At 44.5% G+C, this 1,153,433-nt stretch overlaps 1 protein-coding gene and 3 pseudogenes across 1 annotated transcript; 3 read left to right on the plus strand and 1 right to left on the minus strand.

Annotated features, from left to right (window-relative positions):
- The first annotated feature begins 21,959 nt into the window (after positions 1–21,959).
- PCDH11X (protocadherin 11 X-linked) lies at positions 21,960–755,731 on the plus strand. The gene is made up of 6 exons (XM_066640189.1): positions 21,960–22,499; positions 97,707–100,193; positions 355,943–356,014; positions 388,587–388,622; positions 556,721–556,919; positions 755,337–755,731. The coding sequence occupies exons 1-6, from the start codon at positions 21,960–21,962 to the stop codon at positions 755,729–755,731; spliced, it is 3,729 nt and encodes a 1,242-aa protein (XP_066496286.1).
- Positions 376,856–376,972, minus strand: LOC136663480 (5S ribosomal RNA; annotated as a pseudogene).
- On the plus strand, positions 650,189–650,308 carry LOC136663510 (5S ribosomal RNA; annotated as a pseudogene).
- Positions 755,732–846,255: 90,524 nt separating the features above from the next.
- Positions 846,256–846,375, plus strand: LOC136663335 (5S ribosomal RNA; annotated as a pseudogene).
- Positions 846,376–1,153,433: the final 307,058 nt, after the last annotated feature.

A 1,153,433-nucleotide genomic window follows, 5' to 3' on the forward strand; every position in this document is an offset into this window, starting at 1 on the left:
TTAACAAAATGGAGCATCATCTCAGTAAGTTCTTCTTAGTTAGGGCAAGCTGAGGACCAAATTGGCATGATTTTTTTTTTTTTTTTAATGGTGATACCATCACAGTTTTGACTTTTGAGGGGAGGCACTTTGTGAATGCGGTAGCATGTATCTGAGTTGTGATGTGCTACCTCCTGGAGAGTTTGGGGCTTTAGGAATGCAAGAATTGGCCATGACAAAAGAATTGTGAACAAAAACCTGCTTTGCCAATGTAACCAGTGCTCATTATATTGAACAACACGGTATTGGTATTTATTAATTTTTATTTTTCACATTTTTATACCGCCCTTCCACCAAAGAGCTCAGGGCGGTGTACAGAGCTTCTCCGCTCCTTCTTGTCCTCCCAACAACCCTGTGAGGTAGGTGAGGCTGAGAGAAAGCTACTGACCCAAGGTCACCCAGGAAACTTTATGACTGAGGGGGGATTTGAACCTGGATCTTCCAGGTCTTCTAAGTCCACCTCCCAAACCACTACACCACCCTGGCTCTCAGAAGGTATTCAAATTCCTTCTGTCATGGTTTGGTGCCAAGTTGCGCTGCTCTGTTGCTTTAATTGCAGTTAGTGCTGGGTTTTAACACTGATCTTTGCTGCATTATGGACTTTTTAATGGGCTGTAGTTTTTCCATCTAAGTAAATTGAAGTAGACATCTTATCAGCAGGGAGTGCTTCACCTTTTCTTCCGTGCTTTTTCCTTGCGAACGTGTGCTGCCCTCTATTTTCGGAGTGTTACCGGTTTATCGGAGAAGTTAATGCAGCATGTGATTATGAAGTGACAGTCATAGTATATCTGAAATATCTCAATACCCTTTTATGGAGATATGCAGCTATATATATATTTTTTGTAGATAGGGATGGAGAATGAAACATAGCCTTATTGTGACTACATGTATTTTGAAATAAGAGCCACCCACACAATAGAATAGACATATACTTATGCACAGTAGCAAAACTCTTAAGTGCATGTGTGCATGCATGACTATTTTAGATTAGAGTCAATGGTAGAATGCTGGTTCACTCTACCACTGAAGCTGTGAAACACTCCTATTCCCTGGGTTACAACTACAAGGGATTCAGTTTAGGCTAGCCCAGTGTTTCTCAAACTGTTGGGACCTGGATCTTGGTTGGGACCCACTAGGTGGGTCATGAGCCAATTTCAGGTGGGTCCCTATTCATTTCAATATTTTATTTTTAATATATTAGACTTGATGCTCCCAAGGTATGTCTGCATTTGGGGAAATGTTGCAGACCTGTACTTTTAACAAGCTACTATGTATATTCTTTTAACAATGACAGTCAATGGGACTTACTACTGGGTAAGTGTGGGTAGGATTGTTAAAAATATTCCTGCTTGATGATGTTACTTCTGGTTATGACATCACTTCTGGTGGGTCCTGACAGATTCTCATTCTAAAAAGTGGGTCCCAGTGCTAAAGTGTGAGAACCACTGGGCTAGACGTTCAGAAGAATTTTGGAATTGTAAGAGCTCTCTGGCATTAGAACAGTCTGCTTCATATGGTTGTGGGTTCTCCCTCAATGGAAGTTTTCATGCAGAGGCTGAATGATCATCTATCTGTAGTTGCCTGCACTGAGCAGAGGGTTGAACTCTATGACCTCCAAGACCCTTTCAGAACTAGTATTCTGTGAAATGCTGAGGAGCCAGTGCTAGGCATTGTTAAGGACCAGTAACCTGACTTGTACATACGGTTCTATTTGTTCATAGGGAGCATTGTTGGCTCAGTAGCAGAATACCTGTTTCCCACTCAGGAGATCCCAGGTTTGATTTCTGACATCTCCACGTAGAGCTAGGAAAGATGCCCAGCTAAGGCCCCTGGAGTGCTTCTGCCAGTCAGTATAGACCAGCAGCACCTAAAGTTGTGACCGAAGTCCTCCAAAATGTGGTCCTCATCTGGACTGCAACTTTTTGTTCTGCTCCCACGTGGCTTGTCCTCCTGGTAGAACTGGGCACCAGGACACGCTGGGACATTGCGCCTGTCTTCTGGTGTCCCAGAAGGCTGTGTGACAAGATGTCTGGGCAGACGTGACTGCCCAGAACATCCTGATGCCTAAGTCTACCAGGAGGATGAGCTATGCAGGAGTGGAATGAGAAGGTCTACTCACCGGGTAGATGAATCTGCGCTAATGCCAGATTTGGCCCCTGGGTCTGAGTTCACACAACCCTGGTCTAGACAATACTAGGAAAAATGGATCTGACTTCATAGAAGGGAGCTTCATATTTTCCTTATATTTATTATGACTCCGTTTAAACTAGCTTCCAAAAAACACCATTAGGACTGTGGTGTTTCATTTTGGATAGAGGTATACTATGTGCATCCTATGCATCTGTGAAAATAGGAAACAAGTGCGAAACTGGTGCAAAATTTGTTCTTTGAGTGTCTTGGTTTTGAGGCTCTAGTACCAACAGCTGCAAGGAATATATATGTGAAAATATGGTGAAGGACTAGTGATTCTTGAAGACTTCTTCTTTTGTTTATCCGGCATGCCTCCTTGCTTTGCCATTTGGGCCAACATAAAACAAACAAACAAAACTTGGTCCTGTAGGAGGACCCTGCACTGTAGCGCTTCCCCATTCAAGCATTTTACCTGAATCAAAGCCTGTGGGGGGGGGGGGAGCTATTGAGCAGGAGTTCTAGTAGACAAGGTTGACTTGAGAGCTTCATCCCAGCTAGTCAGTCTTGAAATTTTCTTTTCTTAAAAACAACAGCATCAAAACCTCTACTTGTTAACAAGGAGCCAGGATTTGTCTGTTCCAGGCTTTACAAGTGTAAGAATATGATGGCTGCAGAATTTGCATCCAGAATAACTTTGCATGGGAGTAAGGCCCCAATCCTATCCAACTTTCCGGCTCTGGTGTAGCCACAGTGCAGCCCAGTGGTAAGGAAACACATGTCCCCATACCTTGAGAAGGCCTCAGTGACTGCCCCTCCACCACAGAATGCAGCATACACCCCACTGGCACAACTGCACCAGCACTGGAAAATTGGATAGGATTGAGCCCTCAGTCCAGCATCTGTGCTGAATTACCATCCTCATACAGACATAATTTAAGGCACTCAAAGTTATATACAATTCAGGTTCTAGGGAACCTAGATATTGCCTTCGTGTTGATGTCCTATTTCTCAGGACCAATTTAACATTGGATAACTCGTTGATTAGATTTAAGATTCCCTTTTTAGAGGGTCAGAGTCAACAAGGGCACAAACTGAGAGTATTTTGAGGATGTCCCACTCTTGTGGGTCTTGCTATCTCTGGAGAGGAGACGTATCCTGAGTTTCAGCATTTTCCAGGAGCTGGAAACTACAGTAAATGTTTAGATTCATTAAAACTTTCCTGTATCAGTATCTTGTTTAAATCACATCTGTGGTGTTGTTGTTTTTTAATTCACCACACATAGAGTTGCATCTGTTGAACTTCTTGCTAAGTTTGAGTTGTCTGTTGTTGTTAAATGAAGCCTTTCCTCTTCTTTGCTGAAACCACAGTTTGCAAAACTTCCATGTCAACAACTAAAAATCCCAAGTGCCTCACTGTCTTTCTTTCACATTGGCGTTTGAAATCAGTGGTGCAGCACTAGCATAAAGTAAATGGATTTCCCTTGCCTTCTCTTAGCCCTCACAAAAAGTTACAGGGAACATGGCAACTGCCACCAACTTGAAACTCCCAGGTAATAGCTTGTAGAAATAATGGTGTGACATTCTGTGGTTTTCCCACTCCACTTCATTGACTCTGACTTGCTGAAGGCAGAGCAATGTTGAATTCAATGTTGCCCTATCATCACTTTTTATGTTTTAAACAAGATGGTACTGGGGAGAGAGAAGCTGGTGTCAGCTGCCTGTTCTTCATAACTTCTAGTTAAACCCTTTTTACAAGGCCATGGCATGTATAGAATGCAATGAATTCCTTTGTCTTGGAGGCCAGCAGTGAGGCTTTTCTTTCTAAGCATGCAGGCTCTCTCTCTCTCTCTCTCTCTCTCTCTCTCTCTCTCTCTCTCTCTCTCTCTCACCCCCTTGGTTATTGATGGACACCAAAAGTGGCAGAATGGAAGTGATTCCAGGGGAAAATAGCCTTTAATTAAGAGAAGCTAGTAAATATTTGAGACCACGTGTGATTTGGAAATCTTATGCCATCCTAGCTCAAGGACAACTTTCTCCCCCTTTTTTTGACTGATACCTGAAATGATCAGAAATGCAGGTTCTGACTTTCCCTCTTAAAAGTATCTTCACTCATCTAAACCAGCAAGCTGCTTGAATAAAACATGATCTTTTGGGATGATGAACAAAAAGTTCATTGTTTGCAGGCAGAAAGAAAAAGAAACGTTTATTGATTTATCTATTTTTTTCAGCAAACAAACCAATCTTCACCACACACCTAATAATCTTGCTGTTCTGTTCTCTGTGGTGTGCATTTGATATCCAGCTCTTGCTGACTGTCAGCTTTGGACAAGATAATTCCCAGCACATGCTTTCTTTCTTTTCTTTTCTTTTTGGACTTGGTATGGTGTATATCAAGAACTTGGATAACAAGGGGCAAAAACAAAGTTGGTGTTAGTTTCTTATGTTCATCTGAAACTGGAACACATTGTTTTTGACTGATTGCATGCCCAAAGATAGCCCTGTGTGTGTTCTTATACAAACAGTAGCAAGGCTTTGACACCTGGATGTAAAACTATCCTGTTCCAGAGACTAGTGTATATCATCAGCAACAGAGGTACTGGGAATAATTGCTCCGTAAATGAGAGTTATTCCATATTGGGTCTGGCAGGATCTGGTTGCTAGTCCTTTAGGAAGCTCCCTTATACACAGCCAGACCATGGATCCATCTAGCTCAGTATTGTCTACACCAGGGGTGTCCAAAGTTTTTGGCAGGAGGGCCACATCAGCTCTCTGACACTGTGTCGGGGGCCGGGGAAAAAAAAAAGAATCAATTTACATTTAAAATTTGAATAAATTTACATAAGTTTACATAAATGAATATTAAAGATGAACTTATATGAATGAATGAGGGTCTTGCAATAGCTCAAGGCCTATAAAAGGCCTGGCACAAAGCAAGGCTGGCCTTTCCTTTGCTGCTGCTGCTGCATCACAGATGTGAAACAGCAAGCAGTGGAGGAAGCCCTCGTCCCACAGCTCACGCGAGAGGTCAAACAGTCGCCCTCACACTGAGAGAAGTTGCGTTGGGCCAGTGCGGGCTTCAACAAATCTCCAGAGGCTCATTGGAGACTGGGGGCTCCTTGAGGGCCGCATTGAGAGGCCTCAAGGGCCGCAAGTGGCCCCCGGGCCGGGGTTTGGGCACCCCTGGTCTACACTGGCTGGCACTGGCTCCAGGGTTTCAAGACAAGGATTTTTCCCAGTCCTGTCTGGAGATTGCAGGAACTGAACCTGGGATATTCTGTGTGCAAAGTAGGAGCTCTGACTAAGCTGTAGCCAACATACTGGACCACTTTTTAGCCAAAGCTCTTAGAGGTGCATACAACAAAATAAAATATATAAATGCATTATATTTTAATGCATGATATCAAGCAGACTAAGCATTTTTTCAGGTGTGTTCCAGCGCTTTTAAAAACAGTAGTTGGGTCATAATGTTCACTGGGTGACATTGGACCATCCTAACAAAACTAAAGAATTCTTGTGTGGATAAAATGGGGGGGGGATCGCATCCATGAATACCTCCATGCGTTATGAATGTGAATTGAATATTGAATGAATAGAGAACAGGACCATCACTGTGGTAGCACTCAGGCTGTATAAGAGATCCTAACTGATTGTGTACAGTGTGTTATGGGTTTTATCAGAATGATTTTCTCTTGTCATTAAGCTTTCTTGTTATTTAGCTATGTATTTTTCTACATTTGAAAATTGTGACTAGGCTTCTTTAAAAAGTTGGTGATTCATAAATATCAGCATGAGAAGGAGCAGTGTAAGTTGGTTTAATCAAGGGGAAATTAAAGGACAAAAGAACCCCATGTGTAGCCTTCAAGTGCCAAACTTTTATTTAATTTCACCTTCTACTTTAGCCAGAGAAGGCTAAATAAAACCTTGAAGAGGTTCCAGTAGATTCTGCATTTCACTCTGCCTGTAGTGAAATGATGCCCCCCCCCCACTTATCAACATTGCCTTTACACTTATATCTCATGTGAATCCTGTTGGCATCCTTCAGTCTCGGAAGACTCTGGTATCGCGCTCTGAATAGTGGTTCTGGAACAGTGTCCTCTCCAGTGCGTGAAGCCTGGGTAAAATAGATAAGGAGGATAGACTCTTTCCCATGCAGCAAATCCCCCCTCTCCACGTCGCTGAAATGGTCCAGTGGAAAGGCAGAAGCCAATACGGTTGGTTCCAGCAGCGTTGCAGGAGTTGCCAGAATGTGACTGTGTTCAGCCATGAACTGCCTCAGGGACTCCGGCTCCGGATTTTGCCTCAGGGTTGACTCCTGAAGCCTTTTCCATAACTGGATGTAGCCACAAGGCAGTGGAGGTTTGGGATCAGAGTTTTCCTTCTCTCAGATGAGCTGCCTTCCCAGTTGCCAGAACGTGACTGTGTTCAGCCATGAACTGCCTCAGGGACTCCGGCTCCGGATTTTGCCGCGAGGTTGACTCCTGAAGCCTTTTCCATAACTGGATGTAGCCACAAGGCAGTGGAGGTTTGGGATCAGAGTTTTCCTTCTCTCAGATGAGCTGCCTTCCCAGGTAGTTCCATCTACCCAGTGACTGTTTAGTCGCCTCTTAGGACAAGTACAGCCAGACTGAGGGCCTATTCTTATCTCCAGCCCCCAGGGGATAAGTGAATAAATCCTTTTAAACTCTCTCTCTCTCCCCCCCCCCCAATTTCTTGGTCTTTCTTCTACCAATGCCATGGATCTTTATCTGTTCCTCTTCTGCTTGATCATCAGTTTTCCTCAACTTGGTCTGTTGCATTGATATCTCCATGCCCCTTAAAGCTAGGATTATCAAAACAAATTCAAAGTGAGCTTAAGAGATTCCTGTTCAAGAAGAACACTGGGCTGGGGCACCTCCCTTATGAGGAAAGGCTACAGTATTTGGGGCTTTTCAGTCTAGAAAAGAGGTGCCTGAGAGGCGACATGATTGAGACCTACAAAATTATGCAGGGGATGGATAGAGTGGATAGAGAGATGCTCTTTTCCCTTTCACATAACACCAAACTAGGGGACATCCACTAATGTTGAGTGTTGGGAGAGTTAGGACAGACAGAATAAAATATTTCTTTACCCAGCAGTTTGTGGAACTCTTTGCCATAGGAAGTAGTGATGGCATCTTGCCTAGATGCCTTTAAGAGGGGATTGGACAAATTTCTGGAGGAAAAGCTCATTACGGATTACAAGTTATAGTAGGTATGTGCAAGCTCTTGGTTTTAGAGGCAGGTTGCCTCTGATTGCCAGGTGCAGGGGAGAGCACTGGGACATAGGTTGTGTCTGTTGTCTTGTGTGCTCCCTGGGGCATTTGGTGGGCCACTGTGAGATACAGGAAGCTGGACTAGATCGGCCTGATCCAGTGGGGCTCTTCTTAGTAGACAAGAAAAGACAAGTCAAATTTCTTCACAGGCAGTGGCTTGGGGGAGGGCAAGGGAGAGGAGGGTGCCGCACCTGTAGCATTGCTGCTCTGTCATAGCTAAAACCTCTGTACCATTAGCAGTTTCTGAAGAGAAAGAAAATAACAGTTTTCCCTAGCAGTTATGACCCATTTTGGGTTATGCTGTTATCCAATCTAACTGGGATTGTCTACACTGAATGACTACATCTCTTTAGGGCTTTGGATATGGGTCTTTCCCAGCCCTACCTGGAGATGTCAGGGATTGATCTTGGAAACTTCTTATAGATCTTATGCTCTACCATTGAGCCATGGATAAGAATGCCACAATCACATCTAGTTTGCTCCTGTTTTTTTATGAGAGATGCCAATGTTAAGTCTGAGAGTTGAGCACTAGGCTTATGAGGTGTAGTCCTAACCTAGGTTCTCTGACAGTTGTCTCTGGATTTCATCTAAAAGCATAACTTCAAGGCTTACACAAAAGCACTTGCAGGAATTTAGAAAGTATTTTAATATGGCCAGTGAAACTTCTCATGTGTGTGTTTGCTTGTTTTCTGCATATTGCATATTTCTAGCTGCTATATAAGTAGTGTAATAAATAAATGCCATCTTTCTCATAGATTCAAGGTGGTTTACATAGGCAGGCTGACAACAAGCCCCATATTTTAAACCGGGTTTTTACAAGTATTGTTTCATGAGAGAAATCCAAGGCAGTCTGAGAGAGACTCATAGAACCTCCCCGCCTTTTCTCCAGATGTTTCCCTTCATAGTGCAGTCACCCTCCTATGTGTATGTTGGTGTTATGCTTTATTGTAAACTACTTGCTTGCTAATACATTCAAGGCAGTGGGTAAGACTGCCTCTTCTTTGTATTATTTTATAACTGGCCCTCCTCACCCCAGCAGTGTCTCTTTTAGTGACTATCTGCTGGTGTTCTTTTGCATCTTTTTAGATTGTGAGCCCTTTTGGGACAGGGAGCCATTAGTTATTTGATTTTTCTCTGTAAACCGCTTTGTGAACTTTTAGTTGAAAAGCGGTATATAAATACTGTTAATGTTAATTAATAATTATTTTAATTATTTATAATCTTGGAGACAGGATACAGAAGTCCTAGAGGGATTTTTGCTGCAGCAAAAACAACATGCCTCTTATATAGGTGTGCATCCTTTAATGATAGCGATACATTCTCCTGTTACTGTTGTTATGCGATTAGGTTGTTAAGCAAACATTCAGCCCAATCTAGTGCCTTTGGTTGTGGAAACACACACTCCCTGCCAGACACTAACTGGCTGCACAGGCTACTGGAGCTAGATGGGCTCTTCTTTGCATTAAGAGCCTCTTTGTTGTGTAAACAGACACTGCTGCAGGCTGTGGGATACCCGACTGCCTCATTAAGAGCCTCTTTGCTGTGCTTTGACCACCGTGGTATATATGTGGTCCATCATTAACCGGAAGGTTGTTAAGTGACACACACCTGTACTTTTAACTTGCTTTGCGAATCTTTTTGTTGGAAAGCAGCATATAAATGCAACTAATAATAATAATAATAATAATAATACAGGTATTTATATACCGCCTTTCTTGGTCTTTATTCAAGGCGGTTTACATAGGCAGGCTATTTAAATCCCCATAGGGATTTTTACAATTGAAAGAAGGTTCTATCTTTCAAGAACCACAACATTCAGATGGCGACCTGCAGATGTTATCTTCTGGTCTAGAGGGAGGCTCTACCCTCTAGACCAGATCTCCTGCCCAGTTGTAAAGACTTGCCAATTGGTTAGTCTATTAGCTATGAGGGGATGGGAAGGGAAGGTGCCCATAAGCACCAGCTCTTTCGTAGTGTTGCATGCATAATAGCCAGGTGGAATGACTGCTGATGGAGGCAGTCCTAGGAGGCAAAGAGCCAAATGACAGTTGGTCCTGGCTGAGCAGATGGTGGTCATCTTGATGTCTGGAATCTCCTTTTGCTGCAGGAAATCGCAGTTAGATCAGAATCGAGTCAGAAGCCAGAGCTTCGTTGAATTCCTTATGTTCCAAATAATTTATTTTCATTTTAGTAATGTCTTGCAATTACTATTCTTGTTGCTAGATGACACTTTCCCCTTTTCTCCTCCTCCTTGCATGTCGGTTGCTATAGCACCTCCCTCCATCAAGAACAAATGACAGGCGGGTCCACAGCTGTGGTTGTATAACTTATTACCCCCCCCCCCAAAAGCACTGTACTTCTCCTGTGTCTGTTCCATCATGTTAACAGCTTGAATCACATTCCCACTGACGTTAAACTGCACTGGATAGAGAATAGTAGTTCTCTATAGTGGTTGGGACCCACTAGTGCAGGCGTGTCAAACTCGTTTCATACAGAGGGCTGAAGTAAGCATTCATGGTGCCTGTTGAGGGCCAGAAGTGACATCATTGAGCAGAAGATGGCCAGACATAAGCACCTTGTTCTCACATAGAAACACATTAGTTTCAGCTCCCCGACGCAAGTCTCGGCAAAACTGCTGACTGCAGGGTGGGGCTGTAAGGTTTTGCCACTGCCACACCTGGAATAATTATTCTGGAGCACCTCAGACTGCAGTTTGGAGTCCTATGGTCTAGCTCCCCATTGTGTACCTTGACTGGCACTGTCTCCAAAGTTTCAGCCAGGGCTTCTTTCCAGCCCTTCATGGACATGGAAGGAATTGAACCCGGGTCCTTCTCCATGCAAGGCAGGAATTCTACCCTGGGCTAAGGCACTTCCCTTAATAATAGCAAGTAAAGTAACCTTCCTGGCTATCTATACAAGTTACTTAACTCATGCCATGGAACAGGAACAGAAGTTTCCTGTTAAAGCCAAAATAGGTGAACCCAGACTTGTGAATAATTTTTATTATTTTTACCTTTTCCCCCACATTTTTATACTGTCTTTCCTCCAAGGAGCTCAGGGTGGTGTACACAGTTCCTCCACTCCTATTGTCCTCACAACATTCCTCTAAGGTAGATGAGGCTATGATGACTGGCTCAAGCCCACCCAGGAAACTTCATAGCTGAGTGGGGATTTGAACCTGTATCAACTAGGTCTAAATTCAATTTCTGAACCACTACACCATCCTGGTTCTCAGTTTCCTGAATAATGGGGGTCAAATGGAATATGAGAATAGGTAACTTAAATTCTACTTGCATTCTTCCCCACAAAATCCGCCACTGCTAGTTTCAGGCCAAAATCTTATATGCACCTTCTTGGGAGGAAACCTCACTGATGAACACAGTGGGATTTGCTTCTGCGTAGGCACGCAGTGCTTTATCATAGTATGTTGGATGTCCAGTATGCTATGATAAAGAGTATGGTCCAACAAGAAGCTGACGGAACATACCAAGATCCAAGTCTACAGAGCTTGCGTCCTGAGTACACTTCTGTACTGCAGCGAGTCATGGACTCTTCGCTCACAACAGGAGAGGAAATTGAGCGCTTTCCACATGCACTGCCTCCGACGCATCCTTGGCATCACCTGGCAGGACAAAGTTCCAAACAACACAGTCCTGGAACGTGCTGGAATCCCTAGCATGTATTCACTGCTGAAACAGAGACGCCTGCGTTGGCTTGGTCATGTCGTGAGAATGGATGATGGCCGGATCCCAAAGGATCTCCTCTATGGAGAACTCGTGCAAGGAAAGCGCCCTACAGGTAGACCACAGCTGCGATACAAGGACATCTGCAAGAGGGATCTGAAGGCCTTAGGGATGGACCTCAACAAGTGGGAAACCCTGGCCTCTGAGCGGCCCGCTTGGAGGCAGGCTGTGCAGCATGGCCTTTCCCAGTTTGAAGAGACACTTTGCCAACAGTCTGAGGCTAAGAGGCAAAGAAGGAAGGCCCATAGCCAGGGAGACAGACCAGGGACAGACTGCACTTGCTCCCGGTGTGGAAGGGATTGTCACTCCCGGATTGGCCTTTTCAGCCACACTAGACGCTGTGCCAGAACCACCTTTCAGAGCGCGATACCATAGTCTTTCGAGACTGAAGGTTGCCAATACAAGGCACGCATAATATTATGCTGTTAGCCCACTTTGATGTTGTGGTATAACCATTTCTTTTTTAAATAGTGTTTTCTTTCTTTTCTTGTTTTTAAAAGACCTCTTCAGTACTCCAAATTTGCTGGAGATGTCTGGTACTTGAGCTAATATATTTGCAAGAAATCTCTTAAATTTTGTTTCCTAATAAAAAATAATAATATACAGTATTTATATACCGCCTTTCTTGGTCTTTATTCAAGACTTTATTCAAGGCGGTTTACATAGGCAGGCTTATTAAATCCACGCAGGGATTTTTACAAATTGAAAGAAGGTTCTTTCTTTCAAGAACCACCACATTCAAGATGTTACACTCCGATCTGGTTTAACATTCTGGCCTCCATCCTCCCACGCTCCGAGCAGATGGAACAGCTCAGCTGCAGCTTGCCAGCTGCTTCAAGGTCGCACGGTGCCGGTGGCCTCGAACTGGCGACCTTGTGGATGTTAATCTTCAGGCAAATGGAGGCTCTACCCTCTAGACCAGACCTCCTATGCAAATATGTGCCAATATGATACAGAAGAATGCTCGTGTTCTCTCTCCTGCTGACAAACTACCAGCACCATGCACTTGTGCTTTATCATAGCAACTCTCCCTGGGATTATAGGTTTTATATTATATTGTTGCTCCCCTGTTGTTGTTCATTTTAAATTGGGTAGCAGGAGTCTGATTACAATGTGCTTTTGTTTCCTAGTGACTTCCAGGAGAGTTTGCACTTTCATATATATTTTTTAAAAAATTAAATGTCGTATATTTAATGCCATATATTTTTTGGGGAAAAAATAATTATATATATAAAGGCTTCCAGAAGTGGTCTTAATTATAACTTTAAACACTTGGAATGCTCATATTGCTGAATCCGATCATCAGTTTCCACACAACTCGTTTCGTGAGTTATGTGGAAATTGATGGTCAGACTCAGCAATTTTTGAGCATGCCAAGTGTGCCAAGTTTTGTTGATTATTGTGAGGACAACTCCTTAAGATAGGTCAACAGTGATACCACCATATCCTGGGGGAAGACTGAGGCAGACACACAGTGGCTTCCATAATGATCCGAGTGAGTCTGTGGTCAAGGCAAAGTTTGAGCCAGAAATCCTGGTTCATGGCTCAGTCCCTTAGCTGCTTAAGGTTGCGGGGGGGGGGGGGCTTTTCTAAAGACCGCACACATGCAAGTGACCACATCCTGCAAAATGCTAGAAACCATTAATTGTTGAGGATTTCATAAGCACCAGTAAAGAAATGATGACATCAGAAAGGAGGAGAAACAAGCAGAGCCTCCAACTCATGCTCAGGAAAACATCAGCGTCTTGTTCGATTTGTCAAATGCATCCTGATGAGCTGGGGTTAGACTAGCTCATTTAATGGGTGATATGACATTGCTGTGCTAAGAGTAACCTGGCCACATTGTAGTTTGTTGGCTTTTGCTCACAGAGGCAGGGAAACATGTTGCAGAGTGACATTGTATTGAGCATTTTCTATTACTGTGTTACTGGGGGGAGAAGATGAAATGCAGGGTTGCTGCCTTTGATTGTTGCTGAATGCCTCCCTTGTCGGCTTAAACTCAGAACTTTTAAAATGTGAGTATTTAAGAACAGACTGAAAGTCGGCATAACCTTGAGCAAGAACAGTGACATTTCACCCCATATGTGGATCTTTAGGTGGCTGGCGCTGGCTCTGTGCATTGCAGTATAGTTTATGATAATGTGTGTTGCTTGAGGATTATTTTTTTATCCTTCTGGGTTCACAAGCAGGCTTAGCACAGAGACTATAAAACGCAAGAGGGAAAGGCTTGCGTTAGAGTTGTAATCCCAGTGCTCACATGTCAACCAGCCAGGTTTAAAAAAAAAGAAGAAGCAAAAAACACATTGTCCTGTCAACACTTGTTCTATGACTGTTTACTGCTGCTTTTCTTTTTAGTGGCTATTTCCAGGAGAGTCCAGTGAAAACAGTATGTGAAAGAGGTGCTGTAGGAACACAGAATGATGTTCTTGCAGTGTGGGTAGAGAGATACTCTGTGGCCTTTTACTGTGTTTTTAATTCCATACGACTACATTGCAGGAAGGAGCCGTGCATTTCATGCGCACATGTGCAAGCGTAAATCTGCGACAGTGATTTAATTTGCAAAGTGCTTCTGTGGTCTTTGGCATGTGTGATCTCCCAACATCCCTCTGCAGTAGAGCTTACGGAGAATCACAGTGGCATCTTTCTGACTTCTTAGTGTACATAAGAGCATTTATTTTAGTTTTGAATTGCATCACCATTGCATTGTGTCCCTTTCCGGGGAGTTCAGGATGATTCACAGTGTAATGAAACAATTCTTTATGTTGAATTCTTAATGTTTCTAATATATTCGGAGACACTGATTCCAACAGCAATCTTAGTTTTTTTGTATCATTAAAATTTATTAGTTATCTTAAACTTAGTTATCTTTTACTTACCTTTAGTTTTTATCTTTCCCAGTGTTTTTTAGTGTTTGTTCTCCACTGTACCACTTCACATGCCCACGGAAATAACTGGTGATGACATCATCAGTTGGGAGGCCAGATGCAACATGACAAACACCAGTAAGAACCTCAGGGTAGATGGAAGGGGCTTATTTAAGCATGGAAAAGCATGCTTTGGAACTCTGCCTGCTGAGCCTAGCCACCTACCGCTGTTTGTTGTGTCTCATTACTGGTCTCACTGCCGGGTGGCATGTGTCCAGGGGTCCCTTGAGTACCACCAGACACCATCTCAAGTATCACTGGTGATACCTGTACTACTGGTTGAGAAACATTTATCTATCCTGTTCCCTAATGAATTATAGTAATACATATTGTCTAATATAGCTACATAGTGTAAATTGTGGCTAAACTATTGGTGCTATGGTAGAAATAGCATTTTTTAAATCCTTGCACCAAAATTAATAAAGTACTTCACTTTACCCTCAAAACAACATTGTGAAGTGGTTGAAGCCAAGGACTAGACTATGCCAGTCTATGTAACTACGACCAGGCCAATGTGACTGACAGGCTCAATACAGAAAGTGGACTGGTAGCATCTTCCTCTAGTTTACGGTTCTCTGAACTTTTAGGCCAGAGGGCCACATAAAATGTCTGGCATGGTGTCGAGGGCTAGAAAAGTAAATACATTTTAAATATAAAATTTAAATAAATACTTTAGAAAGCCTCAGAAATTCGAAGGCCTTCAGACACCCTCCAAACACAGAACACCCTCCAGATGCAGCTGGAGCACAGCTCTGGTCATATTTGGTTAAGCAGGCCAGAGGCTTGCAGGGGTCCAGAGGCTTGCTGCCAGTCAGACAGAGGCTTGTTGATGGCTACATCTGGCCCCCGGGCTGCGGTTTGGAGACTCCTGCTGTAGTTCAAAACAGACAATCAGCAGCAGGTAGGCCCAGTTTGGCTCAGGCCACAGGGAAGAGGTTGTATACCTTCCCATGTACCCCACTGAAAATCCCCCCCCCCCCCCAATGAAGCAGCACAGTGGACCAAGAGCTCTTGTTCAAGCCATTTCTGCCCAACATTGCATATATGCAACAGGGAAAAATATGTACACCTGTGGGCTGGGCAGAAATGGGTTAACTGTGGTTCACAATAACAATCAACTCTGGTTCCCATCCTGGTTTAACTGCAGTTTGTAAACACAGTCAAACATCTCTGGGTTCATATTGGCTCAAGAGCTTTGGTTTAACAAATCAGAATGTTTATGTTGGAGTTCCACAGCATCACATGGAAGAACAACAGAACCTGTGAGCTCCAGAGGGGCTAGGCTCCACGTTCATCACCCAGCAAGCCAAGGTTTGGTTGGGTTGGCTGGTTCTCCAAGTGCAATCTAGCACAGCATGGGTGATTAAATTTAAAGAACTCATTTATCCCAAACAGGGAGCTGCCATGGACTGAGCTGAAGAGAGCCACTCTGAACAGAGTGGTTGTGCATTTTGGTCCCGAATCTTTATTGTAAGAGAGTCTGTGATATTTTTTCCCATAGGCCAAGCTATTACTGCTAAAGTAGGTCATTTAATTTCAGAGACCGTGAATGCTTTTGGTGGGTGTATGTTATCACAAACACAATATATAGCTAGAGAGAAAGAATAATATAATACAAACATTAATATAAATGCTCTCAACGTGGCCCTGCCGTTTAGACACCTATTAGTGCAATGCTTCATATCAATAAAATGGTTGCTAACTTTAGTTCAATAATTCATACTCATTCACATTTTATACCGGGGGTGCTCAAAGTTTTTGGCAGGAGGGCAACATCATCTCTCTGACGCTGTGTCGGGCGCCAGAAAAAAAAAGAATTAATTTACATTTCAAATTTTGAATAAATTTACATAAATGAATATATTAAAGACAGAAAATGAATGAGTGAATTCAAGCCAGTTTATGATTCCATTCACCCTAATTGGGGGGGGGGGGGAGATCTTCATGCCAGTTCTTGATTCCATTCACCCTAATAAGAGGTGGGGGAGATCTTCATGCCAGTTTATGATTCCATTCACCCTAATTGGGGGGGGGGGATCTTCCACACTTTCACACACATACACCGGCCTGCTCGCCTGCCCCCTCGCCCTCCCTCATTTGCTTGGGCGGTATGTGCTCCTGCCTGGCCGCCCACTCGGCTGCCTGCCTGCCCCCAGCTGCATGCCTGCCTGCCTGCCCACCTAACTGCCCTTCCTCGCTAGCTAGGGTGGCATGTGCTGCTGCTGCCTGCCTGCCTGGCTGGCTGGCTAGCTGACCAACCGGCCCTCCCTCCCTTGGAGGCATGTGTTGTGGGCTGGGCTGGGCTCCGCTCCGCTCCCTCACACGGGATCTCTCTCTCCCCCCCTCCCTCAGGGAGTGGAGCCCAGTCCAGCCCATGGGCAAGGCAGGGAGAGACCTACCCTCCTCCCCGGTGCAGAGGATCTCTCTCTCCTGCACTCCCCTGGCTCAGGTTGCAGGAGGGGAGGGGAGCCGAGTCCAGCCGAGCGGAGCCCAGCTGAGCAAAGCCCAGCCCAACCCAGCCCATGGGCAAGGCAGGGAGAGACCAGCCGGCAAGCGCTCATGGTCTTTTATAGTGGGAAGTAATGCGAGACCTGCAAGTCTCACGTTACCTTCCCACTATAAAAGGCCCTGCACATGCGCTGGGCTTGTCTTTCCTTCGCTGCCACTGAGCTCAGCGGCAGCGAGGGAAAATTAGGCGCGGAGCTCGCGTGGCAGGCCAGTGTGGGCTGGGGTGAGGGTCGAGTGCCCATAGGAGATGGGGGGACTCCCCGGGGGCTAGATGGGGACCCGCAGTGGGCTGCAATTTGCCCGCAGGCCGAGGTTTGGGCACCCCTGTTTTATACTGTGACTGATTTGAGAAAAAATCTGTATGGTCTATTCACCATTGAATGTATGATATTGCACAAAGATATATCTTGAGGAATTAGAAAATGTGTGTTTGGATGAAATGCCAGTGGTTCTTTGTCTCTATACAATATCTTTTTCTTGTAAAGTATTTTTTTAAATGAAATTTAGCGTGACTTCTCTGATCAAATTTATAGAAAGAGGAGGAAAAAATTAAGAGGCCTTGTCAAGTGAGGAGATGTTGCTGGTTTTTATATGGAAATTGGAAAGAGTACCTCGCCATAAATGCACTGAGCAACTCCATTCACCACCAATGACAACTAGCAGAACCTCACTCCCCTTCACTTTATCCCTCTTCTCTTCCAAGTAGCATGATCAACAGTTTCTTCATAAAGGAAAGGCTGCAGCGTTTGGGGCTCCTCAGTCTAGAAAAGAGGTGCCTGAAGGGGGACTTGATTGAGACATACAAAATTATGCATGGGAAGCATGGAGTGGGTCAAAATGTTCTTTTCCCTTTCACACAACACCAGAACCAGGGGACATCCACTAAAATTGTTGAGAGAGTTAGGTTAGACAAAAGAAAATATTTCTTTACCCAGCGTGTAATTAGTCTGTGGAACTTCTTGCCACAGGAAGTGGTGATGGCATCTCACCTAGATTCCTTTAAATTTCTGAAGGAAAAGTCCATCACGGGTTACAAGTCAGGATAGGTATGTGCAATCTTCTGATTTTAGAAGTGGGTTACCTCAGAATGGCAGATACAGGGAAGGGCATCAGGACACAGGTTGTGTCTGATGTCTTGTGTGCTCCCTGGGGCATTTGGTGGGCCACTGTGAGATACAGGAAGCTGGACTAGATGAACCTTTGGCCTGATCCAGAGGGCCTCTTCTTATGTTCTTAAGTTTATTGCAGTTGCTAAAATAGTTTTACTATTTGTGGCAGTCCAGAAATGCCCATAAACCTTAGAAAGTAGATTTGTCAGGGCAAGATGACTCAGTGGGAACAGGACAATTCCTCCCCCTTCATCAAGTCTGCTACTACCTCCTACCCATGCTGTTCTCTGTTACAGTTGCCATAGCGGCTGCTGGCACTTATTGTCTTGAATATGTGTGTTCTAATAATAGGGCTGCGACATTTAATCAGTGAGCATAATCGATTTAAAAAAAAACAACCCCTTTTGATGAACTAAGGTGCTCCCAATTAAGCAGACAGCAGGGTTTTTTAAATAAATAATTTTTAATACAATAACTTCAACAATAGCAGATGGCAAGCATCATCTTAACTTCTTATTGTATTAAGAGGCATTACCTCTCTTTTCTCACACATAGAAAGAATGCCTCTTCTAAGACAATGTCTGTTTCAATACATTAGTGTTTCTCAAACTGTGGGTCGGGACCTACTGGGTGGGTTGCGAACCAATTTCAAGTGTCCCCATTCATTTCAAAATTTTATTTTTAATATCTTAGACTATGCTTCCATAGTATGTGACTACATTTGTGGAAATGTTACAGGCCTGTACTTTTAACAAGCTACTATGTATATTCTTTGAACAATGATAGTAAATGGGACTTACTCCTGGGTAAGTGTGGGTAGGATCGCAGCCTAGGATTGTTCAAAATTTTCCTGCTTGATGATGTCACTTCCAGTCATGACGTCACTTCTAGTGGGTCCTGACAGTTTCTCATTCTAAAAAGTGGGTCCTGGTGCTAAATGTGTGAGAACCACAGCAATACATCTTTGCACAGCTTAGTAGAGTAGTATGTACACGGACTTTCCAAGTTATGGATTGCTATGTCGGCATTTTTGTGCAGCAGGTTCTTTGGTGGAACTTTCACACAAGTGTGATATTGCTGGGCTGGCAAAAACTGAATGTTTTGAGTTACATTTTGACTCCTGTACAGATTCCTAGAATCTAACTGGCACATAGGCAGGGGAATTTCTACTTTGTGTGTAGGAGATCCCAGCTGCAGTCCCTGGCATCTCCGCAGAGGGATGGTGAAGGCTCTCGAGCTTGCTGCTCTCACTATATGCAGTACTGAGCTACGTGGACCAATGGTGTGACTCTATACAAGACAACTTCCTATGGGCTTAGATTTGAAGAATGAAATTATGCTTTTTGCTTCAAAGTTTTTGCTTTCCTCGTACTCATGTAGTGAGTGGAGGAAGTCAAAAAGCATCATTAAGATTTATTTAATTAGGTGACATTCCTATATAGACAAAAACAAACAAGAAAACCCTTGCACTGCATTAGTAATCTAAAATGCAAATAATGAAAATGGAAATAATTGTTACATTGTAATTATCTTGAAATCTTAAGTGTACATAGCATACACACGCATGCACACACACGCACACACACGCACGCACACGCACACAGAGAGAGAGAGAGAGAGAGAGAGAGAGAGAGAGTACCTTTGTGGGAAAACCTTGCACTCTGTACTTGAGAACTTGGGCATGGTTCCAGGTGTCCTGCTGTAGCTTTTAGCTCATGATATTGGATCATGATGGCAAAGGGCTTTTTAGATTAAGGAAGGGTTAATAAGGGGATACCGAGCTATGCCAATTTATGGCGATAGTGCACTTGTTGAAGGCTTACCATATACATAAACTGATCAAGGTATTTCCTTGAAGTTGTGGACTAGGTCAATTCCTTGTTCAACATAAAACCACCTGCTGTTTGTTGCACCCTTTGGAGCTCCATCTTACTGATAAGTAAATATTAATGTATTAAGTCGACTCATTTAATCTGTTCTTGGCTGAGTTCTACCAAATGGGAGAACTTCCCTGCCAGACTGATTTTTTTTCATATGAGAAAATAGCTAGGAGCTTTGTTTCCCCTGAAATTGGATGCCTTTAAAAGAGAGTATGCTTGTTTGTGTTTTTCCTGAACAGTTCCCAAAAGCATACCTGTGTGGTGTTTGAAGAGCAAGGGATGACATGGAGTTGAGAGCTGTCCATGGAGCTGTTTTTTATAGCTGTGCTCTCTGGGTCAGCTTCTATTTGAAAGAAAAATAAGGATCCTAGAGTCGAAATGGACCAAGCAGCTATTTTGTAGCACCACCGCCCTATTTAAGCTACGCAGACCAAGATGTGTCATGAGCTGAGAACAGATGACTTCAGAAATGCAGATTAAATAGCTTCAGATGACTCAGACAGTCTACCTAGAGGTTGAAAAGCAAGGCAAAGGGGGGGCATATATAGCACTGGTCTTAAATTCCTTTTTTCCTCATTCTTGTTGGTTTTCTTCCTGAGACAAAATATTTTCAAAGAGAATAAAATGCTTTTCTGAGGGGGAAGCTTGTCTATGGGGGAGGATAAAATGTTTTTGAATATCTCTATTTCCTTCACGTGAATGCGAAGAGAAGGAAACAAAGAAATACATCTGTGTATTACATATGCCAGTATTTCTCAACCAGTTGTATGGGTACCCCCAGTGGTACCTGAGGCGGGACCTCTGGACACCTGCCGCCCTGCAGTGAGACTAGGAATGTGACGCAACAAACGGGTAGGAGGTTCGACTTGGCTGGCAGAACTCTAAAGTATGCTTTTCCATGCTCAAAAAGTCTTCCATTCCTCTCTGAATCTCTTACTTGTGTTTGTCATGTTGCATCTGGCCTCCCAACCCAGAAGTAACTGGCAATGCTGTCATTGCCAGTTCCTTCTAGTGGTACTTCCAGTAGGTGAACCATGCAAAGTGGTACAGTGGAGGACAAACACTGAGAAAAACTGACCTAGGCAATATGAAACATGCTCCAGGGACGTGCAGTGGGTGGGGAGGCATAGCCTCCCCGCCTGAGTCCTTCAAAAAGCATGGCTGCCATGTAAGGTTCCCAGGCACCCACAACCCATGTGTTCTGCACATGAGTTGTGGATGCTTGGGCACCTCACAAGGTGGTGGTGCTTTTTAAAGGACTCTGGTGGGGACGCTCTGTCTCACCTGCCTCCCCACCCACCACACATCCCTGACATGCTCCCAGTTCTACCTTTTATACATTTTTTCTTTCCCAGTTTGAAGAGACACTTGGCCAACAGTCTGAGGCAAAGAGGCAAAGAAGGAAGGCCCATAGCCAGGGAGACAGACCAGGGACAGACTGCACTTGCTCCCAGTGTGGAAGGGATTGTCACTCCCAAATTGGCCTTTTCAGCCACACTAGACGCTGTTCCAGAACCACCATTCAGAGCGCGATACCAGAGTCTTTCGAGAGTGAAGGTTGCCAACAAAATCTTTCCCCATTAATAGCAGTCTCTAGTGGTGGCTGCAATTTTGATCCCCCTTGGAGCAAAGTATCTTGGAACAACCAAAATGGCTTCCACGCTTCCGAGAGTACCAAAGTCATATCTCCCCCCCCCCCCCCCAAAAAAAAATAACAGAAAAAACAACCTGGTTTTCGAAGGCACAGCTAATACAGTACAGTAGTTGTGAAATCTGGACCAGGGAATGTAAGCGGCAGGAATATATGAATGGGATGGGAAAATGGGGGAACATATGAATGGGGTGGAAAAACATGAAAACTTCCTGACTTTGTTCCCTACTATCGTGCCCACAACAGGGTCATGACAATCATTTTGCGAATAAGCTTTAACCCAGACCCCTGGAAGAGGTCATTGATGGAATTGCTACACTTTCCAATTACAAGGGGATGCTACATTTTGAAGCCTGTTGTTCTTCTCTGAAGAAAGTTTTAATACCATGGAATTGGCTGTTGGCCTGAACTGGCTGGAAGTCTTAACTGCCACTCCATGAAGCTTTACTGGCAGTAAAAGTAGTCATAAAGGGTTACCTGTTTTTACCTGTTACCTATGTTTGCTGTGGTTGTTCTTAGGGCCTGTGTTCATTGGAAAACGCTGCATTCTTGTTGGTCTGCAGTTAACCTCTGTTTTCCTGATGTACAAGTTGTCAGCATTAGCTTTCTGACATGGCTCTTCCCCTTTCTGTTTTCTAGCTCTCCTCGGCATTTACTCGGACAACGCCTTAGCCTGTTCTGGAGATGGACTTGCTTTCCGGGACCTATCTCTTGGCAGTCTTATTAGCCTGCATTGTGTTCCAGTCTGGTGCTCAAGAGAAGAATTACACAGTGCGGGAGGAGCTGCCAGAAAATGTCCTAATTGGCAATTTGCTTAAGGACCTGAATCTGACCCTGGACCCTGATGTGCCCCTTTCATCGCCTCTGCAGTTCAAACTCGTGTACAAGACTGGGGATGTCCCGCTGGTCCGTGTGGAGGAGAATACCGGAGAAATATTCACCACTGCCAACCGCATTGATCGGGAGAAGCTCTGCTCTGGCATTTTTAGTGAGAACCGTTGTTTTTATGAGGTGGAAGTGGCAGTCCTCCCCGATGAAGTTTTCAGGCTGGTCAAGATCAGGTTCTTGATTGAGGATATAAATGACAATGCCCCTCTTTTTCCATCAACCGTAATCAATATCTCCATTCCCGAGAACACAGCCATCAATTCCCGTTATTCAGTCCCATCTGCGGTTGATCCTGACATTGGAGTGAACGGTATTCAACACTATGAACTTCTTAAGGTGAATGGTCTTCCTTTTTCCTAAAATATTATGTCTGAATGCTGTTTTTTTCCCTTGCTCTTATATTTAACTTTTTTTAACTGCATAATTTCTAACAGCATGAATTTAGTGGAAACAGAACATGATGGAGGACAAAATAAGAAGAAAGGACAGGGTGAAGAAATTAGACAGGGCGAGGAATGTGGTAGGATTAGGTGTGCCAGTTAGCCCCAAATTGATCCTGCTTCTCCAGCATTTTCTCAAGTAAGAAAAGTCTATTGCAAATCATGATTGGATCAACAATGGCCCTCTATATTGCTGAGCCTCACCTTTTTGCCAGTAGACCACCTTGAACCGGATTCACACCCCTCTTTTTTTGCAAAGTAGCTGTCTTGTGGCATCAGCAGGCCTCACCTCTCAAAAAAGCTGGCAACATTAAGGCTGCGTTCTTTATTTCAGCTTCTAGCATTAGAAGCACTAGAGAGCTGTTTCCACCCACCAACACCACCTTCCAGCATGCTCAGGTCACATTCATTTTGCACATGCTAATGTGCTCACCATGCTAGCAATTTGAAATGCGAGCTCAGAGTTATTAAAGGCGGCCACTTCCATGCGTTTATTTCTAATGGCAGCAACATGGTAGACTACATACATGATGGTTACAACATGGTGGCCTCCATGCAATTGATTTCAATGGCTTCTGAATGACTGGATGCCATTTTTTTAACAAGCCACACTAGAAGCAAGCTAGAAATGTCCCTTCTATTTTCTATCTGAAAAAGAACGCAGCCTAGCTGAAGCAAGGTGGTAAAAACAGTCTCCATTTTTAAACATTTGGCACTTCCTCCAATCCATAGGCTCTGTCTTCCCTTCCATTGTGTCTTTTGTAACTAGAGATGTTATAGTTGGCAGACATGATCAAAAGTGTGTGAAGGATCACTTCTATTTTGGGGGCTGCACCAAAAGAGGCGTGAGAGTGTGTGTGAGTGAGGACTCTCTCATCCGAGGTTTTCATGTGCTATCTCGGCCAGTGCTTGTTTATTTTAAAATGTTTTTACCACTGACTTGCTTGCCTGGGGCATTCTAGGACAGCATGCAATTGGAACAAAATAGAATGACGATAAGAAACAAATCAAGAAAAGAAATTTATATATATAAAACAGTGAAATGGGAGAAACTTCCCCACCATGCCAAAAGCCACAACTAAAAAACACAATAGTATCATCCCTTTCCCACTGCCAAACATCCAGGAGCAACTGGAGACATTAGACTTCTACACATTCTCTGAAGCAGCGGCAGCCAAACTCATGACTGCTGTGTGCCAGGAATATGTTCCCCATTGGGACTGACCATTCTTCCTGGGTACTGTGCGAAGTCCCCCTCCGTTGGGGTCAAGGACACTCTGGGAAGCTGCATCTGCTTCCCGGCACCCCAGAAGGCTGTGCGACAGGACGTCCAGGTAGACACCTCGGGCAGATACCGCTGCCTGAACGGCCCCTCCTGACCAAGGAATTAAGTCAGATAGAGGTTAAAAGAGAAGATGTTTCAGACCTCATTGATAAATTAAACATCAATAAGTCACCGGGCCCTGATGGCATCCACCCAAGAGTTATTAAAGAATTGAAGAATGAAGTTGCTGATCTCTTGACTAAAATATGCAACTTGTCCCTCAAAACGGCCATAGTGCCAGAGGATTGGAGGATAGCAAATGTCACGCCCGAAGGATAGCAAATGTCACGCTTTAAAAAGGGAAAGAGGGGGGATCCGGGAAACTATAGGCCAGTCAGCCTATAATCTATACCGGGTAAGATGGTGGAATGCCTCATCAAAGATAGAATCTCAGAACACATAGGCAAACAAGCCTTGCTGAGGGAGAATCAGCATGGCTTCTGTAAGGGTAAGTCTTTCCTCACAAACCTTTTAGAATTCTTTAAACCTTTAGAAAAGGTCAACAGGCATGTGGATGCGGGAGAACCCATGGGCATTATAAATCTGGACTTTCAGAAGTTGTTTGACACGGTCCCTCACCAAAGGCTACTGAAAAAGCTCCACAGTCAGGGAATTAGAGGACAGGTCCTCTCATGGACTGAGACCTGGTTGAAGACCAGGAAACAGAGAGTGGGTGTCAATGGGCAATTTTCACAATGGACAGAGGTGAAAAGTGGTGTGCCCCAAGGATCTGTCCTGGGACCGGTGCTTTTCAACCTCTTCATAAATGACCTGGAGACAGGGTTGAGCAGTGAGGTGGCCAAGTTTGCAGACGACACCAAACTTTTCTGAGTGGTGAAGACCAGAAGTGATTGTGAGAAGCTCCAGAAGGATCTCTCCAAACTGGGAGAATGGGCAGCAAAATGGCAGATGCGTTACAATGTAAGTAAGTGTAAAGTCATGCACATTGGGGCCAAAAATCAAAACTTTAGATATAGGCTGATGGGTTCTGAGCTGTCTGTGACAGATCAGGAGAGAGATCTTGGGTTGGTGGTGGACAGGTCGATGAAAGTGTCGACTCAATGTGCGGTGGCACTATGCTTGGGCTCATTAGAAAAGGTATTGAGAACAAAACGGCTAGTATTATAATGCCGTTGTACAAATCGATGGTAAGGCCACACCTGGAGTATTGTGTCCAGTTCTGGCCGCCGCATCTCAAAAAAGACATAGTGGAAATGGAAAAGATGCAAAAGAGAGCAACTAAGATGATTACTGGACTGGGGCACCTTCCTTATGAGGAAAGGCTATGGCGTTTGGGCCTCTTCAGCCTAGGAAAGAGGTGCCTGAGGGGGGACATGATTGAGACATACAAAATTATGCAGAGGAAGGATAAAGTGGATAGGGAGATGCTCTTTACACTCTCACATAACACCAGAACCAGGGGACATCCACTCAAATTGAGTGTTGGGAGAGTTAGGACAGACAAAAGAAAATATTTCTTTACTCAGCATGTGGTTGGTCTGTGGAACTACTTGCCACAGAATGTGGTGATGGTGTCTGGCCTGGACGCCTTTAAAAGGGGATCGGACAAGTTTCTGGAGGAAAAATCCATTACGGGGTACAAGCCATGATGTGTATGTGCAACCTCCTGATTTTAGAAATGGGCTATGTCAGATGCAAGGGAAGGCACCAGGATGCAGGTCTCTTGTTATCAAGTGTGCTCCCTGGGGCATTTGGTAGTCCGCTGTGAGATACAGGAAGCTGGACTAGATGGGCCTATGTCCTGATCCAGTGGGGCTGTTCTTATGTTCTTAACTACAATTCCCAGGAAGCCTTGCAGGTCTCTTGTGATCTGGTGTGCTCCTTGGGGCATTTGGTGGGCCGCTGTGAGATACAGGAAGCTGGACTAGATGGGCCTATGGCCTGATCCAGTGGGGCTGTTCTTATTTTCTTATGTTCTTATGACACAGTTGCCCAGAGTGCCCCTCTTCCCCAATTGAGGGGGACTTCGTGTGGTGCCCAGGCGGAACGGAAAGGTCCGCTCACCAGGCAGACGGATCCGCCCAAACGAATCTGGCCTATAGGCTGAGTTTCAAGAGGCCCTGCTCTGAAGGAATGCATCTTAGGAATGCAGCTGGGCCTCTGTAGGGAGGGCATTCCATTGGACTACTGTCACCCCTGCAAAGACGCTGCCCCAAACCTCAGAAGGCAAGGACCCAGATGATTGTGTACAAGCAAACATGTAGGAGAGGAGATGGTCCTTAAATTACTCAGGTCCCAAACCACTTGGGGTTTTAAAGGTCTTTGGCACCTTGAATTGAGCCTGAAAGCAGTCAGTGTAATTGGGATGATATGATTCCACTGAATAGCCCCTGGTTGCCACATTTTGTATCCACTGAAGTTTCTGAGCATTTCTCATGGCATAGAGCATATTACAACAGCAGTCCAACCTTGAGGTGACCAAAGCATGGATATTTTAAAATGTTTTTTAAAATGCTGTATTTTAAAATGTTTTTACCACTGACTTGCTTGCCTGGGGACAAGGCAAGCAATTGGACAGCATGCAATTGGAACAAAATAGAATGACAATAAGAAACTTTCCATTGGGATGTAGTTAGTTGAAACTTCTCCAGAACAGGCCACAGCTGCACAACAGTCAAACCTGATAAGAGGCACTCTTTTCCACCAACATTGCTTCATCCAACTCCCTTCTGCATTTAATTGTTCATGTAGATGATTTACTCACATGAAGAACATAATACGGAAGGAGGAAATGTGAAGAGTAGGGAGTGTCTAGGGGAAAGCGGAAAACACATGGAGACTATAAAAGGCCTTGCTCTAACTCAGCCCGCAGCTTGCATCTGGCGGTTGCGAGCAGCAGTTGCAGGCCAGCGTGGGCTCCAGCGGTCTCCAATGGGCCAGAGTCTCATTGGAGACTCGGGGCTCCCTGCAGGCTGGATTGGGAGTCCCCAAGGGCCACAAATGGCCCCCAGGCTGGGGTTTGCCCACCCTTGCCATGGACCACTGAATCTTGGTTTGAGTCAGCTGTCGAGATGTAGCAATTTCCCCACGTCGCTGCATCCCATCATTTAAAGACATGAGGAAATTCAGCCAATTTTTTGTGATGTTGCTTTTCAGTACTAGCTGGATTTGACTTGCTGAGCCGTCACTCCCATAAGACATGTACACTTACGACGCTTCCAAAACCCGTAGCAATCTTCTTTTTTTTTATTTGTCTGTCAAGGAGAAGCTGGATGTAGGAATGTATTTAGTGAATGTGACCAGCAGCTCTGGCAGTAAAGCGTATGAAAGTGAACAAGGGAGCCCCATGGAATAGAGATATGCACTGAAGCAAATTAACATTCTCGGAGAAGCAAAGAGGAATCCCTCTGTCTGACTCGCTTCATCAGCCTGCTCTGGTAATGCCTGAGTAGGTGAACAGTAAGGGGAAATGAAAAGCTTCTTCACAAAAAAAAAGCGCAACCATAGTGATGCCCATTCTCTAGAAACAAGCAGAGCATTTGACATTAGGAATAAGAGAGTCTGGGGGGGGGGCAGACAAGAAGAATCTGAAATGCAAACAAATGGTGATGTGTGAGAAGGAGAGAAGCTGCTGAGAGTGGAGAAGAAAATTTGGGGTTGCTATAGGAAACAGTTGCGAGACGCTTGGATGCTTCGGCTTTTTCTGTACATGATCCTCCTCCAGGCACCGAAAGGGGTGGAATATCCTCTACTTGTATTGCTGTAGCTTATATACGTATTTCATCTGGATCCAGCAATTCCACACATATGGGAGCTCCAATGCACACATGAAGCTTTCTCACCCATACACTTCAATTAAGGGAGCAGGTACAAAGCTGCCTTATTTCAAGTCAGAAAACTGACTCTTTTTGCCCAGATCTGTCTGCGTTGACTGGCAGCAGGCTCTCTAGGGTCTTGGGCATCACCAGCTACCTGACAAAAAATGGACATGCTATTCAGTTGTAATGTATCTAGGACAGGGTCTTCTTGGTGGTGATTTCCAGGCTGTGCTTTCCACTTCCCAGCCTTAAAGCCTCCTCTTTTTCTTTTAGCCTTTGATGATAAGTGGGAACTGCTGTTGGGTATTTTGGTGATTTGATGCTTGATACTTATATGAGGCATGGGAAGTACAACAACTTATGCTTCCTGCGGCTGATATATTTAGTCTCAGTTCAGTAATTTCTGCAGATTCTAACGTACTCATGAAGGTTCTCTGCCTATAACATTTTTTCCTTTAATTTCAATGTAGGGGGTACAGGTGTCTCGTCCCCCCCCATATCCATGATGGTTCTATTCCAGCTCCCCCAGATACTGGGGGAACATAGAAGGCCTCCCCCCCTTGTGCTCATTATCTTCATTTTTCTTTAGTACCGGTTGAAGCACAGGTGTTGCTTGCTTAACATAGGAATATTCTTTCTTAACTGAAGAATGCAACATGCAGGCAGGCAGCCTGTATGCTTCAGGGGAGACGAACCAAATGTTAACTTGAAGCTTCCTTCAAACATTCTGGCTATGTCCCGTTCAGGGTGTCTGCCTTTATGTTGCATTCTTCAGTTAAGCAAGAAACACCTGTACCTGAAAAAATAAAGGTAGTGGACTTGGGAGGGTGCAGAGAGCAAAGGAGAACCAGATGCAGGGGGATGCCTCCAAGTTCTTTTTTTTTTTTTCTTCTCTTCTTCATGCATAGATCTGTTCAGTTCTGAACACAGGCCTACATGTCTTTGTACGATTTTGCTATCAGTTGACTTTTTTCATTATCCTCAGGGCAATCCTTCATAAGTTTTCTAATTTGTCAACATCCTCCTTGAATGGAATGCTAAGATAAATTATTTCCTGACTTTATCTCTTAGGAAGTGTTTGCTTCCTCTGATCTGTAGTTGGGTACTAGCTAGCGGGAATGGACTGAAATGATTAGATGTCTTTTATAGATCGCTTTGGAGAGGAGGTGGAACCAGTGCTTTAAGCTACTGATTTTCCTTTAGCTTTAGGGGCTCCCTTGCAGGCACAATATATGAAAAGGCATATATATTGCCCTGTGGACAAGTAGAGGATAACTCTTGTCATTTGAAAATAATGGCGAAAACATCACAAAGAATGGCCTTTCCTTGCTTGTGTATATACACTCATAGAAGTGGCACTGAACTGTAGTTGTCATGGTTCAGAGACACTTAGAGAGAAAGAAATTAGAAAATGAAGTTTGTGAATTAATTGTATGGAGAGTTTTTTTTTAAGATTTATAGTAAAAGGTCATTGGAAAAAATGGTTTATTTAAAATGATGCATGCTTTGACATTGTGGGTTACAAATCCAGTTCATCTCAACTGTCTGTTGGCGTGAGTAGCAGCAGAAAAATAACTAAAATAAAATAATTGATACCAGCTAAAAGGGGAATAAAGAGTGCTTTTTTGCAACCCTATTGTAGGGGAAATGTTGTGAGGGGGAGAAGGAGAAGCTGTTTAATTAATAAAAGAAGAGGTGACATTAATAAGCATCCTGAAATAGCTGAACTACTGGATTGCTCTTTTAAAAATCCAAAAAATAAAATCTGACCTTTTATCAGGGAAAATAAAACATACAGCTGGGTATTTAGGAGTAATGAAAGCTTTGCCAAAAATGTAGATAGGAGAGAAAGGAATGTATAGAAATAAGTCATTAAAAGTTGTTTTGGACCCAGATTGTCAGCTTTGCTGAGTCTGGCTAGCTTACTGCTAATTTGAAAAATGGCACGGAGATGCAATCCAAGTGCCTAATTTTTTTCTATATACCAAACTATGCATTGCTTTCCTGTCTAGCTCTGTGGTTCCTGGGTGAGGTAGTATTGAAAGTTAAAGGATGATATGCCTGAACATAAACATTATGATTATGATTTATGAATAATAATAATAAATAATAATATGCTGGTTTTCAACAGGAGTAGTTCCCAAAGTGGTTGACATAGTAAAATAAATCAATAAATGACTCACAATCTTAAAAAAAGGGCAGAAGAGACACCATCAGCAACTGAAAAGACATCATGCTAGGGTGAAGACGGACAGTTGTTCACACACTGATAAATATAAGAGGTGCCTCTTTGCCCATTTGAGACATACAAAATTATGCAGGGGATGGACAGAGTTGATAGAGAGATGCTCTTTACCCTCTCACACAACACCAGAACCAGGGGACATCCACTAAAATTGAGTGTTGGGAGAGTTAGGACAGACAAAAGAAAATATTTTTTTACTCAGCGTGTGGTTGGTCTGTGGAACTCATTGCCACAGGATGTGGTGATGGCATCTAGCCTAGATGCCTTTAAAAGTGGATTGAACAAGTTTCTGGAGGAAAAATCCATTACGGGTTACAAGCCACAATGGGTATGTGCAACCTCCTGATTTTAGAAATGGGCTACGTCAGAATGCCAGATGCAAGGGAGGGCACCAGGACGTAGGTCTTTTGTTGTCTTGTGTGTTCCCTCGGGCATTTGGTGGGCCACTGTGAGATACAGGAAGCTGGACTAGATGGGCCTTTGGCCTGATCCAGCGGGGCTGTTCTTATGTTATGTTCACTTAGCAGGGGTTGAAGCAGGTGCTTCTGATTCATTCCAGTGGTGGCTTCCGCTCATCTGGTGTGCCCAGCACACCACTGATTATTTGTTCATTGTTGGAGAATCTATGCAGCAATGTTGCATAGATTGCCCTACAGATTGGGCAACCCCCTATTTGAATTTTGTCTTGGCTGTGCACTTGCTTGGTGGCCTCTCAGCCTTGGCTCATCCATCTATAATGTGAGGATTCAACACCATGGGAAGCCTACCAAGAGGCTAGTTAACATTGACCTGCAGCATCACTGGAGTTGCTTCAGGTGTGGGCTTTAACCCACATCAACTTACAAACACTTGCAAGAAAGGAGTCTGCAAGTTGGTAAGGCCAATGTCATGGCTTTTTTTCCTGTGATCTTTCCAGGCAGGAGGGCTATGCCATGTTGTAGAACGCATTTCACTTACCCTGCCTATGTAGTTCCTTCATGTCCAGGTGCCTAGAGAAGATGTCACAGGACAATGTCACAGGAGACAAGAAAACATCACAGGACAAGAAGACTTCCCGTGTCTCATAGGAAGATGTCACAGGACAATGATTTCCATACCGTTGCCAATGAGGTTATAACACCATGTGATCATCTCAGGGTTTGTGCATCTACCCCCAGCACATGGCTTTGCTTTTGACGAAGGTTGGATTGGTTAGCATTTAATTGGCTTTGCATTTTTTTAACACTTTCCAGTGGTCAAACAAGTTTACAAACCAGTAACAATTCAATGAACGAGCCACAAAAAATACTTTATTTGGATATGAGTTGCTAGTGACTCTAGCATGTAGTGTCTTCTACTGCAACATAGGGCTTTGTTTCCCTGCTTGAGCTGTTTGCAGATGCCTTTTATGCTGTCTCCTGGAATTTAATGTTTCTCCTGAGCATGTGAATTCTATGAATTCAGTGAATTCTGATTACATAGACCTCCAAAATTGAGGGTCAGAAAAGTTTTTTTCCAGACTTTATGGTGGTTTGATATGAATTTGGGGTGTCGATTCCAAAAATGGCATCCTTTTTGCCCTATCACGTCTAATTTTGGAGACATAGTATAGCCTCATTGGTGAATGGTTCAAGCAGCTTCCTCATGAGGAAGCCATGGTGTAGGCTTCCTCATGAGGAAGCTTCTTGAACTATTCACTAAAGAGGCTATGCCTTGTCTCAAAAACTAGACGTGATAGGGCAAAACGGATGCCATTTTTGGAATCAGAACCCCAGATATACCCAGGAATTGGTGTAACGTTTAAGGAAGCAAAATGTATGTTGGCCTGTGTTATATGATGGGTACATAGGTAGAAATAAATTCTAAAACTTTGGTTCTATCCAGCTCCTCTGCGCTGTGAACCAAGGTTGGGTTAAGGAGCAGACCATGCCACTGATGAGAAAGAACTGCTTCCCATCCAAGAAAGCCAATTATGGTGCAAGATTAACTGCAGTCTTGTGGCTGTTTGTTCTGTCACTAGTATCACTGCCTGCCCCAGCCCTAAGCAATGCATTTCAGGCATGTTGCCAGCATATTCAGAACGCTTGTATGCCTGCCGCAGCAAACTTTTGCCTACATTTTAACAATGAACTTTTCAACTCATTAGCATCATTGGAGCACTGTACAGCCAATTTTGATTCCAGGCCTGTCCAAACACTCTAGCAATATAAGGCTGGCCAGCTGAAAACCATGCATTTTATCCACTTCATACACAGGCATTTTGCCAGCCCCTTTTAACCGTCTTTGAAAGTGGCACAAGCAAAAGTTACAAAGGGATACAACTGCGATAGGATGAAGACGTGTTGGGACTTGTAACAACCATTTTAACTGAACACTTTTCAATTCCAAGTTGAGCTTTTTTTGTTATGGACATGTGCGAAATATAAAAGATACAAGAGAATTATCCGCTAATAGTAGAGGGTATTTAAGGGACAACATATAATTGCATGTATTCTAAATTCCTGTGGGAAACATGACATATTAAAACATTGAAATACACTAGACTGGGGTTTCTCAAATTGCAGATCACCACCTGATTGTTGGTGGGTTGCGAAGCTGAAACTGATAAGCAGATAGCTGAGAAGGAAAATGGCTACAGCTGCGTCCTTGGGAGGCAGTTGTGGAGGTCTCCCCCAGGTAAGTAACAATTGTTCCCTTATCCGGGGTAAGCCTCCATGGCATTGGGAGGGGTCTACTCAAACCTGCACTAGTAAAATAGCTGGTGCAGGTCTGCGTGGTTCTGCACCTCAGGATCAGATCCAGGAAGGGAGGTTAGGATTCAGTGGCTGCCATTGCCACTGAACACATCTTTTTCCTGGACGTGGTACCCCATCATCCTCCTGCACTCCCATTCCATGCTTTTACCAGCCACTCTCGCACCTCCATTTGCATGGAAAGCATGTGCACTACCTCTCCCAAATATATATCTGTAGATAGATAAAGAGATATATCTAAAAATTAATAGTCTGCCATCCAAACACAGGCTGGATCCAGAGGTGCTTAGATTTAGCAAGGGGATCAATTGCTTCAGTTCAGAACTTGTATTCTGTCTATTGTACATAAGAAGAGCCCCGCTGGATCAGGCCAAAGGCCCATCTAGTCCAGCTTCCTGTATCTCACAGTGGCCCACCAGATGCTTCAGGAAGCAACAAGACAACAAATGGTAGTCTTGGGGTGGATGGGTGGGAGTACCGATGCTCCTTCTGTGTTGCAGTAGTCACAGAAATGATGTGAGAAAAATGTTGAGGATTAGCTCATACATGTGGTTGTGTGGCTTTAATCAGGACTGTGTGTGTGGTGAAATTGTTGTGTGCAAACACTGAAAGCCTGCAGAATGCAGACCCTGGGAATCTCAAGCAGTGGAGTCTACATGTGCTTAGGCAGGCAAGTTACTACTCATTGTGCTTGCGAAGCTTCGCTTGAAATGTAGTATGAGTGTTGAACACTGTTCGCAGACAGAATGTGATTTTCAGGAGCTAGGAGGGGAAGCTTAAGCAGCCTAACTAGCTCTATGCCCCTTTCAATCAGTAGCATACCTGAATAAGTTATAGAGGTGAGGTGTGAAAATCTTTATATTGTATCGCGTGTGGGTAGCAGAATTCAGCATTTTGTCTTGGAACAGAATGTGGATGGCTTTATTGCAGTATTTTGACTCCATTTCAATTAGGCGCAGAGCGAATAGTGCTTTGCCTGTGACCTCTCCCTCTAAGCAGACTATTTCAGGACCAAATGCTAAACATAACCAGTTGTTGTTGTTGTGCTGCTTTAATTCAATCAGCAGTGTGATTCCCCACAGGACCCTGCTGCAGTCTCAATATATTCATGGACAGGCATGTCATGCTGTGATATCAATTCCCCACAATGATTATAACAGCATTTTCTCTTAATTTGAAGAATCTGTGCATCAGATTTATAGCTCCACTTGCAACTTTGTGCAGTTTTCCATCTCTAAGGTAATTTTTTTCAGTGATGCTTTGAGCTATTTTCTAAATACAATGCTGGCCCAAAAAGCTGGAAATGAAAGTGGCATTTTGCTTCTAAATGGATTAATTTGATTGCCTATTAGATATGATATCTATCATTGGTGATGAAATGTTCCTTGGCAGCAACGTCCCTCCCAGTATCTACTTCACAGGAAAAAAGAATCCCTTAAGCAGCAAAGCTAACCAGGGATTCCTTTCCCTTTTCCCTGTTTCTACAAAAGTGTCTTTTTTGTTTTTATGGTTTGGGCATGTCATTCCTGTGGCAGAGCCCAATTCTGAGCTCTTACCACTGGTCCTATGCCGGTGCTGAGTGACATAAACGTGCCATAACGCACGTCTGCAGCCCTCACTGCCAGCCCAGTGTAGGAGCTTGCCCAGCACCAGCTGGTGTTCCACTGCTCAGTGGTTGCATGTACTGCTGGGTGACTGAGAAATAGGTGGGGGGAGGCGGGGAAGAGGTGTTACAAGAGGGGGAAGGGGGGAGGTTTGGAGAGGGCAGAGAGGAGGTGTGTCGGGGGAGGGAGCAGGGAGGGAGGTAGGCAGGACTGGTGGAGCTCTGCTCCACCACATCCATAGCCTCCATGTCAGGCTGTAGGCCCCACATGGAGGCTCTTGATTCTACGGCAGCTCAAGGGTTGCCGCAGAATTGAGTAACCTCATTGTGGTGCAACTTGCCTTATGCGGGGAAAAGGGGATGGAAGTTCCCTTCCCCTGAGAAGCTGCCGGTGGTTGCCCTGTTACACGTAGGATGCCACTGCAGCCATTTTGGAGCTACGGCAGTTCCAGTGCAACGGGCAGCTCAGGATTGGGCAGTCAGTCTTGCTTGTTAGAATCCTTAGACTTCTGTGCCAGTAGAGGTAGGAATTCTGTGGCAATGGGGGAATGCCACTCCTCCGTGTTTGTTTAAACAGCTGAGCATCACCTACAATTCAGTTCTGAAATGCAAACAACCCCGTAAAGGGAAAATTTTGTTTTCCTTCTTTGGAAAGAGTATTTGACTTATGACTGCTGAAGTTCCATCAACAGTATGACAACAGAGTATGACACCCTGGCACCCTGGGAGCTGACAGGCTCAAGAGACAGAGAGAGAAAAGGCTCTGTGGGCAATTGTTGGTACATGGTGAAGGATAACCTGCATCTCATAATGACAGTCAACACTCCTTAAGGGAGGAAAAGACACATGCACAATGTCTTGATTCAGATGGTTGAAGTGAATTCCCAATTGCATCATTTATATGCTCCGAGCCAATTTGCAGCACCGATCCCTGTCTTTTATATTTGTAACTTCCATCCTCTCTCAAAGACACTGGCACCCTATTCAAATGCCACCTGACCAGCGTGGATGTTGGCTGCTCATAGGTGCAGCCCACACATTTGAAATACAACAGAGTGAGGAATGCTTGTGCATGTGGGTAGGTTAATGACTAGTACTATTAATACAAATACTTGGTAATATGCAGCAGAAGTACTTGGTGTGCTGCAGAGTAACCACAAAAGGCAGATGGGGTGAGAGGAAAGAAAAAGGCAAAGGTATTGGCTCCTGTGAAAAACACCAACATCAGTATTCTACAGCCTTAACTGGGTTATGGTGAAGAATTGTGGCCTCATCTGTCCACATCCTTGCTTTGCACGTGGCTCCCTTTCTTAGATGTTCACACAACACGGGTAATGTATGGTCCAGGCTGGAGTCCCTGAGCTTCTCTTCCCCTTTCCCTGTTACAAAAATTCTGTAGCATTGGCTCTCACGGCAACACCTCCTGAGTGACAACCTGTGTTCCTTGTGAGCCGCACTGCCGTGTAGCTTAAAGCCAAGCTCTACGCAGCATGGGTTTCAGCAACCCAGATGTTTGGTAATGACACATGGAGTCATTGCTGAGAATCTGGTGATGGTGTCATGACACATGACATCACAACACTGTGCAGCTGAAGAAAGCATACACACACCTGCACTGATCCGTTAGAGGGAATGTAGGCAACCACCCCATAACTTTGCTTCTGCCTCTAATTTTACACTTTGGAAGAAATTCTTCCTTGATTGTCATCGTTGCATAAACACTGGAAGGAGACCCTTGCTTGCTTGCTTGGCTTTTGTGTTTCTCACCTCTGTGAAATTTCAGAGTGTTGGTGTAAACAGCAGGGCCATAGAGGTTTCCAACTGGTTAGATTTTGCAGTTGTTATTATTTTAGCAAAATAAAAAGCAATGCATATTTTTTGTTCTCAGTTAAGATTCAGTACAAAACTGTAGTTTCTTAAAAAAAATTCTAATATCGGAACAATTATGATATCTAGTACAGTATTGCAGAGATACTGGATAGCACAGCTTCTACTTCTGCTGGACTGAAGACTAATTGTCTTTCAGCCAGCAAAACTACCCAGCATGGGATAGAGATGACAGAGGATCTGTTTTGATGCAGAATGTCCCAGGTAAACAACGCGCTGGACAATGGATCAGGATATGCTCCAGTGTGTCCGGTTCGAGGTGACAGAAGGAGCATAATCTACAATTCCGAGGAATGTAGGAGAATCTGCCAAGATGGTACGAAGAAGGGAAAATATTGCATCTCCAGATGGGACCTAGAGAGACTCCAGTATGATGATCGGGAGAGCCATCACAAATCAATTCAGACAATAAGGAGCTAGATGGATCAAGGCAGCTTTCTGTGTCCAGCACTTGGTGTTGATGAATGACTAACCAGTTTTGCCCCTCAGGATGAACAGAACTTAGCAAAAGAATGTCCTGGACTTACTTTATGGGATCATAGCACAGGGGTAGAGTAAATGCAGAAGGTCCCAGGTCTGAGAAACCTGCGTGGTCACAGCACCCTTATTTTGCAGATGTCTTTTCCAGCTCTTCTGGGTGCTGCCATCTTGGATAGCACAAGTGTGGCAGCACGTGGAAGAGTTGGGAAGAAGAGGTTGCCAGGGACATCTCATAGCACCCTGTAAGTTTGCTGCAGTGCCCTCAGGTGCCACAGCACAGAGTTTTGGAACCATTGCTATAAATGGGGAAAGTTCCATTGAAGTCAATGGTGCTTACTTCTGAATAAACATATATAGTATTGAACAGTAACATACTTTATTTTGAGTCAGTTTAGTATCATGGAAAGTGTTTCACGTGTGTTGCTTTGATGTAGCCCATACAACACCATTAGGGCAAATAATTATACTTGTCCCAATATTGGTATAATGGTTCTGGAGTTGGACTTAACACATGGAAGATCCAGGTTCAAATCCCCACTCAGCCATGAAGCTTCCTGGGTGACCTTGGATCAGTCACTATCTCTCAGCCTATCCTATCTGACAGGATTGTTGTGAGGACAAAAGAACTATGTATACCACCCTGATCTCCTTGGAGGAAGGGCAGCCTAAAAATTCTGGGAGAAAAATTGCAAATAGGGAAGACTGAGAGTGCATGGCTTGCCTAGATTCAAACCAGGAAAGTCCTAATTCAGAGTTCTGTGTCTTACTGTAGAATCATATGCATGACTACTCAGAAATAAGCCCCACTGAGTTAGTGGAACTTATACCTACATGGGAGTATCAAATGCCATCCTTAGGAACTGCATACCAGAAAAAGAGTGTAGTGGCTCTTTCCCTTCTGGTTGCAAACTGCACACATGGGTTTTAAGCAACAACTGTATGTAGATAGGAGGCTCGGCTTATAGACTGCAGCTGGCTTTGTGGTTAAATCTAACTTTATAACACCTCGGTTATGAAAGAAATCACTGTTTATGAGCCGAGCTAGCAACTCTGATTCAAATTGATTGGGCAATGGAAAATAACAACAGTGAAGAGAAGAGAGAAGGACATACAAAATTAATTTTTATGGCCTAGAGGATGTGATTTTTCTTCACCTTACGCCATCACTGCTCAGAGCTATGTGTTGTTGTTAATATCTGAAGGGGGTAAGAAAAAACACAAACAGACAACGAATGTTAGTGATTGTAGCTGGAAACACCACCCCTGTGGCAGCCATAACAATGTAATGGAATAACTCTACTCTGACTTGGAAATAAATTGAATTCCCTTTACAATGCCTGACGTTAGTTTTCGAAGACACCAGTTGCCTCATCTGTTACTAGATGAGGTTGTAGGACATGTGTAGCTTGTGCCCAAGGGGTAAATTGTTGACATGTGTGGGGTCCCAGTGCAGTGTCCAGTGGCACAACTCACTGGCAAAAAGAAGGAAGGGTCAAGGTTAAAGATGCAACAATAGGTAACTTTTATTGTGTTGATGATGGTGTGGGGAATCAATAATAAAATGCCAGGCAATATCACTTGCTTAGCTAAGCCCTAAAGGTAAGTGGTTTTGAGTTAGGAAGAGGGAGAAAGTAGGCATCTTTACAAGGGAAAGAGTGCATAATGGCTTCAGCATAGAAGTCTCATTTCTCTATAGCCTAAACCAGGGCTACAATAGAAGCAAGGTTGTGAACTTGCTTCACTCACGTACAGTGGGAGGGCTGGTCTCCTAACCAGCACTGCAAATCAGGACCCACTGCTGAGTCGTGGCCTTATTCTTGGTGGGTTGCCAAAGGGTGATGGAAAGATCAGATAACTAATTGCCTCAAGCCCTGAAGCTATTCAAAAGTCATATACTGTAGCTGCTAATGACCTTGCAAAAAAGCACAGCTCCTGCAGTTTGCAAGCATGTATAAATACAGGGAGATAAATGTTTGAGGGTCCTTTTTCTGGTTATTATTACTTTCTAAATCTTTTTTTTTTAAGTTTGGTAAACCTAGGTGAATCTTTATAGAGTGCCGTTTGAAAAAAGTGGGTCACAGTCCTAAAAAATTTGGGAACTACTGTTCTGAGGGACTTTGTTTCAAGTAACTGCTATGATGATTCAGTTCCTAACTGGAGAGTTGAATTCAATCTGCGAGCCTTCCCCTAAAGGAGATGTGACCAAGAATCCTAGACTCAGCAATGTGTGTAATAGAAAAGAAGGGGGTGGTGGTTGTTCTGTGGATCAGTGGATAGAATTGTCAATGACCATGGTTTGCCTAGAAGTATCTGCTGAGGTGGACTGAAGTGTTGCAGAGGTCATAGAACAAAGGTGCCATGACACCTTTTGATCTCCTGTTGTAAAGATGAGGGAAAAGGCAGGAATGAGCTTAAAAGAAAACCCATGTGGGCTAGACAATGACCTTAACTAGTTCCAAGAATGGAGACAAAGCCAGGGAGGGAAGATTGCTGTCCTGGGGAAATTGAGTTCTCTTAGACTCGGTGGATGCTAGAGTGACAGCTTACAAAAAGAAAGGTGGCTTAGTAGGTGATTGTGTTGGGATAGCACTAGAGTTCATGAGGTTGGAAAGGAAGAGAGAGGTCTGATACCTGTTCTGGTGCCAGTTGGTGTAGCAGTTCTTGGGTAGCAGTGGAGTGGGAGAGTTTGACACAGCACGGGAGGGTAGCTTAACAATTTGCATATGTGCATGAGAGAAAGACACACACACACACGCACACACACACACACAGAGAGAGAGAGAGAGAGAGAGAGAGAGAGAGAGAGGGAATCATTTAACAAATCAATTGTTTGGGCTTTACATAAGAACATAAGAACATAAGAACATAAGAACAGCCCCACTGGATCAGGCCATAGGCCCATCTAGTCCAGCTTCCTGTATCTCACAGCGGCCTACCAAATGCCCCAGGGAGCACACCAGATAACAAGAGACCTCATCCTGGTGCTCTCCCCTACATCTGGCATTCTGACTTAACCCATTCCTAAAATCAGGAGGTTGCGCATACACATCATGGCTTGTACCCCATAATGGATTTTTCCTCCAGAAACTCGTCCAATCCCCTTTTAAAGGCGTCTAGGCTAGACGCCAGCACCACATCCTGTGGCAAGGAGTTCCACAGACCGACCACGCGCTGAGTAAAGAAATATTTTCTTTTGTCTGTCCTAACCCGCCCAACACTCAATTTTAGTGGATGTCCCCTGGTTCTGGTATTATGTGAGAGTGTAAAGAGCATCTCCCTATCCACTCTGTCCATCCCCTGCATAATTTTGTATGTCTCAATCATGTCCCCCCTCAAGCGTCTCTTTTCTAGGCTGAAGAGGCCCAAACGCCGTAGCCTTTCCTCATAAGGAAGGTGCCCCAGCCCCGTAATCATCTTAGTCGCTCTCTTTTGCACCTTTTCCATTTCCACTATGTCTTTTTTGAGATGCGGCGACCAGAACTGGACACAATACTCCAGGTGTGGCCTTACCATCGATTTGTACAACGGCATTATAATACTAACCGTTTTGTTCTCAATACCCTTCCTAATGATCCCAAGCATAGAATTGGCCTTCTTCACTGCCGCCGCACATTGGGTCGACACTTTCATCGACCTGTCCACCACCACCCCAAGATCTCTCTCCTGATCTGTCACAGACAGCTCAGAACCCATCAGCCTATATCTAAAGTTTTGATTTTTTGCCCCAATGTGCATGACTTTACACTTACTGACATTGAAGCGCATCTGCCATTTTGCTGCCCATTCTGCCAGTCTGGAGAGATCCTTCTGGAGCTCCTCACAATCACTTCTGGTCTTTACCACTCGGAAAAGTTTGGTGTCGTCTGCAAACTTAGCCACTTCACTGCTCAACCCTGTCTCCAGGTCATTTATGAAGAGGTTGAAAAGCACCGGTCCCAGGACAGATCCTTGGGGCACACCGCTTTTCACCTCTCTCCATTGTGAAAATTGCCCATTGACACCCACTCTCTGCTTCCTGGCCTCCAACCAGTTCTCAATCCACGAGAGGACCTGTCCTCTAATTCCCTGACTGTGGAGTTTTTTCAGTAGCCTTTGGTGAGGGACCGTGTCAAACGCCTTCTGAAAGTCCAGATATATAATGTCCACGGGTTCTCCAGCATCCACATGCCTGTTGACCTTTTCAAAGAATTCTATAAGGTTCGTGAGGCAAGACTTACCCTTACAGAAGCCATGCTGACTCTCTCTCAGCAAGGCCTGTTCGTCTATGTGTTTTGAGATCCTATCTTTGATGAGGCATTCCACCATCTTACCCGGTATGGATGTTAGGCTGACCGGCCTATAGTTTCCCGGGTCCCCCCTCTTTCCCTTTTTAAAAATAGGCGTGACATTTGCTATCCTCCAATCTTCTGGTACCGTGGCCGTTTTGAGGGACAAGTTGCATACCTTAGTCAAGAGATCTGCAACTTCATTCTTCAATTCCTTAATAACCCTTGGGTGTATGCCATCAGGGCCCGGTGACTTATTGATCTTTAATTTATCAATCAGGTCTGAAACATCTTCTCTTTTAACCTCTATCTGACTTAACTCCTCGGTTAGGAGGGGCCGTTCGGGCAGCGGTATCTGCCCGAGGTCTTCTGCCGTGAAGACAGATGCAAAGAACTCATTTAATTTCTCTGCCATCTCTAAGTCTCCTTTTATCTGCCCTTTCCCTCCCTCACCATCCAGAGGGCCAACCGCTTCTCTGGCGGGTTTCCTGCTTCTAACATATTTGAAGAAGCTTTTATTATTCCCCTTAATGTTGCTGGCCATGCGTTCCTCATAGTCTCGCTTGGCCTCCCCTATCACCTTCTTACATTTCTTTTGCCACAGTTTATGTTCCTTTTTATTCTCTTCATTAGGGCAAGACTTCCATTTATGGAAGGAAGCTTCCTTGCCCTTCACAGCCTCTCTAACTTGGCTGGTTAGCCATGCGGGCACTCTCCTGGATTTAGTGGAACCCTTCTTTCTTTGCGGTATACACCTCTGCTGGGCCTCTATTACTGTTGTTTTAAGCAGCCTCCATGCACTCTGGAGAGACTGGACTCTTTTTACCCTCCCTTTCAACCTCCTTCTAACCAGCCTCCTCATTTGAGGGAAGTCCGCCCGTCGGAAGTCAAGGGTTTTTGTTAGAGATTTGCCTGGTATTCTTCCCCCAACGTGCACGTCAAAACGGATCGCAGCATGATCACTGTTCCCCAATGGCTCAGTAACGTTTACATCTCTAACCAGGTCCTGCGTACCGCACAAAATTAAATCCAGAGTCACCAGTCCTCTGGTGGGCTCCGTGACTAGCTGATCTAAGCCACAGTCATTTAGCACGTCAAGAAATCCGGTTTCCTTATCGTGACCAGAACACAAATTGACCCAGTCAATATGAGGATAATTGAAGTCCCCCATGATTACAACCCTGTCCTTCCTTGTCACCTCCCTGATCTGTTTCCTCATTTCAAGGTCCCCATCAGATTTCTGGTCTGGAGGACGATAGCACACCCCCAGTATTACATCACTGCACAAGCCTGGTAATTTAACCCACAGAGATTCTACGGTGGAGTCGGACCCACCTTCAATCTCTACTTTGCTGGATTCTATCCCTTCCTTAACATAAAGGGCCACCCCACCTCCAACACGCCCCTGCCTGTCCCTCCTGTAGAGTTTATAGCCCGGGATTGCGGTATCCCACTGATTCTCCGCATTCCACCAGGTTTCCGTTATGCCCACTATGTCAATATTTTCCCTTGTCACCAGACATTCCAGTTCTCCCACCTTTGCTCGTAGACTTCGGGCATTCGCATAAAAGCATTTATACACGGAATGCCCCAGGATGGGCTACTTATTCGCTCCTTTGTCCCCGCATCCTCTCATTGTGCCAAACCGTCTATCACATCCCATCTCCCTACCTTTCCCAATTTCTTCTCCTACCCTGCCTTTGTCTTGTTCTCTAACCTCCCCATCCTCATCCCATAGGGATGAGGAGTCCCGAACCGGATGCCCCTCGGCTCCTGTCGGCCTTCCCCCAGGGATCAGTTTAAAAGCTGCTCTGCCACCTTTTTAATGTTATGCGCCAGCAGTCTGGTTCCATTCTGGTTCAAATGGAGCCCGTCCCTCTTGTACAGGCCCCGCTTGTCCCAAAACGTTCCCCAGTGCCTAACGAATCTAAACCCCTCCTCCCTACACCACCGTCTCATCCACGCATTGAGACCCCTGATCTCCGCCTGCCTAGCTGGCCCTGCGCGTGGAACAGGTAGCACTCCAGAGAACGCTACCTTTGAGGTCCTGGCTTTCAGCTTCCTGCCTAAAAGCCTAAATTTGGCCTCCAGGACCTCCCAGCTACACTTGCCCACGTCGTTGGTGCCGACATGCACCACAGCCGCTACCTCTCCCCCAGCACTGTCTACTAGCCTGTCTAGACGAGAAGTGATGTCCGCAACCTTCGCACCAGGCAGGCAAGTCACCATGCGGTCCTCACATCCGTCGCAAACCCCCCTCTCTATGTTTCTAATAATCGAATCCCCCACTACAAGAAGCCCCCCACCCCCCTCCCGCCGAGGAGTATCCCGAGTGCGCTCGGATACGGGCCCATCCCCTGGAGAAGGGATCCCCCCTAGGGGATTGTTTCCCTCCTCTCCAGGATGACGTCCTCCAGTCCCGAGACTTCCCACCTGGGCAGCCGAGGAGCTGCACGCCTGAGGTTGGGACGAAGCCTGATCGTCCCCAGAAGTCTCCCCACGGTCCTCCTCTGGCTGCCTGCGCTTCTCCAGGTCAGCCACCAAGGCTTCAAGGGAGCGGACGCATTCCCTGAGACCCTGGAGCTCCTTGCACCGAGGACACACCCATGACATGCCCCAGAGGCATATAATCATACATTTTCTTTCTTTCTTATAGAACCTGTAACCTTTCTGTCAGCCTAGTTCAAGTGTCACAAGACTTGACATCATGATCTGCATCATGCTTTCCTGTCATGCACCCAGTACAATGTACATATGCAAACAGTGTGTTGCACATCCATGTAATGAACAAGTAAGGCAACACATCAATAGATTATGATGCAAATTCTTACATTTTTTCCAGGCAGTGGAGTGATATCTTCACTGACTCATATTCTAAACTTCTAGGATAATGGTCTGCAGCTCAAAATTGATATCAATCAATCAATCAATAATATCTTTATTGGCATATATAAAATAACAGCAGTTACTAAGGGGATAAACAACCTCTAAAAGGATAAACATGATGGGTAGGGAAGATAGAAAAAGATTTAAGAAGTGGAAGGTATTTTAATAATTTGGGATAAATACTGGCAACTGCTATGGTAATGTCTGTCTGGTTGTCACTTAGCAAAACAAAACAGGGATCAATAAATGGACCGGTAGGATGTCGTAAAAAGGGATCCAGAAACAGCTTTCGAAGTAAACAATGCGCTGGACAATGGATCAGGATATGCTCCAGTGTGTCCGGTTCGAGTTGACAGAAGGAGCATAATCTACAATTCCGAGGAATGTAGGAGAATCTGCCAAGATGGTACGAAGAAGGGAAAATATTAAAACGTGCGAGCATAAAAGCCCTTCTAAGGGAAGGGTTTGTGAAGGTATTAAAATATTTAGAGGGCTGACCTGGTAGAGGGCAGAGACCAAAAGAAAGAGGGGAACATACTGGGTTAAGATCTGTGGAAAGAAAAGTGAATTCAGTTTCCCAGAGCCTGGTTTGAATTAGCTTATGGGCACTGTTTACATCAAGGCCCACTAAAGATTCCAAAGAAAGATCTAGGAAGTTCAATTTGGACTCAATTTTTGGGAACCAGCTAAACAAAAAGGGGTCTCTTAACAGGTCATTAAGAAGGGAGTCAGATGGGAGGGACAGATGGAGTCGGAGCCAGAATTTAAACGTTATAGCCCATGCTATGGTTGAGGGGAGATGGACTCCCAACTTGAAAGTCAGCATTGCTAACCGGATGGAGTTTGGGACTCCAAGAATCCTCCTAAAAAATACAATTCGCAATTCGGTCCAGGGTGCTGTTGGCTACCTTAACCTATAGGGGCACCGTATAATAATTGGGTCACGATTTTAGCCCTAAAGATCTGGAGGGCGGCAGGCACAAACTGGTTACCGGTGCTATAATGAAACCGAGTGACCGCCTTAAGATGATGATGCGAGGTGGCAATAGCTACCTTCCTATGGGCTGTCCAAGTAAGTCGATAATGGAAAAGTAGGCCAAGATATTTGAAAGTGGGAACTTGCTCGTGGATGGAATTACCTACCCTCCAACTTGACGGGGACCAAGATTTTGAAAATACTAGGATTTTGGTTTTATTAGCATTGGTGGTCAAATCATTGGATGTGCAGTAGTCCTGGAAAATAGTGAGAGATTGAAGAAGTCCAGATTTGGTTAGTGAAAGAAGAACTGCATCATCCGCATACAATAAAAGGGGTATAGGAACACCATTGAGGGAAGGGGAGAGACCCTTTGGTTGGAAAAATAGGAGGGGAGGTCAGATAGGAAAAGATTGAAAAGTGAAGGGGCTAGCTCAAAATTGATATGTTGGAAATGTGTATGGCTGAGATCTCTCTCTCTCTCCCTCCCCCCTATCCCCACCCCCGTGTGCTGCAGAGGGAAGAGATAGAGAGGACAATGAATTGGTGCACTGGCCCTTCAAGTAGGTCACTGTCAGCCTAGGGTGCTTGTTATCAACGTCCACCTTATGTGGAAGACAAAAACTGTCAACACGCAGCTTCCTCTATTTGTAAACAGGCCCTTATGAATACTGGCAGGGCCTACTGAAAATTATGGAATTCGACACAAATAGGATTAGGTAACTTCTGACTTTGTTGCTTCAGTGCCATCAAAGGCCTCCGGTAAAATTTACAGTAAGCTATTAATAACACAAATGTTATGTTGTGCACTGTGGGAATCTGCTATGATGAATTTCTGTGGGAGTTCTGAATGAGGAGAGAACCACATTCCTATAAAGTCATAGAATCCTGGTGGAAAATCCACCACATGCTTGTTGCACAGAGCTGCAAATGAAGATGGAGTGTTGTTTTGGTTTGCAAGCTGATTGTCATGTTCTTTTGAGGCCATTTAAAACCTTGAGTGAATCATATAAATCTAGGTTGGCTTTGCTGGATAGCCAGCAAATCCCAAATTATCCTAACCCTTAAATTGCTTGTGGAATATTACCATAGTAGATCTTACACTGTGGCTTCCTCATCTACTTCTGTCCATCAGACTGAAAAACAGAGGGAGGGGAGAATGAATGAATGTGATGTTCCTTTTTTAGAGAACACAGGAGTAAGCTGGGATATTCACACGTAACAGAAAATAGTAATGCCTGGAATGAGACAGTATGCTGAAATGAAAACAGGATTGCAAGAGGCTCTCTCTCTGTCAGTTGGCAGAACACCTTTTCATGAAGGTTCAGGTTCAAACTCTGGTATCTCTAGGCAGGACTGGGAAAGACCCCTGACTGTCTGAAACTGGCAGTGACTGTCCAGGGTTTTGGTACAGATTGTACTAAACTAGTTGGAACATTGGAATAATGCAGTAGAGGCAGCTTCGTATGTTCAAGAGAAAGAAGGGTATGCCTGCCTGGATAGCCAGTGCAGCAAGTACCCACGATGTGGCATCTTCCAAGCTGTGTCTTCTCAGGAAGTGTGGCCTGTCAGTGCCTGATCCCACTCCCACTGCTCCTCAAGCTTTGCAGCTCCAGTTGGTCAGCAAAATTGGGAGGTTCATCCATAAGTGAAGCCTTGTGCTGGATCAGAATGAAGGCCCATGTAGTCCAGCTTCCTGCAGTAGTCTATAGTGGCCAACCTGCTTTTGATTTCTGTAGCACCAGCCTTTGTACAGCCTGGAACATGTAGAGAAATAGTTATAGATCAATAGAAATTGATGCTACCCAGTACCAGAGCCACAAAGTCATGTTGACTAGCAGCCTCAGATCATCTTGGGGCCTAATGATATCCAACTTTCCAGTGCTGATGCAACTGTAGTGCATCCTCAAGGTAAGGGAACAAATATTGATCCCTTGAGAATGCCTCTGTGACTGCTTCCCTACTGCAAGATGCAGAGTACTCCCTGTTGGCATGACTGCATTAGTGCTGGAAAGTTGGATAGGATTGGGCCCTTGGTCTCCATGAATTTGCCCAATCCCCCTTTCAAAGCCATCTAAGCTAGTGATCATTGTCACACCCACAGCAACAGATTCCATAAATCCACCCTAAGTGGGCTGCAATACAGGACAGGAGGAGTCATTTGGGCCAGTCTGCCCTACAGGTCTTTGCAACAGTGTTCACCAATATTCACGTGAATGCAGTTGGCGTTTCAGAGATGGATAGCTCAATCTTATCTTGTACTGGAACAGATGGGATGGAGGGCCTGCGCTGTATGCAGCACGGGTTTCAGGCTGCCTGAGGAAAGGGAAAACTTTTCACCCTGGGGAGAGCTGCAGCAGCCCCTATGGTTCTACTCAGATTTGCATAACCTAAATCGGTGGCGCAAATCTGAGCAACCCAGGAACGGGGCTAGGATCTGGCATAAGTACTGGATCCTGGCCCTTCCTCCCACTCTCCACCCGCCCCAGGAACGTCCGCTGTCCGCTCCCCACCCCAACATGCCTCCCTCCTGCATCCTCCCTGCCCTCCCTTAGCCCTTCTGACCCCCATGCCAGCTTCAGTTGCCTGGCACAAACCCACCCTGTCCAGGGCCTGCATCGGCCCAGGGCATGCGCAGGCCTATCTCCCCTTGTGTTGATGTGAAAGTGCTTTACGGCACTTTCTCAGCAACAATGGGCCGGCGTAAGGGACTTGTACCGGCCCATCTGTCAGTCTAGGTTGTACCCTCGCACACATGCCTCATTATAATCTCGATTTTCCGTTTAATCTCCTCGCTTTCTTGGACACGTGAGTTCAAATTTTAACAGATCTCTTGTATTGTTTAGACATGAATTTTTAAAAGGCCATTATTGGCTATTCCCCAATTTCCTAGCTGAGTGTGCTGCGAGCAATTGAACAAGCTCCAGCAAAGGAGCTGGGAGAGTTTCTTACTAGGTCTGAAAAATGACACCTGCAAGACAAATGGGAGCTGTCATAGCTAAGCCTCTGAGGAGTGCCTTGTGAGTGTACTGGCTTTACATAGCTAAATCTCAGTATGCCACATCAAAAGGTTCTTGCCCTGAAGGTGCTTACATGGGCTCTGCCTCTGTCAGGAGTCATTGCTACTGTCGATCATAAATTCATTTTAAACATCTTTCTCTTCTCAAGGCTCTGGAATGTGTGGAGTGACTTATAGGTTTTATCACAATGTGTCCTGTAAAGTGGGACACCAGGGATGGCTAACTCTTAAGCCTTGCTTAGAAGAAAACTATGGTTGGCTACCTATGAACCTTTCCATTAAAAAAAAAAAGTTACAAGTGCTTTGTGGATTGTAGGGTGAACCATTACATGTAGGGGGATAGAGAGCTGGTAGTGACTTAACCCCCAAGCTTACCATAGGAGCTTAAGGAGTTCACAGTATGATGATTCCCTTTCTATTTTGGCTGCCTCTTTTAATCACCAGTTGGGGAAAAAAAAAAATTCTTTTTCCAGTGACTTGGCAAGATGAAAATAAACATTTGAGATGGTTCAGGCTAAACAATGCCACAAACAAGAAGCAAATTAAAGAAGAACTTTCACACATGATGTCATTTGTAATTTAAATTGGTTATTGTCTAGTTGCAAGCAGCCAATTTAAACTTGCTGTGTGCTATTAGCAACATGTTTCTCAAAGTCTTTATGGAATTTTTTATAATACTATTATTAAGAACTATCCCAGTACAATGAAATGAAATGTTTGTCCGTTTCTTACCTGTTCCTCATTACTGGGTTGTCTTGATCAACATGAACCAGCTGAACATGTTTGCTTCTAATGCTTTAGTCTGAGAAATAGTAACTGGAACTCATACTTCTACCTCCTGGTATCTCCTTAGGAACTGCTGTATTTAAAAGGAGAAGGAAAATACTATAGCAATTGTAATTCACAATATTAAGACAGACTTGTACTAGTTTCATATTATTTTAATTGCCCTCAGAGCTATAGTTGGGTAAGGTGTTTATGTTTTTGTTTCAAAACTTATGCAGACAGGGAAAGAATGTGTAGGGAACGCCTGTCTGCCAATAATCTAAGAAAAGCCCTGCTACCACACTTCCTGTTTTCTGTATTTTTCTGCAAAAGTAAATGCTGACTGCAGGGAAGGACTCTCTGCATGATTGGAAGCCTGAGAGAGGCATATCCCCCCCCCCCAATTCAGAATTTGCCTCTGCAGATGAGCAGTGAATGTGGGAAGAGTGGGGGGTGTGTGCCTAATCATTGCATCATTAGCAGAGGGTGGTTCTAATCAGTCAGCAGTCAACAAAACCTTTATTAGGCATAAACATTTGATAGGTGGTGGTTCTAATCGAAGTGGTTCGCCATGCTTTACTAGTGCACATGAATATAGGAGGGTGGGTCTCTTTATTGACCAAAGGAATATTTATTGACATAAAGGAATTATGAGACCTTCAGTAGTTAATCCAACCAAGTGTCTGTAGCTTGTAGGCTGGATCGTACCAGGGGTGCCATAAGACAGTCTGACCACCAGCCTGGGTCACATTCATGCTTTCAAGTTCACACTACCTGCAAGATAAAGTGACTAAGGCTGCAATCCGAACCACACTTTCCTGAGAGTAGGCCCCATTGAACAAAATAGAACTTACTTCTGAGTAGACCTGGTTAGGCTTGTGCCCTAAGAAGGTGAAACAATAAAAAATAGAGAAGATTTGACCTCACCCACTGTCTAAGATAGGTGACAGCCAATCAGGTGGTCAGAAAGAATTCCTGCTTGGCCCCAATTGGTGACCAGTTAAACCCAGACTGTTTTCAAGGGTGGGTGGGCTGCTGTCAAGATTACATGCGGCATGCAAGAGAACACTGAGCTAGGTGGGAGCTGCTTAAATGCACCTAAGTTCTGCCCGCACTCCAGGTAGTTCCCAATTCATCCTCAAGGGAGGGTCTTTCCTTTTGGAAGGAACTGGGCAACCCATGATCCCAGATTAATTGCATGGGATTGGCATTTCCTGCACATTGCAGACCCCAGGTTTCCATGACAAGAGGAAATGAGTACTCAAACTGCTTTTTATTGTAGTTGAGGCCAGCTTATTGTGAAACAGGGTGTTTCTTGTTATTATGGTTAAGTTCCCTGAGGCATCTGGTGGACTGGACTTCAATGGGCCTTTTGGCCTCATCCAGCAGGATGGTTCTTATGTTCTAGATGACATGACAAATCTCTCTGCATGGCCTCATGTTTGGCTTGATGAGGAAGGCATGGAAACACACTACTTTTCCTCTTTCCATTCCAACTACAAAAGAACAAAGCAGGATAAATTTGAATGAAGAAAAAAAATGCCTATAATAGGAGAAAAAATGGCTATGGGGGGGAGAATATAGCTATAAAAGGAGGAGAGAGAGCGAATGAGAGCTGGTATTTGCTGTTCTGTATCAGTTGCCAACATGCCATGAGTTGCTACTGACTGTAGTGAAGCCATATCTTTCAAGGAAGCCTTGGAAACTGAGAGCCCTGAAACCAATATAGTCTGTAACCATACTTATTAAGTTTGATTTTAACAAAACAGTGTGCATGCACACACATTTATGCATGCATCATTTTAGGACTAGCATCTTCCGGATAGCTTCATAGGCTAGACAGCCACCATTAATAACTATGGATGTGATGCATGTCATTAACAGATCTATATGTGCATAGTCTGCAGAAATGCAGCAAGTATCAAGCTTCAAGAGATGACTGTGTTGAACTTAGAAACCATGAAATTTAAGAAGCATAATGGGCCTGGGCATTCCTTTCATTTTCCTCCTTGTTTCAGAGTTAATTTAATGTCAGGGCTCTCCATCATTTTCTAGTTCTCCAGTCTCCAGGGTTCCAGCACTGCTGTTTCTAGGCCTGAAACAGCTTCCATTGCAATGTTTCCTTGTCGCCTTTCCCAACAAAGCCCTATTATTCCACATGCTCAGGGATACATGTACGAACATGCATACATAGACAGAAAAGACTGGTGCGCGAGACGGGGACTACTAGGCATGTGGTGCCACGCCAGATCTGATATCCAAAGAGTGCTGCTCAGGCAGCAGTATGGTGCCAAAGGAATGCATGTTATTGAAGGGATTAATTTACAATGTTTGGGAGGAGGAAAGAAGTCATGGAAAAACAACACCAATGCAGTATATGCCATTCCATGAGTTAGCAAGAGAGGGAGATAATGAAGAAGTGGGGGGGGGGGGTTATGTGTAGCATCTTCAAGGGAATTAGTGACTGGATCTTTGACCCTACACTTATGCAAAGTCAAGTTCTTCACAGCAATCTAGAGCGGAACCAAAACAGACTCTAAAGCAATGATTTTCACCTTTTTCATCTCGTGGCACACTGACAAAGTGCTTAAATTGTCAAGGCACACCATCAGTTTTTTAGTCATTGACAAGGCATACCCATTGACAGCACAGGCTCACAGCCCGCAATGACCCTACTAACAAATGACCATTCCCCCAAATTCTCATGGCACACCGGAAGGCTACCCATGGCACACCAGTATGCCACGGGACAACGGTTGAAAATGGCTCCTCCAGAGTGAGCGGAAGAGAAACAGAGAAATCAAAAAATTGAACTGATTGTGTCAGTCAAGGTCTGGGTATGTGTCTGCAACATTCCTGTCATTTACAAAGAAGTGCCTCCAAAAATGTGATGAAGGCTTCCGAAGGAAGTTAGCAATGGGGTGGGCTGAATTTGCTCCCTAGTGTACAGTCCTCTTAACCAGGGGTCTCCAAACTTTTCTGCACGAGGGCCACATTGTATGAATGGATTAAAAAAAAACAAACAAAAAAAACATTGGTATATACCACATTCAGCCACCTCTAGTGGTTCTCCACCTCATGCTGGGAGATCAGGAAGTACGTCCTTTGAGCTATTTTTAGCCCTGAGAGGCTGGGGAACTGTGTGGGCTGGATAAATTCTCTGGAGGGCTGGATGTGGCCCATGGGATAGAGTTTGGGACTGCTCTTAACCAAAGTATCACCAAAATTGACAGACTCAAGACTAAAGTCAAATGGGCTTATGATTCTTGGGAGGCTTGACAGATTGTATAAATGGAACTGTACCAAAGGGATTCTACAAGAAAGAGCTCCACACTCTTGTCTTAACTGGTTTAAAAAAAGAAAAATGTTTGTACTAACCAAAGGAGAGAGGATACAAAAGGGCAGGTTGAAAGGAAAGCTCTGCACATTGCCTGCACATGTGGAAAGAGGCAGATTTTGAGAAGGTGATAAGCCAAGTATATCTTTCGGATTCTTATGAGCTGAGTTGGAGGATGAGCTTCCAAGCAGGGTGGCTGGTGACTCAAAGCAAAAACATCTGAGTTACTGGGAGTGCTAGGCCACAAATGCAGAGAGAAAGTCAAGAGTGAAAGGACACTTGGGCAAAGATTCAAGCGCTAAAGCTGGAGGAAAGACCTAGTGCAAAGGCTGGGGGTTTCAGTTGACGTCCACAACAAACAAAAACCAAACAAAAGATTGTGGGACTGCATGGTCCAGCATAACCAAGATTAAAGGTGTTGTTTGTGCCCAAGATCACTGGCTTGATTGGGAGAATGAGTGATTTCCTATCTAAAGTGCTCAGGTTTGACTCTCAATGCAGGTTTCCTTAGGCTGGTCTAGCATTGGTACCAAAGCATTGGTGACTGAATTTAGGAAACAGGCACTCTGAGGATCCCCCAAGCTGAACTGGATTATGGGCAGAGATGTGCTTATTTAGGAAAAACAGGTGAGGATTCAATTCTCTTATCAAAATTCTTTGATGTAGGCACTCCAGGCTTGGAGAAGTACTGGCCAGCTGAAGAAGTTCCATAACCAGGGATCAATTTGTGCTATCCCTTTCCCTTTTCTGTTTGTTTGTGTGTTGTTTTTTTTTTGTTGTTTTTTAAAGCTGAACTATTGACAATATTCTGAATTCTCATTGCTGGGGGTAGGGAGGGTTGACTGTCAGCCCAATCCTGAGCTGCCGGGGCTGCCCGGGCTCGGCGGCACCAAGAAGGGCTTCCGCCGAATCCTGCACCTCCTACACTACCGCAGGAGGCACCTCGGGAGAAGGGGACATTCATCCCCTTCCCCCGAGTAAGGTAAGCAGCCGTGCAATGGGGCTACTCACTTCACCATAAGGGAAAGGCACTCGTGTAGGGCACACAGCTGTGCACGAGTGCCTTAGATCCTGTGGAGCAGAGTTCTGCGGACACTCCTACTTCCTGCCCCCGACACACCTCCTGCCTGCCCCCTGGCATGCCACCCTCTGCCCTCTCTACGCCCCCTGCTGACCTCCCCCTCCCCGGAACGCCTCCTCCCCACCCCCATTCATGCTCCGCTTCCCGTTCTGCAGCTCAGCGGTCTGGGAGACCACCAAGCCGCGGAAGCTGGGAGACCGCCCCGCGCTAGCCTAGCACCGGCTGGTGCCAGGCTAGCACCGGCGGGAGCCCAATGATGAGCCCTGCAAACGTGCCTTATGGCACATTTGTGACTGTGCTTGGCGGCACGGAGCCGTGCCGCCAACCACAGGATTGGGCTCTGAGGTGGGGAAGAGAATAAAATTAGATGAGAGTAGGTTAACTGAAAGGTTGAGATGTAAAATAGGATGCTGTGAAGGGAGCTGGATTCTCCAAGTATTTTTAGAGTACCTACAGTTTTGGTCAGACACTTAATTTTAAGAGGCACAATATTTTCAAGTGAGAAAAGGCTGTGGGGAATGATTACCCTGAGTTGGTGGGAAAGCCAAATAAAAGGGTACAAGGTTCCTTAATACCCATGTCTCCTAGTCTGAGCATCAGCAGACCCCTATGTCATATTTAGCTGCCTTCTACTGAGCTAGATCATTGAGGTCCAGGTTTCCTGACAAGAGTCTGGTAATTGTGGAGTCCATATCAGGTGCTTTGTTTGTTTGTTTGTTTATTTATTTATTTGTTTGTTTGTTTGTTTAGCACATGGCATATAACACATGGGCTTATATAACATTTAAACTAGATCAAATATCAATGTCCAGCCACTCAAAGACAGAGTTATACACCCTCAATTTGCAGCCAAACACAATGTGGTATATGGTTTGGTGGGGGAACATGGTCAAACACCATGTAAGGTACGAATCCTGTTCGAATCCTGCTTTGTCACTGATCCGTGGCTGTTGAACATACTAGATGAAAAGATTTAGGGGATTTTCTATCAACAGTTGTAGTTAGAAACATGGGTATCTGATTTTTGAGGGCAAACTCTACCTCAGCTTTTTTTTTGCTGCCAGGAGTTGATATTTGCAAGGCTCTGAACCAAAGGAACCACTTTTGCCAGCAGAAAGGAATTAATTGCATGTTTATCTTTCCATTCCATTTTGGTTCTTACCGCTCTCGAAGCTGAAGCAGACTGCTGTGTTCTCTCTAAAGAATATGACCCAGTCACTTGTGGGAGTTTCATTAACAAAAGTTTCAAAGTGGCCTCCAGATATACATGCAGTTCTCATTTATGGATGGCTACTTCCCTTAGATAATGACGTAAGTTAATGATAAGGAAACATGACAGCAGTCTGCCGCTTGTGGGCTCTATCACCTACAGCAGCGGTCACCAAAATCATGACCGCTGTCCTTCAAAAAAAAAACAGTCCCTGTTTGGACTGGAGCTTACCATTCTACTTCTGTGCCACATTTTTTCCCAGTAGATCTGGGCACCAATGCACTCTCGGCAGTCACGTCTATTGCCCGGTATCCTAGAAGGCTGTGCAACAGGACGTCTGGGCAGATGTGATGTGATGACATCACATTCATGAAGCAATCCCTGAGTGGCTGGGAGAAATAAACAGGGGTAAACATAATTTTTTTTAAAGAAAACATTTTCTTAACATTACGGTGTGTTGGAGAAAATATTTTGGACCTTCTGAAAATATTACCTATGTAGAGGAGGAAGTAATTTTGCCCTCCAAACTGAAACGGGTGACATTTGGGTGCAGCATTCTAAACATTTCCGGCTTCCATTTTCTTGGTTTGTTCTTGACCCCCTGGTTTGTCTAAAAGTTTGTTTAAAAGTTTTTCTTCCCATTGGCTCACTTAGCAGCCACCCAGTGAAGGTGGAGGCATAGCCTGTTTCTGGATTAGTTTCCTGGCTTCCTCATTAGTTGGGCTTACCCCAGGGCAGTTGCAGATCAAGAACCATGGCAGAGAAAAAGCCATGTACTCCCTGTGCTCTGGATGGGATCCAAATTGCATCAACATGGACAACGACAATGGGGGTTTCAGGCATCAAAGGGACCAGATGTTGGTGCTTGCAACAGTGTCCCAATAGGCAGGAGTATTTCTGTTTCTAAGCATCCTTGTCCACTCTTGGCACAATTTGTGGCTTGGGTCCAATTCATGGTAATTGAAAATCCTTGTTGGTTGACATGGTAGTCCTCTGGGGGTGGTTTCAGGCATCATAGCTCGGTGAAAAGAACCCTGTCAGGTTTTATTATCCTAACATCCCTTCTGGGTCTTGTCTAAAGACTGCAGGAGAAAACTTTGCTTCCAGGCAGGGGGGAGTTCAGGGACTCTGAGTGAGGGACAAATCAGTGTATCTTTCGACTTCCAAAGCATTGCTTTTCACACCAGCTGTCAAAGAGCAGTAGTGTACAGCTTTGCTTGTCTTTGTGTAGGAGGGATGATAGACCAAAGCTGGAAGGGACACAACTGTCATTTGGGAAGGCTCACGTCATCTATCTTGTATGAACGCAGTGTTTTGCTGATGTCCAGATAGATCAAGTATGCTGGGCATTGCAGATACGGCAATCCTTCCTGAGCATGGTTAGCAGAAAGCATTTGCTCACTGAACCCTTATGGAACCAGCAGTTTAAACATCTGAACTTTTCTGCATGGAGCCCATTTTTCTGTTTAACCTCCTAAAATTGGATTAAAACGTATGTTTCCTCTGCGGGAAAGGCAAAACAATCAGTAACAAGAACCGTTAGGCCCACACCTATAAATCACAGCAGCATAATACTTTCTGTGTGTGTGTGTGTGCACGTGCGCACATGAGCGCGCGATGCAAGCAAACACAGCTGCAGGCTTTTGGGTTATGGTAAAACACTGATGCAAATGAAACATAATTCCAAGCAGCTAATTTAACATCCAAGGCATAATAATGGATAATTTTATTTCTTTGAATCTCTAACTCACCCACCTTTCCCCCCCCCCCCCACATGTCCAGTGCTTTGTTGGACCTGGACTGAGTCATAGTCCCACCCACTCTCTCTCCTCCCTACTCTTCATTCATTTTAATTCAGTACTTCACTAGTTTAAACCACAGTTTCCTGTGATGTTCAGACTCAGAAACTATGGTTTGAATATTCTCCCAAACCAGGATATTAAGCTACTGCAGTTTCCCAATTTAGATACCATGGGGAACTGTGGATTAACAAATCAGCCAGGTAGTGCATTAAGACATAAGAGATAAGGGAAGAGGAAGAAGAGACTGCACCCGATTCATTTCCAATTCAACCTACTACGTGTGTAAACCCAGAGCAGTGTGCCAGACCCAGCTCCTGCTGAGTCAAGGGGCAAAGTCTTTGGGCAGTGGTGGTCTGCAGGTGGCACACAGGCTGAATCTGTGCCTGATAGGCTCATAGTGGGTTCTGAATCTAGACCAGCCATTTTCAACCACTGTGCTGTGGCACACTAGTGTGCCACGAGTGGTCCCCACATGTGATGTGGGAATTTGGGAGAGGGTCATTTATTAATAGGGCCATTGGGGGATGTGACTCGCCCATTGACAACACAGTGTGCCCTGTCAATTATCAAAAAACCGATGGTGTGCCTTGACCATTTTAGTGCCTTGCCAGTGTGCCATGAGATGAATAAAGGTTGAAAATCACTAATCTAGACCAGGGGTGCCCAAACCCTGGCCCTGGGGCCACTTGTGGCCCTCAAGGCCTCTCAATGCAGCCCTCAGGTAGCCCCCAGTCTCCAATGAGCTTCTGGTCCTCCGGAGATTTGTTGGAACCCACACTGGCCCGATGCAACTGCTCTCAGTATGAGGGTGTCTGTTTGACCTCTCGCGTGAGCTGTGGGTTGAGGGCTCCCTCCACTGCTTCCTGTTTCACTTCTGTGATGTAGTAGTAGCAGCGGCAAAGGAAAGGCTAGCCTTGCTTTGTGCAAGGCCTTTTATAGGCCTTGAGGTATTGCAAGAACGTCATTCATTCATATAAGTTCATCTTTAATATATTCATTTATGTGAACTTATGTAAATTTATTCAAATTTTAAATGTAAATTAATTCTTTTTCTCCCTGGCCCCCGACACAGTGTCAGAGAGATGATGTGGCCCTCCTGCCAAAAACTTTGGAAACCCCTGATCTAGACTGTGGGTCCCACAGTGTACTCATTGGTGGAGTTCCATCCATGCCTCTGTCAAGAGCCAGCTTAAATCTATAAAAATCAGCTTTCATAATTAACTGTTATGGTAAGACATGTTTGTCTTGCAAATGCAAACTTAATGTCCACTATAATGAGCCCAGGAGATCTTGTGGCTTCTGACAGATGGCTCAAGATTGAACTTTGGCACATCTCTGGGCAACAAGAGTTTATGGATTTTGCTCATCTCCTAACTGTGTGGATGTTGGCTAGGTGAATTGTTTTATCCTGCTTGTTTTAACCAGAGTCAAACATAGACGGATACCACAGTAGCCACATTCTATCATCTGATGAAATGGGCTTGTGTACAACTCCGACTCCTGTACTGCAAGAATTGCATAGGCTGCAAGAGCAACCCCTGTTAGATTCTCCTTGGAATGGACAAAAAGCATTTGGCTCAGAAGTCCACAGATATACACAACTGGAAATAAAAATAAATAAAAATCCGTTGCTGTTTCCAGTTCTCTAAACTTTGCATTGCTTCAATGAGTTATAGGTGGTTCCTTCGTCTATAATTGTGGTGCTTTACCAGAATGAGTTATTGACAGTTTTTTCAACTGGTAACAGCTTTAGTGTGTTGTGCTGTAGTGAGTTATTGAGAGATTTTCCCTGATAACTGCTTAACTCCCGGCTTTCTCACCCAATTTATCAATGGCTGTTTCCTGAATAACTGTCGGATGCTGCTTTTGCCATGGTGGTTATCAGCTGCTCCTTAAAGGGCTAACTGCCACGAGTGTCTCTGCCCCCAGGAGTATTTATGGCCCTTCTGTAGATAAGTGCCTGGTTTGGCTTTTCTCAGAAGGATCGAGGACACAATTGACAAAGGAGAGCTTCCATCAATCAATGAGTGATGGAAGCTGCTCTTCCAGTGCTGTTCTTCTGCCTAGCTGGCAAGCAAAATTTCCAATCTCATTCTTTCTTTTAGTTTTGTATTTGGGCTACTTTTGCTTTCATGCGTATCCTATTTTCTTCCTCGTCCCCTCTTGTCTCTTTTGCTGCCAAAACTCCTTAAGCCTAGAACTTATTTTTTATTTTGCTTATGAAACTAACCATGTATATACACTCCAAGTACACTCTGCAAGGTGTATATACACTTTGCAAACACTTCCCTGCAAGTAAGTCCTAATGCGGTGATTCCCAGCCTGAGGGTCGTGACCCTGCAGGACAACTGGAGACACTCAATTTCCTCTTGGAATGGCGTCAGTGGTGACACCAGAATGGCAGTGATGGCACTTCTTGGTTTGCACCACCGCCATCTTCGATAAAGTAAAAAATGAGGGATTTTGAACTTACCAGGCAGTGGAGATGCCGCAAAGCCTGGGTTCTCACTGCTGGTACTAAGTAGGTCTGAAACCCCCCCCCCCTTTATTAACTTTGGGAGTGGCGGCACAAATCTGGATGTGTCATTGCCGCCACCATTGCCAGGTTGCCACCCCTGTCACAACCCAATGGTTCCCCAACTGTTGTGTAAAGGTTGGGAACTACTGTTCTAATGAATGCAAGGCAATTCTGCAATATGTAGGATATCAGTGTCCTTGGGGCAGTTTCTCTCTCTTCCTAACCTAACAGACAAGGTAGTTGTGTCGATAAAACTGCCCCTGCTCAGCCTCTCATGGTACATTAAGCACTATCATAGCCACCAGTGCTGAGATTTCAGGGGTCAGTGAGATGGGCTCTCTGATGGCTGGACTCTTGATCACCCCCACCACATACAGCTGGTTGGATCGCATTGTGCACAAACTTGGAATGTTGTTGGAAATGAGGTGAGAGCCAGGGTGGTTTGGTATAATGGTTTGGGAAGTAGACTTAGACCTGGAAGATCCATGTTCAAATCCCTCCTTAGCTATGAAGCTTCCTGGGTGACCTTGGGCCAGTCACTTTCTCTCAGCCTCACCTACCTTACAGGGTTGTTGTGAGGACAAAAGGAGGGGAGCAGCTCTGTACACCGCCTTGAGCTCTTTGGAGGAAGGGTGGTATAAAAATTGAAAAATAAATAAAATGAAATAAATTTTGTTATATAGCTTCACTGTATCTAGACCGTTTCAGTCCCTCCACCCCAGGGGTATCATCAGGTGTCATTTTGTCTGAATGCTCCCCATATGTGAGGGATTCCAAAATTGGAGTGGATATACCCAGCATCTCCTCATTTTTTAAAAGCATTGCAAGCATCAGGTTGACTTTAGATAACCTAGTTCCATGCTAGTTCTATGGCATAATTATGTGCATAATGGAATTTTTTTCCCCTAAAGCACACAGGGTAAAACTTTCTTTTAATCCTTCTTTCCAGCACCCTGAATCTGCTGATTTGCTTCCTTTGCAGTTCTACAAATAATGATGTATGATATTTCAGCAGACACAGTCTCGGTGTCCAATATTTCAGGGAACTGACTCTCTCTTACATTCAGTTGTGCTCCATGCATCTGTATGCCACTAGTCGTTGATACCCTTTCACCCAATCCCATATGCCTTGCCTCAGTACAAAGATTCACAAGATTGGGCTATCGAATTTCTAGATACTCTTGAATCAATTGCATCCTGTTCACTGGGTGAGGATTACAACTTTGCACAGTAAATCAAGTATCCCATTGAGCTTATATGATTCTACAGGTACTGTCCCAGGAATATAAGGTTTCATTCCCATTCTTTTGCATGAAGAGACAGAATTCTTACTCTCTTGACAAACAAGTGTTTTAACTATAGAATTGAAAGTACGCCTTAGATAATATATTTCCTTGGGTGTGTGTTTTTTCACTCGGTGGAACAGATATCTTGTATGCATTTTACAGTATTTTGGTTTCAGCATACTAGTTTCAGCTTGAAACGTTGTAGTTGGAAGGGATCTTTGAGGTAATCTAGTCCAACCTTTCACTTGGGGCAGGCAAACCCCTGCTCAGTGCATGCAGGGGCAGTGAGACATTCTGGTGGTGGTAGGGAAATCTGATAAAGCTTTATTATGCAACTGTCAGTGTGTTAATTAAAATAAATATATTTATTTTACATTTAGTGAGCCAAGTTTGATCCAATTAAAACAATATCTTTATAGAGATATTTGGGGTATCTTGCTTAGGGACTGGAACATGATGTCTCTGCAAGTGTGTGGAGAGGTTAGATGGGGTGATGTTGTTGGATTGATTGTTTTTTATCTTGGTGGAAAATTAAGTGAGTTAAAACTGAAAATTAACAAACAGCAGCTTACCTTTTCAAGGACAGTAGAACGCAAGGCATGTGTCACACTTTGGTCTGTTCAGATGCAATGCTAAGCAACAGTTCAGTATTATCAGAGTTGACCCCTGGGCTTGCATGCACCTCCTTCCTTTGCATGTGATGTTTTAATAGGTTCACATCTTCATTTGGGGTAAACCATAGTTTGCTGTTTTGTCTGAATAGGTAAACACATACCTGCGAACCAGAATTGGAATTTTTTACTACTACCACCACACTACCTATTCCACCTGTCTTATTTTACAAAAGTCAAAGGCAGGGCTGACCCAGCTATGAGGCTAGCTGAACTGGCTGCTTTGAAAAGCAGGGTGATGGTGCCCTGCACTCAGTGCCTGTCCCTCCACCCATTCAGCACTCCTATCCTCTTGTCTTTCACTGAGTGTGAAGAGGATTGGAGCAGCAGTAACCTGTCTTTAGAACTGACAAAAGAAATACCTCTTTACCCAGTGTGTATTTAATCTGTAGTACTCTTTGCTACAGAATGTGGTGATTATGTCTGGCATAGATGCCTTTAAAGGGGGTTGGACAGATTAATGGTTGAGAAGTCCATCACAGGTTACAAGCCATGAGGGTGCTGGCTCTTGTGAGGGAGATCAAACTTGGAAGGCTTGGAAGGCTGGGGAGGTCGATGGAGGAATTTGGAGATACAGGGTAGAATTTGGTTCTGCCCTGGGTGCCAGTTTAGCTTGGAACATGCATTCCCAGGTGATTGCTTATGTGGACAGTGACCAGGCCTTAGACTTGCATAGCTTCAGCAAGATGCTCTCAGATAATACTCTGGGAACCTGTGTATGCTAACAGCTGCATGTGCATGCCTGAGATGTGTGCTTGCTCATTATTGTAACATAGGTTTGTTGCTGTATCTTGAGAACTCCATTCATTTCATGTCCTGTAGAATTAAGGACTGGAGTTCATATACAGTTAACAATTTGGGCCACCTTGGGTTGTATCCAAAGAAAGTCATGACTGGGCACCTTTGAAATGAGACAAGGTAAATCCTGAAAAAAACTTAAGTCTCATTAAAATGAATGGAGACTTTGTCATGACTGACTTCCTTTTGATGCATCTTCACAAGTCAATTGGGGGAGGGGAGAAAGGGAAGGTTTGAACTGCTGCTTTTAGAAGTCACAGCCTTACACTTGCATTTTCTGGAAGTACCTGGATAGCAACAGAAACTCTCCAGGGAGTTTGCACAGTCATTAGGTACCTGCATTTGCCTAACATCCCTTAAAGAATTACTCAGCAAAAGCAGTGGACAAGAAGATTAATCATTATAATGTGCCCCATTCCACTGAATCCAGGAGGAAATCCAGACCAAAATTTCCTGAACTTTGTCCAGTGTAGGAGAGCAATTCATTAAGAGATTAATTTCTGGACCAGGCCTGTTCTTCTGTTTCATAATTGCTATTGATTCAAGGTCTGATCTGAAGCCCATTGAAGTTGAACACAGCCTCTTGGCTTCTTACCAGGGTATTTTTGAGATGTAATTATATTTAGGTGTGATATATTGTTTTCCCCCAGTATTGTTTACTTTTGTTCTGGCTGTCCTCAGATTCCACAATAGGGATAGCGAAAAAATCCTAAACAGGTGGCCTGGCTTATTTTTAACAAGAATTCTAGGATCTTCTGTTTTTCAAGTATAAATATTAACGTCCCCTTTCTCATGAGCTTTGCTGGGTCTGTCTGCGGAATCCTTTGGAGGGAAAATGCTGCAATCATGATGGAGGGATTGAGGGCTCTGGGCAATTCATCTTGCCTGCATTGTTGCAGAACCAGGCAATGCCTCATTCACACTTGTAATGGCTTATGGAGGTTGTTTAGAGAACACCAGAAATAATGGTTCCTTAACTCCAAAGCAACCATCGTCAGTGCTGGTCTTTTGTGTTTCAATATGAATTGCAATCCTGAAACTGTTTTCCTCATGACTAATGGGACTTGTGCCAGCTGACTCTAGGATTTCGGCCATGGTGATCACTACACGTGTTTTAACTTTGGAGTTAGCTGTTTTCCCAAAGAGAACAGAGAAAAGTCAGGCTAGCAGGAAAGTATTCCTGCAGTAGACTGGTCTGGAACCTTGCTGCAGTGGCATCACCAAATCAGTTTGGGACTTTGGCCACCTTGGGCAGTTAACCTAGGGCCTATAATCAGAATGTCCTCTGGAATGGGTGAAACCTGAATGCTCAGGTCCCAGTGTAAGATAACACCCAGGGCATCACAGAACTAGATCAAATGCGTACAAACTGCAAGAGAAGAGATTCTTGGTCATCAGGAAGACATTCTTGACAGTCAGGAATGTTCAGCCGTGGAACAGATTGCCAAGCAAGGTGGTGGTTTCTCCCTCATTGGAGATCTTCAAGCAGAGCCTCAAAAGGCATCTCCTGGAGGTTTTTGGATAATTTCCTGATACAGACAGGGGGTTGGACTAGATGGCCTTTTGGAACCCTTCCTATATGTTTAGGGGATAGGTGGGTTGCCATGGGAGGGCAAATGCAGGGCCTTTCCCCCATTGCCCCCAACACCCTAATGCCAGCATTGACTATAAACCACCTAGTTGCCTTTGGACATGGTAGGGCAGCGTGGGGCATTTTGTACAGTAAATATTTGTTGCCAGTGTTTCCAGGTCTAGGGCTAAAACCAAATCATATAGAAAAAACAGTAATTCCCTGAATGGTAACCTCAGGTTCTGCTGCCCCAGAGTAGGCTAGCTTTAAGTTTTCTCCATTCTCAGAAACAGCATAACTCTTGCTGCAGAGCCCTCTGACAGAGTACATTCATCGACCAGTCATTTGAATTGCTATGGGGGGTCTGCCAGGAATTTCTGCAATGGCTCTGGCAGCTCTCAGTCCAGCTCTCTGTGTATGGCATAGACTAGAAGTATTTGTGGACGAGGCTTTGCTGTGTGATCGGAATTTTAATGATGCTAACCCATTTCAGAAATAGGCCATTTGTTTCGGTTAAACAGTACCGTCTACTTCCAATTAGACTGCGTTACTGTGATCAAAGATTGTATCTGTCCTGTGTGCTTTAAGCAACCCCCTTCAGTGTTTAAAAGTTAGAAATTCTTCATCTTGCATTAATAATGGGAAATCTTCCATTATTGCTAATCCATTAAAAAACATTTTCCTTTTTATTTTATTTTTGCAAGCTTGGAATCATTGAGGGAAATAAATGCCTGAATGGAATATTATACAAATATCCAAATATGCAATGACTAGCATTTAACGGGCAAAGAGAGGGTTGGTTGTTATCCTAAAATAAATGAGAGTTGGGTGGCTGTCGTGTTGCACAGAATGATGAGATGGTAAGTGATAGAATTCTGGACTGTACCAGTTCAGAGTATCAATGGATCACGGGTGCGTGTGCATCAGAAAGGCATTTTGTGTAGCTTGCCCTTGATGGACTAGTTGACTACTGTTAAGAGCTTTTTATGAACACCTCCCCCATCTGAATTGGTTTAATTTCCAAATTCTGCTACTTCATTTGCATTCTATCAAAATCAACTCTTGTGTGAATAGTGCCGGTTACTTGCATTCTTTTATATCTGACAACAGAAGAAAAAATAGGAAAGATGCCACTGGGGCAAGGTGACCAGATGTCCTCTTTTTCCAGGACATGTCCACTTTTTTACCCTCCTGACCTGGGGAAACCTTAAATGCCCTCCTTTTCCCTGTGAGCAGGTAGTGCAGAGCCTTCTTATAATTAATAAATTGTATGTAATATAGTTTTAAATTTGATAATAAGTAATACAGTGTTTTAATTAACCACATGAAATCAATCTACGAGTGTTTTTAGCTTTTATTTTGTCGTATCTTACATTTTTCTTGAATGTCCTACATTTTGGGGGGCCTGGTCCTCTTTTGCGGTTATGACATCTGGTCACCCTGCTCTGGGGGCCTACAAGTCCATCCAGTCTTGGTTCTTAGGTCATAACTGAGAATGCACTTGTTTCTTTTTAACTGTCATTAATGTCATTAATGTAATACATACATACATACATACGTTCCCCCCCCCCCCCAATGGACTGCAGGAGAAAATGGCAGTTCTGCCACATACTAGTAAAGCTATTTTACAGTAGTTCTATTCCCAACTTGCTGGAAGGAAAGGTTTTTTTTTCCCCCCTCTGGTTTGTATGCAGTGATGTGACAGGCAGCATGTGGGATACAACAAAGCCATTCAGAGATAACCTGAAATGTGCTACACAATTCAGGCCATGAAAGGAAGCCTGGCAAGAATTTGACCCAGTTGGGGTTCCAGAAAATGACAATAGGTGTGTCAATAAGATAATATCTCATTCTGTCTCTCTGCATGTGTTAGAGCTTTGAAATGATACAGGAACTTTTTAAATAGCAGGGAAATGTATATGCCTTTTCCCCTCCACAGTAGATGTTAGTGTTTCTTGATGTAGAAACTTGGTGCGTTCAGAGGTAGCCTTCACCCTATGAAGTCGAATATAATCATAACACTGTGAGAGCCAAGGCCCATCTGTGCTTCTGTGTTGCCCTGAGATAGGAGTGGCAGAGACTTCATTCCCTCTGCAGCTCATCCTGTGCAGTGCAAATGACTTTGTGCCACAAACAGGGAGTAAGTTGTCTCGGGGAAAGCACCAGGAAAGCAAAGAGCAAGAGAACTTTAAAACAATTATAACAGCAGTTGCAACAAACTTGAGTCTCATAGGGAGAGGTGGTCAGGACTCCTTCCTGAATGTAGCTGTGCTGTTTAGCAAGACCCTGAGCAAAGCCAGGGCTTGGAATCTTTCCAATGGGGACTTGCCATGGAAAGCAGTCTGGTGTATTCAAATATTTGGAAGTGTTTGTTCATGCATGCAGAAATGTCTTTTAAGGACTGTATCGTCCAGTGGGGACTTTAATTGTAAATGGGCTATTGCAGGTTAAACACCACCAAAAGCTTTCATATAATAAACATGGGGGGCGCAGATCTGTGGTTTTACTTATCTGTGGTTCTGCGAGTGTGGCCCCCTGCATTCTCTTTGCACCTTTCAGAGGAGAGGGGAGCTGTGCTCCCCTTGCCTCCAGAGACTCTCCTGAGGCCCATAGAGGCTGTGCGCGTCCGCCCACAGCCTCTGTTGGGCTCAGAATGACTGTTAGAAGCAAGAAAAGCTTCTGGTTTTTCAGCAAAACCGAAAGTGACATTTTTATGCTTTTAAAAGGCATTGTGCTTTCCAGCACTGACATAAGGGCAATGCAGCTCTGAGGTAAGGTAACAAACATTCCCTTACTTTGAGGAGGCCTCCGTGAGTGCCACCCAACTGCAGGATGCAGCACATGTCCCATTGGCACCACTATGCCAGTGCTGGAAAGCACTGACATAAAGGGTTAGGATTGCACCCTTAAAGGCATAAAAAACATCACTTTCGGTTTTTGGCAAAACAATAAGTTTTTTTTTTTTTTGCTTCTGACAGTCATTCTGAGTCCCACAGAGGCCACAGGCGGACATGTGTGGCCTCTGTGTTCCTCCGGAGGGTTCAGGTCGGCTGGCCCCACAGGTTTGGGAACCCTGCACCTCCCTACGCTGTGCCTTGTGATGCCCAGAGGCATGGGGGGGGAAGGTGTCCTATGTATCTACGGTTTCCAGTATCTGTGGATACCCGGGGGGTTTCCAGAACTGAACCCCTTGGAGGTACCGCAGCACCACCGTTTTCATTATTTCCTTATTCTACACATGTTTTATACTGCCTTTCCTTCAAGGTGCTCAGGGTGGTGTACATAGTTCTCCATTTTTCCTCACATCAACCCTGTGCAGTAGTTGAGGCTGAGAGATAGTGGTCACCTAGGGAGCTTAATGACTGAGCAGAGATTTGAACCTGGCTCTTCCAGGTCTAAGTCTAACTTCCAAACCACTACACCATTACTCTCACTGGAGTCACTCCATCTATTCAGGTGCTTCTCATTTAAGTTATCAAGCATTGAACCTATATGTGTGATGTGGCTCTGATTTGCAAGAAGGAAGTCCTTAAGATACTCTGGACAAAAAGCATACGGGACTTTACAGGCTTAAGGCATTATGAACAATATGTTTGTGTTTGCTTGAAGCATTGGCTGCTAATGACACAGGGGCTTTCTCAATTTGAGTATTTGCAGGTGATATATGGTACTTAATTTGGAGTGCATTAGGATACACTTTGTTTATTATTCCACCCTTCCCACATTTCTCCATTTTCATGTTAAATTTTCATGTGTATTTCTCTGCATTGTGCCATTAATTCTGCTGCTCATTCATACCTTACCATCCCTCCCACATCTAATCAGAATCTGTTGTCCTCCCCAGTTCCTTCTGCTGATGATAAAGAGAACCTTCTAACATTGCACTTGCATGCCTCTCTTTACACCAGTGGTGTACAGACCACGCAAATAGCATGTGTTGGATTGCATCCCTACTCAATAGCAGGTTGTAAAAACTGATGATAAAAGGATGAGCAAAATCTGTTATCTCCTGTATCATCAAAAGCAGGCAATAATGGAAACATTAAAAGCGGACATCAGAGTATCATTAATCAATGTAGGAAGAACAAGTTTCCTGCTTTTAATTTCATCTTGGGAAAGACCTTTTAAAACCACGATTTGGGGATGAAGCCAATAAATTTTCTGTGTGGTTTTTTTTTAAATTTTGGAGCACAAAGGAAACTGTATTTCAGGCATGCAGAAGAAAGCTGAATGCAGGTCTTGAAATTGAACATGGAAGCACCAATATATTTGAATCAAACGTGTATGTGTGTCTGTCAGATTGATATTGGAGGTCTTTATCTAGGGTTTCATGGATGGGCATGAGAGGATGGGCATACAAGACTACAAACACAGGTAAGAGAGTCAGAGCAGATAGGAGGGCTTTTTTGTGCATGCAAAAAGCACACACTAGAACTCTGCCCGTCAAACTGAGCGTTCTACTAAACCTTCTACTAAACTCTACTGAGTTTGTCATGCTACTTTGCTGAGTTCGGCCAGGCCTGTGTCTAGGGTTCTTGCGAGTACCACCAGACACTGCCTCAGTTACCACTGGTGGTACCTATACCACTGGTTGAGAAACACTGTTCTATCTAAAGTTTGGTTGGGGGGTCTGAGAGGCATGCCATTTAGTTATTTGATTTTTTCTCTGTAAACCGCTTTGTGAACTCTTAGTTGAAAAGCGGTATATAAATACTGTTAATAATAATAATAATGACCTTGGCATCCTTGTTAAGGATCACCCACCCTAGGAAAGATCACTTGACTCAATCGTTGCACAGTGTCCACTGTATCATTAATACCAAACTCTTTAGGAAAGCCCCTGTGAATGTCATTGTGGTGTAGCAATTAGAGTTGCACTAGAGACAGGAAAATTTGAGACAAATCCTCACTGAGCCATGAGCTCTTGGTGATTTCAAGTAGGGACCATCTCCCATCCTCACAAGGTTGTTGTGAAGATAAAAAGGGAGGAGCACTATGTCTGACAGCCTGAGGTTTTTGGAGAAAGGATGGGACAAGCACATCCTTAGGAAGTACATTGAACTTGCTGCTGATGTTCTTGTTGTTTCTCTGCGTTGACTTTTGTTGACTTCAGATTTGATGCTTTTACAGTCCAATCCTATCTAGCCCCCTATCCCATGCAACAGCACCAAAACGGCTACCGCTGCATCCTGTAGTGGTGGTGGGCAGTTGCAGATGTCTTCTTTGAGTGCAGATGTCTCATCATTTTTCTTACCCGGGCGTAAGTTTTTGGTGTGAGGGGGTCTACTTGGATCTTCACCAGCAAAATAGCTGGCAGAGGTCTGTATCGATCCACACCATGAGATCTGGTTCAGGAAGGGGGACAGAATACAACACATACTGATGCTGCAAATGCTTTTCCCTCTCGGGTTCAATCTGCACATCCCCTGCTCTTTCCAAACCCTATTTCACCCCCTCTTGCCCCTCATTCTGTTTTCCCTAATCCCCATTTCCCCCACGGAGTTATCTGCTCCAGCAAGCAATGGGGGACACAATGGCATGAGCAGAAAGTGACAATTGCAGATCTTCCCACCTCTGTTCCCAACAGCCTGCTAAGTGGCACAGTGTTGGAACACCCTTTGCAACTGGTGCTGATTGCTTAATGGTAGTCAGCATCAGTGAATGGCAAGCAGAAGATTGGAGCCTTAGTCACAGTATATCTTTCTTATGAGAGAAAGAGTAGTGTTTTTTTTCTCTTTTAAATAAATATGTGCGTATTATATATACAGAGGGAGACCAAGAGAGCTGATTTTAACAGGTCTTAGTATAATTAAATATCGTTATTGCCTGAAAGAGTGGTCTAGTGCCCCATAACTTCCAGTTTTTGAAGGACTCTGGTTTTGACTCACCAAATACCTTTTGATATTGGGCACAATAGCAATGAGCACTGCTGTTGATTTTGAAAGAAACCATATACTGTTCTGGGAGAAGGGAAGGCTGCTTTCTGAACCATTCCCTATCAGAATTTGGTGAAATTCATTTCACACAATTGCCTTATAATTGCAAGTTTCTTTACGTGACATGTCTCAGTGCTATGCTAGTTGTTGAAGTCCCTGCATCAGTCACCGCCCCCCCCCCCGCATTGCCCAAGTATATTGTCAATTTATTCTGACTCTTTCAATCTTTGTGTCACTGTGACCTGGTGTTCTTCTAGGTGTCAACTATGGAATAGACTCCCATTCAAGCCTGGCCTGACCTTTTCTCTCCATTTTTACAGGTCAGCATTGCAGAAGTGGTCCAATTTTTTTTTTTTTGTTCCCATCTCTAATAGGTTCAGCTTGAAACCTCTCTTTATTCTCAATCCGGGGTTAATAGTAGGCTTAGAGAAAGAGGTAGAGAGTGACATGAACTCTTGAAATCCAGCACCAGACTCTTACAATCCACTTTATGTCCATGTTAGACCTTCAAAGCGCTACTTAAAGCCATACAAGATCCACAGAGAACTTTTTATTGTTTGTTCGTTTTACAAAAGCATTGTAATTATTGCAAGACTCGAGCTTATTGCATGGGGATCCTGTTATGGAATTCGGGGCTCAGGCTTGTCCAGCTTTCCAGCAGTGATGCAGCCTATGCTAATGGGACGTGTGTCACATCCTAAGGTGATAGTCTGTCATGGAAGCCTCTTCAAGGTAAGGGAAAGCTTGTTCCCTTGTCTCGGGGCTGCTTGGCAGCTGCATTGTCACTGGAAAGGTAGACAGAAGCCCTGGGAATATTCTCTCCCTCATTCTTACTTTGATGGCATTTTTCCTGATTCCATTTCTTAAATGTGGGAGTTTCTAGGCATCAGCCTATTAACGCACTAACCCAGACCTATACCTACATAGCTTCAGCAAGTTGGCTATGCAATGTACCCTTCAAGCTGTCTGAACTCACAGTTTCTGCACACCTGTGGAGAGAAATCACATAGTCCAGACATGGTCCCTGTATCCCAGACCTATCCCAGCATAGTTGCCATTGCCATCAGAGTTCCTCCCAAACTCTTCTGAGAAAAAATGTAAAGATTTGCATAATTCCTGACAGTGACACCTCTCAAAGCAGTAGTGACCAGAAATTTTACATATGTTTTGCTGGCTGCAGGAGTAAATCCCTTAAATGCCAGATGTAAGGGAGTGGCAACAGGATACAGGCGTTTTGTTGCTTTCAGTGCATCTCAAGGCCTCTGCTAGACCAGATGCACCCTTGGCTTGATCCAGTAGGGCAGTGGTTCTCACACATTTAGCACCGGGACCCACTTTTTAGAATGAGAATCTGTCAGGACCCACAGGAAGTGATGTCATGACCGGAAGTGATACCATCAAGTAGGAACATTTTTAACAATCCTAGGCTGCAATCCTACCCACACTTACCCAGCAGTAAGACCCATTGACTATCATTGTTCAAAGAATATACATAGTAGCTTGTTAAATGTACAGGTCTGTAACATCTCCCCAAATGCAGTCATATACCATGGCAGCATCAAGTCTAATATATTATAAATAAAATATTGAAATGAATGGGGACCCACCTGAAATTGGCTCCTAGTAGGTCCCGACCCACAGTTTGAGAAACACTGCAGTAGGGCATTTCTTATGTTTTTACCATATGTAGGTCAGGTAGGAATTTGTCTTCTACTGAGTCAGACCATTAATCCATTTAGCTCAGTATTGTCAGTACAAACTTGCAGCACCCCTGCGGGGTTTTTGACAGGGGTGTTTCTTAGCCCTACCTGAAGATGTCAGGACTGAATTTGGGAACCTTCTGCAGTCAATGAGCTAAGCTACAGCTCCTTTCCTAGCTGGAAGCTAGAGATGCATGTATGGTGGGTGCATGGCATCCAAGAGGAATGTTATCATAAGGTACAAAGTTTCTTTTGGGCCCCTTCCCTAAGGTGAAGGTGAGATCAGAAAATGTAAGATCCCAGAAATTTCCAGCCCCCTCCTTTAGCTCCTGGGACCTATTTTGACCCTGGGTGTAGGTACAATTTACCCCCTTTACCCCCCCTCTCATGAACCCTGGGGGGGTTGGCTATGTTGTTTCGTCAACCACTAGAGCTAAGATAATGGTTCCATCATTGGAAGGCACTAAATTAAACTCCCCTTTTTGTCTGTTCCTTTATGTTACAAGAGCAAGATTTGACCAGATCAAAGTGACAGCATCTGCTGATGGAAGGAATTTCATTTCCTCTTGATCCTATTGGAAAGGTTGAGCACAGACCATTTTCTTTTTTAAACATCAAGGCTAGCTCCAAGACTTCAAGGCTAGCAGCTGTATCTCAGTGTGTAATCACAATATTGGGAAATCTTGGAAAGCCACACAGAGCGACCATGTCTTGAGGGCAAGCCTGAGAAATGGGTGTCTCTTTCCTTTTGATGGTGCTGTTCAGCCAGAACTTCAAAATAAGACATGGCGCTGTTTAGGAACAAGAGGCTGGGAATCTATGTTTTGCATAAATTCTGGTGGTAGTCCGGAGAGATTGTTTGCAATGAGCATTTTAAGTGGTTTCTTGTGGGTACAGTTGCAATGAGTGTTGAGATTTTCTTTGTTGAACTGTGTTGTTTTTTTTTAATTGTGTGTGTCTGTGATGGTTTCTGTGTGCAGTGATGCAGAGACAGTGTATGTGTGTGTCCCACTAATCTATAAAAAAATAAATGTGAGGCTGGACAATTTTCATCACTTTATCTGGAAGAAAAGACTTGTGATAGAGAGAATCTATCCATCAAAAGCATGTTTCAGACAAAACCTTACTTTATCATTGTCAAGCAGTTCTTGACACACTTCTGTCTGAAAGATTCCGTCATCGCCTGTCAAACAAGTCTGAGGGGCTGCTAGTGCATCCTGTCAGGCTCTGTTCTTTACTCTGAAATCCAAAAGAAAGTGGACATATAAACCAGTTTCGTATATAGGGTAGTGGGAAACAGAAAGGTTGGTTTTTCCTTCTCGCTGAGTGTTCAGGGTGTGTCTGGTTTTTGTATGGAAGTTCCTTCCTCCTCACAAAAATGTCCAAATAAGGAAGGAATTAAATCAGTGTAGTTCCTTTCTACTGTAGTTACTGGAGGGGCATTGGATCCAACCACAAGGAAATTTCCATGCAGTTCCTGAGTTTTGTCTTGGTTTCTCTTGATTCCACCAGAGCAGGAACTCATCAACTGGGAATGACATACTCTTGTTTGCCGAACGTCTTGGGTTCATTCTTGGCATCTCCAAGCAGGGCTGAGAGAGACTCCTGGACCAGTTATCTAACCTGGGCAAAGGCACTTCCATACGTTCACCCCTGTGGTGCCGATACTGTTATTATACCTAAAGATCATCTTCCCTCTCCCTTCACATATGGGACTACATTTGGTACATCTCGGTTGGCTCAGAATTCCTACAGCTAAAATTTGTTGTTCAGTGGTTCATGTGAATGGGTGACTTCTGAGAGGGAGGCAAGTGGCAAAATATTTACGGTATCAGCTCTTCAGATACGAAGACACCTTATCACTTGGGGGAATGTAATCAACATAAACAAAGGTAATGGAGTGTGCTGTGGTTGCGCCCTCCCACAGATAGGATTCCCTCTTATTTGCGGTTTCTAGTATCAGCAGGGGGGAGGAATGTATTCCCTGCAGTCCTTGTATAGGGGATGCCTATATACAAGTTTAAGATTCTGCTGTAACTAGAGAGAGAGACAGTAACTGGAAACCAGCATTTCCAGCTGCGCATTAGACTTGGAAGTTGAAGAACAAAATGTCAAATCACTCAGACTTGCATATGTTCTAGCAATGCTCCCTCTTCCTACCTCCAGACTTCCTTCTTCACCCAAGGGAGTTTCCCCCTTACACACAATTATACTATTGCAAGATAGATAAAATCCCCATTGAAAATCTCTCCCACTCAATTCAGCTCCCTTGCTATTCACCCAAGGGAATTCCCTTTAACGTCGTAATGCTGCAGTCTCTCCTCTCCCCAATTACCAAGCTTCTATTCTGTCACTTCTCCTGGATTTCTTGAAAAGGTGTTTTGTGTAGACTCTCAGCACTGTCTGTGCACACGGACACTGAATTAATTTCATACTCAAAAGCAAAATGGACGCTGAATGGAAATAGTGGCTTGAATCCACACAAGTGGAAGGGGCAAATGGATCCTTGCCAGCTACCAGCTACCTCAAAGGCCAGAAGTGCTTTTACATTTTGGCTGGTGACCTTTTCTTGAGAAGGCAAATTGAGTCAGTCACCCGTGTTTTGGTCACATCTGGGTTGGATTGTTGCAATGGGCTCTGTGTGGGCTGTTGTTAAAATAATTCAGAAACTGTGAGTATGAATACTGGAGCCAAATTGCTGATGGGGACCACGCTGGAGAGAGGAACATATTTGCTTCCATTGTGCAGCAGCTACCAGCTCAAGGTTCTAGTTGTTAACCTTAAAACACTGTAGTTAACCTTGTTGTTAGGTGGTTGTTGTTGTAACCAAAGTTGTTAACCTTAAAACACTGTATGGTTTTGATCCTGAGTACCTTTAAGACAGCCTTCTGAAATACAAAACTGACATCCATTAAGACCTTCAGGGAAAGCTCTGCTCCATGTGCCATCATTGTGCAAGCTTCGAGGGAGACAGAGCCTTCTCTGTGACAGCCCCCCAGACTTCCTGCCTCTATCTTTGCCTTAAAATAAAAAAAAAAAATACTTAAGACACAAGAGTCCTTCCAACCATTGCCTCATGAGTGAGTCCTTCTAGAATGCTGCTGTCTTTGGTCTGGTTTTAATTACTGTTTTAAATTGTTCACTTGTAAATTGTGTTGTGATACTTGTGCTAGCTGCCTTGGGACCATTTTGTGAAAGGCAGAATAGAAATGGAAAAATAAACATGAATGCTCAACTCCACCACAAGAATTTAAGGACCAATCCTATTCATCTTTCCACAACTGCTGCAACTGTACGCAACAGGGCATGTATTGCATACTGCAGTTGGGGAGGCAGTCATGGAGACTTCTACAAGGTAAGGGAATGTTTGCACCCTTACCAGGGGATTGCATTGTGTCTGCATTGATGCTGGATAGGATTGGGCCCTCTTAGCGTATCAAGTCCAGCTGGAAGGTGGAATTTTCTTGATAGCCTGCAACATGTTCAAGATTCTGATGTGTGTGTTTCCCCATGTTTTTTTTATCTTAATTGCTTGATCTACAGCATTTTTGTAACACACGTTAAACTAATTGCATGCCAGTTAATGATTGTGCAACTCACTTCCATGTTCAAAACTATCAGGTTAAAACCATGCTTGGCTCGTTCATGGCTTCACAGAATTGAAGCCTGCAGGTACAGGATTCTTTACTGCAGTGTTGATGCATGTGGTAACCCCATTAGGGAAAGTGGCCCAGTTAATTGCTGAGCTTCTTAGGGATAGGAGAGCTTGTTTGAGACTCTTATCTTCCTTAATTAATAGCATTTGGTGGATTTGATTGGTTGTGCATGTCTTGTCTTTTAAATTACAGAAGACACACATTTTGTTCAGCAGATAACTTTTTGAAAACTCTAGTCCACATAACTACAACATTATTTTCTTTCTTTGGTATGCATTTGTTTAAATAAATACTTATATGCCACCTTATTTCCTCCACTGGGATGAATTAAAGGTGGGTTTTAGTCATAATAAAAGCACTACAGAACATTTTTTTAAATCAAGGTTTAAATCTATCAATTTAAATTTTTTGAATCAAGGAGAACAGCTAGCCTAACAAACAACCTGATGGAAAACAGCTAGCCTAACAAACAACCAGGGAAACTTTTGCAAGACACAGCTAAGCCAAGACAAATACCTGAAACTGGACAGATATATTCTTGTCTCTTCAGATACACTCCTTTACATTTCCCTGTGACTCTGAGGTTGTGATTCTACACACTTACATGAGAGCAGGGATGGCTCAGACCCGAGTCACGAAAACGTGTTTTCCATGATTCGTACAGACTCACTCACGTGTGACAAAAACTTGGGCACTGACTTTGGGCTCAGGGGTTTTACTCTAAAAAAGAAAAGACTTGAATAGATCTGAGTCAAGGCTCACTTTTGTGTATGCTTGTGATTCTGTTTTGTGTGTGCTTATCTGCTTTTTTCTTCTGCCACTTGTGCAGCTCCACTCATTTTTCGAAAAGACTCGGACTGGAGTCAAAATGACTCAAAAAAACTGCCCTGGACAAGTTGCAATGACTGTTGCTATGACTCATGGGTGACTTGAGTCAAGGGGATGGAGACTCAGGACTCTACTCGAGTCTCAGTGCTGTGGCTACAGCACCTCGCTGTAAAAGTCCTGTTGAACTCATTTGGATTTATGTCTGAGTAGACAGACATAGGATTGCGCTGTGAAACTTTGAGTAACTTTCTGAAGCCAGAATATTGTGCAATGAAAGCCAGGCAAGGCTTCTTCCAAACTAGCCATTTTGGGGGTAGGATGGTGATGATTTCGCTGACAATTTATAGTGTGCCTTCCTATTGACTGTGGATCTGACATGGCCTGGAAGGCACCCAGCACCATGTACATGTGAGTCATGCTTCATGCATTTAGCTGACAGAAATTTAAAAAAGGACCACAGCATCCTGCAGGCATACAATTGCCATTTATGGGAAATAGGGTGCTGGGCTAGTTGAGCCGTGGGTCTGATCCAGCAGGGCTGCTCTTCCATTCTTGATAAATTCCTCAAGCACTTTTTGGACAGGATAGACCAGGGGTCAGCAACCTGCGGCTCTAAAGCCGCATGTGGCTCTTTCAGCTGTCTGCTGCGGCTCCTCCCGGTGAAAGTGGCAAAGGGGTTAACAGGAGGCACCTGTGTTGGGAGGGCAGGCTGCTTCCCTCTGCCCCCTGAGCTCACTGCCCTCCTCTCCCTTCACCCCCATCTGCCCCGCATTGGTTCAATTTTGCCCGCTCTGCAGGCTTAAGCTCCCTGTTTTTCCCTTCCCCAACTCTCCAGCACGCTCAGCCAATCAGCATCCAGCAGGCTCCTGGCTTTTTCTGTTGGAATGGCTCAGGGCCCTTCACTGGCTGACCACCAGCCAATCCTGAGCCGCCTTCCTCCTCAGCCCTTGCAGCCCGCCTTTCCTTGAGCAGGTCCCCACTCAGTGCAAGGAGAGGCTTTTCCTCCACAGCAGAGGAGACATCCTATGTGTCTACTCAGTAGTAAGCCCCATTACAGCAGATGAAGCTTACTCCCAGGAAAGGGTGCCTGGGATGGCAGCCTTGGAGCCTGCTCAAGGCCAAGCGCAAGGACGGATGAGTGGGAGCCTGTGCAGGTCTGTTCAAGAGTAAGTCCCAATGTAGTCCCTGGGCTACTCCCAGGAAGGTGTGGAGGGCTGTAGCCTCAGCCTCCTCCTGTGCAGGTCTACTCACAAGTAAGCCCTGCTGTAGTCAGTGGGGCTTCCTCCCAGGAAGGTGTGGAGGGCTGCAGCCTCAGCCCCCTCCTATGCAGGTCTACTCACAAGTAGTCAGTGAGGCTTCCTCCCAGGAAAGTGTGGAGAGGACTGCAACCTGAGAGCTCCAACCAACTTGTCTGCTCAGAAGTCCCATTGTAGCCAATGGGGCTTACTCCCAGGATAGTGTGGAGAGGGTTGCAACCTGAGTGAGGGAGGGCAGGCAGGCAGGGCAGAAGCTGGCCTGTGGCTGCCCCCCCTTCTTCTCTTCCCCATCTCTGGAGTCTGTGTCCTTTTTTCCTTCCAGCAGGGTGCCTCTGGAAGGTGGGGTGAGTTCTTTAGTATCCATGTAAGAGAAGCAGATGTCATAACCGCCATACGTATTGGAATCCTGGAAGATCTGGTGAGGAGGTAGCATATGGTGTCAGCAGTGGCCCCTTTAAGGGTAAGGCCTGGGCATCCAGCAGAGTGTGCTGCACAGCTGCAGCCACTTGAAGGCAATAGGGCCCTCAGGGATATAACAGGCATCTGAGGAAGGGGGTGTGGGTTGTAGAAGGAGTGCAGGTTGGAGGTAGGAGAGGAGACTGACTTGGCTTATTGACTTTGACTTGGATACTCTGACTGATTTACTTTGGAATCTGATCTTGGACTGTGACTTGGCTTATTGACTTTGGACTCTGCCCTGGATACTCTGACTGACTTTGTGACTAATGGACTGGAACACTGGAGTTTGGTGTGTGGCTGCTGTGCCCAAGACCTGCTGAGGACCCGGGGTCTGCTGTAGTGGCGGGAGGCTGCTGGCAGGAGAGAGGACCTCTGCAGGTTGAACAGGTGAACTACCCTGGAGGTGGGGTCCAGCAGGACTGCAGGGCAGAACCAGGGTCATTTGTTGGGGGAAGGAAGGGGAGCTAATTTGCTTAAAGTGGGCCTAATTCTCCAGGCAGAGAATGGCCTTGGAATCAGGCAAAACACCATAGAGGACCAGTCGTCTGAAAACACAGGACAAGAATGTATGACAAAACTAACTAAAAGCTACAAGAGGGGGCTACATTATAAAAATGGGACCTATAAGAGCATAAAGGTTAAAAAAAAAACCTATATATGCAGTGTTATCTTCATTTTAGATGTCAAAAGGGTTTTGTGGCTCCTGAGGTTTTTTTCCCTCCAGAAAACGGGTCCAAATGGCTCTTTGAGTGTTTAAGGTTGCCGACCCCTGGGATAGACAAACGAAAACTAGAGAGTCTGAAGGAGAGGCAACTTCCTAGGGGTGTGCATCTATCGGGACAGCTGCATTTGAGAGTATGTTCCAATATTTGGGAATCTCCACATGGTGTGATTTGAATGTCTATCTGGGAAAGAGGGAAGGGATGAACTGCTAAAAAGTATCTTGGTTTTTCCTCATTATTTTTATACCTACGTAAACTACCTTACACTTTTTACAAATAAAGACACATCTCTTGTCCCACTAGTGGAATTTAAATCAACATGACACACAGTGAAGGTTATAAGCAGATGAAAGAGGAAGTGGGTGAACAAGGGTGACAATAATTCCATGTATTGTCATTGTAAATTACCCATGTGCTCCTGTTGGAGAAGAAAGCGAACTAGTTCTTGTTTTTTGATCAGGCACAATGGTCTTATCAGACCATTATAAGATCATAATTTTGGAAATGTTAGTATTTATTTTCTGCTAGTAGGCAGCAGGGAGGCGTCTTCTGGGGAATATGTCCAAAGTTTACCTGGGCAACTCTGATGATTTCATCCTAAACCCAATACTAAATGAGTATGTGTGTGCACACATGTTTGCAAATTGTTACATATATTTATATACCGATGTTTACAGAGCCAAAACAAATGGTCCCCTGTCCTGCAAGGGCTCACAATTAAACACATGCACACACCAGCAAACAGCAACTATGAAGGGGCCCAGTCCTATCCAACTTTCCAGCACTGTGCCAATGGGGTGTGTGCTGCATCCTACAGTGGGAGGAATGTTTATTCCCTAATCTCAGGCTGTATTGCGGCTACATTGGTGCTGGGAAGTTGGATAAGATTGGGCTCTAAGAAAGACTGTACTGGGATAAAGAGGGATCTTTGGTGTATTTACCAAAGCTGAAATGATTCTTGGAGCAGGAGAATTTTCAATCCAAATTTCTCCCACTTTAATTTAAAAAAAAAAAATCATTGCAGTAAACAAAGACTTATGATGACCTTTGATTTCCATCGTTCTGAAATTCCAAGTGCACAATTGTCAGTGTAGCATCCCCAGGAATGGGAACGTCCATGTGCTGTTGAAGAGGAAGAGAGACTTTGTAAATTCCATTGTGCAGATCATCTCTTTGCAGGCTGGAGGTGTCCTGCATCCTGTCATTTGAGATTGTTTTCACTGTGGAACACAACATAAAATGAATAGAAAGATGTTGAGCTAGCTACATACATGAAACAATTCCACTGCAGGATAAAGCATGTGCTGTTTATTTCCTACTTACATGGCTGCTTGAGTTCCATTTCTTTTGGTTAAAGCATGGTTGTTGTTTTTTTATTTCATACAAATTAAGACACAATTGGCAGCACTTTTTTCCCCCTAGGAAGAAATATTACTAAAAAAAAAGAAAGAAAAGAAAAAAAAAGTGTTTATACTCTCTCTCCCTCCCTCTCTTGTCTTCTAGACCACATGAAAAGAGAAAATTCAATTAAAATGTTTTCAAGAATGCAGTTCTTGAAGTTTGAAGATTTTTAGATTGATGTCAAGAAGTGATAAATACTAAATCGTGATGCAGGAATTTCTGCAATCATGTGTCCTCTTCAGCAGCTGCTGAAGAAAAAAATAAAAATAAATAGTACCTGTCAATGTACTGTTTTAGACTGTGATGTAGTGCCAAATTTTAAAGTACATGAGCTCATCCTGACACACCCCTTCGCCATGCCCCCAGACATGTCCCCCATTAACATCCCAATCCTGAGCTGCCTGGGGTGCCCAGCTTAGGTGGCACCGAAAATGGCTGCTGCTGCCTCCTGCGTGCCTCAGGCTGTGCGATTTCATCCCCTTCTCCTGGGTAAGGGAAGTAGCCCCACAATGGAGCTACTCACTTTACCAACGACCTAAAGGTCTACACGAATGCTCCACCAGACCCGCCTCTATGCCTCCCCGTTCCCTTCCCCCGGCATGCCTCCTGCCCGTCCTTTCCCTGCCTCTCCGTCACGCCTCCACCTGCCCTCTCTCTGCCCTCCCTCTGCCTCCCCCCTCCCGGGAATGCCCCCTCCCCACCCCCTCCCCCGCTTACCACACTTAGTGGTTCATGAGACAGTGGAGGATGGGCGTCCCCCTCCCCCGGCACTAGCCCAGTACCAGCCAGTGCTGGGCTAGCACAGGTGCTGGCCCGGCGGTAAGCCTCGCAGATGTGCCTTGTGGCACGTTTGCGACAGTGCGCTCCAGCGGAAAGCCGGAGTGCCGAGCTCAGAATAGGGCTCTAAGACAATACAACAAAACACCAATTCAAATTTCATTAGGGTGTTTTCTTGCCACTTATTTCTACTTAGAAATTATTGCAGTTCATTTATACAGTAGTTCTAGCTCTTTTAATCCAAAACTTGTGGGTGAGTAATAATGGCTCTAAAAGAAATGTATAACAACTGAAAAATGGGATTGGAAAATATCTTAAAATCTGAAATGTATGTCACAGCATAATCCTGTGCATGTTTACTCAGAATTATGTCTTGCTGTGTTCAGTAGAACCTACTCCCACCTCAACTTGCATAGGACTGTGGTCTTAATGGAATATGAGCTACATACTCAGATAGCCCTTGGGAAAGATGTTGGCCTAGGCCAGCCATTTTCAACCACTGTGCCATGGCACACTGGTGTGCCGCAAGTGGTCCACAGGTATGCCACAGGAATTTGGGGGAAGGTCAGTTATTAATAGGGCCAATGGGAGATGTGAGCTCCCACTGGCAGCATGGTGTGCCTTGTCAATTGTCAAAAACCTGGTGGTGTGCCTTGACCATTTTAGTGCCTTGTCAGTTTGCCGTGAGATGAAAAAGGTTGAAAATCACTGGCCTAGGCATTAACATATGTCCATAGGCAAATGTCTCAGTTTGCCTCCTGCTGAGCTTGGTGCTGCTTCTCTGGTTCTGAGCACTCCTGATTATAATGGCACCCCTCCTGCTATATGAAAAGTCCAAGAGTTCATCACCCCTCAACTGTACCCATAGTCTTCGGGCACAATCCTGTCCCGGGATTGGGCCGGCCCAAGTCCCTTGTGCTGGCCCAGAAGGGTCGCAAATGTGCCATAAGGAGGAAGCCACGGCAGCGCACAGAGATGCGCCGATACACAGAGGCTGACAGAAGCCTCCGTGGCAGCTTCCTCGCTGAGTCTTGCGTTGGCTGGGCTGACGCAAGCAGCAAAGGAAGGCAGGGGGGAGGGGGGAGGGAGGCGTTCCTGGGTGGGGGGAGGGCAGGCGGTGAGCAGCCACGGGGCAGACATGCGGGGAGCAGTATCCCAGCCCCTGTTCCCAGGGAGAACAGAGTGGCTCCAAGCTGCTCCGCTCTCCTCGGACTAGTGCAAGTTCAAGGAGACCCAGAGGGGCCAACAGCCTTTACCCGAAGGCTGAGCTGCTTATGGCCACTATCCTGTGCTGGATACAGTGCAGCAAGCCTCCTGGCTGGAGCCACACCCCTGAGTCTCAAATCAAGGCCCAAGTTTCCTCCTCCCTTGACTCGAGTCGCAAATGGGCCATAACAGGCAGCTGTCGTGACTCATTCAGAGCCATGTTTTGAGTCATTTTGACTCGAGTCCCAAGTCTTATTGAGAAACAAATCAAGTTGCAGAAGTGACAAAAAAGAAGCTAGCAAGCACACACAGAAAGCTAGTCTTGACTCAAGTCTATTAGAGTCTTTTCATTTTAGGGTACAACCCTCAAGTCAGTGCTGAAGTTCTTGACACGTGTGACTCAAGTCTGTACGAGTTACAAAGAACAAGTGTTTTCACAACTTGAGTCCGAGTCATCCGCATTGCAGCCCATTCACGAGATTATCAATGCTCTTGGCATGAGAAATTCAGATATTCACTCCTGTCCATATTTCTTCCTCTTAGCTCTGTTCCCTTCTTCCAAGCCAGGGAGTGGGAGTAGGAGCAGTGGAAGCAAGTAGGAAATGGGCCTTCTCACCAATCTACTGCTTTCATTAACCACTTTCGTTGACCTCATGGGTCAGATAACACAAACCTATTTCCCCAGTTTCCCTCTTTCAGTCATGATGGTTTAACCTTGTTGTCTAGGTTGCATTCTGCTTCCCTCTGGTTTTTCTTTTCTATATCTAATGTATTAAACTGCTGTTTAATAAGCATTACAGTGCTACCCACTGGAGAAGCAGCAACAAGTTTTCCTGCTCACGTAGGTTTATTTTTGTGGATTTAATTAGCCTTCAGAGTCTTTTGAGAGGATGAAGGGAGCAGACCCTGTATGGGCAGTATTAGCAATAATGAGGTGGACTGAAATTGGTCAAGAGTTCTTGAGCCCTATGGCGATGGAACTTGTATACCTCAAATCTCACAAGCACACAACACTGTTAGCATAATAACACTGTAAAACTGAGGAAAAAGGTATATATATATATTTTTTTCTGGGACAGTTGATGTTTCTGGAGTTTTCCTTCAGGGTGTAGAGAAACTTGCGTATTTAGAGCAAAGCACAGTCATAACTAATATCCTTATCTGTCCTTCATATATGGAATCAGTCTCCTGCTCTCAATGGTTTGTGTAAATGTCTTTCAGCATAGCTAATAGTGTGTGATGGAGAGAAGAATTTGCTTCCTTAATTCCTCTGTCTGCATTTTCTTTTTTATTCCCTCTGCTCCTGTAGCCAATGGAGCAAAAAAGAGACCACAAAATGGGGGGGGGGAATCGACTTCCAAACACACAGCTACCGAGATTTGTTTCCCAATTCAGCTAAGTTTACAGACCATGAAAATGATCCACTGATGAATTTTTGTGGCTCTCATTAGCTTAGCAGTGCAATGAAATGGCTAATTTGTCTACATGATGGCCCAATCAGCACATTAAGCAAAGTGAGGTGGATAAGCTCAGGCTGCTAGAATTCTGGACCTCTCTTGGTTCCTCTTCAAACTGCAGGTGAGGAGTCATATTTTTTATGCTTTCCTGTGGAGGGGAATACCAGCAAAAGTCCTGTATGTAGTCAACAGCCAACTGGGGGAAAGTAACAAGGAAAGTGTTAAATCTTACCTACGTGCAGTGGTAGAACATCTGCCATCTTGGGTTTCATCTCCAGGATTTGGGAAGACATCATTGTGGACCTTTGATGAGCCACTTACCAGCCAGCATTGCCAATCCTGAGCTAAATGGACTGATAATCTGAATCAGTATAAGTGTACAGTACTTGCTATGTATTTATGCCACTGTTTAGTGTTGAAAGTCCTCCCTCAAGATCAGAAGTGGACACATGCAGCTCTTTGACATATAATGTGCAACCCTCGAAAATACATTGGTGGAGCTCCTTTTTGCATCACAATTAAATATAAAGGGTAAATCAGAAATTTTCAAGTTTTATAATTATTTACTGGGTATAACTTGAGAGTCCACTGTATTAAAATATAAGTTTACTGTTCATGGTGAGTAAAAATATTCAATCATTTCAATGCTTCTGAAATATCACGGCTCCTAAATGTCTGAAGTTTATAATATGTGGCTCTTACATTAAGCTGGTTTGACCACCCCTGACCCAGACGCTCAGGATCCGGTGAAGCGAAGGTCCAGTGGTCCCGCCTCCCTCCCACCCCACTCCCTCCCCCTGGCATGCCTTCAGTTGTTGTTGGGAATGCCAATAAGGAGGGACCAATCTCCTCTCTCATGGAAAGGAATTCTGCAGAGCTGGTTTTCGTTTCTGACATAGTGCTTGAAAACGGATGTGGTAACATCTGCATTTTTTATTTTTATTTTTGCATTATAAAACCTTTTAACAGAAATTAAACAATAATTCACTGACTGCCATGAGAAGCATTTGGCATACTCTCTATAAATATAAAACACTGTTATTTAAAGTGTATACTACCAACACATTCAACCATATACATAGTTATTAAAATGCAGGTTGCTTGCTTTGTTCCAGTGCAGGGAGCAGCAGTCTCTGGTGCTTTAAGTGAGAAAGCAGTGTCATGTCATCTCATCTTTCAGAATGCATGGAAATCTGAATTACACACTGGGTAAATGACAGCAGATGGAGGACCTGCATCCTTTATTACCGCTGCAACATTCATGCTGCTATAGTTCTGAATGTGCTCACATTTATCTCTGCTAGGCAGTTGCTTACTAGCGCTATACAAATCATATGTGTTCCACTCCTTGTTTTAGCTCTGAAAAAGGAAAATAAAACAGAGATGTTTTATTCTTTCTTCCCCTCACTTGCTAACAAAATATGACTGGGGAAGATCCTCATTGTAAATTGTCTATATTATATCAGTTGTATTGATTGCTTACCTGGAAGTATGCCCCAATGAACACAGTAGGATTTATTTCTGAGTAAACATACTTTGGAGTACAGTGAAACGGTTCAGTCAAAAGTATGTTTACTCAAAAGTAAGCCCCATAGATGCAAGCTCAATAATGTTTACTTCTGTATAAGTGTACATAGGATCAAATCTTTAACAATTTTCACCGGCCTACGCCACAGAAATCCAGCATTCCGAGTATGAAGTGTACACCAGCAGAAATAACTTTACCCCCCCACCCGTGTGTGTGTGTGTGTGTGTGTGTGTGTGTGTGTGTGTGTGTTTTGGTGCAGTACACTGGATAATTTTAAATTGACAATGTTGTCCTCTACCTAAAAAAATGATTCCCTTCCCCTGGAATCAGCCTTGCATCTTTGAGTGTTAAAATACTTTCACAGACCATTATGTGAGGCTCAGACAATTCTCTGTCTGTGAGATTCATTACGAGATATAGCCCCTGGCATTTAATACTGTATCTTTAAAAAATCATTTAAAGTACTTTATAAACAAAGCATCCTGTGGTCAGTATTACATGTGACTTCTCCTGCTAAATCATATGTATCATATTTGGGTTATGTCAATAATCCCAGTGGTCTGTTAGATCCAGTACACCTTTCGCAATCTATCGATGAATTGGTTGGGTAGCTAAACAGCAGAAACTTGTGCATATTTACTCAGAATTAAATTCCACATAGTTAAATGGGATTTACTCCTAAGTACATATCTTTAGGATTACAGCTTAAATCCCAAAGTGGTCCTCAATGTAACCAACCACTGTCATTACATTTATCTTGAGTCAATGCTTTTCTTCTTGTCTTTTTGTGCTGCATATCACTCAGTTTCATCACTAGGGGGGTGCGAGCCACACTGGGTGACACGCACAGTGGCCAAAGTTTTTTAAATCATGGTACTTTTGGATAATACCATCATGTTATATATTGTTTGATGCATACTTTCATGCAGAATGCAATGAAACAAGGCATACTGAAATATCTGTATTCTGTCAAAAGTTAGAGCCAAAAACAGTGGGGCAGGGCAATGGTGCATCACCATGCTGACTGTCCGGGGCATTGCCCCACCCACTGCATGGGAGGGGGTCCATCATGGGGGTGTCTCACTGGCCTCTTGCACCAGTGTATGCAAACCTTAGTGATATCACTGATATCACTGCCACTGTCTTGCATTCAGATAAATAGCAGCTTAACTGTTGCACTTTTTAAGTACCACAATAACCTCTGGACTAGGAATTTGCTCATAAAGTTAAACTTGGTTAGAGAGAAGTGGTGGGGATTTGTATGAGAGAAGAGAGGATCAGGATGAGCGTAGGCATAATCCTACAGCATAACCCCTAAAGGATGGGTCATCTGAATGGACATGTAAATTCAGTCCTGCACATTTTTCTAACCCATATTTATGTTATGCTTCAGTTTGTTGAAGGACTCTACCAGTTCCAATGAGAATGCTCATTAATTTGAAGTGCTATATAGGCTACAGTAGGGAGTTACCAGATATTGCAAGTCTAGTCTAGTCTTATGTCCCAGCATGGCTGTTTAGGAGAACAGAATAATGAGTTGGGTATTTCTGGTTAAGTGTTTGAGTGAGGAAAAAAAAAATAACTGGAAAAAAATAATAATCGATCATCTGGATTGTTCAAAGCGTTTTAAACCAACTTTCCTATTTTATATTTACATGGCAGCCCAAAGCAGCTTCGAAAAGGACCTTTGGATCGATTACGAATGAACAGGTAAATATGCAAAAACCTGCAAGAGATTTCTTTATATACTCCCCCATCCCCTTGTCTGCTGGTGGTGATGTTGTTAATCTAACACTGTTTGCTTTGCACTGCAGTCCCTGGTTTTGATTTCAAAGTTCCAGTAAGTGAATTTTGAGGTGTTTTTGAAACATACATGTTTATTTTGAATGCAATAATAACAATATCCAAAAGGTATTGATGTGTGAATCTGTAGTATCCTGTCTCCAGAGTAGTCCAACATTAAATGGTGGTAGTTTTTCAGTTCGGTGTTCCGCTCAGAGCTGATTGACACATGCATGCTCAAAAATAGATATTACTTGTCACATGATGGTTTGCAGCCTGAATGTGGAGCTATTGTGGTGTTGTTAAATTAGAATATTGGACCAACCACTTGTTCCACCTCCCCCCCCCCCCCCCACACACACACACAGAGGGCTGACTATCAAGAAAAAACAGATAGCATTGTTCAGGGTTGTTTCTTAGTGGGAAACTTTCCTAGGAGAATGACAGCCCTATCCTATCCTGTGCTAGCACAGACAGGCCAACTTGCCTGTACCAAATCCAGTACAGGGTAGAAGGTAGCTGCCACACAGAGTAAGGGGATTTATTTCCTCTTAGCCCATGTAACATGACAGCTACTCCTATAGAGCTACTCGGATCTGCGCCAGTGAAATGGCTGATCCAATCAGCCTGGTATAATGCTGGACTGCCTGGAAGGGAGGTTAGGCTATGTCCTAGGCCACCCAGGCCAGTCCCACCCCCTCTCGGGCCTGCCCCACCCGCCGGTCCATCCTCACCCATAAAAGTCTCCGTTCAGCCCTCCCACCACCCTCTCCAACCCCCAGCTCCGGTTGACCTCGGCCAGTGAAAATTTACCTTTTTCCCGGCAATGGGGAGGCTGAGTTTAACCTCTCTGAGCCAGTGCATATGAGTTTGCTAGCTCAGCTGACTCCTAAGCAGGTGCCGTAAACCATGTTTGCGCCACTCCTGGGCTGACTCAAGAGACTTGCACCAGTCCATCTCCATTGCAGATTGTGCTCTGCAAGGTTCCTTGGACCTCAGTTAGCTTTTCCTGAGTGAGGGTGGGGTAGAATTGAGGGCATAAGATGACCTATTCTCCCCCCCCCCACACACACACGCACACACCCCTTTTGGGACTTTAGTGAGGGAAGAAAGGAAACATTTTGGTTAGGGAGTGAGTGGGCCAGAAGCAGAGAAAACCTAAATTGGAAGCTAGGACAGCCTAAGCTCAGAACTGGAATATCTTGGGGTTCAAGGTAGCTTCCAGAAATGCACAAAATCTGTTGTTGCTTATTAATTCCATCCAAATTTTCATCCTGTTTTATTCATAAATACAAGAGGTATTACACGGACACTGCATCTCCAGTGTTCTCTCCTCAAAAGGATGCCAGAACCTGAGTAATGCTGTGTCCCTGTAACTTCTCACCTCCTTGGGGAAGTGGGACACACAAGCGTATCACCATACAGTATAGGTATGGGGTGGGCAGAAGCAGGTCCTAGGAGAGGGGGGTAAAGGGGGTACTTTGTACCTGGGCCTAGGGTCAGAAAGGGGGCCAGGAGCCAAAGGAGGGGGCCCAGAAATTTCCTGGGATCTTACATTTTCCAATCTCACCCAGACTCACTGCTCACGCCGGATGCTGGGGGCATTACCATGGGTAAATGGCGATAACTACTGCCATAAGCCATACACACCAGGTCCAGGATTGCATGCATTCTTTAACACTGTCTCATCTGGGAGGAAACCAACTAACCATGAAGGAGCTCAGTGACACAGCTGTGGGACTGCAGCTACTGCAGAAGTCCATTTTGGTGTACTTTCCATTCTAGTGTGAACCTAAATTTTTTGTATTGGCAACCTTCAGTCTCGAAAGACTATGGAATCGCGCTCTGAAAGGTGGTTCTGGCACAGCGTCTAGTGTGGCTGAAAAGGCCAATCCGGGAGTGACAATCCCTTCCACACCGGGAGCAAGTGCAGTCTGTCCCTGGTCTGTCTCCCTGGCTATGGGCCTTCCTTCTTTGCCTCTTAGCCTCAGACTGTTGGCAAAGTGTTTCTTCAAACTGGGAAAGGCCATGCTGCACAGCCTGCCTCCAAGCGGGCCGCTCAGAGGCCAGGGTTTCCCACTTGTTGAGGTCCATCCCTAAGGCCTTCAGATCCCTCTTGCAGATGTCCTTGTATCGCAGCTGTGGTCTACCTGTAGGGCGCTTTGCTTGCATGAGTTCTCCATAGAGGAAATCCTTTGGGATCCGGCCATCATCCATTCTCACGACATGACCAAGCCAACGCAGGCGTCTCTGTTTCAGCAGTGAATACATGCTAGGGATTCCAGCACGTTCCAGGACTGTGTTGTTTGGAACTTTGTCCTGCCAGGTGATGCCGAGGATGCGTCGGAGGCAGCGCATGTGGAAAGCGCTCAGTTTCCTCTCCTGTTGTGAGCGAAGAGTCCATGACTCGCTGCAGTACAGAAGTGTACTCAGGACGCAAGCTCTGTAGACCTGGATCTTGGTATGTTCCGTCAGCTTCTTGTTGGACCAGACTCTCTTTGTGAGTCTGGAAAACGTGGTAGCTGCTTTACCGATGCGCTTGTTTAGCTCAGTATCGAGAGAATGAGTGTCGGAGATCGTTGAGCCAAGGTACACAAAGTCATGGACAACCTCCAGTTCATGCTCAGAGATTGTAATGCAGGGAGGTGAGTCCACATCCTGAACCATGACCTGTGTTTTCTTCAGGCTGATTGTCAGTCCAAAATCTTGGCAGGCCTTGCTAAAACGATCCATGAGCTGCTGGAGATCTTTGGCAGAGTGGGTAGTGACAGCTGCATCGTCGGCAAAGAGGAAGTCACGCAGACATTTCAGCTGGACTTTGGATTTTGCTCTCAGTCTGGAGAGGTTGAAGAGCTTTCCGTCTGATCTGGTCCGGAGATAGATGCCTTCTGTTGCAGTTCCAAAGGCCTGCTTCAGCAGGACAGCGAAGAAAATCCCAAACAAGGTTGGTGCAAGAACACAGCCCTGCTTCACTCCGCTTCGGATGTCAAAAGGGTCTGATGTGGAGCCATCGAAGACAACAGTGCCCTTCATGTCCTTGATGATGCTGAGGAGCCTGGGTGGACATCCAATCTTGGGGAGAATCTTGAAGAGGCCGTCTCTGCTGACCAGGTCGAAAGCCTTTGTGAGATCTATGAAGGCTATAAAGAGTGGCTGTCGTTGTTCCCTGCATTTCTCCTGCAGTTGTCTAAGGGAGAATACCATATCAGTGGTGGACCTGTTGGCTCGGAATCCACACTGCGATTCTGGATAGACGCTCTCTGCAAGTACCTGGAGCCTCTTTAGTACAACTCGGGCAAACAGCTTTCCTACAACGCTAAGGAGAGAGATGCCGCGGTAGTTGTTGCAGTCACCCCTGTCACCTTTGTTCTTGTACAGCGTGATGATGTTTGCATCCCTCATGTCTTGAGGTACTCCACCTTCTCTCCAGCAGAGACAGAGGATTTCATGCAGCTCAGTGACGATGATCTCTTTGCAGCATTTTAGGACTTCAGCAGGGATGCTGTCTTTTCCAGGTGCCTTGCCAAAGGCAAGGGAGTCCAGGGCCACGTGAAGTTCTTCTAGGGTTGGTTCACTGTCAAGCTCTTCCAGCACAGGCAGGCACTCAATGTTGTTCAGTGCTTCTTCGGTGACTACATTTTCTCTGGAATATAGCTCAGAGTAGTGCTGCACCCAGCGTTCCATCTGCTGCGCCCGATCCTGGATGACCTCGCCTGTGGCAGACTTCAGAGGGGCAATTTTCTTCTGTGTTGGACCTAGGGCCTGCTTGATACCATCATACATCCCCTTGATGTTGCCCGTGTCAGCTGCTATCTGTATCTCGGAACAGAGCTGGAGCCAGTAGTCGTTAGCACATCTCCTGGCAGTCTGTTGGACTTTGCTGCGAGCAGTTCGGAGGACCTGCAGGTTGCGCTCACTGGGACAGGCCTTGTATGCTGCTTGAGCTCTCCTCTTTTCCTCAATGACTGGTGTCAACTCCTCAGAGTGGGCTTCAAACCAGTCTGCCGCCTTGTTGGTCTTCTTGCCGAATATGGACAAGGCGGTGTTGTAAACGGTATTCTTGAAATGTTCCCATCTGTTGGATGCGTTTGCATCGGCCGGGCCTGGAAGAGATTCCTCAAGCGCTTGTGCAAATTCCTCCACTTTTCTCTGATCCCGGGTCTTGCTGGTATCAATGCGAGGTCTTCCTTCCTTTTTCGTGTGATACAGTCGCTTTGTTTGCAGTTTCACTCTGCTGCACACCAGGGAGTGGTCAGTGTCGCAGGCAGCACCATGATAACTGCGTGTGATCTTGATGCTGGGAAGGCTGGAGCGTCTGGTGAGGATCAGGTTGAGCTGGTGCCAGTGCTTTGATCTTGGATGTCTCCAAGAGACTCTATGTTGGGGCTTTGTGTTGAAGAACGTGTTGCTGACACAGAGACCGTGATGACAGCAAAACTCTAGCAGGCGTTGGCCATTTTCGTTCATCCTCCCAGTGCCAAACTGACCTAAGCAAGTGGGCCATGAACTGTTATCAGCACCAACTCTAGCATTGAAATCGCCGAGGATGAACAATGGCTCTTTTACAGGGATTTTCTTGACAGTGGTGGCCAGGTCATCATATAATTTGTCTTTGGGTTCTGCTGGAGACGACAGAGTCGGTGCATAAGCACTGATGAGAGTGATAGGTCCTGCTGATGACTGGAGCTGCAGGGACAAAATTCTTTCACTTCCCACAGTAGGTGGGATGATGGATTTCAGCAGGGTATTTCTGACCGCAAAGCCAACGCCATGTTCCCTGGTTTCATTTGGTGGTTTTCCCTGCCAGAAGAATGAGAAATTTCTAAATCTAAATACAATGATACTAATCTCCTACAATGATTTTGCATATTTGAAAGATTTTGGAAGTGTGTTTGGTTTTCTGTACTACTGTATCTAGCTGCCAATGCCTGGCAAGCAGGTGGACCTGAGCTCCACATTAGAAAGAGGGTAGACCTGGACTCCAAAGACTATTCTGGCTGTTGCCACTTTCCCTCTGCCTGTTCTGCCCCCATTGCCACCCCCCCACTCTGTTTCATCCCCACCCTCTTTGGAAAGGGGCCCAAAAGAAACTTTGTACCCCCTGATAAAATTCCTCTCAGAGGCCCTGAGCAGAAGCTAGATCAGAATCTCCTGGTAGAGCCTTGGGTGATTTGCAGTGGGTCTGCTAATACTTCTCACTCTGAAATGTTTAATGGTAGCACCAACTAAAAGGCTCCCTGTCCATAAGGTTGGCTTCAGTAACGTAGGCCCAAATACTAACTAACTTTCCAGCACTGGCATAGCTGTGCCAGTGGGACGTGTGCTACATCCTGCAGTTTCACAGAGATTTCCTCAAAGTAAGGGAATGTTTGTTTGCATTGCCCTTATGTGGGTGCTGGAAAGTAGGTTAGGATTGTGCCCATAGGCTGTAATCTTGTACATGCTTACCATGGATTAAGTCCCACTGAACTCATTGGGACTTACTAATAAGTAGATATGCCTAGGATTACACTGAAAGAATGCTTGGTGTGGTGGAGATTTTTGTGCATACGCAGTTCTCATGTTGGGAACAAATTCCTGGGCTGATTATTTATTCAGAGAGTCCTGTAAAACTAAGCACCTGTCTGCTTCCCCAAGCCACTACTTTGTACCTGGCTTTGGCTGGTGAACCTAACGGCTCAAGTAAAAAGCAAAAATGCCCTGGCAAACCTAGAGTTTCTCACCCGTGTTAACAGATAAGGAATTTGTGTGTGTGGGTGCATAACCTCTACTGGCTCATTCACACATCCATGGATGTTGTGGTCAGCCTTAGGCAGGATACTTCAGTTGTGTGTTGACCCTGGTATAACTTTGCTCCCAGTCACACACCTGCATCAGGTGAGCTGCCTGTGTGCTGAACTTGTTGCAACTTCCCATACTTTCTACTTATTTTTCCCCCCTGATTTTAGTTTGATGTTATGAAGACAAGTGATTAAAATTTGAATTTTTCATCAGCTGTGTATGTATTTCCCCTCCCACTTTCCCACAGACTTCCGATGCAAGATGGAGTGAATGGTGGTTATTCTTTCTCTGAAATCAAATGTTATGTATTATAATGAAAAATGTGTCTCTTGTCATGTGTGGTTGTTGAAGAAAAGCTAAATGGAGTATGTCTTTGCATGAATTAAAAATCTGCATGTTGTAGTTGCAGAAGCTAATGACAGAATAATCAGTTCACATCTGTCAACTTGTGTGCAAATAAGGAACTGAAGGGGAGCTCTTTTTCCCCTCCCCCACTTCTGCTAGGTCCTTCTGTCAATCTTTGTGGAGGGAAAAGGGGGGGTGAGAAACAGCATATATAATTGTTGTTTTGCAACCAGAGAATGAAAAGAAGGGAATCAAATGAATTTACAGCTGCAGCTCATTTGCTCAATGTGGCTCTTTTGAAATGACTGGGATTACATCTGAGTAAGGGAGCAGGAAAGATGCATCTTTACATACAATGGAAGGATGGCTAGCAAAAGGACAGGCAAATAGATTAAAGAATTGGCAAAGAGTAGCATCAATATGACTTAGATTGTGCTGTCTTGATCTGCACAGTGCTTATAGAGTGGTATAAGCAGACAGAACAGACCCTCTCTCCCCCCCCCCCCAAGAGCTTTAGATTCTAAACTTCCACAGTGGGGGCAGATGGGAAGAAGTAAGGGTCCAGTCCTATCCAACTTTCCAGCACTGATACAGCCACATACAGCTCTGAGTTATAGGAACAAACATTCCATTACTATGAGGAGGCCTCTGTACCTGTCTCTCCACTGCAGGATTTAGCACACACCCCATTGGCATGGCTGCATCAGCACTGGAAGGTTGGATAGGATTGCACTCTTAAGTCCTGCTGAGTTACTGCCTGCTGAGTAACTCCTGCTGAGTTAATGGGAGTTACTCCCACTGAAGTGCATTTGAGATGGCAGTTTTAGAACCCAATCCTATGCCTGTCCACTCAGAAGTAAGTCCCAATATAGTCAATAGAGCTTACTCTCAGGAAAATGTGGATAGGATTGCAGCCTTAGTTTCACTTTGAGACAAGGACTAAAGCCCAGCTTCCCAGCGTCGACACAGCTGTAATGCAGCCCCGAGGTAAGGGAGCAAATGTTCCCTTACCTTGAGGAGGCCTCTGTTACTCCCCCCGCCACTCCCCATTCAGGATGCAAGACAAGCCCCAAAGGCACAGCTGCATCAGTGCTGGAAATTTGGCTACAATTGGGCCCTTATAAGGTTAATTTGTATGATCACATATAGCTCTGTGATCAAGGACAAGGATGGGAATACTGCTCTATGCTACTATTTGCCTTAAAGAATATACTTTTTATGTGGTGAAGGTCAGAGGTTCCACATCAAGTGTTGATATGCACACTTGATTTCCTGCCCAGAGCTATTTCCACATCATCTGATCATACCATCATCACATGGTATGGATATGGAGCCACCTCCAAAAGGCCTACTGCCCTGACAAGTTTGTCATTCTTACACAGTGTAGAATGCGCTTGTAGGCTAAAGCCAGTGTAAGATAATTTTTGTTTGCATATCTTGTCTCTGCTGGTTATGAGAGCCTTTTTGTGGTGCCTGCAGAGTCCCAAAATCCTGGCATCGCCACTGTATATGACAATAAGTAGCAACGTTCTGCTGAGTTAGGCAGACGGCGTTTGGGCCTCTTCAGCCTAGAAAAGAGACGCCTGAGGGGGGACATGATTGAGACATACAAAATTATGCAGGGGATGGACAGAGTGGATAGGGAGATGCTCTTTACACTCTCACATAATACCAGAACCAGGGGACATCCACTAAAATTGAGTGTTGGGCGGGTTAGGACAGACAAAAGAAAATATTTCTTTACTCAGCGTGTGGTCGGTCTGTGGAACTCCTTGCCACAGCATGTGGTGCTAGCGTCTAGCCTAGATGCCTTTAAAAGGGGATTGGACAAATTTCTGGAGGAAAAATCCATTATGGGGTACAAGCCATGATGTGTATGCACAACCTCCTGATTTTAGAAATGGGTTATGTCAGAATGCCAGATGCAAGGGAGGGCACCAGGATGCAGGTCTCTTGTTATCTGGTGTGCTCCCTGGGGCATTTGGTGGGCTGCTGGGAGATACAGGAAGCTGGACTAGATGGGCCTATGGCCTGATCCAGTGGGGCTGTAATGTTATGTTCTTATCTCACTCAGTATTGTATATACTGACCATCAGTGGGTCTCTGGAATCTTTCACAGCTCTGCCTGGCGATACTAGGAATTGAACCTGGGACCTTCTGCATGCAAAGCAGGTGTTCAACTACCTGTACTGAGCTACAGCCTCTTTTATGAGGCTCCACACTACTCCAGTGATGCAGTCAACATGAAAGGTTGTGCTAAACAGCTGACAGGAACTACTGTGGGATTAACACAGCCTTTGTCCATCTGCATGGATGAAATTTAAGAATTAAGTCCCATAAGGCGCAAACCTAACCAACTTTCCAGCACTGACATAGCTGTACCAATGTGGCGTGCACGGCATCCTGTAGTGGGGAGGCAGTCAAGGAGGCCTCCTCATGGTAAGGGCATGTTTGTTACCTTATCTTGGGTCTGCATTGCTTATCTTGGGTCAGTGCTGGAAAACTGGGTAGGACTGTGCCCATAGTCTGGTTTCAAATGCAATTTGCATTCCTTGCTTTGGCCAAGCAAAGAAGGCAGGTTTTTTAAGTATATGCTGGGGAATATTCCCTTACCTATGAAATATGCCTCCTTCTGTGCAAACATTGGGATTAGAGCAGTGATTTCCAACCTTTTTCATCTCATGGCACGCTGACAAGACATTAAAATGGTCAAGGCCCACCATCAGTTTTTGGACAATTGACTAGGCACATCACGCTGTTGGTGGGTGGTGGTGGTTGGTTCACATTCCCCCAATGGACCTACTAATAAATGACTCTCTCCCAAACTCTCATGGCACAACTGCAGACCATTCGTGGCACACCAGTGTGCCATGGCACAGTGGTTAAAATGACTGGATTAGAGATAAGAGCTTCCCAGGCCAAGGAAGTGGTCATTTTCAGCCATGGAGCTTAAATCATCTTTTGCACTGCTAGTGTCAATGCATAATCAGATGTAAAGAGAGATATTGTAACTGGGGTGTGCATTCTGTTTGTCAGCTCTTATCTTTGCATTGCCAACTGCTTTAGATCTCTCATGTGAAAAAGAATGGGGGAGGGGACCCAGCATGTTTGCAGGTAGAGTCGAGCGAGCCCCCATGTAATATCCCAACAGCTCGTATTCCAGAAAGTTAAGCCCTGGACCTGCCTGCCCTGAACTGCAGGCATGCATCACCTCTGGCACTGATGATCTTGAGAAGCAAATGGAAAATTGACATGCCTCGATTCATGTTGCTCAGCTCCTATTTTCACCTCCATCCTCGATGCTTACGCATTATCGCTCCCTTCCCCTCTTCTGGTGAAGCAGAGCTGGCTCCGTTCCCTTCGGAGCCTGTCAGCACCATTTCCCATCACTCAAAGAGATTGCTATTGATGAATGCTAATCACTTCTTCCTCCTTAGGGATGTGTTTTCTGTTTCTTTCTCTCCCCCCCCCACCCTTATTTTTTTAAAAACTACATTCCCAGGCTTGGGAGCCCAGAGAGACACCATCTAGTAGGAATCAAACTGTTCTCCCACCAGCAGTATCAAAACATCGCATGCCCTGTGCAGAGTGAGATGTGTTTGTAGAGTCTATCTCCATGCCCACGCATCTGTTTTGCTATAACAGGGGCATGCCGTGTTCACAAAAACCTATTTCAGGATCCTTATTATTCAGTGTGCAAATGTGATGGTTGCATTATTTTAACACTTGGAATCTAATTTTCACTGCAGCCACGAAATACATTATGATGAAAAGAGAAACACTGAATTACCTTGATCTTGATTATTTGTAATAATCCAGTGTGATTCATTTGTAAGGTAGCCAGTTTCTGATTCATGCAATAAATTAAAGGCATAGGACAACATTGAGCAAAGGATAAACCTCAGCTCTTACGTCTTAATCATACGCCTTACCTCAGCTATTACATGATTTTGATTTTTTTGCTTGACATTGTGTAGTAAGGATCAATTTTTGCTCCTTAATCATACACCTTACCTCAGCTATTACATGATTTTGATTTTTTTGCTTGACATTGTGTAGTAAGGATCAATTTTTGCTCTGGACTAGCAGATAATAATAATAAATAATAATAATAAACTTTATTTATACCCCGCCCTTCTCCCCAAAGGGACCCAGGGCAGATGACGACATCATCATCATCATCATCATTATTATTATTAACAGTATTTATATACCTTTTTTCCACAAAAAGTTCACAAAGCAGTTTACAGAGAAAATCAAATATCTAATGGCTCCCCATCCCAAAAGGGCTCACAATCTAAAAAAACTCAAAAGAACACCAGCAGACAGCCACTAGAAAAGACACTACTGGGGTGTGAAATACGTTCTGAAGAACTGAATATGTTCTGAAGAACTGAATAATTCATGATAAGGGAATTGTGATGAGCTTGATGCACAAAAACTAGCAATCATGTGATAAATGGAATTCATAATATGACTGACCACCATGAGTTCAGTTGACCACCAGAGTAAGTCACACAGCAGTCAGGTTGTCAACTGAACTCCCAAGGTTTGCCCACCTGCAAGATGCACTGACTTACAAAAGAATTGTAAGGGTAGGCTGCGAGTTTAGACGAGGATTGGTGTTAGATAAAGGTTTAACAAAGGGGATCAATTTTGTTGCAAAAGCTATCTTAGACCAGGAGGAATCTTCATGCTTCTATGCTTAACCCATTTTTGCCCAGCCCACAGGTATACACATTTGGTCCCTATCGCGTATATGTAATGTTGGGCAGAAATGGCTTAAGCAAGCTAGCTAACTGAGAAGTTTGTCATTACTGGGTTCCTACCCTGAGTTCTTTGCTGCTCTTGGACAAACATTCCTGTTGCTCACTCTCCTAGCATATTAACTGAACTTGCAAATCAACCTTAAGTCAGGTGCTAACCTTAAGTCAGGTGCTGACCTGTTCTCCCACATGACAGAGTTTCTTCTCCTATGCCAGTGTCTTGTGCTTAAATAATTTTATTCTTACTGACCTTCGCTTATTACATTTCTAGAATTATTTCACACCTTTTGGTGCATTGAAAATCATTGGCTTTTGCTGTGATAAATCTGCCAAACATTATGGAGATATGCCTGTGCCTTAACAAGCAGGGATCCATGATGGACATGCCACGTCTAAACGCATATAAGACTCTCTCCTGTGTGAGTGAAGGAAATAAAGGTGTTAGGCTGATCATTTTGAGTCTTTGTCTATTTGTCTGTCTGTCTGTCTGTCTATATGGGACAGGCATCGTCTGATGAGATCTTGATGAGATTGGGGCGATGCTCATTCTTCCACCAAGTCCTTAGGGTACCTCATTTCAAAATAGTCTAGATCCTATTTCTATCTCATAAATGTGTGTTTAAAGCATTCAATTCACTGTTTAGCATTAGCATTTCTTTTGTGGACATGCTCCCCACTCTACCTCCACCTAGCTCTGCCAGTATTTGCAGACATTCATTGCCAGAAATCTTGATGAAGGTCAGGCCTGTTAAGAATGATGAGACAGTTTCCTTTGACCTTTCTTTTCTGTTGAATCACCTGAACTGTTTGGTGCAAAGAGGACCATAGAACACTGGATCCACGTGTAACTCATTACTGAATCCAGGTTCTGTGTGTAAACAATGAATGTGGTGCAATAGCCATGGTAATGTAAAACTCCAGTAGTCATTGGTTTGTCTTAGGGTACAATCCTAACCAGGTCTACTCAGAAGTAAGTCCTATTTTGTTCAATGGGGCTTACTCAGGTGGTTAGGATTGCAGCCTCAGAGACATATAATAAAAATGTCATCACACTTTACAATGGATTGTAAACAAGTGAACTCAGTAATTTATTTTGGTGTGAATTATTTCCAAGTTAGTAAGTTTTGATTGTTCCCTTAAGAGTTGTTTGAATCCCAAAGTGCAGCAATAAAAATAATTGTTTAATCTCTAGATGGACAATAAATGGTTATGTCTGATTCATAACAGTTTTCTGTTATAATATATTTCCCTTTCTGTTTCTGGTTCTAGGGCCAAAATGTATTCGGACTTGATATAATAGAGACCCCTGAGGGAGATAAGTGGCCCCAGTTGATAGTCCAGCAGATCCTTGACAGGGAGCAGAAAGACACGTATGTGATGAAAATTAAAGTGGAAGATGGTGGAAACCCGCCAAGATCCAGCACTGCCATTCTCCAAGTTACAGTTACGGATGTGAATGACAACCGCCCAGTATTCAAGGAGAATGATATTGAAGTCAGCGTTCCTGAAAATGCCCCAGTTGGCACCTCTGTTTCTCAGCTTCACGCCACTGATGCTGATTTGGGTTCCAATGCCCAAATCCACTTCTATTTCAGCAGCCAGATCTCTACCTTGGCCAAAAGGCTGTTTGCCATTGATAACACCACCGGTCTCATCACCATCAAGGAACCGCTGGACCGGGAGGAATCCCCAGTACACAAGCTAACAGTCCTTGCAAGCGACGGCAGCTCGACACCCTCAAGAGCAACGGTGACCGTGAATGTCACAGACATTAATGACAACATTCCTTCAATAGACACAAGGTACATCATCAATCCCGTGAATGGTACTGTGCTTTTGTCAGAGAAAGCTCCACTCAATACGAAAATTGCCCTGATTACAGTAATGGATAAGGACGCTGACCTTAACGGTAAGGTTACCTGCTTTACAGACCATGATGTGCCATTCAGGTTAAAACCTGTGTTTGATAATCAGTTTCTATTGGAGACGGCCACATTTCTGGACTTTGAGGCCACCCGGGAATACGCCATTAAAATAGTGGCTTCTGATTCAGGGAAACCACCTTTGAACCAGTCTGCGATGCTTCTTATCAAAATCAAGGACGAGAATGACAATGCCCCAGTGTTTACCCAGCCCATTATTGGACTTTCGATCCCTGAGAACAATGCTCCTGGCACTCAGTTGACCAAGATAAGTGCCATGGATGCAGACAGTGGACGTAACGCTGAGATCAGCTACATGTTGGGCTTGGATGCACCCCCCATTTTCAACCTGGACCGCCGTACGGGCATCCTGACTGCTGTGAGAAAGCTGGACAGGGAAAAGCAAGACAAATATTCATTCACAGTGTTGGCTAAAGATAATGGAATGCCTCCCTTACAGACCAATGCTACTGTAACCGTTTCAGTCTTGGACCAGAATGACAACAGCCCCTCTTTCACCCACAATGAGTACAATTTCTATGTGCCAGAAAACCTACCCATGTATGGCACGGTTGGGCTTATCACAGTGACAGATGCGGACTCCGGAGAGAACGCGGCTGTGACCTTGTCTATATTAAATGGCAAAGATAATTTCATTATTGATCCCCTCACCGGAGTCATAAGGCCTAATATTACTTTTGACAGGGAGCAGCAAGGATCTTACACTTTTCAGGTGAAGGCTGTGGATGGAGGAAGGCTACAAAGGTCCTCAACAGCCAAGGTGACCATCAATGTGGTTGATGTGAACGACAACAGGCCTGTGTTTGTCATCCCTTCGACTAATTACTCTTATGACTTGGTTCCAATGTCTACCAGTCCAGGATCTGTGGTGACGAAGGTGTTTGCTGTTGACAATGATACAGGGATGAATGCGGAGCTTCGCTACAGCATTATAGGTGGGAATTCAAGGGGCTTGTTTATGATTGACCAGTTAACAGGCAATGTTACTCTGAAGGAGAAAGTCATATCGGCAGACCATGGATTACACCGGCTGGTTATCAAAGTCAATGATTTAGGACAGCCTGAGTCCCTGTACACAATAGCACTGGTGCATTTATTTGTGAATGAAAGTGTCACCAATGGATCTTATGTCCAAGAGTTGGTGCGCAGAAACATGGAAACACCGGTTGGACAAAACGTTGGGGATGGTGAGATAACCCCACAGACGAACGACTATGTGAAGATCATCATCGCTATCATTGCAGGCACCATGACGGTTATCCTGGTCATTTTTGTGACTGCTCTGGTTCGATGCCGCCAAACTCCCAGGCACAAGGTTGTGCAGAAAAGCAAGCAGAGCGGTGAGTGGGTCTCTCCAAACCAAGAAAACCGCCAGATCAAGAAAAAGAAGAAGAAGAAGAAGCGTTCCCCCAAAAGTCTTCTTCTCAACTTTGTGACCATTGAAGAGTCTAAGCCCGATGATCCTGGCCATGAGCACATCAATGGCACTTTGGACATTCCGGTAGAGCTAGAAGAACAGACTATGGGAAAATACAATTGGGCAACCACGCCAACCACCTTTAAGCCCGACAGCCCAGATTTAGCAAAGCATTACAAGTCTGCCTCTCCGCAGCCCACCTTTCAGATTAAACCTGAGACTCCAGTGCCACCGAAGAAGCACCACGTCATTCAGGAACTGCCTCTGGATAACACCTTCGTGGTGGGCTGTGATTCTCTCTCCAAGTGCTCCTCCAGTAGCTCGGACCCTTACAGTGTCTCTGAATGCAGCTGTCAAGGAGGATTCAAGACTCCAGGCTCTATCCACACCAGACAGGTAATACCAAGTTTCTCCTTGCATCTCTCTCTCTCTCCGCTTTCTTCCCTACGTTTTGCTTTATCCTCTTTTATTTCACTCTGCTTTTAGATTTTTTTTTTAAATAACTCTGAATGTTCATGCTTGGCTGGAGCACTGAGAAGTAAACAGTTTGTGATTCATCAATACTAAAAGGAAAGAAAATGAGAATGAAGTGACTCTTGGCTATGAAGGCATTTTGATTGCTGAAAGAGCATATTAGGGGGTAACTTTTGTCTGCAGGTGGCAGTGTGGCTCTTCTCGCTTTGCACAGCAGAGAGCAGTACAGCAGAGCCACAGAACAAAGAGAGATTACCGGCTTGTCCTCGCTAGCATCGCCTGCTCGGGAATCTAAGTCATCTAGGCCAGGTGGAAAGCAATAAAGCTTTGCAGGATCTGATAAGTGGTTCTTAATGCTAATGGAGTCTGAAATTGCAGACTTCATTTGGTTGAAGCTGTACCTCAAGGTCTCTTGAAGCAGGTCAGTGTCTTTCCCTCCCCGTAAAAACAATTGAGTGCCGTTTTCCAGACTAGAAATATACCTTCCTTATAGAGGTTCCTAAAGGCTGGGCGCCTGATACAATCGACAGCATAAAGGAGGGAAGTTAATGGGTGTGTGTGTGTACGTATGCAATATCAGAAGCATTGCAAACACTGTCCAGCTTCTACAGATAAATACTTTCCCCAGCTCACATATGAAACGGCTAAAGTACAGCTCTGATTTGTCAGAGGACAAGGCAGGGGAACCGCATTAAAGGCAGGGGAAACGCAATAATTAGGCTAAACTTGGTTTTTAACTTGCTACAGATGCTGTGGAGGTGGAGAACATCTCTATGTTAAACTGCAGTTCTGAAGTACTATATTATTGCTAGTGTAAAGATGTGGTATTAGCAGTGATATGTCACCAGTTGCACTAATAATTTTTTGTGCGGTTAAAATGAGCTAGCCACTCAGAATCTCTGTTGTAAACGTAAAAAGGCTATCACTTGTTGCAGCTGCAAAGGTGAAGACAATTTATTTTCATGGAGGTATGTGTCTGTTGTCTTCAGCTGAACTAAGGTATTGGGTCCCAGCTGAGAAATAATCTCTTGAATCTGATTTACCTCTTCCTAGACATTTACTCATGGATAATGTGGAGCCTTCAATTCCTTGCTACACTATTATCCTTATACCTGATGACACAGAGAGATACTAAACAAAACGTATTATTTTAAAATGATGTTCTTTTTACGTCAGCCATAGAGTACAGAAGGAAACGGTTAATATTTTTCAGATGCCTGTTAATATTTTATTATCCTCCTCTTTAAGAGACTGACTCAGATTTTGAGCCTACTTACAAAGTGCAAGCATATATGTTGTGCTTCTCTTTGAAGGAAACTTTGGGGGGTTGAAGGCTTGAAAAATAAATGGAGGTTCTTCAGTCTAATCTTGAAGAATATATGAAGGAGCTATGAAGGTTGGACAGTTTCCACTGCTATTGCCCTTTACTGCAAGCCGTTGTACGCATTACACAGTGAGACCTCAACCACTTCAGAATGCAATTGGAGATCATATATGTTTTTAATTGTCCTCTATATAATGAACTTGTGCCCTAGTATCCGGACATAGTGGGGAGTAAAGTTTAGTATAGTCCTTGCCTTGATGTGCCATTTCCATGCATACAGAGAATTCCTTTACATTTCTTTTGAAAATATGGCAGTCCTCAATATATAGTCTGAATTTGTAGCATCCAGAATTCTACCTCTCATTTTTCAAATTCTGGCCTGACCCAGATTTCTTGGTGCAGCAGAGTGAGTTGTTAGGGTAATCATTTCAGACTAGGGATGCCATTTTTGAGTACTGTTGCAGCAGCAGGGAAAATAAAATAAAATAGTTCCAATGATGAAACAAAACAATATAGCCCTTCAACACAAAAGTTGTAGCTAGAAACAATCTGTGTAGTTCATTGTACTTTATCCACATACTCTATAACACATGAGACAAGGTGGTCTGGATTAAAACCAGACCACCATGTTATTAAATTTAGCAAATGCTGCAGTGGATCCTAACTCCCCACTTGCTGTGTTGCATTCTGCCTTGAAGGAGATAACTCAGCTGTGCTGTCGTGCCCTGTTCCTTGCTCCAAGTAGATCAGCCTCTTACAATTCCGGTTTCTCACTATTGACTCCTTGAAGAGTTGAGGTAGCTCACGATTGCTTTGTCCTCCTAAAGCTGTTCAACCTTGAGGTTGACTCAACACCAACCCCATTCCAAAATGGGCAACTTCTGGTAATTGTTCTGGGACACACACACACAAACCCCCCCCCCCCAAACCAATCAGCTCATCTCAGGGTATGTTCTTAACCCCTCTTGCACTGAACTTACTACACAGAGGACTAGTTTAGGTTAGCTTCATCTCTATCTGTCTGCGATAGTTGTACAGACCTGCCTTTTCCCCAAAGGACAAATTAATACCTATAAATGAGAAATTCATTCTATTATCCCTCAACAGATGTGGCAACGATGCCTGAATGGGCAACGAAAGCTCTACCCACCCTTTGGCAACTGTCGTCCTGATCCAGGTTAGGGACCATCTTCAGCTGTTGTTTGCCAGTGAGAAGCAAGCTCCCACAGGCACCAGGCTGGCTGTAGAGGAAGTAGAAAAGAATAACACATTAAACAATGCACACTGTGGGTGCCTGTGTTTGTTCCTGTATGCTTACCAGAGATTGAGATAACAGCCATCAGCTCTTTTTCAGTAGATTTAAACTAGTTAATTGTATCTAAGAACACACTAAAATGTACAAAAGTAGAATATTGTCTTCATGTTGTATTATAGAGTAAAATGTTTCTCAAGCTTACAGATTGCAGAGAAACAAGCAATTGATGTTCATTCCTAGCCCTAGAAATCTCTCTCCTTAATCCCATATATTGGGCAGGAGACAGGCTTCTGGAGATTACTCAGATCCAGTTCAGCCATTAGTTGAAGAGAATGTAATATATAAAGGCAGCTCACAGTCCTTTGAACATGTTGTCAGATCTTTTTCACATCTGTCTGTAGCATACCAGCATATTATACACCGAAGTATTGTTCTGGTCCCTCCTGCTGTGACCAATTCCAGCTGCACAGGCCTCTCTGTGCTTGAACCAGCTGTTGAAAAGCTGCTACAGGCGCTCAGAGCTATAGAGTCTCCTGTCTCATTGTTGTTGCATGGACAGAACTGTCACCTCTCAGTCATCCTGAGAAAACATTCCTTCCCTGGCAGTTTACTGATTAGTAAGCTTCTTTATCCTGGAGACTGATGGCACAATCCAGTGTTCATCCTACGCCTGTGTAGCACATGGTTGGCCAGCTCAGGATGTTGCAAAGGCACCATAAAGCACTTTGCCACAGTGTAGAAGTTCGTGGCGTCAGTGGGAAGGCCTGTGCTGACCTGCTACGCCGGTGTAAGAACATGGTGCACCAGAGCATGTAAGGCCTGTGTCAGGGAGGGGTATAATGGGGTAGAGACAGAGTAGCAGCAGGGTGGATTGAGCCTGGGAGGGGTTGGTAGTGCTGGCACATATATGGGTCCACTTGAAATTGAACTGGTGAATTAGCCAGCTCAGATCCAAGTAAACCCATTGCTGTGACTGGAGATTTCCCCAGGGCAAGGAGACCTATGTCCTCTTACCTCTAGGAGACCTCCAGGCTGCTCAATGCCCCTGCACGATGCAGCACCAGCCATGCTGGTGCTGCTGCATTGGTGCAGGGGAATGTCCATAGGATTGAGCTGTGAGGTTCAGCACCTAATACTCTCCACCCTCCCACTGGCATTGCTTCATGCCTACTCCGGTGGTTGAACCTGGATCTCCTTTAGCAGTACCTCTGATTGTCTTCAGTGAAATTCCAAGCAAATAAGGAGAATTCTGGGCAGACAAAGCAACTGTAGGTAGGTTTGATGGAATTTTAAAGGTTTTGAAGTGATTCACTAGGCCTGCAGACCTAAACATGTTTACTAAGTAGTAAGCCTAATTGAACACACTGGAACTTACATCCGGGTAAATGTGCATAGGATACACTGTTAAGTTATGGTTCTTGTTGACGTGTCAGATTGACGGATTCATGTCAAATTTAGATTTTGGGGAAGGGCATTTAATTCCCATTGTCTTCAGCTCTCTTAAGGGCCAATGTACACAGCTTGCTACTTGAGTATCCCAGTTTGTGGTGGCCATCCATACAAGCTCATGCTCAGGAATGATATGGCAATGGCTTTGCAATGTGCCTGCCACACATTGTGAATGAGAAGAATGCTGTGGTGGTGATTGGATTGGAGGCAGAGATCTGATCAGAAACATGTGGCAGTAGTGATGGCTTTTCATTGTGCCTTCTGCCACCTTCCTTCCTCTGGAGGAAGCCACTGTGTGTGTCTTCCCAGCCAGGAAGAAGCCACTTGGCTCGCCTCTGAGCAAACACTTCTTTGTGTACTCCTTTCTGCCAGATAGGGGTGCAGGAAGAAGCAACTGTTCAGAGCTGGGTCAAGTGTTTATCTCAGAAAACAGAAAAAAAAAATCCATCGTCATCTTGGCTGGCCTGACCCAGACACGCCCCATGTGACATTCCAGGGTGGAACCCAGGGCAGCCAGCCCTCCACTAGCTATTGACTGTGCCTGAGGGTCCTAATTTGGGTTTGCTGAATCCGTTTTCGGATATGTGACAGTGGGATATATAGACATATATCTGAGGGTTGCTCCTCAGATTTTTGTGCTTTGCTCCCATAGGCCTTCACTTCTGTTCTTCACCTATTTTTATTTTGGCCAGGGCTGTTTTCATACATACTGTACATATCTGCTTTTCACTACTGTTCACTTTTCACCATTATTCACTATTGTTATTGCATAGCCAGCATAATTAAGTCTCAGTAATTGGAGAAAGTTGAGTTTTTTTTGTTTTTCGTTGATTCCTCTATTTTATTTCAATCTCCTTTCTTCCCACACCCAACCTTTCCCCAGATTGATTGTATCCTGAACATTTGCTAACATCTATCAGTCATTCTCAAACATTTTAAAAAGTGATGATAATTCAGTCTGGTGTCTTTGTGGGTGGGGAGGGAGGTTCTTGTCAAATGTAGAAATGTTCATCTCCTTGACTTGAGAGAATTCCCAGGAAATTAGCTGAGGGAATGTTGGAGAGCAGACCCCTGGGTGCATGCTGCTTTATAATTATGTGAACATATATTTACAACTGAAATTTACCCATGTACAATATAAGGGCTTGGAGTTTGCCATACCTCATCTAGGGAGAAAACAGTGGCATTGAGTAAAGCTGCAATCCTAAACATACTTCCTTAAGAGTAAGCCCCACTGAATTCAGTGAGGCTGACTCCTGAATAGACATGCCTAGGATTGTGCTGTTAGGGAATGCATTTCTTCCCAGGGCATATGTGCACTACAAACTTTGATCAGTTTTTAAATGAGTCGTAACTTTACCCAAACGATCCTGGGAATTGTAGTTGGATGATCGTGTTGAAAATTCCATTTGAAATCCTTTGCAGAGACAGAACTGCTATCCCAGCATTCTCTGGGGGGAAAAGGATGACTATTAAACTGTGTAGTGTAGATATATCTTGAGATGTCTTTTTAGTAGGGCAGCTTGGAGGGGGATAAGAATTGTTGAGGACAAACGTAAGAAAATCCTATAAATTAACTTTCACTGTATGACTACTTTGTCTCTTAAATCTTAATTGTCTTTCCACCTAAAGCTGCAATCCTGTACACAGATACCTGGGAGTAAGTTCCATTAGACTCAGTGGGGCTTACTTCTGAGTAGATGTGCATATGATTGCACTGTAAATTGCTGCTCTCTGAATCCATAAAGTCTTACCCAACCCATAATATTAACTTGATATTGGCAGGCCACCTTTTAAGGTAGTGTGGGAGATGTGGTGATGATGAAGGTAAGGGCTTTTCTCATGCTGTTTCTCTGTTTGCCAGCTCTGAACGTCTTCGCATCAGCTGTTAAGTACTGCAGTCGTACACAATGATGTTAAGCCAGCAAACATTGGAAATTTGGGAATAGCACGAGAAAGCCCTTTGTCCTCTCTCCCTGATTGCTGAAGAATTTTATCGTCTGATCTCCAGAGGCGCTGAACTGTTCAAGCTGCCCTACTGAAAGGTATTCAGGGCGAGAACATTAAAATTAAAAGGAAAAGAAAGAAAAGAAAAAAAGATGAAGAGAGACTTAGTACATTGTGCTATAGCTGTTCTATAATGTGGTTTTGCTAAGACAAAAAAGTGATATTAACCACTTGTGAAGGGTGGTAACTATAACATACAACCTTTTTATTAATTTTAAGTTTCTTATCGCCGCTTTGTTCTTCATGGACTCATGCTATTATTTATTTATGTTCCAAATATATGTTGCCCTACCTCCCATCCCTTTTAAATACTGAAATAGAAGCAATAACTTTTATGCACATTCATCTTTTTCGTTTTTTAATGACAAATGTAAAGTTCTTTATGCTTCCTGCATTTCTCAGTTAAATGCATCACAAGGTGTGCTCCATAGTGAGACACAGTGAGAAATCCTGATTTGTTATTTTCAGTGCTTTCTGTAAGGCAGACATTGCTGCAATGAAGGATAGCAAGATGAGGGCAGTCTACCATGACTGGTTGATCTGCTACTGTCAGTGTGGTCCAGTTCACACATGTATTATAACAATCTTCTTTAAAATGGCAAGTGAATGGGCGCACATTCGACATGTGCTCTATGTAACATGTGAAGCAATGACGCCTGGCCTAAATCTGATTCACACTGTTCTTCCCCCATCACAAACAAAAGGGAGGGGGGATAGTAAAACTTTAGCTTATTTGCATATAGACTTCTGTGTGTAGCTCCCTCCTCACATGTTGTGTGCAAGATGATGGGAAAGGGTGCATTGACTATTCACCTCATGTGCTATGTACGCCAAGGACTGGAGAGATGGGCCAATGTGGAAAAATCTGTAGCCCATTGGTAGTGCTGTCTTAGCCATGTTTACCCGGAAATAAGCCTTACTGAGTTTAATGGAACTTGCAGCATGTAACTATGTGTAGAATTGTTCCTAAGAGCACAATCTTATACATGTTTAATTTGAAGTAAGTCCACTATGATCAGTAAGACTTACTCTTAGGTAAATGTGCATAAGATTGCAGCATGCCCACTTAGAAGTAAGCCGTGTTGACTTCAGTGGGACTTACTCCCATGTAAGCATGTACAGAATTGCAGCCTAAGGGTCTGAACTGAATGAACTAGGACAAACTTGACCCCTGCTATCTTATCTGTGCTTGTGTGTTTGTAGTAGATGTCTGTCTTTAATTTTCTTGCAAGCAGTTACTTACACTTCCCAAGGAAATGTTATTTTATAGAATGCTGGCTAATGTTTCTCTGAATACCCATGTAGGCACAATTTGCAGAATACATTATTTTTTCTTCTGAATACTTATACAAAATGCCTTGTATTTAGTATATGATAAATGGGCAAATTGCTATCAAAATCTTGACTACAACCAGTACAAATTAAAATACTTGCTGTTGAGCATTGAGATGGCTGCCTCTTTAGACAACTTGGCAAGATCACAAATGTACTTTCTGTTAACACAAGATGTAACGTCTTCATTCTCCTTTCTTTCTTATCATGTATTTAAAACATGTATTATGTCTATCGCAGTTGCATTAATGTGTTTCATTGTATCACCCTTTGGGCAATAATGGGTTAAAAATGTACACTTCATGTTAACAGTATTAGCACTGGGTGGCAAAATTAATGGATGCTGTCGGTGTGGAACTGTGATTGTGCACACCCCATTGAAAAGGATGATGGTTCCACAAAAACACTAAAGTGTTTCTTTTCTTTTCAATGAGATGTATTAGGCAATATTCCCACTAAACTGGACTCAAAGTCTTTTAAGAAGAAGAAGAAAAAGAGGAGTATAAAGAAACTTGTATTTGTTTTTGTCACTGTATGGATGCTAATATATGGATAGGTTTCTAGGGGGAGAAAGACCTTTGCTCCAGTTCAGAGTTTAACATAAGCCTGGATGCACAAGGAATGCTGCACACCCAGCTCTTTTGCACATTATGCACCACAAAAAAACAAAAATAAAGATGTGCAAGTGGCACTCGTACTTCCACATATATCTGTCATGTCTCAGCCCAAAAGAGAGATACAAACTGTTCTCGATCTCTATCACTTGGAGTCTAAATTGGCTTTTCAGACTAGGTAAAGTTCTGTGAAAAGTAAGCACCAGGTCCAGTATCAGTGCAAGGCCAGCTGCCAAGGGCCCAGCTCCAGGACCCCTTACTAGTGACACCTGTCATTGTGTACTGGGAAGCATTATTAGCCCTTTTTGGGAGGCTGCAAGCCAGGTTGGCTCTCATTTCCTTAGTGTGGCTGCTGACATTTTTTTGGGGGGGTGGGGTGGGGATGACAGCAACAAGAGTCTTCTAGTCAGTGTCTTTTATCTATCATATTTTCTCTCTCCATGGTTCCCCATGTGATGTTGACACATAGTCAGGGGTCATATAGATGGGCCACCAGAGGTCACCATGTTGAGGGTGACCTCAAACCTGGAACTTGCCCTGCTAAATGCATGACATGGGCATGTTCCTTTTCTTCCACATCTGAGTGCAGCCTAGCCAAAATTAAACATCTAACATAAGAAGATCCCTGCTGGATCATATCAATTGTACTTCAGCATTGTGTTTCTCACTTTCTTGTCCCACTGATCACAAATGGAGAGTTAAGCACATCTTTTTAACTTCCTTCTACCCAAACAAACGAGACTTCAAAGTGCTTGGCTGGATCATACCCACTGTAAAACATGGAAAAATCTTCCTCTAGTCTAGTGAAAAGAGCAGGAAAGCCAGGGTGATCATGGAAACTCCAGGCTTCATGTTGGGACTCACACATGGGAACAACTGCTTCTGAACAGAGCACTGGAGGTGGGTGACTGTGTCCTTTTAAAAACCACTTCTACATGGTATGCTTAAAAATTTAATCAAAAGTTTAAAAGCTATTGAGGATGCATCAACTAGGCTACAGAACTGGAAATCTCACATGCTGTTGTATATCTGATGTAACCATATTCCAAGGAGGCTTGCTGTGATCTCATTTTCTAACCTGTCAAACTGCAGATTGTCAACAAGGACTTTTACCTCAACTTCCCTTCACATGTTTGCTCTCTGGCTCTTTTGAAAGGAAATGCTTATTTGGCTCTCTGATCTGTAAAGTATAATAAATCCTATTTATAATGGTGTATTGTAATTTACCATGGTGTACTACATATTTACAGATGTGGCTGTTGTAGGAGGAAAAATATTTAATTTCTTACAATGGTAGCTTTCCCCCTCCTGGAGATAATTCCCTTTGTTCTTACAAAATATTTTCTCCGTTCATAATTTCCCCTCCTCCATTTTAAGGTATTGATTGTACAGTTCAGACTGCAAGGATTCTTGATCTTAGTCAGAACACATAATACACTTTTCTATACAAACAACAAAAGAGAGCAAAACCAGGTTTCTTAATCCCCTGATTCTGTTTGATTTATGACTTACCATTTCACAAAGTGTCAGGTACTCAGTTTGGAATGCTGAAACAGGCTGGTCTTAGGGGCTTTCAGGTGATCAGAGATAGAGGAGATGGACAGGGTTAGAGTTCCAGATGGGGAGCTAGAGCAAGAGTTGCAGTACCTGTGGTTTTAGGGTATGACAGCATATAATGGCAGTTGGAGAGGCCAAATAGTCAGCTAGGAGGCAGGTGTGGAAGACAGCTACCACAGGCAAACTGACAGTAGGTAGTCTGGATTCATGATAAACCATCTAGTGGTCCCTCTTAACCCATACAGAGAGGTCAAGTTCTTTTCCTGTAACAAAACATATTTCCCCTTCCCAACGATTTTTCAGTACTCCTTCCAAAAAACGTCTGTGTTGCCCTCTCCTGATCTCACTTCCAGTTGACTTCACTTGCCATTTGTGATATCAATCAGACAACGATGTTGTCTGAGTTTGAACTACTTGTATTTTCTTCCACTGATCAGTGCTCCTGCTGGCTCAGGGAAGACCAGATTGGTGCCTGATCTTCATGGATCACAGTCCCACCGTACCTTAAACCAAGCTCTCTATTTCCATGGATGAAAATGGGTCAGCTCTGTGTGGACAGGGGGATGCCACAGAATGTTGGCTGCAATTGTTATCTTCATGGGTGAACAATCCCACTTGTGGGCCAAGCCTAATCCAGTTCAGTAGTGCTTACTCAAAAAGAGCACTCCATGAAGGTGACCCAATTAGACAGAAAAAAGCTAGAATGCCTTTTCTGCTGAGGCAGGGAGATTTTAGCCTGGATTCTTTCCAATTTAAATGGATTCTGATTAATTCTGTAGATAGCCAAACCCGGTAAGGCTAAATATACTGCCTTAAATACAAGCACTGTACTGTGTGTGTGTGTTTGCTTGGTGTTCTGAACTTGCCTTTCAGTCCTATAAGGGACACCCAAGTGGCTAGCAGCAGCAAAATTAAAACCACAAAACAAAAATCAATAACATATGCAAAAAGACAGAGTAATGAACATCCAACATGGAAACAGATGATGAGTCAATACAAAAGGATGCAGTTCATTGAAGAAAGAATGGAAGCTGCCTATCTAGAATCAGTAATGAGGGACCAGTCAAGCCTCATGATGGAGAGAGTGTCCCCACGACATGGGTGCCACTACTGAAATGCCCCACCCTGCATCCAAGCCAGTTGGACTTCCAATAGTACAGGACAAAGTGGTCTACTACATAGCCTGGTCCTGTGTCATTTAGGGCTTCCCAGTCAATAACTAGAGAAGTGAATGGGTCCAAAAGTGAATTGATAACCAAAGTACATTAAATTGAACTGGAGATACACACTCTTCATATTGTGTTCTGTGCGCTCATTGGTTTCAAAGACAACAAGCTGGTCTTTTATTTTTTAAGTCGGCAATATAAAAAATCCCTAGCAATGCAGAAACAATGACCTATTCATTGCTATAGAATTTTATAAATGTATACAATTATAAAAGTTTAGTTTACATATGCATTGAATCCTCAATTTTTCTACCCTTGTTTCCCCAGCATTAGCTGAAATGTGTGAACTGGCTCAGTTGATTTTCAGATAAATGTGGGAATGGTTGAATGGTGTTTTATGCTTGAAAGTTCTGCCAGTGATGTTTGATCAATGGTGGCTCATACACACATAAAAGTTCACTTTAAATAGATTGTCAACTGGGTAATGTAAATACCTGTGTGAGCCAGCCCTAAAGACTGGAATAGCCAGATCCCAAGTTTTCAGATCTGAACCACGTACAGTGCCAGCATGCTCACATGTGCACTTTTTGATTGTGTGCACAAAGCTCCGCAGCTCACACAGAGGGTACATCAGTGCTTTGGCTCATGGAACAGACCAGCCTGATGAGAGGGGTAGCAACAGATAAACAGGGAATATTTTTGGTTACAGCACTTGGGGAATTGATCTCTGCTGGTCACTGTATTTGTTGTGAATTACCACACGCATGACTTATGAAAATCATACTCCCTCATGTCTCAAATGTTGGTTCAATTCCAGGCTACCTTTGTGAATAAAAATTAAACAATATTTTATTTAAAAAGTATTAGCTTTAATGACCTACACTGCTCTGAACGGCCATTGAAACAAATCACAGCCATCCCCTTTTTGGACATTTGGAAAAGCAGGCTTTGCAAATATTGACCTATTCACCGATAATTACTTTCTTCTTTTGCTCTGCTTCCTTCCTCACTTCTTTCCCTGATCAATCTGTCTATCCATCCATCCATCCTAAAAAAGGTTGTGTAGTCTAAGGGAGCAAGTCCTGTTATGAAGAGTGCACGAACACCTATGCCCAACTAACTATGACAGAAGAAGCCTGGCGGTGCATGACTTCCCCACCCCAGTTCTTGTTCACTGTGTGTGAAGGTTGTGTGAAGATTGCTCTTCCTTTGTTTACACCCATTGCTTTCTATCACCACCCTAACTTTCTCACAGCACATACCAAAGATGTCTCACTCTAATATTGTTTTGCTTGTCATGGAGGGCCTGGCTTCTTTGTGAATGTGTGTTTCCCAAAGCTCGGTTCTGCCAAACAGAATCCCAACAAACCAAATTTATTGCTCTCCTGAATTTGAAATGAGCTAAGAGGGGAAATCAAACATGGCATCTAATCTACAGATGGTGTGAAAGCCAGCTGTAGATCTTCTGTCAGGACTTTGAACATTATTGGACACCAGAGAGATTGTAATATGTTAAGGTTTCATTAATCAGGGCACTGCTAACATATTACATGGAGTTGTATGTAACCCTTAGGTTGGTTTGTTGTGTACATATGTATAAACATAATAATCAAGCACTGTTACTTTTTAAATTTTATTTTTCTGTGATTAAGGCCCAATCCTATCCAATTTTCCAGTGCTAGTGCAACTGGGCCAATGGCGCTGCATCCTGTGGTGGGGAGGCAGTCATAAAAGCCTCATCAAGGTATGGGAGCATTTGGTCCCTTGCCTCCGGACTGCATTGCAACTGCACAGGTGCTGGAAAGTTGGATAGGATTATTAGGCCCTAAAAGATTTTAAAAAAATATGTTTGACGATCAGACATTGTAAACGTTGTGATAGACTGCCTTTAAAAAAACAAAAACCAATATCTGAAATCAGATTAACTCTTTACTTGAAAAATTGCACACACACACATACTTACAAAGCCACAATACGCTATAGAACTGTTTTAATTATTAATTAATTTATTGGACTGTATTTTTTTAAGGAGCACAATTTTCTACATGTTTACTCAGAAGTAAGTCACATCATGGCTTGAACTTTTCTTCCAGAAATTTGTCCAATTCTCTTTTAAAGCATCTAGGCTAGATGCCATCACCTCATCCTGTGACAAGGAATTCCACAGACTAATTACGCACTGGGTAATGGAGTATTTTCTTTTGTCTGTCCTAACCCAATGCTCAGTTTTAGTGGATGTACCTTGGTTTTGGTGTTGTGTGAAAAAGAAAAGAGCATCTCTATCCACTCTATCCACCCCCTGCATAATTTTATATGTCTCATAATTATGGTGAGTCTTGCTGACCCCTTTCCCTTCTGCATGTGGGCCTCCCAGTGTCATCTTGTGGACCACTTTGGGAAACAGGACATTGGACTAGACTGGTCCTTTGACCTGATCCACCCAGTTTTTCTTCATTCTTACTCTCAATCCCTGTCGGCTTCACTTGCTCTCAGTTGACATCATCACAGCCAAGTAACTTTTGGCTATGTAACATATCCCTTTGCTGCATGGGCCTTGATAGGTTGGGATTACCCATGTGACTAGTCCGCGACAGCATTTTAAAAAAGGGGAGGGAATACGATGCCAAAGCAGCTAATGCTTGCAGAAATGGTGACATCAAATTTAAATTAGAGAAGGTGCATGGCAGTCCTAGAGAATTTGGAAATATTTTTAGGACATGTTTCTCCCACACATGCTGTTTTGAACCTTATTTGGTGGTTAAACAGATGCTGCACACACAGAGGTCCCTGGCACAATCTCAGATATCTCTTGGTTGGGCTGGGGAAGCCTTGGAGATCTGCTTACCGTCCAGCTAGACAATGCTCTGCCAAATGGCCCAGTCAATAAGACTGTACCATTGATAAGGCTGTACCATATGTTCATAAGTAGAACCTGTTTGGTGTCACTCTATTGCAACCCCTTGCCTTTGAGCTGCAATGAAGAAAATCACAGGAAACCTAAATCAGGGGCCATCAGTGTTCTTGTGCGTGTTCCATGCATTTCCGTTGGACTTCATGCTACAGCTTCTCAGTGAATTGTGCCCAATAGTTCTGTGTTTCTTGCATTTCCCTAAATGTCCAGGATTTCTCCAAGCATCAACACAGCCCAAGAAATAAAGCACACACTTAAATTGACTCCCATCCCCCCCCACTCCACAAGTACAACTCTGGTTGTGTTTGGTCAACTGGGCCAGAGACTCTCAGGGGATCAGAGGCTGGCTGCGGGCTAGATAGAGGCTCACCGCGGGCCGCATCTTGCCCCTGGGCTGGGGTTTGGAGACCCCTAGTGTAGATCATGAAAGTGTGAGCAGGAACATGTAACACCATACAGTTTGCAATGCAGCTCAGCTCCATGCTTAAAAAAAATTTCTGTAAAAAAGTAGGAAATAGATAGAAGCCAACTTTTTTTTTCTTATCGAAATCTCTGATACAACAAAGCTGTGTGTGCAAAATTTCTGACTCTAGGCATGAAAAAATAAGACACTCTATGCATTGGGTCATGTATGCTGAAAGGTAAACATTGATTAATTGCCTTGCTAGCTTGGAGAGGTGAACTTGGAAGCCAAGACCTGAATCTTTTTCCCAGCTGTGGCAAATCTTCTGCTGATATTAGTTCTTCACCATTAGATATTAAATCTCCATGGAGAGGCTACCACCAGCCTGGATATGTGCAATATTTCTCCTTGTTCACCCACCAGAGACTGAGCAACAACACAGGCCTTTGATGGCTTCAGAGGTCTAGGTCTTCATATGGGAAACCGTGACTAGCTCAGCATGTCTAGCTTCTGTCAACAGGTATAAGTCATTCATCCAGTCCTGTTCTTGATGGGGACTGGCAATTACGCTTATTCCCAGGAGCGATGAAATCAAACAACCTCAAGCAGCCAGCCTCCGATGTTTGAAGGCCAAGTGGGAATGCACAGTATTCCTTTTTCTCAGGGGTGGGGTGTACAGTGGAAATGAGCAAAAGAACATTTAGCATTTGGGGTGATGATACAACATTTGCTCATAGCACTGGGAAGCTTTGAAGACTTAAACCTACTGGCTTGAATACCAGTATGGTATCTGGTCCATGCTTTTATTGTCGGAAAAAGAATGCTTGTGCATGATTCAGAACCCAATCCTATCCATCTTTCCAGTGCTGATGCAGCTGTGTCAGTGGGGCATGTGCTGCATCTTGAGGTGGGGGAGAACTTACAGAGGCCTCCTCAAGGTAAGGGAACATTTGTTCCCATTCCTTGGGTCTGCATTGTGGTTGCATCTGTGCTGGAAAGTTGGATAGGATTGGACCCACAGTCTCTTCCCTCCCCCCACAACTATGACTCCATACCTTAAGAGGCATGTCAAGAAGCTCTGCTGTGAATGTCTTACTTGTCTTACCAGGTGAATAATGCCAATTAACAGCAAGTCAGCTTTCAACAGATGAAAGCAAAACCTTGAGCTGGTCATTCAAGACTGATGTCTGTTGGCAGCTGAACAACAAGCAGGGTGTCTTGTGTACGCCTGACATCAGTGACAAACGCATGCTGGTGTGTCAAGGAAATGCCATGATTTTTGATGGGTGTCAGGTTATAAATGCTTAAAATGTGTAAGTCAGAAGGGGTGGAAATGCAGCTCATGGTGGGGGAGGAGGAGGAACTGCAGGCATGTCTCCTATTCCCCATCACTTTTATTGCCTGTAGTGAAGAACCTCAGGCTGTTAATATTTTGCTTGATAAATATAGGAACTGAAGTTCTTTGATCCTCAAAATGCTTTTCTGATGACAACCCTGTTCGTTTAGTGGGGTCTTACTCCACTGAGGTCTGGAGGATTGTGTTGCCTTTTAATTTTTTTTTAATGTATTTTTAGGAGCAAACTCTGGACAAATTGGGGAATTATTCAAAGGAATGCTACAGTTTGCTGAACCAGTATAAAGATTGTGCCTGAGGAACTTTAAATTCCTCCACATGTGACAAAGCCCTAAAGACCAGGGTTTTTTGGGTTTTTTTTGTAAACAAAGGCAGCTTCAGCAAGGGACACTTCTGCTGGGAACAGCAGCTGTGTTGGGGGGGGGAGAAGGGGGATGTGCGCTTAACTCTTCCTCTGCCAGGCTTTTATTTTGCTGCAGTGACCCCCATCCCCAGCTGCTTTTCCTTCAGTGATGTTTTAGTTCCATATTTACCCTAGCAAACCACACACTTCCAAAGTTTTGTGGAAATAGCTGCCTGTGACATCCATGAACTTGGCGTTTTACAGAGAGTGAAAAGGCTAATCCCAAAAGAGACGCTAGGGAGATGCTAAAGTTGGCACCCATGCAGCTGTGGTGTTGGAGCACAGACTGCATCCAATGGTGGGGGACTGCAATCAGGAGGCCTGCCAGAGTCAAGCAAATATTTTTGTTTAATTCTGCGTAGGCCTCCTTTTGGTGTATGGGGTTCTTCAGACCTGTGCCAACTATGTAGCTGGTGTAAGTCTGAGGAGAAAGGGAAGCAGGGTGCACTGGAAAAAAAAATGGGGGATAGGATCTGGTGTGCATAATTGCCTCTGAGATCCCACTCCAGCCCACTCTCTGCCCTCTCACCTCTCCATCCTGGAATATCCCCAATCCTACCCTCCCTGCTGTTGCCACCAACTACTCAATGCCTACAGAGTCCCCCCAGAGCTTCTGCCTTATGTGCCACATCTCTCACCATTTAAGGAAGTGTTCCAGCAGCACACAACAGCAGCCCAGCTTTCATGCCACTGTAAAGAACTTTGCACTGTCTGAATGCTAGTTCCAGCAGTGCCAGGCCACAAAAGGACCGGGGCTGCAATCAATTAATGTGCACAGTTACTTAGGCCGCATGCTAACCAATTTTCCAGCACTGACATGAGGGCAATGCAATTCCAAGGTAAAGGATCACAACGTTGTCTTACCTTGAGGAGGACTCCATGACTACCCCCCAACTGCAGGATGCAGCACATGCCCCACTGGCACAGCTATGCCAGTGCTGGAAAGTTGGTTAGGATTAGGCCCTTAGGCTTACTTATAGTATAGTATGGAACATTGAACCAAAGACTTCACAGAAAAGGAGGTTTTGAGGAAGGTTTTAAAGAGGTGATTTCAGAGAGGTGTTTTGAAGGCAGTTCCAGGCATCTGGGGTAGCAAGGATGTTTATGCTTGAAGGAATGGTCACCTTTGGACAATGTGAGTGGTAGAGCTGGGTGAGTGATTGTCACAGGGGATATAAGTGATGGTCACAGGATTATGTTGGAATGTAAAAGTGTGAAGGGATAAGAGATTAGCCATGGGAGGTATGCCTTCAGATAATGCACTTGGGTTTGCCTCAACGTTGATATCAAACAAATCCCCCATTCACCAAAGCAGTAGCAACCATTGGTTGAAAGACTGTGCCTGTGCACAGTTGCCAAGTTGGGTGGGGTGGGAACCTAGAGTTGACAGAGGGGGACTGGGACTGCCAGAATGATGGAGAGCTGCCATGTTTAGCTTTCATAGATAATTGCAGACCTGATCTTAGCTTGTAGGAACCTAGAGGGCATTAATCATTGTAGTTAGAGATGTGCTGTAACCTACCTGTTCCTTTATTTCTGTGGATATTTCCTCCTTCCCATTTCCTTGCACTGCCTGAATACACAAGACTTACAGTTCATCAATGAATCACCATTGTACACATGATCTGCTTGGCTTAATTACTCATTCAGTTCCCGTTCAAGAACACAGCTCTCTCTCTCTCTCTCTCTGCAGTATTATACCAATCTGAAGAACTGCTGCATACAGAGTTGGTTCCATGGGGCAACCACTTGTATCCAGGCACCATGTTCATTTTTACAGATCTGATTATGATAAAATGTGTTGCTTGGAAAGGGCACTTATCTGCAAGATTCAATATGTGGCTTTGGAACTTGGAGAGAGAAAAAAAAGGTCAATTATTATTTGGGGTACTTATCCACAACAGTGAAGACATGGTTTTAGAACTGAGAGCATTACAGGCAAAAATCAGATTCCTTTGCAATTTCTGGAAAGAATTGGGCCTTGCTATTGTAAAATAGACATGCATCTAATTCCTCATAGACCTTTTGCAATGGATGGGGGATGCAAGCCTCTTTTCAGATTCAGACACCTTTATTAGGCATTATTAAGCATACAAAAAAAAAAAAAACATACAGAAGTGCACAAACATAACATAGCAAGCTACAAATAACACCTATAACCAAACACTTCAGAGAGTAGAGGCACGCTTCAGATTAGTCGCCAGGATTTGTGAGATAAATTTAGCTATCTGAGAGACAATGTCAAAATCAGTGGAGGTTAATAAAAATTGCAATCTAGCAAAATCCTCAGAAAGGGTGTTAAGGTGAAATTGAAGGGCCAGACATTTCCTTCTGGCCTCATTGTGGAGCGGACAATGAAGAAGAAGGTGGTCTAACGTTTCTACAGCCCGTCGAGGACAGGGACAAATTCTTTCCTGGAAAGGAATGCCATTAAATCTACCCCAAAGAACAGAAGATGGAACAGAATTACAACGGGCCATAGAAAAGGCCCTTCTAATCTTTGGGCATTCCAAAATATAGAGATAATTGGGAATTTCGCCTACTTTAACTGGTAAGTGATAAAATAAAGGTGAACAAGTTTTATTGGCTGCAGATAAAATATTGGAGGAGTGAATATCCAGGAGTCTCCCTTTAATGAGCCTGAAAGCCTCGGCTTGGGACAAATGACCAAGTAAGTCAGGCTCAACTCCCAATTGTTTTATTTTTGCACTCCAAAGTTTATCAGAGAAGTAAGGGTCAACAAGGAGGTGATATAAAAGAGTGTTAGGGTCAGAATTATAGAATATTTTGAGCCAAAATTTAATCGCTTTAATCCACGCAAGTGTTTAAAATGCAAGCCTCTTGCATTTAGTTTAGTCTTCCAAGTAAAAATTATACTGAAAATGATGTCCTGAGAGCCTAATTTACAATGTAATCCCAGGTGTTTCTACTCAGAAGTAAGCTCCATTGTGTTAAGTAGGGCATATGTATATACATACATACATGTGTATGTATGTATGCGTATGTAGGATTGGAGCCTTACAGCACAATCCTATACATGTCTACTCAGAAGTACATCCCATTATGGGAACAAATGTTCTCATACCTTGAGGAGACCTCTATGACTGCCTCTCCACCATAGGATGCAGTGTATGCCCCATTGGCATGGCTGTACTGGATCTGGAAAATTGGATAGGATTGGGCCCTAAGGCCACTGTCCTAAACACACTTTCCTGGGAGGAAGCCTCATTGAATTCCACTCAGGGCTGCATTATGGCTACACCGGTGCTGGACAGTTTGATAGGATTGGGCCCTTAGTGAATTTAAGATCCCTTCCTGCCGATGCAGCTATGTTAAGGAGGCTTGTGCTGTATCCAGTGGGGGAGGGGTGATAATGCGACAGGAGATGGAAGTAAGGTAAAATTTTACTTTCTGTGCCATGTCATGACATGTCAGGCACAGGATATTGGTGGTGCCATTGCTGCCAATGTCCTTCCTTGACATGCTCCTTGGAGCCCTTGGAACCATTGCCACTGGCAGCAGCAGCTCTAAAATGACTGCATGCTTCCAGAAGCCAGTTTACAAGAGTGGAAGGCTCTTCTGCTGTTGTAAATCTCTTCATCTAGCAGCATAGGACTGGGCTGTTAATTTTAGTGGAAAAGTACAGTATTTCCCACCAAAGATTAGAGAAGAGGAAAAAAATGGCAGGAATAGGGAAAAATGGCTAAGACAGCTGCTGACAATATATAGAAGAGCTTACTTGAATGTGTGTATGGGGGAAAACGTACACAGTCCTTTGAAATATTATGTGTACAATATACAAGACAGCACAATTATCATCTTGCTTTTAGCAACCAAAAGTGATTGATTAGTTACAGTTCTTTGGCTTTGAAACATTACACATGGCTAAGGGGAGCATGTGCTCAGTTGTTTAAGGATTCCAGCATCTGTACCGACAATCCTCTTACAAAAAAAAGGAAAGAAAGAAAGAAAAAGTCATTTCTGGAATTAGCAAATGGCAACATGGATTTTGAAATGGATATGAAATCAAGCAGATTATGCATCAGGGGAAGATTTGCCTGCTCCGCTAACCCCTTTTAACACTTCAGTAAGTCAAATTCTTTGTTCTGAGCGTCTCAGATGGTACTGAGGACTTCGGCAGTGAAAATGAAATACAATAAGCGGTCTTGAAGAATAGCCAAGGTTGCATTTACTGAATTTGCAAGATGACATACAATAACTGCGTGCAATCTCCTACCATATACTAAAGCAATTTTGCTGGTGTGACTCTTCTGCTGTTCAGTGCTCAGGGAGTGGACGGACACACACACACACAATAAAAAAAGTCTACGGCTCAAATCCTGATCAACTTTCCCGCACTGACACAGCTGTACCAAATGGGGCATGTGATGCATCCTGTGGTAGGGGGGTAGTCATGGAGGCCTCCTCAATATAAGGGAATTTTGTTCCAGTAATTTGGGGCTGCATTGCCCTTTCCCCAGTGCTGGAAAGTTGGTTAAGATTGTTAGGATTGTTCCCTGTATAATTAAATGTGAGGTCTATTAAAAAATTCAAGCTGCAATGCTATCCACATTTACCTGGGAATTAGGCCCATTGATTATAATGGGACTTACTTCTGAGTACACAGAAGATTGAGGTACACTCAGTACACAGAAGATTGAGGGCCCAAGCCTATCCAGTTTTCCATTGCTGGTGCAGCCATGCCAATGGGGCGTGCACTGCATCCTGTTGTGGGGAGGCAATCACAGAGGCCTCCTTTAAGTATGGGAACATTTGTTGCTTTATTGTGGGGCTGCATTGCGACTGCATCAGTGCTGGAAAATTGGATAGGATTGGGCCCTGAGTCCTTCCCACATTATCACTGCAATCCTAGACATGTCTACTCAGAAGTCAGCCTCTCTGTGTTCACTGGAACTTACTCCCAGGAAAGTGTGTATAATAATAATAATAATAATAATAATAATAATAATAGGTATTTCTTGGTCTTTATTCAAGACTTTATTCAAGGCGGTTTACATAGGCAGGCTTTATTAAATCCCTTATTAAATAGGGATTTTTACAATTTCAAAGAAGGTTCTTTCTTTCAAGAACGACTACATTCAAGGTGTTTCATTCCGATCTGGCTTCACATTCTGGCCTCCATCCTCCCACGCTCAGAGCAGATGGAATTGCTCGGCTTCAGCTTGTCAGCTGCTCCAAGGTTGCACGGTGCCAGTGGCCTCGAACTGGCGACCTTGTGGATGTTATCTTCAGGCAGACAGAGGCTCTACCCTCTAGACCAGACCTGCTCCTGTGTATAGGATTGCAGCCTTTGTTTAATAATCAGAACTGCATACTTAAATTAGTTCAGCAGCAAATTGTAGGAAACTGCTTTTGACTGAGCCAAATCTTTGATCCCTCTGGACTGGTAACAGCTCTCCAGGGTTTCAAAGAGTAAGCTTTCCAAGATTTTCCAGGAAGCTTTCATTCCTAGAGAGCTGGAGTAGTCAGGGGGTTGAACCCAGGACCTTCTGCATACAATGCAGTACCATTGTGCCATAGGTTCTTCTCATGAAGTACAATCTTATTCTTACCTATTCAGAAGTAAGTCCCATTCTCTTCAGTGGGGCTTTTACTCAGGAAAGTGTCCAGGGTCTCAAAGAGAAGTCCTTCCCACAACTGTTTCCTGAGAGCCTTGGAACTGGAAATATCAGGGACTGAACCTGGAACTTCCTGCATGTGCTAGTCACTGAACTATGGGACAGGGTGTGGTGTGTAAAGGATGTGGTGTGTGACTGGTCCTGCCATTGTACAGGAGGCTAGGTTTGCTGACCGTTCTCCAGTCCATTAATCAATGTGTCAATAAAAGCTGGCTGTTTTGGAGATTGATCTAGTAAACCTGCACCTAACAAACAGGTGTCCATGGTGGGTCTGTGCATCCAAATATTAGTAAAACCATTTCATCCATATAGACAGAATCCGAGCATTATTTCAATGCATCCATAAAGGAAAAATGGTTTTGACTTGAGTGCCTTTATAGTTTCTGAATTGCAGTTCACAACTCTCTAGCAGCGCAAGCAATTTTTCCATTTCTTCTAATGCCTCAAAAATTATAGTCTTTTTCTCAACAATAAATCTAAATTACCATCTTCCTCCTTCCTCTGTCTTGCGCCTCCATCCCGCACATGCCTCATAAAAATCACTTCTGGAAATTTCCAGAGTCATTCAACAATAACCAGAGTAAGAGCTACAACAAATGTTGTGTCCCAGTAGAAGAGAGGTGGCATGTTAATACTTTGTACCGCACAGAGATACTGTGTATGTGCTAATTTTGTATATATATACACAGAGAGAGAGAGAGAGAGAGATGTATGCTCCATAAGTTTGTCTTTGAAATCCATTGGACAGAATTGGGAGGGGTGTGTGTCATATTTGCTGGAAATCCCAGGTGGGCCACCCAGGAAATGTCCTTTCTTTTTCAACACTTTTTCTTGTTAAACTCCAAGGGGCTTGTTAAACATCCATGATTCAAAAAGGAATATTGGGAGTTGGCAGTACAGCTGAAATAATTTTTTGGAGGAAGTGGGAAGTGTCAGTCACATTCCTCTGCAAAACATTATTGCTGTGGGGATTTTGCCTATACAGGCATTCCCCACTTATTTGACAGGTTACAGACTGTTGAAAACTGGAAATAGTTGAAATGCAAAACCCAGTTTTGTTTTTAAGCTTGCAGGTGCATTTTTGCTGCTGAAAAAAATGTAAATAACCCACTATGCATCACTTGCAAATGCATGCAAAAGCAAAATAAAACACTGTTTACACAGCAGTATTGTAAAATGAACAAGCAGCGTGTGGTCACAGAATCACATGGAAACATGATGAAATGGGTCAAAAGAGCAGACCACACGTCAAATGTATGAGTTCTGATTTGAAAAGGGTTGAAAGAGTGAATCATTGAAAAGCAGACTGTCAAAGAGCGAGGAATGCCTGGACCAAGATGCCTGGAGTGAATGGGGTATGTCCCTCTGACCATTGGGACGTCTGAAGAATTCCAAGGAAAGCCAGCATAATTATAAGTCCAGAAGGGCTTTTATTGTCAAAGCAAGGCGATGGTGTGTAGCTCAGTGGCTGAATTAGTGCTTCCCCCTGCCCCAAAACCCAGGTTTGGTTTCTGCCTTCTCTGGGTAGGGTTTGCTTGAGAAAGACCCTGTTCTGTAACCCTGGGCAACTGAAGCCAGGCACTGTGGACATACTGAGCTAGGCAGATGAATGGCCTGGTGAGGCTTTGGAGAGATAGTGCACATGGATTGCATGCAGAAGGTAGGACTGTCTGAAAGCCTGGAGAGCCGCTTCTAGGCTGTGTAGACAATATGAGCTCGATGAATCAGTGGTCTGATCAAGGAAAGCAGGTTCAGATGTTCATCAGAAGCAGGGTGACCAGATATATGGAGGACAGAGTGCCTATACCTTTAACCATTGTATAGTAGAGGGAATTTTGGCAGGTGCAGTTCAATATGGAAGGATTTTTAAAGCTGCACCTGCCAAAATTCCCTCTTCTATACAATGGTTATAAAGGTATAGGCACTCTGTTCTCCACTGTATATAAAACCAAGTGGTTTGTTTTTTGCCTGAGGGGGCAGAGCTGGCCTCTTGTAGCTCCTGGAGGCTTGCAACCCCCTCCAATGTCCTCTGACTGTAAATAGCTCTTATCTCCAATCAGCAGTTTCTTTTCCAGTGAAAGAAAAGTAGCTGCTGATCAGAGATAAGGATTGTTTACACAGCCACAGAGGACATCTGAGGGGGCTGCGAGCTTCCAGGAGGCTGCAAGAGACCAGCTCTACCCCTTAGGTAAAAAGCAAGCCCCTTGGTAGTGGCTGAGCTGCTATGATTGCTGCAGCTCCATCTTAGCTCCTACTATCTTAGCAGGGCCAGTCCCCTTAAGGGGAGATGTCCTGCTTCCAGTTTCTGTGGTGGGTCGTGACCCACCACTTTGGGAACTGCTGACCAAAAGTAAGTATCCAAGGTGAATATATCCAAAGGGTTTTCAACTTTGACAAAACATCCAAATACTTCTGATGGGAGCAAGTCAAAGAAGGAATATTATCAGGAATGGAGTGTGGTGTTGGGTTCCACATGCCCCAACTCACTGCTTTTAAAGTTTATCTTATTTTTCCTTCCGCCTTTAGATAAGAACGTTTTTAAAGATGCTTCCTTAAATAATTCCTTTGGAGGAAAAGTCCATCACAGGTTACAAGGCATGATGATTATATGCAAATTCCAGGTTTCAGGGAGTGGCACAAGATATGGGCATCTTGGGGTCTTGAGTGTAACCTGAGGCACCTGGTGGTCTACTGTGACACAAAGAGCGCAATCCTAACCCCTTATGTCATTGCTTTCCAGTACCGGCATAGTGCCAATGGGACATGTGCTGCATCCTGCAGTTGGGTGTCACTCACAGAGGCCTCCTCAAAGTAAGGGTATGTTTGTTCCCTTACCTCAGAGCTGCATTGTCCTTATGTCAGTGCTGGAAAACATTGACATAAGGGGTTAGGATTGCTCCCAAAGTGAACTGGACTAGATGGACCCTTGACCTGATCTAGCAGGGCTCTTCTTTTGTAACATACTATGGATGGTGTCATTTTTCATGTATGTTTCATAAATTTCTTGATCTTACTGGAATGTGTTGATATTATTCTTTAATAGATATTTTTTGGTAATATTTTGATTTTTTAAAACAGTCCCTGTCCAATATTAGATTTCTGTGGCATCATCCATACATACCATTAAGTCACTTAGCTTAACTTTCAAGAGGTACTTTTGCAGCCCTTGGCTTAGCTTGAAAAAGAGGAATCCTGGCATAACAGGAACACACTTTGTAGTGGATACAGCTCATTAAAATTTGTCATTTTCTCTAACAGGACAAATGTTCTGTCAGTGACACAGGGCAAACTTTAATAGAAACTGATGGATTGTTTCCTCTGAAAGGTTAGCTATAATTAGAATAGACATCCCTAGGAGCTAAAGGTGAAACACTGAAAATAAGGAAATATTATTAGGTATTGTGGCAGGGCTGATTTTTTCCCCCTTTGGTGCCTTCCTCCTGTGGCTTGATTGGCTGTAATGTCAAATATATGGTAATTTTGTTTACAAAATTTACTGAACTGGTTCCCTATCGAGTCCCATCATGAGGCAAAATTATTTTGGAAAGCTACATTTTGATGATCTGAAAATATCAATCAGTGTCACATTAAATATGGGAAGCAATGCATTATACCAGTGGCGCTCAAATATACCTTGTGACCACTGTGCACTAGGAATGCGGTCCCCATCCAGACCCCATCAAACCATTCTGTCCAGGTGCCACTCAAAAGTCCTCCTCATTCAGGGGACAGGGATGCTCTGAGCAGTCACATCTGCTGCCCGGCATGCCAGAAGGATGTACAACAGAATGTCCAGACAAATGCAACTGCCCAGAGCATCGCTGTCCTCTGAACAAGGAAGACTTCACCCAGGCAGAATGGAAAGGTCCACTCACCAGGTGGACGGATCCACCTGAACCCCGGGTTTGAGTGGCCCTGCATTTTACCAAAAGCAACATGCTTCTTAAACTTGCATAGTGGCTAAGAGACTGACAGCCCAATCCTGAGCTTCCCGGAGCTACTGGACCCGGCGGCTCCACAGAGGGCTGCCGCTGGATCCTGCGCCTCCCGCGGGAGGCTCCTCGGGAGAAGGGGACGTTCATTCCCTTCCCCCGACTAAGAGAAGCAGCCCCGCAATGGGGTTACTCACTTTAGCTGCAACCAAAAGTTCGCTGCCTTCCACGAGTGCCTTGGATCCCGCGGAGCTGAGCTCTGCAGATCTGCCTCTCCCGCACCCCCCAACATGCCTCTCCCATGCCCCTGGCCATGCCTCCCCCCTCGCTGGAACATCTTCCCCACGCCCCAGCCACGCCCCCGCCTCCTTTTCTGCAGCCCGGCGGTCTGGGGGAACGTGGAGCTGCGAAACCTGGGCGACCGCCGGGCGCCAGCTGGCACTGGGCTAGCTCCAGTGGGAGCCCGGCAGTGAGCCCCGCAAACATGTTATAAGGCACGTTTGCAACATGTCCGCGGCGTGGAGCCATGCCGCAGACCTCAGGATTGGGCTCTGAGTTTATGGTTCAGGACTTCCTTGGTTCAAATCCCACTGCTGATACAAGCGCACTTGGAGGCCTTAGGAAAGCCATTCCCTTTCAGCCTTAGTTTTCTTCATCTACAATATGGGTATAATAATGCTTATAAGGTAAGGATAATGCATATGAAATGCTCTGCACATTCAGAAAGCATGGTGCAAATCTTACAGCATAATCTATGCATAATCTCAGAAGTACGTCCCATTTATATTCCCAGGAAAGAGCGTATAGGATTGCAGTCTTAATTGTTGTTGTTGGCAACCTTTAGTCTCGAAAGACTCTGGTATCGCGCTCTGAATGGTGGTTCTGGCACAGCGTCTAGTGTGGCTGAAAAAGCCGATTCGGGAGTGACAATCCCTTCCACACTGGGAGCAAGTATAGTGTGTCCCTGGTCTGTCTCCCTGGCTATGGGCCTTCCTTCTTTGGCTCTTTGCCTCAGTCTGTTGGCCAAGTGTCTCTTCAAACTGGGAAAGGCCCTGCTGCACAGCCTGCCTCCAAGCAGAACACTCAGAGGCCAAGGTTTCCCATCTGTTGAGGTTTATTCCTAAGGCTTTCAGATCCCTCTTGCGGATATCCTTGTAGCGCAGCTGTGGTCTACCCATAGGGCGCTTTCCCTGCACAAGTTCTCCATAGAGAAGATCCTTTGGGATCCGACCATCGCCCATTCTCACGACATGACCAAGCCAACATAGGCGTCTCTGTTTCAGCAGTGTATACACGCTGGGGATTCCAGCTCGTTCCAGGACTGTGTTGTTTGGAACTTTGTCCTGCCAGGTGATACCGAGGATGTGTCGGAGGCAGCGCATGTGGAAAGCATTCAGCTTCTTCTCCTGTTGTGAGCGAAGAGTCCATGACTTGTTGCAGTACAGAAGTGTACTCAAGAGACGCAAGCTCTGTAGACCTGGATGTTGGTATGTTCCGTCAGCTTCTTGTTGGACCAGACACTCTTTGTGAGTCTGGAAAATGTGGTAGCTGCTTTACCGATGCGTTTGTTTAGCTCGGTATCGAGAGAAAGAGTGTCAGAGGTCGTTGAGCCAAGGTACTCAAAGTCATGGACAACCTCCAGCTCATGCGCAGAGATTGCAATGCAGGGAGGTGAGTCCACATCCTGAACCATGACCTGTGTTTTCTTCAGGCTGATTGTCAGTCCAAAGTCTTGGCAGGCCTTGCTAAAACAGTTCATGAGCTGCTTAAGATCTTTGGCAGAGTGGGCGGTGACAACTGCATCGTTGGCAAAGAGGAAGTCACGCAGACATTTCAGCCTGACTTTGGACTTTGGTCTCAGTCTGGAGAGGTAGAAGAGCTTTCTGTCTGATCTGGTCTAGAGATAGATGCCTTCTGTTGCAGTTCCAAAGTCCTGCTTCAGCAGGACAGCTAAGAAAATCCCAAACAAGGTTGGTGCAAGAACACAGCCCTGCTTCACTCCGCTCTGGATGTCAAAGGGGTCTGATGTGGAGCCATCAAAGACTACAGTGCCCTTCATGTCCTTGTGGAAAGATCTGATGATGCTGAGGAGCCTCGGTGGACATCCGATCTTTGGGAGAATCTTGAAGAGGCCGTCCCTGCTGACCAGGTCGAAAGCCTTCGTGAGATCTATGAAGGCTATAAAGAGTGGCTGTCGTTGTTCCCTGCATTTCTCCTGCAGCTGTCTAAGGGAGAATACCATATCAGCGGTGGACCTGTTGGCTCGGAATCCACACTGCGATTCTGGATACCATCGGCCTGGTTGGAGGGGAAATATAATAATACCCCTTTTTATCAAAGAGTTTGTCTATGTGGACTAGGGGTTATTGATGATATCTTTCACTATTTATTTAATTGTCCCTTGTATGAACATCCTAGGAATCAATTTCTTGCTGGTATACTTAGATTATTGCATGATAGACCCTTGCCTGCTCAGCTATGTAGTTTGCTTGCGGGTACAGATGTTACTATCACTTATCAAGTAGCAAAGTTTGCCAAAGCCGCAAAAAAGATCCGTGCGAAACTCCATAAATCTTAAGGATGAGTGTTTTATTGGTCATTGTTATATATTTTGTTGTTGTTCTTCTTTTAATGTATTGCGACGACCTATGGTTTTAAGCAAATAAATTGAAACTGAAACTGAAGCGATTCTGGATAGACGCTCTCTGCAAGTACCTGGAGCCTCTTCAGTGCAACTTGGGCAAACAGCTTTCCTACAACGCTAAGGAGAGAGATGCCACGGTAGTTGTTGCAGTCACCCCTGTAGCCTTTGTTCTTGTACAGCGTGATGATGTTTGCATCCCTCATGTCTTGAGGTACTCCACCTTCTCTCCAGCAGAGGCAGAGGATTTCATGCAGCTCAGTGGCGATGATCTCTTTGCAGCACTTTAGGACTTCAGCAGGGATGCTGTCTTTCCTAGGTGCCTTGCCAGAGGCGAAGGAGTCCAGGGCCACGTGAAGTTCTGCTAGTGTTGGTTCACTGTCAAGCTCCTCCAACATAGGCAGGCACTTGATGTTGTTCAGTGCTTCCTCGGTTACTGCATTTTCTTAGGCATTTAGCTCAGAGTAGTGCTGCACCCAGCGTCCCATCTACTGCGCCCGGTTCTGGATGAAATCGCCTGTGGCAAACTTCAGAGGGGCGGTTTTCTTCTGTGTTGGACCTAGGGCCAGCTTGATACCATCATACATCCCCTTGATGTTGCCCATGTCAGCTGCTATCTGTATCTGGGAACGGAGCCAGTAGTCATTAGCACATCTCCTGGCAGTCTGCTGGACTTTGCTGCGAGCAGCTTGGAGGACCTGCAGGTTGTGCTCACTGGGACAGGCTTTGTATGCTGCTAGAGCTCTCCTCTTTTCCTCAATGACTGGTGTCAGCTCCTCAGAGTGGGCTTCAAACCAGTCTGCCGTCATGTTGGTCTTCTTGCCGAATATGGACAAGGCGGTGTTGTAAACGGCATTTTTGAAATGTTCCCATCTGTTGGATGCATCTGCATCAGCCGGGCCTGGAAGAGATTCTTCAAGCGCTCGTGCAAATTCCTCCAGTTTTCCCTGGTCCCGGGTTTTGCTGGTGTCAGTTCGAGGTCTTTCTTCCTTTTTCGTGTGATACAGTCGCTTACTTAGCAGTTTCACTCTGCTGCACACCAGGGCGTGGTCAGTGTTGCAGCAGCACCCTGATAACTGTGTGTGATTTTGATGCTGGGAAGGCTGGAGCGTCTGGTGAGAATCAGGTCGAGCTGGTGCCAGTGCTTTGATCTTGGGTGTCTCCAAGAGACTCTATGTTGGGGCTTTGTGTTGAAGAGGTGTTGCTGACGCAGAGACCGTGATGACAGCAAAGCTCTAGCAGGCGTTGGCCATTTTTGTTCATCCTCCCAGTGCCGAACTGGCCTAAGCAAGTGGGCCATGAACTGTGGTCAGCACCAATTGAAATCGTTGAGGATGAACAATGGCTCTTTTTCGGGGATTTTCTTGATAGTGGTGGCCAGGTCTTCATAGAATTTGTCTTTAGCTTCTGCTGAAGATGACAGAGTTGGTGCATACGCACTGATGAGAGTGACAAGTCCTGCTGATGAGTGGAGCTGCAGGGACAAAATTCTTTCACTTCCTGCAGAAGGTGGGATGATGGATTTCAGCAGGGTATTTTTGATCGCAAAGCCAACACCATGTTCCCTGGTCTCGTTTAGTGGTTTTCCCTGCCAGAAAAATGAGAAATTTCTCTCCTTGACAGATCCTGAGTCTGGCAGTCTTGTCTCTTGAAGGGCGATGATGTCCATCTGCAGTCTGCTCAGCTCCATGTTGATGACCGCTGTTTTGCGGGCGTCGTCTATTTCTTGCAGGTCGTCAGAGAAGCCAGGTATTGTCCTAACGTTCCAGGTGCCCAGTTTTAGGGCAGGAGTTTTCTGTTGCATGGTGCAGAGTTGTTGATCCACTTGTCGGTTTTCACCCTAAACCCCACGCACCCTGTGAGGTTAACAGACTGTGGTGAGGCAGCACCTTACTGGCTGGGGACTGCCCAGCTTAAGGCGAGCAGTAGCTGCCCAATGAGATGCAATGATCTCTCCGACTGTCGGAAGCAGCCCTTGGCTTCACACTCTACGCTGATCGAACAAAGACTTATAACCGGTAAACTGCTGCTTCCTGTTTTGTGCCGACGCCGTATGGTGAAGTTGGAGTGTCCTCTCTAGTGCGCGAGGCCTGGGTAAAGTGGGTATGGAGGACAGACTGTTACTGATGCAGCAAATCGCCCCTCTCCACGTCACTGAAATGGTCCAATGGAAAGGCAGAAGCCAATACGGTTGGTTCCAGCGGCGTCGCAGGAGTTGCCAGAGCGTGACTGTGTTCAGCCGCAAACTGCCTCAGGGACTCCGGCTCCTGATTTTGCCTCAAGGTTGATTCCTGAAGCCTTTTCCACAACTGGATGTAGCCACAAGGCAGTGGAGGTTTGAGGTCAGGGTTTCCTTCTCTTAGATTAGCTGCCTTCCCAGGCTGACAAACCTCATCTACCCGGTGGCTGTTTAGTCGACTCTTACGACAAGTACAGCCAAACTGGGGTTGTAGGGGGAGAGGATGGCAAAATTATGGTGGATAGAGAAGAGATTGTGGGACATGGAGGAGGGAGGAGAGGGTTGTGGGACATGGAGGGGTGAAGGGGTGGGCTGGATTGTGCTGGATAGAGAAAGCAGAGGGAGGAGAGGATTGTGGGACATGGAGAAGGGAAGGGTCAGGCTGGATTGTGCTGGATAGAGAAAGCAGAGGGAGCACAATCCAGCCTGCAGTCTTAATACTAATAATAAATAATGTCACTTAATGGATCCGAAATGGACATCGTCAGATGATTACTAACTGGCAGGAATAAGGCAGTATCAATTAATATGGCTAAATTTCTTTACCATGTTTATATAAGACTTGTTTCTGGAAACTGAGCTTAATCAATGTATGATGTGGATAATTTTCTTGGACTGTTATTTGGGTTCTTTGTACATATGCCAATAAAGGTTTTGAAATTGAAATTAAAAAATAATAATAAAAAATAATTTATTTTATTTTTTAACCAAATGTAGGGAACTTCTTCTCTTGCACCTTGACTAAAAATTTAGTCTAAAAATTCTGTGCCATCTCCTGTTCCTCCTTCCCCAAGTTATATATAAAACCTTGAGGAAAAACAAAACCAAAATAAACTTTGCCAGATAAGATCAAGACCTTCTTCTCTTTCCACCAATGAGTGCCAATCAAGTTTCTCTTATTGCTAATCTGAACAAGGTAAGGATGCAGAGACACACGCACGTCTCTGTTTTTGTCTCATTAAGATGAAGAGATTCTGCCAGAGTTTGATAAGGTTCAATATGCAGAGACTGTTACAAGAACAAAATGCATATCAAATGCATCTAAAATATAGAGAAGGAGGGAGAGAGAGAAATTCGCTTTATCAAGATGAAATCCTGATGAAAAATGCTATTTAGCTTTGATTTGCTTGCAGGCGAGGCCTGAGAGCACCCCCATCAAGAACGTAAATTATATTTAATGGAGTTCATTTGTGTAGAGTGAACTCTAAAGGCAGTCACCTTGCTTTTTAAGGCAACAAAAGTAGATTTGCTGTCTGACCTTGGTGACTCAAAGTATGAAATGTCACCAGCCTATAGGCAGTGCTTGTATAAGTTCCAATCTAGAGGTTCAGGGGCAGCTCTCTCTCTCTCTCTCTCTCTCTCTCTCTCCCCCCCCCCCCCCGTGTGTATGTGTGTGTGTGCTTTAGATGCTAGATACTTTACTTACAATGTGAGACATTTAAGCAGACTTCCAGGGCTCAAGACCCTGCCTAGACATTCCCATGGTGGAGCTGTGTTCAACTGCTGTAAGAGAAACAAAAAATGGTCCTGTGGCACGATAACTGCTAAAAAATGTATTGTGACATGAACTTCCAATGTGTGTGTGTGTGTGTGTGTGTGTGTGTGAGAGAGAGAGAATCACATTTAATTATAAATCCAATTTGATTTATTTAATTAGCCAGCCAGTCCAATATTCAGCAGGAATTTTGCTGCCTTATGTAAACATAAAAAAATTTAAAATAGCACACCACTCACAATTTTTTAAACAGTGCAATGAAACAGTGCATCAATAATAGCAATAACACACTCTACACAACCACCTGCATGTATGTACACACACACACACACACACACACACACACACACACAGATGCAGTCAGGAGAACAAAGAAACTCAGAAGCAAAGCAAAATTAAGAAGGGAAGGCCTTCAGACCTCTCTGGACTACAGGATATGGAATACTTCTTAATTCCACCAGGAAGAAGTGGCATAATAATGGTGCCACCACAGAGAAGGCCCTCCCCTTGACCAGAGCCAACACAACCTAACTGTAGTTGGAGATGAATTGGCCAGGCAAGAGGGACAATTGCTTTCTGCAGTGAGGTAGACACTCCCAAGCTCTGTTCAGCACAAGCCTGCTGGTGTTGGATTTACAAATGCATAAGCATAAATGCGTGCTTCAGCAGCTTCACCCACAGACCAGTCCTATTGGCTACCGCCCTGTGGTACAATAGCACCTAAACAGACACCCACTGTATCCTGCAGGACTAAGGAGGCAGCTAGAGGTCTTCTCAGAACATCAGTACCCTTACCTTGTGTCAGGCCAGGCAGCCCCTATGGGTCTATTCAGATCTATGCAAGCTCAATAGCTGGCACAGATCTGAGTAGCCTGTGTAGGGCTTTCAGGCATGGGGGTAGGATGCAGCAGCAGCCTTTGCTATTATCCCGCACACCTTCCCAGCCCTGAACTGCCCCCCCGGGCTGCCCGCCCCCAACCTGTTCTACCCTTCCCACCTCCCAGTGGTTCACTTACCCTGGTCAGCAGACAACACTCCAGCACGAGTGGAGACCTGGCTGCCAGCAGCACTGACTTTTTTTCTTTGCCCTGCATGGAGATTGAAACCTATGATTTTCTCCTTGTAAAGCAGGGATTCTTACACTTGGCTATTGTCTTGGCATGGGAGCGAATGGTGTGGTCTGTTCCGGTAAAGAAGGGCATTGTGGTGCATGATATATATCACTCTCAAAGGCTTGCAAGTGCCAAGTGTGACTGATGTTATTGGCTGTTATTGTGTTGCTTGAGTGATATAGGAATGGAGTTTGGCCCCTTGGTGCACTGCAGAGCTTCGGTCCTGGGTTGTCTCTGTTGGGTGGTCCATTGCTGGTGGTGAGTCTTTTCAAGTTGAGGTGAGGTCTTTACAAGATGAGATAAAGAAGAGCATCTTCCATACTGGCCTATAGGTACTTGGTGATGCACTGCAGAAGTGTTGACTGGGAGCTGTGGGTAATCATCAGTGACACTCTTTAATCGGTTTTTTTTTCGGATGAGCTTATTTATATTAACTGTTAATTTTGGGTGGTGGTCACATGCCCAAGGCCTGTAACTTTGAGTAGACTGTAGTTCAATGTTGTCAGGGCAGCAGGGGAGGCTGACCCTTGCCTTCCTGGTAGCAGAGTGGCACAGGAGCGTAGGGAGATAGCACAGGAAGCGGACGATCCCAAACAGAGCCAAAGAAGCAGACACAGACTTGTTTGTTGCAGAAACATGTATTGGCAAAGGAGCAGGCAGATGAAGAGTCAGTCAAACAGTCCAGGAGTCAGGGATACAGCAGGGCACAGTCATGAGAAGGCAGTCCAAGTCAGTACACAAACCAGCAGCACAACATGCAGAAATTCCACCACAACAACCCACACTTGGAGTCTGTTCTTGCCCCCATATATACCAGAGCCAGCCAATCAGAATAGGGCGACCTCATCATCACAAGACAGTCTTGTGGCCCTTTCTGATTGGCTGTCCAGTGGTGCGGTGCAGTGCACCACTCCTCCATGGCCTACGTGACTTAGCTCACATCTCCCCAAGTCACATGGCCCTCACCTAACACAGGTGCATCTGATTGCTAAGCACATACATACACAGTGCTGCAGTTCCATTTGTTTACATTCCTCACCGGGCCTGGTCATCAAGGCCCCTTTTGCCACATCCTAGCTTACGACAATTACAAGGCCTGGGATGCCAAAGGCCTGACAAATGTACACTCTTTTAATGCTGAAGGATCTGAGAAAAGTTGGGAAAACTCTGCCCAAGACTTTGAAATCGGGCAGAGATGAATGGACTGGGAACAGTTTTATATATTCATAGGATAAGAGGTCCAACTGAATGTGTTATCCATAGCTCAGAATAGAGGGGTCTACCTGCTTTCTTCTCGACCTGTCACAAAGCCTCCTCTCTGATAGGGTACTTCATATGAACTTAGTTGCCTTCTACTGAAATTGGGTCATTGCACTGAGAATTAACAGGAACCTGCTCCCTAGGGCTTCAGACAGGACATTACAAAACTATAGTACAACCAATGTGCATGGCGCTTTATTGTAGAGGGGTAAACAGGTCCCTGCCCCAAAGGAGTTTACAATTTAAAATACTGTAGACACAAAATGGATTACAGAAGAGAGGAGAGTGGTGCATGAGTAAATGGGGAAAGAATATACAGTTGTTTTATGTAAACTTTCTTGGACTTAATTGCTGTAGAGCAGAAGAATTATGGAGTTGAGTTTTAAGGTAGTGGTGGAATTTGAGGAGGGAAGGAAAAAGAGAGAGGGCATTTCTCCAATGATCAGGCATAAAGAGCAGATGTATTCCAGGGAGCCAGGAGACCTTTGGCTGATGGTGAGGGAGCAGGAGCTCTGACGGTCATGTGTGGACGTGTAGTGGGATTTAAGAACAGAGAAGTAAGAAGGGGCAAAGCATGGGTTCTGTTTCTGATCTGTAGGCTCTCCCCATATCCCTCTGCTTAACTCCTGGCATAAAGTCACATATTCCACAAATGTCCTCAGATTCTACCAGGCCAGTGTCCCATTTGAAATGTTGTGAGGATAGGCCCTGCTGTTATTCCTGTGGCTACAGAAATGGCTTCATCATCTGGTCTGGACTGTGTCACCGAAGCTGTACATTGTCTCTTACCCACCCTTCCCGCAGCAGGTATAGCTCCCTTGCCCTTGGAAGCTACCCCTTATATCCCACTGCGGTAAGTATGCATCCTGAATCTGCTTTACACAATTTGATGATGCGCAGGAGGAGCTTATAAATATTATGACAGCACCTAAAGGTGGGAATTTGTGGGGTGTGGGTGGGTTGCTGTTTTCAGGAGCATATAAAAACACAAGAGGGGGTGCACTTCCAACGGAGCCAGAAACAGCAAAAAAGAGGAATGCCTTCAGGAAACAGAGGTTACTGGGAATTATACAAGAAGCAATGGACTTATAGAGTCAAATAAGGACTTGTAACAGAAAATGCAAATTATATCAAAACAGACAAAACCAGGATCAAAGTCAAATATGTGGATGCAAAATTATATAGAGGCGTCAGTGTCACCTACGCAGTACTGAAATCCAACAAAGAGATGTCCTGGCATTCAGATGCATTCACTCGCACCAGTTCCTTTTTCAGACTACACTGGTTGGGCAAATATAATATTTGCAGCACCTTACAAACTTGGATTGAAAGCAACTTTAACTATGGATGTGTGGGGAGAAGGAGGAGAGCATCACTATTCTCTTTCCCCATCCCCATGACTGTGCTTGTCAGTCTCATTAGGGTTCTGCGTTTTAGCCTGGCCCTTTGACGATGAGAGCTGAGAAAGACCTCTCTTTCTCAGCTGTCGGGCTAGAAAGAGCCATCAGTCACCCTCAAAAGCTTTCTTACATTCCCCACCATATAGTATCTGTCACCTTTTCATAATTAAGATGAAGCTGAAGAGCTCCGATTTAATGGAGAGGTATTCTCGCCATTCAGGTTTCATCTCTTGGCTTTTAAAATTTGGATGATGGATAGATCCAATGCATGCATCTGTAATGGCTGCACTGTGACAGCTAAATAGATGTGCCTCCGTCTTTGTTTTCCTTTGTGAAGCAAAGCCTCCCCTTGCATATATAATGTCACTGAGTAGAATCCAGTCTGTGGATTCTAATCTAAAGGAACCGCAGACATGCACAGAATTGGCAACTGGCATTTGGAAGCATGACCTACAAAAGGCCTTTGTACATCACCAAACAGAGTAGCAGGAGTTGCAAGCTAGAGCCAAGGAGAGGAAAGATGAAACACAACTGAGTGACTGGCTGAGTAATAACATTGAAATTAGTGGCTCTGAGAGTATGCAAGGTGTCTTCTCCCTCACCACAAACTTGAGACCACAATCCTTGACAGTCTTGTCTCACAATCTGTTGTGTTGCTCCCCTCTTTTCAATTCTTTCTTCTTCTTCTTCTTTTTCTTCTTCATCATCATCATCAGCCAATTTTAAAAAAAATTTTTTATATCTGTATTAAGTGTGTTTTCTCCCTCCATTCCAGCCCTTCTGCACTCCTCTCTTATTTTTCTAGTTCAAGTTATGATCATTACAATTGCTTTTTAAAGTTTCATTCTGCTGTTTAAGTCAGCCGTTTTCCATGACCCTGTTTTATTGGAGTATCCCCCCTCCCCGTTTTGCTCTTGCAGAAGCCTGGATTTCTCCAGTTGATGCTGCTGCCCTCACAGCCCTTTCCTAGGGTTCACGAACCTTTTCCTGATAAGGAAATGGGAAGGGGTGGTTCTTCCCTTCCCATCGGTTTCCAGACTCAGTTCTTTTCCTTGACCAGTTTCTACACAATTCATTTCTTTGTCCCTCTTAGTTTACAAGTGACTGTGATCCATCATTTGGATTTTGTTCACCCTCTCTGACTCTGAGGCGGCAATCCTAAACACCACGGAAAGCTCCATTGAACAAGATGACACTTACTTCTGAGTAAACATGTATAGGCTTGTACTGTAACTCTTAGCTTGCCTTTTTTTTTTGGTCCTGCTTCTCTTCCTACTCTTTTTCCTGGTGATTTTAATATTGACTCACAGTCTGAATCTTCTCTTCAGCATTTTCTGTATTCTGATGACTTACAGCCCAATCCTGAGCTACCCGGAGTGCGCGGTGGCGGTGGCTTCGAAAATGGCTGCCACCGCATCCTGTGCACCCAAAGCAGCCGCTGCCGGCACCTCAGGAAAAGGGGACTTTCATCCCCTCCTCCGGGTAAGCGCAGTAGCCTCACAATGGAGCTACTCGATTCACTGCCAATCCAAAGGTGGGCGGTGAATCAAGAGCCTCCGTGTAAGGTGGTGAGCCCTACACAGAGGCGTTGGATCTGGTGGAGCGTCTTTCCACCAGTCTAGCCTCCCTCCCTCCCCGCAGTACTCCTCCCCTGCCCTCTCCCTGCCTCCCACCTCCCTGACACACCTCTTCCCCGCCCTCTACCCACCCTCTGCTTGTTTCCCCCTCTCTAGAAACCTTCTCACCTCCCCCTACAACCCCGCCAGTGGTATTCCTGGGGATCCCAGCACCCAGGGCAACCACAGAATTCCCCCCATACCCTGTTTTGCCCCCCTTCTCCACCCCCCCCCACGCACGTGACCTGGAAGTAATTGTGGTGATGACATTGTCACCGCAATTACGTCCATGCAGCTGCCTCCTCCGTTCCCCCTTTGAAAACAAGGGGGGACGGAGGAGGCAGCCGAGGCCCCCACGGAGCCTTCCGCGCCGCGGGGGCCTCCATGGCAGCGGTCTGGGGCTGCTCCCAGTGGCCCCAGACCGCTGCAGTGGAGACCTCTGCACAGCTTCTAAGCTGTGCAGAAAGCTCTAGGGGGGCCGGGAAGCGGCACGCGTCCCCTCCAACGTCGGAGGGGGTGCGCGCCACTTCCGCTTCATCCTGAGGGATGCCCTCAGCGGCAGAGCAGGGGTGCCCAGGAGCACTCCTGGGAGGGAGCCAGACGCTGCCTCCCAGGCAGTGTCTTGGTGCTGACTGGACCGCCCTCCTCTCCTCCTTTATAGGTGGAGACAAGATGGGCGCCCTAGAGCATAAGTGCCTCTCTAGGGCGCTTGTCTCCTATCCTCTTATAAAGGAGGAGGGGAGGGGCAGCTCAGTCGGTGCCCAGGCTCTGATGGAGAGGCAGCAAGCTGCCTCTCCATAGCTCTCCTGGGCGCTCCTCCTGGCGGTGGCGGGGCGAGGCTCCGAGGCGCCCCTGGAGGGTCAGCGCCCGGGGCATTTACCCCGCTTGCCCCCCTAGGTACGCCAGTGGTCCCCGCTTACCACTCTGCTGCTCGACAGCCCGTGTGACCACCAAGCGGCGGAAGTCGGGTGCCTGCCTGGCAGTAGCTCGGTGCCAGCCAGCGCTGAGCTACCACCAGCACTCATTCGGCGGTATGAGCCCAGGATCTGGCTCTTAACCCTGTCATCTCACGCTCCTACCCCACTGGCCATATTTTAGAACTGATTATTTCTTTACAATGCTTCATTCATCTCTAATCTTGATTTCTTTCCTCTTTCAGATCATTATTTTGTTCACATTAACCTCCTGCATTCTACTTACCCCCTTCCTTTTCCTTTCCAAGCCTTTTCAAAATCTTCATCCTTGAGACATTCATTAGCTGTCTGCTTCCCTCCTCCCTAAACATTATTCATCTACTCTCATCATCCCTGCTTTTCGTTCCACACTTTCTCACATTTCAGCCTCCTTTGCCTTTCGTTTTCTTTGTCCCACTGTTGCTACCCTTATATTGTTTGTTCCTGTTTAAGAGCTTCTCAGTCTTTTTGAATGAGAGCCACTGACACACATTTCAGTCTTTAACAACCCAGTCCTATCTCCTACTACTCTGTAGCATGCAGAACAGCTGATGGAGTTGGGGAGGGAACTGTCAGGTAGCCATTAGAGGTAGGCATCCTGATCACCAGTAAGTGTCCTTGGTCGTATGCCAGCTATTTTGCTGGTGTAAGTCTGAGGAGAGAAAGGGGATTGGTCCAAACTGGGAAAGGGGGATAGGATCCAGTGTGCCTGACTACCTCCAAAATTCACCCCTTCCTGCTCTCAAACTACCCCCTCCCCGATTTGGCCCACTCCTCAATCCTGAACTGCTCATGAACCACTCTCTCTACCACCTTATCTGAACCAGCAGAGTACCTGGGTGGTTCTGGTATACGCAGGGAGCCTCCAGCCATTTGCATTGACATAACAAGCAATGGCACTGCAGCATTTAACTATTGCAAGGGGATTTTATCGCAGTGGCTCATTAGGGCAGAATTATTAAATTTGGATTTTCTTGCTACTCATCCGTTTCCTCCTTTTATGAATTCACTCCATTCCTTTTGATACTAAACTTGTCTTGACAACATTTGTTTCCCATTTACTTAATCTTTTTATTTTTTTAAATCAAAATACGGGTGGAGACTCATTATTCACAAGGGGTCCATTCCAAGATGGCAAAAAACCCACTATAGCAAATCAATTTAAAAAACAAAGTTTCTTTGCTCTGATGGTTTAAAACAGCCTTGCTGACCTTTGTAATGCACACAGAGGCAATCAGTCTGCCTCCAGGCACTTAGGCTTAGGCTTCACTCTTCCATTCCATCCATCCATTCCATTCCTTCACCAGGAGCCCCAGCTAGGGGGAAAGAATGGAGCAGGTGATCATCTGCTGCCATTTAGCCTTCTTTCATGTGCTCAGGGAGAAGGGAGGAGTGAAACCTGCAGAAAGAATGACTGATGGATTGTCAGCCAGTTGCCCTCTCTGGCATTATTAAAGGTCTGTTTTCCTTTAATTTAAAGGGCCCTTCTCATCAACTTTGAGATAGAAAAATCTATGGATACTTAGGTTATACCTGTAATCACTTGTGTGACTGCAACAGTAAAAAGCAGTTTTTTTAAACTGTGATTTTAAAGGGGTGTATTTTTTCCCCTTCTCCAGGGATCAGCACATTCCTTCTCATTTGTAGAGGCCATTCGTGTTGAGTCAAATCCGTGTATAAAAAATCTGTGTATAACAAGGATGGACTTGTAGTTCTCTTTCTGCTCCTACCTTGCAAAATTTTCTTGCTTACTTGCTTGCTTTTTCCCCTTTAGTTTTTTTGTGTTTCATCTTCTTTCTACAGTTAAACTAATCATTTGTCTTTTTCATCCAATTCTGTCTCATTTTTTTTTTAATCTATTCTTTTCCTCTCTTACCCATGTGCTGCTTGTCCCTCTTTGGGTGACACCCTTTCAAATATTTTATTTCCCCAGCTCTTGTAGTTATTATTTCCCAATTCCTTTATTATTCCACTTTATTCAGATCCTTACCTCTTCTCCACATCTGTTGAACTAAGGACATTGGCAGATCACTAGCAAAATAAAAATATTTTTAAAAATGCTCTGGTTTTAGGTACAAGCCCTTTGCACTTGGGAAGAAGAAAGAGGGGGGGAAGATGGAAGATTTACGTTCTGAACTTTAAAATAATCTCATGTAAAATTAATAGTGTCTTCTAATCCTATTAAAGAGAGAAAACAAGTGCTGATTTGACCCCGGTGGCTGTCACTTGGTTCATTTCACAGAGACGTGAGTCTAATGTCCCATCAGGCAGAAACCTGGCCACAGGAGATCTGACTGAAGAAAGCTTGTCTTCCTTTCAAGAGCATCTTCCATGATATACTTCTCTTTTTCTTTTCACATCCTGTTACTTTGGCTGCAAATCCTGTACACACATTCCTTGGAGTAAGCCCAGTGAGCAAAATGGAACTTACTTTAGAGTAGACATGCACAGGGTTACATTGTTTCTGTAATCCTTGTTTTCCGTAGGGTGTATTATTTCTCTTGCAGAGAGAAAATGGTGGGAACTGCAGAGAATTTCCAACTCTGTATCAATTTGAACTAGAAGGAGAGGGAAATAATGAGCAGAGTAAAGGAGGATCCTGTTTGTCACCATAGATCAATATGCTCCCCCCCAAATGCTGAAACTGTGTGCAAATGTGTATCTTTTCTGTCTGATTTTCTGTCCTGAGGCTATTTCCACTGCATAGCCCCCAAATGCTGCTCAGTTATCATAACGAAGAGCATTCTGGCAGCACCTGCCTCTGAGAACCGGGGTACAGGCTTGTTCCTGTATGTGGTTTGTAACTGAGGCTGTTGTGTTGGCAGTGTGCTTGTCAAACTCATTTGTACTGAGCACACGTTAGTCCTGATGGAGGCACTGTATGTTACAGGCATCCAGCAGCCCTAAATAAGCAGATGGGGACCATATCTAAAGCACAGGCACAGAGTAGATAGAGCTCCTCCTTTGCTTATGGAAGGTCCCAGGTTCCCTGGTATCTCCTGGAGAAGGCAGTTGTCAGTCAGTGTAGGCAATATTGAGTTAAATGGTCTGATAAGGTTGACACAAGAGACAATGAATTCCCCTTACCCCAAGTAATCCGGCAGCAGCATCAATGGGTCTACTTGGATCTGCACCACCTAAAGAGCAGCTATGTCAGGTCACCCAGGAGTGGGGTTAGGATCTAGCTTAAGTGCTGGATCCTGGCACCATCCCTTCAAAGCCCACCCCGCCCAAGGGCCTGCCTGCTGTCCACCCTCCCCCAACCCCAAAACACCCCAGTTCCTCCCTCTCCGTGCCCTCCTGGACCCCCACACCAACCTGAGTCAGCCGGCAGAAACTCATCAGGGCCAGGGTTTGCTCTGGCTTGGGGAGACCAGCGTGCCTCCCCAGCACACGAGGAGATGCAAATGTGCATTATGGCACGTTTGCAACACTCCCAGACTGGCACAAGGGACTTGCAGTGACTCAAAGAGCATTTAGGATTGTGTTCTAAGTAAAGAAGAGGAAGAACCCACAACACTTGCTTCTTCTTCTTTGCACTTGAATCTTTCTCCCTGGACTAGGACAATTGGGTTGTTCTAATTTATACTGGAAATATCTCTAAGCATACAACTAAATCCTTCCCTTGCTTATGAAATAGTTCCTCCAAAGTTTGACCATATTGGTATTGTGAGTTAAGGCCAGTCCCATTGTGATTAGATTGGAGGTTTGGAAACCTTTAGAAATGATAAATTGCTCTGTTGAAATGTTACCATTTTATCATGTATTTAAAGAATTCCAATGAGTTTCGCAGGTTTCTTGTAAGATGAGATTTCATAATACTGAAAAAATCTTCTTAGAACTCTTCCTGAAAGCATTTTCTTCTCTAATTCCAGCTGTCATGCTCAGAAAATGAAAAATAAATCCTTAAAAACGAAATGAAAAGTTTTCTGAGTCACTTTTCTGACAGTGTGGTATGGTTGAAAGGAAGGCTTCTGGGAATTCACAGGAAATGTGGTGGTTAAAAGATTAAAGAGCTTGCAGTCTTAAAGGGTCATGGGGGGGCAAGAATGCACAGAGACATTGAATAATTTACTGCACCCCATTTCCTTGTTCAATGGGCACTGCTGTTTGTATTAACGGTTGAGTCTAAACAGTTAAAAAAAAAAGGTAGGGTGGTTGCCTTCTGATTCATAGGAGTAGGATACAGTATGGGTCCACTGTGCTTGGATTGTGGGGAAATGGTGGGGCTCTTTAAATACGCAAGCCCCACCAAGAGTATGAAAATCACTACTCAGTGTTAAGTCTGGAGACAAATGGGGACTGAATGATTGGAACTGGTTTGCAGGAGATGGCTGTTAACAATTTCTCCTGAGTCCTTTTCCTGCCTAAATGTCCCACTTAAGCAACTATTCTCAGCAAATCAGGGGTAATTTAGGGCACAATCCTGACTTGTGTTGGAATCAGGCAGACCAGCGGTCTGTGTTGCATCCAGCACAGGTTTGGAACCAAAAGCAGCATAACCCAAGGCAAGGGGAAGCCTTTACCCTTACCGCCACCTGATGAGGTGGTGCAGACCTGAGCAGCCCAGAGCTGTGCCGTGCTGCCTGTGAACAGGGTCAGGATCTAGCATAACCACTGGATCCTGGCCCCTCCTCCTGCTCTCCACATGGCTGTCTGTCCATGGGAACACCCGCCGCCCACCCTCCCCCTGCCCTGAAATGCCTGCCTCCTCCCCACCCTGTCTATGCCCCCCAGACCCCTGCATCAGCCGAGCTCAGCTGACACAATTCACCCTTCCTCAGGGAGGCTGGTGCCCGTATGTGTGCCAGCCTATTTCCCTAGAAAGAGGTGCAAAGTGCCTTACAGCATTTTTGCGACACTTTTGGGCTCTCAAAAGGGACCTGTGTCGGCCCACGGGAGGGGCAGGATTGTGCCCAGAGGGTGTTAAAAAAGTGCAGGGGAATGAGATAACCCCCTTCCCAGTGTGCTACAGTCTTTAGACAAATCCCCTCCATCACTTTTTTTCTGATTCACTTTCTGTCTTAAGCCCATCCTCTTGGTGGCAGAAGACTGAATGTGTTGTGTGGTTTAGTCCTTAAAGGCAACCTAAGGAGTTCATAGCAGAGGTGGGCTTTGGACTGGGGATTCCAAAGATCACAACTCAGACTCTTGCAATGATGGCACTGGGCTCCCCAAAGCCCAGGGGGATGCACTCACAACTAAGCAGTCTCTGAAAAAGGTCTCACCATGACAGTGACTCACTTTAGGGATTCATGTAGTGGTTATCACCTGCTGATTGGGGCACAAAGAGTCTCTGCAAAGAAGCTGATCCGAGATGAGAAGCATACAATTAGGGAATCTCTAGGCAGGAGACAAGACTTTGAAATGCAGCAGGGGTCCAGAGCTGTCCGCTGTTGGGAGGCTGATGAAAACCACCTAGGTTACAATCAAGTCTCCCAACTCCCACATGGCACTATAAGTAATGAGGCTGTTCCCTGTGAATCTATCAGCTCAGAACTGACTGTTTAAATGTCAGAACTGTCAAGGACACTCAGCACTCAGTTGATGACAATGCTGGCTTTCTATCACTTAGACATAATCTTCAAATTAAGTCTGAAGTCTCCCAAAAAGGATTATCCTTCTCCCCCCCCATACTCTGTTAAAAAAAAAATGGACCCTACTACTTTTGATACAATTTAGGATCTCTTAGGAAAAGAACAATGATGCAAGTTCATTCGAGTTTACAAGCTGTAGACAGTTGTCCATTAAAGCAATTACATTAACACATTAACACATCAGGCTACTTAGAAATCAATAGCAGTGCATAGTCAAGAACTGTGCATTTTCCTCTCCTCTCCTCCCTAGTCCCTTAACACACTCACACCCGCCCCCCCCCCCCAAATGCTTTTAAGGTAACAGTTTGAATGTTCTAAAAAGATTTTGTGCACAGGTTTGGTTTCACAAAAAGAACTATCAGGCAAGAAAAAAAAACATAGGCCTCATAAAGAAACAATTGCTCTGGGGGGTGGGGGATAGCCAGAGAAAAAACTTGTATATCTGTGCCAGGAACATGATTGCGTCCAAAGGTAGCTTGTGGCAGAGGTGGATTTCTTAGCAAGGTTGGCTTGATGGCCCATTTGCATGGTCTCACATTTCCAGAGCCAGGATAGACCATTGGGGGTCCTTTTTTGCAATTTGCAAAGTTAGTGTAAAAGTAACACTAATTAAAAGTGTTTTCCACTGAATAATCTATGTGCATCGCCATCCAATGTTTTGCTTAAGGGGCTTGCATTGACAAAAAAGCACATTATATTCCTTTCGCTTAATTTCATTAGTGGGACTTCTCTTTGACTTTGTGGAAATGTTCTGATTTTCCTCCAGAGCATGTTAGAGCACAGAACGATTAACAGAGCATTAGAAGTACCCACAGCTTGGGAATAATGCAAGGGTGCCTTAGGGCGGTGCACAAGTTCCAGGGCAATTTGGAGATGTTCTGAGCAATTGTGTATAAAATAGGGATGCTCTGCACTATACTGGAGGCTCTTTCTCGGGAGCGCCAGCCGAGTCCCTGATATGCTAAATAATTCACGTTTATATTTCCCTTTTGCGACAGTAACAATGAATAGCTGTTGAATAGTACATGCAAAAAGGGCTATTATCAATCTTTCTTTCTTTCTTTCTTTCTTTCTTTCTTTCTTTCTTTCTTTCTTTCTTTCTTTCTTTCTTTCTTTACCATGGTAGAAGTGTTCATTTTCCTATAATGTTCTTCCTGGTGCAGTGAGCATTTCCATGCAAAGTTCATCGTCTCACTCCTTTGAGTCCGTGATGCAATGTCTAGAGAGGCAGGTGATGGGAGGGCAGAATGGAGCTATTTGAACAAGGAACTTAGCTGCAGCAGCAAAACAACAAAAAGACTACAAGACAAATATGTGGTGTGGGGGGGGGGGAAGCTGACAGACATTTATTAAAACAGCTCTTGTGTATATCCGGAGAAAGATCTTTGCACCTCAAGTGAGGGAAGAAAATGCTTTAGTGTGTCATGAGCTAAGGTAGCAGGCAGGTAGATTTCACACTCTTTGGAACAGCTATGCAACCAAACGTAAAAAAAAACCCAAACACAGTATCTTCTCTGTATTGGGACCTGTGCCAAATGTTAGCTCCTTCTATCTTTTATTGTTATTGCGCATTGTTGTTTTTCTCAGCTGATAGCCCAGTCCTGAACACAGCATCACAGAAGGGTGCAGCAGCGCCAAAGCAGCTACTGCTGCATCCTGTGGCCAGACAACTGCCACCCCTTCCACCAGTTCTGCCCCCTCTTGTCCCACTTCCTCTCCCCGCCCTGCCCTGGAACACCTCCCCCTGCCCCACCAAACCTTTCCACCGCCTGGAGCTCTTCCCTTGCTCTGGGCACCATGTGGCTGGCGTGCGGCTTGCTGGGCCAGTGCTGACCCTGCACAAAGTGTAATGGGCAGAGTGTAATGTGTTTGGGACATTTGTGACCCCCAGCACCAGCGTTACGCCAGCACATCAAGCTCAGGTTTGGGCTCTGAATTCCTCAGCCTACTTTACCACCCGCCCATTAATTTGTTTACTTTGTATTTATACACCACCTTCTCTCTATCATGGAAGTCAAGGCAGAGTACGTGGAACTCCCAGAGTACAGTACAGGGTATAGCACCTTTGGCCATACAAGTACTGACCAAATTTTGACCAGCTTAGCTTCAGCAATGTGACTGTGAGCTCAATCCTATCACGTATACTCAGAAGCAAGTCCCATTATAGTTGATGGGGCTTACTCTCAGGTAAGTGTGGATAGCCTATGCCTGTGTCCTCAGACCATTCCCGAGCATCAAGGCATGCTTTGCAAACTGGTACTCATGCTGTGCCATGCAAGAAGCCCCCAAGTCTGTGCAATGGACAGTATGGCTGCAATCCTAACCATACTTTCCTGAGAGTAAGCTCCACTGAACAAACTAGGACTTACTTCTGAGTAGACCTGGTTAGGATTGTTCCCTAAGTCACTCAACATAGAGACAGATTGGAAAAAAAAACTGTACATGTGTGTCCCCCCATTACTTTAATCTTTTTTTCTTCTGTTTTTAAAGTTGTACTTTTGTAAATCTCTTCTTAATTTAATATTTCTCCTCTGTGTACTTGTTCTCTGTAGCTGAAGCATTTAAAGCAGGAAAACAACAGGTCCTAAAACATTAATGTTTCCAGACAGCCTTGGTTTTTGTCGGAAGAAATAACTGCAGTTTTTATTACTCTGTGGTATCTCTGGTACTGATTATATGGTAGGCAAAAGAACACTTTCATCCTCCATTTCTTCGTACTGTCTCTAAAGAAGATTTTCCTGGTCAAACCTGCTGACCTTCTCTTTGTTCCTAAAATCTATACCTGTTTAGAAATGTGTAAGCTCTTTAGCTGACATCTTAAATCGCTATAATCCATCTGAAATTCTTAATTTACTTGCCAAACAAGAGATTGCAAAAGATAAGAGATTGCTGGCTACCCTTGCACCTTGTGGGATCTAGAAAGTGCAAGAGCACCCACGAAATTGCTTCCCATTTCATGCAAAGTCATTTCTGTTTGCCTGTTAAAAAAATGCCAAAGGGAAGAAAGAACAAAGCAAATGAAGCGAAAAGCAGATGGCAAAAGACGGTGGCATTAAAGTTTTTCTGCTTATCTCATGAGAATAAAAAAAGAACAGTTGATTATAATCAACATTGTTTATTTTGCTGCTTGACTTCCTAAATATCAGCGGCTGGATTATGAGCTTGTCTGGGGATAATCAGGAAGGGACAGGGATTGTGCCTCTTCTGAAAATCCTCCCTAACCAGTTGAGGCAGGAATCTATGCCTCACAAAGCTGATTCTAGCTTTTAATTCCTGATTAGTGCTATTTGAAAAGCTGAAGAAATTAACTGGGCAGACAGTAATCAGAAAGCACAAAGAGAAACAGAGTGAGAGAGGATGGCTGGGAGAGATTCTGTGCCAGTATTAGCCTGATAAGGAGATGCTGGCTGTATCCCTCTGTGATGACAAGGTGACATAGATTCTCACTGGGCAGAAAAAACAGCCATCTTCAGGAAGTATCTGGGATTGAAAGTGCATCTTATTTAATAGTAAGTCTCATGGGAAAATATGAGAGCATTCACACTTAAACTCCCCCCCCCACCCCGGTAATTGCTTTCAGGAGGTGTGCTGAAAATAAGGGCCCAGTCCTATCCAACTTTCCAGCACCAGTGCAGCTGCAGTGCAGCCTACATCCAAGGTAAGGGAACAAACATCTTGAGGAGGCCTCTATGAATGCCTCCTCACCACATGATGCAGCACAAACTGCATTGGCACAGCTGCATCAGTGCCAGAAAATTGGATAGGATTGGACCCTTAGGCCCAAATCCTAACCAACTTTCCAGCACCGGCATAGCTGTGCCAATGGGGCATGTGCTGTATAGTGCAGTTGGGGGGCAGTCACGGAGGCCTTCTCAAGGTAAGGGAATGTTTGTTCCCTTACCTCAGAGCTGCATTGCCCTTACCTTGCTGTAAGAAAGTTGGTTAGGATTGTGCTCTTAGGCACAAATCTGAACCCACTTTCCAGCACTGGCATAGCAGTGCCAATGGGACGTGTGCTGAATCCTGCAATTGTGTAGCAATCACAGAGGCCTCTTCAAAGTAAGGGAATGTTTGTTCCCTTACTTCGGAGTTGCATTGCCCTTATGTCAGTGCTGGAAAGTAGGTTAGGATTGCGCCCTTACAGCACAATTCTTTGCATTCAGAAGTAAGCCCCATTGATTTCAAAGGGGCTTACTCCCATGTAAGCGTGTATAGGATTGTAGCCTTAGTTACTGAAATCAGCCACACAGTTTCTTGAGCCTTCCATTGTTGTAGCAAGAACTCATTACGCATGCTGAATTCACCACCAGGATACCTGTGCATTCTTTCTCAATGTCTTGAGCTAGCCCTGCTCTAAACAGATGTGTACTGACTTGTCTTCCCTCTCAGGTGCATGGTGGTGGACCCATGCACCTCTCAGCCAAGCTCCACACAACTCAGGAACCCAGAAGTTTGGCAATGACATGTTGGCATCATTGACAAAGATTTGGTGGCAGAATTCAGAGGATATTGCACTGGCTCAGACCCTTTAGAGGGAATACTGATACTGGCACTGTTTTGTGTGGGCAGCATGTATTATCATCCCATTGTATTCTCACAACAACTCTGTGAGGTAGGCTAGGTTTGACAATGATAGTTGACCTGAGGGGCTGTAGCCCAGTGGTAGAGTACGTGCCTTGCGTGCAGAAGAGTCCAGGTTCATTTCTCAGCAACTGCTGTGAGAAACGCTGAAGTTATGCTTCCAGTCAGTGGACAATTTTGAGCTGGATAAAGAAATGATCTGACTCTATATAAGGAAGCTTGGTATATGCCTAAGCACCCAGTGAGCATAATGGTTGAGCAGGGTTCCCCCAATTCTAGTTCAGCATTTAGGAACACCTATTGGTGCCCACACCCTAGCAGGGAACCCAGGACCTATCAAAACTCCCTGAAATTGCTGCTGAATGGCAATGGTGGACTTGGCTGATCTTCTCTTTCCTCCAATATTTCATCTGCTGGGAACCCTTCCTGAGCTCTACTCTGAAATTCAAGCTCACCTGAGGTCATGAACATCCTATTTTCCTGTTTGATTCCAGCCTCCACTACATCCTGTAAAAGGAAGCAGACAAAAACCTACTGCTGACAGGCTGAACAACAGTTTCTGTTTCGAGCTCCTTCGCTCTACCTCTTTTTTTGTGTGCCACACCCACATAAGTAAATAAATGATGAGACTGCGGACTCACCACTGTCCCAGGACCCAGTCTGTCCATCCCCATTGCCACACACCTTGTTTCCCCCATCCTCTCGTTTCACAAGAACCCTGTCAGGGCCAATCTTAAGAGCTGCTGAGTGAGACATTGAGAAGAGGCTGTGCAGGATTATGTCAAGAACTCAGTTTTGATAAGGCAGTACCATTATTTGACTAGATCCAAGCTCTCTCTCACAAGGCTTTGAAAGATTACTGCAACCCCATGAGGGGGCAATGCAACCCCATTAGGTTTTGCAACCCCATTGGGGTTGTGACCCATAGGTTGAAGACCACTGCTCTAAATGACACCTAGGGCACAATCCTAACCAACTTTCTGGCACTGAGGTAAGGGCAATGCAGCTCTGATATAAGGGAACAAACATTCCCTTATCTCGAGGAGGCCTCCATGACTGCAGGATGCAGCACATGCCCCATTGGTACAGCTTTGTCACTTCTGAAAAGCTAGAAAGGATTTGGGCCCTAGTCTATTTAGTTGTTTCTATGACTTGAGCTCATATTTCAGTAATAGCGCAGTGATTTTACATGCAGAAAGTTCCAGCCTAAGTACCTGGCAACTTCAGTCAGGACTACAAAAACAAAACAAAAAACCTTGTCTGAATCCCTGGTGAGCCACTTCCAGTCAGTGTGGATAATACTGGGCTAGATGAACCAGTCTCATTAGGAGCATATTAAGAGTTCTAGATGTGGGCATCCAAGATGTTTGTAAGTGATCAAACCCATCAGATTTATACAGAGCCTACAGGAGAAGTCAGATGAGGAAAGGCTGGATTCAGTGACATTCCCAGAGGGAGGAACAAAATGGTAAGTTTTGCAGGTGCCTCATCGCGCTGTGTCAGTAGCCCCTCCTACTTGCCTTTGGATCCAGTCTGGGCAGTGAGAGCAATGCACAGTCTCCTCTGTGTTGCTCTCACTCCCCAGAATGGCTTCGGAGGGGGAAGGGCACTGACATGGCGCACTGAGGCACCTGCAAAACTTACCATTTTGCCCCCTCTCTAGGAATGCCACTGGCTGGATGCACTTAACCCAGAGAAAAAAGGATGTGTTATTGGGGGGGGGGGGGGAGGAGCTTTCTCATTAATTGACAAAATGAGTAGGTGTTTATGAATGTGAATGACCTGGGAGAGTATGAATCTGTGACTGTGAATCTAGTGTTTGATGTAGCTTCAATTTTGGTTAATTCAAGCTCATACTGGGGGTGAGGGACATCCATATGACCTAATAACTGCAGGAACTGGAGATCTGGGGAAAAGAAAGAGAAAAGGAAGCAGAAAGCGAGACATAGAAGGAGACACAGAATCCATATTTCCAGGTAAAGACATTGTAAAGTTCTTTTGTGAAGAAGGCTTTAGAAGGGGAGAAAAAAAAGCCAGCTCATTAACATGGAGGTCATATCTCTCTGTCAAAAAGAAGACTTTCCTGCTGTGTTAATTAAGACAACAATAGAATTCATTTAGCCAGGCACCCCATTCTTTCCTAAAGGACAGTTAAATGTTACCCATCTGAATGAGGCATTCGAAGCTTTCTCTTAAAAAAAAAAAATTCCCATTCTGATGGGGAATTCTCTCTTGCACTGTGTAGTATTTTGCTTTACAGCACCCTCCCCATTACAATTCCTTTTGTGTGTGTTGGAGTGGAGGAGAGGAGGGAAGGGGGGAGAGAGAAATTATTTTCCATCAGAATGAGTTACAGGCATTTCTAATAGCAATATCCAGAAAATGAGTTTTCTTCTAAGTAAATTTCTTAGGTTCTCCCCCTTCCCTCCATTCAATTATTATTTTTTCAAAGACAAGAGTCAAATGCAATATTAGGGCTAAATCTAATTGTCACAAGAGTTTGCAAATAATGACTCTTAGCATTTGTATAGTGCTTTCTGAGTGTGCAAGGTGTTCCACCTGTATTGTTGTGGTATTGTCTATAAACCAGACAATATTGTTGTGGTATTGTCTATAAAGAGAGTCTGGTCCAACAAGAAGCTGACGGAACATACCAAGATCCAGGTCTACAGAGCTTGCGTCCTGAGTACACTTCTGTACTGCAGCGAGTCATGGACTCTTCACTCACAACAGGAGAGGAAACTGAACGCTTTCCACGTGCACTGCCTCCAACGCATCCTCGGCATCACCTGGCAGGACAAAGTTCCAAACAACACAGTCCTGGAACGAGCTGGAATCCCTAGCATGTATGCACTGCTGAAACAGAGACGCCTGCGTTGGCTTGGTCATGTCGTGAGAATGGATGATGGCCGGATCCCAAAGGATCTCCTCTATGGAGAACTCGTGCAAGGAAAGCTCCCTACAGGTAGACCACAGCTGCGATACAAGGACATCTGCAAGAGGGATCTGAAGGCCTTAGGAGTGGACCTCAACAGGTGGGAAACCCTGGCCTCTGAGCAGCCCGCTTGGAAGCAGGCTGTGCAGCATGGCCTTTCCCAGTTTGAAGAGACACTTGGCCAACAGTCTGAGGCAAAGAGGCAAAGAAGGAAGGCCCATAGCCAGGACGACAGACGAGGGACAGACTGCACTTGCTCCCAGTGTGGAAGGGATTGTCACTCCCGAATCGGCCTTTTCAGCCACACTAGACGCTGTGCCAGAACCACCATCCAGAGCGCGATACCATAGTCTTCCGAGACTGAAGGTTGCCAACAAGTCTATAAACCAAAATTGTAAGCTGATTGAGAATTATTATCCCCATATCACAGATGAAGAAGGTTGAGAAAGTGATTTTCCTAATGTCATCTAGTAAGAATTCATGGGAAGGTAATATCCAAACTGGGGAAGTAGTGAAGCTCAGGTTCCAATCCTATCCATACATTCCTGGAGAGTGAGCCTCATTGAACACAATGAATCTTACTTCTGAGTAGACATGTCTAGGCTTGAGCTGTTAGTCTCTGAAAAGTGTGTATAGGGTTGCAGCTTTATTGTGTGATCCTGTGCATGCCTACTCAGAACTGAGGGCCCAATCCTACCCAACTTTTCAGCGCTGGTGTAGCTGCAGCAACGGGGCATGTATGGCATCCTGCGGTCGAGAGACAGTCACAGAGGCCTCCTCAAGGTAAGGGAACACTTGTTCCCTTATGCCAGGGCTGCGTTGCGGCTGCATCTGTGCTGGAAAGATGGAAAGGATTGGGAACTCACAGTGCAATCCTAACCTGACCTGGAGTAGGCAGGCCGACTGGCCTGCCCCACATCCAGAGCAGGGTTGGGGCTGAAAGCAGCTCAACCTGGGGCAAGGGTAATCACTTACCCTTACCCGGTGTTGTGCTGCAGCAGCCCCAATAGGGCTACTCAGACCTGCACCACCTAAAAGGTGGCATAGATCCAAGCAGCAAAGAGCTGCCCTGGGCTGCCTGGGACCGAGGTTAGGATCCCGGCACCACCCACCACTCACCCACTGCTCATCCACAGGCCTGCCCACTGCCTGCCCTCCCCCATCCCAAAAAGTCTCCTTCCCACCCTCCCCATGTCCCCTCAGACCTCTGTGCCAGCCTGCTTTGGTTGGTGTGGGTATACCTCATTCACTGGTCTAATGGGGCCTGGGCCGGCGTCCGGACACCAGTGCACATCCATGTGCCAGCCTCCTTCCTCAGATGGTGGCGTGAAAATGCTGTACAACACTTTCACAACACTCTGCGGCCAGTGCAAGGAACTAGCACCAGCTGAGGGCACCCTCTGGATTGTGCCCCAAGTCACATTAGTTCATTGGGACTACTCCCAAATAGGTGCATATAGGATCACAGACTGAAGCACTAAGCTATAACTGCTCTCTGTACTGTACTTACAAAACTGGTAAACTCAAGCTACTCCAGAACTAATTTCTCTTGTTTAAAACCAGGGTGCAAAATACCATTTTCCAAGGCTTTGAAATCTGAGATTTGTAGCATAAAACTGACAGATACTGGCCTTTCACTGTGCATGGCATGACATTTATTCTGCCCTACAGTTCTTATTCCTGGCTACTCAGTGGTATTTGTTTGTTTTACAGGGATGTCGAAACTTTTTGGCAAGAGGGCCACATCATCTCTCTGACACTGTGTCGGGGGGGGGGGATTAATTTACATTTCAAATTTGAATAAATTTACATAAATGAATATATTAGAGATGGAACTTATAGGAATAAATGAAGGTCTTGTAATAGCTCAAGGCCTATAAAAGCCTTGCACAAAGGAAGGCCAGCCTTTCCTTCACTGCCGCTGCTGCATCACAGACATGAAACAACAAGCAGCAGAGGGAGCCCTTGTCCCACAGCTCACGTAAAAGGTTGAACAGTCGTCCTCACACTGAGAGCAGTTGCATCGGGCCAGCATGGGCTCCAGCAAGTCTCTGGAGGGCCAGTGTCTCATTGGAGACTGAGGGCTCCCTGAGGGCCTGATTGGGAGTTACCAAGGGCTGCAAGTGACCCCCGGGCTGGGGTTTGGGCACCCCTGTTTTAAAACACTGTTTCTGGAAGATTCATAACTGTAGTCTTTGTTGCGTCTCTAGGGAAAGATAAATCCAAACCTGAGGGGTAAATAAGAAGGGTGCTTTGTGCACTCATTCAGACCTGGTTTGCACATTTAGATCATTTCCAATCCATATTAAGGATATGAGTGGAAATACAGAGCAGAGACCATATCTCAGGTACAGTGGACCCAAATCAGGAAGGTAACAAAATAATGTAGGAAGCAGGATTAAAATGAGTCAGACCAGTGGTTCCAAAACTGTGGGTTGGGTCCTTACCTAATTTTTGGTGGGTCACCAGTAGGTGATGGAGAGATCAGATAACTAATTGCCTCAAACCCTGAGGCTATTAAACAGTCAGATACTGTAGCTGCTAATTACCCTGCAAAGAGCTCAGCTCCTACAGTTGGCAAGCATGTGTACATATAGGGAGATAAATATTTGAGGACCTTTTTCAGGTTATTCTTATGAATGAATGAATGAATGAATGAATGAATGAATGAATATCGCTTCTTTCTAAATCTCCTTTTTTAAGTCTAGTAGACCTAGGTGGGTCCTGACTGAGTGTCATTTTAAAAAGTGGATCCCAGTGCCAAAAAGTCTGGGAACCATTGAATCTATGTAGTTCAGTAGTTGCTTGCATTGGCCACCACCAATGCAAGCATCCTAAATGGAGCAATTGTTCAGGGACTCTAGCCCATGGTGGGCACCTCTTTTTTTCTTGGTTCAAGTAAAGACAAAATCTGACAGGTTCTGATTGTGCAATTAAGCCATTTCTGCCCAATGTTGCATATATGCAAACTTCCCTTTGCCTCCTCCTTGCTCAGCCTCTGCAATCCCTGCCTCTCCCCCTCCCCCTCTGCAAACTTCCCTTTGCCTCCTTCCTGCTCATATATTTTTTTTGCATATATGTATATAATTTTGCATATATGCAACAGGGATAAAATGTGTACACCTGCAGGCTGGGTAGAAATGGGTTAAGCTTAAAATCAGATCCCAAGAATTAGACTTGAATCTAATCAAGAATTTGAATTAGAATCAGATTCAAAGAATTAGAGCTTTCCAATAAAGCTTGTCAATATTTTGAAGCATGCTGTTAGCAAGATCAGAATAAGTGAGAACTGTCCCCCCCCCTTTTTTTAGCAACCTCCTCTTCCTGGCTCTTCTGGGTGCTGCCATCATGGATCACATGAGATCTTGTGCGATCCAAGATGGCAGAGCCTGGGAGAGCCAGGAAAGCCGCAGGGGACATTGCATGGCTCTCTTGTGAGCTTGGGAACCACTGCCCTAAAGGGAGAATTCTCTTATGCCACTTCATCAAAGTATAATGATGGGCAGCCCAATCCTGAGCTGCCCAGTGCTCAAGGCTACAGTGGTGCCGAAAATGGCTGCCGCTGCATCCAACGCACTCCAGGTAGCTGCCCCTTTCTCCTTTTTGTCCCCTTCCCCTGGGTAATGTGAGTAGCCCTGCAGTGGGGCTACTCAATTCTATGACGACTGAGAGGTTGGCGTAGAACGAAGAGCCTCCATGTTGGGTGGCCAGCCTGACACTGAGGCTCAGGATTCAGTGGAGCGAAGCACCACCAGTCCCGCCTCCCTCCGGCCCCACTTCCTCCCCCCCACATGCCTCCTCTTCGCCCTCTCTCCCCCCCTGCCCCGCCTCCTCCCACCCTGGAACGCCTTCTCCCCGCCTCTCCCCATGTCCCACCTACCTCTCTACTGCCTGGTGGTCCGCTCCACTGCCGAGCAGTGGAGGTCTGGTGCTCCACCGGCACTAGCCCGGCACTGGCCAGTGCTCCACTGGCGCTCCACTGGCGCTCCTAGCTCCACTCCACTCCACTGGCGCTAGGGCGTACAAACATGCCTTATGGCATGTTTGCAACAGTGCACACCAGTGGTGAGCTGGCATGCACTCTTTAGGATTGGACCCCGAGTGAGTTACTCAACATTCAGGAAGGCAGCATTTCACTATGAGCCTTGCCCCTGAAAAGTTCAGTCACCCTATGATGTCAAGGAACAACAGCTGTGGTCATGTCTGAGTGCAAAGAACTACCAGAGTGACTGCTGCTCCTTATTTTACTGGAAGTAGTACTAATTTTTAACATTCTCTGCATTAGGGCAGAATGGTGGCAGCCTCTTGTTGCCAGTTTAGGGCCCAATCCTATCCAATTGTTCAGTGCCGGTGCAGCCACAATGCAGCCTTGAGGAAAGGGAACAAATGCTCCCTCACCTGGAGAAAGGCTCCTTGATTGCACCCTCACTGCAGGTGCTGGAAAACTGGATAGGATTTGGCTCTAAGTTCTGTAGCTAGAACATAAGAATCACCATCTGCACCGCTCCAACAGCCTAACTGGAATGCTGAAAAGGAGATGGCAACAGGAGGATGATGGTAATCAGCTATACCACTGTGGTATCACAACAAATGTTAAATATTAATATATTTCTATTTAAAATAGTCTAATCTGCATCTTTGTGCATTATTCCTCTCCACCATAGTAGCTGATTACTGTTTCTCCTGCAACAGAATTGCTCACAGGAAGGAGGATAGTCTTCCATCATCAAAGAGTTTGGAAGAAGCATTCCCACTGGTTTTCTAGATGTTTCCACCTTAAGGGCAGCAGATGGTATCAATCAAAATGGTCTCCCTCCAGAGTACACCATGTGACAACCATGTGACAACATATCTTGTTTCCTCCAAAATAAGCAGAAATGTTTAAAAGGGGGCATTGGGGATTTGGCAAACACAGTTGTTAGGTTGTTCCAATGAATACATTTTAACACAGCTAGAATAATTTGACTTATTGCTATATTTGGAAGTAGATTTAAGAAAGAGAATCACATTTTTTTGAAGCCAATGTGAGAGACAGTGTAATGAACATCAGAAATTTGGAAAAGGGGATATTTTGAAATTTCTGCTGTTCTGGGGGAAAAAAGAAAAGAGAGAGAAGGAGAGGGAGATACTTAGCAAACCCAGATAATACAAATAAAAAAAGATATAGCTAAAATGATTGCTTTTGAAAATGATGAAATAAACTTCAGAGATGGGCATGGAGGAATTTGTGGAAGAAAACCAATGGTCACATGGAATCATGGTTTAAAAATTGGTGGCCAACATGTGATAATTCAGTGTAAGGGACAAAGGATCATTTCGAAGAACTGGGGAAAAAAATGGGGGAAGTGAATGATAAGGGTGACCCAAATGTCAAATGTCTTATGTCAGAATGTCGGTCCAGATGGGCCTTTGAGCTTGGTGTACACATACAGGCATCCCTATCCACTTCAATGAAGGAGAAACATAGGAAGAGCCCCCTTGGAGGAATCCAAAGATTCATCAGTTTCAGCCACTGGATATATTACAGACAACCTTCGTGGACACCAGAAGCCAGGATGTCTAAATCTGCAAATTAAGCTCCTCCCAAAACCCTCCAAATGCTACCGGAGTTGCCCTGCGTGGCTTCTCCAGGCCTCAGAATTCCTTATAAGGGCATAAAAACATCACTTTTGGTTTCCTCCCAAGAAACTCAAAGTTCCACTTATTGACCCAAAATGGGAATTCTGAAGGTTGGGGAGGTCATGTTTGTTCAGAGGATTCAGGTGCCCTCCCAGCAGGTTTGAAACTCACAGATGATGAAATCCTCAGGTACTAAACCTGTGGATAACATGGGCCCACCTGTATATATAATGTCACACACATACACACAACAACAAAGGGGCTTGTATAATGCCTGATAACATGATTCTGGAGATGATTTGTGCTAATAGTTTCAAGGTTTCACACCCATTACTAATTACCCTGTGGGGAAGGGTTGTTTGGGTTCAGAGGAGTGGATCCCAGAGTGGCGCTGGGGCAAGGCCTCAGGTAGTATCAGAGGGAGGGGGTTTACATCACCCTGGTTCTCCTCCCTGTTGTGGCTGTAGTTCTGGTCTTGGGCAAGAGCGGAGACAACCACCACCACCACCTCCTCCTCCTGCCTCTCTCCAACCAGCCAGCTCATCACTGGCCTTCTCCCTCTTTATAGGGCCAGCTCTGATTTCCCTGTCCCTGCCTCTTCCTTCCTGGTGAGGCTTAAAGGGAAATCCCCTGGCCCTACCCGGCTCTATGGCCAGCATCCTTCTTTCCTCCTTCCCCATACCTCTCAGGTGAGGGGTTGCTTGGTGCCTCTTGCACCTTTGGACCAGCTGGCTGGCTTGTCCTTCTGGAGACCCCCCTGGAGTAAGTCAGAACTCCGATTGGGTTGGGGGTCCCTGACACACCCTAATGATAATTTAAAAAAAATATACCTAGGAGAAGAGAAACTGGGCCAGTTTCTAAGCAGGAATTGTCCATGTCACCATGATCAGTGCATTTATTTCCTACTATCTCTTAAGTCTTCTGTTGCTAATAAGTTAACTTTTTTTCCTGTGGCTTTACTAAAGAAAGATTTTTGTTGTTTTCATTAAATGGCCCATATGTAGGATGAGAGATAAGAGGATCACAGAAATAATTCTAATATCTATCAGACTCTATAGGTATTACCTTTTCCCCGTCCTCCGCCTTTAGAACTATAAGAGCAATCTTTCTGGTTTAGGATTTTTCTCATTAGCATGGCTGGATTTCCCCATTGTTATCTGCCAGATTAAAGAACTGGCAGTCCAATTGGCAACAGCCTAATTTTCTCTTGCAATTTGGAAAGCTCCTGGTCTAGGATCGTGAATTGTTTGTCATGAGTATCACAGTGGAACCAGCGTAATATGCCCATAAAATGTTTAATCAGTGGGGGGAAAAAATTCTTTTGAAACTAAAGAATGGGAACATTAAAAAAATAATAATAAATTATACTACTCAGTTTGGATGTCATTTCATAAGAGGATATCCAACTGCTATAATTTCTTGCCCTAATATTTATATTACATGTAAAGGAGCATGATGCAGAGAGAAATTCTAGGCACTTGCATGAAGTTTAATCGTGATACCCTGTCCCTTTCTCTGTTGGTTTCTAAACTGTTCACATTCATATTATGCAGCCCTTGGAAAAATAGAGCTGTTTATGTTTTGTGTTGCTTCTGTAGAGTGTAACTACTTGTGAAACCACCAAATTAGTAAATCGGGTACATTTTCAGGTGGTCTTGTGACCAAATCCTGTTGGCAACCTTCAGTCTCGAAAGACTATGGTAAGGTGAAAGGTGGTTCTGAAAGGGGTTCTGGAACAGCGTCTAGTGTTGCTGAAAAGGCCAATTCGGGAGTGACAATCCCTTCCACACTGGGAGTAAGTGCAGTCTGTCCCTGGTCTGTCTCCCTGGCAAAGGGCCTTCCTTCTTTGCCTCCTAGCCTCAGACTGTTGGCCAAGTGTCTCTTCAAACTGGGAAAGGCCATGCTGCACAGCCTGCCTCCAAGCGGGCCGCTCAGAGGCCAGGGTTTCCCACTTGTTGAGGTCCACTCCTAAGGCCTTCAGATCCCTCTTGCAGATGTCCTTGTATCGCAGCTGTGGTCTACCTGTAGGGCGCTTTCCTTGCACGAGTTCTCCATAGAGGAGATCCTTGGGGATCCGGCCATCATCCATTCTCACAACATGACCGAGCCAACGCAGGCGCCTCTGTTTCAGCAGTGCATACATGCTAGGGATTCCAGCACGTTCCAGGACTGTGTTGTTTGGAACTTTGTCCTGCCAGGTGATACCGAGAATGCGTTGGAGGCAGCACACGTGGAAAGCGTTCAGTTTCCTCTCCTGTTGTGAGTGAAGAGTCCATGACTCGCTGCAGTACAGAACGCAATACAGTACAGTATTTACAGTATGTACAGTATGTACAGTATGTACAGTACAGTACAGTACAGAACGCAATACTGCAGTACATTATTCAGGACGCAAGCTCTGTAGACCTGGATGTTGGTATGTTCTGTCAGCTTCTTGTTGGACCAGACTCTCTTTGTGAGTCTGGAAAACGTGGTAGCTGCTCTACCGATGCGCTTGTTTAGCTTGCTATCAAGAGAAAGAGTGTCGGAGATCGTTGAGCCAAGGTACACAAAGTCATGGACAACCTCCAGTTCATGTGCAGAGATTGTAATGCAGGGAGGTGAGTCCACATCCTGAACCATGACCTGTGTTTTCTTCAGGCTGATTGTCAGTCCAAAATCTTGGCAGGCCTTGCTAAAACGATCCATGAGCTGCTGGAGATCTTTGGCAGAGTGGGTAGTGACAGCTGCATCGTCGGCAAAGAGGAAGTCACACAGACATTTCAGCTGGACTTTGGACTTTGCTCTTTGGACTTTGGTCTTTGCAACATGTGACCAAAACATTTTGTTAATAATTAAGAAGTAGACATGCAAAAGAACCATAGGTTTATTTGCATTGTCCCTTTACATGCTGAAGAGGCAATCCACTTCAAACATTAAAAGCAACAGTAGTGTCAACAGCAGCAGGAAATGCATGAAATAAGGATGCAACATCTTGTTGTTGATGAAGTAGCAGCCTCTGCAGAAGAGCAGATGCTTTGCTTGGGGATGCTCTTGGATCCAGCACTGGCTCCTAAAGGGGCAGGAGGCTCCCATGCCCAGGAGGGCTTTTTTGCATCTCTGTCCGGAGCACTGCCTGTATTCCTTCTGGAGAATGCAGATCTGACCGAAGTTATCCATGCTTTAGTTTCCCAGTTGAATATTGCAGTGCACTTTATGGGGGGCTGCCCTTGAGGACTATTTATCAACAAACTGAGAAACCTGTTGTAACTCTTTTGGTTTTCTTCAAATTTCTTCACTCTCCAAACACTTCGCATTTTGCTTTAAGTTATAGATTTTAGTGGCAATTCTACACAAACTAATTCTACTCTTAAAATAAATTTTAAGAACAGTTGCAATAAATGCCCATTGCTTAATCCAGGGGTGTCCAAAGTTTTTGGCAGGAGGGCCACATCATCTCTCTGACACTGTGTCGGGGGCCGGGGGGGGAGAAGAATTAATTTACATTTAAAATCTGAATAAATTTACATAAGTTTACATAAATGAATATATTAAAGATGAACTTATATGAATGAATGAAGGTCTTGCAATAGCTCAAAGCTTATAAAAGGCCTTGCACAAAGCAAGGCTGGCCTTTCCTTTGCTGCTGCTATGGCATCATAGACATGAAACAACAAGCAGTGGAGGAAGCCCTCATCCCACAGCTCATGCGACAGGTCAAACAGTCGCCCTCATGCTGAGAGCAGTTGCGTCGGGCCAGTGTGGACTCCAACAAAACTCCGGAGGGCCAGAGGCTCATTGGAGACTGGGGTCTCCCTGAGGGCCGCATTGAGAGGCCTCGAGGGCCGCAAGTGGCCCCAGGGCCAGGGTTTGGGCACCCCTGGCTTAATCCATAAACATTCCAGTTTCAAATTAAAATGCTGGCAAATTCAACCTTTCATCACAAAGGTGATGGAAAGGACAACATGATTTAAGTGGCCTTGTAATTCAGTTATCTAGTGTGCCCATCACCTGGGGGGTGGGAGGGAATACTACAAAGGCCTCCCTCCATTTCCTATCATTCCCAATGCTATAGGGCAGTGGTTCTCATACATTTAGCACTGGGACCCACTTTTTAGAATGAGAATCTGTCAGGACCCACCAGAAGTGATGTCATGACCAGAAGTGACATCATCAAGCAGGAACATTTTTAGCAATCCTGGGCTGCAATCCTACCCACACTTACCCAGGAGTTAGTTCCATTTACTATCATTGTTAAAAGAATATACATAGTAGCTTTTTAAATGGACAGGTCTGTAACATCTCCCCAAATGCAGTCACATACCATGGTAGCATCAAGTCTATTAAAAATAAAATATTGAAATTAATGGGGACCCACCTGAAATGGGCTTGTGACCTACCTAATGGGTTCCAACCCACAGTTTGAGAAATACTGCTAGGGAGTCAAAGTTATCAATTATTTGTACAGGTCAATTCATTTTTCCTCACCTAGCTTTGTTTTCTCATGCAAATATGACCTTTGTCTCTAAGTGTATTGAATTACATTTTATTAAAGTCACTTATCTGACTTGGGGAATTTGTTTTTTGGGGGTAAAAAAATGATCTCTGTACAATGACTGACTAATTGAACTGCTCTAGAAAATGCTCCAGCCTTGTGGTGTGGCTGGAGGAGAACATCTTCATTTTTCAGAGTATAACCTTTTGCAACTTTACTGCCCTGGACCATTTTTACAATAAAAAGACAAATGCCACAGTAGAGGGCTATAAGAGGTCAATGGAGGGCAGTAATCCTAGTGTCTCCCAAAGATGAAGATTGGGACCAGTGCTCTTCATCTAGAGTTAGAACCCATGTGAAAGAAAGAAAGAAAGAAAGAAAGAAAGAAAAAGGCATGTAGCAAACCAGAAAATTATAGAAAGGTCTGTGTTAAACTTTTCTTCAGTGTGCTCATTTACTACATGCAATGGGGATTTGTGGCATGGGAAAACATTCTGAAATATGACCCCACACCTGCAGTCTGGAGTGGAACAGTCCAAAACTCAACCAGTTCAGTTTATCTCCTTTCTGAAGTATGTGGATTGTGTCTTAATGAGGAATAATGAACTTGTCATGTGTATTTTCATAGTTCAGAACTTGTCATGTGTATTTTCCTCTGATTCAATTGTTGCAAAGCATTTAAGCTACATCACACTGTATCAAAGTGTCACACTGAAATTTTCCAAACACCATATTTCATTTTGGCCGGGGAGGAGGTTATCCTCTCAATGAATGTTATCCCAATGAATGGTCTTATGTTCCATTGTGAATTGCATAGAAAATTGGTTCCTTTTGTTTGTTTCGGACATCCTGGAACTTGCAAATATTTAATTGTCACAATATTTGTTTTGTATAAATATCAGCTGAAAGTCCATCTGTTCACATAACTGTGATTATGTGGGTTGGAGACCTTTCATAATAATCTTTTTCTTTGCTTGATTTATTTCCTTAAAACGGCAACAAACAAGCATCTCCATATGTGCCACATTTGATCGATGGTGCATTTGTGTCTTGTCCCCTGCAGGCACCATAATTGTCTCTCCATGTGCTGTTGTAGATGGTTGTATTTAGTGCTGATCACTCCAATGAATCTGTAGACATCTTCCAGCATGACACCAGTTACTCCATTGTAATAGTAAATCTCAAGATAAAAGCATCTCTCTTATGTTGGTCAGACTCTCAGGAAATCTTTTTTTCCTGCATGGGAAGACAAAAATCCCCATCTCTCCACTAGAACTGGGGAACACACACACACAATATGGGTTTTTGGATTTTTACCCTCTAAAGGTAAGAATAGGCCCTCGGTTTGGCTGTACTTGTTGTGAGAGGCGACTAAACAGGCCACCAGGTAGATGGGACTCGTTAGCCTGGGAAGGCAGCTCATCTGAGAGAAGGAAAACTCTTATCCCAAACCTCCACTGCGTTGTGGATACATCCAGTTATGGAAAAGGCTTTAGGAGTCAACTTCGAGGCAAAATCCGGAGCTGGAGTCCCTGAGGCAGTTCATGGCTGAACACAGTCACGTTCTGGCAACTCTTGCGACGCCGCTGGAACCAACAGTACTGGCTTCTGCCTTTCCATTGGACCATTTCAGCGATGTGGAGAGGGGGGGATTTGCTGCATGGGTAACAGTCTATCCTCCATATCTAACTTACCCAGATTTCGTGCACTGGAGAGGACACTGTTCCGGAACCACTATTCAGAGTGCAATACTACAGTCTTCCGAGACTGAAGGATGCCAACTGACCCTCTAAAGCTAAGGGCTGCAGACAGAGCATCAGGCTCCTTATGGTGTATCAGAAGTGGAGACTGACATACAAGCAGAGACTCTGGCTCAATCCTAACCAACTTTCCAGCACTGGCATAGCTATGCTAATGGGTCAGGTGCTGCATCCTGCAGTTGGGTGGCACTCACGGAGGCCTCCTCAAGGTAAGGAAATGTTTGTTCCCTTACCTGGGAGCTGCATGGCCCTTACCTCTGTGCTGAAAAGTTGGTTAGGATTGCACCATACGCTAATATAAATACTGGTAGAATATTTAATTTGGAACCATTCTTCAAAACCACCTCCAAAAACTGGAAGATGAAGTAAAACTCTGCCATTTTTTACAGAGAAATATTAAATTAAATCCAGATAAGTCAGAAGTTCTCCTGGCCTGAAGCCTCACTGATTTAGGCAGGAGGTCTGGTCTAGAGGGTTGAGCCTCCATTTGCCTGAAGATAACATCCGAAGGTCGCCAGTTCGAGGCCACCGGCACTGTGCAACCTTGAAGCAGCTGACAAGCTGAGCCGAGTTATTCCATCTGCTCTGAGCGTGGGAGGATGGAGGCCAGAATGTGAAACCAGATCAAGAAAGAAACATCTGAATGTTGTGGTTTCTTGAAAGATAGAACCTTCTTTCAAATTGTAAAAATCCCTACGGGGATTTAATTCGCCTGCCTATGTAAACCACCTTGAATAAAGTCTAAGGAGAAATCTGAGGACCAAGAAAGGCGGTATATACCTGTATTATTATTATTATTATTATTATTATTATTATTATTATTATTATTATTATTATTATTATTATTTAGCAGCAGCCTGCTATGAATGGTGTTGCACTCTCTTTCAGGAACAGGATCACAGTTTGGGAGAATTTCTCAACCCAGCTGTCCTCCTGGATGTCATCCAGGTAGTGATTGTGGCCTGGACTTTTTGTTCAGCTTTGGTCAGTGTACCAACTGTGCCTGTTTCTGCTTTAAGTGGACCTGGTTAGTGATCAGTGAACCTGTAATCCTGGTTAGTCCCCTCACAGTTGGATCCCTGCAGTGCAAGGCACTCTACATGGAGCGCGATGGACTTTCACTCCATAAATTTGTCCAGTCCCCTTTTAAAGGCATCTAGGCCAGATGCCATGACCACATCCTGTGGCAAGGGCTTCCGCAGACTAATTACACATTTGGTAAAGAAATATTTCTTTTTGTCTGTGCTAACTCTCCCAATACTCAATTTTAGTGGGTGTCCCCTGGTTCTGGTGTCCCTTACAACTGCAACATTCTACGATTTTACTCTGTGAGAAAGTTCTCTCTCTCTCTCTCTCTCTCTCTCTCTCTCCATGGTGTCACAAAATCATCCAAGTCAGCTTTCCAAGGTACACAGTGGCTTTATGGGTTGTAATATACTTTTTAATCCAGATGTCATAGCAGTTGTAACACCTGTTTACCTAGGACAACCCTGAAACAGTTGCTAGGTTGAAACAGCGGATTCAATGTATCCAACTTCAAATCCCTAAATTCCGGATTCTTAGCTTCCTGTTGAACTGTGGGCTTTCTCTGAGCTGCAGCTTATGTCAACCTAAGGTCATGTCAGCGACAGGTCAACTTTATTATCTGCCTGGGATTTTACAGTATAAACACAGATCTATATAAGATAGACAACAATAAGGCCAACCTGCGTTTCTTGGTTTTTTCACTGGTTTGCAAGAACATGAAAAGCCTTATCACTTTTGCCATGGATTCTAACCCATGAGAAGGCAAGGAAGCCCCAGTTTATATGATCTAGCAGCCACAGGTTGGCCCTGTAAGGGCCTGTGCAAGGCCCATCAGCTATCTTAACATGGTCTGCTTTTTCACTGGAGGTTGCTATTAGAAGCTGGGTTCAAAACAATGACCTCAGTCACATTTGGCCATTCTAAAGCACATTACATATTGTTTTCTCCAGAAACTTAAGGTTCCTAGTTATCTCTTGCGTGTAGAATCAGCCCAGCCAATTCTCTGCTGCAGCTCTGTGATAGGATGCTTCCAAGCTATATTTTTAGTAATATTGTATCACCCTGTTGCAAATTGGCTTCTTGTGAATTCTGATGAACCAAACAAGCAGCTTATATTATTAACAGTATTTATTATTAACAGTATTTATATACCGCTTTTCAACCAGAAGTTCACAAAGCGGTTTACAGAGAACATCAAATACCTAATGGCTCCCTGTCCCAGTAGGGCTCACAGTCTAGAAAGATGCAGAAGAACACCAGCAGACAGCCACTAGAAAGACACTGCTCGGCTGAGCAGGGCCAGTTATTCTCCCCCTGCTAAATAATAATAATAATAATAATAATAATACAGGTATTTATATACCGCCTTTCTTGGTCTTTAATCAAGACTTTATTCAAAGTGGTTTACATAGGCAGGCTAATTTTAAATCCCTATAGGGATTTTTACAATTGAAAGAAGGCTCTATCTTTCAAGAGCCACAACAATTCAGATGATTCCTTCTGATCTGACCTCCATCCTGGCCTCCATCCTCCCACGCTCAGAGCAGATGGTAATAGCTCCGCTCAGCTTGTCAGCTGCCGGTGGCCTCGAACTGGTGACCTTGTGGATCTTCAGGCAAATGGAGGCTCTACCCTCTAGACCAGACCTCCTGCCCAAATAGAGAGAGCACCCAGTTGAAAAAAAAGTGCCTCTTACCCAATTAGCAGGGGTAAATAATCTTGTGGTTGATTTACCTCATAGCTCTCAGCCCCTGTTGGATGTTGGCAGACTGTGTTACCCATCGGGTCGCCTGAAAATGCCTCTGTAAGCTTTGTGCTTTTAGATTTTTAGAAAAATAAACCTCTTTTATGACAACCTTGGACCAGACATGCTTCTTCCTCAGATCCCAAAGGGCCTCCAGGCCACAGCCAGAGCTAGAGCCCACAACAGGCCTCTTCATGAACAAAGCACATGGGCTGGACAGAGATGGCACCGTTCACACAGTGGTTTTGTTACAGTGAACTTAGAAGGCCTGATGCCTCTCCAGTAGTACAGTCACTATTGCAACAACTGCTCAACTCCTAGCCTTTGAATAATGTCAGATGTGTACAGGTGGCCATTTTGCCACACAGGTGCACTTCATTTGTGGCAAAATCCCCCTTATAGGAACTCAGGCAATTTGGCTTACCAAATTGTGCATCAGCCAATGTTGTACATCTGTGCCAACCTGTACACCCATCCAAGTTTGTCCTCCCATATTTGTGGTTCACAAATCCCCTCCCATCATGCAAATGACTTTTCTGGTCTCTGATTGCAGCCCTCCTGTTGCAGCCTCCTGTGTCTGGCTGTCTCTGTGACGTCTGCAAATGCTAACAGGAAGCAGGAAGCATTACCAGGAAGTGGGTTGGAGGGCTGAAAGCAGTGCAGCACTCATGCAGACAGCACAAAAACAACCAGACACAGGAGGCAGCAACAGGAGGGCTGCAATTAGGAACCAGATAAGTAATTTGTGTAATAGAGGTGGGTGGGAATTTGCAGTGGCGTCACTAGGATTTGCGTCACCCAATGCGGGAGGCCTGTGTGTCACCCCATGCAGTGGGCGGGGCAACACCCCAGGTGGTGGGCATGGTGATGTACCATTGCCCTGCCCCCACTGCTTTTTTGGCAGTAACTTTTGATAGAACACAGATCTTTCAATGTGGTTTGTTTCATTGCGTTCTGCGTGAAATTACACATTGATTGATATATAACATGATGGGATTATTCCTCCAAACACTGATTTTAGCGATTTTGAAAACTTGTGGAGTCACACACACACACACACACACACAAACTGTGTCAACTTACTAACACCTTATTGCAGCAGTTCTCAGACGTTTAGCACTGGGATCCACTTTTTAGAATGACAATCTGTCCAGTACCTACTAGAAGTGATGTCATGGCCAGAAGTGACATCATCAAGCAGTTAAAATAATTATAAATAATTAAATTAAAAGAAAAGAAATAATTAAATAAGGGGGGGGCCAGTCCTGTTCCACCAAGTGAACCTACTCTGAAGTAAGTCTTACTGTGGTCAATGGGGCTTACTCTCAGGAAAGTTTGGGTAGAATTGGAATGTGAGGGAAACTTTGCAAGTGCAAAGTAGAAAACATTCCCCTTACCAGTTCAAGCCTCTTTGTTGGTCCTTTCTAGTGGAGGGGGGGAGGCTGCCTTCTGGGGCTTTTGTTGTGCTCCGTTCCCATTGGATTGGGACTATTCTGGTGTCCTCACATTCCCCTTTGCCTGGCCTGACCACCAGCCAAGGCACGGCTGCCTATTCGCAAGTAAATGCAACTGAGAGGCTGCTTTGCTTCCCATAGGGCTCCATACACTCGCAGCTGAGGGGGAGGGACCTCCTCCAGGGTGTTTTTGGGGGCTACATTCATTGGATCAGGACCATTCTGAGTTCTCTCAGCCTGCCCTTTTCGACGGAGCAAGGCAAGTGCGCCTACTCATGAGTAAACAAAGCCACGTGGTTTTGCTTGCTTTCATAGGGCTGAATAGGGACCTTCTTCTTGGGTGTTTTGGGGGGGCTGCATTTACTGTATTGGGACCATTGTGGTGTTGTTGGATTCCTCTCAGCTTGCCCATTCCGACGGACTATGGCAAGTGCGCCTACTTGTGAGTAAACGCGCAATGTGGCTCACTTTCACTTTCCATAGGGCTCCATGCATTTTTTCCTTCTGGTTTTTTTGGCCATAACTTTTGAAGGAAAGAAATGATTTCAATTCTGCATTTTGCACTGCACTCCGCTGGCCATTCCGCATCCAACGGTGTATGGCACCACACCGTAGCTCCTAACGTTGCGATTTTATCGCGTCATCCCCCAGGGAGTGTCACCCCCTGGCGCATCACCCGGTGCAGCCCACACACCCCGCACGCCCCCTAGCGATGCCACTGGGAATTTGTGAACCATTTCTTGAAGGGTTCGCTGCTATCTGTGGTTTACTGTATCAGTTAGAGCCTATTGCCTACAGATGCAGGGGACCCCTGTATAGGAATGCAACTTTTGTTATTCAACACACACTTGCACTGTTCTTGCGACAGATTGGAATGGACCAGCACAGAGTCTCGGAATCACTGATGCAAATGTTGGCAACTAACATGGAGTGACAGTTTCAGTCAGTCAGTTCAGTCATTAAGTTGTGTCTGACTCTTTGTGACCCCATGGACCACATCACGCCAGGACCCCCTGTCTTCCACTAACTTCTGGAGTTTGTTCAAATTCATGCTCAATGCTTTGGTAACACTATCTAACCATCTCATCCTCTGCTGTCCCCTTCTCCTTTTGACTTCAATTTTTCCCAGCATCAGGGTCTTTTCTAAAGAGTCCTCCCTTCTTATGAGATGACCAAAGTATTTAAGCTTCATCTTTAATATCTGTCCTTCCAATCAACAGTCAGGGTTGATTTCCTATAGACTGATTTGATCTCCTTGCAGTCCAGGGGACTCTCAAGAGTCTTCAACAATGCCGTGGTGGGCCACCCAAGACAGATAAGTCATAACAGAGAGCTCTGACTAAACATGATCCACTGGAGAAGGAAATGGCAATCAACTCCAGTATCCTTGCCAAGAAAACCCTATGGACTTGAGTATCAAAAGACCAAAAGTGTGACAGTTTAGGCCCACATTATCTAATGAGTCTGTGCTGTGAGCTTTATTTCTGCAAGAGCCTTCTGAGACACTTGCTAGTCTAGAAATGATTAAAATCAAATTTGTCACAGAAATGGCTTGCTTGTGCAGCAGCTACATTGTATATCACTCCCGTGACACTTGGCTGTAACGTCTAGTCGGAGATAGTCTCGTACAATATATGGCTTTTCCATAGCAGTTCTAATCACTGTCCCAAGATCTGTAGATCCTGGGAGAATTAATCTCTCGCAGGTTGGCTGTAGGGGGAAAGAATGTTAGACAGATGGCAAAGAGAAATAATGTATGAAGTTTTATTTTATAAACTGTGATTAATTCCATTTTCATTTTAGAGCCCTGGAGGCCAAAAGCTTTTTTTAAATCCCTAAACCTTATGTAAGTAAATATGGTGGCACTTAAATTTCTAAACTATAGCACAGTGTCAGCTGGTTGTGTTTACCCATGGCATGTGTATGTGTTCAAGACCAGTTGGGAAGACCGAGACTGGCATATTGAATCCAAACCCATCTTATGAATGCTTAGCTAGATTTGAAAAGAGATTAAACAAACTCACAAGAGATAATTCTATCAACAGCCTGTGAGTCAGGGTGGTGAAATGCCACCTCTGTTTTGGTGGCAGTGTGCCAACAAATTGTAGCTGTGGAGGACAAGCAGCAATGGGCACCTGTTGCCTTCATGTCTTGCTTGCCAGCATCCTGGAGGCACCATTTGGAAACAGAAAACCAATCTAAAGTGGAACGTTGGTCTAATCCTGATGCTGAACTAGCCTTTGAATTCACCCTTTTGTCACTGTACAACAGCTCCTTCCTTTTCTTATCATTTTTCCTCCTTCTAGTTCCCCCTCTCCAGGAATTGAAGATATGAAGCGGCCTTTGATCAGCATAATCCATTTAGCTTTGTTTTCTCCACTGACTGGTAGTGGTTTTGCAGGGTTTCAGACAAGGGTTCTTCCAGGTCTGTCTGGAGATACAGTAGATGGAACCTAATAGTGCACAAGAAGTTACAACCCTTTTCCAAATTGCTGTGGTTTCACATGTGAAGGGACAAAAGTCAACATGTTTCACTTGAATACCCTTGTTACACAGTGAGAACTGGCACCATCAGAGCAGCAGTTTGTTTTTTACTGCTGCCTACACACTCAGTATGGAACCTTCTCTCAGTTTCTCTGAACCAGTTCAGCAGGTGATGGACCAGAGAGCTATGGATGCTCCTGAAGAACCTGCAGATCTGCCTTCTATTGAGTCCCTTGAGTTCTTATGAGAGTTTTAGGAACATAACGAAACTGCCTTCAACTAGGCTTGTCCATCTAGCTTACAGCCCAATCCTATTGCTCGCTGCACTGCTGGGTGCAGTGGCACCAAAATGGCTACTGCTGTATCCAGCGGCACCACCAGGGCCACTGGAGGTCTCCTTGGGGAAAGGAGACTTTCTTCCCCCTCCCCTGAGGAAAGCCTTAGGCCCCGCAATGGGGCTTCTCAAGTCTGTGCCAGCTATTTTGCTTTTCACCCCCTTCCTGCCCTGGGTCCTCCCCTGTCCCACCCTCCCCTCCCTGGAATGCCTCCCACCCAGAGCTCTTCCCTTGCTCCAGCCAGCAACCATCTGACATGGGCCAGCCCTGGAATGCCTCTATCCCACCCCAAAAGTTCTTACTGCCACCCAGAGCTCTTCCCTCGGTCTGGGCAGCATCTGTCTGGCACTGGACCAGCGCCGGTGCTCCTTCCTCTCCGGGTGCTGCGGACGTACCTTATGGCATGTTTGCGACATCCAGCACTAGAGCTCAGCACTGGTGCTAAAGGCCCATAGGATTGGGCCCAAACAGTCCAATCCTACCCACACTTTCCTGTGAGTAAGCCCCATTGACTTTAATGGGACTTACTTCTGAGTAGACATACGTAGGATTGGGCTGTAAGTCTCCTTCTTTGTCTGGCAGCAGTTTACCAGGGTTTCAGACTAGGGCTTCCTCACTCTAAATGGAGATGCCAGGGATTGAATCAGAAACCTTCATGCATGCAACACACTTGCATTCTGCCACCGAGATTAGACCTGGATGCAAACTTAAAACCAGTGAATTAGTGCAAATGATACTAATGCCTACACTTCCTTTATCTCAGCCTTTGTAATACTCCATCCCTAAGCATATTCTGGGCTCCCTTATGAATGTGAACTTGGTTCTGGTTATAAAGTATAATAGATTTTTCGTCAGAAGAATGCCTTGGTGTGGGTATTCACCAATGCTCCTGGTTTAGTTAAGCTTAATTAAATTTTAGCAGTAAGACATAATCATAAAACTATTGTTTAAAATTTACTTGCATATATTTTCTCTACAGCTTAGCAATTTTCTTCCTTTAAAAAAATGAACCTCAGTGATTTAATTCAGATCTTTTCAATATTGTTAATTTTTCAAAGCCACTTGGATAATACTGCACAGGTGCTAGTAATATGATTTGAGAAGCCAAAGCCTACAAACTTTGCAGAAAGCTTTCTTTGCTGGCTGATCAGAAGCAGGGCATTAGGAATAAATGTGAGTATAGAGAGCTTTTATCAGAATGAAATGAAAAGGAATGGAACTCTGCAGGTTTACAAGATTGCACCATCTCCTTATCCTATGAATTTGATGGGCAAGTAGGCCTAATGACATACCTACAGTGGAACTCTATTTTTTTTTTCTTCAGTGTATACATATGTGTAATTGAATCCCATTTAGCTGGCGCCTTGTATTTGCTGCAGTTGTTTTATCAAGTGCATTGCCCAACATTGTATTAGTTCATCCTGCACTGCATGCCAGGGAATCAGTAGGGCAGTAAGAGGTTGGCACCAGCTGCCAAAAGGGCCGCTTTGGGTCTTTTTGCCTAGTGGGGTAGTGGGTTTGGGGAAGATTCTCCATGAGGGCTGGCCCAGCTTCATAGCTCAGATCAGGGAAAGGGTTTCTGCACCTGGCATTTTCTCTGCCCAGCAGGTAAATGTTGTGGTCCTGGGAGGTCAGGCATGTTCTCTCGTCTTCCTCCCTCAGCTCTAGTCACTGTTCTCATTATGGCTCCCTTTTATGGCAACCTCCTGTGTGGTCACAGAAGCCTCCAATTCTGTTCCCAGCCTGGCCCACATGCAAAGCACTAGTTGCAGGTGAATATTGACATGTGTGAGGCATGAAGTATGAGGCCCATGTGAGATAAATTTGCTGGCATGGACCCTGGAGAATGAGAGGCTGAGCCAGGCAGGTGAATCTGCTGCCATTCAGTATTTTGCCTTTTGATTATTTTCAGTATTTTGATTTTGGCCCCTTAACCTGAAGAGGAAAAATGAAATTCAAAGCGACCTGTCCACTGTGCAACAGTAGAAGACTGTCAGTGGCAACCCTTATAGCATGCTGCTTTAGAAGGTCTCTGAAAAGCTTTTCAGGCAACGCGGCTGGGAGCCAGTGGTAAGAAGGAGGTGAAAAGCCTGTGGGTGAGCCTTTATGGCTGTTTTGGATTGTGGCCCCAAGCTTGAGGGGTCTTCTCCCAAAACAGCGGTGTCCCTGCATCCACTGGCACCCAAGGCAGGGATGATGTGGTGACACTGCACGTCACCCCCGCCACCATAATCATGTCACCCCCAGACATTGTGCTGTCACCCCCCAACTTCCAGAATGGCTCCACTTCATAGCCAGATGACGGCAAGGGCAGGTGGGAGGGCCTCAGCTCTCTACTCGCTCCTCCAAATACTTGGAGTGGTGAATGCAGCACACTCCCCACAAAAAGCCTGGGAAATCTCCTGAGCACCATGGTAGATCTGCCCATCCCAGCTGCCCTGCCCTCACCACGATACTGTCCCAGACAATCATTTATTAGCATTTGTTTGTCATTTTGTGTACCACTCTTTCTGCACTTTGACAGGAGAAGAGGGAGGAAGGGAGCAAGTGTCTCCAAGCAAGTAGCATGCTCTCCACCTTCCCTCGCTCAAGTGGAAGGGCTCTAGCTCTGTGATATAGCATGAGCCTTTGTGTGTAGAAAGTGTCAGATTAAATCTTTGGCAGCATCTTCCCTGTCTTGGTTCCTGGAGAGCTGCTATAAGCAATATTGAATTCAGCAGACCGATGGTCTGCATATTTATTTATTTATACAGGTATTTATATACCGCCTTTCTGTTGGTCGTCAGATTTCTCCTCAGACTTTAACTCGAAACGGTTTATATAGGCAGGCTGTTCTAAACCCCCATAGGGATTTTTACAATTGAATAGTTCTAGTCTTTCATAGAACTTCTTGTTCCAGCTGGATTCCTTCCCGGTCTGGCCTCTCTCTGGCCTTTCGCCTCCCACACTCCACTTGACAGCAACTCCTCTCTGCCACCGAGGGTCAGCTCATCAGTATATCAGTGTGTTGTCAGTTCTGGGGTACTTCCGGTTGTTTCAAACTGGCAGCCTCAGATCTTCAGGCACACAAGGCGGCAGCTCTACCAACTGAGCCAGACCTCCTGCCAGATATCTCAGTATATCTTCAAACTGAAATCGCTTGTGCACCCTGCAACTGCTGAATTGTGGGAATTTAAAAATAAAATAAAATAAGGCTGCAATCCTAAACATGCTTTGAAGTTAATTATAACAGTATGACCTTGGGAGGAAGAATGCATGAAGGATGAGAGCACTATCATGTAACATACCTTTCTTGTTCAGCTGGGACAAAGGTTGCCCTTCCCAAAAGATACTTTGCATCTTCTGTGCTCTCCTAAATATCTTTCTCTGGTGCTATCGCTGGCTTGTCCAGGGTTACCCAGTAAGCTCCACATCTGTACAAGAATTGAAAACCGAATCTTGTCTGACTTCTATTCAGGGCCTAGGAGAGGGGGGTAAAGGGGGTAATTTATACCCAGGCCCAGGGTCAAAAGGGGGGCCCTGGAGCCAAAGGAGGGGGCCCAGAAATTTCCTGGGATCTTGCATTTTCGTATCTACTCAGACTTGTTGCCTGTACAGGATGCTGGGGACACTACCATGACTGGGGTTGCTGGGGTCATTACTGATGCCACATGGTTAGTAGACCTGGGCTCCAAAGACTTTTCCAGCTGTCTCTACCTGCCACCTACCCTGCTTTGCCCCACCCTATCCCTATTCTGTTCGCCCGTCACCACCCTCCCCTTTCTGTCTTACTCCTCCCTCTTTGCAAAGGGGCCCAAAAGAAACTTTGTGCCCCCTGATAAAATTTCTCGCAGGCTCTATTATACCACACCAGCCTCTACTATACCACACCCAAGATTCCAGTTAGAAGATATATCAAGTTTAAACGTCAGTGGGGTGTATTTACTATACACCTTGCAATGTTCCTCACCTTTTACACGTCCTTTGAGGCCTCACCTTGATCTGCATTGTGGCAATTCTCCATTCTTGTATATGACAATAATATTTGTGCCAATATTGCATATCAATCAATCAACAACCTTTAATGGCATCACACAGAATAAATAAATACAATCACAGATATGACCCACACAATATTGCATATTAAATGTCCTGATAATCAAATTTGTAGCATAGGAAAATCTAGGAATGCCATGAGGGGCCTGGATTTTTGTTTTATTTTGTGTGTGTGTTTTATTAAGCTTCGAAGTTAACTTTACATTGTTAATCACGTAAATCTCTTAAATAATTAGCGTTTGTTATTCACTGGGGCTAAGCATTTAGCAGGCTTTAGCGGCAATTAATTAGGTGCTTTCCCTCAAAGTTCACCCAGCTTTTAAAAGAAAACTTGCTGTGGATGAATCTCGCAGAACACTCCACTGACACACATGGATATATTTGCTTTGTTTATATGTCCTATCTTGTTGGTGTTCCACAGTGGCCATGGGTGCAACTGCTATTGCATCCACTGAATTTAGTACTAGATTCCCCAGTGCAGGGCACTGATAACTCAATTGTGTCAAGGTCTACTAGGACACAATTCCCTATGAGGCCTCCTCTGAGGAAAAGGAAGCAGATCGATTCCAAGCTAGTCTACCTAGAAAGGGCAGGAGTGCCCTAGGAATCAGGGTCATTGGGGAAACTGGAGCCTCTCTGTGGATGACTCCTCCGAGCAACCATGAATTTGGCTGATCTACGGCCCCCAGCTGGATCCCTGTTACAACTTAAGCCCTGCATTGCCCCTTGGGGTAGTAGCTCCGTTGAATCCAAGCAGGACTTTTAGGGCCCAATCCTATCCAATTTTCCAGCTCCGGTGTACCGCACTGCAGCCCCAAGGTAATGGAACAAATGTTCCTACAATTTAAAGAGGCCTCTATGACTACCTCCCTGTCACAGGATGCAGTGCATGCCCCATTGGCACGGCTACACCGGAACTGGAAAATTGGATAGGACTGGGCCCTTAAACAGGTAAGGATTGTTCTGGCCACCCAGAGTTAGGTGGCCACTTAACAGAAGGACAGCCCAATCCTAACCTGTGCCAATGCAGCAGAGCCAGTGCAGTCACACTGCACCTTATTTTAGAATTGAGCAGGTCGGACGTCTCCTCAAGGTAAGGGGACATTTGTCCCATTGCCCCTGAGAAAGCCCAACTGTTTGCGACAGTGTGTGAAGGCACAACAGTTGCGGAAACATCCAACGATAGAACAGGATTGTGTATAAAGTCATCTTAAATCATTATCATTGCAAAATTATATATTCAGATTAAATATTTGAATTATTAGAAGTAGTAGTTGCACTTTATCCCATGTTATTCTGATTACGTAGCAGAGATGGAAAATTTTCCAGGATTTTGAATTTGTGGGGAAGGGGACAAAAAAAAAGGGAGGGCAGACTGGGTTTTTTAAGGAAAAAATGGGAATTTGGGGGAAAATTGAAATGTCTGCAGTCTTTAGTTCCTTATCAGTTCTGAACTTACTTTACTTCTGTAAGAATGCCAAATGCTTTATGTACCAGTTAGCACTTTATGGGTGCAATCCTAACCCCCTGTGGGCCCAATCCTGTCCAACTTTCTGGCACCGGTGCAGCTGCAATGCAGCCCTGACATAACGGAACAAATGTTCCTATACTTTGAGGAGACCTCTGCAAGTGCCTCTCCACCTCAGGATGCAGTGTACACCCCATTGGCACGGCTGCACTGGCACTTGAAAATTAGAATTGGATTGGGCCCTATGTCAGTGCTTTCTGTGTGTTTGTGAGTGTGTGTGAATAAAGCTTCCAGAAGTCACTCATTTTACATCTTTCTTGAGACAACAAGATGAGAGGACTTAAGTGCCTGTTGCCCTAAAACAGCATGTTTGCCATCATTACAGTGTCAGAATGACATTTTTAATGTCAAGGCGTGTGATGCTGCATTATTCATGCTTAATGCATTTTCCGGTGTACCAGTTTAGGTAGTGTGGCATGGGTCCCATGAATATTATATCTTTTACTGAAGGTGCTTCCTTACCTTTATAATTCAGGATTACTTTTCCTTGATCTTTCCAAAAGCTGAGCTGTTCGTCTCATAGTGCTGCCATATTTACCCTGTTACCTAATTCTGCAGTTGACAGGGCTTTCTTTGAGACTGAGTGTAGCAATGTATTAGGTACCCCCCCCCAATTCTATCTGAGATCCTGCAAGCCAATCAGAATGTAGCCAAAATGGGATTGCCCACAAAAAAGATGGACATCCATGAGTGCTTATTGAACTCTCAGGTAGAAATTTTATACCCCTGTCAATGGTGTCACTGGGGGGGGGGGGAATGCGGGACTGCAGGTCACACCAGGTGACAAGTGCTGGGGCGTGACACCACTACTGGCCACAATTTTTAAAATCTTAGTATTTTTGAATAATATCATCATGTTACATGTCATTTGATGTGTAAATTATTGCAGAATGCAAAGAAAGAAACAGTGTAGAAATACCTCTATTCTATCAAAAGTTATAGCAAAAAATAAAAAACAAACATGGGGGTGGGACAATGGTGCATCACTATGCCCACTGCCCAGGGCATTGGCCTACCCACTGCATGGGAGAGGTCCATCATGGGGGTGACACACTGGCCTCCCAGACCCTAGTGACGCCACTGACTCCTGCCCCCTAAAAAATAACCCAAACAAAACCCATTGGACAGAAATGCCCCCCCTCTACACTTTAACTTCCAGGGAACTCTAATGGTTAACGGGGGAGGGAGGGAGAGAGAGGGGGAGAGAGGAATTTGAGCCTTCTGGTGAAGGAAGGAAAGTACTGTATCTTCAGTTTCAATTTCAGTTTTTGTTTTTTCTACTGGGAAGATTTAGCATAACACTTTATGATGACTGTATGAAAGGGCACGAAGGGAGAGCCAGAATAAAACTGGGGGAAGATTTTAAACTGGGGAGGGGGGAAACAGAGAGTAAAGATTTGCTGTTCCATGCTGAAGATTGCAGTCCAGACCTGCATCCTAACAGGATGATCCCAGGTATGCGTATGCTTAAGTAGACTCCATTGAGACCAGTAGAACTTACTCAGAGGAAGAGGTTCATGCAGCAACACTTTGCTGCAGACCCCCTCACTCTTTATCTATTTTTTGGTCTTTTATAATCCTTGACTCGGTGTCAGTATAGTGCTGGAGGTTCCTGCTTGTCTGCACTATGAGTTCTGCAGAAACAAGATTTAAACAATCCCATGACTGCTGTATGATTGCGCTGTCTGTGCCCGTACAAGAACATGCCCTTTTATTTATTGCTTCAAATCAGGTAGGCAGCCTTGCATCACGATTAAAATTGAGGCCGTCAGTTGTACCAGAGCATTTAGGATTGTATGACAATATGAATAATTTACCACTTGCTGAGTTTCACCCCCCCTCCCTCCCTCACTTCCTTTATATATTCTTTTTACAAAAAAATGTAATTGGATTTTCTGCTGTGGAGAATGTGGCGAGATGGTAATTGTAGGTACGTGAGGCAAAAGAAAATAAAAAAGAGAGAGGACTCTTCATACACGACCTGCCTGCCAGTTGCATCGTGAAATGGGGAGGAATTCAGACGAACACATGCCCATAGGATGAGCAACTAATTAACAGAATTGTTAGAAAACAAAGGAAGAGCCTTCCCATTTCAGTGAAACCAGAATATTTGAACAGATTTGCCTTTTTCTTCACGTCCCAGTGGTGCTGGGGGAATATAGATGGCTGTCCACCACGTGGATAAGTTCCTGTTGTGCATAGCTTAGAGAAGTATGCAGAAAGCTGCCTCTGCCCATTGGTCCATCAAACATTATTTTCTAACTTACTGGCTGTGTCTGTCAAAGGTTTCAGGCAGGAATTTCCCTCCCTGTCCTACATGAAAGTACCAGAGAGAGAGAGTGAACCTGGGACTTTCCGCATGTAAAACATCTCCTCTGCCACTGAACTAAGGTCCTTCCCAAAGCACATTTCAATGGCATACCACTTTTGTTCTATTTTTCAGGCAAGCCACAGCTCAAAGTGGCTACCACTGTATCCACCAGGCACTCAGAAGCAGGTATCTTCGGAGGAAAGGGGCTTTCTTCCTGTTCCCCTGGGGAAAGCCCCAACCCCCGCAATAGGGCTTCTCAGGTGTACCAGCTATTTTGCCTCTTCTGGCCTGACACAGAGTTCCAGATATGGCAGAGCAGAGCTCTCCCACCCATCCCAGTTCCTCCCCCTTTCCATCCTCCCATGACCTCATTCTGCTCTCCCCGACCTCCCAGAAGCCACACCGCTGCCTGTCGGTCACACTTACCCATGACAGCAGTGCGTTGTCCATCTGCTGGCGATCCCTACTCTGAAGGTGCCATAAAAATGCTTTATGGCACGTTTATGGCACCCAGCACCAGGGCTCAGTGCTGGCACTGGACCAATTTAGGAGTGGGCCCCCAGAGGACCAACTACACTGTGCTATCTCATTCACTCGTGCTTAATTTCCTTTCCTCTTCTGTTACTTTGGTCCAAACTAGATGTTATGTTAAGCCTAGGATTAATGCAGATGGACTTGACTTTCCTTTTTTAAAAAAAAAGAAAAAAAAAAAGGAGGCTATTTGATTATAGCTTCACTAGTGAGACATGAAAGTTTAACCATTTGCTCCAGTCATGGTTCAAATCCACATCTATTACATCTAGCTGCTAAAAAAAAAAAAAATTCCCATTAGGACCTATTGTCAAGGAGCAGCTGTGAGGGGGGAGATTGTGGACCATGGTTAAAATGGTGGCCATTCTGTGATACATAGCAGGGGTGATATCCTTCAGAGCTGAGCCAAAGCTCAAGTGGGAGCCAAGGCGAATAGTCAGAAAAGGTCATAGATGCCAATGAAAGCCCCAGCCTGAAGAGAAAGCTTTATAGCTCATCTTGCTGTGGATAGCCAATAGCCAGACTTGTGGGGGCAGAGTCATTCCTTATTGTCTAGGACAGCTGTTCTCAACAGGAGCCATATGGAGCCCCTTGAAGGGTGCCCTGGCTCATCTGAAGGGGACTACAGACTGAAATTAATCTTATGTTTTATCTGTCCATGATTGATTTTATGTTTTATCTGTCCATGTTGTGCCCTTGTTTAACAGGGGGACCTGGAAATTGAGAAGAGCTTCTAAGGGGAGTTGAAAATGGCTAGTTTAGGAAAGACACACCAACCTGTAGCCTTGAAGACTCAAGAGGGGCAGCAGTACACACACCTTTTCATGCCAGGAGCTCCTCTGGTTTAAGCCATACTTGGTTGTTCCAGTCAGTAGAGTCAAGATTGATTCTTGATTGTGGGTGGGACGGGACTTCATGAGTCCTACAGTGTTATTTTTAGTGTCAAGATTGGCACTGACACCTATAGACACCTAGAATTAATGTTGACTTTGTTATTTGCGTGAATGACAGCAATAAATTAGCTCCCCAGTGTAGTGAACATTAACTTCCCTATTCATCTTGATAGGAATGTTGATTCTATTAATGCAGATGACTAGAATAAATGCTTTGTTCATAATGACATTGTTTTCAAGTGAGATGTTTAATACATACTTATTTATTCCATTATTGATGGCTGCCACTGCTCTGTGGTAATGGGTTTAATATGGTGCTGTTTCCCTTTTTTTTTTAGGAGGTTCCACAAAGATTATTTGGAATAAATTAAATATCATATGCAATGTCAGTATTTGCCAGGCATTTTGAGGTTGTAATGTTTATGAAGCCATCAGATCTCCTCTGAACAATGCGCTTCTCGATGGAAGTGCCAAGGCTTCCACGCAAGCTTTAATCAGGAAAAATTAGTGTCACAAGCAACATTAATTTGATTGTCAAGTTGACTTAAATTCTTTTTCCATTATTTCTTTTATTTTGGGGTGATTTCACTGGTGGTGTACACACTGATGAAAACACAGGTGTAGAATGGCTTCTTCTTCTTCTTTTTTCCCCCTCTGATTTTCCTGTTCAACAACTTCCAGGCTGTACAAGTAGGTAAAACCAGATCTCATAAAAGCTTATTTAAATTTAATTTAAATGGTGCTGAATATTGCTAGATTTTATGGGTCACCAAATGCATTCTTATAGCGAGCTTCTGTTTTTCCTCCAGCTGTCTTTGAGTATAATGTCAGATACTAAGCCTGAAACTGTTGGATTCTCCTAAGCATTCCTAACCCCTTTTGGTAGACAGTGTAATTTAGTTTTTTTTTGCTGTGGCTTAGAGCTTGAGAGTGTGTGTTATACATCCTACTCTTTTTGCTGTTGTTGTTTTTATACATGCAAACACACACAAGAAAAAGAGAGAGAGTGGATGCTGAGCACCAGACAATTTTGCAATCCGGTAAACCCCTTGTGGTAAGTATAATACATTAGCAACTGTTCTCAAATGGATCCAATCCATACGGAAAGTTTTATGCGCCACTGAAATTTCACAGCTTCCCACATTTTTATATTGCCCTTCCTGCAAGGAGCTCAGGGCAGTGTACATGATTCTGTCCCACATTTTGTCCTCACAACAACCCTGTAAAGTAGGTGAGGCTGATAATGACTGGCCCAAGGTCACCTAGGAAGCTTTGTGGCTGAGCGGGGATTTGAATCTAGATGTTCCATGTCTAAGTCCAACTCTCAAACCACTGCACCAGTGGTCTCAAACACTTTAGCACCAGGACCCACTTTTTAGAATGACAGTCTGTCCAAGACTCACCGGAAGTGATGTAATGGCTGGAATGACATCATCAGGCAAATGAAAATAATTAATTAATTTAATTAAAACAAATAATTAAATAAGGGGGGAGGAGATGCAGAAGCCAGCCCTGTTCCACCAAGTGAATTCTCTCCATAGCCTTCCTGCATCAGCCTCAACCCCCCCACAACAAAGTAAGATTTTCAGCCCTACCCAATGCGTACTTCAATTTAAATTCTTATATTTAAACCTTAGCACTGTCAGGACACACCTGGCTTTACAATCTAAAAAAGAAAAAAAAATCACCTTACCAGCTCAAGCCTCTGTTTTTATCCTTTTTAGTGGCGGGAGGCTGCCTTCTGGAGCACTTGATGAGCTCCATGTTCATTGGATCGGGACCACTCTGGTAGCCTTGCATGACCCTTCACTTGATCATCAACATGAGCCAAGGAATATTTGTTTACTCATGAGTAAATGTGAATGTGTAGCTTAGTTTCACTTTCCATAGGGCTCAATACATTTTTTAGCTTGGAGGGAGGAACTTCCTTCTCACATGTTTTTGGGGGGCTGCATTCATTGAATTGAGACTATTCTGGTGGTGTTAGGTTTCTCTCGGCCTGTCCTTTGCAATGGACTAGGACACAGTCGCCTACTCATGAGTAAACATGTGATGTGGTTGTTTCACTTTCCATAGGACGCCATGCATTTTCCTTCTCAGCTCTCTGCTTGTCAGTTCAGCTTCACAGCCCACCAATTAGGTTGTGACCTACCAATTGGGTCTCGGCCCACAGTTTGAGAAACCCTGAACTACACCATCCCGGCTGTCTCTGTTATGCATCTCTCTGCTGAGATTTTGATTGAAAGTTCTTGGGAGTACTGTTTGTCGATTTATTAACTAATTTATTTTGCTTGCATTATTATTATGTGAAGAATGACAACTATTGATACCTTAGAGCAGGGGTGTCCAAACTTTTTGGCAGGAGGGCCACATCATCTCTCTGACACTGTGTCGGGGCCAGGGGGGGTAAGAATTAATTTACATTTAAAATTCGAATAAATTTACATAAATGAATATATTAGAGATTGGACTTGTATGAATGAATGCAGGTCTTGCAATCGCTCAAGGCCTATAAAAGGTCTTGCACAAAGCAAAGCCGGCCTTTCCTTCACTGCCGCTGCTGCATCACAGATGTGAAACAGCAAGCAGTGGAGGGAGTCCTTGTCCCACAGCTCACATGAGAGATTGAACAGTTGCCATCACACTGAGAGCAATTGCGTCTGGCCAGCACGGGCTCCAGCAAGTCTCTGGAGGACCAGAGGCTCATTGGAGACTGGGGGCCCCCTGTGGGCTGGATTGGGAGTCCCTGAGGGCTGCAAGTGGCCCCCAGGCTGGGGTTTGGGCACCCTTGCCTTAGAGCAAAATAAACCCCATCAGCCCTTATTTGCATCAACAGACCCCCTCCCCTGAGATTAGGACCATGACATGGTGGGAGAGGGGGCTTAGCTTCCTATTATTATTCATATCCTACTCTTGCCATTGGCTCAAACTGCCAATAAGAGCTTTTATTTCCAGGTCAAGGAGGAGGCAGGAGGTGTGGGAGATGAGTCATCTGGGTTAGGACTATGGTAGGAACAAAGGGTTAAACTCCCCCCCACCACCACAACAGCCTCGATCTGTGGGATTGTCCCGATTTAGTTTTGTACTGAATTTTTTTTAATACACAGAACAACAATAACACTATCCTCAATCACATGCTAGTTCAACCCTGACATGCCTTTTACAGTCATTAGTTTCAGTCACAAACCATGTTGAGTGCTCAGGCAGAAACACAATATAGAAATGTAGCATAAATAAATAAATAAGGGCCCAATCCTACCCAACTTTCCAGTGCTGTTGCAGCCACTATGCCGCCGCAAGGTAAGGGGACAATATTTTACTTGCATTGAGGAGACCTCTGTGATTGTCCGCCCCCCCCCCCCACTTCAGGATGCAGCACATGCCCCTTTGGTACAGCTGCATCAGTTGATTAGGATAGGGCCCTAACATAAGCCGGGCTCCTCCTTGCTCAGTTCCCTGAATCCACCTTTCCTGGACCCTCCCCTTCTCTTGTCACAGTTCCTTCCTTTCTTGCTCCCCCAAATCCTTAGCTTCTCTCCCTCCAAGCCTGGCTCTTTCCCTCTGGCCTTTCTGAAAATTTGCTATGCAAGTTTAAACACTGCCCTTAAAGGGGGGGAGGGGGGAGAGACAGAGCTCCAGACACAAATACGCTACTTGGCTGGCATCCTTTCCCCTTATTTAAACAGCAAAACTCAATTCTCCCAGGCAGAGAAATTTAGAGTTTGCAGCAACAGGCTGTTTAATTAGAAAGCAGCAAATCTTGATTGCATAATATCTGCTTTCCCTTCCTATCCCAAGGGAATATACATTGTTTTGTTTTATTCACTCCCCCCCCTGCAAATGTTGATTAAACAAGTGACCACTATTAAAAAGGGCAGTTTAATTATTCAAGGGTTTAGTTGAATCTAGAGAGCAGTTCTCTGCATGCCCAGGGGCTACATGCTTATAAATGCTTCTGCATGTCAATGCAGCTTCAGAAGCCAAACACTTTTTGTGTTATGCTATGAAATGAGTGCCAGAGCCCTTTCTTTTTCTTGCTTTCTTTTTAAGTGGTTACAACTTGGATAATGATGGATTGTTCTTTTTAAGTCCCCCTCCTGTTTCTTGCCTGTAACTGACAGCCCACAGGGATTCATTTGTTTCTGTTCTTCTTTTAATAGAAAGAAATTGGGGTGGGGGGGTATTCCAAAGCTTTCCAAGCTCTGGTCCAATCATTTGGTCATGCTATTTATGGCAATCCCTGTCATTCACAGAAGGCCACTTTAAGATTTTCAAATCCAGAGTTTGACATAGGCATTGCATGAACAGTTCATTCTTGTTGATGCCTGTTAGCTGAAAGAGCTAGCACAAGCCAGGTTCAGCTGTGATGCTAAACCATGCTTAGAAACACAGGAAGCTACCATACACAGAATCAAAAGATTGATCTTTCTTCTTCCTATAAAATAAGGCACTGGTTCCCAAACTGTGTACCATAGCATCTTAGGGTACCATGGTGCACTCTCAGGGGCTCTGCAGGATGTCCCCTGTAACCCATCCTATGTCGTCTCCCAAGCTGTGCCATCTTGGATCTCACAAGATTTTGCAAAATTTGAGTGCTATCACTTGGATCTTGCAAGGTTTCCAAGGTGAGGTACCACGGTGAAGAGATACCAAGGTTTCCAAGGTTCCAAGGTAAAGAGATTTCTCACTTGGATCTTGCATGAAAATCTAAGATGGTGCCACCCAGCTGAGCTGGTAAGAATGGTGCTGTGGGGGCACCATGACCCAGGGAAGTTTGGGAACCACTAGTCTAAGTTAACTGGCAGAAACCTTCCAGATTTGCAAAAAGGAATGTTTCCCAGCCCTACCTGGAGGCAACACAGACTGAACCTGAGACTTTCTTCATGCTAAGCATGTGTTCAACCATTGATTAAACCAGCGGTTCTCAAACTCTCAGGAAGAGTTTGAGCCTCTCTAAGTGCTTCCGGGGCCAGGGGGAAGGCAGTGACACGATCCCCAGGATCATGCCACTGGGGGTGCAGAGGTAGCTTTCTCTAGCAAGGCCTACCTGCTGCCAGGGTCTGGGGGTCCAGGGAGCCCTGCGGGGGGCTCTGCAGCGCTCCCTGAAGCGTGGAAACATTGAAAAACGCAATCCCGGCCCACTTCTGGTTTCGCGTTCACAACCCAGAAGTGGGTCCCAATCATGTTTTTCATTCATTCCATGCTGCGGGAAGCCCTACAGAGCCCCCCCCCATAGGGCTCCCCAGACCCCCCTGGACCCTGGCAGCAGGTAAGGCCTACTAGGGGAGAGAGTGGGGAGAAGGCATACTGGGGGAGTGAGCAGGGTGGGAGGAGGGCAGGACCAAACAGAACCCAAGGACTGTCACAGCCTCATGGCCCAACACAGCCCAAGGACTGTCACAGAATCAAGTAGCCCCATTGCAGGGCTACTTTCCTTAGCTGGGGAAGTCTCTCAAGGAGCCACGGGTGGCTGCCTGGTACACTTAGGATACCGTGGCAACCCTGCACACTGGGCAGCTTAGAATTGGACTGCCCAGCCTTTCCCCAACTCCAGCTGTCAGGATGTGTCTTAAATCTCCAACCTATGCAAATGTGCAGATGGGTGTGTCTCTAGAAGGAATCCACAGCCACCTAATGCCATTAGGCAAGCATCTTCAGCAGTTAAGGCCTGATGTGGCAAACCATGTACTATAGTCAAAGAAGGGGGGGGGGTCATAGAAAGCTGGAGAAGTACATCTATCACCACCAAGCACAGTGTTTAAGCAAGCAAATTTAACTTTATTCACATCAGTTGTTGGCAGCTGGAGGAGGTGGTGGGTGGGGAGACTGAAGCTCCCTTCACTGATCTTTTTTTATTAAAGAAACAGCAGGACAAAACAGATATTTCAAGAAAAAGTCAGAGAAAAGTATTCTCTCTCTGATTTTGTACCTGGGGATTTTTTTTCTTCATCTCTGCTTTTCAAAGGTTGCCAAGACTTTACAACAGCCTGAGGTTATGGTAGCAAAACAAAGACTTCAATTTAGCATACTCAGGAAGACTTTTTATTTTTACACACACACACAGAGAGAGAGAGAGAGAGAGATGTGAGCATGCAAAAGTTATATGAGTGAGTTGGGGCGGGAGCAGAAAATGGGAGGGAAGGAGGAGAGAAAAAAGCATGGAAGCTAAAGATGAGAAGGCAGCCCTTGGCAGAGGAAAAAGTCTCCCAGCTTTCAGCTTTAAAAGCAAGGGACTGTGAGATCCCAGCCGCAGAAGCCTTGTCAGTTAGGAGGATAATGAATCCAGCCTTGAAGATAAATTGTTCATCGAAAGGAAGGTGGCTAAAATGTTGATACAAGTGGCTCTATGATCATGAGAGCTTTGTCTGGAATGATAACACAGCTGTTCCTTCTTAAAAACCCAGGTACCTCACCTTTAGTGAGCTATTTGTCTTCTTGACTCAACGCATTATCCTTTTAAGTGATATATTTTTGTCCCTGAACTGCTGGCCGCCTTGCAGAAGACTGACTCACGGTAGCAGAAAGAGATGTTAAAAGCCCTCCTGAGCCTGGGTGCTGGTCTGGATTTGTGGGTATTTTTTTTAGTATGTGTGTGGGATTTTGTGGTTGCGAACTTCAGTGACAGAATGTGTTGCATGTATGCCCTGAGATTTTGAAGTGCAATTAATAGTTTGTCCACCTTGCTGTTGTGATCTGAGGCCCAAATCCTAACCAACTTTCCAGAACTGCCACAACTTTGCCAATGGGGCATGTGCTGAATCCTGTGGTTGGGGGGGGGGGCATTCAAGGAGGCCTCCTCAAGGTAAAGGAATATTTGTCCCCTACCCTGGAGCTGCATTGCCCTTACCTCAGTGCTAGAAAATTGGTTAGGATTGCACCCTGAGTGTCATTGTCTTATGACAGTTGTCATGGGGTTGGGCAAGTGGCCTTTTTCTTTAAGAGAAGTTTTAAGCTTGTTGCTAGGCAGAAGAAAACCAGAGTCTGTACATGTGTGGTTAATTTGTGATCTGGAGTATAAAATCTGGGTGTGGGGTTATAGCAGGAAGGAATCTTGGGTTAGTAGTCCTTAGTGCTGGAGCATGTTAGAAGGAGTGTTATATGGCTGACTGTCCTGCAGTGTTGGTAACTCTTACTATCCTGTTAGGTTAGCTAGCTTTTTTTTTTGTTTTATCTGCTATTGAAGATGCATGATACTGATGTATATGGAGCAACCACAGCTCCCTTAAGTACTAATCTTTTCTTATAATAAAATTTTGAAGATTAAGGCTACTCATTTTATTGACCAAGGGAATGTATTTCAAAAGAACCTGGGCTCTTATGGTGTTATAAGTGGACCACATTATCATCAAGGGTTAGGTAGATTAGGCTGGTGAAAGAGGGTGTGGCTTGCATCCTGCCAGGGATTGGGAATTCCTCCTGCTCTCTCCCTGACCCCTTGGGTGATAATTGTGACAACAGTAGCAAGAGCTCCTGCTCCCTACAAAAAAAAGTAAATTGCTTATGAGCTGGATGAAAACACTTGGTAAGGTTTATTATGAACATTTTCCTGCTAATTAGAGATGTTCTCAACAACACTTACTATATATTAGCATGCTTAATCAGTGGTGTTTTTTTTTTCTTTTGAAACTCTGAATATGAACTTTGCCATAGTTTGTCATCAGCTTGCATGCTGCTCTCCACTGATTACAGAATTCACTGATTAAATTGTTAATTGATGTTTTGAGAAGAGAGCCTGCTAGTACTGGTCTAGAGAAAGCACCAGGATTTGACCCTAACCTGGTATTTAGTACAAGCAAAACAACCCAGGTGCATTAACAGGGCAATTAGACCAGACATCCTTAGAGATCAAGTCTGGGTCAGTAGCCAGGAGATCCATCACCCCCTATTGGCTCAGTCACAAGTAAACAACTCTTTCATTCCTGACACACTTTCAGAGTGAGAGCACTATGATGCAAGAAAACTTGCCCTCCCTTTGAACTGGCTTTGCAACATCATTTGTTATAGCTAATCTGAAGGTGATTGTCATCTCAGTTGCTGAATGAACCTTGATGGGTCTGGTCACTTTCCAGGAAGAAGACTCTGTAAGTAATAATAAAAAATGATTAATAGCAAATCAGCAGCCAAGCAGGACATTGAACAGATGGGAAATGATTTTTATGACTTGGGCCTTGTTCTGGGAACTGGGCTTTCAAATCAGATTGGATGGGTGGACAAAAAGAAGTGCTTCTTCACACACTTAATCTATGGAATTTGCTTCTACAAGATAGTTTTCAGAAGATATTGCAGAAATTCATGGAAGGCAAGGCTATCCATGGATACATGGATATGATGGCTACATGCTACTTCCAGATCCAGACACCATCTACCTCTGAGTAGATAAGAAGAATCCTGCTCTATCTTATGCCATCACTGCATCCTATAGCAAGCAGTTCCACATATTAATTTCTGTTTCAGAAGCACAATGATGGGACAGGGGTCTGTCTTCATCTCCTGATTATGGGTCTCCCAGAAGCATCTTGATCAGTCAATGTGGGAAACAAAATATTGGATAGGTCTTTGGCCTGAACAAGCAGGGCTCTTTTTATGTTATGTTGTTAAATCAGAAAAAAGCAAACCCAATAAAAGTATTGTGTTTTTCATCTCTTTATCAACTTCTCCTCCCTGGCATGGCTAAATGCAGCTTTTAAATGCCCTATTTTTTAAAAGGAGATTGAAATGTTGGACAAATAAAATTGAAGATTATTTTGTGTAGGCTGAATTCTTTCCATTTCCCATCCATTCAATTTCCACCCCTCCCCCCCAAAAAAACCCTCAGTACAAATCTACCTCTTATAAATATGTCATCAAAATAAAAGGGCAGTTTTGTTTCCATTTTAAATACATTTTTCGAAAGAGGATTTACAGTTAGAGTGGAAAAGAACTGAAATGAGGAATGGAGAAGAGTTGAAACAACTCCAGAAACTCAAAAGATAATTTAAAATTTCATTTCTCTCATTCTGAAAGAGTTTGAACTGTCAGGAGGAGGACAAATTTACAGTCTGGTCTTGGGCTCACTTCCCTTCACCATGTTGAACAAAAGGAATGAGTTACCTACGTATGTGATGTCAGTTTAAGTGTATAAACAGTTATAGTTAAGATGCTAAACTGTGCACCTGGATTTTCTAGGTTTAAATTTCACCTTTGCCATGGATTCTCACTATGTATCTTTAAGCAAGCCACTCCTTCTCAGCCTCAGGTGCAATAGGGGGACAATACTTACCTTACAGGATTATTATAAAGACAATATCAAGAGTGTACAAGAGTGTACATATGGACTACTTTGCATGTTCAGAAAGTGTTGTACAAATTTTGACTATTATTTAACTATTATTATTGGTCTATCATGTCTGAAAAACCAAATTTTTCACAGGATGATTGATCTAGTGGCCAGGAAAATACTCTGTTCAGGTTAAAGTGGTATAGCCAATTTCACTTATTATTCCTCTTTTGTGAACAGGAGTTCTGTGTAAGAACCCAAAATGCATACAGCATTCAGTATATAAGAATTCTCCCAGAATAAGGTGCATGGACTAGGCCAATAAATGCCACCTACAGTTTTCCTTTTTCTGGAAGAAGGGAACCTTTGGATGCTATTTGTCTAGGATCCCGTCCCCCCCACTTCTATGCAATGTTGAGGACCTACAAGTCCTGGCATCCACACCTTTCTCAGGCTCTGTGTGAATGATAGGAGCTTCTCCTGGTCATCCTGAGCTGCTCTGCAACCAGGAAAATAGCATCCCCATTGCCACAGCAACAGGGTTACCCAACAACACCAACAGGGAGCAGAGGCGGGAGAGGGAGCCTGAAAGGAATGTAGCAGGGCTTTAAAAACCTGGCTGCAGCCAGTGATAAGGCAGCTGAGCAAGAGTCTTCAGCTGGCCTCCAGCTCTCTGCTTGAGCAAAATCAGGACCTGGACAGCTCCAGGAGGCAGCCAATCATGTGGGAGAGGAAGACCAAGGTGGAAGCCACCCCCCTCTCTCTTCTGTTGGAAAGCTTTGAGGAGCATTCTCTGAGGCATCTTCATGTATCCCTTGGTGCCTCCTCTGTGAACTCAGCATCAGTCTTCATGGAGCCCCAGGATTTCCCTCACCTTGGCCATCACAGTAACTGCCACCAAAGTCAGGTCAGTTTGCAAGTTTTACATTGCCCAATGTAATGGGGAGAATCAGCCTTTAATACATTTGTTCAACCTTTAACAAATCTTGATGGAGAATCTGTGAGGTACCTCTTGTCTGAGGTGCTCTGTGATAATGTGCAGAGTTTATGTACCTTCTACAGAGAAGACTCAGAACAGAGTCTAAGTCTGATCTTGGGCAATTACTTGGCCCTGAGTCGTGTTGTGTTTGATTGATTCCCACCCACTCCTGGGCTGAGAAATGTAGACAGATACCGATGCTGAGAAGGAAAAAGGGTATCTTTGAAGGATAGCTAACCGCAGACTTGTCTTTCAGTTTGTGAGTCTTGCAGATTCATTAAAATAATGAGCTTTCCGAAATGGGCATTGCTATCAATCGTGGCATTAACAAATCGAGGAAAATGAGCTTCACATATCTTGGGTTGCATTATTATGAGAACAGTTTTAATGACTTTCTAGGTGATGTTCGTGATGAAAAAACGCAGTTCAATTAATTAGACTTGTGACAAAACAGGCTTTGGATTTGTGATATTTCATTTAAGCTGGGATGCCCTCAACACTGAGCATGCTATGTACATCCCTGCAATATAGATTCCCCTTCCCCAGTTCCATGGGCAGCCGATCCCTAGGCCTTGCAACACCTGGGCTTCTAAGGGAGCTCGGCAGTCAGAAGAACTCACTGAAGTTACAGCACAGACGGGCACTTTCCTGCTGCTGAGTCTCACCTCAGATCATCTTGTCCTGGTGCACCCTGTCCCACCTCTAGCCTGCTTTGGACTGATTCCCTTGGAACTTGCCCTCAGCATGACTTCTGCTGCTGGATCTCAGGCTGACTGATTTTCTTGATACTCTTATCCCAGTCTTCCCCGACTACGCCTTCGGACTCTTTCCCTGTGCTCCATGATTCTTCTTCTTCAGCCTGTCTCAGGCATAGCCATGGCACAACTACTGGAGCTGCCTCATTCAGAAATTTGTCTTGCAGAAATACTGCAGAGGATCCCAAGGATGGAAACATCACAAAGCCAGAACTATGCAGTGTTTCAGAGTACATATTAGTCGTGCAGTCAGGAGAGAAATTCATATTAAAATGTACAGTGTGATTTATTGAATGAACTGCATACAGAATAACTGCAGACCCTGCAGTTCTTCCTGTATCTCCATCTGACACACACTAGAGCCCCTTCCCCATCTCAACACTTCCTGCTACTGCCGCATTTCTGCTTAATTATATACATAGTGTTATGTAGATTGTAATTAGACATTAAAAAAAGGCAGATGTATAGGGGCAGGAATTTACCAGAGACACATCCCAGAGAATTGTAAGTAGGGACAAGTACTGCATAATTTTATGCACATCTACTCAGAAGCAAGTCCCATTGTCTTAAGTGGAGCTTGCTCTCAGGAAAGTGTGTGTAGCATTGCAGCCATGTTGTATATAGGCTACATAGGAACTGCAGAAGATATTTGGAGCTGAAAGCAGTCGCAGACTGCCAAATTCGCCTTAAATCCCGTAGTAGCACAACCCTAAAACGTATGCAATGGAGACATAATTCACATATCATGGGTCTCCATGCAACACTGTTGTTTCCTTGCTCTCTGCAGGGATTCCTATCACTTACCGTAAGGATAGCAGCTGCTTCCTTGCCTGTCAGCTGGCTTCCATTCTAAAGACTGCATTTCCATCAAAGCATTTGATGCTTTGCTCAAATTAGCTTATTTCAGAAATGTTAGCCTCAGCATCTCTGCTAAAACCTTTTAGCAGAAGATTTTGTTTGAATAAGGCAGGAAAGGATCAAGTCTGAAGGAGCCAGAGGACCTCTGGGGAGACCGACGAAAGGAAATGCAGTCAGTCTAAAGGTGGATACTATCGTGGTAAAAGGAAGGGAGGAAGTCTGGAGAGAACAGCTTAGACTGAAGCAAGGAGATCAAGTAAGGGGGAGATGAAAGAAAGAGAAAATGAGCCACTGGAAAAATCCGGGAAAGGGGGGCAGAGATGAGGACAAAGAAGATGAAGCAAACAATGGGGGGGGAAGGAAGACAAAACTAGCCTTCTCGGGATCGGGAAGATTATTTAAGGGTTGGGGTGAAGGCATGACTGGAAAGGCGAAGGGTAAATGTGGCACACAAAAAGAGCATGTGCAGAAACCTCTGCATGGTCACAGATGATTCAGAGGTGGCACTCCATTTAGTGCCAGGCCTGGCACTAAATGAGTTATAATAAATGGCACTATATTGAGAGTTATAATAATAGCACAGAATTCTGCTTGATGGTTTTCTTAATAGGCCTGGCACTTGGCACCTGTTTGACCTGGTTTAAAACAGGAGAAGGGGTGCCAGTAAAAGTGGACATTTGAGATAGAAGGAACTGTTGACCAACTGAAGGAGCCATTGCCATGAGGAGGGGAGGGGCAATTGCTTGATGCCAGAAGGACCCAAGTTCAGTTCCCAGCTGCTCCAAGAGGGCTGGGAAAGACCCCTGCCTGAAACCCTGGAGAGCCACCACTGGTCTGTCTAGATATTACAGCAGGCGTGTCCAAACTTTTTGGCAGGAGGGCCACATCATCTCTCTGACACTGTGTTGGGGGCCGGAAAAAAATTAATTTACATTTCAAATTTGAATAAATTTACATAAATGAATATATTAGAGATTGAATTTATATGAATGAATGAAGGTCTTGCAATAGCTCAAGGCCTATAAAAGGCCTTGCACAAAGCAAGACCGGCCTTTCCTTCACTGCCGCTGCTGCAACACAGACGTGAAACAGCAAGCAGTGGAGGGAGCCCTTGTCCCACAGCTCATGTCAAAGGTTGGACAGTTGCCCTCATGCTGAGAGCAGTTGTATTGGGCCAGCGTGGGCTCCAACAAGTCACTGGAGGGCCAGAGGCTTATTGGAGACTGGGGGCTCCCTGTGGGCCAGATTGGGAGTCCCCGAGGGATGGAAGTGGCCCCCGGGCCGAGGTTTGGGCACCCCTGACAGTGATAGGTCGACCAACGGTCAGTCAAAAGACAATTTCCCATGTCACAAAGAAAGGAAACCACTCAGAAAGTCAGGCATTGATAGATACCACATTCCATGGAAACCACATCTGGCTAGCGTGCCATTCTGCATTTAGAACTAGGGCAACAAAATAAATACACACAGTGGGATGCAGAAGAAAGCTACAGGTGATAAACAAATTCCACCAGTTCTTGGTGTCATGAGTGACAGATCCTTTTGCGAGACGAACACCATTGCTTTTTTACCAAGTCAAGCAGCTCATGATTGAGGACTGGTTGCTGCACGGAGGCTGACGGAACACAGAGCCATGTGAGGAATGAGAGTTACACAGTGTAATAAAATCTTCATTACTGCAGGTATCAGTCAGGGGAGCCTGTGCTTAGCACTCCTCCTTCAGTGAATTGGATAAGATGGGGAAAAAATGCAGCACTTTCTCAGATTCACTGCTGGCTTCTTGGAATGCTGTTTACTTTGATCATCCCAGACCAGCCTGCCTTCCTCCAGTTTCCTGATAGGAACAGTGTCCTGATAAAGAAAGGCATTAGCTCCTCATCTGCAGGGCTATGCCTCACCCCTTTTTCCCTTCATAAGACAACACCAAAGCATTCATTTTGAATATGTCTTTAGGTGATTGGGTTTCAGAACCAGAGATGCACTAGATTGCAAGTCTGAATGGGCCAGAAGCAAGCAGGGTCAAGGTCCAGAGCTGCGGTCAAGGATCAGCAAGAGTTTTGCCAGGCAGTGCCCTTGTGTAGGGAAGGACTATGGTATATCAGTGGTACAGTTCATGCTTTCCAGGATTTGAATCCTTTAGTAGTAAACAAGCTAAACATGAGCCATCAGTGAGATGTGGTGGCAAATAAGACCAATGTGATTCTAGGCTGCAACAGCTGAAGTATAGTGTTGCGATGACACCATACAGCCACAGGTGCCCGGTTGAGAGAGCTCCAGAGAGCGCTTCCCGGGGAGGCTGGGAGTGATCTTGTGAGCTCGGCTGCTACAGGGTAGAGCCCATTACAGAGGGGCATCGCCTGAGGCTATAAAGTGCCAAGGGGAGGGCAGAAAGAGGAAGGTGGGAGAGCAGTGCATGTGGTTTCCCAGGTTGGTCCAGGCCTGCGTGTGCCGTTACCCCATGCCACGGCTATCTGGCCTTGCCATGGGGGTTGGGTGACTGACTCCAGCCACCTTTTAAGCATCGGGAATACCCCAAGCAGCCCGAGCTACACCCCCTTGCTGGCAGCACCAACATTGCCAGCTCTACCTTGGAAGGCAGAGTCGGGAGGAACTACCCCACCTGGCGAACTCTGGACTACATTCTCTTTTAAGGGGATAATAAGACCTAGCCGCACCCCTCCAGATTATTTTCAGGCATTATTATCTGAGCGAAGTTAGATGTGTGGGACTGGGGGGGTGACTGATTGTTTGGGGCAAGGCCTACTGCCTGTTGTGATTGTCAGAAGTCATATCAGAAGTCAGAGGGCAGGAGGTCTGGTCTAGAGGGTAGAGCCTCCTTTAACCTGAAAATAACATCGGAAGGTCGCCAGTTCGAGGCCACCGGCAGCTCTGGAAATGGCGAGACCTTGAGAAGCAGCTGACAAGCTGAGCTGAGTTATTCCACCTGCTCTTTGATGCGAGCGAAGAAGCGTCTTGACTGCCCTTCATGTGAGAGATGAAGGAGCTGCTTGTCAGCCTGTGTGGGAGGCAACTGGAGGCCAGAAGTGATACCAGACCAGAAAGATCCATCTGAAATGTTGTGTGGTTCTTGCAAGACAGAACCCTTCTATGATTGTAAAAATTCCCTTGGGGATTTAGAAACAGCCTGCCTATGTAAACCGCCTTGAATAAAGTCAGAGGAGTAATCAGATGAACAGAAAGGCGGTATATAAATACCCAGTTATTATTATATCATCTACCTGTTGGATTGATGCACTTAAAAGGAAAAGAAATGAAACCTGCCATTGTTCACTGTCCAGTCTGCACCTTTGTCTGGGTAAGCCTCCCTGATGTCCAGAGGTAACACCTTTGATGCGCCCTCCCCGTTAAAGGACGGGGTGGCCACTCCTCAGGACCTGACATATAGTATTGGTTTTATGAGAAGTAATGGTACAGCCATATTTTGCTTTAGCCAGTTCTCACCTGGTGTATTATGTCCAGTTCTGTGCACTACCATTTAAGTGAAGTGTTGACAAACTGGAGTGGGTCCAGAGGAGGGTGATTAGGATGACTGAGAAGGTTGGGGACTATATCCAAAGAGGACAGGTTGAAGGAGTTGGGCATGTTCAGTTTGGGAAAGAGATGGTTAAAAAATTACATGATAACTATAAATATCTGAGGGGCTGTCATTTGGAAGATAGAACAGATCAGTTCTCAGTTACTCAGGAGAGTAGGACAGGATGAGCAGGACAGGTTTAAATTACAGCAAGGAAAATGTCAATTAAATGTTAGGAAGACCTTCCTGATGATAAGAACTGTTTAGCAGTGGAACAGTCTGTCTTGAAAGGTTGTAGGCACTCCATTGCTGGAGGTCTTTAAGCAGAGGCTAAACAGCCATCTACCAAGAGTGTTAGAATTGCGGGCAGCCTGAATTAGTAGGAGCTCAGCTCAATCATCTTGCAGGGCCCTTCCTATTCTATGATTCTATCTGTTCAGAAGGTTGCAGATTCCATCCCTGGCATCTCCAAGATGAATGAGAAGGAGAAAACCCTCCCTGAAATCCTGAAGTATTGCTAGTTTGTGTGTGTAGTCCTGAGCTCCACAAACCAAGAATCACCTAGTAGAAAGCAGCTCCCACTATAGTGTAGGGCACAAGTTGCTTCAGATGGGGAGCATCTTCAGCTTCATAGAACTTGTTGGACAGGGATTGGTACTTGAATTTGATTGACCAGTGCTCAGTGCTTCATCCTTGAGGGTGCTCTTGGTGTGCTCAGAGCTCAGTCTGCCAGGTTTGCAGTGGAAGCAGTGGTAGAAAAGGAGGTGACATAGTGTACTAATTAGTTTAAGGCACACATATTGCCTTGTGTGAGCAAAATCACAGGCAGGATCTTCCATACTGTAGATGCTAATGTGGCTTAGTAGTTGTCTACATAGTTTGCATATGAAAGGTCACAGATTCAATCCCCAGCACCTCCAGTCAAAAAGGATCCAGGAACAGGTGATGGGAATTGCCCTGGTTTGTCTGAGACCTGAAGAGCCACAACTGGTCAGTAGACAACACTGAGCCATGTGGACCAGTGGTGTGAGTCAGTGCAAGACAGTTGCATGCATTTGCTCTGTCTCCAAGAAATGAGTCAGCAAATTCGTTTGTTGCTTCCTATAAATTCCTCAGACTATTTTGGTGTGAAGAGGAATTTGCTTCAGGTACTGTTGGGCTTGCAATTCTAGCAGGAGTGGTGGCTAAACATCACATGGAGATTTCAAACCAACCTTATTTTCTCATTTTTTCAGGATGATAGGATTCCCCATATAGACTTCTGAAGGTGGCCCAATCTAATTGCACTCCTGTTGGTGCAATTAATTCTTTGCAAAACACTTTCCTGGGGCCGTTTAGGGTGGCTTGTGTGTGTTTTGGCCATCCTAAAATCTACCAGGCCCTTTGCTTCCCCCCCCCCTTGCATCATGCACACAACCCTCTCCTAATTATAGTAATCAGTTTACATGCAGTAATCAAATTAGTGGAGATGATTATAACATGCCTCACCTGAACCTGTATTTGTTTTAATAGGAGGAATCAATAAATCTCAAGTGGCCACAAGTGTGAGACTAATTATGTTTTGAAGTGATCAGAGATTAGGTTGCTTTTGATTAAATTAACTGTTGAGGGGATTGATTTTTGCAGCAAAAAAAGAAAAGTTATAGAATTGATATGGTGCTTAAAAATTTTTTTCAGTCCATCACAAACATTATCTCACTATTCCTTATCATTAAGGGCTTGGTGGTTATAGATTTCACATTTTTATACCGCCCTTCCTCCAAGGAAGGTCAGGGTGGTGTATATTTGGTGGGCCACTGTGAGATACAGGAAGCTGGACTAGATGGGCCTATGGCCTGATCCAGCAGGGCTGTTCTTATGTTCTTAATTCCTTCCCTCAGTTTGTCCTTGCATCAACCCTGTGAAGTAGGTGAAGCTGAGGGATAGTGGCTGGCCCAGGGTCACCCAGTGAGCTTCATGGCTGATTGGGGATTTGAAGCCAATGCCAGAACCACCGCACCATCTTGGCTCTTATCCTTATATTGCTGACGGGCAGCTGAGCATCAGATAAAGTGACTCATTTAAGGGGACCTGGTAAATCCATGTCAAAGAAGAGATCCAAAATGGGAACCTCCTGATTCATGACATAACTTTCTTGTGTAATAGTTAGAGATGAGCAAAAGGCTGAGAGCTTGTTCCAGATTTCTTTCAAAATTTTCTTAGGAGTTCAATCTTATCCACCACCACACCATAGAAAGTAGCACTACCAACAGAGGTTGCACTACCTACTATGCAGGATGGTCAGAAAGAACACCAGAGGTAAATACAGCAATATCTTGCACTTTGGTTAAGGATCAGAGCATAACTGAAATTTTAAAAAACAATGAATGAATGCCAAAGCATAGCTTTATTTAGTTTGCAAATTTATTTTAGCCAGTGAAAAACAGAAACAACTATATATCACTATGCAAATGCATGTGAAACCTAAATAAATATCCTGGAACCTCCGAACTCATTAAACTTGGAATAATTTTCAGATCTCTAGAAACTGCGCCCTCTTGGGGTGGGGGCACATCCAAGCTCCAGACATATTTCCCTTAGCGCAAACTTGGGAAAATTCACAAACAGTTCTACTTTGGTGGAGAGACCTGAGTTCAGGTCACCTATTATTATTATTTTATTATTAACTGTATTTATATACCGCTTTTCAACTAAAAGTTCACAAAGCGGTTTACAGAGAAAAATCAAATAACCAAATGGCTCCCTGTCCCAAAAGGGCTCACAATCTAAAAATATGCAAAGGAATACCAGCAGACAGCCACTAGAACAGACAGTGCTGGGGTGAGGTGGGCCAGTTACTCTCCCCCTGCTAAAAAAAAGGAGCACCCACTTGAAAAAGTGCCTCTTACCCAATTAGCAGGGGTAAACACTACACTACACTACACTACAGGTAAACCTACACACACCTCCTGCTAGGAAGTTACTGGGTGACCATTGGGCAGTCTCCATCTCTCAGCCTCAACTGCTTTCCACAATGGCTGGGGAAGATGTCTTCCTTTATCTCTGCTTATGAACTTTCCAGAAGGATCTGCTTGGCCACAATGGGGAGCTGGATTGTGGGCTAGATGGGCATTGGGCAGCTGGGCTGTAATTTTCAGATACCGTGACAACTGGATGAAGGAGAAAACTATTGCCCTTTTGCACCATATGATTCCTTATGTGTACTGAATGAGTGTAACTGGGGCTGGACATGCAAAAATCTATTGTCCATCTTGACCATTGGCCAGATGTAGAACTGGCTTGAGGATATCTCTGTGTGTAGCGGAATTCAGTTGAAGTTTCCCCACTCTAGTGATCCTGAACATGCAGAAAATAAAATACTCAAGAGTTCCTCAATTACACGATCAGTAATGGAAAACAAGCATTCCTGAAGGAAATCTTAATGCATTGTTAATATATTGTCTGTACAATCTCCCTGCAATTCAGAAAACAATGTTCTGTTTTGCTATTTGAAGGAGTGACTAGGCCTCCCTGTTTTTTGCCTGGCACCATTATGTCAAGCTTTTCTGCTTCTAAGTAAAAAGGGGTGTGTGTGTGTGTGTGTGTGTGTGTGTGTGTGTGTGTGTGTGTGAGAGGGAGGGAGGGAGGGAGAGAGATTTATGTCTCATACTCTCTAGCCACTTAGATATGCTGGTTTTCCCCAAGTTTAAAGCAGATTTAGTGTGTCCTGTAATTGTGGCTCATAAAATTCTGTACACAAAGGTCTAATTGACTAAGGATTCATTTGATGTTCTAAGCAAATTGAATTGCACCCCTTGAAGACTATATGTCAGATGGGGAATTTATAAATAGAGCCTTTCTTCTTGTTAGCATGTGTAATTTATTTTCTTTTTCTAAAGAACTTTTAAAAAATTACACACTCATCTGACTGGAAAGCACAATATAACTCAACACAGAATCATTCTTGTTCCATGTCTTGGTCCCTGTGAAGTCTGTTCTATGTAAGAAGCCAGATAATAATCTTTACCTAAGCAATTTATGTATAGATAGGTTGTGCTGGGTCATTTTGTGCCAGAAGGCAGAATGCAAGGGAGTAGAGACCATTGCTTTTGAGCAAATTGACATCTTGAGAATGTAAACTGGAAGGATACGTTCAAAGTTCAAGATGTGAGAATTTGGTTATATGCAGTGAATTTGTCACTTTTAGTATGACCCCCACAAGCTCCTGGGTCCCAGGGACTGGGTTGAAAGCACTTGAAAGAGCAGCTTACCAGAGCTAAGCAAATCTGGATGGTACCAGCACAAGGATGGGAGTGAGTTTTGTAGGTAAACCAGAGCACATGCGGAGAGTGGGATTTAAAGAGAGAAAAAAGGATCAAGGATTTAAAGAGAGAGAAAAGAGCCAAAGGCAGAAGCCTCCGCACAAAGAGAAGAAGTTGGCACTGTCCAGACACACGGTTTGATGCATCCACTCAGGCACAGTCATTCCTTCTTGGGTGAGAGTGAAAAGGGCTTGCTTCTTCTAAGGTGGAGCTCTTTCTCCATCATCTCCTGTCTCCATCATTTCCTTTGACCCAGTTCAGCCATGAGAATGGCTGAGGACACAATCCTAACCAACTTTCAACCACCGCGATAAGGGCAATGCGGCTCCTAGGTAAGGGAACAAATATTTCTTTACCTTGAGGAGGCCTCTGTGAGTGCCACCCAATTGCAGGATGTAGCACACACCCCATTGGCACAGCCATGTCAGTATTGGAAAGTTGGTTAGGATTTGCTTCTGCATGATTCACCAGGTTCCAATACTGTTTCAGTTTCCAAAGAACCAAACTCAAATCTTGTTTTGTTCCTTTGAGATGGGCATCAGTCTATATGCAAAGCTAGAAAGCTGTCTTATGCCAAATCAGACCGTGGGTCTGTCTAGTTCAGTACCAGTTTAGACCAACTGGTAACAGGTCTCCAGAGTTTCAGATGGGGGTCTTTCCCAGTCCTACCTGGAGCTTTTAGGGATTGAACCTTCTGAATGCATCGCAAATCACAAACTAAATAAATGGTTTTAGGAAGAGTAGGCAAAGACCAGCTCTTTCTTTGCCTTATTGAGATTTTGGAAAAGTGGCAGGCTCTGTAGATTAGCACCATCTTTGTTATTTTTCCTTGCTCAGTGACAGCACCAAAAGGATCTTGGTCCCCTGCAACATTCACCTGTCAACCTTGTGAAGGCAGAGTCCCTGATTCAGTGAGTATGAAGAATAGAATGCATAGAAGAATGAAACTAGAAAATGCACATCTGCCCTGGGGAATTAACAAACAAGTCTGAATGTGGTATAAAGTATTATCTGATGGGTCTGTCTGTCTGTCTGTCTGTCTGTCTGTCTGTCTCAATTACCATTAAATGGGCCTGAGTGCCAGGAGTGAATGCTGAAGGCAGCAGTTCCCCTGCTTGATGGGGCGGGGGGGTGTGAAACCATAAACTCCCAAGTTGCTTGATATTTACTTGAAGGACTGCTTAATAACATAATGTAAGAAGATCCTCGCTGGATCAGACCCAGGGCCCATCTAGTTCAGCTTCCTGTATCTCACAGTGGACCACCAGATGCCTCAGGAAGCACACAAGACAGCGAGAGACCTGCATCCTGGTGCACTCCCTTGCATCTGGTATTCAACTTCTAAAATCAGGAGGCTGCACATACCCATCACGGCCTGAAACCTGTGATGGACTTTTCCCCCAGAAATTTGTTGAATCCCCTTTTAAAGGCATCTAGGCCAGATACCATCACCATATCCTGTGGCAAGGAGTGTTACCAAAAAGGCTGCTTTGTTGAGGGGAATTAGTATATTAGCCTTTTGGAAACTTTTAGGATCGCAGGCTGGATAACAAGACAGCGTAGAGCAAAGAAATCCCTTGTTTAGCTTAAAGAGGAGACTGGGAGAAAGGTAACTTTCAATCAAAGTATTTTATTGCAAAAACACACAAAGGTAAACATAATACACATGGAGAATTGATAAGTATAGATTTCTAATACTTGTGTCTAGTGTACCTAGCTTATGGTGGCTGCATGTGCTATGTATTTGGGTGCATCCGAAAAGGAATCAGAAACGGATAGGTTGTAGGGAAGTATTTTAGGGGTTCCTTAATCTGCTAAACCCAGTTTGCTACTAAAGATGGGGGAAGAAGGGAGGAATAGATAGGATGGAAGGGAAAGAGTTTTAGACACAAGATATATTTACCTGTCCTGGGAGCAGTTGGATGGGAAAGAGTCCTAGGAAGGACCACTCCCATGAGAGAACAGCCAGAGAGAGCATGTGCTCGGAGCCTTCTCTTAAGGGGTTGTGTCTGACCTAGAATGACCCGGATGTGTCGTAGTGCTGGTCTAGATGCGCATGCTCAGTATACACACAGGTACACGTGGAGTATGTAAAACAAAGGGTAGAAGGGTCCAGAAATCAGCTATCAGCAAAGCCTGACTCTGGGGGAGGGGGGAGTAGCTTGCTTCCTGTTGCTACTGGATTTTGGAGTCTGGACGTAGCTTAATGGCTGTGATTTAGTTAACAATAGGTGATAGACTTTGCTGCCAAAGTCCTCCTCCTTTAAGGTGTTTGCATATTCAGTGATTGACTTAAACAATAAAGACATTTCCAGTGTCTCTAGAGAAAATGAGTCTTCCCAGACTGAAGGTGGCCAACAACATGAGAAATGAGTGAGCTTATGATTTGACTTTTTTTGTGGCCTGTAAGAGAAGTTTTAGGCCTGCATTTTAGTTCAAAATACATAACCAGATATAAAAACACAACTTGGAAGGGAAAAGGGGATTTTCACGTAACAGGAGTTCCACAGACCAACCACACGCTGAGTAAAGAAATATTTTCTTCTGTCTGTCCTAACTCTCCCAACACTAAATTTTCGTGGATGTCCCCTGGTGAGAGGGAAAAGTCCCTGGTCCCTGGTGAGAGGGAAAAGAGCATCTCTCTATCCACTCTGTCCATCCCCTGCATAATTTTGTATGTCTCAATCATGTCCCTCAGGCGTCTCTTTTCTAGACTGAAGAGGCCCAAACGCTGTAGCCTTTCCTGATAAGGAAGGTGCCCCAGCCCCGTAATCATTTTGGTCACTCTCTTTTGCACCTTTTCCATTTCCACGATATCATTTTTGAGATGTGGCAACCAGAACTGGACACAGTATTCCAGGTGTGGCCTTTCCATCGCTTGTACAATAGCTTCCCCTCAAATGAAATTACCCACCCCCTGAGATAGGCTAAGAGAGTCATCCCTACCTATGGCGGAAATGTGCTTGGCAGTGACAGATGACATATGCCAGGTCCTCTCTCTGCAGTGGCACCTAGTGTATGAAATTCCTTGCCCCTGGATGTTAGGCTAGCTCTAGCATTACCACTATTGAATGGAAGTTGAAAACATTTTTGTTCCATTTAGCCTTCAGGGGGCCTAAGTTTATCCTTATCTGCTCTACTTGTTTTCTTGGGTTTACTGTTCTGCTATTTTGGTTCATTTGATTAGTTTTTGCTTTAATGTTTGTGTTTGGTTATTGAATTTTGGCTGCCATTTTATTTGTACTATTTTATTATGCTGATAGACTCCTTGGGTGCCTCCCAGGCTGCAGGAGAAAGAAAGGATGTAAATATTTTAAATGAAGCAATTTCTGCTCTGTGAAACTGACCCTGTGCAAAAAAAACAAACAAAACTGCTACGAAACATCCCAGACTCTGAGAAGCAGGGACCATGCAACAAACATGATCAAAGCATTTCAATATATCAAGACAGTGAAGATGGCTGTTATTATATGGGTCCCTGTGCAAGAGTGTATGGAGAGCTTTATATTTCAATGTTCTTTTGTTTTTGTTTTCCCTCTCCGTTTCATCTATTCTTCTCTGCTATATCAGTGAATTCTTTGGACAATCATAGAGGCAATAATACCTTTAAAAACTTGCTTGTAGGAAGACACCATAGCTTCACAATATATATCAGCCATTTTCAACCACTGTGCCGTGGCAAACTGGGGTGCCGTGAGTGATCCACAGGTGCGCCACAGGAATTTGGGAGAAGGTCATTTATTAGTAGGGCCAATGGGGGATGTGAGCCCCTCACTGGCAGTATGGTGTGCCTTGTCAATTGTCAAAAACCTGATAGTGTGCCTTGACCATTTTAGTAGCTTGTCAGTGTGCCGTGAGATGAAAAAGGTTGAAAATCTCTGATATATATATTCAACACATATGTATTTATGTTTAGTTTGCAGGAAATTAATCACCATCACCATTTTATAGTTGTTATTAGGTATAAAAAAGGAAACACAACAAACCACACACACTTTTTTTTTGCAAAGTACAGTACAACCTTATGCTTATTTACTCAGAAGTAAATCCTACTGTGTTTAATGAGGCTTACTTCCAGGTAAAACCAAAGTTCCCTGAAAATAGTTTTGGGGGATGATATAATAAACATGCCCTTAATGGACCAAGAAGATGGAGTCAGCAGATACCAAATCATCCTTCATTCCAATGGGCTAATGTGCCTACCCACCCTGATGTTGTTTATCAGCAAATCTAACCAGCAAACATCCCCCCTTAGGCATGCATGGATGGGAAAGCTCACAAAATTAGTCATTAGCCAGTTAGTCATTTTCGTGTGTGTGTGTGTGTTTAACTCCCCTTGCATTTCAGTTGTGTATGTCCATGCGTGTGTTTGTGGATCACAGGATCTTCTAGTGATGGAGTTATCCAGCCTTTTACAATTTTAGAGCAAAAATTGCCTATATAATTGGTCATGGGATTTGCTGATATTGAGGAGAAGAACCCAGAGAAAAGAGATGGAGGCAGCACAAAGCACCACATGCACATTCAGGTGCTAAGTCAAAACTCTTCAATATTGCTTTGTTTTGTACTCCTCATTTCCAGCAGGTGAGCCATGGAGGTCAGTGGTGGCTCAGCTGAGGCCATGGAGATAAACTGCTGCTGATGGCCAGCTCCTGTGACACTTGGCGATATAATTGCCAGGTGTCATTGATCAGAATTGGCTATACAACTGACAGCAATCATTGATCAAGGGCTGGGCAGCTGATAAAGGGGGGGGGGTTAGGGGAAAGAAAGGGGAATGGGAGAGAGAACAAAACAGACAGATGCAGGGAGAGAAGACAGAGGAGGAGTGAGGCCAGAGAAGGGTTTGAGAGTGGGTGGATGGCAGGCAGGAAGGAAGTGGAGAGCAAAGGTTTGGGACTGAGGAGGGTCAAGCCAGCAGGAGACAGGGAAAAGAAGGACAAGAAAGAAGGAGGCAAATGGGAAGGCAGGAGCCAGTTGAGAAGAGCAGAGAGAGCAAGGGGGACAAAACTATAGTCACTTCAAAGAAGAGGAAGGAGTCCAGTCCAGAGGAGGCAGGACAGTGGTCCAGGAGAGCCTCAGTGAGTTAACCCACTGAAGAGAGAGATTAGTGTAACATCTGGTCAGCTGGTAGCCACAAGGATATGACCGTGCTTCCTTGTGTCAGCTGTTTATTGGCTAGACCAGGGGTGCCCAAGCCCCGGCCCTGGGGCCACTTGCGGCCCTGGAGGACTCCCAATGCGGCCCTCAGAGAGGGCCAATGAGCCTCTGGCCCTCTGTAAACTTGCTGGAGCCCACACTGGCCCAACGCAACTGCTCTCAGTGTGAGGGTGACAGGTTGCCCTCTCACGTGAGCTGTGGGATGAGGGCTCCCTCCAGGAAAGGCCAGCCTTGCTTTGTGCAAGGCCTTTTATAGACCTTGAGCTATTGCAAGACTTTCATTCATTCATACAAGTTGATCTTTAATATATTCATTTATGTAAATGTATGTAAATTTATTCAAATTTTAAATGTAAATTATTTCTTTTTTTCCCCTGGCCCCCTACACAGTGTCAGAGAGATGATGTGGCCCTCCTGCCAAAAACTTTGGACACCCCTGGGCTAAACCAACGCTGCTGACACAGATAGAAGAGTAAGAGTAACTTGACAAATCAGGTGGACCTTCAGGTCCCCCCCTTTACTCAGCAGGAATGAGCACACTGATCCTCAACTTAAGCCGGTTGGGAAGCTAGAACTGGAGTGAAGAAACTACCAAACCCTAGGCTGAATTCTCAAGCAGATTCGCCTTGTTTAAGTTATTCAAGGGTTGCATCTCTTTTTGCCCCTCCTTGATAAACCTGAAGAGCATTACAGCTGATATCCCAGCCTTTATTTATCTCATTTTCCTGCTACTCTGGAAGCAGGGCTCCTTCCCTGGGAAGAGATGGGGAAGCAGAGGGCATTAGACCACCACACTGGAAAACTCATAGGCAAACTCTGATAGAATCAACTGTGTTTCACTGGGCTGGATCAGCTGCTGCCTCTTTCTATCAATGTGGCCCATCACAAGAAGGGAGCAAGATGCTGTTTCTCCTTCCTGACCTGACCCTTGCCTTGCATGCAGGCAATTGCAGCGCCAAGATATTTATTTTCTGGTCTCTATGGTTGGGGTGGGGGTGGGGGTTTCATAATATGTTAATAGTGTGTTTCTTTTTTCTTTTTTTTAAACCAAAGGTCTTGGAAATCAGAGAGACTCAAAAGCTAAATCAGTTTGGCTTGGGAGGGGGGCAAGGGAAGGGACATTGACAACAAGAAGCATTTGTCATTCATCTCAAAGCCTTTTTAAAACTTTTTTTGGGTTGAGCATTGGGACACTTATGTATCCCTACCATTGGCTTCCAAATAATGTATAGTAGATCCTCCACATCCGCAGATACAGGTAACCATCTGCAGATACAGAGGACTCACATGGGTGCAGTCTGATGCTCCCACAGTTTTTTACCTACTACAGAGGCCTATTCTGCAGTCATGCTGGGCTTCCAAAAACCTGCAGCTTTTTCAGGATGCTACTGTGGGTCATTCTGAGGCCTATGGAGGTCAATTGATTGGGTTGCAGGTCTGGCATGACCCAGAAGAGGCCTCCAGAGGCTCCAAATAAGATTGCTGGACTTCCTTATCTTTGGGGAGGGGGGTCTGGAACTCCCTGAGGAACTCCCTGAGGAGCTCCCTCTGGAAATCCCTGAGGATAAGAAGGACCCACTGTACTGTGTCCATCTCGTCACAAATTCCAAGCATATTGCCATAACATCAAAGAAAACCTAAATGTGAGGAGATGGGCTGCATTCAAATTACACACATACACAGAATAGAACATATTCCTACTATGGTATTTGGGTTTTATCTTTGAATTTGAGGGAGCCTGTTTAGATCCTGATTCAAGGTCTTCCTGACCAACGCTTCTCTTCGAAAAAGGGCACAATGAGATATAATTATGCACAGATGTGAGCAATTTGTTTTGCTGAAGGAAATGTATTAAGCTGGTCATGAGTCTGTAACCTCAAAGCAGATGGAGCATATGTTCTATTTAGCTGCCTGCTCATGCACCTTTTGCCCCCAGTGCTGACTGGTTGTGTCTGTTAAAATGAAGGGCCAGGCCACCAGAAATGAATTGTGTGTAGTTGCCAGGCTTGTTGGAAGAGCAACGGTTTTGGGATAGTATGACGGACGGCTTCTGAAGTACTTTTGTTCACTGAGAGCCTGAACAGACCATTCTACTTTGGGAATATTAGCTATGCCAGTGTTTCTCAACCAGTGGTACTTTGTACCACTGGTGGTTCTTGAAGTGGTGCCCAGTGGTACTCATGCGAACCCACTGCCTGGCAGCAAGACCAGCAGTGCAACCTGACAAGCAGCAGTAGAAGGCTCAGATTGGTGGCCAGAGCTCCAGCATGCACTTTTCACATGCCCCAAAAATCCCTTTTGTCCATCCTGAGCCTCTTACCAGTGCTCACTGCACTGTGTCTGACCTGCCAATCCGGAGTAACTGGCAATGACATCATTGCTAGTTACTTCCGAAGGTAGTTCCAATATATGGACCATGCAAAGTGGTACAATGGGGGACAAACGTTGAGAAACACTGAGCTATGCTGTTAATTAGTATTTCCTGTTCCTCCAGTAGAACCTGATGGACCACCTCCTCTCAAACGAGCCTGCTTGCATGCTGAGCTTGTCACCGGTCACCCTGCTCTGAATCCCGGTTGGCGGGGATACATATAGGGCTTTGTCAGTGATGTCACTTAGGTTGCAGAGTGCCTTTCCATGGGAGGCTCAGTTGGCCCTAGCAGGAATGACCTTTAAATAGTCTGTGAAAACATTGCTTAGGATTGGGCCAAAAATAAGCCCTTTTAGCACCTATGATTTTTCTTCTGCTCTGACTCTTGAATCAGACCAAGAGATGGGAAGCATGCAGAATCATTCCCAGAGTGATTCCCAGAGCACTGTTGTCAGCAGAAAAGGGAGAAACTCTTATCAACATCTCTTGCTTTGGGGGCACTATTGGGGGCATCTCAGCTAATGGGGGCACTATTGACTATTGGATTTTTCCTGTGTGTGCCATGCATTTATGGATATGGAGCCATCTTCTGATCTTATATAGATTTTGTATTTTATTCGCATATTGTTTTGATGCATATGTATATGCCAATAAAGGTTACAACAACATTCCCAGAGTGCTCTATGTTTCCTCGTTCAAAGACTGCATCCCCCATTGGCTCTTTTAAAGCACCCAATGGAGGAACGTCCTTCCTCCATGGACGTTCCCTATGTTTCCTGCTTTGATTAAAGAGCCAAGTGTAGGATGGGAGTAAGGAAGCTGACTCTGTCCACAGTGGCAAAGTCGGGGGTGGGTGGGTGGTATAAATCTGTTTGCTGCCCCTTTTTGAATGGCCCTGTTTTGAATGGGTTCTTTAGCATCATGGATAGGTTGGCTGCAGTTAAAGTCCTGTGGGGGGGAAGGAGTGAGTGAGAGAGAGAGATAAATCTCTCTGCCCTTATTCCACACCATGTCGAATTTTATAGATCTCTTTCATGCTTCTCTCCATCCCCATACACCAGTGGTTCCCAAACTGCACTGTGACACTCTAGGGCATTGCGAGACACTCCCCAGGGATCTGCAGGCTGCTGGCAGCAAGACTACACAGGATGCTGCAAAGACCAGTGAGAGGCTCAATTCATCCGGCCGAGCTCCTGCCCATGGTTTTGTGGACTGCGAAAGGCCCTCCTACCCACACTGAGCTGCTTACCAGCTGCTTACCCTACGTGTCCTGTATAGTCTCTGAACCCAGCAGTGACTGACCACTGAATCCCAAATGACAGAATAGTGGAAACTGCTGCCGTACACTCATCTTTTTTTTTAATCCCAAAGTTGAAACTGGTGGGCCCAGAGGTGGGACATGCATACGTAATAGATGGGAGTGGGTAGCTGAGATCCTGGTCCCCTCCCTCATGTGTATTAAGCACATGTTGTGCTTCATCTGCACCAGCCCTATGACCCTCCCTTTTCCCAGGCTATTCCCTATCGTGCTGGGAGTCCTTCAACTGGCCGCTCTGAATAAACTTTGTCTAGGACTAGGTATTTTCAACATATGGTGGAACCGTCCCTTATTGTGTCTGTAAAACTCAATGGGTTCCTGAAAGTGGACATAAACTGTAGAGCAGGGGTGGCCAACTTTTCAACTTTGAGGTTCCTTGTCCTTTAACAATTGTGTAGAGGAGGGAATTTCAGCAGGTGCAGTTGGTCATCTATGAGATGACACACTGTACCTGCTGAAATTCCTTATTCTACACAGTTGTTAAAGTTCCAGGAGCCCTAAAGTTGTAAGGTTGACCAGCCCTGCTGTACAGTATAAATATTTTTGACAAGCTGAAAGGTGTCTGCAGGGAGGCCCCATATCCGTGGATCCCATATCTACAGATTCATTTATCCATGGATCGGGTCTGCCCCCCAACTGACACCCGCCCTCCACGCACACTTCCTCCAGAGGTGAGGGGAGCTCTGCGAGCGCCTCCAGAGGGGCTTCTGAGCCCAGCAGAGGTTGAGTATGTCTGTCCCTGGCCTCTGCCAGGCTCAGACTGAGTTGTAGAGCTCAAAACACATGACTTCCGATTTCATGGAGAAACTGGAAGTAACTTTTTAATGCCTTAGCAGGGGTCTTTAAACTTTTTGGCTGAAGGGCCGCATTAAATATCTGGCACAGTGTTGAGGGCCAGAAAAAAAATAAAATATAAAATTTAAATAAATACATTAGAGATTGAACTTAGATGAATGAATAAATGAATGGGCTCAAATGTTCACGACTTCTCCAAGCACAACCACAGCCCAAGAAATAAAGCACACACTTAAATGGGCCCCCATTCCCCCACCCCACAAGCACAACCCTGGTTGTGTTTGCTCAACTGGGACAAAGGCTCTCAGGGGATCAGAGGCTGGCAGCGGCCTGGATAGAGGCTCACTGCGGGCAGCATCTGACCCCCGGGCTGGGGTTTGGAGACCCCTGCCTTATAGGATGTCCTCAGACTCTGCTGGGCTCAGAGGCCCCTCCAGAGGTGCTCACCTTGACGCCTGGACAAAGGGGACAGGTGTTTGCCCATATCCAGTTTCAGCAATCTGTGGGAAGTTCCAAAATGGAACCCCCATTGATAAGGGGGCACACCTGTACATAGTATACTCTCTCCCCCCCCCCCCCCATGAAAAGGATCATTTGTAATTGGAACTGCTTGGAAGATAAACCAAGATGTGTAGTGCTCAATGGCAAGAAGTAAAGCAAACTCACCCCAAAAGCTTAGAGAAGAGGTGGTTGCACCTATGTTTCCCACAAGGCCTTGCAAGGACAGTAATGCCTTTCAAACAGACATCCAGTTCATTACCATCAGATTTACTCTCCCCATATTAAAGTTGGTTTAGTTTAGGAGTCAAAAATGTAACATTGCAGCTGCCCTCTAGACAAATGACAATCGCATTAATTTGACCTTATGCTTGAGTCACTGTTGGAACAAGTAGCTAATTATTGGTGTATATTAATGTTGCTTAACCTTTCCACTGCCTTGGATACTGTAACAGGAGATGGGTCCTGGGCCTTATTGATTTCTGTACTGTAACTCTTTAATTAGTGCCTGAATAGCCCAACAACAAGCTCCCTTTCAGCTGTTGAGACACAAAATAATGAAGACCGTGGAGCATTTGTGCAGGTTTATCATTTGCATTGCCTATAAGCATAGTCTGGGAGACACTAAACATTCTGTAGAAAGACGTACTGCAATGAGACATATAAATTATGGTTATGCATCTATATCTATTCATACACTCATGGATATATATATGATAGTAAAAGAGGAAATAAAGTGATGTTAGCCTCGTCTTTGTCTCATTCACCCATGAATATCTAATGCATCAATTATGCCTAGAGGGGCCTTCCGTGCATAAGAAGTAGCTGTTATGGAGCTGAAATCATCTTATATTTAAAGCATGCTAATGTACTTAAGAATCCGTTAGCTTTTCACATTATCCCCATTTTTAGGGGGTTTATGACCATGCTCTAAAAATTCATTGCATACTGAAATCTTTCTCTTAAAAAATGCAGATATAGAAATCACACACTATGCAAAACACACACACACACACACACACACACACACACACACACCTTCTTCCATACACTCTTCAAAGGAATCATTAACACAAAACTTGCATGTCAAAAGTATTATGATTTCAGCTGTCTCCTGATTATGGTTAGGTGAGAGTACGTCCTTCAAAGTTCAATGGGACTCACAGCCCAATCCTAAGCTGCCCGTTGCGCCTGGAGTACAGCGGCATGCTGTGTGCATTGGGGCAGTCACAGGCAGCTCCTCGGGGAAGGGAAGTAACCCCACAATGGGGCTACTCAATTCTGCAGCAGCCCCTGGGCTACCGTAGAATCAAGAGCTTCTGTGTTGGGCTGTGCTGCCCAACACGGAACTCAGGATCCAATGGAGCAGAGCTCCACCTGTCCCGCCTCCCTCCTGCCCTGCTCCAACCCCTGGCACATCTCCTCCTCACTCTCCTCTGCCCCAGAATGCCTCCTCCCCACCTCCCCCCACACCTTCAGCTACTTCTTTGCTGCCTGGTGGTTCAGGTGATAGCAGAGCACCGAGAATAGCAGAGCTGGCAGTAAGCCCGCACTGTTTAGGATTGAGGCCTTACTCCCTTGTAAACACTGAATGATTTTCTTCTGGCCTAATTCAGTGCACATCTACTCAGAAGAATGTTCTGCTGAAGTCAATGTGTGTGTCAGTCTTCCTTTTATTTGTTTGTTTTTGTATTGATACTTGATACCCACAGTTGTCTATAGACTGGTGAGATTCTTTTTAACCAGGGTTGAGTGTAATCGCAAGAACTTGGCAGGAGTGCAGGAGAAGCACTAAATATGGTAGAGTAAGTAACACTGGGCTTCCTGAAATTCTCAGCCCTCACTTTTATTTTTTTAAACATGTTTCTAGACCTCATGGTTGCAGAATCAAACATTGAAAATGTGTTGGTAATGCCAGCCTCCCAAGCAGAGGCTGAATAAGATTTTCAGTGGCTGCTTTATTGTTTGACTCCCGGTTGTGTGTGTGTATTGTGTGTGACTGATAAATTCAGATGATCGTAGTTACTGGAATGGAGGCTTTCTTTGGTTCTGTAGCCTGCCCAAAGGAGAGGGGGTTGGCGACTGATGTCTCTTGATTTCCATTTGATCTTTCCTTTTCGTCTGCAGCCCATTAAAGAATGTTACCCCTTTTAGATGTTGACATTTCAGCTAGGCAAGATGGCTTTTCAAGCGTTCTGCAAAATGATGAAAGCTTAATGAAAGATATTTTTCTCATAATAGTCCCAGACTGGCTCTCTTCTCTGAGCAGAGCTGGCCTGTGGATTGGGCATGAACTTTTGCCCTGTCTTGGTAATCTAAAAGTAGCAGCAAATGCAAGGAGCATCCTCAGTGTGGAGCTTTGAGCAAATCCAGAGTGTATAGAGCAGCTTTGCTTTGAATGTATTTCACGTTCTTTCTTTGGGGAGTGAGGCAGAGGGTATTAGCATAAAGAGAGGAAGGACTGGAATTTCAAGCTGTAATCCACTGAAAGTAAGAAACCAAATGCTCTCATTCAGGAGGATCACCAGTGCAAAGCAATGAGGAGGAAATATCTGAAATCTACACTCTGAGTGAAGGCTTTCTCCATTACCCAAATGGGGACCTCAAATAAATCCGTGCATTAAACTCATCATAATGCACCACGGTCCTGTTCTTCACGGCTGTAAAGTAGCTATGTGGGGGCAGAGGAGGAGAACACCTATAAACAGCTTACCTGGCAGAAAAGTTAAGGGTAATTAATAGACCACTTTACAGTTCAGAGTTCAGGGTTTTATGGCTCCATCCTGTTCTTCATTATAAATGGCATCGTAAAAAGACAATAGAATCTATTCACATCTTGGTGCACACACCTGAATTTCATTAGCACACATTGAAGTTATGCATATACATTAAGGGCCCAGGGGAAAAAAAAAAGTTCCCACTAGGTCTGCAGCACAGACATCTGCTCTGTTGGAATTATGCAGAAATACAGATTGAGCATAGAGAGAGAGAAATAAAATAAAGTGGTCATGAAATGGAGATTTGCGATTCTCCGTGCATAAGATCATGTGTGTGTATTATTTATGTGGCACATAAGTAGATCTCACCAGTAAACTGTCAGAGAAATAGAGTCTCTTTGCTGAATAGAATTTCTCCACCAATCCACCCCCCAAACTCAGCTCTGCTATCAAACACAAGTCATTTCTTTTTGTTGTAAACACTGTATATTGTCAGGCTTGAGGAGGGGGGAGGGGGCAAAATCCCCAGACCCCAGGCTTCCAGGGGGCTTGGGCCATGTCAAAAACTATACATTACAATACAAATTTAGGAAGGGGGTCCCAATCTTACCCTGGGTCGAATACCAGCTCTCAGCAGTCCTGCATATTGTCCTAATGTTCAGATGAGCCTATGAGTCACGTTTATTATAAAAGCAAAGAAACACAACCACAAAAATGAAGGGGAACAGAAATGGGAGATATTAGAGCACATCCACAATGGGGGGAAATCCACTTGTTGGATCCACATTACACAGTGGATGCATGAAGCATCTTTCTACTGAGATACTATTAGGCTGCAATCCTACCCATACTTATTCTATGTAGAAATGCGTAGAATTTCCCTATTCATCCATCTATCTCAGTTTCTGGGCTGATTGACATCTCCCCAGGGTTTTGGACCAAAATCTTTCCCAGCCCTATCTGGAGATGCCAGGATGCATGAGATTTCTGCATGCAAAGCATGCTCTTGATAACTAGGGGCCCAATTCTATCCAAATTTCTAGCACGAGTGCTGCTGCAGTGCAGCCCCAAGGTGGTATTATTATTATTATTATTATTATTATTAATAACAGTATTTATATACCACTTTTCAACAGAAGTTCACAAAGTGGTTTACAGAGGCAATCAAATAACTAACGGCTCCCTGTCCCAAAAGGACTCACAATCTAAAAAGATGCAAAAGAGCACCAGCAGACAACCACTAGAAAAGACACTGCTGGGCTGGGGAGGGCCAGTTATTCTCCCCCTGCTAAATAAAAGAGGAGCACCCACTTGAAAAAGTGCTTATTACCCAATTAGCAAGGGCCAAATGTTCCCATACCTTGAGGCAGCCTTTGTGACTGCCTCCCCACTACAGGATGCAGTGCATGCCCCATTGGCAGAGCTGTACCAGCACTGGAAAATTGGATAGGATTGGGCCCTAGGGCACTTCCCTTTGGGTGGTGCATACCTCATGCTCATCTTTCTGTATCCTCTGTCTTCTGCCAGCCTCTGTAAGGAATTGGGATACTTCTACAGAAGTCTTTCTGGAAGTTCTCCAAGACACTTTTTGCATACCAAGGAGTTACTGTTGTGGCAAAATCAGTAGAAAATAAGAACCCTGCTGGATAAGGCCAAAGGCCCATCTAGTTCAGCTTCCTGTATCTCACATTGGTTCTCCAGATGCCTCTGGAAGCACACAAGAAGTTCCCTTTTGCTTCCTTGTCCAAGATAAATGGCTCCTCATGCCAAGCTGCTCACACCTCTTATTTAGAATTAACAGGGTGTGCACCCTCTTACAGGAAATAACAGATACAACCTCATTGTTGGTGAAGCAACAGCTGAGCATCAACAGCAAAACCAGCTAACAATGCTTTACTTACTTAGAAGCAAGTTCCATTTAGTCTGGCTTACTTTTGAGTAAACATGGGTCATCAGGCTTGAGCTGAATGGGATTCTTTAAGAGAGGTTTAATCAAACTGCCTTTCTAAAATGTTTCAGCCGTTGAGTTCAAATGAAATAATCCCTACCAAGACTGTTTATTCCTCTCAGTGTATCATCATCTGAGGCCATCAGCATCTTGTTTACCTTATTAGACTCTGATTGCCCTCATTTTACTCCCAGCCTCTTAGTTCATTCCCATTAGTAGATGTCAATCTATTTTTACTCATTACTTCATCAATGTGACTGCATAGCAGCTTTGGCAAATTCCAGCCAATTAGACTGCAAATCATTTTGTGCATTCATGGTTAGAAAATTTTTGTATTTCATTTAAAAGATGGGTAGGAGCTTTACACATTCTATGAATTTCAACATGCTGTGTCTTTGAGACTTGTACATTTTGATTCTTCTGTACAGTACTGCCTGTTCTTTATGCATTTATCACATTTGTATCCCACGCCTGCTGAAGGAAGCTCCATTCAGTATACATGAGAATTAAGGCACATGGTCTTTTCCACTGCACCTGTGTCAAGACCAGGGTCCAGGTTTCAAGGATCCCACTGCAAACTGCCATTCATGGCCCTCCTTCAACTTGGGCAGGTCCCAAGAGATGCACCCTTTCACCACCACACAGCGTCTATAGGCACAGAAATAAGCACCAGTCACTTCTGAGAACTTCTGGGGGAAGGCCGACAGGAGCTGGGGGAAGGCCGACAGGAGCCGAGGGGCATCCGGTTCGGGACTCCTCATCCCTATGGGATGAGGATGGGGAGGTTAGAGAACAACAAGACAAAGGCAGGGTAGGAGAAGAAATTGGGAAAGGTAGGGTGATGGAATGTGATAGACGGTTTGGCACAATGAGAGGATGCGGGGACAAAGGAGCGAATAAGCAGCCCATCCTGGGGCATTCCGTGTATAAATGCTTTTATGTGAATGCCCGAAGTCTACGAGCAAAGGTGGGAGAACTGGAATGTCTGGTGACAAGGGAAAATATTGACATAGTGGGCATAACGGAAACCTGGTGGAATGCGGAGAATCAGTGGGATACCGCAATCCCGGGCTATAAACTCTACAGGAGGGACAGGCAGGGGCGTGTTGGAGGTGGGGTGGCCCTTTATGTTAAGGAAGGGATAGAATCCAGCAAAGTAGAGATTGAAGGTGGGTCCGACTCCACCGTAGAATCTCTGTGGGTTAAATTACCAGGCTTGTGCAGCGATGTAATACTGGGGGCGTGCTATCGTCCTCCAGACCAGAAATCTGATGGGGACCTTGAAATGAGGAAACAGATCAGGGAGGTGACAAGGAAGGACAGGGTTGTAATCATGGGGGACTTCAATTATCCTCATATTGACTGGGTCAATTTGTGTTCTGGTCACGATAAGGAAACCGGATTTCTTGACGTGTTAAATGACTGTGGCTTAGATCAGCTAGTCACGGAGCCCACCAGAGGACAGGTGACTCTGGATTTAATTTTGTGTGGTACGCAGGACCTGGTTAGAGATGTAAACGTTACTGAGCCATTGGGGAACAGTGATCATGCTGCGATCCGTTTTGACGTGCACGTTGGGGGAAGAATACCAGGCAAATCTCTAACAAAAACCCTTGACTTCCGACGGGCGGACTTCCCTCAAATGAGGAGGCTGGTTAGAAGGAGGTTGAAAGGGAGGGTAAAAAGAGTCCAATCTCTCCAGAGTGCATGGAGGCTGCTTAAAACAACAGTAATAGAGGCCCAGCAGAGGTGTATACCGCAAAGGAAGAAGGGTTCCACTAAATCCAGGAGGGTGCCCGTGTGGCTAACCAGCCAAGTTAGAGAGGCTGTGAAGGGCAAGGAAGCTTCCTTCCTTAAATGGAAGTCTTGCCCTAATGAAGAGAATAAAAAGGAACATAAACTGTGGCAAAAGAAATGTAAGAAGGTGATAGGGGAGGCCAAGCGAGACTATGAGGAACGCATGGCCAGCAACATTAAGGGGAATAATAAGAGCTTCTTCAAATATGTTAGAAGCAGGAAACCCGCCAGAGAAGCGGTTGGCCCTCTGGATGGTGAGGGAGGGAAAGGGGAGATAAAAGGAGACTTAGAGATGGCAGAGAAATTAAATGAGTTCTTTGCATCTGTCTTCATGGCAGAAGACCTCGGGCAGATACCGCTGCCCGAACGGCCCCTCCTGACCGAGGAGTTAAGTCAGATAGAGGTTAAAAGAGAAGATGTTTCAGACCTCATTGATAAATTAAAGATCAATAAGTCACCGGGCCCTGATGGCATACACCCAAGGGTTATTAAGGAATTGAAGAATGAAGTTGCAGATCTCTTGACTAAGGTATGCAACTTGTCCCTCAAAACGGCCACGGTACCAGAAGATTGGAGGATAGCAAATGTCACGCCTATTTTTAAAAAGGGAAAGAGGGGGGACCCAGGAAACTATAGGCCGGTCAGCCTAACATCCATACCGGGTAAGATGGTGGAATGCCTCATCAAAGATAGGATCTCAAAACACATAGACGAACAGGCCTTGCTGAGGGAGAGTCAGCATGGCTTCTGTAAGGGTAAGTCTTGCCTCACCAACCTTATAGAATTCTTTGAAAAGGTCAACAGGCATGTGGATGCGGGAGAACCCGTGGACATTATATATCTGGACTTTCAGAAGGCGTTTGACACGGTCCCTCACCAAAGGCTACTGAAAAAACTCCACAGTCAGGGAATTAGAGGACAGGTCCTCTCGTGGATTGAGAACTGGTTGGAGGCCAGGAGGCAGAGAGTGGGTGTCAATGGGCAATTTTCACAATGGAGAGAGGTGAAAAGCGGTGTGCCCCAAGGATCTGTCCTGGGACCGGTGCTTTTCAACCTCTTCATAAATGACCTGGAGACAGGGTTGAGCAGTGAAGTGGCTAAGTTTGCAGACGACACCAAACTTTTCCGAGTGGTAAAGACCAGAAGTGATTGTGAGGAGCTCCAGAAGGATCTCTCCAGACTGGCAGAATGGGCAGCAAAATGGCAGATGCGCTTCAATGTCAGTAAGTGTAAAGTCATGCACATTGGGGCAAAAAATCAAAACTCTCGATATAGGCTGATGGGTTCTGAGCTGTCTGTGACAGATCAGGAGAGAGATCTTGGGGTGGTGGTGGACAGGTCGATGAAAGTGTCGACCCAATGTGCGGCGGCAGTGAAGAAGGCCAATTCTATGCTTGGGATCATTAGGAAGGGTATTGAGAACAAAACAGCTAATATTATAATGCCGTTGTACAAATCTATGGTAAGGCCACACCTGGAGTATTGTGTCCAGTTCTGGTCGCCGCATCTCAAAAAAGACATAGTGGAAATGGAAAAGGTGCAAAAGAGAGCGACTAAGATGATTACGGGGCTGGGGCACCTTCCTTATGAGGAAAGGCTACGGCGTTTGGGCCTCTTCAGCCTAGAAAAGAGACGCTTGAGGGGGGACATGATTGAGACATACAAAATTATGCAGGGGATGGACAGAGTGGATAGGGAGATGCTCTTTACACTCTCACATAATACCAGAACCAGGGGACATCCACTAAAATTGAGTGTTGGGCGGGTTAGGACAGACAAAAGAAAATATTTCTTTACTCAGCGCGTGGTCGGTCTGTGGAACTCCTTGCCACAGGATGTGGTGCTGGCGTCTAGCCTAGACGCCTTTAAAAGGGGATTGGACGAGTTTCTGGAGGAAAAATCCATTATGGGGTACAAGCCATGATGTGTATGCGCAACCTCCTGATTTTAGGAATGGGTTAAGTCAGAATGCCAGATGTAGGGGAGAGCACCAGGATGAGGTCTCTTGTTATCTGGTGTGCTCCCTGGGGCATTTGGTGGGCCGCTGTGAGATACAGGAAGCTGGACTAGATGGGCCTATGGCCTGATCCAGTGGGGCTGTTCTTATGTTCTTATGAGAACGCTGCACCCTAGAGAGTTGTCCAGTTTTGCCAACTTCTAATGTTAAGAAGGCTATTCAACCATTTCATTGTTGTCCAACTGTCCTCTGGGGCAATCCTGCAGCAGACACATCTTTTTTTTTTTCCATGTCCTGTAGAGCTTCCATTTCTGTTTGGCGCTCTCTCTCGCTATTTCTCTTTCTCTCTCACACATGCACACACACATTGAAGATCACAGTACAAAAGGGAGAGAAATGGTTTAAAAATCTAGATAACCTTCATTATACATCATTATACATAATTGTTATTATAAATCATTATAAATCATTGTTATTATAACAAAAGGGAAAGCTGACTACATCATACAGTTATGGAAGGGGAAGAGGCAAATGGAACTTGGTCCCAGCTGAGCAACTAGGCTACTTCTTTTCTACTAGATTACTTATGGCCCAGTCCTATCCAATTTTCCAGCACTGGTACAGCTGCAATGCAGCCCCAAGGTAAGGGAACAAATGTTCCCATACCTTAAGGAGGCCTCTGTGACTGCTGCCCCACCACAAGATGCAGTGCATGCCCCACTGGCACAGCCGCACTGGCCCTGGAAAATTGGATAGGATTGGGCCCTTAATTGAGAACCCTCAGTGCCAGTCCAGCACTGAAGCTAGCCCAGCACCAGCTGGCGCTGGTCTAGCACCGGTGGAAAGACAGAGCAAGCGGAGGTAGGTGGGGGCATAGGTGGGAGGTGGGGAGGAGGCATTCCGGGGCAGTAGGAGGTGGGGCAGGGCAGAGAGGGGGCGTGCTGGGGAAGGGAACAGTGTGGGAGGAGGGAAGGGCCAGTGGAGCTCAGCTCCACCAGATCCTGAACTCTGTGTAGGGCCCTGAACCCAACATGGAGCTCTCCAATTCTGCTGCAGCTTCAGAGCTGCCATAGAATCAAGTAACCCCATTGCTGCGCTACTTTCTTTACTCAGGGGAAGGGGATGGATGTCCCCTTCTCCCAAGGGGGCGGTGGTGGCTGCCCAAGGCGTGCTGGATGCCGCTGCAGCCGTTTTCGCTGCTGTGGCATCCCCTTGCTCTGGACAGCTCCGGATTGGGCTGTGAGCCACTACTCATTGCTACTTCATTTCATCCCATGATGTAGTCAGGTAAAACAGCCACTGATGAAGACAGATCCAGTAGGGGAGGGGAGAATTGACTGTTGTTCCCAGTCAAGCCAGTGGAAGGAGCCTCACTCTCTGATATTCTGCTTTGGCCTGGTCAGGTGAATTGTTATCTCAGGGGAGATGCCTTTGGAGAAAGTAGCTAAAATATGAGAATTATCCCCTAGCACAGGTAATATTTCCTTTGGGCTTAGCATACCAACAGCTACTTAGGAAGCATAAGCCTGCATTTAACAGTGATTGACAGAATTAACAAACACCTAGTTACTTATTGAGACCAGAATTGTTAGCAAACTGTTCAACACTGCATCATTAATAGAGGAATGTTGCTGAACTTCCTAAGGATATATTTTAGTTGCCTGGTGATACGCAGTAGAGAAATTCATTTAACGTTCAGTAAACATAGGAACGGAGTAATTTATTCAAATCCAGCACTTATTGAATCAGGATTTTTTTTTTTAAACAAAATATGTATTTATTTATTTATTCTAACTAATGAAATGGACTTGAAAAGAATTAAGAGAAACCTCAGAGGAATTGTGACAAGGTAATTCTGACAACAGCATTGTCTATTAAATTTCACCAATGCCAGGGGCTGTAAATCAAAACAGCAATAAATAACATTTCTCGTCGTCAGGAAGAGATTGATTTTTATTTTATTTTTTAAGCGTTTAGTATTTTAACAGCATCCACCTTTTAGAATCCTACACATTCAGATTATGCATGTTTAGCATGTATGTTTAACATGTGCATGTTAGCATGCAAGCATGCCTGAAGGTGATACCTTACAAAGCCACTGGTTACTCCCTTCCAAATGGTATTATACAAAGCTTGCACCCAACATTTCACCCCATTCTCCCAGCATTCAGGTTTACCATGAGATCAATCCCCTGCATGTGGTGTACAGCCCTGACACCAGCAATCACTGGATGTTCACCTATGGGTGCAAGTTTTTGAACTACACAAATATACCTCAACATGCAGAGGCCCACACTGTGTGATACATTGCCAATTTGTGTCTGAATTATTAACTGCATGATTTTGGTTATGTGGGCATTTAATTTCACACCTGTAGCACTTATCCGAATATCATGCATATGCACAGGTTGGGTGGGTGAGAGGGGGAGTAGGAACTATTCTTCCTCTACATCAGTGATTTTCAACCTTTTTCATCTTGCGGCACACTGGCAAGGCACTAAAATGGTCAAGGCACACTATCAGCTTTTTGACAATTGACAAGGCACACTGTGCTGTCAATGGGGACTCACATCCCCCAATGGTCCTACTGATAAATGACCCTCTCCCAAATTCCCGTGGCACACCTGGGGACCGTTCGCGGCACACCAGTGTGCCACGGCACAGTGGTTGAAAATGGCTGCTCTACATGTTCATAGTCAGAATAATTGGCTCCATTACTGGATCAGGCTGTAGCTCAGTGGCAAAGTACATGTTTAGCATGCAAAAGGTCCCAGCCATTTCCATAGCTCTAGGCCAGGGGTGTCCAAACTTTTTGGCAGGAGGGCCACAACATCTCTCTGACACTGTGTCGGGGGCCAGGAAAAAAAAATAATTTACATTTCAAATTTGAATAAATTTACATAAATGAATATATTAGAGATGGAACTTATATGAATGAATGAAGGCCTTGCAATAGCTCAAGGCCTATAAAAGGCATTGCACAAAGCAAGGCTGGCCTTTCCTTTGCTCTGCTGCTGCATCACAGATGTGAAACAGCAAGCAGTGGAGGGAGCACTCATCCCACAGCTCATTCGAGAGGTCGAACAGTTGGCCGTCATGCTGAGAGCAGTTGCATCAGGCCAGCGTGGGCTCCAGCAAGTCTCCAGAGGGCCAGAGTCTCATTGGAGACTGGAGCCTCCTTGAGGGCCGGATTGGGAGTCCTTGAGGGCCGCAAGTGGCCCCAGGGCCGGGGTTTGGGCACCCCTGCTCTAAGCCACTGTGGTATTAACAACAGCAAAAGAGAATTTTGCACCATGTGAGTTGCCTTGCATGACTTCCCCCTTGCAGAAGTACCTACTGGTGGTCTCTGGAGATTAATAAGCATCCCATACTTGGAGATATATATCCTCTGAAATGGAGGTTTCCTTTTTAGTGATTCTGACTCTAATAACCATTGATTAATCCATCCTACCCTTGCACCTGTTTAATCCAAGTGGTTTTTTTTTTCTTAAAACAAAAAGTAGAATGTACTTTGCCCACATCTGAGCACAAGGCATATTTTCATTTTTCTTTCTTTCTGACAGTTGGTTCCCATTTAAATTCTGTACTGCTTAGGGGGAAAAAATGAAAGGTAAGCATCCTCTAAAACATTAGTTCCATATTCATAGAGGGAGGAAAAAAAGGAGCTGGGCATCCAGATTACTGACATTTCTTTTTATAAATATGAGTGGCTTCTTAATTATGAACTATTATTGCAATAAATGTTCCAATCAGCTCAACATTTGATTTCCGCCCATAAATGAAACCCTTTATATAGGAGCCAAATAGATTCAGGACTTTAGACCATTCTATTCATTTCTTTTGTGAAAAGAAAAGAAATCTTTTTTTTTTTCTTACCATAACTGGAAAGTATAATAAAGAGCAATGATTAAGTTGACCACAGAAGTCAATCTTCAGTAAAGTTTATCTGCATTTTCAGCAAATACTATGTTTTTGTGAGCACTTTTTTTTCAGAAATAATATTACAATCAAAAATTTAACCTCGAAAAACTACTTATTGTAATGATAATTCAATTTAAGGATGCAGTGCAAAGACTTTGGGGGTGATGCAAAAATGTTGGAAAAGTTAAAGAGTGGGGCTAGATGGAGAACAGGACTTTGCAATGGCTTGTTTGATTGCTTGGAATAATTCTGAAATGCAATGTATTCATAAAACCATAAAAAGCCCTAATCCAGGAAGCCCATAAGTGGTCATGAAGGCAACAGTCCCTCCTGCTGTTTAATTCATGACTAACATCATGTCACCTTTCCCCTTAAGAGTTTGGACTAACAATGTGTAGCACTTCTTCAGATGAAATGTGCGCACAGAGAAGCATCAAAGGTAAGGGGGGGAACACTTGCTCTTCCATTTTTGTATTAAGAGCAGCAGCTCAGTCCAATGCACAGTTACTGAGAAGGAAGAGCCCTGTCCTGACTGGTTTGCGCCAGCCTACTGCCAGTGTGTACTGCCAGAAGGCACGCCTGCAACAGCACTGGCCCAGCACTGGAGGTAGCCCAGTATTAGCCCACGCTAGAACAGTGCCAGTTGGAGACCAGCCAGACACCTCTCCAAGTGAATGCTGGGCAGCAAAGAGTTGAGTTGGGATGTGGGGGGAGGCATTCCGTGGCAGGGGGAGGGTGGGGTTAAGACATGGTGGGGGGAACTGTGCAAGAGGGGGCGGTACTGTCTGAGCTCTGCTCCACCGGATCCATAGCCCCACGTTGGGCCTCCTGGCCTGACACAGGGCTGCTTTGTACTGGCTAAATAGCCTGTGCAGAGTCAAGTTGCCCCATTGTGGGGCTTCTTACCTTACCTGGAGGAAGGGAAAAAATGTCAGGATCTGCCAGCAGCTGCCCAGCATTCATAGGATGCAGCAGCAGCAGCCATTTTGGTGCCGCTACAGCCCTGGGCACTGAGCAGCTCAGGATTGGGCTGCCTGACCACTGTACCCATAATTACTCCCAGGTTAGTGTGCATAGGATCACAGTCACATTGTATGATCAGCACACGTGTGATGGATGTGTTGTTGCACTTCACTATGTCAGATAGTGAATACCAATGGAACACATTCTTATTTGGTTCTAATGATTCCAAAATGAAATCACCACTGAACAATGGAATGAATAGTCATGCTTCCAGAACCCCCATTGGTTGCCATTACTTGTTGGTTTTTAATAAAAGAGAGAGCATTTCTTGCATTTCTCACAAATCAGGGTTGTAACTTATAACCTGTTCCAGCTTCTGTTGCCCCCTTGCCGCTGTCATTTTAGTAACCCCCATATACCCCATGGCAGGGGTGCTCAATAGGTGGATCGCGATCTACCGGTAGATCGCGAGGCAAAATGAGTAGATCGCATGCCTCTGGGAGGGAACGCACTCTTCAGGTGCCTCTGGGAGGGAACGCCGGGAGTAAGGCCCATTGTACTCAATGGGGCTTACTCCCAGGTAAGTGTGGCTAGGATTGCAGCCTCACAGCCTAATCCTAGGCATGTCTACTCAGGAGTAAGTCCTGTTATACTCAGTGGGGCTCAAGGTACACCAACATACATTGTACACATAAATGTTATATGTTATGATGGCGTGAACATTGTAAAAAAAAAAACTCTGGTAGATCTCCGGGCCTTGCTGGGTTTCAAAGTAGCTCTCGAGCCAAAAAAGTGTGAGCACCCCTGCCCCATGGTATAGCATTGTTGCAGGGCAGTGTGCGTAAAAAAATGGCTGCCAGCATTAAAACTGTCACAGGCACCATTTTTATTTTCATTCCACATAGCTATAGACACATATACAACAAGCTAAAAATAATGAAAATGAAAGAATAAAATGACAACAAAGTCACAACATAGTAAATCAAGCAGTGGAGTCAATGAAAATGAGAGCAGACTTCTTGAGCCCAAATCAAAAGATTGCACGCTTGTGGGAACCACCTGTGTTTCTCATTCTCTCTTCCACACACACATATTTCCAAGAGATGGTAACAAAACCCCTTGAAGGGCATTGAATAAAGCCGAATCAGAAAATGAGAGAATATCAGAATGAAACAATGATAAGAAAAGGAAACTATTGAATCAATCTGATACCTACTGATCCAAACAGCATCCAGATTGTGCTTGTGGCGCCAGCAGGAACAAAAGGTAGTGATCAAACTCTAATCTCACATAATATATACCTAGGCTGGATATAGCGGAATGCTGCTATTAACTGAAGCTAGATATGTGGCATCATTCTTAGGCTGTTCAGATAATTGGGGAAGACGGTTTCTCGGTGGTCTACGGGCATCTCATCCTAATAGCGAAGTGTGGGGAGGCACAGCAATAAAACACCACAGCACTTTTTGTAAAGAAACCTGTGCAAACTCATTTTCCCCCCAACTAGAAGCAGAAGGAAATGTCAGCATTTTTTTTAAAGTTTCAGAATAGTGCAGTAAGCTAACCCTGGGGGCCTGGGCAGTGTCCAAAGTGGCTGCTTTTGATAGTGAGTATGCGCAAAGTTGTGGTTGGCTATTTTACAACAGCTCTTGTACCTCTTTGAACTGTCCATTCTGTATATCACTTTCATTTATTTCTTTTTTATGTATCCAGATACATGTTTTTCCCCTACTTTATATCCTAGCAAGGGCCCCCAAGGTTTCCTACGACTATTCACAATACAACCAACCAAAAATGAATGCACACAAGCCCCTAAGCAATAACTAGATGAAATGAACAAACTGCAATACAATTAAAGTACAACTGCTAAAGAATCAGATACAGTGTTGAATACAAACACTTTTGTGTGTGTGTGTGTGGGGGGGGGGGGTTATCTCCCTAGATTCAGTGCCTTGCAGAACAGAAAAGTTCTCATCAAGTGATGGAAGATCACCAGTAAGGTGGCTGGGGAAGGGGGGGTCAGGCAGCTTTAAAAAAGCCACAAACTGCTCTTCTGATGGCAGAAACATCATCATAATCATGACCATCTCTCTCACAGGCGCGGGCGCGCACACACACACACACACACACACACACACACACACACACAGATCCTAATCTGGGGGGCCACAGAATGTAGAGGAAGTTCTAATCTATAACTGACAGCAGAGTATTATGGTAGCTCAATGGCCTTTGCATGGGGAAGGTCCCATGTCTGGTCCCTGGCATGTCAAGGTAGGGCTGGGGGAAAGAAATCCCCCTTCAAAATCTTGGAAGGGATACTGTCAGTCTGTGAAGGCAAAAATTGATTAGATTGGTGGTTCCTAAACTTTTTAGCACCGGGATTCACTTTTTTTAGATAATACTCTATTGGGACCCACCTAGGTTTACCAAACTTTTAAAAAAGGAGATCTAGAAACTAATTAATTAAATAAATATTTGAGGATAGTTTCTCTGGTTATTATTACAACTACATAATTATTTCTCTCCCTATATTTACACATGCTTGCAAACTGAAAGAGCTGAGCTCTTTGCAGGGTAATTAACAGATGCAGTATCTGATTTTTGAATAGCCTCAGGGCTTGAGGCAATTAGTTATCTGATCTTTCCATCACCCTTTGGTGACCCACCAAAAATCAGGTCACGATCCACCACTGGGCCCCGACCCACAGTTTGGGAACCACTGTACTAGATGGATCAATAGTCTGACTCAGCAGGAAACAGTTTCATATCTTCTCTGTGTAACATGGATTCAACAATGTCATCGCAGACAATTCTGATGCTTTGGTCTGGCTGAGGGTAAGAGCCCAATCCTAAGCATGTCTACTCAGAAGTAAGTCCCATTGCAGTCAGTGGGGCTTACTCCCAGGAAAGTGTGGATAGGATTGGGCTGTAAGGCAGCTACGTATGTAATTTCATAGGTTCATCAGAATCAACTGTTCCTCACTGGTAAAGCACACATTTGCACACTGGAGTTTCAAACCCTGGCTTCTCAAGGTAAACCCAGGAGAATCCCCAGTTTGAAACAAAGATTAGTGGTAGCAGTAGAAGAATCATTGACTGGGTGTGTGCCTATGTTTATTATTACCAGTATGTTTTGAAGGCAGAGTGCAGGGAGAGAAACAGACAATCTGATTCCCACTCACATTTAGCAAGAGGGGAATAGACCAATGTGGCTTGCCTCCACAGTGCGCTGGAGGGAGGCAGCCATGGAGATGTGGGTGAAAGTCACCCAAATCTGCTTCCCCCCTCACCCCCCCCCCCGCCATCTGTCGCTGGCAAAAGCCTCATCAGGTTGCCCACATCAGACTGGGCTATGAGAAGACCCCCTACCTGAAACCATCCTTTTAGTCCATACTGAGCTAGATGGACCAATGGTCTGACTCTGTCAAAGATGGTTATGTGTGTTCATACAACAGTAAAGAGCAGCAATTTTCTTTTTCTTTTTTCATCTCACGGCACACTGACAAGGCAGAAAAGGCGCAATCCTAATGCTCCCTTGTACCAGCCCAAGAGCGTAGCAAATGTACCATAAGGCATGTTTGTGCCTCCTTGAGAGTCGGCTGGACTGGTGCAGGGATGTGCGCTAGCACATGGAGGCTGAAACCAGGCTCCGCGCCAACTTGGGGAGGCAGCCTTGCATTGGCCGAGTGTGGCCAAGGCAAGTCTCTGGGGTGGACAGGGAGGAGGCAGGTGTTCTGGGAGGGTGGGCGGAGGGCAGGAGGGTGGGGCTAGGACCCAGCAATTATACCAGATCCCAACCCCCATTCCCGAGCAGTACGGTGCAGCTGCAAGCCAATCCACTCTCCTCGGCTTTATGCCACCTCTGGAGGCTGTGCACGTACAAGGAGACACATCTGGGTTACAGTGGCCTATCTGGGGATAAGGGAAAGAGTTTCTTCTTACCTCCAGCTGAGCAACTTTGGGGCCCTATCTTGTGCTGGATACAGCGTAGGCCTCCTGGCCTGCCTGTTCCAGTGCAAATAGGATTGCCCTGTAATTTTGTCATGGTATGCCATCAGTTTTCTGATAAATGGCATGTACACCACACTGCTGGGGGGGGGGGGGTCCTCACCTTCCCTAAAGGCACTACAAACAAACAAATTACCCTCCCCCAAACACACACACACACACACACACACACACACACACACACCTGTGGACCATTCACAGCACATTGACAGCACACCAATGTGCTGTGGATCAATGATTGAAAATTGCTGGCGTAGAGGATCAACATTCATTTCTTGGGGCAGTCTCTCCTAGAGCTGGCTCATCCTTCCCCATTTCCACTATTGAGATCATACCTTTGCAGCACTAACTGGGTATGAATTTCCTGTCAGGCAAGACCTTTCAATTCTGCATCTCTCTGTCCAGGCCCGTAACTCCTTCTTTTCGTTCCAAACATGGGTGGGTTGTAACAACCATGCAGGTATGTTTAATGGGGGTAATATCAACTTGGACTGGAATATTACTTTTTTTCCCTTTCCCCTTTTTGTAATAAATCAATGCTGATTGATTTACTCTGTTTGATGTATTATAAATCACACAGGGATTAAAAAAAAATCACAGTGAAAATTCCATTAAACTTCTGAGCCAAAAAAGGATCCATAAATAAAACAGAACGAAATACTAGACAGCTGTGATATGCTGTTTCTTTATCTTTTAAAACTTAGATTTAAGACTGTTGCCAGGACTAGCTTAACAAGTTAAAAAGAGAGAAATAAAGAAATGTGCACAGATGCATGTTCATTCAGACTCAAAATAGTGAGGAATAAACATACTTTTCCACAGTTTAGTTACTATCCCCCCCAAGTTATATATTGAAATTGAATACCCAGGTGTATGGAGTGATGCCATTTTCCTCCAAGATGTGATTTAAAACAAAAATGAAGTGAGCCTGGATTTTTCATAAAAACATCAGGCAGTCCACTGAATCAGACCAATTGTGCACCTCCTCCTGAAATGTACTCCATGAAGTGGCCAGCCTCCAAAATGCCACAGACAGGTCATAAAGGTTTATGGAATCGGGCATTCAGAGAGATATTGGATCTGAACATAGCTGTTCCATGCAGCCAGCATGACCCATAGCCATTTTAAATCTGTTTAAAAATCCTGCCTTTCTTTTATAATCCAAGGCAGCTAATGACCATGATAAGATTAAAAATCATAAATCAAGTTTTCAGAAAACACTAGCAACCAAGAAAAATCAAAGAAGGCCAGCTGAGAAAAAAGGGTGGCAAGAATCATTCCCTCTGAGGTGCACAGCCATGTGGCTGCACATCCCTCATGATGCACGAACCAAGCTTTGTGCATCTTGTCACACAGTTGACTGGAAGCTGGCAGTCATTGCCAACACCGCCTCTGTGCAACATGGGAGGGCTGCATACAGCAATGCAAATTCTTTCAGGGAACACTGGTGACAAGTGTGACCTTCTCATGGAAATAATTCCATAGGAAAGAAGCCCTCAGAGAAGACCCTCTCATGCGTCCCCACAAGCCACACCTCAGGTGGCAGTAGGACTAACAGGAGAGCAACACCCTCCCCCAAGATCTCAGCATAGGTAAACTCTTTTCCACAACTTTGTCTAATCCTTTTGAAAGCCATCAAAGCTAGTGGCTGACACCAAGTCTTATTTATGGCAACAAGAAGGTCTCAGAACCAGTTTTTCTGCTGAATAAATGAATTTCTGAATTATCCACCATTACTGAATTTCTAAGAATTCCATAACTCATGCTGCTGGATCATTTTGTGAGTGTTTGAACAGACATAATTTTTGGTGAATTCTTATTTCTCTGTAGTAAAAGATAAAATACAGCTGATGCACTGAACAAAACCGATATTCATTATGATAAACTATGAATACTATACCATTTTGAAGTTGGCACTAACTTTTTCCCCCTTCTTGTTCCCTTTTTTTAAATAAAAAAGGGAACAAATTTATGGGAACAATGCCCATAAATTTACAGTATACCCAGACCGCTTCATTACACCTTAACCTCTTAAAACAAGGCATAAGATCCTCATATTGGGTTCATTGGTAGCATTAAGATATGACAGGGCATATTTTATTGCTTAATTAATCCCCGCCTTGGGTGCACTGTCAGGCAAAGGACTGCAAACTGGCTATCCAGCTAGCTGGTCTGTGTATATTAATGGAGCCCTAAAACATACTCTGGTGTGCTTAAATGATCTTAATGCTATTGTAATAGGGCCGTTAAACTGAACATTTTATTTTATACTAGTGACCAAATATCTTAAAATAATTTGATTTTTAACCAGCCTTTCCAACAGGAAGCAATTCAGTGATGCACTAGAGGATAGCTCTTTGGAGGAGGCCAACCCATTTAGACATTCAGGCATCTCTTGAGCTCATACTCATTTCCAGGACATTATGCCCTCCTTCATTCCTCCTCGGGGACCCTTTCAGGTTTCTTAGGAACTAAGGATAATTCCTCTGATTTACATTCCCACCCCCATATGCCAAAAGGAAGAGAAGGTATCTCACTTTTGACTACCTTCCCAGAGGTTGCCAGGATGCAAAAAAGGGTGGGCGGAGATAGGCAAAGGAGCTGTAAAGGAAGCAATTTAGCTGCATTTCCCAGGTTCAGTTTTTAGCATGTCCAGCTAGGGCCAGAGCTGGTGGGAAGGAAATAATAACTTTATTTTTGCAACCTTATGAAATGGCTTGCAACCTTAGAGAAACACTTATCTGTTTGTCTACTCAGAAGCAAGTCCAATATGTCTTTATCCCAGGTAAATGTGCATTTTATTATAATCTGTTTTCAGATTATTTTGTCTTAATATTTTATTGTAATTTTTAAATTGTAATTTTTATTAATTTTGTACTTTCCTGATTTGTTGTAAGCTGCCTTGGGTCCTCTTAAGGGGAGAGAGGTGGGGTAGAAATATAAAAAAATAAAACTAAACAAATAGGATTGCACCTCTAAGTTAGATGAACCAACAGGCTGGCTTGGTAGTTTCATATCTAGTTAAATAAAGTGAGTGAATTTTCAGCATTTAGGTATCTTTCAGAACAAAGACACTCTTTGCTAAGCAAATGGTCATTTTATTCCAACTTTGGTTTTTATATGTGTGTGGAAACTTTTATTTGTAAACACACAGAGGAATTCATTTTGCTACTATTCAACCTCCATACTCCATAGAGAGCTCAAGTTGTGACATAATTTAAAGAAAAAAAAACAAAACTTAAAAACAAGGGTTTTTAGGATTTTTTGAAACCATCACATTTGTGAATAAAAGTTGTCATAGACAACGAGATATGCCAATGCTGGATGAATGGAACACCCAATGTATATTAGGCATTTTGGAAGACCAGTGCAGAAAAGCTTGGGGCATTTGCTAGATAAATGTAATTAAATAAGAACAGCCAACATCAATAATGTGTTCCTCTCTCCTACTAGAAACTGGTAATCACTGATATACCACAAAGCCTCAGGGAGGTTCATTTGTCTTGATGACAGTTGGTATTCTTTGTGGCCATCATCAGGGGACCTCATGGCTTCAGCAGAAAAAAGGGTGTGCCTCACTAGCTCATTATAGTATAGAACAGTTTTCATCTCATGGCATACTGAGAAGGAACAAAAATTGTCAAGACACACCACCTAGGTTTTTTTTTTACATTTGACAAGGGCACCACACTGGTCCTGCTAATATATATTAATTAATATATTATTACCCATATATGTACCATTGGGCACAAACCACAAGAGAGGAGATTTCGATTAGATATCAGGAAAAAGTTCCTGACGGTCAGGGCAGTTTGGCAGTGGAACAGTTTGCTGGGAGAGATGGTGGACTCTCACTCACTGGAGATCTTCAAGCAGAGGCTCAACAAGCACCTGTTGGAGATGCTCTAAGAGGATTTCCTGCCTAAGGCAGGGGGTTGGACTAGATGACCTGTTAGTCCCCTTCCAACTCTATGATTCTAAGAGACCCTCCCCCAAACTTCTGTGACACACCTGCAGACCATTCATGGCACATCACTATGTCATGGCACAGTGGTTGAAAATAGCATGTATCGAGTTTATCCTCTCCCTTGACCATGTGTGAGAATTTTCTTCCATCACAATCAGGCTTCCTTATCAGATCTTCAACATACAACCAATCTAAATACAGATTTAATCTCACTATTCAAAAGGGTTCCATTCCCAGAACTGACAGTTTGGATGGCAAAAAAAAATGCACTAAAGCAAATCAATGCGAAAAACAAAGTCCCTTTGCTCAGGTGATTAAAAAACAGCCTTCCTGACCTCAGTAATGCACACTGAGGCAATCAGTCTCTCTCCTTCACCAGGAGCCACAGTGAGGGGGAAAGAATGGAGGTGATAATCACTGCAATTTAGCCTTCCTTCACTGCTCAGGGGGAAGGGAGAGGTTTGCCTTGTGCCTGGAGAGAATGATTGATGGTTAGCTGGCTGCCCTCTCTCGCATTAATGAAGTTATTGTTATATTGTTAACAGTGTTAAAGGACTGTTTTCCTTTAATTTAAAGGCTACTTCTCATTACATTGAGATAGAAAAAACTGTGGATAATTAGGTTATACCTGTAATCACTTGCATGACTGTCTCTCTACAACAGTAAAAAGAAGTTTTTTAAACTGTGATTTTAAAGGGGTGCATTTTTCTCCTTCTGCAGGGATCAGCACATTCCTTCTCATTTGCAGCGGCCATTCCTGTTGAGTCAAATCAGTGCATAACAAGGTTGGACCTGTATTCCACTTTATGTGGCTGATAGTAATAGTAGGAGTGTGGTTTCAAGGTTTCTCCATGGTTGGGTATTGCCCCCAGGAGCATTTGGATGTTCTGATTACTTGTTCTGATCTCTGGTCATCTGGTTTATCTCATTGTTTCCCATGCCAGCACGGCACTCCTCACTGACAGTGGGGCAGAAGTAACCATGTAGTTAATTGACCCCTGTGCTTTGAAGTTCCAACTTTTAGGGTGAACCAAGTCAGTAGGAAGTGGCTATTTCCAAGTGGCACTTGGAGCAGATGTTCAGCATCTATATTTATATTTCCAACCTCTACCGGAACCTGAGGGTTATGCATCAGGTTCTAGATGATCATCTGTCATTCACCCCATGAATACATAGATATAACACCCCATAGATAGGATAAGGAAGTGTTCCCAAGCTGAGAAACACCATGGGCCTGAGGAATGCCTGAGGGCGCCGTGGTGAACTCACAGCGGTGCCGTGGGATATCCCTGGCAGCCTTCCCAGCTCTCATGGGTGCTGTCATCTTAGATTGTATGAGATCTACTGCAATTTCTCACAAGTTCTCATATGATCCAAGATGGTGGTGCCCATCCTTCCAGCTCTCTCACCATTGAAGATGTTGACAGCTGGGAGTGTTGCAAGGTGTTGCAAGGTTCAAAAGCAAGACTCAGTAGTCAAGGGTGATCATCTGCAAGCTTTTATTTCATTGCCATCTCAAGGGACTCCTGTCCAAAGCATTGAGAGCATGTGTCAATCTTAACCAGATCCTTTATAACATTTTGGGTCCCTTGTTTGAAGATTTGAACTTCCCATTGGCTGAAGTTTAACATCATAGATGGGGCTAACTCTTAGTAGGCTGTAGATAGCCTTAGAGACACTTGATTGGTGAGCTTCAAGTTACAGGTTCCAAATAAGGCAAAATTATACCATTAAAACATATGGAATACAGAGTTTTCAAGAACCAGTAGAGTGCACTGTAACCTTATTTTATTCAGAACTGACCTTTTTGGCAAGTCTTTAGACCTATTTCTTGGTATACATCTCCTTTCCTGATTAGGATGGCCTTGTGTGAGCCACCTGTCTTATCTTTTCCTTCACTCCTTCTCCTGTTCTCAGCAAAACACTGTGGGGCTCTCTGCCAACCTCTGTTAAGCAAGGTCCTTTGATCTATCCTTTAACAGTTTTACTCTATGTGCTTTGAGTACATTTAAGGGGTCTATGGTGATATACTTTTCATATATTTTAACATAAAACAAGCCAAACTCTCACTGTATATAGCATTTCTCTCAAGAAATCCTTTTCTTATTTACCTTTAAACACATTACATGTTCTATATTTCAGTTGCAGCTCAAACAGAGGCTTTCTCAAGAATGTTTTTACTTATCTCATTAAATGTATTCTTCTCTAAACTCGTCTCTGCGGGTGTCTGTCTTGCTAGCTAAAAACCCTATTTCAGCCTGCCAGCTGATAAACTTTCCCTGTAACACTAAGGCTTCATCTTACAATGTTGCATATATGTGTGTTTTCCTCGCTTGTAACATCTTGGCTGGCTGCATATTGCTGCGAAGAAGGAGTTTTATCTTTGAGATGCAACTCCCTTCTCCAAATTCCAAAGTTTGTGAACCTAGCAAAATAGCTTTCTAAGCAGTTTCTCTGTGAGACTGACAATGGTTTTTTAACTGGAAATGGCTTTCACCATTCTATGCGTTTCTATACTTTAATCAAACCTTTAATAAAATCAAGCAGTTAAAACTTACTTCTATAGCTACTATATGTTGGTTACACTTTAAAGGACAAAGACTATTTTAAAGCTTTGGAAGAATAACTGACAGACAGACATGGTGATATCTTTGGCACTTCTGTGAGACTTCTGTGGAAATAGCAAACAGCTTCTATTATAATTCTTCCAGTGTTTTAATGTAAGGCTTCTAGCTCCACTGTCCTTTGCTCTAAAAGGCATGAAAGAATAATAATTTTAAAACTGTAAATGCTAAGATGGGCATTCTTCTGGCAAATAATGCCCATCTGCTCGTTGTTATCTGTTTTGCCATTCAAACAGAGAGCCTTCAAAGGCAGAAGCCTCCCTAGCATTCTCTTCCTCCTCCTCCTCCTCCTCCTCCCTACTTTCAAAGGGAATAAGCCTTGTCTAAAATAGGTGTTGTTCTAAAATTTTATCTCTTGCTAGTAGCAACCTTGACATTTGCGGAGCTGCCAATTCAGCAGAACAGCCAGTTTTCAATTTTTAAGCCTTTTCCCTAAATGAAAATGGGGTGGCTTTTTAAGCATTTGCCCTAATGGCATATTACCCTGGTCATTCTGTATTACCCTCTATCAGGAGGGCCGAGAAGAGGCCAATGCAAAAGAAGAGCGCTGTGATCCTGGTAAGTTTGGGAAACACTGGAATAAGGGGTTGCAATAGTTGTCCCTCCTCCATGCTCTACTTGTGCATATTTCTTGGTAGGGTTGCTGCTTGAGCCATCTCTCTGCTTAGTCTCCACCTCCTTGCACCATCCTTCCTCTTCCATCTGGTATCTTTAGCAAGACAGAATTGTACCCTGAAACACCACACAGATCAACTTCCTGGTGGCAAAGAAAGAGATTGCTCTCAATCTTGTTATCAAGAGTGCCTCAAGAGATCTGATATAGCACAGTGACTAAGTGTGACTAAATCTTAACCAATGTTCCCACACTGTGACACAGCTGTGCCAGTGGGGCATGTGCTCCATCCTGCAGTTGGGTGGCAGACATGGAAGTCTCCTCAAGGTAAGGGAATGTTTTTTCCCTTACCTAAAAGCTGCATTGCCCTTACCTCAGTGCTGGAAAATTGGTTAGGATTGCACCCTAAGAGCTTGAGCTAAGAATTAGGTCTTGCTTAGTTCTGTTCTCAGGTCAAACCACTCTCTCTCAACAGCAATAAAGGTATAATAATTTTAATTAGTGTACAGGATGGTGGTTGTCTAGATTCAGTGAAGATAATAAATGTGAGGTGCCGGGGTGGTGCAAAACAGCTCAACACATGAGTCAGTGTGCCAAATGGTCCCCCCTTACCTGGAGGCAGTAACTCCCCCCATTTCCTGGATTAGGCTAGGAAGAGGGGGGGTGACAAAATGTGGACATAGATGCCAGTGTGTGCCTGATATGATCATCTCTGCCAGCCTCATAGATGAACCAAATCTGTGAGATCCTTTTCCCACTCAGAAAGCACTATATAAATAATCAGTATTCCACATTAATCAGTATAACACATTCTTCAGATTGTGGTAATAACATTTGAAACCAAGAGGACATCCCAAACGCAGGCTATCAGCTTCCCTTCCTCCAGAGTCCACCAGATCCCATCCCTCTATGGCTGTGATCCTGTAACACTTTCCTGTAACACTTTCCTGTGATCCTGTAACACTTTCCATTTTGACTCAATGGAGCTTACTTCTGAGTAGATGTGCAGAGGATTATGCTGTAAAAGAAAAGTTGGTGTCTCTGCCAAGCGTCATCATCTCTTTAATTCAGAAGTATGACCTTCGCGAGCCTCACTTTGTTTGACAACCGAAAATGTGGATCTTCATAACGATTTCCTTCCCCCCCCCCCATCCTAACATTCTTTCATATTAAAATTGCATGTTGTATGTTGGGAAATGTGAAACTACTTTAAATAGAAGTTCTCATTATGTCTTCTCCGTTGGAGAAAGATAAATACTGAAGGGAGAACATTATTTCTGAGAGTTTTTTAAATTTTTATTTTATTTTTGTAAAATTAAATTTCAAACCAAGCCATGATTTTATGACTAAGTTAATATAAACCCTCGAAGTGAGGACTTTCAAATTGAATAGCTGACAGACTTTTAATTATAGTGGTGTGACTTGCATCCTAATTAGAGAATCCAAAATGCCCACATTCAATCAATCTACTATATGATATTTGGTTCAGTCTGAGCTGGAGGTGACTCTTACCTGAACTCAGGAGAGGTAGGATGGGGACATTGTCTCACACATCATTTCCCTTTTAAAAACCCTGCACTGGTTTCCTGTCTGTTACCAGAACCAGCACAAATCTGGACCTTCAAATCTTCAAAGTCCTTCATATCCTTGACCTTCCTTACCTCTCAGCTCAGTGGCATTGCTAGGGGGGTGCGGGATGCACCAGGTGACATGCATTGGGGGGTGACCCGCCCTGGGGGGGTGACATGCTAAAATCGCAGTGGTTAGGAGTAATACCATCATGTTATATACCGTTGGATTTGGAATTTCCAGCAGATTGCAGTGCAAAAAACCAGAGTGAAATATATCCTTTCTATCAAAAGTTATGGCCCCCAAACCAGAGAACAAAAAAATGCACGAGCCTTATGAAAAGTGAAACTGAGCTTTATCACATGTTTACTCATGTTTATGTGAACTTGCCTTAGTCTGTCGGAAAGGGCAGGCTGAGAGGAATCCAAAGACACCAGAATGGTCCTGATCCAATGAATGCAACCCCCCAAAACACCTGAGAAACAAGTCCCCCTCTCCAAGCAGATGAATGTATTTAGCCCTATGAAAAGTGAAACTAAGCCTCATGGTTACATTTACTCCAGAGTAAGCAAACATGCCTTGGCTGGTGGTCAGGCCAGGCAAAGGGGAATGTGAAGCCACCAGAATGGTCCAGATCTGATGTAACTGGACTTCAGCAAATGCTCCAGAAGGCAGCCCCCCCCCCCAACTATAAAGGATCAAAACAGAGGCTTCAGCTGATAAGGTGAACTTTTTTGAGACTTGCAAAGCCAGTTGGATTTAAACAGAAGTTCTTAAATTGAACTGGGCACTGGGTGGGACTGAAAACCCTCCTGGTTTTGGAGGGGGATGTTATTGCAGGCAGGCTACAGAGGAAATTCACTTGGTGTAACAGAGCTGTCTTCTGTGTATTTAATTGTTTTACTTAATTATTTATACTTATTTATTTTAATTTGCCTGATGATGTCACTTCCACCATGACATCACTTCTGGTGGGTCTTGGACAGATTGTCATTCTAAAAAGTGTGTCCCAATGCTAAAAGTTTGAGAACTGCTGCAATAAGGTGTTAGTAAGTTGACACCAGTTGTGTCACTGTGATCAAAATCACTAAAATCACAATTTGGAGGAATAATACCATCATGTTATATATCAGTCAATGTGTCATTTCATGCAGAATGTGTTCTATCTTTGTTATATCAAAAGGTACAGCCAAAAAACCAGTGGGGGTGGAGTGATGGTATATCACCACGCCCACCACTTGGGGTGTTGCCCTGCCCACTGCATGGGGGTGGCACTCTGCACTGGGTGACATGAACCCTAGTGACGCCACTGTCTCAGCTGTCATATCCTGCTACACTTGGTCCTATGCTTTTCATTTTCAGTTCCATCAGCCTCAATCATATGAAGGGTCTCCTGTTTTTAATGGAGCTTATTCCCAGGATTTGCACCCTTTGTGACTAATCCCTGCACCCTGTTGTAACCAGAGATGGGTAAATCCAATGCAACTTTACTCGAGTTGAGTCACAAGTCTCTCTTCCCTTTAACTTGACTTGAAAATTAGTCCTAACAGGCAATTTTCTGAGTCACCCAGAGTGTTTTGGGGACTAAAAAACTTGAATCCCTAATCTTTTCCTTAAGAAACTCAGCCATGACTCTGTGGAAGAAAATGGAGCTGCTGCTGGGGTGTGTGTGTGTCAGAGTTCTCTTTAACCACTCCTAATCCCATCTGATGTCCCCATCCCATTTGTAAACAAGGCAGGAGGGGATGGAACAAACAGTGAGAGCAGAGACAGAAGGGGTAAGAGAGAGGGGGGTCATGTGCAGCAGCTGGGAGGCTTATCCGTATGACCCATTCCTTTGCAGCCCTGAGCTATTTCCAGGTGGCGATCTGCCTTCTAAAGTAAAGCACAGAGGTACCATAATAACACTTTTTGTGGGGGGAGGGTATGGTGAATTTATTTTGAGTCTAGAAGTACCATATCTGTTATGTTAAAATTCTATTTAAACTGCAGGAGAAAAGAAAGAACTCTAAATACGAATGTTAAATGTTTTCTTTAGTTTCCTGGCAGGAATATTAAGGGTTTAAGTCTGGGGTTTTTTTCCCTTCCTTCCTGTTCCAAGACAGTTCTATTCAATCTGCAAAATGAAATATGAGTGTTAAACTCTTTGCCAGAGCTGGAAATCTGTATGGCATAAGCACATCCAACTAAATGCTCCATAAGCCGACAAGTGCCACTTTTAGGTACTCAAAGCTCCAACTTATTTTCATAACTCCTCAGGCTGTTGTTGCACTTCAAAATTGAAACTGCAAAATTAAACACATGCAAGGTATTTCCAAGAATTTGGGCAGCTGCTTTTTCCAAAAAGACTGCATTCTGGATTCACTGTGAGCAGAGGTGCTCCTTGACAGCCAAACACGAGGAAGAGACTGTGGGCCCAGTCCTGTTCAACTTTCTGCTCCAGGGCAGCCACAATGCAGCTCCAGGGTAAAGGAACAAATGTTCCCATACTTTGTGGAGGCCTCTGTGACTGCCTCCCCACCACAGGATGCAGTGCACGCCCCTTTGGCATGGCTGCACTGGCACTAGAAAATTGGATAGGATTGGGTCCTGTATCTCTCTCGCTATTGGTTGGTTGGCAACCTTCAGTCTTGAAAGACTATGGTATAAGCCTACAGCACCCGGTATTCCCATGCGGTCTCCCATTCAAGTACTAACCAGGCCTGACCCTGCTTAGCTTCTGAGATCAGACAAAGATTGGGCATGTGCAGGGTAACAGTTGCTGCCTTTTCACCCAGCCAGCCATTCCTGCCTGGGAAAAAAGAAAGTCCAAATACCAGTCAATCACTTACAAAATGTGCTAGTGCACCCCAGTGGGGTTTAAGTGTCTAAATTAGATGCCATGGGAATGTTGCACTCCTGTGTTCAGTTTGAACACCTTTTTGATGTAAAATGGCATCCTGACCCTTTGTGTGTGTGTGGCTTTTTTATCCTGTCCCAGAAAAGTGTAATGCTCCTATGGGAACACTTGGATATATGCATACATAGCATATGCAATGGCCTTTTTGATGTAAAATGGCATCCTGACCCTTTGTGTGTGTGTGTGTGGCTTTTTTATCCTGTCCCAGAAAAGTGTGATGCTCCTATGGGAACACTTGGATATATGCTTGAAGGCCTCTGGTTCTCTAGATAAATGGCTTGCTACTAATCTGAGCATACAAAACTAGATGAACCAATTTCCTATTCTGAGGCAGCTCCTTAAGTCCTCATAGCCCCTGACCTGTAAGGTCTTGAGCATTCATTTCAGTGGAGTCAATGACTATACCTGAGCACCTGCAATCTCAATCTGAAAAGGATGGAGCAGCATGCAGATTCAGAGTGACCAGATACAAGGGAGAACTGAGGCTACAATCCTATTCAGGCTTACCTGGGTGTAAGGCCCATTGACTATTATTTGTGAGTAGATATGCATAGGGTTGGGCTGTGAGTCCCTATACGTTTAACCATTTTATAGAAGAAGAAATTTTGACAGACCTTTTAAACCCTTCCACTTGAACTATACCAATCAAAATTCTCTCTTTCCATACAATGGTTAAAGGTATAGGGACTCTGGTCACCCTGTGCCAATCCAAGACCTGTATACATCAGTATGGCATTGTGGATTGGTGCTTCTCTTTTGTAGCACAGCAAGGGTAACAAGGGATTTTAGTGAACTTTGCAGTTTACAGGCATGCCCCAGTGTCCATGGGGGTTCCATTCTGGATCCCCTCACGGATAGCCATATTTGCAGGTATGAGGGAATGTCCCTCCACCCTCCAGAGGCAAGGGGAGCTGTACCCCCTTGTGCTATAAATGAGGAGAGTGAGAGACGGATGCACACGGAAGGGAGTATGTATGTGGTGGTGTTGAAGGGTGGGTGGGAGGTTTATTGGGTTTTGACTGAAGGATAGTATCCCATGGCAGCCATGCTCAAGAAGCATGATAGAATCTGATTTAGCTCAATTGGCTCACTTCGAGACAATATATTTCTGACTTTTGGGGAAAATCAAAGAGAATCAAAGTTCACGCATCATTATAAACTGTAATCCTGAACATGGTTACATGGAACATGGTTACATTGATGCAGATGTAGAGGCCCTGATGCAAAGATGGACAGGGGAGTCCATATCTTTAATAGTTGCATGGAAGAAGACATTTTGGCAGGTGGAGCTTATCATGCAATAAAAGAAAAAGCTCTACTTACTGAATCCCCTCTTGCTGTGTAAAGAATCATTGAACAATCCCACTCTTGATACTCAACACATTTAGAGCTGCTGTTGAGTTTGCCTAGGCAAAAAGGTGTCAGCGAGGTTCAGGTGAAGCAACTGAGGGGTAGAAGGGGAAGAAAATGAGATGTTTCCATATTGTTTCTGACATTTCTCATGGGGAATTATCCATCATCCTTTTTTCTAGCTGGTGATGTAGAAACAGACAGCCTGAAGGAAACCAGTAACTGGTTGCAACTCCAGTGGAACCTCCATGTTCAGAAGTAGTGCCTCTCTGAATACCAGTGGATAGGGGATGGGCAGCAAGCGGAGGAGACCTATTGCCTTCAGGCCTGCTGGAGGTTGTCTGGAGGGAAGAGGGTGCTGGTGCTGAACTAGATGTTCTGTTTATAGTGGTGTAACTAGGGTTTGCGTCACTTGGTGTGGGAGGCCAGCATGTCACCCCCGTGATGAACCTCCTCCCATGGAGTGGACAGGGCAATGCCCTGGGCAGTGGGTGTAGTGATGCACCATTGCCCTGCCCCACTTTTTTGGCTATCTTTTGATAGAATAGAGATATTTCAATGCAGCTTATTTCATTACATTCTGCATGAAATTCCGCATTGAATGATATATAACATGATGGTATTCGAAAATACCAAGATTTTACGAATTTACCTCCCCTAGTGCGGCCCCTGCCCCCCCACAACACCACTGCCTCTACCAACATTTTCATTCCCAATATCCATCTTCTACAGGCCACCTAGAGCCCAATACTATCCAACTTTCCAGCTCCAGTGTAGCCACAGTGCAGCTCCGTGGTAAGGGAACACATGTTCCCATACCTTAAGAAGGCCCAGTGACTGCCCTCCACCACAGGATGCAGCACAAGCCCCACTGGCACAACTGCACCAGCACTGGAAATTTGGATAGGATTGGACTCTGACTCTTTTAAGGCACCCTGATCCTGTTACATGGATGTTGCTACATAAAGATGCTCCTGGCTGCGATAGGTGCAGACCTTGTCAATGGCTGGAGTCAGGGCTGCTCCTGATTCGCATTCATTTAGATGCTCTGCCACATGTAATTTGGAAGCAGGTGGTTAAAAAGAAGTGTTTAAAAACATGAGGCTCAGGGGCCTCTGCTTACAATTAAAACTCTGCAGCAAATATACAGCTGTTAATTGTGCAAGGGGTCATGGGGAGTATTCAACAGAAGGCAAGAGACTGTTCCTTTTGTTTCAGATGCGACTGCATAGCTATTCAGATAATGTATTCGCACAAGGCTAATGATAAGGACATCCTGGCTAGCTCTGCTGGATCAGGCTGAGGGGCCGTCTAGCTCAGTATCGCTTTTCTAGTAGCAGCCAACCAAATGCTTTAGGAAAGACTGCAGGCAAGGCATTCATAACAATCTCCCCTCTGTTGTTCGCCCACAACGCAGCTCATTTTAAGCAGCACACAGTGAATAAATGTGGAGGTTCTATTCAGGGTCAGTCTACAGATGGGGGGAGTACAGTGGAGCTTCAGGACCAGTGGCAGACCTGCCATTAAATCAAAGGGGCAAATGCCCCAGGCTTGGAGGCCTCTAGGACCACATGGAAGCTTATCCAAGGCTCCTGACATGGTCAGAAACTGTGCCCCCAGTTTGCCAGAAGCACAGTTTAAAGTGTCAGGGAAGCTGACCATCCTGGAGTTGTGGATGGTCCCCCCTATGCAAGTAGGGGGACGGATTTGCGCATGGGGGAGGACAGCATTCCGTGGAGGGGACGCCTTAGTGGACCTTTGCCCCAAGGCGCAGGGCAGGGAAGATCTGCCACTGTTCAGGCCTGTGGTAGAGTAGTGACATCATCAACAGAGCTTTTGAAACAGGACCTTAGCAGAGAAGAAGCATCAGGCTCAGTAGAAGACAAATTGAGACATTTGCCTAGGGCAGTGGTTCTCAACCACTGGTATGCGTACCACCAGTAGTATGCACAGTGGTGTTGAGTGTATGCATAGCACCCACTGCCTGGCAGTGAGATCATAATGGGAGCTTCCAACTGTGATAGGAAGCTTGAGATGGTGGGCAGAACTCTAGCACACAGTTTTTGAGTGTATAAAAAAGCTCTCCTGCCCTCCCTGAGTTTTCCACTCTTATGGGAAAAAACAGAAAAATAAAACATTTATTTATTATATTTATGACTTTTTGTTGGTAGGACTTCTTATTGGTTTTGGTAGGGTATCATGACAAGTTCAAAAAATTACGATTACATCATTGCTGATAAGGCTGGGTGAAGTATCCATTATAAAAGTGCAGACCTACCTACTTAGTGGAAGCTTGTGGAGTAGAACAATGACCTAGAATGTTTGTTACAAGATGTTCTGCTGCCCTGCATGCAGCAATTCCCAAATTGTGGGTCCAGAACCCACCAGTGGGATCTGATCCAGTTTTTGGTGGTTTGTGAAACTGACAGGGCGGATTAGGCTATGAGCATCAAGGGTTAAACGAGCTGCTCCTTGGGTGGGGAGCACTGCTCCCATTATAACCTCATCCAATTATAAATCAGGCCAGCAGCCTCAAGGGTCTCTAAAAATTTGGGAACCACTGGGATGGGGAGATCAGGATTCTCTCAATGAAAAGTGAACTTGGTTTTGGGTTAAATGCTGTTGCATAAAATGTTTTTATCATCTTGACACCAGAAGTTGTAAAAGAGAAAGTAAAGAAGAAGAAGCTGTTGCATAAAATCTTCTACATTCCAAACTTATTTCTCAAAACAAGTCTACTTGTATCTAGGCTACCTTCCTTCTTGACAAGGAAGCAGCCAGTGTGTCGTCCTCCACCTTGATGAACTTGTTCCTATTTGTGCTGGAGACCCGTGAAGCTAATCTTCTAAAGGGGTCCTCCAATTGCTTCAGTAAGCTGCAAGCCTTTTCACGAGACTTTGGGCACAATCCTAACCAGGTCTACTCAGAAGTAAGTCATATTTTGTTCAATGGTGCTTACTCTCAGGAAAGTGTGGTTAGGATTGCAGCCTAACTTAATCAGCCTGCAAGGACTTTCTCCATTGCCTCCTTGAGACTGACACAAATAGCAAGCAGAGCTTGACAGCACCCATCACCTCCCATGTCTAACTTTCCACTGCTGTCTTTTTAAGGTCACATTCAGCCTATGGAAGAATTTGGTGCAAATGGCATTTGGTCCTGATAAAGGATACTTTAGTGCAAGGGTGTCAAACATAAGGCCAGGGGGCTGGATGCAGCCCACATAAACTTTTTATGTGGCCCTCAGGCTTTCAGCTGCTGAGTAGTTACTGCTGAAAGGGCAGCTCACATGAAAACTGGGCTCTCCCCCTATCTTGAAATATGATCAAGATTTGTATATCTTCTCTTCTGTCATTTGCAGCTAATTAGTTCCTAAGTGAGAAAAAGTGTTTGTTTTTGGTTATGACCTGTTTAATGACATCACTTCCAGCCCTCACCAGGCATCATGAATACTATGTGGCCCTCTGTATGAAATGAGTTTGACACCCCTGCTTTAGTATCTCTGAGAATGTTGTCCTTGTCACAACTCTGAGGGCAAGGGCTTTCAGAGCAAGGTCTAAGTTGTTAACATAGCATATGGAAAGGTGTGTATTCGTCATTTTTTTTACATTCTTCACAGTTTTCAGAGGTATGTACCTCTTTAAGCGCTTACCTCTTACGTACCTCTGTGAGCTTCTGAAGGTCCCTAGGGAAGAAAGGAGTTTGTTAATATTATAATTGTGTAGTTGCCATATAGGAGAGGTAATATAAGTAGGTGGTTTGCCTGCAATTTTGCTTTTACTGTCTTCAAATAAATCTGTTAGCCATTTTAATATCATCTTGCCCCGTGTCCCTCTGTTCCATTTCTTATGTCACCTTCCCACGGCTTTTGTGGTGGAAACTTCAGCAACACTAAGGGCCCAATCCTATCCAACTTTCCAGCACTGGTGCAGCCGCAATGCAACCCCAAGGTAAGAGGACAAATGTTCCCATACCTTGAGGAGGCCTCTGTGATTGCTTTCCCAACAGAGGAAGCAGTATATGACCCATTGGCACAGCAGCACCAGCACTGGAAGATTGGATAGGATTGGGCCCTAAGTTGAAAGAAGTGTGGAGGAAAGGAGAGTGGTAGGATGCTCTAGCCTACCCCCTACTCCACATTTCCTCTCCACCTCTTCTTCATTTTCCAGTCCAGGGAGGGGCAGGGGTGGTTAATGGATGGGTGGAAATGGATGCCTCTCACAAACTACTACCTGAGGCTTTTGGGTGGGCTTGTTATGAGCCAAGTTTCCAACTTGGAAGTTTCTAGGTTTTAAACTCTGGAATGCCTTCACATTTCTAGAAAGTGGTTACGTTTGTGGCACATAATCTTTTCTATCTATCATACAAAGATATCCTGTATGTCTGTGGGGGAGGGTGTAGCTTCATTGCATAACTGACTGAGAATGAAGCTCTCCCTACAACAATCTGATTTATGAAATCTTTCTAAAATGGTGTTTTTTAGCAGAGGTAAACATCTCCTGCTTGGAAGGGATGCATTTAGATTAAATTCAAAGCGGAAGGCTCTGTCTCCCACAGGACTACAAAATTAACATACTATGGTGTCTTTTCCACAGCGGTGGCCATTAAAGAAGATACCTTTTTCTATTTGGGGGGGAACCACTAGAAGGGAATATTGTGCTTGGAAAAACCTTAAAAAATTTCTACACCTACACAAATTGTGCCAATTTGTACATCTAGAGTAAATTTTCTTGCAAAGAAAACCATTTATTCTGTAGTAATAGTCTTTCCTGTTACTAAGCTAGCTTGGTGCCAGTATTAGCCCCATCTCCTTTAAGAAAACTGTGTTGATTAAAGGTGGAATCCTATGGAGCTGAGCCAGTGTTTTTCAAGTAACAGGTGGATTAATGGGGTTAAACTGTTTTTATAAGAAAACTTACACACACACAGAGTCTAATTAGCTTCTTTTTGACTGTTGTTCACAAGTTGGTGCAGTTTTATAGGGTGATCAAACAACACAAAAACTGCTTTAAAACAGAGTCTAATGATAGTCCATCTAGCATTGAGATCCTTCCTAGCCTAATTTCCTGGGATACCTTTAAGCCATTTCTGCCCAATGTTGCATATATGCAACAGGGCCCAATTGTGTACACCTGTGGGCTGGGCAAAAATAGCTAAATTTAAAATGCCAGGCTCTGTGTGCATGCGTGCAAAAAAAAAAAAAAAAAAAAAAAAAAATTGGTATGTCCTCTCCTGGGAATGCAGAAGTTCCAGGCCTTCTTAACATCATAGTATAAAAGAGGATATTTATGGCAGATGCAGCTTGTCCTGCAAAGATTGAAAACAAGCATTCTTGAATGATATTTCCTTTTATCCTCTTCCCAAATTTTTTTTACTGTTTAGGGAATGTTGTTTTGCATGGAAGAACATTATGAGAGTGTACAAAGGAGTAATCAGTTCTGTGATTGTCAACTGGCAGTGGGACAGAAAGGAACTGACTGCAAATAGAAGTTGGGCTAAGGACCTGGATCCTGGTTTGTTGCATATCATGAGTAGAAATTACAATTATTCTTCCTGTTGCATGGAAAGAGGGTAAAGGACTTCACATGAATCCTGGCTTTTGTGACTGAACTGACCTAGTGCTAAACCCAGGTTGTTATGAAGAGCTAGCTCCCTATCATTCACTAATAAGAGATTAAAAGGGCCTGTAACAAGCATGTGTTTGGCTTTTAATAGAAACTAGAACTGGATTGGACTTCAGCAAGGGGAGCTTCATCCCCATGACAAATTAGGGAGAAGTGATCTGTATTGGGACCATGCATAGGTTACTGTTAAGATATTTCTGCCCAGCTGCAGATATTTCTGCCCAACTGCCCAATTCTGCCAAAATGCATATTTTGTGCATATGCGCAACAGGGATAAAATGTGTATCCCTGTGAACTGGGCAGAAATGGGTTGACTTAATGCACAATCCAGCTGTTATTTAACCTGACTAAACAAGGTTGCACTGGCAAAAGAAGGGCTGGAACTAATGCCTTGTGTGACTCTTAATGTGGATGCTGAAGACACAAATATCTTTGCTTTATCAGTCTTTCTCTTTGGCATGCACTGATTATATCACTGTAATGATTATGAGGCTAAGGCTGCAATCCTAACCATACTTTCCTGAGAGTAAGCCCCATTGAACAAAATAGGACTTACTTCTGAGTAGACCTGGTTAAGATTGTGCCCTAAGAAAAGTCACCACATGGTGTGCTCTTAAAAAGAATTATTATTTTCATTTGGTTATTCAAGAGGATGTCTCTAGAACTTGCCAAATCTCTTGCACCCTCCCTTTCTCAAATCTGAACCAGCCCCTGCTGACCTGTCAGGTTACCTGCACAAATGGAGGACTTGGTGAGTGAACAAAACAAGCAACCCCAAGGTAACATGAGACCAGCTTCCTAGTTCCTTTTTGCTTTTATAGTGACAGATTGCCTTGCCAGGGTGTTTGGATTATTAAGTCCAGATAAAACACAGCCCCTGTCTACAGATAAAGTTAAGGACATGGCCAGATTCCTTTTTTCCTTCCTTCAAAGTTCACCTTCCACATGTGCAGCCTTTAAGTGTGTCTGATGTGATCCAGCATTGTCAAAAGGGCAGGGAGGTGAGCAGGGAGCTGTCAAGCTGCTGGCATCTCAAACACCTGATCCCGGCTCCTGCTTGAAGTTCAAGCTCTCGTAAAAAGAGACCAAAAAGTGTGAGAAAACCTCCTGTAGTCAGAGCAGTGCAGTCTCATGTTCTGTCAAGAGCACTGCTGGACCTTCTCCCCTGGGGCTTTACACAGGCTCGTGTTTATGCTTCTCTTCAGAGATGTGTCTGAAGCTTATGCTCTAACTCAGGGGTGTTAAATGTAAGGCCCGCGGGCCAGATGTGGCCCCTGGAAGCAATTTATCTGGCCCCCCCAATTATAAGTAGACTCTCCCAGCAAGATAATTGCGGTCTCTCATAACTTGAAATTATGGACAAGATTTGCACATTTTTTCTTCTGTTATTTGCAGCTAATGAATTTTTATGTAAGAACAAAGTGGTTATTTTTGACCAACATCTGCCAAATGATGTCATCTTCTGCTTAATGATCTGACTCTCAGCAGACGCCATGAACGCTATTTGGCCCACTGTATGAAACAAGTTTGACACCCCTGCGCTAACTCTTCCCATTTTACCTGGAAGAACCTCATCTGATTGACCCTCTTCCCTCATCAATGCCTGCCCCTTTTCCTTTTTAGCTGTGTTTTTAATTCTTCTAATGGGAGTCCACAGAGTTGTCATTCTTTATGGTTCAGCCCACATGTCCATTGTCAAGAGAACCTCTTTTCTAGATTGGCTGTTTTGTTAGCAAATAGATGTCAAGAATCATTGCTCAAGTCACCTGTGCTTTGGCACTATCTAATTCTCAGGCTGATTTGATGGAATTCCATATTGTGAACTCTTGCTGTGACTGTTGTAATGACAACTAATTTGGATGAACCTACACTTGGTCAGTGTCATAGGGCACTGCACTGCACTGCAATCCTAACCAGGTCTACTCAGAAGTAAGTCCTATTTTGTTCAATGGGGCTCACTCTCAGGAAAGTGTGGTTAGGATTGCAACCATATTATGTCAATTTACAGTTACGTTATTAACTATTTTATGTAACCATTTTGCACTGCTGTGATGGCCCATATATGAAAATAAAACTGAACTAAAGACTCCTTAGAATGGGTCAATCTCATATAAGAATTCTGTATCATGTAGGCTGCAATCCTATCCACACTTACCTGGGAGTAAGCCCCATTGACTATGATGGGACTTATTTCCGAGTAGACAAGCATAGAATTGGGCTCTTAGCTGACAGAGACAGACAGAACTGTAAATATCTGTCATTATAACAACTCTGCTTGATCTTTGAAGGATGACTTTAGTTGATGCATTATTGGGGCAATTTAGTCTCTATTGCCAAGTTGAAATATTAAAAATGTTAACTGTTTCCAGAGATCAAAGCAATCTATTTTAATAATTTATTTACCTATGTAGCACTGGGGGGAAAAAAGAAGCATTTTTGTTATTGTAAGTCTTTGGTTTAGATATCCTGAGATAATTGCTTCTCTGGAGAATTAAGAGTAGCACTCTGTCTTGTCTGACCTATTTTTTTGCCCACATGGAGTGGAAAACCCATTGACCTCTTAGCTTACATCCGCATCACAATGCCTTGGGCTCTGATCAGTCATAGATGCATTTTTATCCCTGCATGTTCCTCAAGTTCTGAATGCATATGTTTGTCAGTTGGCTGGTGACATCTATAGCTTTTTTTTAATTAAGTGTTTCTGGCCATGCAGCAATTAAAATTGTAAGAATTTTTATCATTTTCCTTTTTTTTTTTTTAGGAAGTATTATTATTATTATTATTAAGTAGGAAGTAAATACAGGAAGTAAATGTGTTCATTTGGTTCTAGTTATTCCCAAATTCTCTTTTCATTGACTTGTGTAATGGAACTGTAAATGCTGGACATCCTCAAGCCCACTGCAGAAATTAAGACTGTTTACTATCACTGATAATTCTGCATGTGTTTAAACTTAGTTCAGTCATATTTTTAACTATTCATCTGGTCACCAGTGTTGGCCTGGACTGCGCACTTGGGCAAACGAGGTTAGTGAGGTTGCACTTTTTTATATTTTTCTTTTTATATGTGTTGTCACTGCACATATACTACTGCAACTTATACTGAAGCAGAGGTTCCCAAACTGGGAGAAACAGCTCCACGGGACAGCACAGAAAATGTGTAGGAGTGGTGCCAGATTTTGCCAAGCCACTTGGCAGTGAGCACCTGATGCAACACTAGACCAGGGGTGCTCAAACTTTCAACTTTAGGGATGTTGGACCTTTAACAAGTGTATAGAAGAGAGAATTTCAGCAGATGCAACTTGTCATCCCACAGATGACAAGCTGCACCTGCTGAAATTCTCTCTTCTATACACTTGTTAAAGGTCCAACATCCCTAAAGTTGAAAGTTTGAGCACCCCTGCACTAGACCACAGAGGAGAGGCTTAGCTTGGTGGGCAGAGCACCAGAGCACAAGGTTTTCACTGCAAGAAAAAGCTATTTTTCTTACCTCCATTTTTAGCATCATGTTAGGTGCTCGGAACCTAGGAGTAATTGACAGTGATGTCATTGCCACTTCTGGGTGCTGAGCTCTGTGCCTGCAGCACAGAAGGCGGGACGATAGCACAATGGTTTGGGGACCACTGGTTTGGGGTTTGGCGGCACGATAGTTTGGGGACCACTGCTCTAAAGCATGTCCATATAAAAACTCTAGAGCAGTAGTTCTCAAAGTTTTTAGCACTAAACCCCACTTTTTAGAATGACTGTTGAGACCCACCAGAAGCGATGCCATTGACCTGGAAGTGAAGTAATGGCTGGAAGTGACATCATCAAACAGGGAATTTTTTAACTGCCCCATATGACAAAATGAAACCAAATGAATTAAGTGAATTTAAAGTTTACAATAAGTTTAAAAATTTATTTAAAATAAAGAACACTTCCAACCATCCCAAGCAGTTGCTGACCTGTTTAAAAAAATTCCCCAAATAACCCAGAGGCTGCAGTCTTATCCACACTTATCCATGAGTAAACCCCATTGACTATCATTGTTGAAAGCATATATGCAGTAGCCTGTTCAAAGTACAGATGTATAACATTTTTCCAAATGCAGTCACATACCATCAAGTCTAATATATTAAAAATAAAAAACGCACATTGAAATTAATGGGGACCCACCTGAAATTGGCTTGCGACCCAGCTTAGTGGGTCACGACCCACAGTTTGAGAAACTCTGCTCTAGGGGTTCCCATTTGGAGGTTTAAATGCTAAGAAAGGAAAATAGCTCATTTCTTGTTCCCAAATCTTTGGTCTGAGATGAACTACTATGTCACACTTGCTCAGTATTAGACCAAACATTGGTAAACTCTTACTGCCTTCTTTGTGTTAGATATGCACTGTCTTCTCTCTCTCTCTCTCTCTCTCTCTCTCTCTCTCTCTCTCTCTCTCTGAGTGTGTTCGATTTCCATGTGCCTGTAATATGCAGTTGCTGTAGGCCTGTAACAAGATGAAACTGCAAGGCAGGTTCGTAACATAATCTCTCTAAATTATTTAAATTTCCTATAAATTTTAATTTAGTGCTGAACTGCTTGCTAATCTAAGGAGATGTTAAGTATCCTTTGCAAGGGACGTTGATGTATAAAGGCTGGCATTAATGTCATTGAACATCTTTATCAGTGTTCCATGGTATCCTGTCTCCATGGACGAGAAGGGCAGACGAGTTTTCCTTGCAATAGAAGCATCTTCTGATCTTCCGGAGTCCTAGTTCCTCAGAGGAGTACAACAGCTCTTAAGTTACTTGCCATGGTGTTATCATAAGAAATGCTAGAGAAGGTTTAAGTTTGCAGTCATTATAAAAACATTATAAATAACCCCCCCTTTTTTACAAGAAGTCCCCCAATGTAAGAATGCTAACATTTTCTTTTTCTCCCCCCGCCCCCAGAATGATTTAAAAGTTTTTTTAAACAATTATTATTGTTGCAGTCAATTACATTGTTGCAAATGTCCTACTGCCATTCCATTCTACTACCATCTTCTCCCTTTCCAAGCCAATGGGAGAGGATAATGTGGTATACTGGCAGTGTATACTACATTTTATATGGCGGGGAGGGGTGAAGCAATGGAGCTGCCCTCCCCCCCAAAAAAAATGTAGACATGGGCTGCCATCCTGAGATAGGGTTGTCTTGGTGGAGACCCCAGGATGACACTCAAAAACCTGAGCTATGCAGAACTTTGGATAGTCCTGTGTTCAGAAGCTTTTCAAGTGGTCAGTGTGGGTCTTTGGGACTTGCAAACTTATATGCACTTACATGGTAGTAAGCCCCATTGAACTTATAAGATTGCCGTGTTAAAGGATAATTCTCATCTCCTCTATGAACTTGCTCTTTCTATTGATGTCCTTTGGCCTGGTCTATGCGTGTCACAAAATGAAATGGCCAATTTTGATGTCAGGGGACTGTCTCACTTTTTTGAGCGCACTTCTACAACTGAATCTTCCTGTAAGTGGGGTAAAAAGAAATTGACATCTGGTAGAAACTGACATCTGATTCTACACTGTCTTTCTCCCAGCTGTGCTAGTTTGTACTCACAAAGGAGGCTTCTCTGGCCCTCAGAAGGCCTTCTAAGGATATAAAACATCACTTCTGGTTTCCCTGAAGTGGAAAGCCTTTGGACAGGAGGCAGTGGGCGTGACCAGTGTGGGGTGGCATGGCTGGGAAGTGCTGCCTCCCAGATGTTCCACCCAGCATCACCTGATCCCATGGACCGCCCCAGATATGTCACTGGGTAGGGATTACCTCTTCCAACCTCCAGCTCTACCTCTGCCTTTGTAAAATGACTGGCAGAGTATGGCTCCACTGAGCCACTTTGTAAAAAGTTGGGGTGAACTTATACACTGAAGGAGGGAAGTCCTTTTCCATCTTCCTTTCACACATTCTCCTGACAGAATTGGAAGGTGCGGGCCTGAATGTAGTTCAGGGGAGATTGGCAATGACTAAGGAAGGCTCCCCTGTGGAACGGTAAGTGCTGTTCATATGGGGGAAGGAAAAGGCAAAGTGCCAGATCTGACCCACAGGCCGGAGTCTGGAGTGCCCCATTTTAGGATAACAAATATGACACTAAGGATTTCCTTATGCTCCTCTTTTTATACACATGTAAGGATACTTGGCGAGTTGACTTACAAGGGAGTTCCATGTCCATCACTGGCAGCTATTCTCTATGCCCGGTGTCGTCCTGATTTCTCCTGTGTATAGCAAGACAAAATGTTTGATGCATTTGCTGGTGGGTTGTGTGTGTTGAATTCATATTGCACTGGAGTATTAAGAAAGGTGCAATTTTGGATTCCAGCCAAAGTAATTGTGAGTGTTGGCTACATCACACATTACCCCAAAGGTGGAACTTCATGGCTCCATTTACAAAATACGACATTTTTATCTTCTGTTATAGGCTGTATATGCTGCCCCACAGCTATCTCTCCATGCAGCACTGAAAAGAGGGTTAGCCTTCTCTCCCCCCAAGTCCCACACTGCATTCAAAATACAGTGCACTGCTCTGAACTCCACAGCCTTCTTGAATGATTGTACCAAAAGTATAATTACAGACAAGAGCTACTGGGATTCAGTATAAATCTCTCTCTCTCTTTCTCTTTCTCCCCCCCCCCCCCCCAATAGTATAGGCTCCATTTCTAACAAATGGAAGTAGATTTAAGGGAGTCGTAGTTCACCTGACAGGAAATAAAACCATAACAAGTGGTTTTAATTGCTAATGCACTTGTATTAACAGAGCAATCGGAGGCAATTGTGCTATCAATAATTACTGAGATATGGTTAAGGAACAGAGCACAAGGTTGGCTATTTCCAGCCAAATGGAGATCCAGTAATTGTCTGCTGTATCCAATTGTAAAGTCTAATGTCTTCTGAAGGTTGAGGTTTATGAGAGTGCTTCATTATGCGCACCAAACAATGCTTTAGTTCACTATTGTTTCTCTTCCAAGCGGGTAGCAAGTGCTGCAGCTGAAATTGGGCTCCAGGGAGCCAATGTCTACCAGTTGGTTAACCTTGTGACACTCCACTAAAAAGCTCTGGCATCAATTTTTTTTTTTTTTTTCAAATAATACATAATACATGAACTCCTCTGATTGTTCAGCATTGATCAGCACTTGAATAAATTGAGTTGCTGTCATATTAACATAAGCAGCAATGCTTTGGTGAAGATGGGTGTGTGTGTGTTTTGTTCTGTTTTTTCATTCTTATTTCCCTTGTAGTAGATCTAGAGGTTTAGTGCTTTCTTCTGAAACAGAAAGTCAATTTAGATGGCAGCAGGGTTACAAATCCCCTTGCAAAAGATGAGAAAATGCTGCAGTGCTCCATCCTTTTGACGGCCCGCAACGTTCCATTTTACTTCCTAGATGAGGCTGCCGGTATGGATTTGTTTTCAGACTTCATGTCTTCTCTGTTGTCAAATCTGTCTGTCTTTGCATTTTTCTCTCAGCACTGAAACCCAGGTAGGCTTCTCTAGTAAGGTAATTGGATGGTGTGTCAACAGGCAAACCAATATAATTTGCCTCCTTTAGTACTCGACGGGGGACAGCATTAAAGATTCCAGTCCTAACTCTAAACAGATGAAAATGCAAGCATTTTTATAACTTTCTTGTTTATTTCTCTTCTCTCACACACAGACAGTGAAAAGGGAGAGGTCAAATTCTGTGCATCTAGAATTACAAAATAGCTAGGTTCTGGGCATAATTGGAAGGAGAACTCACCATGGGGTTAAACTTTGGAACTTATTTATATCAACTGAAGTCGGGGCCCAATCCTATCTAACTTTCCCCTGCTGATGCAGCTATATCAATAGGGCCTGTGCTGCACCCTGCAGTATATGGGAAGTCATGGAAGCCTCCTCAAGGGAACAAATGTTGGCTCTGCATTGTGGCTTCATCAGCATTGGAAAGGTGGATAGGATTTGGCTCTCAGTATTATAATCTCAGCAGTAATAAAATAGTCTCTGAACAAGTGCTGAATTTACTATCTCCCTTAATGAAGCTCCAAGTTGGAAGGCTTGATTCTCAAAAGAGCTGGTTACCCCAGGTTTTTTTTTTTGGAAAACGAACAATGCAATCCTGAGCATTTCTTCTCAGAAGTAATACCCAGTGAGTCCAATGGGTTTTACTTCCAGGTTAGTGTATATAGCAGTGGTTCTCTCACATTAAGCACCGGGACCCACTTTTTAGAATGAGGATCTGCCAGGACCCACCAGAAATGTTATGGTCAGAAGTGACATCATCAAGCAGGAGAATTTTTAACAATCCTACCCACACTTACCCAGGAGAAAGTCCCATTTACTTTCATTGATAAAATAATATAAATAGTAACTTGTTAAAAGTACAGGTCTGTAACATTTCTCCAAATGCAGTCACACACCATTGTAGCATCAAGTCTAATATATTAAAAATAAAAAAAATTGAAATGAATGGGGGCCCACCTGAAATTGGCTTGCAACCCACCTAGTGGGTCCCGACCCACAGTTTGAGAAACACTGGATAGAATTGCATCATACTGTCATAGTTGCACGGAAGTAAATTCCTTTGAGCACAACAGGACTTATTTTGCAATAAATGACTTCATCATTATATTCAGTCTATATAAAAACTATCATTATTCACATAAAGTTAACATGGGGCTGGACTGCTTAAAAATGCAGATTGGAGGTACTGCTGTGAATTCAGTGATGTACCGAGGGGGGCATTGGGGCAAATGCCCTGTGTGCCAGGCTTGGAGGGCCAGTGCTGCAACCCAATCTCCCTGACACCAGTTTCGTGGCATGATCTGCAACCACACCAATCTGACGGCAGTCCTTGTCACCTCTCCTTTCTTTAAAGGAGAGGAGGATAGCCCTCAGATCAATGGGAAACTGCAGCTAGAGTAATTGGGTAAGAGGCACCTGCTAATTGGGTAAGAGGCACTTTTTCAAGTGGGTGCTCCTTTTTTTAGCAGGGGGAGAGTAACTGGTCCACCTCACCCCAGCACTGTCTGTTCTGGTGGCTGTCTGCTGGTATTCATTTGCATCTTTTTAGATTGTGAGCCCTTTTGGGACAGGGAGCCATTTAGTTATTTGATTTTTTCCTCTGTAAACCGCTTTGTGAACTTTTAGTTGAAAAGCGGTATATAAATACTGTTTATTATTATTATTATTATTATTATTATTATTATTATTATTATTATTATTATTATTAACCACCCTAGGCAAGGTTCCCAACCATGTCTGAGGGCTGCCCTCTTCTCCCCTTTGAAGAAAGGGAAGGAGAAGGCGACCCTCAGAATGGCCGGGTAGCCAGCCTGGCTGGAAGCAGTGCACACCTCCTCCAATTTTTGAAGAGTCACATGCTCTTTGAGCTCCGATGGAGCCTTTAGGCCACTGCTAGGTGGTGCAAAAGGCTCCATTGGTGCTTTTTTTGTGCTGCTGAAAGTGGCACCAAGGAGGCGAGCATCACCTTCAGTGATGTGAAAAAGGCCTTTTCCTCCCCCCCTTTTTTTAAAGGGAAAAAGGAGGAGGCACAGAAGTAATTGCGGTGATGATGATGATGTCATCGCAATTACTTCTGGGGGGGGCGGCAAATGGGGGGGTGGTCTCTAACAGGAAAACCACCAGAACCACCACCAGGACTGCTGCTGTGTGCATTCATTGTGTATAGTGTGTGAATAACTCTACATGTATACAGATCAGTGATCATGTGCATCATAAAGCAGTTGAAAGTAGCCTGGGAATAGGGCTATCCTCTGTCTTCATAGATTTAAAACATGCACGTCTTTCTCAGTGGCATAGACAAATTCTCCCTTGCTTGATGCTGAAACTGGAAAGTGGCTGCACAATTGATGGATGCTCTGCTACTTCTTTCTTGTGACATGAAAGCTGGTGTAACATAGTGGCTAGGACAGGGGTAGGCAACCTGCGGCTCTTTCAGCTGTCTGCTGTGGCTCCTCCTGGTGAAAGTGGCAAAGGGGGTAACAGGAGGCACCTGTGTTGGGAGGGCAGGCTGCTTCCCTCCACCCCTGAGCTCACTGCCCTCCTTTCCCTTCACCCCCACCTGCTCCACATTTGTTTCCCTTTTCAATTTTGCCCACTTTGCAGGCTTAATCTCCCTGTTTTTACCTTCCCGAACTTTCCAGCAGGACACCCTCCTCCTCAGCCATTGCAAGCCCGCCTTTCCCTGAGCAGGTCCCCACTCAGTGCAAGGAGAGGCTTTTCCTCCACAGCTGAGGAGACATCCTGTGTGTCTACTCAGTAGTAAGCCCCATTACAGCGGATGAAGCTTACTCCCAGGAAAGGGTGCCTGGGATGGCAGCCTTGGAGCCTGCTCCTATGCATGTCTACTCAGTTGTAAGCCCAATTACAGTGGATGAAGCTTACTCCCAGGAAAGGGTGCCTGGGATGGCAGCCTTGGAGCCTGCTCAAGGCCAAGCTCAAGGATGGGTGAGTGAGGCCTGTGCAGGTCTGTTCGAGAGCAAGCCCCAATGTAGTCCCTGGGCTACTCCCAGGAAGGTGTGGAGGGCTGTAGCCTCAGCCCCCTCCTGTGTAGGTCTACTCACAAGTAAGCTGTAGTCAGTGGGGCTTCCTCCCAGGAAGGTGTGGAGGACTGTACCCTCAGCCTCCTCCTGTGCAGGTCTACTCACAAGTAAGCCCCACTGTAGTCAGTGGGGCTTCCTCCCAGGAAGGTGTGGAGGACTGCAGCCTCAGCCCCCTCCTTTGCAGGTCTACTCACAAGTAGTCAGTGAGGTTTCCTCCCAGGAAAGTGTGGAGAGGACTGCAACCTGAGAGCTCCAACCAACTTGTCTGCTCAGAAGTCCCATTGTAGTCAATGGGGCTTACTCCCAGGATAGTGTGGAGAGGGTTGCAGCCTGAGTGAGGGAGGGCAGGCAAGCAGGCAGGGCAGAAGCTGGCCTGTGGCTGCCCCCCCCCACCTTTCCCTCCCAGCTCTGGCTTCTTCTCTTCCCCACCTCTGGAGTCTGTGTCCTTTTTTCCTTCCAGCAGGGTGCCTCTGGAAGGTGGGGCGAGTTCTTTAGTATCCATGTAAGATAAGCAGATGTTATAACCGCCATATGTATTGGAATCCTGGAAGATCTGGTGAGGAGGTGGATGTGGTGTCAGCAGTGGCCCCTTTAAGGGTAAGGCCTGGGCATCCAGCAGAGTGTGCTGCACAGCTGCAGCCACTTGAAGGCAATAGGGCCCTCAGGGATATAACAGGCACCTGAGGCAGGAAGGGGGGTGTGGGTTGGAGAAGAGACTGACTTACCTTATTGACTTTGACTTGGATACTCTGACTGACTTACTTTGGAATCCCTCACCTTGGACTGAGGCTTGGCTTATAGACTTTGGACTCTGCCCTGGATACTCTGACTGATTTTGTGACTAATGGACTGGAACACTGGAGTTTGGTGTGTGGCTGCTGTGCCCAAGACCTGCTGAGGACCAAGGGTCTGCTGTAGTGGTGGGAGGCTGCTGGCAGGAGAAAGGACCTCTGCAGGTTGAACAGGCAAGCTACCCTGGAGGTGGGGTCCAGCAGGACTGCAGGGCAGAACCAGAACCAGGTCATTTGTTGGGGGAAAGAAGGGGAGCTAATTTGCTTAAAGTGGGCCTAATTCTCCAGGCAGAGAATGGCTTTGGAATCAGGCAAAACACCATAGAGGACCAGGTGTCTGAAAACACAGGACAAGAATGTATGACAAAACTAACTAAAAGCTACAAGAGGGGGCTACATTATAAAAATGGGACCTATAAGAGCATAAAGGTGAAAAAAAAACTATATATGCAGTATTATCTTCATTTTAGACGTCAAAAGGGTTTTGTGGCTCCTGAGGTGTTTTTTTTCCTCCGGAAAATGGGTCCAATTGGCTCTTTGAGTGTTTAAGGTTGCCGACCCCTGGGCTAGGAGAATGCACTGCGAAGGACAGGCTTCCTTGGTTCATCTGCCACCACTGTCATTAACTCCGTAAGTGGCTTGGGTGTGCAGCTCCCTTTCAGCCTCAGTTCCTCCACCCGGAGTATGGGGATAATAATACTTGGCTATCTTACCAGGTTGTTACCATTAGTATTGGTAACCCTGTAAGACAAGGCAAACAGAGGTGCCAGCTATCAGTGCTGGTGTTGAGTTCATGGAGATCCTGGCCAAAGCTCTGCATTGGAACCCATTGCACACTTTGCATGGCTACTGTCACCAGCACAGGCCTGGTGGGTGCCTAACCTCTGAAGGGACCCTTCCCATCTTAAATTGCCAAAGGGTTTAATTCTTCCCACTGTCAGTTGCAGCCAAATAGAAGGGGAAGGGCTTGTGACTCATTTGAGACCTAGTCAATTCCTTAAGTTGGCTCGTTATCAGATAAGATTGAGGCCTGGTTCTGCTAAACCTACAGAAGGACAAAAACTAATATGTCTGACCTATCAAATCTGAGCTTCCCCAGCTACAGCATAGTAGATTACAGTCCATAGAAGTACAACTCTCTCTTCCCTTGTGCTGCATCCTCAAACTCCCTGATCTAGCTGCTCCATCTTTTCACTTGCTTGGCCATCTGGGTAATCCAACTTTCCTCACTTATGCTGTTATGTTGTTTTCATTTTTTTCATTTCATTTCATAAATGAAAAAAAATGTTATTTTATTGTTAATCTAGAAAAAAACAACAAAAAAACAAGAAACTGGGCTGCAAAAATAATTCAGTAAGAACCCAAGTGTTGCTATTTCTGGCTTTCTAGGAGCAATGTGCTTTCATCATCCTGTATGTGACTCTTGACTTTCACAAAACTTTGTTTTATTATTATTATTGCTATCCCAAATGTGCTTCAAGTACATTGTGACACATCATAATGGCAGCAATTTCTGCAGTTCAGTCATTTTGACTTGTGATGAAAGGTTAAATTTGCTTTCAACTTGGCAGCTTCAAGAGTTTGTTTTCCAGCCTGCTAAAAGACTTCAATTCAGTAAATATGTATTTTTCTCCCCATCTATCATGTGCTGTTTCCCCCCCCCTTTCTTCTTCTCTCTGGGAAAGACAGCTCTGATTCCAAATAACTCCATCCTGTTGTATTTCTAAGGTCCTGGAGCCCCCTAACTCTGCTCCTACAAAGATAAAGAGCATCTTGGTTGCAACCAAAAGCCATTACTGTCGCAGATAAAGAGTGAACCAAGGTGATGATTTTATTCTAATTTGTCTTGGGGGTGTGTGTGTGTGTGTGTGTGTGTGTGTGTGTGTGTGTGTGTGTGTGTTAAATTTAGTCCTTGACAGAATTCAACCCAAGCTCTGATCACTCTGTCACTACAGCAGGGCCTGCATTGGAATGGCTGAAGATTTGGTGAGGAGGTAGGATGTGGTGTCAGCAGTGGCCCCTTTAAGGGTAAGGCCTGGGCATTTAGCAGAGTTTGCTGCACAGCTGCAGCCACTTGAAGGCAATAGGGCCCTCAGGGATATAAGGAGCACCTGAGGCAGGAAGGGTTTGTGGGTAGCAGAAGGAGGAAAGCTTGAGGACAGGAAGACTGGACTTTGGAGGCACTAAGATTGGTGTTTGGCTGCCATGCCTAAGGCCTGTGGAGGACTAAAGGGCTGCTGCAGTGGTGGGAGGCTGCTGGCAGGAGAGAGGACCTATGCAGATTGAACAGGTGAGCCACCCCTGTGGTGGGGTCCAGTAGGATGTAAGGCAGAACTAGAGTCATTGTTGGGTAAAAAAGGGGAGCTAATTAGCTAAAAGTGGGCATTAATTCTCCAGGCAGAACTTGAACTGGGAATCTGGCAAAGAGGCCCAGACAGATTATTATTATTATTACCACCACCCTGCCTTTCTCCCTGAAGGGACTCAAGGCGGCTTGCAAACAAGGTTAAAACAAGATCTGGCATTTTCCTATCTCACCTGAACTTGCTGCCTGCACATGGGGGCACAACTTCGGGTATGCAGTGGTAACTGCCGCTGCAAGCCATGCACACCAGGCTGAGGAATGCATCCATGACCCTCCTTAACACTGTATCACGTCTGGGAGGAACTGGCCTGCTACAGTAGCTTGGCTACTATCTTGGCTTGTGGATCCAGTAACCATGAAGGACTATATAGGAGCTCAGGGACACAGCTGTGGGGCTATAGCTTCTGCAAAAGTTTGTTTTGCTGTACACAGGAGACTGTCCATTCTAGTGTGACTCTAACTACAATGATGCTAATTTTCTGCAATGATTTGCTATACTTCAAAGATTTTAGAGAGACTAAGGGTGCAATCCAAACCTGCGCTGGAGCAGGCAAGCCAGGAGGCTTGCGCTGCATCCAAAGCAGGTTCATTGGCTGCAGCGGCTCAGCCAGAGGTAAAGGGAAGGTAAGGGCTGCTCGCCGCAATGGGTCTTCTTGAACCTGTGCTACCTCTGGAGGTGGCGCAAGTCAGAGGAGAGTGGAACGGCTTGAAGCCGCTCCGTTCTCCCCGGGGACGGGGGTTGGGATCCGGCATAACTGCCGGGTCCCTGCTCGCCCACCCCTGGGCAGCCCCTCGCCCACCCTCCCCTGCCCAGAAACGCCTTCCTCCTGCCTCTTCCATGCCCCCCATGCCTACATTCACCGCTTGTGTCGGTGCGGGTGTGCTGACAGAAGCAGCGACGAGGAAGCTGCTGCAGAGGCTTCTGCTGGCCTCCATGTGTCGGCACATCTAGACGCTCCATGTGTCGGTGCTTTACGGTACGTTTGCAACCCTCTCGGGGCACCTATGCCGGCATAAATGTGCCCTAAGGAGCGTGTTTGGTTTTCCATTTTACTTTATCTAGCTGCCAGTCCTGCATGGCTGGCTAGACCTGGGCTCCGCATCAAGAAGCCTAGTAGACCTGGCTTCAGAGACTATTGTGGCTGTTAGCACCCTCCTCCTGCCTTATTTTGTCTCCAATTCTACCTGCTCCCTTCGCCCCCTCCCCCTCTGGGAAGGGGCCCAAAAGAAAAGGGGTACAAAGTTTCTGATAAAATTCCTCTCGGAGGTCCTGTACTAGAGCAGGGGTCACCAAAGCCCAATGTGCGGGCCACATCAGCCCCCTGGAGGATTTTATCCAACCCTTAGAGCTAAAAATAGCTCAAAAGATGCACTTCCAGGTCTCCCAGCATGGGTATATACCTCATTTAACCACTAGAGGTGCTGGATGCAAAGTAATGGAAATAAATTATGGTTGAGTGAAGTATATACAGATACTGGGAGACCTGGAATATAAATATAATATTAATGTCTACCTTAAACTTATACAGAGCAGAAACTAAAAAAGTTGATTTGCATCATAGGTTGCTTGATACTTTTTCAAAATCCATTCCCCCCTCTTCCTGTACAAGGTTGCTATGAGTCTGAGCCCCTTGAAGGAAGGCTGATATAAAAAATAAACAAATCAAGCAAATACATTTTTCATGCTCACATATGTGCTGCCTTCCATCTCTTTCATTGATAGGAAGCAAATTCCTGCATATACAGTGCTCAAATCATGAGTGGTAAGATAAGGGACTCCAGAATAAAGCTGTAAGCCCCACTTTCTGACTCCTCCAATTTTAGCCAAGACATGTTTCCATAACCTCCTAAAATAGATATTAAGGAAGCCTTGCCATTGACAAGGGAACCAAACTCCTTTATGCTCAGCGCCATCCAGTCAACTACTGTCTCCGTGTCTTCAGTTACAGTTCTGTCTCCATGTAGAGTTTGTGTACATGGCTAATCATATGTACTCCTCTCCTAAATTTGCCTAACCCTTTTTTAAGAGCATCTTTTTAAAAAAAAAAAAAAAATAGAGTTGTACTAAAGAGGCTCCAGGTACTTGCAGAGAGCGTCTATCCAGAATCGCAGTGTGGATTCCGAGCCAACAGGTCCACCACTGATATGGTATTCTCCCTTAGACAACTGCAGGAGGAATGCAGGGAACAACGACAGCCACTCTTTATAGCCTTCATAGATCTCACAAAGGCTTTCGACCTGGTCAGCAGAGACGGCCTCTTCAAGATTCTCCCCAAGATTGGATGTCTACCCAGGCTCCTCAGCATCATCAGATCTTTCCACAAGGACATGAAGGGCACTGTTGTCTTCGATGGCTCCACATCAGACCCTTTTGACATCCGAAGCGGAGTGAAGCAGGGCTGTGTTCTTGCACCAACCTTGTTTGGGATTTTCTTCACTGTCCTGCTGAAGCAGGCCTTTGGAACTGCAACAGAAGGCATCTATCTCCGGACCAGATCAGACGGAAAGCTCTTCAACCTCTCCAGACTGAGAGCAAAATCCAAAGTCCAGCTGAAATGTCTGCGTGACTTCCTCTTTGCCGACGATGCAGCTGTCACTACCCACTCTGCCAAAGATCTCCAGCAGCTCATGGATCGTTTTAGCAAGGCCTGCCAAGATTTTGGACTGACATCAGCCTGAAGAAAACACAGGTCATGGTTCAGGATGTGGACTCACCTCCCTGCATTACAATCTCTGAGCATGAACTGGAGGTTGTCCATGACTTTGTGTACCTTGGCTCAACGATCTCCGACACTCATTCTCTCGATACTGAGCTAAACAAGCGCATCGGTAAAGCAGCTACCACGTTTTCCAGACTCACAAAGAGAGTCTGGTCCAACAAGAAGCTGACGGAACATACCAAGATCCAGGTCTACAGAGCTTGCGTCCTGAGTACACTTCTGTACTGCAGCGAGTCTTGGACTCTTCGCTCACAACAGGAGAGGAAACTGAGCGCTTTCCACATGCGCTGCCTCCGACGCATCCTTGGCATCAGCTGGCAGAACAAAGTTCCAAACAACACAGTCCTGGAACGTGCTGGAATCCCTAGCATGTATTCACTGCTGAAACAGAGATGCCTGCGTTGGCTTGGTCATGTTGTGAGAATGGATGATGGCCGGATCCCAAAGGATCTCCTCTATGGAGAACTTGTGCAAGGAAAGCGCCCTACAGGTAGACCACAGCTGCGATACAAGGACATCTGCAAGAGGGATCTGAAGGCCTTAGGGATGGACCTCAACAAGTGGGAAACCCTGGCCTCTGAGCGGCCCGCTTGGAGGCAGGCTGTGCAGCATGGCCTTTCCCAGTTTGAAGAGACACTTTGCCAACAGTCTGAGGCTAAGAGGCAAAGAAGGAAGGCCCATAGCCAGGGAGACAGACCAGGGACAGACTGCACTTGCTCCCAGTGTGGAAGGGATTGTCACTCCCGAATCGGCCTTTTCAGCCACACTAGACGCTGTGCCAGAACCACCTTTCAGAGCGCGATACCATAGTCTTTCGAGACTGAAGGTTGCCAATACTTTTTAAAAAATTGATTTTATCTGGGGGTGGGGGTGGTTATAACCCAAGTTGTTGTATAGTGTTTAGCACTGAGACTCCAGTTTCCAGGATCAGGTATATCTTGGAGTAGACTTTAGTTGCTTTGCCTTACATCATTTCACCTCTTTAACCCCTGCCCTTGAATAAAGCAGGCTACAAATGCCTGGTTCACAAACATAATTTTTCTTTTCTTTTGATCTTTCTGGTTCCTTGCCTCTTGGATTTGAGATTCTTCTTGTGATGGAAGCTTAAGAGCAGTTGGTTTTCTTCCTTCTCCTCCTCCACATCTCCAATTGTTCTGTCTTCAAACCACCCACATTATTTTGCCACATGCCCTTCCTTCCACCTGCCAGCTCCTGCTGGTTCATTCCTTGTGTGTTCTCCTTGTTCTGCCTCCTGCCTGGATTCCCTGCTGCTTTCTCTCCCTGCCTCCTCCTTTGCTTAGCAGCTCCTGCTGAGGTTTTCTTCATTCCCCATTTTTTTTAGCTCCAACATCTCCTCATTTTCCAAAATCTATAAATGTTACTAATTTGTAACAATTATTTTCCTATGTCTTTGCTTGCCCTCCTTCTCATTTCAGTTCCCCCCCCCCAATACATTGGTACAGTACATATGTTTAATTTATTTCTGCACTTAAACTAATCAAGCCTAGTTAACTATTTCCATGTTCCATCATGTAACATTTTGTAATAGTTTGAGGCTGGTGGATCATTACTTGAAAGTCCTAGTATAATTCATGAAGTCGGAAGGCATCCATATGGTCTTCTAGTCTAGCCCCCTGGCTGTAGCAGGAAACCTTCCTAAAGCATCTCCAGCAGGCCCCTGTTGAACCCCTGCTTGAAGATATCTAGTGAAGGAGAATCTTCCACCTCCCTCTGCAATCTGTTCTGTTGCCAAACCAGCACCCTTACTGTCATTTACATCAAGTACTTTCTAGTATATAAACCAGGAGATTCTTCTGAAACTGTCTCCCAAAGAAATGGCAGAACATCATGTTTATCTGTTTGGGGAATGATATTGATGCAAGGTGAGCCTGGTAGTTATGGTATAGGATGCTTACCTGAAACATAAACAGCATGGTCCATCTTTGAATGTTCAACTTGAGTAAAAAAAAAATGGTTACGGTTTTCCTACAAGTCAAGCGGTGGCTGGATTTGGCAGCGTGCCGCAGTGTTCTCATTACAGCAGAACAATGATACATTTGAATGAAGTCTTTGTCTTCAGAGCACAGAAAAACAAATATTTCAGCAGTTTGAAATTCGGCTTGAAGTTTTAATATTGCTTTAAGTTCAGAAACGTCCAGTTTGAAGACTTTCACAGCACCACTTGCACACAAATGCTAGAAAGCAAATCTTCACACCAGCTTTCATAGAAGGATACTAGTCAGCTTAGTTTCCTTATATTTCTTGTTCTTCATTTTAAAACCAGTTTGGTGCATTAACACATGTAACTAACGTTAGCCGAAATAAGTTGTGGTAGTCTAACAGCAATGAAAGGTTCAAGGCTATCTTCCGGTTCACAGCAAAGCATTTCCGGATTAACACATTGCAAAGGTCAGAATCCAACAGAAAATCATTTTGCAGCAGTTTTTAGATGAACACACACACCGTGACGTCAATGGCAAGTATGTTGCACACGAAGGCCACAGTACATCATCCGATGGTTATGAGGTGAGGTAACTTGTGTGTGCAGTGCCATTTGCTGTCTGTTGGGGGTATATTGTATATGATGGATGTATAAGATGGCCTATTATAGAACAACGGATCTATCTGGTGTGCTCCCTGGGGCATTTGGTGGGCCGCTGTGAGATACAGGAAGCTGGACTAGATGGGCCTATGGCCTGATCCAGTGGGGCTGTTCTTATGTTCTTATGTAACGGATGTTTTGAACCCACCAGTGAATTGTCTCCAAAGAGAAATCTGTGTCTCAAGGAGGGAACCCCAGATTGTTATAAAAGTGCGCTGCAGAAGGCACTCTGGGCTTCGCTTCGCTTCTCTACTTCTAAGAAGTCGAATCTTAACTTCTGACTTGTACACACACTCTCTCAAAACTTTGCGTAACGTTAGTGTGATTTCTCTCACTTTGGATTTACAATAAAGGCCTGGATTTGATCACCTTTGCCTTCTGAGTTTGCTTTGGTACCTGGGATTACAGTGCAACATCTGAGATCTCTTGTAACATCTAGGATCCCTTGTAACATTTTGGTTTTTGCACCTTGCAACAATATCAGTGAGGGAAGCAAAGAACCAGCCAACTTCAATCACCAAAAGCAAGCTGGCATATGGCAGGAGGGGCAGATTTGACCAGGTCTCCCCCAGCACATTTTTGGAGGTGTGCTTAGTGAAGGTGTGCTTGAGTGGTGCCTTCTAGCAGCTTGTAGATTGCCCACATTCTGGAACAAGGTGGAGAGATAAGCCATCTAATGTGTTGGTCAATAGCAACAGCCTATTGGGCCTCAACTGGTCTCTTCCATGTCATTAGATGCATTCAAGTAAGGTAAAGCCTGGAGAAAGAAGATCTTGGTTTTCAGAGTCAGAGCCAAGATGGATTCTGAATTTCATAGAAGGCAGCCTGATGTTTAGAGATCCAGAATGTGGAGTTATTTCAACCCAGGTTTTAGTTAGGACACTGCTTATTCCACAAGTGAGATCTGATCTGACATCTGTGAAAGAGTCTGGTTGGCTTCATTCCAAATACTAATTTATCAAGGGTTTTTTGTTTGTTTTTTTTAAAGAGTACTGTACTCTTTACAAGTACTGTATGCTTTACTTACTCCTCTGACATTCACAGGTCACTAGAGAATGTCACAGACAGCAAAACGAGGCCTCCAGAATTTGGTTGCTGATACCCTCTGGGACTTGCCGGGGTGGGCAAAATAAAGTATAGAAATGGCATGTAGGGTTATAATGCATGCTTCTAGTTACTGCTGTCATAACTCTGATTCCAGCTCTTTTATATGCTGCATTAAATCATTTTTTTTTGAACATGTGTTGTTCACTCTCCACTCTTTTTCTCTGTGTGTGCTTAATTTTTCTAATTTGTTTAGCATTCAGTTTTTCATTGGAAGAGTTCTGGGAAGGAAGATTAGACAAAGAATGTGTTCATGGTTATGTTTTTTTTTTTCTAGTTCTCTCTTTAAATGACAGTTCTTAATATTTGCTCAGTCATGGCCTAATATTGCTTAATATTTGCTCAGTCACCTGATTTGCAATCTGGACTGGAGAATCTTAACTATTGAATCTGGTCTCTAGGTCTTCCCTTGTCAGCCTCTGGCTCACACTAATTAGCAAGTTCTGGATTCAGGGTTTTATAGGCCTAAATAAACGGTGTTGGAATCAGGGGCCAGCTATGTAACCTAGGGGTGTAATAGCCAGTGACATTGGTGCCAGATCTTGTTTGCCATAGGTCCCAGTTTGAGGATGGCCTTAGCTACTTGTGTTCCCTTGGGGGACATGAGTTGAGCGATTAAATACATCCCATTCTATTAGAGATTATTATTGATATTCCATAAAGTTCTGACTCTTGTTTAACCAATATCTTTTTTTCCCTTGCACCTCATTATTTTTGAGTGTGTACACAAAGCAACTATTTCTGAAGTTGGGAAGGCTGAAGAAGGCTAAATAGAATACCTGAGCAGGGAAGAATATAAAATGTAATTCCCTGATATAAAATGTGATGGGCTGTTCTGACTTAACTGAAGCTGTCATCAAGATGAAAATCAACAATTGTAGGATATATCTAGTTTGCATCCCCCCATACTGGATTGCCTCAGGGCAGCAGGTTTCTCCAGCAGAGAGAATCAGCACAACTGCAAATCTTCCAGAAAGAAATAAGAGTATAAGGAAAATAAATAAATGAATGAATAAACGCAACCCATCAAATCCAGTTATAATCACTTAATATTAGCACCTTTCTGTGGGAGGCTTCTTTCACCTTGTGTTCAGTGAGTAACTGTAAAATATTTAGAGAACAATACTTGGAAGAGATGATGGAAAACATTGAAACATTTCCTTAGCTAAGTCTCTTCCCAGATTATTGTAAATGCAACAACTAAAACATTTTTTGTTTTGCTTTTGGGGTGTCTGCCTCCTGTATTGCTATAGCAGTTCCTTGAGATATTTTTACCCTCTTCCACTTGGTGTCTCCCCCCCATTGTATTTCCTTTTTCTTTTGTTGTATTGTATTTTCTGCTTTTTCTCAACTGTATATTGTATTTTTTTTGTAATCTATAAATTGTAAGCTACCTCGGGAATCTGCTTTCAGCAGAGGAAAGGGGGGTAGAAATCTTTTAAATAAAGTAAATAAATTTTGGTTTAAGTTGTGGATCCTTCTGGCCCATCTCTGATGTGAAATAAATTGGTAAGCTTTTTCATTTCTGAAAAGCCTCCAATTTTTGTGGCCATTCTGTTGTCTAAGTTAATTCTCAGTGCTTCCAATATGTTCCCTAGCACAAACTCAACAGCGTACTGGATTTCCCCCCCCCCCCCCGTCCTGAGGTCTGGTCAAATATTCCAAGATGATCAGCACAATAACAGTTGGATCCACAATCAATTCATTATCCCACATTGCTACAAATGATCTATACAATTTTATGTCAGTGTTCTTGAATTGGTCCACAGCTCTACTACACTTATAGAACATTGGAGCATATATTGTTTCTGGCTGTTAAGATCTGAATTGTTCAAGCAAATTATTGGACAGACTGTTGCCACTCCCTAAAGGTTGCACAGCAAGTGTAATCGTCTTGGGATATTCCAGAAAACTGGATGCTTGCAAATCAAGGTGGAACTGCAAATGGATAGTGGAGAAGGGGGGAGTTAGAGGGGGAAAATGAGTTGCATGAGGGGATTGCAGAGAAAGACAATCACCCACAATGACTTACATGTGTGAAGGGGCTAATAGTGTTTTCATAGGTTTCTCCAGCAGCTCATGGATCGTTTTAGCAAGGCCTGCCAAGATTTTGGACTGACAATCAGCCTGAAGAAAACACAGGTCATGGTTCAGGATGTGGACTCACCTCCCTGCATTACAATCTCTGAGCATGAACTGGAGGTTGTCCATGACTTTGTGTACCTTGGCTCAATGATCTCCGACACTCATTCTCTCGATGCCGAGCTAAACAAGCGCATCGGTAAAGCAGCTACCACGTTTTCCAGACTCACAAAGAGAGTCTGGTCCAACAAGAAGCTGACGGAACATACCAAGATCCAGGTCTACAGAGCTTGCGTCCTGAGTACACTTCTGTACTGCAGCGAGTCATGGACTCTTCACTCACAACAGGAGAGGAAACTGAGCGCTTTCCACATGCGCTGCCTCCGACGCATCCTCGGCATCAGCTGGCAGGACAAAGTTCCAAACAACACAGTCCTGGAACGTGCTGGAATCCCTAGCATGTATTCACTGCTGAAACAGAGACGCCTGCGTTGGCTTGGTCATGTTGTGAGAATGGATGATGGCCGGATCCCAAAGGATCTCCTCTATGGAGAACTCGTGCAAGGAAAGCGCCCTACAGGTAGACCACAGCTGCGATACAAGGACATCTGCAAGAGGGATCTGAAGGCCTTAGGGATGGACCTCAACAAGTGGGAAACCCTGGCCTCTGAGCGGCCCGCTTGGAGGGAGGCTGTGCAGCATGGCCTTTCCCAGTTTGAAGAGACACTTTGCCAACAGTCTGAGGCTAAGAGGCAAAGAAGGAAGGCCCATAGCCAGGGAGACAGACCAGGGACAGACTGCACTTGCTCCCGGTGTGGAAGGGATTGTCACTCCCGGATTGGCCTTTTCAGCCACACTAGACGCTGTGCCAGAACCACCTTTCAGAGCGCGATACCATAGTCTTTCGAGACTGAAGGTTGCCAATACAAGGTTTTTACATCACTTCAGCATAAGAACATAAGATGGTTCTTTTTCATGGAGTCTTCATCTTTCAACAGTTTGGGCATGTTGGACACTTAGGAAGATTCTTTCTGTGGTGTTTACATTGATGATCAATTCACACATGTACACGATCACTTTATGATTAAGTGACATTCATCTATCACCTCTGACAATACATTTTTCTGCTGAGTCAGCTGTAGTGGTGTCACTAGGGTTTCCATCACCTGGTACAGAAAATATTGCGAGGAGATAGGATGTGGCATCATCAATGACTGTTTGCTGTGGTGAGTCTGGAGAACACAGGGTTAACGCCTATGCTTTCAGCAGAGGGTTTGCTGCACAGCTGCAGCCACTAGAGGTAACCAGGTCATTACAGGGATTAAAGCAGCACCTGGAGCAGTGAGAGTTTATGGGTTGTAACTGGAGAGAGAGTGGAGGAGGGAGAGGTGACTTGCTGGCTTATTGAACTGACTTTCTGGCACACTAACAAATTAGTGGACAAACAAACTGGCCCCCGACTGACAGACTGGAGGATGGACAAGGAGCTGGTGGACTAAACTAACGGATTAAGCAAACAGAGACTGCTGAGTGGTGGAGAGCTGAGGTGGTGCAGCTGTACCTGAAAGAACTGCTGCTTGGAGAATGGGGAGGAGGGACCCTGCAGACTCATAGGCAAGCCACCTACTAGTCACCTTCCTGCTGGTGCTGGAGTTCAGCAGTAGGTGTATAGAGATATTTCAGCTTGGTTTGTTTCATTGCATTCTGCATGAAATTATGCATCAAATGCTATATTAACATGCTGGTATTTTTTAAAAAAATACCAAGATTTTAAATAATTAGACCAGTAGTAGTGTAACCATCCAATGCTTGTCATCCAGTGTGGCCCTCACTCCCTAGTGACACTACTGGTCAGCCGTCCGTTTTCCGGGCCTGGTTTATGCATGTACAAATGTCATTTGATTCCTCTACACTTGATGAATAGCATCTGGATTTATGAACTAATCTACTTAGGGAAGCATTGGTGAGGGGGTGTGCAAAGTTACCTTGGAATGTTGCCTGTGATGGCATATTCACACATTCAGGTCATCACTGATTGATTCAATCATTTTGGGCCCAATCCAATTCAACTTACCAGAGTCAATGCAGCCCATGTAATGGAACAAACATTACCTTGAATAGGCCTCCATGACTGCTCCTCCCCCACTTCAGGATACAATGCACTCCTCTTTGGCATGACTGGAATGTGGTATAGGATTGGCCCTTTTGAGAAATGAACATGCATGTATGAAGCAGTCTTTAAGGAAGAATTTTTTAGTTGGCACCTTCAGTCTCAAAAGACTCTGGTATGGTGGTTCTGGAACAGCGTCTAGTGTGGCTGAAAAGGCCGATTCGGGAGTGACAATCCCTTCCACAGCGGGAGCAAGCGGGAGCAAGTGCAGACCCTGGTCTGTCTCCCTGGCTACGGGCCTTCCTTCTTTGCCTCAGTCTGTTGGCCAAGTGTCTCTTCAAACTGGGAAAGGCCATGCTGCACAGCCTGCCTCCAATATTGATTGATTGATTGAAAAGACTTCTACCTTGCCTTTCCTCTGCTGAAAGCAGATAACCAAGGTGGCTTAGTACTTGGATGGGAGACCGCCTAGGAATACCAGGTGCTGTAGGCTTCTACCATAGTCTTTCGAGACTGAAGGTTGTCAACCATACCATACAATTTATAGATTTTAAAACATATATAAAAATTAAAATACAATACACAATAGAGTAAAAAAATAGAAAATACAACAATAGAAAATTGAAATACAATGGGGGAAACACCAACTGGAGGAGGACAAAAATATTCAAGGAACTGCTGCAGAGGCACAGGAGGCAAACATCCCAAAAGCAAAACAAACATGTTTTAAGTCCTTGCCAAAATGCCATGAGGCAGGGGGTAGATGGAATTAAGATCCATCTACATCCTTCCTCCGGTAGGGAGTTCCATAACTTGGCACCACTACTAAGAAGGCTTGCTCCCGTGCTGCCATCCTGCTAATGGGAGAAAGGTGGCACTTGCAGGAAAACCCCTTCAGATGACCCAAGACAGGGGTGTCCAAACTTTTTAGCAGGAGGGGCAGATCATCTCTCTGACACTGTGTCAGGGGCCAGGGGAAAGAAAAAAAAAAGAATTGATTTGCATTTCAAATTTGAATAAATTTACATGAATGAATGAATGTATGAATGAAGGTCTTGCTCAAGGCTATAAAAGGCTTTGCACTTTGCTGCTGCATCACAGATGTGAAACAGCAAGCAGTGCAGGGAACCATCATCCCACAGCTCATGTGAGAGGTTGAACAGTCACCGTCATGCTGAGAGCACTTGCATTGGGCCAGCACAGGCTCCAGCAAGCCAGAGGCTCATTAAAGACTGAGGGCTCCCCAAGGCTGAATTAGGAGTCCTGAAGGGCTGCAAGTGTTTGCAGGGCTGGGTTTTGGGCACCCTAATGTAAGGGCTGGTGATTAGTGCCTGGTAACCACTCCCTGCTCTCCACTTCATCCCTGTAACTGGGTAAATCAGGAGTAATCTGGGAAAAAGTTGTTTGCTGCCACCATCCAAAGCTAGAAACTGAGACAAAGAAAGGTTGCTTTGGGGAAACTTCACTCGCAGTAAAACAGAGACCCCTGAAAATTGGGATCTCTTAAAACCAGACAGTAGCAGAACACAAGACATGGAAATCCATTTCCTCCAGTGTGAACTGAGACTAGGTGTGCAAAATCAGTAAAAGTGCAGGACACTTATTAAATGGCTGCAAAATATCAAAGCAATAAGATGTTAGAATGAAAAATTGGGTTCTCTAATCCAAAGAACAGAGATAAAGAGTTGTACAGCAAAGATGGGCAATGATGCGAAAATGCAAGCAGGAAATAAAATCTGATGGGACTTCTTGTGGTACTTGCCCTACCCTATTTACGCTCATCAAGGGTCTTGGTTTCTGTTTAGCAAGATGTGCTGGCAAGCCCCTGTGGAGCATCAAATGTTCCTGATGCTGGACCTGGAAAAGGTGTGCTTGTGCCCCTCCTTTACATAGCTTGTGGGTGTTAATCCTGCTTTATCTATGGTATCGGTTTTCAAATTCTAAGGGCGCAATCCTAACCCCTTATGTCAGTACTTTCCAGCACAGGCATAGCGGTGCCAATGGGGCACGTGCTGCATCCTGCAGTTGGGTGTCACTCACAGAGGCTTCTTCAAAGTAAGGGAATGTTTGTTCCCTTTCCTCTACTGCATAGCCCTTATGTCAGTGCTGGAAAGCACTGGCATAAGGGGTTAGGATTGCGCCCTAAGGGAGTTTGAAAACCACTCTAAGTTCTTGCCGGGGTGGGGGGAGGCAGCAGGGTCAGGAGAAGGCAGTGGTGCGATCTCCAGGATTGCGCCGCTCAGGGGACTGCAGAGGCTTGGGTGCACTTATCAGAGCCTCCTGCAGCCTGCTGGGGGTGCAAAGCGCCCTGAGTAAACATCTGCAGGGCTCCATGATGCTTCAAAAGTGAAAGTAGAGTGAGCGTGCTCCACTTCTGGTTTAGCAGAGGCAGGGCATGATTGCTCCACCTTTGCTTCTAACACTTCGGGGAGCCCTGCAGACAGTCACAAAGGGCTCCCCACAGCCCTGGGAGGCTGCAGGAGGCTCTGGTAACCCAGAGTGCACCCAAATCCCTGCAGCCCTGAGCGACAGGATCCTGGGGATTGTGTTGCTACCTCCTCCCTACCTCCTTGCTACCCTGCCCCTTAAGGGGGCAGGGCCAGGGCCCACAGGCTGGGGTGTTGAGATGCCCCAGTTTGAAAAACCCTGATCTATGGGTTTGGATACTTGGGGTTATCTGAGCTACTTGAAATTTCCCTTCCAGCCAATCAGATGGGCTTCATGGTCCAATAAGCTGCCTCAAAGGCAGGCTCTTTGTTTACCACGTCGTGGGGTGGGGGAAATTTCTGAAATCAAAGTAAGGAATGCTAGCCACTGCATCTAGGTGACTCAGCTGCCCCTTGGAATGCTGAGGCATCACATGTGCCTCTGAAGTGGGTCAAAGATAGGCAAAACATGGAGGGGGGCATTACAATTTTTCAGCACATCAGACCTTGGATTAAGGACAGAACAGATGAAAGGAAGACCTTTGAGAACCACAGCTGGATAAATAGCTTTGGGGGATAGATTGTTCCACTTATCACATTAAACCCCCAAGTTCACCTTGCCTTTTCCTTAAGAAGGCATCTTTTCATTCTATCAAAAATTCTAAGCAACATCACATTGAATAATAAGCATTTTTTCCCCCTTTCTACATTTCAAAAAGGCTCTGTGGTTTTTGGTCAATGTCAAGTAAGCAATTCTATCATTTTAATTTGTGTCTTATTTCACGAGTCCATGCTTGTGCTGTATATTGAGAGCACCACTTGCCGTAGGTCTCGGGCAGCTCTATGGAGCATCAATACATTTTGCTGGACTCAAGCCCTTTAGGCTGTTTGACTAAAGAGGGATCATTTAAAGCTCTGATTTCATTTAGTTTTCCATCTGCTGTATTTTATTAGATACTAAGAGAGGAGTCTCTGCGGACATTGAGAATATGAGACTAAGCCCTATGCTAACCTTAAACTTCCTGAGCTGGCTTTAAATCATTTTAATACTTTTAATTTTCTCTTAATTATCTCAGCACTCCACCTACTTAGCAAGTCAGCATGTTTTGGTCCCCAAGACACCTGAGGATATTATTCAAAGTGATGCTGATACAACCCATCTTTCCCTCCATCCTCTTTGAAGCCCCCATAAGGGCAATTCTGTAAACCAGAAAGAAATACATGCTAGATCTCAGCTCCTTCATTGTGAGCTCTCTGGTCTGTCACTTCAGCTGTCGTCCCTTATAATTAAAAACCTGAAACGCTTTTCAAAAAGTCTCAGCTTAGGTTTGCTGTTCTCTTCCCCCCTGTTTTCATTGCAGCTCCCTAATGTGTTGTTTTCTAGCCTGTTGAATACCCTTAAAGCCTGAGATTTGTACTTTGCATTAAACAAGCCAACTTACTCCAAAAGGCTGGTTGCTTTTATCTGTTTTAACTTGTTTTGTTGGCAAAGCCAAAAGCACTTTCAGTTCCTATAAATCAATCATGTGAGTGGAGTATATGAATGGGAATCTTCCTAATAGTTAGTGATTGATTCAGTACCTAGGGAATGCAGGAAGGCAGTTTAAGTAGAAGTTTACTGTATGGCACCATTGATGGATTGGTTGAGGTTTCACCCTGGGAAATAAATTTTGTAGCTGATTATGCGGAGTTGGTGTTGAAAACTTGAAGTTTCCTAGGGCCCTTCTTAGTGCTCTGACCATGCCAGTAGTGATGGGTCAACTCCCCTTGGAATATGCTCAGTATTTAGGTTCCTTCTCTAATAATTCTCAGGAAAGGCTCATGTTTTCTAAGGGTTCAACAACATCTCAGCGTTCTAGAGCCTCTTCTCCTACTACTACTTTATGCAGCCCCCCAAAAGAAAACATCTACTAAACAATGTTCTGTTAGTATAAGAGGGAAAGAAAGACAGTTTTGGTTTAAGTGTCAAAGAATTTAGCGTCTTGACACACACCGTCATGAGGTCTTGTTTGTTGTTCAGCATTCAACTCAATTTGCAGACATGGTCTTAGTTCTTTACAACAACCTTGCAGGGGTAGGCAATAACTCAACTTTTCATCTACAAGTTACATTTGCTGGTATGTAAACTTCAAAATGCCTCCACATCAAAATGATGGGAAAAGGAGAAACCTTGGCCCAGGACACTGGAAAGTTTATAGCAATCCCAGTATATAGAATATATTCATATCTATTTTAATGTAGCTCAGCTGAAGTATCCCCCTACTGCTGATGGGGGAAATGGGACTGAGTGATGGGTTGCCTGAGTGATGGGTTAAAGCCGGTACATTCATGGTTGGTATGAATAGGAACTGGGACCTTGTTCATGAGTTCTATCCATACCTTCAGAATTTAAAGCCCTGTTTTCTGTGCATGGACATGCTTAAAGAGAGCTGTGGATTTCTGCTTGCTGTATTGAGAGAATGTCCACTATATATATTTTTCTTAAAGACCAATCATGCTATTTGAGCTTCCTTCTACAGGGAAAGCCTGAGCTGCCCCATTCCATTCATATCCCTTTAAATGCAATCATCTAATTTAAACATGGCTCCATGGTAGAACCTGGTAAAAACTAGCAAACAGTGCCACTTTCCTCTGCGCTTCTAGTTGAAGGCGGTTTAAGCAGTCCATGAAAGGCTCATCAACCAGCAGGGACAATGTGTAAAGAATGTACAGGTTCACTTTTGCATATTAATGAGTAGCGTGCAATAACATTTATAGCTCTCGCTATGCTGCGCACGGCAAACTGTCGAGATTAGACAGTTCAATATAGGGCTGTATAAGTGCCAGAAAAAATTTATGGTGGTGCAGACTTCTTGGATTCTGCTTTTTTTCCCCTCTACACTCCCACAAATCTCATTTGCGTGGAAGGACTTTGCACCTGTCTAATGGCAGAACATCTATAAGAGAATATCTGCACCATTTAAAAAGAAAATGAGATGGTGGCTTTGAAAGAGCATGAGTAAAGATCAAATGCACATCTAACCACCCCCACCCTTGGTCTAGGTGTTGGCACCCATAGTGAATTCCATTCTCTGTCTGTCTCCAGCTGAGCATAACTGTGTATGCATGCTGGCTATTTTAGGGCTAGAACTCATCTCCAGAGCAAAAAAATGAAAGATTTATGGGAAAAGACAGCAGGAAAGTTATATGATTGTTCATGGCAGACCGCACTTAAGCGATGACGTTGCCTTTGAAGACTGCTTGGAAACGTCATTTGGTGCAGAATGGTGCCAGGCTATTAACTGGTGTGGGGCAGTGTCTCTGTCATACACCTGTTTTATACCATCTTCATTGCCTGCCTGTATCCTTCTAGGGACCATTCAAAGGGCTGAGAATTGCCAATGAAGTACTAAAAAAGCTTCAGACCTGGAAACTTGAAGGACTGCCAGTTCTGTTGCTGTTTGGATTTCACCACCCCCTGAAATAACCTCTGAGATAATGGAGGTGTGTTTGGTAGCAACTCATGATACAGCTTTCCAAGGCCTGTGGAACTTCCTACCTCATGAGATCAAACCTAGTTTCACTGTATCAGTGCCCCCCCCACACACAACCCCATTTCTGTTTTAGTAAGCCTGTAGTAATTGTGATCCTCTGCTGCAAGATTGAACTACTACTGTCTAGTTGGTCCTTTAATGCTCCATTCTGGTTTTGTGGCACTGCTGTTTGATTTTGTCTGAGTACGTATTGTTATTTTTTTTTTAAAAAACATATATATTATACAGTATTTGTTATTGCTTAAGAGTAATTCAGGCTTCAAGGGCACCTGAGGAAAATGAGTTAGTTTTCAGTAGTGAACTTTGCTGAATTAGCAAGAAGTCCATTGTACTGGCCTACTTTAAACCTTTTAATGTGCAATTTACCTGTAACTGACAAATTCCACTGATGCTCTTGACACTTGGAAATTCAGTTTCCTTTGGGATTTTCTATATTATGTTCATTGTTCAGAATGGCTTCCTGAGGGCAAATAGCCTTTTTCTGAATAATTGAGGCTTATTGAAATGACATGACTCTCTTCTCCTGGTATAACTTCTGCTTGCAAACTGACAATTCACACAAGACCAAAATAGGTAATATATTAATTCCATCTTGGGGTCTCTGTCTGTGTTTTAATTGTAAATAGCAGCCAAATGGGGCCCTGAACCAAGTTGGCACCAGGAGAGGGTGGAAGGCTTAAGTCTCTGTCACGGTCCAATCTGGATCTACCCTATAATTGCTGTTTGTCTGGAATCTCCAATCCCATGAATGGGACTTTCCTTCCTGGAGTCCCTGATCTGGATCAAGACCATAGTGAGGTCTTGAAGGGTTAATGTTCTCCACTCAGCTATTGTATTTCCAGTCCATATCAGGGCCTAGCACAGCTGCCATTTATCATTTATTATTATTTTATTATTTTTCACATTTTTATACCGCCCTTCCTCCAAAGAGCTCAGGGCTGTTTACACAGCTGCTCCTCCCCTCTTTCTTGTCCTCACAACAACCCTGTGAGGTAGGTGAGGCTGAGAGAAAGTGACTGGCCCAAGGTCACCCAGGAAGCTTTGTGGCTGAGGGGGGATTTGAACCTGGATCATCCAGGTCTAAGTCCACTTACATTTTCAGAAATTCATATACACCTCAGTAATGCAATCAGGTTGTTGGCATCCTTCAGTCTTGGAAGACTCTGGTGTCACACTCTGAATGGTGGTTCTGGAACAGAGTGTCCTCTCCAGTGCGTGAAGCTTGGGTAAAGCAGGTATGGAGGATAGGCTGTTACCCATGCAGCAAATCCCCCCCTCCATGTCGCTGAAATGGTCCAATGGAAAGGCAGAGGCCAATACGGTTGGTTCCAGCGGCGTCACAGGAGTTGCCAGACCGTGACTGTCTTCAGCCATGAACTGCCTCAGGGACTCTGGCTCCAGATTTTGCCTCGAGGTTGACTCCTGAAGCCTTTTCCATAACTGGATGTAGCCACAAGGCAGTGGAGGTTTGGGATCGGAGTTTTCCTTCTCTCAAATGAGCTGCCTTCCCAGGCTAACAAGTCACATCTACCTGGTTTAGTCGCCTCTTAGGACAAGTACAGCCAAACTGAGGGCCTATTCTTATCTCCAGCCCCCAGGGGAATGCAATCAAGTACTGTTGAATGTGGTCCTTGGTGAATGCAGCAGGAAACCACACTGGTGAGCTAAAAAGATGACTGTACTAAAGTGCATGTTCTCAATCACTGTTTTTCAACTAATATCACTAGTCATACTTCACTGTCTGTCAGGTGCAACTTAGGCCCACCTGCCTCGGTGACCATGTGGCACTGCCTGGTCTGACCTGACAGTGGAGATGGCTGGAGAAATGGTGCATCCTCTCCTGTGACCTGCAGACAGAGGGAGAGAGAGAGTATGTGGAAGTGCACTTGCATAGCTTTTCAGGAGACACACCATTTGGGGGAAGGTGTGTGAAGAGCACAGGAGGCAGCAGCAACTGAAAAAGACCCTTCCTTTGTTGTAGAGAAGCACAGCTGCCCTCTTTGGTGGCAGTGGTTGAACATGCAAAGGGCAGTATGTGCAAAAGAGGTTTAGTGGGAAGGTTAAAAAACCCTATTATAAAGTCCCCAGTGTCCTGGCTTGGTTCTGACCCCCACACTTCAGCTGTATCACAGAATCATTTGGTGCAGACTGCTGAGAGACTGTGCTATGTGATTCTCTGCTGAAGGTTTGGTTAGGTTAGAGTCTGCCCTCCTAACAATGTACACTCTGTAACTCAACTTGCCTGTTCTGTAGTTCATGGATAACACTGAAAATGATGATGGTAATAAAAAATGGGAAGGCCTGTAAAGTTTCCATGGGGGAAATTATTTGGCCATCTGAGGAAATGTTTGACTTCATTGTCCAAATAACCTTTTCAGAGTTGCTGTTTCACTTCCTGCAATTCTTAAATGATTTTCACAGGATAACAGCGTATTTAGATCTGTCACTGGCTCACCGGACCATGCTAAGAAACTGTACTTGCCTCAGTTGACCTTTCCAGGAAAAGAAGATAATTGAGAATGTATACTTGTATACATTTACCCAGAATGTATACAAAGAATGCCTTGAAGCATAAATTTCCTCTGACACCTGGCTTGTTTTAGTTGTCTAGGGTGCATGGGACACCCTCCCTGTAGTTTTGTCATCTACTTGTTGGTGGGTATGCATCTCAGATGACAGGATTGATGTCTGGCTGGGGGACATTTGTTAATGGTTCAATGAAGATGATATCACTTCTAGAAGTTTGGTGGTGGAGTTGGCTTGCATTTCTCTCCTGTGGTGCTTGGGTTAAAGGCAGAGAGTACAAGGGGCTGATCACCATACACTATATTCACATATTCAGTTTCTTAGGGTACACCTAGCAAATGAGTTAGGGTTAATATGCAGACCATCAGATCCTGTGGGGTTTCTGCCTCTGAGTAGCTAGATCTGTTGAAGCAGTAGCTAGTACAGCTAGGCTTTTGAAGCCTATATGCTTCTTGTCATCCTCCTGCTCACCACATCTTTCTTGCAATGGGCACAATGAGTTATCTAAGACGGCTTCTTTATTTAAGCTCTTCAGACTTGCAGAAGATGTATTAGATGTTTGTGCTATGATTTTTTTTTGTGTGTGTGTGCCATTAAGATCCCCCACCCCACCTGTCAGCAATCTCAAAAATGCAGTCAAATAGATAAATTCTAAATTTTTGGCTTCCAGACTGCAGACACTGAAATGCCAAGCTCGTTGTATCTGTCATTAGTTGTAAATGGAGTAATTTGATTGTAACAGTTAATTTAATACTTGTTAGCAATTTATTCAGTGCAGTTAAGGATGCGCAGAATTAATTCTACAAAGCATCATATTTGATCGGATTTGTTGTAATGCACATTGAATTTAAAATTCAATACACGTGATAAGAATTCTTATAATACATTTGTTGTGTGTGGTATAAATTCTAAGAATTTGGTAGAGTAGGTGCAAGCAGTGTGGATGCAAACCTGATTTTGAGGTCTGAGAAACGGAGTAAAAAGGAACTGGAGTGATAGGGTGGATATTTGTACTATGGTTGCAAATAGAAGGAGAACATGGTTACCATATCCATCCTGAAGAATGGCAAGCTACAAAGCAGAATAGTTCAGGTGAATAAAGCAGGGAAGTGAGCTTTCTCATTACTGGCCTAAGGTTGCAATCCTATACATACTTCCCTAAACACAATGGGATTCACTTCTGAGTAGACCACACTGGTGAGGATTGCATGGTTAATGGTCCTACAAGGAGATCAGTCAATTTATGGAGGACATTTATCAGTGGTTACTAGCCATGACAGCTATGCATTACCTCCAGGTATATTGCAATTATGCATCTGAATACCATTTGCTGGAATGCAGCAGTGGAGTGGGGCTACTGGTGTACATGCTCCACTTCCCAGATTGGCCACTGGGGGAAACAAGATGCTGAGCTAAATGATCTGGTCCAGTAGGGTTGCTTTTCTGTTATCTTGAAATAGCAAGGTAAGAACCCATCAAACATAACAACATAAAAAGAGCCTGGCCAGATCAAGCCAGTTCAGGGTCCTCTATCTCAGAGTGGCACACCAGATGCCTCAGGGAGCACTCAAGACAACATGTTAGCCATATTCAGTTGCCCTTCACTTGCACCCAGCATTCAGAGGTAGCTTACATCTAAAAATTGGTGGTTGCATATACCTGTCATGGCTTGTAACCTGTGATGAACCTTTCTTCCATCAATCTGTCCAATTCTCTTTTAAAGGCATCTAGGTCTGATGCCATCTTCACATCCTGTGGTACGAAGTTCCTCAGATTAATTGGGTAACATATAAAGTGCATTTGGGACCTCGGTATTCATTGATTTGGCATCCACTGATTTGACTCACCACTAATACCAGGGCCCTGGGGGCTGGGGCTAAGAATAGGCCCTCAGTTTGGCTGTACTTGTCGTAAGAGGCGACTAAACAGCCACCGGGTAGATGGGACTCGTCAGCCTAGGAAGGCAGCTCATCTAAGAGAAGGAAACTCTGACCTCAAACCTCCACTGCCTTGTGGCTACATCCAGTTCTGGAAAAGGCTTCAGGAGTCAACCTCGAGGCAAAATCAGGAGCCGGAGTCCCTTAGGCAGTTCATGGCTGAACACAGTCACGTTCTGGCAACTCCTGCGACGCCGCTGGAACCAACCGTATTGGCTTCTGCCTTTCCATTGGACCATTCCAGCGACGTGGAGAGGGGGGATTTGCTGCATGGGTAACAGCCTATCCTCCATACCTTCTTTACCCAGGCTTCGCGCACTGGAGAGGACACTCCAACTTCGCCATACGGCGTCGGCACAACACGGGAAGCAGCAGTTTACCGGTTATAAGTCTTTGCTCGATTGGCGTAGAGCATGACGCCAGGGGCTGCTTCCGACGGTGGGAGAGATCATTGCATCTCATTGGGCAGCTACCGCCCGCCTTAAGCTGGGCAGTCCCCAGCCAGTAAGGTGTTGCCTCGCCACGGTCCGTTAACCTCATGGGGTGCGTGGGGTTTAGGGTGAAAACCGACAAGCGGATCGACAACTCTGCACCATGCAACAGAAAACAGAAAACTACTGCCCTAAAGCTGGGCACCTGGAACGTTAGGACAATGACACCTGGCTTCTCTGATGACCTGCAAGAAATAGACGACGCACGCAAAACAGCTGTCATCAACATGGAGCTGAGCAGACTGCAGATGGACATCGTCGCCCTTCAAGAGACTAGGCTGCCAGATTCCGGATCTGTCAAGGAGAGAAATTTCTCATTTTTCTGGCAGGGAAAACCACCAAACGAAACCAGGGAACATGGCGTTGGCTTTGCGGTCAGAAATACCCTGCTGAAATCCATCATCCCACCTACTGTGGGAAGTGAAAGAATTTTGTCCCTGCAGCTCCAGTCATCAGCAGGACCTGTCACTCTCGTCAGTGCTTATGCACCGACTCTGTCGTCTCCAGCAGAAGCCAAAGACAAATTCTATGATGACCTGGCCACCACTGTCAAGAAAATCCCTGTAAAAGAGCCATTGTTCATCCTCGGCGATTTCAATGCTAGAGTTGGTGCTGATAACAGTTCATGGCCCACTTGCTTAGGTCAGTTTGGCACTGGGAGGATGAATGAAAATGGCCAACGCCTGCTAGAGTTTTGCTGCCATCACGGTCTCTGTGTCAGCAACACGTTCTTCAACACAAAGCCCCAACATAGAGTCTCTTGGAGACATCCAAGATCAAAGCACTGGCACCAGCTCGACCTGATCCTCACCAGACGCTCCAGCCTTCCCAGCATCAAGATCACACGCAGTTATCATGGTGCTGCCTGCGACACTGACCACTCCCTGGTGTGCAGCAGAGTGAAACTGCAAACAAAGCGACTGTATCACACGAAAATGGAAGGAAGACCTCGCATTGATACCAGCAAGACCCGGGATCAGAGAAAAGTGGAGGAATTTGCACAAGCGCTTGAGGAATCTCTTCCAGGCCCGGCCGACGCAAACGCATCCAACAGATGGGAACATTTCAAGAATACCGTTTACAACACCGCCTTGTCCATATTCGGCAAGAAGACCAACAAGGCGGCAGACTGGTTTGAAGCCCACTCTGAGGAGTTGACACCAGTCATTGAGGAAAAGAGGAGAGCTCAAGCAGCATACAAGGTCTGTCCCAGTGAGCGCAACCTGCAGGTCCTCCAAACTGCTCGCAGCAAAGTCCAACAGACTGCCAGGAGATGTGCTAACGACTACTGGCTCCAGCTCTGTTCCGAGATACAGATAGCAGCTGACACGGGCAACATCAAGGGGATGTACGATGGTATCAAGCAGGCCCTAGGTCCAACACAGAAGAAAATTGCCCCTCTGAAGTCTGCCACAGGCGAGGTCATCCAGGATCGGGCGCAGCAGATGGAACGCTGGGTGCAGCACTACTCTGAGCTATATTCCAGAGAAAATGTAGTCACCGAAGAAGCACTGAACAACATTGAGTGCCTGCCTGTGCTGGAAGAGCTTGACAGTGAACCAACCCTAGAAGAACTTCACGTGGCCCTGGACTCCCTTGCCTTTGGCAAGGCACCTGGAAAAGACAGCATCCCTGCTGAAGTCCTAAAATGCTGCAAAGAGATCATCGTCACTGAGCTGCATGAAATCCTCTGTCTCTGCTGGAGAGAAGGTGGAGTACCTCAAGACATGAGGGATGCAAACATCATCACGCTGTACAAGAACAAAGGTGACAGGGGTGACTGCAACAACTACCGCGGCATCTCTCTCCTTAGCGTTGTAGGAAAGCTGTTTGCCCGAGTTGTACTAAAGAGGCTCCAGGTACTTGCAGAGAGCGTCTATCCAGAATCGCAGTGTGGATTCCGAGCCAACAGGTCCACCACTGATATGGTATTCTCCCTTAGACAACTGCAGGAGAAATGCAGGGAACAACGTCAGCCACTCTTTATAGCCTTCATAGATCTCACAAAGGCTTTCGACCTGGTCAGCAGAGACGGCCTCTTCAAGATTCTCCCCAAGATTGGATGTCCACCCAGGCTCCTCAGCATCATCAGATCCTTCCACAAGGACATGAAGGGCACTGTTGTCTTCGATGGCTCCACATCAGACCCTTTTGACATCCGAAGCGGAGTGAAGCAGGGCTGTGTTCTTGCACCAACCTTGTTTGGGATTTTCTTCGCTGTCCTGCTGAAGCAGGCCTTTGGAACTGCAACAGAAGGCATCTATCTCCGGACCAGATCAGACGGAAAGCTCTTCAACCTCTCCAGACTGAGAGCAAAATCCAAAGTCCAGCTGAAATGTCTGCGTGACTTCCTCTTTGCCGACGATGCAGCTGTCACTACCCACTCTGCCAAAGATCTCCAGCAGCTCATGGATCGTTTTAGCAAGGCCTGCCAAGATTTTGGACTGACAATCAGCCTGAAGAAAACACAGGTCATGGTTCAGGATGTGGACTCACCTCCCTGCATTACAATCTCTGAGCATGAACTGGAGGTTGTCCATGACTTTGTGTACCTTGGCTCAACGATCTCCGACACTCATTCTCTCGATGCCGAGCTAAACAGGCGCATCGGTAAAGCAGCTACCACGTTTTCCAGACTCACAAAGAGAGTCTGGTCCAACAAGAAGCTGACGGAACATACCAAGAGCCAGGTCTACAGAGCTTGCGTCCTGAGTACACTTCTGTACTGCAGCGAGTCATGGACTCTTCGCCCACAACAGGAGAGGAAACTGAGCGCTTTCCACATGCGCTGCCTCCGACGCATCCTCGGCATCACCTGGCAGGACAAAGTTCCAAACAACACAGTCCTGGAACGTGCTGGAATCCCTAGCATGTATTCACTGCTGAAACAGAGACGCCTGCGTTGGCTTGGTCATGTCGTGAGAATGGATGATGGCCGGATCCCAAAGGATCTCCTCTATGGAGAACTCGTGCAAGGAAAGCGCCCTACAGGTAGACCACAGCTGCGATACAAGGACATCTGCAAGAGGGATCTGAAGGCCTTAGGGATGGACCTCAACAAGTGGGAAACCCTGGCCTCTGAGCGGCCCGCTTGGAGGCAGGCTGTGCAGCATGGCCTTTCCCAGTTTGAAGAGACACTTTGCCAACAGTCTGAGGCTAAGAGGCAAAGAAGGAAGGCCCATAGCCAGGGAGACAGACCAGGGACAGACTGCACTTGCTCCCGGTGTGGAAGGGATTGTCACTCCCGGATTGGCCTTTTCAGCCACACTAGACGCTGTGCCAGAACCACCTTTCAGAGCGCGATACCATAGTCTTTCGAGACTGAAGGTTGCCAATACCAATACCAGGGCCCACTTTTCAATGCCTTATAACAAGGAAAAAAAGCACCACAAGATCAATTTCCTACCTTTAAGCTGTTAAATAATTATATTCCACTAGATTCCATTTTTCACCCCATCTAATGGCTGAATGAAGTATAGTGGCTACACCAGGGGTGTCCAAACTTTTTGGCAGGAGCTCCACATCATCTCTCTGACCCTGTGTCAGGGGCCAGGGGGGAAAAAGAATTAATTTAATTTAAAATTTGAATAAATTTACATAAATTAATATATTAGAGATGGAATTTGTATGAATGAATTAAGGTCTCGCAATAGCTCAAGGTCTATAAAAGGCCTTGCAAAAAGCAAGACTGGCCTCTCCTTCTCTGTTGCTGTTGCTTCACAGACGTGAAACAGCAAGTGGTGGAGGGAGCCCTCGGCACACAGCTCACGCAAGAGGTTGAACAGTTGCCCTCATACTGAGAGCAGTCACTTTGGGCCAGCATGGGCTCCAGCAAGTCTTTGGAGGGCCAGAGGTTCATTGAAGACTGGGGGCTCCCCATGGGCCAGATTGGAGGTCTCTGAGGCCCACCAATGGCCCCCGAGCCAGGGTTTGGGCACACCTGGTCTGTAGCAATGCATTCTGGGGCAACAATGGAAGAGCATGTAACCTGGGAATGGGGTCTTTAAAGCTTTTTTCCCACCGATTTAGTGTGCACTGATTTTTTTTAAATCCACGAGGGCAGTGGTTCTCACACATTTAGCACCGGGACCCACATTTTAGAATGAGAATCTGTCAGGGCCCACCAGAAGTGATGTCATGATTGGAAGTGATCTCATCAAGCAGAGAAATTTTTAGGAATCCTAGGCTGCAATCCTACCCATACTTACCCAGGAGTCAGTCCCATTTACTAACATTGTTAAAAGAGTATATATATAGTAGCTTGGGTCTGTAACATTTCCCCAAATGCAGTCACATACCATGGTAGCATCAAGTCTAATACATTGAAAAATATTGAAATGAATGAGAACCCACCTGAAATTGGCTCGCGACCCACCTAGTGGGTCCCGACCCACAGTTTGAGAAACACTGCACTAGGGCAGTGGTTCTTAAACTTTGAGGGAGCTTTACTCCCTCAAAGTGTAAAGTCTTTGTGGGGGAGGGGCTAGGGCAGCGATCCCCAGGATCACATCCATATGGGGGGGCAAGAGGAGGTGCTTTTCACTCGCGTTATGTAGGCAGGGCTGCAGCAGGCTGCAGGAGGTGCAGAAAGCCCTGTGCAGGCCTCCGTAGCACTCCCCAAGGTTTGGAATGTTCAGAAACAGCAGGAGCAAAGCACCTCCTGCAAAACGGAAGTGCTTTGCGCCTGCTTTCTCCAAATGTTTCAAGCCTTGGGGAGTGCTGCGAAGAGCTGCACAGGGCTCCCCACACCTCCTGCAGATTCCAGCAGTCCTACCTACATAAAGTGAGTGAAAAGCACCCCCACACTGTCTCTGCCATATGGACGCTATCCTGGGGATCTTGTCGCTGTCTCTCCCCTTCCCCTGCTCCTTAAAAGGAAGGGGAATCTTTGCAAGAACTGGTGGGTCACGACCCACCAGTTTGAGAACCACTGCGCTAGGGGTTCGGGAACGAGTCACGACCTGTATTTCCTTTTGTCTGTTATTGATATAATATATAACATTAGCTGGTTGAGTATAAGTTCATAGTAATCACTTCTAGTGCCCCTTTTTTCCAGAAAACAAATCAATTCGTATATTGCATGAACACAACTCCATCTTTCCTTGCTCTTTCACTCGCTCTACCCCACCCCACAACATGAATTTCTGTCTAAAACAGGCATACCACATTAAGCAAGATTAAAGCCAAAAGGTTTCCTTACATTATAGCAGAATTAATTGATGTGTTGAATCAAAGAGATGCTACTTGGCAGTCACATAAAGCATCTTATTCTCTTGAGATCCTCTGAACAATATTGGCAGGCGGACTGCCTTTAAACAAACGAACACACATCACCGAGAAGGAAAACACACTTGGATCTGAGCTTTCTTTGGAAGATTTAATTTATATACATTATATATGTTTAATTTATTATATAATATATATAAATGCAGGGCTTCTCATCTGACTTTTTTTTACATGCACCATTAACCCTCCCCCCAAGCATTCAACTGGCAACTAACAAGGATAATAGTGAAATCTGTCACAAATAGAGAAATTAAGATCTAAAGAAGTGGAGAACAGTTGTTGGTGAAATCAACAATTGATAGCTTGGCCTCCAAACTTTACTGCAAAGCAAAATAAAATCTGTTGAGTATTGAACAACCTGCAAAGTATTTTGCTTGCAAATGACATCGCATCTTGGATCTGGCAAGTCCTCTGTATTACAATCTCTATGTTCCTTTAGCCTTGGGTTTCAGTCCTATGCACGCTTACCTAGGAGCAAAGTCCATGAACTCAATATAACTTACTTCTGAAAAGACCATTTGTAGGGGTTTGTTTTTTTTGGGGGGGGGTGGAGAAGGGAAGTGCTTCTAGGGAAAAAATGCTCTTTGTCACATTGTGGGGTTAGTCGGAACTCCCCACTGACTTCAGCAAATGAAGAGGGGAAACTCTATTTTGGTCTCTCTGTGAGAATGGGAAAAAATGGCCAGCAGTATCCCCTGAGGGTAGCATGGACAGCCTGCATGAGGCTACCTGGTGTTTGTGAAATAGAGAACAAAGTTAGGTTAATTGCACAATCCTGTGCATGTGTACTCAGAAGTAAATCCCATTGGGCTTACTCGCAGGAAACTGTGAATAGGATTACAGCCGAAATTGCCTTGAAAACCTAAAGGGTGAAAGGATTAGCTATAGGTCCCTTCGTATAGGAACTAGGCCTGTGTTTCCCTCCGACATCCAGAACATCCATCAAAGACAGCTGGTGTTCAGATACCTTGCCAAGGCTGCTTGGCAAGTCTTTCAACTTGTCTCATATTGATTCCTGAGCAAGTGACTGCTTTCCATTCTGGCTGTCCCACTCCACCTGCATCACTACAGCCCAGTCTACAAGCACAATAGGTCCTTACCCTTTCATCCTGCTGTAAATGTGGACCCAGCCTCACCACATGTTCCCAGAACTGCCAACAAGATCAACACATCCATACATTACACCAGCTGTTACGATGCAACACCAGACCATTTGTGGGCATGTTTTGGGCATATTGTACAAAGATTATGTTTCGTTGTACATTGCTTGCAGGGCAACACTCCTTTAAGATGAGGTAGCAGGAGGGAAGAAAGTTTTACTGGAGGTTGTCCGAAAACCACTCTGGATGGCTTTCTGAGCCTTGGAAAAGCCGTGTGAGGCCTCTCTGAGGCTCAGAATTGCTCCAGGCTTGACTGAAGCAAGATTTGGTCATGTTCAGAGCAAAGATGGGCTCTGAAAAGCATGGATTTTGCTATCAGCAGTTTTCAGTATCCACAGGATAAGGTGGTTCCACCTGCAGTAATACTTGTTCTACAGGGTTGTTTTAAGAACGTCAAGATAATACTTGTGATCATTGGTGTATTGACCTGCCTTGCTTACCTGTGTGGCAATTGCACCATGTCAGAATTCCTCTTAGCTGGTCCTGTGCCAAGATAATATCCCCTCCCCTGGAATGTGCTGCCCTACAACTCATCTGTTTGTTGTTGTACTATCAACTGCATTTTGCTGACTGTGGCCCTCTGAACAAAGGCTCTTTTGTGATGAAATTGAGATGAACTTTGACAAAAATTAGAATCCCAGCCTCAATCCAAATATGCCTGCACGGGGGGGGGGGGGGGAGGCTTGAAAGTTTCCTTCTTTGTACTGGGTGTGCAGTTGAAGCAAAATGGGCATGCCCACATCTGGACTGGGGGGGAAAAAGTGTTGGCCTTTTGAATGCTAAAGAGAATGGAAATCTGGCTTTACGAAAAAGCTCTTTTCTTTTCTTGATGGATCTCAAAGGGATTGACAAAGTAATGAGTTAAATACTGGTAGCGACAGGGACTTGGCAGGCAATTGGTACAGGCATTGTGCACGGAACAATAGTTCACTCATTGCCTTGGACATTAATTACATAAACTATTCTGTAAAAAGAAGGAGGGGGAATGTTGGCTGCTAGAGATGCTGCTTTGTATGTGAACCCAAATAGTGCGCAAATCTCATTTCTGCCAACTCAGAGGGGGGAAAGGATCGGTCTGATACGGAAGTATGTATGTTAAACAAGAAACAAATGGAAAAGGTTTTTCTTTTTTGGTCATGAGCATATTTTTTAACTCACTCCCTGTTCTCCCCTTTGTTACTGCATAACAACCGTAACCAACATGCATGCAATGCTTTTTTTCTGTGGCCCATCATGTTGTGCTGCTGATTACTACCAATTTCCAAAGTCCAAACTCAATTTTAATGATACTTTCATTAGGTATACAAGTATATTGTGCTTTCCTTATTTAATCCTGTCTGGCATGTATAATGAATGGACGGTCTCATCTTTTCCTTCACCAAACCATGCTAGGAGCCATTCAGAGCAGTGATTTTCAACCAGTGGTATTCTGGGTGGTGTTCGGTGGTACGCACAGCACCCACCACCTGGCAGTGAGATCGCAATGGGAGCTTCCAATGGGATAGGAAGTGAGATCTGCTGTGCAGAGTTCGTGCACAGTTTTCTAGTTCAAGGTCTCCCACCCGCTCGAGCCTCTTACTGACCTTGGAAGCTCCCATTGCAGTCTCTGAACCCAGAAGTAACTAGCGATGATGTCATTCCCAGTTCTAGTGCACGGTTTTCAAGTGCAAGTAAAAGGTTTCCCACCCACCTGAGCCTCTTACTGACCTTGGAAGCTCCCATTGTGGTCTCTGAACCCGGAAATAACTAGCAATGATGTCATTGCCAGTTCTTGTGTACAGTTTTCAAGTGCAAGTAAAAGGTCTCCCACCTGCTTGAGCCTCTTATTGACCTTGAAAGCTTCCATCACAGCCTCCAAAACCAGAACTAGTGATGATGTCATTGCCAGTTACTGGTGGTACCTCCGAAAACAGAGCAATGGCAAGTGGTGCATTGGGGGAGCAGCAGTGAGACACTTTGATTTAGATAATAAATACAGGGTGACTCCACAACAAAACGTTGCATTATGTATGTCTTCCTGGGAGCAGATTCCACTGAAGTGAGAATCAAAGTTTTGGTCTCGGGGAGCCCCAGAGCACTGACATATGCATGGAGCAGCACAGCACTGAGCCCAGTGCTGAAGAGCTAAAACACAAGTGGAACAAGGAAAGAGAGCCATGGGTAGTGGGGAAGGGAGGGACAGAGAAGCAAACCGGGCAAGAGGCAGGTGGCGACCACTTATGGTGTGCTTGCTGAGCCACTGAAGGTGGCTCTGAGAAGCATGCTTTGGGGGGAGGGGAGAAACCTGCTCTGGATCATGGCCAAGCTACTCCCCCTTTTTCAGAAATGAAGCAGAAGTGAAAATAGAGCTCCTAATGATTCAAGGGCTCTTTTCTCTGACTGAAAATCTCTCTGTGGCCTTGAATTGCAAAGCAAATCACAGATGGAAGAGGATGTTCTTTCTTTGCATTATTATACACAGTGGTGGACATGAAACAAAGCATTTTTTTTCTGCAAGCACCACCATTTCTTTGTTGTAAGGGAAACTCTTAACTGATATTTGACCTCCTGTTTGCCAAAAACAGTGGCCCCATAGTCATAAATACCTTTAAACCAGACTTGAGATCTCAAGGCAGACCACGTGCTCTCTCTTTTCCCCCTTGAGGCATTGATGCCTTCTTTTTGGTTCACTTGGGATAAGAAAAAAAAAATAGAATGATTAAAAGAGAACAGAGCCATGCTCGGTTCAATGCTTACCCCCAAGCACCAGCCCCTTGAATATATGGGGCTGAATTCATCCAACCGTTATAGCAAATAGTAAGGAAGTGGGAGAGGGAAGCTTAGATTCACTGCCTTCATAACATACAAGGGCCTGGAGCTCTCCCCTGGGGTCTGACATAGCAAAGCAAGGGCTATACAGTGGGAGGGAAGGGAACGACTTGCATGCCTAAGTCAGGGAAAAGTAGTTCAATTGTTTGCATCTCTCCTGAAAAAGAATAATGCATTTAATTAGATGCTCATGGTGACAAATTGGTTGTGATGAGGCATTGGAATATCCCAGGAGAGTGATGCTAATCCCACTTGTAGTTTTAAAGGCACTGATGTGTGGGCATAAGGCAAGTCACCAAGTATATGGGGAGAAATGGGGAATGGAAGGTCTGGATTCCTCTAGTACAAGATGACCATTGTTACTTGATTTGACTTGAAAGGATGTGTGTTTTTATCATACTAAATAAAACAGGACAAACTGCCTTGGGGGTGGGGAGACATGAATTATCCAGGCTCAGATCAGGTTGATTAACCCGGCAAACTCATGAAAACTCTGAAGTGAATGGCAATAATCACTAATTATAATTTTACGTAGTTCCCCCTTCCACCTGTGTTTAGTGTGTTTAATTATCTGTGTTGATATTGCCATATCATCTGTCAGTAACTTTTGGTATAGGTGTTCCACTCCACCCCCCACCCCCCTCCACTTCGAAAAATACAGGTTGATTGAGCATATTTTCTTACAGGCAAAATTCTGTGAGCACATCTTTAAGCACATGACTGGTCCCTGTCATTGTTCTTCAGTGTCCACTGCATCATGGGAACCACAATGCTCAAGAACTTCCAGTTCCCTCCTAAGGCTCTACAGGGGTATCTAAACTTTTTGGCAGAAGGGCCACATGATCTCTCTGACACTGTGTTAATTCACATTTCAAATTTGAATAAATTTACATAAATGAATATATTAGAGATGGAACTTGTATGAATGAATGAAGGTCTTGCAATAGCTCAAGGCCTGTAAAAAGCCTTGCACAAAGCAAGGCCATGTTTACTTTGCTGCCACTGCTGCATCACAGATGTGAAACAGCAAGCAGAGGAGGGAGTCCTTGTTCCACAGCTCATGTGAGAGGTTGAACATTTGGCCATCACACTGAGAGCAGTTGTGTTGGGCCAGCACAGGCTCCAGCAAGTCCCTGGAGGGTCAGTGGCTCATTGGAGACTGGGGGCTCCCTGCAGGCCGAATTGAAAGTCCTCAAGGGCCCCAGGGTCGGGGTTTGGGCACCCCTGCTCTACACCAACGTTTCTCAACCAGTGGTACACTGTCCATTGGTACACACGGGGCTCGCAGGCTCCCGCCACCTGGCAGTAATACCAGCAATAGAATGCAACAAGCAGCAGTTGCATGGCAGGCTTGGTGGCAGAGCTCCAGCTTGCACTTTTCACGCTCTCAAAAAAGTTGTCACGGTCACTCTGAGCTTCTTCCCAGTGTTTGCCACATTGCATCTGACCTCCTAGTCCTAAAAAGTAACTGGTGATGGCATCACTCCTAAAGTTAACTCCTAAAGTAACTGGTGATGGCATCACTGCCAGTTACTTCGGGTGGTACTTCCAATAGGTGAACCATGCAAGGTAATATGGTGGGGGGAAATGTTGAGAAACACTGCTCTACACTGTATTCTATATTCATTTACTCCTCAGTAGTCCTAAGAGCCAAGGTATGTGTTTCTTTACTTTTAAATATACTAGAAGCAGTTTTCTTACATTCTGTTATCAGTAGTTCGAAGTGAGCATTACCAGCGTGGGAAATGACAAATTGTACATGGGGGGTGTGTGCGCGCATAGTCCAAGATGCATCTGCCCCTTCCATTGCTTAATTAACTTCTGGGGACTCTGGGAACCTTCAGGTATGAGACGCCTAGCAAGTCACTATACGAACAATACAAAAAAATTAAGCAATGGCAAAAATAGGTACAGGATAGGGGCAGTGATTTTACCAGGAACACAGCCCGGGGGGAGGAGAGGGAGTGGTTTTTGATGGACTGTTTGGATTTGATCCTTCTGACAATATACATGCCCTTTGCACACATCGGTTTTCCCTACACTTACATCTCTCTCTGTCTCTCTCTCTCTCACCCGTTGTAGGTTTGCACATCAGTCACTGGGACAGCATAAAGCAGATCAGATCATGCATTTTTTTCCCTTATCTTTCACTACATTTACATCCTCCACTCTCCTTCCTTCATGGAACCTGAGATGATGTATATGGTTCTGTCCACCCTACTTTAACCTTACAACAACTCTGTAAGTTATGTTGGACTGAGAGAGAGAAACTAGCTAGCTATCCCCAAGTGAGCTTCTTGTCCTGATTTGGAACTTGCATCTCCTTAGTCCAGGCCCAACACACTAACCACTACTCACAACTGCCTTTGTGGTTTCTTATGAGAATTTGAGAGGAAAGACTCTTCTTATCTTTTTGATTTCTCTTGCCAAGACCTAATAGACTCCTTTAAAATAAATTCAATTACCGTGTTTGAAAAGAATTATTTTGTGGTAGGAGGGAGCAAATCCCTGCACGAACATTTGTCACCAGTCCCTGCAATTATGGCTTGACTTCTGCAATGTAACCCCTACACCACTTGTATTAATATCTGTTGTTAAGATGTAGTTTGATAATCGCTATAGAAATACTGTTTACCCCAGCCACCTTCTGGGATATATGTTTCTGTGCCAGTGAGTTTTACTGTTTTATTCAAGCCATCTTGATGGATATTCCAGAAGATGCAAACTATGTGTTTAATGAGGTTTGATTACTACTTTGCTACTTAAATGACTGAGCTTAGGCAGGATTTTTCATGCTCTAATGTGTATCTTAATATCAGTCTATTCACGGATGCATGCACTTTCAGTACATTCTTGCAGGCTTCTGTTCTTTTGTGTTTTTAAAAATGGAATTGCAATTAAAATATGTCCCTTTCTTTGCCGCCTTTCCTTTTTAATGTCTTAAATTTTAAATAAAAGAAAAGGTGTTATGGAATGAGTACCAGGTTTGTGTTTTAAAATAAAGCCTTTGCTGTGTGACATAAATGCACTTGGATTATTTTAGTCAGGATAGACTCAGATTGTGTTTTGATTTCTGTATATGTGTTTTACAAGGAACATTTCTGTATATGTGTTTTAAGGAACATTTGATAAGGTATTTGTCTTTAGAGCTATATTAGAGTGTTTTTCATTTTTTTAAGACTTCCAAATCTAGGAAACCTTTCCCCTCCCACTGATTACATGGGGAAAAAGTTGGGTTGAATCTATTTTATGTACAAGTGTGTTCTGATATTGTTCTGTGGAGCTCAGCGCCCTAAACGAATGCCTTTACCCTACCACCGATCTTTTGGTCAGCAGTAACTGGAGTAGCCCCATTGTGGGGCTACTTCCCTTACCCGGGAGAAGAGGGTGAAAGTCCCCTTCTCCCGAGGTGCTGCCCACAGTAGCCCGTGGCGCAGGATTAGGTGGCAGCCATTTTCGGTGCTGCTGAATCTGCGTGCCATGGGAGCTCAGGATTGGGCTGTCAGTCTGTAAATTACTTTGCCTTGACTGAAAAAAATTCTTCATGTGCTTATATTGTGCAATAAATTTTTTTTTGGGGGGGGGGGTGGACTCAGAGATGTTGCAAGGGAGAGGCATGAAAGACAGTTATGCAGTGCAATGCTGTAGAGTTGGATCAAAATACATGCAGAAGGAATCTTCCACTATGCTGGCAATAAACTGTTGTGTGAGAAAAGTGAAACTAAAGCCAAAGATGATGTTCTGCTTGTGTAAACCCTTGCACAAGCAGAAGCATCAAAGTATGAATATCTGAAGTTGCTTCATGACATGTCAAACCAGTGGTCCAGTTAGTCAAGAACAGCAGTCTCAAAGCGGAGACCACTGCGTGCCGGCAATGCCTTCCCCTGTGCAATTAGTGCTTACTGGTCTGGTGCACCATGGCTCCTCATGTCCCCATACTGGAACAACACGACATTCTGGGCAGTTGTGTCTATGGTCCAATGCTCCAGCGGGCATTGCGCCCGGATTTCTGGGCAGACAAGACTCCCAGAACATTATGATGTTCCAATCTGGGAACATGAAGAGCTGTGGCTACTGGAACAATAAGCATCAGTCAAGGGGGGGAAGGGTTCACCCAAACCCTGGATCCGGCCTGCTGGCTGGGGTTTGGAGGGAGCTGGTCTAGAAGTATCTACTCTGCCGGAGGTTCTTTAGAGTCTGTGGGTGTTTCTCATCATCTGCTACGTGATCTTTCATAGCTGGACATGCCAAGGACTGAATCTGGGACCTCTGTGTCCAAAGCATGTGACTTGGCTGCAGGCCTCTGCAGGGTTGCTATAAAACCAGCCTATTATAGAACACTTACGCATTTGCAGAGCAGAGCTGCTAATTTCTCACTACTCAAAATTCTTTGGATCCAGCTCTTTCGTTTGCAATGGAAGCATATTGTCTACCTACATTAATTATCTATTTGAACTCTCCTGCTATGCTCTCTCCCACCCCCACCCCCCAACACACATCTTGGTGCATGGGGTAGATGGCAGTTGTGGCTCCTGTACAATCTCACTCCTGAGCTTTGTAAGTAGGTGGAATGAGGAGAAAGAGCAATATAATAATGGGGATCGGACCTTGTTCATCTAGACCTCATTGTCTCACGCTCTGTGTGTATGCGGGTGATATTGTGTCTGCTGTTCTAGAGTTTAACAGAACAGCTTTATGCCTTTTGAGTTCCAACTTCTTTGTGTCGTGTTGTGTTGGGCTGGCCCTTGTCTGCATTTCTCACAAATTCAAAGACCCATGGAATGAAATTTAAACATGTGGAGGGGTGTGTGTGTTGTATTTAGGTACAACTAAGCATCTCTCAGTGGAGTAAGAGTTTATCCCACCTGCAGAAGCAAAACACTTATGTATGCAAGTGTACAAACTGGTGCGCAAGAGATAATTATCTCATCAGGATGGTGTCAAGACAACTGTGCCGCTGTGCGGGATGAAAGCCAAGAGGCACGTAAGGACTGGGAATGGCACACATGGCACCAGCACTGGAAGGAAATACAGAGAACATTTTTGTGAAGTTAGGCGCAAAAGAGGAAGGGCAGAAGGGTTGATTCTGATCTGTGAGTGCTCAGTACTGTCTGAGGTCATTTATGCCATCAACTGTGCTTCATTACCATGCAGTAAAGCATCACCCTGAGGTGTGGTTTGTGTTTTCACTTTCTCGATCAGACATAAATAGCTGTTTTGTCTTTGATGCAACATCTACCTTCTAACTTCTGCAGAAAAGCCTTCAGAGATCAAACCTGCTGTGTTCAGAGCTGGGTTTGGGATATATAATGTGCAAAATGTTTTGCCCATTTCTTTATTTAGCACTTATTGCTTAGATGTGTACAGCTCTGTTCTCCTGTATTTTGAAGAAATTGCAAGCCATCCTGGTGGGTGGTGGGGGGTGGCTTTTAGGACACACAGATAAATCACTTAATCCATATTATATTGCCAGTTTGTTATAAGAATATACAAATAATAAAATAGAAGTCAATGACAGGCAGTTTACTTATTCATTCCATTTGTAGTCCAAGGAGCTCAGGGTGGCATACAATAGAACCCCTTTAAGTTGACCACCCAAGGGACTGGAGGAAATTGGTCAAGATAGGGAGGTGATCAGCATATGGAAAAAAAGCCATTTAAATATTATCATGTTTAGCTCCCAGGACAACAAATGCAAGGCCAAGTTATTATTTAGATTGGATTTTTAAAAAGTTTTATTGCAAATATCAATGAGAATTGATCCTCTTGTGATGCTTACTATTTATATCATCTATATCTATAGCAAGAGACAGAGAATAAACAGCCCACAATCAGTGTTTAAAAAAACCCCTGAAAATTCATGAGCTTAAAAATATTGTAAGTTAAAAAAAAATACTTGGTTTCATAGCAGACAGGCAGACCAATGCTATCCCTTTCCAGCCCATAGCATGTAGCATGTTATATAGCCCCAACAGCTAAAAAAACAAAAACACTTTTTTACTTAGGCTGCCTGGCCTCCACTGGGTCTCCTCAGATTCACTAAATGCCAGAAGGTGTTTGATAGGGTCCTTCACTAAAAGCTGTTGAGAAAACTCCACAGTCAAGGAAGAAGAGGACAGGTCCTGTCATGGACTGGGAACTGGTTGAGGACCAGGAAACAGAGAGTGGGTATCAATGGGCAATTGACCAAAAAAGTGGAGACAGGTGGAAAGTGGAGTGCCTCAAGGATCTGTCCTGGGACTGGTGCTTTTCAACATCTTCATAAATGACCTGGAAACAGGGATAAGCAGGGAGGTGGACAAGTTTGTGGATGACACAAAACTTTTCTGAGTGGTGAAGACCAGAAGGGATTGTGAAGTGCTCCAGAAGGATCTCTCCAAACTGGGAGAATAGGCAGCAAAATAGCAGTTGTGTTTCAGTATAAGTGTAAAGTAATGCACTGGTGATGGGAACCAAAGTGAAAGGTCAGTGGCTTCACTATGCACAAGCAACCTCATGTCCCTCACAACTTGGTACACGTCCAGGTACAATCGGCAGCCGGCACAGATCTGCCGGCTATGCGCAGTGTGCTAACCTATAAAAACCCTTTCGCACACACGCTAGCAGGCGTAGGGGAGGGATTGTCGTGTGGCTTCTTGCTTTTCCAAGATGGGACAAACCAGACAAAACACAGGCCCACAGTATCGCATTCAGTGGGCAAGTTATAGAGGGTAAGCAATGGTCGAAGTGGTCAAGATACAAATTACGGAGGTGGTCAATATAGAGAGGTTGGTCTCCCATAGTGTATATGCAGCGTCTGTCCATTCTGTTAAAATTAGGTTAAGGAGGTGGTCAACATAGAGAGGTGGTCAACTTTGGAGGTTTTACTGTATATGGTGTTCTTTCATCCTCCACTTCATCTTCAGAAAAAAACTCTGAAGAAAGTGAACTGGTTGAAGTGGTCAAATGAAGTTTTTATACAAGTAAGAATTTGATCCCACATCTCCCCAGTTCCAATCCAACACTCTGGTGTTGCCCCTGCCCTGGGAGGGGTGCTACCTTGCCCATGCCATCATCAGTGTAGAGGAAAGTATGGTGTAAAGTAGCAGCTAAAACAACAGGATCTGCTAGGGGCAGTTCAATTAGGATGGGGTAGGTCTTACTCAACCTCCCTCCCCCCCCCCAAGAAAAGATGTGGTTCACTGACAAAATTAGGCCTTGTGCATGCTAATACCATACTTCACTTGGCTATTAATAAAAATGCACTGCTATTGTATGCTACATAGAGTCAACCTAAGAAGAGCCCCGCTGGATCAGGCCAAAGCCCCATCTAGTTCAGCATCCTGTATCTTACAGTGGTCCACCAAATGCCTCAGGGAGCACACAAGACAACAAGAGACCTGCATCCTGGTGCCCTCCCTTGTATCTGGTGTTAACACTTCTGTGAGCACTCAGGTCTCTGGCCAAGAGGATTTGCAATCCAGATATTGATGCAAAAGGAAAGGGGAGATGGTGGATGGAGGCAGAGCTCCATCCAAGCCAGTTCTCAGACAGGGGAAACATCTCCTTAGTGGTGTCTAGTGTTAACTGGCTGGTACCTAAGCCTGAAGCAAATACAGGGGTATTCAGACTCTTCTATCAGCTTATTCCATGCTGCTGATGAGGTGTTGTATGGCTTATATAGTAGCATTTTTACTAAAATGATGTGTTGGGAAAGTTGACAGTCAAAGACAAAAGGTTTTGCCTGCCAGGTGGTATAACTAACATTTCCCATGTGAAGGAGAGAGAGAAAATAATAATAATAAACCACAATTTTGAGGCTGTTTACCTAGCTATACACTGTCTCATTACTAGACTTTTGTAACATGAGAAAGTGAGTGATTTTTGTGTGTATGCACATTTTTTCTCCCCCCACATACATTATTGGAATGTACACTGAAGCAGTGTTTGGCAACCAAATAGAAATTCTCAAAGAATTTGTCTTTGTCCTTATCCCTTAAAGTTGTTTTGACATAAATGTGCACTTTTGATGTCTGAAGTGCATTTGTGAAATGACTTGCTTCAACAGGTGTGGACAGGTCTAGCCACTTCCAGCTCCATCCCATCCAGCCCCTCGTATAGAGAGCTGTGATGTATGCAACAAAGGGCACAATCCTAACCAACTTTCCAAATCCAAGGTAAGGGAACAAATATTCTGGAGGCCTCCCTGACCGCTCTCCAGTTGCAGGATGTAGCACAGTTGTGTCAGTGCTGGAAAGTTAGTTAGGATTTGGGCCTAAAGTAAATTTGATGACCATTATATAATGTGCAGCAATTATATAATAATAATAATAATAATAATAATAATAATAATAATAATAATAATAATAATAATAATAATTCAGGTATTTCTAAACCGCCTTTCTTGGTCCTCAGATTTCTCCTTAGACTTTATTCAAGGCGGTTTACATAGGCAGGCAAATTAAATCCCCGTAGGGATTTTTACAATTTGAAAGGTTTCTATCTTTCAAGAAACCACAACATTCAGATGTTTCTTTCTTTATCTGGTCACACATTCTGGCCTCCATCCTCCCACGCTCAGAGCAGATGGAATAGCTCAGCTCAGCTTGTCAGCTGCTTCAAGGTCGCACGGTGCCGGTGGCCTCAAACTGGCGACCTTCATATAATAGGCATATAGTCATATAGTGGCAGTCACCGTTCCCACAGTAAGGACTGGAACTGCAGTGAGGGTTAGGGGGCTGACCGTTTGTTACTGTTCTGTGGTCCCACTCATAATGTCCACAACTGCTGTTTGCCTTGAGAAGGAAGCTGTCTCCTATGATAAAGAGCTGCATGGGTTCTCAGGACAGCCCCAAGGGGATAAAGCATTTTTAAGTTCATAAAAGTCATTCTCCTGTCATGCACGCACACCCTCACCCATCCACCTCTGCTTTTTCCACTTGGGAGGGGACGTACAAGGATGATAGGGTCAATGTTAGGACTAGCATTACATCCACACTGGCTCAGGAACTATTAAGGAAAAGAGAGGAGGTAGGGATGACAGTCTTAGGGCACAATCCTACTCTGTGCTGGAACAGGCAAGCCAAGAGGCTTGCACTGTGTCCAGTGCAGGATAGGGGCCCAAGGCGGCTTAGCCAGAGGCAAAGGAAACATTTCCCCTTACCTCCGGGTAAAGTGCCTTCTTCCCATGGGTCTCCTTGAATTTGCACCACCTCCTGAGGTGGTGCAAGTACGAGGAGACCAGAGTGACTTGAAGTCGCTGTGAGCTTCCCAGGAATGGGGGTTGGGATCCAACAAAAGTGCTGGATCCTAGCCCTGCCTCCTGCTCTCCACCCGCCCGCCCCTGGGGCCACCCACCACCCACCCCCAGGGCCGCCCACCCTCCCCCCGCCCAGGAATGCCTCCCTCCTGCCTCTTCCCTGCCAACCCAAGAGGCTCCCCACCAACCCCTAGGGAGGGCACCAGGATGCAGGTCTCTTGTTATCTGTTGTGCTCCCTGAGGCATTTGGTGGGCCACTATGGGATACAGGAAGCTGGACTAGATGGGCCTATGGCCAGTGGGGCTGTTCTTATGTTCTTGCTTCAGTCCAACCGGATTGATGCAAGCCTCGGCAAGGAATCTGCCAAGGAGGCTGGATTCAGCCTCCGTGTGTCGGTGCACCTTTGTGTGCCGACTCGGTTTACTCCAGTGGAGGGGCAAATGTCCCTTACGGCACGTTTGCAACCCTCCTGGGCCGGTGCAAGGAACTTGCACTGGCCCAAGTGAAGGGCAGGATTGCGCCCTTAAACTTGCAAACAACATCGGAACTAGCCATGGTGCTGAAATTAAGAACATCAGGAAAATGGCATCTCCACATATGTGCTTTAAGCAAAACATAAAATTGTGGCCGGCTACTTTGGTGAGTAGCTCTGAGACTGGTACATGGTTCTGGTCTGCATTACCGACCCCACAGCCATTGCTCATTACCAGCTCCATTTTTCAGGAGATCCGTCAGCTGTAAAGCTGGCAACATTTACAAATCGGAGCTTGTCATATTTGTATGAGTCTGACCTGACGGATTGCTAGATCAGCAAGTGTGTGCAGGAATGAGATGAGCTACTTAGTTTATTAAAGAAAAGAAAGGCACAGTGTTAAGGGATTATCAAATCCTCATTTTTGTTGGGCAAAGGCAGTGTTTTTAATTTAGAAAAGTAAATCCATGGACCACATTTGCAGATCAATCTTGACTTCCCCACTGGGTGATTGAGTTGTTTATGCAGCATTTGTTTGGGCAATTTTTGGGTGGGGTGGTAAAAGTAAAGGCTCACTATCGACCAGGATGTCAGATGTTCCAGGGCAGCTTTATACATCAGCAGGAAATGTATGGTGTGTGTGTCTGCCTGTCTTTCCTTCCCCTACTACTTGGGCAATGAACAATTTGCAGCACACTCAGTGTGTGAATATTCTATATATGCAGAAAAAAGCATACACTGGATGCTGTGCAAACTGTTCAAGTTACAGTTCAAAAATCACAAATTCCCCAGGTCAAACCAAGATATGGGTGGAAAGGCATGTGGGACAAAATAAAAGAATTAAGGGAGGGCATTGGTAGTTCTGCTGCAGATTCTGGCCAACAGGTGTCATTGAATGGTTGAGCCGATGTTGCTTTATAAGTACCTCTGCTTGCTGGTGTAGCCACCTTTTATATGCCACCTGCTCTACCTGTATATTTATAGAACCATGAAATCGATATTAGTGGAAAGCGGAGCACCATATATCCCTTGCCCTATGTATAAAGCTGCCCTGGAATGTCTTACTGTTTGGAGGCAGGCAGAGATGAAAAGTAAGACAGTTTTCCTTTAGTGGCTCATATGTAATCCAACTTTGTGGTTAGAAATCCTCAGTTCAACTTAGAAAATGCACTGGGAAGAAGTTAGAGCATGGAGCTCCCATGTGGCTGCACATGTGCGAGTTATCTAAAAACCCTTGCAGGAACTGTTTATTTTTGGTTCACACTGAGAGCACTTGAGGATCTGCCCTACATACCTCAGTGATAGAGCTGAAGCATAACAACTGGTGATGTGGAGAAGATTTAAGTTTGGTTGCTGGTATTTCCTGAATGAAGGCTGCAAGTTTGAGCTGAGGAAGCTCATGTAGTGTAAACTAACGCTGAGAACACAGGAGTGGAGTGATGGGAGGATTGTTGTTTGTGGTAGCAATTAGTTTTCTCCCAGATCAGCAAAGCTTCTGGCTTATAAAAAAAACTATGTAACCCACCAACAATGTACTGCGGTCTGATGCCAGGGTCTTCACAACACAGATTATGGTTTATCTGTGTAAAAATGTGCTGGGGGGTGGGGGGGGACAACAGCAACAACAATAATTGCACTGGATGGCAAGGTGTATTTGGCTCGGTGGGCCACATTGTTCTAGGTCGGGGGGGGGGTGTGGTAAACTTGCAACTTTAGGGATCCTGAACCTTTAACAATTGTGCAGCATTTAGTCCAACCTCCTGTTTCTGTAGTAGCCCACAGATGGCCTCTGAGAAGCCCATAAGCAGGAGAGAAAAAACTACTTCTCTCCTACTGTTGCTCTCCTACTGTTGCTACTACTACTGCTCTCCTACTGTTGCTCTCCTACTCTCCTACTGTAGCTCCCCTATAATGCTCCCCACTGAGTATGATTTTAGATTTTTGTGTACACAGCCTCACAGCCTTTGTATTAGAAGAAGGTGTAGAGATGTGGTAAGTACATAAATAATATGTTGAAGTTAGTTAAAAATAAACCTCCTGCATTCAAAATGCCGTTCTGCTGAAAGAGTCTTCCACCAGAGTGCTCTCTCTGTATGTTTGTGTAGCAGGGAATGCATGGAAGTTCATTTGGAACTTGCTTGTCACTGTATATGCAAGCCTCACACTGCTCGAGCCAAATGAAAAATGTGCTCCCTTAGCTGATATATCAATCTCTAGCTGTGTAACTTTTCTGTGTGATTGTGTGTGGTTTTTTATTTTCATGTTATTTATTTGGCATTCCACAGTGCTTGAGTGAGGAATTGTGAGGCAGAATTGCTGCCTTCAAGGAGACCGTCTGACACTGCAGAAGTAGCATTGTAGAAATGCAGCAAAACTCACTTGGTGTTGAAGTTGTGGAAGAGGAGAGGGAAAAGAAATGCACCTGTGTGTGAAATGGGCAAACAGAAGGAAGTTAAATGGCCCAGCTTAACAATGATGCTTGAAATACTCATAACTTCATTCAGCAATCTGTTATAACCCCCTCCCTAAAATAGAGGGGGAGCAAAGGTATAAAGCAAGAGTCTATTTTAGGTTCTGCACTATTCTACAGCTGAAAGCAACATCAAAATATGAAAGATTTGTCTGCTCTGTTTCTCATCTACATACTGGAGTCGTTTTTGTCCCCATGTCAGCATTATCCTTCTATCCAGAAGGTGCAGTTAGGGAGGATGAATGCATTATTTTTTATTAAGAGTATTTATATAGTGTTTTCTCAACCAGTAAAAGTTCACAGAGTGATTAACAGTGCAAAAGGAATAAATTCTGCTACATTGTGGACTGCTTCCAACTTTAACCTGAGCTGTGCTTGCAGCTGAATGAAATGATAATTTCCAAGGTGGCAGATGGACTGTACAATTTCTGTCTATTGGTGTGGGGCACTTTGATTATGCCCTATCTTTTAAAAAGTAGAGTTCTTTGCAAGTAGAAATGAGTGACCATGACATCAAAGAGAGAAATTCAAGCCCAACTCACTCTATGAAATGCTAGTTTTCTATTTGTGAAGAGTTTAATTTTATTTCTTGCATAGGAAAGAATACCAAAAAGGAGCTTGCCTTCTGGGGTTAATAGCAGCTGTGGATCTAGCATCTTCATTGGAACTGTGATGCAAGGGGAAAAGGGTTAAATTCTCCCTTCTTGCATGAAGCCATCCCATAAACCCCTCCCCCTGGCCCTGAAAAGCCAAACTATAAATTCAATATACTACATAGTTTGGCACTCAATAATTTCTTAAAAAAGGAAGCTTGGAACAATTAAGGGCCCAATCTTATCCAACTTTCCAGCACTGATGCAGCCTCAATTTAGCTCTAAGATAAGGGAACAAATCATGAGGAGGTCTCTGTGACATCCTTCCCACCATAGGATGCAGCATACGCCCCATTGGCACGGCTGCACCGGAACTGGAAAATTGGATAGGATTAGGCCCTAAAACTCTTGATTTGAAATTATTGGAGGTCCTTGAGACAGACACTATCCACAGTGACTTTGCTCCCCTCCCAGTTACCTGCAGAATTCCAGATGCATGTGATGGACAGAAATGATTAGAACATCAGATGAGGTACCTTTTAAGATCAGCAGCAATCACTGAGACAAAAACAAGAGGTGTGTTGTCATTTTGCATAGGACTACCTGTCCTCCTATGAGAAGATAATAGATGGTACAAGACAAGTAATCCTACCTTAAGAGCAATCCAGTTGATAATGTGCTTTGACAGTTCAGCCCAGGAACCAGGTAGTGAAACACCTCAAGATATCCTGGTTTCCCTCTGAGCTGTGCAGAACACGCTTTAAGCGATTAAGAAAGAGCTCAATGGGCTGCCTTTCTGTTGCTTGCTGAAAGGTACAAATCATGGATGAAAAGAACAAGTGCCTAGCTGGAAGGAATTCACTTGGGGTGAATCCAGACAACTCAAGCTGCCACCGAAACTTTGCCTAAAGAGATACAAAAGGGTGTGTTTGGAGAATCCTGCTGAGGCAAGGGGTCAGGGGAAATTGTGAGGCAAGCCGGATGAGTTCCAATAAGTATTTCATTGACAAGGATCTGGACACACTTGAATAATCACCAGGTTTCACAGGAATGAAACTTTGAAGGTGAATTTGGAGGTTGGGTGAAGCATGTAAACCATTTTATTTATTTATTTATTTATTTATTTATTTATTTATTTAAAACCTGAGAACAGCTAGATCAGAACATAGGCCCATCTAGTCCCGCTTCCTGTATCTCACAGCAGCCCACCAAATGCCCAGAATGCCAGATGCAAGGGAGGGCACCAGGATGTAGGTCTGTTGTTATCTGGTGTGCTCCCTGGGATATTTGGTGGGCCACTATGAGATGCAGGAAGCTGGACTAGATGGGCCCATGGCCTGATCCAGTGGGGCTGTTCTTATGTTCTTATGTTTTCTCAGGCCTCGTGTCATCCTCTAAACCTGAGAAGAGCCTTTCTAGATATGCAGCAGATATGCATATGATATGATATGATATGATAGATATGAGATGCAGGAAGCTGAATTTATTTATTTATTTATTTATTTGAGAAAACCATATCAGCCACCAAAGGAGGGCTGATACTCTTTTTGCACTGGAGAGAGGGAATTAAGAAAAAAAAAACAAAAAAAACCTGCCCCTCTAACTCACTACAGCAGTGTTTCTCAAACTGTGAGTCGGGATCCACTAGGTAGGTAACGAGCCAATTTCAGGTGGGTCCCCATTCATTTCAATATTTTATTTTTAATCTATTAGATTTATTTGATGCTACCATGGTATGTGACTGCATTTGGAGGAAATGTTAAAGATCTGTACTTTTAATATACCGTATATTAAAATATGACTACTCTGCATATTTATTTTATTTATTTTTCACATTTTTATACCACCCTTCCTCCAAAGAGCTCAGGTATAGACAGCTGCTCTCCTCCTTTTATCCTCACAACAACCTTGTGAGGTAGCTGAAGGTGAGAGAAAGTGACTGGCCCAAGGTCACCCAGGAAGCTTCGTGGCTGAGAGGGGATTTGACAATATGTTTTTAACGATGATAGTAAATGGGACTTGCTCCTGGTAAGTGTGGGTAGGACTGCAGCCTAGGATTGCTAAAAATTTTCCTACTTGATGATGTCACTTCCAGTCATGACATCACTTCCGGTGGGTCCTGACAGATTCTCATTCTAAAAAGTGGGTTTCAATGCTATGAGTTTGAGAACTGCACTACATTGTAAGCCCCTGCCCTAACATATAAAAGGAGGGGATATGAGACAACAAGCTGAACAGGTCCTCCCAGAAATGTATTACCAACATGACTGAGGCTTTCAGGGCTGAAAACAAATTGAGACACAAAAAATGTTTAAAAGGGATGTGAATTTGAGTGTTCTTCTACATCCCACATTATACCCATGTCGTAAGCGAATGCATACAGCTGGATGGAGCAAGGAACACCAGCCTGATTGCCTCCTTGTGGGATATAGCCCCTGTTCCCCACAACACCAGCTTCTTATGATTGCATGCCACATCTTTTTCATAGGTGAAAAAGGGGAATTTTCTCAAAGGGGAAAATGCATTTCATGCCTTTCATGCACCTTGCTAGGAGGAGTGAAAAGAGCGTGAAATACATACTTCGTCTTAGCTCACCCCTAATTATGAACCTGAGAAGTGTAGATTGTGTATTGCAGAGGGGGAAATGCTTGTAATGTGGGGAAGGCCATTTTCATCGGCCTTGTCATGGGGCTTGGAATGTTAGCTCCACCTCAAATAAGCTGTGTGCAGCTAAATAGAAGAGAAAATGGTTTTTTGGTGGAAAAAATATTCCATAAAAAATAAGCATGGCTTATATCTACAAAACTAATTATTGATATCCTTCACTATTAAACATTTATTATGCTAGTTTTAAATTTAGCTCTCTAACATCTGGAACATTTTACGCAAAGCGTCTTCATTTGGCATAATAAAATTAAGCATTCCCTTGGATTTCAGATTTGGATGTGTTTTTATCTGTTTACTGGTTGATTTTAGATGAGGAAGCCTGTCTTCTTAATCAACATCTTTTGATGTTGGTTTTCCAGAGATGACACAGAGCTCTGTTTTTAAAAATTTAAAGACACAAACAACAAAATGCAATTAAAAATAATTTTTAAAACCCATTAACCGTTCAGTTCTGCAGTGGTGCCAATGTCAAGAAAGAGACTCTTGATGTTTCTGCATGTATTTGGGACTGTACTTTGGGAAGCAGAAGGAACATGATGGTTCTTCTGTATATCAGACCACTTTTGTCCATGTTGGGGATAGTATATTGAGGATCTTGTCAACTGGCATATATCTAGAGCCCAAGAACAAGACACACCACAGGAGAGAACTAAATTTCCCACCTGGCAGAAACAGATGACTTTTTAGGTCGTTTTGTTTCTAAGACATTTCTACCCTGACATTCTTCTAGGCGTGGTCAGTACTGTTTTCTATGTTCAAATATGCCACTCTGCAATTCTAACTGAGTGCTGCAGTTCATTATTAGGGTTATATTATTAGGCCAGGCCTAAACTTAGGGCTCAATCCTAATGCATCCCTTGGGCTGGCCTAGGACGTTTGCAAGCATGCTGTAAGGCACGTTTGTGCCTCCTCGGGAGAAGCACCGGCCTGCGGAGGCTGACGGAAGCCTCCACGCCGGCTTCCTCCCAGCGCCTTGCATTGTCTCAGATAAGCAGATGCAAGGACAAAAGGTAGGTGTGGGGGAGGTGGTGAGGAGGAGGGAGGGAGCCGTCCCTGGGTGGGGGGAGGGTGAGCGGAGAAAGGGAGGCAGTTATGCGGGATCCCAACCCCCGTTCCAGGGAAGAACGGAGCGACTTCAAGCCTCTCCACTCTCCTCAGACTTGTGCCACCTCCAGAAGTGGTAAGGGGTCCAAAGGGACCCATAGGGGCCAGCGGTCCTTACCTATAGGTAAGGGGAAATGTTTCCTCTTACCTCTGGCTAAGCAGCTTATGACCCCTATCCTGTGCTGGATACAGCGCAAGCCTCCTGGCTTGCCTTTTCCAGTGCAGGATAGGATTGCGCCCTTAGTCATCTTGCATACAATATATTTGACTTTACAGTTTAACTCAGTTAAGGGTATGTTGTAATACTAATAATTCCAATCCAGAGGGAGGCGGGGAGCTGAGGAATGGAAATAAGTGAAGGAGAATGTGAGTCTAGAAATTGAACAAGTCTGGCAGTCCTGAAACAAGCCTGTCTCTTTGACAATAAATGTCTGAGCAGCAAAGAAGAACCAATAGAGCTGAAGCAAGGGAACCCAAGAATGTGGGTGTTGGTACTGATTTCAACCAGCTTCCCTCTGGACCTTCTCAGCATGTGATGGGATGTAAATAAAAATCAAAATAGCAACTTGATTTCCCAGTCTTCAGATCTTTGAAAAGGTCAACAGGCAGGTTGATGTGGGCAAACCCGTGGATATTGTTTATCTGGATTTTCAGAAGGCGTTTGACACAGTTCTTCATATCTTCAGGAGATATAGAACTGACAAAAGAAAATATTTCTTTACCCAGTGTGCAATTAATCTGTGGAACTCCTTGCCACAGACTGTGGTGATGGTGTGTGGCCTAGGAGGTCCAGGCAGAAGGTCTGGTCTAGAGGGCAGAGCCTCCATGAGCCCGAAGATAACATCAGAAGGTCGCCAGAGAACAGCAGCAGCTCCCTGACCGGCTGAGAATGGCAAGACCTTGAAGCAGCTGACAAGCCCAGCTGAGTGATTCCACCTGCTCTTGGTGTGAGCAAGAAGCATCTTGGCTGCCCTCCATGTGAGAGATGGACCTGCTCGTCAGCCTGCGTGGGAGAACTGGAGGCCAGAAGTGAGACCAAACCAGGAAGATTCATTCTGAAATGTTGTTGGTTCTTGAAAAAGAGAACATCTATGATTGTAAAAATCCCCTTGAGGGATTTAGAAATGCCTGCCTATGTAAACTGCCTTGAATAAAGTCAGAGGAGTAATCTGATGACCAGAAAGGCAGTATATAAATACCAAGGAGTTGTTGTTGTTGTTGTTGTTTAAAGGGATTGGACAGATTTCTGGAAGAAAAGTTGATCACAGTTTTCAAGCCATGATGGGGAAGTGCAACTTCCTGGTATTAGAAACTGCTTCAGAATGCCAGGTGCAAGGAGGTAGCAACTGATTTATCTTGTTGTCTTGTGTGCTCCCTGAGGCATCTGGTGGGTCACTGTGAGATACATGAAGCTGGACTAGATGAGCCTTGGGTTTGATCCTGCAGGGCTCTTGTGTTAAGTCTCCAGTAGGTAACCCAGTGGTTGAGCAATTAATCTAAAGCAAATCTTTTAGGGGGGAAAATGCAGATCAGGGAGCATGTTGAGAAAACTACACAGAGAATGAGCCCATCTTAATTGGAACTGATAGCAAAAAATGCCTCCCCCATGTCCCAGTTTTTAATTGCCTTGATCACATGATGTGTGGAACAAATGTTTTTTTATGAGTTTGAGAGGAGTTCTCTTTTGGGAACGAGGTTGCAGAAGCAGATTAAGCAACATGCGGCAAAAGAGGCTTTTGTGAGAGGATGATGTAGAAAGTAAAAGCAAACATGATCCTTTGTAACGAAACAGGTGTTCTAAAGTTGGCAGGCCTGATTGCCAAGTGTTTGTTTTTCTTTTATTTTCTTCGAAAAGGTGTCATTTTCTGTAGTCGGCTTTCTCTCAGTCTAAGCTGGCACTTGGTTGGCACCTAAGCCTATGCTGACCTGGCAGCCTGTCTTGCGAATGGGAACAATGCCTTCCCAGCAGATGTGTTTGGAAGGATGTGGGCCAGGAAAGCAGAATGCATGCAGCCCACTTCCTGGGTGAGGCTTCTGTCCCCGTCAGTTAGAGAAGGTGCTGAGGCCTGGCTTGCCAGTCAGTGAAGGGCTTGCTCAGGTTGTTCCGCTTCTGATTTCTGGGCTTGGGTTGGTTGTCTTGGAGGGAGACTCATCGGCAAGATGAGTTTGCCATGCTGTTGAGCAGATTCTTGGTATGGAAACAAAACACAGGGCCTTGAGCTTCTAATGATTCTCGATGGTAGTTTCCGTAGCATCTAGATGAGTTGCCCTGATGAATCAGACCCAGGGTACATCTTGCCCAGTGTTCCATCTACCATAATACCTTAGCGAAGTGACTAAGGGGAAACCTCATGGAAAAAGCACCCCCTCCCCCCATACCTATTCATTGAGCACTAGTGATTCTAAGGTTTTTGAAAATTCTGCCAGAACTCCAAGACAAGGATGCTGTTTCATCGTTCATGTCTTAATTTCTTTGTAAAACAGAGACAGGTGTTTCAGGCAGGTGCTGCACTAGTTATAAAGCAAGCTTAGAAGGTGACTGGGGAGAAAACAGTGCCATGATTCAGTTTAAATAGGTGGGAATCAAGGGTTCCATAAATTTTCCCTTTAATTGGTACTCTGAGCTGCCACCACCCCAGATCTAGGTTGGTATGCAAAAGAACTAGATGCAGTTTGTCCCACATGATTTAAGATTGCCCATTCTCTCACTTCCATTCTGTTATCCAGTTGTTTCCAGTTTTATTATTATTATTATTATTATTATTATTATTATTATTATTATTATTTATTAACAGTATTTATATACCGCTTTTCAACAGAAGTTCACAAAGCGGTTTACAGAGAAAAATCAAATAACTAATGGCTCCTGTAGGAAATCTAATTCCAGTAGGAAATCTAGATTTGGGGATACTGGTGTTAGAACCAAGTTTTCCCCTAACTCTTGTCTCTTCACAACAACCCTGTGAGGTAGCAGTCTGTGCAGGCCTTAGGATCTGTGGGCCAAAACAGTGAGAAGAGACTATGCAGATTTATATTAAGACCTCAGTTTTGATGTCAGAACCATTACTGGATTGGACCCAAGCCTTCCCTTGCACAGGCTTTGAAAGGTTACTGAGACCCCTCCCATGAGGCTTTGCAAGCCCTTTGGGGTCCCAACCCACATGTTGAAGAACAGGGAGGAGAATCCTCATTTTACTGTACATTATTTAAAATGCCACTCTTATCTGCCTGTTGCAAAATATGATATTCTGGTTATATCTATTCAGATAAATTGGTTGTATAGTGTGTACGCACAAGCTCTGCAATGTTAGCAAGTGATACTTGATAACATAAACAATTATATATTTGGTATTATGGTTTGTGAAAATTGCCAGCAGGCTAATACAGAGTGGCAGTGCCAGCTTGGTCATGACTGCCTGGCCATGACAGCATTCTCAGGTGATGATGGGATGATTCTCAGTATGATGGGACATAGCCAGGGAGTGAAGCTTGTCTTGCCTCACTGAGTTCATACAAAGGAATCTGAACACAAAAGGGGTACCCAGAATTGAGATTAATGCACTGTTTAGAGATGTCAACTTGTAGGGAGCAGCAAAGATGGAGGTTATAAGGCCCAAGAGGGTGTGGCTATCCATCATTTTCCCCTCCATATGTTTGCTCTCCATGCACATAATGCCTTCATGGGGCTAAATAGGGACATTTGGCAGTTTTCAGGTGTTCTCCTTTGGAAGAGCTCCAGCATTTGCTTTGTGTTTCAAATTGTTTCAGAGTGGTGTTGTCAACCCTTGCTGTGCAGAAATCCCCCGAGAAATGCCATTTGTGTTCAAGAAACTCACTTGACTTCCTTTAAGTTCACAGATGTTTCACCTTGGGACAAACTTATCATTTTCTTGTTAGTGCCAACTCTAGGGCTAAGGACTTGATACGAACAGCAAAGGGAAACTGAATCTTGATGTAAACATTCAACGTTGGAGGTTGTGGCTGCAAAACTTTCCCTCTAGACATGGACAGCATTTACATTTTGGTTGAAAGCAGCACAAGTGCAGGCCAGGAGATCATAAATGTGTTGTTAAACTCTCAGATATTATTTAGTTTGTTTTCTTAGTTTGATCACAACCAAACTTTTATTTGGTAGCTCAGTCAAGCACGAGGGTCTTATTCTCATCTTGGAATCCTTCAGAAGCCCATTTTGTCTTTTTTCTGGCAGTGGCAAGTTCATTTTTAATGAAATAAACTTGTATGAACCTTTTTTGAACAGTATTAACAGTGCTTCATTTTAGTGAATGTAATGGATGAAAGAGGAGCATAAAGTTCTGGTCATCAGAGGCCTTTGTAGCTTGTGTTGTGGAAGTATTTTCCCTCCTTTGGCAGGGGAACACTTCTGCAACACTTCACCTGCAGCAACACTTCAAAGCTCACCTGCTACAGGAACAAAAATGGTTCAAGTTTCACTTCCACTTATTTTAATCCACATCCATGACTGGGTGGGTGGGTTGGGTTCCAGGAGGGGGGTGGGATCAGTGGTGGATCCCCAGTCTTATACTTTATTTACTTGTTGAATTTGTGGCACAAAAGATTGAAGATCACTGCTTTAGGTGAAACTCCAATGTAGCATTTTCCTGTTCCTTCCACTGTTCCTTCCTGTCTCCTTCCACTTCTTTCTAAGTTACGTATGTCTGCCTTGTTCCCTCCTTCTGGAATACTTCCAACTGTCTAGCCCATCTCAGTACTTGTGTGGCTTGCCATCTATGTTTCCAGAGGACTGACTTGCAGCATAATCCTAAGTAGGGGTGGTGCATGCCACCTGAATCCAATGCCAAGTTCTGCTCTGCTCATGCCTGCCTGTGTGCTCCCCTGCTGTGGAAGGTGGGAGGGTGAACAAGCAAGTGTCCTTTCATTCCCCCCTTCACTTGCAAAGCATGCACCATGCAGTCTCCTCAGTCTGCACTTCTTCTGTTTGAAATTACAGGTGCAGGGGATGCTGGTAACTCAGCAACTGCAAACAGAAGAGGGGGCAGAGCAGGGAGACTGCAAGGAATGATCTCTGTAAGTGCAGAGAAGGGATGGGTGAGCTCCAAATCACATTTTCCTGCCTACTTGGTGCTCTGTAAGCACCAAGTAGGCAGAGAGATACAGCCCAACCCTAACCAACTTTCCAGCACTGACGCATCAGTGCCACTGGGGTGTGCACTGAGTTTTGTGGTGGCGGGGCACCTCCTCAAGGTAAGGGAACATTGTGACTGCATCGGCACTGGAAAATTGGTTAGGATTGGACTATTAGAGTTGCAGAACATTTCCCTCCCCCACTTCTTTCAGCAATTCTGAAGGGAGAAGGGCACAGCTGCAATCCTCAGAAGCGGATTGGAGCACCCATTGGAATGGCAGACTGGAGAGGATGGCAGGCACATGAATGGTGGGCTCATCCATTTGTCCCCCTCCAAGGGTGCCACTTCAGGCAAACACTTCAGGTGGTTTTCATGGCTGGGTCAACCCTGATCATACCTGATCAACACTGTGTGCTGTTCAATTCAGTGGGACTTACTCCCAGTAAGTTTGCATAAGATTGTGGTGTGGTGACTATGAAGATCGGAAGCTGATTTGTAGTGTTGGGTTCCTGTTGCCTGCACAGACTGGCAGCAACACTCCAAGAGGTTATTCTCAGTCATACCTGGAGAGGCCAGGGAGGGAAAGTTTCCCTGGGAAACAGATCTTTTGCATTCAAAGTAGAATCATAGATTCATAGAGTTGGAAGGGACCTAACGGGTCATCTTGTCCAACCCCCTGCATTAGGCAGGAAATCCTTTTAGAGCAGGGATGCCCAAACTCCGGCCCTAGGGCCACATGTGGCCCTCGAGGCTTCTCAATGCGGCCCTCAGGGAGCCCCCAGTCTCCAATGAACCTCTGGCCCTCCAGAGATTTGTTGGAGCCCGCACTGGCCCGACACAACTGCTCTCAGCGTGAGGGCGACTGTTTGACCTCTTGCATGAGCTGTGGAATGAGGGCTCCCTCCACTGCTTGCTGTTTCACCTCCGTGATGCAGCAGAGGCAGCAAAGGAAAGGCCAGCCTTGCTTTGTGCAAGGCCTTTTATAGGCCTTGAGCTATTGCAAGACCTTCATTCATTCATATAAGTTCATCTTTAATATATTCATTTATGTAAACTTATGCAAATTTATTCCAGTTTTAAATGTAAATTAATTCTTTTTCTCCCCGGCCACTGACACAGTGTCAGAGAGATGATGTGGCCCTCCAACCAAAAACTTTGGATACCCCTGTCTTAGAGCAACTCCAACAGGTGCTTGTCAAGCATCTGCTTGAAGAAGTGATGGAGAGTCCACCACCTCTCTTGGCAATCTGTTCCACTGCCGAACCGCCCTGACCATCGGGAATTTTCTCCTAATGTCTAATCAAAATCTCCTCTCCTGTTTGTACCCACTGGTTCTAGTTCTACTTTCAGAGACAGTTGAGAATAAATTGTTCCCTTCTTCCATATGACAGCCCTTCAAGGATTTGAAGAGAGCTCTCATATCCCCTCTCAGCCTTCTCTTCTCCAGGCTGAACATGCCAAGTTCCCTCAACCTTTCCACATAGGGCTTGTCCTCCAATCATCCTCTTCGCTCTCCTCTGAACCTGCTCCAGTTTGGATGTTCTACCTCTGAGCTACAACCTTTATCTGAAGAATACAAATTTCCTTAGAAAATATTGTGTCCAGATTCTCTACCAGATTTGGACTGAGAATCTGGCAATTCTTGGTTCACCTTTCCTTGCCCTGGGGCAACACTCATTTCCTTGCCCTGGGACAACCTGGGGATGCACTCATTGGGTTGCAGTAGGACATCTGCTGCCTGGTAGCAAGACTGAAATGCAAGCCTGCGAACAGCAATAAGAGACGTGGTACAGTGGCCAGAGCTGATGAGCGTAGTTTTCACACACTTGGAAAGTCCCTCCTGCCCACCCTGACCCTCTTACCACTATTTGCAGGTTTGCTTCTGGTTGCCAAACCCGAAAGTGGGTGGCGGTCATTACACAACCAGTTTTGTGTCACGGCCACTCACTTCCTGGTTGCATGCACTGTGTCTGCGGCATGAAAGGCGTAGAGAGCCAGGTAGGTTTGGGAAGCACTGCCTTAGGCCATCCAGCAACTGATAATATGAAAAGTGTGATGGTTTTGTGTAGATATATTGGTAACACATTCCCAATTATCTAGCAAATTGGAGTTCACAATCCAAATAGACTTGGTGCCTCTTAATTAGGTTCCACTGCCTATCAGGTTAAAGACATGCATTCTAGCATTTATTAAAAACTGGATTTTGGTAAAGAAAGGCAGCAAGACCCCCAGGGGGAGCATATACAGCCTATCATGTAAATCCTCCTTAGTTTGCGGATTATAGGACTGATATAGCACAGCAGCTAGCTCAAAGCCATTGCAAGTCTATTGTGTCACTGTGCATTAGTGACAGCTGGATTAAGTCTGTGTGCTAAGAATCCACAGGAATTATTTTCTTGACACTAAATAGCATATGTATTTCTTCAGTGACATAACTTATGATTTCCCCTGTACGTTCCTTTTCAGAATACTTGAAGGCGTGAATCAACATTAGAGGCCAAGAAACCTGAGTTTTTTTGCTTAACATTTTAATGTGACTTGGGGTTAAAGAAAGTCAAAAATTTAAGATATATTGATTGGCTTAATGTGTTAAATTCTTTAGATTTGGAGGGTTCAACTACTAAAACTTTCCCATAGTATAAAATAATAATAATAATAATACTACAGGTATTTCTACACCGCCTTTCTTGGTCCTCAGATTTCTCCTTAGACTTTATTCAAGGTGGTTTACATAGGCAGGCAATTTAAATCCCAGTAGGGATTTTTACAGTTTGAAAGAAGGTTTCTATCTTTCAAAAAACCACAACATTCAGATGTTTCTTTCTTGATCTGGTCGCACATTCTGGCCTCCATCCTCCCACGCTCAGAGCAGATGGAATAGCTCGGCTCAGCTTGTCAGCTGCTTTAAGGTCGCACGGTGCTGATGGCCTCGAACTGGCGACCTTTGGATGTTATCTTCAGGCAAATGGAGGCTCAACCCTCTAGACCAGACCTCCTGCCCAGAGATTTCTCTCTGTGTCTCTCTCTGTCTCTCTGTGTGCGTTTAAATCTAAGGAGTCTAAAATCTCTTGTTTGGATAAGAAGGACCATAACACAGTCTTGCATGCAGAAGGTTCATTCAGTTCCTGTCAACTCCAGGAGTAAAATGATATCCCTAGTATAATGAGTGTTAAGCTCTAAGGGAGGGGCCACATGTGGCAATGGAGCACATGTCTTGCATACCCAATGGTTACATAGATATGTAACCCAATGGTTACATAGAAGAGGCTTGTGCTGTATCCAGTGCAGAATTATGGCCATAAGCAGCTCAGCCAAAGGCAAGGGGAAACTTTTCCTCTTACCCCTGGGTAAAGGCCAATGGCCCTCTGGGTCTCCTTGAACTTGCGCCATCTCTTGAGGTGGCACAAGTCTGAGGAGAGTGGACCAGCTTGGAGCTGCTCCATTCTCCTTGGGGACAGGGGTTGGGATCCGGCATAACTGCCGGATCCCAGCCCCATCTCCCGCTTCCCACTCCCCACCCGCCCCTGGGGCCGCCCACCGCCCACCCTCCCCTGCCCAGGAACACCTTCCTCCCACCTCCTCCCTGCCTCCCCCGCCCACTTTTTGTCCTTGCATCAGCCCAGCTGGGCTGATGTAAGAGTTGAAGAAGAAGCCGGTGTGGAGGCTTGCATCAGCCTCAACAGGCCGGTGCTTCTAGGGCGCTGGCCCAGCTTCCTCTCGAGGAGGCACAAATGTGCCTTACGGCATGTTTGCAACCATCCTGGGTTGGCACAGGGGACTTGCATCGGCCCAAGGGTGCCTCTGGATTACGCCCTTAATATGTTAAATTCTTTAGATTTTGAGGGTTCAACTACTGAATGAATGAATGAATGAATGAATGAATGAATGAATGAACCTTTATTAGGCATAGATAGAGAAATCATAAAAGCAAACATAATTAGTCCTAGTCCCGTTTATCAAAAACGGAGTTAAGATCCTAAATTACTAATAAAACATTTACAGTTCAACATAGAATATCAACATTTTTGACAAATTGCATTAAGAAGGCTTGGAAATCACCAAAAGTAAAAATTTAGAAATTCCCTCTAGCACATCTGGTGAGCAGTCATTTAGGAGACACTTCAGTTTTGCCTCATCCGATTCAACTACTGTTATAAAACTTTCCCGTGGTATAAAATACAGATCTCTCGCTCTCTCTCCAGGTAAAGTTTCCCAGGTTGCCTGCCTGGGAATTATCTCTATTTGGAATCCTGTGAAGCTGCCAACAGTTAGCATAGACAAGTTTGGGCTTGATTAATTGATACTTCTACTCAATAGAAGGCAATGATATGTGTATTAAAGACCAGTAGGCGTAAATGGTCTTGATAGTTGCTACTTTCATTTGTTTGACCAGTTTGTTGTTGTTGTTGTTGTTGTTGTTGTTTTTTGGGGGGAACCTCTGTGGCTTTGATATTGATGTAGGGCCATTTGGACATAGGGGTTGGACATATGCCTGGATGACATACTGGGGCAGGAAAGATCCCCAAAACTGCATATACTGAAGACTGGATGTTCCTACCTGCGCAAAGTTTGCTGTAGTGTCTTAGTCCCAAATCCTAACCAATTTTTCAGCAGTGGCATTGCGGTGCCAGTAGGGTAGCACTCATGGAGGCTTCCTTAAAGTAAGGGAATGTTTATTCCTTTACCTCAGAGCTGCATTGTTCTTATGTCGGTGCTGGAAAGTGGGTTAGGATTGCGCTCTTAGACAATGGTGTTCATAGACTACTTATGGCTCCACTCTTCAGACTTCTGACATTAAAATGAATGCAGGATGATAAAAGAACAAAAAAAGTAGCAAGACACCATGAAGATATGGTAACTCCAGCTAACGTATTCATATTCTTTGGAACATCAGCTCCACTTCATAATAGTTTAATTAACCTTTGCTTCCTGTCATGTAATTTACCTTCACTTGTGTAATTCTCTTTAATTGTGATAATTCATCTTCCTAATGCATGAAACTGAAACTCTCAGAAAGCTCCTCTTAAGTAAAACCCAGGATTGTCCAATTGACCCATTTTGCTCACGCAATTTCTCATCACTCTAAATGGTGCTTTTCCATCTTAATCTAATTATATCAATTCTCCACAACCAGATTTATTGATGGGGGGATGTTGTTTTGATTCATATTTAAATTGCTGGGCTCCCAGTCCCATCATAGAATGCTATCAAACTAAGCCTGTGTAGCTGTCAGAAATTCAGAGGTGCGCAGCTCCTACAGGGTGACCCCAAAAAACCAGAACCCGTAAAAATTTTATTAAATCCTACAAAGATCCAGTAAATTTCAAGAAACTTACTGGACTCAAACTTCAATCTGTGTACAGTTATTCCCCAAAGTTTCAGTTATCTTGGTCGCTTTGCATAAAAGTCATGTTCTTTCCAAAGAAAAATTAAAATTAACAGTTTTATTCAAAGATTTGTGGGTTCTGTTTTTTGGGGGGAGTCACCCTGTACATGGGAACTATCCAACCATCTACTGAGATCCTTCTGTGAGTGCTCCTGCCTGTTTTGATGAGCAGAGTGAACACCAAGGAGAGGGCAGAAAATAAAGGTTATTGCCTTGGTTCCTGAACTGGACAGATAAAAGCACACAGTAGTAGTGGAGCTAGAGGGGGCAGAGCTGTAAGTGCCTTGGGGCCTCAGAACTCACCATGTAAGCTGCTCCTTGCTCTGGGAGCCTGTCTGGGGGTGAAAGCAATGCAGAGGAGACACCTCCACATTGCTTTCACTCTTTAGAATGATGCTGACATTCCAGGGGCAGGGAGGGGCAGCTTACATGACAGTAAAGGGGGGGGCAGCTTACATGGCAAGTTTTGGAGGCACTCTACCCGTGTGGCACTCCACCCTTCCAGCTCTGCTTAGTGGCACAGAGGCAGAAAGGTCAGAGTCAGGCTGGTGGTCAGCTATTGAATAAAGTGGTCAGCTGGCGCCATCTAATATAAGAGCCAGCTGAGAGTGCCACACCTTGAGGGTGGCACTGCTTCATGGAAACTCAGTGCACCTGGATTGTTGAAGGGCCAAAAGCATGGACTGTGCAAGGGTTATATGTTTGAGACCAGCTGCTGGTCATCCTGGTTCAAGATCTTACTCTCACCAGTGCTTACCACTAACCACTGAGTATGGAAAATATATTGTTGGTTTTATTGATTGATATTTTTCTATTTCCCCTGGGGGCTGGGGATAAGAATAGGCCCTCAGTTTGGCTGTACTTGTAGTAAGAGGCGACTAAACAGCCACTGGGTAGATGGGACTCGTCAGCCTGGGAAGGCAGCTCATCTGAGAGAAGGAAAACTCTGATCCCAAACCTCCACTGCCTTGTGGCTACATCCAGTTATGGAAAGGCTTCAGGAGTCAACCTTGAGGCAAAATCCGGAGCCGGAGTCCCTGAGGCAGTTCACTGCTGAACACAGTCACGTTCTGGCAACTCCTGCGATGCCGCTGGAACCAACCGTATTGGCCTCTGCCTTTCCATTGGACCATTTCAGCGACGTGGAGAGGGGGGATTTGCTGCATGGGTAACAGCCTATCCTCCATACCTACTTTACCCAGGCTTCACGCACTGGAGAGGACACTCTGTTCCAGAGCCACCATTCAGAGCGCAATACCATAGTCTTCCAAGACTGAAGGATGCCAACACACATTTTTCTATTCATCTGAGGAGCTCAGATGAGCACTTATGGTTCTCTTGCCCGCCCGCCCCTTCCTCATTTGATCCTCCAACAAACCAGTGAGGTAGGAGAGATAGCTACTGGTGAAGGGTTATATATGAAGCTGAACGGCAAGGCTAAGTGGAGATTTGAGCCTAGGACTCTAGCTATATTTCAACCACTGCACCATGCAGGCTCCCTGAGGTCTCTGTCCCAATCAAGAAAACCAAGAGGGAAATGCCTAGACATTTGTATTAATGAGAATCTGAAATGACCCCTTTTTCTTCTCATTGTTGAAAATGCAAAGTTCTTTCGTTTACATATTTGATTCAGCCAAGTGCAATCTCCATCAATCTCCATCACAATCAACAAAGTAAACAGAACAATGGCAAAAATAATAACTCTACATTAGGTTTTGTCTTTGTGGATAATGGGAAAATGAGAGTATTCTTTTGCAAACAATATGAATTGAAGTCTAATGGTAATTTCACCGTATGTTAACAATTAGAATAAATTTTGACTCTCTTTCCCAGACAGTGTTGGTTTGGCAATGATGTTAAGTTGCTCCAAACTCCATTTTAGGATTCCGGGGTGGGGAAAATTCTGATTAAAGTAATGTGTTTCCTGGTCACCCCCTGCTTTAAAATGGCATAACAATTTTTGAATAGAATTATAGACTTTGCTTCAATAATATGTGTCTGGCTGTAAAGACATTCCATGAGTAACAATAGCCATTAATGAGGAACTATGAGTGAATGGCATCCCATGAAGGGGCAGTTCATTTCCAGTCTCAAGTGGTTTATCTTATTTAATTCTATCACACCGTGATGGGCAGTTGCTTAACAGTAGATCTTCACCTGCCTTCAGCTTGCCACTGTTTTTGCAAACTGCTTTGAGGTTTCTTGCTGGATCCAAAGGCAGGGTCAATAAATAACCAAACAAAATAAAAAAAGAGGACATTATAGTAATGAGATAACACACGGGGACCTTTTTGGGCATGGGCCAGTTGTGTCCGGAGCTGACCTTACCAGCCACAGGGAGCAGCCTGCTCAGTGAACCCAGAGCTAGGAGGGGCCAGGGAGGCCTCAGCTGGGCAGGCTGTGGGCCATCAGTCAGTTGAGCAGAGCACACCAGCCCATGCTGCAGGTATCTGCAGGAGTCTGTCCATCCCCTGAAAGAGGAGCATTGGACCTTGAGGGCAACAAGGCAGGGAGAGTGGAACCAGCAAAAGAAGGAGACAAGCCAGGTGGACATGGCCTGGGAAGCCCTATATGGACTGCTGATCCTGTACTACGGGGGCTCCACTGGCAGGCAGGAGCCCAAGATTCTTCCTCCTTGGTGCCCTTGACACATGGCTGGACCTGCTCAGGAATGGATCCAGCAGAGGACTGCCATGAGAGTTGTGGCAGCATAGAGAACTAGTAGGAAGAAAAATACACATTTGCTCAATGACTCCATGTTTTCCTCTCTCTATATGTGATCCAGATTTGTACAACTTCAATTTGAACACTGGTGGGCCAATGTGAGATACAGGAAGCTGGACTAGATTGACCTTTGGCCTGATCCAGTAGGGTTCTTCATATGTTCTTATGAACAACAGCCAATGGATTTTCTCACAGGGTTACTTGCATTATTGCCTGGAATCAAACCCAGGGTCCTTTCTTCCACTTTTCAAGGCTGTGAGGGAGAGGAGCTGCCCCCACTAACTGCCAGGTGGGATGGGACAAGAGGTCTGCATAGGGGCCCAAATTCCTGCTTGCCCCAGGACCCAGCATAATCCCTGTGTGTTGTGCATAAACCTTTGTGTAATGTCTCTTGCTCTGTGTCCCTGGAGGGATCAGTCTGAAGCTGAGGGGAGTTCCCAGTCATTGATTGTGTCAGAATTAGAGCTTTGAAAACAGGATCATCTTCATCTCAGCAGTGCTAGTAGAATGGGCTTAAACCCACTCTTCTCTTGCCTCTGGGAAGCTACAAAAAGGGAGAATGGACTGGTAATGACTTTGATCCTTCTGCCTGAGTGATATTGCTGGTAATGGGACTCCCCCCCAAGGCCTCCCCCCCCCCGTTTCAAGAGACCCTTGATATGCACAGCCTTTCTGCCTACCAGCTACCATGCCTATTTTAGGCAACATAAAATAAATGGTTCCATTCCTAGGGGCAGGATCCATTATGTGTGTGATGTCACATGTACGCTGGACTGAGATAATGCAACCTGCAAGGATGTTTCAGGGCGAGAGGCGGCTGTTGCAACGCCATGTGGAGGTTCTGCAATTATGTAAGGCTGTACATCTCTGCTAACACTGGTGTAATTATGTCCATTGATATATTATTGATTTTAAAGCAGTTTCAGAAAGCAAGCAGTGGACATCCCTTGAGTAGTAATGCAGATTGTAATTGCTTTGTTTATGTAGCAGTATGTTACACAAAGTATGAGTATGTTACGCTCAACTCTTGGGGGGGGGGGAGCATGGAGGGTTGAAGGAGAAGAGCTGAGTGATTTGTGACCAAGAAACTTTAGCAGTCATGAACAACAACTCTCTTTTTTTTGAAATGCAAAAACTGTAACGAGTAATAACCCCTTGTGATGATTTTCAAACAGTCTTTAAAGTCCGTTTTTTAATATGCTTATTGAACCTCTCATATGTTGTATGGTCCAACAAGAAGCTTGTCTGGTCCAACAAGAAGCTGACGGAACATACCAAGATCCAGGTCTACAGAGCTTTGGTCCTGAGTACACTTCTGTACTGCAGCGAGTCATGGACTCTTCGCTCACAACAGGAGAGGAAACTGAGCGCTTTCCACATGCGCTGCCTCCGACGCATCCTTGGCATCACCTGGCAGGACAAAGTTCCAAACAACACAGTCCTGGAACGTGCTGGAATCCCTAGCATGTATTCACTGCTGAAACAGAGACACCTGCATTGGCTTGGTCATGTCGTGAGAATGGATGATGGCCGGATCCCAAAGGATCTCCTCTATGGAGAACTCGTGCAAGGAAAGCGCCCTACAGGTAGACCACAGCTGCGATACAAGGACATCTGCAAGAGGGATCTGAAGGCCTTAGGGATGGACCTCAACAAGTGGGAAACCCTGGCCTCTGAGCGGCCCGCTTGGAGGCAGGCTGTGCAGCATGGCGTTTCCCAGTTTGAAGAGACACTTTGCCAACAGTCTGAGGCTAAGAGGCAAAGAAGGAAGGCCCATAGCCAGGGAGACAGACCAGGGACAGACTGCACTTGCTCCCGGTGTGGAAGGGATTGTCACTCCCGGATTGGCCTTTTCAGCCACGCTAGACGCTGTGCCAGAACCACCTTTCAGAGCGCGATACCATAGTCTTTCGAGACTGAAGGTTGCCAATACAAATACATATGTTGTAATTCAAGGGAAGAAAGAATACACAATTCACCTTGCTGGACCAGACTTGGGTTCCAGCCAGTCCTATATATTATCTTTCTGCCCTCATAGCCAGCTGTTTTTTTCCAGGAAAGCTTATGAGTCAGATAAGAGGGTTTGAAACAATTCACCATTTAGTAACTGGAGGTACTCTGTGCCTGTAGATGGAGTTTCCATTCTTGCTACATGCTATCAATTGAAGCATGTACTATATTTAAATTACACAACAGAATTAAGGGTCATGGCCAAACCTTGTGGTGATCAATTCCATAATGAAATGGAATTTAACTGGTAAAATAAATGGTGGAGACCTGACGTGCTGAGAGAAGTTGAACTATAACCAAAACCATGGTCCTAAATCTCTCATCTGAAGGATGTTTACTCTGAGTACCATCACATGACTCTAGCCCAGGGGTGTCCAAACTTTTTGGCAGGAAGGCCACATCTTTCTGACACTGTGTCGGGGGCTGGACAAAAAGAATTAATTTACATTTAAAATTTGAATAACTCTGCATAAATGAATATATTAAAGATGGAACTTATATGAATGAATGAATGAAGGTCTTGCAATAGCTTAAGGCCTATAAAAGGCCTTGCACAAAGCAAGGCCAGCTTTTCCTTTGCTGCCGCTGTTGCATCATAGACATGAAACAGCAATCAGTGGAGGGTGCCCTCATCCCACAGCTCACGCTATAGGTCAAACAGTTGGCCGTCACTCCTGGTCAAGTGTTCTTACAAATCTCCTGCTGTGACTTCTGTAAGAATCACCCTCCACCTTGCCTACTCCCCATCCTCTCCCAACATTTGACAGGAACCAATTCTAATTTGCTGTGACCGTTTCTGTGTACAAGAAACCCACTCTGTGAACTGATCTTTGAATGACTTTGAATGACAGGTAGTGGCTAAGATATAAATAAATGCAGTTTTCCTTGAGTCAGGGCTGCATTCATACCTAGCTGTAATGCACTCACTTTGTATTTTCTTCTCTGTCTTTCTAGGATTCTTTAAAAAAAAAAGTGTTCCTTGTGCAAGAAACTGGAGGGCATTTTATCCTTTTTGGGGTGCCTGATTGCACTGGGATCAATGCACTTGGGATGCTCAATGCACTGTGAGCTTTATTCGCCTTGGGAGAAAGGCAGAATACAAATCAATCAATCAATCAATCAAATAAATATTCAGTGTATCCCTTCACATCCTTCTTCATAGGAAGAAGCTGACCATAATGCCCTGTGAAATGTACAACCAACCAGGATGATTAAATGGGCCCCGTCCTCCAAAGAAGTAAATATATCCTGTAGGTTATGATACAGAGGCTGGGAAATTGCTTCATATGAGGCCTGTCTTTTTTCTTCCCCTTTTTTTCTTCTCTGAATGGAGAAAAGGAGGGTTCCAATAGCTCCCCAGACTTCAGCATAAATGGTGAAGAAAGCTGAAGAAAAATCATATTTTCCCCCCTCCCCCTTGTTTTAACTAAACAGACTCTAAACCACCAACCGTCATAGGTGTGTCGTCTTGGCCAGACTCAATTTCCTTTAACATCTGGGTTATGAGGAATTCACACCTGACAAAAGAGGCAATTAGTTTGCTGAACGACAACAGGAAATGTCACCACGAGCTGTAAACTATGACTCTGTTCATTATTATGTTGGCAAGTCTCATCATTAGAAGTATTACAATAATCAGTTTCCTGTCATTGGAATTCTGCACCTGTGTTTTTCTTCTCCCAAACACCTTAATTTTCAGTTGGTAGTGGGATCGTATCATCTGCTAGTTTTACCTCTCCCCCCCCCCACACTGTCTCCCAGCCTGGAATAATAATCTCCAACGCAAAGCATCTCCTATAATGGGTATTAAAAATGGAATGTGTGAATGCTGACATATCCAATCTTGGCTAAGGTGCTATTAATAGATCCCTAATGAAACAGGAGAACCAAATCTGTTTGAAAGAGAGGAGGATAAACACTGCAAGATGATGTCAAAGCCATTGACATATCATTAGCAGACATCTTTTATGCCAGAGCTGAAAATAAAGCAATTAATTGTTTTAGGATTGACAATGCTCCTTTTTATAGATGCTTGGGTGCAAATTCGGAAGGAGCAGGCCAGCTGAAGCTTAAGGAACCTGTGTGCAAGGGCTTGGTCTGAGACCCTGTGAGCCTGAAACTTGCTTGTCGAAACAAAGCAGGTCTAGTGCTGGGCAGAGCCTGGATAGTATAACCCCATGTACATTGCCTTGAGTTCCATGATGGAATAAAGGCATCAGTATAATGGATAAACCAGGCACCTCTATTGTCATTTGTCCAGAACACTGCTTTCTGTACCGGGGCCGCAAGGGTTCCTTGGAAACTTATCCATGTGAGAAGCTCTGACATGGAAGTGGAACAAACCTGACAGAGAGCTTGCTCACCATTTTTGATTTTCCTATGCAGTGGAGTTTACAGGAGATGCTGGACTAGGTTATATTCAAGGTTCATGCAGACAACAATCTTTCAGGCCTGGCCATTGCCCTGCATGGATTGAGTGTGTTATGTGAGAATCCTGTGCAACATGCTAGAGTTCCCTAAAGATGTTTGAGAAACACCAAACTCAGTTCAGACTTGGGAGAAATTATTCCATTCCCTTTTGTAGTCTTGTGTTGCTACTTTGTTGTAACTGGTAGTATCCTGTTCCCAGATGCCATACATCCTTTTGTCTGTGAACGTATACAGGTCATGCCTCATTATCCACAGGAGTTCCATTCCAGAACCCCAGTGGATTAAAAAAAAAATCAGTGGAAAAGTCAATGGAAAAATAGCTTTAAAAGACCCATTTCCAGGTTTCTTGCTCCTCTATTGTTGCCCCAAAATGCATTGGTACAAACCAGCCATTTTCAACCACTATGCTGTGGCACACTGGTGCCACAAATAGTCTGTAAGTGTGCCGTAGGGGGAGGTAATTTATTACTACGGCCATTGGGGGGGGGGGTGAGCCTCCCACCAATAGCATGGTATGCCTTGTCAATTGGCAAAAAACTGATGGTGTGCCTTGACAATTTTAGAACCTTGTCAGTGTGCTATGAGACAAAAAAGTTTGAAAATCACTTCCACGTTCAGCCACTAGATGGGTTGAATTGGCTGCAGTATAGCATCTATACCTATGCATTCTGGGGTGATAGCAGAGGAGCAAGAAATGTGGAAATGTGTCTTTAAAGTTATCTTTAACACCAAGAAGCTTGAAACCACTGCAGTTTAACAGCACAGAGGTAGGAAATGAGATTTTGGTACTTCCCCCCCCCCTTTGTTACAAGGCATTTAAAGGTGGACCCGGGTATTAGTGATGAATCAGTGGGTGCCAAATCAGTGGATACCAAGTTCCCAACTGTAATCAGGGATCCTGGTTCCCTGGACTGGAATGTTGACAGCCATTGCAAATGGTAGAGGAGGGTATGGAGAAAAGGACAGTGGGGAGGAGGTAATGCACACTGTGAACAACAAGGCATATGGATGGTAGCTTTCTTCGGTCTTGTTACAGTCAACAAAAATGCTAAGTTCCTGAAATGTTTAGTAGTAGTAGGCATAAAATCTGCATGTAAGGAATGAGTTGACCTCCTTTCAGCTTTCTTCTTGTGGATGTGGTTTCTCGGAATTCACTGCCTCGTCAGTGCTGGAGTTTGAGGGACACATTCCAGTTTTGACATCTCTCATTGGAACGGCATGCTAATGACTTGTCAAAACAGAACTTATCCAGGGAGCATACAAGCGCCGTGGTTTGCTCTTGACACCGTAGATGGCTGCCAGCCATGAGACTTGGGGGAGACAAACATGGTCTGAAGAGTGATTAGCTAAATACTTTGGCAATAACTCCCAAAACTTGTTTGCAAGATAAATGGCGGTAACTGGACTTGGCACTTGGTGATTTTCAGAAACGCTAGCTTCTGCAATCGGTTGACAGCCTTGCAGCTATATTTCATCTTGAGCACACACATTTTGGAAATGGCACTATGGAATGACAAAGTGTCATCCAAAAGTCCTCTAGTGCACACAGTGGCTTGGACTGCTGGAGCAGTATCAGGAGCTCATCCCCTTACACTGCCTGTCCAGTTGAAATCCTGTTGGAATAACCCCCAATAAGCCAGTTTTATGGCTGTGCTTATAATGCTGGTTCCCTTTAGTGCTGCTTGCATTTCTCTCTATTAATTGCTAATTGTGTTTCTGTGCGGTAGCATTCAGTTTCTGTTTACAGATCTTTCTTTCTTTCTTTCTTTCTTTCTTTCTTTCTTTCTTTCTTTCTTTCTTTCTTTCTTTCTTTCTTTCTTTCTTTCTTTCTTTCTTTCTTTCTTTCCAACAGATGTACTGCTTTTCTGACAGCTGCCGCTGTGACAGCACCTCTTCTTGGTGCTCAGGTTCCACTAACTGCCATTATTCCTCCCCCCCCCCATTTCCAAAATTCATCTCAGATTTTAAAGGCCTCTACATCATGGCACAATGTAATTCTGAGTAGGTTTTGTAGAAGAAATGAGGATAGTCAAAAGGCTGAGAAATTTTTCGTCCTCCAACCAAAATTGCTGAAATTGCTCTGCCATTTGTGCTGCTGTAAACTGGGGTGGACAAAATTGGAGACAGAGGTGTTTTAAGGTCAAATTTTGTTGTGGTGTAGTCGTGCATGCCAAAGCTCTACAGGAACCCACCATAGGGAAGCAGGTTCTATCCTGTATGTGAAAATGCATTCTCTGCCTCTGGCTTTTCATCTCCCTTCTCTCTCCCACTGTACCTCTGCTGCTCTGGGTTTCCCAACTCCTTAGCCTTAGGTAGCTTACTTCTGCTTTATGGTGCCATAAAGTAATAAGCAATTGATTGCTAGTTCTCTGTTGATCACCAAGTCTGCGGGAAGCCAGTGAAGCATGGGCAAGCCAGTGTCCATGCCCATCAAAGGTCCACTTGTCTAGGCAGATGTCTGCATCATTGCAGGCCCTCTAGAGCAAGGGTGTCAAACTTGTTTCATACAGTGGGCCAAACAGCATTTATAGCACCTGCTGAAGGGCAGAAGTGATGTCGTTAAGCAGGAAGTGGCATGTAGGCGATGACCAAAAATAAGCACTTTTTTCAGCTAGGAATTCTGCAAATGATAGAAGTAAAAATATACAAATCTTGATCATATTTTCAAGATATGGAAGAGTCCAATTATCATGTGGGCCACTGTTTCAGCAGAGATACTCAGCAGAAGTTGCACTACTGAAAGTGTGGCCTACCTGATAACTGGACTTTCCCCCCACCACCCTTCCAACAGTGCTGCTTCTGCCCATTTCATAGCCTATTTCATAGCTTAACTGCTGACGATAGCTCTGAGAGAGCCCCGTTATCACAGGGGGGCAGATAAAGAGCTTCCATGGGCTGTATCTGGTCCCTAGCCTTATGTTTGTCACCCCTGCCCTAAAGGAAACTTCTGTTGACTGGTAGGAAGGGCAGGAAGAGTTATCACTATTGTCAGTCATTAATCACCACTAGGGTTATGGGAGGTGGTTACCTGGGCTCAGTGCCTAGGGTCTTCATGGAACCCAGTGCAGGGGTCTTCCCCAGGTTCTCTAACAATCCAATGTGAGTGCTGGGTATTGGGCGGGTGAAAGTTTTTAAGCATGGAATCTCACGCCATGGTCCAATACTGGCACAATTCTTCAGAATTCTCTGGTTTCAGCACTTGGCACTGTGAATAATTCTTACGATTTTTTAAATAGGATAGTTGCATATGAACCTCACCTCAGGTATCTTTGTACTTCTCCTCCAGTGGGTCTGATAACGCAATATTTATAATACATTCCTTCCTTTTGTTTCATAAATCCAGTGACGCAGCAGGCAATTTCTGCCTAGACTATGTTACCTTTAAACTTAAAATAATAATAAACACACATGGGTTGTCCTTACATGAGCTGGCTGTACTTCTTTCCAGTCAAAGAGAATTCTTGTTCTTGTGTTTAAAAGGAATGCATCCATTATTCATCTATAAAAGCCTAGTCTTAGGCTCCAATGCGTAAAGAGACAAGCAAAGATTATAAAAAGGATATTCCACATAAAAGCAGAGCTGTGAGGAAACAAAGCTGAAGACCGTGACTGTAGCAGCTCTCTGCTTTCAAGTCCATAAAGTCTTTGTATTTGGGGGAAGAAGCCAAAAACAAAGTTGTTCTTTTTTTTTTTCCATAGTATACAAAACCCCCAGCTGAAAAGCAGATCTTTTATCTCCCATATCCTGAAACATATTTATCAGAGCAAGGCAATTGCTGGAAATGGGGGTGCTGGGGGATTCTAGCAATCAGCAGAAGACCCCTTTTCCTATGGTAAATTCCACCACCCAGCCCGGTTTGCTGCTGTCAGTGAACATGCAGGAGCAGAGGCAGTTAAGGTTTAAAGAAGAAACTCAGCTTCTCAAACCTGCACGGCTTCTGAAGTATCAGAGGCTTCTCTTCTGTGACTGAGAAAAGCTGTTCTTCTTGTGTGGGAGTGAGGGGTTGCTCTTCAGCAATCACTGCCTGCCATCAGTAGTCTAGTGCCTTCAATTTTTGGTGGTCAGGTTGAGAGGGGCAAATACAGGTAGAACAAATTTGCACAGGGACACACCTCCTACAGGTATCACAAAGGACAGGGAAGAAGTCTCAGGTGTCTGGACAATATGTTGGTCCCTTGAGGCCTGCAGATGGTATTGTAACCATATTTCAACAATAACTGTATGCAGTTATATCCCTCTGTATGCACGGGATGCTCCTTTCCTAGATCCCCTCGTGGATATCAAAACCTGTGGATAGTCAAATCCGTGGGCTGGCCTTCCCTGTACCTCCTGGATGCAACCAAAAGAGTCTTCTGGTCGCATCTGGGAGACCTTCTAAGGTCCAGGTAGTCTGTGCAGCCTCTCTGGGAAGGAAGGAGGAGAAGACTCTTCCAGTTGCATCCAGGAGGTACAGGGAAGCCAAATCAGTTGGCTTGATTTGCTCAACTCAGGTACAGTTGAGAAATCCATGGGTCCCGAACCCATGGGGACAAGGGCATTTCTATTTGTCCTCATTCTCAAGTGTTGTGCAAGTAGGTGGGGAGTGAGATTACTGGTCACTACTGGTAAATTTGTCCCTCCCCCTGAATTTTAGAAATGCCTGAATCCTCCTCTGCATTCCAGTGGCCTGATGGAGGAGGGAGGACATATTTTGTCTTGATCAGATCTCTATCCTTCCCAATGTGATTGTTAAAAAAATAATAATAAAATGTGTTAATAAGACAAACAGGTTTATAAGAAAAATGTGCATCCTTCTGTGCTGTGACACTGCCCCCCTCACCTGTGCTAACAGCTAAAGCCTTAAGCAAAATGAACTTTAATTTTTGTATTCTTAGTGTGCTTAATCCTAAATGGTGACTGTTCAGTAGAGGGCTCTGTTATAATGTAGTTATGAGAGTTGTCGGGCTTGTTGAGGATGGGGGGAGGCAGAAGAAAGGAAAAACTGTCAACCCTAAAATCCAGAGGTTATGACAAACTGGGGAAAAATACCCTCTGGCAGTTCAGAGTTAAAAGCTTTAGTGATTTACACATCCTTTACAACAGAGATACTCAAGCAGACAGGCGGGAAGGCACACCAGCATTAATGGAAGCTTTCCTTGCAGGTTTTGCCCCCTTGTCATTGCATATGTGGCTGAAATCAGTTTAGTAAAATGGGAGAAAGATGTCACAGAGATATAATACAGATTTGGCTAGATGTTTGAATTGATGTGAAATTCCTCCTTCAATCTCATGGTCCTGCTGTCCTTTGAGTTCCTGTTGATCAGTCGTAATCTCTCCTTGGTCTCCTGGCACATTGTCAGGGCTGGGCCATGCCTACAACAGCAGGAAAGTCTGAAGTGTGAATGGGGTGGGTTGGGGGGGGGTGTGAGGGACAGCCAGAACTAGGATTGAGGAGTTAGAGTCAAGCCAGGGATTGATTTTTAGGCATCACAATGATGAAATCACATGACTCATGAAAAATGAGTCATGAGTAAGTGCCAAGGAGTGAAGTCAGGACTCACAGAAGAGTCACAAAGTCCTAGCTGCTCAGACAAAGCAGAAAGCCCTTTATAGCCAGAGAAATCTAATTACCCACCTGGTCGGTCGGGCCAGTCCAGAGACTGAGAGTGTTTAACTCCTGATGCTCCCAGGCTGAGATTCTGGCAGTTCGCCACAGGGGCCAGTCGCTCTCAGAGCACTCTCTGTTAACAACCCTGATGGCTCCTGAAAAGTGCAACGCTCTTTGGAGATCCTGTCATACCTCCTTATTGCTTTGAGTCTCTGGATTTTTTTTCTGCTGCCCTTCTTCCCACCATGGATTCACTGTCCATTATTTCACAACTGCACAACCCTGTCCAACACATGAGCTGGCACGGTGGGCCACTCCCAAGTGTCACAAATGTGCTTTAAAGCACATTTGCACTGACTCATGGGCTGGTGTGGAGGCCCGTGCCGACCCGGAAGGACCAGATCCGAACTCTGCACTGGCTTTATGAGGTTAAATTTGAGCCATGTGGTGCAGGGGTGGGAGAAGATGGTGGGAGGGCATTCTGGGGGTGGGAAGGGGCATTTCTGGGCAGGGCGAGGTGGATTGGACCCGGGAGGGCGGAATCGGCGGTGGCAGTGCATGCCAAATCCTGACCCTTGGCCTCAGTCCAAGCATGCAAACTGAATAAATAGCTGGCACAGATCCGAGTAGCCCCATAGGGGTGGCCGAGGGTGGTGACAGAGGAAAGGAGAAAAATATCCCTTTACCCCAAGATGACCTCCAGCCTGCACCTAGCCTGTACTGGATACAGTGCAGGCCACTGCAGCCTGTCTGTTCCAGTGCAGGTTAGGATTGGGCTGTAAATCTTGGAAAAAGGGGTATCTTGGCAACCATTATCCTTGCTCTCTTTCCTCATGCTCTAGGCCTGCTCTCCTTCAGCAGTCCACATTGTTTCATAGGCTCAAGCTTTGTTCCAGGCACTACACTACTATTGTTTACTTTCCAATATCTGCAGTGCTTTGTTTGACATCCCATGACCAATCCTTCCCACCTCAGAACTTAGAACTTTTATGAACATCCCATGACCCCGCAGCAAGCATCAAGCTGTATCCATCATCTCAGAAATGTTCTCAGGGGAACTGGAAGAAGAAAAGTTAGTTCTCAGGAAATACACCCAACCTTAAGCATCCAATACCTTGTTAAGTTTTCTATTTGTGTAGGAGATCATGCAAATCTTATTCATTGTTACCTTGCAGAAATTTGTTGGATTTTGCACATGTAGGGTGTTTAATAAAACGTGCGTTCTGGAGCTCCATAAATAAACATGGAGATGCATTTTACTGATGCTTAATGATCTCTGGCAAACCTGTACATAAATGTGTACCTGGAAGGAAATAAGAGTTGGTGTATTTTGCTAAGTTTTAATTCACCAGCAGTTGCTCAATGCACATTTAGATTAATCTTGCTGTGAATAGCTTGCATTTCCTAAAGCACAGCTAGGGTGATGTGTTGGTATATTTGTATATGTGCCATATGGCATCCAACTTGCTTCTCTAGCAAATGCAGCAAGAGTGTGTGTGTCTCATCCAAGTGCTAATGTGATGTCTTTAAATTCAAGCAACAAAGAGGATATTTCTTAAGGGATGATTCATATGTGTGATGAGGTTGTGTACTTTACTCTTCCATAGTCTCTGGAAGATGCATCTTGACTTGAAATATACCACGTCCTTGGAGTGCCTACCCAGGCAGAGAGACCCTCAAATATCAGTCCAAGGCAAACAAAAATGCAGATAGGGTAGACAGCATCAGGAGAAAAGAACAGCTGCTAGCGCGCCTCTGTGGCGCTAGCAATAATTGCCAGGCTGGTCCCCCTATCAGCTGGCAGCAGGGCTTTGCTGCCAGCCAATTGGCTGGCTTGCCTAAGGGGGCAGGACGGCTGAGCTTGTTCTAGCGCACAGGCACTGGGCTCAGCTCAGTCCGTTCCTGGGAAGCGACTCCCGCCCTGTAGCTAGTTTGGGATTAGCTGGTCACTCTCCGGAGGGCCAGGTAGGAATTTTAATCACCATCTGATTGGCCCTATGATGGTGTTTGTTTTTGCCTACCTCACTGGCTGTGGAGCGTGTTTGGGTTGCAATATATCTTTTTAACGTCCTGGTCACTGGCGGTAGAAGTGCGGGGTGGGTAGGCAGAAGACCTTTTCGGTTTCCAATCTAAGTCAGCAAGGACAGGTGGTGAACCAGAACTGCTCCCATGATGCCTGACCGGCTCGAGAAGGCAGGCTGGCTAGCCCCTTGTCTGAACTTGGGGGCCTTGCAGGGGTGACCTGAAGGCATAGCAGTTCGGCTGACTTACCCTCTTTGGGCGACAGTGAAAGGCGGGCTTAATAACAATTGAGCTACGCCTGGAGTTGGGTGGACGCCCTATGAGATTGGGGGACGTAGACGGCTAGGGCCATTTCCCCCACTTAGAACCCCACACTTGGGATGGGTATTGTTTACCCTGTTGTTGCCTTGTTGCTATCTTGTTGTATTCAGTAAAGTGGCCCATTTTAATTCCATATTTGTTGTCGGCTGTATTTATTTGGGGAGTGCATGGTAATGTTGCAATGTGTGACTCTCTCTGTGTGCTGGAGAGAGAGAAAGAGAGAGAGAGAGAGAGAGAGAGAGAGAGAGAGAGATCAACATTTTGGTGTAAAATAGGGACATTTAAGTAAACTCAAATGTTCCTGTTTTCCTTTGAGAAATGTTGGAAGTTATAAATGTTTATATCACAGTTGTTCTCAACCTTCCTTAAAGATTGATGGTTTCATTTTTTTTCTTTTTGGGAGGAGTACGGCATAGGTACTTAATTCCATTTACATCCTACTATTTCTTCAGGGAATTCTGGCTTCCATGTTTCTCAACCAGTGTCATCTCCACAACAATCGTGTGAGGTGTGCCAGGTTGAGAGAAAATGTAAGAGTAGCCTGAGGTCACACAAAGCAAGTTGCATTGCTGTATGGAGATTTGAATTCTGCTCTGCTTTAATCTTAGTCCACAACAATAACCAACCATATCCATGGGGTGGACCCATAGCTCAGTGTATGCTTTACATACTTAAGATCCAGGTTTGAACCCTCTCATCTCTACATAGAGCTGGAGAAACCAGGTCTGAAACCCTGGAGAGCAGCAACTAGTTGGTGTAAACTTGACTTAAGACAGCTTCCTATGTTGCTTGTCTCAATGTTGTACGTAAATGCTTGCATTTTAACCTTCTTGGAGTCTTCAGGGCAAGACATTCAGGCAATGGCTTCGGGGCTAGATGCCAAATGAGCAAATTATTTCCTTCAGGGTACATATCCAGCCTTGGCCTCCATTCAACAGTTTCAGTAGCAACCTTTACCCAGCGTATTCTGAATCTGATCTAAATTGGTAGGACAACTTCCTATGCTTATACTGTATTCAACATACTCTCTTTTTCAGTTTGTGTGCTTGCAAGCTGGCCAGACATTTTTTTTCTTTTCAAAAAGAAGGAAAAGTTGAATTTGAAGACAACAACAAAACCCCAACTTTGCCCCATTTATGAAACACACTATTTTACTTTAATATCAAGCAAAGATACAGGAACATGCAATTTGTATCCTAGTATAAAAAAAAACCTCCACTGGGAAATTTCACAGCTGAAAATCAAAAACAGATCCATCAGCCCAAAAGCTAGACAAGAATATAGTGCTCTTGAGGGGGTGGGGAGGCGAATGAGAGATGGGGGGGAGAGAATCCTTTGTTATCTTAGGAGAAAAAAAAAAGATGGAAGGCTGTTCATGAAAGAGGGTGAGAATGAAATCATTTCCCTTAAGAGTGTTCTTTTAAACCATGTGCAACTTAAAAACAACTGATCAAGTCTTCACTGTTAAACTGTTAAATCTCTATGAATGCATATTGAGTCGAATACTTACTATTAAAAAAAAAATATATTTATATTCCACATTTCAGGAAGACAGTTTCACAAAGCAGTTTGCATAGGAAAATATGAAAAAGAACTTATAACGTTCGCAAAACAAACAGGAGAGGCCACTGGAAAAGATGTTAGGATAAATAGGGACAGGGCAATCCTATACGTACCTTCTCAAAACAAGCCCCACTGAGTTCAATGAGTAGAGAAGTTTGAAAACCATGTTATTTTACTCAGAATTAAGTCCACTGTGTTCCGTAAAACTTGTGGAACCCAACCCTAAACTGCCCTGGCAACCGCCATCATGTGAGAGTCACATGCCAGATGTCAGAATGCCAGATGCAAGGGAGGGCACCAGGATGAGGTCTCTTGTTATCTGGTGTGCTCCCTGGGGCATTTGGTGGGCCGCTGTGAGATACAGGAAGCTGGACTAGATGGGCCTATGGCCTGATCCAGTGGGGCTGTTCTTATGTTCTTATGAGAGCTGTAAGGATGGCCCTCAGTGCCAGGAAGATGTGCTGTGGGAGCTCCAGCCAGTAAGTGTTTCTGTCGGCCGGCAGTGAGGCTTTTCAAAGCGAGGGAAGGTGGAGCAGGGAGGAACTGGGCATAGGGAGGGTGGGCTCAGGAGGGGGTTAGGTCCAGCACCAGAGTCTGCCACTGAATCCTGTGCCCCCTCCTGAGCTTGAAAACTCGACACAGGCATACTCTGTTACAGTGGCGCAGCTCCAAGTAGACCCATTTCCAACCCTGGGTCTCAACATGGGGTAAGAAAGGAGACTCCAACCATTGCCCCACAGCATACAGTGGTGGCCATTTCAGCGCGGCGCACTGGGCACTGCCAGGGCATAGGGGCATAGGGGCATAGGGCTGCCTGGCTGTAATCTTATCTTGCTCACCAGGAACAAACACCTCTATCGATGAGACTTACTCTCAAGTAAGTGTGCATAGGACTGCATCTTTAAAAGTGCTTCTTAGCCTAGATTACCAGGATAACTTTGCATATTCATGACAAAAGCATGATTGAAATTGGGAGTGGGGGTTGTTCTTGATTTACAGCCTATTCTCTCTTAAGTTGCTAACTGATATGGGCAAATGTGTAGATTTAGATTGGAGCCTCCCGAGGTTCTGAACTTAGTATGAAGGATGAAATGAAAGCTGTGGTTTCTTGTTTCCTGTTGATATAATATATATTTGCTTATTTCATTTTAATAATGCTGCCTCTGGGTGTATGTAAAAAACAGACAATATAAAATTGCTATTAAATGTTAACTAGAAAAAATATATTAGAGTATAAATATCTACCCTGGGTGGGTGTGGGGGGAGGCACATGCAAGAGGAAATGGATGTGTTTTGTACCATACCCTGCAGGTTAACTCACCTGATTTATTAAGAGTTATCAATATTGTATAAAATATAGAAAAGCAGGAAGAAAGGGAAATGCAGCACTTGTAAAACAGAGTTCTCAGGAGAGGCTGAACTTGCAAGGGTAAGGAGTTATGGAACTTGCACTCATGCAATAGCTCAGCTTCTCCCTTTCCATAATTTTAACATGTTCATGGTAGAGAGAGATGAATTGGCTTACATTGGACTATCCAGCTCCTATTGGATTTCTTTTCCGAAAGGTGCTGAGCTGTTTTCCTCCCAAAAATGGAACAGAACATTTTATTTCCTGGCCAAATTGAATTTTCCCACTTTCCTTTCAGAATTTGCATGTCTAGGTAAGTGAGCAGCAGCATCATTCTTGCTGCTAGAAGAGGAAAGAACAGCACTCTGGTCTCTTCTGCCCTTCCTTCCTACTATGCTGTGTCCCTGTGTCAGAAGGAGATGTAGTTTTCCCAAGGGCTAGCTGTGTTGTGAAAATCCCCATTCCTCCCCCCCCTTTTATTTTTGCAAATTTGGTGAGGGCCTGGTTGGGTAATTCCTTTTGTGTGCTGGGAAAGAAATGGGTTAAGACAGGGGTGTCCAAAGTTTTTGGCAGGAGGGCCACATTGTCTCTCAGACACAGTGTTGGGGGCAGGGGGGGAAAGAATTAATTTAAATTTAAAATTTGAACAAATTTACATATATTTACATACATGAATATATTAAAGATGAACTTATATGAATGAATGAAGGTCTTGCAATAGCTCAAGACCTATAAAAGGCCTTGCACAAAGCAAGGCTGGCCTGTCCTTTGCTGCCGCTACTGCATCACAGACGTGAAACAACAAGCAGTGGAGGGAGCCTACATCCCACAGCTCACGCGAGAGGTCAAACAGTCGCCCTCATGCTGAGAGCAGTTGCATCAGGCCAATGTGGGCTCCAACAAATCTCCGGAGGGCCAGAGGCTCATTGGAGTCTAGGGGCTCCCTGAGGGCTGCACTGAGAGGCCTTGAGTGTCGCAAATGGCCCCAGGGCAGGGGTTTGGGCACTCCTGGGTTAGGAGATAGAGGAAATGTGTTCTATCAGTGTTTTTCAACCTTTTTCATGCCATGATTCAAAGAGAGAGAGAGAGAGAGAGAGAGAGAGAGTGAGTGACTGGGGACGCAGCATCAATCCTGCCCCCTTCCTGGAAAGGGAGAATTCTTGCTCCCCGCCCTGCTACACCCTCTCAGCACTGTTCACTGTAGCCAAATATTCTTGTTAGATAGAGCAGAAACAAGTTACCATGAAACCTGGCATTAGCAAAAGCCATTTAAGCACAATTGCCAAGAATCTGAGCAGCACTGGGACACAATATCTAGATACCTGAAGGAGTACACCAGATGTCTCTCCCTTTACCTGATGGTGCTCTAGTCCAGTGGCCTTCAACCTTTTTCATTCCTGTAAGTTACTGCAACCCTAGAACTGAGGCTTCGTGAGCCCATTGGTGTCCCAAGCACTGAGTTATATCTCCCCCCCAAGGTAACAGAGATTCTGTTTTTCCAGAATCGCGCCAGTATAGTAGCAATAGATTGAACCTGCCTGAGAATGGGAAGAATCTTCTGGCCAGAGTCAGGAACCCAAATAGGCTTTTCCCTAATGGCACAATACTCCTAAATCGTGCCAGTGAACCACAAGGATAGGTAAAATTGCTGTGAGCAAGGTACAGAGGCTTGGGGAAATTGTCCATGTTGACAAAGTGATGGTGGGAACAGAATAGAAGACAAAACATTGCCTCTTTGAGGCATTTTGAGGTTTGAGAATCTCAAACGTTGGTTCTGGTCTGAGAGCTGTGCCAGCTTGGCTCAGGTCAGAGACATTTCTTGGAGCACCCCCAGAAAAATGGGATACCTGTCTGTCCTCATAACAACATGGTTACCTTTGATAATGTAAAAGAAGGGAAAAAACACCTGCAAAGCATGTGCGTGGGGGAGACTGCACTCATGTAGTCCTTTTGCCATAGTTATTTTTGTGTGCATTTGGATGCTTTTGTGTCGCACAGACTTACAGAACTTTTGTGAAGTTCTGAACTTGAAAATGCCCCCGTGTTAAGTTCTGTTTATCCTTTTCCTCCACATTAGCCCTGTAAACACGGTTCCATATTAAGAGTGGAACATGCCACTTTCCAGACAGTTATTAGATCTGGTTAGCCACACTGCCGCTCTCCTTGCAAATATTAGTTACAGCATGAAAGTTCGTAATATGTGCCCAGGCTTACAGTTCTCAGATGTTTAAAGGGAGAAGCAGAAGTGCTGACATTAAATCAGCTATCAGGGCTTTGCACGGCCACCCCCTGTAAGTTAATTTTCTTTAGCCACAGCGAGGTGGGAATTGCAGCAATGTTAATGGTGCTGTAGTGTGCACTTCTTCATGAGTAGCAAATATTGTATCTCTTTCTTGAATACGTACCGAATATCAGCCAACCTGCTTCTTTGAGGTGGTGCCTTTATTGGCACAGAATGCACAGAGGAATCGGGACATTAAACTTGTTTGATTTGCCATTTGTAAAGGTAACATCTGTAGGGCTTGCTGTGCCTGCCAGTTGCTTGATTCCGGGAGGTAAAAGAATTTCAGATTCTCCTAGGGGCTTGCATGTTCTGTAAAACCCCAGAGGTCTTGAATGAAGGAAGTTCAGAGTGGTGTTTCCAATGCTTTTGATTTTAATCTTCATCCAAGGATTAGTCAATTTCTTTAGCAACTAGGGCAGTATGACTGCAAACAAACTGAACAGACACCACTGCTATGCACCTGTATTGAACTGGTTTATAAAAGAATTGCTCTAGTAGGGGATGTAATTCAAGCTGCAATCTTATGCACACTGAATTGGGAATAAACCTCATTGACTATATTGGGACTTACTTCTGAGCAGACGTGCATAGGCTTGGGCTGTCAGTGGGAAAAGTACTGCTTCTGCATGCAGACAGTCAAAATTTCAGACTTTGGCATCTCCAGATAGGGCTTGGGAAGTCTCCCATCTGAAATAGGGGAAAGCTGTTGTTAGTGACTGCATATGATACTTAACTAGCTGTTCCAATTTCTGTCTTGGTATAAAGCAGCTTCATATCTCTCCCTAGCTGCTTTTTCTCTGAGCATCTATGAGAGGCAAAAATGGAATCAGAGTTAAGGGGCACTGATTTTTCCCAACACAATGACAAATATCTAACAGGGACGCCTGGGCTGCAATCCTATACAGACATACCTCTAATAAGGTCCTGTTGAATTCACTGGAGCTTACTTCTGAGTAGACATGTGTAGGATTGTTCTGTGGATGAACAAACATAGAATATGAAGTAGATAGAGGGAAGTTCTTTTCCCTCTTGCACAATACCAATACAAGGGATCATACACTGAAATTGACTGGCTGAAGAGTAAGAACACACAAAAGGAAACATTCCTTTACCCAACATGTGTTTGTGGAACTCCTTGCCACCAGATATTATGATGGCACCTGGCCTGGATGCCTTTAAATAGGGATTGGGCAGAGGATTTTTGGAGGAAAAGTTCATAACAGGTGAGAAGTCATGATGACTGTGTGTGACCTCAGCGTTTTCCAGCTGACCTATCTCTGAATGCCAGATGGGAGTGGCAAAGGGATACAGGTATCAGTTGTCTTCTGTGCTCTGATGGGCCACTGGTGAGAGGTAGGATACTAGACTAGATGGGCCCTTGGGCTGACCCAGCAAGTCCCCTCTTATATTCTTATACTTTAGAGCAGGGGTGCCCAAACCCCCGCCGTGGGGCCACTTGAGTCTCTTGAGGCCTCTCGATGTGGCCCTCAGGGAGTCCCCAGTCTCCAATGAGCCTCTGGCCCTCTGGAGATTTGTTGGAGCCCACACTGGCCCGATGCAACTGCTCTCAGTGTGAGGGCGACTGTCTGACCTCTTGCATGAGCTGTGGGATGAGGGCTCCCTCCACTGCTTCTTGTTTCATGTTTGTGATGCAGTAGCGGCAGCAAAGGAAAGGCCAGCCTCGCTTTGTGCAAGGCCTTTTATAGGCCTTGAGCTATTGCAAGACCTTCATTCATTCATATAAGTTCATCTTTAATATATTCATTTATGTAAACTTATGTAAATTTATTCAAATTTTAAATGTAAATTAATTATTTTCTTCCCTGGCCCCCGACGCAGTGTCAGAGAGACGATATGGCCCTCCTGCCAAAAACTTTGGACACCCCTGCTTTAGAGCATATGAAGCTACAATTCTAGTGAGGACAGTAGTTTCCCAGCTGGCAAACTGGTAAATTTGCTCCTGACTGATAGGGGATGACAACAAGGCAGAAGATGCAGAAGTCACTGTTGATATGGCTAGCCCCATGCAACACCTTGGGAGTTAGACTGAGAACTGGACAGAGGCACAAACATTCTAACGAATCTGTAAGCAGTCTGGTTTCAACACCAAAGAACCGAGTGGGTTTTAGCCCCTTGAGTTTGACTAATAAAGAATGAACTGTTCAATGTGACCTTCCCACAGCCCTCTGCCCCGTGTGCATAGGGCACAACACAAATCAAGTGTGATTCCACTTCAACACTAACAGCAACGGACCTGCTGCCACCTCTTCCAAAGGCAGTGTGGAAAATTGTCTGTTTTGAGTTGTGAACCTTCCTTCATTTACGAACTCAAGACAACGTGCTGCTGTAAATCAAACAACAGTTTGCTAATGAACTGATGCTTTGCAAACACCAAGGGTCTCGTTAGAGCCAAACTGCCAAAATCTAAAGTCCTGAAAATGTTCTCATTTTTTTATGAGAAAATGACATCATAGCAAGTCTCGGAGGAGTGGAAGGCTTGCAGGTTAGTAAATACTTAAACATGCCTCTGGGATCTGGCCTTGATGACCTCAGACATTTAATTAAGCACCTTTCTTTAAAAAACCGAACAAAAACCAAGTGTTTACATTCTCTGTGCCTTAAACTGATCTCTCAACACCTGACGGTCTCTTGCCAATTATAAGCATATTTTGCACATGTGTTATGGAGGATGGGGGGGGCATACAATAGTTCAGGCATTAACAATCAAGATAATATCACATAACAATGTGTGCAGCTGCTGGAAGGTTTTAACAGTTAAAGCATAAGGAAATCTGTTTTCACTGTAGCCCTAAGGTCATATTATGGGAAGTAAAAAAAAAATTAAAAAACCAAAAACTCATTTTTATAAGCACACAGTTAAAAATAAAGCAAGATTACCTCTAAAATATTTGCATACAGTTTATGATGATGATGTAGTACACTCCAGGGCCTTCCATGTAAGGGTGATGTCAGAAGTTGGCCATGTCGAATCCTGGCCAAGGTTCCAGGGGGTTGGCCAGCCCTCTGAACCAGTTAGCTGTTGCAGCTTCTCTTTGTTTTCCAATGGGGGAGGTGGGAGGAGCTCATAAGCTTGGGATGGGAGTTCAGTTCTTGGCTTTGGTCCAAGGGTCGAGCAACTTGACATGGGTCCTGCTACTTCTGCAGCTTCAGTCCAGCTACCTCCCTGCAGACCCACAATTTCTTATTTTTAGGTCTCTGTAATGGGTTTCCCCGATTGAGCTCAAGCAACTTTGCATTGCAGTCTGTTTCACTCAATGTCTTGAACCTGTCAGTCATTCAGCACATGTCAACAGGCTCATAATTTGAATCATCTGTTTCCCTTGCTCACAAACTACCTGTTTATGTGCACACTGAAGACATGAAGGCCAATCCTATACATGTCTATTCAGAAATAAGTCCCATAATAGTAAAATGGGGCTTACTTCCATGAAAGTGAGGATAGGATTGCAGCCATAATGTGTGAATCAGGGGCCCAATCCTATTTAACTTTCCAGTATCCATGTAGCCACAATGAAGCTCTGAGGTAAGGGAACAAATATTTCTCTACCTTGAGGAGGCCTCTGTGACTGCCCTCCGATCACGGGATGCAGCTCATACCCTATTGGCGTGGCTGCATCAGTGCTGCCATGTTGGATAGGATTGGGCCCTCAGTCTCAGAGTAGGTGCAAACATAGAATCATATTATCTGTCATTCTTTCTAAACTAAATTCATCAAGTTTATTTCAGGCACATACAAAAACAAAAGCAGAAGACATGATTAACCTGTATTTCAAACGTAATTAACAAAGAGAATCAGATGGATTACCGTTGAAACATCATTATTTTTTCCCCCTCTCAGTTATTTAATTTCATACTTTGATTTAGAGGAAAAGAAAACACAATGATATATGGACATATGATAGTGTAAGGAAAATAACCAAGTGTTTTCATAACTTTGCCATATGCGTTTTGCTTTTGCAGAGGGGAAACAAGGGATGCAATTATGCTTTGGATGTACTCAAATGAGTGATGTGTTTAAAAATGAACATACAACAAACCCAAATCAGTGGTTCCCCTATCATGTGTCAAGCTGCTTATTGTACAATGGGAAGCAATTGTGCCCTATGCAAGACTGTACATGGGTGAGGTGTGATGCCAGCCTCCTGGGCCCTGGTACTAGAGGTTTGCATCACCCTTCCCCTTCTTCTTAGCACATTATGTGGCTGAAATCTCTCTGGACTACCAGACATTAACTGCCATATCCTACTAATTTGCCCAAGTACCCCCTTAAAGAGTATGCGCCATGTTGAGCATGAAGGGCTCCTGGCCTATCTCAAGCATTACTGTCCTGTGTTGACCATACTGGTACTGGTGGAGGGGCAGAACAGTGTTCTGGCTGCCAGGTGACCTGGCCATTGCTTCTTTTGCCCTCCGCTTGATCCACTGGGAGAGAAACAGAAACTGCTTTTTCTGTCCCTATTCCTATGGGGTGTACCACGTTCAGTAGTGGTGGAAATCCCCATGGCAGGTGTGTGCTTTACCATCCGATTGACGTAAGTGGTGGCATACTAGAACTGGTCCAAAACTTTCCTCCCAGTTTCTCAACAAAATTTTTCAAACAAACAAAAAAAAATGGGGGGGGGGTATTTTGGCAGTTTGGGGAGAGGACTAAGAAATGTTGCATCCAATTAGCTGTTGTTGTGTTTGTCCAGATGGCCCCTCACTATATTGTGACTACTGCTAATCTCAGCAGCTGATTCTCAGGAAGTGAAAATAGAAGAAAGTGTGTGTGGAGGGGGCTCATGGTGCAAAATTCTTAAACACTGGTTCTCAGACTTTTTTTAGTATCTGGAGCCACCAAAAAAGTTTCATTTTATCAGCTGCTCAGGACTCTGTGGTTATAATGGTGATGAAGGAGCAAGTGCCCCCCCACAGTTGCTGGTTGTTTAACCCTTGATGCACATGGCCTAACTTGCCTTGTCAGAAACTGCCTTGTCACTTTCTCAAACCACTAAAAATTGGATTGTAACCCACTTGTGGGCCAAAGACCCACAGTTTTGAGAACCTCTGTAAAAGATTTGGTAGTGCTGCTGGTCAGTAGCAATAGCAGTTTTCTGTCTGTCTGTCTGTCTGTCTGTCTGTCTGTCTGTCCGAGGGATGTGCATTTGCAAAGGACCCATACACTGATGGCAGCATGAATAATACTAATAAATATAATTGATACCCAACTTCCCAGCAAGATCTGAAAGTCTCTCAGGGGGACAAAAGCTGCACAGCTTCCCATATTGGCTTCAAAGGTTGGAGAGAGAAAAAAAACTCATGAGGAGGCTTTTTCCCCCTTTCCTCTGTTCTGAGTCAGGAAGGCAGGAAGAGGAAGGAGGACAGGATGACTCTGCCCACTGGTCATCATACCCAATGCACCAGCAACAGTGTCTCGCCCTCCCCTCCAGTTGTCAGGAATGCTGAAAGGATCACACTTGCTTCCTCAGCAGTGGTCAATTAAATGAGACCCTCATATAGGGCAGTGAAACACTGATCACTGCATTGGGCTAGCTCCCTATGCACCCTCTTTGCAAAATGGGAATATTGTATGCATTTGTGTTCAGTATCTTAGCCATGGCTTTTGAGTGATATATGTTGCGTCAAAATAATATATTATTAGAATAAACCTTGAATCTTCCTGCACTTTTTTTCTTTTAAGCCTGTGGACATTTCTGCTTGATCAGTTGGTCTTTTGAGAATCCTTACACCTATATTTCCCACGTGTAATGTAAGAACAAGCCATCATTTCTGTTGTTTCTGAATTTCATCTTTTCCCTGGAACAGAACAGGGCGAGAATTAGCAATCATGTGTGGTGGTAGAAAAAAAAAGAGTTGTCATGGGAATTTGGTATTGCACAGGCTAAGTGATAGACTGAGGTTATACTTTAAGTTCTGATGAAAACCCAGGAAAGTTTTGAAGGGGAGAACAGTGTACATCATCTAAGGTTGGAGTTATTTTTCCGCTGGTGGAAACCAATCACAAACTGCAGTATCATTCAAAAGCCAGTGTGGCTTCGTCATCATGTTAGGACAGCTGTGCGCAGGTGACAGTGTGGTCTGGGAGGCCTGTAATGGGCAGTAAAATATGCAAGTGCATCTCTGTTATCTTTCCAAATTTCCCATCACTCAGATGCAAATTGAAGTGATATTAATATGATCTCTCTGGATAGGGATTGTGGGAATTCAACATAATTTTTGCTTGCCATGCAGTGTGCAGATTAAGTGACATGATCGTGGCACTCTTTGACATGAAGAGAACTGAGCAAGAGGGATTGTATTTTAAGGGATTGTGAAAAAAGAATAGCCACAACCAAGTCATGGCTTCACAGTGTGGCCACACTCAAAGGTTTGTTTCTGTAGCATGTAGAACACAATTCTCAACAAATATATGTTTGCAACATATATCATTTTCAATATAAAATGATACTGGTAAAGATACTGGTAAAATGATACTGGTAAAGCAATATACAGAAATTAGATAACAGTAATTTAGTTACTGTTCAAGTAGGTGCCTTTCTGTAGAGCAAGGCCGTCTTTTATCACCTGGTGAAGAATTCTGTGTCACCTGAGAACTAATGCCAAATTTCTGAGCTGGTGATAGGAGTCCAGGCTTTTGTTGCTCGTGGCCTCCACCTCCACTCAAGGTTAGCAAAACTAACACAGCCCACTCAAGCATATGTAAACTGTCAATCTCTCCCACAGTCCACCAGTTACAGACATGCATATGTGAAGGAGCTGGCACACTTCATATCCTCTTGTCCTTTACATAACATTATCATTGTAATTTGCTTTTTGGATAAAACTTCCCTTATGTACCGGATATTTAAAGCACCTGTGGTTTGAGACATTTGCTTTATCACATCATTGCTACACATTGGTGACCAATCTTAATAATTTTGGTGCGCTCTCTCTCTCTCTCTCTCTCTCTCTCTCTCTCTCTCTCTCTCTCTCTCTCTCTCTCTCTGTGTGTGTGTGTGTTTTAATGCAGGGCTTCCATTCTTTTGAGTATAATCACCTCTACAAAAAGTGGCAAACTATTTTAAGTGCCACTTGCAAAGGGTAAACATTTTGCATTACACTGTGAGCTCACCATCCCGAACATGGCTCCACGGTGGTTGAAGAACTGTAGGCATGAACGGTGGATATTATTCTCCAGTGCTCAGCTCTTTCAATCTCTGCCAGACTGTCTTTTTCCTGTTCTGTGCTTGTATCGGAAGCACATCATTTTACTAGCTACTTGTCTTCATACAGTGCCAACCTGCTAAGCTACGCCATGCCTTAAGTAGATGCAAATATTTTTCTTGCCTCTTCTAGCCACTCATTTTGGAAAAAGGGGAGCTGATACAATATTACTTGGGAAAGAAAGTGGCCTAGACCAAGAGCTCCTAAATTTAACACTGCTGTGATATCTTCCGAACCCGGAAGTGAGTGGCAGTGACATGAAGTGCATCATGCAGTGGTGTTACCAATCACTCGCTTCTGGGTTTGTAAGTCATTGCAAGCCTTTAAATAGCAGTAAGGGGGTCAGGGCAAGTGGTAGGGCTTTCCCTGGTGCACAGTTTTTGTACACTGCAGCTCTGCCTGCCATGCTGAGCCTCCTGCCATTGTTTGGAGGCTTGTGCCATGGTCTCTCTGCCAGGGCAGCCGACAACCCACAATGCCCAGGATGTTGCAACACACACTTTGAGAACCTAGGCATTAGCATTTGCCCCTGGGCACACTTCTCAGTTTGGCAGGTGCTGAGCCTGTTGCTTCTCAACTCAGTCCCTTTCACAAAGGTTTCAGGGGCAGCACTTGAGCACTCCGGTTGCAGAAGTCCCAGAGCTCCTCTCCCCCTTCTCTTCACCCCTGCTTGCCATCCTTGTTGCTTTCACTGCTGTGAAACTTCTACCCAGCTTGCAATTTCCTAACTAACATCAGGCTTGCTGAATGCTTACAAACTATAGTCATTGATGGTTCTCATGGGATCTTTTTGCAGTAGGCAGAAACGATATATCAAACCCACTTAGAAGCAGCAGGAGCCTCACTCTCCGTTACCAGACAGAGCCCCTGTCCTCCTGTTTATCTGCAAACACACAAAGCTTGATCTTGCTTCCACTGTGGTACATGAGCTTTGATATCAAGCTTGGAAATACTGTCAAAACAGGGGACCTCTGCTAGGGGAAACCAAGGCTTTGAAAGACAAATGTTTCCTGCACGGAATGGAATTATTCATTTGGGGGCCTGCCCATCTGGCCTCGATGTGGATGCCGATACCACCTAAGGAGCAAGTGGCTCTTGTTTGTTTCAACAGCTTGGCTAATGATTGCCGAAGGCATTGAAAGAATCAGCAAGGTGACTCTCATTAAGAAGACAAATCACTTTCCCTCCTCCATAATTTCCATTTGATTGCTTATTGGTGGGCCTATAATGGAACAATAATTTCCAAACATATTAGGAGCAGATTGTGCCTTGAGGCAGAGCCCAGAAACAGGTGATGCTGGATATACATAATCCAAAGATGGTAAAATGGGAGAGCCTTTGTGCCACTCTTGAAACAAGAGTCTTGGGACTCCCTTGCCTACCGCACTGCCACGGATGCTTCTTTGAGCAGTGTGCTGGGCTCCAAATAGAATGCAGAGCTGTAGTATTGTTATGGAATTGGGAATTGGGTTTTGGATCTAGTGTTGTCACTACTAGGGGTTGCAACCCACTACTACTAGGGGTTGCATCACCTGGTGTGGGAGGGCAGTGTGTCACCCCTATGATGGACCTCCTCTCATACAGTGGGCAGGGCAATCCCCTGGGTAGTGGGCATGATGGTGTGCCATTGCTCCACCCCTGCTAGTTTTTGGTTATAATTTTTGATAAAATAGAGATATTTCAACGCAGTTTGTTTCATTGCATTCTGCATGAAATTGTGCATTGACTGATATATAACACGGTGGTATTATTCGAAAATACCAAGATCTTAAAAATTTCGGCCACTAGGGGCATCAACCCCCTCTTCATATTACCCGGTGCAGCCTGCATCCCCCTAGAGATGCCACTGATACTAGGCCAGCTGGTTTCTGAAATGCAGAATATTGGATTTCTCATGTACAGGATTACACTTATTGACTGGTAGTCAGAAATGAGTTTGTCTCCAGCTTTGTCTCCAAATGATGCCTGGCCTGGGATCAGAAAGTGGGTTGATAAATGCTAATGATCCAAGAACCTCCCTGGGAGGCCTGAAGTCAAGTGGACACCTGAGCCAGAGCATAAGAGAGTCAGGTGACTCTTGGCCTTTGAGAGAGACAGAAGCTTAAATTCCTATTCCCCCCCCCCCCCCCGCAGTTGACAACTAGATAAACCCAACCTGTTAAGGAAAGGAGGGTTGAGTCATTGGTCAGTTTGGAACCAAGATGCTAGATGGAAATTCTGGTTAGTGGTTGTCTGGTCTTGGCCTCAGCATCTCTTAGATCAAAATGCTACCTTGTAGCTTCATGCTTCTTCATAAGGCCAACCCCCTCAGCAAGCTAGAAAGAAGGGTATTTCCTTGCTTTGTGCCAGCCATTGATAGTTGTGTCCTCCATGAATTTGGCTAACCCTCTTTTAAAAACATCTAAGTTTGTGGTGTTGGGTGAATACCATAAATTCATAATGTGTCGTGTGAAGTCCTTCCATTCGCCCCTCCTAAAACTCGGGCCAATCAGTTTCATTGGATGACTCCCTAGTTCCAGTGTTTTGTGAGTATCCTTCATGTCTGGACCCTTTCATGATCATTCATTCTTTACTCCCTTTTAAAAAAAGAAGAGGTCCATAATACTGAGAGTGATGAAAAATGTCTGTGTGCATCTTTGAAGAGTTCTGTTCATCTGAATCTCTCCCTTATGTATCAAGGGTTAAACAATGCAATTTCATCTGCCAATTTCATCTGAAATTACAAGATGGAACAATATATGGTTACAACACTTTATTCTCTCCACATTCCTGTGGAATTGCACACAAAATATTATGCTTTGTTTTCCGTCTTATACTTTGTTTCGCCTATGGTAAATAATACCTTAGCAGGCAGCAGAACATTAAAGCATTTCCATGGGAGACCCTGTGCTGAAGAGTGGGAGGATGCTGTCTGCTCTTATCAGTAAGACATTGCATACAATTGCTTATGTGTTATGATCATTGTTCTGCCTTTAAGAAGAAATAGATTGTTTCCCATTGTTGGCATTGGGAAAGAATGTGAGCTCCTTGGGAAAGAATTAGGTCCTCCTTCTGAAATGAGAAACTAGAAACAATATTTCCTGCCTTGAAAACATTGCCTTTGTGTACTGCTTTTGCTTTGCTTATACATCATTGATTTTTAGCTGGAGACTTGCAACCTTATCTAAGGTGTATCATGAAGCCACTTATGAAATGCCCCATCCTATGACATCAACTGGGGAGGTCCTTCCTTGTGTTAAATTGTCAACAGAGGTCTGATTGACAATGATGTTAGAGAGGGCCTTCTCCAAGGTGGCACTATCTTTATGGAACCTCCTGCATCTGGAGTTCAAATTGTGACCCTCTCTGATGAACCTGGAGACCATGTGTTATCTTTAGCCTTGGGGTCCTGCTGCTCTTGTCTGATGCTAATTGGGCAAAGAGGCACATTCTAAAATGGTATCCACTTACGGTATACTTAGCAGGGGGAGAGCAACTGTCCAGCTTCACCCCAGGATGGTGTCTTCTCCAGTGGCTTTTCCTGGTGTGTGTGTGTGTGTGTGTGTGTGTGTGTGTGTGTGTGTGTGTGTGTGTTTAAAGAGTATGAGCCCTTTGTGGATAGGAAATCATTTACTTTTTTAAAATGCAATCTGCTTTGTGAACTGTTGAAAAGCAGTATATAAATATTCTTGATAATGATGATGATAAATTTCAGTATTATCTGATATTCTGGTGCTGCAGTTCATTGTGTTTCAGTTTTGTTTTAATGTTTGGTGCTATCGGGTTGTAAAGCACCCTGAGTATACCCCTTTTTGGAAAGTGGAAAGTAAGATTTAAAAAATTTCATCCAGAATATTTTTTAAAAGGCCTCCTTTCAGAAGGAGGGTTTCTCCTTCCCAAATTAAAAGACCTGGGCTGGATGCAATTAAGCTGAATGCTACCCATGAAACAGAAGGTTTTTGGTTTTCCCCCAATTACTTTCCCTTCTACCAGTGAGCTTTCTTTGACCCTCCGATTCCAAAACATGGATCGAGTTCCTTCTTAGGAGCTGCTGGATTTTATGGAGCCCTTGAGGATAAGTATTTGCTGCATGAATATTCAATAACGGAGGGATTTGTCGGAGCGCTCTAAGTTGACAAGGCATTGTTCTTGTCTGGATGACCTCCTTGTTCAGAGTGATCATTTTATCCTCCTCGACATTATTATGTTTTGCTGTGGGAAGGGGAAAGTGGAAGAAGGATGGCAAAAAGCCCTGCTGGGCCCCATCATAATAGCATGTAATCTTCTTGCTCAGTTTAGCTGCGATTTAAGAAGCCTCTGTTCACGGAAGCAGTTTTCAGAAAGTCTGATCTATAATTTACTTGAATCAACCCGGCAAAAGAGCAAGAGGCTTTAGAGGAGGGATACAACCCTTAAAACTCTTAAATGAAGATTAGTTTAAAGTTTGACAATCCACCACACCACCATCTGCCATCCATCTTGTGGCAGGTTTCGTTAAACCTTTTGAGCTTTTTCTTATCTCATTGGAGGCATTTGTGTTGTCTCTCCCCCCCCCCCCCCACTGCTAGCCCTTCTTCTCTCAAACTGCAGATGCATACTGTATTGTCGGGAACAGGATTTAGTGCAAAAAAGGCATGATTTTTTTTTTCCCATTTCAGAATTGCTAAAAGGGAAAGGGTTTTGAATTATTGGGATCTCAGCACCTCCTGAGAGTCCTTCAATAAGCTTTCTGGCTGCCAAGCCATTTATTGACACATCAGGACAATAACTTCTGATTACAAAACTCTCTCCCTGGGTTGCAACTGTTAGGATAATCTTGAGCAGAGTCTGAACCTCTAAACCAAGGGTCTCCAAACTTTTTGGCTAGAGGGCCACATCAAATATCTGGTGTGGTGTTGAGGGCTGGAAAAAAAATTAAATATAAAATTTAAATAAATAAATTTGAGATGAAACTTAGATGAGTGAATAAATGAATGAATGAATGGGCTCATTCATTCAACCTCTCCGGCCCTCAGAACATCCTGCAGATGCAACCAGAGCACAGCTCTGGTCATGTTCAGTTGAGTGGAACAGAGGCTTTCAGGGGACAAAAGGCTGGCCACAGGCCAGATAAAGGCTTGCTGCATCTGGCCCCTGGGCCAGGGTTTGAAGACCCCATTCAGTAGACAGGTTAGCATGAAAGACGAAGTTCATACAAGTTGTTGTTTATCTGTTGACCAAGTTTGACTTTAGACCAGTGTTTCTCAAACTGTGGGTCGGGACCCACTAGGTGGGTTGTGAGCCGATTTCAGATGGGTCCCCATTTCTATATTTTATTTTTCATAAACACTTGATGCTATGATGGCATGTGATTGCATTTGGGGAAATGTTGCGCATATTATGTATATGCTTTTAACAGTCAGTGGGACTTACTCCTGGTTAACCATGGGTAGGATTGCGGTCTAGGATTATTAAAAATTTTTGATTATTATCAAAATGTTTTAATTATGTCATTTCTGGTCATGACATAACTTCCGTGTGTGTGTGTGTGCGTGCGTGCGTGCGTGCGTGCGTGTGTTTTAAAGAGTGTGACCCCTGGGTGGATAGGGAACCATTTACTGATTTTTATTTTTTTTTTATTTTTTATGCAGTCTGCAGACAAGATTATTTTTAATGCAATCCTGACAGATTCTCATTCTGAAAAGTGGGTCCCGGTGCTAAAAGTTTGAGAACCACTGCTTTAGACAAACTGCGGAGTCGATTGTAATGCTTCTTCTCTGCAACCCAGGAACTGGATCAGTTGACTTGGCCTCTACTACTAGGAAGAATTGACTCCCAGAATCTCCTTGCCAGCAAAAGGTCCCTGCTGGTCTAGTGGTCATGGGTGCTGAATTAAAGAACTCAATCTCTGTATATATTGGCATATATACAGGGCCATACTGATGCACTCATTGGTCTTTTTCTTCCCTCTTGTAAATGCCAAAGAACAGTGGTGACATCAGAGGGTTGCTCAGGTTGGACAGTGGACAAAAGTCCATGCTCATCTGAAGGTCCACCTAGCCACCAGGCCAACTCCTGAACTCTCTGGACCAACAGTAGTGGTTGGGACATTAGATCAGGGGTGTCAAACTGATTTCATATTTCAGCTGAATATTTCATATTTCAGCTGAATAGCATTCATGGAAGCTGTTAATGGCTGAAAATGACATCTGCAAAGTGATGCTTCAGCAGAAGCAGTGCTGCTGAAAGGGTGGCCCACATGATAATTGGGCTCTCCTAGTGCTGCCCTTTCAGTGATGCTACCTACGTTGATTCATAACTTTTCAGCTGATGGTGGTGCTGGGAGAGTCCAACTATCTTAGACAAAGAGCTTCCATGAACTGAATAAGGCCCACATGCTTTATGTGTGACACACCTGCATTAGATGGTAGGCAGGTGCCACTGTGGGGTGGGGGGGGGGCAGTGCAAGTATTTGAATCCTGAATCCAGGATTCCTGAGGATGACTAAGGGTACAATAGGCTTTTGAAGGGTATGTAAGTAGTTGAAGAGAGAAATGGAAGGAATGCCTTTGTGTAAATGTGTGACACTGCTAAGCAAATTCTTCTTGTTAGAAGCATCCCCAAGGCATGTAGATTAAGTCTGTGAAGTTCCCCCCCATGTAAATACATTTATTACAATTTCTTCTAAGCATTTGTTCTTAGCAAAGCATACAAACATATACATGAAGTAGCCGATGCAAGAAGGCACCATTCTTAATTTATGTGCTTTATGAGATCATTTAATTGGCTGATCAAGAGGGAACTATAAGCACAAACAAACAGGGGGGGAAAGATAGATGATGCTTGGCAGAGCAGTTCTGGATGCTGAATGGAGCTAGTGACTCTTGGCTGAACAGTCATGAGTCATCTTCTGCCTGTGGGAATAAGTTTCTTGCATCAGTTACAGGCTAAACAAATGATACTGGGTTGTTATGAAAATTGTGAGTTTCAGTGTAGATTCAAGGCTATTGGGGAGCTATTATAGAGCTATCAGGGTGGAAGGGTAGACACAAAATGGCTTCTTTCAGCTATACACACACGTAGAAGTGGTCTTGCGGGAAGCTACCTAGTTGATGAAATCTCAAGGTGCCTTTTCCAAATAGTTTCTCAATGTTGAGCCCAGCTCTGAGACTGGCTGTTACTGGGTGGATTGGAACAGAGATCTGGGGGCCAGAGGCAGCCAGCATGGTAGTAAAAGGCTGGAATGGAGTGCCAGGTCAGACTAAAAAAAGTCAGCGATAGTAAGTACTGGTCTTGAGCAGGTGATGAAGGACCAGTTTGTCAAAGCAAGATAAGCCTTTGCAATTGTTGAGTCCAGTGACCCAGCTGAGACCAATGAACTAAGTTTGGAGCAATTGTTATATGGGGCCAGTATGGTTCCTGTCCTAGGCTGAAGCCATGGATATGAAAGACCACTATTCCCAAGTGTGTTCCCTAGTCATTGAGAGGCCAACAGGACTAGAAGCTGCCCTGTAGTTTCTATGCGGCTGGGTCCATCTCCTGTGTCACTTGAGTTAATTCCTAGAGATGAAAGTCTACAGATTGCACGGAGACCTCGAATCTTCCCATACTTCTTCATAACATTACATGCAAGCCTATGTCTCAAAGGTTTTTGCATCATTTAGTCACCCTTTCCAAGCCTGAGGCTCTTCAAGCATCATTTGGGCACCCTTTTCAAGTGTGTGGCCCTTTGAGCCGTCTCCAAAATGCATAGATTCCTCTGAATCTATTGCAGTGGTTCCCAACCTGGGGGTCGGGGCTCCTCTCACAGCAGCAGATACCACACTTTTCCCTCTTAAGGAAAGTGGCGAGTCAGGAGTGATGGCAGCAACAGCACTTCTAGGTTTGAGCCTCCACCACACCAACTAAGGAAAAACTTTCAGGACTTGCCTGTTGGTGGCTGGAGATGCCATAAACCTGGGCTCCCCTTGCTGCTGCCACTGACAGATAAGCCCCCTGGCACTCCATCCCTTTTTTTTTAGTTGGAGCAGCAGCGCAAACCCACGAGGACTGTTGCCACCATAACTTGCCATTCTCCTTACTTCCCCCCCCCCCACTCAGTGGTTCCCTTACCTTTGGGTAAAGGTTGGTAACAACAGATCTGTTGGGTAGATTCCAGTCCAGTCCAGATCTGTTCCATCACGAATTTATAAACTGAGTGTAATGAAGAATATGGAGTTCCCTATGACTGTATGGAGCAACCAATTCAAATGATTGCCTGAATGTGCGTCTGGAATTTTGAATGGGTGGAGAGAGCCCTGGCTTCCATGTTCTGTCTCCTACCTGCAGCCATCCATTGCTGAATCTATTCCCCAGTTACACTTGTAGGTTATTTCAAAGGACTGTAGTTTTAAAAGTTACTTGAGGTTTAGTTAAGCATGCTATTATGCGAGCCTGATTTCCGCTAACAACCATGCCTGGCTGCCAAGGAAATTTTTATCGGTGCTGGGATTGGGGCTTTGGGAGCTGTAACTGTGCCGCTAAAGCCATAATGTAACATTCAGACTGAAATCAATCATCGCATCTTCGTCTCATTATGGATTTAATTTTCTTCTGTGTATTAAGTCTAAATGTCAGATGGATGGGAGTAATAGGAACATAAACAAAGGATTCGGGAAGGGTGTTTCCAGTGTTTCATGGAATTGGGAGCAGGAGAATTAACTCTGTGTGTGTGTGTGTGTGTGTGTGTGTGTGTGTGTGTGTGTGTGTGTGTGTGTGTGTGTGTGTGTGTGTGTGTAGATCTCCGAAAACCGGATCACTTTGCAACAAAGAAAGGAAGAAAATGGTAGAAAAGAGATTCTGCTTCACTGTCATTGACTTTCATAACAAAGACACCTAAGGGCCATTTCCACTGCTGGAAAGCTTACTTCAGTTATGTTTTAACACAGATATTTTCCTTATTCTTAAAAGAAAAAGATTTTATGTGTTCCTGCAAGTCAAATCTGTCCCTTTTCCATCCCTCTTTAGCGCCTCGGGTTTGCTGGAGGTAGGCGCAGGGTTGCACCCATATCCTTCTCCCCATCTTCATACTATAGTGATGCATTTGCACTAGTCTGCTGACCAGTGGAAGCCCCAGTTGCACGTTGACTCCTGACCTTAACAACACTGAGGTTGTCTAAGACTTATAAACCCAGTGATTGAGGCTGCACAGACCCTGTAATTTTCTTCCCTTTCTCCAGATTCCTTGATCTGAGGTTGACCTTGACAGCCTTTCCCTTTGCCATCAGAGGTGTTGTGGATGGGAACTTAGAAGAAGTTACTTAGGGCGTAATCCTAACCCACTTTCCAGCACTGGCATAGCTGTGCCAGTGGGGCACGTGCTGCATTCTGCAGTTGGGAGAGGCAGTCACAGAGGCCTCCTCAAGATAAGGTCACGTTTGTTCCCTTACCTCAGAGTTGCATTGCCAGTACCTCAATGCTGGAACGTTGGTTAGGATTGCGTCTCTAGTGTGGTGTGGTGAATGGATACTTAGAAGAAGGCTTTCTCAGTTTTGGGGGCTAGAATCTAGACATCTTCCCAAGAGAGGTGTACTTAGTACTGTAGATGGACAGTGATGGGTGTCCTTGTTCCAACAAACTCTTTTTTATTGTTTACCTTTTAACCAGAACTGAAATGGGTGCTGCTCCATCTGTTTGTTTCCTGCCCCATGTCTTTTTATGCCACTTTTATGCCCCAGTTATTGCCCACTGCTTTCTCTTACACCTTATGAAAATGCTGCATTTGATTGCTGTTGTAGGGTGTCTTGAATGCATGGACCTTGAATTATTAAAATGCAGCTGCTCCATATCTTCCCTCACTTTCCATTCCAGTGCTGGGCAAAAGTGTGCAGGGTTCCTCCCCCCCCCCTCCAAAATAAAGCACAGATCCATGTTCCTAACCCAGAAACCTGAACAGGGGAATACATAAAGCCCAACTACCCAGTCCTCGACAGCACTGTCCTTAATGAAGTGTGGATTACTTTCAATATTGTAAGAATGTCCCTCTGGGATCCTTTTATCAATTATTATTGGTGTATCAGTCACTACATGAGGGTGGATATATTTATTTATCCATTTATCTCTGAGCTTTAGCTAATGCTTCCAGCTAACATGCAGTTGGCTCTTTTAGCTTTATTGAAAAACCCCAGTCAATGCCCTTCAGGAAGTCAGAGGATGCGTTTGCTGTTTACCAAATCTATTATCCCACTGTACGAGCATTAAAAAAAGAAGAAGAAGAAGAAGACAGAGGCTGCCTCTGACTTAGGAAAAACACAGTGCTTGTCATATATCTCAAGCCCATTTCTACTTGGGTAGGTGGAGCAGACTCACATAAGAATTCTTGTAAAGAGACTCCGGGGGCCACAGTGGCACCTCCAGTCCCTAAGCTAATAAAACCCAAAGCATTTATGGGCAGAGTTGAGCAATCATTATGCACATTAGCACATTTGTGCAAAGTGGTTGGAAAATGAGCTGTAATTTCACTGGAAGGATGGGGGACAGGGTTGGGCTGCCTCAGCAAAAGAGATGCTTTCGAGACTACTGTTAATTTATGCAAGCATAGACATATTTTTTTCTTTAGTTATTTGGGGATCAGCCAGGGCACAAGAATTATTTAACTTAAAAGGTCCATAAGACTATACATCTTTAGCAAAATGCAACTTTTTTTTTTTTTCACAAGGAGATTTAAAGAGAGTTGGCACCAACTCACACCTTTCAGAGGCTGCAGAAAACCATCTCAACCCTTCCAGCAGATCACTGGGCAGATCACTGGAACATGTTCCTCCCCCTTCCCAATTGTTTGTTTGCTTACCATCTATCTACCTGCTGGAGAGTTCTGTACAATGTGAAAGTTTGCTTTTCTATGCATTCTTTTTGGTTGGCCCCAAATGAAGCATGACATTGGATTTGAGGAAAAATGTCTCTTCTTTGACCTGCATTACCTGCATTACCTGCATTTACCTGTATTTACCTGCATTAAAAGTTTCAGAAAGTTTTTCATCCTCTAGCCGTGTCCAGTGGTCTGTCATACCAGAGACTGTGTGGGCCTTCCACCTTCTAGGTTCCACCCCCCCCCCATTTTTTTTTCCCTGTAGAGGAGTGAGCATCAAATTACTATTTGAATAAGCTCTCATTAATGACATGATGTTTCTGGTACCTACATTTCTTTTTGTGGGGAGGGGGGGGTAGTAACAATTGTTTAAGTGCTGTTTTAAGGAAAAGAGAATGCCCTTTCCTTCTACATAACACTGGCAGCACTGGCAATGTACTCAAGCCAGGGTAACAGAAGGCTTGCACCAGGGAACAATCTATATCTCCCAGATTATCTCAGACATCTCCAAATACTTTTCTAGCCCTGGATTCTTTCCATACCGAAACAAATAATAGATGTGTCAGTCCCTGATTGTTTTACTGAACGAATATTAACACTGCATAATCCAGTTTTTGTTTTCACAATTTCATGCCAAAATTGTCTGAGAACTAACTAACCAGTTGCATTTCTCTTCCTTTTTTTTAAAGCATTCAAAAGAAGTGGGAAGACCACAGACACCATTAAAAGAGACAAGTTTAGAATCATGGACTCAGCCACAGGTAAGAGACAGCATTAGTGATTAGTTTCTTTCCTTTATATATGAGTAACATTGGGTAACTCTGTTGCACATTGTACTTCATGGACATTTGCTTTAGGCCCTTTTCTTGGGACATGCATAAAAATTACATGATTTTCAGAGGCATCTTAAATTGTTCTGAGAGATCCGTCTACTTCCTAGAAGACTGTCCTAGAAAAGTGGCAGTCTGTTCTGCAATTCAGATGAGTTTACACTTGGACTTTGGCCGGTGGTCTATGCAAGCAGAAGACTGGGGTAAAATTGCTTCAGGCTGTTATCACTTCAAGGCTGGAGTAAGATGTTCGGAAGCCTGAAGGGTCACACCAAATGCCAGATTTCCTTACCTGGTAGTACAGACACAGACACAGACACAGACACACAGACACAGACACACACACACACACACACACACACGTGTCCACAGGGGATACATTCCTGCTGCTACAGTGGATGGCAGGAAACCCTATACAGTACCTACTTAGCATGATGCTAACAGGAAGCAGATAGCAGTTTGCAAATGCTTTGCAAAAGGAAGCTTTGCCTAAAAGGGCGCAGACAGTGACAACACTAGACTCTTAGCTGCTCGAGCAGAGATTTTCAATCTTTTTCATCTCACAGCACACTGGTGATAAGGTACTAAAATGGTTAAGACACATTGTTGGTTTTTTGACAGTTGACAAGACATACCATGGTCTTGTTGGTGGGGGCTGTTGGTGGGGGCTGTTGGTGGGGGCTCACATTCCTCAATGGCCCTACTAATAAATAACTCTCCCCCAAACTCCCATGGCACACTTGCAGACCATTCGCGGCACACCAGTGTGCCACTGCACAGTGATTGAAAATGGCTGTGCTAGAGGAACGCTAGAAGAGGCAACAGCAATAATGCTAAAAGGAAGCTGAGTTGAACATTCTTACTGTCTACGTGCTTTGTCTGTTCACTCCTTCTTAGTCTCCTCTAGCATTCCTCTAGCAGCTACAAGTCTAGAGTTCTTGCTGTCTGCTTTCTCTTCCAAAGTGTTTGCAAACCATGGAAATGGGACCTGAGGATATTGGGGGGGGGGGGTTCCTATTGTCAGACCTCTGCTGCTCTTCCACCCATGTCCTGAATTCAGAAAATGAATGTAGAAGAAGAGTGGTGGGGATGAGAGTAGTGATCTAGAGCAGGGGTCTCCAAACTCTTTGGCCAGAGGGCCCCATCAAATGTCTGGCACCGTTTTGAGGGCCGAAATTTTTTTAATATAAAATTTATATAAATAAATTAGAGATGAAACTTATATGTGTGAATAAATGAGTGAATGGGCTCATTCATTCAACCTCTCTGGCCCTTAGAACACCCTCCAGATGCAACCAGAGCACAGCTCCAGTCATGTTCGGCAAAGTGGGCCAGTGGCTTTCAGGGGACAAGAGGCTGGCCGCGGGCTGGATAGAGGCTCACCATAGGCAGCATCTGACCCCCAGGCCGGGGTTTGCAGACCCCTGATCTAAAGTGCTGATCTAGAGTGCTGAGTTACCCCTGCTAACTGGGTAAGAGGCACCCTTTCAAGTGGGTGCTCCTCTTTTTAGCAGGGGGAGAGTAACTAGCCCACCTCACCCCAGCAGTGTCTTTTATAGTGGCTGTTTGCTAGTGTTCTTTTGCATCTTTTTAGATTGTGAGCCCTTTTGGGACAGGGAGCCATTAGTTATTTGATTTTTCTTTGTAAACTGCTTTGTGGACTTTTAGTTGAAAAGCGGTATATAAATACTGTTAATAATAATAATAATTAATAATAAAAAAGCACTCTAGTCCAGCACTCTCTTCTCCTCCACATTTAATCTTTCACTCCATTGTCCTCTTCCTTTTCCAATCTAGGGTTCAGGTGGAGGGGGGTAGATAAATTGGGATGACAGGCTGACAGTGCAATCCTATTCATTCATTCATTCATTCATTCACTCTCTCTCTCTCTCTCTCTCTCTCTCTCACACACACACACACACACACACACACACACACACACACTTCTGAGTAGATATATAGATACGTGTGAGTGTGTGTAAGTGCCACTGAGTTCAAGGGGGCTTTACTCCCAAGTAAGTGTGAATAGGATTGCAGTGTGAGAGTATTATTAGCCTGTTATAGCAAATATGAATATAATATATTCAGGTCCACTCTTTGGCCATAGCAGGGGGTAACAATTTGTTTTTGTTTTTCAATACCTCTGTTGATAGTAGCCAGAGAAATGTTTATTTGCCAGAGCCTGGATGTCACAGTAGTAATGATGAATGGGTTTGCTCTGTTCAGTCATTCATTGGGTCATGTGTGTGTTTTGTCCTTCTTTCCATCATTTTGTCACGGCTGTGTTTTCATGTCTGTGTGCATGGAATGGGGAGGTCAGCTTCAGACCCATGGTGGGTGGTCATGTGAAGTGGCCCATACTCTGTACTCAAGGCAGTGGTGCAAAGCCTATAACAAGTGACAAAACGAAAAAGGACAAATTAAGTGACTGCCTCTGGAAATTACGAGCAGCTCATTAACTCTGGGGATGGAATTCTATTTAAGTCCGCAGGATGACGGCTTAAAGAGTGAAGGCTTATGAGTTGAGCATTTAAAGGTCCACCAGTTTTTGATCCACCAGTGAGGTAATTACACTTGTTCAACCCAAGAGATGGGGAAACTGATGGAGGACATCGATGCACAACATTTAACTTGAAGATAATATAATGTGTTATAAAAATGAGGCTCCAAGTACTTGGCACTGCTTTGTGTTTTACACCAAAATCTGTATTTTATAGCTGATGACTGTTTTCACATTGTCTTGTATGTGGGAGGAAAATTGACAACATCTTTTGCATTTTAATTATAATACCTTTGCTATTTTGGCAGGCCCTGTGGATTTTTATTATTATTTTCATTATTTTCAAATCTAGATTTAGCCTAGAGTTCTCGTTGACAACTTATACAGCTGGGGTTTTTTGCTGCCCTGCTGACTTTCTTCTACTAAGTGAAGATACTTCCGAAGACTAGAGCTTGCACCAAGAATGTTCCTGTCCACACAAAGGCTATGAGTTAACACTTTTAATGATGACTAGTGTTGGTAGACCTGTTTGCTAATGGCTAATCACAATTCATGGCACTCTCACCCTTCTTTGATGGTGCCTCTGAAAGTGCTTTCAGAACCTGTTGCCATAGCCCACAATGGCTTTTGCTTTTGTTTTGTGCTAGCCTTTTGACCAAATGTAATATTGTGGCACCTGGCATCACCAATTAAGAACTCTTTCTTTCTTTCTTTCTTTCTTTCTTTCTTTCTTTCTTTCTTTCTTTCTTTCTTTCTTTCTTTCTTTCTTTCTTTCTTTCTTTCTTTCTTTCTTTCTTTCTTTCTTTCTTTCTTTCTTTCTTTCTTTCTTTCTTTCTTTCTTTCACCTCTTCTTGGTGCCCAGGTTCCACTAACTGCCATGGTTCCTCCCCCCCAAGTTCAAAATTCATCTCAGATTTTAAAGGCCTCTACGTCATGACACAATGTAACTCTGAGTAGGTTTGAGTAGGTCTGAGAAGAAATGAGAACTGTCTAAAGGTTGAGAAATTTCTCATCTTCCTAACAAAATTGCTGAAATTGCTCTGCCATTTGTGCTGCCGTGAACTGGGGTGGACAAAATTGGAGACAGAGGTGTTTTAAGGTCAAATTTTGTTGTGGTGTAGTCGTGCATGCCAAAGCTCTACAGGAACCCACCATAGGGAAGCAGGTTCTATCCCACTCAATGTATGTGAAATTGCATTCTCTGCCTTTGGCTTTTCATGTCCCTTCTCTCTCCCACTGGGGATTGGCCTCTTGAAAACTTAGATCATGTGCACTGCTGTGCAGGTATGGAAAATACATTTGAACAGTACATGTGCACAGACCAACACATGTGTGTTATAGCCCTGTTTGGTGTGCACCAATTTAGTTGTAGAGGAGCCTTTGACAAGCTGTTTTCTCCGCTTGAACCTAAACAAAGCATTGGTAGGGGAAATATGACACCTATCAAAGCTAGAAAGAAGCTCAATACCTGTTCTTCCCTCCCTTATGGCCCATCACATTCACCACCTCATCTCTCATTATAGGAGAGTTTTCAAGCAGATGTACTAATAATCAACAACCACAGGTCCAAGCACATTTAGGTAGGACAGTCGGTGGATTCAGACTATTGGCAGTGGTGCACAGAGAACCAGCTTGGTTCCACTCATTCTGTAGTAAGTGCCACATCATGTGATGCCATCATCTTGGCAAACACATAATTGCTTGTTTGGGGACATTATGGTGGTTGTTCAACATTTACTGGCCTTTCCCTTCAACATACAATTGTGCACTGCTAGTTAATGCATTATGGGCTCGGTTCCCAATTGACCAGCTATGTATCCTCCATAATGTAAACTTAAACCATTATGATGGGAAGTTGCCCTCAAAATGAGCATGGTACCCATCTTTGATGAAAGCTGAAATGGCTAATACATGGTTTAAAAATGACCACTTGGTTTTTGTAGGTGATCCTGACTACATAGACTACATAGACTCTGAGATGTGGTGATGCCATGGTTTAAGGCAGTGGCGTTCAAACCTGTCCCTGCTGCGCACCTGGAATGTGGTCCCCATTTGGACCACATCCAAGCAACCTGCTGCACGAAGTTCTCCTCTTTCAGAGGACAGGAACACACTGGTGTTGTTCCACACAGGAACACAGTTGTGTTGTCTGCCTGGTGTCCCAGAAGGCCGTGCAATAGGACATCAGGCAGACGAGACGGCCCAGAGCGTCTCTGTCACCTGGAAGAGGAGGACTTCTCTCAGTGCCACATGGAACCAAAAGTCTGCTCACTGCGCAGATGCATCCATGTGAATCCCAGATCCGCTGTTTGTGCAGCTTTGGTTTAAGGGAATTCAAAGTGTGGATTCATCAAGACAATTGGGTTTAACTTGACACAAGTTGGTGATTTAAAAAAACAAAACAATGAATGTAGGTATATTGAGCTGTTTTTTGTCAAATGTTTCATGTTCCACTTGCACTTTGCCAAAAACTTGTCAGTGCATGTTGGGGTCTTGAGCTGTGGGTCACAAATGTGGGCTACTGAACTGTCAATTACATTCCATAAATGTATCTAGCAGATCAGTACAGGCAAATGTCCCTGTCTACTTGTACATATTTTGCAATTTGAACTGAGCAATGAGAGTGGCTTGTAAACTATATTGGTACATGGGAAAGTGCCTGGGCTGAAGTTGAAGTTGACATTTGGGGAAAATATTGTTGTTATGGTTAACCTTGTGCATCAGGTGTGGGTTTGCCAAGAATTATTGCTCTTGGTGGTGTGTTTTGTTGTTTCCTGCTCAATCATGGCTTGTGTTTTCCCTGGCCCGTCCTTTTTACAAATGCCAGTGCTATAAGGAGACCAATGAGCCGGTAAGTTTGAAATTGAATCGTCTTTCAGGAACGCTAGCATACGCACATGTTTACTATTTTTTAAATCCCCCCTTCTGTAATTTGCTACCTCCTTTAATGATGCAATATTACAGCCATGGCTAGGAAATTAGAATGAATCTAAAAATCCTTTGCATCTACCAGGCTTGGGGATGCATTCAGATACTTTGGAACTATCACATTTATTTAATTCTTTTTTTAAAAAAGGAACATCTGGGAGAAATAAACTGTACAAGAATTTGTGTCAGATTATTGGAACTAGTTCGGGCATAACTGTAAAGACCTTTGTATCTTGAAATCACTGAAGTAGTAAAGTGTTGTCCCCTCTGTCACCAGGACACAGAACTCTGAATTTCTCTGGCCTTACAAGGGCTGGGCATCTTTGCTATGGTTTAACCCAGGGCAGTCCAACTTTAAACAATTGGGTATTGTCCTGATATCTCACACATCCTCAAGAGCTGTCTGTAATAATAAAGGTCTAGTTCAGGTGTGTCAAAACATAAGGCCCATGGGCTGGATACAGCCCGTGTAAGCTTTTTATTTGGCCGACGTGATAATTGGACTCACACAGCAACAGGGCTGCTTCTATCAAGGCTCTGGGTAAGGAGGCCCATGAAGGCAATGAATGCTATTTGGTAGGGCTTCTCAAACTAGGGTGTCACAACGCCCCAGCCTGAGGGCCTGACCTGTGCTCCCCAAATAGCTATTTGGCCAATAGATATTAGTGCTAGTAGTGTCAATGTATTAGGATGAATTTGAGACATACAGGCTGTATTTAGATATTTTAAAAATGCTGATTGTTTCAGTTATTTGTCCCACTGCTCTGAATTAAGCCGGTGGCTGGTACCTGTGACAGGAATTGTGTGGAGACATTACATCATATATTTTTTTACTGCCCACTCCATGATACCCTTCGTAAGATCTATCTGGCTCCACTGCTGAACAAAATGCAGGGCTGGGAGGATTCATTTAAATTACAAACTCTTCTTTCCATAGAGGAAACTGACCCTCTTGACAAGGTTGCCAACTTTGTTTCTGGGATTCTGGCAGGACGGAATTCTGGGTCTTCCGCTATATTATGGTGAATGGGGGGAGGGGGTATTGGATGATTACGAGTGTTTTATTTTATTGTGTGTGTGTTTTGAATGTTTAATGTTCGGTTGTTGTTTTGTATTTCCATTATCTATGCCAATAAAGGTCTTATGTATGTATGTGTATGATATTTAAAAAATGCTCATTGTTTCAGTTATTTGTCCCACTGCTCTGAATTAAGCCGGTGGCTGGTAGATTATGTCAGGGTTTGGCAAAGCTGCTTCCACTTTCTAGTTAAGAAGACCCATAAACGGTTTCAATGTTAACAGAGATCAGTTAGCTTGACTTCTTTCTGAGCCTGTCTATGGTTATTTCAGCTTGGGGAGTGATCTCTTTTCAATTCAATTTTCCACAGTTGTGTCTTGGCTTCAGTGATCAAAAGCTGTCAGATCAGACCTCTGATTCAACAAGAGCAAGGGAGAGGACAAAGAGAGAGTCCCCCTTCCAATAAGCACCATGTTGGAAGTGTAAAATGAAAGATGTGTGTTTTTGTGGCATGCAGTGAAAACCTCTTTGCCATCTAATGATGGCTTGCGATCTACAATAATAATTATGACTGTTTCAAAAGTCTAATTTATTTTGAGGGTTCTTTTCTTGTTCATATTGGGCCCAGTCCATCTATTAGGTTCTGATTCAACCGCCCCTCCCGTTTTTGTTTGTTTGTTGTTGGTTGTGTCACTTTGTTGCTTACTTGCCCAAGCAATTTTCAGCACTGCCTGTGTTGGCAAAGACAGGAGGTCCACATATTGTTTCATCCTGAAATTGGACAATTTGTTAACTCACATTGTTACCAAAAAGGACTGTTATGTTTTAAGGGGAATTATTATATTACCCTTTTGGAAACTTCAGGATCGCAGGCTAGATAACAAGACAGCGTAATGCAAATAAATTACTTTTTAGCTTGAAAAGAGACTGGGAGAAAGATAACTTTCAACCAAAGATTATATTTTTATTACAAAAACACACAGGTAAACATAATGCACATGGAAAATTGATAAGTATATGTTTCTAGTACTTGTCTAGTGTATCTTTCTAGTCTAGTGTACCTAGCTTATGGCGGTTGCATTTGAGCAGTATTTGGTGCATCCGAGGAGATCAGGAAAAGGGAAAGATTTTAGGGAAGGATTTTAGGGGTCCCTGATCTGCCAACCCAGTTGCTGACTAAAGATGGGTAGAGAAGGGGAGAAAAAGGGGGGGGAGAAGGGAAAAGGTTCCAGACGCAAGATATAGTTACCTGTCCTGAGGAGCAGATGGATGGGGGGGGGGGGGAAGTCCAGGAAGGAGGACCTCTGCCTTGGAGGGACAGTCAGAGAGAGCTAGCATGTGCCAGCCTTCTCTTAAAAGGGTTTTTGCTGACCCGAATGACCCGGATGTGGCCTAGAGCTGTCCTGGATGCGCATGCTCACTATACACAATGGGACACGTGGAGCATGCAAGAAAAACAGGATGACCGGGTATCAGCCATGACTGGCCTCCTGGGGGAGGGGGTAGCTGGCTCTTCAAATCTACATACAGTGATTTAGTTAAAACAATACATTGCCTAGAAAGGTGGAAATTGTGTTGTAGCTTTACCAGGGTCTCTTGGAAACATGTGCTGGGGGAAATGTGGCCTGCATGATGTTTTTGAAACATAACCAGATATAAAACCACAACTTAAAAGGAAAAAGGGGATTTTCACATAACAACATATCCCAACAGCATTGTCCTGGGGCAGTGTGAGTAGAAAAATAATGTGTCCATCATGCAGCATTCATGGCAGCAGCTACTTGTGTTGCCCACATCACCCTGGAGCACTGCTGCATCTTGGAATCATGTGGATGAAAAAAATGGTCAATGGCAGGAGGTGGCTGTGCAGTGGAGTTTAAGCCATAAGTGACAGAGGCAACTACAAAAACTGCTTGTAAAGGTATTTAAATGAAACAATGAACAGAAATATGTATAAATTGAAAAAGCAACCCCATTTTATGTACCTATTCATGCCATTCAGCCCCCAGCCCATTAATTTCAGTGCTCCATTTGACCATGGTTCTCAGTTGTTCCAAAAAGGATTGCATCCCCCTGACTTGAATATAAGCTTACTGGGATTTGAAACCACCTGTTTGTTTATGTTACTTGATACAATATCATGTAGGTTGGTGATAAACTACCAATTTGGTGACCTACCATATCCAACACCTGGTATTTGCAGGTGTTACCAGTAGTCATGTGGGATCAACTATGGAATGGTGCCTACCATTATATTCTGGGTAACATTTGAGGTGGACTCTAGACTGCAAGTGACAAGCAGCTCAGGGAAGACCAAAGGACCCGCTGGGAAAATAATCCCCTGATTTGGGGGGGGGGGATGTTTCAAAGTGTCCACTTGAAGTCTAATTTCACTGCATCCCTATAAAATATCAGGTTATTTGGAACTTCTGCAGTTGCAGTAGTTGCCATACCATCAGCTTATTGCCCCCCACCCACATGCATCCATATATCATGGCATCAGTTGTGGCATGCTCCTTTCTACTGAATATTCTGGATGTCCTTCCATATATTTGTATTAAAAAAGCAGCTCAGTTTCAAAGATGGCTGGATGTATTACAGAAGTACTGGGGAGGGTAAAGACCAGGGGCTGCAGTGGTAATTTATGGTGACCACGTCCTTGCCTTTCAAGCTACTTGAACACACTTCCTATCGACAGGGCACTGGAATAAATATACATCAAACAAAATTGGCTTTTCCATTTGGGAGAACTCAGTTCAATAGATGCAATAATATATGGCCTCTCTTGTCAGCTACCATATATCCACCAACCCTCCCCTTGCTCTCAAGCCAAGACACAGATGACCCCGAAGGTCAGGATAGGCTATTCATAAAACACTTTCAATAAGATCCTTTCTTAGCATTCTTCATTGTCCAGTGATTAAAAGCTCATTTAACCAGCTGGTGTACATCCGAGAATGCTTTATAGGTTGGGCTTAAATGTCGAATACAGTGGCATCTGCCACACCTTAAGTGATAGACTAGTTAGCACAGTAAGATGCAAGAGGGCACACTTAGAGTAGTGGTTCACAAGCCTGGGGGTATCAGCCTTTGCGGAGGGTGCCAGACTGAGTGATATGTGCAGTTATTGGGTGGGAAAAGTCATATAGCAGACAAAGCTGGGTGCATTTTGTTCCCAATTGAATAGGTATATAACAGGGATGGGAAAACCCAGCATGACTTGACTCAAGTCGAGTCACCGAGTCACTGTCCCCCGCAATTATACTGGAAAATGAATCATAAGGGGGGCACTTTCCAAGTCGTCAACTCGCCCTTTAGTCCTTGTCGAGTTGCTGTTCCCATTTAAAAAGCCTGCTTTGGCTTCATAGAAAAAATGGGGCTGCTGCTGGGCTTTGTGTGTGTGTGTGTGTGTGTGGCAGTTGACTTTAAACACTCCCCTGATGTCCCCACCTATCTGTAAAGAGGGCTGGAGGGGTGGGAGCAACAGCGAGAGAGCTGAGACAGAAGCAGCAAGAAGAAGGAGGGTCACGTGCAGCAGCTGTAAGGCTTACCAGGACGACCTGATCCTTGGCAGCTCGACTCAGAAATAGTCCCACTACAGCCACTCATTCAGTGAGGCTTCCCCCTTCCAAGTAACAATGGAGCTCAGTTTACAGCAGCCAGCCATGCAGTGGAAAGCGTGATTGGTGCTACAAACCTCCTCCCCTTTCTCCTCCTCCTTTCTTCTCCCTCCTGAGCTTATGCAGCCAATTGTAAGAATGCCCTTAGCTCCTCTTCCTGCCCTCCCTCTGCCAAAGACAATATGAGAATGCCCATCCTTTGTCCAGTGATAATCGGTATCATCCTTCCTATCAGAGATGGCAAAAAAAGCCAACTCCTGCCTCACACTGAACTGGAAAAGGAAGCATTTAACCCTTCCCTGCCTCATGGCTGGAACTCCCTGCTGTTCACCCAGTTGGAATGCTGGCCCCATGAGATTTTTCACGCCGTGAAAACAGCAAGCAAGCACCCTCAGACATAAGCAGACTTGAGTCAGCATGCATGGGGACAAGTGCTGAGTCAGGGGAGCCCTGACTCTAGTCTTTTTCAGAGTCTTCCATGCGCTGACTCACAAGTCACAGAGTCAGCAAAAATCACACATTTTTGCATCTCAAGTGTGAGTCACTCTCGAGTTCCCAGATTCTTGGTGGAATCTGGCACAAGGTGTCAGTCTCTAAGGGTCTGGGCCTGGAGGGTTTCTTGTTGCGTTCAAACCTTTGTCCCCCCCCCCCCCCCCGCTAGTTTCTTCCTCTCTGTGCTCATTTCGCTGATGGAAAGCAGGTTCATGGCATCAGAAGGGATAATGATCCCCCCTTTTGTCGCCTTTAAGGAAAGTCTCAAATGAGGTTCAATCAGAAGGACCAAGCAAGCAGGCTTTTGGGGGGTATCGTGCATCATCTTCAACTGTGTTTCCCTAGCCTAGAACAACAGATTTAGTGTCCAATCCTATCCAATTTTCCAGCAGTGGTGCAGCCCCAATGCAGTCCCAAGATAAGGGAACAAATATTCCCTTACTTTGAGGAGACCTCCATGACTGCCCCCCCCCCAATGACAGGATGCAGCACACACCCTCTTGGTACGGCTGCATCAGCACTGGAAGTTGGATAGGATTGGGCCCTTAGTCCTGAAACCAGGTTTCTGTGCAGGAGTCAGCCATTGGACACTTGAAAAATAATACAGTGCTTCTGAAAATGTAAGCAGATTTTAGGCCAGTGGTCTTCTACCTTTATCATGCCGTGACCCCAATATATAAATAACTAAAGTACTGTATGAGACTGGGGACCCACAACTTAAATTTAGGGCGCAATCCAGCACTGGCATAGCGGTGTCAATGGGACATGTGCTGCATCCTGCACTTGGGTGTCACTTACAGAGGCCTCCTCAAAGTGAGGGAATGTTTGTTCCCTTAGCTCAGAGCTGCGTTGCCCTTATGTCAGTGCTGGAAAGAGCAGGAAAAAGTTAATGAAACCTAGCACCAGTGCAAGATGTTTTAGCACAATTGCTAAGAACCTGAGCAGGACAGGGAAACAACTCCTGGCACCTGAAGAGGTACAGCAGATGCCCTTCCTGGTGGTGCTCTATTCCAGTGGTCCTCAACCTTTTTCATTCCCTTAAGTTACTTACTAGACTTTTATTGGCATAGAATAAACACATACATATTCATAGCACATACATACATATTCATAGCACATACACAAAAATAAAACAAACAAAAACCCTCACCGTATGGGAGGCTAAAGCAAATTGCGCATTCTGTCTTTTCATTCCCATAAGTTGCTGCGACCCCACAAATGAGGCTTCATGACCCCATTGGGATCTTGACACCAAGGTTGAAGAGCACTTAGGCAAAGAAAACCTATGTTTGTGGTTAGAGTTAAAGCTTTCAGGGTGGTAGGCATGATTCAAGACAGCATTTTGGAGATGTGAGGCAAAGTGAAACATTCCTGCCTGGTCAAAAAGGCACCTGTAAGCAATTCAAAGGGCTTGAAAACATGTCGATAAGATTCCAGGAATGTTCCACGAATGGAGTCATTCAAACTTCCATTGAGTTATTTTCCCAAATACGAGTTTGCTGGGAGAGTGTGCCTCAGCCAAAACAACTGTGGGCACAAGACTAACCAGGTCTACTCAGAAGTAAGTTCTATTTTGTTCAATGGGGTTTACTCTCAGGAAAGTGTGGTTAGGATTGCAGCCTGTAGGACTTTTTTTTTTTTTTTTTTTAGAAAAGCTAACATTTTTAATAGGATTACTGAAATTTCTCAGGAGGATTTTGTACATCTCAGTGTAGCCCTTGTCTTGGACAAGAAAGTTAGAAGGAGATTTTGTAAAGGGCACAAGTGAATCTTTAGGAAGTTGACATTCTCTTTCTCTTTTTTAATGAGATGACAAAATAGCAGAAAAGTCCCAGCCTAATTACCAGTGATTGAGGGTAACTTTATTTTCCTCCTTTCCTCATCTGTACAAAATCACGCTGTAATCTCAGAGCAGTGGATAACAACATCCTTAATCCAATATTTTAACAGTAAATAATTTGATGATGGGAATTGCTTCGCTAATCTCTTAGACTGCCAACGGTACAGTTAAAGAATCCGCAGGGGGTTCACTAATCAGTTTTTTGTAGAGGAAATCAGCTCTGGCAATTTGTCTACATTCAAAACAGCCTGCAGCTGGATAGAGCCAGGCTTACAGCTTTGGGTTCTTTCAATAGTGGTGAAATTTGTGTTCTCTATTTTGTTTTTCTGTTCAACTGGGGCAAGGGGGGAAAGTTTTACCAAGGAACCAGCATTTTTTTTCCTCTTCTCTCTAAATCCATCTAAAGCCTCTGTTACTGTTGTTTATGGTGCAATGAGAGCTTGCAACCCAGAGCAATTACCTGCACCTCCTTAAGGAAGCCTGGATTATACATCCACTAGAGTGCCGCCTAGCCTTGCTTCCCTCTTCCTTGAGAAGTACTGTAGCTCAATGACAGAGCACTTTCAGAAGCTCCCAGTTTCAATCCTTAGCATTTTGTTGTAGGGCTGGAGAGAGAGGGAGAAAAATAAATAAAACAAAAACCGAGCCACTGCCATTGTTATTAAGCTACATGGACCAATAGTTTGAGTGTGGAGAAGACAACTTCTATGTTCATCAGACACATCCATGATCCAGTGCTAGAGCACCCACTTCTTCATGAAGTCATAGTTCGGTCCCTGGCATCTCTAGATGCCAGTGGTCTGATTCAGAAGAAGGCAGCTTCATACCTTGTTTAGTTGCTTCATCCTCTTGGCCTTCACCCACTTAGGCCTGAGAGTTGAACACTCTTGCCCACTGGAGAAACCAAAAGTGAGTGAGAGGATACCATTGGAGAGAATGCCGATGAAGCCTGATCAATGGCGTGGGCAAGGAAATTAAATATCCTGCAGACATTTATTTTCCTTCCTTTTCAGTTTCTCCTCCTCCATTCAGCTGAAGTTAGAAATGTTGCCTTTCAGTCAACGACATTCTCAAATTTTTTTGCTGTGAGCTTCCATAACAAAGTGACTAATTAATACTCAAAGTCCATTAATGACCCTGGCAGCAAAAACCTATTACAATTTAAACTTTGTCAGCACCTGCAAGAAATCCTGAAGTCACCTCTAGGGCCTTGGTACCTCCAATGTTTCCAGGGGGTCATTTTCAGGAGACTAAAGAGCTCAGGGTAATGTAATCCAGTTTTCCTCTTTAGAATAATTAAGACAGAGCCAATTTCAAATGAGATTTGTTATATCGTTACTTGAACACGTTGGGTTTCTAACCTGTGATCAAGGTGGATTCATTTTTAGAAAGTTCCTCAGCTCTTTAATGCCTTAGGAGTTCAGACAGGTTTTAGAGATTCCCTCCCCCCTTCCCCATCTCAAGTCAATGAGGGAAGGGGAACTGGTTAATTGCATTCCCTGTTTTCTTTTCATATTGCTAGTTTGAATGCTGCTTGTGGGCTATTGTTGGTTCAGAAGGGGCTTATTATCCCAATGAAAAGATTTACTGGCTCACTCAGAAGGCTTCACAATTGCAAAATAACAAACCAGCACATAAATGTTGCTTGCAATTGGGAAAGAGTGTGTGTGTGTGTGTGTGTGTGTGTGTGTGTGTGTGTGTGTGTGACTGACTATTTATCTAGGAGAACAGGCCTTTAAGACTTGAACCTGTGGTAAGGATATCTTTTAGAATGGGGATAGCATAGCACAGTGATTATGGGAAGAGCTGAGAAGATCTACCTTAGGAACACAGAGAAATTTGTTCATTAAGCTCATTATTTTTGACACTGATTGGTAGAGGCTCTTCAGCATTTGAGACAAAAGTTTTCCTCTCCCTATTTTGAGATGCAAGGGATTGAACCTGGGACCTTTTGCAAGCAAAGCAGCTGCTCGACTCTTGAGCCACTGTGCTTTCCCTCAAGGTTAAGTGAAAAATACACAGATCACTTATAACATTGAAATAAGAATGGTAACTTGCTGTCCTGTCCCATCAGCTAGAGCCTGCAGGACAGGAGGATGCATCGGAGGACAGTTTCATGAATATGTGCTCAGTCCATCTAGATCAGTGGTTCTCAAACACCAGGACCCACTTTTTAGAATGAGAATCTGTCTGGACCAACCAGAAGTGATGTCCTGACTAGAAGTGACATCATCAAGCAGAAGAAATTTAACAATCCTAGGCTGCAATCCTACCCACACGTACTGAGGAGTAAGCCCCATTGACTGTCATAGTTGAAAGCATATACAGAGTAGCCTGTTAAAAATACAAATCTGTAACACTTCCCCAAATGCGGTTACATACCAGGGTAGCATCAAGTCTATTAAAAAATAAAAATATTTAAATGAATGGGGACCCACCTGAAATTGGCTCATGACCCACCTGGTGGGTCCTAAGTCTCATGTCCATGGAGAGTTCCATGTTGGCAGTTTACTTGAACAGGTTGATCTCCTTCTTGCTTCCCCAAGCATCATGAAGAGTAGTAGGGTCATTTTGACCTGAAATAAGAAGGTGGAGGGGAGGGAGCAGCATAAAAAAATAAGTGGAGGGGGGGAAGCTTTAAATTGGTATTGGGAAGAAAACATTATTCGGTAGAGCACATTGGCCTTTCTCAAAGCACAAAAATAAGATTCTTTGTGCTTACAATGACCTCTACCAACATGGAGTGCTAAAAGGGCTAAAAGGGCAGGAGGTCTGGTCTACAGGGTAGAGCCTCCATTTGCCTGAAGATAATATCCACAAGGTCGCCAGTTCGAGGCCACCGACACCGTGCGACCTTGAAGCAGCTGACAAGCTGAGCCGAGTTATTCCATCTGCTCTGAGCGTGGGAGGATGGAGGCCAGAACGTGAAACCAGATCAAGAAAGAAACATCTTGAATGTTGTGGTTCTTGAAAGACAGAACCTTCTTTCAATTGTAAAAATCCCTATGGGGATTTAAATCGCCTGCCTATGTAAACCGCCTTGAATAAAGTCTTGAACAAAGACCAAGAAAGGCGGTATATAAATACCTGTATTATTATTATTATTATTATTATTATTATTATTATTATTATTATTATTATTATTAAATGGTTACCTTTTGGTTTTGATTACCTATTGAAGGTTTTGTCTCTATTTTCCCTGCAGTGGCCTGGAGCATAACACTCTGTTGCCTTTCCATCATGCCCACCTGGGTAACCACTCGTGATAGGAAGCATAAGCCCACTGATAAAGAGGGAGCTGGTATGAAGGAGATAACTGACTCAGGATATGCTGCCCCTGAAGATCCCAGTTCTAGTGATTTTTGTCTGATCCTTACCAAGGCCTGCATCTGGGCCCATATTCATTTCCTATAGAACTTGTGCTGCTGACTCTCTTGATCTCGGCTGGAGTGAGAGACAGAGGGAAAACGAGAACTGCATGCCCATGCTAGCCCAATGCAGGTGTTAGGTCTGAATGTGCGAAGGCAGGCAATCAGGCCTGCACTGGCCAGCCATGCTCGGAGGCAGCTATTTTCAACCTTTTTCAGCTCATGGCACACTGACAAGGCACTAAAATTGTCAAGGCACACCTTCAGGTTTTTGACAATTGACAAGGCACACCATGCTGCCAGTGTGGGGCTCATATTTCCATTGGCCCTACTAATAAATGACCTCCCCCCCAATTCCCATGGCACACCTGTGGACCACTCATAGCACACCAGTTGCCATGGCACACTGGTTGAAAATGGCTGCTCTGAGGCATTGGTGTGCTTGGCGCTTGTCTTTGCAGAAAAGCACTGAATGTGTTGGCACCTGGTATGTGTGACTAGCTGGGGGTTCTCATCCTCCCCATCCTGGGCTTGATGAAAGCCATGGTGGGTGATGACTGAAGAGAGTAGCAAGTAGACTTTGTAAGGGGCCATTCACACAAGCTCAAAATTGAGGCTGGCCATAGCCTGAAGTGAGCAAAATGTGTTCCAGTTCTCCATCTCCTACCTCTGTGCCAGGGACCAAATGTGTATACCTGTGGGTCTGGCAAAAATGGGTTAACTAAACAGCTCTGTTTTATTTCAGGGAACAGGCACACAATCTGCACAGTACTTCAAGCAGTGGTGGGGCTCAATCTGACCCTTCAGTGTGCAGAGAATTTGAAAAGAATTGCAGATACCTTCTGTAAGGTGGTGGTGGGTTGTGTGTGTGTGTGTGTGTGTGTGTGTGTGTGTGTGTGTGTGTGTGTGTGTGTGTTTTGAACTGGGTCTCCCTGCAGCTTGCCCTTTATCTCCAGGGTCCGTCATGCTCTGGCCCATCACCAGTCTCCTGGAGATAGGATGGAGAAAGGGAGCACTGCCAAGCTGGATGTAGGCAGCTAACTAAACCTGGATGTGGTCAGTTGACTGCCTCCCCTTATGCCTTATAAAACCTTTGCTTCTAAGACAGCCTGAGGTGTGTGCAACTTGCTGAAGTAGCCATGCAGACTCCTTTGCCTGATCATGTCCTGACTGCTGCATTTCCTGTGACCATCCTGAGTCTTTGACTCTAGCTAGACCAGGGGTGTCAAGCATAAGGCCCGGGGGCCAGATGCGGCCCATGGAAGCTTTTTATCTGGCCCTCAGGCACTCAGCTGCTGAGCAGTGCTGAGGTATTACTGTTATAAGTGCAGCCCACATGAAAATTTGGTTCTCTCATATCTTGAAATATGATCAAGATTTGTGTATTTTCTTTTCTGTCATTTGCAGCTAATGAGTTCCTAAGTGAGAAAAGGTGCTTATTTTTGGTTATGACCTGTTTAATGACATCATTTCCTGCCTAATGACATCACTTCCAGCCCTCAGCAGGCACCGTGAATGCTGTTCGGCCCTTCATATGAAATGAGTTTGACACCCTGAGCTAGACCCTTGCTACGCTTCTGTGTTGAGTGTTGCACTGTGGCCAGTCCTGGCCTCAACAACGGCATGACAGCTTCACAGCCTAGCATTAACCTGGTTGTCGCATCTCATGGCTAGATAGATGTTCAGACCTTAATGACATTTGCAACCATTTTTATTCAGTGTTTCACATCCTACAGACTTGCCATACATCTCATCAAATGGATCTGACCACAAGATGGAGCAGTCCGATGACAGTTCTGGCCAGCCGCAGAGTAATCTACATTTGCTTCCAGCTCAGACTTGTGATGGGTGTTCCTGTCAGCTCTTCAAAATCTCGGCATGTGTGGTAAACACACAATTCACTGCTCAAGATTGTACAGTGAAATTTCTGATTTCATTATTCTTTCCCCCACCGCAGCCACGCCCCTCACCTTGTTAGGAGTATGGGCTAAAACCAAACTGGTACAAAGTTTAAGCAAATGCCAGAAGAATTGATGGGATGCTATTCAGATTGAGGGGCAAAAAATAAAACTGAAACTGATAGATTCATTACATGGAAACATACAAAGCAAAAGAGCAAATAAATGGAGGTATGGAAAATAAAGCCTCTGAGAATGGCTATTTAAGAGTGATAGATGTGTTGTCAACCTGTTTTTGGCTAAGAGCAAAATATGTATGTTAAATAGAATTGGGGGTGGAAGAGGGAAGGGCGGAGAGCAAAGAGAACAATATCAATCATGGCAGTAACGGTTTAAACACCGAAACAATATCTCAGTTATTACTAGTATGTTAAAGGTGAACCTATACTGGTGGTGGTGTTTAGCTCCTGAAGCCATGTGAACATTCCCCCCCCCCAGTTTGCTGAAGCCTAGTATTTACTATTCCTACCAAGACACTGCTGAAAATTTGGCCATTATGATTTTGTTCTCTGCTACAGGGAAAGATGCCAAAATACTTCCAGTAAAAGAAAACTTCCTAACCCATTTCTGCCCAGTTCACAGGTGTACACATTTGACCCCAGTTGTGCATTAGCAATGTTGGACAGAAATGGCTTTTAAAGTACATGAATGTTCTCCTAAGTTCATTCTGTTTGTTGCCATGCTCACAGTGCTTCTAGGGCCACTGCTTTATTTTTGTTTTGTTTTTAAACTGGTTAGTGTGTGTTTAGTATGTTATCTTTCTGAGATAATCCTTCTAAGTGATCAACATTCAATCAGAGATCCTGTCTGTCATTGGATATCAAGAGTCACCACATGAACAGGATGGTGTTGTGATGCAACATTGCCAACACTGGTGGCTATGGATATTGTTGATGGCAAGCTAGTTTGTTGGCAACCTTCAGTCTCGAAAGACTCTGGTATCGCTCTCTGAATGGTGGTTCTGGAACAGCGTCTAGTGTGGCTGAAAAGGCCTATTCGGGAGTGACAATCCCTTCCACACTGGGAGTAAGTGCAGTCTGTCCCTGGCCTGTCTCCCTGGCTATGGGCCTTCCTTCTTTGCCTCTTTGCCTCAGCCTGTTGGCCAAGTGTCTCTTCAAACTGGGAAAGGCCATGCTGCACAGCCTGCCTCCAAGCGGGCCGCTCAGAGGCCAGGGTTTCCCACTTGTTGAGGTCCACTCCTAAGGCCTTCAGATCCCTCTTGCAGATGTCCTTGTATCGCAGCTGTGGTCTACCTATAGGGCGCTTGCCTTGCACGAGTTCTCCATAGAGGAGATCCTTTGGGATCCGGCCATCATCCATTCTCACAACATGACCGAGCCAATGCAGGCGCCTCTGTTTCAGCAGTGCATATATGCTAGGGATTCCAGCACGTTCCAGAACTGTGTTGTTAGGAACTTTGTCCTTCCAGGTGATGCCGAGAATGCGTCAGAGACAGCGCATGTGGAAAGCGTTCAGTCTCCTCTCCTGTTGTGAGCGAAGAGTCCATGACACGCTGCAGTACAGAAGTGTACTCAGGATGCAAGCTCTGTAGACCTGGATCTTGGTATGTTCCGTCAGCTTCTTGTTGGACCAGACTCTCTTTGTGAGTCTGGAAAACGTGGTAGCTGCTTTACCAATGCGTTTGTTTAGCTCGGTATCGAGAGAAAGAGTGTTGGAGATCATTGAGCCAAGGTACACAAAGTCATGGACAACCTCCAGTTCATGTGCAGAGATTGTAATGCAGGGATGGCAAGCAAAGCCAATTTGATGGCAAGCAAAACCAATTCAAAGTGAATTATAAGCGAGGGCAGTGTTTCCCCTCCATTGGAAGGGGGGGGGTATGTCCTGTTTCAGAGCAACCCCCTCAGAAGCTATTATTCACCATTTTTTATTCAACAGCTAGTTCTCAATAAGGCTTATTGAGCATTCTCAATAAGGCTTATTGTTCACACAAAGAACATGTTAGAGTGAACTAGTTCTCCCCCTCCCCATTGTTCACATGTTCATATCCCCAGATTTGCATTAAGAATGATTTTTGTTTATGGAAATGAAGTCACAAAGTGTAATACTGCTGTGGGAGGGGGGGGGAGGTCAAGCTGATTTAGAAGTCGACATCCAAACAAATTTTCTCAATTGAAAGGTGCTGGGGCTATGGTTATTGTGAAGACATTCTGTACATGTTCAAAACCATTGTCCTGATGAAAGCCAACAATGCAATCTTATTTAATCAGCTCAGAAGCCCCATTAAATTTGGTGGAGTATACTCTTAGGAGTATAAGATTGCAGGCTAAATTCCCTCAAAAAATCCCAATCTTCAAAAATGGGCCAAATTATGACTTTGATGAGTAGATAGGGAGTTTCACTTTTACGTGTTTTTTTATTTTATTTTTTCTTTTTGTGTTGAAAATGAACTATTTAATAAGTGTAGACTGTTTAAGATTTGATAATTAATTTTTTATATGATTTTGTAGTAGAACAAAGAAATGTAGTTTGAAATTGCTGCACTTGCCACACAACTTGCAATGTCTTTACTTCTTAATTTTTTTGTATTTGCTTTTAATGAAACAAAAAAGTATATTGGGGAAAAAAATCCCAATCTCCATTTTTTCATTCTTCTATTTGGGAACTGCTAAATGCATAAATCCAATGGAAATGGTTATGAAGAGCAAGGGCACCACATCCTTTAGGCAGGCTGATCCATCAGCAGCAGACTGCAGGGTGTGAGAGGGCAGTGAATTCAAGGTGCCTTTCACCCCGAATCTGCTACTACCACCTCCCTCTAGCCTGCTGTAGATGCAATCTACACTTACTCACTTTCTGTTTGCTCAAAGCAGCGGAAAGGGGATTGGTCACCTCCTTACCGTGGCTCCCCAGGCAGTTTCTTCAAACATGAAAGTGGAGGACATCCAGTTTGATTTACAGGGACCTGCAAATGAATATGACCGTTTATTTGCTTGGTTGCATTAAATCAAACTACAAGTTCTGCACTTCTGCAAGTGAAGAAAGAGAAATGGTTGGCAACCTTCAGTCTCGAAAGACTATGGTATAAGCCTACAGCACCCGGTATTACCAAGCGGTCTCCCATCCAAGTACTAACCAGGCCTGACCCTGCTTAGCTTCCGAGATCAGAGGAGATCGGGCATGTGCAGGGTAACAGTTGCAAAGAGAAGAAACCATGCAGGAAGGCTGGTAAGCTGCTGCTTTTTTGGTAAGTGCAGAAGCGGTGCCTGCCTATACCTGAGGCAACATCAGTAGGCGTTCTGGGTCATGCCACCAATTATGAAGAGAAGCATTTATAAGGCCAAGGAGGATTTTGAGCTTAACATAGAGTTCTTTACATCCCTACCTGGGACTCCCCCATATACAAATGCAGGCTGTTAGTCAACCCAAATACTCACCTTGCCAAACCGGTGGCTTTACAGAAGTATTGCCCAGTGCTTCTCTCAAGGGTTGGAGTATCTATAGCAGCCATTTTCAACCACTGTGCAGTGGCACACTGGTGTTCTGCGGATGGTCTGTAGGTGTGCTGTGGGCGTTTGGGGGAGGATCATTTGTTAGTAGGGCCACTGGGAGATGCGAGCTCCTGGTGTCAGTATGGTGTGCCTTGTCAACTGTCAAAAAACTGATGGTGTGCCTTGACAATTTTAGCGCCTTGTCAGTGTGCCATGAGATGAAAAAGGTTGAAAATCATTGATCTATAGAATCCTCCAGATAGGAAGATTGGCTTCCAAAAAGAGTACCATAATGAAAACTGTGCTGTTCCATTACTCTTTGCTTTGTTTTCCTGGAAGAAGGATGTGGGTGGGCTCAAAAGCTTTAGTAGGGTGACACCTTGGGGCTGGAGCAGTGGAAGTAAATCAAAGTATTTGAAGGGAGAGAGGAATTGTTTCTAATGAGGAAGTGCTTGCTCGAAATCGTGGACAATCAGCCCTGCTCTAGGCTGTCCTACCATTCCATATCTTTAAGGTGGGATGAATTGCTTTCAGTCAGTGTGAGGACTACATAATAGTTCTCCCCCCATGCTGAGATAGCACGTAGTGCCTTTTTATTTAATAGGCTGTTTTTCTCCATTTAACTTGTGATTATATGGGAGTGGTTCCTATTCAAGATCTGAATCCAACTTCAACTTCCTAGTCTGTCTATTAAACAACAGTGATGATAAAAAAGCACATAAGTAGCAGGGTCTTTGTGTCTTGTCTTCAATGTAATGGAATTCTCTCTCAAGGGAAATGGCCCAGCAATGGGCAAGGCTTTTAGCAAACCATACAGTATAGGCTTTCGTGGACTTTCCCACTTTAGATATAGGCTGATGGGTTCTGAGCTGTCTGTGACAGATCAGGAGAGAGATCTTGGGGTGGTGGTGGACAGGTCGATGAAAGTGTCGACCCAATGTGCGGCAGCAGTGAAGAAGGCCAATTCTATGCTTGGGATCATTAGGAAGGGTATTGAGAACAAAACGGTTAGTATTATAATGCCGTTGTACAAATCTATGGTAAGGCCACACCTGGAGTATTGTGTCCAGTTCTGGTCGCCGCATCTCAAAAAAGACATAGTGGAAATGGAAAAGGTGCAAAAGAGAGCAACTAAGATGATTACGGGGCTGGGGCACCTTCCTTATGAGGAAAGGCTACGGCGTTTGGGCCTCTTCAGCCTAGAAAAGAGACGCTTGAGGGGGGACATGATTGAGACATACAAAATTATGCAGGGGATGGACAGAGTGGATAGGGAGATGCTCTTTACACTCTCACATAATACCAGAACCAGGGGACATCCACTAAAATTGAGTGTTGGGCGGGTTAGGACAGACAAAAGAAAATATTTCTTTACTCAGCGCGTGGTCGGTCTGTGGAACTCCTTGCCACAGGATGTGGTGCTGGCGTCTAGCCTAGACGCCTTTAAAAGGGGATTGGACGAGTTTCTGGAGGAAAAATCCATTATGGGGTACAAGCCATGATGTGTATGCGCAACCTCCTGATTTTAGGAATGGGTTAAGTCAGAATGCCAGATGCAGGGGAGGGCACCAGGATGAGGTCTCTTGTTATCTGGTGTGCTCCCTGGGGCATTTGGTGGGCCGCTGTGAGATACAGGAAGCTGGACTAGATGGGCCTATGGCCTGATCCAGTGGGGCTGTTCTTATGTTCTTATGTTCTTATGACTGCCTTCAGGAATCACTGGTCTCTAAACTGAGTTTTTAGTGATGTTCCTTTGAAATATATGCATATTTTGTATTCCAGAGGAGTGGTGTGGTATTTTTGAGTGCTTTGGTGAACAAAATATGGGTGTAATTTTAGTAAAAGAATATTAAAGCTCATATCTAAAATTTAGGCCCTGTGAGCTTGAGCCAAATGCTGAAATTCCATTTCTTTTTTTCTTGTTAGCACTAGTAGACTGAGGCAGTTCCCATCCTCAGTACATTTCCTACCTCTCTGTATTATTAATTTGTTCTGCTTTTCATTTGGGTTTGATCATTACAAGAGCAGGACAGTGGAACTCTGATTTCTAACCCCCACGTCCCCCCCAAAAAAACCAGCACCTACTGAACAGTTCCTTGGGCCATTAGATGTTGCCTTCAGAATTCCTCCTTTCTTGAGGGAAAGCTAAGGGGCCAAGAGGTTGACTGTTCTGAGAAGGAATTCTGCACTGTGTGCAAAATGAATCTGATCTCACACTGAGTGCCTTCAAAACACAAGCATTAAATAGCTGCCAACTACAGAACAAGTGTTGCTGATCAAACAGTTCAGACTTTACACTCACCTTGCCACATATTTCGTCAAGTTCCAGGGTTCCTTTGTTGGCATTCATGGGCAGTGCAAAGGGGGTTGGTGCTCATTTGATTTTTTTTCCGCAACATAATGTATGCCTCACCCCCCCATCCCCACCCCCCTGTGCTTAAATTTCATTGCAAAGTGGCTTGAAGAAATCTCTGCCCAGGTTACAGCAGCCTAGACTGATTCCTCTCACTGCACCGTCCCAAAACAGAAGCACATGCTTTTTTTTCAGGTGCTTCTGACAAAACAGAAGCAACAGGTGTTTTTCATGTGTTGTCTTGGTGGCGCCCACTGGAGTAGACTTGCAAATAACCTGTGTTTGTGGTAACATGCATCCATGTGAGTGCAGACTTCAGATCAGCGATGATTCCAAGAATTAAGTTTGCAATTAATTTTGAGTTTGCAGCTTGGAATTTAATTGATTCTAAGTTTGCAACTCAGGTATCCCCAAACTTAGCCCAACACTCTAACCACTACACCACACTGCCTTGCAAGTTTCAAACATGGGATTACAGACTGACTAGAAAGTTGGCCAGCCAGCATATAGTATTGAACTTCCCTCAGTTTGGCTGAGTGGAAAATTGGTTCTGCTGCACCCAGCTGAACCTTTTTGAGTTAATAGGGGTGTTAAAGCACACAGAACTGTCCATGTTTCCATTTGCAAAGTGAGGGAAGGTATGAATTTGAGTAAGTCAAGTGTGAATTCCACAGCAGTAGAAAGATCACATCCACCACCACCACTGCCACTAGTAGTACTACAGTAGTAGTAGTAGTAGTAGTAGTAGTAGTAGTAGTAGTAAGTTGTTATTGTTGTACTACTAGTAGTAGCAATCAGTTGTTTTTGTTCCACTACTACTGCTGAATACAGTCCAATTTACACCACAGTAAGCCTCACTATCTTAAATGGGACTTGCTCCTAGACAGCGTGCATAGGTTTGCAGCCTGTAAGTGTGCTCTTCTGGATCTCCTGTCTGCTTTTAGCGATCACCCATGCAGCCTGTCATGCAATTAACTCTCTAACTGTGAGCATTAGTAGGCTTTCTAAAGTAATTCTTTTTTGCAAGAAGAAAGGCGACTGGGGGGGGGGGTTGTTCTTTCACAGTGAGCCTACTTTCCTGTGGCAGTTTCCCTTCTCATTCCTGGAGAGAATAAGTTCCCAGACAGGAAAATAAAATTGCAGAGCCTTACATCCCAAATCATTCTTATTTGCAACATCCTATGATGTCTAAATGAATTCTTAATTTTGACAGTCTGGCTTTCAGTGAGATTAGCATGAAAGGGATCTCTGTGTTTGTTTTTTACAACACCCCCCCCCCCCATTTTCCAGCAAAGACAAAACAGAACAGGTAAATCTGGCTAATGGTTACAAGGTCTGCACAAAATATGCAGAGTCTGCCCCCCATTTCCCCTGTTCAATTCCTGAAAGACCATTCATAATAACTACAAATGACTAGCACAGAACACCTACAGCATCTGCACTGAGAAGGAGCCCTGCTTAGCATTCTGTCCTCTGTCCTGGCACGTGCTGCTCAGAATCAGAGGGGACCTGTTCTCTTGCCACGTCGCGTCTGACCAGGGACAAAACCGTTCATTTTCCATTCATAGAAATAATGTGATGGCATAAGGAGAGCTGGCCATGTGGAGATTGAATTAAATTTTTCTGATTAGGAGCAGATGCTGGCAGTCTCTTCTATGGCAACACAAGGCATCACGCAGGGCAGCTTATAGTGCTCTCAGTATGTGAGCACCTGAATCCTTAGGGGAAATGAGTTTCATCTAGTTTATTGTCTGTTCTGGGTTCCTGCTGCTGTATATTTGTGATGAGATGGGAAGAAGGAAATATGAGAAAGCAAGAGTTGACATTTCCTTTGCAGCCAGCTGTTAATAGGGATATGACAACTCAAGTTAAGAGGTGAGAAGGGAGTCATGTTGTCAAAGATTTGACCATTCTAAATCCCACTCCATACCTACCCAAAACTCTTATAAAATGCACACTGGGAGACTGGGCCACCAGCTGTGATTCCTGTTAATCAGCCTCTATGGGATAAGGCAGGATGTGATCAGTTCCTATAGAATAAACTGTGCATTCCATTGTGTTAAGGCCACCTGTGGTTCCTGTTTAATGTGAACCTATGAAGCTGCCTTATAGTGAGCCAGTCCTTTGGACTATCTAGCTCAGTTCTGTGTGCTCAGGCTGGTAAAAGTTCTCCAGGGTTCCTGATAGGATTTCCCCCCCCCTCCCTTAACTTTACTATCTGCTATGCCTTTGTGCTATAGCTCCATCCCCAACTAGGTGAAAAGGTGTTGGAATCAGATAGGGAGTCAGCGATTCATTCTCTCGCTCTCTATCTCTCACTCACTCTTACACACACACAAAACAGTATCAGTACCACATAATGCCTTCATTGACCTTGTGCCATAAAACTCTTAAACCATGCCACACAAGGACAGCACCTTCTTCAGGCAATGAAAAGTCCATAGTTCAAGGCGCTACCGAGGATGTTCTTCTACCCAAGCATCTTCAGTTGCATCAAGAAGTTTGCCAGAAGGTAGCACACTTGTCAATTTGAGGGCTTCTCTTTGAGGAACGAAGTAGGTCATTTATGCAATTGTGTTATGTAGGGCAGTTGATAAACGCCAGCCTCTTCTGTCTCCCCCTCCGGAGTCATAGAAATGCATGACAGTTTAATAACATGCAGTTCTAATATTCAGGAAATCAATGTTTCCCTTGAGCTCTTCTGTAGGAAGGCACTAGTATGTGTTGAGATTCTTTTCAACTTCCTAAAACTGCATCTGCAAATGTGTACCATATTTTCATTTTTTTAGCATTTGAATGGAAGTATTGAAAAACTACTGGTAATCTTTGGGGTACGAAAAATGGTCTCGTTATCGTTTCATACAGCTAGCAGACCATATGTTTTCTCAGGCCTTGTGTCATCCTCTGAACCTGAGAAGAGCCTTGCTAGATAATCCCAACAGCTCATCCAGCATTGCATTCCCCAAAGTGGCCAACCTTATGTTGCCAAGTTCACCAAAGAAAACGAGGGCAACAACCCTCTCTAGTCCTTCCTAGTTACTGGCATTCAGAGATGTACTGGGTCTGAACCTGGAGACAGTGTGTATTCATCATGATTAGTAGCTACGGATAGACTTTTCCTCCATGAATGTGTCTAGTCTTCTTTAAATCACTCCAAGCTACTAGGCACTACCACATTATATGATAGCAAATTCCATAAATTAATAATTGCACATTGAATGAAGAAGTCATTCCTTTTGTCTGTCCTAAATCTCCTGACAATTGATTTGCTGCTCCTTCCACACTATGCATAAGTTTATAAACTTTAATCTGGTCACATCTAGATTTGCAACATGGCAAATTGGAATTGTGTGGAGGTGCTGCTATTTACATCCTCTTTAGAACACCCAAATCTCCCCATCTGTCTGTCTGTCTGTGTCTAACAGGCAGATGAAGGTCAAAGGGGCTACAGACAGCAGGCATGGTCAAAAGCCAAGGTGATGTTGTGGTCTGAATAATGGACTTGACTTGGAAGATCCAGGTTCAAATCCTTGCTCAGCCATGAAGCTTGTTATTGGTTACCTTGGACCAGTCACTCTCTCTCAGCATCACCTAACTCACAGCGTTGTTGTGAGCACAAAAGGAGGGAAAGAACTATGTATACCACCCTGAGCTCCTTGGAAGAAGGGTGGTATAAAAATGTAAAAATATTATATGAAAATAGACTGAGATAAAGTACCAAAGTAGGTAAGGATCAGATTGGCCAGAGGCAGAAGACCAGGCTAGGGTTGAGTACTGAATAAGGCAGTGATTTTCAATCTTTTTTTGTCTCAAGGCACACTGACAAGGCACTAAAATTGTCAAGGCACACCATCAGTTTTTTGACAATTGACAAGGCACACCGTGCTGTTGGTGGGGAGCTCACACCCCCCCTTGGTCCTATTAACAAATGACCCTCCCCCAAACTCTTGCGTCACACCTGCAGACCATTTGCGGCACACCAGTGTGCCACGGCACAGTGGTTGAAAATGACTGGAATAAGGCAAGGAACTCTATGCTGTTGCTACAATGACTGACATTGTTCAGACTCGGGAACAAAGCCTAGAATAACTAAGTTCCTGTTAAGTTCTCCCATCCCATCTCCCAGATCTGAAGAGCTACAGTGACGGTTTTGTTACTATATGGGTGGTGCTGCACTGTAGCAAAGAGGGGCTGATATGATATCCCACTCTGATGAGGGGATGGAGCATGGAGTCATTGACCTGAGCTGTGCTGCCAGAGATTCAGGTGCCTTCCATCCAAGTTCGTCACCTCCCCAGTTGAGTAAACCGGAAACAGACACTGCGTAAGGCTCAATTTTAACAAAGAAAACCATTTTGTATATTTCCTGCAGCCTATTTTTAAACATTGTAACTCAATTGTATTTCACTTTGTTGCTTGGGGTATTACTGGATGTCCAGACAGCCAGACAGATAATACTGGCCTTTATCTCATATGCTAAATGACCGAATGTCTGTCTGAACAGTGTAATGGAATCCTATGGTACTTCATTACATCTCCTTCATCATTCATTGTAGTTATTTATTTACTCTGTTAACACAATTTAGCCCTTTCCATCTCATGCTGGATGGTGAGTTACATCACCATTCAACGGGTAACATCTTCCGTTTTCCCTGTGAGACCTCAGCATTGAATTAGTGAGCATTAGGCCTTTTTCTCATGGTTTTAACACAGATACTTCCATAATTACAATATCAAATCTATTTTGTTTCCTCTACAACAGAGTGTTTTCTTTTTCAACCTTCAGGAAACTTGTTCCTGGGTTCCTCTGATGGTCCGGCAAGGAAAGACTGGATCTAGGAGAACACCTTAGAATGCCTCTGCATCTACTCTCCACTACCACCATTCCCCCCCCCCTTCCGAAACTTAGGGCACAATCCTAACCAGGTCTACTCAGAAATAAGTCCTATTTTGTTCAATGGGGCTTACTCTCAGGAAAGTGTGGTTAGGATTGCAGCCTTAATTTGTGTGGGTGGGTGGAGGAACCATGAGAACAACTGACAATGGCAAACTGCTAGCTTGAAATTTCCATCCTCTTAGCAGCTTAACAGAGATGTCTGCTTTGGCTTGGTCTTGTCATGAGAATGGACGATGGCTGGATCCCAGAAGATCTCCTCTATGGAGAGCTAGTGCAGGGAAAGCACCCTACAGGTAGACCACAGCTGTGATACAAAGATATCTGCAAGATGAATTTGAAAGCCTTAGGAATGGACCTCAACAGATGGGAAACCTTGGCCTCTGAGCGTTCCGCTTGGAGGCAGGCTGTGCAGCATGGCCTCTTCCAGTTTGAAGAGACACTTGGCCAACAGACTGAGGCAAAGAAGGAAGGCCCATAGCCAGGGAGACAGACCAGGGACAGACTACACTTGCTCTCAGTGTGGAAGGGATTGTCACTCCCGAATCGGTGTTTTCAGCCACACTAGACACTGTTCCAGAACCACCATTCAGAGTCTTTCAAGACTGAAGGATGCCAGCTTAGCAGCTAGGTGTACTTTGAGCCCACCCAAGTTCTTCTATTGCTCTTGGGGATTTTGGGACCAGCAATGTTAACCCTTAAAGCTAAAGACTGCCCGATGCCATAACAAGTGTGAACTGTTGATACTATAAATTGCTAGCTTGGGGTGTTTGGGGATTTGGGCTTGAATGTTCATTATCTGAAGGACAAGTATGTGTGTTTTACCATTCTGAACCTTTCAGTTTTGAATTTTAATCTCTAATTCTGGACCATTCTCAGCTGCAGCCATATGGCCCCCTGGGGAGTCCTGGCACTTTTGAAGGGGGGCACAGACTGGTGTTCAATACTAAATCATTTCATGTTTGTGTGTTTGTGTTGTGTCCTTGTTTGATGAGGGGAGGGGGGCTGGACTCTGAGCAAAGCTCCTATGGGCCTTGCCCCCTCCCCAAAAGGTTGGGAATGACTGCTCTGTAGTGTACTCTGAACAGAACTTTGGAAACTGCTGGACTTCCGGACTATGGTAAGAATTGGTGGGGGGGGGGGGCACCAGTTTCACAACGATCACAGTTTTTTGTTGTTGTTTTTTAACCTACCTGGGGGGTCTCACTAGCCTCTAGGAGGATCCAGGAGGCTTGCAGGCCCCTCAGTAGGCCTGCTCACTGTCCACATACCTCACATCACCTATCAGAGGCCACTTCTGGTTTTCATGTGAAAACTGGAAGAGGGCTTTGATCACCAATTGGAGCCATTTGGAGCAGTGGGAAGGACTGGAGAGAGGGCTGCAAACCTCCCAGACCCTCTCAGAGGTCAGCGTGATTCCCCATATAAGTTTTTTTTAAAAAAGCTCTCAGCACTGCCACAATTGCAGTGCTGCCATCAGGGCACCCATTTCTGGGCCATTCCCCTTAAAGGGGGAATGGCCTTATTCTGGTACCCCTGGTGGGTTGCAACCTACCAATTTGGGAACCACTGCTGTATTAAGTTTAATTGAGGTGCTAGTCAGCTGTTGGACCCAATTAATGTCTCACTTAACCTTAAAATATGCTCTGGAATCCACCTAACTCTCAAATGTACGTACATCTACAGTGACTTGGTTAACACAGTCATGGGCTATCACATTCATTGGATGGGGCTTGTGTCAACCCCATGTGGGTCCACCCACCCACATTCCTGTGTGATCCAGTGATAGCACAATTGAGAAGAGGGGTGCAGGCTGGGGAAAAATGTACTCACGCTACCCCTAATAGAACACTGGGATGGAAAATGGGGTTGAAAGCTGACAATCCATACTTCGTTAACTTGTTTATTTTCCTTTTTATAATTCTAGTTTTTACTGACAATCTGTAAGCATTGGGGGGGGGGGCTTACACAAAATCATCATTATGTAATATCTCTGTAATTCACATGGGGAAACTCAATCCTTTCTTGGGATATCTCAAGTCTGTTCTTGGACAGATAACTTTTCCCCCCTCTACCTCAAGAAGAAAACTTTCACAAGATGTTTCCTAGCAGCAAAAGACATAATATCTTGTAATCACAACCTCAGGGGGAACAAGGGAACAGGAAAAGGCAGAATGTACTAAAAGGTAAGAGCAACTCAAAAATAACCGTAATTGGAGAACAAAAACAACAACCTTGAAACACTTTATGGTTGGTAAACTGCCAGCGTCCTTTAAAAAAGGCTGATTATTTCACAGCACACTGCAGTGGGTAGCTGCATTTATTCAAGGTGAGCAAAACAAAAATCCCCCAAATGGTTGTATTTGTAGAGTTTTGTCATTTCTGCAAATGTAGAGTGTGGAAAGTTAGAAGGCGTCTTACCTCCTGGCTTTTTTACTCAAGCCAGAGTGAAAAGCCAGCTTTGGATGGTATGTAATGATCCTGAGCCAGTGGATTGCCCCTGGAGCCAAGGTGGTCCCATTTAACTTCCCATTTTGAAATTTCAGTCAATTTTCAGCAATCAATGACAGTTTCATTCAAAAATAAGGGGTCTGCACGATCAACTTCTGGGCATGCACTAACAGTGACTACTGTTTGAGACACCAAGTTTCATACATGTCAACCATATTCCACAAAATACTTGCATAAACTATGAACATAACTTGATTTCAAGAGAGATTCTCTTGGGAATTTAATCCAGCCAAGTGATGCAAAGCAGTAGGGATGACTCAGGATCTCCTAGTGCTGCTGATTCTTATCTCCAACCCCCCAGTCCGGTGGTTGATCAGCTATTGTCACCATTGTTCCTTCTCCTCGTCCTTAATTTGAAAAGGAACATGAGAATGGAGCAGAAATGGATGTGTGGTGGGGGATTCTGCTATATTTTTGTCCTGGACAATTGTGTCCTGGTCAAATGCATCCCAGTCATTGACATCCCTAAACATGTGTTTCTTTTGTGTGCCTTGATTATTTGCATTCCACTATAACTGGGCAACAAACAAACCCCATCTAATATAAATACTCATATTGGGACACAAATGTCCCAGGTACAAAAAGGGAGGGGCTCAAATGTCCAGGAACATTAATGACTGGGACACATTTGGCCAGGATTCAGTTGTTTGGGATACATTGACCCTGTCACTGTGGTAGGGATAAGGGTGGTGGGCTATAGTTTTGGTGATGCAACCAAAGTTGCAGGATTTGTAAGAGCACTTATTATTATGTGTATAATAATTTATGCAAACTTATTATTTATGTAAACTAAGAAGATGGTTCCTGGTTTCAAGGGGACTCAAGGGCTTTCAAGGGGACTTCTCTAAAAACAAGAGATAGATAGGAGGAGGAGGATGCACTACAGAGGTGGAGCCAGGCAAATGTGATGATTGATGCATACAGAATCAGGCTTAAGTGCAATCCTATGCATGTCAACTCAGTGTGTAGAATTTCAGATTAGTTACATCATTGGTGATGCAGTCCTTGAAGAGAAGGGGTCAAGTGGCAGTTGGTCCTGCCAGGACAATGAAGAGGGCCTTGGCACTCCTCCTCACTCACTGATGTTGCTCAAAACAGCTGCAGCTGTCAGAGTCTTCCTGCAGCCATTCCAGACACTGGCATTGCTAGGGGGTGCGGGCCGCACCAGGTGATGCGTGGGGGGTGACGTGCCCTGGGGAGGACTTGCTAACTTCGCGGCTTTTGGAGCTACCCTATCATGCCATACACCATTGGATGCAGAATTTCCAATGGAATGCAATGCAAAAAACAGAATTGAAATAGCTCCTTTCGTTCAAAAGTTATGGCCAACAAACCGGAAAGAAAAAATGCATGGAGCCCTATGGAAAGTGAAAGTGAGCCGTATTGCGTGTTTACTCGCGAGTAGGCATACTTGCTATAGTCCTACCTATAGTGGTTGAAAATGGCTGTGCTCCAAAAGGGCAGGCTGAGTGAAATCCAACGACACCACAATGGTCTCGATCCAATTTATGCAGCCCCTAAAAACATAAGAAGGAGGTCCCTGCCTCCCTCCCAGCTACATCTATTGAGCCTGAAACAAAGCCACGTGGCCAAGTTTACTCACGAGTAGGCAGACTTGCCTTAGTCCAGGCAAGGACTTGAGAGGAATCAGGGTAGGCTGAGAGGACTCCAAAGATGTCAGAATGGTCCTGATCCAATGAATGCAGCCCCCCCCCAAAAAAAAAACACAAAAGGGAGAAGGAGGTCTCTCCCTCCCAGCCCTATGGAAAGCTAAGCAGCCTCAGGGTCGCGTTTACTCACAAGTAGGCAGACGAGCCTTGCCTGGTTTTCAGGCCAGGCAAAGGGGAAAGTGAGGACACCAGAAGGGTCCCGATCCGATGGAACTGAAGCTCAACATATGTTCCAGAAGGCAGCCTCTCCCCCCCCCCAACTAAAAAGGACCAAAAAGAGGCTTGAATGGTAAGGGGAATGTTTTTCTGCACTTGTAAAGCCAGGTGGGTCTTTATATGGATATGCCTGAAATAGAAGAATTTTAAACTGGGCACTGGGGAGGGCTGGAAATCTCACCAATTCTTTTTGGGGGATTGTTATTGCAGGCAGACTACAGAGTAAGCTCCATTGACCACTATGGGACTTACTTCAGAAGAAAGTCTACTTACTTCAGAGTAGACATGCATAGGCTTGTATATTGTATTGGCAACCTTCAGTCTCGAAAGACTATGGTATCGCGCTCTGAAAGGTGGTTCTGGCACAGCGTCTAGTGTGGCTGAAAAGGCCAATCCGGGAGTGACAATCCCTTCCACACCGGGAGCAAGTGCAGTCTGTCCCTGGTCTGTCTCCCTGGCTATGGGCCTTCCTTCTTTGCCTCTTAGCCTCAGACTGTTGGCAAAGTGTCTCTTCAAACTGGGAAAGGCCATGCTGCACAGCCTGCCTCCAAGCGGGCCGCTCAGAGGCCAGGGTTTCCCACTTGTTGAGATCCATCCCTAAGGCCTTCAGATCCCTCTAAATGAGAAATTTCTCTCCTTGACAGATCCGGAATCTGGCAGCCTTGTCTCTTGAAGGGCAACGATGTCCATCTGCAGTCTGCTCAGCTCCATGTCGATGACAGCTGTTTTGCGTGCGTCGTCTATTTCTTGCAGGTCATCAGAGAAGCCAGGTGTCATTGTCCTAACGTTCCAGGTGCCCAGCTTTAGGGCAGTAGTTTTCTGTTTTCTGTTGCATGGTGCAGAGTTGTCGATCCGCTTGTCGGTTTTCACCCTAAACCCCACGCACCCCATGAGGTTAACGGACCGTGGCGAGGCAACACCTTACTGGCTGGGGACTGCCCAGCTTAAGGCGGGTGGTAGCTGCCCAATGAGATGCAATGATCTCTCCCACCGTCGGAAGCAGCCCCTGGCGTCATGCTCTACGCCAATCGAGCAAAGACTTATAACCGGTAAACTGCTGCTTCCCGTGTTGTGCCGACGCCGTATGGCGAAGTTGGAGTGTCCTCTCCAGTGCGTGAAGCCTGGGTAAAGAAGGTATGGAGGATAGGCTGTTACCCATGCAGCAAATCCCCCCTCTCCACGTCGCTGGAATGGTCCAATGGAAAGGCAGACGCCAATACGGTTGGTTCCAGCGGCGTCGCAGGAGTTGCCAGAACGTGACTGTGTTCAGCCATGAACTGCCTCAGGGACTCCGGCTCCTGATTTTCCCTCAGGTTGACTCCTGAAGCCTTTTCCACAACTGGTTGTAGCCACAAGGCAGTGGAGGTTTGAGGTCAGAGTTTCCTTCTCTTAGATGAGCTGCCTTCCTAGGCTGATGAGTCCCATCTACCCGGTATTGCAAGGGAGAGCAATACTTCCGTTTGCCTCCTCCCTGCTCGCCCTCTGCAAACCCTCTCTCTCCCCCTCCCCCTCTGCAAAGGCTTGAGCTCACTGCAATTCTACCCACACTTTCCTGAGAGTAAGCCCCATTGACCACAATAGGACCTACTTCAGAGTAGATTCACTTGGTGGAACAGGACTGGCTCCCCCTTATGGGATTGCCCACCACCACGCCCACCACCTGGGGCGTTACCCCGCCCACTGCATTGGGTGATGCGCAGGCCTCCTGCACCGGGTGACGCGAATCCTAGTGACGCCACCGATTCCAGACACTGATCAATCATAGAGTTGGAAGGGGCCTAATAGGTCACCTAGTCCAAGCGCCTTTCTTAGGCAAGAAATCCTCTTACAGCATCTCCAACAGGTACTTGTTGAGCCTCTGCTTGAAGATCACCAGTGAGGGAGAGTCCACCACCTCTCTCGGCAATCTGAACCGCCCTTCCCGTCAGGAATTTGTTCCTGATGTCTAATCGAAATCTCCTCTCTTGCAGTTTGGACCTGCTGGTTCAAGTTCTGCTTTCAGTGACAGCTGAGAATAAATTGTTCCCTTCTTCCATATGACAGCCCTTTAGGGATTTGAAAAAAGCTCTCATATCCCCTCTCAGCCTTCTCTTCTCCAGGCTGAACATGCCCAGTTCCCTCAACCTTTTCTCATAGGGCTTGTAACATCAATTTAACATCCATAACTCTGTGTGTGTGTCCTTTTTAACATTCAATACGAGTAGCCACCACCAGATGATGCTTTTTTTTGAAGGGGGGGCACTGCTGTTGTGTGCTGCTGTAAGACAGAGCCCTTGGTTTTTCCCAGAATGTCAAGCCTGTTGGGTGTTCTCTCCTTCACCTGAACTGTTTAACTTGGTTTCTATTGACTTGCCTGTATTCTGGCCTGTTGTGTATTTCTTCCCCCCTTCCTCCCCCCCTCAGATTTTCTCCATCCATCTACAACCCTTCAGCGCAAAAATATTTTCCTTTTCAGGGCGCCTGTGATGATTAGTACTGAGCCAGGTGATGAATGTGAACAAAAGGGTAGCAATTACAATTTCATTAATCACTTAATAATTGGGGTCTGTGGCTCTGTTGTGACTCCAGGCTTTCCCATCCAGAGGAATTAAGGAGAAATTCTTATTCATCACTAGGTCACCGGCCCTGACAAAGGCCTGTTGCTAACAATAGATCTAATCATTTTGAGATGCACTACAATTAAGAGGCTGTGTGATAAAGGAGGCAGGCCACTGGTCCCACAAGACCCAAAGCAGGAACCTTTCTCTTTACACCACTGATTTAACATTAAATGCCATCCATTAAATCCTCATATCTCTGGAGGTTTATAAGTGTTTAAAAGCTTTAATAAACTGAAACTCAGCTTGCTGTCTGAATTCCGTAACAGTGGGTCAGTCTCACTCTACACAAGGACGTTTGTTCCCCCTGTACCACAAAGGCATCCAATTTCTGCTAAATCCTATCCACATAGCAAATGAAATAAAGATTGAGCAAGTTATAAAGGAGAACCTGGAAAGCACTCCTCTGTTCTTTTTAGACTGGAGATGGGGCTATGCTAAGCAAGTAGACAACTATCAATCTCACAGTAACAATCTCACAGTAGGGAGATAGTCTGGCAATAATTCTCCCTGATATGCTAGTTTTCTCCTTGTGGGACATTTTTTGCGTGGAGAAGCATTAAAAGACAAAACAAACATTGCCAACCCCCCTGTCATTCTCACAGCCATCACTTGCAGTTTGAAATGCAACCATTTGTTCTGATGTTTCATTTGCCTGTATGTGTACAAAATGCTCAGCCATGAAATTAAGTGCGGGGCTGAAAAATAGGTTCAGAGCAATGGGCGTGTGCTTCATCCTGCAGTGTAGGGGCAGCATGGAGGCCTCTTCAAAGTAACAGAATGTGTGTTCCCTTTGGTTGGGGTTCCATTGAGGCTGCTGGGAGGTTGGATAGGATTGTACATTGACTTAAGTAAAATAAAGTTCCTGTTCTAAATCAGAGCATCAAGTTCTGTGCTCTGGGAAACTTACAACCATGCCGCAAGGTCATCCATGCCTCCCCCCCCATTGCTCCCAGCATCTGCTATTCAAAGGTGTACCGATCGGAATATATGTGGGTTCCTGTGCATTATTGCGATCATAGCTAATAGCTGCAAGTAGACCAATCCTTCATGATGATATGTCATCATTTTGCAAAGAACCCAAGAAGCTTCTGGTTCAGACAAATGATTATTGCAAACTGCAAGCTGGCTGCAATTCTTTTCATGTAAAATCAGTTCAGGTTCATAGTAGCTGTGAACTGTACTACAGTATATCTTTGTGGCTCTTGGGGGAAGCTTTTTGGGAAATTTGTTGTATGCACATGCTTAGGAGCAAGGCTGAAAACTCAGTGGTAGATCACATATTTTATGCTGAAGGTCCTCCGTTCAATCCCTGCCATTGCCAGTTAGGACTGGGAAACACTGTTCTCTGTCTGAAACTTTAGAGAGTGCCTCTGTTACAGTGTGTAAAGGATTGCAGCCTTAGGCCCAAATCCTAACCCACTTTCTAGCACAGGCATAGCTGTGTCAGTGGGGCATGTGCTGCATCCTGCAGTTGGGGAGCGCACACGGAGGCCTCCTCAAAGTAAGGGAATGTTTGTTTCCTTACCTAGTAGCTGCACTGCCCTTATGTTGGTACTGGAAAGTGGGTTAGGATTGCGCCCTTTGTCACTGTTGAAATCCTATGCTTAATGGATGGATGGCCTGATTCAGTGATAGGCAGTTTCCTATGTTGTAATTGCCTGGCAAGGAATAAGAATGAGTATAGTTGAGCAATTATGTCAGTTTGATATCCATCCTCCAAATTTGCTGTAGTCCTGCGAGTGTGTCTTTAAAGAATGTATAACCAACCTTTCCCATGCCAAAGCAAATGCATAGTTATACAAAGTTCCATAACTGTATACAAACAGTAAGTAAAATCATCATCATCAATAATAGTAAGTGTTAGACAGGAAGACCAGGAAGATAATGACAATGAATCATGCCCTACACCCATGCAACAAAGTCGATAGGCTCTATTTACCCAGAAGCCTAGGTGGGCATGGGATGTTACAAGTTCACCAAATTATACAAAAGGGAATTACAAGAGTATGTATAGTGAAGAAGATGCATTAGATGGTCTATTAGATGCATAGATGGTCTATGTGTAAAAAAAAAAAAAAAGCTAAATACTGGAAATGGTGATGCAATAACAACAACAATGCTGGCTTATAAAAAAAAATCAAATAAGATCAGGGAAGAAAAATGGCAAAGCAAAATGCTCCATGGCCAGTACACAAAAGTTTTCAAGTTTCAAAAGACGTTGCAGGAAATTCTGACAACAAACAACCAAACCTGGCACTGGCTAAGAACATATAGATTGAAGAAGGAGGCAGAGGGATTAATTTTGGCTACCCAAGACCAGGCACTAAGAATGAATGTATATAGAGCCAAAATTGAGAAAACGTCTACAGACAGCAAATGTTGCCTGTGTAAAGATGCTGATGAAACGGTGGGCCACCTGGTCAGCTGCTGTAAGAAGATCATCCAGACTGTCTGCAAAGAAAGGCACAACAAAGTTGCAACAATAACTCACTGGAACTTGTGTAAAAAGTATAAACTGCCACCGGTTTATGGTGGAACTACAAAACTGGTGGAACCACAAAATTGAAAAAGTGGTAGAGAATGAAGAAGTCAGAGTGCTCTGGGTTTTTAGAATACAACTGGCAAACATCTACCACACAACGCACCAAACACAACCATCATTGACAAGAAGGATAAGAAAGTCTGGGTAGTAGACATCACAATACCTGGTGACAGGAGAATAGAAGATAAAGAACTGGAGAAAGTCAGCAAGTATAAAGAGCTGCAAATAGAAAATGAAAGACTTGTTACCAATTGTCATAGGGGTCCTGGATGTTGTCCCAAAACACCTGGATAAGAACTTGAACACCATCAGGATGAGCACAGGCACCATCAGTCAATTACAAAAGGTACGTACAACAACATTTGTACATTTATAATGTAAACATATAAAACAAAAAAATTAGTTACCTATCCTAGGACCTTAGAAAGGACTCAATAGGTGGATATGTACAAAATACAGTCAAAAACATGTGCGAAAATTGATGATGATGATGATGATGATAGCAGCAGAGTAGAAGAAAAAGAATTGGAAAAACCAACAAAATACAAAGATTTACAAATAGAAATTGAAAGATTGTGGCAGAAGAAGACCAAAGTGATCCCAGTGGTGACTGGCGCCCTTGGTTCTATTCCCAAAGCATAGGACCATTTCACCGACGTGGAGAGGGGGGATTTGCTGCATGGGTAACAGCCTATCCTCCATACCTACTTTACCCAGGCTTCGCACACTGGAGGACACTCTGTTCCAGAACCACCATTCAGAGCGTGACACTATAGTCTTCCGAGATTGAAGGATGCCAACAACAAGGCCCCACAGAAATAACCATCAATCAGCTGCAAAAAGTAGCTTTCCTGGGACTGTTTTGTGACAGTATTTATAATATCAAAATAGCCTCTTAGGATGGACTCGATGTCTGGATGAAACAAACCAGTCGATAACACCTACCTGATTGTGCAGAAATATAATAGTAGCAACAACACCAGGGGGAGGCCACTATTTGGTTCTGAGAGAGGCTGCAGAACCAAAACACTATTACAAAGAAGGCAGACATCAACCCATCACCTAAACACCAGGTGGAACAGAATTGTTTTGAGTCCACCCCTAAAAGCCACAGAGGGGTACACTGATGAATGTAACTGCATTTTGGACAAAAAATATGAAAGATGTTTGGAAATCTATATACATTTTTAACCATCCTGAGGGTTTGATATGCTAATTGATACTAACAACCTTTTAATGATTTAAAATGTGGATTGCTTTTTTTTTTCCTGGTGTGACTTAAAAGGCCTCTGGTTAGATCAAAGCCTGTTGCAAGTTAAGTCAGAGTTTGATGCAGGGGGTGTAATTCTGTTGCCACTTTTCATATTTACTCTCATTTGCATTGGGAATGTGCTTAAAAAAAGACATTGGCCTCGTACATAAATCAAAGTGGTCATATTTCCTAGATGTTGCTACTGAAATAGTTAACTAACAGCAATGCGTTTCAGCAGTGGTGTCTACCATTGTTATTATGTTAGGAAGTATTTGGGTTATGTTAGTATTTGGGAAGATGTGCCTTCATATGGTATTGAACACAAGCCTTATTTTGCACAGATACTTCCCCACTTAGCATGGTCTTGCCTGCTCCTATCCAGGAAGATCATAACACATCAAAGAAAGGAATGATATTCCAATACTTGCACACTTTTAATGGTAATACTTTTAATTTAACAAATTAAGAATCAGCCCACAAAACAACCAAGTATCACATGCCTTTAGAACACACCAACTTTTATGTGCCTTTGGCTGGCTGTTCAAAAGAAAAACAAGAGGAAGATAATTTAAAACAGCACAGAAATTAAGCCATGAAAAAATTAGTATGGCATCACCTATTGCCCAGAGATTTTACTGGTGCTATTATGATGATGTGATAAATGACATTGGATGTGTCTAATTGTTATAATATCCCAATGTTTTTCTACCAGAGAGCTCTGCCATTCTCCTTCTCCAAAGAAGTGTTGTTTATTTCTATAATGGGTCAGGATACTCACCAAGAAAGGGTGGGTTTGTCTTTGGTGCAGTAACTTTCCCATGAACAAAGGTATCTGCTTCTTCAAATGGAAACCCAGAAAGGGATGAAAGGAGACAGTATGTTCTCAGGTTCCTTTGCTCAGAAACAGGCTAAGAATAAGTAGGAAATTGATATCCATTGATCTTTAGTGAACACCAGTGAATAGATCAGTCATATATGCCATTTTGCAAACAAGGTGAGGCTGAAACATTAACAAAAGGAATGGGGGTATGTTCAGGAAATAGCTGTGAAAACAAACAAGGAACACCTGTTCTGCTCTACTTATATTGGTAGCTGATTGTGGAACATATGTTTCCTATTATTCAGATTAACCTTGTGCTCCAGCATTTAGCACAGTTCAGTATCACTGAAGCAGCATCATAGCAGCTACTTAATTATGGCTGCTGGAGTTTGTTTGAGATTGAACTGAGTGAACATACAAGAACATTCAAGCCATGACAAGTTTCTGGAGGAAAAAGCCATCCAACCTCCTGATTTTAGAAATGGGCTATGTCAGATGCAAGGGAGGGCACCAGGATGAGGTCTCTTGTTATCTGGTGTGCTCCCTGGGGCATTTGGTGGGCCACTGTGATATACAGGAAGCTGGACTAGATGGGCCTATGGCCTGATCCAGTGGGGCTATTCTTATTCATAACTGTCCATCTCTCCTACATTCTAAGATTATGGCCAAAATAAACAAACAAAGCTTCTTGTACTTGGGTAAGGCTACAAGGGAAGACTCTTATTCTCAGACCTTTGAGTAGAAAGTTTTAACTATCCTTTCAACCCCCCCCCCCATTTTGATTCTGATAGTGTGTCTTTTTCTACCCATTCCTTGGTGTATCTGAGCTCTGCCACTCCTTCCTAGCTTGCTCCTTGCTTCTCACACCTTTTATGGTGATTGAAACTGATGTGAATCCTGGTTTCTCATCAGAATTATCCTTTGGCTGGTCAACCTGCTTAGGTTCTCATTGGCTACGCTTCTTGTAGACTTGTTTGAAACACTCCGCCCCATTTCATCCTGATTGTCTGACTGCTTTCTCTTGAAAAGATTGAAAAATGACATATTTTAGGCTGGCTACATTTCTGATTGGTTTGGCTTTGTCATTGTTTTCTAAAGTTTCAGTCCCCTTCCCCCCTCCCCCCAGTAAAATATTTGAGAATGTGACCAGGTTCAGGCGTGCAACACCCATGTTGTTTGTGTAATTGAGAAGTGGGCATTCCTATGGGTTACATGATACCAGTGTCTGATTTGCAAAATTCATCCCCCTTAAAATGGGGGTGGTTTGGTTGAGCAGACTGGGCACTCAAATAGAGCCTTCATGTTAGTATGACATGTCACACTCTGTACTTGGTGGATCAAACACTCCATCTTCATGTGCCATGCCTAGAAACGATGCCTAGTGCCTAGTCAATGGAAACCATGAATGAGTAGGCAATTTTAGATGCACAAGGTGTATCAGAGTTATAGCACTGTAGCTAGTTCCAAGGAGTTTAGTTGACCCAACAAGAGTGAAAGCTGTATTAAGGCCTCAGATACCCCCAAGCCCATACTACCTCTCCTGGACTGCATCTCCCTGCCTAGAGATTGGAAGCTTTAAAGAGGAACAAGAATAAGAGACCTTTTTTCTTCATGGAGAAGAAAAGGGCAGTACTTCTGGCCAGGTTCCTGGCATGGGATGGAGGTTTATTTTTGGAAGGCTTTGAGGGATCCTGTTCTAGGCTTTTCTTCAAATCTGGCAAAGAACCTGGGACCAGGTTTTGACATGGAATCATAGCCCCTGCTCATATTTGAGGGTCTTGATATCAAGTAGATGAACATCATCTTGATAGTGTATCCAAATGGGATCTGAGTTCTGAGTTTATTGTGTTGTACACATATTGTTTTTAATCCCCCATAAGTTACTCTCAGCAACAACAGGTAATCCATCTTTCATTATTCCTTTCAGGATCCTTTATAGCCATGTTGAGGTTGTGCCTTCCTCTCCCTGAAGTTAATGTTTTGTTAAACCTGGACGCTGTCATTAGAATGAGTTGACTTCAGACTAGCTGAGAAAGAACACCAAGATTTTGATAAAAGTAATGCTTGTGTCAAGACTCGGGCACGTCAGTGGTTGTGAATTTGATTTGATTTTGTAACCCTGTGCCAGACAAGGACCTGCTGGGCTGTGCAATTTCTCAGCTGTTGTTTGGAACAATTAGGTGCATAATTTCTAGGGGGGGGGGGGGAGAGCAAACTTGGCAGTCTTTTTCTCTTTTCTTTTAACTGTGTGTGTGCCTAGCTGAAAATCTTGCAAATGCACTTACAAAATAAATGCTTTCCATTTGCCATTCTCCCTGCCACGCCCCCCATTCCAGAATCACATGCTAGCTGCAAGGCAAAAATCAAAATACATAAATTCGCACTGAAATGGAATTATACTCAAGACAGGATATGTGAACGACTTGCCACATTAAAACCCATTCATTTTGAACCAAAATGCACATATACCAGTTGACATAATTAACTTCTGAGAATTGGCTACTGGAAGAAGAAAGTTGTAGGTACCTGCAAATGAGGGTCAGGGGGACTGCTTTGGCTTGACCTGGAAACAAGTTGAGCTCTCTCCCAATAGCCAACTTCTGGGATGGAAGGATAGGATCTAAATAAAGTGGCAAGAGGGTGTTACTTGGTGTATTTTGGATCCAATTCAGCATGAGCCACGGAAGGCACCCATCTCTCTAACGCTGCGACACTTCCATTATGTCAGGAACCATTTGCCTGAGTATTCCTGGTGCTGTCCATATCAGCATTGCACTTTTCTCTATAAAGTCAAATTTTGAAATATATATATAACTTTCTGAGGAATTAAATATTAACTAAAAGCATTCATAAAACATGATTTAATGAGAGCTTTAAAACATATCTAATGAAATATAGATTTTCTGCCCACACAAATTTTTATATATATCTAACACACACACTTTCTCCCTCCCTCGCCTTCATGGATGTGTGATGAACACAGCTTATACTGAGCTTCTAAGAACTCACTTCTGAATGCAGCTGGGGCTGTGTTGTGATTTTTGGAGCAAGTGTTCTTAAAGAAATGATGATGCTGAGAATGTTGAGGAGTTCAAAATATTTACAGACCACGTTTCAACCCCAAAGTTCACAGAACAGTCTACGCAGTAAAATGAATGAGAAGGTGAATGCCTTGACCTTATGTAGGTTTTGCAGTCTTAAAATAAACAGACAAAAGAGACACCAGCAAACAGCCACTGAAAGACATGCTATCCTGGAGTAAAGAGGGGAAGTAAATATAAGAGTGCCCCTTTGAGTCAGCGCAGGTATATTAGGGGAGTCTCCTTTCTCAGTGAATGCCCTCAAACATTGCCCCTGTGAGAATACAATCATGCTTGTCCATCCCTATTTTCCATAACAAAGATCACTGCCTGAATGGCCCATGTACCTCCTGTGATGTGTTGCTGATGACTGGACTTTGCCTCCTGTACGCTGGGTTCCTTTATTTTGTAATAACCAGTCTTCCATTGGTTTTTAAGGCCCTGAAGCAGGATTATTCTCACGGAAAGGGTACTAGAAAACACAATTGCTTCTCTTCCACAAAAATGTGGATGTGGCCACTGTTATCCATGCCTTGTTTATGTTGCATTTGGACTACTTTAATGTGGCCTGCATGGGGCTGCCTTTGAAAAACACCTGGAAGCTGCAGCAGTTGAAGAATGCTGGGTGCTGCCAGCTTGTTACTGAGAGCTACTCATGGTGAACATATCTCTAATTTCAAAAGAGCTCCATCAGCTCTCAGTGTGTTTCCTGGTGCAATTCAAGGAGCTGGTTATTACCTTTTAAGCTCTAAATGGCTGGAATTCAAGGTGTCCAACAGACCATGTACTTCTGTGTGGGGTCTACCCATGACAAAAAATATTTTCTGAGTGTTGTCTTATGCTTTATATTGCTCCTTGGGGTCTTCAAGATAAAAGGTGGACTGGAAGTGTTCTTGATAAGAACAGAGATATTGGTCAATTGGGGATATTGAAATTGGTGGTGTAAGGGATACCAACTGCTTGAAACTCAGAGAGGGGAGAGAGAGAGTGAGAACAAATATAGACAGTATCGACCACCGACAACTCCATAACAGGAGTTCCATTTGGACTGGGACCACAACATACACAATTCTTATTAATCATAAGAACATAAAGAAGAACACTGCTGGATCAAGCCAAAGGTTCATCTAGTCCCGCTTCCTGTGTCTCACTGTGGCCCACCGGATGCCTCAGGGAGCACACAAAACAACATCCTGAGGCCACTTCCTTGAATCTGGCATTCACAGATAGGCTACCTCTAAAACCCAGAGCGTGCTCTTCATGGCTTGTAACCTGTGATGAATTTTTCTTCCATAAATCTGTTTGATACCCTTGTAAAGGCATCTATGCCAGGTTCCTTCACCACATCCTGTGGCAAGGAGTTCCACAGATTAATTGCACATTGGGTAAATAAATATTTTTTTTTGTCTGCTCTAACTCTCCCAGCATTCAGTTTTAGTGGATGTTCCCTGATTTTGGTATTGTGTGAGAGGAAGAAGAACACCCTTCTATCCACGCAATACATAATTTTATAAGTCATGGCCTCCAACATACCTATTTTTCTAGACTAAAACCACAATCCTATGCGCTTCTTGTCAGAAGTGTCTTCAGTTGAGCTAACTCTCAGGAAAGTGTGCATAGGATTGCAGCCACAATCTCCCCCCTACCTGGTCAATCCATCCTTTTGCAAGTGTAAACATGTCACATATGGCTCTCACTGGTGTGTGAGGACATTGACATTCCCTGTTTTCTCTTTCCTAGTCTATGGAATGGCTCAGGCTTGGTATTTAAGCCCAGCTCTCTCTTCCTTTGTGCAGATTCCTTCCCTGTAATCTGTGCTAGCTCCATCCTGTTTTCCTCTGGGAGTCCCGGCTCCACTCTGTATGCTGTCTTTTAATAGAAATATTGGATACTACATCCCTAGAGAAGCTTGGAAAGCTTGCAGTTAAATGGAAAGTATAATACACTTGAACCTGTGTCTTGCTAGGCCCGAAAAGTATATCATGTGAGTGTTATAAATAAAATATAAATGGTAAGGGTAATGGAAAAGGGCTCCCTTAACTTTGCTTTTCTTTCCTTGTAAAATCAGGCATCTTTACAAGAAGAGAAAGCTAGCAAGGAGTTATTTTTGTGTGCTTACATTCCAATGCCAACTATTAAGTACATTTAAGTGAAGGGGGGGGGAACCTAAGCAATAATTTAGTTAAACCAAAGTGCTTGGATTTTCAACCACATTTTGTCTTGCTGATATGAGTGGGCTTAAATTGGAGCACTTTGACTTCTCACTGGAATGTGGTTTGGGTTCTGTAAAATGCTGATGGATTAAATAGGCCTAATATAGAGTATCAGGGAAGGGTAATCACAGTGATGGCTGTGGAGTGAAAGACCTGCGGGCGACATCCCAATGGCACTCTTCCCTGCCATGGCACCCAGGCACCTCAGTCCACCCAGAGCTACAATGGGTGGGGAAGTAGTACCTTTGCCTGTCCGTTGCAAGTTAGTCAGTTTACTTCCTGATTGGGCACCGATGGTGGTGCCTGACAAGGAACAGTAACTGAGAGGTAGAAAAATACTGAACCTCTTTCACCACCCTTGCTGTAGTTGTAGGGGCAGTGCAAAGTAGGATTAATTGTGGCTGCAGTCTACTCCCCGCCTCCTCCCCTACCCAGCTGACTGACCAATGGTACAAAGCAGTGACTGTGGTAGATTTTCTTTCTTACCCCAGTGCCAGTTTACAATTCCCAGTTTGTAAAACCCTGGCCCCTGCTCCTGCACCACGATGTGGGACATCCAGGTATTATAAAATGACACGGCAGGGAGAAGAACATGGATATTTACTGTTTCCAGTAAATGTTGATTGGTCAGCTCCTCCCCAGTTGCCAAGCAAACATCCCCATAGGCCCTGGCTTACTGAGTTGTGCTAAGGATCCGCAGACCCTTGCTGCCTCAAGGCTTGTCAGGTATGTTTGTAGGTCCTTGCATCGAAATGGGTCCCTGGCATATGCCCCACCTGGCCCCACCTTTGGAACCTCCCTTTGATATTCAGTTCAATCCACTGAATCTCCCCATGACCATTTTTGGTGGAACTTAATGAATGTATGATTCCAGTTCATGTAACTAATGTTTCAGTTCGTGTTTGTACAGAAAACAGTAGATCTATGCAGTGGAGTGCAACTATTGTGTGCAACTTATTATGTAAGTCCATCACAAGTTACAATCCATGATGGGTATGTGCAGAGGATTTTAGAAGTAGGCTACCTCAGAATGTCAGATACCGCATAAGGGAGTCAGATTTTAGAAGTAGGCTACCTCAGAATGTCAGATACCGCATCCCTTCCGTAAGGGAGCACACCAGGATCCAAATATGAGGAATCACTGAGGAATCAGGTGGGCCACTGTGATACAGGAAACTGGACTAGATAGGCCTGATCCAGCAGGGCTCTTCTTATGGGCAGTATGTATTCAGCAATTAATTGAACACAACCTGATTTCACGAGAGCTGTCATTTGGCTTACGCCAAACTAACTGGTTATAACCCCCCTCTCCCTGTGTGTATGTACTTTCTCTAATGTAAGCAGCAGACACATGATAACTCCACATCATATCATATGTTGAACGTGTTTATGATGATGAGTCTTTTCAACAAAATAGTTCACAAAGCAGCTTACAGAGAAACTCATATAACTAAATAAATAATTCCCAAAACAGCTCACAATCTAAAAAAGATGCAGAAGAAATTCCAGAAAACAGCCACTAGAAACACCTCTGTGCTAGGGTGAAAGGGGACAGTCACCATCCCCGTGCTAAAGATAAGAGAAGCACCACTTGTAAAAGTGCCTCTTTGCCCAGTTAGGAATCAAGTAATCCTATATGCGTGCCTAAACCAAATAACTGGTGGAACTTCAGAGTAGATAGCATAGATTTGTGCTGTAAGAGAAGCAAACCAGGAAGGCGGGGTTGGGGAGGGAGGACATGTGTACAACATGACTGCCCCTAATTGCATGGAGCTGGTCAGGCAAGACAGTGTCATCTGAACCATCCCTATGGCTTTTGGGGCTGTTTGCAGAAACTTGGATACAATATCCACATTCTTTGTTTTATTTTTTTTTATTTTTATTTTTTTTAAACCAAGTGTCTAATGTGCAAAAAACCAACATAGTGCTGACAGTGTCATTTTGGAATCTTCTCCTGTAATAGTTATGTTATGATAAATTTCAGCAATAAAAGGGGCCGTTTTGGTGTCAATTTACCGTTTAGCCATGACAGCAAAAGTTTAGTACATGGTAGCAGGAAAGAGATGAGGCAGGACATGGAAAGTCTTAAAAGACTGACTTTACAGCAAAATGTCTTGTGTGTGGTTCTCTGAAATCCATCTTCCCTCAAAAGATTCTCCACTGGCAAATGATGTCCATCAACCTTATGCTCTTTTTCTTTCATTATTTTTATTTTTTGTTTGATTGTTCTAGAGTTTCCTGACTTAAAATGTTGTTTATGCCTGTGTGCTTTCCTGGGATCTGTGAAGAGTATTTTCAGGGCCAAGCCAATACCTCCTGGCGCATGAGGTAGCATGTCAAATGCTACCCTTCCTTACCTGTGTTAGACCAGAAAAAGGAAGGTGATGGGCATGAATGAGGAGAAGAGGAAAATGGTAGACTGGAGCATCTTTTCCTCCACACTTTCTCCTTAGGTCAATTTAATTTTTTTACCTGTTCTTGTTCTAATTCAGGAAGTGGGAGGAGGAGGACCAGTGGAGATGAGTAGACAGATGTGGGTGCCACTTGCCAATCTGCTCTTTAGGCAACTGTCTCAGGGCCCAATCCTATACTGACCTAGCACCAGCGCCAAGACTGAGCTCTGGCACTAGGTGCTGTAAACGTCCCATAAAACATGTTTATGGCACCTGGAGAGTAGGGAGGGCTGGCAACTGGACCTGTGCCAGTCAGGAGGAGGGCACACCACCAGTGGGGGTAAGTAAGAATACTGGTTGGTGGTGCAGCCTCTGGGGTGTAACAAGGACAGAACAAGGGCAAGGTGGAAGAGGAATTGAGGCGGAGGAGGGTAGGACTGGCAGATCCTGAACTCCATGTCGGGCTGGAATGACAGAAAAAGAAAAATAGGAAGGAAGGAAAATAGCCAGCATAGATGCAAGGAGTCCTATTGCGGGGCTGGGGGTTTCCTCGGGGAAGGGGACTTCCCGGCAACTGCTGCATACAAAGGTAGCTGCTGCTCCAGAGGGTGCCAGGAAGCATAGGATTGGGCTGTCCATTGGCCTCATGGACAGGTATTTAAAATTTCCTTTTAACCAACCAATCCAAGAAGAAAACCTGTTGTGATGGAGAAGGCAGTAATAGAGCCTGGAAAGCACTTGTGTCCCAAGAATGGCAATTGCCTGAGATCGCAAGATGGCAGCAGTTTGGCAGCACAGAAAGAACATAAGGAGAGCCCTGGTGGTTCAGATGTGACATAGTCAATATTTCATTTCTGCTTATTTCCATTAATTCAAGGTGTGCAGGAAACATTTATACACATTGCCTAGCTGCCCGGAGAGCTGTCCAGTTCTTCAGACATAAAGCTAAATTGTGGCTTAGTGAATGAGTTCAGGTCAGCTGTGATGCTGTGTTTTTTTTTTGTTTTTTTTTTTTGCTTCTCCACACTTCTATCCACAAAAATAAGGAATTGACAACTTGAATTGAAAACATCTTTTGAACAATCCACAGTTTCCAGTTATGTCCTGATTTGTTTTCACTGATCCCAGTAAAAATAAAGCACAGTTCCCCGGTTTCAAATGCCACAGCGCTTGTTTGAAAGCAAATGCAGAATTGTTTTCAATCACATTGTGAAGTGAGGGAAAGGGGAGGGGCGAAGATAAGCACATATGTGGCTTACCAAAGCTTACTCTTCCAGCACGAAGCCATAGTTTGTCATTGCATCTCAACCAGATCAGTATCTATTTCAGGCACATGTCCTCCTCTCTTGCAGATTAACTAGAAGATGGTGCTATGTAAATGTACTCAGAGTAGTGGTTTCCAAACTGTGTGTCGGAACCCACCAGTGGATTGTGAGCCAATTTTTGGTGGGTTAAGAAACTATGAAGCTGATAGATGACAAGGAAAACAAATTAAGCTCTACGGATAGTGAAACCACAACTGCGTGTTTACTTGCAAGTATGTGAATGTGCCCTCATCCACTGGAAAGGGGAATGCCAGGCCACCAGAATGGTCCTAATCTAATCAACATAGAGCTCAACAAATGCTTCCGAAGGCAGTTCCTGCCCCTCCAACCATGGTTTAAAAAGAAAAAGAAAAAAGAGACTTGAGTGACTTGGTGGGTCCCAGTAGACTGCCATTTTAAAAAGTGGGTCTCGGTGCTAAAAAGTTTGGGAACCACTGATAGTGTCAAGGGACTGGTGCCATAACATAAGACAATTACCTATGCAAATTCAAGGTCAATATTTTAAACATTAAGGCTACTACGTGTGTGTGTGTGTGTGTGTGTGTGTGTGTGTGTGTGTGTGTGTGTGTGTGTGTGTTTCCTTGCTGCATTTATTGGATGATGAAGGTTTTATTATGGTCTCTCTCCAGAGAGGCTATCAAATGAATAAACAGCTATGGTATGTTCACTTCCTGACCTTTTTCACTACATTTCTGTCGTGTCCGCACCTTCTATCTTTCCTGAAAATCGGTCTTGCTATAATCCTCCTTTATGCACATGTTTCACTTTTTTTGGTCTTCACAAGTCGTTCTGACCTTCGTCTTTCAGAAGATCCATCTGCATTTAAAAAACAAGTCTATTTTTGTCCAAAATAGCTAACCTCCACGTTTAGATGACTAGAAATCTGCAAGCTTGCACAGCTGTCTGTGGAAGCCGCACCAAGCAAAATGCTGCTTTGACATGAGCCCCAGTAATGGTGGTTGTGGCCCAGACTATTTTGACTGAGCCTCTTCTCAAGGCCTACCAGGTTGCCAGTGGCCAGGGCAGTGGATGACCTTGAGCAAGGCTGCATCATTGTCTTGTGTCGTTTTTTATAACCACCACAGCCTACAACAAAGTTGAGACTCCACCTTAACTTTAATGTCAGATTACAATGTAATTTGTACAAGTGAACACACCTATATATGTGGAAGTCCCTCTGGAGTGCTCCGAAAGTATTGAATGGATTACTCTTCTTTCTAAAGTGAACTGGATGTATTTTAAATCTGATAACCCCTGCTAATTGGGTAAGTGGCACTTTTTCAAGTGGGTGCACCTTTTTTTTAGCAGGGGGGGAGTAACTGGCTCACCTCATCCCAGCACTGTCTGTTCTAGTGGCTGTCTGCTGGTATTCATTTGCATCTTTTTAGATTGTGAACCCTTTTGGGACAGGGAGCCTTTTAGTTATTTGATTTTTCTCTGTGAACCGCTTTGTGAACTTTTGGTTGAAAAGCGGTATATAAATACTGTTAATAATAATAATAATAATAATAATAATAATAATAATAATAATAATAATAATAATAATAATAATATTGTCCCACTGCATTTTATAAATGTCCGTGTTTTGTAGCAAACTCTACGTGGACCAATTGCAATGGCTTTCATTTCCTCCCTGTCTTTCCTTCCCCCAACAATACCGCTGTAAACTAGCAATTGTTATGATAGACAGTACAGGGCCTCTGAGTGGAATTTTATTAGGGGGTACAAAGTTTCTTTGGGGCCCCTTCCCTATTGGATCATTATTTCATACAATACAAAAATTACAATATGTAAAATTATGTAGGATAACAAAAAATGTGAATGCTAGTCTTCACATAATATATGCAAACATTTTCTGAGATATCAGGAAATTTCCAGCTCCCCTCCTTTGGTGTCTTGGCCCCCTTTTTGACTGTAGACCCAGGTACGATGTACTCCCTACACTCCCCTCTGATGGGCCCTGATGTGATTGGAAAATATAAGAATCCCAGGAAATTTTTAGGCTGCCTCTATAGGCTCCTGGGACCCTTTTTTGACCCTGGGCCCAGTACAATGTAATCCCTGCAATACCCTTTCATAGGCCCTGAGATTGTAGAAAGCTGCTTTATAAAAATCTGTATAAATGATCCTTCTCACCTCACTGACGTCTACATTGACCAGGTGCAGCTTCTCTAAGGTTTCTTGCCAGGGATCTTTCCTAGCCAAGATTCCTGGGACCTTCTGATAATGGCCTCCACCTCAGAGCTACAGTCCCTGGCTATAAAAGGGACTAGAAAAAGGAATAATGATATCATTCACTCGTATAATATCACTCACATTTTTTTGCATAGACAGATTATTTGGAGAGAATCCAAATCCTGAGGGCAAAGCAGGGTGGGGTAGGTACCCTCACAGTAAAGTGTCATCATAAGAACATAAGAACAGCCCCACTGGATCAGGCCATAGGCCCATCTAGTCCAGCTTCCTGTATCTCACAGCGGCCCACCAAATGCCCCAGGGAGCACACCAGATAACAAGAGACCTCATCCTGGTGCTCTCCCCTACATCTGGCATTCTGACTTAACCCATTCCTAAAATCAGGAGGTTGCGCATACACATCATGGCTTGTACCCCATAATGGATTTTTCCTCCAGAAACTCGTCCAATCCCCTTTTAAAGGCGTCTAGGCTAGACGCCAGCACCACATCCTGTGGCAAGGAGTTCCACAGACCGACCACGCGCTGAGTAAAGAAATATTTTCTTTTGTCTGTCCTAACCCGCCCAACACTCAATTTTAGTGGATGTCCCCTGGTTCTGGTATTATGTGAGAGTGTAAAGAGCATCTCCCTATCCACTCTGTCCATCCCCTGCATAATTTTGTATGTCTCAATCATGTCCCCCCTCAAGCGTCTCTTTTCTAGGCTGAAGAGGCCCAAACGCCGTAGCCTTTCCTCATAAGGAAGGTGCCCCAGCCCCATAATCATCTTAGTCGCTCTCTTTTGCACCTTTTCCATTTCCACTATGTCTTTTTTGAGATGCGGCGACCAGAACTGGACACAATACTCCAGGTGTGGCCTTACCATCGATTTGTACAACGGCATTATAATACTAACCGTTTTGTTCTCAATACCCTTCCTAATGATCCCAAGCATAGAATTGGCCTTCTTCACTGCCGCCGCACATTGGGTCGACACTTTCATCGACCTGTCCACCACCACCCCAAGATCTCTCTCCTGATCTGTCACAGACAGCTCAGAACCCATCAGCCTATATCTAAAGTTTTGATTTTTTGCCCCAATGTGCATGACTTTACACTTACTGACATTGAAGCGCATCTGCCATTTTGCTGCCCATTCTGCCAGTCTGGAGAGATCCTTCTGGAGCTCCTCACAATCACTTCTGGTCTTTACCACTCGGAAAAGTTTGGTGTCGTCTGCAAACTTAGCCACTTCACTGCTCAACCCTGTCTCCAGGTCATTTATGAAGAGGTTGAAAAGCACCGGTCCCAGGACAGATCCTTGGGGCACACCGCTTTTCACCTCTCTCCATTGTGAAAATTGCCCATTGACACCCACTCTCTGCTTCCTGGCCTCCAACCAGTTCTCAATCCACGAGAGGACCTGTCCTCTAATTCCCTGACTGTGGAGTTTTTTCAGTAGCCTTTGGTGAGGGACCGTGTCAAACGCCTTCTCAAAGTCCAGATATATAATGTCCACGGGTTCTCCCGCATCCACATGCCTGCTGACCTTTTCAAAGAATTCTATAAGGTTTGTGAGGCAAGACTTACCCTTACAGAAGCCATGCTGACTCTCCCAAAGCAAGGCCTGTTCGTCTATGTGTTTTGAGATCCTATCTTTGATGAGGCATTCCACCATCTTACCCGGTATGGATGTTAGGCTGACCGGCCTATAGTTTCCCGGGTCCCCCCTCTTTCCCTTTTTAAAAATAGGCGTGACATTTGCTATCCTCCAATCTTCTGGCACCGTGGCCGTTTTGAGGGACAAGTTGCATACCTTAGTCAAGAGATCTGCAACTTCATTCTTCAATTCCTTAATAACTCTTGGGTGGATGCCATCAGGGCCCGGTGACTTATTGATCTTTAATTTATCAATGAGGTCTGAAACATCTTCTCTTTTAACCTCTATCTGACTTAACTCCTCGGTCAGGAGGTGCCGTTCGGGCAGCGGTATCTGCCCGAGGTCTTCTGCCGTGAAGACAGATGCAAAGAACTCATTCAATTTCTCTGCCATCTCTAAGTCTCCTTTTATCTCCCCTTTCCCTCCCTCACCATCCAGAGGGCCAACCGCTTCTCTGGTGGGTTTCCTGCTTCTAACATATTTGAAGAAGCTTTTATTATTCCCCTTAATGTTGCTGGCCATGCGTTCCTCATAGTCTCGCTTGGCCTCCCCTATCACCTTCTTACATTTCTTTTGCCACAGTTTATGTTCCTTTTTATTCTCTTCATTAGGGCAAGACTTCCATTTACGGAAGGAAGCTTCCTTGCCCTTCACAGCCTCTCTAACTTGGCTGGTTAGCCATGCGGGCACTCTCCTGGATTTAGTGGAACCCTTCTTTCTTTGCGGTATACACCTCTGCTGGGCCTCTATTACTGTTGTTTTAAGCAGCCTCCATGCATTCTGGAGAGACTGGACTCTTTTTACCCTCCCTTTCAACCTCCTTCTAACCAGCCTCCTCATTTGAGGGAAGTCCGCCCGTCGGAAGTCAAGGGTTTTTGTTAGAGATTTGCCTAGTATTCTTCCCCCAATGTGCACGTCAAAATGGATCGCAGCATGATCACTGTTCCCCAATGGCTCAGTAACGTTTACATCTCTAACCAGGTCCTGCGTACCGCACAAAATTAAATCCAGAGTCACCTGTCCTCTGGTGGGCTCCGTGACTAGCTGCTCTAAGCCACAGTCATTTAGCACGTCAAGAAATCCGGTTTCCTTATCGTGACCAGAACACAAATTGACCCAGTCAATATGAGGATAATTGAAGTCCTCCATGATTACAACCCTGTCCTTCCTTGTCACCTCCCTGATCTGTTTCCTCATTTCAAGGTCCCCATCAGATTTCTGGTCTGGAGGACGATAGCACGCCCCCAGTATTACATCGCTGCACAAGCCTGGTAATTTAACCCACAGAGATTCTACGGTGGAGTCGGACCCACCTTCAATCTCTACTTTGCTGGATTCTATCCCTTCCTTAACATAAAGGGCCACCCCACCTCCAACACGCCCCTGCCTGTCCCTCCTGTAGAGTTTATAGCCCGGGATTGCGGTATCCCACTGATTCTCCGCATTCCACCAGGTTTCCGTTATGCCCACTATGTCAATATTTTCCCTTGTCACCAGACATTCCAGTTCTCCCACCTTTGCTCGTAGACTTCGGGCATTCGCATAAAAGCATTTATACATGGAATGCCCCAGGATGGGCTGCTTATTCGCTCCTTTGTCCCCGCATCCTCTCATTGTGCCAAACCGTCTATCACATCCCATCTCCCTACCTTTCCCAATTTCTTCTCCTACCCTGCCTTTGTCTTGTTGTTCTCTAACCTCCCCATCCTCATCCCATAGGGATGAGGAGTCCCGAACCGGATGCCCCTCGGCTCCTGTCGGCCTTCCCCCAGGGATCAGTTTAAAAGCTGCTCTGCCACCTTTTTAATGTTATGCGCCAGCAGTCTGGTTCCATTCTGGTTCAAATGGAGCCCGTCCCTCTTGTACAGGCCCCGCTTGTCCCAAAACGTTCCCCAGTGCCTAACGAATCTAAACCCCTCCTCCCTACACCACCGTCTCATCCACGCATTGAGACCCCTGATCTCCGCCTGCCTAGCTGGCCCTGCGCGTGGAACAGGTAGCACTTCAGAGAACGCTACCTTTGAGGTCCTGGCTTTCAGCTTCCTGCCTAAAAGCCTAAATTTGGCCTCCAGGACCTCCCAGCTACACTTGCCCACGTCGTTGGTGTCGACATGCACCACAGCCGCTACCTCTCCCCCAGCACTGTCTACCAGCCTGTCTAGACGAGAAGTGATGTCCGCAACCTTCGCACCAGGCAGGCAAGTCACCATGCGGTCCTCACATCCGTCGCAAACCCCCCTCTCTATGTTTCTAATAATCGAATCCCCCACTACAAGAAGGCCCCGACCCCCCTCCCGCCGAGGAGTATCCCGAGTGCGCTCGGATACGGGCCCATCCCCTGGAGAAGGGATCCCCCCTAGGGGATTGTTTCCCTCCTCTCCAGGATGACGTCCTCCAGTCCCGAGACTTCCCACCCGGGCAGCCGAGGAGCTGCACGCCTGAGGTTGGGACGAAGCCTGATCGTCCCCAGAAGTCTCCCCACGGTCCTCCTCTGGCTGCCTGCGCTTCTCCAGGTCGGCCACCAAGGCTTCAAGGGAGCGGACGCGTTCCCTGAGAGCCTGGAGCTCCTTGCATCGAGGACACACCCATGACTTATGCCCCAGAGGCATATAATCATACATGTGGCACTCGATGCAGAACACTGGATAGCCCCCACCCTGCTGCTGGCTGTCTGACTGCATAGCTTTTTTGTTGTTGTTGTTTTATTTAGGGGTCCTTTTAAAAACCGTACACTGGATAGCAGCCCTCTTCTCAAGGGAAGAGGAAGGGCAGTGTCTGGGGCCCTGGCCTCCTCGCCCTGCTGCTGAACTCGCCCAGATGCTAAACTCTTGTGCCTTACCTGGCACTTAGTTCTCAGAGGCACTGGGTTCCCAGAGGCCACACGCGTCTGCAGAGAGCCTCACGCGATGGCCCGCCTAGCTTTATACTCCTGGCTGGCTCCTCCTCCCTCCTTCCTTCCTGATTGAAAGGGGGCTGGCCTTCCCAGGTGAGTTTACAAAAGCTCAGGAAGGCAAATGGCTGCTGATGGGCGTGACCTACTCTGCAGGCTCCTGAATGGACTGCTTGGATTAGCCTAATGGGGCTCTTAATGGGTTGGGAATTGGCCCTTCCCCTCCTAGTTCTGTTCTCTTAGGCTGGACTGTTTTTGTAACCTCAAGCTAGTTTTTATTTGGGTTTGTTTAATTATTTATTGCTCTCTAGATCCTGTGTCCCAATTTACTGACCTGTTTAGGTTATGTTCTAACTTAGATTAGGTTTAACCTGGGTTAAGTATAGGCTTAATTTAAACAAGTAGAAAACCTGCTTTTCACTTTATCCTCCTCCCTTCCTTCGATTAAGTGCTACCTTAGGTGCAGCTAACTTTCAATTTTGATTTAAATGCCTGACCCTTGGGCACTTACTCACGAGTAGGACTCTGCTCTTACTCACGAGTAGGACTCTGCTCCTGCTCAGAGTAGCCCTATGTACCTCCCTTAGGTGCTAACTTTCAATTTTGATTTAAGGTTGCTTTAAAGGTAAGGTTAAGGTTAGAAGACAGGGAGTTAGAAAGACAAAGCGTTAGAATGAGTACACTTACCTCCTCCTCCTGCTCATCCTCCTCTCCTTCTCCAAAACTCAGAGGTCTCCTTGCCTTCTCCTCGCCCAGATGCTAAACTCTTGTGCCTTACCTGGCACTTAGTTCCCAGAGGCACTTGGTTCCCAGAGGCCACACGCGTCTGCATCAGCTCCACAACTGCTAGTGCTCCTTTCTCTGAAGTTGCACAGCTGCTGAAGTGTTGCTTGTATTAAAATCAGATTCAGAACAACTGAAAAAGTATCCAAAGTTTTGAAGCATGCCTCTTGTATGAGAGAAAAGGGGGGATGCCTCTTTTAAGATTATGCTTGCTTCCAGATACTACTAATAGTAGTGATTTATGCAATTTACATCCTGCTTTTTCACAAGAGCTCAAAAAGACTAGTAATTCCATGGTAATTTTGCATCTTGGTTTGTATCTTTTAAAAATATGGATAAATGCTACAGATAGTAAAAATCACAATCCATCAATAAAACAGACATTTAAAAACATAGTTTAGGAAGAATACAGAAAGTTGTTTGTTTATTTTTTAATGACAATACTATTGTTTTACAAATATGCAAATGTATGCAGATTGAACATTTGCTTGATTAAAGCTCATACAGTCGAGCTTGCATAGTTGGATGTCCTATTAATTTTCATGTGATTTGCTCTCGAGTAAATGTGCATAGGATAGCAGCTTCCAATTTCTGTAATTGGATGCCAGTTGCGCAAATTATACATTATAAACCCGTTCCAAACACGAACAAATTGCATAATTTAAAACTCCCTAGGCATCAATCAGCACAGCAATCGGAGTGTTTTGAAGAATTATCCTTAATCATAATTGAATCTGAGGGTAGCCCAAAAATTAGAGGTACCTTGTTAACATGTTAATGGAGTGACTGTGATTGGGTGAGTGAATTTTTAGTTTTAACATTTTCCAGGGATAGTTTTTTTCTATTCAAATGTGTGATCTACTCTAGAAATGGTTCTTTTCATCTCTGTGACATATCACTTGATGGGTATTTCCCAGACTTTTAATATCTGGGCACACCCTTTTTTCTCAATTAAAAATGAAGTAAAACACTATGAGTGCAATCCTGAAAGCTTGGGAGTGTCACATACGTGCCATAAGGTGGGACAGTGTAGCAGGAGTGCATTCGGGGGTGGGGAGGGGCATTTTTGGGTGGGGAAGGGTGGAACAGAAGGGGGATCGGGCCTGGGAGGGGGTGGGATCAGCTGTGGTGGCACAGGTCAAATTCTAATTCCTGTTCCTGGCCCAAGCAGCCTTACAGTTAAAGCAGCTACAGCTAAATAGCTGGCACAGATCTGAGTAGCCCCAATGGGGTGGATGGGGCCAGCACTGGGCAAGGGGAAAAATTCCCTTTACCCTGTGGTGACCTCCAGCCAGCATCTATCCTGCACAGGATGGGGGGACCCAACATGGAGTAAGGGGAAAAAAAATATCCCCTTAGCCCAGTGGTTCTCAAACTCTCTGGGAGAGTTAAGGGGGCACAGGCCAGGACCCTCAGTCCTGGGGGGGGGGGCATCGCAACGCCCCAGTCTGAATACCACTGCCTTAGCCCAAGGTGACCTCCAGCCTGTTCCTAACCTGCCAGTGAGCCTGTCTGTTCCAGCCCTGGTTAGGATTGGACTTTAAGGAAGAGACATAATCTACTTTGTCTTATCAGTTCACTGGATCTTTGCCTGATATATTTGCAAATATGGAATATAGAGTTGTCAGCTCTTGAATGTGATGCTATTCCTATATTCCTAGCCCCTCCCCCAACTTGATGCAAAGTATGAAATTTCTTTTGAGGCCCTGTTCAGGTCTCCAGGATAGCTTTCAGGAGTCACCGTAGATTGATGCTGATTCCTGAACGCCAGGCCAGTCTTGGAGGGTTGGTGAACCTCTGGCAGTCTACCATCCCTTTTGCCCAATCAGTCAGGGATGGGGCCATGTTCTCCCCCTCCCCCGGGCAATGGTCTTGCTTCTGGGATACCCAGCCCCTGTTAGATTCTGCATGGACTGCAAAAGCAGTATCTTGGTGCATCTTAACTTCCTCCAAAGTACTTCTATACCAGTATATTGATGGAGGAGTATCTTTGTGCATGTGTATCCACTCTGACAGACATAGAATGATGAATGGAGAGGCAACATCATGACATACTGTTTTAAAGGCACACCTCACCTTCTGGTAGTGTTCTCCCCCACCCCAAATGCTACTTTAAGTAGTGGTAGAAGCAACACAACTTCTCTTTCTGCCTATTAGGTGTCCTTTCCCTCCATGATGCAGTTGACTCAGTAGTATTTGGAGGTGGTAATGACTTCCTGAGCCAGCAACTTCTTTCTGTTAGGCCTTGCCATTTTTCCTCACCATACCTTGAGATGACTCTGGGTCATGGTGGGAGAAAATGGCTACCTGCCTGCCTATAGTGGCAGTCAGTGGTGGGCTCTACAGGGGTGCAGCATGTTTATTTTTGGAATTGCCTTACCAGACTTGTCGTTTGTTCCTTTTTCAGTATGTTGAGAATGCATGTTTCTTCAAGAGGCAGTAGCATGCAATTAGATATCCCTCTCTAGATAAAACATATTGGTCATTGGGGTGAACTGAAGCAAAACAATGGGGTGATTTAATAGTTAATAACATTCAAAGAAAATAGCAAATCAATGCCAAAATAAATTAAATAAAATATCCTATATTGTTCACTCCCTTTTAGCCCTTGATAATGGTGACTCTTTTTTTTTGTTAGTACTCCTGCAGTCTTGTCATCTGTTTCCTTCCAGGAGTTCAAGTCAGCCAGAAAAGTTTGTGTTTCAAATAGTGTTGTTCCATATGACAAGCTATGAAATGTGAAATTTCAGCTGCTACTTGCCTTTCTTTTCAGAGAAAACAAAAGACCAGAATTTTTTGACTGGGCGACTGGGCTCTTTGGGGAGAGAAGGATGAGGCAGGTGCCTCCCTTCCGTGTTTCAGCCCCATATCATTAATCACTTAGGGTCCAACCCAATCTAATTTTCCAGTGCCGGTGCAGCACTGCACTGGGGCATGCACTGCATCCTGTGGTGGGGAGGCCACCTCAAGGTGTGGGAACATTTGTTCCCATACCTTGAGACTACATTGCAGCTGCACCAGTGCTGGAAAGTTGGATAGGATTGGGCCCTTAGAGCCCTATATCAATGCTCAGCTCACTAATTCTACACATGTGATGGTGATGATGAGAAACATTTCTACAGTGCCTTCTGAGTGTGCAAAGCGCTCCAGATGTATTCTCTGGTTGTAGTCCTTGCAACAACCCTGAAAGGAAAGTACACTGGTTTAGGGACAGCTGAGTTTATGGGCATCTGAGAAGGACAACTATGGTGGTGCTTTCACACAGGTGCAGTTCATCCCTTGTGATGGTTTTGTGCAGGCATAATACCACTGGGCCAGTAACAACTGGCTTTTTCAACCTATTTATATTCTGACTTCCTGACAGATGTTCAGAACAGCACCAGTACATGCTTTGTGGACTTAGTGTAAGGATTATTATTCCCATTTTGTAGCTGGAAAGACTGAGAATCACTTCCTTAAGGCCACCTAGTGAGTTCATTGAAAAAGTGAGATTCACATTGAAGAAGTCCTGATTCAAAGTTCAGTACAGCACTAGCTTATGAGTGTCTACTCAGAAGTAAGCTTGGTTGAGTACTATGGGAATTACTCAATATAGGATTGTGGCCTCAGCCATTGCTAAGTAACCTAGAGTGGCTATTCCTAGATTAATATAATTGGTTCAATTCTTGTGAATTCAGAGCATCTTACAGCAATTTTCTGAAAGAAAGGACTTCTGGTCAAAGAAACTGCAGGGGTTTGATACAATAATACAAGTCAGACTAATTAAAACAGCATTTTATAAACATAATGTTATCAAACTGGGGAAAAATTGTTCTGTACAGTGGCCTGGGTATGGCTTGATTAATTTCAAATTTAGTTGTAGTGGTGAATGATGGCATTTCTGGAGGTTGGTAGGTATATCCTCAAGGTATATGCTCAGCTAGTACAAAGCTAACATATACAATGGGTTTCATCATTCTGGTCATAGTATGGAAGTTTTAAGCAGTTGGGGTTTGGGACAAGACAAAGCATTTAGTCCAGCATTTCAGCTGTTGAACATGCAGCATTGTCATGGATCTAAATCAGAGCAAAGGCAGGAACAGAAAGTAATGCTTCCTACCATCATACTTCTGTATTCTGGGAAAGAAGCAGTGATGAAACCGTGCTGTGGACCAGCAGTGAAAATAACCACCATGCTACCACAAGAACAGATGGCGATGACTAGAGAAAATTGAGAGGACTTGTTGTTGTGGAAACTTTAACTTCAAAGCTCTGGGTTTGGAAAGTTACCAAGATATAGTTTGGTTCAGCTCTGGTCTCAGATCCTGGGAGAATATTCTTAAGCAATGGCAGCACCAACTGCCAAGAGCCTCGGGCCCAGTCCTATCCAATTTTCCAGCACCGGTGCAGCCGCAATGCAGCCCCGAGGTAAGGGAACAAATGTCCCCATACTTTGAGGAGGCCTCCAAGACTGTCTCCCCACCACAGGATGCAGTGCATACCCCATTGGTATAGCAGCACCGGCACCGGAAAATTGGATAGGATTGGGCCCTCAGTTGGGGAGAAAAAAGATTTAAAAAAAAAGTTCTTCTTGTTGTGTTATTCTTGCAGATACTATAAGACAGTGTTTCTCAAACTGTGGGTCGGGACCCACTAGGTGGGTCGTGAGCAAATTTCAGGTGGTTCCCCATTCATTTCATTTTTAATATATTAGATTTAATGCTCCCATGGTATGTGACTGCAATTATAGACCTGTACTTTTAACAAGCTACTATGTATATTCTTTTAACAGTGATAGTCAATGGGACTTACTCTTGGGTGAGTGTGGGTTAGGATTGCAGCCTAAGACTGTTAAAAATTTTCCTGCTTAATGATATCACTTCTGGTCATGACATCATTTCTGGTGGGTCCTGACAGAGTCTCATTCTAAAAAGTGGGTCCCGGTGCTAAATGTGTGAGAACTTAGTTAAGGAAATCATTTCATGAAAGGTAGGGAAGGGGTAGTTGTGCCTTGATACCTTGCTGTGATGACTTTAAGAGGCATAAGAAGTAATAAAAATGAATGCTTTTAAAACACACAGCCCTTTTGCAATTTGCGCCAAGAATGGGCTTCAGAACCTCACTGTGATTATTTTTCTCATCAAATCACTCCCAACAATGCTCAGACTTAAATCCAAAATGGCACCCTACTCAGTTCAAACACTTTGCCCAGCTACAAGCCTTCTAGTTAAATTTGACTTACAGAACCCCATGTTGATGTGTTTCTGCTCTCTACAGTCTCTCTCTCTCTTTCTTTCTCTCTCGCTAATGTCTGAAAGTTGAATTGCCCTCAGGCCTGAAACAAATGGCCAGCCTTGTAAGAGAGAGTGTTCACCAAAGTGCTAAACTAAAAATGGCAGGAGCTGAGCCGAGTGGGATTTCTCCACTGCGGGCCTTTCCTTATTTCACCAGATTTGCCTGAGGTGAATTTACAGAGTGGCTTCTATCGTGCTTAGGCGAGAAGGTAACCGAAATAGTATCTTTTGTCGCTGTTAATGTAAAAGTCACCGCCTGCCTCTGGCCATTTCCTTTTCAGAACAGCTGTCACTAGTGCGGTTGGTGTGTTTGTGTGGAACATGAAGGTGTGCAGGCTGCGGGAGTGTTTAAGAGAACATATGTTAGGCCACGCGCCTTCAGGTTTGCCTCTGAGGAGCACGCTGTGACTTCTTTTGAACATATATTAGGCTGAAATAACCACATCATCTTCTCCATGTACTGGAAAGAGTCCCATGTTCCTCTTGGGTTATCTTGACCAGGTTGCCATCACCCTGCCTCTAAAGAGTGATGCTGTATGCACAAGAATAAGCAAATCAAAAGGGGTTCATGTGCTGTAAGACAATGCATTTGACATATTTATGTTCCCAACAGTTCAAAGTAGCTAACAGTCGTCTTCTGTATAACAACAGAGAGCAACTGAAATTTAGGACTTTAAGTGCAGTAACTAGCACCTTGACTTGTGCACAGAAAAATGAACTGGTAAGCCATGTGGCTGGTTCAAACAGGAGTAACATGATCGCAGAATGTGATGTTGGTCAAACCTCTAGCATTAGCTGAAATTGCATTTGTTAGCATTACCATAAGGAAAACTGACAGGTCATCTTCTGCCTTTGCCAAAGTGAAGTCTAATGTTTGCTCATAGCCTTCATGGAGAAGGGGGTGCAAGGGTGAATGTCAGATGTAAGGGCGTAGCAGCAAGATGCAAATATGTTGTGGTCTTGTGTGCTCCCTTAGGCATCTGGTGGGCCACTATGAGATACAGGAAGCTGGACAAGATGAGCCTTATGTTCTTACAGCCTTTAATACTCATTTGGGACTTTTGTGGGGAAGGCAAGATCCAACTATATTCCTAGTTGCTGTTATGAGTACATAGTACCAGGATTAACAGATTTTACTTAGATGGTCCAATCCTGAGAGCAGTGTTTCTCAAACTGTGGGTCGGGACCCACTAGGTGGGTTGCAAGCCAATTTCAGATGGGTTCCCATTCATTTCAATATTTTATTTTTAATATATTAGACTTGATGCTCTCTGGCAATGATCAGACAATTTTGGATTGTCCAGCTCAGGGTACTCAGTGTTCTCCAAAAACTGCAAACTTGTATCCTGTTGTGGAGTTGGGTTCAAGCCCAGTTGGGATTCAAAGAGTTTCCAATGGGGTTCCCCGTAGAAATGTGGGGGCTGTGACCCTGTGTGAATCCCTGTGTGGCAGCCGATATTAGTTTTACCATCTCCTCTGTTGCAAATAGTCAGGCTCCTTCAGTGGGTATTTGACCCGAGTGCAGCTAATGTACTTCACCTTGTTTCATGGAATGTGGCGGGGTGGGCCAGGAAATTTGGGCAGTCTGATTTTTTTGATTTCGTCAAGAAATGGGATGTTTTATGTTTTCAGGAAGTCTGGCTTTCCTCCTCCCCCCCCCCCCAAGTAGATGCTTTAGAGCTTTCTTAACCCCGGCGGTCCCTGGTTTGGGAAGGGGCAGACTTAAGGGGGGATTACTTTCACTGGTTTCTACGAATTTGTCTATTGTAGTGGAATCCTTGCCCGCTTTTGACCATTATACTCTGGTGGTAAAACTTAATTTACAGCCAATTCCCTTAATTTTGGTAAATGTGTACGTCCTGCCACTTGTGGATTTAACCACCTTAAGGCAAATATGGATCAATTTTGAGAAGCATCTTGGGGAGATCCAAGAGGCATATCCTTCTGCTCAGGTGGTCATTTTGGACGATTTTAATGCAAAAATGGGCAGAAACGATTTGGAACTTTTTACAAAATTTGGAGCTTTCCCCCCGTCTTTTTCTGACCCTCCTCCATTGCGCAAACAGGTTTCTAACGACTGTAGGTGTAATCGTCAGGGCTTATTTTTGGCCCAATGCTGCAAGATCTAATAATCCTTAACGGCTCATGGCCGGAGGATCACCTGGCAGTGTGTTCCTTTTGGAAGGGGACTAAACCCTCACTTCTAGACTATGTGGCTATTTCTAGGTCGTTGCTACCAGATTTGTTGGATTTTAGGGTACTCAATAGATCAGAGAGCGACCATCTCCCTTTATCGCTCAAATTGTCAACAGTTGAGCAGTTTAAGTCAAGAGAGATCCATCACCCTACTGACCATTTAGGTCCTGTGACGAGTTGTGTGAAATGGACCAGTCATGTTAGTGCTAAAATTCAAGGGCTTTTGAGTTGTGAGCGGGTAATGGGCTTTAGGGATGCAATTATAGCTAAGGAAGGTGATCCTTTGTCTATGATGCATGCATATGATGCATGCCTATGCCTATGTCTATGATGCATGCCTATGATGCATGCATGCATAGATGCTCTCATGGTGTGTGACTGCATTTGGGGAAGTGTTACAGACTTGTACTTTTAACAAGCTACTATGTATATTCATTTAACAATGATAGTCAATGGGACTTACTCTTGGGTAAGTGTGGATAGGATTCCAACCTTGGGTTAAAAAATTGTCTGCCTGATGATGTCACTTCCAGTCATTACATCACTTCTGGTGGGTCCTGACAGATTCTCATTCTAAAAAGTTGGTCCCAGTGCTAAATGTGTGAGAACCACTGTCTTAGAGGGTGGGAATGGTGTGCCTCTCCAGCAGTCTCACACCAACCAAAGTCCCGATCCTATCCAACTTTCAGTGTTGATGCAGCCATGCCAACAGGGTGTGCGCTACAACCTGCAGTGGTGGGAGGAGGCATGGAGGCTTCTTCAAAGTCCCCAAGGTAAGGGAACATTTGTCCGGCTGCGGCTGTATCAGCACTGGAAAGTTGAATTGGGCCCCAAGACTTTACAGTGGTCTCACTGTAACACAGTGGACTTGGTCTAACAGGAGAATCTCTTGAAGAAGATGCATGTTCTTGGTTGAATACTCAAATCACAGTCTATATTATCTGTCCACCTAGCAGCAACTCCTGCATAATTTTAATTGACATGAGTTGGAATTAGGTGACCGGTTATCCTGGGTTAACAACCTCTCAGCTCTCTTCAACCATTCAAGGACTGAGTTACAAATTGAGAGGAATGGAAGGGATATTTGTTGACTTCAGGCGATCTTGACTGCTCTTAACTCCACTTTGATCCTGGGATTAAGGGGTTATGGAAACAGGAGTAGGATTATTATCTCTAAGGTGAATTTTGTAAGGTGAGTTTCATGAACGTGAAACTGCCTGTGAATGTCCCAAGAAAACAAGCAAGAAGCTTGTGGCTGAATCACCTTTGGGAATTCCTGTCAATGTAGCCAGGGGGTACTCCAGAAAGAGTGGAAACATTTACAAACCTTCTTGATTTTTCTGGATTTTTATTATTGTACGTTTTGATGGCTAAAGCCCAGCTGCAAAAAATGACTTTATAAAAAAAATCTGTGTGTGTGAAGTGATGTTAAAATTTTCTGTGTAATCATTTTGTAATGAATAAGAAATAAAACCAATTTGGGCCCATTCATCTCAAGATGAGTTGCCTACAGAGTCTGAATGGGCCAAGCTACACACGGTCCCCTTTGGTTTTGTTGTAAGAAGGATTGGGGCTCATCAGCTGTGTTGGTCTCAGTAGACATTCAGGTTGGGTACAGACCAATGGCCCGTACCCATCCAAGGACCCACCCAGCCAAGCAGATCCTGAATCCTTTAGCACTGGTAGCATCAACATTGCAAGTCAGGTGAGAGACTTGCACTGCTTGTCCACTATCCCCACCCACAAATGTATCACCCAGAAGCACTTGCGTCATCCTGGGGCATTTAGGGGATGCTCCCATTGGCTGGAGGAGAAGTAGAAATAATTGCCACTGCCCAGGGGCATGGCTAGAGGGTTGAGGGTGGTACGGACCACACCAGATGACATGCAAGAGGGGTGACGCGCACGGGGGGGGGGGTGACATGCTAAAATTGCGATGGTTGTGAATCATATAGTCATATTATATACCTTTGGATGAGGAATTTACAGCAGAATGCAATTAGAAAAACCAGAGTGAAATATCTCCTTTCCTTCAAAAGCTATTGCCAAAAAACCTGAAAACAAAAAAATGCATGGAACCCTATGGAAAGTGAAATGGAGCCATACCGTGCATTTACTCATGAGTAGGCAAACTTGCCTTAGTCCGTCGGAAAGGGAAGGCTGAGAGGAATCCAATAACACCAGAATGGTCCCGATCTAATTAATGTAGTCCCCCAAAAACACCCAAGAAGAAGGTCACTCCAAGCTGGCAAATGTATTGAGCCCTATGGAAAGCGAAACTAAGCCAAACGGTCATGTTTACTTGCGTGTAAGCAAACGTACCTTGGCTTGTGGTCAGGCCAGGCAAAGCAGAAAGGGAGGCCACCAGAATGGTCCTGATCTGATGGAACTGGAGCTCATCAAATGCTCCAGAAGGCAGCCTTCCCCCCACATAAAAAAAATAAAAACAGGCTTCAGCTGGTAAGGTGAACTTTTTCTTTTTCAGACTTGCAAAGCCAGGAGAAACTTGACAGTGATGTGGTTTAAACAGAAGATCTTAAATTGAACTGGGCAATGGGTAGGGCTGAAAATCTTACTGATTTTGTGTGTGTGTGTGTGTGTGTGTGTGTGTGTGTGTGTGTGTGTGAGAGAGAGAGAGAGAGAGAGAGACCACTAGTGACCAAAATCACAGTTTGTAAGAATAATACCATCATGTTATATATCGATCAGTGCGTAATTTCATGCTGAATGCAATGAAATAAACCATGTTGAAATATCTTTGTTCTGTCAAAAGGTACATCCAAAAAACCAGGGGGGGTGGGGCAATGGTACCTGAGGTGTTGCCCCACTCACTGCATGGAGAGATGCGCTGGCCTCCCGCACTGGGTGATGAGAAACGTAGTGACGGCACTGCCGCTGCCAGTCACTCTTTACCACAGAGAAGAGATTAAAAACAGGCTGAAATTGCAGCCGGAAGAATCTAAGCACAACCTGATCTTAGGGAAGAAATGTATGAGCTGGCTATTGAGCCTTATTTCCCGCTGAGTCAAAACAGTTGGATTGAAGAACACAACGCAAGGTCACTGAAACCTTGAGGTCAGGGGTCCTTTCCCTTCAAGTGTTGGCAGGCAGCTTAGGAGGAGGGCCAGGTTCAAAAGGAGAAGGGGCCGAACATTCACCTTGCACCGCTGTCTTCCATGAAACTGCCACCATTGCCTCTTTTGTCATCTTTTTCCATTCCCATCATGTAACTTGGTCAGGAGGAGTCAGCGTGGAGGGGACGGCAAGGAGACTCTCTGTCTTCCACTCTCCACTCTTTCTGCATGCTACTGAACAAAGCAGACAGGGGAGAGTGAGTGGAAAAGGGTGACGGAGATGGTGGTGGGGTCAAGAGAACCCAGCAGCACTGCACTGGGATGTAGTGCTTATAGGGACACTGGTAGCTGCCACTCTCTTTTGGTCTTATTTGTACACAGTAACTTAATGTAATTTGAGACCAGGGTGGTTTGGGAGGTGGACTTAGACGTGGTAGATCCAGGTTTAAATCCCCCCTTTGCCATGAAGCCAGGGCCTCTGAGAGGAATTTTATCAGGGGGTACAAAGTTTCTTTTTGGGCCCCTTCCCAAAGGGGGAGGGGGCAATGGGGGCAAGCAGAACGGAGGGCAAAATATGGCAGGGGGAGGGTGCTGACAGCCAGAATTGTCTTTGGAGCCCAGGTCTACCAGGCTTCTTGATGTGGAGCCCAGATCTACCCTGCCATGTGGCATTGGCAGCTAGACAGAGCAATATGGTAAACCAAAAACACTCCTAAGTCTCTTTAAAATCTGTGAAATATAGAAAATCATTGCATAAAATTTGAATCTTTGTATGTGGGCTTGCACTAGAATGCACTAAAATGAACTTCTGCAGCAGCTGTAGCCCCACAGCTGTGTCCCTGAGCTCCAATACACTCCTTCATGGTTACTGGATCCACAGGCCAAAGAGCAACTGTAGCAGGCAAGTTCCTCCCCGATTTGACATTGTGTTAAAGAGAGTCATAGATGCTTTCCTGGGCCCGGTGTATATGGCTTGCAGCAGCAATTGACACTACATGCCCATGGTTGTGCATCATGTGCAGGTAGCGAGTTCATGTGGGATAGGAAAATGTCAGGTCCCAGGAACTTTCTGGGCCCCCTCCTTTGGCTCCTGGGCCCCTTTTCTGACCCTGAGCCCAGGTACAAATTACCCCCTTTACCCCCCCCCCCTCTCCTAGGCCCTGCATGAAGCTTCCTGGGTGAACTTGGGCCAGTCACTTTCTCTCAGCCTCACCTACCTCACAGGGTTGTGAGGACAAAAGGAGGGGAGCAACTGTGTACAGCCCTGAGCTCTTTGGAGGAAGGGGGGTATAAAAATGTGGGGAAAAAATAATAATTTCTTATGGTTTGCCTTGTAAAAAGACTACAGTGGACTCAATATCTGTCCAATCCACCATGTTTCCATCAATTGGTGTTATGATGCTGCTGTCATAACCTTTGTTGTTTGCTCCAGCACTTGTTATTCAGAAGTGCAAGGTCAGTGACAGGACTATTGCATCCTGGACAACTAGGTGCCAGTCAAATGTGTCCCAGCATTGGACATTTGTGTCAGTTCTTTTTGCGTCCCAGACATTTGTGTCACAATATATGTATATTTATATTAGATATACTTTAAAAACAAAAATTTAAAACACAAAGGTAGGGCTAGACTAGGGTTGGCATAAGAGGCTTAGGACAGTGTTCCTCAACCAGTGGTACTCGTACTACCAGTGTCACTTGAGATAGTGTCTGGTGGTACAAGCAGGACCCGGTTGGTACATGCGGGACCCTCAGACCTTCACCGCCTGGCAGCGAGACTTGCAATGCAATGCAGTACAAGCAGCAGTAAGAGGTTCTGCTTGGTGGGCACAGCTCCAGTGTGCACTTTTCACATGCTCGCAAAGCCCTCCCACCTTAAGCCTCTTACCAGTGTTTGCTACATTGGCCTCCCAGTCAGGAAGTATCTAGCAATGCTTTCGCTGTGCATTACTTCCAGTGGTACTTCCAATAGGAAGACTATGCAAAGTGGTACAGTGGGGACACACTGAGAAATGCTGGCTTAGGATATAACATGGGATTTGTTGGCCAATTATAGTTTGCTTGTTGCCTGGTTATTGTGGGATGCAAAACGAACAAACAGAGGCAAGTGTCCAGGGATGCAAATGACTGAGGCTCACTTGACCAGGACACAAATACCCTAGTACCGTGTGAGGTCACTCTACATGGAGGGTTGACAAGGATCTGTCTATGATTCTTTCAGGACAGAGTTGCCTCACCTGGGTCAGGTGAACAGGCTGCATGTGGTTTACAGGGTCTTTTTCAAGTTTGGTCCAAGTGTGGAAGAAAGAAAGAGGGAAAAGGCCAGCTGGGTTTCAAAACAGTTCTGTTGAGCCCTTTTGATAGATGTCCTTGTTCAATGCATCTGCTGTGTGTATAAGAAATCCAGCATACAGTGCCTGAAACTTTTCCGACATGGGGCCCAGCAGAGCAGTTCAAGGCATATATTTATTGTGTGCTGAACTATACTGCAACCCTCTATTATTGTTGCTTGTTGTTTTGCTGGCAGAGAGTGATATTATTCTCACTGGAGACTCCCTAGTGGGGTCTTTAATGCTAGAAGTGCATCCGCATCAAAGAACTTCAGGTAGTTATACGGGCAGCGCTGTGGACTTGTGTGCTTTGCTTTTTTAGCCGTTCTTACAGGATAGCCAGCCCTGTAATTTGTATGTCCCATGCTTGTTAATGCTCACTTATGCATGTGCATGCAAGCAGAAACACACATGCATGTATGTGCTAACATGGGGGAGCTGTTCATACACTTCTCCTAAGTAATATCGGTGGAAGGTATCAGCTGTAGATCTTCTTGCAGAGTAAAATCCAGGTTTTGAGTATCTTTATGAAGGCCATAGGGAGGGGGAAAAAAGAGTTATCAGATGAAAGAAGGGATGAACAGAAGGTGATTAGGAGCTCCTGATAGAACATTGAGTGGGTTGCAAGTAGTTCAGCCTGGGTTTATAATCCCTCCTCCCAACCTCCCAGCAGCCTCTGGTAGGGGGGAGGAGAGAGAGAGAGAGAGAGAGAGAGAGAGAGAGAGAGAGAATGGATTTTTGTGTGAAATGAATTTAAGCTTAGTTCTGGTACTGGAAACAAACTCCTGGACTGAATCTGCACCTTAATTCTAAGCGCCTGTCCACCTGCTAGGACAGGGGTGGCCAACTTTCTGATTTTAGGGATTCTGGACCTTTAACAATTGTGTGAGGATGAAATTTCAGCAGGTGCTGCTTGTCATATGTAAGGTGATAAACTGCGCCTACCAGTGGCGTCACTAGTGTTTATCACCTGGTGCAGGGGGGCAGTGCGTCACCCCCATGACGGACCTCCTCTCATGCAGTGGGTGGGGCAGTGACCTGGGTGGTGGGCATGGAGACGTACCATCGCCCCGCCCCTCTGGTTTTTTGGCTATACCTTTTGATAAAACGCAGATATTTCAACGTGGTTTTTTTTTTCCATTGCATTATGCTGTAAATTACACATCAAATGGCATATATGCCTACAAACCGCAATATTAGCAATTTTGGTTACTAGTGCATGTCACACACACACACACACCGCCGCGCGCATCACCTGGTGCGACCCACATCCCTTGCACCCCCTAGTGATGCCGCTAGGACCTGCTGACATTCCCTCTTCTACACAATTGTTAAAATTCCAGGAACCCTAAAGTTAAAGGGCTAGTCACTCCTGGTCTAGGGGGAGATATGTAGATGTATTAGGTGTAGTACACAGGAACCCGTCACCTACATGCCATTTCAGTTTGAATATACCAATGCTGCCTTAGAATCAGCCTAAGATTGGCTTTCTCCGTTCTGTGCTGTGTCTCAGATAACATAAATATGAGCAGAAGAGAATACCTGCCTTCCTCCCCCCCCCAAATGATCCACCTTTCCAGGGTTACAACCAGAATGTGGGGCTCCTGGGGGTACGGCTCTGCACTGGGATACCTATGTTACATTTGGCTCCTACCCACCACTACTCAGTGAGCTTGCCAGATGGTGGTGTAAAGCTGCATATACTCTTTCTAAGAAGTGGAACTTGAGCCCGGTGGTCCTCTGATAGTGGTGAACCCTCGACCCCCAACTCAACTGACCCATAACACTGTCCCAAGTACATCTTGCAAGATAATATATGAAATCTCTTGCCATGAAAGAACTCTTAGGGCCCAATTCTATCCAACTTTCCAGTGATAATACAGCCACAATGAAGACCTGACGTAAGGCAACAAATGCTCCCTTACCTTGAGGAGGCCTCCATGACCATCCCCCCCCCACTGCAGAGTGCAGTGCATACCCCATTGGGACGGCTACATCAGTGCTGGAGAGTTGGTTAGGATTGGGCCCTTAACTGACATATTTGAAATGAAACCTGGAGTGCAGTTTTCAGTGTGAGAAAGAGAGAACAAAGCATCAGACTGCTGTATATTGTGGCCCTTGTTGTGAGCTTTTGCTGGAGAAGTAAAAGCAAAAAAACAACATTAAAAATGCAATCTTGTAACAAACAATCTTGAACCTGAATACCCCAAATTATAGTTTAGGAAGCAAATGGAAACAAACCAATGAGTTATGAGAGAGATGGGTGGGAGATGGGCAAACCTGGAGATGAAGGTGACCGTGAGGATGTATGGAACAAGCCTTAGCTGACAGAAAGCCCTTTTTTTTTTGTTGTTGTTGGGAGCAAGTTAAATCCAATTTGTCCTCAGAAAGTTGCTTGTCAAGAGACAAACAAGCTAGTGAAGCAGAGATTCTGAACTGAGGCTTCATTGCTGACGCTTGAGATTTAAAAAAGAAAACACCCAAACCTTGAGTGCTTTTCAGCTCAAGCCAATTGTCTATGTCCCATTGTCTGTTAAGAAAAGATTAAGGATAATGGCACTTTAATGCAGCTTCCTTTCAAAACTGAGGCAACATTCGATGCTGCTTGATGAAATATGAAAGCAAGAAAGAGGATCGAAGGGTTCCACAGGGTGATAGAGCAGAAGCAAATGGAAGCTTATTGCTCCGTTTTCATTCGGCACAGGGAGGGGAAAAAAAAAGTGAGCCGTAAAGAGCAGCATACCTGGAGTATTTTCTGTCTTTATGCTGTGTGGAATCTTGATAAGCTACCTTCAAGTTAGCAGCACAAATTTGACAAAGAAAACTGGGAACAAAGGAGGAGTGGAAAGCACCTTCGTTCGCGGGAGTAGCGTGTAGAGATGAAAAACAGTCCCAACAATTGGAGCACTTAAGATGCTTCACTCTGAGTAGTACGGTTGTGGCTTGCTGATCCTCAAGATTAGCAGCTTCCCCCCCCCCACACACACACACACCTGAACATTTTAAAAAAGTATAACCCAACTGTATGTGGGATCTGGTTTGGGAAAATGAGCCAAGGGACTGCTGGATGGTAGAGGAGAATGGGGGTTACGGATGAACTCCTCGACTACTGTGTACATTGACGAAATCTGTGGACACAGGCCTGGTCTCAGGGATAGGCACTGCACCCTTTTGAGGACCCTGGGTCCTTGGCAGCAGGGCACAGGGATGAATCAGGGAACGCTTCCTGGTCACTACGTACAGTTTAAGGAACAGTCAACTTTGGAGCTCTGCTTTTCCCTATATTGAATGTCTCCATAGGTGTTTCCCCCCCCCCCCCCACTTAAATCTAGAGTGCAGTTTTCAATGTGAGAGAGGTCAAAGCATCAGGCTGCTGTGTATTGGGTCTCTTTTTTGTTGTTGTTGTGGGATTTTGTTGGAGAAGCAACAGAAAGAAAAAAAAGAACAATCCTGAACCTGAATGCCCCAAATTATAGTTTAGGAAGAAATGGAAAACAAGCAGAGAAACAAACCCATGAGTCAGGAGAGAGATGGGTGGGGGAAATGGCCAGCTTGGAGATGAAGGTGACCCTGCCATAGAGAGAAAATTGCTCTCATTGTCAATATTACCTCCGTGTTTACTGGCAGTTCATCTACCACTGCTGTGGAAGGCGTCCTAATTTGGACTCAGCCAAGACCTGGCCTTTGGCCTAACCTTGCATGCAATCGGGAATACAATATCTGAATGCTGATTCTTTTGGAACTGGAGGAAGACACAAAAGAATCCCTTTGCACTTTAAAAAATGGAAACATGTTGTTTTTCAAAGAACATGCTCAGAATCTCAGGCTTGGTGAATAAGTTCAGCTTCTGGAAGTGCCCAGGTTTTTCTGGGAATTATTCCTGAGCAAGTTTAATCTAGAGAACAAAAGTGTTCAATGGTGTAGATCAGTGTTTCTCAACCAGTAGTACAGGTACCATCAGTGGTACTTGATGTGGTGTCTGGTGGTACACACAGGACCCTTGGAATTTTGGTCAGTGTGACCAGAAATGCAATGCAACGAACAGCAGTAGGAAGCTTGGCTCAGTGGGCAGAGCTCCAAAGCATGCTTTTCTACACTCAAACAAGCCCTTCGGTTGCTGGTATTTGTCATGTCACATCTGGCCTCCCAACCCAGAAATAACCGGTGATTATGTCACTGGCAGTTTCTTCCGGTGCTACTTCCAATAGCTGGACCATGTGAAGTGGTATGGCAGAGGATGAACCTTGAGAAACACTGACATAGTTTATGAATGGGGTGAAGCAAGTAGAGAGAATACACAACAGTAGAATTCAGAGATATCCAAATAAGTGGGCAGATAGGAAGTAGATTTAGGAGAAGGGAAACAAAATACAATTTTTGTGCAATATGTGGTAATTACTGCAATATGTGCAGTAATTTAACATATATAATTACTTGACTTGAGATGTGATGATGGCTGCCAGCTGGAATTAAAGGAGGAACAGGAAGATTCTGAGTGGGGGGAGGCTAGTCATCCAATAGCTGCTAATCATGTAGCCAAAGTAGAACCTCCACCTTCAAAGGGAGTCTATCTGAAATAACTATATGCAGTGGAAATGAAGAACACTGATGACATTATCCATTTTCCATCATGCTATACTTGTGAGATGTCAAAGCAGAGACTGCCTGCTGAGCCAGATGGACCTTCTGTTCCATTCTTCCACCCCATCTGTTAACGAGAATGTCTTCTGCTAACCACTGATCAGTAACGCGCAGAAGGCAAGATTAGCTTTCTCACGCTCTGTACTGCTGCAGTAATAAGCTGCTTCACCAGGTTGTTTTGGAGGATGAATAAAACCAGGATTAAAAAGCAATTGGCACCATCAAAAGTGCTCTCCAAAGAAACATTAATAGTGTTGATAATAATGGCTGAGCAGCTCCTATTTAGCCTTCAAGTGGCAGTTGAGTTCAGATGGTGACAATCCACCCAAAGAACACTGTGTCATTGCACAAAAGCACACTCGGTTTAATGACTCGGAATTTGAATGCATGAGCTTTATCCAGTTGTAGCCAACTGGATCTCAGGCTTGGTTTTCTGTCTGTCTTTCCCAGGCCAGCTGTACTTGTTATGACTTTGCAAAAGCATACATGTTGTCCACCAGCTGTGCGTGCGTGTGCGTGTGCGTGTGTGTGTGTGTGTGTGTGTGCTTTTCAGGAAAAGAAATAAAGCAGGGGTGAACAAATGTTTTGGCAGGAAGGCCACATCATCTCTTTGACACTGTGTTGGGGGCCAGGAAAAGAAAATTAATTTGCATTTCAAATCTGAATAAATGTACATAAATTTACATAAACGAATGCATTAGAGATGGGACTTGTATGAATGAATGAATTTTACTGAGCAAATGCACATGAGAACTATAATACAGGCATCTAGAACTACATGAGAACTGTGAACCGTTTGCCACACACCTCTTGCACAAACATATAGACCAAGCCAGAAACACATGTACACATAAGTTGTTTGGAGGCAATAGGATGAGGGTTAAAATAATGCCCAGCGAAAAGCAGAAAACACATGGACACTGTAAAGGGTCTTGCTGTAACTCGGCCTGCAGCTCATGTCTGGTGGTTGCAACCAGCAGTTGCAGACCAGCATGGGCTCTCTCAGTTTGAAGAGGCTCATTGGAGATTGGGGGCTCCCTGCAGGCCAGATGGGGGGACCCTGAGGGCTGCAAATGGCCCCCAGGCCAGGGTTTGCCCACCCCTGAAATAAAGCTATATTGGCCATGGGGGCTAAGAAAGCAATTTTGACTTGTAATTTTGTGTGGAGATAAAGGCCGACAGAGTAAGTCTTCAGCAGAGGTAGCACAGCTGAGCACCTGTTATTCATGCTAGATCTTGGGTTCGATCCCTGACAGTGGGGAGGGGGATGCTGCTGAAGAGCTACTGCCATCTAGAGTGCCCAATGCTATGTTACCTGGTGGGTGGGGACTGTAGATGGCAGCTGCTTACAGGACAAGCTGTACTTCAGAATGTGAGTTGAACATAAAACAAATGGACTTTCTGGGTGGTTGGGTGTGTGTGTGTGTTGCTACTGGCTTTTACTTACAGTCAAGACTGGATAGAATCAGAGAAGTGGAAAGGGGTTCAGCACTGGGTTCCTGGACTGCAGAATTAGAGTGGGGAGGAGCCGTGGGGTCAGAAGCAGAGCATATGCTTTGCAACCAAAAGATCTTGTCTCTCTTCCATCTCTGGCATTTCCACAACAAGATAGGAGGAGCAGAGAAAACTGTCTCCTCCCCTGGTCTGTCTCGCACAGTACAGCAATACCACACACTTCCATCTGGTTGGGGACCAGAGCACAGATGAAAGTCAAAAAATGGATGAATGTGAATGCATAGCCTAGGTCTGGGGTCGGCAACCTACCATTCTGGAGCCGCAAGCGGCTCTTTCAGCCTTCTGCTACGGCTCTGTGCGGGGCCAACCCGTGGGAGGGAGGGGCTCACCCCTCCCGCAACGCACCTGCCCCTCACCAGCCTGAGCGCACTAGCGCAGCTCCCACGCATCCTGCGGCTGCGCCCCATAGGAGAGGGCGCAAACAGGCTGGCGGAGCAGCTCCTGCCCAAAGAGCCCACACCGCCCGTTCCCTCCTGCCCGAGCCGCAGCGCAAAAGCAAGCAATTGAGTGCAGCTGCTCAGTCCTCCTGTGCGGGTCTCCTCAAAAGTAAGTCCCATTGTGCTTGCTCCCAGGAACGGGTGCCCAGGATTACAGCCTTCAAGCTGCCCACTCAGCATTCCCCCGTCACTCACTCACACGCTCACTGCTCCATTTCCTTCACTTGGAAACTTGAAAGGGTTTCGGAGACCCCTGCACCAGATGGTATTCTGTATATGTTTGTATACTATATGTGTAACATACTGTATATGTAGCATCAAAGCATATTTCATTGTTGGGAAGTAATCACTGTTAGTATGCCTTTTATTTTATGCAGTTTTGAACTCTTAGCTTGTTTGTTCAAGAGCACCTTTGTGAACAGTGTTAAGTAGTACTAAGTGGTCTTGTGCAGAGGTAGTATTGTGTGGAAAGGCATTTACAGAAGTACAGAAGTAAATGACAGTAAAGAATGACAGTATCCTTCACAAGCAGTTCACCTGTGCACAATCTAAAACAGTTGTTCTCCAACTGTGGGTCTGGACCTGATTTTTAGTGGGACCTAGAAGAGGGAAGTGTATTATATAACTGTGACCTATAAGAGGGGAGCGCAAACTATATATGCAGTGTATATATACTCCCCTGGGAGTGAGTCCCGTTGACTCTACTGGGGCTGACTTCTGAGTAGACAGGGAGAGGAGCCACTCGCAGGCTGCACTCCTGTTCATGCATCCCTGAGATGAAGCCCCGTTGACTCTACTGGGGCTGACTTACCTTTCCCCCTGTTTTTGCACTGGTATGTATGGAGATCTGCACCCCCTCCCCAATTTCCATCTGTTGGTTCTGTGTGCAAGGGGTTTTGCAATGGTCTTGCTGTGATATCTATATAGAGATCTTCCCTCCCCAGCACCTTCTCCCTGTTTTTGCACTGGTCTGTATAGAGATCTGCTCCCCCCCCCCCACTTGTATTGGAATCGAGGAAGATCTGGTGAGGAGGTAGATGTGGTGTCAGCAGTGGCCCCTTTAAGGGTAAGCCTGGGCATCCAGCAGAGTGTGCTGCACAGCTGCAGCCACTTGAAGGCAATAGGGCCCTCAGGCACCTGAGGCAGGAAGGGTTTGTGGGTTGTAGAAGGAGTGCAGGTTGACTTTGGAATCTGACCTGGCTTATTGACTTTGTACTTTGACTTGGATACTCTGACTGATTTGACTGACGTTGGAATCTGACCTTGGACTGTGACTTGGCTTATTGACTTTGGACTCTGCCCTGGATGCTCTGACTGAGTTTGTGACTAAGGGACTGCTAGAGACACTGGAGTTTGTAGTGTGGCTGCTGTGCCCAAGACCTGCTGACGATCCAGGGTCTGCTGTAGTGGTGGGAGGCTGCTGGCAGGAGAGAGGACATCTGCAGGTTGAACAGGGGAGCTACCCTGGAGGTGGGGTCCAGCAGGACTGCAGGGCAGAACCAGGGTCATTTGTTGGGGGAAAGGGGAGCTAATTTGCTTAAAGTGGGCCTAATTCTCCAGGCAGAGAATGGCCTTGGAATCAGGCAAAACACCATAGAGGACCAGGTGTCTGAAAACACAGGACAAGAATGTATGATAAAACTAACTAAAAGCTACAAGAGGGGGCTACTCTATAAAAATGGGACCTATAAGAGCATAAAGGTAAAAAAAAAAAAAAAAAAACTATATATGCAGTGTTATCTTCATTTTAGGTGTCAAAAGGGTTTTGTGGCTCCCGAAGTTTTTTTTCCTCTGGAAAATGGGTCCAAATGGCTCTTTGAGTGTTTAAGGTTGCCGACCCCTGGCCTAGGTTAGCTTGCCAAATGTATTTTGGCCTGTCAAAAACGCAAGTCACTAACTCCCCGGTTCTCCCCACTTACTCCTCAGGAGTTTATTCACGGTAAACTCCTTGTGTGCAGGGAGGGGCTAATGCAGCATTGTGATCCCCAGGATCATGCTGCTGCCAAGGATGGGAGAGGGGGTTTTTCTTACCTGGAGCCAGCGCCTGGGTCCTCTACAGGGTTCCCTGCACCTCCAAACAGCTAAAAATAACAATAAAAACTCCACAGAAATTCCAGTTTCATGACAAAAATAGGAAGTTCTCAGGTTGTTGTTTTTTTTGTTGTTGTTGTTATTTTTAGCTGTTTCCCCAGGAATCCGGCACTGGCTTCAGGTAAATTAAAAAAAATCCTTCCTGTCCACGGCAGCAGCCCAATCCTGGGAATCATGTCGCTGCCTTCCCCATTTCTCCGCCCCTGAAGGGGCCAGAGGCAGGACTTGTTCAGATCTCATGCCCCAGTTTGAGAACCTCTGCACTAACTCTATAACCCATGCAAATGTGTGCAAAACCTCAATATACAGAAACAAAAGGAAATTTAAATATAATAAGGTTGACAGATATTGTGGAAGCTTGGATGAAATTGGCCGACATAGGAAAGCACATGGACAAAATTTGAAATGTGGATATGATCAAAAACGGCTGAAAGAGCAAAGCAATGAAAGTCAGCTAGATGAAAGTCAGGATATTGCTGTTTTGTTGACACTGCCTGGCAGAGTTAGCCGGGTTTCAGGGGCATTTTTCCCCTCTGTTGTGCCTGGAGATGGGAAAGATCCCCACTTGAAGCCTAGTGGAGCTGCTGCCAGCCAAAGTAGACAAGATTTGATTAGAGGGACCAACGATGTAACTCAGTAGGAAGCCACGTTTGGTGTTTGTCTTCATATGTGATGCCTGAGAAAAGAGGTGGCGTTTCAGGTGCTACTGAAATATAGGAACGAGGAGTCATGCATCTGTTGGGAGACAAATGTGGAAGAAGGAGGTAGAAATGAGAAGTATTACTGCATGCTGAGTCGGGGGTGGCAGCAGAGTGGTGGAAACACCAGGAGAGGCAGAGGTCCTATTCAGACATTAAGTTTTCACTCTGGCCAGCAGTAGTTTGAATTGTGGCCAAATGACAAGCTTGAGTGCTGGATCTTTGCTGCTGTTCTGTTGTTGTGATTTTAATAGTTGGTGAGATGTTTTGTTTTTGTTTTTGTTTTTTCTCTTGTTGTTTTTAATTGTTTAATGGTTTTCTTTGTATTGCTTTTAACAACTTTGAGAGCCATTGTAGCTACTGAATGAAAAAGCGGGAAAATCATTATACAAAGTAAATGGAATAAAATCCCAAGGGAAGGTCTCAGAAGCTTTAGCTTCTTTTCCTTGTCCCCCCCCCCCAATATAGTCAACTGCAAACTGTCTTCATCTTTTAGGTGCAGCTAAAGGAATATCTCACTTGTTCCATGTGATAATGACAGTGCTTGTCACCTAATGCAAATCAAATTACCCTGTGAACTAAGAGCTTTTTTCCCCCCAGTCTCCCACTTGCTTGCTTTTTTTCCCATTACCCACCAAACCAATTGAAATAAAGGACACTGATTGTCGACATCAGGAATAACTGTTCTTCATAGATCCTTAAAATTATATATAAATGGTGAAGCTACGTAGGTGTTCCAGGTATGTTAATTCACCTTTAGAAATGAATTTCATTAAAATCAGAGCATTAGGTTGTGACAGCTTTTCTGAGAATGCATGCAGTGAGCAAGCCTACCAGGGCCACAAAAGTGACAGCCTTGAAGTTTCCCTTGTTGAAAGAGCAACATATCTTGTGCCACTAATTCATGAAGCAAAGCTCCTACGTTTTGGAGGTCCAGGATGGTGCCAAGGAAGCACCACTAATACCTTCACTATTGCTGAGTGGAGACGGAGTGGCACAAAACCTCACTGCTCCCCCCCCCCGTGTATCCTGGGACAAAGAAGAAAATGAAGGTGGCAGTGGGAGCTGGGGTAGTGGTCACTAAGAGACTGCATTGTGAATTGGGATTCAGGTGTTCCTGGTTTGAATCTTGCCTTTGCCTAGTAAAACTCACTAGCCATTCCCTCTCAGCAGTTGCTGGTGCCAGATTTCTGGGGCCCTGTGCCAGTATTCTTCACTCCACTCACAGTGTCCCCTGTCCAGATGGTACATCATGTGCTACCACTGAAAATGGTACTTAAAGTACAGGGGTAAACATGCCCAAGTGAGCATGGCATAGCTAATGCAGCCCGGTGCGGAGTTCAAAATGTTACCCTGGAAGAGACATCACGCCCTGGCTTTTAAAAAAGTGAAAATGGGGGAAAATCTGCCTTCTCCCCCCAGCAGCTTGCCACACACTTGCTCTGCCACCTCCCCAGCCAGTAACTCCTCATTTGCCTTCCCAGCTAAGGCAACTGCTACCAGGAGTCAAAGAAGATTTTGGAGCCCCCCTCCATGATGAAATCAAATTTAGGGCACAATCCTAACCCCTTATGTCAGTGCTGACATAAGAGCAGTGCAGCTCTGAGGTCAGGGAACAAACATTCCCTTAATTTGAGGAGACCTCCGTGAGTGACACCCAACTGCAGGATGCAGCACACATCCCATTGGCACCGCTATGCCAGTGCTGGAAAGCACTGACATAAGGGGTTAGGATTGCGCCCTTAATTACGTAAATAAATAAAAAGTATGTCCCATATTGGTTATAGACTCTGTGCTGGGGTGAAGAAGGACAGTTATTCTCCCCCTGCTAAATATAAGAGGAGCAGCATTTGAAAAAGCACCTCTTTACCCAGTTAGCAGAGTAACTGTTTTATGATACACAGAAATGAGAGCTGACTCATATTAATACCTTATTGGTTCCCTGCTGTATCATAACAACACCTTATTGGCTCTTGGAACAATCAGTCTCATTGATCAGTTCTGAGTCAAGAAATTCCAGTTTTTGTTACATAAGGCAGTTGTGTTATTTTCTAATTATTTGGCTACAACCTTTGATAGAATAGAGATATTTTGACATGGTTTGTTCCATTGCATTCTGTATTAAATTCCATTTCGAGTGGTGTATCATGATGGTATTATTCCTAAATACCAAGGCTTTCACAGTTTTGACCACTACTGTCAAACTCAGGTTGTTGTCCCTAAAGTTTGTTGGCTGGTGCCATTGCTACCCCCTGCATCTCATACCACTGGGTGATTCCCTCTGGTGGGTATGGACCCTCAGCTGGTTTCCAGCCTGACAAATCAGCCTTTATCTTCCAGTCTGCAGTATAGGAATGATCTTGCTTACCCATCCTTCAAATCTGTGGTAAGACCTACACCAAGATAATGCATGAAGCTCTCTGAAAGCACTGTTAGGTAATGAGAAAACTGCCAAGATGAATTGACAGAATATCTGTATAGGCTTGATTGTCAGCCGAAAATGGATTTCCCTTCTTGAATGTTGCTTCTGTTTAGGAAACTGTGTGTACCTAGTTTTTCCATTGCCATGTGTTACAAATGTGCGTGTCAGCTTCACTGCATGCATGCATAGCAAGAAATCCCATTAGACTTTGGAGTTGTCCCAGTGCATGCATTGCTGAACTAGGTGTGCATGCTGATCACACATAATGCTTTACATGTGGAACATGTTCCATTTTCTCCCATCAGCCGCCATGTCTAAAATGGTTCTAAGTTACATGGGCATTTGGCCAGTCCTCTTATCCTGCTTGAAGGCCTTTGCATGTCTATATTATGCATTTGTCTTCCATTCATACTTCCTTAACTGCCATGGCTTCCCTTAAAGAATCCCAGAAGTTATACTTCAGAAAGATGGTGCCAATTCCTGGCAGATTTAGAGGAAAAGATTGTATCTTTAGAGGAAAGATTGTATCTTTAGAGGAAAAGATTGTATCTTATTCCTGGGCACCCCCTCCCCAAGACTAACCCAAGATGAGAACAAGGTCCAAAGTGTATGTGATGATAGAGTATGGTTGTAGAACATTTGCCTGGCACAGTGAAGGTTCCCAGATCTAATGCAAGCATTTGCAGTTAGGACAGCAGTTTAACAGGACCTGGTGGGAGGAGGGCTGTGGTGTCAGAGTTGGCACTAGAATTGTAGACAGAAGGATTACTCAGTCCAGTTTTAAGTGTCTCCACACATCCTTACACAGAGTCTTGGACCATCCAAATGTAATGAATTAGTACATGCCAAATTGTTTGATCATTAGGGATAACATTAAGGATGATCCAAAAATATTGCCGTTTTTTCTCACCTTCCTTTTGGAATTCAAGGAATTGGGGGAAGAGAATCAGCACTTAAGAAGCTTTAAAAGGCTACAAAACTGTGTGTTGTTTGGCTTGGCTATATAGTGTCTGGATTTTAGAACACTGCTGTTGGTGTTGACTTGTGAAAAGATACACACAGGAACCTGGCTGAGAGTCAGGACAAACTTTTCATAACTTATTTTTTACCATCTTGTATCATCTTAGAAGGTGTGGGGCTGCACAGAAGGCAAACACCAAATGTTTGCTTGTACAGCTCATCTTGTTTTGACAACTCATCAAAAGTCCTTAATGGCTCCCAACCAGAGTACTTGGATTGTCTGTCTGCAAATGAAATAGCCCATCAGTTGCAGTCAAAAATCCCTTGTGGTAGAGACTTCTTGCATGTTCTGTCACCATAGAGGTTCACCTGTCAATGACACATGGCAAGACCTCCTCCTTATCTGCGGAACTCACTGCCACTGGAGATCAACTTGGACCACTTATTCCTATCATTTTGATAGGACTGAAGACTTGCTTATTACATTTAGCTTTGGGGGGTTGTGTTGGAGAAAGGTGTGATTGTTGTGTGCTTCTTGCTGGGTTACCAACTCTTATCTGTGAAGTTATTCCCCCTCCTTGCAGCATGGTGTTGTGCTGGAAATTTGTGAAGACCCTGTTAAAATTTCCAGGATTGCTTTCAGGAGTCACCTGAAAATAGATGCAGATTCCTGGACACTAGGCCAATTCTGGGGTCTTGAGGAATCAAATCACAAGCCATTTCTGGCTGTCTTGTAATTTGTTGTCTAGTTGCTTGTTACTGATTCAGTTGCCACCTTGGATGCCTCCCTAACTGTAGGAGAGAAGTGAGATACACACGTGCTAATCGATAACTAAGGACAAGTAGTCAGGTGGACCTCTCTGTGGAGAATGTTCCATAACCTTGGTGCCATTACTGATGAGGCTCTGTTCTGTGTTCCCATCTACAAAATTTCTGATGATGGAGTCCTCTGCTGTTGCATGGAACACACTAAGGAACATTTCATGATATTCCCACAGATTTCCAGGGTGGGGAAAAGTCTCTGTTCCCAGTGTAGGGCAGCTTCCTTAATTCCTTTCCCTCCTGCCATGAAAGGGCCACCATTTTGGAAGTTACTGGAGAGCTAGAACAGCATCCTGCATCCAGTTGCTTGCTGTAAACAAATATAGCTCAACTTAAAAGAGTGACAAGCTGCTGTATGGAGGGCAGGGAGTAGGGTCAACACAGCAGGGCCTAGGAGAGGGGTGTAAAGGGGGTAATTTGTACCCAGGGTCAAAAGGGGGGCCCTGGAACCAAAGGAGGGGGCCCAGAAATTTCCTGGGATCTTACGTTTTCCTATCTACTCAGACTTGTTGCCTGTACAGGATGCTGGGGACACTACCATGACTGGGGTTGCTGGGGACACTACTGATGTCACATTAGTTGGTAGATCAGGGCTCCAAAGACTTTTCCAGCTGTCTCTACCCTCCCCCTACCCTTTCACCCCTCCCTACCCCCATTCTGCTTGCCTGTCACCACCCTGCCCAGCTCTGTTTCACCCCTCCCTCTTTGCAAAGGGGCCCAAAAGAAACTTTTTACCCCCTGATAAAATTCCTCTCAGAGGCCCTGCAACACAGGCTTTGTTGCACCCTATCTCAGAGGTGGGCATGTCTGGTTGGCCGTGCCCAGAGTGAAGCAGGGAGAATGGAAGTGTCTGCCTGGTTAGCAAAGACTGTCACTGACTGATGACTCCAGAGGCCAGTACTCCTTGGCCAAGCAAGGCCCTTGTCTCATCTGAAATGGGAGGATCTGCAACTGGGTTGCACCTGGACTGGACTTGGTGCTGCAAGCCCATAAAAGGCTGAGCCAAAAAAAAGGGGGGAGGCAAAGACATCAGGGAAGAAGAGTGAGGGATGGAGCGGAGAGCAGAAAGCAAACAGGTGTAGAAGGCAGGCAAAGAGAAGAGAATAATGGGGAACAGAAATGATCAACTGAAGCCTGATCAGAAAGAACAAACAGGGGAGAGCCGCAAAGGCAGAACTCCCCAGTCTCTCAAGATCCTGGGACATAACTGCAGCAGTTGATTGACAACCTTCTGTGATCCTTCCCTGGGCCAAGGAACCACAGGAGGACCCCCTGCAAGGGGAGAGAAGGCTGGGATCTTGGACCAAAGACAAAGGGAGAGCACAGGTGAAGTAATCTGTTTGGGGGAACCTTTTCTTGACCTCCCTTCTTTGTTTTTCAATAAGCCAACCATATAGAATAGAAATAGAGGTCACCAAGCCTTCTGCCAAGCCTCATGCTTCAGAGTGTGGCCTACCTTAACCTGTATGCTGTTGAGCAATCCCCTTGGGGGGGGGGAGTAGGAGGAGGCAGCAAGTTGCTAGTATAGGAGGCAGTACATGGTGTGAATGGGTTTCCATTGTCTGGTAAATGATTATCATTCTGCTTTCTGAGAATCATGGGGGCATTATACTGACAGAGGAGCTTTGTATCTTCACACAAATACTGAAAACCAGGGTGCTGCCAACACAATGTTTAGCACCTGCCCAGTCTACTTAATCATGTTTACAAATATATTTTGTTTTCAATTAAGGGAAGGTGCACCACTTTGCTAACTGTGGTAAGAACATTGCCATCATAATTACTTCCTTACACGACTTTATTACACTTAATTTTGCTGTTATCTCACATAATTATGCATTTCCAATTATGCTTCCTTTCCCCCTCCCTCCTTGCCACACAGTCATGATGATTATATAATTTAGTGTAATTTTCAGGAGGATCTCACATGTTGAATGCTCTACAAGAGGAATGGAACATAGGCGACAGTTCTGTCTTTTCAAATCCCAAATAGGATAGTCTGACGTTGTTGGACTAAAACAAATTCTCCCCTAGGGAAGTTAGCAGTCAAATGTTCAACTAATCCTGGATTTGCTGATTAACCAGGTCTCATTTATGCCTAGTCATGTTTTCCTGTATGAAAGTACCTTGCTCATTTTAGAATGGAGAAGGCTTTGAATGGGCCCTGTAGAAAATAACCTGCCCACTCTGCTCCAAGCTGTAATTTCTTGTCCATAGAAAAGAGGGTGAATCCTGAGACTGGACACCAGTGTTAATAATCTCATGGAGAGACTGGGTAAAATTCCGCAGGAGCTTCTTGAACTTCAGGGGAAATCTACAGCTGGTAAGAACATAAGAACAGCCCCACTGGATCAGGCCATAGACCCATCTAGTCCAGCTTCCTGTTTCTCACAGCAGCCCCGCCAAATGGCCCAGGGAGCACACCTGATAACAAGAGACCTGCATCCTGGTGCCCTCCCTTGCATCTGACATAGCCCTTTTCTAAAATCAGGAGGTTGCACATACACATCATGGCTTGTAATCCATATTGGAATTTTCCTCCAGAAACTTGTCCAATCCCCTTTTAAAGGCATCCAGGCCAGATGCCGTCACCACATCCTGTGGCAAGGAGTTCCACAGACACATGCTGAGTAAAGAAATATTTTCTTCTGTCTGTCCTAACTCTCCCAACACTCAATTTTAGTGGATGCTATGGTTCTGGTTCTGGTGCTATGTGAGAGTGTAAAGAGCATCTCTCTATCCACTTTATCCTTCCCCTGCATAATTTTGTATGTCTCATCATGTCCCCCCTCAGGCGTCTCTTTTCTAGGATGAAGAGTCCCCAACACCATAGCCTTTCCTCAGAAGGAAGGTGCCCTTCCTCAGAAGGAAGGAAGAAGCAAGGCTTGTTCGTCTATGTGTTTTGAGATGCTATGTTTGATGAGGCATTCCACCAATTTACCGGGTATAGATTAGGTTAGGCTGACAGGCCTATAGTTTCCTGGGTCCCCCCTCTTTTCCTTTTTAAAGATCGGCATGACATTTGCTATCCTCCAGTCCTCTGGCACGGTGGCCATTTTGAGGGACAAGTTGCATATTTCAGTCAAGAGATCAGCAACTTCATTCTTTAATTCCTTAATAACTCTAGGGTGGATGCCATCAGGGCCCGGTGACTTATTGATCTTTAATTTATCAATGAGGTCTGCAACATCTTCTCTTTATCTGACTTAATTCCTTGGTCAGGAGGGGCCGTTCGAGCAGCGGTATCTGCCCGAGGTCTTCTGCCAAGACTCATTCAATTTCTCTGCCATCACTTTTATTTCTCCTTTCCCTCCCTCACCATCCAGAGGGCCAACCGCTTCTCTAGCGGGTTTCCTGCTTCTAACATATGTATTTGAAGAAGCTTTTATTATTCCCCTTAATGCTGCTGGCCATGCGTTCCTCATAGTCTCTCTTGGCCTCCCGTATCACCTTCTTACATTTCTTTTGCCACAGTTTATGTTCCTTTTTATTCTCCTCACTAGGGCAAGACTTCCATTTATGGAAGGAAGCTTCCCTGCCCTTTATGGTCTCTCTAACTTGGCTGGTTAGCCATGCGGGCACTCTCCTGGACTTAGTCAAGCCCTTCTTCCTTTGCAGTATACACTTCCGCTGGGCCTCTATTACTGTTGTTAACCTCCATGCTCTCTGTAGAGACTGCACTCTTTTTACCTTCCCTTTCAACCTCCTTCTAACCAGCCTCCTCGTTTGAGGGAAGTCCGCTCGTCGGAAGTCAAGGGTTTTTGTGAGAGATTTGCCCGGTATTCTTCCCCCGATGTGCATGTCAAAACGGATCGCAGCAGTTTGGCTACTAGTAGTTGGTAGTTTGGCATTAAGAGCTGTGTTATATAAACATAGAGACCTAACATCTAGATTGCAATTGTCTACACTGGCTGGTAATGGAATCCTTCCCAGTCCTCTCTGGAGATTCCGGGGAATACACCCTGACCCTCCATTATGCAGAGTGTGGCCTCAGTTACTGAGCTATAACCCCTCCTTTGTTGGGCCTGCTATTCCAAAACTGGGAAAGGTAGGAAGGGCAAGCAGAAAAGGGAGATCACTGGGAAATTGGGCTTTTGGAGTGTTTGTTCTACAGAGCAGTGTTTCTCAAACTGTGGGTCGGAACCCACTAGGTGGGTCGCGATCCAATTTCAGGTGGGTCCCCATTCATTTCAATGTTTTATTTTTAATATATTGGACTTGATGCTACCAAGGTATGTGACTGCATTTGGGGAAATGTTACAGACCTGTACTTTTAACAGGCTACTATGTCTAGTCTTTTAACAATGCTAGTAAATGGGACTTATTCCTGGGGTAAATGCTAGTAGGATGCAGTCTAGAATTGTTAAAAAAATTTCCTGTTTGATGATATCACTTCCGATCATGACATCACTTCTGGTGGGTCCTGACAGATTTTCATTCTGAAAAGTGGGTCCCATTACGAAATGTGTGAGAACAACTGCTATAGAGGCTCGAGGTTTTATGAATGCTCAAGTTAGTCCAGTTGATGTTCCAGATTAGGGAGAATTGGCTTACACATCCCCAGAAGAAATTTCTTTGTATCTGAGCCAGCTTAGCAACTCCTGCGGTATCCCATTTTGATCCAAGAAAACTAGCTTTCAAATTCAACAGAATTTTTTCCATCTTCAAAATTCAGAGTTTGACTTGACAGCAGAGCTTGAAGTTTTAGGGAACATTCTGAAAGTAAGAATGGCACCGCATTTTATGAAAAAAGTAAAATGTAAAGACAATGTCAGGGTTTTTCCAAAGAGAAAACTTGAAAATTTTCAAGGGAATCCAAATGCATTTCTATAAGGCAAGTAAAATATCTCTGTGGGTTGTTGCACATCCCTAGTGAAAGATAAAGCCAGAAACAGGACAATATTTCCATTGGCATTGCTCCATAGTGCTGTACAATACCACGTGGTACCAGGTGGTGTTTCAGGTCTCCTCTGGGGGTAGCTGGTCCTCCTGCCTAACACCCCCAAAGCAATCCTCAGCATGGTCACTCCAACTGAGCACACTGAATGACTGCTGAGGAGGTGGCGGGAAGGTCCTTCTGCCCTCCTTCTCTACAACAGTCATTCCCGACACAGCTGCTGGGAGTGAGGTCGACCGTGCCTTGGAATGCTGGAGACTGACAGGCAGGAGGACTTCCTGCTGCCTCCGCAGCAGTCATTCCTGTGGTTTGGATGCTGGGGTGAGGCTGGCTTCCTCATTCCTAGCTGCTTTGCCGAGGGAGTGACTGCTCCTCCGTTGCAGTCCGGAAATAATTGTGGTGATGTCATTGCCGGGTTGGAGGGAGGGCAATGAGGGGGCAGCCTAGCAGCTGGTGTGTTCTGGGGTGGCACATCAACCAGCTATGCCACTGAATAGTTCACATGGTACTATAACTGGGTATGTGTATTTGGCCCCAAATTGTGTCCAGCGATATATATTACAAACTAGAGCAGTGTTTCTCAAACTGTGGGTCAGGACCCACTAGGTGGGTTGTGAGCAAATTTCAGTTGGATCCCCATTCATTTCAATATTTTATTTTTAATATATTAGACTTGATGCTCCCATGGTATGTGACTGATTCCTTTAGGGGAAATGTTATAGACCGGTACTTTTAACAAGCTACTATGTATATTCTTTTAACAATGATAGTAAATGGGACTTACTCCTGGGTAAGTGTGGGTAGGATTTCAGGCTAGGAAGGATTAAAAATTTTCTCGCTTGATGATGTCACTTCCGGTTATGACATCACTTCTGGTGGGTCCTGACAGATTCTCATTCTAAAAAGGTGGGTCCTGGTGCTAAATGTGTGAGAACTACTGAACCAGAGTATTTTAAAAACCACACAGACCCCACAGAGATATAATTAGCTCCCAATAATGATTTTTTTTTTTGGGGGGGGGGAATAATTTGTTTTAAACACAATTCAATTGTAAGTAGATCACAATAGTGGACTACAATTATGCTTCTGTTGAAAGCCGTTTTACTCCTAATCACACCTACATATGTATTAGTTATGATAGACGATAGAAATAAATGTATATTTTTCCCCTCTTGTTTCCTTCTCTCGCTGCTGTGTATTTAATCATAAAGTGGATGAAATCTGGACCCATTATCAAAAGAAGGAGATTTTTCAAACAGAAGGCGGAGGGAAAAGCCCGAATTGTGTACATATTCACGCACAATAATGAGGACGGGAGCATGTCGCTTAAATGATTGAAGCTCTTGTGTCGTGGTTCGTTCTTTTCATGAGTCGTTCCTTTCTCGTGCTTGAAAATGCATCAGCTGGGGTCACAAGGGCACTTCTTTCCCCCTGTGAGCTTGTTGTTTGGTGGAAGTAAAACAAGGCATGCTGGGTACAAAGTGTGTCTTTCCTGAAAGGGGGTTTGTAAGAGAATGAGTGTGTTGTGTGACAGTGATTTATTTTTCCTTCATTGCTGTAAAGGACGTAGAATTGTGGCAGTGGAAGCCATTGGGAATACAGGAAACTGCTTTAAACTGGGCTTTGTTGATGTCAACATTGTCTCCACTTACTAGCAGGGTTTCAAGGAGGGAGCTTTCCCAGTTCTACCTGGAGATGGCACGGACGGAGCCTGGGATCTCCATGTGCTAGCTTGGCATGTATTGGCTTGGGGATTTCCAAAATGGTAGAATTCATATCCTCAAACATGCATCATTTTCTGAAATTTGCTGGCATCATTACTGTGAAACCAAAGATGGTATTTTAAGTTTGTGTATGGGTAAGATTCATTTGAGAAGGTTCAATAATCTGATTTTATCTACATTCTAAAATACAGTTCACTGCAGTTATTTCATAATAATCAAGCACACTAGTGCTCCTGAAGGGCAATACACTGGGGGGGGGGGTTTAGCGGGATAGTTGCCTTCCCTGTTCTCCCTACATGGTACCTCTTGTCCAATTCCTCATTGGTGGTGTTTTACAATAATCTTGCCAATGCTCTGCCAAGACTGCCTCCCCTCTGCTTTTAGATCAGGAACTCAGTAGGAAAAGCACTGAATTCCTCTTTACCAACATTTAAAAGAATGTTTCCAAACCTCTTCCGTTCCCAAGTCAACTGCATCTTATTTAAAAAATGTCTGCAGATTCTGTGCATTCCATACCATTGCACAAAAATGTACAGGGAATGCATGAAATACCTTGCCAAAATAAATATCAGAACACATGGCTCAGAATCCCTCTTGCTTTCCAGTGTAGCCGATTTGATAGGATGTGGACATCTCTATGGATTCAATGTATTCTGTATCCATGTTGAAAAATACGTATTTAAATCATGCAACTTATTATTGCACCAGCTGTTTTGGAAATATATCGAAATATTTGAGAACATGGATTTGAATATAGATTTTTGTTTTGTTTCCAGTAAGGGGGGGCTATGCAGAAAATTTTAGAGGAAGACATTAGATAAAAACCACAGAAAATGTTAAAATTTGTAGAGTGCGAAAACAGATCCACAAATTGTATTCTGCTGTTTCTTTTTTTAAGAGAAAGGAAGAGAGAAAGAGCTTTGAACTAGAGCTCTGTAACACTCCCCTTCCTCCTCCTCTAGAAAGTTTGTGGGTCTTTAAATCCCAAAAGGATCATTGAGAATTTGATAGCTCTAGTTTGAGACTCCCAAGAAAAGGTTTTAATTAAAATTCAAAGGTAGGGATGCTTCTGGAGACCAGTCAGTGAAACAATATGGCATTGTCTTCAGGAGATGACAGATGCAATCAACAGGAGCCAAAGAGAAAGCTAGAGGAGACCCTATGTTTTTCTTGGGCAATAGCAGGCTCTTGGCATAGGAGAGCAGGATCTGGAGATAGGAGACCCTGCACATATAAAAGCTGTGTCTTCAACCTGAGTGTTGCTAATATTTTTATTATTATTTTAAATTATAATCTCCTATTCCCACTTACAGCCCCCTACACAAAAGTGGACAGTTTTCAGGTTGGATTTGCCTTTGAAGATTCAAGACAAATAACTTCACCTTTTTTTCTTTTTTTTTAAAGATAAGTGTTTTTTATTTGTTTTTAAAAAATAGGAACCTACTGTTTAAATGACCATTCTTGATTACTACATTTTTTTCTGGGGCTCCATGATCTCACATTGGTGATGGGAGATAGTTTGGCCTGGTCTTTGCTAGATGCATTCCGCAGCTAAGGAACGGTTCTTGAGAATGGTGCTCTGGATGCTCTCACACAAGACAGACAGGGCACAGCCAATGCCAGAGGTGTCTCACTGGCAAAGTTAAGGGTGGACTTTTTTTTTTGAGATGGGGCTAGGATTAGAGACCTTGGAGATTAGAACTCTCAGCCCCTCAAATGGAAGTTGCTCATTCTCAGTCCTGGGAGATCTTCTGAATTCAGACAAATTCTCCACCCTCCCTGCCAATATCCTCATCAGTCTCCCAATCTAATTGTTAGTAGCAGGGCAAGAAGAGGGGCAACAGCAGTACTTTGCAGGGAGAAATCCATCAGGAGAAAGGTGATAACAATGACACTTCATCCTGGGGGATATCAAATCTCTTTCTTGCTCTCACTGTGTGTGTGTGTGTGTGTGTGTGTGTGTGTGTGTGTGTGTGTGTGTGTGTGTTCTCTTCTGTTGTTGCTCTGGTGCACCATTCCAAAAAGCACTAAGTTAAGACAGACAAAAGAAAATATTTCTTCACTCAGTGTGTAGTTAGTCTGTGGAACTCCTTGCCACAGGATGTGGTGTTGGCATCTGGCCTAGATACCTTTAAAAGGGGATTGGACAAATTTCTGGAGGAAAAGTCCACCACAGGTTACAAGCCATGATGTGTATGTGCAACCTCCTGATTTTAGAAGTGGGTTACCTCAGAATGCCAGATGCAATGGAGGGCACCAGGATGCAGGTCTCTTGTTGTCTTGTGTGCTCCCTGAGGCATCTGGTGGGCCATTATGAGATACAGGAAGCTGGACTGGTTGGGCCTTTGGCCTGACCTTGCTCTCATGTTCTTATGATCACCACTACTGACCAACAAGGAAGTGGCATGTGGCCTTGGCATGTCCCCTTCATCCTCAGGAGCTAGGATTGACTAGATTGTAAAGCTCTTTGCAAATTACACCTTAGCAACAATGAACTAAATAATAGTGTTGAATCTGTACAAAACAGTATTGTTCCTTCTGAACAAAAGTGTGGATGTCTTTTTCCTGCTGCAGAGTAGAACTAGGTGTGTAAGTAAATGGGCCAGGAATTATGGTCGAGTGTGTCATGTTCAGAAAAGGCACTAGGCACGTGTAGCTTATTTATAACTTCTATATCTGCCTTTCTTCCATCATGGAGCCCAAGGCAGCATGCTAGCTGGACCTAGACCTATGTTAACTTCAGGGATGTTGCTGTGTCACCTGCCTTTTAGACCAGGTTCCTCGTGTTGCTTCAGCTTGTTTCTGCCTTACTGTTTGGAGGGGCTCCCAGTTTTCTTGTTTTCAAACTTGTTCTTTGAAGGGTTAATAACAAATATCTAGCAAGAGAAGCTGTTGACTACAGCAAAATAAGTTTCCCAATTCCTGGGTAGCTTTTTGTTTTATCCGACCAGACTCAGCACAACAGAAGAGGACGTTGACTGTGAACAAGACAACAGGCTCTGGGGACCAAAACCGGCTACCAGGAGAGTGTTCTTGCATTTTCTTTCCTCTGAATAGAACACCCCCTCCCTTCCTAAATCGGACTTGTCTTTGTTTGCTGCTCAGTCTGTGTTGAACATCAGCCTATCTCCCCCCTCTCCCTATGTGGCATAAGCATTTTGAGACAATTTGTCTATTTTGCACACTTTTACCAAAAGCAAATTGTTTCTCTATCCCCCTAGGGAGGTGACAGCCAAGATGGTTGGCCCAGGGAGGTGCCAGTGGCACTTTGGACCTACACGTGCAAATAGAAGCAAATTAAACAGTGTTTTCATACCAATTTCATATGTGGAATACAATCTTCTCTTTTCTCATAAGCAATGTCAACCCTTCTGTTGTGCTTGATTTCTCAAAAAATATGGGCTTTTTGTTGTTTTTAAAACTTCAGTACTATGCCAAATTATTATAAAAAGGGAAAGAGTTGTGGGGAGGAGTCTTTGGAGCCCAGATCTACCGGGCTTCCCACTGCAGAGCCTAGTTCTCCCTGTACATGCAATAAAGGCAGTTAATGCAGAAAACCAAACAACTCTCTAAAATCTTTTAAATATAGAAAATTATTGCATAAAATTAGCACCATCATGTTTAGGCTCCCACTAGAATGGAAAGTGTCCTGTGTGTACCAAAACTTACATCTGCAGCAGCTGTAGCCCCACAACTGTGTCCCTGAGCACTCCTTCATTGTAAGCGAATCCATAAGCCAAGGAGCTACTGTAGCAGGCCAGTCTGACACAGTATTAAGGAGTATGTATTCCTTGGCCTGCCGCATATGGCTTGTGGCGGCAGCCACCAACACCATGCGCCCACAGTAGCACTCCCAGCATTCCACCTGGACATCAAGTCTTGATGATATCAGAATATGTAAGATACCAGGAAATCTCTCAGCCCCTCCTTTGGTTCCTGGGTCCGTATTTGACCCCCTTTACCTCCTCTTATGGGCCCTGCAACAGCTGCAACAGAAGGGAAGCATTCCAACTTTACGGGTTACAAGTCATAGTGGGTATGTGCAAGCTCTTGGTTTTAGAGGCAGGCTGCCTCTGATTGCCAGATGCAGAGGAGGGCACAGGGACACAGGTTGTGTCTGTTGTCTTGTGTGCTCCCTGGGGCATTTGGTGGGCCGCTGTGAGATACAGGAAGCTGGACTAGATGGGCCTTTGGCCTGATCCAGCAGGGCTTTTCTTATGTTTTTATGAGACTGAGACTGTGGCAGGGTAAGAGGGTTAAATTCCCTCTCCACAGGCTGAAGTTCCAATTCCTAGAGAGGGGGTTAATATGGCTGCTGTTTATTGAAAAAAGGATAAGTATGGTAACCATTATGATCACATGCTTAACATAATGTCTAGACCAGGGGTGTCAAACATAAGACCTGTGGGCCAGATGCGGCCCATAGAAGCTTTTTATATGGCCCTCAGGCTTTCAGCTGCTGAATAGTGCTGAGGTGTTACTGCTGAAAGGGCAGCCCACATGAAAATTGGGCTCTCCCATATCTTGAAATATGATCAAGATTTGTATATTTTCTCTTTTGCTGTTTGCAGCTAATGAGTTCCTAAGTGAGAAAAAATGTTTATTTTTGGTTATGACCTGTTTAATGACATCGCTTCTTGCCTAATTACATCACTTCCGGCCCTCAGCAGGCATCATGAATGCTATGTGGCCCTCCGTATCAAATGAGTTTGACACCCCTGGTCTAGACCTTAATTGAGGTGGTAAATGGATGACTGAGTTGCACTACTTCAGACTGCGGACAGGGGCTCATGTGATTGAATAGGTCTGCAATAAAAAACTTAGCAGGTCAAGAAAAGGACTTGGTCAGGATGCTTTTTCCTCTTATTGAGTTTTCTCTGTGCAAAAATTTGTGTGGAGGAACATTCTGTGACATGAGACCTCAGCTCCAGTCTGAATCATTATCTTTTAGAGCTCAACAAGAACTAACCTAAAACATGCCATAGATGCCTTCCTCGGGTGGAAGGACTATATCTTAGCGGTAGTTCTGCTTTCCACTCAGAAGGTTCCAATTTTCCCTCTGGCATTTCCATGTGGGACTGGGGGAGACCATGTCTGGAACCTTGGAGAACCACCATCTTCTTCCCCCACTCCCAACAGTTAAATTAGTTATGGATTCCATGTGTGTAATCAGGGTTGGGACCTCGGGGAGGGTGTATTCAATCCCTTAGCACAGTGGTTCCCATAAGAACAGCCCCACTGGATCAGGCCATAGGCCCATCTAGTCCAGCTTCCTATATCTCACAGCCAAATGCCCCAGGGAGCACACCAGATAACAAGAGACCTCATCCTGGTGCCCTCCCTTGCATCTGGCATTCTGACATAACCCATTTCTAAAATCAGGAGGTTGCGCATACACATCATGGCTTGTACCCCATAATGGATTTTTCCTCCAGAAACTTGTCCAATCCCCTTTTAAAGGCATCTAGGCTAGACGCCAGCACCACATCCTGTGGCAAGGAGTTCCACAGACCGACCACACGCTGAGTAAAGAAATATTTTCTTTTGTCTGTCCTAACCCGCCCAACACTCAATTTTAGTGGATGTCCCCTGGTTCTGGTATTATGTGAGAGTGTAAAGAGCATCTCCCTATCCACTCTGTCCATCCCCTGCATAATTTTGTATGTCTCAATCATGTCCCCCCTCTGGCGTCTCTTTTCTAGGCTGAAGAGGCCCAAACGCTGTAGCCTTTCCTCATAAGGAAGGTGCCCCAGCCCCGTAATCATCTTAGTCGCTCTCTTTTGCACCTTTTCCATTTCCACTATGTCTTTTTTGAGATGCGGCGACCAGAACTGGACACAATACTCCAGGTGTGGCCTTACCATAGATTTGTACAACGGCATTATAATACTAGCCATTTTGTTATCAATACCCTTCCTAATGATCGCAAGCATAGAATTGGCCTTCTTCACTGCCGCCGCACATTGAGTCAACACTTTCATCGACCTGTCCACCACCACCCCAAGATCTCTCTCCTGATCTGTCACTGACAGCTCAGAACCCATCAGCCTATATCTAAAGTTCTGATTTTTTGCCCCAATGTGCATGACTTTACACTTACTGACATTGAAGCGCATCTGCCATTTTGCTGCCCATTCTGCCAGTCTGGAGAGATCCTTCTGGAGCTCCTCACAATCACTTCTGGTCTTCACCACTCGGAAAAGTTTGGTGTCGTCTGCAAACTTAGCCACTTCACTGCTCAACCCTGTCTCCAGGTCATTTATGAAGAGGTTGAAAAGCACCGGTCCCAGGACAGATCCTTGGGGCACACCGCTTTTCACCTCTCTCCTTGTGAAAATTGCCCATTGACACCTACTCTCTGCTTCCTGGCCTCCAACCAGTTCTCAATCCGGGAGAGGACCTGTCCTCTAATTCCCTGACTGTGGAGTTTTTTCAGTAGCCTTTGGTGAGGGACCGTGTCAAACGCCTTCTCAAAGTCCAGATATATAATGTCCACGGGTTCTCCCAAATCCACGTGCCTGTTGACCTTTTCAAAGAATTCTATAAGGTTCGTGAGGCAAGACTTACCCTTACAGAAGCCATGCTGACTCTCCCTCAGCAAGGGTTGTTCATCTATGTGTTTTGAGATCCTATCTTTGATGAGGCATTCCACCATCTTACCCGGTATGGATGTTAGGCTGACTGGCCTATAGTTTCCCGGGTCCCCCCTCTTTCCCTTTTTAAAAATAGGCGTGACATTTGCTATCCTCCAATCTTCTGGCACCATGGCCATTTTGAGGGACAAGTTGCATACCTTAGTCAAGTGATCTGTCTTAGATCTGCATACCTTAGTCAAGGTATGCAGATATACCTTGACAGATCTGCATACCTTAGTCAAGAGATCCACATCCACTCTTGGGTGGATGCCATCAGGGCCCAGTGACTTATTGATCTTTAATTTATCAATGAGGTCTGAAACATCTTTTCTTTTAACCTCTATCTGACTTAACTCCTCGGTCAGGAGGGGCCGTTCGGACAGCGGTATCTGCCTGAGGTCTTCTGCCGTGAAGACAGATGCAAAGAACTCATTTAATTTATCTGCGATCTCTAAGTCTCCTTTTATCTCCCCTTTCCCTCCCTCACCATCCAGAGGGCCAACTGCTTTTCTGGCGGGTTTCCTGCTTCTAACATATTTGAAGAAGCTTTTATTATTCCCCTTAATGTTGCTGGCCATGCGTTCCTCATAGTCTTGCTTGGCCTCCCGTATCACCTTCTTACATTTCTTTTGCCACAGTTTATGTTCCTTTTTATTCTCCTCATTAGGGCAAGACTTCCATTTACGGAAGGAAACTTCCTTGCCCTTCACAGCCTCTCTAACTTGGCTGGTTAGCCATGTGGGCATTCTCCTGGATTTAGTGGAACCCTTCTTTCTTTGCGGTATACACCTCCGCTGTGCCTCTATTACTGTTGTTTTAAGCAGCCTCCATGCACTCTGGAGAGATTGGACTCTTTTTACCCTCCCTTTCAACCTCCTTCTAACCAGCCTCCTCATTTAGGGGAAGTCTGCCCGTTGGAAGTCAAGGGTTTTTGTTAGAGATTTGCCTGGTATTCTTCCCCCAACGTGCATGTCAAAACGGTTCGCAGCATGATCACTGTTCCCCAATGGCTCAGTAACGTTTACATCTCTAACCAGGTCCTGCATACCGCACAATATTAAATCCAGAGTCACCTATCCTCTGGTGGGCTCCGTGACTAGCTGCTCTAAGCCACAGTCATTTAGCACGTCAAGAAATCCGGTTTCCTTATCGTGACCAGAACACAAATTGACCCAGTCAATATGAGGATAATTGAAGTCCTCCATGATTACAACCCTGTCCCTCCTTCTCACCTCCCTGATCTGTTTCCTCATTTCAAGGTCCCCATCCGATTTCTGGTCTGGAGGATGATAGCACGCCCCCAGTATTACATCGCTGCACAAGCCTGGTAATTTAACCCACAGAGATTCTACGGTGGAGTCGGACCCACCTTCAATCTCTACTTTGCTGGATTCTATCCCTTCCTTAACATAAACGGCCACCCCACCTCCAACACGCCCCTGCCTGTCCCTCCTGTAGAGTTTATAGCCCGGGATTGCGGTATCCCACTGATTCTCCGCATTCCACCAGGTTTCCGTTATGCCCACTATGTCAATGTTTTCCCAGATGTTTTAGCACCAGATTCCGCTTTTTAAAATGACACTCAATCAGGACAACCTAGGTTACAAGACTTAAAAAAAAATCTAGAAATAAATATTTTTACTTATTTACATGTAATAGTAATCAGAAAAAAATTCTCCCCCTATATTTACACATGCTTGCAAATTGCAGGAGCTCTTTGCCAGGCAGTTCTGATTTTTGAAAAGCCTCAGGGCTTGAGGCAATTAATTATCTGATCCTTTTATCACCTGTGTTTTCATTGCAGCAGTTCTGCTTAGCTACTATGGAACCCACCAAAAATCAGATGACGACACACCAGTGGGTCACCACCCACAGTTTGGGAACCATTGCCTTAGCATGGTGGGAGGGGGGAACAGCCCTCCTAAGTTGCTATTTATCTTGAAAAGAAATCTCCTCCAAGCCTATGGAGATACATGCACTGTGTGTTGAGCATTGCATCTGGTTTATGATGCAGTTCCAGGCATGTTTGCCTAGAAGTAAGACCCACTGTGTTCAGTGTGGGATCCTCCCAGGAAAGGGCGTGCAGGATTGCAGCCTTCAATACTGAGGATTTCAGAGTTGTGTATTTTATGCACAAAGAACTGTGGCATGTATTTTGGCACAGGGTACTGAAAGAAATGTGTTTCTGAGCATCCGTGCAAGAACCTGTATGTTGAATTTTTGTCAGGCTGCGGAGCTTTTGAAAGTGAACCTTCTGAAATTCCTGGAACTGAAAAAAAGCAACCTCTCAAGATGCTTTTCTGAGTGCCCTTGACCCTATATGCAAATGTCACGCCCTTCTTCCTTTCCAGGGCCAAGCGCAGGCAAATTTGGTGTCTGAAAACCACTAGAAGCCTCCTGTGCAAGTGTGATCTCTAATACACAGTCATGTAGCTGTGTGTGAAAACACATTAGGAGAAATGAGAAACGATCCTTCTGGCTCACAAAAGTACTGCACAGAGCTCACAGCTGGAATGGAGTACAGATTGTTAGTGTCCACAATGTCTGCAGTCATTTCCCAGCAAAAGGGAATAGTGAGGGCAGTGAGGGAGAGTAATTTATCAGGCGCAGTCAAGGAACTTCTGCTGCATCTCACTGTTCCCTGCCTCATCTATTTCTCTGCCTTCCTCGTGTATGAAAGAGAAAAGCTCCTTCAGTATGGCTATTATCGTTGATGGCAGAGGGAGCAGCATTGGGGGAGTGAGGGAAGGGTCTGGGCTGGGAGGAGAACCAGAGGAGAAAAAACAAAGAAATCTCAAACCACTCATGTTCACATTCCTAGTCACAGAAGTGCCAGAAAGAAGGAAATAGCTCTGATCCCTCAACAAAGAACAAAACCTATAGCAGTGTTTCTCAAACTGTGTGTCAGGACCCACTAGGTAGGTTGTAAGCTGATTTCAGGTGGGTTCCCATTCATTTCAACATTTTATTTTTAATGTATTAGTCTTGATGCTACCATGGCATGTGACTGCATTGGGGCAATGTTACAGATCTGTATTTTTAACAGGCTACTCTGTATATGTTTTAACAATGATGGTAAATGGGACTTACTCCTGGGTAAATGTGGATAGGATTGCAACCTAGAATTGCTTTAAAAAACCACATCCTGCTTGATGACATCACTTCTGGTTGTGACTTCACTTCCAGTGGGTCCTGACAGATTCTCATTCTAAAATGTGGGTCCCGTTGCTAAAAGTGTGATAACCACTGACCTATAATGTTCCAGAGAGCCACACTAGTTGTGTATGTATCATTTTTTCCAAAGCACAGCATTGTGGTTGGGTGTGCTGGTCCTTTGGGAAAAAATTAATCCACACCCTAAAGTAGGGCAAGGCTTTCATAAATGTTACCCAAAGAATTGCAATGTGTCAAGCAGAGAGCGTTCAGTTCTGACCAATAAAAAAACCCTTTGACTGGTTGAAGAGTGCAAGAGAGGAATGGGAGTCCTGGAAGCTTTGTATTCAATATGTTGTTAGTTCCAGGAGATTTGAGTCAGCACCATTTCAAAGTGTCAGATGGTTGCAATGCTCACAAAGGCTGCTTGGAGAACATAAGCAAAATATGGATCTACCCCATACTTTCAAAATAAAAGCCACAGAAAATGGACTGAGTAAAATATTTCTTTACCCAGCATGTAATTAGTCTGTGGAATTCCTTGCCACAGGAAGTGGTGATGGCATCTTGCCTAGATCCATTTAAGAGGGAATTGGACAAATTTCTGGAGAAGTCTATCATGGTTTACAAGCCATGATAGATATGTGTAAGCTTCTGATTTTAGAAGTAGGCTACCTCAGAATGCCAGGACACAGTTTGTGTTGTTGTCTTTTGTGTTCTCTGAAACATTTGGAGGGCCACTGTGAGATACAGGAAGCTGGAATAGATGGGCCTTTGGCCTGATCAGCAGGGCTCTTCTTATGTTCTTATGTTGTGGACTTCTGAGTTAACATGCATAGGTTTGAGCTGTGAGACTCTACTTTCATATGGGAGAGGAAGAATATTAAACACTCGCTTATGTAGCAACTTATCTTCTTTCTGCCAATGAAAAAAACCATAAAACCAGGCTAGAGAAGAAGTGATGGGAACTTCAAGATTCAGCAAGCTGATTGAGGACCAAACTTTGCTGTAGGTAGCAACTTAACAGTACTCTTTCCTTCTGTCCAAATCAGTATTTTTTGCTGAGATCTATTTTCCCTAACTCTTCCCCAGCCTTGTTATTGCTTCTGACTTTCCAGACCTCTGTGCAGCAAGGGAGCTATTGAAGCAGGAAGTCCATTTTTGGTGATCTTCTGCTGCTCTGGCTTTCCGTAAGGCTCAGAAATCATTCCATGTTGTGGTACCATGACAGAATTGTTCCAGCTAGCACAGCTGCCCCCTGGGGCCAGGCAGCCTACAAACCCCCACTTGTGATTAGGGTGGAACCAAATAAACAGATGTCCAAATGAGATTTGCCGACCCTCTGGACCGTAAATTGGATTTCCTCCTAGCTAGGGGGGCCTTCTGCACCCAAATGAGAGCAATGGTGGTATTTGTTTTGAGCTTGTTTGAACCTGAGTAGAAAGGATTGGCCCCAGATCAAGGCATGAGTGAATTTTTTCGGAGCTGTTCTTAACTTGTGCCAAGTGGTTTACCTACTTCTGCGTACATTGCCCTGGGCTGAAGTTGTTGCTTTACATTTGCAGCAAATACTTGCACAGCCAGGCACCTCTGTTGATGTGGTGTGTTTTAAATGTATGCAATTCACATTTATGCATTGAAAAAAAAATTGCCTTAATAGGTAACATTGAGAAATATCTGGCTGCGGAGGTGATCTCAGTCTAATGTATGAAACAGTTTATCAGAGCTGACCCATTTAGTTGCCTGTCACTTTAATGTTGCAGGACAGGGTGAAGGGAGCAGTTCCTGGGCAGATGTCCTCCATTTGGATGAAAAGCTGAGCTCCAGGCATGGTTGGCCATTAACTTTATCATATCCTAGAACAGCCATTTTCAACCACTGTGCCATGGCACACTGGTGTGCCACAGACAGTTTGCAGGTATGCCACAGGAGTTTGGGGAGGGTCATTTATTAGTATGGCCATTGGGGGATTGAGCCCCCTACCATGTGTGTGCCTTGCTTGGCATGGTGTGCCTTGCCTATTGTCAAAAAACCAGTGGTATACCTTGGGAATTTTAGAGTCTTGTCAGTGTGCCATGAGATGAGAAAGGCTGAAAATGGCTGTCCTAGAAGAACCCAAGTTTCCATCCACGTGAGCTGTTTTCCTTACTGAATTTCATTTAATGTCAATTACAGTTTTTGCTCCTATATGAATTGACAGTTTTAGTTGCTATGGCAAATCATCTTTCATGGCACGTTAGGAATCCTTGAAAAAGATCGAGATGAGTGTGGACTTTCAGATGGAGAAATCCTTTCAAAAAGGATGTGTGATTGTGGAATTGAGTATTTTAAAACTGAACAAGCAGCTGTGCCCAGGTGTATATTTTTTCCTCTCCCCCCCCCCTTTCAATGTTGTTGATAGAACGAGGAAATGGAGAGAACTTCTGGAAAAACTGCACAGGCCCAAGCCATTCTTGCATGTTCCTGAAGGTGATTGCAGTAGCGGGATTTTGAAAACTCTAGACTCTAGAAAGCCTTTGGCCAGCAGTTGTCAGAATGTCTGCTTACAAGCAGCGCGCATGTTTCATGTTGGCTTCTCTTATGTGGGTTGCTTCCTTGTACAAAGTGACCTTGTTCCTGTTAAGTGGATGGGCAGCAAAGGATAACCATTTTGGGTCTAATCCTATCCAACTTTCCATATATCACCCTTGTATTGATTAAGAGCAGGGGTGCCCAAACCCTGGCCTGGGGGCCGCTTGCAGCCCTTGGGAGCTCCCAGTCCGTCCCGCAGGGAGCCCCCAGTTTCCAATGAGCCTCTGGCCTTCTGGAGACTTGCTGGAGCCCAAAATGGCCCAACACAACTGCTCTCATCGTGGGGACAACGGCTCGACCTCTCACCTGAACTGTGGCACAAGGGCTCCCTCCACTACTTGCTGTTTCACATCTGTGATGCAGCAGTGGCAGCAAAGGAAAGGCTGGCCTTGCTTTGTGCAAGACCTTTTATAGACCTTGAGCTATTGAAAGACCTTCATTCATTCATATAAGTTCCATCTCTAATAAATTCATTTATGTAAATTTATTCAAATTTGAAATGTAAATTAATTTTTCCCAGCCCCCGACACAGCCCCCGACACATCAGAGAGATGATGTGGCCCTGTTGCCAAACACCCCTGTGACACCCCTGGTTAAGAGGAATGCTCTCAATTAACCCATTTTTGCCTGGCCCACAGGTGTACACATTTGGTCCCTTTTGCATTTATGCAACATTGAGCAGAAAGAACTTAACTAGGCAACAGATTTAAACAAAAATTATTATTATTATTATTATTAGTAGTAGTAGTAGTAGTAGTAGTAGTAGAAATATTTATAGAACTTGCAGGTGGTAATCTTAAAACACATTTCTCCTTCTTTTACACTAGATGAGGAGGTCTCACTTTCACACATGATTCTAATATGCTGTCTGAGACCCCTGTCTCTAATATGAGAGAGAGAGAGAGAGATTTCTTCTCTTCAAAACAGTTGTTGTCGTTCATGCCAATAAAGGTTTTGGAATGGGATTGGAACAGTTGTTAACAACAGTGTTTATACACTGCTTTTAACAAAAAAAATGCACAAAGCAGTTTAAAAGCAAAGTCAAATACAGGGGGAGCCCTTTATCCACAGTTTTATGCATCTGAGGATATGGGTGAGCCCCCTCTGTGTCCCCCACCCTGCTTGGCTTCCCCAGCCCTTCTAATGCCTTTTGTGGGCATAAAAACATCACTTCCGTTTTTTACTGAAAACCAGAAATGACCATTCTGAGGCCCACCTGAGGCATGGTGACCTTTGAGCCACTGGATAGCCCAGTACTACTATAGCATACACACAATGGTAAAGAGCTGCTTGATTTTAAAAGCAATAAGGTTGGTCTGACTGACTTTGGGGCCTCAAAGGCTGGGTTATATGACAGAAGGTGACAGAATAACCAGGGTGACAGCGACCTGGATAACGTACCATTTGTGCAAAAGCTTAAAAGCCACACTGCAAAAATTTAGATGAAGCTGTTTGACTTCATTTAAAGGCAAAATTGTATTCTCACTGAGCTGCTTAGGCATAAACACCTTGGAATGCAAATAGATAAAATTGCTAGATGATGAGCAGATAGGCCCCAACTTGGCAGTCTTAGCAAGGACAGTCTGCCTGTGTTCATTTATAGTTTTAAACTGTATTCTTCCATGCTTTCAAAGGAAAAGACACATATAGGTAAAATAGTCTTTGCCCTAAAGTGTAACCAACATATATGGGGACATATATGGGGACATAGTAGTCATTAGAAGTAAGTCTTAAGCAACCTTTGCTGCTTGATTTTAGAAAAGTCTTAAGAACAGACAAAAGCTTTAACATTGCAGGAAGGCTTCACAGGTGTTTCTATATTGACATTAGCATAGGAGAAAGGCATGCAGCGAGAGATAACGGTACCAGTCGAAGTACATTGTGTCATCTCTCCAATGAGGATGGTACGGAGACCTGTTAAGGAAGTCCCTAATTGGATTGATGGATGCGAGTAAGGGTCAGTACTGGGTCAGTACTGGATAAAATGATATTATGGCATCCCCTGCTGGTTCTTGAAAACTTTGTAATTCAATATGTTTACTTGTTTAATTTCACTTTTTTTGGAAACCTGTAACTTGAAACTCACCTATGAGCTGTCTCTAAGGTTATCTCTAGCCTATTAAGAGTTAGCCCCATCTATGATGTCAAATCTTCAGCGAATTAGAAGTCTAGAATTGAGGACAAAGGGCTGTGAGAGGTATAAAGGTTAAGGACCAGCATGCCACCACATGTATTACACATGGTAGCAACAGATGTTGTTGTGTGTTGTGTTGAAAACAGAGTGTAAGAATGAGTACAGTCCTGGTATCATATTTCAACTGTTTCCTAATGTGGCCAGTTAACTTTTAGCACTTTTTGTATGGATCTGACCAAAGTCCAAATGAGGTTGGTATCTTGAGGCAGCAAATTCAAAATGGCAACCTTCTCACAATCTTCCAGAAAGTTCTCCTGTGCAAGGTTCAAGGAAGACATGATAGTCTGGGGAAGCTCCCATCATACAAGTGAAGGCTGCCCAATGGATTGTGATGGTTGTTCATCAGTCTGTAATGCCTGTATCCCATGAAGCCTCTATCCTTACTAGCATTCAAAATTTGCCACTGGAAGAGGCTGAGGGCCCAATCCTATCCAACTTTCCGGCACCAGTGCAGCTGCAATGCAGCCTTGAGTAAGGGAACAAATGTTCCGTTACCTTGTGGAGGCCTCTGTGATTGCCTCCCCACCACAGGGAGCATACACACATAGCATACACCCCACCACAGGGTGCAGCACACATCCCATTGGCACAGCTGCACTGGCACTGGAAAATTGGATAGGTTTGGGACTTGCTTTGTCTAGCTTTGAGGCCTGCATGACTACCAGTGCTATGTTGTGGCTCTCCTCCCTCACCCCTCTCTTCCTCTCTGATTTGACGACAGGTTGCCAAATCAAAGCATTGAGCACCTGTAGGAATTAGCAATTTTTTATTCATGTTCTATCTTTAGTTATGTGAAATAATGAGGAGCCTCTAGTGAACAGAAAATGTCAGGTTGCATAGACTCCTGATTGCACCTGTGCATTGAACCAAGGATCTTATCATCAGCCATGCTGAAGAAGAAGCATGCTATGGGCGAACAGTTAAGCACTGAACTTCTGTGTTCAGCTCCCCTCATTAACTGCAGAAATATAGCGATGTATCTTTCAATTTTCATTTGAAGCTAGTTGGGAGAGAAAACGTTGCAATGTAATTGACTCAGTTGTATCCCCCCTCGTTCTTCTTCTCCTCCCCCCCCACATGTAATTTCAAGCAGAACAAAGACATGTTTGATTTCTAGCTGAGAGATGCAGTGGGAGAGTTTATTGCAGAGATTTTCAACCTTTTCATCTCACAACACACTGACGAGGCACTGTGATTGTCAAGGCACACCACCAGTCCTGTAAGGCAGTGGTTGCTTAAAGATGTTTGCCCAGTGTGGGGAGGGCCAGTGCAGGGTTAGCAAACTGGTGCCAGCGGTGCAATTGATATTAAGTCCCCCTACCAGGTAAGTCAGACTCTTGATTTGTGAAGAGTTCCTGATCACATGGAAGACCCTTTGTGAAAGCATAGAGCAGTGTTCTCCAGTCTGTGAGGTGCAGCTCCTGGGAGCAGCACAGTGAACACACAGAGGTGTCACGGGATGCTCACCTCCCAGCGGTTAGCACCCAATGTGATGCTGAAAATGGCGGTAAGAAGCTCAACTTGGCAGGCATTGCTCCTGCATGCAGTTTTTGGTGCCTGAATAGCCCACCTGCCCACTCTGAGCCTTTTACTGCTGTTTTTAGGGTTCTGTCGTCATCCAACCTGGAAGTCAATGGCCCAGTGATGTTATCATGTGATGTGTCATTGTCAACTACCTCTAAATGCCCAGCGTCACTGGCAACAGGATGGGGTGTTGTGGCAGCAGTAAGTTTGGGGACCACTTGTGTACAGGTTGTAGTTAGGCCAACAGGTGTGATCCCAATTCCTGTTTAGCCCTCTGTAAGTGTAACTGGAATGAACTGAGAACAGAATCTATGAGTATAGTATCTTAAAACCAATGCCACTGCTTTCCAGCAGTCATTGTGAGAGGGCATACACTGACCTTTTGGACAGCTCTTTACAATCCAAGTTCCATGACACATTGCTATCAAACAAGATATAAATATATGCCAACTATATAAATACAGTCACACAGTTGGGGATTAGCTAGTTTCCTGGTAGTTAAAGGCCTTCATTTGTTAAATGTTTCATGATCATCTTTCAAGATTATGTTTCATGAATTTATCAAATAATTCTTCCCAACACTTTGAATTCTTCTCTGTTGCATGGCTGCCATACTCTAAGCTAAGCCATTCCATTGTCATTTGCTATTAATAAAGAGAATAATGTTATTTTAACTTTAATTTGTTGTTGTTCTCAGACAATTGGCATCTTAAGTACTTGATGCAAATCTTTTTTTTTTTATTCAGTTAAAGGGGCTCCCCTAGACAAATATTGCTTTTGTTATTAAAGGAATTCCAATTCATTTTTCTTGTTGTTCTTGACTTTATTTATTTGCAAATACAGTTAGCCTCAGCGTTGGGGGATTCCCTTTGGATTCTGTTCCAAAATGCTGTGCAAATGTAGGCTGTGCTCAAAGACCCTTGGTATTTGAAGACACTGTAAAATATAAAGGGTGGATTGCTGCTGTGAAAGCAACAGGAGCAGCGCCATGTAATTAAAGGCAGCCTGCAGAACTTTGGGAATTGGTTCCTGTCTCTGCTACATGTAAGGTTTTTGAACTTAACTCCCTGGAATGTCTGTTAAACTAAGGGCGCAATCCTACGCTGCACTGGAACAAGCAAGCCAAGGATAGGAGCCAGATTTGGCTCAGCCAGAGGCAAGGGGAAACATTTCCCCTTATCCCTAGGCAAGGTTTCCTGGCTCCAACGGGTCTCCTCGGACCTGCACCACCTCCTGAGGTGGCACGAATCCAAGGAGAGCAGAGCAGCTTCAAGCCGCTCCAAACTCCCCAGGAACGGGGGTTGGGAACCAGCAGAACTGCCAGATCCCAGCACCACCTCCCGCTCCCTGCGCACCTGCCCCCAGGGCCACCCACTGCCCGCCCTCCCCCCGCCCAGGAACGCCTCCTCTCTGCCCACCCCAGAGACTTGCGTCAACCCAGCTAGGAGGATGGAAGCCTTGCTGCACAAGCTGCCACGGAGGCTGAATTTAGCCTCTGTGTGCCAGTGCACCTCCGTGGCTTGCTCGTGAGGCACGAGTGGCTTGCTCATGAAGCTTTACAGCACATTTACAACCCTCCTGGGCCTGCGCAAGGGACTTGCACTGGCCCAAGTGCAGCTTAGGATTGCGCTGCACACTACATATTGACTGGAACAGGGACAGAGGGAGAAGGTGAGAAGCTCCAGGCCTAAAAACAACTTATACTAAGCAAATGTATTTTGTCCACATGCAAATGAATGAAGAGATTCCTTGAATCTCTTGAAGGAGTGTGTGCCACTGTTGTTTGCTGTCTTCCAAAAACTAACTAACAGCCCAATCCTGAGCTGCCCGGAGTGTCCAGGCTCGGCGGCTCTGAGGAGGGCTGCCGCTGAATCCTGTGCCTCCCGTGCTGCTGCGGGAGGCACCTCGGGAGAAGGGGACATTCGTCCCCTTCGCCTGAGTAAGGGAAGCAGCCCGGCTATGGGGCTACTCTCTTTAGCGCTGACCAAAAGGTTGGCACTAAAGTAAAGGTGCTCATGTAGGGGTTCACAGCCCTGCACGAGCGCCCTGGATCCTGCGGAGTACAGTTCCACGGATCCGCCTCTCTCCCTCCCCCCGTCACGCCTACCGCCCACCCTCTGGCATGCCTCCTGCCCACCCCCCTTCCCAGAATGCCTCCCCAATACCGTCCATGCCTCCACCGTTCCGCAGCCCAGCGGTCCAGGAGTCTGCCGAGCCGTGGAACTTGGGCCACCGGCTGGGACGTGTGCTGCATCCTGCAGTTGGGTGTCACTCACGGAGGCCTGCTCAAAGTAAGGGAATGTTTGTTCCCTTACCTCAGAGCTGCATTGCCCTTATGTCAGTGCTGGAAAGCATTCTTTCTTTCTTTCTTTCTTTCTTTCTTTCTTTCTTTCTTTCTTTCTTTCTTTCTTTCTTTCTTTCTTTCTTTCTTTCAATGGGGTTTTCTGGGGAATGAAATATACAGTAGGTTCTGGTTTATGCTCCTCAGTGGGCAATTTATGAATACTGTATGCAATGTCAAATATCAACCAGAACTTGTCAAATAATAATTCTAAAATTTAGCAATTTTAGCAAATGGTCCCAAAAAATCTGGTGTGTGTGTGCGTTCACTTTTATTTAGTCATTACATTTTAAACAGCCCGCCTTCCAAGTTGTTCAAGGTGGTATACAGATTTTCTCATTACCCTGAGAACAACTCTTTAAGGTAGATTGAACTGAGACAGAATGACTCAATAGATAACAGGGGATTTGAACCTGGTCTCCCTGCCCTTATTCCTACAATTTAACCACTACTGCACACTGCTTTTCTTATATATCAAAGGAGACATAGGGCTGAATCCTTTCCAGCCCAATGCAGCCATGCCAACAGAGTGTGTGCTGCATCCTGTGGTGGTGGGGCAGTCACTGAGGCCCCCTCAAGCTTAGGGAATGCTTGTTCCCTTACCTCAGGGCTGCATTGCAGCTGTATTGATACTGAAAAATTGGATAGAATTGAGCCCATAGATAGCAGTCCATTTGCACTGCTAAAAGAACCTTATTTGAGATGCACAGAATTATACAAAGCACCAACCAATCATTTATTCCACAAGCGTGGCATTTAAAGGCGCAATCTTGTGTATGCCGATTTGGGAGTAAGCCTTACTGAACCCAGTGGTACCTACTGTATTTCCATGTCACTATCATTGAATTGTGCTGTTTAATCTGTTTCTCAAACGTTCTGCCTTAATTAGAGCATGATTTTATGCTTAAGGAGTGACACAAGTAAGGGATACAGAGGGCGTCCATAATTTCATTCTTCTGCAGGATAAAGAAAATCACAGATTCATTATTCCACATAAATACCTTGAGTATAACAGGTTTTTAAGCTGCTTTGAATCAGACAGAAAACCGTGGTTTCATATAATGTCTGAACGCAGCCAAAGGGTCAAAGAAAAGTAGGAGCTTTGATGGAGGTTGCTTGCCCATGACTGAGCTTCCCTTTCAACAAATTCACTATTAGGGCTGTGTTGAGCTCAGTGGCGTCGCTAGGGGAGGTGGGGGTGCGGGCAGCACCGGGTGACATGCCCTGGGGAGGATGCGCTAACTTTGCGGCTTGCGGAGCTACCCTGTCATGCCATACACCGTTGGATGTGGAATGTTCAATGGAACACAATGTAGAAAACAGAGTTGAAATAGCTCCTTTCGTTCAAAGGTTATGGCCAAAAAACCGGCAAGAAAAAATGAATCGATCTCTATGGAAAGTGAAAGTGAGTCATATCGTGTGATTACTCATGAGTAGGCACACTTGCCATAGTCCGTTGGAAAGGGCAGGCTGAGAGGAATACAATGACACCTGAATAGTCCTGATCCAGTGAATGCGGCCCGAAAAAACACACAAGATGGAGATCCATGCCTCCCTCCCAGCTGCGAGTCTATTGAGCTCGAAAAAAAGCCATGTGGCCGTGTTTACTCCTGGGTAGGTGAACTTGTCTTAATCTGTTGGAAAGGGCAGGCCGAAAGGACTCCAAGGACATCAGAATGGTCCTGATCCAATGAATGCAGCCCCCAAAAACACCCAAGAAGGAGGTCCCTGCCTCCCAGCTGCCCTATTGAGCTCTATGGAAAGCAAAGCAGCCTCACGGTCATGTTTACTCATGAGTAGGCAGAAAAACCTTGGCTGATGGTCAGGCCAGGCAAAGGGGAATGTGAGGGCACCAAAATGGTCCCAATCCGATGGAGCTGCTCCAGCTTCCCCCCCCCTCTAAAAAGGACCAAAAAGAGGCTTCAATTGGTAAGGGGAAGTTTTCTATTTTGCACTTGTAAAGCCAGGTGGGTCTATTTATTGATATGCCTTAAATAGAAGAACTTTAAGCTGGGCACTGCGGAGGGCTGGAAATCTCACTGATTCTTTTTTTTTTGGGGGGGGTTATTGCAGGCAGACTACAGAGTAAGCTCCATTGACCACTATGGGACTTACTTCTGAGTACACATGCAGAGGATTGGGCTCACAGGCTGCAATCCTACCCACACTTTCCTGAGAGTAAGCCCCATTGACCACTATGGGACTTACTTCAGAGTAGATTCACTTGGTGGAACAGGACTGGCTCCCCATTATTTAATTATTTCTTTATTTTAATTTAATTATTTATAATTATTTATTTTAATTTGCTTGATAGCAAATGTCATCACTTCCAGTGGATCCTGGACAGATTGTCATTCTAAAAGTGGGTCCCAGTGCTAAAAGTTTGAGAACTGCTGCAATAAGGTGTTAGTAAGTTGACACGGGTATGTGACTCTACAAGTTTTCAAAATCACTAAAATCAGAGTTTGGAGGAATGATATCATCATGTTATATATCAGTCAATGCGTAATTTCATGCAGAATGCAATGAAACAAACCACATTGAAATATCTGTGTTCTACCAAAAGGTACAGCCAAAAAACCTGTGGGGCGGGGCGATGGTACATCACCATGCCCGCCACCTGGGGTGTTGCGCCACCCACTGCATGGGGTGACACACAGACCTTCCGCACCGGGTGACGCGAATCCTAGTGATGCCACTGGTTGAGCTGCCTCTTCTGTGTTGAGCTGCCTCTTCTGAGTCAGACCATTGGTCTGTTTAAAACTTGCCCACTCTGTCTACAGTGGTTCAACAAAGCCTCAAGCAAAGGGCTGTTTCCACTTCTTCCACCAGATATATTTTTAATTAGAGGTTTCAGGAATTGGACCTGGGACTTCCTGTATGCAAAATATATACAGTAGGCCTCTGGCTCTGCATCCACAGACTTAACCATCCACAGATTGAAAATGTATTAAAAAAAAAAAAAAAAGAGACCTTCACATACCTTGTTGCAGCCTCCTGCTATTTCACAGCTCTCTGTAGGACTCCTTGTTTGCCTCATACATGCCATTAATACAAGTTTAGGCCATTCACAAAGGTTAAGGCAATTAATGCAAGTTCAGGCAATTGATGTGGGTTCAGACAATTTAAACGAGTTCAGATAATTTATGCAAATTTGCACGAATGTACATAATTTTCACAAATTTGCACCATTGTCTCACTGTGATATCTGCAGGCTTGAGTATCCGCAGTATCCGCAGTATCCGCAGTATCCGCTTGAGTATCCGCAGATTTTGGCATCTGCATGCGGTCCAAGAACCAAACCCCCATAGATATGAAAGACCCACTTTACTGAGCTATGACATCCTTTGCTGTAGGCCAGGGGTGTCCAAACATTTTGGCAGGAGGGCCACATCAGCTCTCTGACACTGTGTCAGGGACCAGGAAAAAAAAAAAATGAAAAGAATGAATTTACATTTAAAATTTGAATAAATTTACTTAAATGAATTTATTAGAGATGGAACTTATATGAATGAATGACGGTCTTGCAGTAGCTCAAGGCCTATAAAAGGCCTTGCACAAAGCAAGGCCAGCCTTTCCTTTGCTGCCACTGCTGCATCACAGATGTGAAACAGCAAGTAGTGGAGGGAGCCCTTGTGCCACAGTTCAGGTGAGAGGTCGAGCCGTCGTCCCCACGCTGAGAGCAGTTGTGTCAGACCAGTTTGGGCTCCAGCAAGTCTCCAGAGAGCCAGAGGCTCATTGGAAACTGGGGGCTCCCCGCGGGCCGGATTGGGAGCTCCCAAGGGCTACAAGTGGCTCCCGGGCCGGAGTTTGGGCACCCCTGCTATAGGCCATACCTGGTGTTGCAGCAAGAAGAAAAACCATGCTTCTGGATTTAGCAGGGCAGCACCCCAGCCTGGAGGACTCAAAGCAAAACTCATCATATAATGCTAACAGCGTGCTCCCTAACTTCATTACTTAACTGGATTGATTTCAGTGGAACATGCCTATTTATATAACTGGCTAGGGAACTGTGGGTCAAATTGGGGAGAGGATTACTGAAAATACCAACCCCCCCTCCCAAAGGCACAACTGGAATCTTTCTTTTTGTCTCTCTCCTTTCCCTCCCTCCCTCCCTCCTCAATCCATCTTGTCTTGATCAGATGGGCCATGCTCCTGGATCAATGGTTGGCAATTTGAGGGCTGTACTGCAGATAAGGTTGTCACATTTTGGCAGTCTCATCACTGCCAGTCAGCATTATAATAGCTGATCAGTCCATTTCAGGCAAAGTAGAGAACAAACTGAAGGAGAAAAATGGGTGAAGGAATGGCTTGGGGGAAGGCTGGCTGACTGGCTGGCTTGTGTGTGTGTGTGTCTGTGTGTGTGTGTGTGTGTGTGTGTGTGAGAGAGAGAGAGAGAGAGAGAATGTGAACTAGCAAATTGCAAATTCCACTGCTTTATAAATTTATTTCTATGCCTTCCAAACAGCAATTGGAATTTATTTAGATACGTTAGGAGAAACCTGTACCCCTTATTAGAAAGAAAAGCTATGAGATAACATCATTCCTTCAACAACCTGGCTTTTCTTCAACCAACAGATAGGAACTGGCTTGAAATGCCACTGCTGTAGATTGATAGAGTCAGTAGTAACAAGGATAGGGGTAGCCAATCTAAAATCAAGCAGTCAATTTGCACCGAACAGAGCCATGAAAACAAGAAGGCCCAGCTTTACTTTTCCCCCTTTCCCCCCCTTGCAAAAGCCAAAATCTTAATTGCCGGCGTTGACTGCAGAGGATCCGAGTCCTGTGTTCTGTAATGAATCACTAATTGACATATCTCAGCAAGAAGATTTCATTTATGAGGAGACAAAGATGTTTTGATGGGAGAGAGGAAATGATAAAACATGGCATTAGTTTATCAAGAGCGACTGTCTGATCATGCAAATATTCATTCCCCCCTCACCTCTCATAATCTTATAAGTCTGTCATCCTTCCCCATTAATCCCCTTTGCAATTATGTTTTTTTTTTTTTCCTTAGCAAACAAAAACCAAAATAAAAGTGACAGTCTGTTTCTCCCCACAGGTTTAGGGCTGTAGGTCACCACACCAGGAACTAAGACCGTGTAGAGCATGTCTGCAGGTTCAAGAGCTGGGGTTCATCCACAACAGACTCCTATAAAACCCCAGCCTGGAGTTCAGAGAATACCTTCCGCTCTGTTAGCAGAGTTTACTGTTCTGGTCCTACGTGGTTCGTCCGTTAAGTAAATCTGGGTCCCAGACTCTCTGAGCAGTCTTGCATGCCAGGATGTCTTATTGCACAGCCTCCTGAGATGCTGGGCCAGAGACACGACTGCCCAGAGGGCCCCGGGGCCCAGATCTACTCAATGAATGAGCTGTGCAGGGCCAGAACGGTAAGCTGCGATCTGAACTGGAATGGCATTTTTGGTGCACAGCGGTCATGAGTTTGGCGACTGCTGATCTAGAACAGCCATTTTCAACCACAGAGGTGTACCGCAAATGGTCTGCAAGTGTGCCACCTATATATATTAGTAGGGTCATTGGTGGATGTGAGCCTCTAGCTGGCAGGGCAGTGTATCTTTACAAATGTCAACAAATCTGATGGGGTGCCCTGAAAATTTTAGTGCCTTCCCAATGAGCCTTGAGCTGAAAAGGGTTGGAGGAAATGGCTGACCTAGAATTAAAGTGGAGAGAGGAGCTCTGCTTGGAGCTCTAAGCTGAAGCCTGGACTGTAGCATGCAGTTAAACCTCTAGGCAAAATGCTAGCAGCCAAGTGGGCAAACTGTTTTCAGGGAAATCCATCTCCAAGCTGCTGCTTCCTAAAGTCAAAACACCTCCCTTTCCCCCAGTAGATTTTTTCCAGTCTTGGTGTGTTGCTGCCTGTGAACGAGAGCAATTGTGACGCAGACACCCATAAAGCATCACATAAATTTGTTTTGAAAACACACAGGGCAAGCACAGTAATCCTCAGTATGCGGATACAACTGGGAATGTATTTGCACGGTGGATCCACAAAAGCCTGAAAGTCCATTGGGTGCACCTGTTAGGGATGCTGGGACTTAACTTGGCCATCTCACTGTTGGAGGCTGAGATTTGCTTCCAAGAGCTACTGGGGCCTATGCATTCAAGCCTCTAAGCTCTCTCCAGGTGGTGAAGCAAATAGGGCTGTGCAAGGTTGGCCCCTGTAATTGGCAAGCAGAATAAAGCCTGTGGATTGGTTGGGCCTTACTAGGAGTGTGCCTTTCTATCCTTGCCTTGTCAAAAGAGCAGCACCTGCTTCACTGGAGGCTCCTTCAATTCCCTTCCATTTTCCTTTTTCTCATTTTGCTTCCACCTTCTCCACAGCCCCCCAGCGACAGCATTGCAGTTGTAGATATTGGGAAAGTTCCCTCCATATACTTTGTCACGCTACTGGCTCACAAAGCCAGTGTGTACATGTGCATCATGAGCACTGCACAGAATGCCCTATATTTTTTCTTGCTTGCTTCATACAAGGGCATTCTTCACTTTTAAAACTGACAATTGCGAACACAAAGAATAAGGTAGGGAAGTTAGAGAATATCTTTCTCTATCTCTCTCTCTCCCCCCCCCCCCAGTTTATTAATGGTTATAGAAAAGGAGGAAGGCTCAGTCTGTTTGGCTAAATGCACAGTAAGAACATATAATTAAAATATAATAGGGTGTGTGTCATAGCGGTGGTATGATTTTGTATAAGCCAGGTCTGAAATTCAATTCAATTCAAAAACCTTTATTAGGCATTAACAAAAACGCCCCTGTGTTCCTTGAATAACTGGCTAGGTTTAAAGGTAAGTGTGTTTCTGTGTGTGTACGCACATTCAGTGTTACTGTTTGTTGGTGGGAGCCTGATTCTGATCCCCAGCAAATCAGACTTTATGAGATACAGTCTAGATTCTGTGCATTCTGAGTATTAGAGAAACAGCTCATGTTGAATGCATATTTTGCAATATGTTATTGTACCAGCTGCTTGTTAGGAAATATGCAAAAATACTTTAAAAATATATATGTATTTAAATATGGATTTTGTGATAGAGTGTATCTCCTTCCAGGGATGATTTTTTTTTTTATTTTCTTGGTGGCAAGCCGTGGATGAAAATGAAGCCATGCAAACTTTGATGGAACAGAAACAGGGAGAGCCACCTGTCTTTAGATAGAAGTGGCTCAAGCTTGGAAAAGTTAGAACAGGAGAAAGGAAGCAAGCCCTTTTCTTTGCGGGGGGGGGGTAGTTGGTATTCTGAGGACAGAAGACTAGGATCACATGTGGTGGAAACCAGCATGGATTGTTTGTTTTAATTCCTCCAATTTGTTCATCTTAATGATACAGTGAAAGGTTTTGAGTGTGCAGTAATTAACAAGAGGCGCAGCCTGCCTCATGGAATTGGTGCATGATGGCACTGGTTCCAAGGATCAATAAAAAACCTTGAGTGTTGAGAGCATCTGGCATCACTGAGAATTTTTTCTGAAAGAAATGGAAGTTGCCTTTGTGCCAGTCAATTGCCATCCTGCCTCTTCACACTCCTCAGGGGTACATTTTAAATATTGAAAGGTGGGATCAGGGTGACTTGATGTGATCCCTGACTGAATTTAAGCCTGTCAGGTTCAATAATTGCAACAGCAGCATCTCTCTCTTGTTCCTCCAATACAATGAAAATATAAAGTGTGGACAGAGCTGATCTAAAAAGGTAATTTTTGGCAAACGTTATATAGCACCACTGTGAGGTATTTTACTAGATAATATAGTTCCATTCCATACTGTTTATTGGGGGTAAAATCGTATAACTCTTCCCTGATTCATGCAATAGGGTGGCTTTAAGCATAGTCTTGTTGAATGTGGAGATTGTGAACAAGTTGCATCAAATGCTTCATGGGCAAGGAAAGGAAGGGATGCATGCATTTATTTAGGTATCTTTTATATATATTGTGGCAGCAGTCAAAACCACAAGGCGGAATTAGCTGGTCACCAACAAGAGCCAAGTAGGAATTATTTGGTCCTCTTCCAAATTGGCCTTGAGAAGGGAGCCTTATTTGCATGTCCCCCATCTCATCCTTTACCTTGGTTATGATAGGGATGTTTTCTTATTATGTGTAAATAGAAATAGATATCCTTTCCAAGGACCTAAGATATTTAAAAAACATCAGCCACCACCAGGTGGGCTGAGATTAATATGATGATGATGATGATGATGATAAAGTAAGTGCATTGCAGGGGGAAGCCAGAGAATGAGAATACAGCTGATGAATCTCTTAAGGTATCAGAAAGGAGAAGAACCAAACTTTTCAGCTGAAGACTTCAAGAGAGGAAGAGTCCAGCTGACTCTAGGACCTGCTAGGGATGACTTATCTTGAGTGGAAGTCTGCTTAGCATTGCAGAATGTCCCAGCTTCTGTTACATACACCCTCTTTCCTAAATACATGTGCAGTTTAAACTGACTTTATCTTGGTTTCAGAGTTGGGCAGGCCTCCCTAATAGGTGAAAAGGAATGAGATTTTCCTGGCTCCCAAGGAAAGGCCCCTCTGTGGTCGATTAAATCTGGGTGCTTGAAATCTGACAAAAGGATAGCTAACAAGAACAAGTGCTGCCTGAATGTTAAATTAAATTACAATTGCCCAACTGGATATCTCTTTTCAGTGTTGGCAACACTCCAATAATCTCTAGTGTTGCAATCCCAGAACACTTTCCCAGGAATAAGTCCCATCAAATTCAGTGTGACTTACCTATGAATAGACATGTGCTGTAGATGGGGCTGGGAGAAATCTTTGTTTGAAATCCAGTTGGTGTAGACAGTACTGATCTAGGATGACCAGAGATCGAACACTGTATAAAGCAGCTTCATGCGTTCACAGAATCTCTTCTATGGTGGTGAACTCTGTTAGCTGTGAATAGTGAGGATCTGAGTAAATCTGACTTCGTACTCGGAGCCAAGGTGAGGGCAGGCATGAATGGATGATCCCTGAGCAGGAGAAGATATTCTCTGGGAGGTTCCGCCATTAATCATGACTTATTGAATCATGACTTATTGTTAGCAGTGCAGACCTGCGTTTGATAAAGTTGTGTCCCTTGGCATGGTATTAACACAACAGGGGAGAGGGAAAGGGGGAAAAATTCTTTCTTCTACCCCCCACCCAAACTCCTCCTAGCAAATATCCCCTAAGCAGCCCCTGCTTGTGGCTGGCTGAAAGTATACTCTCTTAGGGCCTGAGGAATACACTGTGATGTTATGTTGCAGGACCTGCTTGTAGATAAGTCAGATAGAAATGTTGTATGCATTCTCAGCTTTTTGTGTGTGGTTTTGCTTTGCTTCCTTGTTATGTACATGGAAATAACTCTTTTGCAATTATATGTGGCCCTCTGCTCATTTTCCCCATCCAACTCTAGGATCACTAGACCAAGGGTGTCAAACTCATTTCATACAGCGGGCCAAATAGCATTCATGTTGCCTGCTAAGGGTTGGAGGTGATGTCCTTAAGCAGGAAGTTATGTCATTAAAGCATTAAGTTGATTACCAGAAATAAGTGCTTTTTTCTCACTTAGGAACTCATTAATTGCAAATGACAGAAGAGAAAATATGCAAATCTTGATAATGTTTTCAAGATATGGGAAAGCCCAATTATCATGCGGGCTGCCCTTTCAGCAGTGGCACTGCAGCACAGCTCAGCAGCTGGTGGTGGTGCTGGGAGAACTTGAGGGCCAGATAAAGAATCTCCAGGGGCCACATCCGGCCCACGGGCCTTATGTTTGACATTGCTGCACTAGACTATGTGATAAATATTGTTACGTCCAGTGAACAAGAAAAAAATGTTATGTATGCTGAATTAGCGTGTGTGTGTGTGTGTGTGTGTGTGTGTGTGTGTGTGAGAGAGAGAGAGAGAGAGAGAGAGAGAGAGAGAGAGAGATTTTGAACTTTTGCTGTAAGGGAAATATATTCCCCATGTAATTTTGCTTTGGGAGAAAGACGCAAAGGCTAGCTTCCTGAAACAGACAATCAACATCTCTCCTGTGTCTCCCCCCTTCATTTCCAAAGGTTTGAACTTCAGATACTGGAGAACTAGGCGCATTACGCAGTACGGTGCCCCACTGGGAATATGACTGTGAGCTGGAGAGAGGGAGATGCACCTGTCATTTCTAATTGAGTAGCTTGCTGTCATGTGGACCTGAACTCAACAAGTCCAGCATTATTGTCAGCAATGAGCTGAAAGCCAGACTGTGACATATTCTCCTCCACAGTTGCACATCACCTCACACATATGGTTTATTCTGCATGAGCAAGCTCTGAAATCAAGAAATGCACATGAGTTTTGCAGAGTAATTCCCTTGTTGATTTACCATTTCATTTATTTAACAGTATTCTCCTTTGTCTGTGTAGCAGGCTATACAGAGTCTGCATTAGAGAGCTACTTTAGTGTTTCTTTTTTTTCCTTAAGTTTTCAGCTTTTTGTTCATGCTTTTGCTTCCAGTCATCTTCTTGTATATTCTTGCAAAGAATTAAGGAACATGTATCCCTTCTGTCCAACTCTAAGATCAGAATGTCATGCCTAAGAACATAAAAGGGAAAAAAAGTAAAAATGTTCTTTTTGGGGTAAGCAATCAAATGTATAATGTAATAATTGCCAATTGTATATAACAAGAGTGCCTACAAACATATGCTCTGTCAGTGTGCTTTCAACTGGAAGCTCTACTTTTGCTGTTAAGGATAACTATTTCAGATTGGTTGATCCTGGTTGGGACTGAGATGCAGGGGGAGGGTATTTCTCCATGCACTGTTTTCAAGCTTCCCCCCCCCCAAAAAAAAAGGTGTCAAATTACATTTGAACAGGTGAGTTGCAGCTTTACAATGATACAGTGAGGAAGAGTGGACCTCCCTCTCCCATACACTTTGGTCCTGACTGGGGATGTCCACCCATCAGTTGGGGAGTGCACACAAATCTGGATGGCATTAAGTTCAGCTAATGTTACTTCCCAAGCCATCATTCTTTTTTTTTTGCAAAATGGAATCAGCACACCCCCGATACCTTGAAGATCTTCAGTGCCAAGGTGATCCCATAACTATTGTTTGGTGTTTCCCTTTGGATTGGGGACTTAAACAGTGTATTGGAGCAATCTTAGGGTAAATTCTTGCGGAAAAATCTTGGGATTATCAGGATGTGTACCCTATGCTGCTTCGTGCCTGGAAACAGGGCAATTTGTAATTGAAAGATTAAAGGCTTGGCCTACCTCATTACTTTTCTTGTCTTGTATGTGTTATATATATCCCTGGGGGCTGGGGATAAGAATAGGCCCTCAGTTTGGCTGTACTTGTCGTAAGAGGCGACTAAACAGCCACCGGGTAGATGGAACTCGTCAGCCTGGGAAGGCAGCTCATCTGAGAGAAGGAAAACTCTGATCCCAAACCTCCACTGCCTTGTGGCTACATCCAGTTAAGGAAAAGGCTTCAGGAGTCAACCTCGAGGCAAAATCCGGAGCCGGAGTCCCTGAGGCAGTTCATGGCTGAACACAGTCACGTTCTGGCAACTCCTGCGACGCCGCTGGAACCAACCGTATTGGCCTCTGCCTTTCCATTGGACCATTTCAGCGACGTGGAGAGGGGGGATTTGCTGCATGCGTAGCAGCCTATCCTCCATATCTACTTTACCCAGGCTTCACGCACTGGAGAGGACACTCTGTTCCAGAGCCACCATTCAGAGCGTGACACCATGGTCTTCCGAGACTGAAGGATGCCAACATGTGTTATATTTGTCAATAAAGGATTCTGATGATGATGATGATGATGATGATGATGATGATGATGATGAAATCTGGGGAATGCACACAAATCTGGCTTAGAGCTTAGCTCTCTACAGGTGCCTCAGGGAGCGCAGATATAGCTGTTAACTGATAGAACTTGTTCTTAACAATATGTCTTGGGTGAGGAGAAAAAACCTGAATGCTACAGGTATTTTTTTTTTTTTTTTTGTCTGAGCACATTCTGGGTGGAACAACAGGTTCAATGTTTCCTTCCACTCTATAAATAGTTTAGCATCTGCTCGGCACCTGTGGATATATCACTGCTTGTTGTTTATCTGTTTAGAACTTCTCTTTTTGCCAATAAGGAGTGATTAGTTTCAGAGGTGGTGGAAGACAAAGAAAATGGCTAGGTTTCATCTGCTCAGCAAATGCTCATTTTATGACATTGCCTTTTTTTTTCTTTGTAAGAATCCCCTCCCTTTCATGTTTTTGACCTGGCAAACTCTGAAATGTTTGCCATGTCAACTAATGGCAACTTCTCATCCACAGTGCTCCCCCCCCCCCCAAAAAAAAATCACATGTAGTTTCCTGCTACCATGTGACAGTGAATGCTTCTAAACACAAAAATGTAAATCGTATCACTTGGTACAAAGAACAGGGTCACCAGGTAGCAACCTGGAGAAAAACTATAGGTTGGGGGGAGGGGTTGCACATCAGGCACAGAAAGAAAGAAAAACTACCTCTGTGTTGTCTTCCTTTGAACCAGATTTTTTAAAGGTCCATGAGCCTTTGTTACCAAAAGGGTGGTTTTTGTTTAGGGGAATTATTTACACAGTTCAATTGGAACATTAAGATCTCAGGCTGGATAACAAGATGGCATAATGCAGAGAAATTCCCCTTTGCTTAGAGACAGATAAAGATAACTTTCAATAAATGATTATGGTTTTATTACAGAAGAACAAAGGTAAAAATAATGCACATGGAGAATGATAAAGATATGTTTCTTGGTCCTAATAATTGAATGCAGTGTACCTAGCTTTCATGGTGGTTGTGTGTGAAGTATATTTGGTGCATCCGAAGAAATCAGAAAAAGGAAGGGGGTTATAGGGAAGGATTTTAGGGGTCCCTCTAGCTCCTAGCTAGAGATGGGGAGAGGAGAGAAGGGGGGACAAGAAGTGAAAGAGTTTAAGGCGCAAGATAGTTACTTGTCCTGTAGAGCAGCTGGGAGAGAGAGTCCTGTGGGAGAGGACACTCTGACACAACACAAGTGTGTTGGGCCTTGGGGGGGGGGAGAGAGAGAGAGAGAGGAAGAACTCTCTTGTTAGGGTTGGGAGATAGCACCTATGTGCTGAGCTGGAAGGTAGATTGATTTCTGGTTGCTTAACAAAATGCTGGGTGTTTGGAGTACTACTTTCACATGTGCAAGTATTCCTGAAGTTTGAATGAGGATCAGAAGGTAGGTATCAGTTATCAGCAAAAGTCAATCAGGGGGTTGATGACTGGCTTCCTAGAAAGGGGAACTTAACAAAGACTGTGTGGAAAAAAATACAGGATGTAGGTACAATACAATGAATCAGAAACAGAATTTCTACACCAAAATCATGGAAGGCAGTTCAAGTTTGCATACAGTATTGTGTGAGATGCTTAAACAGTGATTTGATTAAGACACAAAAATTCATCCCGTAATGTGTGACTGTGGGGGAGGGGGGTTGTGTAAACTAACAATGAACTTGTGGCTTGACCAAAGGCCTGGAAATGTGGCCTGTATGCTGGGAAAACAGTTTAACTTGCATGATATTATAGTCCATAATAGAGCATAGCCAGGTATAGAAAAAGAAAATCAAAGCTAAAAGACAGAAGGGAGGATTTTCACATAAAACCTTCTGTGCCAGATTGCAATCCTCAGTTGAGAGTACAGTATTTCAGAGGTAGCCATACCTGTAGGTCCTCTACTGCTGGCACAGCTCTCTCCCTTCTAAATTACGATAAGGCCCAGTAAACCTTTCCCTTTCATCTTTCCACCTACAAATGAATTTCTTATCCATTTTGAGTCTCCTCTCATGGACCATCTCTTGGTTGGCTGCTCTTCCTGCTGTGCTTGCCCTCTCTGGTCAATTTCCCACACTTCTGTTCTACTTCTTTTTCTTGTTTATCATTGTGATCATGTAGCTTTTCTTTCTAAGGCCTTCTCCCCTTCCCTCCAATGGGTTCTTTGCAAACTTCAGACTTCAAAAACTCCCCATCCTTTCTGGTACTGATTGCATCTCTACCCTGCTTCCTGTACAGCATTATATTCTTCTGCACACACCAATAACCTTTCAGTCCCATTTTTCTCCTTCATCCTTCCCTATCTCCATATCTTCCACAAAGCATCCTCCATTCCTGGAATACAACACCCCACTTTGTTCAGACACTCTCATTCGTCATTTCCTGCTTCCAGATTCACTACTTATCCATCCCACTCCATGGGATGCAGTCAAGAGCTACATTTCCATAGTTCCCTGCACCCCTGAAGAATGTTTGGAATAGAAGCATCCATAGGACTAATAAGGACTTTCTATCAGAGGAAAAACCAGTTTCGTAACAGCAGCTTTTGTAAATGAAAGACAGGACCTAGGAGAGGGGGGTAAAGGGTGTAATTTGTACCCAGGCCCATGATCAGAAAGGGAGCCTGGAGTCAAAGGTGGGGACCCAGAAAGTTCCTGGGATCTTACATTTTCCAATCTCACCCAAACTCACTGCCTATGCATGATTCTGGGGGCACAACTGTGAACATGCAATGGCAACTGCTGCTGCAAGCCATACACAACGGGCTCAGGAGTGCATCCATGACCCTCCTGAATACAGTGTCAAATCTGGGAGGAAACTGGCCTCTACAGTAACTTTTGGTGAGTAGATTTGATAACCATGAAGGAGTGCATAGGAGCCCAGGGCCACAGCTGTGAGGCTACAGCTGCTGCAAAGTATGTTTTGATGCACACAGGACTCTGTCCATTCTAGCGTGAGCCTAAACATGATGATGATAATTTTTGGCAAGGATTTCCTGTACTTCAAAGATTTTAAAGAGACTTAGGAATGTGTATGGTTTTCCATATTACTTTATCTAGCTGCCAACACTGCATGGTTGGGTAGTCCTGGGCTCTGCATCAAGAAGCCTGGTAGACCTGGGCTCCAAAGACTATTCTGGCTGTCAGCACCCTCCCCCTGCCCTATTTTGCTCCCCCCCATTCTACATGCCTCTATTGCCCCCTCCCCCTTTGGGAAGGAACCCAAAAGAAACTTTGTGCCCTCTGATAAAACCCCTGCAGGGTTACCAATCCTGACTGCTGCAAACAGTTGTAATTTGCACATAAAGAAATGTAGCCCTCCAATCACATTTCTGTCATCACAGGTGTTTTGGCTTTTTCTGAAACTTTTGCTTTTTTCAAATTGATATTGTGCCTATGTAGGAACCTCCAAATTTAGGCTTCAAGCAAAATTCAGTGGTAAATCTTTCTCTTTCTAGCAGAAGGTGTTGTCCCACTGTTTCCTATTTTCTCATGTGACTATTAGCACATTATGATCCAAGTGAAAACTTTTTTTTTACCCTTTTCAGTAATACTTTTGGCTTTTCCGTGCAGATACCAGACTTGTAGTGACAGCAATCGGTTGTTTGCTGCAAGGCTGCATCCGAGATAAATCAATGGTAGCTATCAACTCTCTCTCTCTCTCTCTCTCTCTCTCTCTCTCTGTCTCTCTCTCCACAACCGTAAACTGCGCCAAACACTCTCATTTTAAGTTGATTTTATGGAGTTTGTCATTTTACCTGCTGCACAGAAAATGATATTGCAGAAGGGAGCTACTGTTTGATATGCCGCTGTGTGACGTCGGCGGTCATCTTGAATATGCGGGAGGCTGTAAGCATCTTGGTTTTGCAGGGGAAAGAGCAAATTGGCAGCAAAAAAGTTACATAACAGTTTCTATGTCTTTAATGCATAACAAACCAGGTAGGCATGTTATTAAAAATCTTTGGATAGTAACTATTTCACTCACTTTTTCTGTTGTTTATTCCCAGAAGGTTGAGCCCTTTGCAACTAGCTCTTTGCAACTAGTGATATGAAGGAATGAGTAGAGTCTTGTAAATTCTTATAGAAGGTTCAATTGACTGACATGGCTTATTTAAAGTCAAGGGCAGGGTGATGCAAAAGCAATGGAGGACCAATGTGTAGCTTAGCAGAAGCAAATCAGTAGTTGGTTCAGACTAGTTAGCAAATCTGACCTGAAACAATACTCAGGGATCAAGGAATGCCACCTGACCTGCTCAGGTGTGTTGATTCACAGAGGCTTTTCTGGCTATTGTGGTTGTTCTCTCTTTACTCCCTTCTTTTGGCCTAACCTAGGTGTGATTCAGCATCTCCTGCTGAACATGCTACAAGTCACTAGATCAAGACATCCTCGCTACATTGGAAAGCTCTTTGCACCATGTCACCAAGGAAAATTGTCCTTTCCCCTCTGTGCTAAACTCACATCTTCTACTGGAAAAACACAAAACAAAAACTGAGTTATGCATTCAGAGAGGATGAAGGAGGCACTTACTGCCCCCATCCTCAAACATATTGTATGTGTGTTTGTTCTTTTCCTCAAAGCCTTTTTTGCTTTGCTGGAAATTCCTTAGAGGGTTTGTCAGAGCAGAAATCTCAAAACGTACCTCAAATTTCACTTTGTGTGAAACTCAGTGGCAGGTCTACTGAACCAATCTTAATAGTGTGTTTTATTTCCAGATCTCTCTTCCAAACACACATTTCTTTCTCATCTTGTGTTGTTTCACGATCCATTCTCACTTTGTCCCTCTGTGCTGCTGTAGGAATAAACAGTCTGGGTAAGACACTTTGGAAAACAATCCCTTAAATCAAGCAAAGTAGGAATGAGCAGGTTCTGTAGATGTTTCTTTGTGGCCCTGTGTCTGCATGGCCCTCTGGATGGCCAGCATATGTTAGCTAGACCTGAGCCTTCCCAAAAGTAAAGCAAAGTAGGCAGTGTGATTTGAAGATTTTTTTCCCCTTAATCTCTTTCTCTGGGTAACTTGACAACTGTTTGTCTCATCTGCAAACTTGCCTAATTATGTTGATATCTAAACATGCTCTTAAGAGCAAGAAAATGTGTAGCAGTGTGGCTTAACAATAAATCCACCTTGCATACCTATCAGATGGTGCCAGCTGGAAATCCATACCACTTCACACAGATGTCCCATGAGCTACCAGGGTGGAGCATCTCCCTATTCTATAAAGGGGAGGGGTGACTTCTCCCACCCAGACTGCCATTATCTCTCCACAGCAGGAACTACTAGGAAAGTTTCCTTTTGCCTGGATAACTCTGACTCCCATCTCTCTCTCCAAGGCTTCTTATGAGTTGACTCTGACAGTAACCAATTTAGAGATGACCTTTAGTCTCTGTATGGATGTTTGATTTAGAAAACAAAACCTCTGTTGTGGATGAAATCTTGATCTCATCCCAATGTGAAACCCTGTGCATGTGTACTGTGGATGAATAATAATAATGATATATTAAGAGTTAGCTCTCCACAATGTGTATGTACTATAATGCAATTTAAATATACTGTAATGCAGTTTACAGTTTGGCAAACTACAGCACAATCCTGAGTATGTTTATTCAAGAGTAAGTCCCAGTGTATTTAGTGGGGCTTACTCCCAGATAAGTGTGTTTAGGCTTGCAGCCCTAAACATCCAAATAAGTGGTGACTAGAAGCTTACCACATCTCTACTCCCCAGACTTTTTAAAAATATAGGTGTGAATGTGTGGTAAACAGTACCCTAACTATTACAGGTGCAGCAGATGTATCTTAGTAGTAAAGACAGTTTCCAAACAGTTACTGCAGGTGTAAAGGCAGAGAAGGGGGGAGGGTCATTGAAGAGTTTAAGATGTTAGCAGAATGAGGATGGAAGTGAAATAGGCTGGTTTGTTGAGAAATAGTAAGCTGATTAGCACTTTGTACAGGGAAAATCGCAAACTTATCTTGAGTAGATGTCTGTCAGGTTTTGCCCAGCTTACCAAGTGAATTGACATCCATGTATGGTACACTTTCATTATTATGTTCAAACTTTTTTTTCTGTGATACAGTTTATGGTGGCACATATGGGCTTATCAGACCACCTCCCCATCCAGGTGCTGGCTGGATGCACACATGTTTCATTTCAGCAGAGCTGCTTGTTCATGTGCTTTCAAACCATGCTCTAAAATCTGTCATGACTCTGACAGCCAGCAGTGTCCTGTACACTGATACTTTCCCACTGAGGGAAAGAGAGTTAGCAGAAAGCAGTATTGGATCATGGCACTGAGACCGAGCCCAGGAACCAGGGGCTCAGATGCCAACAATTGTCCAGTGGCAGATACTACCCCTGAGTCTATCAAAAAGTCAGTACTCCTTGTACAAGTCAGGCCTTGTACTCCTGCTTGCCAGTGCAGCCCATTTGAAGATACAAACATAAGAACATAAGAAGAGCCCCACTGGAACAAGCCAAGGGCCCATCTAGTCCAGCTTCCTGTATCTCACAGTGGCCCACCAATGCTCCAGGGAGCACACAAGACAACAGACACAATCTGCATCCTGGCACCCTCCCCTGCCTCTGGCAATCAGAGGCAGCCTACCTCTACCTTGCACATACCTACCATGACTTGTAACCTGCAATGAGCTTTTCCTTCAGAAATTTGGCCTGTCCCCTCTTAAAGACATCCAGGCAAGATGCCCATCACTACATCCTATGGCAAGGAGTTCTTGCCACTACATCCTGTGGCAAGGAGGAGATAGCAGAGTAACAGCATTGTGCTAGGCTCTAGATCAGAGATCTTCCTTTGATGGCTCACCATTTCTCACCAAGGAACAGAGCCTTGGAAGAGTAGCCCATTCAGGGTCTGTAAAAAGAAGAGCTCATTTGAAAGTACAATTTGTCTGCACAGCCTGTCTGAACATGGAGAGCTGTCCATGGTACTGAAAGATAGCTAGCCTACCACCCTGACTTTGATTTCAGATTTAATTTTTCCTGCCCCAGACTTGCTGAACCTGAATCTTCCCCACCCTCCAGGAGTTCCAGCATGGCAGTTAGGCAAGAACTATCATTCCCAGTGTGCTTTTTGGAATTCCAGGCTCCTGGGTATTTCTCATTTCAGTGAACTTGTGTAAAACCCTAATGTAATATTCTCTAAGGATCTAAGAGAAGAATTTCCATAAAATGCCCTGTTAGCAGTGAAGATGGGCCATATTATTTCTTTATTGTCACCACCTGATACTCTTAAGTATTATCTGTTTAAGACTAGAAAATATAGGTTGGATACAAAACATTTTCACAGTTCTGGTATGTGCATGCAGGGAAACTCAATTTATTTCCAGGACCACAAGTTGAAAAGGCATATGATAGTATCTGCAGTGTTATAAAAAGTGGGGGGAAAACGATGGTTCGCAAGCTGTGAAAATAGTTTTTGAATAATTTAGTACCCTTATAATCTGGTTCCTATGGAGAGGCCTCCTCCCTTTTTTCTCTTTATTTTTTTTTTTTAAACCAAAGATGTTAATACTCTCAACTTGTGCAGAGAAGCACACTGAGACTATTAAAAGGGAAGTAATGGGCTTTCTGAATCTATGTAATGCTTATGAAGTATTTGTTTATCACAATGGGCTGGGTTGTTAATTGGTTAGTTACTTGCCTAAGCAAGCAAATAACACAGGATGAATTGGGCTATTACTTTGAGATGAGGGGAAGGGACAGAAAGTGTGCTATCAATTTCAGGATAATAGCTCTTCCCTGTGGCTTAAAAGGATGGGCATTTTTTTGGACCACAGTTGACGGGGGGGGGGAGTCCTACGTGACATATCAAAGGCCACCATTCCACCCAAATATGAACCATGCATACAAATATGAACCCAACATACAAAGGCTGCCACCTTTATCCACATTTACCTGGGAGGAAGCCCCATTCATTTTAACAGGACTTACTTCTAAGTAGGGTTTCATAGGATTGGGTTCAAAATCAGCTGGGGCTTCCCAACTCCAATGCCACCTACAGTGCCTCTGTGTATTGTTTAGAGTGCAATCCAGGGCAATCGCTGTGCCAGCGCAGACCCCCTGTGCCAGCCCCAGAGGGTTCATGAACATGCCTCCACGAACTGCACCAGCTCATGGAGGCCACCATCCAGCCTCAGACGGGATACATTTGCACAAGCCTGGGCAGGCTGGCATAGGGGGAGGGAGAGTGTAGTGGGAGAACAGAATGGAGGCGGGGAGGGGGATTAGGGTGGGGAAGGTGTTGGGAGGCAGATTGGACCCGGAGGGGGATGAGATCAGCCGCAACAGTGCAGGTCAAATCCTAACCCCCAGCCCTGGCTTGAGCATCTTTACTCTTGGATTTGCACCAGTGAATTCGCTGGCACAGATTTGAGTAACACGAGAGGGGTGACTGAGGCATTACTTGGGGTAAAGGAAAAAATATCCCCTTACCCCTTTGCCCTACATCCACCTCCTAAGATTGGTTTACCTGTTCCAGCCCAGGATTGGGCTGCCCATCTGTTTTCTCCCCAACTCAATGTTAGCATCAGGTTCTTGCTTCATCTTAAAAACTTTCCCCATTGATTCTCTCTCTCTAAGTAGCGCATGAGTTGTGAAGTGTTACCGTGGAAACACAGCTGTGTAGGCAGCTGTAGTAACTGTGTCTTGTACCTTCTCTTTCCCCCCTCCCTTGCTTTGCCCTAGGTGGGGAGAATGGATTTTGGAGCTTCTCTGTATTTTCCTGACATTTTCTGATACTGCATTACTTTATGACAATGTGCTTGACAAGGAGATCATTAATGGAAAAAAAAATATTTATTTTCTGTTTATAGGCATGTGGGCACACACATTGTTTCTGTCCACATGGTGGGTGAAGTCGCATCAAGAAGGCCCACAGTGCCCAACAACTTAGCCCTCTTACTGAACAGTAGCTGAATTTCAATCAGTTTAAAAGCCATTTCTGCCCAATGTTGCATATACGCACCAGGGATCAAATGTGTACATCTGTGGGCTGCGCAGAAATTGGTTAACCAACTTAGGGCGTTCTCGTGGATGCAATCCTAAGAGCCATTTGCTGGAAATGGCACATTTCTTACTTACTGACTGACTTACTTCTCAGGGGCTTATGCTCATGTTGTTAATGGCCTGTCTGTGCAATGCCCCCGCCCCCTCCCAAAAAACCTGTATCTAAAGCCCTTCAGCTCATTTTAGCATTTCTCGGTATAGGTATAACCAAATCCACGGATTTTTCACCAGCAGTTTTATCTCAGTGCGGTGAGAAGGGCCCTTTCAGTTAAAGGAAAAAAGGCCTTTAACAATAGCCTCTTTAATGCAAGAGAGGCAGCTGGCTGCCAATCCATCAATCATTCTCTCTCCAGGCACTTAGGACAGCTTCACCCTGAGGCAAGGGACCTCTGAGCACATGAAAGAAAATCACTTTGCATTGGTGAAGGGAGGGGTTGCTGGCTTAGAGTGAAGCCTAAGTGCCTGGAAGGAGACTGATTGATGGATTGTCTGCCTAATGACTCTGTCTTGCATCACAAAGGTCAGCAAGGCTGTTTTTAAATCACCCAGCAAAGGGACATTGTTTTTAAATGAATTTGCTTTAATTCTATTTTTGCCATCCACAAATAATAAGACTCAACCTGTATTTTGCCCAAGAGGGAACTCTCCAAAGTTTTAGTGTTGGCAAAATTTGATGGAAGCCTTGGGGTGCAGACAAATGAATTAACGAGTGTACAGACACATAGAGGAATACAGTCGCATCCAAATTGATTTTGCTTTCCTCAACATTCCTCACTTGTTTTACCTGAAATTCATTCATAATTTACCTGAATTACCTTTGAAATTCATTCTGAATGTCCTCTTAATCTGCTGTTTCTCAGGCTGTGTGATGGACCCCTTGGACTGGGATAAGGCAACAAGAGAAGAACATCTGTGAAGTTTGGCAGAGCCAAATATTCATCCCCCCACCTCAGAATTATGAGTGCAGCCACATTACAGCCACGTGATAGCTAATGCTCACTGTGGGAACTGAAAGAGGAAGAACACCCATGACCCACAGAGGCTACCACAAAATCCTTCACGGATATGACATTTGTCACATGCAGTCCCTTAGAGGAGTTATTCCACAATGCACCACTTTTTGTGGCATTGAGCCCACATTTGTATCATTATAGACTGCACTTCTGAATATGAATTCTGCTCTGCCGGTTGACCATTTCTTCTATGAGGAAATCAAAATTTATAGTAAATGCAATATTTTTTGAGGGTAAAATATGCCCCCCCCAAAAGGAGAATTTTACATTCAACTGTACTGTAGTGGCAAATGGTCCAATCTTATCCCACATTGCCACTGTTGGAACTAGCATTATGGCCGCAGAACATGCTTTGGACCAGCCTAGCGCATGATGGTGGAACAAGGTGCACCTACTGCCCATGATGAATCGGCATCGAGAGCGGAACAAGTGGGGAGTGCAAAATGTGTCAGAGGTGGGAGAGTGGGCAACTCTGACCAGATTCAATCCCTTTCCTAACCTCCTGACATGTCTCCTTTTTCTCCTTGGACTTGCTCTCCAGAGTGTAACGAGCCTCCCAGTCTCACCCCCCAGCATAGCATGCAGTGCAGCCTGTTTTGGCAGGGCTGCATGCTGTGTGTATGGTGGGCCAAACCATAGGATTGGGCTGTAAGAGTCTGAGGGGCAGACCACCTAGGAGTGGTGCCAGGTCCTCTGGCAAGTAATGGGGGAGAACTCCTTGAGCTGCACACATCACATGCATATGCCTGGATAACCACCTCCATAACTGGTTTGCCCTTCTCCCAACATCCCCCCCCCCAGGCACTGACACTCGGTCAGTGCCTGATTTGGCCGATGTCTGACACCATCCATGGACCAGCATATCTCACCTCTCACATGTACTTAGTAGGCTACCTAAGGTAGTACCATCTTCTAGCCTTCACCAGCACAACTGCATTATGACAGTGCTAATCATCCTGACTACCTGTTATATAGATCATCAAGATACTGTGCTTTGAACATTACCTAACTACCTGTTTGTCATAGTCCTCATTTTATGAAAGATGAACAGATCAATTCAGACCAGGAGATCCATCCTTTTGGGCCTACAAGCCTTTCCATCCAATACAAGGCACAGAAGGGCATTTAACTGAAGTGCTGTAAGAGCAAACTCTGATTCTACAAAGATGTTATCACAAGAAAAGTTATGTTTACTCACCCTAACTCTCATTCGGTGGTGACTTCTACCAGAGCTTACAAAGCCTGTTTACAGTGTTCAAAAGCAATTACTTTATCTGGAGAAACCAGACTGATTTGAAGCACACACTCATCCCTCCGAGACTGCTTTTCCCATTTTTTGTTTGGTTTCTCTGGCTCTCTCAAGCAAACTCTTGCCTTTCTGTTGTACTCTCAGTCTTTGATGTCAACACATGCAAAAGCCATGTAGTATTTATCATGTGCCTGAGTAGGCTTTGCCCTATTAATGTTGGTATGTCATGAAAGAGACTTACTATGTTGTTGGTACTTATGACTCTTTTGGGTCATGCTACCCAAAAGAGTTGCTACCTTTGAGTTTGTTACCAAACTCAAAAGATTTTGAGTTGCTTCCTGTTTTCCAACACTCTAGAATTTTGAAGCAAATTTGGTGGCGATCTTCAGCAAAATTCCCCAAGACTTTCAGTATGGAGAAGACTGGTAACATTTCTCCAAGAAGATCTCATGTTCCTGATTATGAGGCATCCTGGACTGCCAGAGCTGAGGCTGCCATCCTATCCAAATGTACCTGGAAGTAAAACCCACTGAATTTAATGGGACTAACTTCTTGGTAGGCATGCATAGAATTGGGCTCCATGTTGCACAAAATTGGTAGTGCATTAAGCCAATCTCTGCCTTGCCCTATATAGATTTATTATGGGGTTGCCATGGACTGTGCTAGACATTACCTTGCCCAATAATTTGATTTTACCAGCTATGTTATCTTTCTGTTTCTCTTCCCCACCTTGACAATGATCAATTGGGGGAACTCCCCAAAACAGTCCATGTTGTGCTCCTTCCCATTCCATCTCATCTTTCAACCAGATGGTTCCTTGCTTAGTGAGTAGGCAAGCAGTAGAGGACACACTTTGGCTGCAGAGAGCCCAGCTTTGGTCTCTAGCATCTCCTGCTAAAATAAACAGAGAGAAGGTGATGGAAGATGTCTGTACCTGAGACTTGGGAGAACTGATGCTAGCTGGAGTAGACAGTGCTGGACAAGAGGAACAAATTGTCTCTCACTCAGTGAAAGTCAGGTTCATGCATTCAAATGGCAATTTCATATGAAAAGATCTTTCCAGGTATTGCTGCCTACCTCATAACCAAAGAAGGGTGATCGGATCCACTGGAGGACAGAGTGACTCTACCTTTAACCATTGTCTAGAAGAGGGGATTTGGGCAGATGCAAGTCTTTAAAGCAGTGGTTCTCACACATTTCGTATTGGGACCCACTTTTTAGAATGAAAATCTGTCAGGACCCACCAGAAGTGATGTTATGATTGGAAGTAACATCATCAAACAGGAAAAATTTTTAACAATTTGCCTCCAGGAGTATGTCCCATTTACTAGCATTGTAAAAAGTATATACATAGTAGCTTGTTAAAAGTACAGGTCTGTAACATTTCCCCAAATGCAGTCACATACCTTGGTAGCATCAAGTCTAATATATTAAAAATAAAATATTGAAATGAATGGGGACCCACCTGAAAGGGGACCTAGTGGGTCCTGACCCACCGTTTGAGAAACACTGCTTTAAAGCCTTCCATGTTAAAGCACCTGACCAAATTCTATACAATGGTTCTCCTAGGCATCCTGTTCTCCATTGGATCTGGTCACCCTGAATCAAAGCTCTTTCAAGGAGACAAGCAGGTTCCATCAACAGCATGAAGGGAGGGCTGGAAAACCCAGACTTTAACTGAGGATCAATCTAGAGGACAATTTGGACCGTGGACTTTAAATCCTATCTCCCTTCTGCATTTGGAGCTGTCAACACCCAGTCATGGAGGAAGTGCAGGCAGAGACAGATAAGTGTCAGACAAAGCTGCAATGAACATGCTTCTCCACATTGTGGGCTTATTAATTATTTTCCATGCATCTGAGGATTAGGGTCTTTATAGTGGCTTGCAAAAAACACCATTAATATGCAGCACAACTGAGGACTTGTAATAAGCAAACTGAAATTAACAAAGCTATTAAATATCTCTGGTGACCAGTTTCTTTACATATAAAGTTGATTTGAAAAACATTGCCTAAGATCAAATCCTAACATGTTTCTTTTATAGTTCAAACATTACAAGAACATCAGCAACATATAATGCTTTGAACTGATTTCTCTATTTTTTTGGTCTAGTTAAATAACATGTTTTGCACAGATTTCTTCGTCTCCTGACTTCCATTTTGAACTGACGTGAGATTGCACTGAGGGCGAAGCATAATAGCAGTCTCCCACTCTGGGATAATGTTCTAGCTGAACATATCAGTTAACCTTCAAAGTATTTCTGCTGTCTGAATGGCTCAGCTGCTGCTCCAGGAAGAATATGGAGCTATCTCTGTGTGTGTTAGAGAGAGAGAGAGAGAGAGGCTGCCTTTGGTCCATTCTCTGTGAATAGCCTTTGACCTTAAAGTACCTTCATTGTGCTGGCCTTGGCAGCATGGTGAGGGAGTTCTTGGTTCCTATGCAGGATCATCAGAGGAGTCCTCAAAACTCCGGGAGAGGGGAGGGGAACTAGAGCAGCATACTCCAACTGAAGTGAGAGTGGTGGATCTGGCTCCTGGACTCTTATGCAGGGTTTTCAAGTGGGCTGGAAGCAGGAAATGTGAATGTCAGTGACCCTGTAACTGGACTCATCCATGAGTCATAACGTGCGCCCATTGTGATTTGCCCTGAGCCACTGACTTGCCCTGAGCCACTTTGACTCAAGCCATTTTGAGAAATGAATCAAGTCGCAGAAGTTGCACAAAAAAAGCAAACACACAAAACAGAGTCACAAATGTACACAAAACTGAGTCTTGAGTCTATTTGCATCATGACTCTTCTCCAAGTCACTACCATGTGTTGCAAGTCAGTTCCGAGTCATTGGTGTGCAACTTGAGTTTCCCATGAGTCGTGAAAACCTGCTTTTTTGCAACTCAATCTCAGACTCAAGTTCCTATTCCTGGCTGGAAGAGACCAGAGACGGAGGCCTTCTCTGAGGGAATTCCCCTTCCTTGTGCTATCTTTTCCCCTGGGTTCTTCACCTTGTTCTTGGACTGGTGGGGTCCTGCTATCATGTTGCATTGCTATAAGGATGAATATAGTAGGTATCTGTGAACACTCATTATGGGACCATCATTGGGGAAGGCTTGTGATCATGCCCTCAGAACTCAAGGAGTTTGAAGGTGCATGAAATGCAAGCGGGCAAACCCCAAAGTGTTTCTCCTACTAATTCCTCCCTCTCAAGAAAACTGGGGGTAAATAGTGGTGAAAATAGTGGTGAAAAGAAATTACCTCCTTTCCCTGGCACTAGAAAAAACCCTCCAATTCACCTTGGGCATGGAGGAAGGGAGAGTGAGCTGTGGGCGTGAATAATGGTTCTGAGGAAGATGGAAGGGGTTCATTGGGTGGCAAATGACACTCAGCATATATTTATGTCACTGAGGAGTTATAGTCTAGATTACAAGCCTCATTCATTCCTGACAGATTTCTGACAAGAAATAGCCTACATCATTTCCTGGTGTGGGGCTTGTGGTGGTGACTGAAGCCAGTTGAGAGTGAGGGCAGTGCTTTCTATTGGTATCTGGTGGGTTAAAAAAAAAGTTGCCCAGCACCAGCTTGTTGCCTGCTTTGGACTATTCATGATTCAACCCAAGTCATCGACCCCCATATTTGCTGCCTGTGAATAGGTGGAGAAGCTAGGAAGGAGACATTTTGGACATGTATTAATGTTAACGTGGAGTCCCTGCCTGTATTTCATTTGGCTGCTTTCTGATGCCCACTGGCCAAATGCAACTGATATACTTTGGCAAATAGCTGCAACCAGAAAGCCTGCTCAATCCATTCACCATAGACACATGGGCAATCTTGTAGCCATAGGTTAGCGCATTCTTGCTTCCGATTCTGATTTGTTTCAGGAAGATTACAGCAACAAAGCATGGAGGAAACCAGACAATCAGAGAGGATTCCAGCCTGGGCTACAAAGGGAAAAATACAGCTGGGATGCCATTTAATGAGTGAAATTACAAACTGCCACATTAGAGAATAGGCCGCGCTTTTGTTGTGAAAATGTTTTGTAAGTGGGAGCACTAATGCTTCAGACAGAATATGCATAAATACAATCAAGGCCAATTATTTATGGATTCAGTTAAAACGTATAAACACCTACATAGCAATTCAGTCTGTCTGTCCTCAGAGCCTTGCCTGGAAATTTATATTTACACAATTCAATAAGGGAGATAATGCAAAACAATATTTTCAACAACAGTGTTTTGGGCTTGAGTGGGTTGTTTCAAGATTGCAGGGGAAAATGGAAGGAGGAATTATGACAGACCTGGCTTAGTACAAGTCCTTCTGTTCGACTCAGTACTGCTTTAATGGGGGGGGGGGGGTTCTCAGGGTCCAAAAGCACCACATCATAGAAAGATGTTTTATTGATGCAGAAGAGCTGATATGGATGGATGGAAATCAAATTATTATTATTATTATTATTATTATTATTATTATTATTATTATTATTAATAATATTAATATTAATATTAATATTAATATTAATAATAATATCCCATTTCTGCCCAGCCCACGGGTGTACACATTTTATCCCTGTTGCTTAGATTGCTGGACAGAAATCTGTTGCTGGACAGAAATGGCTTAAAAAGGATTTATGCCTTTTTAGGGCTGCATAAAATGTTCATCAGTTTCGGCTGTGAAAAGATCTAGATCCTTTGGAGAGAGACCCTGGCATCTTTTCTCTCAACCCGCTCCCCTTTTCTCTCACACACACAAGCACACACACACACAATTAAACATTACCCTATTTTGTGTCTCTGTTGAAAGCAATAACGACTGTTGGGTGGTAATGCGACTTCTGTTGGCATCCTACCTTTTGTATTTGTAGTTATGCACAAAGATTTCCATTGAAGCAGAAAATGAGAGTCCCAAGTGCATTCCTGGAAGCATAATTCTTCCTGTCTGGGAAGGCGGCCTGTGTGAATTAGTTGGGTGCTCTATCCTCAAAAAATGCCTCCAGCTTTGTGTGTTGCAAGGTGTTGAACTGGCTCTTGGAGAAACAGGAGTGTCTCCTGGATGCCCCCAAACTTGTGAAAGAGTCACCTAGATCAGGGCTGGGAAAACCCTGACCCAGGGGCCATTTGCGGCCCTCAGGGTCCCCCAATCTGACCTGCAGGGAGCCCCCAGTCTCCAATGAGCCTCTGGCCCATCAGAGACTGTTGGAGCCCGTGCCGGTCCTCGCCCACAACTGCCGGTCATGATAGCTCAACGTGAGCTGCCTTAGCCTTTATAAGCCTTTTATCGTCTCCATGTGTTCCTGGGCATTATTTTAACCTCCCCCGCCTCTAAACAACATGTGTTTCTGGCTTGGTCTATATGTTTTCACTGTGCAAGAGGTGTGTGGCAAATAGTTCATAGTTCTCATGTGGTTCTAAATGCCTGTATTATAGTCCTCATGTGTATTATAAATAAGCTCAGTTAAATTCATTCATTTGAGTTGCACCTCTAATGTACAAATTTGTGTACATTTATGTAAATTTATTCAAATTTTAAATATCCCCCCACCCAAGCTGCTTCCTCTCCCACCTTATCTGCATCGTCAGGGGCATATGGGAGCCACTGGTGTGAGCACAGAGCTTCCAGCTCTGTAGTGCATGATGGAATCACAGCATTTGTGGCACTGTGCTTGTACTTATGGTGCTGGACTACAACATCCTCCACATTAGAGCCCAATAGGATTGGGCTGTGACCTTTGTGTGTGTGTGAGCAGACTTGTGGAAAGCTCACAAGCTCACTTGTGGAAAGCTCACATGGTGCTGGACTACAACATCCTCCACATTAGAGCCCAATAGGATTGGGCTGTGACCTTTGTGTGTGTGGAGCAGACTTGTGGAAAGCTTTGTGTGTTGTGTGAGCAGACTTGTGGAAAGCATCATCAGATCTTTCTACAAGGACATGAAAGGCACTGTTGTCTTCGATGGCTCTACATCAGACCCCTTTGACATCCGAAGCGGCGTGAAGCAGGGCTGTGTTCTTGCACCAACCTTGTTTGGGATTTTCTTCGCTGTCCTGCTGAAGCAGGCCTTTGGAACTGCAACAGAAGGCATCTATCTCCGGACCAGATCAGACGGAAAGCTCTTCAACCTCTCCAGACTGAGAGCAAAGTCCAAAGTCCAGCTGAAATGTCTGTGTGACTTCCTCTTTGCCGACGATGCAGCTGTCACTACCCACTCTGCCAAAGATCTCCAGCAGCTCATGGATCGTTTTAGCAAGGCCTGCCAAGATTTTGGACTGACAATCAGCCTGAAGAAAACACAGGTCATGGTTCAGGATGTGGACTCACCTCCCTGCATTACAATCTCTGAGCATGAACTGGAGGTTGTCCATGACTTTGTGTACCTTGGCTCAACGATCTCCGACACTCTTTCTCTCGATACCGAGCTAAACAAGCGCATGGGTAAAGCAGCTACCACGTTTTCCAGACTCACAAAGAGAGTCTGGTCCAACAAGAAGCTGACGGAAAATACCAAGATCCAGGTCTACAGAGCTTGCGTCTCCTGAGTACACTTCTGTACTGCAGTGAGTCATGGACTCTTCGCTCACAACAGGAGAGGAAACTGAACGCATTCCACATGCGCTGCCTCCGATGTATCCTTGGCATCACCTGGCAGGACAAAGTTCCAAACAACACAGTCCTGGAATGAGCTGGAATCCCTAGCATGTATGCACTGCTGAAACAGAGACGCCTGCGTTGGCTTGGTCATGTCGTGAGAGTGGATGATGGCCGGATCCCAAAGGATCTCCTCTATGGAGAACTCGTGCAAGGAAAGCACCCTACAGGTAGACCACAGCTGCGATACATCTGCAAGAGGGATCTGAAGGCCTTAGGAGTGGACCTCAACAGGTGGGAAACCCTGGCCTCTGAGCAGCCCGCTTGGAGGCAGGCTGTGCAGCATGGCCTTTCCCAGTTTGAAGAGACACTTGGCCAACAGTCTGAGGCAAAGAGGCAAAGAAGGAAGGCCCATAGCCAGGGAGACAGACCAGGGACACACTACACTTGCTCCTGGTGTGGAAGGGATTATCACTCCCGAATCGGCCTTTTCAGCCACACTAGACACTGTGCCAGAACCACCATCCAGAGCGCGATACCATAGTCTTTCGAGACTGAAAGTTGCCAACATGAGCAGACTTGACACATGTGGCTGCAAAAGTTTGAACCTTGCAAGCAAATTGGTCACTTGCAGAAGTCCTTTTTTCACTTTGACTTTTGGAGCAATGGATACTCCCAAGAGCTCATGCTTTGGTGAACTTTTTTTAAGTCCTTCAAGAGATGCAACTGATGGGTCACCAGTGGGGTCACCAAGGCCCCAGCTTTTGGAGTCATTCACTTGGAATGTGTAACAAAGCTCAACTCCACGAGGTCAAACACTGGCTGTCTATGCATCTCTCGCTTGGGGGGCTTGTGTATTGCCTGTGACCAATATCTTGAAGTTAGTGTAAACTTGTGCAGCCTTCATGACAATTATGGGACACTTTTCAAAGAAGAGCTTTCTTGCAATCAGATTGGCCCGAGGCGATGGCAAAAGCTGGAATGGCCATGTTGGCTGGCTAAACTAGGGGGTGGAGTAACTGATAAACACATTAATGACTCCATTGACGTACTTACCCTCTCATAATCTAAACCCATAATGGGATTATTGTTTGGATTTTTTAATTATTATTTTTGGTAATGAAGTTTGCAGGCTTCTCTGCCCACTCGGTGGAAAATATAATAAATCACAGCTGTTCACCTTAATGAACAACAGATTGGGAATATATTATTAACCAGGAAGGGGGAGGGAGGGTAAGTTTGCATATGTTGTCAGAAATTTGTTTTTGATCTCTAAAAGCGCTAGGCTCATGTGACTAATCAATTAATAATTGATTAAAGGTTTCTTCCCGTTTTATCATTTCTATACATATATTTATTTACTCTCCTCCGAGAACTCAGCAGTCTGGTGGGTTTGTGGGTGATAAGAGGAATGGCAGGTACATCTTTGATTCAAATAAGTTTCCTTGCCCCTCGTCTGCCCTCTGGTATGGTGGAAAAGACAGTACATAAGGGCCAGGATTCACATGGTAAGTTGCACAATTCTGTCAAACTTCATGCTTTGGGCTTTAACTGATCCTTGTCAAAATTCACCATTTCTGCTTATGTGTGTTTTGCTGGGAAATGAGACAATGAACCTTGTGCCAGTCATAGCTCTATTTAGCCAACAAAATGATTAAGAAAACATTGATTGGCTATGAATCAATCAGTACATTTTGTTTTATTTTTAAGTATTTATAAAAACTGTGTTTATAAAAACTCAAGAAAAGCATTCCTCTGTGTGTGTGTGTGTGTGTGTGTGTGTGTGTGAGAGAGAGAGAGAGAGAGAGAGAGAGAGAGAGCAGGAAATGCCTCTTCAAGATTGAAGGCTGTTGTCACTTAATACAAAGTCTTTGCTTTTGTTTGTTGTGGGCCCCCCATATTTAAAAGGGGTGTGTGTGTGTGTGTGTGTAAAAGTTCAAAATAACACACATGTGCATATTCTCTCACCCACAAAATCAGTGACAAGCTGCACAGACCAAAAGTGCTCACAGTTGCAATGCCCCAATAATTGAACTCAAAGAAACTGTGAGGCCAGCAGCCAAAATTAGTCTTCAAAGCTAAAATTAAAAAACAGTCTTCAGCCACCACTCAGAGCAGCTCTCCACTTATCCTGGGGCAAGGAGTTTTGCAGACCGGGTGCCACTACGGAGAAGGCTGTCTGTTATTCTATCAGTTAATCAGAATAGGCAGGCAGTTACACACGTGAGGAGGTGGTCCTTCAAAATATTTATATACCACTGGTTTATAGTAATTAAACAAACAAACAAAAACCAAACCAACTTAAAAAACGAGAGTCACGACTATTTTCCCAGTGTCCTCAACCATTCAATGGACTGGAATCCCATCATTTAATTGACTAAGATTTATCTTAAGTGTGTGACAGCCCTAATGCAGAAGTGAGACAAGCTTGTTGTGTACTGTGATTTATACATACCCAGAACTGGCCCTCAGAATAGGTTTGCATTTTGGGATGGGAGTGCTCTCCCATGCCACTCTGTAACCTCTAAATGCACCTGGGAAGTGTAGAGTGTGACTCTGGATTTCTTGAAAAGTTTGCAGTGTCTGGACTTTACTTGATCAACTTTGAGTAAGCCAGTCTAAAATCAGTATTTCTATATAAAAAGGATGCTCTCACGCCCTCCCCCAGAATTACCCATCTCCTGCAGGCACTTTCAGGCTTGATGAGTATTGTTTGCAAGAGGAGTGGAGCAGGTGGTGCAGGAAGCCATTCCATTCAAAGGTTCTTCTACCAAAATGGGAGGGGGAAGGCATGAAAGCCAAACCAGGTGTTGCTAGGCAAAGGAAGGTGAGGAGGCTGTGTGGGAGACCTCAGTGTCTGATTGGAAGGGGCTCCTTGGCTCCCTTGCAGATGCAAAGTACTCTTCCCCAGGCTAGATCAAAGGGAGCTTGTAAGGAACTTTGCTTGTATGAGGAAGAGAGCATGACTAATAAAGTTATCTAGAGCAGTGGTTCTCATACATTTAGCACCAAGACCTACTTTTTAGAATGAGAATCTGTCAGGACCCACCAGAAGTGATGTCATGACCGGAAGTGACATCATCAAGCAGGAACGTTTTTAACAATCCTAGGCTGCAATCCTACCCCCACTTACCCAGGAGTAAGTCCCATTTACTATCATTGTTAAAAGAATATACATAGTCGCTTGTTAAAAGTACAGGTCTGTGATGTTTCCCCCAGTGCAGTTACATGCCATGGCATCAAGTCTAATATATTAAAAATAAAATATTATTATTATTATTATTATTATTATTATTATTATTATTATTATTAACAGTATTTATATACCACTTTTCAACAAAAATTCACAATGAATGGGGACCCACCTGAAATTGGCTCATGACCCACCTGGTTGGTCCCAACTCACAGTCTGAGAAACACTGATCTAGACGATCATAACTAAATCTGAATATGTGGAGTCAAACTGTACATTAGGTGGTCTTCTGTCAACAGAAGAGTCCATGTGGTGCAGTGTTCATCGGACTAGGATTGGGGCTCAATGTCCTCTCTCAGTCATGAAGTTCAGTGGGTGACCTTGGTCCAATTATTGTCTCTCAGCCTTGTCTATCTCACAGGCCCCTTGCGAAGTTCAGTGGGAGGGGAAAAGAATTTGTTAACCTGAGCTTGTGAGGGTGAGTGGGTTATAAATGTAAGAAACAAATCTCTCCCCCCCCCCAGTAATGGGGCCTCTCCCAAATAAACATTTTCAATCCAGTGCATTGCAGATGCATGAAATAACTCATCAGATTTGCATTTCAAAGAAACTCCCAAGGAGAAGATTCAAAGCTTCTCTTAGTGTGAGGCATGCTATGGAAAGCCAGAGGCTGCTTTTTACAGAAACTCTACTGGGGTCTTGCCTCTTGTGATCCTTCTAGCAGACACCTTACATCCATTTCACAATTCCCCTAGCTCTGAGGCCTGCCAGCATTTAAAGAACCAGCTCCTCCCCACCCAATGCCAGAACTGATCTCCTTTTCTGAGGGTGAAGTCCTGATCCATTCCTGATTTAGTTGTTGAAGATGACTCAGCAGCTGATTGCCCTCTTATCCCTTATCTTTGAGGTAGCTATAAGGTGGCTCAGCTGTACTACAGCGTGACTCATTAATTTGCATTCTTAGGCAGCAGTCTGTGATCAGTGCTGCTTGGTGTCCTAAACCCCAGGCATGCAAACTGATTTCGTAAGGCTTTGATTTTGTGCTTGGTCAAAAATAAGAGGTGTACATGCAGAAAACAGGAGAAATGTCTTAGAGGGTTCAGTTCAAAGTCTTTGCTCAGCTGTAAAGAAATTCAAGCTATCGGGGTGCGGGCCAACACCAGGTGATACACACAGGAGGGGTGACACCACTACTAGCCAAATTTTTTAAAATCTTGGTCTTTTTGAATAATACCATCATGTTGTATATTGTTTGATGGTGCAAAATGTCACGAGGAATGCAATGAAACAAACTGCGTTGAAATATCTCTATTCTATCAAAATTATAACCAAAAAAACAAAAAACTATGGGGTGGGACAATGGTACATTTTCATGACTACTGCCTTGGACACTGCCTTGCCCATTGCATGGGAGGACGTCCATCATGAGGCTTACTGATGGCCAATAACAAGCTGCAGCATCCTCTCGAAGTCAGATGATGATACAGGAACCTCTGGGGGGATGTACCTACTTGCCAATAAGATCCTGGGTGCAGTAGTAGTAGTAGTAGTAATAATAATAATAATAATAATAATAATAATAATAATAATACAGGTATTTATATACCGCCTTTCTTGGTAGTCAGATTTCTGCTCAGACTTTAAAAGGCGGTTTACATAGGCAGGCAATACTAAATCCCAATAGGGATTTTTACAATTGAAGAAGGTTCTGTCTTTTAGGAACCACAACATTTCAGATGGATCTTTTTATGATCTGGTATCACATTCTGGCCTCCATTTTCCTCCCACACAGGCTGACAAAGAGCAGGTGGAATAACTCAGCATAACTCGGCTAGGCTTGTCAACTGCTTCAAGGTCTCGCCATTCACAGTGCTGATGGCCTCAAACTGGCGACCTTCAGATGTTATCTTCAGGCAAACGGAGGCTCTACCCTCTAGACCAGACCTCCTGCCCATAAGTAGCGACATAAGTGTCCCGACTGACTGATCTCATTATTGTTGATCCATACCGGCAGGCTCAGGGATGGGCCTGGCTGAGCCATGATTCCATCTCTGCCTACATTTCTTCTGGTTCTAACTTTGTGTGTCAGTTTGAAAGTTGTAGACATATGAGGGCTCTGCAATGAGGTTCACACCTGTCCAATTTCAGGCAGCTGGAGATAAGGGAGCTCATTTTAGAAGACAGTAATAAGAGTGTACAAACATGGACCTGAGTAACCAAGAATAATGTAGGGTGCAATCCTAACCAACTTTCCAGCACAAGCATAGCTGTGGCAGTGGGGCATGTGCTGCATCCTGCAGTTGGGGGGGGGCGTCGTGGAGACCTCCTCAAGGTAAGGCAATGTTTGTTCCTTCACCTTGGAGTTACATTGCCCTTATGACAGTTCTGGAAAGTTGGTTAGGATTGTGGCTGTAGTTAATTTATTTCAGCGTAAGTATTAATGAACTGTGATCCCTTTGAGTAGGAAGTATGTGCTAAAATAAAAGTGTTTAGCCTTAAGGTGCTACTGCATTCTTTGTTTTTTTGCTGCAACAGACTCAGAGCCCAATCCTGTGGTCCGCGTCGCGCCTCCGCGGTGCAGACCACAGTCACAAACGTGCCATAAGGCATGTTTGCAGGGCTTACCGCCGGGCTCCCGCCAGAGGTGGCTCAGCTCCGGCCGGTGCTGAGTCACTGCCCAGTGGGCGCCCGCGTTCCGCAGCTCAGCAGTGCCTGTGACTGCTGGGCTGTGGAACGGAGAATGGGGGCATTCCTGGAGGCATGGGGAAGGCGTTCCGGGGAGGGGGGAGGCGTGGTCAGGAGCGGGGGAGAGGCAGGTCCATGGAGCCGAACTCTGCTGGATCCAGGGCGCTCGGGCAGGGCTGCTCGCCCTACGCAAGCGCCTTCACTTTTGCAGCGACCAAACAGTCGCTGCTAAAGTGAGTAGCCCCATTGCGGGACTGCTTCCCTTACTTGGGTGAAGGGATGAATGTCCCCTTCTCCAAGGAGCCTCGGTAGCGCAGGAGGCTCTGGATCTGGCGGGAGCCCTTTGTGGAGCTGCTGGGTCCCGCAGCTCCGGGCAGCTCAGGATTGGACTGTAACACGGCTACCCCTCTGAACGCAGGTATGAATGTCAGAATGGATTGCCAGCACCCTTGGAACTGGTTTGTGACCACTGCGCATAGATTTGGGTGAACAGAACCAAGCAGTTCCTGCTTGTTGCATTGTAGCACTCCTCTTGGAACAAATGCACTGTCCTTCTCTGAACTTTCCCTCTCCCCCTCTTTCAAATCCTGTGGCTGTTTGGAACAAAACCCTGCCCAAGCTTGACACTCATATCTAAAGTATGTGCAGGAGACATGATGTGTGTGCCTGTAAGGAAGCCTGCTGTTAAATTTGCTAGGCGGGTGTGATCCTTCCTTGACACTTTCTGAGTGTGGGAAAGGAGAGTCTTTAGTCCACCACTTACCACTATGCTGACTGACACAAGAAGCAGTCAATAAGCTTGCAGTGGTAAGCTAAGGAAGTGTGTGAGCAGGTAGGCTGCTAAAAGGTCTTTTGTCTTCTGCTATCTTGCACTCTGTTATTTTCAGGTGTTGTCTCAATTAGGCCTGGAAGACGCTCACTGGATGGGTTTCTTTTGCTTGTATATTACAGGCAGAGCAAAACCTTGCATTGATGATGAATCTCCTGCTCCTATAACAGATTGGAGATCAAGTTTTTACAACCTCTGTGACATTTGGAAGTAGACTGTCTTTGTTGTGGGAATGCAAAAGAAGGGCAGGGAGAAAGGTCATTTTTTTTTTTCCTTTTAAAAAAAGTTTTTATCAGTCATATTGTCCTGTTTAATAGAAATGTCTGTTTAATGACACTGAACAGCCCAGATAGAGATGCATGGGCTGTGATACTGAAAAGAAGCATGCTGGCCTCGTCCCATTTCTCCATCTGATAACAATCAACAGGGCTGCATGTACTCTCTGAACCCAAAATTCATATCAGTCTTTGTGTTCAACTGGCACTTTGTATGTCCTTGATGCAGACCAGGTTACATTTGGGTGCTTTTGTGTTGCTGAGTCGTTGCATTACTGTCACCTGTTGTAAGTAGAATTAAAATGACACGTTTATATTGCACTGTTTCCCAGAAATTCCCTTCCCCATGGCCAAAATGCTGCTTCTATAATATGTATGCTTCTTGAAATAGCTTCTATATTGTTTACTTGGAAATGAGACCAAGTCAGCAAAGGTATCCTGCAATATTAATTAAAATGTCGAGTTTGCAGCTTCTGCTCATTTTACTGCCGTCTGTTCACCACGATGGAGAAATTAGTGTTGAATTCCCCTATTATTATAGTATCTATTTTCACACAGTCATGACTGGATTTTGTATAGATCCATCTATCGAGTCCTTCCCCAGAATAGGCAGCTATTTTTTGTTTTTCTGTTGCTGCATTTCAAATATTGTTGTATGTACGCTGTTCCTATGTGGCCTTTTGTAATTGCTTGCTCATGCTGATGGTGTTCAAGTGCTTTTCCAGGTGTTTTGGGACCGCACCCAGGACCCCTACGACAATTGGTATTACTCTTGCTTTCTTGTGCCATAGTCCTTCAATTTCTATTTGCCGGTCTTTATACTTGGCAAGTATAACTACTGTTGCCAGGTATTGCAATGTCTACTCTTCAGACTTTCTTCTTATCAATGATGGTTATGTCTATTGTGTTGTGTGGTGACCTCTGACTTTATTCATTACTCCTCTGACTTTATTCAAGGCGGTTTACATAAGCAGGCATTTCTAAATCCCTCAAGGGGATTTTTACAATCATAGAGGTTCTCTCTTTCAAGAACCAACAACATTTCAGAATGGATCTTCCTGGTTTGGTCTCACTTCTGGCCTCCAGTTCTCCCAGGCAGGCTGACAAGCAGCTCCATCTCTCACATGGAGGGCAGTCAAGACGCTTCTTGCTCACTCCAAAAACAGGTGGAATCACTCAGCTCGGCTTGTCAGCTGCTTCAAGGTCTCGCCATTATCAGCCGTTCAGGAAGCAGCCGGAGTCCTCGAACTGGTGACCTTCTGATGTTATCTTTGGGCTAACGGAGGCTCTACCTTCTAGACCAGATCTCCTGCCCAATCTGAAACAGCTGCCAGTCCAGGCCACTGGAAAAGATGCTGTGCTGGGGTGAATAGGAGCAGTTGCTGTCCCTGTGCTTTAAATAAGAAAGGCACCACTTTGAAGAGGCCCAGTTAGCAGAACCAGTTTTTTATGTGTTTTAATTACTGGCAGAAGCTGCTTTGCTGCTTTTCTTTTGTAGAGAAATGATGGTATAATTTTCAAAGTAATAAATAGGAGAAAATAGAAAAGGGGATGATCCTCCTGCTTCTGATGCCACAAGGCCCTAAAAGAACCTTTGCCTTGTGATGGTACATTTAGGAGCACTCTCCAAAGGTGATGGATCTAAGTTCTTTAAATGCAGTCTGTTGTCAACTTTCTGATAACACCTTTCCTATATGTTGTCTGTAAGTCGTGCAGAAGAACAGGGTGTCAACTTGCAGACATCTGTAGCAGTGTTTAAGATAATGGTATACTCTCTGGAACTCTTCTCTCTAGTATTTCTCTCTGGCATTTAGTAATGGTGTTTAATTTGGGGTTGTCATGGGACATGAATCTGAACTGGAGAACTCCAAGTCTCAGGCTGAGAATTAGCTAGTGCTCAACTGTGTGGGTTTAGATCAAGAGCCTTTGTCAAGCGGGGAGGAAAGTAAGGGAGCACAACTGGAAAGGAAGACAGAAGCCTGCCTGGTTATAGTGCCTAGTGATTAGTATCTTGCATGCAGTCCCTGCTTTTCGCTTTCCTCCCTTTACTTGACAAACTGGGGGAAACAAGAAGTTGAGTTGCTGCTTCCATCCAGAGCTAGGGAGCCCAGGCACAGAAGGTGGTGCCTTGGAAAAGCCCCTCTCTCGTGCTGCTGGCAGTGCTTTCTAGCAATGGAGCAACTGTATAATTTGGAATGGATGGAAAATGGAGATGAGAATAAAGGTGCACAAAATTTACCAACAGCCAGATCCAGTGCTGCCTCAGTGCCAGCACTGTGGCCCCAGTGCTGGGTGTTGCAAACGTGCCATAAAGCATGTTTGCACCATCCAGGGAGTAAGTGGTGCCAACCGGGAGGCATGTGCTACCCTGCAGCAGGAGCCTCAGCCAGCAGAGAACAGGTAAATGCAGAGTGGCAAGGGGGCATGGGGAGGGTGTTGAGAGGGCATGGGGGAGGCATTCTTGGGTGGCGAAAGGGCAGAGAGAGGGCAGAGCAGGGGAAGGGACAGGCCCGGGAGAGGGTGGGACTGGCGGAAGTCTCCTCCACAAATCATATCTCCCATGTTTGGCTTGGAAGCCCAACACAAGGCTTCTCTAATCTTCACCAGTGGAATATCTGGCACAGACTTGAGAAGCCCCATTGAACAGGGTGGGGCTTTACTAAGGGGAAGGGGATGAATGCCCCCTTACCCCAAGGTGAATTCCAGCCTGCTCAATTCCAGCACAGGATGCAGTGGTAGCTGTTTGGAGCCACTGCTCCTGTAATGGGTAGGATTTGGCCATAAGCTGCTCAAACACCAAAACAGAGGGTTCAGTCTGGTACTAACTGAATGAGTTGGCTCACATTTATTCCAGCGAGGGTGAATTCTAACAGCTATACACAAGGCGGTCCAGGCAAAACCGTTAGAAGGAGGAGAGAGAAAAAGAAAGGAGGAGAATGAAATTCTTTAGAGGGAAAGTGGCAGACTGAGGGCCAAAAACATTTGGGGGGAGAGGGATGCAGGGAGATGAGATGGGCTTCTCGGAGGAACCTGGTGGAGGGGAAGGAAGGTTCTGGTGTGCCAGGAAGCAAGGGGGAGAAGAAACAGGGACGTTGTGGGGTAGAAAGGAGGCCAGCTTTTGTGATTCAGACCATTGCAAAAGGAGGCAACTGGGACGAACCCAGAAACAAGCCTTGGAGGCACTGCCTCCATTTGTGCTTGGAGAGCTTTACTCTCCCACCAAATAAGAACTCTGGATTGTTGCGCCAACAGGAAACTTATATAGCTGATGGAGTTGTTAGTGGATCAATCAACGGAGTTTGTTTTGGATTGGAGGCTTGAGGCTGATCAAAGACCTCCAATGAGAATAGGATAGAAGAAGAAAATGGTTTTACTTGCAAACACACTACAGAGTATTCTCAGAAAGGAGTGACCAAGAAAGTCACTACACATGTAGTCAGTTTGACTTCACACAGATGGGACAAAGATAATGAAAGGATGGTCAGAATTTGGTGTGTCTGGCAAGACCCCACAGCAGACCAGGCTCATCTGTCCTGTTTCTGTGAGGCTTGAGAGTATTGAGCTGCAAGGACTGCTGCAAATGGCTTGCCTGTACAGCTTGGCACTGAGCTGAACTGGAAGTCAACAGTGACATATGGCATTGTGATCAAATGCAGGAAGATGTTGGTGCACCAACTTACAGCAACTGAAAGGGCCTCTTCAGTGGCATGAACCCCTTAGCAGGAATATAAATAGCCAGGCAACTCTCCCTGGACAAAGAGGAGTCTCAAAGACAGGACTAAGAAGGAAGCTTTACCAAGCACTTGAGGCAGTAGCCTTGAAGGGAGAAGGTAAGAGATGCTTGGAGGCAGAAGCAACCTAGGAAGTTGGCTCATTCATCCCTTGTTTGGGGGCTCACCCGTTGTATCCTGCCTTGCTTTTGGTCTGTGGAATATTAACTTACTGGTGCTGCTTTGTCACCCCTACTATAGCTCCTATCCAAGATTCACATGCAGTGGCATCACTTGGAGGTGCAGGAGGGGTGTGGTCCACATCGGGTTATGTGCACGGGGGAGGGGTGACACTGCTACAGGCCAAAATTTTAAAATCTTGGTATTTTTGAATAATGCCATCATGTGATATATCATTCAATGTGTAATTTCATGCAGAATGCAGTGAAACAAACTATGTTGAAATGTCTCTATTCTGTCAAAAGTTATAGCCAAAAAATCAGCAGGGCAGGGCAATGGTGTATCGACACACCCACCTCCCAGGGAATTTTCCTGCCTACTGCATGGGAGGAGGTCCATCATGGGGGTGACGCACTGGCTTCCCAGACAGGGTGACTCAAACCCTAATGTTGCCATGGTGACTCAGACACCACTGGCACCATGGCAGCTGGCAATCAGGATGGAAACTTTCCACGACCCCCTTTCCTTTCTGGCCTCTTTACTCCTCAAGCATTGCCCAGCATGGGCTGCTCAGTCAACCTCTTGGGCGGGTTCAAGGCTAAGTCCAACCCAACAAGTCCGAATGAAATCCTCAGGCAGAGTGGCTGTTATAAATAAAAATATCACAGTCTTCCTGGGAATAACTGACAAGTGATATTGAATAAGTAATGATTGGGTTATCTTGTTCAGATGGGCAATAACCCATTAAGTAATCTTAGAAGCGATGGGAAATGGTGCATTATTACACATTTATGTCGCTTGATTCTTAATGTAGTATTTTATGCAAAAAGACGACGTTAATGGCTCATAACTACCATCTTTGCCCTCTTGATGCAATTTTTAAAAGCCCTTGGCTTTAGAAATAATTAACCAGTGTTAGTCAAGATCTTTCTTAACCTAAGGAGCTAGGGGAAGGGATAGTTAGAGGCAAAACAGTTGGGGGGGGATGTGCTAAAATAAAGTTCAGACTCAATTAGGTCTTAAAGCATCTTGATCCAAATTCAGAAATGGCAGCAGTTTGCTACTGGATTTTGTGCTACCTTAAACACCTGCAACAACCCCATGTCTAGTTATAAGTAGCTCAAATGGTTTTGGGGAGGGAACAGTCAAATGGTGTGACCACATGTGCTACCCGATGACTACCCGATATTGTACCAACCCATGTGGCAGGGACTACTACACTTCAGTCCTAACAATGTGAGTCTCCCCCCCCCCGTATGTACTTTTGAAACTATTCTTATGACTGATCTCCATCCTCCGATGAGGGCCTTGTGGTTGCACATTCCGCAGAAGCAGAATGATTCTCTCTCCATCACTTACAGAAATCCATACACCAGCCTATCCTCCCCTGACCTCCCAATATTTCTGATTAGACAACGTACTGTCATCTTTTCTCATTGCTGGGCTTTCCTCCGAATCTTAACGAACCCAGATTGTAGGGCTGCCCTTACAGCACAATCCCATGCAAGCTTACACAGAAGGAAGATTCACTATATTCAGCGGGGATAACTCCCAGGAGAGTGGGCATAGGATTTCAGCCTTACCTGACGAGTAAGCCCCATTTAGCATCCATGCTTAGGATTTCACTGTAATTCTGCAATCCTATACTTTTACCTGGGAGTAAAAGTCTTACTTCTGAATAGATATGCATAGGATTGATCTAGAAGTGACATTTCCTCATCAAAAATAAAAGTGTCAACCTTGGCATTATACCATTTCTGCAATCTGTTGCCTTAAGTGACTGTTCTATAGTCATTCAAGGCAGGATGCATCTTTCCAACATCGTCCTTTCTTTCTACCTCTTCTTCAGTCTTAATGGGGGAACAAAGGCCTTTCCCAGTCCATATGGGGTTTGAGCCTATGATTTTTTTTTCTCTAGGCAAAGCAGGTATTCTACCACTGAGCTTAGAAGCCTTCCCCAGCTTCATAGAAGAAGACAGCTACTGATAAACCTGTAAACCGTTGGAGCTAAATGGAGATCCCTGTGGTGGTTACTGGTGGGCGGACAGTGGAAGAAGTATTTGCCTCTATGCCCTTAGCATGTGGATTTCTCAGAGGCTATTGGTTGCCTATAAGTGTGCCTCACTTAACAAGTTCTCTGATTCTTGTTGTTATGCAATTAGGTCATTAAGCAAACATTTAGCCCATTCTAGTGCCTTTGTTGTGTAAACAGACACTCCTTGCTGGCTGAACAGGCTACTGGAGAGATATTGCCTCTTCTGTGCATCAAGAGCCTCTTGGTTCTGTAAACAGACTGCTGCAGGCTATGGGAGAAATGGGAGAAATTTTAGTAATGGGCTGTGTCAGAATGCCAGATGCAAGGGAGGGCACCAGGATGCAGGTCTCTTGTTGTCTTGTGTGCTCCCTGGGGCATTTGGTGGGCCGCTGTGAGATACAGGAAGCTGGACTAGATGGGCCTATGGCCTGATCCAGTGGGGCTGTTCTTCTGTTCTTATGGAGAGCTGACTGCCTCTTGCCCTCTGGCCATCATTGCCACCTACAGCTACCAGGACAGCGCAGGTCGCCATGGGTCTGACTTGCTAGTGACCCCCCGGGCAGCTCGGGGTGGCTTCAGACAGTTCCCAAGGTGGGGTTAAGTCACCCTGGTCCTCTTCCTTGGTCCTGAGGCACCTTAAGGACTCCCAGGCAAACAGCCTTCCCTCACACTGCCTGCCTCACCACTCCTCAGACTGCCTGTCATTACAGGCCTCCCCTGCTTTATGGAGCCCCTCAGCTCCACCTGGCTCTTCCCCTTTCCTGCTTGTTGGCCTTAAAGGGATGCCAGTCCCTGCTTTCCCAATACATTACCTGGTGTCTAAGGGAGTAGAAGGCAACCACCTGCCAGGTTGGGAACATTTTAGCCCCTTCGTCCTGCCTGTCCTGCAGAACAGGACACCCTCTTCCCCACCGGGGAGCCCATGGGGCAGGGCCTGCTGCGGGAATCTCAAGCTGTTGATGTCCTCACTTCTTGTCCTAAGGGGAAGCCGCCTGGCTTCCCGGTATAGTGGGGACTGCAGTTGGGAATTGAGAGAGGCTCCTTCTCCCCTCGCCTGCCCTGGTTGAGGACAGGTGGCGGCTGGCTGTGAGAGGCTGTCAGGGGGTTTGCATCCCGTCTGACCTCCCCATTGGGGTGGTGGCTGCAGCCCCTGCCCTGGCCAGGGTCTGTTGCCTCCTGCTACCCCCTCAGGAGTGCCGCGTGTCCTCCTGAACTCCTGGAGGACCCCTTAGGGTCGAGCACTGCCAAGCTACCTCCCTCAGGTAAGTCAGGAGCTTGAAACTTTGTTGTGCTGTGACCACCGTTGTATATGTGGTCCGCCATTAAGCGAAAGGTCGTTAGTGATGCACACCTGTACTTGGAATCATTTGGCTAAGGCTGGAATCTCAGCTGGAATCTCTCTGGTACAATTGGGTGGCAAGCTCAGCTCTGAGCCCATTCTGCCAATTCAGCATGTTCTCCTTCAAGCTGGAGAGGATTTCCTCTCCATCACTGAAGCCCCTCTGCAACCTCCGAATTGAGTCATGATGCTTGTCAAACATGAGTTAGGGCACCTGAGTCAACTGCTCTCTAAACCACTACCTGTGCAGTGTTTTGCCCTAGATTTTTGGAGCTAATTCTGATGGACGGGGCAGTTTCGTCCTGCTGCATTTATTCTGGCAGACTGCCTGCCTGCAGTACTCTTCCTTTAAGGCTAACATACTGGGTATGTGTGATGTGATTTGCTGTCATCTGTATTATGTCATATTCCTGCTCAGATCAAAACACATAAATGTCTTTGTGGGAAGCTTTTAATCTTCTTAAGGATAGAATAAGATTTATTGCAGTATTTTCTTCTTCTTTATTTTTAGTATAAGCATTTGAGTTTGATAATTGCATTAATTATTTTTGTATGCCCACTTTTTACACTCCACAACGCAGTTGGTAAAGGATTTTGACAGTGGGGGAAAAATATCAGGTTCAGGTCAATGCTAATTCCTTTTAATTGAGTGTGATGAGTATTGGCATGGATAATTTTAGAAGCAAACTGTTATGGCTTAAGACCTAGATGCAGGTTGACTCCTATGTATGAACCACATAGAGCACTGCAGATGCAAATGGTTCGGGTACTTCTCATGGCCGGTTTTCACATGTTAGAAAACCACTGTGCCACAAATCCAAGGGGCTTTTTGCAAAACTGGTTTGGGGATTTAAATCTGAGAACCAAATTAACCTGACATGGGGCTATTCAAAGTAGTAGTAATTGTATTTATTTATGAACATATGCATTTGGTTTGTATTTAACCTCTCCTGTGAATAACATCTTTGCATTGTGATCAACATCATGAACCAACAATCTGAATCATTAAACACTGATAAAACAATGGCATTTCCAGGGGCAGTGAACTTAATAGCAATGCCAGGATGGTGGAGCGGTTTGAGAGTTGGACTAAGACCTGGAAGATTCAGGTTCAAATACCTGCTCAGCCATGATGCTTTTTGGGTGACCTTGGGATAGCCACTATCTCTCAGCCTCACCTACCTTGCAGGATTGTTGCGAGGACAAAAGGAGGGGAGGGATTATGTACACCACCCTGAGCTCCTTGGAGGAAGGGCAGTATAAAAATGTGTAAATTAACCTAAAAGTTCCTTTTAAAGTCATTAAAAGCCCAGAAAACAGTCCTGTTTCTTCCAAGTCTCATGCAGAATGCTTGGATGCATGTGAGACCAGCAGATTGCTGACCACAGCACAGCAGGTCTGGCCCATGGAGAAAGGCTGAAGCATCCATGATGCTGCCCCCACATATAGGGGTACATGCAGTCCCCTGCTCTGCTTCTGTTTTAAAGAGGCAGGAGGAATGATGTTGGCAGAAGCTGTCATTTTATTCTGCCTACCTCTTTCATGAGAAGGGTTGGTTTTAGTGCAGTTCTCTCTTATCCTGCCTGCCCATTATTGCCTCCTCCAGGAGTGTGTAGGAGATGACAATAACAGGTTGCAGCAGTCCTTTTCCCAATCAGGGATTGGGATCACTCTCACTGCTACCTCTCTCCCTCCCAGGATGCCATGTGGGCCTGTTCTTCACCTGGCAGCCCACCTTGCCTCATTGGTCTGTCTGTGCATGTAAGCAGATGTCATGTTGTCAGATTTGCTTTGAGTAACTAGAACGTTCCTAACCTTACTTGTATTTTTAAAAAAGGCTGCTAAAGGAAGACAAATAGTTATGATTGTACCCTCCCTTCCCTGTTGTTTTCATTGTGAATGGCTTTTGAAAATCTATAGCACTCTTTTGAAATGAAAGTGATGTGGGGAGGGAGGAAGCAATGACCTGCCGGTTGATTCCTAACTTTTGAGGAGACCACAAGAAGCATGATGTTTCCTTACAGTGATCATGAGCCTATTGTTCGCTCAGGCTCTGGAGACAATAATCTCTAATCAGATACAACAGTGATTCATAACTCTAAAATTATCTTGACTTTTACAAGATTGGCTGTAACCTTTCAGAGTCTGATTTCCATTCTTTCTCTTCTCTCCATACCCTTTGATGCTTTTGAAATAAAGAGTGTTTTGCATTTCTCTGACTCCAAAATGGGATGTTTCATATCATATCAAACAGACTCGGGCTAACCACACAACTGATTTTTTTTTCCTTTGAGCACCTCCCTAGCCTTATCTTTCGCTCTTTTAACCACCTGAATGGTTTTTCTTAATCAAGTAGTCCAATTTTAACTCAGTGACTTAAGAATGGGTACCTTATTGAACAGCTGCCTTAACTCCCCCCCCCCCCCCACATTTCATGATGTTACGATGTCATAAGAGCAACTCCAATCCTGTGTGAATTGCACTGGCTTACCTCTATTTCCAGGCTTAATTCACAGTAATGGTCAATATCTTTTAGGGCACAATCCTAACCAGGTCTACTCAGAAGTAAGTCCTATTTTGTTCAATAGGGCTTACTCTCAGGGAAGTGTGGTTAGGATTGCAGCCTTATTTGTTTGTTTTTCACATTTTTATACTTCTCTTCCTCCAAGGAACTCAGGGTGTTTTACATGGGCTCCTTCCCTCCTTTTGTCATAACAAAAAAAGAATAGAAAAAAACAAAAGAAAGAGAAAAAGAACAATGAAAAATTCACTTTTAAAGACAGTCTGGATAGTTTCCTGAAAGTAATCTCTCCAAGAAAAGGTTACTATGCCATGTTATTATCTTACCTGATTGCAGTGCAATTCATTTCTCCTCGTCCCCCACATAACCTCTCATCTTAGAGTGTAAGTAATTGTATTCTGAGTAGAAATAATTATACAAAGCTAGAACACCAACTTCATTATGGGAATGAATATATCCAGGGTGAAATTATAAAGAAAACTTTAGTGTATTAATAAAACATGCCAAAGATGACAATTTTATTTTTTTTAATCCTTTCTTCGCCTCCATTTCTAATGCCATCAAAACAAGCTTGTACTGCGGCAGCAATAATGACAGCAAATGAACACTCTACATGCAGCTATGTAGCAGCCTGGCATATCCCCAACATCTGTGTTACCATCAATCTGCTTTTAGGTATGCAGTTCAGTGTGTGTAATGTTGTTAACAACAGACATAACATTATAAAGCGTCAATTAAAGGAAGGTGGTTGGAGGACACGTTAAAACACCATCTTCTGTTGGAGCGATATTTACAGAATCTTAATAGGGTCTCTATGGAGGAGAGTTGGGATTCTGATTAAAATGTCTGTTTAATTAAGAGGAACGGGGATAGCACATTCATCAGTGGTTCCTTATGAACCTCGGGGCTGACTTGTTGCATGAGATCGAGGTCCACGTTGTCCAGCATTCTGAACCCTGCAGTGGCTTGCCAGATGCTTCTCAAAACATACAGATGGTTAGGAGAACGATGGGGTCCACGTGCCGCTTATCCTTAAGCATCTGGTATTCAGAGATATACGTATTTCCAGGGCTGGCCTTAGGAGCTGTGGGGCCCAATTTGAAACATTTTTTTTTTGGTGGGGCCCCAGGTTCACAGCCAAGGTCTGTGGAATCTTAGAGATATAAACAAAATTTATTATCGACTCTTTATGGCAGAACAGAAAGTAGTCAAAATGTGTGCTTAAAAAGTGCATGTGAGTTCATGGACCAAATGGATCTAAGCACATTTTAATATAAAATTGCACACATGTAAGCCTGCAAGTAAGCAAAGAGAATGTGTAGTTTTGAAAAGTAAATGGTTACAAAAACCACTTGTTTTGAAGAATTCAGAATGATATTAAAATGGTTGCTGTTCTCTATGAGATTTGTAATGTGGTGTTAGTTGTCCATCACCATGTGTTGTTGTGTGCATTTAACAAAACAAGAGTCAATTATCCTAGTGCAGGGGCCCCTTAGGCACAGAACCCAATTGAGAGCAGTTGGTCCAATTGACTTTAAGCCAGCCCTGTATACTTCTGATACACATGGAGTGTTCATTTAGATACCCTGACCAGTGAGTACTGATCAGTTGATATCCATCCTATAAGATCCCTTCCCAGCTCTTCCTGTATCCATCAACAATTCTTAGCATTGCTAGGAGCTGCCACAGATAGAAGTAGTTCATTCTGGCCCACATGGATCCACTGGGACTACAGCTGAGGAGAGAGGGCAGCAGGGTTGAGAGAGCTGTACCTGGGAAAACCAGTGGGAGCAGGTGTGGGGAGAAAGGACAGAGCAAGGTTGCAACAAAGGAGGGGAATGCCAGGTGGTCCAGAAAGCTATTGTACACCATACGAGGGGGAACTCTTGTTTGTGGGACCAGGCCATTTGGAGCATTTTTTAAATCTATCGCAAGACATCACAAAGGAGGAAAAGGTTGATTCCTGTCCCGATGGGCCAGTTGTAAGGGCACATATGTAGCAGCTTTTGCTAGTGTGGCCAGTGAGAAACCTTGGTCTTCATGCATCTGCCCAAAGACTTATTACATAAAGCAGCATGGGATGTGACCCAATTTTTGGTGGTTCGCGAAACTGAGAGATTAGGCTATGTGCATCAAGGGTTAAAACAAGCTGCTACTTAGGGGGGAGCACTGTTGCTCAATCACCATTATAGCCACACCACTTGGCATTTATAAATCAAGCAGCAGTCTCTAGGGCTTCTAAAGTGTTTGGGAACCACAGACATAAAATATCAATCCCTGTGATGTGGACCTTCCCCCTTAGGAAGCAACCGGCTTTGTTCTAAGGAAAGCCCCAATAACTGGGCTGACACCATATGAGAAGGAGCACGTTTTATTCCCTTCTGATTTTGCCTACCCAGTGGCAGAGAATGAACCTTTCCAGAACTGTCTGTGTCAGTGTGCTGTGTCTGTTACAGGCAGACATGGCAACTGCCCAGAAGATGAGCAAGTGAGCTACACAGGCTGTGTGCTTCCCATCCACTCATGTTTGGTCCTGACAGCCTTGCTGGATTATGTCTCCCAAAGTGTGAACTGGAAGTTCTCAGCAGACCTTTCACAACTGCCCTAATTTTCCTGGCATCCCAGGAAAATGCAATATGTCACTGTACTTCCCATGTGGACCATGTTTTGAAATGGACAATGGCTTGGCATACCCCCTCCAAAACTTGGCATACGGCTTCATCGTTTGGACTTTCCTTCAAAGAATCTCAGCCACTGCGGTTTCCACTGTGCTTTTCAACTAACCCCAAACAAAAGCATTTGGGACATGAAAGTTAAAACCCCTGTTGCCTTTCCTGATTAGACTGCCAGGACGTCTTTCTGTGTCAGTGTGTCTGATAAATACTGCAACTTTGATGCTCTAAAGGAAATCCAGGGAGATAATCATCTAGATAGCAAATTCTTTGTTCTTCAGGTCTTTGATGTGGTAGGACGTCATTTTTCGTTCTTTGTTAAGCCACGTTGCAAGCAGGCACTGCTTTGTTTCACTTGCTCTTTTTCAAATGGTCCTGTTCACAGCACTGCAGTGCCCCCGGTCCGTCAGAATATCGTCTTGAAATTAATCAATGCAGGTTTACTTTTTTCTTTTTCACTCTTTGTCTTTTGCGCTGTGATGCCTGTTGTTGGATGGTTAAAGTGATTGCTGTACCTCATCTTCATTTAAATCTACAAGCACATTTGTCCTCGACCAGCATTTCTTAATGTTTGTTCCCTGCTGTGCCACTTGCATGGTCCACCTATTGGAAGTACCACTGGAACTAACTGGCAATGATGTCATCACCAGTTATTTACAGGATGAGTGGCCAGGTGCAACACTACAAACACCAGTAGGAGGCTCAGGGTGGACAAAGTGCACACTGGAGCTCTGCCCACCAAGCTAAGCCTCCTACTGCTATTTGTTATGCCACATTGCTGGTCTTACTGCCAGGTAGTGGGTGTCTGGGGATCCTGCAAGTGCTACCAGACACCAGCTCAGGTACTAATGGTTGAGAAACACTGCGCTAGACATAACATCTGTGATCCTAGGATGGCGATCCAGTGAGAATCTTGCAGTATTGGGTGGAGGAGGAGATCCCTGTGATCTCAAAGATCCCATGTGTCACAGGTAGCAATAGAAGCCAGAAGTGCTTTTGAGGTTCTGTTGGAGCTGGATGCTCAAAGAGCCAGTTCAGATGATACTCTTCTGATTGATCCCTTCAAGATAAAGTGGGGCATACATTTGTAAGCAAGTAAGCCGTGAGTCTTGTCAACAAGAAGCATCTCTTCTCCAGTGATTTCAATACTGGTGATAGCTGAAAAATCCGATGTCATGCAAACGCAAATCCCCATTGGAATGCATCTGCTATCTACAGGGCTGATATGCCACTCCTTTCACGTGACCAGATCCAGGTGCCAGTCCTCATGGAGGAGTTTAGAATGGATGCAGGACCCCTTGTAATTCCCAAACAATAAACACCCAGTCCTTGCCAGCATGGCTGGATGTAAGTAAGAGTACAATGCAACTCATTAAGTCCAAGTCTGTTCCATTTCTGCGCTTTCAACATCTTCTGGTCCTGCTGGCTCTATATCCATGACAGTAATCTATTTTACAGCTTGCAGTATGGATTTTTAATGCCTGCTCCCCTTTGTTGTTTTGTTTTATTGCAAACAGAGTTTTCTTTTTGTGCTGCCAGCATTGTTGTGGCCTGACCCCTTATCTTCGTCTGACAATACGCTCAGAGGTTTTTGTGCCGGCTAGTTTTATGTTAGTCATTGCAATGCCAGGTGATTATTCTTCTATTTGCGAAAGCAGGCTTTTGTCGGAAGCTTGTTTTGCAAAAAATAAATAAAAGAAGTCTAAAATTTGATTTAGGGCTTAATGAAGTACAGAAATATTTAGTATCCAAAGTTCCCCTGCCCCTTTTTGTCTCTGGCTTTGTGCCCAATGTACATTTAGAAGCTCACTTTCTAGTTGGGAGATTACGCTCAGACTGCATTTTGATTTCTTCACGTTTTCTGTGGCAACCAGTCTTAACAATGTGTCCCTTGTAAATAGCCATCATGGCATTTTTGCACCTTTAAAAAGAAAAGAAAAAACAGGAAAGTTTTTTTGTGAGTTGAACAGGAAAAAGTAGCAGTGCCAATCCCCATTGATTTCATATGAGGATCTATAAATACTAATTTATAGTACTCTTTATCAAGTCAACTGAGGCTGTTCTGGATGCCATTCTATATCATGATGTGCAGAACTCCCAAAGAAATTTAACTTCTTACATAAGCAGTCAGATGATGTTCCTTGAATATTTCAGATGTTTGTGTTCAGATGTTTCTTGTTGAGAGGAACCTTGAAATTCACTTTGTATTTTTCACCTTTGAAATGTTGGTGTCAACCCTAGAACACATTGCCATTGATGTTTGCAACTTCAGACTCCAGTGTCTTCTACCATGCTGTTCTGTAAGTGTGAAAAGCCTTCATCCTTTCATCAGACTTTCCTCCCTTGAACTATCAACTCCCACTTCATGATCCGCTTCTTAAACAAAGTAATTCCCATGATCTCAACTTTCCTCCCCTTCACTGCCAACTGTGATTGCCCAGTTCTGTTCAACCCTCCCTAAGGTCATATCTCAGCTGTAGAGTGCATAATTCACATCTGGTCCTGTGTTCAGTCTGTGGCATCTTCAGTTTATGAGATACCAGGTTGCAGGTCTAGGAAATATCACGGCCTGAGATGTTGGAAGAGCTGCTTCCATCTGGAATAAATGAAGATTCAATATAGGACAGTTCCTTATATCCTACTTCTTTTTCAGCAGTGTGGTTGTAGACAGAAAGCTTCCCAAGCAGACCTCTCATTGCTTCTGGCTTTTGTGAAGTAGAAGCTGTGGCATTGTAACATCAAGTATCAGTTGGGGAGGTTGTCAACAGGGGAGGATCTGCATGTCTGTGGTGGCTTGTAAGTAATCTCTGGTCAGTTGCTTTTGGGAACAGGCTGCTGGACAACATGAGACATATGAGAAGAGCTCTTCTTATGTTCTAAGGATGCAAATAGCTACCTTATGCTAAATCTAGCCGTTTCCAATCTATTTTATCTGAACTGGCTTTTCAAATTGGCTCTCTGAGATCAGGAGCTGGGAACCTGCACTCTTTTCTAACTACCTGACTTCAGACATTTTCACTTGGACCTCCTGTGTGGAAAGTACAGGTGTGCCCCCATATCTGCAGGGGTTCCATTCTGGAAGCCCCCACCTTTACCTGAAACTTAGGATACAGGTGAACGCCTGTCCCGTCCCCGTCCCCCGCCCTCGGAAGCCAAGTGGAGCTCTGCTCCCGTTGCCTCTGGAGGGTCATCTGAGTCCAGCAGCACCCCAGAGGGCCTCTTAATGCCCCAGACTTCCTAGCCTTATAAGGCATTAAAAACTCTATTCCAGTTTCACGGAGAAACTGGAAGTCATTTTTTTTAACTTCCTGGTTCAGTCTGAGCCTGGCAGAGGCCACCGTCTGCAGATAAATGAATCCATGGATGCGGGATCCGCAGATACGGAGCCCCCCTATATGCAGTATCCCATTACATTATGGCCCCTCACTTTAACAAACATGCACTAGTGGTTCTGGTGTTAGTAATCTACTGTTGCACTTAACATTTTTTTAACCTATTGTTTTCAAGTGGCTGTGGCAAGGCAGAAAAGGCTGCTTTTGTTCTTACCTTTCTATCAGCCAACTCAATAAATGCAGAGAATTGTAGGTCTGAAGTAATCTTGTATGTAACTCCTCCTAAATCAGCGATTACTCTCAAACCGCTTCCTGCCTCAGTTGCGCTAGTCAGGAGTAAATCTGATGACACCAGTAAAACGATAGCGAGAGATATAAAAGCGCAGATGAAAGACAAATCTGGCACTGAGAATCTCAGGCTTTGGGGGAAGAAAAAGCATAGATTATTCAGTCTGTCTTTCAACAAATACTGGACCATTCCCCTAAGGGCACTTTATTACATTATTTGTCTCCAGCCTCCCACAAGCGTACAATCAATAAAGCAAAATGAGGCAAACAACATGAAACAGCAAAGTAAACCAACCCATATTGAATCTTTGGTGGAAGGACGATCCCCGTGCTCTGGCATATATTGAGCGCAGGGGGAAGCGTGCCGGAGCAGCCCTAACTTGGCAGTTTGACAAATTCTGCTGCCTTTTCATCCGCACTCAGGCACTTCCACTGTTAACAAATGTGTTGTTCGCACCACCCGTGAGTTGGTCATGCTGGCACAGGTCACCCAGGCAGTTGTTTGTCGTCTGGGCTTGTCATGAGCACCCGGCAAGGGTGACACCCTCTTTCAGCAGTGGGTGCCTGAGGTGAGAGTGGCTGCCCCACGGAAAGCCCATCTTGGCACTTGTTCCATTCCATGTTGTTGATTTTGTGCAAAAATAGATGTCACTCTTCTGCAGTGTAGGAGGCTTGGGGTATATGAGGTGATGTCCTAGAACAGGGCTGTCAAACTCTCTACATACAGCAACCCAAATAGCATTTGTGATGCCTGCTGAGGGCCAGAAGTGATGTCATTAAGCAGGATGTGATGTCATTAATCAGAGATAAGCACTTTTTCTCACTTAGGAACACATGAACTGCAAATGACAGAAGGAAAAATATGCTTATTTTGATCATATTTTCAAGATATGGGAGAGCCCAGTTATCATGCAGGCTGCCCTGCCAGCAGTAATATCTCAGCACAGCTCAGCAACTGTAACAGTTGATGGTGGTGGGAGAGCCCGAAAGCTTCTACAGGCAGCTTCTACAGGTAAAAAGCTTCTACAGGCAGCATCTGCCCCCCTGCCTTATGTTTGACACCCCTGTCCTAGAAAGTCCTATGGCAACCCCAGTGACTCCGAATGAACACACGGTTCTTTGGATTTTGGAGCGGCAAACAACAGATGAAAGGAGAATTCAAAGGACTTCTAACGTTTACTCGTTTGTAAACGGGATCCCCACACACACACGTGGAGGACCCCGAAGGATTACAATGATGCAGGTTTTATAGGGTCTTTTAGATAGGGGAGGGGGACAAGAGGACACAAAGAGAGAAAAAATATCCAGGGGAAAAATAACATACAGGCAGACACACAAACAACATTTGGCATTTTATCAGTACAGGATGTTGATCTGAGGATGGCAATTCGATACGCATCGGCAATTTGTTTACAGAGATATCCGTTAGAGGGGGTCTGACTCATCCCTTTTACCCTAACCCTTTTATCCTCATTTGTTGATTGCCCTTATCTATGACTTTTCTGTTCACCCTTGGAGGCCCATACCACCGCTAGCTGATTCTCTGAGAGGGATAGCTTTTGGTCAGAGAAGAGCCTTGTGGGTGAACTGGGCATCTTGGGATATTTCCATATTGTGAGCTGGGCATATTGATATCACCAGGATGCTGTCCTTACTGTGTAAAATGATGGTGGTGGTAAAAGTGCAAACTGTTGCCAGTGTAGACATGGTTTTCCATGGCATCTTAGAACATTTCAGGGATATTATGAGTCACAGAAAGCCTCTGCTTTTCAAGCTATCCAAATTAGACATATTTGGCCCAAAGACCAGAGGGATGTCTTTCCACATCTCCACTGAAGATTGTGGAATCCACCCTGACTTTTATAAAATCCAAAGATTTGGTGGAATGGAATGAATCTGCCCCCTTCTCTGCCAACACTTTGTAGAGCGGCGCAACCAGCTCATCCTTACTTTTGTAACAGCCATCATTGTTTTCAAGGTCATAAATCTGTTGCAGGCAGATCCATGAAGAATTTAGCTATACCACTTAACTCAGCCAGATGCTGAACTAATGAAAGGAACCAAGCAGCTGAAATGAACTAGTGATTGCTCTGATGTGGCCTTATATAGGTCTGAAGTCATTCAGTCATGATTGCTACACAAGGCCTTGATGATGGAACTCTTCCCCCCTTCCCAGTTTCATCTCATTAGTTCTTCTGGCTCGCATGCCGCATTCTGTCAGAGCAACCTGAAAAACTATTGATTAAAGACTTAGCTCTGTCTATATCAGAGCTAATTATCACCCTATGGCCAGGTTTGAAAATGGAGCTTTAGAAGCCTTCTTGCCTACCCTAGTTCAGATGGAACACTTCCTATGTTCCAAAGGATACGGTTATATGGGGTGTGACCATGTTGATACATGATGATGTTCTGTGTTTCATACGTGGCCATTTTTTTGTTTAACCTACCATGCTGAATTTTAGCAGGAACTGTATGGACCGTATAGAACAGCAGTTCTCAAATCCACTGATTTTTGGTGGGTCATGTGCCGATGCTACCCAGAAACCACAAGGCATTCTGGGCTACAACACAGCCAGTGAAGTGGGTTGCACACCAGTGCTACTTGGAAGCCACAAGGCATTCTGGAGTGCTACCCAGAAACTGCAAGTGGCCATAGCAGTAAAAAGATTGAGAAGCACTGGTATAGAATATCTGAACTCAGGCTTCTGATCCTCTTTGTGTCATGTTTCACTTCTTGTGGGGCATTGACCACTGCTGATGTCCAACAACTACGTGATACTACCATGACATGCCCAGTACTCTTGTAACTTAGTCAAGTCACTCTGTTCCAACATAGGATCATGTATGTGGCTGGCCAAACACGAGGAGAATCCCAGTCCAGAGGCATCGCTAGTGTGAGAGCTCATTGTGTCACCCTTATGGTGAACCTCTTCCTGTACGAGACTGTACAGAATAAATTACAATATCATATGCACAGCCTAAATGCAGTGGCATCACTAGGGGTTGGAGTCACCCAATCAATTTCATATAAAAACAGTACAGGTCAAACAAATCAATAACCAACCAAACACTAGTGGCCAACTTGATGATACTCATGAAACAGAGCAAGAGTTCTAGTATTAGTTCTTATACATGGAAATGATGGTTGGCTCATACTAACACCTTATTGGTTCCCTGCTGTGTCCTAAAAACACCTCATTGGCTCTTGGAACAATCAGTCTCTTCGATCAGTTTTGAGTTAAGAAAATTCATTCCTTGTTACATAAGGCAGTTGTGTTTTCCTTTTCTGGTTAAGTGGCCATAACTTGTAATAGAATACAGATAATTCACCAAGGTTTCATTCTATGCATTCTCCATGAAGTTACCTTTACAATGATGGTATTATTCATAAATACAAATTCCCCAAAAGGTTTCCAAAGTGTGGCCCCAAAATAGTGTCACCCCTCCCAACGGTGTCACCCAGTGCAGTCCACACACCCTTGCACATCCTGTGACACCACTGTCCCGAACCCCTCTGGTACCTGTGTGGGGATTGCCTTTGCCAGGCCTTCCCATCCTGCAAGACTTTACATGCAATTCCATTAGCGGCCATGTGCAGCAGAGGTGGGGCTGGGGCTATATAGCCTGCCACTCCTCTCACAGTGGCCATTCTGTGATTTTGTATCATGTGTGATTACATATATGATCATGTATATGGGTAGCCAACAGTGAGGAGAAAGTTTGATGTAAACTGCAGCCATGCCCAGTGTGGTGGCTGTGCTTTCTCCAACAGGTCACTGTCACAGAAATGGCTGCCAGCTCTGTCTCTGGTCCTTGGTTAGTGTGGACAAATTTAGCAGTTGAACCAGCTCGTAGAGAGCAGCAATATGTCTGTATTATTGCCAGCTTCCAGTGTTCTGAACAGCAGCCTGCTGTTGCTTACTGTTGTCGCTCATTAAAATGATAGCCTGCTTGAAACTATGGATGATGCTGGGCTGTTTTTTCCAAGGCTGAATTATTGCACTTCCTTCCTTGGTCCGTGAAAATGTGCAACAATTCATGGAACAGGTTTGAGCTTTTCATTTCCCTTTCTCCCCTGGATCTGCACAATATATTCAGAAAACAACGACTGGATTTGGAACAGTTATCCATAGTTATGAGTGTGTGATGTTTCCCTGGAGAATCTAATCTCATGGAAATGTGTGGCACACAGAAGATGGAATCTCACCCCTTTGTTTCTCCCACACTAGTTCCAAACAGCTACCCATTTTCTGTCCTCTGCTCTTATTGATTTTCAGCTGACATATCATCATTGGACTTTCTCTTTGAACCCCCTTCTCACGTGCCATCCAACACGAAGAGTGCAGCTCTTCCATCACACTCTATCAGGAGCACTCAGGACTGAAAGTGGGAACTCTCAGGTCAGTCACTGAGAGCCTCTTGTGATACAGTCTAGATCTGTGTTTCTTTACCAGTGGAACAAGTGCCACCAGTGATACTTGAGGTGGTGTCTGGTGGTACTCGCTGGACACCTGCCACCTGGCAGCAAGACTAGGAAAGTGACAGAACAAACAGTGGTAGGAAGCTTGGTGGGCAGAGCTCCAAAGCCTGCTTTTCCACACTTGAAAGAGCCCTCCCATCCACCCAAAGCCTTTGACTGGTGTTTGTCACATTGCATCTGGCCACCCAGACATAACTGATGTCATCAGCAGTTACCTCCAGTGGTACTTCAAATAGTTGGATCATGTGAAGTGGTATGGTGGAGGACAAACTCTGAAAACACTGGTCTAGAGGGGAAAAAAAACTGAGGACAGTAGCTGACTCCTCTAATCTGGGCTGACCATCCCTCCCTAGGTCTATAAAGGCTTCTGGCCTTATCTGGCTGTCTCTGGCTTCTGGCTCATTCCCTGTCTCTTGCTTCTTGGCTCCACACTGAGCATTTGCCCCATAGCTCTGCTCTTAGGGAACACAGCCAAAATTCCTAACTTGTAGAATGCTGGAACCTCGTTGGTCACACTGTCACCTTAATCACAGCAAAATTCTCTCTCTCTCTCTCTCTCTCTCTCTCTTTCTCTCCCCTTATTTCCAGTGTTCTTTTGCTCAACTTTATGAACCTCAATTCCCCAGGAGGCCGTTAGTTCTATAAGCCGGAATGGCCCAAGTGAGAGCTGTTACAATCCCACACTGGAGGTGCTGTGAAGAGAGACGCCGAGCATCGGCATGAATATTTAACGTGCTAAGAAGGCTTGAATGATATGCCACATAAACCATACAAACAGTTTAAATTGCTAAACTAGTCCTGTATAAATTTACTTGTGGAGTTGCATTATAGCATGTTCCCTGCTTGGGATTTTGCTGCTGTTTCAATTCCCTTTTCCCATCACTATATCGCTACCATATATAATTAAATACGTGGCTGTGGTCACAGCACTTGGACATAATGCGTTCGGAGGCAAGTGAACCAAAGAAGCCCTTGTCTTACTTTCCCTCCACACATACACTAACCTACCTCACAGGGTTGTTGTGACAATGTCATGGGAATGAGCACAAGGAAGACCGCAATGAAACAGTGGCAGCTATGTGGACCCAATCTATTTTTTTTTAAAGAAAAGAAGAAAAAAATTAATTTTAAGATGTCAGTGTGCAAACGCAACAGTGCAACAGGAAGGAATGCGTGAAGACAGAGCAGGCAACAGATGGATGAGAGACACATGGGACAACAAGGGATAAAAAGAGTAGGTTTGTTTGCACAAGCTAAGGCTTCGCTTCAAGTGAAGAGAGACGTTTCAGAGATGAGGAGGAATTTGGAGAGAGACAGGTACCTTTTTCTAAGCCCCCTTCCCTCACTGTTCTAGCCTCCACTGCTATTTCCATGTAAGTTTCTATCAGATTCTCCCCCCCCCCCCCCCGGTTTGGAATATCAGTAATGATTGGAAAGGCAGTCTGGGTTTACGTACCTGGTCAGCTGGTGTGCATAAGGAACTAATGAGAGAGTTTCTCTCTTCAGCAAGTGATGGGGGAGTGCAGTGAGGAGCAAGATAACACGGCCCCTTCTCTGTTGTGCCTTTGAATAGGGCATAGTCAGAATATCTGAGTAAAAGTGCTAGATTCAAGGGGACTTAAAGGACCCTATTAGGCAAATGGTGTTCAGCTGTCTGTCTAGCCATCCTTCTGAGGCTTGGAAGGCTCTGACTGAATGCATGGGCATTGCAAAGCTTCCCAAACAACTTGCTCTGAAAGAATAAATGACTTCTGGGAACTTCTGATCCAGTAGGAGTCACTTACAACAGTGCAGTATGAATGCAATCTCATTGGGGACTCACAGCCCAGTCCTATCCCCTGTGATGGCACCAGCTGCATTAGTGCCAAAAGACGACTGCTGTATCCAATGACACCAGAGGTCTCCTCATGGAAGGGGACTTTTGCCGCAGGAAAGCCCCAAGCCCTGCAATAGGCCTTCTCAAGTCTGCACTGGCTATTTTGCCAGCACAGACTTCAGAGCTTCTGTGTCAGGCCTTGCAGCTCAACATGGAGGAAAGGATACAGTTGAGCAGGGCTCTGCCGGTCCCACCTCCTCCTGGGTCGGTCTCTCCCCTCGTCCCCCACTCCCCCCAGCCCGGAACACCTCCCCCCCTCCCCGACAGGCCTTACTGCCAGCCAGAGCTCTTCCCTTTCTCTGGATGGTGTCCGTCTAGCACTGAACCCAGCACCAACTGGCGCTGGGCTGGCACCAATGCTCCCTGCATGGAGAGTGCCGTAAACATGTCTTGCGGCACGTTTGTCAGACCCAGCACCAGTGCTGGAGCTCAGTGCCAGCACTGAGGGCCTTTAGGATTGGCCCCTCAGTCATTATTTTAATATCAGGCCTAGATGACATATACGGTGCTCTGGGTGATCTGCCCTTTGTGGCTGCACCCCAGCAGGACTGGACCCTCGAGGTTGTATTCTGTTTCTTCATGAATGTGGGCACACAGGATAGACTGAAAATGTAAAGTCAATAACTGTTTTTTTCTCTTAACATTGCAACTTGGGGGTACATCCAGTGAAACTACTTGGTAGAAGTTTCAGGACAAAGGAAGCACAGACAAGCCTTTAGTAGCACATTCTTTAGCGCTGATTTGTTGCAGTGTGTTATGTCCCAGGACAAGTGTCAGCCATTCTAACTAATGAGAGCAGTGTGTTCTGGGCCAATCAGCAACTATACTTGCCTATTACATCAACAAGGTCTTCAATAGTGCTGTTTAATGCAGTGCTAGACTTCTGGGGACACATTCCCTGCATCATCCAAGACACTGTTGTACTCCTTCAGGAAGGAGGGAAGGAAGCATGATTGAGACAGAATTATGCAGGGGATGGATAGAGTGGATGGAGAGATGCTTTCTTCTCTCTCACATAACACCTGAACCAGAGGACATCCACTGAAATTGAGTGTTGGAAGAGTTAGGACAAACAAAAGAAAAGATTTCTTTACCCATCTTGTAATTACTCTGTGGAACTCCTTGCCACAGGAAGTGGTAATGGCATCTTACCTAGTTGTCTTTAAGAGGGGATTGGGCAAATTTCTAGATGAAAAGTCCATCACGGGTTACAAGCCATGATGGGTATGTGCAACCTCCTGATTATAGAGGTGGAATACCTCAGCATGCCAGATGCAGGGGAGGGCACCAGGATGCATGTTGTGTCTTGCTGTCTTTTGTGTTCCCTGAAGCATTTGGTGGGCCACTGTGAGATGTAGGAAGCTGGAGTAGGTGGGCCTTAGGCCTGATCCAGCGGGGCTCTTCTTATGTTATTATGTACCAGGGCTGCTGAGGGAGCTATTTTTGAGAGGGAAGAAGCCAAATTGCATCTCTTCCCAGTTATGCTCTTCCACTGTTAAAAATCAATGGAGGTCATTCCATGCCTAACAGAACTTTAAAAAAAACCACAATTTTAAAATTAGAAGCAGTATGAAAATGACATCACAAAAAAATGCGCAAGACATTCAATATCCATTCTACATGGTCCATTCACCAAATTATACCAGACACATTCCAGCATACTTAATTGATGTGTTTTCATCCAGTCTCTTACAAATGGATCCCATAATATCTTTCTTTGGGTTCAGAGGCGTCACTGGGGTTGTGTCACCTGATGTGAGAGCTCATTGCATCACTCCCATGTCACCACCAATCTGTGATTCATTCTGTGATGATTCACATCACAGAATGATTTATGTGATTCTTGACTTTTTTTTAAATTTAGCAGCTGCTATAATATAATATATGCATATTGATTAACGTGTTGTTATGATAACCTAGTAAAACTTTTAAATGACATTTAAATCCCATCCACATACCATTTTTGAGTTGGAAGTGTTGCCTTAAGGTGACCCATCCCTGAAGAGTCTTGTGAAAGTGCTCTGCTGTGGCAAGATCACAGGTGACCCAAGCTCTCTGCCCCTGTAACTGAGGCAAAACATGGCTTCTCTTAGCTTGGTATGCGTGCATGTCTCTTACTGCTGCCTCTTCTTCCAGTTAAACTAAATTGAAACATCAGAAAGAAAGAAAATGGGCCAGTGTGCCGGGAGATACACTATGTCTGCAATCCTAACCACACTTTCCTGAGAGTAAACCCTATTGAACAAAATAGAACTTACTTCTGAGTAGACCTGGTTAGGATTGTGCCCTACATCAGTGGTTCCCAAACTGTGAGCCATGGTTCCCCAGGGAGCCAAGGAAACCAGCCAGAGGAGCCACGGAATTCTCGCAAAAAACCCGCCACCCTATACAATATATAGGATTGTAGCCCTAACACAGAGCCATGGCCGATTGCTCTGTAGGTCAAGGGAGCCACCAGTTGAGAAAGGTGCACTAGGTCCCCACTCTTTCTCCCGCAAACTTCCTCTTCCTGCTTTTGGAATGAGTTTAGTAGCAGGGAGATAGCAGTAAGGGATATGGGCCAGCAGGTGTGGGGCATGCCCCTTACCCCCTGCTCCAATCCACTACTCAAAGCAACTGCATAACTCCCCAGTGTTAATGGGCTACCCCTGCGTAGGATCACAAGTCACTTGTACATCAGGAAACATTTGCTTTCTTCTTGTCATTTCAGGAATGTGATAACGGGGGATTTTATCCCCTATTTTCAATATTCCAGGGTATGTGTATTTCCACCTGCATGAATAGGCCCTGAAGTGGACCACAAGCACTCACCATTCCCGGTCGCCTGTGCTTTCTCCCCTTCTCTTCAAATGTTCGCACAGGTTGTTTGGTGTTTGTGTTTTTAGACAGCATTATTTTGAAAGTATAATTCTGCACCGCAATTCAGTCAGCCCTGTCAGCTTACAGATGAAGTGATCGAAACTTGCATTTCATCAGCTGCCATGATGCCAAGGAGAAGCTAATAAGGATACACCAAGCTTTTATCCTTTCCCATATAAAAAAGAGTTATTCATCCCTTGGTTTTCTATTCATCCCTTCGTTTTCTCTTTTTGACAGACACTCAAATTATCTATGTATATCAAAGGAGTAAACACACTAAATAAATAGTGAGGTGTCTAACTTTTCTTTTCTTTATGGGTGTTTCTATCAAGTTAATCACTACAGAGTTACCAGGTGTCACTTCATCAAGAGAAACAAATGTTATGTCAGGCAATCCGTCATAGTAAAGATACATAATTTAAGTTGGTAGGTTTCTTTTGACAAAGATATCCTCACAGATTTACTTTCTCATGCTGGAATGATGCTCTACCTGACAGCCATTAACATAATTTGGTATTTCCCCAAATTCAAATAGCTGCAGGAGCAGAAATTAAACCTGGAAGCAACATACAGTCCTGCACCCAAGAAGTATATTTGGAATGTGGATTGTCAGGGCAGGCCTTCGTTGGAGCATGTATTATACAGGTGTGCCTCTTAGAATCCCAGTCACAGACCCTCAAGGTCATCTAGTCCAGGGATGTCAAACATAAGGCCCAGGGACTGGATGCGGCACGTGGAAGCTTTTTATCTGGCCCTAAGGCTCTCAGCTGTTGTGCAGTGCTGGGGTGTTACTGTTGAAAAGGCAGCCCAAATGAAAATTGGGCTCTCTCATAATTTGAAATATGATCAAGATTTGCATACTTTCTCTTCTGTCATTTGCAGCTAATAGGTTCCTAAGGGCGCAATCCTAACCCCTTATGTCAGTGCTGTCCAGCACTGACATAAGGGCAATGCAGCTCTGAGGTAAGGGAACAAACATTCCCTTACTTTGAGGAGACCTCCATGAGTGCCACCCAAATGCAGGATGCAGCACGCATCCCATTGGCACCACTATGCCAGTGCTGGAAAGCACTGACATAGGATTGCACCCTAATTGTGAAAAAAGTGTTTATTTTTGGTTATGACCTGTTTAATGACATCACTTTCTGCCGAATGACATAACTTCTGGCCCTCAGCAGGAGTCATGAATGCTATTTTGTCCACTATACGAAATAAGTTTGACACCCCTGATCTAATCCAACCCCCTGATTGTGGCAGAATATCCTCATTTTTGAAGAGAGAGTGATCTTGATAAGTACAGTACCATTTGTTCCTTCCCTATGTACTTTTCCCACCAAAAATCCCTCTGGGGTGGCAATTTCTCCTTCTCAAAAGTAGCAGTTTTGGGGAGGGGGCAAGTAATTCTCAGTGATACAGGAGTACCTAGGGAGATATGTTGCTTGGAGAGGGTGGTAAATGAAACAGATGTAGACTAAAGCAGTGCATCCTGAAACAGTCACTTGAGCGACCCCAGCCAATAAGTGTGAGCAAAAACCCCAACAACTACCTATTCTTCAGAAGATTGCTTTCACAATAGGCAAATCCTTTTTGTTATTCTTGCAGTGATCTTTCAAAGCTTGAAGAGAGAAGTGTTTTTCAACAATGATAAAATGAATGTGGAAATCCTCCCCCCCCCCCCACGTCTTACCTGTAAAGCTATGGGATTAGAGTCTTGGTAAAAACAAGGCAGACAAACATAGTGGAAACTTTATTTTTTTATGGCTCACAAGTGAAGTCCAGAGCAGAAATGCACTACTTCATCCAACTTTTAAGATCCCTCAGCTGAAGCAATATTAATAAAGGCATCTGGTGTGATCTATGTTGTTTATGCTGGAGCAAAGAAATAATTTTATTTCTTTCCTCACTGCAGCAACCTCCAAAAGATAGCGTAAAGCTTTGTGGTTCATAATTTCACACCAATATGGAGACAGGAGCACACACCTTGCATGCAAACAGTCCTCTGTAGAAAAGGTCCTCGCCTGAAACCCAGGCAATCGCACCACTGATCCAGCTGGCTCTACTGACTGAAAGCAGCTATCCAAGGTTTCAGTTGGGTATCCAAACCCTACCTTGGAGATTCCAGGGATTGAACCTGGCACCATCTACAGGCAAACACATGCTCTGCAATTGAGCTACAGCCACCCAAATTCTGTAGTAGATGTGTGCCCTCTTTCCCCCCTCCCCAACTTCATTAATACACCAAAGTTATCAGAGGGATGCAAGCATAGAGACATACATATGACAACAGACCCCACACCACCAAGTTAACATATGAAGGCATCCTTGAATTCCCAACACCTTGGAAGGGCAGGATCAACATTTGTTTCAATTCGTTTCATACCTTTCTTATGATGATTGTGCAAAAGGCTGCTGGGGGCAATAGCAGCATTGACACACTGAAGGTAATATAGGAAAACACATACACACACCCCTCCCTGTCTGCATGATGGCCTGAAACAGTCAGCAAAGTAATTGAAAATATATCTAAAATCAATTTTTTAAAACTCATATCACTCAAGTTCTGAAAGCATCAGCAGTTCAAATTAAGTTGTTGAGCTTACAGGAAGACTTTTCATCAGAATAGTTGAAAAGTCAAATGATGTATAAATTCCAAGGAAGACAATTATAGAAGCAACAACAGACACCGCAGTGCCATCCGTTCTTTTGAAATTGGCTTGACCTAGTCTGTCCTGTCGCGTTGCCAGCCTTTGAGTTAACCATGAAGTTGCTAGGTTCTATGACCCTAAGAGCAAATAATTGGTGCTCTTTTTTCCCCATTTTGCTTACAAATATATATATATATATATATATATATATATATATATATATATATATATATATATATATATACACTTTGAAATAGATACTGCATAAATTAATCTGAGTGCTTCTTGTGCGCAGCAAGGAAGGAAACAGAATACAAACGAAATACAGACTGCTAGATGTGACATTCAGTGCATTTTTCAAGAGCTACTGAGTCCATCATCTTCAACAGCATGAATATCAAACAATATCTTTCAAGATACAGCATGAATTAAATTGGCTGTCATCTATGCCTGTATGGCTAATGACAAGAAATCCCAGTTGTCCCATAGGCAGCTAAAACCTGTGTGGTGCAGTCTTGTTCATACTTAAAAACCTGACTTGCTCACGGCTTGTGTTACGACCTTTGTCTCCAGGAAATAATGCTGTGCTGAGTTTTCCTAGTGTTTGGTGGGAAAACTGCCATTTGTTAGGGTGTAGACACACACACACACACACACACACACACACACACACACACAGATGTATATATAGACTTTTGAATTTCTTAAAGAATAGAATAAAAATCTGAAAACCCTGCTTTGTGTACATTTATGCCAACAGTTTCACACCTATCATTAATGCAGTAGCGTTGCTAGGGGGAGTGCGGGCTGCACTGGGTAATGTGCAAGGGGGGTGACGCACACTGGCAGAGGTGACATGCTAAAATCGCAGTGGTTAGGAATAATGCCATCATGTTATATACCATTGGATGCGGAATTTCCAGCAGAATGCAAAGAAAAAACCAGCTTGAAATATCTCCTTTCTATCAAAAGTTATGGCCAAAAACCCAGAAAACAAAAAAATGCATGGAGCCCTATGGAAAGTGAAACTAAGGAATACCATGCGTTTACTTTCAAGTAAGCAAACTTGCCTTAGTCCGTTGGAAAGGGCAGGCTGAGAGGAATTCAATGACACCAGAATGGTCCTATCTAATTAATGCAGCCCCCCAAAAACACCCAAGAAGGAGGTCCCTCCCTCCTAGCTGGTGAATGTGGAAAGAGAAACTGAGCCAAACGGTCGCGTTTACTTGCGAGTTAGCAAATGTGCCTTGGCTCATGGTCTGGCCAGGCAAAGGGGAGTGTGAGGCCACCAGAATGGTCCTGATCTGATGGAACTGAAGCTCAACAAATGCTCCAGAAGGCAGCCTCTCCTCCCCCCCCCCCATAAAAAGAATAAAAACAGAACTGGTAAGGTGAACTTTTTTCTTTTTTAGACTTGCAAAGTCAGGTGGATCCTGATAGTAAGATGGTTTAAACAGATCTTAAATTGAACTGAGCACTGGGTAGGGCTGAAAATCTTACTGATTTGGGGGGGGGGACAGGCTACAGAGAAAATTCACTTGGTAGATCAGGTCTGGCTTTCCCCTAGGTAATTATTTGTTTTATTTTAATTTAGTTATTGATAATTATTTTGCTTGATGATGACGTTTGATGATGACCCATCACTTCCGATGGGTCCTGGACAGATTGTCATTCTAAAAAGTGGGTCCCAGTGCTAAAAGTTTGAGAACTGCTGCAATAAGGTGTTAGTAAGTTGACACCTGGGGGCAGTAGATATTTCTGTTATCAGCTACAAATTTAAATTAGCTAGATTGGGTGACTCCCAGCAGTTCTCACCAAGGCTGTGGAACGAGATAGTCTGAAAGCATTTTTTGGGTCTGAACCATTAGTTGTGTTCGCTTTGTGACTGGCTTCCTTGGTGCATGAGCCATTGTGGTTGTAAATGAAATTCTGCCTATTGCAGCAGAACCAATCAGATTCAGTGCACAGCAGCACCTAATCTTAATCCTGGTTTTGTCCAAGGCAATCCAATATTCACTGAGACGTTGCAACAAGCTCTGGGGGGTTTGGGAGGGGTCAGAATCGTCAGGCTGAAACATCCATATCTCAATGCGGGCTCAGTTAGCGCTAATGAGGAGGCCTCAAACTTCTCCATCTATGAAATGAAAGCTCCACAGCTGGGGCAGGCTTGGCTTTTGTCAGTGCTTGGAGTTTCTCTGCTCTAATTTGAACAGTTCCATTAATGAAGTGATCTCTGTTATTCACAGATGCTGCACTTGGCAGTGAGCACCTTCAGTAGCAGCCAACTTCTCAGTCTTGTTAGAGCAGATAAGATCATTATTGTTCAATGGGTTGCACACACAGGTGTATCTTAGGAGAAGGTGCTAATGGCATCTTTTGAGCCCATATGGCAGCACTGAAAAGCTCACCCAGCCTATGCAGAAAGCAGAGTTTGTTTTAATGATTTGGTTGGCTGGTTTTTCCTCTCTGCCGAGTTATTCCCCCCCCCCACCACCACTTGTGTAATTCTAAATAATGTTGAGTGAACATAACACAGATGTTGCACTTGAGGGAACACAGAGCCTTAAGAAGTATATGTGCTGCCTTGTGATGATAAAGATGAATCTGTCAATATATATGGCCGTAGAGCAAACTGGCAGGCCCCTGCCCCAAAAGGCTTGCAATTTATATAACGATGCAAGAAAGACAGCAGAGGAAGAGATGATGACAGGAGTAGACCCAGGTAGCATATGCAACTGTTTCAGGGACACGTACTTAAGCTTAGCTAACATTTCTGCCCGACGTTGCAATATGCAACAGGAACCAAATGAGCCGGGGGGAAATGGGTTAAGGTAAGGAGCTGGCACTGAGGCAGGGTGCCAAAGACTTCCCAGAAAAGCTGAGTTTTAAGAATAGATTTGAAAGAAGGAGGAGTGTTCCAGAAGGCCATTCCAGGATGAGAATATAAGAAAATATTCCATGAATGAGGGAGAAACAATGATATTGATTATACTTATGGTTGTGTACTTTTATTATGGAGCTTTGTAAGCTTCCTTGGGCATTTGTTTCAGCATGGGAAGGCGGGATATAAATTTTTCAAATAAAAGTATGAAAAAACTACAGAGTGACATCTAATTTAAAAAAATATATAATTTTTAAAATCCATCTGACATCAGTAATTGTTCTTTACTTTTAGTTGGAAGGTTGTTCTCCAGTCCATGAAATCACATAATAACCATGCCCTGGTAACTCACAAAAAAATGTAATACAGTGATGCCTTGCAAGACGAAATTAATTCGTTCCGCGAGTCGTTTCGTATTGCGAAAATTTCGTCTTGCGAGGCATCACTGCAAACTGCAAACAAACAAAAAAAATGCAAAAAAAATTGTCTTGCGAAGCACGGCCATAGAAAAATTCGTCTTGCGAGTCACCAAAAAAATCACAAAACGCTTTCATCTTGCGAGTTTTTCATTGCGTGAGGCATTCGTCTTGCGAGGCATCACTGTATTTATTTATTTCTGTATTTTATGCCACTTTTCTCATCATCTAATGAGGCCTGCCTGCCTATGCAAACCATCTTGAGTGCTATTTGGTTAGAGGATATTACTCAAGGTGGTTTGTATAGGTAGCCCATCCTAGACCTAATAAAGGGCTTCTGCAAGCCTCCCTATGCCATAGAAGGCATTAAAAACATCACCTCTGGTTTTCTGGAGCTCTCCTTGCCTCCGGAGGCGATGTGCATGGGAGGCCCTGCAGATCCGATCCGTGGTTAACAGAAACCACAGATATGGGATCCGTAAATATGGAGCCCCCCTGTATTTGCTAGAATTATGGCAGTGATCCCACATTATAATGGATAAAGAAGTGTGGGCTTCATCCTTGCGGATGGAATTAATATGTGCTACATAGTCAAATGCATTTGTTTTCTAGGCCTGGGTGCCATCAGCAGTTGGCATCCCTGGGCATCTACGGAAGGTCGAGGACCCTTAGTGTGAGCAGTGGTAATGAAATCAGAGTAGAAGGAATTAATTATTTTCCATATATGGCAGAAGTGCATTTTGTAGAACCTTCACTTCAACAACAAATGGCAATGTCTCCCAGACAGAACAGAAGAACAGGAAGTCATTTTATCATTGCCTCCTCCCTTGCATCCCATCTGCCTAGGATGGTGTCCCCACTATGAACCTGGGTCAACCAGCTAGGATAGCACCCATAGTGGGGAGTTTGCTGAGCACCCCTCCCCCGGCAAACCAACCACCAACTGGCCCTGGTGCTAAACCTTTCCAAGTTTCTATTAGTCAACTTCTCATTAGGAAGTCTTACTGCATCCTAAGTGGCATTGGCTAAATCTGAGGCACAATTACTTTTGTGCTTTAATTCGACACAGTGTTCACCATCATTCCCTAACATGCGGTCCCTGCTGAAACCATCAGCATGAAACCATTGTGGACAGACTTCACCATGTTAACAACAATGCCGGATCACAGCATCAAACCCAGATTGTGTTTGCCTGGCTCCTATAAAACCCTTTCAGCCATGCAAAGAGTAATCTGTGTGATGGGGAAACCAAAGCAGACAGACATCCCGCCACAAGGGACAGAGCAAAAAGCTCTCTCAGAAGCGCACCCATTCCCTGTCACATGAATAAAGGATGTTGTGAAGCAGTGCACTTGATGGGTCCGCAGATTCCACTTTATTGGAGTGGCAGCTGGGTTATTGATTGGGGGCAGCAATTCCTCTCTCGGCAGGAGCTCCCTGCTCTCTGTTTGTCCTGTGGGTCCCTGGGGGAGGTTGTCATTGGGAACGAGATGGCCAAGTGGATTTACAGTCTTTAATTGTGAAGAAATAAGGGCATTTCTACTGACATTGAGCAGTTAACGATAGACGAATGTAAATCAGCTAGTGGCTCAGACAAGGTGGTGCAGATTTTGAAGGCCAAAGAACAGCATTCAGGCATGCCTGGCTGCCCGACAACACATTGAAACAGATAAATTAAGGTGCCTTCTGACAACCACTTAAAAAAAAAGTAATGTGGCAAACAGATTTATGTAACCCAGCTTGCCAGTGTTTGCTATAAATGATTGGTGTGAGCCTTGCTTGTGCCATATTCCCAGAGCCCATGATGAGATAGCATTAAAAAGGTAAACGTGTCATCGTCGTGCCCCCCCCCTCCCCGTGTTAAGCCTAGTCATGTCTGACTCTAGGGGCTGTGCTCCTCTCCGTTTCTAAGCTGACGAGCCAACGTTTGTAGACAGTTTCCGTGGTTGTGTGGCCAGCATGACTAGATGCCTAAGTGCATGGAACACCGTTACCTCCCACCAAGGTGGTACCTATTTATCTACTCGCATTTTTACATGCTTTCGAACTGCTAGGTTGGCAGGAGCTGGGACAAGCTACAGGAGCTCACCCTGTTGCACGGATTCAAACTGCCAATCTTGCGGTCAACAGGCTCATCGCCTCAGTTGTTTAATCTGCTGTGCCAGATTAAACGTCCCTTCTGAGATAACATTTAAAAAAGTGCAAATGCCATAAGCTAACTAAATTCCCTTGCACACTTCAGATTTTCTGTTTTATTATAAAAATTTATACTTTTGATCAAATGAGCTCCAAGGTGCCAAACCGCAATGAATAAATATACAGGTCAAGCCTCAGTATCCACTGGGGTTCCGTTCTGGAACCCTATTGGATTAAAAAAAATACCAAATCAGTGGAAAAAATAGTGAAAAAATCAGTGAAATACGGTGCTATGCAGCCTCCATAGATTCATTCATTCATTCATCCCTAAACAGGATGAATAATAGAATGTAATTGACTAATTTTATTCTGTTAGATTCCATTATTCTCCCCATCTAGTGGCAGAATGCAGTATAGCATCTGTATCTATGTATTCTGGGGTAACTGTGGAGGAGCATGAAATCTGGCAGTGGTTCTTTAAAGCTATCTTTAACCCTGAGAAGCTTGCAACCAGTGTGGTTTGACAGTGCGAAATGGGATTTTGGTGCTTTTTCCCTTGTTACAAGGCATTTAAAGGTGGTCCCTGGTATCAGTGGTGAGTCAAATCAGTGAATGCCAAATCGGGTCCCACCTGTACATTGTTCCCCAACAGTGCTTTTTCTCTACAGGTCAGTGGCAGGAGCAAGGAGTGTATTGTTGGGGAAAGTTCACAATTCTTCCTGGCAGGAAGGCAGAAGAATAGTTCTCTGTGGTTGGTTCTCCTGTAGTTCAGTGGTTGGGCCAAGGCTCGCCTCATCCTAGGGTTGTCCAGTGGTTGGGCCAAGGCTAGCCTCATCCTGGGGTTTGTCCTGGAACGGAGGAGTCCAGCCTCCCATCGTCCCATATTCCTCTGCCAGTGGCAGAGGCCCAAATGTTTGTCCACTAACTTCATCCTTACATCTTCCCTATCTGGGAAGAGGCATCGCTCATTTGTAAAGTTAGTGTATAGAGTACGAACTTGGATGAACCAAGGCAGCTCTGTATGAGTAGCTACCAGAACTAGAAACTTATTTCAGAAACTAGTGAGAGTATAAACTTTCCCATATTCTATGTACCTTGTTGGAGTCACCTGTCTCCTCTCTCCACACCCCTCCGAAAGCATTACCAGTTGTATCTCCTGTAAAAAGTGATGGAAATTGGCTGTGTATCTTATAGAATTGCATTTTCACCTCTCTCTTTGGAGACATTATATAGAAAATTACAGGCTCCTGGTGCAGCTGTTAGTTATGCTCATAATAATGAGCGTTGTTGTCCCCCAAAGCCAAGAAATGCTGATTTAAAGGGCCCAAATTCACCTCCCTGTGGAAAGTGACTGCTGTTCCATAACTGCCTTGGTTTCTCACCTTTAAGGAGGAAAAAAGTGATCATAAAAATGCTATAAAGCAGAAGCAAAGTTCGTCAGCAGTATTGCCTTCCTTTAATTCTCTAGCAGCAGCCAGCATGCCTTCAGTGAGCCAGGGTTATTTGGAATGTGATGATTAGTACCTGGTATGGAAGGTGAACTTGAGAATGTTCAATTAGATGCCAAAAATGAAGGGGTGAAAGGGCATGAAATGAATAGGTTTGACTGTGGAAGGAGCTGATCACGCACTGTCCATTTGCAGGACAATGGAGCAAGGTGGCGTGCCCTGGTACTTTTATAGTGTGCCCAAATGACTTCATATTGCAGAGTGCTTTCTGAGTGTGCCAAGTGCTTCTCCTGTGTGATCTTGACGTAGTCCTGACAATAGTCTTGTAAGGTCTTATGCCCACATTGCAGATGTATGGGTTAAGAGGCCCGGGGCTGCCTAATGAGTTCATGGCCAGGGGAGTCCTGATTCACAGCTCAGTACAGCTTAGGCTGCTGAAATGTCGCAAGTAAGAAGGAGTTAGTGATGGAACCCAGCGGCTTGCTGGGGGGAAAAAAAAACCCAATCATGGGAAGCAGGCGGTTTAACGAGTTGCTAATTGGAGAAAGGAAATACACAGTTAGGTAAAGCAGAAGGAACATCTGGAACAGGCTAGGTGATGAGGTCTGTAAATGAAAGAAAGGTTTCAGAGTGCATGTTCACTTGCTGGCTTGCTTATTTGCCATTCCTCAGACTCTACCGATACAAAGACAGATATTCAATTTGTTACCAACAAAATTAGCTATCTTTATTGCTGACTAATTTTTCTCTCTACCACCCACTTACTTTCTTACCAATCCTGGGCTCTGCGCCACGGCTTTGTGCCACCTCGCACTGTCGCAAACGAGCCGTAAGGCACGTTTGCGAGTCTCACTGCCGGGCTACCACCCGTGCTAGCCCAGCGCCGGCCGGTGCTGGCCCAAACTTGTGCTGGCCCATCTATGGGTCAGGATTGCACCCTGAGAAACATTGCACCTGCAGAAATCCCATCTTTTGTATCTCAATTTAAAAGAGAGAAATGTCCCAGTTCCCTTTCCATCCACTACTCAAAGGTATAACTGATTTTAGAGAAAGACTAGGAATTATGCCTGGCAATTCATTTTTAGTATGAATGGATCTGAATATCAATGGTTTTCCTTTAACATCCCATCACATTTATTCTAAAAGAAATGTACCCAGGAATGAATGAGGGTTCCACTCTCATTCATTGCTTTTCATTTTTATTTGTGTGCAGATTTAATAACACCTTGTGTATCAGGGTAGCTCCCAGCAGGAGCTCCCCACACAGCTGTTTCTTTCTGATCACCATGTGTTTTTTTTTGCCCCATGATTACACTGCACAAAAAATGAATTTAAAACAAGAACAAAATGGGTAAAAGCAAATGGTTGAAACAGGGAAAAAGTGAATATGGAACAGAAACTTTGTTGTCTTGCATACCTACAAGTCATGTAACACCATCAGATGTCTGTAAAGATATCTAACTCTAAAGAGGGAAATTATTTCTGCAAAAATGTAATAACAGTTCAGTGCCTTGAGTCAAATACAATAGTCAAACTACCTTGAAAATTCCTTGACGTTGTCTTGACTGCTGTCTTGACATTGTCTTGACTGTTGTCTTGACATTGTCTTGACTGTTGTGGAATCTCCAAGGTGTTTTATATGCACACATGCAGCCCATGTTCGTACACTGAAAGTGCAACCTAGAACAGTAGTTCCCAAACTTTTGAGTGCCCCAACCCACCTCGCCTGCAGTGGACTGAGAACTGATGCTCTGTGCTTCACCCACAAAGTCTTTCTGAGCCTGTGGCATAGAAGTTCAAGGGCTGTTTCCAGGTTGCGCCAGACCCACAACCCACTCCATTTGCCTCTGCAAGTCCAGAACGCCTCCTGCAAGTAGCAGATGCAAACTGGAAGTAAACCAGAAATGCTTCCAGGAGGCATTCTAGAGCCTGCAGAAGCCAATGGAGTGGGTCGCAGGCCAGTGCAAACCTGAAGGGGCCTCCAGGAGCTCCCAGAAAGGCTTTGCTGGTGAAGCATTGAGCATCAGATCGCAACCCACAGTTTGGGAAATGCTGGCCAAAGGCCTTATGTTGAAGGGCAAAGCTAATAATTGGAGCACAAAGGTCACAGGAAGTTCACAGGAAGTTAGGCTTCCATTACTGATCTTTTCACTGAGGAATCCAAGATAAGCATCCAAGAAAGTCCAGACACCTGGAATTCAGAATGCAGCATGTTTTATTCCTTCAGTCACTGACCCTCTACCAGGTGGTGGCAATGTAGCCCCAGTAATAGAGTGTGTACATTGTTGTAGAAGGTGCGTGGTTCAATCCTTGGTATCACCAATTAGGAAATGCTCTTTTATGAAAGACCAGAGAGCTGCTGCCATAGGTCTATAATATGACTTAGTGGAAGCTTTTATAAATGTTCAGCATAGCTGTAGCAGAGAGGCATAGCACCTGTTCTGCATGCAGAAACTCCCAGGCTGTGTCCCTGGCATCTCCAAGTAGGAAAGGGAAGGGCCCTGTCTGAAATTCTGGACAGTTCTTGTCAGTCGATATGCACAGTGTGGAGCTAGATGGACCATGTTCTGGCTCAGTACAAGGCCACGTCATACCTTCACATATATTATGTACAGGGGCCTTAGACCAAGTGAAAGCATTGGTCTAATACAGGGGTCTCCAAACAGATGTGGCCCGCAGCAAGCCTCTGTGTGGCCCATGGCCAGCCTCTGATCCCCTGAGAGACTCTGGCCCAGTTGACCAAACACAACCAGAGTTGTGCTTGTAGGGTGGGGGAATGGGGGTCTGTTTAAGTGTGTGCTTTGGGCTGTGTTGGTGTTTGGAGAAATCCTGAACCCATTTATTCATTCATCTACATTCCATCTCTAATGTATCTATTTAAATTTTATATTTAACTTTTTTTCCCGGTCCTCAACACTGTGCCAGATGTTTAATGTGGGCCTTCGACCAAAAAGTTTAGAGACCCCTGGCCTAATACATAACTTACTGTTGTTGACAGTGATACCTCTCCAGGTTTTAGACTGAATCGTTACCTGTGTAATGAAGGAGTCTCTAGATAAGAAATCACCCAAGTGAACAATATTGAAAGGGAAAGTTCAAATACTTTCTAGGTCCATTCTGTTGTGAACTGAATGGAAAGACTGCAGGAGTATAAGCAGAGCCCTGCTGGATCAGGCCAAAATCTCATCTAGTCCTAACTGGAGGTTCTGGGAGTTGAACCTGGGTCCGAATCTGGTGCTTTCTGCACCCTAAGCAGGCAATCTACATCAGACTACAGACCCTCCTGTGACTGTTCCTTGGAGATAAGAGTAGGTAATTAGTATAAACTTAGGGTTTGATGTTGCATTGTGGTTTGGAAACAATTCAGGATAACAAGGACCGGTAATGGCCCTATGTCTGGTGCTTTACTCACCCGGGTGAGTGTTTCTGAGAAACCGGTGCCATATATTTCTGAATATCAGAAGGAACAAATGCACCAGCTTCTGCTCTGCTGGGACCACAACGCTATCAGCCATCCTGCCTTGTGCCCTCATTTGTAAATTTTCTCCATTTATGAACGTCTATTTCTGGACATCAATTTTAAAATGTCCCCTTTAGCAGAAAGGAAACTTTCCTAAGGATGCATAGCCAGGCAGGTTGTTCATTCAGTACTGAAGAAGATATCTCTCTCTCTCTCTCTCTCTCTCTCTCTCTCTCTCTCTCTCTCTCTCTCTCTCTCTCTTCCATCTTTTTTTACTGATAAACTTCACAAGAATGACTCTTAAGAGTGCATGCTTTGATATACATCCTCTTCTTAGTCTTCTTATTCCTGCCAATAAATCCAGATCCTGGCAGGTCATCTCCTTCTCTTGGTCAATCTCTTGGTCAACTATGCTTATTGGTTGACATGTCTCTTCTCCATTTTGGTCCAATACCTTTTGGGTACTTATCTTTCAGTCTGCCCCATCTTTCTGTATCTCCATTAAAATTGTCATTTCAACTTGTTGGTCATTATTCTTCATTGTTGTAGCTTTAACTTCCATTTCATTAAACTTATTTATCTGTTGGCTTAGGGTTTCCACACTAATTTGAATTTGTAAAATTTGGATCACTTGTTGTCAACTCATATCAAGCAAATATTCCTGCTTTTGTTGTAATAGATTTTCCTCATTTGTTCCTGATGAATCCATGATTTTTCCCATACAGTTTTATTTTAGTCCACTAGATGTCCTGGGCAATCTCAATCTCAGAATGCAAACATTTAGTTTCCCACAGACGCTGACCAAACAATGTTCAACTCACCACTCAGTGATAAGAAATCCTTCTGCGCTCAAATAGTCCAGAATTCAACATCCAATAAAATTTATATCTCATACAGGGTTGCAGATTTGTAAACTTGGATTGTTAATATATACTCCATATAGTGCCAAAAACTCAAATGTCTCTTCTCAGATTTAAAAATCAATGGTGAGGTGGTGGAATCCTCCCCCCCTTCTCCTCCCCCCTTCCCAGACTTTGCTAGGAAGCTCACAAGTGGAGCAGAAATGCAAGAGTCCCCCCTGGCCATTTAAGCTATTAGTGTTTAGATGCCTGCGTCATGTCCTCTGAATGAGAAGGTTCCAGTTTAACTGACATGGCTGCGAGGCATTCATGGATTGTTCCACCTCTTTGAGTTTGTTTAGAGCTCTACTGTGGACTCTCCAGTTCAGCCACCCATTGCATGTATGTAGGTATGTAGGTATGTATGTATTTACTAGATTAGTTTTCTATGCCGCTTTTTTAAAAACCCATAGTGGTAACACATAAAGGTAAAACATTAGAATCAATTATTAAAATAAAACCTTAAAAACCATTGAAACAATTTAAAAGATAGCAATAAAAGAGCAGATTAAAATGTCAGCAGCATAGAAGTGTACAAGGAGTCTCTAAGGAGTGCCTCTCTCCTCAAAGGCCAGGCCAAACAGATGGATCTTCAAACCCTGCTAGAAACCATATACCAGCAGTTTTCAAACTCTCAGGGATAGTTTGAACCACGGTAAGTCTTGGTGGGGGCTGGGGGGAAGCAGCGTGCAATTCCCAGGATCACGTCTCTAACGGGGCTGCAGGGACTGGCGTGCAGTCGCCAGCCGTCCTGGAGTGCGGGGAACCCTGTGCAAGCGTCTGCAGGGCTCCCCAGGTCGTCAGAAGTGAAAGTGGAATGATTGCACCCCACCTCCAGAAGTGGAGCGCGATCACTCCACTTTCACTTTTAGAAGCCTGGGAGCCCTGCAGATGCTAGTGCAGGGCTCTCTGTACCCCAGGATGGCTGCTACAGGCACTGGTGAGTGCATCTCAGTCCCTACAACCCTGTTAGCGATGTGATCCTGGGGATCGTGTCACTGTCTGCTCCCTGCTTCCTTGCTTCCCTCGCCCCTTAGGGGGGCAGAGGCCAGGGCCTTTAGGCTGGGGTGTTGCAACGCCCCAGTTTGAAATCCACTGCCACATATTGAAGAGGCTGCCCTCAGAAATTCTGGCAACTGATTCCAGAGGCATGGTGCCACAAACAAGAAGGTCCTATACCTCACTGCCATCCCCCTGGCTTCAGATGGTGGAGGTACCCTAAGAAGGGCCCTCTCTGATGACTGCGGGTGAAGTGAAGGAATATATGGGGGAAGGCGGTCCTTGAGGTATCCTGGTCCTTATGCCATATAGGGCTTTAAAGGCCATCACCATCTCTTGAATTGGGCTTGGAAAAGAATGAGCAGCCAATGTAGCTGCTGAAGCAACGACATAGCAGATTCCGTATGCCAAGCCCCAATGACCAACTGAGCCACCGCAGTCTGCACCAACTGGAACACGCATTCGTGCACCTGTTAACAGGGCTAAGAGCCAGCATCTAAGTGATGGCTGTCTTGTTCCCCTGGCACCATGTCTTTAACAGTGCCTCTCCCTTTTTAGATCGTGTGTCCCTCTGGGACAGGAAACCATCTTTTTCATTATTTTACTCAGTAAAAATGAAAAGTCAGTGCTCAGTCAGTGAAGAGTGGCATCTCAATATTAATGGCAGCTATTATTAATTATTAATACCGGGTAGATGGGACTCGTTAGCCTGGGAAGGCAGCTCATCTGAGAGAAGGAAAACTCTGATCCCAAACCTCCACTGCCTTGTGGCTACATCCAGTTAAGCAAAAGGCTTCAGGAGTCAACCTCGAGGCAAAATCCGGAGCCGGAGTCCCTGAGGCAGTTCATGGCTGAACACAGTCACGTTCTGGCAACTCCTGCAACGCCGCTGGAACCAACCGTATTGGCCTCTGCCTTTCCATTGGACCATTTCAGCGACGTGGAGAGGGGGGATTTGCTGCATGGGAAACACCCTATCCTCCATACCTATTTTACCCAGGCTTCGCGCACTGGAGAGGACACTCTGTTCCAGAAGCACCATTCAGAGCGCGATACCATAGTCTTCCAAGACTGAAGGATGCCAACTGTTGTTGTTTATTAATTATTATTATTAACAGTATTTATATACCGCTTTTCAACAAAAAGTTCACAAAGCGGTTAATGGCTCCCTGTCCCAAAAGGGCTCACGACTAAAAAGATGCAAAACACCAGCAGACAGCCACTAGAACAGACACTACTGGGTTGAGGAGGGCCAGTTACTCTCCCCCTGCTAAATAAAACAGGAGCACCCACTTGAAAAGTGCCTCTTACCCAGTTAGCAGGGGTTAGATTCTGGAGCCCATTTCTTTCTAGATGGCAACGCAACAGGCAAATGGTGATTCAGTTGCCCCAACCACAGCTGCCCAGGAAGGATGTTGCTGTGTGATCAAGCCAGCCCTGTCATGAAATGTGCAGCATGGTATCATAATAATAAATAATAAATAAATAGGTATTTATATACTGCCTTTCTGGTCATTGGATTATTCCTCTGACTTTATTCAAGGCGGTTTACCTAGGCAGGTGTTTCTAAATCCCTCAAGGGGATTTTTACAATCATAGAGGTTTTCTCTTTCAAGAACCAACAACATTTCAGAATGGATCTTCCTGGTTTGGTCCCACTTCTGGCCTCCAGTTCTCCCAGGCAGGCTGGCAAGCAGCTCCATCTCTCACATGGAGGGCAGTCAAGACGCTTCTTGCTCACACCAAGAGCAGGTGGAATCACTCAGCTCTTATTGTCTGCTGCTTCAAGGTCTCGCCGTTCTCAGCCCTTCGGGGAGCTGCTGGTGTCCTCGAACTGGCGACCTTCTGATGTTATCTTCAGGCTAACGGAGGCTCTACCCTCTAGACCAGACCTCCTCCTGACATCATCACGTCCATGTCCCCTCTCCTTTACTTGTCTTTCAGCAGCCAAAGATGGGCAGCAAGGAAGAGGAAATGTGTTATACAGTTCTTTCCTTCTCATGGCAGGGAAAGGAAAGGGCTGTTTGATTTTGGCAGCACTGAGATCCCCCATAAAACAAGCAATTTTCCCCACCAAATTGGTAGTTTTTGAGCATTAGCGATAAAACAGCCATTAGCACACACAAGCTGGCTCCCAGCACTTGTGGTGACTCATCTTTCATGGTGGAAAAAAAGATGTTGTCACAGGGGGCTGCAGCCTGCCTGCCTATTTGCTTCCTGGCTCTGTGGTTCAGCATCACAATTGCAGTTTTAATTGGTGCCCACTCTGAGGCCCATGATGCTAATTGGTAGCCTCTGTGTGATTGCCTAATGACTGCAGTTCCGAACCAGTAGCCAGCCAGTGGGTAAATATATGACATTTTGATGTTGACAGTCTTGCACTACAACTCCTGATCTAGGATTGGGAAGGGAAACAAGGCAGCAGAGGTTCTTGCTACTCTCCTGAATGCACCAAAAAAAGGCAGATGGGAGTATATGTTGTTTGAGTAACAATTTGGACTCAAACTTCAGTTGATTTCTCCCTCCCCCCCCCCCCGGAGATGTCCATCAGAAAGGCTGTGTGTTCCAGAAGCCACAACTGAATGGGCTGAGGGTTGTTTTCCAAGGAAAACATGGCAAGAAGTCCACGTGTATGCTCCAAATTCATTACATCCCTGTTTACAGGGCAATTTGATGCTTTCTGGAATGTGTTGCTGCTTGATAGGAACAGAGTGGCATTTGGATTCTGAACTTCCGTTTTGGGCCACAAAATGTAACGAAGGCATTAGGATGTAAAATGTAAGGAAGGATCTAGGCCAGGGGTGTTCAAACTTTTTGGCAGGAGGGCCATATCATCTCTCTGACGCTGTGTCGGAGGCCGGGGAAAAAAAGAATCAATTTACATTTCAAATTTGAATAAATTTACATACATTTAATATATTAGAGATGGAACTAATATGAATGAATGAAGGTCTTGCAGTAGCTCAAGTCCTATAAAAGGCCTTACACAAAGCAAGGCCAGCCTTTCCTTTGCAGCCGCTCCTGCATCACAGATGTGAAACAGCAAGCAGTGGAGGGAGCCCTCATCCCACAGCTCACGCAAGAGCTCAAACAGTTGCTCTCACAATGAGAGTAGTTGCGTCAGGCTAGCACAGGCTCCAGCAAGTTTCTGGAGGGCCAGAAGCTCAGTGGAGACTGGGGGCTCCCCACGGATCAGATTGGGAGTCCTCGAGGGCCGCAAGTGGCCAGGGTTGGGGCATCCCTGATCTAGGCTACTGTATTTGTTCTTCTTGCTCAAAAATAGCACTTTGCTGCTCAAACCCACCACTTTCCCTATGTTCAAACCAGTGGCAGGCATCCTTTAATTAGTAGTTTGAAAAAGCAAATTCTGATCTTCCCTCTTAAGCCCTCTTTGACCCAATGGCATCACAATGTGGGTGTGCCCAGTACAAGCCACACCAGATGACGCCTCCAGAAGGGGGTGACACTACACGGCCTGAGCCTCCATACGGCCATCTTTGACCCTCTCTGGGCCAGGTGCCTCGTACATGATCCTTATCACATACAATCATGTTTTTGCCAGTTGCCAGCCAGAACATGAAGTAACTGGCCTGAAGTAAGCCAAAGATCACCAAAACGTAAGGATATTCGGGAGAAATCAAATACCTTACAGAAACACAAAGTGAAATTTTTCAGTACTCCAAAAGATGCTTAACTTTAAACCAGATATATCATAGCAATCATTCATCAAATTATATTTCCGAATATAGATTTGACCTTTATTTCATTTTAAGCTGATATGGGAACTGGAGGAGGAAAGGGGGGAGAATTTGATTTTTGATCAGTACTTCCAATGTCTTCTAAATCCCTGGAGTTTCTATGGCTTCATCTTGCAAACACTTAAGGGGGTAACCTTGAGCATTACTTGTGCAAATGAGGATCTGGAGGACAATGAGAAAGATGTTGCAATAACTTGTGCCATTGGGTAAATCTTCACCTACTGTACACCTGGGAAAAGGCAAAATGTACCTGCTTGAAACACAATCGAGGGGGGAAAATCTAATTTTAAAAACTGGTGCTATCATAAATAATACAGCACATTGGTGAAATGTAAATTCACACTCATTTGCATATATTGGGAGAAGTTACACAAAGTGGAGCTTTTTTCAATAAACGCTTGTTATCGGTAGTTTGTTATTTAGAGAACTTATTCTGTGAATTATAATCACACTGTGGCTGACAAACAAAGGTGGTCATTTTTCAGTCTGTTAAGTATGGCCAGTACAGGATTCTACTCTTGGACTATGTGCATGCATATACACCCCTACACATACAGATAATGTATATATTTATTTGTCTGAGCTTCTAATGAGCAATGATGTTGATGCTATTGCTCCTTTTCCGAGGTTTTTCGGTCTTTGTGTTATTTGAAATATCTCTATCCTCCATCTCAGTTGAAGACTCCTCAGGTGGCTCTCACAATGTTTTGTGTTTGTGTTCTGAGCTGAGAATGATCCAGAGAGCAGGTTTGCCATCTGACAGCCCAAACCTGAGCTGCCCAGAGTGCGGGGCTGTCGTGGTGCCAAAATGATTGCCATGGCATCCAGTACACAACTGGACAGCCCATGGCAGTTCCTCGGTAGAAGGGGACTTTCATCCCCTTCCGCTAAGTAAGGGAAGTAGCCCACAGTGGGGCTACTAGATTCTGTGGCAGCTCTGGAGGTGGCACAGAATCAGAGAGTCCCATGTCGGACTGCGTGGTCTGACACCGGGCTTAGGATCTGGTGGAGCTGAGCTCCATAGATCCCGCCCTGCTACCTCCCCCTGCTACGCCTCCTCCCCACCCTATGCCCACCTTCCCCCTGCCTCCCCCTACCCCAGAACGCCTTCTCCCCACCTTCCCCACACCCTTATTCACCTCTAAGAACGTAAGAACAGCCCCACTGGATCAGGCCATAGGCCCATCTAGTCCTGCTTCCTGTATCTCACAGCAGCCCACCAAATGTCCCAGGGAGCACACCAGATAACAAGAGACCAGCATCCTTGTGCCCTCCCTTCCATTTGGCATTCTGACATAGCCCATTTCTAAAATCAGGAGGTTGCACAGACACATCATGGCTTGTAACCCGTAATGGATTTTTCCTCCAGAATTTTGTCCAATCCCCTTTTAAAGGCATCTAGGCCAGATACCATCACCACATCCTGTGGCAATGAGTTCCACAGAGCTCTCTGCTGCCAGGCAGTCCAGGCAACCGCCTTGCAGCGGAACGTGAGCCCAGCACTGGAGATGGCCCAGCGCGGGCTCGCACTGAGGAAGCTCCGGTGCTGGGCCAGCAGTAAGGCCCACAGTAAGGTCTGCTGGGCCTTGTGGCACATTTGCGACAGTGAGTGCCAGCAGAGAGCTGGCATGCCCTGTTCAGGATCAGGCCCTCAGTTGGCTTAAAGAAACCCATTTGACTGCCCTTGAACACTCTCAAGTGTTCATTGCATTCTGCATGAAATTACACATTGAATGATATATAACATGAAGGTATTACTCAAAAATACCAAGATTTTAAAAATTTTTGTCAGTAGTGGTGTCACCCCCCTCCCCGTGTGCATTACTCAGTGTGGCCCGCACCTCCCACACACCCCTAGTGATACCTGGTTCTGGTATTATGACAGTAAGCAGAAACTTTTTGGGCTGTACATATTGAGGAGGGTTCTAGAGGGGTACAGTGGCTAGAGATCTGGGCATTGACCTGAGTTAAAATTCCCAATCAGTCACAGATTTCTATGTCTCAGTGTGACCTATTTCATGGATGGCTGTGAGGCTAAAATAGGCTGTAAGTAGAAGCTTTGCCACACTGACCACTTTCTTTAGAAAGGCAAGATTTTTTTTTAATGCAATTGTTTTAACCAGGCTGAAATTGATACCTTGACTCACAAATTATTCAAACCTGGGTATGCTCCACACACCAGACATCAAGTATCTGTGTATTTTTGTGAGTAGTTTAAAATGAATTGCATGCCAAAGTGAGATATTGTTTGCGCATTAAATTTTAAAATCTGCTTTTAAGTCTCAGTGTGACATCTAGTTAGCATACAATAACTACCTTTCAAAAGCCAAATTAAATATTTGTGACACTTTAAGTGTTGCTATCTTTTCCTTTAAATGTTGCTGTATCTCCATCCCTCCTTTTTTGTTTGCTCTCTATTTTTTTCAGTTCTGTGCCTCTTTTGTGATGTAGATAAGTGTGAAAGATGATAGTTTAATTGGTAGATGTTGTTAGGGGAAAATGATGATTAACACATCAAACATGTTATTTTTTTGGCATGAAAGAGAATTGGGACAATTGTGAGGTGATCCTTTTGCCTCCTTCTCATAAATCATTGAAATCCACCTTTGATCAGATTCCCAGACAATGAAAGGCATTGGAAGATCACCTACCCCGCTATGTATGGCATCTGTGGAGGTTTCTCTGCTTAAAAAAACTGCTAGTACAGATCTGAGAAACCTGAATAATGATTTAGTCCTAATTCTAGAGGTCCTTTATGTAGCAGACACAATTGTTGTCATGCTTCCTATGATGCGCATGTAAGTGTGGAAAGGATCGTATCTTTAAACAAGTGGTTTCCAAACTTACCATGGTCATGACAGCACTATTGCCTGACTATCCTGGGCACTGCCATCTTGAAATGGGTGAGAACTCCCAGGTGCTGCCATCTTGAATTATGATTCTCCAGGTTGGCCGTAATCCATTACGGGTTACAAGACATGATGTGTATGTGCAACCTCCTGATTTTAGAAATGGGCTGTGTCAGATGCAAGGGAGGGCACCAGGATGCAGGTCTCTTGTTATCTGGTGTGCTCCCTGGGGCATTTGGTGGGCCACTGTGAGATACAGGAAGCTGGACTAGATGGGCCTATGGCCTGATCCAGTGGGGCTGTTCTTATGTTCTTAAACTACAATTCCCAGGAGGCCTTGCAGGTCTTCTTGTTGTCTGGTGTGCTCCCTGGGGCATTTGGTGGGCCGCTGTGAGATACAGGAAGCTGGACTAGATGGGCCTATGGCCTGATCCAGTGGGGCTGTTCTTATGTTCTTAACTACAATTCCCAGGAGGCCTTGCAGGTCTTCTTGTTGTCTGGTGTGCTCCCTGGGGCATTTGGTGGGCCGCTGTGAGATACAGGAAGCTGGACTAGATGGGCCTATGGCCTGATCCAGTGGGGCTGTTCTTATGTTCTTAACTACAATTCCCAGGAAGCCTTGCAGGTCTCTTGTTCTCTGCTGTGCTCCCTGGGGCATTTGGTGGGCCGCTGTGAGATACGGGAAGCTGGACTAGATGGGCCTCTGGCCTGATCCAGCGGGGCTGTTCTTATGTTCTTAAACTACAATTCCCAGGAGGCCTTGCAGGTCTTCTTGTTGTCTGGTGTGCTCCCTGGGGCATTTGGTGGGCCGCTGTGAGATACAGGAAGCTGGACTAGATGGGCCTATGGCCTGATCCAGTGGGGCTGTTCTTATGTTCTTAACTACAATTCCCAGGAAGCCTTGCAGGTCTCTTGTTCTCTGCTGTGCTCCCTGGGGCATTTGGTGGGCCGCTGTGAGATACAGGAAGCTGGACTAGAGGGGCCTATGGCCTGATCCAGCGGGGCTGTTCTTATGTTCTTAACTACAATTCCCAGAAAGCCTTGCAGGTCTCTTGTTATCTGGTGTGCTCCCTGGGGCATTTGGTGGGCCGCTGTGAGATACAGGAAGCTGGACTAGAGGGGCCTATGGCCTGATCCAGCAGGGCTGTTCTTGTATTCTTATGTTCTTATGAATTACATGAGATCTCATGCAATTCAGGATGGCAGCACCAAGGAGTGCCAGTAAGAAAAAGCTGCCGGGGATGTCCTGCTGTGCTTCTGTTACAAACTGGGGTTATGAGCCTTGTTCACACAAGCAACTTTGTGCAACCATGCAATTAAAAAATAAGACTGCATATCCCACCCACTGCACTGTTTCCTAACCAGATGGGAGGCAGAACATATAAACTGAACAGAACATCAGAACTGGGGGCACAGCAAGATGTGTTCCTTCTGTTTTAATCATGTGATGAATGGGGGCTGATAGACGGTATTGTTTCAACCATCCCAGTCAATGTTGTGACTCCATGCCTGCAGTTGTGATGGAGCAACCTGGAATTCTACCACCTCACTCTGCTCAATGTCCAAAGGTGTTCCCAGAATTCTCTTGGGTTCCTCATGTTACTTTTTCCCCTGTGTATTTTCCAGGGAAAATTAAATGTGGCAGCAAGGAGGAAGGCGGTTTAGGGATTGACGAGGCTGCTAGCGGCTTGACTTTCAGATGTGCTAAGTAGCAGAAACACTGAGAAAAGGAGAAGAAAGGGGACAGTTTTTGATATTCACTGCCTCTGACAGTCTATCCTCAGGTGAATAGACCAGCACTAGGTGAAACTTTAAGACATTTTCTGTGTTCGCGTTTAGATCTCAATTTTAGACTAAGAAGGAGGCAGAGACAAGTTCTCTAGTATTTATATTCCTATTTTATTCATCATTGTTGCCCTCTCCCTTTGCCTCTGCCAGTGTACTGATGACCCTGGGCAAAGTCTTGTACTGAGCCTGCTATGATGCCTTGGGTGAATATCTATTGACCGGTGGGGAAGGGAGGAGGAGAAGCTGCCGCACAAGTCTGTGGACCAAGAGACTTGAGGAGAAGCTCTTTTCCCGCTCTCCCCATCAGGCAATGGAAGATTTAGAAGTCCCATGATGACCCTGGAGATTCTGGAGGATGTTCCTTTTAATGTATGGGAGTGCCACTTTTAGCTGCTCTTGGTGGGCTCATGGGCCCACAGCTGGTGCCTGATGTAGGCAGCACTTAATTCAAGCCTGCACCTTTTCCAAGCAATAGAGAGTTCAGGCCACCTATCAAACCAGCCCACCTACCTACCAGTCATCAGTTCCTTCCTTCTTAAGAACAGTAATTGCCTGAGGGCCCAGTCCTATCCAACTTTCCAGCACCGGTGCAGCTGCAATGCAGCCCCAAGGTAAGGGAACAAATGTTCCCATACCTTGAGGAGCCCTCTGTGATTGCCTCCCCAACACAGGAAACAGTGCATATTCCATTGGCACAGCAGCAGCAGCACTGGAAAATTGAATAGGATTGGACTCTGACTTGATTATCTAATCCAGTGGTTCACAAACTGTGTGCTATGGTACGCTCACAGGAGTGTTGGGGGATGTCCCTGGTGGTCCCTCCTACCAGCTCTCCTGGGTGCAAAATCTTGCACGATCCAAGATGGTAGTACCCAAGTCTCTGATCCCTTGTGAGATCTCATGTGATTTGGGTACCACCATCTTGGATGCCACAAGATGTGATGCGATTTTGAGTGCCATCATCTTGGATCATGCAAAATCTTGTAGAATCCAAGATGGTGGTGCCCAACTGAGCCAGGAAGAATAGGTCATGGGGCTGCTGTGACTCCGGAAAGTTTGGGAACCACTGGTCTAATCTGATACAACATTAGGTTTCCAACACTGGTTATTCAAATATAGATGGGCGCTTACAAGCTTTCATCATGGTGGTGGCAGCAGCTGTCTCTGCTGTTTGTCTCCAACATCTGGTATTCTGATACAGTGCACTCCTATGCACACTTTCCTGAGAGTAAGCGCCTCTGGACACAGGGGGGCTTATTTCTGAGTAAACCTGCATAGGCTTGCACTGTAAGAAACATAACTGGTGCAATACAGGATGGGCAGGTGACAACTGCATGATTCCTGTTAACATAAGCCTGGACTCTTTAGCGTAGAGCAGTTGTCACCAAACTCACGACCACTGTCCATCCAAAAAGCAGTCCCTGTTCAAACCGGAGCTTACTGTTCCACCATGTTCCATTGTTCCATCATGTGTATTCTCAGTAGATCTAGGGACCGGGACACTTTGGGCAGTCATGTCTGTTGCCCAGCATCCCAGAAGGCTGTGCAGCAGGATGTCCGGGCAGACACAACTGCCCAGAGTATCCCGGTGCCCAGATCTACTAAGAATCCACGCGGTGTGAAGGTAGAACAGTAAGCTCTGCTCACGTAGTGGAGGGCTTTTCCCAAACCCTGGATCCAGCCTCCTGGCTGGGGTTTGGAAAGCCCTGGTGTAGAGAATTTGTCTGGATTGTGGCCAAACTCTACGGCAAGGACTGCCTGCTGAGCTTCTTCCATCCCAAAAGGAGAATGCAGTTTTGCACTTTCTGTGACAATGGAGCTGACAGACCTCCTTCTCATCTTGCTGTTCGTCACCCATTCAGTAGGTGTATTGAATATTTTTTGAGCAGAGAAAGGCAGTGGAGTTCTCAGTACTAAGCCCTTGCCCTACCTCCTCCTATCTGAAATTGTCCCAGGAAAATCCAAAGCATTTCACACCTCCCAATTGTTACCTCAAGAATGCTTTTGCAGTCAGAAGATGTAATCCTTCTTCCTCCCTCCCTCCCTCCCTTCCTCCCACAGAGTAGACAAACTACCATCTCTGAATTCAACAGCTATCTCAAGTGAGGCACACACTAATGTAATTTTGCCAACAGCAGACTTCCCTTCTCTCACATTTATTTTTGATACGTCTTCCTTGAGGCATTTCAATTTTAATTTATAAGATTACAACATATCCTAAGATTCCAGCTGTTTCTTTGTTTCCTAAAGGAGTGAGCAGAGAGAGTCATAAAATAACAAGGATTGTGGTCTTTATTATTAATTAGATTGCAACATACTGGTTCAATGTATGCGGGAACACCTCACCGTTACTGCGCTGGTTGCCAATGTGTTTTTGGACATAATTGTGTTGGTGGTGATCCATAAACGGGTGACCTTAACGACTTGGGGCCAGTATATCTGAAAGATAGCCTTCTTTCAGATTTACCTCCTTTAACAGCGGTTTCCAAACTGTGAGTTCATGGCCCACCAGTGGGTCATGACCCAATTTTTGGCGGGCCGCGAAACTGACAAAGCAGATTATGCTATGTGCATCAAGCACATTATGCTATGTGCATCAAACAACCTGCTCCTTAGTGGGGGGTAGCACTGCTGCCCAATCACCATGATAGCCACAGAGGCTTGAGCGGCTGGTAAAGTGAAACTTTTTTTGGATGGGTCTCACTGCTAAAATGTTTGGGAACCCTGCTTTAAGATCTTTTTAGGAAAGCCCTGTTGCAGGTTCCACATCTTTCAGAGGTTTGGTTGAAGCTGACCCACAAGAGGGCTTTCTTGTAAGTGGTTCCTGCTATGTGGTGTTTCCTGCCCTGTGAGGTGAGGGTTGTGCCCTCTTTGCCAGTGTGTTGACACTGTCACAAGACAGGTATGTTTATTGAGGTCATTACTGCTCTACTATAAGTGTTGTCTTCCATGTTTAATATATATAAATTATATTTATATATTTATAAATATATAAATGACCTTGGACCAGTCTAAGCCTAACCTATCTTGGACAGTTGTTGTGGAAGGAAGGAACCTTGAACACCTCCCTCCTGCCAGGTCCACCTCAGTGAGTGAGTTGGTTGAAGGTGAATAATGAATAATGTCCACTCTCTCTGTTTTTGTTCTTGTTTTAAATTTGTAGTTTTGCTTCTTATAATTTTGCGTTCTGTGTGTGTGTTTCTGCTATTGTAAGCCACTTGTATTTCTTTTTTCAGAATGGTGGGGTACACATATTTTTAATAGTGATGATGATGATGATGATGATGATGACAAGAAGAAAAAGCCAGGAATCAAGCGTGGGACAATTGAGACCCACAGGACAGGCAGAAATGTATTAGGTCCTCCCAGTGCTGGATGAGACATTTTCATCAGATCCTCCCATGGTCGTCAGAGGACCCTGAGATACAAAGCAGCCTGTACTTTAGGACAGGGGTCTCTAAACTTTTCGACCGAAGGGCCACATCAAATATCTAGCATAGTGCTGAGGGCAAGAAAAACATTAAATATAAAATGCAAATAAATACATTAGAGATGGAACTTAGATGAATGAATAAATGAAAGGGCTCAAATGTCCAGGACTTCTCCAAGCACCAACACAGACCAAGAAATAAAGCACACACTTAAATGGACCCCCATTCTCCCACCCCACAAGCACAACTCTGGTTGTGTTTGGTCAACTGATCCCTCAGGGGATCAGAGGTTGGCTGCGGGCCAGATAGAGGTTTGCTGCGGGCTGTGTCTGGCCCCTAGGCCGGGGTTTGGAGACCCCTGCTTTAGGACAATATCACTCCTGGGAACCTCCAGACAGACTCACTGTGTCATATCCCCTGGTTATTGATCAATTCACTCAAAGGATGGAAGATATCCATTCAGATCCTCATCCAGCTTGCCTGTTGAAGCCCCTATGAACTATTATTGCCTGTTAAATGGTTGAACACTAAGCAGGCAAAGGTATATTGAAATCTTATGGTGAATATTCTTAAATCATAAACATAGTGTTCATATTGTCCTAAAAACACATTGGTTTCTGGGTAACCAGAGACATTAAATAACATATCCATGTAGCGAATCATTTGTGAGCAAAATACTCATTGTTATTTAATTTATTATTTATAGTCCTTATACCATTCCAAATCCTAAATTAGGCAATAGTCTACCAGAAGCACTTCCACATGGGTCTAATTACTGTGAATGTGTCTTGTATGGGAACATGGATGTGTGTTCCCACAACTTAAATTCCTTGCAATGGAATTGCACAGGGAATGTCCATGTGCCTTATATTTGATGTCTGACATCCTTTCAAAAAATTGCAATCATACTTCTGGCATCCGTAGGAGCAAAAATAATTTCCTTTTTCATTGCAGGGAAGACATTCTAACAATATGAAATATGTCAAAGGATATTAATTCAAGCTTTAGGAAAGGGGACACATTTTCAGAGTTTCTTATCCTTTTCAGGCTTGCCTTTACTGCTGGAGAATTTAGTAAATTACACAGGTGGAACAGATTAAAACCTCTGTTGGTTGGTTGATTGATTGAATGAGAAGGTCAATCAGATTTAAATGGATGGCAGATTGTTAAAAATGTTAATCTGCTTGCTGTTGTCAAATGTTGACGCCTTATAATAAATCAGAGTTAGCCTTAAAACACACAAAGAGAGAGAGAGAGAGAGAGAGAGAGAGAGAGAGAGAGAGAGAGTTCCTTTTTCAGGCTGTTGGGAAAATAGACATTAAATATTGTCATTCATTCTGATCTCTAAGCTTCTGAATGCCTATGATCTCAAAAAAATCATTTTTATGTGGGATGTACAAAAATAAGCTGACGGTAATATGATGTGTATTATCTTTTCCACCCAAAAGCTTTCACTTGCTTATTTTCATGTAGAATATTTACATCTTTTGCTTTGTTCCATATGTCAAGTTCAAAGTAATGTGTTGAAGAGTTTGCTTAATAAGAAACTTAACTTTGTCAGTAGGAGGAGGATGTTGTCTCAATGGCTTCTAGGTTATCTGAGGATCAGCTGCTCCCAGTATTTCTTTTACACCTGTCTTCAGTTTAGGGAGAGTGTCAATAAATAGCATTAAAATTCGGACAGGCATAGTTTGCCAAGATTTTTCTGTTCATTCATTCATTCATACTTCATTGAACTGGTGCAGCAGGGTGGCTGAGAAACTGAGCTGTGTGATTCAGAACTTCTCTGAGTACGATGCACTCTCTAGGTGGGTTTATACAAGGCATTCTCTCTCAGACTTGGTCTTCCCATCTGTAGTATGAGGATAAAAATATACCCGCCTTATATAGGAACATGAGAAGAGCCCTGCTGGATCAGGCCCAGGGCCCATCTAGTTCAGCTTCCTGTATCTCACAGCAGCCCACCAGATGCCCCAGGGAGCACACAAGGCCACAAGATGCTTACATCTCGCTGCCACTCCCCTGCATCTAGCGTTCTATTTACACTTGCACCCCCCAACAAAGACACCAGACTGCAATTGGGTTCAATTTGGGTCCTTTTTGGTCACACAAGTGACCAGTTTTTAACATGTGCAGTCTATGGAACACACCATCCTTTCCGCACCAGTCTGGGGTAGGCAAAAAAACACCATCTGATGCCAATTAGGATGACAATAAAAAATTCCTACCCAACCCTCATACTGAGAGAGAGAGAGAGAGAACACAATTCACACGCACACACACACATACACACACACACACACACATATGCCTGAGTGCATGTCAGATTGTGACTCATTTAATCAGGATTACTGGAACACATGAGACAAATATCTTCAAGTAATCTCTGACCTGATCCTCTAAGAGTCAGTAGCTTTATATATTTTACTCTGAGATATCAAAACCTGTTCTGTAGTGTCCCAGCAAGTCTTTTAGTCAGTTCATCTTGTGACTGAGATAGCAAAACGGCACTACCAACAAATTTGCATGTGGTCTTCTTATTCTAAATCTGTGGGATGTTTTGAGCCTCTCCTTGATGTTTGCACCCAGAGACCCTGAGGAATGGAGGCACATCTTGAAGTCTCTGATTGTACTGCTCCAATCTGGCTCTGACAAATTGTGTTCTCTTTTATCCTCTCACGTATCTGTACTTGGATTGAATGTCTGTCTCTACCTTATGGCTTACTTCTCCTTGAGTCCTCACTGTCGAGCCCTTATATATTCATCATGGGAACATCTCCAAATGTGTGGTCAGAAATTTCATTTCAACCTCTTGAAATGCCTGAGAGTTGTGCCAGACTTTTTGTCATTCCTATACAACCAAGTGTCAACAGTGTCTGCAAGCCAGCCTCACTCAATTACATCATTTTCATGTCTAGGATGTATCTGTTGTCCATCATTTTAATATTTTAGTAGATTCTTAATTTGTCTTTTTTCCCTCCCACTTGCACTTTTTCCTCAGTCTTTTTTTTTGGGGGGGGGGGTAGATTATACATATCATTTTTGGCATTCAGGAACATAAAAGACATTTCCTTACTGATATCTATAAGATATGAGGAATAAATTCAGTCTTAAATGGTGGTTGCAGTGTCGAAGTTGGTTTATAGGTAACACATCTGATGCTCTAGGGCGCTGGTGTTCAAAGTGGTGGGTCGCGACCTACCATAGGAATGGAAAATTGGTCACTTCCCTTAAGGGGGAAGGAATGGGTGCCACAGCAGCACTGCAGCAATCGTGGCACTGCGGGCACCCAGAGGCTTGTCTCCCTACCTTGAGGGGGGTGGATCAGCAAGCCTTGGAGAGGGTCCAGGTTCTATGGGTCTCCCCCAAGCGATCAATCACTCTAATCTGAAGGGTGGAGTGCACTTCCGGTAAACCAGTAGTTGCAAGGAATATCAGAAAGTCTGGCACAACTTCTGGTAAACCGAAAGTTGCTCCAACTTGCAGATCGGAGTGATAAATCACTTGGGGGAGAACCACAGAGAGGACTGTGGGCCTCCTGGGTCCACTTCAAGGCTTGCTGACCTCTCCCCCCCCCCCCAGGTAGGGAGACAAGCCTTGGGGTGTCCGTGGTGCTGCGATCACCATGGCACTGTCTGGGCATATCTCCCCTCCCAGTCCCTGCCCCTGCAAGCACTTACCAGCAGTTCTCAAATACCCAGAGAGTTTGAGAACTACTGCTCTAGCATACTGTTTAAAGCACTAGGTGTGTCTCAGTTTGATTCCAGGTTTATAACACCAGTAAATAAGGTTGCTGGATGAAATTCAGTTGACAGTGAAAGAGAGCTGTTATAAAAGTTTGATATTTGTATGTAACTGCCATCAGTAGTGTGTCACCGCATGTAATTGAAGTAATACAATTTCTCAAATGGATAGGCAATTACTTGGGAACATTGCTGGAAGTATGAAATTCTCTTCCCTTCCCTGCAGTCGCAGCGCCGGGTCACCTTTCACCTGCCTGATGGCTCTCAGGAAAGCTGCAGCGACAGTGGCCTAGGAGACCATGAGCCCAGCAGCACCGCAAGCACGACCCACCCTCTGCCACTTGGTTTCCCCCAGGAGGAGTACTATGAACAGACATCACCTAACAGTCGGACAGAAGGAGATGGCAATTCTGATCCGGAGTCCAGTAAGTCTGTTCCATCTGGTCATCGTATTTGGTTTAGAACCTCCATCCATCCAGGGTGCACAACCAGTGCACCTGCTAGCAAGGGATCTCAAAATAGTTTTCTGTGATGGGGACAGGGTAAAGATATATAGCTAATCAATCTGCCTAAGTCTGCATTGTTTTGTCCTCCTGTTTTATGTTTCCTCATTTGTTTGCTGAGCTTTGTTCTGAAATTCAAATGATTTAAATGGACCTAAATGGCAAAATTTCCAGTTGGTTGCCTTTGGCATAATGGGTTTGGCAATGACCCTACAGTGTCTGGGCTATTTCCCCTTTTGAACCTGAGCCTTGGCAATGAAGGAAAGGCTTATGAACAACTTTGGGACATTAGATAAACTCCCCCAAATCGTATCTCCCAAAGTTCGGAGGTCAAATCTGTTTTGAATTCCCTCAAAACTTTATTCAGGTTGCAATCCTATACATATTTACCTGGGAATAAAGTCCCATTGAAGTCAATGAGACTTATTTCTAAGTAGACATGCATAGGATTGTGCTGTCAGTTCTGTTAAAGAATACAGAACTTCTTTGTTCATATATAACACAAAAAAATTAATTCAGCTTTAAAGGACGATTAGAGAACAAAATAGAAAGTAAAAGGTATTTAATTGACTCTGGTGAGGATGGTCCATATGAAATCTGCCAGACACTATATGCTAGATTATATGCTAGTCTGGAGGGCGACTGCGAATAGGCTATTGCCTCCATCACTTCTTGATGGCATCTGGGTGGCGACTCTGTGATGCACAAAGTGGGGTTAGAAGGTCTAATTCAACAGGGGTTTTGTAATTTTAGTGCATAGTGGCAGTGATGAGTTCTGAAGAAGGTTCACACATGTGAACTGGGCTCAGGATCAGCAGGTGTGTGGGATCTACTCTAATAAATGGTTTAGAGCAGTGGTACTCAAACTTTGAGGGAGCTTTACTCCCTTAGTAAGTCTTTGTGGGGGAGGGGCTAGGGCAGCAATTCGATCCCTAGCCCTAAGGAGGGTGAGGGGAGTGTTTGTCACTTACTTTTAGAAGGCAGGGCTGCAGCTGGCTGCAGGAGGTGCAGGGAGCCCTGTGCAACCCTGCACAACACTCCCCGAGGCTTGGAACTTTCACTGAAAGCGGGTGCAAAGCACTTCTGTTTTGCAGGAGGCACTTTGCACCCACTTTCAGTGAACGTTCCAAGACTTGGGGAGCACTGTGCAGGGGTGCACAGGGCTCCCCACACCTCCTGCAGCCTGCTGCAGCCCTGCCTTCTAAAAGTAAGTGACAAGCACCCCCCCACACAAAACGGACGCGATCCTGGGGATTGCTTCCCTACCTCTCCCCTTCCCCCGCCCCTTAAAGGGACAGGGGAACCTTTACACTAACTGTTGGGTTGCAACCCACCAGTTTGAGAACCACTGGTTTAGAGGATGGTAGACAATAAATATGTTCTGATAGAACTGGTTTATATGCTAGTGTTGTATTAGGTTTTCCTTGTTTGGTAAAGTAGATGAGCAAATGACTGGGCAAGCAAAGATCACCCAAAACATCAACAAAGTTCAAAAAAGATGAAAATAAAATAAATTAAGCCTAGTTATTTGCAGCTTCTAAACTGCATTCTTGCATTGTTTCAATGTATTAAGAGGGTGCCTTTTACGCCATCCTGTGTCATTTCAGAAACTTGAGTTTCTCTGTGAGTAAAAGGGAAGAGTAAATTATTTGAGTCATATTTTCATTTTAAAAATTAGCTTTTACATAACAACTTGATGGAGTTAAACAAACACATAATGGTGTATGTGCCCCCCCCCCCATTGATCAGATGTGTGGGTTTTGCTCTGTTTGAAAGCAAAGGGAACCCTCCTTCTTTTCTTTTCTTTTCTTTTCTTTTTTCAATCAAATTTTAAATCTTACCAAATACGTGATTCAGTATAGTTTTGTGTGTGTATTTAAAGTTCTTATTATATTATTGAGCCTGGGGCCAAACTGATCATTTCAAAGATTCATGATTCTGTGGGATTTGGTGTCATTCATTTTCTTTTTTTGATAAATCCAGAATAACCCTGGTAAATTGGTTTGGAAGAATTGCATTGAAATAAGGGTGTTTTAAACCCTTTTAACCCTTAGACCTTTTCTTACCTCCCCCCTTTTTGGAAACAAAGAGGAACTTGACCCAAGTGATATCTTTATGTTTCCCTTACATTTAAGACAATAGATTTGGAGAGAGCCATATTGAAAAACATAGAGCTGCTCAATCCCCCCCCCCCCATTTACTCTGAACTTCAACAAACCATGGAATCGTGGATTTGTCCATGAGGAGGAGGAGTTAGCGTGAGTAAGATTGAGTTGTCCAGTTAGCCGATAGCTAAGTTGACTATTCATGTAAAAATGGCAGTTGCTGAAAGCAGAGTCCTTCATTTGGCTTATTTCCCCAAAGAACCAGAATGTGAGAACCAGGTGTGAATTTGCTCAATCCAGGGAATCATTATACTGTGTAACACAAAAATTGTTCATGTTGAATTTTTAATGTTTCTTAGGCCACAATCCTAATCAACTTTTCAGCACTGATACAAGGGCAATGCAGCTTCGAGGTAAGGGAACAAACATTGCCTTACCTTGAGGAGGTCGCCATGACTGCCCCCAACTGCAGGATGCAGCACACGTCCCATTGACACAGCTATGCCAGTGCTGGAAAGTGGGTTAGGATTGCGCCCTTAGATAATTCACAGGTGATGATTCCAGCAATTCCAGTAAACTTTGTTCTTTGTATCATCAAAACTTTTTTAGTTATCTTAAATTATCTGTTTCTTTTAATCCTATTGCCTAATGCCTTGCATTTCCCAATATGTGGGTTGGGACCCACTAGGTGGGTTGCAAGCCAATTTCAGGTGGGTCGCATAGCACCTATCTCAGCCGCCATTGAAAATACAGAGCTGAGAATACAGGGTACAGAGCTGCTGGGCTGAGCAGACTCCCAGTAGGAGAGAGGCATTGTGCTTTGCCCTGAATAGATGAGAGGATGGGACACTGGAAATAGGGGAGGTCTGCGTTGTTGGAGAAAGATTCAATTCTGTGTTCTGCTTTGACTTCCGAGCTGGAACGTCTGGATTCTGAGCTATACAGAATAACAGCACAAGCACACTGTGTAGTAGTGTGTAGCACACAACATAGCACTGTGTAGTGCTGTAGCACACAATCTTTGTCTGATTGTGGCTTCGACTTGAAGCCTAAATTAACAGTGTCCCTTCCAGTCATGACATCACTTCCGGTGGGTCCCAAACAACTGTCATTCTAAAAAGCAGGTCGCGGTGCTTTAAAGTTTGAAAACCACCAGCCTAATGTATTGTAATATGTGTATCATACAACTGCATAGATTTTGAAGTAGCGTCACTATTGATGCCTTGCCAAAAACAGTCGCATTTTTGAAATCTTCACATCAAAATTAACAAACATCAAAATACTCAAACACAAAATTGTTCTCATTTTATTACACAGTGTAACATGCATATCTATTTACATGGCATTTTTATACGTTAACAGGCGTAACCTTGGACAGCGGTGCCATCCCACCTACCCCGTCTGTGGCTTCAGTGCCACAAGATTATATGCTGAAAGCACTTCTGTGTTGATTCTTACGAAGTTACACAGCCGTTTTAGGTGTAAACCGAAAATCCAGACTGAATTGGTGGTTGCATTTGGAACCCCTTTTCTCCCAGTCCTTTTTTAACGCAACTACCTCCCATTTGAAGCTTCAAAAATGGCAGTTGCATCCTAATGATGCCTGCGCATGAATGCTGCTGATGCACCTTGGCACTCTTGAGGTGAGCAAGCTGCAGTTGTAAGAAATTTGCATGGAGTCTAGAGTTGCCTATTTTTCTTAGATAATTATCTGATGGGTCAGGTTGAAATCCACTACCAAGAATAATTAGTGTTCTGCAGTGTGGAGGTGCATCCCTCACCTAATGCAATTTGGACTTCAACAGCGTTGCTTTGACATGCGTAACTGATGCTGTGTCCCATAACATTGGCGGTTTGCAGAGAGATTGCTTTTGGGGTTGGGTGACTCTGTATTTTGATGTGGATCTTTGGAAATACTCCTTGTATGTACAGAAAATGCTGTGCATACTCTCATAGATCAGAGATGGACACGTCCAACATGGCTTCACTTGAATTGAGTCACAAGTCTCTACCCCCTTTAACTCAACTCAAAAACGAGACCTAACAGGCGAACTTTCCAAGTCATCCAGAGTGATTTGGGAACTCTAAAACACTTGAATCCTGAGTCTTTTCCATAAAAATGTCAGCCACAGCTCAGTGGGAAAAAATGGAGGTGCTGCTGGGTGTGTGTGTGTGTGTGTGTGTGTCGGAGTTCTCATTTAATACTCCCCTGATGTCCCCATTCCATCTATGAACAAGGCAGGAGGGGGTGGGACGAATTGTGTGAGAGCGAGGACAGAAGCGGCAAGAGGGAGGAGGGTCATGTCATCCCTTTTGGGGTGGGGGAGTGAGACAGCTTGTTCAATGGTCCTCCAAAACAGGAAACTTTGTCAGGAGCTGACTGGGCTGGAGTTGATGCATCCAGTATCTTGGGATAACTGCCCCATGTGGCAAGCTGCCAGAACTGCATCTCTCCACACCAGCATTTTTCAGCATTTGTCCTTCGCCATACCACACTGCATGCTCCATCTATCTGAAGTACTACCGAAAGTAACTGGTGATGATGTCACTGCCAGTTACTTCCAGATTTGGAGAGCAGACAAAATGTGACAAACACTGGTAATGAAACACTGGTAATCTGCTTACAGTGGATGTGGGGAGGGGCTTTTATGAGTGCACAAAAAGTGCACACTGGAGCTCTGCCCATCAAGCAAAGCATCCAATTTTTGTTCATCGTGTTGCATCACTGGTCTCACTGCCAGGCAGCAGGGCTCGGGGAGGGGTCCTGTGTGTACCACTGGAAACCACCTCCAGTACCTCTGGTGATACGAGCACCACTGGTTGAGAACATTGCTCTACAAAGGCTCTCGGCCTTTGAACGGGCCTCACCTACCCTAGACTCTTAATTGGATCCCCTGAAGGTATACAAGGGGTTTCCTAACTGGGCTAGATCTTGATGAGCCAAGCTCTCTTTGGCTCTGGTGCTTTCCCTCCTCTGAGTTCTGGTTTCAATCCTGTTCTAGTCTGTTCCTGTCTCCCATCTTGATTCTTGGTTCTGATTTCCGGCTTCATTTCTAACTCTGACCCTGGTTCCCTGCTTGTCTCCTGGCCTTGGCTTCTCTCCCTCTCATGACTGCTGCAATCACCTCAGCCCCAGCAAGTTGGCAATGTATGTAGCCTAAAAAGTCCCCCTGTGGTAACATTTGTTTAACCCTGTGTAAACACTAACTGGCATCTAGAACCAGCCTAAAATCGATAAAATTTTAAACCAGTCTAATATGATGCAAGCAACATGACAAGTCAAATTAGAACTCTCCAGAGGGAAACTATTTTTCCTCTCTCTGGGAATTGTCTGCAAAAAGTCATCATTCTAGGTCCATTTTCAAACTGAGCTGAAGGGAATTAGTTGATCACTAGCTGCAGTAAATGCATTTTTGTCTATTAATACCTTTATGGCATCAGAAAAATTTTGTGATTTGTAAGTTCAGAAGACATTTTGGAAACATGGCAGCTTTTAAAAATGCCCTGGTAGCTTTTGTTCTACTCCACAGTTGACTAATTTCCATGGGCAGCTGGTGAAACTAGACGTGTACATTATACCCAGTTTGACTAGTGACTAGAATACAATAACAGTTGCTCCCTCCCAGGGTGGTTGAATGGATGAATGATAGGAGGAGTGTAAAGAACATTATGCGTTAAAATTGCTGCAGAAATTAAATAATTGGGGGATGTCTCCAATTGCTAACCTGCACTGTTTTAAAAATAAGTTTGGACAAGTTTGAGTTTGTGGCGTGCTGCTAACACCTGTGGTTTTTGCTATTCTTGCAAAATCCCATCTTTGCTATGGAAATAAATGTTCTGAATGGGCTGTGTGGTCAAGAACATTGGTAACAGATCTGCACACATGGAAAAGGATTGGAGATGTGAAGGTCCCCAGTCATGGGGATGTGAGAGGTCTTGCACAGTACTTATAGAAAGACTGTGAGCCTTTGCTCCAAGACACACAGTAACCATATGTTTAATGCTAACATTTGTTTTTGTTTTTTTAAAAAGGTTAAATGATATTTTATTTCAGCCCTGCAGAATTAGGACCATTGCATGGTGGCAGAGGGGGCTTTAGCCATCATCTGGGTTGGGACCCCCCCTCATTGATGCCAAAGATCTCTCTCTCTCTCTCTCTCTCTCTCTCTCTCTGTGTGTGTGTGTGTGTGTGTGTGTGTGTGTGTGTGTGTGTGTGTGTGTGACCTGAATTAGAAATATGGTGGGGAGTCAGGATTAATGTCCCTCCCCATTGCATACAGTCCCAATTCATGGATCTGGACCACAGCAAGGGGTGGTGCTTCAATAGTTAGATGGAGGCCCTCTCATGGTCCTAGCCCAGCTGGAGAGGAGGGCGGGGTCACATAATTATTTAGCCTGGCAGAAAAACTATGTGGGGACAGAGCTTATATGTAAATAATGGGCTTTGCCTGTTCCTCCAAATTTGTACAACAGCCATGACTAACTATAAGCAGGTATCTCACCATTAACTTTGACTTGATGTTGCTCATAGCATTTGGGCACAGCCAAATATACAATTATTATTATTATTATTATTATTATTATTATTATTATTATTATTATTATTATTATTAATAAAGTACATTCACCTGCCGCTTTAACTCCTCACATACTTGTGTGAGTTGCAAAACTGACATGAACCCAGGGAAGCAGTGGGGTTGCATAGCAGCTGATTCTAATAAAGCAGTATATTTGACACTAAGGAGTATATTTGACACTAACCCTGTCATGGGGGGGGGGGGTTTGTAAAGGCAATAAATCTCCATTAGCTTGTGACAGCTTTCACTTTTTTTTATTTGTGGGGGAAGGGGCGCATGTGTGTGTACACCATGTGTACATTCATGCCCATGAAAACTTCCTTTGCTGTGCACTTTTTCCCCATCTTCAAAGCTGCACACTAATAATTAATTTGTGGAGGGCTGGAGTAATTAATTTTATGAAGACAGTGCAGCTTGATTGATCTTCTACCTTTAATCTAATTAGCCCACACATAGGTGGGAGAATGTAATAGCTGAACATTTTACTAGTAGGCTTTGACGAAAGCGGCACTTTTATTTTTATTTTTTTTAATTTGACAACCCACTGAGACTGTTTCTGTATCACTTCTGGGATAGTCATTAGCTGGATATTTGGATTAAAAGGTGAGGAAATTGGTGATGATCAAACACCATGGGTAGGTTGAACATCCCCATTTTAAATGAGTGGCTCCTTTTGTACACTCTTAATAATCTATCATTATTGCTTGATAACACAACACCTTAGGGCACTGGGGGAGGTAATAACAGCCAAGGGCTAAAATCAAAGCTGCAAATGTCTTAGATGTGCCCTACTTTCACATCACAGGGGAAGAACCAAGACCAAGTTCTGCGATGCTCAGAAATCTTCAAGAGTGCAGACTGGCATTGGAAAATCTGTTTGAATCAGCTTCCCATGGCTGTCCAAGCGTTGAAATACAACTTTAGGATTAATCTCAGGTCTCCTTCCTCTTCTCACCATCCGCTGTTGGGTATGTGGAGTCCAAGTGGAGTTTCAAGGATAATACTGGGCTTAATTACTGGAGTTTCAAGGATAATACTGGGCTCCATTTTCACAATGGAGAGAAGTGAAAAGCGGTGTGCCCCAAGGATCTGTCCTGGGACCAGTGCTTTTCAACCTCTTCATAAATGACCTGGAGACAGGGTTGAGCAGTGAGGTGGCTAAGTTTGCGGATGACACCAAACTTTTCCGAGTGGTGAAGACCAGAAGTGATTGTGAGGAGCTCCAGAAGGATCTCTCCAGACTGGCAGAATGGGCAACAAAATGGCAGATGCACTTCAATGTCACTAAGTGTAAAGTCATGCACATTGGGGCAAAAAATCAAAACTTTAGATATAGGCTGATGGGTTCAGAGCTGTCTGTGACAGATCAGGAGAGAGATCTTGGGTTGGTGGTGGATAGGTCGATGAAAGTGTCGACCCAATGTGCGGCGGCAGTGAAGAAGGCCAATTCTATGCTTGGGATCATTAGGAAGGGTATTGAGAACAAAATGGCTAATATTATAATGCTGTTGTACAAATCGATGGTAAGGCCACGCCTGGAGTATTGTGTCCAGTTCTGGTCACCGCATCTCAAAAAAGATATAGTGGAAATGGAAAAGTTGCAAAAGAGAGCGACTAAGATGATTACTGGGCTGGGGCACCTTCCTTATGAGGAAAGGCTATGGCGTTTGGGCCTCTTCAGCCTAGAAAAGAGACGCTTGAGGGGGGACATGATTGAGACATACAAAATTATGCAGGGGATGGACAGAGTGGATAGTGAGATGCTCTTTACACTCTCACATAACACCAGAACCAGGGGACATCCACTAAAATTGAGTGTTGGGAGAGTTAGAACAGACAAAAGAAAATATTTCTTTACTCAGCGTGTGGTTGGTCTGTGGAACTCTTTGCCACAGGATGTGGTGATGGCAACTGGCCTGGACGCCTTTCAAAGAGGATTGGACAAGTTTCTGGAGGAAAAATCCATTACGGGGTACAAGCCATGATGTGTATGTGCAACCTCCTGATTTTAGAAATGTGTTTTTTCAGAATGCCAGATGCAAGGGAGGGCACCAGGATGCAGGTCTCTTGTTATCTGGTGTGCTCCTTGGGGCATTTGGTGGGCCGCTGTGAGATACAGGAAGCTGGACTAGATGGGCCTATGGCCTGATCCAGTGGGGCTGTTCTTATGTTCTTATGTTGATGTATGTGGCAACTTGAACAGTTAAAAAAGGAAGCAATAGGAAGTTGAAAGAAGTCATCTTGGTATATCCAAGTTGGCATAGTGTAGGGGCTAACAGTGCAGTCCTATGCATCTCTACCCAGAAGTAAGTCCCAGTGTGTTTAGTGGGATTTGTTCCCTGGTAAGTGTGTGTAACAATGGTTCCTAAACTATGGATCCACGACTTTTTTTGGTGGCTTGTGAAACTGACAAGGTGCATCAAGGGTTAAACAACTTGCTACTTTCTTAGGCTACAGTCCTATACACTAGTAGTTCCTAAACCTTTTAGCATCAGGTCAAATCTTAAAAAAAAAAGTCTCACTTTTCCAGCCTCTAAGGCTGTAATGGTGATTGGGGAGCAATGCTGCCCAATCACCATTATAGCCGCAGAAGCTGGTAAACTGACACTTTTTAGATGAGTGGTTTGGGAACCACTAATGTACCACTTGTACAACTCTGTACAAATGCTAAGCATTTATATTGTCCATCAATATATAAAAAAGAGGATCTTGAACTTTTTTCAGATTTTCTTAAAGAAAAAAAGGGAAAAAAACTGATGGAATTGAAAAAACAGGCAAGTGACAAAGAAAACATCATATAAATTCCAGGCACTTGGATGGCTCACAAGTCATCAGGTAGCTTCAACTACTACTCAGAAAGTAATTAACTAGAACTAGTAGGTCAGTGTTATTCAAACTGTGCGGCACGGCTCTTTAGGGAGGTGCCAGGAACTCAAAAGGGAGGCGCGGGATGTCCTCTCACAGCGATACAGTCACACCCCTGGGCAGAATATGAACCCGTCATCTGCGCTTTTTTTAAAGCAGAAGAAACAGGAGTTGCTCAGCTGCGAGAGTGGCTGCTGCCACCCTGCCCTCTTCTGAGCAAGCACGGCTTGCAGTCCTTAACTCTCGCTGATCCTTGTCTGGATGGTTCCTAGTTCCCAGCCTGGAATTGATTCTCATCAAAGTGAAATCTCTCTCCTTCAACTTCCCGCTTTCCTCCCCCTCCCCTTAAAGTTGTTTCCATGCAGTTGGCAAAGGGGGAGGGGAGAGACAAGCACACACTTTACTTGGCCAGAAGCAGAAAAAGGGTACTGTTTTTAAAGTGATTTATTAATCTTGTTGTTTGACTGAAGAGGAAAGGCTGTATTTTTAAAGTGATGAATCTTGCTATTTGAAGGGAATACTTATCAGCCATTGATGAAGTGATTGCCAGCCCAATCCTATCCTCACTTTCCTGGGAGTAAGCCCCATTGACTCTAATGGGACTTACTTCTGAGTAGACATGCCTAGGCTTGAGCTGTGCATCTCCTAGTATAGGAGACAAATATAGCTTTCTAACCAAACCCTTATCAGCTCTATTTTCATAGTCTATTTTTGTTTTCCCCACCAGCTGCTGGAAAAATTTAATTTCATTAAATTAATAAAGGGTTCAGTCCTATCCAAGGAGAATGGAAGAAATGACTAGTTGGACTGGGGTCCACAGGGGTGTGTGTGTGTAATGTTGGTCAGACTGGTTGTTCACAAAGTTCATTTGATAAAACAGTTCTATTGGTATGCTTACAAAGTTTAAAAAAATGAGTCCTCCTAGACCAGACAAAATCTACCTACTCCAGCATCCTGTCTCCAACAGTGATCAGCAGCTGATCAGTTATAAACCATGAATATTGCTGTGTATTAATAATATATTTTTAAGATCTGCATTTAATGATATGATTAATATAATTAATATAGTTAATATATATATATAATTAATATTATATTATAATAAATATAATATTAGAATATTATATTTAATATATTTAATATAGTTAATATTTCTGGCCACTTCCTGTTTAATGATGTCACTTCCAGCCCTCAGGAACATGATGGGGAGTCATGACCAACAGCCACGGGGGTCAAGGGAGCCACTGGCCAGAAAAGTTTGAGTACCACTGTAGTAGGTAATTATTTGTAGCCACCCAAAAATCCCAGCCATTCCGTAATAGAGGCATTAAACATTGTAGGAAATATGTTTCAGAACCCAAACCTAATGCCTCAAAATGTTGATAGGCTTTCACTTTTCCTGGGAGTTCTGAAAATTTTTATCTCGGTTATCTGACATCTGGTATGGATTAGGCAGGGGTTATCAGAGAACTGGCTCCCGCAGAGCAAAGCAGACCCCCTTGTCTTGTCAATTCTGTTTGAAAATGACAAGTGCAGGGAAACCTGGTGTGCTTAACCAATAGAAAACAGGTGTCACAAGGTCTGGAATGTCACCAAGCATGAATAACTGCCCACGGTGACAGAGAATGGGTAGCCCTTCTCACAATGAGCCTGTTCTTTGCTTCTAATTTTTTTTTCTCGTAGGCAGCGTATGCCATAAAATAAAGTTCATATGACATTTATATTTCTATTATTTATGAGCCAATGAGGCAAGACTTTTTTATGGTCTCCTTCTTCACCTCCTACTTCTCCAGCTCCCCCATCCTGGAGCCTATTTTATTCTAGGCTCTTTTTTCTTACTTATATTTTGAGAATAAAAAAAATATAGTGTCTCTTAGAACTGGTTTCTTTGATGTCTTTCCACAATTGAAGAGGATTGGGAGCTGGACCAATAACCCCCCTTTTCATGCTCTTTTTTCACTAGTACTGCTTTTCCACTGAAATGGGGATGAAACTGGGGTGGTGGTTACTAGTGCAGCTATCCCTAAGCCTGGATAAGACAAACTGATGGAGGGCAAATCTATCGATGCTCACATAAGAACATAGTAAGGCCCAGTGGCGTAGCTAATGATCTTGTAGCCCAGTGCCAAGCTCAAAATGTTACCCCGGAAGTGATGTCACAACTGGAAGTGATGTCATGCCTAGGCTTTTTTAAAAAGTGAAAATTGGGAGGAATCCACCTCCTCCCCCCAGCAGCTCACCACCCACTTGCTCTGCTGCCTCCCCCCAGTCAGTGGCATTGCTAAGGCATCTATCTGCTACCTGGGGTCAAAGAAAATTTTGTAGCTCTCCCTCCATAACAAAATCAAATTTAATTAAGTAAATAAAAAGTTACTGGTTCCATGCTATATCATAACATCTCACTGGCACACAGAACAATCAGTCTCATAAGTCAGTTTTGAGTTAAGAAATCCACTTTTTGTTCCATAAAGGCAGTTGTGTTTTCATTTTCTGGTTAATTGGCCATAACTTTTGATAGAATAGAGATAACCTAATGTGGTTTTTTCCATTGCATTCTGCAAGAAATTACCTTTCCAATGATATATAACATGATGGTATTATTCATACATATCAAGATTTTCACAATTTTGGTCACTAGTGTCATGCTCAGTTTGTTGCCCCCCCCTAAAGCTTGATACCCAGTGAAACTGCTACCCCCTGCACCCCTTTAGCTACACCACTGGGAAAAGGCCCATCTAATTCAGCTTCCTGTAATTTACCATGGCCCACCTGATGCCTCAGGAAGCACATGCGACCTGCATCTTGGTGCCCCTTGCATCTGGTCACAAAATCTGGCTGCAAGTCTGTTTACAGGGTCAATGGCAGTGTGTCAGTTGAAATACCAGAGAAGGTATACCTTTATTTACAGCTTCCCAATGTGACTATACAAAGCGTGATGTTGAATATTTATATGCCACTTTTCAACAGAAAAGTTTACAAAGCGGATTACAGACAAAAATCAAATGCAGCTGAACATAGATTAGTGACGTTATGACCAGTGACAGACCACGTATGTGAAGGTCCGTCGCTGATCACTGTTCCCCCCAAGCTTCTGAAGGCGAGGAGAGCTGTGATCCCCTCTACTCAAGAGGCTTTTCTGACCCACAGAGACAGCGTTGCCTCTGCAGGGCTCAGAAAAGCCTCCAGAGACCAGGGGAGGACAGCTCCACGCAGCTTCGTAGACTGAGAACAGGTGCTGTTGATTAATGTTGGTGTAACTTGACGACAGGGGTGCGGGAGTACATCTCAGTCTTTAAGTGACACACCCCTGTAATTAAACAAATCCCTCTCCCAAATGGGGTCACAATCTAAAAATATGCAGAACACCAGCAAACAGCCACTAGAAAGGACACTGTACTGAGGTGAAGAGGAACGGTTGCACTCCCCCTGCTAAATATAGAAGGAGCACCACTTCAAAAAGTGTCTCTTTGCCCAGTTAGCAGGGAGTTGGCAGTGGATGAGATGGACACTGGCCTGCTTAGGAGGGATGCTTTACATGTTCTTATGGATTGCTTTATTTCCATTCTGTCCAAACTTTGCATTTTCCTTTTACTTCCATTCTGTCTTCTGCTAAAAGTCATTAGATATTCATTTTCTTATACAAAACAAAATCTGCATTTAATTATGTATTTCAGTGTCCCCCAAAGCCCAAATTCTTAGATCTGGGCTTTCCTGGGATTTGGAAGAGGCATTTTCCCTGCCCGTTTCAGATTCACTCCATCACTAGCTGGGAATTGCTACTGGTTCCCAGGCTTGAGCCCAATGACACCTCATACTTGGCTGGTGTGAAAATAAAAAACATTTTTTTCCTGTTGTGCCTGTCGGGGTTCCCCTCCTCCCACAGGCCCCCAGCTTACCCAGGGAGAAGACTTCTGGGCCAGAGGATCAGGGAGGAAGCCGGTGGAACATGGGGCCACCTCCCCATAAGCTGCCTGGGCACTCCTGTGGGCGGCAAAGCGCAGCAGAGGAACACTGCGTGCCGAACCCCCCACTTCTCCCTCCACCTTGGAGGAGGGAGGGGGGAGACAGGATGCAGGCCATTCGGCTGCTGGGCAGCCACCCCTCCCCCACCTCGGGGGAGAAGGGGAGCACTCCCCCACTCAGCCAGCCGGGACCTGCCTTGCTGGGCAGGGCACCTGGCTATGACATCGGGAGCCCACAGCTGGACCTTCTGACATCGTCTGCAGATTTCCAGGACCCAGGTGGGCAGGGCCAGCCCACCCCCCAAAGGCAGAGAGCAGAGCAGAGGCAGCAACCTTCCCAGCCATCTCAGGAACAACCCTGGCAGCTCCAGGTGAGAGGAGGTGGGAGGGAGACAGAGAGAGGAAGGGGAGGAGTTGTGGTAATTCCAGGGGAGGGCAATCTTAGAGACACGCCCTTTTTATACCATCCCTGTAAGGGAAGGGGCAGGGCCAAAGGGGAGGGGCCTTCCCTACATAAACCTGGAGGCCAGGCATGACAAGGCAGTTGGGAGAGCAGGCAGGAGGATCTGCTGACAGCAGCCCCTGCTCCTGACTCTGGCAAATGCTGCCAGCCCAAAGAGGGGGAGCTGGGTGACACAACCCCACTTTCTTCTGGTGAACTAGTCTGAGGCCTCCACCAGGGGGTACCCCTCGGAAAGGCTGGGTAGGCCCTCCCCTCCCCCTACAGGCAGGCATCACCATTCAAAATGTGCCATGTGATTCACAGATACCTTTTTTGTGCAGAATCTCCTTCCTCCCACAGAAGAAATTTCATTTGTCTCATAGGCACATGTTTGACTATTGTTGAAGATTCTTCTGGGAAAGAATTCTAGAATCTGCTTCTAATTTCAGTTGGTGTAAATTTCCTTTTGTGCCCGCCATAAGAGCACAGGCACTCATCCTCCTCTGGCTTCCCTTTAAAATTCTCAGTTGTTTCTCCTTGGGAAGAACCCTGAAATTATATTTCATGTTGCTCTTGTTAATTTTGAAACAACACAGCTTTCCAAAGTGGCAGACTAACAGTTAATTGTTAATTCTCATAGTTTGCATCAGACTGAAAGATTTTTTTGTTTGTTTGCTTGTTGCACAATTATTTATATGTGGCTGGGAGACCACTGGAAGCCATCTGGCAATGTTCTGATCTCTTTGGAGGCAGAGCTGGGTAAAAGTAACAACAGCAGCACTTTACAAAATCTGTATGATTTGGGAGGTGCAAGATTATGAATGACAATATAAATTAGATATACCTCCTCAGTCACACACAATCAACTTGCATGTGCCCCTCCGAGACCTTGACGAAACAGCAAAACAAGTTTATTTACCTCCCACGTTTACAGGTGGGGTCAGGGTTGAAGTCACTGGCCACACAATGACTTCATTCAGCATATTCTTCTTATTCTTCTGAAGTTCAATTTTTAATGTTCCCTGTCCAATATACATAATTGGAGTTGTTCATCAGGCAGCAGAGACTGCAAAGAAAAATGACAATCCATTTTGCAAAGGAGAACAAAAATATTCAGCCCTACTGCCAAATAATGAGCCTGATTCTCAAAAAGCCTGCTGCATTTGAAGATGCAATCCTATATATATATATATATATATATATATATATTTGCCCTGGAGTGAGACTGATTGGATTCAATGAGACTTACTCAAGAGTAGCCAGGCATAGGTTTGCAGTGCAAGGTAGGTTCTGGAGATAATTCCTCTGATCCACAGTTACAATTGGCAGCATTGAGACAGTTGAGACAAACCAGGGTGTGACATTAGGTCAGGGGTGCTCAGACTTTTTGGCAGGAGGGCCACATCATCTCTCTGACACGGTGCTGGGGGCTGGGAAAAAATTTACATAAATGAATATATTAGAGACAGAAAATGAATGAATGAATTCAAACCAGTTCATAAATGCTTCCTAACACCGGGGGGGGGGGGGAAGGGGATCTTCAAGCCAGTTCATAAACTCATTCACACATCTGCCCGCCCGCCCTCCCTTGAGCTCTCTCTCTCCTGCATTCTCCCCCTTCCCAGTCTTCACCTGCTACCTCTGCTCCACGAGTGTGCTGCCCTTGGGCCAGGCAGGGAAAGATGGGCCCAGCACATGCACAGGGCCTTTTATAGTGGGAAGTAACACAAGACTTGCAAGGCTTGAACTAACGCGAGACCTGCAAGTCTTGCATTACCTTCACAGTATAAAAGGCCCTGCATACAAGCTGGCCTCTTCTTTGCTGCTGCTGAGCTTCGCAGGTGCAAAGCTCAAGGCAGCAAGGGAAAACCAGACCCCATGCTCGCATGTCGAGCCAGCGTGGGCTGTGGTGAGGGCCGAGTGCCCACTGGCGATGGGGGGACCCCCTAGACTGGAGGGAAAGCCCCCATGGGCCATCAGTGGGGTTTGAGTAGCCTTGCATTAGGTGGTTCAATGAAACTAGGTCAGCACAAGCAACCATTAACATTCTTATGTTGCTTCTGATATTCTAGACCAGGGGTGTCCAAAGTTTTTGGCAGGAGGGCCACATCAGCTCTCTGACACTGTGTCGGGGGCTGGGAGAAAAAAGAATTAATTTATATTTGAATAAATTTACATAAGTGAATATATTAAAGACGAACTTATATGAATGAATGAAGGTCTTGCAATAGCTCAAGGCCTATAAAAGGCCTTGCACAAAGCAAGGCTGGCCTTTCCTTTGCTGCCGCTGCTGCATCACAGACGTGAAACAGAAAGAAGTGGAGGGAGCCCTCATCCCACAGCTCATGTGAGAGGTCAAACAGTTGCCCTCACGCTGAGAGCAGTTGCATTGGGCCAATGCGGGCTCCAACAAATCTCTGGAGGGCCAGAGGCTCATTGGAGACTGGGGCTTCCTGAGGGCCACATTGAGAGGCCTCGAGGGCCACATGTGGCCCCAGGGCCGGGGTTTGGGCACCCCTGTTCTAGACAGTACCCATTCCAGAGGGTAGGTGTATTTGTATGACTGTGAGGTGACCAAACCATTCAGAAATTGCAACTAGAGCAGAATTCTGCTGAAAGAATGTTGACCAGCACCCAATATAAGGATTGTGTGACCTCTGTTGTGTCTGCCAATCCATTCGTGTGTGCAGTTTAAGTCATGCTTACAGGTGGAAACCTTAGTGACCGTATAGCAGATTCCTGCAGACTTGAACATCTGCATCCAATCCAGAACTGTCAGACCTGGATGTAAACAGACTGGTAATACTGTAGGCATGAGGAGAATTAGATCTTTGCCAGGGTGGTGTAATGGTTTGGAAGGTGGACTCAGTCCTGGAAGATCCAGGTTCAAATCCCTGGTCCGCCATCAGCCTCACCTACCTCACAGGGTTGTTGTGAGAACAGGAGGAGGGGAGCAGCTGTGTACACCGCCCTGAGCTCTTTGGAGGAAGGGTGGTATAAAAGTATGAAAAATAAATAAATTTATGTGGGATTCTAATAAAGTCATAAGAAAATGATAATCTCTTTGCCCCGTGGAATGCTAGGGATTAATATTTAACAACTTTTGAACTGAACAGCACCCTCTAGTCAGGAGTAGCTGGATCCTCCAGAGCTAGGCAAAGAGTTTGGACTTTACTATGTACATACTAAAGAGCAACTTCATCTAGGGCATGGGTGTCCAAAGTTTTTGGCAGGAGGGCCACATCGTCTCGCTGACACTGTGTCGGGGGGGCCGGGGGGGAAAGAATTAATTTACATTTAAAATTTGAATAAATTTACATAAGTTTACACAAGTGAATATATTAAAGATGAACTTATATGAATGAATGAAGGTCTTGCAATATCTCAAGGCCTACAAAAGGCCTTGCACAAAGCAAGGCTGGCCTTTCCTTTGCTGCCACTACTGCATCCCAGACGTGAAACAACAAGCAGTGGAGGGAGCCCTCATCCCACAGCTCACGCGAGGGGTCAAACAGTCACCCTCACACTGAGAGCAATTGTGTCAGGCCAGTGCGGACTCCAACAAATCTCTGGAGGCCCAGAGGCTCATTGGAGACTGGGGGCTCCCTGAGGGCTGCATTGAGAGTCCTTGAGGGCCACAAGTGGCCCCAAGGCCGGGCTTTGGGCACCCCTGGTCTAGGGTATGAAAGGACAACTTCATATAGAATAATCAATCACATAGGAGTGGATTTAAGAAGAAAATCGGTAAATGAATCCTGGAAAGCTAGTAGTTAACAACAGAAATGCAGAAACTTGGGGCAGGAGTTCTATGGGTCTTCATGGCTGCCTGCTATTTTTGGGTTTAGAGGCAGTAAGTAATCAGGTTTCAGGGGAGCAATGGTGGGAGAGGGGTCTGCATTCATCTAGGTGTGGACTGACTCTGTCCTGAGCACCTCCCAGGAGGGTAGTGCCAGGTCTCTAAGCACCCCAGTGCCATTTCTCTTCTTATACCACCTGGGTGGAACAGGCAGCACTTTCTCTCATCCTTTGCTTGCGTTCAGGTCCTCTTTAAAAATCAAGGACACACAAACTAACCTCCTTATTTGACACAAAATGTTTGCTCCAATTTAACCACACACAAAACAATTCAGAGGTTAAAAGTGAGGGGGGGCAGGAGGAGTCTTAGCTAAATGATCAAGGTCTAGAAAAAGAAATATCTTTATCCATATATCAAGTGAAATCATAGTTTTCTGCTTCTCCTCATTTAGCATAAAGTATCAGGGTCAACTGCCGCTTGTTATAGATTTTCTGCAGCGCAGAACAATAAATACATCTTTTTTTGAAGCTAATAGCAATTTGTTCCTTGTTCCCCTCAACCCACCCGAAACCCCCAGGGCGCCAGCCATTATTTCCCAAGGACCCATGGGATGAATTGCAGGATCTTTGTGTGATTGTGCGGTTTAATCTTGCCCTACAAATAAAAATCTTGCAAGGAGGTCGAATGAATTCTGTGGAAAGCAAGAAGTTACGTAGATGTAAACCACTGTTTCCTCATCTTCTGGCAACCGAATCACAGTTTTGTTGCAGGGAGAAAATAATTCATGGGGCCCTATGCAATAAGTTGTGACTCCTGGCATGCTGTCAATCTAGGCCAGGGGTGCCCAAACTCCGGCCTGGGGGCCACTTGCGGCCCTCGGGGGCTTTCAATCAGTCTCCAATGAGCCTCTGACCCTCCAAAGACTTGCTGGAGCCCGTGCTGGCTTCTCAGCAAGAGAATGACTATTCAACCTCTCACTTGAGCTGTGGGACAAGGGCTCCCTCCACTACTTGCTGTTCCACGTCTGTGATGCAGCAGTGGCAGCGAAGGAAAGGCTGGCCTTGCTTTGTGCAAGGTCTTTTATAGGCCTTGAGCTGCTGCAAGACCTTCATTCATTCAAATAAGTTCCATCTCTAATATATTCATTTATTTAAATTTATTCAAAATTTAAATTGTAAATTAATTCTTTTTTTCCCCAGCCCCCGACACAGTGTCAGAGAGACGATGTGGCCCTCCTGCCAAAATGTTTGGACACCCCTGATCTAGGCCGTCCCCCTCCTCTCCTATAAAGGAGGTGCAGCCCAAAATGGGGCCGAATTGCGGCTGGAGTGGCTGCAACTCACAGCCACTCCAGCTGTGATTCTGTGGTACCCCTCCATCAGGAGGAGGGGGATAAACAGGTGATGGGGCAGGGCTGACAGCTCTGCCCCCACAGGCACCATGCCCAGGGAATTTCCCCCCATTGCGCAGGGAATTTGCCCCCGTTGCTAGGTACACCACTGGTTCAGTGCCTGGATTGGAGACAACCCCAAAACCTGTATCCTGGTTCTAGTGTATCCTGTCTTGAGTTACTGTCAAAGTCCAGAATGATCTGAGGGAACCAGCATGGGAAAGAAGGGCAGTGGATAGATTAGGAAGAAGGCAGTGTACTGCAATGCTAAAGGTAGCTGGTGTGGTGTCAGACAAACTTGGAGTCAGGTTTCCAAGCAGTCCAACAAGACGACGAGGCAAGGTGAGTCTTCTCAGAGCCCAATCCTGTCCAACTTTCCAGCACTGATACAGCAATGCCAGTGGGGCGTGCACTGCATACTGCGGTAGGGCAGCACTCACAGAGACCTCCTCAAGAAGAGGGGACATTTGTTCCCTTACTTTGGGGCTGAATTGTGGCTGCCTTAGTATTCAAAAGTTGATGGGATTGGGTCCTCAGTCATCTAGCTTATTATGGTCTACACTCCCTCTGTCAGTGGTGTCTCCGGATTTTTCAGAGAGGGGTCTTTTTCCACTTTAATAATAATAATAATAATAAAACTTTATTTTTATCCCGCCCTTCTCCCAAAAAGGGACCCAGGGCGGCTAACATATAAAACAGATTAAAACATAATTTCACAAACAGATAAAAACATATTAAAAAACACATTAGCAGAACCCATAAAAACAGTAGTCAGAAGAGTCAGAATAAAAGAGCATAAAACAGCAGTTCTTAGAGGAATCGGGCCTGTAAAAAAGCAACTAAAAGATATATAAAAGATGTTAAAAAGGCCATAACGTCAGAAGGCTTGGTTAAACAACAAGGTCTTCAGGACTCGCCGAAGGATCTTGAGGGAGAGAGGCATTCTCAAGTCAAGGGGAAGGGAGTTCCACAACGTTGGTGCCACTACTGAGAAGGCCCTATTTCTTGCCGCCTCCCCACGTACCTCCTTAGGCGGCGGCACTTGTAAAAAGGCCTTCTCTGATGACCTGAGAGGACGAGCCGGATTGTACGGGAGTAGGCGATCTCTAAGATAACCTGGCCCAGAGCAGTATAGGGCTTTAAAGGTCAAAACCAGCACCTTGAATAGGGCCCGGAAACAAATGGGCAGCCAATGTAGCCCCCGGAGAAGCGGGCTGACAGAGTCAAACCGCCTAGCTCCAGTGACCACACGGGCCACTGCATTCTGCACTAATTGCAGTTTCCGAACCGTCTTCAGGGGGCAGCCCCACATAAAGCGCGTTACAATAATCTAACCTCGATGTCACCGTAGCATGGATCACCGTGGCCAGGTCTGCACGATCCAAGTACGGACGCAGCTGGCGCACCAGCCGAAGCTGAGCAAAGGCCCCCCTAGCCACAGCTGCCACCTGGGAATCCAGGAGCAGCTGCGAGTCCAGGTGGACCCCCAAGCTGCGGACCTGCTCCTTCAGAGGGAGTGCAACCCCATTCAGAGCAAGCTGATAATCCAGCACCTGCATCGAGGATTTCCGAACCAGGAGAGCCTCTGTCTTATCCGGATTTAAATTCAGCTTGTTAGCCCCCATCCAGATCCTCACTGCTTCCAGACAGCGCTCCAGGCCCTCAACTGCCACCCTGGAGTCTGGAGGAAAGGAGAGATAAAGCTGGGTGTCATCAGCATATTGATGACATCCCACTCCAAACCCCCGGATGACCTCTCCCAGCGGTTTCATGTAGATATTAAATAGCATGGGGGACAGAGTTGAGCCCTGCGGCACCCCGCACCTCAATGGCCAGGGTGTCGAACAGGCATCCCCCAGCACCACCATCTGGGACTGACCTTCCAAGTAGGAGCGGAACCACCGCAAAACAGTGCCTCCAACTCCCAACTCGGCCAATCGGCCCAGAAGGATACCATGGTCGATGGTATCGAAAGCCGCCGAGAGGTCCAGCAGGACCAACAGGGACGCACTCCCCCTGTCCAGTCCCCGGCGTAGGTCATCCACCAAGGCGACCAAGGCAGTTTCCGTCCCAAAGCCCGGCCTGAAACCAGATTGAAAAGGATCCAGATAATCCGCTTGCCTGGAGATGCCAGGAACCACATTGAAAAACTTCTGCATAGCGTTGGTACTCTACTGCAACCCTTTCCTAAACATGGCAGGATTTTGATTTAGCAGTTTCCTGAAAGTCTCCAGGAACGTAAGGAAATTTCGCTCTCTAAGAGTAGAATTTCACAAGGAAGACACCACAAGGAAAATGGACTTTATTTCTCACCTACCTCCACTTACTGTCATCTCATATAGTAATGGCAGTGCCTCTTAGATCCAAAGCGGACCCGTACAGAACAAAGAGCCCAATCCTGGGCTCGGCGCACTGGCTCACCGCCGGTGTGCACTGTCGCAAACATGCCATAAGAGTCCTACCACCAGACAAGCACCAGTGGTAGCCCAGCGCTAGCTGGACAGGCACCCAAACTCTGCCGCTTGGCAGTCACACGGACTGCTGAGCAACAGAGAGGTAAGAGTGGGGGTGGGGGATGGGGAGAGGGCGGGGGGAGGTGGGGGGAGGGTAGGGGGAGACGTGTTGGGGGGAGCGGGGAGGGAGCGAGCTAGGACTGGTGGAGCAATGCTCCATTGGATCCAAAGCCTCCATGTTGGGCTCACCACCCAACAAGGAGGCTTTGGATTCACTTTGGATCTTTTGGTTGGTGGTAAATCAGGTAACCCCATGGTGGGGCTACTGTTCTTACTCAGGGGAAGGGGACAAAAGTCCCCTTCTCCCAAGGTGCCTCCTGTGGCTGCCAGAGGTGTGCAGGATGCGGCGGCAGCCATTTTCGGCACTGCCGCAGCCGCAAACCCTGGGCAGCTCACGGTTGGGCTGGAAAACATTCCATTTTCAAAGAGAACTGAATCCAGGTTGATTGCCGCAATGCAATATGCCTTGACCATTCTCCATGCTTGTTGAGGTGCATCTGGGACAATGATAGGTGTGGTGATTCCCATGACTTTTAGAGGGGACTATTCAACTTCAGTTGGACCTAAGACAGACTTTGCTGTGAAGCAAATGACTGAAATATTACAGCTGTAGGAAACAGAAGTCTTGAAAAATTGTCAACTACTTAATGGGGCAGTGTTGTCTTCTCAGAAATATTCTTGGCATAGCACTTGAATAGGCAAATTGCAAGCCAGCATGTATCACTTAGAAAAGAAAAGTTGTAAATGCCAGCTTTTCTTTAACATTTGTGTGCCATATTGCTCTAACCACCTGCTTATTTCATTGCCTTTTCTTGCTTTCTTTTTCCATCGTATCCGAGACATCCATCCTCCTCCAATTTCTTCAGATATCTGTCCCTGCCTGCTTATTACTCCCTTCACTTGTCCTTGCAATAATCAGATGTGATTCAAACAGAAGATTCAAACAAAAAGCAATGAAAAAAAATTAAAACAATAGATTTACTAGTCTTACTCCAAAACTGAAAGTTTTGTATTTTGGTTTTGTATTTTGGTTGAAATAATTGACAGTCAATTTGATTGTCTTGATCTCCTGTGCATGGGTAGGTTTGCCCACTATTCACTTAACTAGATGAAGCACAATCTGTGTGAATGAAAGGGAAAAAGAAACTGGTATAAAGTTCTAAGATAATGTGATGTATATGCTTTGAAATTATTGATAGAAAATGTATTAAATGCCTTTCCACAACTGTGCCACGGCAGTGAACCAAAACTCAAACTAGCCACTAACATAGATTCAAGGCAATGTACTGGATTTAAAATGGACAGGTTCTGCAACAGATTCATAAGAAGAGCCCCACTGGATTGGGCCAATCTAGTCCAACTTCCTGTATCTCACAGTGGCAGCACACAAGACAACCAAATCCTGTAGCAAGGAGTTCCGCAGATTAATTACATGCTGGGTAAAGAAATATTTTCTTTTGTCTATTCTAGCTCTCACAAAACTCAATTTTAGTGGATGTCCCCTGTTCAGTCTGAATATACATATGATTCTCCAGTCATATAGGCCCTTATCAACCAAGCAGGGAATGTTTTTCTCCTGCACCTCTTAAGCAACCTTATCCTTGCTGTCAGCAGTGGCCCAGACACTCTGGTCCCTGCTCATCTCTGCCAACACTTAACGGGCAAGGAGATCTTATTGAGGTCTTTGATGCTATGATGCTGCCAGTGCCCCAAGGAGCTCCATCCCATATCCCTCACAGCAATTAGCGTTGAAGGCTAGTAAGTAAGGAAACCTTGCCTCCTTACTGGGCAAGAATGTGGTTTGATGGCCACCTGGCTCCTTCCCCATCGTCAACCAGACTCTCTTGCCTCATGACCCCAAGCCTCTCCGGCAGAACTCTCACCTCCAGTTTGGACTGTAGACCAGTGACACGTGAAGTCACACATGTCTATTCAAAATTGGAGATGACAATTCACTTTAAATGGGAACAGAACATTTTCCATTAATACTGTATATCCTGGCTTCAAAGCATAATATCAATTTCCTTCCAAATGGCACCATAGGTGGAGACGAAAGATAATATATTGTACCTCCAGAGATCTAATGGCAAATTAAATATATTGTTGAGTAGGCCGGAGGTTCACGTGTTCCGCTTTGAAATGGAAAAGTTTAGATAAACAGTAGCCAGTGCTTAAGGAAATAAAATGAGATGAGTCAAAGCAGGGGAAAGGACAGATAGAGGAAATGGAATTCTTTTTTTTCAGAGAAATATTGCTGGGTGCTTTCAAGTTAGGCACGCCACTTAGCAGCAAATACAGCATTAGTTTGGAGGGTGGGGGGAGCAGGCTGTGAGTAAACAGAGGTGTAAAAGATAATCAAAGGTGAGAGGCATGTGATAGGGATAAAATAGAAAGGACGAAAATAGTTGAAGGTAGAAGCTAGGAAAAGAAATGAGAGAAGGTGAATGCCAAGCTAAATTGCCCAAGGCAGTGTGGGAATTAATTGTTCATCGGAAGCCTCATACTGACAGAAGAGACAGAGGGCTACTACGGCAAGGCCTGCTTTATTGACAGAGCAGACGGTTGTCTCTGAAATGATGAAATTATTTGCCCTCACTCAACTACATTTATAGGGTGAAGAAAACTGTGCCTGCCAAATGACACTGAGACCCTCCAAAGCTGGGTTGCCAGCCACTGCTAGATGGAATCCATCCTACTGCTCTCAAGATACAGGAGAGCCAGAATGTATTGAAAGTAGAAACTGCCATGGCAGAAGGCTATGGCATTTGAAGGTTAGGTCACTCCCTTCCACTCCCAAAGGATGGTTTCAAAGGGAGACACAAGCTCATTCAACCATACATTTTATGAAGGTGGGGGTGGGGGCTAGATGTGTCTTTGGCCTGATCCAGCAGGACTCTTTTTGTGTTCTTATAAGTCATATATGGCTTCCTATCACACGTAATTCCTTTCACATTTATTCCTATCACACGTGAAACTGTAGATGTTATGCCTAAGAGACTGTGCATCAGAACTTCCTTGTGTCAAGTCTCACCTTTGCCATATATCCACTAGGAGGACTGGTTTAGAATATCCTGATGATGTGCCAAATGTTATCCCCCTTACCAGGTGATGTGCTGACCTGGTGATGTGGTAACCTCTGCTCACTCCCTAGATTGGAAAAGGAGGGGAGGAGTCTGTAATGCTGTAACCCAGTGGTTCCCAAACTTAATGCGGTCACGGTGTCCTTCTTTCACCATGGCCTCTTCCTCCCAACTCTCCAGTGCCTGGGAGAGCCAGAAGGTCACATGGAACATCTCATGGCACCTCTGTGAGTTCATTGTGGCACTCTTAGGTGCCACAGCACACAATTTGGGAGCCACTGCTCTAGCCCATTACTCTTCTCTCCTCCTTTTCCACTTAATCCTGCTCTTCCTTTTCAATGGAGAAGGAGAACGTGAACGTGAGTGTGTGGACTGAAGTTGGTGCCCTCTGCCAACCTGTTGCTAGAAGGGACTGCCTCAGGGCCAAATCCTATCCAACTTTCCAGCACTGATGCAGCCATGCCATCCTGTAGTCTATCCTGCAGTGGGGAGACAGTCATGGAGGCAACCTCAAGGTAAGGGAACATTTGTTCCATTACTTCAGGGTGGCATTGCAACTGCATCGGTGCCGGAAAGTTGTATAGGATTAGGCAGAGTTAGCTTCATGGATAGGCCGGCCCTGATCATTAAGGAGGCCTTTAAGCAAACTACTGCAATGTGAAAATAAAACAGCAAAGAGTCTGTGGCACCTTAAAAGCTATCATTTATTTCAGCATAAATGTTTGTTTACTTGTAGTAGTAGTAGTAGTAGCAGCAGTAGTAGTAAGGATTGTTATAAGAGGTACATCAGATCACAGATGTGAAGTGTTTTACACTCCAAGAACATGATGTAAGATGCTAATTATAATGATCAAAAGGACTAGTGATGGAAATGTGCAATAAAAGATGAATAGTAAGAGTAGTTCCTGCAATATTCCTGAGGGGGACAATCCCACATATAGAAAAGCTCTGCACCCCCATTCCCCTTTATGTGGTGTATGTACGTGAGATGGGTTTGGGGGTGGAATGTCAACAGTGATATTACACTGGAGTTCCAAGGAACTGAGAACACCATTTGTTTCTCCATATGTGCACAAAATGTTGAAGAGTAGGTGTATATAAGCTTTGAGGTAGTTTCAATCAAGACCCATGGCAATTTCCTCCATCTTCTATTGCCTCTTAAACCACCTTGAGACTCAAAAATACCTGAAAGTAATTGCTCTTATCTGATTGAACATCTGGACCACATGTGCAGTTTTACTAGAAAGGTGAGGCTTCAGTCTGCTGTGTGCTAATATCAAGAAGACAACAACACCCTTGCTATTTTTTTTTCCTTCTCATGAAGAGGTGTTAAGCTGAAAAGTGTTGAGACTGACATTCCTAAATAGAACCAGGTTGCAAGAAGCAGCAACACTTATTTTCTAACTCCCACACTTCTCTGTCCCATGTGCTAAGTTTCTTCCTGGCCAGCATCCCCCAGCTGATACATATCCCCTAATCGATGGGTCTAGGCATGATGAGTGTACGCTACCTTCAAGCGTACCTCCAAATACAGTGGGCCTTTGGTATCCACAGGGAATCCATTCCAGGACCCCTACAGATACCGAATTCTGTGGATAATTAAATCCATGGAGGAACCAGATGGCATCGCAATTACTTACCTGAGGCTGTGCTCGGCTCTCTATAGGTCATGCACTGTCTCACGGCCTCCTCCTGAAGTGACTTCCAATCATGCCTGGGAGGTCCTCCGAGGCCCTCCAGTCACAGGCTCAGCATATGTGGTTATTCAAATCCACGGATGCCAAGTGCACGGATAAGGAGGTCCTACTGTATTTGTTGTGGGAAAGTGATTGTGTTGTGCCTTCCATCTTCCATGCCTTCCTTCCATCTTCTAGGCTTTCCTTGTTATACCTTCCATCTTTTAGGCTTCCCAGAAGAATCCGGTGGGCCACAGTGAAAAACTGAATGATGGCCTAGAGAGGTTTTTGGCCTGATTTAACCAAGTGCTTTGTATGGTTCAAATCTGGCCCACCATACAGGGAAGTACGTGCAGGTCTTCTGATTCCACCCATTATACTACCCCTACCCTTTGTATAATAGGCTACCTCACACACACACACACACACACACACACACACACACACACACACACACACACACCATCCTCCTTTCCTATTGGAATTGCAGTGGGTGGGAATATGCAGGGGAATATGCTGCCTCCTAACCCAAGCCTCATGGGTTCAACCTTGGTGGAGACAGAGATACCAAGACACAGACAAGAAGACTTGTAAGGAACAGCGGTTCGAAAGTGGAACAGATTGCCAAGGAAGGTGGTGAATTCTTCCTCGCTGGAGCTCTTCAAGCACTGCCTCAGCAGGCACCAGCTGGAGATGTTCTTGGACAGTGTTTCTCAGCCAGTGGTACCTGCACCACCAGTGATATTGAGATGGTGTCTGGGGACCCCCAAACCTCCACCGCTTGGCAGTGAAACCAGCAATGCAATGTGGCAGATAGGGGTCTCTAAGCTTTTCAGCCAAAGCTTCAGATCAAATATCTGGCACAGTGTCGAGAGCCAGAAAAAAAAAATTAAATATATAATTTAAATAAATACATTAGAGATGGAACTTAGATGAATGAATGAATGAGCTCAAATGTCCAGGATTTCTCCAAGCACCAACACAGCCCAAGAAATAAAGCACACACTTAAATGGATCCCCATTCCCCCATCACACAAGCACAACTTTGGTTGTGTTTGGTCAACTGGGCCAGAGGCTCTCAAGGGATCAGAGGCTGCCAGTGGTCTGGATAGAGGCTCTTTGCAGGCCACATCGGGCCTAGACCGGGGTTTGGAGACTCCTGGTATAGACAATGGTACAAGACATTCGGCTTGTCCGGCAGAGCTCCAGCATGCGCTTTTCGTGCGCTCATCCAGCCCTTTACTGGTGCTTGTTGTGTTGCATCTGGCCTCCTAATCCAGAAATAACTGGTAATGACATCATCGCCAGTTACTTCCAGTTGTATTTCCAGTAGAAGGACCGTGCAGAGTGGTACAGTGGGGGACAAACGTTGAGAAACGCTGCTGCAGGAGAATTTTCTGCTACAGGCAAGGGGCTGGACTAGATGACCTTGTGGATACCTTCCAAGTCTGTGATTCTAAGATGCAGGTAGTCCACAGGCATGAACATGATCCACAAGGACCAGAGAGAATAGTAGAGGTTGTGCACCCTTACAGAAAGAGAACCGGAAGAGCCGAAAATTAAAGTGCCATTCTCAATTATTTACTGTTGCAAACTACTGATATTTATACCTTGGTAGAGAACCACTGCTCTGTATAGTATGCATGAAAGAGGCCTGCATCCTGGGGCCACTCCCTTGCATCTGGCACTCTGAAGTAACCTACTTCTAAAACCAGGAGGTTGCACATACGTGAAACCTGTGATGGACTTTCCTTCCAGAAATCTGTCCAGTCCCCTTTTAAAAGTATCTAGGCAAGGTGCCTTCACCCTGTGGCAAGGAGTTCCATAGACTAATCACATGCTGGGTAAAGAAATATTTTCTTTGGTCTGTCGTAACTCTTCCAACACTTAATTTTAGTGGATGTCCCCTGGTTTTGGTGTTGTGTGCATCCACTCTATCCAGGAAAGGAACGGCCCCTTCACCCACAGCTGCTGCCTCTCCCACCCCAAAACGCACTGCTGAGTACACCTACTTGCTGCCCAGTAAGAGGAGGGAATGAGACCTGGATAATGCCACTGCATGCTTGCACTGAGGGGCCTGGGCTCCAATCCTGGCTCCAAATTGACTCTAGTGCAGTGATTTTAACGTTTTTCATTTCATTTCACACTAAGAAGGCACTAAAATTGTCAAGGCACACCATCTTTATTTATTTATTTATAAACAATTTTCAAGGCATACTGCACTGCTGACGGGGCTCACATTCCCAAATGGCTCTTCATATATGACACCCTCCCCCAAATACACCTGTGGCACACCTGACCATCCGCGGCCCACCAATGTGCCATGGCATAGTGGTTGAAAATCGCTGCTCTGGTGTCATGAAAGCAGTAGCAATACTGGTTCTTCTTCCGCCAACAAGTAATATGGGGAACGCTGGGACATTTGGTAAATCTGCAGGCATGGTAGTTTGCTACATTTGCAGGCAAGGGATGAAACCACACAAGATGGCTGCGTGGCTGCATTCACACAGAGCATCTCACAGACCTGCTTTCAGAGCATCTCATCTTAGCCCCTCTTGTGCTGCTGTCACAGAAATATAGCCAGCCAGAATAATTAAGAACCAGAGACTTGTAGGTTAGAATAAGATTGTCTTGATGTATAGCTAACATGTGAGAGGGAGAGAGAGCTAACATGTAACGTATGCCCACAAGGGAGGGCACCAGGATGCAGGTCTCTTGTTATCTGGTATGCTCCCTGGGGCATTTGGTGGGCCGCTGTAAGATACAGGAAGCTGGACTAGAAGGGCCTATGGCCTGATCCAGTGGGGCTCTTCTTATGTTCTTATGAGAGAAGCTCATAGGATCAGGAAATCATATAAAGATGGAAGATGCAAACCTGGTGTATCCTAAGAGTTTTCAAATATTTATCCACAATCATGTGGACTAGAAACTTCTCTTTTTTGGCTTAATTTGTAAATTTATGATTCCAACAAAATCATATTAAATCTCTGCAGGGCAGGCTGCACTTAAAGTTGCAAAATATGAGCAGAATTAATTGCACCTAGAAAAATATACCATAGAATTGGGGTCTGAATCACTGTAGTGTAATCCAAGAAGTCACATCATGGGTAATGAAGTTAGCAATGATTTATTTCAAGTTACAAAGCAATAACTCAGTTTTCTATTTTCTTCGCAACATCCCATTTATAAATTAATGCATTTTTTGATCAATGAAAATTGTTTTAAAGTATTTTTTTTAACCTTGAGGTTAACAGAGAAACCTTTGCATAACTCTAATGCAGTGCAGAATGGAGGTTGGCTTCTTCGGGTGCTGATTCATTCTGCGTCATTGTGTAATAAAGATGGTGTTATTGTGTATGAGTTCTTGTGGCTAGATTTGCAATTTTAAGAAAATGCTTTAGATCAACCGGAAAGATTTCTTGCTCATTCACTTTCTCTAGTCACTTTGCAATGTGGTTACAGAAATAGACTTGAAAGATGAAAACCATTTATGCAGGAAGGGAAAGAATGCAAAGCCTGTTGGAATAGTCCTGTTTAATGTTGTTATTCCGACAGAAACTGGGTGTGATAAAGTTAACCAGGGATGTGAATGGTCAAGCACTTAGACCTACTTCAAGTAACAAGACCATGGAGAACCAATAGTTGCAAAGATTTGGAGAGAAGTGGGTTATTCCTAGCTTCATTGGCATCCTTCAGTCTCAGAAGGCTATGGTATCGCGCTCTGAAAAGTGGTTCTGGAACAGCGTCTAGTGTGGCTGAAAAGGCCAGTTCGGGAGTGACAATCCCTGCCTCATTGCAGAGGGGAAGCCTAGCATCACAGGAAATATTCTGAGACATCCTCTGTGCACTCACCCTGTGATCTCAAGAAAGCAGGCTGAGACCTGTGGGTGATGCTTTCAGGGAAGGGGTTTATTTGCAAGTCTCCTAGTCCAGTCCTGCCAGGTACAATTCTGACACTCAACCCAATACAATTCTGACACTCAGGGCAACCTGGCTCTTGCTGCTTCCCCTTCTCTTGTTTCAAGCTGGCCACTTTCCTTGCCTCTCCCAATAGGGGTCTACTCCTGCACCTCTTCAGTCAGTGAGGATAGCCCCAGTGCTGTAGCTGGTGCTGACCCCCTACTTCTTGATATGAGGGTACAATCACTCCTGATGGGTCCAGCCACCACTAAAAGAATGTCAGTTCTCCCTTCCCTGGGCTCTTCCAGCTCCCCCTTCCTGGGTCCTCTTCCATCTCCTTTCCTGCCTCTCTGTTCCTCCATCTTTCACTGATCCCACACTCTTGCTCTCCTGCTGCCAGCGCCTGCTCTTCCTCTGTCCTTTTCTCCTTCCTCCCACTCACAGTCTCCTGCCCCCACTTTATCCCTCCCAGCCCTCTTTCTCCCTCCTTTCCCTGGCGGGTGCCTTCTTACCTCATCCGACCTCTTGCAAGGCTTCCCAAGGTGTTTTTTTGTTCTGTGGAGGGCATCCTTAACTAGGTATACACAGCTTTTTCTCCCTGCCTGGATTCTGTCTCCCTCAGCTCTCATGGCATTAAGTTATTGGGAGAGTTTGATAAGTCCATAAGACCACTTGAAAGTCCATGCAGATCACACTGAATGGAAACAGAAGAAATCAGTTAATTTGCAATACATTATAGGAAATATCCACCTTCAGGGGTGTGTGTATGTGTGTGTACTTAATGAAAGGGCTCTGGAATTCCCATCGCAGTGGTTCTGAAGCTGGTGGGCCGTGACCCACCAGCTAGAGAACCACTGTCCCTTTCTCGAGAGGGCAGGGAAAGGCAGTGATGCGATCCTCAGAATTGCGCCGCTGTGGGGAAGGGGACTTTTTAAATATATCTTACCTGTTGCCGGGGTCTGGGGGGTGTGGGGAGCCCTGAGAAGCCTTATGAGCCTTATGAAGCTTATGAGCCTTATGAGAGGCTCCCTGCAGCTTGTAGAAAGTAAAATAAGTGATCACAACTCACTTCTGGGCTCCCTGAGGCTTGTATTAAGTAAAAAAAAAAAAACTATCGCGACCCACTTCTGGTTTCACAATCGCGACCCACCTCTGGGTTGCCATAGTGAAACTAGAAGTGGGTCTCAATAGCTTTTTTTACTTAACACAAGCCATGGGGAGTCGTGCAGAGGGCTCCCTACCCATACCTCCCCTGGCAGCAGGTAAAGTATGTTTAAAAAGCCATGTCTTCCTCCACAACAGCGCAATCCTGAGGATTGTGTCACTGCTATTCCACCCTCCACCACCACCCCACCCCCCACAAAGACTTACCTTCTGGCTCAAACTCTGAGTGAGTTTGAGAACCAGTGCCCTATAAGATGTTTCCTTGATTGGAAATTTTTTATGGATGGCGTTAAGAGATGGACCTACAGCCATGGTTAAAGTCTGCTGATCACGAACACATAAGCTGTGCGCTGGAAGGCAGGGTGAACTTTACAGTTACATTTGTAGAGAAGAATGGAACTCCATTTGAAAAGAAGTATTAAAGATATAAAGAAGGCCATGTCATTCTAATTCAATAAATTCTGACACAGACGATGATTTCTTGAAGGTCAACAAAGCTCTGCTTTAAAAGCTCTGAAGGGCAGTTAGTGAAAGGTTCTATAGCTGTTTGTCACACAAAGGAAGCTCAGTATTGGTTTCGGTTTTGTAGTAGGGAGTCTGTAGCCCGGATCCATAACTGGTGCTGGTAATGCAAATCAGCTACACAATAGTCCTAATTTTTGTCATATTGTGTGTGGAACTCAATTGATTTGTTGGTGCATAGGAGGAAGATGTTCTAATGGGAGCCGCGGGTTGCTTTGCAAAGTGAACAGCATCTGTTAACCAGAAAGGTTCACAACTTAGAGACAACATTGTTGTTGTTGTTGATCTAACAGTCAGTGTGTTATTCGGTGTAAAGAAAGTGTGAGCACAAAACATAGCTGTGCTTATGTGGCAGTAGTCATTGGTAGTTTTCAGTTTTCTCTGCTTCTCAAAAGTACGATGGGATGTATCTATATTCATTTCAAATGGATCTGCCCTATAGATCCAGGTGGATCCATGCCACCATTCCCGTCCTTGGCCAGGGCTGACTTCAAGCTAGGCTGCAGCTCGGGAGATCTGATTGCGGCAAATGTGAATGATGTCAAGGCAGGCTATGTCAAGCTCCGATGTATGAACATCAAAAGATTCAGAGGCAAGTAGCATCTCCAAGGCCAGGCTAGGGTCGGGACCAAAGCAGGGAAGGAGAGGCATGGCAGAATGAGAGTTTGTGGCTACTCTGATGAGTTGCTCAGACTAAGGAATCTGGGATGTCCTCCCCCAAACTTCCTCCCTTGCCCTTTAAAACTGACTTACTGGGCAGACCAGCAGTGGCAGGACCTGTGGTGGCATTCTGGAGTCAACATGGATAAAGGAGAAAAGGGGGATTTCTCCCATTCACCTCTGGTAATCTGCATAGCAGTGCATGAATTCATCCTAGCACACTCCTGTATGGCGGGGCGGGGAGGTGGGGAAAGATAAATCTCTTTTCCTTTCACTTACCAAGGATCAGAGGGCCACTCTGGGTGATGTGCACGGGGGTGACACCACTATGGGCCAACATTTTTAAAATCCTGGTATTTTTTAATAATACCACCATGTTGCATGATGATGCACAATTTCATGCAGAATGCAATGAAACAAACCACACTGATATCTCTCTATTCTATCAAAGGTTATAGCCAAAAAAAAAAACCCAGTAGGGGCAGGGCAATGGTGCATCACCACACTCACCACCTGGGGCAGTGCCTTATCCACTGAATGGGAGGAGGTCCGTTATGGGAGTGACATGCTGGCCTCCCACACCAGGTGATGCAAGCCCTAGTGATGCCTTTGAGCCAGGGATTGGCCTCCTCCAGTCTCGAGGTCTGTGACATCCCCAAATTTATCCTGTGATGCAGACATGTTGAGTCCCAAATCATGACAATTGCAGAGACACAATGCTCCAGGGGGACAGAAGTTCATTCGTCAATGTGCCTAGTTCAAAAATATCAATTTGCAGCGGGAACAGGTGATAGTATTATATCGTAATTCAATATGTTTTAATATGAATTTGGTTTCAAGTATTGAAATATCCAGATGGCATTCTTATATATGTAACTTCATTTGCGTGCAAACTTTAGCAGTTGTTTATTTATTTATTGGTCATGGAAAGTTGCTTTAACCTGACACATCTATCCACTTGGTATCTGTTTTCTGACACCTGGAAAAGGGGAGAAAAAAAAAGGTTGGGGCCATTCTGTTGTAGCGTGTAGAATCTGATTAATTCTTAATGTGTCCATAAAGTTCCATATGACTTTTATTATGTAGTCCCTTGTCAAAACCCCATCAGCTTACCTGACTGAAGATGCATAAATGAATAATGATGACCCATTACAATGTATAATCAACTGTACTCTGATACATTATTAAACGTTTGCACTTTCCTGGTGGAAATTTCTGAATGACAAAGCATCTGGGCAAAGAGGAGATGTGTTGGCTTCATATTTTGGGACCTAAATAATGTCTCATCATCAGATCAATGAATTCTCGTTTCATTAGCATGATCAGGTATGTGGGCCTTGGAGAGCATGTGAAGTGAGTTGTTGATTGGGGTTTCCAAAGATTTTGCTGACCACTGTAATGAAACGTCTGCCTTGATTAATTCCGGCCTCCAAAATATAAGCTTAATGAGTGCTTCTTTTCTCTCCCCCCCCCCCCAAAATAGTTAAGGTAAGACTAGTTAAGGTAATGAATAGTTCTTCCATGAACTTGAGTTCTCACTGGGAGCAATTAATTTTTCTGTTTATACAACTGAGTATTAAAACCACACATTTTGGAGAGGTAGCGAGAATCATATATTAACAGTACCTGTACAGCCACATATCAGCTCCAAGACAGGTTTTGACACACAGCCATGATAACATGCTATTTTTTCTTAACAAAACATTCAGATTTATTCCTGCATCTGCCCCTTGTGGCCTTGTACCAAAAGACTATGTTCCACAAGATGTTTTACTTCTCTGTGAAATGCAACAATTTTGTCATGGTTGTCAGGGATGAAAAATCCAGGTTCCTTTGAATCATTTCTACAAAACCTACTCTTGTCTTAACATCTCCAAGCAATGCACCGTCTGTTTTGTTCCATCCCCAGGTACAGAAAATAATGGCAAGAATTTTTTCTGACCTTTGGGCTTGCCAGGCCTCTGACTGGGTGGGCGTCTTGCATGAAGTTAGTCTGGCAGCATGGGACTGGAACAGAGTCCTTTGGACCATGTACTGATCTTTGACTCACTGCACTGCTGGAGTAGCTGATCAGAAGGGGAAACTGGATGCCTGAACTCTCTGTGTGTCAGGTGACACCAAAGAGCCAATTCCATTTCACTGTCTGCTATGGATTGCAGGATTTTGCTTGCTATAGCTCTGGGGAATGTTTGATGCTCCATAGCAGAGCACTTACTTGGCATTCAGAAAGTCTCAGCTTCACACCCTGGCATCTCCAGGTATGACTGGCAAAAATTTCAGAAACAGGAGAACCCCTGGCAGACAATATTGAACTAGAGCAGTGTCTCACAAACCAGTGGTATGGGTACTACCAGTGGTACTTGAGGTATTGTCTGATGGTAATCCCAGGACCCCATGTAATCCTGCTGCCTGGCAGCGAGACCAGGAAAGCAACACAACGAACAGCGGTAGAAGGCTCAGCTCAGTGGACAGAGCTCTAAAACGTGCTTTTCCATGCTCAGAAAAGCCCTCCCATCCACCCTGAACCACTTACTGGTGTTTGTCACATCTCATCTGGCCTCCCAACCCAGAAGTAACTGATGACGATGTCATCTAGTGGTACTTCAAATCGGTGGACAATGTGAAGTGGTACGGTGGAGGACAAACCTTGAGAAACACTGAGCTAGAGAGTAATTCCCAATCTGGGAGTTGTGATCCCCCCACCTCCCACTCCCGGGCAGCAAGAAACACTGTATTCCCCTTTAAGGGGAGTGGTGATCTACTGGTGAATGCAGGACATGGCGACGCTTCCAGGTTTGCGCTGCCTCTTCCTCCAATTAAGGGAAGGGGAATGGTTTGATTTACTGTCTGCAGTAGATACAAGAAGCTGGGTTTTGTAGTGACTCCAGCCCCCACCTCAGATGGGTAAGAAAAATTTTAAAAATCCCCTTTTCTTTTGTCGGTGGTTGCTGTAGTGCGAACCAGAAGCGAAGTCATCACTGTCTTGTCATCCCCGTTACTGGCTCCCCAGGTTCACTTAATGGTTTCCTTGTCTGTGGATAAAGGTTGGGAACCACTGAGCTAGTGGAAGCAGAAATCAGTGGAAGACCGGTTCCTATGACTGAGCAACTCAGAGAAGCCACCTATCTTTCCCCTTTCTTCATCATCATCTGTGGAATTCCTTGCACCTTGCTTAGGTGTCTTTCAAAGGGGATTGGACAGATTTATGGAGAAAAAAGTCATCACAGGTTACAAGCCATGATAGGTAACCTCCTGATTTTAGAAGTAGGCTGTCTCTGACATGCCAGACGCAAGGGAGTGGCAAGAGGTTGCAGGTCTTGTGTTGTCTTATAGCACAATCCTGTGCATGTCTACGCAGAAGTAAGTCCTATTGTGCTGAAGGGGGCTTACTCCCAGGGAAGTGTTTATTGGAATGCATGTTCCCTGATGCATCTGGTGGGCCACTGTGAGATACAGGAAGCCTTGGCCTGATCCAGTAGGACTCTTCTTCTGTTCTTACGTGCTCATCATTATCATCATCATCATCATCATCATCCTGAAAGATTTCTGATGGTGGTACCTAGATTCTGCATAAATTGTCAGATACATAGCTCTAAAGGAAATTCTAGATGCCCAAACTCAGTCTTACAACCAAAGAGACATGATACAAAAGCAACAGTGGATGAGAAGGAAAGCAAGCCAATTTAGGTACCCAGACTTTAAAAGTTGCATCAGAATAGGCCCTCAGTTTGGCTGTACTTGTTGTAAGAGGTGACTAAACAACCACCGGGTAGATGGGACTCTTGAGCCTGGGAAGGCAGCTCATCTGAGAGAAGGAAAACTCTGATCCCAAACCTCCACTGCCTTGTAGCTACATCCAGTTATGGTAAAGGCTTCAGGAGTCAACCTCAAGGCAAAATCCGGAGCCGGAGTCCCTGAGGCAGTTCATGGCTGAACACAGTCCCGTTCTGGCAACTCCTGTGATGCCGCTGGAACAACCGTATTGGCCTCTGCCTTTCCATTGGACCATTTCAGCGACGTGGAGAGGGGGGCTTTGCTGCATGGGTAACAGTCCATCCTCCATATCTACTTTACCCAGGCTTTGCGCACTGGAGAGGACACTCTGTTCCAGAACACTATTCAGAACGTGATTCCATATTCTTCCGAGACTGAGGGATGCTAACATGATCAGAAAGAAGGACCACTGGGGGGAAAATAGTTCTGGGGAATGCAGGAGGCAAGTGGCAACAGGTTCACAATAAGGCAGTAGAGTAGTCTTAAGAATGAATGGATCTCTGCTGGGGAGTGGTGGAGGTAGAAATTTAGAAATTTTGGCAAGAGAGGAATTCAGTGACTTTAACAGAGATGTAACTAAATCCCTCTGTTGTCAAAATTCATAGTGGAAAGCAGGGTCCTACACCCCTCTTACTCCCCAGGGGAACAGATTGCATAAGATATGATATCCAGGAATATCTCCAGGTGGCCGCTAAAAGCAGTCCTGAAGATTTTAACAGGGTCTCCTTGGCTTACTGACATTATGCAATCCTGGGAAAAGAAATCTCCAGGAATCGCTTTGAACCCGATGTGCGTTCTGCACGTTTGTTGAAAACTACGTACTTAAATATGTGCCTTGTAGAATATTATTGCAGCAGCTGTTTGGATAGGAAATTTGTGAAAATACTTGTAAAAAAATGTGTATTTAAATACTGATCTTTTTTCCCCTGTAATGGGGGCAGGGGTAGCTGAGAGATTTTTAGCAGAAGGGATCAGAACAGAAATTAAACGAAACTCTCCGAAGTTTGAACAAGAACGGAACGGAGAGTTTCATTCATCACTTCTGTGCTATTTCACCTTTTCCAATACTTCCCAAAGGCTTACATGTTAGTTCCCTTCCACACCTAACCACACTTTCCTGAGAGTAAGCCCCATTGAACAAAATAGGACTTTCTTCCTAGCAGACCTGGTTAGGATTGTGCCCTCAGTATCATTGAATGAGGATATTTGCTTGATCTTTTACCTGGGCTACAAACTGAAATGAGGTCCACCTCCTCTGCTTCCCAGCCATCTTCTTGTGCTCTAATCATTTGGATCTAATTCTGCAAGCATGCTTCATCACCTCACTTGGCCCTGCCACAAGTTTGGGGACTGAAGCTTAATGAGGAGAGAGAGGTGGAAGCAATGGAGAAGGAAGCCATGCTGCTAATGCCGGGTATGGATGGGGAAGGAGTGGAAGAGTGGATGTAGCAATTATTCACTACCTCAAGTGGGGAGGTCTTGAGCCAGCCATGAGTGCAGAACTGTTAAATAATTTTTTAAAAAGCGTTTATAGATCTTTACCCAGTGTGTGGTTGCTCTGCGGAACTCATTGCCCCAGGATGTGGTGATGGCATCTGGCCTGGATTCCTTTAAAAGGGGATTGGACAAGTTTCTGGAGGAAAAATCCGTTACGGGTTATAAGCCATGATGTGTATGTGCAACCTCCTGATTTGAGAAATGGGCTATGTCAGATGTCAGATGCAAGGGAGGGCACCAGGATGCAGGTCTCTTCTTATCTGCTGCATTTGGTGGGCCGCTGTGAGGTACAGGAAGCTGGACTAGATGGGTCTATGGGCCTATGAGGCTGACAGTGGGGCTGTTCCTATCTGTAAATCACTGTGAATTCACATTGCACAAAACATAGTTTTGAAGCCATTTCCATTGGTAAGTCACGTTGTCAAGACTTCATAGTTTTTGCTACCCCATTGTGGAGGGAAAAGTTTGTAGCGTAAGTTTACCTCTCCTTTTTATCCCGGTCTTAGACAAAAACTGGCAAGAACATTTCGTCCAAATGGTGGTGTAGGTGAAGTGTTGTCTTTCAAGCTAAGTGTGTTGTTTGGTTTGAAACATACACAGGTAGAGGAGAACAAATGAGAGTTCTGTTATTTACCAATTTTGTTAGCAAGAAAAATAATAAGTGCCTGGGGATTTATCTCCTTAAGGCCACCTTATTCGAATGCACAATCCAATTTCTCTTGCAACACAAGAGAACCCTTCTTTGCAAAGGAGAATTGTACAGCAGATGTTTTGTCAAGCAGAAGAGCGGGGCAAAAGTAATTCAAGTTTGGCTTATGGAGTATTCTGTCCCCCATCACCAACATCGCTCCCCTCCCCCCGCAGCCCATCTTTATGCCTCTGACTGCTGATTAGAAGTACTCTTAACGCAACAGAAATCAGCACGAAGTACTCCGGTAGCTTTTCGAAACGAAAAGTTCTTGGTTCAGCATTTAAGTTCCCAATAGGCTTTTAATCAAGGTTATGGGAAAGTCCATAAACTTTCTGCTGAATATTTAACAAGCTGGAGGTCACAGCAACACAGCAGTACCAAGGACATGTGAAATGAGATTGCAATCAGGAGAGGAGAGAAGACCAAGAGTTAAGCAGGTCTTTGTCTCCGAGATAATATCTGGCAACACAACTATCAGCCAGACACGTTTTTCTTTTTCTCCCCCACAAGGTTTCTTTTGTGAGACTTAATTTTCCAAGCATAAGCTGCCAATAAAGCAAAAATTGATGAATAGGACCGAGTAGTTCGATTGATTTTAGTCACTGGCTTTTCTTCAGAATCGTGATTGAAATCCAGGCTTAACAATGCTGTAGCAGAATAGGCTCTAACAACAGAGCTACACGCAACTGATGGTGTGGTTTATTCTTTCACCACTTAAGCAATTTTTTTTTTTTAGAATTGCTGCTTTGCACTTCTTGGAGTTGGGAGGTATAAAGGAAGAATCAAAGTCAAATCTTATAAGCAATGTTGAGAAACTCAATCATTCCGATATGGAGCAGCTTCAGGTACCACTCTGAAAATTGGTTCTTATGTCTCACCATTCCGTTCCCCCCCCCCCCCCAAAAATCAAACATTCTTTGCACATGTTTGCATGGTCAGTTATCTTTAGAGAGCAACTTGTCTGCTAATTCTAACACATAAGTATGATAGGGTTGGTGTAATCTCCGCTTTATATCAGGGTTTCAGGTCTTGGCAATGGCCGTGCTCTATGCCATTGTTTCCCAAACTGTGGGTCACAATGCACCAGTGGACCTGATTTTTGGTGGGTCATGAAACTGAAACTGACAACCTGATAGCTGAGAAGGAAAAATGGACTGAGCCCCTATGGAAAGTGAAATGGAACTTCATGTGCCCATTTACTCATGAGTAGGCGACCATGCCTTAGTGAAGGGCAAGCTAAGAAGAATGCAACACTGCCAAAATGGTCCTGATCTGATGAACACAGGCCCCCCCAAAAAACACTCAAGTAAGAAGTCACCCCCTCCAAGTTGAACAAGGAAAAATGTATTGAGCCCTATAAAGTGAGGTGCATGTGCATATTTACTCATGAGCAGGTATCTATACCATGGCTTTTATTGAAGGCCAGATGAAGGGGAACATAAAACCACCAGAATGGTCCTGAACTGATAAACATGGTGCTCAACAATGGCCCCAAAAGGTGTCTCCCCACGATAGTAAAAAAGATAAAACAGGGTCTGGTTAAGTAAAACTTTTTTATTTAGTCTCATAAAGCTAAGTGGGTCCCAATAGGATGCCATTTTCAGTAGTGGGTCCCAGTGCTAAAAGGTTTGGGGATCACTGCTCTAGGCAATCACGTTCCAGAATATAGGTGAGTGAGTGTTGTTGTCTGACGTAGAGACCTCCCTCCACAAGATGTGTCTTGAATATGTTGAACAAAAACAAAAAGGAATTTGCATTGCCCTGTTAGTGAATGAATAACCTGTAGTCTGAGAATAAACTGCATTTTTTGCTATAGCTTTGTTGTTCCTCAGAGATGCTGTGCTAGACCAAATCCGCCCTCTAGCAAGCAAGGAGAAGCAGAGTTTCAGAGAACAATGTCTTGAAGCTACACAGTCTCACCTCCAAATGCACAGGCTAGCCAAAGGCAAAGTGAGATGGAGGACGTGCAAGCTGTCTGTGGTGCCTCTCTGCAGGATTGGGCAGCACAATGGGTGGGTGTGAGGGAGGAGGAACTAGCGGACCTGCCATGCCTGGGGGGAAAGCTCTAGGATAACTTGCTACAGAAGGAGAGAGCAACGGGAGCCAAGTCCTTGCTACTGGAGAGTTTTCAAACTTTGCCCCTACTTTTCTGTGTTACAGAAATGATCTTTACAGATTTTTGCTTGGGAAAACATATTGCTGTTTCACTTAAAACAGTTTTAAACACTTGTGTACTTATTAGTTTCAAATATAGGGACACAGCCATTAGATAAATTGGTTAGCCTCCGAGGTCACCTTTGCACAGAGTCCAACATCCTGTTTTCCACACTGGCCAACCAGACAATGACCATCCATTTTCACTGTGTAAGATGGACTGTAGACTTTACAGGAAGGAGGGCCGACTTGGAACATAGGGCCACAAGCCTCTCCTTCATCTTGTAACTCCAATCCAAAATGTTGCCCTCATCGTTCCTATCAAATGTTCCTGTTTTCAAGCCAAGATGCCATTTGATACTTCTCAAAGTACCTAGGATTTAGCAGACAGAGCATGAATTAACCATTTATTCTGGAATGGCAAATTTACCAGTAAACCATCTTTGCATGTCATCAAGCACGTGATGCATTTCTTGTTTTGTTTTGTCTTCCCCTTTCTTCCAAATGTGAAATAAAAGAACCTTTAAAATTAGTATTGGGATCACTTAGGTTAATCTGTACTTAGAAACAAAGGATAATATGAACCAATTAAATTGCAGTGAAGTTCCATTTTAGCTTGCTTGCTGCTGAGCAGATTTTAAGGTCAGTGATTTAAAAGCTCCTTGGATGATAGACAAGCCATCCCCATTAATTTGAAGTGAAAAACTAGAGAGTTCTCCATAATCACTTAAAGCTTCCGCTGGAGGCGGTCACAGGCTATTTAACCAGTCATATAGAAAGGGGGGGGGGGTAAATAAGCAGAGTCTCATGATATGGCTATAGAACTCTAAATTGCTTTCTGTAACTAGCAACCAAACTATATATGCCCCAGAATTACATGGTGTAGAAATAAGCTAGTATTCTTCACGGTTTGCTCATTTTTCTATGTCCGGGAATTTTCACGACCACTGAAAACATGAGAACAAGGGGGCAAACTGCTTTGAGTATAAACCAAAACAAATGAAGGGAGACTTAAAGATGCTGAAAAGGTTTCATTTGCAGAAGACTCTTGCCCCATGTTCACATCTGATACGTGAGCAACCAGTCCTCCTCCTTCAAAGGTGACCAGGAAACACATTTGAATCATCCCATTCTATTTTTGGGGGGGAGGGTAGATGAACCAACATGAACATCCTTTGAATATAAAACCTGGATCCCTATTTACAAACTGAAATCATAGCAAGTTATTCCCCTGCCTCACCCTCGTCATCTGTTGTATTGCTGTTTAGATTGTACGCCCATTGGGGCAGGGATCTGCCCTCTCTCTCTTGTCAAGCTGTTTCATTCTTGAGAGATCCGCCCTCTCATTCTTGTCATTCTCATGTCTTGTCTTGTTAAACCTATAAATAAAGCATTTCCAACTTTTTTGCGTTCTTCTGTTTTTCCCCCCCTGTAAAGCATTCAAAAACCCGATTTCTCCACCTCTGGTCTGAAACCTCCAAACTTTCTCCTTCATACACCACCTTCCTTCTACAGCAAGTAGAGAGAGGAGGTAAATTATGGAGAGAGGAGAGAGGAGGTAAATTATGATCCCTTCCCTCTTTAAACTTTGAATGGAGCAGGCCACAAAAAGCTGCATCACATGATTCTGCTGTCTGTAAAGATAAACTCTAGATCAGGGGTCTCCAAACTTTTTGGCCAGAGGGCCGCATCAAATATCTGGCGTGGTGTTGAGGGCCAGAAAAAAATTTAAATATAAAATTTAAATAAATAAATTAGAGATGGAACTTAGATGAGTGAATAAATGAATAAATGGGCTCATTCATTCAACCTCTCTGGCCCTCAGAACACTCTCCAGACACCACCAGAGCACAGCTCTGGTTGTGTTCAGTTGAGTAGGCCAGAGGCTTTCAGGGGACAAGAGGCTGGCCCCGGGCCGGTTACAGGCTTGCCGTGGGCCGCATCTGGCCCCCGGACCGGGGTTTGGAGACCCCTGCTCTAGATAACTAAATTAGGCATAGTAAACTAGGCAAAGCAGGACCCCTTAAATGGTGGCTTCCATGTTTAACAGGAAGAGAGCAACTCCTACTCATCTCAGCATCACTTCTTTTCCAGAGGCTGTTCTTCTGGAAACAGGGGCATCTTCCTTGTATCTTCTCAAATATGTTTTTAAAATTGGGTGAACATCTTATTTGCTGCTTGATGTGTTTGAACTGTGTGGTCTGTGCTGCTCTGTGAACCTCCTCCTTGAACAATGGTGTATAAATATTTATCTTCCTCATAATCGAGTTTGCTGATATATGATCTCAGAACTGGTAGAGGGCATTTCCTTTGTGTGTCTATTCATTAAAATATTTATTTCCTGCTTTCCCCTGTCCCAGTAGAGAAGCACACAGGATGGTTAGCTATTGGTTCAAAATCAGTAACCAAATGTTCCCGTTAGCAACTGATGATCAACCGCCTATAGAAGTTAAAAAAGTCCTATTTTTGTGTGTTTCCTTTCTGTGTGCTAAGCTGTGTAACTGTTACTTTAGGGCCCAATCCTATCCACCTTTCCAGTGTAGATGCAGTCATGCTACTGCATCCTGTGGTGGGAGGGGAGTCACTTCGGCCTCCTCAAGGTAAGGGAATATTGATACCTTGGGGCTTCATTGTGGCTGCATTGTCCCTGGAAAGTTGGAAAGGATTGTGCCCTTATTATGCGGTTCAGTACTATATTCTAGTCACAGCTTTTATAGGCTGGCCCATTTTCGGCTATATATAAATTAATCTCATTTATTGTTCCAGTGATTGAGGTGGGTAGTGAGCAAACAGGCATTATTAAGTTATTGTCTTTCTTGCCCTCCCCCCCTTTTTCTGTGGCACTGAATTCTTGCATTATGCTTTGAATTAGTGTCATATCCGAGCATGTTAGTAATTTGTAATCATTTGCAATGGCTATAAATAATAGAGCTGGAATTCTTCTAAGGAGGAAAGGCAGAAAATATTCAAGATTGCTAAGTAAATATAATTTACAATCCATCATGTTCATGGGATAAAATGTATCACTGTTTCTCATGTTGAATCTCTGGTTCTCCATTTGATAATGTTTTGTCTGTGTATTGTGTGTGTTTGTGTGTGTGTGTTGTGTTTTTTTCTTTTATTTCTCCACAATATTTACAAATCTTGCTTAGTCTTCATACACTCAAGATAAAGACATGATTGTGAGTGAACTAAGAACTCTTCCTGCAAATGGAGAAGCTTATAATTAAAAGCCTACCGTTCCAGAACCCCCAGTGGATTAAACAAAAAAACACTGGATACCAAATCAGTGGAAACATAGCTTTAAAGACCCACTTCCAGATTTCTTGCTCCTCTACTGTCACCCCAAAATGCATTGGTATAGTTGCTATACCGCATTCAGCCACTAGATGGGATGAATAATGGAATCTGTTGGATGAAATTATAATTACAGGTGTGAGTGACTTAACCTTCTGCTTAACAATGGACCACATAAACGATGGTGGTTAAAGCACAACAAAGAGGTTCTTAATGAGGCAGTAAGGACTCCCATAGCCTCAGCAGAGTGTCTGTTTACACACCAAAGACGTTAGACTGGGCTGAATGTTTGCTTAATAACCTCATCCATAACGATGGGGATCAGAGAATGTATCCCTGTCTGTAAGTAACACACACCTGTATTTAACAGAGCGAAGGTAGAAAATTGGATTTTTCCCCCCTTGTTACAAGGCATTTAAAAGTGGACCTCGGTATCAGTGGTGAGTCAAATCAGTGGATACCAAATCAGTGGATACTGAGTTGCCACCTGTACAGTCATCATCTTTTTTTAGATATTGGTTGTTTAATTTCCTCATCTTTGATGAAGACATTCTTAATCTCTCCACTCCTATGAGGTGTTGATTGATAATTTGTGATATTAGTCAAATTGTCCTCTGTTATGTGTGCTATCAAAGCAATGGCATCATCATTCATTGTTTCATCTTATTTTTGTGTCCGGTGGTTCGCAGGAGGTGAGCGAGAACCTACATCCATACCCTCTGGTTGGCAATCTGAGATTGTGATGGTGCCTCGTGCATTTTGCAATTAAGACAATGAGTCATAATTCATTGTTTAATTTGTTTACTGGCGGAAGATCTGACAGACAAATACCGTTGCGTATTCCAAGGATCATAAGATGGTCACCCAGGGTGTAATTGCTACAAGCACTAACCTTTTTTTCTGCAGGTTGTTTATGACAAATGACTTTGTTTGAACAGCATTTCTACTTGGGAGCTTGATTCCTGAACTTGTGCTTGATGATTCCTTGATTCCTTGTGCTTGATGATCTTGATTCCTGATCTTGTGATTCCTGCATGTGCTTCAGATAGCATAAAAATGGAGAAAGTGCCCCGCTAAGGGTCCAGTCCTATCCAACTTTCTAGCACTGGTGCAGCTGCAGTGCAGCCCCAGGGTAAGGGGACCAATATTCACATACCTGGAGGAGACCTCTGTGACTGCCTTCCCACCACAGGATGCAGTGCACACCCCATTGACACAGCTGCTCCAGCACTGGAACATTGGATAGGGTTTAGCCCTAATGCTGAAATCCTGTATGTCCGTTCCTTGGAGTAAGCCCCATTGAATACAATGGGTCTTACTTCTGAATAGTCAGAAGTATCACTGAACATTATAGCGCTTCCTCTCAGGACACACTGGCGTAGCTAGAGGGGGGCACTAAGTTTTGCAGGGAGTCTCCCTGCAGTGTGCAAGTGGCTCCTCCTCTCTCCTTTGGAGCCATTTGGGCGGGGGGGGGCAAAACGGAGGTGAGTGGCTCCCAAGGGGAGGAGGAGGGGCTGCTTGCACGCTGTGGGGTGGCTCCCTGCGAAACTTAGTGTTCCGCCCCCTAGCTACACCAGTGTCAGGACACATGCATAGTAACTGAAGGATATAAATCGTTCAGACATTTTGAGAGATAGTGCCAAATGTAAGGGAGAAAGGGTGAACTTGTCTGAAGAAGGAAGGGACTTTTGGAAGAGAACGAAGCTGGAGGAGAAATATCTTATGTGGGTCTTTGTTTTTGTTTTTTTATTGTGATGCTCATTTTGACCCCATCCTGTTTCTCTGCTTCTCATCACTTTTGTCATCATGTTTGCTGCCAGCTTCTAACTTAGTATTAGAAGAGTTAATGTTGCTTTGATGCATTCTTGTAGAATAACATGCTATCTCAGGGTTCATGACCTCCCAGGGCAGGTGTGTATGATTTTGGTTAGGGTGCTACCCCTTTAAGGAGGATAGTAACCTGAAGGCAGACCTATAATGCTGTTAGTAGGGCACTTCTAGGCTTGGCTGCCGCCACCAAACATGGGCAATAAAGAACGGCAGTGAAACCCAAAACTGCTGTACTAATGGCATTACAGGTCGCTGGTGGGGTCACTACCCTCCTTAATGGGGTAACGTCCTGACAAAGGTTGGGAACTACTGTAACTGTCTCGATGATTTGAGAGAGAGAGAGGGAGGGAGGGAGGGAGAGAGATTGTGTGTGTGTGTTTTCCTGTTCTCAGGCTTTGCAGCAGTGTCTGCCAAGAGACAGCTTTCTTCAAACCTCAATCAATTTTTAAAGGACCGTCAGGCTCTTTTTTCTTATGTTCTTATGTTTTTTTTTAACTATTTCCTTTTATTCCCTATGATAAGTCATTCTTGAAAGCTGTAAAAGTATGGAGGGAAAAGGGGGGTTAGGTATGTTTAACCTTCTATCAACTGAAAAAAAAAAAGCATTGGACCAATTCTCTCTTGTGTTGGGGTTACATCATAAACTTCAGATAACATAACCTATTAAATATGAATGTGGCCTTCATAAATGTAATGGGGAGAGTGGATACTCGATTATTTTCAAATACTATTGCTGCCTTTTACTGCATTAATAGTTCAGTGATGGATGGCAACCAAATTCAGGAACAAGGTATGACGGCCGATAAATAAAGATTGTGATATGTCCATTGGATGGAGAATTTAAAAAAAAAACAAAAACACAGAAAAACACCACTCAGACTATATTCTATAGAATTGTGCTTCAAAGCTTATTGGGGATCCCTTGGTGAGAAGATAGGTAATCGTGAGCCAGCATCTCTGAAAATAACAACTCATATGAGTGCAACAGTACTCATATATATGGGTAATGTACAGGGAAATACTGTTTTGAGTTTGTGCCAGGGTTCACATGGGAAGATTCAACCTGTGGCATTCAGTGTGACCCAGTATGAGCACTCAAGAATATTTTGCAACATGCAGACATTCCTCAGCAGTCATGTGAATGCCGGGGGGTGGGGAACTTTCTGAAAGTCATTGCACTAAGGCAGTGGTTCCCAAACTACTGCTGTCATGGCACTCAGCACCCTGTCTAAGTGGTGCCACCATCTTGGAGCATGCTATTTTCATGAGATTTCATGGATTCTTGCAAGATTCCACCAATCCAAGACGGTGGCACCAGGAGAACCGGGAAGATGAGACCACCAGGGACATTCCTTGGCACTCATGAATTCTCTGCGGCACCCTCAGACACTGTAACACACACTATAGATACCTCTGCACTAAGGCAAACCTGGATGACTTTAATGCACCTCCATATAAAAGTGACGCTAAACTGACGTTGCCAGTAGATACAATTTGTGCTACACTATGGTGCCCCCTTATCCGCGGGGGTTCCATTCCAGAACCCCTCATGGATAGCTGAAACCACGGATATGGGCGAATGCCTCCTCATGGTTTGGAAACTCTCGAGGTGAGGAGAGCAGCACTTCCCTCCCCTCCAGAGAGGCCTCCAAGCTCTGCAGAGACCACAGACTTTTGCCTGCAGCCTTGGCGAACCTCAGAATGGCCATTTTTGACTGAAAACCGGAATTGATGTTTTAATTCCCCTAAAAGGCATTAGAAGGGCTGGGGAGGGTGAGGGGGGCACAGAAGGTGGGCCGCCTCTATCCGCAGATAAGTGAATCCATGGATATGGGGCTCTGCGGATAAGGGGGCTCCCCCTTTACTTGTCTAAAATGCTGAAATTTGTAACTGATGTTAGGAATTATGATGGAGATGCAACATATGGGCCACTGTGTTAAAAAAAAATTTGCCCCACCAGGAGGCAGCTTCCAAAAGGAAATTTATAGCAGCAGGGAAATGTAAGGCCCCCTAAAACTCACCAGAAAAACACCCTACATTGCTTCTAGTTCTTCAAACAAGCTCAGTGGAGGCTGCCACATCACACATTTAAGAACCAGTTTCCCCCTCACCCATCCAAATCCACATTTGGTGCTTAAGATGAGGTCGTGATACATGACTCATGTACCCACTCAGGTGCCTGAATGAGTGGTGAGATTCATTCACTCTGTTGGCGCTCTTGGCATTCAGTATCAAGAAGGAACATTGCACCAAACATGGTTTGGTTCTTCCCTTGTTCCAAAATAAACATGCACCCTTAGTCCATATTCTGCTTTGTATTACTACTTATGCTTCTCAGTGAATTTACCTGAGACTGAAGACTACATTTGCCCAATTATTTAAAACAGCAGTGGCCAGGAGGGGACTAAACATGCCTGAACTGCTTTAAGGCAACCGACAGTGGACTCAAGTGCCAAGAGCTGCAATTACAGCAGCAACCCTGACACTGTTGAAAATCAGAATGACTCGGGAGCTACACTCTTATGAATAACAATATAAATTAGATGTACCTCCTCAATCACACACAACCACTCCTGAGAGACCTTGAAGAAGACAGCAAAACAGGCTTATTTACCTCTCACATTTACAATCAGGGGTCAGGGTTGAAATCCCTGGCAGTACAATGAATGAAAGCTCACCCTGTGGCTATTGGCATTCAGTATTCCACTGCCAGCAATATTCTGCTTCAGTTCAATTTTGAATGCTCCCTGACCCCAGCTACACTATAAATAATCAGATATATATTCCTCAGATGGCAGCAGAGGCAGCAGAGAAGGATAAAATTTGCTTCACATAGGAGAAAAAAATATTATGCCCTCATCTTAACTTGCATAATGGTGGCCTCATCGCCTCTAGAGGACCTGCTGTACTGATGCAGCTGGCCGTAGAGGCAATGTTGGGGTATGATGAAAGTGGCCATTGCTACCATCATCGCTGGAACTGCTCCTGGTATTCTGGATAGGGGCCCTCTACCGGAAAATCCAGGTGTATGTGAGCCAGTCACAGTACTGTTCCAGTTTGGTAGGGTTGTAGCGGTGGTCAGTGAATCCATCCGCTGACCTCTGAAACCCCAGTTAGTGGTGGCAGTGGTGGGTAAGGAGATAGAATGGCCCAGTGCCAGTCTCAGCCAGGACTGAGTGCCCAGTAGTGCCCAGGACTACAGCAACCTGGGACCACTGATCGTTCGTTCAATCAATCAATCAATCAATCAATCAATCAATCAATCTATCTATCTATCTATCTATCTATCTATCTATCTATCTATCTATCTATCTATCTATCTATCTATCTATCTATCTATCTAGATTCACATGCATGAATCTACTTGGATATGTTGTGTGTCTTTTACAGCGCAATCCAATCAGGAGGCTTGCACTGTATCCTGTGCGAGATAGGATGCCAAAGTGGCTCAACCATAGGTAAAGGAAAATGCTTCCCCTTACCCCTGGGTAAACCACTGCAGCCCCTATGGGTCTCCTTGGACTTGCACCACCTCCTGAGGTGGCAGAAGTCCAAGGAGAGCGGAGCGGTTTGAAGCTGCTCTGCGCTACTCGAGAACGGGGGTTGGGATCTGGCATAAGAGTCGAGTCCCAGCCCCACTTCCCGCTCCCCAGGCGCCCACACCCAGTAAGTCCACAGTAAGTCCACAAAACCGGAAGTGGAATGTGATGGCTCCACTTTCACTTTCTGAAGGCTGGGGAGCCCTGCGGAGGTTCGCACAAGACTCCCTGCACCCCAGGGAGACTGCAGCAGGGACAGGTAAGTGCATGCCAATCCCTGCAGCCCCCTTAGTGACATGAGCCTGGAGATCGCGTCGCTGCCTCCCCTACCCCCGTTTCTTAAGGGGGCAGAGGCCAGGGCCCTCAGGCTGGGGCATCGCGATGCCCTAGTTTGAGAAGCCCTACTATATACACTTACTTGGGGTAAGTTCTATTGAATTTAGGGCTTACCTATGAGTAGGCATGCCTAGGATTGCACTGTTAATGGCATATCTGTTCAGTAAGACTTGCCTCTACTGCCTAATTCAAAAGTAAGCATTCACTGTATGACCGTTGATCCATCTGGCTTATTGATTCATCTAGCACCAGAATTCCAGACATGGGGACAGGTGTTTTCTGGTTTGGATATGCTGTGAATAAAACCTGGGAATTTCTGCATGCAATGCAGGGGCTGAACCCTTGTGCTGTGGTCCACCTTCCAAGGGCTCTCTAATATGTGACGATCACATCCCAACATGATTTTGAAAGTATTTAGATTATCTGAACAAATTTTCATTAGGAAAAGCTTTTGCTTTACTCAGAATTCAGCAAATCCCATCAGCTGTGTGAGACAGAGAGATACAAGAATATCCCGTTTAACTCCTGCTATTGTATCTGCAACAAGAGGGTAATAGAGGGCAGTTTCCATTATTTGTTGTTTCAGAGTTGGTCCATCTCTGAAAGACGTGTGGAATCCATTTCTCCCCTCTTACTTAAGGGACTCTAGCGCTGGTCTCACCTGCAGAAAATCTAATTTTTGTTCACAGATGATAGCGGAAAAGGGTGACACCAAAATGGCTTCTTCTGCTCTGGTGTTAGCAAAAGGACATCGCATTAATTTTTATACTTCCTATGTGATAGGCTATTACCTGACTGACTGAGGTTTGAAGGTTGTATAATTCTGCAGTTTAATGTGAGGGCTAAACTGAGATTTTATCTGGAGGTTCTGGGCTGGTAGGTTTCATTCTGTAGTTGTGGCCTAGGCTGAACTTGGCTTGGAAGCACAATTGACAGTGGTGGCAGCAGAAAATAATAAAGGGGGGCACCAAAGGGGCAAAGTGCATAGGGGGTGACTGTGTCCCACATGCTAGATTTCTGAAAGCATAGCTGTATTGCACATTAATGCTCATATGCTGACAACCAGGATGGTGTAGTGGTTTGGGAGTTGTAGACCTGGAAGATCCAGGTGCAAATCCACATTCAGCCTTGAAGCTTCCTGTGTGACCTTGGACCATTCACTGTCTCTCTGCCTCACCTACTTCACAGGGTTGTTGTGAGGAGAAAAGAAGGGGAGCAATTATGTACAAAAACCTAAACTTCTTGGAGGAAGGGGCAGTATTAAATAGTGAAAAATAAATATCCTGAAATCAAATTGGAGTGAGGCCATGAGGAAACACTATTCATTATATTCAGAGACCTTTGATATATACTGATTATGATACATAAATGCACTTTGAATGCACAGGGGGACAGCAGAGGAAGGAAGCTACCTGTTTCAGGTGTCTTTGCACTATGGGAAGGGGTGGTACTTAACATTTGTATTTGATGCCATCAAATGCATCAATTGGGGATTCATCAATGGGGATTCTAGCTCATTCCATCTTAGAACAGCGGGTTGACCAGATAGCCTTTTTAAGGGCACAATCCTAACCCACTTTCCAGCACTGACATAAGGGCAATGCAGCTCCTAGGTAAGGAAACAAACATTCCCTTACCTTGAGGAGGCTTCCGTGAGTGCCCCCCAACTGCAGGATGCAGCTCACATCCCCTTGGCACAGCTATGCCAGTGCTGGAAAGTGGGTTAGGATTTGGACCTAAATCTCTTCCAGCCCAATCCAATGCTTGTCTATTCAGAAGTAAGTCCTATTGTGTTCAGGTAACTGTGTATAGGATGGCAGCCTAACGCTCTGTAATTCTATGGAGAATTGATTGTTTGAGTTCCATGTTTAGTCAGGAGAGGGCTCTCTTTCTGGAATCATATAGATATATTGCATCTTGTCTCCATTTACTATTCATTTCAGCACAGTACCAATTTTCTCTTATGGATTGCAGAGTTTCATCTTGGTGAAAATTAGTGTTTCCATTCCAACTTATTCCAAAACAAGAGGTATCTTCCCAGAGAGGTATTTGCTATAAGAGTATTGCAAAGAGTATTTGCAGAGAATATTTGCTGTAAGTACTTGCTTCTCTGTGTGTGTGATGGTTATTGTTGATTTTTTCCCCCCTCATCTGCTGTATGCATCTATATATCTTGTAAGGAGAATAATGTGCAACAATTCAAGGTAGGAATGTTGAAATAGAAATATACATACCAATTTTTGTGACATCTAATCTAGACTCTTATTCAAGATGGCCTCATTCTTTTTACACAAGTGATGATTATGGACCCATCTCAGATTTATTACCTGGAAGAATGGGCATTGTGGCTTCTCTTAGTTTGGGAAGGTCAGGATGACTGAGAATCCACATTAATCTAATACCAGCGTGTCGATATAGAGATGTGATAAGTGTACTGTGGCAACAGTTTTGCTTTGATAAATTGAAAGTGCATTCATTTGGTCTATTCAGTGAAAAATGTATCTAAGATCCTGTGGAAAGCAATGGAATTGATTTTTGTTTGCTAGTGTAAAGCTGTTTCATCTTCCTTGTTACCACTTAACAGAAGTCTGGTAAACGCTGACAAAAAGATCAGAAATAAAGGTTTCAATGCCAGTAGGATTTTCATTCCTGCTCTAAGAGGATTTCCTGCCTAAGGCAGGGGGTTGGACTAGATGACCTCTTAGGCCCCTTCCAACTCTATGATTCTATCATTCCCTCACTCGTATGCCTATAGTCCTAGTTCTGTTTACTTTTTGTCTTATAATTAAAAATGCAACCCAAGTCATGGGAGCAGTCCTTTACCTATAAAGGACAATTTACCTATAAAGGACAATTTACCTGTAAAACAGATAACCTTTTTGAGATTGCTTGTAATTTCTGTACCCCATTTTACAGAAGGGAAAAGTCCTCCACTTGGGCTGTCAGTCCAGCTCAGGTGAAGAATATACCTTCCATTCAGACCTAGGAAGTGGTGGTGCCCTCCATCACTTCTGCAGCTGTGATGGAAGCCTTCCCCTGTGCCAAGGTACATTTTGGGTGCCTTTGGGTAAGAGCAGGGGTGTTCAAACTTTTAGCATGAGGGTCACATCACATATCTGATACAGGGTTGAAGGCCAGAAAATAAATAAGTAATATGTACAGGTTGAGACTCATTATTTGCGAGGGTTCCGTTCCTTAGACCTCCGCGATTAAAAAAATTCGTGTAGATCTAAACCGGAACCAGAAATGACTTTTTTGGTAATTTTACACAAATTGCATAAATTTACGCAATTTGCGTAAGTACATTCGTAAGTTACGCAAATAACGTTAGATTCTACCATTTGGATATGCAAATTAACTAAGACATACGCAAATAGCGCTGCAGATTAAGCCAATGTTCAGGCAGACTACAGAAATTTACATTTCAATAGAAACCACCCAGGACAAAGGAAGAGGACTACAGGCAGGTGCAAAATCACCAGCACAAGACGGAAGAGTTGTGAATTGGTGGGCAGAGCTTTGTCTGTTTACCAAACTGCCTCCACCTTAGTGTTTGGGAACTGCAGGCACAACCCTGTGCATGTGTACTCTGAAGTAAATGCCATTTTATTCAATAGTGCTTACTCCCAGGAAAGTGTATTGGATTGTAGGCTGCATCTGAACCTGTGCCCTACTGTATGCAGAATTTTGTTCTGACATTTAAAAACGCTCCTTATGGTGCTTGTGTACTGTAACTTTTTAAAAATATTTGGGGGGGTTGGGGACTTCAACAAGGAATGTGTTGATTCTTCATTTTTGGTGTTTGTGTAACTTTAAAAACTTTTTGGGAACTTGCTTTGGGACTGCTTGATGGGAACTTTGTGGATTGGGTACTGCATCATACCTTATGCTGTGTACAGCACATGAAGTGGGTGCAATATTAATGAGCCTTTTCTATGGCTCTTTACGGAGACTGCAGAACGTCTGCGCTTGCGCAGGACGTTAGCGGTGCCTCGGATGGTAGGGGCTTCTGTGGTGTTTACAGCGCCTGTGCCAGGCGGTCACACTCAAAGAGCCGTAGAAAAGGCTCTTTACGGAGACTGCTTGAAGGTCCTGACAACAAAAAAGATGCCTAACCTAAGGAGGGAGGAGGCTAAATTGTATTTTGGACAGAAAAGACATGGGGGGGGGGTCAGGGCAACACCCATGCCACACCCCTGACTTTTGGGATAGTCTGACACATCACTGTTAGGAGAGCCTGTTCTGTGACCCCAAGGTTGCAGACGAAGACCTGCAGCCTGCGTTACTCTGAGTGACCGGTCCCTTCTTGCTCCCTTCTCCTTGCACTGGTGCCAACCCATGCTTCTACTATGAAGCACCCAGAACCTTCTAAAAACTCCAACTCTGAAATCAGCACTGCAGGGTGTAAAAATCTCTCTCCCCTCCCCCCACCAAGGACGCCTGTTTGTGGCAGAAAAGCAGAAGAGGGAGACTGACAGAAGAGGCTGAAACCCAACTCCGTGCCAGAGAAGGGGTCGACTAAAGACAGCACCCCACTCCCTGCCCCTTCAGAGCCACCTGCGAGCCCCAACTGCTGCCACAGTTAAAACCCCCTTCCCCAGTACACAGTCTCCTCTTCACGGAGACTGTGGAATCTTCTGAGCCTGAGTACGATGATGGGGAGGAGGTTCTATTGTGTTTGCTAAGCCCGCCCACACCAAGCGCAACTTGAGGAAACCTCTTCCAGGCTCCAGGGGTTATACCTGCGCCTGTGCGAGGCATCCATGTTTTCACTCTCGGAGCTGCCTACAAATGGAGGTGATTCAGGCTTCCGACAATGTTTTAAGGTACAGTGTGTGATGCAACGTTGAGACAAAAATGTGAATAAATAATTCGCAGTTAATTAGGCTACACCTGTACATATAGATGTACTGAGAGTTTGATCGAATACAATAAGTGGTTGCGGGTGGAAGGAGGAGGGGATCAGAGGGCAAAATTGATTTGCACAGAGAAAGGAGGGAATGGATTTTGAAAAAGCATCAAGCAACCTAGGATGCAAATCGCAAACTGTTTCAGTCTCAGTTTCGGCTCCATTTTAAGTTTAACTAATATTATATTCATATTTATATTCCAGGTCTCTCAGCATTGGTATATATCTCATTCAGCCACTAGAGATGCTGAATGTAATGCAATGTAATGGAATAATTTATTTCCGTTCCATTGCATTGCATTCAGCACCTTTAGTGGCTGAATGAGGAATTTACCCACAAGTGTGTCTTTTGAGTTTTTAGCCCTGATAGACTGGGGAACCTCTGGAGCCAGATAAAATCCTCCCAAGTGCCAGATTTGGCCCCTGGGCTGGGGTTTGGACACCACTGGGTAAGAGGAAGAGGAGGTGGCGATGGTGGAGAGGGCTTGGGGAATTTATAGTAACTGGCTATGTAGCCAACATGACCTTTCCCCTCGTCTCAAGCACAGCAAATGTCAGAGCCTTCTGGCTTACTCCTAAAGCCTTGATGGTTCACACATTCTCTTGGAACATGCAAGTTTGTGCATGCATCCCTATACACTATCATTAGAACCAACCAGCAATTTTCAAGCTTTTTCATCTTGTGGTGCACTGAGAATGCGCTGAAATTATCAAGGCACACCATCATTTTTTTTGACAATTCACACCATGCTGCTGGTGAGGGGGGCTCCCATTCCATTCCCCTACTAATAAATGACCATTCCCCAAACTTCTGTGGCACACATGCAGACCATTCACGGCACACTGGTTGAAATTTGCTGGAACAAATATACTGGAAATACTATTTGCATACCAATTCGACCACATTCATGTTAGTGCATCCGAAAAGTCTATTTTAATGCACACCAGATATAACCATTTTGTGGGTTTCATTGTTTGTGTTGTACATTTTAATTTTCCTTATCTGCGTCACGAAAATTGACATAGGTTTTTGACAAGAAAATGCTCCATTATAAGATAGACTTCTTTAATAGGTACTTACCAATGGAGGGGGGAAAAACGCACATTTTTCTTGATACATAGAAATAGTTTTATGATGCATAATAACTAACAAAACATCACATTGTTATATATAAATCAACAACTGCAAGCTTTAGAAATTCCTTTGTGTGTATTTGGTACTAGATCATTTTACAATGAGATATAATGTGACTATTAAATACTACTTTTGATCCTTGTCATCCAGTTTTCAAAGCAGTGGCTTGCTAAGCTCTGCAGCGACAGAAATGAATCCTTCAATTATGAGTGAAATGAATTCCATTATTGGTTGGCTCCAACGGATTCAACAAAATGTAAATCCTATTTCCCCCAATATGCTGGCATTTCTGTTGTAAAATGCGAACACATTATAGCTGATGGAGGAAAAGAGAACTGCCTTTTATTGTAAGGCTGTGTGCTCCCCTTTTCCCCAGAATAGAGAAGTTTCGGATATAGCATGACATGGGATTTGGTTTCCTTTGGAAGAAAGAAGTAATACAAGTGTCCCCCGATATCCGCAGGGGATAGGTTCCTTCCACTACCATGGACACCCGAAACTACAGATAGAAGCTAATCCTACTCAACCCCTACCTGTCACGCTTGTGACTCACCTCCCTTCTTTGCAAATGCTTTGCAAAAAAAAAAAAAAAAAAGATTTTTCTTCCTTTTGCTTTGGAACAGGAAGCAAACATTGAGAACCTACACAATAGCTGCTGGAGGACTTACTGTTCTCACTACTGCCTCCTGTAGTTCCTCTAGCAGCTACAATCTAGGTCTCACAGTTTGCTTCCTGTTCCAAAGTGAAAGGAAGAAAAATTTTCCTTTTTCAAAGAAGAGTCATGACCATGATGGGAGGATTTACGAACCTTGGGTAAGGGAAACACTAGATATAGGATCTACAAATATGCAGGGCGAAGGGAGACTTGTACAGGTATAACCTAATTATCCATGGATTTTTCACTCATGGTTTTATCTCAATCTGATGAGAAGGGCCCTTTAAATTAAAGGGGGAAAAAGTTGTTTAATAATAGCCTCGTTAATGTGAGAGACAGCAACCAGCTGACGACCCGTCTATCATTCTCTTTCCGGGCACTTAGAACAACTTTGCTCCCAGGCAAGCGACCGCTCTCTTCCCCCTGAGCATGTGAAAGAAAGATAATCACTTTACATTCTTTCCCAGCTCTGCACTCTGGGTGAAGGGAGGGTTAGCTGGCTCAGAGTGAAACCTTTCTAAGCTCCTGGAGAGACTGATTGATGGATTGTCTGCTTAATGACTCTGTCTTACATCACAAAGGTCAATAAGGCTGTTTTTAAACTACACAGCAAAGTAACATTGTTTTTTAAATGGATTCGATTTTTGCCATCCAGGTGAGTTCTGGGAATGGAACCCTCACAAATAAGGAGACTCAGGCTGCAATCCTAACCTCATTTTCCTGGAAGTAAATCCCCTTGAACACAATAGGACTTACTTCTGAGTACACCTGGTTAGGATTGTGCCCTCAACCTCTTTGTTTGCAAAGGAGTGCATCATTGGAAGAAAATGTTTGCACTTCTGGCAGGCAGCAGACCACTAAAGGGATGGTCCAAAAATTTTGACCCTCTGAGATGGGTGTCTAAATGCTACCAATACTCATTATGCAGGGGGATGGAAAAAGTTATCTTTCCCCTCTTCTTGAAAAGGAAGAGGTAATGGCATGGAATAGAAAATGTGGAGAAGAGAGCTTTGCTCTCCTCCACTTCCTCTCTGCTCCATTTCCCTCTTGCTTTTCAAATTCATTGTGTGTGGGAAAAGCCTGGCAGCAGCACAGGAGATGGATGACAACACCTGGTGCCCCCTGCAAACCCTCCCCACTATCTGAGGCACTACGTTAGTCTGCCTCATGGATGGACCGGACCTGGGCTGCCCCTTCACATCAGACCTTGAAGGCCCTGCACCTCTGAAGTGCCTTCACATCTCTCTCTGCCCTCACCATTCTAAGAGCCCAATCCTATCCAACTTTCCAGTGCTGATGCAGCCATGCCTATGGGGTATATGCTGCATCCTGCGGTGGGGAAGCAGTCACAGGCACCTTAACTCGGGGCTGCTTTGAGGCTGCATTGGCACTGGAAAGTTCGATAGGATTGGGCTTTCAGCTCTCCCTCCTTCCCCCTCTGTGTGTGTGTGTGTGTGTGTGTGCGTGTGTGTGTGTGTGTGTGAGAGAGAGAGAGAGAGAGAGAGAGAGAGAGAGAGAGAGAGACTTTCTCTCTTCCTTCCCTTATCTGGGACTGGGGTGTGTCCCTTCCTGAAAGACTATGGATTTCCTCATTCCAAAGACAACTCTGAAACTATCTCCTTATAATCAACTCCCATCAAGAAACATCTACTGGCCATTAAGAAACATGAATATCCTTTTATCAAATCTCTGACCCTAATCCTTTTATCAAATTGTATCAAATCTCCCATTGAGCACAGCTTTAAGGCAAATCTGTACCACCCTGTGTCAGTGCTGACTTCCACAATAACCTCTACTCTCTTCTCTGTAGGTTTATTGAAGTATATTGTACTATCTGGGATTTAGAGGTATTGAACACTTCCCATTATGCAGCTGAAATAATATAGGCAGTTGCTTAAGCTTAAAAATGCATCTGATAATCTGCTATCAATTTCCCTTTTTTTTCCCCTCTGGAAACTCTCACAAGTTGGTAGAGGAAGTTTGAATTCTGGCACATACCGAGTACACTGTGCCATATTCTCAGATAGTTCTCGCTTGAAGTGCTTGACCTTTGCATGTTGCTTTTTTTTTTTTTTTTTGAGTGTGATAGGATAGGTGTTGTTTCCCCCCCAAAAGGGTGTTTGTCAACACCTTGAGGTGCTAATGCTCTTGTGTAGTTTGTGCTCTGGTAAGCAGAGCACACTGCATGTCTTCTGGTTTTGTTCCTGAGGCAGAGCTCGTTTTATGGCTTTTTTTATTTTATTTCTGACATGTGAAAGAGACACAGCACACTTAATGGGGCATAAGATAGGTGGACAACTCAGATTGGAGGGGGAAAGTATGTGAGAGGCTTTACTGGTAAGTACATTGATCCCAGATGTGTCAGTTGTCTTTAGAAGTGTTGTGAACCATCCTGAGGCCATCTAAGATTAAGGAACGATTGAGATTGAGGAACAATCCAAGACCTTTCTTCCTCCGTAAGAGTTGGAGCCGTCCTGTTGCCCTTAGGAAGCAAGCAGAGAGAATCTAGACTCACACTGATAAAGCAGCGGCTCCCAAGCTCATGACCATTGTGCACCAGGAATGCGGCCCCCAACCAGATCACAGCTTTCTGTTTTGCCCTAATGTGGCTCATCTTTCTAGTAGACCAGGATGCAAGGATGCTCTGGGCAGTCGCTTCTGTTGCCCAGTGACCCAGAAGTCTGCAAGACAGGATTTCCAGGCAGACATGACTGTTCAGAGCATCCTGGTGCCCAGGTCTACCATAAAGACAAGCCATGTGGGGGAGGAATGGAAAGGTCCACTCACCAGGCAGATAGATCCCTCCAAACTCCCGAGCCTGGTCCCTGGGGTAGAATTCAAGTGGCCCTGTGCTACAGGGTGCTACACGAGGTGATCGTGGGAACCGCAGATGGGGGGAGTGCCTGTATTGTACCACCCTGAATACTATTGCAGGGCAGAGGGTACACTGCAACATTTTTGTTACAGGTCCCATTTGTGTGTGTGGAGAGGTGTCTTTAATGTTACCAGTTCTTCCACATGCTTGCACATGGATTCAAAAGAGGGCAGATTTGTTTCTGAATGCCTGACACAGAAGGCATTTTCTTAATCTAATATTTAATGACTCTGCATCTCAGTGGGCAGTGCTGAAAATAGTAATCATTGTAAAGGAGACCCTTATCTTCTCTGAGGTCCTTCAGGCAATCAGACATTCAAGTGAAAATCAGGATAGTGTATTTAGAGGTCACAACTCAATTTGTTTTGTATCACTCACACACACACACACACACACACACACACACACACACACACACACACACACACACAAGGCTATATATAAGTTTCCTCATGTTGCTGGCTACGGTAATTCAAGTCCCACAAACACTCAGGTCCCACAAACATCACAGGGCCGCATCCCCCTATAATAGTTGGGATGGCAAGAACATCAATTGCTCACACAATTGCTTGTGTGGATTGAGACTACTGTCAAACAACAATTCTAGCTGTCAGACATTAGTGTCACTAGCTTGAGTCCCCAGGTAACAGATTTTTCATATCTTACTTGAGTGACAATATGGTACAGCGTCCCGCACAACTCTGCCATGGGTAAAATGGAATCATAAGGGTTGGGTATGCCTTCCCTAGCTTAAGTATCTCTTAAAAAGGATGCAACAAACAGTACAATCTTAGGCATGTCTACTCAGAAGTAAGTCACATTATAGTCAATGGGGCTTACTCCCAGGAAAGTGTGCATGGGATTGCAGCCAAATTCATGGAGGATAAGTCTCATTGGGACTTTTTGTAGCATACATGTGTGTTTATTTTTTAATTTTTTTTATTTTTTTTTAAATCATGGTCAGGGCCAATTTGCAAAAGGCAGGGTACAAATTGAAAAATAGAAACAATAAGTCTATCAATGGTAGTCATGGTGGTTTCATGCTGCATGAAGATCAGAAGCAAAGACCCATATAGACCAAAGACTTTAGAAGATTAGAGCAAAGACCCATCTAGTCCAGTTTGCAATACCTCACAGTGGCCCACCGGATGCCTCAGGGAATGCACCTTACAACAAGATGTTGCCACTTCCTTGCTTCTGGCATTCAGAAAAAGCTTACTTCTAAAGCCAGGTGGTTGCATCTGTGTAGCATAGCTTGTAACTTGTGATGACCTTTTCATTCATCAGTTTGTCCGGTCCCCTTTTAAAGGCATCTAGGCCAGGTGTCATAACCACCTCCTGGTTTAAGGTGCTGAGAAGCAGTAATCCTCTGAATACCAGATGCGGAAGAGTGGTGGAATTGGGGTATGCCTCTCTCTTCTGCTTCTGGTCTCTCCTGCTTATGGCAGCAAGCGGGCCTGATCCAGCAGGGTTTTTGTATGCCATTGCCCTGGGACTGGTGATGTTGCCAGTGCAGGAGCAACACTCACCCAACCCACACAATAGCTTCCTACACAATTTATCACACCTTTTTGAGAAGCATCGCCTCCAAAGTGGCTTTCACACTGCTTTGGTAATCTCAGAGTTGACCTATATAGATTGCATTCAATCTTGATTAGCTCTCTCTCTCTCTCTCTCTCTCTCTCTCTCTCTCTCTGTGTGTGTGTGTGTGTGTGTGTGTGAGTGGTGTGTGTGAGTGTGTAGAGCATGCCTTTGTATGGTCTTTGAAAGGCAGCATAAAAAAATAACGTTCTTTAAGCTTAGAATTTGGGGTGCTTGCTTCCAAACACGTCTGAGATGCTTAATCTGAGTTGATTCCTCACTTTCCACACTAAGCCTTGTGTGTGTTTAATTGGATTGTTTGCCAGTTAGCACTCCATATGGTTTGCAATGTCTTATCTCTCGGACTACTTTTGTTTCTCAATAGGAGATGTGTCACTGAATAGCCAGTGGCTCCTGGGAGAAATCAGAGTCTGTGTGCAAAAAAAAAAAAAGTAATCTGACAATAGAGATTTTAAATAAATTTCATCAGCAATAACAACAAATTAAGTCCTTGTGTAGGAGTTATATCTATTTATAGTCTAGATCAGCATGATGTACCATTGCTGGGTGATCAAAATGTGATGTGCACATGCTGCAGAAACCCTTCTTGCGGCAACGAAGTGGAAACCCAAACAGTGACTATAAACTGTCGTTCTCATCCTCCCTTGCTTGTGGTTGCATTGAAGATTAAATTTTATACCCCTATAGGAAAGTGCTGCCAACCAAGTAAGAAAACATGGACATGTAATTGCTAAACAGAAATAAGTATGGCAGAGGCAACCGCGATGCCACTCTGTTAGTGGTTGTACGCGATAACCTGAGCCCGGCAATTACACCTGCAAGCACTTACGAGAGACGGAAAATGGGACACGAGGGAACTCACCTGGCCAGTGAGTTGGCTCACATTTTACGAGTATTTCTGAGACTCTAATTCAATTAGGAGCCACTGTGGGGATGAAATGACGCCGGGAATGACTCGATATACCATGCTTTCCAAAAAGAAACAGCAGAAAAATCCTGTTATGGAAAAGTAAACGTGTTTGCTCTGAGCCACAACAGAAAAATCTGTCACCTGCCCTGGCTGCTCCTTTGCACTGATTTTGTGAACATAGCTGTGGTTGCTACTACCCAGAGTCTTTTACACACATTGTATTTTGCCATGCATATGCATTTAAGCTACTTTTAGGGTTTATTTTTGGTTCCTCATTTCTCACCGCCTCTCTCTGTGACTGTGCAACTGCTAGCCTATCCCCATCCATCCGATGAGAGACTAGGGTTTGGTTCTGATATACAACATCTCTTGGCATTATTTTTGGTGGGAACAAAAACTGGTTATTGTGATAAAGATTGTGTTACATTCCAAGTGTGCTAAAGAGTATGAACCAGGAAGCTACTGATTCAAATCTTGCTGCAAGCACGAACTCCTCAGCACCTGAGCGCCATCGAAAATATGGGGTTAAAATTATTGACCTATCTCAATTGTAATGTTTAGTATTTGTGTAGAACTATCACATGTCCATTAATATATTAATTTAGTGTAATCCTTACAACAACCTTGCAAGGTAAATATATAATTATCCCATATTGCAGATGGTGAAAACTGAGGCTATGAGGGACTGGCTTATTAGAGGCAGGATTTAACCCAAGGAAGTCCTGATTCAAAGCTCAGGTTCTTACTTCTATGCCAGCTCTCACCTTGCAGAATTGATATAAGGATTATGAAGATCCCGGTTCAGATCAGACATCACACAGACCTATGGTTTTATCCATTGATGGATGGATGGAAGGATGGCTGAATGGATGGATGTCCACATGTCTGGGGTGCATGTGCTGTCCTCCCACTTTGGTGGGGCATGCATGAGTCTGAAACCAGTGAATGTAGCCCAAAACCAGAATTAAACCAAGGTTTAGTTGAACCTTGCCTACATGACTCCAGTAAGACACAGGGCAAGTAGGCCTCACATGAATGAGTCAAAATTTTATTTCAATACAAATGATTTGTGTCAGGTTCTAACTCTCTCTGCCCCCTAGTAGGGCTCCTCTCTTAGAGGGTACAGTTAGCTACTTTCCACCACCCCCCCCATTTGAGCATCTCCCCCTCCCCCGACTCTAGGCAGTAAAGCATCAACCAGTGAATCTATGTTTACTTGTGTCAACTCCTGGAAAATGGGTCAAGGAAGTTCTGGATTGTAGTGCGTTCTCTAAGCTGAGCAGCCTAACCAGCATCCCCACTCCATACACCCTCTGGAGAGTGGTCCTTCCCCCCTCCCCCAACGATACTCAGTTTTTGATTAAATGTTGCAAAGAACTTCCAGTGGTAAGAACTGTTTGGCAGTGGAACAGTCTGTCATGGAAAGTGGCAGGCTCTCCATCGTTGGAGGTCTTTAAGCGGAGACTGGACAGCAATCTATTGGGGATGTCATTGTCATCATGGACTGCCTGCACTGGCAAAGGGCTGAATTTCATCTTTAGCCCCTGCAATATCAGTTGTATGGGAGCAGCATTGGGCGATCTGTATCCCTTTGTATCTTGCTCATGGCAAGTTAGCGTGGATGGGGGCTGGACAGGATGCTGGATTAGATAGGTCTTGTCCAGCAAAGTTTTTATTGTGCTCCAACCAATTCAGATAGGCAGAATGTTCGTATGTTCCAGGTCTTTCTAGACAGGGGTCTTTGCCCAGTTCTAACTGAACATAGCAGGGACTGCATGTAAAGCATGGATTCCCCCAATGAGATATGGCCCCTAACTGAGACTGTATGACAGAACCTTGCACAATGTTCCAAGAAAGCAGGAGGGATACTAAATCTGATGATGCATTCAGGTTATGAGATAAAGACTGTTAGCGCTGTGCGCGCTATCGGCCATTGCCCCGCCCTACCTCGTGCGGGCAGGCTGAGGAGGCAGGCTCCCATTGGTCCGCGCAGTTTGGCGCGGTGGGGGCCGAGCTCACGTGGGCAATTCCCGCCCGCAGGAGCTCCCTCAGGGGTGCAGCAGCAACCCCACCCACCCTCCCTTTGCACAGTCTGAGATTAGCTGGTCGCTCTCGCAGGGCCGGGTAGGAATTTTTTGCTGGCACCTTGATTGGCCGTAGGTGTCAGTTTTTTCGCCTACCCCAGACTGCTGTAGTGGGAGGTGTGGCTCTGATAGGTTCTCTTTCCTCCGGTCACTTGGCGTGATGCGTGCGGGGCGGGGTAGGTAGGGCAACTCGGTTGCCCTACCAGGACAGCAAGGTCGAGGGGGGCGAGCCAGAACCGCCCACATGATGCCTAGCCGGCTCGAACTGGTAGGCTGGCAAACCCCCCTGACTGGTCTGGCTACGCTTGCATGGTTTGCCCAGCGAGCCAGCTGGCCAGCTCCCCTGCCCCCTTTGGGGGGTGACGTAGATAGGCTATACCCAGTTGATCGACTGGTGGCAGCCCGAGTCAGTTGGTTCGCCCTTGAGCCCCGAGGGAGGTAGACGGCTAGGTCCGTTTCCCCCAATTTTAGGCCCCCGCACGCCGGGAGGCTAGCCCCCTGGCCCCATCTAGCCCTGCTGCTGTTTGTGTTGTTGTTGTTGTTAATAAAGTGGCCCTAGTTCAATCCAAGAAACCTCAGCCTAGCGTCTTATTTGGGGGGTCAGGGGTAATGGCAAAAATTAAAGCAAAAAAACAAACAAAAAAACTATTACTAAATGTCTCTGAGTATTACTAAATACTCAGTATTTTACTAAATACTAAATACTCAGTATTACTAATACCCTGTAGATTTCAGTGTAAAGATTCTATACTTGAATACTGAATGCTGAATATACTGGGGTTTTTTTTGTTTTTGTTTTTTCCCCTGCCAGGGTTTAAAGGCTTTAGTTTTGGATAGATTTTAATATTTCATATCTGGACAACTCCTGGATAACCTGTCATTTCTGAATAACCTGTCATTTGGGGACAGAAACAAGTTCATACATAAACAAGATTCACTGAAAGAGTAGTCTACAAATACATTGTGGAAAGGGGATCCTCATAGCTATAGGGAGCCAGTGGGCCTTATATAAATGGTCGAATCCACACATATTATTCCATGTCTAGCAGAGTTTGCCTCAGTTGTTATGAGAAACAAAGGTTGGAAATAGCAGTGCCATATCTTCTCCTCCGTTCCCCAATAATATCTAGTGATTTAAAAAAATGCAAAATACAATATCATCCCACTGTGAGATTCCTCTTTCCTGCTCTGCTTTCCTTAGCTGATGTTTGCAGAGTGATAAGAAAACTCACTTTGGATCACTAGAAGGTGACAGTATGATTTGAGGATACTGTTGTGACTTTAAAAAATCAGTGTGGTAATGCAAAAAAATCTACCCCTCTCTTCAGTCCTGTGCTGGTAGGAATGTAGATCAAATAGGACAACTCATGAGGAGGATAGAGGTTCTTGGATACTTAGGGCGCAATCCTAACCCCTTACATCAGTACCTTCCAGTACTGCCATAGCAGTACCAGTGGGATGTGTGCTGCATCCTGCAATTGAGTGTCACTCACGGAGGCCTCCTCAAAGTAAGGGAATGTTTGTTCCCTTATCTCAGAGCTTCATTGCCCTTATGTCAGTGCTGGAAAGCACTGAAATAAGGGGTTAGGATTGCACCCTTACTGAACTTTGCAGGGGGTTCAGCCACAAGGGGACAAAAAGTTCAATTAACCCAAATGCTTTGTTTTCTGGAATTCAAAGGGAGAGAGAGAGAGAGAGAGAGAGAGAGAGAGAGAGACCACTATATACTATGCAACACTTCCTGCCTTGAATCCTTTAGAGAGGATGAAAATTAAAAACAGTGAGAAAAAAAAGTCAAACTGACTTTCAGTGCTGAAGACTGCCATCTAGTCCCTGCAAGCTAGCATTTTGATCCAGGACAGTTTTACTCTGAAGAAATCCTTCTGAAGTCTAGTGGGACTTGCTCTGAGGAAGTTGTAAATGCTGTATCATTTTGTTATGGGATCCATCTTGTACGTATATTTCAGTTACTAAATTTGAAAACATTGTGTCTTTCTTATCTTTGCAGTCTTGTTAGGCCAGCCATTTTCAACCACTGTGCCATGGCACACTGATGTGCCACGAATGATCTGCGGGTGTGCCATGGGATTTTGGGGAGGGTCATTTATTGGAGGGCCATTAGGGGATATGAGCCCCCCGCCAACAGCATGGTGTGCCTTGCCAAAAAACCGATTGTATGCCTTGACCATTTTAGTACCTTGTCAGTGTGCCATGAGATGAAAAATATTGAAAATTGCTGTTAGGCTCGCTCTTGCTCTTGCTCTTTCTCTTTCTCTCTCTTATTTACCCAGCACCCCCCAATAAAGACATAGGCAAGGGTATATGGTACAAAGGGCCACTTTATTAACTATTTAAATATACTTCAGATTGCAACAGGGCCTAACAAATAAGTCATGCGGGTTCTACATGGGGGAAACAGAGCTGCCCATCTACTTCCCCCTATAGTGATTTGGGCGACCACACCAGACTCTGGGCAGCGTCAGTACAAGCCTGCCACCCCCTTCATTGTCACCCCGAAGGGGCAGGGTGGCAGGCTAGCTCAGGCCACCCGAGCGAACCCACGGTGCGCCTTTACCACCAGGCTGAGGTTCATCCAGCCTGCCTCACCCAGCCGGGAATGCCAGCCTGACCAAGCGTGGAGTCCACCCGGCCCTTGCCACCCTGCGGTGTACACCGATATGACCTTACCTACCCAAAACCCGCATGACACCTGCCTAAAGTGACCAAGAAGACCTATGGAAAACCCCCATTCCGCCCCTAACTCCACAGTCCGGGGTAGGCAAAAAACCACCAACCGATGTGCCAATTAGGCTGATGGCAAAAATTCCTACCCGGCCCCAGAAGGCGACCAGACTGCCAAAGGGTGGGCGGGTAGGTGACCGCTGCCTGGTCCCGACTGCGCGGGCTTCTCTAACCCAAAACCCGCACGACACCTGCCACCCGGGGGGTCAGCCTAGCGCTTGGCCCCACCGCCCCACACGGAAACAATTTCTGCAGGCCCTGTTGCAATTCAAGAAGAAAACATAATTGCCCAACACTGAAAGGTGTACTCTATCGCTTCTGAACAATTGGGGCGCATCATAGCTGATGCCTGGGTGATAAAGGGTGACTCCATAAAGGGGTACCGCCCGCCTCACATACAAATTTACCTTCTTCCTATCCAGTTCAATCTTTTTAATATCAGAGGCATAATGCCAAACACTGCGAGGCAAGAGGTCAGACCATAAGATGACCGTCCTGCAAAATGCTGATTAATGTGGAGAATATTGCTGTAGGCCTGAAGCCTCAAGGACAGAGTCGTCCTCTGGCCCAGGTCGTTCTCTCCCAAATGTATAACGCCGATGTGAGGCTGGGCATGGGCACGCACAAACTCATAAAAAGCAGGAAGAAGCTGATCCCACAGCATTCCCCGCCATGCAACCCAATGCACAAGGAACCAAGCTGCAACTGCATGCCAAAGCTACTTGATGCTGCCCTCTTCCTTGCCCAGAAAACGATGGAGTGGCTGAAGATAATGACCCGAACTGCTCCCGCCCTGGAACCTGTGGACAGGAAAAACAGGAATCACAATTCCAGAAACATGCATCATTTAACCATATAGCACCTGGCAAAGCCAGTGCAAGTGAGCGCCCAACCGCTGTCACGGGACGAGCCCGGAAATATACCATGCAATACAGGAACTTGTGGCAGTGCCACTATAAACACCTGGCAATGCGCCCAACCGCAATAAAGAGCGCCCAACCGCTGTCACAGGCCTGGAAATTTCTGTGGTATCTGCATCACCCCTCGCCCCTACCACCAGGGCGAGGGGGAAATAGCCGAGCGAATCCCGCTCAGCGCTTGTAAGGCTCTCTGACGTAATATTCAAATGCACAGGCGCGCCAACGGCCAATCCTCTGAATGTCCCGGGCTGGGATATCAGCTGCAGCTGATGCAGCCCCAATCCTCAAAGAGTGCAGGCTGTAATCTTCTGCCGGAAACGCAAGGTCCACCCCTGCCCTGTGAAAAAGGACTCTAAACTGGAAAAAACATAACAGGTGAGGCATCAACATGGCAGGACAAGGCACCCCGAACCGCAGGACATGCAGCCAAACAAAACCGAAGTGTCCTTACTGGGCACAATGCTAGACTCTGTGCCAGGCCCAGTCGCACTTTAAAACCCACCCCCCACCGGTCGGTTTCCGAATGACAGAGGGTGATAATGACCACATCAGCTTTAATAACTACATCCTGCAGCCGTAAGGCTCTTCCAGGCTTGTCGCCCACTAAGGCACATAAAACCTCACTGGGGTGGGCGGAAGGCACCTAAAAACATAATAATGCTGACAGTTCTAAACAGTAAGGACTCATAAGGAGTCGAACACAGCACCGTAAAACAATTAATTAACTTGACTAAAATCCCGGGAGTAATGGGCTTACGCCAGTCGGGCTTAGGGAGATAGATTTGCTTAAAACCCTCGACAAACTTGCGTACCCTAAATCTGTAATAGCATCAGCAAAACCTGAGGCCTTGGCACAGAATGACAATGCTGCCAAGTACACTGATAAAGACTCAAAAGATACATTAATACCCTGCAGGTCTAAAGGAACTGCATCAAGTGTTCTGGCGGAATAGGCCAGACCTGGGATACGGCCAGGGCTGCCCGAAAGGCCTCAACTTCCCTTGCCTCACTTTGATAGTTGTGATGGGTAGAAGGCGCGAGCGCAGACAAAATTTACAGGCTGCGCTCTGCACAGCCAAGGGTGCAAAAGCAAAGGGGGCATCGAGTCGGTTTCCCGCCACGCCTCTGGTGCCAGCTGACGAAAACGCTCCACCTGAAAACGAGATAGGGCGTCGGCTATGCTGTTGTCAAGACCCCGGATGTGCCTAACGAAAAACAAAGTGTTAATCATAAGGTAATGCAAAACAAACACCCTCCCCAGTCCCATTACGCGTGGGGACCGGGACGTCTGCTGGCTGACGACAAAACCACAGCTTGGCTGTCGCACGAGAAACGCAAGGTGGAGTTGGCAAATTCCTCTGCCCATAATTGAACTGCCACCACAAGGGGGACCAGCCCTAAAAATCATGTCTATGGTAACCCCTTCTGAAACCAATGTATCCGGCCAAGGGGCGGAACACCATCGCCCTCTAAATAACTCCAAATCCAAAACCACCCACAGCATCAGAGTGAACCTGCAGCTCTGCCCGAAGTAAACACTCCTGCTGCCAAAAGGATACACTATTCTAAAACCCAAAAACTGTAACCAGATTACCAAATCTGCCTTCATGTCCTGGGTGATCTGCAGGCGATGGTGAGGCTTCTAATACTTGCCATGCAGGCATGCAGCCTCCTCAAGAAAAGGCCCAGCAGGGGGAAACTACCCTGCAGGCAAAATCAAATGCCCCACGAAAACCTACAAATGTCTCAAGGACAATTTCCAAGCCTGGAGGCCAGCACGAATTAGCTGCTGCAGCCTAACCAACCTATCGCCAGGTGGCCTACTGCACTGCTGTATAGTGTCTAATTCAATATCCAAAAACATAATGGTAGTTGCGGGGTCCTCAAAATAATAGACCATTGAGGCGGGTCATGCTCTGCTCACCACTAACCACTCCAAAAAGGAGCCAAATTTTCCGAAAGGGCAAAGGAAATTGCGCACCCGTTGGTAGCACTTTATCTAGATATAAGGAACCATTAAACTAAAAACTAAACAAACAAAAATCATCAGGGTGGACGGGCAAGAATCTGAATGCAGACACAATATCCGACTTGGCCATGAGTGCGCCATGGCCACAGTCACGTACCACCCCAATAACTTGGTCCAAAGAATATATCGTAATGAACTAAGGTGTGCAGGGATCCTATCACTAACTGAGCCCCCGTAAAGATAGGACAGATGGTGAATGAGACAGAAGGTCCCAGGGACCTTCTTGGAAACTACACCTAAAGGGAACAACTGAACATTGGGAAACGGAGGAGACTTAAAGGGGGGGCCTCCAGACGGCCAGCTTCCCATTCCCTATCTATCTTAGCTTAAACTATCCCCTCCATACCCTTGGTCGATGGGAGATTCCTGGCACAGGTAGACCCGGAGGGAGGGGGCGCAGGAATCTGAAATCCCTTGTCAAAACGTTCAACTAATGATTGAGCATCCTAAAACTTCGGACACCCCTTCAAAAATTCAGCAGACACCACTACTCTAATCAGGGTGGGCCACCTTTTCAGCTTGAGGGGGCTGACCGCCCCCCACTTTGGCCTGCCCAGCTTGGAGCCTGGGACCCCCTTAAATCCTGCAAACTCGGGGCACACGGACACTGAGTGCTGGCCATTGCACTGCCTGCAGACATGTGCAAGAGTGCAACCTGCCTTGCTGCCCCGCCCCGTGGAGTTAAACTCATAGCAGGAGTAGGGGGGGGAATGCAACACACTCCTGACATCCCTGCCACCAGCCTAGCTATGCCCAGAGCAAATGCCCACTATCGGATCGATCGCCCAAATTGGACCGGGCCGGCTAGATAATTTGAACCCACAATTCCTGCTGTGAAACCCACCAGTTGAGGGGCTAATATCCAGGTACTTAAAGTGCAGCTGCCCATGCTGGCTGCATATGAATAACTACTGAAGCATAAATAATATATCCGTTCAGCCCATTATTCCAATTCTTATCAATTTTCTGCCTTTGACCCACTTGGGCCTTTGACCCACTTGTTCACCTTCAAGGCTGGCTCAGGTTCCTCATGCACATCAACACATAAACTAAACACATCAACAAATTTGCCCCGCTAAATTTCTCTTTAACTGCGAAGGCGAGGTGAGCACCCAAAGGCAGGGCTGCATCCCCATAGGCCACTCATGGATGCTCACCGGACCCTTCCGTGTCTCCCTGAGAGAAAACGCTATACGGGACATTGGCATAAGGAGCAAGGCTTTAAGGGACACTGGAGAAACCCCCATTGGAGGCATAGGCCCCGCCTGGGAAGATGCCCCATACGACTGCTGCTGCTCATCAGGGTGCCACGCCCGGGCTTGCACAACCGGTGGTCTGGCTGGAGCCTGTCGCTCCTTAGGCTCCTCCAATGGTTACTCCGTTGGAGGCATTGGGTACTGCCTGGCAAGAAGCTCCTTGCGAATGCTGCTGCTCCTCAGGGGCTGATGCCTGCACCTGAACAACAGGAGGTCCAGGCGGAGCGTGCCGCTCAACGGGTTTCTCCAAAGCAGTTAACCTGGAAGAGAGGATTTCCATGAGCTTTGCACCACGCCCTTTTCTGGTAGACCTTCGACTGGGGGGGGAGCACCTGATGTGCTACCACCATCTCCCAACCCAGCGTCACGCATTGCTTTCTCCTTCTCAAGAGCCTCCACCCGTGCAACCAGGGCCTGCAGCTCAGCTGTATCATTCTCCTCATCCGAGGAGGAAGCTGGTGCGGGATTGGGGGGGGGCGTTTCCGGGCCTTCCCCCCGGATTTCTTGTTTCTCTTAGGCATAGTGACGATTGAACAACTATGGGGGGGAAGCAGTGATAACTAACCAATCAACCTTACAATACTTACCACTAAACTACTCTAATGCTCCCACTCCCTTGATCTTATTTTTATTTAATTTTAATTTCAAAATTCTTTTCTTTCTTTTTTTGTTATTAATTTATATTTAATTACAACTTCCTTAATTATGAAATTTGTTTTTTGTTAATTAAAATTTTTTTATAATTATTACTTATTTTTTATTTTTTTTAATTAATATTATTATTATTTTTAATCTCACCTCTTTATTTATTTATCCAATCAACTTCTTGTTTTCTTTCCTCTCCCCCCCTTTTTTTTAAAATCTATTATGCAAATGACACAGCAAAACTGCTATCCAACTTGAGGTCTCCTATCCAATTCAAGACCACAGCAGACTTTGCTTAGCTTCACTCAATGTTGAGTGTAAACACCACTCAGCCACCAGGCCTTACAGGCAAGTGAAGGAAGCAAACTACAGGCAAAATGCACTTCCTAGCTATACGCTGGGGAGGAGGCTGGCGAAGCCCTGAAAGCCCCAAACACAAGCAGGAAGGCATGGAGGAAAGCTTCTGGTGCCTCTGCTGGCAGGCTCAACAAGCAGCCGGCAGGAGCCCAGGCAGAGCAACCCAAGGGCAGCAGGCACCAGCTGCAGCCAGGCACGCGCCCAAACAGCGCTCCCACGGGGCGCCTGCACACCAAGCAGGTGACCCGTTCCACACAGGCACCCAGCGCTGGCCACCCAAACTGCCCTGGGGAGGTGGGGGGGTCGGGCGCTCAGCAAGGGAGGTGGGTGGGAGGTCGGGCGCTCAGTGGCTCCCGCTGAGCGCTCTCGCTGAGTGCAGCCAGCAGCCTCGAGCGAAGTCCAAGCCCACCGGAGGCGTGGGCACACCAGCCGCACACATGCGGCCAAAGAGGGGCGCAGCTGGACCGCCGCCCCTGCAAGGCAGCCCACCGCAACCCAGCCAAGAAGCCCAACCCAGGCAACACCACCAGCAACCGCTCGCTGCCCACAGGTAAGCCGAGAGGGCAGGTGGGCACCCACAGCCAAGTCTGCTGGGCTCGAGGCCCCAGCAACGTGGCCTGATTCGGGGAGCAGCGTGAAGGAGGTCCTTCCCTGACCGCTGCCTGGTCCCGACTTCTCTGAGCAGCCTGCACGTGGCCCCAGACCAATTAGCCCCCAGCCAATTGGCTGCGAGGCTGGCCCTTCCTGTGTCTCGTGCGGGGGCAGGGTAAACGCCGGTGGCGTGCTAATACACGTGCCACCAGAATTAGATGGGAAGAAAGAATATCAAAGTTTAAAAAATAAGAATAATACTGATTTGAATGAATGCAGTTGAAGTACATGGCCCAAAACAATGGATTCTATAGCCAGTGCATGAAGCTGAACAAATGCTAAGATAGTTCTCAGATAGTTCCTCTCCCCCCCCCCAAAAAAAAAGAAAAAAAAAAATGACTAATTCTGAACTTACACAGAACTCCTGGGATCCAACAGTATAGCATAAATGGTAGTTTCTGCTACTACCGTTTATATTCTTAACCCCCTGAATAGACTGACAAATTGCAGATAGGATTTTTTTTAAGCTTTGGTGGAATTATCCTGCATATTTTCCTTAATACTTCTTTAGGTACATTGCATAACTCATTTTAAAAGGAATTAAATATAAAGTCTCTTCTGTTCAAGAGGAAAAAGGAATAGTTCTAGATGGAGAAATCAAAAAGAAAAAACCTAATAGGAGAATATTATTTTTTCTCTGCCTTTTTACTTAAAGCTGCACATTAGAAAACTTTTTTAAAAAAATTTTTCCTCCAAAAAGGTACAGATAAGTTCCACTTTTCCCTGAGGATTCATCTAAAATTGGTGTTTAAATCAGCAAATGGAAAGATTGGCTTCTGGTCAAAGCTTGGAGACAGCAGCAGGATAAATTGGAGTCAAAACTGATCTTGAGGACGGCTGTGGATGTGTTGCTATCTTAACATATTCAGAACGAGCCCATTATCTTGTACAATTTTGGACAACTATGATCTTAATTCCAATCATCCCTCCCTATTAGGGACAGCTGCTAGTTTATGGATCTCTGTTTTTGACTTGTGGATTGACTTTAATAAAAGTTGCTGGTGTGCCCATGTGCCTATGGTCAGACTGGAACATAGTGTCTGAGCCAGTCCCCCAACATGTAATTAGGAAAGTACTCCCCCTCCCAGCATGCAGCCCTCCTAATCACTTGGAAGAGGTTCATTCAAACGTCCCCATTGCACAGGAACAGAAATCTAAATCAGTGGTTTTCAACTGCTTTCATCTCGTGGCACACTGAATAGAGGCTAAAATTTTCAAGGCGCACCATCAGTTTTTTTTTTACAACTAACAAGGCACACCGTGGGACTCCAGTCCCCAGTGACCCTACCTAATAAATTACCATCCCCCAGAAAAATAACTGAATAAATACTACTTTTTGGGTTTGGGTTGCAAGTACTTTACAACACAAGCAAATATGTTGTGAAATTAAAACTTCTGCAGTTAAAACAATTAAAGGTGGTACCAAAATGTTAATTCTTAGTTTTCAAAAAGCAATTGCATTACAGGGCAAACAAAACGCAATGTATAGCAGAAAGACAGGAGCTCTCAACAATGGTAACACTGTGTGCTGGGAGAAAAGGGATGTTGTGATACAAGACTGATCTTTGGTGAAAAGAAGGGAATGTTACCGGTACACAAGTATGTCACCATTTTCGTCTGGGAAACGTTGGAGGATACATTAAGTTCTTTAACCAGCATGTTTGTCATTAATCAGCCAAGCTCTTCACTGACTGATATTTGGCTGGGATGGATACTTTGTAAGAGTTGAATTGTTTTGGTATGTCACCTCCTTTGCACCCTCCAGCACATAACACACACACACTTCTTAAAAGGTCCTTTTAGAAGTCTCTTTTTTTTTTTTTTTTTGAGAACCGTTTCTGTCAGCAAGAATTTGAAAAGAGAATTTCACTGGCTGCAGTTTGCAATGATGGGACCACACATTTTGATTCTTTGGCTCCAAATCCGACCTCCCGAGGCATCGAATGAAGCCTGTCCTGGAAACTAGGACTTCTGAACTGTTGCCAGAGCACTCCAAGGCTCAACACAAGATACCACGCCACACTGTGGAGTCGAGCCCATCTGTCATGCATTTAGGCCCCAAGTAAAATGACATTCAGGCAGAAGTCTTCACACATGGCATATGCATCTCTCTCTCCCTCTCTCTCTCTCTCTCTCTCTCTCTCCGAGTTATACAGGATGTGTGCAAAAAACTTTCTCTTTTCTGACTGATATGAGCCACAGCTTCAATCCATTTAAATGGTAAATGAAGCAACTAAGCTCCATTGAGAATCTTATAATCAGGACAGGTTTTAATCTGATTAAGGACACAATTTCTACTACTACTACTACTACTACTACTACTACTACTACTACTACTACTTTAAGATCTGGTCCCAATGTGTTGTAACATGGAACAAGACAGTAATAAATTTAAGAAATGTGGATTGTGTAATTTTATCCCCCCTTTTGAACAAGGAATTATAGTTTTTTTGGAATTAAATTATAAATTGCTATATACTTGCATCCATATCTCAAAAGACGACCATGTTGGAGTTCTGATAATCCTAAAATGTACTGAACTAATATTAATTGGTTGTGTTCAGTAGCATAGCAGGTGGGGGTGCAAAACACTAAGTTTGGCATGGTACCTCACGGCAGCATGCAAACAGCCCCTTCCCTTCAGAGCCATTCTGGGCAGCTAAACCAGCAGTTCTCACACGTGAAGCACTAGGACCCACTTTTTAGAATGAAATCTGTCAGGACCCACCGGAAGTGATGTCATGACCGAAAGTGACATCATCAAGCAGGAAATTTTTTAACAATCCTAGGCTGTAATCCTGCCCACACTTACCCAGGAGCAAATCCCATTTACTATCATTGTTAAGAGCATATACATAGTAACTTCTTAAAAGTACGGGTCTGTAACATTTCCCCAAATGGAGTCACATAACATGGCAGCATCAAGTCTCCTATTTTAAAAATAAAATAGTGAAATGAATAGGGACCCATCTGAAATTGGCTTGCGACCCACCTAGTGAGTCCCTACCCATAGTTTGAGAAACACTGAGCTAGAACAAATGCTCTAGTGGCTGGAATGGCTCTGAAGGGGAGGGGCAGGGGCCGCTCGCACGCTGCAGTGAGTGTTTTGCATTCCTATACTATGTTATGTTTTGTCTAGCTATACTACTGATTTTGTTTATAATTAAGTAATATATTATCTGCTCAGATCTGAAGATCATCATTTCAGACCCTGTTGTCTGACCTGCAACCTCCACTAGTTGGCTGGGACCAGAGACAGGTCCTTTTTGGTGGTGGCAACATGGGTATGCAATTCATCCCTAGGAAGATGGGCAGCCCAATCCTGAGCTGCCTGGGGCACCCAGGCTCGGTGGCACTGAGAACGGCTGCTGTCGGATCCTGCGCGCCACAGGCTACCGCAGGAGGCGCTTCGGGAGAAGGGGATTTTCATCCCCTTCCCCCGGGTAAGGTCAGCAGCGCAGCAATGGACTACTCACTTTACTGGTGACCAAAAGGTTGGCAGTAAGGTAAAGGCGCTTGTGTAGTGCGTGTTGCCTTCCATGAATGCGTTGGATCCTGCAGAACAGAGCTCCGCGGGCCCACCTCCCTCACCCAGGCACGCCTCCAGCCCACCCCCTCCCTTCATCATGCCTCCGTGTCATGCCTCACCCTGCCCTCTCTCCACCCCCGCTGACCTCCCCCTCCCCAGAACACCCCCTCCCTGCCCCCATCCTTACCCCCACTTATTGTACTGTGGCTCGCAGTCCGAGAGACCGCCAAGCCGTGGAGGCTGCGCGACCACCCTGCGCTAGCCCAGCACTGGCCGGCACTGGGCTAGCATAGGCAGGAGCCCGGCAGTGAGGCTCGCAAACGTGCCTTATGGCATGCTTGCAACAGTGCTCAGCGGCACGAAGGTGTGCCATCGAGCACAGAATTGGGCTCTCAGTTAGCCCTCCACACTGACTGCTTTTCAATGCTTTTCAAAACATCTATTTTCTGCCTGGGTTTTAATTGATTTCAATACTGCCTTTTTAAATCTACCACTTCCCTCCCTCATCTCTGTATTTGCTGTTGTGTACCACAAAGTAGGAAGCAAGAGTAAGGAAATCCCTGGCCTTCATTATGTGCTGGTGTTTCCTGGGAGCATCTCTCTTGTCATGTGAGAAGAGGGATAGGGGATGGTTAGTCTGATCCAGTGAGGCTCTGCTTATATTCTCAGAGTGCAAGTGCTGGTGTTTGCCCAGGAGGACACCATTTGATGTCTGTGAGTCCTCTGGCTATGTAGATGAGCAACCTGACCTATGCTGTAGATGTGACACTTGTGTGACTATAACTATTTTCTGAACTGTGCATGTAGCTTTCCTTTCACTGGAGCTGGAAATTTGATTTGGTCTTTACCATTCTTTTTTTCATGGCTCAAACACTCAGCAATCTGTTTAAGTACAGTAAAACTGGTGCTTATTAGCTTTGCAATCAGTAGGAGATGTTGTAGGGTGGCTTGAATTATACATCAAGAGGGACTGAATATGTTTGCACCTGTGGTGGAAAGTTATTAAAATTAATATTGCTCACCATGCAGACGTATCCAGCCATTATTATGGCACTTCATGCTTCAGGATGTATTGTTTTTCATTCTGACTTTACAACGCATTTTGACCTTCAGTACAAGAATTTTTCTGCCTGAACAGGAGGCGAAAAAAGAAAAAAAAAACTGTTTTGAGAGTTAGTTCATAATAAATGAGTCTGGAATTTAAGAAAAGCAAATTCAAGGCTCAACTAGGAAAAAGAAATGGGGGAAAAAACCAGCAGGCACATAGGACATTTTTTTGTTTTTGGAAGATACATTACAGGTTCTGAACAATGCATATTCATAAATGCATAGACCTCATTCAGTGATGAAATTATAGCCCTATAAGCAGACTTTTTTTCCTGGAGTGATTCTACTAATAGTGCTTTTCCTCAGGGTGTGTTACTCCATGTTGTAAAGAAATACCTGTGTGGACAAGACTGTTGGAATTGGTTGTCCATACGGAATTTTCTGGTAAGTTCTACATCACTGGCTAACTTCTGCTCAGTTTGTTGTTGAAGCTGAAAAAATCTGTGAGTATGATTGGTTCTATACCACCTTGTGTTCTAGCAGAATCTCTGGGGTAGCTTCAGAGTACAAGGTGATGTTGTACTTGCAAGCACAGAGGTGTTACACAGACAAATCCATCGATTTGAGGGGCATGCAGGAACCCCATGAAAAATGCCACATGTTTCATAGGAACTTATTTAGCTTCCTCTGGAAAATCTCAGATGTTTCTCCTCAGGACCATCACTGAAATGGGCTTCAAATTTAGTTTTTTTTGTTTTGTTTTGTTTTAATGTCAATTTCAACTGTAACCCATCCTCGGTGCTATTCTGATTCGGCGCTTTACTCGCCACCATGTCTACCCATCTGAGCTGTTGCGCTGGCAGGTGAGACCCTACGCGGCACTCAGCAGCAGGCAAAAAGCCTTCTAAAGCTTTCCTGCTGTTTTAAGCAATACTTCTGGTTTCATTGGGAAACTGGAAGTATTGCTTAAAATAGCAGGAGAAACCTTAGAAGGCTTTTCACCCACTGCTGAGCATTGCATGAGGTTCCGTGAGCTTCTGTGAGTATCTTGTGGGGGCAGTGTGGTGGGGAGTGGCACATTGAGGGGGGTGGCATGTTGAAGACCTGCCCCGGATCGCAATGAGGGCAGGTCCGCTACTGTGCCTCAAACCCTGATGCTGTTCAAAAATTAAATAGCTGCTAATTGCCCTAAAAAGAATTCAACTTTTGGGGTTTGCAAGGAGCTCAGCTCCTGCAGTTTGCAAACTTGGTAAATATAGGGAGATAAGTGTCTTAGTTGATGCTCCCTAATAAAGAATTGCAAAAAATCAGAAGATTTTATTTTTATTTCTTCTGGCGAGAAATGTGGGAAGGAAGGAGAGCATTTGTTAAAATTCATTAGAGTTGCTTCGTTATAAGAAATGGATTGAACTTTTTTTGTAAATAAACAAATAAAAATATTATTACTTCATAAGTAAATTAAAAAAAATTCTTTCTAGGTATCCTTTTTGAAAAGTCTCGTAAACCCAATAAGAGTGTCATTTTAAAAAGTGGGTCCCAGTGCTAAAACGTTTGGGAGCCACTGTGCTAGATATTTGACAACTGAATTAATTTAGTGATGTTTCTGCATTTCATCTTCCTTGGAAAGAGCTTCTCCCCCCCACATCTAGTCATTTATTGTTGTGACCTTTTCAACAACTAAGCCAGAAATGTGTGCTCGCACACCTGTTTGCATACAGTCACTGAGCTCTGGTCTAGATCAAAACTGCAGTAGTTGTGATGGTCTAGGAAGGCCTTTGTAGGCCTTCCTATCTCTAGTGGAGTCTGAGGGTGGCTGAGGATATGCCACAGATGTGTGTGTAAAATAGCAAATAAATAAATGCAGCAATAAATTTCTAATCCCTAATAGAAGCAGCAAGTATTTATAACAATAAATACATCATATAGATATAGACTTAGATATAGATCTATGCCATTGACTTCTTTTTGTTTTTTCATACCCTAAAATGAAATTACAGCATACTGATTATTTTCTCCTATTGGATATTTGTTTTGCATAGTAAATCCAGCACATTATCAAATAAAAGCAAAGCCTGTTATTTAGTCTAGCCTGTCATGTCCTTACATGCTTGGCATCCATATAAAATCACATTATTCATAAGCCAAGTGTTTATGCAGTAAGGGAAAGCAGGTGCTGTGCCTTTTGCTGACATGTCTATAACACATTGTCTACGCATTGCTTATGCCACCATTAATCCTGCTGTAGTTTAGGATTATGATATAGAATTAGCATACTGTCTTGAGAGTTATCTGCCTCGAGTGTTAGATGGCATTTTAAACAGGTGACAAGAGGACATACATTGCACAGTATGCATTTATTATTGTAACCCCCCTCCCCGCCACTACCTATGCTCAGAGGCAATACTCTTCCAGCCACATTCTCCAGAGTATGGCGCTTATTGCAGACTCTTAATTGTCCGTACGAAGCTCCCTGCTTAGGACATGCTTGCCAGTGAAACTTGTTAATGCTTTAGGAAGGTGATACCTTTGATGGAGCCCTGTGTGCAAGGTTGGAAAAAAAAATCAGACACCAAGATGCTAATGATTACTCATTTATTAAGAGTGCAATCCTACCCTGTGCTGGAACAGGCAAGCCAAGAGGCAGGGGGAAAGCAAGCCAAGAGGCAGGATAGGGGCCCAAAGAGGCTCAGCCAGGGGAAACTTTTCCCCTTACCTCCGGGTAAGGCCCCCTTGCCCCATGGGTCTCCTCAGACTTGCGCCATCTCCTGAGGTGGCACAAGTCCAAGGAGAGCGGAACTCCCTGGGAGTTCCAGCATAATTGCCCTCCCCTTGCCCAAGAAGGGGCACCCTTGCCCAGAAAGAGGACCCTCCCGCCTCCTCCCCGCCTCCACCCCTTGGCCAGGGAGGGGCACCCCAGCCTCTGTGTGCCAGTGCACCTCCGTGTGCCAGTGCGGCTTACTCCCGAGGAGGCACAAATGTGCTTTACGGCACATTTGCGACCCTCTTGAGCCGGCGCAAGGGACTTAGTAAATGTATTCTCTGGATTGCACCCTAAATGTCTATCTTTCACCTGAAGATGGGACGGAACTGTATCTCAATTGAATAGCACCTGCTGCTTTGCATCAAGAAGACCCCAGGTTCAGTTCTTGAAAGCAATTCCAGGTAGGGTTTGAAAAGATCCTTTTCTGAAGCCCAGAAGAGCTTCTGCCTGTCACTGTAGACAACACTGAGCTCTAGTTACTTATGGCTTAGTTCTATCAACTTTCCAGGGCCAATGCAGTCTCAAGTTTAGGGGAACAAATGTTCCTTTATTTTGAGGAGGCCTCCATGATTCCTCTTCCCACTGCAGGATGCAGCACATGCCCACTGACATGGCTGTATCAGTGCTGGAAAGTTGGATGGGATTGGGCCTTTATTTTATTAACCATAGGTATCAGTGTATTTTTTTGCCCCCTTTCTACCTCCTAATTGGCCCTCATGGCAGCTCACATACCGCTGTACAAACAAGTTCAGTTGTTAAAAGCATTGCAGGTGGTGATGGAAGTCTGCACCTTCTACCTCCTCCTCATAAAGGCAGATGATGGTTCTTTCTGACAGAAGGAGCAAAAAAGGACAGCAGATTGTAGTAGCAATGGAGATCCCTGCCCTACTGGCTTCCCTCCTTACCTTCTAGTTGGACCAATGGTCTCACTCACTAGAAGGCAACTTTATGTATCTTCTGCAACCATAGCTGAGATGCCCCCTGATGCCCCCTGCTAGGGTTGAGAAAAGACCACTGAGCTAGAACCCCTCCCTGATGGTTAACTCCAGTTAATGCTGGGTTCCTCTCATGTTCCATCCAAGCATTCAACCAACACACAGAGACCAAATGAGTCTGTGGCTACTGTCCCTGGTCTCAACCTCTCTGCATTCAACCAAAGGTGAATGATTTAAGGCCCTTGCCTGATCAAGATTCCTGGAAAAGTATATAGATACATATGTGTAACTTTCTCACCTTGGGATGGATGAGTGAAGGCCAAGGGGCAGGACCAGCAAGTGTGATCAGTTAATGCATGGACAGAATAGGAGAAGTGGTCTGGTATCTACGGTACATCTTTTCTTCTCTGTAAATGCAGTACTACCTTGACACTGCTTGAATGATGGAACACCTGAGAAGCCTGAGAGCTCAAGCCTCACCTTTTTGAACTGCATATTAATTTAATTCATTACGATAGAGTGGAACTCTAAGGATCTGGCTAGCCCACATTAGTATAGGTCACTGTCAGAAACTAGAATATTGGAGAGTGGGAGGAGCAGAGACTGGCACATCATGGGGTGAATGGGGGAAGCTTGTGGTGTGGCATCTCAAGTGTGAAGTGGTCTTGAGCCGGTCTTGGATGGACAAGTCCTTAGACTCAATAGAAAGCAGTTTCAGATATGATTGTTTTCCTGTGAATGGACTGGTAAGAAGGTGGAAAAGAAAACCCAGTTCAGATTAGCCATTGCAGCTTCCTTGCTGCAGAAGAGTTTGCTTCTAAGAGGCCTGCGTGTCCCTCTGACACTGCTTGAAGGCAGACGGTAACAAACCTTGCTGTGTCAGACCTTTTCTCCCTCTTTTTTGCCTCTAGCTCTAAGGTTTCATGCTGTGATACTGGCAGCTTTCAAGCTCAACCAGGTCAGGCAAGGTCAGTGCTTTCGGCTCTGAGGAGCACCCCGCTGTTTCAGGAAGTAGGGTTGAGTTCCTGCCGAAGGTGCTCTGTCTTGATTCAGATCATTACATTAGAAGGCCGTCTTGCACAGATGGTTGTAAAACAAGGTCCTGGATGATTGAACTTTTTCCATGCTTGGTCTCAACTCCAGGGTGACTTTTACTCGCAGAGCGAGCCCAGGAATCCATTCAGCAATGTTCAAATTGGTGACAACATACTTTCCCCAAACTGCAGTATTTAATTTAGAAACCCTCAAAGCTTGAAATGCCAAATTTGCCTGGTGTGATGTGTGTTGCTAGTGAAGGTAGAACAAAAGCAACTGTCCAGGGTGAAGAAATAAGCAACAGCAACAAAAAAACTTCAGGAGTGAGGCAGCCACAGAAATGGCCCTTTCTCCTAGTGCCAGGCAAGCTTGCTTTCCGAATTATCTGAAAATCATAGCTTGACAACAGACTTCCATCTTGTTGGAAAAGGAGATTCAAGCAGTTTTTAGCAGAAAACCTTCATCTTTGGTATCAAAAGCTAGGATTAGCTTTTGACACCACAGATGAAGGTTTTCTGCTGCAAAGCAACAATAAGAACAATCTTTCCAGATTTTCAGCTCATCGTTATCTCTAGATCTTGCTCTTTACTGGAAGTTCTGTAGTGGGCTCTCAGTATCCATGGGGGCTCCATTCCAGGATACCCAAGGGATACTGAAATCCTTGGATAATTGGATCCATGGGGGAGGGGAGTGCAACCCACACAGCTTCCCGGTGCTTTGGAACACCTCTGGACTTGGTTGAAAGTCACCAGTGCAAACTGGAAATTAGTCCAGTTGAGTCCAGAAAGCTTTCTGAGACCCTCCATCTATCTACGGATGTGGAACCCATGGATAAGGGGTTTTTATTCCCCTTATTATTCCCCACATTGATAAACATTTGAACATTCTCCATATTGAAAAAAAAAAAATGAACATTGACTACTGTAACTTTATTTTTGTTGGTCTTCCTGCATCTTAAGTATCTCAATCATGTTTAAAATGTTGTGTGATTGATATTTTCTGGTTGCCAGTTGGAGCACCACACTTTCCACTCTAAGCTTCCTGCAATTACATTCAGATGTACCCATGATCAGAATCCTCTTTATTGGATTTGTTTCTATGCCTAGTCCATCCTGAATTCTTCATTCAGCTGGAGCCCATCTGTGACTGATCACCACTGCACACTTGTATACCTTGTCCTTACATGATCCCATGTTACTGTCCTATCTTTCTTCACCCTCATCCTCTATTACTATGTCCAAGAGGTTCTCGAGACACATCTTTGCTCTGTAGCCCTTTCTGATTGAACTTCCATTCTCTGTCACCTTCTTTCTTTTGCTTTTCCAAATATGTCCTGCCATTAATTGCAAGCACGTCAACAAGGGCACTTGTTCCTTTCGGAGAACACAGCCAAAATTATTAGCAGGCTGGAGGACCTTCCTTGCAAAGAAAGACTTCAATGTTTGAAACTTTTTAGCTGTGGACATCTGAAACTTTCAGAATGATGCATGGTATAAGGATGGAGGATTTAGAGAACTTTTCCCCCTTATTTTCCCTACCAATCATGGTGATTCTGTGCTATTTCAGTGTACTATGTCAGTTGCAAGGGAGCATTGCTGAAAGTGAAGCGTGCTTTTTCCTCTCCCACTTGTTGGGCTCCTCTAGAGCAATGGTTCCCATACTGCGGGCCATGATCCTCAAGTGGGTCGTGACCTGTCTTCCTGGTCGGTTGCAAGCCCACCGACACTGCAGTCTAGTGGCGGATATACTGGAAGTCACGTCTGTGTTGCTTGTATGAGTCCCCCTGTCACTTTCCACATCGAGCCACGATGCATGTCACAGTTTAGGAGCAGTGGTATGCTGTGACACACAGTTTGGGAACCATGGTGCAGTATGGAAAAAGATGCAGGTGCGTGTTCGTGAAGCATAACTTCTGGGTCATCCACCAGTTTAGGCTGCAGTGTTGACGGATCGCATTTCTCTCCCACTTGTTGGCTTCCTCCTATGTAGATTTAGAAGAAGCAAAGAGAAACACCTCTTCCCACACAACAACATTAGTGTATGTACTTTTCACTGGGGTTGGCCCATCTAGGAAGCCTACTGAAGCAGTCACCTGAGGCAGCAGATTGGTGGGGAGGATGCCCATCTCTGACAGCCCTTCACTGCTCCTCCTTCCCCTTTTACTCCCTGGATTGGAAAAGGAAATGAGAAGGGGAGTGCTGACATAAACCCTAGAAAGTGGGAGGAGCAGATCAGTATGTTGTTGGCTAAGGGGAGGCTGCATTTGATATACTACCTCAGGCATCAGGAGGGCTTAGGCTGTCCCTATTCATCTCCCACAAGACGTAGGGATGAAGTCTGCCTCTGATGGCTTTAGGCATATGAAAGGGGAGCATGTAGATTTATGTCAACAAGCATTGGCCATGATAGCCTTAATATTACTATCTAGTATGCTACTGAATTTCATCACTGGTGGGCAAGCACTATTGCAGCCTGTGGTCTTGGCACAAGCACCTGGCTGACCACTGCTGAAAACTGGTGGCCCAGATGGGCTTTCAGCCTAACCCTGTTGGAACCTGCTCATGCAATTATGTCTGTGCTCAGTAGTTGCTGTGATCATGACATTGACAGAATAATCCTAAAAATATAACAAGTATTGTCACTTTGTGCCACCTTGTGTCACCTTTTTGATCCAAAAGAAGTGAGTCGGCCCCTTTTGTCATTAGAGGGTCTTTTTTTTTCAAAACCAACCAACCAACAAAAAAAATCTTTATATATAGATAATACTTGATTGCAGCACTAGTTGATTTATTGGAGAGTTTCTGTAATTTGGTTATTTCCTCCTCCTTTCTTTTTAATACGTGGCTGCTGTTCAGAGAAAAAATAAGCAAAACCCTTAATAAGAAATAAAGTGAATAAAGATAGCCTTCTATTCTCTCTCCAGGGAATGGATGGAAGGAGCAATACCCTCTTTCTTTTTTAAGTCACATTGACCTAAAGCAAGTCTCTTGCTATCAAAGCCATTTTGGGTTTTCATTGCCCTGTTTGCAGCTTATTTAACTTCCAGACTTGTTTCCTATTTTGTTCCTTCTTCAAAAGGTTAAAAAAAAGTTTAATGGTGAAACTTTAGCCATGAAGACTCAAAAGTAGGCTCCATGTAGAATCATAGAGTTTGAAGGGACCAACAAGGTCATCTAGTCCAACCCCTGCTTGTAGCAGGAAATCCTCCTAGAGCATCTCCAGCAGGTGCTTGTCAAACCTCTGCTTGAAGATCTCCAGTGAGGGAGAGTCCACTGCCTCCCTCGGCAATCTGTTCCACTACCAAACTACCCTGACTGTCAGGAATTTTTTTCCTGATGTCCAATCTGAACCTCTTCTGTTTCAGTTTGTAGCCGTTGGATCTAGTTCTACTCTCAGAGGGAACTGAGAACAAATTTGCTCCTTGCTTCATGTGACAGTCCTTCAGTTATTTAAAGAGTTCTATCATATCCCCTCTCAGCCTCCTCTTTTCCAGGCTAAGCATACCAAGTTCCCTCAACCTTGTCTCGTCGGGCTTGTTGTCTAACCCTCTGATCATCCTTGTCACTCTCCTCTGATCCCACTCCAGTTTGGCAGTGTTTAGTTCAATGATGTTTACTCCCAGGCAAGTGCATGTAGCATTTCAGCCTAAGAACCTTGAACCAACCTCCCCCCCCCCCCCCAGTTTCCGCTAGAGCTGCTAGCCCGGCTGTGTGGTGCGCTAGCAATAATTGCCAGGCTGTTCCCCCTATCAGCCAGCAGCAGGGCTTTGCTGCCAGCTGATTGGCTGGCTTGCCTAAGGGGGCGGGATGGCTGAGCTTGTTCCAGCGCGCAGTTTCCGTTATAAAGTGTTACCTACCTCAGGCCAACTTTTCTGTGACATCTTTGGCATCTCACCTTAGGCTGGGTTGCACCTTAGGCTCCAGTCCACTCCCTTACATGGGAGTAAGTCCTATTCAGCACTGTGTAACTTCTGAGTAGCCATTCATAGAATTCCACCGCTAACTCCCTCTGTCATTTTTTTTACAATGTATTGTAAAAAATACATATCACTAGAAACCATTTCATATACTGCCTCCGTTTAACCTTGCTTCCATCCCCTTCCCTGGTGTCTTCCTTGTGTCAATATCTTAATTGTAAGCTTTTCAGGGCAGAGGACTACCTTTTCATTCCTGGGAAAGTCCTGTATAAATAATTCAGCAGCAATGTAAGTTTTGTAAGGAGATATTTTTGTACACAACAATAAAACAAGCACTCTCTTGCTTGCAAGTTAGCTTCTTTAAATATTTGTGAGTCAATTATTGTTCCATATGACATCTATAAATGTGTAGGAAAATGTGTGCATTTTGCATTGTGAGAACAGCTCCCAAGGTGGCTCCCAAGGGTAAGGATACCCACCTGTTGAAGCCTATCTCCCTTGTCCCCCTTGAGCCAGTTTACTGTCAGTAAAAAGTCATTCCCCCTGTTGATGACCCGCATGATAGATAAAACAGCATTTTCTTCCATATGTGCTGGTCTGGGCTTGGGAAATGTCCACATGTGCCAGTGTTCTGCCACATGAATGTCCCATGTATCTCAGTGCTTCTCAAGGTTTGTCCTCTGCTATACCACTTCACATGGTCCACCTATTCGAAGTACCACCAGAAGTAATTGGCAATGACATCATCACTTTTTACATCATCACCAGAAGGGTTGGGAGGCCAGATGTGATGCAACAAAGACCAGTAAGAGGCTCAAAATGGACAGGGGTGTGTGGCTTTTTCAAGCACAGAAAAGCATACTTTGGGCTCTGCCCACTGAACTAAGCCTCCTACCAATGTTTTTTATGTCACATTCCAGGTCTTGCTGCCAGCCAGCAGCAGGGGTCTTGTAGGTACCACCAGAAACTACCTCAAGTACCAATAGTTCAGAAACACCGATTTATCTTATTTATTGCATTTTCCCATCACATTTTTCCCAACACAAATTTAATTACCATATAAATGTCCTGCCTGTCCACAACTATGAGGTGTGGCCCCAGAAGGAGCTAATCCACTGAACAACTTGGAAGCCAAATCAAGACTGTCTGAGGACTCTATCTCTGAGTCAGGGACACAGCAACTTATTATAAGTAACCAGAGGGGTCTAGATCAGGGGTGCCCAAACCCCAGCCCTGGGGCCACTTGCGGCCCTCGAGGCCTCTCAATGTGGCCCTCAAGGAGCCCCCAGTCTCCAATGAGACTGGCCTGATGCAACTGCTCTCAGCGTGAGGGCGACTGTTTGACCTCTCGCATGAGCTGTGGGATGAGGGCTCTCGCCACTGCTTGTTGTTTCACGTCTGTGATGCAGCAGCAGCAGCAAAGGAAAGGTCTTTTATAGGCCTTGAGCTATAGCAAGACCTTCATTCATTCATATAAGTTCATCTTTAATATATTCATTTATGTAAACATATGTACGTTTATTCAAATTTGAAATGTAAATTAATTCTTTTTTTCCCGGCCCCTGACACAGTGTCAGAGAGACGATGTGGCCCTCCAACCAAAAACTTTGGACACCCCTGGTCTAGACACTCAAATTCCCTCAACTTCAATTCCATCAGATTGACTCTTACCCAACTGCTCCCAGAGCATCCCACAAGGCCAGCTGAAAATCCTATCCTGGAATATCACTGGCTGGTTTGCAGAGACACGGGGAAAAGAGCTAGACACTGTCTTAAGAGACCGAGATGTCATTTTACTGCAGGAAACTTGGGCAATTAGACCTATCGAGTTTGAAGGGTTTTCTTCTATATCTTTACCTGCACAGAAGAATGCAGTAAAAGGCCGCCCAGTTGGAGGCCTCGCTATATTAGTGAAACCTGCTTTCAAGTATGAGTTGTTATTCATGGCGATAGTTGTTGCAAAATACAAGTGATCAAGCTGAAGTTAATGCCCCAAAGCATAATGATAATCAATGTATACGTGCCTCCTTTAAAAGATAAATCTGCAACAGAAAAGCAATGGGTATATCTTAGTGGTATACTCAGTGACCTGACTGGTAAATTCCCATCTTATAAATTACTAATCACAGGAGATCTCAACTCCAGGGTGGGGCAAAATTCTGACATCTTTTATCAACTTTGGGATCTACCTCCAGATATGATATTGCCAGAGTCCTGCTTATTTGAATGGCAATCGAAAGACAGAACAATCAATGCTGTGGGGCTGTTTCTAGCCAAATTCTGTATTACCTATGACCTTATTTGGCCTAGATGTATTGGGCGATAATGGAGAATTCACCCACATCTCATCTAGAGGTGCAAGTGTCATTGATTACATTTTGGTCCCCCCACAGATAGCTAACTTTTGTGTTGGATACCCTCATTCTAGTGACCACCTACCTCTGATGTGTGATTTAGCTTATTTTCCAGATTGTTATCATAACACTAATATCCTGGAGGAAGCTGGCTATTCAAGCATAACAAAAAGAATTAAATGGGACCCAGATTCGTTCGTTTTGTGCATTGATACAGACAAAGGAAATCCCTCAGTTGTCTACTTTGGATCAACCAGGGATTATCCTCCTTTTTGAGGACCTAATATCCACTCTCTTGAATACATTAGGTCAGTTCCCTTCACCCCCGAAGAGCTGAGGGTTGGCGGGATGATTCTACCAAGACTGGTCAGATCTGCTTATCTCTGAAAACTGCTGTTTGCAGCACTTATAAAAAATTCAGATACTAATAGTAGACCACTTTTACACCAATATTTCAAGCTTACTGCCCGCCTGAAGGATGCTGTTAGAGTTTCAATCCATCGCATTGCAGAAGCAAGATGGTCACTCTTAATTAACGCTGCTAGATGTAAAAATGTCAAGAGTTTTTGGCAAATAATATCAGGCTGTTTTCATAAAAAGCCAATCGGTATTACCACAATTTCTGCTAATCTGTGGGAAACACACTTTAAATCAATTTTTTTTGATGAATCTAAATCTATCTCTGTTGTTAAGGCACATATCCTTCCAGACCTCTCAGACTGGCCCGCAGTCTCAGTGGATGAGGTCATCTCAATTATTAACCAGCTGAAACAGGGTAAAACAGCTGGCCCTGGCGCAATTTCATCACATATCTATAAAGCAGTGCCGGATTGGTGGGCCCCAATCATTGTGGAATTATTTACAAGAATTGATAAATTTGGAGTAATTCCAGAATCCTGGACTAGATCAATTTTGGTCCCTATTTTCAAGAAAGGAAATCAGAACCTTCCTTCCAGCTACAGGCCAATAAGCCTTCTGGATGTTGCAGGGAAAATGTACACATCCCATTTACTGAGGCCAAACAAGTCCACAATCGACCACTGTGTAATATTGTCCCACTTAATTTTCAAACAGGTGACTCAAAATAAATCTCGACTTTATGTGGCATTTCTGGACCTAAAGTCAGCTTTCGATTCTATTGATAGAGACAAACTCTGGGAAAAACTTGAGAAGATGGGACTCGATAAAAGATTATTAGAATTAATTTGTGTCCTCCACCTAAATACCTCCTGCCAAGTGAAATTATCTCCACAGGGTCACCTTTCAGCTCCAATCCCAATCAACAAGGGGGTCAAGCAGGGTTGTGTGCTGGCACCCATTTTGTTCATTCTTTTCATCATCGACTTGGCCCCCTTCCTAACAAAGTTTGACACGCGTTGTCCCAAATTGGGATCGGTGGACGTTCCTTTACTTTTATATGCTGACAACATGGCTCTAATCTCCCGTACAAAAATAGGCCTACGAAGACTGGTTAAAGCATGTATTGAATATCTCGCAGCTAACTCTCTGCAGATAAATGATGTAAAGTCCAAAATAGTGGTTTTTGGGAACTCATGGAAACCACAGTCTTGGCTTTTCAATGGAAAACTAATACAGCAGGTCAAGGAATTCCAGTACCTTGGCCTTCGGTTTCATTATAAGCAGTCCTGGTCCTCCCATCATTCGATTGCAATTAATTCATCCAAACCAGCTGTCCAAGCCATAACTCGTTTTTTCTCTTCTCGGGGCAATTCATTTGTACCAGCTGCTTTGCAAGCTTTTAATGCCAAAGTCATACCTCAAATTTTATATGGCATCCCTGTATGGATGCCGGCATTAAATGATACAATCGAAAGGGTCCAGTCTAAATTCCTTCACAAAATTTTTGGCTTACCACATTGTGTTCCATATGCAGCACTCTGCCTGGAGTCAGGTCAACATAGATTGGAGCAACATGCATGGTTTGGTTTTTTAAAATACTGGGTCAAAGTCTTTTTCAGGGCTGATCGTGATTTGCTGCTAAAGGGGCTGTTGGCTGATCCAATGATAACTCCTTGCCTAACCCTGTTCTATAAAAAAAATCCAACAGGTGGGACTTGAGGTTGATCTACAAGGGGCTCCCTCTCATGAGGTTATTATCAGGCTTATGACAACCAGACTACATGACCTAGAGTAGCAGGAGATTTTAGACGCAGCACAAAAAAAATGTTCCCCACTGAATTTCCAACTTAAAATTACATTTGGTCAACAACCAAAATATCTGTCCCTCCTAATACGTCCCCCAGAGAGGAGGGCTTTCACCCTGGCACGTTGTAATGTGACCCCTTCTAATGACCTACTCGGCAGATTTAGAAATGCCTCCAGGGGAGAACGTTTGTGTAACTGCTTCTTAGGTGAAGTAGAATCATCTATAGGCAGGCAGGAGGGCAGGCAGGGGCAGGAGGTCTGGTCTAGAGAGTTCAGCCTCCATTTGCCTGCAGATAACATCCGAAAGTCGCTAGTTCGAGGCCACCGGCACCGTGCGACCTTGAAGCAGCTGACAAGCTGAGCCAAGCTATTCCATCTGCTCTGAGCATGGGAGGATGGAGGCCAGAATGTGGACCAGATCAAGAAAGAAACATCTGAATGTTGTGGTTTCTTGAAAGATAGAAATCGTCTTTCAAATTGAAAAAATCCCTACGGGGATTTAAACTGCCTGCCTATGTAAACCGCCTTGAATAAAGTCTAAGGAGAAATCTGAGGACCAAGAAAGGTGGTATACAAATACTTGTATTATTATTATTATTATTATTATTATTATTATTATTATTATTATTATTATTATTATTATTATTATTATTATTACCTATACACATTATGCTGCACTGTCCTAAATATCAAGCTTTAAGACATCAATTCTCTCTCCCTTGCTCAGTGCTAAAACAGGGCTTTCAGAGAATGCTATAATTCAATACCTTCTGGGGGGTGACGATGAGCATATAACCCGAAAGTTGCACAGTTTCTAAACCTGAGTAACTTGAACCGAGCCAAGCTATTGGTCCCAAGTAACCATTGAGTAGATCACATCCTGGCAAAGTCTGTAATTGGCTGTTTTCTGTTTTTTAAATAATATATGCACATATGTATAACGTTATGTTTGTATGTATTTGTGTGTACAATTATGTGTGCATATCTAGCTATCTATCCAGATATATATCTCTGTGTATTGCTTAGGTCTCTATTCTTGGTATGGTATCTGTTCAGAGCCCTTATTTACCAAATATTTATGCCAAGTAAAGGTTGAACGAACGAACTATGAGGTGCGGTAAAGGGTCACCAGAAGACAGAGGTGGGAAGAGGCCAGTGTTATGAATTTATGAACACCAAATGAGCAACTTGCTTCAGTGACCTTGAGAGTTGGACCTTACACTCTTACTAAATTGCAATGCAACCCTAGTCGGAATACAACCACTGTCACCTGCATATATTCTGCAATGTAAGAATGTGTGTTTGCAGCCCTTACAGCAGCCCTCATTCAGACCATAGCTTGTTGCCACTTCACCCAATGGAGGAGACCACCCAAATATGTGTTCTTAAGAAAGCGTTTTTCCCCCTTCCACTTTGCAAATCTTCTTCATTGAGTTGAGAAGATTGGAGATGTCCCTTCTGTATCCCACGTGACAGCTGCAGCAAGATCAAAATGTCTTGACTTCAAGGTAGCACTTGCAATTCTTTTTTCAGAGATGGCAGAAAAATTACTCAGTGGCCTTACAAGACATATGCCAGATTACAGTAAGAGCACGGCTTGCTATCTATTTTAACGCATGCTGGTTGACTCCACCAGCTCAAATGTCCCCCTTGTCATATCCAAGCACGTCAGCTGCAGGACTCCATGTAACAGACTGCTAATTCAGTTCCAGCCTTGAAGTCAATTGATGGGCAGAGGTTTGTGTTTACAGGAGAATTGGCCTGTCCTAGAGAGATATCATGACAATGAACTTTTGACATGATCTGAATATCTTGGACTTACTAGAACATCCGCTGTCTCCTTGACTAACATCATGGGGGGGGGGGGGACTATCCAAGAGAAGCTTGTGCTTAGATACTGTCCTTCAAATCCCTTAGTCCTGGCCTCCTGCTTTTTCCCTGCAGCTCTGTAGTGGATCTTCTCAGCTCCTGTATCTTCTTCAAGATTCTGTCTTGTTGGCTTGCAGTCTTTGTCAAAGACCTAGAATTTTTGACAAGAGCCCACCTTTCACAACCAAGGTTTACAGATGTTTTGTGGTTTCTTTGTGCAGAGGTAATGAGGCAATTCATCCCTATCTCTTGAACGCACCTTCCTTTCATGGAAATAATCACTTTTGTATTGCAGCTCTTTCATACCCAGCCCAAACAGCGCATATGTCAGGCACAGCAATAATCCTAAATGATACAGTGTTCTGAAGACAAAAGCCTGAAAATATTTAAAGAGTGTTCCTCATTACCTGATGAATATTCATGGTAGGACAATTCGCAGCCAATTGGCTCTGAGTGGCAATAGAGGTTATATTTCACCTGCAATGTCAAACTGGGTTGTGAAAGTTCTGACTTCCAAAATGTGCTGTAGAATGGCAGATTTCAACCCATTCCCCTGCCTTGGGGCTTGCCTGGAAATATGGGACCTCAAAGAGGTGACATGCATGAAGACCGAGGGTGCCATGAAACACCCCCTCCGGTTCAGCGCCCTTGGACCAGGGAGCACTGCAGGACAGCTTTGGAAACTGTTCATAGATGCCTTTCAGCATAAGCAGCAATCTTCAGTGTGGATGTTACGATGCCGATGGCGATTTGTTCTGAGCCATGCATAGTGGCATGACTAGGGTTTGTGTCACCTGGTACAGGAGGCCAGCATGTCAACCCCATGATGGACCTCCTCCCATGCAGTACTTAGAGCAATGCCTCTGGCGGTGGGTGTGGTGATGCACCATTGCCCTGCTCCCCCTGGTTTTTTTGCTATAACTTTTGATAGAATAGAGATATTTCGTTTCATTGCATTCTGCATTAAATTACATATCAAATCATATATAACATGATGGTGTAATTCAAAAATATCAAGGATTTAAAAATTTTGCCAGTAGTGGGCAGCAACTGTTACCCTGCTCATGCCCGATCTCGTCTGATCTCGGAAGCTAAGCAGGTTCAGGCCTGGTTAGTACTTGGATGGGATACTGCCTGGGAATACCGGGTGCTGTAGGCTTATACCATAGTCTTTCGAGACTGAAGGTTGCCAACCAACCAACCAACCAACCAACCAACCATCCAACCAGTAGCGGTCAAATAGGCTATGTCAGAATGCTAATGCAAGGGAGGGCACCAGGATGCAGGTCTCTTGTTATCTGGTGTGCTCCCTGGGGCATTTGGTGGGCCACTGTGAGATACAGGAAGCTGGACTAGATGGGCCTATGGCCTGATCCAGTGGGGCTGTTCTTATGTGGTGTCACCCCCTCCCGTCCTGTGTCACCAGGGCCTCTGAGAGGAATTTTATCAGGGTGTACAAAGTTTCTTTTGGGCCCCTTTGCAAAGGAGGAAGGGTAAAACGGAGTGGGGGAAGGTGGTGACAGGTGAGCAGAATGGGGGCAGGGAAGTGCGAAACAGGGAGGAGGGAGGATAGAAACAGCTGGAAAAGTCTTTGGAGCCCAAGTCTACTAACCCATGTGGCATCACTAGGGTACCCAGCATCCCCAGGCGTAGTAGTGTCCCCAGCATCCCATGCAGGCAACAAGTCTGAGTAGATAGGAAAACATAAGAATTCAGGAAATTTCTGGGCCCCCTCCTTTGGCTTCTGGGCCCCCTTTTTGACCCTGGGCCCGGGTACTAATTACCCCCCCCTCCTAGGCCCTGCATGTCACACGGTGAGGCCTGCATCCCCCCCCCCCAACGAAGCCACTACATAGGGCCAAGCTGTACACAAATATTGGTGGGCAAAAGATAAATTCCTAATCAGATGACATTCTGATGCTTCAACCAAATGTGATGCATTGACTCACTGGGTTGTATATTGTTTTGGTGTCTCTGTACAACACGGTGCCCACCTTTGAATAGCCACAAATTTAGCTTGCACTGTTGGATATAATGAGGCAAGTCAGTTTGATGATGATGATGACGACGATGATGATGATGTTGATGATAATGTAGTCTTTTTTTAACCTTTTTCAGAGGAATGCACTTAGATTTCTATCAGTGTATTGAAACAGACAGCAATGCAAGGATTTTGACTTTGAAAAGTTCATTTTCTTGGCAACAAGAAGCTATAATTAAAGCTATGCTATAAACAGTAATCTATCATTTAATACACAAGGGCTTTCTCTGCTCTTCTGGAAGGCACAGCAGCAAAACCCTAAGCAGTAGAACTTAGTGCAGTAAGGCTCTATTAGTAATTCTATTTTAATTTAGATTGTAGAAAAGTAGAGGGAAGTATATATGCTGAAGGCTGAGTATGCAAAAAATCTCCAAAGGGGGCAAAAAAGAACTTTGTTGGTGAAAGCTCAGCATGCAATTTTTCAAGTCAGGATGAGATTTTTTTAAAGCTACATTTTTTAACCTCTCTCTCTAGCTTCTTTAGGAGCAGCAATCAGGTGCTCTGTGTATGTATGAAAGCAATCCATAAGCAGTCGAAGTGTCCCAGAGTTTCCAGGTGCCAACAGGTAAAAGTGAAGTCTTAGCAAAACTGCATTCACGGGGAATAAGCTTCTTCTGTAGTGACCTTGCTGCCAGCGGATGCATTGTTCATGCCTGAATGGAGTTTCTGACAAAATCAGCATACAATCATCAACCATTTATCTGAATGATTCAACTGAAGAAGATACAGTCACAATGAGCCTTGACGGGGTCACTTTGAAAGTGCATTCTGGCATTCCTGCATAAGAATATTCCTCAGTCATCAAAGGCATCTCCAACAGGTGACTTGCAGTTCAGTTCTGAACTGTTAAAAAGTTTGGGATCTATAATGATTCTGTTGTGTTGATTTCACTGGAAGCATCAATTCGGTCCTTAACATGATGGTGATGAGTAGCTCATTAAACGTGAAAAGTAGCTCATGATGGTGACAATAAAAGTAGCTCATGTTGGCAATGAGTAGCACAGCTGGGTCCAGCTGAAAGCTGCACATCAGTGTTATCCACACTGATCAATGAGATTCTTTCACCCTTGACTGGCCTCCTTGGAACTATCATCTACCCCTCTCATCTGCTGCTCACAGTGGCTAGCACTTCTGCCCCCACCCATGATACTACATAAGGACTTTCTGCCTTTGCTGAGTGAATATTTTGTCCACCCTCCAATTAGTACCCTTGGGCTAGACAAGGGTTTGGAGGAGTTCACTTGACCAGCTTGTCAACCAATAATGATTTTCTTTTGAAATTCCTTTGGAAAAAAAATGTGTATGGTCTCTCTTTGGATGTATTTGAGTTTAACCTAAAATTCCTTATGCGGCTTGCTGGACTGATGAATGGAATCTGTTTATATACCAGATAAAACCATAAGGCAGCCAAGAGAAAAGAGTTAAAACCAATTAAAATCCAGAGGCATAAACATGTTATAAGGCCCACATTAAAATAGTCGGTGTGGGAACTTTAGAGACTTTGGGCCCAATCCTATCCAACTTTCCAGCACCAATGAAACCTAGAGGTAAGGGAACAAACATTCCCTAACTTTGAAGAGGCCCTACCCTACAGGATGCAGCATGCACCCTGTTGGCATTGCTACATCAGTGCTGGAAAGTTGGATAGGATTGGGCCCTTTATCAAGGAATGAATTCCATAATTGGGGTTCCACCACAGAAAGGTTCCCATCTCCAATCCTCACCAGCAGTGATTGTGTGAGAGCAGACAAGAGAGCAGGACCTAAAGTTTGGGTAATTTCATTTATGTCCTATTCAACTTTTACATTCGACAAAAGTTCAACAACAATGTTGGAGATTTCATCTTCTCATAGGCAGGACTTGTTGATGCAGGATACAAACTTCAGATTGTGCACTACAGGCAGTCTTTAGGAAGTGAATGCATACAGTAGCTGGTGTTAGAGATGTCCTTCCATGTCAGTTTCACTTTCAAGACAAGCCTTTGGCCAACTCCTTCCAGGGATATGTGACTTGAGACTGGCAGAGTGGCAAGGAATGGACTGAAATACAGGCAGCCACCCAAAAGTGACATTGATGTGGCTTGGGTTTATGAGAAATAACATTGAGAACAGCCGTTAGCATCTAAATGTATTTCTACTTCTCTTTTTTTGTCACTGCTAGGGATGTGTAATAGAGGCTGTGATAAGAAATTAGATTTTCCATCTCCTTTAAGGAATAAAGGATTGCTCTCCATCACCTTCTTTGACTCCCTAATCACAGCAGACCCACTCTGTTCTTCCTGTTTGTGTTCACGGACTAATAAGCAATTAATTCCCTGTTAAGCTACGCTTTTTAGTACAGCTTTAGCCTCTGATCGTTGGACTATAGCCTACCTCCTGTGAAATGGCTACAGTGCCACCTTTGTTCTTCTGGCACAATGAATCAAAGAGTGAAAAGTTCACACAAGAGCTTCCAGTAATTAAGGGAAGTGAGCATTTATTGACACTATATACTACATTTACCTTGTGGCAAAATTCGTCGGCTTCCTTCCATTTTACCGCCCTAGGCTGAATGACAGTCGTTGCTGATGCTGCAATTCAGAATTATAACTGCTGTTGATTTGCATTATTTTGATGGGCAAAGATTGCTTGCCCTTTAAAGGTGAAATTGGGAGACCCTTGCGCTTTGTTCCTGTCGCCCTCTTGCATGATCTCCTCCATGGGCCCAGTCCATGTGTGAAGGGAAGTGGGATTGCTCTGACTGCTCTCTGACACCAAGGAGTGTGTGGATGTCAGCCTGAATCCCTCTCCTCTGCATGATGGAAGGGAAGCAATATGTACATAGAACTTGGTTCTTTTGCAGTGTATATTTGCCTCACAGCATGTCAACTGGGCTCAGTTGTGTCACCTTGTGCGGAAGGCAAGAGTGTCACCTCCATGATGGATGTCCTCCCATGCAGTGGGCAGGCCAATGCCCCAGACGGTGTGGTGATGCACCTTTGCCCCTGCTGCTTTTTTTGGCTATAACGTTTGGTAGAATATATTTCAATGCAGTTTGTTGGCAGTAGTGGTGTCATCCCCCTCCCATACATTTCACCTGGTGTAGCCCGCACCCCCCAAAAGATACCACTGGCTAAGAAACCTCCATGGTCACTGGAGGGGTAAATGCTTGGGGATGAGAGTGGATGGATGTAGGAAAAGAAATAAGTGTACAAAAGGATTGCTTCTCTTGATACAGACCATGGAAGAGGTCCGTTTAAAAATCCCTTCCTCACACTGTGGACTCAAATCAAAGTAGATCCCCTGCATGTCTTTCTTAGAAAACAGTGCAGACCAAAGCAGACATGCCCTGATTGTGCCCTTAGCACAATCCCATCCAACTTTCCTGCACCGATGCAGCCACAACACTGTCCTGAGATAAGGGAACACACATTCTCTTACGTTGAAGAAGCCTCCAAGATTGCCCCCCTTCCACTGTGGGATGCAGTGCAATCCCCATTGGTACTGCATCAGTGCTGGGAAGTTGGATAGGCTTGGGCCCTAAGAATAATATGTAGTTTAGCTCTAAGAAGGCTGCTGAGAGGTATGGATGGTAATATCTTCAAATGATGTCTAACGATGATACGTTGCTGATCAGTTCATTTCTGATGTGAACCGTGTCTAACTTAGTGTTAATCCTGTGCCAGCCGTACTGCGTGCACTTACTCAGTTGCTTTTAAGTTTTAATTAATCAGTACAATCCCACTAATTAATGTCAGCCATACTTGCATGGAGAGAGGTCCCCAATGGATCTCACTGGTTTTCTGTTATTTAATTAGCAAATCCCATTCCAATCCTACCTTTTTTTGGTTCATGTTAGTGACAGAACTGTATTCTTTCTCTTCTTGCTCAAATGCACTCACCCAGAAAAAAAAGTGCAACCAGTGAAACAAGGCATGTAGCTCTCGTGTTCAGAATGGAGCAAGAGAACTACCTCCAAGAGAGAGGAGCTTCCTTTGTGTCTTTGTGCAGAAAGGCGTACATCAATCAAGGTGTAAAATGTTTGCATGTCTTTAGGTTAATGAAACTTTTTGTGTGTGTGTAGACATCTGATTAATGGATTATTTCCCCAAAGTTCACATCTTGACAGATAACATGAGAATCATCGTTAATGGGAATTTGATTGGATGGGAGACAGACTTGTTTTTTTGAATAGGTGGTATTCCATCATGCATTGAGGTTGGACAAAACGCGATGCCATTTCCAACTTGTTTGCACAATGAAAAATGAAGGAGGAGATAGAAAAGGCAGTTTTGCAGGCATGTGTAAGTCATTTCAGGACTTGGACAAAAAAATAATCAAATCAATACACAAACCTCAGAAATTTACAATTGCTTTAGAATCTCCTTGTGCCTGAGACAGTGTACCAAGTGCTTTCATCCCTTAACAGGTGAGGTTCCAGCTTCTCTTAAGAACATAAGAACAGCCCCACTGGATCAGGACATAGTCCCATCTAGATCAGCTTCCTGTATTTATTTATTTTATTTATTTATACAGGTATTTATATACCACCTTTCTTTTGTTGTCAGATTTCTTCTCAGACTTTAATCCAAGACGGTTTACATAGGCAGGCTGTTCCAACCCCCGTAGGGATTTTTACAATTGAATAGTTCTAGTCTTTCATATAACTCCTCGTTCCAGCTGGATTCCTTCCCGGTCTGGCCTCTCTCTGGCCTTTCGCCTCCCACGCTCCACTTGACGGCAACTCCTCTCTGCCACCGAGGGTCAGCTCATCAGTATATCAGCATGTCCTCAGTTCTCAGGTACTTCTGGTTGTTTTGAACTGGCAGCCTCAGATCTTCAGGCATACAAGGCGGCAGCTCTACCAACTGAGCCAGACCTCCTGCCCACAGCGGCCCACCAAATGCCCAGGGAGCCCAACAGATAACAAGAGACGTGCATCCTGGTGCCCTTCCTTGCATCTGGTAAGAAAGAGGAAGATCCCTTGCATCTTCCTCTCAGTTCCTGAATTAGAAAAGGAAGAGGAAGACAGAGCAGAAAAAGAAAGCGTGGAGGAGAGGAGGATGTGGAGCAGATGCTCACTAGCCCACAATTCTCCTGCTCTCCACGATTTCCCTTCTGCTCCAACCCACTTTTCTTTTTCCAATTCAGGAAATTAGAGGAGAAGGAGCAGTAGAGTGGTCGGTGGTCAGAAGTGGGTGTTCACTACAAATCTGCTGCCTGAGGCAACCATCTCAACCAGCCTCGTGAATGGACCAGACCTACGCCAGTTTCTGCTTCATAAGTATCATTGATGGTGTAAATAGTGTGAGGGAAGCCCATATGGAAAAAAGGATCTGAACCAATAACCAAGCATTCACAAAGATGATGTGAAGCCTGTAAATGGAAGAAAGGTCTTAGGGCTATAGCCCTTTCCTCAAATGTCGCAGAGCAGGGCAGGGCAGAGTCTGTTTTTCACCTACACATGTAGGCAAGGAGCACAGATTGGGGAGCCAAGTCTAGGAAAGTTCTTATATATGACCACCAGGGTCTGTGTCATTTCTCTAGGTCATCTGATTCTTTCCCACTAAGGAAGCTGAGGTTCCCTTCTGGTCATTGTTCAAGGGCAGAGGAGAAGTGGTAGATAGGCTTGGGTCAGCCAGCCCCTGTCTCACTGAGGGAGAGAGTAAGATGCCTGGGTCCTGCTACCAGAGTTTCCAGTTTGAGTCCCTTGACCATTAAGGCAGGGATGCAGGGTACGGGAGCAGCAGGTGAGGCAGAACTGACCCACCGTAGTTCATGGAAAAGCACCACAGCCACTCTACCTGCTTACACCTGAAGAGGCTCTCCTTACACCGCAGAAAGTGGGTGTAAGGAAACCTCCTCGGGAGTAAGGAGAGCCTCCTTGGGAATAAGCAGTTAGGGCAGATGCGGTGCTTTTCCATGGACAACGAAGAGGCAGTTCTGCCTCACCTGCTACTCCCTCACCGCCCATCCCTGCCATTAGGATTTAGCCAACTCTGACACTGACCAAAAGCCCATGCCTTTCATAGGGCCCACTGGCCAGGCCATCTAGAAAGACCTCAGTAGTGGTAGCATCTAATGCACCATCAGATGGGGCTACCACAGGGGGCCTAGTGCAAGGCTTTTGTCCCATGGTCCCTAGCCACCTGGCACCAGCACTGTCCCAACACAAACTATTAATTGCATTTCTAGAGAGGAAGCCACAATAACGTCCTACCACCCACATTTGAAAATATCTGCTGATATTTCTTGGGCATAGAAGGGAAGAAAATAAAGCTGTCTTAGGGCGCAATACTAACCAACTTTCCAGCACTGGCATAGCTGTGCCAGTGGGGCATGTGCTGCATCCTGCAGTTGGGGGGGGGCAATCACGGAGGCCTCCTCTAGGTATGGCAATGTTTGTTCCCTTACCCCGAAGTTGCATTACCCTTATGTTGGTGCTGGAAAGTGGGTTAGGATTGCACCCTTAGAGGAGAAGCATTGGGGGGCTGCAAATGGCTTGTATGGAACCTGGTAGTGCCTAGGCTGAGTCCTCACTATTTTCTAGTATTCCCCCCCCCCCACCAATTCAACGTTGGAGTTATCACATTAAACCCAAACTATACAGGGAGAAAGTGGTGTTCCTTTAAATTCATCTGGGAGGACACAGTAGGAAGAGCTATTTTAAGTGGAGTTCACAAAAGAAAAGAGAAATTGTATTTTAATTGCATCAAGATAACAGTTAATCTGTTTCATGGTGAATCAAGGCATGCATCTGGTGCTGAGCAAATAGTCTCTTTTCTTTTGAATAAATGTGTTCCGAAAACTCTGCATCTTCCCATAGAGACGCCGACTTTATGATTCCCTCCCCACCTTTCTACTTCATTTATCTTTGACATTTAATTTCCAGATGGGTTTGTAATGTGACAGATACTTTATTTCTTAAGGTATCCCAGTAGTGAAATCATTTCTGAGAACCCAGAAAACCTGATGGCTGCCAAAGAAGGGAGCAGGCTTCTTGCATTTTGATGTATTCACTGATTGCTCGGAGTTTGTCCCTTGCAGCGTCAATAACGCCAGCTTAAGGATCCATTTTGGGGAAGGGTCCATTTTGCCACATGCTAAAGCGAAGGAACGTACATTGTCTCTCTAGTTAATAAGGTGGAACAGAGAGCCAAAGAGAAGGTGATACTGGAGAACAGGGCAGGAGAAGGACAGTAGGTGTGAATAGTAGAGCATATTTTTGGCCAAAGTCCCAGGTACAATTTCTGCCATCTCCAGGTAGCACTAAGAAAGACCCCTGTCTGAAACTTGTCAGAAGCTGCTGCCAGTCAGGGTTGACGGGTGACTCGACTCGTATGACTCAGAATTTTTCCTGGACTCGTGCAGACTCGAGATACTCGTGCAGACTATTTTGAAACCCAAAGTGACTCCGTAGTTGGGAGTTTTTCTCAGGAACAAGTGGAGACTCAGACTGGGTTGTAGTCTCCCAGCTTCTGTGGATGGCCCTCCCACCTGCCCACCGCTTCAGTCCCCTTACTCGCGCTACCCGGCCCGCCTTGTTGAGCTGGGATGCCTCCTCCCTCCCTGTAGGACTGTCTGTGCTTGGCATTCCTTCTGAGGGTGGAATTGGGACCTGTGGCTCCCAGTAGCTGTAGCATGCGCAGCGGCCACACCTCGGGCAACAGCTTCGACAGGCTGGCCAAACCAGGTTGAGGGTAGCCGTCGGGTCATTGACCTTCGGTGAGATTGGGACTCGTCTATCCCGAGCATGTGAAGACAGACTCCGGTGAATTGAGCGGATGAGAGCTACTAGAATAGGACCAATGGTCATGAAGGTGGTTTCTGCAAGCGACGTGGTACGCTAAGAGCATGGCAAGACACAAAAGACGCCCTGGTCAACCACTGCACCCAGTCCAACCATCTTGACTTTTGTTCTGCCATTGGAGCAAGATGGAATCTGGGAAGAGAGAGTGAGGCTGACTATGCGCACCTCTCCCTCACTTTAATCCAATTCACGTGCAGGTCTTGACATCCCAGATGTCACCCCTGGGGGCTGGGGATAAGAATAGGCCCTCAGTTTGGCTGTACTTGTCGTAAGAGGCGACTAAACAACCACTGAGTAGATGGGGCAGGCAGAGCGGGGGCAAACTAAGGCAGGGGGAGGGTGCTGTCAGCCACAATAGTCTTTGGAGCCCAGGTTTACTTGGCTTCTTGATGCAGAGCCCAGGTTTACCTGATCATGTGGCACTGGCAGCTACATAAAGTAATATGGAAAACCAAACAAACTCCTCTCTAGAATCTTTGAAATATAGAAAATTGATTGCAGAAAGTTAGAATCATCGTGTTTAGGCTCACACTGAAATGATCCAAATTGAACTTTTGCAGCAGCAGTAACCCCACACCTGGGTCATTGAGCTTCTATACACTCCTTCATGGTTATGGGATCCACAAACCAAAGAGCTTCTGTAGCAGGCCAGTTTCCTCCCAGATTTGTCCCTGTGTTCAGGAGGGCCATGGATGCGTTCCTGAGCCCAGTGTGTATGGCTTGCAGCAGCAGTTAACACTGCATGCATGTGGTTGTGCCCCAGCATCATGTGCTTGCAGTGAGTTTGGGTGAGATAGGAAAATGCCAGGTCACAGGAACTTTCTGGGCCCCCTCCTTTGGCTCCTGGGCCCCCTTTCTGACCCTGGGCCTGGGTATAAATTACCTCCTTCACCCACCTCTCCTAGGCCTTGCTCAGAAGAAACACAATGTTGACTGTCAAGCCACTGTTGCTGAAAGGTGTGGTGGAGATGGGGGGGGTTGTTGCCTCCTACTCCCCAAACTTGCCCTTCTCACTCTCCTAAAATCCAAAAATGGTGGATGCTTCAGGTCAGCCCCACTTTCAAATTTGGAATGCACCGTCTTGAATTACTTAAAATGTTTTTGTTTTTTTTTTGTTCAAGCATTTCATTAAAGCATGAAGGGTTGTGTTCTAAGAACTTTAGGCTCCCAAAATCCTATTGAAATTAATTGGATTTAAGCTACTCTCATTGATTGACTTGTTGCACTGATTTCAGAGGTGCTTAGCCATGGCTTTCTTACGATTTAACCCAAATCCCCTGGGGGCTGGGGATAAGAATAGGCCCTCAGTTTGTCTGCACATGTCCTAAGAGGCGACTAAACAGCCACCGGGTAGATGGGACTTGTTAGCCTGGGAAGGCAGCTCATCTGAGAAGGAAAACTCTGATCCCAAACCTCCACTGCCTTGTGGCTACATCCAGTTATGGAAAAGGCTTCAGGAGTCAACCTCAAGGCAAAATCCGGAGCCGGAGTCCCTGAGGCAGTTCATGGCTGAACACAGTCACATTCTGGCAACTCCTGCGACGCCGCTGGAACCAACCGTATTGGCCTCTGCCTTTCCATAGGACCATTTCAGCGACGTGGAGAGGGGGGATTTGCTGCATGGGTAACAGCCTATCCTCCATACCTACTTTACCCAGGCTTCGTGCACTGGAGAGGACACTCTGTTCCAGAACCACCATTCAGAGCGTGACACCATAGTCTTCTGAGACTGAAGGATGCCAACAGAACCCAAACACTTTAAATGAGATTTTTTTTTAATCTCACCATTTGAAATACAAGTGCTTTAGAATGGCTCGTGTGTCCTCACCTTTTTCATTTTCACAGATACCAAGTACAAAAAAGAGGAAAAAAATCTTGTGACCCATAAATTACTAAACAGCACAGTCTTACACATGTTTACTCAGAAGTTCCATTGTATTTAATGGGCTTACACTCCAGTATTGTAACTCAGTACAAATGGGCATTACACTCAAGCCACCTTGGCTGCCCTTCGGGGAGAATATAATTCCAAATGAATGAATGAATGAATGAATGAATGAATGAATGAATGAATGAAAGTTTGTGTGTATAGGATTGCAGTCTGTGGGCCCAATCCTATCCAATTTTGCAACACCGATGCAGCCACAATGCAGCCCTGAGGTGAGGGAACAAACATTCAATTACCTTGAGGAGGCTTCTGTGATTGCCCCCACCTCCCCAGAATGCAGCATACACCCAATTGGCATGGCTGCATCAGCACTGCAAGGTTGAATAGGATTGTGCCCTAAGTGTCATTGGATACTCCGCGCCACTGCATGTCGGTCATCTATCAAATATTATCAAATATGAAATATTATCAGCCATCAGATGCTGTATAACTTTTTTTTTAGTAAACTATCTAAACATTATTTTCATGATCTATCACATACACAAAAATCAATTCAACCATGTTATACTGGAATCAAGTGTTGATGTATATGAAATACAGATACATAGAATGTATTGTGACTATTTAGCAAATAGATGCCGTGCCGTGGGGGAATCATGACATTAAGGTCTGCTTCAGCAAAGTCTGGGAGAATGTCCAAAGCAAATGTGTTTCTCCTTCATACTTTTGCAGGGAGAGTAATTGTTTAGCCTTTACCCTTCAGCTAATTGCTCCATTAATAAACATGTGAGGCTAGTGTCCATAGGCAAGAAAAGATACTTATTTCTGCCTACCTACCACTTTATTCCTGATAGAGATATGCAAAAACATGCATACTTTAGTTTCTCTGTGTCTCTCCCTCACCTTGCATTTTTCTTTTCCCCTCTTGCCTTAAAAAAAAGTCACTTTATTTTCAGTTCTGCTGGGTTTTGCTTTCTCTCATCTTCTCATTACCCTTATGCAAGAGCCCATCTCCTTGGGAACTTGCTTGGAATGTTCACTGCAAAGAACATGGAGAAAGCTTGAGGAAATAGGTCACATGAGTGTGTGTGTGTGTGTGTGTGTGTTAACAAGAAGAAGAATCCAGCAATAATTATTTAAAAAGACCTGAATCATATATGAAAAAAAATAAATCTTCCTCCTTCACAGAGTTTCAAGTTTGTCACCAGTGTCTGAACTGCGTTTCGGCCATCACAAATCCCCTTGTTCGTCAGTCTGCTTTTGTGTGTTTTCTCCTGTCAAAATGAAATTAAGTTTTAAAGTCTGCACCCCCCCCCCATCAGCTGTGCATCTGCTTAAAGGGCTGCTAAAAGCTGGGAGTAATTGACTTGATGATTCCTTTTGTTTTGGGAAGGGCTGGGAAAGGCTAGTTATTTCAGTTAAAAACTTGAGTCACCAATTTTTTATATATTAAAAATGAATATTTTCCAGCACTTTGAGATCCCCATTTTTTTTTCATAGATTCAGCACTTGTGCTGTCCTTGCTCATTGCTGCTACTGCAAAAAGAGTGCCAGGAGCATTTGGGTACCATTATTAAAACTGCTATACGGTGAGGCTAAACATCCTTCCTTCAGCAGTGTGTTTTAACTCTCTCTCTCTTTCTCTCTCCCTCTCTCTCGCTATCTGTCTGTCTGTCTGTCTCTCTCTCTCTCTCTCTCTCTCTCTCTCTCGCTCTGTGTGTGTGTTTGTATGTGTGTGTGTGTGTGTTTGAGAGAGAAAGAGAGAGAGAGAGCTCCAAATCCTGTTTGTGTACAACACAATTTTCTGCACAATTATCAGTCTGGAAAGTCAGTGAATAGGGGAGGAATTTAACAGCATTTTGGAGGTTTTTGTTTGTGAATAATGGATTTTAAAGTGTTATTTTTCCCCAGCAGTTCGAGGGAAGAAGGAAAAGAAAAATACACAAACCAGTCACTGTGTTTGCTGATGTGAACGGTCATGCCAGGGTTCTCTGCTAATGTTCACGAAGTAATGAAGTGTATACACTGACATGGACATTTTAACCTTTCATAAATATACTCTTGAATTATTGCACAATTAACCTTGAAAGCTGAATGGTATTTAAAAGAGAAATGTGATGTGCCCCTCCGTGGGTCTTAACAACGCAGAGAATTGTTCCAATCAGGGTGTGCATGTCTACTCACACATTTGTCTTCTGCCACTCAGATGCATGGAACTAGTTAGTCTCCTGTTATGAATGGTGGGCTGTGATGGGCACTTGCAGGTGGGACATGAGAAGGATGCAGTGGAACACTGCAAGGGGAGCGACTGTAAGGCAATGGTCAAGCTCATGCAGAGGGTCCCATGTTCAACCAGTTGGGAAAGACCCCACTCTGAACCCTGAAGTTGTGTTGCCAATTGGTGTAGATTTGGAGAGGGCAGATTTTAGACTTCTTTCTTCCTTTCTTCCTTTCTTTCTTTCTTTCAAAACATGACTTAAAGTGGCAAAGCATATTACAAAGCGGTGGCTTGCAGGAGTCAGAACCAGTCACTAAAAGGTGCAATTGTTTTAATATTTGGTGGTTTTTCCACACATTTGTGTGTATACTTGCTCAGTAGCACGCAGTGCTCAAAATTCTGTCTGTCCATGCTCCAAAGATACTTAGGCTGGGATTAGAACCTGGATTCCATGTAACCAAGGGAGAGAGGGAGAACCATACTTCAAACCACTACAGCACTGGGTGGGAAAGAGAACTTGGGAGTGATTGAAAATTCCCACTCTGACTGCCTTCCATTCAAACATGTTTGCGGCTACGAAAGCTCATTGTGTCCAATGTTCAACTCATTTTAGCTTCATATTTGGCTGTTGACCTAGTTTTTGTTTGAGATGATCTTTGTTTTGTCTTTGTTCCCTTGAATAACATTTTACAGTGACTTTTTTTCTTTGTTTTGTACTATAAATTTGCCTTAGATTATAACCTTAGGGCCTAGTCCTATCCAATTTCCAGTGCCGGTGCTGCTGTGCCAGTGGGGCATGTGCTACAGCCTGTGGTGGAGAGGCAGTCAAAGAGGCCCCCTCAAAGTAAGGGAACATTTTTTCACTTACCTTGGGGCTGCATTGCGACTGCACCAGTGCTGGAAAGTTGGATAGGATTGGGCCCTTAATGTAACAAGGATTGCCCAATGGACAATAAGTAACTTATGCAAGATGATGACCCAGGTGTCAAGATATATCCCTAGGCGAGTGGTCCCAAACTGTGAGTCATGGCTCCCTGTGGGGCCATGGAAACCAGCCAGGGGAGCCACAGAATCCTTGTGAAACCCCACTGGCCTATACAATGTATATGATTGTAGCCCTAATGGGAAGCCACGGCCAATGGCCCAGTAGGTCAAGGGAGTTGCCAGTTGAAAAAGTTTAGGAATTAGGCATATGTCTCTTCTGAGCCTGATGCTTCTTCTTGACTCCTTTGAAAAAAGTTGCAAAGACTGTATCTAAACTTCCTGATGTAGGAGAAGTCACAGAGCTCTCCTTCCTCACTACATTCTTTGCCTATCCTTGTATTCTATAAACCTACAAAGTTTTCATCTTTCAAAGATCCCTCTAGAGCAGGGGTATCTAAACCTTTTGGCCTAAGGGCCACATCAAATATCTGGCACAGTGTCGAGGGCCGCAAAAAAAAAAAAATTAAATATAAATTTTAAATAAATACATTAGAGATGGAACTTAGATGAATGAATGAATGAATGAATGAATGAATGAATGAATGAATGGGCTCAAATGTCCAGGATTTCTCCAAGCACCAACAGAGCCCAAGAAATAAAGCACACACTTAAATGGACCCCCATTCCCCTACCCCATAAGCACGACTCTGGTTGTGTTTGGTCAACTGGACCAGAGGCTCTCAGGGGATCAGAAGCTGGCCAAGGTCCAGATAGAGGCTCACCGCGGGTTGCATCTGGCCCCCGGGCCGGGGTTTGGAGACCCCTGCTCTAGAGTAACATTGTCCACTCTGGCTGGGAGTGGTCTTCAGCAGGAGCGTGTCTCAGTCCTACCTGGAGATGTCAAAACCTGGAATCTCCTGTGAGACTCCATCATTGCGACATGGCATTACACCTAGCATTGTAAGTAGGACCAGTGAGCATGGAAATGACTTGGAATGCAAGGGACATGCATCGCAGGTGTTTTTATGTTAATGCTTTTACCACAAATAGTGTCGTTACAGCCATTTCTGCTGACAAGCCAACTCCTTCCCAGACAGGTTAACTGATTACATGCATTAATGGCAAAGTTCACAGCAGCAACAGGGGCCTGTTTTCTGCCATATTGTCCAACATCTGGAAGAAAGACATGGAACTAAGCTTAATTTATCTTAATTATTTACGTTTTCTGCACACAAAAAAGTTGTTGAACAGTCCAGGCATTTGAATGGATTTCAATCTAATTTTTGCCAGTTCCACTACTAAAGGAACTGCGTTTACACATTACTGTGTAAACACAAGATTCTCTTGTGTAAAGAATCTGCCTTTGACTGTTTATCTCTTTTTTCTATGAATTTTAATCCTTCAGCTTTCTCTTTTCTTCTTAATGAAGCTTGGGAGAGGACTCCTATCCCCCTCTACCCTGAAACACATGCCAAACTTATCCAGTAGCCTAGCATGGGAAGGAATCCTGAACTTCCCATCACCTGGGACTGCAGTGGTGCTGAAATGGCTACTGTGGAATCCCAAGGGGCTAGGAAGCACTGCCAGGGCTACTTGGAGTAAGGGAGCTTACCCCGGACAGCGATCAGGCAGTGCCAATGGGTCTCCTCAGATCTGTGCCCGCTATTGAGTGCCTGCAGATTTGAGGAGACCCACGTCAAGTCTCACAGGCCCAGAGGGGGCTTAGGATATTGTGGCAAGGCCTGCTGCCATCTCTGCTCCCCTACCGCCCTGCTCCCTCCCCTGCCATACCTTATCCCCATCCTCCTCCCACCACGGAATGCCTCCCTGTCCGCTCTGACTTACCTCTCTGCCACCTGGTGCTTGCACTGGCCCAGCACTGGCTCAGTATGAGCTTGCGCTATGCCAGCTCCACTGCCCGCCCAGCACAGACAGTCGCAGGCATGCCTTATGGCAAGTTAGCGATAGTGCGCACTGGTGCTGGGCAGGCGCATGGACATTGGATTGGGCCGTTAATCAGGTACCCTGTTATTTTTAGGATTTCAAAAGCAAGCAAGCAAGAAATTCAAAGTCAATTTTAGGATTGCTCAAAGGAGTGTCTTTTAAGTCCAGCGAACTCTCTCGGGTTGTTTCTGCAATGATCTACCTTAAAGAAGTAAGTAGTAATGATGAATAAAAAATAATAATGGTGGGATGGCATTTGTAACGTTAATGAATCCACAGTGTTACTGTGGACTTGCTCTGTGTCATTCTGCAGCGTCTTTGAGAGCACCAAATGAGCAGATTAATCCACATGCGTGTGAAGCCGCTGCTTTACATCATCATTATCGCCCTATTACACATGGCAAGGCTGAGAGGGGAGAGGTTAAATGAATGTGCCCCAGGCTAGACCTAGTGAAATAATACCCAAAGGAAATGGAGAATAAAAGTGTCCTGTTTTGCTTTCCTCTCCTCTTTTCCCTTTTGAGGGTGTCATTATCTGTGCCTTCTCAAATGTCTATTGCTAGGCCTGGATATTTTGCAAATCCCTGATGCATAGCTAAGTTCTGAAAGTCTCTAGCCTGCAACAGTTGATGTCAGAAGCATTACAGAATGACAATAGTGTGTCATTATCATTCTTTTAACAGGGAAGCCATACCCTCTGACCGGGTAATTTATAATTTGGTTCCTACTACGCTAGGTTTTGGAAGTACAACCTTCATCTTCACATAGCTCTGCAGTCATGAGGACTAAGGACATGAAGGGGGATTTTAAAGATGCTTTACTTGTGCATCACATACCAGATTCCAGGCAGTGCTTGTAACCATGTCCACTTGGGGCACTCCAAAAGCATTCTTCTCCTCTTGTGATCATTGTAATGTGTTTGTCTTCCAAAAGGAGACCTCACTATTGCTCATTATAATCCTTAGATTAGAAGGCAAGTTAAAGGCAAGTCACTGTCCCCCCCTCATCTTTCTTTAGAAAACAAGGCTGGGGAGCAGTGGCATCACTAGGGTTTGTTTCACCTGGTGAGGGAGACCAGCACTTCACCCCCTTGATGGACCTCCTCCCATGCAGTGGGAGGGGCAACACCCTGGCTGGTGGGCATGGTGATGCACCATTACCCCTTCCCACTGTTTTTTTTGGCTATAACTTTTGATAGGACAGAGACATTAATTTCATTGCATTCTGCATGAAATTATGCATCAAATGATATATAACATGATGGTATTATTCAAAACCCCTGGGGGCTGGGGGATAAGAATAGGCCCTCAGTTTGTTGTAAGAGGCGACTTGTCATGAGGCGACTTGTCGTAAGAGGCGACTAAACAGCCACCGGGTAGATGGGATTTGTCAGCCTGGGAAGGCAGCTCATCTGAGAGAAGAAAAACTCTGACCCCAAAAATCCACTGCCTTGTGGCTATATCCATTATGGAAAAGGCTTCAGGAGTCAACCTCGAGGCAAAATCCGGAGCCGGAGTCCCTGAGGCAGTTCATGGCTGAACACAGGCACATTCTGGCAACTCCTGCAACGCCGCTGGAACCAACCGTATTGGCTTCTGCCTTTCCATTGAACCATTTCAGCGATGTGGAGAGGGGGGATTTGCTGCATGGGTAACAGTCTGTCCTCCTTATCTACTTTACCCAAGCTTTGTGCACTGGAGAGGACACTGTTCCAGAACCACCATTCAGAGCGCGATACCATAGTCTTCCGAGACTGAAGGATGCCAACATTTGGTATTATTCAAATATATTAAGATTTAAAAAATTTTGGCTAGTAATGGTGTGTCCCCCCATTCACATCACCCGGTGAGGCCTGCACCCCCCCTAGCGACACCAGTGCTAGGGTGTGAGACTACTGTTTCTCCATAATATCCTCTACTTCTGAAAACAAACAAGAAAGTATGGGCTGGTGGTAGCTGTTAAGACTATTATCTCTTTCCCATAGTGTGAGCCAAATCCTATCCAGCATTCTAGCACTGATGCAGCTGTGCCAACATGGTATGCACTGCATCCTGCAGTGGGGAGGCAGTTATAGAGGCCTCCTCAAGGTAACGGAATGTTATCTCCATGCCTCACTGCGGTTGCATTGGTGTTGGAAAGTTGGATAGGATTTAGGACCTGTGTCTCACAGGGTGTCCATTGCAGAAATTGTAGGTGAGAATTTGAGAAACCCATTGTATTCAAAGGGCTTTAGTGCACTATTGTACCCCCAAATGCACACACACACACACACACACACACAAACACACACACACACACACTTGCATATTGCATACACTGAGTTGTATCCCAATAATGAACAGTAGATTCAAGGGATGATTTTTGCCAATCCCCCATCTGTTTGCTTGAACTTAGTGCCCTCCCCCCAATATCTCCTGTGGATCCCCAACAATCAGGGATATATTTTTTTTTGATTGGGGCACAGGGGACTGCAGAAAGAAGGTGGGCTTGCAAAACGAACCCTTTATGCCCTTATGTAAATGGTTCTTCCATTGTAGAAGTATGTGTGCAATCCATGTCAGAGACACTCTAGCCCACTATTGTCTTCTCCTCCATACTTGCTTTTCTGCTCCATCCCTTCCTTTTCTAATCCAGGGAGTAGGGAAAGAAATGGCAAAGGAAGCAATGCAATCCTGTCCTTGCTCCTGGATACCTGTTAGGGTAATCACCATAAGAACGTAAGAAGAGCCCTGCTGAATCAGGCCAAGGGCCCATCTAGTCCAGCTTCCTGTATCTCACAGTGGCCCACCAAATGCCCCAGGGAGCACACAAGACAACAGACACAACCTGTGTGTGTGTTCACCAATCCATTCCTGCTCCTCCTGGACCCACACTTCCTCCCCCTCCAAACACAAGGGTTTAGATATGCTTATTTCTAACTGTTGTCAAGTGTGATTGTGAGCCCTTTGGAGCCAGGAAACCATTCATTGATTTATTTTGCTATGTAAACTGCTTTGTGAACTACTCTTGATAAAAAGCAGTACATAAGTATTCTTAACTATAATAATTATTAATAATATAGCTAGCTCAATATAATACTCAAAGTAATGAAATATTGTGACATTAATGAGATTTAGCAGATTTTTTCCAAATAGGTGATATCAGTTTCAACACAGTGTTTAGCTCCCAGATTTAGGTTAGCCACATTCGATATGATAGAGGGATAGGGTGAAGGTAGACCCCAATGAATTCACCCTATTCATTGAATTGAGTCAAATGATTTTTTTTCCTACACCAATGTACAATTATGTGTTGTTGTTGTTTTTTAATCCATTCACTCCAGGCTGATTTTTTTCTTTCTCCCTCAACCCTCATAGCCAAACAATCAACTCTTTCTAAAAGCATTTATTGAATTTTTTTTCTTTGTGAATTAAATCCAATATAGTTTTGTATATAATTTCAGCTTCAGCACTTTGAAATGACATCATGCAATGTTTTGCACAAAGCCCTCGATGTGATTTGACAAGTGAATGGACCTCCCTGACCGAGATATTCCCAACTCAAAGCCATTAAGCCCACAATAAAAAAAAAAAAAAAAACATTAATTGTAAGTTGTGTTGAGAGCTGAAATGAAACTGCTGACTAGTATCTTAGCTTAGGGGAGGAACTTCAGAGTTTTAAGTGTTTCCATCTGATAAACCTTTGAAATTACAGCTCTGCTTTATTCCAGATGCTTTACTAAATGCTTTACTAAATGCCTTTGTTGACATTAACAGTGGGAGGATTGTCTAGAGTTGGTCCTCAAATTTATATAATATCTATATATAGGCACAGTATGTATTTCTATTTAAAACCAGCAAAATTATTATTAAAATCCACACCTCTGAATACAAATGCTATTGATTGTATACCTCTTGTGAAAAAATTAACCCTTACACTGCTGTTCAGATTGTGAGATTTTTTTTCAGTTTCTAAGATGTTCAATTCATTCTTCTCATCTAAGAACTTGGTTATGGCATGCAGGCAGGCAGATTCACCATCATTCCATTGACTAGAATTTATTGCCTGTGTGATCACCAGATAGTCAAATTAAAAGCTGACATCAAATGCCAGGATTCATTGATGTCAATCCTAGGGGATTCCAAGGTGCACTGTTTCAAAGTGAAAACAAATTTTCAGTTCCTACAGCTAATCTCTCTCTCTCTCTCTCTCTCTCTCTCTCACACACACACACACACACACACACACACACATACACTCCCTTTTCCCAACACTGATTACCCTGGGGTCATCCAGTGACACTCCCAGTATGCTAGTAGGATGGACAAAAGGAAGGACTTCAAAGACAAGCCAATCAATGACTTCCCTCATTGACACTCCTGGTTACTAATATAGAGTGGTTTCCACCTTGGCAGGGAATTAGCTTTGGAGCAGAGTCCTACCAATAAATGTGCACTTCCCCAGTGGCTAGTAAGTATACAGGTTGAGTATCCCTTATCTGGATTTCTTGGGATGGGAAGGTGTCTGGATTTCAGATTTGCCTACATTTCAGAATAATTGCATAAATATAATGAGAGCTGCTTCTTCTTGCTCTTTCCACTGTTACCCATATGGGTGTCTGCTGGCATCTTTTGACTTCTTTTGAACAGTGTCTTACATAGGTGCACACCACAGAGCAGAGAATAGAACTTACAACCTGTATGTGGGAATGAGCACAAGAGCTTCTGGTGTTCACATTACAGAAAGTTAAAAAAAAAAGTCTTGGACAACAATGTCTGGATTTTGGATGTCCAGATAAGGAGTAATCTACCTGTAATAGGTGCGAAAAGGGAGAGGGGTAGTCAATCAAATGGTGAAAAAAACAAACTGTTTGAGAGATTGTTAGCTGTCTTCAGAAGCATGGGGGAGGCCAACATGACTAGCAAACATGAGTATATCATGAACTCATGGTCTTAAAACTTGAAATACACAAGTCCTTAATACACTGTTCTTATGCATCTCTCAAACCTTCTCTCTCAATGTTAAATAGCTGTATTAACTGTATGTAACAGTAATAATAATTAGATTAGATCTTCTGTAATTTAAAAAAAATGGTAATTTAGTTTACCATTTGGTACTAAGTACCAAAAATTCTCTTAGCGTGCACTGCAGAAAGCCTGTGCTGATGTTTGAAAATAGCCTACTAAACCTGAGAGTGATTCTCTGTTTCTCGAAGTTAATAGGTCTTTTAAAGATGCCCTTGTTTACAGTAAACTTGGGTCAGGGAACCCAGACGACCAATGTCCCAACTGATTGCCCAACGAAGTGAATGCAAGACGTTATCGTCATCACTCTTAAAGAGGACGAAGGAATGCATTTAATTTGTAACAAAAAGGTCTCAGGATCAGGCCATAAATAACATTCAGACAGCATTGCTGTGTGGTGCCCTATCTATAGGAAAGGTGGGTGTATAGCTTTTTATAGCTCCAGTTGAAGACTTAAGGTGACTTTATAGGATGTGTGCTTGTAAATAAACAGGCAGAGCAAGGCTAAGCAGGCAGGTAGACAAAGTGTTTAAAGCTGCCCCAGGGCCACATAAGCAAGCAGCATGAAAGCCCTTGCTTCTAGGGTGCCTCTTGCCACCCAGCTGCAATTTTGGGGTTCTGTTTTTTTAGCTGACTTCATTGTTAGGGACCTCTTTCTTTATGTGAAGTTGTTGTTGTCACTCCCAGCTAGTTGAAAGTTTGTCCTGGGTCATTCTGGATGAAATGCACAGTATGCCATTCTTGTGCACGCACATACAAACAGGTGCCATGTGGCATCGCAGCCCATATGGTATGCAAAATCAGTCACACTTCTGAGACACCTGTGCTGTGTAAATGGTGCGTAAATGGCACAGCTCGGTTTGAGCTGAGCTGTGAATATCTTTGCCATCTATGAGTTCTTTTCCAGATTGAGACTTATAAATATGATTGGTTTCCATGTTCATGATTTACGTTCCTTTCTTCAAGCAAAGGGAATGGGGTCAAAGAGTGGGGTGCCACGTGACCCATGTGTAATTTTCTGCACGATTTTCTATATTTAAAAGATTTTAGAGAGACTTAGGAGTGTGCTTGGTTTCCATATTACTGTATCTAGCTGCCAATGCCACATGTGTGGGTAGACCTGAGCTCCAAAGACTATTCCAGCAGTCTCCACCTTCTCCCCCCCTGTTTCACCCCTCCCTGCGCTCATTCCGCTCACCCATCCACCATCCCCCTGTTCTGTTTCACCCCTCCCCTTTGCAAAGGGGCCCAAAAGAAACTTTGTACCCCCTGATAAAATTTCTCTCCGAGGCCCTGCATCCCTGCAGAGATTGCATCCCTGAACCTGGCTCTGTTGAAGTACCAGCACCATCCATGCGTCGTACCTCTTGCTCTCCCAGACTCAGTTGCCAATGCTAGTAATAAGCCAGGAGAGCGTTGTTGGAGAGTCCCTGCCTCAAAAATCCTGGGCATTCTTGCATCTTCCCTGGCTGAGTGTGGCTGATGGGGATGTGCAGGAGAGCCTTCTCAGTGGTGGCTCTCTCCCTGTGGAATTCCAACCTACAGGAGGTATGCTATGCTCCCTTCCTCTTAAGTCGTTGGAAGAACAAAGCACATTTTAATTTTGATAGGTCTTCTTCAATTTCTTTTGATCATCATCATAGTTATTACTGCTCTCTCTCTCTCTCTCTCTCTCTCTCTCTCTCTCTCTCTCTCTCTCTGTGTGTGTGTTCTTGATATTGTTATATTGTGTGCTTTGTGTCATTGTTATTGCATTTGTTAAACTTACATTGTGAGCAGCCTTGAATCTTTGGAAGTAAGGAAGGATAGAAACATTTTAAAATAAATAAAGAATGCCCTTGCCTCTTCAGACAGCAGGGAAGGGGGTGCAGACCTTAGGACATTCAAGGACTCAGTGAAGCACTTGATTTACTTGGACCAGGGTGTTTACTCAGTTGTCTTTTGGTCCCATGCCTCCGGTCCTACCTTGCTTGCCTTGAGTATCCCTCTCAAGGGCAGGACAACCTGTGGCTATGGACTTCAGAAAAGTGGCAGTGATGGAATGGTTTTGCCTTGACCGTAAAGGAACCCCTGATGGACATCCAAGGAACCCAACTCATGGTTTCCCATAAATCAGCTGGAAATCTATCAAAGGTGTGCAAGAAAAAAAAATACTCAAATTATTTTCATTATTTCAGAATTAATTTGTTCAGATTTTTTTTTCATTAAAATCACATTCCCTCTGCTACTCGTTAATTTTCCGAATTCATTTTCATCTCCCAGTGCACTGCACACACATCATATAAGTAGAGGTGTTTGTTTCCAGTGAGTCAGATAGGATTACAGCTTGTCTTACTGAACACAATGGTCTTACTGCTGAGTAAAGTAAATAATTCCATTTTCAAACATCTCTGCATCTAGGAGAACCTCTTGGCCCGAAAGTCCCCACAGAGGGTGGGCTATTCTGGAGTTCAGAGTATTTAAATCTCTCAACCCAAATAATAATAATAATAATAATAATAATAATAATAATAATAATAATAATAATACAGGTATTTCTATACCACCTTTCTAGGTCCTCAGATTTCTCTTCGGACTTTATTCAAGGCGGTTTACATGGGCAGGCAATTTAAATCCCCGTAGGGATTTTTACAATTTGAAAGAAGGTTTCTATCTTTCAAGAAACCACAACATTCAGATGTTTCTTTCTTGATCTGGCCGCACATTTTGGCCTCCATCCTCCCACGCTCAGAGCAGATGGAATAGCTCGGCTCAGCTTGTCAGCTGCTTCAAGGTCGCAAGGTGCCGGTGGCCTCGAACTGGCGACCTTCGGATGTTATCTTCAGGCAAATGGAGGCTCAACCCTCTAGACCAGACCTCCTGCCAGTTATGCCTCCTGCCTCCTGACAGTTATGAAGCTGTCTCCTCTTGAGTTGGTCCATCTCTTTCCTTTGTCCAACTAACTCAGTGTTATCTGTACTGAATAGGCGAGGATCTCCAAATTTCCATATCAGGGTCTCTCCCATCCCCACGTGGGATGCCACGGGTTAAACACCAGTTCTTCTGCATGCAAACTATGAACTAAAACCTCTCCCTGTGGCCAATGAGTCATCACTCATTGAGAACTCTGGCCATTTGTGTTTTTTTTTTGGGGGGGGGGGGGAGTGAACCTGATTCAGTTCATTTCCTCATTCATTCCAAAATGTATGTACATCCCCCAGTGCACGGTTAAGCCCTAGCCAGGACTAGCCCTTAACAGAACATTTCCTTATTGATAAATGGCAGTATTGAAATGAAACTTTACTCCAAGCCAGTGCAGTCCCCGTTCATTTGTATGTGCCCGGAGAAAGTCGTTTTCCATACACTGCTACCCCAGTACCATGATTATGTTAGACAGAAAATGATGTACCTTTTTAAAAACATACATTTTACACCTACCTATTTTTTATTCACTTTTCTTGGAAATCTCCTGAGGAAGCAAGACGTATCGAAATTTAAAACAGCGCCACGAAAATCGTTTACCGAGGTGAAGCTGCGGAAAGCAGAAGTGACAGCAGTTATAGGAAGGAGCTTTTGCTCTTGACGTTAAGCTGTTCTGTCACATACCATCAATTGGGCCATTATGTGGCACACGAGAGCTGTAATAAATTGTCAGGTTTGCTTCTTAGCTGAAAATGACGGAATGGAAATGTACAGTGTGTTTCAGGATCCGGGAAAAGGGTGGGAGTTGGGAGGGGGGGAGATACACCAAGCAGCTGATTTTCTCTTAGGCATGACCTCACTCTCACTTCTGCATTGTCACTGTTAGGTAATTCACAGAACTGAGGTAGATATTGGAATGTTCCCTCTTTTTTATTTTAACTGAAGTTAAAAGCTGGTTCACACATCCAGCTTTATCACTGGGTGACATCAAGGTGCAATGAGCATTTGTGAATGGGGAATCACTGTTCAAAGACCATAAGCAGAACTCTCCAGCTAGTTTAGGGAGTACAGGTGAGCACATCTCCGGCCAGCAACAGCTCTTATATCCGACAGCCGCTGCTGGTCCCTGTCGACCTGCCCCCCCCCCACAGCCTCAGAAACCGGGAGGAGCCATGCTCCCCTCACCTCTGGAGGCTTTTGTGGAGGCATGCAACCATATGCTGCCTCTCTGAGGCTCAGGCTGCCCATTTCGGGTGAAAACACGTGTCTTCCATTTTCCAGGGAAAGCGGAAGTCGTGTCTTTTCTCCCAAAATGGGCAGTCGGAGCCTTGGAGGCTCAGAAAAGCCTCTAAAGGTGAGGAGAGCACAGCTCCCCCTTACCTTCAGAAGCTTCAGCTAACGTCAAGTGCCACTAGATATGGCAATGCCGGTCCTCATCCCCATAGTTAAGTGGCACACGATTGTATTGCTTTTCTGTGGAGTCTTCTGCTACCATTCATCAAGGTCTGTATTTCATAGAACAGCCAAAAGCCCATCTGGCCAAAAGCCCATCTGGTCCAGCTTCCTGTAACTCACAGTGGCCCACTCAAGAAGCACACAAGATACCTCTTGCCACTCCCTTGCAGCTGTCATTCAGAGAGAGTCTACTTCTAAAACCCTTTGCATATGCCCATCATGGCTTGAAGCCCCTGCAGGACTTTCCCTCCATAAATTTGTCCGATTCCTTTTTAAAGGCCAGGTGCCATCACCACATTGGACTTGGCTAGAGTACTCAACATAGACTACAGCCAAGCTCTGCAGTGGGTTCCCCATGACACATGGGGTCCCTAAGCTCTCACAAGTTTATTGGCAATAGGAGGGATGAGCCCCTGTTATCCACATTCAGCAATCAGAGCATCCCTTCTGGGAGACTCTCCCACTTGTAGACAGGGGTTCCAGGTGCAGCAGTGGTGCAAGTCTTTCCGCCGACTCATGCCACCACTGCTACCAGTCTTTGGGGGTAAAGTGTTGGCCCAGCTGGGTGGGCCTCTGATGGGCATGGGCCCTCAGGCAGTGCCTGAAGCAGCCAACCCCTGACATTACTCATTGGGGGTTATAATTCTTAAAGAACAGCCAGCCTTGCTACATGAGAGACTGTTTTTGAAATGGGCAAGAGTTTCAACATGTCAAAAGCACATGGATCTGGGAGAAAAGCTCCCGTAATTCAAATTTAAAAGCCACCTGAGTGTTTGAATGTTGCTAAGACAAACAGCACAATCCTGTGTGTATGGAAAAAGGCCCATTGTGTCCAAGGGGACTTGCTCCCAGCAAAGTGTGCATAGAATTGCAGCCATAGGCTGCATGAAGGGAAACATGAAAACTGTGCCTTGTCACCACAGATGAAAAGAAGGGGCCACAGGAAGGGCCTGTACAGATTACAGTCGTCCCCCCCCCCCCCCGAGAGTCTCCCTGCATCAGGGATTGGGATAAAGGCATCTGGATCAGAAGCTGCTACTTCTAGAGCTGGACCTGTGAGGTGAGATCTCTTTTTCCAGTCATTAAATGCTGCCCCCGCTCTGTCTCCATCTGTAATCATTTTGGAAGACTGGACTTCCCATGAGTCACACCACATTGACGACACCGTCTTGACAAGCCTTTAGAAGGTTACCTGAACTGTGAAACCATTTTCATGTGCCATCTGCTGTGTGAAGGACGAATCCAAGAGTCCTCCATTTGGGTAACCCATCAACTCATTGATGCACGCTCTGTTTTTTGCTCACCTGTACTTCGGAAGGTGATGGAGTGCTATCATCTGCACAGTTCACTGGGCTGCACAGTCTCCCCGAACAGAGGAACAGACAGATACATCTTCCTAGGAGTCTGCTTGCTCTGATTTTCTGTTGCCATAGGCCTTGCCTGGCCGCCTTGTAACAGTAGTAAAAAGTTGGATTTTGTCCCGTGTTGCTCCATCAAAGATGGCTCTTCTGCCATTCCCAGGTGGTAGGAAATTTCTGGAGTCATCACAGGCTGTTTCCTAATGACAAGAGAGAAAGAGCCCTGTATATTTATAATATTCTTCTAATTTACTCTGGTGAAATTGATAAATACTCTGATTGAATTACAGCACAATCCTATCTTGCGCTGGAACAGGCAGGCCAGGAGGCCTGTACTGTATCCAACGCAAGATAGGGGTCCAAATGGCTCAGCCAGAGGTAAGGGGAAACTCTTCCTCTTACCCCCAGGTCAGCCACTGCAGCCCCAGTGGGACTCCTCAGACTTGTGCCACCTCCAGAGGTGGCATGTTCAAGGAGAGTGACATTCCACGCTTATCAGGAACGGGGGCTAGGATCCGGCATATCTGCCAGGTCCCAACCCCGCCTCCCTCCTCCCACCCCGGAACGCTTCCCTCCCACCTCCAGAGCCGAGAGTTGGCCAAGCTCGGCCGATGCAAGGCTCGCCTGTGAAGCAAACGGCATGTTTGCAACCCTCTTGGGCAGCACAAGCGACTTGCACCAGCCCATGGGGCTCCTAGAATTTCGCCCTTAGTTAATTTATGTGATTGGCTTTCTTTGAATTCATCCCTCACTGTGGTTTTAGGCTCTCTCTCTCTCTCTCTCTCTCTCTCTCTCTCTCTCTCTCAAAATGGCTATAAATCTCTTTCCAGCTTTTGAAATGCCCCGTATAAGGGTCTATGCCCCGTATAAGGTTTTTCAAGTCCTGAATAAAGTTCTATGAAATGTCAGATATGTTTCTTCTTTCAGCCTACTGGGCTTGCATGTATGGATACATGAAAGAGCCTCTGAGCAGATGCAGAGTATATTTCACCTTTGCCACTAATACAGAGCATTCCCATGCATTAGGGACCAGTGCTATTTGAATATTTTCTATCAATCCAAACTGTCTTCCCCGTCCCCCCGTTACCTGGGAGTAAGTGCCATTCAATAAAATTAGACTTACTTCTGAGTAAATATGTACAGTGTAGGCATCATTTGATACTATGTTTGGTCTGCTTCTATGCAAGGATATCAATACAGGTGTTTGACTTTTCCAGGAGTGGCTCCTATCTGTCTGGACTTTTAAGACAGAACCTCTGAAGTCTGTAGTCTGGAATATTTTAAGATAGAACATCTGCCCCCCTAGGCAGTAATTCTGTCCCCCTAAAATACTAAATTTAAGCCATTTCTGCCCAACATTGCACATATGCCAGAGGGATCAAATGTGTACACCTGTGGGATGGAAACGTCAAGGAACCCAGGACAGCCTTAAAAAAAAAAATACATTTTGTTTGTTTCCTTCCTCAACTCCAAAAGGTTTTAAAGGAAAAGTATCTGGACTTTTTTGATTGGGAAGCCTCCGCTGGCCACTGGATGAAAAAGTGAAGTTAAATTCTTGGAAGGTTTCTTTTTTAAAAGAGGTCCAATTCTGCCCAGGGCTGTTTCTATCAAAGAGGAGGAGAAACGAATCAGGTAACAAGATGTTAAGGAAAGCAAAATAAGGCTATGTCTTGAAAAAGTTGTAACTGAGGGGCTTTCGTGTCCTTCTGCATTGATTTTTGCTTGATGCCATTGGTATCTTCCCTTTGTTTAAGGAGGCTGTTCCCTAAACCTCATTTCATCACCATAAAGGCAATCCACTTTCTTCAGGTAGAGACATGTTGTACCTAGAAATACTCCTTTCATTTGTCCATCCTGCCCAGGACTCATTGTATTTTGTGTAAGCATGCCAGTATACCCTTCAAGTAGCCCTCAAATATTCTCCTTCTCTAGCTCTGGCCTTTGAGTCAGCACTGTGAGTTGATTGCAAAGGCAGCTAATGCAATTTTAGCCTGCATTAGTAGAACTGTAGCTTACAACGTCACAGTAACTTGTGGTTCCACTTTGTTCCACGTTGGTCAGACCTCACATGGAATACTGTGCCCAGTTCTGGTCACTTTAGGAAAGATGCAGCCAAACTGGAGTCAGAGAAGGGTGAGGAGGAGGATCAGAGGGCTGGAGAACAAGCCCTGTGAGGAAAATTTTGAGGGAACTTGTTATGTTTAGCCTGTAGAAGAGAAGGCTGAGAGGGGATATGATAGCTGTAAAAAAAAACTGATGCATTTAACTTTGGCTTCCCTCTTCTCTTCCACCACTTCTCTTGGCCACCACTTTTTTTTTTTTTTAAGCATATAGCAATGAAATGAATACTCTGTTGCATTCAATGTGCAGCCCAAATCTACCTACCCAGTTTCAATTTATGGAATTAGAACTAGTGAAGATATCCAATTTTGCAGGATAAGTCCCTTGGTCAGTCAACCCAAAGGAACCAAAGAGTTACCTGATTGGAGGGACAACAGTGTTGTGACCCCCTGAAAGTAATGAGTATCATAAGAACATAGGAAGAGCCCTGCTGGATCAGGCTAAGGAACCTTCTAATCCAGCTTCCTGGATCTCACAGTGGCCCATCAAAAGTATCACACTGAAGACTAACAAGTAAGTATTCCTGATCTCAAAGGAAGTACAGTAATACAAATTCAGAGTGTCCAATACATTTTGGGCTAAACTGCACCTTTGTCAATCAAAAGGCAGCCAGCTGTTACCAACAGCTAGGCCATCCAGAATGCTACCTGTCTGATTTTTTGCAACTCTTGGACCAGAGAAACAGATAGTAGTCCAAGTGAGAGGTTTCAGCAGCTGCTACGGCAGCTGGTGTTTTCTATTCATAAATGCAATTCTGCACCAGAACCTATCAAAATAAATAATGGGATGCCATAAGTATATAGAAATGTAAGTAGCTTTTACTTCCATTCCCCACTCGGAGACGTAGGAGAATGCAGCCAGCAAAAATTCCAAACAACTCAATTGCAAAACCTCAGGGCAACCTTCATAGTGAGGCATCAGTCTGGTGGATAGCTGGTAGTTTTAAAGCGGGGGGGGGGGGGAATAATGTATGCTTACAGATGGCAAAAGTTTGGCTGTTAGATGCAAGGCAATTTTAAGCCAATATGCTAAGAACTAGCGCTTGTTTCTTATACCTCAGGCAATCTCGGCCATATAATAACAGGAGTAGGGGCTGGTTGCTATGCTTTGGTGATTAGAGGTCTAAGCTTTGGAAACGGAGCGAAATTAGAAAAATAGCAGATTAATCTCTTTTTGGCTGTGTAAACATAATTCTGCATATTGAATTGAGAGGATTGCTTAATCCCTTCCAATCATGTTTCTTCCAATTAACTCCCAAGCTTTAAATACTTTTTCAAGCACAGGCAGCAGCAGAAGTGTGTGTGTGTAAGTGTAAGTAGAGAGAGAGAGAGAAGAAAGCTAATCCTGAATTAAAGTCATTTTGGCATGCAGGCAAACAGCAAACAGAAGACCTAAAGTGGAGGCATTTGGGAAACAAGAACAACAAAAAGGGGATTTTTTTGAAACACCCCAAGTGTTTGGAATAGGATGGAAGGGAGAGTACAAAAGCAGAATTGGCTTTTTCCATTTGGTTAGAGTTTGGGTGACATGCTGTTAATAGGAGAGATGAATGAATGACATGAACTGACTTGCTGCAGAAGAAATGCTTTTGGAAAGTAGGGAGTGTTTTGATTGTGGTTTTGCACATATGCAGACCTTTTAAGGAACAGAAAAGGTCATAAGGAAGTTACTATTGACTGCATTGTCATATTGTCATTCATTCAAATTGCTCAGGGTAGCATGAATTCTCACCCACCCCAGGGGGTGGGTTCTTCTCACCCACCCCAGTTTATCCACAAAACATTGGTAGGTTAAACTGAGAGATGGTGACTGAGCAAAAGAGAGTGAGGGACCAATGCTATCCAACTTTCCAGCACTGATGCAATCACACCAGTGGGGCATCATGTGGTGGGAGGGTAGTCATGGAGACCTCTTCAAGCTGAGGGAACATTTGTTCTCTTATCTCGGGACTGCATTGTGGCAGCATCAATGCTGGAAAGTGGGATAGGATTGGGCCCTGAGTTTCATAGCTGAGAGTGGATGGAAGTTCTAACACCTAGTTTGACACACTAAGGGCGCAATCCTAACCCCTTATGTCAGTGTTTTCCAGCACTGGCATAGCGGTGCCAATGGGACATGTGCTGCATCCTGCAGTTGTGTGTCACTCATGGAGGCCTCCTCAGAGTAAGGGAATGTTTGTTCCCTTACCTCAGAGTTGCATTACTCTTATGTCAGTGCTGGAAAACACTGACATAAGGGGTTAGGATTGCACCCTAACTCTTTCAAGACATTTCTGTGTAGGTAGGCTATTGAAGTCTCACCATGATGGGATCATTTATACAGAGATCATTATGGGATTGTTATACCCTGAGCTGCAGGGCTAACACCGGCTTCATGGTTGCTCCCATGTTGGTTGGAGGTCTGTGTCAGTGCATCTGCCTGTGTAATTCATCTAGCAGCATGACTAGCATATCTGAAAACCCTTCCAAAGACTGAAGATCATCAGTATACTATGCTAGGAATGTGACTCATCAGGGCCACAGCATGGTCTAAGGCAGCAGTCATGGGAGAACTGGTTATTATTGAGGGTCCAGAGCAAAAAGATGGCATGGTTGAGGAGAGATTCATGGTCTGGTTCCAAAATGGTTGAACAGGATGAGAAGGCAAGGCAGAATCTGTTTGGCATTTTTCTTGTTCTGATGCAAAGTTCAGACTTGGGAACCAAATCCAAGGAAGTCCTTCCAGACAGCTAGCAGAGGCCTTGTTCGCTTGATCAACGCTTGAGCAGAGGCCTTGATCTCTCCTGCTTTGGTGGGCTGTAATATGCCTTCTGTCCATTGTCAGGGAGGCATTGTGTGGCCACAAGTCTCACCTCAGTCAGTCTCCCTGCAGACTCTCTGAGTGGGGCAGAGAATAGGTGGTGTCGTCCTCAGGTGCAAACCCCCCATGTGAAAACAAGGTGGACAATTCTGATGGCAAGACGAATTGGGGGAGAATGCTCCCCACTTCATCTGAAATTCTTCTATAGCCAGAGCACGTACCTCTGACCCCTCTTCTGACCCCAAAGACTCCCTGAAGACCTTTCAGTGAGACCAAATTTTCCTCAGTGCCTGAACCTGCAGAATCAGTCTAGGACCATTTAAGTCACAGGAGACTTCCCAGCAATCCCTGACCTGGCAGAACATGCCTAATTCTTCCTGTAAGAGGGTAGTAAGGGTACCTGAACCTGAATTTGCGGTTTGAGGCTCCTGGCACCTTACAGTAGTATGCTAAAAACATACTGTTAGCTAAATCATGCTGTGAAAGCCTTTATACAGGTTGCCTGCCATGGGAGCAACAACAAAGAGGACAGAAACGATGACCCTGGACTTCACCAATTGGAGATTTCAGACAACAAGTGTGATAGTTGTGAGCAATGAATTCCAGGATAGTTTGAACCTCATTCCTATGTGATTCCATCTAGGGTCCTTACGTAACAGTTCACGAACCTCTTTTTTCAGTGTAAAGAATTCCTAATGATGACGTCACCTTGCTGCCATGATATTCTGTCACAACATGGTCAGTGGTTCACATATGCCTGGTTCACATATCCCTTGACCTGCCTTGTATGGTTTGTTTTTCTATAAGTTGCCTATAGGGGTGTCAGAGGCCAACCTCGGGTTCTCAAAATGTTCACATCAGGACCTCTGCGAGGAATTTTATCTGGGGTACAAAGCTTCTTTTGGGCCCCTTCCAAAAGGGGGGCGAGGGACTGGCAGAATGAAGGCGAAACAGGGGGAAAGTGACAACAATGGAATAGTCTTGGGAGCCCAGGTCTACCAGTCTTCCCAATGCAGCACTGGCAGCTAGATACAGAAAACCAAACACACTCCTAAGTCTCTCTAAAATCCTTCAAATATAGAAAATCGTTGCAGGAGATTTGTATCATTGTACTTAGGCTCACACTAGAATGGAGAGTGTCCTGTGTACACCAAAACTGACTTCTGCAGAAGCTGTAGCCCCACAGCTGTGTCTCTGAGTCCTATACATTCCTTCATGGTTAGCAGATCCACAAGCCAGTGGGCTACTGTAGCAGGTCAGTTTCCTCCCCGTTTTGACACTGTTAAAGAATGTATGCATTCCTGGGCCTGCTGTGTATGGCTTCTGGCAGCAGTTGCTGCCATGTGTCCACAGTAATACCTTCAGCATCCCGTCTGGGCAGTGAATTTGGGTGAGATTGGAAAATGTAAGATCCCAGGAAATTTCTGGGCCCCCTCTCCTTTGGCTCCTGGGCCCCCTTTCTGACCCTGGGCCCGGGTACAAATTATCCCCTTTACCCCCTTCTCCTAGGCCCTGGTTCACATCCCCTCCTACACCTCAAAAAGGTTTGTCTCCTGCAAATCAGGGACAGCCAGACGTTTCACGATTCTGGTGTGAGCGGTTTTTAATTAAGTCGCTTAAGTGATAAAGTTTAATGAACTAAAACTTTCACCTGCAGAGGTGTCCTTCATGGCGCTCGCGGAATGGTTAACCTTGTTATCTTGCTGCTGAACTCTTTCTCCATTTCACATTCCTGTCCGAGTTCTAGCACCTGCCTCTTGTGTTTAACCTCATTATTTTTGAGAGATACAGTCTTATTTTCAAAGTGTTAGATAATGTCAACACTCGTTTCTCCTCGAAGACATCTTCTTCTCTTGCAGATGTTGTATTTATAGCTGCTCACTGAGCTGCTTCCTTGTAACATCTTCAGGTATATGCATAGGGAACTATTCACTTACAGTGTAAAATCCATATGAATTCTACCAAGTAAGCTATGCTATGCAAATGCATTAAAATCCTTGTGGCTTTGAAAAGCCAGCGTTGGGTTACCGTAACTTATTTTTCCCTCAAGAATTCTTCCAACTTTTTATTTTAAAGCAGGGCTCTCCAGACCTTGTCCCAGCACCCTGCCTTTTACTTGCTCTGTGTGAACATCACTCACATACCATTCCTCGGGGGAGCTGTCTTCCCCACCGCCGATTTCCCCCAAACTGAGTTCCAGCGTGCCGCTTTTGGGTTCCATCACTCCAGCAACCACTGCACCTGGATTTCTGGGCAGACACAGTGGGCTGGAGCTCAGTTTGGGGGGATCTGTAGAGGGGAAAGACAATTCCCTGGCAGAACAATAAGAGCCGGTTGCGCAGGGGATGCCTTTCCCATTGCACAGCGGTCTCCAGTTTGGAGACCATTGGTTTAAAACAGGGGTCTTCAAACTTTTTTTGCCAGGAGGCTGCATCAAATATCTGTTACAGTGATTAGGGCAAGAAAAAAAGTTTAAATATAAAATTTAAATAAATAAATCAGAGATGGAACTAAGTGAGTGAATAATTGAATGAATGGGCTTGTTCATTCAACTTCTCCAGCCCTTAGAACACCCTCCAGACACAATCAGAGCACAGCTCCAGTCGTGTTCAGTTGAGTGGGTCAGAGGCTTTCAGGGGACAAGTGGCTGGCTGCGGGCCACCGGGCTGGGATTTGGAGACACCTGGTTTAAAATATTTAAATAAGGGAGTTGGAAAAACTCAGCAGTATCTGTTTAAGGTTTAGTACTCAAGCAGCTGCATTCCTTCCTTCTTGACATCAAGATGTTCATCATGACAGTTTGCCCAAAGAACAAACTGTGGATACCCTGTTCTTTTCCACTTTAGAATATCACTGATGCAGTTCATCAGAAGGGAGGTACTGCATAAGAACATAAGAACAGCCCCACTGGATCAGGCCATAGGCCCATCTAGTCCAGCTTCCTGTATCTCACAGCGGCCCACCAAATGCCCCAGGGAGCACACCAGATAACAAGAGACCTCATCCTGGTGCCCTCCCTTGCATCTGGCATTCTGACATAACCCATTTCTAAAATCAGGAAGTTGCGCATACACATCATGGCTTGTACCCATAATGGATTTTTCCTCCAGAAACTTGTCCAATCCCCTTTTAAAGGCGTCCAGGGCAGACGCCAGCACCACATCCTGTGGCAAGGAGTTCCACAGACCGACCACACGCTGAGTAAAGAAATATTTTCTTTTGTCTGTCCTAACCCGCCCAACACTCAATTTTAGTGGATGTCCCCTGGTTCTGGTATTATGTGAGAGTGTAAAGAGCATCTCCCTATCCACTCTGTCCATCCCCTGCATAATTTTGTATGTCTCAATCATGTCCCCCCTCAGGCGTCTCTTTTCTAGGCTGAAGAGGCCCAAACGCCGTAGCCTTTCCTCATAAGGAAGGTGCCCCAGCCCCGTAATCAACTTAGTTGCTCTCTTTTGCACCTTTTCCATTTCCACTATGTCTTTTTTGAGATGCGGCGACCAGAACTGGACACAATACTCCAGGTGTGGCCTTACCATAGATTTGTACAACGGCATTATAATACTAACCGTTTTGTTCTCAATACCCTTCCTAATGATCCCAAGCATAGAATTGGCCTTCTTCACTGCCGCCGCACATTGGGTCGAAACTTTCATCGACCTGTCCACCACCACCCCAAGATCTGTCACAGACAGCTCAGAACCCATCAGCCTATATGTGAAGTTTTGATTTTTTGCCCCAATGTGCATGACTTTACACTTACTGACATTGAAGCGCATCTGCCATTTTGCTGCCCATTCTGCCAGTCTGGAGAGATCCTTCTGGAGCTCCTCACAATCACTTCTGGTCTTCACCACTCGGAAAAGTTTGGTGTCGTCTGCAAACTTAGCCACTTCACTGCTCAACCCTGTCTCCAGGTCATTTATGAAGAGGTTGAAAAGCACCGGTCCCAGGACAGATCCTTGGGGCACACCACTTTTCACCTCTCTCCATTGTGAAAATTGCCCATTGACACCCACTCTCTGCTTCCTGGCCTCCAACCAGTTCTCAATCCGGGAGAGGACCTGTCCTCTAATTCCCTGACTGTGGAGTTTTTTCAGTAGCCTTTGGTGAGGGACCATGTCAAACGCCTTCTGAAAGTCCAGATATATAATGTCCACGGGTTCTCCCACATCCACATGCCTGTTGACCTTTTCAAAGAATTCTATAAGGTTCGTGAGGCAAGACTTACCCTTACAGAAGCCATGCTGACTATCCCTTAGCAAGACCTGTTCGTCTATGTGTTTTGAGATCCTATCTTTGATGAGGCATTCCACCATCTTACCTGGTATGGATGTTAGGCTGACCGGCCTATAGTTTCCCGGGTCCCCCCTCTTTCCCTTTTTAAAAATAGGCATGACATTTGCTATCCTCCAATCCTCTGGCACTGCGGCTGTTTTGAGGGACAAGTTGCATATTTTAGTCAAGAGATCTGCAACTTCATTCTTCAATTCCTTAATAACTCTTGGGTGGATGCCATCAGGGCCCAGTGACTTATTGATCTTTAATTTATCAATGAGGTCTGAAACATCTTCTCTTTTAACCTCTATCTGACTTAACTCCTCGGTCAGGAGGGGCCGTTCGGGCAGCGGTATCTGCCCAAGGTCTTCTGCCATGAAGACAGATGCAAAGAACTCATTTAATTTCTCTGCCATCTCTAAGTCTCCTTTTATCTCCCCTTTCCCTCCCTCACCATCCAGAGGGCCAACCACTTCTCTGGCGGGTTTCCTGCTTCTAACATATTTGAAGAAGCTTTTATTATTCCCCTTAATGTTGCTGGCCATGCGTTCCTCATAGTCTCGCTTGGCCTCTCGTATCACCTTCTTACATTTCTTTTGCCACAGTTTATGTTCCTTTTTATTCTCCTCACTAGGGCAAGACTTCCATTTATGGAAGGAAGCTTCCTTGCCCTACACAGCTTCTCTAACTTGGCTGGTTAGCCATGCGGGCAGCCTCCTGGATTTAGTGGAACCCTTCTTTCTTTGCGGTATACACCTCTGCTGGGCCTCTATTACTGTTGTTTTAAGCAGCCTCCATGCACTTGGAGAGATTGGACTCTTTTTACCTTCCCTTTCAACCTCCTTCTAACCAGCCTCCTCATTTGAGGGAAGTCCGCCCGTCGGAAGTCAAGGGTTTTTGTTAGAGATTTGCCTGGTATTCTTCCCCCAACGTGCCCGTCAAAACGGATCGCAGCATGATCACTGTTCCCCAATGGCTCAGTAACGTTTACATCTCTAACCAGGTCCTGCGTACCGCACAAAATTAAATCCAGAGTCACCTGTCCTCTGGTGGGCTCCGTGACTAGCTGCTCTAAGCCACAGTCATTTAGCACATCAAGAAATCTGGTTTCCTTATCGTGACCAGAACACAAATTGACCCAGTCAATATGAGGATAATTGAAGTCCCCCATGATTACAACCCTGTCCCTCCTTGTCACCTCCCTGATCCGTTTCCTCAATTCAAGGTCCCCTTCCGATTTCTGATCTAGAGGACGATAGTACGCCCCCAGTATTACATCGCTGCACAAGCCTGGTAATTTAACCCACAGAGATTCTACGGTGGAGTCGGACCCACCTTCAATCTCTACTTTGCTGGATTCTATCCCTTCCTTAACATAAACGGCCACCCCACCTCCAACACGCCCCTGCCTGTCCCTCCTGTAGAGTTTATAGCCTGGGATTGCGGTATCCCACTGATTCTCTGCATTCCACCAGGTTTCCGTTATGCCCACTATGTCAATGTTTTCCCTTGTCACCAGACATTCCAGTTCTCCCACCTTTGCTCGTAGACTTCGGGCATTCACATAAAAGCATTTGTACACAGAATGCCCCAGGATGGGTTGCTTATTTGCTCCTTTGTCCCCGCATCCTCTCATTGTGCCAAACCGTTTATCACATCCCATCACGCTACCTTTCCCAATTTCTTCTCCTACTCTGCCTTTGTCTTGTTGTTCTCTAACCTCCCCATCCTCATCCCATAGGGATGAGGAGTCCCAAACCGGATGCCCCTCGGCTCCTGTCGGCCTTCCCCCAGGGATCAGTTTAAAAGCTGCTCTGCCACCTTTTTAATGTTATGCGCCAGCAGTCTGGTTCCATTCTGGTTCAAGTGGAGCCCGTCCCTCTTGTACAGGCCCCGCTTGTCCCAAAACGTTCCCAGTGCCTAATGAATCTAAACCCCTCCTCCCTACACCACTGTCTCATCCACGCATTGAGACCCCTGATCTCCGCCTGCCTAGCTGGCCCTGCGCGTGGAACAGGTAGCACTTCAGAGAACGCTACCTTTGAGGTCCTGGCTTTCAGCTTCCTGCCTAAAAGCCTAAATTTGGCCTCCAGGACCTCCCAGCTACACTTGCCCACGTCGTTGGTGCCGACATGCACCACAACCGCTACCTCTCCCCCAGCACTGTCTACCAGCCTGTCTAGACGAGAAGTGATGTCCGCCACCTTCGCACCAGGCAGGCAAGTCACCATGCGGTCCTCACATCCGTCGCAAACCCCCCTCTCTATGTTTCTAATAATTGAATGCCCCACTACAAGAAGCCCCCGAACCCCCTCCCGCTGAGGAGTATCCTGAGTGCATTTGGATAAGGGCCCATCCCCTGGAGAAGGGGTCCCCCCTAGGGGATTGTTTCCCTCCTCTCCAGGATGACATCCTCCAGCCCCGAGACTTCCCACCCAGGCAGCTGAAGAGCTGCACGCCTGAGGTTGGGACGAAGCCTGATTGTCCCCGGAAGTCTCCCCACGGTCCTCCTCTGCCTGCCTGCGCTTCTCCAGGTCGGCCACCAAGGCTTCAAGGGAGCGGACGCGTTGCCTGAGACCCTGGAGCTCCTTGCACCGAGGACACACCCATGACTTATGCCCCAGAGGCATATAATCATACATGAGGCACTCGATGCAGAACACTGGATAGCCCCCACCCTGCTGCTGGCTGTCTGACTGCATAGTTTTGTTGTTGTTGTTGTTGTTTTATTTAGGGGTACTTTTAAAAACCCTACACTGGTTAGCAGCCCTCTTCTCAAGGGAAGAGGAAGGGCAGTGTATGGGGCCCTGGCCTCCTCGCGCTGCTGCTGAACTTGCCCAGATGCTAAACTCTTGGTTTATCTGGCACTTAGTTCCCAGAGGCACTTGGGGTCCTGGAGGCCACACGGGGTCCTTAGTTCCCACAGGACCCTTGGGGTCCTGGGGTCCTTGGGGTCTGGAGAGAGCCTCATGCGATGGCAGGCCTAGCTTTATACTCCTGGCTGGCTCCTCCTCCCTCCTTCCTTCCTGATTGAAAGGGGGGCTGGTCTTCCCAGGTGAGTTTACAAAAGCTCAGGAAGACAAAAGGCTGCTGATGGGCGTAACCTACTCTGCAGGCTCCTGAATGGAGTGCTTGGATTAGCCTAATGGGGCTCTTATCACCTCCTAAGGTGGTGATGCTGAAATTCTAAAATGGACTATGCCTGGGTGGTTGGGAATTGCCCCTTACTAGGTTCTTTCCCTCCTAGTTCTGTTCTCTTAGGCTGGACTGTTTTGTAACCTCAAGCTAGTTTTTATTTGAGTTTGTTTAATTATTTATTGCTCTCTAGATCCTGTGTCCCAATTTACTGAACTGTTTAGGTTATGTTCTAACTTAGATTAAGTTTAACTTGGATTAAGTATAGGTTTAATTTAAAACAAAGTAGAAAAACCTGCTTTCCACTTTATCCTCCTCCCTTCCTTCGATTAGGTGCTAACTTAGGTGCAGCTAACTTTCAACTTTGATTTAAGTGCCTGACCCTTGGGCTCTTACTCACGAGTAGGACTCTGCTCCTGCTCAGAGTAGACCTATGTACCTCCCTTAGGTGCTAACTTTCAATTTTGATTTAAGGCTGATTTAAAGTTAAAGTTAAAGTTAAGGTTAGAAGACAGGGAGTTAGAAAGACAAAGAGTTAGAAAGAGTACACTTACCCTCTCGTCGTCTTCCTCCTCTCCTTCTCCAAAACTCAGAGGTCTACTTGCCTTCTCCTCGCCCAGATGCTAAACCCAGATGCAACTTCCTTTTCAGGTGGACATTTCATATCTCCTTTAGAAATTTGCTTGACAGGGTTAGGAATTCAGACTTTCTAACCCCGAAATTCATTTTGAATTTCACTGCCTCTGAAATGTCTCTGCAAACCTTAGAAATGTTCACAGTCTCCTGGAGAAATTTTGTTTCTCCAGTTAACACTTGTTTGGCTTCCCTTGATAGTTCTCAGGTGCTCCTCCTTGAGAAATTTGATTCAAAATTCTTTCCCCCCCCCCCCCAAATTTTTGGTGAGAAAACCTTGCTCAGGCTAGTTCATCAGCAGTTCATCACTTCAGTTCGCCCTTTACACTTTGAATGGTCTTCATTTTCTTTTAGTCTGTAACTTGTCTCTCCACTTACCTGCTTACCTGATCTCCTTGCCCCATGGCTGCCTCCTCCAAGCTGCAGTTCTGGCCATCTGCAACCCCCCCCCCCACACACACACTTTGTTTATGCTCGCAGCCTACCAGCCTTGGAAGTTTGTGTACCAGCAGGCAATGTTTGTGCGTCAGTGTTGAGAGCCAAGAAAAGTTATTGCAATTAAGGTAAGAGCTGCAAAGGCTTGTGTGGCTGACTTCTCGTTAAACTGTTTGCTCTGTCCTAGTTGGCAAACAAAAACAGATAATTAAATTGTGTTTGTTGCAATTAGAGGGAAAGACTGTGCCCAGCTGGTTTCAACAGAAAGGAGAAGTACCTCCCCTGCTGGAAAATCAGAAGACCCACACCTAGGAATATATATTTTAGTGGCAAGTAGCCGGACATCCACTTACAGGTTGATAAATGATGGTGGTCAGAGACCTTCATAGACGCTTTGCCAGGATTGTCCCAGTGCTGGAGATTCCTGCTGAATAAGTAGAATTCAAGCATGCAGTCAAAAATAACTTTGGCAACAAAGGCTTTGTTCCCAGTGTTGCATTTTAGTTCCTTCCCATCACTCTCCTCTGTTACCTGATAGGGCCAAATCATGTTCCACAGGAATAACAAATGCATTTTTGGAGGTGCTAAATTCCTCTGATCCTAATTTAAGAAAGTAGGGTTTTTCTGTATTATTAACTATTATTAGCTATTAATAATACTGCACCATCTGTGTACGGGGGAAAACAGGCAGATCTCTGTCTCAGAGCCTGACAATTGAAAAGCGACACGACTGAGACAATATAGGAAGAAGTGTAGCAGAAGCAGATCCAATGGGGAAGAATAAGTTATTATAGGTCATGAACACTTATTTAAGCTGAGTTATGGTGGGGAGTTATGGTAGGAACTTGATTTTGTTACAGTGGGGGAAAAAGCTCAGTGGTAGAGCCCCTGCTTTGTACACCGAAGGCTCATTCCCTGGCATCTCCAGGTAGGATTGGGAAAGACCCTTCTCTGAAACTCTGTGGAGCTGCTATCCATCAGTGTGGACAATGCAAACAAGGTGGACCAAAGGTGTATCACTTTGTATAAGGTATCTTTCTGTGTACTTATGGCTCCAGCCAGACACCATGGATCATTTTCTTTCTCAGGACCTGCATGAGATGACTGGTGATCAGTCCTGGCCGCAGTCCAAACAGCACTCAAATGTTTGAGGCCAGCCTTTTATTTCATGCACGACCTGTCTCTACTTTATATTCTGCCCCCATTTTCTCCATGGTGTCCTCCACCAGCTGATTCTTCATAAAGGGCTAAGGCAGCCATTTTCATCCACTGTGCCCTGGCACACTGGTGTGCCGCGAATGGTCCCCAAGTATGCTGTGGAAAATTGAGAGAAGGTCATTTATTAGTAGGGTCATTTGGGGGTGTGAGCCCCCCATTGACAGCAGAGTGTGCCTTGTCAATTGTCAAAAAACCGATGGTGCGCCTTGACCATTTTAGTGCCTTGCCAGTGTGCCATGAGATGGAAAAGTTTGCAAATCACTGGGCTAAGGTATGAAGATCCTGGGAGAAGAAGTGGTAGCCTGCTCTGCTTCCAGGGTCCTTCCATCTACCCTGTTTTGAAGAAGTGCAAAGGAGGCAGCAAGGGTGGCAAGGGTCAGGGGTCCTTCTACTATCCTTTTCCTGATCACAATTGTGGAAGGAGAACAACAGGGACCAAGAGCGCAAGCTTTAGCAGCAATATTGCGGGAGGAGGAGATTGGCCGGGCCAGTCTGCTCCACTCCTCTTCTTGCAACAAAGGATTATGCAAGAGGATTAGGGTAGTGGTAGGGTTAAGCTTCCCAGCATGCAGGATGGTGGAGGCAATAGGCAGATGTGGGGTATCACCCCCTCCCAACCCCTTTTGAAGCATTCACCCGGTTTCATGGGTGTCCCTGCTTATGATTAATTGTATCCTTTTACAGAGAGACTGAAAATTTTCAACTCTCAGTGCTTTTCTGGAAGTGCAAAACTCATCCTTGACATGTGAATATTGGTCAACAAGAGCAGGGGGCTCATGACCATGTGAATTTCCATCAGCTCTGAAAAATCAAGACCTTGCGCATACATTTGGAATGAGCATGGTTGGTCTCATAGATCGGGGCAGCTTTAGGTCTCAGTATCTCTTCTCAGGAGGTCCCAGCTTCAGTTGAAATGCAGGCATCTGCCGTCTCCAAGCTAGGATCCATCAGAAACCAGCCCCAGAAAATACATACATGTGCTGGGAGGTTTCCAGCCAGGGTTGAGGAGAGTATGATCTGTAACAAATCTGTAGATGACATCGGCAACAACATTTTCATTTCCTGGTGGCTTTTTCACTTTCCTCAGATAAATTCAAGGTAACATAATTCACAGGTTTGCTACAAAAAATAGAACATCTCCTGACAGCTGTCACAGTCACCTGGCAGGGTGCAAAAACGTGTGGAGTGCATAGCTCTTCATGCCAAAATCATGTTTGGTTAACAAAGTTTGAGGTAGCTGCAGTGCTGTCTTGGCTGTTGTGATGGGACTGGTTTCTTTCATGAGTCTATGGAGGGACCTATTGCATGAGACTGCAATCCCATGAATGCTTATCTGGGAGTAAATTCCATGGAAGTAAATGGGACTTACTTCTAAGTAAATGTGCATAGGATTGTGCTGCAGGTGTCCCTGGAGTGAAACCCAGTGACTGTGCTGTGTGGCTTAAAAAGTTCTGCATGGTGATTCTGACTTGAAGGAGAACCAATTATTAGTCCACTGCAGAGTTAGAAATGACAATGTGTTTCCTAAGTCATAAGGGTCATAAGTCATAAGGGTCATAAGTCATAAGGGTCATAAGGGTCTTGTGTGGTTAAAGCATACAGATGTTTGGCTCTTCAGCCCAATCCTCTCCTTCCCCTCCCTCTGGTGCATCCATGCCAAAAACGGGTATGCTGTATCCAGCAGGGTGTGTGTGTGGATGGATCAGAAGGCTTTGGAGGGGAAAGGGGATTTAAATCTCTTTACGCCTACATAAGCCTCCTGCTAAGCAATGGGTCTACTCAGACCTGTGTTACTGATTTTGCTAGCGCACCTCCAAGGAGAAAAGGGGGAATGAGGAGGCTGCTGCTGGAGGGGATAGGATCCGGTGCACACCACCGCCACCAGATCCATCCCTTCCTGTAGCCTCCCTGCCCCATTCCACCCCTTCCCCTCCCACCTATCCTGATATCTTACCTTCCCTGGCGGGTGGCTAGAACTACAGTGATGCATGCAGGAAGGCTCCAGTCTTCCTGCCATTGACCCAACAGTGTGCTACTCAGTGCACTGCTGGAAGGCACTTTACTGCTGCTTTTCTGCAGCCAGTACTGGTGGACCATGCATTCTGCCAGTGCTTAAAGTCCATAGGATTGGGCTGTTAGATTTCTGTAGCTTTCTAGAAGTGGTTATGTATTAAGTCAGGCCTGCAAAATATCAAGCCAAATATCAGCCATGCTTGTTGACTTAACTGATGTGTGACAATTCATTGTTTGTTTGTTTTCCCAGTCACAAGCAGACAGCAAAAACACAGGAAGTGTCATGAATCTCTGGCACATGTATGGCTATAGGTCTGTATTTGGTGGGAGATGAAAGATGGTTCAGGCTACCATTGCAACTTGAGAATTGTCCCAGTGACAATTCTGGATTCATCAGCATTCCCCAACTACACACCTGATGATGAAGGAAATGCAACCTCACTAAGAACAATGAACACCAGTTTCAGGTCAACAACCAGCCAACAACCGAATCTCTGTTTTGTCAAGATTAAGCTTTGGTTATGGGTGATGAGAGGCACTGGGTGATGAGAGGCTTAATTCCTGGGCATGCTCATTCAATGTTTCTGTGGCTGTGATCTGGAAACAAAGCAGGCTCTTCTTCCTTCAACCATCCTATATTTTGTTGGAGTGGCTTCATGTAATTTGTTAGGAGGCATAAAAGTGCTGGTTTTGAGAACACCATCAGAATGGGAGCCAACCATCTTCTCTTCCCTGAGAAGTTTGGCTTCCAGGCAGAGATGTCCCAGTTGGTACATGGCTTACTGTTTTTACCATCTATCCTAAACTTTAAAGCCAAATAGAGGTTAGTATCTTAGGTCCCTCTAACCTTTGTCAAATGATTCCAACCGCTAATGCCTCCCACCTTGTTTGATCCCAAAGGGATCACACAGTTTGAGTTACCCTTTTGCACTGATCCATGAGCACTTTCCATTCTTAGCCCTTCAAACAGAGGGACTCGATAGAAAGGGTAAACTAATTTTTTTCTGCCTCAGATGTGAATTCATTTGTTGTGTTCCTCACCTTAATGTCATGCATCTTCAAAGAGATTACACTGAAAGTCTGAAAGGTCAGGTCACACCAATGACTTTTACTGCCTTGTTGTGTTTATATCACAGTAGTAATTAGCGCTAACAGTTCAAGGTGTCCATTCCAAGCACTTGATCACACCTAACATTTCTGCTTGAGCTGCAAAATCACGGGAGACAAATTCAGTTGGAAAGAGCTCGGGCTTCCAGGCTGGAATGGGTGGCCTCTCTCTCAGGTTTTGTTTTAGGTTTAATAAGAAATAATAATGCGCTCAAGTAACAGAGCCCTGGCAGTGTTGACCCCATATACAAGAAAGCTAAAAATTAGGATATTTTGTGCATTTTTGGTAGCAACAAAATAGAACTCCATTATTCTTTTGGGTGGGGAGCTTTGATGAAATAGTGTGAGATTGTTTACCATCTCACAGGAGGTCTAGAGGGTAGAGCCTCCATTAGCCCGAAGATAACATCTGAAGTTCACCAGTTCGAGGCCACTGGCAGCTCCATGAATGGCGAGACCTTGAAGCAGCTGACAAGCTGAGCTGAGTTATTCCACTGCTCTTTGGTGTGAGCGAAGAAGTGTCTTGGCTGCCCTTCAAGTGAGAGATGAAGGAACTGCTTGTCAGCCAGCGTGGGAGGCAACTGGGGGCCAGACCATGAAAGATCCATCTGAAATGTTGTGTGATTCTTGAAAGATAGAACCTTTCTGTTATTGTAAAAATCCCCTCGAGGTTTAGAGATAGCCTGCCCATGTGAACCGCCTTGAATAAAGTCAGAGGAGTAATCCGATGACCAGAAAGGCAGTATTTAAATGCCAGAATTATTATTATTATTACCATAAACATTGAAGGAACTTGTTGATCAATTTACTACTATCATCCATACAATTGACACAAGAAGTGTATTGTCCACACTCTGCCAGCTTTGTTAACTTATAAAAGATGTCACCTCCCCATTGCCACAGTCATTATGTCATCCCTGATTGCCTGGGATCGCTTTGCAGATGAGAAGGAAGCCCGAACGAAATAAAATATACCCAAAAAGCAGCAACAAAGGGAAAATGTCACTACACAGATTTGAAAACAAAGATGAATGTTAAGAGATATTAAAAGAAAATACCCTCACCCTTCCTAAAAGCTCTATTTTAAAGCAAAAATTGGAATAGTTTAACATTCTGCACAGCGCTATTATAAATCTAAATATATTTCTTTATTTTTAAACTCTACCTTTCCCAGAAGGCTTGTTCACATAATATATTTAGTCTGATGGTTAGATACTACTTATGAATATTCAATTTGCTCTGTAATGTTCATTTTATAACAGTCTTTGCACTAGGTGCTGGTTATTATTAATGCTCTTCAGATCAGAAAGCTTATTGGAAGCCTGGACCGCTAGATAGTCCAATAGTATCACTGAACACTTTTGGAACCATTTTGTTACCAATAATCCCTCCTGCCTTTCAGTGGCGTCAGTAGGGTTTCCATCACCTGGTGCAAGAGGCCTAGTGCCATTTTGTCAGTCAGAAAGCCTCCCTTCCCAACCATCTTGGAAGAGTCTTCAGGGGATTAGAACAAAACAAAAAAGAACCCAAAGGAGAGAAAGTACTGAACAAATGAAACTGATATAGTTGCGTGTTAAAAAAAACAAAAGAAAAAACACTGAACGCATATATGGCATGATGATATTATTTGAAAATACCAAGTTTTTAAAAATTTTTGCCAGTAGTGGTGTTACACACACCCCTGTCACCTGGTGTGGCCTGCACCCCTCTAGCGATGCCACTGCCTACCTTCACTATGTGCAGTTTGTAGACAAGTCCAGAATACAGTCATTGATAACATGGAAATCAATATTTTGGGTTCTGCAAAAGACCATGAATACTGTGTGACACTCTACATGCTAACGGGATTTATGTAGCAGACAAAGTGTAGAGTGGCTGACGAAAGCTTATATCTATTCCTTTCCCCCCCCTCCCTGCCAATGGAACTAGTGTTCTAGCAGCAGGGAATGCTTTACAACTATTGTGAACAGCTTTGCAAAAGTGCACAGAGTCTCACACTTCCAGAAGTCCAGAGAGGTGGAGCAACCGCATGCATGGCAGTGGGACATGGTGTACCCAACGATGAAGGAGGAGGAGAGGATGGAGTTGGAGGATGGAGGATGGAATGCGGAAGGGAATGTGACAGAGAGTGGCACCCAGCATGGGAAATTTGTACTGGATATTATCCCCTCTGATATGTGCTATCATATCTGATATGTGCTATCATATGTGCTATCATTTAGCTCTGATACTGAGCTAAACAAACGCATCGGTAAAGCAGCTACCACGTTTTCCAGACTCACAAAGAGAGTCTGGTCCAACAAGAAGCTGACGGAACATACCAAGATCCAGGTCTACAGAGCTTGCGTCCTGAGTACACTTCTGTACTGCAGCGAGTCATGGACTCTTCGCTCACAACAGGAGAGGAAACTGAATGCATTCCACATGCGCTGCCTCCGACGCATCCTCGGCATCACCTGGCAGGCCAAAGTTCCAAACAACGCAGTCCTGGAACGTGCTGTATGCACTACTGAAACAGAGACGCCTGTGTTGGCTTGGTCATGTCGTGAGAATGGATGATGGCCGGATCCCAAAGGATCTCCTCTATGGAGAACTCATGCAAGGAAAGCGCCCTACAGGTAGACCACAGCTGCGATACAAGGACATCTGCAAGAGGGATCTGAAGGCCTTAGGAGTGGACCTCAACAAGTGGGAAACCATGGCCTCTGAGCGGCCCGCTTGGAGGCAGGCTGTGCAGCATGGCCTTTCCCAGTTTGAAGAGACACTTGGCCAACAGTCTGAGGCAAAGAAGGAAGGCCCACAGCCAGGGAGACAGACTAGGGACACACTACACTTGTTCCCAGTGTGGAAGGGATTGCCACTCCCGAATCGGCCTTTTCAGCCACACTAGATGCTGTGCCAAAACCACCATCCATAGTCTGAAGGTGATACCATAGTCTGAAGGTTGCCAAAAAGAAGATATGTGCTATCCACCCCATCCTCTCTTTTGACTTGCTCCAGTTAAAGAGCTGGTGCAGACCCGAGGAGACTCAGTGGTGAACAGAATGGTTACGGGGAGGTAAAGAAACATATGTGGCTTTACCTCTCCCAAGTTCCTCAATCTCCCCCCTCCCAGGATGCAGCGCAAGCCTCCTTGGCGTGTCTTGCATTGGGAGGTGAAGGATAGGATTGAGCTGCACACATCTCTAGTTTTAAATTAGAGAAATTTAAGTCTGGTTAGAGAAATGAAAGTCTGCCCTGATGACACATCTTCAGATTGTTCCATGGAGCAAGAGCATGGCTGCCTTACTTCTGACACTCTTGCATGTTCACACAGGGCTGTAACATTCATATACAGCCGGAAACATATAAGCCCAGATCACATAGTCATTTGCAGGATTTTACCTGGGGAATCAACTGTGCAAAATCAGCCTACTGGAATGTATGTATGTAGTCCATATTCAACCATTGCAGCCTTATATGGCCTGGGTATTTCAGCAACAGGGCATATGGAGGGAAGTGGTAGAGGACCAGTTTTCCCTGCAGAAATCCCCATGTTCAATCCTTGGTACCTCCAGGTCAACTTGGGAAAGACCTCTATCTTAAACCCTGGATAATTATTGCAGGCAATACTGAATGGATCATAAGGCAGAATAATATGTTCTGTCTGTATGGCATGGATCAGGTATCCTCCAATCCCGCTGAATGTCAAACATCCTTTTTCTGATCATTAAATTGCCACCAAAATATGCAGAATCCTGACAGTAAATATGCAAACTGACATAACTAATACCTACAATAATATCAAGGGTTCACATACGCATGCTTGATTCTGGACCACTTTAAAATGAACAATTTGAATGTGCGAACGGATTTCATGGGGAAAGGCTGCATTGGACGTGCCATCAAGTGATATGGGGTGTTAGATCTGTGATGCATCGTGTGCAAGTCGATACCTGATATTGTGGTCCTTTGATGATGAGTGTAGACGTATAAGCCAACCTTTGGGCATCTCAGTGTGAGGAAGTCGCACAAAAAAAGAGCAATGATAGCCTATTCTGAATTGGGGCGGGGGAGAGAGAAAGAGAGGGAGAGAGCAGTAGTGACCTTCACTTTTACTGAGTGTGCAAGCATCATGCTAATGCTATGTGTGCATTGCTTTAATGTTACTAATAAGAATAGAGACAATCCCAGCTTATTTTGAAAAGCAAGATAATTGACAGCTTTTCAAGATGATGAGCACAGATGGGGCTGCCTTTTTTTCAATCATTCGGAAGATGCAGGCAGCCATGTCTTTGCTCTTGGGCAGCGCATTCCTGCCAAGACGCCTTTGAGCCATGAGTTTACAACAATGAATTCCCATTTCTTTCAAGGCTTGGAGTGATATTTGAAAAGCAGAGCACAGCTGTGGCTCTCTGAATCCAAGCAATCATCACTGTCCATTGCAACTTGTGCTCTGTTCTGAAGCCGCAGTGGGTTTAATTTTATTACCCTGTTATTTGTGGGCATTCATACAGTTTTGGTGAACAGAATGCTGGTGACAAGTGGTAATTGGTCAATTGAATGATTCAGTCCAATTGGGCATTGCTCACGGGCACCAATCCAAGGGGGGCAGAACCAACAAGAATGAATAATATTGATATTATTTTTATTAATAAATAAGAATATTTATAGACTGCTTTTCAACCAAAAAATGAGTTCAAAAGTTTTGTTATTTATTCCAAATAATAGTTGTTTCTATGATGCTAGGAAAGGTGTCTCTCTCTCTCTCTCTCTCTCTCTCTCTCTCTCTCTCTCTCTCTCTCTCTCTCTAAGGTAAGTAACAAATTTGATGTCATCCCTAGTAATTTCCAGTGAGTCTGTTCTTAAAATGAGAGTAGACGGTTCTGAGCTAGGCAGACCAATGGTCTGACTCAGTAAAATGTAGCTTCATGTTCTCATTTGCAGAGGGCATGAAAGAAATGGGTACATCAGGGGTTTGTTGAGGAATACTTTCCTAATGGAGGATTGTTGTGCAATGGCCACTCTTTCCTGTTCTTGCACGTACATGGCCAGCTTCCTGAAGGGTCCCAGTGTGGGTCCGTTGAAATTCACAGTGGCTGCACAGCCACAGCGCCTGCTGAAATGAGTCGCTTGTAATTAAGAAGTTGGCCACTTAATTCACTTAATTAGAGATCGTAGATCCATTCTCCATTAGTGATACTGTACATGCAAGATCAGCAGACCACCTTTCCCTGTGAACTCTAATGGATTAATCCTTTTATATTACTTGGCTTAATCACTGTGTAGTTCAGCTCTTATTTACTTTTGACTTCCAAGTGACTTTATGAACGCCATTATTTGCCTTGCAGGAGTCCCTGAGGAAGAGCAACTGTTGTGATATACCATTGAAATGATGGTGGAGGCTTTAAAAATGCCAGGATCACTAGATGAGAAATGACTGCAGCTTTTATTTAACTTTGGTTAAGCCTCAGAAATGGGCTAGGTGCTATATAGAACAAAGGAGTGGCTTTTACGCAATCAAACTCAACTCCTAGCTCCACTAACATTACATATTCAGATTATTCTTTGACTGAACCAGTTCACATCAGAGGTGGGAATCCACATTTTTGAATGTACCTCTACAGTAAGCAAATCTAGTAAGCATTCCAAAAGTTATAGCAATCTAAGATCCCCCCTAGATTAGGCTTGATTTTGCATGGAGGAACAGTCAAATATGCAATATCTACTCCTGTTTTAAAGGGAGGGGTTTTAAAGGGAAATTGCACCATTTCGAATTATTGGATTCCATGAAATAAATATTCCGGGAATATGTATGTATGTATGTACGTATGTATGTATTACATTTTAGCTGCTCTGAGTATAATCTAAGTCTTGAACAGGAATGACCAGTGGAAGATGGATTTGGGATGATAATGATGATGATGATGACTGATTAATTAATTGAACATTTGTATAGCGCTTCTTAGTGTTCAAAGTGCTTTCCATGTATGATCTTGATGTAACCTCTGCCTCATAAGGTTACTGTCAGTAAATATATATATTATTATTATTATTCTCCCCATGTTGCAGATGGGGAAGACTGAAGCTAAGAGGGAGTGACTTGCCTTAATGCCACCTAATTATTTTGTAGCAGTGCTAAGATTTAAACCAGGGAAGTGATTCAGAGCTCAGTCTCTTAACTCCTACACAATGCTGGTTCCTACAGGGAATATGTGGGAGCATAGGAAAATCCCTAGGCCCTCGTTCCCTAACTTACCCCCCCCCCCCATTTAAACTAAAATATGATTCCTCTGTTTTGCAGCTGTGTCTATGGTAGGCTCGGATTAAAAATAAGCAGATGGATGATGACAACACTACTGTTGTTGTACGCTACTATAGTACTAGTACGCAACTGTGACTATACTTTGAATATTCTATATTTAACATGGTTAAATATTTAGCATGGTTAAAGCAGTTCACATGCATTCTCTCTGTTACAACAATTCAGTTAGGAAGATTACTGTGATGACCCCATATTTAATATTCCACATGGGGGATTTAACCTAAGAGAGAGAGAGAGAGAGAGAGAGGCTTGCCCAAATTGAATGAGGGAGGTCACTATGCTAAACCTAGCTTGGGATACCTAGTATGGGAAATCTAGTATGGGGGAGGGGGTAGAACAGAGCTCAAGTAAGACTAAATGAAGCAAACAGTTTCAGGCTTAATGAATGGTATCTCAGGTGGGTGGGTGGGTGTAGGAAAACAGCACTCTTTCTCTCGATACCGAGCTAAACAAACGCATCGGTAAAGCAGCTACCACGTTTTCCAGACTCACAAAGAGAGTCTGGTCCAACAAGAAGCTGACGGAACATACCAAGATCCAGGTCTACAGAGCTTGCGTCCTGAGTACACTTCTGTACTGCAGCGAGTCATGGACTCTTCACTCACAACAGGAGAGGAAACTGAATGCTTTCCACATGCGCTGCCTCCGACGTATTCTCGGCATCACCTGGCAGGACAAAGTTCCAAACAACACAGTCCTGGAACATGCTGGAATCCCTAGCATGTATGCACTACTGAAACAGAGACGCCTGCGTTGGCTCGGTCATGTTGTGAGAATGGATGATGGCCGGATCCCAAAGGATCTCCTCTATGGAGAACTCATGCAAGGAAAGCGCCCTACAGGTAGACCACAGCTGCGATACAAGGACATCTGCAAGAGGGATCTGAAGGCCTTAGGAGTGGACCTCAACAAGTGGGAAACCATGGCCTCTGAGCGGCCCGCTTGGAGGCAGGCTGTGCAACATGGCCTTTCCCAGTTTGAAGAGACACTTGGCCAACAGTCTGAGGCCAAGAGGCCAAGAAGGAAGGCCCATAGCCAGGGAGACAGACCAGGGACAGACTGCACTTGCTCCCAGTGTAGAAGGGATTGTCACTCCTGAATTGGCCTTTTCAGCCACACTAGATGCTGTCCAGAACCACCTTTCAGAGCGCGATACCATAGTCTTTCGAGACTGAAGGTTGCCAACTACTAACAGCTCTGAAGTTGTGCAGACTGACAACCAGAGAAGAGAGCTAAATGGAGTTTGGCACATAGTACCAAACAGATACTAAACATAGTACCAAACAGTACTGGTTTTTAGCAGGAAGTGCAGGAACAGCCAGGGTGCGTTCATATCTACAAAAGCTACAGGACTTAAGAAAGAAGAATCAGGGGGTATCACAATGGCAGAATTAGGGGCAGCAGTTCCCACATCATAGTACTGGTTGCAATCACTGTCCTGCACAACACTATGGTGTCCTTGCACGCAGAGGAATCATCTGATTCTCTCATTGCCTTGTGCTGTGCTACAATGTTGTCTCCTCTTCTTCCTCCCAAGAAGGCACCTAATTCTGCCTCTGTGACTGCAACTCAATCCATAGGTGGACTAGAAGCTTCACAAGGATGTGGAGCATGACAGTCAGGCAGATGAGTTAGCTTGCCTCATCACAAGAAGAACACAAGAAGAGCCCCGCTGAATCAGGCCAAAAGCCCATCTAGTCCAGCTTCCTGGATCTCACAGAGGCCCACCAGATGCCTCAGGGAGCACACATGACAACAAGAGACCTGCATCCTGGTGTCCTCCCTTGTATCTCGCATTCTGAGGTAGTCTACTTCTAAAATTAGGAAGTTACACATACACATCACGGCTTTAGTTCAATCCCCTTTTAAGCCATTTCTGCCCAACGCTGCATATACGCAACAGGGACCAAATGATTACCAAATTTGTCTCTCCATAAGACGCACCTAGTTTTTAGAGGAGGAAAACAAGGAAAAAAAATATTCTGAACCAAATAGTGTAATAAAATATTTAATAAACTATAACAGAACAACATTTGAACCATGTAAAGTGAACAGCAGTCAACAGTGGCATTAAGAACCATTATCACTGTCATTAACAAATGGAGAGACTTAAAGGTTTGAGCACTCTAGTTTTCTGGAAACCCCAAGAACTCATCATCGCTAGAGTCAGAATTTATGAAGCTCACAAAAGCAGGTGCACACAAATAGGGGATCACATTATCTTTCTGCTACAATGATGTTCTGCCAAATTCCAATCCACTGGGCCTCGTGCCCGCTTAAGGCTGATCAGTCCCCCTTGTGCAACTCACCAGTGCAGCAAGCAAAAGTGAGTCCAGTTCCAGTCCACAGATGCCAAGTAAATCAGTCCCATCAATCAGAGTTACCAAATCAGAGTCCAGAGCCAATAAGCCAAATTACAGTCCAAGGTCAGGTTCCAGGTAGGTCAGTCAAATCCATCAGGGTATCCAAGTCCAGTCACAATCCACAGTCAGATTCCAAACTCAATAAACCCAGTCAGTCTCCTCTCCTACCTCCAACCTGCACTCCTTCAAAACCCACAAACCCTTTCTGCCTTAGGTACTCCTTATATCCCTGAGGGCCCTATTGCCTTCCAGAGGCTGCAGCTGTGCAGCACACTCTGCTGGATGCCCAGGCCTTACCCTTTAAAGGGGCCACTGCTGACATCACATCTACCTCCTCACCAGTTCTTCTGTGATTCCAATACAAATGAACAAGTGGAAAGTCCAACCACAACTTGAATTCTCAAGACACAACAAACCTCTGGATTTATGGTGAGAACCGAGCCTTACCTGGGGCTTGTGCAATAAGCAAACACTGGCATTCTGACCAAGGAGACAGTTTTTTCTTTGTGATGGGGGGGGGCTTACATTCAGATGCTGGATGAGGTGAGTGAAAGTGCCCCTCCCCTGCTGTGTGAGTGGGGGGGGCAGAGCATCTGTGTGTGTAAGTGAAGGGGGCAGCCTGTGTGTGTGAGAGAGGGGGAAAGTGTTTGTGTTGCAGAGAAGTTGTGATGCTCCAGGCTTGGGGGAGGGAAGAGTCTGTGATGCTCTAGGCTTGGGGGGGTGGAAGAGAAAAGCTGTGATGCTCCAGGCTTGGGGGGAGCAAGAGTCTGTGATGCTCCAGGCTTGGGGGGGGAAGAGAGAAGCTGTGATGCTCCAGGCTTAGGGGGAGAGAGAGGCTTTCCTGGGAGTAAGCCCCCCTGACTCTAATGGGACTTACTTCAGAGTAGGCATGCACAGGATCGGGCAGTGAGACTGCCACCCCACCTATGCTTTCCTGGGAATGAGCCCCAGTGACTCTGAGACTTACTTCTGAGTAGACATGTGGGCTTGCTCAGCAAGACTGCCACCCCACCCACACTTTCCTGGGAAGCCGAGCGGGTGGGGGCGGGGGCAGAGTTTTTGTTTGTTTGTTTGTTTTTTGCAGTATTCGCTCCATAAGACGCGCACACTTCCCCCCCCCCCACTTTTTTGGGAGGAAAAAGTGCATCTTATGGAGCAAAAAATATGGTACATCTGTGGGCCAGACAAAAATGGGTTAAACACTTCCAGGCCAGATGTGATCACCACATCCTGTGGGAAGGAGTTCCACAGACTAATTACACACTGGGTAAATAAATATTTTCTATTGCATGTCCGAACTCTTCCAGCATTCAATTTTAGTGGATGACCCATGGTTCTGGTGTTGTGTGAGAAGGAAAAGAACATCCCTCTATCCACCCCCTGCATAATTTTGAAAGTCTCAATCATATCCCCCCTCAGGTGCCTTTATTCTAGACCAGGGGTGCTCAAACCCTGGCCCTGGGGCCACTTGTGGCCCTCGAGGAGTCCCAATGCAGCCATCAGGGAGCCCCCAGTCTCCAATGAGCCTCTGGTCCTCTGGAGACTTGCTGGAGCCTGCACTGGCCAGACACAACTGCTCTCAGCGTGAGGGCGACTGTTTGACCTCTCGCATGAGCTGTGGGATGAGGGCTCCCGCCACTGCTTGCTGTGATGCATGCTTTTACGGAGGCAGAGCAGATCACTCTGCTCTCCCTTCCCCTGACCTGGCGCGCCCTGCAGGCGCTCGTGCAGGGCTCCCAGCACACAGGGACGGCTGCTGCAGGGACTGGTGATTGCACCCCAGTCCCTGCAGCCCCCTGAGCAACGCTATCCTGGGGATCGTGTCACTGCCTTCCCCCCCCCCCCGCTCCCACAAAGACTTACTGCGGGTTTCAAACTCCTGGAAAGTTTGAAAACCGCAGATGTTGGGGAATAACAAAACTGAGTAGTATTCATCAGTTGAGTATCTAGTTCTTTAAAAATGAAATTGTATGTGGTCCTTTCTAAAGGGTGTGTCCTTTTGCTGATTCCTCCTTGTGTATATATAACTTCTTGTTTGCTGACTTTTGTAGTACAGGAGAGTGTATTTTAATCTCTGTTTTTAACTATTGTTTTATCATACTTACATGCATCCAAGGGGCAGCTATTTAGAGCTCCTGGTCTTCCAGTTTCAAGAATCTTGATGTCAGAAAAATGTTTGTATAAGTCTGCATCAGATTGTGAGTAAACTGCCTTTGGTCTTAAATTCTTGGGTCTGAGTTTTTGTGCCTTGGTTTGGAAGCAGCCTGGGTAGAAGAGTAATAACTTTTTTTGCCTGAAACCAACAATTCATTCATAAAAGTTCATCTTTAATATATTCATTTATGTAAATGTATATAAATTTATTCAAATTTTAAATGTAAATTAATTCTTTTTCCCCCAGCCCCCAACACAGTGTCAGCTGTGATGGGCAGTGATGATGTGGCCCTCTCGACAAAAACTTTGAACACCCCTGTTCTAGACCAGGGGTCGGCAACCTTAAACACTCAGAGCCATTTGGACCTGTTTTCCAGAGGAAAAAAAACCTCAGGAGCCACAAAACCCTTTTGACATCTAAAATGAAGATAATACTGCATATATAGTTTTTTTACCTTTATGCTCTTATAGGTCCCATTTTTATAATGTAGCCCCCTCTTGTAGCTTTTAGTTAGTTTTGTCATACATTCTTGTCCTGTGTTTTCAGAAGCCTGGTCCTCTATGGTGTTTTGCCTGATTCCAAGGCCATTCTCTGCCTGGAGAATTATGCCCACTTTAAGCAAGTTAGGTCCCCTTCTTTCCCCCAACAAATGACCCTGATTCTGTCCTGCAGTCCTGCTGGACCCCACCTCCAGGGTAGCTCACCTGCAGAGGTCCTCTCTCCTACCAGCAGCCTCCCACCACTACAGCAGACCCTGGGTCCTCAGCCGGTCTTGGGCACAGCAGCCACACACCAAACTCCAGTGTCTCCAGCAGTCCATTAGTCACAAAATCAGTCAGAGTATCCAGGGCAAAGTCAATAAGCCAAGTCACAGTCCAAGGTCAGATTCCAAAGTAAGTCAGTCAGAGTATCAAAGCCAATCAGGCAACTCAGTCTCCTCTCCTGCCTCAGGTGCTCCTTATATCCCTGAGGGCCCTATTGCCTTCAAGTGGCTGCAGCTATGCAGCACACTCTGCTGGATGCCCAGGCCTTACCCTTAAAGGGGCCACTGCTGACACCACATCTACCTCCTCACCAGATCTTCCAGGATTCATAACATATGGCTGTTATGACATCTGCTTATCTTACATGGATACTAAAGAACTCACCCCACCTTCCAGAGGCACCCTGCTGGAAGGAAAAAAGGACACAGACTCCAGAGGTAGGGAAGAGAAGAAGCCAGAGCTGGGGGGGAAAGGTGGGGGGGCAGCCACAGGCCAGCTTCTGCCCTGTCTGCCTGCCTGCCTGCCCTCCCTCCCTCACTCAGGCTGCAACCCTCTCCACACTATCCTGGGAGTAAGCCCCATTGACTACAATGGGACTTCTGAGCAGACAAGTTGGTTGGAGCTCTCAGGTTGCAGTCCTCTCCACACTTTCCTGGGAGGAAGCCTCACTGACTACTTGTGAGTAGACCTGCATAGGAGGGGGCTGAGGCTGCAGCCCTCCACACCTTCCTGGGAGGAAGCCCCACTGACTACAGTGGGGCTTACTTGTGAGTAGACCTGCACAGGAGGAGGCTGAGGCTACAGTACAGCCCTCCACACCTTCCTGGGAGGTAAGCCCCCCACAAGTAAGCCCCACTGACTACAGCTTACTTGTGAGTAGACCTGCACAGGAGGGGGCTGAGGCTGCAGCCCTCCACACCTTCCTGGGAGTAGCCCAGGGACTACATTGGGGCTTGCTCTCAAACAGACCTGCACAGGCTCCCACTCACCCGTCCTTGCGCTTGGCCTTGAGCCAGCTCCAAGGCTGCCATCCCAGGCACCCTTTCCTGGGAGTAAGCTTCATCCGCTGTAATTGGGCTTACTACTGAGTAGACACACAGGATGTCTCCTTTGCTGTGGAGGAAAAGCCTCTCCTTGCACTGAGTGGGGACCTGCTCAGGGAAAGGCGGGCTGCAAGGGCTCACAATGGCTGAGGAGGAAGGCGGCTCAGGATTGGCTGGTGGTCAGCCAGTGAAGGGCCCTGAGCCATTCCAACTGAAAAAGCCAGGAGCCTGCTGGAGAGTTGGGGAAGGGGAAAACAGGGAGCTTAAGCCTGCAGAGCTGGCAAAATTGAAAAGGGAAACCAATGCAGGGCAGGTGGGGGTGAAGGGAGAGGAGGGCAGTGAGCTCAGGGGGTGGAGGGAAGCAGCTTGCCCTCCCAACACAGGTGCCTCCTGTTACCCCCTTTGCCACTTTCACCGGGAGGAGCCGCAGCAGACAGCTGAAAGAGCCACATGCGGCTCTAGAGCCGAAGGTTGCCGACCCCTGTTCTAGACTGAAGAGCCCCAAATGCATAGCCTTTCCTCATAAGGAAGGTGCCCCAGCCCAGTAATCATTTGGTCCCACAATTCTGGCCTCCTCCCACAGTTTCCTGCCTAGATTGTTCAAGTCAGAAGTGGGAGGGAGATATACAGTACACATTTTTTGCTAAAGCTCAAGTGAATTTTGAGATAAGGTAGAGGACGCAAAATTTTTCTGGAAGTTTCCTTTGAAGCATTGACATGACGAAGCTAAGTGAATCACCAGAGAAGATGAAAGTTAAACAGCAGAGGAATAAAATATGGAGGCAGACTTGCAATAGATGTGATCGTTCCCTCTGATCTCGGAGTTCTGTTTCATCTACAAGCCAACACATTGATTTCAGAAATTTTGAGCACTGCAACTACTTCGCTTTGCCGAGAAGCTGCATGTTCTTTAAGTAAAAGCTCCAGTAATGAGACTTTTGACCAGCACCTATCCATCAATCCATCCTTCTGCAGAGAGGAAACCATGCCTTAAAAAGACAAACCATTTGATGAGATTCCATTTTTGCAAAACAGACAGAGATGACCTATTTTAACTAACTGCTGTTTGGTACATGATTAGAGAGCTGAGTGTTCAGTGTGGATTTGTTAAGGGAAAAAAAGATTTTTATATATAGCTTTTAAAAAATGTTTTTTAGGGAGGATCGCATAGCAAAAAGAATGATAAGATGATTCTTTTTTCCAATTGGATTTACAATAGAAAAGAGGTAGCAAAGAAAGATTAAAAAGATTTATATATAGCTTTTAAAAAATAAAAGAGAAAATGTTTTTAGGGAGGATCCCATAGCACAAAGCATGTTAAGGTGGTTCCTTGTCCCAACTGGATTCACAATATAAAAGAGGTAGCAGAGGAAGCAGAAAGAGTAGAAAAATATGTGCTAATTTGTTGTGCATGTATTTAAGTGTACAGTCCAATCTTATCCAACATTCCAGCACTGATGCAGCCACAATGTTCCCTTACCTTGAGAAGGCCTGAGACTGCCCCCTACCACTAATGGATGCCTGTTGGCATGGCTGTATCAGTGCTGGAAAGTTGAATAGGACAGGGCTCTTAGTTGCATTACCATATTGGTCCTTATTAGGTTAGTGGAGCAGGCCTCACTGTCCTGCTTCTCCCTCTGTTGTATGGAAATGGCTGCAGGAAGATTATAAAATTGAGTAAATTTAACCTATAAATTTAGCCACACTTTTCTATCTTTGGAAGTAGAAAGGACTGTTAAGATAGCTTGCACCATATAAACTGATATGAAATAAAGTAACATGATTTAAGATAATACCTAAATGATAAAACGTATGAGAGAGAGAGAGAGAGAGAGAGAGAGAGAGAGAGAGAGAGATTAACTTTAATCAAATGTCTGGAAAAAACAAATGTTTTAACCTGGTAGCAAAAAAATACCAATGACGGCCACATGGGACAGAAAGGTTCATGGTTCATGTGTGAATCTTAAATTGTAGGGATGTGTGAAGCCTGTCTCAGAAATGTTTCCAGCTATATATGTCTTTTTTCTCCTCCCGAGAAAGAATTTCAATTCACTCTGGTTCTTGCTTTGGGCAAACCGCAAAACTGCAGCCTAAGAAAATGCTGAAATTCACCCTGCCGGTAGTCAGCTCTGGATTTCAGGGAGGACTTGTCCTACCTGGCAATGCCAGAGACTGGACTTGGGACTTCTTGAAACAGATGCTCTGCTAATGAACGCCAGCCCTTCCCAAAGATTCACTGACTTAGTCTCCGTAAAAGAAATTTTATCCTGATCAGCTTCCTGACAGAAGTCATTGAGGCACTATTTGTCTGATAATGCAAAAGAAGGGAATAGGGCATCTTCAAGCGGGGGGAGGGGGGGAAGATACCAATTGCAAATACATTTATCTTCCAGCAGGACAGAATAAAAATTGGATAGCTTGATATTTTTCTAGAGGAAGTCTCAACACTTTAAAGGCATTGCACAATCAAATTGACCCCTCAATGTATTAATTTTTCTTTCCCGAAGCACAGAGTTTTGTTAAATGTGTCTGCTCTGTGTGTGTGCATGTACACATGGTAATTGGGACAGTGCTTTAAGAACACCCAGTCTGTATTCTGTCGTCAAGGTAGTTTTATATGTTTTCAACAACATAGTACAATGGATTAAGAATTTTTGTGCAAGGTGATTGCCAGCTTTCAGCTTCCACCAAGTGAATTGCCTTCTATCAGTAACCATCCCCTGGCACCTTTGTTAGCCAGGCTGTTGAGTCGCAGCCTTTCATAAGAGAATACTTTCTCTGGAGACTCAGTAATTGGAAAGGTTTCTCCATTAACTTCTCATTCTGTTTGAATTGTGGGGGGAGAGCCCTTGTCTCTCTTGCATGAATGCCGTCGACCATCAGGCGAAATCCTTTCCTCCGTCTAAGCAGTGAACTCCATGCTCTTTCAGAATGTAATGGCTGGATGACCACCCAAACAGTGACAATGAGCATTGAGGAGTGGGCAGCTCTTTGATTCATACATCAGAGGGTGTTTCTTGACTATAAGCCTGAAAGGAGTGATCCTATTTCCCATGAAGGAATCATAGTCACACAGAGCTCAGGGAATATCTGTGCTGATGAGCAATGTTTTGAAATCTGTGACCCTGTACATGTTGGAGTATTGAACCATGCAAATAGGGAAGAGGGCTGAACGCCATGATCAGTGTCTACTGATATAAGCTATTACTTTATTTATTTATTTATTCATTAAAAATGGCAAGCTACATCCAGGTATTTCCTGCCATGTGGAAGAGGTGTAGCCTGATAACATGATGGGATTTTTTTTGTCATATACAAATTTATGCAGATTTAATCACAAACCTCCCTGCCTTTCATTATTACTCCATTTGCAGGTTACAAACTTAGAAAGAAGAGTGGAGGGGCAGATGAACCTAATGGTTGGCAACCTTCAGTCTCGAAAGACTATGGTATAAGCCTACAGCACCCGGTATTGCCAGGCGGTCTCCCATCCAAGTACTAGCCAGGCCTGACCCTGCTTAGCTTCCAAGATCAGATGAGATCAGGCATGTGCAGGGTAAAGAAAGTGCACTGATATCAGAGGCTGTCCTAAGCCTTTCTGGTGTGTACCATAGTTAAGTCCCCTCACCCCGATGCTACATTATCTTTTATTTACATGTGGGTTTGAAAAAAAGAAAAGAAAAGATTCATACAAACAACCACCACTGGGACAAAAGCGATGACAGGGAAACAAGCAGACTGGAGTAATTTGTGGAAAATTTTGCTCACCTTTGCCCCCAAATTTCAAGCCATAAGTTGCCAATGGCAAGCTTCTTGCTCAGCAGTGGACCACCCCAGCCCCACGCCTGGGGCTAAGGTTCACGATGGTGCCCCCCACGGGCTATCATTGCCCCCATGCAGAAATCTACCCCCCCCACTCCCCTGAGGCTCATGGAGCCTCACACAACCCAGGAACGCGTCAGAGAAACCTCTGTGAGTTTCCCTGATGCCTTAAAGTGTGCTTCTTAGTTTCCACCCCCATTGGGAGCCTCAGAGAGGCTTCCACAGGGTCCTGGTGTCTTGCGCCTGGAGCTTTTGCCCCGTTGGACCTTATCGAAGGTCCCCAACTGTTCTTGCTCACCCCAAAGCTCATCCAACTAATCCACTTAAGGGCCCAATCCTATCCAACTTTCCAGCATTAGTGCAGCTACAATGCAGCCCCAAAGTAAGGGAACAAATGTTCCCATACCTTGAGGAGACCACTGTGACTGCCTGGCCACCACAGGATGCAGTGCACGTCCCATTGGCACAGCTGCACCAGCACTGGGACATTGGCCCTAAGGCTGCAGTCTTTTGCACATTTACCTGGAAGGAAGTGCCATTGGACACAGTGGGACTTACTTCTGAGTAAACATGCATAGGATTGTGCTGTATGATTTCTTCAACTTGGTGACCATATTAGTGTGGTGATAATTTCAGAAAATTGTCTTTTTTAAAAGCTGAACAAACTTCTGGATCCACTCAGCAATTCCCCAAACACCATATCATGTCAAATAATAAATATTTTGGGCATTCATAATATTTTAATAAAGACTAAAATATGTTTCACTCATCAGTTGAATCACTCTGAAAAACAACAGAGAGTCTTTTTAAACTATTAAAACTGCAAGAGTTTTCCAGCTCAGAATATTCCAGTGTTTGATGTGGGCTGCGGGTTTGGACTTCAGCAGACCTCTCCAAATGAAGGAATCCCAGTGGAGATATTAGGTTCTTTCAGGCAGCAGAATGGATAGCCATTGCCGTGAACAGCTGGTGGAAATATTATTTAAACTGGAAAGCGGTAGAAGCAATAATAATAATAATAATGAAGACTATAGGAACAGTAGCATAAAATGGTTTTGTTACACAGGATATCACAGCAGATACCCTGAAGGAATATCTTTTAAATGGACGCAAAAATCCCACCGTATTCCAGCTGCTTTGAGAAAATGCAAGAGCAATTTGAATAAAATCTATTATTATCAAGCAGCTCAAATTAAATCAATTATTATCTGACCAGCACGAATCTTTTTTTTTCTTTCTTCCCATGATAGAGAGCATGGGAGTTGCAAATGTGTTTTGCAGTGTTCCTTCCTCATTCTTTCTCCCCCCACACTTTCAACTGTTAATACGGAGCAAGCAGGCCATACCTTCCAAAATTCACAGGTGGAAATGGGAACACTCTGCCTGAACATCAGCCAGTCACCACTGGTGACTTGGAATGCATATCAGGTGAACAGTAGCAGTGTGGTTTTTTCCCCACTTATTTAAACATTTTTTTTTCTCTGACAGCAACAGCTTTAGCAGCCCTTGAAATACTGGTCATGTTTCTACTGTTTTCCCCTCTAAAACAGTGGTCTCCAAGCTGGAGACTGCTGTGTCCGGGACAAACCCCTCCCATCCCAACCAGCACTTACTGTTCCGCTGCAGCACTGCTTATTTTTTGACTCCATTGCTGCACAGGGATGCTCTGGGCAGGCATGTCTATTTCCCAGTGTCCCTGCAGACACTGTGTCCCCAGAGCATCCCTGTGCAGCAATCGAGTTGAAAAATAAGCAGTGCTGCGGCGGAATGGTAAGCGCCACTCATGGGGGAGGGCTTTTCCCAAACCCCGCGGGACAGGGTTTGGAGATCCCTGCTCTAAAATGTGCCAGGAAATGGCTAGCTGGAATCAAATGCAAGGAGCATTAGCAGCATCTGCAAGGCTGTTGAAGCCATGGCTACCAGCAGGGATGCAATAATTTTTTTAAAAGAGGCATTAATGCCACCAATCTCTGAAACAGTTGTGCAATTGTTATCAGCTGTTATATGTGCATTAGTAATATTCTTGTCCTCACACCAAAGTTCACTTTGTGAGTACCCACATACACTTCTTGTGCACTACAACTTATTCCTTTTGTTATGTATCTTTGCTCTTGGCCTTCCTGCCCATACTCTCCCCCAACCACTGGAAGACCTTCAGATTTCAAAAATACAGATTTTTGAGCACTCTCTTAATGGCAGGCTAGATAGATAGATAGATAGATAGATAGATAGATAGATAGATAGATAGATAGATAGATAGATAGATAGATAGAATATTTTGTAAGTAGTGGGAACTGCTGACACTTCAGAAGATGTGATACTTGACAAACTGTGTTTCTTAACTTAACTGCCTCTGCCCCATGTGTGTTCATTGATAGCAGAAAACTAGGTGGTGGAATTTCCCATAGGAAAAGGGCTCTTCTGCTGATTACTCAGTTTGCTAGAAACCCCAGAACCCCCTTTTTCCAGCAAGAAGCAGGGCATGCTTTAACTGACTGGGGGAGCCAGTATATGTCGCATAATAGTCAGACATGACTTTTCTTAGAAGTGGACATCTTTCTCCTTGGAAGAAGCTCTGACATTTGCTTCGAGTTTCACTGGTGCCAAACCTGACTACTGTGATTATCATTAATAGCTATTATATTAACAGTCATATAATATTCCTCTTCAGCAGGATGGAGAGATGGAATATAAATGTGGTAATTAAATGCATTACTAGCTGTATTGAAATGACAGCCCAACCCTGTGCATGTCTACTCCGAAGAAAGTTACATTATAGTCAATGGTGTTTATTCCCAGGTACTTAGGATTGCCACCTCAAAGAGAGACAACAGTCTAGTCCAGCCATTTTCACACTGTTGTGCCACGAATGCTCTGCAGGTTAGCCATGGGAGTTTGGAGGAGGGTCATTTATTAGTAGAGCCATTGAGGGATGCGAGTCTCCCACCAACAACATGGTATGCCTTGTCAATTGTCAAAAAATGGATGGTGTGCCTTCACAATTTTAGTACCTTGTCAGTGTGCCATGACATGAAAAAGGTTGAAAATCACTGGTCTAGTCTTTTTTCTGTTAGTTGTCAGAATCCCCACCTTATATCTACTGGAAAGACAGAACTCATGCAAGTTCTTGACTAAGCCTTGGATAAGCTGCAGTGTCTGTATCTGTGATGAATAATAAAGTGGAAGAAAGAAGGTAGCAGGCATCATAGCAATAATGGATCACAATGGAGGCCCTCACCTTGAACTAGATCAATGAGGTTTTCCAGGTGCCCTCATTAGGAGGTAGAAGAGTACATTTATTTTCCATTTACGGGAACCTGAAGTGATCACACGAATCATTCTTCATCTTCTGTTGCTCTCCTCTGCTGACGACTTGTCGTGTGTGTGTGGGGGGGGGGAGGAATGAAGGAAGATTCCAGTAAATTGATGAAATTATTCCATAAGTTCAAGACCCTGAAAAAGGAACTTGCAAAGATTGGGCCGCAGCCAAAGAAACTTATGAAAATTGGAGTGGTGTAAACAGGACAGGGAGTACTGAAAGAAATAATTCACGTTTTAGCTGGCAGTCACAACACTGTCACAGTTTACCAATGGACAGGCAGAAATGAGATATGTTGCTAGCCAGGTAAATGATCTTGCATTTCCCAGCACTCTGTTTTGTAGTGAGAACATCTGAACTGTCTCATCGTTTCAGATCAAAGGTCCCTTTATCTCACATTCTGCCCCAACAATCCCAGGTACATCCAGGAACCTCATGAGAAGGTTCAGTATATATGATCCCGTTCTGCTTTCTTCTCATCGGTTGCACGGAAAAATACCTTATTATTTTAATACCAAATCAGACCATGGGGCCATCTAACCCAGTATTGTTTTCATGCACTGTGAACAGCTTTCCAGAGTTGGAGATGGGTCTTTTGCCTGGAGAAAACCAGCATTCAAACCTGGAACCTTCTGCCTGTAAATCATGTGTTCTTCCAGTGTACTCTTTTTTACATACTCTTTTTCCCCGTGTGTTCAAATAACTCCTGTAAAAGGTATTTGTCGATCCCAAGTTCTGTCACAATGAGAGAGAGAGAGAGAGAGAGAGAGAGAATTTTGTAGATCATGACTTAAGAAGCACAAATGAAGACTTTGCAGGTAGCTAACAGACAGCCAATTTGAAATGAATATCTGTCTCTGTAGCCCAACCCTTGTTAAGTGCGTTCCAATATATATACATGACTTGACTTGATGTGGACAGAAATATACATGAAGCAATTTGGTATTCCAGTGCAAATCCCCATTAAACCATGAAATCCCTATGGCAACCTTGGGTGCATCACTGCTTGGCAGCCTGCTCTCTCTCCACATAAAAATAAGATGGGAAAGTTGGTGGTCGCTGTGGTGTCTGTAATTGTGTGTTAAGGACCTAGAAATCTGCCCTGTACTAAGTCAAATCATTACTGTATCTTTTCTAACTAGAGTCTTCTCAAATCTTGTTACATGTGGCTCCCTTCTAGAGACACCAGGCCCTTTGGTATACAAAGCATATCGTAGCCTTTCCTTTCTACAGGGATAGGGCTTTATAAATTCTCTCTCTCTCTCTCTCTCTCTCTCTCTCTCTCTCTCTCTCTCTCTCCATTTGCTAGTTTATCTAAACTACTATTTTTTAATGGGCTGGGCGCAGTGGTTGACCAGGGCGTCTTTCGTGACTTGCCGTGCTCTTAGCGTACCACGTTGCTTGCAGAAACCGCCTTCATGACCGTTGGTCCTATTCTAGTAGGTCTCATCCGCTCAATCCGCCGGAGTCTGTCTGCACATGCTTGGGATAGACAATGCCAATGATAATTTTTTTAATTGACATTCAGTTCAGCATTCAATGTAGTATCCTCAAGCAAAGTCCTGCGTTGAGACCCCCAACCACTGTACTATGTTACATGATTGACATCATTACTAAGGATTCCAGAGTCTGTCCAGTCAAGTGGGTTCCCTGATGAGCATCTACCTTAGGCCAGTGCCAGACCTGGCAGATTCCTGGCTTCACCCCTGATTTGGGGGTGGCACTGGCACTGTTTATTATTTCAGTATTTATATACCGCCTTTCTTGTAGACTTGAATCCTGTAGGCTCATGGCAGTTTACACAGGCAAGCTGACCGTAAACCCTTTTTTCAAATAAGGTTTTTTACAAGTGTTATTGTGTGCGAGAAACTTCATAGGAACCTGTATTTTTCCCTTCATGGTGAAATCGTCATCCTGACTGCACAGCTCTTGCACTTTCCAAGCTTCCACAGGCAGCTGCAAAACACAACTTAGGCTAGTTCTCAGCATGCTCTCCACTGACTCCTTCATCTCTAGACAGCAGCTTCTAGTCACCCTTCCAAAGTGAAACCCGAGCTGATCCTGCTTAGCTTTTTTCAGGCAATACAACAAATCCACCTCCACACCACACCTGTAAATGCTAAACACTTACATTTGTTCTAGTGTGAAGGGTGAGAAGGACTCTTTAATCTGAAGCAGTGGCGCTCAAAGTTGCGACTGCTGCACACGGGGCGGCACAACCAGCACTCACAGTTCAGGTGCGCCATTGGACTTCATGACTCCAGATCGGGACATTGCAACGCTCTGGCCAGATGTCTATGGTACAATGCCCCAGTGGGCACTTGGATTTCTGCGAAGACATGATGGCCTGGAACATCACATTGTCCTGATCTGGGGACATGAAGTCCTGCAGCCCACTGGAACTGTAAGTGCTGGGAGGGAAGGATTCACCCGAACCCCGGAACCAGCCCTCGGGCTGGGGTTCGATCAGCCCTTATCTGAAGCATCCAGAGACTGCTTCAGTTAGTTGCTGGCCCTAGTTGGTCCAATAACATCACACACTTGAGAAAAGGGGGAAAAGGCTACTGTGTTGCAGAATGCTTTGCAGAGTCTTGAATCATTTTCTCAGCCTAACCTGCTTCACCTGGTTGTTGCAAGGATCAAAGGAACAAGGAGTTAAATAGTATAAAAATGTGAAATGTCAGTCGCTAGTAATAGTAATATTTAAATTCCCTCCTTCCTCCAAGGTACACAGGGTGGAAGATGAGGTTCTCTACCCTGTCCCTTTTTCTCCTCACCAAAAATCCATGTAGTGGGTTAGACTGCGATATGGTGACTCACCTGGAGTCACCAGTGAGCATCCTAATTTCAGTCAAATACTAACAACTATTTTACACTAACTTAGCGTTACCACACTGGGAAAGGATGCTTGTTTCTGAAGATCACTTGGGAACTGAGTGGGAAAGTCACCTTGTGGTGAGTACACTCTGTTTTAAATAAAAATTGGTGAAAGGGAAAGAAAAAAAAGGAAAGGGAAGGAATTTACTTCTCTGTAGGTGCAGCCTGCCAAAAAGCTTTGTGAAAGGGATAAATGCCATTAAGTCCTGGGTGTTAGATTAAGTCATTTGTAAAGTAGTCCCATTGAATCAAATTCTGCTAATGTTTTGTTAAATATTTTCTAATGTAAGCAGTTTAACACCAGCACCGGCCAATGCAGGCAGTTATATTTAATTTAAGGTACTGAGTTTAATTTCGTTGCTGAGGATTGCTGACAACATCTGGGAAAGTACCAGCAATTTCTAAATTGCCTTTCTCTTTTAGATAATATGGAATTTAGTGTATCCAATTTTGTTTTAAAAGCTGAGCCGTTTTTTATTTTATTTCATTGGCACAGCATCTTTTTATAATGAAATTAACTCGTAATTGATCTTGTTTTCACCTTGCTTGTGTTTTTGCTTTCCTGTTAGGGTTAAGGAGCATCTTCCCTTTTTTGCAGCTGAAGTGGTGAAACTTACCTGAAAATTTATATAGCTGGAAAAAAGGCTCTCACCTGTAGACATGAGAGCTGACATACTGGATCAGGCTAGAAGCCAATTTAATTGCCCAACATTCCGGACAGCAACCAACCAAATGGTTCTCACTCACTTATAAAGAATCAGAGAGTTGGAGGGGCCTTTGTAGGTCATCTATTTCAAGCCCCTGTTCAGTGCAGGAAAGCCAGATCTTGTCCTTCTTGTCTATCAAGCTTCTGTTTGAAGCCCTTTATTTTTATATCGCCCTTCCTCCAAGGAGCTCAGTTTGGTGTACATAGTTCCTCCCTTCTTTTTGCCCTCCCAACAACCCTGTGAGGAAGATGAGGCTGAGAGATAGTGCCTGGCCCAAGGTCACCCAGGAAGCTTCATGGCAGAGTGGGGATTTGAATCTGGATCTTCCAGGTTTAAGTCCAACTCCCAAACAACTATACCAGACTCTATATTCCAGACCAAACCACTATAGACTCTCAGGCGAGGCCGTCCATGGCCATTGGTTTCATCCTCAAGTTGTTTTCACCATAAAGAGGCTTCTCTTAACATGCAGCTGAAATCTACCATCCTGTAACTTGAGACCATTAGATCTAGTCCTATGAACTTAGCAGAGAACAGATCTTTGCCTGTTTCTATGTGTTTCAGAGTGCATTTTTTTTCCAGCCTAAACATACTGAGTTCCTTCAACCTTTCCTCCTTGTTTCTAAGGTTTTGACCATCTTTGCTGTTCTCTCCTGTAAACCCATTCCAATTTTGCGACATTTGTCTTAAGCGTAGTCCCCAGAACTGGAGTTACCACTGCAGATGAGGTGTGTTTAGTACAGCGATTTTCAACCCTTTTTCATCTCACAGCACTCTGAAAAGGTGCAAAAACTGTCAAGGAACACCAGCAGTTTTTTGACAATTGCTGGCGAGGGGCTCACCCTCCCAAATGGTTTTACTGACAAATGACCCTTTCCCAAAATTCTATGGCACACCTGCCGACCATTCGTGGTACACCAATGCGCCATGGCACACTGGTTGAAAATAGCTGGTTTATGGCCCAATCCTATCCAACTTTCCAGCTTGGTGCAGCCACAATGCAGCCCCAAAGTAAGGGAACAAATGTTCCCATACCTTGAGAAGGCTTCTGTGACTTCAGTATGCAGTGCACGCCCCATTGGCACGGCTGCACCAGTCCTTGAAAATTGAATAGGTTTGGGCCCTTAGTGACTTATAGACCATAGTTAGTTGTGGAGCAGGAGAGGAGTGCTGCCTTCACTTCCTGTTTGTGAGCTACTAAGAGGCATTTGATTGGCCACTGTAGGTAGATTGTGGGATTGTGGACTAGATGGGCTTTGGCCTAAGGCAACAAGGACCTTCCTGTGTTCTCTTGTAAAACAATGATTTATTTTTCCTTCTCTATCTTTAACCAAAAGAACCACCATTGTCTTGACTTTAATATAATGGGTGACAAACTTCTGCAGAAGAATTGGATATGATAGACAGAACAGAAGCACACACACAAACTGTGTAAAACTGATGTAAGGTATTCATCCTTCAGGCAGAAATCCTTGGCTTGGCAATGGGAATGTTATAAACTCTATAACATTCAATCTGTGAAATGCTAGAGAGATTGTCCAGGCCTAGCACAGAATAGTTAGATCTTGGCCAGTCAGCAAAGCAGAACCTTTTGCTCTTCAAGCTCCAGGCTGCAACTCCCTCGACCTGAGCTGGAAAACATACCCTCCAGGTCTCCATTCCAGTTCAGCCCTGGCTTGGCCCTGATAAACATTAATATTCTTAAATTACGGAAACCACTGATTTGATATAGTTTCAAGATGGTGTGTGCGTGTGTGTGTGTTTTGTTCTCTCCAAAAAATAAAACCAGGGATTAAATAGCACCACTGGCTACGCCTGCAATAGTCTTACCAAGATGCCTTGATCAACTGGTTGGAAAGTGAATATACAAAGTCGTGTGGGGATTAGGGACAACCGGATTAAGATCTGTAATAAAACATTGTGTAGCCGAAACCTTCTCCTGTAAAAACATTGCTTGAGGTGCTTGTTTGATATTGTGGAGGGAAGGAAAAAGAATTCTATTTAAATGCAGATTAGACTTTCTACCTACGAATAAAACTTTATGTTTGGTTATTTAGAAACCCTGGAAGAAAAGTGAATGCAATTTCCTTATTTCTCCCTTAATTTCCATTTCTTCATGAACATTGTCAGTTATACTGTTACTGAGATTAAATATACATGCCATAGCGACATGAATTCGGACAATGGCTTAATCAAGGGAAGCATGTTGTAGGTAACCATGGTAGCCAGATACATTCATCTGATCTGATAAACCAAAAGAAGCAGATCAATCTTTCTGAATTGGTCACTAGTAGCAGTAAAGTTGATCTCCATCTGAATTGTTGCCACAAGGGGGATGCAGGGCCTCAGAACAGCTTGGAATCAGAGTGAGGGACTCTAGAAGAGGGGACGTTAGGCAGACAGGTGAGGTCATATGCAGACAAACATGGTAAGAGACATATTATTTTGCTGTGGAGTTGGATCATTATAGGTGCTGGAAAAAGCCCATTGGACCTTTGGATCACCCAGTTACTGGGTTGGTAAGCCACAATGCTTCCTGCCATCCAGATGCACTGGTGGCACCCAAGAGTTCTGGAGAGCCACCTCCATCACAGTGACGCACAAGATGCTTCTGTCAGGCTGCACCTCACACCTAATATCCCTGCTGTCCATTGGCAACTTACTGGCAGTGTAAACCCTCCAACCCTCTCCAGTTTGTCTGCTAAACTTTTGCCACTCCGCTTCCTGTCAGTGTTGCACAGTACAATAATATCCTGGCGGATTGGTATAGCTCTTGACAGCCAGAGGCTAGCCATGTATTTTATTAAGGGGAGGGGAGAAGAAAATCTAGTTGTGGACACTGTGAGGTCATGAAGAGCAGTCAGATTGACCAATGATCAGATTCCAGCTGTCCCTATGAAGTAATCACAGTGCAGGTCAAGGAGTAGCTTATCTGGTCTCACAGTGCTATTTAGACTTTTCTAAGCTTTTGTTTCAGATTTGTGGAGGGCTATTTGGTTTACTATTTGGTTTACTCTGAAGAACCATGCTGATCTACTCAATGGAGTAGTTCCATTCTTAAGCATTATTTCATCCATTTTGGGCTGTGAGAGGTCAAAACAGGCCAGAGTACAAACTTTGCTTTCATTTAAGGTTTCCATGTCCGCTTTGCTATAGTGGAGAAACCATTCATTTTGCACATGGCAAGTTAAATCCCAGGCTGTCTGTGGGTTCAATACTCAAAGTACCACTTCATCCTCCCACTGGAGACAAAGAGGAAATAGAAGCAACTGCTCAACTTGGTTGTACTAGATCTATGAAAAATGATTTAAAATGAATTATTTTAACTTAAAATAGTCTCCGTCATGCCCGAGAGGTCTGCACAAGAGAAACCATATCAGAAATTGGTTGTATGAGATAGACAGACACACTCACATGAATACACACAAGTGGAACCTCAGTATCCACTGATTTGGTATCCACTGTTTTGACTCACCACTGATACCGAGGTCCACTTTTAAATGCCTTGTAACAAGTAAAAAAGCACCAAAATCCAATTTCCTACTTTTGCACTGTTAAATAATTATAATTTCATTCCATTAGATTCCATTATTCACCCCATCTAGTGGCTGAATGCAGTACAGTGTCTATATCAATAGTGTCTATTGTTGAATTCTGGGGCAACAATAGAAGAGAAAGAAAGATGGAAGTGGGCCTTTAAAGCTATTTTTACACACACACACACACACACACACACACACACTAGTATCAGTAGGATACTACAATAGAAAAATGGCTTAAAAGTACCTTTTAAGGGGTTTACGGTGGGGGGGAGTTCTTCTTAATCTCATATCTGTTGTCTTAGTCTTTTATCGTGGTCATCTCTAGTGACACTTCCTGATCTTGTCAAAACTCTGATAGCATGATGTGCATTCTCTCCATTGAAATTCCATTAATCTCAGGTTGAAAGAAACAGTGGCAATGTCAGTCTTTTGTCCTTATTTAATTTTTTCCCCTCCCTTTCTTTCTTGCTTGGCTTTTTATTCACTGTGAATTATTGACATTAGAGATGACACGAGATCAGCACAACGAATGTCATCCAATGTCATTGTTGAATGTCAGAGCTCCAGAGGGTTTAGCATCTGGTTCTGGCAAGTCTGGTTTCAAGTCTTTGTGGGTGCACTTAGTCAAGTCCATTTTTTACCCATCTGACAGCCCAATCCTAATGGGCAGCCCAATCCTGAACTGCCCAGGGCCCCCCAGTTCAGCAGCACTCTGAAGGCTGCCACCGAATGCAGCACCTCCTGTGCTACCACTGGAGGCACCTCAGGAGTAAGGGAGGCAGCCCCGCAATGGGGCTACTTTCTTTAGCAGCGACCAAAAGGTTGCCGCTAAAGTAAAGGCGCTCGTGTAAGGCGCCTTCATGAGCAGTTAGGATCCTGTGGAGCAGAGCTCCACAGATCCTCCTCCTGCCTGCCCCCCGGCACACCCCCTCCCTGTGTCATGCTGGCCTCCCCAACCCCCTCCCCACGTCACGCTGGCCTCCCCCCTCCCCAGAACACCCCCATCCCTGCCCCCATTTGCCATTCCACAGCCTGGCGGTCGCAGGAACCGCTGAGCCACAAAACACAGACACCTACCACGCTCTGGCCCAGCGCCGGCCGGAGTTGAGTCAGTGGGAGCCCGGCGGTAAGCCCCACAAACGTGCCTTATGGCACGTTTGCGAGGCGCGGTGCGCACCACAGGATTAGGCTCTCAGTTTTCCATCGGTGGAGTTAAAATAATACTGGCTTACTAGTGCTGCTACTTCAGCCAACTGTTTACCAAGAGTAAACCACAGGTGCTCGCAAGCAGATTTTATGCTGTATCAATCTGGAATGTGCAGCCACCTCTCAAGAAATTTCACTGGTCTTCTAGATACTCATTTGGCTCCCCTTGAAAATTCTCAAATGTTTCACCTGAGGAAGAATCCTGAAACTCACTTCACATTTCACCTCTTTGCAACTTGACTGCCAACGTCCTTTCTTTTGTTTGGACTTACTGGGCCAGAGCAAAAGAAAAGTATTCAGTTCCAGGCAAGCCACAATGAGGGATGTTCCCCCATCACCTCCATCACAAATGGGATCTGTGGCCTCTGGTTTGCTTCCAGGGCTTTCAGGCTATCCCCTGGTAGGGCTTCCAGGTATCCCACCCAGCAATGATATTATTGCTGGGCACTGAAGTATTGCAGGAATAGGCTGGCAGCGCAGCCAGCCTGAATCCTGTTCATTGGGATGGTAGGCAAGGGATCTATAAAAGGGAGAGAAGCCCAAACATAGTGGATTGGCGAAAAAGGTAAGGAAAGGACAGACACAGAGGTGGAAGCAGAGAAGGAAGAAGGCGAGAGGTGCAAGGAGAACTTTACTGGGCATCCATGTACTCCAGGAAAGGAGAGTCAATCCATATCCTGATGCAGCTGTCATTTAACCAGCCATTTAACCAATTATATGTTATTTAACCAATTCGTTTAACTAACCAAGTCTGGAAGAGGAGCTATATCTCATTCAGATATATATGAATATCTGAATGAGATATCCAGTTACAATGATGTATTGGGGCTGGGAAAGTGTGTGCCTAATCCTTGCCGGCTGAAAACTGGCTAGTTTAATCTCATATAAATATGAGATATTTCATATCTCATGTGCTGCCAGTAACTGACTGCATTTTTTTAAAAAGAAAACAAACAAATGCATTGAGTATGAAATAAATGGAATTTTTGTCCTTCTTCCAACTTATTGGAAGCAGGAATTGGCCACCCCAGGGGCTGGCCACTCCTGCTCTATTAGTAAGATAAACCCTGCTAACTGGGTAAGAGGCACTTTTTCAAGTGGGTGCTCCTCTTTTATTTAGCAGGGGGAGAAAAACAGTTCCTCTTCACCCCAGAACAGGGTCTTTTCTAGTGGCTGTTTGCTGATGTTCTTTTGCATCTTTTTAGATTGTGAGCCCTTTTGAAACAGGGAGCCATTTAGTTATTTGATTTTTTTCTCTGTAAACCGCTTTGTGAACTTTTCATTGAAAAATTGTATATGAGGTATAAATACTATAATGATGATGATGATGTGTTGGGTTTGATTAATCAGATGGATGTCTTTGGTACCATTACCAAAACCCCAGGATCTGAACTAAGATTCTGTAAAATTTCCAGAATTATGGTTTAGAATTACGGCATGAGTGAGTAACGATGGGGGGAAAAAATGCAATTTTTTGTGAAAATTGTCCCAGGTAATTTTTGTTACACAAAATTTATATTGACTTATATACAACATTAACTTACTACATTACATTAACTTATATATATTAACTGCAGCATTATGATTGATATTTGTAATCCAGGGACCAACTAGCAATTGTATGGTTGTACAATTGCATTACTGTTCGTAACCAACCTAAGGAACCAGAAGAAATAACTACCATAACCTAGTGGGTGAAAAATGAGGGTGATCTTGAAAACAAAACTCTGAGAGTTTTCAAGCATGACTATATTTAAAATTCTCAAGAGAGAGAGGATATGGCTGGTTTTCTCCTTAAAGCTAGCCCCGGGTAATGCATCTATGCTCCATTTGCAGTGGGCATGGAATTACTCACCTTGTGGGAACCCGTCCCTCTTGCTGGGATCCAAGCAGCTCCAGTCTATCACTATAATGGGAGTGTGGTGAATGGGGCAGATAATCCTTCAGGGTTTTGTGTATAAGAACAACCAACCCTGCGGGGTCCATTTACAAGGGCGACTAATGCAAAACCGCCTACACACTCTGAGGTTTTTGTAGAATATTTTTGTGCCTCTTCTGTTTATCTCCTTCCTCTGTCGCTACTCCCTTCTGGTGCATTTTCTATGCTACTATATGTCTTCCCTGTTTGGTTTGTGAACTTCCTGGTTAGAATTTTATCTTGTCAGGTCAGTCCTACAGCCTCCAGTAAAAACTGAATGAGTGGGACGTAGCTACTCACCAGTGCATAGAGAAAAAGTCTATCAATGGCTACAAGTCGTTGACGATATGCCACCTCCCGGTTCAGAGGTACTATGGGTCTGACTACAAGTATCTTGGGAGTAAAGGGCTCCCAAGAGCCCTTGGGAGAAAAGGGCTACTTATGTCTGGGCATCCCAGACTTATCAAGTTGGCCACTGTGAGACTGGGTGCCTCTCAAACCTGATCCAGATGCTTGTATTATATAATGAGAGGTGGGTTAACTTAGTGTGAAAACCGTCAGTGGTTGGTGATGTGGTTCACTCCCTGTTGTGGGCAGATCAAGGGCAGAAAAAAAAATTGTTGTCCTTACTAGTAGCTGCCAAGAGTTGCGGATGTGGAAGCAGTGGGGTCTCTGTAGGTAAGCATGTGGTTGCTGATTGCTGGTTGCATGTGGTTGCTCTGTCCCTCATGAGGATGAGAACTGATATCAGTGCCCCTGATCACTTTCTGGTAAAGATGACCGTTCCCATCTTCTCCATCACAATTGCTGCTCATCTAGCAAAGTGTTTTGGCAGGCATTGCTGGCTTGAATACATTCCTTGCATGCAGAAGGTGCTGGATTCAATTCCTTTCATCTCTGACTGAAAAAAAGTGAAAATAATCTCAGGTTTCGTAGGACACTGAAATACTTCCCCACCAGTCGCAGTGGATGAATGATCTGGCTCAGTAAAGACAACTGTCCTGTCATGCCCCTAAATAGAAATGGACATGGAGTAATGAATCTTAGGCAAGGCAAGAGATATAGAACCACAAGAGCTAAGCTTTAGGTTTCTTCAGAGCAAGGTGGTTATTTAGTGCCGAGACCTAAACTCCCCCTGCCCCCTAAATTGTTTCCTACCAGCAGGGCCTAGGAGAGGGGGGTAAAGGGGGTAATTTGTACCAGGGCCCAGGGTCAGAAAGGGGGCCCAGGAACCAAAGGAGGGGGCCCAGAAAGTTCATGGGACCTGACATTTTCCTATCTTACCCGAACAAACTGCTAGTGCATAATGCTGAGGTACAACCATGTGCATGCAGTGTTAATTACTGCTGCAAGCTATACACACCAGGCCCAGGAAAGCATCCATTATCCTCCTTAACACAGTGTCAAATCTGGGAGGAAACTGGCCTGCTACAGTAGCTCTTTGCATTTCAAAAATTTTAGAGAGACTTAGGAGTGTGTTTGGTTTTCCATCCTGCACATGCCTGATCTTGTCTGGTCTTGGAAGCTAAGCAGGGTCAGGCCTGGTTAGTACTTGGATGGGAGACCGCCTGGGAATACCGGGTGCTGTAGGCTTATACCATAGTCTTTCGAGACTGAAGGTTGCCAACCATTATTATATCTAGCTGCTAATGCTGCATGGTCAGACCTGGACTCTGCATCAAGAAGCCTAGTAGACCTGAGCTCCAAAGTCTATTGTGGCTGTCAGCACCCTCCCCCACCCTATTCCCCCCCCCCCATTCTGCTTGCCCCCGTTGTCCCCCTTCCTCTTTGGGAAGCGGCCCAGAAGAAATTTTGTATCCCCTGACAAAATTCCTCTCATAGGCCCTGACTACCAGCATTGATGAACAGGCATGGGGGAGCATGGAATTCCTGTATTCAACTGATTCAGGCTTGGGGATTGCAGATTCTGAGGATTCTTGTTCCTGAGGCTTTGGGACCCATTTCCAGGCCAACATCAGGGCTTGCATCTGGGTCCAGCACTGGTCCAGCTGGCTGTTCCTCCTGAGGCATCAAATCTGAGCTGCTGCTTTGCATGGTTCATGATGGGGGGGAGGGGATCATAATTGTTCTACCTTCTGAAAGAAAAAAAAACAGTTACAAGCTGTGTGCTTAGATGTTCATGACCAGCAGAATATTTTAGAGGGATATTTTAGAGTATGTGCACACAAGTGTACTTGAGTAGGAGGATATATTTTCATGTTCTCATTTGTAATACGGAGTTGAGCAGCATTTAATACCTTATGTGCAGCACATCGTGGAATCCATATTCCATACTCTATGCATCATCCACACACCCACCTTCCACACAGTCTTTCCATTTTGGCTCCCCATACTTGAAAGAAAATATATTTATATATTCAATAATGTATCTAAGCGTCTCTCCCCAATGCTCACACATGCACTTGTGTGTTTTGCCTTCTGTTAACCTTTATGGCAGTCACCATCAATAGCGCCGTTTTAGTTATTCATTGTGATTCTAACAACTTTGTTGCCTTATCTAGCTGCAGAAGACTGATTGCAGGGTAGAAACCCATTCTCTTTTCCATCTACCGCTGCTTACGCAAGCAAGCAAATGGGAGATGAAAAGCTGAATTCATATGGCTCTCATGCGGCACAATGAAGCAAACCCAAGTTGATGTTTTTAAGTGAATTTGGGCTAATAGACTCATGAATGCTCTACTTTGCCCTACACTTTTGGAAGTTTTCAAGGGTAGCAGCACATCACAACCTGAGCATGCATTAAAGTGTTCCCACTAGAGTTGTGTATTAGATGGGAGATTTGGATTCATGGGGGAGAAGCTTGTAGGTTCCAGCCCCTTTGTATTGCTGCTTCTGCTTAGATTCTGACCATCTGGACCTCTTGAAGGATATCATTCCTACCTCTCTACAGGAGCCTGCTTTGATCTTTGGTGCCTGCTTGGGTTGAAGCTCAAAATATTTCAATCTGCATAGGCAATCAGCTACCTGTGGACAATCCTAAGCATGTCTACGCCAAAGGATATCCTATTATGTTCAATGGAACTTACTCCCAGGAAAATAAGGATAGGTTTGCAGCCCAAAGCAACCTTGCAAAACCAGAACATTACTCTCAATGGAACATTTGCTTTGAATGCACAAGGTCCCAAGTTCACTTGCCAACATCTTCAAGTAGGACAGAAAAAGGTCTTATCTAAAGACTTGAAGAGCCAGTCAATATTGACAAACACTGAGCTGGATGGACCCATGATCTGACTCAGATCTGAGTCTGCTCCTGGCAGCTCCAGACAGTTCCTGTGATTTTCTCCTGCCTCCCAAACTTTCAATGCACTTGACAACAGAAAACAGACCACAGTACCTCTACTCTGATTAACAGAACAAGAAGCTGCAAACAAGTTCATTAGAAGGAGAAGAGTCATGAGAAATTTGGATATCAGTTTCCTAACTAAGAACTTTATTAAGTCATTGACTTTAATTAAGTTAAGGTGGGCTATATCCTTGGATACACCAGGGTCTGCTACCAATATCTACTCATCTCAGTTCATTTGCTGGAGTCTTTTCTCTAAAATGGTCTTTATTAAAGTAATTGATTAACTCTTTGTTAACGGGGTCTTTGTAGAGAGAGGATTAGACTTCAAGCTTCATTTATAGGATTATTAATGACTGTGAAAGGCAACTTGGGCTTGTTAGCGTGTCAATTACAAATAGACAAAAGCTTAAAATCAATAGGAAGCATTGATTGCTGCAGTTCAAGGGTCTCTTTAATTTAGCCCAAACCCATTTAGCAGGGAATCTACTAAGCATTGTGTTACTTTATGCAGGGGGTGGGTTGAGGGCAAGAATTGCTGTTCACTGGAAATGGTTGATGCAGGAATTCGGCATGCAGAAGCCAAAATAAAACAGGGACACAACATTGAAAGAGTTTAGCAGTTGTAAACAAACAAACACAGCATGTTTTTCTATCTCACCTCTTCTCTCAACTTGTAATTTACATCATGGGGTGTGATATCATTGCACTCTAACTTCCTCTGTCCCGATCTGTAAATGGCTAGAGACCAAAGGCTCCCCAGTAATAATAGCATCACTCTTCATTGGGAAAGAGTAGAACCTTCCTTCCTACAAAAACCTCACCCGAACCCCCAAAGTGGGAGACCCTAGTGTCTGGGTCAAAACAGACGCGGGAGAGTTTGGTGTCCACTACATTTTTGTAATGCCTTTCTGGTAATGAGCCCAAACAGGTTCTTGGTTTGTGTGTGTGTGTGTTTTCTTGTGTTTGACTTAGCCCAAAATATGTAGTTTCAAATTCTTTTGCAGCCAAATGATTCAGTGGATGGCCTTGGGCCACCCATTGATTATCAGTTCAATCTACCTCACAGGGTTCTTGTGTTAAAAACTAGAGAGGGACAATTCTCTTGGGCTGATTTCTTTAGAGGAAGGTCAGGATTTTTTTTTAAAAAAGATTATAATGTATTAAGGCAATTTTAGCATTTTAGATGCTTTGCAAACCAAAAAAACTTTGCTCATTCTTCTGTAAAGAGCGGAAATGGCAAGTAATTGTCACTCCAAAGATCTAGGGAATGCTTGGCTATCTCAATTTTTCTGCATATGGAAAGCTGCCTCAGATCCATCAAGCTCAGCATTGTCTTCACTGGTTTTGTAGGGCTTCTGATGGGACTCTTGACTCAGTTTCAATCCCTGGCATCTTTAGGTAGAGCTGGAGACAAACTCTGTGTGCCAAGACTCAACCATTGAGCAACAAGCTTTCCCAGAGAGCCTTGGGGGTGAATCAGGTGTCCTTTCATGTACTGCGCTTTCCTTCTTGCAATTGGTTTCTCCCCCCACACACCCCTGGTGCAAAATCTCTGCAGTCAGTATATTTCCATCTTGCAGCTTTCAAATATCCCGGTTGGTGGAAAGTGTCTTTTCCTGCCATGACAAATTATTCTCTGTCAGAATCTAAATCTGTCTTTTCAGGTCTCATCATTTATGATGAATATATTCTGCTAACATGAACCTGAATCGAAGCATTGGGGCCAGCGTGAATTAACACTAAGCATTTTAATGACATTTTGAGGGGGAGGATAGATGAATTAAAGGGCTAAGTGCCATAGTAGATGGGCAAATCCCTTAACAGACAGGGAGTATGACGTTTACTTCTTAGGCCTTACATTAGACTCAGGGAAAGGCACTCAGCTTGTGCATGAAGGTGTTGCAGTAGTGTGAGAATGTGAAGTTCAAAGATCTGGATGAGCACTGCTTAAACATCCCTTGGCTTGACTTAAAAGGACTGGAGGTTCTCACTGCTGAGACTGCAGGGATCGGTGGTCCCAGTGCAGCCCGGCAGGGAGAAGACACTTGTCTAAGACTTGGAGTAGTTCCTGCGGAGCTTCCTGTCAATGAGAGATGGTGCTAATCTGATTCCCATGTCTCATTTGTCTGACTTGGGACCTGACCATCAGATCATCTTAAGATCACATCATCTTTCTCCAGCCTTTTTATCCCAGTTTATCTAGACCAGAATCCGATTACTGGCTATCCTTCAACCTATTTCAGCCATATCTAACCCTTTGCAATATAGTATCTTCTGGAATCGGATCTTGTCCTGTTCGACCCCTCAGTTCCCACTGGGTCCTAGCATGGTGTACTAACCTAGCCCTAATGTAAGAAAGGCTGGAAATATCGAGTTAATTCAAGTTCTGTCATGTAATGGAAATGCGCAAGATCCCTCGAGGAGATCGGATGTGGTGGTAGCAGTGGCCCTTTAAGGGTTAAGGCCTGGGCATTCAGCATGGCGTGTGCTGCACAGCTGTAGCCACTAGAGGCAATGAGGTCTCTAGGGATATAAAGAGCACCTGTGGGTAGTAGGAGGAGGAAAACTGGAGACTGGATTAATGGACTGAGGAACTAATGGCCTACTGGAACTGCTGATGGACTGATGGGTGAATGGACTTTGGACACTGCTGGAAGCTGCTGAGGGCCAAAGTGCTGCTGTAGTGGTGGGAGGGGCTGCTGGAAGGAGAGGAGAGAGGAGGGAGGAGGACTTCTTCAGGTTGAACAGGCGAGCTACCCTGGTGGTGGGGTCCAGCAGGGCAGAACTAGGGCCATTGTTGGGGAAAGAAGGGGAGCTAATTAGCTTAAAGTGGCATAATTCTCCAAGTGACGTTTGCACTGGGGATCTAGCAAAACATGTCATAGGTGTTTAGTCAAGTTCTGTTGTTGATTCAAGTTCTGTCTAGGTCTGTAGAGGTGTTTGTTTCTGTTGATAACTAAATAAAAACACAAAACACCACATTTTGCATTGTAATAAAAACACAAAGCACCACATTTTTCAGATATTCATAGGTAATAGTTTGAAAATCATGTTATTTACTCAGCTGTAAGCCCATTGTGTTCAGTAAGACTTGGAACCTAATCCTGAGGGCTCGGACCACCAGCACTGGGTGTCATGAACATGACATAAAGCATGTTTGTGGCACCTGGACTGGGCCTCAGTGCCTCTGGAATGGACACTGGACTCAGTGGCCGACTGGACGCTGATCTTCCAGCACCGACCAGGCCAGAGGGAAGCAGGGAGTGGGTGGAATGTGGTGGAGGGAGGAGAGGATCTGACCAAGGAGGAGGGCAGAGATGGCAGTAGGCTCTACTGCTGTATCCAATCCTCCCTCCCAGCCTGGGCAGCCCAACACAGATCTCCTTGGCTCTGTGCCCACTCCTTTCCCCTGAGGAGATCTCTTGTGGTATCCTTGGGCCCGCAGGATCTGGCGGTTGCCATTTTGGTGTTGCTGGATCTGAGGATGCTGGAAACCATAGAATTGGGCTGTTAGGCTCTTACTGACCAGAAACAAACACCTGTAAGTGCACTCGAATTGCTTATTCAGTGTAAATAAAAACACAAAACACTGCATTTTAATTCAACAAATTTTCAAAAAAAGTTAACGCCATTTTCAAACACATCTAGCCTTAACTTATGTCTGGATCTCAGGGGAGCATGACTGTGCACTAATGGTTTTTTAAAAAAAAAGTTTATTGTGACTGGATCTTTTAGAACGTACTAGATATGCAAAAGTATGCTATGAAAACAGTAATCATTGAATTTTCTTTTCTTTCTTCTCCTTTCTCATCGAATACCTACCTGGAGAAATATCATACTTCGATTTTATTTTTTTTAAGGCACTTTATTCAGCCAACTGCTATATCACTGTTCGGTATGATTGGAACACAATGGTATCTAGATTATCCTGTTTTAAATCATCACCCATTTGGGGGTAATTTTCTTTATCAAACTGGGTAAAAATGACAGTCATTCAAAACATTTTACCTCCAATTGATGCGAAAATTGCAGAGTTCGTGTGATTTCTGTTTTGTCAGTTTGACTAGACCTCTTTCTTCCAGAAAAGAGGATTGATGCTTCACCCAAAAAAGTTCTCCCATATTTAGTGGTGTACGTTTCCCCACATTGATGCCTAAAATGAACATAAACTAATGTACGGAGGCTGCCATTCTGGCGATTAAAGACTATTTATTTTCATGTTTCTTTGTTTTTTCCCCCCCTCCCTTTATACAAATTTATTCCGGGCTGAAAATTGGATTACACATTTAGATGTGATTGTTTATACTAAATAGCAGTTTAAACCTCCATAATGTTGAGAGTTCATCCTGAGGTCAAGCAATGCATGTGGTGGCAATTTATAATAAATAGCAAAGGCGCTGCATTTTTTTCCCCTCTTTCTTTTGCATTTTCTCCAGACTGAGCTGAAATTCAGAGCAGTGATTTTGCATTCATCAATAGCCGCTATCCCTCCCCCTTCTGCTTTTGTGAGGTTTTTTGCCCCCTCCTTTGCTATGGATTGATTGTCAGTCACTAGATGGAACTAGATGGAACTAGAAGGTAATTTTACCTGCGCTGCTAAATGGCTGCTGAGATCTGTGCATGTGTGTGGGCTTCCTCTAGTAAATAATGTTTGTTTCTGGGTCATTGTACAGAAACTTTTGTCATAGCTCAAAATCAGCTCCGTGACCCTCGGACTCGGGACTTCTCAGGACCCGGGATGCTCGGCAGGGACTTCATTACGTAGGTCAGTCCATCTCGGTGGCTGGTATGTTCGTCACACTCCTCAAGAGAGACTGACTGTTCTGTCTGTTTTCATTCTGTCTCAAATTAGCACTCTTTCTTTTGACTTCTCTTCTGCTCTTTTCTGCTACAGATTCTCCAGATTTTTTTCCCCATCTTTCACATGCTCAGCAACCTTTCCCCACCCCCCACTATAAGCATGTCTTTCCTACTGGAACACTGATATGATACCATGTTGCAAAGTATATACTGGAATGAAAACTGGTGACACAATGTCAACATTGTGGTTTTCCCCACTCCACAACATCTTAATGTGATTTCACGTAGTGAGTTATAAGAGCAGCCCCACTGGATCAGGCCACAGGCCACAGGCCCATCTAGTCCAGCTTTCTGTATCTCACAGTGGCCTCACCAAATGCCCCAGGGAGCACACCTCATCCTGGTGCCCTTCCTTGCATCTGACATAGCCCATTTCTAAAATCACGAGGTTGCACATACACATCATGGCTTGTAACCCGTAATGGATTTTTCCTCCAGAAACTTGTCCAATGCCCTTTTAAAGGCATCCGGGCCAGATGCCATCACCACATCCTGTGGCAAGGAGTTCCACAGACCAACCACATGCTGAGTAAAGAAATATTTTCTTTTATCTGTCCTAACTCTCCCAACACTCAATTTTAGTGGATGACCCCTGGTTCTGGTGCTATGTGAGAGTGTAAAGAGCATCTCTCTATCCACTTTATCCTTCCCCTGCATAATTTTGTATGTTTCAATCATGTCCCCCCTCAGGCGCCTCTTTTCTAGGCTGAAGAGGCCCAAATGCCATAGCCTTTCCTCATAAGGAAGGTGCCCCAGCCCAGTAATCATCTTAGTCGCTCTCTTTTGCACCCTTTCCATTTCCACTATGTCTTTTTTGAGATGTGGTGACCAGAACTGGACACAATACTCCAGGTGTGGCCTTACCATAGATTTGTACAACGGCATTATAATATTAGCCGTTTTGTTCTCAATACCTTTTCTAATGATCCCAAGCATAGAACTGGCCTTCTTTACTGCCGCCGCACATTGGGTCGACACTTTCATCGACTTGTCCACCACCACCCCAAGATCTCTCTCCTGATCTGTCACAGTCAGCTCAGAATCCTTTAGCCTATTTGTGAAGTTTTGACTTTTCGACCCAATGTGCATGACTTTACACTTACTTACACTGAAACGCATCTGCCATTTTGCTGCCCATTCTGCCAGTTTGGAGAGATCCTTCTGGAGCTCCTCACAATCACTTCTAGTCTTCACCACTCGGAAAAGTTTGATGTTGTCTGCAAACTTAGCCACCTCTGTCTCCAGGTCATTTATGAAGAGGTTGAAGAGCACCAGTCCCAGGATAGATCCTTGGGGCACACTGCTTTTCACCGCTCTCCATTGTGAAAATTGCGCATTGACACCCACTCTCTGTTTCCTGGTCTTCAGTCAGTTCTCAATCCATGAGATCCTGCCCCCTAATTCCCTGACTGTGGAGTTTTTTCAGTAGCCTTTGGTGAGGGACCGTGTCGAACGCCTTCTGAAAGTCCAGATATATAATGTCCACGGGTTCTCCCACATCCACATGCCTGTTGACTTTTTCAAAGAATTCTAAAAGGTTTGTGAGGCAAGACTTCCCTTACAGAAGCCATGCTGATTCTTCCTCAGCAAGGCTTGTTCGTCTATGTGTTTTGAGATCCTATGAGGCATTCCACCATTTTACCCAGTATAGATGTTAGGCTGACCAGCCTATAGTTTCCCGGGTCCCCCCTCTTTCCCTTTTTAAAGATCAGCATGACATTTGCTATCCTCAAATCTTCTGGCACCTTGGCCGTTTTGAGGGACAAGTTGCATATTTTAGTCAAGAGATCAGCAACTTCATTCTGCAATTCCTTGATAACTCCTGGGTGGATGCCATCAGGGCCCAGTGAATTATTGATCTTTAATTTATCAATGAGGTCTGAAACATCTTCTCTTTTAACCTCTATCTGACTTAATTCCTTGGTCAGGCGGGGCTGTTTGGGCAGCGGTATCTGCTCGAGGTCTTCTGCCGTGAAGACAGATGCAAAGAACTCATTCAATTTATCTGCCATCTCTAAGTCTCCTTTTATTTCCCCTTTCCCTCCCTCACCATCCAGAGGGCCAACCACTTCTCTGGCGGGTTTCCTGCTTCTAACATATTTGAAGAAGCTTTTATTATTCCCCTTAATGTTGCTGGCCATGCGTTCCTCATAGTCTTGCTTGGCCTCCCGTATCACCTTCTTACTTTTCTTTTGCCACATTTTATGTTCCCTTTTATTCTCCTCATTAGGGCAAGACTTCCATTTACGGAAGGAAGCTTCCTTGCCCTTTACGGCCTCTCTAACTTGGCTGGTTAGCCATGCAGGCACCCTCCTGGACTTAGTGGAGCCCTTCTTCCTTTGCAGTATACACTTCCTCTAGGCCTCTATTACTGTTGATTTGAGCAACCTTCATGCTATCTGTAGAGACTGGGCTCTTTTTACCTTCTTTTTCAACCTCCTTCTAACCAGCCTCCTCATTTGAGGGAAGTCCGCTCGTTGGAAGTCAAGGGTTTTTGTGAGAGATTTGCCCGGTATTCTTCCCCCGACGTGCATGTCAAAACGGCGTGCATGTCAAGTTTCATGCCATGTCCCACCCTAAGTTAACTGTAGATTTATTCCCAAGGACAGTGTCTCTCCTTGGGTAAAATGATTTACCCCAAGCTTTAAAAAATAGGTAAGAATCTATTTTGAGACACTAGCTCTAATCTCTTTTGAAGTGCACCCTTCTTCAATTAAATACTAAATGTGAAATACCAGAAACATTTGCCTTAGCGATGGTCTCAAAGCCTTTTACAACATAAAAGTGCATAGAGTGTTGGACCTGAGCTGAGCATCAGAGATAATAGATGTCCCTAATTAGGTTAAATGCAGAACCAATGTAACATTTCTCATTTCAGAAAGAGAAATGAATAGACTCTCACAATACTATAGTAAAGCCATTTTTTTAGTGAAGAGACGATTATTACAGAGAACAATTAACATTTCATTTTTTAAAATTTTTTACTGTTATAGTTATTTTGTCTTTGCTACAATGACTGGCTAACTAACCATCCTTTACAGCAGCTCCTTTTACTCTCAGGGAGTTTGAAAACCGCTGTAAGTCCTTGCGGGGGCGGGGGAGAGGCAGAGGGAGGGACGGCTCCATATGGCTCCGTTTTGCTCCTCCCGCCGGGAATGGCTCTGAAGGGAGGGGCCGCTTGCCCACCTCACTGAGGCTCCCTGCCAGGCTGAGTGCTCCACCCCCCTCCAGCTACGCCACCGCAACTCAATACCTTCTGGAACTTGTGAGGTAGCATGACACCTACTACTGTCACTGCGCTATGTACTATCTGAATTTTTAAAAAGGGGGGGAGCAGAGAATTGCTCAGTGAGGGAGAACATCTCAGAAGCTCACTCTTCCCCAAAGATTGACCGTCCCGTCCCCCCCATGAACCTCATACATTCATGAAAGAAATGTTCTCCGATGGGAAGTTACAATTCATTTTTCATTGATGGGCGCTCGTCTTTGTGTCATCTCATCAGCTGAACATTAACCAGTATGTGGATACAGCGCTGCTGTGAAGTGATTATGGAAATGTCACCACAGGATAATGCCCCATTAGCGTTAGCTAGTGCTCTGCTTGCTGTCCCCTTATGTTTATTGATAATTAAGAAGCAGATGGGGATGTCATGTTAACAATAAGTGCCAAGTGTCCTTTTATCCTTTGCCGTGAATATGAAATGGCGGTCTTCTTTGTACCATCCAATGATTGTTCCATTTGCTTTGGTGACAAATGGCATCCTAGCCTGCAGGGTTAAATGACTTTATTATTATTAATGAGTCCTTGTTCTGGCTGCCCAGAAATGGAGGAAACAGAAAACATGAGAAACTGAAGTGTAAGTAATTACCAGGCTAATTATTGCTTTTCAAATTTCATTTATGTGGTGCATCAGGAAGGATGTTAATCAAACAACCTCACTTCTCTCTCTCTCTCCCCCCCCCCCCAAAGTATCTTGGGTATCAAGAAGTGGGAGCTGTGAGTTGTTACATCAACCCAAATGCCCAGTACTAGGATAGGAGTTGTAGAAGCTGAAGCAGCCCAATGCCCTGCACTTAATATGTTCTGCTGTTTGCCATTTGTTTTAAGCAGGAAACACACACAGGTTGGATATCCTGCAGTGGTTCCCAAGCTTTTTAGCACAGGACCCACCAAAAAAAAAGCTTTACCAAGCACTCAGTGGCTATAAAGGTTATTTGGCAGCAAGTAGCAGTTTGTTTAACCTTGACGCACATAGTCTAGTCTAATTGTCATTTTTGTGACACACCAGAAATTAAGTTTGAACCCACTGGTGGGCCACGGACCCACAGTTTGGGAACCACTGCTATAGGGTCTTAGAAGAGACAGAGACAAAAGACAATATATACATGCAAGCACTTGGAGTATGAAGAAATGGCAAACTTGTGCTGCAAAATAAAAAGTCATCCACACAAGTACAGTGGACCCCCACTATGCAAATTCAGAACCCACAGATTTCATCATCCATGGGTTCTGAACCAGCAGCTGGATCCCACTGATGACCTCCCAGACATGACCAGAAACTTGTTGGAATCCATGAATTTGGATCACCTGGAGGCTCTGAATGTGACCAGAACAAGGCTCTGCAGGGGTTCTGAGAATGGAACCCCTGTGGAGAGGGGGGTAAAGGGTGTAATTTGTACCCAGGCCCAGGGTTAAAAGGGGGGCCCAGGAGCCAAAGGAGGGGGCCCAGAAATTTCCTGGGATCTGACATTTTCCTATCTACTCAGACTTGTAGCCCATATGGGATGCTGGGGACACTACCATGACTGGGGATGCTGGAGACACTGCTGATGCCACATGGGTGGGTAGACCTGGGCTCCAAAGACTTATCCAGCTGTCTCTACCCTACCCTCACCCTGCTTCACCCCTCCCTGTCCCTATTCTGCTCACCTATCACCACCCTCCCCTGCTTTATTTCACCCCCACCCTTTGCAAAGGGGCCACAAAGAAACTTTGTACCCCCTGATAAAATTCCTCTCAGAGGCCCTGCCCCTGCGGATAACATGGACATATCTCTATTAACAGCATGAAATACGTAGAATGTGGTTATATACTGAAAGAGGAAAGCATGATAGTCAAATGAAAGGGTTGACACCCTGGCTTGGGACTGGGGGCTGAAGTGTAAGTTGTTACCAGTGGGGAGCAGATAACCCACCCCTTAAAATGGTCACACTCAAGGCCAAGGTCATACTCCCACCTCCATGAGCAGAAGTTGAAGTTCAGGTTCAAAAGTTTACAACATGGCTGGTGCAGGGCTAGATGTCACCACTGGTGGCCTGGGAAAGTTGGGATCATTTGTTTAAGTTGGTTGGCACTAAGCTGGTTCAACCTGGTTGCGTGTGTCTGGAACCTTTACTGCGTGCCACTCTCAGGTCTGTATTAACAAAAAAATAAAAGAAGAAGGAAAGTACATTGTTGTTGCTGAATGACCCTTGACTGTCAAGTGCAGACTCAAAGCCACCAGGTTCATGGATGTCCTTCCCTGAACCACCTCCAGATACCTCTGACAACTCTCCTACAGCAGTCCCATAGGGCCAAACCATATCCCACCCTGCATGTCAGATCCTTGCTTCACATTACAGCTGCTTCTTCTATTTAAAATCAGCTGCTTGTTGCTTCTCTTCAGCCTAGGAAGCCCCACTAACAGAGCCAATTGCAGCCTAGGAAGCCTCACTAACAGAGAGGGCATACAATTGAAACCATCAAAATCCAGTGATGCCTGTTGCTATTATGGATGACTCATGTTAGATGTTGACTTGTGTTATTCTTCTGAATACTAGGTTCATGTGAACCATGTACCACATGCAAGAGGAATTTCATTTTTGAAGAAATGAGAAAGATGGGTTGGAACAATCAGGATGGGTTCACCAAGTAGCAAGACACTGGATCTCATAGTTCCTTGGTCCGTCAACACCTGTGTTCTCAAAGATAGGGAACTGAGGACCCAAACCTATCCAAATTTCCAGTACTGTTGCAGCTGTGCCAATGGGGCGTGCACTGCATCCTGCGGTGGGGAGGCAGTCATGGAGGCCTCCTTAAGGTACGAGAATGTTTGTTCCCTTACCTTGGGGCAGCATTGATTCTGGAAAGGTGGCTAGGATTGGGCCCTGAGGGTCTGTGGAAAAGGTGGTGAGGTTTCTCCTGGCCAGGTATATTCAGCCTGCCAATTTCTCCTTCTGCCACTTCACCCTCCCAGCTAAGGTTATACAATGTGATTAAAGCAGCCTAATGTGCTAAACAGAATTGAAACTCCTCCAACCAGTTTATGAGAATTAAAATGTACTTTCCATTAATAAGTTTGATCTGCTGACCCCTACTAATTATGCATGAATGAACGAGCCTTTTTTTATGGGATTTTCAAGGTTTTCGCTGGAGGACAGAGTTCTTTTTTCCTCCTTCCTTTTCATCAGCAGTAATGAGCAGTCACAGCTTCATACCCCTACAAAACTAAAGCTAGATGAAGTTCAATTGCTGGGATGTATGCCGGTTCTTATGCACGTTTGTTTGGCTTTTGCACACTTTTTAGGAGAAGACAGTTAAGAGCCTTTCTTTGTAGCGTCGTAGCATAGTTTGAAAGCTTAATTGGTCGAGATTTCTTTCCATTGTCATGTGATTTAGTGAAGTGCTTTAAGTTTTCTTTTGAGGCTTAAATAAGTGCTAAAACAAACCTGGAAAGAAATATAATTGCGTCGGGATTCACAAAAGGAGACCCAAAACAGTAATTGTGGGTCACAAAATCCAAATGCGGTTCACATTTTCAAGGTGTGTGTTTTGACTTCCAGTATCAACTTATTAATGTGAATATATGTTCATTTGCAGAATGTGGAACCCATCAACTATCACAGGGGGCCTATTCGTCACTTCCAGCAGGGTAGTTGTGTTAATCTGTTTACAGCAATGACAACAAAGAGCTCTTGTGGCACCTTAAAGGCTTACACATGTATTGAAGCATGTGGTTTCATGGACTGCAACTCTAGTAGCAGGGAGTATTGTTCTCCCTTGGCAGGTATACACGAGTATGAATGGAAAGGGGAGGTGGGAATGCACATAGCAGGGAAGTGGGTATGAAATCCAAAGAGATACAGCTTGAGACCACTCTATCTAAATTTAGCTTAAATGTACATAGTGGTATTGTGATGTAAATCAACCTGCTGAGCTCTACCTGACAAGAAAGCCTGAGAGTATCAAACATTTGGGAAAGTGACAGATGGAGAGGACAGTTGAGGAGATTTTGACAAGAGGGTTCACAGGGCTAAGAGGATCTGGAAATACACAGGGATTCGTATAATCCATTTGACTAAAAGGTGGTTTTGCTTTCACTGGCTAAGCCCTTGGAAGGATCATACCTGCGTAGACAACATCAAAGTAATACCTGTGAAGTCCTCTGAAGATGGTTCAGTCCTGACTCTCAGAAAGGACATATGGTAATAAGGCTTTTGCCAGCCTGTGAAACAGAGGGATTGCTTTGTCCTTTCACCAAGAACTTTATAGTGGGGGGATGGTGACTTCCTAGTGAATATAGTTGTATCCTAAGTTCTTCCACCAGTGTAAAAATCCCTGTGCAAGGGCGACCGTGTGGTAATTTCTACCCATCTCCCTTTCTCTCTGAACCTCCCTGTATCCCCCCCCCCATATCAGCTTTGGAGGGTTCCACAGCCCTCAAGATGTTCAGGGGACAAGGATGCTGCCAAGGGAAAGGAATGGTTGGCAAAAATAAGCCTCCCTGCTTGTGCATTTGAAACTTTTTTGCTTGTGGAAGATGACTTTATGGTGTAACCCAATAATATATGATACTTCCTAAGAAGTAGATAATAATTCAAGGTTGACAAGAGATATTATATATAGGAAAAAGACTTGTTTAACTATTATAACTTAACAATAAGAAATATAGTTACATCTTAATACGGCAAGAATGTTTTATCTGATTGTTAGAACAATTTCTTCTTCAGTTACTCCAACACAAAAGCTTATGTTTTCACTAGTATTTCGCTTGAAAGAAATTTATTTATTTTTCACATTTTTATACCCCCCTTCCTCCAAAGAACTCAGGGCGGTGTACACAGCTGCTCCCCTCCTTTTTGTCCTCACAACAACCCTGTGAGGTAGGTGAGGCTGAGAGAAAGTGACTGGCCCAAGGTCACCCACGTAGCTTTGTGGCTGAGGGGGGATTTGAACCTGGGTCTTCCAGGTCTAAGTCCACCTCCCAAACCACTACACCCCCTGGCTCTGTGATTGAGGGGACCCTTCAGACTGGGGGCACATACCACATTTACCGCTGAAGTTAACCCAAACCATTTGTTATTCCAGTGTTGCAAGCAAAGTGTGGTTACCTGTATATATCAGACGAGAGCAATGCCACTTCACAATTGCAGTTCCACACTCCCCTGGTGAATGTCTGATCTTATGGAGCTTCAGAAAATGAATGTTGACTGCAAAAATGAAACAATTTACTTGGTTCCACTTAAATTTTTATCTTTTCTGGAAACACAAAGATAGTCAGTAGCGACTGACGGTTCTTGCATTCCACCTGTAGATTGTAGCATGGGGCCACAGCCCCCCATAGCATCTTGAGCAGTCCAGTCCTATGCTGTCCTGGTGCCATGCGGTACAGCAGCACTGAAACCTCCATTCCCTTAACCCGTGTAGAACTCTGCTGTCCGCAGTGGTTCTTCTTGGATATGTGCCATCTCCTGAGCTGCCTGTGTCGGGCTCTGTGGCTCGAGAGGGGAGATAGGATTTGGTGGCAGCCTCTGCGGCTGCCTCTGCCCCTCTCCTGGTCCCAATCCACCCTCTGGCCTTCCCTTCCTCCACCTCTCCTCATCTTCCTCCATCGTCCCCTGACCCCAAAAGCCTTACAGCTGCCCCGGATGCACTGAGTAGTGCAAGCCTCGCTACTAGTGCTGCGTGTCTCCCACAAGTGGCTAAGTTTCTTATGGCCCTTTGGCAACACTCTGCAGCTGTAGTGCTGGCAGCGGGCACCATAGGATTTGGCTCTTAAAGTGCTTGTGAAAATCCCTTCCATTTCAGAAGCAATTTATCAAGCACCATTGCAGAGGCAGTTCAGGAAGGCCACTGAATGAATGCAGGTTTAAAACCTTGTGGGTGAATGGAATGATTTTCACTATTCTTTGGATCTGGGCTCTAAAATTATGATTAAAAGACAAATTTCTCAACTGCATACATACTGTAGGACTACGTAGCCATCAGATTCCATGAGTTGGAATCCATTAAGATTCCATGAGCTGGTTTTAATCGTACCAAGGTTGACCCATTCCCTATACCTTCAGGGACTATAGCTCAGCAGTAGACCCCAAGTTCAATCTTTGGTATCCTTGGTCTTTGGAGAAGACCTCTGTCTTAAATTCAGGAGAACAAGTCTAATCATCACTGACCTAGATGAATTAATGGCCTGCCAAATTTAGTATACTATATTTAGTAAGGTATAAGTTCTTGCATGTTCTCCGAGCAAGTGGTCCTGAATGGTCCCACTTCTCCAACCTGATCCCCTGTTCAGTCAACTTGATAATCAGAAATGCCAATAGCCCCTGCATGAATGTTCAAAGGCTGCTCTAATTTGAATGAAAACACATACCATGTTTGCCAGTGACTCTTGATTAAATAAATAATTGAACTTAAGTGTATACACATCTGTTTAATTGGTGCTAATTGGCTCTTATATGCTTGGTTAATGAGGGAGTGGAATAATTATACAATTGTTAAAGGGAAAATAAATGTCGTTTTTCAATGGCCGGAGTTACCTTCATTTGGTTAAGTGGCTTTTGGTTAATTAGCCTTTGTTTAGCGTTCAAAGTGCAAACCTTACGTGCCTTTCTCCAAACAGCTGGCTTGGAGGGCATTCGACCAGCCAGTGTGCATGTCATTATTTCTGCTCCAGGTTCCCTCTAATCTAAAACAGCAGGTTGCATCCACATGCAACTTGGAAACTCATTTTCCTGGTGGCGAGTCTGTATAATTTGCCAATATTAGGAAAGTTAATGCAAATTATACCTCTCTGTGCAACAATGAAGGGCACTGCCTCAGAATATATTAATCTCCGTTTGGCCACATAAACATGCCAATTTCTTCTTGTGGTGCTTAACCCCGTCGGGAGGCCACAAACACATTTATTTCCATCATTAGCTTGCTCAGATCCAAATAATGTATTAAAGCTCTCTCACTCCCACGTGCACCAGAGCTATAGTTGGAAAAGGAGGGACACATTAGTACTATGCTCATAAACCAGTGGTCCTCAAACTGCTGGGTCGCGACCCACCAGCCTGTGTAACACTGCCCCACTTCAGCTTTGTTGCAATTTCAACTTTCACTGTTTACAAGCCACAGGGCTTGTTTACAAGCCACAGGGCTCCCCAAACCCCTGGCAGCACATAAATTCAGCTTAAAAATAGCCCCCCTGCCCTCTGCAGTGGCGTGATCCTGGGGATTGTGTCACTACATTCCCCCATCCCCCACAGTCTTATCTTGGGAGTTTTACTCCCAAGAAGTTTGAGTAACAGTGCCATAAACGGTTACTGATGGCAACTATTGCTGGGGATCTCTTGCAGGTATTAAAGGACCCTGATTTGCAGAAGCTGAGCTGGTAATACCCATCACAGCTACTTGCGACAATTAATGTATTGAAAAGGAAATTTTAGGCCCAATCCTATGGACCCACAGCACCGGTGCTGAACTCCAGCAGAGGCCTCCTTTGCCCAATCCTATCCTCCATGTCAAACTGAAAAGCCCGACAAGGAGGTTCTCAGGTCTGTGCTGGCAAAATAACTGGTGTAGACTCAAGTAGCCGCATTGCGGGGCCTGTGCCCTTACAGGATGATCATCCTCTTCCCCCAAGGAGACATAAGAACATAAGAACAGCCCCACTGGATCAGGCCATAGGCCCATCTAGTCCAGCTTCCTGTATCTCACAGCTTCCTGTATTTACCTGCCGCCGGAGGCAGAAGATGGAAACAGATTATAAGTTGAAGCTTGTTAATCCTTCCCAGTACCGCTTTGAGCACCTAGGCACACAGATGAAGTGGCGACTACAAGAAGGCCGTGGTGAGACCTATGGCAGTCTCTGCAAGGCCACTGAATGCAGGACATGGTCTGAAATCACATGATACATCAACCTTGCTGAAGGCAAGCAGGACTGGTTAGTTCCTGACTGGATAGGTAGCTGGCAACCCCCTAAGTGCTACCATAATGGTATCTCCAAGTAGCACTTGAGAAGTCCTCTGTCTGAATTCAGGAGAACAAGTGCTCATCATCACTGACATGTAAATATAAATAAACCTACGGGCGAACCCAACTTTGTAAGACTGAAGCAGGCAGTCAACTAGCAGTGCAACTCAGAAGTAAGGCAGATTATGTTCAGCCATGTTTACTCCCAGAAAAAAGTGTGTATCAGATTGCAGCCTAGAGGTAGAGCATTCAAAAAATTTTGTCCATGTAATCCCATATCCATGTGTGGATATCCTGCCCCTCCCCCCCGATGCAAGAGAACTTACTGGGGTTGGGAGGGGGCAGGCAACCCCGCAGGCGTCCTGGGATGACATGGGTGGAGGCATTTGGAGGAGGCAGCATGGCAGCATGAGGGACAGCCCCTAGACGGGAGCAGGGACGAAGCACTTTGGAGGCAGACTGCCAAGCCGCTCACCCCCCATGCTGGCTGGGACGGACGAGAGGCTGGCCTTGGAAGTGGTAGGCAGCCACAGCTGCCTGTGGAGCCGCACTACTAGTCTGCACCTGGGGTTGAGATCGCGTGAGATAGTGGCCAGGGTGTGAGCCCGGGTGGAGCGGGGCGGGGCAAGAAGCCAGGTCATAAGGAGCCTGGCTGCAGCAGGGAGAGGTTGCTTCTCTCCAGGCGGTTGCAGCGTCGGGAGGGTGGTCACATTTAGGCTCCATCCTTCCCCAGCCTCGGTCTTAGGACCCCGGCCTCAGAGGGAGGAAATCAAGCCTGGGAGCTCCCAGGGTTGGGACCCTCCAAGGCTTCTAGCAGCAACCCACCCTCACCATGGGGCCGTTGGTGAGTGGACTCCAGGTGGGAGGGCAATCCCTGACCACCTTCCGGGAGGAAGGGGGACAAAACCACATAGGGGACACCTATAGGGCATCCAAACCGATCCAAAGGGCAGGAGCGACATCCACCTGGGCAGAGCAATCTGCAACCTGCATCGGCTGAGGCCGTCCCACACAACATGGGGAGAAAGAGAGGGCCGCCGCCAGCAGGAAGAGAATGGCATTGCTCTGTATAAAAAGGTCTGTGATGTAACAAGTCTCCATGAGCGTGAAATACCTGACCCAAGTAAACTGGGTCTGCAACCTGACCTTCTTGTCTCCTCATGTTTCCTTGCCCTGCAACTGCCACCAACTTACCCAAGTAAGTAAGCCCCCAGTCACCAGATGAGATGGATGTCACACCATGTATAGGATTTCACAAAGTTATGGGTTTTTTCCCCCCATGCATTCATGGTGCACACATTCATTCTGATGATCGCAACCAATCCAAAATGGGCACTGCTTTTACAAGCAAACAAATCACTGCAGACTGAATATGTCTTACCACCATCTCAATGTAAAGCATTTCAAGGAAATGGTGAATTGGGATTACCAGTTTGGATTTCAAAGTTTTGTGAGAGGACACAGTTTTTAGCAAGAGGTTGGTCAGGGTAATACGCAATCTATGACCGCTAATTTAAAAACATGTTCATCACAGGCCTGCCCATAACAGGGGCAATCTCATGGATTCCAAAGACAATCAAATGCACAATTAGCCAAGGCCAGGCGGGGGCTCTACAGGGCATGGACACCCCCCCCAAGTGCCCGCAGACGTTTAAAGCTCACATCCAGAACTACAGCGGAGATGATCCGCTCTATCCCGGCACAACTTAAGGGCACAACTGAAAGAGTTATTTTTGAGCACTTATACGAACACAGTAGAAGGCTTGCAATGCTGCTTATAGAAAATAATCGTTCATGCAAGTCATAAGAACATAAGAACAGCCCCACTGGATCAGGCCATAGGCCCATCTAGTCCAGCTTCCTGTATCTCACAGCGGCCCACCAAATGCCTCTGGAAGCACACCAGATAACAAGAGACCTCATCCTGGTGCCCTCCCTTGCATCTGGCATTCTGACATAACCCATTTCTAAAATCAGGAGGTTGCGCATACACATCATGGCTTGTACCCCATAATGGATTTTTCCTCCAGAAACTTGTCCAATCCCCTTTTAAAGGCGTCTAGGCTAGATGCCAGCACCACATCCTGTGGCAAGGAGTTCCATAGACCGACCACACGCTGAGTAAAGAAATATTTTCTTTTGTCTGTCCTAACCCACCCAACACTCAATTTGAGTGGATGTCCCCTGGTTCTGGTATTATGTGAGAGTGTAAAGAGCATCTCCCTATCCACTCTGTCCATCCCCTGCATAATTTTGTATGTCTCAATCATGTCCCCCCTCAGGCATCTCTTTTCTAGGCTGAAGAGGCCCAAACGCCATAGCCTTTCCTCATAAGGAAAGTGCCCCAGCCCCGTAATCATCTTAGTCGCTCTCTTTTGCACCTTTTCCATTTCCACTATGTCTTTTTTGAGATGTGGCGACCAGAACTGAACACAATACTCCAGGTGTGGCCTTACCATAGATTTGTACAAAGTCATTATAATATTAGCGGTTTTGTTCTCAATACCCTTCCTAATGATCCTAATGATTTTAAAGAATTCTATAAGGTTTGTGAGGCAAGACTTACACCCTTATAGAAGCCATGCTGACTCTCCCTCAGCAAGGCCTGTTCGTCTATGTGTTTTGAGATCCTATCTTTGATGAGGCATTCCACCATCTTACCTGGTATGGATGTTAGGCTGACCAGCCTATAGTTTCCCAGGTCCCCCCTCTTTCCCTTTTTAAAGATAGGCGCGACATTTGCTATCCTCCAATCTTCTGGCACCGTGGCCGTTTTGAGGGACAAGTTGCATACCTTAGTCAAGAGATCTGCAACTTCATTCTTCAATTCCTTAATAACTCTTGGGTGGATGCCTTCAGGGCCCAGTGACACAAATAGTTTGTGCACAAGTTGCCATTTAAAAAAAATTGTTTATTTTTCCTAATAATGTGGTCCTGTTTGTCTAAAAAATGTACGATTAATGTAATAAGTATTAACAACTTACTTCTGCATGAACACACACACCACTTTTTAAATAAGGACATTTAAATTGCCCTGCCAATATTTCAATTACAGGAAGAACCCTTTAAAATTGCCCTCTTAAATACTTGATAAGTTTAATAACCTCTTATTTTATTTTCTACATATCAGCCATTCATATCCAAGTGTTGTCCTCTGCATTCCAACCTTATTGTCACAATGTTTGATAGGGGCTTCTTTAATTTAACAGGGCACATCAATGTTTTAAGAAGTAACGTTTGAAGAGTGAGACGCCTAATGAAATATTAAATCAAAGCCGTTGTTATTTATACCTTTAAAATCTAGCACAGCGCACCACCTTCATTTGGATCCATAGGCTGTAGCGTTTCGGATATGTATCAGATTCTCCATGAAATGACGTGGAACCGTTCATTATGCTTTCCAATTTAAATATGTAAGGATTCGAGTGGAAAGAAATGGTTTTGCACGTTATCCCCAAGGGGAATTAGGAGCATTAGTTCCAAGGAACCTGCTCTTGTGGTTATTTCTAAGATAATTTAACGGAATCATCCAATGTTACGATGAAAACGTATAGGGGGTATACTAATTGCCCACCAGCTTCGGAACCTGAGCGATCCTTTTTTTTTCCTCTTTAATGTAAACCAGTTCACTTGTCCTAGATTTTTTTTTTTTTTTAAAGAATAAGCTCTTGATAACAGGCCAAGTGAAAGGAAACCTGTCAACCTGAAATGGGCCTTATACTTGGTCTGTGATTAAAGAGCTGTAAAGCTCTGGAACTTTTAATCAAGCTCCTATTTTTCCCCTCAAATTTATTTAAACTTATATGGAGAAAACTAAAATATTCATGGCAATCTGTTCCCAAAGGCATTTTATTATTAAAGGGAAAAAAGGTAGAGTATATTATAACAGCAATCATTTTAGGGGGCTCTACATTAAAGCATCTCGGTACTGACCTCATTACAGCAACCCGACTTATACTAACAGACGACTTCTACTTTGTTCTTCGTTTTTACTGTCATTTTGGGCTTCTTACATAGCTAAGGCTGCTAAATTATGCTACCCAAGTGGCTACTTCAGGCCACCAGGGTAATTCCGAGCCATAATTTCCTCACATTAGGCCTCACTTCCTGCACAGACGGGAGTACAACCTCTAGCAAGGAAACCGCCACACTCCATATTAGCTATTGGCTGAAACGAACAGTTTAAGGTTGTCACCGGCATCGCTCGAGCAACTTCCTGTGGAGCAGATAACGTGGCAACATGCAGATGTTGCTGTTTAATAAGATGTTGCTGCTTCAGCAGCCGAGAGGCACTTCTGGCTGCCGATGGAAAGAAGGCTGGCAGGGCCAGCGCCGTGTTTGTGGATGTGCTGTATTGGGAAAATATGAAAAGTAGAACAGCGCCGGCATAATTATGGGCAATTTGCTTAATTGTGTGCTAATTGTTGCCTGCTTTGTGATGAAATAAGAGTGTGTGAAATCAAAGTTTGCATGGCTCCCATCCAGAAGTGACTCTGGTTAAGAGTTAGCTAGACTTGCAGTTCCACATTAAACAACAGTCACGGAGGTTGTGATGTCTTACCTCGCCTCCTCTGCTTTCTACAAGAGAGTTGCCAGCATGCGACGCAGTGGCCCTGAACCAAAATAACACCAGCTCAGCAGTTTTCCAGATTTTCTTGGGAGCAGAATTGTTCAGCGTCGATGCAGAGGGATTTCCCAGGGTGCGCAAGAATGTAAGAACAGCCTTCCTTCATCCCACCTAGTCTAGCATTCCTGATCCTCATGATGTCTAACTGGAGTCCTCTCAGAAGCCCACAAGCAGGAGAAGAAGGCACGCTACGCTCTCATGGTTGCTCTCATGGTTGCAACCAGGGTGACCAGATGTCGTAACCACAAAAGAGGACAAGGAACCTCAAAATGTAGGACATCCAAGAAAAAAGTAGGATATGACACAATAAAAGTGAAAAACACTCATATATTGATTTCCTGATTTAAATGTTGATGAATGTTGGTTTGCTGGAATGAGATTTCAACTGTGACTAAGGGCACAGTCCTAACCCCTTATGTCAGTACTTTCCAGCACTGGCATAGCAGTGCCAATGGGACGTGTGCTGCATCCTTCAGTCACTCATGGAGACCTCCTCAAAGTGAGGGAATGTTTGTTTCCTTACCTAAGAGCTGCATGCCCTTAAGTCAATACTGGAAAGCACTGACATAAGGGGTTCGGATTGAGTCCTAAGGCGGCTGTTGTAGGTTTTACTGTCGAATGCTATATTCTCTCTTCCCCCCCCCCCATTATGGCTGCAGAATATATGGGGTGAGTTAGAGGGAGAACTGAGCTGTGAAATAGTGCAAGCATGTGCTACAAAGTTCTATGGTTACAATAACCACCTTTGGAGGGAGCCAAACTAAAGCCCCCTCCCTATTGTGGTCTGCCCTAGGGCTGTGCAGCCTGAGGATACCTGTCTAGACAGAGCACTCTCTTATCCAGCTCTGTGTGCCTCTTTCTCTTGCTGCATTGTTATTGACAGAAACTTTATATACTCAGTATACTAGATTACTTATTATTAAATTTAAAACTGCAACTGATACTCAGAAGCCCCCAAGGGGGGGAAGAGACCATAGGTCATGCACAAGGCCAAGCAGAAGGAAGGCAGCCCATTGGGATTGCCTGGAATTCAAAGGGTGGGGCCATTAAGAGCCACACCACTTGTTGCCACTTAGTATTTATTCAGCCTGAGCATACCATCTCCCCATGGAAAGCAGTGTGGGATTCATTGGCCAGCAGCAGGGCCAAGGAGGAATCTTTTGCTCTTCACCTGAGTGGTGTGCATTATAAGGGATTGGGCATGGGGGGGGGGGTGTCCAGAGGCCAATTTCCTCGCTGTAATCACTTCCTTGTATAGTGCTTGCCAGTTGCTACTGATCTGGCTAACCTCTGCGAGTCTGGCATTTGGTACAAGTCCCCTCCCCCCACTTACTGCACTCTCCAGAATCTCCTTGGCTCAGGGATGCTATGAGCTGTTTGACTTATGAGCTGTTTGACTTATGGGAAGTAATTCGATTCAGATCTTCTTCAATCCCTTACCAGGGTTGACATTGAAACGCTTCGATGGTCATTGACAATCTGGAGCCTGCAGTCAGGATAGGAATACTGAGATGGGGAAAGAGAGAGAGGCTGTCTCCTCCTAGGAAGAGAACCCCCCAATAAAAGCAAAGTGCTAAGTAAGCTATGGCCCCCCTGCAAACATTTAAACAGTGCTCATTTAACTCCAACCCACTTGTCTCATGTCTCAGGGCCCTTGACTACAGTACAGCAGAAAGAAAACAGTGATTGACATTAGCCTATGAACCCTCAATAAACCCACCTATCTCTTCACCAGAGATTTGTGGCAAAATGTTAGGATGCTCCAGTGTCATCAGCATTACCTGATGGCATCCTACTGGTACTTCTATATAGGGAGCGAGAAGTATAGCAGGCTGGTGTACATGAAATGGAACATATAAACTGGAAATCTGATTGTTCCAGGTTTGTCCTGGTTGACCATTGACCAACAACTGAAGCTGGATCAGTCAGCTTTACTAAATCAGTGGTGACTTAAGTCAGTGGTGGGATCTTGCACCTTTAACACTTGTGTAGGAGAGAGAATTTCAGCAGGTGCAGCTTGTCATCTGTGAGACAACAAGCTGCACCTGCTGAAATTCCCACTTATATACAATTGTTCAGGATCCCTAATGTTGAAAGTTTGCCCACCCCTGACCTAAACCATAAGAACATAACTCCTACTGGTTCAGGGCGACAGGCATATCTGTTTAATTTTTGGTACCTGTGTTCCATTGCCATCTCAGGAGAGGAAAGCTACTTTGCCAAAGCCTTTGTTCTAGCATCAGCTATCCTTGGGGATAACAATATCCCAGTCCACATTTAGGCTTGCTGTATGTATCTTTTGTCCCCGATAAAAGTCTTCCTCCACAGATAAGAAGAAAGGTTTAGCGAAACCAATTGGATTAACTGATTGGTTTTAAGTGCTTGTGAAGTATAGCTATGGGGCAAAACTGCCCCGGACTCATTGAAAATTCCACTTTGCTATAACAACATATAACATCCTTTTCACCTACAAATGATACAGGCTGCTGAACAACGAAGAAAGGCTTTTTAACTATTGTGCTGGTGAGTCAAACTTAGATCTCTGTATTTGAGGAGACAGGAATTCACCTGACAGCCTTAGAATAAAAAGGACAAAAAAAGTTCTTATTTCTGGGGCAGACAAATTAAACAAACATGATCCTTGTGTTTGCTCCCCAAAGCAATCTGGAGTTCAAATAAGAAAGCAAGTGTACTCCTAGAGCGCCTGCATTTGATTGAGTGGAAAAAAAAAACACAAAAAAGAGACAATAGTATTTTTAAATCCAGGATTGTCAGGTTCTCCCTGACCCTGAAAATGTTCTGGGAGTTTGATCGGGTGTTTGTACTGGAGCTCTAAAAAAGTAGTCACAGCAGGTATGTTATAGTGTAAAGTCTATAGGCTTTTTTCCCACTTCTTCCACTGATCTAAGTTAAGAAAAGGAAGCTAAGGGGGCTATTTTCTGGCAAGATGAACAATTGTTTCATGCTGAGCGCTGGATCACAATTATGTTTTCCAATATCAAGGTATTCACTTCCTGGACAATTGTGTCCTGGTCAAATGCGGTCCAGTCATTGGTGTCCCTGAACTTACTTACTTACTTACTTACTTACTTACTTACTTATTCTTTCTTTCTTTCTTTCTTTCTTTCTTTCTTTCTTTCTTTCTTTCTTTCTTTCTTTCTTTCTTTCTTTCTTTCTTTCTTTCTTTTCCACCCCACTATAACAGGACAACAAATCCCATGTCCCATGTTATATATCCTACCACCCCACTGTTGCCACAGGATATTGAGCCCTATTTGGAAAAAGCTGGTATGTGCAAGCCAGCATCTGACTCATGTTATGTGCCGATATTCTGGGCTCATCTATGGAAAGTTGGGCTGGAGTTGGGCTGGTGGTCTCCTTGCTGTCTTGGCAAATCCCTACACTTGACCAGCCCCACAACTTGGCCATAACGTGTAGGACAGCTGCCATTTCTGCTGCCATTTTGTATATTTCTAAACCTCTGTTACACATTTCTTGTGGTTGTGAGTTGGAGGTTCAAATGAAAGACATTTGGCTCTGTCCAGCCACAGAATGTTGGACCAGATGGGCTCACAGTTTAATCCCACAAAGCCATTCCTAGGAAGATCTTGTCACAGAATTGCTATTCAGGGCACACAATGGTTAAAAAATAAAAAGGATAACAAAACTTATGAGTGTGGGGAGAAAAGGAGGAGATGAATGGATTAACCCAGAAAGAAAGGAGATATATTACTAAACAAGGCAAAGAAGATACTTAAGATATGGTGCCCGGTGATCATGCATAGAAAACAGTCTCCACATTTCATCTTGAGCTAGCTAATGCGTGATAAATGACGTTCGATTGCAGCTTTGTACAAACAATGCAAGAATGCAACCTACCTTCCTAGAAGTATCTATAAACTGTGATTTTATGCACCAGAGTTGTATTCCAAACATCCTCCAAATAAGCATGCAAAACCAAGGCATTTTTGGACTTAAGGACCACTTTTTTAAAGATTAACAAGCAAACAAACTTGGGCATGCGGGTTCTAAGTTGGGGAAATGACTCTAGCTGTCTGCCTCCCCCTGGTGATCTGGATGATCAAACGGGCATACCACTTGACTCAAGACTCCAGTCGCAGACTGGCTAAGCATGTCCTCACCAACCCCTTGGTGTTGAGGTGGCATGATTGTGCTGGCTTACTCTGACCAAGCCAAAGCTAGCCTTTGCCAAATCTGACCAAGGAAAGCTCACCAGCCTCACTAAGCCAGATAGGCAACATATGAGTGGCTCTGGAATTCCCTGGATGTGCCACCTCAGAATAGATGCCAAGTAGAACACCTTTCTACCCTCCTTGTTGCATGCTTCCTGCCTAAAGTGACCAGATGAAGGAAATCTACCCTATACCCACCACCTGCAACAGTTTGGGGTAGGCAAAAAAAAACCCATGGCTAACTGCCAATCAAGTACAGGGTAAAATATTCCTACTCAGCCCCAAAGCAACCAGCTAATAATCAGATTGTTAAATGGATGGGCAGGAGACAGCAGGTACTGGCCCGACTGCAGAGCAGGTGAGGCTTAATACATGCACTTGCCCTGCCCAGGGGCTGACTACTGCACAGCCTTGCCCCTGCATGCCTGGAGGGCAGGGCAAAGGGCAGCAATGCATGCATCACTATCATTCTATGGAAGACAAACCTGCTTCTTCCAGTGCTGGGCCAGCAAGACCCATAATAAACAACATAACATTACAATAGTATACATAATAGCATAATACTATTATAAAAATGTTTTCTTAACCTGATCTTTGCGATACTCTAAGAAAATATTTGCTTCTAATAGAAATTCATATTTAATACTCTGTATCAAGACAATGAAGACTTTTTTTCCCCAGTATGCCTTTATACGTAGACATGGTGTGTAGGTAGAGAAGCCCATATTCCCTGACATTGCCAATATGGCAAGAGTTAAAGGGTGGAAAGGACTCCAATCCATATAGTTTGCCTCCTTAAGTTCCATTCACCTAGATTTGACAAGTTGTTGGGATCTTATCTGATTTGGTTCCCCCCACCCCACTGTGATCTTTTTTTTTTTTTCATCCAGGTCCCTACCAAGTAAATATTTTGATGGATTGATTCATTGCTTGTTTGAGTCAGTGTGAAAGAGAGACATCACATTCATTATTATGCCTGTATGTTTTTCTTCCTGACAGTTGACAGTGTTAAAGCTCCAGGTTTTATTCTTTATCTAAAAAAAAAGTCTCTTTGTCTTTGATGTAAATGAGTTTTCAGATCTTAACAAAAGCATCTAAATTTAGAGCCCATGAAGACAGAAAATAGCGTACATGTAACAAGTTTGCTGAAAGTGATGAAAGTGTGTAATTTAGTGCTGGGTAGATTCCACCTTGTCTGATTTAAATGGCATTTCATATCCCTTCAGTGGGTATCAAATCCAATGGTGGGTACTTGCTGGAGGCATAGATTTAATTCTGTTTAAAGTGGGTGCCCTTCTTTTCCAATTGCATTTCTGTTGATGATATTTCCCAGGGGTCATAGCACTCCAAAGGACTCAGACTTAGTCCTTTAGATATTCTGGTTCCAAATCATTTGGGCTTGAATTTAGCTGGTTAACGGGGGGCAATGTACCATCATAGCTGGTTAACGGGGGGCAGGAGACTGTACCATCTTAGTTAGACACTATAAGCAGGGGGAAAATGGGCTGGAACAAGGGCAAGTTTAGTCTCTGCCACTGAACCCAGAATGTACAAGTCCCTGCCTTGGAAGGTCCATCTTGCCCCATCTATTGCCTCTCAAAACTTTGCTTTCTCCAAAAAATTAAATTAAAAAGGACACCACCACAGAATTCGTGAAAGGCACCGAAAAATAGATTAAATGTTTTAAAAATTTATACCTGGCCTTGCCCCTTGGAAACAAGACATGTTTGTGTGTTTTCAAACCAAATACATTGCTTTTTTAAAAAATTATTATTTTAACTGCTTTGAGCTGACACAAGAATGTCAACTAGACCTGATGCTAAATGTATGATTTGTGCTCTCACTTATTTATTACTGACATTATAGCTATGCCCCAATTACGATGTGGACCATAATACATGGCCGGGGGGGCAGTAATTTAAGCTTTTAACATGGACACCAAGAGAAAAACGATAAGTGCCATTGACTACAAAACATGAAGAACAGCCAACAGATTGGTGTTCTTGTTTGTTATTCCCAATACTTTTAGCTTTTGCAATGTCTCTTTTCAAGGACATTCAGAAGGAACTGTTTGGTGTATAACTTTATGTAAGCTTGCAAAAAGTCACGCATTCAACCTGGCACAGATGTTGAACTGCACAGCTCTTAAGTTCTTTGTGGCATTTAAACCTGCAGCTCACCCTGCAGCTTGAAGTGGTAGTGGTCCACCAAGATACCACAAGCCCCAAAGGCTTATGTGCCCAATAAAACCATAACCTAGAGACTTCCATGGGCACCAAGAGAAGCTTCATTCACATAACTAGCCTAGCTTGAATCCCTAACCATGATTTATTCTACTATATGAGGGCCATAAACATGCTAGAACAGCAATTTTCAAGCTTTTCCATCTCACAGTACACTGACCATGTGCTAAAATTGTCAGGGCACACCATCAGTTTTTTGACAACTGACAAGACACACCACACTGCTGGGTAGGGGGCTCACATCTCCCAATGGCTGTACTAATAAATAATCCTCCTCCAAACTCCCGCATCGTACCAGTGTGCTGTGGTACACTGGTTGAGAATTGCTATCCTAGAAGTTCACTGGTTATCCTACTACACAGAATTCTTGAGAACAACAAAATTAATTTGTACTCTGGGAAGTACCGATTTTTGCTTAAAAACATCACTTCTAACGTTCTTTTTCTTCTCTTCTTTAAAGCCATTGAGGTGAACCTCCAGAAAGCACTTGCTGAAGCTTCTGAAACCTGCACACAAGAATGCCTCATCCTCGGCCATTCTGACAATTGCTGGATGCCTCCATCTTTGACACAGTACCAGCAATCCAACCCTCCTTTGCCATCCTTTGGCTTCCAGCAAGGATGGGTTCGTGGAGCCATGCCGGATGGAAGACACAGCCTTGGAAGGCCGGTTCCCAAGGATCAGGATACTGACAAAGGCCCCAGAGGACCCAGGCCTCAGTTCTACAACACCTGCGAAAGACACTGCACCAGCGAAGACCCAGTCAAAGTAATTCCTCTGGCAAACTTCATTCCTCCCCAGGCTACACCCATCTCTGGGAGTAACACCAGTTTGATCCATGAGCACCAGCTATAAAAGGCATATCTTGACAAATCCAGCTATTCCGGGCTTTAACGTGTACGTGTATATAGTGACAGCTAAATGCCGTTTTAATGCATATGCAAGCCTGTTAAGGTTTGTGAATATTTATATATATAAATATGAATTCTGAATTGACCTTGAAAAGCTGTATCCTAAGGAACGGAGTAAAGGGAGTTCAGCTTACTCAGTAAAGAACAGTATGCAAGCAAAACAAAACACCCTTTCCCAGTGAATTGCCATGGCACAAAAAAACAGTTTTAGGACAAAGCTGGTTTTCCTCTTTTGGAAAGTTACTTAGCATTTTTAGGGCATGGTCAACTCAGTTGATCTGAAAGGCCTCCTCTCTTTTATGGTTTCTCTTTGCTTTCAGGTCATTTATTCTGTTATATATTAACCGTTTTTATTTTTCATATCCCCTCACGATGAAGCCTAGCCATTCTCCATAAGAGAACCGATCAAGAAAAGTAAGTAGTAGAATGAAGTAGAATGAAGTAGAATGAAGGTCATGTGTTCCAAACCTAAGCACATCTACTCAGAAGATGTAGAGGTGTAACTCCCACCTAGTTAGTTGGAAATTAAGCCAATCAAGTGTAAACAGGTCTCAGCCTTAGGGATGGAACGTGATGAACATTATACCAAATCCACTGCAGGGGTGGAAGGGGAGAGATTTTCTGCATCCACCAGCCTCCATTTGCCGTGCTGAGACAAAAAGAGAGCATGGAAATGTTTTGGAAACATTTTTTCCACTTCAATGCTTCCTATGCTAATTTTTCAGGGAATACTTATGGAGTTGAAAAGTGGTCATCTTGCAAATCTGCTGCTCCAGCCACTACTTTTTTTTCTTCTTCTTCTTCATCACAACATGATCCCAGCCAACTAGGGATCTTAGGGTGTTATAAACATCATCACAGTCACAAAGCAGGTAATATGACTTCTTAATGGAATTACATTGATTGGTTTCATTTACCACCAATGAAAGCACTTCAAATGCATGGAGGAAAGAACATGCATTTGCTCACTGCTCACATGCTCACTGCTATGGCAAGTATGCTGACACTTCCTGGTTTGCACTGTGCTATAGTAAATCTCAACAGCATAGAAAAGCAAGGTAGCTACAGTTTAAGCCATTTTTGCCCAACATTGCATATACGCAAAAGGTCCCAAATGCGTACAATTGTGGGCCTGGCAAAAAGGGGTTAATACACTTCTGTCCCTACCCAGAGGTGGCTTAATTTGCCCTCAACGGGTCACATTCCATGCACAGCCAACACTGATTTGGTGCTGTGACATTGTCACAGTCACAGTGTGATTCCTTATTGGCTGGATTCATGTTATGAATATTTAAAAAAATGGTCACAGGAACAGCAGATTGTGGACAGACAAAACATTAAATTTAGGCTGGGTGAGGATACTGCACCCCCCTCAAAAGTCCCCTTTCATCTTGGAAAAAAAATTGTACAGAGAAACATTTAGTCCAGTACAACAGGAGACATATTAATTAAGACTTTTCTGCCCAATGTTGCATATATGCAACAGGGGTCAAATATGTACACCTGTGAGCTGGGCATAAATGGGTTAACCAAGGCTTAATGGGTTAACCAAGGTTAACCAAGAATACTTTGCTTCCACTTAAAAAACAATCAAAAGACCTTTTAAGTGACCGTATGGGAGAAGAGAAATTTCTGTTGGCCCCCCTTTGTTTTAAATGGTATTTTCACTGTCCCGGTTTTCTCCACAAACATCCTGAAACACCTTATCATCTCCTTAGTTAAGCCTGAACGTGAAATACCAAAGCCTTCCCCTCCTTTTTTTTAAACTGAGATTTACTCTCTCAGTTACGTTACCATTCAACCATGCATCCATTATGAACACCCAGAGTAAACCAGAGCATCCATTACAAACACCCAAATTCTCAGAGTAAACTGTAGAATTTTTTTTTAACCTGTAATTAATGTTTCTATGGATAGCCACAAAAATTTCCTTCTTGGGGGGGGGAAGAGACCTAGTACAAAGAAACATGATAGATCACTTATTAATTGTGTTGTGCCTTTACAGTAAGCCAGTGTCTGCTAGAAAACAACAAGATGGCTTTATAGCCTGTTTCCCCCCCCTTCTTTCCATTGGAACTCTATATAACTCCACACCAGTCCTGATAGGCAAACAAGCACTTGCCGCTTTCGTTTAATGTATTACTGAAGCAAATCACAGACATTAGTCTCGAGAACAAGAGAGATCTGGGAAGTGAGTGTTCCGTGGATGTAATTATGAAGTCTCCCTTGTTATGTTATTCTGTAGCAGTTCAAGGTGGTGTACCAAGAAAGATTAGACATTCATGACTGATCTCAGTGTGCGAGCTTTCACATACAGCATAAAGAATAGTGCGACAATCCTATACTGGGTACAAAGAAGATGTCTTTTTTTTAGATGAAACAGTTATGAACCCCTTGTATTTTGTTTCTCCCTAGCCTTTCATTCACGCACGATCTTGTATGTTCCACAACCAAATAACCTATCTTTGTAATACATTCAGATAGCTTTCCTCGCTCCATTTGTACCATAAAAGAGACAATCGAAATTTGATAGGAAGAAGGAAGCAATCTGATTTTTTTTTTCAACCTTTCCTGTGAAAAGAAATCCATGTTGGCTCAATGTAACTTAAGAAAAAAAATATTCTGTAACTTATGAAGAAAACTTTGTGTGTACAATTGCTGTAATATAAATTGCTTGTAAATTTATAGAAATTCCCATCACTGAGGGTTCCAATGAATGCTAGGACAGCTTCTCTTCATTATGTGCCCAGCAGGTATCAAGTAGCTTTATATATCATCATCCCCGTAAATCTGTTCTGAACACAGTTTGTTTTAATATATAATGATTAAAACAAAAAATATATATACAAGAGAAACTTCACTTTTAACCATCAATGAAACCTCAGGCTATCATATAGCATATCTTTCTTCCTAGTTCTCCAAAATATTTTAGCAGAGGCATAGGGCGTACAAAAGGATGTAAAATTCGGCATCCTTATTGATCCTTTTGATATTAATGCAACCACTTGTAGCTAAATCAAGCACAGTTTATGGTTTGAAAAAAATGGGTGAAGGTTTCCTGAGACTGATTAGCTCCAGATTAGTTTGCTATTATATTTGCACTTGAAAACTTCTCTATTTACTAAAACAAAAAAAGTGATCGCCATAAATGCTCTTGCATACATATATCTACGAATGCATGTTCAATCATGCGATTCAGTGCTGAGCATAGTGATTAATTTAATGAGACAATTCACCTTGTAAAAGATTGCTTATAGGCCCAAAGTCTGCAGACTCTTGTCAAGGACCGATTCAAACATTCCATTGCAAGCTAAGATGGAGAGCCTGAGAACCATCCATTCATCTGAATTTTACTAGTAAATCTGCATCTGAAATGTTGGCATAAGGCAGTTCTGGAAGCAATATTCATACTCTAGAATGAACTTTGAAGGAAACATTCATTTATGGTCAAATAATGTGTCACCACTTCATGAATCATCTATGTTTCTGAGTATGAATATGTTCTTCTAAACCATAACTTAAAACTATGAAACAGGGAAGTAACATAAGAAAGGGATTGTTCTCATTCAGAACACTTCACAAAATCTTCATTCATGTCAACCGTCCATGTACATTGGTGATCATCCCTTTCTCCAAGGAGTTCAGGATAGCACACAAGGTTCTCTACCTTCTTTACCCTCTGAACCAGACAAAGCAGGTAGGGCTGAGATTGCATTAGCAACTGATCTAACATCACACAGCATGCATCACAGCTGAGTAGGGCTTGAACTGTTTTCACAATATTTGTTTAATACTCTAGCCTCTCTCTCCACTCCCCAGTTAGATTCTGCTATTCATATTTGTTTAGGATGCTGAAACACAACACTAGAGCACAAACAAGGGCAGATCATTGAAGCTGAGTGACACACCTGGAATGCTTGTTTGTCACACCAAGGACACTAATGGAGGTCTAGCAATGCCACTCTTGTAAAGTTTTAATCCAGAACAATATTCCTACAGAAGAACTCCTACTTACACCTCCATTAAAAGGATAGGCGCTGTCTGTGATCTCTGTGGTGGGTTTTGGTATTTGTTCATCCTGACAAAGCTCAAAACTCCATCAACCCTGGTAAAGCAGGTATCTTAGGTTTCCCATATGTCTACAAAGTCCCATCTTCTTATCTGAGACATATAGAGGACAGATACTAAATCATGGAAAATCATTGGGGGAAAAAGTGTTTTAGAAACAAGCTTTCATATCGATAGGCACAAGTAAATTAGTGGCCTCATTTTACCCACCCATCAGGATTAAGTGGCTTCATTTCCTAATGGCAAATTGAAAGTGCTATCATGGAAAATCAATACAAAAAAGTTCATAGCTAACAGGTTTGAAGATGATCATGGTTTTTGCTAGGTCCTGCCATGATTATAAAGAAGAAAAAAATGCTGTACAGAGATGGCTTTGAAGCTGTATACACCACATTAAATACAGATCTAAAATTGTCGTTAGAATGACCTATAATAGGGCTTTTTGGCTTCAGTTCCTAAAAGCTACTAATGCTCTGTATTTATATCCCTAGAATGGCACATTTACTATTATTGCATAGTAATATGTGTCCCATGTGTATCCCATGCGTATCTCCAAGGAATTCAAGATAGAACCTTCACCCCTTTTTATGCTTTCTATAATTCTACAAAGTGGCAAGGCTGAAAAAAAATTGACTGGTTCAAAGTCACCCATGGGGTTGACAACCCACATTACTTTGGTTCAAGTCATCTACTCATATTACATGAGGTTTACTCATATTACGTGAGGCTTCCTCCACTAAAAGCTGACTTTTTTCTCAGCACTAATAAGGCTACAGCATTATGAAGCCATGCTGCTGGTTAGATTTATTTGGAAGCCCCTAACAATTTCTCATTAGGAAGAATGAACACCTTTGCAAAAGGTACAGAAGTAAAGTACAACAAGATCAGCAGAACGAATGCTGGCTTCCCATGAAGTGATGCAGACAGAGCTTTGCTGAAAGTTCAGTGACAAACCCAGGCAAAGGAATGCAGACAGCAGCCCACCAAAATGATCATGGGAAGTGGGCTGGGTCATTTACAGTGACTCTCTGATGGAAACCTCTTTGCATTTAACAAGACACAGACAGAGAGCGAGAGAGGATCAACCCTGACACACACCCACAAGGATCAACCCTGACACACATGCAATCAAGATATTGCTTGATGCATTCATCACATGACAGGCCATACGTGTGTGAACTAAAAGGTAGAGCCAAAATCCCACCACATGCATTTTGCTGTGTGGTGAAATGGGAATTAGAGGCATTTTGGTGATTTTTTTTTTTTTGTCCTTCCCAGTTGTAGGGATGATTTTAAGGGAAACTTGTGAAAGGAAAGGAAACTGGGGGCCCAATCCTCTCCAACTTTCCAGAGTTGATGCAGCCATGCCAACAGGGAGTGCACTACCTCCTGAGGTGGGGGGGGCAGTCATGGAGGTAAGGTACTCAAGGTAAGGGAACATTTCTTCCTTTACCTAGGGGCTGTATTGTGGCTGCATTGGCGCTGGAAAGTTGGGGCCTAAGTTAGGGGTAGTGCTTCTTCAATGAGGAATGTAGCATCCCCAAGATGCACACTGGGGGAAAACATGGGAGCCAACATCCACAGTTACCACTCTGAAATAGGCAGTGGTGCAAAAAAGATTGCCCTCTGAACTCTACACCCCTCCCTAATTCAGTATAAATTTTTTCCATGGAAAGCTGTCATCTTCACTATAAAGTTCAACATTAACACAATGAATTTTTGTTGGAGCACCTGCTCTATGGAGGTCCCTTCTCAACTAAAGAACGTCCCTCGTCTGAAAAAGGGACCAGTCAGGAAAGAGAGCTGCTGCTCTCAAAAGCTCCGTAGTCAATTTTCAATTAAAATGAAAGTGGACACAGCAATTCTTCATGGTCATTCTAGTTGGATAAGCCTCTGCTTTGTATATAATTATACACACACACACACACACACACACACACACACACACACACACACACACCTCAGTCCAAGTTGTTTTTTTTTTAAAAAAAAGACCATCTGCATAGCATTTTCGCTATTTTTTGGTTTTGCATTTTAAAGGCCTTTTTTGACATATCACATTCCAGTTTTGCACTCCGTAGGCTTCACCCCCCCCTCCAGAATTATTATGAGGCCAGAGCAACCTGGATTCATTCCATTGATTCACACTTTCCACTTTCATCATTTTCCCAATTAAAATAGGACTCTTTTGCCCTGTATTCTTTCTGAAGTGTAAATATTGTCTTGGAGACTTCGGTATGAATTTGAAATGGAAATAAGGTCATTTGTTCAGCGGGGCAAAAGGAACATTCATACATAAAGCTAAAGAAAATGAAAATTTCATCTATGCTATTTTTTTTAACCCACCCACCCCAAGCTATGATTATAAGTGCACTGCATGGGAATCTCACTGCTCATTTCCCAGCAGCAACCATTCACTTCAATGAAAGACACTGATCTATGTGCTCCCTCCATTGCATACATAGATATGCCCCAAATGTGCATTCAGACATGCATTTCACTGCGGCTCAAGAAGGAATATCGTGTCTGAATTATCTAGCAAATTTAGTCCTTGGTTCCAAAGCCCGCAAGCCTCTAAAGTTATCATTTGATGCATCCTTCCATATATATAAGCTATCTATTAAAGACCTTTTTTGTGTATGTGTATGTAAGCTTATTTAAGCCATTTAACTTGTTTTATTTTGCTTGTGTGAAATTGTTGTTTTTTTTAAAAAAGAACCTCAAAAACTATATCTTGCATTCGAGTACTATGTAGCTGCATAGATTTGTTTCATGCTATATGAACAAATCCCCCCTTTAAACAAAAAGGGGGGAAAAAACTTTCACCTTCCTAAAGGTGAACAAGGTGTTGCTTTGTTGCTGAAATTCAAAAAACAGTTTGTAGCACAACCTTTTTTAATGGTAAACCTGAATTCCCACAAGATGGTTCAGCCACGCATGTGCATCGCTTGATTCATGGTCACTAAGGCGTCCGTTAACCCCATCTCAAAGTCTTGTGTCTGTGGGGGCATCAGATGATTTGAATGACCAACCTGTCCTGTTAAATGTGTGATGACTCATTCACACATACAGGCCATCACTTTGGGTAGTGGTAAACTGAGGGTCAACACCAACATTTTGAGAAACAAAATTTCAGGGTTCCTCATCTAGGAGAAATATCCGTTAGTTTTCCACAGGAGCTAAAAAGACCTTAAGATGCGTAATGAGGTGGTGTAATCTCTGAACCAGTCCTTTCAGACTGCAGGTGTAGGCTGAGTTTTTGAACACTCTCCCATGCAAAACATCTTTCATTTACGACATGAGCAACTCAAGGAGAGAACTGAGATGAGCCTTTTCTGAATTGTGCTCACTCTATGCAATAATAGGGCTTTTTTTTTTTTCCTTTTTGCATGGGGAAGCATTCTAAATTATGACCCTACTACTGCAAACTCAGATGGAACTGAGGTCTATAATTCTATGACCTCATCCTGAGGAAAGTGAAAGTTGGGTCAGAATTGCTATAGATTTTTTGTCCATTCCTAGCAGTGATGAGTGCTTTCAACTAGTGTTAAAACAAAGTTGGGAGGATGCCACATTTTGGAGGGGGGGGGAAGTGTCCCAAGGAAATAATTCCTTACTTTGTTCCATTTTGAAATAAAGTCAGGCCTCAAAAATAGCATTAGAGGAATACGGCAAATGTTCTTTTCTTCATTCTAGAGTAGTTTTCATTCCAAAGTGTGAACAGCATTCTGCCAAGATTAAACCAACAGCCGTACAAAAAGACAACAATCTGGTTGCTTAGTATAATAAGGAAACCAAATTTCATGTGGTTTTGTGCAAATCAAAAAGAGAACATGCCATCTTTCCCCTGGCCATTTCCACTACTTAGCCAACATTGACCGCTTTGTTCAGGGTGACCAGATACAATGGAGGACAGAGTGCCTATACCTTTAATCATTGTATAGAAGAGGGAATTTTGGCAGGTGCAGCCCAGCATTAAAAGGTTTTTAAAGCTACACCTGCCAAAACTCCCTTTTCTATACTATGGTTAAAGGTATAGGCACTCTGTCCTCCACTGTATCTGTTCACCTTGCCCCTTGTTCCAAATTTGAATCAACATCATTTGTTTAGGACACCATTATTTTGGACAGAACTCAAGAAGTAGACTTCTTCTTCCCAACTATCGCAATGTTTGACCTGAAATCAAGTCAGGCTTTTGCACACATTCCAAGTGGACCATCACAAAAGCTTGAGCTTTTGAGTGTTTGCAAGAGGTTGACCTTCTGTGGAAACATTTTGTGAATCATTAGTTCAAACTTTGGGGAGCGTCAACTACAAAGAAAGATAATCTTTGCAGAACAGAATTGAGACCAGCACAAATGTGCCCACACATACACTGGTGTAGAGCCTTCGGAGCCATTCCCGGCAAAATGGAGCCAAACGGGAGCCAAATCCCCCCCACCGCCGGGAATGGCTCTGAAAGGAGGGACCGCTCGTCCACCTCCTTGCCAGGCTGAGCGCTCCGCCCCCCCTCCAGCTACGCCAATGACATACACACACAACAATGTGAACCTTGGTGAGCAAATCTTGCAAACGCTTGAGCAGAAGAATTCAGCAGTTGGAACTCCCTGCTAAAATACTTGCGACATCTCAAATGCAAGGCCATGGTCAATTCTCAACAAGACCTGCTGAAGCCTGCAAAATTAAAAGACCTTTCAGGATATAAATGCGCTCAATGTAAATATATGACTGATCTTAATTGAAATGATAAAACGATATTGTTAACTATAATGAGTGTTTACTAAGGATGGAATGCAAAGTTCTGTGCAGTAGCCCCACTGAAATTAGTGGTAGTTGCACGACCATCACACACTTAGGAAGAGCCCACTTATCTCTGCAACTTCCTTAGCAGATCCGCTCATGAGCCTGTCCCCTGGGTGATGTTTTCTTAAAAATACGTCACACACAGTTGGTGTTGCAAGCATAGAAACAGGCTGAAGGCAAAGATTGTATTTGGTAGAGCCTAGGAAACAAAACTATGTGTCTCTCATGTTAACCCTAGTTATGAAAGATAACTGAAAAAATCTTTTTGTACATATCTGTATTTGAGTTTGTACTTCAGGGAGATTTCTTCACTCTGTGGCATACTACAGGATTTGGAAGTGATTGAGTCTGTGTATTTGTACCGAAACTGCCCTATCATACACTTTTAGAATTGTGCTATTGGGCGTCATATGATGTTAAGCCCAATAGCACCGGGAGTCCAGTAAAACCCACTGTAGTTCTATTTCAGGTTATGTATAGCATGTTGTCATGTTAATTAAGATGCTTATTAATAAATTAGAGCCACAAAACCGAGTGAGTGTTTTCTTTCGGTTTGTGCATTGCTCGTTATGCATTCTCATTTCATTGGGCATGTCTCTCCTTGATCACTTGACGATGCAACCATTGCAGTTCACACCCAGACCTCACAACGGAACAAAAATGTTAGAAGACAGCCAAGGGAGAGATAAAAAGCTACAAGTTCAAAGCTGAAGTAAGCTTCTTGCTCTCCCTTCTCCCCTATTGATTGGTACAATATTTGGACTGCAAAAGATCTGATGCAGTCAATTTTTGGGGTTACCCTCAGCTTAGAGGTGGAGACTCAATTAGGTGTGCAGACGGTCATGTACTGAATCTTGTTCAGCAACGTCAAGGTACATGGCGCTGTACACAAAAGGGTATGGAGGCAGAGGGTATGGAGGTAGAGAAAGTCAATGAGATTGTACATGGAACATAATTCCTATGCTCTGTTGTAATGAAGCTAAGAACATGTCCCTGAAATAAACTCCTTGATTTTTGAGATCTTAAAAAAACCACCACCTCCTAAAAAAACCACCACCTCACAACTTGTCCTTCCTTCCTTTGCTCCTCTTGGGAGAGAATCACAGAATTAAGACGTGGTTCAACTCAAGGAGAGGTTTCCAATGCCAGTAGCAATGTGGTTGAAGAAAATTGCTTGGATTGCAGCCTTAACGCAATTCCTAGGGAACACAGTGGAATTTACTTCTGAGTAAACATGCACAGGCATAAAAGAATAAAATATTCTATTATATCTTTGATATTTCTTTGAGAATTTTTTTTCATTTTTTATGCATTTGTTTAATTAAAAAGAAAAGATTGCATCCTACTCGCATGCTTGATGTGAGTGCAGTGAAGTGCACCTGCAATGAAGTGCAATGAGCAATTTACAGACATGTGGCAGAAGAAAACACTGTAATGAAGACATTTAAAAGCTGGTTTTTGATTGTTGTAAGCTTAATGGGATATGGCTACAAGGGGTGTGGCTTGGCGGAGGGCATCACATTGAGATTATACACTTAAAATTGCCACTGACCTTTGAGAGCGAGAGCAGGGCCCAGAGTTTTTCCCCTGTGCATGCAAAAACTCCACACCTGCTTTTCCATCCACTTATTTACACAACAAGCCTTCTTGAGTCCCTTTGGGGAAAAGGCGGGGTAAAAATAAAGTTATTATTTATTATTCTTGTTTTGAAAAGAAAAAGATCAATGACGTTGATTGGGAGATATTTAGCATATGGGAGGGGGAGAGATTATCCTGAATCTGTAATTGCACCTTAGCTCATTCCAAGCAGCAGCTATGGGGAGAAGGGAACCAAACATTGATGCTAACAAACTGAGCTGCAAATCTCAACTTTCCCTTATCTGAATCTTGCCATAGAAACTCAACTGGTGACCTCTAGCAAGCCATTCCCCTGAGCCTCAATATGGGAATAATAATATGGGGAATACACTGTCACACTCAGAAAACTATACCAGTGGTTCTCAAACTGTTTAGTGCCAGGACCCACTTTTTAGAATGACGGGACCCACTGGAAGTGACATCATTAACCTGGAAGTGATGTCATGGCCAGAAGTGACATCACCAAGCAAGAAAAACTTTAACATTGCCCATACGACAAAATAAAAATTTATTTAAAATAAAGAACCCTCTTAACTCTCCCAAGCAAGTTGCTGATCTGTTTAAATAAAAAATTCCCCAAACATCCCAAAGGCTGCAATCCTATCCACACCTACCCAGGAGTAAGCCCCATTGACTATATCGTTATTAAAAGCATATACATATTAACCTGTTTAGATCTGGAACATTTAGATCTGGAACAAGTATAGATCTGGAACATTTCCCCAAATACAAACGCATACTATGGTAATATCAAGTCTAATCTATTGAAAATAAAATATACATTGAAATGAAATTGAAATGAAACCCACCTGAAATTGGCTTGTGACCCACCTCGTGGATAGTGTGAGAAAAACACTGCATCATAAAAATGCAAGGGAGACGATTACGGAACCTGAGCACCTGAGGAGGTAAGATTGAAAACTGTACAGTCATGCCCCCCCAGTCAGGTAGCCAGTCAGATGTGCAGAATTGTAACGAGGTGGAGCAGTTGGCAATCTGCTACAAATCAGGACCCAAGTAGATCGCAATCAACTTATCGCCTGTCCCTGGTGCACTGTACAGTCAGCGAGAACTCAAATTGGAAAATAAAAGCCATTCCTTTTCTTTCTTTCTCCTTCAAGACAAATGATTCAATCTTCTGTAATATACCTCAAAAGCTATTTTTTTTTAAAACAATGGCCCTAACCTCCAAGACTTTCAAAAATACTGTTCCCACTTTGTAGCAGCTCAGTGAGGTGACAGTTTTAAGTGGTCTGCACTTGATCTAACTTCCACAGGCAAGATGAGGGGAAAAAATGTTTGACTTATCCACACACACCAAAAAAACACTAGTGATTGTTCTCCCATACTTTTACAGTTTCCTTTATCTTTCTTTTTTTAAAAATCAGTCAAAGTTTGCTAGGCAGTAAGATACTTTAAGGAGAGAAAATATATATATATATAAGTTTCCATCCTTTAAAAAAGAATGTTAAGTGGTTCATCTGTGTGCTGTAAGAAAGAGAGATCTGAAAAGGCAGAGCTCTAAAATATGCAGCTGAAAGATTAATCTAGACTGGGTAGACGAGTGAAATGAGGTTACATCTCCATGAAAAGGTCTAACACAGTATTTCAATAAATATTACTCCCCAAATTACAACCCAGTTCTGAGAGCTAATATGCTGTCAGATGTGCCTAAGTTATAAAAATTGTCTTGCTGGATTAAGATCATCTGATTCATCATTCAGCAATAGCTTTTCTAAACCCTCACAAGAAGGGATGTCATTCCATGTGGCTAGTCCTCAGCAGCACAAAAAGAGCCCCACTGGATCAGGCCAAAGGCCCATCCAACTTCCTATATCTCACAATAGCCCACCAAAGGCTTCAGGGAGCACACAAGGCAACAAGTCACAACCTGTGTCCTGGTGCAGTCATCTCCATCTGGCATTCTGAGGTAGCATACTTCTAAAATTAGGAGCTTGCACATACCTATCATGACTAGTAACCTGTGATGGACTTTTCCTCCAGAAATTTGTCCAATCCCCTCTTAGAATCTAGCCACGATGCCATCACCACTTCCTGTGGCAAAGAATTCCACAGACTGATTACATGCTGGGTAAAGAAATATTTTCTTTTGTTTTTCCTAATTCTCCTAACAATTTGAGTGGATTTCCTCTGGTTCTGGTGTTATGTGAGAGGGAAAAGAGCATCACTCGATCCATCCACTTCATAATAAAGCAGTCTGTGTCTGTTGTATGTCTCTCTCATATGCCGCAGGCCTTGCTCTCCAGGAAAATGTGAAATTGTATGTAAAAGCCACTTAAGATAGTAGCCATCAATGGTCCTGAATCATAGGACTGGACTAGTCCTCCACAGATGACATTGGATTTGTGTAGGGGGTGGAATGAATTATCAGCTCTGATTACACCTTTTTTGCAGATCTGCATGGACACCACAAGTGACTCATCAAGACCCTAGTACCAGACCTTAAGGACCATTAGTGTGGCCAGCAATCCCTTCTATGTGTGATGTGGTCTACAACAGAGATCGTCCACTATTGTACATCATCTTAAACCTCCTCAGATCAGCACTGTCCTTTGTTTGCTCTGTGTCATTCCAGAGGCATGTGTGCCATCTGGTTGACCCACAATGTCCCCTATCTACATCCTACCCTTGGAGATCACACCTCCACATGCTGAAACTGCTGTGGCTGTGGACAGAGTTTCAGAGATATCCTAAGCCTTTCTGCTATAGAATGTTGAACCTAGAACCTGTTGAACCTGCTTCATCTTCTACAGAAGTACAGCTGGGTTCCCTTCCATGGTATAGTGCTACAGTGGTACATTTTGAGATGTAGGAGGTAAGCATAATGCCTCATAGCAATGCCCCACAAGGGCGATACCACACAACTTTGAGTGTTTTCTTTTTCTACCACTTAATTCTTACTTTGAAGTTCATTATTTTCCATTTAAAGATCTCACTCATTTCATCCCAAAGACTTGGAGTGCATTATGATGGTTTAAAACAAACGTATAAAAATTAATTAAGACTTTCTTAGATAATAGTAAAAGGGTATCTTAGAGTGCTGGCTTTTACATACTGACTCAGAAGTAAGTCCCAGGATGTTCAGTAATCCTTACTTCCACGTGCATTTCTGTAGGACTGCAGCTTTAATGTAACATGAGCTACATGCTGTCTCTCACACAGTCCTTAGAAAAGGCAAGTTCCTATATATTAATGTGTGACTCTAGGCACATTTCTCCATTTGCCTCTTGCCAAGTCCAATGGTTCTTGTTGGCTATGGTTCTTTGAAAAAAAAAAAAAAGTTGCAAGGGAAGTCATTGCCACCCCTGCCATGGGGTGCCATCCTCCCCTCCCCCAATTATATGCAGGTTTCCCCCCTCAGCTACATGGAAAGAATGGAGATTTCCAGTCCAGAACTTTCATAGCACTCTCTCTGAGGATGGGGTTTCCAAGTTAAAACTACAGTTTAAAACTAGCAAAAACCTCTAATGTATTGAAGTCTTATTATAACTGAAAGCTCAGCCTCAGAAATCTGCGAAGGCATGCATTGTTAGCTTGACTTCTCCACAGTTCAGTTCTTGCAAGTCACAATGGGAATCTAGCAGAAACAACGAGATATATGATGATTTTCTTCCTACATTTCAGACTTCCCCAACTCACTAATGTACAGAATTCTGAACACCAACACATTTTTTTTTTTTTGTCTTCATAAATCAACCCTCCATTCCCCAGTAGCAGGAGTTGAGGAAAGCATCTCCTACAACTCAACATTTAATGGATTTCATAATGAAGGCTGAAGAAAGTAAATTGACAGGCATTCCCATAGTTAACCAAAAATGCTCTCCTTTGGCACTTCTCAAATATGCTTGAAAATAGAATTTGATGATCTGAAAATATGATGAAATTGCTAGTCTCCATCAGGGTGTAAAACTTAGTGGGCCAAATAGCATTCATGATGCCTGCTGAGGGGTGGAAGTGATGTCATAAAGTAGGAAGTGATGTCATAAAGTACGTCATGCTGAGAAATAAGCATTTTGCTCACTTAGGAACTCAACCAGGTTTACCAGCCTATGATTAGGCTCTATAGGAAAACCTGACACTAGACTAGCTAGACCAAAGTCCAGTTGTCCATTCTTGGCTTCAATTAGCACTGATATTAGTGAAACCATCAGCTAGAACAAATTCTAATATCTGAATGGAAACATTACATTCCCAAATCCAAGCAGGAGTTGTGACACCATTAGGATTCACAAAGATATGGAAGCCCCACATCTTTGTGGGGTGAAACCCACCTCATCACACATTCCAGTAAAGTGGATGGCAGGCCACCCGAAAAGAAAATATACTGACACAACTCTGTTACAAACAAAAAGTACTACAGTAGCTTAGAGGGATGCAATTAGACCCTACAAACCCCTACGAATTTCCCTTCAAATCCTCCCAGTGGTTAGATCCACCAACCATGCAACCAACCATTTGGTTCTGTTCCTCTCAAATACACTGGTATTTGACGTCACTCTTGTGATTGCACAGGAATCACAGGAAGAAGCACAGGATTGTGGCCAGAAGCGGCTTAGCCAGAGGCAAGGGGAAACTTTTCCCCTTACCCCTGGGTAAGGGCTGCTGGCCCCAATGGGTCTCCTCGGACTTGTGTCACCTCCTGAGATGACCCAAGTCCGAGGAGAGCAGAGTTTCTGGGAGCACCGGCCTGTCTTCCTCCCATGGAGGCGCAAATGTGCTTTACGGCATGTTTGCAACCCTCCCAGGCCAGCCCAAGTCAAGGTATGGATTGCGCCCTAAGAGAATTAATTGGACAACATATCAATAAAGGAGGGTAGGATTGATTCACTGCTCAGACATCACATCAAAAGTCAACTTCCTAGGAGGGTGCTGTGCAGATGGTTGGCAACCTTCAGTCTTGAAAGACTGTGGTATAAGTCTACAGCACACAGTATTCCCAGGCAGTCTCCCATCCAAGTACTAACCAGGCCTGACCCTGCTTAGCTTCCAAGATCAGATGAGATCGGGTATGTGCAGGGTAACAATGTATGCAGGTTAGTGGGGGGGGGAGCCAATGTTTACAGAATTTAGACCAAGGGAACCAACTGCCATCAAAGGAAGATCTGCCTCCATTGCAGGTGGAGGAAATTCCACCTACTTAACCCCACCACCCTTGCCTCTGATGTCATTAGTGGGATTTGCTACCTAGTAGGTAGAGCTCTGCAGAAATAGGTAGAGCTCTGAACTCATTTGAAATAACCAAGGGCAAAACGTGAATTCTGACATTGTATGAACACTTTAGTATTTCTGCTCCTGAATTATTGTGCATTCCTGCAAGAATTGTTTCAATTGTTTTATTTGGTGCTGTGGAGTGGAGTTCATGTGTCAAAAAATTATATAAACATGTTTAGATTTCATGGGCATCTCTTTCTTTCTTCCCTTGAATTTTGGCTGGCAGTAGCGAAAAAAGTCAGTAGACATTGCTAGAGCTTCACAGGGATCTCCACATGATTATGTGGGCACAAAGTGAAAATTTTCCACCACTTTCCACTGTAGTCACCTAGGACTACAAGGAACCCAGTGAAAAGAAACTTTAATTTATTATAGTATGCTATTGTCTACTAAAAAAACAACTATGAATCAACTAAATATATACATTGAGATAATGTTCCTGCCTAAAGCTTTCACAAATTGCTTTCATTTGTTTTTGGAGTCTAGAAAAGTCTCAGGGAAAGACCAATCCTGTTCATATGAAAGAAATGCCCTCTCACCACTTCCTCCCACTCTCTCTCAGGCCATTTTTCACATGTTGTGCCATGTAGATGGTTTGAGACCTTTTTTTTCCCACTGATCAGCTGACAATTACACAGGCCTACAAAACTGAGGGTCAGAAAAGTTTTTCTCAATCTCTATGGTGGTTTGATATGAATTTGGGGTGCCAATTCCAAAAATGGCATCTGTTTTGCCCTATCACATCTAGTTTTGGAGATATAGTATAACCACATTAGTGAATGGTTCAAGCAGCTTCCTCATGAGGCTTCCTCATGAAGAAGCTGCTTGAACCATTCACTAGAGGCTAGTGATGTGATAGGGCAAAACGGATGCCATTTTTGGAATTGGCACCCCAAATATACCCAGGAATTGGTGTAAAGTTGAAGGAAGCAAAATGTGTGTTGGCCTGTGTTATCTGTGCAGTCAGTCTTTTAATCATAGTTGCTGCAATTGAAAGAGGAAGGACTTCCAGGTCAGAAGGCATACCCAGGAAGGATCAGATGGGCACATCTGTTTTTAAAATCTAACCACTTAGCCCACTCCCCCAACTCCTCTGACTATGTAGTATCCCAAAGACACGCCTGAAGATTTAGAACACACTTCCCAAGCAGACTACACAGTTCCAGCAGCAGCAATGCTGAGGCTACTCTGGGATACTCAGTGGTGGGAGGGATAGGAGAAGGACTACCATTCCCTCTTGCCCACCAGCAGCAACTGTGGCCACTACCACTCTAAGAGGAGCAACAGCAGCAGCAAGAAGTTGATGCTGGAAAATGTGGGGAGGCAGTGGTGTCATGGCAAGGTGGCCAAGGAGGTGTTGGGATGGACATGGGGCTCTGAGCCCAAGTCAGCCTGTCTTGCTATGCCTCCTTGGCAAAGCTGACAGTAGGGAGGGAAACTGCAGCCCCAGCACCACCCTGTGGTGACAGCCAAAATTGCAGTTCTGGAGAAGAAAAGCCAAGTCAAAAAAAAAAAATAATAATGCCTCCCTTCAGGACAGGCTGGATCTGCATTACTGTACCTTGACAACTCATAAGATTAGAGATATCCAGCTTATTGCCTCGTGAATATATATATGTGTGTGTGCGTGTGTGCATGTATGTATATATTCTCAAAGCACCAGTAAAGAAAATAAATCTCTCGGATTTGAAGTAAGCATTTTAATTCAATAGAATAATCCAGAGGGTTACATTAGTGACTTACATGCTGTTATACAGTATAATTCACGCTTTATTTTTCAAGTGATGCTAAAGAACTCTGTTTGATCAGATGGACCATGTCTTGCAACAGTTACGTACTATGCTGTGTGCATCTAGAAAGATGTGTGTGTCTTTTTAGTGTGTGCTTCTGCAGAAAGATGGATTTCTTGCCAATATCTTTGCATTCATTGCTTTTTCCTCTTCCACAGTAAAGTATCAGTTCTGACCTTTGCAGTCAACCGCATGAAACATCCAGGTCTTTGGATGTTTTGACTGTGGGGGGGAGGGGGGGACCATGAGTGCTAATCAGACATGTATTAACATGTGCACATGGAGGGGAAATATATCTCATGTGCTGGGATCCTGTGTGCTGGCCAATGGCACAGCTCAGTGGGAAAGATGAGGGAAAGAACTGGAACGAACCAGCTTTGATTGCACGTATAAATTAAAGATGATGGGAAGGGGAGTCATGGATACTGTCTCTCAGCCTTGACACGGCTAGGCCCGAAATGTAAGCAGTTGCTACGTAAAGGGAAAAGAGAATGCAAAGAGGTAGTCCTTAAAAGGAAAAAGAAATGCACAAAAGTGAAAGCATGGAAGGGGGAGAGAAGAATGTAGAGCAATGAGGACGATTACCTGTGGGATCTGGGACGGAACATCTAGGGGTTTTGCTGAAGAAGAAAGGAAGAGGAGAAAGGAAAGGTGAAGTGGGCTCCTGGAATTCTGGCTGCAGCAGAAGGCTATGGCTGAACTACAGACATGGAGTGAGGCTCTCAACAGACTTGGTCACTTCTGCTGCAATTAGGGTTTGATGCTGTCTACAGGACCCTAGGTGGCAGAGTACTGTCCAATCATCGGAGACCATCTACTTATCCCTTTAAATAGCACTGGCGTAGCTAGAGGGGGGCAGGGCACTAAGTTTTGCAGGGAGCCTCCCTGCAGTGTGCAAGCGGCCCCTCCCCCTCCCCTTGGGAGCCGTTCGACTCTGTTCCCCCCCCCCGCGCCCAAATGGCTACAAAGGGGAGGGAAGGAGCCACTTGCACACTGCAGGGAGGCTAAACAGTAGGGAATGGCTCCCAAGGGGAGAGGGGGCCGCTTGCATGCTGCGGGAAGGCTCCCTGCAAAACTTAGTGCCCTGCCTCCCTAGCTATGCCAGTGGATGCATGTAATATACTATGGATTTCTTTTGAAATGTATTTCTTTTGAAACCTTAACCTCTACTCCTCTGAGTGTGTCATACTGGTATTAACCACCAATAGGTGGTGGGATACATTCTTTTATCATAGGAAGGGGAGCTTTTGCTGGATTATTCTACAACCTCCTTACCCTACAATTTCTGTTCTTTACAGTGGAGGGTTAGTCTCTTCCACTAGATAAACCCACCTAACCTGTACTGCGGGTTCTCAAAGGAGAGCACTCACTTGGGCATCCCAGTTGTTTGAGTAGCTGCAGCAACAGTTAGGGCAGAGTTTCTCAACCTGTGAGTTGGGATCCACTAGGTAGGTCATGAGCCAATTTCAGGTGGGTCCCCATTCGATATTTTATTTTTAATATATTAGACTTGATGCTACTGTGGTATGTGACTACATTTGGGAAAATGGTTACAGATTTGTTGTTTGAACAGGCTCTTGTGTAAATGTTAGTAAATGGGACTTACTCTTGGGTAAGATTGCAGCCTATGATTGTTAAAAACCTTCCTGCTTGATGATGTCACTTCCGGTCATGACAGCACTTCCAGTGGGTCCTGACAGATTTTCATTCTAAAAAGTGGGTCCTGGTGTGAAAAGTGTGAGAACCACTGAGTTAGGGAAGTCTGTCAGGAGGGTCTGAAACTGATTTCAGGCCTCCCCCTCAAACTGTGAAAAATAGACCAACACACACACACAACTTGCACAATGAAAGAAAAGCCAGAAGCACAAAGCATGTTACCGACTTGACTGTGCATGAGCCAAGGATGTCAAACACCATCCCACAGCAGTTCAAGAGATGACCCTCCTAGATGGGCAGGACCTGCAGAACTTTTATCATCAGCTGTATATATTGCAGAGCCCCCTGGCCACCTTCCTTATTCCAACAGTGCGTCTCCTGAGCCAAAGCAGCCCCATCTATTCTGCTTTCATAAAAGGTCACATTTCACTGTAGAAGAAATGTCTACATGCCAACTGCCCATGACAAGTGCTCACTGCCAGTCCCAGTCCCAGTCCTCTGGCAAAACGCTTGCTTGGAACAGAACCACCAATTCCTTGGCGCCTGTCAGTAGACACAAGCTGCAGGTAACCAAACAAAGCCCGGCTCCTTCACTCAAGCTAAGTTGGCTATTATTTGCACTCCACCTGCCCCCACCCACAAAGCTTAGCACAGGAAGCAGCCAGGCACAGGGAACAGCAAATTTGTACACCTGAAGCATGTATCTGTATATTTAAAGTAGCACATCATGGTGCACAAGTTCCAAATATACCCTCCCCGGCTTGTTAACGGAGTTGCTAGCACATGGGGGGAAAAAGGCACTACGGTGACTTTTCTCTCGGAAAGGGTTTGGGAACCAGTAGCGCAGCTGAGAGCACCTGTTGTATCAAACAGCCAAACAAAGATGTTAATAGCATTTTCCCCTGTGTGGCAGAAACTAATCAGAAGTGTGAAATGCTGTGCTTTTGTGCCACGGGGTAAGGGAAGCCTGGCAAATAGCCTCTTTGACATTAAAATGTGGAGGGAGGGCGAGGGAGAGATCACATACCGAGAAGGGTGACTTTGCTGTTTTGCAGCTAAACACAATGTAAAACATTACCTTCTCCCTTGGTAAAAACAAGCCTTGATTAGAATATCAACCAGGGGACTGGGAAAGCAGAAACCAGCCAGCACAATCGGGCGTTGGACAGACCCAGCAGCTCCAGTTCAGAGGAAGCTGATTTATGCAAGCCTGCCAAACCTTCAATGCACAGAGTGTTGGAAGAGGCATCCATACAATTGTATGGTCCTGGCTTGAGTCTCAGTGCACTCCAAACCCATTAAACTAACTTCTACTGAAGCTGGACCTTTAGTGCATCTAGCTTCCAGCCTTCAGTAAACACAGTTGTTTATCTAAACTCCCCTCAATTCGTCCTCCTCTCACGTGCAATCAAATTGAAGACATGCTTAATGCCTCCACTTTTTCCCCCTTTGTGTGTGGACTCACAGTGGTGTATATTTGGGAAGTTCAGTTTCTGTCCATTTGTAAACTTACTCCACAGTACAAGTTTGTTGGCTGCACTTTCACCGCCTTCCCAGCTGTGCCACTGAGCTGTGCCATCGGCCACAGCACAGGGTCCCAAAACATGCAATGGATTTCACGCACATGTGCATGTTCTGCCTGTCAATGTCAAATGTCAAATGGAACTAGAGTAGCATTTCTCAGACTGTAGGCCATGACACATTGTGCAATAGGCCATGCCCAGATGCTTGCTGTCATGCCACAAAACATTTCTGGGAAACACCAGAGGCAACTTCTGGGTCACAACAGGCCTGCAACCCACTCCATTGGCCTCCATGGGCCCCAGAATGCCTTGCGGATGCAAATTCTGGTTTGTGCCAGCAACCTCCAGTTTGCATGCGCAAGATGTTCTGGGGCCCCCAGAGGCCAATGGAGTGGGTCACGGGCTCAGTGTGACCCATAAGCAGCCTCTTGTGGCTCTAGTAATGCTTTGTGGTGCTCAACCCAGTGCGGTGGACAAGGTAGGTCACAGTGGTACAAAGTTTGAGAAATATTGAGCTAGATCAGGGGTCTCCAAACCCCGGCCCAGGGACCAGATGCAGCCCACAGCAAGCCTCTATCCAGCCCATGGCCAGCCTCTGATCTCCTGAGAGCCTCTGGCCCAGTTGACCAAACACAGCCAGAGTTGTGCTTGTGAGGTGGGGGAATGCAAGTCAATTTAAGTGTGTGCTTTATTTCTTGGTGCTTGGAGAAATCCTTTATATTTGAGCCCATTCATTTATTCACTCCTCTAAGTTCCATCTCTAATGTAATTATTTAAATTTTATATTTAATTTTTTCCCCAGTCCTCAACACTGTGCCAGATATTTGAAGTGGCCCTTCAGCCGAAACATTTAGAGACCCCTGAGCTAGATGGTGTCTCAGCTAGACTGAGCCAACCTAGTCAAAGGTAACGTCCTGTGTTCCTATTGGTCCTACTGTGTAGCAAAATATACTTACAGTCCTTGGACCACTCTCTGGAGAAGAGAACAGTTTCTATACCCTGCCCGACATCTTTCGCTGTGGGTTGGCATTTGCAATGAGTATTTTCTGCTATCCATGTTCACCCTGTAAATTCTGTTGCTATCATTGTTGCTAACTAGTTTTATATGGATTACTTATTTATATAGCCTCCCTCCTTCCCCGTCTCTTTCCTGTGTTATCCACCCTTGAATTTACTTCTGCTCCCCTTAGGGATAACCCGTACAATAAACCCCCTTTTCAAATGACAGCTTAAACTATCTCCATGGTTCCTTAATCTCTATTCAGAAGCCTTCTTGCCTTGCATATTTTTATAGCTTTCCCGATTTTTGAAAAGAGACAAAAAAGAGGGGGGGAGCAGCATGAGAGCAAAGGAATGCATTATTAATGCAACATGTCATAAAATAATATAAATACTCCCTTTTTTTGCCAAGTCTGATCCACTAATCAAGAATAAATGAATGCACGTGAATTATTCAAGACTTCTCAAATACTGCAAATTGTACTCCAATTGAATATTTTGAGTACTCCATTCTAAAAGGCAACAAAGAGGCATCATAAAAAATGCACTTCTTCTCCAGGGTAATTTTGTTCTGGCTGTTTAGGACAAGGGTGCACATTTTTGGTGAACATCAGTGGTCATTCAACCCCTGCTTCTGAAATCTAATCTATGTAAGCTATGGTTTACTCCGATTATTGGCAGTGAACTGTTCCAATAACTGATAGCAGACAGGAGCATCCCCTAGATTTACTAGGAGATGTACTTTATACATGTTAAGAACATAAGAAGAGTCCTGCTGGATCAGGCCAAAGGTCCAGTTTCCTGTATCCAGTTTCCCACCAGATGCCTCAGGGAGCACATAAGACAACAACAGACCTACATCCTGGTGCCATCCCTTACACCTGGCATTCAGAGATAACCTGCTTCTAAAACCTGGAGGCCGAACATACTCATCCTGGCTTGTAACCTGTGATGGACTTTTCTTCCATAAATATGTTCAATTCCCTGTTAAAGACATCTGGACTGAGTGCCATTGACCACATCCTGTGGCAAGGAGTTCCATAGATTAATTACAGACTGGGTAAAGAAATTTTTATTTTGTCTAACTCGATTGGATGTGATTTACCAGTTAGCTATCTACCACCCCATCTGGTCTATATAAGTCTGGCCTTTTGTTCCTTGAAGAACTCTATCAAAGTTAGTAGTCACTTGCATTGGCTTAAACTTTTAAATGAATCAGTATTTTTAAAAAAGACATCATCTAAGTACCACTGATCTCCAGTAATCTCTCTCCTCACAAGAAAACTGAAGACAGTAGCTACTTCTGGAATTTCCAGCCACTTTGAGAGTTCAAGAGCAGTGCAGATTAACCACAGTGGCTTCCCCATTCCCAGAAACGTGCCATACTTAATATGTCAATTGAGTGCTGCATTCTCTCTGTTGACTGGTATCAGCTTTCTGGTGTCTCCAAAAGGGGTTCTTCTTAGTTCTATCGTTAGATGCCAGTGATGAAAGCAGGGACCTTTTGTATACAAAGCAAAAGCTCTGTCCAGACACCTTATAGAAATGAATGCTCAATTGAACACAGTGGCACTTACTTAGAACTAGTCCAGAAGTCCTCTCTTCAGAAGTGCGCAGCTCTCTGCAGAATCACACATGGACTCTGGGAACCCAGTGCCTCAGGAACAAAGTGCCAGGTAAGGCACAGTGAGTTTAGCCTCTGTGTGAGTTCAGCAGCAGGGCAAGGAGGCCAGGGCCCCAGACACTGCCCTTCTCTTCCCTTGAGAAGAGGGCAGCAAACCAGTGAAGGGTTTTTAAGTATCCCTAAACAAACAAACAAAAAACTATGCAGTCAGACAGCCAGCAACAGGGTGGGGGCTATCCAGTGTTTTGCATTGAGTGCCACATGTATGACTATATGCCTCTGGGGCATTAGTCTTGGGTGTGTCCTCAGTGCAAGGAGCTCCAGGGACTCAGGGAACGCATCCGCTCCCTTGAAGCCTTGGTGGCCGACCTGGAGAAGCAGAGGCAGGCAGAGAAGGACCATGGGGAGACTTCTGGGGATGATCAGGCTTCATCCAAAGCTCAGGTATTCAGCTCCTCAGTTGCCAGGGGGGGGAGTCTCGGGGGATGTCATCCTAGAGAGGAGGGAAACAATCCCCTGGGGCTGAGGAATTCAATCTGTGCGTCCCGCCTCCCTAGTGAGGCGTGGCTCGCCTCCAGGGGCGTCACCAGGCAACTCAAAGGGAGAGAGGCTGGGCTTGCTGCTCTGCTGCACATGCTGCCTGCTGACTTGCTGCTTTTCTGCAGCTGTGAACGAGATGGGTGGGGCAGCATGAGGCTGGGAGGGCATGTGAAGCATGGTGGGGAGAGGCAGGAGAGAAGGCTGGCTGGGCAGGCAGAGGTGCCGCATCTCATCATGGAGCTCTCTCCATGTGCAACCTCACCCCAAGGACTACATTTCCCAGTGTGCCCCTCGCCCTGGGTATCATGGGATTAGTCAAGGCTGCTTGGGAAGGAAGGGGCCAGCCTGCTCCTAGTGGGGGGGGTGTCCAAATGCCCCAGCCTGCATCCCTCCGTCTTGCCTGGGGGGAACTGGGGTGGCGCCTGCATGTTGGGGTGTATGTGTGTGAGCAGCCCCCATCTACTTTGGGGTGAGTTGTAATCTTGCTGAGTGTGGCTGCAATCCTTTCCACACTTTCCTGGGAGTAAGCCCATTTGACTCAAATGGGACTTACTTCTGAGTAGACCTACATAGGCTTGGGGTCTATGTCAGCTTAAGAAGGATCCTCACCTTTCTCTGTTTCCCCCCCCCCCCCCGCTTCAAAAAAGAGAAAAAAATCCACTCTTGATTACTTTGTCTCCAAAAATTGATTAAAAATAAAAATCCCCATTCCTTTTTAGCCATTCCCTTTTCTCCTCCTACCTCCTTTTTTGGGGGGGACGGGGGATGGGAGGGGTACTCTGTTGGCTGCTATTGTAAGACAAAAGGCACAATCCTAGCTAGGTCTACTCAGAAGTAAGTCCTATTGTGTCAAATGGGAAAGCTCCCAGGAAAGTGGGGTTAGGATTCCAGCCAAACAGTCTCTAGGTCTCAGTTTGCATCAGTTTGCAATCAGCAGATACACACAAAACGAAGTCTTCCCCGCCTGCAAATTCATCACTTCCCCCTCCCTTTCCAAAACCCTCCAGGTGTGCTGCTGACAAACTCAGCGCACAATCCTAACCAGGTCTACTCAGAAGTAAGTCCTATTTTGTTCAATGGGGCTTACTCTCAGGTAAGTATGGTTAGGATTGCAGCCTCAGAGTGCTGGCAGCCTTGTTTCTAGTGTTTCTAATGTAACACCTTCATTTTGGGGGTAACTGAGGTAAGGTGTTGTAACGGGGAGCCGTGGCCAATGGCTACAAGGATCAGGGGAGGCACAAGCACAAAAGTTCAAGAACCACTGCCCTGCGGGGACCCCTTCTCCAGGGGACGGGTCCGTATCCGAACGCACTCAGGATACTCCTCAGCGGGAGGGGGGTCAGGGGCTTCTTGTAGTGGGGAGTTCAATTATTAGAAACATAGAGAGGGGGGTTTGCGACGGATGTGCGGACAGCATGGCGACTTGCCTGCCTGGTGCGAAGGTTGCGGACATCACTTCTCGTCTAGACAGGCTGGTAGATAGTGCTGGGGAGGAGGTAGCAGTTGTGGTGCATGTCGGCATATAGACTGGGTCAATTTGTGTTCTGGTCACGAAAAGTAGACTGGATTCCTTGACATGCTAAATGACTGTGCCTTAGAGTAGCTAGTCATGGAGCCCACCAGAGGATAGGTGTCTCTGGATTTAATATTGTGCAGTACTCAGGGCCTGGTTAGAGATTTCAATGTTACTGAGCCATTGGGGAACAGTGATCATGCTGCAATCCGTTTCAACATGCAAGTCGGGCGAAAAATATGGGGCAAATCTCTCACAAAAACCCTTGACTTCCGACAGGTGGATTTCCTTCAAATGAGGAGGCTGGTTAGAGGAAGGTTGAAAGGGAAGGTAAAAAGAGTCCAATCTCTCCAGAGTGCATGGAGGTTGCTTAAAACAACAGTAATACAGGCCCAGCGGAAGTGTATACCGCAAAGGAAGAAGGGTTCCACTAAGTCCAGGAGGGTGCCCGCATGGCTAACCAGCCAAGTTAGAGAGGCCGTAAAGGGCAAGGAAGCTTCCTTCCACAAATGGAAGTCTTGCCCTAATGAGGAGAATAAAAGGGAACATAAACTGTGGCAAAAGAAATGTAAGAAGGTGATACAGGAGGCCAAGAGAGACTATGAGGAACACATGTCCAGCAGCATTAAGGGGAATAATAAAAGCTTCTTCAAATATGTTAGAAGCAGGAAACCTGCCAGAGAAGTAGTTGGCCCTCTGAATGGTGAGGAAGGGAAAGGAGACTTGGAGATGGCAGAGAAATTAGATAAGTTCTTTGCATCTGTCTTCATGGCAGAAGACCTCGGGCAGATACCGCTGCCCGAACGGCCCCTCCTGACCAAGGAATTAAGTCAGATAGAGGTTGAAAGAGAAGATTTCAGACCTCATTGATAAATTACAGATCAATAAGTCACCGGGCCCTGATGGCATCCACCCAAGAGTTATTAAGGAATTGAAGAATGAAGTTGCAGATCTCTTGACTAAAATATGCAACTTGTCCCTCAAAACGGCCACAGTGCCAGAAGATTGGAGGATAGCAAATGTCACGCCGATCTTTAAAAGGGGGGGGGAAGAGGAAAGAGGAGGGACCCGGGTAACTATAGGCTGGTCAGCCTAACATCTATACCGGGTAAGATGGTGGAATGCCTCATCAAAGATAGAATCTCAAAACACATAGACGAACAAGCCTTGCTGAGATAGAATCAGCATGGCTTCTGTAAGGGTAAGTCTTGCCTCACGAACCTTTTAGAATTCTTTGAAAAAGTCAACAGGCATGTGGATGTGGGAGAACCCATGGACATTATATATCTGGACTTTCAGAAGGTGTTCGACACGGTCCCTCACCAAAGGCTACTGAAAAAACTCCACAGTCAGGGAATGAGAGGACAGGTCCTCTCCTGGACTGAGAACTGATTGAAGACCAGGAAACGGAGAGTGGGTGTCAATGGGCAATTTTCACAATGGAGAGAGGTGAAAAGCGGTGTACCCCAAGGATCTGTCTTGAGACTGGTGCTTTTAAACCTACTCATAAATGACGTGGAGACAGGGTTGAGTAGCAAGGTGGCTAAGTTTACAGGTGACACCAAACTTTTCCTAGTGGTGAAGACCAGGAGCGATTGTGAGGAGCTCCTGAAGGATATCCAAACCGGCAGAATGGGCAGTAAAAAGGCAGATGCGATTCAATGTAAGTATGTGTAAAGTATGTGTATGTGTTGGGGCAAAGAATCAAAACTTCACATATAGGCTGATGGGACCTGAGCTGTCTGTGACAGATCAGGAGAGAGATCTTGGAGTGGTGGTGGACAGGTTGATGAAAGTGTCAACCCAATGTGCGGTGGCAGTGAAGAAGGCCAATTCTATGCTTGGGAGCATTAGAAAAGGTATTGAGAACATTGGTATTGGCAACCTTCAGTCTCGAAAGACTATGGTATCGCGCTCTGAAAGGTGGTTCTGGCACAGCGTCTAGTGTGGCTGAAAAGGCCAATCCGGGAGTGACAATCCCTTCCACACCGGGAGCAAGTGCAGTCTGTCCCTGGTCTGTCTCCCTGGCTATGGGCCTTCCTTCTTTGCCTCTTAGCCTCAGACTGTTGGCAAAGTGTCTCTTCAAACTGGGAAAGGCCATGCTGCACAGCCTGCCTCCAAGCGGGCCGCTCAGAGGCCAGGGTTTCCCACTTGTTGAGGTCCATCCCTAAGGCCTTCAGATCCCTCTTGCAGATGTCCTTGTATCGCAGCTGTGGTCTACCTGTAGGGCGCTTTCCTTGCACGAGTTCTCCATAGAGGAGATCCTTTGGGATCTGGCCATCATCCATTCTCACGACATGACCAAGCCAACGCAGGCGTCTCTGTTTCAGCAGTGAATACATGCTAGGGATTCCAGCACGTTCCAGGACTGTGTTGTTTGGAACTTTGTCCTGCCAGGTGATGCCGAGGATGCGTCGGAGGCAGCGCATGTGGAAAGCGCTCAGTTTCCTCTCCTGTTGTGGGCGAAGAGTCCATGACTCGCTGCAGTACAGAAGTGTACTCAGGACGCAAGCTCTGTAGACCTGGATCTTGGTATGTTCCGTCAGCTTCTTGTTGGACCAGACTCTCTTTGTGAGTCTGGAAAACGTGGTAGCTGCTTTACCGATGCGCCTGTTTAGCTCGGCATCGAGAGAATGAGTGTCGGAGATCGTTGAGCCAAGGTACACAAAGTCATGGACAACCTCCAGTTCATGCTCAGAGATTGTAATGCAGGGAGGTGAGTCCACATCCTGAACCATGACCTGTGTTTTCTTCAGGCTGATTGTCAGTCCAAAATCTTGGCAGGCCTTGCTAAAACGATCCATGAGCTGCTGGAGATCTTTGGCAGAGTGGGTAGTGACAGCTGCATCGTCGGCAAAGAGGAAGTCACGCAGACATTTCAGCTGGACTTTGGATTTTGCTCTCAGTCTGGAGAGGTTGAAGAGCTTTCCGTCTGATCTGGTCCGGAGATAGATGCCTTCTGTTGCAGTTCCAAAGGCCTGCTTCAGCAGGACAGCGAAGAAAATCCCAAACAAGGTTGGTGCAAGAACACAGCCCTGCTTCACTCCGCTTCGGATGTCAAAAGGGTCTGATGTGGAGCCATCGAAGACAACAGTGCCCTTCATGTCCTTGTGGAAGGATCTGATGATGCTGAGGAGCCTGGGTGGACATCCAATCTTGGGGAGAATCTTGAAGAGGCCGTCTCTGCTGACCAGGTCGAAAGCCTTTGTGAGATCTATGAAGGCTATAAAGAGTGGCTGTCGTTGTTCCCTGCATTTCTCCTGCAGTTGTCTAAGGGAGAATACCATATCAGTGGTGGACCTGTTGGCTCGGAATCCACACTGCGATTCTGGATAGACGCTCTCTGCAAGTACCTGGAGCCTCTTTAGTACAACTCGGGCAAACAGCTTTCCTACAACGCTAAGGAGAAAGATGCCGCGGTAGTTGTTGCAGTCACCCCTGTCACCTTTGTTCTTGTACAGCGTGATGATGTTTGCATCCCTCATGTCTTGAGGTACTCCACCTTCTCTCCAGCAGAGACAGAGGATTTCATGCAGCCCCTCTGAAGTCTGCCACAGGCGAGGTCATCCAGGATCGGGCGCAGCAGATGGAACGCTGGGTGCAGCACTACTCTGAGCTATATTCCAGAGAAAATGTAGTCACCGAAGAAGCACTGAACAACATTGAGTGCCTGCCTGTGCTGGAAGAGCTTGACAGTGAACCAACCCTAGAAGAACTTCACGTGGCCCTGGACTCCCTTGCCTTTGCCAAGGCACCTGGAAAAGACAGCATCCCTGCTGAAGTCCTAAAATGCTGCAAAGAGATCATCGTCACTGATTGAGAACAAAAAGGCTAATATTATAATGCCATTGTACAAATTGATGGTAAGGCCACACCTGGAGTATTGTGTCCAGTTCTGGTTGCCGCATCTCAAAAAAGACATAGTGGAAATGGAAAAGGTGCAAAAGAGAGCAACTAAGATGATTACTGGGCTGGGGCACCTTCCTTATGAGGAAAGTCTACGGTGTTTGGGCCTCTTTAGCCTAGAAAAGAGATGCCTGAGGAGGAACATGATTGAGACATACAAAATTATGCATGGGAAGGATAAAGTGGATAGAGAGATGCTCTTTACACTCTCACATAGCACCAGAACCAGGGGACATCCACTAAAATTGAGTGTGGGGCTGGTTAGGACAGACAAAAGAAAATATTTCTTTACTCAGCTTGTGGTTGGTCTGTGGAACTCCTTGCCGCAGGATGTGGTGATGGCATCTGACCTGCATGCCTTTAAAAGGGGATTGGACAAGTTTCTGGAGGAAAAATCCAATACGGGTTACAAGCAATGATGTGTATGTGCAACCTCCTGATTTTAGAAATGGGCTATGTCAGATGCAAGGGAGGGCACCAGGATGCAAGTCTCTTGTTATCTGGTGTGCTCCCTGGAGCATTTGGTGGGGCCGCTGTGAGATACAGGAAGCTGAACTAGATGGGCCTATGGCCTAATCCAGCGGGGCTGTTCTTATGTTCTAGTCACATATAGGATTGAGCCCTCATTCTGCATGATCAAAACTGTAATCTCTTTTTGTACCTCCTACCTTCCATCTCCAAAAGGGTTCCTAAGATTGGCCTGAGGAGGGGTGCCATAGGCCACTGAGAAAGTGCAAGCTGAAGGTCTCAGGTTTGATCCATGGAATCTCCAGGTGGGGCCAGAAAAGTCCATGGCCTGAAACTGTGGGCAGTCCCTACCAGCCAGTGAGGCCACATTCTAGAGCAGATCTCAGAGCATACTAATTTCCTCTTTCCTCATTCTCTTCATGCCTCGGCTCTTCACTGGTATTTGGTGTTGGGGTTAGCGATGCCCCACTCCGCACCAGTACTCTGGGGTTGCCTGAGACTCTGTACATGCACCAAAGCGGCTTCCTGAGACTCCTTTTAGGAATGTAACAGTCCCTGCAATCTGAAACATTTGAGAACCACTAAGCTAGAGGGATCAATGGTCTGTTTCAGTATAGCACAACTTGATACGTTCTTTATCTCTGCATTCAACCAAGTTCATTTGATGGGAGTTGTGACCTCCCTTCAGTCTAATGAGGACCTGGCAACCATCAACCTTTTCAATGCACAGTAAATCCTCAGGTGTTTGTGACAGATTTGGTACATGTCGTAGAAAGCATTCGCCGTGACAGCTAATGTCAGGCACAGGCACTGTGTGAAAACAGCACTTCTGCTTGAAAAGTCTCAATCGTCTTGCGGGACAACCTCAACTCCTGGTTTCCTTGAAACGCTGCAATTCTAAACCTACCCAAGACACAAATGCAACAAATTTTTCATTCAGTTTCTGCAAAAGACTCAGGGCAGCTAAGCATTGCTTTTTTTGCAATGCAGGAGGCAGAAAAGAACAATTTCTCTATTTGATAAGAGCAATCCCAGAAGGAAAGTGACAAAATGGAATTAAAGAATTCTCATGAAGCCACATCACAAGGGAGATGAGGATCCCGTGGTGTTGGGTACAAAGCTCTTCGTTCTAAGAGAACAGAGGGAAGCGACAAACACAGCCACCGTCACAGGTTACCAGATACGTGCAACGACCCTAGGGTACATGTCTTGCCAGCTTTCGTTTCAACAACCATACTGTCACGCTGGAAGAGAGTCAAGAAAAATCCCCATACACAAGGCAGATTTCCCACATATAATCTACACCTCATTTGCGTGAACCAAGGACCGATTTCCTTCCACAGTATTTTTAACAAATGTAAAGAAAAGCCATTTCTAAATGGTGCACGCATGAGACAGCCAGAGAACAAACACCTTAACTCGCTTTTCCGCGGAAAGGAAATAATATAGTTTGTCTTGCCAAGCCTGCCCTGGCATAGGACAGGAATCTCACTGTGGAGTCTGAGAGGATATATTACACTGCTTGTCACATCTTCTCTCCAATCTAATCTATTTTTGCATCAACATGTATTCATCATAAATCTAGCTAAACACATTGCAAATTCACAGGAAAGGTAACCTCAGAAATGCAAAGAGATTTATTTGTCACTGAGGCTTTTTTCTCCCCCCCTTTTCTTTCCTTGCTCTCATATTGCATTGCCTTTTAGTCCCAAGGCAAACTTTTGTTCCATTTTCACCGCAAATCTTTTGACAAAATGCTCCCTTGTTTCCAGCATGGCGGGGAGCCAAGTGATTCACACAACAGGATAGCATGACAGACACACACGTTTCAGCAGATGACACAGTTGATGCTTGCTCTCAGTATTGTTAGAACTGTGCACATGACTGAAGGTTCCTTATCTGAAAATCGGGACTCATAAGCCTCCTGATCCCTATATGCCATTCTCTTGTTCCTGCCACTATTGTTATTTACTGCAAAAAACCATCAAAAGTATTATTAGTTTACATCCAGCCTTGCTTTCAAGAAACCAGGGGATGTGGGATGGAGGAGGGCACATGCAGGAAGAGGACAAAATAGGCACCATGCTTATTGGTTAGCGACAGCCCTTCAGGCTTGTTCTTCTCCCTCCCTCTTCCCACTGGTTGGTCTGAAGTTATTTGAGGGTTTGGTATACTCCCTACTGCCCCCACCAAGACAGGTGCCTGAAAGGGGGAGGGGCATTATTGAAACATAAAATTATGCATGGAATGGATAATGTTTATCCTTCTCACACAACTCCAAAACCAAGGGAACATCCACTAAAATTAATTGGCAGGAGAGTCAGAACAGACATCAGAGAAGACTGAGAATATTTCTTTACCCAGCAAGTAATTTGTGGAACTCCTTGCTGCAGGATGTTGTATTAGCACTTGAAGGCCTAGATGCCTTGAAAAAGAGATTGGACACGTTTATGGAGAACCCTACATCAAAGGGAGTTTCCCCAAAACTGAACAATTCTCATTTACCAAAAAGTAGTTGAAACCAAGAGACTGGGGAAGCCTGGCCAACCCTCTGCTTGGGGAATTGAGATGAGGAGGGCAATAAATGAAAAGGGGTTCATCAGAAGGACTGATTAAACAAGCCAAACTAAGAAAAATGAGAAAGGAGTGCAGACAAACAAAAAGTAAAGCTCATGTCCAAAAATGACAATGACGTGGCCAATACGTCCAGGCTACTAAGAGTTGGGCACAAGTTTCGTATGTCAACTTTCCTATTTTTAGCTACTCTGGCTGCCCTGGAGAAGGGAAAGGGGTTTGTGTCCTGCAGTCCTATGTGGTGTGGGCGAGCTCTTCGGAGCTCACATGGACATCACACATGAATTAAAAACCAGAGCATTCCTATGCACAAAGTTTAACACAAACTAGGGTTGTTGTTGCACACAAGGGCTGTCAATGTATCAGCAACTGAGAAGCTTGGTTGGATCCTGCATGCCACAGGGCCAAATCTGCCTCTAACCTTCCAGAGTTTTTACAGGGGAAGGCACTTTAAGAGCTCATTAAACCTTTGTGCCAAAGGGAGAAAAAACCTTACACAGGTACATTAAAAGCTGCCTTCTACTGAGTCAGGTCATTGGTCCTGCACTGGCTGGCAGCAGGTCTGGGATTTCCAGCAAGGTCTGTCCCAATCCTGAGATGGCCTGCCTTAGGGTAGTGAAAAAGGGCAATTAATTAGGGGCATCAGTTTCAGTTGACTAGCCAACACAGATGCTGAATCATCTTCTGTGCCTTAGGGCCCAATCCTGAGCCAGAGCAGTGCTGGAGGCTGCTGTGCTTCCCCGGAAACCGCTGCTGCAAAAGTGACATCAGGATGTGGAGAGGACAGAGCATTGGCGCTGAGGCATGCATCAGCCAATGCTGGGCCTCAGTGTCAAGTACACGACAGTGGAGTACAGCCAGCTATAAGTACTACCACTGGCTGGGGGAGAGGTTTTTCAGGGGAAGGACAGGGGGGAGAATAGGGCAGGTGAGGGTGGGCCAGAGAAAGGATTGGGGCCAAGAGCGGGGCAGACTCTGCTGAGGAATCCTGTGTCTCCTCCCAAGTGTCCAACACTTTCCTTCTTGGTTCTGCACCCACTAAATAGCAGAGGAGATACATTGCCTGTTGCAGAGCTCAACATTTGAGGAGACTCTGGTGGCCGCCCCAGCCCCACAGGATGCAGCGGTGGCCATTTCAGTGCCACTGCTCCTTGTGCTTATGATTGGGCTCTTAAATTGTTATTTGGGGGGAAGCAGCAAGGAGTACAGTGGTAGTCATCTTCTCTGAACCTGCTTCCATTTCTCAGTCTTGCCCATTAAAACTCACACGCCATGAGAGCTGGGATCCCCTGCTGTCCAAGAACTCAGGATTATTTTACTGGCTTGAATCTCATTTCTGCCACAGGATGACCTGTGAAGTCACTCCCTCTCAGTCTCAGTCCTTCCTTCTGCAACTTGGGGATAATACTACTTACGTTACAGGGTTGTCGTAGACCACAGAGTATTTTGCACATGCTCCAAAAGGGCTGGACAGATAATCTGGAAGTACAAAATCCAGAATAAAGGTTCCTAAGGGTTCTGAGATTTGCTTTGGAAACCCACAATGTTATTTGTGCTCTGTGTGAATGTGCATCCGTGGGAGTGCCAACATCACTTCATATTCTTCGCTCAAAATGTGCTAAACAGTAACCTTGTGAACTTTTGCAAGTCTTGCTGCGGAGTCGGTCATCATAGGAGCATTTTGAGCATGTTTCCATTCCTCCTCCCCAATTTGGTCTGTATTGATTCATAACTTCTCCTTAGTCCATCTGTTTTGCTTCACAGAAGATTAACATTCTTTATCTTCAGTGTTATTCAGCTGCTTTTTTTTCTTGATATGAACAGAGCTGAGGCTGATAACTATGCCAGGGTCTTTGTCCTATAAATTCGAGAAATAATTGCATTCAAATTACAGATGTAAAGAGCTGTGCATCTTGCCCTTACATTCCCCAATAAGATACAAGACACAGATTTGGGGATTATAAATGGACCACAGCTTTACTGAACCTCAAGCATAAACTTCAGTAGAGCCTAGCTTTCCCAATACCTTCAGTGCAGGCTCCTCCCTTGGGGACAACAATTCTGTTCTGCTGTTCGTACCTTACCCCCTTTTCGGGGCAACCTCACATGGGTTCCAATCCACTGTTTTGTCTCATGACAATCTTATCACTTCCAAACACTGTTAAGGAGTCAAGGCTACTTAGGGTTGCATTGCCCCCCCCCATCTCAAACAACTAGCCTTTAAGATGGATTTGCACCCATTGTTCAGCGGGATCCTACCCAATTTCACCCCTGCTGAATGGGCAAAGAGGCACCTTTTAAAGTGGTGTCCTCCAATATTTAGCAGAGGGGGAGCAACTCTCCCTTTTCACCCCAGCATGGTGTCTTTTCCAGTGGTTGTTGCTTATGTCTGTTCTCCATCTCTTTTAAAGTGAGCCCTTTGGTGACAGGGAGCCATTTATTGATTTGTTTTGCTATGTATACCATTTTGAAAACTAGATTTTGTTGAAAAGCAGTATATAAATATACCCTGAACTGGACAGCCTGCATAAAATGATTCCCTCCTCCCTCAATTGTCAAATTGAGTTCAGGCTGCTATCAACTGGACAAATACTTTGCAGATACCAGAAGAGCTGTATTCCTAATGTTCTGTGTCACTTCCTAGGTAGCTTCTTCAGTGACAGCCAAGGGTTGAGCCATCTTCACCTGGTTTTTCTCCTGTCAGTGGAGATGGGTAGCTCCCTTTTGTTATTGAAACGCTTTCTTTGCACCAAGTCCCAAAAGAATTTATATTATTCTCTCCAACATCTCTCAGATCAACGGTATGAAATGTGAGCTTTTGAAGACTCAAACACCATTGACACCCCTCTATATACACCTCATTCATCAGCAACAGACAAAGCATCAATCAGCCCACCTGTGCATGTGACCATAAATAAGGCAGCGGATGAACAGTAGTCATTTCGGGCCGGCTAGAAAGAGAAAATGTCTTTGAAGGACTTTATAGTTTTCCTAACATATTAGTTACAAGCAGCCTATAGTGAATCAGCAGCAGGTCAAGTTACATATGGTGGATTTGACAATACTTTGACAATATGGTGGGTCTGCATACTTCATTAGCAAATCAGAATAGCTGTTGAGTCTATGGGAGGGAGGCAGTGATGCTTTCAACATGGGTATGGAATAAGGGCAAAATGAACAGGAGTGCGAGACATGTTACGTTTGCAAGAGGAGAACATAGGAAAATGCTATTTCCTGTGCAGGCTTCTGCAGAAACACAGTTTACCTGTTCAGATTTTGCTTGGTAACCCTTGGACTTCCCTGTTCTTCCACTATTTCCAATTGGGTGGTTAACCCAACATTTAATCCCATAAGAGGCAGGTGCAGGTGGTAATTTGTTCCCAGCCCTAGAGTCAAAAAGGGGGCCCAGGAACCAAAGAAGGGGTCCCAGAAATTTCCTGCGATCTTACATTTTCTGATCTCACCTGGACTTGCTGCCCACACAGAATGCTGGGACACTACTATGGGTGTATAGTGGAGGCTGCCGCCATAAGCACCAGGCAGAAAACTGCATACGTGACACTCCTTAACACAGGGTCAGATCTGGGGGGAAACTGGCCTGCTACAGTAGCTCTTTGTCTTGTGGCTCCACTTACTATAAAGGTGTGTATAGGAGTTGTACAGCTGTAGGATTAGAGAAGTAAGTTTTGGTACGCACAGGACAAATTTCCAGCTCTGACGCAGCTGTTCCAATAGGGTGTTCACTGCATCCTGTGGTGGTGGGGGATTCATGGAAGCCTCCCCAAGATAAGGGAAAATTTGTTCCCTTAATTTGGGACTGTATGGTGGCTATATCAGTGCTGGAAAGTTGAATAGGATTGGACTCTATGTCTCTGTTACTAGTGAAAGAAAAATTAAACCAAAATTGAAGATAATTTAGTACCATATATATAGTGCAGCTCACAAGGAGCTTCTAGGATTGTGGGCAGATTCCTCTCTCCCTGCTTGCAAGCGCAAATCCAGGCTTTGCTTCCAGGGGCTTTCTGAGGAGTCTGGCTGGAATTGGCAAATTCGCCACTCTTCTCTCCTCCCTTTTCCACTCTGTCCCTCTCTTTCTTTTTGATCACAGGGAGCAGGGGAACCAGAGACAATGTTGGAGGTGGGCAGAAGGCAATTCCCTGCCACCTTACACCCCAATCCTATCCACACTTTCCTGGGAGTAAGCTCCATTGACTCTAATGGGACTTACTTCTAAGTAGATAAGCATAGGATTGGGCTGTAGGTCAGCCTCAGGGATGAGCTGGCTTAATTTCTTCCACCTCAGTACTCTCTGCCTAGGCTTGCAGACTTCCGCTAGACTCATGCTCCTCTGGAAAAGATTTTGCTCCCTCTCCATATTGCTTGACAGGAAAGTTTACCATAGTTTCGGAGGCAGTAGAGTGTTTTTTTTCCCCTTTTTTCTTTTTTTAGCATAAGGCACTCTTAGGAGAATTGCAACCTCTGCAGACACTTGATTGCTTACCATACCCCTTACTGCAAAACAAGAGCACAGTACGTAGTTCGATGGATTCAGCAAATCTCCAAAGCTCCTGGCAAAAAAAAGAGCCATGAGACAAAAGCCACTTGATCTCTAATAAGCCATCAAAAAAAGAGCTTTACGCAGGGAGGGGATAATGGGGAGATGAAATGTCTTTTGCTTTCTGTTTTTCTGATGAGAAGGTTTGCATAAAATTGCATCTCTGAGTCGTTCAACATAAATCAGAATTAGAACTTTCATTCCTGCATAAGAGAGAGAAAACAAAAATACCTCTTGTTCATTCTTTTCCTGACAGAACAGCAAACTAAACCAAAACAAAGCTGAGAGTGTATGCTGTTTGGGGGGTGGGGGGGAAGGCAAGCATAATGTAATTAGTTTGGGTTGAGACTCTTGTAAAATGTACAGATCAACCATGCATAAGTCTTGCAGACACGTCGTTCTTCTGTTTTACATTTTTTGCTGCCTTTCCTCCAACAGCCTCATATTTAAACAGGCTAAAAAATAACATAAAATCTGCATTTGTTCTGGCACAGAAGAGGATCAACACCAAAAAATGACTACAGAGATTTTCTGCAACAATTCTGGCAGTTCATAAGGACATAAGAAGAGCCCTGCTGGATAAGGCCAAAGGCCCATCTAGTCCAGCTTCCTGTATCTCACAGTGGCCCACCAAATGCCCCAGGGAGCACACAAGACAACAGACACAACCTGTGTCCTGGTGCTCTCCCCTGCATTCCACAGCTCAAATTCAATCTCCAACAGATTATCAAGCAGATTCTGCAGTTCCAGCTCAAGCAGATTATCCAAGGAATTTCAAGGGAACCCAAAAGTGTGTGGTAAGCCTCATTCTGCCCCTTCCGAGGATGATATTTCCTAAAGTGAAAGACAAAGCAAACTGGGATATTACCACTGCGGAATTTTGAGGGATGCCAAAAGAGTATTGATAAGACTATTGAAGTTCTGTAGGGGACTGAGCCTGATCCTCAGTCTTATCAATACTCTTTTGGCATCCCTTAAAATTCCGCAGCTGTAATATCCCAATTTGCTTTGAATTTCACTTACCACTGGTGTGCGCTATTGCAAATGTGCCATAAGGCACATTTGTGGGGCTTAGCACCAGAACTAGCCCAGCATGAGATTACACTGCGCTAGAGCCGATGGAAAGTCAGTGATCTGCTACTTGGCGGTTACCCGAACTGTGGGACGATGGAGAGGTAGGTAGGCGCATGGGGGGGAGGTGGGGGGGAGGTGTTCTGGGGCAGGGGTGGGGAGAGGGCAGGTAGGAGGTGAGGGAGCGGAGCAGGAGAAGGGCGGGACCGGTGGAGCTCAGCTCAGCCACGCAGCCCAACAGGGAACTCTTTGATTCTGCGGCAGCTCCAGCCCCGTTGCAGGGCTACTTTCCTTATCTGGGGGAAGGGGATGAATGTCCCCTTCATCTGCAGAGCCACCGACTGCTGCCTGGTTGCACTCAGGATGCTGCAACAGTTATTCTCGGTACTGCGGCAGCTCCTCACTCTGGGCAGCTCAGGATTGGGCTATAAGTTTGCATATAACTTAAGTCTAAAAAGTGGTGTATTTTCTTTTCAAGGTTGTTGAAGGAAATGCAAACAAACTAGCCTCAGTCTATATTACCTACTGCAAAGGAATTCAAGTTCGTGTACATGAAATAGGCACATATATTTTGAAGTTTACCCTGCTCCTCTTTCTCTCCCCATCCCCTGTTGCCTTCCTTGTCTCTGTGTCTCAAATTGTTCCCCTCAGGGAAAGGCCATCTGGCATCTGTTGTTCAGTACCACATACACAGATGTATAAATACCTACAATAATAACCAAGACCCCTTTTGAGAACTGATTCAGCAGATTTCCAGTGCTCCATCAGAACTGGCACTGAAATTTAAACCAAAAGGGAAACACTGAATTTTAGGATTTCAGGCAGGAGACTGAAGTGTTTGAAGACAGCAGGTGACATAACTCAGGAAGCTTCTGCTGTTACTGAATTTTGATGCGAGGGAAATTTTTAAGGGAATTTGGAGGTTCTTTCTTGGACAAAATACCTGAGGGAGGATAGTGAAATTTATCATCAAAGGGTTGGAAAATACAATAGACACAAAACTGCAGTAGAGAGAAAGTATATATGGACTCATGAGATAGTGTGGTATCAGAATTAGAGAGCTGGACTGTGGAGAATTAGGTTGAAAATGTCCCACTGACACAGAGATCTTGGGATAGTCACCCACCCAGTTGTCACCAACTGATAAAATGAGTGAGAAGAGACTCATGTACAGAAATGCTGCCCTGATTTCCTTGGAGAACACATAGGATTAAAAAGTAGTAAATAGAATCTGGTACTATTCCATTGATTGAATTATACTGAAATGTGATGAAAACTACAATACCCACCCCTCAATTTTAGTCAGATCATTCCCCTTATAGTACTTAGCATTTATATAGCACTTCACATAACCCTCACAACAACCCTGTAAAGTTAAGGTTAATATTCCCAAACCGCTTTGTGAACTTTTTGTTGAAAAGTGGTATATAAATAGTGTTAATAATAATAATAATAATAATAATAATAATAATAATAATAATAATAATAATAATAATAATACATACATACATACATACATACATACATACATACATACATACATACTGCAGATGGGAGGACCGAGGAAGCAGCTTATCTAAGGCCACCTAGCAAGTTCATAGCAGAAGTGAAATTCAACCTGGGGAATCCACCCAGTTTGCAAATTCTCCCAATTTGCAACTGATTTGTAGTTCAGTCTCTTAAATACTATGCCACCTTACAACAGCCATTAGTCTTCTACATAAGAACAGCCCCGATGGATAAGGTCATAGGTTCAGCTTCCTGTATCTCACAGTGGCCTACCAAATACCCAAGGGGTCACACAAGACAAGAGACCCACATTCCAGTGCCATACCTTGCTTTTGGCATTCTGAGGTAAAAACAGTAGGTAAGGGATATCCCACAAAAGATAAGAAATCAGGCCTTTCTGCCTCGCATTGAATTCCATAAATGAAATATTCTCCTTCCAAGATTATCCTGCATGGGTAACCCATTCATTGATTGATACTCAATTACAGATGGGACCATTATGACTCAATCCATTCAACACAAGTCACCAACTGAGCATACCTTAAATGCAAAATGGTGCACACACCCAAGTGTGAAGCTGCAAGAAAACATGCAATGGTAAAATATTCTTCCTTTTTGAGTTACCTTCTATGTTAAGAATGCAAAGCAAAACTCTATCTAATTTTGACTTTTTGCCAGCTTTGGAAAGGTGAGCAGAGAGGGGAGCAGGTCGGAGTGGACCTGCCAGCAGCAGAAACCATTTTAGGCAGCAAACCTGCCATTATGAAAACAACCTTCGTGCAGTGAAGCGATGAGGGAAAGAGAGCTGGAGGTAAAAAGGTACTATTTTTTGGCTGCATCACAATTCAAGCAGCCGAAGCTTATCATCAGCCAGAAGCCCACAGTGCTCGGACTGAGAATGCGGAGAGATAATATGGGTCAAACAACCAGCTACACAAGGTGCGAGGGAGGCTGGGCGGATCAGAATGTGCGCAAATGCTTGGACTGCTCTGTTGACTCAACACAGAATATTCTGCGCAAAGAAATGAGCTGAATTCTGTAACAGGTACATTTTGGACATTATGCAGATTCATAATATTAATAATATTTAATAATAGCACGTTTCATTTTTCCAAAAGCAAAGTAAAAGATTATAGTGAAAATGAAAACATAGAATACACACACACGTATACCCATCTAAACAAATACAAAAGTGATGACTGCATAAAGACAAAGTAAGAATTTGTGCATTCAGATATCAAACAAAATTATGGCTTCAGACTGGGGAGCGAGGAAAAGCGTAGGAAAATTATAGAAGCTGCAGCAAGTTATACACACAGGCATGAAGGTGGAATACACTCACCTGAAGGGGTTTCAGATTGTCATTATGTTCGTAGAGTCAGGTTGCAATCCTAACCACACTTTCCTGAGAGTAAGCCCCATTGAACAAAATAGGACTTACTTCTGAGTAGACCTGGTTAGGATCGTGCACTTAGTTTGCTAGCCTGCCCAACTTGTTAGGGCCCGATCCTATCCAACTTTCCAGCACCGGTGTAGCCATAATGCAGACCGACATAAGGGAACAAATGTTCCCATACCTTGAAGAGGCCTCTGTCGCTTCTGCCCCACCACAGGATGCACAGTATGCCCCATTAGCATAGCTGTACCGGCACTGGGAAATTGGATAGGATTGGGCCCTCAGAGTCCAATCCTGAGCTCTTTAGCACTAGTGGCACAAGCATACCACCAGTGCTGGGTGTTGTAAATGTGCCGTAAAGCATGTCTACAGCACTCTCGTATAGGAACTACCAGGTCCAGTGCCTGTTGGCTCTGAGCCCAGCACCGGATAGATACTGCATGGAACCAGGGAAGAGCTCTGGGTCGTGATAAGGTTTGTTGGGGTGGGCCTTCTGGGGCTAGGAGAGGATGGAGTGTGAAAGGAACCAGAGTGGGAGGGGATGGGACTGGCAGAGCCCTGCTCCGTCAGATCCAATGCTCCATGTTGGGTTGCCTGACAGAGAGTGCCTCCAAACAAACATCCCCTTCCCCAAAGAGACTCCAGCAGCAGCCGTTTTGGTGCTGCTGCTCCTCTGGGTTCTGGACAGGTTAGGATTGAGCTGTTAGTCTGTTCCTAATCATGCAATTTCCAATCCTCTCCTTTGATTTTTGGTGGGTGATTGGGCTGTTCTCCCCCCTGCCCCTGCCACCTAGCAGCAGCCACAAGAAGATTTATTTATTTATTTTATTTTTCACATTTTTATACCGCCCTTCCTCCAAAGAGCTCAGGGCGGTCTACACAGCTGCTCCCTTCCTTTTGTCCTCACAACAACCCTGTGAGGTGGGTGAGGTTGAGAGAAAGTGACTGGCCCAAGATCACCCAGGAATCTTCATGGCTGAGGGCGGATTCAAACCAGGATCTTCCTGGTCTAAGTCCACCTCCCAAACCACTACACCACCCTAGCTCATGAAGAGGTCTCAACTGTGACCTAGGATGGTAGCTTTCAGCAAAATTGTGTGGGTGCATGCATTTACGTTCAGCTTTAGGCCTTGCGTGCAATATCTACTGATGTAAATATCAGGTTCTAAGTTCTGAAACCGCTTGACAATGGCACTGCTTTACAATACTATCAACAGGCTTTGACAACTGGAGCTCCTTGGAGGAACAATTAGATGATCCTAAAAACATCAGATGACCCAATCCTACATTGGACCAGCAGGGCTTGGATCCACACATGTGCCAATATGTAACAACCACACAATGGACAAAGCAGTTACTGGGAGGTTTAGTCCTCCCAACTCAATTACTCTGAAGTCATCCTTTTAAGAGGCGGAGGGACAGTGCATCTCAGTGGCTCAATCAGGAGCTTGGCATACCAAAACCTTGGACAAAACACTGCCACAAAGAAGAGTTTGCACCTCCAAAACAAGGGGAAAGTTGTGGCTCCCTTTATGACCCCACTTCCCATCTTCAGTGTGTCCAAGGTTCTTGTATTCCCACTGCATGGAAACTGGATAGTATAGGAGTGACCTAGGAAGTTCACTTAGATGCAGTTTCGTTATTTACCTGCAAAGGGAGCCAGAGTGGTCATCAGTGGGGGACTGGCACACTTTGAATGACAACATAGAATGTCAACATTCTGTGACTCAAAACTGGGCCTTTCCTTTTAAGGGAGTCCTTTTCCCCCAGCTAAAATTGATTGGCTAATGCAAAGGTAGGAACTGTCCTTTGGCTATGGTCAAGTGTGCAGACCAATGGACTAGGGCAGTGCTTCTCAAACTGGGTTGGGACAGTGCCATATAGCCCCATCTAGCCAGCATTAATGGCAGAGGGTTCAACATGACTCAGCTGAGCCCATTTGAAATTAAAACTACTTAGTGGTTCCATTAAGGGAACAAAAAGAGAGGATTCACCACAAAGGAAATCTTAACTCTCTCTCTCTCTCTCTCTCTCTCTCTCTCTCCTCATCTGTAAGATTTAACAAAAAGGAACTATCCAACAATTAGTTTGGACCAACTCTCCTTTGAGGGTTCACTTTAACAAGGCATGGGGCTTTGATGCTGTTGCTCTGTTCTCTTTCCCCTCTCCAGTTAATGTGGATTAATTATAACAATGATCTATTAAGAGATGTATCAGAGAAAACAGAGTTGTTTCCATCTCAATGAGCAGCTTTTGATTTGCGGCAAGTTTGCCTGTATCTTGGGCCCCTCTTGGAATTAGATATAGCAACATTTTAGACATTTATCAGTGGAATGGTAAATAATCCTTTTGATTTGGAGAACTCCAAGTACATGGACATTTAGCTTTTCATCCACATGTTTCTCTAAAGCAACTTGATGATTCAGGAATAACTGGCGAGGAGACAGCAAATCTGAATATAGGATATGATCTGGGTGCCACTTTAGCTTGTCGATGTGTTTTTTAATCTGATCCCTTTGCTTAATTACAGAGGAGTGGCTTATACAATACCCATTATATTGAAATGATCTATACATGCGAATTTCTTGCCTCCTATTTATGAATGCCTGAAAGCTCTTTGTCCTAGTCTAGTCTGAGTGTACCGCCTAAATTATCAAGGTGGGAAAAACCTACCCAAGTTCACCTTGAATTTGACTCTGGCTGAATATCCTTATATTCAGTGATCAAGAGGGAATAACAACTACAAGCATAATTCTGTTTCCAAATTGAGAATAGTTACTTGTCTTTAATACATAAATAACCACACAAGCAATATATACATTTTGAGGCCCCTCTCCCACAACTGCACCCATCAAGCAGCTTCTCCTTTTATTCCTGTGGTTTCAATACGGCTTCTGACACCTGATTGTTTAGAGAAATCTCAAGGAAAAAAGGACCTCCAAAGCACTTGTTGGAGGAAAAAAACACGCATGTGTTGAGATCATCTCCGTATAATGTGGAAGAAAAAATCCAAGGCTGTGAAATTAATGAGAGAAAGAAATCAGTAAAAAAAAATCAATGACAAGTCAATGACAACCGAATGCAGCACTTTAAATGTGACCGATGCTAAGAGCTGTCTCAGAAAGCCTCAGCTGGAGAATTAAGCTGAACTTTTCTGAACTCTTCACTTTTCTTCCTGCTCTTTTTCTTCATATATATCTTATCCCTGTCAGGAAAGTTTTTTGCTCTTCCAACAGCTTTAAAGGCTATCTTAAAGACAAGCATAAACTAGTAAAAAAAAAAGAGAGAGAGAGAGAGAGAGAGAGAGAGAGAGAGAGAGAGAGAGAGAGAGAGAGAAGAAAAATTACAGTATCGTCTTTCACACAGAAGACTTTAGACTGCCATCTGGAGTTCTGGAACGATTAAACAGTTTCTTTTTTTTAATTTGATTTTAAAGCAGAAACCCTTTGAAACTGCAGAAATCTTTTGAAATTGTAATTTGGCCAGTTGTTCAGTAATGCAATTCGTTACTGAAAGCACTTCCAATTTAAACAAGGTTGCATGGATGGGTCTTACGGCACATAAGCGGAGTTTAGTGGAAACCAAACCTTTAATCCCATGATATATGCTTTTGTTAGGAAACCTGAAGGAAACTGAAAGGATTAAAGTCATGCACAAGATTTTTGGTGTTGTTTGGCTTTCATTTGTTTTAAATTTAACATTTATTTTCAGTGCACAATTTTTAAAAAAGAAAGGAATGAGACACATCTGTTTTCATTCCAATGCCTTCTAAACACAAATGCACATCCTTATGTTGCATGAAATCAATGGCAAAGAGGGGCAATCGCTTAGTGGAGAAACATCTGCTTCACATGCAGAAGGCCTAGGTTCAATCTCCTGGCATCACTGAGAAAAATTTCTGCTTGAAACCCTGGAGAATGGTTGGCAGTCACTGTCGACAACACTGGAGTAGACAAAGGTCTGACTCAATATAAGGCAGTTTTCTATACTACTAGTATGTTCGTGAACCAATTTCAGGTAGGTCGTGTAGTACCTAGCTCAGCCACCATTAAAAATATTAGGCTGAAAATACAGGGCACAGAGCTGCTGGATGGGCTCTGGGTGGGAGAGAAGCATGGTGCTTTGCCCTGAATAGATGGGAAGGAGGGATACGGAAAAGAGGTGTGGTTGTGAGAAAGAGGTGTGGTTTTGAGGTGTCGTTGGAGAAAGATCCAAGTCTGCGTTCTGCTTTAACTTCCGAGCTGGCGTGTTTGAATTCCAAGCTATGCAAAATAACAGCACAAGTGTGCTGTGTAATGCCACCTTGGCTGACTGCAGCTTAGGTTTATAGCCTAAATTGATGCTGTCACTTCCAGTCATGACATCACTTCCATGTTAATGACATCACTTCTGGTGGGTCCCAACAGACTGTCATTCTAAAGAGTGTGTCCCGGTGCTAAAAAGTTTGATAATCACTGGGTTAGAACATACATTCTATGCAGGGGGATTGGGAGCCGGAATGGAGACATCAACCAACCTTAAGAAGGTCACAGAGATAATGCTGTCACCATTTTGTTTAGAAGTTCAGGCCTGTTAGGTTTGAACAGTAACTAGGGCTCATGAACTAAATCTCTCTGGTGACATTGGTTTTGTTGGGGTGGCTAACCCTCCCCCCCAATCTTCAGTTGCCCTTCAGTCTCCCACTCACCCATTTGCCTCTCCAGCCACATCAGTCCTACGTCATACCTGCTTTGTGACACCTCCCTTTCTTTTACTTTTCCTTGATCATTCACAATTTAATACATGATTTAATACATAATTTACTTGTGCAACTATTGCCCTTTCAACTGGTCTGAAAGTAAAGAAGATGCAGTATGAGACACTGCGGCAAACACTGATTAGAAGACGTGTGATTTCTTTGGTGATAACAAAAAATAAAATAAAATAACGCCACTTTTGGCACTTCTCATTTTTGGAAAAAAACAAACAAACCCACACCTCAAAATCTGTAAAAAAAAGAAATAAAATACCTCTACATATTGGTCACTGTAGGCTGGTTGGGCAGAACGGGAGGGGGGATGAACGGCTAGTGCCTGTGGCTGTATCTGCACTGTACCATCTATATCACCTACCCAGTACATTTTTCAAGTGATTATAATTTATAATTATTATCTATAAAATCTATTCTAACTGTGCCCTTGGAATAAAAACACTTAAAACTGTTTTCTACATTTCATTGTCTGGAAAAAAGACAAAAAATTAAAACACTTAAGAACACCTCTACTGATTGGTAGATTGGTGCATACTGTATTGGTCCTGATCTTTACCATGCAGTAAATGAACACCAAGAGACCCAGTATATTTTATATATACATACATACACACACAGTTTGGTAGCAGGGAACTTGGAAACGTATGAATAACTGTAGACAATAAAGGAGGTTGTCCTTTGGGTACTCCCCGTTCATTGCTGGACTCTTCCCCTTCTCCACTGGGTTTTGCCAATGGGCTCTTGAAAATCGGTCCCATGCTGCAGGTTGGGCTTTAGGAAATATGACAGGAATTGTGCATTACAAGGATGATCAATATCTTGGGTTTTCTTTCCCAACCGATTCAGAATTTAAGAAGAGCCCTGCTAGATCAGGCTAAAGGCACATCTAGTCCAGGTTCCTGTATCTCACAGAGATGCCTGCCAGGTACCTCAGACAGCACACACAATACCTGTATCGTGGTGCCACTCTCTTACACCCGGCACGTCAGAGAGGGCCTACCTGAGATGGACTTTACATCCATAAATCTGTCCAATCCCCTTATAAAGGAATCTGGGCCAGATTGTATCACCCTGTAGCAAGGAGTTCCACAGGTTAATTAGATGCTGGGTAAAGAAATATTTTCTTTTGTCTGCTCTAACTCTCCTGCCATTCAATTTTAGTGGATGTTCTTGTGAGTTTTCTTGTGAGAAAGACACAAGTTTTTCTCCCACCCCAACACTCAAAAAGGCAAGACAGAAAAACAGCAGGTACAAACAGGAGTTAAAGGCCCAATTCTATCCAATTTTCCACTGCCGGTGCAGCCACAATGCAGCCCTGAGAAAAGGGAACAAACCTTCCCTTACCTGGAGGAGGCCTCCATGACTACCTTCCACCACAGAATATAGCAGATGACCCTTGGGCACGGAATTTGGCCCTAAGTCATCACAATTGACAAGCAAAAAGCAGGCAAATTAAAAAAAAAAACCTAAGTCCTTTCAGGATCTCACCAATATTCCATCAAAATATTATATCCTTTTTTTTAAAAGTAATGCAATATGTTTATTTCACACACAGCATGCTCAGATTGTGTACTTGCAGACCCTACTGTTATTACTAAGGTTTTTACCCCATTTTGAAATTTTAGCCAAGGAACCGTGTGACAGCAGGAACAGGTCCCTTGATTACAATCTGACCAAAGAACAAAGACATTTCCCTGCCCATATTCACCGCTTTGCACTACATTCCATGTAATTTTAGTACATCAGATGTTCATTGCTGAGCAGTTAAGTTCAAGGTTACCATCTTTTCCAACTGTGATCACAAGAATTTAGCTTTCATGCTTCAGTCCATGATTGCTTGGCAGGCAAAATGAATTCTTGGCAGATAAGGCACTCAATGCTAGAGTCATGAAATTTGGTTTGAATCTTAGGTGAGAACTCTGGCAGAAACTCATCTCCAGAGGATTTATTTGGATCCCAAGCCCAGATCTGCAATTGATCGCCACCATCTATTGCCCTAAATACAAAGCTCTTGGTGTAACTAAGAAAAAATGGTCTCTTGCCTCCCCAATTTGCTTCCTTTTCACATTATCCCAGTGTTTTGTACTGATATTGTTCCAGGTTCAATCCTTCCATCACCAGACCAGACTGGGAAAGATTTTTATTGGAACAGCTGGAAAAAGCCAGTGTAATTCATCGTAGAGCAAAGGTGTGAAGGTTACTTAATATGTTCAAATTGGCAAACCCATAAGACAGGGGTTTCCAAGCCTTTAAGCAATGAGACCCACTTTTTAAAATGACACTATCAGGACCCACCTAGGTTTATGAAATTTAAATAAAAGCTAGAAAGAAATTATTTTTTCATTTATTTACATGGAATACTATCCAGAAAAAGATGCTCCAACAATCTCCCTATATCTCCCAACTTTATCTCCCTACAAGTGGTTGTAGCTGCTATCTGATTTTTGAAAAGACTTGAGGCAATTACTTATCTGATCCTTTCATCACCTGCGTTTTCGTTGGAAGCTCTGCTAGGCTGCTAGCAGGATCCATCAAACTTCAGGTCACCACCCACCAGTGGCTTCTGACCCACGGTTTGGGAACCACTGCCATAAGTGGTTTGCAGAACTGGGTTTTGGGTTCTGAGAAGTTTACATGTGGATCCTTAATGATAAAATTTGGGGTAGTGACTACTTCACACCCACAAGGTGTCAGGTTCAATCCCTGGCATCTTCAGGTAGGGCTAGGAAAGAACCATCTGAAACCCTGGGGAGCCACTGCCAGTCATTGGAGACAATACTAAGAGCCTGGTCCTACTCTGTGTGATTTCGTTAGCCACCCCCACTGTGCAGATTGTCATAAGACTTCCTGCTCATGATGTTGTTTCTCTCACTGCTCACCAAAGTAGGTAAGTCAACAGGAGAAGGTGGGATGGAACAGGTCTGGGAAGGTGCAAAATGGGGCAGGGAGGGGATGGGTGGATTAAGTCTGGGAAGGGGGTAGGTTAGGTGGCAGCAGCAGTCACTGAGTCCTATCCCCCTTCCTGGACCCAATTCCACACCACGGGTCTGTGAGGACCTCAGCAAGCTATTTAGCTAGCACTTGTTTTTGCTAGAGCATGTTCTTGCACCCCAAACCAGTAGAACCAATCAAATCACATAGAGCACTCTTTATGGGACTGTATCCGTCCAGAGTTCAGGAAGGGCAGGTGGTGAAACACATGAGCAAACGCTGTCCACAAAAAAATCCTTCAAGAGACAAACCCCATTTGTCTGGCATTCATCTCCACCCACATGGCCATATATGGTTAGAAATAGGATGTGGTTGACCAAACTGCATTGGGAATGGGACCCCCCCTCCAATTTAAGAAAGGGGACCCCTAGTTTCTCTGTTCTGTCACTTGCATTTGAGCAAAAGTTTGTGGGGTTGCCATGAACTAGGCTTTGTTCCCCCCCATCTAGCAGTCTGGACTGTGCTGGTCACAGATAATAATAATAATAATAATAATAATAATAATAATAATAATAATAATAATAATAATAATAATACAGGTATTTATATACCACCTTTCTAGGTCCTCAGATTTCTCCTCAGACTTTATTCAAGGCGGTTTACATAGGCAGGCTTAATTTAAATCCCCGTAGGGATTTTTACAATTGAAAGAAGGCTCTATCTTTCAAGAGCTACAACAATTCAGATGTTTCATTCTGATCTGGCCTCCATCCTCCCACGCTCAAGCTCAGCTTTTCAGCTGCTTCAAGGTCTCGCCATTCAAGGTGCTGGTGGCCTCGAACTGGCGACCTTCAGATGTTATCTTCAGGCAAACGGAGGCTCAACCCTCTTTGACATTCAGTGTTTTCAGAAAGGAAAGATATAAGCCCAACTAGGAGTGCACATATTGGCAACCTTCAGTCTCGAAAGACTATGGTATCGCGCTCTGAAAGGTGGTTCTGGCACAGCGTCTAGTGTGGCTGAAAAGGCCAATCCGGGAGTGACAATCCCTTCCACACCGGGAGCAAGTGCAGTCTGTCCCTGGTCTGTCTCCCTGGCTATGGGCCTTCCTTCTTTGCCTCTTAGCCTCAGACTGTTGGCAAAGTGTCTCTTCAAACTGGGAAAGGCCATGCTGCACAGCCTGCCTCCAAGCGGGCCGCTCAGAGGCCAGGGTTTCCCACTTGTTGAGGTCCATCCCTAAGGCCTTCAGATCCCTCTTGCAGATGTCCTTGTATCGCAGCTGTGGTCTACCTGTAGGGCGCTTTCCTTGCACGAGTTCTCCATAGAGGAGATCCTTTGGGATCCGGCCATCATCCATTCTCACGACATGACCAAGCCAACGCAGGCGTCTCTGTTTCAGCAGTGAATACATGCTAGGGATTCCAGCACGTTCCAGGACTGTGTTGTTAGGAACTTTGTCCTGCCAGGTGATGCCGAGGATGCGTCGGAGGCAGCGCATGTGGAAAGCGTTCAGTTTCCTCTCCTGTTGTGAGCGAAGAGTCCATGACTCGCTGCAGTACAGAAGTGTACTCAGGACGCAAGCTCTGTAGACCTGGATCTTGGTATGTTCCGTCAGCTTCTTGTTGGACCAGACTCTCTTTGTGAGTCTGGAAAACGTGGTAGCTGCTTTACCGATGCGCTTGTTTAGCTCGGTATCGAGAGAATGTGTGTCGGAGATCGTTGAGCCAAGGTACACAAAGTCATGGACAACCTCCAGTTCATGCGAAGAGATTGTAATGCAGGGAGGTGAGTCCACATCCTGAACCATGACCTGTGTTTTCTTCAGGCTGATTGTCAGTCCAAAATCTTGGCAGGCCTTGCTAAAACGATCCATGAGCTGCTGGAGATCTTTGGCAGAGTGGGTAGTGACAGCTGCATCGTCGGCAAAGAGGAAGTCACGCAGACATTTCAGCTGGACTTTGGATTTTGCTCTCAGTCTGGAGAGGTTGAAGAGCTTTCCGTCTGATCTGGTCCGGAGATAGATGCCTTCTGTTGCAGTTCCAAAGGCCTGCTTCAGCAGGACAGCGAAGAAAATCCCAAACAAGGTTGGTGCAAGAACACAGCCCTGCTTCACTCCGCTTCGGATGTCAAAAGGGTCTGATGTGGAGCCATCGAAGACAACAGTGCCCTTCATGTCCTTGTGGAAAGATCTGATGATGCTGAGGAGCCTGGGTGGACATCCAATCTTGGGGAGAATCTTGAAGAGGCCGTCTCTGCTGACCAGGTCGAAAGCCTTTGTGAGATCTATGAAGGCTATAAAGAGTGGCTGTCGTTGTTCCCTGCATTTCTCCTGCAGTTGTCTAAGGGAGAATACCATATCAGTGGTGGACCTGTTGGCTCGGAATCCACACTGCGATTCTGGATAGACACTCTCTGCAAGTACCTGGAGCCTCTTTAGTGCAACTCGGGCAAACAGCTTTCCTACAACGCTAAGGAGAGAGATGCCGCGGTAGTTGTTGCAGTCACCCCTGTCACCTTTGTTCTTGTACAGCGTGATGATGTTTGCATCCCTCATGTCTTGAGGTACTCCACCTTCTCTCCAGCAGAGACAGAGGATTTCATGCAGCTCAGTGACGATGATCTCTTTGCAGCATTTTAGGACTTCAGCAGGGATGCTGTCTTTTCCAGGTGCCTTGCCAAAGGCAAGGGAGTCCAGGGCCACGTGAAGTTCTTCTAGGGTTGGTTCACTGTCAAGCTCTTCCAGCACAGGCAGGCACTCAATGTTGTTCAGTGCTTCTTCAGTGACTACATTTTCTCTGGAATATAGCTCAGAGTAGTGCTGCACCCAGCGTTCCATCTGCTGCGCCCGATCCTGGATGACCTCGCCTGTGGCAGACTTCAGAGGGGCAATTTTCTTCTGTGTTGGACCTAGGGCCTGCTTGATACCATCATACATCCCCTTGATGTTGCCCGTGTCAGCTGCTATCTGTATCTCGGAACAGAGCTGGAGCCAGTAGTCGTTAGCACATCTCCTGGCAGTCTGTTGGACTTTGCTGCGAGCAGTTCGGAGGACCTGCAGGTTGCGCTCGCTGGGACAGGCCTTGTATGCTGCTTGAGCTCTCCTCTTTTCCTCAATGACTGGTGTCAACTCCTCAGAGTGAGCTTCAAACCAGTCTGCCGCCTTGTTGGTCTTCTTGCCGAATATGGACAAGGCGGTGTTGTAAACGGTATTCTTGAAATGTTCCCATCTGTTGGATGCGTTTGCGTCGGCCGGGCCTGGAAGAGATTCCTCAAGCGCTTGTGCAAATTCCTCCACTTTTCTCTGAACTAGGAGTGAGTAATCAAGGAATGTCACATCAAAGAGAGTTGGACAAAACAGACGTTTGAACAGACAGCAAGGTTTGAACCAGGGATGGGAACTCGAGTCAGGTGACTCGAGACTGAGTAGCAAAAATCAGCACATGCTATGGAGGTTTACTCATCCTGAGGAAGAGGACAAATGTTCCCTTTAAGCAGGGGACTCCTCCACAACTGCCCACACAATAGCCAGGCAGCGATAGCTATTGTTGCAGCGATAGCCATTTTGGTGCCCCTGCATCAGTGGGTGTGTGGATAGGATTGGGGTGTAGATGGATAAATTATCTGACCCAGTGAGAAGCAGCGTCATATGTTCATACCAACACAATTCTTATACTCAGGACGGACTGCTAGAAAATAACATGCACTGATTGCAACCTCTGCTTTCTAGATCCTTCTGCCAACTCTAACTATGTTTCAGAGGATGAAGTGCAAGGAGGAATTTCTTGTTATCATCTTGCAAGGCAGGCATGGCTCTCTGTTGTGAATGAACACTGAAATGCATGTGCTGTGGGGACATTTTAACACATGTGCATTGCAAGAAAGCATTTGTGTCTGGAATTTTAGACTGAAATTGTGAAGGAACTGGGAGAAAAAGCGTGTTTTCTGATCAGTTCACCATGAGGACTAGAAACTTCTCCACCATTCACACATTCTTCTTTTGATAACGTATTCCGTATCTACAGAACTATGGCAGATGATAGCCTTGAAGTCTATTTTTTTCCCCATTTTTCCTTGCTTTAGAAGTAGCCTGTGCACCGCTTAATAATAGATATGCTTTTTGAACCGCATGTGGACAAGAGAACTCTATAACAATAAGGGAACAGACATCTAATCCCCATGAATGGAATTTCATTTCGGAGAATGAATGGTATCACTTCAGGTAAGCTGGGTAGAACAGACTGAGGACAATTCTGTGTGATCGTGAGCACATAAATAGCATTGCAAGAAGCTCAAAGCACACAAAAACCTCGGAGACCCAAATTCTTCCTTTTGACTGGTGTTGCCTTCTGAGGCTCCAAATGAGTCATTTTCCCAACCCTATGCAGGGACTTCTTTTGTATGGAAAAGCTTTGATGAAGCACACTGGGCAGCTTGGGGACGCGCCAGTGGTCTCCAGTGGCTTTTCGTGTCAATTACAACTTTCTGCCTGCATTTTCACTGAACATCAGGTAGCATGGAAGTCAGACATGGGAACACAGTCTAAAAAATAATTATTTCTTCCATATTTTACAATTGTAGCCATGCTGACATTCAAAGATGAACAACAGATCCCTTGCATGTTCTTGAAAGGGCCTATTTTTTTGGCAGGGAGGTGCCACAGACAGCCCCTTTTCGGTGGTGTTATCTCTTGGTACCAGAAACCATCTGCCTTGTTCTCTTTTCTTCTGGGGGAGGGGAGAATTGATGCCCTTTTAACTCTTCATTTATTTATCTAATTTTTATACTGCCTTTCCTCCAAAGAGCTCAGGGCGGTGTACACAGCTGCTCCCCTCCTTCCTTGTGAGGTAGGTGAGGCTGAGAGAAAGTGACTGGCCCAAGGTCACCCAGGAAGCTTCATGGCTGAGGGGATTTTGAACCTGGATCTTCCAGGTCTAAGTCCATTTCCCAAACCACTATACCACCCTGGCTCTCTTTATCAGGCTTCTCTTCACTGAAATTATTCTTTTCATATGAAATTGCTAATTTCATTGACTTTTGGGGGGGGGGGGGCCTGCGTTTGAATTTGAGTTGCCAGACAGATGCACCTGGAAAAGCAGAGATTTCTTGGTGATGTCACAAGGTTGCGAACCATCAACAAATAAGGCATAAACTGGGACAGGGAAAGACTCCCGCAACCACCCCAAAAATGGCCTAAAATAATTTCTGTGGACCTTAAGGAGAGCCAGGGCTGTGCACTTGGTTCTGGTATTGGGCTTAGATTTGGAAGATCCAGGTTCAAATCCCCGCTCAGCCATGAGGATTCCTAGATGACCGTGGGCCAGTCACTGTCCCTCCGCCTAACCTACCTCACAGGGGTGTTGTGAAGACAAAAAGGAAGGGATGAACCAGGTATACCACCCTGAGCTTTTTGGAGGAAAGATGGCATAAACATGTGAAAAATAAAAATAACAAATAGGCTTGAGAACAAGTCTGGAGGAACAGGATCTTTTGAAATCAAATAACTGATATTAATGTTCATCTGAAAGTCGTGCCTCAGTAAAATGCAAAGAAACTGTAATCAGCTCAGTTGAAAGAGGATGAGCAAAACATGGAATCAACAGCTTAGAGATGGGAGAAAGGGAAAGAGAAAATGTTCATAGCTACTGAAGACAGAGAGAAAAACCCTTCATTTCTCTCTCCCCACCACCAGACTAGAGGCCCTTTATGACAGGCCAATAACCTTTCAAAACCCAGCAGCTTTCTTTCCGGAAAGTACTTCAAATCTTCCTCATCCCTGTTCTTAAGGCCTTTTTTTTCCTTCACAGCAGCCCTGCTGAAAAACTGATTTCAAAGAGTTTGACAGTCCAGGTGTGCAAGGACAAAGGAGCCTTCAAGATGGTTTTATTTAGTGCATATTAGAAGCTTTCAACATTAGTCCTTAAGGCCTTAAGGAGAGGACCAGGGAAGCCCACAGTATTCGTTTTATTTCTGGAAAGCCTGATTTTAAAAAAAGGGGGGGGGAATAATAATCTTTTTCTCCTTTGCTTGGCAAAAGAGGTCAAGCTGAAAACAGAACTCCTACCTTGGGAAAATTGGACTGGAAGGGAACACTGTTCTGTCCCTTCCAACTATTGGAAGCAGAGCAAAGGCTCAATTTTTAAACTCATTCTCAAGCAGGTAATGCTGACTTGTGTAGCACAGTGGTTCCTAAACTGGTGGGTCCGCAGTGCACTGGGGAACTGGAAATGGGCCATTCTCCCTAAAGGGGAGTGCCCCGACGGGGATTGCTGGACCACAGGGACTTTTTAACATACAGGAGAGGCTGTATGTTATTGTTATGTTATGTTACAATTGTGAATTGGAGCTCACTTCCAGTTTGCACCATCACTGCTACTGCTTATGAGGTTTCCAATGCCCTCAGATGAACTTGGGAACTTCTAGTGTAGCGATTCCAGCTTGCAATTCTGTTTAATGGCTGCTGGAGACTAAAGCAGGATACCTGTGAAGCTGGGAAAGCCTGGCTGCCAGTTCGTACCAATGACACTGAGTCGGATGGATTGAGCTGGAAGCATCTTTCTGTACTTATAGCAAAACTACCTTATAGGGAACCAGACCATTGGTCCATCTCATTCAATATCATCAACACTGACTGGCAGTAGCTCTTTAAAGTTTCAGACAGAAACATACCTGTCCTACCTGGAGATGGCAGAAAGAATACCTTGAACCTTCTGCTTGGAATTCAAACACTCCAGCTTGGAAGTCAAAGTAGAATGCAGACTTGAATCTTTCTCCAAATGCACAGCCTTCTGCCCTTTCCAGAACCCCATCTTCCCACCTATTCAGGACAAAGCACCAGGCCTCTCTCCCACCAGGAGCTCACCCTTTTCAGCAGCTCTGCACCTTGTATTTTCAGTTCAGAATTTTCAGTGGCAGTTGGGCTAGTTACTATATGACCCACCTGAAATTTGCTCATGACCTAAAGTCTGAGAAATGCACTGCAGCCTTGATATCTATAATTTTTTTTTTAAAGAATATATAAAAAACCATCACTAACATGGACAGGAAAAAAAGCCCAAGACAGACTAAGACCTTTAGTTCCATTTTTCAACCACAAAACATGGCAGGCACATTAGTCCACAACATAGTCTCTCAACAATCTTGTTCTTTGAACACTAAATGATACACCCCACATTTCTTTACAACGGTGAATTACAGGGGCTTGTTGGCATAGGGGCCAATAGAAATTAATATCCTCTAATCCTAGGGAAATTTCTGCAATTTCCAATTACGCTCCCTTCTCCCAGCTCTTTCATTTTCCAGTAGTTCTAAGGTTTAGCACAACAAAAACCACCCGAGCATCGGGGAGACAAAACTGTTTGTTCCCAAAGTGTCGAGCAGAGACTAATTAAGGAACAGCCTGCCTCAAATGATGAATGATAAACTCCAAAGGATCTTCTCTTTCCTGCTTCATGTCAGATGCAAAAGGAGATATCCTTATATTGTCTACTGGCATCTCATTATAGTAAATGGACCTGCCTTCCTTTTTTCCAGCTGAAATGTTTTTTTGTTCTCCCCCCCCCTTCTGAACTCCCACAGTATGATTAAGTAAAACCTCAGGATGGAACAATGCTTAAATTAGTGTTTTGATGTGTAGCTAATATGTTCCATGTGTACTTACAAACTTAAAATATATTCTTTTTTTCTTTTTCTTTTTTAAATGAGGACACTTTGTTGGCCTGCTGACAAGGAGTTTGATTGTCTGATGGCAACATGATCCCCCCATTCCTAAAAGGAGAGACACTGCAAATACTTGGGAGCAGGGTGACCAGGCATCCTCTTTTTCCAGGACGTGTCCTCTTTGTCCTGGAAAAGAACTTAAATGTTCTCCTTTTCCTTGTGAGTGGGCCCCTGAAGGCAGCGCAGAGCCTTCTTGTAATTAATAAATTATATGTAATAAAGTATATGTAATGGAGTTTTAAATTTAATAATAAGTAATATATTGTTTAAATTAATCACAGGAAATCAATATATGAGCATTTTTAGCTTTTATTTTGTCATGTCCTATATTTTTTCTTGAATGGCCTACATTTTGGGGTGCTTGTCCTCTTTTGTGGTCCCCCTGCTTGGGAGCTTCCGCTGAACAGTAAACTGTATATTTCCCTTTTAAGAGCATAAGGGATTATTTTAATTAATATCCCAACTATTTACCCAGCAAGGAGTTTGGAGGGTTCTCTCCCCTCCACCCCACTGTCCTTAAGGTGAGTTTTGCCAGGCAGGTGAACCCATAGGCTTGAATTATGATGTCCGAGTCAAACGGTTGTCAGGTTTGGGACAGATGGAACAATTCAGCTTCCTGGAACCCTTATCCAGGAATTGTTGAAAAACCATGGTCTTAGAGAGTCAACTTCATGTTGGAGCCAGGACGGTTTCACCCAAAAGAATCTGGGTAGGCTAGTTAAAAAGAGAAGGAGTTTATGTCGGTAGAACCCACTGTAGCTGCAAGTTATTAATTTGTTATACAATTGGTAATTTTACACCAAGCTGTCTTGTCTTGTGTGTTTTGTGGTGGGTACCTGGGCAATGGCTCGAGAACAAAATTTGCAGTGAGGAAATGCATGAACCTGTGTAGGCAGGGAAGTGTGCTTGCCTACACTTGCCTCAATCGTCGTCCTCCCCTTTATTTAAAAAAAAAATGAGAAGTGGAGAAGGCAGTGATGTGTTTTTATTTTGTCATCACTGTTTTCTCCCACCTTTACCAATTATCAATACTCCTACTAAGGCAGCGGTGTTAAATTCATTTCATACAGAGGGCAGAACTTGGCATTCATGCTGCCTGCTGAGGGCTGGAAGTGACATCACTAAGCAGAAAATGACATCATTAAGCAGATGATGGCCAGAAAATAAGCACTTTGTTATCACATTAACTGCAAATGACAGAAGAGAAAATGTGCAAATCTTGTTCATATTCTTAAGATATGAGAGAGCCCAATTATCATGCTGGGAGAGCCCAATTACATTGGGGGCCAGGGAAATGGCTTTCGGAGGGCGCATTCAGCTTGCAGGTTTGACATCCCTGCAAGTGCAGTCATGTGCAGACCCCTTTTCCGGTTACACAGCAGCTCCTCATTTCCAAACACCCGGTGATGATGTCAAAGCATCATCCTCAGAATTTTGCAAACACTGTACTCTGAGCTGGGCAGAGCTTGGCTTTGGAGGACTGTGGGATGCATGGTTGCACAACTGAAAGAAAATAAACACTGATGACTCAATTTAAAGTAGCTTCTTATGCTCAGAGTTTGGAAGAAGTAGAGGTTACTTTGGTTGGAACATGTGATGGGGAAATGAAATGGTACAGCTACTTTGCCAAAGATAAGCAGGACCAAGTTTGGTCAATGCTTAGATTAAGATGATAGACAAGGAGATGACTACTCTGGAGCCCCATGTACACTGCCAGGAGTTCCATGAGCAGGATATTCAAAAAAAATTAATCAACTAGGCAAAGAATTGTTTGTTTGTTTGCAAACACCAGGAAAGATTAATATAAATAAATGCTATCTGCAGAGATAAATTTAGCATTTAAAAAGAATCAATAAGCAGCATAAAAATGAGCATCAAAACAAACAAACAAAAGGACCACATTTTTAACCTTATTAGGCCTGCTTCTTTTCTGCATGGAGGATAATCCTATAAAGCACAACTATAAAGAACCATTTGTGGAACCATTTGTTTGCAGATTCCAGTTGCAACCCACCATGGTTTACGGTTTAGCCAATATCCTTGATAAGCATTAAGTTACTAATTGCGTGATTTGTTACTGCTGAGATAGTTGTGTTCTGTTTCAGACTACCCAAAAACACATCACCTTGGCCTTCACACCTCTGCATCAATAAGCAACAGACGCCACGTTATCACTATTTTGTTGTGACTGCAGCTTGAGGAAAAGCTTCTCCCTTCATATGTGACATTTGCTGCCTGATCCAATGTTTATTCCCAGCTAGGTGTGCAGCTTTTGTGCACTTCCTACAGCAGTGGTATTGTCTGGAGTGCAGACTTTTCACCCATAATACATTATTTATTGGGATGAATACGAGGCTGTTCATCACCAACAATGTATTTTTTCCCCCCTCAGCAGTTCAATCTTTTCCTTTTTTTAATTTCATTTATTTTCATCCATCATTTTCCAGAAAAGGCCCTGATGTGGCTTGCAAGCATTAAAAACTATACATAGCAGTAAACACAAAACAGAAACAGTCAGAGAAGCAATTGCTAGATGGAGAAACTCATTTAAATCATCAGTCCCCCAAAACATGCTGGCACAACAGTTAGAAGCTGTGCTGGAATACCAAAGGTGATGAAGACTCTCTCTCTCATCCCCCCCCCACCCCCCACAAGGATGGGATTTCAAGCTACCACAAAGAAGCCACCATGTCGGTGCCCTGCAGGCAAGGATGGTTGAACAAGTGGGGTCTTCTGAGAAATAAGTGGTGGGGGCACACTCATATCAGTACTGGGCTAACCAAGGCAACTGCCACCTTCTGATTCACTTCCTGCTCACTTTCAGCAAGCAGATATCAGAGCAGCTGTGTCTGAGACAGGGTGGTGGTGGCCCATTGCTCTTAGCTCCCTCCATCTTTTTTACTTCACTGTATTTAATACAGAAAAGATGACTGAAGTGGGAATGGAAGTGTGGTGGAGGCAAGAGACGTTCTAGGCCACCACTCACCTCTCCTTCACACTTTCCACTCCAGTCCCCTTTCCATTTTAAAAACCAAGAAGGGGAGAGGAGGAGCTTCAACAGTGCTAGAAACGTCAGCAGACTCAAGAGGTTGCACTGACGTAGGTGGTGACAGAGACATCATTGATGCATCATATTTGAAAAGCAAGTGCATGTTCTTTCTTTCTTGTTATAAAGTTATTTCCTACTCTAAACTCTGTTAATGTATGTGTCTGTTAATACATTAATTAATGTTAATGCATTTTCTAAGCATTCTGTTATGAGAGGAAAAGATAAAGCCCATCTTCATACAGAAGAGATATCAATAAATCATCCAAAAGTATGGAACTCCATGTTATTGAATGTACAACATGGCGAAACCTTTGGGAACAAAAGCCTTAAGTGTTAAAACATGCGTTGAAACTTCAAAAAGAGTCTGTTATTTTAAGCCTTAACATTTAGAAATATATTATAATTTTTTAGACACAGGGAAGGTGAATGAGCTGTCTATGGTAGGACATCATTGGAGCAAATCCATTGTGCAGCCCATCGGTTGACTGCATCCCATTAACTCTTTGCTTGAATGCTTGCATTTAAAAGAGGAGCTGGGATGGCTCTTAAGCACCATCTGCATTGGAAGCTTAGTCATGTGTCCCCCTACTTCTTTGGTCTTTAGGATTGAATTTAACTTGGGCATGAATCTTCATTTTCCTCTGATGTTCTACCCTATTTTTCATTCTCGAATGTCATGACATTTCTGCAATATCAAAAGCCTCTGCTATACAGAAAGTCTCAGCAGGGGTGAACTTTCCCACTTGTTGATCTGGAAACATGAAGTCAAGGGACTGGGATCTGGAGACAATGGACTACAGCAGTGGTTCCCAAAAGGTGGGTCGGGACCCACTCATGGGTTGTGACTTGATTTTTGGTGGGTCACCAAAGGGTGATGGAAAGATCAGATAACTAAATGCTTCAAGCCCTGAGGCTAGTCAACAAATCAGATACTGTAGCTGCTAATTACCCTGCAAAGAGTTCAGCTCTTGCAGTTTGCAAGCATGTATACATATAGGGAGATAAATGGTTCAGGGCCCAAACCTATTCAACCTTTCAGCACTGGTGTAGCGGTAATGCAACCCAAGGGTAAGGGAACAAATGTTCCCATATCTTGAGGGGGCATCTGTGACTGCCGCCCCAACACAGGATGCAGAGTATGCCCCATTGGCATGGCTACACCGGCGCTGCAAAATTGGATAGGATTGGGTCCTCAGGGTCTTTTTCTGGTTATTACTACTTATTTATATTATTTCTTTCTAGATCTCCTTGTTTTGCTCTGCTAAACCTAGGTGGTCCTGACCTAGTGTCATTTAAAAAAGTGGGTCCTCATGCTACAAAGTTGGGGAACCACATGAGTGGAGGCACTAATCAAAAGAAAGATGAACTTGGGGAAGGAGTGACAACGACTTCTACCATTATTCTACCCCTCCCCTGACACGCCTCCCCCATGCCCCCGGCCATGCCTCCCCCCTCCTTGGAATGCCTCCCCCATGCCCCCGGCCACGCCCCCGCCTCCTCCCATCCCACAGCCCGGCGGTCTGGGAGACTGCGGAGCTGCAGAACCCGGGCAACAGCTGCGCGCTAGCCCAGCGCTGGAGCCATGCCGCGGACCTCAGGATTGGGCCGTTAGGCTGCAATCCTATACCCACTTACCCCTAGAGTTAGCCCCACTGAATACAGTGGAACTTACTTTTGAGCAGAGATGCATAGGATTGCACTGTCAAAGACTGACACACATATGAAGTTGATTGCATTCTTTGTGTCGTCGTGACTTCTGATGATGGAGTTTGAGCCCATTCACATACCTACATTGTCACTTACACAAAAAGTCTCCATTTTATTTTACTTGTGTGGCTGAGGGTAGAGTTATGAATGATCCATCAAGAGCAAAGATTGTGATTGAGTGTGCCATTGGATGCTTTGTGTTTTGGCATTCACCCTAAAATGGATGGACAGATATGATGCACTCTGAATAAATAGATGAGAACATGCAGGGGGGAAAAAGTTCAAAAACTGCATCACATGAAGACATATAAGTTGTATAAGACCCATAAAAGGAATCCTGCTGTATCTGGCCAAAGGCCTATCTAATTCAGCACCTTGCCATGCTCAATCAGATCCTTCTGGGAAGCCCATGAACTGGAAAGGAAGACGTACTTCTCTCCCACCATTGCTCCCCTGACCTTGAAGACATGCTCTAAAAGAAGTTTTTAGAGCACTAACGCATGCATACATACAGTTGAGCAAGCCACATATGGTGTAATGCAGTGTTTCCCCAACTGTGGGTCGGGACACACTAGGTGGATCACAAGCCAATTTCAGGTGGGTCCCCATTCATTTTGATGTGTATTGTTTTAAATATATTAGTCTTGATGCTACCATGGTATGTTACTGCATTTGGGGCAATGTGGCAGATCTTTACTTTTAACAGGCTGCTATGTATATTCCTTTAACAGCGATAGTCAATGGGGTTTACTTACAGGTACATGTGGATAGGATTACAGCTTTTGGGATGTTTGGGAAATGTTTTTAAAAGCCATCAGCAACTGCTGGGGGGGGGAGGGTTAGGAGGGTTCTTCTTTATTTAAATAATTTTTTAACCTATACTTATTGTAAATGTTTAATTTACTAAATTTGATTTTGTCATATGGGGGGATGTTAAATGCTTGATGATGTCACTTCTGGCCATGACATCACTTCCAGGTTAATGACGGGCACAATTCTGACAATGCTGTGCCAATGTGGCATGCACTGCATCCAGAATTGGGGAGGTAGTTGGGGGGGGGGCTCCTCAAGGTAAGGGCTTGTTTGTTACCTTGTGTCTGCATTGCGGCTAGGTCAATGCTGGACAGTTGGTTAGGACTGTGCCTGACATCACTTCTGCTGGGTCCCGACAGATTGTCATTCTAAAAAGTGGGTCCTGGTGCTAAAAAAGTTTGAGAACTACTGACCTAGATGGATGTCATTGGTGAAATGTAAATGTTGGTCTCATGCAATTTGGTCACGCTTAATGCAAACCATTAAACTTTGGCAAACAATGGTGTGATGTCCATTCCTGGGGTTGACTCCCTCCCTGGGGTACCCCGCCGCTTACCCGCCGTTCGAGATGAAGTAGAGGCAGCAGTCCAAGTTCTGTTTATGCGATTTAATTTGGTAAGTATTTTGATATTCATGAGTCCGTGTCTCTCCCTTGTCTTAACAAGAATTTCTCCTTATTGCCTGCCCCTGTTTCCTCACAGGTCTTTCCCAGACTGGACGTAAGGGATTGTTAGGTCTAGATGACGCTGGGTACCAACTTCCCGTGTTCGGGTCTTTCCCAGGCCAGTCTAGGCTTCCTCCGGGGTGATAGGGCATCCCCTTCCCACCCCCTCTTCCTCGCCCTCCCAAAGGGACTGGAGCCAGGGTGCTCCCCAGGTCGCTTTTCCCCCAGGGCTTTCCCACCCTCTCCTTGTTATCCCTCTCCTCTCTGAGGCGGAGGGGAGTCCTCCTTTTATCCTTCCTCCCCAGGGTTTGCCTCTGCCCCCCTCCGGGTCAGCCGGAGTCTCCTCTCTCCAGCCTTCCGTTTCCACCCCGCCCACTCTCAAGCCGGCGGGGAATACCCGCCCCTCCGTGGCGCGCCCATTTGCCAGACCGCTGAGTGCCTCCGTCGCCAGCCACCCCCAACTCCCGCCGTCACCTGAGCGGTCGGGAGGGGTGTCCTGCCTCCCGGCAGTGGTGACATTCCCGAGCGAGGTCACGTTGTGGTTGGAGGCGGTGATCCCCGTTGCTGCCGTTGTCCACTGGGCTGCGGGCCCTGGGCGTCTGCCCCAGCCGCCCATCGCTCCGGAGGAGGCTGCCCTAGCTTCCTTTTCAGGTGAGCTCCTCCTGCCTTGCCGGGTTTCCACGGGTGCGTTGTCCCGCTCGGGGTTTATATAGAGAGGCATATAGAGAGGAGAACACGTAGCCTCATCCATTCCAAATGCCAACAAATGCTAATCACGCCAGACTCTGCTCAGGGCTCACGGCACATGCAAAGCAATATAGTCTAATCACGAGTCAATGAATTTCATACACACACTAATTAAGCTGCCATCGGAACGCATGTATTTAATATGCGCATTGATCGGTAAACTTAAGCAAATCAATATGTTTAATTAACAAACCAATTTATTAGAGGAAAAACAAACCCGTCTGTTGGTCGATGCAATCGATAGAGTAAAAGTCAAGCCAGTATGTAAAACACATCATATATTTGAGTCTCGGCTTGTTACATGTCTTGCTTGACTTCAAAGGGAGAATTAAAATCTTTAGTTCGAACCAGGACCACCAAGAAGGAGAGTTTCCAGCAGGACTGCAATGCAAATGTCTTGCCAGGAAACACCCAGAGCTCTCTTCTTGGAGACACCAGAACAATTCATTACTGCTGGTATCTTCTGCCCTACTGACGAGTCAGGAGAAATCATAAGCATGTTCTGGGTCCACAGTTTTCCTTCTGGCAATTATGTGGATGGTGGCATCATAGATATGCTCCTCCCTTTCCCAGCCTTGAATCCTCTCCCACTCTGGGTCATCTGGCACACTGCCGAGTCAGATGGATTGTGGCTAACATTTCATAGGAATATAACAAAATGCCAAGTTAGAACCTTGGACCATCTAGTTCACTGTTGAATGCACTGACAATTAGAAGCTTCTCCATGGTTTCCAGTCTACATAGAGATGCTAGAGCAGCATTTCTCAACATTTGTCCTCCACTGTAGCACTCACATGGTCCACCTATGTACTACTGGAACTAACTGGCTACAGCATTTGGGCCTCTTCAGCCTAGAAAAGAGGCGCTGAGGGGGGTCATGATTGAGACAGACAAAATTATGTATGGGAAGGATAGAGTGCATTGAGAGATACTCTTTTCCCTCTCACTTAACACTAGAACCAGGGGACATCCACTAAAATTTGACTGTTGGGAGAGTTAGGACAGACAAAATAAAATATTTCTTTACTCAGTGTGTAGTTGGTCTGTGGAACTCCTTGCCACAGGATGTGGTGATGGTATCTGACCTAGACGCCTTTAAAAGGGGATTGGACAAATTTCTGGAGGAAAAATCCATTACGGGTTACAAGTCATGATGTGTCTATGCAACCTCCTGATTTTAGAAGTAGGCTCTCTCAGCATGCCAGATGCAAGGGAGGGCACCAGGATGCAGGTCTGTTGTTGTCTTGTGTGTTCCCTGGGGCATTTGGTGGCCCATTGTGAGAAACAGGAAGCTGGACTAGATGGGCCTATGGCCTGATCCAGCGGGGCTGTTCTTATGTTCTTAACTGGCGATGACATCATCGCCATCATCATTCTGGGTTGGGAGGCCAGATGTGATGTGCCAAACTCTAGAAAAAGGCTCAGTGTGGATGGGAAGAATTTTTTAGAGTGGAAAAGCATGCATTGGAAAAGACTCCCAAGCCAAGCCTCCTACCATTGCTTGTTGTGTCACTTTCCTGTTCTCGCTGTTCAGGGGTGTTCAGGGGTCTCACGAGTACCACCAGACATCACCTCAAGTACCACTGGTTGAGAAACACTGTGCTAGCGAGGTTGAACCTAGGATCTTCTACACATGCACAACCACTAAGGTATGGCCAAATCCCATTATAAGTGAGTCTACCATCTACCAATTCAGATTACGAGATTAGTTCATCTAATATTAGTATTAGTATTAGATGGACTCGTATTAGTATTAGTCCATCTACCCTCAGTGTCCTCTTCACAGACTGGAGTTTCAGACAGTCTTGCCCAGCGTGGTGATGGCAGGGATTAACTTGAAAACATTAACAGATCAAGCAGATGCTCTGCCACTGATCTATGGTTCTTCCTTCTCCCTTCTATTCAACTCTAATGGCCCAATCCTATCTTTCTTTCCATCACTGATGCCAAGGGTGTGTGTGCTGCATCCTTCATTGAGGGGGCAGTCATGGAGACCTCCTCAAGGTAAGGGAATGTTTGCTCTCTTGGGGCTGCATTACTGCTGCATCAGAGCAGGAAAACTGGATAGGATTGGGTCCTAAGTGCACTGTCCAAGAATGGTAGGCGCATTGAGGAGGCCTGTCTAGCTTGAGCACTGATCTTGAGGAACAAGAATGCCTTCCAATGAACACTTTCAGGATACGCTCTTTTTTGTACTCTCCCTAAGTCTTCACTTGCGCTATCCTTTATTAAACAGCTATTCTGCCTGACATGCTTAGGGAATTTTCTCTGTAAAAATCGAAAGTTGCAGCGGTCTCTGATGGAGTTATTAGATCACTTTTTTTTTCTTTTAGCCTCTCCCCCTCCCCAATTTTGGCCACCTTACTTGCAATATTAGTAAATTTGATGTTAAATTTCTTTCCATTTATTGCATATGCCACAATGTGACCTCTTCGAATTGCCTTGAAGGCTCCCCAAAGAAGGGAAAAGATGCTGAAAGGAAATTATTTCAAAACAAAATTGCTCCTGCTTGAAAGGGAGGGGGGAGAGGAGAGAAAAATCTATGAAGCTAAGAATTCCTAGCAGAGAAGCATTAAGGCTCCTTGACTTCAAAATTTCTCCTCTTTTGCATTCTGGTCCAATCTTCTAAGGAGCGTAAAATGATCTGAAAATGTCCTGCATCAATAATTGATTTCTTTGATATGAATTTCTCCTGCAAGTTGGATCCTTCCATACAGAATCTTCTTCCTGGTCTGTCCCCTCAGTCAGATCAGTGTCTTGTTTAGAGTTGATTGTGGCAAATTTCAGAAGCCGAGAGCGCAATCCTAACCCACTTTCCAGCACTGGCATAGCTGTGCCAGTGGGGCATGTGCTGCAGCCTGCAGTTGGGTGGCACTCACGGAGGACTTCTCAAGGTAAGGCAATGTTTGTTCCCTTGCTTCAGAGTTGCATTGCTCTTACCTCAGAGATGGAAAGTTGGTAAGGATTGTGTCCTGAATTTTGTACCTCCGTATCCTAGGTCTGTTTTCAGAAAGAACATGGAGGGTGCAATCCTAACCCACTTTCCAGCATTCAAAAGGGCAATGCAGCTCCGAGGTCATGGAACATACATTCCCTTATTTTGAGGAGGCTTCTGTAAGTGTCACCCAACTCTAGGATGCAGCACATGTCCCATTGGCACCGCTATGTCAGTGCTGGAGAGTTGGTTAGGATTTGGGCTGGACTCTCATATTATGTTTCAGTATTCAGGTTGTGAGAGATGAGGAGGATAATAATAATATGGACATATGCAGAATGTATTTTTTAATCATTATTGAATGCATTCAAATCTTTCCCTCCCTCTCCTCCTCCCATGATCTCATTTTCATTTATCCTAGGATAAGAATATTAATGTAATAATAATAACAGGTATTTATATACCGCCTTTCTTGGTCTTTATTCAAGACTTTATTCAAGGCGGTTTACATAGGCAGGCTTTATTAAATCCCTACTAAATAGGGATTTTTACAATTTCAAAGAAGGTTCTTTCTTTCAAGAACAACTACATTCAAGGTGTTTCATTCCGATCTGGCTTCACATTCTGGCCTCCATCCTCCCACGCTCAGAGCAGAATATTAATGTGAAATACACTGTTATTTTTATTTCAGAAGTCTGTTACCAGGTCTGCTTTTAGGATGCATGTAATGTGGAAATCAGGGAAATCAACCATGTGTCCAGGGACCAAGCGCAATGGCTGCGGTTTAGCAGAATAGTGTGGAAAGAGGAGGGAGGGAAGGTCAGAGGTGAAATGACAGATAACTGTTATTGCGGGGATAAGAATACAATAACTGGGAAGGCAAATGGAAAATAAAATGCAATGTAATGCAGCAACTGCTGGAAAATAAACTAAGAAATAGACGCAGGTGTGTGCGCTCTCTTTCTCACACACTCACACACACACACACACACTTATGGGAAAAATGTCAATTTGTCTGCATGCGAGACACAGAAAATGGGGTTGTGGGGGAGGGGTTGTGGGCCAGTATTGCTAGAGGCCAGGGCTACCCACCTTTGCCTGCTGAAGAGAGCTTGTGACATTGGCCGAGAACATGGCGCTCAGCTGCCAAGGTGTAGTCATCTCTCAGTTCAAAGTTTGGAGAGAAGAGCATACAAGAGTGGATCTTTGAGCAATGCAGACATGGCAGCAGCAGCAGCAAGAAGAGGACAGTGTGAAGACCCTGGGACCCTGCTTTTCAGATCCAAAATTCCCATATTGTGGGGCAAGCTAATCAAGGACCTTTCTTTGGTTGCCTGATTAAAGATCCATTCCCATATGCATCCTGAGTACACTTCTGTACTGCAGCGAGTCATGGAATCCCCAGCATGTATACACTGCTGAAACAGAGACGCCTGCATTGACTCGGTCATGTCATGAGAATGGATGATGGCCGGATCCCAAAGGATCTCCTCTATGGAGAACTCATGCAAGGAAAGGACAGGTAGACCACAGCTGCGATACAAGGACATCTGCAACAGGGATCTGAAGGCCTTAGGAGTGGACCTCAACAAGTGGGATACCCAGGCCTCTGAGCAGCCCGCTTGGAGGCAGGCTGTGCAGCATGGCCTTTCCCAGTTTGAAGAGACACTTGGCCAACAGACTGAGGCTAAGAGGCAAAGAAGCCCACAGCCAGGGAGACAGACTAGGGACAGACTGCACTTGCTCCCAGTGTGGAAGGGATTGTCACTCCCGAATCGGCCTTTTCAGCCACACTAGACGCTGTTCCAGAACCACCTTTCAGAGCACGATAGCATAGTCTCTCGAGACTGAAGGTTGCCAACAAAGGTCAGTCTTGTGGCATTTTGAATTGGGCTGATGGAAAGCCTCTGATAAGAACATAAGAACAGCCCCACTGGATCAGGCCATAGGCCCATCTAGTCCAGCTTCCTGTATCTCACAGCGGCCCACCAAATGCCCCAGGGAGCACACCAGATAACAAGAGACCTCATCCTGGTGCCCTCCCCTACATCTGGCATTCTGACTTAACCCATTTCTAAAATCAGGAGGTTGCGCATACACATCATGGCTTGTACCCCATAATGGATTTTTCTTCCAGAAACTTGTCCAATCCCCTTTTAAAGGCATCTAGGCTAGACGCCAGCACCACATCCTGTGGCAAGGAGTTCCACAGACCGACCACATGCTGAGTAAAGAAATATTTTCTTTTGTCTGTCCTAACCCGCCCAACACTCAATTTTAGTGGATGTCCCCTGGTTCTGGTATTATGTGAGAGTGTAAAGAGCATCTCCCTATCCACTCTGTCCATTCCCTGCATAATTTTGTATGTCTCAATCATGTCCCCCCTCAAGCGTCTCTTTTCTAGGCTGAAGAGGCCCAAACGCCGTAGCCTTTCCTCATAAGGAAGGTGCCCCAGCCCCGTAATCATCTTAGTCGCTCTCTTTTGCACCTTTTCCATTTCCACTATGTCTTTTTTGAGAGGCGGTGACCAGAACTGGACACAATACTCCAGGTGTGGCCTTACCATAGATTTGTACAACGGCATTATAATACTAGCCGTTTTGTTCTCAATACCCTTCCTAATGATCCCAAGCATAGAATTGGCCTTCTTCACTGCCGCCGCACATTGGGTCGACACTTTAATCGACCTGTCCACCACCACCCCAAGATCTCTCTCCTGATCTGTCACAGACAGCTCAGAACCCATCAGCCTATATCTAAAGTTTTGATTTTTTGCCCCAATGTGCATGACTTTACACTTACTGACATTGAAGCGCATCTGCCATTTTGCTGCCCATTCTGCCAGTCTGGAGAGATCCTTCTGGAGCTCCTCACAATCACTTCTGGTCTTTACCACTCGGAAAAGTTTGGTGTCGTCTGCAAACTTAGCCACTTCACTGCTCAACCCTGTCTCCAGGTCATTTATGAAGAGGTTGAAAAGCACCAGTCCCAGGACAGATCCTTGGGGCACACCGCTTTTCACCTCTCTCCATTGTGAAAATTGCCCATTGACACCCACTCTCTGCTTCCTGGCCTCCAACCAGTTCTCAATCCACGAGAGGACCTGTCCTCTAATTCCCTGACTGTGGAGTTTTTTCAGTAGCCTTTGGTGAGGGACCGTGTCAAACGCCTTCTGAAAGTCCAGATATATAATGTCCACGGGTTCTCCCGCATCCACATGCCTGTTGACCTTTTCAAAGAATTCTATAAGGTTCGTGAGGCAAGACTTACCCTTACAGAAGCCATGCTGACTCTCCCTCAGCAAGGCCTGTTTGTCTATGTGTTTTGAGATCCTATCTTTGATGAGGCATTCCACCATCTTACCCGGTATGGATGTTAGGCTGACCGGCCTATAGTTTCCCGGGTCCCCCCTCTTTCCCTTTTTAAAAATAGGCTATCCTCCATTTGCTATCCTCCAATCTTCTGGCACCATGGCCGTTTTGAGGGACAAGTTGCATACCTTAGTCAAGAGATCTGCAACTTCATTCTTCAATTCCTTGGGTGGATGCCATCAGGGCCTGGTGACTTATTGATCTTTAATTTATCAATGAGGTCTGAAACATCTTCTCTTTTAACCTCTATCTGACTTAACTCCTCGGTTAGGAGGGGCCGTTCGGGCAGCGGTATCTGCCCGAGGTCTTCTGCCGTGAAGACAGATGCAAAGAACTCATTTAATTTCTCTGCCATCTCTAAGTCTCCTTTTATCTCCCCTTTCCCTCCCTCACCATCCAGAGGGCCAACCGCTGCTCTGGCGGGTTTCCTGCTTCTAACATATTTGAAGAAGCTTTTATTATTCCCCTTAATGTTGCTGGCCGTGCGTTCCTCATAGTCTCTCTTGGCCTCCCATATCATCTTCTTACATTTCTTTTGCCACAGTTTATGTTCCTTTTTATTCTTCTCATTAGGGCAAGACTTCCATTTACGGAAGGAAGCTTCCTTGCCCTTCACAGCCTCTCTAACTTGGCTGGTTAGCCATGCGGGCACCCTCCTGGATTTAGTGGAACCCTTCTTTCTTTGCGGTATACACCTCTGCTGTGCCTCTATTACTGTTGTTTTAAGCAGCCTCCACGCACTCTGGAGAGATTGGACTCTTTTTACCCTCCCTTTCAACCTCCTTCTAACCAGCCTCCTCATTTGAGGGAAGTCCGCCCGTCGGAAGTCAAGGGTTTTTGTTAGAGATTTGCCTGGTATTCTTCCCCCAACGTGCACGTCAAAACGGATCGCAGCATGATCACTGTTCCCCAATGGCTCAGTAACGTTTACATCTCTAACCAGGTCCTGCGTACCGAACAAAATTAAATCCAGAGTCACCTGTCCTCTGGTGGGCTCCGTGACTAGCTGATCTAAGCCACAGTCATTTAGCACATCAAGAAATCCGGTTTCCTTATCGTGACCAGAACACAAATTGACCCAGTCAATATGAGGATAATTGAAGTCCCCCATGATTACAACCCTGTCCCTCTTTGTCACCTCCCTGATCTGTTTCCTCAGTTCAAGGTCCCCTTCCGATTTCTGGTCTGGAGGACGATAGCACGCCCCCAGTATTACATTGCTGCACAAGCCTGGTAATTTAACCCACAGAGATTCTACGGGTTAGACGGACCCACCTTCAATCTCTACTTTGCTGGATTCTATCCCTTCCTTAACATAAAGGGCCACCCCACCTCCAACACGCCCCTGCCTGTCCCTCCTGTAGAGTTTATAGCCCGGGATTGCGGTATCCCACTGATTCTCCACATTCCACCAGGTTTCCGTTATGCCCACTATGTCAATATTTTCCCTTGTCACCAGACATTCCAGTTCTCCCACCTTTGCTCATAGTCTTCGGGCATTCGCATAAAAGCATTTATACATGGAATGCCCCAGGATGGGCTGCTTATTTGCTCCTTTGTCTCCGCATCCTCTCATTGTGCCAAACCGTCTATCACATCCCATCACCCTACCTTTCCCAATTTCTTCTCCTACCCTGCCTTTGTCTTGTTGTTCTCTAACCTCCCCATCCTCATCCCATAGGGATGAGGAGTCCCGAACCGGATGCCCCTCGGCTCCTGTCGGCCTTCCCCAGGGATCAGTTTAAAAGCTGCTCTGCCACCTTTTTAATGTTATGCACCAGCAGTCTGGTTCCATTCTGGTTCAAATGGAGCCCGTCCCTCTTATACAGGCCCCGCTTGTCCCAAAACGTTCCCCAGTGCCTAACGAATCTAAACCCCTCCTCCCTACACCACCGTCTCATCCACGCATTGAGACCCCTGATCTCCGCCTGCCTAGCTGGCCCTGCGCGTGGAACAGGTAGCACTTCAGAGAACGCTACCTTTGAGGTCCTGGCTTTCAGCTTCCTGCCTAAAAGCCTAAATTTGGCCTCCAGGACCTCCCAGCTACACTTGCCCACGTCGTTGGTGTCGACATGCACCACAGCCACTACCTCTCCTCCAGCACTGTCTACTAGCCTGTCTAGACGAGAAGTGATGTCCGCAACCTTCGCACCAGGCAGGCAAGTCACCATGCGGTCCTCACATCCGTCGCAAACCCCCCTCTCTATGTTTCTAATAATCGAATCCCCCACTACAAGAAGCCCCCGACCCCCCTCCCGCCGAGGAGTATCCTGAGTGCGCTCAGATACGGGCCCATCCCCTGGAGAAGGGGTCCCCCCTAGGGGATTGTTTCCCTCCTCTCCAGGATGACGTCCTCCAGTCCCGAGACTTCCCACCCGGGCAGCCGAGGAGCTGCATGCCTGAGGTTGGGACGAAGCCTGATCGTCCCCGGAAGTCTCCCCACGGTCCTCCTCTGACTGCCTGCGCTTCTCCAGGTCGGCCACCAAGGCTTCAAGGGAGCGGACGTGTTCCCTGAGACCCTGGAGCTCCTTGCACCGAGGACACACCCATGACTTATGCCCCAGAGGCATATAATCATACATGTGGCACTCGATGCAGAACACTGGATAGCCCCCACCCTGCTGCTGGCTGTCTGACTGCATAGCTTTTTTTTTGTTGTTGTTGTTTTATTTAGGGGTCCTTTTAAAAAACCCTACACTGGTTAGCAGCCCTGTTCTCAAGGGAAGAGGAAGGGCAGTGTATGGGGCCCTGGCCTCCTCGCCCTGCTGCTGAACTCGCCCTGATGCTAAACTCTCGTGCCTTACCTGGCACTTAGTTCCCGAGGCACTGGGTTCCCAGAGGCCACACGCGTCTGCAGAGAGCCTCACGCGATGGCCCGCCTAGCTTTATACTCCTGGCTGGCTCCTCCTCCCTCCTTCCTTCCTGATTGAAAGGGGCCTGGCCTTCCCAGGTGAGTTTACAAAAGCTCAGGAAGGCAAATGGCTGCTGATGGGCGTGACCTACTCTGCAGGCTCCTGAATGGACTGCTTGGATTAGCCTAATGGGGCTCTTAATGGGTTGGGAATTGGCCCTTCCTAGGTTCTTTCCCTCCTAGTTCTGTTCTCTTAGGCTGGACTGTTTTTGTAACCTCAAGCTAGTTTTTATTTGGGTTTGTTTAATTATTTATTGCTCTCTAGATCCTGTGTCCCAATTTACTGACCTGTTTAGGTTATGTTCTAACTTAGATTAAGTTTAACCTGGGTTAAGTATAGGTTTAATTTAAACAAGTAGAAAAACCTGCTTTCCACTTTATCCTCCTCCCTTCCTTCGATTAGGTGCTACCTTAGGTGCAGGTAACTTTCAACTTTGATTTAAATGCCTGACCCTTGGGCTCTTACTCACGAGTAGGACTCTGCTCTTACTCACGAGTAGGACTCTGCTCTTACTCACGAGTAGACCTATGTACCTCCCTTAGGTGCTAACTTTCAATTTTGATTTAAGGTTGCTTTAAAGGTAAGGTTAAGGTTAGAAGACAGGGAGTTAGAAAGACAAAGCATTAGAATGAGTACACTTACCTCCTCCTCCTGCTCCTCCTCCTCTCCTTCTCCAAAACTCAGAGGTCTCCTTGCCTTCTCCTCGCCCAGATGCTAAACTCTCGTGCCTTACCTGGCACTTACCTGATCCTTACTTACCTTAGGGAAAAGATCAAAACTGGGTGTGGGAATTGTTGCACAAGCCTCTTGAGCAATTGTGGAACCCTTGGCCACATCATCAGCAGGGTGCAGAACAGAGGCCCCCTCCCCCTTGGACTGGCAATGGACCAAGCAGCCAAAGAAAGGTCCTTTTTTAAAAATACTTTTATTTAATACTTTTATTTTGTTTTATTAAAAACAAACAAACCCCTGGGGGCTGGGGATGAGAATAGGCCCTCAGTTTGGCTGTACTTGTCATAAGAGGCGACTGAACAGCCAGCGGGTAGATGGGACTCGTCAGCCTGGGAAGGCAGCTCATCTGAGAGAAGGAAAACTCTGATCCCAAACCTCCGCTGCCTTGTGGTTACATCCAGTTATGGAAAAGGCTTCAGGAGTCAACCTCGAGGCAAAATCAGGAGCCGGAGTCCCTGAGGCAGTTCACGGCTGAACACAGTCACGTTCTGGCAACTCCTGCAATGCCGCTGGAACCAACCGTATTGGCCTCTGCCTTTCCATTGGACCATTTCAGCGACGTGGAGAGGGGGGATTTGCTGCATGGGTAACAGCCTATCTTCCATACCTACTTTACCCAGGCTTCGTGCACTGGAGAGGACACTGTTCCAGAACCACCATTCAGAGCGGGACACCATAGTCTTCCGAAACTAAAGGATGCCAACCAAAAACAACACACACACACACACACACACACACACACACACTTTTTTAAAATTATAATTTGTATGGCAAATGTGGAGATCTCAAATGACATTTCTTATTCTACTACAATATCATACAAAAAAAATCAGACTTTAGCAGTCTACACCTATTATAAAATACATTTTCCACACAAATAGAAAAATAAAAAAACATAAAAGTTAACTCCTATCAAAACCATCAAAACCATAGATCACTTGCCAAAGGTCCTTGATGACCTCACGCCATACATGTTGGCAACCTTCAGTCTCGAAAGACTATGCTATCGTGCTCTGAATGGTGGTTCTAGAACAGCGTCTAGTGTGGCTGAAAAGGCCGATTCGGGAGTGACAATCCCTTCCACACTGGGAGCAAGTGCAGTCTGTCCCTGGTCTGTCTCCCTGGCTATGGGCCTTCCTTCTTTGCCTCTTTGCCTTGGCCAAGTGTCTCTTCTTCAAACTGGGAAAGGTCTCGAAGCAGGCTGCTCAGAGGCCAGGGTTTCCCACCTGTTGAGGTCCACTCCTAAGGCCTTCAGATCCCTCTTGCAGATGTCCTTGTATCGCAGCTGTGGTCTACCTGTAGGGCGCTTTCCTTGCACGAGTTCTCCATAGAGGAGATCCTTTGGGATCCGGCCATCATCCATCCTCACGACATGACCGAGCCAACGTAGGTGTCTCTGTTTCAGCAGTGCATACATACTAAGGATTCCAGCACGTTCCAGGATTCCAGGACTGTGTTGTTTGGAACTTTGTCCTGCCAAGTGATGCCGAGAATGCGCCGGAGGCAGCGCATGTGGAAAGCATTCAGTTTCCTCTCCTGTGAAGAGTGAAGAGTCCATGACTCGCTGCAGTACAGAAGTGTACTCAGGACGCAACCTCTGTAGCCCTGGAACTTGGTCTGTTCCGTCAGCTTCTTGTTGGACCAGACTCTCTTTGTGAGTCTGACAGACCTATGTCCTGCTCATTCACCCAATACCATGTTCATGTTTATAAAACAAACATGGTTAGGCAAGGACAAAGTTTGCTCCCAAATGTACTTTGTCCCTTTCCTGTCCCCAATAGTTAATACCACCACTGAGAGCCTCCTACCCAGTTTCTCCTCCCCTTCATTTTACTAAAGCCATATCTATTGCATGGAGGCCACTGCCTAGTTTTGGGTACATGCAGGTGAGACCACAGCAGGGAAGCAAATTTCCATTATGCGCAGCTTGCTGGATATAACAGAATCTACACCAGAGTCAGGAACACAACGGACTGCAGTCACTAGTTGCAGATGGAGCTTTCTGAACCACCCCAATAAGGAGAGGAAGAGGATGATACACACGTGTACTATAGAATCTGTGAACTTGGAAAGTCTGGATCTCAGTTTTGGTAACTTTCAAAAGGCACAAAGCACCCAAATGAAAAAGAAGTACCTTTAGTTATAGCACCACAACCGGGAGTAACACATTACACAGGTCCTCTGCCCTCCACCATACTGATGATATAGCTTATAAACCAGTGCTGAGAGCTGTGGGGCAAAGTCCTGCCCTTGGCTTCCCATGACACCACTGCCTGTCTCCTGACAGCATCCTAGTCTCAATACGTGCTAGTACCGAGAATGTAGGGGTCAACTCAGTGCTGTTGGGCAAGGGTCCCGGGCCAGTTCCCAACAGAGATGATCTCTTACACCACTCCTGTTATGATGGATGTCTTTATATGGATGTCCAGTTACCCAGCTTGCACAATGTATCTCCCTTCTTGCCAAAATGAAAAAAGTAATGTAAGTGGTCCCTCTGGTTGACTATGGTAGCAGGCTGGTCTGGGAAGCTAGGCATTATGGAAATTCAGAAGGTAACTTCTTCTTCTTCCTGTATAAAAGCAGAGGTCTTTGTTCTGATTAGGAAAACTAGGCAAGACAAGGGGAAGCACCCATCCGGGCAGAGTTAATTGACCTCAGGGAAAGGTGAGTCTCTCCAGAAATTAGACTGAATTCAGCAGGGCATATCAGAACTTGTACATCCGTCTTCTTAATCATCCAGCTAATACATATAACATTTTGCTAGCAGTCATTTTCCAGGTCAGTTCCTTTTAATTGTAAATAGCCTGACAAGAAAAATTAGTTTTTTCCGATTCTAGTTCATAGCGTTAATCTTCCAGTTTTCCGTTCCTTGTTTTCAGTTACACCAATGCTCCCAGAAACAGCTTGAAGATCTGTGAACAAGAAGCTTTCTGCAAGGGGCTTTTCTTATCTGCACCCTGGAATCAGTTCTGCCTCTGAACAGGGAGGTAGCATGTAGGCATCATGACCTCCAGCCATGAATAGACCTGTCCTTTATGACTTTGTTCAATCTTTGTTTAATCAAAGCCATCTAAATTAGGGAATATCAACTTGTTGCAGTAAATTCCAAAATGTGATGAATTTTGTCTGCCCTCCATAGAAACAGAAATTCTGAAAGGCTGAAGTTTTGTCCTCCCTACATCTCCCTCCACCAGTTTCTTGAATAAGCACTGGTTCTAGTGTTGTGAGAGAGACCATGGGAAGGGTTTCTATCCATTCTCCATCCATAACTCTGGGTAAGCACAAAAACTGTTTATGTTGTATTTATAATATTTCTTATACAATTCAGATATGCTGATTCCGAAGGTAATCATCAAAACTTTTTGTTATCTTAAATTTTGTGTTCTTATCTATCCTACTGCCTAATGCAGCAGTTCTGAAACTGTAGGTCTGTGACCCAATTTTTGTCAGGCCGCAAAACTGACAGGGCAGATTAGGCTCTGTGCATCAAGGGTTAGCGGTGGAAGCACTGATCACAATTCCACTATTCCACCATTGGGTGGAAGCACCCAATCACCATTATAACCACACTCTTTTGCATTTATAAATCAGGTAACTAGGGCCTCTGAAAAGTTTGGGAACCACTGGCCTAATGCATTGTAATACATGTTGTATCATAAGACTTCATAGAGGAAATTGTGGCTAAACTATTGATGCTGTGCCAAAAAAGTGGAATTTTTTAAAATCCTTGCTGCAAAATTTAAAAACATTGAAATATTCATATAAACGTGAAAATTGTTTCAATTTTGTTATACAATGTAATTTTTAAGCCTCAACTATGTCCATTTTCTCTTTAGATGCTTTTTACCTTAACAAAAAAACCCTAAACATTGCACCCTTTCTTCATAAGCTCTCTGGCCATTTCTATTTCATTTTTAGATAAGATTACCAGAACCGTACACAGTAGTGCAAATGTGGCTGTACCTTATATTTGCAAAAGGGCATTGTAACCTAAGCACACTTTAAAATGAAAGTGCTCCATGAAAATTATTATAACAACATTTGTCCAATGAATTGATTTCTCCCAATGGCTGTGACTTCTAAAACATCTTCCTTTTCTCTGTCATTGGCCAGAAATAATTTCAAATATGAAACATATTTAAAATTAAAGAAAAGGGTCTCATAAACCCAGAAAGAAATACAATGGCCCTAATCCTCCCATTGTTACATCAGCAGAGTTCCCCCAACGGCTTCAAGAAGTTCTAAGAACATCGGGACTGGGCACCAAATAATCATAAAAATGTTTTCAGACTTAGATATTTAAAAACTAATTCATGCCTGTAATTGCCAGGCTTCCAAGTGGAAATCTCTCTTTTTTGTATTTAACTTTATCTATTATAATTAATACTACTTGAATAAACAAATGCGAAGGAAAATGGCATTGCATGAGAATTAGGAATTATGTAGAAAGGATTATCAAATGTACAGTTTTACACTTATAGACAGAAAGGAGAATTTCTTCCCACCCCACCCCTCCAAAAAAAATCAGTTTCTCGATTCATTAGCAGAAGGAAAAGGAAGCACATGACTAGTCCAGCCTACAACTTGCTTACACATGAAAGTATGGGTGGTAGTGGCTGAACTAGATTAAATATGAGAAGCCCAACTTAAATGAGTTTGGAGATGTCACAAACCTCCTTCCAAATGGAGTGGAAATATCAAACTCTCCTACTCAACAGTCAAATCAAGGTGAGAGCAAATATGACTGCAAGCATTTAAACTATCACAAGCAAAATGAATGCTTGCAAAGGTACGTTCTCCATTTGAACCTTTGCGAGTGGTCAGTGCTCACAAACATTTGACATTTTATGGGTTCATTTGAACCTTTGCTCAATGGTTGACAAAGGTTTGCCATTGGTTGACAATGGTAGACATGGAGCCTTTGGTTGACAAGGGTTTGAACTTCGTTGACAACAGTTGACATTGAGCCTTTGTTCACTGGTTGACAATGATTTGTATTTTTGGAGGACATTTGGAAAACCACAAAAGTTCTACTCAACTGCAGATTGAACTCAGGTGATACTCATGCATCCCTAACGGTCAAGATGTAACAACATGAGATAGCTCAGGAAAGGTGCTATCAAATGTGCACAAGAAAAACAACTCTACATTTGATATAGGTTCCTCTCATTTAGAAATGTATGCACACACCACTTTTTGGTTAGCTGACCAAAAACCTATCATAAAGCACACTAAACTACAACCTCAGAAACAGACATACTAATAAACATCGGAAAGAGTGAACAGAAGCAGAATTTAAAAAATGATGAAAACAGAACCAAAATGTAATGACAAAGCAGCAATGAAATAAAGTTAAGCCATGAGAATCCCACTGAAATTAATGGGTCTTGAGTTCAAGTCCCATTAATTCAAACAAGATGGTGGCAATCCCATAAACCTTTCCTGGAAATAAGCCCCACTGAACTCAATGAGACATATAGTATTTTTTAGTAGTAGAAGTGAGATTGTGCTGTATGTCAAAACTAACTTGCTTGGAATTCAACCCAAGACAAGGATATGAAGGGATGAGAGAATAGGATGGACTTTTCCTGGCACTGAGAAGAGAACAGTGAACATGCAAGGTGAACGTGCCATATACAGATGGTACCTGAACTACAGAAGTACTACATAAAATGTCATCTCTCCAGTAGCCATCCTCCCAAATTCTGAAAGTCACATACAACAGAGAAGACTCCTTGGAAATGAAAGGGGTTGGCTGTTTGGCCCTGGTCAAGTGACCTCTTTTGAACATAGGGCTTCCAAAGTTCACATGGAGTTCAGCTCTCTGCAAAGATTCTCCACATGCATGTGCTGGTCTTTAGACTTAAAGCTTGTCTTTACATCTGGCAGCCATCTGCCCTGGGAATGCTTTCAGAAATGAGATGCTGACCTGAATGGCATCATTTTTTTTCCTTCTAAAATGTGACTTATTTTCTTATGTGAACACAATATCTAGCAATTTAGAACTTCCAATGAGAAGTTGGTTTAACAGTAGATAAGGGATAGACAAGGGTTGTATGGGCCTTCTCAGTACTGGCAAGACGCAAGTTTCTTGGCTCTTCCTCTCTATGGCTGGCAATGGCCTTGTCACAACAAGAAACCCAAACTTCTAAATGGCAAACCTTCTTGTCTACCTGCTTTGTCTTTTATTTTATGAGACAGATAAAACAATTGCCACAGATCCTTCACATGCTTTTTGCAGGGTGAATAAAGTCACGTTTGTTTTCCATTAAGGGAACAAAAGACAAGAATTCACACAATGTGTCTCTTACTAGACTTGTATCTAAAAAGCGTAAATGTATTTTCCTCAAGGTCAGTGAGCCCCCCCCCCAAAAAAAAAATGAGTAAAAATTTGTTTGTTTTTCAAAGTCACAGAAAGGACTGTGTTTTAAAGTTAACACCTCCATCTAGGTCATTTTCCTCTATAACAGAGGAATATGACAGAGGAATAATCTATAACTATGATTATATCATTCATAGTGGTCCTTAAGCTAATATCACCAAATGACATGAGATGTCACGATTGTTAGCCCTGATCATTTTTCATTAGCCAACAGCCATCAGACTGTGGATGACAGTGGACTAAGACTATGGCAAAAGTAAGGGGATTTAACCCCAACTCTCACCATGAATCAAATCATGCCTTTCCCCTGAACTATCTGCTTTGATGGAGGGGTGTAGGGGGGAAAGCCCTATAACTGGAGCTGGTACCTCCCTCTTTTCCCTTCATCAGTCCCATGTAATAGGAGATTCCACTGCTACAAGGACAAAGCCAAGAGAGAGCCCCCTCCTCCCAGTTATACAGAGAACTTCCCGAAAAGCTACACAACAGCACAAGCAAGCTAAGAAAATGACTTGAGTGTCAGAAATTCCCAGGGGCAGAACTTAGCAAAAATACCAGCCGGGGTGATTACAAGCTTGGAAGCAAAATAAATTCCCTAATGAGCTCAAGTCTCCAATCCTATACACTTTTTCCTGGGAGTGGGTCCACTGAACAAAATGGAACTTTATGGGAGTAAAACATAGTGAGGGAACAGTGAGATTTACAGCACAATCCTAAACGCATGTACTCAGAAGCATTTGCTTGGAAGGTTCATTATACTTCTCCAAACCCTCTGGGGAGACGTGTGACAAACTGACCACATGCAGACACATCCCGAGAGAGGGAGGCCTTGTCTGGAAAAGGACTTTGTTGTTCCACTAGGTATGACAACTATCCTTTTGGTCAGTCAATTTTTTTCTCCTTTTGATCTTTTAATTTTTTAAAAATTTTCAGCAGTAACAATAACAATTTTATTGTTGTAATTGTTTTGGATTTGATATCATTGCTATACTTTTGTTTCATGGGTCACATTTCTAACTGAAAGGTGGTATAAATGTTCCTAAATACATAGATAAGTATTAAGAAAATGATTAAAGGACTGGGCTCTCTCTCTCTCTCTCTCTCTCTCTCTCTCTCTCTCTCTCTCTCTCTCTCTCTCTCAAATGTCACTTGCTTCCAGTCTGGTATTTAAAACTGTATCTGTGGAAGCCAACAGAAATCTCTGGACCATGGAGTGTGAAATGCAAAGGATAAACCCAGCAGATGAAGAGCTCAGTTGTGTCCATGCTGCTGCTCCACAAACTTTTCTGAGTAGTGAAGACCAGAAGTGATTGTGAGGAGCTCCAGAAGGATCTCTCCAGACTGGCAGAATGGGTTCTGAGCTATCTGTGACAGATCAGGAGAGAGATCTTGGGGTGGTGGTGGACAGGTCGATGAAAGTGCCGACTCAATGAGCGGCGGCAGTAAAGAAGGCCAATTCTATGCTTGGGATCATTAGAAAAGGTATTGAGAACAAAACGGCTAATATTATAATGCAGTTGTACAAATTGATGGTAAGGCCACACCTGGAGTATTGTGCCAGTTTTGGTTGCTGCAACTCAAAAAAGACATAGTGGAAATGGAAAAGGTGCAAAAGAGAGCGACTAAGATGATTACTGGGCTGGGACACCTTCCTTATGAGGAAATGCTAATCCTAATGAGGAAATGCTTATAAGGAAATGTTTGGACCTCTTCAGCCTAGAAAAGAGACGCCTGGGGGGGGACATGATTGAGACATACAAAATTATGCAGGGGATGGACAGAGTGGATAGAGAGATGCTCTTTATACTCTCACATAACACCAGAACCAGGGGACATCCACTAAAATTGAGTGTTGGGAGAGTTAGAACAGACAAAAGAAAATATTTCTTTACTCAGCATGTGGTTGGTCTGTGGAACTCCTTGCCACAGGATGTGGTGACGGCATCTGGCCTGGATGCCTTTAAAAGGGGATTGGACAAGTTTCTGGAGGAAAAATCCATTATGGGTTACAAGCCATGATGTGTATGTGCAACCTCCTGATTTTAGAAATGAGCTATGTCAGTATGCCAGATGCAAGAGACGGCACCAGAATGAGGTCTCTTGTTATCTGGTGTGCTCCCTGGGGTATTTGGTGGGCCACTGTGAGATACAGGAAGCTGGACTAGATGGGCCTATGGCCTGATCCAGTGGGGCTGTTCTTATGTTCTTGAAGGGAAGATTAGCGATGGACTCTCCGAGATACGGATGTCACTCAGCAGATACCTCTGGAATTCTAGTTGCTGAGTCAGCCTCTGTGAGGCTGACCTGCCTCAAAAGTCTCATTTACACTTTGCGCAGTTGTCGTCTGATGATCATTCCAAGATCTAAGATCTTCTAAGCAATGCCAGCAACATTCTAAAAGCCACTTATTATTTATTAAATGATATCCAAACAAGTTAACCCATTTAACAGCCCACAGGTGTACATATTTGATCCCTGTTGTATATATGCAACGTTGGGCAGAAATGGCTTAACCTCCCCTTAACTGGAAAGGAAATATCTTTTAAAGTGGCAGCTCTCTTTTATTTAGCAGGGGGAAAGTAAATGTCTATATTCATCCTAGCACTGTGTTCCATCCCACCACCACAGATGGAGTCTCCCTTGTGAATCTCCTTCATTTCTTTCCTGTGCAAACTGCTTTGTGAACTTTTTTTTGTTGAAAAGCATTACATCATTCATACTCTGTGTGTGTGTGTGTGTGTGTGTGTGTGTGTGTGTGTGTGTGTGTGTGTGTGTAAAAACACATGGGAAATTACAGAGGACGGAATGGAAGCTGGGCTGGGGCAATATGTAAGTACCATATTGCACAGTCCTATTGCATACACTTAAGCTTAGTTACCACTGCTAGAATTAACCCAGGCTGATATCCTTTGCACATGTAACTGGGATTTACACGTAACCTTTGGACTTACATTGGACCTACTTCTAAGTAAACATGGATAGGCTTGTGCTGTAAGACATTGCGCCAAAGGCTTCATTAAAATGTATGTGCGAATACATGTGAAAATGTATGTGTATGTGTAACCTCCTGATTTTAGAAATGGGCTATGTCAGAATGTCAGATGCAAGGGAGGGCACCAGGATGCAGGTCTCTTATTATCAGGTGTGCTCCCTGGAGCATTTGGTGGGCCGCTGTGAGATACAGGACGCTGGACTAGATGGGTCTATGGCCTGATCCAGTGGGGCTGTTCTTATGTTCTTATAAAAGATGGGGTTGCAAAAGGGATTTTAAGGAAGCCAGAGGTGACGGCATCCCACCAATGATCCAGGGGCCATTTCTAGGCAAATATTATTACTATTATTACTATTAGTATGAAGTGGCTGCGTTCAAATTAATGGCTCCGTTTTAAAGCAATGATTCTCTCTCACCCACACCCCTCCTATAATTATATAATTTTATCGAAGCTGGTCATGTTCACATTGCATGCACCCAGAGACCAGATTTATTGCAATTTTGTTGAATCAATGGGTGGTATCTTTGATTTATTACCTTAAGTATTAGATTCAGCAGATGATGTATCTAATTCAGTGGGTGATGTTTCTGGTTCAAAAGGTGATGCATCTAATTCAGGTGATAGATCTGGGCTCAGCAAGGTAATATATCTCATTCAGCAGGTGATATACCCCCATTCCTCCTATGATCTATCGGATGTACTAAGTGATATATGGAATTTAGTGAGTAATATATCTAGTTCACTGTATGATCTGTCTCCTCAATGAGTAATTCATTTTCTTGAAATGATTACGGCTTTGGTGCGAGATGTAAAATGTAATCAGGTGTAGTAGCTTATTTCTCCGTACAATATCCGTTATTGCATTGCATATTAATGGTGAATGTTCAGAAATGAATGCAGCCTGGAACAAGATTCTTTTTTTTTTTCCCGCATGGGACTTCATTTCACAAAGATAGCATTTGTTGGAAACCTCAGGCAGCTATGCTGATGGTCTTAGCACATTCTAAAATGATAACCCTCTTAAAGGGCATATTTCAGACAGTGTCTCTGGATCTCTTATTGAACCTAGTAGCAAAGGAAGAGCCCTTGATGTCCTCCAATCATACTGGGGAATGCACAAAATAGCACCACCACCTTTCTACAAAAATCTTTAGCTACATCATTACCTTAATGCAGGGTTTTTAAAACTGGGCCGTCACGATGCCCCAGCCTGTGGGCCCTGGCCTGTATCCCCTTAAGGGGCAGGGACAGCCAGGAGAAAGGGAGGCGGCAGCGGTGCAATCCCCAGGATCGCACCGCTCAGGGGGGCTGCAGGGGCTTGGGTACACTTCCTGCAGCCTCCCAGGGGTGCAGGAAGCCCTGCGTGGCTGCCCTCAGGGCTCCCTGACACTTCACAAGTGAAAGTGGAGTGATCGCGCTCTGCTTCTGCTAAACCGGAAGTGGAGTGCGATTGCTCCACTTTCACTTTTGAAGCGTCGAGGAGCCCTGCAGACAGCTGCGCAGGGCTCCCTGCACCCCTGGGAGGCTGCAGGAGGCTCTGGTAAGTGTACCCAAGCCCCTGCAGCCCCCCTGAGTGGCGCGATCCTTGAGATCACACCGCTGCCTTCCCCCCACCCCTGCTGCCTCCCCCTGCCCCCGCAACAATTTACTGCAGCTTTCAAACTCCCTGGAAGTTTGAAAACCACAGCCTTAATGAATTAGGGCCCAGTGGTGAACCTGAGCTCCAGTGCCAGTGCTGGAGCCGTCTGCTGCACCCAGAGAAGAGGGACCACCGATGCTGAGTCAGCACCTCATGAGGGCCATGAGAACATTTGCTCTTACCTTGAGGTTGATTGACACTCAAAAGTTGGATAGGATTGGGTCCTTAGTCTATTTAGCTCAGTGGTGAACCCACCCAATCCCGCACCTGGGGCAAAAGATTGCGATGCTGCCCCCCATGTGAAGCCCCCCCCCCACTCACGTGATGTGATACGGAGACTCATGTGGCTCCACAACCAACCAGAAAAGCCTCCTAAGGTTTCTCCAGTCTTAAAATGGTGCTTCTGGCAAACCAGAAGCTTCCCATGTGGTCCTTAAGGCATGCATCCTCAGTGCCTGGGGTATTTGCCCCTTTCACAAGGCGCTGCTGATTTAGCTCAGGATTGATTGGCTCTAGCTCTCCAGAGCTTCAGAGAAGGCTCTTTTCTCAACTTATCCACCTTTCCTTTGAACTCACTGAGGTTTCCTTCTGAGTAGACATGCATAGGATGACTGACCGTCACTAGATATTGTCCACATCTTTCTTCAAGCATCATTGTCATATCACATTCATCCTTCACCTCACTGTGAACAAGCAAGTCAACCAGGACACAATTTCCATCTCAAACTGAAATACAGTCATAACTTTAAAAAAACAGACGTAATGAAATACAGCTTCTCTAAAAACTGGCCAACCGGCTTGGTGTGATAAACTGTAGGTGTCACTTGCGAAGAGCTTGATGCTTTAATACCTTCCTGTCTTTGACTATAACTTCTTAAGTTCTTTAAATAAAGAGAGAGAGAGAGAGAGAGAGAGAGAGAGAGAGAGAGAGAGATTTTTCTTGAATAAACAAGGTTTGAACTTTTAATATAATTTATAGTAATTCCTTCAAAGATTAAGCTAGTTAAGACTCTTAGCTTTCAAATTCTTAAAATACAGTCTTTTAAATAAGCTTGTCTTTGCTGACCTGTCACCTTTAAGTTCTTTGCAAAAGAACTTTGATTAAAGCCAGCATCAGCTAAGTCTTTTCTCTAAATGGTTTTGGGGGGAAATTTAAATAGGTCATCTCATTTTTTTTTCTTACTACCAAGCCCTTGCCACAGAAAGTTACTGTCTTTCCTTTTTATATTATCTTATTAGCTTTCAAAGTAAGTAATCTTGGATGTGACAGAAGCGTGGTCTAAGTTGCAAAGGATGATAACCCTTGTCATGGAGGGTTGAAAGTCATGGCTTGACTGTCCTCTCCAAATTTACTTTCTTTCCAAAAATCAAGGAATGCTTCTAGAATTCTTGCTCCCCAGAAAATCAGACCTTGGAAGATAGAGCGATTCTGTGGATCTAGCAGGTTCCATGCACTTGTATTAAAATGTATGGGTTAGAAAGAATCTCTTGCCAAGTAGTTCTGGAACGCTCCACAGAGGACACACTGTATACAAGAAAAAGGTAGGGGAAAACATTACCCAAGTCAAACTATCTAGCTCTATATGTCTATATACCAACTGACTATACCAACAAGCTCCAGGTCTACAGAGCTTGCGTCCTGAGTACACTTCTGTACTGCAGCGAGTCATGGACTCTTCGCTCACAACAGGAGAGGAAACTGAACGCTTTCCACATGCGCTGCCTCTGACGCATTCTCGGCATCACCTGGCAGGACAAAGTTCCAAACAACACAGTCCTGGAACGTGTTGGAATCCCTAGCATGTATGCACTGCTGAAACAGAGACACCTGCGTTGGCTCGGTCATGTCGTGAGAATGGATGATGGCCGGATCCCAAAGGATCTCCTCTATGGAGAACTCGTGCAAGGAAAGCGCCCTACAGGTAGACCACAGCTGCGATACAAGGACATCTGCAAGAGGGATCTGAAGGCCTTAGGAGTGGACCTCAACAAATGGGAAACCCTGGTTTCTGAGCGGCCCACTTGGAGGCAGGCTGTGCAGCATGGCCTTTCCCAGTTTGAAGAGACACTTGGCCAACAGTCTGAGGCAAAGAGGCAAAGAAGAAAGGCCCATAGCCAGGGAGACAGACCAGGGACAGACTGCACTTGCTCCCAGTGTGGGATTGTCACTCCCAAATTGGCCTTTTCAGCCACACTAGACGCTGTTCCAGAACCACCTTTCAGAGCGCGATACCAGAGTCTTTCGGGACTGAAGGTTGCCAACAACCAACTGACTGCAATTCTCCAAAGTTTCATATCAGGGTCTCTCCAAGCCCTACCAGGATATCTTAGTGACTCAACTCAGAATTTTATCTAGCGAAGAAGAATCATCCCCAGATACTGGTTTTCTCCTTATTCCTAGATTTAGTAATGAGAGCTAGATTATTTCTAATAAGATTTCTCCTTATTCCCAGATTTAGTGATAGAGCAAAGATTTTCAACTAGTGTGCCAGGGCACATTGGTGTGCCATGTATGGACTGCAGGTGTGCCGTGGGAGTTTGGGAGAGGGTCACATATTAGTAGATCCATTGGGGAATGCAAGGCCCCTGCCAGCATGTATGCCTTGTCAATTGTCCAAAAACTAATGTTGTGCCTTGACAATATTAGCAAGTTGTGAATGTTCTGTGAGATGAAGAATGTTGAAAATCGCTGGTTATAGAGATATAAAACTGAGAACGACTATAGTAGACAGACTTAGCTAGAGAAATGTCTGTTCATAATGTGTGGGTTGAGTCTTCAATGCAAACTTCAATGCAATACATCTGACTAAAATTGCAGATATAGCAATCAACCTAGTTTAAAAACTAGCCTGCAGGTTCAGGGGAAAAAAAATTACTGCAGGTAGACTAAATACCAAACCAGCCCTTTTCATTTTTGAGAAGCAGATACTGCCTTAATCCCTTTAACTGAAAACTCTACAGCCCACTCTTATAAGAAAAACAGTCTTCCCCAGTACCTGACAGTCCCTGCATCAGAGAAGAACCCAGTACAATCTAGTGCATCCCAGAACCTTAGTCCCATTCCAACAAGTTCCCTATTCTGGCCTATTCTGACAGGCCAGATGGGGAAATGAAAGGGACCCAGCTACATTTTGGAGCCAGTTTTTACTCTAGTCATACAGCAACAAGACACTCAAACAACAAGATAAACAAGGAGTACTTACCTTCTCCGGTGCAAGAGAAGGTTTTATTATTTAATTTACTGGGAAGGGCCATAGGGCAACAAGAGAAAACTCCAGTTAACTCCAGCAGTGTCTAAAGCAGTGTCTATAGGGAAGCAAATAGGGGAGTGAAACAGTAGGGTGAGCAGGCTAGGACACCAACATCACCTCTCCTCAAAACCAGGATCGCACCACTCAGGGGGCTGCAGGGGCTTGGCTGAACTTACCCAAGCCTCCTGCACCCTCCTGGGGTTGCGGAGAGCCCTGCGCGACCAGGGCTACCCGAAGCTGCAAAAGTGAAAGTTGAGCAATCGAGCTGCACGGGGTTCCCCACACGCCCAGGAGGCTGCAGGAGGATCTTGGGGATCATGCCGCTGCCTCCTGGCTGCCCCCACCCCTTAAGAGGGCAGAGGCCAGGGCCCACAGGCTGGGGCATTGTGACAACCCAGTTTGAAAAGCCCTGCCTTAGTCTCTCCTCTCTTCGATTGCTGAGCAGGATCAGGTGTGATTTTAGAGTCCATAGGAAGCAAGTCTAGCCACATACTGAATCTGTGCAAGGAAATTAACCCACTGTTGGACCTGAAACTCCACTTCCAGTCTGGCTCTTAAAGTCTCAGTGCTCAGCCCCCAAATTTAGATACTCTTTTGAGCATATTTGTTAATATTTACAACAGGTTTGAATTGTATTTAATAAACTAGATCCCCAGTGCAGTCTTTGCATGTCTGCTTGAAAGTAAAGTCCCATTATATATACTTGGGAGCAGTGGAGCTTACTCCTGAGTAGTGTGAATAGGATTGCAGCCTGACAGTTCTGAGTGACGGACAGACCCTTGTGGGGTATATAAGTGAAATCTAAATGTTGAGCACTCTGGTTTGTGGTGCCATTTAAGCAGGGCTTGCTTCCTTATAATGTGATTAAAACGTGCTTGTTAAGGGCTGGTATGTTCTCTTCCTCTAGATTATCTAGATATGAATTGTCAGATTTACACCTGTGTTTCCTATTCAGCATGAGATGCTTTCGTCAGAAGCAGCCTTGGAAGCAGCTGTTGAACTTCTGGTCCTTATTTTCTTTTGTTTCTTTTTAATGTAAAGGAGTTATACATAAATCTGTATACATACAGATAGTATCTACGTTTGCAAAATGGAATGAATAAGAGGAAATCATGGAAGCCCATAAACAGGGAGGCTGTTACACCGCCTTATACAGGCGGCCCTCAGTATTCATAGGTTCGGTACCTGCGGATTCTACTATCTGTGGTTTCCAAACACACAGTGTGGGTCACCTGTCACCCTCTGGATCCAACTGGAGCTGTGCTTTGGGGTGCCCAAGTCCACAGACTCCAACATCTGCAGATTTTTGGTATCTGCAGGGGTTCTGGGAACACAACTCCTGCAGATAACAAGGGCTGCCCTTTATATATATAATTTTTAATTTGTGGATTGTTCAGTGGGCTTCTAGACCTGCTTCCTTTATAAAGCACATGTAAAGGACTGTGAGGTCTTATAGAAGGTGTTTCATCTTATTAAAGTTGCACATCTTCTTAAGAACATAAGAGCCTCATTGGAGGGGCCCATCTAGTCCAGCTTCCTGTATCTCACAGCGGCCCACCAAATGCCCCAGGGAGTACACAAGACAACAAGAGACCTGCATCCTGGTGCCCTCCCTTACATCTGGCATTCTGACGTAGCCCATTTCTAAAATCAGGAGGTTGCACATATCCATTATGGCTTGTAACCCATAACGGATTTTTCCTCCCGAAACTTGTCCAATCCCCTTTTAAAGGCATCTAGGCCAGATACCATCACCACATGCTGTGGCAAGGAGTTCCACAGACCAACCACACGCTGAGTAAAGAAATTCTTTTGTCAGTCCAAAATATTTCAATTTTTAAATTTAAATTTTAAATAGCGGTGTTTTAAATTACTTATTACAGATCAATAAACATTGACCATTTTGCTCCAAATCACATTGTTTCAGTGCACCTAATAAACATTCCTGAAATGCCTTTAACAACAAAATAGAAATAAAAAAGGTTCATTCTTTTGGAGACTTTCCTGATGAAATCCTGTCATTGGTGCTTTCATGCTCCTGTTGCCTAAGGTCAGACGCATTGAGTCGCTGGATAATAGGATCCTGGGAGCTCTCTTCATTAGTATGCAGTCATATCTTTGGGGTATTTTTGGCTGTGTTACTTTGGGCTCGTTAACTTAGCAAGTGGTCATTACTTAGATAGTTTTATCTGCAGTAATTGCTTAAATGTTGCCATCATTTACCATTTGCTTGTGGGTAAATTCCAATGAATGTACTTTCATTTCTCAATGGTGACCAGAATCGCAGAGCTCTACCTTTTTTAAGAATTCAGGGATTCAGGAAAAAAATGAAGGAAAGAAAAATTTTGTGGAACTATGTCCTATGGAGGATGAAGTGACACGGCTTGGGTTGGGAGCGTTCAGGATTGTGGTTCTTTTTTTTTTTTTTTTTTGGTCTTGTGCCCCTAGGAAGTTTGAGCTATTAAGAAGATTGGCATGGCGCTAATAAAATCTAAACACTTAGATCTTATTCCTGATGCTGCTAAATGGAAAAGTAGAATGGAACATAATAGGCAATTTAGCATATAAATGTGCCCCATAAAAGCTCTGATGTTGGCAGTGCAGAACAAGAAATGTTAACCTCCGGGCAAGTTGTTATGGAGCGCTAAAGGCACTTGCAATTTTAATGGACTTGTTTGTACATAGGAGGCATTGGTACTAAACACCAAAATGCAATTATCACCCCTGGTGAGACACCTTCTGAGAGAGGAGGGGGGGAAAAATCAGACCTCCAGGGGCTTCCAGGGGAGTGACTGCCTCTCCACGAACCAGCAGCCATCCATCTTTCGTAACTTGTCCCATTTTAATCTTTCACCTTCTTGCCTGTTTAGGGAAACTTTCTTCTTTCTCAGCATTTGTTACCAATGAAGCTCTGAAAAAGTTTCTGAGGTTACTGTACTGGAGAGTGATGTCTAGTCACATGTAGCCAGAGAGTGTGGGTAAGCATCGAATCAGGCTTGAATACACTCTTCTCCAACAGCAACTGTTACCCTGCACATGCCCAATCTCGTCTGATCTTGGAAGCTAAGCAGGGTCAGGCCTGGTTAGTACTTGGATGGGAGACCGCCTGGGAATACTGGGTGCTGTAGGCTTATACCATAGTCCAGAGGTGCTCAATAGGTGGATCGCGATCTACCGGTAGATCGCGAGGCAAAATGAGTAGATCGCGGAGTGCCGAACCCCCCCTTCAGGTGCCTCTGGGAGGAAACGCCGGGAGTAAGGCCCATTGTACTCAATGGGGCTTACTCCCAGGTAAGTGTGGCTAGGATTGCAGCCTCACAGCCTAATCCTAGGCATGTCTACTAAGGAGTAAGTCCTGTTATACTCAGTGGGGCTCAAGGTACACCAACATACATTGTACACATAAATGTTATATGTTATGATGGCGTGAACATTGTAAAAAAAAACTCTGGTAGATCTCCGGGCCTTGCTGGGTTTCAAAGTAGCTCTCGAGCCAAAAAAGTGTGAGCACCCCTGCCATAGTCTTTTGAGACTGAAGGTTGCCAACCAGCAGTTGGAAAAAGCAGTTGTCTTTGGAGAGAAAAGCAAAACGAACTAAGTTCTAGTTGTGCTACTGTAGGTATCCCTTTCAGTGGTTCCCAAACTGTGGTTCGGGACCCACCAGTGGGTCCGGACTCAGTTTTTGATGGGTTGCAAAACTGACAAACTGATAGCTGACAAGGAAAATGTATTGAGTCCTATGGAAAGGCACAGTGGCTATATGTGTGGCTACATGTGTGTGTTTACTCAAGAGCAGGCAAATGTGCCTTGGCTATTATTGACAGGCAGGAAAAGGGGACTGCAAGGCCATCAGAATGGTCATTATCTGATGAACATGGAGCTCAACAAATGAACAGGGGTGCCCAAACCCCGGCCCGGGGGCCACTTGCGGCCCTCGAGGCCTCTCAATGCGGCCCTCAGGGAGCCCCCAGTCTCCAATGAACCTCTGGCCCTCCGGAGATTTGTTGAGGCCTGCACTGGCCCAACACAACTTCTCTCAGCGTGAGGGCGACTGTTTGACCTCTTGTGTGAGCTGTGTGATGAGAGCTCCCTTCACTGCTTGCTCTTTCACATCTGTTTCACAGCAGTGGCAGCAAAGGCCAGCCTTGCTTTGTACTTTAGCGGCTGGTGAAGTGGAACATTTTTTGAAGTCTCATGAAGCTAGGTGGGTCCCAATAGAGTGTCACTTTAAGAAGTGGGTCTTATTGCCTAAAAGTTTGGGAATCATTGATCTATTCCCATTACTGATTTTGCTATGCATTTCATTGCAGCTGCTAGTCAGAAGCTGCTAGTCAGCAGTTGCTAGTCAGAAGCCAGATGTTGATTTGAAAATATGCATTTGAGGTGTACATTTGTGCTCCGCACACTACAGTATGATGCACCTACAGTCATCTCTTGCATTCTTCAATTGTCTGTCCCACAACAACCACAATTACACCATTCGCTACTTCTCTTTGTCCTCTTTTCTGAATCTGGGTTATGCAGTTCCGATAACATACTTCATGCATATAATTAAGGTGAGCACCCACACAATGAAATAGACCTTGGACCACAATACAATACATTTGTTATTGTCAGGGTGTTCTCCCTCATTTTTATTGCAACAGAGTAAAACAGCTAGCTCTCTGGTGCACCCCACTGGAGTTCCTCCCAATAGAATAGCTGAGGTGGTGATGCCTGGGGCCAGATGACATGATGGCACCCCCACATCATTGCCTCACCCCCAGCATCTGCACAGCCATCCCCTCCCCTCTTTATGTGTGACCCTGTCCCCAGAAACAGCTCCATTTGGAGCTGTATGAGTTCAAGGGTGAGTGGGAGGGCTGATTCGGAGGCATTTACCATGCCATCACGGTAAGCAGTCATCCTCTCCCCCCTAGCGGAGACAGCAGAAAGTCACCATTCTGCTATGGGTGGACAATACCCCTTCGGCCCTGGCTTAGCTATGCTACTGGTTTCTCCAAAGAATTTGGAGCAGCACACGTGGTTCTACTTGTTCCTCCCATTTATCTCTGCCATAATCTGCTAAGATAAGTTAGACCAAGGGAGAGTGAGCTCAGCTGCCCAAGAGCACCCCACTAGCTCAGAGGGGATTTGTATCTGAGCCTCACTACCCCATGCTGCTGCTCCAACCACTACACCATACCATCCTGGCTTGCCTATAGGTCACTGCTGTCATGGGTGTCTCATCCATTCATGTTATTTGGTTAATCAGAATTTAAATCGACACTTAAAAATGTCTTTTGAGTAACATGAAGGTTTTTCTACCTGGGATGTTTTGATATGTGCTGGTTTATATCAGGTGTGCCAGTCACTGCTTGATTCTGTAATCTACAAGTGTATTTATTTTAAATCTCCTGTCAGTCTCTGTGAGTTTTCCTCCACCATGCCCTATGAATGACATGACGCATGACAGAACATCATTCCTGAGTGCCTGACTTGCCTGTATGCTGCACAGTCTTCCATAGGTGGGAGATTAAAATTTCTTGAAATCTCCTCTCCAAATGTGTTGTGTGTATCCTCGAGGTATGATTATCCTAGACTAATGAACCTGGACAGTTCCTAGATACCCACTAGGATACTGTGATTACATGTGGCAAATACATTATATCGAAGCCAGTCGAGCTTCCTGTCTATTAATTCCCGACAGGATGGGTTATGCTAGAACGGGATCATCCGTGTTCATGTAGCCAACTTCTTAAAATGCAGCTGTCTCTTCCTTTCCGCAAATTACTTATGCAATGAGGAAAGTGTCTATTTGGTTATTTCTCCAGGTAAACATCACACTTTATTACATTCAGACAACAAGTGGCATTTACACAGCTGAGGCAGCCCTTACTCTTCTATTGGATTTGTTCCTCAAAGGTTGTAATAAAGCATGAATTATAGATGGAAACATCTCCTGCTTTGTTGAAATTGTTAAGGAAAGCATTTGTCACCTAATTAAAAACAGAGACCTTTGTGAGACACCTGGATGAATGAGATTTCTACATTGATCGTCACAGATAATTAAAGAAAATGGGGGTATGAATAGTTTCATTAAATTAGTACCACACCTCAAGGTGAAACTTCACTGGGGGGGGCAGAATGTCCTCCATCCACTACATGGTACTATCCAGTTGGCAACTATTGACTTTTTGCCTAATGAAACACCTACATTAATCTCCAGTTTTGCTTAAAAAATTACCGTATTTTTCTTTTTTTTTGCTTTTGCTTTTGTTCTCTGCCTTACAAGAGGCTGTACACTTTAATTAGCACTGGAGATGGAAGAGAGTCAACTGTTAAATTTTATGTTTTCTAAAAAATGAGAGTTCAGCCATTATCCAGTCATCCTTGTCCCTTAGGGTGCATGCTGAGATCATGTCTGCAGCATGAATGCTACCTTCCTTTCATGACTATGTTCCTTCCGTTCAAGGAACAAAAACTGAATTGAATCACCCATGCCTCTCCATGAAGGCTGCACAACAGGGCATCCAGGCAGCCAGATCGCAGTTCAACCAGCCCTGGTCTAGTGGGTTGCAGTAACTTAACATTTTTAAAAGTGGGTCCCAGAGCTAAAAAGTTTGGGCAGAGGGCCCGATCCAGAGGCCCAATCCAGAGGTGTCCAAACTTTTTGGCAGGAGGGCCACATCATCTCTCTGACAATGTGTCAGGGGCTGGGGGAAAAAAGAGTTAATTTACATTTCAAATTTGAATAAATGAATACATTAGAGATGGAACTTATATGAATGAATGAAGGTCTTGCAAATGCTCATGGCCTACAAAAGGCCTTGCACAAAGAAAGGCTGGCCTTTCCTTTGCTGCCGTTACTGCATCACAGATGTGAAACAGCAAGCAGTGGAGGGAGCCCTCATCCCACAGCTCACATGAGAGAACGAACAGTTGGCCGTCACACTGAGAGCAATTGCGTTGGGCCAGTGTGGGCTCCAGCAAGTCTCCAGAGGGCCAGAGCTCATTGGAGACTGGGGGCTCTCAGTGGGCTGGATTGGGAGTCCTCGAGGGCCACAAGTTGCCCCAGGGCCAGGGTTTGGGCACCCCTGATCTAATCTGATAACACAAAACAGTAAACGTTTCCTACTAGTTCTGCCTCCTAACTTAAGTTGTGTTTCCCAGGAGGCTGCAAGAAGCAACTGGACATCTTGCTGCCTCCTTGGAGAAGACAGCTGCTGGAATTTTTTTTAAAAAAGGAATTTTTAGAAATAGAAATCCAAATGCCTTTAAGCCCAAATAAATGACTGGGTGCAGGGCTCAACTTATTCCTCATCTGAATTACAGTCTGCATTTAACCTGAAGTCATAGAAATTCCATGCAAAGGAGCACACTTCCAATATCTAATTGCATCTTTTAAGCCCATTCAGGACTTAATGGGAGTGTATAGGCAGCAGAAACACAATTGTGTCAAACATTAACTCCTCTCATTCATATGCATGCAGCTCTCATTCAGCAGCTTGGGGATATGAAACAGTTGCCTGGCTTCACCTGTATTTTATATAGGCAAAGAGTGCGCATTCATTGTGACAGGAGCATCCTAAGCAAGGGAGAAACAGATGTAATCAAACATTCACACAGCATAATTTGCTCACTGGATGACACAAAAGCCTCTGTTTGCCTCTTAAGCTCTCTGTGTGGGGATCCAGCTTATTGGCAGCAATTGCCAGACAGTTATTACAGCTGATGACTTTTCCAGTGCTTCTCCATGCAGATGTGATGCTGTTTACAGGCACCTTTTAAATGTGGAACAACTTCATTCCTATGGGAGAGCCCAGCCAAGTTCATTGATCCTTTCTGATCTGCTCTGTGTCCAACAACCTCTTGCGGCTATGGAGATCCCAATAAGTCTGTCTTGGTATCCATTGGTTGGGGATGATGGGACAAAGCCCCTCACTTGGTCCTGTTGTGGTGACCCTTCCCACTTTCTGATGGCCACTACCATTGCTTCTTGTCTTGAGAATTCAGGAGTTGGCCTGACCAGAAAGACCTTTGGCCATGGTTTGACCTAATTGACCCTGATGCTAACCCTACATGTTGTAAAGAACATAAGAAGAGCTCTGCTGGATCAGGCCAAGGCCCAACTAGTCCAGCTTCCTGTATCTCACAGAGGCCCACCAGATGCCTCAGGCAGCACACAAGACAACAAAATACCTGCATCCTGTTACCACTCCCTTGCATCTGGCATTCTGAGGTAGCCTGCTTCTAGAACCAGGAGGTATAGCCAGGTATACCTATCCTGGCTTGTAACCTGCGAACTTTTCCTCCATAAATCTATCCAATCTGCTTTGAAAAGCATCTAGTGGCAAGGAGTTCCACAGATTAATTACATGCTGGGTAGAGAAGTATTTTCCACTATGTTCCAACCTAACCCAAGTGCTATGTGAGATCAGATTGCATCTCAGGGCAGGGTGTATGTTTTTGCAGCAGAAGATAATAATACTTGGTGTTTCTAGGGAGGGCTGGGAATAATTGCTCTCTGAACTCTGTGTGTGTGTGTGTGTGTGTGTGTGTGTGTGTGTGTGTGTGTGTGTGTTTCAAAATTGAAAGATAGGATACAAATATAGAAAATATTCAATCAATTGACTTTCAGAATATATATTAGGTGATCCTCACTTTCAACTCCATCATAAAAATTGGTTTAGCACCAGTCAGGCCTGCGGGGAGCCCCCAGTCTCCAATGAGCCTCTGGAGACTTGCTGGCCAGATGCAACTGCTCTCAGTGTGAGGGCAACAGTTTGACCTCTTGTGTAAGCTGTGGGATGAGGGCTCCCTCCACTGCTTGCTGTTTCATGTCTGTGCTGCAGCAGTGGCAGTGATGAAAAGGTTAGCCTTGCTTTGTGCAAGGCCTTTTATGGGCCTTGAGCTATTGCAAGACCTTCATTCATTCATATAAGTTCCATCTCTAATATATTTATTTATGTACATTTATTCAAATTTGAAATGTAAATTCATTCTTTTTTGCCCGGCCCACCACACAGTGTCAGAGAGATGATGTGGCCCTCCTGCCAAAAAGTTTGGACACCCCTGGCATATAGGAATGAGCAGATACAACACTGGCCATGGAGAGTTTTTTAATCCCCCAATTCCACCTCAACAAAGTAATTTTCCACCCAGAGAGCTCACATCTTCACTTATCATTTACGAAGCTGTCAACTGAATCAAACCATTGATCCATCTAAGTTAATAATGTCTATACTGGCAGCCACTCTCCAGGGTGTCAGACAGGGGGTCTTTCCCTATCCTATTTGGAGGTGCCAAGATTAGACCTGGGGACCTTCTGCATGCAAATTTGGTGCTCAGGCTACAGCTCCTTCTTGAAAACAATAGGCTTCTTAGTAGCAAGCACTTACAATTCAAGGGAATATGTGAACTAGAATTATCACCAACTCTGCAAGCAAATGCACAGGTTCATTTGCAGCTGATGCTTCTAAGGAATTTCAACAAAATCCAAAGGGATTTTGATTAGATTTTTTCCCCCTCCAGGAAAACTGCATATCTCTGTGAAGCAGATATGTTCTCAGACCCCGTCTGTCCTTTATCATTCATAGCTCTGCTAATACTTGGCTTTACAAGCAGTGAGATTAGAGCGTGGACACCATCATCACTTGTCCATATGAAATGATACCGAAGGAGTAAATGGGACACTATGGTGTTGTACTACTACTGTGTTTTTTCCTCCTCTCTGTCTCAGCTTGAATAGCATGACCAAAGGGAGGGAGAGGACTGGAATGGAACATGAGGAGCTCACTGACTATACCACGGACACAAGAACTGCAAAGAACTAAGTGGCAGGAGGGATGGTCTGGAGGTTGAGCTGTCGCCCTGGTTGAAAAACCTAAGTAGGATCAGCTTGGGTCATGCCTTGGATGGGAGATGGGTGTGCGAAGTCAGCTGGCAAGTAGGATAGCTTGAGAGCCTACCTGTGCTTGATTTGCAGCTGCTGCATGAGAAAGCTTGGAAGGCAGGAGAGCTAGGAAAAGGCTATTGCCCTGCAAAAAAAAAAAATACTAGTAAAAACCCCATTTGATATGGCCAGTATGCTGAGGCAAACTGGCAAACCACCTTGAATCTATGAGAAAGGTGGTATATAAATACTGTAATAAAGGTGGTATATTCCTTGCATGGCCGGATCCCAAAGGATCTCCTCTATGGAGAACTCGTGCAAGGAAAGCGCCCTACAGGTAGACCACAGCTGCGATACAAGGACATCTGCAAGAGGGATCTGAAGGCCTTAGGGATGGACCTCAACAAGTGGGAAACCCTGGCCTCTGAGCGGCCCGCTTGGAGGCAGGCTGTGCAGCATGGCCTTTCCCAGTTTGAAGAGACACTTTGCCAACAGTCTGAGGCTAAGAGGCAAAGAAGGAAGGCCCATAGCCAGGGAGAACAGACCAGGGACAGACTGCACTTGCTCCCGGTGTGGAAGGGATTGTCACTCCCGGATTGGCCTTTTCAGCCACACTAGACGCTGTGCCAGAACCACCTTTCAGAGCGCGATACCATAGTCTTTCGAGACTGAAGGTTGCCAATACATTCCTTGCATCCAAAATGCATTGCATTTTGATAGTGCCAGATCAACACTGACACGTCCAATGCAGGACTCCTTCATCTGTACCATTTTGGGGAGCCACAGCTGAGTAGTTAAGATTCACATACAAAATGTTCCAGGTTCAGTCCTTGACATCTCCAGGCAAACCTCGAGTCCCCTGTTTAAAACTCTAGAAAGCCCACCACATCTCAGTGTCAGTGATGTTGCTAAGGATGTGTGGGCTGCACTGGGTGACACGCACAGGAGGGGTGACTCCACTACTGGCCAAAAATTTTTAAATCTTGATATTTTTTAATACCATCACGTTATATATCATTTGATGCGTAATTTTATGCAGAATGAAATGAAACAAACCACATTGAATATCTGTTGAATATCTGCATTCTATCAAAGGTTATCCAGGCCTGCAGGGACTTTACTTTGTTAGTCAGTTCCCCGGGATCACTATCCTGTGGTCTGACATGCTGCCTAGGAGGGTTTGGCGGTGGGCATGTTGTGTTAAAAGAGTCGACGTAGCCTGCAAAAGGGTCAATGCTTACCTGGGCAGGGTCATCACAGAGCTTGGGGGAGTAGCTATCCATCATCCCGGAATTTGTTTTGGGGATTCTGCTCTTTACCGTGGCAATGGAGTACATCTTTCTCCTATGGGGTATGGGCTCTTTTTAACAGATTTGCAACAGGGCTTGAAACTCTTTTTGGGTGCAGGGAAGGCCAAGCGCTAGGCTGACCTCCCCTTGTGGTGGTAGAAGTGCGGGGTGGGTAGGCAGAAGACCTTCTCAGTGTCCAATCTAAGTCAGCAAGGGCAAGGGTGAACCAGAACCGCTCTCAAGATGCTTGACCGGCTCAGGGAGGCAGGCTGGCCCCTTGAATGAACTTGGAGGCCTTGCAGGGGTGACCTGAAGGCAGAGTAGTTTGGCTGACTTACCCACTTTGGGCGACTGTGAAAGGCGGGCTTAATAACAATTGAGCTAAGCCTGGAGTCGGGTGGACGCCCTATGAGATTGGGGGACATAGATGGCTAGGGCCGTTTCCCCCACTTAGAACCCCGCACTTGGGATGGGTATTGTTTACCCTGTTTTGCCTTGTTGCTATCTGCTTGTCAGCCGGCGTGGGAGAACCGGAGGCCAGAAGTGGGACCAAACCAGGAAGGTCCATTCTGAAATGTTGTTGGTTCTTGAAAGAGAGAACCTCTATGATTGTAAATATCCCCTTGAGGGATTTAGAAGCGCCTGCCTATGTAAACCGCCTTGCATATAGTCAGAGGAGTAATCCGATGACCAGAAAGGCGGTATATAAATACCGAGTTGTTGTTGTTGTTGTTGTTGTTGTTGTTGTTGTTATTATTAAATTTAAAACTATATTACATATAATTTATTACATAGAATTTATTCATTTCAAGAAGGCTCTGTGCTGCCTGCTCACAGGATATGAGGCTGAAAAAGAGGACATGTCCTGGAAAAAGAGGATGTCTGTTCATCCTGCCCTGGGAACACATGGTACTGGGTTGGCATGGCACACTCTGCTAACCTCCTAAGGGTGTACTGAATGCTTTTGCTTCCACTAGTACTGAGGGTTCAAGTTTGACCCGGTCTAGCAAGCCATCTGATGGACAAAGGCACCCAGCCAATGCCTTGTTCAGGGAGGAGTCTATACACCCTTAGGATGGAGGACAGAAACCAAATAGGAAAACAAGTTTCTTCCAAACCATTTTTTCTGAACTTGAACGGGATTTCTGAAATGTGTCCCTTTTTTTCCCCCTCCCAGAGTGCTATTAGTTCTTAGCTTGAAAATCAGCAATTTATCACCTTGAGTACTGTATGCCTCAATTCCCCCCCCCATGGAGAAATACGCGTCTCCTGTTAGAAGACAAAATAAAAATCAATACTGATGTTGAAAAGGAAGCCTTTGCATTTTACTTCCCAAACAAAGTTTTGTTTAAGCTCCAGAACAGAAACGGTAATAGATAAGATATGACTGCATCAACAGGAAGCCCAATCCTGACCTGCCCGGGTGCCCAGGCTCGACGGCACCAAGAATGGCTGCCACAGAATCCTGTACACCCCGGGCTACCGCGGGTGGCGCCTTGGGAGAAGAGGACTTTCGTCCGCAATGGGGCTACTCACTTTACTACCGACCAAAAGGTCGGCGGTAAAGTAAAAGCGCTCATGTAGGGCGTGGAGCCCTCCATGAGCGCCTTGGATCCTGCAGAGCAGAGCTTTGTGGACCCAACCCCTCTCTCCACTGGCACGCCTCCCCCCGCCCTCTATCTACCACCTGCCAGCCCCCCCTCCCCGGAACACCTCCTCCCCACCCCTATCCCCGCCCCCACTTACCATGCCATGGCTCGGCGGTCCGGGAGACCACCGAGCTATGGAAGCTGGACGACTGTCCCAGCTGGCACTGGGCTAGCACAGGCAGGAGCCCGGCGGTGAGGCTGCCAAACATGCCTTATGGCGTGTTTGTGACTGCTTGGTGGCACGGAGCCGTGCCGCCAAGCACAGGATTGGGCTCTTAATTATTCGAAAAGTGATATTGGTTCAGCAGATGCCAGAGCTCAGGGTAGAAATGGTTTGTCTCATTTATTTCAAAGAGAAGAAGGATGAACTCATAATGTTTTTTTTTTGGGGGGGGGGGGTATTATTATTTTTTAATCATTTTTTTTGACATTGGCATTTCAACCTTTTAATTTTTTTTAATACCTTTATGCAAAGGGGGGGGGAACTAGTTAACTTTCACTTAATGTTGATGTCTGCCTACAGTGATTTGTTGATTCAGTGGAAAATTAAAAAAGAAAGAATAAAAAAGAATTCCCTGTAGTTAAAAGGCAATGGGAAATGCATGATTTGTCTGTCACATTTTTGGCACAAGATGATTGCATCAACTGTGTAATCTTCTCTCCCTCTTTTTTTTTTTTTTTTTTTTTGGCAGTTGCTTCCGTTCTCTGAATATTTTTATGTGTTCAGCTGGGCATTTTTGAAGATGAAGAAATGTTGAATAGTTTACGAGGCTATCTAAAAAAGAGTTGAAATTCTATGGTTTTAGCTACTGGGTTTTCTCCCTGCCCCCCCCCCCAATGCTGGAAACTAGTTCTTGATGGGGGGTATCCAATGAATCATTTTGCCAATACTGATTTAAAAAAAAAAAAAATTTTGAACTGCAGTAAATTCCACCTGTTTGAACAAATCCATTTTTTAACTTCTGCATAGCCATATTTAAATGATACATTCTGAGTAGTTTCAGAAACATTAGTAGTGACAAGTAGGGAGCTCCAACACACTTCTGTAATCTATCTTAAACCTTTAAGAAAGTGGTACTCACACTTTTAGCACCAGGACCCACTTTTTAGAATGTGAATCTGTTGGGACCCACAGGAAGTGATGTCATGACTGGAAGTGATGTCATGACTGGAAGCCCCATTGACTATGATTGTTAAAAGCATATCTATAAGTGCCTGTTACAAGTTCAAATCTGAAACATTGCCCCAAATGCAGTCACATACCATGATAGCATCAAGTCTAACATATTAAAAATAAAACGTTGACATGAATGGGAACCCACCTGAAATTGGCTCGCAATCCACCTAGTGGGTCCCAACCCACAGTTTGAGAAACACTGCCCTAAAAAGTATTTCAAGGTTTCAACCAGCCTGGAACACAAGGCTTGCAGTGTTGTTCAGGGCTTGGGCACAGGGAAAGGTATTCCAGGAGGATTAAAAAGGATTCTTTTTTTCCCCCCTCTTTCCAATTTCCTATCTATTAATAACTGCCAGACCTGATCAAGAAGTAATGGGCAGTCTGGGAGAACCATTGGATCCTTTCTGGGCCTAGATTGCAAAATCCCTTCCTTCATTGTAAGCACCTGGATCCCTGGGGCTCTCAAGCATGATAGCTACAATGGGAACTCCTAACATAGAACAAGTAGAGCACATACACCAAAAAATGCTTCCTTGTGATCTCAATTTTTTTCTGAGGGGGGGGAGGAGAACATATGAAGATGCCTTCTACCCTTGGGAGGTCAGTATATGGGCACTCCAAATGGGTGCTCCTCTTTTATTTAGCAGGGGGAGAGTAACTGGCCCTCCTCACCCCAGCAGTGTCTTTTCTAGTGGCTGTCTGCTGGTGTTGCATCTTTTTAGATTGTGAGCCCTTTTGGGAAAGGGAGCCATTAATTATTTGATTTTTTTCTGTAAACCGCTTTGTGAACTTTTTGTTGAAAATCGGTTTATAAATACTGTTGTTGTTGTTGTTGTTGTTGTTGTTATAGTGGCACCAAGTCTCGAGAGTTTTAAAGAGAAGTCTTTCTCCAGGTAAGCAGAAGCCCTATCTAGAGATTTGGGAAATTGAACTCTGGACCTTCTGTGGCCAAAGCAAGTGGACTCCCATTGAGTTAGGCCCAATCCTATATGAATGCTGCATAAGAAGAACACATGTTCCACCAGTGTGCCTTGTGATAGTTCAGAGAGCTGGAGGCTAGGGAAGGCTAGAACCTTTCCATGCACTCCAGAGGTCATTGGGATGCCCACCTGGCAGGTAAATCCTCCATAGGTGAGAAAGGAGAGTGGGGGAGAGCAGAGAGGGAGTGGAGAGAAGGGGTAGGCAGATCAGGCCGAAGATGGGGGAGAACCAGCAGCACCGGCACATGCCGTATTGCAACCCCATTCCTGGACCTGATCTGCCTGCACAGATCAACTCGAACTTGCGCCAGTGATATTGCTGGTGCAGGTCTAAGTTGACCCATTGGGGCTACTGGGGTTACCCTGGGACAAGGAGAAAAATGTCCCCATACCTTAAGGAGACCTCCAATGGCCAAAATTCCCTTGTGGATGCAACATAGCCGGTGCTGTTACATCACCGGGTGGGAATTTAGGTAGGATTAGGCAGCCAGTCTGGTCCTCTTGTGGGCATTCTCTGCAAAATGAGTGGTGACACTGTTGAGGCTTTGATGCTTTCACTGCTCTTGGATTCCCAGCAGATCCTGTCTTTGCTCCACTCCGAAGATGGAGTTTCTGCTTGTAGCGCCTTGTCTACCAGTGCACCATTACAGTGCTCAGGAGGCTTCCAGTTTGAGTCCTGACTAAGCCTGACACTTAAAAAAAAAAAAAATTCTATCGCCACGCCAACAAATTACCAGGTCCCTTTTTTCGATAATAGACTTTGCATAAGCTACCCACTGGCACTGCATGCAGAATTTCCTGCAGTAAGAATCCTGAGTACATGGCATTCTTACCATGCAAAATACCAAGAAAATACCATGCAAAATACCAAGAAAAAAGAGAGTATTTTTTTGCACTTATTTACCATGCAAAATACCAAGAAAAAAGAGAGAGCATTGACTTAATGACTCATTACAATTTAAATCTTATTATACAAAGCCTCATTCAAGTTCAAGATCCATAGTACAGAACCGCGGGGGGACGTTTTTGAGCCTGGTGTGAGAGGAATGAGTCAAGCCATCCTCATTATGGCTAATGGAAAGAACATGTCTAATACCTTATGCGCGCACCCCCCCCCCCCGGTGGAAATGTACCACACGCTTCCTATTACAAATAGCTCTGCAAAGCACAATGGCTCCGATTTGGACACAATCAAACCTGGATAGGGAAAGTATTGGAGCCGGTTGAGAACATGGTGCGTTGCTTGCTAAGTGCAATAGCCAGGCAATTTCTTCCTGAAAAACATTATCAGAGGCCCTGAAATGGATGGAGTGGGGACTGAGATGCTGAACTGCCTGCCTCGTACTGAACTGGACCCTTGTACCATCAAGGCTGGTATTACCTGTGCTGCTGGCAGTGGCCCTCCAGGGTATTCCTCCACTCTACCTGGAGATGGCAGTTTGAGCCTGGGACTACCTACATGCAAAGCAGGTGCTCTACCACTGCATAATGCACAGTGGCATCATGAGAGGGTGCAGGGGTGACACCCATGGGAGATGGGTGACACTAGTCAAAATTTTAAAACCTTGGTCATTTTAAATAATGCCATCATGTTATATATGGTTTGATGTGCAATTAAGTGAGGAATGCAATGAAACCATTGGTGTTGGAATATCTCTATTCTATCAAAACTTATAGCAAAAGAACAGCAGGAGCAGAGCAATGGTGCATCACCAATCCCACCACCCATGGTGTCGCCCCACCCACTGCATGGGAGGAGGTCCATCATGGGCGTGTGCACCAGCCTCCTGCACCAGGTGACGCCACTAAGAGCAGATGCTGCAAATGAACCAAGGAAGTTGTTTTGTCCTGATTCAGGTAATTGATCTATCTAGCTCAGTACTGACTGATGGCAGCTCTCCAGGCTTTCAAGTGGGATTTTCTCCTGGCTGTCCCAGTAGATGCCGGGGATTGCACCTGGGACTTTCTGCATGCAATGGAGCTGCCCCACCACTGAGGTTCCCCTTTTCCCCCCAGTGTCATTATGGCAGTGCTTCTCAAACTGGTGGGTCACAACCCGCCAGTTCGTGTAATGCTTCCCCCATCCCTTTAAGGGGCGGGGAAGGGGAGGGAGGCAGCAACGTGATCCCCAGGATCGCGTCGCTAAAGGGGGCGGGGGGGTGCTTTGCACTTAGTTCAAGAAGGCAGGGCTGCAGCAGGCTGCAGGAGGTGCAGGGAGCTCTGCGCATCCCTGCACAGCGCTCCCAGAGGCTCGGAATGTTCGCTAAAAGCAGGCCCAAAGCACTTTTGGCCTCCGTTTTGTAGGCTGTGCTTTGCGCCTGCTTTTAGTGAACATTCCAAGACTTTGGGAGCGTGGTGCAGGGCTGTGCAGGGCTCCTTGCACTTCCTGCAGCCTGCTGCAGCCCTGCCTTCTTGAAGTAAGTGCAAAGCACCCCCTTGCCCCCCCTTAGCGACGTGACCCTGGGGATTTCGTTGCTGCCCTAGCCCCTCTCCTGCAAGAACTTACAGAGGGAGTAAAGCTCCCTCAAAGTTTGAGAACCTCTGCATTATGGTAATCATATCCACATTTACCCTGATAACTGTGCAAAGAGCCCTTGCTAACTGGGCTCAGAGCAGCACTCTCGGGAGTTTGGAAACCGATGTAAGTTCCTGTGGGGCAGGGGCAAAGACAGTAACGTGATTGCAAAGACAACAGGAGGCAGTTGTTGTTGTTACCCACTTTTCAACCAAAAGTTCACAAAGCGGTTTACAGAAAGAATCAGCTAATGGCTCCCTGTCCCAAAAGGGCAGACAATTATAAAGTTGCAAAAGAACACCAGCGGACAGCCACTAGAAAAGTTGGGGTGAGGAGGGCCAGTTACTCTCCCCCTGTTAAATAAGAGAGCAGCACCCACTTGACAAAGTGCCTCTTACCCAGTTAGCAGGAGTTCCAACAAGACACAGCTAGCCCAAGTCAAATAAAGGCAAGGTGAGGCCTCCCAGATCTCCTGTAGCAGGAAGTTCAGAAGGGCAAGAGCCACTGTGTTAAAGGTCCTCCCATGCACTACCTCCCCAACTGAACTTCCATGATGGATGGAGCATGGACCTTGAGAGATGAGGAGATCCTTCAAGCACCTTGCCCCAAGGGTGATAAGGCCACAACCAGCACCTTGAATTGTGCATGGAAACCACCAGCAGCCAGTTCAGGTGGTGTAGGATGTGTATGTCATGATCCTGAGCCTTGTTTTAATTAGCAACCTGGCCACTTTGACCCAACTGAGGTCACATTTCCATGTGGTCCTGAAAGATCATGTGCTGTATGGACAGCTCCAACCATATCAACACTATTTACTTTAGGACTGTTGGAGGAAATTAAAAATAGTTTCCTCTGGGGGGGGGGAAGCAGAGTAGCTTAAGCAGTGAACCCCCCTTTTGGGTTTCACCCCAGGGAACCTCCCTCATCCGGCTGACTACTAATCAATGAAAAAGACAAAGAGGCAACGGCTTGTTAGTTGCAAAAAAGAAGTTATTTACTTACAGTTCCATTGAGTGTATATTTACAGCATCTGATTAGGATCAGAGGTTCAGCTATTACTTAGAAATAGCAAGCCCCTGGAGCTGCCTCGCCCTGCATGCTTTGTGCTCAAGATGGCCTGGGCATCAGAGCCCTGGTGTGCACCATCTTAACAGGTCGGTGTTCAGAGGACAAGAGGAAGTGCTCAGAGGAGAAGGGAAGGATAAAGGGTTAGGGCCACACCCCACAAGGATCATAGATAGAACAGGTAGAAAGGTCAGAGTCACTGGGTCATAGCTTGACCCCTGCTGGACAGCATCCTGCCCCCTCTGGACAGCAAATGGGGTTGCACCAACTCCAACATGGACAGCTTCTAGGAGGACTGGGGGACAGCTTCATAAGGGGGGGGGAGGTGAGATTTGCCCCTGTTCTGTTCCAGCCATTCCCAACTGTCACAGTCCTGTTACAAGCTTTTTGATCTCACCCTGTTGGCGAGATGTACTCACTTATTTGAGTTTTAATGCAAATAATTATGCCTCTGATCTTTCTATCAGAAGCCACCAAGACGACCTGCTGAGTTGATTCAAAGCAAAATCATTTATCATACTGAGTTCACCTTCAACTCATTCTATATTGCTTTTTTTTAGTTTTGTTTATAAATCATAGTGTATTGATCTTCTGTTCACCATGCTCTGAGTGCCTGTGTCCCTCTTAACAGACCATAATGATTATTATTTTCTTTCTTCAAATCACACCAATCAGATTTCTTTTTTTTAAGAATTATTGTTTTGGACTATAGATAATGATTTAGAATAGAACAGTGCCCACTAATATTAGGGGTCCAGAGCAACTTAATGCTTAATATGTTTGCATTTAGCAATATGGGCAGAGGGAGGGAACTCTTTTGCTTCCAGGGTATTGAATTGTATGGTTATATGTATCTTTACTTCTTAAACTATATCCTGCTTTCCAATAAACAGGATATGTATTGTAATTGCCTGAAAACTGCATAGATTACAGAGTGGGGTGGTGTGTGTGTGTGTGTGAGAGAGAGAGAGAGAGAGAGAGAGATAGAGAGAGAGAGAGAATCAAGGAACTGCTGAGCAGCAGAAAGGAAAGCTGGGGCGGCGGCGGGGGGGGAGGTGAGGAGGAGGCGCTCCCGGAAGGAGGGAGGCGGGTGGTGGGAGGTGTGACAGGGAGGCGGGAATTGGGGAGAGGGCGGGGGAGGCATGCCAGGGGAAGGGAGGGAGTTGCTCCCCAGATCCAGATCTTGCTCCATCAGATCCAGAGCTTTCGTGTCAGACTCAGTGCAGTGAATCGAGTAGCCCCATTGCGGGGCTACTGCCTTTACCAGGGGGAAGGGGACGAAAGGCCCCTTCTCCTGAGGTGCCACTTGCAGCTACTGTGGGCGTGCAGGATGTGACAGCAGCCGTTTTCAGTGCTGCCAAAGCCACATGCCACAGGAGCTCAGGATTGGGCTTAACAAAGGGTTAACAAAGGGTTTTTTAAAAAATCCATAGTAAGTGATTTAGGAGTTGGACTTAAAACACTGAAGTTAGGTTCTAATCCCCACTTGGCCACAAAGCTTCCTGGGTGACCTTGGCCCAGTCACCCAGCCTCACCTACCTCACAGGGTTGTTGTGCCTACCTCAGCCTCATCTACCTCTCACTCTCAGCCTCACCTACCTCACAGGGTTGTTGTGAGAACAAAAGAAGGGAAGGTGCCATGGACTAACCACCCTGAGCTCCTGGGAGGAACAGCAATATTAAAATGTGAATGAATGAATGAACAAATGAATGAATGAACTTTTCCTATCAGGAAAATGGGACAACACATGAAAGGCTTTAGGAAGATATTTTATGGTCACCTGCAAGTACGACTGCATGCATTCTTTACACTGCTTAATGAAGCAGTTGCTAAAAAATGTTGGGTTTATTCTGGGGCCTCCCAATTTGCACAGACATGCATTATGCGTAGTAGTTTGGGAGGTGCACTTAGACCTGGAAGATCCAGGTTCAAAACCCCCTCAGTCACGAAGCTTGAAGGGTGACCTTGAGACAGGCACTTTCTCTCAGCCTCACCTACCTTGCAGGTATGTTGTGAGGACAAAAGGAGGGGAGCAGCTATGTACGCCGCTCTGAGCTCTTTGGAAGAAGGGCAGTATAAAAATGTGAAAAATAAACAAACACCCCTTGATTTTTTCTGCAATTTGGGTAGAGGCAAGGGACTCAACCCCACTGTCAATTGTGCTAAATGTCGCACTCTTAAGCCATTTAACCCCTGGGGGGCTGGGGATAAGAATAGGCCCTCAGTTTGGCTGTACTTGTCGTAAGAGGCAACTAAACAGCCACCGGGTAGATGGGACTCGTCAGCCTGGGAAGGCAGCCCATCTGAGGGAAGGAAAACTCTGATCCCAAACCTCCACTGCCTTGTGGCTACATCCAGTTATGGAAAAGGCTTCAGGAGTCAACCTCGAGGCAAAATCCGAAGCCAGAGTCCCTGAGGCAGTTCATGGCTGAACACAGTCACGTTCTGACAACTCCTGCGACGCCGCTGGAACCAACCGTATTGGCCTCTGCCTTTCCATTGGACCATTTCAGCGACGTGGAGAGGGGGGATTTGCTGCATGGGTAACAGCCTATCCTCCATACCTACTTTACCCAGGCTTCGTGCACTGGAGAGGACACTCTGTTCCAGAACCACCATTCAGAGCATGACGCCATAGTCTTCGGAGACTGAAGGATGCCAACAACAAGCCATTTATAGAATCATGTCATGCTCACCAATGTGGAAGGTTTCTGCACTGTGAATGAGAATTCTGTTGTGGTCCATGCAGGTTTTGTACTCCCATTTTTCCAAGTCGATGGAAACATGAACCACTCCGGCTTCATGTGTGAAAACACCCTTCACTTGTGTTCCTGTTTTTCTGAAAGGTCAAATATCTAGACAAGGGCTCTCCATTAGACCTTCTCAGCTAGCAAGTGATAAAGCATGTCTCCATGGTGAGTACAAGTCGACCCAAGTGTGCACAAATTCACTTGCTATTTCCTGAGCTTTGCATCTTTAGTTATCGCCAGGATTTCATTTTGTTTTGATATCTGTCAGATTTTATAGTCCTATTAGGATTGAGTTTTTTATTAGTAGCTTTATTCCCAAGAGGTTTGCAGGGTATGGGGAGGATACCAGTGAGAGAGAGAAAAAGCAAGCACGATATCTAGTAAGATTGTTTTCTCATGGATTTGTGCCTAGCCTTGCAAAAGTAAAGCTGGCTGGGTACTTTGTCAGTGCTGACACCTATATTTGCTCTTTTTAGGTAGCAGAAGATCAATTGCACCATAAAACATATTTTATCTTATTTTTACTTTTAACTCATCTTGGAGCAAAGAATGTTCCACGGGAAGAGAAAGGTGTCAATGTAGTTATGTCATAATTCTCCCGCTACCACCAAAGGGGAAAGAGCGGAGTCTATTTCAGTCCCTGGGCTGTATTTATTCAGTGAACATGTTGATTATGGAGATACATTAAAGGTGCAAAATAAAACAGAGGCTCTGTTCTGGAGGGTCCCTCTTCATCACGAGAATCCATCTGCATTGCAAAGGGGACCTGTTCGCTTTTGCTCCCAAAGGCTTTGAAACCAATCTTCCCCACTGCACCGAAAAACCCTTCCCTTCATTTAGAATCAAATGAAAGGTTGAGTTTTGTGATCCCTTTGCAATTTAAATTAATCAAATTAACTCATGGATGCATGTTTATTCCCCTTCCAAATGGCCTTCTCTCCTCCCTGTAAACTGGGAATGTGCTACCTTAGTCCTAGGTTATTATGCAAATAGGGTTGCTTACAACCACTTCTAATGAGGTGGTTGAGGGAATTTCCTCCAGTCCCCTAAACATGCCCCCTGCTGCAGTCCTGCCAGTCCATTGTTCTTAAAGGTGTATTAAGTATATGCCTACAAAGACTGAGATTAAGAAGGCTTTAAAAGTTTCCTTTTAAAAAAGAAGTCACTCTTCATAGAGGTTAATTTATTTTTTCTTTCCAGTGATAAAACACTGCTGGTTTTTTTTTCACTTTTTGCAATGGCTGTCCTCCTTGAGACGAACCAATCAGGAATCACATAAAAAATACAAGTACTTCAAAGGGCTGTATAGCTCACCTATATGGTGGCATTCAAAGCTAATTCAGAGAGAGGGTAGGGTATGCTGCAGAGCAATTCCCCAGACATTGTGAATCCCTACCAGTCCAGAATGAGCTCTGTTTGACTCTGTATTACCTGTGGATTACCAATCCAACCAGATCTGTCCTGGCAGCATTTCAAGTGAAAAGTTCATTAAGTGATGGCATCAATGGAAAGTGAATGTGGACTGAAGACTACTTTCTGAAACACATGCTGATTTGTTTAATGCTAAAAAACTATACCGGATGTTTGAAAGGTCAGTAGATAAAACTATCAGAGACCCACTGCTCATAAATATATTTAATTTGCTCTTGCAAAATGATTTCAGCTGCCTTTCAGAAAATACATAGCTGCCTGCCTGTCTTTTTGCAATTAATGTTTCCTAATAATACAGCCCCGTCAGGCTGTCTTAATCATAGTTCATTCTAGCATAAAATAAATCTTGCTGTGTTTGAAGAGAACCAGGGCAACGGCGGTTATTCCTTTTTGCTATGCCTTCTTATTCTGAAAGATTAGAATGGTTAATAAACTGCCCATTTTTTGTTATTCAACGGATGAATGAAAAAGAAGAAAATTTTGCTCAGAAGATGGTGTGTGTGTGTGTGTGTGTGTGTGTGTGTGTGTGTGTGTGTGTGTGTGTGTGTGTGTGTAAATGGTGGAAGAGAGGGGAGGTAGAAGCCAGAACCCACTTATTCTAATTTTATTTGATTGTTTGCTTTAGACTCATAGGAAGATGCAAATTAACAGTTCTTATGCTGACAGTTCTCCATGGAGTACTAATTGCTTGCAGCAGGCTCCAAACTGATTATATAAATGATTGCCAAAAACAATTGAGGCCCCTTATGAAGAATACATGGGTTGATTTTTTTTTGTCAGGTGGAGGAAGGCAGAACTGCCCTCAAGTAGCACTTCAAGTGCAGTCCTTGCCTGGGTAAAGCATCCAAGGAATTTCAGGCGACAGTACAAGCAAAATTTCTCAAGGGGAATTTCTGCACATTCAGAGTTAACCACTGAACTCTTTCTAAGGCATGCTGTTGCAATTGCACCCCCCTCCACGATTCCACTGTGATTTAAAAAAAAAAATTCAAGTGAAATTCGAAATTAGAAGTGTAATTTGAAGTGAAAAGCAGGATTCTTTCTCAAGCAGAAATATCTGAGAATATTCAAGAAAAGTGAGATATGCTTCTATGGCTGCATTCCTATACACACTTTCCTGGGAATAATGGGTCTTACTTAATAATGGGTCTAACGGTAGCCATTACTTTGAACGTAATGGGACTTACTTCTGAGTAGCCATGAATTGGAATGTGCTATATAAGTGCCCAGTCCTGAGCCTTTCAGTGCTGGCAGTATGGGTGAGTATGGGTGAGCTGCCAGCACTGGGCGTCATAAACGTGCCATAAAGCACATTTATGGCACCCTGGGAATAGGCAACACTGGTGCCAGGCCAGGGCCAGTAGAAGTCGAGCCCCAGAGTGGCAAGGACAGCTCTCCTGTAGCTCTGGCTGGAGGTAAGGCTTTATGGTGCAAGGAGGAGGTAGGGAGTGGATGGAGCAGGGTGGAGGGAGTGGAGGATTGGGCCCTGGAGGAAAGTTGGACCAGTGGAGGTGGCCTCCACCAGATCCTATGCTCCGCATAGAACTGAAAAGCCCAACAGTATATACCCAACTGAAGAGCGGTATATAAATACTGTTAATAATAATAATAACAACAGGGAGCTCCTCCATTCTGCATTGACAAAATAGCTAGCACAGACTGGAGCAGACTCTGTGGGGCCTGTGCCCCTACTCGAGGGAAGGGGATGAATGGAAACCTCCAGCAGCTGTCACAGTGCCCGTAGGATGCAGCAGTAGCCATTTTGGCTCTGCTGCTCCTCTGGACTCCGGGCAGTTTAGGATTGAGCAGTAAGGCAAGTTAAATTTCTTGGGACAGCATGGGAGAGTGCTTCCCTTCCTGTAGTGACATCTAGGCCCCTTCACACATGCAAGTCATGACATGATGTTGTGGGAACCAAATTATTCACATGCATGCCTAGACCAAATTTGTATGTTTTTTTTTAAAAGAAAGAAAGAAAGAAAGAAAGAAAGAAAGAAAGAAAGAAAGAAAGAAAGAAAGAAAGAAAGAAGCAGCAAATTACTAACTTCTTATAATAAACTGCCAATGTATCCAGGGTGAATGTAGCAGAAGTAGGATTGACATCAGTGGAAGTCTTAAAGGGAAACCAAATGTAAATTACTCTTTCGAAAGCACAGAGTCACATACATGTCACGTAGTTTTGATGGGGGGAAGTCATGACTGAGGCTTCTGGAAAAGAAGAAAACTTTTTTTTTTTAAATTAACAAAACATAAATGTACTGATGTCAGGAAGAAAGAAAATTAATTGTTGAAGTTGTCAACAAATACATAAACAAATGAACTTGGCTTGATTTGTTTCTTGGCTTTCTGTCATTTGCCAGCATGATAATTGGAACTGAGCTGAGAAGGGCACATGTGTTTAAAAGTTTCCCGCAGTCCTTATTTGAAATCTTTATTGAGGCTTGGGGGGTGCTCCACCTGTGCAAGGAAGCTGTGCTCGTTCTGAAAACTCACAAAACCAGGCTGTACTGAAGACCAATCTGTGTACTGTGAAGACCGATCCAATAACACTTCTGCTTTCAAACTTTTCACGCACTTCATAACTCCTTTCTTCAAACTAAAGCCATTTAACTCCTTTCTTCAAACTAAAGCTGTCTGTGACAGATCAGGAGAGAGATCTTGGGGTGGTGGTGGACAGGTCGATGAAAGTGTCGACCCAATGTGCGGTGGCAGTGAAGAAGGCCAATTCTATGCTTGGGATCATTAGGAAGGGTATTGAGAACAAAACGGCTAGTATTATAATGCCGTTGTACAAATCTATGGTAAGGCCACACCTGGAGTATTGTGTCCAGTTCTGGTCGCCGCATCTCAAAAAAGACATAGTGGAAATGGAAAAGGTGCAAAAGAGCGACTAAGATGATTACGGGGCTGAGGCACCTTCCTTATGAGGAAAGGCTATGGCGTTTGGGCCTCTTCAGCCTAGAAAAGAGACGCCTGAGGGGGGACATGATTGAGACATACAAAATTATGCAGGGGATGGACAGAGTGGATAGGGAGATGCTCTTTACACTCTCACCTAATACCAGAACCAGGGGACATCCACTAAAATTGAGTGTTGGGCGGGTTAGGACAGACAAAAGAAAATATTTCTTTACTCAGCGTGTGGTCGGTCTGTGGAACTCCTTGCCACAGGATGTGGTGATGGCGTCTAGCCTAGACGCCTTTAAAAGGGGATTGTACAAGTTTCTGGAGGAAAAATCCATTATGGGGTACAAGCCATGATGTGTATGCGCAACCTCCTGATTTTAGAAATGGGTTATGTCAGAATGCCAGATGCAAGGGAGGGCACCAGGATGAGGTCTCTTGTTATCTGGTGTGCTCCCTGGGGCATTTGGTGGGCTGCTGTGAGATACAGGAAGCTGGACTAGAGGGGCCTATGGCCTGATCCAGTGGGGCTGTTCTTATGTTCTTATGTTCACTGGGAGTTCAAGAACCGCCTGTAAGTGCTTGCGGGGGTGGGGACTGGGCATGTGCTCTGGCGCCGCCGCTGGAGTCATGACACTGCAGGCGCCCAGAGGCTTGTCTCCCTACCTGGTGGGGTCAGCAAGCCTTGGAGAGGGTATGAGAGGCACATAGCCCCCTCTGCAGGTCTCCCTCAAGCAATTTATTGCTCTGCTCTGTAGGCCAGAGCGACTTCTGGTTTAACCCAAGTAAACCCAGAAGTCACTCCGACCTGCAGATTGGAGTGATAAATCACTTTGGAGAGACATGCTGAGGGCCTCTCAAAGGCTTGCTGACCCCCCTCTCCCAGGTAGGGAGACAAGCCTCTGGGTGCCCGTGATCACTGCAGCTTACTGGGACACTACCCTTAAGGGAGATTGGCCCATTTTTTGTCCCTACGGCAGGTCATGACCCTCCGTCATGAGCACCAGTAGTGTAGTGGATTAGGAGTTTTGGAAACATCCCAAACCAGTTTGAGCCAGTCACTCTCTCAATCAGCCTCACCTATTTCATAGGGTTGTTGTGAAGATAAAAGGAGGGACAGAGTCATGTATGCCACCCTGAGCTTCTTGGAGGAAGGGCAGTATAAAAATGTGATAAATAAATAAATTTATAGCACTGAATTGAATTATTTAATACTTATCAGGGTTTCTACAGCCCTTACAGCTGTGAGGCTACAGTGCAAAAGCAATGTTACATAACTCCCTACTTAAACTTGTTCTACTAGTCACTATTCAAACTTGATTTGTTAAAAGAAAAAAAATACTTATAAAAGGATCAGTGTTTACAGGGTTTTTAAAAAGGTAAAAAAATGAAGAAGAAGGTCAGTACACCAATTAAAGTGCAATTTCTACCTGTGAAACGTGTTCTGCAGAAAAGAAAGGTGATTCTAAATGAAGATGGAGCCCTTCCTATTCATTTGTATTTCCCACTTTACAGGGTCAGAGGACTAGAGAACTAGAAAACTCCCACCCTTATTTAGTCAAACAGGTTACCTGGAAAGTAAGAATGCTGCAAATTTAATGTTTGATTAATCACACCAGGGCAGGAAAAGCAAAAGATCTATTGTATAGGCCAGTGCTTCTCAACCAGTGGTATGGTTACCACCAGTGGTACTTGAGATTGTGTCTGGTGGTACCTGTGGGGTTCCTGGACACCTGCCACCTGGCAGTGAGACCAGGAACATGATGATGATGATGATGATGATGATGATGATTAATATTATTAACAGTATTTATATACCGCTTTTCAACTAAAAGTCCACAAAGCGGTTTACAGAGAAAAATCAAATAACTAATGGCTCCTTGTCCCAAAAGGGTTCACAATCTAAAAAGATGCAAAAGAACACCAGCAGACGGCCATTAGAAAAAACACTGCTGGGGTGAGGTGGGCCAGTTACTCTCCCCCTGCTAAATAAAAGAGGAACACCCACTTCAAAGAGTGCCTCTTACCCAGTTAGCAAGGATGACATGATGCAACAAACCAGCAGTAGGAGGCTCAGCTCAGCGGGCAGAACTCCAAAGCATGCTTTTCTGCTCCTGAAAAAACCTTCTTGTCCATGGTGAGCCTCTTACTGTTGCGTCGCACCTGGCCTTCCAACCCTGAAGTAGCTGATGATGATGTCATCGCCAGTCACTTCTGGTGGTACTTTGTAGAAGTGGACCATGTGAAGTAGTACAGCGGAGGACAAACTTGAGGAACAATGGCATAGGGCCATCACATGAAGAGAAAAAGCACCCAAAACACCCTAAAGAGAGGTTTAAGCAACTGAGCCAAACCAAAGTAACAAAAGAGTAGATTTAGGGAACTGTCTAGGAGGTGACAGATATACTTAAATATGGAAAGTTGGAACAAAGACTTTTGGAAATGGGGTTCAGGTCTTAAAATTGAGTCTAAGGCAGTGATCCTAATAGGGACAGCCCATCCATGAGACCAACTGGTTACTTCAGGCAGCAGATTGATTGGGAGGGGGGGTTGCCAATCTCTATCCATCTGCTTGCCTCTGCTGTTCTTCCTTTTCTTTCCACTCCCTGGATTAGAAAATGAAGAGTGGGACAGTGAAGGAGAGGAAAGGAGGAGGGGAGGATAGTGCAGAGCAGTGGCTAAGTAGCTAAGGGGGTGCAGGGGGTAGCAGCTGCACGGGGCATCAAGCTTTAGGGGGGCAACAAACTGAGCTTGACACTAGTGACCAAAATTGTGAAAATCTTGGTATGTATGAATAATACCATCATATTATATATCATCGGAAAGGTAATTTAATGCAGAATGCAATGCAACAAACTGCACTGGAATATAACTCTATCAAATATAACTCTATCAAAAGTTATGGCCAATTAACCAGAAAATGAAAACACAACTGTCTTGTGGAACAAAGAGTGGATTTGCTCTACTCCAAACTGACCTATGAGACTGATTGTTCTGAGTGTCAATGAGATTATTATGATACAGCATGGAACCAATAACATTTTATTTATTTAATTGATTACATTTGATTTTGTCATGTGGGGGGGTGCTACAAAAACTTCCTTGAACTCAGGTAGCAGATATATGGCTTAGCTGTGCCACTGACTGGGGGGGATGCAGCAGAGCAAGTGGGTGGTGAGCTGCTGGGGGGAGGAGGTGGGTTCCTCCCCATTTTCAATTTTTAAAAAGCCTGGGCATGATGTCGCTTCCGGTTGTGACATCACTTCTGGGTCAACATTTTGAACTTGGCACCGGGCTACATGATCATTAGCTACACCACTGGTGCAGAGATAGAACATTGGAGAGTGGGAAGAGCAGAGGCTGGCACATCATTGAGAAAAGGGGTAGCATTTGGAACGTGATCCTCATAATGGGAGGGCACCACCAAAAATCCCTTCTATCTCTGACAAACCTGAGACAGCACTTAAGGACAGATTCACGTGATGGAATTTTAGTCATACGTTGACTCAAACTGCCATAGATACACCTATGGCTTCATGATGGTCATAAAGGTTTCTTGAAATCTTTTTGCCCCACTAAACGACCCTTTCAGTTCACCTCTAATATTTTATCACAAAAGTGCCTGAATAGTTTCATGCTGAAAAGTTTCATGCCGAGGAACAGTTTTAAATTCTGAAATTAAGATGGTTAATACAGGCTGTAGGGTCCCTGCCCTGGAGGGGCCTGGAGCAGGCTTGTTCGATCCCCAGGAAGGCCTCAGATTGGCTGGAGGGGGAAGGGGTTCCCGCACCCTTGTCCTCCTCCCTCCCTAGCAGAGCTGCCAAACCTGGCCTAGGAGCAGGGGCTGTTCACCTCACAGCTCCCTGCTTCACCCTGACTGCCTCTCATCCCTGGCCTCCCTGTTTTATGGAGCAAGCCCGCCCCCTTTGGCCCCTCCCCTTCCCCCAGGTGGGGCAGAAAAGGCCTTTCCTGTTCCTGGCTTGTTTCCTGTAATGTTCCTTGTTGGCCCTGCCAGCCCCCTCTGGCTGGTTGAGGTGAGCCAACCTGCTTTGCACCCTTCAAGGGCAGTGAAGCCTCCCCACCCTGGGCATGGGGTGCCTGCTCCCAGGTAAGTCGGGGGTCAGGGCATCTGGGAGGGGCCCCGACACACGCTCATTTGTGAAGCCATTTGAAATGGATTTTTTTTTATGGGAAATAAAGAATAAGAACTGCCTCTCTTGAAATGGATTTTCCACTTGATTTTGTATAGCTTATTCACCAATGAACCACACTGGCCATGATCCAGTGATTCCTTACTTGAAGTGGGAATGCAAAGCTATATAATTTATAGACCGAGAGGAAAGTGTTCCAGTCATTCAGTTCGTAAAATCACCGTGGTATGATTTGTTTCCCCCTGGCATTTAACTTTTAAGAACTTTCTTCCCCCAAAGTCCCCCAGACATACCAACAGGACACGTGTTTCAGAAAGAGATGGCCAGATTAGATAGGCATTCAAGAAATTTAATTGATGCTTTAGGATATGATCCTTTAGCAGTTTATCAAAGCTCTCCTATTGATTTTGCTCATCATTCATTTCTTTGAAGGTATCTCTCTTTAACTTTTTTTTTATTGTTTCTGGACCCTGAGAAGAAGAAAAAAAGATTAGATGTAATCTTCCTGATAAAACTGTAAAGAAGATAAGCCACTGGTCTTGTCTCCTACAGAGCAAAAAGAGTTTCAGCATAGAAAATGGGAGCCAAAACAGAATTTGCCTTTTCCACAAAATGTCTGATATTTCCCATTGACCTATACTAGTTCTGCTGCTGCTGCTGCTGCTGCTACTACTACTACTACTACTACTGACATAATACTGACACTGATGTGAAGGCCCATACTGGCACGAACATATCAGCAGAAGGCACACCATGTACTGGAGAAGGTGAGTTCCATGCTGAGTAGCACAGAGGTAGAACAGGCTAGTGGAGGGTAGATTGGGCCAGGAAGCGAGTGAGATCAGTGGTGCAGGTGCACACTGCATCCTAGCCACCTTCCAGGTCCTGATCTGCCAACATGGGGTAACACAAACTTGTGCCGGCGATTGAGCTCATACAGGTCTGAGTTGTCCCATTGTGTTGCTGGGGCTTACCCTGGGGCAATGGGACAAGCATGCAAAACTGTGTGCTTGACCTCTGCCCACTGAACTGAACCTCCTACTGCTGTTTGTTGCATCACGGTCTGATTCGGGGTGCTGCATGTACCACTGGACATCATCACAGGTACCTCTGCTGATGTACATACTACTGGTTGAGAAACAATCATCAAAAGGATCATTTCTCCCCATATGCTAGCCCACCCACTCTGCTAGCATCAGAGACCCTGCTTCATGTTTTTCCTCCCAGAAGGAGGGTATCCAACCTTAGTTGCTGGCTCCAGGTTGTGGAGCTGCTCCCTTCCCCTTTATACACTCATTTGAATCCCCTTCTTATTTTCCCAGCATCTCACTAATTCCTTTACGCTCCAACAATTAAGTTGACACTCCATACTGATTTTCTCTTTGCTTTCAGTTGTTTTTGCTATTTTTAGTCACTTTCCACCCCCCCTCCCTTTCTTCCTAATATGATTTGCTGGCGATTTTATGGATGGACTGTATTTTTGTGTTTGAAATGACATGAGCTACCATGAGGGCCCCTTCAGGGATGGAAAGGCAGGATTAAAAAATCCTAAATTAATATTACTATTAGCAGCAGCAGCAGTGGTGTTATTTAGATACCACTGTAGATTTAAGAGAAGAATGAGGAAACATTGGATTTTTACAAAGAAAGTAATGATTTCCAGTGAAATGAACGGGTCTTGAATTACTGCCCAGTACCAATGCAGCCACCCTGATGGAGCATGTTCTGCACCCAATTGTGGGGGTGGGCATCAGGACACTAGAGGTAAGTAAAAATATTTTCTAATTATGGTATGTCTGTATAAGCCTACTGGTGGCCTATGGGTATCTTTGGACCAGCTATGAAGCTGGTGTAAGTCTGAAGACAACAGGGGGTGATCCAGGGAGGTGTTAAGGAAACAGGATCTGGAATATACAACTGCTGCCAGTTCCACCCCTCCCACCCCTGACATGCCTTCTAGATCCACCCTAACACACACTGTTACTCCCCCTTTCTACCCATGGACCGCCCCCACCACCAACTTACTGGCAGTGGTGGGGTGTCTGGCCAAGACTGGCATGTGCATAGTGCCACTGGCCCTTCTCATTTGTGATAGCAGCACAATGTGTCCACTGGGGCAGGGTTTTGTGTGTGTGTGTGTGTGTGTGTTTAGTACAGAGGTGTCAAACAGTGGACCGAACAGCATTCATGATGCCTGCTGAGGGTTGAAAGTGATGTCATTAAGCAGGAAGTGATGTCATTAAGTGGGTCATGACAAGAAATACGCACTTTCTTCTCATTTAGGAACTCATTAGCTACAAATCATAGAAGAGAAAATGTGCAAATCTTGATCATATTGTCAAGATATGGGCGAGGCCAATTATCTAGTGGGCCACCCTTTCAATAGGGACAACTCAGCACAGCTCAGCAGCTGAGAGCAGCTGATGGTGGTGATGGGAGAGCCCAAGGGCTGGATAAAGAACTGCCTGTGGTCCTTATGTTTGACACCCAGATTTAGTACGTAACAACCCAATCCTCCTAACTTGTGCTGGAGCAGGCAGGAAAGTGGGTTAGGATTGTACCCTTAGTCTGTCATTGTCTATCTTGCTCATTTGCCTGCAGCTACAGCACAGAGATCAGGAGGAGTTCAAAGTTATAAATTGCTAAATCCTTTTCACATTATTATTTTTTTTAGTCAAATTGCTTTCACCAAAGTACCTTCACAGAAATAGACGATTATTGAGTTATCTAAATCATACATTGATCTACTCTTGTTTTCCCAGTACTTGTCTCTTGAACAGGCTAGAAGTTTCTTAAAGGAAAAAAAAAGTTATGTAGAGAATAATAAATAGCAATTAATCAATAAACCAAACATAGATACCAATATTTGTAGGATTACTTAGGGTAGTTTGTCTGAAAGAGGAAAAAGAAATGATAATGATTCAAGGACCAATATGGAAGAGAATGGCCTGTAATCTCAAGATATGGACAGCAGGCTTCCATACGGACAGTGGGACTTCTAGGCAGTGGCGTAGCTAATGATTGTGTAGCCCAGTGCCAAGCTCAAAATGTTGCCCCGAAAGTGTCATCACAACCGGAAGTGATATCACACCCAGGCTTTTTAAAAAGTGAAAGTTGGGAGGATCCCACCTCCTCCCCCCAGCAGCTCACTTGCTCCGCTCACTTGCTCCTCTCCCTCCCCCTAGTCAGTGGCATACTTAAGGCATCTATCTACAACCTAGTGTCAAAGAACATTTTGCAGCCCCCCCCGCATGACAAAATCAAATTTAATTAAGTAAATAAATACAAAGTTACTGATTCCATGCTGTGTCATAATAACATCTCATTGGCACTCAGAACAAACAGTCTCAAAGATCAGTTTGAAGTTAAGCATATCCACTTTTTGTTCCACAAGGCAGTTGTGCTTTCATTTTCTGGTCAATTGGCCATAACTTTTGATAGAAAACAGATATTCCAGTGAATTTTGTTTCATTGCACTCTGCATTAAATTACCTTTCCAATGATATATAACATGATGGTATTATTCATACATACCAAGATTTTCACAATTTTGGTCACTAGTGTCAAGCTCAGCTTGTTGCCCCCCTAAAGCTTGATGCCCGGTGTGGCTGCTACCCCCTGCACCCCCTTAGCTATGCCACTGCTTCTAGGAACACATATGACAACTAAAAGGCTTTTGGTTGGAGTATTTATGGCTTAAGCAGGAATAATTGAAAATAGTGATGTTGCAGGCATTTGAGTAGGGCAGCTCAAAATGTCAACTTCTCCGCTTGAGCCAAAAGTGCCTGCAAGTATGAACATGTCTGCAAAAGACTGAACCTTGGTGAGCAAATTGATCGCTCACAGAAGCTCAGATTAAAAGTGGTCACAACTGTCACTACCTCCCTCCCTCCAAATTGATGTGTGCTAATTTTGACATTGCAGAAGGGAAAGGAGGGAGCAGAATTAGGGGGCAGAAACCAGGGCTATCATTGTCCCAGTAATCCCCACGTAATTCTGGGTCGTGTTAATTGATCCATATTAATCAATATTATGTTACCCTATGTATTGGAATCACGGAAGATCTGGGGAGAAGGTAGGATGCGGTATCAGCAGTGGCCCCTTTAAGGGTAAGGCCTGGGCATCCAGCAGAGTGTGCTGCACAGCTGCAGCCACTTGAAGGCAATAGGGCCCTCAGGGATATAAGGAGCACCTGAGGCAGGAAGGGTTTGTGGGTAGCAGAAGGAGGAAAGCTTGAGGAAGGGGAGACTGGATTAATGGACTAAGGAATTGATGGCTAATGGACTGCTGGTGGACTGATTGGTGAATGGACTTTGGAGACTGCTGGAACAGACTGCTGGAGACACTGGAGATTGGTGTGTGTCTGCTGTGCCTAAGACCTGCTGAGGACCAAGGGTCTGCTGTAGTGGCAGGAGGCTGCTGGCAGGAGAGAGGACCTCTGCAGGTTGAACAGATGAGCTACCCTGGAGGTGGGGACCAGCAGGACTGCAGAGCAGAACTAGGGTCATTTGTTGGGGGAAAGAAGGGGAGCTAATTTGCTAAAAGTGGGCATAATTCTCCAGGCGGAGCTTGACTGGGAATCTGGCAGAACACCCTGCCATGGGACATCACTTGAACACTCCCTTCAGTGCGGGCATCTACCTTGGAAGAGATGGCATGCAACTGTCAATTCCCCCAGGGGTGTCACCACCCTAAAGTCAACTTCCAATGATCACAGATTTTCAGTATCAACCTCTGGAAAGGGAGGTCAAGCCAGCTCTGCCTACCCCAATCATGACAGCCTTTGAGGTAAACTTTGTGATTCAAGACCAGGAGGTCACATGGATACACAACCTGTATCTCGGAGCCAGACAGCCTGTTGAAAGTGGTTCTGCTTCCCCCCTCTGACTCTTGCTTATCACAGGGTACACCCCAACATTGCTAATTGGGCAGGAGGTCTGGTCTAGAGGGTTGAGCTTCCATTTGCCTGAAGAGAACATCTGAAGGTCGCCAGTTCAAGGCCACTGGCACCGTGCGACCTTGAAGCAGCTGACAAGCTGAGCCAAGTTATTCCATCTGCTCTGAGCGTGGGAGGATGGAGGCCAGAATGTGCGGCCAGATCAAGAACAAAACATCTGATTGTTGTAGTTTCTTGAAAGATAGAACCTTTCTAATTGTAAAAATCCCTACGGGGATTTAAATTGCCTGCCCATGTAAACTGCCTTGAATAAAGTCCGAGGAGAAATCTGAGGACCTAGAAAGGCGGTATAGAAATACCCGTATTATGTATTATTACTTCTCCTCCCTGTCCTGTATTCTTATCTGCTAACTCTAGTTGAGTATCAAACTTAACTACAGACTGGGGTAAGTGAAAGAACTTCCCACCTATGTCCAATCAGGTGAAAAGTTAAAAAAAAAAAATCCTACCTGGCCCCAAAACATGACCAACTAATCTCAAAGTCCTGGGTGGGATGGGGTGGTGAACACTGTCAGATGCAAAATGCCGGCAACACAGGACATGGCAGCAATAGCTGGCTAAGGCCTACCCCAACCCACCCAGGTACTCAACAGGGTGGTGAACCTCCGCAGCTTGCCTTGTGTTGGGGTGTGATGTGGCAAAGAATGCCCCTGCCTCCAGTTTCTTGGCAGACAGATGGCATTCTCAGATTCCCCAATGGAAAACTTACTCTATCTCTGCATTTCCAACAGGGAGAAGACCCACTGCCATCTTCCCCGTTTCCAGCACCAAAGATAAGCTGTTTGCTTTGGAAAGAAGAGCATGGAGTGAGCCATAGAGCATGGCAGTGATGACGGGCACTTTCCATTCAATCCTTTATGAGTAGTTGATTTCCTTCTTGGCAAAGGTTTGAGGTTTTGTAGCACAGTCACCAAAACAAAAAAACAAAACAAAACCTCTTCTCTGGCAAAGGTTCAAAATTTTGAGAGTTGTTTGCCTTGAATAGCTTGATTCCAGTCTGTTCAAATTCTGAGATTTGGGTGCATCCATAATTGGAAATGGGAGGACAGAGAGTAAAGGAGAGACCTTGAGAGATGAAAGGGGCTGTGAAGCAGGAGAAGGGTTCTCAGGTCAAAAGGAAGGTGTTCCATCTCTGGGCAGAACCTGAGAGAGGACCAGGATGACAATTACAGGATAGATCTCACTCCCCTCTGTTCTGAGAGCCAGGGGGAGCAGCTCTTGGGAGAGTACCCTATAATGAGAGATTATGAATTATTTCCACATGATCTTTCTTTTGAAAAGAAGCAAAACTTACTCCGTTGGCAACCTCCTCCCAATTTTAACTCTTGCAGACACTTGCAAGTGTGTTTGATCACTCATTCTCTCTGCTGGCTTCTGCCCACTAGTGACTGACAGACCACTGAGCAAATGTCTAAAAAGGAAAGCTGTGCAGGGACGGACTAAGAAGAAGAAGAAAGTGACATCTCAACAACCGGCAAAATGAACAATAATTTGGAATGAAAAATACAATTGCGGGCAAAAAAAATTGGTTTAAAGATTTTGCATTTGTGAGGGCAAAGGAGATTTGACAGCTTGACTCATGTTGCAGCTTTGCCTCCAGCAACTGTCAGACTAGTCCCTAATGTGACAGGGGAGAGGGATATGGTTTCAGCAGTGCCTGAGGGGAAGAGTTAACTTACTCATCGGTAAATCACTGAAAATATTAACATTTGCTTGTTTATCTCTTTCGGGCCATTTTTGGGCTACTTTGTGCTTGACACTGGATCATCCGTTCTGCTCATTTTGGCTTTCCTGAGAAACCAACTTGAGATTTTCACTGTATATAGAGTAGCTGATGTGTTTTGTTTTTTTCCTGATAGAAGATAGAGGCAAACACAAAGCCCCTAATTAACCAGGGACTCTTTCCTTCATTCTTGACACCAATCAGCATTGGAAGGCTGCTTTAGGATGACAGGAGAAACTAGTGTACAAACTCATGATTTAAGTTATCTCATTATGCCGATCACAGAATGTAAGCAGCGGGATCCGGGTTTAGTTCAGCCCAGCCTGGAACACGAGAGCTCCTCCCCTGTGTGGGCATTGGAGGAGAGCTGGGAGCTGGGCAGGCCCAGAGGGCTCTTAGGGCACCAGCGCCCAGCCCTCTTCCTTCTTTGCACGTGGACACAGTACTGGCAATTCTCTAACAGCTCAATCCTGAGCTGCCCGGCACACGAAGCTGCCGCTGCATCCCGCACATCTCAGGCAGCCGCCACTACCTCCTCGGGAGAAGGGGACTTTCGTCCCCTTCCCCAGGGTAGCCACACAATGGGGCTAACTCAATTCTACAACGACCCTTGGGTTGGCGTAGAATTCAGAACCTCCGTGTTGGGCAGACAGCCCAACACAGAGGCTCAGGATCTGATGGAGCAAAGCTCCACCAGTCCCACCTCCCTCCTGCCCCACTACCTCCCCTACCCCACCTCCTCCTTGCCCTCTCCCCGCCCTTCCCCTGCCTCCCCCTACCCTGGAATGCCTGCTCCCTGCCTCCCCCATGCCCCCACCTATCACTCCACTGCCCAGTAGTACGTGCAATGGTGCTCCACTGGCGCTAGGGCCCACAAATGTGCCTTGTGGGACATTTGTGACAGTGTGAGCCAGCACACACTGGTCAGAATTAGGCCCTAAGTTATCTCATTTTACTATCTAATGGCTATTCATGAGTTTTGTTTCCCAAAATGAAGACGGCATATTGGTATCTAGGTATCATGACCTGAATAAAGCAATATACTGAATTTCTGAATGGTGATCCTGAGGCAGAAACAGGATAAGCTATGGGATGTGGTAGGGGGTGCACAATGGGCAGCACAATCCTAACTTGTGCTGGAACAGGCAGATCGGTGGGCCTGTACTTTATCCAGCGCAAGTTTGGGACTGACTGCAGGCCAGCCTGGGGTAAGGGGAAATAATTCCCCTTACTCCGGGTAACACAGCAGCAGCCTCAATGGGGCTACTCAGATCCGCGCCACCTATATAGCACAAATCTGAGCAGCCCAAGGTTGGCCCAGGCTGGCCAGGAACAGGTCTAGGATACAGCATAAGTGCTGAATCCTGGCCCAGCCTCTGCTCCCCACCTGCCTGCCCACAGAACCACCCACCACCAGCCCTCCCCTGCCTCAAAATGCTTCCTCCCTGCCTCCCCACACACCCTAGACCCCCCACGCTGGCCTGGAAAGGCTGGTGCAAACTCCCCCGTCCCCTGTTCTGGGGCCCATGTTGATGCAGGAAGGCCAGTGCATATCCTTACACCAGCATCCCCGACTAAATGAAGATACAGATGTGCTTCATGGCACATTTGCGATTCTCCTGGACTGGCACAAAGAACTTGCTCCAGCTCAAGGACATTTATAGACAAAACACGCAAAGGTGGTCCCCATTGTCATCAGGTCACTTGGAAAAATAAAATAAAAAATAAAGATGGGGAATTATTTTAAATATCTGAAGTGTACTGAAATAACACCATCAGATTTGCAAAAAAAATTCTGGCACTTTTAGGAATATCATATATAATGCACCAATACTTAGGTCTCAGGCTGAAATTTGTATCAATTACTCAGTACCAGTCAATGTTATTTTTAATTTTAGTGACTGTGTGTTGCATAGTTCTGAATAAAAAAATAATAGCTATATAACATCTAACCACAAAAAAAGGTGTTCAAAGCAGAAAGGAATAAGGTAGTTTCAAAGGGACTTGCAATCTAAAAAAGAGACACCAGCCACAGCCACTGGAACAAAAGCCATGCTGGGGTAAATAGGGATGTTACTCTCCCCTTGTCATGTATAAGATGATCACAATGGTATTAAAAAAAAAAAAAGTTTCTTTGAACAAGTAGCATGGGTCAATCAAAATGGAACTAAGCGGTCTCTCATCCAGAGTGCTAGGCCTTGAGACAGTGTGGCCTCAGACAATTCCCACCAGTCACTGATAGGTATTCCTTCCATGGTTCCCCCTCCCATTCTTTGAAAAATTCATCTGTTTATTATTTACTTATTCAGTTTGATTGGTGGCCCATCTCATCCCAAAAGGCTCCTCTGGGGATATCTGCCAGGCTCCACTTTTTGTGGTGTTTAGTGGGCACTTAAACCCCATTTGATCCAGCAGATCTTTTCAGTTTTGATGACTGCTGCGTTGGATACTTTAATTGATTTATTGATGCTGCTTTAAAATCTGTTACTATGTTAGCTTTATCCAGGTTCCACTGAGACATGTTATTGATTTTTAGGATGTTTATGGTGCACAATAGCCAAATTATTACCCACTTTGAACATAAATAATAGAAAAGAAAGTCTAAATATATTAGAATAACAAAAATGTTATACGTGGATATCGTTACTTCTTTTGAATGTGATTCCTTAGGTTATTCACAAATGATATTAGGATGCATTTTCTTTTATTTGGGGAAAACTTTCCACTTATAGGCTTTAAGTCTAAACTTATCCCAAGTCAGAACCCAAGTAATGATCTGAAAAGAGAACACAGACATTGCTGAGTTATAGGAACCAATGTACAGATTCCATATGAAACTGCCTTGCTATGAGTGTATTGCATCAAACTACTAAAACAAACAGAGCAGGAGTTCTCAAACCTCTTAGCACCATGACCCACTTTTTAGAATGACAATCTGTTGGGACCCACTGTGACAAAAAAAAGGGAAATCAAGGACCAGGTAATATCTGAATAAGGAAAGATCTGCTTGTAGCCATGCTGGTAGGCCCCAGTGTCAGACCCCAGCTGTATCCAACATTAATTAGTGCATACCAAACCTGGGAGAACTGTGGAGGAGGTTGCTTCACAGGGCCCTCTGATATCGTACCAAGCTACCAAGTGGGCTCCAAGGTCAGCTTGATTTACAACAAGGTTCAGCTGTGAGTGTCACGGGATAGGAGGGGGGATTCCACCATGAGTAAGGAGGCTTGTGGCACGTTCACCCCTAGAATGTTCGGCTGGCACCGTTCTGATTGGTGAATGGGTCAGGAGACCTATAAAGGTGAGGGAGGGACGCTTATGCTGGGCTGACTTTGTCTCTGGCTGAGGGGGCCAGAGATCCTGGACCACCTTGGCAGGAGTGAACCCAACTTGACTGCAGCAAGATGGGCTAGATCGGATTTTGGAATGCTAAGACTTTGGTGAGTGAGTTAGGAGGTAGTTGTTATTGTTTTATTAGACTGAGTGTTGTATTGTATGTCTGTACTCCTTGCCTAAATTCCTAAATCTTAGTCGTATGCAGTGCTGTCTGTATAATTCTGCTTAAAACATTTATTCAATAAATCCTACTTATTACAACTGACTGGATTATTGGGATTGGAAGAGTGCACAGGGACTGGTTGTGGGAGGCAATCCAGTGTGACCGGGGTGGACCCTGGAGACCCTGTACGGGAGCCTACTCCTTTTGTTAAGCTGAGCCCAAGGGGGTGTAAGCTGGAGTACGACTCAAGGGGAGGGTTCCCCAAATTGATCCTGGCTATCAGGAGTGGAAGCTCTGCGGTTAGGAGCTATTTGGCAATCGGTCTTGGAGAGATCTGCGGGTGCTCAGTGACCATAAGGATTTATGGCCACTTGATCACCCTGAGGGCAATAAAAAGATTACCCGGCCATAAAGGAATGTGGTCTGATTTCTTTCACACCCACCAGAAGTGGGTGTCCATTAGCCTGGAAGTGTTGTCATGGCTGGAAGCGACAGCATCGATGTCATAATAACATGACATATTTTGCATAGCTCAGAAGTCAAACAATCCAGATCGAAAGTCAAAGCAGAACACAGGCTTGGATCCTTCTCCAACCAGACAGCCTTCCCCCCTTTCCACCCTTCTGCTATCCCACAGAGATAGGATCGGCCCCAGCAGAGAGATCCCAGAGATCCCCCAGCAGCCCTGTAACCTGTATTTTCATCTCTGTATTTTCATTGGTGGCAGAGCCAGGAACTACATAAACCTTGTGAAAGTGGCTTGCAACCACTTAGTGTGTCCCAATCCATAGTTTGAGAAACAATGAAATAGAAGTTTACAAAGTCAATCGGGGAAAGAGCAACAGCACCAATTTTGTTACCTATGTTTATAACAGTGTTTCACAACCAGTGGTATGAGTACCACCAGTGGTACTTGGGGTGATGTCTGGTGATAGTCCCAGGATACCTTGCTGCCCAGAAGAGAGAGCCAGGAAAACGACACAACAAACCGTGTTAAGAGACTTCACAGCATGGTTTTCTGCATTCGAAAAAGCCCTCCTGTCCACCCTGAGCCTCTTACTTGTGTTTGCCATGTCACATCTGGCCTCCCAACCTAGTATAAGCCTCCCAACCTAGTATAGGCAAAGTATACTTCGAATAGGTGGACCTTGTACGGTGGAGGACAAATATTGAGAAACACCGGTTTATGACATCTTCCTATAATTCAGCTGCAAAAAAAAAAGTCTACTACATTTTGAATAACGAATGCAAAGTAACGTCTGCAGATATCATCCATATATAATACAATAGAATTGGGGGGAAGGAACAAGAGTGGAGAATGTGTCTGCATGTAGAAACCAGTTCAGCACCCAAGAGAACCTCCATGGAGGGAAAGATGGGAAAACGGTTAAAAATCATTTGTTCTTTTTGTAGCACTACTCCAGGGGGAAAGAATCCAACATTGTATGCTGGCTTGATGTGGGCTGTTTCTCTTTCTGAGGAATACATCAATGAAAGGCACCCTGAGGAACAGAAGAATGGAAGATCTGAACTTAATGAATGTTGACAATGACTATAACTGATGTCCTTATTATGGATGACAAGGGGCTTAGGAGACTGTTCTACCATATTGACATTGTTCCAGTTCAAATGCTCTCTCTCTCTCTCTCTCTCTCTCTCTCTCTCTCTCTCTCTCTCTCTCTGTTTAAAAAGAGGAAAAGAGAGTGTACCATGTTCTCTTAAAAAACTACAGCATGCTGGATGACATTCACTCTTTGTTGCCCAATTAAATAAGTTTTCCCCCCTCCAGGTCAACATCCTTTCATGATCCCAGACCAAAAAAGTCAAGGGTGCCACCTGTCCTGGAGGTCATTCTTCTCTAGGCAAACATGGCAATCACAAGGATAATAAAGAATGTGAATTTCCTCCAACCAGTAAGAAATAATTATTTCAAGCTGCTTTGAATCTGACAGCAAAGATGATTGAAAAACTCTCTTAGGAGTGGTTCTGCTGAAATGGGAAAGAGAAGCTTCAGGATGGAGGAGCTTCAGAAGTCATGCTAAAATTCAAAAGTGCTGAAGGGTTTCAGGGTGAAACGGGATTTCAGGGGGATATGCTATTGAAAAGTTTCTTGTGAAGTTTTGATGGGGATCTCTTTTGTATCAGTAGCAATAGGTGCCATTTTTCATGGCTCTCTTTTCATTGCTCTCCATAGACAAGGGTGGCAAAGCTAGTTGCGACGTAGTGCTATTCTGAAGGGGGATTCTCCGGACTGTCTGAGAAATTGCTCAGGACACCCATTTTTGACACCTGAGGATATGATGGTGAAAAATGGGAGAGGTACATGAGATTGAACTGCACAGCAGTGAGTCCATTGGGATGATCTGGAATGAGCCCCACACAAATATAGTTGTGAGTGCTCACACTTCCCCCTCATCTCCCCATTCATTTCCCTAAATGTGTGGGGAGATGGTGTCTGAATTTTAGAAGTAGGTTTAGCAGCACACTAAGGGTGGTTTGGATGAACTGCTTCCCTAAAGAACTGAGATGCAAGGAGAGGGGCCAAGATGCGTTAGCAACTGAATCAATCCAATGCTGAGCAAAGTTTGCCTCTAGTAACTTTGAAACATCTATGGTGTTTCTCAGACTGTTGGTTGGTACCCACTAGCTGGGTCACAAGCCAGTTTCAAGGGGGTTGCATAGCACCTAGCTCAGCCACCATTGAAAATACAGGGTGCAGAGTGGCTGGGCAGGGCAGGAGAGAGGCCTGGTGCTTTGCCCTGAATAAATGGGAAGATGAGACACTGGAAAGGAGGGAGGTCTGTGTGGTTGGAGAAGGATCCAAGCCTGCCTTCTGCTTTGACTTCCAAGCTTAAAAGTTTGAATCCTGAGCTATGCAAAATAACAGCACCAGCGCACTGTGTAATGGGACCTTTGGCTGATCATGGCATAGGTTTGAAGCCTAAACTGATGCTGTCACTTCCAGCCATGACAACACTTCCAGGCTAATGGTATTACTTCTGGTGGGTCTATGGCTATGACATCACTTCCAGGTTAATGACATCACTTCTGGTGGATCCCGACTGCCATTCTAAAAAGTGGGTCCTGGTGCTCAAAAGTTTGAGAACCACTGATCTATAGTCAATGTCACCTACTATTTATGCCATTTTTAACCTATGTTGTCCCTCAGCGTTCTTCTGTGTGCCGTGCCAATCCTGCCAGAGACCACTGTGAAAATGCCACAGCAAATCAGCAGGGATCATCCTCTCTTTCATTGTCAAGGACCCTCCGAAATCACAGCCAGCAGAAAACTCCAGTGCACCAATGGGATGGTAGGCAATTTAGAAGCGAAAGAAGCCGTTGATTCTCACAGTGTGTGGTCCAGTTGCAATGTTAAATCAGAGGTCCGAATGATCATTGTTATGGAGACAGCAAGTGTCATAGGCAGAAGCAGGAAAAAAAAATACTATGCATATTTGAAATGATTGCCATTCGGAAGATAAGACTCCTAGCAGGCAGGGGCCTCAGACCAATATAAAACAAATGCATTGAGGCAGCAAACAAAAAGCGGAGCAGGCAATGTTCCCCGTGTCTAATAGCCAAGCTCCATTTTTTATTTCGGAGGTTCTTTACTACCAACAAGAATGATGGCAATAGCTATAAGGGCAGTGAGCCCAATTATTTCTGAAAAATGCAATAAAAATCATCTGACAAGCCATTTTTGGTTTCAAAAAGAGTGAGATTTGTAATGCGTATAGGGGCCCTTTGAGGCTCAGCAATAAAGCCGGAAGGAAAAAGAGCAATGTTGATCAGTGTTTGCTAACAGTCAACAGCATGGGTGTGTCACACACACACACACACACACAAAACACTGCACAAAGTGGCATCCACACAAGGATTACTTGGACGTCATGACTGCTCAGGTCTAAGCAACGTTTGTGATCAGGGACTTTTGAACAGAGATAGTTCATGGGAATGTGGATTGTCTTTGGGTCATAATGAGCTGTGAAGGTGAGGGTATTCATGCCATGGTGTGCTGTATTGGTCCCAAAGGATATGAGATACACGATGAGCTGTGACAGTGAAGGTACTCATGCCATGGCATTGGTCCTAAAGGATATGAGACACAAGGTGGGTAAAATTGTGTATCTTATTATAACAACACTGATCAAAAGAACATAGGAAGGCTGAAAACCCACCTGGTTCAGCACTCTGTTTCCTATAGTGGACAATCAGCTGCCCCCGGGAAGTCCACAAGCAGGGATTAAACAGCTCTCTTCCACTATTTCTCCCCTGAAACTGATATTCACAAGCATACACAAGGGCAGGAGGTCTGGTCTAGAGGGTAGAGCCTCCATTTGCCTGAAGATAACATCCACAGGTCGCCAGTTCGAGGCCACTGGCACCGTGCGACCTTGAAGCAGCTGACAAGCTGAGCCGAGTTATTCCATCTGCTCTGAGCATGGGAGGATGGAGGCCAGAATGTGAAACCAGATCAGAAAGAAACATCTGAATGTTGTGGTTCTTGAAAGACAGAACCTTCTTTCAATTGTAAAAATCCCTACAGGGATTTAAATAGCCTGCCTATGTAAACCGCCTTGAATAAAGTCTTGAATAAAGACCAAGAAAGGCGGTATATAAATACCTGTAGTATTATTATTTATTATTACTGCCTTTGAACCTGGGAGTAGCAGATAGCCACTACAAGTATCAGTAAACAGAACTTTTCATCAAGCCGAAAAGGAACAAAGCAAAGTTGCCAGTGATATGTGTCCATATGGCCTGAAACAGTGGTTCCCAAACTGGTGGTTTGAGACCCACCAGGGGAACAGGAAGTAGTCCATCCCCTCTTAAGGGGAGTGGTCAAGCACTAATGGAGGCGCCAGCACGGCCAAACAGTCACCCAGTGGTTCCATACAGGATTATTGTCTACTTGTTACACAATAGTAGTATCTTTGCCAATCAACCTCAGCAAATCTTAGTAGCTTCCCAAACGCTCTCAGACTGAACAACTATAGCAGTTTGCAGCAGGTGTTCAACAAGCAAATGGATTTTATGTCTTTTAAAATTCTGCTTGAGAGTCTAGGAGCAATGTACAAATATCACTGTCTTAATGGCAAATTTTGCTCCAAGAAAAAAAAAAAGAAGCTAATTTGATTCCATTCCACTTAGCATTATGATTACAGAGTCAAACTGGTGAGACAAAGTGAGCTCTACCTGTAGCCCGTCTTGTAGGCAGTAATTCTTTACTACTACATTCCAATCATCTACACCTCTGCCAATATATTTAATGGGTCAGACTACATAAGGGGTTTTTGAAGGGATGATTTGTCCTGCGGGATTTATTACTGATTGCGAATGATGCACGAGGATACAAATAAAACCCTACTGCTCTCAAGCATCAAGCTGTGTAATCAAAAGACAAGGCTATCTACATGATCCAAGAATGCCAGTAAGGGCAGAAAGAGGGGGGCTATAGCTCAATGGTAGGGCATCTACTGTGTAGACACTGTTTAATTCCTGGTGTCTCCAGGTAAGAAGACTAATGACCTGATTCAGGAGAAGGCAGCTTTGTGCAGGATTCCAATTTGTCCTGGAAGGAGATGATGAAATGGGGCACAAATGCATGTATCTTAAGAAATCAAAATAATTGGCTATACACACAATAGTCATTTCAGAACTGTGCTTGGGACACAGGATCATGAAAGGACTGTTGGTGGTATCATACATTATTGACTGTAAAGTAGTGAATATGTGCTGATGAGCCAGTGAATATTTAACATCAACAGACTTCTTGTAATAGAAGTGTCAGCGGTTCTCCAAAGTTTTAGCACTGGGACCCACTTTTTAGAATGACAATCTGTCAGGATCCACTGGAAGTGATGTCATTAACCTGGAGTGATGTCATGGCCAGAAGTGACATCATCAATTTAGACTTCAAGCTTAAGCTGCCATCAGCCAAAGGTCCCATTATGCAGTGAATGCATGCTGTTATTTTGCATAGCTCAGAATTCAGACATTCCAGCTTGGAAGTTAAAGCGGAACACAGCCTTGGATCCTTCTCCAACCACACAGACTTCCCCGCTTTCCAGCATCCCATCTTCCCACCTATTCAGGGCAAAGCACCAGGCTTCTCTCCCACTGGGAGCCCTCCCTGTCCAGCAACACTGTATTTTCAACTCTGTAGTTTCAATGGTGGTTGAGCTAGGTGCTACACGACCCTCCTGAAATTGGCTCATGACCCACCTATTTGGTCCCAACCCACAGTTTGAGAAACCGTGTGGATCAGGGAAGTAGGATCACAGCACCCTTTTTCAGCCACTGCAAGAGTGAGCAAAGTCAGAGATCAGTTAGGTTCGGACACTAGCCAACCTCTGAAGCCCCCAATAGCCCTTTTTACATTGGACTTGGTGGAGTGATGTGCTTGATGGTGTATGTTGCTCCATTTCTGCCAGTCATGATTGGTTAGAGGGCGAGGAAGAAGGAAGAGCTTGTGTGACCTTCCCCCACCATAAGCAATCATGTAGAACCTTTAATGTGGAAGATTGCTGGGAACAAGCCCCTGCCCACCTGCCCATTTACTTTCTGGTTTGTCCTATTGGCTGAGAACCAGACAGATAAGCTGGGCTGCACATATGAAGGAGGGAATTTGGGGGTCATATCAAGGTGCAAGATACTCAAATTTCCATGCACACAGGGTCCCTTCACTATGATTTGCCTTGGCCTAGCGCAACCTGGCACTGACCCTAACTGAAAGCATCTGTCTCACATCCAGGTCCAGTCTCATTTGCACATAGCCTCTGAGCAAGCGAATGAATGAACATTTACAACTCACACTGTGCTTTCTCTATCACCCATAAAACCTGAGAACTGGCCTACATGTGTTGGGTTGCCTGGCTATCCTCAGACAGTCATAACTAATCATTGAATCATAATCACAACTAACGTTCCTCACTTATTTCAGTAGTTCTTAGTCATGACTAACTTTCATAGTGGCTGAACCTACCAGAGCACAATGGGACTGGATCTTTCACCTATTGGCAAGAAGCTGGCAAGTTGCCCACACACAAGTGTTCAACAGGCCTAGAGGCAGGAAAGAAACCCACAGTGACCAGGTGCAATGTCAGATCCCCATACATGTCTCGTCCATTTGTCAGAACCAGTGCTGGTGCCAGATTGCTGTTAGTTCTGCGGCAAAGCTAAGCCAGGGCTCACCCATCCCTGTGATTGTCCTTGCCTTCATGGGACATGGGTTGTCTGATAGGTGTTGGCCCTCAGCCAGGAACCTAACCAGACAAGCTCCAGAAGCAAATCTTCTTTAACTTCCAATTTGCATCATTTTTGCTACTCCTTCATCTCCAGTGGTGGAGAAAAAAGGAGCAAGAAAGAGGAATGGAAATAAGACATTTTCTTTCAGAAGTGCAATGAAACAGACATCCTTTGGTTTCATCTTGTGTTAAGTCACAGCAAGCCCTCCAAGGTTTTCTTTCTCTGTGTTTCATTTCCCTTTCAGCTCCCCCCTCCACTTGCTCATGCTTGATGACAATACATTGTCGTGTTGTGGAAACACCCTAGGTACATTCAGAACAAATTTGTTCTCCAAATAACAAATTTGTTATTAATGGTTGTGCACATATTGATCATTTGCTTCTCCCAGCTATTCTGAAAACAGAAGACTGCAAATAGAGAGCACTTTGGGAAGATGATCCTTTGCAACCTTAGGCTTGGAATGACTTAGGGCCCAATCCTAAACCTTCCCAGTGCCAATGCTAAGTTCTGGCGCTGGGTGCCATAAATGTACTGTAAAGGACATTTACAGCACTGGGAGAGCAAGGTGCTCTGATGCTGAGTCCAGTGCCAGGAGGCCTGTGGTAAGGAACACTACTTGGTGGAGATGCAGGGTTTATAGGTGGGAGGGGTGGCATTCTGGGGCAGGGGAGGGTGCAGCATTGGGGAGGAACAGGGGTGGGACTGGCGGACCCTTGTTGTGCTGGAGCTTGTGCTCCATGTAGGGCTGAAAAATCTGACATGGAGCTACTCCAGTCTGCACTGGTAGAATAGCCTGAGCAGAAGACCCATTGAGGGTTTTGCACCCTTCCCCTGAGGCTCCAGCAGTAGCTATTTTGGCAACGCTACTCCTCTGGGTAAGAGTCAAAGAGGCAAAGAAGGAAGGCCCATAGCCAAGGAGACAGACCAGGGACAGACTGCACTTGCTTCCAGCGTGGAAGAGATTGTCACTCCCGAATCGGCCTTTTCAGCCACACTAGACGCTGTGCCAGAACCACCATTCAGAGCGCGATACCATAGTCTTTTGAGACTGAAGGTTGCCAACTTCAGAGGAGTCTCTAGGTGCTGGTCAGCTTAGGATTGGGCTGTTACTCACTACCTCTGAGGCTGGCAACTACCACTGTCATAAAGAGCATCACTAGAGTTAAAAAGACATTTGACGAATTCATAGAGGATTCCTGTGAGATACAGGAAGTTGGACTAGATGGGCCTATGGCCTGATCCAGTGGGGCTGTTCTTATGTTCTAGTGGGTCCCGACCCACAGTTTGAGAAACACTGCTCTATAGGGTTCAGATGTATTGTTTGATAGTTCAATTAAGTCCATGGTAAGACCTGCAAGCTTCAAAACAGAGGATGGGTCAATAGAGCTTTCATGTTTTGATGCAGTATGTTTTGATGCAGTATGGCACCAACACCAGTTGGTGGAGAGAGCAAGGGCGGGCTGATGCCTTCATGCCAGCTTGCGGACGTCCTGGAGCACCTAGGTGACCACTGTAGAAACCAGAATGCTGAATTAGATAACCCTTTGGCCTGATCCAGCAAGGCTCTTCTCAAAAGGTTTGTTCTCCCTTGGGTTTAAGTGTTATGGGAACAGTAAGGGGAGAAGTTAGATAAACTTAAAACCAACATGCAAAAAGCCAGTCTTTAACACAAGACACATAAGAACAGAAGAAGGTCCTGCTGAATATTTCAGCAGCAACTTATTTCACAGTATCCCACAAGCTGTCTCTGGGAGGTCCTTGACGATGAGATGAGGGCTTACGCCTCTCATTGAAACTGGTGTTCAGAAGTATACGTTGAGACGAATACAAAATGGTCCCCTGGCCTGGATGCAATGTTTTTTTTTCAACATATCAAGCCAATTTATCACAGCAAATATGACATTTATGTTGACATTGTCACCAGCTGCTTTTTCCCCATAACAAACCTGGCATGGTCCCAGCGTCATATGCTAAATGCCCCCAGTGTGCCCTGAATCCTGAGGTACCATGCAAACCGCTTGCTGTGGGTACATCACTCCTGCAACCTTATCGTCAAAGACAAGCAATTGGATTAAGAGTTTCTAAGTTAAATTAGGGAAGTTAAATTAACTTGAAGTTTTGGGTTCCTGGAAAGAAGAGACTGGAGAAGAGAGTGTCCACAACTGACTGATCCATTTAGTATTGACTTTGCAACTCAATTATCTTGTTATCTTTTCCTTAATGTTTCTGAAGTCAAATGAAGAATGTAACAAGTAAAAGGAGGTAGGTTAAGTTTCATTGGAAATACTTTGGCTTGCATGAGACTATAACTCAAAGATTCTCCCCTCTCTCCCTCCATCCTCTTCTTTGGAAGTACAATTTCCACAACAAAAATGGTTCAGATGAGGTTATCCTGCTCATTCTGCAATATCACTGTCTTGAGAGATTTGATAAATGCAAAGATATTTCAGTTCAAATGGTTAACTCAGTGGCCCCCAATCTATGAGGCATGGCTCCTGGGGGCGGCATGTTGAGCACACAGGGTAGTGTGGGACGCTCAAAATGGGCTACGACATAATGCCAGATGCAAGGGAGGGCACCAGGATGCAGGTCTCTTGTGGCCTTGTGTGCTCCCTGGGGCATTTGGTGGGCCACTGTGAGATACAGGAAGCTGAACTAGGTGGGTCTATGGCCTGATCCAGCAGGGCTCTTCTTATGTTCTTATGAGCAGCAAGCACCCAAGGCAGCTCTGAAAACGGTGCCAAGAGGCTTGGCTTGGTGGACTCCATGTGTGAGGTTTTCACCATCTGAAGGGCCCATCCACTCACCTCGAGCAGTGTTTTCAGGGCTGCTCCTGGTCTCCAACCAGTAACTAGAGATGACATCATCATGTCACATGCCATTGCTATTAATGTCTGGGTTCTGAGTGTTGTGTCTGCAGCTCGGAGGGCATTGTGATGAAGATCAGTTTGAGTAGGGCTGGGTTAACTCATTAATGCAAGAGACAAATGGTAGATGATTAAGCAGTGAAACATTATTTTCATTCTAATAGGGATGTACAAGGGCTGCACTTTATATGCCCTGTTCTACACCAGGGCAGCTCTGGTGGCCGGTGTACTGCCCCAGCAACTGTTTCTGTGCTAGTTCTGTAAAGTCCATCACTGCCAGCAGTAAGCCCACTGCGCTGGCAGGCCAGTGCCAGTTGGTTCTGGGTTTCAGCTCCTTTAGGATGTGCTGCGGGAGTACCAGCCAGTCAGTTGCCCCGCTGGGTGGAGAGGAGTTGTTTTGGGGCAGGGGGAGGATGGAACTGGGTGAAGCGAGGGTGGACCAAGGGGAGGATTGGGCCCAGGAGGGGGGCAGGGATGGCATCAGAGTCTGCCACCAAATCCTTTGCCAATTCCCATTCTTAGAAGCCCAACATGGGCCTCCTCAATTCTGGGCCTGCTAAACAGTGGGTGTAGATCTGAGGAGACCCATCACAGACTGAAGAGGTCAACACTGAAGAGTTGCCTTAGCCCAAGGACACTCTGGTGGCTACAGTGGCAGCCATTTTGGCACCACTGTATCGCTGGGCGCCACTGGGGTATAGGATTTGGCTGTTATTTCAACACAGGGTTTGAGCTTTTGTGCACTTGGAAACAAATACAAAAGTTCACTCTGTTTGGTCATAACGGCTTCAGTGTTTCACTGCACTTTCAGGTCCTCAGCAGCATCTTTTCCTAGTGTAGTTACCAGTCCTAGAATACAAATGATGTTTCTATAATTTGCAACCAGGAGAAGATCATCTCTGAATACCCTCTCCTTCATGTCGTGAGAATGGATGATGGCCGGATCCCAAAGGATCTCCTCTAAGGAGAACTCGTGCAAGGAAAGCGCCCTACAGGTAGACCACAGCTGCGATACAAGGACATCTGCAAGAGGGATCTGAAGGCCTTAGGAGTGGACCTCAACAGGTGGGAAACCCTGGCCTCTGAGCGGCCCACTTGGAGGCGGGCTGTGCAGCATGGCCTTTCCCAGTTTGAAGAGATGCTTGGCCAACAGTCTGAGGCAAAGAGGCAAAGAAGGAAGGCCCATAGCCAGGGAGACAGACCAGGGACAGACTGCACTTGCTCCCGGTGTGAAAGGGATTGTCACTCCCGAATTGGCCTTTTCAGCCACACTAGACGCTGTTCCAGAACCACCATTCAGAGCGTGATACCATAGTCATTCAAGACTGAAGGTTGCCAACAACATGGATATAATGCAGATACCTTCAGTTTCCCACAGCCTATTCTGGGAATGGAAGACCCAGACCCCACCAGGAAAAGATCCTCTTGGGTGCGCCCCCTCCCCGCACTACCTTATCCACTTCCAAAGGCAAGAAGTTGACTTTAGAACAAAGGACATATGGAGGCAGGAGTGGTGGGTGTTTTACATTCAGACCTTTGCAAGTGGCCAGTTTGATTGCTCACAAATCCTCAAGCTTTTGCAAGAAGACCTCTGTTTCTCTTGATTCTGCTCATGTTCACAACAGGGGTTTTTGCTTTTTTAGGTATGCCTGGTAGAAGATTTGCAACATCATAGCACAGAAACATCCTATTTAGGTGAGAAGAATACAAATTCTCTGGATCTGATCTTTTCCTGGCATCAATAGAGACATGCAAAACAGAGAAGGTTTCTGCAAAATGTTGACTTTTCTGCCTTAAATAGAATGCTACAAAGAACTCCATCTAACTAAACCATCTTCCTAGCTCCATCTAACTGTTTACAGCCGCCATTTTTGATATATTAAGAAGCGATTCTGCGAACAGCAGGGATTACCGAGGGCTGCCTCAGTCGCTGGAATCCTCAGAACAATATAGGGCAAAAGCACACCAGATTTATGTTCCCCGACAACTCTGTTTTGTTGGACAGCTTGTAATATTGTCCCATCCTTCATCTGAAATCTGTTTAGAGGGGATGTCATGGTCTATGTAGGTTTTAACGTTAAATTGGCACACAGCAAATCCTTCTCCTTCGCCCACCTCTTGAGCAGGTTTCATCTTTTATTAGATGCCATCGGAATACACTCAGCAATGCCGCTTTCCTAGTTATTGCAATAGATCTTCTTGTGTATTTTAGAAAGTCTGGGGAATAAGCATCATGAAGCCCTAAAAGCATTGAGCAATTGTAACACAATACATTAACAACCCAATCCTAACATACGCTGGAATAGGCAGGCCAAGAGGCCTGTGCTGTATTCAGTGCAGGTTGCTGAATTCAGTGCAGGTGGCTGGAACACAACTTGGAGTTAGAGGATATTTTCCCCTTTATGCCATGCCAGACGCCAGGCACCCCACAAACCCCTGACCCTGGCCTGCCTCCTGGTCTGCCTACCCCTGCCCAAAAACACCCCTCCCCACCCTTGGAATGCCCTCCTTCCAATCTCTCCAACCCCCTGCAGCCAGGCTGGCAGAAATCTACTATATACAGCACTAGATGGAGCTCTTCTGAACAGATGTGAGTCTCTGCGCTGGCCCAGTTGGCTCCCAAGGAGGTGTAAATGTGCTTTACGGCACATTCATGACACTCCTGGGCCAGCACAGGTGACCTGCGCCGGCCAAAGGTTAGGTAAGGATTGCGCTCTAAGGCTGCAATCCTATACAAGCTTTCCTGAGAGTAAGGCCCATTGAAGACATGGAACAAGCATAGGATTGTGCTCTAAGTCCCCTATATACATACTGGTTCTGTTCCAGAAGTCTGTAACTTCTGTTGGATGTATGTAACTCAAAACATCCAACTCTTGTGGACCAGCACTATTCCACACTGAAACAGCACTGAAAAAAAGCACAACTGAGGATAAACTGTGACTGCACAAATTCCCTGGCACAGCCACCTGTAAATCACTGAGCCAGTGTACCTACTTCACTCTGTTTTCAAACAGCAATATAGGGAAGCATGCAGTGGGTATGCCAACTGCTGCTGGTCTAAAACAGGAGTGGCCAGAGAAACGCTTTCCCATGAATATGGCTTGTTCAGTTGACAGAAGACCTCTACTTTATAACTTGCCAGTCAGGATAGACAGAATTAGACTAGACAGGCCAGAAGCTTAATTGTTGGGTGGCTGAATGTTCCAGTGATTACAGCAGGGCTCGGCAAACTCTTAGTAGCCAGAGCCACACCAATCTAGAGCAGGGGTGTCAAACAAAAGGCTCGTGGGCCGAATGAAGCCCCTGGAAGGAATTTATTCAGTTCTTGTAATAACTGGACTCTCCAAGCATCATAATTGGGCTCTTGTATCTTGAAAATATGAACAAGATTTTCACATCTTCTTTTCTGTCATTTGCAGCTAATGAGTTTCTGTGTGAGATCAAATTGCTTATTTCTGGCCATCATCTGCTTAATGATGTCACTTCCTGCTTAATGATGTCACTTCCAAGCCTCAGCAAGCACTATGAATGCTAACTTTGGCTCTCGATATGAAAAAAAGTTTGACACCCCTGATCTAGAACTTATGATGGCCCAGAGCAGGTCAATGATAAAAAATAGGTGCCTTTTTAAAAGCAGCAGAACAAAAATTGGCAATATTGCCAGCTCCAGGGCTTCCGTCTGCCTGTGTGTGTGTCTGTTTCTCTCTCCCTCTCTCAGCTGGGCTCACAGCAAGACTGATTTCTAGCCCAACAGTTATCCAGGAGGAAAAGAGGGTAGAGTGGGGAGAACCGCACATAATTATAATGCTAGTGTGCTTGCCTAAAGGTGTTGGTAAGCTGGATGCGTCCCATGGGCTGCAGTTTGGGGATTCTGGGGAGGCCATAAATGAAGTTACCTCACTTGCTCAAAGCAGATTTGTGGATAGGAAGCAGAAAACTTTGGGTATTCACAACATCCACAGGCTGTAATCCTATACACCAGTGGCCCCCCAAACTTACCTTCATTGTGCCACCCTCCATGCAGCACAACGGCACCTGGAAGAAAGTGGTGATGACATCACTGCCAATTTCTTCCAGGTTCCAAGCACTAGATGCAAACCTGAAAATGGAGGTAAGAGTCTCTAGACAGGCGGGTAGGCAGACAGGTAGAGTACTGCCTGCCAAGCCTCTCTTCCACAATCTTCAATGTTGCTTTGGGTGCTTGCTGACAAGCAGCTCAGGTAGTGAGAATCCTGCACTGCCCCTCCCCCCAGAGCCACACCTTCCGGTTTAGGGACTTCTGCTTCCACATTTACCAGGGAATAAGTCCCCTTGAATAGGATTGACTTCTGACACACACAGGCTTCTGCTGCCCATAACTGTCTAAACATGACATCTGTGCATGGTACCATTTTGCCATTCTAACAGCTGAAGGACACAGTGTGATTTTGGCAAAGAATTATGTTTTTGTCAAATAATATAAGAACGGCCTACCATTTTCTTTAATAAACTAAGTATGAATGACCTTAAGTATCAATAGTTACTGTTTCCCTCCAAGATTACCTTATATGGTTGCTAAACCACCCCCAAGCCTCAAATGGTAGCGATACTGTTAATTATCGTAAGTGAGATTGTTAAGCAATTAATATCGTACATGATTTTTCCTATCATGATGCTTGACTGGCTTCTTTGCATATTCTTGAAAGTCCCTCTGTCTCCATTTGCTTTACTCATTAATCACCGGCCAACTAGTGCTGTCAAAGTTGCCCCTTTGAAGTCTCCTTATTCGTTGCTGTCTTTCTTGTCAGCAGTTAATCAAATGCACTCCCTGCTGTGGGCAAAGCACAGTTTGATAAAAAAGAAGGAGGCAAAAATCAAAGATGATCTAGCCCATTCCTTCAAGAAAAAGAGTGTTTTTCAAGCTTTGGTTTATTTTAATGCAGTGAACTGTAAGTGTTGATTTGTGCTTCCTGGAAGATGAACTGGGCTTTGAGGCAAACTACAACAGTGTAGCAGTCCTGGGCTGATTGCTGAAAATAGCGATGTTCTCTCTCAGGTGACCCATCCATGAGGCCAACTGATATGGTCACTTCATGCGAAGTTAATGGGGGTGCCCACCTTCATCTGACACCCATATCTACTGCTCCTCCCAGTGGCTTCACTAAGTGGGCTTCACCCAGTACGGGAGGCCAGTGCATCACCCTATGATGAACCTCCTCCCATTTGGTGAGTGGGGCAAGATCATGATGTGCCATCACCCCACCCTGCTGTTTTTTTTAATATAATTTTAGATAGAATACAGATATTTCAACAGATATTTCCTCCCCTTATTTCCATTCTCTGGACTGGAAAATGGGAGAGGAATGAGTCAAATTTATTTTGTTACATAAACTACCTTGACAACTCCCCACCCATATGAAAACTGTGCAGAAGAAGTTCTTATTGCTGTAAGCACATAATGTGTTTTTGGGTTTTACTGCGAATTCTTTTGAATCTCTGCTCTATAGTTTCAGAAGAATAAGATCAGGGATATAAATTCTATAAGTAAATAAATACCGTAGATACTTATCTATAAGGGGAAAAATTTCTTCCCAGAAAAGCAGCCTGAATCATTGCCCTGCCTTATCTCTGGGACAGGCAAGCAGCGAGGGTGGGGGGCAGGTGAGTGAGCCAGCCAATCACTATTGTGGGAGGGAGGGAGGGAGGGAGGGAGGGAGCGAGTTGTAATTGACAACTAAGGGCCCGATCCTATCTAATTTTCCAGTGCTGGTGCAGCTGTGTCCATAGGGCATTCCCCCTGTGGTGGGGAAGCAGTCACAGAGGCCTCCTCAAGGTACGGGAACATCAGTTCCCTTACCTCTGAGCTGCATTGCAGCTGCACTGGTGCTGCAGAGTTAGATAGGATGGGGCCCTAAGGCAGCAATCCTAACAACACTTTCCTGAGAGTAAACCCCACTGTACAAAATAGGACTTACTTCTGAGTAGACCTGGTTAGGATTGTGCCCTAAATCACTTTGAGCAATTAGAAATATTTCTTGCTTGCTTTTACTGAATCTGACCATCCAACTTATTGTCTGCTCTGAATGGCAGCAATTCCCCAGCGCTTCAGAGAAAGGTCTTCCCCAGCCTTCCTGGGAAATACCAGGGATGTATTCGTTTGCATTCCAAGCAGGTGCTGAGTTAGGGCCCAATCCTATCCAACTTTCCAGCACCAGTGCAGCCGCAATGTAGCCCCAGGTAAGGGAACAAATGTTCCCATACCTTAAGGAGGCCTCTGACTGCTGTCCCACCACAAGATGCTGTGCATGCCCCATTGGCACAGCACTGCACCAGCACTGGAAAATTGGATAGGATTGGGCCCTCAGTGAGCTGCAGCCCTTTGAGTTTGTGCTTCTTAAATATCCATGTGTTCAACACTCCCTGCTGATGCTACCATATGGTAAAATGCTATTAAAACTTTGAAGACTTTCAACAGTAGTTGGGGTTTGGCACAAGAGTCTGTTGGTCTCAGAAAGAAGAAAGTGTAAAACAACCACTGGCATGAATGCTATCAGCGTTTCTCAACATTTGTGTGCCCCCCCCCCCGCTGTATCACATGGTATGGTCTACCTTTATTGGAAGCACCACCAGAAGTAACTAGCAATGATGTCATCTCCAGTTATGTCCCGATTGGGAAGCCAAAAGTGTTGCAACAAACACCAGAAAGAAGCTCAGGGCAAATGGGAGGGCATTTTCAAGTGCACGAAAAGACACGCTGGAGCTCTGATCACTGAGCCAAGCTTCCTACCGCTGCTTGTCATGTTGAGTGACTGGTCTCCCTGCCAGGTGGCAGGGGTCTGGGGGTGCCATGAGTACTACTGGACACCACCACAAGTACCACTGGTGGTACGAATACCACTGGTAGAGAAACATTGCGATAGGTTAAGCCCAAGCTCAAAATGCAGACTGCCTAAACATCATTTGCCCTACACTGGGAAACCATTGTAATTGCTCGCCCCCCCCCACCTTTTCTGCTATACACTGGCAGTAGCTGCCTATTTCTCCTTTGCATCTTGCTGTTAGTTCCTCTTTTATTGAGCCAGTAGCCCAGCGCTTTTGTTTCAAAGAACACTTCAATGTGATGAACTGGCTTGATGAAGGAGAATTCTGTGAATCCCTTACATCAACCCCAGCTGAGCCAAGGCAAAATGAAAAGGAGACTTGAGAAACAGCCACCATGAGGGATGCTGGGCTGGGATGAATATTGACCTAGATGGACCAATGGACTGACTCAGAAGGTAGCTTTGTGGGATCATCAGAATGCCTGTTCAGTCGTAGAGTGCATGGTTTTTTCTCTAGGTAGTGATGGGAAAGACCCTACCTGAAGCCTTGAAGAGCTGCTACAATTCAGTCTGGACTTGCTGAGCTATATGGTCCTGTTGGAGCACGTGAGGAAATCTACACCAGTAGCATGTGATCTGTAGCATGTGAAGAGATCTACATCAGTGTATAATCACAAAGGGAGTGAATGGCCTTAAACAGTTGAGGGTTATATACCGGTAACTTAAGACCAGCCCCACTGGATCAGGCTATAGGCCCATCTAGTCCAGCTTCCTGTATTTCACAGTGGCCCACCAAATGTCCTAAGGAGCACACCAGATAATAAGAGACCTGCATCCTGGTGCCCTCCCTTGCACCTGGCATTCTGACATAGCCCATTTCATAGTTGTTCCTCTTTCTATCTCTCTTGCTTCCAGGTTTCCTGCCCTGCCCTACCCCTCTTCCTTCGTAACACACTGCTTGCCGTTTTCTTGTCATGCACAAACTCAACTTGGGACTGATCAATCCTCTCAGCTTTACTAGGTCCAAGTCACTAACTTTGCAAAAAAAGTAGTTTCATATGTTCAAAGTTCCTTTGAGGAGGTATAACTCATTGCATAATTCTTGGCCTTAACTGTGAATTTCAGAGCACACAATCAGGGAAAAGATCAATAGGCAAAAAAGGCTGGTTGTAGTCTCCTCTAAATCAAGCAAATGAATGCCTTCTATTCATTTCAACAGGCCCCGTCGAAAAGAAGTTCCATGCCACTTGTGCTCAGAACTAAGTTGTGCAGTCTGAACTGGAGCACATTCCAATTATCAATGAATAACTTCAGGTTTGGAAAATCAAGAGAAACATTTGTTGTTTATTGGGGTCAAAAAGAAATGATTCTTTTCCATTCATAGGCTAGAAAAGGGCTGTTGTCAGAAATGATTTAGAGGGGGGGGGAAATACAACTCATCAGGGGGTTGTAAGTCAAATGAGAGCATCCAACTGGAGAAATTTTCACCCTAGGATAAAAGTGAACTTTTCCATTGCGTTTCAACTACTATTGACTGAGGCAAATATCCTGAAAAACAGCTAAAATAGGAAGAGAACATGCAATGTGCAATGGGCACACGAAACACCAATTATAGACTCTCGAGGACATAGCCAGAAGGTGGCTTCTTACACTCCCAGTGAGGTGCTGGGATGCTAGTCTGAGCCAGTCCGAGCCAAAACCATTAACCCGTTTTAAGTTTTTTGCATTTATGAAAACCAGGACTCTTCTGCTTATTTCTGAATTCTCTAACTATGTTCATTCATGTTAGTTTAGAATTGGCTCTTGTGACCCCAAGCAACAACAGTGTGAGCATTAGCATATCTTCCATAATTTATTGCCCCGACACTTATGAGTGCTGTTGCATGTAGAGATACTAGTGAATTTCTGTCTTGACAACACTCAGAACAGAATGCATGATTCTTTCACTCCCTAGATACAGAGAACATAAGGAAAGCCTGCTGGATCAGGCCAAAGGCCCATTTAAGCGAGCAGCTTGTTCCTCGTAGTGGTCTATCAGTCACCTTTGGGAAATCCACAAGTGGGGGGGGGTAGTTCTCTCTCACCATTGCTCTTCTACAGCTGGTATTCATAGCAAAACTGTCACTCAACCTAGAGACATCCATAGTCTTTAAGATTCTTTATGGTCTTGTCCTCCTCTCCATGAATATGCCCAATCCTAAAGCCATCCAAGACCATCACCACATCTTACTGCAACAAATTTCATGGGCTAATTATATGATTATGTGGAATTCATAGATCAGTGGTTCCCAATTGGTGGGTCACAGCCTGCCAGGGGAACCAGAAGAGGGACACTGCACCAGAAGAGTGGCCCAGAAATGAGCGCCCCAATGGCGCTGCAGTGATCCCACCATTGCCGGGAGCAAGGGTTTTTTTTAAACTTGCCCGGGGGTGGGGGTGGGCTATAAGAAGGCTTGTAGCTCCCTCCCCTTTGCTCCATACAGCATCAAAGAGCAATTGGAGCCCACTTCTGGTTTTTGCGCAAAAACTGCAAGCTATTTGGAGCAGTGGGGAGGCCTATAGCTGCAAACCTCCCGGACCCTTCTGGAGGCCAGCGTAACCCCCCAGGTGAGTTAAAGAAACCCTTGCTCCTGGCAGTGGTGTGATCGCTGCTGTACTGTCGGGGCCACCCCTGCTCCTGCCAATACTTACCACCCCAAACTCTGAGTAGGACTTTGGTAACTGCTGCCATAGACACAACAGATTGTGTCACAACACATATTGAAATGTGCACTCTGTGTTATTGTGCACAATATATTATTGCATCGGAGGCAGCGCATGTGGAAAGCTCTCAGTTTCCTCTCCTGTTGTGAGCGAATAGTCCATGTCTCGCTGCAGTACAGAAGTGTACTCAGGACGCAAGCTATGTAGACCTGGATCTTGGTATGTTCCATCAGCTTCTTGTTGGACCAGACTCTCTTTGTGAGTCTGGAAAACGTGGTAGCTGCTTTACTGATGCGCTTGTTTAGCTCGGTATCAAGAGAAAGAGTGTCGGAGATAATTGAACCAAGGTACACAAAGTCATGGACAACCTCCAGTTCATGCGCAGAGATTGTAATGCAGGGAGGTGAGTCCACATCCTGAACCATGTCCTCGGCATCACCTGGCAGGACAAAGTTCCAAACAGCACAGTCCTGGAATATGCTGGAATCCCTAGCATGTATGCACTGCTGAAACAGAGACGCCTGCGTTGGCTTGGTCATGTCGTGAGAATGGATGATGGCCGGATCCCAAAGGATCTCCTCTATGGAGAACTCGTGCAAGGAAAGCGCCCTACAGGTAGACCACAGCTGCGATACAAGGACATCTGCAAGAGGGATCTGAAGGCCTTAGGAGTGGACCTCAACAAATGGGAAACCCTGGCCTCTGAGTGGCCCGCTTGGAGGCAGGCTGTGCAGCATGGCCTTTCCCAGTTTGAAGAGACACTTTGCCAACAGTCTGAGGCAAAGAGGCAAAGAAGGAAGGCCCATAGCCAGGGAGACAGACCAGGGACAGACTGCACTTGCTCCCGGTGTGGAAGGGACTGTCACTCCCGGATTGGCCTTTTTCAGCCACACTAGACGCTGTTCCAGAACCACCTTTCAGAGCGCGATACCAGAGTCTTTCGAGACTGAAGGTTGCCAACAATGTATATAATTGCATGGGTTGCACAAAGTATAAATGTGCACAATGTATTATTGCATAGGTCAGTGTTTCTCGGACTGTGGGTCGGGACCCACTAGGTGGGTCGCGAGGCAATTTCAGGTGGGTCCCCATTCATTTCAATATTTTATTTTTAATATATTAAACTTGATGCTACATGGCACGTGACTGCATTTGGGGAAATGTTACAGACCTGTACTTTTAACAAGTTAATATATATATTCTTTTAACAATGATAGTAAATGGGACTTACTAAGGGCAGGGTATAAATAAAGTTGTTGTTGTTGTTGTTGTTGTTGTTGTTGTTGTTATTAAGGGTGGGTAGGATTGCCTAGGAATGTTAAAAAAATTTCCTACTTGATGATGTCACTTCAGGTCATTACATCACTTCCGGTGGGTCCCGACAGATTCTGATTCTAAAAAGTGGGTCCCAGTGCTAAATGTGTGAGAACCACTGGTTGATGCACCTTTTCTCATATGAATTTGAAACAAAAAAAGTTGTCTTGCTACATGTCAGGGCAGGGCATCCTTCAGGGGGGCAGCTTCTTTACTCCTTCAGGAATCCTGATTTCAAATTAAGCTCTTTCTTTCCTGAAAGGATGACAGAGGACCAGATGTGACCAGATGTGGCAATGGAGTGAGGTAGTATTGAATTCCCTAGACCAGGGCTGCTTGAACCTTGGCCCTGGGACTGGATCTAGGGTTTGGACAAATCCATCTGCCTGGTAGGTAGACCTTATCGAATGCCTGGTCTCCGCATTTAGTCCTTCTCAATTGGGGACAGGGATGCTCTGGGCAGTTGTGTCTGCCTGGACGTCCTGTTGGGCAGCCTTCTGGGATGCGGGCAGCAGATCTGACCGCCAAGCATGTCCCCACTTCCTGATCAAGGGAACATGCGACACCCAGGGGGGAACAGAAAGATGTGGTTTGAATGGGGACCACATTTCCATTCCACAGCAGTGGTGAGTTTGGCCACCACTGCCCTATACCTTACCCTGAGCTAGTAATGAACCCCAAAAGAACAGAAATAATACTTGCTTATAATTCTTGCTTAATAAGAGACGTGCTTAGCAGTAGTCGTTAGCAACCAAACAGTTGGCACCGTTTTGCAAATATGTACATGCAACAACATATTTTTTTTTCCATATTGTAGAACTTTTTAAAAAACAGCCATATTAGCAACAGGAAATTTATCACGCTTCAGTAAGCATGTGCATCTGTAAATAAAATATGCTCCATGAAGAATGTAGGAGAATAATTTGGTTTCCTTTTCAAGGAAGCAGATTTTTTTTTTAAGGCACATGGTGTAAGGAGCCCCACGTCAATATTACCCCTACCATTGACCATTGACCAGACCACAGAAACAAATTAACAATAGGGTGGAAGCAATGACCATCTTGATTCATGGAAGGGGATGTAACATCCTGAACCATAGAAGCAATATAAGTGGGGATGTGAAACGTTTCCTTGGGAAGGACCATTGCTCAGTGGAAGAGCATATGCTATACTCTGTATTTGGGAAATCTCTGAATTTGGGGTTGAATCCCTGAATTTTGACAAGGAGATAAGAAAGGCCACCATCTGAAAGTCCAGAGAGCAAGTACCATTCACAGAAGACCAATGTTCTGGCAGAGTATACAATAGCTACATGTATTCTTGAAAAAAAATTATACAGTGGTTCCATGCAGGCTCATGGGATTTGAATATCAATGGCACCCATGGCTGGAAGGCCTCAGAACACCTCTCAGGTACAACCGGGAGACACTTCTGGTCACATCCCAGAAGTCTTCCGAGCAGGGCCTCAGAGGAATTTTATCAGGGGGTACAAATTTTCTTTGGGCCCCTTTGCAAACGGGGAGGGGTGAAACAGAACAGGGGAGGGTAGAGACAGCTGGAAAAGTCTTTGGAACCCAGGTCTACCAACCCATGTGGCATCAGTAGTGTCCTCAGCATCTCCAGTCGTGGTAGTGTCTCCAGCATCCCATGTGGGCAACTAGTCTGAGTAGATAGGAAAACATAAGATCTCAGGAAATTTATGGGCCCCCTCCTTTGGCTCCTGGACCCCACTTTTGACCCTGGGCCTGGGTACAAATTACCACCTTTACCCCCCCCCCCTGCTTCAGAGGACCTGCCCCTTCCCTGCGGAATTCATGGAATTCAGTGTGTGTGTGTGTGTGTGTGTGTGTGTGTGTGTGTGTGTGTGTGCGCGCGCGCGCGCAGGAACAAATTCCCCGGGGATACCAAGGGGCTATTTGCCTTGTATAATCTGAGTTTCTACAAAACTGATTTTTTTTTAAAAGCCCGATTATATTTTTGAAGGCCGAGATGAGAGGATGGGTGAATAAACTTTTTGTTTTTTTAAGGTAACACTAGGACATTTTTACTGTTGATGCGCAGAGAGCCAAATTCAGTATAATGAATCACCAAGTGTTTGAGTCACCTCCAAAGACCCACCAAAGCGGCAGATCAACATTTTTTATCAGCTCTGGTGTTTAATAGAATGGGGATAAAATTAAATTGTTCTGAGACTGAGTCCAACGTGTGAGCCAATGCCTCAAATTAAGTGGGGCTTGGGAATATATTCACAGTTAAAATAATAGCAGAGAAGATTGCGGCTCATCAAATTATACTATTTCATATATATGTATCTGTTTATCTAGATTAGCCACTGAAATGAAAAATAAATTCATGTGCATATTAATGTGTTTGGCTACAAAGGTAATGATTATATGTGAGCCATTATATCTCTGCATCTTTGGCATCACTGGAATTCAATATTACCCATTTCATTTGTTACCTCTGCTTCTCAAACTGCCCTTGGCCAATGGGATGGTTGCAAAATGTTGACCAGATGATTATTTTTTTTGGCAATAGCAGGATTCAATCATGGATGATTTCATTCATTTAGATTAGCTATCAAGCAAGTTTAAATGGTCGTGTATCAAAGTCCCCAAAAGTCCAGTTCAACCTAACTCCCTAGTTCCCGTCATTCCTTGATCATGGTTTGCAACAGCCTATGCAGGCAGCCATTGAATTGTGGCTTTCAGTTAGCTACCTCAGGCTGCAATCCTAACCTCACTTTCTTGGGTGTAAGTCCCATTGAACACAATAGGACTAACTTCTGAGTAGACCTGGTTAGGATTCTGCCCTTAGTGGTCTTCAACCTTATTTTGTGCCATGACCCCAATGATTGATTGATTGACAGACAGACAGACAGACAGACAGACAGACAGACAGACAGACTGACTGACTGACTGACTGACTGACTGGGGGCCCACCATTGATCCCACCCTCTCCTGGGACCCTATCTGTCCACTCCCTATCCCCTTCACTGCCCACTTCGCACCCCTGTTATGCCCTCCCAGCACTGTTCACTGTAACTAAATATTCTTATTATGGAGAGCAGAAAAAGTGACCACGAAGCCTGGCATTAGTGAAAGCTATTTTAGCTCAGTTGCTAAGAACCTGAGTAGGACTGGGAAACAATCTCCTGGTACCTGAAGGAGTACACCAGGGGCTTCCCCCTTTACCTAGTGGTGCTCTAGTCCAGTGGTCTTCAATCTTTTCATGCCTATAATTTGCCGCATCCCCACAACTGAGGCTTTGTGTCCCCATTGGGGTCCTGACCCCAAGGTTGAAGAACAATGGGCTATGTAATGAGTTAGAAATGCCTGCAGAATTCCTCAATGATTATCCACTTCCAGTGTGTATTTGCAGATAGGCATTGCAAACAGGTCAAACATTTAGAAAAGTTTTTGTTGGGCTGGCAAAGAAGGAAAAAGAAAAACAAAGCTTGATTAACGTAAAAACATTAAGAAGAAAAGCCCTGCTGGATAACTCCAACTTGTCCAACACCCCGTTTCTCATAGTGGTCAACCAGATGCTTTTGCAAAGACCAGAAGCAGGAGATGCCATCTTCTATCATTGTTCCACTAAATCCAGGAGAGTGCCCGCATGGCTAACCAGCCAAGTTAGAGAGGCTGTGAAGGGCAAGGAAGCTTCCTTCCGTAAATGGAAGTCTTGCCCTAATGAAGAGAATAAAAAGGAACATAAACTGTGGCAAAAGAAATGTAAGAAGGTGATAGGGGAGGCCAAGAGAGACTATGAGGAACGCATGGCCAGCAACATTAAGGGGAATAATAAAAGCTTCTTCAAATATGTTAGAAGCAGGAAACCCGCCAGAGAAGCGGTTGGCCCTCTGGATGGTGAGGGAGGGAAAGGGGAGATAAAAGGAGACCTAGAGATGGCAGAGAAATTAAATGAGTTCTTTGCATCTGTCTTCACGGCAGAAGACCTTGGGCAGATACCGCTGCCTGAACGGCCCCTCCTGACCGAGGAGTTAAGTCAGATAGAGGTTAAAAGAGAAGATGTTTCAGACCTCATTGATAAATTAAAGATCAATAAGTCACCGGGCCCTGATGGCATCCACCCAAGGGTTATTAAGGAATTGAAGAATGAAGTTGCAGATCTCTTGACTAAGGTATGCAACTTGTCCCTCAAAACGGCCACGGTGCCAGAAGATTGGAGGATAGCAAATGTCACGCCTATTTTTAAAAAGGGAAAGAGGGGGGACCCGGGAAACTATAGGCCGGTCAGCCTAACATCTATACCGGGTAAGATGGTGGAATGCCTCATCAAAGATAGGATCTCAAAACACATAGACGAACAGGCCTTGCTGAGGGAGAGTCAGCATGGCTTCTGTAAGGGTAAGTCTTGCCTCACAAACCTTATAGAATTCTTTGAAAAGGTCAACAGGCATGTGGATGCGGGAGAACCCGTGGACATTATATATCTGGACTTTCAGAAGGCGTTTGACACGGTCCCTCACCAAAGGCTACTGAAAAAACTCCACAGTCAGGGAATTAGAGGACAGGTCCTCTCCTGGATTGAGAACTGGTTGGAGGCCAGGAAGCAGAGAGTGGGTGTCAATGGGCAATTTTCACAATGGAGAGAGGTGAAAAGCGGTGTGCCCCAAGGATCTGTCCTGGGACCGGTGCTTTTCAACCTCTTCATAAATGACCTGGAGACAGGGTTGAGCAGTGAAGTGGCTAAGTTTGCAGACGACACCAAACTTTTCCGAGTGGTAAAGACCAGAAGTGATTGTGAGGAGCTCCAGAAGGATCTCTCCAGACTGGCAGAATGGGCAGCAAAATGGCAGATGCACTTCAATGTCAGTAAGTGTAAAGTCATGCACATTGGGGCAAAAAATCAAAACTTTAGATATAGGCTGATGGGTTCTGAGCTGTCTGTGACAGATCAGGAGAGAGATCTTGGGGTGGTGGTGGACAGCTCGATGAAAGTGTCGACCCAATGTGCGGCGGCAGTGAAGAAGGCCAATTCTATGCTTGGGATCATTAGGAAGGGTATTGAGAACAAAACGGTTAGTATTATAATGCCGTTGTACAAATCGATGGTAAGGCCACATCTGGAGTATTGTGTCCAGTTCTGGTCGCCGCATCTCAAAAAAGACATAGTGGAAATGGAAAAGGTGCAAAAGAGAGCGACTAAGATGATTACGGGGCTGGGGCACCTTCCTGATGAGGAAAGGCTACGGCGTTTGGGCCTCTTCAGCCTAGAAAAGAGACGCTTGAGGGGGGACATGATTGAGACATACAAAATTATGCAGGGGATGGACAGAGTGGATAGGGAGATGCTCTTTACACTCTCACATAATACCAGAACCAGGGGACATCCACTCAAATTGAGTGTTGGGCGGGTTAGGACAGACAAAAGAAAATATTTCTTTACTCAGCGCGTGGTCGGTCTGTGGAACTCCTTGCCACAGGATGTGGTGCTGGCGTCTACCCTAGACGCCTTTAAAAGGGGATTGGACGAGTTTCTGGAGGAAAAATCCATTATGGGGTACAAGCCATGATGTGTATGCGCAACCTCCTGATTTTAGGAATGGGTTAAGTCAGAATGCCAGATGTAGGGGAGAGCACCAGGATGAGGTCTCTTGTTATCTGGTGTGCTCCCTGGGGCATTTGGTGGGCCGCTGTGAGATACAGGAAGCTGGACTAGATGGGCCTATGGCCTGATCCAGTGGGGCTGTTCTTATGTTCTTATTGCATACTGCTTTTGTAGCTCAAAATCATCATGACTAGTAGTCATTGATAGACTTGATCTCCATGAATGTGTCTAATCCCTTTTCAAGTCATTTAAGCATGTGCTTGTCACCACATCTTGTGGCAGTGAATTCCATAGATTAACCACTGTTACTCTATGCAGATTGAGTATGAAAGCTCCTGTGGAATCATCTGTTACTATGACAGGTGTTTATCATTGCATACATGTGTGTGCTTTCCAAACTGTGCACAAGACAAGATGCATTTTTTTTTGCAAAAGTAATGTGGAGCTGCACTATGAAAGTCACATAACCTCTTCTGTGAGTATGCATTTTCCAAATCACTTCCAAAATTTTCCATTTTCCTGTAACCATTTCACAAATGGCTGCTCAAATCTGAGGTGCAATTAATCCGGTTGCAAAGAAAACGCAACATGCTACAATAACCCAGCCCTTTTTGGAAACTGCACATTTGATGGTTGTGGGTAAACGTCCCAGGTATGCAATGCAGAAATGTGTAGGAAGGCAGAAATAACTGTTGAAAGAAAAGGTTTTCATGCCAAGATGACCAGGGTAGGGTCAAAGATCTAAAATGGAAGTTTCACAAATACCTATGAAGATGTCATGCATTGATGCATGCCGTCCCATGCAAGAGTACGTTCCACTCCATTCAAGAGAGTGGCACAAGCTGCAGAGAAAGTCAAAATGGGGCATGCTGAAAGGTATGGCCTGATGCCAAATATGAAGAGTTTTGTTCTGATTTGGCTAGCTTCCTGCTCGATACGCTCTCAGAGGGGTTCACTTCATTACTGCTTCATGCTTATGAAGTCTGAATGGTGGAACAGGAGATGAAGTCAGAACTCGGCTCAAATGAAGGCTAGAATGGCTGGCTAGCAAACAAAGCAAAGCAGACGGGGAAGGTAATTTTCAGAGAATATGCTTACATCTGGTTCTTAAAAATGGGCAAAATTGGAGAAAAAAGGCAAAACTTTTGAGTTCTTACTTGCTGCATGCAGTAAATAAAGACCAGTAACAGAGCAGAGCCCAACCCCGTAAGAGCTGCTGATTTGACATTCTGCACCTGTAGAAAACAAGCACACCCTTGATGCTAAGGAGTTACAAGATGAGATGCTGCATGAAGAGGGAGATTTATCAGTCTAGAAGGTGATAAGTCCCTGAGAAGAGTAGCATGTGCCTAATAGGTGAGTGTAAGCTACAGTAGAGGGATCAGGTTTTAGCCTCTGAGGCTTTATGGGAACCTTAAGTGTCTGGCAGATTCTGCAGCAAGGACATTTTGAGCAGCAAGGAAATGGCTAGTTGACGGACAGCTTGGTCTCTTTAGAATGAGACATGGAAGACAAGAAGTTAAAAGAAAGACCAATTTGGAAACTGTCCAATCCAAAACTGTCCAAAACTGTTCAATCCAGTGAGGCAGTGGTTGGGGTTGCCAGTTTGCCCAAAATGACCAACTCCCCAGATGTTTTCCTTTATTTTCAAATGGATGGGTGGCAAAGTTCAATCTTGGATCACTTGGTCAATGACGCTGGAACCCATCTCTTCAACACTAGACCCTGTATCACAGATGCCAGTCCCCTTTTTCAAAGGTGAGCAGTCCTGGGTCAGAGAACAGGATTTCTTCAAAGGTTTGCAGCCTTGTCACTAGTCCCACAATGGGACGTCACCAGGCCCCACCTCACAAGTCTCAGGTTTAGGGATGCATCCAATCCAGCAATATAATAAATGAATTATATTATCATATAATGCATGAATTATATCGATGTTATCAGCACAGTTCAAACAGTAATTACAAAAGTGGTGAAGGGTGAAAGTAGTGAAGGGGATGGTGGCCAGAATCAGGGTCTTTTTGGTGGTGGCACCTGCACTATGGGATTCCCTCCCCTTTGAACTGAGGACAGCTTCCTCGTTATTAACGTTCCGGTGGGACCTGAAGAATTTTTTATTCAGGAAAGACTTTGAAGCATTATAAGGACTGCTTTTATAAATTATGTCTTTACTGCGTGCTTTTAATCTGCTGCTTATATGTATTTTATTGTGTTTTAATTGTTTTTAATTGTTTTTAATTTTTAATGTTTATTTGTATTTTAAATTTGATTGTTAGCCGCCTTGGGTGCCCTTCAGGGAGAAAGGTGGAATACAAATCCAATAAATAAATAAATAAATAAATAAATAAATAAATAAATAAATAAATAAATAAAAGCAAAACAAAAAACCAAAAGGTTTTGTGTCTTTGACAAGCAAAGGCCAATTTCGGGCCCAATCCTATCCAACTTTCCACTACTGGTGCAACCAAAATGCAGCCCCAAGATAAGGGAACAAATGTTCCCATACTTTGAGGAGGCCTCTGTGTCTGCCTCCCCACCACAGGATGCAGTGCACACCCCATTGGCACAGCTACACCAGTCCTAGAAAATTGGATAGGATTGGGCCTTCAATATTTATAGCCAACATCTACTCAGTGGTTAAGTAGAACCAGTGAGTTGGCCAAAGATATGGATATTCCAGATGGAAAAAGTCAGATGTGGTTGGAAATGAAAGGGAGGGACAATGCCCTCCTTCCAAAACACCATGTGTGACTGGATCAGTCCCTTTCTATTGACTTTTCCTTTGCTATGCAAATCAGAATTTAAAAAGACAATGCCCTCCTTCCAAAACACCATGTGTGACTGGATCAGTCCCTTTCTATTGACTTTTCCTTTGCTATGCAAATCAGAATTTAAAAAGAAAACACACACCTATTGAAAATTGTATTAAATTCGGTCCTCTTCCCAATAGGGTCTGGAGGGAATTAAGATCTTAAATGCAAATCAAGGGCAAGGTCTCCATCTGTGCTATATAAATCCAGGAGCTACATTAATATTAGTGTTTGGTTAATCAAAGATTGTTAGTTTAATTAAACAAAATTCAGGAAGGGGGGGAATACCATTATAATGATCAAACAATGTTCACAAGGCAAGCATTTGAATAATATGGAACTTTTCCTCAAGCTAGGGGTTCTGAAAATGTTATGGCTTTGTCCAAAACTCCTTTCAATCTCTTTTTGGGTAGCTTATGACAAAAGTTGTGCAAATGTTAGTCGTCAAATCAAATAGGACATCTTCACCACAAATAATATTAGCACTTGGCAAATATAGAAATGATCATTCAGTCGTAATAATTTCTCCTTGATTTGTTCTCTGTCATTTTCTCTTCACCTCAAGCAAATCCAGGTCATCTCTTGACCCAAGCAGTGCTAGCATCAGGAATTGGCCAGGCTGGACAGTGATCAAAGGCCCACATCAGTCAGGGGCCCCAACTAGACTGGTTGACCTATGAATTCAAAACTGGCGAGTAGTGCTGGTAATAATTGGGAAGAGACTTACATCATCACTGTTTCACCTCCAGCAGTATTTCTCAAGCAGTGGTAGGGGTATGACCAGTGGTAGTTGAGGTGGTATCTGGTGGTACATGCAGGACCCCTGGACCCTTGCTGCCCAGCAACAAGACCAGGAGTGTGATGCGACAAACAGAAGTAACAGGGGATGATGTCATTGCCAATTACTTCTGGTACTTCAATAGGTGGCCCATGCAAAGTGGTAAAGCGGAGGATGAACCTTGAGAAACACTACCCTAGAGTGCCTGTATCATCCTGGATCCACTAGAGGTGCTCCCATTGACCACAAGGAAAGTGGGAAAAGAGAGATCTGTTTTACCAAGGGATTCAGCAGTGGGGAGACAGCTTCTGTTCTTCCCCGGACCCAATACTATCCAATGCAGGGTGCATGCCACATCCTGCACTGGGGAGGGGGCAGTTACAGAGGCCTCCACAAGGTAAGGGAACAAATGTTCCCGTACCTTGGGGCCACATTGCTGCTGCAATGGCACTGGAAAGTTGGATAGTATGGTGACAGGAAGTAACAGGAGTTTGTCTCACATTTTAAAAGGGTGGAAGGAAGAGGAGCTGCCACCAGCAAAGAGCTCCCTCCAGTTTCCTAAAAGGGAGGCATTGCCAGCTGCCCATGGATGGCCAGCTTAGGGGACACAGTGGTCCTCTGAGCCATGGGCGAGGCAGAAGTTCAGTGTTGAGTGCCAGAGCACCAGAATTGTATGAGAAAAGGGGAATGCATTAACCAGAAGTCCATGAATGTTTGGTTTCTCAGTTATACTTCTGGGCACTGGTGTACCTGGGGAGGGCGGGTCAAGGGGGCTTCCTCACTACCCCTGCCGCCTTCCTTAGTCCTGTGCATAGGGCTTTGGAGGCTCACCCTCCCTGGCCTTTTGAGCCTTTTGAAGGTAAACCCCACTTCCAGTTTTCTTTTGAAAACTTGAAGTGACATTTTAGATCCTTAGAGGGCCCCTAGATGTAATGGAGGGAGGGGGAGGATTTCTGCGGTCCTGGACCCAGACAGCAGTCTGGGGGTGGTTCAACCCTTGATTGATTGGCAACCTTCAGTCTCGAAAAACTGTGGTATAAGCCTACAGCACCCGGTATTCCCAAGCAGTCTCCCATCCAAGTACCAACTAGGCCTGACCCTGCTTAGCTTCCAACATCAGACAAGCTCAGGCAACTACAGTACAGCAACTGACCATTTGCAAAGTCCATGAAAAAAGAAACCTGTTCAGTGGATTTGGGGTTTTCTAAGCTCTCTTATGTTGAAGGCTGCTGCTCTGAATACTTGGTAGGCTTTTTGGGAATACACACACACTTTTTGGCTTTTTGGGACACACACACACACACAGAGAGAGAGAGAGAGAGAGAGAGAGAGAGAGAGAGAGAGAGAAACACACACACACACACACACACACACACACACATTTTACCATCTTTTGTTAGCAATATTACTAGCATCCTTTGAACATTAAAAACCTGACAGAGAGATCTCAGCTAATGGAAACTGGGAGAAGAGATGGGTATTAATGACTTGTTAATATATATATGTGTGTGTGTTCGGGATATTTCACTATAATTCTAATATTTGCATATCATTTAAAATATATTGTCTTTTAACAAAAGGCCAAAAAGGATGGTGAAAGTGCTATTAATAAATGCTGGATTAATTTAATCCAAGATGTTTCTGATAAAGGGATCTAAAAGAGAATAAAATGGCTTCTCTTATGTTCTCTCCTGCCTGCGATCACAGCTCATTAGGGTTTCCACAACCGGGACTTTTAAATAAATGATTCCCTGCTCTTAATCATCTTGCATTTTCCTTGGCCCTTTTCAAACAGAAGAAGAGCTATTGCTAAAGAAGGAACTTGTGTTTTCTATTTTTAATAAGAGCAGAAGCCATAGAGGAAACAGCTTCTCACACCTTTGGTTTGTTTCGCATGGGCGCATAAAACATTTCATTTGTCTAAGCGTGAAGACTTGCACCTGACTACATCAAAAAGCAATCAATATGATATGAAGATCTATGTCTGATCTTCAGTGGCTTCTTGGTTTAGAAAAAGACCATGGGGGTGGGCATGCTTTTAAAACATGTGTGACGTGCACATGGGAGAAATCAGTTGCGCGTGCAAGGACATGGAATGGCATGAAAGGTAGGGCTCAATGGAATGGCATGAAACGAAGAGGGAATCAATGGTCAAGAAGCAATGATAACTAGTTTTTATTAGTAAATAGGAATGCAATAACTGCAAATGGGAATCCAAAATGCAATGTACAATTCACAACAATGACTCGCACAACTGGGCCCTAAACATCAGTGGTCTCTAGGCAGAAGGAAAGGGAAAGAGGAAATCCTTAAAAGGAAAAGGTTTTTTTGTGTGTGTGTGTTGTGTGCACTGACATAGCTAGAGGGGGGGCGGGGCACTAAGTTTTACAGGGAGCCTCCCCGCAGTGTGCAAGTGGAGTTCCTCCCTTTGGGAGCCATTCACCTCTGTTTTGACACCCCCCTGCCCAAATGGCTACAAAGGGGAGGGGGATGGGCTGCTTGCAGGCTGCGGGGAGGCTCCCTGCCAAACTTAGTGCCCCGCCCCCTAGCTATGCCAGTGTGTGTGTGTGTGTGTGTGTGTGTGTGTGTGTGTGAGAGAGAGAGAGAGAGAGAGAGAGAGAGAGAGAGTTTGTCTTTGTGTTTCTTATGTAGGCACACCAGCAACTCATCACTTGATATTACATTCATCCCACATGACTGTGCGTGCGTCAACCAGCTCCTTTTGAAAGATACACATGCATATTTTAGTTCAGTTCTGATGAATATGATTTATTCCGCTTTTTTTTAAATCCAGCTGTCAAGCTGTCAAGTCCTCTGCCATAAATTTTTACAGAAATACAATAAAATCTATTATATATAAAACCTTTTGATCATCATTGATCAATTAAGCAATTATGACAACCTAGATATAAAAAAGGCAACTCTAAGTAAAAGAATTCGGAGGGGGTAAAAACCTTATTGGAATATAATAGGCTTTTTTCTTATTTAAATTTGAATTTTCATTATAATTGAATCATTAGACTTCAGGGTGCAATTAATGGCAAAACTCATCTAAATTAGACTAAGGTAGGTTATTAAAGACCCTTATTAGATTCCTCCTCCTTTATCCAATTTAAATTAACTATTACTTTCACATAGAAAATAGGTGATATATGGTCACCAAAAATGGCTTTGTTAGCGTCTTTGTACAACTTATTCTCATCTGAAAGATAATTCAGTGAGATATTGTTCAAGTTCAGATCATTGCTCAATAGTTCACCACTGTACCCAAATTGACTAGCAGGCTTGTTGTCATCCTAGCCCAAGTGTCATCCTAGCCCAATCCTATGCATGTCTAGTCAGAAGTAAGTCCCACTATAGTCAATAGGGCTTACTCCCAGGAAAGCATGGATAAGATTGTAGCCTTAGGGCGCAATCCTACCGTGCTCTGGAACAGGCAGCCCAAAAGGCTTGCGCTGTATCCAGCTCAGTAAAGGAGGCCAAAGCGGCTCAGCCAGAGGCATGGGGAAAGTTTTCCCCTTACCTCTGGATAAGGGGACCTTGCCCTTATGGGTCTCCTTGAACTTGTGCCACCTCCTGAGGTGGCACAAGTCCGAGAAGAGCAGAGAGGCTTGAATCTGCTCCAAGCTCCTGGGGAAGGCGGGGGGGTTGGAATCCAGCATAAGTGCTGGATCCAGCCCTGCCATTTGCTCCCCAGCCGCACTCCCCAGGGCCGCCTACTGCCCGCCCTCCACCCATCCAGGATCACCTCCTTCCTGCCTCCTCTCCACCTATCCCAGAGCCTTGCGTCGGCCCAGATGGGCTGAGGCAAGGCTCGCCGAGGAAGTCAGTGCGGAGGCTTGTGTCAGCCTCAGCAGGCCGATGCACCTCTGTGTGCCGGCCCAGTTTACTCCAAGGAGGCGTAAACGTGCTTTATGGCATGTCTGCGACCCTCCTGGGTCAGCACAAGGGACTTGCGCTGGCCCAAGTAGTTCTCAGGACAGCGCCCTTAGTGTCTTCCAGGAATGGAGGAGAGGAGAGGTGGCATATAAATATTTTATTAAAATCATTTTCAAAACAGTTACTGGCTTGAGCACAGAAAAGTCAAGAAGTTCAGAGGCGGCAGGTCTGTGGATACCGCTGGAGTGCAACAATGGAGCTATGTCCTGCTTAAGGCTTTCCAAAGGCATCTGGTTGGTCACTGAGATGCTGGACAGAAGGGACCATTGATCTTACCTAGTAGGGTTCTTATGATGCTGGATTAAAATGCCCAGGCTATTGTGTCCCCTTTCCTATTCTGTGTAGTGCAGTTTCTCAACATTTGTCCCCTACTGTACCCCTATTGTACATGGTTCATCTATTGGAAGTACTACTGAAAATAACTGGTGATGATATCATCACCAGTTACTTACAGACTGGGAGACCAGGCGCAACACAGCAAGCACCCGTAAGAGGCTCAGGGCAAACAGGGTGGCTTTTCTGAGCATGCAAAAAGCACATGCTGGAGATCTGCAAACTGAGCTTAGCCACCTACTGCTTCTGGTTGCCTTGCATTGATGGTCCCACTGCCAGGCAGTAGGGGTCTGGGGGTCCTACAAGTACCACTGGACACCACCTCAAGTATCATCAGTGATACTAGCACCACTGGTTGAGAAACACGACACTGAAGTGTAATTAGCATAGCTGTACAACAGATCAGTCTGAGTTACTGAAAGCGGATCATGTTATGTTGGCATCCTTCAGTCTCGGAAGACTCCGGTATCACTCTCTGAATGGTGGTTCTGGAACAGAGTGTCCTCTCCAGTGTGCAAAGCCTGGGTAGAGTAGATAATGGAGGATAGACTGTTACCCATGCAGCAAATCTCCCCTCTCCATGTTGCTGAAATGGTCCAATGGAAAGGTAGAAGCCAATACAGTTGGTTCCAGCGGTGTCGCAGCAGTTGCCAGACTGTGTTCAGCCATGAACTGCCTCAGGGACTCCAGCTCTGGATTTTGTCTCGAGGTTGACTCCTGAAGCCTCTTCCATTACTGGATGTAGCCGCAAGGCAGTGGAGGTTTGGGATCAGAGTTTTCCTTCTCTCAGATGAGCTGCCTTTCCAGGCTAACGAGCTCTATCTACCCAGTGGTAGAAAGCTGATATGAAAGCGGATCATATCAGGGAACATATTCCTTTAATTCAGGACACAGCAGCTTTAATTCTGACCAAATTAAATCGAAAATTGCAGATATTTATTTAAGTATTTATACACCACCTTTCTATGTGTTTTTACATAGAACTCAAAGCAGTTGACATAGCAGGCTATTTGTAAACCCCATTTTTTTTAAATGGGGTTTTTACAAGTATTTGTTCTGAAAGAGGAACTCACAGAACCCTCAACCGCACCAGATGTTTCTGTCCAAGTGCAGCCATCATCCTGGCTGTGCTCTGCACTTTTCAAGCTTTCACAGCAGCCATAGGTCCCCCTCAGTCAGTTCTCAAGATGGTCTCTAGACCAGTGGTTCTCAAACTGTGGGACCCACTTGGTGGGTCACGATCCAATTTCTGGTGGGTCACGAGAAGCTGATGGCAGCCATCTTGGAAGATGGCAAAAGACCTAGGCAACGCCATTTTGGAAGTGGGCAAAGCCTGGGCGTTGCCATTTTAAGCTTCTCAGCATTGAGACATAATTAAGAGCGGCTTGCACATGTGCAAAGATAGCAGCGTGCTGCTGCCTTCCAGCTGGACCTCACTCTGCACTTGGAGGCCTCCCTCAGGGGGCCAATCGTGGAGTGCAGGCTTGGACTGCAGGCAAAGAAGGACCGGGAGAGACGTGGACACGCTAGCCAGGCTTCTCTCCACCAACCTTTGTCAGCTTGGCTGCCTTGACGGGATGGGCTGCGTTGGGGTTACAAGACAGAGCAGCTCCCCCCCCCCCCCCGCAGCTGGACTGGGCTGGAGAGTGTAGGCGGAGACCTGAACACAGGGCTTGGGTGAGCAGAGGCAGACCCGCGTGATCTCCCCTCTTGTGAGCCTGCCATGAAAGCAACATCACCACCCCACTGCCGTTCTCGTCCTCTGCATCATGACCTCTCTCCCTCTCTGAAATCGCCTGGAAGCCGCGATCCTTTCCTGCCCTGGCTTGCACGTCCTCTCTTTATGTCTTTGCTGGGGTGAGGGGGTCCCTGGTTGCCTGGCTGCCAAGAGAGCAGCCAGGAGGGGAGGAGGAGGGAGGGCAAGCCTGGCATGTGGGGGGAGCATCCAGGGAGAGTGCTGCTCCCCCAGCTGCTTCTCTGATGTGCACCCTTCCCATCTTCTTACTTCTCTCTTAGGCTGCAATTCTGCCTACTCATACCTGGGAGTAAGCCCCATTGCCAATAAAGGGAGTCAATTCTGAGTAGGCGTGCTTGGGCTTGGGGGAAATGAGGGGAAGCATCTCTGCTTATCTTCCTTCGGAGGGGAATACTACTTTTTATTTCTTTTATTTGAAAACAATCAAGCTACTTCTTGTATTGAGCTGCATGAGCAGGGCGCACTTTTTCTGGCTAACGCTGTGCACAAGTATCAATAGCCACATCAATGTTTGTTAGTTTCAAGGGCAATACAAGAAGTAGCTTGAGATTTTGTAAATAAAGACAAAAATAAAAATAGTAGTAAATGAATACAGATATATTTTGTTCCAGATGTTGTTTTATTTTTTGCTTGATAGCGAGGTAGCAAGGGCAGGGAGAATTGGAAGAAGCTTCTGAGCTGGAATACTGTCTCTTGTCATTTACAGTTTGAGTTTCTAGGCACGAACTTCTTGTTCGATGACATCACTTCTGACTCTGACATCACAGTGATGTCACTTCCTGTTTGATCGTGTCTTTTCTGGCTATGACATCACTTCCCATGGGCCCCAGACAGATTGTCATTCTCAGAAGTGGGTCCCGGGCTAAAAAGTGTGAGAACCACTGCTCTAGACCACACCTCCTTGCCCAGATATATGTCACAGCATAGGAAGCTGACTTATACTGAGTCAGGCTGTGAGTCTGTTTACCTCAGTACTGTTGACTGAATGGCAGCAGCTCTCCAGGTTTCAAATAAGCTTTTTCTCCTGTGTCTCCTGCATGCAAACCATGTGCTACAGCCCCTTCCCCAGGGTGACCAGATCACACAATGGTGCATAACTGCCTATCTCTAATGGCTGGATCCAAACTGCTTTTCAGCCCAATCCACTGGGTGCAGCAGCGCCAAGCAGCTATCACTGCATCTTGGGGCACCACAGCAGCCACTAGAAGACTCCTCGGGGAAAACCCCAAGCCCCGCAATAGGACTTTTCAGGTCTGTGCCAGCTTGGCCCTGGTTCCTCCATGATTCACGTCCTCCCCTACCTTCGTTCTGACCTCTCCTCCTCCCCAGAGGCCACACGATCGCCTGGCTTGAACACCCCCCCAGTGGCAGTTGAACTTGCCCCCTCTTCCTACTGGTGTTGGGGCTGGTGCCTGACTAGCACGGACCCAGTGCTGGTGCTCCTTACTTGCCAGGTGCCGTAAACGCACTTTACAACTCATTTTACAGCACCCAGTGCCAGCGCTGGCCAGGTTCAGGTCCAATTTTCCAGTGCCGGTGTAGCTGTGCCAATGGGGTTTGCACTGCATCCTATGGTAGGGAGGCAATCACAGAGACCTCCTCAAGGTATGGGAACATTTGGTCCCTTACCTTGGGCCTGCATTGAGGTTGCACTGGTGATGGAAAGTTGGATAGGACTGGGCCCTTAGGCTACAATCCTAACCACACTTTCCTGAGAGTAAGCCCCATTGAACAAAATAGGACTTACTTCTGAGTAGACCTGGTTAGGCTTGTGCCTCTGTCATTTTGGGTAGTTCAGACACTGTCTCCCAGAGAAGGCAAAGAACAGTTGCTGATTTGCCTCGTGGATATTCCATTACACCTTATTTAAGCTTGCATTCTCAAAGTGCATCGCCGTTCCATCAGTATACAGAGTATAGCTAGTGGGAGGGTGGCTTGGCCAATCCTCATCAAGGAAAGTGGTGCTTTAATTAGATGGAATTGTTTGTTAGCCCAAGAAATTAGAGAACACTCACATGGCACGAACAATTTAATGCAATCTTGCTTATTGTCTCTATGGTAATCCCCCCCCCTTCACAGTCTCTTGCTCTGCAGTGATATTTTGAGTTTCCATTTAAACTGTTTGTATTTTCTCTTTGCTTGAACTGCCGTACTATGGACTGTGGTGAATAACTATAATGCATCTGTTCTTAATAGATCTGCTTCATATTAATATTTGGAACGTAGCAACAAGAGTCTCAAAGATTGGATGGGCTCTTCTTTAACTCCCCCCCCCCCCCGGTTATTTAGATATTTGCAATCATGAACTGCTATGACATTTCGGCTCTATTCATCCACAGCCTTAATCACGGTGCTGAGAAGTCTTAACAGGAGCAGAATAACAGTTATTTGTTCTTTAGCGGCAACAGGAACATTCTGTATTGAAATAAATCTAGAGATTAGAGAGACAGGCTGAGAAACTAGAAGTTTCATGGCCTCTGCACACCACAAACAAAGCACAAGGCAAGTGAGATTGTACTGGAAAGGGCCATAATTTATTGATCAAAGTACAAAGACTAGCATTTTACCCAGCACCCCCCAATAAAGACACAGGCAAGGGCATATGGTACAAAGGGCCACTTTATTAACTATTTAAATATACTTCAGATTGCAACAGGGCCTAACAAATAAGTCATGCGGGTTCTACATGGGGGAAACGGAGCTGCCCGTCTACTTCCCCCTATATTGATTTGGGCGACCACACCAGACTCTGGGCAGCATCAGTACAAGCCTGCCGCCCCCTTCATTGTCACCCCGAAGGGGCAGGGTGGCAGGCTAGCTCAGGCCACCCGAGTGAACCCGCAGTGCGCCTTTACCACCAGGCCGAGGTTCATCCAGCCTGCGTCACCCAGCCGGGAATGCCAGCATGACCAAGCGTGGAGCCCACCCGGCCTTGCCACCCTGTGGTGTACACTGATATGACCTTACCTACCCAAAACCCGCACAACACCTGCCACCCGGGGGGTCAGCCTAGCGCTTGGCCCCACCGCCCCACACGGAAAGAAATTTCCGCAGGCCCTGTTGCAAATCACGAAGAAAAACATCATTGCCAAACACCGAAAGGTGTACTCCATCGCTTCTGAACAATTGGGGCACATCATAGCTGATGCCTGGGTGAGAAATGACCCCGCCTCTGTGACGGAGCACCGCCCACCTCACATACGAATTTACTTTCTTCCTAGCCAGTTCGATCTTTTTAACATTAGAGGCATAACGCCAAACCCTGCGAGGCAAGAGGTCAGACCATAAGATGACCATCCCTGGGTAAGGCCAGGGCTGCCCGAAAGGCCTCAAATTCCCTTGCCTTACTTTGATAGAAGGCGCGAGCGCAGACCAAATTACATGTTGCGCTCTGCACAGCCAAGGGTCCAAAGCCAAAGGGGCATCGGGTCGGGCTCCCGCAGCGCCCCCGGTGCCAGCTGACAGAAACGCTCCACCTGAAAACGAGATAGGGCGTCGGCTATGCTTAGCCAAAAACAAGATGTTATTTTTAAGGCAGTGCAAAACGAACACCCTCACCAGCCTCATAACCCATGGGGACCGGGACGTCTGCTGGTTAACAACAAACACCACAGCTTGGTTTTCGCACCAGAAACGCACGGTGGAGTTGGCAAATTCCTCTGCCCATAAATGAACTGCCACCACAAGGGGGAACAGCTCCAAAAAAGTCATGTCCGCTGTAACCCCCTCTGAAACCCATGCATCCGGCCACGGGGCGGAACACCATCTCCCTCTAAAATAAACTCCAAACCCAAAACCACCCGCAGCATCAGAGTGAACTTGCAGCTCCGCCTCAAGTAAACACTCCTGCCGCCAAAAAGATACACCATTATAAAATTCCAAAAACTGTAACCAGGTTACCAAATCTGCCTTCATGTCCTGTGTGATCCGCAGGCGGTGGTGAGGCTTCTTGATACCCGCCATGCAATCACACAGCCTCCGCAAAAAGGCTCGACCAGGGGCAACTACCCTGCAGGCGAAATTCAAATGCCCCACCAGAACCTGCAAATGCCTCAAGGACAATTTCCGAGCCTGGAGGCCAGCACGAATTAACTGCTGCATCCTAACCAACTTATCACCAGGCAGTCTACTGCACTGCTGTACAGTGTCCAATTCAATACCCAAAAACGTAAGGGTAGTCGAGGGGCCCTCAGTCTTTTCATGGGCAAGGGGAACCCCCAACTCCTTGCACACAGCCACAAAGGTATGTAGCAGGTGCAGGCACTGATCATATCCACCCGCACCCACGAAAAGAAAATCATCAAGATAATGGACCACTGAGGCGAGTCGTGCCCTGCTCACCACTACCCACTCCAAAAAGGAGCTAAATTTCTCAAAAAGGGCACAGGAGATTGCGCATCCCATTGGCAGCGCTTTATCCAGGTATAGGGAACCATTAAACTGAAAACCAAACAAACAAAAATCATCGGGGTGGACGGGCAGGAGTCTGAATGCAGACTCAATATCCGCCTTGGCCATGAGGGCACCACGGCCACAGCCACGTACCACCCCGATAGCTTGGTCCAACAAAGTATAGCGCACTGAACAAAGGTGCACAGGGATCATATCGTTAACTGAGTCCCCGTAAGGATAGGACAGATGGTGAATGAGACGGAAGGTCCCAGGGACACCTAAAGGGGACACCTGAACCTTGTGAAACAGAGGAGACTTAAAGGGGCCCGCCAAACGGCCGGCTCCCAATTCCTTATCTATCTTAGCTTGAACTATCCCCTCCATTCCCTTGACAGATGGGAGATTCCTGGTCCAGGTAGATCTGGAGGGAGGGGGTGCAGGAATCCGAAATCCCTTAGAAAAAGCTTCCAATAATATTTGAGCATCTTGAAACTTCGGATACCCCCTTCAAAAATGAAGCCAACGCCTCTACTCTAATCGGGGTGGGCCCCCTTTCCAGCTTGAGGGGGCTGACCGCCCCCTCTCTTGGCCTGCCCAGCTTGGGGCCTGGGACCCTTCCTAAAACCTGCCAACTTGGGGCACACGGACACTGAGTGCTGACCGTTGCATTGCCCACAGCCATGTGCAAAAGTGCAGCCTGCCTTACTGCACCGCCCTGTGGAGTTAAACTCGTAGCAAGAGCGGGGGGGGGGTGAACCCAACGCACTCCTGACATCCCTGCCACTGGCCCGGTGATGCTCCGAGCAATCAAATGCCCACTATCAGATCGGTCACCCAAATTGGACCGGGCCGGCAGGACAATTTGGACCCACAATTCCCACTGTGGAACCCGCCAGTCAAGGGCGGGGTCGTGCGAAGCACGTAAACAAAAATGTTCATCATATGCAAGCCAGGCCGCGCCCGCATATTCACGGAAAGCCCTGTGGATAATATCCAGGTACTTAAAAAGCGCAGTTGCCCGTGCTGGCTGCATCTGAACAACTACTGCAGCATAAATAATGTATCCATTTAACCAGTTATTCCAATTCTTATCAATTTTCTGCCTTCGTGCCACTTGGGGATCAGGCGCTGGGTCACCCACCTTCAGGGCTGGCTCAGGTTCCTTATGCAATAAAGTAAAAACATCAACAAACTCGCCCCTCCAAATTTTCTCTTTAACTGCCAAGGCAAGGTGACCACCCAAAGGCAGGGCCACATCCCCATAAGCCACTCGCGGACGCTCACCTGACCCTTCTGTGGCTCCCTGAGAAAAAACCCCATATGGGACATTGGCATAAGGGGCGAGGCCATACGGGACACCGGAGACTGGGGAAACCCCCATAAACGGCAGAGCGGCAGCCACGGTCTGCCCCACTTGGGATGCCATCACCCCTGAGGAGTTCCCAGGTTGCTGCCATATTCCTGGTGAATATGGAAAGGGGGGGGCTTGCGGCACCTGAGAATAACCCCAAGTCGGCCAATACGGCAACGGAGTCGCAGGTGCCAACACTGGGGAAGTTACACCTTCACGCTCATCCCATACACCAGCCCAGGCTGAGCTATCCATCTGCCCGCTCTCACCCATTGAAGGCATGGGTACTGCCTGGCAAGATGCTCCTTGCGAATGCTGCTGCTCCTCAGGGTCTGATGCCTGCACCTGAACAACAGGAGGTCCAGGCGGAGCGTGCCGCTCAACGGGTTTCTCCAAAGCAGTTAACCTGGAAGAGAGGATTTCCATGAGCTTTGCACCACGCCCTTTTCTGGTAGACCTTCGACTGGGGGGGAGCACCTGATGTGCTACCACCATCTCCCAACCCAGCGTCACGCATTGCTTTCTCCTTCTCAAGAGCCTCCACCCGTGCAACCAGGGCCCGCAGCTCAGCTGTATCATTCTCCTCATCCGAGGAGGAAGCTGGTGCGGGATTGGGGGGGGACGCTTTTGGGCCTTCCCCCCGGATTTCTTGTTTCTCTTAGGCATAGTGACGATTGAACTGTGGGGGGGAAGCAGTGATAACTAACCAATCAACCTTATAATACTTACCACTAAGCTACTCTAATGCTCCCACTCCCTTGATCTTATTTTTATTCAATTTTAATTTCAAAAGCCTTTTTTTTGTTTTATCAATTTATATTTTAACTACAACTTCCTTAATTATGGAATTTGTTTTTTTAATTAATTTTTTTATTATTTATTATTTTTATTAATATTATTATTATTATTATTAATCTCACCTCTTTATTTATTTATCCAATCAACTTCTTGTTTTCTTCCCCCTCCTTTTTTTTTTTTTTAAAAACTAGCATGCAAATGACACAGCAAGACAGCTATCCAACTTGCGGTCTCCCATCCAATTCTGAACCACAGCTGACTCTGCTTAGCTTTGCTCAATGTTGAGTGTAAAACACCACCCAGCCACCAGGCCTTACAGGCAAGCAAAGGAAGCAAACTCCTGGCAAAATGCCCTTCCCAGCTATGTGCTGGGGAGGAGGCTGGCGACGCTCTGAAAGCCCCAAACACACGGAGGAAGGTGTGGAGAAAAGCTCCTGGTGCTCTGCCGGCAGGCTCAACAAGCAGCCGGGCAGGAGGCAGAGCAACCCCAAGGGCGGCAGGCACCAGCTGCAGCCAGGCACGCGCCCAAACAGCGCTCCCACGGGGCGCCTGCACACCAAGCAGGCGACCCGTTTCACACAGGCACCCCAAACGACCAGCAGGCTCAAACACGGACCCGTGCAGAGCCGCCAGGCGCCCAAGTGCTGGCCACCCAAACTACCCTGGGGAGGTGGGGGGGTCGGGCGCTGAGCGAGGGAGGTGGGGGGGAGGTCGGGCGCTCAGCGGCTGCCGCTGAGCGCTCTCGCTGAGCGCAGGCAGCAGCCTCGAGGAGAGCAGCCAAGCACCAGCCCCAAGGCACACCAAGCCCACCGGAGGCGTGGGCACACCAGCCGCACACACGCGGCCAAAGAGGGGCGCAGCTGGACTGCCGCCCCTGCAAGGCAGCCCACCGCAACCCAGCCAAGAACCCAGGCGACACCACCAGCAACCGCTCGCTGCCCACAGGTAAGCCGAGAGGGCAGGCGGGCTCCCGCAGCCAAGTCTGCTGGGCTCGAGGCCCCAGCAACGTGGCCTGAGTCGGGGAGCAGCGTGCAAGAGGTCCTTCCCTGACCGCTGCCTGGTCCCAACTGCGCGGGCTTCTCCGAGCAGCCTGCACGTGGCCCCAGACCAATTAGCCCCCAGCCAATCAGCTGCGAGGCTGGCCCGTCCTGTGTCTCGTGAGGGGGCAGGGTAAACACTGGTGGCGCACTAATACACGTGCCACCAGAATTATTTAATGCGTGGATAGAATGTTAGTGTATATTTATTTATTTTTCACATTTTTATACCGCCCTTCCTCCAAAGAGTTCAGGGCAGTGTATATAGCTGCTCCCCTTCTTTTGTCCTCACAACAACCCTGTGAGGTAGGTGAGGCTGAGAGAAAGTGACTGGCCCAAGGTCACCCAGGAAGCTTCATGGCTAAGGGGAGATTTGAACCTGGTTCTTCCAGATCTAAGTCAACCTCCCTAACCACTACACCACCCTGGCTCTCTTATTCCACCCTGGCTCCAATCTAACAATTGCTGATGACAATTGCAGTTTATCGCTAACTCGAGGTCCCTGGATTGCTCCTTCAACCTAGCTGATCAGCCTTTGAGGTTGATTTTACAAGCCATGGACAAGTGATGCCCCGCAAGTGCTAAGTCTGAATCTTCCAAAGGAGCCCTGATGTGTCTTCTGACCCCAATGAACCTGCCTGCCAAGACAGACTGAGCCAAGCCAAGAGCCTCCCACTCAAAGACACACCAATCTAGAAACACACATGGGGCCAAGAGGGTGTCCCTATGGCTTTTCCCCATCTGCCTCCCAGATGTCCACTCTTCTTCATGAACATGAAATACCTCCATTTTCTTCCCCATGGTGATTTGCATCCACTTTTTGCCCATTTTCCCTAATGTCCCCCTTGCACTGAACTTAGATTGGGAGCCCAATAGCACCTGTCTTTTCATCACTCAGAAAATGACATGCATTTGAGTGTTGGTATATACTGTATTACTGTTATTCCTCACGATCTTAGGTTAGCAAGACCTTGGAGAGCCACCACCAGTAGAAGGTCTAGATGAGCATTGCCCAGAATGCAGTCCCTGTCCAGACTGCATTCAGGCATTCCGCTCAGGTAGTCACATCATCTGCCCGGTGTCCCAGAAGGCTGTATGACAGGATACTGGGCGGATGACACAACTGCCCAGAGCATCCTTGTCCTCCGAATGATGAGGACTTTGTGCAGCACCCAAGAGGAACCAAAAGGTTCGCTCACCGGGCAGAAGGATCTGCGCTAACGTTGGATCCGGTTCCCAGGCCACAGAGCCCGATTCAGTGGCTCTGATCTAAATGGAGCAATGGTGATTCTCAATACAAGGTGGCTTCATACATTTGCACATATAAATGAATATTCTCTCATGTATTTTTAATTAATCGGTTCTTTATATCAGATTCCAAACAACTTCTCTCTTTCATTAAAAAATGCTACTTTTTTTTTCTTACAGAGAACCATTGCTGCTGAGCCAAGATTTTATGTACTGAGAATTTAGCCCGAAGTGAACATTTATGAGCAACTTATAAAACTGTGGGAATGGATTTATAGTAGCCTTGGTTACAAAACCTTTAACCATATGAATCTCTAATCTGTAATATGGTTTCACTGATTTAAATGGGTGTACTTCTCTTTTGTTTTATTAACGTTCTTATGATTCTGGAGTGCTGCAGGGTGGAAAACCAAATCCTGGGTGTTATAATTGTCGCCTTTTAAATAAATAGCTTCCCTCTTAAGAAAAAATACATAAATCAAAATAAAGTGTGAAAATAGGCAGACTGCTGAAAAGCTACATTTAAACACGCTGTAGATTTAATTTAAAAAATGTCGAGAAGCGATTCAAGGACTCCATGCATTTCCTGCTCAGTGTCAGTATCATGCACACCAGAAAGGCTGAAGAGTGATTTATTCATGCTGCAACACATTGGAACAAAGAGGCCAAGGTTTGCTGAATTTAAGAATTCAGCACAAGAGAGGGCACCCCTTAATGGATGCTGGAAGCACTGCAGACAAGGGAATATTAACCCACTCAGGGCCAAATCCTGTCCAATTTTCTAGTGCAGGTGTAGCTATGCCAATGGGGTGTGCACTGCATCCTGTGGTGGGGAGGCAGTCACAAAGACCTCCTCAAGGCAGGGGAACATTTATTCCCTTACTCTGGGGCTGCAATGTGGCTGCACCAGTGCTGGAAAGTTGGATAGGATTGGTCCCTCAGAGAGTATGAAGCTGACTTGCTTCATTGAACCCACTCCTCCTTAGGATATCAAAGACCATGATTGATTGATTGATTGATTGATTGAATACAGTACCTTTCTCTGAGACTCAAGACAATTTACATAGGCAGGCTAATTATAAACCAGATTTTTTGAATTTTTTTTTTTACAAGTGTGATTCTATGAGAGGAACTGATAGAACCCTCCCTTTCTCCAGATGTTTCTCTTCCTCATCATCCTGGTTGCATAGCTCTTGCGCTTTCCAAGCTGCCATAGGCAGCTGCAAAACATGCCGCAGGCTGGTTCTCAGGATGTTCTTCCAGTCACCCTTCCAAGGTGAGACCCAAGCTGATACTCATTAGCTTTATCAGGCAACAGCAACACCTCCAGACCACATGTCCTGTCCATTATGCCCTATTATGGTGGTGCTTGTCCTTCAACTACCTCACCGAGTGTTGTTCTCCTGACTACACACATGTTCTTAGATACCTGCTTTGTCTGTTTCAGCTTGTCATCAATGAAGTTTTAAAACTCTGGCACAAAAGCCTGAGCTGAATGATACTTGAGAACACAGATTAGTTGAATGCTGTAGAGTTGAAAGAACAAAACAACCACCTTGCAAAGCTTCCTTCTTAACCTCTGCAAAACTGATCCTGGCCTCATTTGCACACAAACAGCAACCAATCTATAAATATACCAACCCAAGATGAGGCTATGGCTTCAGGCTTAAAGCCTCTTTCCCAGCTAGCACTGGACCTGGGCAGTGAGTCAGGATAGAAGGCTGCTACTCAGAAATAACTCTTCATATGCCAGCACCCTCTCCTCTCTCTATTCCCAACTTTTCCTCTCCATTTTCAGCATCTTGGCCACCATCTGTAGGTGGTATCAACAGTACTACCATGATACCAAAAAAAAAAAAAGTGTTTTGCCCTAGGTATCCTATACCCAGTGGCATCATTAGGGGGGTGTGAGGTGCACACTGGGGGGTGACACCACTACAAAATTTTTAAAATCTTGGTATTTTTTATTAATACCATCATATTATACAGTATATCATTCAATGTGTCATTTTATGCAGAATGCAATGAAACAAACCAAGTTGAAATATCTGTATTCTTTCTAAAGCTATGCCCTAAAAACCAAGCAGGGGTGGGCTAATGGCATTTCACCACACCCACCGCCTGGGGTGTTGCCCCGCCCACTGCATGAAAGGAGGTCCATCATGGGAGTGACGTGCGGGACTCCTGTACTGGGTGTCGTAAGCCCTAGTGACACCACTAGTTATAGCCACTATAAAGTTGCACTTACATCATTTCATTTAATATCTATTGCTTCCCACCTGCAGTTCATGCTCTCCATCCTTGACAGCCAAATGTAAGTCTGCATACATGTCAACCTCTCAACAACAGTGCAAAGAAACATTTTTAAAATAGTCCTCTCCTGATATTAGCTGCGGGGATGGGGGCGGGGGGCAGGAGAATAACTGCCCTATTCACCTTCACAAATGCCTTTTCCAATAGCTCTTTGCTGCTGTTCTACTGAAAACATCTGCAACTGTGAGCCTCTTCTGAAAGTAGTAGCTACTGATTTCTTTACATTGAATAAGCCACTCTGTGAACTTTCAAAAAAATACAGTAAATAAAAAAGTCTCCAAGGTGCCAACAAGACACTTGGGTTTTTTTGTTGGCAGCAAACAAATAAGGCTCTTGGGTAGGTTGCTCATTGGATTTTGTGATGTGTTTAGGACAAATGGACCTTGCAGCAACTTTTGATTCAGATCTCACACATGCAAACTGCAAGATGAATATTTAAGCCTTTGTCTTTTGCCAAGTACGGGAAAGAGAAAATCTTCAGAATGCATGTAACAGACCCAAAGCAATGGAAGCAGGGGGAGGAGGGGGAGCCTTGGAACTTAGAAAAAACTAATATATAAAACATTTCAGGCATTACAACTACTCATACATGTAATTCTAGTCGCTTACAATCCCAGCTGGAAAGCAGAACTTGCCTTCTAAGACTTCAGATGAAAGCTAAAAGGGATTTGAAAATCCATGTACTGTAGCTACCAAGGTCAGAAGTCTAGCAAGAGCCTTATTAGTGAAGAAATTAACAAATGAACATGAGAGAAAAGAGAGAATGTATGAAAGGGGAGGGGAAATAAAAATGCTTCTCACACCTTAAACATCATATCTGGTGCCGGCCTGCGATGAGTCACTCAACCCAGCTGTAGTGATCAGACCGCAATAAAAAAAAGTGCAAGATTGGTGCATCTTTTTGGCATGTGTCCATTTGTGTCAAGGCTACATATTATTCTTGCACAGCGGTGCTAGTCTGAAATGCAGACACAGAACTAGAACAGTAAGGGCAGCTTCTGTAATTGTCCTAATTGCTCCCCTGATTTTAGCATCCCAAATTACTTCATTTTCTCTCTGAAATTCAGAGTAATTCATTGTCTTCATTTTTAATGTTGCTGTACTTATATACAGCATATATAAATATATAAGGGACTTGGGCTGGCATAGGAGGGTCGCAAACATGCTATAAAGCATGTTTGCGCCTCTGTGGGTGGGAGCCGCGTCAGTTCATTTAGATACACTGATGCGTGGAGGCAGACAGAAGCCTCTGCGGCGGTTCCTGCACCGCTGCTTGTGTCGGTGCGCTCACGCTGACACAAGCAGCAAAGGTAGGCAGGGGGGCAGGGAGAAGGCGAGAGGGGGTGTTTCTGGATGGGGGAGGGCGGGCAATGGGCGGCCCTGGGGGCGGGTGCGTGGGGAGCCAGGGGCAGGGCTGGGACCCGGTGGTTATGCTGGATCCCAACCCCCATCCCCAGACAGAACAGAGCTGCTTCCAGACGCTCTGTCCTCCTTGGACTTGCGACACTTCCAGAGGTGGCGCAGATCCGAGGAGACCCATAGGTGTGCGCAGCCTTTACCCAGAGGTAAGGGGAAGAGCTTCCCCTTGCCCGTGGCTTGAGCCACTGCACTCAACGAACCTGCGTTGGATGCAGCGCAAGCCTCCTGACTTGCCTGCTCCAGTGCAGGTTTGGATTGCACCCGTAGTCTCTAATTTATTAAAAACATAGTAAAAGATCATAAGATACATTTTTATTCTTTTTAAATTCTGGTCACCACCTTTTTGTAAACACTATCAGAGTAAGAACACTGTAAACTACATACCAGTAAAACAGTGGTTCCCAACCTGGTATTCATGTATTCCCAGGGAAAACTCAACAGGACCTTTAGGGCTACTTGAAAAAGAATGGAATAATGGCAGAAAAAGGCAGGCCGTGCTCAAGAATGCCTTGCAAGGACCAGCAAGGCAGGAAGGGAGGTAGCTAGTTGGCTGTGAAAGCCCCACCAACAGCTAGTTTTTGGTCACCAATTCATCTATGAACCAGTGATTGAAAACCAGCACAGTAAAAAGCTGAAACAATATGGAAAGTGATCAATCACCCACTTTCTCAGCTTCTGGTGCAAAACGGTACAAAGGCAGAGTCTTCTGTTCTTCAAGCAGATGAAAAGAGAAAACACTGTGATAAATACATGAAGTCTGGGCTTTCGTATAGAGGAAATGAGGGCTTGTATTATTAATTACAAACATTTTGCTAATATGAAGGGTATAATTTATGGAAATAGGCTATCAAGGGATATGCAAGTCAGTGGTGTTGCTAGAGGGGTGCGGGGTGTGTGGTCCGCACCGGGTGATGCACACCGGGGGTGTGTGTGATGCACACGGGGGGGTGACGGGCTTAAATTGTGTTGGTTGGGCAACATATTATATTATCATATATACCCCATCATATTATATACCATTAGATGCGAACATTTGAGCGGAATGCAATGCAAAAAACCAGAGTGAAATATCTCCTTTCTATCAAAAGTTATGGTCAAAAAACCAGAGAACAAAAAATGCATGGATCCCTATGGAAAGTGAAAGTGAGCCATATCGCGTGTTTACTCGTGAGTAGGTGAACTTACCTTAGTCCGTTGGAAAGGGTAGGCTGAGAGGAATCCAACAACACCAGGATGGTCCTGCTTCAAAGAATGCAGCCCCCAAAAACACCTGAGAAGGAAGTCCTTCCCTCCAAGCAGACGAATATATTGAGTCCTATGGAAAGCAAAACTAAGACTCATGGTGGCATTTACTCGCAAGTAAGCAAACTTGCCTTGGCTGGTGTGGAAGATCAGGTGAAGGAGAGTGCAAGGCTACCAGAATGGTCCTGATCCTATGCACCTGCAGCTAAACAAGTGCTTCAGAAGACAGCCTCTGAGGAGAATAAAAGGTTAACTTTGGCTGGAATTTCCCAGGAAAGTTACTATAGAAACAAATGATCTCTGCATTGCTTCTAATGAGCTTGCTTTAGCAAGAAAGGAAACTTTTCAGAATTGAAAGGCGCTGCTCTTTGATTGACCCGGAGATAAGATAAGTCATAATTGGAGCTTGATTACTTGGCAAAAATTTTATAGGCGAGTATCTATGGTACCTTCAAGTATTTATAGGCGAGTATCTATGGTACCTTCAAGTATTGTGACCCCAGAGTTCACTCACAAGGACCAAACGTTTGTACATATGATGATTGCCTCTTGCCAAAAAGTTTGGACACCCCTGGTCTAGGAAACCCATTGGTCAGCTTCAGCAAGCCTTTCTTTAAAGGGGAATCATTCAGCTAACCTCAAAATAAATTCCTCTATAAACTTTGTCTACATGTATGGTGCAAAATCATGTGTAAAAGAAGAAAAATAAATAAATCCTATGCCTTGGTTTCCTTGCTCAAGTCAAACTACAGAGCAAAGAAAACAAGATACAGAACTAGGAAGACATTTCTTTATTACATTAAGGATGCTTATTGGACCACCAGTATTTTCAAGTGGCAATAAAGTGCCTCATTTATCATACTGAACAATTAAAAATCACGTCTAATTGCTTCCAAATGTATAAGTTGGTGTTAATGGCCAAAGAATGCAAGCATACACAAACATGCTTCTATTAGCTCTGAGTATTCACTTGATTCTTAAACTTGTAAATGATAGTTGCTGGCAACCTTCAGTCTCGAAAGACTGGTATCGCGCACTGAATGGTGGTTCTGGCACAGCGTCTAGTGTGGCTGAAAAGGCCAATTTGGGAGTGACAATCTCTTCCATACTGGGAGCAAATATAGTGTGTCCCTGGTCTGTCTCCCTGGCTATGGGCCTTCCTTCTTTGCCTCTTTGCCTCAGTCTGTTGGCAAAATGTCTCTTCAAACTGGGAAAGGCCATGCTGCACAGCCTGCCTCCAAGCAGAACGCTCAGAGGCCAAGGTTTCCCATCTGCTGAGGTTCATTCCTAAGGCTTTCAGATCCCTCTTGCACATATCCTTGTAGCGCAGCTGTGGTCTACCAGTAGGGCACTTTCCTTGCACAAGTTCTCCATAGAGGAGATCCTTTGGGATCCGACCATCGCCCATTCTCATGACATGAGCAAGCCAACGCAGGCGTCTCTGTTTCAGCAGTGTATACACGCTGGGGATTCCAGCTCGTTCCAGGACTGTGTTGTTTGGAACTTTGTCCTGCCAGTTGATACCGAGGATGCGTCGGAGGCAGTGCATGTGGAAAGCATTCAGCTTCTTCTCCTGTTGTGAGCGAAGAGTCCATGACCCGCTGCAGTACAGAAGTGTACTCAAGACGCAAGCTCTGTAGACCTGGATCTTGGTATGTTCCTTTAACTTCTTGTTGGACCAGACTCTCTTTGTGAGTCTGGAAAATGTGAAAGCTGCTTTACTGATGCGTTTGTTTAGCTCAGTATCCAGAGAAAGAGTGTCGGAGATCGTTGAACCAAGTTACACGAAGTCATAGACAACCTCCAGCTCATGCGCAGAGATTGCAATGCAGGGAGGTGAGTCCATATCATGAACTATGACCTGTGTTTTTTTCAGGCTGATTTTCAGTCCAAAGTCTTGGCAGGCCTTGCTAAAACAGTTCATGAGCTGCTGGAGATCTTTGGCAGAGTGGGCGGTGACAGCTGCATCATCGGCAAAGGGGAAGTCACGCAGACATCTCAGCTGGACTTTGGACTTTGCTCTCAGTCTGGAGAGGTTGAAGAGCTTTCCATCTGATCTGGTCCAGAGATAGATGCCTTCTGTTGCAGTTCCAAAGGCCTGCTTCAGCAGGACAGCTAAGAAAATCCCAAACAAGGTTGGCATGAGAACACAGCCCTGCTTCGCTTGGGATGTCAAAGGGTCTGATGTGGAGCCATCAAAGACTACAGTGCCCTTCATGTCCTCGTGGAAAGACCTGATGATGCTGAGGAGCCTGGGTGGACATCCAATCTTGGGGAGAATCTTGAAGAGGCCGTCCCTGCTGATCAGGTCGAAAGAAAGCCTTCGTGAGATCTATGAAGGCTATTAAAGAGTGGCTTATATGTCTTCTTATATAATTCTTATACTTAAATGATTACGCACAGATAAAATAATACAGCCTTTTAAATTAGAGCAGAGAGATTTAATCTGTGTTCTGTTAGTAATCCATCAAGACTAACAAACACACACATACTGGGGGATAAAGTATACACATCTATCAATGTTCCCATTGGTCCTCCTACACAGTTATTTAGATTCTTTTTTGGTTTTGTTTTCTGATTCACAGTGGCTGTTATATTAATAGAGGCTAAATTTTTAAGAGGTTAAATGAGATGTGAATTTGGCAAAAATATTTGCTTTCTCACTGGTTTATCTCACCCAAGAGAGAGAGAGAAATGACTAAGTTCACGAAGCACGTTCTGTCTCACCCTGTGAGTCATTAACTAATTTCCCAACATTTCATCCCATTCTAGAGTACAACCTGTGCAGTTCCTTCATAGTTCTGTGGGTTCCCGCTGCCTCACGTTTGACTTCTCTTGGATTCTGGTTTAATGAGAAGAATACCTAAAATTCTAAAAATCTCAGGTCTTCCAAACTGTGTAGCTTATGCAGCTTTATGCTTATGCAGCTTTATGTCTAGAAACGGGCCAATCATTGCTAGAAACCAGAGCCTGGCTGATGGCCATCAAATATTGGCTGCGCATATTTTACAACTATGACCCTCGAAGCTTGCTCTATATGATGTTCCTTGAATCTAATCGGCCCTTTGCCATAACCATTTTGGAAAAGAAAATTAACTCAGTCAGGTTTTCTTTTGAATGTTTAGGATCTCTTCCATATCAAGAGGCATATCAGTGCATCTAATGCCGATTTCTTGACAATGAAAGGCAGGATCTTCATAGGATGGCAAACAGAGCATGTTCCCCATTATCTTTACTAGCTGTACACTAATAAAAAAAGGTGAGCTTCCTCCCTTGCTAGATTTAATGTGCTCCCATCAGCTGTCCCTTTTGGGAGATTTCATAAGATAGCTTGTTCTGAAAGGCGATGCCCTTGTGTTGAGACCATTGTCCATTCCATTCTTTATTGTCCCTTCTACACCGAGATAATAATAATAATAATACAGGTATTTATATACCACCTTTCTTGGCCTTTATTCAAGACTTTATTCAAGGCGGTTTACATAGGCAGGCTATTAAATCCCCATAGGGATTTTTACAATTTGAAAGAATGTTCTATCTTACAAGAACCACAACATTCAGATGTTTCTTTCTTGATCTGGTTTCACAGATCCATCAAAGATATTTGGATCCTATACTGAGAACAAGAAGAGGACTTACAGACGTGGCAAGAATACACTACCTCCTAACTGATTCTTCTGTAGAAATAATAGATACTGTGGCAACTTTCCTATATCATCTCATTGAGTTGCGCAATCGAGATGTTGATTTGTTATCTGGCTGACCAAATGTATATAGTGTAGATTTGTTTGTTTTATTTGCCAATAAAGGATTCTATATCTAAATCTATCTAAAATTAATTTCGGAATTTGAGATCATCAGAAGAGTCCTGCTGAACTGGACCAAAGCAAGTTAATTTACAGACCAATCTTATCCAACACTGGTGTGGCGGGGTTGCCAGGTCCATGCTGTATCTAGTGTACAGTCACATCAGACTAGTGTGGGCTCCAGCAAATCTCCAGTGGGCCACAGGCACACTGGAGACTGGGAACTGTCTGTGGACCGGATTGAGGATCCAAGAGGGCTGCAAATGGCCCCCAGGTGTAGAACCTGGTGTAATCCAACAGAAGTTAGACTGGGATTTGGTTTGTGCATCCAGCTCTAGCCAATGGAAAGAAGTATCAGAAACCTAACCACATCCAAAAGAAGACTTCTAACATCAGAGGTTGCCAGACGATACCCTCTGACTCCTGTATTGGCTTTTGGGTCAAGTTTACCTTCTGGTCTAAGCAATTAGCAAGAGAACAAATTAAACTATAAAATGAAGCTAGCATATAAACTATAAACTAGCATAGCTGAGGGGGGATCACAGGGGTCACACAACCCCCTGCTGTGACCCTGCCCCTCTCACTTGTCTCTATACCCCCTCCGAACATGAATGGAGCTGTACTCCTCTGGGAGGCCTTAGAACATCACTTCTGGTTTTCTGGGGAAAACGAAGTAATGTTTTAAGGCCTTGAGGAGGCTTTCCCGGACCTCAGAAGGCTGTCTAAGAATTTAAAACTTCTAGTAAACTTCTGGTTTGCCAAAAAACCAAGACATTCTAAGACCTTCCGAAGGGCTCAGAACCCCCTCTGGATGCTACCAGAGCAGAGCTTCAGTCGCATTCAGAGGGGTACAGGGGTGACCCAGGTTATAGGAAGGCCCTGGAAGGTGTGCCCCAGGCAGCACACCTTCCAGCTATGCTATAACCCCATTCTCAGGGGTAATGTAGCTGAGCATAACAAAACTTGAGATACAGGTTTGGTATCCCAAGCCAGATTATTACAAATGTCAGGCCAACACTAGTTAATATTCCTAAGTAGAGGTGGGAGAAAATTATTTTATTTTTCCACGAACTTCCGTGTTATCCAAAAAGGAGAAGTGCAGAAAGTGGTGTAATGTGTTTTTATTTCATTTTTTATAAACTATAGTCACTTTAAAAGTTTACTAGTTAAGTGATATGTTTGGAATAATGTCAGCAGATGCAGCCACAGTCATTGCCAGTATGTAGAGGTATTAGGGCACAATCCAACCCAATTTTCCAGTGCTGGTGCAGCCATGCCAATGGGGTGTGGCTGACAGAGGCAGTTACAGAGGCATCCTCAAGGTAAGGATTGGTTTGGATTGGGCCCTTAGAAAACGTGTTGTTTTTGATTTTTTTTTTTGCGCTTTTTTTTCTAATGAGAAGTGCAGAAAGTGGTGTTATATGTGTTTATTTTGTTATCACTGAAAAAAACCCACCTTGATTCCTAAGGCTTTAAGGGCACAATCCTAACCAACTTTCCAGCACTGACATAGCTGTGCCAATGTGGTGTGCACTTCATCCTGCCGTGGGGAGTCAGTCAAGGGGGCCTTCTCAAGGTAAGGACATGCTTGTTACCTTATCTTGGGGGCTGCATTGCAGCTAAGTCAGTGCTGGAAAGTTGGTTAGAATTGCGCCCTAAGATGGGTTAGGCTATAAATCCTACATATACAGGGTGACCCAAAAGTAGGTGGACAGTAGGCGGAATAAATGTTATCATTTACTGGCCACCTACTTTTGGGTCACCCTGTATATATGATTATATCATGACTGCTCTTATATGGTGATTTGCAACTACAATATTTAGGTCAGATAGTTACCCCGTCAGGGTGGGAGGGGCAGGACATAGTGCATTCATTGTTAGAAGGAAGAGATCAAGAACACATCTGCAAGACAGCTAAATATCTATGTCCGATTTTTAGTAGGCACAAACATCTGCATGATTTTTAAAGTATATAAAAGCCGTGATTGTTGAGAAACTGTATTCTGGGGATTCATGTGCATTTTGGATAGCCTTGTATGAACCAAAAGATACGTAATATTAGATTATTTTATTGACTTCTATTGCTTGCATTTTTATTTGTGGTCTGTCATGCCAATAAAGGTTTCTGATATCTGAATAAAGATCCTAGCTTGAATCAAGGCTGCTGGTGGCCCGATCTCCAGGCTAGAGTAAACTAAAGAACCAGTCCGTCTTTTTTCCTGTTGAGCTTGTCCACCCAGAAATAGTTGACTATGCAGAAGGCATGGTGCTTAATGTAATTTTTCTTAAAGCATGGCAGTAATAGCATTCAAGTTTTTTCTGCCTGCCTCTGGGTCATTTGGTTTTAAGCAGCTAATGCATCTTGTGGTATCTCGTTACCAAGGATCATCAAAAACTCATCTTTTTTCCTTAGAAAAGCAATACCAGTTATGAGGGATGACTTGCATCAGGAATGGACTCATCCCCTGAAGCTATAGATGATGGGCAGGAATTAATCCACAGCAAAAGGAAGAGTGGTGAACCTCAGCATTTCCTAAAGGAAATTGGGCATCTCTGTCTTAACATAGATTTGGATCTAGTCAAGCTGCTCATGTTCAATTAAAAAAAAAAAAAAAAGATTACTGGGCTTCTGCTCCAACTAGTTTTACATACTGGATTTCCCACTGCCAGTGATCTGAAATTCCTTTAACTTGAGATCTTCTCTGTACAAAGCCAGGATCTACCCCTGTGCAACAGAGTTTTTCACCTTGTAGTAATGTCCAACTTGTTTTTAGCAGCCTTGAACAGCTAAACAATCAATAGGCCAAAGCTATCTGGATCAGGGGTGTCAAATTCATTTAATACAAATAGCATTCATGATGCCTGCTGGGGGCCAGAAGTTATGTCATTAAGCAGGAAATGATGTCATTAAGCAGGTCATGATCAGAAATAAGCATTTTTGTCTCACCAAGGAACCTTTAGCTGCTAATGACAGAAGAGAAAATATGCAAATCTTGATCATATTTTCAAAATAGTGGAGAGCTCAGTTATCATGTGATCTTCCCATTCAGCAGTGACAGCTCAGCACAGCTTAGCAACTGAGAGCAGTTGATGCTGCTGGGAGAGCCCAAGGGCCACATAAAGAGCTTTGGGGGGGGGCACATCTGGTCCAAGGGACTTATGTTTGACACCCGTGATCTAGATGACAGCATCATGCCAAAAGGTACACCAACCCCACCCAAGTCCTGCACAGACCAAGCATAGGTCTGCCTGGAATTGTCATTGCCCAATGATATTCAGTTTACCCAACCTTGCAGACCTCCGATGGATCCACCCTGACCCAAGCCTATGGAGTTCTCTTTCCTTTGAAGCATGCAACTTGCTTTTCCATCTACTTTTTGACAGAAGAGGGCATGTCTTAACGTTTTGACCCAATTTTCAGTTTTGCTTGTTGTTTTATGCCTACATGCATGCATTTAGAATTTGGAACGGCAGTAAACCAAAAGGTTTAATAACAAGAATAAACACAGTGAAATATCTCCCTGTTTCTCTGGACAAAAACAGCTGTTTGATCTATTGGAACACTAAAAGGTCACAAACAAGTGAGAAGTTTCTGTAGCAAGTAATCTTCCTAGATTTTCACCTGGGCAGCAAGGAGAGGAAGCAATCTCCTTGGGTTTCTGATATCTTAGCTTTCTGCCTGAAGAGTAGTTTCACCTGATGAAGACATGGCAGAGGTTCCCTCTTTCTCTGCCTTGATTTAAGAAGAGGCTGGTCGGTGAATCAGTCAATCACTCCCTGGCAATTGCCGGCATTAAGTATGGGTTACAACTGGGGCTCATTTGAAGAATCTCAGGTGTGGCAATCAGCTGCTTATAAAAGCAGAGGCAATAAGAGCACTGCTGATGTCAAAAGATTAAAAGCAGTAACCTTCCCTGCACTTCAGGGTTCGTTTCGACTCCATGCCCCAGGGAAGCAGGTTAGAATGCAGAAAAACCGCAGCAGTAAAATAATGAATTCTTGAATGTCCCTCTGTATTATGAGATTGTCTTACCCTAGGGAGTACAGAACATCGAAAGCAGAGGCTTTGCTTAAGAATGTAGACCTCATCCCCAAATAGAAAGTACAGTGGCTGGTTTTTTACATAGATTTCCAAAAAATTTAATGATATATATGTGTTGATAACCTACAAAATTGAGGGTCAGAAAATTTTTTCCCAAACTTTATGGTGGTTTGATATTAATTTGGGGTGCCGTTTCCTAAAATGGCATCCATTATGCCCTATCATGTCTTGTTTTGGAGATATAGTATAGCTATACTCCTCATGAGGAAAGCTGCTTGAACCATTCACTAACGAAGCTATACTATATCTCCAAAACAAGACAAGGTGGCACAAACCCTAGTGACGCCACTGGGTTGTGTAATAGGGGTGCAATAAGAATACATATGTGGAAGAAGACAAAAAAGAGTGCAATAAAGGGAAGTGTAATTGAGTAACCAATTGTGTAATTAGCCTGTAAACTGTGCAACATTTTTTAGAGATGTGTGCAAAACCATTAGAAGGTTGAATAATTGATTAAGAGGGATGTGTGATTAATTGTCTGTGCAATTAATAGATTGTACAAATTAATGTGGTTAAATAGAGAACAATACCAGTTAATGGACTGTGCAATTTAGGCTGAGGTTTGTGCAATCTGATTAAATGATTCTATAATTGATCAGCAGGATTTTGTGGTTAATTACAGGACTGTCTTAATTGATAATTAATGTTCTGAGCAATAATAGATGGGTACATGAAATGTTCTGAAAAAAACAAACTTCAGAATGCATAGCTAAGAATGGATACAAACAAGCTATAAATTTTATTGACTATTGATAATATAAACAAGCTGTTTTCGAAGAATTTGATGGATTAAAATGAGGAACAAATGTTAAATTGGAGAGTACTAATCAAATATTGGATGCACTATTGTAATGAACACAGTGACTAGAATATGACTAGAATAAAGTAATCAGAAGAAAAAAACTGAATTGTGCAAAGATGAAATGGGTTAAAATCTTTGTAACCACTTTGGTAATCAAAAAAGAATTAAAAGAAAAAAAACAGAGGACAGAACGTAGAATAAGGAACAGTGAGATCTGGAACACTAATGATTAGAAAAAGATTAAAAAAAAATTGGAGATGAAAAGGATAGATAACAAGAGCAGAGAAAGCACAGATAGGCTGCAATCCTAACCACACTTTCCTGAGAGTAAGCCCCACCGAACAAAATAGGACTTACTTGATTAGGATTAGGATTGTGCCCTTAGAATAAGAGGAATGATGTTGGCATTTAGTGGACTATTTTGAAAAAAAAAACGGTTTCATAATACTTTGGAATTGAATTAGAGCATTTCATGCCCTTAGAGGTATGTTGATATTTTGGTTTATTAAAGACTCTCCTATTCTAGAAGGACTCTAGTGGTCTGCCATAATGCCATCTGAATTTATGGCTTTTGCTGTCTCCTACCATTCTTCTTCAGGTGTGTTTTTTTTAAATTACTTTTGTGACTGATGGTTGTTTTTGTGATCTATATATTTTTATTTTTTGTATATCGTAACCTGTCTTGCGCCTCATAAGAAGGATAGGCTATACATTTTAATAGTTATAAACCATTAGAATGGTTATAATTTTATCGAAGGATCTAATGCAATCGAATGGGATCTGGGCTGATGCTCAACTTGGCTGACCTCTAACAACACCTCATAAGAACATAAGAAGAGCCCTGTTGGACTAATCCAGCTTCCTGTATCTCACAGCGGCCCACTTCCACACACCTGTATCAATTGATTAATTACTATTATAATGCAGGGTATAATTCAGAACAACAAAGAACAGAAAATTAGATAAATCTGAAAAAGCAAAGAAAAATCAGATAAAAGTGGTTAAAATTAATTCCTGAAAAAATATAAAAAAAATAATAGTGTAGATGCCAGGTGAATCTCATGGGGGAGTTCCATAAATTCAGAGCCATGACTAAGAAAGTCCTTTCTTTTGTCATTATGTAGTTCACTTTAGATGGTAGGGGCTTCTAGAGGATTGGTCCTGATGATGAACAGAGTGATTCATGGTATTCATGCCCTCCTTGGGGCATTTGGTGGACCACTGTGAGATACAGGAAGCTGGACTAGATAGGCCTATGGCCTGAACCAGCAGAGCTGTTCTTATGCTGAAGCTGGCTGAAATAATTTGAGGAATGTTTGGAAATGCTAAGAATGGGGGCTAATGTCATCTATGTACATATGACCCAGCAAAATTATTAAGTGAAATGTTCTCAAGTACAGAAACTTCTGTATTTACAGAAACTTCTGTATTTCAAGCCCTTGGCCCTAAACAACTTGGGTCCAAGCCTGTGTAAGGTATCTGAAATTCTGTAAGGCAGTGGTTCTCAAACGTTTTAGCACTGGGACCCACTCTTTTAAACAACACTCTATTGGTTTACCTAAGTTTACCAGACTTTTTACAAAAGGAGATCTAGGAATAATATTTATTCATTTGTTTATTTTTTATTTATAAGTAATAATAACCAGAAAAGACCCCCAAACAGTTATCTCCCTATATTTACACATGCTTGCAAACTGCAGGAGCTCAGCTCCTTGCAGGGCAATTAGCAGCTACGGTATCTGATTTTTGAATAGCCTCAGTGCTTATTAGTTATCTGATCTTTCCATCACCCTCTGGCAACCCACCAAAAATCAGGTTGTGACCCACCAGTGGGTCCTGACCCACAGTTTGACCCACTGCAAGGTTCCCAAGAAAAGGCTTTCCTGAATGCTATCCTAGGAGATTCATCTTGCCATCTCTGTAGGTTGTTTCCACTGCTGTAATTGTTTAAGGCAGGTTTTAATCTTTGCTGATGGCTCAAGTTTATTCTGGTTGATTAGTTAGTAGTGGGGATTTCCACTGTTCTTATTGGAATGTATGTGTGTGTCTTTTTTTTTTTTTTTTTACTGAACTCTCTGTGGTTTAGATTTTGTTGTTGGAAGCCACCTTGGACACTAATGGAAAATCAGCAATAGGCAGTTGTACTTGATCTATTAAATGTAATAGTCATGTGAATGTAAACAAAATCGATACAAAAACAGGAAACTGACAATTTACTGAGTACTCCGGTGAAGCACGATAATAGAAAATTACAATGAATCCTTAGCAGTACCAGTCTGGCTTCTATTGACTTTCTATTTGGTGCATCACTTTAAATTAATCTCCAGCTTGTTAATATAAAGATGACTGCATTTCTCTTTTTACTCCTGTTCTCTGACAAAGGGCCTATTCACCTCAACTAGTGCTGGGGATGGAATAGGGTAACTGTCTTTATATTCTGAGAGTAGGGAACACCTGTTATTCTCTTCGCGTCTTGGTACAGGTATCCACACTGAACAGGCTTAATTCTCCCTGTACTCCAGTTTTGGAGTACAAATGGCAGTTTGGGGAGCTGTGATTATGCTCTGACACTCCCCCACCCCCACTCTTTTTGCTTTGCTTTGCTTAACATTCAACCAGGTGTAGATGGGCAGGAAGTGTGGTCTGGAGGTTGAACCTGAAGAAGCTAAGCAGTTCTGGTATCACTTTAGATGGGTGACTGCAATGCCGATGATGGAGTTGTCAGAGCCATTGAAGCTCTGCAAAGGAATGTGGAGGAGTGTGGATGGTAGAGATATCAGCAGGCAAGCAATGGATAACATCTTGAGAACCTGATGGTGACTGCACCATGAAGACAAACATCTGGAGAAATGGAGGGTTCTATGGGTTTCTCATAGAATGACATTTGTAAAAAAAACAAAAAACGTAAATGAAAAACAGGGTTTATGGTCAACCTGCCTATGTAAACTGCCTTGATTCTGGTTACACAGTATTGTGTTCAAATATTGTGGCCTTCAACCTTCTTCATGCCTCAACCCCAGTAAATAAAGTATGAAACTGGGGACCCACCGTTGGTTCCACCCCTTCTGGGACCCTATCTGCCCCCACCTCTGTGGCTACCCATTCCCCGATTTGTTATGCCTTCCCAGCACTGTAACCAATTATTCTTATTAGAGGAGGCAGATAAAGTTACCATGAAGCCTGGCACTAGTGAAAGCAATTTTAGCACAATTGCTAAAAACCTGAGCAGGACAGGGACACAATCACCTGAAGAGGTACACTAAATGCCTTTCCCTGGTGGTGCTCCAATTCAGTGGTTTTCAACCTTTTTCATTCCTGTAAACTGCTGCAATCCCACAACTGAGGCTTCACTATCCCAATGGGGTCCATTGGGGTTGAAGAAACTGGTGTAATAAATATAAAGTTTGATGCTTGTTTACTTGGTCCAAACAAAGGTATTACCAGAGAGTGACTTCTTATTTAAAGGCTAACATGTCTACCTGTGGTTTTCATTGTACCTTCTCTAATTTCTCAAACATCTGCTTGGCCACAGTGGAAACAGTATCCTGGATAGATCGGATCCCCCTGTGGGGGTACGATCAGGCTGTAGGTTCATTGCTGTAGGGGCAACACAGTGAAATTAAAGGGTGCTGCATGGGGGAATTTTCCTCTCCAAACAGGAAGACAGATGAAAATGCTTTTTGGGAATTGTAGTCTTTGTAAAGGCTACCCATATTGCAGTAACCCTCACAGACTACAGCTCTGATAAGTTCTTTCATCTTTCTCCCTGTTTGGAGAATAGAAGAGGGAAATTGCATTTGGGAGAGGTGTTTGGACCTCTTCAACCTAGAAAAGAGGCGCCTGAGGGAGGACATGATTGAGACATACAAAATTATGCAGGGGATGGACAGAGTAGATAGAGAGATGCTCTTTACACTCTCACATAACACCAGAACTAGGGGACATCCACTAAAATTGAGTGTTGGGAGAGTTAGAACAGACAAAAGAAAATATTTCTTTATTCAGCATATGGTTGGTCTGTGGAACTCCTTGCCACAGGATGTGGTGATGGCATCTGGCCTGGACACCTTTAAAAGGGGATTGGACAAGTTTCTGGAGGGAAAAATCCATTATGGGTTACAAGCCATGATGTGTATGTGCAACCTCCTGATTTTAGAAATGGGCTATGTCAGAATGCCAGATGCAGGGAAGGGCACCAGGATGAGGTCTCTTGTTATCTGGTGTGCTCCCTGGGGCATTTGGTGGGCCGCTGTGAGATACAGGAAGCTGGACTAGATGGGTCTATGGCCTGATCCAGTGGGGCTGTTCTTATGTTCTTATGAAAGCCCCATGCAGCACAGATTAATTGTGCTGCGCCAGCAGTGGGGAGGGGAGAAGGCACCCCTCGCTGTAGCTGGGGTGTTAACTGCAAATGGGTGGGAGATCGGTTAAGAGGGTGTTTGAAATGATTCATAGCCCAGTCCCCCTCTGCATGGTCCAGAGGAGTAGCAGCGCCAAAATGGCTACTACTGCATCCTGTGGGTGCCGTGGCAGCTGCTGGAGTCTCTTCAGGAGAAGGGGACTTTTGTCCCCTGCATCAGGTAAGGTCGCAGTTCCTTCAATGTATGTGCTGGATATTTTGCGGATGTAGACTGGAGGAGCTCCATGCAGAGCTTTTCAGCATTGAATCCAGGGGAGCCTTGCTCCCTCCCACCCCTTCCACCCCAATTCCTCCCTACACCCCTTCCCTGCTCCAGAATGCCTCCTTCCACCCCGGTCCTATCCCAATTTGTCAAATCCTGTCGACTACGCCAATTTGTCCCATCCAAATATTCCAACTCCCTTCTCATGCCCACTTTTTTGGCTCATTAACACATCCTTATCTCTAGAAACTACAGCTGTGATGTGCAAAGGAATGAACATAGAACTCCTTATCTATAGCAATTAACCAACTTTATTGCTACAAACACTTATTCCTTGCAAGTCCTCTTGTCCAGAGGCTTTCCCTCCCCAAAACTCCACTTAACTTAGTGGGCAAGGTCTGAAGCCTCCAGTCCAGTCCAGTCCAGTCCAGTCCAGTCCAAATCTCCAAAGCACAGGCCAGTCTCCTCCAGCAGGGTCCTGGCAGTCCCCTTCTCCCATAGCTTTGGTCAGGTTGCTTTGCTCCTTCTGAAGCTGCCCTTTATCCTGGAGCCCCTTGTTAAGTCCAAATGCAGCTCAGCTGTGAGCTACCTCCTTTGCTCATTCAAAGTCCCATCAAGGTCAAATGAAGCTCAGGTGTCCATCCAGGTCTCCATTGGCCTTGATTGATTACAGCTGTAGAGCCAGCCTTGCCATTCCCACAGCTGTCAAACAGCTGTCAAAACATGGAATCACTGTCAACACCACATCATCCACCTGATCTCCCATTACAGCCCTGGCAAACCTTACCACCACCCAGAGTTCTTTCCTTGTTCCAGATGGTGTTCGTTCAGACCTGGGTTCAGTGCTGACTGGCACTGGGTCAGCTTCAGCAGTCCCTACATGGAGGCTGCCATAAACATGCTTTATGGCATGTTTATGACACCCAGCACCAGTGGTACACTTGTAGCGCTGACGCTGAAGAGCTCTAGATTGGGATCTCAATAATTAATCTGATTTTTTTTTCTTAAACATTTCCCTGCTACATAAATTTTTTTTGGGGGGGGGGGGGGAAATAAAAGGTTGGATCATGTTCAAACCATTTAGAAACAAGCCTCAATCAGCTCACTTATCTCTAATCCCTTCCTGGAAATACAAATACATTTCATCCATAACAGCTTTCTCGCTCACTGCAGGCAGAACTTCGTATTTCAGATCTGTCTGTCTCCATAACTTTAAGGAGGGGTGGCTGTCTTAGAAACATCTCCCTCTCTTTCCAGATGGTTGTCATTTGAAAACAAAATAGCTGAGTGGGATGGATTATGGGTCCAGTCAAGCATGAATGTTCTTATATGCTTAAGATCAAGCATTTATTGAAAAGCTGGCATTAATAACTGTTCTGAAGCCAAAGAGGTACAAAGGGGAGAAAAGGAGAGATGAAGGCCAGCACTTCAGAGGAAGCTCTTGTTTCATTGCTTTATTATTGCCAAGTTTCTCTCTGCATTTTAATGCTTGGTTCTACAAAAATATGGTTCCTACAGGGCAAAAAAAGCCCAATAACTTTCATGCTTAATAATCTCGTCTGTGAGGAGCCAATCTAATTTGTGGAAACAAATTGCTCCTCAGGGATATGTTATTTCAACCAAAACTGAATATATTACTCATTTAAAAAGTAGCAATAAAGATTATATAAGATGTAATTCATTATTTTTCTAAATGTTCCACCGTACCATGGGGAGGTGAGACTTAAATAGCTTACAGGAAGCCTACCTTAATTAGGTTGCTTTTCAAATCAAATATAATATAATTTTAACATAAAAATGTCACTCAAGGGAAGACTTTCCATTTGGAAAGAAGATTAATGTTTAAAGGGGGAAAAATTGTGCAGCTCAGTGGGCATTTTTGTGTGTTTTGAGTGTGCACACACACGGATTGATGGGTGTGCACAATACATGCACAGACATTCCGTGAAAGCCCATGATCTCACGGCCGTTAGGGCTGCTCTGCTTGACTGAGGTGTGTGACCTCAGACAGAAATGAACGTCTTTATGTGTTTTTCCAAGGCTGGAGTTCTCAGACCACTTATTTTTGAGCACTCTTATCCGAATCAATACTCCTCTGGAGAAGGCTGACATCTAAAATGGCAACATGTGTGCTTGTTTCTGGGTGTGTACCTTCAGGACATAAGTTCTCAGAATGAGTTTATTGCGATGCTCCTGCTGTTCTCTGGAAGACTTTCCAAGGAAAACAGGATACTTAAAAGAGGCATTTTATAGTTATTATAGCTCCTTTAACCAAGAAGGAAGCTCTTCAGAAGGCTGAAGAGGAAGTGACAGAGGACATGTATGACACACCACCATTTGCCAACAGATACCTTAATTCATACCTTTAAGCTGTCCTCATTTGTGAGGAATAGTCTTTTGTTTCTGGCAACTCTCTCTTGGCAAGTGTCCCTGTTTGAACCTTGGAGGGGAGATGTTGAGGGCATAATCCAAGCATTCAGGTAAGATTTGCAGAGCAGAATGCAATTCTTCAAAGTTTCAACACTGTGTCTAGGTTTAGGGGCCTCTTCATCCCCATCCCCTGGAGGAAGTTCAATCTCAAAGAGTGATGGGAATGACATTATGTCCTCATAGAGGGATACAAAGAGATGGCAGAACTGAAGAGGATGCTGGCTATGGAGGTTTATTCTTAAGGGAGCATCTCAAGGGGGTGTTTGTGTTCGGTTTCAGTTCAGGTATAGTCACAAGATCTGCTGCCTTATATTGCTTCTTGCCTTGCAGCTAGGGGGCCAACCCTTAAATATCCCTCTCCACTGAACTCAACATACATCCCTGCTGATGTGTTGGCAGCTCACTCAAAGAGGAACCCTTGCCCAAGGATCTGAAGTACATTGCATCCCACTTTTGTTTATTAACTTTAAATAAATATGTTTAAATACTGCTTTTCCAAACCAAAATCTGCACAAAGCAGTTTGCAAAGATGTGCAGAACACATCAAAGAACATAAATGCTATCAGTAACAAAGGTGGTCAACGTAAGCAGTAAGATAGTCAGCAATGTGATGCGGCTGCAAAGAGGGCGAATGCAATTTTAGCTTGCATTAGCAGAACCATAGCTTCCAAGTCACGAGAAGTTGTGGTTCCACTTTTCTCTGCACTGGTTAGACCTCACCTGGAGTATTGTGTCCAGTTCTGGGCACTCCACTTGAAGAAAGATGCAGCCAAATTGGAGTAGGTCCAGAGGAGAGCAATTAGGGTGATCAGGGGGCTGGAGGACAAGCCCTATGTGGAAAGGTTAAGGGAACTTGGCATGTTCAGCCTGGAGAAAGAGAAGGCTGAGAGGGGCTATGAGAGCTCTCTTCAAATACCTAAAGGGCTGTCACATGGAAGAAGGGAATAATTTATTCTCAGCTGTCTCTGAAAGCAGAACTCGAACCACTGGCTCCAAACTGCAAGAGAGATTTTGATTAGACATCAGGAAAAAATTCCTGACAGTCAAGGCGGTTCGGCAGTGGAACAGATTGCCGAGAGAGGTGGAGGACTCTCCCTCACTGGGGATCTTCAAGCACAGTCTCCACAAGCACCTTTGGAGGTGCTCTAAGAGGATTTCCTGCCTAAGGCTAGATCAGGGGTGTCCAAACTTTTTGGCAGGAGGGTCACATCCTCTCTCTGACACTGTTTCGGGGGCCAGGGGAAATTTACATTTTAAATTTGAATAAATTTACATAAATTAATATATTAGAGACGGAACTTATATGAATGAACTAATTTTACTTAGTTTATTTATAATATACATGAGATCCAGAAAAGGGGGGTTGTTAAAATAATTCCTGACACATATAACACACCTCTTCCTAGGGAAAAGTACAGAACAAAGGTAAGAGGAGTCGGCATGGGCTCCTTCCCCCCCCCCCAATGCAGGAGCATGTTTTTACTCTCACTCCCCCCCCAATCCTGGCAACAAGCAGCAGCAAAGGAACACAATCAGTCAGGGATCTGGTGGGCACCTGCCCCCCCTCAGGACAGGAGTTTGTTTCTCCTCATTCACACAGAGAAGGGAGCTGCCTGTCTCCCTCTCTCAGCCCCCCAGCCTGCACCGAGCACCAAACCAACTTAGAAGCAGGCAGAGAGCTGTGTGTATTTCCCCATCTTCCTCCATCTCTGCCAGCAACCCCAACAAGCAAAAGCAGTAGGTTTCCTCCCCATTCAAACATCAAATGAGTTCTCCCCTGCAGTGCCCGCCTCCAAAACCGAGCACTCACAGCCCAATCAACCCACACTTTCCTGGGAGGAAACCCCACTGAGTCTGACGGGATTTACTGCTGAGTGCATGCTCTCCAGCTGCATTCAAACATCCCTGGGACTTCTCCCCTACAGTGCCAGCCCCTGACCCCAAGCACACTCACAGCCCAATCTGATCCACACTTTCCTGGGAGTAAACCCCACTGAGTCTGATGGGATTTACTGCTGAGTAGACACGCTCTCCAGCTGCATTCAAACATCCCGCGATTTCTCCCTTGCAGCGTCACCCCCCAGCACACACAAGCAGCACAAATAGACCCACAGTTTCCCATCCCTCCTCAGTGCATAACCCCGCCCCTCCCAACCCAAACTGCAGGGCAAACAGACCTAGGACCTCTCACCCCATCTGACGCCTGGACTGCCTGGACTCAGCTGTAGCCTCCCCAACGTAATGGGAGGGTTGTGGATGGGCGGGGCTCCTACTCTCCTGTGAGTGCTTAACCTTTTTCTCGATGTTATTGCAAAGAGCAGTTGTGTTGGGCCAGCAAAGGCTCCAGCCGGTCTCCAGCAGGCCGAGCGCCCATTGGAGATTGGGGCTCCCCCGCGGGCTGCAAGTGGCCCGGGGGCCAGGGTTTGGGCAGCCCTAGACGAGATGACCTATTAGGCTCCTTCCAACTCTATGATTCTATAGCATCTTAGTGGCTATAACTATGGTGCCAACTGATGTATGAAAGCCCAGTCATCAATCAAAGCCAGGTCCATAATGAAAAAGTGTCAGACTGAAATCTATTCAGAGCCAGGTGGAACAGTTGCATTTTTAAGGAAATGCCCAGTCTGGGTAAGGCTAAACAGAGAATGCGGGGCAGCCAGTGATCTGTAGTGGGGAGCAAGAAGAAGAAATTGTGAGTCTCCTCTGTGGTGTCAAGACAGAGCAGGGCTGTCTAGGGCTGTGGGGTATTAGAGCTTAAAGGCCCTAGGCAGGTCCCAGGGAGACAAGAACTTGCTTCAACAAGGTCTTGGTGGTAACTGAGCCCTCATCTGCTTCCTGGGCCTATTATGCCCCATAGATTCTCCTCCACCCTGTTGAGAAATGGAAAGGATTAAAAGATGCACCCTCTGGCCTGGGGTCCATTATGTCTGACCTGGCACAATAAACAACGGTAAACATCAGTTTCCAGCAGGATCTGAAAATAATTTGTCCTTGGAGTTAAATATCTGTGAGCTCTAAGCAAGTTGAATGACCGGGTAGATTTCCAGATGTGATTTTGAGGAGCCTGGGAACAACCTTGGAAAGGGCAGGGGGCACTGTTCGGTTGGTACATTACTTTGACATGTCCCACAAGGCTCCTGGAACACAAGAGAGTGAGAATACTGGCTTCCCAGTATCTGCCATGCGGATTTCTAGTCTTGGCATCTCTGACTCAAGGGCTGACTCTGGCTGCTGGATTCAAGCTCAGTGTCAAGACCTGGACCCAGGACCTTTTCTCCTGGTACTTCTAGGTCTTCTGACCATCCAGTTCTTCTGTGGACTTACTGCACAATCCTATGCATGTCTACTCAGCAATAAGTTGCACTAAGTTCAGCAGTACTTACTCCCAGTTAAGAGTATAAGATTGCAGTCTTTTTGCCTGCTCGAGATCTGGTTATTGACAGGAATGCTGAATAAAGGCAGGCAATATAGGAGTCTGATGGTCTCGATGGAACCTCCTATAATCATTCTGTGGGTGCAGACCTGCCAATGGAAAGACCCTCCCTCTAATCACTGCCAACCAAGTGTGAATCAATGGGGGCAAGAGAGCAGGGACTGAAAAGATGATGTAAGGGTGAAAATGGTTCTGGGTGAAAATGGTTTTATTTCAGTTCTGTGTTATACAAATGGATCTTTCCTAAGTTCCAAATGAAAGCGATAAAATTGGCTGTTCTCTCTGCAATTTAACTATGAAAGGCAGAAAAATAACTCCCTATAACTACTAGTTGTAGTTTCTCAAATCAGAGGACAGCACAAGTTCATCTTAATGAACAATTTTCCGATTTCAAGAAGCAATTCTGGAAGTGAATAGTCGAGTTGATGGCTTGTCACACACAATCACTGTGTATCCAAACACTTATTCCCTGCTTTATAATATTGTGTTTCAAAGTTGGATTATTATGCAGATTTAATAAGCAGCATTCATTGTTATGGTTGGCTTTTAATGACATTCGGCAGGTGTCAATCATGCTTCAGAATAAAATAAGTCTTCTTTAACAACCCAGTTTTTAAGCATCAAATGTAAACAACCATTTCCAGCAAGGTCTAAAAACAATTTGTCCTTGGTTGTCCTTGAGGTTAAATATCTTAGCGCTCCAAGCAAGTTGAATGGCTGGGCAGATTTCCAGAAGTGATTTTGAGTAGACTGGAGTCCTGGCAACCTTGGCAAGACAGGGTCCACTGGCCAGTTACTACATTACTTTGGCATGTCCCACAGAGGCTTTCAGTCTTTTGTATATTTACACACAGCATCTGAAGCAAGCTCACCATGCAGCATGTTATTATCACAACCGTGAGACCTCCCCTGGTTACCAGTTAGTTTCCTGGCTACATTCAAGGAGCTGTTTTCTTCAAAGCACTTAATTGCCTGCCTCCAGTTTATCCATGAGAACCATCTAAGTGCCAAAGTCAGAATTCAGAATGCAAATTTCGCCAATGCTGGATTTTCCTCCATGTTGCACAGCCATACTGAAAGTTGGTACCACTATCACTCATGAAATGAGGCTTTGTCCACATTTGCAACAAAATGAGTAGATAGAGTGAGAGCTCAAACCTATGCATGAAGTAGGTTACTCAGAAGTAAGTGCTATTATAATTAATGCAACTTACTACCAGGTAAGTATGAATAGGATTGTAGCCTGAATGTACCATTAGACCTGCGGTTTTCAAACTCCCAGGAAGTTTGAAAGCTGCAATCAATTCTTGTGGGGGCAGGGCGGAGAGGCAGCAGGGGTAGGGTGAAGGCAGAGGCGCAATCTCCAGGATCTCTATCAGAGCCTCCTGCAGCTTCCCAGGGGCGTGGGGAGCCCTGCGCGGCTGTCCGCAGGGCTCCCCAATGCTTCAAAAGTGAAAGTGGAGGATTGCACTCCTGGTTTAACCCCCAGAAGGCTGCAGGAGGCTCTGGTAAGTGTACCTAAGCCCCTGCAGCCCCCCTCAGTGGCACAATCCTAGGGATTGCGCCGCTGTCTCTTCCCTGCCTCCTGGCTGCCCCTGCCCCTTAAGGGGAAACAGACCAGGGCCCACAGGCTGGGGTGTCACGATGCTCCAGTCTGAAAAGACCTGTATTCGACCAAAGGTAGGCAATCACATTTTTTTAAAGCTCCATTATTTTTGAAAACAAATGCTGAGGTTTGTTTGTTTATTTGGGGAGGGGGGACTGACACAACACTACTCTCAGATACTGTGATCAGGTAGGAAACCTGTGAACCACAGAGGCAAACCCAGTGCAAACTTTGTTAGAAACTAACCAACCCACCATTTGTGCTGACTTTTGGTGCAGAGGCACCAACGTTGATGCACCATGGTTAACTCTGAAAAAGGAGTTTCTGGTCAGATCTGGCCTTGCTCTGAAATGATGGTTGTGGCCTGAGGTGCATTTGCCCAGCTTCAACTGATGCAACCATTTCTCTCTCAAGCAGACCCACCCACAGTCACAGCCAGGCTTTAGTTACCTATAAGTTAGACTACTGCAGTGGTTTCCATACTGGGGCATCATGACACCCCAGCCTGAGGGTCCTGGCTTCTTTCCCCTTAATGGGAAATGGCGGGGGCAGCCAGGAAGCAGCGGCATGATCCCCAGTATTGCGCCGCTCAGGGGGACTGCAGGGGCTTGGGTGCACTTACACAAGCCTCCTGCAGCCTCCTGGGGGTGCAGGGAGCCCTGCGCGAACTTCTGCAGGGTTCCCCAGGTCAGGGAAAGTGAAAGTGGGGAAAGGTGCCCGCCAGGATGGGGAGCTGCCCAAGCATGGCCAGGAAACCATGACCATTGCACCCCGCTCCGCTAAACCGGAAGTGGGGCGCGATCGCTCCACTTTCTCTTCTGATGGGGCTGCGGAGACTGGGATGCGCTCACCAGTGTGCCTGCAGGGCACCCAGGTCAGGGAAAGAGAAAGTGGAGCGATTGTGCCCCACTTCCGGTTTAGTAGAGCTGGGTGCTATCGCTCTGCTTTCACTTTCCCTGACCTGGGGAGCCCTGCAGGTGCTGGTGAGTACATCCCAGTCCCTGCAGCCCCCTGAGCAATGCCTTCCCCAGCCCCCACTGCTTTCCCCCCACCCCTGCAAAGACTTAGTGCAGGTTTCAAACTCCCTGAGAGTTTGAAAACTGCAGGACTACCGTAATGTGCTATATGTGGGACCGCCCTTGAAGACTATACTGAAACTTCAACTTGGATATAAAGCAGTGGATGTCAGAGTTACTCCAGCTTCAATGGTTGCCATTTTTTTTCCAATTGCCAATTCTAAGTGTAGATTGTCTTTAAAACTCTAAACAGCCTGTGCCAAGTTATTGGAAGGATCATCTTCTTCCCTATGAATCTACTTGCCCTGCAAGATCTTGTGCATTCCACTTCCTTGTGAGGGTCAGCAGCTGACAATTTAGGAGCCAGTTTTCTCAGTGGTGGCCCCCTTTCCCTGAGGTCCACCCAGTACCTTTCCTCCAGGTGTTTCACCACCAATTGTAGACCTGCTCTTTCGGTGGGCTTCCATCCGTTTGCTAAATGATGTCGGAGAGCTGTTGCCTGTCACTTGGCTGTTTTTATTCATTTTAATTTGATCACTGTTAAACATTTTATATATTTTTAATTGTAGGTTGCCTTGGGTCATTTCTAGAATGGCATTTTGACATAAAACAAGCACTAGTTTTGCCTGAATGTCTCTTAATTCCTCGAGACACTAAAATAAAGTGCTGCAGATGGACAGACCTTCTTTAAAAACTGAAAAATTTGTTTCAAAGCCAAATTGACCTTATCTTTTCACAATCCTACTTCCAATTATACTTTTCCACATTAAGTGACAAGAGCTGAACACTGAAAAAAGAGAGAAAGAGAGAAACACAATACACTTGGAGCTCCCCAATTTCCTTTTTTGTTCCCTTCCAAATGCAATTTCTAGCAGAGTCATGTGTAAAACTCCAATAAGTTCCCACTCCAGCTTGTGTTTGCAGCCCTTTAAAATCCTTCTTGAGAAAATGCAAGTGGATAAGAGCGAAATATGTGAGGACAGGACCTGAGTTAACTGGCAAATACGTTCTGGAGAGACAGGATGCTGCCAAATTACTAAAATAATTCCTCTCCCAGTGTCACATAAGAGGCGAGAAGAAGTTTGGGTCAAGCACTCTTCACACCTGCCACCATTACTGGTCTTTCGGAATAGCTGAAATCTTGCAGCCCAAGAGTCAGGTTAATTCTCAAATTAGTACGTGGAATTTATCCCCTTCCTATTCTCAGTTCGTTCTTACTTGCATCTTAGGGTTGCCAGGTCACGTACAGAGTTGCATTATACTGAGTTAGATCTCTGGTCCAACCAGCTAAATTATGTGGACTCTGATTGGCAGTAGCTCTCTGTAACTCTCCCAACCCTGACTGGGGCTGCCTTCTGGATTCACCTTCTGGAGGCAAATTGTGCGCTCTGCTATTGAGCTACAGCCCTTCCCCAACATATGAATTTTTATGATGCCAAGAGAGACTATTGTTGCCTACCCTGACTGGCAAGCAGGGCCACCAAGAGGAATTTTATCAGGGGGTACAAAGTTTCTTTTGGACCCACTCCCCAAAGGGGAAGGGAGGAAATGAAACAGAGTGGGGGAGGGTGGCAATGGTTGTGGGCAGCATGGGAGCAAGGAGGTGGTAAAACAGGGGAGGGTGGGGACAGTTGAAAAAATCATTGGATTCCAGGTCTACTGGGCTTCCCAATGCAAAGTCCAGGTCTGTCTGTGCTGCATCAGCAACTAGATACAGCAATACTAAAGACACTCTCTAAAAATTTTTAAGTACAGAAAATCATCGCAGAAAATCAGCATCACAGGATTTAGGCTCATACCAGAATGGAAGTGTCCTGCATGTACAAAATCTTACTTCTTCAGTACCTGTACGTAAGAACATAAGAAGAGCCCCGCTGGATCAGGCCACAGGTCCCTCTAGTCCAGCTTCCTGGATCTCCCAGTGGCCCACCAGATGCCTCAGGGAGCACACAAGACCTGCATCCTGGTGCCCTCCCTTGCATCTGTAGTCCCACAGCTGGGTCCCTGAACTCTACCATCTTGCATGGGAAGCGGACCCACAAGCCAAACAGCTACTGCAACATGCCAGTTTCCTCCCAGATTTGACACTATGTTAAGGAGTGTCATGTAGGAGTGACATTGTGTCATGTAGTGGCAAGTGCATATGGCTTATGGCAGGGGTTGGCAACCTTAAACACTCAAAGAGCCATTTGGACCCGTTTTCCGGAGTGAAAAAAACCTCAGGAGCCACAAAACTTCCAAACTGAACTGTCCAAGAATCTGTTCTGCAGACTGCTTCATTCCTTGAGCAACGGAATGCCCCTGGCCACTCCAATGGCCTTTCAATTGCCTCCAAACTGCCCTTCTATAACTGCATATTTGGTGACCCTACTAAAGTTTGCATTTTCTTTTCATTTCTCCCTGTATTCTAACATGATAACCACACTTGCTTTTAAGATTGGTACAGCCTCACTTCCTCCTTTTGTGGCATTTATAGCTAGCTATAGACACTTTAGGGGGGAAAAATGATATCTTATGTACATACCCTTCTCCATCTGTCAGTTTTTATAATAATGTATTTTGTATCCAGATAAGTGTGCAGCACACTCTATAGACAATAAATAAATACAGCCAGGAGAGAGGCAGAAGGCTCTAGGCTTGCTTTATGATCAAACTCCTGTCATTTCCTTAAGCAATCTACACTCCTGCAGAGTGAAACAGCTGGTGCTTTAAAACTATTTATTATTTATTTCACCATCGCTGCCAACAATGTCTCCCCCAAAGGAAGGCAAAGACTACAAAGTTACAGGAGACATGCTTGGGCTGGAGCATCATCGAAGGGCTGAACAGAGATGTTGTGCAACCCAGCAAGACATTTGTAAGTCACCCTGTTTCACAAAGATTCATGACAATGGCCTACAGCAGCAGGTGGGGCATGATTCACAAGCTGAACAGACCTTAAAGTGGGACAGATTGATGACACCATTAATATTTTCTCTTTTTAAAAATACATTTATATAAGTGGAAAACTATATGTTCCACTTGACACAGGACTGCTGCAAATGCCTCCATGTGCTCAGTGTCTGTTACCATAGATCAATGTTAATCATATGGAAGTGGGGGTGAGGCTTTGGTAGAATGTCACCAGTGAGGATCGAAAGGGGTGTGTGTCCGTCCGCATGCGAAGAGAAAGAAGTGGAAGCTAACTTCTGAACAGCTTTATTGTGTTAAAATATAGGGTGCGTCAAGCCTTCAGTGGCATATCTAGGGTGTGGGCATATCTAGGGTGTAGGGCATATCTTCCAGGGGCACCACTTCAAGGGGGGTTCCAGGCACAGACTTACCCATATTCTACCAATCATGCATGTCTGTAGTACAACTAATGGTGCATTTTTGCACCAGTCTCAGGGGAACTCCAAAAAGAAGTAAATGAACACTATTTTTCATTTCTTTCTTAAGGTGATTTAGCATTCATGGATTTTTGTGTATATGTGGGACAGGGCTGGCTGCCCACCCCATTTTCTCCCCTTCTCTGTGTAACCTGCTGAATATATTCACTTGGTGGGAAAGAGCTACCTTCCCACTCCATGCTCTTCCCTTCTCTGTTTGAACAGAGGCCTAGTTTCACTGCTTGCCAAAGGTGCTATTTTCCCTAGATACACCACTGCAAACTTTGGAAGATGGACATTCCAAACCAGAGATGGCCACTAAGAAAGCCTATGTATAGGCCACTGTTGTTTTAACTTGATATATGATAGGTGACACTGTTGGCTCCGTGTCACATCAGCTGTGTGATTCATTGCCATCTTCCTTTGCATTCACAACAACAATGATGCTAGACTCCTGCAATCCCCCTAAAAAGCATACCTGCATGTTTGCACCTGTTGAGCAAACCAATCACATGTGTGGGGGCATGGAGTGTTGCAAGTTAGCCCGACCCACACGTGCAAGTGGATGGAGAGGCATTACTTCTTATAGCTTGGTTGTACCATACATTAAAACAGTTATTTTCAATCTTTTTCATCTCACGGCAAACTGACAGGGCACTAAAATGATCAAGGCACACCACCAGGTTTTTGACAATTCACAAGGCACACCATGCTGCCAGTAGGGTGTTCAAATCTCCCAAATCTCCCTATTAATAAATGACCTTCCCCCAAATTCCTGTGGCACACCTGTGGACCATGCGTGGCACATCAGTGTGCCACGGCACAATGGTTGAAAATGGCTGCATTAGAACATCAGGATGTCCTTAGTTCCAACTCGGTTGTCCTCTTGGGGCAAAAGTTGAAATCTCTTGCCTACTTTGAGATTCAGGCAAAGGGGTTACTTTTATAGTGTAAGCTCAACACTTTAAAGGAATTTTCCTTCAAGTTTGATCAGCTGAAAGTTCAAATAAACATACCTTGATGTAAATTCACAGTTTCAGTTGATACAAACCCATCACAGAGAAAAGTTCAGCTTAGAAATATTTGTGTAGAACTCTGAGCTAAGGCAAAGTTCTTCTTTGGCTTTTACTGCTCTTAGAAGAGCTCGTCTGAATTTACAGTTCCCACCACAACATACACAATTCATGGATTTGAAGGCCAGCTGGGACCATTACAATTGCCTCTTCTGATCTCTTGCCTAAATAGGCTGAGAAGTTTTGTCTTGTAAGTTCTGCATCAAACACACCACTTGGAGCTCAGTATCAGAATATATCATTTAGGATTCCATACTACCTCCATTTTAAAACATCAAAAGACAGAAATGTTCATCAGTAATTATGAGAACTATGAACCTCATTGACTCATAACCATGAGGCGAACAATACAACTCCTGATTTCTTCTCAGGCTTTCAACTGAGCAGAGGAGCTCTTCCTTCTCACCTGCTCCTTTTACTGGGTATTGATTTATTTTGCACATTTTCATACCGCCTTTCTTCCAAGGAGTTCAGTTCCTTCCCTCCTTTTGTCCTCACAACAACCTTGTGAGGTAGAGGAGGCTAAGAGATCGTGATTAGCTCAGGAAGCTTTGTGGCTGAGCTGAAATTTGAATCTGGATCTTCCAAATTTATGTCCAGCTCCTGAACCACTACACCAACAACTTTCGTGGTTGCAAGGGAGATGGATCTCTCTCTCTCTCTCTCTCTCTCTCTCTCTCACACACACACACACACACACACACACACACACACACACACCTGGAATGAGTACCTGGGATCCAATTGAATGGCACTGGTAATCTACCCTTTGCATGATTAGGTGTTTGTGCAACAAATTTTAGATAGCTTAAAAATTGCAATCTGTGTTACATGAAGATGCCCATTTGACTGATAGTGGAAATCTAGATCTTTGCCCCAAAGAGGTTCAAGAGCACAGATTCTAGAAAGAAGAGCCTGCAGAGCATAACAGAGCAGATCCTCATCAAAGATAGGATCTCAAAACACATAGACGAACAGGCCTTGCTGAGGGAGAGTCAGCATGGCTTCTGTAAGGGTAAGTCTTGCCTCACGAACCTTATAGAATTCTTTGAAAAGGTCAACAGGCATGTGGATGCGGGAGAACCCGTGGACATTATATATCTGGACTTTCAGAAGGCGTTTGACACGGTCCCTCACCAAAGACTACTGAAAAAACTCCACAGTCAGGGAATTAGAGGACAGGTCCTCTCCTGGATTGAGAACTGGTTGGAGGCCAGGAAGCAGAGAGTGGGTGTCAGTGGGCAATTTTCACAATGGAGAGAGGTGAAAAGCGGTGTGTCCCAAGGATCTGTCCTGGGACCGGTGCTTTTCAACCTCTTCATAAATGACCTGGAGACAGGGTTGAGCAGTGAAGTGGCTTAGTTTGCAGACGACACCAAACTTTTCCAAGTGGTGAAGACCAGAAGTGATTGTGAGGAGCTCCAGAAGGATCTCTCCAGACTGGCAGAATGGGCAGCAAAGTGGCAGATGCGCTTCAATGTCAGTAAGTGTAAAGTCATGCACATTGGGGCAAAAAATCAAAATTTTAGATATAGGCTGATGGGTTCTGAGCTGTCTGTGACAGATCAGGAGAGAGATCTTGGGGTGGTGGTAGACAGGTCGATGAAAGTGTTGACCCAATGTGCGGTGGCAGTGAAGAAGGCCAATTCTATACTTGGGATCATTAGGAAGGGTATTGAGAACAAAACGGCTAGTATTATAATGCCGTTGTACAAATCTATGGTAAGGCCACACCTGGAGTATTGTGTCCAGTTCTGGTCGCCGCATCTCAAAAAGACATAGTGGAAATGGAAAAGGTGCAAAAGAGAGCGACTAAGATGATTATGGGGCTGGGGCACCTTCCTTATGAGGAAAGGCTGCGGTGTTTGGGCCTCTTCAGCCTAGAAAAGAGACGCCTGAGGGGGGACATGATTGAGACATACAAAATTATGCAGGGGATGGACAGAGTGGATAGGGAGATGCTCTTTACACTCTCACATAATACCAGAACCAGGGGACATCCACTAAAATTGAGTGTTGGGTGGGTTAGGACAGACAAAAGAAAATATTTCTTTACTCAGCGTGTGGTCGGTCTGTGGAACTCCTTGCCACAGGATGTGGTGATGGCGTCTAGCCTAGACGCCTTTAAAAGGGGATTGGATGAGTTTCTGGAGGAAAAATCCATTATGGGGTACAAGCCATGATGTGTATGCGCAACCTCCTGATTTTAGAAATGGGTTATGTCAGAATGCCAGATGCAAGGGAGGGCACCAGGATGAGGTCTCTTGTTATCTGGTGTGCTCCCTGGGGCATTTGGTGGGCCGCTGTGAGATACAGGAAGCTGGACTAGATGGGCCTATGGCCTGATCCAGTGGGGCTGTTCTTATGTTCTTATAACACAACCTTTGTTCTACCATCCCCTTAATATAGGACACCTCACTGTGCAATTAAATGCTCTGTAATGGCTGATTCTTTCCCTTAGTTGTGATATTATGCAAATAGCATTTCCTTATGGAGCCAGGCATAAAGTTCAGAATGACTCAGTCAAATGTGTTTTTAATGAGACGTTGCTGTTAACACGCCCCAAACAGCACTCTCTGTGACCTAACTCTTTTGGAGTTTCATGGCCATTTGCCACTTACGATTTTGGTAGCAAGTTTGCAAAATAGCTCAGCGTCTCAAATTAGTTCATGCTCCACATCAAACTGTGAAAAACCCATTCTACATTTGAGATCATTGATCATTACTGAGGTCAGCCATTTGCCATCACCTCTCTCTCTTTTTTTTTAATAAACCTAGGACTTGAATAATGCTGTCGCTATATGGTAGAACTCCCAACTGTGCAATTTTGGAAGCTGCAATCTTAAGAGGAAACAACACCATTGGGTACCTCAAAGCAAGGCCTATGGAGACATCCAGTCACCTCATCACAGCGGGGATCCAGTGTTTGTGTTTGGAGGGGGGGCCATGAGTACGATTTTAACTCCAGAGCCCAAGTCAACCAGGTCTCCGTGGCCAGGGTTTTCTGCGCAGATAGACCTGGGCTCCCCCCCCTAAACTTGGAGGCCAGATCTACCTTCCAGGTAAACCTGAGTTCCCATTCTGACTACCCTCTGGAGTCGCCTCTTCCAGGAAGGTAGACCTGGGCTGCTGACCATGCTTGGGCTGCTCCCCATCCCGGCGGGCACCCTTCCCCACTGGCATGACAGTTTGGGAGGCTATGCCATGCCCCCCCCATCCACCCCTGCCTCATCATGGTTTGCCTTCCCAGAAGCATGCTGAAGTGGCTGTCTCAGGTGGCAGATAAAACTGGGGAAAGGGCAGACTCCATGCAGAATCTATCACACCAGCTTTTTTACCAAAAAGCAGTTTTTGTTGTGGTAGTGCTCAGGGGAAAGATGCAAAGGGAGAAAGGTTGGAAAGAGAAGAGAACAGTCTTGTACAGGTTGGTTATCCTTTGAATGCCTAGGTGGGCAGCAACTCCAGGCACTGTTGGGATTTGAGCTTGGTCTGGATTTCATGTATTGGGAAAATAAAGCTTAGTCTATTTTCTCCACTGTCATCACACTGCTAACCTTACTCAGGAGTCTCAAACGACCCATATTGACCTTCTAGAGCAGGGTTGTCAAACATAAGCCCATAGCTATAGCCCATGGAAGCTCTTTATCTGGCCCACAGAATAAATGGGCTTTCCCAAATGCCTCCATAAGAACATAAGAACAGCCCCACTGGATCAGGCCATAGGCCCATCTAGTCCAGCTTCCTGTATCTCACAGAGGCCCACCAAATGCCCCAGGGAGCACACCAGATAACAAGAGACCTCATCCTGGTGCCAGCCCTTGCATCTGACATAGCCCATTTCTAAAATCAGGAGGTTGCACATACGCATCATGGCTTGTAACCCGTAATGGATTTTTCCTCTAGAAACTTGTCCAATCCCCTTTTAAAGGCATCCAGGCCAGATGCCATCACCACATCCTGTGGCAAGGAGTTCCACAGACCAACCACAAGCTGAGTAAAGAAATATTTTCTTTTGTCTGTTCTAACTTTTAGAACTTTTTGTCTGCTCCCTTTTACCAGCAGCTGCTTCTGCTGAGGCTCTGGGAGGGGGAGGCCTCAGAAGGCAAGGGACACTGTGGGGGAAGGGGCAGATCAAGAGGGGTGTGAGAAGGAGACGCCGCCGACACTTAGGTGTTGGCAACCTTCAGTCTCGAAAGACTATGGTATCGCGCTCTGAATGGTGGTTCTGGAACAGCGTCTAGTGTGGCTGAAAAGGCCGATTTGGGAGTGACAATCCATTCCACACCAGGAACAAGTGCAGTCTGTCCCTGGTCTGTCTCCCTGGCTATGGGCCTTCCTTCTTTGCCTCTTTGCCTCAATCTGTTGGCCAAGTGTCTCTTCAAACTGGGAGAGGCCATGCTGCACAGCCTGCCTCCAAGCAGGCTGCTCAGAGGCCAAGGTTTCCCACCTGTTGAGGTCCACTCCTAAGGCCTTCAGATCCCTCTTGCAGATGTTCTTGTATCGCAGCTGTGGTCTACCTGAAGGGCGCTTTCCTTGCACGAGTTCTCCATAGAGAAGAGCCTTTGGGATCCGGCCATCATCCATTCTCACGACATGAGAATCTTGTTTCACCTAGGCATCTCTGTTTCACCTAGGAAGAGCCCAATTATCACACGGGCCACCCTCTCAGCAGCACCGCTTCTGCCAAGCACAGCAAAGTGATGCCGTGGCAGAGGTGGCGCTGTGAAAGTGTGGGCCATGTGATAACATGCTTGTCATTTGCAACAAATGAGTTCTTCGGTGAAAACTAAGTGCTTATTTCTCTGTTTCTCTGCTGAATGCAAGAGCTGTAATTATTCCTGCTTCCTATAGTTATTGCCCTGAGAACCTGCAAAGCACACAATTATATTTAAGCAAACACAGTTGTTAAATGGAATAAAAGAAACTTGGCTATTGGCAGAATACCAACATGAGCAAGAAAACAGTGGCGTCTCCAGGTGACAGAGCTAATATTAAAAAACCAAGTGGCTTTTGTCCATCAGGGTGGCAGGAACCGGCGTGCTGCTCCGTGGCCTCGCTCACCGCCTGTCAGCGCCCCTGAAATTTGCTGCATTTTTGGGTGCTGACTCTGGTTTCCTTGACATAAGCCAATGATTTGTGTCCTATTCAATTTAGTTCATGTGAAAATACTCATAGCTCCTTGCCATATGTCAGGGGATGATAATTGCATTGATCCACCTCACCAACAAGCTTGGAAAGGCCGACTTTTCTGATAACGGGGGAATCGGAGACAGCCACTTTTTAGATTTAGTATGAAGACCAACTGACTGATTTGATTCCAATCAGACTTGACAAAGCTATGCATAAACTAAGGGGCAGTTAAATATGCCAATAAGTGAATTACTTTTAGCGTTAACGTTACCAGTAGACATATTGATGGGAGATCTTCACAAACAAGCTGGAAGGAACATCAGCCATAATTTCTCCTCCTTATTGGGGTAAAGGTTTAGGTAAAATACAATGAAGAAAAAGGTTAATTTCTTTCTTTATCCCACACAGCAAGTGATGTAGTGGTAAACTTTGAAGTGTAATATGCCTCTCCTAACATCCCATAGCCATGCCCCACTAGGACTATACCCCAAAAAAAATAAAAAAAATCAGTTTTAAATTTCTTCATTAGAGTTATTTCGTCTCCTGCCACTGAAGCTTATTAAACATCATTTAAACTTTTTGCTCCTTTTATTCAAAACTCTTGGAGCATGTAGCAATAGTTTTAAAACAAATATACAAACTTGAAAAATCCAATTAAAAATAATTATCCCGCATACGTATAAAAGGTATGCTAGCCTTGCATACTCAGAAGTAAGCCCTACTGATAATTAACACTTATACCCAGATAAGTTTGCACAGGACTGTAACCTTAATGCAGCGGTCTCCAAAGTGGAGACCACTGTGTCCGGAAAATGCCCTCCCTGTCCTGAGCGGCGCTTACTGTTCTGCCGTGTTTCTTTCAAGCTGATCTTGGCACAGGGATGCTCTGGGCAGTTGCATCTGCTTGGACATCCTGCTGCACAGCCTTCTATCACACTGGGCAATAGATGCGACTGCCCGGAGCATCCATGTTCAAGTGTTTGGAAAATAACCTAAGAACATGAGAAAAAATCCTGCTGGATCACGCCAGAAGATTGTCTTGTCCAGCATTTGTTATCCAACTGATTTCTCTGGCAAACTCACAAATAACAAGGGTCACTTGCTGATACCATTCTTCCCCTCCAACTGATGTTCATTCGAGAGGTATTATTTATCTGAATTCAGAGGTCACATGTAGCCATCAAGACAAGCAGACACTGATAGACTTGTCCTCCTTGAGTTTTTCCTGCCACCATCTCATGATATTGAATTCCATAGACTGATTTTACGCTACATGAACAAGTATTTCCTTTTGCCTATCCTATTCCAGTTGATTCCCATAAAGCAGGGGTGCTCAAACTTTCAACTTTAGGGATGCTGGACCTTTAACAAGTGTATAGAAGAGAGAATTTCAGCAGGTGTAGCTTGTCATCTGATGACAAGTTGCACCTGCTGCAATTCTCTCTTCTATACACTTGTTAAAGGTCCAGCATCCCTAAAGTTGAAAGTTTGAGCACCCCTGCCATAAAGCATAGTGCATATGCATGTGTACATGCAGGTATTGATTCTCTTCTCCCACTCCAAAAGGGGGCATAACATAGTCAGACTGTTTTTAGCAAAATCTTAAATACCAGAGTCAGGCACCTTGTGTTTTACAATACCACTAAAAGCTGCTGTAAAGTTCTCCACTTTACCAAGTCACCATATCAAATTCCTTCCCCCCCCCCCCATACTTGCAATCCTTCAAATATCCATTTTCAAGATTTAGAGACTGGTATTTTTATTAAGCCTCTCATATGATTTAATAGGAATAAAACTGAACCGAACCATTTAAGGTATGATTAAAAAAAAAAAAATACAGAGATCAATGCACATTAAATTCAGTCTAGCCAAAGATTAAAAACAATTTTCTTCTCTCCCAATACCTGTTTCTGAAACACTTAACAAGTTTTATTTTTTATTACACCTATTTAGAAATCATCATGCTGATTTTTCCCCCCTCACTATTCATTGTAAAGAGTGAAATATTGGGCAGGGCAAAATGTACTGTATGATCAGACAGACGATGCTGGTGTCAGGTTGAAGTGGGTACTGGCACAAAGTTCTGCATTTGAACCCAGCACCGGACTTCTGTGTTCTCATTTGTTGATACAGATGGAGGATGAGGAGAAGAGGCTGCAGTTCCTCCTCTCATCCTCCTGCACTAGCCAGCGTAGACACTGGGCCTTTGGGGAAAAGGTTTGTTTATAGCAGGGTGGATGGGAAGAGGAGTTACCATGTGAGATCCTGCCTCCTCTTCTCCCATCTTTCCCTTTGTCCAATAGGGAAAGCAATACACTTTGGAGGGGCCTTTGGGGTGCTACCATTTATAGATGGAAGGAGATGGGCATAGCAGTATTGGAAATATCTTGGCCAACATGTGCCACCACAATTCCTTGCCCTGGGGGAGAGGGGTTCAGGGGCCAGCTTGGTAGCCCTCTGATTGACATGGGACCTTGGGTGCTGTCCAATCTGGCCTACTCCCAATGCTACCCCAATCAGAGATCCAAAGGGAGATCTAAAGGTTATGTCTGGAAATAGGCTTGAGAAGAGCCATACCCTAAAGCAGTGGTTCTTGAACTTTTCCAGCTCGTGGCTCCCCTGATCCTTGTAGCCATTGGCCACAGCTCCCCATTACAAAATCTCACCTCAGTTACCCCCAAAATGGGGGTGAAGGTGTTATAATTATACACTAGAAACAAAAACAAAAAAACAGCTGCCAGCACTCTGAGGCTGCAATCCTATCCACACTTACCTGAGAGTAAGCCCCATTGAACAAAATAGGACTTACTTCTGAGTAGACCTGGCTGGGATTGTGCCCTGAGTTTGTCAGCAACACACCTGGAGGGTTTTGGAAAGGGAGGGAGGAAGTGATGCATTTTCTGGGGGAGGGGAAGACTTTGTTTTGTGTGTATCTGCTAATTGCAAACTGATGCAAACTGAGACCCAGAGACTGCTTGGCTGCAATCATAAGCTCACTTTCCTGGGAGTAAGTCGCATTGAACACAATAGGACTTACTTCTGAGTAGACCTAGCTAGGATTGTGCCTTTTGTCTTAAAATAGCAGCTAACATGGGAAGTAACCCCCCCCCCCAAAGGAGGCAGGAGGATAAAGGGGGGTGGCTGAAAACAAATAGGTGTTTTTATTTTTAATCAATTTTTGGAGACAGAGCCATCAAGAGTGGCTTTTTTTTCTTTTTTGATGGAGGAGGAAAAAGAGGAAGGTGAGGATCCTGGGTTAAGCTGACATAGACCCTGAGCCTATGTAGGACTACTCAGAAGTAAGTCCCATTTGAGTCAAATGGGCTTACTCCCAGGAAAGTGTGGAAAGGATTGCAGCCACACTGAGCAAGATTACAACTCACCCCCAAAGTAGATGGGGGCTGCTCACACACACACCCCCCAACATGCAAGTGCCACCCCTGTTCCCCCCAGGCAAGATGGAGGGATGCAAGCTTGGGCATTTGGACATTACCCCCCCCCCCAGAGCAGGCTGGCTCCTTCCTTCCCAAGCAGAGGAAAGTGCTGAGCTCTTCCCTCTCAGTTTGAAGCCTGCCAGGAGCGTGCCCTGTGCTGATGAGATGCAGCATCTCTGCACTGCCCGGCCAGTCTTCTCTCCCACCTCCCTCCACCCTGTTTCACACCCACCTCATTCTCCCCACCTCATTCACAGCTGCAGAAAAGCAGCAAGTCAGCAGGCAACACATGCAGCCAGACACCTCTCTCCCCTGATGCCTCATGATGCCCCTGGAGGCCAGCCACACCTCACCAGGGAGGCGGGATGCACAGATTGAATACCTCAACCCTAAAGTAATTGTTTATGGTCTTTTTTTTATTAGCCACTATGCATGTAAAATGTAGTCAATCAACAGATGTTACCCAACGTTACTTTAAACCTTTTGAGGCATCTAGAAGATGACAGAGATGAATTGCAGGACAAGATGAACTCTGATGTCTCCCCCAATTCTTATATTGAATATGACTCTTATATTATCTTCCCCCCAGGGTGTGATACCAAAAATAGCTTGTGTTGTCCACATATAGCCGTGTGTATATAGCCCTGTGAGAGCATTCTTTCCTGGATGTTGTTATAGAAAAGTTTTGTTCTTTGCTACAATCTCAAAACATTTTATTCAGATTATGGGCAAAATTTCAGAAGCTGACTAGATGCTGGCAACAGCTCCCATCACTGAATAAAGATAAGAATGTTGTCTCAAGAATCTTCTCATGGTCAAAGCCACTTGTCCAGGTTTCACTGGAGACACTGATAAGCAACCTGGTTCTTATTAGAAATCTTTCAATTTCATCTGATGGATGAGTTTATAGGTCAGTGGGACAGCAGGTATAGCTCACCTGTTTTACATGCTGAAGATTTCAAGTTCAGTTCCTGTAATCTCCAGGTAGAGCCAGGAAAGACCCCTATCTGAAGCCCCGTGGAACCAGTGGTTAATCAGTACAGCCAATAGTAACTTTGATAGAATAATGGTTGGACTCAGGATAATGAAGTTTCATGTATCAACCACCAAGATGAAAGGTGAGTTATACATCAAAAATAAATAAAAATATGTAAAGCCATATAGAGCAGGAGTTCCCAAGGTGCCCTCCCTCCACTGGTGCCTGTTGCAGAACCTGGAATTGTCAATGACATGATGATGTGCAACATGATGACATCATCAAGACTTACTTCCAGGTTCCATGACCCCAGACAACCCTAAAATTGGTATAAAACAGTCAGGGTGGGCAGGCGGGCCCAAATAAAACTGCGGAACAACACATAGCCCACAAAGCAGAGCCTCTGCTCCATAATCTGTTGCATTGTCATGCTGCAGAGTGTTTCAGCCAGTGCACATCCCATGATACCACCCAGGGCAGCATGGCACACTCTGCCATAGAGGACAATCTCTGGTAGCTGCAGATGAAAAGATCAAGCAGTAGGTGATGGGGACAGGGAAGGAAGCCTAGAGATGTGACTGTCCATGTAGATTGAATACACAGGCCTACAAAATTGAGGATCAGGAAAGTTTTTCCCAAACTTTATGGTGGTTTGATATAAATTTGGGGCAACGTCTAGTTTTGGAGACATGGAATAGCCTCTTTAGTGAATGGTTCAAGCAGCTACCTCATGAGGAAGCCATGGCGTAGTCTTCCTCATGAGGAAGCTCTTGAACTAAAGAGACTATGCTGTGTCTCCAAAACTAGACATGATAGGGCAAAACAGATGCCATTTTTGGAATCAGCACCCCAAATATACCCAGGAATTGGTGTAATGTTTAAGGAAGCAAAATGTGTGTTGGCCTGTGATATCAATGAACTATATGAATGATATCAATGAACTATAAGACTGACTATAAGACAAATAAGATTGAATCTGATTGACTATAAGACAACAACTATGTTCATCTAAAGTCATCCCTGCAAAGGAAATGGCTTAATGCACTCACATGGTGTCCTTCTGACAAATTCTTTCTCATTCCTCTCCAGTTAAGCGTTGAGCTGAAACCAACCAACCCACAAACCCAACAATGAATTCTCCTCTCATGTTGTTGGCATCCTTCAGACTCGGAAGACCATGGTGTCACGCTCTGAATGGTGGCTCTGGAACAGAGTGTCCTCTCCAGTGCGCGAAGCCTGGGTAAAGTAGGTATGGAGGATAGGCTGTTACCCATGCAGCAAATCCCCCCTCTCCACGTCGCTGAAATGGAAAGGCAGAAGCCAATACGGTTGGTTCCAGCGGCGTCGCAGGAGTTGCCAGAACTCCTGAACACATAGCCATGAACTGCCTCAGGGACTCCGGCTTCAGATTTTGCCTCGAGGTTGACTCCTGAAGCCTTTTCCACAACTGGATGTAGCCACAAGGCAGTGGAGGTTTGGGATCAGAGTTTTCCTTCTCTCAGATAAGCTGCCTTCCCAGGCTGACGAGTCCCAACTACCCGGAATTCTCCTCTATCTGTTCCTTAATTGATGCATTCCTTGCCATTGCTGTTCTTTCCACTTAAGTAATTTTGCTCACATTTCCTCTGCCTTGTGATGGTGGGTAAGGGACAGAATGCACTCATTTTCTACATGCCCGCATCAATGGACACTCTAATGAATGGCTGTGGCAGTTGTTTTAGAGAAAGGTTGTATTATCCATTTCCTGGGCAAATTCCAAGCTCCCAAGCTGCTAGGCAAAGCTTCAGAGAACACCCTGAGTTTAATTAACTGGCTCTAAACATTTCCCAGATGAGAATCTCCCAAAAATATACATCAAATATGTCAAACACCATTTAGATTCTGACATTTGTGAGGGGAGACAGCGAACCCATGGCTAGAGGAAGCTGCAAATGTTATCGAATGAGTTGTCAAAAATCTCTCTCTCTCTTTTCCCCTCGCTTCACCCTTTGAGTAGTACGCTACAGCATTTAGCATTTAGACCAGTTCTGTAAATGCTTAATACATGGCTGAAGCAAAATAGCCCTTTTTAGGCCTTTAATCCGTACTCCACTGATCAAATCATTATTTTATGTCAGCTGAAATATCAAAGGCTCACTGATCAAAAGTAGTTGGTTAATAATAAAAAAGAAGACAAAAGCCACTGAATATCCTAACATGGGGAATAAATTTTATGGGAAACCCAGTGCTCTTTTAGTAAATGAAGTCAAATTTGATTTTATTTAAATAACTTATACAGTCGATATTGATTTCTAATTGCTGATATGTCTCTACTTGTTACGTATGTACTCAAACTTGTTACGTACAGCGGGCCGAATAGCATTCATGATGCCTGCTGAGAGCTGAAGGTGATGTCATTAGGCAGGAAGTGATGTCATAACCAGGTCATAACCAGAAATAAGCACTTTCGTCTACTTAGGAACTCACTAGCTCCAAATCACAACAGAAAATATGCAAATCTTGAGCATATTTCAAGATATCGTGTGGGCTGCCCTTTGGACAGTGCCACCTCAGCACTGCTCAGCAGCTGAGAGCTAGATGGCCAGATAAAAAGTTTCAGCAGGCTGCATCTGGCCTTATGTTTGACACCCCTGCTCTAAGGGGTCTTTGCTTTGGAACAGTCACAAAAATTTTCGGAAGAACAAATTTATAGACATTTCACAGCTTTACATTTGAAAGTTTTGCAACCCATGGCCCCCACTGTATTCAGAACTGGAATGGAGCAGGCTGGAGGTCCCCTTGGAGTAAGGGAACATTTGTTCCTTTACAGCATGTCAAGCTCTAGCCTGCCCAATGAGCCTACTCAGATTTGTGCACAATATAAGACAACCATTTCACCAGGGACGAGCAACCGCAGGCCATCAAGAAACAAAAGCATGATCTGAGCGAAGCAAACCCCACAATAGGCCCTTGTTGTATTATGGGAAAATTCTCTATAAAATATTTGGCCATGAACTCCTCACTGATATGCCATACCCTCCACTACCCTACTTTGATCATAACCCATTGAGCACCCTGGGAGTGCTTATCAATTAAGCACACCCTGGGAGTGCTTATCAATTAAGCACTCCCAGTTCCATCAGTGCTCCAAGAACTGCTGGGCCAGCTGGCACCCTGTTCAGGTATTAGACAGCCCAATTCTTCCAGCCTTCATTTTCCTCCCCCCATGCCCTCATTTTCCTCCCTTCTATTCCCCCTAAAATTGATTCCACATTGCTCTTTAGACTCTGATTTGAGCTGCATAGACTTGAACTTAGATTTGTGTGGTCTGGAGGTTGAGTTGCCTAAGGGCCCAATCCTATCCAGCTTTCCAGTGCTGGTGCAGCCACAGTGCAGGCCCAAGGTAAGGGAACAAATGTTCTGTTACCTTGAAGAAGCCTCTGTTACTGCCTCCCCACTGTAGGGTGCAGCACATGCTCCATTGGCATGGCTGCATCAGCGCTGGAAAGTTGGATAGGATTGAGCAAAATAGGACTTACTTCTGAGTAGACCTCGTTAGGATTATGCCCTGAATCTAAGTGGGAGAAACTGGATTTGTGCCTAGATAGGAGATGTCTGGAAGTCACTGACAAGTAGTCATGTCCCTGGGGGAGAGAGAGAGGAATCGCTGGTATTTCATGCCCTGGAGAGAGGGTAGACTGGGAATGCTGAGAATGCCAGTCAGGCAAAGAGTGATAACAATTGGAGATCCCCCTACTTGGCATGATTTGTGGCTGGAAACATGAGGCATGTGCTGTGCAGCTAAGAGAGAGGACTATACCATGAAATGAAGACTCCTGGACACTGAAGGGTTCTATATATAGAACAATATTGTGAAGACTTTTATCTGGTCTAGAACAGCCTGCCTATGTAAACCACCTTCAGTAATGCCTGATGATGAGAAAGGCAGTACAGGTCCAGCCTATTTATACACTGATTTTTTATACACGGATTTGACTCAACACGAATAGCCACTGCAAATGAGAAGGAATGTGCTGATCCCTGCAGAAGGGGAAAAATGCACCCCTTTAAAATCAGTTTTAAAAACTGAACATTCCTTTAACAACAGCCTCCTTAATGAGAGAGAGAGAGAGAGAGAGAGAGAGAGAGAGAGAGAGAGAGAGAGAGAGAGCAGCTGGCTGACAATCCATCAATCCTTCTCTCTCCAGGTGACCCCTCCCTTCCCCCAGAGCACATGAAAGAAAGGTGATCCAATTGCATTGGTGAAGGGAGGGGCTGAGTGAAGTGCTTTCTAAGCCCTTGGAGGAGGACTGATTGATGGATTGTTTTTTACGGACTCTTATCTTACATCACGAAGGTCAACAAGGCTGTTTTTAAATCACAGGAGCAAAGAAACTTTGTGTTTTAAATTGATTTGCTATAGTGCATTTTTTGCCACCACTTTTGCTGGTGGTTCCCTGCTGTTGTTCAGGGGCACACCTTAGAGGCACACCACTTGCTTAGTGATATTGCACCCAGCTCCAACATACATATGTTTGATCTATTTCAACTGATCTCATTGTATGAGATGGTTGAATCAGATGGTAAATCCTCAGGTCTCCAGCAATTAGTTTCCATAGATACTTCTAAGATTAGACTGCAGAAGAGTTTTCTTGGGATCCAAGCTTGAAAAGCTTCATTTGACTCCTTTGAGAATAAATTATCTGCAGCATACTAAACGATATCTGTGGAAGACAGAAGAAGCAATCTGTTGGGAGGGGTCGGGATTGTAAGAAATTTAGCAGAGGATTTTAACCTGCAAAAATGGAAGTGCAAGAGAAATTATCAGAGCATTGTTAGTCTTTAGAGGAGAAATAATTATGTAATTTCATTTTATATTTTAAAATTTATTTTTGTGACAGGAAAAAAATACAGATAAGAACACAATGCAAAGGTTTACAAAGCAAACTACAAACTACAAAAATATCTGTTTTCAATACCATTACAAAGAGAAACTAAGATGTATGTGTTTATGAGAAAAGGGAAAAAGAAAAAAGGGGGGGAGGGGAAATATGATATTTAAACAATCTACACCAGCCATTTTCATCCACTGTGCCATGGTATGCTGCGGATGGTTTGCAGGTATGCTATGGAAATTTATTTTTTTTGGGGGGGGGGAGGGTCATTTATTAGTAGGATCATTGGGGGATATGAGGTCCCCACGAACAGCATAGTGTGCCTTGTCAATTATCAAAAGACTGATGGTGTGCCCAAACAATTTTAGTACCTTGTCAGTGAGCCATGACACAACAAAGGTTGAAAATCACTGATCTACACAATTGCATATACAGGTCGTACCTAAAGGGGGGTTATCCTTTCAAGAGCCCCCAGTGAATTAAAAAAAAAAATCAGTGGATACCAAATCAGTGGAAAAATAGCTTTAAAGACCAGTAGCAGACATCCTCAGCCCCACGCCATGGGGCAAAGGTCCGCGATGGTGCCCCTCCCATGGGATGCCGCTGCCCGCAAATCCACCCCCCTTACCTGTAGCACACAGAGCCTCACATGACTCCAAGATGCGTTGGGGAAGCCTCCTGAAGCTTCCTACTTCCAGGTTTCTTGATCCTCTGTTTTCACCCCAGAATACATTGGTATAGACACTATACCACATTCAGTCACTAGATGGGATGAATAATGGAATGAAATTATAATTATTAAACAGCGCAAAGATAAGAAATTAGATTTTGGTGCTTTTTTCCCTTGTTACAAGGCATTTAAAGGTGGACCTCGATATCAGTGGTGAGTCAAATCAGTGGATACCAAATCAGGGGATAACAAATCAGTGGATACCAAGGTCCCACCTGTATAACTTGTATTGATAAATCTAAGATCCAAATATCCACAAATATACCTGTTTGCAATTATCACCTGTAAGCACTTGATAAGGTCAAAACGTTTTCAACCCATTGACTAACAGTAGGGATAATCTATCCTTCCAATTTTTAAATATCAGTCTTTTTGCTACCATAAGGGCACAGAGAGTCTATTTCCACTGTCCCCTGTTAATTCCCATTATACTGGGAAATCATTCAATAGGTCATGGGTATTGGCAAATGTCAGTGATTGTTTACATCAGGATGCCCAAACCCCAGCACAGGGGCCACTTGCGACCCTCGGGGGCTCCCAATCAGGCCATTGGGGAGCCCCCAGTCTCCAATCAGCCTCTGGCCCTCCAGAGACTTGCTGGAGCCCGTGCTGGCCCCATGCAACTGCTCTCAGCATGAGGATGACTGCTCTACCTCTCATCTGAGCTGTGGGACAAATGCTCCTTTCACTACTTGCTATTTCACATCTGCGATGCAGCAATGGCAGCGAAGGAAGGCTAGTCTTGCTTTGTGCAAGGCCTTTTATAGCTACCGCAAGACCTTCATTCATAAGTTCCATCTCTAATAAATTCATTTATGTAAATTTATTCAAATTTTAAATGTAAATTAATTCTTTTTTTTCCTGGCCCCCAACACAGTGTCAGAGAGATATGTGGCCCTTCTGCCAAAAAGTTTGGACACCCCTGGTTTACATCATTAAGGGTGCAATCCTAACCCATTTCCAGCACCACCATAAGGGCAATGCAGCTCCAAGGTAAGGGAACAAACATCCCCTTACTTTGACAAAACCTCTATGACTGCCACCCAACTGCAGGATGCAACACATGTCCCATTGGCATAGCTATGCCAGTGCTGGAAAGTTGGTTAGGATTTGGGTGTAAAATTGTTAATAGCATCTTTTCCCAAAAAAAGAGATGTATTTCTGAACATGTTCAAAGTATGCACATGAGAGGGCACCAAGGATGTTACAACACTTGCATTTAGATTCTTTAAGTCAGTGATTCTCCAATGGTGGGTTGGGAAATGAGCCGATTTTAGGTGGGTTGTGTAGCACCAAGCACAGCTGCCATTGAAAATACGGCTGGCTGGTCTAAAGTTCCTGGCACTGTAGGCTGCAGTGGTACCGAAATGGCCACTGCTGTATCCTGCAGAACCAAGGAAGCTGCCAGAGGTCTCCTTGGGAGAAGGGGATATTCACCCCCTTTCCCCAAGTAAAGCCCTAGCCCCCGCAATGGGGTTACTTGAGTACACACCAGCTAAATTGCTGGCACAGACAGCCTGACATGGAGCATAGTATCTGGTGAAGGAGGCCCCTGCCAGTCCCGGGCCAATTCCTCCCCTGTTCTGCCCACCCCCTGCCCTCTCCTGTGCCTGCCGCCCTCCCCATGCCCCCATTCAACCAGGTCTGATTCAAACCAGAGATGCTCTGATTTGCAGCTCAGTCTGTTAGCGTACATTACATCAGCTCACAGATTTTAGCCAAAGCAGAGATAAACAGCATACTCTCTCACCTGGTTGCAGATCAACTACCCCTCATCAGATTCGTGGAGCAAGTTATCTTGAAACAAGTTTTTCCACCTGCACCAAACCACTCTGGCCACCTGAAGCCACAGGAGAATGGGTATCTTGACCCCTCAGTTCATACCAGGTGATGGTTAGAACTAGCAAGGCTAGCTGATACCCCGCACCAGCTGAATGTGCATTCAAGAACACGTCCCAGAATCCTCTGCAATACACAGAGGATTGCACAGCAAATTTGCAGGGGTTCCTCAGAAGACAAACGATGACAAAAGTGCCCTGAAGATAGACAGTTTGAAAACTACAGTAATGTGATTACAATAATTCAGGCCCCCTCACTGTGTCTTGGTGAGGGGAAGGTTTATTGCAGATCTAAGCATCATTTCAAGATTATCCTGCCAGCGCCATCTCTTTTCTTAACAATGGAGGAACATTTTACAGTTTTCAGCTTTTCTTTTGTCTCCACTAAGCTCTAAAAGCACAGCAATTTCCTCACCTTTCCCCCCCTCTCACCCTGGTGCGGCCACCACCATACAAACTGGCTTCATTATGGCTTTCTGTTTGAAGTAAAGAGAGCAGGAAGAGACAACACGCACATGCAGTGGCAACCTACAAAAGAACCAGCTTAAATCAAGATCAAAGATAGGTGACAAAAAGGGGAGAATGATTGCAGAAAACTATTATAAATCTCCAGGGGAGTTTGAGGAGGTGGAACAGGAAATGTTTATTAGGCCATCCTAATGAAAACCCATAAATTTGACCATCAATATTCAATTTTGACCATATTCAAGATGATGGAATAAGGAATGGTGAAGAAAGACAACAAGCACTGGGAGATACAGCTTAACAATGCTGTCTTTCAAGTGAAATTGGCAATTTTTTTAATATTCCTGAGCTAAAAATATCATGATAGTTCAAACCAATCAACTAGATCATTGCTATAACTAGTCAATTGATGTGCTCAGGCTCATCTAAGTAATGTGTCATCTCTGCTCATTTCTCTTCACACAAATCCAAAAACGGCATCTGATGTGTGTGTAAATTTTTTTTTTTTCATTCTCACCACCAGTATTCAGTGGGTCAATACGTGGGCTCAGTCTGTGGGCTCAGTCCTTTCCAAATTTCCAGTGCCGGTGAAGCAGCAATGCAGTCTCGAGGAAAGGGAACAAATATCCCCTTACCTGAAGGAAGCTCTAAATTTGACATTTTTTGTGCCAGCCTCACACAAAAACATGAGAAGCTGCCATGATACAACTTGTCTGCTGCCTTCCAAAACCCTCCCCCAAAGATCAATATGGGCTTTTCATCTTTCTTGAAACTGTATTTAATCATGGACAACTCAAAAGGAAAGATCACATATAGTCTAAGATTGCGGCAGTATTGACAGCCTAACCCTAACCCATGCTGGAAAAGGGAGACCAGCTGGCCTGCACCGCATCCAGATTGAGGTTGTGGCTGCCTGTGGCTTAGCTTGGGATACGGGGAAGTCATTCCCCTTTCCCCAGGAAATGCTGCAGCAGCCCCAATTAGGCTACACACATCTGCACCACCTAAAGAGGTAATGCAGATCTGAGTAGTCCAGAGTTGCGCTGGGTTGCCTGCAACTGGGGTTAGAACTGGTTCCACTGCCCGCTCAACTGCGGCCCGCCCTGGAATGCCTCCATTCCGCCTTCCCCCCACCCCCAGGTTCCACTGCCCGCTCAACTGCGGCCTGCCCTGGAATGCCTCCATTCCGCCTTCCCCCCACCCCCAGGCCTCTGCGCTGGTCCATTTTGGCCAGCACAAACTTATCTATCCCCATTGGTGTGCAGGCCAGATCCGGCCTCTGTCGGTCACTACATGGATGTCTGCCAGCCTGGCAGACTCAGAAGGAGAAGCAAATGTGACATACCGGAGTAAGGAGACGCAAATGTGACAAGACCCGGAGTAAGGGTCTTACGCTGGCCCAGCACAATCTCTGGATTGTGTTCTCAGGGCCCAATCCTAGCCAATTTTCCAGTGCAGCCATGCCAATGGGGTGTGTACTGCATCCTCTAGTGTAGGGGTAGTCAGAGAGGCCTCCTCAAGATATGAGAACATTTGTTCCCTTACATCGGGGCTGCATTCCAATTGCACAGGTACTGGAAAGTTGGATAGAATTGAGCCCTCAGTTGCTTAAGACGTTATCTTCATCAAAGAAAACCCTTTTGATCAACTAGAAATGAAGCCTTGAAAAGTTTTTTTTTTTAACTTGCCAATTATTTTTAATATAAGCTCCCCTTTAAAGAAAAAAAAAATTACAAGTAGTCACCTTAGAAGCTGGGATGCACATTCCTTTCAAAGCAAATAAAAAAGCAAGCTCAGTTCAGCTCATTGCTTACTTTCCAAATCTCGGTCAAAAGAAACTATAAATTCACAAACAAGCATGGGGGGAATGTAACTGAAGAGCTGACAAGTATTTATTTTTCAACTTATTGGATTGTTCACAGTATTCGCAGAAGTGAACCGTTTTTGTGCCCTGCCAGATCCGTCCACCAGCCTCCATTTTTGACCCCGTGTTAACACAATGTAACAACTGCACGCTCAGAACATTTTCTCTGATATCAGAGAGTAAACTGTGCCTTTTCCACCATCCTTGAGCAAGTTGCTAATAAATGATATACATATAATTTGTTTTTCTGTAGTGACCATGTGTATAACTGTATGCTATAGAAAAGGGGGAATTTTTATTATTACAGGAATAGAAGAATATTTCTCTAGCTGAACTGTGAGTCCTTTATCTTCAAAGGCTATTAATTGAGAATCAGGTAACCTATGGTTTGGGGTCCTCATTGCAATTTAGATATACAATTAGATAAACACCTAAGACAAAGAACCAGCTTGGTAGATAGGATTCTCTCTCTCTCTCTCTCTCTCTCTCTCTCTCTCTCTCTCTCTCTCTCTCTCTCTCTCTCTCAGAGTCTCAGGTGACTAGAAGATGCACCCTCCGGACCATGAGTGATTAAATAGCATAATACCCTTAAAGTGTGACTTATAAGGCTATTTATAGGACAGTTGTACTTTGGAGCAAAATGGGTTTTCAAGCTCTATATTCTGTTTATGGGGGATGTATATAGTGCTACTGTTCTTCATGGTAAGCCAAACAGCATTGCTATAATTTGCTTGGTCTATTAAGCAAGCGGTTATTACTCTGTTTGTGAAATGCATATACCTCTCTGAGTACAAACAGGCAATTGTGAACAGTGTTTGGTCGCACTCATGTTAATAATCAGGGGCCTTTAGCATTGCTGTGTGTTGGACTGCCTCCTAAAGACAGAAGCCAGTAGCTGGCATATGAATACATCATCTAGAGCAGGGGTGTCCAAAGTTTTTGGCAGGAGGGCCACATTGTCTCTCTGACACTGTGTAGGGGGCCGGAGAAGGGAAGAATGAATTTACATTTAAAATTTGAATAAATTTAGATAAGTTTAGTTAAATGAATATATTAAAGAAAAACTTATATGAATGAAGGTCTTGCAATAGCTCAAGGCCTATTAAAAGGCCTGGCAAAAAGCAAGGCTGGCCTTTCCTTTGCTGCTACTACTGCATCACAGACCTGAAACAACAAGCAGTGGAGGGAGCCCTCATCCCACAGCTCACGTGAGAGGTCAAACAGTCGCCCTCACGCTGAGAGCAGTTGTGTCAGGTCAGTGTAGGCTCCAACAAATCTCCAGAGGGCCAGAGGATCATTGGAGACTGGGGGCTCCCTGAGGGCCACATTGAGAGGCCTCGAGGGCCGCAAGTGGCCCCAGGGCCGGGGTTTAGGCATCCCTGATCTAGAGCAGGGTTTCTTGGTGTAGGTCCTCCGCTGTACCACTTCACATGGTCTGCCTAATGGAAGTACCACCAGAAGTTACTGGTAATGACATCATTGCTATTTACTTCTGGGTTGGGAGGCCAGATGCAATGCAACAAGCACCAGTAGGATGCTCAGGGTGGACAGGAGGGCTTTTGGAAAACTCACAGGGTGGACAGGAGGGCATGGAAAAACATGCTTTGGAGCTCTGCCCACCATGGCAAGCCTTCTTCCACTGTTGTACAACTGATTGAGAAACACTGATCTAGAGCTGAGTTCCACAAAGGTCCATCTTTCCCCAGCAATTTAAAACAGTGTACCACAGCTCATTGGTGTGCTGCAGGAGGTTGAGGGAGGGTCATTTGTTAGCAAGGCCATTGGGGCATGTGATACCCCCACCAATAGCATGGTATGCTTTGTCAATTGTAAAAAATAACAATAAAAAATGATGGTGTGCTTTGATAATTTTAGCACCATATCAGTGTTGAAGGTTGAAAACTGTGGATCTAACCCAACATTCTATCTCAAACTGCAGACAGATGCCCCTGGGAAACCCACAAGCATCACATGACAACCAGAGCTTTACTGCTTGCAATCTGTTATAGCTAAGAGTCATTGGCAGGCTTCGATCCAGAGAACTGTACATTCATTTCTTGTTTTAACCCATTTCGGAAGATATTGCAAGATTGCATTCTGTGACTGGCTGAGCCCTTGTAACTAGGGCACTGTGGAGACCTTAGCCGATATCTGCTTTTACTGTGCAATCCATGTGGATTCTTGGGCCACCTAATTGGATTCAGCCCTAGAGAGCAAACTAGGGCTCTTGGACACAGAGAAACAGTTTTTGCTCCTCAGCAGTGGCCTCCTGGAAGTCATTGAGTGAGTGGCAAAATTCCTTTTTTTTTTTAAGTTTATATCAGAGGTCTCCAAACTTTTTGGCCAGAAGGCTGCATCAAATATCTGGCGTGGTGTGGAGGGCCAGAAAAAAAATTTAAATATAAAATTTATATAAATAAACTTGGAACTTAGATGGAACTTAGATGTGTTCATAAACCTCTCTAGCCCTCAGAACACCCTCCAGACACAATCAGAGCACAGTTCTGGTCATGCTCAGTTGAGTGGGCCAGAGGCTTTCAGGGGACAAGAGGTTGGCTGCAGGCGGGAAAGAGGCTTGCTGTAGGCTGCATCTGGCCCCTGGGCTGGGGTTTGGAGACCCCTGGTTTATATGATTAATGCCTCCCTGGTGGCATAGTTTTCACTATGTCAATAAAGCAGCTACTTTCAATCACTGGGCAACGGCACATTGGTGTGCTGTGAATGGTCTCCAGGTGTGCTGCGGGAATTTGAGAGAGGGTTAATTATTAGTAAGGCCATTGGGGGATGTGAGCTCCCCCACCAGCAGCATGGTGTGCCTTGTGAGTTGTCAAGACTGATAGTGTGCATTGAACATTTTAGTGCCCAATTCACCATGAGATGGAAAAGGCTGAAAATCACTGCAGTACAGGTTGATTGGATTGGATTTGACCCATTTTTGAGTGTGAAGACCAGGATACAATTTGGTTCACTTTCTGTTTTGAAGAGAATCAAACATTGCTCCAATTTCTTAAGTTGGGCCAATGTACTTTCAAATTAGGCTGTATTGATTTCTACAAGCTGAAGATTTTGGACCTAATCCTATCCAACTTTCCAGCACTGAGGCAGCTGCACAGCAGCCCTGAGGTAAGGAAACTAATGAGGTAAGGAAACTGAGGCCTCCTTGACTGCTGCCCCACCACAGGATGCAGTGCACCCTGTTGGCACAGCTGCCAACAGGAAAATTAGATAGGATTGGGCCCTTAGTCAATTGTACCCAGGAGACAGCATCAGTGTCAAGTTGAATGCATCCTACGCACTCCCTGATGGTGCATTGGATGCTACCACTGCCAAGAGTATTGAGGATTCATGTGGGCCATCTCATGGCCATAGTTCCATGGCCAGGGTCCAACCTGGCCAATCCCTGACACTACCCCTGTTACAATGACAGCTGAAGAGTTTGAAAGTCACCAGCAATGTAATAATTTCATAATCACTTGAAATCTGCATAATTTGTTTCTGTCTAGGAAGTTGTTCAGAAGATAAGTCACCAAGCCGCCGGCAACTCATTGTACAACATTGATAATTAGAGTTAAAAAAAAATGTAATGGTATTGTGTACTTATTTCCTGGAAGTAAGAAAGGGCAAGAGACCTTGGTCTAACCAGGGGGTGTAACCTTTCTAGGATAAAATTCTCTCTTCACCATAGCCCCACAGTCACAAATGTTAATTGGACATAGCAAATAAAGTATTAAACGGTCACCGTTTTCTGTTAACCGGAATATTTATGTGGTAATTAAGCCTAGTCTGGGAAAATAAATACCAACAATTATAGCAAATCATGGTGTTTATATGGGTTAAGCTCACAGAGAGGGGGGGGGGCAAAAGGTCAGTTTATACAAGATAATAAATTAGCATCTCAACAGTTGCAGTGAAGCCAAGAGAATGCAGGTCTGGAAAGGTCCTCCCAGGATGTACTAGGTTCTTTTTATGTGACACCCCCCCCCCCAGCCAAATCACCACTGGAACTTGTGCTGCCTTACAATTTTGCAAGCTAAGCAACAAGGCATATTGAAGAATACAAAAGTCACCCAGTTGCATAGATAATGCTGCATTAATACAATTACTGAATTTTTAAATAAAAAGTATTTTATATACTTTGTGATATTGTGTGCACAATACATATGTTAGTTTTGTGGCATCTCTCTCTCTCTCTCTCTCTCTCTCTCTCTCACACACACACACACACACACACACACACACACACACACATAGTATGGCAAAGTAGCATTTGGGTTGAATCCAAAGATACCCTTCCATGTGCCCAGAAGCTCTGACAGCAGCAGAAGAGCTGGCACAAAAAGCTTTCATGAGAAAGCAATACCACCCCGGACCCCCAAAGTGCCTTGAGTTTGTTCAAAGAATGTTGTTATCAATTATCATTTGGCTTACTGTTGTTGTCATTGGGGCTTGCTTTCTTTGATGTTGGAACTGTGCCTCCTGTGGGCAGCCACAACTTGAGTGGTGCTTGAAGCACAAAGGGCAGTCCCGAATGCTGAGAAAACTCTCAGTGCTTCAAAAGCTTCTGGAAGCAGTCTGGTGAGTGCCCAGAAAAGGTTCAAAAAGAAAAAAAAGCACAGCTATTTTTTTCCATTTATTAAAAAAGACACCCCTATTGCTGTTACAGACCCTGATAATTCCGGTGGCACGTGAATTAATGCGCCACTGGCGTTTGCCCTGCCCCCACACGAGGCACAGGAGGGGCAAGCCCCACAGCCTATTGGCTGGGGGCTAATTGGATTAGGGCCACATGCAGGTGGAGCCTGCTCAGTTGGGACCAGGCAGCAATCCCCCACCTGCCCACCCTTTGGCAGTCTGAGGCTAGCTGGTCACCAACTGGGGCCGGATAGGGATTATTTGCCATCAACCTAATTGGCATGGTGGTTGGTGGTTTTTTTGCCTATCTCAGACTGTGGAGTTAGGGGCAGAGTTGGGTTTCCCTAGGTCTTGCTGGTCACTTTAGGCAGGTGTTGTGCAGGTTTTAGGTAGGTAAGGTCATCTCAGTGTACACCGCAGGGTGGCAAGGGCTGGGTGGAATGCACACTTGGTCATGCTGGCATTCCTGGCTGGGTGACGCAGGCTGGATGAACCTTGGCCTTGTATTCGCTCGGGTGGCCTGAGCTAGCCTGACACCCTGGCCCTTCAGGGTGACAATGAAGGGGGCAGCAGGCTTGTACTGACGCTGCCCAGAGTAAAGTGTGGTTGCCCAAATTGTTATAGGGGGAAGTAGACGGGCAGCTCCATTTCCCCCATGTAGAAACCGCACGACTTATTTGTTAGGCCCTGTTGCAATCTTTGGTGTATTTAAATAGTTAATAAAGTGGCCCTTTGTACCATATGCCCGCACCTGTGTCTTTATTGGGGGGTGCTGAGTAAATGCTAGAGAACTCCATTAATGGTAGAACTTTTACTGTTATGCTGAAATACATTGGATACCCTTTCAAATGCCACAAGATCAATTTCCTTGGAAAGCTCCTCAGAACTACACTGAGTCACAATGTTGCAAGCCTGAGATTTAAGGTGCTGCAAATAGTTTCCAGGGTTGGGTCGAGACTCAGATGAACACGAGCCATGAAAACACAAGTGTTTTGCGACTCGTAACAAACTTGAGTCACGCATGTCAAGAACTTGGGCACTGATTTGATATTTTTAAATGAAATGAAAAGATATGAATCGCATTGAGTCAAGGCGCGCCTTTGTGCATGCTTGTGACTCTGTTTTGTGTGTGTGCTTGATGTGGGACTCAACTCGAGACTTGGTGCTGTGGCTCCAGCATATCCCTGGTAGTTTCCCACTAAGAACATAAGAACATAAGAAGAGCCCTGCTGGATCAGGCAAAAGGCCCATCTAGTCCAGCTTCCTGTATCTCACAGTAGTCCACCAAATGCCCCAGGGAGAATACAAGAAAACAGACACAACTTGCATCCAGATGCCTTCCCCTGCATCTGGCAATCAGAGGCAGCCTGCCTCTAAAACCAAGAGCTTGCACATAACTACTATGACTTGTAACCCATAATGAACTTTTCCTCCAGAAATTTGTCCAATCCCCTCTTAAAGGCATCCAGGCAAGATGCCATCACTACTTCCTGTGGCAAAGAGCTCTACAAACTAATTACACACTGGGTAAAGAAATATTTTCTTCTGTCTGTCCTAACTCTCCCAACACTCAACTTTTGTTCCAACACTCTCCGAACACCCAACTTTCTCCTAACACTACCATGAAGTCTTGCTTAGACAAATTTGGGGAAGAAGTGTGTGTCTGAATACCAATTGCTGGACAAGATAGAGCTCTCCTCTAATCTGGCAAGGCTCTTCTCCTTTTTTTGTATTGTTTTTTTTTTTAATAAACTTGTGAGTTTATTTCAGATACCAAGTCAATCATACAACTAATTTTGAAGCATTCCACAAGAGGATTGAGTACATCTATTTTATGCTTGACCTTTCCAATCCCCCATTTCCACCTTCCTGCTCAACTCCTTCGCACAGAGATGGAAAATGGAACAGAAAATGTCTTCCCTGAGGACTGAAGGCAAAAACTCAAATCTCCTTGCGTTTCACTTGAGTTGAATTGTGGAAGAGGATTACCGATCTGCTGGGGAAGGAAATGAGCTGGATATCAAGTCTGTTCATGTAGGACATTAAGAGGTTCTCTGACAAATAGTTTATCCCAATAATCCACACCATCACTGTTGTTGTTGGCTGTATGTTCTGCCCCAGAAGCAACTTTAAAAAAGTGAAGTTATAGTAAACATTTGAGAAGTTTTCATGGACACTGTAGCAGTCAAGAAATTTAGGAGTATGCTGAAACAACTAACTACTAGAAGGACTACCTCCACTGCCTGTTCCCTGAGATCAACTGAGGGCCCAATCTTCTAGCTCCGGTGTAGCCACATTGCACCCTGTGGTAAGGGAACACCCATGCCTTGAGAAGGCCCCAGTGATTGCCCCTCCACCACAGGATGCAGCACCCACCCCACTGGCACAACTGCACCTGCACTGGAAAATTGGATAGGATTGGGCCCTGAGATGGCTCTGTTGTGTGTCCCACCTTTAGCAGAGGTGTATTTGATGGAGACACATGAAAAGGCCTTTTCTGCAGTGGCATCCAGTTTACGGAACTCCTTGGCATTGAATTTAAGACTGGTTCCATCATTTCCTTTCTTCTGAAGGGAATTCAAAAGTCCTGTTGTTCCATTTAACTTTGGGGGTTGAAGTATGCGTTTCTCCTGTTTCTTCTTAGTTTACCTGTTACAATACTATTGTTCTGGGGCTGTATATTGTTTAACGCAGCCATTTTCAACCACTGTGCTGTAGCACACTGATGTTCCGCAAATGGTCCCCAGGTGTGCCGTGGGAATTTGGGAGAGGGTCATATATCAATAGGACCATTGGAGGATGTGAGCCCCCATTGACAGCACAGTGTGTCTTGTCAATTGTCAAAAAGCTGATGGTGTGCCTTGACCATTTTAGTGCCTTGCCAGTGTGCTGTAAGTTGGAAAAGGTTGAAAATCACTGGTTTAACTTATTTTTTGCTAATTTTTATGGAGAATATTGAATTTTTAAATTGTATTTAAAAATTGTGTGTTCCCTAAGTACGTTGCTAACTGCTTTGAGTGCTTTTAGATTGGTGCACCAGCTAGGGCTGCTCTCAGCAATGCTTATGCATGCTTTGGCCAAACTATCAACATTCTGTTAGGACTACAGTCTAGAGCTGTATGTGGAGCTGCCCTTGAAGACTCTCAGAGACTTCACTTGGTTCAAAACAGAGCTGAGAGTCTCCTGGCTTGGTTCAATGTATGGAACATGGCTTGCCAGTCCTTGAACAACCATATCATCTCCTTGTCCATTTTCAAGCAGAATTCAAGATGTTGGCCAGATCCTAAACAACTTGAAACCTGATGGTTCCATTTACAGTCATATGGCTTAGTAGTTGCCCCAGTTTATTCTACCAGTTTATTCTACCACAGCTGACTGTGGGCCCAGTCCTCCTATTCAATTTTCCCATGTCAGGGCAGCTGCGCCAGTGGGGTGCGCGCTTTGGTGGTGGTGTTGGGGCAGTCACAGATGCCTCCTCAAGGTAATAATAATAATAATAATAATAATAATAATAATAATAATAATAATAATAATAATAATACAGGTATTTATATACCGCCTTTCATGGTCTTCAGATTTCTCCTCAGACTTTATTACAAGGCAGTTTACACAGGCAGGCTATACTAAATCCCTATAGGGATTTTTACAATTGACGAAGGTTCTGTCTTTCAAGAACTACATTTCAGATGGATCCTTTTATGATTTAGTATCACATTCTGGCCTCCAGTTTCCTCCCATGCAAGCTAACAATCCTTCATATCTCACTTGAAGGGAGGCCAAAGAGCAGATGGAAAAACTCGGCTCGGCTTGTCAACTGCTTCAAGGTCTCGCTGTTCACAGTGCCTCGAACTGGTGACCTTCAGGCAAATGGAGGCTCTACCCTCTAGACCAGACCTCCTGCCCCAGGAGGCAAAAGGTAAGTGCGCTTTTGTTGGGGAGGCAATTCTTGGGTGGGGAGGCAGTTGCCTCCTCAAGGAAAAGGGACATTTGTTCCCTTACCTCAGGGCTGCAATGCACCTGCACCAGTACTGGAAAGTTGGATAGGATTGAGCTCTGTGATGGATTATGTTGCACTGATCATTAGCATTAGCAGGTTTCTGTGAGCACAATCCAGATAGAACCAACCTTGTTTATGTCTCCTACAGGGGCCATTCATACCCCTATCACCTACAATTTCAACAGTGTACATTATCCATCAAATTGAAGGTTAGATCACTCTCCTACCCTACTCCCAAGATTTGCCGCAAGGAGATCTTTTCACTGCTTATCTGCTCGTTAAGTCACGGATGAAAAACTCCTCTTCGTGTCAGAGAATAAGCACAGCAGAAGAGTTCTGAAAGCCAAGTCCTTTTCCGCTTTCTTAATGTCTGGCACCTGTCTAATTCACCGAGAGAATCTATGTACAAACAACTAAAGGGCAGAAGAAGCCAGAGTAGGCCCAAGGTGGCATTCAAAGAACTTGCACAGGGTGGTTGCTAAGGAAACAACTCTCTATCTGTGCTCCTGTGGAGAACAAATGTCACTCAGACAACAACACAGAAGTGCCTTCTACCTTTAATAAAGAGGGGGGTAAAATAAACATATGCATACGAATCTCTAATCTAAAGAATAAATGGTACCCCTGCGCCATGAAGGACAAATGGAAAGTTTTTTTTAATGACATCTCTAACACAAGACACTCTTTCCACCCCACCCCCACACTTATGCTCTTCTACTTCAGATTCCTGAGCGAGTTATACTTCAGTTGCCTCCACAAAGCTTTCGTAACTTTCCAAGTCCCGTTTTTGATTCAGAGTACTGGTCCATAGCATCGTATACACCGGAAGTGACAAACTCATTTCATATAGTGGGCTGAATAGCATTCAAGGAGCTTGCTGAAGGCTAGAAGTGACATCAAGCAGAGAGTGACATCATTAAGCAGAGAGTAACATCATTGAGCAGATGATGACCAAAAAATAAGCACTTGGTTCTCACACAGAAAGATGTGCAAATCTTGTTATATAATTTAAAGATCTGAGAGAGCCCAATTATCAAGATGGGAGAGCCCAATTATATAACAGGGGCTGGATAAATTACTTCCAGGGGCCATATTTGACCACAGAACTTACATTTGACACCTTACAATTTCTCTAAAGGTCTACTATATTCAGTGACCTTAGAGAAACTTCTTAGTAATGACTTGGTCCAGAGTTCTCTGTCAGCAACATAGAATTATCCCTACAATATCAAATGCATTAACAGTTACTTAATATATTTTAATAGAGAAAGCTATGCACTGTCAGGAACCAGAAGTTGCTATAGTTCCAGGATCTCACATTTCATTATAAATGCTTTAGGTGTGTTCATTAAGCTATTTATAAGTAAATGGCTAATCTAGTGAAAGGCATAAAAGCATTTGTGGCAGCAAATACATGGCATATCCCTTACTGAGGCCATTAAACCAGTCATGAATAAACCTCTTCAGTCAAGACTAATCTTGTCAAGGTAATCTTATAGAATACAGCTGAAATGAGACCTGGAATTGAACCACAAAACAATCATGGCATTTGAGTAGCAGGTGATGGGATGATAGAGTGTGGTTGGTCTGTGGAACTCCTTGTCAAAGGATGTGGTGATGGTATCTGGCCTAGATGACTTTAAAAGGGAGTTGGATAAATTTCTGGAGGAAAAATCCATTATGGGTTACAAGACATGATGCGTATGTGTGATCTCCTGAATTTAGAAATGGGCTACGTCAGAATGCCAGATGCAAGGGAGGCACCAGGATGCAGATCTCTTGTTATCTGGTGTGCTACCTGGGGCATCTGGTGGGCCACTGTGAGATACAGGAAATTGGACTAGATGGACTAGAAGCTGGACTAGATGGACTGATCCAGCAGGGCTATTCTTATAGAGGTGTAAATGAAAGGCCTTTCAATTGAACTTTCATGAATACAGGGGGTCCTGTATCTGCGGATTAAGTCATTTGTGGATCTGATCTGCTGGGTCCCCCACGTGCATCCCCTCCAGATCCAAGGGAAGCTCCACTCTCCTCGCCTCTGGAGCGTCCTCTGAGTTCAGCAGAGGCCGTGGACATCCATCTGCAGCCTCTGCCAGGCTCAGACTGAGCTCAGCAATAGAAATAACACAACTTCCAGTTTCAGGGAGACGCTAGAAGTGACATTCCTGATGCCTTATAAGGGCTTCTCTGGGCCTCCTAATGCCTTATAAGTAGGTGCAGTCTAAAACTGTAAAAATGAAATAAAACATATGAATACTACCTATATAACAGTGATTACATCTGATTAAAATGCTTTAAAATTGATTAAAATGTTGATTTGGAATTTAAAAGACATACCACCACTTTCACCAATTTTTATTTTGGGCTAACACCAACATCCCAAAAAAAACAAAACTGTAGACTAAATAAAAATAAGAAAGTAGACTGCCTCTACTTATAAAGCTTTAAAAACATCACTTCCAGTTTTTTGTTTGACTGGTGACAGTTGTTGACATCAACTGGGAAGTTGACATCCCAGTGCATCACTCCCATGATGGACCTCCTCCCATACAGTGGGGGGGGGGAATTCCCCTGGTAGTGGGCATGGTGATGCACCATTGCCCCACCCACACTGGTTTTTTGGCTATAACTTTTGATAAAATAGAGATATTTCAACCCAATTTGTTTCACTACATTCTGCATGAAATTATACTTTGAATGATATATAACATAATGGTATTATCCAAAAATACCAAGATTTTAAAAATTTTGGCCAGCAGTGGTGTCATGTCAACCCCTCCTTGTGCATGTCACCAGGTGTGTCCTGCACCCCAGCACCCCCTATGAGATTTTGTGAGATCCAAGATGATGGCACCCAAACTTTGCAAGATTTGGGGACTGCTATCTTGGATCTTGCAAGATATTCAAGACAGTAGCACCCAGGGGAATAGGTAGGAGGAGCCACTGGGAACATCTGGTACCACCCCTGTGAGTGTACCATGATGTCCTAAGGCAGAGGTTCTCGCACACTTAGCACTGGGACACACTTTTTAGAATGAGAATCTGTCAGGACACACCAGAAGTGATGTTATGACCAGAAGTGACATAATCAAGCAGGAACATTTTTAACAATCCTAGGCTGCAATACTACCCACACTTTACCCAGGAGTAAGTCCCATTGACTATCATTGTTAAAAGAATATACATAGAAGCCTAGGCTGCAATCCTATCCAGGATTAAGTCCCATTTATTTACTATCATTGTTAAAAGCAGCTTGTTAAAAGTACAGGTCTGTAACATTTCCTCAAATGTAATCACAGACCATGGTAGCATCTAGTCTAATATATTAAAAATGAAATATTGATATGAATGAGGCCCCACCTGAAATTGGCTCGTGACCCACCTAGTGGGTCCTGACCCACAGTTTGAGAAACTCTGCCCTAAGGCATTGCGATGCACACTTTGGGAACCACTGCCATATGCAGAAAGAAAACAATGGTTTGGGAGAGTTAGAAACAGACAAAAGAAAATATTTCTTTACTCAGCATGTGGTTGGTCTGTGGAACTCCTTGCCACAGGATGTGGTGATGGCGTCTGACCTGGATGCCTTTAAAAGGGGATTGGACAAATTTCTGGAGGAAAAATTCATTATAGGTTACAAGCCATTATGTGCAACCTCCTGATTTTAGAAATGGGCTATGTCAGAATGCCAGATGCAAGGGTGGGCACCAGAATGAGGTCTCTTATTATCTGGTGTGCTCCCTGGGGCATTTGGTGGGCCACTGTGAGATACAGGAAGCTGGACTAGATGGGCCTATGGCCTGATCCAGTGGGGCTGTTCTTATGTTCTTATGACTGTTCATATTGTATTATCATGATCCTTGTTGAAACAGTGCACAAGTTACCCAAGACTATCTTTCCTTTCCAAGCACTTTCATAGTTGTCAGACTTTCAGTCGTCCTTGTGAGACTTGATTTGTGACCGGGGACTACTTATACAGGACGTTCGCTCCGTTGCAGGTGTACGGATGATGTATTTGCCAATTGAATTAATTCAAACAAGTCCATGTTATCCAAGAGAAAGGGCAAAGAAAACTCAAGCAGCAGAAAAGGCTAAAAGAAAGGGACTTTTTTTTACAGTTGCACAAAGAAATCAACTTGACACAGAATAAATAGCATAGTTAATTAGTCTACCATACAGCTTAATTTGAGCCTTACTTTTAATATAAAATTGTGGGAATATTAATATCTGGCATTGGTTTCATATAAAAACAGCCCAGGGCTGCAGGTCATGGGCTGAATGGTACACACTGAAACGCACAGAGCAAAGAAATGACATTGTGTCTTTGAAGCTCTCCTACACTGGTCTCTTTCATCACTTACTGATTCATAGCCCAATCCTGTTCACACTTTTCTGGGAGTAAGTCCCACTGACTCTAAGGAGACTTACTTCTGAGTAGACATGCATAGGATTGGGCTCTCACATGGCTATCCCACCCCCACAGTGGAGTCAACACGAGAGACAATTATTGTGGTGCATTGATTCAGTTTTGTGTGTGGGGGTGGGGGGGGGGAATGAATATTTTCACAGACTTGGAAGACTAGGCCTGTGAGTGTTGGTACAACCCACCTTTAGAAAATTGCTTGCAAAAGCCTTGGAGAACTCCACAGATTTCAGCAAGGTCAGCTTAGAAATAGAAAGTATTGAGCATTATCTTCATCAATAACCATACCAGTCATCTTTGGACTGGAGGGATCCAATATAAAGTGACTATATTCAGAATAGGGCTGTGCTCAATGTCTTTTCCCCATCACACAAGTAAGCATGATAAGTTCTCAATAATCTATTACAGAGGTTCCCAAACTTGTTTGAGGCCCTGGAGGTTGCTGCCTGATTTATAAATGCCAAGACAGGGTGTGGCTGTAATGGTGATTGGGCAGAAGTTCTCCCCCCCCCCCACCAAGTAAAAGCTTGTTGAACGCTTGATGCACAGAGCCTAATCTGCCCTGTCAGTTTCAAGAACCACCAAAAATTGAGTCTTGACCCACTGATGGGTCCTGGTCCCACAGTTTGGGAATTACTGGTCTATTGGGTCATAATGTTGACAGGGCCATTAGCCCAGTTCCAGTGCTTTAGCTCAGTGTACTTTGAGCCTGTGGAGGCTACCACCTCCACCAGCCATCCACCCATTGGGATAACTTGAGGCTAGTTAGTTTCCATCTGGAGCTGGGTAAGCATTTTGTCTCTCGCCTGATTGGCTGTTGGTGAACCTTTCTGCATACCACTGATTGTTCTGTGGGCATGGTGTATTTAGCCAGTTGAGTCACAATTGGTAGGAATAGGGCCAGAAAAAGTTGGAATAGGAATTTGGTGTGCACTCTAACATAAGCAGGAGTTATATAAGTCATAGACTCTACAACCTCCTTTGTGATTGGCGTAAAGAAACTGTGATCACCAGCATATGATGTGCAGTTTTGAGTCACTTTGAGAATGTTGGAAGGGAGAATAAACTGTAGAATGCTGCCTTCCCTGAAGTAAGTGCCTATACTAAAAGGGGAAGGAGTTGCTGGGGATCAGGTTCTCCTAAATTATTTGTGCAATATCATCCTCTCACTGATCACAGAGTCAGCCACCACAAAACTATTCTATTTTTCAAAGTCGCTTTGAATTTCAATTCATTCACTGCAACAATTATCCTTAAATCGTATAACTCTGCGGTGTCTTTGAATGACTTGCCTTTTTTATGAACTCTTTATTAATGTCATGTGTGTTCTGATAAATACTTGGTACAGCCATTCCTGTAACCCAACTTTTCCTGGAGTGAATCTTAATCATAAAAAAGGTAATTATAGCCATTAGAGTGCCTACCATTCCTCCTAAATTAGAGCTTACTGGATCTCATTTGAGGAACATTCCACAGAAGGAAACCTTTAATCAAATTAAGATATTGACAGATATGCAAGTTAAGTCAAGAAATCAGTGATTAAATGGAAAAGGTTTGTTGTAATGGAAGTTGATTAATTTGAAAGAAGAGAACATTCTTCCTACCTTTTTTGAGAGTAATCTATCAAACACTGAACATAGTAAGCTGCTTTCTATTGAAGTATACCAGTGGTCCATCTAGTTCACTATTGCTTACACTAGCTTGTAGCCTGAGGGCTGGGGATAAGAATAGGCCCTCAGTTTGGCTGTACTTGTTGTAAGAGGCAACTGAACAGCCAGCGGGTAGATGGGACTCGTTAGCCTGGGAAGGCAGCTCATCTGAGAGAAGGAAAACTCTGATCCCAAACCTCCACTGCCTTGTGGCTACATCCAGTTATGGAAAAGGCTTCAGGAGTCAACCTCGAGGCAAGATCAGGAGCCGGAGTCCCTGAGGCAGTTCATGGCTAAACACAGTCACGTTCTGGCAACTCCTGCGACGTTGCTGGAACCAACAGTATTGGCTTCTGCCTTTCCATTGGACCATTTCAGCGACGTGGAGAGGGGGGATTTGCTGCATGGGTAACAGTCTATCCTCCATATCTACTTTACCCAGGCTTCGCGCACTGGAGAGGACACTCTGTTCCAGAACACTATTCAGAGTGCGATACCATAGTCTTCCGAGACTGAAGGATGCCAACAAGAAGCTTGTAGAGGCTCTCAAACAGGGGGCTTTCCCAGCCTTACCTGGAGATGTCAAGGATTGAAACTGGGATGCCTTTCTGCAAGTAATATGTTTCATGACTGAACTACATCCCTGCTTACAACAATCACATAAGACCTGAGGGAAGATATGTACAAGGTATCTTGAGTAAAGGTGTTTCTTTATCTGGTATTCTTTATGTCTGTGGAACTCCTTGCCACAGGATGTGGTGATGGTGTCTGACCTAGATGCCTTTAAAAGCAGATTGGACAGATTTCTGGAGGAAAAGTCCATCACAGGGTACAAGTCATGATGTGTATGTGCAACCTCCTGGTTTTTAGAAGTAGGCTACCTCAGAATGCCAGATGCAAGGGAGGACACCAGGATGCAGATCTCTTGTGAGCTTCCTGATGCATCTGGTGTGCCACTGTAAGATACAGGAAACTGGACTACAGGGGCCTTTGGCCTGATCCAGTGCAGCTGTTCTTATAACAAGACATCAATATGACAAATCATTGGTCCTCATATTTCAGCATTGTCAGTACTGATAGGCAGTGTTCTCCAAGGTTTCATAAAGAGGTCTGGAGATCCCAGCGATTGAACCTGAGACCTTCTATATTCAACGTATGTGCTTTGTCACTGAACTATGGTCCTGCCTATAACACAACTGTACAACTGTGGCATATGCTGAAAGCTGTCTTATAACTAGTCAGACAACTACAGAATAGGTTAAACATTGCAATCAGTCAGTCAGTGGCATCACGTGGTGTGGGATGCACTGGGTGTGTCGCACGGGGGGGAGGTGACACCACTAAAGGCCAAAATTTTTAAAATCTTGGCACTTTTGCATAACAATCATGTTATGCATCAATCAATGTGTAACCTCATGCAGAATGCAATGAAACAAACCATGCTGTGCTATCTGTATTCTATCAAAAGTTAAAGACAGAAAACCAGATCACCATGCCCACTGCCCAGAGTATTGTCCCGCTTACGGCATGGGAGGATAACAGGGGTGATGTGCTGTCCTCCTGCACTGGGTGGCACCAACCCTACTGGTGCCACTGCAGTCAGTATTTCTGTTCTAAGTCATTTATGCCTCAACCCTGTCTGGAGCTTATGGTGGCCGTCTCGCAACCCACTGCCATATGTCCCTGTCTGGCAGCACAAAAGCCAGTTCGTGTGTGTGATAGCGGTCCCAGGATGCCCTGCAAGAGCAGAAGATGTGGTGGTAGGGGTTGTTCAGCAGAGGGTAGTGGGCAGAATGGAGTGGGGAGTGGGCGAGCCAGGGTGGATCTCAGTGGCAGCAGTGCACTCCAAGATCCTATCTCCCTTTTCCAAGCCCGCTGCACTTCCTTAGGCTGCTCGGACTTACATCAGCTAAATAGCTGGTGGCCAAGTGGGGAGGTGAGTAAAGGGATTTTTTTTAACCTATTCCAGACTGCCTGGTCCCCGCCCCCCACCACAGCATGCAGTGCATTCTCCATCAGCAGCTCTGCATGCTATGGGCTGGTGGGGAAAAGGATGTTGCTGCCCCTTAAATTCCTTCTTAGTGAGCATTCAGCTGGAACATTTCCTTCACATCTTTCCTCATATCACCACAAAGATTGAGGACTAGGAACTTATTTTTTAAAAAATGAATGCTGAAATATAAGGTTCCCAGATCTCTTGTGTGTGTCTGAGTTTTTGCTGCTGTGCGATCTCTTATTTTGCTTGAACCCCATTTGATTAATTTTATTCTACAAACTGCCCTGAGTTTCTTCCAATAAGCCAGGCAGGATACCCATTTTCAAAAATAAAATTGCAGATTGGTCTGTCCCGTTGAGGGCTGCCCTGGACATTAACTGAGCAATACCTGCTTGACTGAGGCAAGCCTGACCTCATTTCTTTTTTAAGCTCCTATGGTAGCTGCAGGAGCAAAACGCTCCTATCACCAATACCAGTTGGGCTTCTTTCTTCAGAGTTAAGTTCCAACTCAAAGTATCCTATTCATGAGGATGTAGTTAGAGACTCCATTAGACCTCTCAATAAGGAATGCAGTTTCCTGACTCGGTTTCCTTCTAATAAATATTTCATACAGAGTTGGAATCATCTTGGAAAAAGCCTATCCAAGACCAGCACTTTTCAACATTACTTTGAAATAAAGGTAGAGCCCTGCAGTGCTCTCTCTCTAAAGGTAGAGCCCTGCAGTGCTCTCTCTCTCTCTCTCTCTCTCTCTCTCTCTCTCTCTCTCTCTCTCTCTCTCTCTCTGTATATATCTATATACATATCTGTCCTTCTATTTGCAATCAGCTTAGTCTTGTGCTGAGTTAGGACACACAGCATTACTGTTACAGCCACAGATGCAATGATTAAGTTGTAGGGAACATGTACATCACAAGACCTTCATGAGCTTGGTCCAAGGAGTCCTGCACCTGAACACTCACTGCCTTATTAAAAACCAACTGTTTAAGCTTAGAATGGGCCCTTAGAATGGTTGTCAGAGGAAAACTGATTCGAGTAAAATAAATGGTTTCTGGATTCCTTACTCAATCACATCTCTCTCTCTCTCTCTCCCCCTGATAAGCATGGGTGTAACGCCTAGCTTGTCAGTAGCCCCAGGCTCCGAAATATTGAATGAGCTACTAAAATTTCATGCTATGACTTTATAACTGTAACTATATTGCTACGAGAAACAGCATATTGCTTTCCAGAAGGAGGTTAACAAACCTCCAACACTCCTTTAATTTGGTTTTCAGACTGATGTCACATGGGAAAATTCATTTTTCCATTCAAGATTGACACTAAGAGAGAAAATACTACAAATCCATCTGAGGCAGCAAGGCTCTCTCTCTCTCTCTCTCTCTCTCTCTCTCTCTCTCTCTCTCGGCCTCTTCCTGTTCACTGTCATCTTCACACCGACAGACCTGAGAAAGGTAGGAGGATATGACCTTCAGGTAGGTGTGACCTGTCTGGGTTGCCCTATCTGGGCAGAAATGTGCAAAAGTGAGCATGGCTGAAATCCACATACCTAGGAACGAGTTCCACTGAATTGAATGGAGGTTACATCTGAGTAAACACGCATAGGACTGTGCTGTGACTTGCCCACTTCAAATCATCTTTCAGATCCTACCAGAAGATGATGAAGGCAGGTTTTCATTTCTCAAGTTCAAAGCATTACCACCTGCTCTGTCCATAATTTTTTTTTTAATGAATTGTCCATTTTTGAGGGCCTGCTCCCATAGTTGGTGGAAAAAATGAGGCTGGCTAGCCAGTAATGAACTAAGTAAATTGTCTCACATTGTGAATTGGTAAAGGATGCCTGGATTCAAAAAGACTGAGGGAGATGGAGCGGAGGAGGAAGTGTAAAGAAGATTCATGGGCCAGAAAAGACATTCTCACCCACTCTCCTCTCCTATCCTATCCCATTTTCCTGTTTGTTTTCAAACAGTTTTCAAACAGGGTTTTCAGTTTTCAAACAGGGTGCAAGGATGAAGGAAGAATAGTCAACTGCAAACAGGGTAGCCACGCCAACAACTTCCCAAAAGAGACCAAATAGCTTGGACCAGCATATCATTCGTTGAATAAAGGCAACTGAATAAGGATGGGTGAGGTGAATAAGTGCAAGAACTTTGATAACAGAAATCAGAGGATATAGAGGGAATATGTAATGTTGTATTAAGCTGGAGGAGAACGACAAGCAATCACAGCCATGTCTTTTGATCGTCATTTCGCTTCCAAATAAAAATTGCCTTAAAAAATACATTAAGGATGTATGAAGTATCATGATGAGATGCCTAGGGTTGCATTTATTCCCTTTTATTAATGCATATTTTTCACCAGGGATTCTGGTAACTAGCTATGAAATATACCAGTGCACTGAAATTTTAAGATTTCTGAGATGCCAACAGCTTCCATGCAGCTCTTTATAGGTAGCATAATTCCAATAATCTCATTTGCCTTTATCTCATCATGGATTGTCCTAATGTTTCTTTTCCAATTGAGCAGCTTTCAAATTCAAGGCTCCTTAATGAACCTCAGCCTTCCTTCTCTTTCAGTTCCGGACTAGTGGGAGCGATAGCTGCTTAACAGCTCCACAGGGCTCAAAGCACAGATACTGCTTTGTGTGTTCGTTAGGACTCCATAAAAATGAAGTACTAAAAGTTTTATAGCTAAAAAGATGGGTCACCTTGTTACAATCAAGGTAGGGGAATAGTTGTGCCACATGGAGGGTATACAATAAAACTCACTTGATGATCCAAATATTTTTCTACAAAAAACTTCTGCACAAAGCAACTCAAAATCCAGAGTGCAGACCTCTTGGCAAAATCCAACATTAAGTGTAACACTTAAGGTTCATCTCTGAAAACAAAACCCTTTGTAGCTCCATCATAATTTCCAAGAACACCCTAAACCACCCTGTCAAGCAAGTCCATATTGCAAGTTTATGTGATAAGGAATACTCTGGGGCTGTAAGGTTTGTGAGGACCATCTATCACAGCTGGTTTTAATAGCTGTAGTAAAGCTAGCGTTGGTCTGATCTGCAAGACTAGTGTATCTAAGATAGTTTTTAGTAGACACAATAAAGCTACTTCCAGAAAGGCTCCATTTTGTGTCCCAGTGCCTGTCAAGGTTCAGCTGAGAGACATGCAGGAGAAGGCCCTCTCTGTACCTTTGGAACTTCCTCCCCCCCCCCACTTGACATCGACAGGAAAATAGCATTGGACTATGGAATCAACACCGCTTGCAGGACTTTGGAGGGTGCTGTCCACTCACCTACTTGCCCCTCTAAGATCCCTGCAGAGATATGGTTCTTAGTGGTGGCCTCATGCTACACCAGGGGATCGCACGGGGGGGGGGGAGGAGATGACACCACTACTGGCCAACATTTTTTGAATATTAATATGTTATATATCATTTGATGCACAATTCCATTCAGAATGCAATGAAATAAACCATGTTGTAATATCTCTATTCTATCAAAGGTTATAGCAATAAAAAACCCAGCAAGGCAGAATGGAGCATCATCAGGGCATTGCCACACCCACTGCATGGGAAGAGGTCTCCCATATCAGGTGGTGCAAACCCTAGGACTGTTTCTCAACAGTATTTCCTTCCTGCCCTGTCTGAACCTGCTCTTTTTCCTGCCCTGCTCTTTTTCCTTCCAGACCTCTGAAGGAGAAGGATGTGCTCTGCCAGGGCTCCATGCACACCAGGCCATCTTCATCAGGCTTCCACATTCCTTTATGTGCTGTAGGGAGCCATGTAAGCAACTCTGAGCAGAGAGTACGGTATTTCTTTTGAAATTTTAACCAAGCCTCAGCACTTGTATGCTTGTTTGTTGGCATCCTTCAGTCTCGGAAGACTATGGTATCATGCTCTGAATAGTGGTTCTGGAAGAGAGTGTCCTCTCCAGTGCGCGAAGCCTGGGTAATGTGGATATGGAGGATAGACTGTTACCCATGCAGCAAATCCCCCCTCTCCACGTCGCTGAAATGGTCCAATGGAAAGGCAGAGGCCAATACAGTTGGGTCCAGTGGCGCCACAGGAGTTGCCAGAACGTGACTGTGTTTAGCCATGAACTGCCTCAGGAACTCCGGCTCCAGATTTTGCCTCAAGGTTGACTCCTGAAGCCTTTTCCACAACTGGATGTAGCCACAAGGCAGTGGAGGTTTGAGATCAGAGTTTTCCTTCTCTCAGATGAGCTGCCTTCCCAGGCTAACGAGTCCCACCTACCCGGTGGCTGTTTAGTCGCTTCTTATGACAAATACAGCCAAACTGATGGCCTATTCTTATCCCCAGCCTCCACTTTCTTTGCAAAGCTTTAACTCTTTTATTACCACCCCTACAGATGCATTCTTTACTACACCTAAAATGCATTCTTCCCTTGCCAACCTTTTTTCTGTTTTCCCTTCCCACCCTCTAAAGGGAAGGGAAAATATTTTATTTATGCTGCTAAATAATAATAATAATAATAATAATAATAATAATAATAATAATAATAATAATAATAATAATGAATGTATCGCAGTGCACAATCTAAATTGACTCAGGTTTTTGCATATGTCCTCAGGAATTCACAAAAGCTTTGGCCTTTGCAAACTATAGACCCAAAAAGTTTGCAAAGGGTGAAATATGCCCAGGAGAAGTTGAACCTTTCTGTTCATCAACCATTTGCAAATATTTGATAGAAAAAAAAAGAACTTTTGTGAGCACTTGGTTCACTTGTAAAGGTTCAGATGTTTGCAGGTAATTTCATGCTCCTCTTGACTGCAAACGTTGAAGCACCATGTTGAGCTCCCCAATAGAATGCTTGACACATCCCCAACAATAGCAATTTGAAACACGGCCCCATCAAGAGCTGCTCCGTTCTATTTCTAAGCTTTTTTCACCAAACCAACTGGGTGATACTTGGGAAACATAAGCAATTATTCCGTATGAACAAAAACGAATGGCATTGTTGAAAACATGTAACACTAAATAGATATGACTTTGGTTAACTTGGGACACAGAGAAAAGGAGATTGCTTTCTACATCAAGAGCCATAAATTTCTTACTCCTGTATTTACAGAGTACCAAGGGCTTTTCTTGCCATCTTTATATATTCCATCGCCATGCTACGTTGTAATTTCCAAGTGTTCAAAGAGCTTCATTTAGCAAAAAAACTCTGGAGGGACATGACAGGCTAATTGCCAAATTATATTCTGGCTTGTCATTAAAAACATAACCTTGGTCCTGGATTGGACACGAGGGACAGAGAGCTGAACATTATGAGGAATCTTGGGGGCAGGTGTAGGGTAAATATTAACATTCAGAATCCTCTCTCATTCTGCTGACACAGATTTATCCATCATAAAAAATTATGACATTTTTCCTAATGAATTATGTTTGCTACAAGCCATATTACAATGGACCTGGGGAGCTGCTCACACTCCATATGTGAACTTTAAGGCTGTCATTCTTCACCTTCCTCATGTAGGGTGAACAACATGAAAAAATTTTTTGGGGGGGAAAGACTGAGGTTCTCTAAGGAGGACTTCTATCTCAAAATCTGGATCAAAAGGGGCTGCAAACCTGCCCTTGCAGCCTCCCCTTTTCACTGCTATTTTGAAATGGTAGGGGTGCAGTTTGTCCCACTGGCTGAACATTGGTGGCCAGCATTCCCCCCACCCCACTTGCTAGGATGGTGCTACATCATTGTGCCAAGTAGCTCTCATAGGGGCTTCTGCGAAAAACAAAATGATAGTACCAGCCAGAAGCCACTGAGAAGAGCACCACCCCACTCTCCATAGTTACCTAAAGGCCCCCCCCATTGCAACAGCTGCAAACGTTTTAGTAAAATGGCTTAGCATGAAGCTGCACTTGTGGCAATCTGTTCATGAAATCTCTTCTGCGGCCCCAGATTAGGAAAGGGTTTGTTCCCTTACCCTGAGGAGACCTGGCATTGCTTCCCTGGTCCCAGGCAATACAGTGGTTGCCAATTTTGCCACAGCCCTGCATGCCCAATCTCTGCACATGCCCAATCTCATCTGATGTCAGAAGCTAAGCAGGGTCAGGCCTGGTTAGTACTTGGATGGGAGACCGCCTGGGAATACTGGGTGCTGTAGGCTTATACCATAAGTCTTTCAAGACTGAAGGTTGCCAACCAGCCTTGGGCACTAGGGAAGCAGAGGATTGGGGGAGTGAGTTCCTTCCTACCTTGAAGATGCCAAAGTGAGGACCCTCCCTCTTCATAATGCCAAAGATGCACATATGTGGTACCCAACATACATCTTCATGATGTACATATGTGGGAACTAACAGCAAAAAATGAGGTGAAAGACCTGATTTTGTGAAACACCATTGCTCCAAGGCAGTCATCAAGTTCAAATTGGGGGAAAAAGATGACTAACTTAGGGCCCAATCCTATCTAACTTTCCAGTGCTGATACAGCTACAATGGAGCCCTGAGGTAAGGGATCAAATAATCCTTCTCCTTGAGGAGACCTCTGTGACTGCCCCTCCACCACAGCATGCAGCTCATACCCCCTTGGCAAGTCTGCATCAGCACTGAAAAGTTGATTAGAAGTGGCTGCTAGTATGAATCACCTCAAGAAGCATTCTTATATAGAAGAATAGCCCTAACTCTTCTCAATTATGAAGCTCGCTGGGTGATCTTGGGACAGTACCTATCTCTTAGGCTATCCTACTTCAAAAAGTTGTTGTGAGGGTAATAAAACGGGTGACTCATATACATATATGCTGCTCTGAAGTCTGAAAGTTGGGCTAGAAATGTAAACAATAATTGGCATTTCTGGAGATTGGATTTGAGAACTTTTGCATGGAAACTAGATGTTAGGCCAGGGGTGTCAAACCTGTTTCATACAGTGGGCCGAATAGCATTGATGATGCCTGCTGAAGGCTGGAGATGATTCATTAAGCAGGAGGTGATGTCATTAAACATCATAACCAGAAATAAGCACTTTTTCACTTAGGAACTCATTAGCTGCAAAAGACAGAAGCAAAAATATGCAACTCTTGAACATATTTCAAGATATGGGAGAGCCTAATTATCATGTGACCTGCACTTTCAGCAGTGCCACCTCAGTACTGAGAGTGGCAGCTGAGAGTTTGAGGGCCAGATGAAAAACTTCAGCGGGCCACATCTGGCCCCCAGGCCTTATGTTTGACACCCCTGTGTTAGACCATTGAGCTGTGACTTCTCCTCACATCATTCCTTGCTTGATGGAGAAGTAGTTCCTCTTGCTGGTCTATACAAAACCAGCATTTCTCAGGGAGCACAGAATGGAAAAAAAACTGACCACAAAGAACCATCCATACAAATCAAGATTTATAGTAACACTTGCCCATAAGTGAGGGCTCAATCCTATCCAACTCTCCAGCAGCTGCAATGCAGCCCAGAGGTAAGGGAACAGATGTTCCCATACCTTGAGGAGGCCACTGTGACTGCCACTCCACCAAAGGATGCAGTGCATGCCCCATTGGCACCACTGCACTGGCCCTGGAAAATTGGATAGGATTGGGCCCTCAGTGTGCCACATGAATATTGAAAAGGGCAATATGTTCCAGATCAACATGTTAGATTACATAAGAATTCAGGTTCTTTGCCTGTAACATCCCAACTAACTCATTTCACATCAGATAACCCAACTGACAGACCAACTCAACAATAATGGTGGCTATAAATATTTCCCCCTAGGCAAATCTTACATTTTAAAAGTCTTTCTTCCCTAAGGAGTATATTACTGCATATTCTCCCTCAAGCAATAAAGCTACTCTTGGCAGCCCCAACAATACTGTGAAATACTTTCATTAATATGTTATCCATAGATCCCATTTTCATGTGCATAAAAATCAATTTAGTTCAGGTCAAAATGAGTTTGCTGAAGTCACTTTCACCTGACTGAGGGCCTAGGCGACCCCCCCCCCCAGATAAGGAGACAAGCCCCTGGTGCCATGATCACTGCGTTGCCACTGGGGCACCCATTCCTGGGCCACTCTCCTCAAGAGGGAATGGTCCTTTTTCATTTCCAATGGTGAGTCGTGACTCACTACTTTGAGTACCACTGGTCTAAAGAGAGTGGATAATTCATTTTTTGTTGTAACTTTCCAAACACAATATATACTTTTACAAATCTCTGTTTTCATCCTGCTGTGTTAATTGGTCCAAAACAATTTTGGTTACCTTCATGGAGACGTTGCTGGGTCCAGTCTAGAAAATGCTTGTGCTACATAATCTGTGTGTGTCTTTGAGATGCCATGTAGCTCTTTATCATTTCTTCCCAATTCAGGGGTTTATTAGGTTACCTGTCACCAACAACAAAATAAACACAAAGGGCTACATATCTTGGCCTCTTTGGAATGGCACAGACATTTCAAATGGAGGCCAAGATGATTAAAAGTCCACTGATAGCTGTATTTTCCTTCTTTGATGAGCAAAGCACTAAGATGTGTTTTATCTCCATTAGTTCTGAGTAGCTCCATTTGTCTCTCACTTAGAATGTAACAAGATAGTCTCTTCAGCAAAGGTAGCCCTTGTTCCTGCTATTGACATGAGGTCCCAGACTACTAGTTCATTAAAATTAAACATCCATTTAACCACTGATGTAATTAAAATGGTTATCTATAGCCCATCTATTATCTATAGCCCATCTTGCTGCCCTTGCTTTCAGGTGTCACTTTAAAGGTGCCAGGTCTCAGTTTGTTTGTTTTTTATAGATAAAGGATTGATTTTTTTCCTACTTTTTTCAGCTATAGCTTGTGTCAGATTCAAGGTTCAGCCATAGTTTCACAACAGAATCCAGAAGCAACTTGAACTCTCGACAGGTTTTGCTATGTATGCAATTGCGCTGCAAAATCATTCTGTAAAGGCAAGCTGGCGAGGAACTTCAGTGTGTATCTGTAGACTTTTGTGCTATTGTTAGGACTAAGTCTAGCTTATGCATGGTTCTGGAGCTGAGTCATGCTAACAGGTCCCTGGCAGGGCTAAGAATAGACTTTCTGTTTGTGCTGCTGTGATGTTCTCATGATTCAATGCTATAAAGAGCTTATCAGATCCAGCATGAAATGCCTAGTGGGATGTTTTAACTATCTCTGAATTTCCACTCCCAATGAAAACTGAACATTCTGCCAATGAACTGGGGCATGTTCTCCAATGAACTGGGGCAATGTTCAGCTCCCCAATGAACATGGGGCATGTTCAGTTCCCCAATGAAAACTGAACATGGAACTGAACATGGGGCATGCTTACATGCCCCAAACAATCAACAGTTTGGGAATACCACTTGATCAATGATAAGGGGAGAAACATAGTGGACAGCATAAGGTGGCATGCTGTTTTCTGGGCTTGGCTTGAGGGCACATAATATAACCTTGCTGATGGAAAGCTGGTCAAGGTCTGGTCAGTGCCTGAGAACCCATGTATGTTACCTTATGTTTCATGATTGAAGAAAGGAGGAATATAAATATTGATCATACAGGTGCTATGATGATTTAGATATACACTATTGCATGCATTCCCCCATAAGATATTATACATGGCTTGATTTAAAACTGAGCCACATTAATCAATGCCCATCAGTAGGTCCTAAAACCATATACTCCTCTTCCCCCTTCAGTGTGGACTCCTGTGCTGGAAAAGATGACATCTCCTCCCTCCCCCAAGAGCTTTCTCGCCCTGATTAAGAGCTGTAGATCAGCTGATGTTTATCAATACTTCTCTATGCCAAGCTACTCCGGGGGTCAAGGAAGTTGAATTGTACAACCTCCCTTAGAGCCTTTGAGGTCAACTTTGCAATCCAAGCCTTGAGAAGTCACCAGCCAGCATCCTTGAGGCAAACAGTGTCATATGGTTAGGCTAACCCTATGATTGTTGCTGACTTAGAGCCCAATCCTGTGGTCTGTGCCGCGCCTCCGCGGCGCGGTCTACAGTCGCAAACGTGCCATAAGGCGGGGCTTACCGCCGGGCTCCCACCGGAGCTGGCTCAGCTCCAGCTGGCACTGAGAGAGCCAGGGGCAGGGGAGAGGCGGGTCCGCGGAGCCGAGCTCCACAGGATCCAGGGCGCTTGGGCAGGGCTGCTCGCCCTACACGAGCACCTTCACTTTAGCAGCGACCAAATAGTCACCGCTAAAATGAGTAGTCCCATTGCAGGACTGCTTTCCTTACACGGGGGAAGGGGACGAACGTCCCCTTCTCCTGAGGAGCCTCCCAGGGTAGCTTTTTCCTTTTGGGAAAAAGATTCCCAAACTTTTTACCACCAGGACCCACTTTTTAAAACAACGCTCTATAGGGACCCACTTGGGACCAGACTTTAAAAAAGGAGATCTAGAAAGAAATAATATTTTATTTATTTATAAGTAATAATAACCTGAAAAAAGGCCCTGAAAAAACTGAAATGTTCATTCATCTCCTTTTATATATCCATGCTTGCAAACTGCAGAAATCTTGCACACCGCAGAAACTGAGCTCTTTGAGGGTAATTAGTGGCTACAGCAGTGTTTCTCAAACTGTGGGTCAGGACCCATCAGGTGGGTTGCGAACCAATTTCAGGTGGGTCCCCATTCATTTCAATATTTTATTTTTAATATATTAGACTTGATGCTGCCATGGTATATGACTGCATTTGGGCAAATGTTACAGACCTGTACTTTTAACAAGCTGCTTTTAACATTGATAGTAAATAAATGGAACTTAATCCTGGATAGGATTGTAGCCTAGGATTGTTAAAAAATTTCCTGCTTGATGATGTCACTTCTGGTCATGACATCGCTTCCAGTGGGTCCTGACAGATTCTCATTGTAAAAAGTGGGTCCTGGTGCTGAATGTGTGAGAAAACACTGGGCTACAGTATTTGATTTTTAAATTGCCTCAGGGCTTGAGTCAGTTATCTGACCTTTCTATCACCCTTTGGTGACCTACCAAAAATCAGGTCAAGACCCACCAGTGCGTCCCAAGGAACCACTGGCTTAGAGAGATACCTGTACTACTGCACATGATCAATTGCACATGATGTATGACCAGTCCTTGGGTTTGACTTGTGAAGAGCTTTGCATCCTGAACATGTGATGCTAGTGCTCAAGAAGGCACAATTCCTTGCAGAAATAAACAGGCAGGTTTACACATTTTTAGCTGTCATTGCTAAGAGCTGACGAAGAAGCTGAAAACGTCCTTCTGTCCATCCTTGCTTCAACCCCTCCTCAGGGCTTATTAAGCTGTGTTAACAAACGGACGGCTTTACTTGCAGTGGTAGAGCTGTATTGCGACAATGGTGGGTTTATCGGCTTGAGCGGTGAGACTCGAATGCAAGTCTCTGCTGGAGCTTGTCTTTGGTATTAAATGCAGGGATAAACTTGCATTTACTGAATGAATGAAAAGTAATAACCATGATAAGAGCAAAGCCTTCTGTGTGCTTTGCACTGATTTTTTCTTTTCCTTGAGATAACAAAACTGGTAGACATTTGTTAATTATCTTTTCTCCCCAAAGCTTTTGGTTGCTATAAATGACATCTCCCCACCACACTTTTGACAGAGGTCAAAAAACCCATCTTTTTCTGTCCTCGAGAAGCAATGTCAGTTAAGACACCTGCCAAGCCATGATAAAATTAAACAACATGTTTCTGTGTCATATGCTATTTCCGGGGGGGGGGGGGAGAAGTTGTAGAAGGGAGAGGATATGGGAGGTTGAAGACAGATGAAGAGATAGTGGAGGTCAAAACCGAGATGACCAGCAACTGTTGTCCGGCATCAAGGTTGATTTTTATTGACATAACTGAGTCAAGGAGCTTTGTGACGATTAGGCTGCGGCACGACCCCTTGAGCCTCTTGCAACATCAAATGGATGTTCTTTGGAGAGTCCCGCCTTTAACACAGTCATCCTTTATCTTGGCAAACATCAAAATCAGAGAGCAAAAAGGAGAAAATGAGCAATTGATTTTCCAGTATTGTCTTAACCTGCAGCCTAATTGACGGTCAGTGGATGTATTCTTGTCAAACACAAAGAGCTTTTGCCACTCAGGGTGGCTGTCTCCGACAAAGCCGTCCAAACAAGATGGATATTCCTAAGGGTGGCAAGAAGGATAATGCTTTTATCCAAACTTCTCAAGTGTTCTTAGGAGGGGAAGCAAGGCCCAGCAGAAGGCAGAATGCAAAGTAATTGGATGGGATGTCAAAAGTCTTAGAGAGGCAGGGGTGGCAGCTCAAGACCAAATGAGCGAAAGGAAGGATAAATGTGTGTTTGTCATTACAACAATAACCCATTCAAAACAAATTGTTCCTTCATAGAAACTGGGTGATTGCATCCCTCCTTGGTGCTATTTTCCCCCCTCATCAAAAAGATGAACAATAGCGATCGCTTTTGTTCTCAAAGGCGATGAAGGAGTAGCTGTTGTGTCATCGGAATCACTTGCTTTATTAGAGGACAAATGTAGTATGACACAGGAAAAGATGTTGTCAGGTAATAAATAAGAAAAAGCAAATCCCTCCCTTGTTTTTTTGTTGTTGCTGCGGTGTTATACTCCTTGCTCCTCGTCTCGATGACACCATGGATTATTCCACCCCAGCTTGCGAGAAAAGAGACACAAGCAGAGGAGGGGTTGAGAGAAATCAAGATGTGGGTAGGCTCTTCTGAAACAACAGCAGTAAAGCTTGAGCAACCTGAATGTCAGGGACATTCTAGGTTCCATGCCACAAACCATAGGCTCAGCAAGGTAAGAATAAGACCCTTGGGACCACTACACAGGAGAATATTCTGAGAACCACATGGCTTCCTCTCTTAGCAGTCACATGCACATGGCAAGACCCAGATCTCATAAAAACCTAAGAAGAGCCCGCTGGATCAGCCCAAAGGGCCATCTAGTCCAGCTTCCTGTATCTCACAGTGGTCTACCAGATACTTCAGAGAGCACACAGGACAACAAGAGACCTGCATCCTGATGTCTTATCTGGCATTCTGAAGTAGCCTACTTCTAAAATCAGGAGATTGCACATACCCATCACAGCTTGTAACCTTGATGGACTTTTCCTCCAGGAATGTGTCCAATCCCTTTTTAAAGGCACATAGGCTATATGCCACATCTTGTAGCAAGGAGTTCCACAGACTTATGCTTGGTAAAGAAATATTTTCTTTTGTCTGTCCTAACTCTCCCAACACTCAATTTTAGTGGATGTCCCCTGGTTCTGGTGTTGTGTGAGAGGGAAGATAGGGAAACAAACATCCCTCTATCCAGTCTATCCATCCCCAGCATTGCCTAGGTTCTTATTCAACTTCTGGTCTGAAGACACATGATAGAACAACCTTACATTGAGAGTTCCCTATAACAACACAAAGAGTTGACCCATCTATTTCAGAATTGTCAGGGGGCAGCTACCTATGTGTAATAGGTATCTTTCCCAATTCTACCTGAAAATATCATGTTTTGAACCTGGCGGAAGCATGTGCTCTACCAGTTGAGCTATGACACCTTCCAGAAAAGCAGAGAACAGGAGATCATAAGAAGAGCCCCACTGGATCAGGCCAAAGGCCCATCTAGTCCAGCTTCCTGTATCTCACAGTGGCCCACCAAATGCCCCAGGAAGCACACAAGAGAAACGCTTTGAGACTATATTTGCTTGGATGGGACACTATTTGGTATCCCTTTGTGCGCTACCTATCATGGAAGAAAAAGTTAAATATGAATTAACAAATTTAAAAAAAAATTATTTGATCATGGTGCAAGGTAGCAGTGAGATGGGCCTCACACTCAGAACCAACATCAGAATCTCCCGTTTGTGCAAAGCAGTAAGCAAGTCTGGTCTGGACCAAATGACATGCTCTGGTCTATTTTTAAGAAGCTTCCTTTCCTGCTCAGAATTGTTTTCCTGTAATTCCCTTCATCAGCCAAAGCTGATTGGTGGTGAACTGTTTAATCCTCACTGGTTCCTTTCAGTCAGGTCTAGGAATGTCATTGCCAATTAATGCTATTCCTGGATAATTTTTTTTTTTTCCTGCAACATGACATTAAGCCAAAAAGACCCCTGAAAATCTCCAGGATTACTCCAGTCATCATCTAGGGATTGATCCTTATTCCTGAAGACACCAGAGAAATCCTGAAGGGTCAGCAACCTTATTCATATCTCTGGTTTAATAACTACAATGGGCTCCCTGTTAATTGCCACTTTGCCGCCTGTTCACCCCTCTCTCTCTCTCTGTGCCATTCTTGCTCACAGCTCTATGACAGCTATTGGTTGGCAACCTTCAGTCTTGAAAGACTATGGTATAAGCCTGGTATTCCTGGTATTCGCAGGCGATCTCCCATCCAAGTACTAACCAGGCCTGACCCTGCTTAGCTTCCAAGATCAGATGAGATCAGGCATGTGCAGGGTAACAGTTGCTGCTTATCACTGCAGTTTTAATCTGTTGCACAAACTAACAGCATTGAAAGCAAAGCGTATTCTGGACACGATATGCTTGGCCTTCGAAATAGAATATCCACCCTTCCTTGTGGCCGGCTTCTGGCATCCTCACACGTCCTCCCTGCTACCCAAAGTACTGCATAGCTTTTAGAAGTGGACGCCCCCTTCTAACTTAGTCCATCAGTAAAGTTCTCCAGGCAATGTTATGTAATCTAAAGCAGCGTTGTGCTAGTTAAGATGTGCCACCAGTCATGCAGAAATCCCAAAGCTACTGGTCACTTAGGTCAACTCTAGTTTTGCTTGCTCATTTCCCCTCAGCAGCTGCAGGATAAGTACTGACTTAAAGCAGAAATTTTGGCATACTTTAGAAATATTTACCATGATAAACAGAGGAGGATAAGGGTGATTTTTCAGAGTTAGTTCTGAACCTGGAAATGAAAGCTACTGGTTGCAGATCCACTATCTAAGCTACCTGGGCTGGATGAAGCTATTTGGCTGCCTGACACAATCCAGTGCTGTCCTTCCTCATGCTGCTGTGCCCTCTCAAAATCTGGGCACCCCCTACCTTGTTCTTTTTTTTCTGAGTGGACTCTTTAAACAAATCAGGAAGTGAAGAACATGCTGGGAGTGCTCCCAAATTGTCCACATTTCCCAGTTGTTTAATGGCCCAGGAAGAAAACGGAACATGGATAGCTTGCTTATACCACCTGATTTTAGAAATGGGCTGTGTCAGAATGCCAGATGCAAGGGAGGGCACCTGGATGCAGGTCTCTTGTTGTCTGGCGTGCTCCCTGGGGCATCTGGTGGGCCGCTGTGAGATACAGGAAACTGGACTAGATGGGCCTATGGCCTGATCCAGTGGGGCTGTTCTTATGTTCTTATAGCTGCATTCTGATTCACAGAGAGTGGTGATCTGGCCCTGCCCTCTTACTTTGCTTCTTTCCCCTAAGCAGGCTGTTAAAGGGAAGGATGCCTGATTTGTCAGCAGGAGACTAGAGGGAGGCAGCAGGTGTCTGTTCACCACTCCCCCCACCTACCTTCCCGATTTAAATGTCATTCCTTGCAACCCCATGGAGTGACATTTATCGCCACTGTGGCACTCCCGGGGCACAACTCCAGGAGTTCCACCTCTCCACCTAGAGATGCTGTCCCCCCACCTTCCAAAAGGGAGGTGATAGAAAACCAGAGAGTTGAGCGTAGGTAAATTTTTTCCTAGGCTTTTTAGCATCACTGCGGAGATGACTCCTTCATGCAGTGCAGAACCCTGGGCCTTCTGAGTTTAAGCTGGGTATTTTGTGCTAGTGCCACATTGCTGGAGGCCATAGGATCAGTGGTGTACCTGAAGGGGTGTCCAGGGGACCACATGGTCCCAGGTGGCCGACGGGTAGGAGTGCCCTGCCTTCCCCCAGAGGCGTTCTGAGAGCCAGGGAGACCAGCCACTCCTACCCATCTGCCACCAGGGACCATGTGGTCGCTTGAACCCCCTCAGGTACACCACTGACCCCATGGCCTCCAACATTGTGGCGCTAGCACAAAGTACCCAGATTAAACCCTGAAGGCCCAGGGTTCTGCGCTGCATGAAGGAATCATCTCTGCAGGGATGCTAAAAAAGTCTAGGAAAAAATTTACCAGCGCTCAATTCTCTGGTTTTCTATCACCTCCCTTTTCTCAACAGCTCTGCTACAAACAGCATTTAGATATTAACTCCACTTGTCTCGGGTTGAATGATTACAGTTTCTACTTCTGTTCTTTTCTCTTTTTGCTGCCATCTAGAGAATATTTCCTTCTCCTCCCATATAATATAATTCAAGGAGATATAGTTACACCTGCCTAGCGGGGAAGTCAGCTTACGATGATCAAGTAGTGCATCATTTCTGTGTGTAGAGATATTGTGTCTTCCATTATGGGCTATTACAATAAACATTTTGCACACTTCTGGAAAGAAGAAAGAAAGGGGTATGCATGCAGAGCCATGTGCCAGGCAATTAAATGGGGGGGGGGGGTAAGGGAGGGAGGAAGCAAGAGAAGTCCCAGATGCATATTTATCATCTTAGCCACACGGCAGGTATGTTTACGAGAAATGCAGGAAGTAAGGTCTTCACCAAGGGCATGGACTTATACATAAGCCCATTTTATTTTCACTGGTGAATGCTGATGCACTCAATACCTTTCACTTTAAGCTCTGGGATGACAGTTTCCCTGGAAAGTTGACAGCCACTTTGTATAGCATTTGTACTGGGAAACCTGCAGAAGCAAAGCAGACAATTTCGAGAAAATACGCACAGGCACACACACAATCCCACTCTATCACAAATGAAAAACGATGACCAGGTTTGGTTAATATCAGCTCCTATAACAAGAGGAGTTTGCGTGTGTACATTTCTCCTACCCACAACATGGCATGGTGTCCTGCCCCACCAATCCCTGCCCCACTAAGTCTTGGGGAGGAAACTTCTGCCTTTAAGGGTGCAGGCGCCTGCATTGGCTTGGTCATGTCGTGAGAATGGATGATGGGCGGATCCCAAAGGATCTCCTCTATGGAGAACTCATGCAAGGAAAGTGCCCTACAGGTAGACCACAGCTGCGATACAAGGACATCTGCAAGAGGGATCTGAAGGCCTTAGGAGTGGACCTCAACAGGTGGGAAACCCTGGCCTCTGAGCGGCCCGCTTGGAGGCAGGCTGTGCAGCATGGCCTTTCCCAGTTTGAAGAGACACTTGGCCAACAGTCTGAGGCAAAGAGGCAAAGAAGGAAGGCCCACAGCCAGGGAGACAGACCAGGGACAGACTGCACTTGCTCCCAGTGTGGAAGGGATTATCACTCCCGAATTGGCCTTTTCAGCCACACTAGACGCTGTTCCAGAACCACCATTTAGAGCGCGATACCAGAGTCTTTCGAGACTGAAGGTTGCCAACATGGTGAAGGGTGCAATCCTTACCTTGTCTTCAGCCAGCACAAGTTCCTTGCCCCAACCCAGGAGTGTTGCAAACACATTAATGACTACTCCAGAAGAGGCTGGGTCCGTGCAAGGACATGTAAGGGCCACTACATGCCTGATCCAGGCCTCGGGCTGGTAAGTAAGAGCCAGCTGAGGGCCCAATCCTATCCAATTTTCCAGTGCCAGTGCAGCTGTGCCAATGGGGCATGTACTGCATTCTGTGGGGGAGGGACAGTCACAGAGGCCTCCTCAAAGTAAGGGAACATTTGTTCCCTTACCTTGGGCTGGAAAGTTGGATAGGATTGGGTCCTGAGGCAGCCTGGTGTAGGGGGTTGGAGATGGAGAGGGTGGCTGGAGGACAGAACGGGGGCATTTTTGGGTTAGCAAGGGTGGGAGGGTCAGTGGACGTACTGGGTTTGGGAGGGGATGCAACCTTTGCAGCTTAGGCCTGATCCTAACATCCCTCCTGGCCAGCCCAGCATTACACGAGACTGCTTGGATTTGCATCAGCAGTTTTGCTGGCACAGATCTGAGTCGCCCCCACAGGGGTGGCTGGTGTGCCACATGGGATAAGGGGAGAAATATCTTCTTACACTGAGTTGCGCGGCTACCACCTCCTAACCTGTGCTGGATATGGTGCAGTCCAGTTGACCTGAATGTTCCAGCACAGGTTTAGGATTGGGCTGCCCAGGAGTATTTAATCACATGATTCGGGATGGATTGGATGATTTGGGCGTTCCTCCCTTCCCCATGTAATTCTGTGGTGATGGGATGGTGAGTCAGGAGGACATGCTCTTATTTCCATGATTATAGTCTCCTTTTTCCAGCCTGACCTGGAAATTCCAAGAGTATTTTGAGACCAAAAGTACCTGCACATTATTCTGCTAGTGTCATAACAAGTGCATGTTATGCACACAGGGCACAAGCCTAGTCAGGTCTACTCAGAAGTAAGTCCTATTTTGTTCAATGGTTAGGATTGCAGCCATAGAGTTCCAGTTCCCCCAACTGTGGAATAACAGTAGGGTCTTAACCCTGTTGAGGGACAATGGTCTGCCAAACGGCATCCACTTAGTGATGGAATATAAAGCTGTAGATAGATAGATAGAGAGAGAGAGAGAGAGAGAGAGAGAGAGAGAGAGAGAGAGAGTCACATGGTTAGGACTTGGTCCTGAGCTTTATCCTCATCAACTTGGCAGTTGCTGGGGCTGCAACTATTCAACTGACTGGTGCAGCTCTTGTCAGCCTGATTGTTCTTCAGTCTAATAACCATAAAATCCTCTCCATCCCATCTTCTACATTTGCCTCTCTTTGCCTGTTCCTTTTTTTTCCCAATTTGCCCTCAGGCTATAATTCAATCAAAGTTACTTTAGCGTTTCCCCCCCTCAAAAATGCTCTGTTTCTCTCACCCTGCCCTCCTTATCCTCTCTTGTCCTTCGTTCTTCGCTGTCTCCATTACAATGTTTAATTCCATCACACTTCAATGGAGACACTTGGTTAACTTTCCCTTATCCTCTTGGAAATGACTTGCCTTGCTGTAACAACTGCAGATACCAAACATGTAAATGTGAACTGATTTCTAAGGAGAAGCCATCAGAAAGCTTTCCCCCCAGACTCCCTAATTCTCACTAAGAGCCTAGTCCTATACTTAACATGTTATCAGGACCATATTGACCCATGGCTGGGCCCTTAGGCTTTCAGATACTTCTGGCCCCCTCTGGCACTTCAGTCTTTCATCTCACTACAGCTGACAGCCTGACCCTGGTATGGTAGGTACAAAAGTGCAGTACATAGCCCTATATCCATTTTGAGGGTCTCCTGATGAACTCTATTCACAGTTGTTGTTTTTTAATATTTTTATTGCACAAATAGAATTCACTCTAACTGGAAAGCTCCCTGCCACAAAGCAGTCAGCACCAGTTGTAAAAGGTGCTCTAGCAGCACCTCCAACAGCTACTCAGTACCCTGTTGGGAGCACTGGTAGGGGGCCTGCAGTTTCCTGCCCGTGTTGTAGCTTCCTGTGCTGCTCGCTGGAACAGGTAAGTCAATGGGGCAGGGGAGAGGGCAAAACTGGGCAGGGAGGGTGTGGGGATGGGCAGATCAGACCTAGGAAGGGGTCGGGCTTGGCAGCAGCAGTGACCACCAAACCCTAACTCTTGCCCCAGATTCTATGATACTGGTCCATGAAGACTTGTGCCAACTATTTAGCTAGTACAGGTAGACTCCCGCCCACCCACACGGTGGAAGCTTACCTGGGGGAAAGGGAAAAAAATTGTCCTTACTTGGAGGAGGCCTTGACAACTGCCCCTCACCATAGTCATTTTGGTGGTGCTGCATCAGCAGGGGAGGGAAGGGTAAGATTGGGCCATAAGTGTCATAAGTTGCCATTCACTCATTTGGAGAAGCAGACGGGTGACTGTTAATAAAGGAACATACGTGATAACTGGCATAAGGTCCCCTTTCTTACCCTGTTTTCCCGAAAATAAGACCTAGTTGTGATCAGGACCAGGACGGGGGGGGGGTGGAAGGAGTCCTCGGGTGGGGGCGGGTGGACAACGTGACCAGGAACGCTGCACTCCTGTGCACGCCACCTAGAAAGCGCATGATGTGCTACCTTTGGCAGAGGACGCTGAGGAGGAGCTGAGGTGAGAAGCAGCAAGCAACCCTGCCTACTGGGCTCTGAGGCTTTCCACACTTTCCAGGGAGTAAGTCCCACTAACTATAAAGCAACTGACTTCTGAGTAGGCAGGCAGGCAGGCATCCTCCTGCGTGCTGAGGGGACACCCTCTCCACACCTTCCAGGGAGTAAGTCCCATTAACTATAAAGGGACTGACTTCTGAAAAAAAATAAGACCTACCCTGAGAATAAGACCTAGTGTGTGTTTTTGAGCCAAAAAAAAAAAGGAAAAAAAGACAGTGTCTTATTTTTGGGGAAACATGGTACTTTTGATATGCTCCTAAAAAAAAGACATCCTATTCTTTTACTTCTAACAACACTTGCTCCAGGAGCTCAGGAAACATTCACTTCAGATCTGCCTGAAAGAAGAACATTAAAGCGTTACTGGCGATCAACATACCAAGGGATTATGGACGGGTCATCCAATAAAAGTGATTGGCAGGAGATTTAAGATGGACAAGGAAAGCCCTCCACCCAATGCATAATTCATCTGTGCTGTCACAAGAGGTGATGAAGGCCACTTCGAAAGGCGATCAGGCAATTCACGGAGGGCATCTATCAATGACTGCTAGTGATGAGAGGGCATTTATCTAGGGTTTAAGCTATGACTTAAGTTGTAAAATGACTAAACTATTGTGGTCCTTCTATTCTGTGTAATTGGCTTCCAGCACAATCCTATTTATATCTGCACAGAAGTAAGCCCTAATTGAATGCAGTTGTGTGTGTGTAAGATGGATATGTACAGTTCCTTCTTGCTGAATTTTCCTGTAATGCCTATCTCCCCCTAGCAGCTGAAAACTTCCATACTCTACTACTCTACTATCTATATACCTTCAGATTATATTTCATTTCCACCTGTTTTCTTCTTTAAAGCACCAAATGTAATTGCACAGGCCTGGTTTATGCCCATGCCCACTGACGATAAGCTTTTTCTTCTAGCCATCCTTTTACAAATGCTGTTTCTTGCTGGTAGCTTCTCTCCAAGGTTCCATACAGGAGCCTTTTCCAGCACTACCTGAAGATACCAAGGATTGAAACTGGAACCTTCTGCACACGGAGAGTGTGCTCTACCATGGAGCTTATGCTGGTTAAGTCCTTTCAAGCAGACTTACAGCACATGATAAATGATCTTACATTGAAATAAATTGGGATTTACGACCAGGCGGGATCTCTGATGAGCATGGGACCTTTGATTACCCTGGAGAGAGGAGAAGGGAGAGCAAACAGGGAGATTCTTGTATGTGTAGTAATACAATTGATAAAACATGCTGTGTTTTATCTTCTTAAAAGAAGGCAATGATTCTAAGTTGATGGTAGATTTCTTTTTTGAAGGTGTTGGTTCAGAGTCAAGTTGTGACCCCTCTGCCACCAGTATTGGGGGTTCAGCAGTTGGCCTGGCCAGATGGTCCCCCTGTTGGGTGTGGACCTTCAACCAGTATCATATCTGGTTGACCCCTGATGCCATCTCCATCTGTAACACTCTTTGTTTTTGTTTGTGTGTGGTCTTATTTTGACTTTCTGTGCTTTCAATGGTTGTGTGCCAGCTGGTATAACATGGAAGGTGGCTTAGAAATGACTAACTGTACAGTCCTAGACATGTCTACCCAGAAGTAAGTTCAGTGGGGCTTAACCCCAGGGACGTATGCACAGGATCGCAGCCTTAAAGAAATAAATAATGGAACCTAAAGATCCTTCCCTGGAATGTTTGATTGAAACAAATACCCTCTTTAAACAGAACACATACAAAGCAGACAGAATTGAATCACCAGTGTAAAAATTAGAGCAACGCAAGGGGGAGAAAAGAATATTGAATTAAGAAAAACAAAGCACTGTAGAGTTGCAAAACCTTTTTTTTTTTTTTTAAGTTTATGAATAAACTATTTCAAGCCCTGGTGAGTCACAGCTGTTCTTCACTCCAAGCAATGGCTTCTCTCATCATAGCCTGCTGGACAGGTTAAGCTTCTGTGTCCAGCCTGATATGCTTCTGAACAATATATTTAATGATTGGTCCTGTCTGATTGAAATATCTTCAATCACTGAGACAGAATTATTGTAACTGGTTCAACGAGCCACAGAAGCTTCAGCCTTTCAACCGCTTGCTACAGCTTACCATGCAAGCAGCAGTCAGGAAATTGGGGAATGGGGAGGAAAAAAGTTTATGGTCAAGGGTTTTTAACCCATCAAACTATTTCTGAGTGGCGATCAACCAGTGTGGTGTAGAACATATTTTCTTCTTAGAGAGATCAGAGTGATGCCGAACAAATATCAAAGATCGAAGGAGTAATGCACTTAAATCCAGAGCCAATCCAGCCACAGGGGAAATCTAAAGCATTTTAGAGGGTTAAATGGCATTTTAGAGGGTTAAACTGGCTAAGAAGCCAGATATTGCCTTTGCACCACCACTCCCCAAATAAACACACAAAACAAATCCTTTGGAATATAAATTGGACTATATTAATTGGATAAAGCCTTGAACAACCCCACTGTGGGCCCAAACTCAAAATGCCCCCTCCCATAAGAACATAAGAAGAAACCTGCTGGATCAGGCCAAAGGCCCATCTAGTTCAGTTTCCTATATTGAGATACAATGTGAGCAGTGGCCTACCAAATGCTTCAGGGAGCACACAAAACAACCTGCATCCTGGTGCCCCCCCCCCGCATCTGACAATTTGAGGAAGTGTATCTCTAAAAGCAGGAGCATGCAGATACCTACCATGACTTGTAACCTGTGATAAACTTTTCCTCTAGAAATTTGTCCAATCCCTTCCTAAAGGCATCTAGGCAAGTGCCATCCCTACTTCCTGTGGCAAGGAGTTCCACAGAGTAGTTACACACTAGGTAAAGAAATATTTTGTCTGTCTTAACTCTCCTAACACTCAATTTTAGTGGCTGTTTGGCCCTGTAACCCAGAGGAGACAGAAAACCACCATCTATTCCCCCTAGAATAGACTTGATCTAATGGACTCATGTGACAGGATGATCGATTATGGTTGATCATGACAATGGGAGTAGTTCAACAATGGAACTGGTCACCTAACAGGGAGGTTGATTCTCCCTCACTGGAGGTCTTTGAATAGAGGCTAGTTAGAGGTTGTGTTAGACTACCCAACCTCTGAATTGGGTAGAGTACCCAACCTCTGAATTTCCTGTGTTAAGGCAGGAGGTTAGACTATCCGTCCTATAAGCCCTGATCCTCCCATGTTCATGATTCTTTCTAAGCCAACCCAGCCTATGCCCAGTGTGGAACATGCATTCTTAGATGCCCAACAGGCACCTGTTGGGGATGCTGTAGGATGTGGTTCCCAAACTTTTTTTAGCACCAGGTCCTACTTTTGTAAATGACACCCGATTGGGACCCACCTAGGTTGGGCAGACTTTTAAAAAAGAACTAGAAATAAATATTTTATTTATAAATAAATAATAATAGACCCTCTATAATAGACCCTCAGAATAAAGACCCTCAAACATTTAACTCCCTATATTTACATGTGCTTGCAAACTGCAGGAGTTGAGCTCTTTATTAGCCGCTACAGTATTGATTGTTGAATAGCCTGAGGGCTTGAGACAATTAGTTATCTGATCTTTCAATCACCCTTTGGTGATGCACCAAAAATCAGGTCATGACCCATCATTGGGTCCCGGCCCACAGTTTGGGAACTACTGCTCTAGGAGGATTTCCTGCTGCAGACAGGGGCTTGGACTAGATGACCTTTGGATAATAATAATAATAATAATAATAATAATAATAATAATAATAATAATAATAATAATAATACAGGTATTTATATACTACCTTTCATGGTCTTCAGATTTCTCCTCAGACTTTATTTCAAGGCGGTTTACACAGGCAGGCTATACTAAATACCTATAGGGATTTTTACAATTGATGAAGGTTCTGTCTTTCAAGAACTAAAACATTTCAGTTGGATCCTTTTATGATCTGGTATCACATTCTGGCCTCCAGTTTCCTCCCACGCAAGTGACAATCCTTCATATCTCACTTGAAGGGCAGCTAAAGAGCAGATGGAAAAACTCTGCTTGGCTTGTCAGCTGCTTCAAGGTCTCGCTGTTCACGGCAGTGGCCTTGAACTGGCGACCTTCAGCTGTTATCTTCATGCAAATGGAGGCTCTACCCTCTAGACCAGACCTCCAGCCCATGGATACCTTCCAACTCTATCATTCTACGATACACTTGAATATTTACTCCATGCACAGGTCTTGCTGTCACTATAAACCAGAAGATTGAAGATGGAGGTTCGTTTATATGAATGGAGGCCTTAGAGAGGAGCTTGATATTAATATAGAGTGTGGCAGGATTTTATAGGACAGGGGTCAGCAAGTAAGTTAACTACACTACTGGGAAGCTTTATAGAGTTCTTACAGAACAATAAAATTTTTCTCAACTACCCTCACTGCTGTAATCATAATCTCTTATCTCTGCGGATAAACCATTGTTTATTTTTTTATCTCGATCATTTTCTTATATTGGTTGGGCTACAAACAATGTGCGTTTTCGAAACGTCATTGTTTATAGTACTATAAAGCAAATGGTAAATAATGCTGCATCTGACCTCTCACCACCTACTTATTCCAGTTTCGTAAAAAGAGATGGTGGCACTTAGTTTAGCAACACCCAGAGAATTTGTCATGACTGGACACAGCAAGTTCCTCTGCACCAGGCAAATCAGTTTGACAGTTTGTCTCAGATCCATTTAACAGCTGGATAAAGGTGGATGTGGGGGAATCACAAAATCAGTCCGTCAGTCAGTCAGGCAATCAATAATTGGTTAATTGATGGATTAAGCTGACATGCAGATAAGAAAAAAAAAAAAGATGAGTGTTGTTGCATTGAAGTCTACTGTTATTTCAGTAGGACCTGTTCCTAAAAGTTCTAGAGGACATTCTACGCACATTTCCACACTTGGTCCTATACACCAACCTGCCCTTGTTCACTGTACACCAAATGATCAAAGCCATAATTACCAGCGTCAGAGTTTTGTTTTATTTTATTTAGCGGAATAAAGAGAAAGACGGATTCGTTGAGCACAGGGTATTAAAAACTAATGACGCTAATACACCGAGACTGCAAACTTTTGTCTAAGAGATGCGTCTCCCTTAAAAGACTTTGCCAAATTGATTTCTTTCTTTTAGAGAAAGGTTTATTTTAAAGCAAGCCATGTTTTGTTCAGTGTGAATAAATGTCTTACGGTAACAGCCTGTCTTTCACAGTTAATTGCGACTTGTCTCCTTGGATATCATCATTTGCATAATTGTGATTCTTTTCAATAAAAAAGGGATTATATAATCTCAGAGAAGCAAACATCATAAAATTTAAATTTACATGAAATTAAAGGAATAAGTGCACCATGGTAACAGTACTATTAACTTCCAGCAAAAGAATAAAATCTTTAATATTACACTCCCTGTATTTGTTGAGAGGGGAGGAAAAAAAAATCACTTTCAACTGCACAATTTCTCAAATGTCACACAGAATTAAATCATCAGGCCTCCCTTTGAAGTTCCCATCTTGAAATGCATATCAATTGCAGCTTCAAGGAAGCGAAGGCAGTGATTTGTTTTGAGGTTGGTTTTAAAGTTGACAGGCAGCTCTCACCAAAAAAGACGTTAAGAATCAGCTGTTTGAGATTTGGTCAGCTGGTGGAGCTGTGGAACCCTTTTGCTGCAGCATCACAGACTTGACTTCCTAAATGGCAGCTCCTCTAGCACAAACTGTGGGGTAGGGACCCACTGGGTGAATCGCAAGCCCATTTCAGGTGGGTCCCATTCATTTCAATGCGTATTTTATTTTGAATATATCAGACTTGATGCTACCGTAGCATGTGACTGCATTTGGGGAAATGAGACAGATCTGTACTTTTAGCAGGCTGCTATGTATATGCTTTTAAAGGTGCAATCCTAACCCCTTATGTCAGTGCTTTCCAGCACTTGCATAGCAGTGCCAATGGGGCATGCTCTGCATCCTACAGTTGGGTGTCACTCACGGAGGCCTCCTCAAAGTAAGGGAATGTTTGTTCCCTTCCCTCAGAGCTGCATTGCCCTTAGTGCTGGAAAGCACTGACATAAGGGGTTAGGATTGAGCCCTAAGTATGATAGTCAATGGGACTTACTCCTGGGTAAGTGTGGATAATAATCATAATAATACAGGTATTTATATACCACCTTTCTTGGTTGTTAGATTTCTTTTCAGACTTTAATTCAAGGTGGTTTACATAGGCAGGCTGTACTAAATCCCTGTAGGGATTTTTACAATTGAAGAAGGTTCTGTCTTTCAAGAACCACAACATTTCAGATGGATCTTTTATGATCTGGTATCACATTCTGGCCTCCAGTTTCCTCCCATGCAGGCTGACAAGCAGCTCCTTCATATCTCACTTGGAAGGGCAGCCAAAGAGCAGGTGGAATGGCTCGGCTTGTCAGCTGCTTCAAGGTCTCGCCATTCACGGTGCTGGTGGCCTCTAACTGGCGACCTGCGGATGTTATCTTCAGGCAAACGGAGGCTCTACTCTCTAGACCAGACCTCCTGTGGATAGGACTGAAGCCTTTGGGAAGTTTGGGGGATTTTTTTTAGACAGATCAGCAGCTGCTTGGGAGGGTCAGGAGGATTCTTCTTTATTCTTTACAAAACTTATACTTTTGTAAACTTTCAATTTACTTACTTGATTTGATGTCATATGTTGAAAATTTTTCTGCATGATGATGTCACTTCTGGCCATGACATCACTTCCAGGTTAATGACATCACTTCTGGTGGGTCCCAACAGATTGTCATTCTAAAAGTGGGTCCCAGTGTACAAAAGTTTGAGAACCACCCATACCTAATGTTCATTGGTCCCTAATGAAAACACATTTCATCCACCCTGTGTGTGTCTCACTAACACCCGGAAAGCCCTTAAACTCTGTCAGCTGCAGCTTTTCCAAAACTATTTTAGACTTTCTTGGAAAGCCATCCCAGAAGCCTCCTTGTGTTCAATGTAAATTAAAACATGAAGGGCCCAATCCTATCCAACTTTTCAGGGCCGGTGCAGCCACAATGCAGCCCTGAGGTAAGGGGACAAATGTTCCCAAATCTTGAGGAGGCCTCTGTGACTACCTCTCCACCACATAATGCAGTGCATGCCCCAGTGTGGCACTGGAAAAGTGGATAGGATTGGGTCCTAAGTTGGCAGTGGTGGCAAAGAAGAAATGCAGTTATTGTATCAATCAGCGCACTAATAAGTTAGGACCCAATCCCAATGGGGCATGCACTGCATCCTGTGGTTGGGAGGCAGTCACAGAGGCCTCCTCAAGGTATAGGAACATTTGTTCCCTTACCTCAGGGATTGCATTGAGGTTGCACCGGTGCTGGAAAGTTGGACCCAACTTTCCAGCACCGGCATAGCTGTGCTAGTGGGACATGTGCTGTATCCTGCAGTTGGGAACAGGGGGCCTCATCAAGGGAAGGGAATGTTTGTTCCCTTACTTCGGAGCTGAATTGCCCTTGCCTTGGTGCTGGAAAGTTGGTTGGGACTACACCATTAACCAGTTAGAATTCAGCCACTGTGCCTGCGCATCCTCCTCTCTCTGCTCTTTGGATTTGAGAAAGAAGTGGAAATGGAGCAGAAAGAGAAGTGTGAAGAAGAGGAAAATGGTGGGCTGGAGAGTCTCCAGGGGGTGAGATGAAGAGGAGGAGGAACGGTGGTAGGCACCCCTGCCCATTTGCTACCCAAAACAGCCTCCTTGGCCTCATGGATTGGCCAACTTTTTATGTCTGGTTTTATTATTCAATTTGTTTTTTAATAGTATTTCATTGCTTACTGTTTTGAGAGTTTCAGCTGAGAAGCAGCTAGTAAATGCTGCAAAGAAACACATATTGTAGCATTATATGCTATGATCATATGTGCAACTGGTGTCATTTTCCCATATCAAAAACAGGAAAACAATGTACGTCCACATAAGTTCCAGTTAGGAGCAACACCTTTCTGTACTGCGTTCACACTTAGGAAGTTAACCTGAGTTGGGCCCAGGACTGCCACAATTTCAGAGTAGGGAGAAATGAGTGCTACTCATCAAATGTAGCAAAATATATATTTAAAGCACTGTCGAGGTGTAAATTCCTCTGTATTTCTTTGCCTGTTCAATGATTGGTGGTTACCCTGAATGTTTTAATTTTGTTTTCTTGTTGGATTGTTTATGCCAATGAAATGAAATGAATGAAATGAAATGAAAATGAAATGAATTTCAGAGTATAAGATATTTTATTTCTTCCAGACTGCTAAGAAAGGAAAAAAAAACCCTCAAAAAAGTGTGCAAAAGTGTCTTTGGAGAAAGATAGGCTATCAGTTGACGTAAGAACAAATTGCAAAGCTTTTGAAATGTCCAGATGACAGCAGAATTTTCTAGTGTCAGGCATTAGATGACTCCAGAAAATTGCCCAGCGCTAATCTTCACACTTTTTATATACATTTAGTTGTCAATGATCTTGCATCAAAATGCAAGGCAGCCACTTGTGACACAGGACAATATTTGTTGAGAAGGTCAAAAGAGAAGGAGGTTGAACTGCGCAAGTAGCTCTTCACAGCTTGAGGCATTCCATGGAAGGGAGTGTTTGAATTAGGGTATGCAAGCGATAGGTGGGGATGGGGGGGGAGAATGGGCAGCATCATTTCAGATCATAGTTGTGGGGGAAATCACATTTTAAAAATGTATAACAAATTATTTGCAATTTGAAAACTAGAATAGCAGGGAGAAGGCTGGATTGGAGTCTTTCTTCTTCCAAACGAAGTTGCCAAAGGTCCATTTAGCTCGGAATTGTTTACACGAAGGCAGCAGCGGTTTAGGGTTTTGGATAGCTGTCTTTGCTGGTCTTATCTGGAGAGACCAGGCACTGAAACTGGGAACACCTTCAAGAAAAACTGGTGTTCTACCACTGAGCTACGGGCCTCTGATAAGGAAAAAAGTTATTTCTTGGGGGTTTCTTCAAATTCCTGAGGTTGACACCAAAATGTCACACAAAGTGAAATCCCAATTTTCATCTGAGCATTTTGAAGGGGAGCCAAACAAGTTCCTATAACTTCATTATAAGTGTAGAGGGATTCTACACATGTGATATGTCTCTTGCGTTTAGTTTTTTGCTCGTTTAGGAGAAATGCACATGCAAATAGCATTCTGATGGCCTTTGGAAGACTATGATATGTTATTGTCCTTAAGAATTGGAATATTTTAAGATACTTGGTAAAATATATTTGTGAGTTCATTGTAATTCATTTTAGATTTTTGTTGCCTGCATGGAAGAGATTACCAGCTTCACAACACAATTCTATGCACACCTGCAAAGAAGTGAGTTCCACTAAGTTCAATGGACCTTACTCCCAATTATGGGCCCAATCCTATCCAACTTTCTAGCACCAGTGCAGCTGCAATGCAACCCTGAGGCAAGGGAACAAATGTTCCCGTACCTTGAGGAGGCCTCAGTGACTGCTTCTCCACCACAGGATGCAGTGCATGCCCTATTGGCACAGCTGCACCTGTGCTGGAAAATTGGATAGGATTGGGCTCAATGTTTGCACAGGATTGCAGGCCTGACATGTGTCAGGCACTCACAATTCATTTGAAACAACCGATTGGGGTCCCCCCCTCTTTGTTTCCAGTTTCTGAACATCTCTAATTTGAACACTGCTCCAAGGCTCCTCAAGAGCAAGACGCATCCTCTCACTTTTGTCCCCTTCCCCCATGGAAAGCCCCCAACCCCACAATGTGGTTTCTCAAGTCTATGCTGGCTATTTTGCCATTGCAGATTTGAGAGATCTTGAGAGTTCTGGATCCAGTGAAGAAGAGCAGGGAGAAGGCTGGATTGGAGTCTTTCTTCTTCCAAACGAAGTTGCCAAAGGTCCATTTAGCTCGGAATTTAGGTCCATTTAGCTCCTGTCCACCTCCCACCCTACTTCCTCCCCCTGCCCCAGAACACCTCCCACCCACCCCCATCCACACTGCCATGAACTTCATCCCCTTGCTCCAGGCGGTATGCTGCTGGCTTGCAGCTGGCACTAGGCTTGGTGTGGACTGGCGCTGAGTCGGTGCCAGTGCTGACCTGGCACTGAGTGTTGCAGGCGTGTTTTGTGGCAATTTGCAACACCCAGCACCAGTGTAAGGCCAGCACGGCAAGCTCAGGATTGGGCTCTCAGACAGTGGTAGCTGATGGAATGCATCATGATGGTGTAATGGTGGGAGCTCAGAAATTGCCCTTGGCATTAGAAATAATTGATACAGTACAAGTGTTATAGTGATGTTGGGGGTGATCATATGCATGTGGTCTGCAGGCAGAAGACCTGAGACCTGTACCAACAGAACAAAAGAGGAGCCCTACTGGGTTAGGTCAAAGACCAATCTAGTCCAGCATCCTGTTGTCACTGTGGCCCACCAGTTGCCTCTGGGTACCCCACAAGCAAGAGATGAAGACCTACCCCTGTTCCACCATTGTTTTCCAGCATGCTGCCTTTGGAGGTGGCATATGGCCACCATGACTGCTCACCAGTGGTTCATATGGAAGAAAGAACAATTTTCTTCTCATCTGCCTCTGAGAGAAGAACTAGATTCAATGGGTACAAGATTCTGGCTGGACATCAGCAAGGAATGCTTGACTGTCAGGGTGGTTTGGCAGTGGCACAGATTGCCAAGGGAGGTGGTGGACTCTCCCCCACTGGAGATCTTCAAGCAGAGGCTTGACTGGCACCTGCTTGAGATGTTCTAGGAGGATTTCCTGCTACAGGCACAGGGTTGGACTAGATGACCTTGAAGGTCCCTTCCAATTCTATGATTCTATGACCTGAGCCCCAAAAGTGGTAGCAACCTCTAGCGGCAGTGAATTCCACATATCGGTTATGCCAGTGCGTGAAGAAGTATTTCCTTGTGTCTATCTCGAATTGACTGCCAATCAGCTTCACAGTATAAAACAGATCTGAGAAAAAGGGTGGGGGGATTCTTCACCCACTCTTTCCACACCAGGAATAATTTTATAAGCTGCACTCCTGAAGAGGCAGATCAGAGAATGACACATTTCAACTCTGAGCAGGCTTTGTTCAGCTTCCCAAGAAACGTGCAAGCAGCTGGCCAGGCAATTCAGCGGGACGAACCAGGGGTCATTCAAATACTGCTTTGGCCCAGGTTGCAAACCAGCCTTTGCCCCAGGCGCAGACAACCTTTGCGAAGAAGCAGCGCCGCGGTTAAGCAGCTTTCATATCTATTTTCACAGCTATCAATAAGCAATTATTGTTCAGCCCGGCACAAAGCTCCGTGCGCTACTTTGTGCAGAGCAAAGGTGTTATTTTTAAATTTAAATTTTAAGACGTATTGGAGATAGAATCAGCACACGGCATTCAGACACGTCGGCATGAAGAAAATGTTTCTGCATCAAAGCGAGTCACTAGCAGCTGGCACGACAACTGTTTTTGTTTCCAAATGCCTGGCGAGAAATTAAAGGTGAGTTATTGCTGCCACCACCAGGCTTCGTCCTACTGTGTTGCGTTTTGGTGCTTTGATACACACTGCAGAAGAGAGACCAATTCACACAGCACTGAGTTCAGAGCTCTGTCTTTGGGAAAGCATTTGTGGAGCCGTTGTTAGAGTGCTCCAGTACAAAACCCAGATGGTGATGTCACTAGGGTGGTGACACCCTAAGGTGTCACTAGGTGGTGCCACTAGGGTAGTGGTGCGGGATGCCAGCTTGTCACCCCATGATGGACCTCCTCCCATGCAGTGGGCAGGGCAGTGTCCCAGGTGGTAGGTGTGGTAATGCTCTATTGTGCCTCCACTGCTGGTTTTTTGACTATACATTTTGATAGAATAGATATTTTACCATGCTTTGTTTCATTGCATTCTGCATGATATTACACATCAAATGATATATAACGTGATGGCATTATTCAAAAATCCCAACATTTTAAAAATTCTGGCCAGTAGTGGTGTCCCTCCCCCCGTACGTGTCACCCGCGCCCCCTGCACCCTCTGGCAATACCACTGAAGCCAGGATAATAGAGTGTGACCTGTTAATGTCTAGAGCTGAACTGAAAATTTGTGTAGAAGCAAAGCATTTTAAAAGTTGGATTTAACTAAAAAAAAAACCAAGTTGGGGTGCTGCTGGGGTGCAGAGACGGGGTGAAACTAGGGTGATATGGGCAGGTGAGGATAGGTGCCCCCCCCCCATGATTTTACACCATGTCCTTGTGGGCAGTGGGGATTAGAGCTTCTTTGAAAACACAGGAGATCTTCCTGCCTTTCTGAGGATGACCATCTTTTACTTTCTGATCCAATGTCCCATGGTGCACCATTTGATCCTGTGCATTCTAGGGGGGATGATAGAAGGATACTGTGGGCACATGGATTGTCTGCCTAATGCAGTGGTAGACTCCTATGTCATTGTAAGTTTGCATGCAAGGCTGGATGGCTACTGGTCAGGGATGCTGTAATGTTTGCCTGCTCTGAGCAAATAGGGTTGAGTCAGATGACCTTCTAGGTCCCTTCCAAATCTAAGATTCTGTGTGATGTCAGGTTGAAAAGACTGGGGAAGAGTCTGCCTGTATCTGTGGAGTAATGGCTAGAGCCTGGTGGTATATGGCAGGGTTGTAGAATCTGGGAGAATAGCTAAAGGACAACAAAACAAAACAACAAAAGCAGTGCAGATGACACCCAAAGGTGTTTTCTCACCGCATACATCAAGGTCCCCTCCTCTCCGATCAGTGTTTCTCAACCAATGGTTCAGTGGCAGTGGAACCTTGTGGAACCAATATCACCAGTGGTATTTGAGGTGGTGTCTGGTGGTACTCATGGGACCCCCGCTGCCCAGCAGCAAGACCAGGAATGTGACACAACAAACAGTGGTAGGAGGTGCCAAATCATGCTTTTCCACACTTGAAAAAAGCCCTCCCATCCAACCTGAGCCTCTTACTGGTGTCTGTCATGTCACATCTGGTCTCCAAACCATTGCCAAGAAGTAACTGTCATTGTCATCATCAGTTACTTCTGGTGGTATTTCAAATGGGTGGACCAGGTGAAGTGCTAGGGCAGAGGACAAATGTTGAGCAAAACCGATCTAGGTTTCAATACAGTGTGGAACCCATCACCATGTCAGGAAACACCTCCTTACTTCCTTAGAAATACCTTTGACGTTTTGCCTGATGAAGGAGTTCCAAATTTTCCTTTCAATTTCACTGTTGACAAAACTAAGTGGCAGATCTACTCTCAACCTTTTTTGTTCCCCCTCTTGTTCTTTGCTTTCATATCTCATGTTCTCTTCCTTTGCTATGAAGTCTGGAAAAGCAGGTGCTACCAACACTTCAGTTAAATGTCATGTACACCTTTTCTTTATGATTTAATTCACTCCCCCCCTCCCATTCCTTCCTCACACTGCAGTGGCTTGATATCAATACCAGATACAGCTCAATTAGCTTACACTGGCACCTACTGGACTGTGCCCATCATTACATTTTAAGTTGCCAACTGTGATTATTTGTGTGCTGCCTGTGTGTAGTCTTACCTCTGCAATAATGAAGCTCTGCATTGTAATTACCCACTTTGCTCTGTGTTTCCATTTAGAAGATGCCGTCTGTTATCTATGTTTTGAACTGCTTTACGGGAGTTCATTTGAGAAAATAAGGTGGGTAAAGCTAACTCAGCTCATGGTAAAGCTAACTCAGTTTAAGTGGTCCTAAGTGTCAACCAAAACCAGAAAAAAACTGATCTTTACATCTGTTTGGAAACCGCAGGCTTGTGCTCAATTAGAGTCAAAGTAAACCGACGTGCATCAAGTAACTGAATAAACATTTCTGAGAAGGAAAATGTATCTCAGACCTAACCTGCTTCATTCCATGGAGATTAGGGAGAATCTTCAAGGTAATTCTCCTGTCAGCAAAACTACCCCCCAAAGACTTGGAGAAGGATTGTACTTCAGTAGTAAAGTATCTGATTAGTTTAGCAATTGTTGCACTTTCTGGAAGCGTCTCCAGGTAAGATCCCCTGTTGCCAGCCTGACAATACTGAGCTAGATGGTCTGTAGGAGGAGGTTCCTATGCAGAGGCATAACTAGGGTGAGGCATAACTAGGGTAACTAGGGTGGAAGAGGTCCAGGTGCTATACCAAAGCTGCCTGCTCCTCTTCCTCTGGGGAGAACCCAGAAGTGCCTTGTGCTGCCTATGGTTCTTCTGGAAGAGGGGACTCCCCTTCACTTCCCTCACTCCCCTTCAAACAGGAGCTTCCTTAGGAGAAGGAACAGGGATACAAAGCTGCCACTTCTTCTTCCCCAGGGAGAACCCAGATGTCATGATGTCACATGATGTCGCAACATTACTGCCCTGGGCGCTGGGGTTTCTCGTTACGCCTCTGCTCCTACGTCCCACATTTAGGTAGCAGTTTAAGGGAAGGCTGTTTATCAGACATACTTAGGAATGCCAAGAACTGAACCTGGGTCCTCCTGAATACCAAGGAGGTGCTCTACCACTTCACTGCAGCCGCTCACTGGGAAGCGTGCACAAACACGTGGGGATCAAATATCATACAAGAAGAATACTGAAACACTCATTTGTGATGTGATCTGTTCACATCAAGATTGAGGTTCTGCAGTGTTCTCTCAATAAATGTTGATAACACAGAAGCAAAAAAATAGTAATGAAAGGCATATTTGCTGGGGCGGGGCAGAGTGCCAGGCAAGCAGGAACATTATAAACGAGGCCTGAATGTTGGAGAGTGGGTTGCACTTGCTCCCTAACAGGCTCAGGAATTTTGAACTGGGCCAAAGCATTTGGAAAAATCCCAGAATTCTCAAGTTCTCCAGCATAACTAATTCTTTCACAGTCTCGTTCCTGCAGACCCATTAGGTAAGAATGCCAGGGGTTGAACATGGCATGCTATACATGGGAAAGCATGTGATCTCCCATTAAGCTGTGGACTCTCCCCTCCATTAGGATGGATCTGACACCTAACAGGCAGCGCAGTTTGCACTGTATTCCAAGTCCTGAACTCTGCCTGGGCAGGTAAAAAGCATGCATCTGTCTAGCACTGTGCAGCCGCGACTTCATTTCACATCATAAGCTGCCATCTACACAGCCCTGTCATTGCAATTGGTCACACATAGTAGAACAAGCGCTCACTCCGTATCTGAACTGGAAAAAAAGAAATTTAATCTCGCCCGTCACAATTGCAGGCTGTTAGTCGAAGGTGAAGTCCTTTCAGACATTATGGAAAGATGAAATCTCAACAAGTAAGTTAATAGACAAAGCCACCGCCTCGAGAGATGCATTCACAGGTTGGGTAAAGGCCATTAATTCATCTGGATCAGGATTCCCTACACGACTGGCTGTGGCTCTCTAAGCTTTCAGGAGTGAGGTCTTTCCCAATATAGAGATGTCAGGGACTGGACATGGGATGCTTTGCATGCACAAGAATGGGCTCTAACACAGAGCAATACCCTTTCCCCTAAAGTCAAATGGAGTGCAAGGAAGGCTTAATTTCAACAGCTCACCCAGGTGGCTTCTATTTCAAGAATGGAAGTTTTATTTCCTATATATTTGTGTGTGTGTGTGTGTGTGTATATATATATATATATATATATATATATATATATATATATATATATATATATATATATGTGGACTCACCTCCCTGCATCACAATCTCTGAGCATGAACTGGAGGTTGTCCATGACTTTGTGTACCTTGGCTCAACAATCTCCAACACTCTTTCTCTCAATACCGAGCTAAATAAGCGCATCGGTAAAGCAGCTACCACGTTTTCCAGACTCACAAAGAGAGTCTGGTCCAACAAGAAGCTGACGGAACATACCAAGATCCAGGTCTACAGAGCTTGCGTCCTGAGTACACTTCTGTACTGCAGTGAGTCATGGACTCTTCGCCCACAACAGGAGAGGAAACTGAGCGCTTTCCACATGCGCTGCCTCCGACGCATCCTCGGCATCACCTGGCAGGACAAAGTTCCTAACAACACAGTCCTGGAACGTGCTGGAATCCCTAGCATGTATTCACTGCTGAAACAGAGACGCCTGCGTTGGCTCAGTCATGTCGTGAGAATGGATAATGGCCGGATCCCAAAGGATCTCCTCTATGGAGAACTCGTGCAAGGAAAGCGCCCTACAGGTAGACCACAGCTGCGATACAAGGACATCTGCAAGAGGGATCTGAAGGCCTTAGGAGTGGACCTCAACAACTGGGAAACCCTGGCCTCTGAGCGGTCCGCTTGGAGGCAGGCTGTGCAGCATGGCCTTTCCCAGTTTGAAGAGACACTTGGCCAACAGTCTGAGGCAAAGAGGCAAAGAAGGAAGGCCCATAGCCAGGGAGACAGACCAAGGACAGACTGCACTTGCTCCCAGTGTGGAAGGGATTGTCACTCCGGAATTGGCCTTTTCAGCCACACTAGACGCTGTACCAGAACCACCTTTCAGAGCGCGATACCATAGTCTTTCGAGACTGAAGGTTGCCAATACAAATATATATATGTGTGTATATATGTGTATGTGTATACACACACACACACACACACACACACACACAATGCTCATAGGGACATAGAAAGATGCTTATAGGAAGGTTTTCCTATTTTGTTTTCACTACAGTCATGCAAGGTAGCTGAAGTGGAGAGACAGTGAGTCAAGTGTGAATGCATTGACTTGCATTGTCAAGTGTGGGTTCACCTTGGGGAAAGATAGTAGTTGTGGTCCATTCCCATCCTAGCTGTGAGAGAATGACGGCTTATGACAATAACAACTTACCAGTGTTAACCTCGACAAAGAGATCTGGATTGTTCTAACTCAACCCCCCCCCCCCCGCCCCAAGATGAGAAGCAACTCCCAGAGTTGCACAAGAAGGGTGACATTCCTTGGGCAAGGGATGCCCAGACACTATCCTTGAACCAAGAATCCTCTGGTGATATGTTCTGACCTCCAAGCTGCCGCTTCCAATTTTCCAAGAAGCACCCCACTCTTAATCCTTACCTGCACCATACCTGCCACTTGTGTCCACCTGTCTTCTAACAGAAAACACTTGACCTATTTGTTCAGTCTGAAGTAGGCAAAAAAGGCCTCCCTAACTGCGGCCAATCGGGTTTGAAAGCAAAAAGTTCCTACTTGGCCTCAAACAAATGACCATCTAATCCCAGATTGACCTTTTTTATGGGTAGGAGGGGCTGCTGAACTGCAGTGCAGATGGGGGGGGGGTGCCAGGGCAGGTGATCTAATTGTCTCAGCTCCACCTGCAGTCAGAGCTGCAGCCAAGCATCTGTAGCCCTTAGTATGCTGGCCTCATGCAGGTCAGATGGGGCAAAATGCTGGACCACTGGGATACATTGGATATGGCACACTTCTATGCATCTCTCTAATTATAAAGACATGAAGCAGATTTCACCCATCCATTGTCCCTCGCCCAAGTTCCCTCTTTGCTTTCAGAAGAAGCAACAACTCCAAGATCCAACTTAGCAAATGTTCTTATCTTGTGTTTCTCTTTTGTATCTGAAATCCCATGTCGCGTTTATGAGCTCAGCAAAACCTGTCTTCACATTAATGTCTTGCCAGGTCTCTGAAAAATCCACCAAGTATACAGAAAGCTCTTCAAACACAGCAATAAATTATTCTCTCATTGCTCTTCCCCCCAGTAATATTGAAGGTTTACTTCGTCCAGATCTCTGACAATGATGGGCTTCTATTGTAAAACTGCCATGCAGGCTTCCTTATAATCAGAAAGCCTCAGCACTCCATCTCAAGGACAAAAAAAAAGAAATGAAAGAGTTCTTCTCCCTGCTCTCTCTTGTCCTGTTCTTAAGGAGGTGACCTTCAGGCTCTTTCATGAATACCAAGGCAAAGATTGCAGGCTCTTAGCGATATCAGCCCATCTGCTCCGAACTTCACATTCACATCCCTGAATGGCCCCAACTGGTTTCATCCCTAGCCTTTCCTGCTCTTTAGATCTTTATTTTCCAAAATCAATTTCTTTAAACAGAGATGAAAGGGAAAGGACAAAAAAAAAAAACAGCCTCCATTTTCAGAGCATTTTAAAGATGTGATCCTAGAAGATGTGAAGGCTGTGATCCTACCACACCGCCTAACATCCAGTACCTTCTTTTTTAATACAACCATTGTGTTTGCCTTTGTGTTTAGTATGATGGTTGTGTTTTCAGCTCTCTGTTTTACTAGAAACCTGCATGTTCCTATCACTGCTCGAGATGAATCCAAATAGTATCTGGGTGTTTATGGTTTCAAAGGGTGAGAAGCCATTGCTTCCTAGTAGCAGAAGCAAGGTGAACATTTAAAACTGCTTTACAGTCAATCAGACTATTGGGCACGAATGGCAGCATTGTCTTTACTGATGGGCAGTGGCTCTGCAGTGTTCCAAGGACGGGTTTTTATCAGCCCTACCCGGAGGTACCAAGGATTGAACATGTAATGCATTGAAAGCATGAGCTCTACTGGTGGGTTACTCCCCCTTCTCCACTTCAATAGTGTCTGAACCTGGAGTGAAAAGAAGACATATATTTGTGAGGTTTAGGAGAACAGTATTTTCTTGGTCGCATCTCTCTGAAGATGCCAGAGGGACTTTCTGCATGCCAGAGAGAAGAATGCAAGCTGAACTGCATTGTCTTGCAATTTCTTATGCACCTTGATGCCTTTTTTGCAATGACCACAGCCCAACCAAATGTGCTGTCCAATTGTCTGCATTCAAGTAAGCCCCATTGGGTTCAACAGGTTTTACTCCCAAGGAAGTATGCACAGGAATGTGGTCGAACAGCCCAATCCTACTAAAGGCAGCACCACTTCCAGCTGCAACAGCACAACAAGCAGCTACCACTACATCCTGCGGCACCATGGCAGCCACAGGAGGTCGCCTTGGGGGAAGAGGACTTTCACCCACTCCCCTGGGGGAAAGCTTCAAGCCCTTCAATGCAGCTTCTCAAGCTTCTCACTGGCTATTTTACTGATGCAGACTTGAAAGACTCTGTGTCAGACCTTCTGGCCCAACATAAAGTTCAGGTCCAGTGCATCAAAGCTTTGCCGGTCCCATCTCCCTCCCACTCCAGTTCCTTCCCTGTCCTGGAACACCTTCCCACTGCCTCCAAAGCCATCACTGCTGCCATAAGAGGAGCCGTGGAGCTCTTACCTACCTCTGGGAGGTATCTGGTCAGTTCTGGGTCGGCACTAGTGCTGACTTGGTGTACAGTGTTGTGGGCATACATTATGGAACATCTGAAACAATCCGCACTGGAGGTCAGTATTGCCACTGGCCCAGCTGAGGATTAGGCCCTAAATCTGCAGTACCATCTCTTCCTCTCCATATTAAGGCTACTGCAAGCTAACCTTTCCATAAAGCAGTTCAAATTTTCTCAAGGGAGGTTCTGCTTCTCCCAGTTCTGCAAGGTTTGAATAGAATCATGTGCCTTCAAACTATTGCCTTGGGCCAAAGCCATGCAGGAGCTCAGCTCTCCCTCTTCTGAAGGCTCCCAATTTCATGTCAATTGCAGGAAAAGCATCCCCCACACGTGTATTTATCTATTTTCTTAACTTGGGCTTGTTATGTCTTTTATCTAGCCAACATGGCTCCATAAAACCCTCAGAGTGGCTTATGATGTATCATAAAAACAACTAAAAACAGCAATAAAAGCCATCATTAAACCTATAAAATAACTACAATCATAAATCCATAATAATGGCAGTGAAAGCAGCAATAAGGGACTACTGTTTGGGTATAAGCAATGCACATCCCTACCCTTGCCCCCAAACCTACCCAAAACCTATTGGATAAAAAGAGATTTTAACCATTTCTTCAGAGTCACAAAATCACCGGCCAACAAGCTCCTTTAGGAAGAGAGCTCCATAATGAACATGACACTGTTGTAAAATCCTCACCCTTCATCTTTGCTAGCCTAACTTCAAATAAATAAAAGTCTCATCTGTTTGGGACATGCCTCTCATTACATCGCAAGGTCTTCAATCGGCTCTCACATTGCAACAAGGCAATTTATCAAATAATTGGGCAGCCCAAACTTTAAGGCGGAGATAAGTAAAGCAGAAGCCACCATCATTATTGTTCAGTGTATTTCTGCTTTTCAACAAAAACGTAACTCACAATGCAGATTATATATACCACTAAATGGCTATAAATAAATAAATAAATGAATAAATAAATGAATAAATAAATAAATAAATAAATAAATAAATAAATAAAGGGCTCACAAGCTAAAAAAGATGCCAAAGGAACATCAACAATAACCACTAGTTAAGATGCCATGTTGGGGTGAAGAGGGACAGTCGCTGCCCCACTGTGAAATATGAGGACACCACTTTAAAAGGTGCCTCTTTGCCCTGGTAGCAGGAGTAACATGCATTATATGGACATGTGGGATGAAAGAGAAGCAATACGCTATTGCCTGGAGTAGGATACTGTGCAGGGGAAACCTTTACCTTTTTTTTTTATTCCCTTCTCCACCTGTTGGGCTCTTTAGGCTGAACTATGCCCTCTCCTCCTCTTCAGCTGCCTCCAAGAAGGGAGAAGGAGATGAAGGAAATGGTGTTTTTAAGCAAGTGTGCACTTCCCATACTGAGAGGAGTCTTTCCCAGCCCAACCTGAAGATATCAGGGTTGGAGCTGGAACCTTCTGAATGCACAGTCAATACTCTACTGTATGGACACTCCCAGTCAGCATAAGAAGCTACCTTCTTCGGCATCAGATCACTGGCCCACCTTTCTCAGTTCTGTCTATTTCACTCTCCAGGGTGCAGATGCTGTCCAGAGTTTTCAAGCAGCTTTCCCCTAAACATTCCCTGGAGATACCAAGGATTGAGTTTTCTGCATGCAAAGAAGGTGTTCCCCCCCAATAAGAGAGGACCCCTTCCCGACACAACAATAGAGAATTCCATGGGTTCCTTCAGAGAGTAATTTAGAATTCTATGTCACAACAGAAATAAGGAGGGTTTCATAGACATTCCTTCGCTTCCCCACTACAGGGTAGTTTACAATCAACATACATCTGCCTTCAGGGATGGGTGAGTCCAGCACAGCTGGACAGAAGTCTCTGCTCTTAATGGGTGAACTTTTCTAGTTGCCCAGAGTGTTTTGGCAACTCGAAAAAACTAGAGCCATGAGTCTTTCCCTTTGAAAAGTTCTTTGGTCCTTTGAAAAGTCAGCCACAGCCCCATGGGGGGGGGGGGTAACAGAGCTGCTGCCAAACTGTGTGTGCATTTCAGAGTTCTCTTTAAGCACTCCCCTGCTGTCCCGGCACATCCCATCAGTAAACAAAAGCCATGCTGGGAAGGCAGTAGTGTAGAACACGCAGAACGGTTCCTTCCGTGGGATCCCCAGCCACCCATGCGCTTCACCTCATGTCTGTGAGACTCCTCCTCTCCCCTTCTCTCTCCCAGAGACACAGAATCAGGACATATCCTCCAATGGATGGTCTGGGGGATAAGGAAAAGTACCTCCTTCTCCCATGTTCGCACCCAGCTAGATCTACTTTTGCAAGTTGTTATTTCTGCAACCCAATATCCTTAAAGTTTTAAGCCTCTTCCCCCATCAAAATGTTTCCCTCCACCCCTTCCCCCCCCCCAGCTGCCCCTGTATCTGAACATAACTTACCCCACTGCTGGTTGCTGCAGCTTCTGCCATGCCTGGCTTCCAGATCATTGCACGGGGTCATTCAGGAGACACAGAAGCAATGCAACATCAGAGTACATGAGCAGCACCCCCAAGCTGTTTCTGGGCGACTTCAAATCCATGGTGACTCCTGAGTCAGCAGACCCAGACTCTAGTATTTGCCCAAGTGTTTGACACACGTGACTCAGGTGTGCGTGCGTCAGCAAAAAACCACATGCTTTTGCGACTCGGACCCAAGTCACTTGACTCAAATTCCCATCCCTGCCTGCCTTATAGGACTTGCCTTCAACAGCAAAATCCAGGGCACAGCATGCTTTTGGTAAGCTTTTGATAGCACTTCATAGAATGATGTTCAACAAAAGCTCTCAGGCATCATAAGTACATATTTTGCATAAGTTTCCAACTTAGTAAATGCAATGTTTTCACTGTCTTGACTTTTTGTATGCAGCCGAGAAGCACTTCAACCACTTGTGCTTTCCGCATTGTCAGTTTTATGGCCTCTGTTCAACATTACCATTTAAATATGTATTGGACAAGCGGAAGAAGAGAAGATATCCAGCTGTACTTCAGGAACCTTTGGAAACTGAAATGAATAAGAATAAATTCAGATCTTTACAATGATTCTATGGTGTCATAAGCAAAAGTGGAATGGAATGTGGCGCTTCTTTCAATGACGATGGTTGATTAAGGCCACAGTCCTAATCCAGCTTCCAAGTCACGAGAAGTTGTGGTTCCGCATTACTCTGCACTGGTTAGACCTCACCTGGGGTCCAATTCTGGGCACCCCACTTTAAGAAAGATGCAGCCAAACTGGAGCAGGTACAGAGGAGAGCGATGAGGATGATCAGGGGGCTGGAGGACAAGCTCTACAACAGGGGTGTCCAAAGTTTTTGGCAGGAGGGCCACATCATCTCTCTGACACTGTGTAGGGAGCCAGGGGGGGAATTAATTTACATTTAAAATTTGAATAAATTTACATAAGTTTACATAAATGAATATATTAACGATGAACTTATATGAAGGAATGAAGGTCTTGCAATAGCTCAAGGCCTATAAAAGGCCTTGCACAAAGCGAGGCTGGCCTTTCCTTTGCTGCTACTACTGCATCACAGACGTGAAACAGCAAGCAATGGAGGGAGCCCTCATCCCCCAGCTCACGTGAGAGGTCCAACAGTCGCCCTCATGCTGAGACCAGTTGCGTCGGGCCAGTGTGGGCTCCAACAAATCTCCAGAGTGCCAGAGGCTCATTGGAGACTGGGGGCTCCCTGAGGGCCACATTGAGAGGCCTCAAGGGCCACAAGTGGCCCCAGGGCCAGGGTTTGGGCACCCCTGCTCTACAAGAAAAGGTTGAGGGAACTTGGCATGTTCAGCCTGGAGAAGTGAAGGCTGAGAGGGAATATGATAGAGCTCTTCAAATACTTAAAGGGCTGTCATATGGAAGAAGGGAATAATTTATTCTCAGCTGTCTCTGAAAGCAGAAGTAGAGCCAGTGGGTACAAACTGTAATGTTAATATACATGTAGATTTTTTTTCCTCCAGGCACAAAATGTAAGCTTCAATGCCAATTGAGAAATGAAGTATGAGGAGGGTGGGTTCAAACAGTAGAACGTAACATCTAATGATATCATGACACTCCCAGGTTGCCCCACCATCTATAACCCAAGCAGGGTGGGGCAGAGATGGTGAAGCCTTGAATGACAAGGCCTCAGGTAAATTGTGAATTAAGGTGTCCTTTATCAAACCTTCCCATGTAGTGAAGGAAAGGAAGTACTTCCTAAATGGATGGTGTTCTAAAAGCCATTTCCAAGATATTGAATACTGGCGTACCTCAATATCCATGGATTCGGTATCCACTGTTTCAGTTATTTGTGGGTACTGGGGAGGATTTTTAAGGGTACATGAAGAGGAATGTTAAAAATTGCTTTGTTTACCTTATTGCAGCAGGACCAGGAAGAGGCTGCAGGTAGTTTGGGAGGTTTAGCTGCAAACAGGTAAACAAAGTGCTGCAAACAGGTAAACAATTTTTTTACATTCCTCTTCATGTTCCCTCCCTTTTAAAAGAGTATCCTATAATTCCTGGATCCCTGGGGGGGGGGGGGTTCCGGAATGAATACTGGGGCATGCCTGCATAGGCAGTAGGGAATTTGCACCCTGAATGACTGTGTTGTCAAATGCATCCTGATCATTGGCATCCCTGGATATTCACTTTTTTTTTTAAATCCCAGTCATTTGCATCCCACTATAACTGGACAACAAACCCCATATAATATATCCTAAGCCTCTTATACCAGCCCTAACCCAAGCCCAACCATTGTGTTTTAAAAATAAAAAAGTACATCTAATATAAATTTACATATATTGAGATACAAATATCCAGGATGCAAAAAAGAACAGACGCAAATGTCCAATCCTGGGACGCATTTGACCGGGACACCATTGCCCAGACCGGGACACCATTGCCCAGGCACCATCCTATTTTCTGGGCATCCTATTCCCATATTTTTCTTGTTTCAAATTAACCAAACCCCTAAGCTTTCTATAGGTTCTGGAAACCACCTAGCACAAGTTATTCCATGAGTCATTCTTTTAATTTAAAAGAAATGGACTGCATACCTTAAATGATAATTTCTGAATCTTTAATCATGTGCAGACTGGTAACTGCTTGGGCTTGAATTGCAAAGTCTGTTTTCAAAGAACAGTCAGGCTTGGGATCAGTGGAACAATTCATTCACCTTGATATCTTTTTCGTGGGTTGGTGAAAAACTGGGGTTGTCAACAGCTGACCCCAGTTTACAGTCATTCTAGTTACACCTGAGGGGAAGCAACAGTGGTGTCTTCTCCTCCAGGGTAGGTGCCTGCACTAATGGGGGCGGGGAGCTGTTTGAGTCAGATCTGCTGTTGGATGTGTTATATTATTAGTTGTAATTAGTTGTAATTAATGAAGTGGCCCAATTCATACCAAACTTGACTTTGTTTCATATCATCTACTGGGAGTGTGTGTCTGTGTGTTGTGAGTGTGTTCCTAGGCAATGGGAGGAGTCCAGTGTGTTGCCTTGATAATTCAAGTTTCAATTGGCAAAATGTTCACATTAAGTGTGATTTTTGCAAAGTTGAAATTTGAAACTGCAGTTACATATGAACATTTGTATGTATATTTTTAAAAAACAAAACAGATTTGCTTCACCTCTTAATTATACATGAATTAGAGTACCTGTTTTTCTGAGTTTCTTTTTCATAGGTACATTACTTTTAGCCTATCTCCTCAGTTGTGCCATGTAATGCAATCTTGATTTTTAATAAAAGGAGAAGTAGTCTTGGGTGTTTGCTTGGATAGGCTGATTATATCACCTTCATTAGCTTTGGAAGGAAACACCAGCAAGAGAGGATCAAAATAATAAAGAAAAGCAAACCAAAGGTTGACAAGGTTAGAGTTCAGATTCAATACAGATGGTCTTTAAAATTAAAAAAAAAAGACAACAAACTACAGTTTTACAATCTGAGGATGTTTCAATTAATATGACTCACAGATGCAGGGTTACCACCTTTGGGCTCAAAAATGAATAGCCCTAACAAATAGAGGCCATTAATAAGAAAAAGCTGAAAAGTCATCTCTTTCAGCTCATAAGAAGAGACCTGCTGAATGAAGTCAACAGTCCATCCAATCCAGTGTCCTGTTTCCCCGCAGTGACCAACAAGTCAACTCTAGCAAGCATGCATGCAGAAGATGAAGGAATGATGCAGGTGCTTTCCAGCAACTGCTACTCAGAGACTTCCTGCCTCTGAACCTGTAGGCAGCATAATGTCATCACGCTAGAAACCATTGATAGACCTGCCTTTCATGAATTTGTCTAATCCCCTTTGAAAGACATCTAACAGCCCAATCCTGAGCGTCCCCTGCTGCCCCTACGCCCAATACAGTGGCGTTGAAATGGTGGTCTGGTGGGTGGGCCAGGCCCAGGAGGGACATGGAGCCAGAATCTGGCACTGAGACCAGATCCTGACCCCAATCCTGGAAAACCTGACACAGTGCCAGGCTGCTTAGATCTGTGGCACCTTTTTACGTGGCACCTTTTTACTGGGGCTGCTGCTGCATTACCCGGGGTGAGGGGAATCTATTCACCTTGTCTTGGTCAGCCCCAATCCTGCACTGGATACAAATCAGGCCAGCTGGCCTGCTTGTTCCAGTGCGGGTTAGGATTGGGCTGCCCCTTACTTACTAAATTAATTTACTTACGTCCCTTTTCTTCTCAAAGGGACCCAAAGCAGTCCACATGGATCTTAAGGCAATATTTCTTTGGACTGCAGTCCAGAGGTGTGCTAGGGGGGGGCGGTGCACTAAGTTTTGCAGAGAGCCTCCCTGCAATGTGCAAGCGTCTCCTCCCCCTTCCCTCAGGAGGCATTTGCCTCCATTTCCCCCACCCACGCCCACATGGCTCCAAAGGGGTGGGGAGGAGCTGCTTGCATGCTACAGGGAGGCTCTCTGCAAAACTTAGTGCAGGCCCTCTAACGAGGCCTCTGCTGCAGTCGATGATTTCAGTCAATGATTTCCTATATTAATAAAGAAATGCACATTGCCTGCCTGTTTTATGCAGATATTTACGCCAGAACGTTTTTGCATCATCCCACTCTTACGTCACAAAATTATGTTGGACACACTCCTTAGATAATGTAGTTAAGAAACATATAAACAGTAAGTTGGAAGTGAATAGGCAGTTCAATCCAGCATGTACTATGTTCATGAAAAGAGCTATACATTCCAGAAACGAACCACCATCATTTTCAGTGATGAGAGGAGAAAAGGCAGAATGAAATCTAGTGCAATGGGGAAAAAATGGCATTGGGAATGAAAATGACACAGTGCATTTTGTTGTTGCAAAAACTGAAAGTTCCTTTTTCAAAAGAAAAAAAGATGGAATGTTAGCTTTGAGCCTGTTTTAGATTTAAATTCCATCATGGCCAAATTAATTCTGCATCCTGCATTCATTGCTGTGGCTCAGTTTTCCAAAGGTTGAAATAAATAATAAACAAAGCTCTCAATATGAGAAGTGTTTTTGTTTGTTTGTTTTCCTTTCATCCCTGAGTAATCACAGCCAGCTTAATCATCAGGGATTAGAAACAAAGGCTTTCAGGGTTTACCTAGTATCTTTCATTTAGAAAGTTGGTATTGGTTTTCTGAATCCTGCATATCAAAAGCTCAGCATCCTGATTTCCACAGAAACTTGAATTTAACCAGATCCATAAAACCAACAGAGCTCCACCAAAAGTTTTCCAGTAGTTCTGTGGAACTCCTTGTGGAACTTGTGTCTGTGGAACTCCTTGCTACAGTTAGTAGTGATGGCATCTTGCCTAGATGCCTTTAAGAGGGGAATGGACAAATTTCTGGAGGAAAAGTTCATCACAGGTTACAAGTCATGGTAGGTAAATCTCATAGTTTTAGAAGTAGGTTCCCTCAGATTACCAGATGCAGGGGAGGGCCCCAGGACACAGATTGTGTCTTATAGTCTTGTGTGCTCCCTGAAGCATTTGGTGGGCCACTGGGCGATACAGGAAGCTGGACTAAATGGGCCTTTGGCCTGAACCACCACTCTACCAATCACTAAAGAGAGTGTTTTTTCAGAGCCTGCAAACTTGGTGCTGATAATAGGGGAGGGGGCATTTTAGCTTTGTCTGAAAAACCAATCATGTTTCAAATGTCGAAAAAAAAACTTCATTACAAAACTAGTTCAAAGTGATCTGTAGATTTAACATCAGAGACAGAGTGAGGTTCTTCTTGACAAAATAGGGACAGAGTGATTGTACAGTAAATTGCTAAAAATCAAAAAGCAAAATAAAATGTGTTTGAGTTGAGAAAGTCTATGTGGTACAGCAGCTAAAGGGATGAATTTGCAGTTAGCAGCTATCTTGCAAACTGTAGGAGCAGAGTTCTTTGCAGGGCAAATTGCAGGTATCTTGCACACTGTAGGAATAGAGCAGGGGTGCCCAGGGGTGCCCTCAGGGACCCCCAATCTGGCCCGCCAGAGACTTGCTGGAGCCCATGCTGGCCCAACACAACTGCTTTCAGTGTGAGGATGACTGTTCGACCTCTCACCTGAGCTGTGGGATGAGGGCTCCCTCCATTACTTGCTGTTTCACGTCTGCAATGCAGCAATGGCAGCGAAAGAAAGGCTGGCCTTGCTTTGTAGGTCTTGAGCTATTGCAAGACCTTCATTCATTCAAATAAGTTCCATCTCTAACATATTCATTTATGTAAATTTATTCAAATTTGAAATGTAAATTAATTCTTTTTTTTCTGACACAGTGTCAGAGAGATTATGTGGCCCTCCTGCCAAAAAGTTTGGACACCCCTGGAATAGAGTGATGTTCTCTCAACTGAAGCTACATCACAGAGTCCTTGGGCAGGTCAAATAGGTCTGCCCCACTGGTGCTAACTTGCCATTCTTGAGAGAAGAGTCATGGCTTAAGGCAAACAAAATTAGATGAAAAAGTACAACAGTCCCAGGATGCGAACAAGTTCTCAGAGGAAGTTGTGGATTGGATTTCTGAAAACATTTTGCTTTAGCAGATTTTTGCCCACCTGAATTTTAAATTTCCAAATGAAGAAGAAGAAGGGCAAGACTGGGGATTAAAAAAGTTCAACAGGGAATGGAATTCATTTAGACATTTTTTTAGATATCAGAATGGTTTCGTTAAAAGAAGCTGCTGTGGAACTTCTTGCAGCAACCAAGAGTAAAAGATGATCTGTACTGAGAAAGTTGTGCAGCAGCTTGAAAGTTCTTGATTTAGTGGCTTATTAAAACATTTACTTCCATCTGCATTTATTCAGACTTCAAGGCACGTGTATGTGGGGGACGTTTATGCCTAAGGGGGGGAAAACTGTATTTACTTTAGTTAAGAGAAATTAAATAGCTGGAAGGGACCCAGAGACCATTAGTTCTGGGGTGTCAATCATAAGGTCTGTGGGCCAAATGCGACCCCTAGAAGCTCTTTATCTGGCTCTCAGACTCTCCCAGCTGAGAGAGCTGCTGCTATCAGCTGCTGGGCTGTTTGGAGGTATCTGCTGAAAGGGCAGCCTGGATGATAACTGGGCTCTCCCAGTTCTTGAAAATAACTGTATGATCAAGATTTGCATATTTTCTATTTGCCATTTGCAACTGATGAGTTCCTAAGTGAGAAAAAAGTGCTTAGTTCTGGTCATGACCTGCTTAATGTCATCACTTCCTGCTTAATTACATCACTTCTGGCCCTGAGCAGACACCATGAACATTATCTGGCCTGCTGTATGAAACGAGTTTGACACCCCTGATCGGTTCCCTAATAATTTAATTTAGTTTAGTTCTTTTAATTGATGATTCTTGCTGTATCAGACCAGGGTGTCTGGAACTCCAGAATCCAGGGAAATGGATTTGTTACACAGAGTACAATCCTAACTTGCGCTGGAACAGGCAAGCCAGGAGGCTTGCGCTGTATCCAGCACAGGATTGTGGCCAGCAGCGGCTTAGTCAGAGGCAAGGGGAAACGTTACCCCTTACCCCTGGGTAAGGGCTGCTGGCCAAAATGGGTCTCCTTGAACTTGAACGGGGAGAACTTGAACTCCTCCCCGTTCTCCACAGGGACAGGGGTTGGGATCCGGCATAACTGCAAGATCCCAGCCCTGCCTCCCTCTCCTCACCCACCCGCCCACCTCGGGGCCACCCACTGCCCTTCCTCCTTGCACCCAGGAATGTCTTCCTCCCTCCTCCTCCTTGCCCCCCCACACCTAACTTTTCTGGTTGTGTTGGCGCAGGCGGGCCAACACAAGCAGCTGAGGGGAAGCCGGCGCAGAGGAGTCTGTCAGCCTCCACAGGCCGGAGCTTCTTGGAGCACCAGCCTGGCTTCCCCTCAAGGAGGCGCATTTGTGACCCTCCCAGGCCGGCCCAAGGGACTTGGGTCTCTATAGGTTTGGACTGCACCCATAATCACTCTATGGCAAAAAATGGAACTTGCACCCTGATTCTCACATCTTCCTTATTTATATATGAGTCCAGCTATGTGGATTTAAATTAAGTTGCTACTCATGAAGAAACCTAGATGAACTAAGTTTCCCAACAACTCAAACATCAGAATCATAATTACAATTCTGCTTCTATATCAAGGCTCGCTCAACAAGAGATCTATTCCTAGTGAATGCTTTTGGCAGCAGAAATTAGCACCCATCTGGGTGGGTGGCTCAGATCGCCTTAAAATGTTGATAAATGCCCTCCATCACCATCAATTCCAACAGCAGATTGACCATGGAACAACTGCTCGCTTTCTAATTCGATGAGAGCCACCTTAGAAAATAGGTTTATTGAGCTAAATCATTTCAATATACATTTAGAAAGAGGTTGCCTTTAATGGGAAGCAAGATTAAAAATGCCTGATGAATTTGGAGACCAACTGGTTTGCAGGCCATTTGGATGGTGAAATTTATGGTAACCTAAATTTGCTCATCCATTTATCGCTAGCAATTTGTAGTATCGCAGGTGCTGACTAGCAGTTTGAAAGCACCGTAGGTATAGTCAGTAGGAAGAAGGGGAAACACACAAGGCTTGTTGGAACTCATTCTGTTGGTGAATGGATCTGAAGGTAGAGATGTATGCATTAAGAAACCAATTTGTTCAAGGCTCAAATGGAAATTACCCAGGTACCAACTTTTAATTCCCCTCCTCCAAAGCAGTGTTTACTTGGGAAGACAGCGGTAGCAGACACTTCCAGAGGACCAATAGTCCCAGTCTAAAGAATCCCTGAGGGAAAATGAATATTATTTCTCATCATTGATGTCTAGTGGAAGATCTGAGGGTCCTCTCCCAGGTGGAAATACTAACAGCATCCTGTTGGGGACTCTGGAACTGGTAGTTTGCATTTCAAGCAAATGTTCACAACATCTCAATCCACAAGTTTTTGATCTGCACAGAACTCTTCACTGCATGGAAAGACGACTTCCATTCCAGAATACCAACAATCAGCCTGACACTGAATGTCTCTTAACTAATTTCTTGGTTCTGCCCTTGTCACAGTGATCTTCCTCTTCAATTTTCCCTCCAGTTCTGCCTTCGCTTATGCATCAGTTTGCAAACTGAAAGCAGGACTTGAGCCTTAGGGACAAATTAGACATGACATGGAAAGTCTGTCATTGAGACTCCCCATTCTTCTTTGGTATCTAGTAAAGATGTGCATTTAACTCTTTCTCTCTTATTTTTATCCTTTTCTTTTTCTATTCCCTGAATAAAATCTAAATAACACAGGCCTACAAAATTGAGGGTCAGAAAAGTGTTTCCCAAACTTTATGGTGGTTTGATATGAATTTGGGGTGCCAATTCCAAAAATGACATCCGTTTTGCCCTATCATGTCTAGTTTTGGAGGCTATAGTATAGCCTCATTAGTGAATGGTTCAAGCAGCTTCCTCATGGCATAGGGCAAAATGGATGCCATTTTTGGAATCGGCACCCCAAATATAACCAGGAATTGGCGTAACGTTTAAGGAAGCAAAATGTGTGCTGGCTTTGTAATCAGGGCTGCTGTAGTAGTTGACTGCACTGAGAAGGTGTTTGGGCTAGATGACCTCCAAGATTCCAACCAATGTGAGCATTATATGAGTCTATGAAATCACCCCTCCCAGCTGTTGTTAGTTCCACGGATGAAACAAAACCCAGATAAAGTACCTGTAGAGATGCAAGGTGGATCTGCTTATGTGATCAACTTTCAAAAACATTTAGCATAAAGGGATGTTAAGTATCCCTTGATACCAAAGAAAATAAGTAGCAATAATAAATTACATCAATGATAAATAGGCAGAATCCCTCCCCAACTCACAAACACATACCAAAAAAATCTTATAAGAACTCATTTAGATTCTCATGGATGTTCTCAGATGTTTCACCTTGGAAATCCTGATATTCACTTTAATTATTTTTTGCTCCAGTGTCAGTAGCGACAACCCTAGAAATCTTTCACAGTCCACTCTGGCTGTTCACCTGTAAATAACAAGGAGGGAACCATACCTGTCTCTCCTCTGTGGCTCTTTTAGTTCACCATCTATGGGTGAGAGTTGGAGCATTCTCCAACCCCACTATGACAACAGATTCCTTACGTGGATGCTCTGAAGCCAGTGGTTCCCAAACTCTCCAGGAGTTTGGAGACCAGGGAACAGTGTGCTGGCAAAGGCAGCAACGTGATTGCTATGATTGTGTCACTGCCGGGGCCAAAACAGAGGTTTAGAGACTTGCCTAAGGCAGTGCTGGCCTTCATGGGTGTGGATAGTCCTGCAGATGCCACTGCTGGGCTCCCCAAGCCTCCAAAAAGCTAAAAAAGGGATTGTCACCCACTTCCGGTTTCACAATTGGAAAAAAGAAGTTTTTTGGATGCTTTTTGGATGCTTTTTGGATGCTTTTTGACCCCTTGTAGGCCATTGCTTAGCGAAGTCTCAAAGCCGCCCTTTCAACCTTGGCAGCAATGCAGTTGTGGCGATCACATCACTTCCTTTGCCATCGCCCTGCCCCTTAAGGGGCAGAGACAGGGCTCTCCTGGCTGGGGCATCACGACAACCCAGTTTGGGAACCTCTACTGGGAAGCAATTAAAAACACTTAGCAAGGGACAGGATGCTCAGAATCTAACAAAACTGCAGTCACACACATGTATTTGTATCCCTCTCATAAGGAGGTAATCAGCAGGTGAAACACATCAACGGTCGAGTGTTACAAATGCCACTGGTTTATCAAGTAGCTGTTTGCCACACATTAGGCCTTTGTACATAGCTGTAGAGAAACTTGAAGGACAGAAAGGTCAAAGAGCAAGAAGAAAGGTCAAGTGAGATAAGTAAAAGTCCATATTTCATGGAATTACTGATTTACTTATCACTTTTTCCTTTTGGGTTGACAGGCATCCAAGTGATTAGGTTAACTCCTTCAAATAGATTTCACAGGCTCCAGAGAATTTTTATTCAACTTACCCTTGGGGCGAAGTGTAAGCATAACATCTTTATTGCTGGCAGCAGTGATTTTTTAAAGGTCTCCGGGAATAATGAGAAGCAGAGAGAGGTGTCAAAGGCATTTGGATACATCCAGGGTGTCAGCAGCAAATGTTTACAGCAGGGGATGCATCTGAATGCAAGACCCATTACACTCTGACCCTCTGAATCTCAAAAGCCAAGTGCAACCCTTCATTCAACATCTCATCTACTCATACCCTCTTTACTCCCCCCTGCATCGTACACATTTATCAGACGTCTATACAAGGACAAACTAGTTTAGCATGGAGAGGCCACCAGAAGATGCATTATTTTATGTACTATTTGGGAAATGGTATTTTAAATATATCTATCCTGCCTTCCGCCTTCCATGGGGGGGGGGGGGTGCCCAAGGAGGTTTACAACAGAACTTTAAAACAGTAATACAACCCCAGATTAAAAGAGCCAGACAGAATAGCAGCAACCACTATAGAAAAAAGTTAAAAAACACAAACCACTCAGCAGTGTTAAGCACAATAAAACAAACAGGAGCGGGGGGGGGGAACCCTAATTTGGCAAAGCTATGGAAAATAAACATGTTTTCAGTTGCCATTGGAAAGTGGGCAGAGATGGAGCCAACTTGATTATCTATGGTTTGGGTATTTGACATACTCAACAGATCAGGCCATCTTCTGGGTCAGTGTCCATTGGCAGCAAAAACTACTGGAGTCCCCCCAGCTATCAAGGAGAGAGTTATTTCAATATGGGGGAAGATGGTTCTTTGGGTATCTTGGTCTGAAAATATTTAAGTCTTGAAATGTAACAACTTGAATTCAAATGTAACTTGAATTTCACGCAGAAATGGATAAGCAACTGGTAAAGCCGGTACAGCCACTCTTAATCACCTACATAAAAGTCAGCAGTGAAGGAGTCAACTGGGCTGCATGGAGCAGGGAGTTCCATAGGCTAAGCACTATTACTACAAATGCTGCAAAAGGCAGGGATAATGTTCCCTCCACCCAGTTGGGTGCTTAGAAGGAGTTGGCAGAGCTTAGCAGGCCTTATTGTGGGCTATCTTCATCCTCTTCAGTGTGTCTTGTGTCTTTGCCCCAACTCACTTTCCATGGGTTGCCTGTTGGAGCCAGGTAGAAATTTTTTGTCTGCCCACCTGATTGGCCTTGGTCAAAAGTCCTCCCCCCATTTGGATCAGCAGCACACTCAACATTTGGCAGGTATATTGAAGGCAAGGCAGGAATTCCAGTGTGCACTTGACCTGAAGTAAGCAAGGTCAGAGGAAGGAACACAACTCAGAGAAGCTGGCTGGTAATCCCTCAAATTTGGATTGCAAAGTGAATTTCAAATGCTTTCCGGCCTGATGGAGGCAGTGAGGTTCAGCTTCCCCAACCACTCAGGTTTGACGCTGATAAGCTTGAGCTGTCAGTTGATGGTCTGCAGTTTGGAGTCAGGGTAGGAATGCTTGATAAGGGAAAAGACAATTTTTTGGTCTCATTTAAGTTAGATAAGTTAAATCAAAGTTATTTAAGTTAATCAAAGTTTAACTCATTTAAGTTAAATCAAAACTTTAGATATAGGCTGATGGGTTCTGAGCTGTCTGTGACAGATCAGGAGAGAGATCTTGGGGTGGTGGTGGACAGGTCGATGAAAGTGTCGACCCAATGTGCGGCGGCAGTGAAGAAGGCCAATTCTATGCTTGGGATCATTAGGAAGGGTATTGAGAACAAAACGGCTAGTATTATAATGCCGTTGTACAAATCGATGGTAAGGCCACACCTGGAGTATTGTGTTCAGTTCTGGTCGCCGCATCTCAAAAAAGACATAGTGGAAATGGAAAAGGTGCAAAAGAGAGCGACTAAGATGATTACGGGGCTGGGGCACCTTCCTTATGAGGAAAGGCTATGGCTTTTGGGCCTCTTCAGCCTAGAAAAGAGACGCTTGAGGGAGGACATGATTGAGACATACAAAATTATGCAGGGAATGGACAGAGTGGATAGGGAGATGCTCTTTACACTCTCACATAATACCAGAACCAGGGGACATCCACTAAAATTGAGTGTTGGGCGGGTTAGGACAGACAAAAGAAAATATTTCTTTACTCAGCGTGTGGTCGGTCTGTGGAACTCCTTGCCACAGGATGTGGTGCTGGCGTCTACCCTAGACGCCTTTAAAAGGGGATTGGACAAGTTTCTGGAGGAAAAATCCATTATGGGGTACAAGCCATGATGTGTATGCGCAACCTCCTGATTTTAGAAATGGGTTATGTCAGAATGCCAGATGCAGGGGAGGGCACCAGGATGAGGTCTCTTGTTATCTGGTGTGCTCCCTGGGGCATTTGGTGGGCCACCGTGAGATACAGGAAGCTGGACTAGATGGGCCTATGGCCTGAGCCAGTGGGGCTGTTCTTATGTTCTTATGTAGAAGCTTGCACTAAGGGGGGGGTGAGTTTGAGGAAGGACCCACTGCTGATTTGTTAAGACACATTATTGGATTATCAATAAATGTGACCCAATATTACTCCAAAACACCTCTCTCGCATGTTGGGGGGGGGGGCTGTAAAACCAATGCTTTATTCTTCATCCTGGTCAATTAGAGTGTTTTGGTCCTTATCCTGTAGGTTCAACACATCATAAACAAACACCAGAAAGCACAGAAATGATAGGACATTGTTCAGTTGCTAAATTTGGAAGAGAAGCCATATTATTATTATTATTATTATTATTATTATTATTATTATTATTATTATTATTATTATTATTATTATTATTATTATTATTATTATTATTATATACCGCTTTTCAACTAAAAGTACACAAAGTGGTTTACAGAGAAAAATCAAATAACTAAATGGCTCCCATATGATTTTTAGTTCAGGGTTTCCGAACTATGGTCATCCACAGTAAACACGTTTTACTATGGGGAACCCTGAAAGTTTGCCTTGAACTTCATTTGTCCAAAATGCTGCTGTGAACCCTGCATGTGAACTAGTTACCCTGAGCTGTATCTGATTCTCAGCCTAGTTGGTGGGAACCTTAATGGTGGTGGGATATATTTTGCTGGTTCATTAGTATAAGCCATGCTAAGTGATGGCTACTTGGCTGACGTCTCTAACTGCTGCGGGATCTCCTTTTTTTTACAATCAAACTCTGAAATAGACAGGAAAAATTGCAACAAGCACAGCAGCCCTTTTCTTCTGCTTTGAACAGCTGAGGCTCCTACCTGCTAGGGGAGTGCAGCAAACAGTAAAACTTTAGTGTCTCCCCAGCTTGATCCAAAGAGACTGACCATTAGCCAACATTCAGACAATTGGCTGTTATTAAACCTAAGCCCCCAAGTACCCCCAACAGTGCTTATGCGAACCACAGATAACCAGTCAGCAGGAACTAAAGCAATTATAGGTAATTTCATTGTAGGAAGGACCGGTTTCATGAAACTCAGGGTTAACTGCAGGGCTGGAGCTCTGGGGAAGTGGGATGGTGAACTTGGATTTTAAAAAGACATAGAAAAAAAAAAGAATGAAAAAGTAAAGGTCAAGAACTGAACTATGTCATTATGTGCTATGAAATCTGAGATACTGTGGCTTGGTTTTCCTTGTTTGAGTTTTGTTTTAAAATATTTTTTGGATTATCTCTGCCAGTTCTGACTCTAAACTTTTCAGTCATCCTTCAGGTAACTTTTAAATCAGATTAATTCAGCTATGAGGAAGCAAAAGGCCATTGTGTCTAAGTCCTTGCTTCCTCTCCAACAAAGAAGCTGACACAATCACAAAGGAAGTACCCAAGAAAGTGCTTAGAGTGTGTAACACTTCCAGATGAAACCAGCATGAAAATGGCAGGGCCAGGCCAAGAACATCCTGAGCTGAATTATCTCAAGAGAAGGAGATGTCTTTTGGGATGGAGTGTCCAATTCCACCACTCAGCTGCAGGATGGGGCTGCCTCCCTTTGTAGTCCTACCTTCAAAATGGATGAAATGCCATCCACTACCCAATTGGCTGCCTGAAATGGAGCAAGAAATGCGAGGGGAAATAACCTTGTTAAACATGAATGCAGGATTAGAATGCAAGGCCCAGAAGGCACAGAGGAGGGCAATGAACACAAAGACCCTGCTGAACAAGACTGAAGGGCCATCTATTCCAGCACTTGCTTCTCACAGTGGCCACCAGATGCCACAGGGAGACCCCTGTGACTATGACATGCAGGCAAATCCCTCTCTCGCCCAGCAACTGATTGTGAATCATCATCTACACCCAGGGCTTTTTTTTCTAATGGAACGCACCGGAATGGCGTTCCGGCACCTTTTTTATGCAGTCCCCCACAGATAGACTGCTGCTGCCCAAGGAGGCTCCATTCTGGCCTCGGCGGCCAGGTGCTTCCCCTCAGCAGGACGCGGTGTGCCCGCCCCAGTCTGAGGCAGCCCACGAGCTGCTGCCCTTCTCACTGTTGCGCCGCGGCTCCTTCGCAGACTGGTCCTGGCTGGCAGGTGGCAAAAGCCTGGAGAAGTTTGTTGTCCTTGGCACTGCTCCTGCTCGTCCCTGTGGCTGCTGGCTTATTTATTGATACCAGTCTCGACCTAGCCCAAATGTCACCATGAAAGCTCTTGATCAGGCCATGACGAGAGTGGAGGGGTGAGTTTAGCCACCTTCCTACCTCTGCAGTCGGGCAGCTGGGACCAGGCTGGGAGCCCCACCCATGGCAACCAGGGAGCCAATCGGCGGCATGCGTCAGTTGCTAAGTGCTTCCGGAGAGGACCATGGGTCCAGGCTCCAGGCCTGGGTCTCGCCTCAGGGCCGCGAAGGAGCTGGACGGTGAGAAGGGTGGCGGCTCGTGGGCTGCCTCAGACCAGGGCAGGCATACCGCATCCTGCTGAGGGGAAGCGCCTGGCTGCCGAGGCCAGAATGGAGCCTCCTTGGGCAGCAGCAGTCTACCTGTGGGGGGCAGGGGCAGCCCCACCCTCAGCGCCAGCCACCTCGGGAGACGAGCAGGGCGTGAGCCATCTCCTTCGGGGGGGCTGGTGGACATCTGGGTTGGGTTGTTTGTATGTGTTTGGAGGTGTATGTTTGTATGTTCATGTATGTGTGTGTGTATATGTTTGTGTGTGTGTGTATACATATATATGTACACGTATGTATATATGCAGGGCTTTTTTTCTAATAGAAATAAAAATAAATAAAATAATAAATAAAAGATTAACAAGTTGTGAGTTCCTGCACCTTTTTTTTTTTTTTTTTTTTTTTTTACAAAAAAAGCACTGTCTATACCTGTTGGTGAATGGAATGGGGACAATCCATTCATCCTTGCTGGAACATCTTAGGCCTGCCATCTCTAGGTAGGGCTGGGGGGAAAAAAATCACTGCTGGAAACTCTGGAGAGTTGCTGCCAGTCTGTGTAGATTAGGGCTTTCCAGACTCTGTGGGCCTGTAGATTAGGGCTTTCTGGCCTGTGGGCCAGATTCAGTGACCTTCCAAAGCCCTGCCTTATGTGAGGAGCCTCTGCAAAGCACCTCTCTGCTCCCCATTCTCCAGCCACTTCTGGTTTCTGACGCCCCAGCAGGATTTGCTCCCAGATTTCTGGGCAGAAGTGGCTAGATGCAGAAAGGAATGGGGGCATACAGAGGCACTTTGCAGTGGCTCCCTGGCAGAACAGTAAGCACCGTCCATGCCGGGGAAGCCTTTGCAGTTTCCACTTTGGAGACCGCTGGTGTATACAATATGATCATATGGACAAATGGTCTTAATCCATTGAAGATATGTTCATATGCAGACAACCATATGCTTGTAGCATCAACTCCCAACATACTCTTCTATCATTCAGCACCACCCTGTGTGAACGGCTCCCTTTCGTTTGCCTCGTTAGCTTTTCCTACAGGAGAATTTTCAGGCAACGATCCTCACAGCTTGCACACAAACCGCAGACAAAATTTTGTGTATATATCTACATAAGCACAACTAGCAACCATTTATTATTATCTAAAGTGCAGAACTTAAGAATCCCCATCGCTTTCTGCATGTCAGACTCTCCGGGCTGAAATCACCTGCCAGGGACGAAAATATTAGGTGTGCAGTATTGTCCCCCCTCCAGTCATTGTAATCATTTTTCACAGAGACAATGCACAGCTTCCCTACCTCTAACAAGCTATAATTTAGGACACCAAGCCTGTCTTCAACCTAATCCCCAGAACTCTGCCCCTTCAATTATTTACTCCTCTGGCAGACAGTTTCATTAACCCCCTCCTGAGCCATAATTTGCTCTGTCACATACAAGGGGGGGGGGGGAATTGCATTTCCAGCTGCTCCATAAAGTGACCGAAGTAAATTGAATAAAAATGGGGGTTGATGGTAGGCAGCCGAATTCAACCAGGAGGTGAACTCTGGACCTTTGTGCCCCAAGGCTTGCCTGGTAGGTAGTAGAGTTGGGGGGGAGCAAGAAAAAATGCAATCCATTTGCAGGACTTTCAAGATGAACAGAGACACAAACTAATTGCCAAATGTCATTGCAATAAAGAACACTTCTTATGCCTACAGCAGCTATAGGACATTAGAGGCCTTCTGGTAACCTTCGACTAAGCCTGTCCTTGACACCTATAGATGACCTGGGATTTAAATTGAACTGTTCAGTATACGTGGAGCCTACCCTGGTTTCAGTCTCGCGAGTCACAAAAAAAAAAATGTTTTCATGGTGACTATCACCATTAATAATAATTTTAAATAATTTTAAATATAATAAGTAATTTTAAAAATAAAAAAATGTGTCTTGCACATGGATTCATCATCTTTGATATAAGGTCTGCAAAAAGACAATTTGCTTATCTCTTTTATTTTGGACGTTTTGCCACAGTAGAAAATACGGGTTTTGGGGGGGGGGTTTGGTAAAGAAGTAGGCTTCATGGATATTTGTGGCATCCCCACAGCTGACTGAGTTGATGTGATTACGATCACTGCTGGACAGAGCATACCTGAAAACAGAACTATATGCAGGCACTTCTCTCACAAATGGTTTGAATTATGATAGGGCATGGTATAAGGCATTCAACATACATGCACAGAAAAAGCTACTATGCATGCAGGGACCAAGTACAGTAGCTCATGGCACAACTCAGTGAATGGCATGAAATGTGCAGGAAGGTGTAACAATGTCTACCATTTATTGTGGAGGCAGTAATAACCAAGAAGGGGAATACAAAAATGAACAGTGCATTGCTGACACACATGCACACAATTAGGCCCTAAACACCAGCAGTTTCTAGACCACAGAAGGGTTAAAGAGGAAATCTTACAAGGAAAGTATGTAATGGCACAAGACAAAAGAAGGAAGGAAGGGGAGCAGGCTATATGGAAATCAGGGAGATTTCTATCTGTGGTGCAGAACTGGGGGTTATGTAGTAGCAGAAGAGAAAGAACATGATGACCTGGACATAAGAAGAGACCCACTGGATCAGGCCAAAGGCCCATCTAGTCCAGCCTCCTGTATCTTACAGTGGCCCACCAGGTGTCTCCGGGAGCACACAAGACACCTGCATCCTGGTGCCACTCCCTTGAACAGACCTGGGAAAAGAAAAAGAATCAGGAAAGAACCAAAGTTGCAACTGTGGCACAAGCGGCTGAATCTGAATTCTCTATAAAAGTAAGCTGTATGCAAGAGTTGAGTCCTTCAGTGGGCCATAAAATAGTTCACTCTCCTGTGATGGGTAAGCTGGACTCAGCTGGCACAGAAGGTTCTCACGGACAACACCATGAGGCAACACCATTGCTCGGGCAACTGCTGGGATAGTTAGGATAGCCTGCCTTAAAAGGAGGCCTGGGTGACTCAGTGATTCCCAAATGTACCTGGGTCATGGCATGCCCGCAGCCTCTTCTTCCTCATTCCTGCTGCCATCTTGAATCTCATAAAATCTCTCAAGATGGTGCCCAAATCTCACAAGATTTTGTGAGATCCAAGATGGTGGCACCTGGTTGAGCTATGAATTTTACAAGATTTCATGAGATCCTAGATGGCAGCACTCAGGAGAAGAGGTAGGAAGGACCATGGGGAATATCCTGCAACATCCCATGAGTGTGTTGTGATACCCTAAGGGTTCATGACATGCACTTTGGGAACCCCAAGCCTCTCCCTTAAATAGTAAAAGATAGACCAAAGACCCCTAGGCTCCAAAGCCCTCTCACAACACTTATACCAGACAAAGAAATAAAGGATAGAAACACCAAGCAGGTCATTATTTTGACTGTGTACAAAACACATAAGCTAGAGTTGATATGGGACCAATGGCAAATACAATGCTCATTAGGAAGACTGAGGAGAAGGGCAGGGACTGAGTCTTATATTGGCAAGCCTTTCCTACTTGCCATTTATCCATGTGTGTCCCCCCCCAGAAGAAATCACTTTGCTTCCAATATGAAGTGAACAACAAAAGTTCACCTATCTCTACATCACAGTGATGTCATGATGGACAGAGATGTACTAATATTGCTAGAGAGAAAATGTGCATGTACTAGGCAGAATTATCTTCAATAGCAGCCACACCTAGTCGGTGAAGGGCCCAATTCTATCAAAATTTCCAGTACTGATGAAGCCATGGCAATGGGGAACACACTGCATCCTGTGGTAGTGGGGGCAGTCACCGGAGGCCTCCTCCAGGTAAGGGAATGTTTGTTCCCTTACCTTGGGGCTGGATTGTGTTTGCATTCAAGGGGTGCGGCAAGTGGGTGTTTTATTGCCCTGGAAAATTGGATAGGATTGGGCCCTTAATTCAGATATTTTACATAGACTAGCATGCAAGCATCATACTGAATTGAATTGAATCACTTCACCCTAAGTGCTACAGACCAGCAATGTTTTCACCATATGATCTACTCATTCTGTGGATTGGCCCTTAAAGACCATCTCCATAGTATGTACATATACAACCACATCTGGAGGATGTCATTACTTGTTTAATAGAGCTAATAAACTCTGTAATGAAAACTGCACATGTTGAAAGGGGGAATGATTTAACCTGCGTTCTGAACATTTTTCAGGTTGCACGCACTGTGGAAAGCACCAAAGTCATAAATTTTATGTTTGAAATTCTGTAACTTCTAGGAGAGAACAAACTTCCTTCTTTGGGGCTAGGAAAACATTGACTCTCTGTGCAGCAGCACTGCAACACACACATGCAGAATAAATACATAGATATAAATCACTTTTATCTTAAGTTTATAATTGTGAAATATGTTCCCCAAGAATATGAGGGTAGAACAGATGTCGAAGGCTTAATTTTTAGTATTATTGTATTCCATTAAAATCTATTCTTTTGGCAATTCCGCATTGTAACAGGAGTTTAGTGCAATGGGAATTGTTTTATTAACCACCAAGTTCCATTATATATATACAAAAAAGTTCAAACTTTTTGGAGAGAAATGCAAGATCTCCATGGAGACTACATACTTTTAGGGGGGAAAAGAAAAGAAAAAATTCTGATGCGTCTGTACTTTGATAAGAAAGGTTGGACAGACTACATTATGTCTTTTTCATTTCTATTTGCCTTGGCTTACTCAATTTTTAATTGGAAACTCATTATATAACAAGATGAGACCCGAACTTGCTTTTAATTTCCTGCATGTTTTGTCATCTTAATTTGAATTACTTTGCATCATGCTACAGTAATCAGGCATGATGGTAAATGCACACCTCACGGCAAAATGGTGCATACATTGAGACAGAAAGAAATGCCTCACACACATATGTCTCACACACACAGGGCACAATCCTAACCCATTTTCCAGCACCAACATCAGGGCAATGTAGTTCCTAGGTAAGGAAACAAACATTCCCTTACCTTGAGGAGGCCTCCATTAGTGCCACCCAACTGCAGGATGCAGCACACGTCCCATTGGAACCGCTATGCCAGTGCTGGAAGGTGGGTTAGGATTTGGGCCACTCTCTCTCTCTCTCTCTCTCTCTCTCTCTCTCTCTCTCTCTCTCTCTCTCTCTCTCTCTTCAGATTTCAGATATATTCAGATTTCTACTGACATTTTCATTATCTAGTTAATCTAGAGAAGCTGCCACCTTCTTTCCTTGCTGAAATTTGCAAAGAAAGGCAAAGAAAGGCAAATTTGCAAATAAATTTGCAAAGAAACATGTACAGACATGTCTACAGATTCCACAAGTCCTGTGCATTTGTGAAAATATACATGTTTCAAGACACATTCCCCAATGTATTGTTGCACCAGCTGTTTGGGGTCAGAAGTGGATGAAATGCTTGAAAACAAAATGCTTGTTTAAAAACATTTTCTCCCAATGACGAAAAAAAGAAATCCGAGGATTCTAAGCAGAAAAGAGCAGAATTAATATAGAGAGAAATCAGTCAAAGTTTGAATGAAACTTATAGATCTGGCCATTGCCTTTGTACACCTCACAAGTGACATAAAACCTTTGTACACCTCACAAGTGACATTTTTAGCTTTCCGTAAAAATGGGCTAGATCTCCAAAAAACCAATCAGATCTGTCCTAATGTAGGGCATCCAAATTACAATTACTTCCTCCTTTAATGTGGGCACCTATGCTAGAGGAGAAAGACACAACTGTAATTTCTTCCTTGGGCATCATCACCCAGCTGAGGTTGCCTTCCAATGACCCCAACTTCTGCACACCTGTCCTTGGAAAAGAGTCAAATTGCTTCACCTATCCCAAGCCCAATAGCCTTTGAGATACTTTCAAGCCCAAGTGGTCATCAGCCTGCATCCTGGAGCATGACAGCCTCCTGAGTGTGTTTCTGGCTCTAACTTTCAGGTCGCACACCAAATCCCTAATCTGATTCCCTCTCCATGGACAATCAGATGAGAAGTAAAAAATTCCTACATGGAACTCATGGGCAGCCAGCTAATCTCAGACTATCCCAACAGGGGAAACAAAGCCTCCCAGGCTTGAAATATTGAGGACAGAGGCTCTGCACACTGAAACATCAATGTTGCTCTGCTCCAAGCCAATTCATGCACCCCCTTGCCTTGTGCGGGGGGATGGGGGATGGGACACCAGGCAACAAAAGCTTTCACCTATACACCAGTGATAGAGACTGCATTCCTCAAACCAAAAAATGCCTCAAACAAACAATAGTCTTGTGAAGAAGGAAAAATGGTCTTGTTATTCATTGTTAATGCACTTTAATTAGTTCCAAAACTTGTCTTTGTTAGTATGCTTTTTCTTTGCCTGCTCCTGCTCATTCGTTTTCCACAACAAGAAGATCATCCTTAGTCATGGCCATCAGATTGCCACATATATTTATGTGAAAAGCATGCTTTTTTTTTAGGATTATTGCAACTTGAATCCTGAACATAATCGTACACAACAGAGCTCATGCATGGCAAGTTGGACACGCATTAAAAGATCATTATTTGAAGGGCTTCTGAAACTCTGACCTCATGAACTGACCCTGCCGACACTTCCAGTACTTGCAGATACATTAATAATCTCTCCAGCTCAAGGTGTCAATTTTGCTCATCAGCCCAACAAAAAAAGATGGCAATCAGAAAAGCAGTTGGACTGATCAAGTGAAAGAGTGCTACTTTAATAATGCTTCCATTAAGGATCATGAAACACCCATTACATTCTGATGACGGAATAATCTTTTCTTCCTTTCGCAGCAGAGATGGATCAGTGGGAAAGTTGCTTAATGACTAGTTATAAACTTCTGTAATAGCTCATTTCTACATTCTCTTTTATGGCACAGTGGTACGAAGATAACTTTCAGCTGAGAAGTGATGGGTTCAAATCTAACTTCCACTGCTGCTTTGGATCAAAATTTGAACATGTACCAGTGCACCTGCTTTGCAAAGAGAATCACAGATTCAATCCTTGACCTACATAGGGCTGGGAAAGCCCCCTGCCTGAGCTAACGTTAAAGCACATACATGATAGTTTGAAAGACATATTTAAAGTTATGTCTAGTCTGGTTTTTATATAAGCCTCTGTTTTCCACATCTCCCATCTAACATGGAGATAATAATACAGACCTACCATACAAGGTGATTTTAGGCCTTACTGAGATAATGTAGACAATATTACTTTGAATGCCAGAGATGTTGCCAGAGCCACTTTCTCGAGTCTTGAGTTGAGTCCTGAGTCTCCACCCTCTTGACTCGAGTTGCAAATGAGTCATAACTGACTCATGAGGGCCGTCGCAACTGATCCAGAGGTGGTTTTAAAGTCACTCTGACTCAAGTCCTTTTCAAAAAGCAAGTCAAACTACGAGGCATCTAGAGTGCTGCAGAAAAGATTTAGGTTAACACTGCCCAGATGTTCCCATACCATCTGCCCAACCTTGTGCAGCCTTCCTTCCTCCTCCCCTCCCCCCAGTCCCTGCATCCTGAAGCCAACCCACCCTCCTCTCTGTTGCTTGAGACTCTTTGCATGCTGCTTCCGGATTACCCACAAGGTCTTTCTGGCACCCATGGAAGATGCTAAAAAAAGTAAGCAAGCGCAGTGGACTGGTGGGTCAAATAATGAAATAAAGAAACTTGAGTCTATGAGTCAAAACTTGTTTCCAAGAAAAGACATGATTCATGAGTCTGTTCTGGGTTCAAAAGACACATGTAACTCAAGTCCATACGAGTCATGAAAAACAGGTGTTTTCGCGACTTGAGTTCGAGTCATCTGAGTCATGTCCCATCCCTGTTGAACGCTTAGAAAAAATATTTATATGCATACATATGGCCATGTTATGTACGCTGACTAACATTAACTTTCAAGGGTTTCAGACGGACCTTTCCTAGACCTACCAGGTGATGATACCAGGGTACAACTGGAAGCTTCTACATGCAAAAATAACTACAGAGGTTACTATTTTGCTATATAGATGATGGTGATACTTGCATCAAATCCTTACCTTGCATGTGAACCGACATTAAAGGAATGTTTCAATGATATCCTTACCTAACTATTTCTCTTTGAAGAATACCTACCACTTAATAACAGTGACAAATTTCTTCCAAGCTCTCACTTTTTAAATCATTCAAATGATCCTCACCTCAACTACATAGTTCCTGAATAAAAGAATTGTTGCATAGGGCTTTGTACCTGTGTAGAGTTTTTTAATATCTTATCTTTCCAGAGTTTTAAGAAAAAAATCCCCATGTCAGCAGATGCACTATTAATGAAACATGAACAGTCAACATTAATTAGCAGTAATCGAAAATTAAACCTTGATTATAATTGCCACTGTCTGTGACACTCTGCCCTCACTAGAAATATATAAGGAAACTAATTAATTAGTACAGTGTTACATTATTTGTACAATAATTTCATTACACATAAAAGTATTATAAGAAGGAGCGGAATGACAGTTAACCTTTACAAAGTGGGGGGGGGGTATGACATATAAGTGCACTCTATATGAGTACCACTTTGAGTACCACTGGGCAAGAGAACTCTGGAACACCAGTTATATTTATCACATTTCATTTCTGAACCATTTTCTTCCCAAATAGTGTATCTTCTTCTGCACTATTTTCTTCTTAGTGCCTCAGGGCATTTTGAAGAAATCAAGAAATCCCCACACAGCAAATCTTTATTTTTGTACGACTTTCATACAACAACACACATATTAGAGCAGACACCCAGCAAGCCATGCTCCACCTTGAAGCTCCGATCGGAAGAGTGGGACGTTAAACAGATTACAGGCGTGTGCCAATCTTCCACTTAATGACGGACTGCATATATGATGGTGGTCAAAGCACAACAAAGAGGCTCTTATTGAGGCAGTCGGGTCTCCCATAGCCTGCAGCAGAGAATCTGTTTGCACAACAAAGAGGCTCTTAATGCAAAGAAGAGATAATCTATTATCTCTGGCAGGGTATTATCTCTGGGAGCGTCTGGCAGGGAGTGTCTGTTTACACAACAAAGGCAACAGATTGGACCGAATGTTCTCTTAATGACATAATCGCATAACAATGGGGATTGGAGAAGGTATCCCCATCGTTAAGTGGCACACACATGTGATAGGATAGGGATAGGAAAACAGAGGGATGAACCAGTGGCGTAGCTGGAGGGGGCGGAGCACCCAGTCTGGCAGGGAGGGGGCAAGCGGCCCCTCCCTTCAGAGACATTACTGGCAGGGGGAGCAAAACAGAACCATTCAGCTCTGTTTTGCTCCCCCCCCACCGGGAATGGCTCCAAAGGGAGGGGCCACTTGCCTGTCCTGCTAAGCCTTCCTGCCAGCCTGAGTGACAGCAACAATTGCTCTCCCCCTTCCATTTTATGGTTATTTTATGGTCAACACAGGGTCCAGTCCCATCTAAATTTCCAGTGCTGATGCAGCTGTGCCAATGGGGCGTGCGCTGCATCCTGCAGAGAGGGGGAGCAGTCACTGAGGCCTGCTCAAGAAGGGTACATTTGTTCCCTTACCTTGGGGCTGCATTGTGATTGCACTGGTGCTGAAAAGTTAGATAGGATGGGGTCCTCAGTGAACTTTTATGCCTTAACTGGAATTCTTACCTGGGTTCCTAAGTCCAATGCACTAACCATTACCCCACCACTTGCTCTCTGAAGTTTCAGTTCTTCGTGCCAATTCTGGATTGATACAAAGAAGCCTTAAGTATGTGGCGATATTCTTCTTACTGGTCCTCAAGGATAAGATCATTGGCTTACCCAATGCTTACATACAAATCACAGTAAATTACTTCACTTTGTAGATAGGGACCTGTATCCACTCATACTTTCTGGCAACACATACACTGACAATACACTGTCCTACTTGTTGCTATATGTTTCAATAATTCCCCTCCCAAAGATGAACCAGATGAACCAGTATCAGGGACCAGTGCTCTATGACTCCTGACAGGTCTGGATTGCCCATTTCTACCTCACCACCACCCAGCAGGCACCAAAAGTAGATAGGAAGGGCTGTCCTACCAGAATAATTCAAATTCTGCATGAAGAAAAAGCTTTGCTCTCATATCCTCAGTCGCCCTGAGGGCACTTAAGCAAGGTGGAAAGGCAGGTATAAATCTTGTAGATAAATAAGAAATATCCTAGTATACTTCTACACACAACCTTCACTTCTGCAACTTCACCACCTTCATCCATCTGAAGCAGAAGCAAGTTTCAAAAGAGGGCATGAGCTTCAAATTTAACCACCCAAACAAATAAGATGTGTCCTATTTTTAGTGGAATTCAGCCAAGGCAAGGTTGTTGGATGAAGCAATTGATAAAAACATAAGAAAAGCCTCACTGGATCAGACCAAGGGCCCATCTAGTCCAGCTTCCTGTATCTCACAATGGCCCAACAGATTCAAATGATAACCTTCATCAGTCATCTACTGGGCCAGTGCCAGCCACTCCTCCTGGGAACCACTCTATGTGCAGGGGATTGACCGGCCCTCTTTAAGCCATGAGCAAATGGAACATGTGCTACTGCGATCCAGGTTTGTGCCACAAAAGGTGAAGGGGGAGCTCTAACCTTCTGTGACTGCTATTTGCCCCAGAAGAGAAGTTCTCATTGACACCACTGAATAGGATTGGGTTTACAGTGGACACAAAGAGTTAACCACCACCCCCACCGACACACTGCAGTCCCATTCTGGACCAGAATCTCATGCAGTTACATAAGAACATAAGAACATAAGAACAGCCCCACTGGATCAGGCCATAGGCCCATCTAGTCCAGCTTCCTGTATCTCACAGCAGCCCACCAAATGCCCCAGGGAGCACACCTGATAACAAGAGACCTCATCCTGGTGCCCTCCCTTGCATCTGGCATTCTGACATAGCCCATTTCTAAAATCAGGAGGTTGCACATAAACATCATGGCTTGTAACCAGTAATGGATTTTTCCTCCATAAACTTGTCCAATCCCTTTTTAAAGGCATCCAGGTCAGATGCCATCACCACATCCTGTGGCAAGGAGTTCCACAGAACAACCACACACTGAGTAAAGAAATATTTTCTTTTGTCTGTTCTAACTCTCCCAGCACTCAATTTTAGTGGATGTCCCCTGGTTCTGGTGTTATGTGAGAGTGTAAAGAGCATCTCCCTATCCACTCTGTCCATCTCCTGCATAATTTTGTATGTCTCAATCATGTCCCCCCTCAGGCGCCTCTTTTCTAGGCTGAAGAGGCCCAAACGCCATAGCCTTTCCTCATAAGGATGGTGCCCCAGCCCCGTAATCATCTTAGTCGCTCTCTTTTGCACCTTTTCCATTTCCACTATGTCTTTTTTGAGATGCGGCGACCAGAACTGGACACAATACTCCAGGTGTGGCCTTACTATAGATTTATACAACGGCATTATAATACTAGCCGTTTTGTTCTCAATACCCTTCCTAATGATCCCAAGCACAGAATTGGCCTTCTTCACTGCCGCCGCACATTGGGTCGACACTTTCATCGACCTGTCCACCACCACCCCTAGATCTCTCTCCTGATCTGTCACAGACAGCTCAGAACCCATCAGCCTATATGTGAAGATTTGATTTTTTGCCCCAATGTGCATGACTTTACACATACTGACATTGAAGCGCATCTGCCATTTTGCTGCCCATTCTGCCAGTCTGGAGAGATCCTTCTGGAGCTCCTCACAATCACTTCTGGTCTTCACCACTCGGAAAAATTTGGTGTCGTCTGCAAACTAAGCCACTTCATTGCTCAACCCTGTCTCCAGGTCATTTATGAAGAGGTTGAAAAGCACCGGTCCCAGGACAGATCCTTGGGGCACACCGCTTTTCACCTCTCTCCATTGTGAAAATTGCCCATTGACACCCACTCTCTGCTTCCTGGCCTCCAACCAGTTCTCAATCCATGAGAGGACCTGTCCTCTAATTCCCTGACTATGGAGTTTTTTCAGTAGCCTTTGGTGAAGGACCATGTCAAACGCCTTCTGAAAGTCCAGATATTCCACAGGTTCTCCCACATCCACATGCCTGTTGACCTTTTCAAAGAATTCTATAAGGTTCGTAGGTAAGACTTACCCTTACAGAAGCCATGCTGACTCTCCCTCAGCAAGGCCTGTTCATCTATGTGTTTTGAGAGCCTATCTTTGATGAAGCATTCCACCATCTTACCCAGTATGGATGTTAGGCTGACCGGCCTATAGTTTCCCGGGTCCCCCCTCTTTCCCTTTTTAAAAATAGGCATGACATTTGCTATCCTCCAATCTTCTGGCACCGTGGCCGTTTTGAGGGACAAGTTGCATACCTTAGTCAAGAGATCTGCAACTTCATTCTTCAATTCCTTAATAACTCTTGGGTGGATGCCATTAGGGCCCAGTGACTTATTGATCTTTAATTTATCAATGAGGTCTGAAACATCTTTTCTTTTAACCTCTATCTGACTTAACTCCTCGGTCAGGAGGGGCCGTTCGGGCAGCGGTATCTGCCCGAGGTCTTCTGCCGTGAAGACAGATGCAAAGAACTCATTTAATTTCTCTGCCATCTCTAAGTCTCCTTTTATCTCCCCGTTCCCTCCCTCACCATCCAGAGGGCCAACCGCTTCTCTGGCGGGTTTCCTGCTTCTAACATATTTGAAGAAGCTTTTATTATTCCCCTTAATGTTGCTGGCCATGCATTCCTCATAGTCCGCTTGGCCTCCTGTATTTCTTCTTACATTTCTTTTGCCACAGTTTATGTTCCTTTTTATTCTCCTCATTAGGGCAAGACTTCCATTTACAGAAGGAAGCTTCCTTGCCCTTTACAGCCTCTCTAACTTGGCTGGTTAGCCATGCGGGCACCCTCCTGGATTTAGTGGAACCCTTCTTTCTTTGCGGTATACACCTCTGCTGGGCCTCTATTACTGTTGTTTTAAGCAGCCTCCATGCACTCTGGAGAGATTGGACTCTTTTTACCCTCCCTTTCAACCTCCTTCTAACCAGCCTCCTCATTTGGGGGAAGTCTGCCCGTCGGAAGTCAAGGGTTTTTGATAGAGATTTGCCTGATATTCTTCCCCCAACGTGCATGTCAAAACGGATCGCAGCATGATCACTGTTCCCCAATGGCTCAGTAACATTTACATCTCTAACCAGGTCCTGCATACCACACAATATTAAATCCAGAGTCACCTGTCCTCTGGTGGTGTCCTCCGTGACTAGCTGCTCTAAGCCACAGTCATTTAGCACGTCAAGAAATCCGGTTTCCTTATCATGACCAGAACACAAATTGACCCAGTCAATATGAGGATAATTGAAGTCCCCCATGATTACAACCCTGTCCCTCTTTGTCACCTCCCTGATCTGTTTCCTCAGTTCAAGGTCCCCATCCGATTTCTGGTCTGGAGGACGATAGCACGCCCCCAGTATTACATCGCTGCACAAGCCTGGTAATTTAACCCACAGAGATTCTACAGTGGAGTCGGACCCACCTTCAATCTCTACTTTGCTGGATTCTATCCCTTCCTTAACATAAAGGGCCACCCCACCTCCAACACACCCCTGCCTGTCCCTCCTGTAGAGTTTATAGCCCGGGATTGCAGTATCCCACTGATTCTCCGCATTCCACCAGGTTTCCGTTATGCCCACTTTGTCAATGTTTTCCCTTATCACCAGACATTCCAGTTCTCCCACCTTTGCTCGTAGACTTCGGGCATTCACATAAAAGCATTTGTACATGGAATGCCCTAGGACGGGCTGCTTATTCGCTCCTTTGTCCCCGCATCCTCTCATTGTGCCAAACCGTCCATCACACTACCTTTCCCAATTTCTTCTCCTACCCTGCCTTTGTCTTGTTGTTCTCTAACCTCCCCATCCTCATCCCATAGGGATGAGGAGTCCCGAACCGGATGCCCCTCGGCTCCTGTCGGCCTTCCCCCAGGGATCAGTTTAAAAGTTGCCAATTATATACAAAAATGCAAGATTTAATTAAATGAAAGGTCCATCTTCTAGTTGGCCCTAAGTTTCTCAGGAAGCTGAGTTCCACACCCAAAAACATTTTCAACTCTCTCAACAAATTCACAACACATACACAAAACTTCTGGATGCAGCAGTTGGACAAAATCTTGTAGATAACTCATGACTTAATAAGTGCACTGCTGTCAGGCTGCACAAAGGTGGTCAACGGAATGAATAAAACAATAGACTGAAAATCTATCAGGCGTCTAGGGATATTAATGTCACCGTCAGACTCAAATAAAATTCCACACACCGACACGTCTTCTCCAAGATAGAATACACAATAGGGAAGAGGAGGAAGGGGGGAGTTAGTTTCATTACTACCTTCATTCACATTGAGTAGGCCATAATTACTTTCTCTTGTTCTTTCAGTTTTTCTTGAAGAATGGCCATTGTTGCATTTGAGCACTCATGTTGTTTATAAATGAAATGCCTACGGATAATTGGCATCTATCCCCATATTACACTAGAGGGGATTGCCGTATAACCTTAAGATTTGGCAGTGATCATAGATGGCTTTTAAAAAGGAAAAGTTCACATCCCATGGAAGATCAGTCTGGCAATAGCTGTTAGCTTAACAGATCCTCCAAGTTCCTACTCTCCCAGTCTCAAATGTTGGAGAAACAACTGGGAAGGCCTTCATCCTCAAGGACTTCATCCACAAGAAGGCATACTCTTCTTGTGAGATTCACATAGGTGAATAATTCTGTCTGGCTACTCTTGAAAACAGAACATTGGGTATGGTCTCATCCAGCAATGTTCTGTCTATTCTTATCACCCAGAAGAGCGGCATTTAATAGATTACATACAAGGAGGCAAAGAATGGCAGAATCAGGATGGATGTTTGTGCTCTGGTTAAATGTGTCCTGGTCATTGGTGTCAATTGTGTCTGTGGTTTTTTTTCCCATCCTACTATAACTGGACAACAAGCAAACTGGGTATAAGAGGCACTTTTTCAAGTGGGTGCTCCTTTTTTTAGCAGGGGGAGAGTAACTGGCCTGCCTCACCCCAGCAGTTTCTGTTCTAGTGGCTGTCTGCTGGTATTCCTTGGCATCTTTTTAGATTGTGAGCCCTTTTGGGACGGAGCCATTTAGTTATTTGATTTTTCTCTGTAAACTGCTTTGTGAACTTTTAGTTGAAAAGCGGTATATAAATACTGTTATTAATAATAATAATAATAATAAGAAGAAGAAGAAGAAGAAGAAGAAGAAGAAGAAGAATAAGAAGAAGAAGAAGAAGAAGAAGAAGAAGAAGAAGAAACCCCATGTTATACATGTTAAGATTCTTATTCTAGCCCTAACCCTACCTTTGTGTTTTAACAATATAAAGTGCACTTAATATAAATATACATGTTCTGGGCACAAATGTCTGGACTGAAGAAAGAAAGAAAGAAAGAAAGAAAGAAAGAAAGAAAGAAAGAAAGAAAGAAAGAAAGAAAGAAAGAAAGAAAGAAAGAAAGAAAGAAATTCTCCAGGAAATCAACAAGCATGGTATGAAGCCCACCTTTAGCAACTGGAAGATAATGCCCAGGACCAGTTCAATGCTCCCTGTGCCTGAAAAGGCATGACATATGCTACCATCCTCCTTGGCTTTGCCATGCCAAACACCCCCTTCCTTACCCAGTGGTACATCAGCCCCTGCCCACACCACTCCTGCTCCTCTCACTCTCTGGATTCTGAAAGGATGATGAAAATGAGAGAAAGCAGAAGAGAGGAGTGGTTTGGAGCATCTCCTTTCCACTCCTCTTCCATTCCATTCCCATCTTCTCTTTCAAAACCAAGGAGTGGAAGAAGGAGCAGTGGGCAAGGGTAGCAGGTGTCCCCACTAATCTGCCACCTGCAGCAATTGCCTTCAAGGCCTCATGGATGGACCAGCCCTGGCAGTGGCATCTGAATAAAAATGAGCATCAGGACAGATGGTAGGGGTTGCTCAAATAATTTTTAGCACATAGGTCCTCTAATCCCATATTTGTCTCTGTTGGCATTTAACCAAATGCATTTAACCATTGCATTCCTTTGATTCAGTGGCAAACAGCATCAGATTTTTCAAGCAAGAGTCTTAACAGTTGGGTCTGCAACTTAATCAGCATGTGCCATGAGTTGCCAATCCAAAAAAAAACACAACCAAACAAGCAAAGAATCTGTGCATAAGAAATAGAGTGCAAACATAAAATATCCCTACATTTATATTGATTGGGTGATGGCCATGTAGAAAATTCACTTGGCAGTTCTCATTTCTGGGACAGAAGGCTGGTCATTTGATGTTCTACACCAAAGCCTTCCAAAGCTAACATGCAGACTATTAAGCTCTGTGTCCTTTGGCTGAATATTTCATTCAGATTCATAGCTGCCATGGAAACGGAAGTTCTTGTGAAACATTTTGAAAACAAGAGAGCCAACACATTATGTCCAGCATTCCCCTGGTCAACAAAAAGTAACTTCAGCATACTTTCAGCCACTATGGACAGACTTCAGCTTTCTGCTGTGCTACCGTCACCTCCATCCGTAGAAAGAAAATGTTTCCTTGCTCAAATGATTTCCATCCACTTCTTCCAAGAATATATTATTCCCTTCAATTGTCATCCATTTGGTAAACTATACTGTACAGACCCTGTACCTTAGAGCAGGGGTCTCTAAACCCCTGCCTTGGGGCTGGGTGCAGCCCACAGAGAGTCTCTATCTGGCCCACGGCCAACCTCTGATCCTCTGAGAGCCTCTGATTTTGTTGACTAAACACAACCAGAGTTGTACTTGTGGGGTGGGGGAATAGGGGTCCATTCAAGTGTGCGCTTTATTTATTGGGGTGTACTGGTGCTTGGAGAAATTCTGGACATCTGAATTCATTCATTCATTTAAGTTCCAACTCAAATGTATTTATTTAAATTTTATATTTAGTTTTTTTCCTGCCCTTGACACTGTGCCAGATATTTGATGTGGCCCTTCAGCCGAAAAGTTGAGACCCCTGCCTTAGAGCAACAGTTTTCAAACTTTTTAGCACCTGGATGCACTTTTTTTAAATGATACTCTACTGGGATCCACCTAGGTTTACAAGACTTTTAAAAAAAATCTGGAAAGAAACAATAGTTTTATTCATTTACACGTAAAAACAACCAGAAAAAAGGTGTTCCAACATGTATCACCCTATATTTACACATGATTGCAAACTGAGCTTTTTGCAGGGCAATTAGCAGCTATCTGATTTGTGAAAAGCCTCAGGGTTTGAGGCAATAAATAAGGTGATGGAAGCATCAGATTACTTATTTCTGTACTCCGGTTGCCTGGGGGTGGCTTTCTGGAGCCCTGCAGGCTTCAGGAAGCCCTCTGAAGGCAACTGGAGCTGAGAGCTCAGGTTGGTCCAAGTGTGGCTCAATATGGGTCTTGGGGAATCCACTGATATGGAGGCCCCACCTGTACATTCCTTAAATGACAATAGACCCTATTCATCCCAGCATGCCCCTCTTGTATGCTGGTGTTTTTATGATAGTGAACACCTTTGCAACAGCAATCCCCTTTGCTATGTAGATCATTCTGAAGGACAAAGTTAGTTGAAAATCAGTATAATCCAACAATAACAATAATCAATCAATACATATAATAATAAGCTCATGAACCAGACTCTTAGGCAAATCCTAACCAAATCCTAACCAACTTTCCAGCACTGGCATAGCAGTGCTAATGGGGCATGTGCTGCATCCTGCAGTTGAATGGCACTCATGGGCCTCCTCAAAGAAAGGGAATGTTTATTCTCTTACCTTGGAGCTGCATTGCCCTTATGTTGGTGCTGGAAAGTGGGTTAGGATTGAGCCCTTACTCATTTTTGTGCCATCAGATGAATGATTGTTGGTCTTGCAACAGCAAACAAAAAGGCTAATCTTTTAGCCTACGTTTCATTATTATGTCCTGAAAGCATAAGTACTTTCACCAAGTTTCATCCTCTGCACATTATACACGTATATTCTAAAATTCTTTGGTAAAATAACCGAGCCATTCCAAGAGAAGTAAAAAGCATTGGTATAACACTAGCAGAATTTTCTAAGAGCCACTTTCCCCACATATTGTTCTCATTTGCAGCATTGAATCTGCACACTCAACCAGGCACACTCAACCAGGCACACCTCTAGCTTCAGCTAGAGGTGAGATGCTACCAAATATCGGTAGCTGTTTCCCATTATCTGCCACCTGACATATACAATTTATACCTGGTTTCTCAAAACTGGATTTAGAAACAGTGACACTGTCCACATTTCCTGCTTCCAAGATGCAGAAGTGGTAATTCCCAAAGGGTGACTGAAGCAAGGAGACAAAGCAACTATGCCTTATATTTTCTGGCCTCCCTTTTCACATCCTGCAAGATGCCCAGCGCAAGCTGCAGAATCAGTTTATTATCCAGGTGCCGGAAGGTTCGCATTAAACGGATATGTCAGTTCTTTGCCCACCAGGTGCACTTACTGTTCCAGATTATTTATTTAAAAGAGAAGATCATGTTTTCAGCAGCAGGATGTTGATGAGGCCAGACTGCCTTTCCAGTTCCTTAATATGTTAAATGGCTACTTACTCGTACCACGTTGGTACATACAAAGAAGCAAATGTGCCACCAAAGACCAGCTGCAAAGCATCTGCTTGCTTACTGAGTCTTAACCCAATTGACATTTCTCCTCTAGTACTCAAGGAGGAAAAAGCTTCTTCCTTCGCATCCTCGAGTAAAAGAGAGGCAGACGTTCCATCAAGACCAAATTATGTGAGCGGAGGGCAATTCCAAATAAGTAAGAAGAAGAAAAAAACCTGGGTAATAAATATATATAATCCTCCTTTCGGGCTCAGACAACTTTTTGCAGAAATCCAGTACATTTGCAGATTTCCAACTTTGAATTTGGAAATATAGATTTCAGCATTGAAATTTCAAAGTCCCCCCACCACAAGGGAGTGAGCTGTTTTATGTTTTATGCACTCACCACAAGGGAGTTTTATGTTTTATGTTCTAGTGTCAGAAATGGACAGCCTCTGGACAGCCCAATCCTATCCACACTTTCCTGGGAGTAAGCCCCATCGACTCAAATGGGACTAACTTCCCATGTATCAATCAAACTGTCAATGTTGCAATAATCAACTCAAAGGCCTGCTGAACAGTTGATGGATCTGAATGTTCAAGAAATGTTGAAGAAGAAAGATAATGGCCAAATTCTCAGGGGGAGGAGGGGCAATTCTACAATTTAAACACCACTCTCCCAAAGGGTGATCTTTCAGGCAGGTTTATATGGGAGAAGCTGAGTTTAAAAGTAACCTAGTCCTAGACTATTATGAGTTTTAACAGTTAAGCTTTCTGTTCCACATAAGTGGGGCTCTGAATTAAGGTGGAATTATCATCCTTGGCCATTTCATAAGTCTTCACGATTTATGAGGTCAGAAGGTCTGGTCTAGAGGGTAGAGCCTCCGTCTGCCTGAAGATAACATCCACAAGGTCGCCAGTTCGAGGCCACCGGCACCGTGCGACCTTGGAGCAGCTGACAAGCTGAAGCCAAGCAATTCCATCTGCTCTGAGCGGGGGAGGATGGAGGCCAGAATGCGAAGCCAGATCAGAATGAAACACCTTGAATGTAGAATGTAGTCGTTCTTGAAAGAAAGAACCTTCTTTGAAATTGTAAAAATCCCTATTTAATAGGGATTTAATAAAACCTGCCTATGTAAACCGCCTTGAATAAAGACCTTGGTCTTGAATAAAGACCAAGAAAGGCGGTATATAAATACCTATTATTATTATTATTATTATTATTATTATTATTATTATTATTATTATTATTTAGAATACAGTCTTAAACCTGTTTTAAAAGTCATTTCATGTCCTTAAAGAATTTCTTGGGGCATACAGCTCTGTGGGCTAGGGATTTTTTCTCAGTGTCTACTGTTCCCTAGGGGAAAATCATGACGGTTCAATTGCTACGTAGTGTTGGGTAGAAACACTTCACATGTTTTGCCTTGATGTGATCCTTACCAAGTAAGTACTATTAACTCCATTTCGCAGATGGTAAGACTGAGGCCGAGAGGGAGTGGCTTGCTTAAGGCCACTTGCTTAAGGCTTGCTTAAGGCTTAGTAAGTTGATGGCATAGGTAAGAAGAAAACTGAGGCAGTCCTGATTTGCAAGACTGATTCGCTACTATGTCATACAGCTTGAGATGAAATACTTTTCTGTTTCCCTTTGATCCATTTTTGCCACAGGTGTACACATTTGCTCCCTGTTGCATATATGCAACATTGGGCAAAGATGGTTTAAGAAACCAATCTTGTAACCCAAAGTTGGCTCCCCTGAGATGCACTTTGCTCCTTTTATTCCCCTCCCCCCATTTTCCTTTTCTGGTGCCAGCACTGTGTGAAATAAAACTAGGCACAAATATTTGAATGTCCATTTAAGATAAAGCATCCCAATTAACTATTGGTCTCTATTAGCAGCGATGAACTTGTCAGTCTGAGGAATAAATATTTCACAAGGTGATGCTGAACATATTGACAGGAGCAAAACATTTGCAGTCTGTCCATGGGCAGCTCCTTATTGACCTTGTGATGGGACTTATCTGCTGTCTCCATGCTGGCAAACAGTTTGTCTCGTCCCGGCTCTCCTCTTTTATATACAAAAAGCAACTAATTTGTCACCTTGCCAGCTTTAACTAGCTGAGATGAAGCTAAGCTAATTTAATAGGAACTGTTCAATAGCTTCGACCCACCTGACACTGTCAGTTAAGACAACTCCGACGGCATCTTGTCTTTCATTATTGGGAGCTGCTCCTTCAGAATACCTGAACACCAAGTCAAACAGTGTGCTTCAGAGTCAATAGGCCTGACTTTTTATCTCAAGGACACTCTTTTTTGATGCCGGAAACTGTTGACTGGGAAAACACAGTTCGTAAAGGCAAGAGGATTCTAATTAAACCCATAGTTTGGGCTACAGAAGTATGAGGCATCCATCCCCCAGGTATCCATCTCACTGAAGTCAGAGCTGTTGGACTTTTCAAAGTTGCAGTCATGGTAGAGGATGAATCAACAAGCAAAAGTGTGTCTATGGGGAACTAAAACTTTGCCATCTGTAGAGAAGATAGTCATCAGTATAGGTTATCCAGGGAGGCTCTCTGGCATGTCCACTGCCGCCTGATGCTTAGCTGGTAGGACATATGACAGGGCCTTCTCCATGGTAGCCCCCAGCATCCTAGCAGTGGAGGTGTAGCTGGTGCCCTCCCTACAAAGATTTCAGTGTAGGCTGAAAATGTTATGCTCGTTTCTAGTCTTCTTCTGTTTATTTGTCTCTCAGGTCAAACCTATGCCCCCTCCACTGTGCTGAAAAGACACATGCTGTGTCCAGCCGAGATTTAATTCCCCTTATCCCTCTGTAAGCCTCCCACTCCACAAAGATTCTCCTTGGACCTGTACCAGCTCTTTAGCTGGCACAAGTCTGAGGAGAGAAAGGGAGCAGGGAAGTTGCTGTCAGGAAGGATGGGATCTGGCGTGTGCCGTCACCACCAGTTCCACCCTCTCTCACAGCCTCCCCAACCCTGTTCCTTCACCCTCTTCTCCCAGTTTCGTCCTTCCTCTCCTCTATTCTGTCTCCCCCAACCTTGTCCCACTTCCCCTGCTGGCTTACCTGCTCTGGGGTGGAGTGGTCAGTGGTCTGGTGACATGTTGGAAGGCTCTGACATTTGCACCGGCGCTCTGGCAGCATGCTTTATGGCTGTTTTACAGCAGCCCACTGCTGGCTGAATACACATTCCATGAGCAGGGCAGCCCATTAGAATTGAATTGCCCATGTTTCTTCTCTCTTGTTTTCTGAAAATATGTATATTGTTGCTTGTTTGATTTTTTTTTTTTTTTAATTTCTTGCCACTTTAAACTTTGCTTTTGGCAAAGCAAAATTATTTTTTAAAGCATGTAGAATTTTTGTTTTATACATCCAAGGATCCAAGCTGCGGCCGTACTTGGATCGTGCAGACCTGGCCACGGTGATCCATGCCTCTGTGACATCAAGATTAGATTACTGTAACGCGCTCTATGTGGGGCTGCCCTTGAAGACGGTTCGGAAACTGCAACTAGTGCAGAATGCGGCGGCCCGTGTGGTTACTGGAGGTAGGCGGTTCGACTCTGTCAGTCCGCTTCTCCAGCGGCTGCATTGGCTGCCCATTCGTTTCCGGGCCCAATTCAAGGTGCTGGTATTGACCTTTACTGCTCTGGACCAGGGTATCTTAGAGATCGCCTGCTCCCGTACAATCCGGCTCGTCCTCTTAGGTCATCAGAGAAGGACTTTTTACAAGTGCCGCCGCCTAGGGAGGTACGTGGGGCGGCTGCAAGAAATAGGGCCTTCTCAGTAGTGGCACCAATGCTATAGAACTCCCTTCCCCCTGACTTAAGAATGGCTCCCTCTCTTGAGACCTTTCGGTGAGGCCTGAAGACCCTTCTGTTTAAACAGGCCTTCTGAGTTCTCGGCCTTTTAACATCTTTTTAACATCTTTTAATATTTTTACAGGCCTGTTTCTTTTATGACTTGCTGCTGCTCTATGCTCTTTTTACCTATTTTTTATTCTGACTGCTGTTTTTTATGATGTGTTAATATGTTTTTATTTGTTTTTAAATTCTGTTTTTATATGTTGTAAGCCACCTTGAGTCCCTTTGGGGAGAAAGGCGGGATAAAAATAAAGATTATTATTATTATTATTATTATTATTATTATTATTATTATTATTATTATTATTATTATTATTATTATTACATCCAAGGAATTAAGGCTACTGAAATCCCCATTTTAGATTCAAGGTACATCCAAGGAATTAAGGCTACTGAAATCCTCATTTTAGATCCCCTCCCCCCAAAAAATTCACTACTTGTTTAAGCAAACAGTTTGGGCAGTGGGAATTCCGCTTAGGAAAAATTGTTGTGATAGAACATGAGGGGTCACCGTGAGGCATCAGCCGAGAGGAGCATGGATGATTTGTAAATGGAGATGGATTTCTGACTTATTGTTCACTCAGGAACAAGGGCTGTATGGAAGCACCAAGAATGCTCTACTGAATAGTTTCAACTCCTGCAAAAGACAGTTTTGCAATTAGTTCACTGCAGGCACTGACCCACTTCTAGGGGGGAAAAATGACAGCACAGCCCAACTTAATTTGTGTGCCTTCATCACTTCGGGGCAGGCTGAGTGTCAGGTTTCGTGAAGTGTTATCAGAAAAGTATTGGGCACAGGCCAGTATTATTAACAGTAAAGAGAGAAAACATTTATTTCCCCATTCATCTCACAGGAGTAGAGAACGAGGTGGTCTCCCAGGCTCATGGTGTCAGTGGCATCTTCATTTGAGCTCTGGCTTGTAGCAAAATGCTGAATTAAAGTTCAATGAGATAAGAACTTTGGAATTTGTAAACTGCATCAGCACACTAAAGGCCCAATCCTAAACAGTGCACACCAACTCACTGCCAGCACGCACTATTGCAAATGTGCAGTAAGGCATATTTGCGGCCCTCAGCACCGATGGAGTGCTGGCACTGGGCACTGGGCTAGTGCCGGTGGAGCACTGGTGCTCTGCCACTCAGCAGTCACGCTTTGCTCCACCAGACCCTGAGCCTCTGTGTCAGGTTCCCTGCCCAACGTGGAAGGTCTTAATTCTACACCAACCTTCAGGTCACCATTGTGGGACTACTTACCATACCCGGGGGAGGGGACATAAGCCCCCTTCTCCCAAGGAGCCACCAGCAGTGCCCGCTGAGCATGCAGGATGTAGCAGCAGCCATTTTTGGCACCATTGCAGCCCTGGGCGCTAGGCAACTCAGGACTGGGCTGCCCATTATGCCAAGGACACATGCGGCCCTCTTCTCACTAGTGACTTAACCAAATTTTGTGAAGACCCAGTTTTAGAAGATGATTTGACATGCTCACATAGTGGGTCAGTATTGTCAACCAGATCTTTTCCAGCTCCAGTTATAATCCTCCTTCTCCTTCCCCAACTAATTAAACCATTTCTGCCCAATGTTACATATACACAATACCGATCAAATGTGTACACCTGTGGGCTTGGCAAAAATGTGTTACCAAGTTGCAGTAATGATATGGTAGGGGGACTTTGTTCTCCCCCACCCAACCTTCTCTGGGGCACAGAAGTATCAGCAGAAATAATGATGCTGGGACATGTAGTTTCCCTGTGGTGCCTGGGAGATAGAAAGTGGGGAAAAATAGAGGGCAGTGGGAAAGAGGCAGAAGGAAATAGCTCTTCTATTTTTCCCTGCCACTGTTTAAGCAGCAATAGCAAGACAGAGACATTTGGAATTTAGACAGCAGTCCACTCCTGATATTATTGAGATGTCATTGTGCCCTTGGGATGTCACCGTGTTCTGAAATTAACTCACGTTGGTATTAACCAAACTACTTTCATGCACATATAACTTCATTTGCTAGCTCAAATCAAAACTGCTTAAAACAAGGGAAAGAGTCCACCCTTCTCAGCCTTCAGCTCCCAAAAGTTAAAATGTAGAGTGGTACCAAATTTTTGTGTGCATTTCATTCAAAAACACATATACACAATTTATTTAATTATTGCTTTAAGGCTGCCATTCAATCTTGGATAGTGGCCATTTACATTAATGGAGGAAATGACACATCTAGATTGACAGGCAGGCACACATACACTCACCCATCCCATCTGGTTGATTCACAGCCCAAGCCTATCTATGTCTACGCAGAAGGAAGCCCCACTGAGTTCAATGGGATATTCTTCCCGCTAAGTTCGCAAAGGAGAATAAAAAATAAATAAAAAGGAAACCAAATGGGCCCAATTCTGACCTGTTCATTTATGAAATGAAAATTCTGCCCTGTCATTCTTACTTTGGAAATTTAGTAGCTCTCAGGATTCTATTTTTATTTTTAAAAAATGCCATGAAAGACTGAATTAAGCTCTCTAATTCATTTTGTCTCCTTTCTTTCCACAGTGTATTTTACTTAGCTCTTGTTGGCTAGGTGAATATGGGTACATGACTCTCCAAAGACCTCCATGTTCATAATCAAGTATTATTTGGGGTCTTAGGGGAAAATATGTTTTTCAAACTTCGCACTAAACAATAACAATCAAGTCTGACTAGTGCCTCAGCACTGCTAATGGTAGATTTCTTGAGCTCCCTTTCTACCCACATTCTGAATAGCAGTGTATTCCCTTCAATTTGTGGGAATGTTCTTGCTTTTCCATACTTCTTTAGATGTTTCATTGTTAGCATAATTAATGTAATTGCATCTAATTATGTAATTACTGTAAATACATGTAATTGGTAATTATAATGTGCAATTATGTAATTCTGATGTGTACCAATGTTAAAAAAAAAATCCCTTACAAAGCTTTGGGAAGGTAAAAATAATCTGAACATGTGTTGGGCACAATTACAGAAGTTTAGTAATTTTTTTTTGTTGATTCCACACTCCCCCAACCATTCCTTTTACATGCCAAAAAGGAAATTAATTTACATTATGTACTAATTGGCTACAAAAATGTGACTTTTTAAGAACAAGTTAATTATTTCATTATAGAAGCCTGCGTTTTTTTTCTCTTACCTCTTACTTATGTTAGAGCATTAATGGATGACTGGTGAAACCAAAGAGCAAAATATCTTCTCATTGACACACAGAAAGACCACTGCCCTGCCCCACCTCATGTGGGCAGGCTGAGGAGGCAGGCTCCCATTGGTCCGCGCAGCTTGGCACGGTGGGGGCCGAGCTCACGCGGGTGATTCCCACCCGCAGGAGCTCCCTCAGGGGTGCAGCAGCAACCCCACCCACCCTCCCTTTGCACAGTCTGAGATTAGCTGGTCGCTCTCGCAGGGCCGGGTAGGAATTTTTTGCTGGCACCTTGATTGGCCGTAGGTGTCAGTTTTTTCGCCTACCCCAGACTGCTGTAGTGGGAGGTGTGGTTTTGATAGGATCTCTTTCCTCCAGTCACTTGGCGTGATGCGTGCGGGGCGGGGTAGGTAGGGCAACTCGGTGTCCATCCAGGGCAGCAAGGTCAAGGGGGGCGAGCCAGAACTGCCCACATGATGCCTAGCCGGCTCGAAGAGGTAGGCTGGCAAACCCCCCTGACTGGTCTGGCTACGCTTGCATGGTTTGCCCAGCGAGCCAGCTGGCCAGCTCCCCTGCCCCCTTTGGGGGGTGATGTAGACAGGCTGGTGATCGACTGGTGGCAGTTGATCGACTGGTGATCGACTGGTGGCAGCCCATGTCAGTTGGTTCGCCCTTGGGCCCCAGGGGAGGTAGACGGCTAGGTCCGTTTCCCCCAATTTTAGGCCCCCGCACACCGGGGGGCTAGCCCCCTGGCCCCATCTAGCCCTGCTGCTGTTTGTGTTGTTGTTGTTGTTAATAAAGTGGCCCTAGTTCAACCCAAGAAACCTCAGCCTGGCGTCTTATTTGGGGGGTCGGGGGTAATAAGAAAAGATGTTCTAACAGGAACTTTACCAGTTCATAACAGAAGATGAACCCTGCCACCATCTAATCCAGCATACTGCTTCTCACAGTTGCCCACCAGTTGCCTCTGGGTCGCCTGCAAGGAGCAGATGAAGGCATCCTCCTCTCCCGTCATTGTTCTTTTGCAAATGATATACAGAAAACTGAACTGAGAGCCAGGATGGTGCCATGTTTCTCAAACTGTGGGTTGGGGCACACTAGATGGGTTGTGAGACAATTTCAGGTGGGTCCCCATTCATTTCAATATTTTATTTTTAATAGATTAGACTTGATGCTGCCATGGTCTGTGACTGTATTTGGGGAAATGTGACACATCTGTACAAGCCACTATGTATATGCTTTTAACAATGATAGTCAATGGGACTTACTCCTGGATAAGTGTGGGATAAGTGTAGGTTGCAGCCTAGGATTGTAAAAAATTTTCCTGCTTGATGACGTCACTTCTGGGCATGACATCACTTCCGGTGGGTCCTGACAGATTCTCATTCTAAAAAGTGGGTCCAGGTGCAAAAAGTTTGAGAACCACTGGTGTAGTGATAGATAGATAGATACTTTATTTACGGTCATCCGACCAGCTCGTAACAAAATACACAGAATTAAAACCAACACCCCATTACACATATGTAAAATCATAAAATCAGAGATTTACACTCTCAATTTTCTTCCTTACCAACTGTGCAGCATAACAGAAGCGGGCAACCCTGAGTGATATATCCGAGTAAACATCAGAAAGCAGAAAAGCAAGCTGCTCCTCCACCTGCATCCCCGTTTCAATACCGAAGATCGGGGAGATAAATTTAGATCTCAAATCGTCATAGTATGGACATTGCAAAACAATGTGGGCAGTTGTCTCCACCACATTTTGAGGGCAGGGGCACAGTCTCTCTGAATAGGGACGCCTTGCATAACGCCCCAAAAGAACTGCTGATAAAAGTGCATTACACCTAGCTTTAGTAAAAGCAATCCTAAATTTAGGTATAACAATATTATAAAAATATCTAGCAGGAGAAAATGCAAGAGCTTGATCCCCAAGAAAAACATACACTGAAAGTCTGGCTCTCGCAGATCTCAATTCAAGGTCTACCAACCTCTGACGCAAAATTTCTTTTGCGTCTCCCGGGCTCATCATCATTAAAGACTCTGGGGAGAGATTGCAGAGTTTGAAATTATCCAAGCACCTTTTTCCCCAGGTGCCTACAAAAAGATCAAATAAGTAAAGTTATCCTGTCGCGAGAGAATCTTCAAAAAATAATGTAAGGCATTTAGCCACATCGACATCTCTATACTTGGGGTACCGGATTCCAACCTGACCACAGTGTTTGGCACACATCGGGGAACATACATCAATTGGCGCAAAAATTTGGTCTGGATCACCTCCAAAGACCTGGTATTTAAATATGGGGCGATCTCAGAGCCATAGAGCAATTGAACCCTAGTTTTAGCAGTGTGCAGCCTTAAAGCTGCAGGGAGAAATTTGGCGCCTTTGGATGAATAAAAACGATAAATGGCACCAGATATTTTCTGAGCTGATTGACTGACATAGTTTTTGTGGGCCAAACAGCCTCCTTGAAGGTATTCAACCTCCCCCAGGTATTTTATTATTTTAACCTGCTCAATGGGTTTCCCATTTAGGAGCCATCGAAAGGCCTTATAACGTCTAGCAAAAACCAGCACCTTTGTTTTTTATCAGAATTTATAATTAATTCCCCCTGTGAACTGACCAGGGCTAGATGGCGAAGAGCCCTCCTCATGCCGACCTGTGTTCTTGATAATATAAGCACATCGTCGGCATATGCCAAAACAGGAACATGACGATCAGCAAGCTTTGGAGGATGTAAGGCCAGATCATCAAAAGAAGTGATCAATGAATTTATATAAAAGTTAAATAAGAGGGGGGCAAGAACACAACCCTGTCTAACCCCTTTATTAACCAAAATTGGATTTGTTAGATGACCATTAGATGAACACCTAATCCTTATGCCAGAATTGCTGTACAAGCTAACCATAAGCAGCAATAATCGACGGTCAATGGACGAGGCTGCAAACTTATCCCATAGCCTTGATCTAGGAATTAGGTCAAAAGCAGCCTTGAAATCAACAAAGGCTGCAAAAAAGTCTAGAACCCCTAGTGGCCAGATGTTTTTCGACAAGAAATTGCAGCACTAAAGTCTGATCAAGGTGTGATCTTCCAGGGCAAAAGACTGCCTGAATATCGGCTATAATGTCTTGAGATTCCATCCAGGCCAATAGCTTCTCTCTCAGATGCAAGGCATAAATTTTACTGATGACATTGAGCAAGCTAATAGGCCTGTAATTTGAGGGAATTTCATGACCTCCTTTTTTATAAATGGGAACTATAATCGCCCAACCCCAATCAGAAGGCATATTGGCTGTTTCATCAATATACGAAAATAGGGCAGCCAAAGTTGGAGCCCACCAATCCTGATGTTCTTTAAGCAAATCACTTCTAATAAAATCTTCCCCTGGAGCTTTTCCACTTTTAACTCTCCTAATAAGAGAGACAACCTCCTCACTGGTTACAGGTTCCCAAGATGGAAGATCTTCAGCTAGTAATTTAGATCTTAAATCTGGACAAGGGGGTTCTTCCGATGCATAAATCCCCTGAAAATGTTCCACCCATTCTGATGCTGTAATATAATTTGGGGCTCCCGAGGGAAACACCTTCAGTAGTGGATTAATTATGTGCCAGAAGAGAGATGTATTTTTCTGATTAGCTGCACTAATTAAATCTTCCCAATTTTTCTTTATAAAGATTTCCTTCTTAAATTTAATAGTTTCCTTAAATTGTTTTTTTAATTTTTTTAAATGCACATAATGAACCTCCAATTGAGATTCTCTCGCCATAATCAAAGCAGCAGTAACCTGCTTCTTCAGGATCCTACATTCAGAATCATACCAGTCTACTTCTGTATGTATACAGTCTAGACTGTATGTACCAGTCTACAGAATCATAAGATCTACTTCTCAGACTAATATTGTTGCGCATATAATTACTTTAAAAAGGTTTTAAGGCAGCAACAACATTATTATAATGTGACAAAGGATCACCTTCCTTAGCTATAATTGCATCCCTAAAGCCCATTACCCGCTCACAACTCAAAAGCCCTTGAATTTTAGCACTAACATGACTGGTCCATTTCACACAACTTGTCACAGGACCTAAATGGTCAGTAGGGTGATGGATCTCTCTTGACTTAAACTGCTCAACTGTTGACAATTTGAGCGATAAAGGGAGATGGTCGCTCTCTGATCTACTGAGTACCCTAAAATCCAACAAATCTGGTAGCAACGACCTAGAAATAGCCACATAATCTAGAAGTGAGGGTTTAGTCCCCTTCCAAAAGGAACACACTGCTGGGTGATCCTCTGGCCATGAGCCGTTAAGGATTATTAGATCTTGCTTTATGCAGCATTGGGCCAAAAATAAGTCCTGACGATTACACCTACAATCGTTAGAAACACGTTTGCGCAATGGAGGAGGGTCAGAAAAAGACGGGGGGAAAGCTCCAAATTTTGTAAAAAGTTCCAAATCATTTCTGCCCATTTTAGCATTAAAATCCCCCAAAATGACCACCTGAGCAGAAGGATATGCCTCTTGGATCTCCCCGAGATGCTTAAAATTGATCCATATTTGCCTTAAGGTGGTTAAACCCACAAGTGGCGGAAAGTACACATTTACCAAAATTAAGGGAATTGGCTGTAAATTAAGTTTTACCACCAGAGTATAACGGTCAAAAGCAGGCAAGGATCCCACTACAATAGACAAATTCGTAGAAACCAATGAAAGTAATCCCCCCTTAAGTCTGCCCCTTCCCAAACCAGGGACCGCCGGGGTCAAGAAAGCTCTAAAGCATCTACTTGGGGGGGAGGGGGAAGAGGAAAGCCAGACTTCCTGAAAACATAAAACATCCCATTTCTTGACAAAATCAAAAAAATCAGACTGCCCAAATTTCCCGGCCCACCCCGCCACATTCCATGAAACAAGATGAAGTACATTAGCTGCACTCGGGTCAAATACCCACTGAAGGAGCCTGACTATTTGCAACAAAGGAGATGGTAAAACTAATATCGGCTGCCACACAGGGATTCAATACTGGGGTCACAGCCCCCACATTTCTACAGGGAACCCCATTGGAAACTCTTTGGATCCCAACTGGACTTGAGCCCAACTCCACAACAGGATACAAGTTTGCAGTTTTTGGAGAACACTGAGTACCCTGAGCTGGATAATCCAAAATTGTCTGATCATTGCCAGATGAAGGTTCATCAGCTTCCAACACAGTCAAATTACTAGATAGATGACTTTGCTGTAAAATATCAGTTTCTATTAATCCAGGGGTTTGACATCCACTTTGTGCAGATAGGAGCACCAAGCCATGGGCAACAGACGCAGACTTTACTTCATCCAGGGTATTCTCTCCAACCTGAGAAGGGAGTAACAGAGAAGTTGAAGAAAGAGAAGATATCATGGACTGTTCTTTAAAGTCCATTAGACACTGTAGGTCTGGATGAAGAGTCCTAGGAGTAGGTTGCTACGCAGCTACCTCCATATCCATCGAATCTTCTGGAGAAACATCCTGTTTCTGGAAAGGAGTAGAAGCTGATGTGTCTTGTATGTTTTCAAAGTCTTGCACCAGCTCTTTCAAGGCAGAAATCAAATGCTCCTGTTCTAGCAAAGCTAGCTCTGAAAATGACTCTTTCAATTGAAATTCAGAAGTGGGGTCCAAGAGTTGTGAATCCAGATGCTCAAAAGTTCTAGGCCTAATAGGAGAAACCTCTGCCCTAACTGTATCGGGATGTCTAACTCCCTGAGATTGGGTAAAAGCAATAATGGGAGGTTCATAATAGACTTTCTTAGGTCGTATTCCAAAATGATGTAAAAGAGAAGATGACTTAAGAAGCATTTGAGGTATAACATCCTGTCGAAAAGACAGCAGGATATTTTGCCAATTGGGAGAAGACCTTAATTTGGTCACATTCTGCAAGTCCACTTCATGCAAATCACAGCGTAGAAGACTGCTCAGAGAAGATTTTGCTCTGAATTTTGTGTGTCATCTGCCATAGTTTAGCTGGCTTTGAAAAATGGAGAGGGAGATCTTGCAAGGTTGCAATCTTCTTCCCGTCTTCACTTCCGACGTTGAGGAAACAGCAGGAATGTCACCCACACAGGGAGGCCTGTCCTTCACTGTGAGTGTTTTCAACTGACGACACAAAGCCTCTAACTTACAGGCCATAGCCTGCTGGCCTCTGAAGATAGTAAGCAGAGTTTGTGAGATAAGAGCACATTGTTTGCCAGACAGGGCTTTCAGTTCCTTGAGACCTATCCATTCCAAATTATCTGTGCTGGTAGCTGCATTACACACAGAGCTGGATTTCACCGCCCCCTTGAAAACACCGGAGGATAATGGCGTCTCACTCCTCTCTTAATGTTGACTTAATGTTTGACTCCCTTCTTCTACCACCTCAGCACCCTCTGAGATTAATTCCACAGTCTTACTCACTTTTCCATGATTAAGTGGACATTCCGATAACAGCAGCTGTTTAGAGACCTTGACGCTGCGTTTCTTCTTCAGGGCGGTTTCCCCGGAGGCAGCTGGGCTGGTTCTCTGTCGTTTACTTCGTTTCTTCATACTTACAGATAAAAGCTGATTTCTTATCCCCAATAGGGACATTTGCAAACCAAAACACTTGGCTTGCAAAACTGCATTCAGAGGTGCCGCAGAAAAGAAAATATTGTAAGAAGGCACTCATAAACAGGAAAAAAGGAAGTTTTTAGACGGAGCTCAAGTAAACGTGTGCAGCCCCGGAGGCAGCCTCCTCCCCCCTCACTGGTGTAGTGGTTTTCATGTCAAATTTAGACCTCAAAAATCCAGGTTCAAAGACCCATTCTGCTATGAGGCTTCTTGGGTGACCTTGGCCAGTCATCATCTCTTGGCTTCACCTACCTCACAGGATTGTTGTGAGGACAGACGGGGGGGGGGGGAAGAACCATGTACATCACCCTGAGCTCCTTGGAGGGAAGTATGGTACAAAAAATGTGAAAGGAAAAAATGAGTGCATGAATGAATCCTGCAGAACCTGGGGATAGGATATAGCCACCATGACTAGATGCCACCCAATATTATTCCGGAGAAGGGGAGGAGTGTGTATATGCAAGTACTAAGGGGAAAACTAATATTTGGACTTGGTCTGAAGGTGTTTCAGGGCTGGGGGAGAATAGGCCGAATCCTAACCTCCCTCCTGATCTTGGATCTGTGCCAGGTAGATAATTTAGGCCGGAGGTGCCCAAACCCCGGCCCTGGGGCCATTTGCGGCCCTTGAGGCCTCTCAATGCAGCCCTCAGGGAGCCCCCAGTCTCCAATGAGCCTCTGGCCCTCCAGAGATTTGTTGGAGCCCACCCTGGCCTGACGCAACTGCTCTCAGTGTGAGTGTGACTGTTTGACCTCTCACGTGAGCTGTGGGATGAGGGCTCCTTCCACTGCTTCTTGTTTCTCGTCTGTGATGCAGTAGCGGCAGCAAAGGAAAGGCCAACCTTCCTTTATACAAGGCTTTTTATAGGCCTTGAGCTATTGTAAGACCTTCATTCATTAATATAAGTTTATCTTTAATATATTCATTTATGTAAACTTATGTAAATTTATTCAAATTTTAAACGTAAATTAATTCTTTTTTTCCCTGGCTCCCGACACAGTGTCAGAGAGATGATGTGGCCTTCCTGCCGAAAACTTTGGACACCCCTGATTTAGACAATAGAGGGTCAAATCCTATCCAACTTTCCAGCCCTGGTGTAACCATGCCAATGGTGTGTGCACTTCATCCTGTGGTGCGTAGGTAGTTATGGGGACCACCATAAAGTAAGGGAACCTTTGTTTCCTTGCCTTGGGGCTGCATTGCAGCTGAACTGGCACTGAGGTGGCTGGGGCATTACTCAGGGTAAGGGGATAATTATCTCAGTGCAAGTTCCAGTGCAGGTTAGGACTGGACTGTGTCTTTTGCAGCCAAGTAGGAATTTTTGGCCCCTGTGTCTAATTATTATTATTTTCATCTACTTCAGACTGACCAAGTGGGTTGTTAGTAGTTAGACAAGTGATCACAACTGACAGGTGAGTGCAGGTTCAACGACAAGGCAGATCAAGCTCCACCGGTTTGGAGTTTGGTTTGAAGTTTGGTTTTAACTACAGCCACCCACTCCAGCTGAAAAAAAAGACTTTGTGCCCATGGAATACCATTACAGTTCACACAGCTTGCTGCATAAAACTTGGGACTTCAAGTCCTTAACAAGGCTGTCCTCTCTCTGCTTCTTGTGTTGTGAATGACAGAACCACTGAAGGATTAATGAACTGCGAATGACTGTACAAGTTGCATAGAACATCAGATCTCGCTGTGGAGGATTTACATGAATAGTTCTACTTAACACCATATCCGTGTCACGATGATCCACGGCTCTGTGTCGCTCTGTGCACCTTTACACTCACAACAAACTGTTTGAGACAGCACTCTTTTCAAGACAGGTCTCTAAGCCAAATCTGTCTTGTTTGAGCTGCCTTATGGCTAAATTGCTCTTCTGTATAATGGGATCCTAGGCAATACCTGCGGATCAGAGTGAACTCCCTTAAACGCCTAACATGAGACGCCTTGTTCTCGAACCTTTAGCACCCGGACCCACTTTTTAGAATGGGAATCTGTCAGGACCCACCGGAAGTGATGTCATGATCAGAAGTGACATCATCAAGCAGGGCAATTTTTAACAATCCTAGGCTGCAATCTTACTCACACTTACCCAGGAGTAAGTCCCATTTACTATCATTGCGAAAAACATATACATAGCCTGTTCAAAATACAGGTCTGTAATATTTCCCCAAATGCAGTCACATACCATGGCAGCATCAAGTCTAATTATTAAAAATAAAATGTTGAAATGAGTGGGGACCCACCTGAAATTGGCTCACGACCTACCTAGTGGGTGGGTCAACAGTTTGAGAAACACTGAGTTACAGCCCAATCCTATCCATATTTTCCTGGGAGTAAGCCCCATTGACTCTAATGGGATTTACTTCTGAGTAGACATGCATAGGATTGGGCTGTCAGACAGTTCTGACCTGAAAAGCCCCCTTGTGGGCTAAGCATCAGAAACAAATTTGCCACCCAAGTGACAATTGTCACCCAAGCCACAACCTATCTGACCAGAAATTTGAGCCTGGTTGTCTTGTTAGTTGTCTAATCAAACATACCATACCATTACATTATTATATTACATTATATTACAATATTGCATCATTATCATCATCATACAATCAATGTGCATGGCATGATGACAGAATAGAAGGCAACTGCCTTCCCCAAGAGACTGCTAATCTAAAAATGGACACTAGAGAGATGGGAGAGAAATGAGAAATAAGGGTGGAAAATATGCTCTTCCTACTCATTCAATTGGCTGCTTCTCTGCTGGTGTACTGGAGGCAGCGACAGCCCAAAATCTCCTGATATTGAGGCGACATGTCAAATGCTGCCATTGTTTACTGGCAGGCTCTGCTTGTCTCCCTCTCCAGTGCCCAGCTCAGCATTCCCCTCCATATTCCCTCTTCCTCTCTTCCTTTTCCAATCCGAGGAGTGTAAGGAGGAATAGGTAGGGATGGGAAGCAAGTAGGCAGGGATAGGCAGGGAATACTGCCTATATGAAACCTGCTGTTAACCTGCTGTTAACCCCTGCTAACTGGGTAAGAGGCACTTTTTCAAGTGGGTGGTCCTCTTTTATTTAGCAGGGGGAGAGTAACTGGCCCACCTCACCCCAGCACTGTCTGTTCTAGTGGCTGTCTGCTGGTATTCCTTTGCATCTTTTCAGATTGTGAGCCCTTTTGGGACAGGGAGCCATTAGATATTTGATTTTCTCTGTAAACCGCTTTGTGAACTTTTTGTTGAAAAGCGGTATATAAATACTGTTGTTGTTGTTGTTGTTGTTGCTGCCATGATGTGACTGATTCAGCTAGCCTCATGAGTGGGCCAGCTCTCATGAGCCCTCATGAGGAGGGCAGATGAAGGCACTTGGCCTTCCACTGAATGTTTGTATGAGAGCTGGTTGTCTCTGGCTCTGTGTGCTAGTTGCTGCTTTTCAGGGTTTGACCATTTCATTTAGTATTATTTCATATTTCATGGTCCTATTTCACATCTTAAGAAATGAGGCTAACATCCAAGAAAGCAATTTTCACAGGACTTTCTTCCCTCTTCAAGATTCACAGCCAAATCCAAAGGTTTCAGTGGCGCAAACATGCTATAAGACATGTTTGAACCAACAAGAGAGCTGGTTGGGCCAGTGTGGAGGCCCACACCAACTTGGCTGGTGGTGTACAGGTTGGAAGAGGGTGGTGGGAGAGTGGTCAGAGGTGAAGAGGGGGCATTTTGGGTGGGAGAGGGCAGGATGGGGGGAGGAGCGGGCACAGAAGGGGGATGGGATCAGTGGCAGCAATGCACACCATATCCTAACCCCCCTCCCAGCCAGTGCAGGATCCAAGATAGCTGGAGAGGACCCAAGAAGCCCCATAGGGACAGCTATGAACTAGAAAAAGATCCTCTTACCCTAAGGTGACCTCCAACCACCTCCTAACCTGCATAGGCCATACAGGGTTAAGATTGTGCTGTAAATTTTTTTTTAATTGAACTGTGATTAGGCTTTGGTTGCCCTGATGGGAATGGACGTATGTTAAAGACATATTTTAAAATGAATAGTTTCATGTACACGTCTTTAGGGTTGGTTACAGTATGTAAAGGGTTAACTCCATTCCATCTTGTCCAAGGTTTTAATTAGTCCTAACTTTTGCTCAGTTCAAAGCGAAATGGAGTTAGAAGTTGCAGTTAGCCTGTGTTTGGCTCTCTTTGTGCTGTTGTGAATCAAGCAACTATTTCTAAGGCAGCATGTCACATCCAAGGGACACAAGATCCAATAGCACTGCCCCTGGAACTTCTCATGCTCAAGAAAATTGAGGGCATGTTACAATATATTCCAGGTCATTCCACCCAAGAATATTTGCAACACAATGTTAATGTCGTTATTTAAAACAAAACAAAACCAAAAAAAACATCAGCAACAACAAAACTATGGGGTGATATATATGGGACTTATGCATAATGCTCCCTGCAGTGCTAATTACAGGAGGCATCCCATTACTTGGTCCTATTTCATATCTTAAGAAGTGAGGCTAATATCCAAGAAAGCAATTTGCACAGGACTGCTTTTCATTAATGGCCAAGACTATTGATTCATTTTGTATTTAATTCAGTAATTGAAGAAATTAGAGATTAGTCAGCATGTAAGCAGGATAATGTTCCTACATGCATGGTCTGACCTCATGCATACAAGTTCACACTAGTCTTTTCCCCCCCTCAACACACGGTACTGCTGTATTGATACCAAAGAGCAGACAGTTCAAAGGAGCTGGAAGGATGCATGATATTGGACCATAGCTAGGGATCCCAATTTCCTTTAAATTGCATAGAGAGATCTAAAGAGGCCCTGAAAACTATTAATGGAGAATAAGCAGCAAAGTACCACTGAAGACCTTCCTGTTCCCAGGGTCTGCAGTTGGGAAGTTTTCCCTCCATGAGGATAGTCTGAGATTGCGGTCTGAACCATCCTAACACACTAGAACAGTGTTTTTCAAGGAAAGATAAAATCAAACAATAGTTGCATTTCTCAGGGGGTAGGAAAAAGAAGGAGTGGATTGCTAATATAACATTAACACCAGAATGCGAAACAAAATAAATGCTTTTAATGCAGACTGTGTAAGCGCCTGTAAACTCCAGTTTAGAGTGAGTGAACAAAGTCAGAATCATTTCAAAAGGTAACGATTTCTATAAAGATGCACCACTTGTCCCTTCTCTCAATGCCCTCCTCTGGACCTGTTTTCTGTACCTGAGGTCATAGTGCCAGATCTGTCTCAGAACAATTAAGCACTGTGGAACTGAAATTTCATTGCCTGTAAAGTTATTACAAAGAAAAGTTGTGGGTTTTTTTTCTTTAACCTCAGTATCAAGAAATAAAGAGAAAATGCGGCATACATGACTCTGCTTGAATTTTTGAGAGGTGTCAAACTGTGCCTTTCTACCTCCCTTCACAATTGAAAGAGGAGGTCAGGAAGGAGTCACTGATTTAACAACTCTCCAAGGAAAGTGGGAAGGGACCTCCTTTTAGGCACTGATGATTAGATAAACTTAAACTCAGTCAGGATGACAGCTGCCCACCATGAAGTACACTTCCCCACTCCAGACAAGGACAGAAAGCAGGTGGGAGGACTAGGCCAGAGGTGGCCAAACTCACTTAGTGTAAGAGCCACATACGATGAACCTCAAATGTTTAAGAGCTGCAATGTTTAAGCAGCATTCTTAAATATACTTACTCACCAAGAACATTAAACTTATAATTTAATCCAGTGGACTGTCAGTTTACGTCTGGTAAATAATCATAAAACTTGAAAGTTTCTCATTTACCTTTTAAATTAATTGTGATGCAAAAAGGAGCTCAGTCGACATATTTCTGAGAGGTACAATTTTGGCATCCTTCAGTCTCAGAAGACTCTGGTATCACGCTCTGAATGGTGGTTCTGGAACAGAGTGCGCAAAGCCTGGGTAAGGTAGATATGGAGGATAGACTGTTTCCCATGCAGCAAATCTCCCCTCTCCACGTCGCTGAAATGGTCCAATGGAAAGGCAGAGGCCAATACAGTGGGTTCCAGTGGCACCGCAGGAGTTGCCAGAACGTGACTGTGTTCAGCCATGAACTGCCTCAGGAACTCCGGCTCTGGATTTGGCCTTGAGGTTGACTCCTGAAGCCTTTTCCATAACTGGATGTAGTCACAAGGCAGTGGAGGTTTGGGGTCAGAGTTTTCCTTCAATCACATGAGCTGCCTTCCCAGGCTGACGAGTTCCATCTACCCGGTGGCTGTTTAGTCGCCTCTTATGATGAGTACAGCCAAACTGAGGGCCTATTCTAATCCCCAGCCCCCAGGGGAATGAGAGGTACACACTATTTGTAAAAGAGCCACATGCAACTTGTGAGTCGTGGTTCGGCCACCCCTGGACTATGCTGTGAGACTCGTAATATTTCATTCCCCCCCCCCCTGCAACTGGATGCTCAATGGCAGATCAACTGGCAACCAGAAGAAACCACTCGCTTTGTTTCAAATATTATGAGACTGTTAGTATGTCTGTTCATTCGTTTGTATCGAAGAAGTGAAACTGAGGTCAAAACCAATCTTGCCCACCTTCAGGAGCTTCAGTTCATCATACTGCTAATTTTAGTTAAAATCACAAACACTGTAGGGTTTAATTTTGGCCCTGGTTAGAGTTTAGCCTTCAGACCCATTTCTAATGCCAGAGTTCAACCATAGAATACATGATGTCATGGAACAATATAGCAGCTAAGAATCAAGATGTGTGCCAGGAGGTCCCTGGTTTAAGCCATTTTTGCCCAATGTTGCAGATATGCAACAGGGATCATAAAAACATAAGAAGAGCCCCACTGGATCAGGCCAAAGACCCACCTAGTCCAGTTTCCTGTATCTCACAGTGGCCCACCAAATGCTTCAGGGAGCACACAAGACAAGACACAACCTGCGTCCTGGTGCCCTCCCCTGCATCTGGCAATCAGAGGCAGCCTACTTCTAAAACCATGAACTTGCACAGACCTACCATGGCTTGTAACCTGTGATGAACTTTTCCTCCAGAACTTTTCCTCCAGATCAAATGTGTACACCTGTGCGTCGTGCAGAAATGGGTTAAATCTTCATCAATTGAGATTGATGTGTCAGGAGGTCCTTGCAACAGGGATTGAGATGTGTGTCAGCAGGTCCTTGGTTTAAATCTTGCCTCAACATTGAAATAACCAGATCACATTACATAAGCAAAAGCAAGGTTCTGACAAGTGCTGGAGACTAGTTAATAGACTAGTCCTAACCCTAACCCTAGGGTTAGGAGGGGAAGCAGATGTAGTCAGAATGCATTTTAAGCTCTTTAGGACATGAAACAATGATGACTTGTTGATAACACTCCCAAAGGAGCTGTGCCCTTCTGCAGAACCATTCCTCTTGTTCAGTCATCCTAAAATATTTTTGACTGGTTGTCCCCTTGACTTACTGGGCCATGGCTCCCCATTAGGGCTACAATCCTATGCATTGTATAGGGCAGCAGGTTTTTCACAAGGAATCTGCGGCTCCCCTGGCTGGTTTCTGCAGCTCCCTGGGGAACCATGGTGCATGGTTTGGGAACCACTGCTCTTGCATGAAAGGCGCTGGGATGACATTTTTTTTCTTACTCAATGTTCTCATGCACCGTTGTGTTTGTAGCTTGTGGTACTGCCCCTTGTTTGGGGGTCTTCATTAAGTCATGTCAACATCCTCAGTCCCTTGTCCTTAATAAGTCAGTGGTTGTATGAATGAATGAGACAATAAATGTATTGTGAGTATTTAACAGAGCAGGCCTATGTATTTTTTCTCAGAAGTACCACTGTGTTGTATGGGGTGTATTTCCAGGTACACGATTTTCCAGGTATTTCCAGGTGACGATCAGCCTGAAGAAAACACAGGTCATGGTTCAGGATGTGGACTCACCTCCCTGCATTACAATCTCTGCACATGAACTGGAGGTTGTCCATGACTTTGTGTACCTTGTCTCAACGATCTCCGACACTCTTTCTCTCGATACCGAGCTAAACAAACGCATCGGTAAAGCAGCTACCACGTTTTCCAGACTCACAAAGAGAGTCTGGTCCAACAAGAAGCTGACGGAACATACCAAGATCCAGGTCTACAGAGCTTGCGTCCTGAGTACACTTCTGTACTGCAGCGAGTCATGGACTCTTCACTCACAACAGGAGAGGAAACTGAGCGCTTTCCACATGCGCTGCCTCCGACGCATCCTCGGCATCACCTGGCAAGACAAAGTTCCAAACAACACAGTCCTGGAACATGCTGGAATCCCTAGCATGTATGCACTGCTGAAACAGAGGCGCCTGCGTTGGCTCGGTCATGTTGTGAGAATGGATGATGGCCGGATCCCAAAGGATCTCCTCTATGGAGAACTTGTGCAAGGAAAGCGCCCTACAGGTAGACCACAGCTGCGATACAAGGACATCTGCAAGAGGGATCTGAAGTGGACCTCAACAAGTGGGAAACCCTGGCCTCTGAGCGGCCCGCTTGGAGGCAGGCTGTGCAGCATGGCCTTTCCCAGTTTGAAGAGACACTTGGCCAACAGTCTAAAGAGGCAAAGAATGTGCCAGGGAGGCACAAAGAATGTGCCATAGCCAGGGAGACAGACCAGGGACAGACTGCACTTGCTCCCAGTGTGGAAGGGATTGTCACTCCCGAATTGGCCTTTTCAGCCACACTAGACGCTGTTCCAGAACCACCTTTCAGAGTGCGATACCATAGTCTTTCGAGACTGAAGTTTTGCCAACATTTCCAGGTAAGTGTGCATAAGATGGCAGCCTCAGAATACACTATCTATATAATGTTCTTTTCAAAATATATGGTAATTTTCTCAAATTCTCTGTTTAGCTCTCTGTGCTATTGCAACCTTACTTGGTAAAAAAAAAAAAAAAAGATACTGTACTGGCCCAAATCCAGAGAAGCTCAGGAGACATTTTCCAAAAAGTCCTGCAATTCCATTCTGCCACATATATGCACATAGTTCTCCCAGGATTAGAGGATAGTCTTGCGGTGATGCTCCCGGAACAGTGTGGGGGTTGTCATTTATAAAATGACCACTCTGTGCTGAATGTACTCCATACTGTATGCATACATAAAGGGGTTCATGAGATTAGACCAAATAGTCAAAAAGAGGGGGGAATGGGTGGCAATCTGCATTGTCCACACATTTCAAGGTACAGTTAAACCCCTTTGAGAAATGCAGGATGATGTAACCCCAGGTAACCTTCACTGCAGAACATTAATGGTGTACAACTGTGCCTGCATCTGCTATCTTGCTTAGGTGCCAGATTTTTTCTCCCCTGGATCATTTACCGACCACATTCTAAGGAACCGAGCATTGAAACTAATGGAGAATAAACCTGAAGTCAAGCATTAAATGGTAGCTCTTCCACTGGAAAAACTGGCTTCTGGAACAGCTCTGCACAGCCATTTTCCACTGTTCCAAAATAATGTGAATATTTTAAAAAGAGCAAATCTACATCTCAGTGATATTTCTGGAACTGTGATTCTCTCTCTCTCTCTCTCTCTCTCTCTCTCTCTCATATGACCAGGCAGAAAGCGGGAGAGCCATAAACGCATAACATTAAAAGCAACAATGTATCCATCACTAAGACTCTGGTGATTAGCTTAATATATAGTAAAATCATGCCAAAAATGTCACAATACAACCTTCTGTTCTTGCACTGAATGTTTACAGTACTGCCTATGGCCATAGATTATGATGAGCTTTGGGGAAATTAGATCATACTGAAACTTTTCTAGTGTATGTGTAGCAAAATCTAGCTCAGTTCTGAGCCTCAAGGGGAACCACCAATGATTTCCAGTAACCTCTTCCAGAAGTTCTGCCCCTAGGGCTCAGTGGCAGAGAACATGCTTTGCACGCATCTTCAATGAAAGAAACTCAAGTAGTAAGTGAGGAAAGCTTTGGAGAATGACTGTCAGAGTACACAACACTGAGTGAAATGGATCAGAAGACTGATGCAATATAGCGGTACCTTGCACTTTCATCTGATTAAGGACCAGAACATGAATGAAAGTCAAAAGGAAAAAGAATAAACAAGGGTAAAAAAAAGTTTCCAAAACACTTCATCTTGTAACCTGGCAGAAGACAATAGCCATTCCTTCCTTTTCAGCCATGCACTAATTAAATACAGCTGGAGACTGCATCAAAACAAAGAGAAAGAATTTCAATTAATTAATTGGCAACCTGCTGACACTGTAATTAAGTTATAAAAATGCAACTGCCTTATACCAGATATTAAAAATTAGCCCATTACATCCATTGGGAGAGTTCCCTTTGCAACCTTATCTTACGTTACAAGAGAAGAAGATGGCTTTATGCACAACTTCCCTTCTGCCCTGGTTGACAACTGGATATCTTGTGACTGAGGAAATTAAATAGACTTTTAAAGAAAAGATGTCCTTTATAAGGCAAACCAAAGCATCAAAATGCTGAAGTGCCACTGCAACCATAAACCCCACCCAAATTTGTACTATGCCAACAAAAGGTTACTTGTCAGTGCCTCTTCTAAGAGCCCTGGGGCATGTAATTTTCAGGGCTCCCAAGTTCAAATTCAGGTGCCCTGGGAAAATAGAATTTCCCATGGCCTTGGGACCTGAAATTTTGCCATTAGAATTTACAAAGTTTTCTTTTTAATAATAATAATAATAATAATAATAATAATAATAATAATAATACAGGTATTTATATACCGCCTTTCTCGGTCGTCAGATTTCTCCTCAGACTTTAATTCAAGGCGGTTTACATAGGCAGGCTGTTTAAATCCCCGTAGGGATTTTTACAATTAAAGAAAGGTTCTATCTTTCAAGAACCACACAACATTTCAGATGGAACTTTTGCAGTCTGTATCACTTTCTGGCCTCCTCCCACACAAGCTGACAAGCAGCTCCTTCCAAAGAGCAGGTGGAATAACTTGGCTCAGCTTGTCAGCTGCTTCAAGGTCTCGCTGTTCATGGTGACGGTGGCCTTGAACTGGTGACCTTCGGATGTTATCTTCAGGCAAATGGAGGCTCAACCCTCTAGACCAGACCTCCTCTTCCTTTTTAATTCTCTCTCTTTTTTTTATGTTGGTCTAATGAAGGGCTTTTCATACTGGGGTGTTGCGACACCCCACCCTGAGGGCCCTGGCCTCTTCCCCCTTAAGGGGTGGGGCCAGTGACGAGGCAGGGGGGAGGCAGTGATGCAATCCCCAGGATCATGTTGCTAAGGGGGCTGCAGGGGCTTGGCTGGACTTCCCAGAGCCTCCTGCAGCCTCCAAGGAGCCCCTGAGCAACCCTCTGCAGGGCTCCCCAGGTCTTGAAAAGTGAAAGCGGAGCAATGGCGCTCCACTTCTGGTTTTGCGGACGCAGGACACGATCGCTCCGCTTTCACTTTTCAAGACCTGGGGAGCCTTGCGGAGGGTTGCGCAGGGCTTCCTGCGCCCCCAGGACAAGACAAGTCCCTGCAGCCCCCTTAGCGATGCGATCCTGGGGATCACATCGCTGCCTCCCTCCTGCCCCCACAAGGACTTACTGTGGGGCTCGAACTCCCTTGAAGTTTAAGAACTGCTGGTCTAGTGGGTCACGATAGACTGTCATGTTAAAAAATGGGTCCCGGTGCTAAAATGTTTGGGTAGCACTGCTCTAGTAGCTAGAGCACTGCTTCCCAAACTCTTACAAGGGAGTTAGGAGCACTGTAAGTTGTTGCAGGGGAGGGGAAAGGCAGCAGTGTGATCCCCAGGATCATGTCACTGCCAGGGATAGGAGTGTGCTTTTTTTTTTTCCCTTACCTGCAGGAAGGACTGCAGTCCTGGGGGTCTGGGGGGTCCAGTGAGCCCTTCACAGGATTCCCCGTTCCTGCAAAAGTATAAAAAAGAAAAGAAAATGAACACTACCTGTTTTGCCAAGAAAACCAGAATTGTCTTTTTTTCCTTTTTTCCCTTTTTCTCTATTTTTTCCTCAGTACAGCAGGGTCTGCCCTATTGGTCTTCCTAACATCCGCACCTTGCACTTCTGGGGCGTGTGAATGGAGGTCACCATCCATTGTGCATTGCAGTCATTTTTATATTTAAATAGATGCGGGAAGGTGGAGGAAAGTCCTCCATTTTCAAGCCAGCACTTGATGAGAGCTTCTGAATAAATGCTCACTTAATGCTCTGACAGTTAAAACAAGTTTTAACAAGAGAAATTTGCTCTTTCCTCATGTTTCACTGCCTAATGGAGCAATACCAGTGCTTCAGCTGAGTGGACATTAATGGAAGCCATCTGGTGCTCTCTCATTCCCTTTCAAAAAGCCATTCCCCCTCCCTCCACCCTCCTCTCCTTGCGTCCCTTGGAACCGTTAGTTGCAAATAATGCCTTAATAGATTTCCTCCAGTTTGGAGAAACTAGGCATAAGTTACATTGGCCCTAATTGGCACACAGGTCCCTTGTTAGCCTTGTGCACAAAATGGTAGGACGATTCTGTAAAGGAAATATTTCATAATGCTACCTGCTTCTCCAAACATCTTGCTTTCAGGTGTCAGAGGGGCAAACAGCGGCAACAATCATTCTGCCGGAGGGGGAGGCATATTCTAGGAGTGATGAAAATGTCAGACGAGGCACAAAGCATCTGCAGAAGTTGGGAAGACAAAAGGGTTTGTATAAGGTTAGTAAAATTTGTCAGGAAATGCCAGACTGCCACCCAAAATGCAGCAAGAGGTGGCTGAATGTCCTCAATACACTTTGCTACAATTGTTGGTGCCACCGGGGCAGGATGGTGCCTTCAGGGCAACCGCTATTAAGGCATCGCAGGAGGTCATCGCAGGAATCTGAGAAGGTTGTGACCGGGCTCCCTCCAGTCTCCCAGTCTGTCAAGGACCCAAGCCCAAATCCTATGCATGTCTACTCAGAAGTAAGACTCGTTGTAGTCAGTGGGGCTTACTCCCAAGAAAGTGTGGATAGAATTGTAGCCCAAGTAACCTTGAAGGTGGGGGGGGGGGGGTTGTCCTTCTCCCAGCCAGCAGCCTTGTTCAGGATCACTGGTTGGCCAGCATCCTACCTGTTATAGCCTCTGACGGGCTGCACTCATCATCTGCTAGCTTGGGGCTATGTGGAACATCCTGCCCCCTTGCTTCACCCCTTCCACCCAGCCTGACAGCCTCTCAGGCCCCTGATCCTGTGAGCACTCACCACCTCTGCTTCTCTGGAGCCTGTTGACAGTCCCGGGCCAGGTCTCTCCCTCAATCACAATGGGATCAGCCTAACTGCGATCAAGGATGAAGTGGCTGGGCTCTTGCCTCCTTGGGGCTGGCTCCACTGGTGAGGTGGGGAGGCCCCATGTCACTGCTACTGACCCTATGGAAAAGCCCACTGGCCAGGAGCTCAGCCCTGTCAGGTGACTCAGGCAAGTGGGGTCCTGGAAAACACGCTTCAGGTAGGGAGGCATATGTAGTAAACCCCCATGTAGTAAACTAGCAAACCATATGGGAATGTGGAATAACCCTTTCCTCCCATATGCTCATTTACTTTTTGCAATTTGGGGTTTTTACATGGGGAAGCGGTAGCAGTCTAAAATATGACTCCTATCCCTCAAGTCTAAAGCAGAATCAAGTTTGCCATCTCATTTTACTTCACAGGTAGATTGGCTGTTTACCTAAGACTAATTTGGAGGGTTCTCCCCTCTTCCCCGCAGAGCCCTATCCAAGAAGGGCACCTGTGGGGACCATTGTTGGCAGAACTGGAGAAAAATATAGGCCACCCATCTACAGCACAGCAAACTGCAAGCTACATTATATTGTGACCTTTCAGTGGAAGGGACTGCAGGTAACAATATACCTTGTACCTTCCAAAAAAAGCACAGTAATAAAGAAAAAGTAGGTTGTTCAGATCAGGAAAACAGACAAAAGGCTCTAATTAGACTCTAACCAAGTAAGTAACAGGATAGATTACTGCACCACCCTGTTAGACAAGAGCATTCACGCCCTTGGTGAATACACATTGGTCTAGCTCGGTCCCCATGGTGGTTTGAGGATCACAAAATTGGCATTTGGATTATCAAACTTCCCACAGGTGTGCATATTCATTTACTGTTGATGACTTCAGACAGATGTGAAGTGCATCCAAACAGAAAAGAGTGGTTGGGTAATTTCCTCTACACCAGGGGTGCCCAAACCCTGGCCCTGGGGCCACTTGTGGCCCTCAGAGATTCCCAATCTGGTCCACTGGGAGCCCCCAGTCTCTAATGAGCTCTGGCCCTCCGGAGACTTGCTGGAGCCCGTGCTTGCCCGAGGCAACTGCTCTCAGCATGACAGCCAACTGTTTGACCTCTCGTGTGAGCTGTGGGACAAGGACTCCTTTCACTTCTTGTTGTTTCATGCCTGTGATGCAGCAGTGGTAGCAAAGGAAAGGCAGGCCTTTTATAGGGTATGAGCTATTGCAAGAGCCTCATTCAGTCATATAAGTTCCATCTCTAATGTATTCATTTATGTAAATTTATTCAAATTTGAAATGTAAATTAACTCACCCCACCCCACCCCACCCCCCACCCCGACACACACAGTGTCAGAGAGATGATGTGGCCCTCCTGCCAAAAAGTTTGGACAGCCCTGCTCTACACCAACATTACTTGGAGATCATCTCAATCATTACAATTCTTCAATGGACTGACTATTAAATGTCCATCTCTAGAGCTAACATGCAAAAAAGCACTCCTGCTGTAAGCTCTCAAGCTTACCTTGTCAGAGTCAAGCAGCACAAACCCTGCAAAATTAATAGAACTTCAGCAGTAAACATCAGATGGCTACAAGACTCTGGTTTCCTATCACAATTAATCACCCTCTCATTTCTTTTCTAGCTCTTGGGCTACAAAATATACTCAAGCAATTAAGAAGACTCCAAGCCTTGATGCTGAGTCACCATGTTTTGTTAAAAGGTAATGATAGTCATTAGCAGCAGAAAAAGCTACTGCTTCTTAGTGCTTATTTTTCACTGGGGGGGACAGACCTCACCCAAACAGTCAGATGCATCTCACAGAATATTAGAGAACTAGTAGCCTAACTTTTCCAAATGGATTTTTCTCATGGTCGTGGAGCGCTACACTGAAAGAATCAGAACAAAGTGACCGGCACAAAAGATCACAGGTTTCTTCCACTGGGTTGGCCAGGATCAAGTACCACTGTTGATACATCCAGGTAGGATTGATAGCTAAATTAAAGATTCTAAGGCAGCACAGGATAAACCCAGGCTTCCCAGTCGGTCAAATGAATCAGCTCAACAATGGGGTTGCCATTGTTCTATGTATTGCCTTTACTTCAGCCAAGCTTTCAACACCTCTGCATGACACAATGCTTAACATCTCAGAGTTGGTACACATATGCTAGCAATTGCTCCTGTACACCTGTTTACACCTTCCCTGCTGTTTAGACCTTTCACAGCTACCATCTCAGATCTACTTACATCTTTCTCTGCAGTACATAAAGACCTGCACACAATTAAACAGGCTGCCTTTTTTTTTCTTGCTGGAGGCATTTGGCCTTGGACCATCATTGGCTCTGCAAAAAATCAATAAGAAGAGATTATTTTGGAAAAAAAAGTAGTCACAGGATAAGAGTACACAGGTTTTAGGTATGAACCTTTAAACAAGAACTGCAGAAGCCTTTGTATGTTTACTAAGAATGAAGTCCTATTGATTTAAGTGGTTTTTACCCCCTAGTAAAAATGTAGTAATGGATGCACAGTGAAAATAACATGAGCACTTCCCCTTGCCCTGGAATGTTTGAGCATACAAATTATGCACTCCCCCAATGTGTCTGGGAACTAACCAACAGGCAGACACAAATTCCCCTTTATGTCCTTGCCCCCCAGTTACAGTGGCAGCAGTGAAAGAGCACCACCACCCATCTACTGCCTGGTTCCTGGTTTTTCCAGCTGTGCACCCAATGGGAACATTTACCAGGATGCAGTGGGTGGAGAAAAGGCTGCAGCAATAGGCTGGCCTGTTCCCCCCTCCTCCAGCATTTAACAATTTCTGAATGTCGTGGTCCCTGGCATAGTGCCATGAAAAGGACATCTAGATATGGTAAAACAGAACTGGGGGAAAAAGGAGACGATCTACCTTTGATGCTGGTCCCCCAAGGACACCGGGTGAGCATTTTCCTGGGCCCTGGCTTACCAGATGGTGGTGAGGTCAATGATCAGAAGTGAACCATCACTGCCTCAGGGATTGGTTGGGCACAGCTGTGGACCTTTGTGTGGGCATGGTCCTGTGGAGCATGCCCTACGATTTCTCACCCATCTAAGTGCTGACCTTGTGGCTGGGCACAGACCTACCCTATCAAGTGTTGCAGCTTAAAAATAAATGATGATGATGATGATAAAAATAATATTTATATACCTTTGTTGCTTTTCAGCAGCTATTGCAGATACCAAATATGGTAGGTCTCTAGATTTGGAGAGGGAGAAACAAAATTCTGGAAAGTGCAACTGTTCAAATGTCATCTTAATTGCACATGCCTTTAGTAGCTAGACCAGTCCAGAGTGTGCTAGAAATAGCATTGTGTTTCACCTGACAATGTGCCATCCTTAAGCACTGTATTCTCTGGTGACCACCCCAGCCCCCTTAAGCAGGAACACTTGGTGTGCTTTACGGGCTGACAGAAGGCTATGAAATTCCAACAAGTCAAAACATTCCAAGATGTAATGAAAGTATATAATATTTCACACAGTGTCTGTTTATTTATTCCCTGCTGTTGCACTAGTAACACATAAAATAAGAGCCATGTTGTAGAGGCGATAAAATAAGCAACAAGAAGTTGGGCATTTTGCCAAGGTTGGATTTAACACTTTGGTTGCTGTTCCATTCTAAGAGATGGTGGAGGGGCTTTATTCCAAGTTGCTACAAGCTGGGAAGTTAACATTTCCCAGGCTCCTTAACAAACATCCATTCTACTGAGTCAGGGCCCAATCGTACCCAATTTTCCAGCAACCGTGCAGCCGCAAGGCAGCCTCAAAGTAAGGGAACAAATGTTCCAATACCTTGAGGAGCATCTATGACTTCCTCCCCACCACAGGATGCAGTGCACCCTCCATGGGCCCAACTGCACCGCACTGGAAAATTGGATAGGATTGGGCCCTCACTGATCTTCATGTAGCTCTTCATGATTCCTGACAGGGTGTCCTAGTCCTAATTTGGGATTCCAGGGATTGAACCTGCAAAGCACATGCTGTATCACTGAGTATACAGTCCTTCTTGCAGGCCCGTAGGAACAAGAAAGCATTACTTCTATGCATCTAGCATGCAGCTGTAGCACAACATTTTGGGGGGAGGGGCCTTTCATCATTTTTCTGCTGTTGGAGCAGCAACAGAGGTAAGTTCAAGGAAGAGGGACTTGGGAATCCCTCTTTCTTGAGGGATTTGAGGGACTTGAGGACAAGCATGGGAGCGCAGTTGGATGCTCACTGGGGAACATTCAGTATAGACCTGACTCTGTCATGATCCAAAATGCTATAGCATCATTACAGGAATGGTAGTGCCAGATTAGGCTTAAAATTGGGTCTGAAAAAATGGGGTATCATTCTGACTTTGGGGGAAAGTGAGTGTGTGTACGAGGGTCCAATTATAAACCTAAGTGGGGTCTATCCATTTACCACTCAAAGTTTATCACCTCTGTTGACTCAAGGTAATAAAAGTAATTATTAAGTTGGTTGTCATTATCCGCTAGGGTTAGGTTCTTGGAAACCCTACTGGATAGTGAATTTACAGATAATTAACCATTGATCCTATGGGATCAAAGGGTATAGGTACAAGGGATATCCCAGGGGAGAGATGCCATCATAAGAATCTAGCAGAGACCCTCAGGAAGCCAGCAGAGTGCAGGAAGTGCCAAAATGTCTTAGAATGCTGCAGGGACCTTCATAATGGTACCCATAACCATTGCAGACCCCTTTAAAATGTCTGGCAGAAGCTTCCACAGGCAATTTGTTTGCTGAACTCTGGAAGTAGTGTCTTCTTTGCCTGGATGCCTTTAAGGAATGGACAAATTTCTGGAGGAAAAGTTCATTATGGGTTACAAGTTATAGTAGGTATGTGCAAGCTCTTGGTTTTAGAGGCAGGTTACCTATGACTGTCAGATGCAGGAGAGAAAAGCCTATGAGAAGAATTTTGTCAGGGGATACAAAGTTTCTTCTGGGCCCCTTCCCAAAGGGGGGCAATGGGGACAGGCTGACAGCCACAATAGTCTTTGGAACTCAGGTCTACTAGGCTTCTTGATGCAGAGCCCAGATTTACCTGATCACGCAGCACTGGCAGCTAGATAAAGTGATATGGAAAACCAAACACAGTCCTAAAATCTTTGAAATATAGAAAATCAATTGCAGAAAAATGGCATCATTGTGTTTAGGCTCACCCTAGACTGGACAAAAATGAACTCCTGCAGCAGCAGTAGCCCCACACCTGGGTCACTGAACTTCTATACACTCCTTCATGGTTATGGGATCCACAAGCCAACTGTAGCAAGCCAGTTTTGACACCCAGATTTGACGGTGTTCAGAAGGGTCATGGATGCATTCCTGAGCCCAGTGTGTACGGCTTCCAGCAGCAAGTTAACACTGCATGGACATGGTTGTGCCCAGGCATCATGCACAGACAGTGAGTTCAGGTGAGACAGGAAAATGTCAGATTCCAGGAATTTTCTGGGCCCAGCTCCTTTGGCTCCTTTGGTAATTTGACTCTGGGCCCAGGTCAAATTACCCCCTTTACCCCAGGCCCTGCAGGAGAGGGCACTGGGACGCAGGTTGTATCTGTTGCCTTGTGTGCTCCCTGGGGCATTTGGTGGGCCACTGTGAGATACAGGAAGCTGGACTAGATGGGCCTGTGGGGCTCTTTTATGTTCTTATGTTCATTTTAAAGGTATTTGCACTGGTCACAGGCTTCACAGGTATCAGGTCAATGCAGCCTCCAGAAGGTTCCTACAGACTGGATAATGAGAACAGAGGCATGGATAATGAGAGAAGGTAGCAATTCTGCCCCTCACTGATAAATGAATTCGTATACAAAGATAACTGACTGTGTATATTTCTTTGTAGATTTCTGTTTTTCTGGTTGTTTCTGGGAATGTCATGAATGATACTAACAACAAGAGTTTGAAAAATGGGACACTTTTTTGTTGTTGTTGAGTACAGCAAGTTCAGCACATTATATAAGCATCGGCTATTGTTTCCTCTCCTTCTTTCTGCTTTTCTAACTGCCTGATCCTAATTCACCACTACATAAGAGGAAAAAAGTGTTCTTTATAATGTGGTAGAAACACACAAATACAGTGTCAAATCTTTCTGAGGAGATCAATCAATGGAAACCCAACAGCTAATCAATGGGCAGTTTCATCAGTGATTACTGCATGTATGGTCAGCCTTCTGCAGACCTTTGATTTACAGTCCTATTGTCAATAAGTGCAACTCAAGGGAGTCCAAAAAAGGCCTGTCTGGAGCCTTCAGGATGGACCAGTGAGGGGGAGGAAGATACAACTTGCAACGTATTCCGAGATACCCATAGAGTAAATAAATGAGTGGCATGAAACATTCACCGAGTATACCAGTGTCTGACATTCAGAAAGGAAATCAGACTCCACAGGGAAGTACTTGAATCAAAGTATGGAGAGGTCAGGACAGCAAAGAAAATCAAAGAGATAGGATGGTGCAATAGAAATATGTACACACCTCAACAGTGAATCGGAGAAAGTACTGTGGGATCATATCTAGTTTGCAAGTAGCAGTCTCCGTTTCAATCCCTTGCACCTCTAGGTAGGTCTGGGATGGGCCCATTTTTGAAACTCATTAAGTTTCAGTTAGATGGACCCCGGTGTCTCAGAGGAGGAGGGAGGGAAGAGGGAAGAATTTAGGCTTTTAAGCAGGAAGCTGAAAGCCAGGACCTCAAAGGTAGCGTTCTCTGAAGTGCTACCTGTTCCACGCGCAGGGCCAGCTAGGCAGGCGGAGATCAGGGGTCTCAATGCGTGGATGAGACGGTGCTGTAGGGAGGAGGGGTTTAGATTCGTTAGGCACTGGGGAACGTTTTGGGACAAGCAGGGCCTGTACAAGAGGGACGGGCTCCACTTGAACCAGAATGGAACCAGACTGCTGGCACATAACATTAAAAAGGTGGCAGAGCAGCTTTTAAACTGATCCCTGGGGGAAGGCCAACAGGAGCCAAGGGGAATCCGGTTCGAGACTCCTCATCCCTATGGGATGAGGATGGGGAGGTTAGAGAACAACAAGACAAAGGCAGAGTAGGAGAAGAAACTGGGAAAGGTAGCGTGATGGGATGTGATAGACGGTTTGGCACAATGAGAGGATGCGGGGACAAAGAAGCGAATAAGCAGCCCATCCTAGGGCATTCCATGTACAAATGCTTTTATGCGAATGCCCGAAGTCTACAAGCAAAGGTGGGAGAACTGGAATGTCTGGTGACAAGGGAAAACATTGACATAGTGGGCATAACGGAAACCTGGTGGAATGCGGAGAATCAGTGGGATACCGCAATCCCGGGCTATAAACTCTACAGGAGGGACAGGCAGGGGCGTGTTGGAGATGGGGTGGCCGTTTATGTTAAGGAAGGGATAGAATCCAGCAAAGTAGAGATTGAAGGTGGGTCCGACTCCACCGTAGAATCTCTGTGGGTTAAATTACCAGGCTTGTGCAGCGATGTAATACTGGGGGCGTGCTATCGTCCTCCAGACCAGAAATCGGATGGGGACCTTGAAATGAGGAAACAGATCAGGGAGGTGACAAGGAAGGACAGGATTGTAATCATGGGGGACTTCAATTATCCTCATATTGACTGGGTCAATTTGTGTTCTGGTCACGATAAGGAAACTGGATTTCTTGACGTGCTAAATGACTGTGGCTTAGAGCAGCTAGTCATGGAGCCCACCAGAGGACAGGTGACTCTGGATTTAATATTGTGTGGTATGCAGGACCTGGTTAGAGATGTAAATGTTACTGAACCATTGGGGAACAGTGATCATGCTGCAATCCGTTTTGACGTGCACGTTGGGGGAAGAATACCAGGCAAATCTCTAACAAAAACCCTTGACTTCCGACGGGCAGACTTCCCCCAAATGAGGAGGCTGGTTAGAAGGAGGTTGAAAGGGAGGGTAAAAAGAGTCCAATCTCTCTAGAGTGCATGGAGGGGGCCTGATTGCAATGAGGTTCTTGATCCCTCTGCTAAATACCTCATCCCTCTGCTAAATACCTAGGGATTTGTGGGGGAGGGAAAGTGAACTTTGACAAAAATGTCAGAGTTCCTTCCAAGGGGAATTTTCAAAGGAAGTCAAATGATTTTCTATAAAATACATTTCTTAAGGGTTTTTTGAATTTCTCCTAGAGTTGGCACCAAATGCCCATGTAAAGTGAACATCAGAGTGAATTTCAGGGGTCCTCTCATGGTGAAATGCAAGAGTTTCAGTGGAAACCAAATGAGCTTCTACTAGTTGATGGAAATTTCTCTGGGGTTGTTCTATGCACCTCTGTCTGGATTCCTGATCCTTTATCTGTACAGTTCATGGACTGGGGCTGTGACACTGCAAGGTGTGAGAGAATCAGGATCCTAAATGAATTCATGACAGAACTAATGGATACAAAGATTTGCCAACTGTTTTCTTAAACACTGGGACATATGGAGTGTCGTAACAGAGGGATGGACATCTTGTTCATCAGTAAAGCCATGCTGGAAATTTATCATAAGCCAGAGTAACGCTGCTAATTGCCTACTGAGTTACCCATAATTAACACCAATTGTGCAGCATTTTGTTTGTAAAACTGGCAGATGCCGAACCACATTTTATGTACTTTTTTTTTCACAAGACTCTTTCCTCAGAAAACGGGTATCTTTAAAAGTGAGAAGCTTCAAGAAGCTTAAACATTAAAAGTGAGAAGCTTCAAGAAACTTAAACATTTTTTGATAGTGTTGATTCTGAAAACACAGATTTTCGGAAGAGAAAAAAATTCCTCACCATCCAACTGATATCTGCTCACAATGCTTTTTGCAGTGCTTCCTGCTGTGTTTTCAAATGCATCTTGGCAACCAAATGCATCTTGGCATTCCATATTGTATTTATCTGGAATTTTTCTTTTTCCAGGGGTCTTCCTGCTAGTGACGTCATGGAAAGTTATCAATCCCAACTTAGAAATATGAATTTCAGTAGTTTGTAATGCTCACCTCAGATACAAAATATTCAAAGCTTGGTAGTTACCTTTTGAAGTCAATGTTTGGTGCTCTCACATGTATTCCAATACTGGACCACAAAAGACAGACATCTTACATGGCTCATTGGATGCCAATGAACCCTGTAGAGCCAAGCCAACTAAAGGAACTCTATAGGGCAGTGTTTTTCAAACTGTGGGTTGGGACCCACTAGGTGGGTTGAACAGCACTTCGCTTAGCCACCATTGAAAATACAGAGCAGCTGGGCTGAGCGGACTTTGGGTGGGAGAAAGGCATGGTGTTTTGCCCTGAATAGGTGGGAAGATGGAACGCTGGAAACTGGAGTGGGCTGTGTGGTTGGAGAAGGATCTAAATCTGCATTCTGCTTTGATTTTCGAGCTGGAATGTTTGGATTCCAAGCTATGCAAAATAACATGAAGAGTGTGCAGGGTAATGGGACCTTTGGCTGACTGCAGTTTAGGTGGGAAGCTTAATTTGATGATGTCACATCCGACCATGACTTCACGTCCAGGTTAATGACATCACTTCTGGTGGGTCCCAACAGGTTGTCATTGCCATAGAGAGACTAACTGGATTAGCTGAACTGCCTATGTTGCAGCTGAAGATCAATTGCAGAGGCCCTGATACAAACAACTCCAGCAGCTTGTCCTCAAAAGGGAAGAGGGAATTGTCTCTACAGTGGCAGTCAGTGCACAAAATCTCTGGTTGCAAAAGTAGCCCAGCAAAGCCAAAGAAAAGGGAAACCTTGCAGGGTTGGCTGCTAAGAATCAAGTGTCCTTATAGCTTAAATTGCTTTAGAAAATTAATAAAGTGGTTTCCATTTTTATTTTCTGATGGGGAGGGAATGTTCCTTCTCAAGTCTACCCAAGCTCACCCATCACCAAGAACTTAGCCTATTTTTAGATGTTTACCTTGAAAAAAAAATCTGAATGACAGACATGTTACATAATAATAAGACTTCCATACAAACTTTAAAAAGAGTCTATTCTAGGCTTCTTAGTCACATATTCTGATTTGCTGAGAAACCCTACCATTGACACTAGTACAATGTAATCAGATGATTAATCCAAAGCCTAAAATAAGTTCATGAGACACGTATAATTCAATACCATTTTCCTCACTGAGAACTTGCCACTAAACTAGAAATTAAGGGGGGGAAAACATAAATGGCATGCCACTTCTCCTATGTTATTTGTTCTGTAGAGCATCAAATTCTATCTGAATCCCACACGGTCCTTTGCAGTTCTCTTGAATGCTCAACCTTAAGTACTGGCTCCCCACTGTTAAAAGTGGGGACAGTGGTCACAAAAAGTTTAGTTTGCAGTAAGGATTTCTGCACATACTGTAATTCAGGCTAGCAGCAGTTTTGCATGTATGTGAAGTGATGCAACTATAGAGCTGGCGGGTTCAGGAAAGTTCCTGTTTTATGGCAGGGGTGACAAGCTCATTTCATTTAGTGGGCCAAACAGCATACATGGTGCCTGCTGAGCACTGGAAGTGACATCATTAAGCAGGAAGTGATGTCATTAAGCAGATGATGGCCAGAAATAAGCACTTTGTTCTCATATAGAAACTCATTAGTTGCAAAAGACAGAAGAGAAAATGTGCGAATCTTGATAATATTTTCAAGATATGGGGAGAGCCCAGTTATCACATGGACCACCCTTTCAACAGTACAGCATCACTTTGCAGCTCAGCAGCTTAGAGGTAGTCTGTGAAGTGATGCTTCAGCAGAAGCAATGCTGATGAAAGGGCAGTCTACGTGAACATTGGGCTCTCCCAGCACCTTGGCGGCTCCTCTCTCATTCCTCTTGGTCCGCCCCTTCCACCATAGCATTTCTTGCTTTTTGAGGTCTTCTTCTGTCTCCCTCCCAGAGCCTCAGCAGAAGTAGTAGAAAGGGCAGCTCTGGGACAGCCCAATTATAATGGGAGTCAGATCAAGAGCTTCCAGGAGCCACATCTGGCCTGTGGACTTAGGTTTGACAATGCTGCTCTATGAGATCACCATGGGTTTGTGCTACATGGTAACATTACTGTTCCAAAAAAAGTGCTTAATAATTTATATATTAGGAGGAAAAAGTGGGGAAAGATCACATGGTACAAAGGCCTAGAAATTGAAATACAGTGGGGATGTATGGGGGAAAGAAAACAACAAACACCCCTATTGTCAGGTGTACTAACCACAATCCCCAAGGCACTTAAGAGACATCTGGCCAATATATGCATTGACAAGATATGTTGAACAGCTAGGAACATCAAGCATTAAACATTAAATAGCGATATATCATCAGTTCTTAAACTCCTGGGCAGAGTTTGAACTAGTCCAACTAGAGTTCGAATCCCAGTCCAAAGAGCTGGTAGGCTGTGATGTAGTGGTAGTAAGAGTAGGAGAGGAAGAAGAAGATCCAAGTCCTTGAGAAGGACGTGATATTCAACAGGCTAAATCCAGCCACCAACATCTAGCGGGCTGTGCATGACCCATAATAATAAAGATATTGCAAATCTCATGTTTTTTTCTGCTTCATAAAGTGAGGATGAAGTGAATTGGATATGGGTACTTAAGCCTCCCCCCAGCTGCCTTCTTTTGTCCCCTAGACCAAGTTGCAACACCAGTTTTTTTGTCGAGCTGGAATCCTGTGTTTGCTGCTGATTGCCTTCACTCCAGCCTCAGGCAACCGAGCCTAACTGAATGTTTTTCCCCTACCGGCAGCTACAGTCAGCATCAAATATTTCCCTGAGGAAGAGTTGCAGGGCTCAATGGTTGGCAACCTTCAGTCTCGAAAGACTATGTTATAAGCCTACAGCACCCGGTATTCCTAGGTACCCAAGTACTCCCATCCAAGTACTTGGTATTCCCATCCAAGTACTAACCAGGCCTGACCCTGCTTAGCTTCTGAGATCAGACCAGATCGGGCATGTGCAGGGTAACAGGGCTCAAGACTCACTGGGATTTTGGTTATTCTATCAAACAATGTGCGTTGTGCTCACCTAGTTGTCTTTGCACCTGTTTTGGGGGGATGCATCCCCCTTCATTGTGGCTTTAAATAGGCCTTTGAACAAATGTTTTAATTTATAAAGGGCAGGAGGTCTGGTCTAGAGGGTAGAGCCTCCATTTGCCTGAAGATAACATCCAAAGGTCGCCAGTTCGAGGCCACCAGCACCGTGTGACCTTGAAGCAGCTGACAAGCTGAGCCGAGTTATTCCATCTGCTCTGAGCGTGGGAGGATGGAGGCCAGAATGTGCGACCAGATCAAGAAAGAAACACCTGAATGTTGTGGTTTCTTGAAAGATAGAACCTTTCTAATTGTAAAAATCCCTACGGGGATTTAATTCGCCTGCCTATGTAAACTGCCTTGAATAAAGTCTGAGGAGAAATCTGAGGACCAAGAAAGGCGGTATAGAAATACCTGTATTATTATTGTATTATTATTAAAGAAGTTTGACACCGTTGCTCCTTGTCTTTCAATGCACTGACATCAATGCAGCTCCGTTTCCCCCTTATTCTCAGAAATGCAGGGACCTGGCTTCTCCCAGTGGGCACCGCACATGTTAATACAGAGAGCAATCTTGGAAAGAGAGGTTGCATACTCACAGGTACATTTGAACCCTAGGAAAGTGGTGAGCAGCAGCAGCTTCTGAATGCCCTGCTTTCCCACAGTTGGCTTGCATTCTTTGATAAGTCATTAGAAGAGATCATGTATATCTCAGCACAACTAGATCCCAGGGAGAAGCTGACAGATGTTAAGAGTATAAATCTGTTGTGATGCAGGAAGCATAGCCTCCAGAGACATCTTCTGGTCTTCCTCTAAAGGTTACTGAACCACGGATAATGCGAAGACGTAGATACAATAGCAAAGAAGAAAATACAAGGTGCTTTCCATCCCCACTTAGAAAACCCTAATGTATGAATTATCCTCCATCTGCATGACAGCCCAATGCAAACAGAAATTGATTTTCTGTGTACCGGGTTCAGCGCCATTGACTTAACAAGCTCCATGACATGAGGGGCATTGTCAGGGATTTGTACAAAATTCATGACACAAGATACTTCTCTTAATGAGAAACTGGGACAACAGCGTGGAGATAGGGAGGGAGGGAGGGTTGGCAGGGGGGTGACAGTGCACAAAACTTTTGTAGCATCTAATCCAAACTAATCAAGCACCCAAGGCATTTCGGGGGAAAACTCCAAGAAAGTTTTGTCAGATAGAATTTTTCCCCACACACTTGAAATGTGTCAAAGGCTGTTGTGTGGCCAGGGAAGCTGCTGTGAGCTTACATGATGCACAAATAAAGATGAAAACAATTGTCTCGTCACTAACAGGGTTAGCTGTGTGGTTGTTTGCCTGTGGCCTCAATCATCCCATAATCCCGTTGTCTAAATCGAGGAAAGGAGCAAGACCCACCCGTACCCGTGACACCTTGCATTTGCCGCCTGTCCCCCTAATGCCATTCTCACGATGCTTGATGATGATTCAAAAGCCCCGACAACACAGCAGATGGAGAAAACTGCAACAGGACAATAATTCTATCATTCCTCCTTGTGCTACCAATTTAATAGCACATCCTTCTCACTCCAGGGCCATTACTCTATCATGTTCACATGTGATGATCTCTGGAATTGCTCCATCTAGTCATAACATCAAGGACAAAAACTTCTCTTTGCTTTTATCATTTTTTCTTCAAGGACCTAAGTGGCAGTGGTGTAGCTAGAGGGGGTGCAGGGGTAGCAATTGCACAGGGCTGCAGGCTGCCTGGAGGCAGCAGTCTGGCCACCCGCCAGCACAACTGTGCCACCCACAATATGTTGTTGTTTACAAGAGGTCTTGCACAACTCCTTGCACATTCCTAAAACTCTGTAGAGGGGATTTTAATGTAATTTATGTATTCAATTGTGATATTATTATTATTATTATTATTATTATTATTATTATTATTATTATTATTATTATTATTATTATTATTATTATTAACAGTATTTATATACCGCTTTTCAACTAAAAGTTCACAAAGTGGTTTACAGAGAAAAATCAAATAACTAAATGGCTCCCAGTCCGAAATGGGCTCACAATTTAAATGCTCTTTATGTTCTAAATGTTTATGCTCTTTCCTAATACTTCTGGGAGCCGCCTTGGGTCCCTTTGGGGTATGTATAAATAAATAATAAATATATATAAATAAAGCATGTTTGCCAGCCAGCCGTGCAGCGCTGAGGCTCAGCGCCAGTGCTCTCTCCTCACCCAGTGCGTTACGGCACGTTTGCGACTCTTAGGGCGCAATCCTAACCCCTTATGTCAGTGCTTTCCAGCACTGACTTAAGGGCAGTGCAGCTCTGAGGTAAGGGAACAAACATTCCCTTACTTTGAGTAGGCTCCGTGAGTGACACCCAACTGCAGGATGCTGCACACTTCTCATTGGCACTGCTATGCCAGTACTGACATAAAGGGTTAGGATTGCACCCTTAGAGCCAGAGGTTCATGCATATTGGCAACAATACAGCCCTCAGGATAGGGCTCTCATCAAACCAAACACAATGTATCCCCCCTCCACCCTAAATTATCTCTAAGTGGGCCATTGTGAGATACAGGAAGCTGGACTAGATAGGCCTATGGTGTGATCCAGCAGGGCTGTTCTTAAGTACTTAACATTCTTCATATGCCCCATTCTAAAGACTCAGGGGAGTTCACAAAGACTGAAAAGTCACGCACACTCTCTCTCTCACACACAAAATTTCAACTCTACATTACAAGGGAAAAAAATTCCACAGTCAGCTACTCAGGAGTTCTGGAAGAACATCTCAAAGAAGAGATCTGAATCTCCTCTCCCACATCAACCATATAATATTCTGAATACCCTTTTGAAATTTTGTCCACACACCAATTCAGTATGAATGCCAAACTCTTTGAAAACTCACAGCTTCCCTGCTAGAAGGCAGCGGCAGCCCTCCAGACCACTGATATGTGAAAGTAATTCCTTTTTTTTCATACTGGAAGATAAATAGTCAAATGGGGACTATTCACTTCAACCTTTTTATTCCTTTTTTTTGGGGGGGGGTCTCCATTCATAAATGGGCCACTCTTTGGAGTAGAGGGGCATTCCCCCCCCTTGGTTTCCAAAGATTTTTAAATAGAGATTTATTCAAGAGGGAGTGCAGCAGCTTGGAAGATGGAAACTAATAAACACCAGCGCAGCATGAACTTCATTTTATGCACAGAAACTTGGCAGCCGCAGAGCATTTGCCAAGGAATATGGATATGTTAATGCACTCTCTTGTGAGGAGACTCCTTTGCCTAGCTAGAGTCAAAATTTCTACCTGGTACTTAGATAGGCATCCTCACAGAATTGGTTATCTGGAATCAAAGCATCCTCTTCATTAATGTTAATATTTTGACCATCATGAATGATGTGGAAGTGTAGAGTTAATTATCATTCCTGTCATAAAGAGGGAGGGGAATACTGAAAGAGTGGGTGAGAGCAGTAAACGATAAAAGATATTGTTTAGAAGCCTAGTGCCATATTGCAAATTAATGGGGAAAGTCTGTCTCTGGTGGTTCTTTTTAACCCAATTGCGTCATTGCAACAAGGAGGGAAAAAAAGAATGGCTGTTAAATGTACCATGTTTTGTTTTTGAAGAGCACACATTAACTTATATAAAGATTTACATGCACCCTTTCCATCCCATTAAGAGCACTCATTGCAGTTAACAAATATATCAAAATCACATTAAAATTACCAGACTAAAAAAAAAAAAAAAAAAAAAAAGATCACATCTCCAGCAATTACAGTGATCATTCAAAGAATCATAGAAATGATCCACAAGGTCATCTAGTCCAACCCGTACCTGTAGCAGGAAATCCTCCTAAAGCATCTCCAACAGGTGCATGTGAAACCTCTGCTTGAAGATCTCCAGTGAGGGAGAATTCATTACTTCCCTTGGCAATCTGTTCCACTCCCATTGAAGAATTTTTTTCCTGATGTCCAAACAGAATATCTTCTCTTGCAGTTTGGATCTAGTTCTACTTTCAGAGGCAACTGAGAACAAATTTGTCCCTTTTTTCCATATGACAGCCCTTTAGGTATGTGAAGAGCACTATCATATCCCCTCGCATCCTTCTCCAGGCTGAACATACCAAGTTCCCTCAACTTTTCCTCGTACGGCTTGGAAATCTCCCCCCATTATACCAGGACATAGTCCCAACAGAAGGTTACCTCTTTTGTGGTTCTTCAAAATAACACAAGGTATGCGACCAAGGATTGTGTAGGCCTTACTGAGAAGACAGTAATCACTCTGGAGAAGACCCACAGGAGGCAGGCCGTGTGTTCTGGAGTTTGAGCCAATTTCCTGGCTGAAGAAGTTAAACAGGACCAGGCTGGGTTCTTGCCTGGGAAAGCTGCTGCCAGACCTCACAAAGGCACTGTGAGAAAGTGCGGAATGTGAGGAGTCAGCTAGAGATGGATAATAGCTTGAGAACCAACTGAAGGGTGAACTGTGGCTGCTGTGAAAGCTTGGAAGATGCAGAGCCCAGCCAGGGTGATGGCTGCATTTGAACGGAAACATCTGGTTCAATTGAAGGTTCTGTGAGTTTCTTTTACAGAACAAATACTTGTAAAAACCCCATTAAAAAAAAGTTTATGAATAGCCTACCTATATACACTGCCTTGAGTTCAGTATAAAAACAGAGAAAGACAATATATAAATACCTAATAAATAAGTTCCAGACAGACTTACATCCACCAGCAATATAACCCAGAGTAAATCCTCCCCAGATTGTCTCCAAGGGTGATCAGTTTCATATGGGGTTAAATGGTTCTACAGATAATCATTCATTCATCATTTTGGCCATTATCCCACACAGGTTCACTAGTGGCCAAACCCACTGAAGCACATTAATTAAGCATGCACACTGGGTTAAAACACTTTTTTTGCTTCTATATCTACCAGCAGAAGTGACCGCCTCAACTGTTCAGGAGTACAGGAGCATTGCCTTCAGGTTCCAGTGCACTGGCTGATGTCATGGAAACTGAGAGGTATGACTTGCCGCTTTTTATGACCACTGTAAATACAATGAGAACTCTTTCTTCACGATTTCCCCAGCCCAATGAGATGGTCTAAACACATATTATACATTAACCTTGCTGAAGTTGCAGGACTTGATCCTGCATGGATCAAGTACATGGATGGGAGACCACCTGTGAACCCCATGAATGCCACTTCAGTTTTTACGATGGGAGAAAGATGTAAATTGTACATTGATACATGTAAATTGTAAGTATGTATGTTTTGATTGTCACTTTTTTGATTTTGACAAATTGATTGTCACTCCCGAATTGGCCTTTTCAGCTACACTGGACGCTGTTCCAGAACCACCATTCAGAGCACGATAGAGTCTTTCAGAGCAGTCTTTCGAGACTGAAGGTTGCCAACATGTAAATGCAATCAAATAAAAATGTATGGAGTTGCAACATCAATATACAGGGTGATGAACATTGATATTGGTCACATTTACTGATAGATAGGTATGGTTCAGACCATAAGAATGACATACTATGTGGGTGACACATAGTATCACCAATCCTATACAACTTTCCAGCACCAGTGCAGCCACAATGCAGCCCCAAAGCAAGAGAACAAATGTTCCCAGACCTTGAGGAGGCCTTTCTGACTGCCTCCCCACCACAGGATGCAGTGCACACCACATTAGCATGGCTGCACCAGCATTGGAATATTGGACAGGATTGGGCCCACAATTGTTAATAAAGTTGGCACTGGGCATTTCCCCTTAAGCAACATTTTGGTGTAAAAAATGAAGCTATTTCTCAGGCTCAGTGAAACTTTGAAGAGGGGATGTTTTGGATACAGTTGGGCTGGGCAGGGCAGCTGTCTATATGTCCGTGCAGTGCTACTGTAGAAGCAAAGGAAAGATTTTTAAAAGGATAGATACATTTCTTTGCGGAAGTGTTGAGCAGACCTAGTTCAGCCTAGCCATAACCTGCAGAAACCAACCCCCTAGAAACATACATACATACATACATACATACATACATAGACAGGTCAGCCAGCTAGCCAGTCAGCCAAATATGAAGCAGAAGAAAAATCTGTCACCTCTCTGAACTTTTAATTCAAACAAAGAGGCAAAATAAATGGTTCTAATTAATGCAATAGGAAGACACATTTTCATGTTATCTGAAATAGCAGATTTAAGTCGCTGATCTTTGAATGCCTGTTGCTCATTTGATAGGATGCAACATTTACATGAGAATATTTGTACTTTGGCTAAGACTTGCCTTCTCCTAGAACTGTTAATTATTCTAGCAGATTGTTCACATTGAATAAGTCACGCCTAATTGGTAGCAAGTTGTTGTAGGGGTTCACAACAAAGAAAAAAAAAGTGCTAAGAAATATCATTGAATTATATCCAATTCCTTCTTTTTATTTGACCTTGAAATGATTGCTATGAGTGTTATTATTTTATTTTATTTGACCTTGAAATGATTGCTATGAGTGTTGTTATAAACAAAAAGGATAACAGCCAAGGAAAGATCAAGGTAGAAGGCATTACATATTGCAGTTTTGTGAAAATGAGGCATGATAATCAACAGAGTACTGTAAGAACATAAGAAGAGCCCTGCTGGATCAGGCCAAAGGTCCATCTAGTCCAGCTTCCTGTAGCTCACAATGGTCCACCAGATGCCTCAGGGAGCAAGACAAGTTACCTTGCATTCTGTTGCCACTCCCTTGCATCTCACATTCTGAGGTAGCCTATTTCTAAAACCAAAAGGTTGCAATTATCACATCCTATAAGAACATAAGAACAGCCCCACTGGATCAGGCCATAGGCCCATCTAGTCCAGCTTCCTGTATCTCACAGCAGCCCACCAAATGCCCCAGGGAGCACACCTGATAACAAGAGACCTCATCCTGGTGCCCTCCCTTGCATTTGGCATTCTGACATAGCCCATTTCTAAAATCAGGAGGTTGCACATAAACATCATGGCTTGTAACCAGTAATGGATTTTTCCTCCATAAACTTGTCCAATCCCCTTTTAAAGGCATCCAGGTCAGATGCCATCACCACATCCTGTGGCAAGGAGTTCCACAGAACAACCACACACTGAGTAAAGAAATATTTTCTTTTGTCTGTTCTAACTCTCCCAGCACTCAATTTTAGTGGATGTCCCCTGGTTCTGGTGTTATGTGAGAGTGTAAAGAGCATCTCCCTATCCACTCTGTCCATCTCCTGCATAATTTTGTATGTCTCAATCATGTCCCCCCTCAGGCGCCTCTTTTCTAGGCTGAAGAGGCCCAAACGCCGTAGCCTTTCCTCATAAGGAAGGTGCCCCAGCCCAGTAATCATCTTAGTTGCTCTCTTTTGCACCTTTTCCATTTCCACTATATCTTTTTTGAGATGCGGCGACCAGAACTGGTCACAATACTCCAGGTGTGGCCTTACCATCAATTTTTACAACTGCATTATAATATTAGCCATTTTATTCTCAATACCTTTTCTAATGATCCCAAGCATAGAACTGGCCTTCTTTACTGCCACTGCACATTGGGTCAACACTTTCATCAACCTGTCCACCACCACCCCAAGGAGTGTGGCAGGGTGTTCCATAAATTAATTACATGGTGGGTAAAGATGTATTTTCTTTGGTCTGTTCTAACTCTCTTGAGATTCAATTTTAGTAGTTGCCCTGGTTCTGGGGTCAAGTGAGAGAGAAAAGAACATCCCTCTATCCACTCTATCCACCCCTTGCATAATTTTGTACATCTCAATCATGTCCAGGTGCCTTTTTTCTTCACTGAAGAGCCTCAAATGCTGTAGCCTTTCCTCATAAGATGCCCCATGTAGCATGTATGATGTAGGTTGATTCAAAGACCCTGGCATTTCTGTTACATCCAGAAATGGGTGATGTGATGGGTGATGTCCCAGTGTGTTCTGGGAAATAAAGTGGCATGAGGCAGCTGATGGGCAGAGTGGCACATTCACAGGCAAAGAATTTTCAGGTTAAGCCAGTTAAGGAAACATCTTCCACCACCCTAGTAATTTGTAATCCTTGTCCCAGTGTCCCTAAAGAAAATCATGGGCTTTCCAAAGTCATGCTAATTGGGAAGGGGGAGATGTTTTCAGTGTTGCCGCCCCTTTGGCCTCCAAAACTTAAAATAGCAAAAGGGCTGGGCCCCCTCTAACACACACAAAGAGAAAACTGTGTCATTTCAAGCCCTTTGAGAGATCCAGAGATATTAATGTCACAAATAAAAAGATGAACGTAGCATCAAAAGTATTTGGGCTCAGACCAGGTTCACTTATTTCTAATATTCTCTCAGCCACAACATTTAGGAGATTTGGGCAGGAGAACTGGTCTAGAGGATAGAGCCTGCCTGAAGATAACAGCTGAAGGTCACCAGTTCGAGGCCACCAGCACCGTGAATGACGAGACCTTGAGCTGAGTTTTTCCATCTGCTCTTTGGCCGCCCTTCAAGTAAGACATGAAGGATTGTCAGCAATCCTGGAAACTGCAAGGAAGGAAACTGGAGGCCAGAATGTGATACCAGATCATAAAAGGATCCATCTGAAATCCATCTAAAATCCATCTGAAATGTTGTAGTTCTTGAAAGATAGAACCGTCTTCAATTGTAAAAATCCCTATAGGGATTTAGTATAGTCTGCCTGTGTAAACCACCTTGAAATAGAGTCTGAGGAGAAATCTGACGACCATGAAAGGTGGTATATAAATACCTGTATTTTATTATTATTATTATTATTATTATTATTATTATTATTATTATTATTATTATTTACTGGGCATCTTTGGGTGGTCACCAGCTGACCAAACAAGGTTATTGTTAAGATACAAAAGGGAAACTTTGAATGCTGTCTTAATCTCCACAGAGGACATATAAAAGAGGAAGACACACATGTAATTTATAAATAGAAGTTGTGGACAAGGTCAGCTTCAGGGGATATTGTATTGCCAAGGTCTTACTGCTGACCTGTGCCCATAGCCTTATGTGTGTGTTGGTGGTGGGTCAACCTTGACATAGGTAGATGGAACCACGGTGGGCAGTTTGCTGAGGTGATTCTGCAGTCTGAAGTCAGTTGTGGGTCTGAAACAAAATTTCAGTGAAACAAAATTCTATTTTATTTTCCCTGCACAATATCAATGTTCTCAGTTCTTGCTTTGTCCCTTCAAGCTTCCAACAAATGCTGAGTAGGTACTAAATTCAACATTTCTTTGCAGGAACAAGGTGATAAAAAGACAAAGAAGGGAATAGTTTGACTGCATGGGAGCTCAACCTGAAACCACCCCATTCCCTTTTCCTCCCCTTGAACATCTGTCTAGCATAATTATAATTAAGCATGTTTTGAATATTAATTGTTCTAATGTCATTGATATAGAGGCCCAGGATACAATGAGTCATTACTCTTCTAAACTCCTGTTTTACTTATGGGCTTTGCCAGATGTTCTGATCATTTCACTTAGTTTTTTCCACCAGGAAAACAGTTGCTGAGACTTGTGAATCTCTTCCCTCCACCAACTGTCAAGGAAATAATTTTGTCCCCAAACAGTAGGAGAAATCTCTGAGAATTCCTTTAAAACACATACACACTTCAAGTATCTGAAACATCTGTATTGCTGCTGGCTCAGAAGGGATTTTGGTGAGAATAATATAATGATTGTGATTATCAGCCTGCATTTAGTGAGAATAGGTTGTAAAAGAAAAAAATATTAGACAACTGCACTGTTTCTTATATACATATTACTTTCTCTTCAGATTATTCTTTTTGTAAACTGAATATGCTTTATCAGCTGAGAACAAAATTGCATACCTTCACTATCTTCAGTCATCCGCTATGGGATGTACTTTCTTAAATGCTGGTGTTTACCAAACCCCGCTTTGAAATCTCTCTCTCTCTCTGCACATAAAACTCTCACAATGCATAAATCTGTTGCTGGTAGCAACACACATCACAACAGCAGCAATCAACCACTGATTTCGTTCTTCAGTAGCTGCTGAAATGAAACTTGTAATCTCCAAGCCCTTTCGAGAGCAGAATGTGTTAATTTGGGTGAAGAACTACAAACATCTGTTGGTAGGAAGGCAGGTTTTATTACTGCCATAGCGTGGAGCGTTTTTGGTGGGTCACAAAACTGACCAGCTGATAGCTGACAAGGAAAATGTATTGAGAGCCATATGGAAAGCAAAACATATGCAGTTAATCACGAGTAGGTGTCTATGCTTCAACTCTTATTGAAGGCCAAACTAGTTCCCTTCCCTTATTGACGGTAAATGCAAGGCCACCAGAATAGTTCCAATCCAATAAATATGAAGCTCAAACACTCCAGGAGGTCCCGCCCCCCCCCCCATAGTAAAGAAGGGTAGAAACAGAAGTTTGAGCGACTGGTAAACTATTTTTTAGACTCATAAAGCTAGGTGGGCCCCAGCAGAGTGTCATTAAAAAAAAAAGGGGTCCCAGTGCTAAAAAGTTTGGGAACCACTAGTATAAATAAAAGAAAATTGCATTCTAAAAAACTCTGATTCATAGTCTTCTCATTAACATGATTTAAGGCCAAATTCTATCCAATTTTCCAACGCTGGTGCAGCCATGCCAACAGGGCATGCACTGCATCCAGCAGTGTTTGGGGAGGGCAGTCATGGGAAGCATCCCCAAGGTAAGGGAATGTTTGTTCCCTTTCCTCAGGGTTGCATTGCAGCTGTGCCAGCATTGGAAAGTTGGACAGGATTGGGCCCTACAACTTGAATGAACTTAATGAATAAGATGATTTAATTTCAAATGCAAAGTAAAAAATTATCTGCAATATAGAGAACTATGGGTATGATCAATTTTGGTTAAGCCATTTCTGCCCAACATTGCATATATGCAACAGGGACCAAATGTATACACCTGTGGGCCAGGCAAAAACGGGTTAACTCCGTGTTTCTTCTGTAGATCAGGAAAATAAAATTCCTATTCTATTGACTGATAATCTGCTGCTTAACCGCCAAATCCTCAAAGCGGTGGCTACGTATCTAATAATTAGTTGACGCTTTGTTATGAGCACAGAGGAGAAGAATGTTAAATAAGATCCACAAAACACACACTTCACCAGTTCCAAATGCTTGTGTGAATTATGGACCGAATCCACACATCACACCACTCCAAAATGAGCTTTCAATCAGGGTTTCCCAAGGCAATTTTGCTCCCGAGGCAGTGCCAAATTCTTTTGTCCACCCACTCCTTCGCATGCGCACACAAACCAGTGCAGATGCACATGCCAGTGGCACCATCACTGTCCACCTTTTTCTCCACCTCTTTCTTTGCTTCTGCAAGCTGTCTGGGCAGGGAGGGTTGTGGGAATCAAATTTCTGTATCCAGCATCCTAGTTAATAACCAGCCCCCCCCCACCTAAGAGTAAAGGCAGCAGAGGAGTCAGCAATTTTTTTGACTAGGAAGTAAGCCCCCCCATCCCCTTGTGCATACAGGGAGCAGCCAGGCATGGTGTGACAGGGAGAGACAATAATTGGGTGTAGGGCCTAAGCCCAGTGCTTTTTTTATAAATAAAAAGGTGCAGGAACGCACAACTTGTTAATCTTTTATTTATTTATTTATTTTTAAACCATTTTTTATTGGAGAAATAAAATATTTTTATGTGCTTCTCCCCTAAAGATGAACTTACTTCTGAGTAGACATGCATAGGATTGGGCTGTCAATCTCTACATCCGCTTCCCCCTAGTTATTTTTTCTACACATGGGGAAAAATACTGTACAGGTACACTTGTAGCGTGTAGTATGTAGTGTGGCACTACTTTGAGGAGAGGAAGCAGTGAATGGATTCCAAAAAATGGCTTACATGAATTCCATGTAGTAAAATTACTCTAAGCAACTGTGGGAGTAAGAACAAAAAAGGAATTCTTACACAAGAGGGGCCCTTAGGTGTACATAGAAACAGCTACGTTTGCAAACAAGGGATTAAATATGGTTTAATTCAGGTATCAGAATACTCTGTGTCTTTGGGAAGGCACTTGGCATGCGATTGTATGTTCTCTGCTGCCCTGAGCAGCTGCTGTGCATTGCTGGAGAGGAGCTGCAAATGCTGGCTGGCGGAGGGCATGCTTGAGGGGGAAGGATGAGGAGGATCTCTGGCAAGGCTGGCAGCATGTTGTACACATGTAGAATCCTTTTTCACCTGCCCTTAGCATGTGAAAACGGGTGCAGATATATATCTGCCAGGATTAAGAGCCCAATCCTAGGTATGTCTACTCTGAAGTAAGTCTCGTTCTAGTCAATGGAGCTTACTCCCAGGAAAGTGCCTAGGATTGCAGCCTAAGAGCCCAATCCTATGCATGTCTACTCAGAAGTCCACTTTAGTGAATGGGGCTTACTGTGGATAGGATGGCAGCCTCAGGGCCCAATCCTCTGCCTGTCTACTCAGAAGTCAGTCCCACTAGAGGCAGTGGGGCTTCCTCCCAGGAAAGTGTGGAGAGGACTGCAGCCTCAGAGCCCCTCCTCTGCCTGTCTACTCAGAAGTCAGTCCCACTAAAGGCAGTGGGGCTTCCTCCCAGGAAAGTGTGGAGAGGACTGCAGCCTCAGAGCCCTTCCTCTGCCTGTCTACTCAGGCTGCAAGACTATGACACTTTCCCAGGAGTAAGCCCCATTGAACACAATGGAACTTACTTCTGAGTAGACATGCTTGGGCTCTCAGGCTGCAAGGCTATGCACCCTTTCCCAGGAGCAAGCCCCATTGAGCACAATGAGACTTACTTCTGAGTAGACACGCCTAGGCTTGTGCTGCAGATTGGCACGGGGCTGCACCAGCCAGCTTCCTTCCCCTCCTCCTCCGCCAAGCCAGTACCTGGGCATTCCGTGGGTGCCGCAGCCCGTCTCCCTGGCTGGCTGGCTGTCCGTCCTCCTCCTCGGTGTCAGCGCGTGTCCCCCCACGCCCTCCACTGGCTTGGAAGCTGTGCTGGGAAGCAGAGCACGGGGGAAGGGGAGGCAGGCTGGGCTTAGGCAAGAGCTTGGAGATGGGGGCAGGAGGGGGTCGTTGTGCGGTCAGGCAGGGGCCAGGCGCCTGCCCACCCTGCACCCCCCCAGCAACCCCTCAGCGAATGCCTCTGTTTTGCTCCCCCCCTCCTGGAATGCCTCCAAAGGGGAGGGGCCCCTGCAAAAAGGTGCTGGAACTCTGTCCCCCCCGCGTTCCATTTGAAAAAAAGCCCTGCCTAAGCATCTCTTCACTCCAATTGGCTGCCTCTCCCAGTCTCCTGTTCTAAGCAGGTTCTAGTCAGGGATGTGCCAGAGTCTCAGCACTGAGACTTGAGTCAAGTCAAGAGTTTCCACCCCACCCTTGACTCAAGCCACCTATGAGGCATCACAGTGGCCATCACAACTTATCCAGAGCCATTTTTCAAGTCATTCTGACTCATCCGTCTCTATGAAAAGCAGTCAAGCCTCAGAGGCAGCAGGGGGAGAAAAGCAAGCAAGCACACACAAAAGCGAGTCTTGTGGGTATTTAAGTCTTTTCATTTTTAGTGTAAAATCCCTGAATCCTGAGTCAGTACCCAAGTTTTTGATACATGTGAGTCATGAAAACCCATTTTCATGACTCGAGGCTGAGTCATCTAAGTTTCAGCCCATCCCTGGTTCCAGCCAGTCTCATGGCTAGGCCAACTCTGGCTGCCATCAATGCATCCCCTGTAAGAGGAACACCATAAATCAAGAATGTGCAATGAGTGACCCCAAAGAGCCCCTGCCGCACACCATGTAATAGACTGATAAGACTGATGAATCCACTTTTCATGATACTCTCATATCATATTCTCAGGAGGCTCTGTGAGAAATTCCAAAGACTATGTCTCCTGGTAGAGAGACAGGAGCAAAAGAAATATGAGTGGAAGGATTTATTTGACATCCAATTAAAGGCTAGGCAATGTCTGATCAAAGATTTGAAGATTTGACTGTTCTACATAGGTGTGCCTTCACAGAACAAGCAGAGTTAATAGTGATGACTCCCCAAGGGGTTCTCCTGCTCTTTCCTGACCGGCTAATTTTAATTTGCCTGGTAATTCATGAGTTGCTGGATGTAAGCCAACTTCAACTTTTCTTTCTCTGTCTTGTTACTAGAAGCTTTTAATTAAAATTAGAGGACTTGGCAGAATTCCTCACCAGTACAGAAACAGCAGTGTTGTTTTGCAATTTTTATGAAGCAAGATAGAACGGCAAATCTAACTCAGCCATTTTGTGCAAACCAGAGCATACAACCAAGTCTCCATCACACACACACACACACACACACACACACACATGTGTTGGATGAGGATATCCATCCACATTAGTCTGTGGAGTTCATTGCCACAAGATGACTTTAAAAAGGGAATTGATCAAAATCCTGGAGGGCTGCTTTATCAATGGCTTCTGGTCATAAGAATAGCCCCGCTGGATCAGGCTACAGGACCATCTAGTCCAACTTCCTGTATCACACAGTGGCCCACCAAATGCCTCAGGGAGCACACAAGACACCTGCATCCTGGTGCATCTGATGCACGCTTGCATCTGGCATTCTGATATAACCCATTTCTAAAATCAGGAGGTTGCATATACACATCATGGCTTGTAACCCGTGATAGATTTTTCCTCCAGAAATTTGTCCAATCCCCTTTTAAATGCATCTAGGCCCAATGCCATCACTGCATCCTGTGGCAAGGAGTTCCACAGACCAACTACATGCTGAGTAAAGAAATATTTTCTTTCATTTGTCCTAACTTTCCCAACACTGAACTTTAGTGGAGGTCCCCTGGTTCTGGTGTTGTGTGAGAGGGAAAAGAGCATCTCTCCATCCACTCTGTCCTTCCCATGCATAATTATGTATGACTCAATCATGTTCCCCCTCAGGCGTCTCTTTTTTTAGGTTGAAGAAGCCCGAACGCCATAGCCTTTCCTCAAAAGGAAAGGAAGGTGCCCCAGTCCAGTTGCTCTCTTTTGCATCTTTTCCATTTCCACTATGTCTTTTTTGAGATATGGCGACCAGATCTGGACACAACACTCCAGGTGTGGCCTTATCATCGATTTGTACCATGACATTAAAATATTAGCTGTTTTATTCTCAATACCTTTTCTAATGATCCCAAGAATAGAATTGGCTTTCTTCACTGCCGCCGCACATTGGGTCGACACTTTCATCGACCTGTCCACCACCACCCCAAGATCTCTCTCCTGATCTGTCACAGACAGCTCAGAACCCATTAGCCTATATGTGAATTTTTGATTTTTTTTGCCCCAATGTGCATGACTTTACACTTACTGAGATTGAAACGCATCTGCCATTTTGCTGCCCATTCTGCCAGTTTGGAGAGATCCTTCTGGAGCTCCTCACAATCACTTCTGGTCTTCACCACTCGGAAAAGTTTGGTGTTGTCTGCAAACTTTGCCCCTCACAATCACTTCTGGTCTTCACCACTCGGAAAAGTTTGGTGTTGTCTGCAAACTTTGCCACCTCGCTGCTCTACCCTGTCTCCAGGTCATTTATGAAGAGGTTGAAAAGCACTGGTCCCAGGACAGATCCTTGGGGCACACCACTTTTCACCTCTCTCCATTGTGAAAATTGTCCATTGACACCCACTTTCTGATTGTTGGTCTTCAACCAGTTCTCAATCCATGAGAAGACCTGTCCTCTAATTCCCTGACTGTGGAGTTTTCTCAGTAGCGTTTGGTGAGGGACCGTGTTGAACGCCTTCTGAAAGTCCAGATATATAATGTCCACGGGTTCAAAGAATTCTAAAAGGTTCGTGAGGCAAGACTTACCCTTATAGAAGCCATGCTGATTCTCCCTCAGCAAGGCTTGTTTGTCTGTGTGTAATGATGGCCATGCACTGCCTTCTTTTCATCAGAAGCATCAGTTGCTTCTGATCAGTTCCTTCTGAGCATCAGTTGCAGGGGTGCAATGGTGAGAGAGAATGTTTCTTCACCACCAGATTGTGGGCTTCTCAGAGGCAGATGATGGGCTACTCTAAGAAATAGGATGCTGGGCTAGGAAGGTCTTGAGCCTGATGCAACAGAGTACTTCTTATGATATACGCTTCAAGGGAATACTGACTACAGTTATGACCCTCTCTGATACTCAGCCATAAACTTCAGTCAGGGAGAGTTGCACCTTTTCAAGCTATCTTACACCAAGTTTGGGAATCTCCTGATATGAATCATGCTAGTTAAGGTCTCACCTAATTCTCTGTTACCTTGACATCCTTCTGTCACCTGTGTCCAACTTCCTCCAACAACACATTTGCGTGCAAGCTATCATTTATAACCCTCATTTGGTAGCTGGAATAACATCATAGTTCAGTCAGGTTTTCTGCTAATACAAATGGGGGGGTCATAACATTCAACATCCTTTGAATTAAAAAATGGAGATACTAAAGCAACTGGGGACTGGATGATTTATAACTTATTATGTTTCTGCTGGCCATGCCACATCTAAACTATTGCTCCTCATTATTAGAAAAAAAAAGTCTTTCTGTCTGTGAATTCCCTTTGAGATCTGGGTAGCTTAAGAGGCCTTGTAATGCAGATGAGATACATCAGTGAGTTGCCTCCTTGGAGAATACGAAATAGCAACCGAGATTTGTGGATGCATTTCAAATGGATTCAAAACAATGTTATACTAATAAGAGGCTTGTAAAACGAATTCGTGTTTTGGGGGGATCTGATTACTGAGAGGGGGGAAGTTTGTAATGTTTGAGGTAGAGCTCTCGCTTTCCAAATTCTTGCGGATGTAACACCTTACCCTTAACTTCACATCTAATAATTAACCCCACTTTGAGCAGCTACTTCAAGTAATAATTAATTAATTCCCACCTGAGGAGGTGGGACCTGCAGTGGTGGAGCTGGGGAAGAGAACATCATGGGAAGGGGTGTAAAGGGTTAGGGTTAAGATATCTCCTTTCCATCAAAAGTTATGGCTGAAAAACCAGAACCAAAAAATGCCTGGAGCCCCATGGAAAGTGAAACCGAGCCATAGCACGCGCTTACTCGTGAGCAGGTGAGCCAGCCTGAGCTGCTTAGAGGAAATTAAAAATATGAATGAATGGATGACTAGATAAATAAATAAACAAACAAACAAATATTTAATTAATTATGTTGTATGGGGTGACAAATATGTATGGACTCTGGGTGTCAAATGACCCAGCTATGCCACTGCACTTTGGTTTAATAACATGAGTCACTTTTTTAAACACAAGTGACCAATTTTTAAAGCATGAAATCTGCTGAACACACCTCCCCTCCCAGTCTAGATCAGAGCTAGACTGAGGGGAACTCTAGCTCTGTGACTAAGTATTTAAATAGTTCTCTGCAGACCATCCCTCCTGGTCACCACCTCCCTTCCTGGACAGTGATGATCTTACAGGGAGAAGATCTTCTGGCCTGGAATCTTGCACCATCTCAGTCACATCCTGACTTTTATTGCCAGCACTGACAGGCACCAGGGAATTAAATGTTTCTGACATAAGAGGGACTGGTTTTTCAGGTGATCCAGAGGGATCAGACTTTGAGGGTGCAAACTCTGAAGGCTCTTGTTCCAGGGCTCTTTCTCTAGAGCTGGTCCCACCTCACTGATGTTTTTCATCTGCATTAGAATGCCTCTTAAGCTGCCGGGATCTCCAAAGAAATTCACAGACAGAAAGACTTTTCTTCTAATGAGGAGCAATCACTTGGATATGGCATGGCCGGCAGAAATATAATGAGATATAAATCATCTAGTCCCCAGTTGCTTTAATGTCCCTGTTTTTACTTTTCACTGAAAATATGTTGAATTTTATGACTGCTACTCATCCTATAAAATAATAATAATTACATGGCCTAACTATGATGCTATTCCAACAACAAATGAGGGCTATAAATTATAACTTGCACATAAATACAACTATAAGGTACGTATGCCCTTTCATAAGGAGATGGGATTGAAGTTCAATGGACGAGTTTCTGCTTGGCATGCAGAATGCCCTGTTTTCAATCCTTGGGATCACCAGGCTGGAAACACTGGAGAAGTACTACAAGGCAGTGTGGACAATATTAAGCTAGGAGAACCAATAGCCATATAATAATAATAATAATAATAATAATAATAATAATAATAATACTACAGGTATTTATATACCACCTTTCATAGTCGTCAGATTTTTCCTCAGACTTTATTTCAAGATGGTTTACACAGGCAGGCTATATTAAATTCCTATAGAGATTTTTACAATTGAATTTTTACAATTGTAAAAAAAATAATTTTTACAATTCTGTCTTTCAAGAACTGCAACATTTCAGATGGATCCTTTTATGATCTGGTATCACATTCTGGCCTCCAGTTTCTTCCCATGCAAGCTGACAATCCTTCACTTGAAGGGCGGCCAAAGAGCAGATGGAAAAACTCGGCTCGGCTTATCAGTTGCTTCAAGGTCTCGCCATTCACGGTGCTGGTGGCCTCAAACTGGGGACCTTCAGCTGTTATCTTCAGGCAAATGGAGGCTCTAGACCACACCTCCTGCCCTTCTTACGTTAACACCAGTCTTGAAACCCCAATCTATGGTAAATTTGTCTTCCTGTTGCAGCTCCCCATTCCACAAAGCAACTTCTGATGGTCCTACTTTACAAAGAAACAGGTGATTGCTTGGGAATTGCAACTGCCCAGAGGCAGTGGAGCTGGATAATTAGAGAAGACATTATTTCAGCTGCTGCTACTGCAAAAGTCTCTCTTTCCACTGCAGCAGCTGGTGCAGAAACATATGTAGCCAGTTTAAATGCAGCATTTAACAAGTAATAATAAGGAAAAAAATCTCCAAGACAAGAAGAGGAATTGCTCAAGGGGGATGATCAGTTTAATGAAGATAGAGATTGCTAAAGTCAAAAGGTGGTTGTAGGGGAAGCGAGTCAAGTCAAGAGACATAGTCTGAGGCAGGCGAACAAAAGACCTTCAAGAATAAATCATGAATACAGAGTGATAAATACCTGTGATAGTAGGACTGACAGCCTGATAGTGTATACATCACAGTAATCCAAAATGAAAACAGTATCATTCAATCTTCTAGCACCTAAAAGGCTCCAAGCTATTATTAAGTGATAGGTAATCGCTCTGCAAGTTACTTTTTGGACAGTTTCTCTGGTCCTCTTCCCTCTCCCCCTCCCTGTCTCCTCCATACAAATAAAAAAGACATGAAATCTTCAAACTCCGTTATCTGGAGCTCAGCATGGAGGCACTGTTAGGGAGCCAAATGGATTGCATCAACAAATTGATCCGGACTGAGGGTGTTCAGCAGCTCTTGGAACTAACCAGCAGGATGAAGTATAAGATAGGTCATTCATTCAACCAGGTTACCATTTAGTAGTATTCCAGCCCATGGTGCTGGTGTTATTTTACTTATTTAAATATCTGTGTTCACTCTGAATCAAAATTCAGAGTGGCTTAAAATATAAATATTTAACAACTTACCACATAGAATTAAAATGAACAGTGCAAACCTATGCATGCCTGTTCAGAAGTGAGTCCTCTTCATTTCAACTTAATTTTTGCCCAGATGCATACAGAATTGCAGCCTAATGACACAAAGCTATTGCAAACTAGACACAAACTGCTGCAAACAACACATTGTGACAGTGCACCTACAGGAAGTGCTGTCCAAAAGGCCTGCACCTTACAGTGCAGGACTCAGCATGCACCGCAGCAGGTAAGAGCTTCTCTGAGCAATGCAGGGGGCTGGAGGAGGGTGGGGAGAGGGCAGGGTGTGGGAGGACTGGGCCCAGAAGAGGGCAGGATTGGAGGCAACAGTGCATTCTGTATTGTATAATCCCTCCAGGGTTCAATTCACCAACCCAGATCCACCCAGATTTACAGCAGTGATTTAGAAGGCACAGATCCAAGTAGATCTGTTGTGCTGGCTGGGGGCCCAATCCTATCCAGTTTTCCAGTACCGATATAGCTGTACCAATGCTCTGCATCCTGTGGTGGGGAGGTTCACGGAGGCCTCTTCAAGATAAAGAAATTTGCTGGAAAGTTGGATAGGATTGGGCCCTGGGGCTTTCCCAGGGCAAGGGGACCAATGTCCCCTTGCCTTGAGTAGACCTCTAGTCTGCAAAATCCCCCCATGGTATATAGTGAATACTGACCCTGGTGCTTTGGCACAGGGGAATTTAGGTACAACTGAGCTGCCCATCACCTTATATATTTTAATGAACTGAAAGCCAGGTATGAACGAAATAAAAACAAAAAAGCTATCTCTGTTTTAGATCAATTTTGGCTATAGCCTAAGAATCTGAGCCTCTTGCTCCAAGCAACGACGCTGAACTTATCAAAAATCTCTCACTGTTCTTCAGATGTTGCATTAGTTGAGGAGTCCCTTAACCAATATGAATTCGTTTGAGATGAAAAGTTGGTGCTAACTCTGGCTTGTATCTAGTTTGTGACAAGAGCTGGTGTCGCACGGTAGCTAAAGGACAGAGGCTGCATTCCTACACAACCCAATCCGAGAATAAGGCCCATTTAACTCAATGGGACATACTTCCAAGTAGGTACACACAGGCTTGCACTGTGAATTGTGAGTTCTGATTTTCCCTGGTTTGAAGGCAGAAATACAAATGCGAAGTCTGATTATTGCAGTTTGAAGTATTTGCAGCCCCCCAGTGGTGGCTAAATAAGGAGGTAATCATTTTTCAGCCCGAGCTGTGCTTTTGAATTTACATATATAGTTGGCTCAGGCAGTGCATGGAGTTTGCAGGATTTTAACATTCAAGGGCAAAATTGTCTGCTTCTTTCTACAATGACATCTGGGCAGAAGACAGCCTGCTGTTACCTGCCAACAGCCAAGCGGGTTTGTCATGCATGAATCTCATAGAACTGAATAAGCCGAATAATGAAGCAACATCACATGCTGTTGTGATACTTACAACTCCCAGGTCCATGTTAATATTTGCTAAGTGTTCCTACAGTAGCAGGTTCTTGGGTAATGGGTACTCAAATTGATTTGTGTTCACCTTTGCATTGCATCCTCCTTGGAGGAAAAAAAAAATTAGTGAAGTAATATGGGACCACATCTAGGGAATATTGTAATGATGCTGTGTGTCTAAGGGTGAAAAAAACCGAGACACACTCACTCCTGGGTGTTTAGGATCATAACCCCAAGGAAGTGGCTCTTACACTGCTGGGTATGCTTGTGTGAAAGGGGCCATAGAAGGATCCTTACAGAAAATACTCCCCATGCAAAAGCAATAGTCAAACCTTACAAGAGTCATCTCATGCTTTTTACATTTAAAACCTGCCTTGGGTGCCCTTTGGGGAGGAAGACAGAATACAAATCTAATGAATAAATAAAACCCTACACAGGTTGGTTTCTGGTAAACAGTGGCATCAACCAGTGTGGGAGGCCAGTGCATCACCCCCCCCCCCCATGGACCTATTCCTATGCAGTGGGCAAGGCAACGCCCCGAGTGGTGGGTGTGGTGAAGCAGCATCGCTCCGCCCCCTAGGTTTTTTTGGCTATAACTTTTGATGGAATAGAGATATTTCAGCGTGGTTTGTTTCATTCTGCCTGAAATTATGCATTGAATAATACATAACATGATGGTTATATTAGAAAATACCAAGATTTAAAAAAATTTGGACAGTTGTAGTATAACCCCCCCCCCCCCGTGCTTGTCACCTAATAACCTGATGTGGCCTGCACTCCCCACACCACCCTAGAGATGCCACTGCTGATAAGCTTGGGGAATATATTTCCTCCCATAGAAACCCACTCAACAATACAGAGAAGTCTCTGCAATGTCATACAGATAACCGCAAAGAGCTACAGATAAGAACCCACAACATCGAGGCTGACTTACAGAAGAATCAGCACCTTCACAGTTGTAGCCCCAATAATGTGGTTGTGAAATGTCTTTCTGTAGGAGATAAGTATAGTTGCCCCCCTTGCTATCTTTCTAGAGATAGATCTCAGTTGAAGAGCTCATGATTTTTAAGTGGAAACTCCCAGGTTCAATGCCTTGAATCCCAAGGTAAGGGAGAGAAAAATTATGGTCGAAATCCCTGAAGAGCTGCTACCAGTCAGTGCCAACAATTATGATCTAGATCAGGGGTGCCCAAACCCCGGCCCTGGGGCCATATGCGACCCTCGTGACCTCTCAGTGTGGCCCTCAGGGAGCCCCCAGTCTCCAATGAGCCTCTGGCCCTCTGAGGATTTGTTGGAGCCCACACTGGCCCAGTACAACTGCTCTCAGGGCGACTATTTGACATCTCATGTGAGCTGTGGGATGAGGGCTTCCTCCACTGCATCTGATGCAGTACCGGCAGCAAAGGAAAGGCCTTGAGCTATTGCAAGAGCTTCATTCATACCCTGCACATGCCTGATCTTGTCTGATCTCGGAAGCTAAGCAGGGTCAGGCCTGGTTAGTACTTGGATGGGAGACCGCTTAGGAATACCGGGTGCTGCAGGCTTATACCATAGTCTTTCGAGACTGAAGGTTGCCAACCATAAGTTCATCTTTAATATATTCATTTATGTAAACTTATGTAAATTTATTCAAATTTGAAATGTAAATTGATTCTTTCCACCCCCCCCCCCCCCGTCCCTGGCACAGTATCAGAGAGATGATGTGACCCTGCTGCCAAAAACTTTGGACACCGCTGATCTAGATCAGTGCTTCCCAAATTTTTTAGCACTGCAACCCACTTTAAAAGATGACAATCTATTGGAATCCACAAGACAAAAAAGAGATCTAGAAAGAAATGTTTTATATATTTATTAATAAATTATTAATTAATAATAATTGGAGTTGTGTGCTCCCAAGGTTGCTAGCTAGAGACCTTACATATAGTATGTATTCATATATTTTCATAGTCATTTGCTAGATTCTCCCTACAAATGAAGTTCAAGGACTTGTTCCCCCAAACATTTACAGTCATTCTATGGTACCCAGAAGGCATAAGAATAAGATGTGCAGTTAGGGCAAGACAAAAGGCTGAGACTGGATTCAGACATGATTTTATGGCACACCAGTTACTAGAGAAAATGGTAAAATGTGACATTTTTATGTGGGGGTATGAAGATTACCTCATACCAGCTAACCATGTTCTTCTGCAAACTGGGCAAGGGTGCTTGCAAAGGTTTGCTTTAAAAAAAAATAATTTCAGAAATTTTAGGGACCATCAAAAATTTGGCTTGCAACCCACAGGTGGATCCTGACCCACAGTTTGGGAAACACTGATCTAGATGGACTAAGGTTGCAATCCTATACATGCAAACTTAGGAGTAAGTTAAATTTGTGTCTTAGGGCCCAATCCTATCCAAATTTCTAGTGCTAATGCAGATATGCCAATGGGGTATATGCTGCATCCTTAATTGGGGAGACAGTCATGGAGGCTTCCTCAAGTAAGGGAACATTTGTTCCCTTACCTCAGGGCTGCATTGTGGCTCCATCAGTGCTGGAATTCTGAGTCCTATCCCATTGGATAGGATTGGGCCCTTAGTGGTCTGACAGTATCACACCACTTACTGTGTTCTCTTGATTTATTGATTCTGCTATAGCTGTCTACATGAGCCTGAATTCTGTTTTATTTTAGCGTTAAGTATTTCTAACTTCCTATATTGAGCACCACTGATCATTAAAAAAAAAAAAGAATAAAATAGTGACATTAGCACATCAAGAATGAAACTGAGTATCTGCAATCTTAAAGGAATAGTGACCTTTAAGGTACACTGACAGCATAAGAACATAAGAACAGCCCCACTGGATCAGGCCATGGCCCATCTAGTCCAACTTCCTGTATCTCACAGCGGCCCACCAAATGCCCCAGGGAGCACACCAGATAACAAGAGACCTCATCCTGGTGCCCTCCCCTGCATCTGGCATAGCCCCTTTCTAAAATCAGGAGGTTGCACATACACATCATGGCTTGTAACCCATAATGGATTTTTCCTCCAGAAACTTGTCCAATCCACTTTTAAAGGCATCCAGGCCAGATGCCATCACCACATCCTGTGGCAAGGAGTTCCACAGACCAACCACACGCTGAGTAAAGAAATATTTTCTTTTGTCTGTTCTAACTCTCCCAGCACTCAATTTTAGTGGATGTCCCCTGGTTCTGGTGTTATGTGAGAGTGTAAAGAGCATCTCTCTATCCACTCTGTCCATCCCCTGCACAATTTTGTATGTCTCAATCATGTCCCCCCTCAGGCGCCTCTTTTCTAGGCTGAAGAGGCCCAAACGCCATAGCCTTTCCTCATAAGGATGGTGCCCCAGCCCAGTAATCATCTTAGTCACTCTCTTTTGCACCTTTTCCATTTCCACTATGCCTTTTTTGAGATGCGGCGACCAGAACTGGACACAATTCTCCAGGTATGACCTTATCATCGATTTGTACAACGGCATTATAATATTAGCCATAATGTTTTCAATACCTTTTCTAATGATCCCAAGCTTAGAATTGGCCTTCTTCACTGCCGCCGCACATTGGGTTGACACTTTCATCCACCTTTCCACCACCACCCCAAGATCTGATCTGTCACAGAAAGCTCAGAACCCATCAGCCTATATGTGAAGATTTGATTTTTTGCCCCAATGTGCATGACTTTACACATACTGACATTGAAGCGCATCTGCCATTTTGCTGCCCATTCTGCCAGTCTGGAGAGATCCTTCTGGATCCTTCTGAGGGAGAGTCAGCATGGCTTCTGTAAGGGTAAGTCTTGCCTCACAAACCTTATAGAATTCTTTGAAAAGGTCAACAGGCATGTGGATGCGGGAGAACCCGTGGACATTATATATCTGGACTTTCAGAAGGCGTTTGACATGGTCCCTCACCAAAGGCTACTGAAAAAACTCCACAGTCATGGAATTAGAGGACAGGTCCTCTCGTGGATTGAGAACTGGTTGGAGGCCAGGAAGCAGAGAGTGGGTGTCAATGGGTTTCCGGGCACCGGTCCCAAGGATCTGTCCTGGGACCGGTGCTTTTCAACCTCTTCATAAATGACCTGGAGACAGGGTTGAGCAGTGAAGTGGCTAAGTTTGCAGACAACACCAAACTTTTCCGAGTGGTAAAGACCAGAAGTGATTGTGAGGAGCTCCAGAAGGATCTCTCCAGACTGGCAGAATGGGCAGCAAAATGGCAGATGCGCTTCAATGTCAGTAAGTGTAAAGTCATGCACATTGGGGCAAAAAATCAAAACTTTAGATATAGGCTGATGGGTTCTGAGCTGTCTGTGACAGATCAGGAGAGAGATCTTGGGGTGGTGGTGGACAGGTCGATGAAAGAGTCAACCCAATGTGCGGTGGCAGTGAAGAAGGCCAATTCTATGCTTGGGATCATTAGGAAGGGTATTGAGAACAAAACGGTTAGTATTATAATGCCATTGTACAAATCGATGGTAAGGCCACACCTGGAGTATTGTGTCCAGTTCTGGTCGCCGCATCTCAAAAAAGACATAGTGGAAATGGAAAAGGTGCAAAAGAGAGCGACTAAGATGATTACGGGGCTGGGGCACCTTCCTTATGAGGAAAGGCTACGGCGTTTGGGCCTCTTCAGCCTAGAAAAGAGACGCTTGAGGGGGGACATGATTGAGACATACAAAATTATGCAAAATTGAGTGTTGGGCGGGTTAGGACAGACAAAAGAAAATATTTCTTTACTCAGCGCGTGGTCGGTCTGTGGAACTCCTTGCCACAGGATGTGGTGATGGCGTCTAGCCTAGACGCCTTTAAAAGGGGATTGGACGAGTTTCTGGAGGAAAAATCCATTATGGGGTACAAGCCATGATGTGTATGCGCAACCTCCTGATTTTAGGAATGGGTTAAGTCAGAATGCCAGATGTAGGGGAGAGCACCAGGATGAGGTCTCTTGTTATCTGGTGTGCTCCCTGGGGCATTTGGTGGGCCGCTGTGAGATACAGGAAGCTGGACTAGATGGGCCTATGGCCTGATCCAGTGGGGCTGTTCTTATGTTCTTATGTTCTAACTCCTCACAATCACTTCTGGTCTTCACCACTCGGAAAGGTTTGGTGTCGTCTGCAAACTTAGCCACCTCACTGCTCACCCCTGTCTCCAGGTCATTTATGAAGAGGTTGAAAAGCACCGGTCCCAGGACAGATCCTTGGGGCACACCGCTTTTCACCTCTCTCCATTGTGAAAATTGCCCATTGACACCCACTCTGTTTCCTGGTCTTCAACCAGTTCTCAATCCATGGGAAGACCTGTAATTCCCTGACTGTTGAGTTTTTTTTAGTTGCCTTTGATGAGGGACTGTGTCTAACACCTTCTGAAAGTCCAGATATATAATGTCTACGGGTTCTCCCGCCTCCACATGCCTGACGACCTTTTCAAAGAATTTTATAAGGTTCGTGAGGCAAGACTTACCCTTACAGAAGCCATGCTGATTCTCCCTCAGCAAGGCCTGTTCATCTATGTGTTTACCCAGTTGTGTAAGCATCAGTTTACACATTTCTAATTCATATTGACTTTTGTAATTTGTATTTCATTTGTAATTCACTAATTGACATTTGTAATTCATTTTGACTTAACATACTGGATTGCATCTGAAGAATTTAGGAATAGACCTGAAATGCACTGCACAGCTTCAGATGTTCAAAAAGTTTCAAGTTTATTTTTTCCCTTTTTTCTTTCTTTTAAAAATTGTAATGGCAGGCTGCGAAAACCACAAGATTAATAATTATCCAAAACCCTATTATGTTTCACGATGCCTTTCTCAGTGACTTCTGTAAACTGGAACAGATTGCTTTTGCATGCATTGATTATATATGAAAGGTCTCCAAGATGGATTCACTTTCCCTACTGTTCCATCCCCTAGCCAGTACAGAACATAAGATATATTAATTTAAAGTATCTTGCTTATATTGCAATGTGACATCCACCCTGCCCCAAGGGAAATAAGAATCTGCTCTCATCGGGGTGTTAGACATGTACTTCCTTTCAGGTGTTCATCCTATTCAAATACAGAGTCTGAGTGGGTGTCAATGCAGGTCAATGGATCTTCTCTCAGGGATGTGAGCAGTGCCCCTAAGAAATATCAGTTGTAGAAAATCATTTGACTTCCTTTGAAAATCCATCAGTTGGTATCTTTTTTTCCTAAAGTAAAAAGTTCCAAATATTTTAGACTTTTATTGTGAGGAAGTTGCTTCAACTCCTTGATCAATGCAGTTGTCTTTTATATATATATATATATTGTCCATGTTCATTTCCTTTGAATAATTCATACAATATCTTTGTGCTATGGTTTCCACTCAAAACGTCCCCACCAGGGTCTCATATTGTACTGGTATCATATCAATTTTCTGAGTTGGGTGGGTGTCTCTCATATCCAAATCTTTCCTCTATTGGGGCTGCATAGGTTGGTTGTAGAGGACACATAACAGCCACAAATGTCCTATGCATCAACAGAACCTTCTACAGCAGTTCCCCCCCCCCACTATTCTGTCCCTTCCCTTCATAGAAAATTCACATTATATTCTTTTTGTGTGTGTATGTATACCCATTAACACTAAGCTAAAGGCAGTGACAATATACCCCCTACCTCTTATTTTCTTGTCACACTCAGCACTATGACCTTATCAAACAAATTTATGTTGACAATTTTCTCAGACTTTATTTTCCCCTGGGAGCTACAACCACATGTGTGTCTAAATTATCAGATGTAATTTAGAAATGTGTGAGGATGATTACTCATTAACTTTTATCTCTGTGAAACTCCCCACAAGTATGATCTTCTATAGAAGGAAGGAAGGAAGGAAGGAAGGAAGGAAGGAAGGAAGGAAGGAAGGAAGTCTTAGAGTGTGTTCATTCACACAATCGCATGCCTGCATAAAATACCTGACTATACTGTCCTTATGTTCTAAAAAGCTTTTCCAAAAATTACAGAACTGCAAATCCTTTGTCAGCGAGGGAGCTACAGCCAAATCAGATCTCTGATAAGTGAAACATGTGGACATATAGGTAGAGGTGTTCCCCACCCCCCCATAACCCCCCCCCCCCAGTGGTAATTAAATAAAAACACATAATACAGTTTCTTGCATTCTCATTTTTGGGAAAAAAGAAAAAAATATGGAAAAAATAAAACAATTCTTGAACACCTCTACATATTATATAACATTTCTGCAAGCATGTGGCTGTATCTGCTGATACGATACTACCTATATCACCTACCTAGTACACTTTTAAAGCATTTATAATTTATAGTTTATAAAAATGTGCCCTTGGAATAAAAACACATAACACCACTTTCTGCACTTCTAACTTTGGAAAACACCCAAATTAATAGAAAATAAAATCATTTTCACTCACCTCTACATATAAGTAGAAACATCTTTTGCCACTGGTAAGACATCAGGGCTTTCCAAACCCTGGCTTGCAGGCCAGATCTGGGGTTTGCGAAAAACCTTCCACCCCACAAGTGGAGCTTACCATTCCGCCATGGTGCCATGTGTAGTCCAAATAGATCAGGACACAGGGACGCTGAGGGCAGTCGTGTCTGCCCAGAGGTCCTGTTGCTTTGTCTTCTGGGGGTGTCAGGCAACTACCCAGAGCATCCCCTGATCTACTTGAACTACACGTGGCGCCATGGTGGAATGGTAAGCTCAACTGCACATGTTTGACAACTGCTGGTCTACAGCAGTGGTTTTCAAACTTTCTGGGAGAGTATGAGAGCCACTAAGTTCTTGCATGGGTGGGAGGCAGCAGTAGTGGGGGAAGGCAGCAGCACGATCCCTAGGATTGTGCCGCTCAGGGGGGCTCAGTGAAAGTGGATGCGGAGCATTACTGCTGCGCGGAGCCCTGCTGCAGGTCGCACTGGGCTCCCCGCACCCCCGGGAGGCTGCAGGGGCTTGGGTACATGTACCCAAGCCCCTGCAGCCCCTCTGAGTGGCGCAATCCTGGGGATCGTGCTGCTACCTCCTCCCTGCCAATGCCCCTTAAGGGGGCAGGGGCCAGGGCTCACAGGCTGGGGTGTTGCGATGCCCCAGTTTGAAAAGCCCTGGTCTATAGGATGATAGCCAAGCCAGAAATCAGGTAGGTAAGTACAGGGCATGACAGCCTCTGAGTGATGAGCTGCAGAAACTGAAACACTGGCTAGAGTCAATAGCACTTTAGGTCCAGGTGGAATCCTTTGGGTCACTTCTATCATCTGATTTCATGTTTTCAACTGCAGTGCCAGTTGGCCTTTCACGGCGTTGAGGTGCAGTTGAAACCCAGAAGCCCCCTCTTCTGACATGTCACGTTCTCCTGGTAGAATGCTTGCAACATCTCTATTTTCAGAATCATCACTCTCTCATCTTCCCAGTCAAAGCCAGTGTGTCCCTATTAAACTTTTAGAGCTAGACTTGTTGCTACCTATCAACTTAGATCAGAAGCTGCTCTTTTACTTCTTCCCTATTCTTGAATATTTCTCCAATATACATAGCGAGCATCAAGGTCAATGAGCTTCTCTCTCCGGGGTGTGTGTGGCTTGCTGAATATTTTATATAGCAAGGCTGAAAGGTGACAGAATAATGCAGGGTACTTATCATTACAGATGCAGAGAAATAAATAGTCAGTAGCAAAATAATGGATTCTCAATAATGTATTGGACCTGGCAGCTTTTAGGATGTCAGACATAAAACCTGCCTATATAAATGAGCTATTGAAGACGCTACCTCTGTCGAACACGGTGGCCATTCTAACTAGACAAAAACGTAGCAAGACTCAGAACGGCAGCCTTCCCCACCTGCAACTCCACAGGCGCAAAATGGCTTTTGATATTGAATCTTTCAACGCTGAGCTCCTTACTGATAGCAGGCTATTCCCCTGCAGTAATAGAAGATTATAATGTCTCAGATACTGTCAGGGAGGGTGAAATGTACAGCATTAACAAACAGAGAAACAAGTTACCAGGATGAGATGCGGTTCCAAGTTACATTCCCAGGTCAGACATTTCACCAACAGCCACTTTGGACATCCAAAAGAGGAACAATCCCACAGTCTCCTCCTTCAAATTTTCCTGATTTTCAGAACACCAAATCACTTTGTCTTGCTTGCAAAGTGGAACCTGCGCAGGGAATCCTTCATTGTTCTCTGCTTATTTGTTCCCTCCATTTCAAAAGTCTTCAATCCCAAGACAAGAGATTGTAGCCCAAATGGGACCAGCTACAAAAATAAATAAATAAATAAATAAATAAATAAATAAATGGAGATTTCTGTGCACTTGATATTTGCAGAAGTTTGAAACTTTAACATCGGGACAGTTCCATAAAATTTTGTGCTCCTTAACGAATTTTGGGGTTCAAATGAGAGAACCAAGATACCCAAGGGCCCAATCTATCGTCTTCCAGTGCCAGTGCGGAGTCCCAGCACTGGTGCTGGGTGCTGTAAAGCACATTTACGGTATCTGGATAGTAGAGAGAGCTGGCGCTGGACTGGTGCTAGTCAGACAACAGGTCCAGCACAAGCAGGAGGAGGACACAACTCTGCCAGGGGTAAGCCTGCCAGGTGGGGAGTGGGGGAGGGCAGGAGGAGGAACCAGGGCAGGGGGAGGGTGGGACTGGCGTAATCCTGCTCTGCTGGATTCTGAACTCTGCTTTGGATAGGAAGGTTTAACATGGAGGCTCTCACATCTGCGCTGACAAAATAGCTGGCGCAAGTGTGAGGAGATCTGTTGCTGGGGCTTTCATCAGGGAGAAGGGGACGAAAGTCCTCTTCACCCAAGGAGACTCCCGGTGGCTTTCCAGCACCTACTCGTTGCAGTGGTAGCTGCTTTGGCACCACTGCTCCAGCAGGTGCCAGGAAGCATAAGATTGGGCTGTAGGAAAGGGATTACTAAGTATAGGAGCTTCCATTTGGAGGGGCGGTGTGTGTGCTCAAGGGACGGTGTGTGTGCTCAAGCTACTCAGGTAGATTTTTTTTCAGGTAAGGCCCTACTCAGGGCCTAATCCTATCCAACTTTCCAGCACCGGTGCAGCCGCAATGCAGCCTCGAGGTAAGGGAACAAATATTCCCATACATTGAAGAGGCCTCCATTACTGCCTCCCCACCACAGAATGCAGTGTGTACATGGGTACAGCTGCACTGGCACTGGAAAATTGGATAGGATTGGACCCTCAACCTCCAGACCACACCTCCTGCTTCCTGCAGTGGGCATCAACAGCCTGTAATCAAGAGAGAAGAGTAGACTTCTCTCCCACCACTGGCCAACTGGCAATTCAATGGCATACTACCACTGAACATAGAGGCAGTACAAGGCCACCATGACTATTAGCTGCTAATAGACCTGCCCTTCATGAATTCGTCCAATTCCCCCCTTTAAAGCCGTCAAAGTGAGTGGTCATCACCACATCTTATGGCAATGAATTCAACAAATGAATTATGCACTGTGGAAAGAAGCAAATGAATGACATATAAAAAAAGGGAAAGGAACCAATCTTATCATCTGGGATGCCATGCTCAAAAGGTCTGCACACATTAATCCACAAACTGAAAATCTAGTCTAAAAACAGAGCTTTGATATCAATCATTCCAAAACAAGATTCTATACTTTTTCTGTTGCAGCAGGAGACTATTAGAAAGGCACCATTTGTGGGAGGGAAAAAATATTAGTGGGAATTCTCTTTCCCTTTCCACATTTATATCTGCCAAACTTCGGTTTAGATTCTGTGTAATGATTAGCTCCTTTTATCCAGGGATGTTAGATAAATGTGTAAGATTGTCGTTATTAAATGCTTCTGAAAGTAATTCTGAACCCTACAATTGCTCTGCAAATTTATTAGAGCGCCCGTGAGCATTGCTAATTTGCAACTGGCTATTTTTTTAATGACAGCCTGATAAAGCAATACATTGAGCTTGAGTTGGAAATTCAGCTGATGTAATATGTTCACTTCTTGCAGAGTACATTTGCATAAACATTTGGTTGGAGAAAATGAGTCTACGGGCAGTTCTCGGCACATTCAACTTGATGGGTTTAGAACGGGATTCCTGCAACTTGAGTGATTTCTGTTACAATATTTTCATCAAAAGTTTCACCAAGGATACTTGGAACTTACAGGCAGAATGCCTGAAGATAGTGAGATGGGCACAATTTATGAGATCGTGAAGATTAAAAGAGAGACAATTTTCTTTTTTCGCTTATTAGAAGTGGAAGAGGAACATCATTCAGCTAAATGTTTCATATAATTGTCTCTTTATCAGACTACTCAAAGCAACGTACACACTGATCATCATTGCCTCTATTAGCAAATTTGGGTCTTGTGTGCTGCTGGGATTGTTGCCAAAGCAGGACCACTCATAAACAGTGCCGGACGTCACTGGGTATCCTGTGGACTCCAGTGGGTCAAAACATTAAATATTAGAAGGGAGAGAGCCCTACCTTCTCCTTTCCAGCAGAGTTTGCTGTGTAAGTACTCATACTTCCCCAGAGAATATTTATTTACTATGGCCCAAATCCTTACCTACTTTCCAGCACTGGCTTCACTGTGCCCATGGGACATGTGCTGCATCCTGCTGTTTGGGGGGGCACTCATAGAGGCCTCCTCAAAATAAGGCAGTGTTTGTTTCCTTACTTTGGAGCTGCATTGTCCTTATGTCAGTGCTGGAAAGTGGGTTAGGATTGTGCCCTATATTGATTAGCTGCTTTTAGGGTTCTCAGCATGCTTTCTGGATTACTAAGGCCAGCATCCGGGTTTGGCACTGTTGGACATCTGACAACCCCACACTTCAGCAGCAGGCTCCCCAATCACTAGAAACCCCAGCCTGTTTGTTCTTCCTCATGCCATGGCTTTGTACTCACTCACTCTTCTCTTATTTTTATTTATTTTTCACCCTTCCTTCAAGGAGCTCAAGGTGATGGACATAGTGCCTCCCCACCTTTTGACAACAACCCTGTGAGATAGGTGAGGCCCAGAATTAGTGATTGGCCAAGGTCACCTAGAAAACTTCACAGTTGAGTAAGCATTTGAACCCGGATCTTCCAGGTCGAGGACCAACTCCCAAACTACTACACCATCCTGGCTCTCCTGATCGGAGGAGTGGATGAGCATATAAACATCAACAGGCATGAGAAGGGGACAGTCATTACCTCTACCTGCTCATGAGAAAGTGTAATGCAGTGGCTAAGGAGCTGAGCTGTGGATCACAACTTTCTTGGTTTGAATCCGTGGTTTTGACAAGCCACATCCTCTCAGCTTCGGTTTTGCCCATCTGCAACATGGAAATAATGTTTACCTATATTATGGGGTAGTTGAAAGGACACACTTTGAATATGATTCCATTTGGTTATTCTAATTATTATATTACTACTGCTACTACTACTACTAAATTCTGTTCTGATTATAGCATTCACTCAGTTGGCCTTTTCCTGTGAGCAACAGCAGCAGTGGGTATTGGACACAAAATGATGGACATAGGGTAATGCATAGGGTAATGGAGGAAAGAAATGCAGAACACAGAGTATATTATGCCTTAGGGCCACCCCCCCCCACCCCCCAAGACTGAGAGCAGTGGAATTTAGACTGTGTGAATCAGTTCACAGGAAAGTCAACAGCAGTTTCAATTCAAGATTCTGAATCAAGTACTTGTGGGCCCTATTTTGTTTCAAAATAACTATGTTTGTGGTAATACTGGAAAGCAATGGAAAGAGGTGGGAGCGGACAAAAAAGTCTATATTTACAGATTAAAATATGGGACAAAGATGATCACAATCTGCCTGTAAATCAGATTAAGCAGTCCTGTGCCAAGACATCTTAATTTTCTAGGCTTATTGATCCCGGCAATGAAATGGTAAAGACTTCTCTCACTGTCTCTTCCAATTGATTTTTTATTCATCCAACGTGACCTATCACTTGAGGCATAATTTTATCAATCTATACAATCTTTCTCTTGACTTTTTTAAAACAATAAAAATAAAATAAAGGCCAATTAAATAATTTTCTAAAGAACATACAATCTGCCCCCCCCCCCGCAAATCAATTGAGACATGTTTCTTCATCAGAACAGTTTAGAGTTTCTCATTAGCAAATGCTATACAATTTCACTCTTATGGATTGACAGTATATTTGCAATGGTGCTATTTAAACTCCTGCTATTACTTTTGAACCTTCTTTTAAGCACTGGCAGTTGTTCACTTTTCTCTATCAGCGCCCAACCCCAGTTAAGGAGGCTATTCAACAATCCATCATTCTGTTTAACACACACACACACACACACACACACACACACACACACACAGAGGATAAATAAAAGTTCATGAAAAATGAGTACAACAGCCTACATAAATTCAAAAGCAATCCAGCAAAGAACAATGCAAGAACCATTATCTTCACCATCCACTGAAAAGAAGGAAGGAGTCATGTAAACCTTTGATGGAAAGGCATTCCAAAATGTTAGTGCCACCACCAAAAAGACCCTTCTCTTTGTGGATGCCCATTACACCTCAGATGGCAACAACACCTAGATCAGGACATCCAAAAGATGATCAAAATATACCAGAATATACTCATTTCCTTACATTTCACAGATCCCAAATTCTTTTAAGGAATTCACTGACCCACAGTTTGGGCACCACTGGCTAAGAAACAAAATGGCAATGGCGACACTGCTTTGATCAATCTACCCAAGGCTGGGTTGTGGACCAGTTCTGGATCCTTAGTCACCTATTGAACTACAGCATCCAACCTAAGCATCTTGTCCTGAAATACTACTTGGTGACACTACGGCTGAAAGTTAATCCCCAGAAACGAATCCTATTATTCCAGCAGTCATACTTTCCAGTTGGTTGAAATATCAGCATTCATGTTCATTCCAAATGCATAGGCCTTGTTAGACTGTTTGCTTCAAGCTATCTTTGGAGTCATCATATGTTCATGTTGCTTCTAACACAGTCTGAGTTACCCCACTAGCCAGCAGTGAGTCTTTGGGGCATTTCAGATTGTTTGGCCATAAATAGTGAATGACTTGGACTTTACTAATTAGCAAGAACAGCCACTGCTGCATTGCCTGGGAAAAAGAAAAAGAAATTCTCTGAACTTGTCAGCAGCTTAATAATGAATCAGTTGGAAATGACTAATTAACACTGTTTTAAAAGCAGCCAGTGGAGTTTGTGAAAGACAACTACGGAAAACTATTTTTGAGTCATAGAAATAAGTATGAAAGGTGTCATTTTCATTCTGGCTAAACATTTAAAATGTCTCTTCTGGGGGGGGGCGGGGGGCCTGAGGTGGCTGAGTAGCTATGTTTTCTGAGCTCCTGGAAAGCTCTTGGAAAGCACGCTATTTCTTCCTAGAATTGCGGGTCTGATGAGATCCGAGGATCAGTGGTCAGGAGAGGCCTTGATCCTACAGATGGTGTACGGTTTTGGAGAAGAAGGGTCCAGCCAGGGACTGTTTTTTCTCCAAGGGAACCCAGCCATCGATGGCGGTGATGGTGAGGATTCAATGTTGAAATTAAACCGAAGGCTCCAAGCAGAGAAGGAAGTTGAATGAAGCTAGTGAGTGTTGTCCCGTTGTGCCTGTCTGGCATTAATTGACTAATTGACTGCCTGATTAAGCTTTTGCCTGAGAGAAGGAGAAGGAGGGGCAGGCTTTCCCCCTCCTGGGGGGAGATTTTCTCTGCTTATTTGTTTGTTGATGTGAGAAGAAGCTTTGGAGGAGATCTGCTGAGCTTGTTATGGAAATATGAGTGCATAACTCTAACTTTATAAATCTAAAATTTGTTGGATTACAAATTAACCATCTTGGAATACAATTATTGTTGTGGAGTGTTCAGTTTCATTTTCCTTTGGAGAGCTTGTGGAGTGCCTGTGGAGAGCAGCTGGAGATCTGCATTTTTTTTGTTTTGCAAAAGTGGTTGATTGTTTACAGTTCTTTGATTCTCACTTGGAAAAGAATGCGGTTGACATAGAAACAAATATCAATAACAGAAATAAAATATAAACAACAGAAATAAGAACATCAGGGACATCTAGTGGACTAAAAAGATACTACAAGGACAAGAACAGGATTGACAAGTGAAGTAAGAAGAAAGAAGATATAAAAGAAGGAAGAAAAAGGATGACAGGAAAAGGAGAGAAAGTTAGGAGCTCTTCTGCCCTGGAGTCCAGCTAGGGGAAACTAAAACAAGAGGAACCAAAAGGGAAAGAATGGAAGCAGATAATACAAGACAAAATTAGTGGTGATGGGACAGCAACAAACAAATCAATATCTGCAAGTTCAAGCTAGTTTGGATGCATTAACTACACAACTAAATGATCTTAGTGTGCAACTTAAAGATGTTATATCCGAATCACATGAGAAAAAACAAAGGATTATGGAAAAAGTACTGGAAATGGGAAAGCAACAAGCAAATCCATATTTACAAATCCAAATTAGCCTGGAAATCCTAATTCAACAGACAAATGAGTCTAATACACAACAAACAGGAGAGGATAAACAAAAGAGCAAAGAAATAGAAGATAAATCCAAAACAAATAATTTGAAGAGACAATGTTAATGGAGATTACTTGGAAGATAAAGACTCAAAAGCCACCAGACCAGAAAGGAGAAGAAATACTTCGACTAATTGATGCAGATTGGATTGATCAAGTGAAGGAAGAAGAAATACTTCAACCAACTGACACAGATTGGAATGATCAAATGAAGGAGATGACTCATCAAGATGTTGATTTAGCAAGAAGAGTGAGTACATTAAGCCATGATCTGTTAAGAGGAATTCATGTGAAATTTATTAGAAAAAAAAGATGGAAAGTTAAAGTCTAGAGAAGAGAAGAGATTTGGCAGACCTGTGGATAATTAGGTTGGAGACAAGGGAATAGATAAAAAGACAGTAATGTGTTAATTTTGTATGTTAGCACTTTCCAGCACTGACATAAGGGCAATGCAGCTCTGAGGTAAGGGAACAAACATTCCCTTACTTTGAGGAGGTCTCCGTGAGTGACACCCAACTGCAGGATGCAGCACACGTTCCGTTGGCATCGCTATGCCAGTGCTGGAAAATACTGATATAAGGGGTTAGGATTGCGCCCTAAATGATTGACAGCCCAATCCTATCCACACTTTCCTGGGAGTAAGCCCCATTGACTCGAATGGGACTTACTTCTGAGTAGACATGCATAGGATTGGGCTGTCAGATGTTAACAGGCTCTCTCGTCTCAGTCTCAATTTAAATGTGATACTGGCCAGAGGCAAAGTATCTACCCATGTTAGAGTTCCATACACTAATTTCATTTTATTTTTACAATGTGCACAAGCCTATGGGGATGCTCCATTAGCATAGCAATGGATGAGCCTTTATTTTAGCAACACATTAATGAAGCTGCCTCCCTTGAAAGGCCAACATCAGATTTCAAGACACCTTGGGTTAAATAATTAGTTATTTAACTAATTAACTAATTAAATAACTAATTAACTAACTTAACATTAGTTAAGTTAACAGTTATTTAAAAAAAAAAAAACAAGCAGAAAGGGCAAAAATACCCAAGCAAAAATACTCTCATAATAGCAATTAGCATAGCAAATGCATAATCTTCTCTCACTTAAATATTAGGACCAACTCAACAGCTCAGCTTCTGATGTGTATCCATGTAGCTGCCTATAGCTTTGGATAACTACCACCACATTCAGGTTGATTACCTCCTGGTTCTTGATGTAGGCTATATCTGAAAGTCAGGTGTAAGGGGATGGCAACAGGATGCAGGTAACTTGTGGTCTTGTGTGCTCCCGGAGGCATCTGGTGGGCTGCTGTGAGACACAGGAAGCTGGACTAGATGGGCCTGTGGCCTGTTCTTATGACCAGAAGCCATTGATAAAGCAGCCCTCCAGGATTTTGATCAATTCCCTTTTTAAAGTCATCTTGTGGCAATGAACTCCACAGAAGTGAATGAACTCCAGTGGGGCTCTTATTATGTTCTTACGCTCTTTTAAATCTTAGGCTTGGCTATTTCATTCATTTAAACCAAGGCTGCTTTAAAATTTTTCTTTGTTCATGTTCGACAAATTCCTTACCACCCTATTGATGAGGTCAGTTTCTTGGGAATATTTGATTTATTGTTAGACCAGGTCTAATCTTCATTTCCCGCCATCTGATACACCTGGTTTGTTTTGCTCTATGTACAAGTAATGTATGTTTGTTTATGCGTAAGGACACCATTCAATAAACTATCAATCTATTTAGCGATTTAGCAGAAAACACACACACACACAGCCCAGGCTGGGACCAGACAAAGGATACCCCTACCCACATCTGTGGTCAGGTGGCGACGTTCAAACTGCAACAGATTCCAGAATCTATCAGATTCCAGTATAAAAATTCTGGAAGAAATTTTGACATACGAGAATGTTTAGGTCAGTACTAATCAAGGCTTTAATCTTATGCACAACTGGGAGGAAGTTCAATTGAACTCATTAAGACTTACATCTGAGTAATGCATATGCTTGGGCTGTTCAACATTGCAAGCCCTACCATCACTATTTTAGAGATCAGTTCATTATTTTCTCTTTCTCATCTAAAAAATGGACAACTTGAACACACACGTACAATTAGCTACCTAAGTAATCCAGACTGCCATAAATTCCAACAGATTTCTGCTGCATATGGGTTGGTATTTATTATGCACAAATTTAAGTGGATATCTGACGTGAAACAGTAGGGAAGGGGGAGCAAGGGAAGGCATAGCAAACTTTGGGATGAGTCAATATCCAACCCGGAATCCTTATTACTACCGGCTGTACCACTTAGCTGGGAACAAGCTTTAAAATCTCTCATGAGAATATATGACTGTGATTTAGCAAACTGGCATCTGGATGCTCTACATAAATATAGAGGAAAGAACATTTTCCTGGCAGTTACAAGCCTGACTAGTAAAGTAAGCAGTTTCTCTATTGCGGCTTCAGGTGGCTCATTACAGCTCTATTGACAACTCAAATATTTTTTTCGCCTGCTAAATCTCAAGATTGTTATGTTAAAACAACAGAAAAACTTTGTGGAGATAGGAAGATGGGTGATCCATGAAAAATATTCTTTGTGTGGCCTGCTTCCTACAAAATATAAACTTAAGTCTTTCCCATTGTCCCTTATCCTTAAAGTTACTCTTATGGAGGTGCTTTGGGAGCCCAAACTCAGTGATAGAATCCCTGCTTTGAATGCAGAGCACCCCCAGTTCAAACACTGAAAGGAATGGGAGGCCCCACCTGAAATCTTATGTTTCTTATGAAACCTGTGTCTTATGTTTGACACCCCCGTTATAGAGAATACTGAGCCAAATGGACTCATTGTCTGATTTGGTAGAAAGCTGCTACTTATATAGGGCCTTCTTCTCATCTGAAGAATCAGAATCATCTGAAGAAATGCTAATAATCAGTGAGGAAACAATGAACTTGAAAAACGATTAAAGACATCGTTAGAGGAACCTCCCACCTGTGCTAAGAAATGTCACTATGTATGGCATTAGAATTTATTTTACCTGTGTTTAAACTCCTGTTAAAAGGCTCAATGCAGAGGACGAATAAAAAAATGTAGAACAAAAATTAAATACAAATGAGGATACTAAAAAGCATAGCATTGTGGTTGAAAACTAACCACAAAATAGAACGTTAACTAAAGTTTTAGTGCTTAGTGCCCAATACTAAGGGGCAGCACCTCCCGTGCTACCACTTTAGCGGTCTAAAGTAAAGCCGCTTGTGTAAGGCACTCAGCCTTCACAAGCGCCTAGGATCCTGCGGAGCAGAGCTCCACAGATCCTCTTCCTGCCCGCCCCAGGCTTGCCTCTAGCACGCCCCCCCTCCCCACATCACACTGGCCTCCCTGCCCCCTACCCGCATCACGCTGGCCTCCCCACCCCCCAAAACGCCCCCATCCCTGCCCCATTCCCCGTTCTGCAGCCTGGCGGTTGCAGGCACTGCCGAGCTGCAGAACGCCGGCGCCAGCCAGGCGGTCGCTCAGCACCACCTGGGCTAAGCCACCGCTGGCTGGAGCCAGGCGGTGAGCCCCACAAACGTGCCTTATGGCACATTTGCGACTGTGGTCCGCACCGCAGAGGCGCAGCGTGGACCACAGGACTGGGCTCTGAGTTGGTTAAAGCAGGGATGTCAAACTCATTAAATACGTTAAGGCTTTCATGGCTGGAATCTATATTGGACAGTTTTTCAGGCTGGGTGACATGGTCTAGCTTTTTTACCTAATGAGCCTAAACCAATACTAAAGGGCTAACTATCATCACACTAAAACTAAGTTAAAACCTGAAAACTAAAAATAACAACTAAAACTCAACCTAAAAAGCTAAAAACTAAAAACCAAAAACACACTTGAAGCTAAAAGAACTAAGGATTAAAACTGAAACTAAACATCAAATAAAACTAGAGACTCAAAAGCAAAAAGACTGGAATAAGAAACAAAAAACTAAAACCTAAAAACTGAAGCCTGATGTTTGGTGAGCTTCCTCCGAGGCCACAGTTTTTCTCAGGCATAACCTATATAGGAACAGCACCAAGTTCCAGAGCCCGACGAAAACTGTGACAACTCCGTAGAAGCAGGACTGCTGAAATGTGATAATTGAGCTCTCTCAACACGTCAGCAGCATCTCCATCTCTCATCCCTCTTGTTCTGCCCCTTTCCTGTAGGAGTCTTTGCTTTCTGAGGCCTTCTTCCATCTCTCCCTCCCAGATCATCAGAAGCAGCACTGCTGAAAGGGCTGCACTGGTCTCTGAAAGCCTCCTGAGGGCTCCTCTGTGGCTGTGGCAAATCCAGGAAAGGAGCCAAGATGGAGGAAAGAGAAGTGGAGGAAGTGGAGGAAGAGGATGATGGATGAAACAAACCTCTCTCCACTGCTGAACTCAGAGGCCCTGTTGTTGGGCCAACAACCTTCAACTTTCAAACTTCAAGTGACTGCCAGCATGGAGGAATAAATAAGATGTTGGAGATGTTGATGAGCCTCGCTCTAACCCAGCCCCACAGACTTCAATCAGGTCCATAAAGTTCATAGAGCAGTGATTTTCAACCTTTATCATCTCAGGGCATACTGACAAGGCACTAAAATGCATTTTAACCATAAAATTTGTGTGACCTTTTAATTTTAATTTTTTTTAATTCATTATTTTTCTTTACAACTTTAATGACTCATTTGTTGGAACATAAGTTAATGCCAATAAAGGTCTCTAAATCTAATCTAAAAAAAATCAAGGCATACCATCAGTTTTTTTACCATTGACACCATGCTGCTGGTAGGGAGCTTAAATCTCCCAACTGCCCTACTAATAAATGACCCTCCCCAAAGTCCCACAGCACACCTGCAGACCATCCAGGGCACACCAGTGTACCACGGCATAGTGGTTGAAAATCGCTGACATAGAGTGTATGGTGAAGAGGGACCCTTGGAACATAACTTCATTTTTTCCCATAGGGTCATCCACTAATTTGGTGTCCACAAGGTTTTCCAGAACCTAACCCTAGTGATAACGAGAACTGAGTGTTCTGAAATCCACTGACTATTGCTATCAAGTAAGAGACCAGCTATCTATTACATTGAACATTTTAATCCAGAAGTCCTAAGCATTTAATGTGTCCCCCATAGGACTGAACATATAAGCATATATTGGATATATAAGCTGGGTTTAGGTCAATTTCCTTTTTCATGTTTCACATTTTTTCCCCTCTGAAAAAGTAGCTCACTACAGATTTTTCAACGTCTAATTTAAGTGTGAGATGAGCAAGGAAGTGAAATGTTTCCTCGAATCACACAACCATCTTGCTTTAATGTGATAGATATGCTCGAATCAATAACAGGTACAAAATACACATTCCATTACCATGATACCTTGTTTCTTAAAGATTAAGAGAAGCAGTTTGGGATTTGCAGTATGTTGTCGCTTAACGTAACAAGCAGTTGAGATTTAAAATGCTAAACAAAAAAGAATTAAGTCACCACATTACCTGAGCAAATCCAATTTGCCGAATCCCATTTAGTCGGGTTGCAGAGCTGTTTTCTGCCAACATCAGCTGCTTGACTTGCAGTCCATAATGAGATTACAACAGTAGATAATGGTTGTGACTAGTTCCATTACTACACATGGGGCATTAGTAGTTGCTGCAAGGGTGAAATTTAAGCAAACTGGCTCTTAAGTAGATTGAGGTAGACCTTAATTCTTGAGCATTGGAAAAGGCACTGGAATGGATATGAGTCAATGATAACCGATCTTTCCTTTTTTTCCATTAATGTGATTTACTTGAGAGTTGAGGGATTCCAATGATACTGTTCACCCATCTTACATTTAATTGTAAATCACATTTGTATCCTTTTACATATTACCATCATAAAGCTCAAGATGGCGTATGGGGGCTACCCCAATTTCTTTTTATAACAAGGCTTTATGGTAGGCTAGACTTCAGAACAGTGATTTGGTTCATGGATGCTTGAAGATAGGAATGAGCAGAAATCCTCAGAGAAATTTCACTTGCCTTACAGGAAGTTTCACCTCCCTTGAATATTCTCAGGTGTTTCACTTTGGGCGAAACTCTGAAATGTGCTTCTAACTTTGCTATTTTTTGAAATTTTCAGGCCAACTCTAAATGGAGTCTTTGCTGTCCAAGTCAGTGGCATAGCTAGCGGGGGTGCAAAGCACTATGTTTTTTAGGGAGCCTCACCACAGAATGCAAGGGGCCCTTTGAAACCGTTCCAGGTGGTGGGAGCAAAACAGAGGCATACGCCTGGATTGGCTCTGAAGGGGAAGGGGAGGCCCCTTGTACACTGAGGCTCCCTGCAAAATTTAGTGCTTTGCACCCCCTCTAGCTACGCCACTCTTCCAAGTCCCAAACTATGCATTATGCCACAGTGGCTCTCTTTGTACTATCACAAACTTGCTTAGCAAATGCTGTTATTCCTAATTAGATGAAATGTATGAGAAATTTCAAGGAAGCTGCCTGGAAATCCACCTCAGATGCAAAATTCAATGGACGCAAATTGGATGAGAAGTTGGGCTGAGACGAAAGAGGAGCCAATTGGAACTGTTATCCCAGCATTTCCAGAGTGCTTTGCATGCAATGTGACGGTAAGCAGAAGTTGTCCTTAAATATATCTTTAAGGTGTTACAAGACTGATGAAGCACAATCCTATCCATGTTCACTCAGATTTAAATCCCAGTAGGGCCTACTCCCAGGTACATGAGCACAGCGTTGCAAGCCTTGGTTACTTTTACTTCTAC

The sequence above is a fragment of the Tiliqua scincoides genome, chromosome 12 (assembly GCF_035046505.1).
Source record: "Tiliqua scincoides isolate rTilSci1 chromosome 12, rTilSci1.hap2, whole genome shotgun sequence".
NCBI classification, from domain to species: domain Eukaryota; kingdom Metazoa; phylum Chordata; class Lepidosauria; order Squamata; family Scincidae; genus Tiliqua; species Tiliqua scincoides.

Excerpts from the sequence above, each read along its gene's own strand:
- PCDH11X (XM_066640189.1), top strand. The coding sequence starts at position 21,960 with ATGGACTTGCTTTCCGGGACCTATCTCTTGGCAGTCTTATTAGCCTGC. Across the intron at positions 22,500-97,706 it reads AACACTATGAACTTCTTAAG|GGCCAAAATGTATTCGGACT; the intron begins GTGAATGGTCTT and ends TTCTGGTTCTAG. Across the intron at positions 556,920-755,336 it reads CAATTCTGATCCGGAGTCCA|CCATTGAGGTGAACCTCCAG; the intron begins GTAAGTCTGTTC and ends TCTTCTTTAAAG.